This window comes from Lissotriton helveticus, chromosome 11, assembly GCF_964261635.1.
Source record: "Lissotriton helveticus chromosome 11, aLisHel1.1, whole genome shotgun sequence".
Classification (NCBI taxonomy): Eukaryota; Metazoa; Chordata; class Amphibia; order Caudata; family Salamandridae; genus Lissotriton; species Lissotriton helveticus.
The window spans coordinates 321,882,781-323,036,213 of record NC_136072.1 but is presented as its reverse complement, the minus strand read 5'-3'; the positions used below and the strand labels follow the sequence as shown (position 1 = coordinate 323,036,213).

The 1,153,433-nt window shown below is 46.5% G+C and overlaps 1 protein-coding gene across 1 annotated transcript; it reads left to right on the top strand.

The window, feature by feature from the left end:
- Positions 1–240,480: 240,480 nt before the first annotated feature.
- SLC25A36 (solute carrier family 25 member 36) lies at positions 240,481–1,107,473 on the top strand. The gene is made up of 7 exons (XM_078665634.1): positions 240,481–240,703; positions 381,624–381,794; positions 489,232–489,309; positions 662,816–662,916; positions 897,221–897,287; positions 1,001,746–1,002,035; positions 1,105,272–1,107,473. The coding sequence occupies exons 1-7, from the start codon at positions 240,663–240,665 to the stop codon at positions 1,105,463–1,105,465; spliced, it is 942 nt and encodes a 313-aa protein (XP_078521760.1). The 5' UTR covers positions 240,481–240,662; the 3' UTR covers positions 1,105,466–1,107,473.
- Positions 1,107,474–1,153,433: the final 45,960 nt, after the last annotated feature.

The following is a 1,153,433-nucleotide window of genomic DNA, read 5'->3' as shown; positions in this document are numbered from 1 at the left end:
GGCCAATTCGGGTATCATGCCACCTTCTATGAGAGAGGCAATCATAGTAGCGATCCTTAAACCGTGCAAGGACCCGAGGGACTGTGCCTCGTATCGTCCACTTTCTCTCATGAACGTGGACACAAAAATCTTCGCCAAGGTCCTCTGTAACTGCCTCCAGCCCTTGGTCACAACCCTGGTAGCCACTGAGCAATCTGGCTTTGTCCCAACGAGCAACCTCACATATAACATTAGACTGTCTTTGCTGCGTTTCAGCATACGCGTCCGGAGGTGTCAGGCATTTTATTCAGTGGAATGGGTGTTCCTCCATCAGGTGCTGAACAGAATGGGTGTGGGGCAGCTATTCTTGCAACTTCTGACGATTTTGTACTCTTCTCCGATGGCACGCATCCGCATTGGCCCGCTGGTCTCGGGACCCATTGCTATCGGAAGAGGCACGAGGTAGGGTTGCCCCCTCTCTCCGATACTTTATGCGTTGGCCGCTGAGCCACTGGCGTGTGCTCTTCGGGAGTATTCTAGTGATCGCGGTATCCGCTTCCCGTCATATAACCTTATTGTTTCCACCTATGCGGACGACACACTGCTTTACGTTAGGGACCCCTCTACACACCTCTCTATGGTTCTACGGGAGGTGGTCCTCGTTCACTCTCAGGCATACAGGTCAACTGGGCTAAGTCCATCATGTTCCCTTTGACGCCCTCCACAGCACAGTTTGAACTGGAGTATCCACTACTGTGGATTACTGATGCGGTCCGATATCTTGGAATACGCCTCCATACGGATTCCAAGATCGTTATTAGTGAAAACTATGGGCGCGCCATATTGAAAATGGAGGATGATGTAGAGAGAAATGGATTTCCCTCCCGCTATCACTTCTGGGGCGTATTTCCCTGAAGAAAATGGTGGTTCGCCCGCGATTTCTCTTCTTATTCTGTAATATCCTGATGACCGTATCTTCCCACTTCTTTCGCAGGCTACAGTCCCTATTAATACACCTTGCCTGGGTGGGTAGGCAACCTAGGGTGGCCTGGAGCATCCTAGTACGACCATATGCAGCGGGAGGCCTAAATGCTCCAGACATGGAACTCTACTATCGCGCTGCGCAATGTGCTCATGCATACTCCTGGATGCATGGCCCGAGTGACGCCCCCTACGTTCGTATTGAGAAGATAGTGGCGGACCCAACTCCTTTGCCGGCACTGCTGACGTTATTTCGAGATCGCCACTCGGGCATATTAGATTCCTTAAACTCTGTTATTCATGCTTGGCATCGCATGATGGAGATCCAGGCGTGCACTTTACTGTACTCCCCAAGGGTGGAGATTGAATGGTGCCATTGGCTAGCACCATGTCGGGAGAGAGGGGTTATTCTAGCCCTTCATCAACTTGGACTGCGCACCATGGGCGACTTATTTACGGGTGGCGCGGCGCGAACCTGGGAAGAGGTCAACGCTTCTGAGATGAACCCCACTCTGATATCACGTTTTCAGTTCCACAGGGTGCGTCATGCTTTGCGAGAGCTCCTTGGCGATGACATGGAGGAGCCGGTAACGGTTACTGCATTTGATTATATGGTGGCAGCAAAGTTCCCTATGAAATTAACGACTAACCTCTATAGGATAGCCCAAACTGAGAAATACACTGAATACACGAAGCCAAGATTAGCCTGGCAGCGTGATTTGGGTACCGAACTGAACGAGGAACTGTGGCAGTATTGCTGCACTAGCACTAGAAAGATCTCCCTACATGGGCGCCACAGACTCATACACTTTAAATACCTGAACAGGACTTATTACACTCCACAGAGACTCCACAGGTACCGCCTGCTTGATTCATCGGAGTATGAAAGATGCAGAGCCCCAATGGCGGATTTTCTGCATATTGCTTGGACTTGCCCTGCTGTCTCCCCTTTCTGGCAGGCGATATATGATGAAATTAACAGAGTGCTGCCTCTGACCCTGGTCCCAGACCCTCTGCTAGCCCTTCTGGGATATTCAAAACCCTTACGCCCAGCCCTGAGGAGATTAGTTGACATGGCGTTTCTAATAGCTAAATGGTGCATTGCTAGAGCCTGGATGAGGGGCCTTCCCCTTCCCTTAATTTATGGAAGAGAGAACTAATATTCTGCTGTACTCAAACTGAATTATATAGTGATCTGATGCCCCCGAAGAATAGACCTAAGAACTTCTGGTCCCTAATACTAGATGGTACGTTAATGTCAAGTGCACAGGACAGGGTTGGTGCAGATGATGGAGACATGCAAAATTGTGAGGAGGGGGTGACTGGGGTTGAATGGTACGACAGCACTGACATGCCTAACAGGATGGCTGCGGCGAATGCTGTGACACCTCCTTAGTTAGAGCTGCTTTCTCAGCGGGGTTGGGACATTGGGTACTAGTCATGGTGGTCGGCTTGATTTTGTCAATAGACCTGCCTACATTGCGTGGATCTTTGTCATTTCTTTTTGCTGATATCATTATATTACTGCCTTCTTGATATCCTGAAAGATGTAACTACTCTTACGAAACTGCTGACTTTGATAGATGTAACCACTCTCATGAATGTGCTGATTGATGCTTGTAATTTGCCACCTGATTCTGTTTTGTTGTATCTGGTTTCTTTTACCTTTGAAAACGCAATGAACAAATTAATTTAAAAAAAACTGTATACATTCTGGGGGGGTTTCCTGGGAGATTGCTCCCAGCCTTCCTTAACCAGACTCAGAGGTACTCTGACTGGGTGGCCATACAGACGCTCAAAGGGGCTGAACCCTAGAGACTTCTGTGGCACCTCACGGTTTGCAGAGAGAAGGCATGGCAAGAGGACGTCCCACTTGCGCCTCATGGATCCTTCCAGGCCCATAATCATGCCTTTTAGGGTTCGGTTGAATCTCTCAACCAACCCATTTCCTTGGGGGTGGTAAGGGGTGGTGAACTTGTAGGTTACACCACACTCTTGCCAAAGGGATTGCATATACTTGGATATGAAATTGGTGCCCCTGTCAGACACCACCTCTAGAGGGAATCCCACTCGGGAGAAAATTCCCATCAGTGCTCGTCCCACCACGGGGGCCGTCACTGTCCTCAGAGGGATGGCTTCAGGGTACCGGCTGGCATGGTCCACCAAGACGAACCTGTTGCCCATGGCTGTCTTGGGGTCCAGAGGCCCCACAATATCAATTCCCACTCGCTGGAATGGGGTACTGATGACGGGGAAGGGCTGGAGAGGAGCCTTCTGCTTCCCTCCACTCTTACCACTTGTCTGGCAAGTCTGACATGATCTACAGTGAGCATCTGAGTTTCTGTGCATTTGGGGCAAATAAAAGTGGGTGACAAGCCTGTCATAGGTCTTGTCCATCCCCAAATGTCCTGCTAAGGGCACATCGTGAGCCAGCCCCAGTAGGAAGGCTCTGAACTTCTCGGGTACCACCAGCGCACGGGCTGACCCAGGTTCAACAACCTTAGGCTCTGAATACAGGAGGTCATTCTCCCAGTAAATGAAATGTGTTCCAGACTGAACACCATTGGCCTGGTCTGCAGCCTGCTGCCGCATACCCACGAGAGAAAGGCATTCTTTCTGCTCCCTGCAGAATTCCTCCCTGGAAGGGCCTCCTACCTGCTGCCAATGGGTCAGCTCAGGCAGGTCCCCCAGTTCAGCTATTTGTTCCCCGGTAGGCTCCACGGCATCCCCCTCAAGGTCTGCTTCCTCCTGGGCCGTGGAAACTTCAGGGGCCGGTTCTCCGCACCGCCTGTGCCTTCTCTCTAAGACCTCTCCTTCAGGCTCCAGAATCTCTTGAGCACCCCTACTGGCTGCCATTGACCGGGTGGTCACGCACGCCCAGTCAGGTAAACCCACCATCCTCAGGTGAGTTGCTTTCTCCACCTTTTCCCAAGTGGAGCTCTCCATGTCATTCCCTAGCAAACAGTCTACAGGCATGGAAGTTCTCACAGCAACCTGAAGAGTACCAGAGACCCCCCCCCCCACTCAAAAAGATCCTGAGCCATTGGACAACGGCTCTCTGAGTTGTCAGCATTGACAACCCTGCAGTAGGCATGGGGTACAACCTGCTCTTGAGACACCAGGTGCTGCCGGACTGCAGTCACACTGGCTCCTGTGTCTCTAAGAGCCTCTATTTTCTTTCCATTGACGGTCACTACTTGCCCATATTTCTTAGTGTTGGAGGGTAAGTAGTTCTCTGGGACCATCTCACTGTCTCCTAAAGAGACTAGGGTCATCTGAACAGGATCCCCACCCCCTTGGACTGCTACTTCCTCCCCAAAATTAACACTAGCCATTTTCCGGGGCGGAGCACCAGTGGGTGTGGGTTTTCCAAACAGGCGACACTTGCAGTGGCAAAATGACCCTGGTCACCACACCTGTAACAGGTGATGGGCCCTCTCTGAACAGGCTTACCTGTTGGGGCCCTGGTTTGTTTCTGGGGTAGGGGAGGCTGAGCACCTTTCCCTTGGTTCCCTTGGGGATTACTTTGGGGGCCTTTTAGGAACCCTTTCTGTTTACCCCTGTCCCCCCACTCTTCTGCTGGGGATCCTGCCCACCCTTGGCTGGGTCTCCCACTGGACCCTTGTGGACCCTGGTGCTGAGCCAGCCGTCCGCCTCCTCAGCAAGCTTCCTAGGGTTAGTCAGCTTGCTTTCAAACAGGTGCTGACATAGCTCAGGAAAACAATTACTAGACAAGTGCTGCCACGCCATTAAATCAAGAAGCCCTTGAAAATCATTCACTTTGCTACCCTTCACCCAACCATCCAGTGCTCTGCAGAAAAAGGTCACATACTCCACATAGGTACCCCCAGTAATCTTAGTACAACCCCTAAACCTCTGTCTATACATTTCAGGAGTTAACCCAAACCTGGTCATTAAGGCATCTTTCATGTGGGAATACAAATTGTAAACTTCAGAGGGTAGATCTAGCAGAGTGTCCCGCCCCTCAGTAAGGTACCGCCCCCACAACCCCGCTCCCCAATCTCTCTCAGGGACCCAGTGGGAGGACATGGCTACCTCATAGGCCTTGAACCACTGCCCTATGTCATCCCCCTTAAAGTACTCCTTTACCACATCCTTAGGCATGTACACCCTTGACTCTACCTGCACCGGCGTTGTGCTGCCACCAGAGGGAGTTGTGTCCAAACTCTTAGCTTTCAGCTCCAACTCCTTAAATCTCATGTCATAATCCATTTGTAGCTTTTTCTCTTTCATTGCTAATCTTTGTTTCTCCATTTCCATCTGTCCATTTAATTTCGCCATCTCCATTTCATGTGCCCTGGTTGCTACCCTGTCTGCCAGCTCCTCTGGCGACAGGACTCTACTCAAATCAACCATGTTCTCTGGTGGTTCCAATACCACCGCATTCTGTGGATCCCTTGACTCCTTCCAGGCCCTCAGCGCCTTTATGAAGTGGGGTTTCCTGTTGCATCCAGAGTGGGCAACCCTGAATTTCTTGCAGTAGCCTTTCAATTGCTCTACTGTGTAACCCTCCAGTCCCTGGTCTTCCCAATCTACTTCAGAGATTATGGAGGGTGCCCTTTCAGCAGGGAGTGAGCCAGGCATGACTTCAATGATTGGAGATCTCTCAGCAAAATTTAAAAAAAACAATAAATCTGTGGCTGCGTTATAGGTCTGCACTCACTATGTGGTGATCAATAATTTACTGTACATAAATCATAAATGCAAATTCGAAAATCCTTACCGCTGTGTCCAATTTTAGAATTGGGGGTCTCTGGTTGGCACAGGTATGCACTTGTGACAAACAGGGACCCTCTCCTCTAGTCAGGGCAAGGGAACTACTCCTCAGAATAACCCCTGCTCACCTTCTAGGTTGCGTGGCGCGAGCAGACAAGGCTAATCCTCAGGGCGCTAAGTTAGTTAAGCATTTATGACCACATACAGTAAACAATAATGACCCACCACAAATGGACACCATGCGTAAGATTTGTAAAATAAATATGTGTACTTTATGTAAAAATAAGTAGTTATACAGATTTATCACAAGACCAATATAACGTTTAGGAAATTAGGCCACAATACTTTAGTTGGAAGAAGAGTTCTTTAAAGTTCTTGATCATTGAGTAATTCACAAGGCCCACGGATTTATAAACACTGTCCCACGCTATTTGAAGCCAATCCTGATCTCTGATTACCGTTCGTTGAAGAGGGTGCTCATCGAAGCGCGCTGGCGTACTCTGTGCGGGGAAAACCGGGAGACCCTACCGATGCGCACGCATCTCGCGATGCAGAGCGTACGGTGCGGACAGCTTTTACTGCTGGGTACGAGTCGAAGGGCGGTCGTGCGACTTGTTCGTGTTAAAATAAACAGTGCGGGGAAAACAAACGTTGCGGACCCCGAGTCCGGTGCGAACCCCTGTCGGAGTTTGCAGGGCACAGTACCTTGACTTGTAGACGTCCTAGGCGCGGCGTCTAGGTCCACCCGGCGTACTTCAGGATGACGAGTCGTACTCGGCTAGTATGCGCTGGCGGTGGAGGCGTACCTTCGGGTCTTTGGGGGCTTGGTACTTCCTGCGGGCAAGCGCGGCACGGGACGCTCAGTACGGACCGTTCTGGGGGTTCTGCAGGGTGCGACGCAGCCTTTTCAGATCCTGGAGGGCAAAAGCGGGGCGGCCGGGTACGTTTCAGCGCCCGGGCCGTCCGAGGCTGGGGATCGCGCTCCGATCCGATTCCGGCGGGAGGGGTGAGGGGGCACACCACGGGCTCCAGTAACAGACGAGGTGACAGGGGAGCAGGCAGCCCGGCCCAGCGGGGAGAGAGTGACTCGAACACGAGCGGGGCTCTCAGCAGGCAAGGGCGGTCAGGCTCCTGATTGTCACGGCCCTAGGAGGGGGCGAGGGCACCAAAGGTCACAGCTCCGGCGGGAAGGAAGCACACGGCTCGGCAAAGGACGAGCGAAGGCACAATGAACCCAATGGTCCTGGGGCTCAGGTCAGGGGGCTAGCTCAATTAAGCCCTTGGAGATAGTTTCAAGCACAAAGGAAGCAAAGTCCTTTCTGGTCTTTTCCTCTCCTTCCTCAGCGAGGCACCACTACAGGCCAGTCCCCCAGGTCAGGGACAGTCTTTCCTCCTTCAGCTTCTTCCTGGTCCTTCTAGTCGAGCAGAGGTTCTTCGTGGTAAAACAGGATCTAATTTCTTAGGAGCAGGGCTCCTACATTTATACTGAGTTTCTTTTGTCTTTGCAGGCCAGGGGGCCTGAGCCTGGTTCAGCCCAGTTTTGGAGTACTCTGTTTACAGGAAGCTGCCTTTTTCTTTCAGGGTGCAGGGCAGGGACACCAGACACTCCGCAGGAGGTGGAGCCAGCATTATGGTGGCAGAGCACAGCCCTATTCAGAGTCAAGGGGCACTCCTCCCACCTATCCTGGGGGTAATCCCTCTATTCACCACCTGACAGCCCAGACTGTCTCCTGGAATTCCCCAGCCCTGTCACTCACAGAAACCAGACAGCAGATACACATCCTAGCAGAGGCGGGCTGAAAGGGTCAAGCAAGCAAATGCTAACTTTCTAACAGTAGCATTTGCAAACACAGGATATTAAAATAAACTTTACTAAAAGAAGTAGTTTACTATTCTATAGTTCAGGCATACTAAACTTGACTTTCTACCATGTTCCCTGAGCCTACTGGGATTATAGAGTGTAATAATTACAGCAGCCCATTCTGGCCTATGAGAACAGGTAGCCTTACAATAGTGAAAAACGAAAATGGCTGTAATTCACTATTAGGACATGACACACACATCAGGGTTTGTCCTACCTTGTGCTTACAATGCACCCTGCCCTAGGTCCTACCATAGGGGTGACTCACATGAAGTAAAGGGAAGGTTTTGGGGCTGGCAAGTGTGTGCACTTGCCCAGCCAGCATGACAGTACCAGACTGCACGCAGGTTCTGCAATGGCAGACCTTAGACACATTTTAAAAGGCTGCTTCTGTGGGTGGCGCAACCAGTTCTGCAGGCCCACTAGCAGTATTTGTATTTACAAGCCCTGGCACTCCTGGTGCACTTTACTGGGGACTGACAGTAAATCAAATGAGCCAATCATGGACATCAATTACAGGTACACTTTACAGTGGGAGCACTTGCACTGCGGCACGGATTGGCCTTGGCGCAGTGCCCTGAGCAGCGAACACCAGCAAAACATCTGAGGCACATCAGCAAAAAGGGGAAGGGGGACTCAGGCCAAGGTGCCAGGTCTAACACTGGGGACTACATTTCCCTACTTACCAGCTAGTCATAACGACGTACGCGGATGACACGCTATTGTACATTAGAGAACCAGAAAATAATTTGGCGCCGCATCTGCGGGAAGTGGTGCGGTTTGGAGCTCTCTCTGGGTTAATGGTTAATTGGAATAAATCAATAGCGTTCCCCATCACAGCTGCTACAGAGCAGTTTGATATGGAATACCCACTGAGGTGGACCACTGAACCCGAACAGTATCTAGGGATCCAGTTGCACACAGACTCTGAGGTGGTATTTTGTGAGAACTACGGAACAGCCATAGCTCGTTTGGAAGATAATGTTGATATATGGAAAGGACTCCCTCTCTCCCTACTAGGCAGGATATCGATAATGAAAATGGTGGTCCTGCCCAGACTGCTGTATTTATTCACGAACATACCAATGGTCTTGCCAAAGTGCTTCTTCACCTGTCTTACGTCACTGATGATAAAACTGGTCTGGGTTGGAAAACAAGCCAGGGTACAGTGGAAGATCCTGGTTTTACCATATCAATTGGGAGGACTGGGGGCCCCAGATTTTGACCTTTACTATTGGGTAGCGCAGGGGGCACAAGTACACAACTGGATTCATGATAGAGAAAATGGCCCGTTTATAAAACTAGAGAGACTTTTTGCGGCACCACGGCCGCTTCCAGCCATTATATTTGAGCCAGCGGACCGACGTACGGGCCAGCTTGATTCGCTAAACTCACCAAGACATGCCTGGCATGCGCTTCTACAGTTTCAAGCTGAGGCGATATTGTATTCTCCGTTGATGCACATTGAATGGGCGGCCTGGATAGCCCCATGTAGGGATAGAGGTGTGGTTGCAGGATTGAAGGCTCTAGGTATAAACACGATGGGAAATATGTTTATAGGCGGGACTCTTAAAACAGTTGCTAACGTAACTAAGCAGGAAGTTTTGCCCACTGGATTGCAGTGCTTTCAATTTCCCCGTGTTACAGAGGCATGGCGTGAACAGTTATGTGATGACTTACAAGAACCCCCGGAACTCTTAGAACTCACACATGTGATAAAGACGGACACTCCGAGAAAAATGGTCTCTACTTTATATAAGATAACCATATCTGAATGGGAGACTGGGTACAGCAAAGTACGCCTTGACTGGCAACGCGACTTAGGCATAACTGTTGATGATGACATGTGGCGTTATTGCTGCATCAACACGAGGTGTATATCCCTGAATGGTAGGCACAGATTAGTGCACTTCAAGTTTGTTAATCAAGTATACCACACCCCGGAGAGACTACATCGGCTTGGGCTGCGGGACTGTGCGACATGTGACAGATGTGGGGCGCAAGGCGCAGGGTTTTTTAACCTGGCTTGGGAGTGCCGGGGGTGCAAGAATATTGGTGTGCAGTGTTTCACGAAATAAGCAGGATTCTGGAGGTGGAGGTCACACTGAACCCGGTGTTCGCATTGTTGGGTTATTCAAAATCTTTGCCGAAGGCAAAACTACGACTAGTTGACATGGGAATGTTGATGGCGAAAAGGAGGTTAGCTATGTGTTGGATGAGAGGCCCCCCTCCCAAGATTGAGCAGTGGACTAGAGATTTGACTTATTGTTGCACACAATCGGAGACTTATAGTGAAGTGCTGCCGCCCTAAAGCAGGCCCAAGAATTTTTGGGGATTATACCTGGAATACAGGAGATGACAGGACACGACTGCTACAGGAATATAGGCTGATGGAGCGGAGGGCTCCCCCCTTGGACTGGATGGAAACGAGGCAGCTGGTACTGAGGGTGTCTGACTTAGAGAAGGTGTCTTGGCTTGCGTTTCGCGTCTGAGATTACTTAATTGGTACATTGTCTGCTGAGAGTAACTGGATTTATGAGACGTTAAATCCCACAGTTTTACAGTAATGATGAAAGTAGATCTGGCATCTCTAGTTGTTAGTAGTTTATAAAGGAAAAGATGTGATTAAAATACGCGGATAGAAAACACAAGTCTTAACGTTGCAGGAGCCGTAGGTAACCCTTGGATCAACGCCGCCCAGCCTTCGGGATGTGGGCAGAAAGACTGTGTGAGGCTCCTTGAATGGTTTGATTCTTTATATGGCTGTGTACGACAAGATACACTTCTTTTGTATATTCTGTTAATATCACAATACATTTTTTTTTTTAAAACAAGTAGGAAAGAAGAAAAAGAAGAGGAGGAAGTTAACAACCAACTTTGGCCAACCGGGCCACAAGGTCCTGTTCCTGTCGTGGGCCAGCCTACACCCTCCGGTTTGGAAAGCCCAGAGACGTTACTCTCTCAGGATCAGATGGGGGTAGGTCTTTTGTGCTCTTGAGTTCAGTCAGGTGGGGGGCTCCGGCCCCCGCTACATTGCAGGGCAGGAGCTGGGATGGCGCCCAGAACGCAGCAATGAACAGTGAGATCTACCGAGTGGGAGCCACATCTCCAAACGGCCACTTTAGATTTCGGTACAGGACCTGCAGCTGCCTATCAAGGGGCAGGAGGGTCCGAGTGCACTTCTGATTGATCCCCTTCCAAGGATTTGATATGGTCAATAATGTCTTGCTTTGCCTGTGAAGCTGTTTGGGCATCTAGGGGCGGTGAGCGCCTGTGCCTATGCACAGTGGACCAGGACGGCTTGGCAGGTATTCTTGAGGGAGGTGGGGGATGGGTGGGGCTGGCAGAGCGTGATGTTGGAAATCGAAGTAGTTGAGCCGCTTCTTGGTAGGATCTTACCACTCTTCGTTTTGACTCCCAGGCGAAGATAAGGGTGAAGGGATGGCCCCATTGATAGGATATGTCCAGGCTCCGTAACTTGTCTGTCACAGGCTTGAAGGCATGACGGCGCCCTAAGCTGTTAGGCATGAGGTCTTGGAAGATCTGTATCTTTTTTTTTTTGTAAAAACAATTTTTATTGGCAGTCAAGTTCGAAACTGTAACAGTACAAGGGAGAAAATCAATATGGTATTAGCCAAGATGTCAGGATAACATTACAGTTCCGCCAAGCCACCTTTTATACACATAACATTCCCCCAGCCCAAGCCCTCCCCACGTCCCTCCCCCCTGGTCAGTGTGCTGTAGTCCTCTCTCTCAGTCCTCCCAGTGCCAGCAGGGTCACTCCCCGTCAAGCACCGTGGCAAAAGGTAAGAAGTGCATATCAAGGGGGAATCCGACCTCTCAGAGCCTCTAACATTATTCGTGGATAGTGTGTGCCTCTCTGGAAGTGAGGTGGTCTCTAAGACAGTGTCCCTACTGTGTCGCCCCTCCCTCATCTTCGCTCAGTTCGCTCCCAGACTGCTGTAGCGCAACAACCAGGGCCTCCCACGCTCTAGCCATCTCCAACGCCCTGTCATTATCTAGGCTCCTGGCCTGTCGCAGCCGCAAAACGCTCTCCGCTTTCGCCCACCGCCCCAGCGTGGTCTTCCAACGCAAGTAGCTGGGTCCCTGGCTAGACTTCCAGTGCATGGTGATCTCCCGTTTGGCTAGTATCAGGCCCAAATCGTAAAATTTACTGGTGACTCGAGTGCGGGGGGTGTGAGGGAACCATAACAATAGGCAGGCGCCCATTTCGGTTTCGATCCGCCGGTCCGTGACAGCATTCAGGCAAGACATCACCGCTTCCCAGTAGCCAATCAGCGCACTGCAGGTCCAAAGCATGTGTGCGAAGTCCGCCTCCGCCGTCTTACATCTAGGACAGAGCGATGATGCACCCTCGAAGTATTGCGAAATCTTAACCGGAGTTAAGTACGCTCGGTGTAGGGTGAAAAACTGGATCAGCTGGAACCTGGCGTTCCTAGTGCCCTTCCACGCCCGCCGCAATATCTGCGGCCATGTCGACTCAGGAATTGGACGCCCAATATCCCTTTCCCATTTGGCTCTCAGCCCATCCAGGGGCCGCAGGGCAATAGTCGACAACCTCCTATAAAGGCAGGTGATGGCCTTGTAAGTGCCAGCAGCCATGACCACATATTGGCAGCACTCCGAGGTCGGCGGTTCGGCGAGCCCCCTCTTCCAATGTTGGCGAATACCGGCCACCAACGAGGCGTGGAGCAGGTAGTCCCCTCTCGGGAGATCGTACGTGTCCCGCAGCTCCTGGAACGTCAGCAGTGATCCGTCTTTGTAAAGATCGCCAATCATCTGCAAGCCAAGCTCCTCCCATGTCGCCAGTGCGGACCAGTCGCCACCGTGCGGAAGGCCGTACACATCCCTAACGGGATCTCAGGGGCATAGGGTCGAGTGGCACCGGAGCGCCTGTGGCAACGAAGCCAGCAACTACGCATCGTACGCTCCTCCATTGTGAGCTGGGCGAGGTCCAGCTTCTGGCCCAGGATTATAAAAGAGAGGACGTGTCTCGGGAATAGTCTGCCCGCCACTCCCTCCGGACCTCGAAATTCCAGAGCCACTGCTTGGGTGAGCCACTGCAGTTGCGCTGCCAGGTAGTACCATTCGAAGTCCGGGGCCGCAAGTCCCCCGTCCGCCCTGGGGCGCATCAGCGTCGTCAGTGCAACCCGTGGTCTGCCCGTCCCCCAGACGAACCCGGAGGTTAGGGAACGGAGTCTGGTAAAAACCGACGCAGGGATCCAGATCGGCAATGTGCGAAACAAATATAGCAATCGGGGAAGGGCCACCATCTTCAATAACGCCACTCGTCCCGCGACCGAGAGTGGTAGCGTCCGCCAGAATCCCATGCAGCCCTGCAAGCTCCGAATTGCTCTGTCGATGTTACCCTCTAATAGTGCCAACGGCGAGTGGTAGATATGCGTACCCAGATAAGGGAGGCAATGGTGTTCCCATCGTAATTCACCCTCCGGTTGGGAGTCATCCGCCCCCGGCGCCAGCGGGAAGAGGCAGAACTTCCCCCAGTTGACTCTCAGTCCCGATAGGCGGCCAAAATCCGACAGCAATCGCTCGGCCCCTCGCAGGGAATCGCCTGTGTCCGCCAGGAACAGCAAACAGTCGTCCGCATAGAGAGAAATGTAGTGGGTGTCGGCTCTTAGAGGAAGGCCTGCATACGCTCGGCCCATGCGGGCGTGAGCTGCCAGTGGCTCGATAGCGAGCGCAAATAACAGGGGGGACAGGGAGCAGCCCTGTCGGGTCCCCCGACCTACCGCATAAGAGGCAGAGATGGTGGCCCCCGTCTTGACTCGGGCAGTATAGCAAGGCGGTCCATTTTACAAAGCGCTCGCCCAGGCCAAAGGCCTCCAGCACACGGAGCAGGTACGGCCATTCAACACTGTCAAATGCTTTCTCGATGTCAATTGAGAGGACAGCGGCACCTGGGCGAGCAGCGGCATCGCCCCCCATGATCCGTAGCAGCCGGCGCACACAGGTGGCGGTGGTGCGCTGGGGAATAAAGCCCGCTTGGTCGCAGTGAACCAAGGTGCGCATGTGGGCCAGAAGCCGCGTCGCAAGGATCTTGCTCAGGACCTTATAGTCCGTCGTGAGCATAGAGAGTGGCCGGTAGGCCGAACGGCAGCTCGCATCCCCGTCCCGCTTTAGTAAGGGTAGCACCAATGCCTCACGTGTGGACGCCGGTAAGATCCCGGTGTCCCAGGCCTCCCTATAAACCGCCTGCAATCGCGGGATCAGTACATCCGCATAGGCTGCATAGAATTCTATCGGCAGCCCATCCGTGCCAGGGGTCTTGCGGCGGGCCATGTGTCTGATGGCCACTCTGATCTCTCCGTCGGAGATATCTCCGCCCAGGTGGTTCGCGTGTTCCGGGTCAAGCCGGGGCAGCTGAGCCGCTAACAGGAACTCCTCCAGCTCCACCGGAGCAACCGGCAACCTGCTCTTATATAAATGCGCATAGTACAGGAGGAATTGATCGTTGATCTCCGACTGCGCATAGACCATGTGTCCCTCCGGGGTGGCCAGCGCCACAATCGGGGTGCCACGGGTCCCAGGACTGGCCAGCCACGCCAGCAGGGAGCCCACCTTGTCACGTTCAGCTTGCGCTCGAACGAGAAACTCCTTATAATCAAAGCATCGCAGTTTCTCCATTGCTGATGCCACTTCTTCCCGCGCGGTTGAAACTGCCCCGAGAGCCTCCGGAGTCGCGTGACTGCGCCGCTCCGCGTCGCGCAAGTGATCTTCGCTTCGCGCAATATCCTGTAGGAGGGTTTTACGGACTCCCGCAGTAGCCGAAATGCAGATGCCCCGAATTACCGCCTTAAAGGCGTCCCACTCCAGCGCCCTATTGGAAGCTGTGCCCGCATTAGCAGCAAAATAGCCTTCCACCCCAACGCGCACATCTGCCTTAAACGCCGGGTCCTCGAGCGCCAATGGGTTTAACCGCCATGTCGGGAAAGCTTGACGTCGCCTCATCCACTGGACCACCACTAAGCAAGGGTTATGGTCGGATATTGTCCTGGCCAGGTATTCGCTATGGCGAACCAGGCTTTGAGCGTCCGGGGAGCAGAGAATGCTGTCAAGGCGGACATGCAGATCGTGTGGGGGGGAGTAAAAGGAGAAATCCCTCTCTGTGGGGTGTTGGGTCCGCCATGCATCGACCAGGCCCCAGCTACTTTGCCACTCTCTCCTACTCTTCGCTAGTCTGTGAGCTGCCGCCTGCGCCAGCGGTGGGTGAGATCTATCCAATTCCACGTCCAGTACAGAGTTAAACCCCCCCCCTAGTAGGACCGTGCCGGCCAGGAGAGTCGCCAGTTTCCCAGGCAAGCGCGCAAAGAAGGCAGGTTGTTCCACATTTGGGGCGTAGACGCTGCAAAGCGTCACATCCCTCCCATCTAGGCGCCCCTGGACAGCCACAAACCTCCCCTCAGGGTCGACCACTGTTACCAAAGGTTGGAAGGGAACCCCTGCTCGCACCCAAACCAAAACCCCCCTCGCAAAGGCCGAGAAGGTTGTGTGAAACAGTTGTCCCCGCCACCTGCGCTGCTGAGCCCGCCCTTCAGTCTGGTCAATGTGGGTTTCCTGCAAGAAGGCAACCTGAATCCCCCTGCGAACTAGATAGGCATGGACTTTGTGACGTTTCAGCATGGAATTTAGTACCCTCACATTCCAGGTCACACACTTCAACTCAGGTATGGTCCCCATTCACAATAAAAAGTACAGTTCCGAATAAAGAAAGAATCGTAAGCACACTGATAACGCCCCAAAACCAGAACTCTGATACCACCCAACAGTCCCGCTTCCCACCCATCCCCAGAATAGGTCCCCAACAGTAGAAACCCATCCAAATGCCTAAAGCCCAAAAGAACAGTCCCTGGCAACTACCAGAGTCTCACAATTGGTATGAGATAGGGGGGGTGGCCTGTCACTATTTCCAACGGACCGCAAGCAACATATACCTCCCAATCAGCTCTCCCCAATGTGCCCTGGGCGCCCCACATCCCCATCCCATTTATGGCAGTAGCCACTGCGTAAGGTAGCCGCCCAACACCAGTTCCTCACCTACTCAGAGGACATGTCTCCGCCCCAAACCCAAATCAGGGATACAGCAGCTTATACAATACCACTTCAGGGGGCATTAGGATCATTCGTCCAGCAAACCATCAGCAGTTCCAGGAGTGACATGGGGCAGCTCGGGGCCACCCGTCCCCGATTCCTCCGATGCCGCCTCGTCAGTGCCCCCTCGGGAGCCCAAGTCCACTGCAGATGTCGAACCCACTGTCTTAGAAATGTTAGAGACCGCCCGGAGGGCATCCCTGCGCTCCAGCTCAGTCTGTGAGACAGAGGGTGTCCGAGCATTCGGCGGTCGTCTCTTGGGTCTCCTGTTCCGTCTAGGTCTCGGTGTTGTTCTCCGTTGTTCCCCAGACATCCGATGTGTATCTGCGCCGGTCCTGTACAACTCCAGCCAGTCCCACACTTCGTCGGGAGAATCGTAGAAAGAAGATCGACCATCCATTATGATCCGCATGCGGGCCGGGAATACCAGAGAGTAGCGGATACCTTCCTCCCGAAGAGCCTTCTTGACCGCGAGAAAGGTTGACCGCTGCCTCTGAACCTCCAAGGAATAGTCCGGATAAATGGAAACTTGAGCGTTGTTCACCTTATAGGGCCCCAGTGCCATAGCCTTTTGCAGGATGAGATCGCGATCCCTGTAGTGCAACAAACGAGCCACCACCGGTCGAGGAGGCCGACCCTCGGCTGGGGGCCGAGCCGGCACTCGGTGAGAACGTTCCAGTGTGTAGAACGGCGACAAACCCTCCGGTACCACCACGTCGCGCAGCCAGGCCTCCAGATAGCCCAGCATGTCTGTCCCTTCAATCTTTTCAGGCAGGCCCACCACACGTACATTATTGCGGGGGTTGCGTCCTTCGGCATCCTCCGCCCTCTGTTCCAGCAGTTGCACCCTTTGCTGCAGCTCCCCCAGCTTGACCTCCGTCGCTTTAGCCGTGGGTTCCAGGGCGTCCATCCGGGTCGCAGGTCTGCTTGACCCGGTCCGCCAATTTGCCGTGGTCCGCGCGTAGTAGGCCCAGATTCGTGGATACCTGGCCGATGGCATGATGCAAGGCCTCCCTGGTGTCGGTGATGGCCTTCAAGATCTGCTCCAGTTGGCCCTGCGCTAGGCCCGTCGCCGATTCAGAATCCGGAGCGGTTGCCTGGCTGTCCGCCACTCCCCCAGCCGCGCCCGGTGGGGGCTTCAGGCGCTTCCCCATGAAGGCGACCGGCCTCGCTTCTCCCCGATACCGGGAGTGGTGGTGTCCCCCAGGTAGGTCTGTCGAGGGTGCACGCTGCTCCAGCTGCCCAGCACACACTAGGCCGCAGGTCCAGGGGACACTCTTCACGCCACACACGTGCTGGCGCCGTGGGCCTCCAAGCCAGCAGCCCTCCACCAGTGCAAGGCTAACGGGCTCCTTAGCCCAGGTCCACAGTCACGAGGAGCCCTCTCAGGCGAGCCGCCCCTCCACAGACAGTCACGATGTGCCCGGCAGGCGGCAGGCGCCGCTGTCACCACAGCTCGGCGACGGTGGCAGGTAGTCGGTGTCCCAGCTACGAGGGGGCCAGGGAGCAGCACGGGAGGGCCGTTCCTGGGGTGCGAGCCCCGCCACCCCCGTAGGCACCCAGCCCAGGCCCCAGCTCCTCACGTCGGCTGCAGCCAGCAGGGCTCCAACAGTTCGGGCCGCCTCAGGGGCCTGCAGCGCCGGTCCGCCAAGCCTCCCGGCGGCGACAGGGCACCCCGGGCTCAGGCAGCAAATGTCCAGTACTGTCCGAGGACACCGCAGGAAGGCAGTGCAGGATCGGGCCCTCCCCGATCCCGCGACCCGCGCCTAGTGCCCGGCAGGCCCTCGGGGCCTTAAGGTGCTCTCAGCCCCCTCACCTCCGGGTCTTGCCGAATCGGCCCCTGCGGGGCACCACTGTCAGGTAGCCCCAGCTCCGCCACCGCAGAAATCCCGCAGCGTCGGGGCTCCGTCCTTCTTGTCGGCCGGTGGCCGGCAGGCCCTCACTGCAGGCCGGCCTCCTGTGAAATCGAGGCCGGGGATGCGGCCGATCACTTAGGCGGCCGGAAATGGCCGGCGCCGCCTGTGAGGTCCCAGGCGCGGCGCGGCCCCACACGGGTGCAGGGTCGACCCTTCTACCGCCGTTCAGGCCACACTGATTGCGGGAGGAGATGCGGGCAATCCCAGGGCCCCAGGGTCATCAGGATGAGCTACAGCAGGATAAGTAGGGGAGGCCGCCTCGGAGCTCAGCGCTCACCCGTCCATTTTCTTCGGCAGCCAAGCCACGCCTCCTAATTGGAAGATCTGTATCTTATGTCCATCATATGTAAGATCCTGTTTGGCTCTCGCTGCCCGGAGAATAGCTTCTTTTTCTGTGAAGAAGTGGACTCTGGTTAAGATGTCTGGAAGGGGGCCCCGGGAACACGGTGAGCTCAGTCCAAAGCCGGCAGGGAGGCGTCGTCATCCCCCCAGACCTCGAGAAGCAACCGTGCCACATACGTCATGATGTCCTTCCCTTCGGCCCCAAGAGGGACCCCCCGGATGCGGAGGTTGTTCCGGCGGCTGCGGTTTTCCAAATCTTCTTGCTTCATCTGCAACTCAATGTGTTGATCTTCCAGGGTGGCCAGGCGCTGCCACAGTTGCTCTTGGTCTTCTGTGCGGGCATCCACCGTCTTTTCCAGGCCATCCACTCTCTCGCCCAGGTCCGTGATCTCTTACCGAAGTTCTCGAACGCAAGAGTGTACTTCAGTGCGCAAAGAGACAATTTCGGTTTTCAATTTGGACATGAAGGATGCCATGAATGCCTGCGTCACCGGGGGTGAGTCTCTCCCAGCCTGCGGGGTCACCCCTGCGGAGGCAGAAGATCCCATCTTGCCCCACAGCTCCATCACCCTGGTAGCCTTGGAAGCCGGTACCGGGGCATCCTTGCCTCTGTTAGTGCGCGTCATTGTTGCGAGGCAGGCAGACTCCAAAACGCCATCGTTGATGGACAGTTAGGATCTGTGCGATAGCCTGTGAGTCTGTCCAACCTCCAAACAGCCTCCCCTCACTTCCTCCGTGCACCTCCCTGGGAGAAGAAGCAGCCCATGGAGCGAAGGAGGCCCAGCCTCCTGTAGTAGCTTGTGCAGCCCAGCCACAGTGTGGGTGTCGCCAACCTTCTGGAGCGTCGTGGTCAGCAATGGCCAGGAGAGCCTCAGGAGGTCATCCGACAAGAATCTAATCAAGCTGTCCCTTGAAGGCGACCCTGCAGCAGGGCTAGTCCTGTGGTAAAAAATCAGCTTCCTAGGACAGCACTCCTGACTCGCTGCATTGCATGTCTCCGTACAGTGTTCAGTGTGCTGTGGTGGTGACGGCTGGCCTGGGTGCCCCGAGACCACGTAAAAGGCGTGACGCAACAAAGGATTCCCCACCCAGGTTCCAAAGGTGCCTGCGGTCCGTGGCCCCACTCCAGGGCTAGGCGTCGCGTGCAGTGCAGTTGCCCCCCCCACTGCCCACGAACAGATAGTGACACAAAAGTCCCAGGGGCAATCACCAGATAGCAGTCCCAACAGGGCCCCCCAAGAGGAACACCAGCAACAGAGCCGTCCACCGCCAGGGGCCCCTCAATGTCCCAACACCTGCTTCTCTAACGCATTAGCCCAGGGCTGAAGTAGGGGCAAAGCCTATAGGCCCTAAAGTGTGGCAAAGATCAGAGTCGAACGATGGGAGCACAGATGGGCAGAGCAGCAGCCAGAGGACCTGCCCTTCAAATTTCTCCCCCTCTACAGCACCCGGGCTCACCGCTGCAGTTTAGGGGGACGAGTACCCCCACAAAGTCGTCCCACCGCGGGCAGCTCTACAGGCCCCAGCAGATCCCAAGCCAATGGTGCCAGTCAAGCGGGGGTGCAGCGCGGTTCAGGGTAGTGAGGGTGACCGCTCCCTTTAAACCCCACCAGGGCGGCAGCGTCTCTCAGGTGCCACTCGTCGCACCCCACGTCGTACACCACAAAGTTCACAGTGTCCCTCCAAGGCAGCGTGCTTCCCCCGCGTTGGTTACTCACGCTTCTGGGCAGAGGAAAATGGCGGTCCACCAGCGCGTTATCTCCTTGCACCGTGCCTCCTGCTCTCCCCCAGCCAGCCCAGGGCAGATCACAGGTTTTCCGGGTCCAAGGGCGGGCGTCCCCGTGCCTCTAGGCCGCCCCTCACCGGTGGCACAGGGTGGCAGGGTTTTCCCAGCTCACTAGACCTCCCCGCGTGCCCCCCGGCCTCCTGTTTGCTGTGGCGCAGTTGTGTCAGTTTCTCCCTGTGCGCTTCCAACCAGCGCGATGTAGTTCCCGGGTCTTTTTAGGGTCTCAAAATGGCAGGGCGTCTACCCAGGGCCAGACGCCCCCCCCCCCTCCGTCACCTTGCTGCCAGTATGCAGGAGTCTGAAAGTGGAAGCAGATCAGGGCCCCCTCCCACGGCAACTACCGGGGGGCAGGTGAGCCTCAAGATGTATGCTGCTGTCGCTCAGGATCCAATACTTCCCACAGGGGGACCAACGCTCAGCACCCGCCTCACCCCCTCAGTCCGTGCGTGTGTCAGGGCCTGGTTTCAAAATGGTGTTCAGACCCCCCCGGGAGCTGCAGTCTCTTTGCCCGCCCTGCAGCAGCCTCAGGGGGAGTTCAGGGCGGCAGTCCATCCACCGGATCGCAGCGTAAGGCGGGCCCTGGGGAACATCTTATGCAGGGGCCCACTGCGGTCCCGTAAGGGCCGCATAGGCCGCACGCCCAGCAATTGCAGCAGGTCAGCTTTCAGTCCTTCAGGTTACCCAGATCCAGCCCCCCGCACTCACCAGTAAGGCCTAAGGAGGCTGTGCAGGCCGCTTGCTCACCCTACATAAACAATCATCAGCACTTCAGACCACCCTGGGCCACGCGTTGCCACTTGTCTGCAGGGCCCCCTCTGCCGTCCTCTGCCGTGAGTGAAATACTGATCAGTCCTTACTTATGCAAGGGGGGCTAGCCCAGTCCTCCCATGAATGGCAGCAACACTTCCTCCTCAGCTAAGCGCTCGTCTGTTTGGCCCCATTCAGCCGTCTGCGCTATGTCCGTGGGGCTCCGCATCCCTGTTGCAGTGTTCACCGCTTGCATATATTGGGGTAGGCTTTCACAGCCCCCTGACTCCCCAGGCACAGAGACAAGCTGTGCTGTTCCTCCGGGGCTCCACCACACAGAGGGCTTAAGATGGCGGGTTCCCGCACATGGCCACGCAGCTTACCAGCGTCTCAGGCAGAGGGTCCACCCCGGGCGAGGAGACCCCCCCGCGGCCCCCGAGTTCTCGGGTCCAGCTTCACCAGGGCCCACGTCGCCAAGGCCTCCGGCGGGGCGCTACGAGCTGGGTCTACCAGGCTGGATGGGCGCCGTCTGCTCTGCTCACCTCTGAGGAATGCACCTGGCGTAGCCTGCACAGTGTCCTCTCCGAGCCCGCCTCCGATCCCCCTCCCGGCGCCCGGGGGTCAAGCTCTCATGTGTCCGTGGGCTCTCCGCCCCCACATCAGTCTTCTCTGCTTCAGAGATGCCCAGGAGCACCGCCGGGGAACAAAAAGGACTCTGCTTCCAGCTCCACAAAATGGCGGGCAACTCCGCGCACCGGGCGGCCTCCAGCAGCACTGGCGCTCTAGACGCCTCCAGGCAGTAGGCAGCCTGGCAGAACTCGCCCCTCTTTATCAGCAGTCTGGGCTCCCCCAGGGATGGCAATAAAGTTCCCCCAGCTCCGCTTAAATAGCTGAAGAAAGTAGCGGCCTGCCGGAGCTCTCCTGACGCGTGTCCTACCTCATTGCTGGCAAGACCACGCCCCCTCATCAACACCTTTGATTGTCTTCAAGACTGACAAAGCCTGCTTTAGATACTAGTGCTTGAGTAAGTCATCAGAGGAAATGCTACCTTTGTGGCTGTAATGAGCTGTCTTAAGTTAGAGCATTTGACGTACCCTCTCATGGAGTGAAGCTCATTTAACCGGTTTCTCTGCATTCCCTGTATGGGACGCTAATAATCAAGATGCATGGAGGTTTATGATACTCTGTTCTTTTAACTCCATCCCACTTTCAAAAGGAGCCCAGTGCTTTCAGTGGTTCAAAGTACTTTCCCATTTCACCGTCTATTTGCTGTGCAGTCATAACTACAAAGAGTTACCTAGTGCATAATTGCTGATGCCAAATCCTCCTTTTTGTGATCTTCATTCGGAGCAATTGGTCAAATGGTGCCATGAAATCAAAAACCTCAACTGCATTTAATCAGACATGAGAGCCAATCCATTGCCTAGCAAGCAATAGTATACCTTTATCATAGTATTAAAATGGATAGAAGAGTAGGCAGGACGCCCAGCTGAATACTAAGATGTTGGGGTGAATTATGTCGCAACTGAGGCCGGGATATTGGTGGTGTTTAAAGATTTCTATGAGGCACTGTATACTGGTGAAAAATACGACCAACAGAAGGGTGAGTCTCTGATACAGAGTTTCTGTGAGAATACTCTGGATGCTGCAGAGGCGGAAAAGTTGGAGGCCCTTATAACTATGGGTGAACTAGAAAGAGCTATAAATGAGCTAGCATCTGGAAAAGCGGCAGGATCAGACAAGCTTCCGCTTGAGATTTATAAAACTTTCTTTGGAGTCCTGTAGGGGGCTACGCTGGCTACATTTCAACAAGCTCAGGCTGGTGCTTCTCCCCTATCATGGGACAAGGCCAGCATTGTAGTATTTAGGAAAAAAGATAAGCCTGGTTAACTGCCAGCTTCATACCGCCCTATTTCTCTTTTAAATGGCGACGGCAAAATATACTCAAAAATCCTTGTGACTAGACTGGCGGAGGTCATAACACCGTTGGTATTTCTACGACAACACAGATTTAGTCCGAAGCGCGGGACAACCAACCATGTCAATCGTGTGATAACACTCTTGGATAATGCTAACAGCAGAGGTGAAGCGTTCAGCCTTATTTTATTGGATGCCGAGAAGGCTTTTGATCGTGTTATATGGGGATTTCTATGGGCTGTGATGCGCAACGTGGGTTTAAGCAGCAATTTATGTCTGCTTTACAAACACTATACCGCAAGCCAGTCGCAAGGATTTGCATAATGGGTCTCGAGTCTAAGACATTTCCAATCTTACGCGGGACAAGACAAGGTTGTCCCTGCTCCCCTTTATTGTTTTCTTTATATATAGACCCGTTTTTAAAGATGCTGGAAGACAACCCTAGGATTGAATCAGTCAAGCTTCAGCAAGACGACGTGGCTGTGGTCACAATTAATCCAGCAAAGGCCATGCCTTAAATAGAGCAATTGGCGGTACAATATGGAGCGGTATCGGGTTATAAATTAAACGCAACTAAGACCCAAATCTTATGTGTTAACACAGGTGCAATTGCGGATCAAAAGGTTGTGCAGGAGTTGGTGTATCTGGGGATAAGGATCCGCGTGTGTCTGAGCGCTTTGGTTGAGTGTAATTGGGGGAGGCTGGTGGTAGAGGTCCGTAAACAACTGGATCGCTGCGAGTGCTTACATTTGTCCTTGGTGGGAAGATGCAACGTTCTTAAGATGATGATTTTGCCAAAAATATTATATTTTTTCAGATCAGTACCTCTAGAGATCTTGCGAGCTAATCTTGCTCGGCTGCAATCAATACGTGCAACATTTTTATGGGCTCAGGGCAAACCACGAAGAGCGATGCGATACATGGTTTTACCAAGGGAGCACGGGGCTGGGGCGGTTCCAGATTTCACGTTGTATTATCTGGTGTGCATGTTACAACACATGAATATTTTGCTGACTGGAACAGAACCAACTGTAAAGGCTGAATCCCCCCCTATCTATCAAATGCTGTTGGGCAGCGACGCAAAACATTTTGTTTTTTAATCTGGATTGGAGCTACTATAAGCGTACTAGGTTCAAAGTTCTAATTGCTACCTATAAAGCATGGTCAGTCGTTAAAAAAAAGTATGGGGTGGAAAGGGTATCATGGTACACACCGTTAACAGCAACTACTCTCCTCCCAACAGTATTTTGGGATCAGTTGATAGACAAATGGCGGACAAAAGGGGGGGGTGTTGTCGGAGATTTATTTTCTGTCGATGGTTTGAAGTCTTTTGATCAGTTAAGGGACCAATTTCATCTGTCTCGGGCTGACTTCTTTAAATATTTACAACTGCGCGACTATTTGATGAAAGCCCGATGGAAAGTTCAAGGTAATCCTCTTGTCGAGGCAGTTAGGAAAGATGTATGGATTGGCACACTCTACACTTTAATGTTGGGTACATGTGATAATGATTTGGAATCTCAAAATCATAAGTGGGACAATCGACTGGGGTGCCAGGGTACACAGGTGGAGATTTCCATAGCTTTGGCAGGCCGATAATTCATGTCCGCAAATCTATATGCTCAACAGTATAAAACTATTTTCAATTTATATTACAGGTCAGGTCAGGTCATTACGTCTTTATTTCGAATAAAATTCATAAAAGACAGCATACAGTACATGAAATATTAATAAAACAGAATTCATAAGCTCATTTAAAAAGTTATTAAACAATTGAAAAGACTTTACAGTAAAAATCCTTCGTACGTTATCATTTATAAAATATTCAAATTTCTAATACGGATCAACCATGCCCCGCCTAGGAACTTGGCCACACTAACCACAACGAGCTCAGATCTGATAGTACGAAACTTCCACAGGGCTTCGAGGTGTCCCCTACTCCCCAGTCTACTACAGAAGGGTTTGAGCCATTTTAAGCGCGGGGCTCGATAGGCTGGGCAGACAAAGAACAAATGACCAATGCTTTCCACATGATCCGGGCACCAGGGACATTTGTTATTTACATTCCCTGCCCACTTGACAGTAAATGAATTGATGGGGAGTGTCCCGACACGGAATTGATGGTACAATTTCCGATCGAGGGTTTTACAAATCACGTCCCAATAAGGCTCAAGAAAAGGTGTCAATTTATGAGTCAAAAAGTGCCCTGTTAAGTTGGTATCTAATGATTGGGTGACTGCTGTTGATTTGACAGATGCCCAAAACAGGTCTTTAAAGTCTTGTTTGGAGGGGAAAATGGAACCCCCCGGATTAGTCCACAGCTGGTAAAGGCCCATTTCTAGCAAAACGTGTTTAACTTCCCTAAGCCAGGGGATTCTAGAGGCACCCCACAATGATTTTACCTCCGCCAATTCATTGGCAAAAAGGCTAAGCTCCGGAATAGTCCAGAGCCGACGCCAAAGTGCCACCAAGCGAAACCGGGCCATCTCATTTAAGGGTCTACAGCCTAGGTCTAGCAGCAGTGGTTTGGTAGGTGTGGACTGGGGGAGCCCTACCAGGTTTCGCAAGAACTTGTTCTGGGCTATGACCAAGGTAGACAAATCCTTATAACCCCAAATATCAGCACCATACAGGGTAGCTGCTTTGATCTTAGCTTCATAAATCTTTAATACTGGGGCAATGCGTTTGGTCAAAGATTTCTTCTGTTCCTCTAGTAAGCAACCCGTGAGACGAACAAATTTAAGATATAATGCCTCAGTCTGGGATTTCCAGCTTAGTTGGTAATCCAGGGTCACGCCCAGATAGGTCATTACCTTCACCTGTTCGATCAAAACACCATTCAGACTAACAGAGCTTGTGATCGGGTTTTTATTACTGAAAACCATAAATTTTGTTTTGTCTACATTAATCTGTAGATCATTTACCCTGCAAAACTCTGCAAACCTATTCAGGGCTGTCTGCAACCCACTGCGGGTTTTAGAGAGAAGCAGGGTGTCGTCAGCAAAAATTAACATCGGGTACTTCGACCCGCCCAGAGAAGGTGCATCTGTCTGAGAATTGGTGAAGAATTTGACAACCTGGTTGATGAAGAGGAGAAACAGGGTGGGAGCCAGCACACATCCCTGGCGCACCCCACGTTTTACCGGGAAACTGTCAGTCACCTCACCCTGTTTGCCCCACCTCACTCGGGCGAAGTTATCCTCGTGTAATCTCATAACTATTTCCAAGAGTTCAACAGGTAGGCCCATGAGTCTCAGTGAATCCCATAGTTTTGCTCTTGGGACCAAGTCGAAAGCCGACTTGAGATCCACAAATGCGGCATAAATAACCCCTCCACCCAAAAAAAACACCTTCCAATAAAGCATAGTGAGTCTGAACACCTGATCTATGGTACTAGTGCCCGGTCTGAACCCAGCTTGCATGGGGGATAGTATGTTTTCCTGCTCTATCCACCCCTGTATTCTTACAAGAACCATCCTAGCAACTATTTTTTGTAGTGAGTCTATCAGGCTTATGGGGCGATAATTTTTTGGCAGCGAGCGGTCCTCTTTTTTAAAAATTGGTAAGATCTCAGCCCCTTTCCAAGATTCAGGGATCCTGGCCCCTGCTGCGATGGCATTGGCCAGCATAGTTATGTACGGGACCCATACATCAAGATTTGATTTGAAAAGATCTGCAGGGATTGCATCCAATCCCGGTGCTTTCCCTGACTGAACGGTACCCAGGGCACGTTCTGTGTCAGTGGGTGAAAAGGTGAGTGCGGGCCCAGCACTAAAAAGCAACCCCGATACGGGCTCTTTCTGTGAAACAAGCGCTTTGCTTGTGTCTTCAAATTGAACGGAGTAAAAACCCACCCAATCCAAAGCAGAGACGTAGTTAACAGGTGTTTGGGAGTCCGGGTCCCTACCCCACTTAACAATCTCCCAAAACTTCGTTTGATTAGACGATTTACACGCCAAGAGGAGTTCTGACCAAAATTGGTCATCCCATTCCCTCTTAGCTGTCCATAAAACCTGTTTATAAGTTAACCTGGCATTCTTAATATCATTAGTGGCCCTAGATTTGACTGCTGCAATTAATTTGCTATGTGCTTCCCTACACCTCTTATTATACCACCTTTTGGGAGCATTAACTTTCTTAAACCTCGATGGCTTTGTAAGCAAGATTTTTAGTTCCATAAAGCACTTCTCGTGTAGGTTGATAATTGGGGAATCAAGCCCAAAGGGGGGTTGTAGATCCACCATGTTACCCATTGTTCTCATTACCACCTCCTCTATTTCTTCAATAAGCAGAGGCTCTGCTAAGACCCTAGGCCATTTTACCCGCTTTCTATCATTGCACAAAATGATCTCGGACGTCGGGCATGCTGTTACAGAGGGTCCCCCCCCAGACCGGGTACCCTAAGGCCCAATGAGAGAGGATTATGGTCACTCTCTGGCCGTACCTCTACCTCCATGTCTACCACAAGCGATCAAAAATCTACTTTAACTAGTATGTAGTCGATTTGACTCATACTGGTCCCGTTATTGAAGGTTGGTTGGCCGGACTTGTCAGAGATTGTGCGCCAATTCACTGCCCGCAACCCCCACTCCATGCAAAATCCCAACCAATGCAGAGCCGCCTCAGTTCCCCTAACACCCTTGCCTATGGTTAATGGCGGGATGTTCCAAACAGTGTCCTCATCGGCTCCCACATCCTCATCTACACTAAGTAATTTATATTACACACCAGCCAGAATAGCTAAGTGGGGTGGAGTCAACGAAGGAAAGTGCTTTCGGTGTGGTACTGATGCTGCTGACGTGGTTCATGTCTTTTATACGTGTGGGCAATTAAGTACGCTTTTTGAACATATGGAGAAATTTCTAGCTGAGATTTTGGGGGCACCGGTGCGATTGTCTGCTGCTCAGATTTTGTATGGGGTAGAGAAGGCACCGGAAGGGGATGAGGTACCTATCCAATCCATGTATTTGATTTTTCTTGCGGCCGCTGTAGCTAGGTTATGTATTGCATCAATGTGGCTACAAAAGGACCCCCCATCTTTTGAGGTATGGAGGGCTAGATTCTGATCAATCTTTAATATGGAATATAGCCTGTATGCTCTAAAAGACAGGCGGAAAATGAAATTGGGACGTCAGATTTGGGGGGCAGTCATGACCTATATGGGGGTATAAAGGTATTATCCTGGCTCAGTTATTCTTTCTTCTAAGTATTTGTTTTGGAAGACTATAATAGCTCCTCTGCAGATTGTACTAGTACTTTTGTCTTCAATCATGCCCTTAAAGTTTGATATATTTTTTTTTTTAAAGTGTTCTTTGTTTATAATTTGCGGTCAACCATTGCTGACCAACCGATGAAACACCTGGTCCACTGTGATACCACTTCTCTGTTATTATGATACCACATCTGTGTTCTCAGAGTTTTAGCAACAGAACTGTAGGCTTGCAGTCAAGCACCTACGTCAATGTGGGTCAAGCACCTACGTCAATGTGGTTTAACAGTTCCGTATTAATCAGGTATAAAAGAGCTGAACCCTAGTTTGAGCACAGAACTCTTCTGCAGTGCCATGCCCAGCCTGGGTTCCCAGACGGCCGTAAATCTGCATTGGGCCCACAAAGCCTACTCTCAGGTGGTAGAACCCAATCTAGATTTACATTTTTCCTTTTTTAGTTTCTTCTCTTATTCTCAGTTTTTCATCCCCACCCAATTCATTGCATTTAATGTACTTTAAGAATTGTAATTCTTGGATGATCAGTTTTCTCATTTCAGGCTTGCCATCAAGGCACTTGCACACTTATGAATACGTATTTTGGTGTTGCTATTTCTGACTGATTGAAATTGTGATTTCATTATTCTCTCTAAACTAATGGATTGATGAATATATTGTTTGCTGTGTTAATGACTTGGTGAATAAAAGAGCCACTTCAATGCAAGACCTTCGTTTCACACCCTAGTTAATTATTTTTAGACAAGCAGTGTTTAAGCCCCTATAGACCTCGACAGGATGGTTTCATTCGCCCCTCAACAGCTGGCTGACCACAAAGGTCTCGTGCAGACTGCTCTTGCCTACGGTGCGGACCTGGGACAGTCCGGCAGATTGCCCCTGGCCTCTCCTCACCACCAGCTGCTGGGTAAGTCAGGGACCTTTTTATTTTTTCCCTTGTATTTACTCCAGTCTCTGGTGTGTGGCCGGGAGGGGTGAGCCCTCCGGGTACCCCTTCCTGATCCTTGGTCCCCTGTAGCATTCTGTCCTGTCAGGACGACCGCCCTCTACGTCTGTGTGTGGTCACGGTCCTCGCCTTTTGCTTTAGATTTTAGTAATTTTTTGTTGAATACTTCTTGTGGTTACATTTTTTGTATTATGGGTTTCCCGGTTTGAGTCCGAAGACGTTCACGGTTTGAGTCCGGGGGCGTTCATGTTACATTTACTGGTGTCTCCAGATTCGAGTCCTGATTGCGGTTGTATTGGTTTCCTGATTAGTTGTGGTGCTTTTGGTTTCATCATTGATTAGTTGCACCTCTTCCCTTACTTCTCTTATGTTGCATTTCAAAGTTTGCCTTCTGCCACATTTACGTTCCTTTTATCTCATCTGTATATTTTACAATTTATGTTTATTTTTACTATATTGTGGTTTCCTGATCACGGTTGTGGTTTCCTGATCTGGGTCCCTTTTCAATGCTTGCATTCTTTTCCTGCCCTTTTTGTCCTCTCGGGCTCTCGTTATTTCACGATCTTTCATACTGCATCCCTCTCTTTTCTTCACAACTTTGTTCTGCATGGATTGGGTGTAATATTCTTTGAAACTCCTTTATCTGTAAACATCTTCTCTTTCACCGATAATCATCCTTTATTTATTTTATTTTTTAACTGCGCAGTTCACAAACAAAAAGGGGAAGTGTTTCACTTCACTGCCCCCTCGCTCTCTGCAGCTTCCACCCGCCTTTCTATAGGTACTCTTGTGGTTTCCAGTCTGGCTTCCACAGCTGCACTGCCCTCGTTTATCCTTTTTAGGTCTCGCCTGTCAATGCGCATGCGCATTGAGCTTGCGAGACTATAGGGGCTTAAACAGAGTTTAACTAGACTGGCGATTTGATGCAGTGCATGTGCGCTTTTAGCTCAATGCGCAAGCGCAATGAGTTAAAAAGCGCGTGCACAGCATCAAATCGCCAGCCATCTGTTGCCCAGCTTGGTGCCGCCAGCAGCTCTTCCCGCTCCACCCCTTGCTGCCTCAAAGGCTTTCACGGCCGGCCGGCCGTGCTTTCAGTTTCACGGCCACCAGGCCGTGTCTCCTTTTCTGTTGCCCAGCTTGTTTTCCCTGTTGTTCTCATCTTCATCTCCCCCCCCCTAATTATTCACCCCTACTGTTGTTCAGACCCACCACAGCAATGCTGCCCTCCATCGCCGCCGGCCATCAAGCATTTTCTGCCTGCAGTCAGAGCTTGTTTAATCCATCGGCCACGCACCTTTCTTTATGCCTTATTTGCCCTATTTTAAATTAATTAGTATTCGTTTATGTAAAGTAGCCCGATGCGCATCCTCTTTAACAATAGTGGCCCAGCTCAACTTCTTTTAGCATTTTCTGCTCGCCGTCGCCACTACTCATCAGTACTTGTTTAATGCTCCCACTTTTTGTGTTCTACGACAATTGTTGGCATGGAAGTTATTTAATGTCAACGCGAGTGTGCTTGAAAACAGCTGCTGCCTGTTCACTTCTGAACTGCTTGTCTTTCAGCTGGTTTACATTGAGCGGCACGCGTCATTGCTCCTGGTTAATCTCTCTACTGCCTCTGTAGCCGCCACAATCTGCCTCACTTCCACTTCTGTATCTCCTCTGTGCCCCTCAATGCCATGGCCCTCCCTCTGCCTCTCTCACTCCTCACCCCAGCCTCCACTCCTCTCTCCCCTTTCCATGTCCTCTTTCCTTCCCCTCCCGCTCCTTTTTTTCCCCTGTTGTTTTCATCTTCATCTCCCCCATGGTTACTCCTTTCCCAGGTCTATCTCCATTGCTCTGCCTTCCTTCTCTCATGCCTCTCTCCCCAACTCATCTTCTCCCTTTCTATACTCAACTCTCTCCCTTTCTATACTCTCAGACTCCCTCTCCTGCTTCTCTCTCTTGCTTCGCTCTTGGGCTCCCTGTCCCTACTTCTCGCCCCTGATACACTCTGTCTCCCTCTCCATGCTTCTGTCCCCTGCTGCACTCTCAGGCTCCATGTCCGTGCATCTCACCCTTGCTTCACTCTTGGGCTCCCTCTCCGTGCTTCTATTCCTTGCTGCACTCTCTGCTCCCTTTCTGTGCTTCTCTCCCCTGCCGCACTCTCGTGCTCCGTCTCCGTGCCTCTCTCCCCAACAGCACTCTTGGGCTCCCTCTCTCCCTAACAGCACTCTCGTGCTCCGTCTCCGTGCCTCTCTCCCCAACAGCACTCTTGGGCTCCCTCTCTCCCTAACAGCACTCTCGGGCTGCCACTCCGTACCTCTCTCCCTAACAGCACTCTCGGGCTTCCTCTCCGTGCCTCTCTCCCTAACAGCACTCTCGGGCTCCCTCTCCGCGCCTCTTTTCCTAACAGCACTTTCGGGCTCCCTCTCTGTGCTTCTCTCCCCTGCTGCACTCTTGGGCTCCCGCTCCGTGCTTCTCTCCGCTATTGCACTCTCAGGCTCCCTCTCCGTGCTTCCCTCCCCTGCTGCACTCTCAGGCTCCTTCTCCGTTCCCCTCTCCCTTGCTGTACTCTGTCTCCCTCTCTGTGCTATTCTCCCCTACTGCACTTTAGGGCTCCCTCCCCATGCTTCTCACCCTTGTTTCAGTGTTCAGCTCCCTCTCCGTGCTTCTCTCCGTTGCCATTCCCCTCAAATTGCCTTCCTCCTCTTCCTCCCTTTTTCGTCTCCCCCCTCTTGCCTCTTCTTTCCACACTCTTTCCCCCCTCTGTCCACACTCTTCTGTCTCTTCTTTTCACACTCTTCTCTGCCTCTCCTTTCCACACTCTCACACACTGACCCATTTACTCTTTCTGTTTTGCACTTACCTTGACCTTGGGCACTGAATTCTGCACAACAGTTCTCAGAAGAAACACAAATGTGTGCTCTGCTACTAGTTGATAAATTCAAGCACTACAAAAGCATTGATCGATGTCTTGAGGTATTTTATTTTTGCCATGTAAACTTAGGCATCGTGGACATGAACAAAGATGTATTAGACGTTATTGCAGGGTTTATCTTTTCTGATGTGGCGGGTGTAGCATATGGAAACGCATTGTCAGGCCACTTAAAATGAAGGCGCATCTTTTCGTATTACAAACAAGGGCGGCATCTGTACTGATAATACGGAAGCGGAAGCCGTGCTGAAGCATAAAGTTAATGAAACTTGATGCTGCAGCACAGCTCCCACTTTAAAATCCACCTGGTTCTATGGTACATCTCAACCCCTCCCGCGCCCATTTGGCCTCTAATCGTAAACTAAGAGGTGTTAATAGCCCCGGGCTCTCAGTCGCCACGGAGTGGGATTTTTTTTCTGTCAGAGTTGAGCTATCTCTCATTTCTCTCTCTCGCGAACAGTCTAATTGGCATTGTTCACAGCGGGGGTTCAAATTTGATGTCAGTTACACCGTCGCATTTATTGCCTACAGTGCTTAGTTCTCTTTTTCAATTTTTACAACTTGTCTGAGTTTTAGGTCGCTATATTATGTTCACATTACCCAAGCGCCTGTTACCTTTTGCCAATGGATGCCATTAGATATCAAGAGGTTTACTGTCGGGTGCTATTTCCATATGTTAAACCTGCACTGTGTCTATCACTGAGCCACCTGGCGCTCGCGCATGAAACAGAGCGCGCCATATTTTAAAGCTGCTCTGACAGGGCCTGTCCAGGAACATGAATACCGTCTGCTCAGTCTTAGTGTTGCCAAGAATACAGTATCTAACAGCTCTTGAAATACAGGCTTGCTTCCACTTGCTGTGACTTTTGACATTGCCCATGAATATCTTTCGGACTCTGCTGATTCTTTTTTAGAAACAAGCTGCAAGCAGACAGCCGACGCATGATGGGCGAGAAATGCTCTCCAGATCTGAAATGCTTTTTTTAACACTGCACATTTAAACAACTCTTTTCAAAGACGCTCTTCAGGCTGTATTTTTGGTAATGTTTGTTAATTGAAAATAGTTCCAGAAATTCAACAGCATGTAACACCACAGCATCACTCAGCGCCACAGAATCACTCAGCACCACTGAATGCTACAGCACCCCTCAACACCACAGCACCACTCAATGCCACAACACCACTCAACGCCACAGCCCCACTCAGCACCACAGCACCACTCAACGCCACAGCACCACTCAACGCCACAGCATCACTCAACGCCACAGCATCACTCAACGCCACAGCACCACTCAACGCCACATCACCACTCAACGCCACAGCACCACTTAACGCCACAGCACCACTCAACGCCACAGCACCACTGAAGGCCACAGCATCCCTCAGCACAACGGAAGGCCACAGCATCACTCAGCACCACTGAAGGCCACAGCACCACTGAAGGCCACAGCATCACTCAGCACCACTGAAGGCCACAGCACCACTCAGCACCACTGAACACCACAGCATCACTCTGTGCAACCATTCAACAACAACTGGTTCTAAAATGTTCTCTCAATGTTTCAAACTTTATTACAAATGTCACAAAAAGATGTTAATATTTCACTTCTGTTCTTGGATTTTCATCACAATAAAATACACAGAAATTTAATGCTGCGATGCAGCTGATCTGCGGTCAGAAAGGACCAGACTTCTCAATAATTGGCGGGCGGGTGGTCGCCAGCTTTATGTGCGGGTCTATTTTTAACTGTAAGCTTTTCCTAAGCGTTAGCATTCCGTTACAGCCCCCCCCCCGCCCCCCTCTAAGATTGGACCGGTTACCTCCGATAGCTTCGTGTTTTCATTTTAGGTCTGGCGTTAGGCAATTTAATATTAGTAAAATCAAAAGGTCCTGGCGTTATCCAGCACCTTTTGATTTTATTAAAGCTATTTATTGAGGAGACCAGCCTCTCCCGTCCCCCCTCACCCCCCCCACCGGTGTATTGTTGTATCATTCAAATTTTTCTTCTGCCCATTACTGCCTAAGATATGGGGTGTGGGTCTCCTCATGCACCCGCTGTCTAACTCCACTGTGTGTTGATGACATTCTACTTTATCAAGGAGCACATCTGCTCAGTTAACTCACTTCAGGGCTAGTGACTACTATTGCAGCATGTGCTTTTAAGACAAAGTGCGTTTTTCCATTGGTGAAGAACCATTCCGCTGCCACAACACTTTACAAAAAACATGGCAAAGCAGATAAGTATTGACAAAGCCAAAGGGCTGGCATTCAGCACTAGATCAGTGGGCTTTGCCAATGCTTGTTTAAAGATTACCAAGTGCTTGGAGCCTGGCGGTGCCTGTTGGGAATGAACATGGAGGTGTGAAATAGCTTAGTTCTCAGGCTAGAGGTTTGGAGGGAGGCGGGGGCATCAATGACGTTTCATTAGCAACTTGCTTACCAGGAGACCCGGACTCCTGAGTAAACAACTCAAGATATCTACACACACATTCTTCCCATTCCATACCCTTTGGGTGGCAAAAGCCTCGTCTCTGCATGGACTCTGTACCTCAGTGCTGCTCTTAAGCTATGGCAGCACATGCTCTCCTGGCAGACCTTTTACAAGGAAAGTCACGCTTTCAGTCCTTCAAGTACATCACTGGGTGGGACAAGCTGTGAAGGCCCTACAGAATAATTTCACCAGCATTGTCTACATTCCTTACACTGGTGACCTCACCTTCTTTCTTAATGTGTACATTTTTATTTTATTTTGTAGAATCATTTAAGAAATACATAGCTTTAGTTTCTCTTTAATGGAATAAGTTAGCTCTCATTACTATTGGATGTAGTAGGTTTTGGATGCAGTTGTGTAGCAGGCATACATACTAAAGTCTGCATGTTAATGGCCCATTTTGTTATAAGCTTACTGCAGCTTGCCACACAACGTACCTATAGAGAGCCAAAGCAAGTTTGATAGTTTCATTGTTTCCCACCTTGAATTCCCGTCGTACTTCACTTTCTATAAAATACAACTTGCATCACTCTGCGCAACCACAGCATCACTCAGCGCAACCACAGTATCACTCAGCACCACCACAGCATCACTCAGCACCACCACAGCATCACTGGTTCAAATATGTTCTTTCAATGTTTCAAGCTGTTTTCAAACTTTCGAGCTTTATTACAAAATTCACAAAAAAAGTTAATATTTCACTTCTGTTCTTGGATTTTCGTCACAATAAAAACACTGAACATAATCTTCACAAAAGTTATTTACAAAAGTTTAAGCTATTGCCATTACAAATTAAATACATTATTAAAAAATTAATTTTAAAAAAACTAAAAGCCATTGTTATTTGTAATATCAATACATCTAAGTCACGTAAATACAAAACATGTTGCATTACAAATGCTATAGGTGTCACATTTGCGAAAGTTATAACTATTGGCATTGTAAATGACAAAGCGATTAATTTAGCTATTTTAAAAAACAACACATAAATAAAAAAAAATCATTTATAAGACCAATAGCTCAAACTTTCCTAATGCGAGACCTATTGCATTTCCAATGCTTGTTTCTTGTTTTATTCATTCTTTACGACGCTCTTTCCCCTTCCCACAATATACACCACTCTCCCCTTCCTTGCAAAGTTTCTCCCTTTTACCATGACCCACTCTCTGCTCTTCTCTCTCTGATCTCGGGTTTTCTTGTAGGGAGATTGAATAACTAGGTCTGTCACTGTGCAATGTTTATGCATTTTTTGTTTCCATTTAGGTTGTTCACAATGCCTCATATTTAGTGTTTCATCATTTATTTTTCATTTCACTAATGTGTTCTATTTAATGTTCGTTGTCTTTGTTTTTCATGTTTCACTGTCTTTGCTTTGTTGCCTGCCTGCTGGTCTTTTAATAACACAGTGCCTTCCTGCTGGTCTTTTAATAGCTCAGCTCCCGCCTTGCCACTTTCACACTCACTAGTTGAGTGTCAAGGCTGCTCGTTAGAAGTTCTCTCTGTTGCTGCCTTGCCACTTTCACACCCACTAGTTGAGTGTCAAGGCTGCTAGTTAGAAGTTGTCTGGGTTGCACTACCACGCCTCTCCACACCTTAGCCTCCAACCCAGCTAGGCAGCACCCCTTCACTCCTGTTCCTTTACTCCTGACTCCTTTCCCACACCACCTTTCCCTGCTTCACCACTCCTATTGACGGTCTCTTCCTTTTTAAAAAAAAATGTGTCTACCATTTGCTTCTGCAACTGCTAGCCCAAGAGGGGGGGGGTGGAGGTATCCCTCTTTCGCTCTTGCCCGACTTCACCGCGCCCTCCTTGACCGTTACGTCAAATATCCCTTTGTGTATCATTAGTTTCGCTATCCATTTAGTGCACTGCACTCCCACAGCCATCTATAACTCTACTTTTGATTACATAATTCCCCTTAAACAACATCAGAGTGACATCCTCTCCACCACTTGGGATATCCTGGGGGTGGTCTTCACCTCCCACCACCCAAGTCTGCTTCTCTGTGCTATCCTTGACTGACCTACTTCCCGCCCACTCATGCACATCTCTCTCGCCAGCTAGGTTAGCACGCCATATGCCCCTATTGTTCAAATATGCAAATGCCCCGCCTGTCTATGTTCCCTGGAGTCAAATGGACAAAGAGAATTTGAAGAAACAGCTCCCCCCTCCCCCCCCCCCTTGACAGAGGGCGCTGGCAAATGGATAGCAGCCCTGGAAAAGAACACTGCAGGTAGCAATTTAGGAATGGGAGATATGAAGAATCTACTCATCTCCATCATGGGGGAGGAAGCAGTGGACATATTTAAAAGTGTCAGCAATAACAAAATAACTACAACAGAAACGCAATATGATGGAGACACATTTAACAAAATAAGAGCACACGTCTGGGCCCAATTACGTAGAAAGTTTCCAGAAATCCTGGACATTGGGTCACTTATGTCACAAACACTGCAACCCAACGAGGACTCTGCTAATTACATCTCAAAACTGAAGGAAAAATGGCATAAGGAGATAGGAGACAAATGGAACGCAGCAGGAGGTAACAGTAGGCTTTTCTATCACGTGGTAAAGAAAGGGCTCCCAACTGACACTCAGGACCAGTTGGATGGAATTGTAGCAATTGAAAGTAAGCCATGGCCTGAGATACAAGACCATATTATACATTTCTGTAAAAAGAGGCAAGAACAAGAAAAGAATAGGCAGTTGGCTATAGAGAATGCAGCTGCAAAATTGGTGGAACAGAAACTTAATAAGAATAAAGGAAACACCAGACAGTCATGTTAGCTGCACCTGTCAGTCAGATGACAACTGTCGCCACATTTCCCCAGGCTGCCATGAATGCACTCACAGGCAACATACAGCCTGCCCCGCAACATATGCAAACCCAGCCTGGCGTACAGGCCCAGCCACAGCCTGCCGTTCAGTACGTAGAGGCACAGCCCCTCGTACAATACATGCCAGCACAACCTGCTTACAGCAATGACCAACAACATTATTACAACAACCGAAAAATACCAATAGGAACACAGGCATGCAGGGAAGAGGTAGTGGTATGAGACAACAGTGGTTCCAACTACAGCCTGGACAACATACCTGTTTCTATTGCCGGAAAATAGGCCACATGCAAAGAGAGTGCCGTACTAGAATTCGGGATCAAAATCAACAGTCCATGAGTCTCGCCCAACAAGCACCACCACGATTCCAGCAACAGCAGATGCATCCACAGCCCCTCCAGCCCCAAATGCTGTACTCTTACGCCCAACCAGTCCATCAGCAAAACATGCAGCAAGCGCAGCTCCAAGCACCCATTATGGCCCAAAACCAGCCACCACTCCTGCAGATGCAAGTTCCAATGCAACAGCAGGTACCTACATACCAGGTGATACCCCAAACACAAAATGCTGTGCCCCAAGGAGGCATGGTGAGCTCCCCAAATAATACGTTCACACAAGGCACCATCCAGCAATACCAAGCAGGTAACACTGGTTAGGATAGCCCACAGACAACTCTTGTGTGCCCAGTTTTATCATGCACTGTGGTCGGTGAAGACGACCCCACCATCCTGGTCACGATAAACAATAAAACATACAGCTTTCTCATTGACACAGGCGAAACGTACTCCTGTATTACAGATGGACCACTGGCCATTTCAGATCAGATAGCGGACACACAGGGATTCTCTGGGGCAATAGCAAGGGTCCCTTTCACTAAGCCAGTACCCATAGAGATAGCAGGCCATTTAGTGGAACAACAGCTGCTCTACTCACCACGGTCTCCAGTGAATCTCTTAGGACGTGACCTCATGGCAAAATTAAACATGACCATCCACTTCAATGAGAACAGAACAATGATCTGTTCAATACCAGGTACACCACTGGCTAGAATGATGGCAGTCACTGTAGACTCCTCCTTGAGCAGTCAGGTTAGAGCACGTCAAGTGGATGAGCACGCCTTTTCTGTGGTAGTCCACACAATCATTGCCCCCAGTCCAGAACTAAAAGTTCGCACTGTTCAGCTACCGAAAGAGTTCCTTTTCAGGTCCCAAGCGTCAAGCTTGCAGATATCTGACAAGCACCTGATCCTAGACATATGCGCCCTTGAAATAACACATACAAGCGGAGCATTTCAAGCATTTGAAGATCATGCTCGTACTTGGGCTTGGGTCATCTTCATTGAGCCAGGAGGTTTAGTAAGGGATTTCTCAGATGACCAACTCTTTGGACCCGTCGAACATTATTCAAAATGTGAGATCATATATCTGAATGAAGTGCCCCTCTCAGTGGCAGTGGTAATGAGAACACCCACTTCCATAACAAAATATGACTCTGTACGTGAAGCAGATTTGGCTCAAGTCCCGGCACATCTGTGGACGACAGGCCCAAATGACGTAGGCCATATTCACTCCGCCGCTCCATTTAAAAAAACACTGAAACCAGGTGCCATCCTACCCAGAATAAGACTGTATCTGTTAACTAAGGAAGCAAAGGAGGGTATTGCCCCCACCATATAAGCCTTGCTGGATCAGGGAGTCATATATCCTTGCATTTCTACTTGTAACACCTGTCTTTTCCCGGTGCGCAAGAGCAAGACCAACCAATGGAGGCTAGTTCATGATCTGCACAACGTTAACAACATAGTCATACCAGTTTCCCATCATCCCAGACCCATCTGCCATCTTCACAAATGTCCCCCCGGATGCACAGTACTTTTCCGTCATTGACCTGAAAAATGCGTTTTTCAGCGTCCCCCTAAACCCAGACAGCCAGTACCTATTGGCTTTCACATTCAGAAATGTGCTAATGGCGTAAAGAAGGTTAGCACAAGGTTATTGTGAATCTCCCAGCGTCTTTAACAGAGTTGTCAAAACAGATTTATCCAATTTCCAATGTGACAGCACTTTGCCGCAATATGTCGATGATATCTTGCTCTGCAGTCCCACAGAACAATAATGTAGGAAGGACACCATTTCTCTACTCGCTACCTTAGCACAAAGAGGTTACAAAGTGGATAAAAATAAACTTCGGTACTGCCAAAAAGAGGTACACTACCTTGGCCAATTACTGTCAGCATGAGGAAGACGAGTCACGCCAGACAGAGTTGAGGCAATAAAATGGACCTCTGAGCCACAGACAGTCAAGGACATGCAGAAATACCTAAGACTAGTGAACTATGTCCGCCAATGGGCCTTTGATTTCTCAACGATAACAGCCCCTTTGTTGAAAGCAGTTAAAATGGCCAAAGACAGACACAACAAAATAGACTGGACACCTGAGATGAGATCATCCTTCAAGCAGTTAAAAGATAAAATAACAAACGCACCAGTTTGAGGTTCACCTGACTACGCAAAATAATTCTACCTGTTAACTCACTGCGACGCCAAGTCATGACTGCAGTGTCTACGCAAAAATATCCCATGGGCCATAAACCCATTGCCTACTTCAGTGGCATGTTGCATTCCGTCATGAGAGGCCATTATCCATGTGAGCAAGCTCTTGCCGCAGCAGCATTCGCTGTAGAGAAAAGCACCCCCATTGTCATGGGATCCCTCTTAACACTGTACACTGAACACTCCGTCTTTGCCAAAATTCAAAAAGCCAAGACAACATTGACAACACAAAGAGTGTCAGGTTACGAAGTCATACTATCATTGCCTTCCCTGAAAATTGTCAAATGTCACACAGTCAATCCTGCCACGTTTTTAGCCCATCCCATTGCAGCCTCAGATGATGACATTCATGATTGTGCCACAAATTCTCCAGATCAGTCAGGAGCAGCAAAAGTGTACCCCTTGCAGCACAGCACCATATATTTTGTCAACGGGTCCTCCACCATTGATCAAGAAACAGGGATCAGGTACACAGGAGCTGGAGTGGTAAAGGCCCAACAGCGTGAATCCTCTGATTCCCTAGACATTGTACAGCAGATTGCATTACCTCCACATTATTCAGCCCAAGCAGCCAAGTTAGTGGCACTCATTGCCGCTCTCAACCATGGGGCTGACGACCGCATCACCGTTTATTCAGACTCTGCATATGTCACAACAACAACACACTCCAGCATCTTGCGCTAGAAAAGGCGTGGATTTCTTAAATCAGATGGGACCTCTGTAATTCACAAGCAGTTATTAGAAGAACTAATGGAGGCCCTCACACTGCCATCTGAGGTAGCTGTAGTCAACTTGCCAGCGCACACTAATGGTCAGGACTTTGTCTCCAGAGGGAACTCTCTGGCAGACTGGGCAGCAAAAGCTGCAGCCAGAGGCCCCCCACCTGTAGCTGCACCAGACGCTCAGTGCTACCCTATCCTACTTGCCCAAACAGTACCTCCAACAGAGCAGATAGACATGGAGGAAGGAACACCCGACACAATCCCCCTTACCATATCGATAACACACAGCAATATGATCACATTGCGCAACTACATCTCCGAGAAATACAAGAAAGTGCACCAGATCAAGAGAAAGAGGTATGGAAGAAGAGGGGCGTACAGCAGGACCATGCAGATTTAATTTATAGGCAGACCATGACAGGATAACCTGTCATGCCAAAGGCCTTACTGCAAGTGGCACTGGATCCACTACACCTTCCCACACACTTCTCCACAAGATAATATGTCCACAACGTTACAAACAGACTGGTTCATTCCCAATGCCCACGAGCAAATATAACTCTTAGTTAGTAAATGCCTCATCTTTCAGCAATATTCACCAAACCCATCTCTCAAAACAGTCGCCTCCACCATCCCTAAACCCTCTGGCCCCTTCAAAGAACTACACATCGACTATGTCGACATGATTGATTGATGCCAAAATTATCGATATCTCATTGTAGTATTAAGCAGATTCTCATGCTGAAGCGAAGCTGGACCATGTGTCCACTGTGATGCCAAAGCAGCAGCCATATTCCTACTTCGTGAGGTCATTTCCTGGTTGGGGGTGCGCGACGCCATTCGCTCCGACAACGGAAGTCATTTTTCGAACACTATCTTTTCCTCCCTGACAGCAATGCTAGGCATCAAACACAAACTAACATCAGCTTATCACCCACAAAGCAATGGCATTTGTGAACGCCTCAATGGCTTGCTCAAAGGTAACATAAGCAAAATAAGCACCACAATTGGTAAGAAATGGCTCTACTGCCTCCCAATCGCCCTCTTTGCACTAAGAAATTCCCCATGTGGGGGAGGAGCTTAGCGCGCATCCAAGATGATCGCGTGAGCACAGGGCTCCCGAGACCCTCGCCGCCTCCAGCATATATCCTGTCACTAATCCTGTTACAGATGACGGGTTATTAAGAACACGACCCTGCTGCCATAAAAGCTCTTTTCGGAATTCGATTTGGATGCCAGGAACCGGACTCACTCCGCTCTGAAAGTTGACGGCCTACACCGAGGAGCAACCTGGGACTCAAGTCCCCGAGGTACCCGGGTGGTAATCGAATAACAACGGCCAGTGGAGGTTGTCCTGTGCCCTCGAAGTACTTTCGGTTTCGTTTTTGGGCCTCCTCTACTGAACCCAGTCTTCATCTGACTTCGGTGGCCCATGGTCTGCTCCTGGCTCATACGCTTGCCCGTGCGCCCCGTGTTTAGACTCTCTTGAGATTGACTTGTGCGAAGCCATTCGTACCAGGTCTCAGGGGGCCCTCAGGGGCGCGTCGCTCACTATGGTGGGCAAGCCTGAAAGCGAGAAACGGACGACCAAAGTTACGCACAGTGGGGGCGCCGTTCAATCAAATAGTATGGACCGTTACACTCGCCCTAAAGGTTCCCCCAGTGGTGCTGGCAAAACACCGGACGAGACCAGCGATGGCTCCGCGATGATGGAGGAGTTGACCTTACAAGACGTCATGAGCGCCATTGCGGGGGTGAGGACTTCCATGGGCCAGCAATATGAGATATTGGCTTTGAATCTGGACACGGTGGCTATCGATGTTAACTTGATCAGGACCGACCTGGCGAAGACCAATGAAAGGGTCAAGTCTTTGAACATCAAAACCGCCAGTCTTACGACTGATGTGTCCGATCTCCAAACCGAGGTTCGTAATCTACGCTCCTCTACCGACTTGTTCGCCCGCCGGCTGGAAGACTTTGAGAGTCGGGCAAGGCGCAACAACGTCCGTATCATCGGGGTTCCAGAGAAGACCTCCGTGATGACTACAGATCTCCTCGTGGAGGACCTGCTATTGAATCATCTGGCCCCCAAGGGCCTCGGTAACTTTTTTGCGGTCGAACGCGCCCACAGAGTTCCGGGTGGGGAACATAAGCCTGGCGCTCCGCCACAACCCATAATTGCCAGAATTTTCAATTTTAGGGATAGAGACGCTATCCTGCAGGCATCGCGGACTACTGGCCCCACGAAATTTGAGAACGCTACGATTGGCTTTTACCCAGACTTTACTCAAGCTGTGCAGAAGCAGAGGATGGGATTTATGGGGGTCAAGCGGAGAATGCGAGACATTGGAGTGAAATATTCTATGCTCTTTCCTGCCCGACTTCGGATCGAATACAACGAACGGACGCTTTTCTTTGACCGACCTGAGGTCGTCAGCGACTGGCTTGATACTTTGCCGACACAGCGAGGTCGCACGGAACATTCGGGGGGGCGCAGAAGGTGGCCCGCAGGAACAGGAGTGAGGAGTGACGACCGGCACACGCAATATATGGACTTCGCAGCAGTGGTTTGATGACTTTTTCTGTTTCTGCATATATTTGTTCTACCCAGAGGCGGCAGGAGAGACGGGACTCTCCCTCCTTCAGGGGTTTTCTTTCTTTTTGTAAACTAGTTTCATGATAGAGCGACAGGCACACTGCAAGTTGGGGTGGCTCTTTGGTCTAACGCAGGGGTGCAGGGTGGGGGGGATGTGTTCGAGGGGCTTTCCTGGGGGTGGAGAGGGGAACTTTGTTTGCTTTTGTTTGGTTTAGAGGCAATGTTTTACGACATATTCTGATTCTGATTCATATTCTGATCTTGGTGTCCGGTTCGCTGGGGGGGGGAGACCGCCTTCAACTTCGGGATGGGGGGTAGGGAGTTGAGGGTATTAAGTTGGAATGTCAATGGTCTGGGGGACAGGATAAAACGGGGTATAGTGTTGCAGTTTTTGAAACGTCTCTCCCCTGATGTAGTGTTGTTACAGGAAACGCATTTGATAGGGAACACATTCCACGCCATGAATCGACGAGGGTATCGTCTGGTTGCGCACTCTGGATTCACTACCGGGTCGAGAGGGGCGGGGATTCTAGTTAGGAACTCCCTCCCGTTGGAAATAGATGGAACGACTCTGGACGACAGGGGACGGTATGCGGCTATCACGGGCAGATGGGAGGGGAAGACGATTTCCATACTTTCTGTGTATGTCCCGCCTGGCTTGCAAACTACGACATTTGCTGACCTGGGGGAGGTAGTACTGGGACTCCCTGAGGGTATTTTAGTTATGGGTGGAGACTTCAACTCGGTGGTTTGTGGTAGAGAGGACCGTAACCCCCCTAGAGACCTTTCTAGATCGCAGTCTTGGCTGGGCAACTTCCTGGAGACACTGGGTCTTGTGGATTGTTGGAGGATGATGCACCCAGGACAGGCACAATACACCTTTCACTCGGGGGCACACGGGAGCCTCGCTAGACTTGATTATGTTCTTATGCCAGCGGCACAGGCCGTCTCGGTGAGGGAGGTTAAACACCTAGCCAGGGGTATTTCGGATCACTCCCAACTGTGGCTCTCCATCAATATTCAGCTGGGGGCGGAGGGTCGAGTGGCCCCGATTAATCCCTGGCACCTTCGCAATCCTAAAACCCGGGCGGGTGTGGTTAAGTCTATTAATCATTACTTCACGGAGAATGTGGGGTCAGTATCCTCCTCCATTTCGTTATGGGAGGCCTTCAAGGAGGACTCGCATCTGTTACTTAGAGATATCGCTCTGCCTTGTTTGTCCGATTCGGACAAAGAGCTTATGGAGTCGGAATTTTCCGACGATGAAGTAGCGCTCGCTATCCGCTCCATCCGCTTGGGAAAGGCTGGAGGCCCAAATGGTATCCCCATTGAGCTGTATAAGTTACGTCCGGACAAAATGGCGCCATATCTCCGTGCGATGTTCCTGGAGTCGCGTGATGTCGGATCACTTCCCCGAGATCAGCGGCTTCCGTCCATTGTTGTGATCCATAAGGAGGGGAAACCCCGGGATCTATGTACATCTTACAGACTGATATCACTTATAAACGCCAAGCCCAAAATCTTGGCAAAACTATTGGCGAACCGACTGATAAAGGTGATTGGCGACCTGATACACCCGGATCAGTCTGGGTTTATTCCTCACCGCAATACCGCGTTCAACCTGCGCCGTCTTCATGGCGTCTTGGCGAGGGCGGAGTCCTTACGTGAACCGGCCATCTTGGTGTCCTTGGATGCCACGATGGCTTTCGATACGGTGGAATGGCCATATTTGTGGGCTGCCCTCGCGAAGTTTGGCTTTGGCCCTGGATTCATCAGGTGGGTTAAACTCCTTTATGAGGAGCCGCTGGCCCAGGTGGTGGTTAATGGCAGGGTCTCGAAGTCCTTTGTTCTCGGGAGCGGTACGCGACAGGGATGCCCTTTATCTCCTCTGCTTTTTGTGCTTGCTTTAGAACCCCTTGCTGCTTGGCTGCGATGGGAACCATCGCTTGAGGGTATCAGGTGGACCCCCGACTTTGAAGGTAAAAACTCTGGTCTAGTAATTAATTGGGCTAAATCCAGTGTCTGTGCTCTTACTGGTGACGTATCCCCCTTACCGCGCATATGCCCGATACAGATATCGCAGATTGGATTTAAATATCTGGGGATTTTTATATCCTTAGACCCCGCGGTGCGATATGAACGCAACCTGCTCCCTCCGCTTCTTCGACTTAAATCTGACCTAGCGGCCTGGGGTAACCTGCCGTTGTCCCCGATCTGGAGGGCGGCTCTTTTCAAGATGATGTCCCTACCCCGATTCCTGTACGCCCTTCAGAATACGCTCGATCTCGTACCAGCCAGATACTTTCGTGAGATAGAGAGCCTGCAGAGACAGTTAGTATGGGGCGGGCGTCCTCGCATCGCCTTAGCGAAATTAACTCTGCCCTGGTACGACGGGGGCATCGCGCTGCCGGATATCAAGTGCTACTATTGGGCGTCCCAATTGAGTGCAATTAATCATGCCATGTACGGCCCAACTCCAAATCCCGCATTTGAAATGGACAAATGGCAGTTGCCGGGAGGGAACTATAACAGGGCGTTATGTTCCAAATCGACTAGCAGGGGTCTACCGGGGCCCACCGGGGTGGCGGTACGGGTATGGGGTAGCGCCAACGCCGCCATGGGGTGGTCAGACAGATTGACCAGAGCAACCCCGCTCTATGCAACCAAGAGATTGGGAAGCCTATGGACAACGAAAGGCTTCGAGAAATGGGACCTCATTGGCATCAGTAGGGTAGGGGATCTCTGGGTCAAAGATAGGATGAAGTCCTTTGCAGAGCTGCAGTTGGAATATGCGCTTAGTGATAGGGAGCATTTCCGTTATATGCAGATCCGTCACGCACTTCACTCGGTCTTCCCGGCCGGAACCGTTATCCCGGAATCCTCTCCCCTTGAAGATAGGGTGCTTGATGGCGATGTTCCGGATAGCACTATATCTTTAATATATAAAAAGCTGATTAACGATCGAACGGATTTACTATTGCAGCTCCGGGAGGACTGGATCGGTGATGGACTGGAGTTGGATGATGAAGACTGGCAGGCTGCGATATCCTCTCCCAAAGAGGTTGCGATTCCGGCCCATCTCCGGCTGGTGCAACTAAAGATTTTACATCGTATTTATATAACGGGTCCCCATCTGATGCGTATGGGTTATTCTGTAGATGGTTTATGTAAGCGTGGCTGTGGTTTGCTTGGTATCTTTCTTCATATTATATGGGAGTGTCCTGCGGTGGCTGTGTTCTGGAACCGTGTGCATGTGGTCATGGAAGAGGTCTCGTTGCTGCCTGAAGCTCGACGCTGTTTACTGAATGTGTGGGAGCCGAATGACTATTCGGTGGCACAGACGCAATGCGCTACCCTTGGGAACATGGTGGCTAAAAGGGACATAGCACAATTGTGGGGGTCCCACAGAGCGCCTACGATTTTAGCTTGGAAAGAAAACATGGACTGGTGCATGTTCAGGGAAAAAACTGTATATGTTGCACGTGGCAAGCCTAAGAAGTGGGGCAGAATCTGGAACCAATGGAATTCATACCGTGGGGAGATTTGTACCCCCCCCCCCCCCCGTTTGTGGATGTCCAGGAGATACCGCAGTCCCCATAGCCTGACGTTCCTTGTACGGTACAGATTTTTGCAGAAACATGATCATTTTTCCCTGCCCCCCCCCCCCCCCCCCCTCCCACCTTTCTTTCTATTATTGTCACAACACACAGTGGCTGACACGGCTCTCCCCATGGAACGGACACATACTACATTGCCTCTTTGTTTAGTTAGTTTTGGTTGTTTTATTGTTGGTTTGTATGTCTTTAAATAGTAAAACCTTGACCTTATCCTGCGCTACAACATATGAACCGTAAGAACAGTATGCTGAATCGCTGCCGGGCCCCCGGGCTGTCGGCTGAATAGCTGTGTCTATGTGAAATACTAACTTTCTGTTTAGTTTCAGCGACGGCCAGCCCCCGTGGTTGTAGGCCCGCAACTGTACTACTGCAACTGAAAATAAAGGTTTTATAAAAAAAAGAAAGAAATTCCCCATGTTCAGATCACCACCTCACGCCACATCAGCTTGTCACCGGACGATCCATAAATATAACTGTTCCTTCTACTAGGCCCAAAGCAGATAGTGAGTCATCCTCTGAGATTGTGAAAGCAGATCTCTACGATTACTTGTGTGTACTAACCTGCGCTGCGCAGTTCCTTTCTACCCAGGTATCCAAGAGGAAGGAGAAGGGCCCCATCGATCCTGAGCTCTCACCAATCCATCCTAGAACTTTGATATTTGTCCGGAAACATGTCCTGTAAAAGATGAAAAATAAGTTGGCCCTTTGTTGAATGAAAATATTAAATTGAACCGTAGTTTATATTAATTTCTGTCTTTAACCTGCTTGCTAATAAAATAAGCCCACTAGTCATAATGAAATGTTGCTCCATGATGCACAGCTGGTGCACAGAGAGTTAAATTAAGTTGTCTGAAATTCAGCTAAAGCCAGAAAAGAATAGCTGGTGAACCGTGTGCGTGCTCATTCTGCTGTAGCTCCAAGTTGTTTAATGAATCACTAGCTTTTCACCCATGTACAGAGTCAGTTCAGCGAGACCTTTCTAAGAATCGCTCGCTGACCCAGGACGTGCCAAGTTTGTTCTGCCCCTCGCCCGGTTAAGTGAAAGGGCAGTGTTTGCTCAGCATAGATAGCAGAGATAGCAAGTGCGTCATTTGTATGGAAAAGCAGAAAACACGGGCCTCTGCTGATAGTAGATCAACATTGCACATTGACATTTCAAGATAACCGGCCAAGGCAAGGCTGAAAGTCAGGAGGCGGTAGTTTAAAGATTAACCTATAGCTGCATGGTCAGATGTGTTGCAAATAATGTAAATTGTGAACGTAGACATATTTTTGAAATGCACCTTGATACTGTAATGTACACGTGGACCTAATTCTAGCATGGTCACACCATGATGTCATTGTTAATCATTAATGTATCCAGATTCTGAAAACTGTATATAAGAACTGGCTTGCTTACTGAAAAACCAGATCACTTTGCACTCCTGCAAATTGTCTCAAGCTGCAGCTTTATTGGCAATAAAGCCACTTTCTTTTGAAACCTTGTATGTGCCCTTCTTCTTATCCCTATTAATGAATTTGTTTGCTTTAACAGAATGGTGCCGTGATCCAAGGGGAACTGATGGTCTCTGCAGGGGATAAAGAACTGCTGTCTTTGGAATCTTCAGGGGCCTTTCCAGTCTCGGTGTAATCTGCGCAGCTACTGATGAGAGGACTTGTTTCCTGACACGCCCAGAAGGCAAGGCTCCCGCTGATCATCCTTTGACAAAAGACACCACCAGCTTCCTTTGAACCATCAGGTTTTTGCTGCCACAACAAAGAAGGACGCATACAACGGCATCATACTGTCTGGTCTGATGATCAGGTAGGCAGTGCTTAAATGCACTGAACTCAAGTTTATTAAATGAATAGTGTTTTTCTAAAAATACATTAGAAGGTATATACTGAGATTCATTAGGGGTCTCTAGGGGAGGTCTGAGGGTGCCTTTAAGAAAGATACCTGAGGAAGACTGTCCAACCTGTGAAAGATCTTGAGGATCTCAAGGACAGGAGAAGGACCGTGGGTGGTCGCTTTTAGAAGAGGGACCGTGGGTGGTCGCCTTTAGACAGAGCATGCTTCTGAAAGACGTCTAGAAAAATATGCATATTGCTGAAATAGGTTGTACAACAGTGTGTTCAAAAAGTGTTAAAATAAAGTGTAGAACAGTGTATATCTAGAAAATAAATTGATAAATACATACATAAATAACTAAAAAATGCTTAGTAAATTATTTCTGAGCACAGCTAAAGGCCGCAGGGCAGCATTAGATGTCACTCAACCGACAGCACCTCGCGGTACCCCAGCATGGTACGTGTCAAAGAAAAAGGGATACTCTGCAATTGTCCATCTAGATCAATGGACTCATTACACCAGGAAAAATACTGAATTGCAATGGCCAGAATATGGCACGTTTGATAAAGCTAAAATGCTTTATTTAGAAGATTGTTTAAGAGAACGTGAAAAGAAAGGGAAGAAGGTACGTTTGTTGCAGTGGGATGCTTTCCATGCATGGAGATCATATGTAGCTTCAAGATTCTCATGCGAACCTAAAAGTATGAAAGGAAAAGCTATGGTACATGATAGGCAGAAATGGGAAGAAAGACATGTAAGTAATTGTAGGGAAAAGGAAATGGAAGTAGACAAATGCTTCACAGTTCACGAGCCAATACCAGATATTTACCCAACTCTACCTAATGCTCCCTTAGAACAGGAACATACTGAAGATCCTGTAATAGAGGCATTATTAACAACTCCACCACCATACAGCCCACAAACAATGCAAACTCCATCAGCATCACAGACACACACACCACGAGATACATCACCACCTAGTAAGACAGTACCTATATCACTACATGACACGCCTCTCTCTCACTCTGGTAGACAAGGGTTACGACAAAAAATATCAGAAAAAGAACAGAAAATGATACACGAGTGGGTGATGGACGTTATGAAAAATGGTACCGCTACATGGCGTACTGCAAAATGTCGCTTCCCCCCAGATTTCACGCCTGCACTTCAACGCAGCGCTTTGCATAAATTGGACAAAAAAAGTTACAGCTGGTTTAAAGACTGGGCCAAATTTTGGCCTGAGGAAGACAGCTACCCCCAACCTGACAGATTGTCCCGTGCTCATAGCAACACGATATCAGCAGCAATAGATGATGTAGGGGCATTAAGCACAGAGATATTAGAGGCTGTCCAGATATTAGCCGAATGGATAGATACTCTTCTGATACTACAAGTACACAAAGGAAAAAAACTAAAGAAGAGGAAGATAGTACTCTTTCCACTTCTAGAGCCCTGCCATTAAGAGAAGTACCAGGAAGTCAGGAAGGGAAGCCCACTATTAAAGTTCACACACCATGGTCAAATGTTGAATTACATAGATTTGCGCTTCAGTTTCCAGACATTAGACAAAACAGAGAAGAATGGTACAGACAAACAGAAATAATACTAAGAGTTGGCACTCTGACACTGGATGACATTGAACAAATGTTTTCTATAATATTGCCACCAGACATTTGGGGAAAAATAAGGAGAGAAGATGATGAACTTTTCAAAATAAAATGGGAAGATATAACTTCAGTAACAAGGAAAGGAGGAGATGATATTTCAGATGAGATTAGAGACTTACCAGCAAAAATAATGGCTAAAGTAAATACACTGATCCCCAGAAAACAAATAGACTGGTCAAAATTAAATGCATGCATTCAAGACACTGAAGAAACAGTATCTGGGTTTTTCGCTAGAATACAGAAAATCTTCACAGCTTCCAATGGTTTAGATACTCAAAAGGAAGCATCACAAAGTGCACTTGTCTCTTGTTTTGTAAATAATTTAAAACCATCAATTAAAAAAGGGATTCTAGAGTACAACCCTACTTGGTCATGCAAACCGCTAACTGAAGTTTTACAATTGGCGCAGTATTACGAAATGCTAGGTAAAAAGGAGTTGGAAAGTAAAAATAACAAATTAAAAGAGTTAAAAACTAAAGTTTTGATTCAGCAGGCAAACCAGTATAGCGGCAGAGGAGAAAGAAGCAGGGGTAGAGGAAGAGGCCGTGGGGGTCCACAAAGGTCATTTTCTACTCCCCCTACACAGCATACCACCACAAATGAACAAGGATACACACAAGGATGCTTTAATTGTGGGGGCCAGGATCATTGGAGAGCTCAATGCCCACACCCCCTTAAACAGTCACAGAGAGGGGGTGGGATGGGGAGATCAAGAGGTCGGGGTAGGAGCATGGGAAGAGCTGGTTATCAACAGCAAGGACGTGACTCACAACCTGCCCCTGCAGACTATCCCCCCAACACAAATTTTTTTGATAATGAACAAATACCAAAAATGCAGGTGCATCACCCTTACGATGGAATATATCAGGAAGGGCCCCAAGGGGAATGGGACTATTATGCACGATAGGGAGGCCCGAGAGAGTTAATACAGAGGATGGTAATCCCTGTAGATCCCACTGGACCATATGTCAGGGGTAAAATTGAAGGTACACCTGTGGAATTACTAATAGATACAGGGGCCACCAATTCCTCCTTAACTAAGAAAAAGTTTCCAGATGTTCCTCTCTCGGGAAAAATAAATAAGTCAGTGGGATTCACCAACATACCTGTAACTAGCCCAATTTCGGCTCCCTTGAAATACAGTATAGGCCCACTACAGGACACCCATTCATTTCTAATATCAGAAAAATGTGCATTTAATTTGTTGGGATTAGACTTGCTTAAGAAAATGAATGCAACCATTACGTGTAGGGCAGATGGAGTATTCTTGGAAGTAGATGGGCCAATGACAGAGGAAATAGACAACTGTTTACTGTCGATAGGAATAAAAAATATACCAGCACACATAATGGATCAAATAGATTCAAGAATTTGGGCGAAACATAAAAATGACACAGGAAGAATGAACATGACACCTGTAACAATTACAATTAAACAGAATGTGAAATTACCAAGGATACCTCAGTAAAGAATAGCTCCAGAAGGCCTAAAGGGGTTGCAGGATATAGTAACTGACTTGCTCAAAGAAGGGATTGTGAAAGAAATAACAGGCAGTCCTTGCAACAGCCCTATTTTACCGGTCCTTAAAAAGGGAGATGGAAATACTACTGAAAAGAATTATAGATTCATTCTTGATCTCAGGGAAATTAATAAGATTGTGGTGCCTCAGTTCCCGGTCGTCCCCAATGTAGTCTCAATACTGTCATCATTGTCACCAGAAATGGCATATTTTTCAGTGGTCGATTTGAAGAATGCCTTCTTCTCAATTCCATTAGATGAGGGTAGCATGTATCTGTTTTCATTCTCAGTCTCCGGGAGGACCTTTTGTTTCAGAAAGGTTCCCCAGGGGTTCACAGAAAGCCCAAGCATTTACAATCAGGCCTTGAAAAGAGAACTAGATACTTTCAATTTATCACCAGATTCTGTGCTAATACAGTATATAGATGACCTGCTGATTGGCAGCAACTCTGAGCCACAATGTATAACTGACACCATCAATTTGTTAAATTTCCTAGCTGAACGTGGTCACAAAGTTTCCCCAGAGAAACTACAATTTGTTCAACAGGAAGTGTCCTATTTAGGACACATCCTGTCGAAAGGGCAGAGAAGATTGGATGACAAGCGCATTAAATTGATTCTACAGACACCAGTGCCACGCACCCAAAAACAGGTGCGAGCCTTTTTAGGTATGGCCAGCTATTGTCGACATTGGATTGCTAACTTCTCCTTGATTTCAAAACCCTTATTGGCCCTGACCCACAAAGACACTCCCGAACCCCTTCAGTGGTTGCCAGAACATGAACAAAGCTTCCTTGCCATTCGGCAAGCTCTCTGCTCTGCTCCTGCTTTAGGCCTACCAGACTATTCTAAGTCTTTCCTACTCTATGTCCATGAGTCTGACGGGAGTGCTCTTGGGGTTCTATGCCAGCAGTTTGGTGACCACAAAAGACCATGCGCATATTTCTCTGCCACCTTGGATACTGTAGCCAAGGCTTTACCTTCCTGTATACGTTCTGTTGCAGCAACTGCCTTAGCACTACAACGTGAAGAAAGCATAATAATGGGACATGAAGTTGATGTCTATGTTCCACATGCCGTAGAGCTGATACTGAATAAGACACGCACGCAGCACCTCACAAATGCCAGGCTCACGCAGTATGAGATCTGTTTATTCGCAGCACATGTGACACTTCACAAATGCAATGTGCTTAACCCTGCCACTCTGTTACCTGTCCCCACTGATGATTTAGTGGATTCAGACCATGATTGTATTCTGTTAACTGAAGAACAAACGAAGGGTAGAATTGACATGACTGATACACCCTATGCAGATGCTGAAGGAGAACTGTGGGTGGATGGGTCCTGCCTTAGAACAGAGGATGGAAATACATCAGCAGCCTATGCAGTTGTAACAAATAGAACTGTAGTTGAGTCCTGTAAGATACCTGAGTTGTCTGCACAAGCAGCAGAAATTGTGGCACTCACACGAGCTTGTGAATTATCTGAAGGAAGGTGTGTTAACATATATACAGACAGCCAATATGCCTTTAATGTGGCACATTCCTTTGGAAGACTCTGGAAGGAAAGAGGTTTTATTACCTCACAAGGCACAAAGATACAGCATGGAGTGCTGATCACTAAATTACTTAATTCCTTGACACTTCCAAAGAAATTGGCCATAGTTAAATGCAGTGCTCATAAGAAAGTTACAGACAAGGTAGGCCAGGGAAATGCATTTGCTGACATTACAGCAAAACAGACAGCAAGAAATAATTCAGCACTAGTACTAACGGTCCAAGAATTACCTGATGATGTGAAGTCATTAGATCTAACAAGTGAAGGTATAAGACTGATGCAACAAGGAGCAACAGCAGAAGAACAGATGGGTTGGTCAAAGAACGGGTCATTTGTTCAAGGATGTTGGATGAATGATGCCAAAGATAAATATATGTTACCAGACAGGATGGTCTACTCTATGTGTTTGGCCATGCACGGCCCGGCACATATATGCAGGGATGCGATTGTAAATTGCATGGATAAATTCTGGGTGAACAAGAACATAAGAAAGATAGCACAGGAGATATGTCAAACATGTATGGTATGTGCACAGTACAATGTGGGTAAGACTGCTCCAGTACCCAAGGGACACTTTCAGAAGCCAACAATGCCATTTGAAGCCCTGCAAATAGACTATGTGGAGATGCCCCCTACAAATAAGTATAGGTATATCCTGGTGGTGGTGTGCATGTACTCAAAATGGATAGAGGCATACCCGGTAAAATGCAATGATGCCATCTCAACAGCCAAGTGCCTGATAAAGGAGCTGATCCCACGTTTTGGGGTCCCAAAAACAATATTTTCAGACAATGGCAGTCACTTCTGTAATGAACTAATAAAACTGACATGCAAAGCCTTGGGAATACAGCAGAAGCTACACTGTGCCTACCATCCAGAGGCCGCTGGCGCAGTGGAAAGAAAAAATGGCGTGCTCAAGGCCAAAATAGCCAAGATATGTGCTGACACAAAATTGACCTGGATGGATGCCTTACCTATTGCCCTGATGATCATGAGGAGCACACCAGATGCCAAGACCAAACTCAGTGCACACGAGATTGTCACTGGGTTGCCGATGGTAGCTTGGGGAGTTCCAGACAAAAATGCTCTGCCTATGATGACGAATGAACTGTTGAATGATTACTGCATGTCACTTACACGTACTCTTGCTTCTATCAACCAGCACGTGAAGGGAGCACTTCCAGAGCCGCTGCAGGTCGAGGGGCACAAGTTCAAGCCTGGAGACTGGGTGCTCATCAAAGCATTCCAGAGGTCCAACTGCCTCCAAGCTCGCTGGAAGGGACCGCAGCAGGTGCTGCTCGCTACAAAGACAGCAGTGAAGTGCACCAACTACAAATCCTGGATTCACGCCAGTCATATAAAGAGGGCACCCACTGAGACGGCATCCAGTCAAGACACAGGTCAGCAACACACGCCAACACCAGAACCAGTCAAAGAGGAAAAAAGGTATAATTTGAGATCTACAAAGAAGAAGGAGATGAAATGTCAGTGATTCCAGTACCTGATCTTCTACAGGAAATAGATGAAATACTACTATTAGATATTATCCTAACAGATATTTTGACGACAATTTTTGACTTTGAGAATAGCAGTGAGGAAGACAACGAAAACGCACTCATTTACCTTGAGGAAGTATTTGATCAGCTAGAATACCAACTAATGCGAGATTTAAATAGCATAGCATTACAAGAAGCCTTGAGTAGAGTACTTTCAGACTAAGAAAATACAACTAGGGTATATTGCACACTACCACCAGGAGTAATAGCTCAGTTGCAGAACAAGAAAAGTTTAGCACACTTCATCAGGGAAGTTCTTAGTAAAAAAAAATTTGGGCCAGTACAACGTTGAGTAGATGAACTGACCCAGGAGGTATTTGCGAGTCCTCCTGTAACTGCATAGTGCCCGTGCCACTGCAGTAATTAGTAGATGAACTGATCCAGGAGGTATTTGCGAGTCCTCCTGTAACTGCATAGTGCCCGTGCCACTGCAGCCATTAGTAGATGAACTGATCCGGGAGGTATTTGCGAGTCCTCCTGTCACTGCGAGCACCCGTGCTGCTGCAGCAACCAGCAAAGAACTTTTTCCAGGTCGTCGAGACAGCTAGCTTTAGAAAACTACCTGTGGGGTGAGGTATAGTGGACACTCCTGTGAAAGTAAGTGTGGCTGCACCACCAACTGATATATATGATCAAAGGGTTGTGCATTACAAAAATTACATGCATATCTTTGGGAGACGAGAAGTACCAAGAAATTCTCAGAGACCATCTGAAATATTAACGAATAGTTGTTCGCAATATATTCTGTACTACAGCCTCACCTTATATGTGTTCATGCTTTTTGTGTGTTTAGCTTATATTATAGTAAAAATTCACAGTGATAATTCACAACATAGAGTCATCAATAGCTCTACATCCAATTAACAAGAGTATAAGAATAGATAGGTATGGGTAGGGAAAATACAGCTTTAAAAATGAAGAAAAAATGGTACAAGTCTAAAATGTGTATACCTGGGGTGATATTCTGTCTGTTATTGCTAGCATTAATTACTGTATATCTATTAGATGTGTTCTATCCTATGGAAAAATTGATCCCAGCACCAACAACACCTGCTACAATACCTGCATACACTTTGTCACCTGAAGAAATAGCCCACAGAGAAGATATGCACCACAATACCTTTGTGACTTTGTTGCATCATACCAATAAAATATTACCAAGGGGAGATTGCTGGATATGTTTGCAATTCCCAGCTTCGGTAGACCAAAGTTTGCCCCTGGTTCAAGTCCCACTGCCTTTCGCAGCATCCTGTTATGCTATTTACATAACAATAGTAAAGATAGAGATAATAGCTGTTTTACAGAATTTAAAGAAAAGCACCTCTGGTGGTGCAGGGGCAACTACGGCTCCGCCTGCAGGAACATTATATAACAAATATATGGCAGAGATTCTGACACTGGGAAATTGCACGGAGGTAGTAGAGCAGAATGCAACATTTCCCCTGTCTGACATCTTTACCCCGATCTTTCCAACTCAGAATACAAGCATTGGGATAGCAGGCCCATCAAAAGAGGCAAATAAGAATATACCATTTTTGAAGTTAAAATTAAGAAAGCACAACGCAATAGGGAGTATTTGTATTAAGAGTAACGGGACCTATCAGGTGGGCAATAGTACAAATTGCAATATGACATTTGAAATGACGGCCGGAAATATTAGCATTCCACTTTACGTAGGTGACTCAATTTATTTCATTTGTGGAGATAAGGCTTATACATGGCTTCCAACAAGTTGGAGTGGTTGTTGTCACCTAGGTTTTGTATTACCTGCTATAGCGATAAAAGACACAAAGGAAGTACGAAGGGACATGCAAAGACATGCACCACGGCGAGGCAGAAGGAGTGTGGATCAAAGAGATACAGCAGCAGAAATAGCAGGTGATATATTTAAGGGAATAATACCATGGATTGGTCCATCTATCAACTCAGGGGATATACGTAGATTAGCCAGACTACTCGAAGCAACAATAAACGAAACTACAAGTGCACTTGAAAATATTACAGTAGAGCTTCAAGCTGTGAGATTGGTTTCATTACAAAATAGAATGATTCTTGACATGATGCTAGCAGAAAGGGGAGGAGTCTGTGCAGTTATAGGGGCGTCCTGCTGTACCTATGTCCCTGACACCTCTGTTACTGTCAGGGAAGCAATAAAAAGATTACATCATATAGGTGTAGAAGCACATCAGGAGTCTGGTACATGGGATATAGGAGGTTCACTTTGGAGTTGGTTGAGCGCATGGGGTTGGAAGATAGGAATGGTGTTCATAACAATTTTCCAACTAATAATAGGCTGTTGTCTATTAATTAATTGCCTGCCAATGTGCTGTCAACTATTGGGACAGCTGACTAAATGCCAAGCGAGGAAATTAAAGGAAAAAGAAAGAATGCTGATGCAAACAGCCACTACTGAGGTAATGAACATAGACATTTCTGACATTGATAAGAATGAACAATATAATTATTAGACTGTGATATGCTGCGTGACGAAATTATTTTAAACTGAGGTTCAAAGGGTCGATTTGTAAAAGATGAAAAATAAGTTGGCCCTTTGTTGAATGAAAATATTAAATTGAACCGTAGTTTATATTCATTTCTGTCTTTAACCTGCTTGCTAATAAAATAAGCCCACTAGTCATAATGAAATGTTGCTCCATGATGCACAGCTGGTGCACAGAGAGTTAAATTAAGTTGTCTGAAATTCAGCTAAAGCCAGAAAAGAATAGCTGGTGAACCGTGTGCGTGCTCATTCTGCTGTAGCTCCAAGTTGTTTAATGAATCACTAGCTTTTCACCCATGTACAGAGTCAGTTCAGCGAGACCTTTCTAAGAATCGCTCGCTGACCCAGGACGTGCCAAGTTTGTTCTGCCCCTCGCCCGGTTAAGTGAAAGGGCAGTGTTTGCTCAGCATAGATAGCAGAGATAGCAAGTGCGTCATTTGTATGGAAAAGCAGAAAACACGGGCCTCTGCTGATAGTAGATCAACATTGCACATTGACATTTCAAGATAACCGGCCAAGGCAAGGCTGAAAGTCAGGAGGCGGTAGTTTAAAGATTAACCTATAGCTGCATGGTCAGATGTGTTGCAAATAATGTAAATTGTGAACGTAGACATATTTTTGAAATGCACCTTGATACTGTAATGTACACGTGGACCTAATTCTAGCATGGTCACACCATGATGTCATTGTTAATCATTAATGTATCCAGATTCTGAAAACTGTATATAAGAACTGGCTTGCTTACTGAAAAACCAGATCACTTTGCACTCCTGCAAATTGTCTCAAGCTGCAGCTTTATTGGCAATAAAGCCACTTTCTTTTGAAACCTTGTATGTGCCCTTCTTCTTGTCCCTATTAATGAATTTGTTTGCTTTAACAGTCCGACGCTGGAAGGACCCAAAGTTTGAAAGTCCTTATGCTGTGACAGTTTCCTCACCAACTGCTGTTCGGATGGCTGAGAAAAAGGCTTGGACCCATCGCCGCAATATCATTCTCGACCCTGCACCTCAGCAGCACCAGACAGTGCACTGAAAGAAGGAAATGACATGCCCTTGGTCCCACTGAATGAGGACAGCGGCTTCCCTTCCACTGTCGATGAAGACGAAGATGACACTCACTTACTGCTCCATGAGCACAGCAGCCGCGATGAAAAGATATGTATCTGTTCTGTATTAATATTCTGTATAATTTTTGAAGTGGCACTAGCAACATTTAATTGGTAAATTTTTTCATCTCTGTAACGGTTTATTTTCCTCAAAATGCAGCTAGCAACCATGCCATAGCCTTATCAACACCACCCACTGTACCAGCGGTCACCCATAGCCGACAAGATGCACAAAACAACACACTAGGTCCAACACACCCTGACAGGAACACTAGCAATGCACACACTAGTAGGCATCCCGGAACCCCAACTTCCATCCCCGGTTGGAGAGATACTACATGGGACGATACCCTGGATATAACAATAGGCCTCCCACTCTCAGGTCACCAACACAACTCCTGTAGACGTAGAATTCCCTTGCACAGAACACGTCAATTCGTTTTTACCGTCCCCCCGGGTCTATCAGCCAAAATGGCGCACCCCTACCAGATCTAAACAGACAGCAACAAGTTGGGCCACCGCTCTTCACGACATGGTTGTCTACATTGCCAACCAGCATTCCATGCCTGCCCTCTATTCCCCAAATTCTGACCACACAGCGAGCGGCCATGGGGCCCATAACACCGAGACATGACAGCAGTAGGGAAGAAGGTCACACAGGAGTCGTGTTACGTGTGTGCACACATCCCACATGCTGCAGGCACAGACAAATTGGTTTTCCCCCATGAAATCCCACCACCGACTGCCAAATGTCTCCTCCACTTATTTCTTTGCCGTATCCACGGTCATATTCAGCTCCTGTCAGCAAATCTTGATACTGTGTTTGTAAACACCACGGCATGGGATCATAATTATCTCACATTCAGAGTTGTGACTGACGAGTGACAATTTGAGAGGGACATAAAGATTATGTGTAGGATGAAAATACCTAACTCCATAATACAGCGTTGGGAGCGTAGCTTTGAGAAATTAGGATAATTCACGTTTCCATCACCCATAGCAACATGTGATCCAAGAGTAGACAGCAAAGGCTCACACACTGCCCAACACCCTTGTCAGTACAGGACTGTGCTACGTTTACAGGCCCATATTTATTTTAACAACAAATGGCAGGGTCTACACAACATGACATGTAAGGCAGCTTCCTTAGGAGCACCTTTTGTAGTGTCAGACTGGGATGGGGATACTGATTGGGATGTCGAGGCTGAGTGCCAAGAGGTTTGGGAAAGGGAAACTAGAACGTATACCTTTGGTATACCTTTGGTAAGGGCACAACATATAAATGGAAAAGAGCATACAAGGTAAAATCTCCTCTCATTTGCTTCCTAGGCAATGGTACAATTCATGTGGGCTGCAACGCTGGTTGCAATAACACCATCTTTAATTTGGACTTTCAAGACGGGGGCCTGTTGCCTATATGGCAAACATCAGCTATTGCCCGGTGGCTGCAGGTGACCCGATAAGAGCTTATGAAGCTCGTCAACAGTACCCAAGACGGATTCAACACCTTAAAAGAACTACGGCCATTGAGACTCATGATTCTAGAGCATCACTATGTTCTAGATCAGCTGACTGCTGTGGACGGTGGAGTCTGTGCTAAAATAGGAAAATCCTACTGCACTTTATTTCCATCTAACGATGCGGACAACGGAACGATTCCCAAGGCTATGGAGGACTCGGACAATTTAGGAAAAAAGATGCGTGAGGAGGTAGGTGCCGAAGCAGACGACTTTAATAACTGGTTTACCTTTAACTGGATGCCTTCACGGCTGTCTGCTATCTTCAAAATGTGTCTATCTATTTTCTGTGTGTTGATGCTGGTGTGTTGCGGTGTACAGGTCATAATTAAGTGTGTCGAAAAGTTCCGCACCAAGGTAGTCGATATGAATTACGCTAGCACAGGGATTTACCAGAAAACACAGTATGAGGACATGGACCGTGCTCCAGGGGACGGGAATGGGACGCAATTACAAATGAGTGAACTTACAGCACCTGACGCTCATTATGACATACCCACAACTCCCCCACTTCCCCCAGGTAGATACACCATGAGAGAGGGCCTTGCAGCTGCTCAATATGAAAGTCTGGTTAACAGGTCAGAGGAAGAATATGCCAAAATAAGAGAACAACAACAGGGCAATTACAAGTGCTGCACCTTGGATGCCACAGCTAGGGGAAGGGTCACCAAGATACTCTGTGAGGAATTTGTTAAAAAATGAACAAGAGGAGGGAAAGGAAGGAGGGTCATGTTTTACCATATAAATTCCCAACATAACATTCTGCTCTACCCATGCAGCATGAAACACCCTATATAGGTCCCACCAGTTAAAACCTGGGAGATGCGTTATCTTGACCATTTTATGTTTTTATATAAATATATATGTCGTATTGTACTTTTCCTTTACAGGTACTCCCCATACAGGATCTGTAAGTAACACGATCCCACCACACTCACAGCGCACTTTAGGGTGTGCGCTGATATATACACCATAGTGGCCTTCTGAACCTTTTTGGCCACACACACAGAATTGGTCCTGAAGAAAGCCTCATGAACACACCAGAAGGCTGGAACTAGTAGACCTGCACCTTTTAAGGGATATAGAGGCACATTTTAACCTCATGCATATCCGGACTATGTTTTTATCCATGTCCCAGGACTCTTCTATTAAAACTTTTACACGGGTATTTCCTAGAGACATTTTTATCACTTAATTCCCCTTCACATAGCACTTTCACTTTTCACAAAACAACCTGCTCCGCTGTAAATCAGGCATCGAAGCACAGCTGGATTGCGCTCTGCAATCCAGCTGGACCCCGATGATAAAGCATGCCACCTACTAGGTAGGTGGGTGAGGGGTTTCCTAAAACAACCATCTGTTGTTTGCGTTCCTCTACCAAAGTACAGGTCAATAACTATGACCCAAAACCTACTAAGGACTTGTCCACGTTGTTTGTTTGCATATTACTCAGGGAAAGGGACAAGTAGCAGTTCGATTTTTCCTTACTCTCTAGTTGTTCTTTTGCATTTTTACCTTACACAGTCACCAAGTGCCATAATAGCTCACACCCCCCATGACACATCTACATGTAGGCCCAAGGCCTCTGCCTCATTTTATCTTCTTCAATAATAAAATCTCCTAGGCCCCACTAATCTCAAACATGCATTTCTCTTGTGCCCAGCACTGCGTGGGCAGCCTGGCCATCCATAGAAACTGTCCACAGTTACATGAAAAGACTATGTAACACATACACAGGACCAATTGGTACATTCTCGTTATTTCATAAGTATTGTTTGCTTTATTTTTATATTATAAAACTATCCAAGCTTACTCAAACGAAACCAAGACAGCACCTTGCCTTGACAACACCTGGTTCAAAGTTCCGCTTTCATATATATATTCCGAGAAACTTACGTTAAAAGTGTTCTTTGTTTATAAGTTGTGGTCAACCATTGCCGACCACCCGATCAAACATCTGGTCCACTGTGATACCACTATTGTGTTCTTATGATACCACTTCTGTGTTCTCAGGGTTTTAGCAACAAAACTGTAGGCTTGCGGTCAAGCACCTACATCAATGTGTGTCAAGCACCTACGTCAATGTGGTTTAACAGTTCCGCATTAATCAGGTATAAAAGACCTGCACCCTAGTTTGAGCACAGAACTCTTCTGCAGTGCCATGCACAGCCTGGGTTCCCAGCCGGCCGTATATCTGCATTGGCCTTACAAGGCCTACTCTCAGGTGGTAGAACCCAATCTAGATTATCATTTTTTCCTTTTTTAGTCTCTTCTCTTATTCTCAGTTTCTCATCCCCACCCAATTCATTGCATTTAATGTACTTTATGAATTGAAATTCTTGGATGGTCAGTTTTCTCATTTTAGGTTTGCCTTCTAGGCACTTGCACGCTTATGAATACGTATTTTTGTGTTGCTGTTTCGTACTGATTGAAATTGTGATTTCATTATTCTCTCTAAACTAATGGATTGATGAATATATTGTGTGCTGTGTTAATGACTTCATGAAAAAAAGTGCCACTTCAATGCAAGACCTTCGTTTCACACCTGTGTTCATTATTTTCAGACAAGCAGTGTTTAAGCGCCTATAGACCACCACAGGAGGGTCTCATTCACTCCTCTCAAAAGTGCTATCCTGAGAGTAAAATAAATTGGATGGTGGTGATTTTTCATTTTGGTGTGATCCGGTATCTCAAATCAGGGGTTTAGTGTCTGTGAGGTTGGCTAGGAATAAAGGTCATTTACAAGCTCTGACCAATGAAATGCTGGGTAAAGTTTGAGGCAAGTTAAACTCCCTTTATTATGTGCAACAAGAAGCTAGAAAGGTTGTTTTCTTTGAGAGACAAACAAGGGCATAGTCAGGCCTTTGCTCAAGCAGGTCTGCATCATGCCTGCTACAGAAGGTGAGGTACTGGAGCATCACAGCGCTGGGCTGGGCTGGGCTTGGCTTGGCTGGGGCTTTAAACATCCCCTTCCTTCCTTTAAACGAAGCCATCGAACACCCGTGTTCTATATCCCATTCGATGCTCATGACGAGCTCAGCTCGTCATGAGGTATACCTCTCGTGTGCTCATGACGAGCTGAGCTCGTCATGACCACACCCATTTCCATTATGGCCCAGCACAGCAGGGGGATCTTCTGAGCACCCAAGGTGATATAGAGGACGACTGCAGGCAATTTTGGACCCTGCTAAATGAGGGTGATGTCCCCAAGTGTGGCCTTTGAGTGGCAAAATCCATAGGCTAAGATATGCTGCTTTTGAATTTGGCTGAAGATCTGATGTTGGCGGAAGTATCATGGCACAAGCTGACGACCGTCTCAGAAGAAAGTATGCATGGGAGGACATTATTTTCATAGGACAGCCCTCTTCTCAGTCACATTATTATGCTGCAGTTGCCGTTTAGCGTTACTAGAGGGAAGCAGTAGGAACATAAAAGCACACTAAGGCTTTTCTTCTGCTTGCTGACATACCTCTTGCTCATGTTTGTCTTGCAGGGCCGACAGAGTGGAGGTCTGTGATGACTGAGTGAATGAGTAATGAGGAATGGCCGGCCTTTGTTTATGGTGAAAGGGGAAGATTTGGAAGGTAAAGAGCAAGATGAAATTGTCTAAGCATACATGTTTGCTGAGTGATTGATCGAGTGTGTCACCTCTCTTTGAAGGGACACGTGAGAGAGGAACAGCAGCTCCATAGTCCTCAGTTAGGAGAGAAAGCAAAGATGAATATTTCTCTCAAATAAAAACATTTGTACCACCTCAAAGCTGGCAAGTGTGATATGGTGCTTTGCAGGTGTAAGTATTTGCCTTGTATGGTGCATAAATACGCATGGTTAGTCAGAATGTCAGTAGCACACTCTTTGGGAGTATCCTCTGACCAGAAAGGTCAGGCACTCCTTTCCAGGTATGAGGCCAAGAAAAAGTTTGGGAAGCTTGCTCCAGTCATCTGCAGGCTTTAAAGATACTGGGGCAAAGTTACAGCGGGAGCAAGGCTGTACAACATTCAGTCACGGTTGGACAGAAATCTTTAGCAGGAACATTTGATCACCCTTCACTGTGGGACCAGGATTCCCATATCTCTGTGCCTCTGACACCTTTTATGACCTCTGGATACCACCATCTCATTACCCCTCAAATGTTCCCTTCTGGTACCCCAGCTTTGGTAGTGTACCAGCCATGTTTCAATTCTTTGATTGACCACAAACACCTTTCCTTTCGGTCCTCCATTCACATTCCATCAGTAACCCAGCCTCTTCTGTCACTGTTCAGTCTCAACTGACGGTTTTGATGCACATTGATTGGGTATGTATATAGGCACTTACTGCTCTGTACAGCCCCTCACTGCACACGTAGACTACATTTCTTTAAATCATACATACATTGTCTGCATAACAGTAACGCCTGGACTTACCTCTGTGAATTATCCCCCCATAGGGAGGACAAATAAATTGAATAGCACGCCAAACTCTCTACAGATGCTGCCAATCAATGCGTTGCTGCCTATTTGCATGCCATGATTATTCTCTATGACCCATCCAACTAATTGCCACAGGTACCCTCGCCCTGCCCCATATGTCTGCTCCACTGCCCCCTATATTTAGCAAATGTTAGTGCTCTCAAATTTCATAGCGGCGATCTCTATACTGTCTGTTTGCAATAAAAAATTCCCAAGGGTCCCTATGACATGCCACACGGAGGGGAGAAGAGGCAGTAAAATCTCGGGGAGCTACACTGAGAGTAAAATACATTGGATGGTTGTGATTTTTAATTTTGGTGTGGTCTGATTTCTCAAATCAGGGATTTAGTGTCTGTGAGGTTTGGCTAGGAATAAAGGACATTTACAGACTCTGACTAATGAAATGCTGGGTAAAGTTTGAGGCAAGTTAAACTCCCTTTATTATGTGCAACAAGAAGCTAGATAGGTTGTTTTTTTCAAGAGGCAGAAAAGGGCATAGTCAGGCATTTTCTCTATCAGTTCTTCATCATGCCTGCAGCAGGTGAGGTACTGGAGCATCACAGCACTGCGCTGAGCTGGGGCTTTAAACATCCCCTTCCTTCCTTTGAATGAAGTCTTCGAACGCCCGTGTTCTATATAGAGGATGACTGCAGGCAATTTGGGACCCTGCTAAATGAGTGTAATGTCCCCAAGTGCGGCCTATGAGTGGCAAAATGTGGTACTGAAAATTCTGGACCCGTGTCACAAACATCGTCGTATCATGACAATTTTGATATCAGCAGACCGAGAATGACTAGTAGACTATGCAGAAGCATTTTTCGTCATGTTCGAGTGACGAAAGCACCCTGTAATCATAGTTTTCGTCCTGAACCCTCGGGGTCCATTTTGTGTACGGCAGCCATTTTGTATGTTGCCCTCACATAGGCCGATGACTGAGGCCAAAAACGAGCCTGAAGGACACGTACACCTTTGATGACTTCTGTGTGACCTGGGCAAGCTGAGTCCACTGCCTGAAGCCAAACCTGTTTGGTCAGTTCCTCTCCCAGTGGCCGAATAAGATTAGTATCAAGGCACAACATATCATAAAACCTTTCAGCGCACACAAACCATGCCTAATCTAACACACACCTGTCCCTGTTTCTTTCTTTATGACCAGCTTTACGAGGAGGAGGTGCCCGTTTTTATTGGGGGTCCGTCGATATCTGATGAAAATACTGGGCCTTGCCGGGTAATTGATTGTGGGCTGGACAAACTGAAATATGGGCTTGTCATCATGACTCTGCTTTTTCTTTGTAGTGAAAATATGTGAATGGTCAACTGTAAAATAAGGAATGTTTGCCTAAAGCATAATATTTTGTATAAAAGAGGAGACTGGCTTTGTAAGTTTGAGCAGTCTCCTGAGAATATACACTGTGTTGTACTTCTAGGATACCTGTTACTGGCTGCAGCCAATAAATTCGATCTTTGACTTCACCTAGAAGACTCTGTGTTTCTGTAGTCTGAAACAGGAAGGACTCGAAGTCTTAGGGTGTGTTCCCTGGCACCACTGGGTTCTGAAAAACCCAGTACTTCAGTTGGCGCCCAACGTGGGGCGATTTCAGCGGTACCGGTCCAAGCCAGAGGTTCGTGAGGAACTTCGTGTGAAAATTCTGGAGGAAGGCCGCCACTTCATCGATCCCTGCATGTCGACGTGGTCCGAAAGTCTTTGCTGCGAGGTTCCCCGCTTCCTGACGGCTACGAAGGACTGCTGCCCTGACTATCGCCCTGTTTTTGACCCTTGATGATTGGTAGAGCGAAACGATAGACGAGTCTTCTGGTGACGTCATCGATACCTCAGTTAAGTATAAGTGGAGCGTCTCCCAGTCCTTAGTTTGGTTCTTAGTTTGGGTATCCCCTTGGGATCTTTGATTTGGAACTTGCAAGTACCAAAGCCGAGGGATTCGTGTATTCACGAGAATATCGTATTCGATAATCCTTTGAAGTTTGAAGCTAGACTAAAGAGCGAAGATGCCTGGTCTTAGCAGACTTGGAAATTTGTTTTGTCTTGGTTGTAATAGGGATTCCCGATTGGAGAACTCGTGTCCGGTTCCTCCGATTGGAACTCCAACCTATGAATTGTATGTGAAACATGGTGTAGGCCCCATCACATACAATGAAGTATGGATCCGATACACCAGAAAAGATGGTGTTTTAAAATGGCCCCAATATGGTAGCTTTGACACGGAAATCTTAGATAATCTGGAGGTTAAACTTTTTAAGAAGAAAGCCCGGCCGGCGATGTTTGACTCTTTCTGCCTATGGCGAAAGGAAGCCAAACAGAAGGAAATTAAATTAGCAAAGAAAAATAAGAGAGAAAAGGGTATCTCGATAATGCAAGCTACTATACAGTTTAAAGATAACAAAGAAGAACAGATGAGTGAGCAGTTGCATAGGCAACGTAAAATGGTAATCGATAAATGCTACCCTGCTTTGCCGCTTCTCCAGGAAGATGCAGCGAAGGAACTTGAGACAGATTCTTTAATGTCTCATTTATTGAGTTCACCACCCCCTTATGCGCAGAGTGCTACAGCACCTCCGCAACCTCTAGTTGCGCAACCCCCGGTTGTTGTGCCTCCTGCTCCCCCACAACCGCCAGCACCTCTCCAGCTGGCTTCCACTCTTCTGGCCCAGCCTTCTCAAGGGCCACTGACTATGCTACCTGCTCCGCTACCTGTTCCGCCTTCAGCTTCTGTAACTTCTCCACCTGTGCTACTGTTCCTACGTTGACCTTTTCTCAGTCTGCTTTATCTCCCGTCCTATCGACTTCTCCTTCTGTTCGACAGAGAATGACTGACACTGTTGCTAGTCTTATATTTCCTCTCTTTGGGTCATCTGGTGTGACCCCCGATTCGGAGCGTAAACAATTGCGTAGTCAACTGCCTGACTCTCGAGAAAGGGAAATGTTTGACCGTATCGCGCGTAAATGGGTTACCGACCCCACAAGGTATGAGTTACAGTCTGTTATGGATGTCTTCCGACAATGGGAAGCACCGAAGCAGAGATATGTTTTTGAGAAAATGTGTGTTTTTCTTTGTGAAGAATTGGAGGATAATGATTTGGAATCCAATCCGCCTGAATTGTGCCGTGTACGGTTTGAGTTTGCAAAAGGCACGATTGTGGGTTCTGATGTTGAGAAAGCGGTTGCGACATTGTTATCGTTTAGGAGCGAAGCTATTTCCCAGCAGTTGTTCGAGCCTGATTTTTCTGTTAGAAAGAAGGTGAGACAATATCCCATGAGAGAAGTTCCCTCACAATGGAGAGAAGGGGACCCAACTGCTAATCCAGCCATTCCGCCACATTTTCAGCGTGTTTGGGTACATGTTCCATGGAAACGAGCTGAAGTTTTGGCTCTTAAACAGACATTGCCTGATCCCCGTAAAAATCCTGCAGGGTATTACAAGGAACTGTCACAGACCGCAGGCTCTTGCATTATGAATTTAGCTGATATAGACATGTTGTTTGGAAATGTTGTTCCACAGCCTTTATGGGGAAAGATTCGTCATGCGGATCATGATCAGGAGTTAGGTGACTCATGGGCTAATATTAGTGCTGCAGACGAAAGACAAGTTGGTGGTGCTAAACCCGAGCCTTTAGTAGCAGACCTTCCTGGTAGGATCAATAATTACATGAAGACTTTAATGCCTGCGATGCGTGTGAATTGGGACAAGCTGTCTGCGTGTAAGCAGAAGAAAGATGAAACAGTGTCTGATTTCTTCACCAGGTTTGAAGAGACGTTTGTCGACCACAGTGGTCAAGATATGAGTACAGAAGGTGGTCAACGGTTGTTCGTTGACAAATTTGTGCACAATTTGCTTCCCGAGTTGTGTAAGAAGTTAAAGGATTCAGAAAGTTCTTGGGTCGTTTCCTCTTCAGCACAGATATTGGCTACTGCACAGTATTATGAAAATCGAGATAAAGATGAAAAGGACAGGGCGGTCAAGAAAACTAAAGAGTTAAAAACGAAGGTTCTTTTACAGCAGGCGTATCCGCCTCGTGGTGGTCAGAGTAACTATCAGCAACCTCAACAGTATCAGAGAAACTCCCAAAGGGTCGAGTTTTCTCAACCACGTGTCCCTGTAGGTCCAAATCAGTGTTCATATTGTAAAGAAGAGGGTCATTTCAAGTATAGTTGTCCTATTTTGTTACAGCGTATCGATGGTGTTTCTAGTGCGAGAGGTCGAGGTGTCTCACAAGCTCCTAGAGGTAGAGGACGTGGAAATTTCCCCCAGAACACGCGTCCCTTTCCGCCTCAAAATTCAATGAATAGTTTTGACGGCAGAATAACGCGTCTGGTAGGACGGCTCAGTACTATGCTGATGACTACTACCCAGAAGATGAGAATATGGAAGGTAATGATTGCTAGGACAGCTATAGACAAAGAGAGGGAGTTGTTTCAGTTCCAGTAGATCAGAGTGGACCTTATGTTGAGGTGATTACATCAGGTGTGCCAGAGCCTTTTCTGTTGGATACTGGTGCTACAAAGAGTTCTATTATGCACTCCAAACTCCCTGGCGCACCTTTGTCTGGTGAAATGAATGTTTCAGTAGGTTTTTCTGGCTCCCCGGTTAGGAACCCGATTTCTAGTCCTATGTCCCTTTCTGTTGGACCTTGTGAATTCGAAGCGCCCCTTATTCTGACAACCGGTTGTGGTGAAAACCTGCTGGGATTGGATCTGTTGAAAAGATTGTATGCGACTTTGTACTGTTCTCCTTTGGGAGTACAACTTACACTGGGTAAGAAAGTGATCTCTCCAATGTATTTATCGAAGGATAAACTTCCGACAGAATTGTCGTTTCTTCACGATATTCTTTTGGCTACTGGTCCTAATGATGTGGGTCTCTTGGAGATACCGCCATATGTTGTGACTTTGAAAGCCAATGTTAAAATGCCGCACATTCCCCAATACAAGATTTCTAGCGAAGGTGAAAAAGCGTTGCTAGCGATCATTTACGATCTGATCGAAAAGGATGTGATTGAAGAGACAAGAGGCAATGTTTGCAATAGTCCTGTTCTGCCTGTTTTGAAGCGTACTGATCCTTCTCAGCCACCTGTTTACAGGTTTGTGATCGATCTTAGAGAGGTGAATAAAATCGTTGTGCCACAATTTCCAGTTGTCCCTGATATAACTGCCCTATTGACTATGGTTCCAGCTTCTGCGACCTGGTTTTCGGTGATTGACTTGAAGAATGCTTTCTTCAGCATCCCGATTGCCGAGGAGAGTAGGGATATTTTCGGCTTCAGTTTAGGAGGCCGAAGTTTCCGCTTCAAACGCGCTCCCCAGGGCTACTGTGAAAGCCCATCGATATATAGTCAAGCTTTAAAGACACAGCTTGATACGATTGTTTTACCTGATGGCGCTACACTTATTCAGTACGTTGACGATTTGCTAGTTGCTGCAGATACTGAGGAGATTTGTAAAGAAGCCACGTTGTCGTTGTTGCGTCATTTGTCTGATTTGCACCACAAAGTGTCTCTTTCGAAATTGCAATATTGTCGACAAGAAGTGACCTACTTAGGTCATCTCTTATCGAAGAAGGGAAGGAAACTGACCCCAGAAAGAATTCAGGCAATTGCGAAATTGAGTGTGCCAAGGACACAGAGAGAAGTACGTGCTTTCCTAGGTATTACATCATATTGCAGACAATGGATACCGAATTTTTCTTTGTTGGCCAAACCTTTGGTGGCATTAACTTGTAAAGATACACCGAATCCCATTCCATGGTCTGAAGAGTGTCAGAAAAATTTTCTGTATTGCGTGATGCATTGTGTTCGGCTCCTGTGTTGGGTACCCCCGACTACAGTAAGCCCTTTACATTGTATGTCCATGAGAAAGAAGGTTGTGCATTGTCAGTGTTGACACAGTTGTTCGGAGACAAGCAGCGTCCATGCGCGTATTTTTCGTCGACTTTGGATCCGGTAGCTAAAGCATTGCCGAGTTGCTTGATAGCCACAGCAGCAGCAGCTGTTTCCATTCGGCAGTCTGCTGGTTTAGTGATGAATAAAACATTGATTATGATGGTTCCACATGTAGTAGACACTTTGTTAAACAGGACCAAAACACAGATCTTAACTAGTGCTCGATTGTCGGGTTACGAGTTGACACTATTAGCGAGTCATGTACACATTAAGAGATGCAACACGTTGAATCCAGCTACGTTGTTGCCGATTGTAGCAGAGACGGATGCTTCTGAACAGCATGATTGTTTTCTAAGGACAGAGGAAGAAACGAAAGGGAGAGTAGACTTAAAAGACACCCCTCTTGTGAAGTGTGATGGTACCTTATGGGTGGATGGTTCATGCTTCAAGCTTCCGAATGGAGATACGACTGCAGCATATGCTGTTACAACTTTGCATACGATTGTTGAAGCTGCACGTATCCCACATAATTCAGCTCAAGCAGCAGAGTTGATTGCACTTACGAGAGCGTGTGTGTTGTCGAAAGGAATGAAAGTGACCATATATACCGACAGCCAGTATGCATTTGGTGTGGCTCACAGTTTTGGACGATTGTGGAAGGAGCGTGGGTTTCTGACTTCGCATGGAGCTAAGATACAGCATGGTCAGTTGGTGAATGAGCTTCTTGAGTCACTGACCCTGCCGTTGCAAGTTGCGATTGTGAAATGTAGTGCACACAAGAAGGTTATTGATGATGTTGGACGTGGCAATGCATTTGCTGATGAAGTCGCAAAAGAAACAGCAAGGGATGTGATGAGTCGAATGTATGTTGCAGGCCCTGCAAGATGGGTTGGTGACGTTGGAATGTGTGAAGACACGATAGAGAGTGTGAAGTCTATTCAAGCTGAAGCTACAGAGAAAGAGTTGAGTGTGTGGAGAGAGAGTAAGGGTAAATTGGATGCGAATGGTTGTTGGGTTGAATTGTCAGAGCATCAGAGATGGTTGTTACCCAATGCGTATGTGCTTGCAGTGGTTACAATGGCCCATGGAATGGCTCATATCAGTGTGAAAGGGATTTGTAAGTTGTTGGCTCCAGTATGGCAAAATGCTGGAATTCCTAAGTGTGCAGAGAATGTATTGTATTGTAAGGGGAATTTATAAAGCGCGCTGACACCATGGGTTTCCTGGCGCTGGCAGACAACTGGGGGACTGGGAGGGTTTAGCCAGATTGAGGGAAGAGCCAAGTTTTTAGGGATTTACGGAAGAGGGTAAGGGAATTGGAGGTTTTAAGAGAGAGGGGGATGGAATTCCAGAGTTTGGGGGCCAGAAATGCAAATCTCCGGCCTCCGGATCTGCAGAGTTTGACAGGGGGAGTGAGTAAGAGGTGCAGATGAGAGGATCTCAGGTTCCGAGAGGGGCTGTAGGTCCTGATGAGAGATTTAAAAAAAACAGGACAGGAACCAGATAAGGATTTAAAGGTGAGGTAGCCGATCTTAAAGGCTGCCCTCGAGATGACGGGGAGCCAGTGCAGTTTTAGAAGGAGGGGTTTGGCGGATTGCCATTTCGGAATCCCAAAGGCCAATCTCGCCGCTTGGTTCTGAACGAATTGTAGTCTGCAGAGAGATGTTTTGGGCAGACCATGATAGATAGCATTCGAAAAATCTAAGCGGGAGAGGACAAGGGCCATGATTACTTGCAGGAGAGCTTCAGGAGTGAGGAGATAAGCCACCTTCCTGATCCTGCGCAGCTGGAACATGCAGGAGGAGACAACTGTCCCCACCTGGGGCCCGAGGGAGAGACCGGAGTCAATAGTGATCCCTAGGCTTTTTACCGAGGCCACAGGGGTGGGGGGAAGGCCAAGTTCTGCCGGCCAAAAATGCGGACCCCAGTGGGTAGAGCTCTTGCCAGGGAGAAGAAGCTCCGTCTTTCCGGGATTCAGCTTAAGCTGATTTTGGCACATCCACGATAGGATGTGGGACATAACTGCCTGAAAGTTGGGAATAGCAGAGGGGGAATCAAGAGGGAAGATGAGTTGCAGGTCGTCCGCGTAATTGAAAACGGTGACGTCCCACTACCTCAAGGAAAAGAGAAGGGGTCGAAGATAAAGATTGAAAAGAAGGGGGGACAGAGAGGAGCCCTGAGGGACCCGGCAGGGCAAGTGCTCCCGAGGAGCTCTAAAAGTGCCCAGGCTAAGGGTCTGAGACCTCCCGGTCAGGAAGGATTTGACCCATGCCAACGCCAGGCCCTGGATGCCAGCTTGCTTGACACAGTGGAGAAGGATGTTGTGGTCCACCGTGTTGAAGGCAGCCGACAGATCTAATAAAACCAGGGCCTGGGGAGTACCCTTGTCAGCACCGTCTCTCAGGGCATCCAGCACAGCCAAGATGACAGTCTCCGTAGAGTGGCCGGGTCTGAAGCCGGCCTGGTTAGTCTCAAGAAAGGTGGAGTTCTCAATAAACTGTGAGAGGCAGGTGGTGACATGGGCTTCCAGAATTTTGGAGAAAAAAGGCAGGAGAGAGATGGGGCGGTAATTCGCCGGGACGGCGGGATCAGCCCCAGGTTTCTTCAGTAGAGGCACCAACACGGCCTCCTTGAAGGAGCGGGGTACCGTACAGAGAAGAATTCAGCAGGGGAAGGATACAATCAGGTAAAGAGTGGCAGATATTTCGTAATATGGTGGGGGGACAACAGTCGTCTGGGGATCCAGATTTAACGCGGGTGGCCAGTGTGGCCAAAGCGGTAGGGTCTAAGGGAGGGAAAAGTGTAAAAGAAAGAGCATTATGGGGGGGAGAAGCGGGGCCGGCGCCAGGGGGGATAGTCGGAATGCTATCTTTGATCGAGGCAATTTTTTGGACAAAGAAAGTGCTCAGCGCGTTACATGATTCTTGTGTGGGGGCCTGAGTCGGAAGTGTCCTAGGATCGGAGGTAAATTCGTTGAGGATTTTAAAAATCTCCTTAGACTTGCAGGGGGCAGATAAAATTTTGTCTGAGGCATAAGCTTTTTTGGCGGCGGAAATGGCTGTTTTATACTCGTTCCGCGCAGCCACATATGCACTTCTGCTAGGTAAGCAGTAGTCTCTCCTCCACCTGCGCTCGAGTCGGCGGAGTTCTAACTGCAAAGTCTTAAGGTGAGGGGTAAACCATTTATGGGAATGATAGTGTCGGGATCGGGGAAACTTGGTTAAAGGTGCGAAAGTATCGCTGGCTATAGTGAGCCAGTCAGAAACTTGCCCCTGAAGCTCGTCAGTGCTTGAGTCTGTGGGGAACAAGGGACGGGTAAGAGAGAGATGAGATAAGAGTTTGGAGGAGTCGGTGGTCAAGAACTGCATGGTGTGTCTGAAATACAATCCTGGTAGGGGAACCCCAACTCCAGCTGGTCATTTTGCGCCTCCTACGTATCCGTTCGAGGTTTTGCAGCTAGATTTCATCCACATGGAAAGGTGTAACAATTTGAAATACGTACTCGTTGTTGTTTGTGCCTTTTCAAGATGGGTAGAAGCATATCCCCTTAAAGATAACACTGCCCTGTCCACAGCTAAAGCCCTTGTCAAAGAATTCTGCCCTAGGTTCGGAATGCCGAGAATGGTCTGGAGTGACAATGGGAGTGAATTCGTGGGTCGAGTGATGAAGAAAGTATGTGAAGGGCTAGGCATCCAACAGAAATTCCACGCTGCAAATCACCCATAATCAGCTGGACTAGTAGAATGCTACAATGGCACATTGAAACTAAAATTGGCCAAGATTCAAGCGAGCTCTGGTCTTAAATGTCCTGATGCTCTGCCCTTAGCACTCCTATCAACAAGAATGACTGTGCATTCGCGAGTGGGACTTAGTCCTTATGAAATAGTGTTCGGCCGTCCGGCCAACATATGGGGATTGCCAAGGCCGACAAAATTTAGTGAGATCGAACACCCTGTACTGCTTGATTATTTGTACAAATTGACGGCTAAATTGCGTGTTTTACACCAACAGGTTCACGATACTCTGCCTCAGGTCTCTGATGCTCCAGGACATCCGATCGATCCTGGATCCTGGGTGCTGGTCAAGAATTTCCAGCGGACAAAGAATGACCAGCCCCGCTGGACCGGCCCCCCACCTAGTCCTTCTCTCAACGAGATCAGCCGTTCGAGTGGAAGGGAAAAAGAACTGGATCCACGGCGTACACTGCAAGAGGGTCCCTTTGCCTCTGCCGTACGACCGGTGGGTCCAGGAGGGTGTCGCTGACTCAGAGACTGGAACTGTGCCTCGTTTTCTGCCTTTCAGCGATGCACGTGTGAAAGGGACAATTTCTGAACGAGAAAGTGACAATCTTTTGCAGGAAGCTGTGCCACCGTCAATCCGATTGGACACTACAGAGCCTGAACTCCTGTTCCAAGACCAGACATTAAATGGAAAAAGACGCTATAACCTGAGGCCGAGAAATATGGACTAACAAAAAATATTTTTTTCCTTTTAATTGCTATATTCAAAAGTGCAGCTCTCTCATCTGAGAAACTTTTTTATTTTTGTTTTTCGAACCACCATCCGGGTTCAGCTGTAGGGTCGCGGTTGCCCAAGTCTTTGGGGTGCAGCCGAAGACGTTAGGTCGACGGTTCTGGTTGGTCTAAGGGAGTTGCCCTGGACTGACAGAAGCATTCCTAAGCATAGAACACCCTACCACCGTGAGCAGCAATTAGAGAGGATGTAGTTTTTCAAGATGGAGAGACCTGCCAAACAGATGAACTTTAAGGCTAAAATTTGCAGAATGATGACCAAGAAACGTTTTTTGATATTGTGCATTTTTATGTTGTTCAGTGTAATGATGTTTTTAATAGGATATGTTTTATATTCTTTTCGAGTGACATTTGCACCCACTACACAGCCCATACCTCCTCCTACTGTTTCCTCGCACTCTTTCCACCCTTTCTCTGAACATGAGTCTGTTAGGAGATTAGAGTTTATTAATAACTCCTTCGTTCAGCTTTTGCACCAACACCAATTAGTAATGAACACGACTAACTGTTGGGTGTGTGGCCTTATGCCTCATACAACGGACAAAGGTATCCCCTATCTGGTCCTGCCTTTTAGCCATAATGGTTCCGTGTGGGCATACAGGACAATGTTCATTTACGCACATGAAGTCTACCCCCTGCGTTCTGTGAAAGATAATCCTAAGAATAGTGCTCTAGTTAAGGGTATAGTAGATATGATTAGGGAAGATACTTCCTATGAGAATATCCCGAGAGATGAGACACGAGACACTAGCATACATTGGATGGAATGTGACCGGATATGGAGTTACTCTGAGTGAGAAACAGCAAGCTAAGAGATCTTCCCCGATTTGGATTGTACCCCATCAGGGTCACCTATGTCTGCAAGGTAATGGCAAGAATCCCAGAGCTCAGCTAGGGAAGAGTATCTGCAACGAGACGTATGTGTTTGCATCTCAGACTTCCCCGTCGTTCCTAGCGGCTAAGGGTACCTATTTCATCTGCCATGATAGAGCCTATACATGGTTGCCCCCTGACTTTTCGGGCACATGTTTTGTTTCGTTCCTGTTGCCTCCCACCTACACAGCTGCGGCAGATTACCATACGACAAGGATAGTTAGAGGTGTCCTCAGTAAAGAAGACACTGCAGGACAAGAATTTGGAGATTTTGTGAAGGGTTTTTTGCCGTTTTGGGGACCCATGGTTAACAGCAGGAACATAAGGAAATTGACAAGGGTGGTTGAGTCCACTGTAGTTGAAACTGCCGGTGCCCTTAGTAACTTGACTGCTGAGCTCCTGTCGGACCGTCTTATGACCCTTCAGAACAGGGTCGCGTTAGACGTCATACTTGCAGACCGAGGTGGGGTATGTGAAGTGATCCAATCGAGTTGCTGTGTTTTCATTCCAGATAACGCTCCAACAGTGTACCAGGCCATTTCCAAACTGCACAAGATCTCCGACTCTATCCACGTGGATAAAGGAGACTGGTCGTTGATGGGATGGTTCTAGAAACTGTTATCTGCCTGGGGATGGAGGATCCTAATGGTCATTGGGATGGTCTTAGCCATCCTTTTCCTGTTCTGTCTGTGCATACAGTGTGCCCCTGCTATATGTGGCCTCTGTGCTACATCGTGTGTAGGGAAACCTGTATCGAGGGACGAGCTAAGTAATAGGATGATGCTACAGCAACATCTCAATGACTTTACGAATATAGACCTGGACTCAGATTAGCATGAGTATAGGTTATTGCCTATGTAAGGGCAAAAGGAGGGTCTGTGGTACTGAAAATTCTGGACCCGTGTCACAAACATCGTCGTATCATGACAATTTTGATATCAGCAGACCGAGAATGACTAGTAGACTATGCACCAGCATTTTTCGTCATGTTCGAGTGACGAAAGCACCCTGTAATCATAGTTTTCGTCCTGAACCCTCGGGTTCCATTTTGTGTACGGCAGCCATTTTGTGTGTTGCCCTCACATAGGCCGATGACTGAGGCCAAAAACGAGCCTGAAGGACACGTACACCTTTGATGACTTCTGTGTGACCTGGGCAAGCTGAGTCCACTGCCTGAAGCCAAACCTGTTCGGTCAGTTCCTCTCCCAGTGGCCGAATGAGATTAGTATCAAGGCACAACATATCATAAAACCTTTCATCGCACACAAACCATGCCTAATCTAACACACACCTGTCCCTGTTTCTTTCTTTATGACCTGCTTTACGAGGAAGAGGTGCCCGTTTTTATTGGGGGTCCGTCTATATCTGATGAAAATACTGGGCCTTGCCGGGTAATTGATTGTGGGCTGGACAAACTGAAATATGGGCTTGTCATCATGACTCTGCTTTTTCTTTGTAGTGAAAATATGTGAATGGTCAACTGTAAAATAAGGAATGTTTGCCTAAAGCATAATATTTTGTATAAAAGAGGAGACTGGCTTTGTAAGTTTGAGCAGTCTCCTGAGAATATACACTGTGTTGTACTTCTAGGATACCTGTTACTGGCTGCAGCCAATAAATTCGATCTTTGACTTCACCTAGAAGACTCTGTGTTTCTGTAGTCTGAAACAGGAAGGACTCGAAGTCTTAGGGTGTGTTCCCTGGCACCACTGGGTTCTGAAAAACCCAGTACTTCAGTTGGCGCCCAACGTGGGGCGATTTCAGCGGTACCGGTCCAAGCCAGAGGTTCGTGAGGAGCTTCGTGTGAAAATTCTGGAGGAAGGCCGCCACTTCATCGATCCCTGCATGTCGACGTGGTCCGAAAGTCTTTGCTGCGAGGTTCCCCGCTTCCTGACGGCTACGAAGGACTGCTGCCCTGACTATCGCCCTGTTTTGGACCCTTGATGATTGGTAGAGCGAAACGATAGACGAGTCTTCTGGTGACGTCATCGATACCTCAGTTAAGTATAAGTGGAGCGTCTCCCAGTCATTCGAAGTCTTAGGGTGTGTTCCCTGGCACCACTGGGTTCTGAAAAACCCAGTACTTCAAAAATCCTTAGGCTAAGATATGCTGCTTTGGAATTTGGCTGAAGATCGGATGTTGGCGGCAGTATCACGGCACAAGCTGGCGACCGTCTCAGAAGAAAGTATGCATGGGAGGACATTATTTGCAAAGGACAGCCCTCTTCTCAGTCACATTATTATGCTGCAGTTTCCATGTAGCATTACTAGAGGGCAGCAGTAGGAACATAAAATCACACTGAGGCTTTTCTTCTGCTTGCTGACATACCTCTTGCTCATGTTTGTCTTGCAGGGCCTACGGAGTGGAGGTCTGTGATGACTGAGTGAATAAATAATGAGGAATTGCCGGCCTTTATTTATGGTGAAGGGGGAAGGTTTGGAAGGTAAAGAGCAAGATGAAAGTGTCTAAGCATACATGTTTGCTTAATGATTGAGCGAGTGCGTCGCCTCTCTTTGAAGAGACACATGAGAGAGAGGAACAGCTGCTCCATAGTCCTCAGTTAGGAGAGGAAGCGTAGATGAACATATCTGATAGAGACATCTAGCCGCAGATTACTTAACTTAGAATATCCCCAGGCGTCATACTGGATCCATAAATGTTTTGCAGTAGCCCCTCTGCGCGCCGGGGGATGGTGCCACACAACCCCACCCTGACGTTGTCCACGTATGTGACATCAGCAAGGTCATAATAGTCCCTCCCGGCACCCTGACATCAGTTTCCTTCTTTTCCACGTGCAATGTGGATCCGGAGTGAGCAGTTCTTTTGGCCTGTTTTCAGGCCCCCTTTTCGACACTTCGCATCAGGAACAGTGTGCGATGCTTTGGGGCTTTAAATCTTGTACTTCCTGTTCCTGGCAGATGTCCGCGATGGACCCGCATCTTATTTGTATGTGGTGCCTGGGCGAGCACCATGACTCTATGGACTTTGACGCCTGCCAACACCTGAAGCTGAAGTCTTGGAGGGAACGCCGTATGAAGCTTCTCTCTGCACTGCTGTCCCGGTCAGAATCGTCTCGCCCCCCCGGCATCTTCATCAACAGCAGGTCCCTCTGCTGTCTGGTTCCACCGTCGATCGCCCTCTGGGGCCTGGGGAAGTCGTTCGCCGCTTGGTAAGTCGAGGCGCTTGTTGCTGAGGTCTTCGACCTCCCCTTCTACTGTTGTCAGGGGTGTTGGTTCCCAGAACATTCCGGACATGCGCTCCCAACAGTCGCCCCCCTCTATCCGCCCTTTCTGGGTGTGGGGGTGACTCAGGCCCAGATGGAGGCCATGCTCTGGCTCTGCAGGCCTCCCTTGGGTCCTCTCCCGTTCCTGAGTCGTCATCGCGGCCTCCGCTTCATGTGGGATCTCCGACGGATTCGCCGGCCCGTTCGCCCCTACTGCCAATTGAGCCTTTGCCCCCCAGGAATGTCAAAGATGTGGTGTCATTAGGGTGCGGCCTGGTTGGGCCCCCCTCTACGGTCCACATGGAGTCGTTAGGGGGCGGCCCAGCTGGGTCCCCCTCTACAGCCTACGGCGCCTCTGCTGTGCTGCATAGCCCTGCTGGGCTCCCTGTGGCTCTGCAGGTGGTTGCCGGTGCTCATAGCCTTGAGCACACCTCGGGCTTCCGGGCAGGCAGCCACCTATCCGAAGCTCGGGTCGGTGCAGTCCCGGCACCAGAGGCTCACTGCTCCGGCTCTGCCTCCACTTCTTTCTCCGGAGTTGGAGCCTGTCATGGTTGAGGCGGAGTCGGTGCCGGGCGGTGCCGAAAGCTTACCTCGCCGGATCTGGTGTCTTCTCCTTCTTCGGAAGGGGAGCTTGTCATAGTTTTGGCGCTGGACGGCGCCGACTCGATGCCGGATGCAGCCCAGTCGGCGCCTGACGAGGCACAATCGGCGCCCACATGTGTCATTTTGGCGCCGTGTCGACGCTGAGTTGTGGGCTCTTCTCTAGGCCTCTCTCGCCCAGTGTCACCAAAGGTATTGTTGCCAGTGCCCCCCTTGGAATTTGTGGAGTCTCCTCAGGTGCTCCCAGATCCAGCAGGCTATTCGCCTCCACAGGAGACCCATCAGGATCCTCATTCCTCAATGGGGCTCCCTTATGTGGGGCATTGGTCACACCCTCAACATCTTGGAGGGTCAGCGTACAAACCGTCCCCACTGATGAGCTTTTGTCCCCTCCACAGAGGGCTACCGAGGCTGGTGCGACTTTTTTCAGAGTGGTATCATTTGCCACCTGCATTTTAAACATGCAACCCCCTTCTGCCCCTTTGTCTGTGGACCCCTTGTTTGAGGTCCTTCACTGTGGGTCCGGGAATGTAGAGCCGCTTCTGCCCTTTGAGGCTTCCCTTTATGATGCCCTTTTGGGTACCTGGGTTCGGCCTGCTTCAGGTGACACGGTGGCTCATTCAGTTTTGCACCGCCACCGTCCTGCTCCACATGATCCTGTTTGTCTTTTTGTGAATCCTGATGCGCAGGGGTTTATGTTACAAACTGCCTTTCCTTCCCTCACCCATCTAAAGCTTCCTCACTCTTGGGAGTCCAGATGGCTTGAGTCATGGGGAAGGAACATCTTTGAATACACTATTGAACCCCCAAGCTCCTTAAATACAGTGTGTGTTTTGGCTTGGGCTACTTCTGCCCTGTGGAACTCTGCAGAGTCTTTGCTTTCTGGCACCTCTGAAGGTGCTCGCGTTGATCTCCTTCACCTCCTCCGGGATGGCCGCGACCTTGCCGAATTCACACTCTGCTCAGCCTTAGATACTGCCGATTCTTTGGGCCGAGCTATGGCGGGCTCTGTTGCCTTACGGCGTCACGCTTTGTTGCGAGAGAGTATCTTCCGTGTAAATATCCAGGAGCGACTGGTTGACTTACCCTTTGATGGGGTTTTGCTGTTTGATGCTCACGCCAAGTCGGCGGTTCACCGGCTCCTTGCGGTCTTTTGTCTTCCCACTTAGGTCTTCTTAGGCCTGTCTGCCATGGTGGTATTTTTTCATTTGTAATCCTTTAGATGCGCTCTGTATTTGATATGGCAGTGAGCCTTGCATCTTTCTTTTTCTGTGATCAAGGGTGATTACCCTTTTATTGGCTTCCCTTGGATGCGTTTTGCTTTGAGCTGCCTGTTGGCTTGCTGTGGCCGTATTCCACAGGTTGCTGTGTCTGGTCCTCTGACTGTGGTATTGAGCTGGGGGTTTAGCTCGGTAATTTCATACGGCTCGGAACTCATGTGCACGGGTTCAGTTTGTTACTGCACTCCTTTGGCTTGCCTTATTACCCTAAGAGGTGTTCCCCATTGTTTGGGGTATGCATACTCCATGTGGGGTACTTGTATGCTATTATATAGCTTTGCTTATCTCACCTGGGCCTGGGCATCCTGTGGACTCCATGCGTCGCCTGGTGGTCCATTGTACGGTCCATTTCCTTCTGCCATGGTCACCCACCTCCTTGGGAGGTTTCATGGTCCTCTTCAAAACAGGCTCCTACTTGCCATTACTGTACTAGGTGTGATTCTGTATGGGCATGTTTTTGCTCCTAGCTAGTTCTGTCTCTACATATTTATATGTTTATACATTTCTGTATACATGCCAGTTGCCTTGGTATTACTCTTCCGATATCGCCACCTCCTTTCAAGACTGCGAGGTCTAGACCAATATCTCCATGTGTGGGGGAGCTTTTCTCAGTTGTTGCAGGTTGCCCATAGGCTCCTCCTTGCATCTGCTTAATGGGGTGATTTCCCAATTTGACATATGCTCCCTTTTTGGTGTCAACGCTGTACGTGTCTTTTCTGTGGTGCTGGTCTCAGACACTGAGGCTCTTCCCACCATTCGTTAAACTAGGCGTTTTTGGCCACTTCCTTCAGCTATGCCTTTTTTCCACATTTTCACATAATATGGTTAAGGCTACGCACGCGGGACAGCTCTTCTGATAGCATTGGTTCTTGACTACTGCCTGCAAGTCTATATTGTGGGTTGTTTTTTACTTTGGCTTCATACTGCCCATTCGGTCACTCTTATGCTTCTTGTGTAAGCCACTTTATGGGCTCTATGACCCTTACCTGCTGCAAGTTTCTTCCTGCTTCAGCGGGTATAGAATTGATGCTAATTGCCCCCTAATTTCCCTTTTTAGGGATAGTGGGTGCACTTGGCATGTTTCTTGTGCCGCCGGCTAATCCAGATGCTTTACTCAGGTTCTAGCTCTTGCCTATCGGCTCTTGACACCGGCTCCTTCGGCTCCCTTCTATAGGCTAGTATGTTAGGCTCTGGTTGCATCTCTTCAAGTTCATTTCGACCTTGGGTCGGTGTACTCTTCGTGCGCCATTAAGCGGAGAAGTGGGCCTTCTTCTTCTCTCTCTCTCTCTCTCTCTCTCTCTCTCTCTCTCTCTCTCTCTCTCTCTCTCTCTCTCTCTCTCTCTCTCTCTCTCTCTCTCTCTCTCTCTCTCTCTCTCTCTCTCTCTCTCTCTCCCCTCTGGTATAGGGCTCATGCCGTTCTACCTGTCGTTTTTATACGGGTAGGGTTCAGCGCCATTATGAGATTTTTAGGATATCTTCTATCCTGTTATTTCTGCTCTTTCGAGCTGCTTGGGTTGCTGTCTGACCACAGCTTTCCACCCTTTATCCGTCACTCTGTTGCCGGATCGGATGCTTGGCGCTTTCTGTTCTGTTCTGTCGCAGACCCACCTCCCTTTTGGGGTATGGCTGTGGTATCTATTCTAAGTTAAAGAATCTGCAGCTAGATGTCTCTATCTGATGTACGAGTTACTTACCTTCGGTAACAATGTATCTGGTAGAGACGTTGTCTAGCTGCAGATTCCTTAACGCCCACCCAGCTTCCCCGTTCTGCGAGAACCTTGCTGAGTGGTGTTCTCCATTGGCCTCTTCAGTTGCCACTGGGTTATCTCTCAAGGGAGTTCAGTTTGTTGTGCCTCTCCGAGTATTTCCCTATCCAGTTACCTTCTGCTTAGGGGCTTCTTTCCTGTAATACAGTGCTTTTTAATTCAGGAGGAGATTCGTTTTCCTCTCCAGTTACCTTCCCTTACTTCCACCTTCTCTATTAACTTGGGGTCCTGGTATCCTCTTGGTCATCCTCTTTGGGGGTCGGTTGTGCTCTGTTTCCGACCTCTGTTATTATAGGGAATGGGCCAGTCTTTTCTACCTTCCTACAGTGGACTGTTGTTCTTTATGTACTCCGCCCTTACTAAACGGCACAGTTCTACATGGCAGTATTAGTCTATTTCTGTCTGTTGAGATGTTCTTCCCTTGTTGCACTCGGGGAAGGGTCTTTGCTTAGCTTGCAGGGCTCTTTCTCACAGCTTTTCACTTGTATGTAAGCATTGTCTAATTCTGTCTTTTACAATGGTTTCTTCCACCACCCTCCTACTTCATTCACTGATTTTTCATCCCTCGCACACTGTTCCCATACTTTCACAGTTTTTTGTTGGTGGCTCCAGAAGAAAACGGATGTCAGCTCGCCAGGAGGGACATATATGACCTCGCTGATGTCACGTACGTGGCACCGTCCCCCCGAGGCGCCGAGGTGCTGCTGCAAAAAAATTCCAGATTCAGTCTGGTGCCTGGGGATGCTCTAGGTTAAGGAATCTGCGGCTAGACAACGACTCTACCAGATACATTGTTACTGAAGGTAAGTAACACGTACTTCTCTCAAATTAAAACACTTGTACCACCTCAAAGCTGGCTAGTGCGATATGATGCTTTGCAGGTGTAAGTATTTGCCATGTATGGTACATAAATACGCATGGTTAGTGAGCATTTTCCCAGAATGTCAGTAGCACACCCTTTGGAAGTATCCTTTGGCCAGAAAGGTCAGGCACTCCTTTCCGGGTATGAGGCCAAGAAAAACTTTGGAAAGCTTGCTCCAGTCATCTGCAGGCTTTAAAGATACTGGGGAAAAGTTTAAGAGTGAGCAAGGCTGTACAACATTCGGTCACGGTTGGACAGAAATCTTTAGCAGGAACTTTTGATCACCCTTCACTGTGGGACCAGGATTCCCATACCTCTGTGCCTCTGACACCTTTTTTTGACCTCTGGATACCATCATTTCATTACCTCTCAAATGTTCTCTTCTGGTACTCCAGCTTTGGTAGTGTACCAACCATGTTTCAATCCATTGATTGACCACAAACACCCTTCCTTTCTGTCCTCCATTCGCATTCCATCAGTAACCCAGCTGCTTCTGTCATTGTTCAGCCTCAAGTAACGGTTTTGATGCGCATTGATTGGGTATGTATACAGGGACTTACTGCTCTGTACAGTTCCTCACTGCACACATAGACTACATTTCTTTAAACCATAAATACATGTTCTTCATAACAGTTAGGCCTGGACTTACCTCTGTGGATTATCCCCCGTAAGGGGGAGAAATATTTGAAGAGCACGCCAAACTCTCTACAGACACTGCCATGCACTGCTGCCTATTTGCATGCCATGATTATTCTCTATGACCCATCCTACCAATTGCCACAGGTACCCTCGCCCTGCCCCATTCGTCTGCTCCACTGCCCCCTTTATTTAGCAAATGTTAGGGCTCTCAGATTTCATAGCGGTAATCTCTATACTATTTGTTTGCAATAAAACATTCCCATGGGTCCCTATGACATGCCACATGGAGGGGAGGAGAGACAGTATAATATTGAGGAGCCCCGCCTGCAAAAATACTACCACATGCTCCTTGTTCTACCTTTCAGTACCATACCCGCTGTAGGATTATATGGTGCCCCCTTGTGTTTGGTCATTTAAACTGTCCCAAACCTGTTCACCCCCCCTAAACCCACCTCTAGCCCTTATCCTTTGTTGGGTGCACCCCATAAGGGAGGAGGGGAGCAATAAAATCTAAGGATAGCCCCCAGAAGCCATGTCATTCTATGCCCCCATTACCCTTCATAGTGCACCCCAAAACCCTTTTAATACAGCCCCAGACAATGTCACCAGGGCCTGTATGTCGCTTATAGTTACTACTGCACTGGTACAGACCACCACTGAACATAGCTCAGTGGCAAGTCTTGTGACTTTGGTGGCAAAGGCTCTCAAAATCCTTAGGCTAAGATATGCTGCTTTTGAATTTGGCTGAAGATCTGATTTGGGCGGCAATATCACGACACAGGCTGCGACCGTCTCAGAAGAAAGTATGCATGGGAGGACATTATTTACATAGGACAGCCCTCTTCTCAGTCACATTATTATGCTGCATTGCTGTGTAGCGTTACTAGAGGGCAGCAGTAGTAACATAAAAGCACACTGAGGGTGGGGGGCGTGGCTACGCTGGCTATGGAGGAAGACGTGTTTGCTTAGGGCTCCGTTGGAGGCTCCCCGGGTTAGCTTCGATTCTCCATCAACAAGGGCCCTGCTGGAGGTGAAACTTCCCTTGCTGCTTGGGGAGCCTGTCATGCAGCCCCTGTGAAACTTCTGGGGTGATTGTGCGGCGTCCTCCACACCGGGACCTGCCACCTTTGCTGCAGCCCGGCGCGATGCAGCTCGGCCTGTGCAACCTACTATGCGAGCCGGGGGACTGGCTCCGCCCACCAGGCCCAATGGCGTGACGCATCTCCATATGGTGGCCACCGCCTGGTCCGCTACTTCTGCCCTCCAGTGGCGCGCTACTGCGACGGACGCCGACGGAGACCTACTGCCCTTCTTTGGAGGCCAGGGAGCTCCTGCTCCATTATCCTGCCGGTGAGCCTTGGTGGAGGAGGCGGCTCTGCGGAGCGCCCCGCCCCGCCGGGACCATGCTGGTGCTGCGCTGGTGAGGGCAGATGGTGCTACAGACTTTCAGCGGATCACTGACATAATATCGAGGGACATAATATCGACTATCAAAAATATCGTTGACAAAATATCGACAGACAGAATATCGACTTTGTATCTACAAACAGGTAAGTACAAAAATATCGAGTACAAAATATCGTTTACAAAAATATAGTTTATAAAAATATCGACTTTATTGAAAACAATGTTTAATTAAAATAATATAAAAAATGAATTACTAAAATATACTTAAAGATACTTAAATTACCTTATAATAATTAAATGATTAATGAAAGTTATATAAACAAAATTACAATCATATTTGTAAAAACATATATATATATAGTAACATAATATAATTAAATAATAATCAATATCATTACCGTAGGATAGCGGAAGTGTAAAAATTACTATTCCCACTCCAGAGAGTGCAACAGTAGGCGAAAGCGTTGGATAGCGTAGGGGTAAAAATTACTATTCCCACTCCAGTGAGTGCAACAGTAGGGAAAGCGTTGGATGGCGTAGGGGTAAAAATTACTATTCCCACTCCAGTGGGTGCAACAGTAGGGAAAGCGTTGGATAGCGTAGGGGTAAAAATTACTATTCCAACTCCAAAGAGTGCAACAGTAGGGAAAGCGTTGGATAGCGTAGGGGTAAAAATTACTATTCCCACTCCAGTGGGTGCAATAGTAGGGAAAGCGTTGGATAGCGTAGGGGTTAAAATTACTATTCCCACTCCAGTGGGTGCAACAGTAGGGAAAGCGTTTGATACCGTAGGGGTAAAAATTACTATTCCCACTCCAGTGGGTGCAACAGTAGGGAAAGCGTTGGATAGCGTAGGGGTAAAAATTACTATTCCAACTCCAAAGAGTGCAACAGTAGGGAAAGCGTTGGATAGCGTAGGGGTAAAAATTACTATTCCCACTCCAGTGGGTGCAATAATAGGGAAAGCGTTGGATAGCGTAGGGGTTAAAATTACTATTCCCACTCCAGTGGGTGCAACAGTAGGGAAAGCGTTTGATACCGTAGGGGTAAAAATTACTATTCCCACTCCAGTGAGTGCAACAGTAGGGAAAGCGTTGGATAGCGTAGGGGTAAAAATTACTATTCCGACTCCAAAGAGTGCAACAGTAGGGAAAGCGTTGGATAGCGTAGGGGTTTAAATTACTATTCCCACTCCAAAGAGTGCAACAGTAGGGAAAGCATTGGATAGCGTAGGGGTTAAAATTACTATTCCCATCTTTGAAGCACGAGGGTGCCCCCGCAAACACTTTAGGATATGGAAAAGATGGGCCGAGTATAGGGACTTGCCACTAGACCCCCCAGTTGAACCCGAGGAAGAACCCTAGGCCTCCCCCATGGCGTGGGCTTGTGTCTGGCGCCAGACCGACCACTCTATACTCACTTAATGCTGTTCCTTCTTCGCATGTGCACGGGGTTAGGGAGGGACTGCGGGGTGGGATTGGTTGAGGGTGGTTGGGCGTTGGGGATGGGAAAGGGTGGGGGGTAGTTTTGAATAAATGCAATTTGAAGTATGTTTAATTCAGATTCCGATCCTGCTCTATGTAATGTATTCAAATGCTTGGTGGTTTCTCCTGACTGTGGGGTACCACACTCATTGCCTTGCTTGATTATTCAATAAAATCTGTTGTGAAAAAAAAATATATATATACTATTCCCACTCCAGAGAGTGCAACAGTAGGGAAAGTAAATACTTCTCATATTATTTAAAAATATATAAATTAATATCTATAAAAATTAATTAAAAGTAATTACCAATTTAATATAATATAATAATTAATCAATTAAAATTACAAATTACAATTAATTTTTACTATTAGTTACCTATTCAAATTAATTACAAATTAACAATTAATTAATTAACAATTAAAAAGTAATTAAGAATTAATTCAAATTAAATACAATTAAATAAATTGAATTATTTAATTAATTATGAATAAATTACTTCCCACCCTATTCCCCTATAAACTCACAACCCACTACAGAAAAAAATTCGTAAAATTAACATAATTAGCAATTAATCAATTAAATAAAATTAATTGGCAATTAAAATGTAATTAATTACCCATAAAAATTAATTAACAATTAATTCTAAAAAAAAACAATAAATATTTTTACATATTTAATTAATTATAAATAAATTACTTCCCACCCAATTCCCCTATAAACCCACAACCCGCTACAGAAAATACATTTGTAAAATTAACATAATTAGCAATTAATCAATTAATTAAAATTAATTGCCAATTAAAATGTAATTAATTACCAAATATAAATTAATTAACAATTAATTAAAAATGAATACCAATATATACATTTACATATTTAATTAATTATAATTAAATTACTTCCCACCCTATTCCCCTATAAACCCACAACCCGCTACAGAATTAAATTACGCAAAAAATAAATAAACAAAATTCATTAATTAAAATTAATTATAACATAAATACAGACTTTCAACACATATAATAACATAACAAACACTATAAAAAATTCAATATTATTCAAAATTCGATAATTTTAATAACCTATATTATATACTTCGATATTTTAATTTTCTGTCTTTTTAACATTCGATATTACATTACTTACCTTCAAAACGATATATTTGATGACTATATTCTGTCCATTCGATATTTTGTCCAGGGTATATTTTGTACTCAATATTATGTCCATTCGATGTTTTGTAGTCGATATTATGTCTGTTTACCATTTCAGCACTCCCTCAAGGTGTGCGTCAGCGCTCTGGGCCTCATCATTGTGGATAACGGTGCCGGGAAGCAAGGCGGAGGACACCTGAGGTGCTGATAGGACCTCGGCTGGAGGGGTGGCGGATGTTGGTGTCCCAGATGGCCTGCTGTGCTCTGTGACTGTAGGGGAGCCCCAGAATCAGGCGGAGGGAGCCCAGCAGACGCATGGGAGCTGAGTGACACGCCTGTGCCTTGGCCCTCACTGTGTTGCACCGCGGCCGAGTCTGGTGCCTTGCCCCCGAGAGCTGAGCTGCTTGTGGCGACCTGCACGGCTGGCTAGGAGGAGCGCGGGAGTGTGGCCTTGGCGGCTGCTGGCTGGCTCATCGACATTGGAGATGGTCTCGGTGCACCAGGCTTGACCTGCGCTCACACCTAGTTAGATGTTGCGAGGCCGACGGGGCAGAGCGAACGTGCCAGATACTACCGCCCCCACCTCCACCAATGCATGCCCAGGTGAGGAAGATGGCGGAAGCGGAGTCTCCGGTTGCCTTGTCTGGCAAGTTGGATGCTGTCCTGGCCACGGTGGAAAAGCTGGGGGAGACCTTGAACAATACCCGTACTGCCCTTGAGGGCAAAATTGATCAAGCGATCATCGACCTTACACTTCTCCATGCTGACCACCGCAAATTGGCGGACCGAACGACAACACTGGAGACTACGATGACTGAGGTGTCCCCACGAGTGCTGGCAGCGGACAAGCACATACAACAACTCCTCAATCAAGTGGATTTTCTTGAGGATAGGGCGGAGGATGCAGAAGGCCGGGCACGACGCACTAACGTACGCGTGGTGGGGCTGCCAGAGGGAAAGAAGGGGAGAAATCCTGTCACTTATGTGGAATCATGCCTGTGTACCCTCCTGCCGGACGGGGCCTCGTCCCCACATTTTGTTGTGGAGAGAGCGCATCGAGTACTGACCAGACCCTACCATCGGGCACTAACCCTCAACCACTCCTGATCAGGCTGCTGAACTATAGGGACAGGGATACAATCTTGCAGGAAACCAGGAAGTTGCACGACGTCCAAGTGGATAATCAAAAAGTGATGTTCTTTCCGGACTATACGATTCACGTGCAAAGGCATAGACACTCTTACATGGTGGTGAAGAGACGCCTCAGACAATACGATTTAAAATATTCTCTGTTATTCCCAGCCCTTCTGCGAGTGGTAGCAAATGGTAAAACACACTTCTTCACTACATCTGAAGAGGCTGAAAGCTTGCTAGACACATACTCCCCTTTCAGAAGCTGCGCCAATGCCTGATTACATGAAAATCGACACGCCTGGTAGGACTTCCCGTCGTCGCCGTCTCCGGGGGAACAAGCTGAAACAACTTCCCGGATCTTGCCCAGGTGCTGCGCGGACAGGGAGGTGCCCTTCAAGCTGTGGCCAGTATCAGCGGGTCGCTCGTGAAGGAGAGTGAATCCGTCACCAGCCAACAGGCTCAAGACAGCGACGCTGCGGACCTCTCGGATAACCCCCTCACCACGCAGGACTCTTGCGGGCTGCCGGATGTTACTCCACAAACTGCCAATTGTATATTTTGATGCCCGAGGTTGTTTCTCTTTATTAGACCCTTTCTGCCTTCAGAGACATCTCACGCAAGTATATGATTGGATGTTATGTAAAGTTGTGAAATGATTGCCATGTACACCGCTGCAGTCCCTGGTGCCTCGCTGTGCCATGCTCACCCCACCTATCCTATTTGTTTTACTCTGCGCAGGGGTGGCACTTTAAATGTATCTGATGACACACCATGGTCCCACCCTCTTTTTTTTTTTCCTATGGTAGTGGTTACTGGGGTTTACTGATGTGCACCACACCGATGGGATCATATGTAGTTCACTGCGGGGAGTCCCGGGGAGTCTCTTCCCTCTCTGTGATATTCATAGGCTATACCACATAGTTCACCCCCCTAGAGGTAGATCGTAAGATGGTTACACATATAGTTTGGACGATTGCCTGTTGCACATTCGCCCATTTGGTATTCCTTTTAGGTTTGAGTGGATGTAAGCTGCGTTGCAGCCCGTTTGCCTTGTTGTTTTTTTGTTTATTATTACTGCTATCTGTTTTACTGCTCCGTATGCCACATGCAACGGACTGGGATGGGGTACTTCTGACATTGCACAACCCTGGGGTGGGGCCTCTGGGATTGTGCACACGTGTGACACGCTAATCTACCCCACTCTTGTGCCTGATTGGGTCGTGTACACTGCTTTCTCTACAATGATATGGCGCCTATCAAGATTGGGACCTGAATGTGGGAGGCATTCATAGTCCATCACTTAGATATCTTATTTACTCCTATCTCAAGCGTCACCACATTCAAGTGGCACTATTACAAGAAACACACTTGCAGAAGTCAGAAGTAGGGCGGCTGCACAGACGTTGGATGGGGCAATTTTATGCGACGGGCTACTCAGCATATGCGTGTGGGGTGTTAGTGTGGATTAGGCCAGGGACCCCCTTCCGGATGATTGACTCCAGCATAGACGCGGAGGGTAGATATGTTCTGGTTAGAGGTATCTTGGATGGTAGGCAGATTGTTCTTGCATCATTATATGTGTCCAACACGGAGCATGCAGCCTTTTTGGATGCGGTTTCCCTCAAACTGGCTGGTTGGCATGATGTTTGCCTGATTTTGGGTGGGGACTATAATAGTGTCCTAGACGTGTCGTTGGATCGTTCCTTGCCTCCCCTGCCTGGCACTGCCACACATACAGGGCGAAAGGTCTAAACTAATGGGCTGCGCATTGGCATCGTTCTGAGGCTTGGCACCATCACAACCCACAAGACCGGGTTTATTCTTATTATTCAAGAGCACATGGTCTCCATGTGCATTTGGATCGCATTATGGTGTCAAATGACTTGCTCTCGAGCATGTCTGGTTCCTACTTTATGGGGCAGACACACTCGGATCACAATCCCCACATGGTGGAATTGCAATGGAAGGCCACCGTGCCACCGATACCTACGTGGTGACTTCAGCCAGATGTCTTGCTTGATGCGCCTTTTCGGGATCTGTGGGCCACAAATGTGGCACAATATTGTGAGAAAAATGCAGGCACGGCTTCGTCGCCCCTGCTCGAGTGGGATGCCTTTAAAGTAGTAGTGCGGGGACACTGTCTAGGTATGCAGGTGGGCATTAGGGCACAGCTAGAGAAAGAACTCACCACCTTGGAGAGGACGCTGGCGACTGAGGAGCAAGATGCACTGGGGGGATCCCGGGACCGGCTTGATAGATGTAGGGAGGAACATGCCAAATTACTCGAACAGCTCCGCTGTCTCAACTATGCCACCCAATCGGCGCGCACACACCATATGGGAGACAAGGCTGGGAAACTGCTCATGTGGCTGGTGCGCCAAGATGAAACACAATTCCCGGTTACCTCTATACATACAGCGGTCGGGGACCCAGTCTACATGCAGTGGGACATACATGACACATTTGTGGCTCATTACCAGGGACTATACATATCTCGCACACGGGGCATGACCCTTGAGTTACAGTTTTATTTAGATGGGATGGAGCTTGCGAATACTACACGTACACAACGGGATGAATTAAATAGTCCTCTTCTAGCTGAGGAAATACGGGACAGCATATTCTCATTGGCAAATGGGAAGTTACCAGGACCAGATGGCCTGCCGACAGAATTATATAAAGCTTACACACATATACTGGTGCCGCAGCTGCTGCAGGTGTACAAGAGGGCAATGGAGGAATCCACACTCACTGACTCGCAAAAATGAGGCCCTGATAGTGTCCCTGATAGTGTCCCTCCTCAAGCCTGACAAGGAACCCGAATTGCTAGGCTCCTATCGTCCGCTCGCACTCCTTAATACTGACTACAAAATATTCGCATCCATACTTGCAACGCTTCTCTCACCCCTGGTGAAAACGCTGGTGCACCCGGACCAGAATGGTTTTGTACCCACTAGGAATACCTCTCTCAATCTACGCAGATTTTTTAGAGTACAGCAGTATGCGGTACCTAGTAGGCCCCGCTCCACCTGCCTGGTGCTGGACCTGGAGAAAGCCTTTGATTCTCTGGAGTGGCCCTATCTGGCAGCGGTGCTACGCAAGTATTACCTGGGCGATACCTTTTTCAACATGGTCCAATTGCTGTACCAGCGCCCCACAGTTCGCGTCCGCACCGGCAGGCTTGTGTCCGCCCCCATTAGAGTGCGGAGGGGAACTCGCCCGGGCTGTCCGTTGTCCCCGTTGCTTTTCTCTTTAGCCATGGAGCCAGTTGCGATGCTACTCCACAGAAGTGTTGAAGACTGGGGCATACAATTAGGCGATGGGACACATGCCGTATCTCTCTATGCCAACAATTTACTGCTATATGTGCGTGATGTCACTGCCATAACTGCGTCTATAGCGGAGGTGCTGAGGGTGTTCGAAGAAATGTCGGGTCTCCCGGTCAATTGGGCCAAGTCTGGAGTGTATCCCTTCAGCGCGGACACGGCAGAAACCGATCTATTCATTACTGGTACGAGGCTCCCGTGGTACCCCATCACCTTTCGTTAGCTGGGAATCCGTATCTATCGGACTCCAGATGATTTGTTGGAGGGCAATTTGATTGGGGTAATTTCGGCAATAAGGACCCAAGTGCATTTCTGGAAGTCACTGCTGTTAAATGTCATGAGTCGTGTCACACTGCTTAAAATGATTGTCCTACCAAAGTTATTGTACTGTTTCTCTAACCTCCTGTTTATGTCCTTACCAGGTTTTTCCGTGAACTGGAGCGTATGCCCTGAGACCTTATATGGAACAAAGGCAGACCCAGGGTTGCGCTGTGGAAATTATATGCTCCTACCTCCCAGGGCGGACTAGCTGTCTACAATTTGGAACTGTACTACATAGCAGCTCAGCTAGAGTGGGTGACAAAGTTGCTCAATGTCGCTCATCTGGATGATACGGCGACCTTGCAGCAACCGTAGACCCACGCTCAGATCACTCATTTATTCCATCCGGCTACCAGGCTCCCCCTTCCACTCCAGCTACATCTGGGTCTAGCTCATAGATGTTACAAAAGAAGCCTATATCTTACCCGTGAGACGCTCCCATATGCCCCGATATTGCTGCTCTTGGGGACGTCCAGAGGGAATACGGATACTCCCGAAATCGTTCTTAGGCACTGGCATGCAGTAGGTATAGAAACTTTGGGTGACCTTTACAGAGACGGCGCACTTCTAACATTCGAGGCACTAGCGGAGGACACTGACTTACCTGCTGGACAATTTCTCCTACATGTCTCTCTCATACGAGCCCTTTCGGCGTTTTTGGGAGATTTAGCTATTGCAGTATTTACATGTAATGGGGGCAGGATCACATATAGTGCACTGGCTGGTGATGGCCTTGCTCACTCACACACTGGAACCAATGCTGGCACGTCGTGCCCACTGGGAAGCTGACAGAGGCCGACCCTGGACGGACAAGGAATGGGCCACCATCTTAGCTGGTGCCACTTATATACCAAGAAGCTCTAAGTTCAGGTTGATACAAACCTATATAATACAACAGGCGTATCTTTCCCCTGACAAAATAAACAGATGTTTCAATATTGCTACATCTGAAGGCCCACGCTGCCGGCAGCTCGATGCAGACATGCTCTATTTGCTGTGGTCCTGCGCCTCCCTCCACGTTTACTGGCGAGCCGTTGCTGCAGCATTGGCGTCCTACACCGACACGTCCTTTCCGCCCTTGTGGGAGATCTGCATTTTAGGGGGTCTATGTTAGGTCCAAGAAGAATAGTTACCTCACGGTTCAGAGACTTAGAGCTAATAGTTGCCAAACGCTTGATAACGAAGCGGTGGAAACAGGCAGACCCCCCAGAGATAATCTCCTGAACAAGTTTACTTAAGATATGGGTACAGGCGGAGAGCACAGCACTGCACAGGGAGGAGGCGGCGGGTCTCCGCAAATACCCCATAGCGCAGCACTGGGACACCATACTCACAGCGTTCAGTAGTGGAACCACCGGGGAAGGAGCAGATGCCCATCTAGCAGTCACAAAGTATGCCTGCTGAAGGTCTTGGGAGGCGGGTAACTAGAAGATAGCGGCGAGCGTACACATCCCATTGAATGTCGCCTGGTAGAGTAGGGCGGCTGCAACAAATCCCTGCCCCCCCCTACTGTTCTGGCACCTCCCTCTCAACACTAGCCCCCAACACCTACATGAGTCCAAGTTTCACCCTAGTGTATTGGCATTTGGTGACTACCACAATACACAGACCCATGGCCAGTACTGTAATAGATATCCCGATTGATTTTTGATGGCAGCCCTTTTAACATGTTGTTTGAAATTGTTATTATATAATTGTATAGTTTGTTGGTGCAAGTAAGTTTCTCCGTATCCCTTTTCTTTGGGACGAATCCACTCGTCGGCCTAGTGCGTTGGCCATATGAACCTATCTCCACCACCTGTTCAGATTAAGGTGGTTCACACATACTGACTTCATTGATACCAACGATGCTGTCAAATGATATTGGCGACTTCTCTTCCCCTCTTCAGCCAAATCCTTTCTGCAATGCCGATTGGACACTGTGTAACGGTGCGGAGGACAGGCAATCACACAACTGCTCTGAGAAGCAATTTGTTGGTAACAAGTTGATGTGTCATCATACATTTAAGAACACTCTGTTATGTCATGAGCCATAGCTTTCTGATAGCGTTGTTGAGATGTTGTAATGTACTGATAGAACAACACTTCTGACATTTCTGTTTTGTAATGTGTTATATGAATACGGACAAATGTGGAACATAATAAACAGAAAAAAAGATAAAAAACCAATACAGATATTTAAAAAGAAAAGAGAAAGAAAAAAAACAAGCATTGGAAATGCAATAGGTCTCGCAATAGACCAGTTGGAGCTATTGGTTTTGTAATTGACAAATTTCTTTTAATGTGTGGGTCTTGAAACTTGCAAAAGTAATAGCTTTGTCATTTACAATGGCAATACTTTATACTTTTTCAAATGTGATACCTATAGCATTTGTAATGTCAACGATACATACAATCCAGACCCTACTGCCGTTGACAGCGCTCGTCATTTGCCGAGAGGTACAATGGCAGGCAGGGTGGGTGTCTGTAAAGGTGGAGCAGCCAAGGAACTGAGTTAAGGAGCCACCGTGCTAAGAGAGAAGAGCTGTGTGACAACAGTCAAAGCAGCAGGGGACGAGCTGCATTTTTGCCACCCACTAAAAACAAGTTTTCGGCATTGTGGGGGGCTAATTGGGGAGAGTGGGGAAAGGGCCTGAGGTTTCAGTGGGGCGGAGTTGGGCTCGATGTTTGGATGGGTGAGGGAGGTGGGGGGTTGCATGGCTCGGGAGGAGGCGAAAAGGGGATGGGTACAGGAGGGGAGAGACATTGCATTAAGGGGGTGGTCGCAGCAGGGGCCTTTCATCCTTCTGATGCCGTTTGGGTTGGGGTGCAGTTCGGCGGGCGAAAGAGCGCAACAAAAACTTGCCATTCAATTCTTTGTTTAAATTGCCGAAATTATAGATTGTGACGGGAAATTTTTATTTTTTATTATATGGATGGCTGCATAAAAGGGAGGCATGCTGCATTAGTATTTTTGCAGCTTAAGGGGAACGGAGTGTTATAACAAGCACAGACAGCACTAGGAGGAATAAATGGAGCAAAGAGGCGGGGGGATATTACCTGTAGAAACGGAGTAGCAAGCATTGGCAAAGTCAGTTGGTCAGGTGGGTGCCTGCTAAAATGTTAAGCGTGGCGACCGTCTTGTTGTTAATGCATAAAGATTAGTGCAGCGCCCAGGATGTGAGGGGGGGGGGGCTTGCAGGACAGTGATGAGGAGCAGTCAGCAGTGTGGAAAAGCGGGCGCCATGCTGCACCCTATAGCACGCCGCCTGTGTTGTTAATATATAAGCAGATAAGCGGCTACGTTTAAATAAGAGTTGGACGGCCGTGCAGCGGCATTGTTTACTTAGTCTCCTGGTCAGCTGTGATTACATGCGGCAGTACAAACGGTTAAAAAAAAGGGCTAACGAATAGTAATTGATAACAATAGAAGTATAAAAGCGGGTGCCTGCTAAAATATTAAGCGCGGCACCTGTGTTGTTGTTAATGATGAAAGTTTTGCGCGGCGCCAGAGGGCAGGATGGCAACGTGGAGCAAGTGTGTTACTCTTGGCATTGCTGTGGGGAGGGGGGAAGGGGGGAGGGGGGAGGATAAACACGAGACACAGCCTGGCGGCTGTGAAAGTGAAAGTACGGCCGGCCGGCCGTGAATAATTAGGGGAGGAGGGAGGAGCTGGGGAACAGATGGCTGGCTTTGATGTGCACGCGCTTTATGTCAATGCGCTTGCGCATTGAGCTTGCTTTTCACGGGCACTGGATGGAATCGCCCGATGGTTAAGCTCTGGATAAGCCCCTATATTCTCGCAAGCTCAATGCGCAAGCGCGTTGACAGGTGAGACCTAGAAAGGGAGAAAAAATAAAAGCACAATGAGGCTTTTCTTCTGCTTGCTGACATACCTCTTGCTCATTTTTGGCTTTCAGGGCCTACGGAGTGGAGGTCTATGATGACTGAGTGAATGAGTAATGAGGAATGGCCGGCCTATATTTATGGTGAAGGGGGAAGGTTTGGAAGGTAAAGAGCGAGATGAAAGTGTCTAAGCATTCATGTTTGCTGATTGATTGAGCAAATGTATCACCTCTCTTTCAAGGGACACGTGAGAGAGGAACAGCAGCTCCATAGACCTCAGTTAGACGAGGAAGCATATATGAATATTTCTCTCAAATAAAAACACTTGCACCACCTCAAAGCTGGCAAGTGCGATATGATGCTTTGCAGGTGTAAGTATTTGCCATGTATTGTGCATAAATACGCATGGTTAATGAGGATGTTCCCAGAATGTCAGTAGCGCACTCTTTGACAGTATACTCTGGCCAGAAAGGTCAGGCACTCCTTCCCGGGTATGAGGCCAAGAAAAACTTTGTGAAGCTTGCTCCAGTCATCTGTAGGCTTTAAAGATACTGGGGAAAAGTTAGAGGGAGCAAGGCTGTACAACATTCGGTCATGGTTGGACAGAAATCTTTAGCAGGAACATTTGATCACCCTTCACTGTGGGACCAGGATTCCCATACCTCTGTGCCTCTGACACCTTTTTTTGACCTCTGGATGCCACCATCTCATTACCCCTCAAATGTTCCCTTCTGGTATCCCAGCTTTGGCATTATAGCAACCATGTTTCAATCCTTTGATTGACCACAAACACCCTTCCTTTCTGTCCTCCATTCACATTCCATCAGTAACCCAGCTGCTTCGGTCACTGTTCAGTCTCAAGTGACGCTTTTGATGCACATTTATTGGGTATGTATACAGGCACTTACCGCTCTGTACAGTCCCTCACGGCACACGTAGACTTCATTTCTTTAAATCATAAATACATGTTCTGCATAACAGTAAGGTCTGGACTACCTCTGTGGATTATCCCCCATAAGGAGGACAAATATATTGAAGAGCACACCAAACTCTGAACAGATGCTGCCAATCAATGCACTGCTGCCTATTTGCATGCCATGATTATACTCTATGACCCATCTAAACAATTGCCTCAAGTACCCTCGCCCTGCCCCATTTGTCTTCTCCACTGCCCCCTATATTCAGCAAATGTTAGTGCTCTCAGATTTCATAGCGGGAATCTCTATACTGTCTGTTTGCAATAAAAAAAATCCCAAGTGTCCCTATGACATGCCACACGGAGGGGAGAAGAGGCAGTAAAATCTTGGGGAGCCCCGCCTGCAAAAATACCACCACATGCTCCTTATTGTACCTTTCAATACCATAACCGCAGTAGGATTGTATGGTGCCCCCTTGTGTTTGATCATTTAAACTATCACAAACCTGTTCACCCCCTAAACACCCCAGGGGTGACATCACTCTTACGATACACACACACACACACATGTTTTACTTACCAATTGGCCAGCAAGGCTGTACAACATTCGGTCATGGCTGGACATAAATCTTTAGCAGGAACTTTTGATCACCCTTCACTGTGGGACCAGGATTCCCATACCTCTGTGCCTCTGACACCTTTTTTTGACCTCTGGATACCACCATCTCATTACCCCTCAAATGTTCCCTTCTGGTACCCCAGCTTTGGCATTATAGCAACCATGTTTCAATCCTTTGATTGACCACAAACACCCTTCCTTTCTGTCCTCCATTCACATTCCATCAGTAACCCAGCTGCTTCGGTCACTGTTCAGTCTCAAGTGACGCTTTTTTTTTTCTTTGTAACTTTTTATTATTTGAAACACAAAAAAACCAAAACATCAAACAAACAGGCAAGGCAGTACAGTGATAATACAGTCATTAGGTCTGTGCTCAAGGAGGACGGGAGATACATGATAGCAGGAGAAAAAAGTCTTTGAATACAGATGAGGGGAGGGAGGCGGAGGCAGAATTGCATATGAACAGTACGATATACCACAGCCGGAAGGGATATAGGTCAGGGCGACGGGGAAGGACTCTGGATAGCGGTGAGCGGGGGTGTACAAATATCTCCACGGTATGAGTTCCACGGATTCCAAATCTTCCCCCATTTTTTGGTCCTGCCTCTAGCAATATATACTGTTTTCTCTTGAAACATGCACCAGTCCAGACTCTCTTTCCAAGCAGTCACTGTAGGCGGCCTTGGGGATCCCCACAACTGGGCAATATCTCTCTTCGCAACCATATTGGCCAAAGTCACCCACCGAAGCTGCGACACGTCATAGTCATTCGGACCCCATACATTCAATAAACATTGTCGGGCTTCCGGCATCATAACAACACCCGTGACATCATCCATAATCTCATGTATACGTTTCCAGAATCGCACCACCTCAGGGCATTCCCATATGATGTGGAGATAGGTGCCAAGGAGACCACACCCACGCCGACACATACCATCCGTAGAGAAGCCCATATGAATTAGACGGGGACCAGTGACATAGATTCTGTGGAGGATCTTGAGTTGGACCAGACGGAGGCGGGCCGGAATCGCCACCTCCTTGGGAGAGGAGATCGCGGACTGCCAATCCTCATCATCCAGTTCAATACCATCAGCAATCCAGGCCTCACGGAGGCGATCAAGCAGACCCGATCGGTCATTAATCATTTTCTTATAGAACAGTGAGATAGTACTATCCGGCACAAAGCCATCTAGTATACGATCTTCGAGGGGGGAGGAATCCGGAACAGCACTACCCACTGGCAACACAGAATTTAAAACATGACGTACCTGGATGTAACGAAATCTTTCCCTGTCACTCAGCTTATACTCTAGTTGCAGTTCAGAGAAGGCCATAACCTTTCCTTTAACCCAGAGATCACGCACTTTACCAATACCGATCATGTCCCACTTATCAAATCCCTTCGTACTCCATAGGCCACCCAACTTCGCAGAGGCATAGAGCGGTGTCGCACCCGTTAATTTATCACTCCAGCCCATAGCCGCCGTTGCGCTATGCCATACCCGCACAGCTATAGCGGTAGGTCCCGTGAGTTGTTAACGGGAGGGTCCCGAGTAAAGTGCCCTATAATAATCACCACCCGGGAGCAGCCACTTGTCCATTTCAAATGCTGGATTCAACGCCGGGCCATACATCCCGTGGTTGATAGCAGCAAGGTGGGAAGCCCAGTAATACCTACGAATATCCGGGAGCGCTATACCGCCATCATACCAGGGGAGCGTCAATTTCGGAAGAGCTATGCGCGAAAGTCCGTCCCATATTAGTTGCCTCTGCAACGATTCTACTTCCCGAAAATATGTCGACGGGATAACATCAAAACTGTTCTGGAGGGCATATAGGAACCGAGGTAAGGACATCATCTTAAAAAGGGCCGCACGCCCTAGGGGAGACAACGGTAATTTACGCCAACGCGCTACATCGGAGCGTAACCGTTGGAGTGGGGGGAGCAAATTACGTTCGCAGCGAACCGCCGGGTCCATGGAGATAAACACACCCAGGTACTTAAAGCCAGACTGCGACAACTGGATGGGACAGCCCCGTGGCAAACGAGGGACATTACCCGCCAGTACATAAATGTAGGATTTCGACCAATTAATGATGAGGCCCGAGTTCTTCCCGAAGGAGGTAAGTACGTCAAACAACACATTGAGCCATTTTTGGGGAGAGGTAAGGTACAATAAAATATCATCCGCGTATAAGGAAATGCGATCCTCAAATTCCGGCGTCCAGCGTATACCCTTCATCAAGGGTTCCCACCGTAGCCAGACGGCAAGAGGCTCCAACGGCAAGGCAAAAAGGAGTGGGGACAACGAACAACCCTGTTGTGTGCCCCTACCGAGAGTAAAAGGCACGGAGACGCGGCCATTAACCACCACCTGGGCTAGCGGTGTTTCATACAGGAGTTTGACCCAACCGATAAAACCCGCGCCGAATCCAAACTTGGCGAGTACCGCCCAGAGATAAGACCACTCGATTGTATCAAAGGCCATCGTGGCGTCCATGGACGCCAAGATGGCCGGTTCATGCTGCGTCGGGGCCCTCGCAAGAACACCATGCAGACGTCGCAAATTTAATGCCGTGTTACATTGCGGGATAAAACCCGATTGATCCGGATGAATCAGGTCGCCAATAACCGTAATCATACGATTAGCAAGCAATTTGGCGAGGATCTTGGGTTCCGAATTTAAAAGCGAAATGGGTCTATAATACGAGCAGAGATCTCGTGGTTTACTACCCTCCTTATGGATCACTACAATGGTCGCAAGACGCTGATCTCTGGGGAGGGAACCATTATCTCGCGCAGCCAGAAACATAGCACGTAGATGGGGAGCCAAAGTATCAGGGTGTAACTTATACAGTTCCACAGGAAGGCCATTGGGACCCAGAGCCTTGCCGGAGCGAAGGGAGCGCAGCACGAGAGCCACCTCATCCACCGAGGGCGTGGCATCCAAGCAATCACGCTCCGATTCCGACAAACAGGGTAGCGCTATGTCCCGAAGCAACAAGTGCGAATCCTCTTCAGGCCTGTCGGACACCGAGGTATAGACCTCTCGAAAATAATCAGCAAAGCATTCAACAATGCCAACAGGATCAGTTACACCCACACCATCACATGTCACAATCACCGGAACCACTCGATTCGCTCTCTCCCTTCTGTCCAGCCAGGCAATCAATGTTCCTGCTTTATCAACCACATCATAGAGCCGTCCTTGCTGTTCCCTACTCATCGTCTTTGCCGCATCAGTAACCAAAGTTTTATATTCTAATTGTTTAAGGTGGAGGACATGTAATGCTTCTCGAAACACCCCCCGCTCCAACGCAGTCTCCAGGTCTGTGATTTCAGTTTCGAGCTGAACAATTGCCTCGTTCTTACATTTCTTGGCACACCCCACCAAAGACAATGCCTGTCCCCTGATCACAGTCTTAAAAGCTTCCCACAATGAGACAGGTGAGGATACAGAACCAACATTTTCAGTAAAATACAGATCAAATGATTTAATCAATTCAGTGCGTGTCTTGGGGTTGAGGAGATACCATGGGTTAATCGGAGCCACCCTGCCTTCGGCCCCAATGCTAAGATTAAAATGAAACCAAATAGGGGAATGATCCGATATGCCCCGGGCCAGGTGTCTGATCTCTCCAATCGAGGGGGACAGTGCCACCGGTATCAGGATATAATCTAATCTAGAAAGACTGCCATGAGCTCCCGAGTGAAAGTAAACTGTGTTTGCTCTGGGTGCATTAGTCTCCAGCAGTCTATGAGGCCCAATGTTTCCAGGAAGTTGCCCAACCGGGACTGCGCAGCAGGAATATCTCGGGGGGAATAGCGGTCTCTCCTGCCAGAAAATACAGAGTTAAAATCACCACCCAGTATCAAAACACCCTCAGGGAGACCCAGCACCATCCGCCCCAGGTCCGTGAATGTCGTGGATTGCAAGCCCGGGGGGACATAAACTGACACCAACGAGATTGGCTTTCCCTCCCACCGCCCGATAGTGCAACATATCGACCCCTGGCATCAAGGATCACATCATCAACTTCGAGGGGGAGGGAAACCCTAAGCAGAATACCCACTTCTCTAGAACTAGAGGTAAAACCAGAATGGGCAGCAAGACGATAACCCCTTCTATTAAGAGCGTGACAAGTGTTTCCTATCAAGTGTGTCTCTTGTAACAGAACGACATCAGGCGAATGGCGCCGCAACAGCTGCATGACCACCCCTCTCTTTATGCGATCACCCAACCCATTCACATTCCAGCATAATACCTTCAACCCAACCCCCCATCCAAATCCAAAATGAACTCCCATCGCAAAACGGGCAACACACCAGTGTCAAAGATAATGAAAGTACCTTGCCTTGAAAAAGAAAAAACAAACAATCCCAGAACTCGTCCCCCCTCCCCCCAATGTTCCCAACACAACTCCCCCCACCCTGCACCCCTGCACAGACTCAAAAGCCACCCCAATTTGCAGTGTGCCTGTCGCCCTAGCAATTACAAACATGAACTAATCTACACAAAGAAAACCCCAGAGGAGGAAAGGGTCCCGCCATCCCCGCTACCTCCGAGGATACAAACGGAATGATCAAAAAAAGTCAGTTAACTCCGGCTGATCACGCTGAAAATTGTTCCGGACACAGGCACCGTAATCATTCTTGATCCATCAGTCCCCCTTCCGCACCACCAGCATGTTCCTGGCCAGCGCGGCGAGTCTGCAAAGTGTCCAACCAATCACTCACTTCCTCAGGCCTGACAAAGAAAAATGTTCGATTGTCATATTCAACACGCAGCCGGGCCGGGAATAACATAGCATATTTTAGTTCCATGTCTCTTAGTCGCCCTTTCACATCTTGAAATCCCATACGTTGTTTCTGGACCGATTGAGAAAAATCTGGATAAAAATTCACAGCGGCGTTCTCGAACTGCGTAGGGCCGCTTGACGTTCGTCTGGGTAGAACCTCCACGGTTGGCGGTCTTGACCTTCCGTTTCTCACCCTCAGGATTGCCCGTCATGGCGAGTCGGGTGCCCCAAGGGAGGCTTGGGATCTGGTCCAAATGGCTCCTTTAAATTCACACACGGGAACACAGGAGGCAAAGTTGAGCCAAGTGGAGACCACAGCCCAACAGTCGCCCGCTCGAAACTCAATGAGGTGGCATCAGGGCTCATCCGATTAACAGACACACCGCATATATGAGGCAGTGCGCCGGAGAAACAAAACCGAAAGTGAAGTGAGGCTGTGGTCCGATCCCCGCAAGCCGTTGTTGTTAAATTACGACCCGGGCACTGCCACCACTCAAGGTCCAGGCTGCTCCATGGAGAAGGCCGCAAAGTTCAAGACGGCAAAGCTCGGGGACCCTGGGTCCGATTTTGACCCAAAAACCTGCTAGTACATCAGCCGGGTTGTGTCTTCAATGATCTTCCATCAAATCAGGATAGTGTACAGGATAAATGCGGGAGGCAGCGAGGGTCCTCGGGAGCCCTGTGCTCACGCGGCCATCTCGGATGCGCGCAAAGCTCCTCCTCCTCAAGTGACGCTTTTGATGCACATTTATTGGGTATGTATACAGGCACTTACCGCTCTGTACAGTCCCTCACGGCACACGTAGACTTCATTTCTTTAAATCATAAATACATGTTCTGCATAACAGTAAGGCCTGGACTACATCTGTGGATTATCTCCCCATAAGGAGGACAAATATATTGAAGAGCACACCAAACTCTGTACAGATGCTGCCAATCAATGCACTGCTGCCTATTTGCATGCCATGATTATTCTCTATGACCCATCTAACCAATTGCCTCAAGTACCCTCGCCCTGCCCCATTTGTCTTCTCCACTGCCCCCTATATTCAGCAAATGTTAGTGCTCTCAGATTTCATAGCGGGAATCTCTATACTGTCTGTTTGCAATAAAAAAATCCCAAGTGCCCCTATGACATGCCACACGGAGAGGAGAAGAGGCAGTAAAATCTTGGGGAGCCCCGCCTGCAAAAATACCACCACATGCTCCTTATTGTACCTTTCAATACCATAACCGCAGTAGGATTGTATGGTGCCCCCTTGTGTTTGATCATTTAAACTATCACAAACCTGTTCACCCCCTAAACACACCAGGGGTGACATCACTCTTACGATACACACACACACACACATGTTTTACCTACCAATTGGCCAGGAAGGCCCATCTCCAACTTACCTCTGCTGCACCACCATCAGTCACCTGGTGCCTAACCTGGGATTTGAACCCTGGTTGTCTGGCTGGAAGTCAGTAACTTACCCACTAGACCACACTGGTATCCATGTCAGTAGCCTATCAAATTGTCCCTATATCATGGTCATCCTTTTCATGTGCAATGGAAGCCACAGGCAACGTCACCAGGGCCTGTATGTCGCTTATAGTTACTACTACAAAGGATTTGGCCACCACAGAGCTATAGCTCAGTGGCAAGTATTGTGTGTTTGGTGGCAAAGGCTCTCACAGGATAGGGGTTCAAATCCTGCTAAAGCTCTCAACATATCCTAAGGTGGTAACATTTGAAATTGTGCTTTTATTTTCATTTGCTAAGTTTATTTTCACTTTGAAGGGGGCGCTAGGGGGTGCACGACCAAGAGGGCTGCATGACTGTTAGGGTCTGGCAGCTTGGCTACCTGATCCTCCACTTAACCTTTGCCACCGCTGAATAATCTGACTATCTACACTGGGAACCTGTGACAGCAGCTGCCTGCTTTCTCCGGAGCTGTTTTTGGTTGTGTGCAGCGATCTGCGCGGACCTTGGAGCGGTGAGGAGATCACAGCGGAACACCCTATGTGGCCTGCCTGAAGCCCTGTGCGGCTGTGGTGTATACTCGAGCAACACGGCTCCCACGTGGTTGGTGGGCTCCAGCAGTGCTAGCACGAGCTGGAGCTGTCATCGCCGACTTCGTTCATACCATCGCAATCTCCTGGACACTGGTGACGCTGATTAAAGCAGTGAGTGCCATTTGGGAATAACTCCTTATTGCTCTGGAGCCGCATTTACTCACCGCTTACAATCCGGGACGTGTAATTAGCCCGGCACGCAAGCCTATCCCGTCAGATCGGCCTGAAGTGATCGCAGCACTGGGGAAATGATGTGATAGAGCGGATTGTCGACCAGGGAGTTCCCCCGGACTGCCTGTGCTGGCTGCATCTGTGCATCACTGGGAGTGAGCACGGCCGGTGTGTCACCTCGCTCGTATGCGCCCGCACAATAGAACTGACTGCAACGTTTAAGTCCACAGCAGTAACGGAAGGGTGCAATCAGTATTTAGCCAGAAGTTCCAATATCTGCGGTTCAGAGACCAGGCCTCCCCCCCCCCATCCATGGTCTGGCTATACACCTCAATTAGATGGAGGCCTGTGAAGTAGGGTGGCAGCTCTGCACCACGCTCCATCAATATTGAATCATTGATGCGCAAGATGCTGTGCGAATACCATTAACCCTTCGAAGGGTGTAAGTCTAACTGTCTTTGGATTCACTGACAGCGCTGTGTTCCATATATAGCTTGCTTGACCTCTGGATTTCCCCTGCTGACTGGCACTCTGGTAACTGACCTACCAACTTGGATATACACAGCACTGAGCTACGCAGCCAGGCGCCTCACCACCTTTTGTTCCATCACCCCTACCTGCACTACCCCCCTTCATTGCTCGGACAGCATCGGGTGTCTGAGGTGTGTGGGATCATTGTGGGTCTGTGGAGCAGAGGCCCTCCTGTGTTCAGGTGTTGCAGGTTGGGGCTCATTGTGCATCCTTCTGCATAGACAACGTGTTGAGACAGCTTCTCCTGCGAGTAAGACGCGGACCTCGCTGCTGCTATGGGGTAACCAGGCAGACGAAAACCTAAGCTGGTATTTGCGGCCAAGAAGGTCACCACCTCGAGCTCAGAGGAATCTGGTCAGGCAGCCGGCGAGATTTTGATAGCGCAGACTTCGACTCAGAGAGATGAAGTTAAGGCACTGCTTTTGGCCTTGCAACACAGCATGTCTGATCTATCAGGAAAAATGGACACCATGAATACTCGCCTGGACTTCTTAGTCCAGAAAGTGGACAAGCATGATGGGCAGATTAAAGAAGCCGAGAGACGCATCTCAGATAATGAAGACACTACCGTACAGTTGTAGCAACAGGTATCACACATGGACAAATTACTCAAAGTGATAGCTGCTAAGAATGAAGATCTTGAGGCCCGCAGCCGCTGGAACAATATAAGAATCTTTGGTATCCCGGAAAGCACCAACATGGGCCGGATGGAGGAGTATGTAGAGCGACTTCTACATGGGGCCTCTGACGAAGATCCGTTCTCCGCCCAGTTTATCTTGGAGAGAGCACACCGCTCACTAGGGCTGAGTCCTCCGACTGTTGGACCCCCTAGGCCAATTGTGGCTCATCTCCTCCATTACCGAGATCGAGACGCCGCCCTGAAGCTGGCAAGAGACCATAAAGAACTGAGTTATGATGGGGTGAACTTTGCATCTTTCCAGACTTCCCCGTGGCGGTGCAGTAGGCGCGCAGAAAATTCATCGGAGTTAAGCAAAAGCTTTGTAAAGCCCAGATTGGAAATGCGCTTCTTTACCGGCTCGTCTCGAGTTTCCTATCGGGGAAAAACACAGTTTTCACCAACCCCCATCAGGTGGAAGAATTCCTGAAATCGCTCTCCTGGAAGTACATCAGAGGATCGTGCGTCTAGATCACCTTTTCCACAAGAGGACTGAAGATCACCCCCCAGATGCGGACAGATGTGAGATCTTTCTGACCCTGGGACGGCATGGTATAGCTGTTCTCGTTTGACTGTTTCTCTGTCTGGGGACTATCTTTACTGCATGGTGGGAGAGAATTCCCATGCCTGGTGATGCTGTAAGGACAACAACCAGATCGACGCAGATAAGTCATTGATGCCGTTTCAGGCTTGATGTTATTTTCCTTTTCTCTATTTGTTAGCTGTCTTGTATTCTACTTCAGTGCAGTGGATGGTTGGACATTATTTTGAGCCAAGCGCCCCTTCCCCTCTCGCTTGTTTCTCCCCATTGGGACTCTGTTACATTAACTAGGTGGGATTGTGGGAAATGAGGTTTTCGGGGAGCCCTGGTGACCCCCGTATGGGCATTCCCCCTCAATCTTTGTTGATTTTCTTTATGTTGTCCTTTAATTCCACGTTTTCGTGGTATGCTATGTTGTGGCGCTATTGGGGTTTTAGTGGGCAGGACTATCACAGCACAATTGGGTTGCTGCTGTGGGTGGGGGTGGGGAGGGATTTGTTGCTGTTCTCTAGTGGTTTCAATTACATACACCAGCAGTGGTACCTTTCCACACATGGAAGTACATACACCTATATTCATTCATACAACATCGCTCCTATTTCCCATCATCTGTGATATGGCATTGCACACAGACTCTCTACATATCAATCTACTCACGTGGAATATCAGAGGCCTTGGTGACCCCCGGAAATGTCGACAGATGCTGGCGTATCTCGACAGACATCATGTACATATAGCGATACTCCAGGAAACACACACTGACCCCTGCAGATTGCCCTGCTTTGGAAGTAGATGGGCATCAGATTGGGTTTTCTCATTGAACTCGTTGTACTCCCGGGGCACACTAATTTTGGTTAAGAGGGCCACTCCTTTTCTTTTGGGTGGTTCTTTAGAGGTCCCTTCTGGTAGGCACCGCATACTTTGTGGTCTCCTGGGAGCACAACCCAGAACATTGGCCTGTTGCTATGGTCCTAACACCGATGATCCAGATTATTACACCTCTCTCTGGGGATAAATTCTAAAATTGGGCTCCACCCATATTCTTTGGGGTGGAGATTGGGGTGGAGATTTCAGTACCACACTATTACCTGCACTCGATCGCAGGGAAGCTTCTTGCAAACCTCTTGGCACACTGGCTCATACTCCTAATGGAGAAATTAGTGATGCTGAACCAGGCAGTTTTCAAACTCGGAAGGGCGACCTCCCACAACCTGTGTACACTGTTCTCTGTCATGCACAATGTTGACCCCCAGCTAGCACTTGTGGCAGTCTTTTTAGACGCCGTGAAAGCTTTTGATTCAGTAGAATGGGACTATCTGTTCACCATACTTAAATGCATGGGCCTCCCGAAAGGGTTTCTTTCATGGATACGTCTCCTCTACAACTCTCCCACGGCCCGGTGAGAGTTAATGGTCCTACTTCCCCCCCAATCATGCTTTCACAAGGAACCCGTCAAGGATGCCCCCCTCTCCCCCCTCCTTTTTGCCCTGGCAATAGAACCCCTTGCGGCGAGAGTTAGACATCATCAGGAAAGGGCCCTTCGTTGCATTCTACGTCCTATATTGATTTCTCTATATAAGGACGTCGTCACCCTTTATGTAAAAGATCTGATTTACAATCTTAATCCAGTTCTGTGGAAATTTGTGAGATTTGGTGGGCTCTCGGGAATAAACATTAATAGGGCTAAATCCCAAATTTTCCCAATTACTTCAGCCGCAGTGTCATTTGCTGTGGATTATCCCATTGAGTGGTGTTCGGAGGGAGTGAAATATCTAGGAGTACATATTGATAGAGCGCGCGAGGTCACCCAGCCAATGATTTCGCCGTTTCCGGCTTCAGGGCCCATATACTTTCAATTCACACTACTCATTGACAGGGCGACTTCACGGGCTGCTACCAATTGTGTGTGTTCCCTACTGTTATTACTCAGTGTACCCGACACGGGTACCTATGACTTCAATGGATCAGGGGCCTAGCTGTAAAAGGAAAGGCAGCAAATGCAATTTCAAATGACATTCAATACTGTTGTAAATGACCACGGACAACTGGAAGTTTTAAAATGTTTATCTAAAGTTCGTTATCATCAAGCATTAGACTTACAAGAATAAGGCAATCAATGACCAAAATAATGAAAAGTATATAACTATAGAGAAATAAAGTCAGGGTAATCATTTAAATGCAATAATGAGATGCAAAGGAAATATGCTATGCATTCAAGGCAAGAAATCTTTAGAAAATGTAAGTAAGGCCGTTCTAGACCATATCAGAAAATGACAAACTGCAATGCAAAATATGATTTCTAAAAGGTAGGGTAACATGGGAACATATTAAGAAAATTATGCAAATGGCTTTACGTTTCAATAGTTTGCGGCAAAAGCATGGAAAAATCAACATATGCAAAGGTGTCTCTTTATTGAAGCAAAAGTCAGAAATATAGAAAGGTGCAAGTTTAAAGAATTTAGAGCAGTATTTACCTAGACTGGTGTGGAAACCAAACCCTGGCCACGGGTCAGTTAAGGACAGGAAACCCTCAAGTAAGGATACCCCTCAAAGGACAGCAGGTGTAGAATGGACACCCCGGACAGGACAGGATACCCTCAGATTAGGAATCAGGACAGGACCTCAGGACAGGACAGCAAACCCTCAGGACAGGACCGCTCAGGACAGGACCGCACCCGCAGTTTGGAAGCAACGCCTGCGCTCCACCCTCTCTGCAGCTATCGATCAAGACCCCGATTGGGTCAGCGAACTCCCAGCAAAGTGCTTCGCCAGCACTTTAAGGTTCAGTAGAACCTTAGTCTATGGTCAATTACGGACAGAGTGCTCCGCAGCGCTCTGTATCTTCAGTCACCTATTGAGTACGATGGGTCAGTGACAGGTCAGCTAAACCAGACAAGTCAGACAATTCCCTAGGTGAACCCAGGGTAGATATACTCTTTTGGGTCAGTGTACCACCCCCCAATGTTGCAAAGTGTCAGAATCCCTCAATTTGGATTGGTCCTAAGGTAGGATTTGGGTAACACACCAATCATAATACACCATTTGGATGCTACATTTACATATTTGGGTACCGCCTAGCGAGATTGGGGTTCCCATGAGAAACTGCACAGCAAACAGTAGCGCGACATACATTGTAGCATATGAGGAGCAACATTCTCCGTTCTCGTAGCGCAGAGGTGGCTTTCCCAGGCGCATCTTGACTGTGGCTGCCAGCTGGCTGAGTTCCACTGTCCAAAGTTGCCACCTTTCAGTGCTCCCTGATCATGCGCAGAAGAGACCGTCAATATGGCTCCCAATCAGTTCGGACCCCCATTCCCCGCGGTACATGAAAAGTAAGCGAGAACAAATTAATACATCGAAATAACAGTATGAAAACACATCACAGGGTTTATACTTTCAACTTATCACTAAGAAATATACTTATGCGGTTTAAATGTTAGCTACATGGATACATACACAAGAGCAGTGGCACGAGCAGTACCACGTTGTAGGCAAAGCTATGAATTACGCATGCGCATAAATTTCCCTCCACTTCTGCAGACCCGTCAGGACACGTGAGTGTGGCTGACGCATGCGCAGTAACTAAATACAAGCGGCGGCCATATTTTACGGACATGGATTAAATCATTAGGAATACACATAGGCAAGCTTCTTAATCCTTATTCAAACTTAATATAAATGTTAGTAAGACGTACATTTATTACCTTGTTACACATAAACGAGGTTCGTGAATACAGCAAGGTCGCAAATATGCGAAGCTTTGCTTCATCAATCCCCTCTTTGATGATATTTACTATCATCACAAAATAAATGGAACCAGATACCAACTTTCTCTCACACTTTATACAGCTCTATCTCCTCCAGCAATCGCTCCAACTTTTTTCTTTCAGTTCTGGTAGGGTGAGAACTTTTCACCTTTTTATAAATCTGATTATTCATCTCTTCTAATTCCAGCTCATCCACACTTCGTTTCACCCCTCTTGCATTCACCTCGTGCTTTTTGGTGCGCTTGCGGCATTTACAACAAACAAATATGAAAAATAGGATGAGACCTATAATTCCAATTGGCATCAGTACCTTAAACAATAAGCTTTTACCTACGCTAGCAAGCCAATGACCTACATTTGAGAGACCATCCACCAGTCTCTTCCAGGCACTATCAACCTCGAGTGGTCTGAGTTCCTTTGTCAAATTAGTAATGTTTTTCACGTATCTTTTGAGCTGTACACTTTTATCCGGAATATAAGTGCAACAATGTTGCGCCTTCAACATCCGGCAGACTCCGCCCTCTTTCGCCAATAAGGTATCAAGAGCAAGTCGATTCTGCAAAACCATTGATCTGATCGCAACCATTTCGGTGTTGACCAGCAGAAATCCATGAGCTGTCTCAGTAGACAATACGTCCACTATAGTGGACAATTTACAAATTCTGTGAGTGTTCAGAACCACTCCCACTCCAGGTATCAGTGCACTGAAAATACTACCCATAATTTCACCTATACTTTCTCTTTTACTACGCATTAAGCCATTAGTATTTTCACTGCTTCCAGCAACTCCATTCACATGGTATATTTTCGGGAAGACAATGCCAAAATAGCAGCTTCCATACCAGTGATCCGGCAATTTGAAATAAGCCTTGTCCCCACAAATATAATAAATTCCAGGAAACACAGGCTCTGACCCATTTTTGAAACCCCAACCTCCAATTACCTTGTAATTATGTTCGCATTCACTGGAACCAATGAAAATGTTATTATAATAGCTAGTCTTCTCGCGGTGAAGACATAGCTTGCCTTTCTTTTCAAAATCCAGCAACAGAGCAGGACCCGCCCCACCAGTTGAGGTGCCTTCCATGTTCTCTGCCCATCTTGGCCTTTTCTGACTTTCGTCATTAGCCTTCTTTTGTATCTTAATTCTCCTTTTCTCTGCCATGTTCAGGAACATCTTTTCCTGCTCACGCAAAGAACAAGTCAAGTTATCTCTGTGTGCGTCCGCTATGTCAATGTTACCTATAGTCAGAAAGTAGTCTCCCATGTATCGTATAACATCACTTTTGGTATGTACAGGATTCAAGTTCCCACGTATAGGAAGTTCAGAAAAGATCACGTCATTGTTAGAGTAATAGTACTGTAACGGTCCTCTTTTGTAAAATAAACTAGCTAAAATGCTACAGGAGATTCCATATGTCAACGGCAAGTGATGGTATGTCACGCCTTCAGCCACAGAGGTAGGTAGCTTCATGCAGACATAGCAATCTTCAATTTCCATAGTCTCTACATAGTGTATTAACAAGTTTGCGAAAACATTTAAGTGTGTCCTGTTCTTAATTCCGTGATAATGTAGTCCTCCCTCATCTGATGCTTCTAAGTCTTGTTTTGTTTGTCTCAGTGCTCTCTCATGTCTTGCTACACTCTGTGTTGTCAGCTCCTCACTGTCAGTATTTACAATTTCAGTAGGGACAATATTAGTATCTTTACTTACAGCAAAGGGTATAAAGATTGTTAGTCCTATCCATACTAATATCAGGACAACTACACTACAGATACATACCTTACAGCATGTTTTGCAACAGCTGCGACTAGGTCTACCACTCATGTTTGAATCAGAAATTTTGGCTCAGAAGAAGTTTCTCAACCCCTCTTTGTGACTTTACACGAGTAGCTTACTTTGTGCAAATTCACGGTGGCTCGTCTTCTTCTTCGTCAGAGTACTCAGGGACGGGCTCTCCGTCGCTTACGTCAGTTATATCGAGATCTTCAAGTTCTTCCAACACAAGTGTCCATTCAGGTGACTTGTACTTTTTGTTTTGCCTTTTTATTCGATCACTCCTTCTGTTGGAAGTATCCTCTTGTTGTTTAGCTATGCGTGCACTTCTCCTTTCTTCTGCACGTTTTTCTTCTACCGTCTTTATCCTTAGTCTTAGCTTCTTTACGAATCTGGGCTCAAGATGCTTTCTTTTCTTAAGTCTTTTAGTTGGTACCTGGACTTCGTTTTCTTCTCTTGCCCTTTTGTTCTCATTTACCGTTGGGAATTCTGTTTCAGTTTCTTCTTCTTCTATCTGACTAAAACCAGGGCTCGCATCTATTTCTTCTGCCTGGTTACTAATCTGGCCTTGTTCAGGTAAATTATGTTTTTGCTCTTCAAGTGTCTCTGATTCTGTTTCCTGAACACGTTCTTCTAATCCTACCTGATCCTGTTCAAGCACTTCGATCTCTGGACTTTCTTCTGCTCGAACTATTACACTATGTCTAGTCTGTCCCTTCCCGATATCAGGAGTCAGTGGAGGAGTATCAAACACTTGCTTTGTATCCTGCACTTGTTCAGTATCGGGCACTTGTTCAGTCTTATTCACTCGTTCTGTATCAATCACGTGCTCTGTCCCTGTCTGACCTTCTCCTTCCTCAGTTTTGATGTGAATCTCAAGATTCTGAGGTTCTTCGCCTGTGCCTTGCTTTTCCTCACTAGTCCACTCTCTACCTTCCTGTAGACGCTCCCTTGTTCGAATGGGGTCTTCAGTGAGATCAATCAGTGGAATCCACTCTTCTGGCCATATACTTGGCAGCTCGTCTTCAGCTACTTCTGGCTCAGCTTCTTGGACCCCTTCAGCAGGCTGGACTCTTGGTAGTTCGTCATCAACTATTCTTGGGCCAACATCTGCTGATTCTGCAGCTCGACTGGTACTGGGCTGTACGTCGTCAGCTACTTCCAGTCTGGCTCCTGCAGAGTCCTCTGCTGGACGTACTTCTGCTTCAGGCTCCTCGTCTGGTGGTACCTTCTGGGTGTGGCTGGCGTGTACCCAGCGTGGAACTCCTGCACACTTTACTGCTGTGGTAGTTACCAGGATCACCTGACGTTTTTCTCCCCACCTTGGCTCCAGGCAGCTCTTCCGAGTATGCTTCTTTATCTTCACCCAGTCCCCTGGGACCAATTTGTGGAGAGGAGTCGTTGGATTGAGGATGGCGTCTTCTCCGATCTGGCGAGAGATAGAACGCACTTGGTCACCCAATCTCTTGCAGTATTCAAGTACCAAATCATCAGTAATACTCAACAGTTTGCTTCCTGGTACCCATGCTTGTCTCATCACTCTTCCCATAATGATTTCATGGGGACTTAGGCCTGTCTTGCGATCAGGAATACTTCTGAGTCCCATCAGGACCAGGGGCAGGGCCTTCACCCAGGTCAATTTAGTTGCATCACACAGTTTTGCTAGTCTGTTCTTGATAGTTCCATTTATTTGTTCCACTACTCCAGAAGCCTCTGGACGGTAGGAACAGTGAAGCTTTTGTGAAATTCCAAAGGCCTTACAGAGTTCGTCGATCACTTCATTATGAAAATGTGAGCCTTGATCTGATTCAATAGTGACTGGAACCCCGAATCTAGGTATCAGTTCTTTCAATAAACACTTAGCTACTGTTTTTGCGTCATTTTGGGGAGTAGGGAAAGCTTCCACCCACTTTGAAAATAAACAGACCATGACAAGGACATATCGTTTCCCTCTACAACGGGGCATGGTGATGAAATCAACCTGTATCCTTACAAAGGGACCCCCGGACCTCCCAATTTTTCCCAGTTCCACCACAGTCCTCTTCCCTGGGTTCATCTTCTGACATGACAGGCACCTCTGGCAGAGGGACTCTGCTACTTTCCTGAACTTTTTACTGTACCAAGTCTGTTGGAACACTAGAATCATGGCATCCCTACCCATGTGTGATCCTTCATGTATCAACCTCGCCATTGTGCTAAGTAGGTGTCTGGGTAACACAGGCATACCAGTTGGACCTATAATGACACCATCCACACGTCTTGGTCTACACCCATCGTCCTTCCACTTCTCTCTTTCTTGCCAAGGTGCCGCCTGCTGCCACTCTTTCACTTCATCCCATGTAGGCACTTCTTCAAACACCTGAAGTTGGCAGCTGGTTCCTGGCCCCCCTCGTTTTGGATTTACGATATACCGATCTCTTGCGCACCATTGGGCCACTCGATCAGCATAATCGTTTCCCAATGATACCTTGTCCATGCTCTTCTTATGAGCAGCACATTTTACCACTGCCAGTTCCTTCGGTAACTGGATTGCCTCTAAAAGGTCCTGAACAACTTTTCCATTTCGAATAGGGGTACCTGATGAAGTCAGGAACTCCCTCTGTAGCCACAATTGGCCAAAGTCATGCACGACCCCATAACAGTACTGACTGTCAGTATACACTGTTATGCGTAGGTTCTTCCCAATTTGGCAAGCTTTTATCATAGCAATCAATTCGGCTACTTGTGCAGACTTGATGTGATATAGATAACCTGCTTCCTCAATTTTCTCTAGGGACACTCCTGCATAGGCAGCACTCAGGCCTCCTTGTTCATGCCTTAGACATGAACCATCTACAAATAGTTCTTTATCATGCTCAGGCAATGGCGTTTCTTTTATGTCTGGGCGTGGCTTGGTATTGAATTCTGTTAGATCAATACAATCATGTTCATCATCCACCCCCCCTTCCATATCCTTTGGGTCGGGGAGTAAGGTGGCTGGGTTCAGAATACTGCACCTAACAATGTTTACATTTGCAGCACCCACAAGAATCCTCTCATATTTAGTCAGCCGACTAGGGGTGAGATACTGAGTTTTTGTTCTGGTCAACAAAATTACCACTCCATGCGGAACATACACAGTTACCGGATGTCCCATGACAATTGACTCACTCTGTTCTAAACTGGCACAGGTAGCAGCTACTGCTTTCAGACAACCTGGTAATCCAGCAGCCACTGGATCCAAGGTGGCAGAGAAATATGCCACAGGCCTTCTGGTTGTGCCATGTTCTTGAGTTAGGACAGACAATGCGCAATTATCGCGAGTGTCACAGAATAGGGCAAATTCTTTGGAATAGTCTGGCATTCCCAATGCAGGGGCTGTACACAGACAATCTCGCAGTTTGGTGAAGGCTGTTAAGCTTTCATCATCCCATTCTACAATCTCGGGTGTTCCTCTCTTGGTCATTTTTATCAAGGGCCTGGCTAGGACTGCAAATCCCAGAATCCACTGCCTGCAGTACCCTATCACACCCAGGAACATTCTGATCTCTTTCTGAGTACGGGGTAACTGCATCTTTTGAATTATCCTCACTCTTTCCGATGTCACTTTTCTGACACCTTTTTCTATCTGGTGCCCCAGATATTTCACCGATTTTGCACAAAACTGTAACTTGTCAGGGGACACTTTATGTCCCTTTTCACACAGGTGATTAAGTAGGGCAATGGTGTCAATCACACAATCCTTATGACTTTTAGACGCCACCAAGAGGTCGTCTATATATTGCACTAAGACAGAGTTCCCAGGTAGGACTAAAGTTTCCAAACATTTTTTCAAGATCTGATTAAAGATAGAGGGGCTCTCTGTATACCCTTGAGGGACCCGGTTCCAGCAATACACGTGACCCTCGAAGGCAAATGAGAAAAGAAATTTGCTATCTGGATGCAAAGGAATGGAAAAGAATGCATGACACAAATCTATCACAGTGAACCACTCAGCATCCCAGGGAATCTGATACAGAATAACTGCTGGGTTCGGGACAATAGGGCAACAGGGAACTACTATTTTGTTGACTTTTCGTAGATCCTGTACTACTCTGTACTTGCCACTAGGCTTCTTGATGCCCATAATCGGAGAGTTACATGGGCTACTCATTACCTCCTGTATGATGTTTCCTTCTAGCAATTTCTGTATTTCCACAGCAACACCAGCTTTCACTTCTGCATTCATCCTGTAGGGTTTAGTATTGGGGTATACTGCATTGTCCTTTATTGCTATCTGTATGGGGTCCACATTTTTCATCAACCCTACATCTTTCCCAGTAAAGTCCCATACCTCTGGCTTCACTGCTTCTTGGAGTTCTTGGGGTAAATCCTGCATGGTCATTCGTTTAATTTCCGAGTCAGGGCGGACTAACAATAATTTATAAATGCCGTCTTCATCTGGGGTCTGAATTTCAACACCCTTTGGTGTGCAAAAGATGGTACAGTCAATTTTGCACAGCAAATCACGTCCCAGTAAGTTCACTGGACTGGTGTCGCAAACGACAAATCTATGCATTTCCTTAAAGTTTCCAATTGATATTTCCATGGGCTTGGTAACAGGAGTACTAATCAATTGATTAGATACACCCACTACTTGGATGGCTTCTCCCGAGAGGGGTAGGTTTGGAACGTCCACTGTTCTCACAGTAGAACGGGTAGCGCCAGTGTCCAACAGAAAGGTGACATCATTCCCGTCAACCTTTCCTTCAATGTATGGTCCGGACTGGTCTACCGGCAAGGAGGCACCAAGTACGCACTCCTCGTCCTCCCCTCTCAGGCCCCGTCAGTACTGGTCATCACAAAGGAAGGTATCATTTAAAAGATACTGCGAAGTTGCTGCATTTCTGTTCTCATTGCTTTCCCAGACTTCTATCTCATCTCCCTCTGCCTGTTTTCCCCTGTATACTTGCTTTGGTGCTCGGGGCACCTGAACTGTTTTTACCTGTGGTTGAGTCTTTCTTGGTCTCTCTTTCTGCGTCTGTGGAGTTAAATCAGGAGTTTTGGGGTTATCTTCGGGCAAGTAAGGACACTCGTTACGCCAGTGTCCAATTTCGCCGCACTGATGGCAGGGAAATTTCTTCATAGCCTCTTCCCTGCTCATTTTGGGCCGGGGCTTTCCTCCTCCCCCTCCCCCAGGACCTTCGTTCTTAGCATTTTTGACCATGTTACTCAACTGCTTTTCCTGCTGTTCTGCGAGCTTCACCTGAGCCCACATCACTTTTTCCTTGAGAGCCTTTTTCTTTTCTGCCATCTCGTCCTCGCAGTACTTTGCGTACCGCAGGACCTCATCTACCTTTTTGGAGTGCCAACAGATTTTGTTATCTTTTATCCACTGACAAATTTCAGGTCTTAAACCGTTTACAAACCTGTAAATGAAGTGCGTCATATCCTTCATCTCGATGTTATCTATACCACTGTATGTTTTAAACACCTGCAACAGCCTTTCATAATAGGAGTGCACTGTCTCCTCTCTTTCCTGCGTTGTTCTATCTATCCTGGTCCAATCAGTTTCCTTAGCTGGCACCTTTAGTTTCAAGTGCTGAATTACCTGCTCATACTTTCTCATGACTTCCTTCGAAGGTTCCCCTGTTTCTTTATCTCTTGTGTACTCCTCACTGGGCCAGGCTATGGCTATTTTACACTCGGTCCATAGATCGACCGGGACCACAATGTCGAAAAACCCATCCAGGTCTTTCCACAGGCATTTCTGCACCTTTACAAACCTTTCCACTTGCCGGTACCATTCAACCGGCTTCTCGCGCAATTTCGGGAAATCGTTAGTAAAGGACACAATATCCTGTCTGGACCATGGAACGTGCACATACCTCCCACCTGGTACTTCCCGCATGGGGCATAACGTTTCGGGCTTGTCTACTTCTCTCAGAGGGAACTCAGGGGTAGCTTGTCTCGATCGGGCCTCATCTTTCTTTCGTGCCCACCTCGTTTTCCACCTTTCCACGTCTCCCCATTTTTGCAAAACTGCAAGCAACTCTTTAATCTGCAACTTCCTCCCTGACACATTCAGGTTCTCTAAATCCTTGTCTGAGAACTCAGCTCGGTATGGTTTCTGCAAGGGCTTCGATCTGGATTTATCTATCCCCATACTAGCTGCGGTGTCGGTCAGTTTTCCGTGGAGCACCCTAGTACTCCGGGTAAGGCTTTTACACATAAACAGCAACTCTTCCTCGGAATAAGTATTCAATCTGTCTAATCCCACATTTCCTGCCATTAATTCTTCTATTTCTACTCTCAGTTTGTAGAGGTCTAAAGGTTTCGTTTGCGGAGCCTGTTTTTCTAACTCACGACTCCAATTTTCAATTTCTTCCGGCGTTACCAAAGAGACATTCCTGGTACCCGTTGCTGACTCTAATTTAATTTCTTTCGTATCGAAAGGATTATGCCTCTTCTGCACTCCCTTCCCTGTTTGTTTGTTTGGCAGGTCCAAGAACACAACTTCGGACTCGCACTCACTGGACTGATCGTCTATCAGTAGGGGCTCTTGCCTCGGCGGGGCCATTATCGGGTTCATAACTGGAGGGTTCGGACCTCCTTGACTATTCCCGTACAACGGAACCACGGGTCCGATTGTTACCGGAATAGTCAAAGCTTCAGGACTGGTATTTAACTGGGAGATTTTCTGAATTATTTCTGACCTCTGTCTCGCTATGGCCTCTTGCTCCCTTTCATCTAATACTCTTCCTAAGGTTCGGTCAGGTATCATCTGTGGGGTCAGGTGAGGCGTAAAACTCGGGGCAGTAGGATGCGTTTCACTTGGTCCCCCACCATAATTTGGTTTCGGGAACAAAGTTCCTGTGCCAAATGACCTGCGCTCTTCCCCATATGGAGGCTGCAAAAAGGGCACTCCTGAACTTAATGGCTTCTCTTCATTTTCATAAAGAGGTCTGGGGTAAAAGAGCTTTTCACTGGAATATTTTTCCTCCGGGTTCACGGGCATACTGGGATATATATTTCGTACCTCCGGGGGCTCGGGCTTCTCAAAATAGGGCAATACCTGGCCCCCTCCCCCCCTACATAGGGATCTGTCCTCCTCCTTAATAGATGGACGCTGGAGATTCTCTCCAGCACTGGAAGGTCGGGCTCCTTCATTATAAGGGGGCGGACTTCTCGTAAAGATGTCATCTAACAATTCATCGTCTGACTCCCCAAGGGCCCCCCAATGCTTACTCTTTTCTGTCCTTTTCTCTCCCCCAGAAGGGTTTCCTGCTGGCATCATGGGAAACAGACCCTCGACAATCATGCTCTGCCTCCACTGTTTCATCCTCTTATCCCTGGTCTCCTGTTTCAGCCTGGGGTACCACTTAGTCAGACCTTTGTCCATTCGGGGTTTCTCTCTTTCAAAAGCCTCAATCTCCCATTCCTCTAATGCCTCATACTGCGTTAGTCTCGGTCTGGGATGCAATTCATTCATGCGAGTTCTCAAATTAAATAAAATTCTGCCATTGAAAGTACCGTCTAACGGAAAAGCCAATACTCCGTCATCTTTTGTGTACTTTACCCAATTCTCCAACCACACACAGGTGTTGTACCCTCGGTCAAACATCATGAATGAGGCGGGAGTATTCGGTGGCGGGATAGTAACGCCCTCTCTAGACTTAATCGGTTTGTCCGTTTTGAAATAATTCTTTACCCTACTTACAAGGGACATCTTTCTCTTAGCTCCGTACATGATATCGTATCTATTAGCTTTCCACTGATCCCTCTCGAACCCTTGGTTTCTTGGATCGGGTCTAGTCTCTGGACTATACGAGTGCCACATACGATTTCTACGCTTAACTCTGTTTACAAAATCACCTCCAATCAGAACGCGTCTTGCAATTCCGTGCAACCAATGAGGTGCGCGCGTTCAAATAATTTCGGCCAATGGGTGCGCGGCCCCTTCGTGAGACTGTCCTCACTCCTCGGCGCTTCACCCCTCCTTTACAATTCCAGCCCCGCTACCCGCCCGCTGCTTCTACCAATCCCAGCGCGGCACGGAGTGACGTCAGAGACGCTTCGCGGCTGACTCCCTCCCTTCACAAGGTAACGGAAACTTTCTTTCTTTCTAAAGTGCTCAGTGCTTGGTTATTTTACAACGAATACACATTCGCCACAGTGCTCAAGTGTCTAGACAGAAAAGATTTCTTTTACTGCAAGTAAACTACTTCCATTTACTTTTCACGCGCTGCGGGCAGATCTCTTCCGCCTACCCTTCACTCTAGCATCGGTGAACCTGTTATTCCCCTAAACTCATCCACTTCTCCGGGATATATCCGAGTCTAAGGTTTCCCAGCGGACCCCTCTGCTTTCACCCAAGCTCCGAGGAACCTGCTACTCTTCCGATGTGACCCTTACTAGGTTACGCCACTATGGGAATTTTGCCAATGAACCTCGTTACTGACATTTATTCACACATGTATTCAGAAAAACCTAGTTAGTGCTTCCCGGTTATCCTAACCTGCACCTAACTTTCCTTAAGCCTGTGACCTCAGGACAATGGATTCTATTCACCACTTGCCCTTTCAATTCCCCGGGGAGTTCGGACAACACAATACGAGACGGTTTACAAATGCATGGATTAATACATATAACAATATAAGAACAAGAATAATAACAATACAACAATTCATGAATTTCAGCAGCGTATTCACAAGAGAGTGATCGGTTCCCTCGCGACAGCCGCTCTTATAGCAGCATCAATATATTAGCAGCTACCGACTTAACTAGTCTAACTAATCCTACCTAACCTTTAGCTAGTCCCTAACCATCCTCTGATCTACCAGAAAACTGATAGAGCGTGCGAGGTCACCCAGCCAATGATTTCGCCGTTTCCGGCTTCAGGGCCCATATACTTTCAATTCACACTACTCATTGACAGGGCGACTTCACGGGCTGCTACCAATTGTGTGTGTTCCCTACTGTTATTACTCAGTGTACCCGACTTACCATCCACCGACACGGGTACCTATGACTTCAATGGATCAAGGGCCTAGCTGTAAAAGGAAAGGCAGCAAATGCAATTTCAAATGACATTCAATACTGTTGTAAATGACCACGGACAACTGGAAGTTTTAAAATGTTTATCTAAAGTTCGTTATCATCAAGCATTAGACTTACAAGAATAAGGCAATCAATGACCAAAATAATGAAAAGTATATAACTATAGAGAAATAAAGTCAGGGTAATCATTTAAATGCAATAATGAGATGCAAAGGAAATATGCTATGCATTCAAGGCAAGAAATCTTTAGAAAATTTAAGTAAGGCCGTTCTAGACCATATCAGAAAATGACAAACTGCAATGCAAAATATGATTTCTAAAAGGTAGGGTAACATGGGAACATATTAAGAAAATTATGCAAATGGCTTTACGTTTCAATAGTTTGCGGCAAAAGCATGGAAAAATCAACATATGCAAAGGTGTCTCTTTATTGAAGCAAAAGTCAGAAATATAGAAAGGTGCAAGTTTAAAGAATTTAGAGCAGTATTTACCTAGACTGGTGTGGAAACCAAACCCTGGCCACGGGTCAGTTAAGAACAGGAAACCCTCAAGTAAGGATACCCCTCAAAGGACAGCAGGTGTAGAATGGACACCCCGGACAGGACAGGATACCCTCAGATTAGGAATCAGGACAGGACCTCAGGACAGGACAGCAAACCCTCAGGACAGGACCGCTCAGGACAGGACCGCACCCGCAGTTTGGAAGCAACGCCTGCGCTCCACCCTCTCTGCAGCTATCGATCAAGACCCCGATTGGGTCAGCGAACTCCCAGCAAAGTGCTTCGCCAGCACTTTAAGGTTCAGTAGAACCTTAGTCTATGGTCAATTACGGACAGAGTGCTCCGCAGCGCTCTGTATCTTCAGTCACCTATTGAGTACGATGGGTCAGTGACAGGTCAGCTAAACCAGACAAGTCGGACAATTCCCTAGGTGAACCCAGGGTAGATATACTCTTTTGGGTCAGTGTACCACCCCCAATGTTGCAAAGTGTCAGAATCCCTCAATTTGGATTGGTCCTAAGGTAGGATTTGGGTAACACACCAATCATAATACACCATTTGGATGCTACATTTACATATTTGGGTACCGCCTAGCGAGATTGGGGTTCCCATGAGAAACTGCACAGCAAACAGTAGCGCGACATACATTGTAGCATATGAGGAGCAACATTCTCCGTTCTCGTAGCGCAGAGGTGGCTTTCCCAGGCGCATCTTGACTGTGGCTGCCAGCTGGCTGAGTTCCACTGTCCAAAGTTGCCACCTTTCAGTGCTCCCTGATCATGCGCAGAAGAGACCGTCAATATGGCTCCCAATCAGTTCGGACCCCCATTCCCCGCGGTACATGAAAAGTAAGCGAGAACAAATTAATACATCGAAATAACAGTATGAAAACACATCACAGGGTTTATACTTTCAACTTATCACTAAGAAATATACTTATGCGGTTTAAATGTTAGCTACATGGATACATACACAAGAGCAGTGGCACGAGCAGTACCACGTTGTAGGCAAAGCTATGAATTACGCATGCGCATAAATTTCCCTCCACTTCTGCAGACCCGTCAGGACACGTGAGTGTGGCTGACGCATGCGCAGTAACTAAATACAAGTGGCGGCCATATTTTACGGACATGGATTAAATCATTAGGAATACACATAGGCAAGCTTCTTAATCCTTATTCAAACTTAATATAAATGTTAGTAAGACGTACATTTATTACCTTGTTACACATAAACGAGGTTCGTGAATACAGCAAGGTCGCAAATATGCGAAGCTTTGCTTCATCAATATCACCAATGACTGTTAGGAATTGCTGCGCAGTAACTATGGTTGCGCTCTTGTCCATCTAACAAGCTGTATCAATAGATGGATTGCCCTCTCCCTCACCATTGCGGGCCGTCTATCGCTCATAAAAATGGCAATTCTTCCCAATTTTTTGTATTTTTTCTCAATATACCGCGATATCCCGGTAAGCCCTTTTTTAACATGCTTCGATCTGAACTTATACGATTGGTCTGGGGCATTAAGCAACCACAGTTGCAGTGGGACGTACTCACCGGCCCATATTCCCAAGGAGGGTTTGACGTGCCCAATTTTGAATTGTATTATTTATGCGCCCAGGTGCACTTTGCACACTATTGGTTTCACCCCCCTCGATATACACCACAAGTGGCTACGGAGCTTTGGCTTGCACATCCAAGTCTGGCACCGCCTCTCTCACGTACTTAAGGCACCGATGCTTTACTCTCTTTTGCTCCCACTCACTTATCATCCCAAAATGCCATTACTTCAGGAGGAAATATTTGCCAGGACCAAATCTAAGTTTAACATCAGCTGCTGGGGGGACCTTTATCTAAATTGGAAATTTAGGAGCTTATCGCAGCTATTTCAGGAGTCCCAGCCTTCCCCTACGGACTACTTTCTATAAGCGCGCTTAAGGCAGAGACTAAGGGAGCACATGCCATCGTATACTATGGAACCTCCCACGATTGGCCCGCTGCATCACGTATTGCGCACTGCAGATGCTTCTCACCTTGACTCTACTTGATACCATAGTGTATACACTGAAATGGAATGCACTCCTTGTCCGGCACGTGCCAGATGGTGTGCTGACCTGGGGTATGTCATTACAGACCAGCAATGGGACTATTGCTGTCAGCAGGCTTCGCATCACACATTATAAGTTTCTGCACTGTCTCTACTACACCCCTGCCAGGTTACACCGCTATGGGTGATAGATGCAGAACAGACAATGCTGATGTTTTTCACCTGGCATGGGACTGTGTTGTAGTGCACTCGTACTGGCAGCAGGTGTTTCCAGCACTGCAGCGTATGACCATTCTAGATATACCGATTACTGGCCTTACTGTATTACACGGAGGCGATACCCGCAGAACACCGTAGATTCATCACATTTAGTATACTACTAGCCAGACGAAGGGTGGCCTGCAGGTGGGGCAGAGAAAGGGCTCAGAACTTTAAGGAATGGTTGAGTGACATGATTTTGTGGCAGGAACAACTAAATACCTACTCTGAATTAATTCCCGCATCCTCCAGACCGCGGGACATATGGGCCCCCCTCACCAGGTACCTGATTGAGTGCCCATCTTCGCCTACTGAGGACTCCAGAATGCAGTCACAATGAGAGAACTGTGCTAGGCTCACGTTTAACAGAGATTGCATTTGATGGCTATCACTGTATCCTGTGACCAGCGTTTGTACCTCTGGATGAAAGCTTCGAGAATATGCTATGTATTCATGTAAATGTTAATTGTGATGCTTATGTACCTCTGATGCTATTATCATCTATGCATTCATCTTTATACTGTGTATGATCCTGCTTCCAGAAACACTGCTTTATTGGAACCGATTGCTGGAAATGTTGATTTGTAGAATAAACTAATAAATAATAAAAATACAAATAAAAAGTTTCTTTTCACTTTGAAAACTAGAGGAGAAAAGTGGCCACTCTTTTTGGCATGTGCGGCGCCCCAAAATTTTAAATCTTTTCCCTCGTGACCTACCACCAAACCCCTTTTTCTCAAGTAGGGGCAATAGAGGAAAAGCCTAATCTTTCTTTATCAATGTCTTCATTCTTGGTCCTTTAAATTTGGTCTATTTTAGGGCGCAAGTGTGGCCTCAGGGGGTAAAACTGAGCAGAAGAATGCGAGGAAGGTGCTACACTGAGAGTAAAATAAATTGGATGGTGGTGATTTTTCATTTTGGTGTGTTCCAATATCTCAAATCAGGGGTTTAGTGTCTGTGAAGTTGGCTAGGAATAAAGGTCATTTACAAGCTCTGACTAATGAAATGATGGGTAAAGTTTGAGGAAAGTTAAACTCCCTTTACGATGTGCAACTGGAAGCTAGATAGATTGTTTTCTTAAAGAGGCAGAAAAGGGCATAGCCAGGTCTTTGCTCTAGCAGGTCTGCATCATTCCTGCTGCAGCAGGTGAGGTACTGGACTGGGGCTTTAAACATCCCCTTCCTTCCTTTGAACGAAGCCCTCGAACACCTGTGTTCTATATAGAGGATGACTGCAGGCAATTTGGGACCCTGCTAAATGAGGGTGATGTCCCCAAGTGTGGCCTATGAGTGGCGAAATCCTTAGGCTAAGATAGGCTGCTTTTGAATTTGGCTGAAGATCTGATGTTGGCAGCAGTATCATGGCACAATCTGGTGACCGTCTCAGAAGAAAGTATGCATGGGAGGACATTATCTGCATAGGACAGCCCTCTTCTCAGTCACAATATTATGCTGCAGTTGCCGTGTAGCGTTACTAAAGGGCAGCAGTGGGAACATAAAAGCACACTGAGGCTTTTCTTCTGCTTGCTGACATACCTCTTGCGCATGTTTGTCTTGCAGGGCCTACGGAGTGGAGGTCTGTGATGACTGAGTGAATAAATAATGAGGAATGGCCGGCCTTTATTTATGGTGAAGGGGGAAGGTTTGGAAAGTAAAGAGCAAGATGAAAGTGTCTAAGCATACATGTTTGCTTAATGATTGAGCGAGTGCGTCACCTCTCTTTGAAGGGACACATGAGAGAGGAACAGCAGCTCCATAGTCCTCAGTTAGGAGAGGAAGCATAGTTGAATAGGTTTCTCAAATAAAAACACTTGTACCATCTCAAAATCTGGCAAGTGCGATATGATGCTTTGCAGGTGCAAATATTTGCCGTGTTTGGTGCACAAATATGCATGGTTAGTGAGGATTTTCCCAGAATGTCAGTAGCGCACCCTTTGGGAGTATCCTCTGGCCAGAAAGGTCAGGCACTCCTTTCCGGGTATGAGGTCAAGAAAACTTTGGGAAGCTTGCTCCAGTCATCTGCAGGCTTTAAAGATACCGAGGGAGCAAGGCTGTACAACATTCGGTCCCGGTTGGACAGAAATCTTTAGCAGAGACTTTTGATCACCCTTCACTGTGGGACCAGGATCCGCATACCTCTGTGCCTCTGACACCTTTTTTCTTTTTGTTCAGATCTTTTTTATTTGAGAATACAAAAAATACAAATGATATAAATGATACAATAATTACTAAAAATTCAAAATACAGAGGAGTGACACGAAACGCAGCGAAAATATAAAAGTAAATCACAGGCATACACATTAGGAAATGCAAAGTGTAAGAATGGCTCATTGAACAAAGGGAGACAGAAAATACAGCATTGGCGACTACAGTCGACACTTTCAATGGGGTGATAATATGTTCAGGTTACAATAGTGTTTCGAGGGAACATAAAATGGAACCTTATGGACACTTATCATTTGAGAACAATGTTCTTACCGGCCATCCATACTAAATTGAAGCCATGGAGCAGAGATAGGGGAGAGGTAAGGGGGGGGGGGGGTTAGGTAGCAGCAACATAATATCAAACAATATGTACAGGAGAAGACTGTTGGCTCATAGTACAGGCGTGAATAACCAGTGTGTTGTCATAGGCGTAGTGTGGGACAATTGATTTAAGGTGGGTCGTAGCAAAGCTCTAATGAGTCTAATAGACTCCATAATTTGGTATGAGGTTTTTGCCAAGTGGGTGAATGAAGGACGTCATTGTCAGCTCCCCTCAAGGACGTCAACCATTCCTGCCAGATTTTGAAGGAGACATCGGAAGCATTCTTCCAATTGCTGAGAACAACCTTGCAGGCAAGCGTCATCATGAGATCTAGAAGGTGTCTGTCGTTGTCTCTAGTTATGTTTGGATCAATCACCCCCAGCAGGACGTATGTGAAATACCTAGGTGGCCTATAATGGAAGGTACGTTGGATGTAGTTATAGATCTCATCCCAGAACTTTTGCATTAGCGGACAGTTAAAGAGCATATGTGCTAGGTCACCAGCTTCTGCCTTGCAGTTCCAACAGAGGGGATTATCTGTAAGATTGAGCTTGAAGAGTTTTTCTAGTGTCCAATATGACCTGTTTACTAGCATAAATTTGGTCTGCAATAGTATCGGGGATATTTTGTTATAGAAAGGCGTAAGGTGGATTTTATCCCAGTAAAGGGCCATGTTGGAATGGTTCGGTTCATTCTCCCAGTCCCGTTCACACTTCCTGTGTGCCTTCTGAGGCATAGGAGATAGGATCTTATAGATTTTTGATACCATATGGCCTTGTGACATGAGTTGGATCAATTTGTTGCAAAGTGTAGGGTTCTGTGATGGGATGTCTCTGGCAGAGATTAGTGCTTTAAGGCGTAGAAATTTGTAAAAATCAATTGGTTGGAGGTCAAATCGCGACTGTAAGGTGGCAAAAGGTAAAGGAGTGGTTCCTTCATAAATATCTTGCAGCAGATTCACACCCTTCTTGGACCAGTGATCCCAGTAAAGGAGTTGGCCCTCATCTTTTAAAGCTGGGTCGAACCAAAACGATGTTAAGTTAGATTTGGAAATTTTTATTTTTGCTTTACAATGTCTCTCCAGGTTGAGGAGTGCCCTTTTAGTGTTAAGGAATATATATTTAGAGTGAGGGAAGGCTGTGGCGTCCAAAGTCATTATGGCGGGGAGCGGTAGGTTGTTAATGATGGATTTTTCAACTTGCGTCCACACCGGTGTGTAGTCCTGGCAATTATGGAACCAATTTGTTCCCTGTTTGCATAAATAGGCTGTTTGGTAGCATCTAAAGTTTGGTAATCCTACGCCTCCTCTGTCTTTTGGCAGTTAAAGTTTACGTAAGGAGATTCTTGGTTTCTTATTTTGCCACAGGAAATCGTTAAAAATCTTATGTATCCTGGTAAGGAAATCTTGAGACAATTACATAGGCAACATGCTTATTAAATAATTGACAAGTGGTGTGATCATCATCTTTAGAGTTTCTACTCTACCCCACCAGGACAAGAATTTTGGGGACCAGCCGTCCAATAATGAGGAAATCTTTTTATATAAGACATGCTCGTTAGTTTTAAGAGTACTGATTAAATCTTTCTCGAATTCAATACCACGATATTTAAAGCTTTTTGTTTGCCAGCATAGTCCGGAATCACTCAGAATACCTTCATCGCCTATGTTGTTAAGCAATTTTACCTTAGTCTTGTCTTTATTAAGTTTGTATCCGGACACCTCAGCAAATTCCGCAATAGAGGACATCAGGGCCGGGATTGCTAATTCCGCGTTCTCAGAGACCACCAAGACGTCATCAGCGTACGCCGCAATTTTGACTGTGACATCTCCAAATCCTATGCCTTTAATTAGTTTGTTGTTTCGTAGAGAGTATAAGAAGGGCTCGATTGCTAACAGAAATAGTGAGGGAGAGAGGGGACAGCCTTGTCTTGTGCCTTGCTTCAGTTCGAATGAACTCGAAAGGCATCCACCTGCCCTGACTCTTGCAGAAGGGTTAGCATACAAGGCCATCACCATGCGGATGGAATTGGTTCCCAAATTAAATTTATGTAGTGTGGCCTCTAGGTAGGCCCAGTCGACCTTATCAAAGGCCTTCTCGGCATCAAGAGTTACAGCCACCGTAGGGGAGTTAGTCAATTTTGATTTTTCTAAGATGTGTGCAAGGGTTCGTGTATTGTCGCTGGACAATCTGTTTTTGAGGAACCCCACCTGCGATGGGTGTACCAGTTGGGGCAGCACCTTTTGAATCCTTTTGGCCAAAATCATGGCATAGATCTTACAGTCGAGATTGATCAGGCTTATCGGCCTGTAGTTTTTTGGGGACGTAGGGTCCTTCCCATCTTTGGGGAGGACAGCAATAATAGCCTCTGCAGGTGTGCCATGTACTTGCCCACTTGTGGCAAATTGCTCAAATAAATCTCTTAGTGGCTCCGTTAGGACAGGTGAAAAGCTTTTGTAGAATATCGCACTAAATCCATCAGGGCCCGGGGCTTTCCCAGTTTTAAGGGAGTTAATGGCTTGTATGATGTCTTCCAAGGAAATGGGGCGATTTAGTTTGTTTGGTGGAAGAGAAGGGAGTTTGCAATTATCTAGATAATGCCCCAACTTGGATTCGTTGATGTCTTTGTTTTTACTGTATAGATCGTTATAGAAATCTTTAAAGATTTCAGCAATTTTGTTTGGGTCTGAGTGTGGCGTCCCTAATTTATCAACGATACTCTTGATGGAAGTTTGTTGTAGTTTGAATTTTAGGTAGGATGCTAGGCTTTTATCCGCTTTATTGGTGTGACACAGCCTGAAGTTTTTGCGATGCTGAAGCCAAATACCTGCCCTATCACTGATTATTTTATTATATTCGTAGTTTTTATTCATTAGGTCATTGAAGACCAAGACGTCTCTAGAAACTATATGGCGTTGTTCTAGTGCTGTTATTTCCTCCTCTAGTCATGTTAGGGTGGAGTTAGCATCTCTATTCATGGCAGCTCTTATCTTAATTAACACCCCTCTAACAGTTGTTTTTAGGGCCTCCCCTCTCGTAAGATCCGTGGTGTCCGCTCTTTTGTTGTGGGTAAGATAGTCAGTGATGGCCTAAAAGGGCTCCAACTATGAGTCCCCTTTCTTTCCCCTCGGTGATTGTTCAAGGTAGAGGGAAAGACCGCCGGCGTTTCCCCAGCCGGCGGTCTTTCCCTCTACCGTGAACAATCACCGAGGGGAAAGAAATGGGACTCATAGTTGGAGCCCTTTTAGAATCACGAAAGGAATTCACCTCTCAGCTGCTATGCGACAAGATAGCTGATAGAGGCTGTGAAGACGATGTATGTCCAAGGCAGTGCTTAAAAAACGTAGTGCCTTGAAGAAGTTGCCAAAAAGTTAAGTGGCAATGAAACATGTCGGCAAGTGGAGTATGGTTGGATAAGTAGTAACCACACTCACTTTTTTAACATTCCACAACCAACATTAAGGAAAAAGAATAAAATTGGAGATCCGTGTTGCTTGTGGTATCTATGTTGTTTTGACTTTAATGTACGTCATTTGTGGTTTGTCTACACTGTATGTATTTACAGACACTATCTTTGTTTGTTAATTTGGACACATTTTCTTTGGCTTGATTGCACCAATGATGAGAACAGGGCAATCCTGGTGAGTACCTGCCAGGTTCCCGTTGGTGGTTCTCCCGTGAGGTGCCATCTCGCTCACATACACTTTTTCCTTTCTGTCTGAATGTGACACTTTGGTGTGTGTTTTTTGTCGTCTCACAGCTGTTATTTTAGGAAGAGGGCCTGGGCATTTTTAATCATGGCACAATATGGATGTATCTCCTACCCCATCAATTGAAAGAGGGGAGGTGTTTTGTAATGTTTTGCGATATATGATACACCATTAAGTTATAAATGTAATACAGTGCCTGGGGTATAGGTTCTTTTTTTGAAAAGTTGATGAGTGGAGGGCGGCCTATGACCCCTTTTCCCTCTGAGCTCCTTGTTGTTAGATATAACATAAAACTCCCTACCATCTTTTGACAATTTAGCAGAGACCCATCTGCCTTTAGTATCGGCATTGCTTTGCAGGACATCCATATTAGCTCTTTTGGCAATGAGTGTAAGGACCCCGTTTTTTTTACCCAAGGCATCAGACCCAATTGCCTCACTATACCATTTATTTTTCATTGAGTTAAATTGTGGCGAGTCGATTTTAGTCTCCTGAAGTAGTACGATGTCACCTTTCTGTTTGTGAAGATAGTCTAAGATTTTTCTCTTTTTGATTGGGTGGTTGATCCCTTTGACATTGAGCAAAACTATCTTGATAGCCTGTCTATTCGCTGCCATAGTAGGGGAGTGGATATGATGTGTCAAATCAAATCAAATCAATCAAAGTACTTTATTCGGTTAGAAATATAACCATAAAAGCAAAACACATAATATTACATTCACATGAAAAATGAAATGTCCAAAGATTTCAGTAAAAGACGTAATTCCCTAGTCACAAACCGTGCAAAACATTCAAGCTTATTGATTAACATAATATAAAAGCAAAAAGAGTGATAAAAAATTGTTACTACAGATAGAATTATGACAAACCTCTTTGGGTCTAAGAGGGCTGGATGGAAAAAAAAAAAATATATATATATATATATATATAATTCATTACAAGTTAGAATTTCCGTATAGATAATATCTATGTCTATACAATTTAATCCATCAAAGTTAAACCCGAGAGTAAGTCAAATTGATTAGAAGAGGGGATGATGTAACCACTCGATACGAAACCACTTCTGCCCAACAGGTGATTGCTCTGTACTTTTTGACTTGGCGAGGGGACGTATGATATTCTAGGGTAAAATTCACTTAGGCTCCAGATGGATATAGGGCCATCTCCTATTTGTGGCTGCCGTGATTGGAGATGTGGGACGACGTGTTTATTCCTGAATTTTACGAGTACCAAATCGCCCGCAATATCTTTTGGAAGAGGTCCTAGCCAGCCCACCATTCTGACACTTAGTATAGTACCATCGATGTTGGGTGGCAGAGGTCTATTTTTAGTTAGCCAGAACACAACCTTGTTTCTTAGGTCCTGTTGTCTTTCATTTTTCCCCTTTGTAAGTTCTGGTACTCCCGAGAGGACGCACACAAAAGGAGCGGCCTCCGGTGGCAAATGTAGGTGATTGGTTTTATATGACATATTGCCATGTTTAGCAGCTATCCACTTATGTAATATAGATTCTTTGTTCGGCCCTACTCTAGGGTAAGAACTCCGTACTGTTGTGGCTGCTTTCAAGATGTTTAAAGCTGTCCTATGTGAGGTTACTAATTGATTATGGGTGGTGTTACTTTGTGTGGTGGTTTTAGGCACTTCTGTGGGGGCTGGATGCTGTGGTTGAAAGGGTCCTGCCAAACATTTTATGAGTAATGAGTTGGCCTTAATCGCTTCCTCAACACCCGTGAGCCTATCCCCTAAGCTAATCATTTTTTTATCAGCGGGGATAATATTGATTTCATCATGTTTTCAATCCAGGCAAATAAAGTAGCCTGGATAGGTGCTTTAGAGGTGGCAGTGCTGGGAGTGTTGGGCAGTGGGGGACTTGCGTTTGGTTTTTGTTGCTTTGCCTGACTCCCCATTTGTTTAGCCCAATCTCGCTTCCTTTTAGCAGAAAAGACCTGAGGGGACACTGTAGATTGCGAGTTTACTTTTGCTTGTGCTAAAAGGGGAGTACCCTACAAGCTTTCAGTTAGTTGGGATGGTCTACTGGACTGAGGACTAGTGGTTGCTGTAGGGCAGGTAGGAGCACTAGTTTGCACACTTCCTGATTCCACAGAAGTGTACGTGGATTTGCATAGTTTGTTTAGCTCCTCCAGCAGTGATAATTCTGGAGCTGCATCGGCTGTCTGTGAGGGAGAACACCTACTGAAAGAACTATCCATGGCCAGGCCTCATTCTATTCTCTTTGGTTCACTGGCAATGGGGAAAGTTGCCCTCTTTATGTAGTAGTCCATCGTTCCCTTAAGCAAGTCACTCTGGGGGGAAATGTTTTTGGGGACCCCCTTGCAGGTCATGGCGTAACTAGCTTATATGGATTAACACGGGATCAGCATCCACCATCAGGAAATTGTTCGAGTGTCACTATATGGTGACACTTAGGAAGGCTCTGTAAGAAACTGGGGATTATCGATGGGTCTCTTTACCTTTTTTCTTTTTAGTTAAGTGCCAAAGAGGGTGTCCCGTCCCGGCCACCTCTGGCCTTTGATGGCCTTTGATGGCCCCGCCCTTGTCCCAGGCTTCTCCCAGCGCCGACCCGCGCGCGATCCCGCGACGCGGGGGCTGGGCTCCTTTTCAGGCGCCTGCTGGCGCAGGATTAGCGTGTGGTGGCGTGTTCTGCCGCTAGGACGTCTGGGCAATGGAGTCCTCAGGCTCCCCTCATGCTGCAGCCGCTGGGGTGGGCTAGCGGCGGCAGATGGGAGCACTGCTGCAATGACGGCAATGATGGACCCAGGAGTTCTGTGATCCCCCCGCTCCACCGGGGCTGGGCTCCTTTTCAGGCGACTCCTGGCGCAGGATTAGCGTGTGGCGGCGTGTTCCGCCGCTAGGACGTCAGGGCAATGGAGTCCTCAGGCTCCCCTCACGCTGCAGCCGCTGGGGTGGGCTAGCGGCGGCAGATGGGAGCACTGCTGCAATGACGGCAATGATGGACCCAGGAGTTCTGTGATCCCCCCGCTCCACCGGGGCTGGGCTCCTTTTCAGGCGACTCCTGGCGCAGGATTAGCGTGTGGCGGCGTGTTCCGCCGCTAGGACGTCAGGGCAATGGAGTCCTCAGGCTCCCCTCACGCTGCAGCCGCTGGGGTGGGCTAGCGGCGGCAGATGGAAGCACTGCTGCAATGACGGCAATGACGGACCCAGGAGTTCTGTGATCCCCCCGCTCCACCGGGGCTGGGCTCCTTTTCAGGCACCTCTGGTGCAGGATTAGCGTGTGGCGGCGTGTTCCGCCGCTTGGATGTCTGGACAATGGAGTCCTCAGGCTCCCCTCACGCTGCAGCCGCTGGGGTGGGCTAGCGCCGGCAGATGGGAGCACTGCTGCAATGACGGCAATGACGGACCCAGGAGTTCTGTGATCCCCCCGCTCCACCGGGGCTGGGCTCCTTTTCAGGGGCCTCCTGGCACAGGATTAGCGTGTGGCGGTGTGTTCCGCCGCTAGGACGTCTGGGCAATGGAGTCCTCAGGCTCCCCTCATGCTGCAGCCGCTGGGGTGGGCTAGCGGCGGCAGATGGGAGCACTGCTGCAATGACGGCAATGACGGACCCAGGAGTTATGTGATCCCCCCGCTCCACCGGGGCTGGGCTCCTTTTCAGGCGCCTCCTGGCGCAGGATTAGCATGTGGCGGCGTGTTCCGCCACTAGGACGTCTGGGCAATGGAGTCCTCAGGCTCCCCTCACACTGCAGCCGCTGGGGTGGGCTAGTGGCGGCAGATGGGAGCACTGCTGCAATGACGGCAATGACGGACCCAGGAGTTCTGTGATCCCCCCGCTCCACCGGGCTGGGCTCCTTTTCAGGTGCCTCCTGGCGCAAGATTAGCGTGTGGCGGCGTGTTCCGCCGCTAGGACATCTGGGCAATGGAGTCCTCAGGCTCCCCTCACACTGCAGCCGCTGGGGTGGGCTAGCGGCGGCAGATGGGAGCACTGCTGCAATGACGGCAATGACGGACCCAGGAGTTCTGTGATCCCCCCGCTCCACCGGGGCTGGGCTCCTTTTCAGGGGCCTCCTGGCACAGGATTAGCGTGTGGCGGTGTGTTCCGCCGCTAGGACGTCTGGGCAATGGAGTCCTCAGGCTCCCCTCATGCTGCAGCCGCTGGGGTGGGCTAGCGGCGGCAGATGGGAGCACTGCTGCAATGACGGCAATGACGGACCCAGGAGTTATGTGATCCCCCCGCTCCACCGGGGCTGGGCTCCTTTTCAGGCGCCTCCTGGCGCAGGATTAGCATGTGGCGGCGTGTTCCGCCACTAGGACGTCTGGGCAATGGAGTCCTCAGGCTCCCCTCACACTGCAGCCGCTGGGGTGGGCTAGTGGCGGCAGATGGGAGCACTGCTGCAATGACGGCAATGACGGACCCAGGAGTTCTGTGATCCCCCCGCTCCACCGGGCTGGGCTCCTTTTCAGGTGCCTCCTGGTGCAAGATTAGCGTGTGGCGGCGTGTTCCGCCGCTAGGACATCTGGGCAATGGAGTCCTCAGGCTCCCCTCACACTGCAGCCGCTGGGGTGGGCTAGCGGCGGCAGATGGGAGCACTGCTGCAATTACGTCAATGACGGACCAAGGAGTTCTGTGATCCCCCCGCTCCCCCGGGGCTGGGCTCCTTTTCAGGCGCCTCCTGGTGCAGGATTAGTGTGTGGCGGCATGTTCCGCCGCTAGGACGTCTGGGCAATGGAGTCCTCAGGCTCCCCTCACGCTGCAGCCGCTGGGGTGGGCTAGCGGCGGCAGATGGGAGCACTGCTGCAATGACGGCAATGACGGACCCAGGAGTTCTGTGATCCACCCGCTCCACCGGGGCTGGGCTCCTTTTCAGGCGCCTCCTGGTGCAGGATTAGCGTGTGGCGGCGTGTTTCGCCGCTAGGACGTCTGGGCAATGGAGTCCTCAGGCTCCCCTCACGCTGCAGCCGCTGGGGTGGGCTAGCGGCGGCAAATGGGAGCACTGCTGCAATGACAGCAATGACGGACCCAGGAGTTCTGTGATCCCCCCACTCCACCGGGGCTGGGCTCCTTTTCAGGCACCTCCTGGCGCAGGATTAGCGTGTGGCGGCGTGTTCCGCCGCTAGGACGTCTGGGCAATGGAGTCCTCAGGCTTCCCTCACGCTGCAGCCGCTGGGGTGGGCTAGCGGCGGCAGATGGGAGCACTTCTGCAATGACGGCAATGACGGACCCAGGAGTTCTGTGATCCCCCGCTCCACCGGGGCTGGGCTCCTTTTCAGGCGCCTCCTGGCACAGGATAAGCGTGTGGCGGCGTGTTCCACCGCTAGGACGTCTGGGCAATGGAGTCCTCAGGCTCCTCTCACACTGCAGCCGCTGGGGTGGGCTAGCGGCGGCAGATTGGAGCACTGCTGCAATGACGGCAATGACGGACCCAGGAGTTCTGTGTCAAATTTCATGTTACATGTAATGTGACATGCATGGGGTGTTATATTCCTAACAGCGGTAGGGACAAGGCACCACACTATGAGTATATGGCTATGTGTGTGCTCACTACAAGTACCGTCTTTGTTACAGAATTGTTGAGTCTTGCTGCCGGAGTACAGAGAGAGAGAGGGAAGTGTAAACAAAAGCGAAAATGAATACAAGGGAAAAGTCATAAATACTACTACTAATGAAACCAAGAACCCCACCCAACCCGCCCATAACCCAAACCCACCCTCCCCACTCCAAAAATGCAATAAGGACATGGCGACCAGGGAGAAGTAACCAAACCGGTCTCTCCCCCCCCCGTGGCGTTTACATATTTAACCTGCTTACCGAGTCAACAGTACATCTTAAGCGTAAGCAGTTAATCGGAACATAGGAACAATGGAGCATCAGGAACATGTCAGGAACATGTCATAGGAGCACCACTTCAAACTGACCTACATAGTTAGCAATTCTATTCTGAGAGCATCAATGTAGCACCAGACGCTCAGTACAAGGAACATTGGAACATTAGAACATTGGAACAATGGAACAACAGGAGCCTGTCAGAAACAACTATTCGGAGCACCACTTCAAATTAGCCTACATAGTTAACAAATCTATTTTGAGAACATCAATGTAAGCACCAGGCGCTCAGTACATAGGAACATTGGAACCTTAGAACACCAGGAACATGTCCCCAGAGCATCACTTTGAACTAGCCTACATAGTTAACAATTCTATTTTGAAAACATCATTATAAGCACCAGGTGCTCAGTACAACATCTCTAGGTTCTTTTAAGACCATTTAAGACCATTTAAAACAACACTAGGCCATTTAAGATGTAGTGTTGTTTCCGTTTAGGCTAAATCTGGAGACCCAAATGGCACGTAGAGCTAATGTATGTGCTAGCCGGTTTTTAATACTTCACCCAGAAGGCCAACTATATCCTCAACAGAGAGAGGATAACAAGTATATGAAACTAAGTGAGTGAAGCTTGATCTAGTGGTGTATCATGGACGCTTGTGACTTACCACGACCCAATCCCCTATATGCATATACATGTATACAGGATTAGCCACCATTATTCCTATTAGAAATTATTGCAACCATAGCCATTTCAACCACAGTGATCATTGTAGAGCGTTATCTTGTGCTCGCAGACATTTTAGTAGGTGAGAGAAATGTTTGTCCTACCAATCCCCTAGCCAAAGTTATGACATATGACATTGGTGTACATGAAGACAGGCACAGAACCTGGAACGTAGATTGTTCAACGTACTTCAAATTCTTCTCTCAACTACTTATCAACTCCCAACAGGTAAGGGTAGCGCCAGACTGGTTTGTAGTGGGCTCATCTATTTACTGCGCTGGGTGACACTGATCATGGGAGCTAGGTCCGTCTGGCCGGGTACTTGCCGCTGCAGCAGCATCCATCTTTGAGTCTTCCGGGCCATCGAGAAATTTCTTTAGGTGTAAAGGGTCTGTGAAGATTTGTGGCACTCCCTGAATCATTACACAAAAGCGTGCAGGGCCAACGAAACCATATTGATATTCAAGTGAACGAAGTCGTGGTCGAAGGGCAAGGAAGTATTTCCTCAGGTTGACCGTTTCCTTACAGTAATCCTGGGAAATGTATATGTTGCTGTTCTTCCAGAGAATGTGATTATGTTTGCGCATGAACATTAAGATTTGCTCCACGTGCTGATACCTCAACGGTTTGCAGACAATTGGTCTAGGACCTCTTTGCTGGTGTGTGATACGGCCAGGGACCCTGTGGGCTCGATCGAACTCCAGCGGAGCGTTGAAGGAGAGATTTGTGGCTTGAGGAAACCAAGACTCCAAGAAAGAAATGCATGATCCATCTTTATCTTCTGCTCCTTCCGGAATCCCAAATATCCGCAGGTTCCCCCTTCGGTTCCTGTCTTCCAACTCCGAGAGGCGCCGTGACATGGATGTTGTTGATAGGGAAAGATCTTTAAGAGATTTGTTCACTTTTACTTCTGAGTCCCCAAGTCGACTAATCCTGCACTCAGTTTCAGCAAGCCTTGTATTAGTGTCTTTAGTGTCTTGTCTTACTGCCGCAATTTCCTCCCTGGTAGATTTCGTGATTTCGTGGACTTCTGCGAGTTTGAGGAGTATTGTGTCCAGCGTCGCATTTATGTCACGCGCCCCTTTGGTTGGTGAAATTGGATTCGGTGGTTCGGCTTTCAACCTTTTGAGATTTTTAGCTTCCTTTTCCCCCATGATTTGTGATTATTCCACTTCAGGCACTCAGTGATTGCGTCAGATAGTGGTGGAACTGTTATTGGACGTTGCCTGCCGCACGTTTGTTGAGCGTAGATGCGTTCTCAGTAGGTATAGTAGTAGTATGTGTTAATAGCCTGGAAGTTGAGACAGAAGTTACACCTGTTTGACTATAGCCTTGCGGCTCGTGTGCATCATGTAAGTACAGTTGTATCACCTCAATTACCACAACCAGTGACACAAAAACAGCACTCAGATCATGATCTTATTCATAACAGAATGTCGGAGAGTGAGCATTGTCTTCAGATGGGCGACCAATGTCCTCACAGTGAAATGTAGGGTCAAAGGATATAATTTGAGACCTCAAGGAACATTAACAATTCAGAATGTCCCAAACGTCGGCCATCTTGGAGTCAGGCAAGGCAGAAGGTGGATTAATTCCCTATTCTCTGCAGTATATTAGCAGTTTACAGATATACAGATCATCTGGTATTCATATTATCTTGTATAAAGGCCACAAACGACAGGAAATAGACTTGATCTTAATCAGGCACACATGGGTGTTAAGAGAGACTAAGGAGCATGGCAGCGTCATGTAATCAAATTGCGGTGGTCCAGGTGCACTAAAAGAGCAGCCCACGCCCTGGCCATGTGTTTGTTTCATCTGCGCGCTCTATGGTCTTGTCATGCACTATGTATCTTCAGCGCTCGAGGGCCCATTATTTATCTGCTTTTCTGGGACAGGCCGATGTGGTTCTGGACGGCCGCCATTTTGTCCTTAGCCAGCGCGGTGCCTGCTTTATTCAGCAGCGATCCAAAACGACCATTTTTTCCCCTAGAACATGTCTCCGGTGTCAGGGCTGCGTTGAGGATCGCGGTCTCGCCAGTAGGTTCCGAGGCTTCTCCTGGCAGCTCAGCGGTGCGAGCAGAGTTCCGCGTCGGTGACCATGCGGCTTCAGAAGTCGAATGGCATGCAGGCGTCTAATGCAGCAACACTGATTTCCGTGGACCACCAGCAGGTTCCCGATATATTCCGCCACCTTACTGCACCGGTTATAGTCGGCGGTATCCGCAGGGAAGCATTAGAAACACTTTATAGGATCGGCGCCACGGGAGGAGAGAAAGGCTTAAGCGGCCATCTTCTCCGGCGTCCAAGCCACGCCCCCTTCTCTGACACCTTTTTTTGACCTCTGAATACCACCATCTCGTTACCCCTCAAATGTTCTCTTCTGGTACCCTAGCTTTGATAGTGTACCAACCATGTTTCAAGCATTTGATTGACCACAAACACCCTTCCTTTCTGTCCTCCATTCACATTTCATCAGTAACTCAGTTGCTTCTGTTGCTGTTTAGTCTCAAGTGACGGTTTTTATGCACATTGATTGAGTATGTATACAGGGACTTACCGCTCTGTACAGTCCCTCACTGCACACATAGACTACATTTCTTTAAATCATAAATACATGTTCTGCATAACAGTAAGGCCTGGACTTACCTCTGTGGATTATGCCCAGAAGGAGGACAAATAAATTGAAGAGCACGCCAAACTCTCTACAGACTCTGCCAATCAATGCACTGCTGCCTATTTGCATGCCATGATTATTCTCTATGACCCATCCAACCATTTGCTGCAGGTACCCTCGCCCTGCCCCATTCGTCTACTCTACTCCCCCTATATTTAGCAAATGTTAGTGCTCTCAGATTTCATAGCGGGAAGCTCTATACTATCTGTTTGCAATAAAAAATTCCCACGGGTCCCTATGACATTCCACACGGAGGGGAGGAGAGGCAGAAAATTCTTGGGGAGCCCCGCCTGCAAAAATACCACTGCCATCTCCTTGTTGTACCTTTCAATACCATAACCGCAGTAGGATTGTATGGTGCCCCCTTCTGTATGGTAATTTAAACTGTCACAAACCTGTTCCTCCCCCTAAACCCACCTCTAGCCCCTATCCTTTTTGGGGTGCACCCCATAAGGGAGGAGGGGAGCAATAAAATCTAAGTATAGCCCCCCAGAATTTCCCAGAAGCCATGTCATTCTGTGCCCCCATCGCCCTTCGGAGTGCACCCCAAAACCCTTTTAATACTGCCACAAGCAATGTCAGTATGGCCTGTATGTCCCTTATAGTTACTACTGCACAGGTACAGACCACCACGGAACTATAGCTCAGTGGCAAGTTGTTAGATCTGAGGGTCTCTAGTTGGCAATGATATTCACCTTTGTCCAAATAGGGACCCTTACTTCTAAGTCAGGATAAGGGGATTATACTCCTTAATAACCCCTGCTCACCCCCTTGGTAGCTTGGCACGAGCAGACAGGCTTATCTCAGAGGCAGTGTGTTAAGCATTTGTGAAAAGACACAGTAATACAGTGAAAACACTACAGATGGACTCAACACAGGTTTTATAAAAATAAGTATTCTTTATATAGACTTAACACAAGACCACAAACGACAAAAATCCACAATACTACACTTAAGATTACTTAAAAGATGATTAAAGTCTCTTAGGTCAAGTTGTTGGAAGGTGCGACAAAGTTCTCAACAAAGTACCTGGATGCGTAACGCAAAGTGAACAAAAGTCTCGCAAAAGGGGAGATGCGTCAGTTCCGTGACCAGGGGGAACGGTTGCGTCCTTCCTCAATGCTTGTGCAGAGTAGGGAACTCGTTGTGAGCCTTACCGGTGCGGAGGTGATACGTAGATTCTTGGCCTGCGGGTCCGTTGCGGTGCGCAAGATGGCACCTTGAGGCGCTGCGATGATCCGGTTGCGATGCGAGAAGATGGCGCCCTTGATGCGGCGATGCGATGACGATGCGATGACGCCCTGGCAGCCTTGCGACGACTTTGTACTTTGGTGCCGCGAAAAGCCCTGCGACACCCTTCTTCGGTGATGCGATGGCGACTCTCACAATGGCGTCACGCTTCTCCGGTGATGGGACAGCAGGCAGCTTCGATGAACACACGCTTCCAGGGAGATGCGGCGAAGGCTCGCTTCCCCAGCGTTGTGATGATTTCAGCTGCGACGGTGACACCCTTCTTCTCGATGCGTCACGCTTCCAGCTCCCAGCGGCATGCAAGTGACTGCAGTCAGAATTCCCAGCAAGGAAATTCAGGAGGGAGCTGGAGGTGAAGTCTTTTGTCCCTGAGACTTCAGGCAAGCACAGTTCAAGCCCTTGGAGAATATTCTGTAGATGAAAGTCCTTACAATGTTGCTTCTCCTTTCCCTTGGCAATGAAGCAACCACTGCAGGCCAACCCAGCAAACAGCAAACGGGCAGAGGGGCAGTCTATAATCCTGCAACTTCCTTGGTTCTTCTCCTTGGTAGAAAGGTTTCTTGTTCCAGAAGTGAATTAATTTCTTGAGATCAGGGTCCCAACATTTATACCCCAAAATCCTTTGTTCTCTGAAGGCAGAGAGGCCTCTGCCTAGTCCAAACCAGTTCCTGAGCACTTTGTTTACATGACTCTCTTCTTCCTTTCACTGTGCAGGGCAGAGATATCAGCCGCCCCACAGGAGGTAGAGCCAGCAGAGGGGAGGGAAGATACAGCTCTGGAGCACTCTGTTGACATGATTCCTCCTTTCACAGTGCAGGGCAGAGACATCAGACAAGCCACAGGAGGTGGAGCCAGCATTGTCGAGGGAAGGCCCAGATATCTCTATTCACCACTGGGCTGCCCCAGCCTGTCTCCTGGAATCCCCCAGCCATGTCACTCACAAACCCAGACAAGGAATACACCACCCAGCAGAGGCAGGCCTGGATAGTTAGGCAAGAAAATACCTACTTTCTAAAAGTGGTATTTTCAAACACAGAATATTAAAACCAACTTTACTAAAATATGTATTTTATTATTCTGAGTTCAGGCATACTAAATTCGAATTTCTAGCATGTTCCCTGAGTCAGTTAGGATTATAAGAATGTAATAATCTAACTGCCCATTCTGGCCTATGAGAACTGGTAGCCTTCAATAGTGAGAAACGAAAAGGGCTGTAATTCACTATTAGAACATGCTACACACATCAGAGCATGTCCTACCTTATACTTACAATGCACCCTGCCCTTGGGCCTACCATAGGGGTGTCTAATATGAGGCAAAGGGAAGGTTTAGGGACTGGCAAGTGGGTGCACTTGGCCAAGTTGACATGGCAGTGCTAGACTGCATATAGGCCTTGCAATGCAGGCCTGAGACACACTTTACAATCTGCTTCTGTGGGTGGCACAACCGGTACTGCAAGCCCACCAGCAGCATTTGATTTACAAGCCCTGGGCACACATGGTGCACTGTACTAGGGGCTGACAGATAAATCAAATAACCCAATCATGGAATCCAATTAGTATATCAATTTAACCTAGGGAGCACTTGCACTGTGGCACTGATTAGCAGTGGCACAGTGCCCAAAGCATAAAACCAGCAAAAACATATCAAAACAGAGGAGGCAATCCGTCAAAAATGGAAGGGAGACTCACGCCAATGATGCCGGGTCTAACACGTGTCCCCTCCAGCTGAAATGTGGGGAGAACTACCCTTTCCCTTGGGAGTTCTCTTCACTAAGGCGGAAAAATCGGGACAGACCATCAGCGTTGGCGTGTTCTGTAACAGGACGGTGTTCCACCGTAAAGTCCATACCCTGTAGGGAAATGGACCACCTCAACAACTTTGAATTCTCACCCCTCATCTGCATCAGCCATCTGAGGGGTCTGTGGTCGGTCTGAACCCGGAAGTGAGTCCCAAACAAGTATGGTCTCAACTTCTTCAGCGCCCAGACCACAGCAAATGCCTCACACTCAATTGCACTCCACCTCTGTTCCCGGGGAAGTAACCTCCTACTGATGAAGGCTACAGGTTGGTCTAGACCCTCTTCATTAATCTGTGATAAAACAGCCCCCACACCATGGTCTAAAGCGTCTGTCTGTACAATGAATTCTTTGGAGAAGTTGGGCGCCTGAAGCACGGGTGCTGTGCACATGGCAGTCTTCAGGGCGTCAAAAGCCTTCTGACAGGTGTCAGTCCAGTTCACTTTCTTGGGCTGCTTCCTGGCAGTCAGCTCAGTCAACGGTGCAACAATGTTGCCATACCCCTTAACAAACCTCCTGTAGTAACCCGTGAGTCCTAAAAAGGCTCTCACCTGTGTCTGAGTCTTTGGGGGTTCCCATGCCAGGTTGGTATCAATCTTGGGTTGTAGGGGCACCACCTGGCCACTTCCTACCTGGTGACCCAAGTACACAACGGAGCCCTGCCCGATCTGGCACTTACTTGTCTTGATCGTGAGGCCTGCCTTGCGCAGTACCATCAACACTTCCCAGAGGTGCTGCAGATGTTCTTCCCAACTGGCGCTGAACACTGCAATGTCATCCAGGTAGGCGGCACTGAAATCCTCCAGTCCAGCCAACACCTGATTGACCAACCTCTGAAAGGTTGCAGGGCCATTCTTCATCCCAAGGGGCATAACCCGGAATTGGTAGTGCCCATCTGGTGTGGAGAATGCTGACCTCTCCTTAGCCCCATCGGTCAAGGCTATCTGCCAGTACCCAGACATCAAATCAAATGTACTGAGGTACCGTGCAGCTCCTAACCGATCTATGAGCTCATCAGCTCTGGAGATGGGGTGTGCATCAGTCCTGGTGACGGAATTGAGCCCTCTGTAGTCCACACAGAACCGTAGTTTGGGTGTGGCACCCGGCGAGGCAGCCTTTGAGACCAAGACCGGTCTGTTTGAGGACTCAATGACCCTTAAAGCAAACATCTTGGAGATTTCCTCCTTAATGTAAGCCCTAACCTTGTCAGTCACTCTGAAAGCCTTGTGCTTCACAGGAGGCCTGTCGCCAGTGTCCACATCATGGACGCACGACTCTCTGACACCAGGAACCAAGGAAAATAGATCAGAGAATTGCCCCAACAGCTGGTGACAATCTTGCTGCTGATCAGGGGTCAGTGTGGCAGAGCGGCTGACACCATCCACTAACCCATCTTGCTTTGTTGCAGACAGGAGGTCAGGAAGAGGCTTGGTCTCCTCCTCCATTCCATCATCTGTTGCTCTGAGCATGCCCACTTCGGACCTTTTTAAGTGGGGCTTCAGGCGGTTCACATGCAGGAGCCGCAAGGGGTTCCTGGGAGTCCGCAAGTTCACCAGATAAGTGACATCACTCTTGCGCTCCACCACCTCATATGGACCGGTCCACCTGTCCTGGAGCACACAAGGCTCTACAGGGGCCATGACCCAAACTTTCTGTCCAGGCTGAAGCTCAATCAGAGTGGCATTCTGATCGTACCACCGCTTCAATTCCTCCTGGCTGGCTTCCAGATTCGCCTGAGCGAGATCTCTGAATTGCCTAGTTTGGTTCCTGAAGGCCAGCATGTAACTATACACATCCTGGGGAGGTTTCCTGGGAGATTGCTCCCAGTCTTCCTTGACCAAACTCAAAGGTTCTCTTACCGGGTGACCATACAAAAGCTCAAAGGGGCTGAACCCTAGAAACTTCTGTGGCAACTCTCGGTAGGCAAACAGAAGGCATGGCAAGAGGACGTCCCACTTATGCCTCATTGGTTCCTCAAGACCCATGATCATGCCTTTGAGGGTCCGGTTGAATCTGTCAACCAGCCCATTATCTTGTGGGTGGTAAGGAGTGGTGAACTTGTAGGTAACACCACACTCCTTCCACAGAGACTTCATATAATTGGAAACGAAGTTTGTACCTCGGTCAGACACAACCTTTCTGGGGAACCCCACACGGGAAAAGATCCCCATCAGTGCACGTCCCACCACAGGGGACGTCACTGTCCTGAGCTGAATGGCTTCCGGGCACCGGGTAGCATGGTCCACCAAGACCAGGATAAACGTGTTGCCCATGACTGTCTTGGGGTCCAGTGGCCCCACAATGTCAATGCCCACCTGTTCAAAGGGGGTACTGACTACAGAGAAACGTTGGAGAGGGGCCTTGTGCCTCCTTCCACTTTTCCCACTTGCATGACAAGTTTGACAGGTCCTACAATGAGTATCTGAACTCTTCTGCATCTGGGGTCAATAAAAGTGAGAGACAAGCCTTTTAGAGGTCTTGTTCTGCCCCAGATGACCATCTAAAGGAACACCATGAGCCAAACGCAGTAGGAAGACTCTGAAGCGCTGGGGTATCACCGGCAGACGGGCTGACCCAGGCTCAGCAACCTTAGGCTTGCTATACAGGAGACCATTCTCCCAGTAGATCCAATGTGATCCAGACTGATCACCTGCTGCCTGGTGTATTGCCTGGTGCCTCAAACCCACAAGAGAAGGGCACTTCTTCTGCTCTTCACAAAATTCCTCCCTGGAGGGACCCCCTTCTTGCTGCCAATGAGTCAGCTCAGGTAGGTTCCCCAGTTCAGAAACTTGCTCCCCTGTAGGTTCCAGGGCATCCCCCTCAAGGTCTGCCTCCTCCTGGACTGTGGGAACAATGGGGGATGGTTTCCCATGCCCCTACCTCTTCTGTTTAAGGTAGGTCCCTGGGCCATACTTTCAGGTTCCAGGGTCTCTTGAACACCCTTAGCTGCCATAGACTGAGTGGTCACACATGCCCACTCAGGCAGATCCAACATCTCTAAATGCGCCTTCCTCTCCACCTTAACGCAAGAGGAGCTTTCTAAATCATTGCCTAGCAGACAATCAACAGGCATGGATGGCCTCACAGCTACTTTAAGAGTACCAGAGACCCCCCCACTCAAAGGTAACTTGAGCCACCTTGCAATGGCTCTCTGTGTTGTCAGCGGCAACAACTGGGAAGAATGCATGAGGGACTACCTGCTCATCAGCTGTCACGCTTGCTCCTGTGTCTCTCAGAGCCTCCACTCTATGGCCATTGATGGTTACCCACTGTTTGTATTTCTTAGTGTTTCTTTGTGTTATCAGGCATCTGAGTTCTAGGGACCATCTCAAAGTCTCCTAATGAGACAAGGGACATTTCTGCGGGACCCCACCCACCTTGGGTACCCATCTCCTCCCCACCCAGGGCTACACTGGCCATCTGACGGGGTGGTGCACGGGGTAGCACATACTGTCCTTTCTAAGGACACTGGGGATCATACCAACGGTGTCCCACCTGCTTACACTGAAAGCAGGTAACAGGCCCCCTATGAACAGGTTTACCTGTCGGGGTCCTGACTTCTTTTTAGGGGGAGGCTGGGAACCCTTACCTTGGTTCCCTTGGGAATTACTTTGGGGACCTTTTTAGAACTCCCTCTGTTTACCCTTGTCCCCCCACTCTTCTGCTGGGGACCCTGCCCACCTTTGGCGGAGTCTCCCACAAGACCCTTGTGGACCCTGGTACTGATCAAACGGTCCGCTTCTTCAGCAAGCTTTCTAGGATTAGTCAACTTGCTATCAATAAGGTGCTGGCGTAGCTTTGGAAAACAATTAGCAGATAAGCACTCCCTAGCAATCAAATCATGGAGCGCTTGAAAATTATCAACATTGCTACCTGTCACCCAACCATCCATAGCACTGCAAAAGAAAGACACATATTCTACCCAAGTGGTTCCCTCCAGTTTCTTACAATTCCTGAACCTCTGTCTATAGAGTTCTGGAGTTAACCCATACATTGTCATCAGTGCTGCTTTCATGTGGGGATAAGACATCCTATGCTCACTGGGTAGGTCTAACAAAGTATCCCTCCCCTCAGTCAGAAAGCGGCACCACAACCCCGCTCCCCATTCCTTCTCAGGGACCCAGTGGGCCAACATTGCTATCTCATAGGCTGAAAACCACTGACCAATATCTCCACCTTTGTGAAAATCCTTGATGACATCCTTGGGAATATGTACCCTGCCTTCTGAAGGCACAGATGGTGCGCTGCCACCAGAGGGATTGATTTCTAAGCCCTTGGCCTTGATCTCTAACACCCTCAACATCCTCTCATGCTCCATTCTCATTCTCTCCCTTTCCAAAGACAACCTATTATTTTCTGTTTCCCTCTGACTCTCCGTCTTAAGCTTAGCCATCTCCAGCTTGTGTGCCCTACTTCTCTTCCTGTCTTCCAACTTTCTGGGGGACAGGTCTTTGGAAGAGATGCTGCTGCCAGGTGGGGACGGTACCCCTCCGCTGGCTGGTAACACTGGCCTATCAATTCGCCCATCTGCATCCCCAACAGGCTCTACCACAAGATCAGGGACATTTCTTGCTTCTACCCAGGCCCTCAGTGCCTTTTGGTAGTCTTCCTTTTTAGAAATGCCTGGTGTAGCAACTTTCAATTTACTTCAGAGATACTTGAGCTGTTTCACATTGTAAGTTTTCAACCTCTTTTCCTCAAAATCAAGATCCATAGATGCAACAGATGCTGGTTTACTCATGGTAGTAAAAATTGGGAGTTTTCAGGAAGAAACTAACAGTCCAAGGAAAAAGGATTCTAAAAAAAAGTATGTGGTCGCGTTTGGTCTGCACTCACTAGTAATGTACACCAATTACTGTATATAAAACATAATGCAAGGTCCAAATCCTCACCGCTGACCACCAATGTTAGATCTGGGGGTCTTTAGTTGGCAATGGTATTCACCTTTGTCCAAATAGGGACCCTTACTTCTAAGTCAGGATAAGGGGATTACACTCCTTAATAACCCCTGCTCACCCCCTGGTAGCTTGGCACGAGCAGACAGGCTTTTCTCAGAGGCAGTGTGTTAAGCATTTGTGAATATACACAGTAATAAAGTGAAAACACTACAGATGGACACAACATAGGTTTTTATAAAAAATAAGTATTCTTTATATAGACTTAACACAAGACAACAAACGACAAAAATCCACAATACTACACTTAAGATTACTTAAAAGATGATTAAAGTCTCTTAGTTCAAGTTGTTGATAGATGCGACAAAGTTCTCAACAAAGTACCTGGATGCGTAACGCAAAGTGAACAAAAGATCGCAAAATGGGAGATGTGTCGGTTCCGTGATCCAGGGGAACGGTTGCGTCCTTCCTCAGTGCTTGCGCAGAGAAGGGGGCTCGTCGTGAGCCTTACCGGTGCGGAGGTGATGCGTAGATTCTCGACCTGCGGGCCCGTTGCGGTGCGCAAGATGGCGCCTTGAGGCGATGCGATGGTCCGGTTGCGATGCGAGAAGATGGCGCCATTGATGCAGCGATGCGTTGACGTTGCGATGACGCCCTGGCAGCCTTGCGATGACTCTGTACTTTGAAGCCGCGACAGGCACTGCGACACGCTTCTCCGGTGATGCGATGGCGACTCTCACGATGATGTCACGCTTCTCCGGTGATGCGACAGCAGGCAGATTCGATTAACACACTCTTCCAGAGAGATGCGGCGAAGGCTCGCTGCTCCGGCGTTACGATGATTTCAGCTGCGGCGGCAACACGCTTCTTCTCGATGCGTCACGCTTCCAGCTCCCAGCGGCACGCAAGTGACTGCAGTCAGAATTCCCAGCAAGGAAATTCAGGAGGGAGCTGGAGGTGAAGTCTTTTGTCCCTGAGACTTCAGCAGGAGGCAAGCACAGTACAAGCCCTTCGAGAATATTCTGTAGATGAAACTCCTTACAAAGTTCCTTCTCCTTTCCCTTGGCAATGAAGCAACCACTGCAGGCCAACCCAGCAAACCGCACACTGGCAGAGGGGCAGTCCAAACTCCTGCAGCTTCCTTGGTTCTTCTCCTTGGTAGCAAGGTTTCTTGTTCCAGACGTGATCTAATTTCTTGGGATCAGGGTCCCAATATTTATACCCCAAAATCCTTTGTTCCCTGAAGGCAGAGAGGCCTCTGCCTAGTCCAAACCAGTTCCTGAGCACTTTGTTTACATGACTCTCTTCTTCCTTTCACTGTGCAGGGCAGAGACATCAGCCGCCCCACAGGAGGTGGAGCCAGCACATGGGAGGGAAGGTACAGCTCTGGAGCACTCTGTTGACATGATTCCTCCTCTCCTTTCACAGTGCAGGGCAGAGACATCAGACAAGCCACAGGAGGTGGAGCCAGCATTGTAGAGGGAAGGCCCAGCCCTATTCAGGTCCCAGGTGCAACTCCTCCCTCCCACCTAGATGCAGATATCTCTATTCACCACTGGGCTGCCCCAGCCTGTTTCCTGTAATCCCCCAGCCCTGTCACTCACAAACCCAGACAAGGAATACACAACCCAGCAAAGGCAGGCCTGGATAGTTAGGCAAGAAAATACCTACTTTCTAAAAGTGATATTTTCAAACACAGAATATTAAAACCAACTTTACTAAAAGATGTATTTTATTATCCTGAGTTCAGGCATACTAAATTCGAATTTCTACCATGTTCCCTGGGTCAGTTAGGATTATAAGAATGTAGTAATCTAACTGCCCATTCTGGCTTATGAGAACAGGTAGCCTTCAATAGTGAAAAGCGAAAAGGGCTGTAATTCACTATTAGAACATGCTACACACATCAGAGCATGCCCTACCTTATCCTTACAATGCACCCTGCCCTTGGGCCTACCATAGGGGTGTCTAATATGAAGCAAAGGGAAGGTTTAGGACTGGCAAGTGGGTGCACTTTGCCAAGTCGACATGGCAGTGCTAGACAGCATATAGGCCTTCCAATGGCAGGCCTGAGACACACTTTACAACCTGCTTCTGTGGGTAGCATAACCGGTACTGCAAGCCCACCAGCAGCATTTGATTTACAAGCCACACTGTACTAGGGGCTGACAGATAAATCAAATAACCCAATGATGGAATCCAATTAGTATATCAATGTATCCTAGGGAGCACTTGCACTGTGGCACTGATTAGCAGTGGCACAGTGCCCAAAGCATAAAACCAGCAAAAACATATAAAAACAGAGGAGGCAATCCATCAAAAATGGAAGGGAGACTCACGCCAATCATGCCAGGTCTAACACAAGTCTTGTGCCTTTGGTGGCAAAGGTTCTCACAAGATAGGGGTTCAAATCCTGCCAAAGCTCCCAACATATCCTAAGGTGCTAAAATTTCAAACTGTGCTTTTTATTTTCATTTGCTAAGTTTATTTTCACGTTGAAAAATAGAGGAGAAAAGTGGCCACTCTTTTTGGAATGTGCAGCACCCCAACATTTAAAACATTTTCCCTTGTGACCTCCCATCAACCCCCTTTTTCTCAAGTTGGGGAAATAGAGGAAAAGCCTTATCTTTCTTTATTAATGTGTTGATTATTTGTCCTTGAAATTTGATGTATTTTACAGTGCAAATGTGGCCTCGGGGGGTAACACTGAGCACAAGAATGCGAGGAAGGTGCTACACTGAGAGTAAAATACATTGGATGGTGGTGATTTTTCATTTTGGTGTGATCCAATATCTCAAATCAGGGGTTTAGTGACTGTGAGGTTGGTAAGGAATAAAGGTCATTTACAAGCTCCGACTAATAAAATCCTGGGTAAAGTTTGAGGCAAGTTAAACTCCCTTTATTATGTGCAACAAGAAGCTAGATAGGTTGATATCTTCAGGAGGCAGAAAAGGGCATAGTCAGCCCTTTGCTCTAGCAGGTCTGCATCAAGCCTGCTGCAGCAGGTGAGGTACTGGAGCATCACAGCACTGGGCTGGTCTGGGCTGGGCTTTTAAACATCCCCTTCCTTCTTTTGAACGAAGCCCTTGAACACCCTTGAACGCCTGTGTTCTATATAGAGGACAACTGCAGGCAATTTGGGATCCTGCTAAATAAGGCTGATGTTCCCAAGTGCGGCTTTTGAGTGGCAAAATCCTTAGGCTGAGATAGGCTGCTTTTGAATTTGGCGGAAGATCTGATGTTGGCAGCAGTATCACAGCACAAGCTGGCGATCGTCTCAGAAGAAAGTATGCATGAGAGGACATCATTTTCATAGGACAGCTCTCTTCTTATCACATTATTATGCTGCAGTTGCCGTGTAGTGTTACTAGAGGGCAGCAGTAGGAGCATAAAAGCACACTGATGCTTTTCTTGTTATTGCTGACATACCTCTTGCTCATGGTTGTCTTGCAGGGTCTACGAAGTGGAGGTCTGTGATGACTGAGTGAATTAGTAATGAGGAATGGCCGGCCTATATTTAGGGTGAAGGGGAAAGGTTTGGAAGGTAAAGAGCAAGATGAAAGTGTCTAAGAATACATGTTTGCTGAGTGATTGAGCGAGTGCGTCACCTCTCTTTGAAGGGACACATGAGAGAGGAACAGCAGCTCCATAGTCCTCAGTTAGGAGAGGAAGCATAGATGAATATTTCTCTCAAATAAAAACACTTGTACTACCTCAAAGCTGGCAAGTGCGATATGATGCTTTACAGGTGTAAGTATTTGCCATGTATGGTGCATAAATATGCATGGTTAGTGAGGATTTTCCCAGAATGTCAGTAGCGCACCCTTTGGGAGTATCCTCTCGCCAGAAAGGTCAGGCACTCCTTTCCGGGTGTGAGCCCAAGAAAAACTTTGGAAAGCTGGCTCGAGTTATCTGCAGGCTTTAAAGATACGTTCTGTCACGGTTGGACAGAAATCTTTTGCAGGGACTTTTGATCACCCTTCACTGTGGGACCAGGATTCCCATAACTCTGTGCCTCTGACACCTTTTTTTTACCTCTGGATACCACCATCTCATTACCCCTCAAATGTTCACTTCTGGTACCCCAGCTTTGGTACTGCACTGTTAGAACTTGCACCATTGGCGTGGGTTTCCCTTCCATTTTTTCACTGTGTCCTCTTATGTTTTGCTTTGGTCTAGATGCTTTGATCACTTTGCCACTTCTATTCAGTGGCAAAGTTTTCCCTATTGTAAATTGTTGTATTGGATTAGTGACTCCATGATTGGCTTATTTGATTTACTTGTTAGACCCTAGTACAGTGCACCATGTGTGCCCAGGGCCTGTAAATCAAATGCTGCTGGTTCGCTTGCAGCACTGGTTGTGCCACCCACAGGAGCAGCTGGTAAAGTGTGGCTCAGGCCTGCCATTGCAGAACTGTAGTGTAGTTCCTATATTCCCAATAGGCTCTGCGCATTGGAATAATATAAACAGCAGTGTAGACATAGGACTGAGGTCGACTAGGTCTCCACTGACTATATTAGACTTAAGGTTTGCCAGCTAGCTCAGAGGTCACTAGAAACTTTCTCGAATAAACGAGGAGGAGTTTAACCTCCCTGGATAGACAAGAAGGGATTAGCTTCTGACAACCATAAAACATGATAACTTTGCTCCCTCAGAATAAGAGTGTCTCTCTAGAGTCGTGTGAAAACAATAGACAGCTATTTCACTCAGTCAAGTGTGCATACTTAGTTTCACCAGAGTGCAGAGAAAAGAGAGACGGGCGTTTTCAATAAAAGGTTGTTATTTATTGAGCAGTCTTCTTTCTCATACAAGAGAAATGAATTGCCACAATTGTAATACTCATAGTAAAGTAAAGTGCGTACAGTAAAAGGAGGATTATAAAATAATACTGTAAAAGCATTGATATGGTTTCTTAGCCATATGATACTTTAAAATAGATCAAATATATACATACTTATATACATTGACTAACGTACTCAACTGGTGCTTCTAAATACGCCTACCCCGGTGTACCTGACCTAAGCCCAATACGTGGGAAGGAGTTAGTAAGTAGCAGTTTAAGTTAGTTGGGTTTGCCAAGAATCTGACTCAAGAATTCTCTTTAAGGGTTTAGTCAGCTCCGTACCTGGGTAATAGAAAGCAGGAGGTCTTGTATCTCTCTCTCAGGACTCGATATCCCAGTAACCCGCGAAGGTATCTCGAAACACCGGAGATGGATTTCTCGGCAGGAGAAAAGACAACGTCTCTCTCAGTGCGTCAAAAGGGAGGGGCAGCGTCCGTGGGCTCTCGCATCAGCTGGGCTCTCGGGCAAGTAGATAGCTGCTCTGCTCCAAAACCACCACTGTGTGTTTGCTTAAGACAACGTTGGTATATTTATACCTGAAAGGTGCCGGGTTTGACGTAAGGTTGGACATAAGACGTCAATAAAGATGTCACTAAGAACTGGCCGTTGTTGCAGTGCTTTACAGGAGTTCTAGGACGAAATCAAAACAAAAGCAAGGGGGATTTCCCAGGTTGCTGGAGGTTTGGTTTGTTTAGAGAACTCGTTGTGCTTTCTAGGAGTCGGGGAAGTAGCCTTGCTTAATGTGACAGCATGTGCTACGACTGAATATGGATATGATTACTATGCCGTTATAGGGATATTATTGATTATAACCGAACAAGGGCATAAAATAGAAATATTGATTTAGGCTCCTGGATAAAAACACAATACCCACTCCATGATCTAATGTCCATCATTACTAAACTAAGCAATAGTAAACATTTAAAGGTGCATGTGTATTCCAACCCACCCCAAAATAAATTTTTTGCATTTGAAATGGTGTATGCGAAATACATGAAAATGATATTGGTACTGTACGCTTTTCAAGCAGTGTAATCATTCAGTTAAAACTATGCATATATATGATTAGCTGAACGATTTGCGAAATTTACACATGAAATGGCTCTTAATACAGAAAAGAAGGTCGAGACCATTCCATCACATATAAATACAGTCGCTGTAAATGTGCTAGAGGCTGAGGTATTATATTGTCTCTAGATTTCCTAAAAATAGAAGCTCTGTTCTCTAAGAATAGTTCTACTTTAAGCAGAGTACAAGTGCCAGGAAAAAAGGTTAATATTTTGGAGTCGAAGAAAAAATAATTTTGCTTTCAGTGGGAGAAAATAGTTCCAAATATTTTCAGTAGCTTTTGTTTATCAAAGCTGAAGGCCGAATTCAGAATTCAGGGAACGCTGTGTGCTCGTTTGCTTAAAAGTTATTCTTTTTGTTCAGGGGAGAACATCATTTCAGACAGACACGCAAAAAAGTGGTCTACCGCTTCAGGTGAAAGTTCGACCAAGTCGGAAAATGCCGCAACTGTGCAGTCGTGAAAATGATTGCTATCATCGATGTCAGGATCATCAATGCTCACAGAAGGTCGTACCTGGGTGATGTTGCTCTCATCTCGTACTTCACCACCCCCTAATCATAGTGGTGGAGTCTCAACGAATGCCGTCATCAGAATCGGTAGCCGCTGGGGACAACACGATGCATGAGCCGTTACAGGACTTAGCAAAGTATCTGTATCCAATGGTACTGCTGATGGTAGTGTAAGACAGACGTCCAACACGCATTCTTCTCCGCATAGCATACATCGAAGCACAGGTAAGATGCAATTCTGCCAGATGGGTCTGAATGAAAGAAACCAGGTCATATTCAGATCTCTTAGCCGGGCTAATCCAAGGACTTTAGTTATGCAGTCCCGATAGAGTATGGCCAGGATAGTTTCTTCCATCGTTGCTGGAGTCTTGTCTGCAATTTGGCTTGCCATATCGAAGCAGAAGTATCAAAAATAAAATTCCTGCTACGAGACCCAATAGAAGTGGTAGGCCGCCAAAGACAGAATGGACAAAATTAGGAAAAATGCCCAGAACTGTTTCGAAGGGTGTTAACAGTCCCGAAAAAATTGTCTTAAATACATGTGGGATACCATTGGTATCTGACATATTTAGGATTTGTCTTAGCATTTCTGCGAAATGCACGGGGCAATTTGTTGATAAAAGGGTATGTATCTCTGCCGTTGTCCTTGCAACTTGCAGATCATACGTTTCTTTTGATGACGTCAAGGGCACCGTTGTCTGTAAAAGAACAGACTTCATTCTACTTAAAGTATCAATTCGAATAGAAGAGATATTCAAAAAAGGCCAAATTGTTGCCTCCGTGTCTGGAGTGCTGTTTGGATACAATACTTGCATACAGCAAGTGACCATGGAACTAACGCTCACAAGATAAGCTTTTCCTGGCACCATGCCACAACAGCTGTGGTCCATTATCAGAATATAGCTCCCGTTAGAAAGCCGTCTAAAGAATGGCTCTATTTGTGTTGCAGGTGTGCCATGCTGGTGACATGAAAGGTTATTTGAAGTCCCCTCACAGGCCCCATGCAAGTTAATACCTTGACACAGAAGTATACCGCTTAGTGATCGTTTACAATTATTACCACTAAGAAATACATTCTGTTTCTTTTCACTGTAACATGTGTGTGTGTAAGGCAATTTCCATGATGACTTAATGTACCCTTTACCCAACCTTTCATACTGGCCCGCTGGTATATACTCCTCACAGTATTTAAATTGGAAAGTCGTTATCGGATTTGTTATTATCCCGTGTATTATCCATTCAATGACAGGTCTTTCTGACATTGTCAATGCTAATCTCTCAAGTTTTTCAATGCTCAGAATCGTATAGTTTGCTCCTTTTTGTGCCAAACTGATTTGTGTATCAGTAAGGTTAAAGATAGAGAATAATGACGTTGTGTTGATTAAACGCCAGGGAACGTAGCCTGAACGCAGATTTTGCAACGTCCAGCCAAGCTGTACAATAGAACGTAATTGGGACTGACCGTGTTGTAACATTAGTAAGTCCTGTTCTATTATATCAATAGCAGAGGATACAATACTGTCCAGTGAATATATTCTGGAGGACAGAGTCATTAACCCATTGTCCACAACAGAAAGTGATTTTTCCAAATTAATACGATCAATTTCTCGTATTTTTTCTGCTATTTCAATTTGCGTTTCTTTCCAAGCTTCGTTGTATGCAGCGTATATACCGGCCGCTATGAAAGGTTTTTGACGCTGTTTGCGTGGTCCCATTAGGAAATCACGCAAGTCAGCACCGTCTTTAAGTAAAGTCAAGTGTTGCTTAATTTCTGCCAGTGTGGATTTCTGTAGCCATTCGAGGCAGAGTTTTCCTACACTGTATTGTTGTAACTATCCCTGGATGTTGTCTCTGGGAGTATCTAGGGTCTGGCCTGGTCAACTTGAACCCCTGTATTTTGTTCAGGAATCTATTTTGACAGTTATTTGTGTCTGTGGGCCAGATCAACCATTTTTTTCAATCAGGATGTGTTCTGTTTTGGTTAAAAATATGGGATACGTCTATCTCAACATCTGTAGTGCTATTACTGTCAGGTGTTGGCTTTGGAATAGACGGTTTGTTTAAGTCTTTAATTTTGTCTACCCCAGATTGTTTTTGTTTCAATGTTGTTTTTCCAAAAATCAAAACCAAATGTACACATTTTTTCATAAAATGTTTCTGAATAAATCAATTTAGTGTTTGTCAGCATTGTTTTCATCCCTGTCTTATTTAACAGTTTGAAATAAAACGTTTCTGCATCACTTGTGTTAAACCCTGAGACGTATGGGAATTTCTCATAAAATGTTTTCGAACTACCTTTTGGTGGAGTTGCACAATGTTCCCATTGATTATAATTAAAAACATTTCTAGGTTGAGCAGATTTATGCAAATAGTGATGTGCAAAGTGGTTATAGCAGTACATTTCTTCATAATTAGATGAACCCTGTAAGTAATCATGTTCTGTAACTAAATCTGACATCATATCATTAATACTTTCAAAGTCCCAATCATCCGAGAATGTGCTCGGTTTTACAAAGTCACTTAATGAAACCTTAAACTGGTGTGGATATTTCAAGAGCTCGACCGGGCCATAGATGTCGTAATCTGTTTTGTCCCAAGCTACCCCACCGGGTATTGGATTGGCTGTGACATTCACTGATGATAGTTCTCTTTTCTCGATGTGTGATGACTTGTGTGGCTTTAGGACCAAGTTGATGTTCTGACTTGCTGTGTCCATTGTACTATATTTTCCCTCAATGAATTTTCCCAAACAAAGAACCATGATGAGCCAAATCAGGAGGAAAAGTACACCTAACACAATCCAAAATTCAATCCATGGAGAAATCAGATAGGTTTCTTTGAGTTGATGAAAGAGTTCCGTTGCTTTGTCTTTAAAAGTTTTTGCTGTTGGCTGTTCTTCAGGCTCGCTTGGATCCTCAGAAAAGTCATCGAAATTGATGTAGTAGCCAGATGCAGTTCTGTCAATTGTTGGAATCGCTTCCGGATTTTCATTTGCTTTTGGAATTTTCTTTGTTTCATTAGCATAGTCTGAGGCTACATCGTTGTAGACTGGTGTTTCTTGACGAACTGTTGCAATTTGGGTTTCAAGAGGCACAAGTTCCATGGCATTGTTGCATAGTCCTTTTTTATTCACTGTAGGTTTATCGAATATGATTAGTCTCTCAGTTTGAACCTCTTGTATTGTAGCAAGTTTTGGTGTTCTGCTACATCTTGGGAGTCCACTGGGCCTACTACTTATTATTGGCCACATGATTGTGGTTTTACCAGGTCGATGGATACAACTCGGTTCTCCTTTTTACCAGCAAGGGGCGGTAGTACAACTGATCTTGTTCGGCTGACAGCTAAGACAGGTACTGCTTTTCTGTAAGAAGGCCTAAATTCCTTCTTCACCGCGATCTTCTCTCTGACCAGATCCCCAATCTTTGGAATCCAGACAGGCCTTGCTGGGACAGGTGGTTTATCTTCAGTGGCTGTTGGCTGCTGTTTTAACTTTATGTTGCTCAGGTTTTTTCTTGTTTCATTACAGTCCTGTAAAACAGCCAAACGGTCTTTGATATCAAAGCATTTTTCTTCTACCACTGAAGTCTGACTATCTAAGTCCTGAATATGCATTCTAGTACCGAACAATAGTTCGTACGGACTGAAACCTTTTAGAGAATTTCTTGGCAGATTAATAAGACTACGTTGGACACTTGTTAAATGTTGGACCCACCCATCACCCGAACCTAATACCCTCGCCGTTATAGATTGCTTTACGTCTCGGTTTTTTCTTTCCACAATCCCATTTCCCTCAGGATGGAAGGGACAAGAGTACCGCAATGCAATGCCCATGCTGGTCATGGCCTCCTTATAAGCTCGAGAGCTAAAAGCAGGTCCCTGGTCAGAATGTAGCATGCCAATTGCGTATGTGCCGATATAGACTCGCAAATCTTTTATAACAGTTCTGGCGTCAGCCGAGCGCTGGGGCCCACATTTTCAAGTGAATTTAGTCTTTAAATGTTAATGTGACGCTTTTTTCCTGCTGGGTTTTGTGTGTAGATAGCCTTTTGTGTTATCTATTAGAAGAGCCATGGCAATACTCCGGCTGGTTAGCCATTGCGATCTCTGTTGCAGTCTGGACAGCTTATTGCAAATTTGTGATGTTGCAGGCTCATTCCCGGCCACCAGTATTCTGATTGCAATTCTATTAGAGATTCCCTGATCTTCTGGTGTCTTAGACCCTCACCCATGTGTGCGTCTGCTATTAACAAGATTCTCCTGTTCGTGTTTGGAATTACCCCATCCCCCACTCCAGGGATTCGAGCAAAAGGAACGGAGTTTGCATCGATTATGTATGTATAATTGAGTGGATAGTTCACCGGTAGTGCTGCGCAGTCGCCTTTTGAAGACGTTTTTACCGCCAGCATGGTTTCCCCGTCTATGTATTTTTCTGAACGCTTTTTTGTGGCTACGGAAGCCTGTTTAGTTGCTTCTGCTGTGGCTCTGTTAGCCAATAAATTCCCTGCAGCGTGAACGCCATCACGCTGATGTCTCAGTGTATGTATCACGTGAGTCTTTTGTAGTTCTTTCTGCAAAAGAACTACCTGTTCCCAAAGCTTTTTATGCTTTATTGTGGCACCTGTGTCATCTTTGTAACCGTTTTGAACCCAGTTCTGCAATTCATTATTGTAGGATTTGACGCAGTAATGCGAATCGCACACTATTAGTGTCGGGAATTCGCGATCGGCAATATCGAGCGCCATTTTCAAAGCTAATAAATCAGTTTGTTGACCTGAATTGTCTTTTATAGATTGAGACATAGTTACCAGTGGTCTCAATTTACCTCCGTGCCACCGGCATTTAACAACCTCGCACGTAGCATTGTAAGCTTGCTTTCCCCAAACTGAGGGTTGAGCAGATCCGTCTGTATATATTACACAGGCGTAAAGTTGTATGGGCAGAATTTCGATTGGCAGAGGATATTCTTCTTCATATTTTAGATTTTTTAATTTTTTCATGTTCGGGTCAAAATAGTATTTCACTTTTTCTGTAGCAAGAGAATTTTCCCATTGTATCCATTTTGGATCTAATGCCACGGTAGTCAAATTTCGTGGGCTTGTTAGTGCCTCAAAGGCTGATTCTGCTGTTAAAACAGTTATCTGTCTGCCTTGGGCTTGGTCTCTTTCTTTTGCTACAGCTGTTTGAACCGCATTTACAATATTTTCCGCAAGACTGATTGTTTTTTCAGCTTGTGTGTACAAGTGTGATTTGTAAGCTATTGGTACCGTTTCTCCCTCATTAGAGGTCAGGTACGTGAATCTGCATCTTCCTGGGATGACTCGGATTACAAGGTTGCGTATGTTTTCGCGAGTTTGCAATTTTGTTTTAGCTAACATGTCTGTTTGTAATGATCTCAAAATTTCTGTGTGTTTTTGAGTCCAATTGATTGGTTTAAAATCAGGTTTTATTAATTCATAGAAAGGTTTAACCTTCTCTGCATAATTTAGAATGTAAGGTCTTCCGAAATTCAGGAAACCTAGTATTGATTGTAAGTTCTTCATCGTTTTAGGTGCTTGAAGTACAGCGCACTTCTCTAAGAAATTGTCTGCTAGGCTTTTGCCTTCACTTGATAATTCATATCCTAAAAACAGGACTGTTAGATGGGCAATTCGTGACTTTTTAAAGTTGAATTTGTAACCCTCTACTGCGAACCCAAATATTATGGTGTTCACTCTTTTCAAGTGAGTATCCAAGTCATCATCTGTCAGATAGATGTCATCGACATATGATAATGCTTCATCATCATATATTTGTAGTAACTCTGTTACCCTTGCTGAGAATAATCCTGGGCTATTCTTGAATCCCTGTGGGAGTCGACAGAAATTTCTGCGACCCCATTATTGAGAAAGCGGTCAAATACCTGCTTTCAGGTGCAATGTTTTGACAAAAGAATCCATTAGAGCTGTCTAATGTTGTTTTGTATTTTTTGCGCACGATGTTATTCATTAGTGCTGCACTGTGTGAGTTTTGTACTGCAAATGTCTTGCAACATGAGTTAAGGTGTCTGTAGTCCAAAACTAGGCGATATGAATCGTCTGGCTTGGAGACAGGAAACAAAAGATTGTTCATTTGCGAGGTGCATGTTTCAATCACCCCCTGGTATTCAAGTTGATCTAAGATCTCCCTGACTTGTTTTTTAGCTTCTTGCTTAATTGGGTACTGCCTTTGTGCAGTTGGTTGACATTTTAACTGGATTTTGTGAGGAGGAGAGTCCTCATCCCATCCAACATGATTTTTATATAATGCAGGAGCTTGGGCTACTGCCCATTTTCTTGCATATGTATATTTTTTATGAATTGAAATATGATTTGAGAAGGCAGGCATAATCATTTCTTCGCCATGAGGGCACTCCCTGACATAGACCCCTTACTTTCCTAGTCTTATCTCCCTATATACGCAGTGTTATTTCGTATATTTTATGAGGTTTGCTAACTCTGGTATCTGCAGTTTCCACTTGAATGTATTCATTCGTGTCCACTGTCTCCAGATGATTCATCAAGATCTTGCGAGCTATGGTCACTTCTGCTGCGCTGTCTAGCATTGTCTGGGCCCACTCTCCGTTTTTCAGTTGTGCCCTCAGTATCCTCGGCATGTTTGATTATTTTAATACTGGCTACCTTCTTTTTTGGAAATTGTAATTTTTTACTTTGATGAGCAGGTTCTTTGTCTTTGGACTTCACGTGCTCTTCCCGGTGCTCTGACCGTCCTCTTCTTTCCGATTTATGCGAGGAAGTCTGAAAAGATCGAGAGGGACGTGTATCAATATCTTGATATCTATCAGGTTTTTTCAGATTATCCCTATTTTTAAGGTTGTATCTTTTCTCAGAGGGCTCCCTATGGGGAGACTTGTGTCCTTGGTCCGGAGATCTTTCTCTCCGCCGAGGAGACCTTCCTCTGGACTGGAATCTTTTTTCTTTGGGAGTGGATTGTTTATTTCCATTGCAGCTCTTTTTTGGAGTGTTTGGATTATTTTTAATAAATATTTTTTCAGGATTTTCAGTTAGTTGGGGTTTTACTGGTTTCCCACTCAAACTATCTCTACCTAGTTCTTCATAGGATTTTTCTATGATTCTGGCAAGTTCAAATGGTTGTTCTGCTATATCTGTCTCTCTCAATTTCTGGAGGTAAGTTATATCGTCCATTGCCAATTGAACTAATTCTCTATATGCCTGTGTTAATTTTTTTATTTTAACTAAAAGTTCTTCACTTGACATTTTTGCGATGTCTGGATGTGGTGTGTAGCTGGCTAGAACCGGCCACGTTGCTCCTGGTCTACCTAGTGGACCGAGCCTGGTGATGTGATTGTTATGTTTTAGGGCGCCATTAAACCAGAGCAGGTGCTCTTGGTAATTTAGTGGGATTTCCACCTCCTCGAAAGGGGTGTATTCTTCCGGAGGTTCCTCTATTTTGTAATAGTGGAACTCGTGTGTGACAGCGTTTGCTGCTGGAAACTTTATCCATGAATAGAATACCTCTGTCTGCCGATATTCATGGGCCTCTATCACGAATATGACTATACCACCTCGTGATGTCAGTCCGTTTTCTATAAGTTTAAGAGTTATAGTTTTTCTTATGTTGACCGAAATGAGTATAACATTCGGGTCATTGTCTCGGAGACTCGTGTCATCCGCTAGGAGTTGAGCTGCTATTCTAGCTGCCTCCCTTTCGTCTTCACTTTCTGACATTTTTACTGACAGAAAGGTTTTTGTTGCAGATCAAGTTTCAAGGAAACAAAGATTAGGTGCACAATATTTTGGAACACTGTATCCTTCAACGTTGACTAAACCAAAAACTATACATAGGAATCTCTTCCTACTAAGCTCCGGCAGATTTGAACCTTTTACCCACTCCAGACGTCTTTTGGAGTATTTACGGGAAAAGGGGTCTGTGTGAAAAAGCACGACTGAGTTACTCTAACGTCTTGCGTTAGATTTATCGCCTTACCAAACGTTGGGCGCCATGTAGTGTAGTTCCTATATTCCCAATAGGCTCTGCGCATTGGAATAATATAAACAGCAGTCTAGACGTAGGACTGAGGTCGACTAGGTCTCTACTGACTATATTAGACTTAAGGTTTGCCAGCTAGCTCAGAGGTCACTAGAAACTTTCTCGAATAAACGAGGAGGAGTTTAACCTCCCTGGATAGACAAGAAGGGATTAGCTTCTGACAACCATAAAACATGACAACTTTGCTCCCTCAGAATAAGAGTGTATCTCTAGAGTCGTGTGAAAACAATAGACAGCTATTTCACTCAGTCAAGTGTGCATACTTAGTTTCACCAGAGTGCAGAGAAAAGAGAGACGGGCGTTTTCAATAAAAGGTTGTTATTTATTGAGCAGTCTTCTTTCTCATACAAGAGAAATGAATTGCCACAATTGCAATACTCATAGTACAGTAAAGTGCGTACAGTAAAAGGAGGAGTATAAAATAATATTGTAAAAGCATTGATATGGTTTCTTGGCTATATGATACTTTAAAATAGATAAAATATATACATACTTATATACATTGACTAACGTACTCAACTGGTGCTTCTAAATACGCCTACCCCGGTGTACCTGACCTAAGCCTAATACGTGGGCAGGAGTGAGTAAGTAGCAGTTTAAGTTAAGTTGGGTTTGCCAAGAATCGGACTAAAGAATTCTCTTTAAGGGTTTAGTCAGCTCCGTACCTGGGTAATAGAAAGCAGGAGGTCTTGTATCTCTCTCTCAGGACTCGATATTCCAGTAACCCGCAAAGGTATCTGGAAACACCGGAGCTGGATTTCTCGGCAGGAGAAAAGACAACGTCTCTCTCAGTGCGTCAAAAGGGAGGGGCAGCGTCCGTGGGCTCTCGCATCAGCTGGGCTCTCAGGCAAGTAGATAGCTGCTCTGCTCCAAAACCACCACCGTGTGTTTGCTTAAGGCAATGTTGGTATATTTATACCTGAAAGGTGCCGGGTTTGACGTAAGGTTGGACATAAGACGTCAATAAAGATGTCACTAAGAACTGGCCGTTCTTACAGTGCTTTACAGGAGTTCTAGGACGAAATCAAAACAAAAGCAAGGGGGATTTCCCAGGTTGCTGGAGGTTTGGTTTGTTTAGAGAACTCGTTGTGCTTTCTAGGATTCGGGGAAGTAGCCTTGCTTAATGTGACAGCATGTTCTACGACTGAATATGGATATGATTACTATGCCGTTATAGGGATATTATAACCGAACAAGGGCATAAAATAGAAATATCGATTTAGGCTCCTGGATAAAAACACAATAGAACCTGTGTGTAGTCTGGTACTGCCATGTCACCTTGTTTAGTGTAGTTCCTATATTCCCAATAGGCTCTGCGCATTGGAATAATATATACTGCAGCTTAGACGTAGGACTAAGGTCAACTAGGTCTCTGCCTAATATATTAGACTTAATTATGTGTGTGCCAGCTAGCTCAGAGGTCACTAGAAACTTTCTCGAAAGTACAAGAAAGGATTAGTTTCTGACAACCATATAAAATGACAACTTTGTTTCCCAAGAATAAGAAATCAAACTTCAGAGTCTTGGAAACAATAGATAACTATTTTACTCAGTCAATCGTGTATACTTAGTTCCACCAGAGTTGATGAGAAATTAGAGAGACGGGCGTTTTCAATAAAAGGTATTTATTGAACAGTCTTCTATCTCAAGCATAAGAAATGTACTGCTACAATAGTAATGCTGGTTATAAAGTACAAGGCATATAATACAAACAGTATTATAAAGTAGTACTGTAAAAGCATGATATGGTTTCTAAGCCATAAGTTGCTTTAAATAGATAAAATGCATAAAATACATATAATGATAAAAGAGATGGCTAAAAGTACTCAACTGGTGCTTCTAAAATACGCCTACCCCGATGTACCTGACCTAAGCCTAGCACAAGGGAAGAAATACGTTTAGGAGTAGTTTTTAGTTTAGTATTCTTTGCCTAGAATCTGCCAAGAGTCTAATCAAGAATTCTCTACGGGTCTAATCAGCTCCATACTGTGGTTTAGAATGAAGGAGGTCTTGTATCTCTCTCGCAGGACTCGATCTCCCAGATACCCGCAAGGGTAAGCTGGAAACACTGGAGCTGGATTTCTCGACAAGAGAAGAAACAGCGTCTCTCAGTGCGTCTGCTGGAGGGTCGGCTTCCTTCAGCACTTGCAAATGTAGGCATATTTATACCATGAAGGTGCCGAGTTTGACGCATGATTGGACTTAATAACGTCACTCAAAGGTTCAATTCCCAGAAAACTCCAGGATTTCTTGGATAACTTAATATTCAAGCAGGGGGAAGATCCTAGCTGCTGAAGGCGGGCTTTTCCAAGAAATCGTTGTGAATTCTCGGAACTTAGTGGAAGTAGCCTTGCCGTATTTGGGTTGTAAGGCTCAGGCCAAATATGGTAATGATTTCTATGCCTATATAAGGATAGGGTAAAGTATACCTATATCAGGGCATGAATCGGGTAAAGTTACACTAGGGTCCTAGATTCGTTTACAACACCCACTCCACGATCTTAAGTTCAATAAGACTAGACCTATAAGCACTGATCAAATCTAAAGTAAGTGTTCACAATCCCACCCAAAATACAAATTTGCATTTGAAAAGGCTTGTGTACATGCAAAAACAAAAGTGAAAGTACACTGTATGAGCTAATAAGAAAGCAAACTCTTGCCTGCCGTTTGCTGTTGCCCTTGCCACAGGAACCCTTGGTGACCCCAGTCTAGCTTCGCGGACCCGCCCGCTTGTCTCCCGCCGCCTCACGCTCCTTCACCATCTGGAAGCGGCGGCCGCCGAGCGGAGACGGGCGAGGGGCCGACTACAACCCCCATAAGCCCTAGCGGTGCGCCGCGTCACCTGCCAGCGCCCGGAGGCGCTTAAAAACGACACTACTGCCATCGAGTGGGGGAAACTCTTGCCTGCCGTTTGCTGTTGCCCTTTGCCACAGGAACCCTTGGTGATTCCAGTCTAGCTTCGCGGACCCGCCAGCTTGTCTCCCGCCACCTCACGCTCCTTCACCATCTGGAAGCGGGGGCCGCCGAGCGGAGACGGGCGAGGGGCCGACTACAACCCCCATAAGCCCTAGCGGTGTGCCGCGTCACCTGCCAGCACCCGGAGGCGCTTAAAAACGACACTACTGCCATCGAGTGGGGGAAACTCTTGCCTGCCGTTTGCTGTTGCCCTTTGCCACAGGAACCCTTGGTGATTCCAGTCTAGCTTCGCGGACCCGCCCGCTTGTCTCCCGCCGCCTCACGCTCCTTCACCATCTGGAAGCGGGGGCCGCCGAGCGGAGAAGGGCGAGGGGCCGACTACAACCCCCATAAGCCCTAGTGGTGTGCCGCGTCACCTGCCAGCGCCCGGAGGCGCTTAAAAACGACACTACTGCCGTCTCGCGGGACGCCGGGCGAAGCCCGGGCCAAGGGCGGGCCCGTTTAAGCCTGTTAAAGACCGGGTAAGACTGGACTGGGCCACGTCCTTTGCCTTTCTCATTTCCTGGATACCCTGTCAGTGTAACTGTATTGACTCTTACTACGTCACGTTATTCAACTGGTGCACTCTGTTATTTATGACATTATATCTGTAAACTATTGTAAATCTTGTCTAACCATGAATAGAGGCACTAGAAGCAAAACGGCATCAAGCGCTGTACAGGTAACAGGCCCTATAGATCTCTTCATCACCCGGACAAATGAGGTGATAGACCAGAGCATAATTTTGCTGGAGCGTCGAGTATCCCACAAACTAGAAATAGCTAGAAGATCTTCAATGGGGCCCCTTGCTTCTGCCCAAACCCCCATCCATCAGGGGGTGATTACCCCCTTACTACTTCCATCAGAAACCACTGCAGAGATACATACGGTCCCCAGTGTAGTGGACCTCTCGGCTACCCAGTTGTCTCTTGATTTGCAATCAAGTGTAGACTTGGAAAAAAACCCTGATCTACATCTGACACACTCCCATGCTGAAACCCCAATTAAAAATGCTAAGGGTAAAAGGGAGGGAGCGATTGCAAAAAGGGTTAGGAAAAAAAAGATCAATACTAATTTAAATAAACCTACATCCCCTATAAACATTCAAACATCTGTTCCAAATCATCCTCTTCCAAGTTCTACAAATGACAACAATACTCCCCCAATTAACACCACAGGAGGAGTCGAGAACTTAACTGGTTTGGGGGCAACGGGGGGCACATGTAATGCACGCAACATGTGCAATACATGCGCAGTAAATAACCAACTGCTTTTAAAGAGCGTGGGGGAACTCTTTAAACATTACCTACACCCAGTTGAAAAAAGTCTTATGAACATCGAGAAACAATTGGCAAAATTGAACACACCACCGTTTTCCCAGAAATATTTAGGCCCACCTACTACAGGGGGGGGGGACCCAAAGCCACTAGCATATTAGTTCAATCAGCGCAACCTGACACTCGAGCAAAATCCACACTAGCTCCAAAAACTGCAAGTACGCAGCAGATATCCGCACAAGACACATCGCAGATTACAATAGGAGATGGGAAGGCAAAACCAAACCATACTTTACAGACTCCCCAGGCATCCACAGGTTTATCTAAAGGCCCAACTCAGGCAGCCAAGTCGAAAGCGACACCACCCTTTCCTCCGAAAGGGCTGGCTCCACAACCATCGGGCGTAGGGAGAAAGGGAGGGAGGTTCAGGCGTCCGACACACTTGCCACCTGAGGCGGCCCCATACACTGTCATCCTCACTGGGGTCCCAGAGTTGTCGGAAAACACAGACGAACGATCCTGGTCCCTTCGTAATAAGGTTCTGCAGTGGCTGAGCCAAAATAGACCTCTTCAATCACCAATTTTTAGCAGAATCTCCTCGGTTCGAAGAGTGCCCTGGGTTGGAGAATCTAAAAAAAGCATACAGGGCGATTGCGTTATCGTCAATTGTGATGATCCTTCCACAGGTGACTATATTTGCTCCTGGCCTGCCCTGGCAAAGAAGGGAGGGATTGACGCACATCGCCTGTCCTTCTTTTATCCACCTTCGAATCTATATGAGTATGGAGAACCCCCGAGCTGGGATGAGGGTCCAGACTGGTCTTGGAACGAGGTGGGCCATTGGAATAGTCATAGAAATAGAAACTGGACCAGAGACTGGGAACCACGGTCATGGTTTCCCAGAAGAGAACATCTTAACTTGGAAGGCTGGGGGGGTTTTCCTACAAAAAATAGATTTGACTGTTTAGATATGGTTGATTGACCAACTGGGTATAGACAAGGGGTATATCAGGCACCTTGTACCTCGCCCGTTTTCTTAGCCCCAGATTTAGTACATAACCCGCATAATAATAAACAGACTCCCTTCCATACTAGTTCCACAGCGACAAACATTATTACCACCCCGAGTCGAGCATCAGCACCCCAGGCCCAGTTTCTTTCCCAATGTTCAGTTATAGAACCAACTCCGGAGGGTCCCCTCACTACAGACATAAATGTAAATGAGATCAATGACACATTGTCCCGTGACAACATAACCACTGATACTCTGAATAAGTCATGGCAAAATATAGTCTCCACCACGAGTTCACTTCAATCGAAAGATGGTCCATCACAGAGCGAGAGGAGAGCCAGCGTGACAATAACATCGTCGAACATCGCTGGTCTCTCCAAAAAATCTAAGGACCAAACCTTCTTAGCTTTCGTAGACAAACATGACATCATATGTCTACAGGAGTGTTGGGACCAAGAGGTGACCCATGTAGAGGGCTTTGGTTCCTTCTTTACCCCTGCCACTCAGGGAAATCGAGGTAGGGGATCTGGAGGTCTATGTACGTATATCTCCAACCTGGCTAACCTGACAGTGAAGACATGTGAAGTGGAGGGGTTTAAAAACAGGGAGTGTAAACCACTGCAGGGCTTTTTGGTAAAAGGGAAAGGGCGGCGCCTTCTTTTGATTAATCTATATAATAATATTAAGAAAGAAGACGCCAAAGCATTTATAAGTGAGCTGACTTCTATCCTAAATAAAGGAGTGGGGGAGGCTGATTGCATTCTCATAGTTGGAGACTTTAATTGCCACTTATGTCCCCACGGTGATTCAAAAATCTGCGGTTTAACAAATTTAAAAGGGGAACCTTGCACGCACTTTGAATACACTGTATTGGGCAATATGTTTAACCAACTTATGCATGACTGGGACCTAGGATATGCTAATGAACTGTGTGAGCCCATGGTTGCATTCCAACCTACCTTTCACAGCCGAGGGGCAGATACCGTGATAGACTTTGTGTTGATGTCCAACAATAACCAGGGTTCTGTAAAAGGGTTTGAAATTGAAGAACTAGCTACGAGTGACCATTTTCCAATAAGTGTCAGCCTCAATACAGGCAGTCACGACAGCCATGAAATAAGTACATCTGAAAGACTATACCGTCATACCATCTTCCTGTCTGGGAAAAAATGGGTATGCTATTAAATGGGCCAAGGTCGACCCCAAAAAATTCCTAGAAGAGGTAATTAACAAAGATCGTGAGCATTTTATTACGTGCTTAGAGCAAAATCCTAATCCCCATTTGGTTAGAGCGGCATATGATAAGATAGCCGCCACTATAACTGATAAATTAACGAGGAAACAAAAAGCTGGAGAGAAATCCAGATTAGCGGGCTGGTTCGATTCGGCTTGTACCAAAGCCCATAAAGCTCTTATACAGGCAATAAAGACCTTACCGAAGGACACCAGCCTTGTCAGAGCGGCTAGATCACTTTATAAACGGACATTACAGCATAGGAAGAATGAACTCAAAACTCTAGCTTGGGAGGCTCTAATTAAGGCTAGTGCCCTTAGAGATAATATCTCATTCTGGAGAGAAGTCAACGCCCCTTTCTTTGCTGAAAATAAGACCGATTCTTTTGAGATCGCCATACCCGAAGACGTATGGGTCAGTTACTTCACGGCCTTGTATAAAAAAAATGATGATCTAGCTACGTCAAACCTCTCTGTGATTCCGCATCATCCTGACTTTGCATCACAGTCTGAAGTACCAACCACTCTGAACTTCTTTTCTTTGAATATTGTTTTCTCCCCACTATAGGTTGAACAAGCCATTCAAGAGAGTGCCAATTCAAAAGCCCCAGGGCCAGACGGAATACCTATTGATTTATTTAAAGAAAATTTAGAACTCTGGGCCCCACTTTTGACAAACGTAGTAAATACTTATAGTCAAACAGGCTTTCCTGCCACATGGCATGAAGCCATTGTAATCCCTATCTATAAAAAAGGCGATAGGCAGGACCCAAAATGTTACAGACCCATTTCTTTGCTTGATTCCCTGATGAAGGTAGCAGGCAGGGTATTATTGACAAAATTGCAAACCTGGGCCAAACGTAAAGGGGTTCTTTTTAAACTCCAATACGGTTTTAAGAGCAGTCTGGGCACAGTCGAGCAGGGCCTCAATTTGACATTAATTATGAACAAATATATGACAGTCAAAAAAGGGAACCTGTTTTTGACGTTCGTCGACCTAAGCTCGGCTTTTGATTGTTTAGATCACAAAGTGTTATGGAACACCCTGACCAAGATGGGGATAAACTCACACGTTCTGAATTTTATCAAGGAACTCTACAGAGACGCAGGAGCAACGTTACGATATGGTAAAAATGGAGAACGATCTAAAAAGTTTCCCATTGAAAAGGGCGTACGGCAGGGCTGTATCCTTGCCCCTTTTCTTTTTAATTTATACATCAACGAAGTTGCAGATTTTTTAACAAACTTGGAAGTTGATTATCCCAAAATAAACGGCGAATCGGTACCACTACTTTTATATGCCGACGACGCCGTTATCATGTCACGAACCCAGATAGGCCTTCAGAAGGCTCTAACTGGGTTTTCAACTTTCATGAGTACTAGAGGGCTGAAGATTAACGTGGGTAAAACTTTTACCATGTGCTGCACCTCAACAAATAATTTTAAAACTGACTGCAAAACCTTCGTTAATCAAACAAAGATAGGCTTGACAAAAACCTTCTCATATCTAGGTATTACTTTTAACAATAGGGGAACATGGTCCACAGCCATCACCACTCGCAGTCTGGCCTTCACCCGCACCATAGGCGCTATAAAACAATTCGCCAAGAGATTGGGCGGGAAACCAATCGATACTCTGCTCAAGATCTATGCAGCGAAGTGCGTCTCTACTGCAACATATGGTGCAGGTATATGGGGGACGGCCGACTGCACTCAAATTCAAATAGCGGAAAACGCTTTCTTCAGGTTTCTGCTTGCAGTCCCAAGATCTGTCTCCACGACCATATGCCATAAAGAATTAGATCGAGCCCACATCACTGATATTATAAAGATAACTCCAGTTATGTTGTGGCACAAAATATGGTCTTCAAAGGACACAGCTTTTAGTAGGGATGTTATTCAAGACTGCATGAACCAAACAGCTGCTAGTAAGTTCATTTGGCTTTCCTATGTCAAAAAATGTCTATACTCCATTGGTCATCCAGAACTTTACACAACACCTAGTTCATGCACGCTAATGTCCAAAAAAGTATTAAAGGAAATTTGTCTTACGTTATTAGAAGACAGGCGGTGGTATCTGGATGGTAACAAATCTACGGTCATTTTCCACCGTCTCATCCTTCATGGGCCGGGCTTACATCCTTACCTGGATCCGGCATTCTCTAGCTACCACAGAATGCTATTGACACGGATGAGAACAGATTGTTTTTATAGCCTGATATCATTCCCCGCCCCAAATGACTGGTCTGCTACTCTAATTAAATGTCCTTGTGATGACATATCAACCCAGTCAAACATTCATTGCATTTTCTTTTGCAAATTTTACGAGTGGGGTAGAAAGCGCTATCTGTTACCCATTCTTAAGACGTGGGGACTGAGGCAATGTAAACCAGCCTTGCTTAGACTCTACTTGTTGCAAGATGAACTTACCATCCATGCAGCCATAACATTCTTGAAATATGTAGTAAGATGCAGAGGGACGTTGGTCTAATGTTAAATTTTTTTTGTATGTTTGTATTATATTGTACCTTATTACACTCAATAGTACATTACAACAACCAAGGTCCCTCTTTTTAACTACCTCATGAATTGTCCCTCTACATGTTTCACCTAATTTTTAAATATTTTTTAAAATTAAGAAATTTAGAGTATTAACGTGAACTAATGTATGATATGGATGTAATGTTTTTATATTCTAATGTGCTTTTGTGTTTTTTAATTACAAATACAGAATAAAGCTATCTTTGACTTTGACTTTGAATAAGAAAGCATACCTTCAAATATTTACAAAGCAAAATGAAAATATACATTCATGAAATGTCTCTTAAGTCTGTACAGGAAAGAAAAATGAAATCGAGACCATTCCATAGCATAATATTTGAAACCAATGTGTTATGATGGCTAGGCCTAAATATTGTCAGTAGGAAGTTCTACAAAGAAATCTTGTTCTCTATGAATAGTTCTACTTTAAGCAGAATACTCTGTGCCCCCAAAAAATTCTCTAATTTTGGAAAAAGTTCAAAAGTTGCATTTGTAGAAAAGTTTGTAAGCCGGAGGGTTTGTTTTGAAAAATGAAGGACGAATTGCAGAGTTCAGGGAACGCCGTGTCAATATTATCAAAAGTTATTTTCAGAGTCAGGAGAAAACATCAGATCATCGAGGGTGGCAAAGAATCCGTCTACCGTCGTAGGCGAAAGTGGAACTACTTGATCAAGCAGATCAAATGCGCATAGGTGTGGATCATTGCCGTCAGCATGGGAAGCATTAGCAACGTCAGCAGTCGATGTTACCTGTATGCCTGTAGTTTCTCGTATCTCACCCGTAGTCAAACTTGCCGGTGAGACCTCAATGAATGCCGGCATCAGAATTATTTACAACAAGGGGTGGTGAGGGACAGAGTCTCTGAATTAAGCAGAATACTCTCACCCAGTCAAGAGATCAGGGCTAGATCCAACACCGTTTTTTAGCTCATTGCACCATCCCAGTTTCAGAACCTGGCTGTATGCAAATTAGTCTGTTCCTGTCCCAGTGCATGATGGGAACAGGGCAAACCAAACTACAAAAGCCAATTCTTACACTGGGAAGGAAACAAGCTTCCGGGGACCGGTTTCTGGCATTACAGCCGTCTTCGGCCCGGCTTGCTTGAATCCTGATGGTGCAATGAGCAAGGGACTCATGTCTGAGTATACCCTTCCACGCTTAGGGTGGACAAAATTATTTACAACAAGGGGTGGTGAGGGACAGAGTCTCTGAATTAAGCAGAATACTCTCACCCAGTCAAGAGATCAGGGCTAGATCCAACACCGTTTTTTAGCTCATTGCACCATCCCAGTTTCAGAACCTGGCGTTATGCAAATTAGTCTGTTCCTGTCCCAGTGCATGATGGGAACAGGGCAAACCAAACTACAAAAGCCAATTCTTACACTGGGAAGGAAACAAGCTTCCGGGGACCGGTTTCTGGCATTACAGCCATCTTCGGCCCGGCTTGCTTGAATCCTGATGGTGCAATGAGCAAGGGACTCATGTCTGAGTATGGGATGGTGCAGTGAGCTAAAAAATGGTGATGGATCAAGCCCTGATCTGTTGACTGGGTAGGAGTGTTCTGCATTAATTCGGAATACTCTGTCCATCACCACCCCCTTTACGGCATCAGAATTGGCAGCCGTTGGTGACAACACGATGCTTGAGCCGTTACAGGACCTAGCAAAGCGTTAACATCTGATGGCAGTACTGATGGAAGTGTAAGACAGATGTCTAACACGCATTCTTCTCCGCAAAGCAGGCATCGCAGAACAGGTAAGATGCAATCTTGCCAGATTAGTCTGAACGAAAGAAACTATGTGGTGTTGAGGTCTCTTAAACGAGCCAAGCCGAGAATCTGTGTTATCCGCTCACAATACCTCATTGCACGGAGGGCTTCTTCCATGGATATCTGGGTATCGTTGTTTGCCGGACTTGCCATATCGAAGCAGGAGAAATAAAAATAGTATCCCAGCTACGAGTCCCAAGATGAGAAGTAGTCCACCGAACACAGAGTGTACGAAATTTGGAAAAATGCAGAGGACTGCTTCAAAAGGTGCTAACAGTCCAGAAAAAATTGTCTTAAATACATGTGTGATTCCGCTGGTATCAGACACGTTTAAGATTTGGCTCAACATTTCTACAAAATGCGTAGGACAATTTGTTGATAATAGGGCATGTATCTCTACCGAAGTCCTTGAGACTTGCAGATCATACATTTCTCTAGACGAGGTCAGTGGCACAGTTATTTGCAAAAGAATGGCTTTCATTATGCTTACGTATCAATCCGTATAGAAGAGATATTCAGTGAAGGCCATAACGCCGTCCCTCTGTCTGACTTGCTCCTTGGATACAATACTTGCATACAACAAGTAACCCTGGAGGACACACTAACGAGATAAAGTTTTCCTGGCAACTTGCCACAGCAGCTGTGATCATTCAGTAAAACGTAGCTGCCATTGGATAGCTGTCCGAAAATTGGTTCTATTACTGTGGAGGGAGTTCCGTGCAGGTGGCATGAGAGGTTATTTGCAGAACCATCGCAGGCTCCATGTAAATTAATACCTTGGCACAAAAGTGTACCACTTAGTGAATTTTTACAATTATTACCACTAAGGAATACCGCCGTTCCCTTATTCCAACATTTGTGTGTGTAAGGTAAAGTCCAGGTTGACTTAATGTATTCTTTACCCAACCTTTCATACAGGCCCGCTGGTATATGCTGTAGACAATACTGAAATTGGAAAATCATTACTGGTATTGTTATGGTGCCATGAATTATCCACTCAGTGACAGGTTTCTCAGAAACTGTCAATGGCAACCTTTCCAGTTTTTCAATGTTCAGCACCGTATAGTCTGCTCCTTTTTGTGCCAAAGAGATTTGTTTATCTGTAAGGTTAAACACAGAAAACAATGACGTTGTGTTGATTAGAACGCAGATTTTGCAACGTCCAGCCTAACTGCATGATAGAACGTAATTGGGACTGGCCATGTTGTAGCATTAGCAAGTCTTGCTCTATTATGTCAATGGCAGAAGATACAATGTTGTCCAAAGAATACATTCTGGAGGACAGAGTCGTTAACCCATTGTCCACTACAGAGAGACTTTTCTCTAAATTAATACGATCAATTTCTCGTATCTTTTCTGCAGTTTCCATTTGTGTTACTTTCCAAGCTTCGTTGTACCTAGCGTATATACCGGCGTAAATGAAACGTTTTCGACGTGGTTTGTGAGGTCCCAGTAAGAAATCTCGCAAATCATTGCCTTCTTTAAGTAAAGATAAGTGCTGTTTAATCTCTGAGAGTGTAGATGTCTGTAGCCATTCAAGGCATAGCTTTCCTACATTATAAGTAGTTACTATCCCTGGATGTTGTCTCTGGGAGTATCTGGCCTGTTCATTTTGAAACCTTGTGTTTTGTTCAGGAATCTATCTCGACAGTTATTAGTGTCTGTGGTCCAGATTAACCATTTTTTCCCAATCATGATCAGTTCTGTTCTGTTTTAAAATGTGGGATACGTCTAAGTCCTTATCAGTATTGTTATTACTGTCAGGCATGGGATTAGGTATAGACGGTTTGTTTAAATCTTTTATCTTAGCAATGCCAAGACAAGATGTTTGTTGTCATTCAAGAACATTATTTGTTCTGGTATTATGCAGGCTCTGAATAATGCTTCTAAACCTTGCACCTGCCAATCTTTTGTACCCCAGACGGTCTTCGTCTCAATGTTGTTGTTCCAAAAGTCAAAACCCAATGTAGACATTTGATCATAAAAGTTTGCATAATAAAGTTGTTTAGTGTTGGTCAACATTGTTTTCATTCCTGTCTTATTTTAATTTCTAAAATAAACCTTTCTGGATTGGTAACATTATACCCTGAGAAACAAAAAGGGCGGAACACCACAGCACAATGTCACAAACAGCATGCCAAAGCTGGTCCAGCGATGCAGCAGATACTGAAATGACAGAACCTGGAGCAGTGCGAGCTACACCCCGACAAGAACAAAGAACCGCATAAGCGGTATACGGCAACACCAGGAAAGGTTAGGAGCCCACAAGGGGAGTCCCTCCCCCTTCCCCCCAGCATCGGACAGAGCTGTACAATAGCTACAAATACCCCACTTAGTGTATGACATGTCCCAAAGAAAAAATGGGACCTACTCTTAGGGAAAAATCCCGTGGCAGAGGACAAAAACATAAGACCTGTGGTAGGAACCACAGGCGGCTTAGCAATCAGCCAAAAAATACACACTTCCAAAAGGGCTGAACCAGCAGCCAACAGAAGAGAGGGACCAACCAAGAGAACCCGAAGGCACGTCAAACCACACAAAACATATAAATGGGCCACTCAAAACACCAGAGCCCAGGAGCAGGTGGGATAACACCTCCCATCAAGCCCCGGAGGATCAACAAGACAGTCTACAGAGGGGGAGGAGGACGGAGCCCCGCAAGGAGACGCTGAATGGCGGAGTCTGCATGACTGTTAAACAAAAGGACCCCATCATAGGGCAGGTCAACCAGACGCTCCCTAATAGTCTCAGGAAAAACAGCATCCCGCAGCCAAGCATGGCGATGGAGAGCCACAGAAGTGGCCATAGCACGGCGGAGAGCATCAGCAACATCCAAGGCTGCACGGAGAATAAGCCTGGCCAACTCCCTACCATCCAACACATGGTGCCGTAGATCAGCACGGGCACCCTCATGGGGGACATGAGAAAGAAGGGACTCCACAGAATTCCACAGGCTGGAAGTAGCCCTAGCCAACACACACAGAGTGTTGAGCGCCCGCAAGGCAGCACTGGATGAAGCGAAGATGTTACTCCCCATGAATCCAACCACCGGGCTTCCAGAGACGGAGGAAACAACACCACAGGCAAGGACAGAAAGGCAGTCTGCAGAAGAGAGCCTTGAGTAGAAGGGTGGAAGGAAAGGCAGACAGGGTTTGGTGGAGCAGGACAGTGACGATGCAGGAGCGGCTGAGGCACCGGATCACCCGTGAGAGGATGCCCCCAAGCCCCCCGAAGAGAACTGTGGAGCAAAGCTCCAAAAGGCAGGAACAGCTCCCATCCACCAGAGCCCTGGTGGAAGACTTCCAAGAGGTTATCAGTAGGGAACGGGGTGACAGGTTCACCCATCCACAAAATGCCAGCGGCCATGGAAATAGCCCGAACAAAGGCAACACTGGCCTCTGTAGGGCGCCGCGGGGGAGAAAGCAATTCCTCCGTGGGCGACGGCTGCAAACTGAGCCATCCGTCCCCAAGTCCAGCTATAGGGGAAAGTAGCCAGCCCCGGAATGGTGGGGGATCCCCAGATGAGTGGGGGACCTAAGGGGCCCCTGGGGAAGGCGGAGAAGCCAGTGGAGGAACCAAACGCGAGCTGCGGAAAGGAGGGTCCGAGGATTTAGGCCACGGGGGCGGCGAGGAGCCCTCCCTGGAAGACGCAGGTCAAAAGGCAACAATACGGCGTCCCGGTCTTCGGAGAGGAAGAGACCAACAGATGACAAACCTCCGGAGAGGAAGGAGCCTCAGGAGACGAATCAAGGACCCGATGCCGGCACAGCGCCTGGGAGTCCGCCACAGGCACCGGCTCGACGCCAGCAAGCGCCGGAGAGGGCATCGGCGGCGCCGAGTTGACCTCCACCACCACGTGCTCCCTAGGAGAATGGGGCAGGGTCCCAGCCAGTCGGCTAAGGAATGGTGCCGAAAAGTCGTCGGCTCGACCTCACTCAGGGCAGCCACGTAGAGGACCAAGAGGGACTCGGGAAAGCACCCCAGGCCCCGGCCTCCACCCGCGGTACTGCCAGGGCCGGGGAAGAAAGCCTTTGGTGCTGTAAAGGCGCTGGCTCGGCCTCTGGTGAGGCAGCCACCTGCTCAGAGGGCTGAGGGGACTCAGGGACAAACCCTGAGTCCCGCCGACCTCCTCCGATGCCACAGGAGCCCTGTAGGGGTTTGCGGCAAGGCAGGGAGGCCAGGGGTCGAAGCGTGGAGCCCCGAAGGACTACCCCTCGACGACACCACCCTCCTTCAACCTGAAGCCGAAACCGCCGGCAACTCCGGGGAAGGCCCCGCGCGTGTCGAGGGATCCGCGGATGTCTCAGGACGTGGAGGAGGGGCCAAAGACGCCTGCAGAGCCGCAGTGTAGGCTGTCAAATCAAATCAAATCAAAATCAGCTTTATTCAGTGCAACAAATCTCGCAATAAAAGCATACTATAGAAGAAAGCATTCCAAAATTTACATTGTTATTCCAAATATTTTAAATAGTAGATACAGTAAAAGAATTATTTAAAATACATTTTTGAAATATTTTATCAAAAAGTCTGTATATTTGCCAGCTAATCAAGAGTTAATACATTCAGTCGCGGGAGATAAAGTGTTGGTGCAAGAGGTACATAATGAGACCTGGAATAAAAAATGAGCATTTTTTAGCAATCAATCAGTAGTAAAAGCAAATATTTAAGAAAAATCATCCAAGTTTTCATACAGCAATGCATCAAGATGTGAGTAATCTTTTCGTTTCCTGACTGCAAGCTGAATGAAACGGGTTACAGTACTTATAATTTTTACATTTTCTAAACTGCACATGAAATTGAATGCATATTTATAATTAAAAAGCATGTTTGATAAAAATAGGGGTTTAACCGCATGCGCGCTAGCGGTTTTCCCGCTGCGCGCTGCGATTTTGAAAAACCCGCGTTACATGACGAGCTCAGCTCGTCATCAGCGTAGCGCAGGTTACGCTCATGACGAGCTGAGCTCGTCATGAGCGTAGAAGGGGTTAAAAACTGATTTCCGAATAACCTTATAAAAACTACAAAAAAGAATAAAGTGCATCGTAGATTGCATGGATTTTCCGTCACAAGGACATTTCGGTAGTTTCTGACACCATTTTTCCACTCTAGGGAAAGCAACTAGGTAATGTAATGTACTGATCCTTAGCCTAGTGAGATAAAATCTCCGTTGGACGTTTTTCACCAGTATTAAGTACGGCTGTAGACCCCTCACAAAAAGTCGTTCACAATATGACATGACAGTGTGTTTTTGACTGACAGACCGGTCTCTTTCATTTTCCTTTAGTTTTAAATATTTGCACTTAAGTTCCTGTTTACTAAGATTGGAAGGCGGTCACTTCTGTCCATGTCAGGTTTACAGTGTTTTAAAATACTGTGAATGTGCTCCAGCCAAGAAATCTTCCTGCTATGATCAAGTACTAGACAATCCATAATAAGGTCTTTTGTGAGTTTTGTTTCGTCCTTAGACCTGATGCTGTGCCAAAAGGTGAGTCCTGCAACATTTATTGTGTCACTAATGTATGGAGTTGATAATTCTTTGTGGGTTATGTATTTTGCGGTCCCATAGGGGACGGCCAGTAATCTTTTTAAGAATGTATTTTCTCATGTCTGAAGGAAGGTGATGTTAGACCTGCCCCAAATAGCAGCTCGATAACAGACCCCTGAAATACATTTGCTCCAATAGAGTGTTAAGATTTCGCGGATAGGTTTATTTCCTATCTTCGACAAAAATCTAAAAATGCTCTCAATTATTCTTAAACATTTTATGTTACATCAATCAATATGAGAGTTCCATGTACCATTCTTATTAAAAAGCAACCCCAAATAAGAGAAAGAGTGTAGGCTGTCATTTGGGCGCTAGTCACCCCAACGGCGGGTAAGGTGGCGACTGGCCGGGGCGCACGTCCCAAGGGGAACCCGCGCCCTCCGATGAACGAGGACAAGACCTCGGAGACAAGCTACAGGACCTTTCATCTGGCGAGCGACACCCTTGGAGCCACGGCGTAGGGCGATGCCGCAGAAGCAATCGGCGGTTCCTGGCCTTCGAGGTAGGGGACGGATGCTGGGATGACACCAACCTGGAAAAGCGGGCCGACAGCAATTTCATCCGGCGCTCCCGCCGGGACTTCGGTTTGAGGTGCTGGCAAGCCCCGCAGTCTGTAGAGTCATGGTGCTTGCCCAAACACCACATACATATAGGGTGAGGGTCCGTCGCTGACATCTGATGTGCACAATCAGTACACGTCTTGAAGCCCAAAGGCATTCGAACACTGTCCCTCGAAGCAGAGCATGAAAAGGAGGCCTGAAAACAGGCCAGGACACGATCGGGATCCGTGTTGCACGCGGGGTGGGGCGTATGTGACCTTGCTGACGTCACGCCCGCGGACGACGTCAGGGAGTAGTCACGTGGTACCGCTCCCGGGCGTGCAGAGATGCTGTGGCAAAGAAAATTTTCCAGATCTATTCTTACACCAGGGGATAATTCTACGTTAAGGAATCTGCGGCTAGTAGTCTCTATCAGATAAGAATTTACTTAAATTACCCATATAAAAAAACGGCAACCACCATTTTGTCACCATTTCAGCTGAGACAACCAGAAAGAACAGTTGCATCGAGTAAAGACCAAAAACGCCACATTGATAAACTAACCAACAGTGTCATCTACTGGACTAAAAAGGTAAATTAAATCAAAGTCTACTAAATCGACAGCGAGAATCAGACAGGAAAATGAACATATTAATTTGAAAAATATTATTAAAAACATTTTTAAAACAATTGGAAACAGACTAATTAACCTACTGAGACAGGCATAACATGGAATAAAACGTATACCACTAAAATGGTTAGAACAAGAAATATATATATTTTTTTTATTGGTACTAGACAGGATTTTAATTTACATGTATGACGAACATTTGATCCGCTCTCCCCCACAACTTCCTTCCCATTACCCTCCTCCACACCCCAAAAAAATATAAAAGGAAGTCAAAATTAAATATATGTGTATAAATAATAAAGACGTTATCTTAATACATTTCAGCTAAACTTCTAACATCTGCAATTGATTGAAGTCGCCAAGAAGTATGGAAAGGTCCATAAACTACAAATGTCTAATCAAAGTAGGTACACATCTTATTTTTTTTTAAATATATAAATTAAGAAATTGGTAACAAAATATATCTTCATAGACATGTGTGAATAAATAAGGACTAGAAACAATTATTTGTGAATAAGCTATAAAAATAACAAAATAAAAGGAACTCAAAGTACCTATCAAATAAAGGAAGGAAAACAGTCAATTTTGTAATAATATATCAACTAGACTGATTGATTCAAATCAAAAAGATACTGAAAAGTGACAAGATTATAAATTAATATTTTAACTTCTGTACAAAAAAAATGGTGGGCATTTAAAATGTGTAAAAAAATATTGTAATTACAGAAATGTTCCACAATCAAACAATACTTGGAAAAAGCAAGCATCAAGAAGACTGCACAACTCCATAAAAAGAAATAAATATAATCATGGTAAATTCATGTCAAATTGAAGTCTATTTTTCTTTTAGCTAAAAGAAGTGGCTGCTTAACAAAAGTCAGGAACTGAACAGTGGGTGAAGTCCAATTTTATAATTAAGTACTATCCCCTGATCAAATCTAACCAGAAAACAATCACAAACCAATAACTAGATAGCAAGTCTATAATATATCTCATCTTACAATTTCCCTGAGAAAAGATGCTGGTCAGTGACTAAGGGGCTCCTTAGGATGGCGGACCGAGGCACAGCCGCGGTGCTGGCGGAAAATGTCATTTTCCGCACACCAGCGGGGGTCCTCGCGTCCGCCATATTACGATGGGCAAACATAGCCCATTTTCCATCCGCTGTGGAGTTACATTAACTGCCAGAAATTTCCACCCGCAACCGCGGTGGAGGGAGCCCATATAAACACACCGCTGTGCGGAATAATGTCCCGTCCGCCGTACAAATCTTGATGCCGCAAACAGCCCATCACACCGCAGCAGATATTTCAATCAGCCAGAGACGGCAGAAACACTACAGCGGAAAGCGAAACTCGACTCCCAGTCCCCTCCACGCGGTTCTGACCGCTATGGATCCAGCTCTTCAAGCCTTTCCATGCTGTACCTCATCCACTACCAGCAAATAAGACACCATCGCGGACAATGCCGCAGGTACGCAAAATACACAACTCTGCATACAACCACAACACACAACTCATGTGCTGACATACGGTTCCTGTCCATATCAGACACTCTGGTGGGGACAGGAACATATCACCCAGTGTTGTATCAATGTCAGGTTTTTATGTAGTGCAAGAAGATTGGCGCTCAAGCTAGGTTATGCATCTGTGTGATAAGTTGCGTGTATGTACGGTGCCAACCGGTCGGGGGAAAACACCTTAAAACCCCCGTTTAGATTTGAGTCCAGAAACCCACAATTTCAAAGTAAAACACAGCCCAGAGCGTACGTAATGAATGTCAAAGAATAGTTCTGTACTATATAATGTTCAAAACAGGATGTTAGATCCACACCAGATGAGTAGTTTCACGTGTGTTTAATCAATCAGAAATGTGCGAGCAACCAGCCGACACGTGTTTCGTTACATGTGGGCGTGATCACGTGACTTCTTCAGGGCTGAAATGGCGTGGTAAGGATGGTGGTCAAATAGCCAGTGATAGTTCCAACCCGCTGGGTCATGAGCTGCGGGTGAGGAGTAGGGAGGAAGGGTGGGCGTGTGTCGAGCCAACCCGGTGACTGGTGGAGAGTCAAAACCCGGCCGGATGAAGCGCTCCAAGGGAGCTAGGAGGATGAATGGGCGTTGACGCGCTGACCTAAAAGGTGCGTAGGTCAGTCAATATGCGGTCCTGTGGTGTTCCACTTGGTGAAAAGTAAAGGGGGCAGTCCAGTGTTCGGGTGTGGCCAGCGGGTACACCAAAGCCGATGTGGATCCTCTACAGAAGAAGATGATCTGCGGATCTTTTAGTTCGGCGCTTCAACGCCCACTCATCTTCCTAGCTCCCTTGGAGCGCTTCATCAGGCCGGGTTGTGACTCTCCACCGGCCACCGGGTTGGCTCGACACGCGCCCGCCCTTCCACTCAACTCCTCACCTGAAGCTCATGACCCAGCCGGGTTGGAACTATCACCGGCTATTTGACAACCATCCTAAACACACCTTTTCAGCCCTGAAAACACGTGTCGGCTGGTTGCTTGCACATTTCTGATTGATTAAACACACGTGAAACTACTCATCTGGTGTAGACCTAACAACCTGTTTTGAACATTATATCGTACTGAACTATTCTTTGACATTACTTGTGCCCTGGACTGTGTTTTACATATCACCCAGTGTACCCACACATGTCCTACCTGTTAGAAATCAACATCTCCGCATCCGGGTCACCCATCAACCGCAAAATCACTGCAATCTCCTGTTTATGTCACCCCAGCGGTGAAGACGCAGGAAAACATGCAAACAATGTAGAGGGCAAGGCCAGAGCCAGGCATGGGCAGCCCGCCCAGATTCACAGGGCTCCACTTTCACCCTTCTCACAGTACGCATCACACACCCATTTGGGCACATGCTGTGTGCCCCTCCTGTGCCCCCCTGCACAATTAATCAGCCAGGTGTAGCCGAACTTCACACCTGACACATCAAAGGGAGATTGACTGGGAAGGTGGGGGTGAAGAGGAACACCCTGCACAGAAGCTATGGGGCTGGACAACCCTCCTCTTCACACCTACCTTCCACTAATGTGAATCAAACTGAGTATAATTACAAAATGAAGACTCACACTGCATATGAGCATCCACTGAACTCTTCACACTGCCTGTCATGTCACTCAGAAACACCCCACACTGATACCCAGCCCCATACTCATACGATAGGTCAGCAGCAATGGAGGACAATAAATGGGCAAGCCCAAAGTGAAGTTGACAGTGCTGGAAAGCCATGGAGCAAGCCACATAGCATGTGTACATCACATGCAAGAGGAGGAATATATCACACCACCCTTAGGCTACCCCCTTTTGTACCGCTTTGTTCGCCATAAGTTGGCAGGGTATGCTCAGACATGAGTCCCTTGCTCACTTTGCCACTGGATTCAAGCAAGCCTGGCTGAAGACGGCTGTAATGCTAGAAACCAGTCCTAGGAAGCTTGTTTTCGGTCCAGGGAAGGCATGGCTTGGCAGTTCGGGCTGGACTGTTCCCATGAGGCATAGGTGGCCATGTCTGAACTGGGGTGGCAGAGTGGGCTAAAGAACGGTGATGGATTAAACCCAGATCTGTTGACTGGGTGTGAGTGTTTGATTGGTTCAGATGCTCCGTCCATCACCACCCCCTTTTGTCCTGCTTTGTTCGCCATAAGTTGGCAGGGTATGCTCAGACGTGAGACCCTCGCTCACTTTGCCACTGGATTCAAGCAAGCCTGGCTGAATACGGCTGTAATGCCAGAAACCGGTCCTAGGAAGCTTGTTTCCGGTCCAGGGAAGGTATGGCTTGGCAGTTCGGGCTGGACTGTTCCCATGAGGCACAGGGTCAGACTGATTTGCATATGGCCATGTCTGAACTGGGGTGGCAGAGTGGGCTAAAGAACAGTGATGGATTAAACCCAGATCTGTTGACTGGGTGTGAGTGTTTGATTGGTACAGATGCTCCGTCCATCACCACCCCCTTTTGTACCGCTTTGTTCGCTATAAGTTGGCAGGGTATGCTCAGACGTGAGTCCCTTGCTCACTTTGCCACTGGATTCAAGCAAGCCTGGCTGAAGACGGCTGTAATGCCAGAAACCGGTCCTAGGAAGCTTGTTTCCGGTCCAGGGAAGGTATGGCTTGGCAGTTCGGGCTGGACTGTTCCCATGAGGCACAGGGTCAGACTGATTTGCATATGGCCATGTCTGAACTGGGGTGGCAGAGTGGGCTAAAGAACGGTGATGGATTAAATCCAGATTTGTTGACTGGGTGTGAGTGTTGGATTGGTCCAGATGCTCCGTCCATCACCACCCCCTTTTGTACCGCTTTGTTCACCATAAGTTGGCAGGGTATGCTCAGACGCGAGTCCCTTGCTCACTATGCCACTGGATTCAAGCAAGCCTGGCTGAAGACGGCTGTAATGCTAGAAACCGGTCTTAGGAAGCTTGTTTGCGGTCCAGGGAAAGCATGGCTTGGCAGTTCGGGCTGGACTGTTCCCATGAGGTACAGGGTCAGACTGATTTGCATATGGCCATGTCTGAACTGGGGTGGCAGAGTGGGCTAAAGAACGGTGATGGATTAAACCCAGATCTGTTGACTGGTTGTGAGTGTTTGATTGGTTCCGATGCTCCGTCCATCACCACCCCCTTTTGTACCGCTTTGTTCGCCATAAGTTGGCAGGGTATGCTCAGACGTGAGTCCCTTGCTCACTTTGCCACTGGATTCAAGCAAGCCTGGCTGAAGACGGCTGTAATGCCAGAAACCGGTCCTAGGAAGCTTGTTTCCGGTCCAGGGAAGGCATGGCTTGGCAGTTCGGGCTGGACTGTTCCCATGAGGCACAGGGTCAGACTGATTTGCATATGGCCATGTCTGAACTGGGGTGGCAGAGTGGGATAAAGAACGGTGATGGATTAAACCCAGATCTATTGACTGGGTGTGAGTGTTTGATTGGTACAGATGCTCCGTCCATCACCACCCTCTTTTGTACCGCTTTGTTCGCCATAAGTTGGCAGGGTATGCTCAGACGTAAGTCCCTTGCTCACTTTGCCACTGGATTCAAGCAAGCCTGGCTAAAGACAGCTGTAATGCCAGAAACCGGTCCTAGGAAGCTTGTTTCCGGTCCAGGGAAGGCATGGCTTGGCAGTTCGGACTGGACTGTTCCCATGAGGCACAGGGTTAGACTAATTTGCATAAGGCCATGTCTGAACTGGGGTGGCAGAGTGGGCTAAAGAACGGTGATGGATTAAATCCAGATTTGTTGACTGGGTGTGAGTGTTTGATTGGTCCAGATGCCCCATCCATCACCACCCCCTTTTGTACCGCTTTGTTCGCCATAAGTTGGCAGTGTATGCTCAGATGTGAGTCCCTTGCTCACTATGTCACTGGATTCAAACAAGCCTGGCTGAAGACGGCTGTAATGCTAGAAACCGGTCCTAGGAAGCTTGTTTCCGGTCCAGGGATGGCATGGCTTGGCAGTTCAAGCTGGACTGTTCCCATGAGGCACAGGGTCAGACTGATTTGCATATGGCCATGTCTGAACTGGAGTGGCAGGGTGGGCTAAAGAACGGGAATGGATTAAACCCAGATCTGCTGACAGGGTGTGAGTGTTTGATTGGAACAGATGCTCCGTCCATCACCACCCCCTTTTGTACCACAAACTTAAACAACACATATGGCTCATCAACAAAACACAACACAGACTTGGGAGTTGCACACTCTACATACTCACAACTGGCAGCGACAACAAGTAGGTGTTACCCGGGAGTGCAAGGACACACCGACACACTGCACAGTGCCAACCCTACAACTCCTACATGAGCCCACAATCTGAAGCACATGGCTGACAATTGAAACAAACAGGCACTCATTACCTGGATCATACATGTGTGCAGTTGGCATAACAGGGGCACACACACATCAACACTACTGACAGTGACAGCCATTCACATTGTATGACTACTCAAGTTTGCATACTCAAATGTACCCATGTGACTAGGAAGACAGGCCTACACAAGATGACCACACACCAACACTGCTGTTCACCTATCAAGAAAGATCACACAGAAATGATGGACCCTGGCCACACCGCAAATAATTCTATGGATAGAATTTACCTCTGTTGTGGTCTTGCATCATAACATGACATGTGTTCAATTTAGCAAACCTGACCCTAGACCGATTAGGATAACAGTAGTCCATCACAAACAACCATCATTGCACCCTCAAGCCTCAGAGTCAACAAGAACAAAAGTGCCTGTCACCTCTGGAAAATTCTGAAAAAGTCAAACAAGCAATTGGCAATGTTAAAGGGGAATACAGAGAATGTGTCACATGCAACTATACCCATACATAAAAGTTTTTACTTAGCAAGGACATTCACAAAGCAGACAACAGGAGTAAATGTCTTTATGACATAAGACCTAGATAGCCATCAAGAAGTACAAAACAGCAAGGCCATGAGACAGAACAAATTCAAAGTATGTACATGTGTGCATGAGAAAAGGCACTGGGAATGGGCATCTCAAGTGACAAACAGCAAGGCCATTGGCCAGTCCATAGTTCCTCTTTCATTAAGACAGATGCATCTGAGATAGGGGTAGGGGCTGTGTTATCACAACTAAATACAGAGGGCCAGGATCAACCAGTCACTTTTATCAGCAGAAGGTTTCCCCCGAGGGAGAAATGTTGGTCAGCCATTGAGAGGGAGGCCTTTACTGTGGTCTGGGCCTTGAAGAAGCTGAGGCCATACCTGTTTGGCACTCACTTCATTGTTCAGATAGACCGAAGACTTAAACAGATGAAGGGTTAAACCCCAAACTTTTGAGGTGGTCCATTTCCCTACAGGGGTTGGACTTTACAGTGGAACATAGGCCTGGGAGTAACCATACCAATGCAGATGGACTTTCCAGATATTTCCACTTAGAAAATGAAGACTCATCTGGGCTAGGTTAGACTCATCTTCTTACGTTTGGGAGGGGTTGCGTAGGAAAGTATGGTCTGCTTTTATGGTTACCCCCCCTTTTTGTCTGGTGTTATGCTGTTTCTGACTAGTCTGACTGGGATCCTGCTAATCAGGACTCCAGTCTCTGTGCTGTCTCCCCTAAAATGGTTATGGGGAGTACTTAGGTACATCCTAGATTGGCCTCTGGGGTACCCTTACAAGTCCCTAGTTTATGGTACTGAGGTACCATGGGCATTGGTACACCAGGGTCCCCCTTGGGCTGAAGCATGTATTATGCCACCCATGGGACACCACTAAAACTGTGACTACAGGCCTGCCATTGCAGCATGTGTAAGCTTGCGTGAGCACCACTTCTGACAGATATAAGTTTCCATATATTTGAGGTCACTGCACTTGAAACCTATAAGTCACCCCTCGGGCAGGCCTTTCAATCTGGAATGCAGGGTGCTTGGTTCTAAGTGGAAGGGTGCCTCTGCATGTGGGTGGCACCCTTACAACCTTTAGAGTCCATTCTCCCGGGTTGTAAGTGCATCAGCCTTTCCGATATATAGAATGGCCATGCGTCATTACGCGATGACCATCTCTAAACTGGCTGGAACGAACCCTGTCTTGTGTGGTATCAAACATGTTGGAATCATACCCCCACACCGCACTGTAAAGCTCCTCCGGGAGGCCCTCTGTGCTCCCGGTACCAGTCTCATGGCTGCCGCCAACCAGAGACACGATTCTGCCCTCCTTCTGCTGAGCCAAGCTCGAGCAGAGGGAGGCAGGACAATAGGTATCCTGTCACAGGGAGGTGGGACCACCTCACAGACAGGACTTAGTGTATAAGGACAAGGTGGGGGCGTTTGGCAGCACCACTCAGTTTGCTTGAAGGAAACACTTGGTGCCATCCTTGCATACTCCAGTTCAAACCAGCCAAGGGAGCCGTTGGCTCCGGCTCTGGCGCGAAACTGGACAAAAGACATGGTTTCTGACCGACTGAAATTCTGCCTCTGGAACATTACGGATGTATAATCTATACAGACAGATCAGCACAGCCCGCTATCGGGGGTAAACAAGCCTATAGTGCTGCGTGCACGTTTGTTAAAGGTCGCTGGCGCGATAGGCAATTTCAGACCTATGGTCACTAAAACTCAATCACTCATGGACTGTACAGCTCAGCGAGCTGAACTACAGGCTTTCAAGATGGCGCTTGAAAACACCGATCGCGAATTCTCCACACTAATAGTGTGCGATTCGTATTACTGCGTACAATCTTACAATGAGTATCTGCAGAACTGGGTTCAGAACGATTTCAAAGACGCAAAAGGTGGCACAATAAAGCATAAAATGCTTTGGGAACAAGTAGTTCTTTTACAGAAAGAACTACAAAAGACTCACGTGATTCATACACTGAGTCATCAGCGTGATGGCGTTCATGTTGCAGGGAATTCATTGGCTGATGAAGTCGCGAAGGCAGCTGTGCAAACAGCTTCCGCAGCTACAATAAAACGCTTGACAAGAGCAATAGATGGTGAAAGACCCTGTAGGCCTGAGCCATTTTCTCATTTATCAATGGCGTCTGCCTATACTTGCCCAAAGTATTGGGACTCACAGTAGTGGACATATCCATGTCCACATCATAGAGCAGAACTGCCTGAGTAGGGACTCTGACTAGGCCAGACTCCATCTCAGTACCCAGGGTTAACCCCAATAAAGCATTGGGTTGTGCACTACCACTGCTGACTGTACTAGGGGGTGCAGGTGCCTATGGGGCTGCAGTGGTAGGGGCTGTACCTTTCTTAGTGCATTCACTACCCCAGTGTGAAACTGATTTACAGGTTTTGCACCAAGGTTTATTTGGTCCATCATTCTTCTTCTTTTTCTTTCCAGTTTGGTACCCCCCTCATTAGAAGTATTTTGGGGGCCTGAAGAATATTTCTGGTCTTTTTGTTTCTGTTCTCCACCCTTCTGGTCTGCCTTTTTCTGATCACCTCCATGGTCTTGGGGTTTCTGCTTAACCCTGGTTCTGACCCAATTTGTCTGCCTTCTTTCCCAATTCTTGGGGAGAGGTCAGATCCGAGTCAATCAGGTGTTGATGCAACAGCTGGTTCTGGCAATTATTAAGGATCTGTTTTCTCATTATTAGATTGTACATTCCTGTATAGTCTGTGACTAGCTAGAATAGATTGGGCAGCATGGCTGGCGCTTGGCGCGGCTGGTGCGTGGACGGGCGCAGACGGGCTTGCCTCTGGCGCGCCCGCTGCGCGCTTGCATTTGGCAGTTTTAAATAGGCCTACGAAAGCAAAAGCGTAGATCAGCACTAGCGCGCAACCCAAAATGGCACCGCAAAACGTGGGGAGAGCGTGGTCCCTCACTCAAGATGGCGACCGAGGATTGTGGAAGCCCTAGATTCTCGCTAAGCAGCGAGTGGTGTATTTCAATTTTAAATGCGGGTATGCGGAAAGAGGCAGCTAAAAGTGGTGAGCAGTGGTGTCACTAGGGTTGGTGTCACCCGGTGCGGGTAACTCATGGTGTCACCCCCTCACAACTTACCGGATGGACCAACTCACCCTCTGCCTGCACCATGTCCCCTCTGCCTGCACCATCTCTCCCTCTGTCCGCACCATCTCCCCTCCGCCTGCACCATTTCACCCCCTGCCTGCGCCATCTTTCCCTCAGCCTACACCATCTCACCCTCAGACTACACCATCTCACCCTCTGCCTGCACCATCTCCCCTCTGCCTGCACCATCTCCCCTCTGGTTGCACCATCGCTCCCTGTGCCCGCACCATCTCCCCTCCGCCTGCACCATCTCTCCCTCTGCCTGCACCATCTCTCCCTCTGCCTGCACCGTCTCCCCTCTGGCTGCACCATCTCCCCTCCGCATGCACCATCTCTCCCTCTGCCTGCACCATCTCGCCCTCTGCCTGCACCATCTCTCCCTCTGCCTGCACCATCTCCCATCTGCCTGCAACATCTCTCCCTCTGTCTGCACCATCTCTCCTCCGCCTGCACCATCTCACCCCCTGCCTGCACCATCTCTCCCTCTGCCTGCACCATCTCTCCCTCTGCCTGCACCATCTCACCCTCTGCCTGCACCATCTCCCCTCTGCCTGAACCATCTCCCCTCTGCCTGCACCATCTCTCACTTTGTCCACACTATCTCCCCTCTGCCTGCACCATCTCCCTCTCTGCCTGCACCATCTCCCCCTCCGCTGCACCATCTCACCCCCTGCACCATCTCTCTCTCTGCCTGCACCATCTCACGCTCTGCCTGCACCATTTCCCCTTTGTCCGTACCATCTCCCCTTTGTCAACACTATCTCCCCTCTGCCTGCACCATCTCTCCCTCTGCCTGCACCATCTCTCCCTCTGCCTGCACCATCTCACCCTCTGCCTGCACCATCTCACCCTCTGTCTGCACCATCTCCCTCTCTGCCTGCACCATCCCTCCATCATGTTTCGTCTCTGGGGCCAAAAGGAGTGACCACATCTCACCTGTGCTGGCCATTCTCCGCTAGCTGCCCGTTGAAGCCTGGATCATGTACAAGACAGCCTGTATCACCCATAAGGCCCTGCGCACATCCACTCCCGTTACCTGGCAGACAAATTAAAGGTATCTGGGAAGGTAGACCACAGCTGCTAGAACCTGCAACCTTCGAAAAGGAATGACTAATGGCACAATCCTTCTCAGGAAACGCGACCAGAACACGCAGCTCCTCCCTCCCAGCCTACCTCCACTACATCACCGGCAAGTTCAAAACGGAGCTGTAGGCGTTTCTCCTTGAAAGACACTTAGGGGCATATTAACAAGGGCTTTATCTCTGCTTTTTTGGCTTTAAAAGCCAAAAAAGCAGAGATAAAACTAGAGCCCTATCAGCAACAGGGTGCTAACACGCAAATTTGCATGTTAGCTCCCTTTTACTCTACGCCTTCCCTTACATCTCTAATGAGATGCAAATGGGCGTTCCAGAGTAAAATATAGGATAAATGTCGCTTATTATCAAGGATATCGCTAACTATGGTTAACGCTGATTTTTAACATCTGGCCTTTTTCTGACTTAGCCATGCTATCAGCAACGCTTATCTACAAAGCAATAAAATGCAGAGCGCAAGCTGCAAATTGTGAGATTATCGCTGGAAATACAGCAATAATCCCACAAGGTTTGGCGATAGCTTGCTGATAGGGATAGACATATATCCACCTTACATAGGATATTATGGCTAAGTCAGAAAAATGCCAGATGTTAAAAATCAGCGTTAACCATAGTTAGGGAGCTAACATGCAAATTTGCGTGTTAGCACCCTGTTGCTGATCGGGCTCTAGTTTTATCTCTGCTTTTTTGGCTTCTAAAGCCCAAAAAGCAGAGATAAAGCCCTTGTTAATTTACCCCCAAGTGTCTTTCAAGGAGAAAGGCCTACAGCTCCGTTTTGAACTTGCCGGTGATGTAGTGGAGGTAGGCTGGGAGGGAGGGAGGAGCTGCGTGTTCTGGTCGCGTTTCCTGAGAAGGATTGTGCCATTAGTCATTCCTTTTCGAAGGTTGCAGGTTCTAGCAGCTGTGGTCTACCTTCTCCAGATACCTTTAATTTGTCTGCCAGGTAACGGGAGTGGATGTGCGCAGGGCCTTATGGGTGATACAGGCTGTCTTGTACATGGTCCAGGCTTCAAAGGGCAGCTAGCGGAGAATGGCCAGCACAGGTGAGATGTGGTCACTCCTTTTGGCCCCAGAGACGAAACATGATGGAGGGATGGTGCAGGCAGAGAGGGAGATGGTGCAGGCAGAGGGTGAGATGGTGCAGGCAGAGGGTGAGATGGTACAGGCAGAGGGAGAGATGGTGCAGGCAGAGGGAGAGATGGTGCAGGCAGAGGGGAGATAGTGTTGACAAAGGGGAGATGGTACGGACAAAGGGGAGATGGTGCAGGCAGAGGGTGAGATGGTGCAGGCAGAGAGAGAGATGGTGCAGGGGGTGAGATGGTGCAGCGGAGGGGGAGATGGTGCAGGCAGAGAGGGAGATGGTGCAGGCAGAGAGGGAGATATTGTGGACAAAGGGAGAGATGGTGCAGGCAGAGGGTGAGATGGTGCAGGCAGAGGGAGAGATGGTGCAGGCAGAGGGAGAGATGGTGCAGGCAGAGGGGAGATAGTGTGGACAAAAGGAGAGATGGTGCAGGCAGAGGGGAGATGGTGCAGGCAGGGGGGAGATGGTGCAGGCAGAGGGTGAGATGGTGCAGGCAGAGGGCGAGATGGTGCAGGCAGAGGGAGAGATGGTGCAGGCAGGGGGTGAAATGGTGCAGGCGGAGGGGAGATGGTGCAGGCGGAGGGGAGATGGTGCAGACAGAGGGAGAGATGTTGCAGGCGGAGGGTAGATGGTGCAGGCAGAGGGAGAGATGGTGCAGGCAGAGGGCAAGATGGTGCAGGCAGAGGGAGAGATGGTGCAGGCGGAGGGGAGATGGTGCAGGCAGAGGGGAGATGGTGCAGGCAGAGGGAGAGATGGTGCAGGCAGAGGGAGAGATGGTGCAGGCAGAGGGAGAGATGGTGCAGGCGGAGGGGAGATGGTGTGGGCACAGGGAAAGATGGTGCAACCAGAGGGGAGATGGTGCAGGCAGAGGGGAGATGGTGCAGGCAGAGGGTGAGATGGTGTAGGCTGAGGGTGAGATGGTGTAGGCTGAGGGTGAGATGGTGTAGGCTGAGGGAAAGATGGTGCAGGCAGGGGGTGAAATGGTGCAGGCGGAGGGGAGATGGTGCTGACAGAGGGAGAGATGGTGCAGGCAGAGGGGACATGGTGCAGGCAGAGGGTGAGTTGGTCCATCCGGTAAGTTGTGAGGGGGTGACACCATGAGTTACCAGCACCGGGTGACACCAACCCTAGTGACGCCACTGTCGTGTGATATATGGGCGCTTCGGATATCTAGTTTCCACTCTAGTTGACCGTGGTGACGTGCGCTTGCTGCTTGCAATGCACGCATGTCACACACTCTCAGAACTGACTAAGCTCTCCTCGTTCATGTAACAGTCTCGGCAGAGGGCCCGGCCCCCAGATCGTATATGACCAATGTCAGCTCTGCCCCGGGCCCGCGGTTTTAGAATAGGTAGGTAGGCTCAGGCTGCACTGCAGAGCGAGCCACGGAGCCAGCCAGCGTAACTAACCAGATTGGTGTCACCCCAGATGGGGTGACACCCGGTGCGGTCCGCACCCCCCGCACCCCCTAGTGACGCCGCTGGTGGTGAGTAAATCACAGTATTAAAATAAGGCAGTAAGCAATTTCCAACACTTCGTTTTTAAAAACAGCAACAGAGCAAATGAAATGCCGCATTAAGAGACCTTCCTCTCGTGGTGTGGCAGTCAGCGCCCTACTATCTTCATTCTAACAAGCTGCGCGCTTGCATTTGGAAGCTTTGAATAGGCCTACAAACGCAAAAGCGTAGATCCGCACTAGCGCACGACCCAAAATGGTGCCGCAAAACGTGCGGAGAGCGCGGTCCCTCACTCAAGATGGCGACCGAGGATTGTGGAAGCCCTAGATTCTCGCTAAGCAGCGAGTGGTGTATTTCAATTTTAAATGCGGGTATGCGGAAAGAGGCAGCTAAAAGTTGTGAGTAAATCACAGTATTAAAATAAGGCAGTAAGCAATTTCCAACACTTCGTTTTTAAAAACAGCAATAGAGAAAATTACATGCCGCATTAGGAGACCTTCCTCTCGTAGTGTGGCAGTCAGCGCCCTACTATCTTCATTCTAACATGCAAAAGCTTGTTGGTTTTCTTCCTCAGAGACCTTCGGGTTCCGAATAGCTTCCACCGCAAGTATCTCCTGTGACCAAGATCTTCGTCCTCACCACATCTCTTGCACTGTGGGCCTGCATCTTTGGTGAGCTGCTCGAGGTACTCTTGCCACTTAAGTGCCTCTGGCATGTGGGTCCTCTTGAGGGTCTTCTTTGCTCCCACTGGGCTCCCCTGATTGCTCAGGGCCTATCTGACTCCCTTGCTTATGGTGAGTCCCTTGGACCTTGCTGTTCCCGATAATGCACCGTTTTTGCTTGCCACGTTGTTTGTAATTGCCAAGGCTTGTTGGTTCCCCCGACAGTCACCGTACCCTAAACTCGCGACATCCGAGTTTGGACAGCTCGTGAACGGCTCCTGGTCTTCCACAGCTTTGCCTGGTCCACACAGCTGCAGCTCCAAGGTCACCGTCAACTCTTCTTCCACACCTGACATCGGTGGGCATTCGTCTTCCATGCCTCCTGGTCACTCCTGAGTAGCATGTATTGGTAAAGTAAATATAATGTATAAAAATGAATGGCAAAAGATCATGTTCCTTAATAAAAGCACAGTAAGTAATGTAAAAATGCAAATAGATACTGCGAAGGTATACCGAATACGCTAATGTTTTTTTAATGCCACGGGGACATGGTAATGTAAAATATAACATGCTGCTAATAAGGCATCTGCCACACGCTGTAAATGTTGTTGTTTTTTTATAATGAGAACAGGTACCGACTTGCAGTTTGCTAAATAAGTTTATAAGAGGCTTAAAACAGCAGAGGAGGCACGTGATTGTAGCTTAATGGAAAGTACGATAAATAAATAGTACAGGGGCAGTAATTGCAGGCTTGGAAAACGGGGTTAGTAAAAAAAGCACACACGATGCTAGTAAAAAGACTGCTACATGGTGATTGTTTTACATTGAACAAGGCTACGGGCCCGCAGTTTTACGAGAAGCTATATAAGTGTGAAAAGAGAAGCATTGAACTGCAGTTCAAAAGTTAGTTGACGAGATGGTACTGCATATTATGGCTGAGTTGTAGTTTTATTGCGAATAGCAAAAGTATACATGAGAATACTTAGCTATAATGTGAAGGAAGCATGCTGGAAGTAAACCATAGGGACATGGAATTGTAGTGTTGTGGACGGTATGGCAGTGTAAAGTCGAATAGCATAAGTTGTAGTTGAACAAGAACTTATGGAAACGCCACAGATTTGTAAAAGTGTACGAATGATAGTTATTGTAGAACTGAAAAAATCGCTGGAAGTATATTTACGCCAGGCGCAGAAATAGCTGCAATTGAAAAGTATATTTACGGAAGGCGCATTAATTGCTGCAATTAAAAAGTATATGTACATGAGTTTAGGCAAGAGGTATATATGTAATATGTAATTAATAGAAGCTGTGTTAAACGTACAGTAGTTAGATACAAAGCTATAATTAAATGAGACACCTAATAAAGGTAGGAAAGAGGTACAAACATGTAGTGTGCTGGGGGACATAGCAAAGTGGCAGGTTTAATAAGGGTACATTATCTACAAACAAATTAGTAATATATGGAAGCTTTCACAAGCTAGATTAGAGCAGGGCAAAGTATTAGGTAAAGGAGAAATAGGAGAGACGTAGACATGTACGTTAATAGGAAAAGCATACATAGCGCTAATAAGGCCTGTGTTTACATTTTTGGTGTTAATGGTAAGAATAGGTACTGACGTGTAGCAAGAATTTTTAAGTAAAAGAGACGCTTGATAAAGATAGAAAAAAGGCACCAACTTGTATTTTGATGAGCGATATGGGCAAAGCTAACAACAATTCGAAAAGCTATGAGAATAGCACGTGCTTAAAAATACGAAGTACAGCAAAGTGTATATAATAAATAAATGGAAACAGTGAATACTATGGTGTTGTAGTATAAGAGGGACTTCGCGAGAAAGCACAAGTAAGTAATATAATATGAATTGTATGAACAGGAAAGTTAAAGTAATGATTGGAATTTGGAAGTAGATTTGATGCATGTAAAAGCAAGAGGCAGGAAATGATAGTATATTAGAAAAAGTGGCATGGGGAAAAATGTATGGTATAAATATAAGTTTTTGTTGGAGTTTTACTGGCGCTAAGTTAAATTAATTTGTTAAATTTTGTGAGTACATGTAATGTGTTTTAAAGGAAGATGCATAATATGGTAGCATAATAAAAGGCTATTAAGGAGAAAACTGTAAGGCTTTAAATAATATTTTAATGGAATGTTTAGTGTAGGTATATTATCTGCAAACAAATGTAAAGTGCAATGGTAGCTTTTATGAAAGCTAAAGTAAACGTGCACGAAGGTATAATTAAAAGCGAGGGTGCACAAAGGGACGTTTATGTGAAGCATAAAGAGCAGCAATTAACTTGTAACGCACGCTAGTTTTGTTAATAGTGAGATTACGTACGTAATGTACCCTAAAGTTGTAGTGAAATAAGACGTATAATTAAATTCGAAAAGCGAGACGGACTTGTAGTTTAATGTGAGATATGTTAAAAGTAAACCACAGTGTCAGATACTTTTTAATTTGAGACAGATTATAACAGTTGTAAGGTATTAAAGAATAAATTGTAGTTAAATGTGAGGTCTTGCAGGAATAAAGTAAAAGCTGAAACGACTTTTATAAAGTTTTTTTTTTCAGAGGATACAAATGTGTGTGTGTGTGTGTGTAGGGGGGGTGTGAGGGAGCTGTACATTTAGTATTGTTTGTGAGGAGACGGAGCAACTAAGGCGCCAGCGAGTCAGCCACTGAAGTTCTTTTACGAGAGCTGTAACACTTGTGTTGAACGACAGAGCAGGAAACAAATTAACGCAGGATGACGCTTGGCGCAAGTTTAACACATGCTGTTTTTGTGAATACTGGATGCTAACACGTCTTTATGAGGGTGTTTGCAAGTGAACTTATGTGATGGAAGAAGGCAGCACTTGAATAGTTGTATTTTAAAAACTCAAATGCTAACATTTAACGTAACTGTAACACTATTGTTAGATAGTACTCTAAGCAAAAGCAATATAAGAGCACAACATCGCAGTTTAATAAATAATTGGCGACGAAACACATAGAAGTAGTATAATGTGAATGATAGAAACAGAAAAAGTAAATAAAAGTATATTTGTACGTTAGCTTTAGTGTGGTATATTATCTGTAAGCAAATATAAAGTGTAAAGTTAGCTTTTGTAAGAATAGAAATCTCGTGCTACAAGCCATAATTAAAAGCAAGGGTGCACAAAGGAACCTTTATGCAAGACAAACAGGCTGGCAAGGCGCCATTAAAAGCGAGTGTGCACAAAGATACGTTAAGTGAAGCATACAGGCTGGCAAGGCGCAAGTTTAATACATGCTGTTTTGTTTAATAGTGTAAGCTAGCGTGTCTTCTGAGCATGTTTGCAAGTAAAGTTAGTTATAATAGAAGGCAGCACATTATGAAAGGTAAATAAATCTTTTACATTTCCTGAGTAGATGTGATGCGTTGTAAAGGAGATGCATGATAGAATAGCATAATGGAAATGCTGCTAAGGAAAAAACTTTAAAACTTAAAAGTATATTTGTACGTAAGGTTCAATAGGGGTCTATGATCTGTAAACAAATGTAAAGTGTAATGTTAGCTTTTGTGAAAGGTAGAGTAACCGTCCCAGAAGCGACAATTAAAAGCAAGGCTGCATAAAGGTACGTTCATGTGAAGCCTACAGAATGGCAATCAAACCTCCAACGCACGCTAATTTAGTTAATAGTGAGAATACGTACAAACATGTACCCTGAAGCTTGTGAAAGGTAGAGTAAACGTCCCTGAGGCGACAATTAAAAGCAAGGGTACATAAAGGTACATTTATGTGAAGCCTACAGAATGGCAATCAAACCTCCTACGCACGCTAGTTTAGTTAAAAGTCAGAATACGTACAAACATGTACCCTGAAGCTATAGTGAATTGCAAACGCATAGTATGCCGGAAGTAAACTGTAGGGGCACAAAATAGTAGTTATATGGAAGCTAAATGTAATTATAATGTAAGGGATTGCAAGAATAAAGCGGAGGAGCAGATACTACATATATAATGGGGACGTTTGTTAAGCGTACTGGTATTGGTGGGGAGGGGGGGAGGAGTTGTACATGTGGTAATGCTTGCGAATAGAAAAAGCAAACATGGTGCCAGTGAGACGGCCACCAAAGTTCCTTTGCGAGACTTCTAACACTTGTGTTGAATAACAAAGCAGGAAACAAATTAACGTGGCATGGCGCCAGTTTGAAGAAGAACACACTGTTTTTTACAACAGCGGATGCTACCGCGTGTTTACGACCGTGTTTGCAAGATAACGTAGGGAATGGAAGAAGGCAGCAGAAGAATGCTTGTAATTTTGGATAGTATATGTACTGAATTGTAGTTTAATAAGAAGCTTAACAGGATTAGAAGACACGGACATAAGAAATGTAATGTAACAGAGAATTAATAAGAGGGTAAACTACAGTGTGATAAAGTTGTAATGTAATGGAGAGCAGCAGAGGTAGACGATAGAGCTTTGAATTTGTAATGTAAAGGGAAACATAACATAGTAAAGTATAGGTATATAGGACTAAGACTTGTTAAGGGATTTGTAGAGAAGTGTAAATGTTAGAGACAATGCACACTAAGGGCCTATAATTGCAGCCTGATAAAAGTGTTGTGTATTAGTAGCAAATGAAACGGGACTGTAGCTACGTAAAAACAGTGCAGTGTTCAAATAGGCAGATATAATGCTGTACCTAAATTAGATTGTTAGCTGTGCTAATGTCAAAGAGTTAAGTGTGATATGAGTAATAACAGTGTTAGAGCGTTGGGGCTATGCGTATTGGTAAAAGAAATATAATTTATAAAAATGCACGGCCAAACATCGTGTTCCCTAAGGCACAGTAAGTAATGTAAAAATGTAACTAAATACTGCGAAGGCATACCGAATATGGTAAACTTTATATTTCCCTGAGGGCATGTTAATGTGAAATTAAACATGCTCCTATTAAGGCATATGCCACACGTTGTAAAAAAAAATGTGTTATGTATAGTGTGAACAGATACGGAGTTGTAGTTTGTTGAAATATTTTATAAGAGGCTTAGAACGGCAGAGGAGAGGCACGTAATTGTAGCTTAATGTACGGTACGGCAAATATATAGTACAGGGGCAGTGAATGCAGGCCTGGAAAACGAAAGTTAGTTAAAAAAAAGCACACACGTTGCTGTAAAAAAATTTAAATAGATACTGCGAAGGGATACCGAATACGCTAAAGTTTTTATTGACAAAAAGAGCATGTTAATGTGAAATTAAACATGCTGCTAATAAGGCATGTGGCACAAGCTGTAAAAAACAATTCTTATTTATAGTGAGAACAAGTACGGAGTTGTAGTTTAGTAAAAAAAAGTTTATAAGAGGCTAACGGCCACATGCATCAATGTTCCCGTTTGCAAATTCTTAATTGCGAAAATTAAGGATTCGCAATTAAGAATTCACAAACGGCTATGCATTAAAAAAGCGCAATTTTTTTTGCGATTTCCCTTAATTGCAATTTACAATTTGCGAAACGCAATTAAGGAATCCCTTTTCATTGATTCCAATGGGCCTAGAGGCCCATAGGAATGAATGTGAAGGCATTCTTATTTTGCGATTCGCAATTAAGGAATCGCAAAATGAGAATGCAATTTCAAGGGTGCAGGGGGGGTCCAAAAGACCCCCCCCTGCACCCCTGAAATGTACCTTTAAATATTTTTTACACACACACAAGTCCCAAGGGCATGTGTGTGTGTAAAATGAAACTTTCAAAAATGCACTTTTGTGCATTTTTGAAAGTTTTCGCAAATTACCATGAAGTTTAACTTCATGTTAAATTACCACTTCCTATTTGCGATTTAGCAATTTCAAAAAAATCATGCATTGCATTTAAGAAATTGCAAAATTGCAATTTCTTAAATGCAATCGCAATTTAAGAAATCGCAAATAAATTGCGATTTCTTAAATTGCGAAAAAAGCAAAAAAGCTTAATGCATCCCAAAGCAATGAATTGCATTTGCAAACGGCCGAACTTTGCCATTCGCACCGTTTGCGAATGCAATTCAGTTTGATGCATGTGGGCATTAGAACAGCAGAGAAGAGGCACGCAATTGTAGCTTAATCAACGGTACGGCAAATATAGTACAGGGGCAGCTATTGCAGGCTTAAAAAACGAACGTTAGTAATAAAAGCACACACGATGCTCGTAAAAGGATTGTGTGAAACGCACAGTAGTTGGATACGAAGCTATAATTAAATGAGACGCGTAATAAAGATAGGAAAGAGATACAAGCTTGTAGTGTGATGGGGACATAAAAGTGACATGCTTAATAAGAGTACAGCAGCTGCAAACAAATGACGCTAGTTTTGTCAATAGTGATACTACGTACGTAATGTACCCTAAAGTTGTAGTGAAATGAGACGTTTAAGAAAATTTTAAAAGCCAGACGAATTTGTAGTTTAATGAGAGATATTAAAGTAAACCATAGTGACATAGCAAAGTGGCAGGCTTAATAAGGGTACAGCAGCTGCAAACAAATTACGCTAGTTTTGTTAATAGAGATACTACGTACGTAATGTACCCTAAAGTTGTAGTGAAATAAGCCGTTTAAGAAATTTTGAAAAGCCAGACGAATTTGTAGTTTAATGAGAGACATGTTAAAAGTAAACCACAGTGGCATATAATTTGTAATTTGAGACGGATTATAATGTATGTAAAGTATAAAAAAGTAAATGTTAGTTAGTTTAGTTAAATGTGACGTATTGCAGGAATAAAGCAGAGAAGCTGAAACGACTTCTATAATGTGGCTTTTTGAAGCTGAACGACTTCTATAATGTGGCTTTTTTCTGAGGAGACAAATGTGTGTGTGTGTGTGGAGGGATGGGGGGTGAGGTGGCTGTACATTTAGTATTGTTTGTGAAAAGACCAAGCACCTAAGGCGCCAGCGAGTCGGCCACCCAAGTTCTTTTAAAGCTGTAACACTTGTGTTGAACAACAGAGCAGAGAACAAATTAACACGGCATGACGCTTGGCGCAAGTTTAACAAATGCTGTTTTTGTGAATACTGGATGCTAACACGTCTTTATGAGCGTGTTTGCAAGTGAACTATGTAATGGAAGAAGGCAGCACTTGAATAGTTGTATTTAAAAAAGTTAAATGCTAACATCTAACGTAAATGCTACTTTGTATAGCTAACTGACGCCAGTAAGACGGGCGCCGAAGACCAATTGCCGATTGCTGGAAACAAAGCAGGAAAGTGATTAACATGGAGTGTAAAGCTAGCACGTCTTCGGAAGCGCGTCCACAACAAAGTAGCTATTGCCAGCTATTGCCTCTAGCAGAGCGACGGCGCCGAGCAGCAGCTGTACATGTCATGCAAGCCTGTCTGCAGAAGCGCGTACACCTGCTGAAATCGCTGAAAGCTCTGCGCGTGCCCATCTCTTGTCCCACTTCCAAAGCAAGTCCCTAGCAATAGAGCTCGCTGGCGACAGCGCTTTCGCGCTGCTTACGCCAGGCTTGGCCTAAAAACAGAGTGCAAAACTTTAAAAGTTTTAAAAATATATATGTTTACATATGACAGAAAATATTTAAATAACATTATTAAAAAATAAAATGTTTAAACAATCCTTTGACTGATTTTATTCATTGTGATTTCTTTTTTAAATGTTAAAATATTTTCAACCAATATTAACTTTTTTCTACAAATAAAGATTTATTAAATTTTTTATGTTTTTTTATATTAATGTGTGTATATTAATCCTGTTTAAACTTAATAAAAATAAAAAAAAATCCACAAAAAAAGAAAATACCTGGGTATTAAATGACTTCCCCGCCCGTTAACCCCATGGTTTCATACAACCCCTCCCTAGAGGTAAGTATTTAGGTCAATAAAATACATCCCTTTAATAAATTAAAAATTGGTTCTCTAAAATAAATCAACACTATATAACTAAGTTTTGAATTGCTATTTTAATACACAGGCAATCAAATAATACCTAGGTATTAAATTACTTCCCCACTCATTACCTCTATCATCCCTACATCCCGTCCCTAGAGGTAAGGATTCTTTTTTTTAGAAAACACAATACTAAATCCAAATTAGAATATTAATAACTTAATTCCAATAAAAGAATTTTATGTCATTTTAATTTTTTATTTTTTTAAATACCTGACAATTAAATTACATTCCCACCCATTAACCCCTTGATACCCTACATCCCATCCCTAAATGTACGTTTTTAGGTAAATAAAATAGATCCCTTTCAATTTCTACAAATTGTAATTCCATAAATGAACAATAAATATATAATTAATCTAAAAATGTATAATTTGATATACAGGCAAAAAAAATGTTGCCTGGGTATTAAATTACTTTCCCGCCCATTAAGCTCTTGATTACCTACATCTCTTTCTTAGAGGTAAGTATTTAGGTCATTAAAATACATCCCTTTAAAAAAATTAAAATTGGTTCTCTAAAAAAAATCAACAATAAATAATACATTTTTGAATTATTGAATACAAATATTACATGTGTATTAAATTACTTCCCCACCCATTACCTGTACCATCCCTACATCCCGTCCCTAGAGGTAAGTATTTTTTTTTAGAAAACACAGTTCTAAAATACCTGAATATTAAATTACTCCCCAACCATTAACCCCTTGATTCCCTACAACCCGTCACTGAATGTAAGTTTTTAGGTTAATAAAATAGATCCCTTCCAATTTAAAAAAATCTTTATTCTCTAAATGAACAATAAATATATAATTAATTTTTGAACTGCTAATTTGATAGACAGGCAATACCAATGTTACCTGGGTATTAAATTACTTTGCCATCCATTAACCCTTACATTCCCTATATCCCATCTCTAGAGGTAAGTATTTAGGTAATTTAAATAAATCCCTTTAATAAATTAAATAATAATTCTCTAAGTAAACAATAAATATATAATTAATCTTACATTTAATAATTTAATAAACAGGCAATACAAATGTTACCTGGGTATTAAATTACTCCCCCACCTATTAACCCCTTGATTACCTACATCCAGCCCCTAAAGGTAAGTATTTAGGTCAATAAGAAACATCCCTTTAATAGATACAAAAAAATGTTACCTGGGTATTACATTACTTCCCCACCCATTAAGCCCTAGATTCGCTACATCCCATCCCCAGAGGTAACTTTTTAGGTTAATAAAAGAGATCCCTTTAATAAATTACATTTTAGTTCTCTAAAACAACAATAAATATATAATCATTCATTAAGTTACTAATTTAATACACAGGCAATAAAAAATTTACCTGGGCATTAAATTACTTCCCCACCCATTAACCCCTTGATTACCTACACCCGTCCCTAGATGTAAGTATTTTTTAAGGAAACAGATTTCTAAAACCACATTACAATATTAATAAATTAATTTCCCCAAAACAACTCAATTATATCAATACATTTAAATTGCCTACCGGAAAACCTTCAGCTTCTACCTCATTGTCCAGGAACGGCAGGGGATAAATGCCCTTTAATCTCATATTCAGGAAACATCCGTTCTTGCCACTTGGTTCCCTCTCCTTTTCATATACACAATCGTCTACATGTACTACCTCCCCTTCCTTGCTGATAAAGTGGGCCAGTCTCCGTCATCGAAACCTCCTGCGAGAAACAAGATACCGGAAGTAGAACTTTGAAGCTGTTCTCCTGTCCATGCTGCGAACCACTTCCACCTCGCTCCCAACCAGGAAATAGCAGATCTACGAACTTGTCAGCATGGTATATGCTTGGGGGGGAGAGGATGCGTCACTTTGAGTAATGTCGAATCACTACCGAATGAAGCAGATCGAACCTGGTAAGTTTATTTTGTTGTTCAAGTAGTCGTTGTTCATGTAAGCTGTGGTTTAATCGAGTCGTTGTTCAAGAAAGGTTGTTGTTAAAAATTGTTGTTTAGTACTGTCATTGTTAAAGATTCATGATTAAGGCTGTTTCCCTTTTTGAAGACCGACAGGATGGCAGTGGGTTGGATACCTCCCCTGACGTTGGACTCAGTTCTCCGAACTGAATGACATTGGACTCTATTCTCCAAACCTGGTGAATCTGCATCTTTTGCAACTAGTATTCATACGCCAGGAGAAGTGCTTAATGTGACACTACCCATGCAGAAAGCTAAAAACAAATGTCTTGACTGAAGTCCTCAAACCAGCAGCCAAAACCTTGGAACTTCTGCTGCTTTTCAATGAGACTCTTACAGACATAGTGGTGTGGACCTGGGCAAAGCCAGGATCTTGCACATCAGTTAATCGACAGGTTGAAAGGTGGGACAGGAATTCTCCTGTTGACCCGTACATCTTAGTTCAACATCTACCCTGTGGTTGAGGCATCATCCAGTTGCCTTAACCCCAACTCCTTTCCTACCTTCCTACAACCCCACCTGACAGGCAATCAAGCAGATGGAGAACTTAACAAAACCTGTTTCTGTGGTGCCAGCATTGCCTTACAGTATGTAAATACCTCCTGCCTCCTGGGACAGTATTTGCACACCTTGCGGGACAGAGGGGCAGACACCTTGCCAGCTGGGCTAGAGCATGTCAGGCACACACCCCAGTGCCTGACAGTGCCGCTTGCCTCCTTATGGATATGTTATGTTTAGATATTAGATATTTTTAGATATTACAATTGCCGTGGGGAAGTTCTTGAAAGCAACAAGAGCATTTGTAATGGAGAAAATAAAGGAGGGGTGTTGATTTAAAAAAATTTTGCTTTCCGCCAACAATGGGAATTGTATGGATTTATATTTGTGTAAATTGTGTTTAAACGAAATGTGGTCTAATTATGCTATCACAATGAGGATCCAAAGTTTTATGTATGGTTTATAGACTATGTCATCGTTTTATCTCTCTCTCTCTCTCGGAACTTTGATTGCTTAGATGCTGCAAAATATACCATCTGTTCATGCAAGGACACAACTGGCTGCTTGGTTAGGGCAGTCGGGATAAATGTGGCGCTCAGGCACCACACCTGAATTTGCTTGATGTGATTTTGTCGGACATCCAGCAATCTCTAATGGACATGCCATTTGATGGCACAAACCTTTTCGGGTGAAGGCTGACTTGGCCCTTGAAACTTTTTAGGACAGTGAGGCCACCATTTGTTTTCGGGGCCTAGCGCAGCCTGTTTGGCAGTTTCCCTAATGGCAACACCTTTTTTGAGGCTTTCAAAGGGGGTATCAGCAGAGGCAACTCCAATGCCCATCTCAGCAGCAGAAAGCTTCCCTGACATTTTGAGGGTGAGGCCGGGGATTTAACTAACTCCTTCACAGCCACTCCCCTTCATTAGAGCCATTATGGATACAGTGCTTTTTCTATCTACTTCTCCACCTCAACAGGTACAGAACATTGGGGCTTTGATTCTGAGGTTTTATTCTTTGACCTGGGTCTCAGTGAGAGAAGCTCTGAGACTTCTGGGTGTCCTGGTCTCCTATATCCTACGTGTGCACCATACCAGGTGGCACATGTAGACTCTGCAGTGGGATCTGAAGTTTCAGTGGGCTCAGCACCAAGGTAAACTGTCAGACTATATCCACGTGTCAAAGGAAACTGCATATGATCTGCAGTGGTGTCTGCTTGACTGCAACGATACCGGTGGCAGACCCACTTCCTTCTCCACCCATGGCTAACAGTTGTGACTTATGCATTGTTGCTGGGTTGAGGGCATTATCTGAGAGAGGTGGAGATCAGATAACTCAAGTCTCTGGCAGAATCTCATCTCCACTTCAACTTTTTGGAGGTACGAATGATTCACTTGGAATGGAATTCTCTTGATAAAATTCTCAACCATCAAGGGAGAATGGACGGGGGCGTGGCTTGAGCGCCGATGGGTGAGGCAGCGTGAGCTGGTAGCTCCGTGCCCGATCCCCTAAATATCCTGACAAAATCGCTGTAAGTGGGTGAAATCCCAGAAACGAGTGTCGGAACATCGGGGCACAAGACTCCGACCGACATTGAAGCAATCGGTGACCCCTGAGAGACCCAGGCGCGAGTTATGCTGCTGGAGAGGCTGGTGGAGATGAAGCAAGATGGCGGTTGGGGACGGCGAGTGAGGACGTGCTGAGCCAGCAGACCTGCTGAATGAGCCGGCAGATCCGAGTATAGGGGGCGTCAGGCCCTGTGGAGCACGCCCTGGAACGCCGGCGGCCGAAACAGAGAGATCGGTGAGCGAAGCACCTTGGCGATCGGTGTGTCTGGAGAACCGTGGGGCCGACCTGGACCTAAAATGGCGGCCGGAGGGCTGCCCGATCCTGGTGGGGCAGGCCCGTGAGGTTGCGCATCGGAGAGCCTGCAGCTCACTGCTGGAACGGCGGAGCCGGCACAGCGGTGTACAGCCCTTGGGCGCCGTCGAGAAGTCGGAGGTCTGGTGAGAGGAAGTCCGCCGAGGGGCTGGCCAGTGAGGCGCGGTGATCGTGGGCCTACCACCGAGACAACCCAGGGCCCCAGAGATCGGAAGTGCAGCCGCGTGCGGACCGAGTGTGCGAGGACTGCCTAGCTGAGGAGGGCGGCAAGTCTCCGGCTGCGGTGCCCCATAGCAGCGCCCGGTAAGTGTGGGGTCGTGGGCCTGGACCCGGTGCTGCAGAGGTGGGGGCGGAGGACGGGTCCGCGGTGCCGCACGAGCGCGGGCAGGGGTGCTCAGGCAGAGGCGGAGGACCCGGGCAGACTGAGACAGGGGCCCTGAGGAGCAAGAACTAACTCCGGGAGGAAACGTGAGCAAAGGGACAGAGAACGCCCCGGGCCCACGAGCGACGCGGGGGTCCCTGCTGGAAGACGGACTCTCTGGAAGCAGATGGGCAGGGGCTGGTGGTAAATTTGAGTGAGAGGAGGCGCTGATGAGGACCTAGCTGTGTGCGCTGCACTGGGGGCCACGTGACGGCCGAGGGGGCAGCTGGGCGAACTCTGGGGCCTGAGTGCTACAAGAGTGGAGCAGAATGGGTGAGAGGGCCCAGTTCAGCGGACGGCATCGTACTCTGGTGTTAACGGAGGAGCGGGGACCTGCCGGACTTCAGTGAGGGGCTTCCATGCTGTTGGGGGACGCTTCCGGGTGCCTGCTCCCACGTGGGTTGGACCTGAGGTGGTGCGGACTGTTGGAAGCTGAGGTCTACGATGTTCACGACCAGTCTACTTAATAATACCTGGGGTATCACCTCGAGGGGAGGTCCATAGGGACCCTTGAGCTGGGGGGGGGGTCGTCACACAGGACGGAGGATCGACCTACTGGGGGACATGAAGCCAAAAAACAAGAAAGAGGAGGCGATGGAGCGAAACGACGATCGTGGAGCGGGGGCGAGCCCGGGGAGGCGATGTCGGAAATAGGTCTGCGTCAACACCTTGATAAGATCTTGGAAGCCATAGCGGCGACAAAGGACGCCTTGCAGCAAGACATTGCGCAGGTCGCAACAGGGCTGGGCCTCCTGCGTGCTGATCACACGAAGTTGGTGGATAGGGTAAAAAAGAACAAAATAGCCATCCAAGAACTGAAACCGGCGCAAGTGGCTGTGGAGCGCAAGCTGGACGATGCGCAGGGACGTTTAGCGATGTTGGAAAAAAGGGCTGAGGATTCTAAAAGTAGAAACAGGCGTATAACATAAATGTGGTGGGCCTGTCGGAAAAAACAGAAGGGGCCGACATGATTGCTTACCTGCAGAACTGGCTCAAAACCGAGGTTGCGCCGGAGGGACTGTCTCCCTTCTTCACACTTGAGAGGGCGCATAGGGTGCCTGCTCGACAGCCGTTGACTGGCCGTACTCCTCGGCCGGTAGTGGCCTAATTACTCCACTATAAGGATAGAGACATGCTGATCCAGAGGGCACACATGGCGGGGCCCTTCAGAGTGGGAAATGGCACAGTCACAATCTTCCCGGATTACACGCAAGAAATACAGAGACGCAGGGCTTCTTATCTGGCAGTTAAGAAAGAGCTCAGGGAAGAGAGGATCCAATACTCATTAATATTCTCGGCAAAATTGAGAGTGATTGTGGATGGCACGACTCAGTTCTTTTTGGCGCCTGAAGAAGCGTGGACATGGCTTGAGACGTACAGAGCGGGCACAGATCGTAGGGGCCAAAAGCACTCCGACCAACCTAAACCATCCCAGATGCGCAAATCCCAACGCATCCGGAAAAGAAACAGGACTCAGCAGAAACAGCAGTCGACTCAAATTGGGGCGGACAAGCAGGGTGCTCTGGCTGCGACTGCGGAGATAACTGGCTCACAGAGGGCTGAGTCGGCGATGGGAATGGAATCGAACGAAGACAAGCTGAGATCGGACACTGAACTCTCAGAAACAGATAGTAATAGAGGTCCGGCGGTTACACCCGGAACCGCGGAAGGGATGCTGGATGAATAACCAGTCTGAGAGAACACTAGCAGCTGCGCAGCCAACAGGGTCTGCTCACATACGTTATGGCGCCTGGGAACTTCAGGGTGCAGGACAATTGCAGCTCGTCACCATATGGGATCTGGGGCGGTGGGGCTTGAGGCGAGGGCCGCTGCCTGTTGGGGCCGAGTTACCCTTCTACTGCCCTTAAGGCAACCTGTAGTGACTACTGCAGGATAGAATTGTGTGATTTGTTGTAAAAGTTTGGATGGGGGCTGATAACGTGTTATTGGGTCCTGTTCTGGGGGGGAGGGTGGAGGGTGTTGAATGGGGTGTTGTTACATGGGGCAGTAGCGATGGTGTGGGCGGACTTAACATGGGCGGTTTGCAGATGAGAGTAGAGCACAATGGCGACATTACCTGAATTGAGATGTATCACATGGAACGTACGGGGTCTGAATACAATGACTAGGCGCCATAAGGTACACGCATATCTAGTGAGGAGGGGAATCCACATAGCCCTACTGCAGGAGGCACATCTCACCAGAGCTGAAGGTCAGGCGCAGCAGCGTAGATGGAGGGGCCAGGTGTTCAGCACAGCATATTCGGCATTTGCTAGGGAGGTGCTTATCTGGGTAAGAGCGGGTGTCCCTTTCCAGGCCACGAGACACGTGTTGGATCCCGAGGGCAGATACGTGGCGGTGGAAGGAAGGCTGTACGGTAGGGACATTGTATTATGTAGTATATACGCCCCAAATGTAGACCAAGCTCGAGGAACATGGCGGCGGGCTGAGAGCCGGTCGCGGCAGCACCGTGGTGTCTGGATGGCCGAAATGAGTGCAGCACGATAGCGAGAGGTCGTTAGTCTCCCCACGTCACGGTGAGCAATTAATGCGTTTTCTCTCCACGCAACCACCGACGGCAACTCTAAGCCGCCTCCTCTGCTTCTTTTTTTCCGAGGAACCACGGCCGCCCAGGAAGTACTGCGGCAGGCGGCGTTAGGTCCCGCCGGGGTTCCAGGACCGGGACCGGGTCGGATCAGCGCGGCTTGCCATGTGAGGAGACGCTTATACCGGACATGCACAGACGGAGACGGAGGTGGATTACCAAGACGTATGCTGGGTCTATAGGTTTGCAGCTCATTTCTTAAAGCGTTTAAAACGCTTAAAAAGCTTAAACGCCTCTAATCAACATTTTGGCAAAAGTGGAAAGCAGTAATCAGCGGTAAGGAGATACTCAGGGTGGGGCTTTGATAAAAGTTGACAGTAGCAGCCTCTGCGCATTTTTACCATACTATTGCATGGAGAAGAAGAAGTGATTGAAAGAAAGAGGCCACCTTCTTGTTTTTTTTTTTTTGTTTTTTTTTTGGTCAGATCAGATCACGGACTAGTGCACACTTACACTTAGTGTACACATATATTAACATTTATGCTGGAAGAACGCCGACGATGCCTATGGAGCAGATTTCGCTCTGCTCTGTTTAAAATTAAACTCGGAAGCCTAGTAATACAATCACTTGAACAATATCCTATTAAAATAGACATCGAGAGAAAAAAACTTTACTCTCGTGCAGCAAAGTGCGGGGAGAGGGGAAGTAGAGTTGTAGAGACTCGAAGGCTTATTACTGGGAGGGGGGGTTGCATGGATCAAACGCAGCTGGGTCTTCCAGAATATTTTAAGACCACTGAAGTCACTGAAGCTACTGAAGTTATAGCACAAGAGCCTGGCCTGTTGAAAGTTCCTGAGTTAGGCGGGATAGAATCAACAGAAGCAGTAACATTTAATACTGTAGAGCGAGCCAAGGTTGAAATAGGCTCAATCTCAGTAAAACAGGGGCACACCCTCCCGGTAAGAAGAAATAGGTATCAGCTTAGATCCAGGGTAGGGCTAAAAGAGAAAGGGGCTTTACAAATTGAAGAGAGAGAGAGACCTATGCCATTAACCCCCTGCAAAAGTAAAAAGAAAAAGACTATCCCAGTCATAAAGCTCAAAGGTGTATCCCATGAGTGCCAAGTGGTAAAAAGTACTCCATCCTTAAAATCTTTTTTCAAGGTCCTGGATCAGGCTAAGCGTTCCGCAGTGCAGTTGGAGTTGGAGTGCAGTTGGAGGGCAATATCGGCTCTACTCCTTTAACAAACAGATACGGGGTCTTAGAAAACTTAGACAATATGGAAAATGCGGATGAGGCTGAAAACCTAACAGAAACCTCGGCTAATTCAATTAAAGCCCCCTCAACAGATATAATGCGAGGAAACCAAGACACCAGACCCAAGAGTCAGGCTGCAGCAGTTAAACTTACACAAAATAGCTCTAAGGAGGCAGTAGAGGAGACTGGGAGACTGCATGCAAGTAAAGATAACCAATCAGACATAAGCAAGCAAGAAAGTGACCGACTAGGGGACCTTTTTCGATCCTTGAGAGGTGACATGATGGCGAAATTCGAGATATCGGAAGCCAATCAAAAAACAATACAGGACAGATTCGATGTGCTAGAATCTAAGTTAGAGGAGGTCACTTTGCGTACAGGGAGACTTGAAATAGAAACGGCTGCTTTGGACAAAACAGTACACGAAAATAAAAAAGACATAGAACATCTTAAAGCCCAGAATAGATCATTGGTTATGGACATTGAACGGATGGAGACCCATGCCAGGAGGAATAACCTAAGGATCTTGAAAATACCTGAAGGGGAAGAATTGGAGGACTTAAAGGGATTTGTCTGTAAACTCTTGAGGGACGGTGTTTTAAATGATCGCCCGGATATTAATTTGGAGGAAGAAATCCAGAGGGCACATAGAGACCCCTACAAGAGGCGTACTGACAGGAAAACTCCTAGGAGAATACTTATAAACTTTCAGACATACAGCGTAAAAGAGCTCATCCTAGGGCGATCCCTTACGAAAACAGATCTACGTTATAAGTCCAGTCCTTACCTTATCAGGTCGGACATTGGTGCAAAAACCGCGCAAAGACAATGGGAGCTGGGCACCAGAATGCCGGACTTAAGGTCATTGGGAGCACATGTCCAGATGAGATTTCCAGCTATGCTTAGGATTATGTGGAAAAACAAGACATACAGTTTCACACAGCCAGAAGAGGTTGACAATCTTTTGGACCGAATAAGAAGAGAGCAGGAAGAATAGGACCCGATAGATAAACTGAGTACTTTAAGGAAGGAAATGAAAGAAGAAGGGAAAAAAAAAAAAATAATAATAATATAAATATAAAGAAAAAGGGAATGGTGGGGGGAGAATCTGAAAAAAAGAATACACAAATAAATAAATAAAAATAAAAATAAAAAACACAATGGATTGTTAAGTTGGCTGTATGATAAACAGGGGACACAAAGATTTATTTATAATTTAATTGGTCTCGCTCGAATACAGCAACCTGGGGAAGGGTGTGTGGGGAACTTGAAAAAGCAAAGGATTCTATAAGTAGGCTGTATGATAAGAATGGGGGACATGAAGTTTTATTTGTAATTTAATTGTCTCGCTAGAATACAGTAAACCGGTCATGGGCACCACCCGGTTGCTCCGAAAGGCGAAGTCATCGCCAGGTATGTTAAGGGGGTTCCTCAGGGGGGAGGTGCTCAATGGGTGGGGGGAGTCAGGGGGAGAATAAATAAAAAAAAATCCTCATATATAAATAACAGTTTGATGCATAAAGGAATGGATGGGTATGAGCGTATACTGGAATTATGACCAACCCATATAAGCTTAAGGTTCTGTCATGGAATATCAATGGTATAGGGGAAAAAATAAAACAGAATAGGATTTGTGAATTCTTAAGAAATTCGGAGGCCCAAATTATAATGCTACAAGAAACACATTTAGAGGCAGCAGTATGTGATTCTCTTTTTAAAAAGTGTAGGTGGGTTCAGGATATAATCAGTTCCAGGCAATTGGGTGTTACTAGGGGAGTTTCTATTATAATTCGAGCAAATAGCGGGATAAGCTTGAGAAGCTTTGAGACGGATCAATCGGGTAGGTGGTTAGTCGCACAACTATACATTCAAACTACCCCATATACATTCGCAGTGTACTATGGTCCTAACGAGGACAATCCGGTTCCGCTCTCCAAACTAGAACTAGCTTTATTCACGATAACTGGTCCTCTAATTCTTGGTGGGGATTTTAATCTGGTCTTCGACCAAAAATTAGATAGAACTTCTAAGGCCAAATACCATGCTCCCTTAAAATCGCTTGCTTTCCTGGACACTTTAATGAAAGATTTTACTCTAGTAGATGTCTGGAGAAAAAAGTATAGATCTCAGCCAGGTTTCACTTTTTACAGTAAAAAATATAAGAACTACTCCAGAATAGACCACTTCTTAGTTGACCAACGCCTTCTCCAAGACATCAGCTATCTCTCTTTTACGCCCTCAGGATTATCGGACCATGCTGTACTTGAACTGGAAATAAAACTGAATATAACTTTATTAAAAGCTAGGTGGACACTGGAAAGATCATTTCTATTAGATAATCAGATTAAAGTAGTAGTTAAAGATAAAACATCAGAATTCTTTCTAATAAATTCGGGATCTTCCTCTTCCCAGATTGTATGGGAAACTTACAAGGCTTACTTGAGGGGTGTTTTAAGTTCTTCAATGTACCATAAAAGAAAAACTATAAAAATAAAAAGAAAGGAAGACTTAGCAGCAATAATCAGAAAGGATCTCGAATTACAGAATGCAATTCTAACAAACTCCAGAGAAATGCATGTGCTAGAGAAGGAACTTGTTGATTTGCAGCTCCACTTAAAAATTTCTGATGAAAGAATTCTCAAAGAAAAATGGGAGTCCAGCAGATTAAAAAATTTTGAGTACGGAGAGAAGTGTGGAGCTCTCCTTGCCTGGAAAGCTAGAGAAGAGAGAACGAGAAATAACATTAAAGTCCAGGTACATAGACAGTCAGGAGATTTGATAGAAACAGACGTAGAGATAAGAGAAGAAGCCAGGTCTTTTATGAGGAGTCTCTACACGGAAGATAAAGATCCCACGGGGGCGGATTTAGAATCCTGGTTGAGCATAAAACATCTGCCACAAATGTCCGAATCAGAAAAAGCATACTTGGAAAGTGAGATAACAGATGGGGAAATTTTAGGTCAACTGAAGAAAATGAAAAGGGGGAAAGCTGCAGGTTCTGATGGGTTGCCAGTGGAGATTTATTTGGACAATAAAGATCAATTAATAACTCCATTAAGGGAACTCTTCAATCTTTTATTGACCCAAGGCTATTCTATACCTTCATCATGGGGAGAAGCCATCATTACACTTATACCCAAGCCAAATAAAGACTTGAAAAGAATAGAGTCCTATAGACCTATTTCATTACTGAACTCTTATATGAAGATCTACTCAGGTATTTTAGCTACTAGATTATCAAAGGTTATAAAATCCATAATTCACTCTGACCAGAGAGGCTTTATCCCAGGGAGACAGTTAAACGAACTAACGTTTCAAGCAATAGGGGCTGTAGATTATGCTATTGCTAAAAATCTCCCACTGGCGCTGGTAGCCATAGATGCGGCTAAGGCCTTCGATCAGGTCAATTGGAAGTATCTATGGGCCACAATGGCGGCTTTCGGGTTTCCCGAAATTTTTATAGAGGCGGTCAGATCCTTATACCATTGCCCAAAGGCCAAGGTTTTAGTTAATGGAATTTTATCTGAGTGGTTTGACATTTCGCGAGGCACTAGGCAGGGATGTCCTCTGTCCCCCCTTTTGTTTGATGTTTACATGGAGCCCTTTGTCTGTGGGATTAGAGAGGACATCATCATTCAACCATTTCAGCTTGGAAATTTGCTTTTGAAGGTGGCGTTGTATGCTGACGATCTTCTTTTATATACTTCTGATCACTCGACAGCAATTCCAAGGTTATTTTTTCTATCGGAGGAATTTGGGAAACTGTCCGGGTACCAGATTAATAAGGATAAAACAGAGATCATGGGGTGGAACAACAACACACACATAGTTGGAGCAAAACAGAACATGAGGTACCTGGGAATCCACTTAACTCAATCTTTAAAAGATACTACGTCACTTAGTTGGCAAAAGGTGGTTAAAGATATTAATAAAACTTTAACAAGATGGGGGAACCTGCCTTTAAACATTTACGGTCGGGTCAACTTTATTAAAATGACAATTCTTCCTAAATTGACCTTTTTATTTAACTGCATCCCCTTATCATTTTCACTGAAAGACATTAACATTTTACAGGGTAAAATTGGATCCTTTGTATGGGCCTGCAAGTCAACAAGAATTGCATGGAAGAAGCTGAGGAGGGGTTTAAAGACAGGAGGGCTTGCCCTCCCTGACCTCTTGTCATACTGTCATGCATTTCATTTTAAGAATTTTAGGCTTCTGGCAAACAAGCTGGATGCATCATCACAGGGCCGCCTGTTTCAAGCATTGTTAACGGATTTACCTTATGACCATGATTACTTTATTTTTAAATTTGGAGACCAGAAATTTTTAAAAAAAATTCGCCTTAAAATTTTGCAGACTGCATTAAAAAATTGGGGGTTCATGAGGAAGACATTCAACATTCCCTATTACCACACACACTCCCCGATATGGGACTCTCCTGGTACACCTCAATGCCTCCAAGATCAACTGTCACGACCCATGAAAACAGCTGGCTTTAAAAAATGGGGAGATCTCTGGGTAGATTCGGGCCTAATGAGTTGGAACACGTTGGTACAGCTTACAGAAGGACAGTTGACTAGGTTTAAGTACTACCAGTTGTCTGGTTGGTGGTCCAGTCAAAACATGCAAAGGGAGGAAAATACAGATATTCTTGATGTAATCGGCAGAAGGGGGAAATGGGTAAAAGAGTTATCATTTTGGTACAATTTAATGATCAAAGAAGAGGAGAGTAAACTGTACAAGGAGATAATAAAGTTATGGGGAAATGGTATAGCTGAGCCCCCTGAAGAAGTCTGCAAGGCATGGATAGACTTTTTTTCCCTTTCACAGAGGCTAATTAAACCTGCTAATTTAAGGCGCAACCACCTGTTTACGGCTCATAGAGTCTATTGGACTCCGGCTAAACTGCATAAGATAACACGAAACAACTATTATTGTCCCCATTGTAACTATAATGCCGCTGATGATATCCACATTTTTCTGGAATGTCCAGCCATTCAAAACTACTGGAAAGCGATAATGGATTTTTTGGGAGATGTACTTTCCATAAATATTACATGTTCTCGCAGATTAGTCTTCTTTGGTTTACCGAAAGAATACAATATCAAGAATTTGGATACTCAATTTATTTTTTACACAATAGTTATTGCAAGGAGACAAATCTGCATGGAGTGGAAGTCAGCGGCTCCCCCTAGATTTGCAGTATGTTTGAAGTACTTAATGGAGGTGTGTAAAATGGATCTGGCTGGCCGATACGAGAATTCGCAGAATGTCTGGTCTAAACTGATGGTCTGGATAAATAGGTGAGCAGTCCTGTGATTATGCCAGAGGTTGTGTCGGTCCTGTCCTCCACCAGGCCTGGGGTGCCTAAAACAGGCCTGGAGGAGTAGGATAAGGAAAGCAGCCTACCTCTGGGAACTCCTGTCTGCTATGATACTGTTTTCCATGGCGGACTCGAAAAACAACAGTATAAGAGGCAACAGCGAGACCCATCTAGAGCATATATATCTGGTGGCATATATGAGGACAAAAAAAAAAAAAAAAAAAAAATGTAGACCAAGCTCGCTTCTTTGAGAGTCTGTCAGGCAATCTAGCGCTCTATTTGGCTGGTCCTGCGGTGGTGGGTGGGGACTTTAATGCAATTACAGATATTGAGATGGATGGATCACATCCCCCTCTAACCAACTCCCCATTTCGGAGATTTGCAAAAAATAGATCTGATTGGCAAGATAGGTGGGGGCTGGTGGATGTATGGCGGATGCAGCATCCCTGGGACAGGGATTATTCCTTCTTTTCATCCATAGACGAGCTTCATGTCAGGATAGACGCAATCCTCTGCTCTCACTCGATTGCCCCCGTGGCAGCACACTCTGAATACCTCACGAGAACTATATCCGATCACAACCTGCTGTTGCTGTCGATTTGTTGGCTGCGAGCGAGATCTGCGATCCTGACGTGGCGATTACGCTCGGAAACCCTGGAGGATAAAGTCTTTAGGACGGAAATAGGAGAGGGCATTGAACGTTACTTTGAGGAGAATCAGGGACGGCCTCTACCAGAGCAGTGGAGTGGGACGCCTTTAAGGTGGTCATTAGGGGGCTATGTATCAGTAAATACTCGGGAGCTAGAAAAACAGTGCTTGCGGATGTGACAAAAGCAGAGGAGAAATTGAGGGATTTGGAACAGCGGAGGCCGGAGCAGCCGTCACTGCAGGCGCAGCTCCTGGAAGCGAAGGAAGTGGTTGCAACTGAAGTTGAACGGTTGTGAAGCTTTGACTATAAGGGTTATTTGGCAAAAGTCCATGTGGAAGGGGATAAAGTCAGGACACTGTTGGCAAGACTAGCGAATCCGGTGCCGAAAGGTTGCCCGATCATGAGAGGAGAATCGGACTCTGGTCTACTGGTCTACTCACAGGCAAAGGTGCTTTCCCGGTTCCTGACTTACTATGAATCTCTGTATGAGAGTAAGCTGGAGGCAGGGGAGAAGGACATAGAAGAGTATCTGGCAGAGATTCTGCTGCCCCAATTGGAGGAAGACCAGGCTAAACTACTGGGGCAGGGCATACCGCTAGCTGAGATCTGGAGTGCCATTAAACATATGGCCTGAAATAAAACTCCAGGACTGGATGGTCTGCCCATAGAATTTTATGCACAATACATAGACATTTTGGCACCCCGTTTGCTGGAGGTTTATACGGAGGCAGGGGAGCTAGGCCATCTGCCAATGTCGATGCGAGAAGCGTTGATTATCCCTCTACTAAAACCGGGGCGGACGGATGTAGATGTGGCTTCATACAGGCCATTATCCATGCTGACGGTGGACTATAAGATCCTGAGCCGAATATTGGCGTCCCGTCTTTTGCCGTACATGACCATGCTGGTACACGCAGACCAAGCGGGGTTCATCCCGACTAGGAATACTGCTTCAAACATACGGAGATTCCTGCGGGTTCATGCTGAGGACCACCATGACTCGCGATCACCGGCGGTCCTTTCTATAGACATAGAGAAGGCGTTTGACAGCCTGGAGTGGGCATTCCTGCACAAGGCGTTGGAACGGTTTGGACTGAGGGATCGGTTTGGAAACTGGACGAGAGTATTGTATTCCTTGGTCACAGCCAGGATACGACTGGGAGAGGTGATCTCTGCCCAGTACCCAGTTTTGAGAGGGACACGGCAGGGGTGCTCATTATCCCCACTGCTATTCGCACTGGCCATCGAGCCCCTTGCGATCCAGGCACGATCAGGACTGATTTACCGGGGGCTGCAGCTCCAGAGCGTTCCGCAATATATATCTCTATATGCGGATGATTTGCTCCTCTTCCTGGAAAATACGGAAGATGCATTACAAGGAGAAACTTCCTTGCTCGAGCGCTATGTGGAGGTGTCGGCCTTAGGGTGAACTGGGGTAAGACATATCTTTTTCCGATCCGTCCTTGTTTGACTCCGCCGATCTCGATTGGTGAGATCACGTGGGAGCCGACGTGCCTCACCTATTTGGGGGTGCGGATCTATCATGACAGCGTGGACTTGCTGGAGGGGAACGTAGGGCGATGTATAAGGGCCCTAAAGGGAAGTATGGCGTTCTGGTTGACGCTCCCTCTATCGGTGGTAGGAAGAATAGCCTTACTCAAAATGGTAGCGCTGCCCAGATTGCTTTACTACTTGCGCACCTTACCAATTTGGATTCCACCACGAATATTTAAGGAATTACGGTCAATGACCATAGGCTTCTTATGGGGAACGGGGAGACGATGAGTGACGCTAACAACCTTGATGAGGCCTAAACTAGAGGGGGGATTGGCTGTTCCTGATTTTGAGCTCTATTATTTGGCGGCGCAGCAGCAGGTGTTAATGCAAGGTATTGCGTTGGAATTCAGAGGACCTGACCATGGGCGCGGACAGGGGATACAAAGACATGTCCTATCCTACATAGTCCTGCAGCAGAGGCTTGACTTGCGGGACCTGACTTTGGAAGAAGGGATGCTGAGGCTCTGCTGGAATAAAAGCCAGCGCAGGGCCGGGGTGACCCACCTGTATGCGCCGGAGATCCCGCTGGGAATGCTGACGGCGCTTCCACATGGGGGGGACTGGACTCCCCTCTCAGAATGGGAACACCTGGGCGTCCAAATGATCGGAGATTTATACATGGATAAAGAACTACTGCCCTTTCAGGCACTAAGGGATATGTATGACCTCCCCGAGGGTGGCTTCCTACTAAATGCGGCGGTCACGGCAGCGATTCGGAAGGTGGACAAACGGAACCGGCGACCGCATTGGCTTGCCAATATGTCGTAATGGCTGCGGGGACCGTTAAGGCGGTCACATGCCTACAATCTAGGATGCTGCATGACGGACTGCGCCCATTAGTAGATTTAAAAGCAAAATGGGAAGCGGGTATAGGCCGTCTGATCCCAGACACAATATGGGAACACATTCTTAAGAGTGCATGGAAGGGGAGCAGAAATGCACGGTTCCAGCAGGTACAATATTTTATCCTACATCGTGCGTACCTGACTCCAGGTAGGATTAGGAAATATTTCCAGATCCAGGAGGCAGCATGTCCCAGATGTTTTGAGAAGGATGTATAACTGGAACACATGCTGTGGCATTGTCCAACCATAGGGAGTTATTGGGCAGCAGTAGGCGACCTCCTGAATGCAATCACAGATCGACAGCTGGACTACGATATAGCTACTTGCTTGTTGCATTGGTTCCCAAATACAGCTAAAACTAAAATGACCAGCAAATTTATTGATCTAGGTTTATTGTTAGCTAAATGAGAAATAACTTGGCACGCTAAACGGGTTGACGATGACAGGGCATTAGAGATGGCGAGAGCATGGGAGCCCTGGTCCAGGTTTTGCAGGAACCTCAATTGGCGGAGGCGGAGGAATAAGGGATACTAGTACATGTGGGAATCAAATAAGGTATTGTGAAATGACGCTATCTGTACTGCTGGTACTATGATGACTTATGAGACCCTGAACATGCCCACACCAACGAGAATACGGGGGAAGGTTAGGGGATAAGATGGGAGTTATCTTGGGGACATGTTTGATGGTTATGGATTATGGATAATGTGATGCTTGTTTTACAATGTATGATGGCAGATAACCAATAAAATATGTTTTCAACAAAAAAAAAATCAAGGGAGAACGGACGAGGTTCTTATCAACAACATAACTGCCATGTGGTACTACAATAAAAAGGGTGGATTGGGATCATGGGGGCCGTGCCAGGAGGCTCTACACCTCTAAAAGTGGCAGGAGGCTATGGACATTTCCCTGATCGTCAACTACCTGGAAGGATTGTTAAACGCGGGGACAGATGAGCTCAGTGCCGGTGTCTTGCGGATGACTAATGGCAGTTACACTAGAAAGCGGCACAAGGAGTTTTCCAGAAATTGGTGGAACCCTGGCTTCATCTATTCGCCACCGCAGAGAACACACAGTGACCTAAACCTTGAGCACTGGAGTTCCCAAGGCAGTCCTCCCTGAGAGATGCCTTCCATCTGCACTGGGGATCAGAACTTCTGTATGCCTTCCCACCCCTTCGACTCCAGCCTAGAGTGCTGAAAAATATCATAAAAGACCAGGCCCAAGTCATTTTAGTGGCTCCCAACTGGGCGAGGAGAGTGTGGTACCCAGAACTTTTGGCCATGAGCATTTGTCCCCCATTACAGCTGTGAGAATCTTTCATCGCAACTGCATGTCCAAGTCCTGCACCTGAACCTGCACACTCCACACCTCCATGTCTAGTAATTGAGCTGCAGCAGGTGATAAATTTCGATCTTATTTTCAAAGAGGTTAGTGTAATTTTAGCAACTACGCAACCCTCCAATAAGTTTGTAAATTCCGGGTTCTGGGAGAAGTTTTTTGCCTGGATAAAGTTCAACCTTTACCAACAAGCTTGTCAGAAATCCTTTTGTTTTGTCTTTCACTGGCCCAGCAAGGTCTTGCTGTGCCACAGTTAAAGCGTATTTGTCGTCCCTTTCTGCCTTCTTAAATTTACAGAATCAGCCAACCCAATTTACGTCACCTGTTGTGTTGCATTTTCTGAAGGACCTGAACCACATGTTCTCACCGACACCTTTTGTGATGACACAGTGGGACCTTAATTTGGTTCTCACCTATCTAATGTGTATGCCATTCAAAACTATGCATAGTTGCCCCTCACACCTCTTGATCATCAAGATGTTGGTCCTTGTCGGAATGACTTCTGCTAGGCAAGTGAGTGAAATCCAAGCATTGAGTGTCCAACAACCAGACACTTCGTTCATACTAATCCTCTGGAAAAAAAGCAACTTTTCTGCTGAAGGTGATTACGCCCTTCAACATAGGGCAATTGATTACTCTGCTCACCCTCTATGTTCCACCTAAGGACGACAAACTACTTCATCGACTTGACCCTAAGAAGGCTCCTAATTTCTACACAAATCAAATGAGAGAATACCAGCTACATAACTCCCTTTTCATTGGTTTCTGTAGAGCGTAAAAGGGAAAAGTGGTACAGAAGAGGACCATCTTCTGATGGATGTCTATGCATAAAGATCTGCTATAAGTTAGCTCAGAAATAGCCCCCAGAAGGGTTACATGCTCATCCTTCCAGTACAAAGGCTGCTACCATTGCCACTGTGCCAGTCAGGAACATTTACCAGGCCACTACGTAAGCATCCATCCACATGTACACAAAGCACTACTGCCTAGAAAACCAGGTCCAGCAGGATGGGCACTGAACTTGATCTGTTATGCAGGATTTCCTTGTTTGAGTCCTTCCACAGACCCACCACCTATGATTGTACTGCTTTGGTATCTATACACAATATGAGGAATCTGAAGTCTCCATCAGTTGCTTACCTTCAGTAAAACCTTTATTTATTGGTAGAGACTCTGTCTAACTGCAGATTTCTCACCAACCCATTTGTGTAATGGTCTCATACAGTCCATTATTAAGATCCCAAAGCTAAAACATATGTGCCCTGCACTTATGATTTAATTGGTTCTGTGTCTGATGACATGGACAGAGATCAGAAAAAAACTGAGGTCTGCATCTGGAGATGACAACTTATAGTTGTCCCAACAACATATCCAGAACCAATGGACCCGACGTGGAGCCGCACGATGCCACCTATCAACACATGAGAAACAGCTTTTAAAGTCAAAGGGAATTCACATGGTGAAAAATATGCAGTTAGAATATCTATAAGAAAAAGGCATTACCGAAGGTAAATAACTTTTTCAACTGGGACTTATGATGCCCTGGTAGCTATTGCTAGTTTCCTATGTAAATGAATCCAGGCCTCGAAAATCATAAAAATGTTACTGTGTATAGTATATGCTTGTTTTATTCGGTTGTTTTATCTTTCCTCGTTTGTAATGATTTTAATTAATCAACAAATAAATACTTTACTTACTTACATAAAAATTTTACCATACCTGAAGGTCTAGTGATTTGAACAATCTACCTGATCTAACTGTAATTAACTTGACCCATAAACTAGACTCAGACTGTGTGATTCTAAGCAAATATTTTTTTCACCAAGTGTTTTTTTAAATTCATTATCACATATGAGAGCACCTTCAAATATGCTACCTCGGCATGTCTTCTGTACGAGATACTCTTTTGTTTGTTTTAATAGACTTTTGCTCCATATACAGTAAGAATCTGGCCCACATATAGGGTATACACGACCCGTGACTTGCCTCTTAATTCACTAATAGCATTGTCATCATGGTGGTGTAGTGCTAGAGGCACTCCTTTGGTTTGAAAACGCGTAATGACCTTTGACTTCCATCATTTTAATTGACTTTTGGGGTTTTTTACTTTACCCTAGCCTCAATGTACATCCTGCATAGGCCTTTTTCCCTTCACGCTTTCTCTTGTATCTCTCGTAGTCTTAAAGTGGGAGCTGCCACGGAGTAGGACAGCTTGCCAAGAACAGATAGTATGGGATGTGCATTTGAAAGCATGAGAGAGAGAGGTGTGGAATGTACTTTTTGTTCTAGAAGTGCAGTGTTATGAGCAGTGGTGCTCAAATATGCATTATGTTGTACATTGGCAGATGAAGTATGTGATGCTATAGGCAGTGGTGCACAAATGTGCATTGTGTTGTGCATTGGGAAGTATTATTTATTCATTTTTATTTTTAAAGTTTTATATAGCGCGAACCAGACCCTTGCGGGTATCAGAGCACTTTACAGGGTAGGTGTCATAGTTATAAAGAAAAATAACATAGGGTTCAATGCTGGTTCGTGATTGTATAAAATCTAGTATCATAGATACATGGGTATACGGAGCATAATAAAACATTCAATGTATATCAAGCAAAATATAGATACAGTATCCAGGAGACCTGACTGGACAATGGACAATAAAAGGTTCTATGAAGAAGATACGTTGTGTAGCAATATAACAGTAGTCCATGCTCAAGTGAATTTAGCCATGCAAAGTGATTTCACTTTTTGTTTGAAAGATGCCGTAGAAGGATTAAGTCTGGTTTCTGGGGGTAGAGCATTCCATATTCTGGGTGCCATCCCTGAAAATGTTTGGGTATATGTTTTCTTCTTGTTGAATTTTTGCGGTTTCAGTAGAAGGGTTTTAGCACTTCTTGAAGCTCTAACCCCACATGAGGGTGCCAGTATCTGTACCAAATAGCTAGGTGCATTGTGGTGAATGGCTTTATGCATCATACATGCTATTTTCAAATGTATTCATTTAATCTTTATTTCGGTACATTAGAACCATAATAGATATATAAAAACATCAGTTAATATTGTTACAAAGTCTAAGTAAAAGTACAGGCAAGCAATTTATATAAACGAAGCACGGATGGGGGGTGTCTAATCTTTACATGTTAAAACATTTATTTAAGTAGATTAAAAAGGCATCAAGAATATAAAAGTACATATGGAATTCGAGGTTAAAATTCATAGCTAATCGAAAAAGAAAGAAGCCCCAATATTATTAGAACATTGACAATTGATATATATACTCTTAATAATTCATGAAACAATATAATTAATGACTGCATGTCATCGGGGCTACTGTATTGTTCTAAGCAATTGCATTACAATACAATATTTATCTAAAGTTTCAGGCCCACTTTTGCTCGTACAAAATTAGTTGCTAACAAAAACCTGCTGATACCAAAGACAATGACCTGTCTGGTGTCAGATTTTAAAATCCTTTCTGCCTCCTTGTATGATCTCACTCCTAGATGTAAACAGAGCCGTTTAATCCATCTTTTCCTAGCTACGGCATAGGTTGGACAAAAGAAAAGGATATGCGACTCGTCTTCTTTAGCTTTATCTAGGCATAAGGTGCATAAGTCGCCTGTATTTTCTATGTGATTATTTGATCACCTTGCTACAATAATCGTTATTTTCTATATACCATATCTGTATTTCATGTATAATGTTTTAGCAAGTGGGGGGTATACCTCGTCCAAAAACTGCTGAATGTAAGCACTATCTTTGAACAGAAGAAACCTGTTTGTTAAAGTTCTACCCACTCGTTCGTTTAGCAGACGATGTTCAATATATGCCCAAAATGAAGATTTCAATACTTTTTTTGAGTCTTGGGTTAATGTGGATGGATTTAAAGGCATCTTTATTGCTCATTCCCTTTGTGAGCAATAGAAATGCCTTTAAATCTTGTTATCTTATCACTTTGGCTCCGTTTTCAAAGACAGAGGACAAAAGTTAGTTTGTCTTCCTACTCGCCAGAAAGGGCGAGTAGGACCTAAAAATAGCTTGTCCTAATCAATTCTTCCTCGCAAATGCGAGTGGGCGAGTGGATTTGGTGAGCCCTGGATGTGGCTATTTCTCAGCAGGCTAGTCGCACAGAGCCCAGTCAGTATCGGTAAATGTTCCCACCTATTCCTCCCATCTTTGCTAAAGAGGTTGGAAACCTTCAGGGGCATTTATCATCAGCGTGCGGTCAATTATCAAGATTGGCTGTATCTCCCACAAAGCCTTACACACTTCCACCCCTCACTATTTGGCGAATAAACTTAAAATATCAGGTGGGTCCAGACCTTCACGCAATGCTGAAAACTTACTGCTAGAACCTCCTACTTTCAAAAAGGAAAGATTTATGGCTCAATCATTGTCAGGTAACTTGGCTAGAATTTGGAACTCGCTATTTCTAACCCTTCGAACCACTGCTTCTTTCCGGACTTTCAAAACAAATCTTAAAGCTATTCTTTTCCAAAATGCACTTCTAGGAGTAATTCTACCCAGTTCATGAACCTCATAACCGCTTGGCACTCACTCGAGCTCAACTTTGTAAATATGTATTCTGTACCTTTTATTACCCAAATTTGCAACATTTTTTATCATGATTCTATTTGTGTAAATTCCAACATGAGTGCCTTATGTAACTTACCTGGTTCTATTTTAAAGCGCTCTGACACCTTTGGGTAAAGTTTGTGCTATATAAAATCGCATTAAATAAACTTACTTCCTATGCACCACCCCTTTCTTCAGTCTCAATCCCTCCTTTATATGTTGCCACAATAAAATAGTAGGACTCGTCTGTACTTGCTGCTCCACTTGCTTGTGCCATTCCCCATCTACCCAACTAGCCAGGCAGGGCTCGACTCGACGGTACTCGTGGGTGGACGGCGTCCCCCCACTCTTTTCACAGGGTGGACACCGTCCCCCCTGCCAAGAAGCTAGGCACCACAGAAATAAGCTGAACGTGTCCCTGTGTAATTTTCAGACACCGAGACACGTTTAGCACGTTACGTCATGAGGTAATTTGCATATTGTCAGTCCCCCCACTTCTTTTTATAGGACTTGTGCCCTGTAGCCAGGATTCGTATCTGTCACGTTCTATCACACACGGTAGAGGTGAATTCCAGCCGTGCCAAGTTTCCCAGATCCATGAGTGATGTGGTGTACCAGGATAAGGTTTTTTTTTAATTTTGGGACTTTTAGCGTTGTTCATCCATTTTAAAACAGGACTAGCCCCAGAATTCAAAAGAAAAAAAATGACCCAGAGCACCATAGGCACCGGAGGCTCTAGACCATCACGTAATGTGGAAAATTCACTGCTTGAACCTCCTACTTTCAAGAAAGAAAGATCGATGGCCCAATCCTTTTCAGGCAACGCGGTGAGAATCTAGAACTCACTTCCGCCTCAGCTCCGGACCACCACCTCCTCCCAGGCCTTCAAAACTGACCTCAAAGTTCTCCTTCAAAGACACTTCCAAATGTAATTCACGTCCTCTCTATTATCTGAAGGAAGACCTTCGATTATAGAAATTCTATTCTCCATGACTGTGGAAGTGCCTTCCCAGTGTGTTCTTGTGGTTTGAGTGTCTGCCATTTATTGGAGTATGGGCTCCTGGGGGTGACACGCGCAGCGTATTCATCCCCGGGATATTTCGGGCAATGGTACGCCCCCTTTCCCTTGCCGGTGAAGCGCGCGGCTAATTGGAACAGCTGGCGCTCATTAGGGAAGCAGCGCGAGCGTTACTTCACGCAGGAGGAATTCCTCTGAGGCAGTGAAGGGCGTTTTTGTCGCGTTTTGCCGCGTATGAAAGAGTTTTTATTGCCAGTTAGGTTGTTTTTGCTCGCGTTTGTGAGCTTTATTTAGCGCTGGGTGACAAGGTGTGTGGCAGAACATGGAGGCTTCAGAGGCAGTGAGGGAAGCCCTCCGTGTTATCGCAGAAGGAGGCAGAGCGGACCTGATAGTTCCAGGCACCCTTTCACAGGCATGGATTGGCCTTGAAAAGACACAGCGTCAGGCGGCAGGAGGTGTTTCTGCGGCGGTAGTTGCATGTTATTCCAGTGACAGCTCGCCAGCTGCTTCTGAGAAAGGTGAGCTTCCCTGCGCAGTATTTTTTGATAGTGGTGATGTTGTTGGTCAGCAGAGTGGCGCTATAGGGGCAGTACCAGCTAATGTCAAGGCACCACAGAAGAGCAAAAAAGGGAGGCAGACTGTGGGTGCAATAAAAAATTTAGCCATTTCAAAAGCGAAGGCTGTGGTTAAAAAAGGCAAAGCTTTAAAGAGGGCGCCTTTTAAGAAAGCGTTTCTTACGCAAAGGGCTATACATAGTGGGCATGGTAAGAGTGGTTTTGTTTTAGCTCCCATGTCTAGTACTGTTCAAAAGAATATTGGTGTTTTTGACTCTATTAAAACCGTCGACTCTGTTTTCTCTCCTGTTTCAGCTCAGGACAGGGGTTTATCACCTATGATAGCGAATGCGCATGGGAATTTCTTTTTGGAGCAAGAGGCTTCGCATCCAATGCCTTCACAAGATGTTTCTGGACACACACTCAGAGCAGATTTGTCTGTTATGCCACATTGTCAGTCTTTTTCTGGTGCTAAATTTCCTTTCGCTAGCAATAAGCTTTCACCTATATTTGGCAAACAGGTTTCTTGCGGCGCTCCGCCAGGTCAGCTTGGTGAGTGGGTTTGGATCCCGCAGGACATTGTAGATAAAAATAGGCTCTCGTCTTTTCAAGGCATTTGTAGGGGTACGGCTGCAAAATCAAGCATTTTTCAGTCCACCGAGGGATCAACTCTGCCAAAACAACCAGAGGGCAGTGATGTTTCGGCGAATCGGCTTCAGGCGCCCGGCCACGTCCGAAATTCACAACAGAGGAAAGTTCGGGCGACTTTTCCCTCTCCTTTGGACTCCAACAGACCAGCTGTTTTTAAAGAGGCTATCAATTGGACAGACTATGATGGTGGGGTAGGGGACGGTCAGTTACCCGGTGTTAGTGGGTCTGTTCCTGCTTTTCGTGGGGAAGGTGATACTGTTTCTTTGGAGGAAGGGGAAATCTATGATTCTATTGAAAATTATGTTCTTATATCACGGGATGTTGGGAGGGGGGGGTTACTAAAGATGTTTCTAGTCTGTTTCACTCACAGAATGTCCAGTTGGGTAGAGCGCCACCACGTCCTTCAGCACCTACTCAGCGCTCAGGAATGGAACAAATTTTCTCGGCATCAGCTCTCAATACAAAAGATGAGCTTCCTTTTCCATTGCCTAAATGCGCCAAGTTGGTGGGTGTTGGGGGCGCAGTTGGGGATGGACATGTGAATTTGTCTCAGGTTAATGATCAGAGGGGTACTGTTGCTGACACAGTGTCAACTTTGCCGCTGAACGGAGCTGCCAATACACAGGTTTCGGATGCTAAACGGGTCGCTTTCAAGAGATTACCTTACATGGGGGTGGCTATGCCTTCAGGTGCACATTTGAGCAAGGCTACAAAAGAAAAGATATGGTCTGGGGATTTTATGGATGTCTTTAAATTATTACACAGGGACATTCAAGCTAAAGAAGGTTCCAAAGAAGAAGCGTGGGAGTTGTCAAGACGGCCCAGGGTTCCTACTAATATAGATTCATGGACTTCTGCCTTTTTAATATTCACTAGTGTATATTGTGAACAATTTCCTGACAGGGCGGTTTCCCTTTTTAAATACATGGATACGATTAGTAAGCTGCTAACGAGTTTGGGGGTTATGCATGGCTTCATTATGATGAAGAATTCAGGGCTCGTCTCACGCTGATGCCAGACAAACCTTGGGGGGAGGTGGACAATGAACTCTGGGTTCAATGGATGTACCCTCAAAGGCCGCCTCCGTCCTTACACACGGCCAGTGGCTTAGCAGTAGCTTATCGGCCCTTTCAGGCCTGACCCACCCTTGGGGGGGTGGGTTCATGGAACAGACAGTCCATCCCTCCTTCCGGTGCTTGCTGGAACTTTAGCAAAGGCTATTGCACAAGAAACCCCTGTAAATACAAGCATGAATGCTCCAAGTGTGGGGGGAAGCACGCAGTTTTGCAATGTTTTGGGGAGCAAGGACAATGGGGTCACTCTTTCCAAGGTAGAGGGAGAGGATTTCCACCACAGCTTGGTAACAAAGGCTTTTACTCCCATCAAGGTGAACATTCTATGTGATTTCTTTGAGTGGTATCCAGACTCCCAGAATGCTAATTTACTGTATTGGGGTTTTCGGGAGGCCTTCAGGCTGGGTTACCAGGGTCCGCGACATCCCAGATTTGCACAGAATTTGAAATCAGCACAGACTTTTCCCCATGTTGTCAAGGCAAAGTTGATAGCTGAGGTTCGTGAAGGCAGAATGGCTGGACCTTTTGACCATTGCCCTTTAGACAACTTAATTGTTTCTCCATTAGGGGTGGTCCCAAAGAAAGTGAAGGGGGAATACAGGATGGTTCAACACTTGTCCTGGCCGCCAGGTTTTTCAGTGAATGATTCCTTTGCCAAAGAGGATTCCTTGGTTCATTTTGAATCTGTAGATGCTGCCCTGCTCATGGTCAAAGATATGGGTTTGGGGTCCTAGTTGGCGAAGTGTGACATAAAATCTGCTTTCCGGTTACTACCAATACATCCTTCTGATTTTTCATTGCTTGGCATATTCTTTGAAGGGCAGTATTATGTTGATAAAACTCTTCCCATGGGTTGTGCCATATCCTGTAAACTTTTTGAAGCGTTTAGATCTTTTTTACAGTGGTGTTTTGCCTTTTATACAGGTTACACAGGTGTCACCCACTATTTGGATGATTTTCTGTTTTATGGGGCTGCCAATTCACACCAGTGCGCAGCCGCTTTGTCTGATTTCAAACTTTTTGCTCACACGCTGGGAGTCCCATTAGCCGAAGACAAAACTGAAGGCCCATCTTGTTGTCTTACTTATTTGGGCATAGAGATTGATACCATTACTATGCAAGCACGTTTGCCCAGTAAAAAGATTTTGGAAATCGCTAGCCTTTTGGTACACGCACGCTCAGTACAGAAGTTGACATTATCAGAGGCGCAATCTTTGTTAGGTCATCTCAATTTTGCTTGTAAGGTTGTCAGCGCTGGTAGGACTTTTTGCAGGAGGTTGGGTTTCTCGATGTCTGGTTTACAACTTCCGCACCACAGGCTTTGGGTGACGGCACACATGAGAGCTGATTTGGAGGTTTGGTCCACCTTTTTGGCAGATTTCAATGACATTTCTCTTTGGTCGCTGGGCGAAGAATTTTGTTGGCAGTTACAGCTCTTTTCCGACGCATCTGGTGCGCATGGTTTCGGTCTTTTTTGGGATGGGAAATGGTGTGCTGAAAGGTGGCCTGCAAGTTGGTTAATGCAGAAAAAGAGCATAGCCTTTTTGGAATTTTTTCCACTATTGTTGCACTCAAGGTATGGGGTTCTTATTTGGCTAACAAGACAGTTTTATTCAATGTGGATAACAAGACAGTGGTGGATCTAGTAAATGGACAGAAAGCTAAAGACAAACGTGTTAAAACTGCTGCAGATTTTCATGTTAGGATGCTTAACATTTAACATTGTCTTTAAGGCGAAACATATTGCAGGTTCCTCTAATGACATTGCGGATGCCCTATCTCGTTTTCAGTTGGAGAGATTCCTTGGTTTGGCGCCCGGAGTGGATTTGAACAAGACCCCTTTTCCCTGCGATCTTTGGAGTTTGGGTAGCTGACGGCTTCTCAGCTCATCGAAAATTCGTTAGCGCAGAGCACCAAATTGGCCTACAGAAGAGCATGGCTGGAATTTGTAGGGTCAGGTGCTGTTTTCAGAATTTGTACTGTGTTGGGTTGTGATGGAGCGAGATAGAAAACAAAATTTTGTTTAAACTCGCAAAGTCACATTTCCATAACATGAATAAAATTATTAATGATTTGTGATATGTCGTACTAATACAACTTAGATTAAACTTTACACGTGGGGGGACTAACATGTGTGCTCATAAACGTGCATAAATGTTGCATCTTTTTGTTCGTACAAAATAATAAAATAATTTATTGTTTTCGTTTTTGTCATTACTAATTGCTGCAAACTTAAAAGAAGCATGTGCTTGTTTTGCTTTTCCTTGTCTGTATGATGTCATTTCTACTATTCTAGGTGCATATGGGTCTCATGGAAAAACGGAGACTGGTAAATATAAACGCTGCTTTATTTGTTTGCAATGGCTAGGTAACATTTAGATTAATCGGGTGGGTTAATTAATTAGTAAAACATGGGGTGGATACAGAATCTACTTTATTTCTTACATTAATACTTTTCTTGTGTTTGTTTTATACTAGAAAACATAATTTGCCTGCTTTTGGGCCTAGTCATTTGAACCGCAGAAAAAGAGCTGACATATAATTCTGCAGAAAGTCACGAGACGCCCATTCTGAATTAAAACGTTTATTGAAGCTGCATTCACAAAGCAAAAACTGATAAGCTGACATCATTCTGTCGGACATGGCCAAGGTCGAAAGTGAACATTTTGTCAGTGCTTAACTTGGCATCCGCGGAAGTGTAATGAAAGTCTATGGAAGCTGCGAGGATGACTTAATACATAGTTGCAAACGCAGGAAGCTTCTGGCTTCACGTGGAAGAGACAATGGTCTTTATGAGACATGATGTGATGGAACTTTTTGAGAAACGGGTGACATGTCACTTGTCACTCTCAGCCAATGGGACGTCGAGGATTTCTGAAAACTTTCCTTTGCTAGTTTAGTTAGCGTAGAAAGGTATAAAAAGTCATGCCCTTAGGGTTGGGCTGGCTGCTGCTTTCTGACTTTCCGATGAGGGTGATGTGCTACTGGACTTTGCGTGGAGCACGTAAGAATCCTCAAAGAACTTTACTTTAATTTCTATCTATTTAGCTTAGTTAGGGAATTAGGTTTTAGAAATGCTAAACTTTATAATTTTATTTTAAATTTGATTTAATTGCTTAAATTGTGTTTTTCCATATTTCTTTACAATCATACTTGCATTATTGCTAATAAATTTCATTTATAAAACTTTCAACTTATATACCATAATTTAGAAAATAAAATCTTACTTTTGACAAACAAGCTGGTCTTGGTTATTCAGAAGTGTAGGTTACTATTAGCTAGATCACGTCGCCTATGGTGGTCATTTAAATGGTTGGGTTTTATTCTAATGACAATATTCTTTCTGCAAATGTATAAATATGTATATAGTTTGTAGATAATGTGTATATAGATTTATTCTGACCACCTGATTCAGTAGGCCCAAAATATATCAGGTTCATAAATGGGTCCATATTTAGTTTAGAATTTTGTTTATAGGTTATGAAGTTGGGTAGCGTTGTTTATGATATATTTTCTATAGCCCGCTGGATCAGTTGTCAGCAGCGTAGAGAGGATGTGGTACGTTTTATCATGATTAACATTCACAAAAATATTTCCCCTAACACCTTTGCTGGGAAATTGGCAGGAATCGCTTTTTATGGGAAGGCTTTTGGGGCTATGAGCCATCAGCAGGAGAAATGGGAAAACGCATTCTTCAGGGATGGGCGAAAACCAAGAAAAGGGTGCCCATTTGTCTGAAGCTACTAGCTAGACTTCTCTCAGTATTGCCCAATATTTGCTTTGCTGTTTTTGAGTTGCACTTGGTTAAATTGTGCTTGGTTTGGCTCTTTTTTGGAGCGTTTAGAGTGTCGGAGCTTTTGGGTTCTGCTACGCAAGGTGATTTGAAGGTTTCTAATGTTTCTAGATTTGCTTCCTATATTGACATTTTTCTAGAGCAATCCAAGACCGACCAAACTGGCAAGGGTGCTGTGGTCACTTTGCAGGCTATTGATGGTTTGTTATGCTCTTTACAGGCCTGGTCTGAATTTTTGAGAGTGGGTGGGGCAAGCTCTTCATTTGTTTTTCGTCATGTTAATGGGTCCCGCCTTACAGCACCACAGTTATTGGCTATTTGTAGGAAGGCATTGAGACACATTGGTTTGAACCCACAACATTTTGGAACACATTCCTTTCGCATTGGGGCTGCCTCTGAAGCTGCTAGGTGGGATTTTTCTGTTGGGGATATCAAACACTTGGGGAGATGCTCTTCAGATTGCTTTTTACGTTATGTTAGAAGTTTGGAACATTTAAGTTAATTTCGCAAGTTAATTGTTTTTTCTTTGCAGGTTTGCGGTTCAAGTGCAAGCAGGTATGGCTCATTGGTCATTCCTTTATTAAGTGGGCAGCCACACAAGCGGAAAAACGCCATTTCGGGAGGAATTTAGGGTTCTCTTCAAAGGCAGTGGCCCTTTCTTGGCGGGGACAAAGCGGTATGAGGTGGGGGCAATTTTTGCCATTGCAGGGGGAATTTGCTAGGGACAATATGCCTGATATTCTTTTATTGCACTTGGGTGAAAATGATCTAGTCCAACTTTCGGGTTTGGGTCTCATGATTGAAATGAAACATGATTTGGAGATTTTCATGAAAAGTTGGCCACACACTGAACTCATTTTAACGGCTCTCATGCCGCGTCGCATCTGGAGAGGTGCTGGGAGCCACACTGCAGTTGAAAGGGCCCGAAGAAAAGTCAACAGTGAGATGCAGCGTTTTTGCTCATTTCACAGAATTGCCTGGCTGGTGCATGAGGAGGTCACTTCCATAGACTTCTACTTTTTTCGGCATGATGGGGTGCATTTATCTTTTTTGGGAAATGAAATGTATTTACTAAATATCAAAGACATGCTTGCTGGATTGTTGGGTATTAACCTATGATGTTGATTATCTTTAGACTGTTGCAGCGACATTGTCTTCACTTTTGTTTTTTCCAGGTTTAAGGTGTAAAGATGTTTAGATACATCCTTCCTAGTTTTTTCTGGTTCGTTCGTACAATATTGCCCTTTTTCCACACTTCCATATGCGTTCCCTTTCTTTCCACCTCCGCCCCGGCTTCTCCCTTCTTTTCACTTTTCTTTATGTTTCAAATTTATCCCTGTTACAGCGACAGTGTTTTCAAGGTTTTTTCATGTTTTTTCATGCTATTTGGTAGTGTACATGTAATAAATTGTACCCTGTTTGGCGACAGCGTTTCTTTCATTTGCATTGCTCATAAGGCCGCAAGTTGATTACATCTTGGGTGGACAGGAAAAACGCCTGTGATGGGTTTTTTCCTGGTGGCAGATTTGGAGGAAAGTAAGACAGGCAGGAAGAGGTTGGGGGCATTAGGATCAGGTTGCGACAGAGGGATGCAGGGGGGAGGAGTTGGAGACAACAGGTATTGTACTAAAAAGGAGGATTACTTTGAGGAGTCCTCACTATTGCTGGGTAGACTGTTGGAATGTTGTTACCCGCCACGACTTCTGAAAAAGGCACGGAAGCGTGCCTGGCACAATCATCGGGAACACTTGCTAGACATACAGCCAAAAGAGAAAAGTGTTGAACGTTTAGTATGTGTGACGACATTTAACACGAAAAGTAGCGTGATAAAGAAATTGATAAATCACCACTGGCATTTAGTCAGTGAGGAATTAGGGGGAATGCCACCTCCGCTACACGCTTTTCGGAAGGGCAAAAACATTCGAGATTTTCTGGTACAATCGTTTTTGCAGTCACCCCAACCAGCAAGTCAAACAACACTGTGAGGACTTACACCTGTATCGGGACACAAAAAATGTGGTGGATGTAAGGCGTGCCCATTGACCCTAGAGTGTACTAGTTTCACGCATAATGAAGTAACTCACACTCTTAAGAACCACAGCAATTGTAACACTGTGGGGTTATTTATGCCATCAAGTGCCCCTGTGGCTTTTTATATGTTGGACAGACCATCCAAAGAATAAAATGCCCTATCCTACAGCATATTAGCAGAATACGCTGTAAAACACAGGGAGCACCCCTAGTGGATCACTTCACTAGGTTCAATCATGATCCGAACAGTCTCCAATGGTGGATTATTGAAAAGGTCAGAGCTAACCCTAGAGGGGGTGATTTGGGTGCAGTCCTAAATTAAAGAGAGTGCATGTGGATACACCTTCTGGACACAGTCAAGTCTGGACTGAACGAAATGGAGGAGATTAATAGACAGGTATCCCTCTTGATCGTTTAGTCTGGAAATCCTAGACACAACTTTGTTTAGGAAGGCATGAAATGGAATGTCTGTGATGTAGGTGATGAACATATTCTGATCAGTGGAGGTATCATTATCCATCACAGATTTTCATTCAGACATCATTAACTTATGTTGTTCTAAAATGATTTCTTGTTTCTGTTCATGTTTTATGTAATATTTCAGCTGATAACAATTGCTTGCAGTAAGAATTATAGAAATGTGCTTCATTAGATTCTACAATGTTTGAAGATATGCTCTTTTTGAAATGCATTGGTTCACAATTAATTGCTTGCGCCAAGAATTACATAATTTATGAGTATTCGAATTCACAAGGTTTGAATATTTGAAATGTATATGTTCCAACATTTGGAGTGAGAACTATAGAATTGTGGTGCATTGGATTCCACAATGTTTGAAGATATGAATTGCATAGGTTCCAACATTCGCCACGATGGCATAATTTCTTGAATCAGCATAAAAAGCCTCCATCATACAATTGTAAATATCGTTTTTAAGTAATATCACTGTTTCGCAAAATATTCACCACTCTAAGATGGCGTCGATGTTCTCCTCGTTTTGGGACATCGTCTATGTTCACTTATCATTTCAAGGCGGCGTCAGTTTCTGCTAATGGGTTCCAGTGAGCAGACGCGAATTGTGTGAACTGCGGGCTAAAAATCTGGAGCTTAGCAATTGAATTAACTAGGTAAGCTCACGGATTGAGTCAGAATCTATGTTTTGTAGTGTCCATCTTTCGAACGAAGTATTAGTTACTGAGCATACTCTTCCGTTTTTTCAGTTTGTATCAGCGGTGAAGAGCAAAAAATAACCCAATCTGCCCGAGGGGTTACAATACATCCAGGGTCCCTTGACTGTTTGTAGAACCTGGTAAGAGCTTTTTTGGAGTTTTTGACTTGACGTACTACCTTAAACCCGATATATAGACATTGAGTTTGGGTTTATTATTGTTTCTAGAGTGGTGCTAATGAATTACATGAATCATTTGGAAAACGGAACTAGGAGATACAATTAACCTGTTTTTCAAGAGTGATCCTTCGACAAGGGAACTTAACCACGCAGGTATTTCCTTAATTTTCTTAAATTCCTGCACGTAGGCATCAGCTGTAATATTTTAATTGTATTCAAGGTCCTTACTAGAATGTATATATTCTTCTAGGAGGACATTTCATTAATTGAAGAAAATTACGATAGAATCTTCTATCAACATCAGGGTAAGCATTGGATCCCTGCGATTTAGGTTTTTAATCAGGTTACACATCGGCAACAGCTGACTTAGACTTTCCTTCCTTTTTGTCTCATAGGGTCATCTAATAATAATTGGTTGCCCTTTCCAAGTCCTGATGAAGACTCGCACGGCCCAGGTTTAACTCACCGTGAGGCCTAAAGTCGAGTCGAAACGTCGACGCTCTTTGTAAATATTGACCTGGACCTATATAATTCCCAATTTTTGTGTGCATTGGACCTATCAATTAATTAGGCCTTTCTTTGCAATAACTTGAGAACACCTTAGAATTGATTTAAGGGTCAGGTATTTGTGTAAGGATGATTACTGATCCTGATTTGAATTGATAAAATTGTGTTTATGTCACATTCTGTGTAATTCCTTCTTTTTTCTCCATCACCAAATCCACCTTACTTTTCTATTTTTGCACGCTCCCTTTGGGGCAACCGATATGACCGATGTATTGTACTAAACATTTATATTGTTTAAGAAGTGGTAGAAAACAAATAAATCACCACTCAATTTGCTGGTTGTTGCTTTTGTGTTGTTTTCATGAGATTATTCCACCCTTTGAATTATAAAATTGTTGACTAATTGCGACACTGAAAATAGTAGTCCTTGGACCATTGTTTATTAATACTGGAGACAACAGGTAGGCAGGAGACTGAGTTAGGCGCTTGGGGAAGGAGGTAGGAGGTACAAGGGGGGAACTAGTGGTTAGGGGGTCAGGGCTTAGGAACCTGGGGTGTTAGTTCATGGAAAATGTATGTATAAATTGTATGCATTTATTATTCTGCCTACCTGTCCAATAAAGCGGCCTTTTACCCCAGCTTGGTGTGAGGTGTGTTTATTGCCTGATGGGCTGCTGTGGGTGACACGTGCAGCGTGTACATCCCCGGGATATTTCGGGCAATGGTACACCCCCTTTCCCTTGCCGGTGAAGCGCGCGGCTAATTGGAACAGCTGGCGCTCATTAGGGAGGCAGCGCGAGCGTCACTTCATGCAGGAGGAATTCCTCTGAGGCAGTGAAGGGCGTTTTTGGCGCGTTTTTGTCCACCCGCCCACCCAGCTAAGTTTTGCGATTGTACTTTATAAACGCTGTCCAATTTATACTGTTACTGTGAGAAGTTTTCTTTTTTTTTTTTTAAAGTTTCAAAAACCTTTATTGTAGAATTAAAGCATGGTACATCAATGCAATGCAGTCAGGCAATTGAGTATTACATATTTCACAAAGTGCGGGCATCTTCCCATGCTAAACGTAATATATGCAATATCATCATTTTGCAAAAAGAACTAGGCGTAAAACCCCAAACCCAACCCCGACAGTACCGTAATTAGATAGTAAAGTGAGCATATCTGACGCAACTAGCACACCTAAGTTCAAGACAAATTGCTTGATTATAAACGACCCCTGTTACTCTCAAACAGTCAATTCAAAGGCTTAAACAACTAAGCCCAACATGACCCCAGTCAATGGCGATGTAGAAGTGTGCAGCATTATACAGACATATGCGCTTCAAACAGTAAGGACGATCACTAAACCATCGTGTCGCCGGGAGGTCATGGGTACATCTTCCAATACTTGAGTTACCATGAGTCTGCAGACTACAATGCGTTCGTGTTCCTAGCGGGCGGGTCATACCGTCCATCCTCATCACCCCCCTGCTGCTGTAAGAGGTAAGCCATAAAAGGACCCCAGATATCTTTAGATCTAGAATTCAAGGGCAGTAGCTCTGCGTAGTCGTGTAGACGTTCCTGCCATGTGGACATGGAACCCATCCAACATTTAAACTTTGGGGCCCGTCCTCTTCCCCATCTGCACGCCACCAGGCGCTTGGCTAGTAAGAGGCTAAGCGCCAGGAATTTCTTATGTCGAGTGACCACAGCTTGTGTCAGGCCAAGCAGCGCCGTTAGCGGGCAAGGGGCCATTGTAACACCCAGTATGTTGGAGAGTCCTTCAAATATCTGTGTCCAGTAAGTTACTGTGAGAAGTTGACCTGATGTATGATGTCCACAATTGTGGGGGCACCTTGTATCAGTCCAAACAATCCCTTATGGTGGTGGTTGTAAGTCAACCTTGTAGGCAAGCTATCCTAATGGTAGCATGGACTAAGCAGTCTTAGGCTAAACTCAAGAGGGCATGTGAAGCCAGCTGTTTTACCATATGCAATCCTGTAGTATCAAATGAAAGGACACCACACAAGTTATATATTATAAAAATATATGTATTTATTACTAGAATAATCCTCTGTACTCTTTATGAGTGCAGAGGCACAATTGTTTAAACAAAAGCACAGTTAAACATACACAAGTTGCACAATTTTGGATGAGCGAGGTGGCCACTCTAACCATATACTAAAATAGTGGTATAAGTACCACCTCTCGAACAATGGTAGGGCCTAGGGCCTTGTGAATCGCTGGGACTACTCAGGACTAACAGTGATGAAGTCGGGAGAGGCCCGCGGGACACGGGTGCAGTGCCTAAAGCACACGCATGCACCAATGCAAAGTCAATGGCGCGTAAAAGTTAGAAAGTTACTGTTTTAGAAGTCTTCCGACTGGAATAGAATTACCCCACTTTAAACTAAGACACTAGAGGTGTAAACCACTACAGGAGCACCGGTGTTCAATTGTTACCTCACCCACAGGAAGCGGGTGCATAGGTGCCAAAGTGTGTCGGGTTTTGTCGTGGAGATCTATGGAGCCTGGAGATGAAGATGCTGCAGGCGGCCAGGAGAGAAGAGTCCGGTTGGATCCAAGGGTGGATCGAAGATGTAAAGTACCTGAAAGCAGAGGGGACAGAGTCTGGGTCACTAGCCAGTGACCAGGATGGAACCAGGAAGGAACCAAGCAATGTCGGGCGCAATCAGGTGGTTGTCGAGAAGCTTGTCTCCGCTGCCACGTGGACTCTGGGGCATCGAGGGCATCCAGGAGTGGATCACAAGCTGTCCCACAAAGACTCTCGCTGTCGGCGGTGTCGGCTTCCGGATCGGAGTCAACAGGCCTTGGTAAATGCAACCCACGCAGGATTTGAAGATCGCTTCTTACTCGGACCAGCAAGGTCAGATAGATTGCTCCTTTTCAGGGGAGCGAGGGCCAGTCTGAAGCAACCAGACTAGCAGAGTAGATTCAAAGATTCGTCAGTACTGGGGCCACTAGCCAACGGGCAAGTGACCCGACCAACGCTTCAAGCAGGAAAATGCAAAAGGGCCCCACACAGCACTCGGTGAGTGTGGAGGGGAGATCTTCAGTGCAAAAGCTGCTCGAGGCTGGGGCTTCTCAAACCCCAATGCACAGCTTCGAGGGTGCCTCGGGAGCTGCACGGTCAGCACTTTGTAGTTTTTCCAAGATGGCCAGCTCCACGCTTCACGTCGCCTCCACGGGTCTCAGATTTGCTGGGACTGTGGATCGGGCTGATAGAAGTAAGGGAAGCTGGGTCTCGTCGATCTCTGTCGCTCGAGTTCCGGCGGGAACTGCAACAAAGCAAACCGTTGGGCGCTGGATGGTGCCTGTTTACACAGGTTGGTCACTCCTTGACCACAAGGGAGATTCTTCAGTCTTCCACGTTGAGTGGGATGTCAAAGGGTCCAGAGTTCTGTATCAAAGTTTCAGTCAGGATAATCGAATGCTCCTGGGCACAGCTCCTACCTTTATTCCAAATCAAGGGGCTGGATTACCTGCTAGGTCCCTCCTATAGGTGGGACCCAGGAAGGGGGTGGTTACACCCCTTTCCCTTTGTCCAGTTTCACGCCAGAGCTGGGGCTGGAGTGCCCCAGAACTGGTTTGACTGGATTTTGCATGGGACACCTTGTGTGCCCGAGGCAGTGTCTAGTTTCATTCATCCCTCCCTGCCCCAATCCACTATCTCCTGTATGGGGTGGTGTAACACCTCCCTGTGACAGGAAACCTTTTGTCCAAGCCTCCCCTGCCAAGTTTCGGTCAGCAGCAGGAGGCCAGACTTGTGTCTGTGGCAGCAGCATCCATTTTGTGATGCTGAGGCTCTGGTTAGATTTAAACGCGTTTAAGTAAAGTAACATGTCTTTTCCCTCTAGAAGGGTGGAATGCTACCCCCGTCGCCAGAACTGGCGAGGGGGTAGTATTCCAAAGTGTATGACACCTTACACAACATGTTTTGATAAAGCCAAACCAAAGTTAGCAATAACCGCGAGGATTATAATGCACTTAAGAGTATATGGTATGGCAATATCCTGGAACAGCTATAGGAATTGGTTCCGAAAGCTGCAGACAGGCTCAGCTCATGCTAGAGCACATCTCAAATAAAACCAAGCACTCTGCCTCCAGGATTGTTAAGGCATGCCATAGGAGTGACTTATAGGTATATATGTGTCCAGATATAGGTTTAGATATAGGTATACTATATCTAAGCAAGGGGTGATTGCACAACCTTGCCCCAGCTGAGTGATCAGCCAGTTGTGTCAGTTTGGATGGCCAGCCAGGGGTGGCAAAAGATATGCTGCAGCCCCTGGTAGGCCTTGGATGCACCTATGCCCTGGGTACCTATAGTACACTGTACAGGGGCTCATAAGATGACCCAATCCAATTAGTTATGCACCTAGGGTACATGGAGTCCATTTTAAAGAGAGAGCGGATAGCCTGGGACCCTGAATAGCAGGATCCCAGGCCAACTAAGTTGAAAACCAGCTAAACACAAGGCAAAAAAATCTGGGGTAACCATAGTTAGGTATCCACCTTCCTACAGTTATATTTTTATGTATTATGGTAATTGTCGCTTGGACAGGTGGCAGAATTGGAGGAAAGTAATACAGGCAGGAAGGGGTTGGGGGCATTAGGATCAGGTTGCGACAGAGGGATGCAGGGGTGAGGAGTTGGAGACAACAGGTAGGCAGAAGACTGAGTTAGGCGCTTGGGGAAGGAGGTAGGAGATACAAGGGGGGGAACTAGTGGTTAGGGGGTCAGGGCTTAGGAACCTGGGGTGTTAGTTCATGGAAAATGTATGTATAAATTGTATGCATTTATTATTCTGACTACCTGTCCAATACAGCGGCCTTTTACCCCAGCTTGGTGTGAGGTGTTTATTGCCCGATTATCCTTCTACCTGTGTTTGGTACTCTTTTGTGACATGCACACGTCACTTTTCTCTTGTAACACACTGTTTGCTACCTCTTACATTTTGTGTGCTTTAGATACTTGCACAAGTGCCACCATTGTCTACATAACGTTTGTTCTTGTGTTTGAGTGTCTGCCATTTATTGCAGTATTATACCTCTACTGGTACTTTGTACGCTTTTGTAACTTGCACACATGTCACTTTTTTTTCCCTCCTGTAATGTACCGTTTGCTACCTCTTGTATTTTGTTTGCTCACAATTGTCACTTTTGCCTCATGTAATTTACCGTTTGCTTTTGTAATTTATTCATTTGTAATTTTCTCCTCATGAATCATTACTGTTCCTATTGTGAAGCGCTCTGACACCTCGCTATGTAAAAATGCATAAATAATTAAATATCACTCGTTTTGTTTCCAGTGCTGTACCACTTTGTGCACAACTGAATTACCACTGCTGGCCAGATATTAAACCCCAACCCCTTTAGCGTCGGAGTATTTTACCCACTATTTCTCTTAACAAACCGTGGCTGCGAGTGACATCACGTGAGGTGGGGCGGGGAGAGAATGGATGGCTGTCGGAGAGAGAGAGAGAGAGAGAGAGAGCTGGAGAGCTGTGACGTTATTTCCGGTGGTTTAGCCAATTAAGAAATTGGGTTTGTGTGTGTAGTTTCAATCTGAAAGGACCTTAGGGGCGGATGGATTGCGTTGCGCATGCGTGCTTCAGCGGCTAACGTTGAAACGAAAGTAGTTTTTAGCGTGAGGTTTTTTGTGGAATGTAATGCAGCTGTGTATGGATTGGAGGAGCGAGCTGTCGGGTCTGCTCGACACTTTAACGCTGGTCTTTCCGCAGGGTCCTGCAGGGAGCCGCTGTTGCACTTCTCCTCGGCATGAGCGAGGATGAACCAAAGGGACACGCTGGTTCATCTCTTTGCTGGAGGGTAAGAGGAAAGTCTTGTGTAGAGGGAGGGTTATGACCGTGCAGGTGTGATTCCGTAAGGAGCTCGCTTGATGTCGCGAGGATGCAGTACTCGCAGTCTTAAAGCAGTGAAGCTTCATACAGTAACATCATGCCTGCAAAGTCAGGTCTATTTGCCTTTGTCAATGGTTGGTAGTTGCATAAGATAAATAAGCAGCAACTATGGCATGTTTTATATAATATTGAAAACGCTGTAAAGAACACGTTGTATTAAGTTGAGTTCTTTAGTGATCCACCAACACAGGCTCCTGCGGAGTAGGAGCGTAGGTAAGCGGCTGCTCGCTCGGTCATCAGCAGTGTCAACTGTCATATATTGCCAGCTGCTGACAATACAGGCGGGACACAAAGGATGCAGCTCTAAAACGGTGTCCTCGCAGGGACACAAGTATGCAAAGTACAACACAAATCCACCCCTGGAGACGAGAGAAAAGGATAGAGGGAGAGACGGAAAATGAAAAGAAAAATGTTAAAAGAAGCAAACAATATGCATGCAATTTCAATTTGCTCACATATGTAATCAAAGTTTAACTGGTGGCAAAAGCCCCCTTCCTGCCCTGCTCCTGCTGATGGGTAGGTGAGCGTCACGTGGGGGTATAGAAGGCAGCAGTCTTCTAACTCTCTCTGGGGTACCAAGATCTAGTGGTGTGTGAACAGGTTCAGACATGGGCTGTCTTATGTTGCTGTGCGCAGTGGTGAGGGGTGTGGGAAACTCATAGTCGTAGTCTGAAGCATTGTTGTGTGTTTCGCTGCGTTTGATCTTTTCGAGGCATTAATTTGTGAAATCCGTGGGCATGGTACCCTCAGGATTTTCTGTGGTTTGTAGGGAGAGAGGAGAAGTGCCACACCCTACCATCGCTCAAGAGTGCAGTACACCTCATGCACAGATAAGGGAGTAGTACATCTGTCCTGACCCTTTCCAATGTGGCCACTTGTTTTGACCTTGACAATGTCTCCTATATTGAGCATCACTAGTTTACACCAGTGCTTGTTGTTGTATATTTCTTTACATTTGGACTGCGCATGCACAAGCCTTTCTTTGACAAGATTGGAGGACCAGTGTACTCTCTTGGCTGCCTTAACCCAACCCACATTGTCCTTGGTTAAGGGAGTCCTTCCCCCTCATGAGCTCAAAAGTGCTATGCCCCATGGTTTCACATGGTGTGATGCGGTAAGCCCACACTGTTTTGAAGGCCTCCTGTTTCAGCTTAGGTTATTGCTGTTATCTAACTGGACAATTCCTTTGATTATTCTGTTGAATCGTTCAACAGCCCCATTTCCCGCTGGGTGATAAACTGATGTGGTTTTGTGTGCAATTTGGTGTTTTTGTAAGTAATCCCTGAATGTCTCAGACATGAACTGTGCCCTGTTGTCACTGATGACCTGTTTGGGTAGGCCTTCACGCGTAAACCCGTCATCAAGGAACTTGACTACACTGTGTGCGTCAGCAGTTTTTTCAAACTTAATTTCAGCCATTTAGTGTAATGATCAATGATGACTAATATGTACCATTGATCAATGTTCTCAGATATGAAACCCATGATGTCAACTCAGATTCTCTCCCATGGCATGGACGGGCATGGAATGGGGTGCAATGGGGAGTCTGAATGTTACCTGTGTTTTATCAGAGTTGACGCAAAGTGTGCAATTCCTGACCATTCTCTCCACATCTAAACTAATGCCTGGCCACCAGTAATTGTTTTTAACTCTTAGATTTAACAATACCTAAATACCCTTTATGACACAAGGTTAATATTCTTGTTCAGAGGCTTTTAGGAGGTACAACCCTGCCACTCCTTAATAAAAATCCAATCTCCTGTGACAATTCGTCCTTTACCTTCCAAAAGTGTCGTAGTGGTTCAGGTAATTGACCTTTGCATGTCCATCCTTCAGTTAGCATTTTTATAACCTGACTTATGATGCTGTCATTGTTTTGCTCGGTGAGCCATTCTTCTTTAGATATGCTATTGAACTGTTCTAGAACATTGGCTATCTGTGTCTTCTCTGTTTCTGAGACGTGTTCTTCGTCTGTGGTTCCAACTGGCAATCTACTCAAATCTGCAACAACGTTCTTCATTCCAGGAACGTATTGAATGTCGTCCAAGAAATCAAACAACGGCACAGAAAATCGGGCCAACCTGGGTGATGCATTGTATAACCCTTTCGTTGTAAACACTTTTGTAAGGGCTTGTGATCTGTACATAGGGTGACTCTGCTCCCCCAAACAAACTGCCTGTAATGTTCTAAAGCCCATACGCATGCTAGTGCTTCACACTCAATGACTGAGAATTTTTCCTCAGCTGGAGATAGTGAACGTGAAGCAAAAGCTATAGTTTACTCCAAACCCTTGGTATCTTTTTGGGTGAGTACTGCACCCAATCCCTTAGAACTAGCATCTGTGGTAATAAAGTTGTTCAGTGCTGGGTCAAAACCTTGTAGAGGTAAAGCTGTGCACATTTCCTTCTTGAGGGCCAGAAATGTATTGTTACACTCCTCTGCCCATTCAAACTTGTTTCGCAGTTTGAGCAGTTGTCTTAATTCGTATGTTTTATGTGAATTTTTTTTGATGAACTTTGCGTGGAACCCTAACATTCCCAGGAAGGATCGTAGCTCATCCTTGTTCTTTGGAACTGGGGAATCCTTTATGGCTTGGAGGAGTTCTTTTTTCAGGCTGATGCCTTCGCCAGTTATTTTGTGTCCCAGAAAGTTGACTGAGTTACTTGCATTTAAGGTACTCAGCAGTTAAACCCCTCTCATCCAAGATGTCCAACACCCGTCAGACCTTGTCGTCGTGGTCTTCTCTTGTCTTACCCATTACAAGGATGTCGTCCTGGAAGAGTAGAATACCTGGCACACCATAAAAAATGTTGTGCATTAGTCTTTGGAACATCGCGTCTGCCGAAGCCAGACCGAATGGTACTCTAGAAAACCGGAAACACCCAAATGGTGTGTTGAAAGTGGTTAACTTCGTGCTGTCTCTATGCAAAGGTACCTGGTGATAGGCTGACTTTAAATCGATAGTAGAGAATCACTTAATGCCCTTGGTGGTTGCTTACATCTCACTTATTTTAGGTAGTGGAAACTGTTCCACTACAATGTTGTTGTTTAGGTCCCGTAGGTCCACACATAGCATCAATTAGCCATTTGGTCATTTTGCAACGACAAGAGGCACAACCCACTCCGAAGCCTCAACTCTTTCTATGATTCCATCTGCCAGTAGTTTTTCACGTTGAGTTTTTACTTCATCTCTTATTGCAAACGGGAGTTTCCTAGCCTTGTGTACCACTGGAATTGAAATTGGCTTGACTTTGATTTTGTGTTGGTACCCTTTTAGGACACCCACCTCCCCACTAAAAACTTTGGGGTATTTGTCCAGCAAAGACTTAGCATAGTCATCAGCACCTGCTATCCTTAACACTGGTTCTGCCTTGTTAGGGTCCAGGATTATACCAAGATTGCCCTGGTCCATCCACCCAAGGACTGATGGTCCTACTTTGGAGATGTAAAGTTTTCCTGCAGACTCCCGCCCGTTAAGCACAAAATCTAGTTTCCTGTAACCACACACATCAATGGGATCACCCGTGAATGATCTGATTATGATGACTGCCCTTTCAAGTTGTTCCCCTAAGATGGGTTTGTACTTTTCTTCCCATATATTTCTGTTAACAATGGTATATGGCGAGCCTGAATCTGTGACACTGCTGATATCTATACCTCCAATTTTCATGTTGCAGATGGGTTTTCTCGTTTTAGTGGTACTTGTTGCACTGACACTGTCGACTTGCTCTTCATCAATGTTTAGTACAAACATGTTGATGTCGTCATCCTCAGATTGGTCTTGGATATCTGCTTCATCATTGTCCACTACCTTTACAGAACGTGAGTTGCGTCTTCTGAACGCTTTGAAGAAATGACCAATAACGCCACAATGTGTACACTTCAAGTTTCTTGCAGGACATTTCAAGTCATTGGACATGTGGGAGTTACTCCCACACCTATAACAGCGCCCAATGTAGACTGTCTGGCTCTTGTAAGTAGTGGGTTTCGTATACCTTTATTCCAGGTCTGTTTTGAGTTGCACCCTTGTTCAGTAACTTTATTTACAGTGTCACCCTCTTTTTTTTGTCCTTATTCTACGTTAACACTGCCTTAGCGCAGCGGCCTGTGAGCTCTGACTTCCTTGCAATGTCAATGATATTTTGTAAGGGGTATTCACCCTTGGCCCACAAACTGTCCTGGATGGTAGAGTTGGAACCTTGCATGACTATTTGGTCCCTTATGAACTCGTCGTGCAGAGCACCGAAACGGCAGTTTATTGCGAGATTTTTAAGTGCTGAAACAAATTCCTCCTTACCTTGTTTTCTATGAAAGAATTTATATCTGTCCACACCAACACAGACTGTTGATTTGTAATATGTATTCAGGTCATCTATTGCATTAGTGAAAATATCACCCTCATTCTCTGCTCGCACCTTCTTATTTATGGCATTATACACTTTTAGTCCACCAGCACCCAAGCTATGCATGAGCATTTTGTATTTCTTTTCTGCCTTCACCTCCTCATCCTCCTCTAATGCAGAGATGTAATTCAGGAAATATTCTCTCCATTCCTCCCATTTAAGTGTAGGTTCGCTACCAGCCCTTTTGAATGTTTCTGGTAGCGATAGGTTCCATACATAACCTGTTGCCATGCTGGAGTATGGGTATGCCACAGAGTGTATATTTATTTTTCTCACAAATGAGGTTAAGTACTCTCCACGTTATAAGGCTAACTTCAACACTTCTTGTGAAACACAGGCTGCTGTGCTAATGATGTCTAATATATTTTGCAGGTGCTTCAATGTGTATTGATATTATTACAGTAATGTACACCTTGCCCTAGAATGCTCGTTATTATGTTTTTGTCGAATAATTTTATTTTTCCTTTCAAGGTAATGAGCATAAACTTAAATGTACCTTCTGTTTGCTTGTATTATTGTTTCCTGTAGTAAGTATGCTTTGATTTAGCTGCAGTACGGGGTTTTCTTTGATGTGGCGATGCTCCGGTATTTTCACTCAGCAAAGTCGAGTGTTTGTTTTTATTTTTAATATGGCGTTGCGTATTGTGCGTGATGTGTCATCAGGTACACTAGACTGTGTTTTAATTACTTCCAAGATGTCCGCCCGCACGTTGCGTGACTGCGTTGTCGCTGATGAACTGTTTGACGGATGATGGTGATGCAGGATACAGATGACAGTTGCACATGGGCTTTGGAATGTCAGCTGGAAGTTGAACTGTCACTAGGATGTCCGTTGGTACTGGCGGTTCTTTTTAACGCTCCCAAGGGTGATAAACTGAAGAGACTTTTCCAAGAGATAATTTTTAGGCTTGGCTTACTCTGATTTAGCGTTTTCTTCAGTTTTTTTTCTTTTATTATCGAAACAAGCGTTTACGTCCAATTGTTCCAGTTGTTCAATATTTCTCTTCAAATGTTCACACACCTTCCGTGAACGTATATATATATATATATATATATATATATATATATATATATATATATATATATATATATATATATATATATCCGCTGAAAAGTTATGTATATTCTTAAAGTTCTTTATGCACGTACAATCATTCCATTTTTCCATATAATATTTTTATGGACCTTTTTTCAAATTGTACCTGTAGCACTGCATTCTTGATTGACCGTGTCTTTTTATTTTACTAATCCTGCATCGTATATTTTGAAAGTTATTCTTGTATAGCGTTTTTCCGCTTCACTGGACTTTTTGAAAGTAACATGCAGCTCAAAAATGGTGTCCTCGCAGGGACACAAGTATGCACAACACAACAAAAGCTTCAACTTAAAGCACTGGTGACTCCACAACAATGTTGCTGCTCCTGAGTTTCAAAAAGAGCAGGGAAACCCAGTGAGAAAATGACTCTTTAAAGGATTTCCCTTCCCCTACAAAGCTCACCTGGCATTATGTCATGCCCTAACTTCTCCACTACTGACAAGTGAGCAGTGTGATCATGCTCACATCGATGTGTCTGCTATCACTGCAGTCCGAAAAAAATCAGACCGCCTGTGCCAGGGCACAAAACGTAGTCCGATAGGGACCCGTTTCGAGGCCTCATTTTAAAAACTGCAGGGGCACAGCACCGGCAAGACCCGGCCCACTTAAAGCCCTGATTACGGGCCCAAAGATTGATTTATATGAAGAAGGGCCGACCAGCCATTTTTCATTCATTTTTGGTAGAAATGCCATTTCCCTCCAAGAATCCTTTAAATTATAACCTCAGGTTGGTATTGTTTTTAGCGCTCACACCCCCTGACAAAGCCTCAAAGCGCTTTTCAGTGAGTAGCATGCTACTCCGGAACCCAAAAGGGTTAGTGGTAGATTAGTATTATGAAGTTTGAGTTAATTTAATAGGTGGGCATGCAAGTCTGTTGGTAGTATTGAATAAGAGTACGAAAGGATATACAGTATAAGTCTAGAAGGCTTTAGTTTTTTGTGCGTTTTTTTTGCAGACATTTATAGCTCATACTCCACCAGAAGGTTTTAAAGTGGTTTACATGAGCACCAGTTACATTACACAAGGATACATTCATTTTTTGGTAGGCACGGGGAGATTACGTGATTTGCCTAGAATCACATGATTAGGCTCGAACCTGGTTGCCCAGCTCTAAAGTGGGCTGCTCTGGCCATAAGGGCAAATCCTCTCCCCAATTGCGAGATCATAGTAGTAAGGTGAGGTTTGGGATAAGTAAAAAGAGATGAATGAGGAAAGAGTATACAGAAAGAGATTGGGGAGTTCATAGTAGTAAAATGAGGTTTGGAATGAGCCAAAGGGGAGATATATGAAGGAATAGTTTAGAAAGAGTTGTTTGGGAGACCGTAGTAGCAAACTGAGGTGTGGGGTAAGCCAAGCTGGGATAGTGGGGGAAGAGTCTAGAAAGGTTTATTTTGGAGAACATAGTAGTAGAATGAGGTTTTGAATGAGTCAGAGAGTGGAGGTAGAGAATATATGGAGAGAGGTATAGTCTATTGGAGAGAGTCTAAAGTTTTGTATTTTCTTTCGCTCTACCGTAGTAGTAAAATACGAAATATATAGATACATAACTACATAGAAAGGGTATACATGCATAAGGAAGCTAACATATTGACAGACCATCTTTATTTTAAGAAATGTAATTGGAAATAGTGATGTGATTTGCCACAATAGTGCGTTTCATTTGACACTTTAAGCATAACTAACAGTTCAGGGGTTAACTTTTAAAGATGCAGGGTCTTGAAGTATGTGAATTGAGGGAGAAAACTTTTGTTTTGATGCAACATGTGTGTCAATAGTGCCCACTGAAGGTTCTTCTTTGCACAAAATTACATTTTCTCCTGTTCTACCCCACGCTTGTGATTAGGTTCTCACGCCACTGCAACAGAAGTTGTACCAAATGAAAGTTGTTTAATGTGTCTATTATCGATAGGTGCGCTACTTTTAATTTAAGTTTAAACTACCTTCAGGTTTTCAGTGATAGGCCTTGGCTCATTGCTGCTTCCGCTATGGCCAATTTACACCCCCCATCTTCTTTTACTCGTCTTTGTACATTTCCTTTCTCTTGCAACTTGCAAGAGCTTATAAATCTTTATTAGGCTTATGGCAATGTTAAGCTGAATGATTAGGCGGTTGTGTATCTTGCAGTACTTGTTGGAAAGTGATAGTGCTCAAACTTGGTTCAAAGGAAGGTTGTACCTTGTTAATTCGTTAATGCACATTTTACTGAGAAATCATATTCGTTTTTCTTTTATTGCTTGATATGTATCACACCAAAATTGTACCGTGTTCCATTTAAATGAATTAGGCGCAGTGTTACTATGAAAAGCAGCACTTAGTTATTTTTTTTACTCATTGACTAACAACTGTAACAATCGCCAATAATCCCTACCCTTTATCCTAAACCCTTAAACCCTATACTCTTAACCCATAGACCTTAAATTATATCCTTCCATCACCTTTCAGCTTTTTAACCCTTTATCCCAAAATCCTTAACCCTTTTATCCTTAATCTTTAACACGTCACCCCTTTTACACTATCCCTACTTCAGTATATTTTGGTAATAGCCATTTTTAGAAGTGTTCCATTTTCAAAGTTTTTTTTCATTTTTTTATAACGAATAATTAGTAGGTGTTTAATTCTTTATTATGGGTATTTTTGAGGTTTTTAGGTAATAAGAAATGTGGTCCGTAGACCATAGTACCCACACTGGGTAGGACACAGTATCTTGAGGTGTGTGTGTGTGTGTGTGTGTGTGTGTGTGTTAGTGTTATTTTGTTTTTTGTTTTAGACCCAGGAGCGGTATGTAACCACGTTTAATTTTGTATTCTCTTGTAAACCTGTCATCTTGCAAGCACAGACACTTAAGAGGCTACTGAAATAGATTATGTGCCTGCGGAAGAAGACATTGGTGATGGCAACCTTATTGATGGAATCGGGGGCATGTAGGACAATCGATAAACAGATTGTTCTTTAGAAAAGTGTTCGTCTGTTTGCACCAGAACGTACTTGGTGTGCAAGTGGTGATTGCTTAGGGAACCTGGGTCCGAGAGTTAGGACTGGGGTAAGCATTGTGGACCCGAATATATTTTTTGTACTGTGACCATATGCTTTTGTTTTTAAAAGTGTTCATTTTCACACCTTTTTTCAACTCTTTACTTGAGGACCTTGAATCATCGGTTTAGCGATTGGGCTTTTACTTCATTTTTAATTTTATTTTTTTATAAATATAAACATCTGCTTTCGTAGTAGTAGAGTTGGAGATGGTTTCCTTAAAACAGAATAACAATTTGACAAGGTGGAATGAGGAGCATGTTCTTGCAAGAACTGGAACACTTCTGTAAGCTCAGAGGTGAAGTTCTGTTTACGGGGGTGTTTCTGGTGGAAGGAGAAAGTCTAAACTAGAGGTTCAGGAAAGAATTAAGCAGTTGTGATCCGTCTTTAAAGTGAGGGGGGTTATAATAGTGGTGCAAGAAGTGCAAATTAGGTCTAGTAGCATGTGACTATTTAAAATTGGTTTATGTCGTTCAAGATAGCTGTAGAAATCTGGTAGATAGGAAGCCGGATGTACTGAGTTGTATGTTGAAGTGTTTGAGGAATGTGCTTCGTGAAATATAAAAAAGTTGGCTAGTTAGTTTGTTCATGTGACTCTATCTTAACAAAGGTAGGTGTGGGGGGGGGGAGGGGATTGAGGAATTGCCGCAAGCCCACATTAAGCCTTTTTGCCGTTTTTTTTTTAACCTTTCAATCATTTCAGTTAGGTTAAGTGATCGAAACGTTATAGTAAAAACTTTAGACTGTTTTGTAACGCACAGCAGAATGCTGCCTCGTAGAACCCTTCCCTTTTGTAGCTGTCATTGGCTTAACTTTACTCTCTTAAAATTGCAGATTTTACTTTGACGATGTCGCAAAGGTGTTTTCGTACATTTACAAACAAAAATGCCTCCATTTTCGTATTCTCGGAATTAACTAAAAAGATTCAAGCCTGGCATAAATGGATTTACAAATTAACAAAAGAGGGAGGTAGAGTAACACAGAAGGATTCTTACTCCACAGACATATTCGTATAAACAAAAGGAATCCTACTGGGGTAAAGAAAGAGTGTTCGTCATGGTGGTGTGGGAGCACTCAGTGTTTGATAAAATACCCCTCACACACCAAAAGGCCCCTTGGTGTCATGCTTCATCATTGGGGTCTTCGCACCCTTCTAACGGGATGCGGCGTGCTGCGACCTACGACTACGCGGCTAGTAACACCACCGTGATAAATGGATTTACTACGACTTTCGAAACCACAAGTAGAGAAATTTAGTAATAAATCCCTCTAAACCAGTGGCAAGGGTTGTAAGTTTGGGATACGCTCACAAACAAGTACTTTCGCGTGCATCTGTTTTTTGAAAAACATTTTTTTATTATAGTAATTATAATCTAGGCACAGGTTAATCAGACGGTACATATAATTATTATATCTAGACGTCCACGTTGTTATGACAATTTGCATATTGATAGTCCACACATCAAAACCAACGACAATATTCCAGCCACTAAATTTGCGTCTCCCCGTCATTTTCACCATCCGATTCCCCCTCCGCCTGCACCCTAGGTGGCTCACAGATGTAACCCCTGAATTTATTCCATGCACTCCAAACTCTGCCCCACTTTTGAGGACAGCCTCGATTGACAAACGCTGCCTTCTCGGCCACCATAGCTGCGTCCATGTCTTTGCACCATGCTGCCTGTGTTGGTGACTCCTCCGCCCCCCATTTTTCTGCGATGTTACGCTTTGCAACTACTATCCCCAGTGTGGCCCAAACCTGTGCCGGGCGAATAAGATAATTTGGTTATCTTACTCGACTCGACTATATTGCAAACGCCTCCTCTGTTTGCAATATAGTCCTCATCACCTTTACCCAGTACTTCATGATCTTCTGGCACTGCCACACAGTATGGTAGAATGTACCCTCCTCCCCGCATCGCCTCAGGCAGTATGGGTGTGATGTTGTCCCTATTTTGTAAAGTGTGAGCCTCGTATAGTAGGTTCTATGTAGAATTTTGAGCTGCACTAATTTGAATCTTGAGGGTATACCCACTTCCCGCGGGGAAGCCAGCGACTCCTACCATTCGGAATCTTCAAATTAGCCTACTTCCTGGGACCACTTTTCCCTGAGTGCCACATGTGGGTCAGGTAAATTGTTGACAAATTTTCGGTAGGTAAGGGAAGTGGCACGCTTATGCATGCAGTCCGTTAGCAGTCTATCCTTCAGGGGGGTGGCCTCTGGAACCTCCGTACCGGATGGTATGGCCGCCCGCAGCGCATGTTTTATCTGCATATATCTAAATGTTTCCGAGGGTGCTAGTTCATACTGTGTTTGAAGACATTCTAATGTAATTACCCCCCCTTTGTGCCACATGTCACCCACCGTGGATATACCAATTGCGTCCCACTGAGCAAATCCCTTATAGTTCCTAAGACCACCCAATCGTTGTGTATCATAGGCTCCCATCTGATCCACGCTGCTAACGGCTCCAGCACTAGGGCAAAGAGCAGCGGCGACAGCCGGCAGCTTTGGTGCGTGCCCCGAGTAAATGGAAAGTCTTGGGATATATGTCCATTAGCCGTCACATGCGCCAGTGGTTTTCTATATAGGAGACGTATCCAGGCGCAGAACTCTGGGCCAAAACCCAAGTGAGTTAGCAGGCGAACAAGAAGGGCGACTCAACCATATCGAACGCCATTCGGGTGTCTAAGGAAAGGAGAACGGCTGGTTCCTGAAGATATGGTATACGGGCCATTACTCCATGCAGACGCCTCCAGTTCAGCGCCGTATTCCTGCTGGGCATGAAACCGTGAAGCCGGGCTGGTCCGGATATATCAGGGTTGTAAGGTGTGGGGTCAGTCTGATCGTAAGGAGTTTTGCAAGGATTTTAGAGGTACATTCCTCCAGGGCCTTTTCCTGGCTTTGGGATCGTCACCACATTGGCTAGGCGCTGAGCCGGTGGGAGCTCGCCTGTTTGAAGACTGTCACGGTACATAATTCACAGGTTTCGGGCTATTGTCCCTGCCATCTTTTTATAAAGTTCTATGGGTATACCGTTCGGCCCTACCGCCTTCCCAGATTGCAGTGAGCCAATCGCCACCTGTAGCTGATCCGCTGTAAGGTCGGCCTCCAGTGTAAGGGTCACCTCCGGCGCGAGCTTGGGCATGGCAATGTCTTTTATGTAAGTCAGCTCCTCTTCCATGGTCATGTCTGACAGTGACGTGTAGACTTGTTGAAAGTGTTGCGCTAACGTGTGCACTATTGCTTGCGGGTCAGTCACTACCTGATCGTCCCTCGTTCTGAGCTGTGCTATCCACTTTTTTGTCTTTCTCCCGTTTATCAATCCATGCCAGCAGTTTCCCGGCCTTATCGCCGGTTTCATATATCTTATGCCGTGTGGCTGATATTCGCAATTTAGCCGCCTCCCTCAGGTACTCCCGATGCTCTTGTTGCTTAAGGCGCAAGCATTGGGCCATGGCCGGAGTTGGGTTGCGGGTATGTTGGGCATCTGCACTTTGTAGTTCTAATTCAATGGTATTGAGCTCCTGCAGGTTTTCACGCTTATGACCTGCAATGGAAGCGATGGCCTGTCCCCTGAGAATGGTTTTGTAGGCCTCCCACAGGGTGGTCGTAGAGTGGACTGACAAAATGTTTTCCTGGAAATAGTGTTGTGTTGTAGTGACCATAGCTTTCATGATATTGGGAACCCGTAAGTATCCAGGAAATATGGGATGTGTGCATCGGTTTGTACTGATTTTTACATGTAAATACAGACCGAAAACAACGTGTTTTCTGTCTGCATTTATTTTTTAAAGCAGATAAATCAAAAAAATAGGGCTTCTTTCTCAGTGTGGTCTTGCTTGAACTGTAGGCCGGCAGCTGAGCAGATAGACCACATGGGGAATTAAAAACAGGATGAAATTTCCTTAAATAATGGCATATGTCAAGATACGTTTGTGGTATAGTGCTAATATTTACCAGTGGGTGAATTGTTATGTTATATTTGGCGGCTTAAATAGCTAAAACACGACAGACATATGAGTGCTCGTCTATCCGTTAAAATATGTAAATGTACATTTTACATCTTCCTTTATCCACAAACAACAAAATAAATATGGATAAATACCGATAGTATGGCTAAAAAATACAGATGGAAATGTAAAAAATAAATAAAAATACCATAAAACCGGGCGCTCTAAATATAACCCTTTTCCAGGCTGAGAAATGTTAAGTTCGTCCAGCCAATGGCTGGAGTTATTTTCCTTTCAAGATGGTAAGGGGTACGAAACACCACAAGATTTTTTGGGGGTGCAGTGCAAAGGCTTTCTCCACGGAGAATCACAATTTCCCTACGGAGAAAAAGGAAAACGAGCATTGGCAAAGTCAGTAGGTCTGGCAGTTTTGGCAATTCTTGTTTGCTCAGTCATGGTTTGTGCAAAATCTTATTGTTCGAGAGGCAGCTGAACCATCATCTATTGGGGTGGGGGATCAACTGCATTTACTAGAGCCAAAAATATTTTTGTTGATTTAAAAAAAAAAAAATAAATAAATAAATAAATCATACGTTGCAATAGTAGTCCCTTGCCTGACGGTGAAGTGGCCTACTTTGTTTGTGAATGTATCTTTTGTGAAAGGGAAGCATCCTGTAGCTCGAAGATAAATCACTCATCAGGGCATACCAAATAAATTGGTTTACATATATAGCAGCATACTAAAGCACTGAAAACAAACTAAAAAGTCATACTAACAAGACATGGATACTCCTTTGGTTTACAAATATAACTGTAGTCCTCAATTAAAATACATACTAACATGACATGGGAATGTAGTTATAATTGTGTAGTTCTTGCGAGGTTACTAAAACATTTACCACTTCATGAATAACAGTTTCAAATGGGCACATTATGGCAAACTGTGAACTAACAGCAATTAAATAAAACAAAGGCAACTCCAGAAGGAACCTACAACACCATTAGCAGATGACAGGAACCAATAAAGCTGGAATATGCCTTGTAGTCAACATAGAAGGCCTGGTAGCATCTGCTGTCACACAAGAATCTAAACAAAGGTAACATTAAAGCAATAAAGTAAAAACAAAAACACTGGAACTGAACAGAACTATATTGTGTGCAGATTTTCTCCTTGTGAAAGAGCAAAATGCAGATACTCCAAGTGAAGTTATCCAGTGACTGAGGTGGATGGACCCCCAGCACCATGCTGTGGTGGGTGGAAGCGAAATGCAAATGACACACCAATAGACCAATGGGTGAAGATAGCTGGCTGAAGGCCTCTTTACATGAGTAATATATATTGGTACCCAGTAGACCCAAGGACCTAAAGGTTACTAGCTGGAATATTGCTGGGGTGGGGTAAGCTAACTGATGCTGGCTGGATTACAATGTTGGCTATGTTTGAAGTCATATGACTACAGGAGACGTGGGATACCAGAGGCTGCCTGCATCTGGACGGCTTTGCTTCATTCACTGTACCAGTCACTGTGTCGCCCAGTGGACGCGCTAGTGGAGGTTTTGTCACACAGGAAATTTGTGCCTTAACTGTAATGTTGAACTTATTGGATTCAAGTCGAAGGACGGCGTGGGCACTCTCTTAACCTTCAGAAATAAATGTAGACTCCTGGTCATACATTTTTATAATGCAGCGCCACTCAGGAATGAAGTAGATGCCAAGAGTCCTATAACCTAGTTGACTCACTGCTCATTGGTCCATCATGGATAATTGGAGATTGGACTGTTTCAACTTTGTGAGCTCCCCCCTATTCTTTACTGTATGCCTAATTATAATGTGTTGCTTATATCCTCATTCACCCTTATGTCCTGCTATACAATGTATGCCTAAGAATAAGGTTTGGCTTCTTTCTTTATACATCCTTATGTTATTCTATGTAATGCACCTATGTATGTAAAGCGCTCTGATACCCCCAGGTTTAGCTAGCACTATATAAAACTTAAAAAAAAAAAAAAACAATCCACCCTAAATGTTTTATAGAAGTTTTTTTTTTTCACTCCGACTCTTCATTTGCTGAGATTGTTATTGGGGATTTTTATTTGCACCCTTGTTTTGTCTTCTCAAGCCAATGATGCATTTGAGAATGTAAACCCAGGCACTGATCAGGTGCATCTCTTACGCACACAGCTAGGCAATAACGTTAATAGTTTGATTTCTTGTACTAATATGGTCATTCTAATGGATCCATGACAAGGAGGGTCAGCTGAGAGGATCCCCGGGCTTAAGGGGAGAGGTTTTAGTACAACTATAGATTACATTTTTACATCTTTCTGTTTATCCTTAGCCCTCGTAGATTTGAAGGTTCCATCGGATGACCTTAGTGACTACAACCCTTTGTCGGACACCTTTTTGCTGGACAAAAAGCCCACTGATGTGGTTCATTCCCACAAGAAGCCAGTACTCCCTGGCGACCAGGACCGGTGGGGTGCGATGGGCTTCACTTGTCCCTTTGGGTTTCATCTGTAATCTGGTTACCTCCTGTAGTGCCAATTTCATTTCATGTCTTACTGAGGACACCACAGCTCATAGTATTATGCTGTCCATCTCAAATATTTGCAGGTTTATTAAATCGGCTCTTAGTAAACCAGGTGTCCTTTCCACGCCTCAACCGGTTAGATGGTTCGATAATAAGTGTTCGAAAGCACACATGGACCTGTTGACATCCCTGCATGAAACACCTCGATGTCAGGAAAAGGTGAAGAGAGCTAGAGCGGTTTATTGTATGATTTGCAAAGAGCGCAAGAACCAGCTGAAAGATGAGGCCTGGGATAATTTACTTGTCGCTTGTATGCTACGGGATAGTGCTGCCTTCTGGCGAGTGGTTAATCTCCCCTGTTTAACAGCGACCAACTTTCTATTGAGGTTTCAACTATGACTACAAAAAATTGGGTTAAGCACTTCAAGGCCATTTACTATAGAGGAAGAGGCCACCTCGTCCGATGGTAGCAAGGAGGATTATATTATCATATTTCAACTGGCCGATGTGACCTCAGCGATTTCCAATCTTCCCTCTACCAAGCCCCCTGGGAATGATGGAGTCCCTGAGGACCTTTTCACATTCTCTGTGGATCTCTGGGTGCCCCTAATAACCCAGCACCTGAATGCAGCTGTTAGAGGTCCCCTCCCACCGACTTGGTGTCAATCGGTTACAGTCCCAATTTTTTAAAAAGGAAATAGGTTAGACCAGGTCTGTTTCAGGCCCATATCAACTCGGAGGTGAAAATCATTGGGCGGATCCTGTTGGAGCAACTCAACTTGGGCAGAGGAGTTCAGTATTTCAGCTGACCTGCAATATGGGTTCATGTCGGGACTGGGTATAGTTGAGCAAACTCTGAACCTCTGTTTGCTGATCTGTAAGTATACTAAGGCCAAGGGGCGCTAGGTGGCGCACAAGCGGAATGGCCTCTAATCCATGAGGCTCCCGCTGTCCGGTTGCTAATTCCACATTTATCCTTAAACTACGTTCTTCTACAGAGTCACCGTACATAGTCCACGAAGGCTCGGACAATAGTGGTTCCCGCGGGGGCAGCAATTTGAGGATATTGCAGCTTTGGAGATATCCGTGAAGGTTGGAAGTGTGGCTGCGACGTGACATTGGAGCCTGTGTGGAGCTCGGAGCTGGGAGTAACAGGTACGCAAGAGCCGCGGTCCCCACGTGGTAGGAGGGCCGCGCGGAGGTGTGCGGAGATCCGCTTGCGGGGCAGTGGCAGTGATGCAGAGACGCCACAGCAGCGAAGATCCCCTTGGCTCCTACTAGCTGTGTTGTGCTTTTGTTGCCTCCAGCTCACCAGCGCTGTGGAAAGGATTGTGAACGCTGATGCGAACGTTCATAGCGGTGTGCTGACGGCGGCCATTTCAAAGCTGACTGTGACTGTGCTGAGGACTAGGTGCTGTGAGGGGAGATTACCCTTTCTTGCGGGCTAAGAGCTGAAGGCAGTACCGCGGAGACATCGTATCAAATCCCGCACTGCAAGAGGATCCATCGGCGAGCAGCAGCACACTGGCGAAGCGGCAGAGTGAAAACAGACGATATTGCGGCGGTAGGCGGCAGCTCTGCAAGCGACGCGGCTCCAAAGCGGCGGCCAGGCCGCATGAGTATGTGAGAAGGCTGGAAGGGGCAGGAGTAGGCGCTAATCGCCTTGAACTGCTGGGCGCTATATGTGCGAGGAGGGAACTAGGTGATGATCCCTGAGAGGCTAAGAAGGTACCTATAGCTGCGTCCTTGATTCGGTGGCATGGCATAATATAAACTGCGCAGATTACAAGATTGTTGGTGCCTGAGTTGCGGTGGATGTGCCCCGGTCTAGTGGTACGGAGCGCGTGGTAAAAGAGGACAGTGTGCATTATCATAGGGTGCGGATTGATTCCTGGCTATATCTTGGGGAGCGCTAGACCCGCTGGATTTCAACGCGGGTCCATATCAGCGTGGCCTACAAGCTTACTGACTGCTGGTGTGGGACGTCACGACACGGGATGTGGCCCACTACTGACGGAGTTCTTGGGATGACATAACTCCTGGACACGGCAAAGTGAGAACAAATGTGCAGATAAATGTGAGTGCTCCATCCAATGAAAAGGAAAGTCAAGGTGTAGAGCTACTGCATAATTGCTGTGGAGATTGGGCGACCTGCTATTGGCGACTGGAGTGCTATATACAAATAAGGTTGCGAGAGACTGTTATACTACATAGTTAAAATTCCATACTGTGATGCAACTTGATATTGGACTGGCCTGTGGTAAGAGGCGCATCATGGGTCGACTAGACTCTCGCCAGCCACGCCTCACCTTTGAAGCAAAAAGAAACCCTAAGAAAGCGCAGACGGATGATGCGACTGAAGTGTTGGAAGTGCCGACTGGTGGCAACCCCGGATCCGGCAACGACAAGCACACTATACTCACTGAAATGAGGCAAGGCTTTGCGACGATTGCGGAGAAGGTAGATACCCTTACGACCCGCATGGATAATATTGCGCGCAAGCTGGACAATCATGATACATGGCTCAAGGAAGCAGAGCAGCGTATATCAGACTCTGAGGATGTCACAGAGCAATTAAAAACGGCGATGACCCGAGGGGCGTGGCTAGCAGCCGGAGATGGCGGCAGCTTGAGAGGAGAGCTCCGTGATTGAAGCGGCCTCCTAGCATATCCGTTCATTTATCCGCCTGAAATAATTCCCTGGCGGGAAGGCGACGAAGCCCAGGACCGGGCGGCGGCATCCTAGCTTACCGGGACTACGATCAGTGGTCGGAATCTTCAGTTCTGGCCGACGCTTGTGTGGGCCCGTGCTCAGCATCCGGACCGGGGAGTGTCCTGCACTGCCGAGCGGGCAGGAAGTTTACTGCTCCGGGCGGAGAGGCACCGGAAGCGCTCGCCTGAGCCTGGCAGCGGAGAGGAGAGACCCGCACCACCCTTGCGGCACCGCCGGCATCTGCCGGCGCGTAGTGTGAGCCCGGGCGCCCAGCTGAGGAGAAGAGGTGAAGAGGGGGCTGCTCTGATCCTGTCGGACTGCCGGATCGGGAGGAGGCGCGAGGAGCGGTGAATCCGGGAAGAGGAGCCGCCATCTTGGGAGCGCTCTGACGGCCTTGAACCAACCGCAGCGGACCCCGCTTCTCGACCGGCGGAGCTGGGTCGGGAGGAACTGATCGCAGCTGGGCGGAGCACACTGGCCCGCCGGAGATCCTCCGCTAATTGGGGGCATAATACTGTGGCCATAAATCCGGGCAGGGACCGGGACCCCTTACACATCTTCCCAGACCTGTTCCGAGGGGCGGGAGGTCTTGCTCACGGACTTGGCTCCTCAGCTTTGGGCCGCCCTATGTGCCGGGAACCGATAGCCCTGAAAACCTCACCAGGAGAGTCTGCTGATTGCCCCGAGACGGCGGGGCTGTGGTGGCAAGTGGGACGCTGTGGTGGGGGAGTCTCCGCATTACCAGGGGTGGTAGTTCCCACACCCACCCCACGCACGAGTGGGGCAGCCTTGTTCCTTGCTCCTGCGGGATACCGAGGGGGGGCCCGGTGCTGCCCGAAGATCTGCAACTACACCCTGTGAACGCCCTGAGAGTGGCTTGGCCCGGACGGCGCCGGGTGTGGGTGCATCGCCGCAGACACACTGACTCAGTGGAGTGAGACACTGACTGCGCACACGTTGGACGACAATCACGGCTGAGATGGCCGGCAAGGGACCGAAGGCCGGAGGGTCACAATCCCGCCTTGACCGATTTGCGTATGAAAAACCCGCTTCATCCCCCCCGACGCCAGGTCACAGCAGGGCAAGTCAGCGGAGGCGGCGGAAACCAAGAAGACAACCCTGGACGATGTTATGAGGGCCCTCACGCAAGTACAAGCCACAGTTGGATCAATCTCCGCTGAAATTACGCTCATAAGAGCAGACTTCCATAAGATGTCGGAGAAAGTGAATAGTATGGAAGTGGTGACCAAGTCCTTGGTGGAAGATGTGTCGGAGCTACAGATTGGTATGGAACGCGTTTTAAAAGAAAATAAGGAACTGCGTGAAAAGCTCAATGACCAAGAAGGACGCTCGAGGCGGAACAACGTTCGTATAGTAGGTGTGCCGGAATCGGAAGACACGAGGGCAATGGACCTATATGTGGAGGACTTAATCAAGCAGAAACTTCAACCCAAAGGTCTCTCCGCCTTCTTCACAGTGGAGAGGGCACACAGGGTCCCTGGAGGACGCCGGCAGACGGGCGCCAACCCAAGGCCGATCATAGCACGACTTTTTAATTTCAGGGATCGTGATGCCATCCTGCAGGCGGCAAGAAATTCGCCCCCTCTTAAGATCCAGAACTCTACTGTAGCCTTTTTTCCAGACCACACGGCCGAGGTCACACGGAGGAGGAGAACCTTTTTCGAAGTGAAGAAGGAATTGAGGGCTAGGGAAATTTCGTACTCAATGCTTTTTCCGGCCAAACTTCGGATTGTGGCTGATAATAAGACATGGTTTTTTGATTCCCTGGAAATGGCGCAGGAATGGCTGGAGGGTTGGAGACAGGTGGACCCCCCGCGTCGCTCTAACAGGCACAATAAGCACCGTACTACAGGCTCCCGACAACGCTCACAATCCGCTGAGGAGGGGGCGGTGGCACTCTCCCCCTTGAATGATCTTCAGGAAGACGGTGCTGAGGAAGAACAATGATTCGTAATTGTTAAACGGCTGAACTGATTACTATGTTGACCGGCAATGCCGCCATGGACACTGGGCTGAGGGCCTCCGCGGCTGTAGTTGGGGGCCGCTGATACCGGAGGGTCCTTCACCCCAGCAAGCAAGTACTATGTTTTGGGTTGGGATCGGGCACTCTGCTGAGTTGGGGGGGCGGGCAGTTTTGAGTCCGTTGAGCAGGGGGGCAGGGAGGGGGGGAGTTGGGGGTAGGATGTGTTTTTGGTTTTCAAATACTACACAGGGTCAAAAAATATACCGTATGTTGAGAGTGTGTAGAGTAGGGGTAATGCAAGGGAGAATGCATGTTCACTTCATACGCTGTTTACTGCACCGCGGAAGTCGGCTGACTAACCGCTTCTTATGCCATGGGGGGGGAGGACGCTAGTGTGGGGCGGGCACCACCGTTGAGCCTAATGTCTTGGAATGTGAGGGGCCTGGGAGATAAGGTAAAGCGGGGTTTGGTCTTACAAAACATAAAGAGGATGAACCCAGCCCTGGTCCTGTTGCAGGAAACTCATCTGACTGGCACGGCGACCCGGGCCCTGGATAGGAAAGGGTACAGGATGCTTGTTCACTCTGAATTTACTAGAGGGTCCCGGGGTACTGGGATACTAATGCACCGCTCGTCCAGGTTTATTTCACAATCAGTTAGCGTTGACACACAGGGTCGCTTTGCGGCGGTACATGGACAGTGGGAGGGAAGGCCGCTCAACGTGGTCTCAGTGTATATCCCGCCGGCATTGCACGCCATAGCCCTCCCGGAACTAGGGACCTTTTTGTTAAACCTCCCGGAGGGAGATCTTATAATGGGGGGTGATTTTAATGCGGTAGCACACAACTCTCTAGACCGTTACCCCGTGCACACGCGCTCATCAGGGCCTTCCAAGTTATATGATTTTATGGAAGCGCAGGGATTAGTGGACATATGGAGGCAGTTTCACCCAGAGGACCACCAATACACATACTATTCGGCAGTTCACGATAGCTTGTCGAGGATTGACTACTTCCTCACACTGGGGGGGGGCCGTCTCAATATCACTGACACCCACATCAAGCCACGAGGGGTCTCGGACCACTCCCCGCTGCTGCTAACTCTGTCCAGCCAAATTTGCACTCACAGGCGCCTCTACCCTATATACCCGGGATTCCTCAAAGAGCCGGTCATAACTAAGGCTTTAAAGACGGGCACGAGATCTTACCTCGCTGACAATGCAGGATCGGTGACTTCCCATGTAACATTCTGGGAGGCCTATAAAACGGTTCTTCGAGGGCAGGCAATCTCGGTTATCGCACAACATAAACACGCACAGAGCCAAGAACTACTAGACCTAGAAGAGCAGCTCGGCAGAGCAACACAGGACCATGAGAGTAACCCAAGTGAGGATACACATCAAACGCTCCGGTTGTGTCAGCAGAGACACACGGACCATATGCGATGCAAAGTGGTGGGCAATATGGTGGCGACTACAAGTAGGATCTATGATATAGGCGATAAGGCGGGTAGATTGTTGGCTTGGCTGGAGAGGAAGCGTGGAGGGCAAAGAGCGATACTGCAGCTGAGGGATTCGGGAGGGGTGTTGCAGACCAATCCGGCCCGGATAGTGGAGCTCCTAGCGGACCACTTTCATTCTGTCTATTCCCCTGAAGCTGAAGTCACACGGGAGATGGTAGAGGGGTCGCTCATAGGGGTGCCGACCCGTACTCTCTCCCAGGAAGCTCGAGACGAACTTGATTCGGACCTGACGTCCGAAGAGATTCAGCTGGCCATAGCGGCGCTCCACCCCGGGAAAGCAATGGGCCCTAATGGAGTGCCGATTGAATGGTACAAGATCATGTCCGACACGCTTTCCACACCCATGCTTGCAATGTACATGGAAAGCCGGGAGCAAGGGTTGCTACCCCCTGACCAACGTATGGCTACAATAGTGGCAATACCGAAGCCCGGCAAACCCCCTGAGGAATGCGGATCGTACCGCCCTATCTCACTCCTTAATGCCGAGAATAACATTTTAGCGAAACTACTGGCCACCAGACTGTTGACCCATCTACCGCGCCTAATCCACCCAGACCAGTCGGGCTTTATGCCGCACCGGAGCACGGCGCTGAATCTGCGACGGCTGCACGGAGTGCTGGCACGCGCCCCAACATTGACTGAACCTGCGGCGGTGCTTTCATTGGACGCCAAAATGGCGTTTGACATGGTGGAGTGGCGATATCTTTTTGCGGTCCTGGAACACATGGGTATAGGACCCGGATTCATCTCATGGGTCAGGTTGTTGTACACCGAACCAGTGGCGAGGGTGACGGCCAATGGTTGTATCTCGAGAGAATTCCCGCTGGCGAGGGGCACGAGACAGGGATGCCCACTCTCGCCGTTGCTCTTTGCGTTAGTGTTAGAACCCCTGGCTGTAATTCTTAGATCCACCCAGCTGCTGAAGGGCATACAGTGGGGAGATGGATGGGAGGATAGGGTCTCCCTGTATGCGGATGATATGCTCATCTACCTGATGGACCTCGAGAGAGGTATTTCGGTACTGCTAGCCCTGTGTGAAAAACATGGTGCAGCATCAGGATATAAACTGAACTGGTCCAAGTCCATACTGTATATGTTACGGGGCGACCTCCCGGTTCTGCCTCCGGACTGCCAGTTGGTCGTGGAGCCCCGTACCTTCAGGTACCTGGGGATCCAAATCACGAGGGACTCTACGACCTTTTTGGAGCTGAACCTTGTACCCCTGCTGAACAGGTTGAAGGCGGACGTACGCCATTGGAAGGCCCTCCCAATGACATTGCTGGGTAGAGCGGCACTCTTTAAAATGCTAGCGCTGCCTCGCTTCCTATATGCACTAGAGAACGCACCGGAGGTGGTCCCACTGTTGTTCTTCCGCCAAGTGTCGGCGCAACTGTCCGCCCTGCTGTGGAGTGGCAAACCAGCTAGAGTGGCGCAACTAAAACTGATTAGAGATTGGTACAGTGGGGGGATAGCGCTCCCACACCTTGAATTGTACTACTGGGCTGCACACCTTAAGGTGATCAACCAATGGATACATGGCGCACACGACGATCCGGCATACATGGCGTATAGACGACAATTGGGCAAGACCACTCTCCTGGCCCCGCTATACAACAAAGGTCTGGTAGGAAGGCTAAAGGGCCCTACCAAACACACGGTATCTATATGGCATAGGGCTCAGAGGAGGCTGGGATGGGAGGGAGTGATTACTAAGCTCACGCCACTGTGGGACTCCAAGGCCCTCGGTACTCTGCGCAATTGCAAGGGGTTTGATCGATGGGATACCATAGGGATCTCCACGGTTGGAGATCTATGGTCCAGGGGCGCAGTGATAACCTTTGAAACCCTGAGGGAGCAGTACGACCTTGGAATGACTGAAACGTACAGATACATACAAGTTAGACACGCACTCATGTCTGTGTTGGAAATGGGAGCGACGGTCCCGGAGTCGGCTCCGTTGGAAGATCGGCTCCTTACAGACTATATTGAGGCTGGTGCAACCTCCCTCACCTACCGGAAACTGTTAAACAATCTACCGGATCCGCTGGTGCGTTTGAGAGAGAAATGGGCAGAGGAGATTGGGGACTTGGATGAAACGGAATGGAACGCAGCATTGGCGTCACCCAGGGAGGCGGGTATATCCACACGTTTCAGACTGGTCCAATTTAAAGTACTACACAGGGTTTACTATACTCGCACAACACTGCACAAAATACATAGGGCGGAACATCCATACTGTCTGAGGAATTGTGGGGAGGAGGGTACGCTGTTCCATACTTTGTGGGATTGTCCTACCTTACAAATTTACTGGAGGCGTGTAGCACGAACGATCAGCCAGACACTACAGACACCATTCTCACCTGACCCTCGGGTATGCTTACTGAATGTGTGGGGCCCAACTGACCTGTCACCGCATGGTAAACGCTGGGTGGTCATTGGTGTGATGCTGGCAAAGCGAGATATAGCACAGAACTGGGGGGCGCCAACTACTCCGACATTGTCGCAATGGTGCAGGAACATGGATATGCTTATGGTAACAGAGAGGGCGATTTACAAACAGAGGCTTAATCCACGCAAATGGAACAAAACATGGTCACCGTGGAACTCATATAGAGGGGATATCTGTGAGCCTTTGCCTGAGGATGAGGATGCAGATAGCTCTGGGGAGGATGAGGATGTGGAGTGATGTCAGGGATAAAGGGTTGGGCTTAGAGGGTTGGGAATGATCGAGCCCCAGGTACTGAACATGTTACAGAATTATTTCTGACAGAAAATGTGGATTCTGCTTGTTGAGCCTCTACTACCGCTAATGATATCATTGATATATAAAACGGACTGTTTCAATTGACCCTTTTAAGTAGTATGTTTAGAGTTGGGGAGAAAATGAAAAAAATTTGAAAAGTTGCTCTACTGATTGAATGCAGCTGAATGTTGACGCTGCGGTATACAATGAATATGTACCTATGGTTATTGTGTTGGCAACAATAAAAACAAATAAAAAAAAAACAAAAAACGAAGATGACCCAAATGGACAAGCTCATGAGAATCATAGACACCAAGAATGAGGACATTGAAGCTCGCAGCCGCCGAAATAACGTTCGCATTTTGGGAATACCAGAGAGTACCAATATGGGGCGGCTGGAGCAATACGTAGAAAAAATGCTGATGGCGGTCACTGAAGAGGGAGCACTCTCGGCCCAATTTATAGTGGAGAGGGCGCACAGGTCGCTTGGCCCACGACCACCTCCTGGTACACCTCCTCGTCCAATTATCGCACGTCTTCTAAATTATCGTGACCGCGACGTGGTCCTAAAGGTGGCGGGAGAAAAGAAACAACTTAACTATGACGGAGTGCCCTTCACCATATTCCCTGACTTCACGGTACGGGTGCAGGAGGAGAGGAGAAAGTTCAACGGAGTGAAACAGAAGCTGCGACAGGAACAGGTGGACTATGCCTTGCTTTACCCTGCGCGACTACGAATCACCCATCTGGGGAAGCAAACCATACACATGACGCCGCAATCGGTGGAGAAATTCTTGAAGACGATGAAACAACGAAAGAATGCCTCTGTAGACCAAGATGAGTTGGAAGAAGCGCCACTATCGGAAGTCGAATGAACATATGCTATAATGCTGTGGCGCAATCTACGGTGGTGTGGAATATTGGACAGATGATGAGAGATGTACGAGGGGGCTTCCGAACCACAACGTGCTGTAATGTATAATTATGATTGTTGCATTGGGTTGATATTACATGTTATTGATACAATGCCCACAAGTATTGGTGTGGAGAGAACGTAGTATATTTAGTGACTTTAACTGGACACCCTTGCTGGTCCTGGAGATTAATAAGAGCAGACGACTCCCGGACTAGAATCAAGGTTGAGGTGTGTCACAGGGTGAGATTACCCCAATGGGAGTACCCCTTTTGCCTCATGATTCGGGAACGTTTGGGGGGGGTGGGATTTGGCTGGCATGATTGGGATGCTTCAGTGGGGGTGGGGTGGGTGGGGAATTTCAATGCATGCTGAGGGATTCAAAAATGGTACACTGTGAGTTCCAGGTTTACACATTCATTCTGAATGGCAGGAATATATTTGATTATCTTGCAGGAATATGTTGTGATGCTTTTGACACAAAATGGGAGGAAATGGGAGTGACTCATCCTTAACGATATGTCTTGGAACATAAGAGGGCTGAATGATGCAAGGAAAGGCAGAAATATTTTGACATACCTAGATCGTCATCAGGTGCATATAGCACTGTTGCAGGAAACGCATCTACACCCACACTCGCATAACACATATGCGAGCAGATAGGCGAAGGTTCGGCTTTTCTCCTCTTACTCCTCATATGCTAGAGGTACGGCCATATTGATAAAGAAATCCATACCATTTACGGTGTTAGGAGAAGTGATAGATACATCGGGGAGGTATGTCATTGTGTGGGGCAGGTTGGGATCAGACACTATCACAATTGAGAACTACTACGCCCCTAATGTTGATGCACCAGAATTTTTCACGGCATTATGGGGGAGGGTGGTAGATGTAGGGTCAATGCACATTATATGGGGGTGGGGATTTTAATGTTGCCATGGTGCCTGGGCAGGATAGAGCAGATGGACACGCACAATACAACAGACGATCTAGAGAAGTCCTGCAGGGTATTATAGAAGAGGGTGGGTTGCTTGTTAGCTGGCGTTTCGTTCACCCTCTGAAAAGAGAAGGTACACACTTCATATCATACACTGGCACATGGGCCCGCCTTGATTATTGTTCAATATCTCGAGGGCTTAGTACAGATATTACAAAGGCTGTGCACCTGGCCAGCACGTATTCTGATTATTGTCCCGTTCTGCTACAGGTGCGGGTGCCCGGTTGCGATAGACCAAAGCCGACATTGTGACTGCAACCCACAGCCTTGTTAGACGAGGTGTTCAAGACGGAACTGGGAGAGGAGGTTACAGCTTTTTTTCCCCGTAACAAGGATTCAGTTAACAGCGTTGAGGTAGTGTAGGAGGCATTTAAAGTTACGGTCAGAGGGTACTATATTTCCAAAAGTTTCGGGGTCTTGCGCAACATGCAGAGAACGATCAGGACCCTAGACCGAGAACTGAAGGAGTTGGAGACACTTATGGTGCGGGGAGGGGATGTGCACAAAGATTTCAGGGTTAAGTTGTCGGAATATGAGGAGGAGGCTGCGAGGGAGACTAACTTCCGGGGGCGGCACTGGGTGGCACGAAGATATTGTGAGGGGGAAAGACCAGGAAAGGCATTGGCGGAAATTACTAGAAATCCAAAGCTTAGTACCAATATTTTGGAAATCAACAGACCGGAAGGTGGGTCATGTCAGGATAATGAGGGAATTTTGGACATGTTTATGATGCATTATGAGCAACTGTACACTACGCAGAGTATGGGAGAGGTAAAACATTTTTATTTTTTTATTTTTTAGGAAATAGCATTGTGTTGGTTGAGTGATGTGCACAGGTCATTCCTTAGTGCCCCACTAGAATTAGTTGAGATCAGGGAGGCGATAATGTCGCTTAAAAATGGTAAGGCGCCAGGCTTAGATGGACTGCCTGCAGAATTCTATAAATGCTACATAGACGTCATGGCCCCGGTACTGCGGGAGGTGTTTGAGGAATCATTGGAGGTGGGGGTGCTTCCCTGTTCGATGCGTGAAGAGGTGATTAACTCTCTCAAAGCCTGGGAAAGATCCCACGGCATGCGACTCTTACCGCCCATTGTCACTCATCAATTGCAACGCAAACATTTTAGCTAAAGTTTTGGCTACTCGCCTGTCCCTCCTGATGACGAGGAATATACTTCCAGATCCAGGCCTCATACACGGTCCGATTGGGGCCCTAGAGACAGTGACGTGCACGATCGATGCTTGGAGACGTGTTGCGAGACTACTACAATTTACATTATTATATTCGTCACGACTTCTGTTGATATTTCATCCCAAAATGGTGGTGTTACAAGAAAAGGGATTTCAATCATTGTGTCGGCGACTTAAGATGGCTACGTGGGGCGATTTATTCCTAGAGGGGCAATTTCGCTCCAAGGACCTTTTCTTTGGAGGTATACAACCCACGCCATCTGAGATTTTTTATTATGTGAGATTGAGACAGGGCATGCGGGAGGTGTTACCGGACTATCCCAAGGAACCGGAAAACCTGCTGCCATTGCATGGCATGTTGGGGTCAACAGACAGGCGGAATCTGGTTTCTAGTATTTATAGTAGTATCAGGACACAGCACCAGGGGAGAGAGGGTGCAGCTCGCACACATTGGAGTACGGATATAGGTAAGGTCACTGACGCACAATGAAGTTATTGTTGTGGAATTACCGCCAGCATATCAGCCAGTTGCAGGCTCAAGATTATTCACTATAGGTTCTTGCAGAGGCTCTATTACACGCCGGCTAAAAAATACAGATTTCACCTGTCTAGTTAGCTCTCCTGAGGCGGAAGCCGGGAGTTACAATTTGGATGTATTTTAAAAATTACCTATTTGCACTACCGTGATTTTAAAACTGTCTGTGCTTACTTGTTGTTGTTATTTCTGCTCCTGGGCTTGAGGTTTCCTTGCACAGCGGTCCCAGCGCTGTTGCAGGGAGGGTCACTACAGCGACGCCATCACCCTCGAGGCGATAGGCCACGCCCCCCACAACAAGCCACGCCCCTTTCCCCTGCCAATAAGAATGTTCATTACTCGGAAGCGCAGCGGACGAGCGCAGCGGGCGCGCCGGCAGCGCGCCAAAGGCAAGCCTGTCTGCGCCCGTCCACGACCAGGCCGCGGCGAGCGCGGTCTACTCTGCCCAACTTACCATAAGCCAAGGGGCTTCCCCTTCACTATACTCTCGGGAGACCCTGCTCAACCTGAGCGAGTATGCGTGTGAAGGACACTTTTCATTTGCCGATACTGCTTTCCCTCTGAATGACTTTGCGATCAGGGGTCTGCTATCATGCGGACTTCTTAATGTAAGATCACTGCCGAAGCATGCTGCTGAAATTCAACTCTTAGTAGAAACTTACCAGTTAGATGCTCTTTTTTGTACTGAGACGTGGACCCACTCTGACTGTGAAATCAAACTTGACTGGGCTTGTCCGCAGGATTATAAAATCCTGCATTTACCCAGACCCAAAGGTCGGGGGGGTGGGTTGGGAATTATCTACAGAGCCTCTTGGCAAGTTAACATCCTAGATATGGACCCGGTTGTTGGGACTGAGCTCATCGGCCTTTCAATTAACAGTCATACAGGAGCTACCTTCACGGCAATCATCTGTTATCGCCCTCCGGGGGCCTTCAGTGCCCAGCATCAACAATCGCTACTTACTTCTCTTTCCAACATGGCGACTTCCCACAACAAGCTAATCATTTTAGGGGATTTTAATTTATGGCCGAATGGTCTTTTAGATATTGGACTGCACAATCTTTTGCTCTCCTGTGAGAGCGTGGGGTTGCAACAACTAGTCAGGGAACCCACTCATAGAGCAGGGCACCGACTTGATCTTATCTTTTCCACCCCGCAGTTAGTACACTTAAATGATATCCTGCCCATGGGCTGGACTGACCACTCTCTCCTTAAATTCTATATCAACTGTAAGGGAGCTAAAATGCCGGCACGCAGTACCTCCTCTAAAGTCATGTACAGAGACTGGAAAGCTCTGGAAAGGCGGAGAACTACTGGTGCCGTGTTCCAAGTGGAGGACAGTTTCTCTCCAAATTGTCCAGCTGAGGATAACTAGGAGGCCTTCTGTCTTAGGATAGCGACAACTATTGACTCCTTAGCTCCATTAAAAAAATGTAAGCACAACGGTAGAGTATCAGCTCCTTGGTTCGACGACTCTCTAAAGGCCCTTAAACTGGCCTGTAAGCAGGCTGAAAGAAAATGGAGACAGGTTTACCTCGATGCTAACAAGCAACTCTGGAAAACCAAACTTTTGGAATATAAAACCACGATTATGAAATCCAAGTCCGCTTACTATTGTTCCACAATTTGTACAGCCGCCAACAGTTCCAAAAGTATCTTCCAGATTTTGAATAACCTTACCCACCCTGACTGCGCTAAAAAATCAATCCCTCCCACTCAATCCCTTTGCGACAATCTTGCGCTGTTTTTCAAAGAAAAAATTGAAATTATTATTCGAAACCTGAGCATCTCCCCCACTCTGGTCGGCTCCACTGGCCCTGAGGGCGTCTTCATTGATTATGGAGTGGCGAGCCCAGGGTGCCAGCTTATGGACCACTTGTGGGAGTTTCCCTCCATGACTGAGGTAGAATTTGACAGACTGGCTCAAGGGATCTCATCGGGCTCTCCTCTTGACCCCATTCCTCCTAAAAACTGGAAGGCTTCCGGAGAGGAACTCTTTCCCACTCTCCGCAGGATCTGCAATCAGTCCCTAAGCAATGGCCTAGTCCCTGCCCCTTGGAAGCAGGCTCTCATTAGGCCACTGTTAAAGAAACCCTCTCTGAACCCTGAGTGTCTACAGAACTATCGACCAATCTCCCTGTTACCATTCCCGGCAAAAATTGCCGAGCGCTGGGTGAGCTCTTGTCTCTCCGTACATCTGGAGCAGAATCATTTTCTGGACGAAATACAATTCGGCTTTCGTCCAGCCCATGGCACTGAAACAGCTTTACTTACTGCCATGGAGGACCTTCGTATGCGTGCAGACAGGGGCCAAGCAGTAGCCTTGATCCTGTTGGACCTGTCTGCCGCATTTGATACGGTCAATCACGTGATTCTATTGGAGAGACTAAGAGAGGCCGGGGTGGACGGCTCTGCCCTGCATTGGTTTCATTCCTTCCTGCGGGATAGGAAGCAGGCTGTGTCCCTCCCCCCGTTTCAATCTGCCTTCTCCCCGGTGATCCATGGGGTGCCTCAGGGCTCGTCCATCAGCCCGATTTTATTTACCGTCTATCTAAAACCACTGATTACGTTAATAAAATCCCACAGGCTAAAGGCAATTAACTATGCCGACGACACTCAGCTCATCCTCTCTTGGGAGGGCGAGGAAGCGATTCCTTTGGAGTTGTTTTATGACTGTCTGCGAGATTCGGCTGGCTGGCTACACAAAAATTCCCTACAGTTCAACGCCTCTTAAACCGAGGTTCTGTTCTGTGCCGGAAGTCGGATTCCACGCCCGTTCCCGGCGGAGTTTTTGCCCCCTGAAACCTTGGAAAAGCCACAGCAGGTCATCACTGTTCGCAATCTGGGGGTTATGATGGACAACAAACTCAGCATGGAAGCCCAGGTTGCGAAAACAGTGTCCACCTGCTCCGTCCTTATTCGATCACTTCGCAAGATCTTGCCACTCCTTCCCTCACAGGCCTGGGCCTTAATAGTCAGGTGTACCATTCTTAGTCGCCTTGACTATTGCAATGCGCTTTTGCTTGAGGCCCCGTCTGTGCTGCTAGACAGACTCCAAAGAGTTCAAACTGCCGCTGCCAAACTGGCCCTGGGCTGGCCTAGGAGATCCTCGGCCACCGCGGCTTTGGCCGAGCTTCATTGGCTCCCTATGAAACAGCGAGTTGCTTTTAAATCTCTCTGTCTTGTTTTTAAAGCTTTGCATGGAGTCGGGCCCGGCCCCCTGCAATCGATGTTTGACTGGTACATACCAACCAGAGCCCTCCGATCTACAACGGCCTGTCTTGTCAAAGTACCAAAATTTAAAAAAGTCAGGACAGGAGGAAGATCTTTCAGGGTTGCTGCAGCGAAACTCTGGAACAGCTTACCTTTGGATGTCCGTCAAACAAGTGAACTGCTCTCCTTAAGGAAACGGGTTAAAACTTGGCTGTTTCCAAAATGTTAGCCGCTGCTTATTCAACTGTTGTTCTCCCAGTGCATCTCTCTTAGGAGCTATCTCAGCGCCAGGATACCTGTAAGGTGATAGCTGCGCTATATAAATGTTTAAAAAATAAATAAATAAATAAATAACGATAGGTGTGACAGATGCCGGGTAGAAGGAGCTGGATTTATCCATTTGGCATGGGAATGTCCTGGAATATGGGATTATTGGACACAGGTACACACAGCCCTTCAGGCCATGATGGGGGTTACTCTGGACAGGGACCCGCTAATTATGCTTTTGGGTTATACCATGCAAATGCCCAAAAAGTGCAGGAAATTCCTCGACATTACTTTACTCCTGGCAAAACGTCGGTTGGCATGTCGCTGGGGAAGGGGAAGAGCCCCAAAATTTAAGGACTGGCTAACAGATGTCCTCATTGTCAAGAAAAAAATGCTCTCTATGCTGAAACGCAACCTTTGGCGTGTAGGCCTAGGGACATTTGGGGACCGCTACAAACATACCTCCTAACCACTGCGGAATCGTCTGAGGAGGATTTGGAGGACAGACCTGGGGATGGCATGCCCTCCACATCGTAGTCTGGTATTATACACATATATGGGGATGCTTGTGAGAATATTAAGAGTGGACATAAGGTGACTATGGTACTGATGTAGTAGAAGGGGGAGGGTTACTCACGTCTGTTGTAATGTTATATGGTGTAGTGCACGATCACCCCTCGACCAGTGTTGTGCCTGTATTAAGAAGATATTACATATCCTTGCCTAAATATTACCCTTGCTGGATGACACTCTCTAAGCTTACGAATTGTAAATGATGGCTGTAAGATGTATTTTGTTTTTTCGTTGATGTACCTGCTGTTCTTCCTGCCCCGGTTGTTTGCACATGATGGAACGTGTTAGAATGTACCTATGTATACTTTGCAAAATGGTATAAATAAAGTACATAAAAAAAAAGTATACTAAGGCCAAGAGGGGGGCAATCCATCTGGCCTTCATGGACCTCAGTTCATATTTCAATAAAGTTAACCTCTCTAAACTGTGACCCATGATGGCTCAGATGGGTTTAGAGCGTGCCTTACTTTATTTTTTGTGTGATTTGCACAGGGACCTATCTGGTTCTATTCGATATGGCCCCAATCGGGAATGCACACTGTGCTTAAAATTGAAACGTGGTGTTCGCCAGGATTGCATATTAGCGCAATTAAATTATTAATTTCTTTTTACTCAAATTCAGTTTATTGTGTATCCAATCAACAGTACATACATAGGATATTGCCAACTTTAGTGTAGACAAGCAATTGTCAGTACTGACCGGGTTTCAGGGGTCCGCACTAGCAATTGCCATGGTATTATGTACATCAGACATGCATGAAACATGGCCAGTTACACTGAGATAGTGTCTGAGAGATGTATAATAATTTGTGGACAGTATGGCACATGTGTGAATACAAATAGGAGACAAGAAATACAAGAGTAAGCATTCTCTTGCAACCATGAAAAAACCATAACAAACATTAAAGGAACAGGTCGAGGTTTGCAGTAGGAAGGGCCAGGGCGATGTGATGGTGTCACGCTCAAAGCATGGGACGGGGCTGCCCCCTTCTACCTGGTCACAGCCATCACATCAAAGTGGGACATGAGTGGTAATCCTAGTCAAAAAGCTGAAGCATTTGGAGTTTCACTGGGCTAAAGCAGGTAAACTCTAAGGGCATAAGATATTGAATTGAGGCCCTCCACAGGAATTGAAACTTCACAGTTTTGGCCAAATTGTGTGATAACTGTTCCATGGCTAAGATATGCCAAACACTGGTGAACCATTGGGATAGGGCAGGGGTGCTGTCTGTTTCCACATGAGTACTATAAACTGCCGCACTGCTGGGAGCAGGTAGTTTATAAGCTTCCAGTCCGCATGAGTCATAGCCTGCAGATCCTCGTTATAACTTTGCATGACCACCAGATATGTTGGAAGTCTCCTTTTCCTTCCCCACAGCGCCAGCAAAGAGAGTATGTTCCCAGGTAAATTACATAGAGTCTGGTCGGTGTGTGGTACGTTTGGAACATCAATTTATAAACTGTTTCCCTAAGAAAGAGACCTCCAGTAAGTTTTCGGTATATCTCGCAAGGCTCCCATTGCTTGGGTGATATAGCTGCCTGTGCTGTGGCCTGCCATGTTGACTGGTAGGTATGGGTGCGTATTATGGTAGTGTGTTAGAGCACCTGGTAGGTGTTTGATAGGAGGCCCTTTGAGCCAGTAAAACTGCACACGTGTTTCACAAAGAGGGTGTAGGGCCGAATGACTGCTGGGTATACCGATGGATGTAAAGCCCAGTGCCGTAGTTGGTAATACTGCAGCAGTGAGGCATTCGTGAGCTGATAGTCCACTTTGCACTGATCAAATGACTTCATAGCGGCCCCCTTAAATAAGTCTCAAAGCGTCCAACATTCCTCATCGCTCCAGTGACGCGGGGGAGTGAGTCGGAGTTTTGTGTGATCGGTGTGTTTGGAGAGGGTAAAGTAGTCAGACCCTTTTTAAGAGCCACTTTATCCCAGATATTCAGTACCGTCCGAGCCGGGCTGGGGATCTATGCACTTCGCGTGCGAGCCTGTTTGGGCAGCCATGCCAGGTCCCACAATGGTCGACATGCTACCACTCGGTCCATGTGGAACCAGTGCTTCTCACTCTCTCGGCCCACTCGCTCGGACTGTAATTGCATTGATATAGCGCTTACTACTACCCCTGCCGAGGCGTCAAAGCACTTTTTCGGCAAGTAGCATGCTACTCCAGAACCCATTAAGGATTAGTGTTGAGTTAGTATAGTGAAATATGAAAGTAATTTGAGTGGCGGATAGGTTATTCAGTTATTTGGATTCAGAAGGATAGCAGAGGGATAGAAGAGGGAAAAAGGTTTGCATTTACGTAGCGCTTATTAACTCTGATGGGGTGTTAAAGCGTTTTGTTTTTTTCGGCGAGTAGCATGCTACCTCGGAACCCATAAAGGATTCGTGGTGAATTAATATAGTGAAATATGAAAGTAGTTTGAGTAGTGGATATTAGTCACTAATTTGGATTGAGAAGGGTAGCGGAGTGATAGAAGAGGGAAAAAAGGTTAGCATTTATATAGCGCTTGTTACCCCTAATGGGGCACGCCAGACCTCCCCTATCCCATCAACAGTGTGTTTGCTATCTGGGGGTACTTGCCGTTCCAGGTAAAGGTCCAGATGTCACGCTGGAGGCGCAGGATGTCATCCTTTGGAAACATTGTGGGCAGAGTCTGAAAGATATAGAAGACCCGCAGCATCACATTCATTTTTGCTACATTCAGTCGCCCCAACCAAGAGATGTGTAAGGGTTTCCATCTCTGAAAGTCGGGCAAGATGGAGCGGCGTAGGTGGGGCCAGTTGGCTTGAGACCAGGAGGAGAATGTAGGGCTGATATTGAGACCCAGGTATTTAATGGCCGCTTGGAACCACTAAAAAGGTGCTAGGCATTGCAGGGCCTGGAGGTCCAGAGTGGGAATGTTCAATTTGAGCACTGAGGATTTGGTCATATTAATTCGAAAGCATAATACTATCTCATAGGCCTGGAGGCAGTTTCTAACACCTGGGAGGGAGAATTTAGGTTGAGAGAGTGTAAGAAGTAGATTGTCTGCAAAGAGACCAGTTTTGTATGGTTTGCTCCCAAAGGTGATACTTCCCACAAATAGTTATGGTGAGAGTTTCCACTGCCAGGGCAAACAACTAGGGTGATAGCGGGCACCCCTGTGCATGCCATACATAATTGTAACCGGTTTTGTGAGCTGTCAATTAACCGGCACTTTGGCTGCCGGTGTCACATACGAGTCCATTATCTTGGACAGCAGGCCCAGTCCCAGCCCAATCTTCACCAGCGTGGCATGGAGGAAGGACCAGTAGACCCTATCAAAGGCCTTCTCTGTCACCAGTGATCCTGCATCAATAGGGTTCCAGTCTCTGGGCCAAATGTTTTGTGAAAAGTTCTGCGTCCATGTTTAGCAGGGCTATAGGACAGTAAGAGGAGCATTAGGCCAGGTCTTTCCCCACCTTGTTTATGAGCGAGATTGATGCCCAAGCCATCGTGGGCATGAGTCCTGTCTCATGAGAGAAGGAGTTAAATAGCTGTAATAAGTGGTCTTACAGCTCCGGTAGAAAGAGCTGATCAAAGGATGCTGGGAGGCCATCAGGCCCAGGAGTTTTACCCCGGGGAAAGGTCCTTTCCGTCGCCTGGAGCTCAAGATTGATCGGCTCGCCCAGGAGTTCTGCTTGGCGTGGGTGCAAAGGCTCCCAGTCACAGGCGTCGAGGTAGGATTTGATAAGCTCTGGGAGCAGCTCTTCCAGAGAGTATAGCATTTGATATATAAGATCATCAAGATTCAAACTTAAGACTAGAGGAGGTAAAGCTCTGTCGGTCCTTCTCCCTCAGCTCTGGAATGAGCTTCCCGCCTTCCTGCAAGGAGACCCAGGGCTCTTGTCTTTCAGAAAACATTTGAAAACTCATCTGTTTAGAAAGACATTCCCCGCAATATAATGGTCAGGCTGTGAGGAGCTCTTAGTGGCAGGGTGTTCTGTTCCCTCTGGAAAGCGCTTAGAGACCAGTGGTGATTTGCGCTATACAAAAACAAGGTAACATAACATATAGTTTTTCATGGAAAAACTGGAGTGTGTCTTGCTCAGATGTCGCCCACTCCCCGTCAGTGAACCGCAGTTTAGCAATATGGGTCTCTCTTAATTCACGCTTGGTGGAGCCTATGAAGGGAGAGTCTGCCCACCTTGTCACCCCCTCACAATTTTATTTATTTTTGACATTAATCAACTAGAATACGTTCTTACAGGTTCTCACTTGGATGTTCCTTGGGCTGGAGGCTGTCTGATCCATGCTCTGCTTTATGCAGACGACCCAGTAGTAATTGCTCGGACTGCCAGGGTGCTACAGAAAGTTATAGCGCTATTTATTGATTTTATGATTAGCCTCGACTTGTCCACTAATTTCTCCACATCAGAGTTTGGCCCGTGCAAGACAAATACCATGAAATTTATAGTAGAATGACACCATATTAGCCATGTTGATAAGTTTCGTTATCTGGGTGTCCAACTAGACTCTTCTCTTAAAATGGCACTCTCTAATAAAGCATACCGTGGCAGCTTTCAACTGGGCGTAGCATGGGAGACTTCGCTTGGCGGCTAAAAACAGTTATGGACTTATTCAAGGCTAAGTGCATTCGAATAGCTAGCTATGGTTGCAGTATTTGGGGATGTGGCTTGATTACTCCAATTCAAATAGCGGATAACAAATTCCTTAGGGGTCTCTTAGGGGTCCCACAAAATACATCTTTTGAGGTTGTTCATGAAGAGCTGGGCATGGGTTATGTGATTAACTATATCCGGCTATGCCCTCTGTTGCTCTCACTCTATGTTTCGACAAAGTAGGAGCTGGTCCTCAATAGATTGATCATGCAAGATTGTACGAACCTGGACAACTCTTTTCTGATTCCTTGGCTGACCTATGTTTCCTCCACTATGCTAAGCTTAGGGAGACCTGAACTCTACTTCAATCCAAGTGGTATTGTTCAAACTGACGAAAAATGGGTCCAAGAAGCATTCAGAGATAAGATGACAGCAGACCGAGGGGCATTAGCACTAAATAAGCTTTTAGCACGTCATGCGGTTTTAGTGAAAACTGTTAGTGGCTGGGAGCCATACCTTACCCTGGACATGCCCCGTCACCATCCATGCATGGTGACAATTTTAAGGTTTATTTTATTCCAGCGGCTACTGTCCTCTAATCTTGGTTGTTTTAACCCCTTGGATGCGGATGGAATTCCCCCCTAGGTGCAGGTGAATTCCACGCATGCGCGGTCCGGACGGCCACTGGCCGTCGACGCCCACGGTGACGTCCATATGCAAGGGGTTAAGGACTCGAGGCTGCCCTTGTGTGATAATGTTTCAACTAATGATAACCTGCACATAGTCATGATCTAAAAAACAACAACAAGAGCAGACCAGGTCTTGGAATAGTGTGTCACTATGCCACTAACTCTGAAACAGTAAGATGCACATGTGTATAAATGTTGTTGGAAGTTGTTAGACACACAAGGCTAGAAAGAAGTCCCATCAGACCACCCTGCTGGTGGAGTTTACGTCATGTGGGACTTGCTGATCAGTCATTCCCACACTCAGCCATATAGTGCTGTAGTGGAAAAGATTGTCAGCGATCCAGCCATGATGGTTTGTCATGAAGTGGACTGAGTAAAGTGCAGTGCTCAAAGATATTGTGATAAATTTAAAAATGGCTACGCTGGCCCAGAGAGAAGGTGCATACTGGAGTCAGTGTGTCAATAGTTAAAAACACGCCAGGTAGGAAAATTGCACTACCCTATGGCGTTTGTGAAAATCGGTCGACATGTTTCTGCTTGAGGGGCAATTCCCCAGCTTTCTTCAGGACCTCAGGTTTATAATCGCTACTGCCACTGTAACCACAAGTGATGTTTAGTGATTAACACTTTAAATAAGTTTCCTAGTAGACAGGACAAATACATATCTACCAGGAACTAAAACGCTTAGACGTCCACTGGCGGAAGAAAAGTGTATCTTCTTTCTATCAAAACAGAAAAGAATTTTCGTTGTTGCACAACAACATTAAATAACAGACACACAACCGCCTGAATACAGAGTATGCGCATAGAACAACACAAGCATGAATTAATTTTACATTCTGCATATATAGACTAGAGCATACTAGCTCAATCACTCAGAGGCATTTCCTCACGGTGATACTCACCCAGCTTTGTGTGGGTGAAGGCCTCACCTCACCCGGCAACCGCTCGGGAGCATGAGGCCCCGCTCTGCAGTGTAGAAAAGGGATAAAGTGAGTGCATAACTCTACTGTATCTTAGCCAATTGCTACTACACTATTAACCCAACGAACGTGTGATAGGTGCCCACATGCCAAACACAAGCCCACAACACATCCACCCCGATGTACCCTCGTTCGTTCGTTGGGTTAATAGTGTAGTAGCAATTGGCTAAGATACAGTAGAGTTATGCACTCACTTTATCCCTTTTCTACACTGCAGAGCGGGGCCTCATGCTCCCGAGCGGTTGCCGGGTGAGGTGAGGCCTTCACCCACACAAAGCTGGGTGAGTATCACCGTGAGGAAATGCCTCTGAGTGATTGAGCTAGTATGCTCTAGTCTATATATGCAGAATGTAAAATTAATTCATGCTTGTGTTGTTCTATGCGCATACTCTGTATTCAGGCGGTTGTGTGTCTGTTATTTAATGTTGTTGTGCAACAACGAAAATTCTTTTCTGTTTTGATAGGAAGAAGATACACTTTTCTTCCGCCAGTGGACGTCTAAGCGTTTTAGTTCCTGGTAGATATGTATTTGTCCTGTCTACTAGGAAACTTATTTAAAGTGTTAATCACTAAACATCACTTGTGGTTACAGTGGCAGTAGCGATTATAAACCTGAGGTCCTGAAGAAAGCTGGGGAATTGCCCCTCAAGCAGAAACATGTCGACCGATTTTCACAAACGCCATAGGGTAGTGCAATTTTCCTACCTGGCGTGTTTTTAACTATTGACACACTGACTCCAGTATGCACCTTCTCTCTGGGCCAGCGTAGCCATTTTTAAATTTATCACAATATCTTTGAGCACTGCACTTTACTCAGTCCACTTCATGACAAACCATCATGGCTGGATCGCTGACCATCTTTTCCACTACAGCACTATATGGCTGAGTGTGGGAATGACTGATCAGCAAGTCCCACATGACGTAAACTCCACCAGCAGGGTGGTCTGATGGGACTTCTTTCTAGCCTTGTGTGTCTAACAACTTCCAACAACATTTATACACATGTGCATCTTACTGTTTCAGAGTTAGTGGCATAGTGACACACTATTCCAAGACCTGGTCTGCTCTTGTTGTTGTTTTGTACTTGACCAAGGGAATGAGCAGACAGGTCTATAAATATTCCCTTTGACCCTCCCTACAATTGTGTTTTTGATTATTATGAGCAACTTCTAAGTTGCGGGTCTATTAATTGATGGCAAACACTGTTTGTTTGTATCGTCCCTTAGCTCACCCAACCTAATTGAGTGTGGTGCTTTTCTGCCCTTCCAGCCGCATCTACATCCTCTCTCCATTGCAACCTGATTTGAACTATTTCACTTCCCATGGATATGTGCTATAACTTTATGACAACAGCTTACTAAACACAAATAGCTGATATAAGGCTCAGTCTTCTCTCATCACTGAGTGACTCTTAATCCGGTCTTGACTCTGGTAATTGAGCCACTGATATACTCAGGGCTCTCCCCCTATGAGCACCTGGATGCGTTGGGTCCCTGGATAAGATGCCCATTGTATACTAAATTAGAATACAGTCATTGATGATCCCCTCGATCTAGTGTGCACCTCTTCACGATTATAAGAAATCAAATTGGATGTAATAAACCATTCTGATTACTCGACTGAGGATGTGTCTCATGGCTGGTGATATACGCCAGATACATTTTTTGATTTTAATATTCAAATCAATTATAGAGCCCATTCTTATAGTTTGGTATTGGGCGCATGACACAGGGATTAGTGTTCCCCGCACTGGCTATGCGCGGTAGCTTCGGGTCAGACATTAGACTGTGCGCATCATTTTGTGAGGTTTTTGATGCCTACGCGATTCAACATATTCAATACATCCACATGTTTCCACTATATTGTATAGAGGAATATGTTTGATGTAATTAACATTACCTAACATTTTCCGGCAGTTCGGGACCTGTCTGCGCATGCGCAACGGTACAGTGTTTCTTTCCGCGCATGCCTTGTTTTTCTCTTCCGTGTTAATCACCACCCGTTGGTGGTTACTTAAGGGCTCAATACGCGCCTATCAGCACCTCAACATCCGCTTGGTGTTATGACAGGGGTACCGACGGACAGGTGAGCGTCCTTCCAGACCACCCGCATCATAGTTAGCTTTTTTAGAACAAATAAGAAGCTTGAGTCTAGACGTTCCATACATGTATTTCTCTGGTATATTTTTTGATACCTATGAGCAGTAAGTTAGGATACCAATTTCTGCCAGTATGGGTACCGGTATATTTGGGCTACCGAGCTGGTCCCCTGTGGGCCAATATCTGTTCCCCATGTCAAATCTATAAAAGAGGTTTTAAAGAAGCATTTAGTGAGGTCACAAACAAGCCGTTATAATAAGCCTTGTTTTACTATGGAACCTATAAACCAACTCTCAAATGTTTAGGGGTGCTTATAAGGGTCCACATTGGGTTATGTGATATTATGTATCTCGCAGCATGTGCGTTGTGCAAGGGTACATCGGGGTGGATGTGTTGTGGGCTTGTGTTTGGCATGTGGGCACCTATCACACGTTCGTTGGGTTAATAGTGTAGTAGCAATTGGCTAAGATACAGTAGAGTTATGCACTCACTTTATCCCTTTTCTACACTGCAGAGCGGGGCCTCATGCTCCCGAGCGGTTGCCGGGTGAGGTGAGGCCTTCACCCACACAAAGCTGGGTGAGTATCACCGTGAGGAAATGCCTCTGAGTGATTGAGCTAGTATGCTCTAGTCTATATATGCAGAATGTAAAATTAATTCATGCTTGTGTTGTTCTATGCGCATACTCTGTATTCAGGCGGTTGTGTGTCTGTTATTTAATGTTGTTGTGCAACAACGAAAATTCTTTTCTGTTTTGATAGGAAGAAGATACACTTTTCTTCCGCCAGTGGACGTCTAAGAGTTTTAGTTCCTGGTAGATATGTATTTGTCCTGTCTACTAGGAAACTTATTTAAAGTGTTAATCACTAAACATCACTTGTGGTTACAGTGGCAGTAGCGATTATAAACCTGAGGTCCTGAAGAAAGCTGGGGAATTGCCCCTCAAGCAGAAACATGTCGACCGATTTTCACAAACGCCATAGGGTAGTGCAATTTTCCTACCTGGCGTGTTTTTAACTATTGACACACTGACTCCAGTATGCACCTTCTCTCTGGGCCAGCGTAGCCATTTTTAAATTTATCACAATATCTTTGAGCACTGCACTTTACTCAGTCCACTTCATGACAAACCATCATGGCTGGATCGCTGACAATCTTTTCCACTACAGCACTATATGGCTGAGTGTGGGAATGACTGATCAGCAAGTCCCACATGACGTAAACTCCACCAGCAGGGTGGTCTGATGGGACTTCTTTCTAGCCTTGTGTGTCTAACAACTTCCAACAACATTTATACACATGTGCATCTTACTGTTTCAGAGTTAGTGGCATAGTGACACACTATTCCAAGACCTGGTCTGCTCTTGTTGTTGTTTTGTACTTGACCAAGGGAATGAGCAGACAGGTCTATAAATATTCCCTTTGACCCTCCCTACAATTGTGTTTTTGATCATAGTCATGATCTGCCTGAAATATAATTATGTGCTTTTTAAATATATACACCCACTCCTGAAGCCCATGAATTTTAACCAAGTGAGACCTGAATTACTGTTCCTTCAGTTTTTAATCACCCTCGCAGTGTTGTTTTGTTTATCTTATCTTTCTGGTGTTTTGAAGCTATCCTAATTGTACTTTTTCCAATTGTTATGTTAATGTTCTTGTTCTTTGTAAAGCGTGACTGTTACCCGAAGTTGTCCTGGCGCTGACTGAAGTCCTACTGAGACCCTGCCTGGTGTACAGAGACAGAAAGATATTAATTGGTAAAAAGACACGTTTTGAGGCCTTCCTAAAAGCAAGTAAATTAGTAATGAATCTAAGGTGCAGCGGAAGACCATTCCAAGCATTTGCAGCACCTACTTTAAATCTTCTACCGCCCCAATTGTCTTTCTTTACCATGGGTACCGATACCAATTTTGCTTTTGCCGACCGAAATGGTCTTGAAGGAGTTTACTATTGAAATACCATTTTTAAATGTTTAGGCCCGTACCTTGGAGGGCTTTATGTGCTGTAATTGTATTGTACTGTAATTGCATTTATATATCTCTTACTACCCCTGACGAGGTGTTGAAGCACTTTTTCGGCGAGTAGCACGCTACTCCGGGACCCATAGAGTATTAGTGTTGAATTAGTATAGGGAAACATGTAAGTACATTTTAAGTGGTGGATAGGTTAGTCAGTTATTTGGATTTGGAATGATAGCAAAAGGATAGAGGAGGACAAAGGTTTGTATTTATATAGCGCTTGTTGACGCACGCTATTCAGGAAGCCTAAAGGATTAGTGGTGAATTAATATGGTGAAATATGAAGTCATTTTAGTGGTGGATATTAGTCAGTTTCTTGGAGTGAGATAGATAGCAGAGGGATAAAAAGGGGAAGAAAGATTTCCATTCATATAGCACTTGTTACCCCTGATGGGTGTTGAAGCGCTTTCTGGCGAGTAGCACGCCACTCCGGAACCCATAAAGGATTAGTGTTGAAAATTAGTGTAGTATAAATATGAAGTAATTTGAGTAGTGGATATGTTATTCAGTTATTTGGGTAGTATATTAGTATAGTTGAATATGGAATTTGAGAAGTGAACATGTTAGTCTGTTAATTTTGATTGAACATGATAGTGGATGGATAAAAGAGTGAAGGATTTCTTTTTTTGTTTTTGTTTTAGGTCTTAGCACTAGGAGGAGGTATTTGGATGAGTAAAAAGGAGTTTTGGAGGGGAGGAGTCAGAGGGAAGAGTTTAGAAAGGTTTGTTTTACGAGATCGTATAGTAAAAAGAGGTGTCAGATGATGCAAGGAGGGGTAGAGTAGGAGAGAGGCTAGCAAGGGTTATTTTGGCGATCATAGTAGTGGTATGGGGTTTGGGTTAAATGAGAGTTGATGTAGAGGATGTATTGATAGATGTATAGGCTGAGAAATAGGGTAGGCATTGGAAATGCTATCCTATACCACTAACCAATACACTCATCATTAACACAACGCCAATCAACACCATACATAACTACATTCCATTCAGACAGACTCTCCCTGCTATAATTACACCTAACAGACCACCTTTTATCACTAACAAACATATATTCATCCTTCCATCAGTTTTCCAACAAACACCCTCCTCTCCTTTCTACTATAATACCACTAACGCACAACACACACACTGCACACCACCACACTTTGTAACTCTTGCAACAAACCAGTCTAAGATAAACACTCTCACCTCTACTTAATTCCCTCCTACACACAACATACACTCTACTCATAAGCACATCACCACCCCCTCTACGTCACAACCTCCTCTCGCAAACAATACAAAAATGGGCAGCGTTTCTGGCCCTAGTCTCAAACAGGCTCAAACAGGTAACTGCCCTTGTCCTTTCTGCCCTTAGCCTATCAGGAGTGCAGACTGAGCTTAATTAAAACATTTACTTAGAGTGATCACCCTAATAATAAAGGTTTTCCATTAATGAATCATAAATACAAGTTAGAACAGCATTAACACATGAACACAAATATTATTTTAACTGCAGCCAATGCCTTTCCCTGATCCATATTGTGATACTGCAAACTGGCAGCCAAAGGGTTTGTGCTGTAGGGGGTTGGGGCTACTTGTTCCAAGGACACAATACACATGAAACCTTGTTGCCCTTGACCCCAAACAATATGTTCCGGGCGCCGGGCTATAGGAATTTCACATCCCTGCATTGTGTAGACTTCCACACATGGTGCATAGGACAGTGCAGGAGGTATTACATGGCATACTTCTTAGAATGTTTGTGAGTAGAAAACAAAAACCTGTACAAGTACATTCAGGTGAAAATGTGACTTTCTGCCCCTACTTTCTGTTTTTTTTATCATTGGTCGCCTAAATGTGTAAATCCATCTGGAATACCTCTTAACGTTTTATATTTGATTTGGCTTGGCTATTTATTTGTGCTGCTTTTATTAATCCAGGGACATTGCAAACTCTGCCATGTGCAGCGAAAAGACGGCTCTTAGGTTGTGAAATCTATCTCTTGGAACCTGGACAAAAAAAGCAGGCCAATGAACTCATACTCCTTTATAAGGTGGGTGAACTTCCAGGTGGCCGTGGTCAGCCTAAAGATCTTTTTTTGCTGTCAATGGATGTTCTTTATTGAACTTAATACTAATACTTAGCTGTGATTTCCATCAAAAAGTAACCTTTTTGCTTTTAAATGATTTGAACACTTTCACAATCTTTGACTTGAACAGCACCATAATCATGCTTAGCTTCTGTTCTGTGACCAGTCCTACGACTATCCAGAATTAATAGGAGTTTGCAGAAGTAGTCTTGGAAACTGTGGCAAAGTTTAGTGAATTTCATTTTGGAATGAGCAAATATATTCATATCTGTTTGCTCATTCAGAAACAAAGAGCAAATTTGCCTGTTTAAAATGTAGCTCTTTTTTTATTATCCAGTGAAAAAATATTTTCGCCCGAGAGAAACACCTTTCCATATCCTACCATCGTATTTTTTTTCTCTCCATGGGGTTCTGCCTTCCAACCCAGAAAAATGTTTTACTCCTGCCCTTGTCCTGTGTAAATTTCCCACCTTCTCCAGGGTGGGAGTTTGGTAGAGAGTACTACATTAATGCCCTTAAACAAGCAAGTTTGTGAATGAATTCAATCTTAGTCTAAGCCTAGAACCACCAATTTCCTCCTGCTTTCAGCCCCTTTGAGTAAATTTGCTCAGATGAAAGTCTTAAAGCAGGTAAATCTTCCAAGTAATGCTAAACCAACACTAAATCCGTAAGGCAACTTGACATGCATAACTAGCTTCTTTTTTTTTTTTCAAAACCTTTATTGAGAAAGAAAATTACGGCATGTTACAGGTTGTCACTTTATCAGTAAGCATGATAATGGTTGCACTTACAGATAAAATGAACAGTACAGACCAGTTGATAGTTCAAAGTTAACATGTCACAGTACATCTACATAGGAGCAATGATTATTACACAGTGGCGGGGTGCGAGTAATCGGGCCTGGGGTAAGATTTGCGTCCGCTGAGTCATTGTAGGTAATCTGAGCGTCCGTGGTAGGAGAGTCCATTTCAGCTTCATCTAGGGTGGCCAGTTGTGAAGGTAGGCAATGAGAGGGTCCCATATGTCTGGGGGTCTACTAGCTGCTGGCATCAAACCCCAGAATTCGCCAAGGAGTGTCTGACAGTGGGATGCATCATCCAACCAGCGTTTGACCTGGGGACCGGTTTACGTCCCCAGTGAATGGCCACCAGACGTTTAGCAAGCACCAGGAGCATCGCAATCAGTTTGCGGTTAGCATCTTATACTTGCTTGATGTAGCCCAAGAGTCACAACAGGGGGTCAGTAGCAATGCGCTCGAGTGTAATTTCGCTAATAACGATGTACTCCTCCAGCCAGAACGAGAAAACCCTGGGGCACAACCAGGCCAGGTGCGCACAGTCTGCGCCAGGTGCCGAGCAGCGCGCACATCTGTCGCTGTCTATCAGGCCCATCTTTTGAGTGATATAGGGCTGCGGTAGAGTCTGTATAGATATTTTAAATGCATAAGCCACAGGCGACAGTTGGGGGAGAGGCGTTTTAATTTGGTTTCAGCAGTATTGCCAGTGTTCCGGGGAGAGGTCTATTTCTAAGTCTGCACCCCCATGAGAGTTTGGGGAATGAACAAACTCGAGCGCAGCGTTGGGCTGGGGAGCAAGTGGAAAAGTGGGGTTATCACTTCTGCATGTTGCTCTGTATTGATAATAGAGTAGCTTATCGAGCGAAGCAGCATTTCCGCGAAGAGTGAAGAAGTTGTTGTCGGGGTAAATGTCAGCAGTGGTGTGAATACCAAGGTCAGCTGCACGGTGGGCCATACCCGCAGTCTGCAGCAAGGGAAATGATGGATTGCTGGCAAGTTGCATGGATGACGCATAGAGGGTGCCGGTGTACTTGCGCAGCGCATCCCAAGCCCAGCGCAAACATTCAACCGTGTCAATCTTTCCACGGGGGACTTTGTGTGGCAAAAATAGTGCGGTCTGCAGTGGCCATGGAGGGGCAAGGTCCGCCTTGACCCCTACGTGAGGCTGGAAAGGTGTTGGATGAATCCAGAAGTGGAGAAAACTTTCTTGGGCGCATATTGCGTAGAGTTTGAAATCGGGGGCCCCCATACCGCCCGGACCAAGGGTAGGCGTTAAAATGCCGTAGGCGATTCTGGGTTGGTGTCCGGCCCAAAACAATGTGATAATGTTAGAACGTACTTTTTGGAAATGGGGATATTTAAAGAGGTAGAGGAATTTAGGGAGTACCACCGTTTTAGCAATGCCGATGTGCCCCCCCAGTGATAGGGGGAGTTTTTGCCACACGTGTGTCTTGGTTCCCAGCCAGTCCATTGCCCTGCCAAAATTGAACCTCCACAGTTCGTTTACATTCCTACTCAAACAGCTGCCCAGGTACCTGGTGGGGCCAGTCGCCCAAATGAATTTGTAATCCAGAGTGTAGGGCTTTGTCGCATCAGTGAGTGGAAGAAGGTCTGATTTTGCTCCAGTTGACCTGGTCTCCGGAGAGGCAGCCAAAGCGGACAACCTCCATGGTGATTGTAGGAGGATGGATATCTGACTATGGTTACCCCAGATTTTTTGCCTTGTGTTTAGCTGGTTTTTGACTTAGTTGGCCTGGGACCCTGCTAATCAGGGCCCCAGGCTATCTGCTCTCTCTGTAAAATGTACTTCATGTACCTTAGGTACATACTAATTGGATGTTGAGTCACCTTATCAGCCCCTGTACACGGTACTATAGGTACCCAGGGCATAGGTGCACCCAAGGCCTACCAGGGGCTGCAGCATATCTTTTGCCACCCCTGGCTGGCCATCCAAACTGACACAACTGGCTGATCACTCAGCTGGGGCAAGGTCGTGTAATCACCCTTTGCTTAGATATAGTATATCTATGTCTAAACCTATATCTGGACACATATACACCTATAAGTCACTCCTATGGCAGGCCTTAACAATCCTGGTGGCAGAGTGCTTGGTTTTATGTGAGATGGTGCTCTAGCATGAGCTGAGCCTGTCTGCAGCTTTCGGAACCAGCTGTTCCAGGGTATTGCCATACCATATACTCTTAAGTGCATTATAATCCTCGCGGTTATTGCTAACTTTGATTTGGCTTTATCAAAACATGTCGTGTAAGGTGTTATACACTTTGGAATACTACCCCCTCGCCAGTTCTGGCGACGGGGGTAGCATTCCACCCTTCTAGAGGAAGAAGACATGCTACTTAAACGCGGTTAAAACTAACCAGAGCCTCAGCATCACAAAATGGATGCTGCTGCCACAGACACGAGTCTGGCCTCCTGCTCTGACCGAAACTCCGGCAGGGGAGGCCTGGACAAAAGGTTTCCTGTCACAGGGAGGTGTTACACCACCCCAGACAGGAGATAGTGGATTGAGGCAGGTAGGGCGAGTGAAACTAGACGCTGCCTGGGGCGCACAAGGCTCCCCATGCATAGCCCAGTTCAAACCGGTGCTGGGGCACTCCAGCCCCAGCTCTGGCATGAAACTGGACAAAGGGAAAGGGGTGTAACTACCCCCTTCCTGGGTCCCACCCATAGGAGGGACCTAGCAGGCAATCCAGCCCCTTGATTTGGAATAAAGGTAGGAGCTGTGTCCATAGACTTTAGATAATCCTGACTGAAACTTTGATACAGAACTCTGGACCCTTCGACATCCCACTCGACGTGGAAGACTGAAGAATATCCCTTGTGGTCAAGGAGTGACCACCCTGTGCAAGCAGGCACCATCTAGCGCCCAACGGTTTGCTTTGTTTCAGCTCCCGCCGGAGCTTGAGCGACAGAGATTGACAAGAACCGGATTCCCAGACATCCAACAGCCCGATCCACAGCCACAGCAAAGCTGAGACCATGGAGGCGACGTGAGACGTGGGACCAGCCATCTTGAAAAGACTGTGAAGTGCTTCCCGTGCAGCTCCCGAGGCACCCTCGAAGCTGTGCATTGGGGATTGAGAAGCCCCAACCACGAGCAGCTTTTGCACCGAAGATCACCTCTCCACACTCACCAAGTGCTGCGTGGGGCCCTTTTGCATTTTCCTGCTCGACGCGTCTGTCCGGTCACTTGCCCGTTGGCCAGTGGCCACTACGACGACGAGCCTTTGAATTTACACCGCTGTTCTGGTTGCTCCAGACTGGCCCTCGCTCCCTTGAAAAGGAGCGGCTTCTCTGACCTTGCTGGTCCGAGTAAGAAGCGATCTTCAAATCCTGCGTGGGTTGCATTTGCCAAGGCCTGTTGATTCCGGTCCGGAAGCCGACAACGCCGACAGTGAGAGCCTTCGTGGGACAGTCCGTGATCCACTCCTGGTCATCGTCGATGCCCCCGAGTCCAGGTGGCAGCGGAGACCAGCTTCTGGACAACCACCTGATTGCGCCCGACATCGCCTGGTTCCTTCCTGGTTCCATCCTGGTCACTGGCTGGTGACCCAGACTCTGTCCCCTCTGCTTTCAGGTACTCTACATCTTCGATCCACCCTTGGATCCAACCGGACTCTTCTCTCCTGGCCGCCTGCAGCATCTTCATCTCCAGGCTCCATAGAACTCCACGACGTAACCCGACACACTTTGACACCTATGCACCCGCTTCCTGTGGGTGAGGTAACGAGAGTACTCCAGTGCCCCTGTAGTGTTTCACACCTCTAGTGTCCTAGTTTAAAGTGGTTAAGTTCTAGTCCAGTCGGAAGACTTCTAAAACTGCAACTTTGTAACTTTTACGCGCCATTGACTTTGCATTGGTGCACGCGTGCATTTTAGACACTGCACCCGTATCCTGTGGGCCGCTCCCATCCTAACTTCTGTTAGTCCAGTGTAGTCCCAGCGATTCTCAAGGCCCTAGGCCTTACCATTGTTCGTGACATGGTTCTTATACCACTATTTTAGTATATGGTTTAAGTGGCCACCGGCCCTATCCATAATTGGGCAACTTTTGTATCTTTAACTGTGCTTTTATTTAAACGCTTGTGCCTCTGTCCTCATAAAGAGTACAGGGGATTATTCTAGTAATAAATACATATATTTTTATAATATATAACTTGTGTGGTGTCCTTTTATTTGTTATTAAAAGGATTGCAAATGGTAAAACAGCTGGCTTCACATGCCCTCTTGAGTTAAGCCTAAGACTGCTTAGGTCCATGCTACCCCTAAGATAGCTTGTCTATAAGGTTGACTTTACAACCACCACCATAAGGGTTGTTTGGACTGATACAAGGTGCTCACTAGAATAGCGAACATCATACATCAGGCCAACTTCTCACAGTCATGGGCGCAAGATTCTTCTTAGGCTCATGGATATATATCCTGACATTGTCTGCATGCATTGAAGTGACAAGGGCACAGTCCCGGAAACCGATACCCTGTTGCGTGTGATGTTGACGCAGCCACGCCGTCAGGGGCTCCATAGAGATGGCGAAGAGCATGAGGGAGAGGGGGCCCATTCGACAATGAAGTGAGTGGACAGGACCGGGCCAAAGAGCTCACGGAGCAGGGACTCCATTTTCCCGGCGGTGGATTCCGGCAGGCCTACGGACCCGAATGTTGTTCCTTCGGGGACGCGCCTCTAAGTCCTCGTTCTTGACGCGTATCACTTTGAAGATTTTATCCATTTTGAGGAGTTTCTGCGCTCCAGATGCTCCTGCGTCCTTGGCATCTGAGACCCTCGCCTCGAGCTGAACAAATCATGTGTCGTGGGAGTCCACCTTCTGCTTCACCTGGTCTCAGCTGGGCCGAAACATCAGTTAGTGGTAGGTCAGTGGCCGGGCAGCGACCCAGCTCTGGCTCAGGGTAGGTTGAGGGGGAGTCGGGGCACAATCAGGAGAGGCGGGCCGCCAAGGCCTGAGATGCGAGCACCCAGTCCCTCACAGTTACAGTGCGAGAAAGGAGGCAGTCAAGCAGCCAGGCTGGTCTCTAATGTGGGCGGCAGTCTTAGTTGGGAGGGGGGAGGGGGCACGGAAAGTCCTGGTATGGCCGCAGCATATAGCAGTGCACCTGCACGTGGGCCGGGTCCCGGGCAGCGAGTCAGAACAGCAGATTCTGCGGATGGCAGCAGGCACCGGCCCAGCAGCGTCTCCCGACCGGCCCTCCAGCCCCGAACCAGAGTACAGCACTACCGCCCTGGACACTGATCGACCCCACCCCCTTTTGTATCGCTTTGTTCGCCATAAGTTGGCAGGGTATGCTCAGACGTGAGTCCCTTGCTCGCTTTGCCACTAGATTCCAGTAAGCCTGGCTGAAGACGGCTGAAATGCCAGAAACCGGTCCTAGGAAGCTTTTTTCCGATCCAGGGAAAGCATGGTTTAGCAGTTCGGACTGGACTGTTCCCATGAGGCACAGGGTCAGACTGATTTGCATATGGCCATGTCTGAACTGGGGTGGCACCGTGTGCTAAAGAACGGTGATGGATTAAACCCAGGTCTGTTGACTGGGTGTGAGTGTTTGATTGGTTCAGATGCTCCGCCCATCACAACCCCCTTTTGTACCGAACCAGAGCACGGCACTACCGCCCTGGACATGGATCGACCCCAAGGGGGTCCCAGCACGGCTCCGGGCAAGAATTCTCACTGGGCGGTCAACGCTCCGAACGCGGCAGGGGAACGCCCCAGCAGGCAATACGGGCCAGCGCAGGCCTTCAGGTGCCACAGGAGATGCAGACGGGCAGCAAGGCCCCAGCACAGCGTACACTCTGGGCGCCGATCTTCCACGGCTCCCCCACCATCTCAGCCAAATTGTACAGTGTAGGATAGCAGTTAGGCGAGTGGATGCCTCCTGCTGATGGCGGATACTTCAGGATTTCTCAACTCGGCTGGCAAAGCTCACTCAGTGCGCAGCCATCTTGCTGCTGGCAAGACCACGCCCCCAGCATAACTTGCTTTGAACGTTTGGTCTGTAACGTTTTTAACTCTGACAAGACCTTGCAGTTCACATCTATTTGGAAAATTGTAAACCAGTCACTGATCTAGTCCTTGGTCTATACTTACACCACACACAGTATCTCCTCCTCCTCATATGAATCCTCACTTGGCACACTAGAGACTGAACCACAAATATAATCTGGGCTTACTTAACGTAACATTCTGTGACATTAATTGAAAGCTTAAAAGTAAATTTGCCAAAGCAATTCACCATATACTTCCTCAGAAACAAATGTATGAAAGAGAGCAATTTTTAATTCAAAACAATGATCTACCCTGAACTCTTCTACTGCCAGAACTCTGACATAATGAAAGTGATTGACTCCCTAGGTCGACTTTGATGAGCAAGCTAGCTTGAACTGAGCCCATGCATTAATGGAGCTTGTCTATTAATATTCAAAAAGTAAAAATAAATAGAGCTGTTTATATTGAAGTCGGCTATAATTAGAAATGTGGAAGAATCTGAGCCTTGTTGTAATAGAACGCAAACGGTGACATAACGTGACCCTGACATAATCAACTTGGATATAATCACATTTGTGTAAGGAATATGGTACCATACTTCCTTATCTCTCTGTATGGAATCACATGGTACAAGTGGATTTTAAACATAAAGTGGATTTCTGAAGCATTCTGCCCCTTTGACAAGTAGGACTGCCCCATTTTGCCTTCAGTCCATTTTTAGAGGTTTATACATGCCACTTTTAGATGTCTCAGGACACCCCCGCGCCGCACGGTCACCAGCTGTGTGTGTGCTCCTCCCTCGCTACTGCCCTCGTTGTGCCTGCCTGCCTCGCTGTTCTCGCCGTTTTGTGTGTGGTTTAATATTTTGTTTTGTTCCTTTGTGTTAAATTTGCCTGCACATTCGTGACTGTTGTTCCCTTGCACGTTGGTGTTTTAAAGTGTTTATTGTCCTCCTGTCCCCCTGTGCCTGCCCGCCCCGCTCCCCGCTGCCGTCCTACCAGACACGCCCCCTTTTTGTTCTGTGCCCTCCCCGCTCCCACCTCCCAGCTGCTCCTCCCTCCCTCCCACTTCACCATAAATGGCGACCGCGGTCACGCGCAGCGGGCGTGCCGATTGTGCGCCGAAGGCGCGCCAAAGGTAAGCCCGTCTGCGCCTGGACCGCGCCCAGCACCAGGACCCCTGGCCCCCACCGACGCAAGACGAACTGAAGGACCTACGACACCGCCACACTCAACGCCGCCGGAACCCCGCATGCTTCCGAGCCGCCCCCAAGCGCTTCCACGGACCCTTCACCTGTACTACCTGCAAGTTCACCTGCCTCCGAACCTGCACCGCACCTGCCAAGCCAAGCCCCAGCAACAATCACCTCAAGTGCATCCTGCTCAACACCTGCTCCATCCACAGACACGCCGTCGAACTCTGGAACCTGCTCGACACAACATCTCCAGACGTCGCGTTCCTCACTGAAACCTGGATGAACGCCTCCGCAGCCCCCGACATCGCCATCGCCATCCCCGATGGATACAAGATCATCAGGAAGGACCGCGTCAACCAGACCGGAGGAGGCATCGCCATCGTTCACAAGAACACCATCCGCATCACGACCGACGACACCTTCACCGCCGCCGAACACCTCCACTTCCAGATCCACACCGACCCAAAGACGACCCTCAGAGGCTCCCTCATCTACAGACCCCCGGGACAACGCACACAATTCAGCGAAGACTTCACAGACTTCGTCAGCCCACACGCCCTCCCCTCCGCCGACTACATCATCCTAGGGGACCTCAACTTCCACCTGGAGAACAACAAGGACCGCAACACCGTCACCCTGCTGGACAACCTCGCCAACCTCGGACTCAAGCAACTGGTCAACACCCCCACCCACTACGCCGGCCACACGCTTGACCCAGTCTTCTCATCCAGCAAGCACATCACCTTCAGCCACTCCACCGGACTTCACTGGACTGACCACAGCTGCGTCCACTTCAGCTTCAGAAGGACCACGACGCACCACCACCCGCAACAGGTTCCCCACAGAAGCTGGAGCATGATCACCACCGACCAGCTCACCACCTCCCTCAGCCAGAGCCCACCTGCCAGCACACCGGACCCCAACGAAGCAGCCCGCAACTTCACGCAATGGCTGACGGCCTGCGCCGACGACCTCGCACCATTGAAAAACCCTCCCAGCAAACCCAGAGGCAAGAAGGCCCCCATGTTCACCGACGAACTCAAGGACTCCAAAAAGACCTGCCGCACCCTCGAGAAAGCCTGGCTCCTTGACCGGACCACTGACAACATGACCGTCCTCAAACACATGACCCGCAAGCACCACCAGCTCATCCGCACCACAAAGAAGAAATCACTGAAGGAGCGACTGGACAACAACGCCCACGACAGCAAGGAACTCTTCGGCATCGTCAAGGAGTTCTCCAACACCAGCACCGGCAACGACGATATCACCCACTCACAAGATCTCTGCGACTCCCTCGCCTCGTTCTTCCACTGCAAGATTGCCGATATCCACAACAGCTTCGGCACACCATCCCCGCACCCAACCGTCGAACCAACGCACCCCACCACGACCTTCCGCACCAGGACCGCAGTGACCACCGAAGACACAGCCCGCACGATGAACTCCATCCACTCCGGTTCTCCGACTGACCCCTGCCCCCACCACGTCTTCAACAAGGCCGACTCCACCATCGCACCCCAACTCTGAGACGTCATCAACACCTCCTTTGACACCGCCACCTTCCCGGAGAGCTGGAAGCACGCCGAGCTCAGCGCCCTACTGAAGAAACCAACAGCCGACCCCACCGACCTCAAAAACTTCCGCACCATCTCGCTCCTCCCTTTTCCTGCCAAAGTCATCGAGAAAATCGCCAACAGACAGCTTGCCGCCTTCCTCGAGAGGAATGGATCCCTCGACCCCTCGCAGTCCGGTTTCAGAGCCAACCACAGCACCGAGACCGCCCTCATCGCAGCCACCGACGACATCCAAGCCCTTCTCGACAACGGGGAAACAGCGGCACTCATCCTCCTGGACCTCTCCGCCGCGTTCGACACTGTCTGCCACCGCACCCTAGTCCAACGCCTCAGCAACACTGGCATCCAAGAGAAGGCGTTGAAGTGGATCATCTCGTTCCTCGCCAGAAGAACACAGAAAGTCCGCCTCCCCCAGTTCCGTTCCGAAGCCACCGAAGTCATCTGCGGCGTCCCGCAAGGATCATCACTCAGCCCCACCCTCTTCAACGTCTACATGAGACCTCTCGCAGCCATCGCACGCCAACACAACCTCAACATCATCTCCTACGCCGACGACACCCAGAGACCCCGACACCGCCAGAACCAGCCTCCACGAAGGGATGAAAGACGTCGCCGAGTGGATGAAGAACAGCCGCTTGAAACTGAACTCAGACAAGACGGAAGTCCTCATCCTTGGATCATCACCCTCCGCCTGGGACGACTCCTGGTGGCCCCCAGCCCTGGGTACCGCTCCCAAGCCGACAGTCCACGCACGCAACCTGGGCTTCATCCTGGACTCCTCCCTCTCGATGACCAGACAAGTCAACGCCGTCTCCTCTTCATGCTTTCACACCCTCCGCATGCTCCGCAAGATCTTCCGATGGATCCCGATCGAAACCAGGAAGACTGTCACCCAGGCCCTTGTCACCAGCCGGCTGGACTACGGAAACACCCTCTACGCCGGAACCACAGCCAAGCTACAGAAAAGACTACAACGAATCCAGAACGCCTCCGCCCGACTCATCCTGAACATCCCTCGACGCAGCCACATCTCCAGCCACCTGAGGAACCTGCACTGGCTCCCCGTCAACAAGAGGATCACATTCAGACTCCTCACCCACGCACACAAGTCTCTCCACAACCTGGGCCCCAAGTACCTCAACGACCGCCTGACATTCCACACGCCCACCCGCCAGCTACGTTCCGCTAGCCTCGCCCTCGCCGCCGTACCACGCATCCGAAGAGCCACCGCCGGAGGCAGATCCTTCTCCTACCTGGCGGCCAAAACATGGAACTCCCTCCCCATCCACCTTCGGCTGACCCAGGACCGCCTCGCCTTCAGGAGACCACTCAAGACCTGGCTGTTCGAGCAGTAGCGACCCCCCCCCCCCCCCAAGCGCCTTGAGACCCTTCCGGGTGAGTAGCACGCTATACAAGTGCTGTGATTGATTGATGTCTGCCAAACAACTATTCAAGACAATTCACTACTTGCAGTGGGCTTACAGGCAGCCCATTGCTTACCATTGGTCAGCTTACCTGTCACTCATGTTCTCTTGGTTCTTATTCAGTTACTTTTTTCCTCCTCCTGTATTTGTCCCCTCTCTGTAGCATAACGTCTTAACCATCCTTTTCACTGGAAGACTTGTATCCATCTACTGCTTGTGTTAAGGGAGCTACTTGTTTCCTCTTGTTATGCCCTAAGTGTTTTTCTCATCTCTCCTTGGTATATGGCTTCCCTCCTGAAATACCTTACCCCACTCTCTCACTGTTACTCTCGCCTCCCCACCACCAGCTTGTCCACTGCTTCTTGCACCTAGTTTTCTTTTGCTTTTTATTTCCCCATCCCCCGCCTCAAGCTCCTCCTTTGCTCACCTGCTAATCATTTGCTACTCTACTGTTCCTGTCATGAAGATTTTTTTTTAACAAATGGGATATTAAAATGTACTTATGAAGTATTTTTATCAACGATTTACATAATCTGTTTTGTAAAATAAAGGAAATCTAATTTTTACCAAAAACAAGGCTTATTGGTTGTGTTTTTTAAATGTATGAATTAGTATGAGTTATTATTTGTGTTGATTTATTGAGGAAGAACCGCATAGGGAACACTCTTTTGTTATTGATGCTATTTGACCCAGTTCCCTTTGTATTTGAAGGGCTCTTCTCTGTTATGGATTTGGTGTCTTTTGTTTGGAACCGGTTTTTGGTTTTTTTGTTAAACATTTTTAAACTCGACCTTAGTACTGTGTTTCATTCTTATTATTTTCCTTTTCAAAGAGTGATATGAATGTGTATCTTCTTTGTAATATGGCCCGAAAAATAACAGATTTGTTCTCTTCTCTTAAGAAATCCGCTCATGCACTGATTGCTGTAGGTCAAGAGTATGAAAGTAGACCCCTTCGTCTTAAAATTGTTGTACTTCTGGGGGCTCATTTTCTCCTGCTGGCCCTGCATCTCCTCCCTCGAGTTTATGTCAAGAAAATTTCCCTTTAGGTAAATCAATTTAACGAACATCAACTTCTCAGTAACGTAGAAGAATAACATATATTTTAGACAAAAAACACAATTACAACCATTGGAGACTTGGAAACTACGAGCAATGCAAAGGTTTAAAAACATGAGATAACAGTGATTTCAACATAAGCACAGTTTATTCATACATAAAAATATTGATAAAAATACATAAAAACACAATAAATTTGGGAACACAGAGAATATTGCACAGGGGTGAATCTAAACGCAAATACTCCTACTCAAATTCATACACCTAACACCAGGAAATATACAAAAAGTCTTAAATCAAAGGTTAATAGTATTATTCCCTCCAATTCAACGCGTTTCGACGGACATTTAGCCTATCGCCGTCTTCATCAGGAAATAAAGTCTGTATTCCCAAACAGCTAAGTGTGAGTACACAGAATTATTAAATTCTATTACGGCTACTTCCAGGAAGAATCGCCGATATTTAATATTAAGTATGCTACAGATTCCCTGTCTATTTATTATATAATATTAAATATCGGCGATTCTTCCTGGAAGTAGCCGTGTTTGGGCACTGTGAGTTGTGCTTTTCTCTTTTCTCTATGTCTATGCTGATTGTAGTTCAGCGAGGAACGTAGTACTCTCAGTGGCCCGTCCTCTAATCTCTAACAGAGTGCTTCCGGGGAGGGTATCAAAGTGAACACCACACCCTTTTGTAATTGGCGCGCTTTTAGGTATTTAACCAAATAGCTTTGGAGGCAATAGGTGTGCAGCCGGATTCGAGCGGAGGGACTCGCGGTTTGTCAGTGGCTCCAGTAAATAAGGTATGTTCATGCCAGGTTAGAGATAGGGATATTAGACGTGGGTGGCGCTAATTTGTTACTGAATGTAGCCCCTTATCTTCCCCCACAGAGGCTCGTAGAGGAATTTTCATTACCCTACAAGAGCAAGGAAACGTCGGTTCTCAGTGACGCGATCTTCGCGCTGTTAAGTAAGTGATCTCCGATATTAGGGCTAATGGAGGTAGCTTTAATAGAACATATTTCTAAAAGAGGTCGAACCTTCGTTTTTCGTTTTTCGTTTTCAGCAATAAAACCGGCCGGGAGCCCGGACCGCTTTGACATACTAGCTGATATTCAAAACAGTACCGCGAGTATTCTGGATTTTACTACATTAGATGTAAGTATATGGAAGTAAGAAGAGGGGTCATTATGACAATTTTGTAACAAAAAGGTTTATCAGGACTGACTTACAATGCGTTTTTCGTGTTATCCACAGAGATTTTTTCGCCGAATTAATATCTGCTTCAAACCTGAAAGGGTCTTTGAAACTCGGATTTTAAATGTAAGTTTGTTTGCGCGTGCGCTTCTTTATCTCAGAAGGGTAGGGTCACATTGCTCTTGCACGACTAGATGTCTGAGAGCTATGCAATCAGACGTAGTGATCTATATTTTGACATAATTTCTGTCTTCCCCTATTTAGTTGCGGAGTTATATCTCTCTGCAGCCCTACGGAGAGAGGGCATAACGTCCATGTAAACAGCAACTGTCCGCCTCACGAGGGTGACGTACCTAAGATATAAGGTGGGTGTACGGGTATTCTCGCTGGATATTTGGAGAGAAAGAGGGATAGCCGTTAGTCCATAACCAGTATAAGATGTGGTTATCATACCACTTGGCACTCTTCAGAATGAACCATGCTGAATAAGGATAAATAGAATATGAAATGCTACATCCAGACTGCATTTTATCCAGGTTCTTGTATTATTGAAGTGAATTCTATAACCATTATGTTGAAAATAGTATGTTACTAATATGTAGATGTATACATTCAAGTAAAAAGAAATGTGGTTGTAATAACTTTCTGTGTGTAAAAATCTGATTTGTCTGATAATTTGTGTTGGAATACTATGGAAAGGCTGCGTTATTTTGAGCAAGAGCTGGGTTTATTTTAAGTGATACTGTGTTTTGATTTAATGTACAGGTTTATTTTAACAATGCCATGGTGAAAGCACTAAGACATTTTTTATGTGATTACAGATTACTTGGGAATACAGACTTTATTTCCTGATGAAGACGGCGATAGGCTAAATGTCCGTCGAAACGCGTTGAATTGGAGGGAATAATACTATTAACCTTTGATTTAAGACTTTTTGTATATTTCCTGGTGTTAGGTGTATGAATTTGAGTAGGAGTATTTGCGTTTAGATTCACCCCTGTGCAATATTCTCTGTGTTCCCAAATTTATTGTGTTTTTATGTATTTTTATCAATATTTTTATGTATGAATAAACTGTGCTTATTTTGAAATCACTGTTATCTCATGTTTTTAAACCTTTGCATTGCTCGTAGTTTCCAAGTCTCCAATGGTTGTAATTGTGTTTTTTGTCTAAAATATATGTTATTCTTCTACGTTACTGAGAAGTTGATGTTCGTTAAATTGATTTACCTAAAGGGAAATTTTCTTGACATAAAGTCGTTTGTTGGTACCCTATCCCTTTAGGTTTGGGTCCCTCTCTCTTTTATTAGAAATCTCCTCCCTCGAGTACTCATTCGGGTGCACAGCATGGAGCTGAGTACCGGCACTCCGAATTTTCTGGCCATCAGTACCGGCACTTCTCTTTGGTCCGGGAGAGTACCGGTACCCTCATTTAGGGCACAGCAGGCTCAGGTTAGGTATCTCCTTCAGCTCTGGGCAGATGCCGCTCTGCTTCCAAAGATCTTGCAAGTCACTGAGCCCCTCAGTGGCCTTTTTGCAGAGTCGCTGCGGGAGATTCCAGCAGCGCCCACTTGAATGTCGACAGACTGCAGGGGTTTGAGAGGGCTTGCATCATGCTGTGATCAACAGGACAGGGTCTAGACAGACCCTGCACTGTCGGTCAGGTGCGCAACGGCTTTAGGCTAAAGTGCTCTTTCTCCATTGGGCATGTGAAAGACGCTGGGGCTGCCAGTCAGTAATCTTGTCCCATTTAGGTAAATGCACTGGCCGTACTAAAGTGAGCGGCAGCGCCTCACACTCTCCTATACCTTCCCCAAAGCTGGTTTTCTTTTCATTTTTTTTGTTCAGCACAGAGGCTGCTTTCCTTTGTGTGCCCCTCCAACACTAATTTCTGCCTGCCTTTACATAAGTGACTGACCTGGGTACTGGTTCCATGGGTGTAAAGTTAGCCCGTCCCATAGAGAAATAAACAGCAGGGAATGGGATGAATATAAAAGTGAGCTGACAGGTGAAGTTAAAATTGCCACTTTTTTCACATAAAAATACCCGATATTTGTAGTTCTGAAATCATGAATGGGCTTTGCAATTGTATTTTAACACAAATTTGTATACAGTCAAGATTCGGGTGCATTTCTTGCTAACTTCAATAATCTTTTATTATTGCCGACCTGTGTGTGTCTATTATTGTGTGATAGAAAAGTGAGAGGAAGAGAATCAGGACACTCTCCGGAGATATTTCAAAGGGAATGGGTGGAATGCTTTTGTGTTAATCTCCGCTTGTTTCGCACTGTGTGTGCACTCTTGAAAATATATAGTATTGTTTCAAACAACCACAAATAACATGCGGCATTAGGAAGCAGCAAATATTACAAAACAAGGAAATGTTAATTTATCCTGTTTGGCTTTTATTTTGTGTCATGAATTAACCTGTTTTGTTTACATAAACGCATTTTTCATGCGTTTTGAGTGCTCTAAGATGCTGTCCATGCAGGGCTTGGTCACACAATGAGCGGGTGATTTTACAGCATTACGTTTCTTTTGCCGTGCAGGGTGCATTTTAATAAATGAAACAAATTGTTCCACCACAGAACCTTTCTCTAGATGACGTGCAGCAACCATAGATTTTTGCAAAGATGGTCCTGCTTGAACACTGGGTGCTTTCTGGCTTGCTTCAGTGTCTGTAGAAGACTTGATGTTGCTGGATTCCAAATGAAAGTCTGCCCCATTGAAAAGGCAAACCAGTGTCCTTTGGAAGAGTGAACTGCTTGCCTCTAGAGCTATGTGCTTGTTTTGAAGTCCTTGGACTACTCCAGGATATTCGTTTGTTGTCGCAGTGGTTTTGCTTAACATTTGACACTACTGGAAGGAATTAAACGATTTGTTTTAAGTGTATTGTTCCACATTCAAATGATTCTTGCTCTTGTACGTATCACTCCACTCCTTGCTGACATTCACAGCAAAGGATGCTTGCCTGTTTTGTTTTTTTGCTGTTCTATTTTTACTTACCACCATTACCTATTGCTTTTGGACAGCGGCACCGGTTGGCAGTGAAGATCAGGCCACATACAGAAGGTCTTCACCCAAGTCTATTGTGAGCCAATTTGTTTTTTCTATCCTTGCTAGAGAGATGAGCGTCTAGCGAAATTAATTAGTCTTTAGCCCAATATGTGTAAAAAAACTCGGCTGCAGAAACTTTGGGGAAAATCATCTTTTGGAAATTCTTTGATGTACAAACATCTAGATGTTTGACATCCGAGGTAATTTAATGTAGCCAAATGGAAGAGGAAACCTGAAGAGGTGGCATTACTGTCTTCCGCCATATTACAGAATGCTATCGCTTCTGGTGTCAGTTTGCCACAGGACTTCTTGCAACAAAAGAGATGAGATTGGCATATGTTATAACTTATGGTTTTAAAAATGTTATTGTTTTAGTGTCAGGAAGTTTGAATTAGAGTTGGTTCAAATGATGTGCTTGATGAGAGATGCAAGTGAAATTGTCAGTGTCATTGCATGAAACTAAGCAAGTAAGGGATTGAGCTGCAAACGTTGCCCACAGAGAGCATTTGGTGCATCCAATGGACTCCAGGGAGTCATTGATCTGCAAGGGGTGTGGACGTTTGCAGTGGATGATGACCAGCCAAGCTCTCACCACCATCTCCCTATGCATTGCCTTCAGCTGCACGCTGTAGTGGTGGGGTTCATGGCACATCCTGCAACACACCCACCACATGGTCCCACCACACGCACACAGCACAGCCTTTAGCTGCTCTCAGTAGAATTTGGCCACAGGAGTTTGACGGTGTGCTGGTTCGGGTCTCCAAGTGTGGCTCTTAGTGTCTGGGTGAAAGCTAGTGTAGTAATACATGTCCCTTGAATATGACTGGCTGTATCATACTGCCTTTACTACTATTTGACTGTAACAATCTGATGGTGTGCTTAATCAAGTCCGAGTGTGCCTCTAAGTGCCGGGGTAGGTGGTACGGTACTGACACATGTCCCTGGGCGTGAGACGGACTACATCATAGTATCTTTGAATTCCAAAGACTTGCATGAGCTCAATATTTCATGATCTTCTTTAAAAAATGTACCGTTTATGAACTTGCATCTGTATTTCCCATTTCTAAACACGCTGGAAGGGCCAGTAACCTGTAAACACTGCCGTTTTCAAAGTGATCCGACAGTAGCTGACACACTAGATCCAAGGAAGGACTTGGTTCCGGATACTATGGGTCAAAATAACATCTTATGCAACGTAAGATCACTAGCTAAACATCCTTTTGAAATATGGGACATGATTACTTCTCTTTCCCCGACTCTGTTTCTTTACAGAAACATGGTTAAATCCCTCAAACCATCCTTTGCTAAACTTGGCTATTCCAGAGAACTATAAATTCCTTCATGTGGACAGAGAAGGCAAAATAGGAGGGGGCATAGCCATAGCTTTTAAAATCACCTCTCCGTGAACTGGGTCTCCAATTTAAGCAATGATTGGGAATTTTTAAGATCATTCTATCGCCTTCGGATAGTTGGTATGGAGCACTAATCTATCGCCCTCCAGGATCCAGAGCTAATTTTACAGATCTTCTGGTGGAACATATAGCTTTATATGTGCTTGCTGCAAATACATTTCTTCTCTTGGGGGATTTTAACTTTCATGGAGGAAATCTTACAAACCCTGAGGTAAATCGTCTTTTTTCCTCCTTGGAATTAATGGGACTCACTCAAAAGAGTTGAAGGCCCAACTCACCGGGCTGGTCATTCATTAGACTTAATTTTTTCTAACTCAGACCAGCTGAGCTGTAGCCTTCCTGACCCCCTGATATGGACAAATCATTCCATGATCAAGTTTTCCATTCATCAGCCGTGTCAGAGGAGCTCAGAAAGACCTGCAGGACAAAAACAAGAGCTGCGCAGGCCATGGCGTAACGAGGTTTTCTTCATGAAACCAGTAAAGAATGTGAGAGAAGTATCCAAAATGTTGGAGGTATTTAATGCTGCCTTAGGAACAGCCTTATATGCCGTAATCCCACAAAAAAGGACCTGAACTTCTCAACGGCGGCCGTCAACTCCCTGGTTTACTGTAGAGCTAAAGATGGAAAAATCTAAATGTAGGCGATTGGAAAGAATCTGGCGAGCCAGTAAGGACCTTCATAACTGACTACTTTACAGACAGTCCTTGTCTAGAATCTAAAAACAGCCAGACGCTTGTTCATTATTAACCAAATACAACATGCCAGCAATTCCCCAAAAGCCCTTTTTAGCATAGTAAGGGACTTTGTATCCCCAAAAGTTTGTAGTCAGTCGCCAATGGAATCCCAGGAGTTTTGCAACTCCCTTGCAATTTACTCCCAAGATAAGATAACTAAAGTCTATGCGAACTTTCCATCTACTGCTCCCCTTGCTTCTGAACCTCCTACCAAACTGGAGGCGTTAGGAAATGTAGCAAGTAGCACTCTCGATAGTTTCGAACTGACCTCGATTGAGGCGGTCACTAAAGGCCTCACTACCGTCAAATCTGGTTCACCGCTAAATATCTGCCTGCCAAAGAAAATGACCCTCCTAGCCTCGAGTTGTGCCCCTGCTATCCAAGACAGTTTCAACCACTCAATACAATCTGGCACCATTCCTAGGACATGGAAGGACGCATTGGTTCGCCCAATATTTCAAAAAAACAACGGCTGACCCTTTAATCCTTAACAACTACTGCCCCATTTCTTTACTACCGCTTCTGGAAAGCATTATAAACGGACCGCTTTGCTCATATTTGGAATCCAATCAAATCTTGGACTCATCACAGTCTGGCTTCCGGCCAGGCTTCAGTACTGAGACCGCCATCTAGCAGTTACTGATTCCCTTAGGCAGACGCAGGGGGATCAGTAGTACTGATACTCCTAGATCTCTCTGCAGCGTTTGACACCATCTCACACTCAAAGCTTGCGGAGAGACTCCTCTCCTGCGGTAATCGAGGCACAGCCTTGAAATGGCTGCAACATTTCATGTCAGAAAAAACACAAACTATCATGTTAGGACCCTATACTTCAGCAAAAATGTGTCTGGATAGGGGTGTCCCTCTGGCTCTAGTCTGAGCCTGATTTTATTTAATATATACATGGCTCCACTAGCAAAAATAGCTGAACAACGAAGGATTTGAGATCATGTCATACGCTGATGACATGCAGCTCATGTTTACCATCGGCTCAAACCCAGATACTGATAAAACTTGTTTTGCTACTGGCATGCTCGCAATCTCCTGTTGGATGACAGACAACTATCTTCAACTTAATCCCGGCAAAACTGAGGTCATGCTTATGGGGAAAGCCTCAGATATCTGGTCGGACGACTGGTGGCCCTCTCAACTGGGAACATATTGAGGGCGCAGGAAATGCCCTATTCCATGCGCTTCCCTGCAAAACTTAGAGTAGTTGCACGGACGGACATGGTTTTTCGAGACACCGGAAGCGGCGCATTACTGGATCGAGGGATGGCGACCTGTAGGAAACACTAATCGTGGAAGCAGACCTCACCGCCAGGGAGAGGAAGACCCGGGAACACAAAAAACAAGAAACCCAGAATCAGAACAGGTGCCAAGCCAAGAGGAGGAGTAGGCGGATGAAAGACGCCATCAACACTTGAAAGACTACCGGCAGACAGTACAGACATATAGAAGACCACGGCTGGCCCGGCTATGGTAGCGGACTGAGGCAGGCCTTGGAGGGCAAGAAGGGCTGGGGCCTCCACTGGACCTTTTACCCCTGACAAGCAAGTACTATGTTTTTGGGAGGGCAGGAGCACTCTGCTGAGTTGGGGTGGCGGGCAGTTATAGAACCGCTAAGCAGGGAGGGCGGTGAGGAATAGAGAAGGGAAAGTTATTAGTTTATTTAGTTTGTTGTTAATTTTTAGGGGCAACAATGACAGGGAAGAACAGCGATCAGATGATAGGCTTTCAGCTAAAACGACACGGCACACGTTAGGGACATTGATTTATCCTACATATGATGAGAGGTTTTCGTACGATTTCACATGCTTCTACCTCACCTGCTCGGCAGATCCATTATTCAATATCCAGGGACCAGGGTTCCTATTGTTAGCACACTTTACTTATGACGTCAGATTCAGTACCTAGAAGCTCTGGTGTAATAGCACAGGAGACCTCGGTAAACCCCCTAAAAATTATAACCTGGAACGTGAGGGGTTGGGTGACAAAATAAAGAGGGGATTGGTACTGCACGCCCTGAAGCGACACGGCCCAGCACTGGCGCTTCTGCAAGAGACACACCTCACAGGAACGGCATGTAAGGCAATGGATAGATGGGGATATAAAATGACAGCACACTCTGAATTCTCCTCAGGATCTAGAGGAACAGGCATCCTCGTTAAGAAAACATCACCATTCATAGTCTTGCAGACTAAGGTAGATGATATGGGGAGATTCGCAGCAGTGCAAGGCCAGTGGGAAGGCAGACTCCTAAATATAGTATCGGTATATATACCGCCGGCACTTCACTCAGTGGCTCTATCGGCGCTCGGCGAATTCCTACTCACATTGCCAGAGGGGGACCTTATCGTAGGTGGGGACTATTTTTGTTTTTTTTAAAAAAAAAATTCATTGATAATAAAAGTAAACAGTGGACAGTTACAAGGGTTGCATTATACTCAGCAGACGTTCATAGGCAAGTTGATAACCCATGGTGGACACATTATGAGCTCACAAAAGAAAACATTTATCACAATCAACACTTCTCTTCCGTATCGACCCCACAATCCCGCTACCTTCTCCTCTCTTGTCTAATCCTCTGAATCAGTATCACTTTCCAACTGAGATGGGTCACAAATATTCCCTCTATATTCATTCCAGTGTCCCCAAATTGCCCCCCACTTTCGCGGACATTTCCTATGTAAATATACCATCCTTTCCGCAATCATTGAGGAGTCCAAATCCTTGCTCCAATATCTAAGCTCTGGAGACACAGCGGATCCCCAGGTCATGGCCACATTCCGTTTAGCGTACATAATACCCAACGTTGCCCACGCTTGCAAGGGGCCACTGAGGTCATTCGGCTCCCAAATGTTCAAGAGACACCGTCTCGGCTCAGGAAGCAACGAGACATGAATCACCTGTGATATAGTACGCAGTACCTTGATCCAATAGCGAGCTATCACAGGGCATTCCCAGACAGTATGGTAGAACGTTCCCTCCTCTCCGCAGCCTCTAAGGCAATATTGGTGTGCAACTCTGCCTCTCTTATGTAGCGTGACCCTCGTGTACTAAATTCTGTGTAGGACTTTTAATTGTATCAGTCTGAGCCGTGATGACACAGCAACCTCTCGAGGGGAGGATAACGCGGTCTGCCAATCCGATTCATCAAGCTCCCCCAAGTCTGTCTCCCAGGCTACTTTAAGTCTATCCATAGGGTCAGGCATATTATTAATTAGCTTACAATAAACCAGTGAGGTCGCCCTATGAAGCATGTGTTCCGTAAGCAGTCTATCCTCCAGGGGAGTGGATTTGGGTAGTCCTCCCTCTGCCGGGAGTACGGATCGCAAGGCATGAGTGATTTGCAGATAGGGGAAACGTTCTGTCTCCACTAGGGCGAATTGTCCTGCTACTTGGTTAAAAGGAAGGACCTTGCCTCGTCTATATATGTCTCCAATCGTCGAGATACCTATACGGTCCCAGGCCTCAAATACCTTACTATTACAAAGACGGCCAAGGCAGCGGGACACCCAAAGTGGTGTCATTTGCGTGATCATGTTTTGACATTTGAGACGCTTTGACGCCATGTGCCAGAGCTGCACCGTATGGGCCGTAGGGCCCACCAGGGCTGCTACACTCCGGGGATTGTAGAGCGCTGTCATCACTCCTCCGCCCCCAAGGTCATACCTGTCCGCTTTGTACGCAGGCTCTGTCTGCGGGGCATGGAGCCAGTGATTCACTATCTTAAGTTGCGAAGCCCAGTAATATAATTGAACATCAGGAAGCGCAATGCCTCCATCGTACCAGCTCCGTACCAACTTTAGCCGGGAAATACGTGGAGGTTTGTCCCCCCAGAGTAAACCCGCGACCAATGTATTTATGGTCTGGAAGTATTTCGGTGACACCAGGAATGGGGTGTTCTCTAGGATATATAGAAACCGTGGCAGCATCATCATTTTAAATAAAGCTGCTTTTCCGAGCAGGGTCAGTGGTAGGGTATGCCAATGCCTCACATCCGTGCGAAGTCGCTCCAGTGGAGGCAGCAAATTATGACTATAGAAAAGCTCCCGATTCGGTGTCACCCACACACCCAAATATTTAAATGGTCCCTCAGTAACCCTTAACCCCTTCGCTGCTAGGCCTTTTCCCCTCCTGTGCTAAGGCTTTTTTTGGCGTTTTGGAGTGGTGCGCGCTTAGGCCCTTGTAACTTTTTGACCACATAAGGTATCCACGCCAAATTTGCGTCCTTTTCTTCCAACATCATGTGGATTCTAAAGGCGCCCAGGGTTTGTGGATTCCCTTGGAGGGGTCCCAGAAATTAACCAAAATATAGTGATTTTTTTTGGTTTTTTTCAGAAAATGGGAAAAACGGGCTGCAAATTAAAGCCTCTGGGTTTTTCCCTGAAAATGTTATCAAAAAAGGGTTTGTGGGGCTGAAATCTCCATTTTCTCAGCTTTTAGGGAATGACAGTCTTTTGTCAGAGAACCGAAATTTTTCACACAGTTTTGGCATTTTTCTAGGACATAGCCTATTTTTGCTATTTTTAGAGCTTTCCACCTCCTTCCAGTTAATGGTAGAAATGAGTTTGAAAGCAATAATGCATCCTGGAAAGCTGTACATTTTCGAAAAGTAGACAAAATTCTGAATTCAGAAAGGTGCCATTTGTCTAAATCCATGAAGGTTTCCTTATAGAAACTAACAGATAATATTGGAATAATTGAAAATTTGTTGAAAAAAACAGCCTTTTGTCTCAACGTTTTCACCTATAACTTTTTCTAATTTTGACAACTCTTGGAAAGCAATATACCGTTACATCCGTTAGACCTTCCTGGTTGTGGGGATATATAGGACTTGTAGTTTCACCAAGAACCCGACGAACCCAGATCCAAAAAGCAACTTGCAATGGTATTTTTTGATTTACTGGGTATAGAGCACTTTGTCCTGGAAAATGTATACATGGAAAAATCTGTATGAAAGACACCTATGTATTTCTGAATTGGGTACAAATTATAGAGTTCAGAAACAGTATATAATTGCACATTTTCAAAGTTGGGAATACTCCTACTAGCATGAGAATTATTGGTCATTTTTCAATTTTTTTTTTTTTTTACACAATGTCTTTCATTGAAAGGGAGAAACTCATGAAAGCTCAATTGGTAATAACAGTTGATTTACAAATCTGAATTACCCCAAGTCTCCCGATAAAAACGGTACCTCACTTGTGTGGGTCGGCCTTGTGCCTGCGACATGAAACAGCGCAAAACGCAACATGGTTGCACCTCAATTTCCCAGTGAAATCTAGCACGTTTTGGCCAAAAAGACTACCTTTTGTTTTTGCGCCGTAGCTCTGCCAGCACCTAGGGAAACCTAGCAAACCTATACATTTTTGAAAACTAGACACCCAGGGGAATTCAGGATGGGGTGACTCGTCTGCCTACCCCCAGGTTTTGTTACCCAGAATCCCTTGCAAACCTAAAAATTTGACAAAACAAACACATTTTCCTCACATTTCTGTGGTGGAAAGTTCTGGAATCTGCGTGGATCAACAAATTTCCACCCACCCAGCGTTCCCCCCAGGTCTCCCGAAAAAAATGGTACCTCACTTGCGTGGGTATGCATAGTGGCTTCGACATGAAACAGCGCAAAACGCAACATGGTCGCACCTCAATTTCCCAGTGAAATCTAGCACTTTTTGGACAAAAAGACTACCTTTGGTTTTTGCGCCGTAGCTCTGCCAGCACCTAGGGTAACCTAGCAAACCTATACATTTTTTTAAAACTAGACCCCATGGGGAATTCAGGATGGGGTGACTTGTCTGCCTACCCCCAGGTTTTGTTACCCAGAATCCCTTGCAAACCTAAACATTTGACAAAAAAACACATTTTCCTCACATTTCTGTGGTGGAAAGTTCTGGAATCTGCGTGGATCAACAAATTTCCACCCACCCAGCGTGCGCCCAGGTCTCCCGAAAAAAATGGTACCTCACTTGCGTGGGTAGGCATAGTGGCTGCGACATGAAACAGCGCAAAACGCAACATGGTCGCACCTCAATTTCCCAGTGAAATCATGCACTTTTCGGACAAAAAGACTACCTTTTGTTTTTGCGCCCTAGCTCTGCCAGCACCTAGGGAAACCTAGCAAACCTATAAATTTTTGAAAACTAGACACCCAGGGGAATTCAGGATGGGGTGTCTGCAACAGGAAACGGTTCAAATCGTACGGTGGTGAATTTACAATACCCTATTGCAAAACTACCTTGATTTTTGGGGGGGGGGGGCACCTGAGTTTTTGGCCCGGGGCTCGGTGGCCATCTTTGGAAACTACCAAACCCAAACAGTTCTGAAAACTAGACACCCGGGGGAGTCCAGGGAGGTATGGCATGCGTGGGTCCCCCAATGGTTTCCTACCCAGAACTCCTTGCAAACCTTAAAATTGGGTAAAAATTGCACTTTTCCAAACTTTTTTGCGTGGGATCGCCGTGCCTGCAAAAATGTCCTACCACCCAGCGTTCCCCTTGTTCTCCCGAGTAAAAGGATACCTCACTTGTGTGGGTGCCCCAAAGCAGAACAGGCTAAAAATGAATTCTGAAAAAAGTAGTATTTAAGGTTTACAAATTAAGCCCCCCTGCCTTAGTCACAGGCCTTTGGCCCACCCACACAAGTGAGGTATCATTTTACTCGGGAGAACAAGGGAAACGCTGGGTGGTATCGCATGAAAATTGTGACAGACAATTTCAAGTTTGCAAGAGATTGTGCACCAAAAACAACAATAGAATTCACCAACAAGACATGACCATATACTGCCATGAATTGCCAATAATATCTAAATTTGGAAAGTAATTTATAGCTATAATATACACCATAACTGAGTTACTCAAAAGACAAAGAATCAAGCACGGCTATCTATTCCTCAAAGACACACACATACAGGTTGGATTTGGCACGAGGGCGAGTGATGGTTCAGTACATAAAATTTTATTAACATGATATTTCAAAAAAATCAATTGCTCTGTTAATAAATAAATGCATAAAAACCGAACCAGTGACTCGCAACTCGTGAGCTGTAAAGCCACGACAAGGCACCAACCGTTTTACAGGCCATTCACGCACCTTTCATACCTGATACAAACAAGACCACTGACACCATCTGGAAGAAAAGCAACACATTACAACAATCACAATAAGGGACACGGTACACCCTACTGCAGAAAGAGAAAAAAAAAATTACTGCACAGCCATCTAATCCGCAAGCACACACACATACTGGTTGGATTTGGCACGAGGGTGAGTGATGATTCAGTACATACAATTGTAATCGCAAGTAATTTCACAAAAAATGAAATACACTGCGTATAATTGAAAGTATGATTAACTGAACCACTGACTCACAGCTCGTGAGCTGTAAAGCCACGTCAAGGCACCAACCTCTTTACAGGCCATTCATACACCTTTCGTACGTGTGACACATTCAAAACATTCACACCGCCAGCCGCGGACACATCACATTTCAACACTCACACCAGCAAACGGCGCCATTCAAGGGCCCATCACTTTCACACGCCCACATTTCTGACACTGCAACTACACAAATTGATGGACTGCGTGGAGTGTCACTCAACTAGCAGTGTGTGTAGTGACCAACAGAAAGTAACTACTCACACACCGCCAGCCGAGCGCCAGTCCACCCACACCACCATCCAAGCACCAGACCATGCACACCGCCAGCCAAACACCACTCAGCGCACACCGACAGCCAAGCACAACTCCGTGCACAGACAGCCAAGTACCACTCCACACACACCACCAGCCAAGCGCCACTCCACGCACCCTGCCAGCCAAGCACCACTCCACACACACTGCCAGCCAAGCACCACTTCACACACACCACCAGCCAAACACCACTCCATGCACAGACAGCCAAGTACCACTCCACGAACACCACCAGCCAAGCGCCACTCCACACACACCGCCAGCCAAGCATCACTCCGTGCACAGACAGCCAAGTACCACTCCACGCACACCACCAGCCAAGCGCAACTCCACACACACCGCCAGCCAAGCACCAGCCGGCACACACCACAAACCCATTTAGAATTCTTTTTTTGAAAATAACACTAAACAAATGGAAATACCTACAAATCAGCTAACACAAATTCTTAAAATAAAAACTTTGCACTAATGCTAATCCTTGAAACAAACTAAAAAATGTTTACAGAATGCAGACCAGGCAATTCACTTTACAGCTCATTAAAACTCCCAAAACTTCTTTTGCGTGTGGTACGATTTAAAACAAGGTGACAGACACAATGCAGGCTTAGAAGGACAGTCCGGACAGTATATAAGAGACTCCTTCCGCACGCCTCTTCGCCTACAGACTATGCATCTTGTAGTCGGAAAGTCTCTTGCAGTAGTGGAAGGAATAGATTCAGGAAAGTGGCGATCTTTCAATCTAGCCACTTCCTCCACCACTCCAAATCTAGGAACACTTGCCTGCTCCACAAGTACAAGGCTGCCTATTATAGACTCCTGAAACTTAACAAAAGGCATCTTCTTCTCAGGACAAGACTTCTGGTACACAACAAAAGCATTAAAGGATGCCAAGTGGAACAGATGGATAGCCAACTTCTTGTACCAAACGTAAGCCTTTCGGAGAGCAACATAAGGTTCCAACCTCTGATCAACTCTGTCAACACCACCCATGAACTTATTGTAAGCTAAAATGCACACAGGTTTACGCACTTCAGCACCCTGACCCCAAACAGGCACAGGTTCTGTACTTTCATCGTGGATAGTAGTCAGCATGTACACTTCTCTCTAGTCTGAAAACTTCACAGCTAGAAGCTCCCCACATCGCAATGCCGTAGCCTGTCCCCGCACAAGCCTTTTGCAAACAAGTTCCTTTGGGAAACCTTTACGGTTACTGCGCATTGTGCCACAAGCAACAGTGCCCACTTTGGCCAACTCCTGGAACAACCGCACACCAGTGTAGAAGTTATCTACATATAAATGATGGCCTATGTTAAATAATACTCTACCTAGTTCCCACACAATTTTCTCAGTCACTCCAAAAGTAGAAGGACAACCAGGAGGGTTAATGCTGGACTCCTTACCAGTGTACACCCTGAAATTGTAGACCTATCCAGTCTCACTGTCACACAGCATATACAGTTTGATTCCATAGCGTGCCCGCTTACTAGGAATGTATTGCCTAAAAACCAAGCGGCCCTTGAACAACACCAAAGACTCATCCACTGCAATTTCTTTACCAGGGACAAAGATCTCAGAAAAACGATCAACAAAGTGATCAAGGACAGGCCGAATTTTAAACAAACGGTCACAATCAGGGTGATCGCGTGACAACGCTAAACTATTATCAACAAAATGCATCATCCGAAGAAGAAGCATATACCGATCACGACTTATGACTGCTGGAAATATAGCTGTTGCCATCAACGGACTAGTGGACCAATATGAAGTCATTGATGGCTTCCTTAGCAAGCCCATCAAAAAAGTTAATCCCAAAAACTTCTTCATCTCTTCAACATTTGTGGGAGTCCACCGGATTGCTCTAGAATAGGGCTTAAGGCTGGCACTGTTGGCCCTCAAAAATTGTTCTGCATACAAATTGGTTTGCTCAACAATCTCTTGCAAAAACACATCGTCAAAAAACAACTGAAAAAAATTAATTGGCAGAAAATTCTCAGTATTCACTCTACACCCAGGAACACCAGTGAACTCTGGCAATGCCGGCTGCACCAAGCCAGGGGGAACCCAGAGGCCATCCCTATCAACGGGGGGAGCAGCCACCCCAGCCTGCAGCCCAGAAGCCTCTTGCTGTTGTTCACCAACGGGAAGCCTAACAGCCACAGATACTTCTGGCTGCACAACACCAACAGAAGACATAGCATCCCCAGAGGGCTCTTCCTGCACTACACCAACGGGAAGCCCAGCAGCCTGAGATGCTTCTTGCTGCACTACACCACCGGGAAACCAAGCAGGCCCAGATGCCTCTTGCCGCTCTACACCAATGGGAAGCCTAACAGCCCCAGATGCCTCTTGCTGCACTACACCAGCAGGAAGACGAAAAGCACCAGATGCCTCTTTGCGCACCACAGCAATGTGAAGCCTTTTGGGTGCAGGCTCCAGCCCAGATGCCTCTTGCTGTCGTATAAAGAAAGGAAACCTTGCGGCCCTAGGCAGCAGCACAGGTGCCTCTTGGCCCACTACCGACACCTCAATGTCCTCCTCTACCATAGGCCCTTCATCAGCATTAGAAGAAGATTCATCATCCGATGATGATGATTCCATGCGAAGAGAACTCACTGCCTGAATCTTCTGCCCCTACCTGGGAGTCCGAATCGGACTCAGACTCTGAACCATGGTCAGAGGAAGACTCAAAACGCAAACCAAGAACCTGCTGAGCAGTAATCCTGCGACCGGCCATTATCCTTACAAAGCAAGAAGACTGCACACACAAGTGAACAACAACCTACACTGTGCAAAGTAAGAAGTAAACAAGGTAAGGCTTTCACAAAAAGATAAATACAATCCAAAACAATTTCACTCTTACCAAATATAGCTACACTCACCAGCACCTACTCTGTTGAGACACAGCAAAAAGAAATGATATCCCACTAGAAAGAAAAAAAGAAATGACAGATTAGAAAACAAAGTGCACATCAAACACTAATGCCGGAAAAAAAAAACAGAGCCACACAAACTGCTAGAAGTACAACCTTTTTCAAAAAGACAAACATCAAGGGAAAGTAGTACAAAATACATTCACTTACCAAGCACAAGCAACTACACAAGCTGCAAACAGACACACAACCTACAACAATCCAATCTGCAAAAGCCTGAAACAAGACAAAAATAGAGAAGAAGAAAAAAATGTCTACCACATTTCACAAACAATATAACAATTAAAACAACAACACACAAATTTGCACCCCAAATTTAAATTCGGCCAGATGGGCCATCAAATAGGGCTTAGACCAATTGAGATTAGATGAGGTTTAACATTAAGACACTGGTTTACTTTTTGAATTTTTTTTACTGCCTGACCCCTTTGGTGCCAGTCAGTCTTTTGCTCCTACCAGTACCCCCATCACACAGGGGCAGTAAGGACATTCATACACCTTTTGTACATGTGACACATACAAAACATTCACACCGCCAGCCGCCAGCGCCATTCAAGGGCCCATCACTTTCACACGCCCACAAATCTGACACAGTAACTTCAGAAAATGTTGGACTGCGTAGAGTGTCACTCAACTAGCAGTGTGTGTAGTGACCAACAGAAAGTAACTACTCACACACCGCCAGCCGAGTGCCAGTCCACCCACACCACCATGGAAATGGAAATGGAGGTAAATTTATAGAGCGCGAATTGCTACCCAGAGGCGTCAAAGCGCTGTTAATAACAGAGGGGACCTCGTAAGTGGCTAGCAGAGGATCAATGAGGAAGGATGAATAAGAATACGATCATGCACACCGCCAGCCAAACACCACTCAGCGCACACCGACAGCCAAGTACCACTCCACGCACACCACCAGCCAAGCGCCACACCACACACACCGCCAGCCAAGCACCACTCCGTGCACAGACAGCAAAGTAGCACTCCACGCACACCACCAGCCAAGCGCCACTCCACACACACCGCCAGCCAAGCACCACTCCGTGCATAGATAGCCAAGTAACCCTCCACACACACCGCCAGCCAAACTCCACTCAGCGCACACCGACAGCCAAATACCACTCCACACGCACCGCCAGCCAAGCACCACTCCACGCACACCGCAAGCCAAGTGCCACTCACCGCCAGCCAAGCACCGCTCCACGCACACCATCCAGCCAAGTACCACTCCACACACACCGCCGGGCAAACACCACTCCACACACACCGCCAGCCAAACACCACTCCACACACACCACAGGCCAAACACCACTCCGTGCACAGACAACCAAGTAGCACTCCACGCACACCACCAGCCAAGCGCCACTCCACACACACCGCCAGCCAAGCAGCACTCTGTGCACAGACAGCAAAGTAGCACTTCACGCACACCACCAGCCAAGCGCCACTCCACACACACCGCCAGCCAAGCAGCACTCCGTGCACAGACAGCAAATGACCACTCCACGCACATCACCAGCCAAGCGCCACTCCACACACACCACCAGCCAAGCGCCACTCCACACACACCGCCAGCCAAGCACCACTCCGTGCATAGATAGCCAAGTACCCCTCCACGCACACCGCCAGCCAAACACCACTCAGCGCACACCGACAGCCAAGTACCACTCCACACACACCGCCAGCCAAGCACCATTCCACGCACACCGCAAGCCAAGCGCCACTCACCGCCAGCCAAGCACCGCTCCACGCACACCATCCAGCCAAGTACCACTCCCCACACACCGCCAGCCAAACACCACTCCACACACACCACCAGCCAAACACCACTCCGTGCACAGACAACCAAGTAGCACTCCACGCACACCACCAGCCAAGCGCCACTCCACACACATCGCCAGCCAAGCAGCACTCCATGCACAGACAGCAAAGTAGCACTCCACGCACACCACCAGCCAAGCGCCACTCCACACACACCGCCAGCCAAGCACCACTCCGTGCACAGACAGCAAAGTAGCACTCCACGCACACCACCAGCCAAGCGCCACTCCACACACACCGCCAGCCAAGCAGCACTCCGTGCACAGACAGCAAAGTAGCACTCCACGCACATCACCAGCCAAGCGCCACTCCACACACACCGCCAGCCAAGCACCACTCCGTGCACAGACAGCAAAGTAGCACTCCACGCACACCACCAGCCAAGCGCCACTCCGTGCACAGACAGCCAAGTACCACTCCACACACACCACCAGCCAAGCGCCACTCCACGCACACTGCCAGCCAAACACCCCTCAGCGCACACCGACAGCCAAGCACCACTCCACACACACCGCCAGCCAAGCACCACTCCACGCACACCGCAAGCCAAGCGCCACTCACTGCCAGCCAAGCACCGCTCCACGCACACCATCCAGCCAAGTACCACTCCCCACACACACCACCAGCAAACACCACTCCGTGCACAGACAACCAAGTACCACTCCACGCACACCACCAGCCAAGCGCCACTCCACACACACCGCCAGCCAAGCAGCACTTCGTGCACAGACAGCAAAGTAGCACTCCACGCACACCACCAGCCAAGCGCCACTCCACACACACCGCCAGCCAAGCACTACTCCATGCCCAAGGGGTCGCTTCCTAAAAATAAAATATTCCCTGGTGCTAGTGGGCATTTTCTGCCCCCCCTGGGGGCAAAACGGCAAAAAAAACGGGCCAATTTGCCCCCAGGGTGGACAGAAAAACAAAAACACAATCATGGCCACCTGGAAGCGACCCTTACCCAAGGGGTCGCTTCCCAAAACAAACACATTGCCCCAACAAAAATCCCTGGTGCTAGTGGGTAATTTCTGCCCCCCCTGGGGGCAAAACGGCCGAAAAACGGGCCGATTTCCCCCCCAGAGGGGGCAGAAAAACGAAAACATATTTGCTGCTCACCTGGAAGCGACCCTTGCTCAAGGGGTCGCTTCCTAAAAACTAAAATGAAAGCCCTGGTGTCTAGTGGGCTTTTTCTGTCCCCCCTGGGGGCAAAACGGACGCAAAAAACAAGGTAAGGCTTTCACAAAAAGATAAATACAATCCAAAACAATTTCACTCTTACCAAATATAGCTACACTCACCAGCACCTACTCTGTTGAGACACAGCAAAAAGAAATGATATCCCACTAGAAAGAAAAAAAGAAATGACAGATTAGAAAACAAAGTGCACATCAAACACTAATGCCGGAAAAAAAAAACAGAGCCACACAAACTGCTAGAAGTACAACCTTTTTCAAAAAGACAAACATCAAGGGAAAGTAGTACAAAATACATTCACTTACCAAGCACAAGCAACTACACAAGCTGCAAACAGACACACAACCTACAACAATCCAATCTGCAAAAGCCTGAAACAAGACAAAAATAGAGAAGAAGAAAAAAATGTCTACCACATTTCACAAACAATATAACAATTAAAACAACAACACACAAATTTGCACCCCAAATTTAAATTCGGCCAGATGGGCCATCAAATAGGGCTTAGACCAATTGAGATTAGATGAGGTTTAACATTAAGACACTGGTTTACTTTTTGAATTTTTTTTACTGCCTGACCCCTTTGGTGCCAGTCAGTCTTTTGCTCCTACCAGTACCCCCATCACACAGGGGCAGTAAGGACATTCATACACCTTTTGTACATGTGACACATACAAAACATTCACACCGCCAGCCGCCAGCGCCATTCAAGGGCCCATCACTTTCACACGCCCACAAATCTGACACAGTAACTTCAGAAAATGTTGGACTGCGTAGAGTGTCACTCAACTAGCAGTGTGTGTAGTGACCAACAGAAAGTAACTACTCACACACCGCCAGCCGAGTGCCAGTCCACCCACACCACCATGGAAATGGAAATGGAGGTAAATTTATAGAGCGCGAATTGCTACCCAGAGGCGTCAAAGCGCTGTTAATAACAGAGGGGACCTCGTAAGTGGCTAGCAGAGGATCAATGAGGAAGGATGAATAAGAATACGATCATGCACACCGCCAGCCAAACACCACTCAGCGCACACCGACAGCCAAGTACCACTCCACGCACACCACCAGCCAAGCGCCACACCACACACACCGCCAGCCAAGCACCACTCCGTGCACAGACAGCAAAGTAGCACTCCACGCACACCACCAGCCAAGCGCCACTCCACACACACCGCCAGCCAAGCACCACTCCGTGCATAGATAGCCAAGTAACCCTCCACACACACCGCCAGCCAAACTCCACTCAGCGCACACCGACAGCCAAATACCACTCCACACGCACCGCCAGCCAAGCACCACTCCACGCACACCGCAAGCCAAGTGCCACTCACCGCCAGCCAAGCACCGCTCCACGCACACCATCCAGCCAAGTACCACTCCACACACACCGCCGGCCAAACACCACTCCACACACACCGCCAGCCAAACACCACTCCACACACACCACAGGCCAAACACCACTCCGTGCACAGACAACCAAGTAGCACTCCACGCACACCACCAGCCAAGCGCCACTCCACACACACCGCCAGCCAAGCAGCACTCTGTGCACAGACAGCAAAGTAGCACTTCACGCACACCACCAGCCAAGCGCCACTCCACACACACCGCCAGCCAAGCAGCACTCCGTGCACAGACAGCAAATGACCACTCCACGCACATCACCAGCCAAGCGCCACTCCACACACACCACCAGCCAAGCGCCACTCCACACACACCGCCAGCCAAGCACCACTCCGTGCATAGATAGCCAAGTACCCCTCCACGCACACCGCCAGCCAAACACCACTCAGCGCACACCGACAGCCAAGTACCACTCCACACACACCGCCAGCCAAGCACCATTCCACGCACACCGCAAGCCAAGCGCCACTCACCGCCAGCCAAGCACCGCTCCACGCACACCATCCAGCCAAGTACCACTCCCCACACACCGCCAGCCAAACACCACTCCACACACACCACCAGCCAAACACCACTCCGTGCACAGACAACCAAGTAGCACTCCACGCACACCACCAGCCAAGCGCCACTCCACACACATCGCCAGCCAAGCAGCACTCCATGCACAGACAGCAAAGTAGCACTCCACGCACACCACCAGCCAAGCGCCACTCCACACACACCGCCAGCCAAGCACCACTCCGTGCACAGACAGCAAAGTAGCACTCCACGCACACCACCAGCCAAGCGCCACTCCACACACACCGCCAGCCAAGCAGCAGTCCGTGCACAGACAGCAAAGTAGCACTCCACGCACATCACCAGCCAAGCGCCACTCCACACACACCGCCAGCCAAGCACCACTCCGTGCACAGACAGCAAAGTAGCACTCCACGCACACCACCAGCCAAGCGCCACTCCGTGCACAGACAGCCAAGTACCACTCCACACACACCACCAGCCAAGCGCCACTCCACGCACACCGCCAGCCAAACACCCCTCAGCGCACACCGACAGCCAAGTACCACTCCACACACACCGCCAGCCAAGCACCACTCCACGCACACCGCAAGCCAAGCGCCACTCACTGCCAGCCAAGCACCGCTCCACGCACACCATCCAGCCAAGTACCACTCCCCACACACACCACCAGCAAACACCACTCCGTGCACAGACAACCAAGTACCACTCCACGCACACCACCAGCCAAGCGCCACTCCACACACACCGCCAGCCAAGCAGCACTTCGTGCACAGACAGCAAAGTAGCACTCCACGCACACCACCAGCCAAGCGCCACTCCACACACACCGCCAGCCAAGCACTACTCCATGCCCAAGGGGTCGCTTCCTAAAAATAAAATATTCCCTGGTGCTAGTGGGCATTTTCTGCCCCCCCGGGGGCAAAACGGCAAAAAAAACGGGCCAATTTGCCCCCAGGGTGGACAGAAAAACAAAAACACAATCATGGCCACCTGGAAGCGACCCTTACCCAAGGGGTCGCTTCCCAAAACAAACACATTGCCCCAACAAAAATCCCTGGTGCTAGTGGGTAATTTCTGCCCCCCCTGGGGGCAAAACGGCCGAAAAACGGGCCGATTTCCCCCCCAGAGGGGGCAGAAAAACGAAAACATATTTGCTGCTCACCTGGAAGCGACCCTTGCTCAAGGGGTCGCTTCCTAAAAACTAAAATGAAAGCCCTGGTGTCTAGTGGGCATTTTCTGTCCCCCCTGGGGGCAAAACGGACGCAAAAAACAAGGTAAGGCTTTCACAAAAAGATAAATACAATCCAAAACAATTTCACTCTTACCAAATATAGCTACACTCACCAGCACGTACTCTGTTGAGACACAGCAAAAAGAAATGATATCCCACTAGAAAGAAAAAAAGAAATGACAGATTAGAAAACAAAGTGCACATCAAACACTAATGCCGGGAAAAAAAAAACAGAGCCACACAAACTGCTAGAAGTACAACCTTTTTCAAAAAGACAAACATCAAGGGAAAGTAGTACAAAATACATTCACTTACCAAGCACAAGCAACTACACAAGCTGCAAACAGACACACAACCTACAACAATCCAATCTGCAAAAGCCTGAAACAAGACAAAAATAGAGAAGAAGAACCACATTAAATCTTTTCCCTTCCCATAGGCAGGAAATCGCTGCAAATTGCCCGCCTGCATCCTTCCATACCTGCTGCACCACCACGGGTGAACTCCTACACATCAGGATTCCCACCCCGAGAGAACCGGAGGAGAACTCAGAGTTTACCACCATCGTGTACCCCCATCGATCCAAGGCCTTACATGTCGATCCCACCAGATGCGTTTCTTGTAGTAGTACCAGTGTTGGGGCTGCCCTACGCACATACTGCAATACCAACCCCCTTTTGATTTTATCTCCTAGACCTCGTACATTCCATGTGAGTAGGGTCAGGGGGGGCATTGGAGTCCTATTCGGGGCACTATCGTTTGATTTTCTGTCAGCCAAGACCCCGTCCGCCATCATGAGTAAAACGCCCCCGAAAGCTCAACAGCAGTCCCTCCATGTAATCACTTGCATTCTTGAAGTACTGTTCCAAACCAAAACACAAAACAGAGTGCAACCAACCCTTCCCCCCCACAAACCATGCAATCCAAATTTGCACATATTCATTACAGTCATTTTCACCAATATCTCTGAAACACCCCACCCTGTAACCCCCCCCGACTCCCCTCCACCCCCCTCCCTGCTCCCCTGCCTGTGGACTGCAACTTTCCCCCCACCCAACTCGGCAAAGTGCCTAAGTGTTTCCCACCCGTACTATCTACATAGAGGCAAACCGGTCCCCCCCCCACCCTCGGCATAAGTATCTAATGAAGGTCAGGACGATGCAGCCCACAATCGAGACTTTTTGTCTATGAGAAGTCATCACAACATGTCTAAGTCAATACATTTCACCACATTATACACCCGGAATCACTACAGTCAATCCCCTTCTCCCAGTGGCATCCCCCACTGACAGCTCGACCCCCCCCCCCCAATACTTGCGAGTGGCCCTCAAGGCAATCCTCTCCGAAGTCTCTCGTGTCCCTCACTCCTGTTCCGAGAGGCCACGGGCCCCTAGGTCCTCCATCGCTGTTGGCTCCGGCTCAATTCTAGGGCCCCACTCCGGTGTGCCGCGGCGTCTATCTAGTTTACCTCCGACTTTAGTCCATCCGTCAAGCCAGTCCCAGACTGCCTCCGGCGATTCTAAAAAACAGGATTTACCATCCCTCTCGACTCTCAATTTCGCTGGAAATAGCATCGCGTACTTGAGATCTCTGCCCCGCAGTTCCTGTTTCACCGCCTGAAAGCTGCATCGCTGCGCCTGGACCCGAGCCGTGAAATCCGGGAAGAAAGAAACCTCATAGTTGTCTATCTTTAACGGGGGGCCCGCTCTAGCAGTTTGGAGAATATTGTCGCGGTCCCGAAAAAAAAGACTCTGGCAATAATAGGTCTGGGAGGGGCCCCTACTTTGGGCCGCCCACCCGGCACTCTATGGGCCCGTTCTATGGAGAAGTATGCAGATAGCGACTAGGGCTTCAAATGCTTTGTGATCAATTCCTCCACATAAAGGTCGGCCGCCGGCCCCTCCGTTTTTTCCGGGACCCCAAGAATTCGAATGTTGTTGCGACGGGCCCTCCCTTCGTAGTCATCGAGCTGCTGTGCCATACGAGTCTGGCGTTTATCCATGTCCGACATTTGGCGTTGAAGCTCGGAGGTATCTTCCTGGAGTGCCGCCGTTACCACCTTGAGTTCGCACACTTTTTCATTCGTCTGCTTGAAATCTGCACGCAGCAGCGATATCTCTGTTGTCACTGAGTCCATAGATGTGCGCATTTCCCCGATAGCTGCCAGAACATCATGGAGTGTGGGTTCTTTCGGCTGTGGAGATGACTCCTTCGCTCAGTCTTTGTCCGGTTTGGGCGATTCGACTTTCTCTCCACCCTGCTGCCATGCATACTTTGAGAGCTGTGCCTGGGCGTTAGTCTTGGAATTCCTGTTGCCTGTCCCCATTTTCACCCCTCCGCAACTGGCTAGCCAAGGAATTGCGACAAAGAAAACGCATCAATGCGCTGCCACCGGCTTCCAGTATTGTAGGAACAGTAAGTGTCTCTCTGCGAAACACACGCCGGTGGATACTCCTAACTCCCTCAGGTCTTTTAGCTGCTCGACACAGCCCCAGCACCGTACAGTTCACCAAGGAGGGGGGAGGGGAAGGGGCCAATCCAGTCTCCGCCTGACAGTCCAGCCCGGCTCGGTCTGAGCAAGGCGGAAGAGGAGAGGGCAAACTAGGTGCCCCGCTCGTCGCCCAGCGGGCCTCAGTAGTCCCCCGGTGTCACAATGCGTCTCAGACACTGCCAAGGGGCCGTTTTCCAGGAGGCCATCCAGATCCAGGTGGAGCACTTTTAGGGGATATCAGGAGGTCTTGGACCATGCGTGCCCCGGGGCGCGATATGTAGGCTGCGAGGGGCAGCGCGGGCCACGGCGCCTCTCACCTCCGCTGGTGCAGTGCCTCTTCCGTCATCGCTCCGCCCACTCGCAGGCAGGCCTCAAAGCCGGGACCTAAATTTGACTCCGTGCCCCGGTGCTGTCTCTCTCGCCTCTGCCAGTAGCGGCGAGCGGCCACTGCCCCTCCAATTTATGAGCGGAGCCCCCGCAGCGCCCAACGCAGCCAAGCCTCCCGCCACAACCAACCCGGCGGAGGGGGGAAGCCGTCAGGAGATGTCCAATGCCCCGGGGATCGCGCTCCTTCTAGCGTCTCGGGACCTCCATCTTGCCTCGCTCAGGCGCCTCCTCTGCCGAGCGCCTGAACGTCAGGGAAATGGCAAGCCGCCCGCCAGCCGATCGCTTCACAGCCTTCACGGGGGTGTCGGTTAGTCCAGCGGACCCACGGGAGGGCTAGTGTCCGGGAAAGTAGGCTGCAAAACAGGTTAGCGCCTCAGGTCGGGAAGAGCCCGGTTCAGCAGCGGCCATTCTTCACGGCCGCTTAGCCACGCCCCCTGGGAGGGGATTTTAACACCACAATAGACGCAGCTATAGACAGGTACCCCACTCAATCGCAGAAACCTGGACCTTCACGTTTCCAAGGGTTTATAGAAGCTATGGGTTTAGTAGATATATGGAGACACACACATCCTGATACTTGTCAATACACAATAGTCTATCCCGGATAGATTATTTTTTTATGTTGGGCACCAGGCTCCAAAACATTGAAGAGGTAGACATCAGACCCAGAGGCATATCAGATCCTTCCCCGGTGATACTTACACTCTCCTGTCTAGGACAAATTTGCCGGCGACTATACCCCATATATCCAGGATACCTTAAGGTCCTGAACATAAAGAAAGAACTCCGCAAAGCCACCAAACTCTATTTTGAGGAAAACACAACATCAGTAGACTCAGGAACAATAGTATGGGAAGCTTACAAAACGGTGTTTAGAGGTCAAGCGATTGCATCAATCACTGGGCACAAACGGTCACAACAAAAGGAACTGGCAGAGTTAGAATTAGCCCTCCTAGCGGCTGATAAAGCCAGTCAGTCAGTCAGTCAAAGCTTTTATTTTCGGTTAAAAACCATAAAAAGACAATTTACAAATTCATAATCTAGTTTAAAAAATACAAGTTAAAAACGGTTTAAAAACTTCACAATGAAAGCTATTGTGGTATTGGGTTCAGTCAGGTCTACATACTCTGCAAAAACTCTCGAACACCTTAGAAATAGAAGTTGGCACGGAAACTGGAAATGCAAAAGACAAGTTTATTAAGACCCCATGGGGTGGGGGTACAATCCTACAACACCCTTCGGTAATGCAAGAATTATCACACCGAACATCGGCGTGCGACCTCTTTTATACAGTTTCAACAGTAATGAAAGGGTAGGCGGTATACTTTTGAACAGTTTAGGTACATATAAGGGCATTTTTGGAGCACAGCCAACATGTGGGAGGAGTTTAGTACCACTGGTCAGTTTTGGAGAACATTCCTAAGAGGTGACCACTCGTTAGTCCAAACGTGCGAGTACGCATGTGCAAGATTGACCAGTGCTAAAAATAGCCTGTTGCTGGGCAGGGTGAATGGTCATTGGTGCAGAGAAAGGACAAAATGGCATGCTGACCACGAGGCAGCGTGCTCATACAAAATGGAAGCCAGGGAATACAAAATGGCTCCCGCACGTTTGGTCAAGTTAACGAAGAAAGCTCGTGTAGCAGAGCTAAATGCCAACTCAGGTGCTGCCAAATTACGACAGACGGCCCTTTTGGCATTTAGCTAAAGCTACCTCATAATGGAAGTAATCAGGATATTCATCATCAATATTTATCTGCATTAATTTTGCTATTTCTTTGTTAATTATTTTCTCATTTTTGACATTAGCTCGTTTGGATGGAATGCAGGCAGTAATACATATAGAACATAAGGTAGGGCCACATTGAATACATAAACAAAAGAAGAAAAGTATCCCAATAATCATACATAGGATCGTTAATAGCTTCCAACCCCAAGTACTGAGCAAAGTCCAAAACCAACTAGAGAATGTCCATGTTCCATTCTCGGGGTGTATTTCAGCAGCAATTTTGTGCAATTTAGAAATCGCATCATACACAGAAGGTGAATTATCGGGCACATATACACAACAACTACTACCGATAATGCGGCATGCACCCCCACGATCAGCTAATACTACATCTAGAACCATCCGGTTCTGAAGCGTAACAATTCTAGTAATTTGAAGTTCGTCAGTCAAGTTCCCTAAGGCGGAGGCAGTTTCATTTGCAACAGCTTCTACAACACGTGTTATTTGTCTTATTTTCCTGTTATTTAAAGCAGCACCAACAAAGGAAAACAGGCCTAAATTGAAATCTACATATTGCTGTAGAGAGGTGTCGGTTTGGTCAATATTGTCAAGTTCTAACGTTCTCCTAACCCTATTTAATATGAAGTCGTGATACAATACAAAATCATTATGATACATAGGTGGAGCAATAAATACAGGGAGTAACACAAAGGAAATATAACAAGTCCCTAACCACCCAATGGGAAGACGGTGGTATCCCTTATTTCCGCAAATGAAGTAAGTGTTACGTGATGCTACAAAAGCAATACCATTTGGGAGAAGTGTGGCTTACTGGTTAGAGGAGGCAGACCTGAAAGCAGAGGTCAGCCCGGGACCAGGGTTCAATTCCCGGCTCTGCGGGGTCTTGAGTCCTAAAATGTCCATGGACTTGACAATTCTCGCTCCGGTGCCGACTAGATTCATGGGTTCACATTCTGCGACTCTGGGCAATAGCTTGCTTAATCTCCACAATGGCCCCTCGCGGTGGGATGCCTGGCTTTCACCTTGCGGATACCCTGCCGGGGTTATCTCACAGGGGAATACCAGGACGGGTTCCCTAAGCAAGCGCTTAGAAACCGCTTGGTGATTTGCGCTATATAAATTCCTGTACATTTACACATTTACATTTGGTGTATCAAAAGTGGGAGTAATGTTACATTCACTTCTACCGACTGGAATAGTGCCTTTATTACGGATGCATAACTCAGCCTTAGTATCAATAACTGTAATTACATGTAAACTAGACATATTCGCAGTTCTTTGGTTGGTGAAAATGAGAGGTGTAGATACATTGTCCGGTCGATATTCTTCCCACTCAAATTTAGTTCCTTCTGCTTGTGGATGACCATCTCTATCATTATAGCAGATTTTATTCAATCGGAAAAGTAGTCCACCTTTTGTTGGCCATCTTAGGGTAAAAAGAAGAGTATACCAAGCATTACAGGAACCATTATGAGAAAATGGAAGAGGAATAAGTGGAGTTCCTCCTCTCTTTTGATGTCCAGGCAACATTCCACATACCCAACAGTTCGAAGTGTTCGTCATATTATGGGTGTGGTGTAGAATCTGAATGAAACTGTTATTCAAATAAGTCTGTCTATGTCTCTCTTCATGATAAGGCAGAGTAAAATGAAAATGTTCAGATGGGCTTGGCGTGGTAGGCAGTAAATATTCTCGTGCAGGAAGCAATCGTTCTGTAATCCAAGATATTACTGCTATTACCACTATAGTCACAACAAAAAGCACAGCACCAAGAATTTTCTTCTTTCTCGTTGTAGCAGGTGCCATAGTTCACAAAACAAAAATCTTCAGAACAAAACGAAAAAATAATAAAAATGAGTGCTGAGAACCGAGGCTGCCGCTGGTTTCTTCTCCGAGATTCAAGACGGGTGTCGCTACACTGGACAGAACTGATCCCCCCCCCCTTGATATTCTCGGCTTCCGTTTTCACAAACCTCAGAACGGTCACTCAACCAGTCTTGGACAAAACAACAGCTTTTCTTGATTGCAAATTATACTTCGTTGCACCAGTAACAGTGTGGTCCGGGAAGGCTCCCTCCGATTCGTTAGGCGTGGCAGCTGGGCTCTTCTCTGCATTCAAGATGTCTGGATAATCAGACCGCACCGCAGGATTCACCAGATCCGGAGAAACACGACGGCAGTGAGTAGAGTGTATCCACCGCTTCTTGTTCGTGACTCGCACCGCCGTCCGAGTTGTCAGCAATACCTGTTCAGGGCCGCGCCATCTCGGCTCCAAACTGTTGGCTCTCTCAAACGCGTGGACCAGAACATGGTCCCCAGGACGGAGATCAAGAGCCTCTCCACTGGATTTGTCGGGGAGCGCTTCTCGAACCTGTTGATGAATAGAAAGTAAATCATTTGTTAATCGTGCCAAATAATCGTTCATCATTATACAAGGCACATCATGTATCAAACGAGGCTTAGGAACTCCCCAGATGTTCATAGGCCTTCCAAACACCACTTCATAGGGTGTGAGGCCAGATCGGGAATGTGGCACTGATCTAATAGACAGTAATGCCAAAGGCAAAGCGTCTGGCCATTTCAAAGACGTGGATGCCACAATCTTTGCTAGCTTCAGCTTCAAAGTCGCATTATACCTTTCTACTAGACCTGCTGACTGCGGATGGAATACAGCATGAAATCTTTGCTTAATCCCCAATCCTTTCAGGACGTACTCCACTACTTTCCCAACGAAATGAGGCCCATTATCATTCCACAAAAATTTACAAACACCATAGCGCGGGAAGTACTCTTTGAGTAACACCTTAGCTGTTGTCAATGCTGTATTATCCTTCGTGGGGTAGGCCTCAATCCATTTACTGAAGGCACACACCACCACTAGGACATACTTGAGGTTATTACAGCGCTCCAGCTGAATGTAATCCATTTGCAGTACTTCGAATGGTGCAGTAGGTGGAACGAACCCTCCTTTAGGAGTATAAGTCCCTTTTGCAGGATTGTACTGTAAACATATCAGACAGATCTGCACTACTCTTTTAGCCGTGCTAGCAATCTCAGGATGCTCCCAAACTCGTGAAAGCAATTTGGTAATTGCAAGAGCTCCAACATGTGCCAGCCCATGTGTCATTTGAACCATTGCTTGCAAATAAGCAGCAGGCAATTTCCATCTCTCCATATCTTTCCTACGCCAACGACCCTCATCATCCAACACTCCCTCTGTTGCCCAGGTTGCAAGTTCTGCTTCAGGCGCTGATTTTTGTATGTCTAGTATTTCCTCTCTAGCATCATGCCATCGCTCAGCCTGTGATTTCACTACATACATGGGAGAGACATTTTGTAACATGGCAGTCTCTCTCGCTATGCGAGCTGCAAAAGCATTCCCTTGTCCTATTTTGTCTGTTACTTTCTTATGTGCACTACATTTGATTATCGCTACTTTCTTTGGACATATTAGTGCATTCAGAAGATCGCGTACTAATTCTCCATGCATAATATGCGCTCCATGCGAGGTCAAGAACCCTCGTTCCATCCAGAGTAGGCCAAAATCGTTCACTACTCCAAAAGCATAACTACTATCAGTGTAAATATTCACACATAATCCAGCACTTAACTCGCATGCTTTCGTTAAGGCTATCAATTCAGCTGCTTGGGCAGATTTCTGCGGTATTCGTGCTGTTTCTACCACTGTCTTAAGTGTCGTGATCGCATAGGCTGCGGAAGTCGTACCATCTGGCAACTTTAAACACGATCCATCAACCCACAGTTCCCCATCTACATCTGGAAGTGGCGTATCCTGTAAATCGATACGACCCTTTGTTTGTTCTTCGGTCAGAAAAACACAATCATGGTGTTCTTCCTTCTGGGTCTCAGTAACAGGATAAGGCAATGAAGTAGCGGGGTTCAAAGTGGCGCATCTCTTTAGTGTAATATGTGGCGCCAACAGTGTTAACTCGTATCCTGTTAAACGAGCACTAGTTAGATGCTGTGTTTTCGTTTGGTTCAACAAAGCATCTACCGCATGGGGAACTAACACCAATAATTTGTGTGACAACACTATTCCTTCACTCTGTCGTATGGCTACTGCTGTTGCTGCAACCGCTCAAACATCCAGGCAGTCCTCGAGCCACAGGGTCGAGTACTGCCGAGAAGTACGCACAAGGTCTCTGTCTCTGTGTGTCTGCACTAAGACTGACAATGCACACCCATCCTTCTCGTGTACATACAGTGTAAAGATCTTTGTATAATCGGGTGTACCTAGCACTGGTGCAGAACAAAGGGCTTGTCTCAATTGTTCAAAAGCATTCTGACATTCATCTGTCCATTCAATGGGTATCGGTGTAGTTTTGGACAACAATGCTAACAAAGGTTTTATAATGTGTGAGAATCCTAGTATCCATTGCCTACAAAAAGACGTCAAACCTATGAAAGCACGAACATCTTTCTGAGTGCAAGGGACTGGCGTATCTAAAATTGCTTGAATTCGATCTGATGTCAATGCACGCCCCTCCTTAGACAAAAGATGACCGAGGTAGGTCACCTTTGGTCTACAATATTGCAACTTCTTCCTTGAAACCTTGTGATTATTCCGGGCAAGCAAAAAGAAAGCAGAGAAAGTGTACTCTCCTCACATTGCTCCTGCGTGTCTGCTGCTAATAAAATATCGTCCACATATTGAATAAGAACCACCCCAGACTGTAAATCGAAAGAATCAAGTTGTCTTTTTAATGCCTGGCTATAAATACTAGAGCTTTCTGTGTAGCCTCGAGGAACCCTACAAAATCTATACGATTTATTATTTAATGTAAAGCCGAACAAATATCGGCTATCAGGATGAATAGGAATCGAAAAGAAAGCGTTTTTCAAATCGATTACCGTAAAGGTAGTGGCTGTGGCTGGAATCAAAGTGAGTAAAGTAGTAATATCAGACACAACTGGATACTGGGGCACTACTATCTTATTGACTTCCCTCAAATCAATGATAAAACGATACATTTTAGTGTCCGTGTCTTTCTTGAGGATCGGCAGAATTGGACTGTTACACACATTATAGGGAACCTCCTCCACCACCCCTGCGGCAATCAAGTCATCTACAATATGTGTCAAGGCAACTTCTCCTTCTCTAGAGATCTTATACTGCGCTATGCGAGGCAAAGATACTCCCTCCTTTACAGTAATGCGTACGGGAGGGATGATCATTTGACCCACATCGGTATCAGAAGTGGCCCATAAAGTGCTTGGGAGAGACGCCAACGCATCGGCTTCCTGCATGAGACACAATCTCTCAACCTCTGGGTAGTTCTCATTCAAAATAACCCGTACCCCTTCAGGGGCACAGCGTATAGTCGCTCGAAAATGTTTTAGCATATCCAATCCCACAATATTATCTGGCGTGTTTGGAGATAATAAAAATGGACATGGAGCAACAAATTTATCAATGTGGAATGTAAGGGGTTGGGACAGTGGGCTAAGGGAAGATGTTCCATCGAACGCTATTGATGTAATCGTTTCGCCAGACAGGGAAGCCCTTGGAACCAAGTGTTTGGACAGAGCGCTACGAGTAGCTCCTGTATCGACCAGAAACTGATCAGTAGAACCCAAAACATTCGCTGATATATAAGGACCCCTTTGATCTACTGGTACTTCCACCGATTCCATACCCCATCCTACGCAATCCTATGCATAATGATTATCCTGTGACTCAGAAGATTCGCCCTCAGCTATCTGATACTGATTCCGCCGATCAAAAGTATTATGGTCAGTCTGACCACGACCTCTCGCTTCAACCCTTCCACGATCACTCGCTCCTCCACCCCTCGATCCTGTATAACTATTCCGAGACCTTCCACTCTCTCGACCACGCTGATTTCGTTGTTCTCGAAGCACCGGACAATCCGAAGCCCAATGTCCAAACTGTTTACAGTATGCACACTGATCTTCAGAAATATCGGTACGGGGAGAAGACGCATCATACGATCCTCGTCTACCCCTATTGTTCCCTCTCGACTGCATAGCATAAACCTGAGCCAACATCACCTTCGTCTTCAAATCCTTCGCTTTCTTATCACTACTTTCCTTAGCCTCCAATTCCTGTCGTTCATAATACTGAGCCATAGTCAATAAAGATGCAGGGGTTGCGGTGGTCCATGAACTTTCACTAGTCTTTAACCGTTTTGCAATCTCCGGTAGGAGATTAGCCACATACTTATTAACGAACAAATGCCTGCCCGTGTCTTCTGTTAATAATTGACCACTGTAATCATGAAACGCTTCCTCGAAACGTGAAAAGAAGTCCGAGACCGTTTCGTCCGGCTTTTGTTTGCAAGACGCCAACATCTTAGGGGGAACAAGCGTTTTTAATTTATTCAAAATAGCCTCTGGGAGGTTTAAGATTAATTTGCATGGTTTACACGCGGGTTCCCTCTCTAAATCAGCTTGAGCTATGTCCTTCCAATCTGCACCCAAAATCGTTCGATCATCAAACTTACAAATCGCCCTCCACATATCAGGAGGCAATATCAACCCAAAGAACAGATCAATATCAACTAATGTCATAATACACGAAGAAATAGCACCTTCCACCTTCATAGAAAGCTGCTGGATTTTTACGGGGGTCAGGCAAAGCATTCTTAAGCGCCATAACATCTGTTCTATTCCAAGGCGTATAAACCCAATTATATATGAAATAACCCTTAGCATCTTTAGACATTTTATCATCATCTATGCCTAGCCCTTTAGGAGGGACATACAAAGGTGCGGCTTCTCGCATAGGCATAACATTAACCGCAGCGTTCTTATCTGTTCCAAAGATAGGGCACTCTTTGGATACTTCCGTAGTTCCAGACGTAGACGAACCCGATGTCTTTTTCAACGCCCGTAGCCGTGACGCTTCATCCCGTAGCTGAACCAAACGCTGGAAAAACGTATCCGCATCTGCAAGAACAAAGAGACCTTTACGAAAATTATCACGACCAACTGATATATCCTTAGGTTCTAATTCAGAGGAATGCCGTCTAAACCGTTCGACAACTTCATCTCCAAAATGATCCAGGAAATACAATCGTTCTTTATCAGACCATTTCCCCATATGATCATCAATCTCTGAAACAGTTATAGAATTCGTATTAAGTTTACGAGCAAACCCGCGCAATTCCGTAGCTCGATCAGCAGTTAACCTAGTACGCTGTTTATTCTGATCATCCTCATCCGAGTCCTCATCCGGGGCCGTAGGCGGAACATACGGAGGTGGGCAACGATCTAATAATGAAAAATCATCTAATTAATTAGTAAGGACAGGATAAAGAGGACGTCGGACAGGAAACTGACCATTAACCTGTAAATTACGTTCTCGAGTCTCCCTCTATTTCTGTTCCTGCAATTCTTTTTCCTGAAGCTGTAAAGCTTTATCACGAGCAGCCTTTCGCTGCTCCTTATCCGCCAAGGCTTGTTCACGCTTCATTCGTTCACGCACCGCTTTCTCCCACATACGCACACAATCAAACATATCATGTCTAGACCTGCGCTGAAACAAACACTGCTCCACATACTGAACCTTTCGCAGATCAAACGACCCATGTAGTGGCCATTGTAATTCACAATCAGTTTTTGTATATTTGTGCCATAACGCACTATACATAATTGGAGGGAGGCCAAATTTTATGTACATTTCGCGATTTGGTGTCCCCTCTGGGGGAGCCGGCTGAGATTCATTTAATCGATAACTGGTACCATTTCCAAGACAGCACATTCGTCGTAGTGTGCTTAAAACAGGCATGTCAAAATATCACGAAAACGCAATATTACAAACATGGCACTTAATATGTGTTACACATGGTGCGCCGTTCAAACAAATACAAAGTCCGAGAAATATCCCTACATGCCTGTCTATGTGAGGTGCACTCCACATATAAATCAAATCATAGGTCCAAATGTTAGCTAACTCAAACAAATTCAAAAAGCCACAGTAAGTGTCAATAGACTACCTTACCAATCAGAAGCTTACCAAAGATTCTCAAACGCCCAGGTTCCAACTGCCAAGTTCTTTAATCGAATCAGCCAAACGGGCAGTGTACGACAACCCAACCGATCAGGATCTCAGTCGAGGACCGGCGCCACCTGGAAGGTCAGATCAGAAGGAAAAGAAAAACACCGTGGGTGCCAAGACTCGGGTCACTCAGTGGCAGCGTACGCGTCCATGGCGAGTTTCCAATCCTTCGTCACGACCACTCCTTCGGGCATTCGAGTCGCCGATGAGTCCCTTCGTGGTCGCCAAATTGTGGTATCTGGTTCAGTCAGGTCTACATACTCTGCAAAAACTCTCGAACACCTTAGAAATAGAAGTTGGCACGGAAACTGGAAATGCAAAAGACAAGTTTATTAAGACCCCATGGGGTGGTGGTACAATCCTACAGCACCCTTCGGTAATGCAAGAAGTATCACACCGAACATCGGCGTGCGACCTCTTTTATACAGTTTCAACAGTAATAAAAGGGTAGGCGGTATACTTTTGAACAGTTTAGGTACGTATAAGGGCATTTTTTGAGCACAGCCAACATGTGGGAGGAGTTTAGTACCACTGGTCAGTTTTGGAGAACATGCCTAAGAGGTGACCACTCGTTAGTCAAATTGTGCGAGTACGCATGTGCAAGATTGACCAGTGCTAAAAATAGCCTGTTGCTGGGCAGGGTGAGTGGTCATTGGTACAGAGAAAGGACAAAAGGGCATGCTGACCACGAGGCAGCGTGCTCATACAAAATGGAAGCCATGGAATACAAAATGGCTCCCGCACGTTTGGTCAAGTTAACGAAGAAAGCTCGTGTAGCTGAGCTAAATGCCAACTCAGGTGCTGCCAAATTACGACACTATATCATAAGTCCTATATATAATCATGTCACATATCATATCACAAATGAAGGCAATATGGGGCCTCACACCAGTATCATAATAACAGACATAAAAGAATAGCTAGGGCCCCACGCGGTTTTCCCAAAGGAGAATACCTCTACCCTGATCAAGAGGAGAACCCTTAACTATTGGGTAGTGTTTATTTTGCTTCCTTTTAAAATTGCACACCTGATGTACCACATGGATAAACGGAACCTTGATGTTGCGAACACAGCCTGGGCTGTGGTGTCCATTCTTAAGATTCTCAGCACTTCCCTAAAGTCTCTGAGACCCCTGGACCTGCAGTACTGGACTATCCATTTGGCCCTCGCCGCGTGGTACGAGGGGCAGAAGAGCAGAACGTGCTGATCTGTCTCCTCTGCAACCCCGCACCCGGGGCAAGTGCTCACTAATTGTGAGCTTCCAGTCCACTTGTGTTTAAGGCCCCTAAGGGGCAGTGAGCCATGCCTAAATTGGATATATAATTTCTTAGCCAGTGGAGGCTGGATATCGTCCAAGAATTTCTCAAATCCGGAGAGTGCCTTGAAATCAAGAAAGCGCTCAGTCAGCCTACCCATGGAAGTATTTGTAAGTACGCTAGAGAGGCAGTGTTGGTTTAAAGCCAGATTCAAGGATTTTTTAGAAATCTGGGGGCAGGCCACCTCAGGGGACGACCACAGATCCCCCATTCCGAGTGCTAGAGTGATATGTTTGATGTGGCTCAACCATGGGATCTTTCCCGCACCACTTATAGACAGGAGATCGCGCAGGTCCTCTCTGAAGCTCTCTAGTTCCGGAGTGGACCAAAGCCGTCTCCAATATAGCAGTGGACGATTCGAAAAACAATTTCCTGTATAGGTACTAATCCAAGATCGAACCTTAGGGGAGTTAAAGGGTGCTCCTGGGGAGTCGCAAGATCCGTCTAATGAAGCTGTTCTCCGTAAGGGAAAGTGAGGGAGTGCTGGCATGTCCCAGAGGTCCGCTCCATAGATCGCACCCCCTCGCGCCTGCACTTTATATATATTTCAACCGGCGGACCCACTAGCTTCTGAGACGTTTTGTTGAAAACTTTTAAAATGCCACCCGAGGATTGAGACAATTTCAAGTTCGCCCTGGCTGCGTGTGAGGACCAGTCCATTTTATCATTAAGGGTGACCCCCCCCCAAATAATCAAATGTGGACACTCGATCCAAAGGCAGTCCATCCATGTGGGGGTGGGGACAATTTGTTTTTGTTTTTCTAAATTATGCACCATATACTTGGTTTTGGAGACGTTAATCTCCAAATCCCTCATCCTACAGAAGCCACAAAAAGCCTCCAATGTTCGCTGGATACCCCCAAATGATTTTGATAATAGGAGGGTATCATCAGCGAACATTAGGGCCGGTATTTTCCGCCCTGCCAGGCTGGGGGAGTCCAAGTCCCTAGCCCCCGCTAAATGTGCGATCAACCCATTAAGGTATAGGGAAAAGAGCGTAGAGGCTAGGACTCACCCCTGTCTCACGCCTTTATCAACAGGGAACGGGGCCGACAGCTCCCCACCTTTTCCAAACCTGACCCTGGCATAGTTGCCCTCGTGCATGCGCCTTAAAAGGTCACACAAATAAGTCGGGGCACCCAACTCCAGAAGCAGGGCCCAAAGCTTGACCCTATTGACTAGGTCGAATGCGGACCGAAGGTCCACAAAGATCAAGAACAAACTACCCGCCCCTAAGACAACAGTCCTCCAGTATATTAGCTGGAGCCTGTACAGTTGATCGATCGTAGATACTCCCGCCCGGAATCCTGCCTGCAGGGAGGTTAGGGTGTGGTGGTCATCCATCCAGTTCTGCAACCAAGACAGTAGGACTCGAGCGAAGAGCTTCTGTAATACGTCGATCAAACTGATGGGCCAGTAGTTTGCAGGATCGAGAGGGGAAGCCTTTTTATAGATGGGATAATTTCCGCACCCAACCATGTCATAGGGATATCCAGACCCTGCATAATGGCATTAAACAGAACACAGATGTAGGGCGCCCAGACCCTTTGTTCGGACCGATAAAGGTCGCCAGGGATTCTATCCAAGCCTAGAGCTTTCCCTGCAGCCAGACTTTTAAGCGCTGCATTAACTTCCAGCAATGTGCAAGGATTATAGACTTGAATCGTACCCCTCAAGGGCACAGTAGCCAATGGTCTTGTTAATTCCTTTGCAACAGCTGAGTGGTCTTAAGGACCAAGCGAGTCTAGGGGTTTAAAATGGGCAAGCCACGTATCCTCACTAAGGTTGGGAAGTATGGCTGACCTCTCTGCCACCGATTTCTCCCCCCCCCCCCCCCCCCCCCCCCCCCGGACCAAATTCCAGAAGGATCTGTTGTCCCGGGCAGCGAGAGCCCTGCTCACCTTGTCCCATCTGTCCGCCTCCCATCCAGATTTGGCCTCTGTAACTAGGATTTTATAATTTTGTCTTGCCTTCCTAATCCGTCTGGGTGACCCCGTTTTTACCTCTTTTACCAGGATAGTTTTCGCCGCCCCACAGTTTTTATCAAACCAGTGGTGTTCATTCTTCCGGACCCCAGACCTACCAGGCTTAGTGGTATAGAAGTAATCTACCAGTGCGGAGAGAAGCTCATTATGAGTGTGCTGGAGGGCCAGAAGACTTGATGGATCTAAACTAGACCCTGTCATGTCGCTGGCCACTAATAGGGCCCCAGCTACATGATTATAGATTTCCGCTAGCGTGTCCGGGGCTAATGCCACCTTCGCCCAGCGAATTCGTCTGCCTCCCGCCATTTGCAGGTAATACTCATTATGTGAGGATTCCGCTGCAGTCTGTGTATTAGGTGCCCCTAGATGGGTGACCAATTCCAGCGTTAAAAGATTGTGGTCACTCTCGACCCTGGGGATTACCCTAAACGTTTTTACTTTTGCTCAATATTCCACGTTAACCAGGATGTAATCTATTGTGGTGCTTCTATCTGGTCTATTAAAAGTGTGAGCACCCGGTATGTCTGGTAACAATCTACCATTGCATGCCCTAAGGGAATTAGATACAACCAAGTTATTGATTGCAAGGACCAGTGACGATAGTCGCTTTACTGGATACATCTGGCATTCAGAGATTGACCAAATCTCGTCCTCCTCGGTCGTTACCGGGGTTATCCCCCAGAGTTGCTCAAAGTGACAGTTAAAATCTGCACCTATCACCTTGTTGTAGGAGGAGGGAAAGGATGAGAGTAATACCTCCAGGGCCTCTAAAGTTGATAATCGTAGTTTGAGTGGGATCGGGCGTAAATAAATATTAATCACAGCCACCACCGAGGCATCCTTAAGTGTAAGAAGAATACAAAGGATGTCTGGACTATGTGTATCAACTATCTTAACTGAACATCTCAGATGCACTGCCACCCAAATGCACAATCCTCCTGATGGTCTTCCCCTGAGACCCTGCACTGCCGGTATATGATAGGACGCAAATCCTACCCTAAATGGGGCACGCAGGAGCCAGGTTTCCTGAAATAGGCATAGGTCGTAGCCATCCATCAGATCTCCCCTCTCCAGGATCGGCAATTTTGCCCCCAGCCCTGAAACGTTCCAGGACCCAATCAGAGAATGACTGTGGGATCCCTGACCGACGGGAGATTCCAGGTGAATGTCATAAGGTGGTAAAGAGCCACCCTGAGACACAACCGATCCCCCCCCCCCCCACCCCCCCTCCCCCACCCAGAAGCATTCGAGGTCGATTGTGACCATGGGGCAAGACATCGACCTCTATGGGGCACTGATTTAAATCCTCAGGCCCTATTTTCCTACTAGAGCCTCCCTCAATCAACCTCTCCGAAGAATAGCTGACCATAGTGTTATCATCCCCATGTGGTGTTAGTCAGTCAACATAGCTCAGGGCCCTATATCTATTGCCCACTGGGAGATTATACTCCAGGTCATACCCACCAAAAGGGGGAGGAGGCTGCGCCATGGTCTGTGGATCGAAATACCCCAAGTGGTGAGTGCCAATTTTACTCGTGTTTTCCAACCCGCCATTGCCTAAAATGTATTTAACCACCTCTGTGTCCCTAAAATTAATGATCACACAGTCGCCTCCTATATCCTTGTCTAGTACCCAGCCAGCTGACTCTGCGTGCAAATAGGATCTCCCTCTGCCCTGTTCCCACTATAGGTCTATGCCGATTTAGCCAGAATATGATTTTGTTTTTTAGCTCTCGATAGGATTCGGTGGAACTTGTTTCCAGGGGTGGGACTCCTGTAAGCACCACCACGTAAGGCATGGCCTCAGGCGGTAGCTGAGGGCGAGGAGCAAATTTAGTTGAGCTCTCTACCTGCCGTTTCTGGGAGACAGAGGGCATGGGTTTGCCATCGGCACGTGGCCGGGTCACAGGTACTACCAAAGGTAGGGGCGGGGCGCAGGTTAATGGAACAGTTGCTTTAGGTGCCTCAGGGGGACAAAGAGTGCCTTCAGATCTGTTTGATACAATAGTAGGTTTCTGCACAACTACATGGGCCATAACATGTGAGGGTTTGGTTGTTTGTATACTACCCACCAAACCCGTGGCCGCAGAAGTATTCAGAATAAAAACTGTACCCTCTCTCGTATTGTGGTTCCCCTGTGAGCTAGCTACTGGGGCTTCCCTGGGCATTTATTAGTAACAAGAGAAAGGATTCTATCTAATCTTGATGATAAGGGTTTTACATAGGAACTAATTACTTGTTCTATGTAAGCCTGCAAGTCAAGCATCAAATGTGTAACCGAAGGTGGTGGTGCAGAGGAGGGGCGGGAAGGAGCTGGCTCAGACTGCGCACCCGTAGGAGAATGTATTTTCTTCTTCTTAGCATATTTTCTCGTAGGTTTTAATTTTTTCCTTTTAGGACTAGGCTTGGGGTCATTTGATTCTGTTGGATGGAGAGCCAATGGAGAGGATGGATCAGGAACAATCACCTCCGGTACGATCTGGGCACACGGTAACTCAAAGAAGGAGGGCATTTGATATGCGGTCGACTCAAACGGATTAATAATGGACATAGAGGCGTCACCTTCTAACCGTGGGAGAGCTAGTGCAGGGGTTGAAGATGAACGCCTCTCCCTATCTTCAATGGCTGTTGCTACAGCTCCTATAGTTTTCTGGAGCATTAGATCAATTGCTGTAAGGGTCGGGAGTGGTTGGGTCGTAGTGGCTTGTTGCCTGGTTCTAGGGCGTGTAAGGGAAGGGTTGGTGATTTTCCCCATACTGGTCATACCCGAGAGTAAAATACCTCAATCGCCTCTACGCCCCAAATAGAAAAAGGAGTAGGAGGAGGTATAACCTAAGTAAGATCCCCTTCCTACACAAGAATTTCACATAAATTAAAACTTAAGCTTGACTGTTTGGGGCAAGGCCCAGTGTTACACAAGGTCAATAATATAACAAGTATTAGGAAAAGGCCGAACTTCCATTGGACCAACGTATAGCAACGATAGTGGCGATCCCAAACCCCGGAAAAACGCAGACTGAGTGTAGGTCATACCGCTCGATATCAATTTTAAACGCAGAAGCCACAATTCTAGCAAAACTATTAGCAAACAGAATGATGATCCATCTCCCGCAACTGATACACCCGGACCAATCGGGTTTCATGCCCCACAGGAACACAGCCCTCAATCTTAGACCCGTGCAGGGGGCATTAGCGCAGGCTCCATTACTACTAACAGAACCGGAAGTGATATTGTCATTGGATGCGAGAATGGCATTCGATATGGTGGAATGGCAATATCTATTTGGAGTTTTAACGCTTATGGGTTTTGGTCCTAAATTCTGTGCATGGATACGTCTCCTGTACACCAAACCCGTGGCCCGAGTGACGGCTAATGGCCACATATCAGACGAGATGGCACTGGCACGGGGAACACGCCAGGGATGCCCCCTGTCGCTGCTGTTATTTGCACTAGTGCTGGAACCTCTAGCGACACTGATTAGGGCGACCCCGTTGCTGAAGGGAATCAGTTGGAGGGAGGGATGGGAAGACCGTCTCTCACTTTACGCGGACGACATGTTAGTCTATCTTACAGACCCAGAGAGCGGTATAACAGAACTTCTTAATATATGTAACACCCACAGAAGAATATCGGGATACACAATAAACTGGTCTAAATCATTAATGGGCACTCTGTGGAAAGTGCTGGTGCCCAGAATGTAGATGACTGATTGCAGAGGATTAATTTAAGTATTTAGGAATACACATCACTTAAAAACACAACAGACTTCTTCACTAAGAATTTGGCACCTCCGCTGGAACGGCTGAGGCGTGATGTGACACACTGGGCATCACTACCCCTCACGCTGTCCGGGAGAGCTGCATTGTACAAAATAAAGGCCCTCCCTAGATTCCTCTACGTCTTTGAAAATACGCCCGATTCGATCCCACCCCGCTATTTCAAACAAGTAGCGGCACAGGTATCGGTCCTTCTCTGGGGAAAACCGCCCGGCACGCATCGCTCAGGCGAAACTATATAAAAGCTGGTACGACGGAGGGATCGCACTTCCGAATCTCCAACTGTACTACTGGGAGGCACAACTCAAAGTCATAAATCACTGGATCCATGTACCTCATGACGACCCAGCATATAGGGCAGATAGGGCACAACTGGGAACGAATAACATGCTAGCAGTGCTCTATAATAGAGGATCAGTCTCGAAATTAGTGGGATCTACTAAACATACAGCCCTGGTTTGGTATGGCTCGGCACAGGCACGGCTGGGATGGAGAGGGGTGATAACTAAACTAACCCCACTGTGGGCTGTCAAGGTGTTAGGACCACTGCGACGGAGTAAGGGCTTTACACAGTGGGACAACATAGGCATCTCCACAGTGGGAGATTTATGGGATAAAGGAACAGTGATACTGTTTACCCAGCTCCAACACCAATATAACCTGGCCCGAATGAGAAATTTAGATACATGCAAATACGACACGCATTAGTGACGGTACTCCCGCTAGACACACAGATCCCTGAAGCCTCCCCGCTGGAAGACCGGTTACTCACAGATCGCATGCATAAAAGTGCCACATCACTTACATACCGGAAACTACTTAATAATCTGCCAGACCCCACAGGTATGCTGAGAGAGAAATGGGTGACAGAGGTGGGAGAAATGGACAATCCAGAATGGCGAGAGGCTCTAGCTTCACCCAAGGAGGTGGGAATCTCTTCTAGGCTTAGATTGGTACAATTTAAAATCCTACACCGCATATAATATACTAGGACTACCTTACACAAATTGCAGAGAGCGCTGTAGGAGAGTAGGGTCTGCTAACCTATGGTCACCCCATTTTTTGCTTTTTGCTTCACTGGTTTACGTCTTAATGTGGCTGTGGGCCTGCTAATCAGACCCACAGCCCTGCTGTTCTCTTTCTAAATTCACACCATGTACTTTAGGTACATCACCAATTGGGATTTGGGTCACTCTTATGAGTCCCTGTACAGTGTACTATAGGTACCCAGGGCATATGTGCACCCAAGGCCTACCAGGGGCTGCAGCATATCTTTTGCCACCCCTGGCTGGCCATCCAAACTGACACAACTGGCTGATCACTCAGCTGGGGCAAGGTCGTGTAATCACCTCTTGCTTAGATATAGTATTCCTATGTCTAACCTTAAATCTGGACACATATGCACCTATAAGTCACTCCTAAGGCAGGCCTTAACAATCCTGAAGGCAGAGTGCTTGGTTTTATGTGAGATGGTGCTCTAGCATGAGCTGAGCCTGTCTGCAGCTTTCGTAACCATGTTCTTATAGCTGATCCAGGATATTGCCATACCATATACTCTTAAGTGCATTATAATCCTCGCGGTTATTGCTAACTTTGGTTTGGCTTTATCAAAACATGTTGTGTAAGGTGTCATATGCTTTGGAATACTACCCCCTCACCAGTTCTGGCGACGGGGGTAGCATTCCACCCCTCTAGAGGGAGAGGACATGTTACTTCCATTAATCCCGGTTAAAGTTAACCAGAGCCTCAGCATCACGAAATGGATGCTGCTGCCACAGACACAAGTCTGACCTCCTGCTGCTGGGAGCCCTTTCAGCGAGGGAGGCTTGGGCAATAGGTTTCCTGTCACATGGAGGTGCTAGCACCACCCCAGACAGGAGATAGTGGATTGGGGCAGGGAGGGCTGAAAGAAATGAGACACTGCCTGGGGCACACAAGGTGTCCCAATCATAGTCCAGTTCAAACCGGTGCTGGGGCACTCCAGCCCCAGCTCTGGCGTGAAACTGGACAAAGGGAAAGGGGTGTAACCACCCCCTTCCTGGGTCCCACCCATAGGAGGGACCTAGCAGGTGATCCAGCCCCTTAATTTGGAATAAAGGTAGGAGCTGTGTCCTTAGACTTTGGATCATCCTGACTGAAACTCTGATACGAAACTCTGGACCCTTCGACATCCTACTCGACGTAGAAGAATAAAGAATCTCCCTTGTGGTCAAGGAGTGACTACCCTGTGCAAGCTGGCACCATCAAGCGCTCAGCGGTTTGCTTTGTCGTTGCTCCCGCTGGAGCTTGAACCCAGAGCCTGACAAGACCCGGACTTCCAGACTTCCCTCGACCCGATCCACAGCCACAGCAAAGCTGAGACCCGAGGAGCCGACGCGAGACGTGGGTCCGGCCATCTTGGAAAGCCAGCGAATTGCTTTCCGTGCAACTTCCGAGGCACCCTCGAAGTTGTGCATTGGGGATTGAGAAGCCCCAGCCCCGAGCACCAACTGCACCGAAGTTCACCTCTCCACACTCACCAAGTGCTGCGTGGGGCCCTTTTGCATTTTCCTGCTCGACGCGTCTGTCCGGTCACTTGCCCGTTGGCTAGTGGCCTCTGTGACGACTAAATCTACAATCTACACCGCTGGTCTGGTTGCTCCAGACTGGCCCTTGCTTCCCTGCGAACAAGAAGCCCCTCAGTCCTTGCTGGCCTGAGTAAGAAGCCATTTTCGATTCCTGTGTGGGTTGCATTTGCCAAGGCCTGTTGACTCCGAATCGAGATCCGACAGTGAGAGCCTTCGTGGGACAGTACATATCCAGCTCCTGGTAGTCGTCGACACCTCCTGGTCCACGTGGCTGCAGAGACAAGTTTCACGACATCACCTGATCGCATCACGACATCGCCTGGTTCCTTCCTGGTTCATTCCTGGTCACTGGCTAGTGACCCAGACTCTGTCCCCTCTGCTTTCAGGTACTCTTCGTCTTCGATCCACCCTTGGATCCAACCGGACTCTTCTCTCCTGGTCGCCTGCAGTATCTTTCCTCCAAGGCTCCATAGAACTCCACGACGAAACCCGACACACTTGGACACCTATGCACCTGCTTCCTGTGGGTGAGATAACACGAGTACTGCGGTGCTCCTGTAAAGGTTAACTCTCCTAGTATCCTAGTTTCAAGTGGTTTAGTTCTAGTCCAGTCGGAAGACTCCTAACTCTAACTTTCTAACTTTACGCACCCCTTGACTTCTATAGGTGCACACGTGTGCATTTAGACACTGCAACCGCATCCTGTGGGCCTCCTGCTCCCTAACTACTGTTAGTCCAGTGTAGCCCCAGCGATTCCCAAGGCCCTAGGCCTTACCATTGTTCGTGACGTGGTACTTATACCACTATTTTAGTAAATGGTTTTGGAGGGAGAGGCGCGACCCTGTGGCACATGGCGGCGGCGTTTATGATTTAATTGGGGACACTGACACCTCCCCAACACATGCGGCTGTGCTGAGGTCGGAGCACTGTCTGCACAAGTGACGTGCAGTTAGGTTAGTGAAAGCGCACCGGCTGCAGTGCACGCACGCACCACGTAGCAAGTGGTGGTAGTGCGTTGCGCGGCGTACCGCGTATGTGGTTCCCCAGGACCGTCAATCTTCTAGCGCGCGAAAGCGCTACGAATGACTGCCCATGGCATAATTTTTATCCAGCCCCTGCGCAGTGCTGCTGAAATGCAGCAGTGACGTACACCACTACCACGCGCTCTTTTACAAAGTGGAGTCTCGGCAGGGGACTGCTGGGCGATTTGAATGCTCGAGACATATTCCTCTCTCTCGCCCGTCTATACCCCCCTCACTCTGTTCACCCCCTCATCTGTATTGGTTCTCTTGGATCTTTTATGATGAAGTCTTGGCAAAAATGGTGAGTGCATCCCTTTTCTTTTTTTTTTTTTTGAAAACACATTTTTATTGTCATATACGGAACACAGCACAGGGCCCTGACATCCAGGGGGCCTGTCACAGTAAGCAGTACATCATTATCAGTGAATGACATCCCTTTTCTTTTGTTTAACCCCTTCTACGCTCATGACGAGCTCATGGGCGTAACCTGCGCTACGCTGATGACGAGCTGAGCTCGTCACGTAACGCGTTTTTTTTTAAATCGCAGCGCGAAAACCGCTAGCGCGCATGCGGTTAAGTGACAGAATGTTTTTTTTTTAACCATTGGAACTACAAGTTGTGAGGCATGACTTTGACTATTGAAATGCGTAGATCTTTGCTCGTTAGGACCTCAGAGCTCACTGTGCATCAGAAACGTGCAAGGAATGTTCAGCTAGAGTTGGCCCAGTGGGGGTGAAAACAGAGAAAATAAGCTGGAAATGGGAGACCAGTGTATAACAAATGTAAACTTGCAATATATTGGATAATGAACTTATCTAGTCAATACCAGTAGTCCCCGATTTCAGTCTTGTGGTTTATTAAATGAATTCACTGCATTTGTTTTCACCACTTTTGATTTAAAGATGTTCCTTGTAATCTTTACGTTTTGTGTGTAAAATACATGTTGTAATGTTACTCCTCCACCTGAAAGCCTAGGACTTAGTTTCTTCAGAATTGCTTGACTTGTTATGTACATATATTTCTCTTTGATCAATAGATCTGGTGACATGCTCTCTTTAGTCTTTCCTCCATGAGGGTGTTTTTAGTAAGCGCATTCTGCAGTAGTCATGCGGTTTGTCTGGTGTAGACTCCTCATGACGCAGCAAATTGGTGTCTTCTTTTTGCTACGACACAAAGCCCCTACAGTTGAGAACTACTGGGTGATTCTTGCCATTTTGTTCTCACTTCTGCCCCACTGTGAAGCATCAGCATCTGTTGCAAGGAAGGACACCAAGGGGCCCATTACGATGTCGGGCGGATTGCCTCCGCCAGGCTGGCGGTAGCCACCGCCCGCCTGGCGAGGCAATCCGCCCGACATCCACTCCCGAATGCCCCCCGCCATATTAGTATGGCAGGGGGGACTGCGGCGGACGGAAAGACCGTCCGCCACTATAATTAATATTAATATGGTGGCGGTGTCTCATAGACCCCGCCAGCCATATTAGTATAGGCCAAATCTAATGCCTTTCCGTGGCGGCACATGCGGTCTTCACTGTGGGGGCCCCCTGCGGGCCCCTAAAGTGAAGGAGGGGTGGGGGGTGCACACGGGGGTGGTACCTGTGGTACCCCCCCTGCGTTTACATATACAATGCGGTAGGCACCGCACGGTGCCTGCCGCATTGTGTATGCAAATGCATACATGCATTTATGGAATTGTGGCGGGCGGTGCAGAGAGCACCGCCAGATACAATGTTATAAATGCAGGATGCGGCCGCCACTGTGGCGGCCGCATCCTAATACCACCCACGGGACCCCCGCCCTTATGGCGGGCGGTCCCGAGTCCCGATAGGATGGCGGGCGGACTAAGTCCGCCCGTCATCCTAATGACCCCCTAAGTCTGGAAGAGGTCTTTAAACGCACTTGAGTTGCTGGTGTTATTTTAACTGTCTTCCTGATTTACATCCTAGTTTGAGCCTTCAATGCCTCTTATCTTTTTTTTTTTTTTTTTTAGTTTTATATAGCGCAAACTATCAGTATGAGAGCGCTTTACATGAGCACGAGTTGCCTTACAGACTGATTTATCTTAACCTTTACTGGAAACAAGGGTATTTTCCCATTTTACTCATAATCAAACTGGGATCATAGCAATTATTATGATGGCTGGCGTTTTGCCTATGGTACTTTAGAATACTGTAGAAGTGGAGTTGAACCGGAAGTGAACAGATTCATCAACAGTGAAGCGACTTTAGTTCTTTAAATAATATAGGGCAAGAGGGAGAAACTGTGTTTGACATTTGAGACGTGAAATAGGTGAATAGCTGAGATGTCCTCCCAAGGAGGTATACGTTTAAGGTGTAATAACATCTATTCAGACCAACACATTGCCACCGCATATAGGACTCTGGTCATTTTTTGGTCATTTTTTGGTTAAATATGCTAGAGGTTGAGAACAAGTCAACCTTGATATCTCTGTACTTCTATATTATTATTGTAAAAAGAACAATTGATGGACAGAATACAGAACAATGTCATACATTCACCCCAGTACAGAGATCTGGGCCTAAATCCTTCGTTTTTATGCTCCTTATGCCATTCCAGTTTGAACCCAGCCATATGCAAATCAGTCTTGATTTGCATAGGACCACATCTAAACTGGGGTGGCATGGTGGGCAAAAGAATGATGGATTTAACCCGGATCCATGGACTGGGGGTGAATGTTTTGATTTGTTCTGCACTCTGTCCATCAATTGTATGTCTTTGTACTGCCGGTGTATTCAACTGTGTAGCCTTGGCCCTTGTCATGTATGTGCATGTAACTTGCATGATCAAGGCAACTATTAGCGGTTATACAACGTGTCCCTTGGACCTCGTTCAAGTGCTTGCTTTTCTTTTTACCCAGCACACTCCCACCGCTGCTACCTGCCATGGGCGGCAATCTGAGGGATAGCCCCGGGCGGCAGAAGCTCTAGCTACACCACTGCAGGTTCAAGTCTGGTGGGAGGCTCAAACATCCTGTGATTCTGTCCAAATTACTTTATCTCCCTCTGCCGAAAAAAAATAATACGTGTATGTGTCAGGCTTTCATACAACTAGTGCTCGTGTAAAGCACTTTAATACCTTCTGGTCGAGTTTGTGCTATATAAAACTGCAAAAAAAAGCTCATTGGCCATCTTTCCATCTTTCAAAATTGGGGAATGATCGAAATTAGCACACATCCTCCACCAAAATGTCCTGCTACTATGGATCCGTGTTCTTGTGACTAAGAGGCAGCACTCCTCTTAGAAAAGGGCACTAACGCAGAATGAAGATAGAAAAGGTTAAAACCTGCAGAAATTCACTGGGGAGAATTTTACAGTTTTGAGGTAGTATAAGCATTTTTGTCATGCACTCACTATCCACCAAGTAATGTGTTATTTTCCACATTTACATTTTACTTTACGAGACCTAGTATTTTAATAAACACTTCATTATCTTTCATTTATATCTTATTGCTAAACGATATCTTAGCTTTCACCAGAAGAGCACACTGACATGTGCAAAAAGCTACAACCCACTTTAGAGTGCCAAACCCTATGCAGTCAGGCTATGCTGCAATTCAAATATGATGTGCAACATTGCTCATTTATTTGTGATGCATATGCTTCTTACAGTTTCAGGTGCTAAAGCATATTTTAAAATTCTCTCAGTAGGGGTGTCTGATGTTGGCTAACGAGAGGCCCAGGGAGGCCAAATTTCTACGATTTCCACTATGTGAATCATTCCAGTTTTAGGAATTACTGTAAATGAATCTCATGTGAATAGCCTGAAACTCCAGCGTGGCTCCACCTTCTGCGGACCAACGGTGGACAGTCCCGGTGAGGGCGTGCACCTTCTCTTTATCATGTTTTTATAACTTCCAAGAGTTAGGCTTTTTCGACTATGAAAACCTTGGAAAAAAACCAGCAGATTTTTATAGAATCCATCCTAGACAGTCTAAATTACAACTGTTGAATCGGAAGCTTCTTAATGTTTGTGAAGCATGTCCTACATTTGATTATACCTCCCCTGACTGCACACTCTGAGATTGACCGCTCGCAGCACTCCGCACAGAGAGGTGCACTTGGGAACACTGAAATAACAATCTTGACATTATCCATTTTTCTTAATCTAGTTGAAATCCGGAATAGGAAAAATACATGAGACATCACAATAATCTAAATGCTTCAATCAGGAGAGCTGGCAGTCTCCTTCAGTATAAAGGTTAACAAGCATTGGCATAGCCAATAGGTCTCGCTTTTGGGACCTTATACGTATTTAGTTATGCAGCACAATATCCTTGGTGCAACAAGATCAACCGCTGCATGGCGAAACACGTATAAGGTCCCAAATGCGAGACCTATTGGCAATGCCAATGCTTGTTTTAGAAGATGTAGGAGTGTTTTTAGTAAAGACCTTTTCAGGAATTTCAGACAGTTGTGGTTTAACTGGTTTCCCACCCAATCTATCTCTACCTAATTCTTCATAGGATTTTTCAATTATTCTGGCTAGTTCTTGTGGTTGTTCTGTTACATCAAATTACCTTAATTTCTGGTGGATTGCCACTGATGCTGCTTCTCCTTTAATATTAGATAATATTATTGATGAGACCTGGGTAAAAATGTTCAGTAATTTCATACCTAAATTCAGATCAGGCTCTGCCCCGTATTCGTTTTGTATCTGTTTCAGGACGTCCGGTATTACCGCCATAGACGGAACACCATGTGTTTTAGTGTAGATAGCAACGAAGACTGTGCCCCAAGTGGTGCAGTCTTCCAGATGTGGTGTTATCCTCATTGGTAAACAGATAGGTAGAATTCTATGTTTGTCATAGGGACTGGTATTGGAAAATACTGCTTCGATTCGTGTAATTTTCTGAGCTATCCAGAACGGAATTTGTTCACGTTTGATGGTAATTTACCAAAGATTGCTTGTAAAGTCTGTGGTGTCATTTTTTGTGTATTCCCCTAGTGGGAGGTTTGTTGTGGAATAACTATTGGTGGTTGGACTGTGAGAGTCCGCATGACATATTGAACCAATTGTCTGTAGATTTTGATTAACTCCTTGAGTTGAGCAAGTAATTCTACATCTGTCATATCTTAGATTTCAGGATGAGGTGTATAACCTGCTAAAACCAGCCATGTTGCTCCTGGTCTACCTAGTGGACCGAACCTGGTGATATGATTTAAATGTTTTAGGGCGCCTTTAAACAAAAGCTCATGCTCCTGGTATGCGAGTGGAATTTCAATATCCTTGAAAGGAATGTATTCCTCTGGTGAGTAAGTTAGTTATTTTATTTGTACATGATTAAAATCTTTACAAAACAATAAAACATTGCTAAAAAGTGTTAAAAGTTCATTTGTGCGCGGTTTCCTCCGTTTGCAAGTTTGATTAATATCGGTTCATAATTGTCCATATAATGTTTCGCCGGTCATCAAGCGCGCTTGTGTCTTTTTACTGCTAAATCAAAAAACTTTACGACGACCCAACAGTTCAATTTTGTTTTGGTGGGGTTATTGTCAGGACGCCATGTAATTTGAAAGAGGGTCGTAATAAATTGACCTCAAGTCCTTTAGTTTAGGACAAATACACATCACATGGACAATGTCTTCCTTGTCAATTTTACACAGGCGGCACTGCTGCGAGAAGTCTTTTCTTACCCAGGGAGGTAAATGCAGGATTACCGGAATTACGCCGAGGCGTACTTTTAAAAACTTTTCTTTCGTTTTTAGATTAATTCCAATGTTGAGATATGCTTATGGGTGCATTCTTCCATAGTCACTGAGTGTGATCCAACCATGCGCTCTTTTTGTTAATGCCTCCTTGTCCTCGATAAAAGAGATGATTCGTGCTGATTTTTTCGCAACTTTTTTGAAAGACAAGAGGTCTGTTGGGGTGCCCCAGAGGTCGAACTTGAAGTGAATCAAATAGATAATCTCTAGCTGAGGATTTACGATGTCGGAGCAGCTCTTCCTATACATTGGAGTTTAGAGAGCCAACCTCAGCGCTGCGAATCTTGTGCCAGGTGGTAACAAACGAACTCAGCCGTTTTAGTGTTTGTTTCAGAATACCGAATTCTAACCGGATTTGTGCAGGCGAGACGTATCTTGGCAGGTTAAAGATAGCCCTGTATGAGTTAGCTATTACTATGTCCACTAATGCGGCGTCCTTCCCTTGAAGTGATTCACTCCCATATGTGAAAGTCGGCTGTAACTTTGCGCGCAGAACCTGAAGAAGAGGGTTGAGCGTTAGATCAGGGAGTTTGGCCTTTAAAGATTTTATAGCCAGGTAAGTCATGGTTCCCTTTCCTCATAAGGAGTCCAATTGAGGTTTAAATGAGCTCTTGGAGTCCAAAATCACTCTCAAATATCAAGAATCTGTTCTCTCATTATAAGGTTATACAATCCTGTATAGTCACTTACTTTGCTGCCCAGTAACCATCCTTCCAGAGCCTTAGTAGCACAATCTACAAAATCAGTCCAGTCCTGAGTCTGTCTCTTCTGGTTTCTCTGAACTGCAACTTATACTGTTCAGTGGTTAAGCCAAACCCATCTATTAGAGCACTCTTGAGGACTTTGTAATTGTCAGCATCCTCTTCTCTAACAGTGAGGAGCTTGTCTCTGCCTTTGTCTGCAAAGGAGAGCCACAAGATTGCTACCCACTGCCTTTGTGGTACCTGCTGTACTTTGCAGGCCCTTTCCATGGCAGTAATCCATTTGTGGATGTCATCCCCAATCTGATAGGGAGGGACAATCTTGCTTAGGTTTCTATGGTCAAAAGACCTATCCCTACCACTAGGGATATTGCTGCCACCAGGGGACTCTTTTTCTCTCTCTCTCAAGAGCTAGGGTCTCTTTTTCTAAGGCTACTTCTTGTCTCCTTATCCTAAGTTTGGCTTCTCTCATCCTAGCTTCATGCTCCCTCTTCTCAGGAGAAGTTATTCTCCTATGAGCAGAGGCAGAGGACCCTACAGATGTACCAGAATGGTCAGATTCCACTGACGGTAATCTTTCCCTTCTAGGCACACCACCAGATCTATGTGGGGGGATGGAAGGAGGCCCATTCTGGCCCACCTCATCTCCAGGTAGACTTGGATTCCCCAGGTTGAGTCTACTGACATCAGCCTGGTCTGCATCCTCCTCATCCACAAAGTTCTGGTGGGGCATCCCACTATGATCCTCTTCTGCTGATGGTTGCACCCCATCGACATTACCTAGTCTTTCAGGATCTGATGCTTTTTCTAAGGCAGCTAACACTAAGATATCTATCAGGTGTTGGGTGGTGGGCCTTTGTCCTTGCTTTAATTTTCTTATGGCACACAGAAACCTTTAACTCTTGAAAGGTGAAAGTGTCATATTTAGATGTCTGCCCCTGACTGACATCTGGCAGATATACATTAGCTCCTGTCCTTAAAGCCTTGACTAGTGAGGTGTGCTGTGTGCACCTACCTACACTACTTGGTTTCCTACTAAACCTCTCTAGTAGTTGTAGTCCGGGTGTGCGAAGCCCTTACTACCTACAACTTCTAAGTTCAGTAGAACTTATGTATTTTAAGCTTGATTTATATGTACCTACTGGTACCTTATATGATTTTTCAAATTATATTCTCAAGATTTACTGGTAAAACAATGCAAGCTGTAAACCCACACGCTGCACACCAATGTGAGACGTTGGCCTGGTATATGATGTCCACTATTCTAGTGGGCACCTTGCACCAGTCCAAATGACCCTTATTGATGGTAGGTTTAAAGCTAACCTTCTAGAAAGCTATCCTAGTGGTAGCTGTGGAGAGCAGCCTTCAGGCTAAGACTTTGAGGCGAGTTAAGCAAGTTGTTTTACCAGTTATAATCTCTTGAATGATCAAATGAAAGCACACCACACAAGGTATATATCTAATATATATGTATTTAATCTAAACACAACCCCTCTTTAGGAGGTCAGAGGTAAAAGTACAATACAATGAACTAGCATACGATAAGTTGCACAGTATACGTTTTGCCCTAGGGGCCCCACGAACCATATACTAAAATAGTGGTATAAGAACCACGTGAGGGATAGAAAGCAGGCCTAGGGCTTGTAGAACCGCTGGGGTAACCAGGACCACCCAAGGTAGGGACGCAGGAGGCCCACGGCGGATGCTTGCAGTGTCTAAAAACAGACGCGGATCACCATTGACTTTCTATGGAGAACAAACAAGTTGCAATATTAAAGAATAAGTGCACTTAGAGGCGAACTACGAAGGAACCCTTTTAGCCTAGGACGATTCCAATGGAGAGCTGCGGAGAAATTCTGCAGGCGAGCAGAGGAAAAGTGTCAAGGTGGATCCAAGTGTGGATTGGAAATGTGAAGAACCTGAAAGCAGAGGGGACAGAGTCTGGGTCACTAGCCAGTGACCAGGATGGCAGGAAGAAGATGCCAGCCGATGTCTGGTGATTTCAGGTGAGAGAGATGAAGCTTGACTCTTCAGCCACAAGGACCTGGAGGCGTTGACGATGACCAGGAGCTGGATTTGAGCTGTCCCATGAAGGATGTCTAGAGCTGCAGCATCGGATCCCGGATTGGACCCAACAAGCCTTGGCAACAGCAACCCACGCAAGATGACAAGATTGGCTTCGGTTCAGACCAGCAAGGTCTGGGGGACTCCTCCTTTGGAGGGTTGTCAGAGCACGTCTGGAGCAACCAGGAAAGCTCAAGAAATCAAAGATTGGCCTACGTAGGGGCTCACTAGCCAACGGACTAGGAACCGCGAAGGCGCGTCGAGCTGGAATGCACAAAGCGGGCCCACGGAACGCTCGTGGAGTGTAGGCCTCTGAGCTTTGGTGCAAAAGCTGCTCGGGGCAGGGGCTTTAAATACCCCAGTGCACAACTTCTGGATACCTCGGCAAATAGGTTCAGTAGCAAAAATGCAGGATTTCCAGTAGTTCCGGTCCCACGTCTCTCGTGTCAGCTACGGGTCTCAGCTTTGCTGGGATTTCGGGTCAGCCTCAGAGATGTCTGGTAGTCTGTGTCCTGTGTCGCAGATTTTTCAGGATCCGGCGGGAGCCTCGAAATGCAGACCGGCAAAGATACTGTTGGTGCCTGTTTGAACAGGGTGGTCACTCCTTGAACACAAGGGAGATTTTTTCCGTCTTCCAGTCGATATGGAATGTCGAAGGTCCAAGATATATGTTGCAGAGATTCGTCCAAGGTAATCTAAAGTCCTAGGGACTCGGCTCCTATTCTTATAGCAAGTTTAGGGGTTGGACTAACTCTAGGGTCCCACCTATGGGAGGACCTGGGGAGGGGGTGGTTACACCCCTTCCCCTTTGTCCAGTTTCGCGCCAGAGCTGGGGCAGAGCGCCTCAGCCACCGGTTTGAACTGGGAAATACATGGAGCACCTTGTGTGCCCCAGGCAGTGTCTGAAAAGCTTTCACTGAATGCAACCCACGCTGCCCCAATACACTAAAGCCTGTCTGGGGAGGTGCTGGCACCTCCCTGGACAGGAAACCTATTGTTCAGGCCTCCCCTGCCGGAGTTTCGTCCAGCAGCAGGAGGGCAGACTCGTGTCTGGGGCAGCAACATCCATTTTGAGATGCTGGGACTCTGTTTAACTTTAACCGGGTGTACCAGTGTGTACATGTCTTTTCCCTCTAGAAGGCTGGAATGCTACCGCCGCCGCCAGAACTGGCAGTGGGTAGTATTCCAAAGTGTTTGCACCAAACACTACATGTTTTGATAAAGCCAACCCAATGTTAGCATTAACTGCGAGAATTATAATGCACTTAAGACTATATGGTATGGCTATATCATAGAACAGCTATAAGGGGATCGTTCCGAAAGCTGCGGAGGGGCTCAGCTCATGCTAGGGCACCCTCTCACACAAAACCAAGCACTCTGCCTTCAGGACTGTCAAGGCCTGCCATATGAGTGACTTCTAGGTTAATATGTGTCTATATGTAAAGGTAGATATAGGTATACTATATCTAAGTAAGGGATGCTTACACCACCTTACTCAGGCTGCAAGTGCAGACCTGTGGTGCCATTTTGGAAGGCTAACCAGGGGTGGCATAATACATGCTTGAGCCCCTGGTAGGCCTCTGGGGTACCTATGCCCTGGGTACCTAAGGTACCATATACAGGGACTCACAATGGTAACCCAGTAACCAATCTGGTATGTAACTAAAGTACATGGACTCTATTTTATAGAGAAAGCAGATAGACTGGGGCCCTGAATATCAGGCTCCCAGTCCAACTAAGTCGAAAATCAGCAAAACATCAGGCAAAAAGTGGGGGTAACCATATAGCCAGATTCCACCTTCCTACAACCAAAAGGCACTTTTGCATGCTGCGGCTGCAGCAATTGCATAAACATCATAAAAGGACCATCTGTAACACATAATGGAGTTAGTCACAAGTTTAACAACTTTATCAATTGCTGCACAGAAAAACTAATATATTTTATTATGTGCCCCTGTCAACTTGGGTACATTGGGGAAACCTCAAGAGAAGTCAGGACTAGAATCATTGAATATAAATCAGCTATCAGGACTAATAAAAGAACTGCTCCCCTGGTAGAACATTGGACTAGTGAAAAATATGCAATAGAAGATTTGAAATGGTGCGGCATAGAGACTATCCACATGAACTATATAGAGGGGGAGATCTCACTGTGAAAAGGAAAAAAGTGGAACAATTTTATATGTCACGATTTAATACTTTCAGAAAAGTTCTTAACAGTAAAGAGAATATGGAAAAACTGACCGAAGTAGCGTTGCGCATGGGCCACGCAGTTTGACCATAGTAATCCTTTTCCAAAATGGCCACCATCCTAGTCAACTCGTGCGTTCCCCAAGCTGACCATTCCCATATCTACCTCATAAGCAAACTTAGCAGTTACATCAGGAGATTTTGGTTTTTAAGCATCATGGCTTATCTGCTTAGTACCGATAATTATTATAAGCTCGCATTTTCATGGAATGGAGACTGTTTTTTTAGCATCATTGCTTATCTACTTAATTCTGATAATTATTATAAGCTTGCATTTTTATGTAATGTTGGACAAACCTCATAACTCTATTTGAGTTTGCGGTAAAGCTTTGTACCTTTGAACCATAAGTGCCTATTTAGCCTCGTAGGGCGCATACAATATATTTTTCCTAAATTGCCACAATATTAACAATACTGTGCCCGTTCCAAAATGGTCACCCTTTATATCGTAGCTGCAGGTAAAATGTAGCATTTCATCTTGAGAAACAGTGGCTACAATACATATGGTTTTTTTTATATGACATCGATAACTCGGAAAAGCCTGTAGTATACCTTAACGTCGGGCATATTATAACCTAAATTGAGTATGTAGGGTACATAATGAACTATGACCCCCGTGCACAACGTATTTAAACAGCCCAGGTGTACGCGACTAATTGTATCGTAACCCGGAAGCTGTATCGTTGGACGCAGGGAGGCCGTATTTTAACTATTAGGTAAGTGTGATGCTGACGCGATGACTTATCACTCCATTTAGAGGAAAAGAGTCTATCCTTTCCTGACTTTTTTAATATACAGTAATATTTTTGTAGTTGCCCATGGGGCTAACAGTTACTATGTCGATATGTACGTTACAATATCTTTAGTTTATCATTGATTAAATTGATAGAAGTAATTGTCCGATACTGAAACCAATGTGATTCTCTAGATTGCCACACGGTTGATAAAGAAGATCGCTGGACCAAAAGCAGGGCCCTATAATATTTAAGTGTTTTGCGGAGGGTTAGAGTTCATGTAACAAATAAGTGTGTGACAAATTGAGTCACTATAATTATCCACAAACACTGTAGGTTAAGGTTAAAAAATGTCTGTGCTTTATTTTATTTTCACAGGCCTGTCATGTGATTTTATCTCTGGCTAAAAGACAATCGCAACATTATCAGGTAATATTGTAAGATAGCTCTATAAACACGCTAGACAATGAACCTGAAAGAATTTGGGAGTGACCCTCTGTCCGTTATTTTATCCCCCAAATAGTGCGTGAATCCTTACCTTGGCTACATTAAACTCTGATTCGTCTCCAGTCACGACTCATCCCTTGGCGTGATAGGTCTTCGAAAAGCCATTGTAATTATTAATGTGAAAAGCCATTTTAAGTATAAAAGTAAGAATATCCATTTAGCTACACTCTCTAAATACATGTTGCTGAGATTAGGAATTGAGAGTAAACTTTTTCTTCTTCCGCCCATATAGCTGTTGTTCGCTATAAATTAACTACTAGACGGTGGCTCCAACGAATGCAACTTACATCCTTTTTGGTATTTGCCTAAAGGTATGTAATAACAATGTAGCACTATCAATCAATCAATCAATCAAGGACATTTATAGAGCGCACTACTTACCCGTAGGGTCTCAAGGCGCTGGGGGGGGGGGGGGGGGGGTGCCGCTACTGCTCGAACAGCCATGTCTTCAGCTTCTTCCTGAAGGAGAGGTGGTCCTGGGTCAGGCGCAGGTCGGGAGGGAGGGAGTTCCAGGTCTTGGCGGCCAGGTAGGAGAAGGACCTTCCTCCTGTAGTCGCTCTTCGGACGCGGGGGACGGCGGCGAGGGCGTGGTTGGCTGATCGGAGGTGGCGTTTGGGTGCGTAGAAGTTGACTCGGTTGTTGAGGTAGCTCGGGCCCTGGTCGTGTAGGGCTTTGTGTGCGTGGGTGAGGAGGCGGAAGGTGATTCTTTTGTTGACGGGGAGCCAATGCAGGTCTCTCAGATGTCCGGAGATGTGGCTGGTTCGTGGGATGTCGAGGATGAGTCTGGCTGAGGCGTTCTGGATCCGCTGGAGTCTCTTCTGGAGCTTGGCGGTGGTACCGGCGTAGAGGGCGTTGCCGTAGTCCAGTCGACTGGTGACGAGGGCCTGGGTGAAATAGACAATATGCTCATGTCTCAACCAGGGAGCTTAAAGTATTTTTCTACCTCTGTATTTCTTTGTTTTTATTTGTAGAGGCTTTAAAGTGAGGGACATCATCAAGATCCCTTGTCTTTTATATACATGTATTGTCGATAAGGAACGAACAGACTTCCTTACATTATAGTTATGGCACTATGTATGCTATTTGTTCTTTTGGTGAGAAAATGCAGAGTGTATAGTTTGGAATAAGATGTAATGATAGATCGTTATGCTTGCAATTTTTGTTGTTTTGATAAAATTAAACAAATATAAAGAATGAGTTGTTAGAAGTAAACACAGCAACACGGATGTTGAAGAAGAGCTGGTTTATTCGCGTCTTGGTCGCTGCACCGCCAGCCTTTCACACAACGTTCTAACTCAAGCACCCCACGAACATTCCATGGGGCAGATAACAATGTAAAGGGGAAGGGGTGTAAGGAAGATACCATTTCTGTTATAACTTTACAAGGAGATTACAACACATCTCCCTCTGTAAGGGGAACAATAGATATGAACAGTCCTCTGGGGAAGGCAAGGATACTTAAGCAGCCCTAAGTTACATAGTCCTTTTGCCAACATGGTGGTTGGCGCACCCTGGTTTCTCTGGCCGCTTGAATGTCCGGAAGATTAACATCTTGGTTTTCCTCGCAGTCAGCCATTGGAACGCACACATCGGGGCAGGCACTTACATTGTCTATGCTCCATGTGCTTCCATCTCCAGCACCAGCGAGTTACTGTTCGCTCTCTGTACTCTTGCTGGTTTGGAGAAAGAGGACACTTTTGCACGTCCAATAACAGGTCTTTTAACTACAACCCATTGTCCTACATGGAACTTCCTGCTAGTGGTGCCCCACTTCTGGTCGTACCTGGTTTTGTAATCCCTTTGGTGTAAATCCACTTTTCCTTTCACAGACTCCCTGTCCACCCACACCCGACTACCACCATTCAACCAGTTGGGGCTGAGCCTTGACCCCGGATTCCTCCCTTTAAGGGATACAAACGGAGACACTCCTGTCACAGCATTGGGGGAAGAATGATAAGACCATAGTGTTTTTCTTATAGCTATCTCTACAAGTTCATGCATTGAAACAGCTATTTGAATAGAGTTCTTCAACATCCTATTTGCCCTTTCCACCATGCCATTAGCTTTAGGACAGTAAAAAGGTGTTCTTATATGTGTGATGGCTAACTCTGACAAGAATTTTTTTCATTACATCCGACGTAAATTGAACGCCATTATCTGTCACCAGGGTGCTCGCTATACCTTCTGTTGCGAACACTTCCTGCAAAAACTCCATCAAGTCTTGTGTAGTTATTGAAGGTACAAATTTGGTACTGAGAGTGGTAATCTATGATTATAAACATAAACCTCTGGTTGGTGTTAAGTAAGTTCATGGGACCTAATATATCAATCCCCAACTTGTCCCATGGTTTACTTGGTACCCCTACTGGAATGAGTGGCGCCTTGTGTATTACTTTAGTTTTGTCACATCTCCCACACGCTTCACAGTCTTTTACCGTGCTCTCCACCAGCCCATCCATCCTAGGGAACCAATAATGTTGTCTGACCTTACTCTTCAGCATGCTTCTTCCGGTATGACCTTCGTGCGCTAACGCTATTATCCTGTCTTTCATGCCACCCGGAGGAATGACTTTATTCCCTCTCCATACCTGACCATTCATGTAGGATAACTCATTTCTCACTGCCCAATAAGGTTTCAGGTTTTCAGCTAACTCAATGTTATGCTCAGGCCACCCTTCCTCAATCAACTTCCTCAATTCCTTCAACACCTGGTCACTTTGGGATTCATTCTCCCACTCCTCCTTACTGATTGCCGGGTGTCCTACTGCGAGAATAGCCTCCTCTGGTGGACCACCCACGTTGTCCTCCCCCTTTATTGGCAACCTTGACATGCAGTCTGCTATGGTGTTTTTCTCACCGCCCACATAACACATGGTGAAATTGTAACCTTGTAATGCCAAAATCCATTTTGCAATGCGTGGAGTGGCCCTCTCAATGTTCTTTGTTGTGAATAAGGGAATTAGCGGTTTATGGTCGGTCCTCAGGGTAAAGGGGATCCCCCATAGGAGGAATTTAAAGTGATTTATTGCCCAATAACACGCTAAGGCTTCCCTCTCGATGGTAGAGTAATTAGATTCTGGGTCCTTCAGTGCCCTGATAGCGAAAGCAATTACGCTCTCGCATCCTCCAACCCTTTGGGTGAGGGATGCCCCTAGGCCCTTGCTACTTGCATCTGTAGTAAGTGTGTTTTTTTCATTGGGATCAAACATGCCTAAGGTGGGTGCCTTGGCAATGGCTGATTTTACATACTTGAATTCCTCTTGGCACTCACAACTACACACAAAAGTACTACCTTTTTTCAAAAGTTCCCTCATTGTGCGTGTGTGACTTCGATGAACTTGGTCATGTACTCCACCAATCCCAGGAAGGATCTAAGCTCTTCCTTGTTAGTGGGAGCGGGCGCTAACATTACTGCATCCACCAGGCTGGTTTTAGGCTTAATTCCTTCTCCTGAAATAGTGTTCCCTAGGTAGGTTACAGACTTTACCCCTATCTTGCACTTGTCCTTTTGGGTAGTAAAACCTGCTTTACTCAATTTGCCCAAAACTTCTCTTAAGTTCAAGTTGTGCTCTCCCTCTGAGTCTCCATAAATTAGTATATCGTCCTGGAAGCACAGGACTTTACCAAGACCTTCTAGGATGTGCTGCATAATGCGTTGGAAAACCGCCGCCGCGGATGCCAACCCGAATGGCATACGGTTATATTGGTATGCCCCAAACGGCGTAATGAAGGAAGTCAGGCTTTTTGACTCTGGATGTAGGGCAACCTGGTGGTAAGCCACCGAGAGGTCCAAAACACTGAAAAATTTCGCACCTTTCAACACACTAAGCATTTAATTTATTCTAGGGAGAGGATGCCTCTCTACCCAGATGTTGGCATTGAGGTCCCTGAGATCCACGCACAGACGAATCCCTTTGCCACCTCCCTTTGAAGCTACCACAATGGGGGCGAGCCACTCCGAGCTTTCAATTTTTTCAATTACCCCAATGGATTCCAATTTCTCCAGTTCATTTTTTAATGGGTCTCTCAACATTAACGGCACCGATCTAGCTTTATGTACCGTAGGCTTGTAATGCTTCTTTAGTTTTATCTTATGGAGGAAACCCTTCAATAATCCTAACTCGCTTGAAAATACCTCAGGGTAATCCTCACACACCTCTGTACCTATGCTTGGTTGTTCTATCAAGTATACTGGCTCGAGGGCATTGGGATCTAATTTGATGCCTAAGTCTTTTTGATGTCTCCACCCCAGTAAGCATGATCCTTTCTTGGTTACATACACTTTCCCCACAGTGACTCTATCCTTGAATCTGATGTGCATAATGACCATTCCTATCAAGGGTATGGTGTCACGATTGTATCCTCCTGGGTTGATATCTGGGGGTAACAGTTCATATTCTTTGTCAACATACCTTGATTTAAATGCCGTTTCATTTAGAAGTGTGTAGGGTGAACAAGAATCTGCATATACATTGTAGGGCACATTGCGATTACCCTGAGTGTGAGATTATGCTTGACAATCAGAACTCTCAAGAAGTTCGTTAACCTGGAATACAATGTCCCCTCTAGGTTCCTCCTCATCCAAAATAACATGGGTCACCTCTTTTTTCATGTCATGACATACCTTGGTAAAATGTCCCCTTTTGTTGCACTTCCTACACATAGCTCCCCTTGCTGGACACTTCACACTATTCGCTAGGTGATTGGGATTGCCACAACGGAAACATTTCAACTTTTGGGTTTCATCTCTCAGAATGGAACTTCCTTTTTGTACATATTTGCTTTTGTCATGCTTATTAGACACTTTCAGAATTTCTTCCTCACAAACTTGTTTCACTTCAACAGCATCCTTCATTTCATTCATGCAGAATGCCATGTGCTCTATGCTTTTTGCTATATCCACAGCTTGTTTCAAATCTGGTGCATCTGCTAGTAACTTTTCTTGTATCTTTTTATCTGATGTGCACCTAACCAATTGGTCTCTGATCAGAGAGTCAGTGAGCTTTCCAAAATCACATGTGGAAGACAAACCTCTAAGGACTGCTATATAATTCACTACTCTCTCATACTTCCCTTGGGACCTTGAAAAGAATTTGTGTCGCTCCAAGACCACGTTAATTTTCTTCCCAAACTGTGCATCTAGTTTCCTCAAAGCAACTTGATATACATCTGGTGGAGCATCACCATCCACTCCTCCTCCACTGCTTTCGCTATCAATTTCGGGTAAATTATCATAAATCTCTCTAGCATGCTTCCCCAAATTATGTAGCAAAATGTGCAGCTTCCTGACGGAGAAGAACCTGTTGCCTCCAATAGCTATTAAATAGGACTCAAAAATCCTTACCCAATTTTTCCATGGAGTGAGGGGTTCACCGTCCTCATTTAGGAAAGGAGGTGGTTGTGACATTGACATTGCTGTAGCCATTTAATGACCTAAGAAGGGGATGAGTGCGAAAGGTAAGTATGCGAGCAGATAAAGAGGTTGTAAAATTTACCAACTACAACACTTAACACACATATAATACCCTAAATTGATTTGTCTAACAATTGGGTATACAGAAAATTACAACACAACTATGCCATTTCTCCACCTTCACAGGACAGGATTTTCAGGATTATAATTTAGCATAAAGATACATATAAATCCTTTTATACACCCAGTTTCCAGTGTAAATGGCCACACTATGTTCTTAAAAGTCTTACGATTGCTGAGCCGATCAGCGTGATTGCCAAGGAGGGAATCCTGACAGGCTTCCTGGATATAAGCTGTGCCTGTCAGCGTGATAAATAAAATATTTCCTTTCCTCTCATAAACACCAATAGGCTCCTTAAAAGCTGTGCCTATCAGCGTGTAGCCAACCTCAACGATATTCAGGCTCTCTTCAGGTAAATGCTTAATTGCCTCCCGAAGAGGTGCTATCTGTCACCTCAGCGCCGATTCACACACAGGGCGCCCTCTCCTGACTGAAGAGCGTTCACGCCCTCATCAGCTGACAGAACACCGGGGCGCCTCACACGGCTGAAAACAGCTGACAGACTTTGCCCGTATTTCGCTCAATTTAATCTCTCATCAAATCTCCTCACACGACTCGTTCACGATGGAGAAGAACGGCTGCACTGGTACTTTGGCACCGTATTACCACTGAATTAAACAGAAATCCGTGATAAACTTCGGCTCAACTCGCCGACCTTACTGTAACGTTTCTCGCCTTTGCGTACGCTACTAGTACATGTGTCACAGGCTGCCAGTTCACGGAGCGGGCGCTGTCCGGTCACATAAATTGAACTCAGACATCACTTATAATTACGCCTTCCGTCATTGTCTATAAGCCAGACACCACAGGGAACAAGGCGTCGCTCACAGTGCGGTACGATAATAAGCGCACACTGTCTACCGGCAGTCTCTCACTATACGCCTGTCGAGGAATCATACGCTTCCAATTTCTATGTGACTCACGGTTTCTTCACGGAACGGTGTCTTGGCTCACGGCAGTGCTGTATAAACGGGGGAAGACCAGGACCTGCCCCCCGCGCAGCCCCGTCGCCAATTTGTTAGAAGTAAACACAGCAACACGGATGTTGAAGAAGAGCTGGTTTATTCACTTCTTGGTCTCTGCATCGCCAGCCTTTCACACAACGTTCTAACTCAAGCGCCCCACGAACATTCCATGGGCCAGATAACAATGTAAAGAGGAAGGGGTGTAAGGAAGATACCATTTCTGTTATAACTTTACAAGGAGATTACAACATGAGTAATACCTATATACTGTTTTATTTAGAATGTATTATCCTTGAGCTTTTTTTAACTAATGTGAATACGTTGAAGAAAATGTTACTCATGTTGATTAGCTGTTATACTTGTATGTCAGTAACACATGAATCTGTAAATAATGAACTGTTTCTGTTGTTTAGAAAACTGTCCTGAAGAAGGTGAACATTTGTCTACTCACCAAAACGCTGTCGACTTTCGTTTTCTAAATGTCATTATGAAATGTTTTTAACATGTAAACAATTGTTTTTAACCTTTGACTGTGTAAATGAATAGAATAAATTATAATATTATTCAGTTTTATTTTGACTTATTCTCTGTGTTCTATTGACGTACTGTGTAAAAAAACAACAATTCTTGTATCATTTTTTGTGTTGCTTTGGTGCTGATTCCTTATGTTTGTTTTGACACAGTTTTGTAATAGCTGTGTTTCTCGATAGGGACATAACTGTGATTACCCTGTCTCTATCTTGTATTAGGGTACCTCCTCTCTTGTTATGAATTCATGGACAAGCATGTTATTCAAACAGGTACCTACCCGCCCTCTCTGATAAGAACTCAGGATTTGTACTGCTTCCAGCGCTCGGTTTGCTTTTCCAAGTGTGTTACATGTGTGCATTACACGGGCAGGTACGTTTGAATTGTTTACAACAGCACAGGTGGCAATAGTCTTATTAAGTTGCTATTGGTGTCAAAGAGATAAGTGGAGGGGGTTGATCTATTTCTCTTCTTCCCAAACGGGAGTCTATAAGCTGGATTTCTTGGGCAACTCTGCACTCATATGTACAAGAAAGGATTCATCTCAAGTGATGGCTAGTAATAATATTCTCCCATCTACAAGTAATGGCCATTATACAGCACAGTGAAGGCTGTAGGGAGATAATTTACATTTAATTGATGTTGCGCTCCATGAGAGTACATGTTCTAGCAAGTCGTCTCCCCTCCTCCCTAGTCCTTACTTGCACCTGGAATTTTGCAAGAGTTTAAGCTATTTGCATTGAAAATGGCAATGCCTTTTATTTATATTTTAAAAACCAAAATATAAATAAAAGGCATTGCCACTTACAATGCAAATAGCTCAAACTTGTATAAATGCTAGACCTATTGCATTGCAAATGCTTGTTACATGTCCTACTATTAAGAACCATGCACCCTCCCTTGTAGGCTGCAAGGCCTGCATAGGCGTGATTTATTCATATTTAATTGTAAGGTTTTGACTTGTCAAAAAAGTTTAATTTTGACAGGCCCAATTGCAGTGTTTACACTGCTACAGTCAGGCTACAGTTGTAGGTGTGCATCCATGGTTGCACTGCCACTGTAGTAGATGGTACAATAGGTGCTGCAGTTCACTAGTGACATTTAAGTTACATGCCCTGGCCTTTTACCATATACTAGGGACTTACAGATAATTTAAATAAGCCAATAGGTGTTATGCCAAGTAAACCATATTTAAAAGAGGGTGCACAAGCACTTTACTACTAATTATCAGGGGTAATGTGCACAGAGTTCTACATCCAGCAAAAACCGAGGGCACACATCTGGGAATACACCACACAAAAGATAGCCTTTTCCTACTCTTATTAGCTCATAAATAAAGGAAATTGAAATAACAAAAGCAGGACCCTTTATGGTTTTAACCTGTAATGCATAGTTGTTCAGATCCTTATGGGAGGGAATTTAGATTAAAACACAAATGAAAAGACACAGGCTGCTGCCATATATTGTACTTGGGCTGACAAGGACTTGTTTCTGTCAAACGTAAAGTCTAGATTTAAAAATGAATTGCTCAGAATTGGGCATGACCAGAGTTATGCTGACCAAAAGGTACGACCCTGATTGTTAACTCCACCTCTATAGACTTTTACCTTTCTGTTGCAAATGTTCAATGTGATCCATTGTCTCCTGACCCAGTCTGGAAAATGTAAAGTGCTATGCCAAAGCATCAAAAACCTCGTGAAGCTGGGTGATTATGTAGGTATTATCAACATACATGTATAACTGAAGGCCTGTGATCAGATGAGTTTGTTTAAAAAGCTATATCGCCCTCAATCGTTTCCCATGCTAAACCAGGGGCCATCCAGAATGAATACCACTGATGTTAGTGATCAGATTCTTACCACACACAGTCCGGTCATACATGTACTACGCACTCACTGCACATATATGCACTTGACATGCTTGTGGAATATCCACTCAGGGTTCTGGAGTTTACATAACTGTGGAACTTTAGATGAAAAGGGTCAGCAGACTCCCATATCACTGCGCCAGAGAAAAAGATCTGTTCATGCTGATTCTCAAAACTTGATACATTGCTACCATTGTCTTATGTGATTTAACCTGGGCATGGAAAGTAGTCCTCCCATAATAAGGACATGCTTTGTGCCACCTGTCAGTGTACAGAACAGGTTATGGATCTCACATGACCAGCGACAGGCCTTGACTTCTGCACAATCAAGATGAGTTTGATGCCAAGGTCAAAAGGAAAAGTCAGAAAACCAGTTTTTTACACAGTTATGCTCTCCGGGGGGAGGGGGGTACACACCTGTTTACCTTGCAGGGGACATTTCCATCCCAAGAGTTTGCAGGCATTCAATTAGTGTTTTAATGTTTAATTTATTCTGTCTGTTCTGTTCTTTGCAGAAGCCCTTAATGGTTCAACATTGCTTTTTGTATTTGCTATGATAATGTAAGAATGTTTTATGGAATGAACTAAAAAACAGTATCTTTTTATCTTTGACCATTAAGACCTTATACAGGGTTATGCGTGTAGAAAGTCTTACCCTCCTGAATACTAATCAGCTGCCATCAACTGCCACTCTTTATCGTCACCTCGTACGTGGGACTCTACTGCTTCCCCTTCTATGTGTGTGACTGGCTTTGGGTGCGCCCTCAGTCCAGCGGGAATCTGTACTCTGCTGTAGGTAATTTCCTGCTGACAGTTGTAAAAATACGTGCTCGGCAGAAAGCAATACCAATGGCATGTGCATGCTAATCAAAGACCGACAACATTAAGTTCAATTCATTTTTATAGTGGGTGTGTTATTTTAAAATTTCAATTAGGTTCTTGCCTACAGATAGCTTTGACAACTGTGGTGTTGCGCTCTAGTGGTTGCACGTCACGCCGTGACGTGATGTGCTGGCGGCCATGTTGGGCTGCGCGCGCATCGGCAAAGCAGAGGCGCGAAAGCCGGCACAGTGTGCGCTTCGGTTCGGCGCTCTTTAGGGAACAAATATAAATAAATAAGAGTGACACAGTACCCCAAGTGTCGCGTATTATTTGGGGCAACCCACGAACATTACAATGGCGATGAGGACGGGATGCTGAACACCTGCACATGAAGGAAACGGAAATTAACCACTTCATAGAGCCAGAAAGTGGAGCAGGACGGCTGAACAAAGCAACCAAGGAGACCAACCGGCGGGGAAGGACAAGTAAGCTACCACAAGTGGTCCCCCACCCTAAAGAGCGCGGCAGAGCCCAAAGTATACCCACGGGAGAGATAGACAAGCACGTGGATAAAGGGAGAGAGAACCCAGGAGGAGCGAGGCGGAGTGCACTAAAAGCACGGTGGACCTGCGACGAGGAAACCGCTCTGGCTACCCCAGGAAAGGGCGAGGGGGCAGACAAGGAGAGTCCCCAGTCACAGGCAGAGAAACAGGAATCGGACAGCACTCCAGGCAGTCCCAGAAGTCACGGAGGCACGCCACCCACGGTCAAACGCGAAAAGATGAGTGCACAAGCGGGATACGCAACAGCGCCGGTGCAGTTCCTGCCCAAACCAGGACAGCCACTCATGAAGTGGGAAGATTGGAGGGAATACATAGACAACTTCATTGAAGTTCTCGAAGACGAAAATGAGGAAAATTTCAACCCCAAAAGGTAGAAACTCATTCTACTGCTTAACCTAGGCCCCGAAGGACTGAGAATTTACAAGAGCCTAGTGCCCAAACAACGAGGAAGCACTGATGACGATGTGTATGCCCATGCCATTGACGACCTGAATGAGCACTACAGACCAGCGGTGTGTGTGTCGGTGGACAGATTCAACTTCCAGCAAAGGAAACAACGTCCAGGAGAGTCGGTAGAAGAGTATGTGGCAGCCCTGAAGAAACTGGCTGCTACATGCAAATACGACACATTTGAAGAAGAATTCATCAAAGACCAAATAGTGATGCACACCACCAGCACGGCTGTGCAAGACAAGCTATGGGCCAGCGGGGATACCACGCTGAAGGAGGTGATGGTGATAGTCAAGAGGGCGGAATTGGCGCGCAGGTGCGCTGAAGCGGCAAAGAAAGAGACGGCACCCAGCCCCATGGTAAACAAAATAGACGACGAGTAGCCCCGCAGAGACCACAAATACAGAAGTTGCTCAGCGAAGGGACCCAACAAATGGCAAGGCAATCCTGGACCACCAGGAAAGCAACCTGGGAACAACAAGAAAACGTGTTACAGATGCGGAAGCTGGTCCCACGAAGCGCATGACAGGAAGTGCCCAGCGTTCCGAGCCAAATGTATGTACTGCGGCATAGTTGGCCATTATGAGAAGGTGTGCCGGAGGAAATCCTCCAAAAGCATGGTAAAATATATAGACCAGGATCGAGAAGACCAAGAGGAAAGCACAGAGGAAGAAGTGGTCACTGTACTGTGTATATATGACCAAGTGTTGAGCGTGGACGGCAAAAGAACGACAAAACCTGTACTGGACATGACGATCGGGGGAGTGCCGATAAGAGTAGTGGCGGACACAAGATCGCCCTACACCATCATCCAGAGAGCGGTATGGAACGAAACGTTTAAGCAACACTTAGGCCCAGAACTGGAGAAATTAGACATCCGACCAGTCACATACAATGGGGACCGCATACCCATGGTTGGATTCAGACCCTTAAAATTCGAGTTCAGAGGCCGTTCCGCATTCTGCAAGCTATATATATCGGAGAAGGGACCATCGGTGTTGGGATGGCTGGATCAAGGGGATCTGGGTATCAAACTAGACCCGGGCGGAAAAGAGCAGATACTCCTCACAGAACCAGAGGCTTGGCCAGATCTGGACAGATGGAAGAAAGAGTACCCCAAGGTGTTTGGAGGCACGGTGGGAAGACTGGAGAAATTCCTACACAAAATAGTACTAAAGGACGAAGCTATACCAGTTGCCCACAAAGTGAGAAATGTACCACTAGCAGTGAGAGAAGCAGTAAAGGAGGAGTTACAGGACTTAGAAAAAAAGGGAATCATCGAACCAATCACGTGCGCGGAGTGGCTCGGACCGTTAGTGGTGGTCATGAAACCCAGTGGAAAGCTCAGGTTATGTGTAGACCTGCGCGAATTGAATAAGAATATCGTGGTGGTGAAGTTCCCATTACCAAGAATTGAAGAAATGTTGGCCAAGACCAGGGGAATCAAGTAGTACTCCACCATCGACTTGACCTCAGCCTACCATCAAATAGCATTGCACCCCGAAAGCAGGAAATTAACATCATTCATCACCCCGTTCGGGTGCTACCAATTCTGCCGCATGCCGTTCGGACTGGCCTCAGCGGCTGCGGTGTTTCAGAAACTGATGCATCAGTTATTCAAGAATATGGATGGCCTACAGTATTTCCAGGACGATATTCTGGTAATGGGGCGAGACAAAGTGGACCACGACGCAAAACTTAATCAAGTGCTGAAGATCCTGGACGTCAAAGGCCTCACTGCGGAATGGGACAAGTGCCGGTTGGGCATGGAGTCGGTGACCTACCTAGGCCATGAGATAGGGGTGCGAGGGATCACTCCTAAAACAGAGAATGTAAAAGCTATTTACGAAGCACCGCCACCCACCAACAAGGAGGAGGTCAGGTCATTTCTGGGTATGGCGGAGTACTACAGTAAATTTGTGCAGCACTTCGCCACAAAGACACATCACATGAGGATGCTGACAAGGGATAGCTCGGTGTTTCGCTGGACGGAGGAAGCTCAAGGCGAATTCGAAACCGTCAAGAAGGACGTGGCAGGAGCCGTACCACTCCAGGGATACGACCCCCAGGGCATGACAGTACTTTCGACCGACGCCAGTGACAAAGGGCTGGGCGCAGTACTAATGCAGGATCGAGGGCAAGGAAGAATGGAAACACTTAGCTTCGCGTCCCGCACATTGAGTGACACTGAAAAGAAATACAGCGTCAAAGAAAAGGAGATGTTAGCCGTCGTGTGGGCGATGACAAGGTTTCTTTTTCTTTCTTTTTCTTTTTTCTAGTTTATAGAGCGCACAGCTACCCCCTAAGGGGTGTCCCGGCGCTAGAACCAGAGCCTCAAGGGCAGGAAAAAGGAGAGGAGCAAAACGGGAATCAGAGTTCGGAGAACAGCCAGGTTTTTAACCTGGCACGGAAGAGGGGTTCAGAGGGACAGAACCTGAGATCGATGGGGAGACGGTTCCATAGTTTAGCAGCGATAACGCTGAACCCTCTGCCACCCATTCTGGCGCGTCGAAAGCGAGGAGAGACCAGAAGGCGTAGGTTGTTAGATCTCAGGGATCTGATGGAATGAGATAAGGACACTCGCTTTTTCAGGTAGTTGGGCCCAAGGTCGTTGATAGCTCGGAAGGCGAGGATGAGAATTTTAAACTGAATACGGCTCGCGATGGGGAGCCAGTGGAGCTCCTTGCGGTATGCGGTGACTGACTGGCGGTAGGGGATGTTTCCGATCAGTCTGGCCGCCGCGTTCTGAACGATTTGGAGTCGATCGATCAGATACTGAGGAGCGCTGGCGTATAAGCTGTTAGCGTAGTCCAGGTGGGACGTTATAAGGGCCTGGGTGACTGTTTGGCGAGCGTCCATAGGTAGGTAGGGGAGAATCTTCCTGATCATTCGCAGCTTCATGAAGCAGGCAGAGGTGACCTTGATGACTTGGGATTTGCATGAGAGAGAGTCATCAAACTGATAGCCAAGGTTGCGTGCTGTATGGACAGGGGAGGGAGCGGGATTAAGTGCAGTGGGCCACCACCGTGAGGAGGGGATAGGGTTTTTCTGGTTAAAAAACAGCACCTCAGTTTTATCCGTATTTAGTCTTAGATGATTGTTAGTCATCCAGATGCTAATGCCGTCGAGGCATTGGCGGAAGTTGGCAAATGTGGAGTCAGAGTGGTCACTGAAGGAGAATATCAGCGGAGTATCGTCAGCGTAAGAGACCACCCTGACTCCACTGGATTCCACTACGGCGGCCAGAGGGGCGAGGTAGACGTTGAAAAACAGAGGGCTGAGGGCAGAGCCCTGCGGCACGCCACACAGCAGTGGCTTATCCTCCGATTTGAAAGGCTTGAGCATCACCCTCTGGCTTCTTCCAGTGAGGAAGGATTCAATCCAGGTTAGAGCGGTGCCATCGATGCCGAACTGCTTAAGACGGTCTAGGAGGATAGAGTGGGAGACCGTATCAAAAGCGGCGGATAGGTCGAGGAGGACAAGCATGGCCTCCTCGCCCCTATCCACACATTCGCGGATGGACTCCGCAACTTCCAGAAGAGCCGTCTCCGTGCTGAAACCTGCCCTAAATCCGGATTGGGAGTCGTGCAACAGGGAGTTGTACTCCAAAAACTCCATAAGTTGTAGTTGCACGGCTTTTTCCAGGATTTTAGCAGGTTTGGGGAGAAGGGAGATGGGACGGTAATGAGCAAATATGGAAGGGTCGGCGTCGGGTTTTTTCAAGATAGGGACCACCATTGCTTCTTTCCATGAGGTAGGAAAAAAACCATGGTGAAGGGAGGCATTCCAAACGGAGAGAAAGGAGTGGGCCAATACGGGAGCTAACTCACCCATGAGTTTGGCAGGGATAGGGTCGGAGGGAGCACCGGATCTGCATTGGGTGAATAGCCTGAGTGCGGTCTCCAGAGTCAGTTTGTTAAATGACAGTAGAGAGGCAGGTCTAGGGAGTCCGGTGTTGGGGGCCTGGGTGGTGACCCTTCGGGGAATGAGGTGGAGAGTTTATTTATTTTTTCCAGGAAGTTGTCCGAGAGTCCATCACATAAAGCCTGGCTAGTAGAGTGCTGGGAGGCCCTGACGGGGGGATTGATAACATTTTTGACGATGGTGAAGAGGGTCTTAGATGAGTTCTTGGCGTTGGCGATTTGAAGTGAGAAGTGATCTTTCATAGTTGATTTTTTATTTTTAAGAAAATTTTTCAAGGCGGATTTATAAATGGCTTTGGCTTCAAGGTCGTAGTTCAGCCTCCACTTCCTCTCGAGAACTTTACATCTACTCTTTTCCTCCCGGAGAGGGGTAGAGAACCAAGGCGCAGAGGGTCGGGACCTGGTGGAAGAGATGGATTTAAGGGGGGCGATGGAGTCGATGGCTTGTATTAGAGAGGTATTGAGCCTGGAGACATTTCCGTCAATGTCAGTGGAGAGGGGATCCGGGACAAAGTGGAGTAGTGGGTCTAAGGTGGCACAGGTGACCTTATGCCATTTTCTCCCTGGTTGTTTCCGGGGTAGCGAAGGGGCAGGTGTCGAGCCTACTGTAAGCTCGAAAGGGATAAGAAAATGGTCAGACCAGGTGAGGGGGAGGGAGGATAGTACTGTAATGTTGGGGAAGTTGGCAAAAATTAGATCAAGGGTGTGTCCAGCTCTGTGAGTGGGGCCCTTGACTAGTTGCAGTAGATTCAGACTTTGCATAGTTTCTGTCAGGTTGCTCGCTTTTGGACATAGGGAGTTATCAACGTGAAGGTTGAAGTCACCCAGCACCAGAAAGTGTTGGTGTTTAAGGGAGAGATCGGCCACCTGGTGCGTCAGAGCAGTAAGAAACGGAGAGGAGGCGGTTGGGGGATTGTAAACTAATATACCCGCCAATATTACTGCCGTGGAGTCCGAAACAGAGAAGTACATAGCTTCTATGATCCCGATATTTGTCAGTTTGGTGGTGATCAGATGTAAGTGGGATCTGAATATGATGGCAAGTCCATATGCTAGGTATATAGGTGTACAGATAAGACAGGCCAGTTATCAAGAAGGAACAGTAGGGGAGGATGAACGAAGTTGTATCAAAAGTATATTTTTATTTTGTATACTTAAAAATCATATTAGAAATGACTGGGGGTCAAACCAATATGACGGGTATTAAAATAGCTTTGTCAAAATTCCATACAATAATCATAACGAGTTAACATAAAATTCATAGTACAAAAAATAGAGAAATATATTAACAAAAGCATACAGATAATCACATCAATAATAAAACAAGCATAGGAACTCGACGCGCGTTTCGGCAGGGGACCGCCTTCTTCAGGAGACACAATTTTAATTCCTGAAACACAGTTTAAAAGAAAATCTATGTTATCTAAACATCCATAGGATTTATAGTGACAACATATACAGGTATCATTACAAATAAATTTAAAAGCCTCCATTCCTGACTTGAGGACTGACCTTGACTATTGTTATGTACACTTAAAGCCTTTGATGGGCAATATATTTTGTCAATTGTACAGTATCTGACTCATTCAAAGCTCCCGTACCTTGGTTTATTACAATAACGATTACAATAACGAAAAATAACCTTAGGTCTCATTCTAAAACACTAAAGTAGAATCACTTCTAGGTTTTTGTATATCGGAATGAGTCTTTGTAGTTCATAGCATCTGGTAAATTTATAACATGGTGTTCCAAAATAACTGATTATTGCGAGAATAAAACAACATTACAGATCTAAAGCAATAATGCTCAATTCACAGGGTATACTCACAAAGGTAGATTTCTATCCGTACAGCAAGAACACCCAAGGGGAGTCTTCATACAAACGTGATGCGTATATGGAATAGGTATTGGTAGAGGGATTCCTAATGATGAAATTCGCATTTTTAAAGGGTGCTCGTATCGACTTATTACTCTTAGTAGCAAACACATATGGCATACCAAATTGCTCTTGACATGTGGAAGGCCCTACAGGACTAATTTTTCACATGATGATGGAACAGAGTATTGTGCCTATTCATACACATAGCACCCACTAGATAACTCGGTCTTATAGTACTAATCATATCACATGTACCAGATAGCATCTCAGGTGGTTACAGGAAACTTTCAGGTACGATCTATTTACTACCAGGAAAACAGGGGGGAGCGATGGTGAAGGAAGAAGGGACAGGTATTGACTACATAACACTGTTAAATAATATAGTGCACCATAAAGCGAAAGAAATGGTAGTGTCAACTATGTACCTTATGATTCCATGAACGATGGATGAAAATTGCTGACGAAGTTATTCATTAAATAAACACTTGATGGCCATATTCGAGGTGTCCTAGAACAATGGGTACCGGAAAAACACTATGGGTAAAAAGCGGAGACAAAATAGGATAGACTCATTCCTCATATATTATGACCATGGTCCCTGCAATGGTAACTGCAGTGGTCTAGAAATGAATGTATAAAAATAAAGGAAGATATAGTAGTTACCTATAGCTAGAGCCTACATTAGATGGTAGACTTGACGCTTGAAACAAGGTCGCTGTTGATGGCACCTTATCTCGTTGTTAGTTAAACAGGCTCTAAAGAAACGAATTTCAGATTTGTAAGTTATGTTTTAAAACGTCTTGGAATTAGTAGCATACTGAGGTACTACTCTACACATCTGTGTAGTATTGGCTATACTAACTAGTCACCAATTGATTTTTGGTTAAGATTACCTTGGTGTATCTTAAAACGAAGTAGTGCCTGTGTTCGACGCAATTCTGAGTGGTGGCTTTAAAATCGCGCCTTGTAATGTGGAAAAATAAAACACTCTGAAAGAAATAAAGTCAGAGTGCTCAATTAGTTGCTAGTAGCTCAAAATTGCGTTATTGTAACAAATTACTGCACAACAGAAAGCTGGTAGCGATCTGAACGTGCTTCCGATCTCTCCTATGGCCAGGGCTTACCGTAATGTGGCTCGATACTGGCGGACAGCAAGATGTAGCTGCTTCGTCTTCCGGCGTGTGGGGGTTCGTCCTCCCTAGCGATACAATGTATCTAGCGTTGGAAAACTTCCGTTTTTAAAGGAAGTATTTAGCGCGCGAAAAGATCGCGGAGGATGCTGGTAGTCAGATCGAAGAAGGACTATGTTCTCACAACTCGATCCTGATTCAAAATGGCGCTCAAGAAAACCGCGAACAGTATCTATGGTTCGAGGATTTTCTTATATTTAATAAAAGGTTGCAATTGCAATGCAACGTTAGAAATATATATGGAGGTGGGACGGCTACATCAAATCGTATAATGCGATAGAACAAAAATTATATGGCATGTACTAATTAACTCAAACTAAGTTATTAGTATTAATTAATTGTTACCACGATGGCACATAACTACATTGCCCAGGTAATGAGAAATACTACATATATTGTTTATATATATGGTAGATATATCAGATAAACATAACGAAATTCATTAACAATCAATATTTGGAACCGATATCACCTAACTCGAGGTATAGGATATATAATCCATAAGGAATATAATCCATTGTGTATACAATACAGAGATGGCTACAAATGTTACCTTTAGGACATCCAGAGCTAAAGATATCCTAATTTGTTCGTGAATAATATTGCTTTCATGATAAGGGTAATCTAAGATTATGAGAAAACTATAGAGAATTCAATCGGGAAGGCAGCAACGTAGGTTATTTCCGAAAGTAAAAACTGCAGTGTCTATAGGATGGCATTTTCCCAGGGAATTTCAGCATTGAGACCTCGCTTTAAAGTCCCAAGGGAAAAGATCCAAAATACTTCCCTCTTTTTCCTGACTTGATCACCTCCTTTGCTACTGGGGAGTCTGATTTTCTCCAAAATGCGCCACTTAAAATCGTCTGGGGCATGATTATTTTCAGAAAAATGCTTAACTAAGGGCGCTAGCTGTTTGTTGGTCCGAATGGCTGACCTGTGTTCTGTCAGCCTTGTTTGTACGGACCTAGAAGTCTCACCCACGTAACCCAGCTGGCATGGGCACAAGATAAAGTATATACAGTTAGTAGTCTTGCAATTCCACATGTCAGTAGCAGAGGTGTGACAGCCATTGTGTTCGAAAGACTCACCTTGGATGATGTTGCTGCAGGATTTACAGGCTGAACATTTAAAAGTACCTTTAACCGGAAGGTTGTTGTTAATTGACCTCTGTATAAATTCTGACTGCGGGTTGTTAGTTGTAAATCGCGAATGGACAACCAGGTCTTTGAGATTTTTATTCCTCCTATGTGCAAAGATAGGTTTCTCTATTTTGTCGCAGGAGGGATTCGAGTTCAGAATGTGCCAATTCTTGTTTACAATATGCCGTATCGTGTTGTTTAAAGTTGAATGTCGGGTTATGCATACTAGTTGGTCGTTAGTAGCTGGAGGTTTCGTTCTAAGCAGGTGGTCCCGGTCATAAAATCTCGCTCGTTTGTATGAATCCCGGATCAACCTGTGTGGGTAACCCCTATTGAGGAATTTCTGTCTCATAGCTTGGGCTTGGGCAACAAAATCCGCCAGATTTGAACAATTTCTTCGCACTCGAAGAAATTGTGAGAACGGGATGCTCTCCCTTTGGCACCGCGGGTGAAAACTCTTAAAATGAAGGAGAGTATTCCTCGCTGTAGGTTTAACAAATAAATCTACAATAAGTTTGTTGTCTTGGTTCTTGATAATTATGTCCAAGAACTCAACTTGAGTATCACTATATTGTGCTGTAAATTTCAGGTTTGAGTCAGTTAGGTTGATCCATTCTAGGAATTCTAAAAGAGAGTCTCTCCCACTGGTCCAGATAAAGAAGATGTCATCAATATACCTGGACCAATGGGAGATAGATTCGTAGAATGGCGCTATGTCATTATGTACAAATCTCCTTTCGAAGGCCGCCATGTAGATGTTAGCGATGGAGGGTGCCACAGACTCCCCCATACTGACGCCCTTTGTTTGGCGAAATAGCGAGTTGCCAAATTCAACAATATTTTCAGATAACACAATCTGAAGCAGTTTTAACAAGAAATCCTTAGGACACACAATATTGAAGGTGTCAATAAACCAACTAGTTGTTTCTAGGGCTTCCATCTGCGGTATGTTGCTATATAGAGCTTCAATATCCATTGTAACCAGGAGGTTTGTGGTGGGATCAAAGGGCAGGTTCTCTATTTTTGTTATCATAGCTCCCGTGTCTCTAATGTAGGAAGGGATATTGGGTATATGGGGTCGTAGATAAAAATCAATGAATTTAGAAAGTGGTTCTATATTGGTACCAATTGTCGAGACAATCGGTCTATAGGGGGGGTCAAACAGATCTTTATGTATCTTAGGCATGCCATATATACATGCGGTCTTATGTTGATGGCTATTAAGGTACTCAAATTCTTTCTGATTAATGTCTCCAGATGTAAGAGCTGTACGAGTAAGACTCAATATTTTCTTCGAAGTTGCGACTATAGGGTTAGTATTAATTTTCGAATAGGTGGTGGTGTCCGATAGCATAGTTAGCATTTTTTGTTCGTATTTGTCAGTGTCGATCAATACGATACCGCCACCTTTATCGCAGCTTTTGATTATTAACTCCCTATCCTTTCTAAGAATCTGAAGGGCTTCTGATTCTTCTTTGTTCAGATTATAAATAGGTTTGGGTATAAATCGAAGGGATCTTTCCAGTTGTTGCAGGACAACCAATTCAAAACTGGCCACCTCTGGCCCTAGTTGGTCTAACGAGGGGTTAAAGGTGGAAGGTAGGGATAGCTGACTGGTTCTTTGGGTCACGTCTATATTATCTGGTGCAGAGGAGGAGAAGAACTTTTTTAATCTAATCTTTCTGAAGAAACAGATGATGTCTTTCTGTAGTTCAAATACGTTGACATAGGCATGGGGGACGTAGGATAGACCTTTGGAAAGTAAAGACTCAGTATGAATATCTAACTGTCTGGAGGACAGATTAAAAATGGGGATTATATCCCCTGGCCCCAATATTGGCGATTCCGTGTTTCCCGTATACATTGGGGTTCCTGTGGTTGGTGGGGATGTTGATGATGTTGCTGTTGGTGATGGGCTTGTTGGAAGTTGCCCCTGGACTGGTTTTGGAAATGGACCCTGGGTCTGCCCCGTCTTGGGCCCCTGTTGGCTAAAAAAGGCTGCTTAGTACGTGGGCCGCTATATTGGTTATAATTTTCTGCCTCGTAGTAATTACTTTGTCCCTCATTTTCGGAGTCTGAGGAGTCGGTAAAATTGTTGACTCTTTGTGGGGTAGGTCTAATCTCGTCGACGTAATGGTTTTGTTTGTAAAAATCTTGCTTCAGATAAGGATAAGTACCTTCTAATGTATAATAGCGTTTGTCCTTACTTAATTTGTCATTTTTCCGTTTATTAAGGTAGGCGCTAAATGACTCTAGTTCTTTATTAGCTTCCTCTATTCTTTTGATTGCATCATCCACGTTACCAGAGTTCCGAAGTTTGGTCTCTAGTTCTTCGATCTCTTTTTTAATATCTATAGCTAGTTCTTTCGCTGTTTCGATTATCAGAATCATTAGATCTCTGGAACACCTATTCGCTATTAGGCTCCATTTTTCTAAGAATGGCCTGTGGTGGACAAAAAGGCCAGGAATGTTCCGTACTTTGAGGCCCATAGGGATAATACCATTCTTCAAATATGCTAGCATAAATTCCCCATGGGCTTCCATACGTGTTAATTTCTTTTTGAGTTCAACCAGTTTGCGACTGTCTTCGTTGTTGGTAACATTAGGTGTATTGCTACTGGTGGCTACGGAGCTAATTCCGACAAGGGTAGCGAACACCTCGTCTGAGAACCCAAAAGTTGGTAATTGGGCCATACTGAAAAAGTGGTAGAGGTGTGTATTAAGTATATATGAATATATATACGAGAGGGGAAGGGAATACGCTAGAGTCAGTACTGACAATCGTTTGATATAATATGTAGAGATACAGGCGAACAAAGCCCTACACAGATAAGCTGTGGGTAAACAACTGTAAATAGCAAGGACCCCCTGGGTAGTAACAATCTATAGACTCCTAGGGCAGGGTAACAACATATGCGAAAAAATCCTAGGACGTCTAGGTATATAGGTGTACAGATAAGACAGGCCAGTTATCAAGAAGGAACAGTAGGGGAGGATGAACGAAGTTGTATAAAAAGTATATTTTTATTTTGTATACTTAAAAATCATATTAGAAATGACTGGGGGTCAAACCAATATGACGGGTATTAAAATAGCTTTGTCAAAATTCCATACAATAATCATAACGAGTTAACATAAAATTCATAGTACAAAAAATAGAGTAATATATTAACAAAAGCATACAGATAATCACATCAATAATAAAACAAGCATAGGAACTCGACGCGCGTTTCGGCAGGGGACCGCCTTCTTCAGGAGACACAATTTTAATTCCTGAAACACAGTTTAAAAGAAAATCTATGTTATCTAAACATCCATAGGATTTATAGTGACAACATATACAGGTATCATTACAAATAAATTTAAAAGCCTCCATTCCTGACTTGAGGACTGACCTTGACTATTGTTATGTACACTTAAAGCCTTTGATGGGCAATATATTTTGTCAATTGTACAGTATCTGACTCATTCAAAGCTCCCGTACCTTGGTTTATTACAATAACGATTACAATAACGAAAAATAACCTTAGGTCTCATTCTAAAACACTAAAGTAGAATCACTTCTAGGTTTTTGTATATCGGAATGAGTCTTTGTAGTTCATAGCATCTGGTAAATTTATAACATGGTGTTCCAAAATAACTGATTATTGCGAGAATAAAACAACATTACAGATCTAAAGCAATAATGCTCAATTCACAGGGTATACTCACAAAGGTAGATTTCTATCCGTACAGCAAGAACACCCAAGGGGAGTCTTCATACAAACGTGATGCGTATATGGAATAGGTATTGGTAGAGGGATTCCTAATGATGAAATTCGCATTTTTATGATGGCAAGTCCACCTCCTAATTTGCCGCCCGCACGATTGATGCCCTTTAAGGTGTAGCCTGGCGGGGTTGCAAGGTGAATATCCGGGGTGGAGGAGTCAGTAATCCAGGACTCGGTGAGAAATAGGATATCCCAATCCTCCGAGATGATGGATGTCCATATCTCGTGGGCATGGCGGGGTAATGACCTGCAATTTACCAGGCCGGCTTTCAGCGACAGGGGGTGAGGTAGGCGGTTAGGCCTGTTAGATCGGGGAGGGGGACGGATGCTCCAGGGCGGGAGCGTAAAGTTGCAGTGGGGGCAGTGAAAATATGAGTCCTCTAAGTAATCAGGATTACAGCGTGTGGTCATAGAACAGGTAGTGGAATTTAGCAGGAGTAATTGAGATTTGGTCCAGCTAGTGCGGGTAGAAACAGCGGGACGGGCAGGGGGACTGGCCCTAGGCACGGACCAGGCGCGGACGGGCGCAGACGGGCTTGCCTTAGGCGCGCCTTCAGCGTGCAAACGGCGCGCCCGCTGCGCCCGTCCGCTGCGCGTACGGAAGTGACACATGCTTTAAGCGGGAGGGTAAGGGCGTGGCCTCCAAGGGGGCGTGGCTCAATCGCACGCCGGCAATGGCGCCGGATTTGTTTGTTAGTAGGCAAAACTCGCTGTCAGCGCAGGGCAGCTGAGCGGAGATAAGTGGCGGTGTCGCGTTTTTATCAGAGGTAAGAGTGCTTTTAAAATCAGCAAAGTAAATAGTGACACACAAAGAATAAAACAGTTTTGCGCTGGCTCCCGGCTTTTCGCCTCAGGAGAATCAAAGGTTCAGGCAATTCCTGTGGGGCACTCGGTTCCAGTTGAAGACAGATCACAAGCCCTTACTGAAGGTACTAACCTCCAGCGGACATGCCAGTGCTACGCCCAGAATTTGGAAGATGACCTTGAAATTGCTCGAATTTAGATACGATGTAGAATACATTCCAGGAAGTCGGAACAGAGTGGCTGACTACTTAAGCAGGGAGGCGGCCATGGAACCAGGAGAAGAGGACCAAGCAGGGAAGGAGGAGATGGTAGCACTCAAGGAGGACCAAGAGAGAGTCATCGGCAATCAGGAGTGGAAAGAAGCTTATGATGAAGACGGCACCATAGAAGAGATAAAATTGTACATTGTCAAGGGCTGGCCGGACAAAAGACAAACCAGCGTGAACCTAAAACCATACCATGAGATCAGGGAAGAGTTGTCGATGGACGATCAAGGAGTGTTCGTGTACAGGGGAGATAAGGTTATCCCCCCGGCAAACATCATTCCCAAGTTGCTGAACATACTCCATGAAGGCCATTTGGGTATTGGGAAAATGAAACTGAGGACCAAGCAAAATTATTGGTGGCCAGGTATGGATCTACGGGCTGAGAGACACGTCAAAGACTGCTTACAATGCCAAGGAGCAGATAAGTCACTCAAACCATTGAGACCAGCGTTAGGAAAATTTGACCCGCCACTGAATCCGTGGGAAGAGTTGTCCATAGATATTTTGGGCCCGATTCTTGATGGACAAGGTATTCAAAAATACGTATGTGTCCTCATAGACAGATACTCAAAATGGCCAGAGGTGAGAGTGGATGAGGCGATGGATACAGAGAACATACTGAAGTTTCTGTCTGACACTTTCGTGAGAGAAGGCATCCCCAAGTCCATCCTGAGTGATAATGGCCCCCAGTTCACTTCTGACAAGTGGAGCAACTTTATGCTGAGGAACGGCATCCTTGCCAAACATACTTCGATCTACCACCCGGCCGGAAACGGTCTGGTGGAACGATTCAATAGAGTAGTGATGGGGTCAGTGCAAGCAGCGATCTCCAGCAACAAAGACTGGGAAAAGGAGATATGGCACATGGTGTGGGCGTACAGAATTACCCCCACAGGGACAGGATATAGCCCCTTCCAAATACTGAGAGGGTGCGAACCCTTCACTCGGGATAACCGCGTATGGAAGGAGAAAACCATAATGAGCAAGTGGTCCCCAGCAGTGGTGCAAGCTAACTTGGAAAGAGCACAGGCCATCTACGCCAAGCACTACAACAACCAAAGGAATGTGAAGAAGACAGAACTGGAAGAAGGCGAGTGGGTGCGAGTAAAGTTGGCAACGCTGCAAAGAAAGGGGGACAGCAAGTACAGTAAACCCATGCAGGTCAAGGAGGTGTATGACCGAGCGGCTTTGTTGAGCGACGGGAACGTGTGGTCCCAAGATCGCATGGCAAGGTGTAACAAAGTCTTAAGATGGAATCAAGGTGGAGCAGAACTAGAAGATGCGGAGGAAACCAACACAGAGCAGGCGGACGTGGAGGTGGATGAGAGAAGAGGAGAACAGCATGAGGAGAGAATCGATGATGGTGGCCAGGGAGCTGCAAGGGAAATGGACGTGAGGAGACTGGATGAGAGCGCGGCTGCGCTGAGAGATGGAAGGGTTGACGCAGAGACTCAAGAGAAGGGGACACCATCCACCCCGGCAAGACGGACCCGGATGGGGAGAGCCGTGGTGAGACCGGCAAGGTTTCGAGACTTTGACATGAGCAGCGGACTGTAAGTTAAACGTTTCATTGTTTGGAAAAAGGGGAGATATGTGGTGTTGCACTCTAGTGGTTGCACGTCACGCCGTGACGTGACGTGCTGGCGGCCATGTTGGGCTGCGCGCGCATCGGCAAAGCAGAGGCGCAAAAGCCGGCACAGTGTGCGCTTCGGCTCGGTGCTCTTTAGGGAACAAATATAAATAAATAAGAGTGACACAGTACCCCAAGTGTCGCGTATTATTTGGGGCAACCCACGAACATTACAACAACAGACCCCTTGTATCCAATATACGTAGTGTGTGCTTTGGATGTGGCCCACTCATAATTGCATGACTTTCTTGTGGATCCCAATTCCCTCCCTCTAATTTGATGGCTTTCTTTCCTGTTTTTGTTCCGCTCGCAGAAACAAGTGTTTTGTTTGAATGAGCTGTATTCTTCGACTACTGATGTCAGAATCTTGCATCGCAGTGCATTAGGGACTGTTCTCTATCTCTCTCTCTCTCGATCTCTCTTCCCTTCTCTCGCTGTCCCTTGGGCGAGGCATCCATCTTTAAATAGATTTTAAACCTCTCCAAGATAGCCACTCATGCATCGCAGCTATCTAAGATGCTTTTTGTTGTGGTTTATGAAAAAATACTAATAGATGGCATATGTGCGTGTAGACTCAACTGGCCATCTTAATTTTTTTTTACATGAATTAAAGTAAAATCAAAACAAGCATAGGCAAAGCCCGTAGGTCCGTCCCACGATGCCAAATGTAAGACCTGTTGGCTTTTCCCAATGCTTGTTTTAATAAGGTGCTTTGTTATTGGTGCCACAACTTTCAAATAAAAAAACAGAAATAAAACACTTGACGGGTTCTAATTTTTTGTGTTATTTCTACAGATGTGGCGGCACAGTTGGTGCAATTCTCACTTGTCCCCTGGAAGTTGTGAAAACACGCCTGCAGTCCTCTGTCACAGCTGTCTACATCTCTAAAATTCAGCTGAACACTTTAAATGGATCTAGTGTCAACCGAGTCACAAGGATCTCCCCGGGACCTATCCATTGTTTAAAGTATGTACACGCATTTTCAGCTTTAAGTGGTGTTCATGAGCTTTGTGCCTTGCAGAACAGAGAAAGTCATGAAAACTTAAACGTAAGATGTTGTGTTCTCTGGAGATGATTTTGAGTTTATTATTGGACTGCATGGTTCTTATTACTAGCAACCGCAAGATTGAGATGGATGGCAATTGTACTTTTATCTGCTCTGTGTTAAAAAAAAAAAGACTTTCTCTGTTTTTGTACTGGAGTTTGCTAATCAGTGGATGTGCAGTTTGCTTGCAGGAATGGGAAATAATGTACACCTAGCGTTTGTTCGACCAATTTCTGCACCCACAAACCGTTTATTTGTGCGCTTTGCACCTGTGATTTTAATGCAGCTTTTCCTGCTGCAATTTGCTGATTCAAACACTCTCAAATTGCAGGAAAATGTAGTTAATTCTGTTTTGGGTGAACTTGCACCTAAAACTGGATGAGCTGACCTATTGTTATTGAGGTTTGATGGATACTTGTAACTGCTGATTCCTCACCTTGTAAATGTCCCCACAGTGTATCCAGATTATCTTGTCAGCTGTTCTCTTTTGCATCGATGGGTGGCACCAAGCAGCTCTGTCCTGCCGAGCATGTAATGTCAGGGTCCCTACATAGATACCACCTGTAGATGCTGATGTTCGTTACTATCTTTCCGCACTTTCAGATCTGGAGCTCTTTCTGTTCAATTCTGTCGAGGCTGGCAGACGTTTTTTCACATACACCTTTTTTTATACCGTGTGCAAAGGGTATGTTCCCGCTGTGTCAATCCTTGCACAGCTTAAAACCTGTCTTTTTCAAACAGATGTTTGTAAATGACCTCTAGGAGGTCGGTCTCTTGGGCCCAAACACAATGCGATGTCCTGCAACAAGTACATGAAGATCAACAGGAAGGTCATCCAAGATCCCCAAAGCTACACTCAACTTTGCAGAAACCAAAGAATTCATTGGAAGTGAAGGAAATGGACACACTCTGGCACCCGAGGCTGCTCTTGAAGTTAAGATATTCAGGTAAGTCTAAGAAGTCAAAGAAGCACAAGAAGTCAAAACACTGCTTCGCTTTATCTTGTCACACTTAATGCAAAGAGTCATACATTTCCAGGGGTATCTCCAAGCTGTGAATTCTATCTCTGTCCTCCGAACCGGCTTCGGCTCTCATCCTGATGCGCCCCAACTTCTCCAGGCCATGAGAGATGCCGCAACAGCTCCCCAAACTCAAGGCCATGGATAGAATATTTGATACCTGACTTGATCCCAGTGAAGCGCCTTCGGGCTGTAAGGATCGGGGTGGTCTCCAGTCCTTTAACAGCTGGCTCCTTTAACAGCTGGCAGATTGTGCCACTCGACCCCATCTCAGAGTCCCCTCTGCCTCCATGCACTGTCCATGCACTGTCCTAAGCAGTTTGTGGCACACCAACCGACACCCCAACCCTGTGTCTTACTGTCAGGACCAACACCAACACTGCTCAAGGGGATGCTGAGGTCTCAACTACCCTGACAACACCCCTGTTCTGATTCCAAGACATTATCGTACCAATACGAAATGCTTGACATGGATGATAATTACGAAAGCCAGATCTATGATGACGCAAACCTATTTTTTTAAATTTATTTTTAATTTTTTTAAAAACATTTTTATTAGCATTTTTAAAACAGTGCGATACATTGTCACTTGGAAATATCAAATATGTTATGCATTTGAGTTTGGGATCAGAAAACCTTGCAATTACATCATTAACACAGGTGCTCAACGTTATACAAGGCAAATCAAGGGTTGCGGAACACATCCTGGGTGGAACCGCTCTATTCGGTATCAGAGCCAGTGTCGTCTGTATCAGTAGGTGGGTCGCAAATGTCCCCTCTGTATTTATTCCACGCCCCCCATACCCTTTGCCATTTCCTAGGACATCGTCTGTTTCGATACACAGCCCGTTCTGCAATCATCGCAGCGTCCATGTCCTGTCTCCAGGTCCCTATGGATGGCGGTAACCCCCCACCCCACCTTTGCGCTATATTCCTCTTCGCCACCATCATACCTATTGTCATCCAGTTCTGCCCATATCGTGTAAGATCGTTGGGCTCCCACACGTTCAGGAGGCATCGTTTGGGATCTGGGAGTATGGATAGTTCCTCAGATTGTGACATGGTGCGCATCACTTGAGCCCAGTAGTGCGCAATTTGGGGGCATTCCCATATCGTGTGGTAGAAGCTACCTATTTCCCCGCATCCCCTCAAACAGTATGGGTGTGCAATCCTTTTCATCTTGTGTAGTGCATCCCTTGTGTAATATGACCTGTGCAATATACGGAGTTGTACCAGGCGTAAACGCGCAGGGATACCTATTTCTTTTGGGGATGAAGTCGCCTCCTGCCACTCCGTGTCATCCATGTCGCCACAGTCCTGTACCCATTTCTTCCGCAAGGCCTCTAGGGGGTCAGGCAGATTATTTATAAGTTTTCTGTAGGTTAGAGATGTTGCTTTTGAAGGCATAAAGTCCGTCAGTAGTCTGTCCTCTAGCGGCGACGCCTCTGGGATATCTGTACCAGGTTTGAACACTGTTGTTAAGGCATGACGTATTTGTGTATATCTGAAGCGCTCAGTCAGCGCCAGCTCATATTGTTGTTGCAGTGTTTCGAAAGGTAGTACTTGCCCTCTCTGCCACAGGTCTCCAATGGTGGAGATGCCAATTGCATCCCAGCGGTCGAAACCCTTGGAGTGCCTCAATTGTCCAAGTTGTTTTACGTCCCATAACGGGGTGAGCTGCGTCAGCACTCCTCGCCATTTCAGCCTGCGTAGTGCCGCGTGCCACACGGTGAGTGTGTGTCGTAGTGGGCCGATCTTCGACGTGATTAGCAATGTATCGTACAGGGGAGCCAGCATTCCAGAGAATCCCAACTGCGCCCTGTCCGCCTTTAGGGCCGGGTCAGACTGGGGAAGATGAAGCCACTGATTAACAATCTTCAGCTGTGACGCCCAGTAGTACAGGTGCACATCTGGGAGCGCTATGCCTCCGTCGTACCAGCCTCGCGTTAGTTTGGCTTGCGCTATTCGAGCAGGTTTAGAGCCCCACAATAACACCGAGACCTGTGCAGCGATGGTTTTAAAGTATGCGGGGGGGGACAGGATAGGGCGTGTTTTCTAGAGCATATAGGAAGCGGGGCAGGGCCATCATTTTGAATAGGGCAGCTTTCCCCAGCAGTGTCAGCGGTAGTGATTCCCAGTGTCGAATGTCACGTTTGAGGCGGTCAAGGGGGGGCTGTAGGTTTTGCCTGCGGAAGGAAGCAGGGTCAGCTGTAATGTATATCCCTAAATATTTAAACCCGTCAACCGAGATTCGTAGCGGGCAGGTGTCTGGCAAGCTCGGCGCAGGACCACGCAGTATGTGCATGGTGGATTTGGACCAGTTGATCGAATAGCCGGACGCTCGACCGTAGACCGTGAAGACATCCAGTAACGTGTTAATCGAGCGCAAACCTATTTTTTGATCTACAGGAAACCAGTAAAATTGATGCATTCCCTGGCACTGTAGCCATAGCCGGTGTAGGTCAATGGAGGCCAGAGAAATCTCCCTCCTTTGCCACAGTTATAAGGAGAGCAGCAGATATACTAGACCTTACCCTATGAACTACTGAGAGGAGGACCAATGAACTCGTAGAGCTCCATCACGCAGGACAGGCATCTGAGGAGCCTTTAGTTTTCTGCAGTTTGAAGAAGCTCTGACATATGCATTGCTGCATACCGGGGCAAAGCCAGGATCTTTCCCCCAGTTATAGGCAGGCTGCAACTATGCATATGCTTACTCCAGCGGATATTGTCTTCCTCCAACACCCTACTCTAGAGAACCTTGAGAGCATGCCTCCACAAGCAGGTTAAACCCAGATGCGTTTCTGATCATCCGACCAGAAAGAGTTAAAACGCATTGAGTCATTCGGAAAATAAATGTTCTCCCTGGCCGACCATTACCCTCAAATTGGTAAACACCAGTGATATCCTGTAGAGATATTTGCATTCGTTATGGAACATGGTGGTGGACATCTTGCCTACCGTCCTTGATGACATTAGGATGAATCTCCAATGTCTTATTTAGGATGGCCGGGACGCAGCAAAAGTGCTTCATCCAATTGGGCCTGGACATTTCTTACTTTTCAAGGAAGGCAGTCTGGTCTAGTGTTGTGCTTCAGTGCCACATTTGGATTCCCTCCACAGGTTCTTCGAGGGGCACCCAACAGACCCTTATGAACATTCCATTCAATGGCGCACGTCTCTTCAGGGAGAAGACAAGCTCATCCTGGGAGTGCTTTAACAAGAGCAAGCAACATCACACTCTTGTGTTGGAATGAACTGTACAGCAGTTTCCTCAACAGTTTCACCCCTTTCAAGACTTCGGAATGTGGTTCCACCAGAGGCAGCACCAGACCGAGCCCCAGATCAGCTTTTAAGGCATAAGCCGGTCACCTGGCTATCAGCGTCCAGGCACATCGAGGCAGCAAACTACACAAACCCCGACCCTACCGCCGCAGCTGGCTCAAAATAGCTTTGATTTCCCTTCACTGGTGCAGGATTGCCTGGTAGGAGGTTGCATCGCCTTTTACCTCCCCAGGTAGATGAGCACCTTATCTAATCTTATCTAATCGGGGGGTTCTCCTAATTGTCAAGGATTGTTACTCTTTTCCCTTTCTGATCAACCCCTCTGGCACGGCTCCTTCACTACCTGTTTTCCGAACTAGTTTTCGCTAGCTTTTAGGACTGTAGCCTAGTTAGCAATAGTAAAGCGAAGATAGTGCTTGTGCTGTCTCTGCTAAATATGGTAACATTTGCTTACACCCAATTGCACATTTCATTTACTTACAAGTCCTCAGTAAAGTGGTATGATTTTTACCCAGGGCCTGTAAACTAGATGCTACGAGTGGGCCTGCATCACTTAGTTTAGTTAAGCAGCCTTCTAAAACATGCCTCTGTGCAGTTTTATACTGCCAGTTTGACCTGACAAAATAAACCTTTTCATCAACAAGAGAGGGACCGGGATCAGTCGAAATCCAGCATATGTGCTCTCCTGTATATAGATAATAAACAATATGCATTTCCTAATATTACCTCTGGGTGAAACACCATTAGTGTATCCCCATGGAGATGCGGTAGGTGGAGTATTTACATTCAAGAGCAAGGGCTCTCATCCACCAAACTTGATAGCATGCATCAACATTGAACAGCTCCTTGTTGGGTCAATGCTGCAGTCCCGAAAGGCTTCTGAAGAGGGCTGTTTGCCAGAGTTCTTTTCATTGGTTTGCTGTGGCAAACCTGTAATGACAGTGCTGGGGTGGTGTAGACTGAAATGGAAATCAGTGAAATGCTAATTTTACACATCAGTAGTTTATTGTAGTGGTGGCCCTTGTTGAGGGATAAAAACAATAAGAAGCTAGAAGGAAAATAAGTGCCCTCCTTATGCTTGTAATACAGTTGGGTTCAATATCTGATCAACATGTTTCTTGCCGTAAAGGGAGTTGAGCTGTCGTCTATGTGCCTCTTCAGTGGGCTGGAGGGCGACATTTGAAAGTTGCGGGTTGGGTGAGTCGGCCGCCACAATGAAACCGAAAACACTCATTCGGAAACACCATTGCTGGGAGACGCCAGATTCACGGCCAGGCGGAACAGAAGGTCCTTGGACACTCGGACGACAATTGTGGGAATACGGAGAATAGTCTGAATCACGGCGATTATTACGAAACAGATTGGCAATCAAAACAGCATTAGTCACTTAAACAAAAGGAGGGTTCCTGTTCCGCCAAGCTAACTCATACGGCTCATGGAACATGCTTTAAATTTTTCATACAGACACAAGTGCAATTCTCAAGCTACACAGTACTCCAAGATACCCTTACCGGGTTGGAATTATCACCAGTCAAGCGGAATTACAACATACGCCTAGAATAGAAGGAAGCCCTGAAGAGTCAGAGCGACCTATACTCTGACGAAACACGTGTCGGCTGGCGCGTTGTAGCTCGAGCAATAAAGAAAGAATTGCTCATACAAGAAGTGGACAACAACTTGTTGTTGTATTGACCTGACCAACAACTGTATTACCCAGTGTTTGAATTTTATTGTGTGTGCATAGGAAATTGTTTTCAAACCGAAAAACACTTGCCGCACAAACTAACAAGCTGGACAAATACACAGTCCAGATGGGGACCCCTCAGACTGAGGGTGCATCGGGAGATCAGGCAGCAACTAAAGAACCGTCCCTGGCCGCGATCATGACGGCGATACAGACACTGGGCACTAACCTGGAGACAAAAATTGACAAAATCTCCATCAAAGTCAACCTTCTCCGTACAGACCTCAGTAAAACATCGGAGAAGGCCAAGGCAAAGGAATCTGACATAAGGGAGCTCCAGGTCTCCTCGAAGAAACTCGAGCAACGAGTAAACAAATTGGTGCACCAACACCGCCAGGTGGCCCTGAAGTTGAAAGTTCAAGAAGGGAGGGCCCGCAGGAACAACATTTGCGTGGTGGGCGTTCCAGAGGATTCGGAGGGGCCTAGTGTGGAACTCTTTCTGGAAGACCTGATCCTCACCCACCTGAATCCTAAGCGCCTCTCTAACATCTTCACTATAGATCTCGCTCCCCGCGCGCCAATCCCTAAGCCAAAGCCGGGAGCGCCGCCCAGGACAATCATAGCGAAAATCCTGAACTACAGGGATAGAGACGCTATCCTCCAAGACAGCCTGGCAGACTGGTGACCTGCAATACGAGAATGCCACAATCCGATTCTTCCTGGACTTCACGCTCCAGGTGCAACTCAAAAGGCGCTCATTTACTGGAGTGAAGGCGGCGCTGCGAGATAGAGGGATCAAATATATGATGATCCTTCCTGCCAAGCTCAAGGTTATTGCGGGGGGCAAATCTTTGTTCTTTACTGCACCTTCGGGCATTCAAGACTGGCTCGACAGAGAGTCGTCGCGATCTTCCGACCAGATGGAGGGAGGTGTCTGCAGAGACAACCAGGCTGCCTCGCAGAGATCTATGGACGATAGATCAGAGGTGGACAGAACGAGTCAGCGCTCCTGGCGGTCGAGGTCTGCTAGCCCCAAATGGGGGACTCTTCGAGATGCGGCTGGCCACTAGAGGAGGTGGAACTGTCGACATGGACCCCAAAGGAACTGTAACGTATTTTATGCTCTGATGCAACACTACTGGACCCAACTTCCCTTGTGGGTTCTTGGGTATGGGAGGGATGCTACTTAATCCTGCAAATACTTGTGGCCTGGGAGAGAGTTAGGCTGCAATTGTGGTTGACCTCCCCCTTTTACGACCATGTGGCCCATGGCGAACTTAGAGGGGTCGGAGAAAAGACTGGCCAGTGAGGGAACTAAACCGAATGTGACTGTGATCCAATCCTTAAGGAGTGTATGCATCTTTAGCAACTTGTTATGTTATGGGGGGTGGGCACGTGCAGCGGTTGGAGATGGAGCTGGCGTACTTTCCCCTTAAGCAGGTTCTTCGGGAGGGGGGAGGTTTCCTCACTCCTGGGTTGGGCGAAAGGCGCTCTGCTAATTGGGGATGTGGGTAGTTCAAAGCCTACGGAGCAGGGATGCAGGGAGGGGGGGTAGGGTGGGGGGCACCAGTTTCAGGGTGAAGGATGGGGTGGGGATGTAGTTGGGGGGTGGGGGTGGGGGGGAGTTTGGTAAGGTCACACCGAAGTCATGCAAATGTTCTAAAACATGGTTTTGGGAAGCGCAGGAATAGATTGGCAGTCGTTTGTGTGGATGGCTATGAAGTGGGATAAAAGTCTAAAGGTGATTAGCTGGAACGTCAATGGGCTAGGGGACAACCTCAATAGAAGTATTGTGCTACAGTTTGTTAAGCGACACCTCCCTGACGTAGTTTTACTCCAAGAGGCCCACCTGATGGGAAACACGTGCTATGCGCTAAACAGATGGGGGTACACTCTGACGGCGCACGCCGGTTTTACATTCTGGTCCCGGGAGGTTTGGGATTCTTTTGCGCCATAGTTTTCCAATTGTCATGGATTATACAGACGTGGACCTCCTGGGGCGCTTTGCTACGATCTCAGGGAAATGGGAGGGTCGCAGACTCAACCTGTTAACGATTTACATTCCACCGGGCCTCCAAACGCAACCATACCACGATCTGGGAAAGTTACTGCTTTCCCTCCCAGAGGGGCAGCTCCTAATGGGTGGGGACTTAAATACCGTAGTCTCAGGCGACTTGGACAGACACCCAGCCAGGGACATTGGGGCGGGCAGATGTGGCTTCCCATCCTCATGGAGGCGTTCGGCCTCCTTGACGTCTGGTGTCTCAGACATCGGACACAAAAACAATACACTTTCTTCTCTGGCCCACACCACACTTTTTCATGCCTAGACTATCTTCTGGCTCCAATGCACCAAGATGCTACTATCCGTGAAGTCGCCCATCTGGCCCGAGGCATCTCGGACCATTCCCCACTGTGGGCCCACGTGACAATTGGAGACCGGAGAGAGGGCTGTGTAGTGCCGATCAACGCCTGGTACATCCGGGGGGAGGACACTAAAAAGAAACTGTCTCATTCAATTGACCGATACTTCGGGGAGAATGTGGGGACTGTGGAATCCTCAGTAGTCTTGTGGGAGGCTTTTAAGACGGTGCTGAGGGGGGAAGCCCGTTCAGCGATCGCTGGTCGCCGTAAAGAATGAGATGCACAGATCGTTACCATGGAAAATGATCTTTAGGCGCTTGAGGGCTTGGCGCAGAGTGGTGGGGACCCAGACACGCTCCATCAGATTCAAATAAAAGCTGTGGAATACAAGGCCCTAGCCACTGACGCTGCTAAGACCTTGGCGAGAGACAGGGAGGGCAGACTGTATGACCAGGGAGACAAGGCGGGCAAATTAATAGCATGGTTAGACAGGAAGCAGCAGGCGCAGAAAGTGGTGGCCGAGCTTAAGGTTGACTCGGGGGCCTTCATTATGGAGCCCCGCGAGATTGTCAGGGAGTTCGCGAAACACTTTTGAAAGGTATACACTAGGAGATCGGAGCGATCGGAAGAGGATTCTTCGGCCCTCCTGATCGACATTATTCTGCCCACCCTCTCTGGCGAAGAACAGGAGGCTCCGGAGGCGCCCCTCACCCCTGACGAACTGGTCAAGGCCATCCATGACCTTCGACCTGGGAAGGTTCTCGGGCCAAATGGTCTTCCGATTGAGCTCTACAAGCTCAAGCCTGACAGCCTTGGCTTACATCTGAAACATATGTTTGAGGACAGTAGAGAACAGGGCATACTGCCGAAGGACCAGCGAATAGCCACGATTCTGGCTATCCCCAAGACCAATATCACTGTTAAATGCTGAGCCGAAAATCCTGGCTAAAGTGCTTGCCAACAGGCATAAACCGGTCCTTAATACCTTGGTACACCCGGATCAGTCGGGCTTTACGCCCCACCGTAACACGGCACTTAACCTGCGCCGTCTCCATGGAGTGTTGGGACGCTGGCACTTGCTGCACGAGGATGCCGTTGTTGTGTCATTGGACGCAGCGATGGCGTTTGATACGTTAGAATGGCCTTAACTTTATCGGCTGGGTGCGCCTCCTCTATACCAAACCTTTAGCCCAGGTGGTGGTAAATAAGAAAATCTCAGAGGTTTTCACACTAGAAAGAGGGACACGACAGGGGTGCCTACTTTCACCTCTACTTTTCGCCCTCTCCCTAGAACCACTTGCTGCCTGGATTAGACAGACTCCCTCCCTAAAGTGGCTTCGATGGGCGGACGAATGGGAGGACAGGATTTCGCTCTTACTCCTTTATGTCCTGTATGGCTCCCCCCCTCTAATCCCGCGCGGCTGCCCGATTCAGATAGCCACAGATAGCTTCACATACCTGGGAGTCTTTATCTCCAAGGAGCGGGCCACTCGATACGAGTAAAATCTCTTGCCGCCCTTACAAAGGCTCAAGCAAGACACTGCCACCTGTAAAAAGCTCCCGCTGTCCCTGCTGGGCCGGGCAGCGGGGGACTCTGTCGCAGAGGGTGTGGGGAGGTTGGTACCTTCTTACACATAATATGGGAGTGCCAGGTGTTACAGATCTACTGGACACGGGTACTCAATTGCATGCGTGAGGTGTGGGGGGATGGAACTGCGCCCAGAGGCTAAGAGGTGCCTTCTCAATATTTGGGAGCCCTCCGACCTCTCATCGAAAGGTAAAATATGGGCGACGTTAGGGCTCGTGATTGCAAAGAGACCCTTAGCAAGATTATGGGCGCAGTCACACCACCAACAATCAGTTCCTGGAAGAAGGATATGGATTGGTGCATGGTCCAAGAGAAGACAGTGTATGTGGCCCGGGGATGTCCCCGAAAGTGGGTTGCGGTGTGGTCTAACTGGAATGATTATCGTGGTAATATATGTGAACCCCCTCACATTACCCCCATTGACGAGCTAAGTGCATTATGATTTCCACTGTAATAGACGTAATCCCGAGATTAACTGTAATGTGAGAGATTTGTGAAACCTGTGATTTTCCTACAGATACCATGTAACAAATGTATTCCTTGTGTGTGATGACCACATTATTTTGTTCTTTTTGCAAATAAAAAGATTTTTTTTAAAAATCAAAACCAGTTTTGAATCCAAACCCTGCTTTAATGATTTCCTATCATAATCGGAGAGGCTGTTATCAGAGCTCTTAATACAGTGGCAATACAGACCTAATCTGTTTCTCAGTCCATGGCACCAAAATGGACAAGTGGATTTTGTAACAGAACTAGTAGATTTATGAAGCATCTTTTCAATTGGACAAATAGATATTTTGTAATATTCCACACATTTGCACTTACAAGATGATAGTCCACACTTCTTGAATGATTATGGCCCTAGCATCATGGTAATGAAGTAAACAAAAAAGTAATGGGTTAGAATGCTTGAATTAATCTCACCCCTGGTAATTACTCAGGCTGCATCAAATTTTTTTTGTCACATGTAACCTACATTCTTGAATCTTTTAAAAAAATCGTTTTATTAAACAAGGTCCTCATACATCACACATCTGAAGCTGTCTCCCATGCACAATATCATTTTGTCAGTTTGTATGCTGTATTACAGTGCGGTGGAATCAAGAATCCATAACTACATACAAATTATTTAAAGCTTATTCGTCCTGTACGGGACAAGAATCATTCACAACTTGCTCTTTAATGGGGTTTGATGGGTGGAGTAGTGTGTCAGTCATTTCAGTCTTCCTACATGGCTCTGTATTTCCACCAGGGAGACCATATCTGTTCCCACTTTTTTTTATACATCCCCTGCCTTTGTAAATTACTTCTTCTGCCCTTTGACACCAGTCGAGATCAGCCTCCCATTCCGTCACTGACGGGAGCGAGGCACTCCCCATCGGCGTGCTATGTTCTGTTTCGCTACAGTGTGCAGGGGGGTAGTATGTGCGTTGTAGGAGTTTAAGCTGCATCAACCTAATTCATTCCCGGAATGCTATGTCTCTGGAGCTTTGCAGTGCTTCAGTCCTCTCTTCGTCATCAATATTGCCTACTTTGCATCCAGGCACGTCTGAGGGGGCCTAGGAGGTCTGGAGTGTTTATTAGCTTTCCATAGACAGGCAATGTCCCTTTATCAGAGATAGGGTCTACTAATAGTCGGTCTTTTAGAGGGGAGGAGTCTGGAAGGACTGTGCCCTGTTGAATTTCTACTCTCAGAATATGTACAAGTCGTAGGTAGTTGAACCTCGGGAAGGCACTAGGTCCTTTTCTTGTCTCAGGTCATCAGAAGCGGGGAGCACCCATTACTCCACACTTCCCCCAGATGCTCAACGCCTATTGTCATCCATCGCGAGAAGCCCCTCAATATGGTCACCTCCCTCAGATGGTCCCCGAACCATAGGGAGACATGCTCGTCATCTTAACATGCCAGCCCAGGTACCTATTTGCCTCCCTCCAACACTGAACCACTGCTGCAGTGTGTGCTGGTCAATCTTTAGGTAGATTACGTTTATACAGGAGAGGCTCATTGTTTTTTCACCATTGCCTCTCTATTCAATTTCTAGGCCATTTGCTCTCTATCCGACATAGGCCCAGTCATTTATCACTATTAGTTGTGAAGCCCAGTTGTAAAGTTTGATATCTTGGACTGCCAAACTGCCTTCGTAGATCACCCGATGGTTCGGTTTGTTTCTGTATCGACTTCAGGGAAGTCGATAAAATATCAAAATTCGACTCCTGTCCATTACCTAGGGTGGACGAGATGATCGAACGAATGGGCAAGGCAAAATATATCAGCAGAATAGATTTTTGTAAGGGGTATTGGCAAATACCTCTTAGAAAACAAGATAAGGAGAAGACTGCCTTTTCTACCCTGGACGGGCTATACCAATTCACTGTATTGCCTTTTGGCTTACATGGAGCCCCAGCCACCTTTCAGGGGGCTATGAATGATTCTCCAGCCACATGAAAGGTAGTCTGCTGCCTATGTAGGTGACATCCTCATTTATAGTGACACGTTGGACCAACACTTAGACCACATATGTGCGGTGATAAAGGCCTAGGGGGCTCATGGGCTGAAGATCAACCCAGCTAAAAGTCACCTGACTGTCCAAACTGTCAGTTACCTGGGGTACTTGTTAGGGAAAGGGGATAACAAACCCCAAAGTAACAAGGTAGCGTCTATTTCCCAGGTTCCCTTTCCTCAAACAAAGCGAGATCTCCGAGCCCTCTGGAGTATTCTGGGTTATTACCGTAGGTTCATTCTGAATTTTCCCCAAACAGACGCCCCTCTGACGGATTTGTTACAGAAGACCATTAAAACACAAGCTGTATTACGGCACCCCTCTCTTGATCTACTTCAAGCCTTTGAGTCCCTAAAAACGTCCCTGACTTCCGAACCGTTCCTATCCAGTCCTGACTATTCACGACCATTCATACTACAAACAGACGCCTCAGCACGAAGAGGTCAAGCACCTTGCACTGTTTTGTCTGTCCTCACTAGACACATCCCGAGAAAACCCTCACATCACTGATCCAAGGCACATTGCAGGCAACCAAAGAAGGGGCATTGGAAGTGACCGCCGTTAAGCTGTTAAACGTATTTGGTGTTTACCACAAACTGAGAGGAGGACTTGCAAACTACATTGGATAAAACTGTGGAAGAAACATTCCACAATTATTTGTTTTTTATATTTATAGTTAAATTCCCCCACATTTCTTTCCCTGGTGTAACGAACGGGTTAGGTGAAGGGAGTGCATCTCTCCTTTTAGTTTAAATGGTTTTATTAGCATTTTCAAAAACAGAAAACATACTGTCAACCATAGCAGTAGTATCCAATAAACTGTCATACAACCGTTTCAGAAATGTAAAAGAAGTATAGTGCTTACAAAGAAACTCGTACAGCCATATCCCTGTTGGGGCAAGAAGAACCGTGCATTGTGTATGTAAAACAAAAACCTGAAACAACCCCCCCCCCCTCTCCCCCCAATCCGATATCCCTCAACCCCTTATCGACCCCTTCTTGCCTCCCCACTCTAATAATCCCCTTCATCCAGTGGAAGCAGGTGTCGCTTCCGTCCCTAGGTTAGAAAGTCGCAACACCCTCAGGTACTTCGGCTGCGTGATTTCATTGAATTCTGCTAAAAGCAATTTAAAAAATGGTCTCCACAGGTCCTGGAACGAGGCAGCCGAACCACTCAGTGTGGCAGATAAGCGTTCCATACCAATAATGTGCCATATGCGGTGAAGCCACCCCTCATAAGTGGGGGAAGTAGTCGTCCCCCAATGCACCAAAATATTCTGTAGCACTGTCCCCAGTGCTAACCCCATCTTTCATACTTTCCTGCTCTTCAGGGGAAATGTAACAGGATTAGGTAGGCCTAGGACCACATACACCGGGAGCCGCCGGATTTCAGTGTCAAACAAGTCTTCTATTTTGTCCAAAATTCTGGACCAGTAAGGGGACAGCATGGGGCAATCCCACAGTATGTGAAGTAGAGTACCCTCATTGTCACAGCCCCGCCAACAGGTGGGGCTCCGTTGGGGGTTGCCCCTGTGGAGGCGCACCGGCGTTGGATACCAATATGTCGCTATCTTCATTGCGGTTTCGATGCTAGCGACATTTCGGGCAGTATGCTTTGCTCTGTAATAAATGCCCTCCCAGTCCTTCGCAGAGAGATCACCACCCAACTCTGTCCCCCACCGCCGTTGGCTCAGGGTTGCCTGAGAGCGGCCACCCCGGAGCATATAGTACATTTCTGATGTTATCCCTTTGTCTGTAAATTTAGTGAGCAAACATTTCTCATATTTGGTCAATTTGCGACTACCCTGTTCTTGCATCCCAGGTTGGAGGACCCAGTGTTGCATCTGCATATACCCCCTTCTCTCGGTTTCGGGGATCCCATAGTCTAGCTTCAATTGGTTAAACAAAATCACCTCAGACAGATCAAATAAGTGGCCCACCGAGCGACATGGGGTGTCGTGCCAGTCTTGGAATGATTTGTCAGGCAGATCGGGAGTGAAGTCACTATTGCCATACATGGGGGTCAGTTGGGAAGGAAAAGTCGTGAGATTCTTGGAGGTCGCCACCCCGTTCCAGGCCACCAGTACGGACTTAGTGACCGGAGAGCCCATCAGGCCTCGCGGCCGCGTGTCCTCCGGAGGAAGGGGACCTTCCATAAGGGGGTGCCAGCTAATGCCCTATCTTGGAAAAGCCACTGCTTTTCGGACTCCGACCTTGCCCACTCTACTAAATATCGTAGTTGGGCCGATTTATAATAGGTGAGGAGATCCGGTATCCAGAGGCCCCCATGCTCAGGGCGCATGTAACTAAGGCCTTTGCTCATCTACGGCCTCTTTCCTGCCCAGACAAACTGATTGATATGGCGCTGCAGCGATGTGAGCACGCCAGCAGGAGGCTGAGCCGGTAGAGTTTGGAACAAGTAAAGTGGCCAAAGTAATAGGGACATTTTAACCGCAGCTACCCAGCCAAGGAGAGATAAGTGGTGCTTGCTCCAAGAGCCCAGATCCTTCACAGCTTGACGCAACAACCTAGCATATTTCAGCTGGGCTGTTTGTTGAACCGTCGCCGCCACTTCTAGGCCAAGATATGGAATTGTCTCTGCCACTTTAATGCCAGTTAGTCAATCGCCCGTGGGCGACTGCGAGGTCAACATGTAGGGCGCGGCCGAGCAAAGGAACAGTGCCAGAGATTTGCCTACGTTGACCAGGAAGCCGGAGACCTGACTAAAGGCGTCCAACTCCTCCATGAAGACGGGAAGGGAGAGTCTGGGTACCGCCAACGCCGCCAGTACATCATCAGCATAGAGGCTAATGGGAAGAGTTTCCCCTCCACAGGGGAGCCCCCTAATACTCTGGTTATCTCTAACCCGCTGCGCCAAGGGTTCAATGTATAAAGTGAATAATAACGGCGTCAGCGGGCAGCCTTGCCTGGTCCCCCTCTGAATAGCAAAGTGTGTAGAAGAGATGCCATTGACTCTGATTCATGCCGTAGGTTCGGCATAGCAACAGCCCACCCATTCACGGAACCGCTTCCCCAGGCCGAACTTCTCCATTGTGAGCCCAGGAACCCCCAGTCTACCTGGCCGAACGCTTTCTCGGCGTCTATCATTAACAGGAGGGTGTCCATTCGCGTTTGGTGGGCCTTATCCACGAGATGGAGCATTCTCTTCGTATTATCGCTGCATTGGCGGGACTGAATAAAGCCGATCTGGTCGGGTTCTATCAAATTTGGCATGCAGGGACTCAGGCGAGATGCGAGGATGCGTGTGAAAATTTTAAAATTTACATTTAGTAGAGAGATCAGGCGATATGCGCCGCATTGGAGAAGGGAGCCCATCTGGGCCTGGGTATTTAAGCAATTTCAAGCACAAAATCGCCGTAATGACCTCTTCTAAGTGGATGGGGGTGTCTAGAGAGGCCGCTTGAGTAGGAGACAGTGCTAACATAGAGATCGACTGCAAATAAGCCGTTGTATCGCAGTCAGATCGTGCTTCCGCAGTGTAAAGTTTCAGGTGATAATCCCAGAATTCTTGTTCTATCTCTGCATCCCCACTGATTTCTCCTTCCCCGCCCTCTCTCCAAAGTGAGGAAACATGGGCCTGCTGTCTCTGGGCTCGCAAGCGATTGGCCAGGACCCGACCTGTGCGGTCCCACCCCCCGACTTAGTAGGAGTGTTTCAAGCAGACCGCCGCATATTCCGCCCAATCCAAGTTGAGGGCAGCCAGTTGTGCCCTCGCCGCCTTCAGCTGTCTCCAAACCCGAGGGGCCCCAGTCCTGCTATGTACCCGTTCAAGCTCCCGTACCTGTGTTGTCAATGTGGCTCTCACCTCCTTACACCCTCTGTTGTGGGCCGCTGCAATCCCTATAACCTCCCCTCGTACCATTGCTTTCAATGCTTCCCACAGGGTCATAACTGCAATGTCTGATGTGTCATTTATGGTGAAATAGTCCCTAATGCATGTAAGAAGTTGCTGTTCTACCTCCTTGTAATGAAGCATGTGTTCCTTAAGCCGCCAATTGCCGGGCCGATGTGTGTTTGGGTTCAGCAAAACCTGAACCGACAGAGCATCATGATCCGATAGAGCCATAGGTTCAATGCATTTCTCCTGCACTGCAGCATTTACCTCCTCGGTCCCCAGAAAGTGGTCCAGATGGGCGTAAGACTTGTGGGCGTGGGAGTAGAATGTGTATTGTCGTGATGTGGAATGAGCTGCCCTCCAGATTTCAAACAATCCCATTTCCCCCAACCATTTCTTCCCATCCCGTGAGAGTTCCCCTCCCTGAGAAAAGGTTGCATATAACCTGTCCATACCAGAGTCCATAACTATGTTGAAGTCCCCCCCCCTCTCCCCGCCCCCCACTAATGTCATGCGCCCCTGTGGCGCCAGTACATCTGCCAGGGCTGCCTGGATAAAGGGTTCCTGTCCTGAATTAGGGGCGTAAATGGAGCCAATCACTAGGGGTTGATTACCAAATTGAAGCGTATAAGCCAATAACCTCCCCTTGAGCTCTGCCACTTATTTCAGACACTCTGTTCATCACCACCCCCTTTTCTGAATCGTTTTTGGACACTATAGGTGTGGCATGGAATACTCAGACATGAGTCCCTTGCTCACTGCTCCATCAGGATTCAAGCAAGCCGGGCCGACGACGCCTGAAATGGCAGAAACCGGTCCCCGGAAGCTTGTCTCCTTTCTGGTGAAGAATTGGCTTGGTAGTTTGGTCTGCCCTGTTCCCATGATGCACTGGGCCAGGGACAGACTAATTTGCATATAGCCAGGTTCTGAGCTGGGATGGGGCAGTGAGCTAAATAACGGTGATGGATCAAGCCCTGATCTTTGGACTGGGTAAGAGTGGTCTGCTTAATTCAGACACTCTGTTCATCACCACCCCCTTTTCTGAATCGTTTTTGGCCACTATAGGTGTGGCAGGGTATACTCAGACATGAGTCCCTTGCTCACTGCTCCATCAGGATTCAAGCAAGCCGGGCCGACGACGCCTGAAATGGCAGAAACCGGTCCCCGGAAGCTTGTCTCCTTTCTGGTGAAGAATTGGCTTGGTAGTTTGGTCTGCCCTGTTCCCATGATGCACTGGGCCAGGGACAGACTAATTTGCATATAGCCAGGTTCTGAGCTGGGATGGGGCAGTGAGCTAAATAACGGTGATGGATCAAGCCCTGATCTTTGGACTGGGTAAGAGTGGTCTGCTTAATTCAGACACTCTGTTCATCACCACCCCCTTTTCTGAATCATAACTTTTTCCTTCACGACTCCCCTACATCGTCTAGAGAGGAGAATGGCCACCCCAGCTTTCTTCTCCCAAGGAGGAGAATTACTGGATAGGGAAGGCCTTGGACCTCATGCGGTGGGTATCCCCGGGCAGGAGGTGCTTCTCCTGTAAGAGACACACGTCTGCCTCGCATTCTCCAAATAGGACAATACCCCACGCCTCTTCACCGGATTATTAAGCCCCTTTACATTAATTGTAAGAACTTTCACAGACACCATGTCAAGGGGGAAGAAAACTGCGCAATCTAGTCGGAGCCCCAAGTGAAAGCATATTCCCAGTCTAAGAGAGCTGCAGTATGTGTATGGGTGGTGCCAAGGATAGTATATTAGCAATATCGTGTTGCAACTGGTGGTCATAGATCTCGGACGTCCCTCCCCCCACCCTAACCCCCCAAAAAAACAACAAAAGAAAACGCACAAAATGTCCAGAAGTCGCAGTACGAGACAGGGTCCCCTCAGTGATACAGTCAGTGGGGTGCATCTGTGGCCGACGGGGTCCCTCCCGTCCCCACCCGCCGCCCCCCAGCTATGCTCAAGTACATTTATCTGACCCCAATGCTGTTCAGGCATCGTCCCCAAGTCCAGAGGCTGTTGTCAAAGAGGCCAGCACTGCTGGACGTTCTTGCGCTATCGTCTCTGGATTCGGCTTCGAGGGGGTCCCGGACCTTCGTCTGCCCCCAACTCTTTGCCACCGCTCCCTTTGATCCTTCTTGTCCTGTCTCAAGGCTTCTTCCGGTGGGTCTCGCTCAATGCCCAGGAGCTGGCATGCCTCTTGCCGGGAGCGTATTTGCCGTAACTTGCCGTCCCACTTGAAAATTATGCGGAATGGATGCCCCCACGAGTAGGAGACACCCTGGTTGCGAAGACTGGTCGAGACCAGTCGAAATGCCTACGTTTCTGAAGGGTGGTAGCCGCCAAGTCCTGAAATAAAGCAACGGTATGCCCTCTAAAAACCAAGGGCTGGGCATCATGTGCTTGGCGCAGGATAAGCTCTTTAAGCTGAAAATCCGGTAGAAAGGCCAGTATATAAGGGGGAGGTGCTGGGGCCCTCCACTGCAAGCCAACTCTGTGAGCCCTGTCTATTTTGATAGCAAAGTCTTGGGGTTCTTGTAGTACATGACGGGACAGCTACTGGAGGTACCCATTGATATCGTTATTCTCTTCATTGGAGGGAACGCCTCTCACCCGAATGTTGTTTCTACTGGAGCGGTTTTCCAAATCTTCCGCATGGTCCCGGAGGTCGATTTTGTTGTGCTTGCAAGCAGATCACTTCTACCTGCAGTTGTTCAACTTTCTCGTCCCAAGATTGTTCGTGGTCCTCCATAGACGACTCCTTTTCGCCACCGCGTTCAGGTCTCTGCGCACCTCCTTCAATTAATCGGCGAATTATTTTTTAAGAATATGGAGATCTTCTCTCAAGGCCGAGAATAACTGGGAGAGGAAGGCTCTCGTACCCGGTTCATCTGATTGCTCCATCTCCTGCCCCCCCAGACTGAGCCGGGGAGACATGGGCCCCCACCAGTCGCGCCCGACATCTTGGCAAACAGGTCCTTCACAGTCCGATCTTCCTTCCCCTTCTCTTTTTCTTTCTCCTTCTTTCCCTGCGTAGTGGACATGTCTGGGCCTCCAATTTGGGGTAAAGCAATAGCTGATGCGGGAGGATCGTCCCTTAGGCAGATGGGTGAGGTCCGGGGATGTGCTCTCTCCACGCAGCACAGGGGACAGGTGGCTTCTCGTCTCTCCTCTTGCTTCTGAGGGGTTTGCAGATCGGATGCGTAGGAAGGCTGGGCCAGGGCACAAATTTCGTAAGAGACACCTTCTAAAGCGAAGGTAGAGCATGGCAAAGTTTAACCCAGGTGCCGTCAGCAGAAAGACCACAATGGCTGTTCACCGGTCAGAAGGATGGGACCGCTGCTCTCCCCCCCTCTAGGGTCTAGCAGTTGCAATGGTGTCGCCTGTAATGCCGGCCCCACTACTCAGGGTGTGCCCTCTTCATCCGACACCCTGCGCCGAGCAGCCCAAGTCAATCTAGCACAGCAGCGTGGCCTTCAGATGCGGCGGTGTATTGCGTGCCGGGGCACTATCACCGCACCTCTCTTTGCTCCCCAAGGCTTCAGACACAAGGCAGGTAAGGCCTCAGTTTGGACCACTCCTGCTCCCGGGCCTCCTATAATCGGGAGTAACCAATGTCTGTGCCGGGGCCCCCCACTGCGTCCCACGGGGCCCCAGGTTCGTCCGTCTGGGCCAACACCCACTCTGTCCTGAACGGCGATCTGGGTGAGCGCCTGACCTTAGAACTGACCCTCGCTGGCAGGGAGATTCGGTGGGAAGCACTGGGCCCCTCACTTCTGATCTCCGTTGCCGATCGTCGCTGTAGTGACCCTGCCAACCAAGGCCTCACATACGCCAGGCAGGCTGCTCTCAGGATCACCGGCACCTCCGCTCAGGGCCCAACAGCTGTTACCTTCGCCGCACTCTCCAGGCTTCCGAGGTGTGCCCGCTATGCCGCCCCAGTCTGATCCAGGCGCCGGCAGATCCCTAGAGTCCCTGTGCGTCTCGTGGGAGCCCCCCCGTGCGTCAGCCGTCCCCTTGCGCCCTCAGTGAGAGCCACACCGCCATCTTGGAACCGGGAGCTCGGTGCCTGAGGACACCGTTTCTTAATTATTGGCGTTGAGGAATGGTCTAAAACTTGTCCCTGTGTGCCTGCTGCCCACCGCTACGACCCCAGGGGTCCGCCGCTCACGAACTGCGCCAAGAAGCGCCCAGGCTACCCGCTCGCCATCTTGACCACGCCCCCCATCTCTCTTTTTAAGCCCATTTACTGACTGCTCCTTTCTTTTCCTTATTTCCGAGCCACTGGGGAAAACACCCTACCAGGAGATGATGGGAAGAAGAAACAAGGCAACTGGAAGGAAGAGGAAGACCAGAGTTACACCGGGGAGTCCCTTATAACTGGGCTGTGAACTTGAGAGACCAAATAAAAGTACCACCATTAAGAAATATGTCCAGCCTCCGTGTCTGTTTATCCAGCCTTTCCTCCCACACCTGCCCATTAAGGACAGCGGCAGGGTGCGGCAATATTGTATGTCAATTTGTAGTCTGTTCACTTGAGGGAAGAGGTTCTGCTGCAAGAATACCTGACAGTCTTGTGTTCCAAAGATACTAAGGTATCGAAAGCCCTCTATGGGAGCTGCACATTTCGTCGGAGACCGCAGGAAAGGGCCAGACAAGGGGAATACGACCAATTTGGTCCAGTTTATGGTGTATCCAGAGTAGCTACCAAGGAGTTCAAAGATGTGGACAGCCCTTGCGATGGAAAAGTATGGCCTCGAGAGGTATAAAATTGTGTTGTCTGCATATGAGGAGATGCACTCCTCAAATCTGCTGGGTGCCGAGATGCCAGTGGCTCCTGTGCCAGGGCAAACAGCAGGAGTGACCGGGGGCAGTCCTGTCGGGTTCCCCTGCGTAATGAAAAGCATCTTGACAGCGCCCCATTGACCCTCGCCGATGGGGCTTGGTAGAGCAGTTTTACCCACTCGCAAAACTTTGGGCTGAATCCAGGCTAAATAATATGGCAAATAAGTAGGGTCATTCTATACTATTCCAAGCCATTGAGGCATCTAGTGCCATCAGGGCTGTCTGTTGAGGTGAGAGGGAGTATGTCATGTGTAGGACCCCTGTACAACCTTTGTAGGTTATGGCGGGTACTTCTGCGTGGCATGAAGCCAGATTGATCTACGTGGATGGCGGTGTCCAGGACAGCCATCAGCGTATTCTTAAGGCCTTGGCCAGCACCGTTGTCTCTACATTTAGGAGCGAAATCGGCCTGGAGGAGCTGCAGCTGTCTGGAGGCTTGCCTGTCTTATGTATCACCACAATCGTGACTGTGCGCTAGTCCTCAGGCAGGGCTCTGGTTTCCCTCACCTCTTCAAACATCTTAAGCATTGTCTGCACTATTTTGGTGGTTGAGCCTTTAAACAGTTCAACCGATAGCCTGTTTGAGCCCACCACCTTTCCTGATTTTAAGGACCAGAAGGTGCCGGATAGTTGCTCCTCCTTAAGTTCAGCCTCATGTCTGCAGTAAGTGTCCGGAGCGAGAAGTCTCTTAGCAGCTCCTCGCAGTCCTTTTCCAATCTAGAGCTGACTGGGGAATAGAGGTTTTCATAGTAGGAGGCAAAGGTCTCGGCTATCGCAGTATTTGTTGTCTGAGGAACATCATCAATGCCCCTGACCCCAGCCATCCGCGATATTTCTCTGTCCACTTTTGTCTAACCAGGCTAATAGCCTGGAGGCTTTATCTCCCACGTCATATAGCCGGTGTTGCATGGCTAGTGCGTGTTTCCGAGCTGTGTTGTCAGCCAGGGCCCGCAGATCTTGCTGGCGCAGTGCTAGTTTGTGCCTTAGCTCTATATTTCCTTCTTCCACTACCTCTCGCTCCAAAGCTAGTATTTCCTGCTCCAGGACCTGACTTTATAACGCTTCCTCCTTTTTCCTCCCCCCCCTATCAGCGCCTGGGTCTGTCCTCGCAGTACTGTCTTGATAGCCTCCCAGAGGATCTGGTGGGATGTCATAGACCCTTTTTTTTTTTTTCCTTTTCCCGATTCTACTCCTCATTGTCAGCACAGTTTTAGGGCACCCTAGGCCCCGGCGTCTTGGCTGCAGGGTAAGTATGTGGTGGTAGTCTACTCATCGAGTACGCTGGGTTTTTTGGGTGGATATTTAGCAGTATGTCCGGCACCCTAGCAAGGTAGCTGCTCTGCCCGCTGTTCCTCTCACCCGGCTCCACGGGGTTGGGGGGCAGGCTCTGATCTACTTTGCAGCGGCAGTGTTTGCTGCCATCACACCCTACTTCCAGTCTCGCCGCAAATATAGACTTTAGAACATAAACAGCTCCTGGGTTAGCCCTCTCCTTCCTACCTCAGCGCTGCATGGCCCGTAGCATGTGCCCCCACTAGATGTCCAGCCTCTCTTTAGGTGATGGCGCCCAACTCGGTTGGCACTGCCGCACGTTTAGGCCCCTGGGATATGTCTACCTGAGTCAGTCTTCACCACATGTAGCATTAGTTAACTGCCATGGGACTCTTGCTGGCGCTGGTTCGTGTCCAGTGTTCTCGGTGAGCCTTGGCTGCCGGTCTGTGATGTTGGTTGCCCAATTGGCCGCAGTCGTTTACCCGCTCTGAACTCGCCACATCAGTGTCTCTCTGAGGTCCGACGATCTCCGCGCCGGCTCTCTCCGCTCCGCGCCGCCCCCGCAAAGTAAGGTCGGCACTAGACACCCCCACTATGATCTCAAGGGGCAGAACTGGTTATGGCTTTTTTTTACTGCTGGTTGTCACCACAGTCTGCTGGTATGACGGGAAAGCGATACAAAAGGGGATGATGGACGGAGCGTTTGAGCAAATCAAACACTCACCCCCAGTCAACTGATCTGGGTTTAATCCATCACCATTCTTTAGCCCACTCAGCCACCCCATTTCAGACATGGCTATATGCAAATCAGTCTGACCCTGTGCCTCATGGGAACAGTCCAGCCCGAACTGCCAAGCCATGTCTTCCATGGACCGGAAACGAGCATCCTGGGACCGGTTTCGGATTCATAATCCTCATCAGCCAGGCTATCTTGAATCCAGTGATTCAAGGGTCAGACTGATTTGCATATAGCCATGTCAGAACTGGGGTGGCAGAGTGGGCTAAAGAACGGTGATGGATTCAAACCAGATCTTTTGACTGGGTGTGAGTGTTTGATTGATTAAGATGCTCCGTCCATCACCACCCCCTTTTGTACCGCTTTTGGCCACCATAAGTGTGGCAGGGTATGCTCAGACGTGAGTCCCTTGCTCACTTTGCCACTGGATTCAAGCAAGCCGGGCTGAAGACGGCTGGAATGCCAGAAACCGGTCCTCGGAAGCTTGTTTCCAGTCCAGGAAAGGCATGGCTTGGCAGTTCGGGCTGGACTGTTCCCATGAGGCACAGGGTCAGACTGATTTGCATATAGCCATGTCAGAACTGGGGTAGCAGAGTGGGCTAAAGAACGGTGATGGATTCAAACCAGATCTTTTGACTGGGTGTGAGTGTTTGATTGATTCAGATGCTCCGTCCATCACCACCCCCTTTTGTACCGTGGTATGACGGGAAAGCTTGGCGGGAGGACCTCAAACTTTTCTGTCCGCTGCTTCGGCAGCCCCAGACAGTCAAGGGCCACGGCTGGCGCTATCTTAGTCCTCTATCCGGCCGCTCCCGCTGGCTCCTTCTGCATGGTCATCTTCTTCAGACCACCACGGTCTGCTATCTTGCACTCCTTCACTTCTAGTGCAGTTTCTTAGTGTAAGTGACTCCAGTTGCACAGATGATGACAGGTGTTTTGGGGGTTATGTACTGGCGGCTAACGGAGCGCGCTCAGTGTGCAGCCATTTTCGTCGGCTGCAGGCCACGCCCCCATATTTTTGAATCTCTGATCTACATATTATATGCAGGAAATTCCTAGTAAACTTATGGCATCTGATTTTGGAAAAAGACTTTTTACTATCTTCCAAATAATTTATTAATTAACCAAATACATTGTTGAAGGATTTAAAAAGCTTTAGTAATAAGTCTGCACATACTGTCAATTGACCGGGGCATCATTCCATCTCTCCATAAGTCTTTATAAAAGGTTCCTAGATCTTGCTGCCAACGAGAATGGAGCTGTCTAAGGCAGTGCTCCCCAAACCTTTTTATTTTTTTATATGCTTTATATGTAATCTTGATTGCTTTTGCTAGTGTCACAATATTGGTGGCCGAATGTTCATCGTTTAAATGTTTTTGGGATTTGTAGTGATATGAAAGACTAAGCTAACAGAAAACTGAGCTGTCTTTCCCTCCCCCCCCTTGTTTAACCACCCATCCTGGGTTATCTCCATGTCTCTACAGTCATGCTTCTGGGCAGTGTTTTGCCTCTCGTGATAACTTGATGAGCCTCATGTCTTTGTGCTGTCATTCAGGCCAGCAGTGTCCACCATCCATGTTTCACCTCCTTGGTGGGTTGGACTAGTCATCGTTTACTTCCCAGCGCTCCCAGGTTTTACCAAACTTTTTGGAGCACCCTCTTCCCTTATATACCAGTTTTCTTTTTGCACTCTACCTATCAATTTCCATCACCCAGTCCTAAAATGTAGGTCGGTCTGCCCTTTCCCATATTCGTATAACTTCTTTTGGCTATGAGTAGTCCCAAGTTCACCCTTCTGGTATGATTTAATATATATATGATATGATTCCATCACACATAGTACAAATATCATTGACAATAAAGTTATCACTATTGTTTTTCCCTGTCCAACGTGCCACAGTTGAATTGGTCAAGAGATTGCCATATCTTAACTTCATAAATAAAGTTTTGGCAAGTGGTGGCTCTATCTCATCAAGAAAAACCTCGAATAAGGGCAGGTCCTTGAAGCTTAAGAAATTACGAACTAAGGACCCACCACTATTTCCGCTAGTCAATGAATCCCATATGAAGCCCCAAAATGCCTTTTTTACCAGGATTTTTGAATTTGGAGGCAACCTTTCTGGGTTCTCCCATAAATGGACCAAACCTATGTTAGTGAGCCACACTTGGATGTGTCTAAGCCATAAATTGGATTTTGACACGTCCAAGCACTGAATTTCTTTCAGTCCTTCCCTGTAGTCGCACAGTTCTGGTGTCTGCCAAAGTCTTACCCAGAACATTAAAGGCCGGACAATAGTGTAATGATCTGTCCTTTTGAAATGTATATCCAACTGAAGGGGCACCAGGGGGTAATTATTATCCAGAGTTGAAAAAACATCTTTTGACATGGGACCCCAGATCTCAGTGCCGTAAAGAGCTGCTGGTTGGACTTTGAATTTAAATAATTCAACCGCGGGTGTCACTGCTTTACTAGTACTTAGGCTATGTTTATTAAGAATTGGCGTGGAATTCTGTGCAAATATTATCTTACTTTTCTCAATTTGAGGCCTCCATGTGAAATTAGAGTCCAAGGAGACCACCAAATAAGAAAAGTGATCGACGAATTCCAGTTTTTGGCAATGGAGTGTAATAGTTCCTTTATCAGGTTTAATTGGATTTAGGACCATGCACTTTGTTTTTGTAGCGTTAACTTCCAATCCTTTATTGGTACAATACTCACTGAAGGAACATAAAAGTGCCTGTAAACCTTTTTTAGTCTGCGAAATCAGAATGGTATCATCCGCAAAAAGTAATGCGGGAACCCTTTTACCGTTTAATTTAGGTGAGTCATTCTGGCATCCCTCTAGGTGCGTGGGAATGTCGTTTACAAAGAGGGAAAACAAAGTAGGTGCCAAAACACAACCTTGGCGAACGCCACGCTCAATAGGTATATTTCCTGTTAGTTCGCCATTTGGTCCCCACCTGACTTTAGCGTAGTTCCCAGCGTGAAGCTCTATTATTTGAACCAACAAACAGCTGGGTAACCCTAACTGATAGAGTGATCTCCAAAGCAGCTCACGTGGCACTAGATCGAACGCCGCCCTTAGATCTACAAAGGCGACGTATAAGTGGCCCTTTTTAATATGGACATATTTCCAATGTAAGCAGCAGAATCTGAATACTTGGTCGATGGTGTTCACCTTACTTCTGAACCCCGCTTGAAGGTTCGTGAGGACCATCTTCTCTTCTAGCCACTCATTTACTCGAGATAAAATATGTCTTGAGTACATTTTTTGGAGAATGTCCATCAGGCTAATGGGCCGGTAATTGGATGGCACCGACCGATCGCCCTTTTTAAAAATTAAAACTATTTCAGCTCCTCGCCAACTATCAGGAAAGTCTAAGCTGCAGGAGAGCAAATTGCATAAATAATTTATGTACGGGACCCATACCAAAAGGTCATGCTTATACAAGTCCCCCGGTATTTTGTCTAAGCCTGGCGCTTTCCCCCGTTTCACAGCATTAATTGCCACCTCTGTTTCCTTGGTTGAAAACTCTAGCTTGGTCCTAGGATGCCTTTGCCATGGTACTTCATCAGTTGTATTAATAGCATTCCCTTCATACTTTTTGTATAGGGTCGTGAAGTGGTTCACCCAAGTGAGTTCGTCCAGATATACATCCTTAACGACCCTCCCTGCACGTGTTCCGTTGGCAACCAAACTCCAAAATCCTTCAATATCCCTAGTTTTTGCGGCTGCCAGCATATCTGCCCAACTAATCTCTTCCCACTCCTTCTTTGCGATTAACTGAGCCTGCTTATAAGCTACCCTTGCTGCTTTTACTTCAAATGGGTCTTTATTTTTTATTGCCAGCAAGAGATTCGATTTTGATTCCCTGCATGACTTCCCATACCAAGATTTACTGTGTGACTGGTTAAATGAATTTTGTGTCTTTTTTTTGGCATTTTAGTCACTAAGGTTTTTATTTTTTGAAAAAGCTCATTATGGAGGGCCAAGAAATCTGAGCAGTTATTAGTCTCAGACGGAAACTCTGTAAAAGCTCCAATGGAACTCCCGAATTGGGAATAGATTTCTGTAAGAGTTTCCTCATGCTCCAGGATACGGGACCACTTGCGTGCTCGTCTATTGTTGCTTACCAGCAGATAATCACCTGGGGACACCCCTAAATTAGATGTAGTTATGTTCACTTGCCCGACAAACAAGTGCTCTTCTATTACCAGATTCAGCGGATAATGATCACTCTGTCCTATTTCCCACATCCAAATCAACCATATACTGCCAAAGGGAGATTGAAACAATTACAAAATATAGGTTGATTTTACTATTATGTCTAAAAAAGGTAGGTTTTTTCTTAATATCCGAAGGGAAGCGCCCATTGCAGGCCCTAAGACCATGCTCGGCTGTTAACCTTAAAAATTGGACTGCCAAAACTGAACAATTGGCAGGTTTCACAGCGTCTAACAAGGGTATATTATTAGCTTGACCTTTTCCTCAAATACCTCACTTAGTCCTATTACAGGTTCGTAATTGCAATTTAGGTCACCTGCTATGATGACCACCTCTTTTCCATTTATCTTATTTAGAAGGGAATCTAATTTAACCATAGTAGGTGATTCCTTAGTCGAAGGTCCTGGTCTATTACATATATTAATAAGATATATCAACTTCTCATTGCTAGTTGTGATTTTCAGAGCTAGAATGTCTGGTGTTCCTGTATCTATTGTCAACCCGGATCCTTAAGGTTACCTTGACCCAAGTAATTAATCCACCTGACGGTCTCCCCCGTGGGGAAGGAACAGCTCCAATACCTAATGACTTATACCCTACCCTGTGTGGGGTATCAACTAGCCACGTTTCTTGAAGGAGACAAAAGTCGTTGGAATCTATATATTTTGCCCATTCTGTATCCCTCAAGTTCTTGGCCACACCAGCCATGTTCAATGAGACTAGGTTCAGAGTTTTACCATTACTACCATTTGCTGGTGATGACTCAAGGCATGGAGACCTCACCTTTGAAGCTACTAACCCTGTAAGTTGTTCGTTCGGAGAGATCACATTATCATTGGTGTTGTTAATATAAGTATTAATATTGGCCGTCCCCCCATCTATGGGAGCATTGCGTAAGATCTGTGACCTAACTGCTAATGGACCGTGCTCCTTTACAAGTTCTACTTGATCAGCTACTGGTAGTAATGCTTCTCCATTATTCTCCACACTTGATTCCCTTGTATCGGTGCTACCCGTATTGGTCAATAGTCAGTCTACTGACTCTAAACAACTGAATCTATTGTATGTCGGTACCCCCATCCATTGTCTTGGGGTAACTGGTCTTGAGTTGACTGGCCCCCAACCACTGAACTCACGCTGTGACATTTGACCAAACATTAGTCAATCTCCCCCCCCTCTGGTTGAATTCTGTGTGGGTAAAAAAAAGAAAGAGGTCTCGTTTCAATGGAGGATTTCCCCCCGTATGTATTCCATGAGCAGATATGGTGAACAGTACGTGGATCCTCAAACGTGACAACCACGCAGTCACCAGTTATAGATTTCGTTGTCGGACCTATCCAAGGGACTCTGCGAACCATTAAAATAGGACTCTTTATCCAGTTTGGTAGTGGCCTTTTTTCGTTTAACCATTGGGAAACCTTATTTTTGAGTGAAAAAAAGGTTTCCTCATGGGAGTTACTTAGCTCGGGGACCCCAGTCATTACTACTACATAAGGGCTAGCATCTGGTGGAAGGTCGATATAGCCTCCTATGGGTTTCCTCTCTAGTTGAAATCCAGCACGTTGCTGGTTTGTTTTAGTACCATTACTAACATGATTGGTGTTTCTTTTAATTGATTGAACAGTGTTCTGAACTGGAGTTTCTTTACTGTGGCATTAGCGACCACTGGAATTGGCTTTTTTGCTTTAGCGTTGGTGCTGGTGACATTTTTATTACTACCAGTGTTATTTTTCTGTGGTAGAGGAGCCAGGGGTTGGTTACTACCAGGTACTGTGATTGGCATTGGTACTTGGGGAGCTGCTACTGTGTGGTTACACAAGGAGCCCACTACACCAAGACGTGTCAGGGTTAAGAGGCTTTTCTCAACCTCAATTAATTGTTTTTCCATGGACATTATCCGAATTTCAAGGGGACGTAAACGGTTTTTTATGATTCCCCCAATGTTTTTTAACAAGATCTCGCTTCCTTCCAGCACACATTCTACCCCCAATTCACCCAAATTACATGTGGCAGATGTACAAGTGGCAGATACATCTCGCTCATTCTCTTGTACCTCTGCATCAGCATTGCTTGTAGTTTCTCCTTGTACACTCTGCAATTCTTGTAGAGCCACCTCATTCCCGTTACATACTAGGTTAGTATTATCACTTTCTCTCTCATTTCTTGCTAGATTAATATTTCCCCTACTACCCTTTGCTTTGCTAGCTATGAACTTTTTCCTTGCTTGTACAGTGGTATTGAGACGTTTCCTTTTTGAGACTGCGCCCTCCCGCCTGCCTCGAAGTTGTCTTTGGGTGATCTCGTCCCCATTAACCTCCTGATCGACAGTTACAGCAGTGCTTAAACCAGCTTCAACTAGCATACTAGTATTTGTGATGTCAATAACATGTTCAGGTGACGCTTGGGTACTAGACATTACATATGCATTTCGGTCTATAGTCTTGTGAACATCAGCCTGTACTATAATTGGAGTAGGACCATTTGTTCGTTCTGGAGTTTTGGCTGATGCAATATTACCCAAAGAAGATTTTTTACTCATTGCAAGGTCTTGGGACATTCTCCTTGCAGCTGCTAAATCCAAGGATACTCTCTGTTGCATTAAACTTGTTCCCATATCTATTACGGAATTAGACCTAATAATAAAGTTGTCCAGAGTACCTGTTAGCTGCTTGGCCCCTTTCGCAGTTTTACTTCTATTCTCCCTTTCAGCCATCTTCACGGTTACTCACACTATGTGCCCCACAGATCTGAAACGCAATATATTTATATAAGTTAACTGAAGCTAAAAATGAATGTAAACTAACTAACTTGAAACAGAGTGGGCCCAGCCCAGCCTAGTTCGGCCTTGGACGGCCGTAGACGGCCCGCCCTTTGCCCGGGCTTCGACCCGGACTCCGTCCCGCGTGCGCGTTCTAGGAGATGTTTAAATATTGAGGGGCGGCGTCGGGAAGAGGACCAGCTGCGGCTTGTCAGCGCCGTTGTGGGTGCTGGTCCTCGCAGTCCCGAGTTGGCTCAGGGGCTCTGTGTCCAGCAAGTGATGAGTCCTCCCTCATGAACCTCAAGACGAACGGCTCCCACGCAGCGGGGGCCGTGAGAGGTCGATGGTAATTGCAGCGGGGTGACGTCCTTCTCTGCAAGGTCCGTGACGGGCAGCAACACCAGGGAAATACAGCAGCTGAAACCGGAGGATGTAAGATCCCACTCCGATTAAACGAGGTGAGGGGCGGCGTCGGGAAGAGGACCAGCTGCGGCTTGTCAGCGCCGCTGTGGGTGCTGGTCCTCGCAGTCCCGAGTTGGCTCAGGGGCTCTGTGTCCAGCAAGTGATGAGTCCTCCCTCATGAACCTCAAGACGAACGGCTCCCGCGCAGCGGGGGCCGTGAGAGGTCGATGGTAATTGCAGCGGGGTGGCGTCCTTCTCTGCAAGGTCCGTGACGGGCAGCAACACCAGGGAAATACAGCAGCTGAAGCCCGCTGGTATTGCCACCTATGGATGGAATTTTAGGACGTCCCTCCAGTCATAGTTTATCTCTCCCAAATCATTCTGCTAGCGCCCTCTTAGTTTTCTCAGGTCTCCCTATGTGTTCACCATTAGTGTACCATAAGTTAGATAGACTTTTTTGTCTATATTTCTTTATTGACATTAGACCATACAAGCACATGGTGTACAGTGGGCAACAATAGTACAACTGTGCGCAAAAATCACAATTATATCAACGTCGTTGGTGACAAAGGGAAAGCATTTTGCAATGCAATAGGTCTTGCCTTTGCGAGAGTTTAAACTATTGGCATTGTAAAATACCCAATAGCATGACCTTCCACTCGCAGCTCTGCACAGGCATGCATGTGGTCTCTCCTGCCTCAGCGACTAGAAACAGCAGCCTTCTCGCACTGTCTAACCCAGCGGAATAAGGGGTTGGTGGGTGCAGTTTTTCAAACATTTTGAGTACATAGGTGTCCCAGAGTGTGACAGCTCCCTTGCCTCCTCGCAGCCACTGGTCGTAAGCTATAGCATCTGCCTCCGTTACTGCCCATTTATGGGTTACCTGAATCCAGCAATGAACCATGGGTGACTGTGTAGCTTTATTAGTTGAGATTGCCTTGGAAATTGTATGGGCATCCAGCATCCGTCTCTCCAAAGGAGACTTCTCCAGGGGAGATCTGAGAGTGTAGTGCATGATGGAGCTGTAGGTACTTAATCAGTTGGGTTGGAGACATGTAATATTCCTGTCTCAAGTGGTCAAAGGATGCCATGCCGTTAGCATCTCATCTGTCCTCTAAGGTGGATAGGCCTGTCAAGTCCCATTGCCTGAATCCCGGTAGGGCAGTAACTGTACCCATCTTGGTCCCCTGCCATAGAGGTGTCATTGATGTCAGTCGCTTTACCCACCACATCTTATCCAGGTGCCGCCTACTGTGGATGTAGCAACCAGTGCATCATTCACCAGTTTACTTCTGTAGGGTGCCTGGAGATAGCCCTTCTCACACATTATTGTGCGATGTAGTCAGTATGCTGTGGGGGGTGAGGGGGGCACGCAGCACCTCAGCTTCGACGCCCTCTCTCCTATGTACAGTTGTGGGGCATAGCGATTTCTATGCACGGCAGATCGTTATGCCTCAGTAGGGAACGCAATAATCTATCTGAAACAAACAGCTTAGTGTTAGATTCCTTACCTTAGAATATCCCCAGGCGTCGGACTGGATCAGGAAAGTTTTGCGTAGCAGTACCCCTGCGCGTCAGTAAGCGTCGTCTGCGGATCCACGTCCGTCGTCAGCGTTGTGATTGCCGGGATGACGTTGTCGGAGCACTTAGACGCCGCCCTCACGCGCTGACATCAGTTCTTCTGCTTTTTTCCACGCCAGCAAGCGCAGATCCAGGAAGAGCAGTACTCTTAGTCATTTTTTGACTAACTTTTTTTATCTTTTTTGGATCGATTCTCTGGTCGACCTTCGACTCGCGGTACAGGTAGGGATGCCTGGGTTTAAACCCTGTGAGGACTGTCACCGATTGATGTCGGTGACCGACCCCCACCGCCGGTGCCTTTATTGTCTCGGGCCGACCATGATGACAAGTTGTGCCCCGACTGCCGGGCTTTGACCTCGAAGGCTAGGCGGTAGCGGTCCCGTAAGCGGCTCGAGCTCCGGCAGTCGGCCCCACGCCGCTCGAGGTCCCGGTCTAGGAGGAGGTCGAGGGACCTGTTGCAGGGCCGTGGTCATCACCGCTCGACGAGTCACCACCTCGTCGGGCTCCAAGTCCTCAGGTAAGTCGAGGCACACAAAAGTCGAAGAGACATCATCGCTCTTCCGACTACCCCGGACTCTGCCGAGGATTCGGGCGACACCGCTCACGTGGCTCCGCGGGAGCCGCAAGCGCAGCGTCCAGCTCCATACCCGCTGGTCCCTGGGCTGCATGTGACGCCGGAGGAGATTAGTGCTTTCCTCACGGCCATAAGGTCGCACTTCCCTCCGTCGGTTCATGCCGAGACGCCTTCGGGCCCTGCGGGTCCGTCTGGGAGCCCTAGCGGGCCGGCGGCTCTCGCCCCAGCGCCGTCGGGTGCTTTGGCCCCGGTGCTGTCGACGACTCTGGTCCAGACGCCGCAGGGCTCCTCAGGATCTAGGCCTGGATCCGTGACGTCGCCAGTCGACCTTACGACCCCTTCGCTGGCGCAGTCACCAAGGGTGTCACCCCCGATACCGTTCCTCGGATCCGGCGCTGGACCGACGCCGATCGGTAAGCCCTTTACCGACGACCTGGTCCATAATTTTTCCCTGACTTCAGGAGATGGATGACGAGGAGAACTGGGAGGGGTCTGAGGACCCTCTGGCACTGCAGTGCCAGTTGAGCCAGGACTGGGCAGACGAGCTGGGGGAGGCCAGTGGTCTGGACACTTCGCCCGACACTTGATTTGTCTCCCCTCCTACCGTGGCTACGGAGGAGGGGGCTGCTTACAGCGTGGTGTTGACTAGGGCAGCCAAGGCTTTGGCTCTTGAGCTCCCTGTCGCAGCCGTGAGGACTAACCTCCTCACTGAGGTGCTCAAACCGCAGGCAAGCTCCTGGGAGCCTCTCCTGCAGTTTAACGAAGCCCTCACTGACGTTCTGGTGGGCACCTGGTCCAAGCCCTCTACGGGTCTTCCCGTAGATCGGAACATGGCCCGACGTCACCGCCCGGCTCTGGGCAACCCCAGCTTCTGTAGTCGGGGATCTCTGTGTATAGTCATAATCTAGTGAATAGTCCCGCCCATGTGCGTGGACCCTGGAGCAATCAAAAATAATCTCTTAAGTTGTCAATAAAAGCAGAACTGCACAGACCTTAAGAGAGAATTTAAAGCCAGATAATGCAGCCTATATCCACAGGCTACAATGTCCAGTACTTCAACTAGAAATTCCACCAAAAATTCACAAACCGCACAGCCTGTCCAGATTTCTCCACAGAGAAAAACTTGCCTTTACCAGCAAAACCCTCTGGAATGATAGAGAGGAAGGAGTGGACAGACAAGCCCCCATAGGCTGCCATTATGTGGCTCAGAACAGGATACACCCACTCTCTGTGGGATGCGGTTGCGGAAGTGCTGCCGCAGTGCCCGGTGGAGGTCCAGGGAAAGCTTACCCAAACCCTAGCGGAGGGACGGGATGCAGCACGCTATTCGATATGGTGTGGACTTGATACCACGGACACGCTGGGTAGGGTGATTGCTGCGACAGTGGCGGTTCGCCACAACACCTGGCTGAGGTCCGCCAACTTTTCGGGGGATGTCCAAGCCACCCTTATCGACATGCCTTTTGATGGCCGTCGCCTCTTTGGCGACAAGGCAGACACTGGCTGGAGCATTTCAAGGACTCCAGAGATACGGCCAAGTCCTTGCGCCTCGGCCAACGCCAGCAAACTTCCGCCCCTTTCGTGGCCAGGGAAGGGGCGCTCCCACACGTGCAGCTAGCCACAGGCCGCAGAACCAAACTCAACGCGGTCGTGGATGTGGTAACCGCCGTGGCGGTGCCAGGGGACAATGGCAAGGTCAGTCTACATCCGCCCCCGCAGCATCTGCCTCAAAATCCTCCTAGTCCGAGCTTTCAGGCCCATTCGACGCCAGTGGGGGGCAGGATTCACCATCACCTCCTCCACTGGCGTACCATCACATCGGACAGGTGAGTGCTGCAAATCGTCTGAAGGGGCTACTCCCTCCCCTTCTAGGCGACCCCTCCAGCCATGCCACCGCATGTCGGGGAATCACTTGCAACTTTTGCAGGAGGAAGTTACGGCCCTCTTGGCCAAGGGGGCTGTCGAGCACGTTCCTGGGCCAGAAGTAGGGCGTGGTTGCTACTCCCACTACTTTCTGGTACCCAAGAAGGGCAAAGGAGGCCTCCGCCCTATCTTGGACCTCCGGAGCGTCAACGGCTTCCTCCGGAAGGAGAAGTTCAAGATGCTGGTCCTAGCTGCACTGGACCCTGAAGACTGGATGGTAGCGTTGGACTTGCAGGACGCTTATTTCCATATCCCAGTCCTGCCGGCCCACCGTCATTAACTGCAGTTCCCGGTAGGCCATAAGCACTTTCAGTTTACCGTGCTCCCCTTTGGCCTTTCCAGCGCCCCTCGGGTGTTCACGAAAGTGATGGCGGTGGTCGCAGCTCATCTGCGCAGATCAGGGGTCTCAGTCTTCCCCCATCTCGACGACTGGTTGTTGAAGGCGGGCTTGTCCCAGACAGTCGTCAGCCACCTCCAGACTATGGCAGTCCTCCTGTACCTTCTGGGGTTCTCCATCAATGTGCCGAAGTCACACCAGTGCCCCTCTCAGAAGCTCCTTTTCATCGGAGCAGTTCTGGACTTTGCGCAGTTTCTGGTTTATCCTCCCGAACAGCGGGTTCAGGATATTCCGGCTCTGATTGCGATCTTTCATTCTTGATCCCGAGTCTGTCAGGATGATTTTGCGGCTTCTGGGGCTGATGGCCTCCTGCATCCTTCTGTTGCATCACGCCAAGTGGCAGGTGCGGGCTCTGCAGTGGGACCTGAAGTTTCAGTGGGCCCAGTATCAGGGCAACCTGTCTGACCACGTCCGGATCTCTTTTTTTATTTTTATTTATTGCACAAACTCAAATCACACAGCTTCAGGCCTACAACCTCACGGGCCGGCCGCGACATATGCATACCAGACAGGACCTACTCTCAGTGCTACACAGCCCTTTAGCCGACAACCCGGGGGTCCGGCGGCACTTTCCAAGCGGCAGTTATTCATTATCCAGAAGTGTTTCCCCTGTCGGGTCAGATGCTTTCCATATGTGCGTTTTCTAGCTTTTTCGCCCTCTGTGCTTCCCACTATTACCTTTCGCCATATCTAACCATCCTAGTCGGTAGCCCTGTATTTCATGTCCAAATGAGCATGTTACAATTCTACGTGCAAACAACATCCCAACTCCCCCCTCCCACCCCCTTCCCTCAGTCAGTCAACATGTGTTTTGCCTCCGAGTCTGATGCTGTGTCCACCTGGCCTGTCATCCTGCCCCCTCCTCTGCTCGTGTGTCCCTCAGTGGGGGACGTGTCACCTCTGCTGCCAGTCTGCCCACATGTCTGTGTCGTTGCAAGTTTCTCAACCTAGCCGTGCGTGAAGTGTGTTCCCGATGGTGTCATCCCTTTTCCCTGCACTGTACTCGGTCAGCTCCCCTTTTACCCCCCGCTCCAACCGCGATGTCCTGACTCCTGCGCTCACGCAGTCAGGTGTTCGCGTCGGCATATTATAGGGTCGCGGATCCAGCCGCCTCCTGCCCCAGAGACTCACTGTCCGATCCGCCATGGTGCTCGCTCTGTTGCTCCCGTAAATAAGATTGGTATAGGGCCCAGAAGTTCTTCGGGCGGCTTTTAGGGGGTAGCAATTCGCTGTACGTTTCCGCCTGTGTACTACAGTACAGCATATCTCGCGCCCATCTAGTCTTGGTTGGTAACGGACCTCTCATCCAGCATTTGGCTACTACTCTCCTGGCCATTAACAATCCCATGTCCGTGAGCCTACGGAGCGCGACTGGAAGCCTCCTGGAATTACCGATGAGAGCCATGCCTGGGTCCGGGGTCATGTCCACTTCCAAGAATTTGACCATTTCCGCAAAAACTTTGCACCAGAATGCCTGTATGCCTGGGCAGTTCCAAGCCAAGTGCATGAAGCCGGCGTCAGCCACATGGCAGCGTTCACAGGTCGCCGCTGGCCGCAAGCCATACCTGTGAAGCCTCTCCGGGGTGTAGTACACCCGTTGCAGGAACTTGTAATGAATTAGCCGATGTCTCCCGTTGAGGGAGATTCGCTTAGTGCTCTCACAGCAGTATCGCCATGTCGCATCATCTATCGTTACATTTAGGTCTCTTTGCCATGCTAGTCTGCTTTCATGAGTTAGTGCTCACCATGCGACTTGGCCACTGCGTATAAGTTTGTGAGGAGCTTCTGCGGCTCCCTACGTTTAATTACATACGACAATTCAGGGACGTCTGGGGGCTCCGCCATGTCCGGGCCCAGTATTTCCATAAGAGCGCTCCGGGTCCTATGAAAGTGAAAACATTGAAGAAGTGGGGGTTCACTCCCATCCCCTCATACCTGTTCCTGGGTTTTGACTGAGCCATCCCGAAATAGGTCGCCCGCTTTGCTGAGCCCGAGCTTCGCCAGTTCGCTAGTGACCGCCCTTTCAGCCATAGGTGGAAGCCAAAGCATCCATTCTAGCGGCATCTCTGGTAAATATAGTGTGGCCCCTCCCTGACGTTGCAGGAGAGAGTGCCAAGCGTGGTTGGTAGAGGTAATGGAGTCTAAAATCCCTGTCCGACCATCTTGAGGCTTGCAGATCGTTGCCGGGAGTGGCACCGGATGCGTAAATAGACGCTCCATGCGGACATGTGGGATCTGCCTGTCACCGTGTATCCAGGTGTGAAGGTGCGATGCCTGGGCTGCCCTGTAGTACAGTTCAAGATCCCGAGCCTCCAAGCCCCCCATGCTGTATGGTAGAGTAAGCGTCGCCCATTTGACTCTAGGCTGTTTCCCTGCCCACGCCAGGTTTATCATGAGGCTAGTCAGGCGGTGGAAGAAGGCCCTAGTGAGCTCGATTGGCAGAGCATTGAAAAGGAACAGGAACCGTGGCAGCACCACCATCTTCATGATGGCTATGCGGCCCATGAGTGTAAGCGGGAGTTTGCTCCAGACCTCTGTCGTCCTCCAGTTTGCTGACCGCTCTGCCGTAGTTTTGGGTTATAAGCAGGTCCGGGTTCGTATGTATTTCGATCCCCAAGTATCTGATCGGGTCTTCCGTCCACTGTAGAGGAAACTCCGTCTCTACCTGTGTGGTCACCGGAGTCAAGGGCAGAACTATCGATTTTGCCCAGTTAACTTTGAGTCCGGAAAGCGCACCAAATCGTACCACCTCCCTCAGAAGGGGGAGGGTGTAGTAGCTGGGTCGTGCGCATACAACAGCGTATCATCCGCGTACATTGACACTATGATTTTGTACGTCGGGAAACATATACCCTCGTGGCTGTGGTATTCTCTCAGCGCACAGGCCAGTGGCTCTGCAGCCAGTGCATATAGCAGGGGTGACAGGGGGCATCCCTGTCGTGTGCCCCTGCCTATGTAAAGAGGCGCCGAGACCGCGTTGCCCACTCGCACTCTAGCCGAGGGACCCTCATAGAGAGCTCCCACCATTTGCAGGAAGGGCTCACCTAGTCCCATACGTCGCAGCACCTGAAGGAGGAACGGCCATTCCACCAAGTCGAACGCCTTCTCCAGGTCTAGAAAGAGCGCCACAGCCGGTACGTCCTGTTTCACGTGTTGGATAGTTCCCAATACCGTTCTGATGTTGTATGTTAGGTTTCTAATTGCTATGAACCCAGCCTGTTCTGGGGCCACGAAGTCAGGAGCCAACAGTGCCAGTCTAGTAGCTAGGACTTTGGCGTAAAGCTTGGTGTCAACGTTTAACAGCGACAGTGGTCCGTATGACCCGCAGTCGTCGTGTGTTTTACCCGGCTTTAGGATGGTAACAATCATAGCTTCTCTCATAGAGCTAGGCATGCTGCCTTGATCGCAGATGTTCTCCAGAAGCGTATGTATATGCGGCAGTAACTGTTCCAGAAAAGTTTTATAGAAGTCAACTGTCAGTCCGTCCATACCCGGTGTACTGCCCGATCGCATAGTGGCCAGGGCATCTCTGAATCATCAAGCTGTATAGGGCACATGAGGAATTCCCTCTGAGAGTTTGGAAGGAACGGGAGCTTTATGTGTTCCAGGTAGTCCAGTATTTCATCCGTCATGTCCCCACTTTTGGATGAGTACAGCTCCGAGTAGTAGTCTCTAAAGACAGAGGCAATGTCTGCCTCGTCCGTGACTCTATCACCCTCCGACTTTCTCAGCTCAGAGATCAGCTGTTTCCCCTTCGGCCCTTGAGGACGTTAGCCAATGCCGATCCGGGCCTCTCCCCCTCACCGTATGTGCGAGCCGTAGCATATTTGCCCAGATGCTGAACCTCTCTGTCTGCTACTTCGTGGAATTCAGCCAGGAGACACTTTATCTCCTCCTCAGTGGCGTTGCCTCTGTTCCTCAAGAGCCTGTAGCTGATGTTCCAACTCTGCCAACCTGGTCCTTGTCGCCTTCAGGACACTGGAGTGTTTGGACATCGCAATACCCCGTATATAGACTTTAAAAGCCTCCCATACAGTCTGGAAGTCCTCTACCGAACCCACATTCTTTTCAAAGAAAACTTCTATCGACTCCGCCAGTTCCCCGCGGAAGATCGGGTCTAGGAGCGAATACGGTGGGAATCGCCATGTGAAAGGAGTGATCCTTCTCACTGGGGTCTCCATGACTATCAGTATGGGAGAGTGGTCCGACAGTGTGCGTGGGAGTACTTTGCATTTCTTAATGGTTCGATTGATCCCCGCAATGGCGAACCAGTAGTCGATTCTGGTATGTATCTTGTGATACGCAGAGTAGTGTGTGAGGCCGTCACGGCCAGCATTTCTACTCCTCCACACATCTTCCATATCTAACACCATTAGTTTCGCAGTGAGCGAGAGTGCGGCCGCCGAGGGCCTTCTGGGGGGGCCCGAGGATCTGTCCATGTCCGGGTTAAGCAATAAATTGAAGTCCCCACCCCATAGTATGTGCGGATGTTCGTGTCCACTAATCTCACTGGCAAGTGTGTCATAAAATTCAGGGGAGTCCTTGTTGGGGCCGTATGTGTTAACAACTAACAAATCTAATCCCAAACACCTACAGGACGCTATAACGTACCTACCCTCAGTCCGCCCTAAGTGTCTGTATTTGAATGTTTGTTTTCGGGTTTACCCATGTGATGACTCCCCTTGCCTGAGTGGTGAACCCAGCTACTGCTACATGTCCTTCTAGACTCCTATTGTGTAGCATCCTACTAGCGATTGGTAAGTGCGTCTCCTGCAGAAGCGCTATGTCGATGTTGTGGCGTTTGAGGTAGCTCACCACCTTTCTGTGGTCATTCAACCCTCTGACATTCCATGTGAGAGCGCTAAGCGAGGTGGACTGTGCAGGGGGCTGTACACCGGTTACTTCAGCCATAAATGCGTGTCGTGTTGTGTGGGAGCACGACTCGGTGTACTAGGGTTAGCAGTGACAACGTGGCACATCCGCGAGCCAGAAGTGGTCAGGACATATGAAATAACATTGTAAACACTTTTCGACCTCTGAGGAAAGTAATATTGTGACTCCGCAACCAAACAATAACATTCCCCGGTGCCCTTGAATCCCCATCCCTCCACCCACAGCAGACCAGCCCCAACAACACGGCCTAGCATGAGAAGAACATCCCCTCTCCTCCCCCCCCCCCCCAACTCAAGTAATCCCATCGGGACTCATTTTTGCGATCAGCGCGAGGGCGGAGGTCACCAATGTCAGTACAGGTAGCATTTGCATACTACTTCTCGTCATTGAGAGCCTCTTAGCTCCACCACTCCTTTAGTGACTTTGCGCTCAGGTCTCCGACCCCGCGCCACCGCCCGCCACCCAGGGAAACCCCAACAATACCAATGCAGTATCACCCCCCCCCCCCCCCTAGGGATCATGCTTTTTGGCCGCACTCGATCAAAGTCCGCAAATCAACCCATTGGCCAAACCTATCAGAGTACATGCACATTAGGACTATAAAGGATTAACATGGATCGATCCCACCAGTACTCGGCGGCAGCACAGCGCTCGTATTCCCGTAGGGAGCAGGCGCCATCCGGATCCCAGCCCACCGGGGGCCACATTTGACACTGTTCCATACTCCCTCGGGCGCCCGCCCCCAGTTGGAGTCAGGAGAACGCCAGGCTGTGGCTCATTTCAAAAGGCTCTACTCCTGGTCTTCAAGTGTGCTGGCTGGTTCTTGTTCGCCATCCTGGCTTCTAGGACCGTTCCTCCGTTCCTTGGACCATGTTTTCAGCGCCTTCTGCAGTTCCTTAGGATTGGTGAAAAAATGAGAATGCCCCTGCTGGTTGATGCGTAGCTTTGCCGGATACAGCATAGCATAGTCCAGTCCTAGGTCTCTGATTTGCTGTTTGTATGGGGCGAAGTGACGACGTTCCTCCTGTACCTTGGCCGTGAAGTCCGGTATAACGAAATTGAGGATCCCTCATATTGCAGTTTCCCCTTTTCTCTGGCTAGTCGAAGGGCAGTGTCCCTGTCCCTGTAATTCAGGAGCTGTGATCGGTCTCGGGGGGGCGCCCAGACGCGGCCGCGGGCCCAGCGTGCGATGCGCCTTTTCCACTATAAACATAGTCGAGAAGACATCGTCTCCTAGCAGCGTGGTGAGTAGTTTCTCAACGAACAGCTCCATTTTCCCCACTTGCTTCGTTTCCGATACGCCCGTAATGCGTATATTAGAGCGCCGAGAGCGGGCCTCCAAATCTTCCGATTTATCTTGAATGACCTGGAGGCGCTTCCCAATTTGTTTACGATCTTTGTCTAGTTCCATTTGTGCCTCTTCAACTTCAGTCAGGCGCCTCTCGGACATGTCCAGCCTCTCCGCATGCTTGTCCACCCGCTCCGACATCCGGTCCATATGATACGTGAGAGCGTCAATTTTTGTACCTATCGCCGCCATGCTGTCCTGAAGGCCCTTCTCCATGGTGACTAGGAGCCCCTTAATGTCCGCATAGAAAGAGTTCTCCAGGCTTTTGCTCTGCTGTGTAGGCGAGGGTTCCTGTGTTTCCGGGGGTCTCGTTTTCCGCTGCTCGAACGCAAGTTTGGACTGCGTCTTATCTCCTTTGCCCATGTTGGCGTTTTCGGCAGCCGCCCTGCGGGTTTTCGTCGTTGGCGTTTCAATCACCGCGTCCAGTCCTGGACCTGCACAGCCGCTCTTCCAGTCCACACTCCACCCACCGCCAAACTGGGCTCCCCCCAATCCTCCAAGTGTCTTGCGCTCCCCACGGGACCACCGTCGTCCGTCCGCTGCCGATCCAGGCTCACAATCCAGAGTGCTTCAGCAGTCCCTTCGAATCGCAGGTTTAGTCGGCAGGTGAGGCGCGGGGGGGGGGCAATTCAGATCCCCCGCGAAGTCCGTAGATTGTGCGCAGCTCCTTCGCAGGCCCCAAAGCTAGATCACGGGGAACAGATGTGATCTCTCGGACTGTTCAGCTGCACTGCCATCCAGTGGGGCCCAGCGCAGCTTCTCCCCCCAGGGCTCTTCAATGGGACCCAGGCCTGCAGTTAGCGTACACTGGCACTCTCCCTAGTGGTTCCCAGGCACATCCGTTCTCATCAAATCTGCGCCGCAAACCAGTTCGAGACAGTCCCGCAGTCGCAGTGCAGCCTCACCAACCGTCAGGATCTGTCCTCTAATGTGTATTACACGCAGCAGATCCCTTCTTCGTGTGCAGCTATGGCGCCAAAACGCCCCAGCCGCGTCCGGATCCGTCTACCAGTTCGGCGCTTCACAGCGCCCCCAGCGTCCCAGCCACCCAGTGTCGTTATATGGGCACAGGTGTCCGCGCCCGGCTAGCACACAGAGGTCGTCGCCCCGCCCCCACTACTGCCCGAATCCCAGGCGGAGCTCCTCAAGTGTGGGGCGAAATGGCGGCTCGGCACTCCCCGGCTCTTTTCACCGCAGGGTGCTGTGGCGCAGCGGGAGCGGGCAGGGATCAGCAGCCCCCAGCACACTTGCGCTCGGGGGGAGGGGGGGCGAGGTCAACGGCCCCCAGTGTGCGCCGCTACTCCCTTGCGGCTTCCACCCAATGTCTGGCTCACCGCGGTCAGGAGCGTCTCGCGGTCCGCACGTCGTATGACGTCCTCCGGGGTGAGGGCTAGGCGAGGGCCCGGCTCCGCGGCCCAGTCCGCCGCAGCCTCCGACCTCGGTCGTTCTCTGCCCAGGCGGCTTAGAATTGCTCCGCTCCGGCTTCTAGGCGTTCCCGGGGGCTAGGCGACAGCGTCGCAGCCCTTGGTGCTCAGCTTGTACAGGATATTTACAGGATCGTTAGGAGTGATGGCGCGGAGCCCTCACACTAGGCGTCTGCCATCGTTGCCGGCAAGCTCCGCCCCCCAACTGCGTGACAGTTGCAGTGGTGGCTCACGGACCGCGATTGGGTCAGCGGCAGATCACTCTCCCTACCCCAACCGGAGCACGTACTTGTGACGGATGCGTCCCTCCGGGGCTGGGGGGGGGCCACATGGGAGAGGCGGAGATCAGAGTCTTCTGGTCTCCGGCGGAGTCCCGGCTCCACATCAACCTTCTGTAGCTGCAGGCAATCCGGCCTCCCCTGAGGCATTCCTCCCCTCTGTCCGGGGGAGTGTAGTGCAGGTGTTCACAGACAACACCACCGCCATGTGGTACTCCAACAAACAGGGCGGGGTGGTGTCGTGGACCCTATGCCAGGAGGCTCTGCGCCTCCGGCAGTGGCTGGAACATGAGGGCGTGACCATGGCGGTTCAACACCTGGCAGGTTCCCTGAATGCTAGGGCGGACGAACTCGGGCGCCGGTGCATGATGGATCACGAATGGCGTATGAACTCGGACGTGGCGCAAGGCCTCTTTCAGCAGTGGGGAGAGCCTTGGATAGATCTATTTGCCACAGAAGAGAACGCGCAATGTCATCAGCTCTGCACGTTGGAATTTCCAAGGCAGCACTCGCTCGGCGACGCTTTTCGTCGCGAGTGGAGCTGCGGTCTGTTGTACACCTTTCCGCCTATACCACTTCTGCCCAAAGAATATCCGGCGTGACTGGGCCCAAGTCATCTTTGTGGCTCCGGACTGGGCACGAAGATACTGGTTTCCCGAGCTACTTAGCTTGTCAGTCGATCCCCCGATTCATCTGCCTCTTAAGGAGGACCTTCTGTCGCAGCAACAGGGGACGATCCTCCACCCGAACTGGTCCAGTCTCCACCCACATGCGTGGAGATTGAGCGGCGACAGTTGAGGCCATTTAACTTGCCTCCTGAAGTCTGTGATGTGATTCTGGCAGCCAGGCGTCCCTCCACAAAATCGGTATATGCCTGCAGGTGGATCAAATTTGTGGCATGGTGCACATCAAAGGCTGTGGATCCACTTTCTGCCCCTTTTCAGAGGTTCTCCTCTTTCTTTTTCTTTTGCCCAGCAGGGCTCTGCTCTGGGCAGTATCAAAGGCTACCTCTCTGCCATTTCAGCCTTCTTGAGGCTTCCTGATCAGGCTTCTCTTTTCAAGTCCCCTGTTGTAAATAGTTTCTTGAAAGGCATCACACACATGTTTCCTCCTGTTCCTTTCGTGATGCCTCAGTGGGACTTGAACCTTGTTCTAACCTATTTGATGTGCGCTCCTTTTGAGCCACTTCACAATTGCCCTCTTCGTCTTCTGACTCTTAAGACTGCATTCCTGGTTGCCATCACCTCTGGCAGTGGAGTGAGTGAGCACCAGGCTTTATCTTCTAAACCTCCTTTCCTCTCTGTCCATCCGGACAAAGTTGTCTTGAGAACTCGCCCTTCTTTCCTCCCCAAGGTGGTTACAGCCTTTCATATCGGGCAGTCCATCACCTTGCCCACCTTCTTTCCGCCTCCGCATCCCTCGAAAGAGGAAGAGTGGCTCCACCATCTGGACCCAAAACACGCGCTCTCTTTTTATCTAGACCGCACACGCCAGTTCCGGGTGGACAACCAGTTCATTGTTCGTTACGTGGGCGCTAAGAAAAGACGGGCGGTGCACAAGCGGACCATATCTCGGTGGGTCGTGTTGTGCATCAAGGTCTGTTACTCCTTGGCGAAAAAGGAGCCTCCTGTTAGGCTGAGGGCCCATTCCACTCGGGCCACAGCGGCTACTACTGCCCTGGGTCAGGGAGTCCCCTTGCAGGACATATGTCAGGCAGCTACGTGGGCTTCGCTGCACACAATTGCTAGACGCTACTGCCTGGACCGCCAAGTCCGGAGAGATGGCTTTTTCGGCCGTTCCGTTCTCCAGGACTTTCTGGTGTGATCTTGGTTCGCAGACTCACCGCCAGGGTTGGTATTGCTGGGGTATCTATTCTAAGATAAGGAATCTAACACTAACCTGTTTCTTTCAGATGCACAAGTTACTTACCTTCGGTAACGATATATCTGTAAGAAACAGTAGTTAGTGTTAGATTCGATACCGCCCCACCCATCCTCCCCGTTCTGCGAACCGATATCTACGGTTAAGGTATCTCCCTTTGAGGGCCCTAGTTTCATGGCACCAGTGTCGGTCTCTGGCATGGCTCTGCGTTGCTGGCGCGGAAAGCTATGTACAAGAACTGACGTCAGCGCGCGAGGGTGGCGTCTAAGTGCTCCGACGGCGTCATCCCTGCGATCACAACGCCGACGACGGACGCAGAGCCGCAGACGACACCTACCGACGCGCAGGGGTACTGCTACGCAAAACTTTCCGGATCCAGTCTGACGCCTGGGGATATTCTAAGGTAAAGAATCTAACACTAACTACTGTTTCTTACAGATATATCGTTACCGAAGGTAAGTAACTTGTGCGTTCAGTGTTTGAAAGAACATGTGCGGCATAGCATAGGACTGTTCTGTAGTATATACATAAATCTGGGCAGGGTGATCATTTTAAAAGGACTGCTTGACCCATTAGGGAATGTAGCAAGGTTTTTTTAGTGTTTCATGTCGGTGTCCAAATTGGTAAGTAGATTGGCTAGGTTATCTATATCATGTGTTTTGTTCCCATTGGAGTTCCATAGTCCCAGGTATTTAAAGTGGTCCGTCACTGTCTTCAGGGGGGATAGGCAGAGCACTTGGTGGGGTCGAGCCACCCATAGGGAAAAGTAGGTATTTGTCTCAGTTTGTTCAATCCGGAGTTTTCCCCTGTATATTCGGACGGACGCCTCGCTTACCTGAGTCAGGTACAGTTTTAGTTCTAAAAGTAGTGGAGCGTAGTTGCGCCACAGCCCAGTTGCACAGCACAAGTGTTCCATAATATTCCAATTCAAAACGATAATCCATTTTGCTCCATTTAATTCCGCTTCTATTCCATTTTATAAAGAACTATTTCAATTTGAGTCCACGTGTAAAGTTGCATGCTTTTTCAAAGCTTCAAATGCTTTTGATGAGCCCATCAACATTATCATTTTTAGGTCTCGTCCTACGCAATGCGCATGCGTTGCATAGGAGGGGACCTAATGCCATCGGCAGAGCTTTTTCAGCAAAGAAGTGCACGTGATGCAACGTTTGCACATCTTGGCTATTTCCTATCGATCGCGCACAGCGCCATATTGTAGCGCCATATGGTCGCACGCTCCCGAAAGGAAATCGCCCATGCCTCCTCCCCCTGCTGCCACTTTCACTGCCGCACGGCCAATGCTTGTTGATTCTACTATGGCGCCACTGGGGGAAGACGCATGTCCAGTCAGCAGGCGAACATTAACTGTTCTCATTGACCAGCATAAGACATATCAAGATAACAAAGGTGTGCATTCTATCACTTTCGTTGCTCATTGAACAGTTTAGGTTCTGCAAACTATAATAGGATGTCCTCCGCATATGAGATCAGTTCCTACCCTGCGTGTTCCCATCTCCATCCCTAGATCTGGGCGTCCACTCTTATCCATTCTGCTAGTCCCTCCACCGCGGGACATGTGGGGCATGAAGTCCATGTTGTCTGGATGTACCAGATCCAGTATCACCTTCCGTACCCTGGTGGCAGGACCTTTGCAAAAAATTCTGTATCTGCATTGAGGAGTAAAATCGGCCATTATGATTCCCAGGGTTCTCTCTGCCTACCCTGCCTTGGGTAGGCAGAGAGAACCCTGTGGAGTGGTGTGGCTCACTGGTTAGAGGCAGCAGACCCGTAAGCAGAGAACGGCCCGGGACCAGGGTTCAATTCCTGACGCGGCAGGGTCGTGGACCAGGGTCAAAACGGACTCGATAATTCTCGCCTCGGTGCCTACTCTAACCAGGGAACACACTCGGCAACTCTGGGCATTAAGCTTGCCTCATCTCTACAACGGCCCTCCACAGACGCCGGGGATGCCTGGTTTCACCTTGGAGACACCCAGAAAGGGACCATCTCACAGGGAAAAACCAAGACTGGTTCCCCAGCGGTCTTCAGCGCCAGGATACTCCATGGAGTCGCAGTGCGCTTTACAAGTACACCCACATTTACATTTACATTTACATTTAGATACTAACATTGCCATTTCCATATCGTCCGTGAACGTGCCCCTCCGATGGGCCTCTTTAACATTTGATGTGATGACACCACTCTCTCATGGACCATTTATTTGAGGAATTCAACTAGAGTCCATTTGGGCCCGGGTTTTTACATGATTGAATTGTGTGAGAGCTTGTTTAGATCTCTTACTGTGTCATGTCCTTCTCTAGTGTGCACATCTTGTTGCCTACTAGCTTCCTGCCCGGGCATTTTCGGAGGAATTCCCTTATGCCACCTTTGTCTGATTCGATTTTGTGGAATAAAAGTCCTGCAGATAATCTGTCGTAGCATCAGCTTCGGCCTTGCTGCCTCAGACCAGAGTTCCGTCTGGGGCTATTAATAGTGATATATGGTTCCGTTCTCACTCTGGCACTAAACCAGTTTAAGATCTCTGCTGCCTTGTCTGCTGCCTTGTTTGTGTTTTTATTGTGTTGTGTGTGCGTTTGACAGCCTCCGTGGTCCGTGTGCGTAGCTCTTCCTGTTTCAGTGCCAAGAGTGTTTTCTGTGCCGTTAGTGGCTGCCTGAAGTAGTCTTTCTCTAGCTCTAGGATCTACCCCCTCAAGTTTATCTCGTTGTGCTGCCATTTTCCGCCTCTCTTCCACCTTCCCTGATATTAGCACTCCACAGATCGTGGCTTTAGAGGCTTCTCAGAGTGTGGATGCTTCCTTCACTGTTTGTGTTGTCTTCGAAGTAGTATTTAGTGGCCTCTCTCAAGTGCTCCACCATTTTCGGTTGGCAAGTCGCCTTTCTCTGTCTTCTAGGCCTCTAGGTGTTCAGGTGAATGCTGAGGGGAGAGTGGTCTGATATCCCCAGTGCCATGTGAATTTGTGTATGGTTGTATGTGGTGTTAAGAAATAGTCTATGTGGAAGTGGGTATTGTGCGCACCATGGTAGTATGAATACCCCCAACGTTTACCATTTCCATGCAGTGTTCTCCAAATATCCCCCCAAGCTTACCACATGTTTTAGAACCACAACCCATTTTTTACCGCAAAAAAACGTTGTGGCCCACTTAGCTTTAATGGATATGAGGCGAAGGCAATTTTTAAAAAAATATTTATTTTTAAATATGTAATGATAGACATGCTTCTAAAAAGCTGTGAATTACCAAAATGACGTACTGTTAATTTGTGGGTTCTTCTTTAACAGCAATTACTTGTAAATATCACGACCTTGACCATGCCCTGTTCAAATCGGAATGTAGCCTATATATTGATCTCCCCTTGAAAGTTGTTACTGATTAACTAAACTGGACCTGGAATGCTTTTCATAGTGTAGTGCCGACCTGTGGCATCTGTTTACAAAAATCACAAGGCTTCTGAAAAATCTTCGTGTTGATACCAGATATTGTAGGAAATCTAACAAAACCCTCCTGCAGCAGGCTATTGGGGTTAGGCCTCCAGTGATGTATTTTGGTCTCCGTATAGATTGCAATTTGATTTGGCACGTAGGAGCGCTTTACATGACCTCCAGTTCACATTATATAAGATAAAAATCATTTTATTTTAGGCACCAGGGATTTTGCCTGAAGCCAGCACCGGAACTCTGACCTGGTTCCCCAGATCCAAAGCCGGTGTTCAGGCTGCTACGCCACATCCATATTTCTCAATTTATGTGTGAAAGTCATACACAAGTCAGATGATTGTGTATGATTATGTATCTCTGTTGAAATAGTTTTGTGAAGTGAAAAAAAAGCACCAGCAAAAACTCTTGTAGGTTCGACCGGAGTCTTGCTTAGGAACTAAGTTACATGGGATTGCAAGAAATTCTAGCTTCACACAGTGTAGCACATGTATTTAGCAGGAGAGTTTTAAGGGTGTAGCATGTAGCGGCTAGTGCATTTTGAAGCACACTGTTACAAACGTATTATCTAAATGATCATGCATTAGCACAAGGTCATTTACAGACAAGTTAATTTCCATTGAAATGGCCACTAAGTTTCCACAGACATGCAGTTTTACTGCGCAAACTATGTAGCACACAAATGATAAAGTGTGGAAATCGAGTTTCAGTGCATTTTTATAATTTGTTCATCACCAAATAAAGGGTCTTGAATTGTTTTGAGGAGATCTGAGTTATTTACCACCAGGAAGTGATATGTTTGGAGCAGTTGAGCAAGAAGGGAGACTTTCAGAGTTAATTTGGCTTTGGAGGGTTTAAACCTTTGGAGTGGTATCTCCACTTTGTATGACTTAAAGACATATCTCTGTTGTAAGTGGCTGCATAATTCAGTTATGGTGAACAAATTCCTTCAAAAGACTTCATGTGATGTCCTATCCAAATAGCCCCAAGTTTGTAATTCCCTGTTAAGTCCTTGAACCTTGGCAAGTGTATTTATCAATAGGATAGGCACATCCAGTTCCAGTCCATGGGCAAGGTTGTCTCTCTTGTTAAAGAGCCAGCTGTTCATGATAATTTGATGGGCTGCCCAGTAATATAATTGTAAGTGGACTACTCTGTCCTCCATCGGATATCAATTAAACTTGCCTATCAGAGTACATACTAGTTTGTTTTTCAGTCCAAAGGAAAGTATGGATTTGGGCCCGTACCATCTCCAAAGCTTATGATAGGGATAGTTCTATGACCAGAGCACACAGTTGGGCTCTACAGGGACAACCCCCTTTTTGATGCAAAAGACTTCAAACAATGTGCTTTTCTTGAGCGCTCAGGCCCAAGAGAGTTACAGAGGACTCCAAACATGTTAGAGGAATTGAAAAACAAAATTAATTATTGAGCAGACATGATATAGAAAGTTAGAAATGAGTAAGTCTTTCAATCAATCACGGAATTTGTAGAACGCACTACTGACCCTCAAGGGTCTCAAGGCTCTGGGGAAGAAAAAAGGGAAGAGAAGAGGGGGTGGTGCCGCTACTGGTCGAACAGCCATGTCTTGAGTAGCTCCCTGAAGGTCAGCAGGTCTTGGGTCTGTCGTAGGTTGAGTGGAAGGGTGTTCCAGGTCTTGGCGGCGAGGTGGGAGCAGGATCTGCTGCCTGCGGTGGTTCTTCGGATTCGGGAGACGGAGGCGAGGGAGAGGTGAGCGGAGCTGTCTGTTGGGGACGTAGAAGAAGAGCCGTCTGTTACGGTAGGCTGGGCCGGTCTTGTGGAGTGCCTTGTGTGCGTGGATGAGGAGTTTAAAGGAGATTCTCCTGTCGACAGGGAGCCAGTGCAGGTTTCTTAGGTGGGGGTGATCTGGCTGTGGCGTGGTACGTCGAGGATCAGGCGTGCCGAGGAGTTTTGAATGCGTTGCAGTCGTTTGATGAGCTTGGCCGGGGCTCCCGCGTAGAGGGCATTTCTGTAGTTGAGTCTGCTACTGACGAGGGCCTGGGTGACTGTTCTTCTTGTATCTGTTGGGACCCACCTGTAGATCTTGAGGAGCATGCAGAGGATGTTAAAGCAGGAGGAGGAGACTGCGTTGACTTGCTTGGCCATGGAGAGCATTGAGTCAAGGATGACTTCCAGGTTGCATGTGTGGTCGGTGGGTGTGTGGGCTTCCCCCAGTGTCATAGGCCACCAGGAGTCGTCCCAGGCTGAAGGGTTGGAGCAGAGAATGAGGACCTCAGTCTTGTCAGTGCTCATCTTTAGTCGGCTGCTCTTCCTCCAATCGGCGACGGCCTTCATTCCTTCATGGAGGTTGGATTTGGCGGTGAGGGTGTCCTTGGTGAGGTAGAGGATCAGTTTAGTGTCGTCGGCGTAGGAGATTATGTTCAGGTCGTGCTGTCGGGCGATGCGTGCGAGCGGGCCATGTAGATGTTGAACAGTGTCTGGCTTAGGGATGATCCCTGGGGTACGCCCAAAATCTACTAGAATTAATGCCCTGGGGCCAGGGAATTTGCGGGTTTAATCTTAAGCTAACTGCACATATCTTGGGCAGTGTCACATGCTCTGACAGGGCACTGACATTGTCACCTATTTTTACCATTGGTACATTGAATCATTAATAGGGGATTAATAGTATTTTATATTGTATTTTATCTATGATTCGGTTTTGGTATCTATGTATTGATTTGTATAATGGTTTTATTTGATTTTATTAATTACTATATATATACAACTTTTATGGTTTTTATATCTGAGAACCGAATAAAGTTTCTTTGATTGATTGATTGACAGGGCACTCAACCATTTTGATGTATGTAAAAGTATGATTTTGGGTTAATCTAATATTTTGGCAAAGACTGGGCTTTAAAATGAATAAAGGAGATCGGGCGACAAGGTGCACCGATCTGGTGTTCTTCCTGTCATTAACATAACTGAAACAGTTGCTTTCCTTAGGTGTGACTTCAGTAGACTGGCCTAGAAGGGAGGTAAATGTCTTAAAAAAAATCCAAGTGAGCTGCCATTGTGGTGGTGCATGTTCCCTGATTGGATTTCAGTTATTGCCTGAATGCTGTTTTTCTGGGGTAATGAAGAATCAAAATCCTCTTGATCCGATCCTGGCTAAGCATAGATCCAAAGTTCCCAAAGTATAAAATTACTAGTCTTAGCCACTTATAGGGAAAAGCGATCTATAAACTATTAAAATATTGAACATTTGGTGCTTTAATTGAAGGAGAACCCACCAATCATGGATCAATTAAATTGTATATTGTTGTGATGTTTCTGAAGGTAGCCTTTAAGTTAGGCAGACAATATAGAATCTTACCTGCCATGCTGCCAGATACTTCTATGTGGTGCTTCAAAGCCATTCAAATGGGTCTAAACTGCATCAAGCTCTAATTGTTTCCGCTGGGTTTTAGCTTATTAAAGTTGCCTACATTTTGTCTCTTCCAATGTGACAATGACATTTCTTGTCAGTTTGAACATCATAACCCTGGACACAGAAATCCTCAATCACTGTTCACAAACATGTGCTGTGGCCTTTCACGGATCCTTGTCTTAAAGGCCTCCCATAAAGTAGCGGACAGTGAAAGTGGTGTCGCTTTGAGTTGAAAGTAGGATTCTCCCTTGTCACGCATGAAGGTGATCCAGCGATCCGGGATCGATAATTTTTATAAACATAGGCCCATTTACACTACCCACCTAATCCCTACATGCTGGGGATCAGTGTGATGCAAGTTTAATACCTAACCTATCAAAGTACTACAGAACCTGCATTTCTCTTTATTATATTTGTGGCGACAGATCTATAGTTGAAAAGTTGATAGTATAAATGAGTACATAATTATTACTATTAAATAATAAGACTCCGTGTATATTTATAATGATGTATCCAAAATAATGTGAAATGAATGCTCATCAGTACAGTCACAAAATGCAAGTCATGAATTATCACAGAGAACATATAGTTGCAATGGAAAGGAACAAACTCATATCAAATAAATAATGCATTTGAAGGAGTGAATAGGCAAAGAGAGACAAGTTTCAGGGACAAAATACAATTTGCAAATGATTATGCAAATTTTAGAATATTATCTATACTAACCCAAGAAATCAAGGAAAACTACTCTTTGGCCAAAAGGGGCAGCAAGGCCACTCGAGAAGAGTCGAGTGACAAAGATTAAGCCATGAATCAGAAACAGTTAGGGCCTCTATCTGGAAACAGCAAACGATCTCCCGATAGCTTAACACCAGACGACCCAAAACACAACCCCTGGGGACTTTCGATTATACCTTAAAACCTAAACGTCCAACCCACATATGTTTCAATATGAGATCAAACTCTGTCCCTCATTGGCTAAGAACGGGGGTGTACTGTCACACCACTCTCATCATGACCAGTTCATTCAGTGTCCCTTTGTCTTAAACATTCAGCATTACGACAGATTCTTCCCAGGAAACAACTTTGAACACAATCCTAGTATATATTTCCTGCAGTTCTCTACATGTTGCAAATATCTGCGCTTCCATTGTTTACTTCTGCTTACTCGTGAAGGAAGTTGTTCGCGTCCACTGATATTGTAATTTCTTTTCTGAAGCTTAGCAGTCAGTCAGCACACCATGAAAGTCATTCTTCATGCCTCTGCGTTCTCTCTTTCCATTCAGACTCCACTTTTATTTATTTAATTTCTCTTGCAAATATTAACCCCAAACTGGCATGCAGAAGTGTAGGACCATGTTTACTTTTTCTACAGAAAACAAACACAAACGTTTATTATTTTCATGAAATGTAATTTTCAACTGCACGCCATCCCAGCATTGCATTAACCCATGCACAACCCGTGTTATTCCTAGTAATTATTAATGCACAAAAGCAGCATTAGTCATTTTATCAAAGCTCTCGCGGCCAGGATGTCATGCATTTGTACACGCATGGGCAAAAACAGTTGCCGTTATTTTTGCGTTTTTAATAATATATTTTCTCAAAACCTTGCTCCATCAAGCCCCCCTTTGATGGCGTTTTGGACCCATCATAAAATACCCAAGAAATTCAGTTTGCCACTTATCTAAAATACTGTACTTCTTTCTGTTTTATCATTCTTCTTTTCTAAATCTTTCATGATCTCATAGTAATTTCCTCTCATGTCCTCTAATTCTATCTCTTCTCTTTCTTTTTCTAGCTCTACTTTTAAGATCTGACACCTTTTTCTTTTCTAAATTTGCAACATTTATAATTCAAAATAATCATCAATATCTCTACAACCACTTTCAATTTTTACCAATTTCCCACTGAGGAAAAACTCATACAAAGTTTCTCCCATGCACCGTCAACCTTCAATTCAGTCAAATCTTCATGAAGTTCTGTAAAAAAATTAATATACCCCTCAAGATTTTTACTCTTATCAGGGATATAAGTATAGCATTGTTGTATTTTCAACATGCTACAGACTCCACCCTCTTTTGCAAATAATATTTCAAGGGCAAGTCGATTTTGCAAAACCATAGATCTAATTGCAACCATTTCAGTATCAATCATCAAGAACCCACCAACAGTATCCGTCGATAAACGATCAACCACTGTGGAGAGTTTTCAAATTTTATGTGAATTCAAAATAACTCCATCTGAAGGTATCCGTGCTCCAAAAATATCCCCCATTATTTCTGAATAACTTGTCCTCTCTTATTACGTGTTACTCCCTGTTTTATTTCATTAACTCCATTATTCTTATCTACATTGTACACTTTTGGAAACACTATGCCTAAATAACAACATCCATACCAACCTGTAGGTAACCTATAATAAGCATTCTTACCACACACATAATAAATTCCTGGGAAAACAGGACCAGTTCCTCCTTTCAATACCCGACTTCGTTTTATCAAGAAAGTATGCTCACACTCACTAGAACCAATGAAGTAACTATTAAGTTCAGTCTTTTCTCTAAACACACAAAGCTTTCCTCTATGTTGAAAATCTAGAGTCATGGCAGCGTAAGTCTCAACCCTCTTTGTAATCACCCGCTCTTAAAGCCCATGGAGGTACATTATACTTTTCCTCAGCAGCTTTATTTTTTAAATCTCGTCTTCTATCCTCTACCATATTCATAAATTCTATTTCTGTAGTAGGGGACCGCTGTGTATAGTCATAATCTAGTGAATAGTCCCGCCCATGTGCGTGGACCCCGGAGCAATCAAAAATAATCTCTTAAGCTGTCTTCTTTGCAGTCCTGCATAGACACTTAAGAGAAAATTAAGACAAATAATGCAGCCTAACATATTCAAGGCTACAAAGCCACCCCTTCATCTAAACAGTGAAAAGGATAGCCCACCATGTCCGGGTTTACACTATTTACCAAGTTTTCCTCACAGGGAAAACTCCCCTTCACAAAATCCTTGAAATGATCGAGAGGAAGGGTTGGACAGACAAGCCCCCATACGCTGCCATTATGTATCTGGATAAGGGATACCGTGCCTTTAAGGAACTCTCCAGAGACCCTCGGTATCCCAGGATGCACAGCCAAAATCCTTTTACTTTCAGTTCTTTTTTCCGGCTTCTACTAGCAGGACCCTGGAGCATTGAGCTCTCCATCTTTTGGGTATTTCTTCAATTTTTTGGCACTATTAAAGTGTTTTGAGTGTTGAGGGTCTTCCTCTTCCTTTTGCTGTGTTTTTTAGCCAGTTTTGCCCACTCTTTCTGTCGAATATGCCAGCTTTATTCGACAAGTGTCCTGAGTGTGCCAGGAAGAAGGCTAAGTCTGACCCCCACAGAGTATGCACACTCTGTCTCCCTTCCTCCCATGTCCCTGACACCTGTAAGATTTGCCAATCTTTCTCCAGGAGGACCCTGCGTGACAGGGAGAAGATTTGTCTCCAAGGCCTGGAGCAGAGGAGACATCAAGAGCCAGGTGTGTCTGGGCGTGGAGGGACTCATTCATCGCCCTCTGCCCGTGCTTCGGCATCTGGGGGCTCCCCAGTCAAGAAAAGGCCAGGAAAAGGCACAATTCCTGGTCGGCGTCGAGGGGCATGACCACCATCTGCTCTCCGTCGACCCAGGGCTCTGGGTCCAAGCGACGTCATCGTTCGACGTCGAGAGGCAGGAAGTCGAGACCTCAGACGAGGTCGACGTCGAGGACTTCACCGGCGTCGACACAACATCGACGTCGAGATGAATCCAGGAGGCACCGGCGCTCGCCGTCGAGGCGACACTGCCGCTCGCCGTCAAGGTCGACTCGACGTTAGACGTTAAGGAGAGACAAGTCGACGTCGAAGAGAAGATCAACGTCCAGGGGTTCATTGACGTCTAGACGGTTGACGTCGAGAAGCAGAAAGGCTAAGAGGTCGACGTCGAGGAAGGAAATGTCGACATCGAGGAGGCGCTCAAAGGCCAGGACGGTGTCCTCTTCCTCAGTAGTCAGCCTGTCTTCTGCATCTACGAGTCTCCGGTCGCGGCGGTGCCGGCGCTCGTCTGAACGGAGGTCTGTCTCCGGGGCACCCTCGTCAAGACCTGTGCAGAAGAAGAGGAGAGTGGTCAGGTCTTCGGAATCCGAATATTTTAGGACCTATTCGCCTTCCAGGCCCAGGTCGCCTATGCCACCACCATCATTGCCTCCACCATTGCCTCCAAGGAAGCCACCTCCACTACCTTCCTTGCCTCGTCCTCCAGTTTTTATTCCTCCTCTTCCTCCTCCTTCTCCGCCTCCACGGCCGTCTCCTCCAACTCTGCCGCACCTTCCGTCACCGCCTACGGGGCCTCCACAGCCTAGGACTCCGGGTCGGCCTCCGCAGCTCCCGCCTCCTGTAAGGCCAGTGGATCGCCCGAGGCCTAGGAGGTCTAGATCGCGGTCTAGAGGGAGACACCGATCACGGAGTGACCGTCGGCCTTCGACGCGGTCCCGTCGTAGGCACCGGAGGGATAGGTCACGGTCCCGTCATACGGACTCTTCAAGTGGGCGGGGATATTCTCCCACCTTATCGGATTCCCCACAGACAATGGTGTCGCCGGTGGATGACATCGTAACGTTCCAGGAGGTGTTATTGAGAGGGGCAATGAAGTTGGGGATCACGTTAACACCTACTTCGCTACAGTGAAGTCAGCTCCGTCCCGGCTGCAGAAAAAGTACAGGCCCCCGGATTCCGATCTTGCGTTCTTGAGATCGGATCCGGTACTGGATGCAGTGATCATGACTGCGGCCAAGAAGCAGCATGCTACTACCCCGTCATCTACAGTGCCTCCGGATAAGGAAAGCCGTCAGATGGACTCAGCGGGACGGAAAGTCTGCGGGATGGCGGCCATCTCCATGAAGTCGGCAAGTGCCTCGGCGCTCTTGGGGCGCTACGACCGCTCCTTGTGGGAGCCCCTGCAGCAATTCCTGTACCTACTCCCGAGGGATAGGAGAAAAGATTTCCAGGAGATTGTGAATGAGGGTATGATGGTCTCCAATCAGGTCATCAGCTCTGCGGCGGACACCTCTCTCCTGGCGGCTCACGCTTACTGCCATGGGATCAACTTACGATGCCATTCTTGGTTGCGCCTTACATCCCTCAAGCCGGAGGCACAACAGAGGGTTGCCAATTTATCATTCTCTGGCTCGACTCTATTTGGGTCACATTAGGACGAGGAGATGGCCCGCATGAATGCAGAGGTAGAGACCCTTAAAGCCGTTGGTTTAGAGAAACCAAAAGAGCAGAAGAAGTCCTTCCGCCCGTTCCAGAGGCGGTATGGTTCTCAAAGACGAGGGCAGGGGCGTCAAGCTAGTCAACAGCAACAACAACAGCAGTACCAGCGGCAGCCATTTCAGAAACGCCAGAGCGGCAGAGGCGGACAGCAGTCCTCCTCAGTGAACAAGGGCCCGGCCGAGTCTAAGCCCTGAGGCGTTACTTCCACCTCTTCCGTTACCCACTCCGGTGGGGGTAAGCATATGGAATCACTTGGCAGGGTGGAGAAAAATTACTCAGGACAAGTGGGTGCTGAATATTGTTTGCAATGGATACAGTCTTCGTTTAGTCAGCCCGCCTCCAGCGATTCCACCAGTTTGCTCGCAGTTCCAACTGCGCGAGCTCCAAGCGGAGGCCGATACCTTGTTAAGAAAGGACGATAGAACACGTCCCTTTGTCTCAAAGGGGAAAGGGTCTTTACTCTCGGTTCTTCCTCGTGCGAAAGAAGGACAAGAACGCGTTCAGGCCCATTCTGGATTTGCGACAAGCAAACAAATGGATTCGCAGGGAAAAGTTTTGCATGCTGTCTTTGCACCAGATATATCCTCAGCTGCAAAGAGGAGACTGGCTTTGCGCAATAGATCTGCAGGATGCGTACTTCCATGTGCCCATTGCACGGAAACACCGGAAGTTCCTGCGCTTTCTAGTCGGCACCAATCACTATCAGTACACCGTACTACCGTTTGGACTGAAGTCTGCACCCAGGACATTTTCAAAATGCATGGCAGTGGTGGCAGCGCACCTGCGAAAGAACAAGGTGTTTGTCTACCCGTACCTGGACGACTGGTTGAACAAAGCCTCCACCTTCCAGGAAGCGCAACTGCACTTCAACAGGACGGCCGTTCTGTTGAACCAGCTGGGGTTGCACATAAACATGTCCAAGTCCGTGCCGACGCCTGTCCAGTGCCTACAGTACTTGGGAGCCTCCATCGATACTCTTTCAGCAAGCGTGTCTCCTTCGGAGGAGAGACGCTTATTGATCCTTCGGAAGGCTCAGGCTCTCATAGCTGTTCCATCTACAACAGTGAGGACGGTGTCTTCTCTCCTGGGGTCGATGGCCTCTTGCATCTTCCACACGCACGCCTACACATGAGGCCATTGCAGGAATGTCTGGAGGATCAGTGGGATCAGAAGCTGGGGAACTGGGACGACAGGATCAAGCTGTTCCACAAAGATATTCCCATTCAGACGGTCATCACAGATGCTTCTCTCCACGGCTGGGGAGCGCATTCAGACCATCTACAGTTCCAGGGAACGTGGTCCCCGGCGGAATCCACGTATCACATCAATTTCCTGGAACTCAGAGCTGTTCATTTGGCACTGAATGCTTTTCATCCATCCTTCCAGACCAACTGCTTGCTTGTGCAGACGGACAATACGACCACAACGTATTGCCTCAACAAGCAGGGGGGTTCGATATCGCTCACACTGTCACAGGATTCGCAGGCGATCTGGCACTGGCTACTAGCCAGAGGACTGACGATAACGGCTACCCATCTGCCAGGTGTGCAGAATGCTCAGGCGGACGCACTCAGCAGGCTGGTGCAAGAAAACCACGAGTGGGTTCTAAACGACGAAGTGCTAGGAGACATCTTCGACAGGAGGGGCACTCCGGACGTAGATCTATTCGCCACCGCCGAAAACAGAAAATGCCGAGACTTCCCTCCAGGTATTACCAACCGGGGACTCTGGGGAACGCGCTATGGATCAGCTGGTCGAACTGCTTTCTGTACGCTTTTCCACCCATTCCCCTGATTCCGGCGGTACTCATCAAGCTGTCTCAGTCCAGAGCACGGATGATCCTTATTGCTCCGGAGTGGCTCCGACAGTGGTGGTTCACGGACCTGCTTCACCGGTCTCTCCTACCCCATATGCGGCTGCCGTGTCGGCCGGACCTTCTCACGAAGTTCGAGGGGCAGATGGTGCACCCCACCCTCATTGTTGAGTGTGGCGGCATGGCTCCTGAGATAGTGCAATATGGGCACCTGAATCTTCCTGACGATTGCATGAATATACTTAAGGAGGCTAAGAGACCTTCCACTAGGACTTCCTATTCCTACAAGTGAAAGAGGTTCTGCATCTGGTGCAATTCCAAGGACTATGATCCGACGACCTGCCAGGAAGATGTCATTCTTCCAAGCCTGTTGCATTTGGCTCAGTCTGGCCTTAATTTGAATTCTATTAAGGTTCACCTCGCAGCATTAACTGCGTATAGGAAATGCCCTCCACAGACATCCTTCTTCCAGATCCCTGTGATTAAAGATTTTTTGGAAGGATTGAAGAAAGTGTTTCCTCCTGTTTGGCATCCTTCGCCATCATGGGAGCTGAATGTGGTGCTGTCCAGGTTGATGAATGAGCCTTTAGAACCTATCCATAAGGCTTCTCTGCAGCACTTGTCATGGAAGGCGGCCTTCCTTGTGGCCATTACATCGGCCCGCAGGGTGAGTGAAATTCAGGCATTGTGTTTCCAAGAACCTTATACTGTATTTCATGCTGCTAAGGTTGTGATGCGTACTCACCCTAAGTTCCTTCCTAAGGTGATTTCTGATTTCTATGTCAATCAGACTATAACTTTATCTACATTTTTCCAGAATCCTTCCACTCCAGCGGAAAGGTCTCTCCATTCCCTGGATGTCAGAAGGGTGTTGAAATTCTACTTTGATAAGACCAAGGACATTCGTAGGTCAGACCAATTGTTTGTCAATTATGGGTCGGTCAGGACTGGTCTTGCCACCTCGAAACAGTCCATTTCTAGATGGATTGTGTCCTGTATCCAGTTATGTTATCAGAAGGCTAACAAAACCTTCGGGGGTAAGCCTAAGGCTCATTCTACCAGAGGCAAAGCAGCTAAAACAGCTTTGCTTCGTTATGTTCCCATTGCAGAGATCTGCAGGGCTGCCACTTGGAAGTCGGTCCATACCTTTGCTAACCATTACTGTCTGGACTCTGATGCCAGAGCAGATGCTCAGGTTGGGCAGGCTTCATTGAGAAATCTGTTTGCACAATAGAGGTGTTGTCTGTTTTTCTCCACCGCCGGGTTGGTTTTTAGGGCTCGCCTGCTGATGCGCATGCGCATAGCTGGCGAGCTCTATTGTGGCTTAAACAGAGCTTAACCATCTCGGCGATTTGTTGCAGTGCCCGAGAAAAAGCTCGTGCACATCAAAGCCAGCAGCACATCAAAGCCCCCCTCCCACAGGCATCTCTGCTTCCCCCAGCCGGCATTTCTCCTCCCCTAATTACTCACTGCACGGCCGGCTGCAACATCAAAGGCTGCTGCTGCCCTGACTCCCATTTCTCCTCCCTCCTCCCCTTTCACTGCCCAGGCCGGCCATACTTTCACTTTACACGGCACCCAGGCCCTGTCTGCTGTTTATTTTAACACGGCAGCTTTTATGTTTGTATAGTCAGAAATGTTTGTCATTTTTTTTCATCAAAACCTAAACAAGAATACTGAATTTAAAAGTTGCCTTTAATTGGTGCATTAGCTAGTATCTAGTCTCTCTGAAATCATAATTGCAGGAAAGACCTCTAGTAACGAACTCTGTAGTCAGATACCAGGACACCAAAGCACCCACCATACAGCTCCACCGATGCACCCACCACACAGCTCCACCGATGCACCCACCACACAGCTCCACCTATGCACCCACCACACAGCTCCACCTATGCACCCACCACACAGCTCCACCGAGGCACCCACCACACAGCTCAACAGATGCACCCACCACACAGCTCCACCTACACAGCTCCACCGATGCACTCACCACACAGCTCCACCGATGCACCCACCACCCAGCTCCACTGATGCACACAGCTCCACCGACACAGCTCCACAGATGCACCCACCACACAGCTCCACCGATGCACCCACCACACAGCTCCACCGAGGCACCCACCACACAGCTCCACCGAACGACCCACCACACAGCTCCACCGATGCACCCACCACACAGCTCCACCGAGGCACGCACCACACAGCTCCACCGAGGCACGCACCACACAGCTCCACCGAGGCACCCACCACACAGCTCTAGCGATGCAGCCACCACACAGCTCCACCGACACAGCTCCACCGATGCACCCACCACACAGCTCCACCTACACAGCTCCACCGATGCACTCACCACACAGCTCCACCAATGCACCCACCACACAGCTCCACCGATGCACACAGCTCCACCGACACAGCTCCACCGATGCACCCACCACACAGCTCCACCGATGCACCCACCACACAGCTCCACCGATGCACCCACCACACAGCTCCACCGATGCACCCACCACACAGCTCCACCGAGGCACCCACCACACAGCTCCACCGTACGAGCCACCACACAGCTCCACCGATGCACCCGCCACACAGCTCTACCGATGCAGCCACCACACAGCTCCACCGACACAGCTCCACCGATGCACCCACCACCCAGCTCCACCGATGCACCCACCACACAGCTCCACCGACACAGCTCCACCGATGCACCCACCACACAGCTCCACCGACACAGCTCCACAGATGCACCCACCACACAGCTCCACAGATGCACCCACCACCCAGCTCCACCGATGCACCCACCACACAGCTCCACCTATGCACCCACCACACAGCTCCACCTATGCACCCACCACACAGCTCCACCGAGGCACCCACCACACAGCTCAACAGATGCACCCACCACACAGCTCCACCTACACAGCTCCACCGATGCACTCACCACACAGCTCCACCGATGCACCCACCACCCAGCTCCACTGATGCACCCAGCTCCACCGACACAGCTCCACCGATGCACCCACCACACAGCTCCACCGATGCACCCACCACACAGCTCCACCGATGCACCCACCACACAGCTCCACCGATGCACCCACCACACAGCTCCACCGAGGCACCCACCACACAGCTCCACCGATGCACCCACCACACAGCTCCACCGATGCACCCACCACACAGCTCCACCGAGGCACCCACCACACAGCTCCACCGAGGCACCCACCACACAGCTCCACCGAACGACCCACCACACAGCTCCACCGATGCACCCACCACACAGCTCTAGCGATGCAGCCACCACACAGCTCCACCGACACAGCTCCACCTACACAGCTCCACCGATGCACTCACCACACAGCTCCACCGATGCACCCACCACCCAGCTCCACCGATGCACACAGCTCCACCGACACAGCTCCAGCAATGCACCCACCACACAGCTCCACCGATGCACCCACCACACAGCTCCACCGATGCACCCACCACACAGCTCCACCGAGGCACCCACCACACAGCTCCACCGTACGAGCCACCACACAGCTCCACCGATGCACCCGCCACACAGCTCTACCGATGCAGCCACCACACAGCTCCACCGACACAGCTCCACCGATGCACCCACCACCCAGCTCCACCGATGCACCCACCACACAGCTCCACCGACACAGCTCCACCGATGCACCCACCACACAGCTCCACCGACACAGCTCCACAGATGCACCCACCACCCAGCTCCACTGATGCACCCACCACACATCTCTACCGATGCTGCCACTACACAGCTCCACCGACACAGCTCCACCGATGCACCCACCACCCAGCTCCACCGAGGCACCCACCACCCAGCTCCACCGAGGCACCCACCACACAGCTCCACCGAGGCACCCACCACACAGCTCCACCGAGGCACCCACCACACAGCTCCACCGAGGCACCCACCACACAGCTCCACCGATGCACCCACCACACAGCTCCACCGAACGACCCACCACACAGCTCCACCGAACGACCCACCACACAGCTCCACCGATGCACCCACCACACAGCTCCACCGAGGCACCCACCACACAGCTCCACCGAACGACCCACCACACAGCTCCACCGATGCACCCACCACACAGCTCTAGCGATGCAGCCACCACACAGCTCCACCGATGCACCCACCACACAGCTCCACCTACACAGCTCCACCGATGCACTCACCACACAGCTCCACCGATGCACCCACCACCCAGCTCCACCGATGCACACAGCTCCACCGACACAGCTCCACCAATGCACCCACCACACAGCTCCACCGATGCACCCACCACACAGCTCCACCGATGCACCCACCACACAGCTCCACCGATGCACCCACCACACAGCTCCACCGAGGCACCCACCACACAGCTCCACCGTACGAGCCACCAACCAGCTCCACCGATGCACCCGCCACACAGCTCTACCGATGCAGCCACCACACAGCTCCACCGACACAGCTCCACCGATGCACCCACCACCCAGCTCCACCGATGCACCCACCACACAGCTCCACCGACACAGCTCCACAGATGCACCCACCACACAGCTCCACAGATGCACCCACCACCCAGCTCCACAGATGCACCCACCACCCAGCTCCACCGATGCACACACCACACAGCTCTACCGATGCTGCCACCACACAGCTCCACCGACACAGCTCCACCGATGCACCCACCACCCAGCTCCACCGATGCACCCACCACACAGCTCCACCGACACAACTCCACCGATGCACCCACCACCCAGCTCCACCGATGCACCCAGCACACAGCTCCACCGACACAGCTCCACCGATGCACCCACCACACAGCTCCACCGAGGCACCCACCACACAGCTCCACCGAACGACCCACCATACAGCTCTACCGATGCACCCACCACACAGCCCTAGCGATGCAGCCCCCACACAGCTCCACCGACACAGATCCACCGATGCACCCACCACCCAGCTCCACCGATGCACCAACCACCCAGCTCCACCGATGCACCCACCACACAGCTCCACCGATGCACCCACCACACAGCTCCACCGATGCACCCACCACACAGCTCCACCGATGCATCCACCACACAGCTCCACCGATGCACCCACCACACAGCTCCACCGATGCACCCACCACACAGCTCCATCAATGCACCCACCACACAGCTCCACCGATACACCCACCATACAGCTCCACCCAGGCACCCACCACACAGCTCCACCGATGCAGCCACCACACAGCTTCACTGGCACAGCTCCACCGATGCACCCACCATACAGCTCCACCGAAGCACCCACCACACAGCTCCAACGATGCACCCACCACACAGCTCCACCGAGGCACCCACCATACAGCTCCACCCAGGCACCCACCACACAGCTCCACCGATGCAGCCACCACACAGCTCCACTGGCACAGCTTCACCGATGCACCCACCACACAGCTCCGCGGATGCCCCACCACACAGCTCCACCGATGCACCCACCACACAGCTCCACCGATGCACCCACCACACAGCTCCACCGAGGCACCCACCACACAGCTCCACCGAATGACCCACCACACAGCTCCACCGATGCACCCACAACACAGCTCTACTGATGCAACCACCACACAGCTCCACCAACACAGCTCCACCGATGCACCCACCACACAGCTCCACCGATGCACCCACCACACAGCTCCACCAAGGCACCCACCACACAGCTCCACCGAACGACCCACCACACAACTCCACCGATGCACCCACCACACAGCTCTACTGATGCAACCACCACACAGCTCCACCGACACAGCTCCTCCGATGCACCCACCACAGAGCTCCACCGATGCATCCACCACACAGCTCCACTGATGCACCCACCACCCAGCTTCACCGAGGCACCTACCACACAGCTCCACCGATGCACCCACCACACAGCTCCACTGACACAACTCCACCGATGCACCCACCACACAGCTCCACCGATGCACCCACCACACAGCTCCACCGAGGCACCCACCACAGAGCTCCACCGAGGCACCCACCACACAGCTCCATCGATGCACCCACCACACAGCTCCACCGATACACCCACCATACAGCTCCACCCAGGCACCCACCACACAGCTCCATCGATGCACCCACCACACAGCTCCACCGATACACCCACCATACAGCTCCACCCAGGCACCCACCACACAGCTCCACCGATGCAGCCACCACACAGCTTCACTGGCACAGCTCCACCGATGCACCCACCATACAGCTCCACCGATGCACCCACCACACAGCTCCACCGATGCACCCACCACACAGCTCCACCGAGGCACCCACCATACAGCTCCACCCAGGCACCCACCACACAGCTCCACCGATGCAGCCACCACACAGCTCCACTGGCACAGCTCCACCGATGCACCCACCACACAGCTCCACCGATGCACCCACCACACAGCTCCACCGAGGCACCCACCATACAGCTCCACCGAGGCACCCACCATACAGCTCCACCGAGGCACCCACCACACAGCTCCACCGACACAGCTCCACCGATGCACCCACCACACAGCTCCACCGACACAGCTCCACAGATGCACCCACCACACAGCTCCACAGATGCACCCACCACCCAGCTCCACCGATGCACCCACCACACATCTCTACCGATGCTGCCACCACACAGCTCCACCGACACAGCTCCACCGATGCACCCACCACCCAGCTCCACCGAGGCACCCACCACACAGCTCCACCGAGGCACCCACCACACAGCTCCACCGAGGCACCCACCACACAGCTCCACCGAATGACCCACCACACAGCTCCACCGATGCACCCACCACCCAGCTCCACCGATGCACCCACCACACAGCTCCACCGACACAGCTCCACCGATGCACCCACCACACAGCTCCACCGACACAGCTCCACAGATGCACCCACCACACAGCTCCACAGATGCACCCACCACCCAGCTCCACCGATGCACCAACCACACAGCTTTACCGACACAGCTCCACCGATGCACCCACCACACAGCTCCACCGACACAGCTCCACCGATGCACCCACCACACAGCTCCACCGACACAGCTCCACCGATGCACCCACCACCCAGCTCCACCGATGCACCCAGCACACAGCTCCACCGACACAGCTCCACCGATGCACCCACCACACAGCTTCACCGAGGCACCCACCACACAGCTCCACCGAACGACCCACCACACAGCTCCAATGATGCACCCACCACACAGCTCCACCGAGGTACCCAACATACAGCTCCACCGATGCACCCACCACACAGCTCCACTGAGGCACCCACAACACAGCTCCACCAAGGCACCCACCACACAGCTCCACAAAGGCACCCACCACACAGCTCCACAAAGGCACCCACCACACAGCTCCACCGATGCACCCACCACACAGCTCCACCGAGGTACTCACCATACAGCTCCACCGATGCACCCACCACACAGCTCCACCGATGCACCCACCACACAGCTCCACCGATGCACCCACCACACAGCTCCACAGATGCACCCACCACACAGCTCCACAGATGCACCCACCACACAGCTCCACAGATGCACCCACCACACAGCTCCACAGATGCACCAATCACCCAGCTCCACCGATGCACCCACCACACAGCTCCACCGAGGCACCCACCACACAGCTCCACCGAACGACCCACCACACAGCTCCAATGATGCACCCACCACACAGCTCCACCGAGGTACCCAACATACAGCTCCACCGATGCACCCACCTCACAGCTCCACTGAGGCACCCACCACACAGCTCCACCAAGGCACCCACCACACAGCTCCACCAAGGCACCCACCACACAGCTCCACAGATGCACCCACCACACAGCTCCACCGATGCACCCACCACACAGCTCCACCGAGGTACTCAACATACAGCTCCACCGATGCACCCACCACACAGCTCCACCGATGCACCCACCACACAGCTCCACCGATGCACCCACCACACAGCTCCACCGATGCACCCACCACACAGCTCCACCGATGCACCCACCACACAGCTCCACAGATGCACCCACCACACAGCTCCACAGATGCACCCACCACACAGCTCCACAGATGCACCGATCACCCAGCTCCACCGATGCACCCACCACACAGCTCCACCGATGCATCCACCACCCAGCTCCACTGATGCACCCACCACCCAGCTCCACCGATGCACCCACCACACATCTCTACTGACACAGCTCCACCGATGCACCCACCACCCAGCTCCACTGATGCAACCACCACACAGCTCCACCGACACAGCTCCACCGATGCACCCACCACACAGCTCCGCGGATGCCCCCACCACACAGCTCCACCGGGGCACCCACCACACAGCTCCACCGAGGCACCCACCACACAGCTTCACCGATGCACACAGCTCCACCGACACAGCTCCACCGATGCACCCACCAAACAGCTCCACCGATGCACCCACCACACAGCTCCACCGATGCACCCACCACACAGCTCCACCGAGGCACCCACCATACAGCTCCACCGAGGCACCCACCATACAGCTCCACCGATGCACCCACCACGCAGCTCCACCGATGCACCCACCACACAGCTCTACCGATGCAGCCACCACACAGCTCCACCGACACAGCTCCACCGATGCACCCACCACCCAGCTCCACCGATGCAGCCACCACACAGCTCCACCGATGCACCCACCACCCAGCTCCACCGACACAGCTCCACAGATGCACCCACCACACAGCTCCACAGATGCACCCACCACCCAGCTCCACCGATGCACCCACCACACAGCTCTACCGATGCTGCCACCACACAGCTCCACCGACACAGCTCCACCGATGCACCCACCACCCAGCTCCACCGATGCACCCACCACACAGCTCCACCGAGGCACCCACCACACAGCTCCACCGAACGACCCACCAAACAGCTCCACCGATGCACCCACCACACAGCTCTAGCGATGCAGCCACCACACAGCTCCACCTACACAGCTCCACCGATGCACTCACCACACAGCTCCACCGATGCACCCACCACCCAGCTCCACCGATGCACACAGCTCCACTGACACAGCTCCACCGATGCACCCACCACACATCTCCACCGATGCACCCACCACACAGCTCTACCGATGCACCCACCACACAGCTCCACCGATGCACCCACCACACAGCTCCACCGATGCACCCACCACACAGCTCCACCGATGCACCCACCACACAGCTCCACCGATGCACCCACCACACAGCTCCACCGAGGCACCCACCACACAGCTCCACCGATGCACCCACCACACAGCTCCACCGATGCACCCACCACACAGCTCCACCGATGCACCCACCACACAGCTCCACCGATGCACCCACCACACAGCAACACCGAGGCACCCACCATACAGCTCCACCGAGGCACCCACCATACAGCTCCACCGATGCACCCACCACACAGCTCCACCGACACAGCTCCACCGATGCACCCACCACACAGCTCCACCGACACAGCTCCACAGATGCACCCACCACACAGCTCCACAGATGCACCCACCACCCAGCTCCACCGATGCACCCACCACACATCTCTACCGATGCTGCCACCACACAGCTCCACCGACACAGCTCCACCGACACAGCTCCACCGATGCACCCACCACCCAGCTCCACCGAGGCACCCACCACCCAGCTCCACCGAGGCACCCACCACACAGCTCCACCGAGGCACCCAGCACACAGCTCCACCGAATGACCCACCACACAGCTCCACCGAATGACCCACCACACAGCTCCACCGATGCACCCACCACCCAGCTCCACCGATGCACCCACCACACAGCTCCACCGACACAGCTCCACCGATGCACCCACCACACAGCTCCACCGACGCAGCTCCACAGATGCACCCACCACACAGCTCCACAGATGCACCCACCACCCAGCTCCACCGATGCACCAACCACACAGCTCTACCGATGCTGCCACCACACAGCTCCACCGACACAGCTCCACCGATGCACCCACCACCCAGCTCCACCGATACACCCACCACACAGCTCCACCGACACAGCTCCACCGATGCAACCACCACCCAGCTCCACCGATGCACCCAGCACACAGCTCCACCGACACAGCTCCACCGATGCACCCACCACATAGCTCCACCGATGCACCCACCACACAGCTCCACCGAGGCACCCACCACACAGCTCCACCGAACGACCCACACACAGCTCCACCGAGGTACCCAACATACAGCTCCACCGATGCACCCACCACACAGCTCCACTGAGGCACCCACCACACAGCTCCACCAAGGCACCCACCACACAGCTCCACCAAGGCACCCACCACACAGCTCCACAGATGCACCCACCACACAGCTCCACCGATGCACCCACCACACAGCTCCACCGAGGTACTCACCATACAGCTCCACCGAGGTACTCACCATACAGCTCCACCGATGCACCCACCACACAGCTCCACAGATGCACCCACCACACAGCTCCACAGATGCACCCACCACACAGCTCCACAGATGCACCCACCACACAGCTCCACAGATGCACCCACCACACAGCTCCACAGATGCACCCACCACACAGCTCCACAGATGCACCCACCACACAGCTCCACAGATGCACCCACCACACAGCTCCACAGATGCACCCACCACACAGCTCCACAGATGCACCCACCACACAGCTCCACAGATGCACCGATCACCCAGCTCCACCGATGCACCCACCACCCAGCTCCACCGATGCACCCACCACACAGCTCCACCGATGCACCCACCACACAGCTCCACCGATGCACCCACCACACAGCTCCACCGATGCACCCACCACCCAGCTCCACCGATGCATCCACCACCCAGCTCCACTGATGCACCCACCACCTAGCTCCACCGATGCACCCACCACACAGCTCTACTGACACAGCTCCACCGATGCACCCACCACACAGCTCCACCGAGGTACCCAACATACAGCTCCACCGATGCACCAACCACACAGCTCCACCGAGATACCCACAACACAGCTCCCCCGAGGCACCCACCACACAGCTCCACCACACAGCTCCACCGAGGCACCCACCACACAGCTCCACCGAGGCACCCACCACACAGCTCCACCGATGCACCCACCACACAGCTCCACCGATGCACCCACCACACAGCTCCACCGAGGTACTCACCATACAGCTCCACCGATGCACCCACCACACAGCTCCACCGATGCACCCACCACACAGCTCCACCGATGCACCCACCACACAGCTCCACAGATGCACCCACCATACAGCTCCACAGATGCACCCACCATACAGCTCCACCGATGCACCCACCACACAGCTCCACCGATGCACCCACCACACAGCTCCACCGATGCACCCACCACACAGCTCCACCGATGCACCCACCACACAGCTCCACCGATGCACCCACCACACAGCTCCACCGATGCACCCACCACACAGCTCCACCGATGCACCCACCACACAGCTCCACCGATGCACCCACCACCCAGCTCCACCGATGCATCCACCACCCAGCTCCACTGATGCACCCACCACCCAGCTCCACCGATGCACCCACCACACAGCTCTACTGACACAGCTCCACCGATGCACCCACCACCCAGCTCCACTGATGCAACCACCACACAGCTCCACCGACACAGCTCCACCGATGCACCCACCACACAGCTCCGCGGATGCCCCCACCACACAGCTCCACCGATGCACCCACCACACAGGTCCACCGAGGCACCCACCACACAGCTCCACCGAATGACCCACCACACAGCTCCACCGATGCACCCACAACACAGCTCTACTGATGCAACCACCACACAGCTCCACCGATGCACCCACCACACAGCTCCACCGATGCACCCACCACACAGCTCCACCGAACGACCCACCACACAACTCCACCGATGCACCCACCACACAGCTCTACTGATGCAACCACCACAGCTCCACCGACACAGCTCCACCGATGCACCCACCACACATCTCTACCGATGCTGCCACCACACAGCTCCACCGACACAGCTCCACCGATGCACCCACCACCCAGCTCCACCGAGGCACCCACCACACAGCTCCACCGAGGCACCCACCACACAGCTCCACCGAGGCACCCACCACACAGCTCCACCGAATGACCCACCACACAGCTCCACCGATGCACCCACCACCCAGCTCCACCGATGCACCCACCACACAGCTCCACCGACACAGCTCCACCGATGCACCCACCACACAGCTCCACCGACACAGCTCCACAGATGCACCCACCACACAGCTCCACAGATGCACCCACCACCCAGCTCCACCGATGCACCAACCACACAGCTTTACCGACACAGCTCCACCGATGCACCCACCACACAGCTCCACCGACACAGCTCCACCGATGCACCCACCACACAGCTCCACCGACACAGCTCCACCGATGCACCCACCACCCAGCTCCACCGATGCACCCAGCACACAGCTCCACCGACACAGCTCCACCGATGCACCCACCACACAGCTTCACCGAGGCACCCACCACACAGCTCCACCGAACGACCCACCACACAGCTCCAATGATGCACCCACCACACAGCTCCACCGAGGTACCCAACATACAGCTCCACCGATGCACCCACCACACAGCTCCACTGAGGCACCCACAACACAGCTCCACCAAGGCACCCACCACACAGCTCCACAAAGGCACCCACCACACAGCTCCACAAAGGCACCCACCACACAGCTCCACCGATGCACCCACCACACAGCTCCACCGAGGTACTCACCATACAGCTCCACCGATGCACCCACCACACAGCTCCACCGATGCACCCACCACACAGCTCCACCGATGCACCCACCACACAGCTCCACAGATGCACCCACCACACAGCTCCACAGATGCACCCACCACACAGCTCCACAGATGCACCCACCACACAGCTCCACAGATGCACCAATCACCCAGCTCCACCGATGCACCCACCACACAGCTCCACCGAGGCACCCACCACACAGCTCCACCGAACGACCCACCACACAGCTCCAATGATGCACCCACCACACAGCTCCACCGAGGTACCCAACATACAGCTCCACCGATGCACCCACCTCACAGCTCCACTGAGGCACCCACCACACAGCTCCACCAAGGCACCCACCACACAGCTCCACCAAGGCACCCACCACACAGCTCCACAGATGCACCCACCACACAGCTCCACCGATGCACCCACCACACAGCTCCACCGAGGTACTCAACATACAGCTCCACCGATGCACCCACCACACAGCTCCACCGATGCACCCACCACACAGCTCCACCGATGCACCCACCACACAGCTCCACCGATGCACCCACCACACAGCTCCACCGATGCACCCACCACACAGCTCCACAGATGCACCCACCACACAGCTCCACAGATGCACCCACCACACAGCTCCACAGATGCACCGATCACCCAGCTCCACCGATGCACCCACCACACAGCTCCACCGATGCATCCACCACCCAGCTCCACTGATGCACCCACCACCCAGCTCCACCGATGCACCCACCACACATCTCTACTGACACAGCTCCACCGATGCACCCACCACCCAGCTCCACTGATGCAACCACCACACAGCTCCACCGACACAGCTCCACCGATGCACCCACCACACAGCTCCGCGGATGCCCCCACCACACAGCTCCACCGGGGCACCCACCACACAGCTCCACCGAGGCACCCACCACACAGCTTCACCGATGCACACAGCTCCACCGACACAGCTCCACCGATGCACCCACCAAACAGCTCCACCGATGCACCCACCACACAGCTCCACCGATGCACCCACCACACAGCTCCACCGAGGCACCCACCATACAGCTCCACCGAGGCACCCACCATACAGCTCCACCGATGCACCCACCACGCAGCTCCACCGATGCACCCACCACACAGCTCTACCGATGCAGCCACCACACAGCTCCACCGACACAGCTCCACCGATGCACCCACCACCCAGCTCCACCGATGCAGCCACCACACAGCTCCACCGATGCACCCACCACCCAGCTCCACCGACACAGCTCCACAGATGCACCCACCACACAGCTCCACAGATGCACCCACCACCCAGCTCCACCGATGCACCCACCACACAGCTCTACCGATGCTGCCACCACACAGCTCCACCGACACAGCTCCACCGATGCACCCACCACCCAGCTCCACCGATGCACCCACCACACAGCTCCACCGAGGCACCCACCACACAGCTCCACCGAACGACCCACCAAACAGCTCCACCGATGCACCCACCACACAGCTCTAGCGATGCAGCCACCACACAGCTCCACCTACACAGCTCCACCGATGCACTCACCACACAGCTCCACCGATGCACCCACCACCCAGCTCCACCGATGCACACAGCTCCACTGACACAGCTCCACCGATGCACCCACCACACATCTCCACCGATGCACCCACCACACAGCTCTACCGATGCACCCACCACACAGCTCCACCGATGCACCCACCACACAGCTCCACCGATGCACCCACCACACAGCTCCACCGATGCACCCACCACACAGCTCCACCGATGCACCCACCACACAGCTCCACCGAGGCACCCACCACACAGCTCCACCGATGCACCCACCACACAGCTCCACCGATGCACCCACCACACAGCTCCACCGATGCACCCACCACACAGCTCCACCGATGCACCCACCACACAGCAACACCGAGGCACCCACCATACAGCTCCACCGAGGCACCCACCATACAGCTCCACCGATGCACCCACCACACAGCTCCACCGACACAGCTCCACCGATGCACCCACCACACAGCTCCACCGACACAGCTCCACAGATGCACCCACCACACAGCTCCACAGATGCACCCACCACCCAGCTCCACCGATGCACCCACCACACATCTCTACCGATGCTGCCACCACACAGCTCCACCGACACAGCTCCACCGACACAGCTCCACCGATGCACCCACCACCCAGCTCCACCGAGGCACCCACCACCCAGCTCCACCGAGGCACCCACCACACAGCTCCACCGAGGCACCCAGCACACAGCTCCACCGAATGACCCACCACACAGCTCCACCGAATGACCCACCACACAGCTCCACCGATGCACCCACCACCCAGCTCCACCGATGCACCCACCACACAGCTCCACCGACACAGCTCCACCGATGCACCCACCACACAGCTCCACCGACGCAGCTCCACAGATGCACCCACCACACAGCTCCACAGATGCACCCACCACCCAGCTCCACCGATGCACCAACCACACAGCTCTACCGATGCTGCCACCACACAGCTCCACCGACACAGCTCCACCGATGCACCCACCACCCAGCTCCACCGATACACCCACCACACAGCTCCACCGACACAGCTCCACCGATGCAACCACCACCCAGCTCCACCGATGCACCCAGCACACAGCTCCACCGACACAGCTCCACCGATGCACCCACCACATAGCTCCACCGATGCACCCACCACACAGCTCCACCGAGGCACCCACCACACAGCTCCACCGAACGACCCACACACAGCTCCACCGAGGTACCCAACATACAGCTCCACCGATGCACCCACCACACAGCTCCACTGAGGCACCCACCACACAGCTCCACCAAGGCACCCACCACACAGCTCCACCAAGGCACCCACCACACAGCTCCACAGATGCACCCACCACACAGCTCCACCGATGCACCCACCACACAGCTCCACCGAGGTACTCACCATACAGCTCCACCGAGGTACTCACCATACAGCTCCACCGATGCACCCACCACACAGCTCCACAGATGCACCCACCACACAGCTCCACAGATGCACCCACCACACAGCTCCACAGATGCACCCACCACACAGCTCCACAGATGCACCCACCACACAGCTCCACAGATGCACCCACCACACAGCTCCACAGATGCACCCACCACACAGCTCCACAGATGCACCCACCACACAGCTCCACAGATGCACCCACCACACAGCTCCACAGATGCACCCACCACACAGCTCCACAGATGCACCGATCACCCAGCTCCACCGATGCACCCACCACCCAGCTCCACCGATGCACCCACCACACAGCTCCACCGATGCACCCACCACACAGCTCCACCGATGCACCCACCACACAGCTCCACCGATGCACCCACCACCCAGCTCCACCGATGCATCCACCACCCAGCTCCACTGATGCACCCACCACCTAGCTCCACCGATGCACCCACCACACAGCTCTACTGACACAGCTCCACCGATGCACCCACCACACAGCTCCACCGAGGTACCCAACATACAGCTCCACCGATGCACCAACCACACAGCTCCACCGAGATACCCACAACACAGCTCCCCCGAGGCACCCACCACACAGCTCCACCACACAGCTCCACCGAGGCACCCACCACACAGCTCCACCGAGGCACCCACCACACAGCTCCACCGATGCACCCACCACACAGCTCCACCGATGCACCCACCACACAGCTCCACCGAGGTACTCACCATACAGCTCCACCGATGCACCCACCACACAGCTCCACCGATGCACCCACCACACAGCTCCACCGATGCACCCACCACACAGCTCCACAGATGCACCCACCATACAGCTCCACAGATGCACCCACCATACAGCTCCACCGATGCACCCACCACACAGCTCCACCGATGCACCCACCACACAGCTCCACCGATGCACCCACCACACAGCTCCACCGATGCACCCACCACACAGCTCCACCGATGCACCCACCACACAGCTCCACCGATGCACCCACCACACAGCTCCACCGATGCACCCACCACACAGCTCCACCGATGCACCCACCACCCAGCTCCACCGATGCATCCACCACCCAGCTCCACTGATGCACCCACCACCCAGCTCCACCGATGCACCCACCACACAGCTCTACTGACACAGCTCCACCGATGCACCCACCACCCAGCTCCACTGATGCAACCACCACACAGCTCCACCGACACAGCTCCACCGATGCACCCACCACACAGCTCCGCGGATGCCCCCACCACACAGCTCCACCGATGCACCCACCACACAGGTCCACCGAGGCACCCACCACACAGCTCCACCGAATGACCCACCACACAGCTCCACCGATGCACCCACAACACAGCTCTACTGATGCAACCACCACACAGCTCCACCGATGCACCCACCACACAGCTCCACCGATGCACCCACCACACAGCTCCACCGAACGACCCACCACACAACTCCACCGATGCACCCACCACACAGCTCTACTGATGCAACCACCACAGCTCCACCGACACAGCTCCACCGATGCACCCACCACAGAGCTCCACTGATGCACCCACCACACAGCTCCACTGATGCACCCACCACCCAGCTTCACCGAGGCACCTACCACACAGCTCCACCGATGCACCCACCACACAGCTCCACTGACACAGCTCCACCGATGCACCCACCACACAGCTCCACCGATGCACCCACCACACAGCTCCACCGATGCACCCACCACACAGCTCCACCGAGGCACCCACCACACAGCTCCACCGAACGACCCACACACAGCTCCACCGAGGTACCCAACATACAGCTCCACCGATGCACCCACCACACAGCTCCACTGAGGCACCCACCACACAGCTCCACCAAGGCACCCACCACACAGCTCCACCAAGGCACCCACCACACAGCTCCACAGATGCACCCACCACACAGCTCCACCGATGCACCCACCACACAGCTCCACCGAGGTACTCACCATACAGCTCCACCGAGGTACTCACCATACAGCTCCACCGATGCACCCACCACACAGCTCCACAGATGCACCCACCACACAGCTCCACAGATGCACCCACCACACAGCTCCACAGATGCACCCACCACACAGCTCCACAGATGCACCCACCACACAGCTCCACAGATGCACCCACCACACAGCTCCACAGATGCACCCACCACACAGCTCCACAGATGCACCCACCACACAGCTCCACAGATGCACCCACCACACAGCTCCACAGATGCACCCACCACACAGCTCCACAGATGCACCGATCACCCAGCTCCACCGATGCACCCACCACCCAGCTCCACCGATGCACCCACCACACAGCTCCACCGATGCACCCACCACACAGCTCCACCGATGCACCCACCACACAGCTCCACCGATGCACCCACCACACAGCTCCACCGATGCACCCACCACCCAGCTCCACCGATGCATCCACCACCCAGCTCCACTGATGCACCCACCACCTAGCTCCACCGATGCACCCACCACACAGCTCTACTGACACAGCTCCACCGATGCACCCACCACACAGCTCCACCGAGGTACCCAACATACAGCTCCACCGATGCACCAACCACACAGCTCCACCGAGATACCCACAACACAGCTCCCCCGAGGCACCCACCACACAGCTCCACCACACAGCTCCACCGAGGCACCCACCACACAGCTCCACCGAGGCACCCACCACACAGCTCCACCGATGCACCCACCACACAGCTCCACCGATGCACCCACCACACAGCTCCACCGAGGTACTCACCATACAGCTCCACCGATGCACCCACCACACAGCTCCACCGATGCACCCACCACACAGCTCCACCGATGCACCCACCACACAGCTCCACAGATGCACCCACCATACAGCTCCACAGATGCACCCACCATACAGCTCCACCGATGCACCCACCACACAGCTCCACCGATGCACCCACCACACAGCTCCACCGATGCACCCACCACACAGCTCCACCGATGCACCCACCACACAGCTCCACCGATGCACCCACCACACAGCTCCACCGATGCACCCACCACACAGCTCCACCGATGCACCCACCACACAGCTCCACCGATGCACCCACCACCCAGCTCCACCGATGCATCCACCACCCAGCTCCACTGATGCACCCACCACCCAGCTCCACCGATGCACCCACCACACAGCTCTACTGACACAGCTCCACCGATGCACCCACCACCCAGCTCCACTGATGCAACCACCACACAGCTCCACCGACACAGCTCCACCGATGCACCCACCACACAGCTCCGCGGATGCCCCCACCACACAGCTCCGCGGATGCCCCCACCACACAGCTCCACCGATGCACCCACCACACAGGTCCACCGAGGCACCCACCACACAGCTCCACCGAATGACCCACCACACAGCTCCACCGATGCACCCACAACACAGCTCTACTGATGCAACCACCACACAGCTCCACCGATGCACCCACCACACAGCTCCACCGATGCACCCACCACACAGCTCCACCGAACGACCCACCACACAACTCCACCGATGCACCCACCACACAGCTCTACTGATGCAACCACCACAGCTCCACCGACACAGCTCCACCGATGCACCCACCACAGAGCTCCACTGATGCACCCACCACACAGCTCCACTGATGCACCCACCACCCAGCTTCACCGAGGCACCTACCACACAGCTCCACCGATGCACCCACCACACAGCTCCACTGACACAGCTCCACCGATGCACCCACCACACAGCTCCACCGATGCACCCACCACACAGCTCCACCGATGCACCCACCACACAGCTCCACCGAGGCACCCACCACACAGCTTCACCGATGCACCCACCACACAGCTTCACCGATGCACCCACCACAGAGCTCCACCGAGGCACCCACCACACAGCTCCACAAATGCACACACCACACAGCTCCAGCTATACAGCTCCACCGATGCACCCACCACACAGCTCCACTGAGGCACCCACCACACAGCTCCACCGAGGCAGCCACCACTCAGCTCCACCGATGCACCCACCACACAGCTCCACCGATGCACCCACCACACAGCTCCACCGATGCACCCACCACACAGCTCCACTGATGCAGCCACCACACAGCTTCACCGACACAGCTCCACCGATGCACCCACCACCCAGCTCCACCGATGCACCCACCACCCAGCTCCACCGACACAGCTCCACCAATGCACCCACCACACAGCTCCACCGGTGCACCCACCACACAGCTCAACCGAGGCACCCACCATACAGCTCCACCAAGGCACCCACCACACAGCTCCACCGAGGCACCCACCACCCAGCTCCACCGTGGCACCCACCACCCAGCTCCACCGATGCACCCACCACCCAGCTCCACCGACACATCTTCACCGATGCACCCACCACACAGCTCCACCGATGCACCCACAACACAGCTCCACCGAGGCACCCACCACGCAGCTCCACCGATGCACCCACCACCCAGCTCCACCGACACATCTTCACCGATGCACCCACCACACATCTTCACCGATGCACCCACCACACAGCTCCACCGATGCACCCACCACGCAGCTCCACCGATGCACCCACCACGCAGCTCCACCGATGCACCCACCACACAGCTCCACCGATGCACCCACCACACAGCTCCATCTATGCAGCCACCACACAGCTCCACCGACACAGCTCCACCGATGCACCCACCATCCAGCTCAACCGATGCACCCACCACCCAGCTCCACCGACACAGTTCCACCGATGCACCCACCACACAGCTCCACCGATGCACCCACCACACAGCTCCACAGATGCACCCACCACATAGCTCCACAGATGCACCCACCACATAGCTCCACAGATGCACCCACCACATAGCTCCACAGATGCACCCACCACACAGCTCCACCGATGCACCCACCACACAGCTCCACCGATGCACCCACCACACAGATCCACAGCTCCACCCACCACACAGCTCCACCGATGCTCCAACTAAGCTCCACCAATGCACCCACCACACAGCTCCACCAATGCACCCACTAAGCTCCACCGATGCACACACCACTCAGCGCAACCACAGCATCACTCAGCGCAACCACAGCATCACTCAGCGCAACCACAGCATCACTCAGCGCAACCACAGCATCACTCAGCGCAACCACAGCATCACTCAGCGCAACCACAGCATCACTCAGCACCACCACAGCATCACTCAGCGCAACAGCATCACTCAGCGCAACCACAGCATCACTCAGTGCAACCACAGCATCACTGGTTCAAATATGTTCTTTCAATGTTTCAAGCTGTTTTCAAGCTTTCATGCTTTATTCAAATCACAAAAAAAATTAATATTTCACTTCTGTTCTTGGATTTTCGCCACTATAAAAAACACTGAACATAATCATCACAAAAGGTATTTACAAAAGTTTAAGCTATTGCCATTACAAATTAAATAAATTATTTAAGTATTAGTTATTTAAAAAAATTAAAAGCCATTGTTATTTGTAATATCAATACATCTAAGTCACATAAATACAAAACATGTTGCATTACAAATGCTATAGGTATTTGCAAAAGTTATAACTATTGGCATTGTAAATGACAAAGCTAATAATTTAGCTATTTTAAAAAATAACACATAAATAAAAAAAAATTCAATTTTAAGACCAAGAGCTCAAACTTTCCTAATGCGAGCCCTATTAAATTTCCAATGCTTGTTTGGTATGGGCTTGCCATTCTATTCACTAGATTATGACTATACGCTGAGATCTCCTACTACAGAAGGAGTAGTTTCTTACCTGTAACTCCAGTTCTGTAGTAGGGGTATCTCTGTTATAGTCCTAAGCGTCTGCCCTCCTCCCCGGTGGAGAAAATGGTACTGTAATGTATGCTAAAGGCCTTGCTTTATACACCTTCAAAAAGAACTGAAAGTAAAAGGACTTTGGCTGTGCATCCTGGGATACTGAGGGTCTCTGGCGAGTTCCTTAAAGTCACGGTATCCCTTTTCCAGACACTTAATGGCAGCCTATGGGGGCTTGTCTGTCCAACCCTTCCTCTCTATCATTTCAGGGATTTTGGTGAAGGGGAGTTTTCCCTGTGAGGAAAACTTGGTAAATAGTGTAAAACCGGACATGGTGGGCTATCCTTTTCACTATTTAGATGAAGGGGTGGCCTTTGTAGCCTTGAATATGTTAGGCTGCATTATTTGTCTTAATTTTCTCTTAAGTGTCTATGCAGGACTGCAAAGAAGACAGCTTAAGAGATTATTTTTGATTGCTCCGGGGTCCACACACATGGGCGGGACTATTCAGTAGATTATGACTATAACAGAGATACCCCTACTACAGAACTGGAGTTACAGGTAAGAAACTACTCCTTATTCATGTCGTAATTTACAGGTTACGTTTTTTCTATGTGCATCTATTGGTTTGTTACTAATGAAAAAATCTGCCATGTATGCCACATAAACAGGTCCATAAACAATCTTCAAATCTCACCTAACAGCAATTTATGAAAATATGCAATCAACATTAGAGTAATAATATTCTAGGCCTTCCCTCTGATAGAACAGACTTTTTAACCACTACATGACACGCCATAAGTTAAAGGTAGGTGATGATATATCACCCCCTCTGAGACAGACGATGGTAATTGCATACACACTTAACAATCTCTTGCATTCATTGTGGTAACATATTCATACAACAATTTAGTAAAGACATTTACCCAAAAAAATTCATTGATTTATCATGATACATACTATCATCTTCTATCTTTTCTATATTAGTGTTTAAATCTTCTTTAGTACTAGAATCTATTTTCTCACTTTCCACATCATTAGTATTATTTTTGTGATTAGTCCCCATCAGAACAGGCACAACAAGAATCAGTGTTAGCCATTCCAACATTAGTAATAAGACACTACATAAACAAGCATTAATACATCTGCATTTAAAACTATGGTTTTGATATCCAGTCTCTGTTACCTTTTCCATTCCAAATAAAAAATATAAGAAAAAACCCTACAAATTCAAAAATCTTAAACTATCTAGAGTAGTGTATCCTTACACGTTAGGCCTTTCTTCTTTACCCCCTCTTTTATTTAATTTTTTTATATCTTCTTCATCTTCAAAACTTCTGAAACTCTCAAAATAATTTTCATTGAATTTTATTGTACTTGTCACAGTTCCTTTTAAGGTGGTCTTAATTTGCTTTCATCACTTTGATCAGTCTTTTCAATTTCTTCCAACACCACATATGTCCATTCTGGAGCTGTGCATTTCTTACTCGGAAGTCTTATTTATTTATTTATTTATTTTCAAAGTTGTATATAGCACTGGCTAGACCCGGAGGTATCGGAGCGCTTTACATGAAGTTAACATTAAAAACAGAGTTACAAAGTTACATCAGTTACAGCACAACACAAAGTCAATGGAGCATAGAAAGGCAGTGGGTGAGAATCAGAGGGCTGGAAAGTACATCAGGTCTGGTAGACCAGCAATGGAAGATAGGATTACAGTAGACACCAAAAGACGAAATGGATTAAATTGTCAACAAACCGGATGGGGTCAAGTAAAAACAAGCATCCAGTGTCAGACCCATTCACTGCGTAACAAGGTGTATATAATGGAAATGCGGCGGGCAAGGAGTAAACCTAGGAGAAGAGTAACAGTAGAGAAGGGGGAAGGGAGAAGGGCAGTTAGGATTGATAGTTTCCGTTAAAATAAAGATTCCACATAACGTCACCAAGCAAGTTGAGGAAACCGGGGCCAGTCCAACCCACTTTGTCAGTAACCGAAGCATTCATTACTAAGACATATGGAAAAAGAATAACGGAGCAGGGGGGGAAGAGGACCAGACGGAAAAAGATCAACAGTCTCAACCAAGTTCAAGATTCTGTCGAACAGCACCCAACCAGTATAAGTCTCTGGGGCCGGTCGAACCCACTGGGCAGACCCGCTAATAGAGGTAGATCCCACCCAAGTCCAGGGAAAAGACCGCAGATGAGGTGGAGAAGCGGCCTGAAAGAACAGCGGGTCGGCATACGAACCTCCAGCTGAGACCAGCAGATCGCCGAGGAGATCAGCCGGTGGGGGGAAAATGGCTGTATCACACCACCCCTTCCATGGAGATAGTCAAGAAGCGGTGGGGAGGGGGCAAAATGGAAGTCGCAGCAATCTATCCCAGTGGAAAAAAAAAACAGGACGTCGAAGCCCAAAAGTAAAGCGGAAAAGACAAGGAAAGGTAATTCTCGTGGAGGCGGCACCGCCGCGTCACAACTTTCTCAACTTGAAAAGTAAAACAAGCTTGGGGCACAGGGCAGCTGTGTCACAACTTTCTCGCAGGTGAATTGTCAGGGTTAAAAAAAGATTCGTACGGCCCAGCCGCCAATTCCGGGGGGCAAGGAAGGAGATCAACCAACCGTCTTTTTCCCGGAGGGCAGGAGTCGGCCAGAGGGTGATCCCCAGCTCATCTTCTCTACAGCTGCCAAAGCCTCTCCGCCAGGTGTCAGCTGAGATGAATTTGCTCCTAAATTCGACGGATTGTCTGAGACACTTCGGAAAGCGAGGGAGGTCGGAGTTGGAGCGGAAAGACGAGACACAGAGCCCAAGTCCAAAGGTCATGTGACGGCCTCCACAGCCAATCTCCACTATAGATACCTGGGCAGCTCCTCCGGGCGTCGGCCATGTTGCTGGTGCTCCGCTGTCCGTGGATTGTAATGATCCTCGAATATTGTAGAAGTCGAAGATTAATATTCACGAAAGAGAGATTGTAGGATGCAGAGGGCAAAGTTCGTAGATCCCTAGGGGTGTGGAAGGTCCGAGGGGGGGATGATTCCTGGAGATAAAGCCAAAAAGACAATCCCTAGCCTGGGAGCTCCTGGCCGGAGCTCCTACATGTCGGCCATATTAGATCACCTGATCACCTTATTCTGTATGTTTTTCGTACTAATTCTTCTTCTGAATTACTTTGTTCAATTTGACTCTATTTCATTTATTTTTGTTTTCAAGAGGGTATTTATCTTTTCACTCCTTTTGTGCACACATCATTTTTTCCTGCTTTCCTAACTTGTACTGCTCGTGCATTTTCACCAGAACCCACTCGCGTGGACTTAAATCATGTGCTTAATCTGGGTGTTTTGTGGTTTGACTCATCAGTACCATGGGCAAAGCGTCGGGCCATTTCAGTGTTGTAGACGCACACACTTTTGACAGTCTGGACTTTATAGTGCCATTTATTTGCTTGACCACTCCAGCGGCCTCAGGTCGATAGGCACAATGCAGCTTTTGCTAAATTTGTAATGCTGCACAGATCATCCGAATTATTTCATTAATAAAACGTGTTCCTCTATCTGTTTTTAAAGAGACTGGAAATCCAAACCTAGGAATTAAGCAGTTTAGCAACAGTTAGACTGTCATTTCCTCTTGTTGGATAATCCTCTACCAAAAAGAAACCAAGCAATAACAACCAACACATATTTCAGTCCATTACAAGGGGGAAGTTCGAAAAAGTCTAACTGTAGCCTGGTAAATGGTCCTGCTGCTTTTCCAATTCAACCCCAACTAACAACAGTGTTTCTACCTTGATTTTGCTGCTGGCAGACTATGTACCTTTGGCATAGACTCTCTGCAATGACCCTAAACTTTGGATTATACCAACAAACTTGATCAATATACTCTACCTAGAGGATCCCCGGGAGACATTAAGAAAACGTCACCGGTGAGTTACGATGTATCATCAGCCCCCTCTGAACCCACATTAACGGATCTAATGGCGGCAATTAACGTAGTGCAGACGATGCAGGGTCAGAAGATGGAATCTCTGGATACCAAATTGGACACCGTTACAATTGAGATGGGGCTACTTCGAATGTACCTAGCAAAGACTAATGAAAAAGTCAAGTCGCTTGAGCTTCACTCTAAAAGCCTAGTCGATGTTGGCCAGTTGCAGCGCGAGGTGCAGGATCTCCGGACCTCGAGGACTCTCATGAGCCGTAAACTGGACGAGTATGAAGGGAGAGTTTGGCGTAACAACATCCGCATCCTGAGGGTTCTGGAAAAAGCAGAGGGACAAACACTGTATCTGTTTATTGAAAATCTTGTCCTCAAATATCTCAAGCCAAAGGGCCTTAGTAAGTTGTTCACAATTGAACGTGCGCACAGAGTCCCAGGAGGAAGGCCGAGGCCAGGAGCGCCTCCTCGTCCCATGATTGCAAGAGTCCTTAATTTCCGGGACCGAGACGTGATCCTACAAACTGCACGGAACGAACCCCCTTGAAATATGAAAATGCGTCACTTACCTTCTTTCCGGACTTCACCCAGATGGTTCAGAAGCAGCGTCAAAACTTCATAGCAGTTAAAAAGAAATTGAGAGACAAAGGACTTAAATACGCGATGTTTCCGGCCCGCCTCCGGGTTGAACTGAACGGGAAGACTTGGTTTTTTGACAATCCTGAGGTGGCGGCGGACTGGCTGGACAATGTTGCTGGGTCGGAGGGGGGGGAAGCGGTCGAGGCGGAAGAACAGTAATGCTGTTAGCTTGTATTAATGAGAATGAATAGTATCGGACAATGTCGGGGGTAGTGGTGGGTGCGTAATGTTCTCCATTGCTTCATAATGTTTACAAAGGAATGGTATTATGTAGAACTGTAATGTGATAGAAGCAGTGCAACAGGGAGCGGAGTGGGGTATCGGTAGATGCAGGCCCTCCCTCGATTTTCTACCTTTAGTAAGCTGTAGATTAGAACGGGGATACAAAGGGGCGACAGGCACACTGCTAGTTGGGGATGCACGTAAGCGGCATGCAGGGGTGCAGGGTGGAGGGTTGGGGGAGTAGAGTTGGGGAAGGTATTGTCGTAACAATAAACCGCATATTATTGGCAAAAAAAGAAGAAAAAAAACAACTTTGGATTATACCATGACTGATTGAAGAGTCTGATCATAGCATCTCTTCCAACACGTGCAATTCCATGGTACATTCTTGTCATCTGAAAAAGTAAACAATCTGACATTACTGGTCTTCCATCGACATATACCCACACTTCATCTTCTAATCTCTTTTTACAACCTGATATCCAAATTTCTTTTTCCTCGTCACTTGCTTCTTCCCGTAACTGTCTAATTTCGTCCCATGTTTCTAAACCGGAAAACATCAAGTGGCAATTTGTATCTTTTTTTCTCCAACCCTCTGTTGATTGAAATTGAATTTTGTGCACGGAAACGAGCCACTTGGTCTGCGTATCTATTTCCACTTTTTAACCAGAACAATCTTTTGGGGCATTTGTATTGTATTCAATAAACCCTTTACATTTTTACTATTCCAAATTGGGGATCCTGCAGAAGTCAAAAATCCTCGTTGCATCCACAACTGACCAAGGTCATGTACCACCCCAAAACTATATTGACTATCAGTGAATATGGTTACTCTCAGATTTTTGCCAGTTTTACATGCTCTTGTCAAAGCAATTCGGACATTTGAGCAGAATTTACCCCCTTCAAACAGGATGCTTCAAGAACCATTGCCACTGAACATCTTGCATAAGCAGCACCCTTTTCATCTCTCAGACAAGATCCATCTACAAACATCACTCTTCTAGTGGTGTGTCTTTTATGTCAGGCCTTGGTTTGGTGCATGATTCTGTCACATTCAAACAATCATGATCTGCTTCATCCCTCACTTCTTCACAACTTGAACTCGGCAACAAAGTTGCTGGATTCAATGTTGTGCATCTCGTCCCTGTCACATTTTCAACACCCAAAATCACTCTTTCATATCTAGTCAGGTGCCTTTACGTCATATGTTGAGTCCGAGTTCCTGTTAAAGGGATCTCAACAGAGTGTGGTCTCACTAGAGTGTGGTACATATACTTTTACTGGCTGCCCCATAGCAATTGTTTCACTCTGCTCAAGATTCATACAAGTAGCAGCCACTGCTTTTAAACTGCCGGGTAACGCTGCAGCCACTGAATCCAAAGTAGCAGAAGAATATGCCACTGGGCGACGCGCCATTCCATGCTTTTGTGTTAGGACTGAAAGTGCACATCCATCTCTCTCATCAGAATAAAGCAAAATCTTTTGTGTAATCTGGCATTCTCAATGCTGGTGCTCGGCAAAGACTATCTCGCAATTCAATAAAAGCTTTCATACACTCTTCATCCAACTCAATTGGATCAACCACATCTTTGTGTCAACCTTTGTAAAGGTTTCGCAATCAGCGAAAACCCACTGATCCACTGTCTGCAATATCCAACCATTCCTAAAAAGATTCAAACTTCCTTTTGAGTCTTTATGAGGACCCATTTGCAAAATCACAGTAGCCCTGTCTTGCGTTACTTTTCTAACTCCTTTCTCAATTTTGTGTCCAAATATTGAACCTCTTTTTGACAAAATTGTAATTTTGCTGGTGACACTTTATGCCCACCTTCTGCCAAATGATTCAGTAAGGCAATTGTAACTGTCACACAGGCCTCCCGTGTTTTTGATGACACTAGTAGGTCATCAATTTACTGCAATAACACGGAATTTTCTGGCATGATTAATGACTCCAAACACTTTTTCAAAATCTGATTAAAATTTCGAAGGGCTCTCTGTATACCCTTGAACTCAGCACCATGCCAAGTCACGGTCTCCGAACTGGAAAGCAAATAAATATTGGCTATCCGGATGTGAAGGTATCGAAAAAAATGCTCGACACAGATCAAATACCATTCTGCATCACGAGGAATTTGATAAAGAATGACTGCTGGGTTTGGCACTAATGGACAACAGGGCAACACAATCTTATTAATCTTTCTCAAATCCTGTACTATCCTGTATTTCCCGCTCAGTTTCTTAATCCCCATCATAGGTGAATTACAAGGACTATACCTAATATTTATTTTAGAATTCCTTGCTCAATCATTTGATCAATTACAGGAATCACCCCGGCTGTGATCTCAGGACTCAACCTGTACGGAGGTGTGTTTGGATATATTGCACCTGGTTTAACTGTAACTTTAACAGGATCCACACCCTCCATCAAACCAGTGTCCTTTCCTGTAAAATCCCATACATCAATCAGGTCTTACTGTATTTCTCTACTCTGCTGGTGAATCTTTTTCTGTAAGCAATTAATACAAATCATTCACTTTTGTCCCTTGCTTCGCTAACAACATTTTAAAAGCATCATCCTCATCTGCCGTACAATAGATGGTGCAGTTCATCTTACAAAGTAAGTCCCTTCCTAAAAGGTTCAGACTTGTATCACATTCCACAAACCGATGCATGTCTGAGTTTTCCAATATGAACTTCTATTGATCTTGTTATTGGAGTCTTAATATATTTATTTGAGACTCCCACAACTTGATAGTTTCTCCCAAGAGGGGTAGGTTTGGAATTTCTGCTGCTCTCAAATTAGAACGGGTAGCACCAGTGTCCACTTCTAACTTTTCCATCAACAAAAGGACCTGAATGATCTACCTCTAGAAATGCGCCAAGCACGCACCCTTCCTCCCCCCTCAGGCACAGTCATGGAGATGAGTCTGAATCACTCTCTGAACATTGCAACAAATATTGCGAAACCACTTGTACATTTTGATTCTTACCAACTTGTTCACCTGCGTGATATCCAGTATTCGCACTGTATCCCTGTACTTGTGCATTCACATTATTTGGCATAGGAGCTTGAGGCACCTGTACTTGTTGTGTCTGTGATGTAACTACCTGTTGCTGCTGTTGATTCACAACCACCTCATTCTGCATCTGCAGATTAAAATTTTGATTCATTCCATTAATTTTCAGTAAAGATAATGTCCAAACTTTCCGCACGCATGACAAGGATATTTCTTTTTTGTTTCTTCTCTATTCATTTTACCTTTACCCCAGTTTGATACCTGACCATTTTTAATTTGTCCTTTTTAAAAAAAAATCTGTTTGAGAACCATTATTTCCATCCTTCTGTTCTGCCACTTTCACTTGTGCCCACATCATTTTCTCTTTCAATGTTTTATGCATTGATTCAACATCATCACTACAGTATTTGGCATATCTTAAAATCTCATTGACTGTTTTACTCTGCCAGCCAATGTTGCTGAATCATGTTACTAATTTCAGGTTTTAATCTTAAAACAAACCTATATACAAATTGTGCCATATTTTTGTCACCTATACTCTCAAATACACTATACTGTTGAAACACCTGTAACAACCTTTCATAATAAGCATGTACTGGTTCTTTGGGTTCCTGTGTTGTCCTGTCAATTTGAACCCAATCTGTTTCTTTTGGAGAATCTTACATTTCAGAAAAATGATTACTAGATTATATTTTTTCATCACCTCTTCTGAAGGTACTCCTGTTTTCACATCTCTATGATATTCTTCCTTAGGCCAATTAACAGTAATTTTACACTCGGTCCATAAGTCAGCTGGAACAATAATCTCAAACAAACCATCTAAATCTTTCAACAAAACTTTTGAAACTTTTACATACCTCTCCACCTGTTTGTACCGTTCAACAAGTTTCTCCCTTAACCTGGGAAAGTCATTCCTAAAGGATAATATCTCCTGTCTGGACCAAGGAATGTGAATATATCCACCACCTGGAACTTCTCTCATTGGACATACCATTTCGGCCTGTCCTGTTTCCCTTAATGGAATTAAAGTTGCATTTTTACTTGCAAGCATTTCTTCCTTCTTTTTTCGTCCATCTACCTTTCCACCGTTCTAAATCACCCCATTTCTTTAAGGTATTCATTCATTCTTTTATTTGCAATTGTTTGCCAGACGTATTCAAACTCTCTAAATCTTTATCAGTAAAATCCAGTCAATATGTTTTTTGCAAAACCTTAGACTTATCTATGTCCACTCCATATTCTTGTGCAGCTTCTGCCAACTTCTCATGTAAAATCCTTGCTTTCCATGTAATATTCTTACATAAAAACAACAACTCTTCATCACAGTACTTACTCAATCTCTCTGGACTTATTGTGCCCAAAAACATTTCTTGCAGATCCACCCTCAATCTACCTACATCTATACTTGATTTTCGACTTATTATTTTCCATTCCTCTTTTCCAGTCATCTAACTCCTCTGGCGAAGGACCCACTGAGCTCTCTGACACTGGAGTCGTTCCGCTGACATCTTGCGCTATCTTTCTAGGATCCATCTGTACACTTCTCTTGGGTGTTTTGATCACATTTTCACTAACTGGAAGATAAATCAATGAAGTACTCATCTTAACTTGTTCCGATCCACTAACATTCCTGGCATTATTCACGGGAACTATCAATGCATGTACTATCGATATGGTCTGACTCTCTCCATACAATGGAACTATAGAACCAATCGTTACTGGTACTGATAATGCTTCTGCATTTAGAACTCATCTGACTAATTCTCTTCTCTCGCCTTATTTAACACATCAATCTCACTCTCCTGCAACACTCGAGTACATAATGAAACTTGTGAAGCTACTGGAACTTGTGTAACCTGTGGAGCTTGCGGAGTTTGTGGAACCTGAAGAAACTGTATTTCAATCAATGGTGCATTTGGAATTGTTTCCCCTGAACTTTCCTGATCTAGTGGAGGACTCTTTAATAGTATTTCATCCATTAGCTTATCATCTATTTCATTCGGATCTATATCCAGTTCCGAAATCTCTGGGTTATTCCTTTTCTCTTTATATTTGCCTCCAGTCTGAACTTCAGCAACTATTGCTGGATATAATCCATCTGCACTCTCATCTCTCCTCCATCTTTTCATTTGATTATCCCATCTAGCCTCAGAATACCTCAATATTATATTCCTGTATTTTATTCCATTCCTGTATCTCTCCGTTTTATAAGCCTCATATTCCCACTCCTCAAGTGCTTCTTACTGCATAGGTCTAGGATTTGGTTTCAATAATTTCATTTGTCCCTCAAGTTCTCCAAAATCCTTACGTTAAATGTACCATGCTCTGGAAAAGCTAAAATGCCATCATCCTCTGTATAACTCACCCTATTCTCTAACCATGTACACGTATGATACCCACATTCTAACATCATAAAAGAAGCGGCTGTTCTCAGAGGAGCAATAGGAAGTCCTTCTCAAGTAACTATTGGCTTGTCCTTTTTAAAGTAAGCTTTTATTCTTTTTACCATCTTAATTTCTCAACTTTTTTATGCTAAATATCTCAACAAGCAAAATAAAATCCTTCCGTAATTCCACTTATCCTATTTGCTAATGCTCGTCCAATACCAGTGCAACCCACACCAACCAATAGCAGCACAGCTCACAGCCAGCAACCAATCACATCTCACGAAGTGCATGCTGCCTGTCCAATGCCAGTGTGGCCTTTTGTGATATCAGGATTGCTGCTGTTATTGACCCTCCCTTTACAAAATAATACGGCAATGTATTTCAAGGTTTTCTCAACTATTTTTTTTGTTAGAAACAACACAAAATGATGCTACTTTGTCTGCTCCTCTAATAAAAGAGATAGCTTCACTTTTCAAAAGAGATTCTTTCACTTCTAGTAAAATAACAACCAGCACTACTCTACTCTCAATCAAGTTAAAGGAAGGCTTGGTACTCCTTTAGGGATACTAGCCAAAGTTTTGGAAGAGGAATTTCCTTTCAGAAAAGGACTTGGTACTCCATTGGGGATGTAAGTCCAGAGTTTCGGAAGTGGACCTTTCACTATTTCATGTAATCTTCTTTTCAATCGAAGAAGTCCCTAAAATAATATCAACAGCCTTTCACTGTTCGATATTACAACAGACCAAGTACTTCTGCAGTGTGATACCTTTTTCACACTATTCCTCTGCCACATAGGCTAAATTAACATCATCCCGGGATCTTAGGTAACTCCGTACCCGTATTTCCAGAAAACATAAAACAAAGACACTAATTTTTCATGTTAATAACCAATAAATCAATAATTATTACCAAACAAATCAATAATTAACCATCCTCTGCTACCAAAACTGATTCAGCAATCGGGGATTGATAATATTTTATAAACATAATCCCATTTACACTACCCAACTAATCTCTTCACGCTGGGGTTCAGTGTGATGCATTTCTCTAACTATATTTGTGGCGACAGACCTATAGTTGAAAAGTTGATAGTAATAATTATGTACTCATTTATACTATTTAATAATAACAGACCGTGTATATTTAGAATGCTTTATCAAAAATAATGTGAAACGAATGCTCATCAAGTACAGTCACACAATGCAAGTCATGAATTATCACGAGAACATATATTTGCAATGGAAAGGAACAAACTTATATCAAATAAACAATGCATTTGAAGGAGTGGATAGGCGAAGAGAGAAGTTTCAGAGACAAAATACATTTGCAAATGATTATGCAAATTTTAGAATATTATCTATACTTACCCAAGAAATCAAGGAAAACTACCCTCTGGCCAAAAAGGGCAGCAAGGCCACTCAAGAAGAGTCGAGTGACAAAGATTAAGTCAGGAGTCAGGAAACAGGTAGGCCTCTATCTGGAAACAGCAAAGTGACGATCTCCAGCTAGCTAAAAACCAGCCGACCCAAAACATGCCCCGGGACTTTCAATTATACCCTAAAACCTAAACGTCCAACCCACATATGTTTCAATATGTGAAGAAACTCCGTCTCTCATTGACTAAGAATGGGGTTGTACTATCACACCACTCTCATCATGACCAGTTCATTCAATGTTCACCACTCATCATGACCAGTTCATTCAATGTCCCTTTGTCTTAAACTTTCAGCATTACAACAGATTCTTCCCAGGAAACAACTTTGAACACAATCATAGGGAATATTTCCTGCAGTTCAGCACACCATGATGGTCATTTGTCATGCCTTTACGTTCTCTCTTTCCTTTCAAAGTCCACTTTTATTCATTTAATTTCTCTTGCAAATATTAACCCCTAACTGGCATGCAGAAGTGTAGGCCCATGTTTACTGTTTCTACAGAAAACAAACACGAACATTTATTATTTTCATGAAATGTAATTTTCAATTGCACACCATCCTAGTATTGCATTAACCCATGCACAACCCATGTTATTCCGAGTAATTATTATTAATGTGCATGTAATACTGCACTGGGGGGCGTGGCCTATGACGTCAAGATGGCGGCCGCACTTTGAGTGTGCTCCGGACCCCCATCCGTCATCCGTCCTTCATCCGCCGTCACCAGCCATCTTCTGTGCCCCTGATGATACTTCTGGACTTGCCTGCTTGTCCTGTATCCTCCGGTGCCGTCTGGGTCCCGGGCGGAAGCTGGAGACCACCATTGCTCTCCTTCGCCCTCCGGGCCGTGCGCCTGCCAAGATGGCGGCCCCCTGGTGAGGGCTGCGGCAGCCTCGCGCTGAGACCGGTGCCTCCTTCTTTCTGCTTCCTGGCTGCACCTATCCTCTGGTGGGCCGAGCGGAAGGCGGGGGCCGGCCGGTCCCGCCTGGCGGCTCGCGGACTGTCCCTGTGTCTCCGGGGCCTGGCAGACTGTGTGGAGGCCTCGGGGGTGACCCGCCCGGAATCCTGCTCTCAACGCCGCCTTGGGGGTGATCCGGCGACCGGGACTGATGCGGAGCTGCTGTGGGGAAGAGTGGAATCCCCCCTAGCCCCCCCCCGCCTGGCCCTGACGATCGCCTGGGGGGACTGACACCTGCAGACCCGGTGCTGTGCCTGTGCTCTGGTGCCGGCGCTGGGCCGACAAGCTGCTCCTACTGACCGGCGCTGCGGTGGCCTGCTGCCTGAAGTGGAATCCTGCAGTTTGGGGTCCTTCCTCGCGGCCCTCCCTGGATCTTCCGGGGTACCTCCGCCGGCCCTGCCTGGTCGTTTTTACGTCGGAGCGCATCTGGAGGGCCGGAGCTGTGGATCTGGCTGCGAGAAGATTGAGGTGAGGAGGGGGGCAGGGTAGGGGTTGGTGCCCCTGCAGGTCTCGCCCGTGAACTGGTTCCTGGGGCTGGGAGACGGGGTGTCCCTGCGTCACCCGCGCCGCAACCGTCACCAAGACTGCCTGCTGCCCTGTCCCCTCCGGGGAGGACTGGTCTGGGACCCTCTATTCTGCATCTCCCCGAGGCGCGGACTGCTCATCCCCGTAGTCTGCTGTCACCCTCTGCTTGTGGCTCGAGCGCCCTGGTGCCCCTCAGCCACCACTGGCACCCTCATCGGTTCCCTACTTGAGGCCCCTGCCTGCACCACTGTCCGCTGAACCTACCCTGGTACCCTCGCTGTTCCTCCTTAGTGGCGCGAGCAGACCTGCGGACGGGTGGGAGACTGGCCTGGACTGGACCCGGCGCCCCGGGGCGTGGTGATCGAGACGCCCGCAGAGGCGTTCCCTTCCTGGACTACCACTCTACAACTGGAACGCTGCGGATCTTCCTGATCTCTCCCCCTTCTGGTCCCTGTCCCTCTGCGTTTCTCCCTCCACGCGGGAGGCGGTCCCCGGGCCCGCTCTCTGGCCTCCATCTCCGCCTGTGCTGCACTGAGAACTTGACTCTGGGGCCCACTGTGGGGTGGTGTGGTGCCGCCCGCTGGACTGAACGCTTCCCACCACTTGCGACAGCGGCGCCTCCCCCCTGGCCCAATCACCTGACTGAGCCATGGTAAGGGGGGGGAGAAATACACAACCCCCGGTCCCCCCCCTCCCAGCTGCGTATGAACCAGTTTGCCAAGACGGACCCGGTGCCGGTCCCCCTCCTCCCCCTGGGGCAGAGGGAGGTGATTTATCGACCATCCTTCAGGCTATTAGTGCCTCCCAGGCGTCGGTGGAGACCAAGATTGGGGAGGTACGGGTTGATGTCGCCCTAATCCGGCAGGGCCTCAGAAATGCTACGGCGCGCATCACAGAAGCCGAGTCCCGCATATCCACGACGGAGGATGACCTGGCCGCCCTCAAGACCCAAGTGGCCCGCCTTCAAACTCTAATGTCTGATCTCCATCATAGGGCGGAGGTCACGGAAGACCGGGCCCGACGGAATAACCTCCGCCTTATAGGTTTTCCAGAGGGGGTGGAGAAGGGTCTAGTAGCCGATTTCCTGGAAACCTGGTTCCGTTCCTGAATGCCGGCAGAGAAACTTACCCCCTAGTTAGCCATAGAGCGGGCCCACCGTTCCTTGGCGCCCAAACCCCCCCACCCCGGGAGGCCATGCCCGGCCCTTCATCCTTCGTATCTTTAATTTCCGGGACCGGGATGCCATTCTGGGTGCGGCCAGAGACCTGGGTCCCCTGAAATTCCAGAATTCCACGATTATGGTCTTCCCGAACTATTCGAGGGAAGTTCAGTCCCAGAGGCAATCCTACGATGCAGTCAAACAGAAGCTCAGGGTGCTGGGTCTGACATATGGCCTCCTGTTCCCTGCACGGCTCAAGGTCCTTTTCCAGGGCAAATCCTTCTTCTTCAATACCCCGCAGGCCTCCTGGACTTGGCTCACGGAGGAGCATCCCCTTCGGCTGGGGCGGATGCCATCCCCTTCCCAAAGATCCGGTGCCCGCCCTGACCCTGAGGGGCCCAGGCCGAGACGTCGCCGGACCGGATCCCGCAGACGAGGTCTGAACCTGGCTTGTGCTGTTTTACTGCCCATGGTCGTCCCGGACAGCCTTGACGCCGGGCGGACGCTCTCCCAGTCCTTCCCTGACGCCCGAAGAGCGGGTGGCCTGGTGGGGGTCCCACCCGGGTTCTGTGCTGTGTATCACTCATGCTCTTCATCTGTCTCCCTTCCTTTCCTAAGCCTATATCCTTCTCTACCCTTGCTCCTATACTTTGAGACTTTTGGCGACCATGCCAATCATTGCTGGTGTATTCGGCTGGCTTACTGACTTTTAATATTCCTGGCTGTTATTAATCCGACAATACGGTGGGGGGGTCCTCCCTTGATTGTCACTTAACTAGTGCCACTGCTCCCAACTAATCGATTCAGCTTAGTTCCTGTCCTCTACTGAGGGGTTTGTTTTGTTTCTTCTTTTGGGGGTTGTATTTACGGGCGACAGATGCTTCCTGTTCTAAAGTGTAGGGTGGGGGGTGTTGGGAGGGTTGCGGAGGGGGGCCGCTGTCTCCCTTATGGTTCATGTTTTTCGCCGCCTACGGGCTGTTCTTTAGAATGGCATTGCACACCCGCTCCTTAGCTAACGTTATGGCCGCTCATGGACGGCCGGCAGCAGCTCTTCCTTCCAGTGTTCTCAGATGGACACGCTTTGTCCGACATGCACATGCGACGCACCGATGCTTTGCTCACCCTGGGTCCCCCTTGGGCCGTCATTGGAGAATTCACCGGACTGCTGCCTTCCCCTTCCTCCTGCCATACCGGGGCTGCAGACACTTGGGCTCTATGGACCCGCGCGGCACGCCTCGCTCTCTAGCCCTAGAGCGAAGGGATGAGGCCTACCCCTGCGGCACGCTCCCCCGCTGCCCCTACGCCATCCCGCTTCCCTACCTTCCCCAATGGCATACTCCCTGAACAGGCCCCTTCACGTTCTCTCCTGGAACGTTAACGGTCTCCTTGATCGCATCAAGCGTACGGCGGTCCTCCGAGCGGCGCATCGCCTCTCGGCTGACGTACTCCTTCTCCAGGAAACCCACCTCCTGGGCACCCAATGTCACTTCCTAGCCCGGTACGGATTTGCAATGGTCTGGCATTCTGGCTTCCAGCGCGGGTCCCGAGAAGCGGCAATTCTGTTGCGGAAGAGCTATCCCTTCACCCTGATTAAGGCTTATACCGATCCACAGGGGCGCTATGTAGAAATCTCGGGTGTGATGGAAGGCTGCCCCCTGATTGTCCTGAATGTGTATGTCCCACCCGCCCTTCTACCCCCGACGCTGCGTTCCCTCACGCATATCCTCTCCGATCTCCCTCCTGGCCTCACACTGATAGGCGGCGATTTCAACGCTGTGATGCACCCGGGACGGGACACGTCGGGTCCCCCCTCGGTGACCCGCTCCTCAGCTGCTGCGGCCCTCTCGAGTTGGGCGTCTTCCCTGGGGCTCAGCGATGCCTGACGGGTATGGAACCCCCGTCAGACACAATACACCCATATCTCGGCCTCCCATCATACCCACTCCCGCATAGACCTTCTCCTGCTTCCGGCCACGGACTGTCACCTGATCTCCAACGTGACTATCCTGCCTAGGGGACTGTCGGATCACTCTCCGGTCTCCCTTCGTGTGGGGTCTTTCCCGGAGGGACCGCGGACGATGTGGCGCCTCAATGCTTGGTTCTTACAAGATCAGACCCTAGTGGAGACATTGGAGCAAGAACTTGCCCAATACTTCACCACCAACGAGGGGTCTGTCCCGTCGCCGGGGACTCTATGGGAGGCCAGCAAGGCCGTAATCCGTGGAGTGGCGAGGGGACTGGTCCATGTCAAGCGTGCGGATCGGCTGACCTGGTTGGCAGACCTTGAGTCCTGAGCAGCCCGGCTTGAAGCTGAGCTGACTGCGAGCGGTCGAGAGGATCCCACCCGACAGTTGGCATTGCTCCGGGAAGAGATTCGTCAGGTCTCGCTCGACTCGGCCCAGCAGCTGTGGTGCTCGTCGGTAGCGCGGATATATGGTTGGGGTGATAAAAACGGTAAGCTTCTACACAACCTGGTGTCCTACCCTAAGATCCACCGTATCATACCGGAGGTCCGTGCACCGGACGGCTCCCTCCGGAGGACTTCTGAGGCCATTGTGGGAACCTTCGCTGATTTCTATACCCACCTCTACGCGGCGCCCCCCCCCCCCCAAGGAGTCATTAACCACCCTTCTGAGCAATGCTGGTGTACGCCTACCCTCCCTTACTCCGGAAGATGCAGCCTCCTTGGAGCGGCCCTTCGCGCATGAGGAGGTCTTGGAGGCTATCCCCCTTTTGAACCAGGGGAAAACACCGGGCCCGGACGGATTCCCTCAGGAGTTTTACGCGGCCTTTAGAGATACACTGGCCCCCCAGCTGCTCCGCCTCTTCCACCATGCAATAGAGAAGGGCATCTCCCCCCCCCCCCCGAGTCGGATTTGGCCACTATTGTGGTCATTCCTAAGTCCCACCCGCACTCAGTGGAATGTGCGGACTTTCGCCCGATCTCAATACCGAAATCAAACTCTTCGCCACAATAATGGCCCACAGACTCAAGCCCTTCTTGCAGGATCTGGTCCTCCCGGACCAATGTGGCTTCATGCCGGCCAGAGGAACCCGTCCCTGCATCCACCGTCTTCACCTGGCCTTAGCCCATCGATCCAGTCTCTCTCCCTATTTAGCCCTCCTCTTTCTCGATTTCGTGAAATGGGTTTCGGCCCACGGTTCCGCAGCTACATCGGGGTCCTCTATGCCAGGGCCCGGGTACCGGTCAACGGATCGTTGTCGCAGGCCTTCCCGATTCGTAGAGGGACGCGCCAGGGGTGCCCCCTATCTCCACTCCTATTCGCATTAGCGATGGAGCCCCTGGCGACGCTCGTCCGGCAGGATCGCCTCATCCAGGGATAGGCCTGGAACGAGAGTCATGTCGAACGAACATGTCGGCCGGTGAAGAACAAAAGGAAACGAAGGTCAGCGTACCAGTGTTTGCGGTACGCAAGCCGGAAAAAGAACCCAGCACGATGGCCCGGAGGAGGGACGAGAACTGGGAAATAAAGATGCGTAGGGCAGAATGCCGGAGGAAGGTGAGCCTGTTCCGGAGGGATCAGAACAACTCTAGAGAGTAGCCAAGAGCGATGAGAATCCAGCGGAGGAGCCCAGAAGCTCGTGTCTACGTCCCTGTGCCGAGGGGACACTGAAAGGCGCTCCTGTTACCGCGGAGGCTGCCGAGCAGGAACTCGCCGGTATGTCCTCTGCCACATCCCAGGAGGGACGTGGCTATAGTCAAGTCTCCCTTTTCACTTTTATAACGAAACACAGCTGGTGGTGGGGAGTGTAATCGAGCCCTAACATCACTAGAGTGAAGGGTGCGGTGGTGGTGGCACTATCATATGCACCGGAAAAGAATAGCCACTCAACCCCTGTTATCTTTTTTTGTTGTTTTTTGTTTTGGTTGAGCATACCTGCTGGGATCACCGTTCTGGAGGCCTCCTTTCCCACATAAGCAACAACTTGTACCATAGAAGGACCACGGACGACCCAGGGAATTAGGGTCAATGCAAGGGGCAATCCTTCAAGGGAGAACTGAAACCACCCCCATAAAACTGTATACCACAGTAGTGTTTCAACTCCTTGTTTAGAAGTCAGTCAGAGGTATTGCTTCGCTTTTCATATGGTTATTGACTATCATTAAAAGACTCTTGTTCACATCCATGCCTCCAATTTGAAACCCTTGTATTACAAGACTTCTGCACACAATGCAGGTTCCACCGCCCCTCTTTTCCCTCTACAACACTGGTGTCAGAAGTGGGATATCGTGTGTACAGCGCAATGACACAACCCATCACCATGCAGGACATTCTAGCGCAGCTCGCCGAGGGGCAACACCATTTACAACAGGCTAAAGCAGTTCAAGAAGAACGAGTAGCGTTTCAAGCTGCACTAAAGGAAGAGGCCTCATTAATCAGAGCGAATCAACAAGTGCAGGACACCGCAATACTTCGTCTCACAAATGCTGTAGCCAGTGCTAGGGTTCACCCAAATGTACCGGGGTCTGTCCTACAGAAGTTCCAAGAAGGGGACGACCCAGACTACTTTTTTGTAAATTTCGAAAGAGTAGCTTCTACTGCTGCCTGGCCACCTGAGAGATGGGGCCAGTATATAGCCCCCCTTTTGTCTGGCGGATTGCAGGCTGCCTACCAGGCAGCGAACCCAGCTGGTGCCACTCCCTATCCAGAAATCAAAAAGGCTATTCTGGAATGTCTTTGTTGTGATGACGAGTACTATAGCGCACGTTTCCGTAAAGAGAAATGGGTCCCAGGTGATAACCCTGGAGCCTTGTATTATCGGAGTCGAGATTTAGGAAAACGCTGGTTCCAGCCAGATACCTCCTCTGTGGAACAGTTGTCAGAAAAGATCTTCCTTGAACAATACTTGGAAGCCTTGCTCTCTAACACGCGTTCCTGGGTTAAGCAGCACCCCCATCTAACAACTCAGTCGGCAATTAATTTTGCTTGTGCTTACCACCGTTCCCCTGATTTCCGTTCCACAACCACCACCCAAAAAAACCCGAAGTCATTCCAGGCTATCCTCCCATCCAATTCCCCGAGCAGCGGAAGAAAATGGATCTGTTCACCCCGGAACGAAAGGGAGGCATGAATCAGACATCCCAGGTACCCATACCAGACCACAATGTTTTCGTTGCAGTGAATGGGGCCATGTGTCCAGAAATTGCTCCCATAAAACAGATACCACTGAACCCATGGAAGTGGGCTATGTAAAAGGAAGAGTCTTGGTGACTGGAAGAAATAGGAATCGCTACATGAAGTCCAGCAAACGAGTAGAAGCACTGTTAAACACGGGATGTAAACACTTGGTTGTTTCACAGGAGGTCATTGCCCGGGTCCCCTTAAGGAAGGAGAATATCTTTGTGTCTTGTGTACATGGTGACATGAAATCCTATCCCGTTGCCGAAGTCCTGCTAACAATCGACGGGGAGACACTCTTATGTAAAGTGGGTGTTGTCCCTGTTAAACAGAAAAGCTTATATTGCAGACCGAGCTGCCGTGTTTTGCGAAACTCCTCGCCGCTGTTCCACAGGATCCACACACCGTGGATCCTGGTTAGGAGAAGCCCCCTTCTATATTGTAGACATAGAAACCTCCACTCCCAAGACTCCAAAAACTAGGAGAGAGAAAAGAGAAGGACGAACTAACCACCAAAAAGGGTCCTCGGCTTCTATTACTCCTGTCCTCTTCGCTTTGGACATGGATACAGTTCCATCTCAAAGCTTTCAAGTGCTCAAAGAGACAATAGCACTTTGCAGTTCGCTTGGGAAAGAACAAAGGAAGAAGATGACTCCAAGCAGGTGGGCCCATATTTTTGTGTTAAACGTGGGCTATTATATAGAGTAAACAGAAACACTGACCAGACTGTCAAACAGCTCCTGGTACCCTTAGCCTTTCAGGAACAGGTTATGTACCTTGCTCATAGCACAGCGGGGGGACGCCACTACGGTCAGGAATATACGTATTAAAACTATTTTTTTGGCCTGGCATATATCGTGAGGTGGCTAGATTCTGTTCCTTGTGTCCAAGATGCCAGTTAATCAACCCTCCACATATAAACAAAGCGCCACTACAACCCCTCCCAATTATTGATATACCCTTTCAAAAAGTAGGGCTGGACATAGTGCGTCCCCTAATGCCCTCTGCTAGGAGCCACCAGTATATCTTGGTCATTGTTGACTAAGCAACCCGCTATCCTGAAGCCTTTCCTTTAACAGCAACAACCTCTTCATCCGTCACACAGGCTATGATAACTTTTTTTCTTGAGTTGGTTTTCCATGTGAAATACTTACCGATCAGGGAACCCCTTTTGTGTCCCAGCTAATGAAGCAAGTATGCAAGCTTCTGGGGATAGAGCAAATACGCACTACTGTTTATCACCCACAAACTGATGATCTTGTAGAACAGTACAACCGCACTATCAAGATGATCTTAAGGAAAGTAGTGCATGATACAGGGAGGGACTTGGATACAAAACTACCATTGGTCTTATTTGCCATTCAGTCCCATGAACAGAAATCCACGGGTTTCTCCCCATTTGAGTTAGTCTTCGGGCGTAAACCACGTTCACTTCTGGATATGGCTTTTGAGCAGTGGTGGAAGAAGACGACGATGGAAAATCGCTGTTAGCTTATACCACTTCCCTTAAAGAAACCCTCACCACTCTATGGGACACTGTATACCAGAATATGGACAGAGCCATAAAAAAGCAGAAAAAGGGGTATGGTTGAGGAACCAATTTAAGAGAATTTTCTATAGGCGAAAAGGTCCTCGTCCTTCTGCCTACCATTACCTCAAATTTCCTAGCCACTTGGCAAGGGCCTTATTGCATCCTGGCTAAAGTAACCCCCGTCACTTATAGGGTAGCAGTACCCACAAAACACGGTAGAGGATAAATCTACCACGAAAACCTTTTAAGGAAATGGGAAGAACCACAAACCAAAAAGAGAAACTGATGGTAGCCCACATCACTCTTGTCCAACAGCCCGAGAAACCCCCCAAGATATTCAACGAAGGCCTCCCTGAAGAAGTACAGATCGGTCACATGTTAAATCCCTCCCAAAAACTTCAACAAGAAAAGTTGCTAAAGAAATACTCTCAGGTAGTGTCAAAGTCCTGGACGCACTACCCTTATAGAACATGACATAGTTGCAGAAAAAGGGAAACTAATACACCTAAAACAGGATCGGGTTCCTGCAGCTAGAAGGCAGGCTATTGAGAAAGGAGGTAGAGGCCATGCCAAAGGCAGACATAATTGAGCCGTCACAAAGTGTCTGGTGTTCTATAGTCGGTCTCACACCTAAACCAGATGGAAGCCTCCGTCTTTGTGTTGACTTCCGTCAACTAAATGCCATATCCAACTTTGATTCTTATTCTATGCCCAGAGTTGATGAACTAATGCAAAAAGTAGGGAATGCCAAGTGTACGTCTACCATTGACCTTATTAAAGGATACTGGCAGATACCCCTGACACAGACAGCAAGGGAAAAAACTTTTCTCCACCTCATCAGGACTGTACCACTTCAAGGTCCTTCCCTTTGGGCTCCATGGCACCCCTGCTAGCTTCCAACGCTTGGACATCATACTAAAAACATATCAACAATACACTGCTGCTTATTTAGATGACATCGTTGTATTCAGTCCTGATTGGGAAGTACATCTGGTATACCTGGAAGGAATCCTAGCCACCCTCACACAAGCCGGCCTGACCCTCAATCTAAAATAAAAAACCTTCTCGCCAAAAACCATATCAATTATTTAGGATATTCAATCACACAATGGCACATCCATCCTCAAATAAATAAAGTAGAGGCCATACATAAAATTTCTCAGTCCTCTACAAAAAAAGAAATCAGATTTTTCCTCGGTTTGGTTGGTTATTACCGTCGATTCATTCCCCATTTCTCCGAACTTGCATGCCCCCTCACCGACTTGTTAAGAAACCATCACAAAAATAACCACATTCAGTGGTCTGAAGAACAGAATCATAGCTTCCATAGCTTAAAAGATGCCCTTTGTAGATACCCTGGGCTCCACTCAATCTGAGCAGGTTTTATTTTCTCAAAACCCTGCTCTATCAAAGGATAAGAATGTTTTCAGTCTTCCACCAGGCATTCAAGCGCCACATGCTGAATGGTGTCTACATTGAGTGCACAGCCGCAGCTATACCACAGAGTGATTTAAAAGACCTTGTAGGAAGATTTTGGGCCTTCCATGCCTGCCATGGCTGTAGCAGGAAGGAAGAGAATTCTGCGCTGGAAAAGGATTTATATTTGTTCTCCTTCTTTTGCCAGTAGATCAATGAGGACTCCTATGTACTGTCTGAATGTAGGTGGGGCATATACATTAAAATAAATACCCAAATGTTTTCTTCTACGTAGCCAGACACTCTAATGTATCTTCCAATTCATCTTCTTTGGACAGCGTGATTGGGAAGGAGTATGGGGCACATTTGCTGCCCCTCTGGAGCTCCTGGTGAAACATGTAGAGCTTGATACACCCATACCCTATTAAACTGCAGTTTTTACTTAGCAGGGGCATCTCTTGTGGTAACAACACTAGCAAGCTGTAAGAACCCTCACACCGCTTGTGATCCTGTAGTTGAGGCCTTTTACATTCCATGACTAGACCAAATATTCTGTCCGCCTTTTGAATTACTCTATAGTGACCATTGATTTGGGCCATAACGGAGTATCCAACTGTACCCTATTCCACTGCAGTGAAACCAAGAAAATAATTGTTCGCGAAAGAACCCCAATGCCCCAACTCCCTCCCTACCCAAGAAGAATCTGTAACGCAACATGACATCCATTCTATCAAAGAAAATGTTAATGTGTATTGTACTGAAACAACTTGACCCTCCAGACAGTTCTCTTTCATTAGAATACTACCAATGAAATGTCATGTAAAGCATGACATTTGTGTTTTATCATAGACCCCAGAACACCTCAGTTGAGAAAATCTTACATAATAGGGATGCTTCTTGAGCATTGAAATGTATTCTTTGAATGTCAAAACATCTTGAGTTTTACTGTTTACCTAACCGGAACTTAGCCTGGCCACAAAGCTGGAGAAGCCACTAATGCTATTTGTATGGTCTGTGTGTTTCGAAAAAAATATGAAATTGGAGTGACTCACTCGCCTCGATTTCATTGTCATTCCGCCAGAGAAAATCTTTTCCAGGTTTGGGACTAGAAATTTGGAAACGTCTGAGGATTGCCAGGAGACGTTGTCTGGAATCTGCTATGAGGGAGACAGCTGACCAGCTGTTCAGCCTGGGAATAAGTTGTGCCCTGGCATGAGGGAGATGCCGCTCAGAAGTAGAGGGTTGTAAAGTTGCCTACGTGGATCGAAACGGATATCTGCTGTGCGCTATAGAGAGATCTGCACTACTCCATGCGGATAAATGCTTAAAGTTCCCTCTCAGCATGACTAAATTGTGTGCCTCCATAGTCCGAGGATAGATGGGATCTCAAGGTTGTCGGAAGTTCCCTGGCATCAGCTGAGCACAAGAAAGCACTTAAAGAACACTGGTCTGTAACCTGCAGTCTACCCCAAAAGACAACTCGTTTAAACCAGAGGAGAGCTGCAGCTACAGAGGATCCGACATTTGGATCCAAGTTTTTACCTTAGCTGTATTGCTGATGGATTCTGTGTCTTGGCATGACTGTTTCCTGAGCTGCAGAATTCACTGAGTCCTCAACACTACAGCTCCCACTCTGACTTGTGCTTGCATGGCCTCTGCTACCCTAAGACCTGTGCCATGAAAAGCCCCTACACACAAGGAAATTGGGCGGGGCTATGTCCATACTCACTGATTGCCAGAGACAGACCTTCCCTGTCCATTCACTAACCCCTATAAGATGGCCGCCACAATAGGGAAGACATGTCCCTCTATGGTTGCCTGACGCGCGCTCAAGCCACTGCGCATGCGCAGCCGAGGATGTCTTGGCCACGCCCACCATCAGAGCGCGACGCGGCAAAGTCGCGGTTCAACAGCATATAGCCCTGCCGATCCCGCTGGGGCGGTACCAGCTGTTTCGCGCTACCGGTCGGAGCGCCGTGCGTGGGGGGTAGGTCTTTCCACCTCTGCTGTTTGATGCCAAGGTAAGAGCGTGTGTGTGTGTGTAACCATGTGGAGCGTCATGCATTGGACATGGTGCTTGTGTGATTGGCCTTACCTTTGAGAGCGTTGTCTCGGGTCTCTCTCCCCGCTCTGTGACCAATGGATATTTACTTGGCGGTCGGGTGCCCGGCAGGGACGGCAGACATTGGGACCAATGGGGGCATGGCCCTCCCGGGCCTCTGTGATGGGGTGCGGGCGGGGACAACCGGTCCGGTCCCATACCGGCCCCGGGCGCGGAGGCGGGGAGGGCCGTTCTTCATGGCCTGCGGCTGCATTTCATGTTTGGCCACCCACTGGCAGGGCAGGCCGACAAGTCGAGAGTGACGGATGGGGGTTTGAGATGGCTCTCCCGGGCCCTCCCCTTCACTCAATCACAGTCCTGGCAGTCAGGCCCAGTGTCCGGTTACCAACCTGGCCTGGCTGCACTCAACCACGTCATTTCCCACCTATAAATAAACCCCTTTGGGTTCCTGTATCTGTTCTTCTTGTCACAGGTATTAACCTCCTCGAACAGCCCCACGGGAACAGACTGCGGGGCCCTCCCGGGTTATATTGTAGGGTAAGCTAAAATCCAGTCAAACATTACTGAGTGTTGTGAATACCTCGTCTTCTGTTTTTTAATTTTCTTTCAATTATGATCGGTTTAATCCTTCATTACACTGCCACAAATTCATTGAATGGACATGCTAATTTAATCATGCCTATCACTGTGTTATTGTGATTTAGACCTCATAGATCATTGGTGTATGGGCTATGGAGCACTTTTTCGGATCCTAGGTCTAATTTGGATTGTATCCACCTAATGCTAAAGTGGTATCCCTGTATATATTTCTTCCAGGTTCCCCCTTAGAGTAGGACCTGTTGGCTTGCTCCCTGATTGACCCAGTGAGGTTGTATCTTTTTAATTTTTTATCTTATTACTTTTCACTGTGTAGTACATTTGTTTTGAGGTCCTGAAGAATTGCCATACAGGCATGAAACATGTCGACCTTTTAGAGGGTTGAGTCAGTCCGCTGTCATTCAAACAGTTCCTTTCTCCCCTCTCACCCTTTTAATAAGGGAGTCAGCCACCCGAATAAAATCCCTTGTGGACTGACTCACCTCCTTTTAAACCTCACTTTCCCTTCACGACTACACCACCACCAGACCCCTCACACGCATACAAACTATTGGCTGGAACAAAAGATCTCCAACAAAGCGCGCCTACGGCACCCGTCAGACATTGCCAATGATGAAGCATGACACCTAGATTTCTGGGTGTGTGAGGTCCCTTAGTTCCAACAAGGGAACTCCCAGTTCCCTGACTATAGTTTAGTTCTGTCTCCATTCTCCCATACCTCCCTTTGATCCCCGGGGAACTCAGTATCCTTCTTTGGTTACACATACTCACTGAATGCCGTGAGCCAAGTGGAGTAGATTAAATGGACTCTGACATAGCTGACCACCTTCCCAGGTCTTAACCCCTTCAGTGCTGATGACAAAGCCAGCTCGTCATGGGCGTTACCTGCGCTACGCGGATGACGAGCTGGCTTTGTCATAAATAAGCCATTTTTTTTTGTCAGCGCACAGCGGGAAAACGGGGTAACGCGGTAGGGGTTAAAGTCTGAAACAAACCACCATGAAGAGCTCTAGAGATTAAGTGGAAGTTTATGGCACAAAATTAAGACACAAGGTTGACCCACAGGAGTAGCCTATTCTACCCTCCGGTGTAATTTCTGAAAAGTAATATTAGAGCTCACCCTTTGATGTATTTCTTCTTAACTAGGTATGTACAGTATTACATTGTGTGTAATTTAGGTTAAGAGCTATTTGTTATCAAAAGGCTAAGCATTGGCTGATCATTATAGTACTGACTTGTGTTAGTTGGTTTGAGTTCTGAGTCTCTAACCCCACACCACTTCATTGCACAGGTTGGTACTGCTCGATTTCTACTACCTAGATTGTCAAGTGCTTAAGAGGCATAATTTGTCACAATGGGTTCAATAGTAAGGTTCAGCCGCAGGACACCAGTGTTAAGAGGCTGTGATTGACACAGTCTTAGCCCACTTAACCCTGGCTACCATGCTACTCCCGAAAAATCCCAACCAGAGTTGTATATCAGTGAGTACTGAAACAGCCATACCCTCATTGACACCCACTTGGGAGGATATACATCATAATTATTCTTACTGTTTCATGGCAGATTAAAGAGTATTTCACCTATTTGCTGATTGTCTGGTGTTACAAATCATGTGTTTTGGGGTTTATATCTCTCGACAACCCTTCATACATTGCGATTCAGTTTAATGATGTTCGTACTAGGGATTAGAATTACTCTAGGACATTTCCAGATAGAAAATGTTTCTTTTCGTTAAAGGCTTGCCTACCTTAGTTTTCCTATTACATACGGAAATGCCGAGATGTGCTAATAGTATTATTTGTCCCTTGGCTGTAACCAATAGCACAGTTTATTCTTTGTTACTCTTTTCAGAATGATCTTGCAAAATGAAGGTGCTCGTTCTCTTTTCAGAGGCCTTGGACCTAATATAGTTGGCGTTGCTCCATCCAGGTAAAAAACATCTTCTACCTTTATAAAACATTACTGTCCATTTTCTGTAACATGGAGCAGGTGTTGGTTGGACTATAAAACTTCCTAGTAATTCTGCATGATTGTCAATCATTATCACAGGGTTTCCTCTTGAAATAGTGGAATGGCTTCATGTTGTTTTGGGATTCCCTGAGCTTTAAATATGATGACATATGGTGATTTTGGTTGTGATAGAAATCTGTCACTAGAGTTTGATTTTCAGAATGGTGGGCAGCTTGCTCCATCTTGACTACAATATCACCTGCATTTTCAGTTAGAGTACTACTGGAGTCCCTCCTCTTTTAAGTCAATCAAATCTTTCACATTTTAGATGTTTCTACTATAGCCATTGAATTTTCATATTTACCTCCGTGGCCGATTTTGGCATTGTATTTTGATGAAAAATGATTTTATTGACATTAAAAATAACAAAATAAGACAATTATATAGGTTGAAAATAAAGCAATTAAAAATAAAGCAAGAATGACAATGGGGTTTGAGCTGGCTTTGTCCATTGTGTGAATGAGGTAACATGGCTGAGAGGGGTAAACTAGAGGGAGAAAGGTATCATAACAAAATATGATTCCAGATTCATGGGGGTTTGGATTTTTCATAATATCAATCAAGTTTGTTCCAGATTGGGCAAGAGCTTGATAAGGAAGGTTGGTTGTATATTGAGTTAGCAGCTGCACTCCTGATGAAACAGATTGCTTTAGTTTTATTTTAATAAAGTTTTATTGAAACAACAAATGATCTGTGTATAAAATGTTAGCATCATGTTGTCATGCACATAGTCATTCGGGATACATTTTCACAGGGACCACAGCACGTATATGACCGTTGTAATATTATATGTCCTCATCTGAGTCTTGATCCAACCCCGAAGGTGTACAGATGTTCCCTCTATATATGTTCCATTTGCCCCACACCCTTCCCCATTTCTTTGGCCATTTCCTGTGAATGAATGTGGCCTTCTCTGCTACCATGGCTATATCCATATCTCTACACCAGTCCAGTAAAGTTGGTATACTTCCTGCCCCCCATTTTTGTGCTATGTTTCATTTGGCTATTATCATGCCTGTCGTTGCCCACTGTTGTTCAGCGTGATTAAGGTCTGTTGGTCCCCAGACGTTGAGGAGGCAGCATTTAGGTTCAGGCGGGGCCTGCTTCTCAGTGACCTCCGTGATGATTCCCATCACTGCCGCCCAGTATGGTGTAAGCTTTGTGCATTTCCACAAGGTGTGATAAAAGGTACCTACGACGCCACAGAGGCGCAAACAGTATGGATGAGAAGTTCTTCCCATCTTGTGCAATATTACCCGTGTATAGTAGGTCCTGTGTAATATTTTAAAATGTACCAACCGCAGTCTAGAGGATATTGCCACCGTCGGGGTCGTCAATTTCTCCAACTGCTGTCTGCCAGGGCGCCCTAAGTCGGTCAAATGGGTCTGTCTGGTTATTGATGATTTTTTTATAGGTGAGTGAGGTCTCTTTTTTGTGTCGATATTCGGTAAGCAGTCTGTCCTCTAAAGGGGATGATTCAGGGACTACTTCTGCTGTTGGGAGGGCTGCGTCTATCGCATGTTTAATGTGCATATATTGGAATTGTTCGCCCCAAGCCATTGTGTAGTGTTCTTGTAGGCAGGCAAAACTGACGACCTCTTTATTGTGCCAGAGGTCCCCCAGCCGGGAGATTCCTAGCAGATCCCATTTTTGAAATGCTTTGCTTTTTCCCAATGTTCCTAATTTGCCTGTGTCACACAGAGGAGTATGTTGTGTCAGTCTGTCTGACCAGCCCAGATGTTTGATAACCGTGTGCCATATATGAATTGTGTGTGCCGTTGGGCCCATGAGGTCATGGGCTTTCCGTTTATTGTAAAGTTCCCCATTAATGCCTCCTTTCCCCAGGGTCATTTTGTCTAGGTGATAGGCAGGATCTGTGTCGGGTACATGAAGCCATTGATTGATGACTGTGAGTTGCAAAGCCCAATAGTACGTCTTGATATCAGGTAGGGCAATCCCACCATGATACCAACTTATGACTAGTTTATTAGCTGCCACTCTTGCTGATTTGTTATCCCACAGGAGAGCAGCGACCTCCGAATTTACTGTTCTAAAATATGAGTCGGGGACTGGATAGGGCATGTTGTGCAGAGCATATAAAGATCTGGGTAAGGCCATCGTTTTGAAAAGAGCCGCGCTACCCAGTAGGGGGGGTTGCAGTGCTCTCCAATGCTTGATGTCTCGCTTCAGCCTTTGCAGTGGGGCTTGCAAGTTAAGTGTTATGAATGTGTCCGGATCCAACATTACGTGTATGCCGAAGTATTTGAAACTATCCGTGACTATCTGGACCTTGCATCCCTTTGGGAGACGTGGAGGCTGTCCATGTATTATGTAGAGTACGGACTTATCCCAATTAATGGCATACCGTTCTGAACACTGCGCAGATGTTGAGTAGTTCGTGGAGGGATCGCGTGGGTGAGGCTATATGTAGTAGAACATCATCAGCATAGAGGGAGATACGATCTTCCCATCCCTCCCTCCATTTTAGAACTCTGACCATGGAATCCCACCTAATCCAAGCCGCCAGCACTTTCAGGACCAATGCGAATAATAAGGGCGACAGTGGGCAGCCCTGTTGCGTTCCCCTACCCAGGGTAATCTCCCGTGATATGTGTACATTGGCGACTACAGGCGCCACAGGGTTGGTGTAGAGTAGGTGTATCTAGGAGCAGAACTTCGGTCCAAACCCTAAATGTTGAAGGACCGCAAATAAGAAGGCCCATTCCACCGAGTCAAAGGCCATTTTTGCGCCCAGTAAGAGGACTGCAGAGTCTTCCTGAACTGTATGTTTCCGACCCAGTACGCTATGCAGGCACCTGAGATTCAAGGCTGTGTTTCTGCCTGGCATAAAGACGGTTTGATCCGGGTGTACCAGTTTGACGAGATGGGGTGTGAGCCTAAGCGCCAATGTTTTGGTTAGGATTTTTACTTCTGCATTGATTAATGAAATCGGTCGACATGATGTGCATTCTACCGCCGGCTTGTGGATGGTTACAATGGTTGACCGGAGCTGATCTTTGGGGAGTGTTCCTGTGGAACGACTCGTTTTGAAAATTTTCAGCATATATGGGGCTATCTTGTCCGCCATATGTTTATATAGTTCTATTGGGATGCCATTAGGACCAGTGGCTTTACCCGATTGTATCTTTGAGATGGCCGCCTTGAGTTCGTCCACCGTAATGTCTGCTTCTAGACCCACAGTTTCTTGAGGCGTGAGCCTCGGCATGCGGATGTCTTTAAGGCATGCAAGTGCTTCCTGGACAGTAGTGGTATTCGTGGATGTGTAGACTCGTTCATAGTGTTGCGCTAGTGCAGTCACTATTTCTTGTGGGTCTGATGTGACATCTCCAGCTTTCATTGTAATCTGCGCTATCCATCTATTCGCCTGTTCCCTCTTGTCTAACCAGGCAAGAAGTTTGCCCGCTTTGTCCCCAGATTCAAAGATCCGGTGTTGGACTGCTTGTAGATGGGTCTTGGCCTCCTCCCAAAGGTATTCTTTGTATTCCTGTCTTTTCATTCGCAGTGTATGCGCTGTGGCGTCAGTGGGACCCATGGCATGTTGGGATTCTGACTGCTGTACCTCCTGCTCCAAGGCTTCTATTGCGTTTTTCTTTTCTATGTTATGTCCCTCGATGAGGGAGATGGCCTGTCCACGTATCACTGGTTTGTATGCCTTCCACAGCGTTAACGGGGAGGAGACTGATGTCTCATTTTCTTGGAAGCATTGCGTGGTTGCAGTGACTAAACTTTTCTTGATTTTTGAGTTTAGTATAAATCCTGGATATATATATGGGGTACATACGACTTTAAATAGTGCAGTGCGCTCGAATCTCTGCCAGTACCGGGGAATGATCAGAGATCCCTCTGGGTAAATGTGTGGTCTTCCCCATCCTCCCCATGTTGTCTAGTGCTGCGAATATGTAGTCTATGCGGGAGAGGCTATTATGAGCTCCCGAGTGAAAGGTGTATTGTCTCTGAAGTGGGTTTTGGAACCTGCATATGTCCAATAGACCATGGGCTTCCAAAAAGTTGGCCAGCGGTGAGCTTAAACGATGTTGGGGGCGGGCAGGTGTACAGTCCAGTACATCATTTATGGTCATGTTGAAGTCTCCCCCTAGTATTAAGTCCCCTTCCGGCAACGTTAGGAAGAATTTACCCAGATCTTGGAAGGCAGGGGAATGTAGGGCGGTCGGGATATAGACAGTCACTAAATTAAGCAGACGACCCACACTTTGAATCGAGATTGCTGCAAATCAGCCCTGGTGATCTTTAAAAGTGACATGAACAATGTGGGGGAATCACATTCGAACTAAGAACCCACCCCGAGACCCTGTGGTGAACTCTGAATGTACTGCCAATTGAAACCCCTCACTGGTCAAGGGCTTTAGACATGGATCCCATCAGGTGCGTCTCCTGTATCAGCATGACTGCCGGGGTCATGCGTTTCAGATATTGTAGCACTAGTCCACGTTTTATCTTGTCCCTCAGCCCATTGACATTCCAGGAGAGGAACGATAACGTTGGCGTTGTGGTGCGATGTCATTGGATCAAGCGAAGCCATAGAAGGTGTGAGTGTGACATGTTGGATAGAAAAGGTCAATGTGAGCATAGTCCCGTAATGACTGTGTGTCAGTGTTTGCAGATCGGTGTCTTATCAAACCGTTAACATTCAAGAAAACCCTGTATTGCAGATATACATTATTTACATCTGAATTTGTCACTCTTCCACCCCTACTCAGGTGGAGTAATGGCCTAAGCATAGAAATACATTTCCCGTTCCTACGGGGGCTAATTGAGAGTTCCATCATCATGACCATACATAGTAAGAACATTACCCTCCCTACCCTACCCATGAAGAACAAATTCCCCCCTCCCTGCATCCCTGCCTAGTAGGTTCAGAACTACCCACCACCCCAATAGCAGAGTGCTTATGATCCCAAGAATAAAGAACATTAAACGTAGGATCGTGCGATGTTAACGCCCAATAGTCCCTCCCTCCCAGGCCCGCAACAATGCCCCAACAGTTTCGAGGGTCAGTAACACTTTCTAAAGTTCCAGTGCTCATTCGGCATTATGCCAGTCCAGTATTGAGTTGGCAGAGAGGAACATATCGTGTCCAAAGGACGGGAGACCCCTACCCCCACAATGCAAAGGGACAATAAGATAAATAGCTACAGACCAGTGGAGTTCATGCAGTCTTTCATTTTCCAGTGCGTGCTGTATCACTGCCAGGGCTGCCAGAGCAAGAACTTCTGGATCTTGATGGCAAGCGCAGTCTGTCTCCACGCCAGTGTAGAGAGTCTTTAGGGCGTTGGCCAGTGTTCCCACAGTCTTTCTCTTCTCTGCGGCGATGCGTCTGGAATGGTCTTTTGTCGAGACAGCATTGTGCTTTCTCCGGCGTTAGGAAGAGCCAAGATTCGTCCCTGTCAATTACTTTCAACTTAGCTGGAAAAAAATCTTGTATTTAAGCCCTTTGTCCCTTAGAGCCCGTTTGATCTCTTCAAAGGAGCTTCTTTCTCGCTGTACTTTAAGAGTGAAGCCCGGTAAGAAACAGATCATCGCATTATCGTAGGGGAGGTACCGTTGACTCTAGCTGCTTGCAGGATTGCATCCCGGTCGCGAAAATTTAGAATGCGCGCTATGATAGTTCGAGGCGGCGCACCGGTTTCTGCTTCGGGATTGGGGTTCTATGTGCCCTTTCTATAGAGAGCAGTGGGGACAGGCTTTTGGGCTTGAGGTGATACAGGAAGAGGTCTTCATGGAAGAGATCCCTACTGGGACCCTCCGCCCCTTCAGGTAGCCCTACCATCCGTGTGTTGTTGCGACGGGCACGCCCTTCCTGATCATCCAGGTGTAGCGCCATTTCTTTATGTTGGTGGACCAATTTTTGAACCTTTTCTTCCAGCTTACGTGTTGCAGCCTGTATCTCCCCTATATTTTCTTCTGTGGCAGTGTCCCTTTCAGACGTTTTCCTCATATCAGCTCGCATAAGGTTCATCTCGATTGTGACCTTGTCAATTTTCGTTTCCAGGTTAGTTTCAACTGTTTGTATCGCCGCCATTATTGAACTGAGGGATGGTTCTTCCGCAGTTATGGCTTCGTCGCGCGCCCCATCTTCTGCAGCGAGCTGCCGCGGTACCGCTTATTTGTCCATCTTGTTGACTTGGACGGAGGCCGTACCTCCCTTAGGCTTCGTCATAGTGCAGTGCGATACCTAGGCCAGGCATCGCGTAGTGGGCAAGGATCGTCGCGCCACCCCAAGCCAGTATCTGTTGCCGTCCAAGGAGTCTGCTTACGAGAAGGGTTCCGGCCTTCCTCAGGGCCGGAGAGCAACGGCCTTCAAGGAACGTTGATCTGATATTGTAATTGGCCACTCTCAGACAAGCAAGGGGGGGCCCCTCAGATCACATCTATACACTCTCTCCGCTTGGGTCCAGCGGTTTGCCACGTGCGTCACTCCTTCCCCCTCTGCATCGTCCCAAGCCACCGTCTTGTGTCTGTACTGCACAATCTGAATATCTTATAAAGTTCAATGGTCTATGGTTGCCGTTCATAGGCGGTGATGTCCGGCTGCAGGCCAGGTTCTTGACATTGTTCGTCCTCCTTTAGCACCCCCGATTCAAGCTAATTCGGTGTTCTTGCTTTGTAGCATCACGCGTTATGCGGGATCAGGCGTTTCTAACGTGTTGGGGGGAGGGTGAGCCGAAGGTTTCACTAGGACTCACCTCCCCATATGCGATGGCTGAGTCTTAACACTGTGTAGGCTGTCATTCACGGTAATAGGCGCTCCGGTGGTCTGAAGCTGCCGCTTATATGCCGGAGTATCTGGCTGCATGCCAGGTTCTCGCGTACGGTTACTGCACTTTAGGACGTTCCCATGGGTGACCGACCCCCCCCCCCCGCTCTATCTCTGGTGCCCCTGCACTGCATCGTTGCAGCGCAAGGCGGGAACAGGCGCTTCCTGGGGGTGGTGGGGGGGTTGTAGACAGTATCCCATGGTCACACCTCGTGAGGTATTATGGCCGAATAGAGCTTCTCGGGGGCCGCCGCCTGCAGTGATGAGCGCACCTGTTCCAGGCCGCAAGCTGCAGACCTCGCGCAGTTTAGAGCCCCAACCTCACGATCTCACTGTAGGCCGGTGTGTTACACGACCCCGCCTCCTTCTCTCTGACGGGATTTTTTGCCGCCTTACCAATGTTCCCTTACTGATTAAAAACGATATCGTTTCCTGAATGGTTCGGACATTGAATCCCACCTTCAGAGGTATGATACGGTTCCGTTTTTTGTTTATGTGGTAAATGAGAATGCAATTAGAGCACTAAATCTGCATCCCCTTTTCACTCGTTTTCACAGTTTTTACCCTGAGTGGCATCAACGAACCGATGGTCCTTCTGTGAGAACAGCAAGTCTGTTAAAGCACCCCGGTGTTTCTCCCCAATTGTGGAGGTATGCCTTATACATTTTACTTTAATTTGCTCACCACTATGTCACATATGCGGCATGTTTAGAGAAACGGCATGCGGATTTGCCAGTAGGGTCAATGTAATAAACGCGTGTATGGTAGTCGTAGGTGGGTTTCGACTCATCCATGCCCTGTTATCCATCTGTGTCATTGCGATTTAAGTGAATTGATGTTTTGAGTACAATGGTGATCAGTGACATGCACGCACCATTTATGAACTGTTGATTTTTTGTTCTTCTCTGTAGTTGTGAATATTTATCGGTGAGACTGATCACGATATTCTGCGTGGCATCATCTCCTGTCCTAAGTTTAGAGCCTTTTTGGCCTTTACTCCATGGTAATTTTTCCTTTCATGAGTATTTAGAGCTTTAGATGGTTGGATTCAGGCCACCCTTACTAGACTAAGTGCCATTGTTCTTGTTTTTAATTTTTCAGATACTACTGCCCCAACCTTCCCTCCCCAATTCCCGCCCGCATGTCCTGATGAAGACCCCGTAAAAGGACTCAAGATAGCCTATAGACAGGGGTCGAAACGTCGACTGTTTTTTCCTCGGACTTCCGGCACATGCCCCAGACTTTTTTCAAAAATCTGTGTGTAACCGTCGATTGTCATTGTTCAATTGAGTCCCATTGTCTGCCCGGATTCAGGGTTTTTGTATTTTGCATACCATGTATTGTGATTGATTTATAAGGTTACAATTGATTTTGTCTATTGACTGTGCTCACCCTCCTTTCATGTGCACTTATTCTCCTTTCCTTCCCTCCTTCCTGCCCTCCTACGGGGCCATTTATTTATTGTGAATTGTGATTGCCCCATGGCAACTATATGGTGTTGACCAATAAATGCCAATACTGGATATATAGTATTTATGTTGTAATGTTTTGAGTTTTTCTAGTGTGTGTAGGTTACAATACACTGTCCTTGCGGGGACCCCTTTGTTCATGTACCACATAGCGCCCAGGTCCCCGTGACTGCATGGGTTCAACCCCCCTTTTTGTAACGTCCTTCTCTCTGGGGACGCTGCGTCGCTGTCGGGTGGAGTGCCGGTTCAATGTTGCAGCTATTTTGCACCACTGAGGCTCCAAAGAGGTTCCCTCCACCGCACCTTGATCTCGGGGACTGTTTTCTGTGTTCCTCTCCCCCTCAGGCTGCCAGAGTCATGTCGGATTTTACGGGCTATGACGCAGGCCCTGACTGAGCTCAAGAGCTATGCCGCCATCGTAGTCGGCGCCAAGCCATGCCCCCTGCTTTAGGTATTTGAATCCCCAGACTGAGCATAGGATCTGAAAGATAATTATCTGCTGTATTGAGGTTGTGCAGTTTTGTCATTAAACGTGCATCTAATGATATTGTTAGGAAATTGATAGAACATTTTCCAGAATGGTGTCTGAAATATAGGTGTTGACCCCATGACTGAGCATAGGATCTGAAAGATAATTATCTGCTGTATTGAGGTTGTGAAGTTTTGTCATTAAACATGCATATAATGATATTGTTAGGAAATTGATAGAACATTTTCCAGAATGGTGTCTGAAATATAGTTGTTGACCCCTTACCAAAAGTCTTTCAATTGCAGGCAGCTGTAAAGTCTACAGCTCACTTTAATTTCAGCAATAATTAGACGAAAGATAAAACATATATGGATGATAAAAGAGTCCAATTAACTCTATACAATAGGAGTAGTTTTGTTTGGGCTAGTGTTAGGGTAATTGTAGCTGTAAAGCAAGACTTCTCAACAAAAGGTCATTTTTCCTGAGGGAATGGGTCAGGCTGAAGTCTCAACCATCGTGATTCTGATTTTGATTAGGCGTGATGGCATAGTAGTTTATAAAGCCAGGATACCAAGTGCCCATGTTTGATGATAACACAAAGTTTGGAGAAATATTGGTCTGTTTCTAGATTTAGGTTCGATGTTTCAAATTTTCATTTTAAAATGTTATAAAACTCTGACTGTTGCAGGTTGTTACAGGAGTGAAGTTGATCTTTAGTGCCCACGTCTTTTAACCAGAGCATCCTAGTGACATCCATAGGGCTAAGCGGTGAAGATCCTTTTGGAATTTTTTGTTCAGCCATAAGGATGCAAACTTACATTTTCTCAATCTGACTTAGAGTTGCTCTCTCAACAGTAAGGTCTTTCTACTGTAGATGCACTGCTTTAAAATTTTAAAAAAACTGAATAAAAATAAATAACAGTAAGGACTTGGGGCCTCATTTAGAGTTTGGGGGGTGGCCCCCAATCCTCCAGGGCGGCGGAAGTCCCTCCACCACACCACCTCCTCCTCTGCACATTCACTATATTTTTTCTTCTACACAAGAAAAGTGCTAATGACTCGGACATACAGGGAGTTTGCTCCCAGATAGGGTACGGTGAGGAGGGGGTTAATTGGAGGGGGGGTAGATTGTCTTCTTTCTGTGTGGGGTTCCCAGGCTTTCTTTGGCAGTCCTGAACAGGAAAAAAATACATCAGACCACTCTAAATAGAGCAGACTGTCTTATGCACTTACACCCACATCCCCACGATTTTCACGTCATTGCCGTAGGTTTTCTACTAGCAGAGCCAGTCGGGGGGCACCACTGGTGGAAACATGATAGTCCTCACATCTCTAAATAAAAGGTTATAAAGAAAGAGAGTGGCCCCCCTATCCAAGGTTACCGTTCACAGATAAAGTAAAAAAAAAAAAGGGGGTTCTCTTGGATCACAATATCAAGAGTATTACAAATAATCCACACTCAATCCTTCAAGGATCATTCAAATACCCTCAGTCAACTATCAAATCAGGACCCAAAAATCTATTATAAAGCTTTTTTCAGTATGTTACAAAAGCACATTTATTTAAAAACAATTATGATAATTTAAGACACAATTCATCAATACAAAGAATATTTCAAAAAGTAAAAAAATCTCACATACACGAAATTTACACTTAAATGAGCATACAAAGCGAGAGACAAACACAAGTGACAACTTTAAATCATCACAACCAAATCAATTTGAATGAATCAATGTTACTGAAGTCTGTAAAGTCTTTTTAAGTTAGACTTCAATGTTCCTCGAATTTTACCATAAAAACCAGAGCGTCGACGCTGGTCAGACACTCAGTTTGGCCAAAAGAGTCTTCCATTCTACATGTGGCAGAGTACCCTGGCCTACCCATTCTTTCAACGTGGACCATAAAGTTTGACTGAGTTGCATAGATTTGTTATGACTGATGTATTGAGGACATGAATAGTCTGATTAAATGTGACGCAGGTGTCCTACCCATTGGAGGTTACTAAATTCAAACCCATTGGAAATTGTAAAAATTGCGTATTTATTAATATACTCTGGAATACAATTGAATGTACTTTAATTGCTGTGTTTTATGCCTTAATTTGAGCAAGAATAGCTGATATTATGTTTCATTTTCAGGTTTTTCCCCTGACGAAGGGACTGCCTGTCCCGAAATGCATTGGGCGAGGGCGAAGATTAACCTAAGATATTATGTTTTCCCATAGATATTGGGTCAATTATTTGTTAAATACATTGACTGTTTTTTTAATTATAATTGTTTTGGGAACAATGTGCATCATATTATGATGATGTGAGGTTTATGATGATAAGAATAGATGAGAATACATTGTGTTAATGAAAGTACAAAGATATAAAACAAATTGTAAATAAATGGTGTATATCAACACAGCAGTGCATGTTTGCGTCCAGGTGATGAAAACCTGGCCACTTTGACACATAGTAATACATGCTAGGCAGGCAGATGGCAAGCTTAGCACGCAAATAAGGTTTAAGTTCTAGTGAATTTTTAATTCAATAGGCAATATCAGTGATAAATAGGAGTGCATAATTGTCCCCATTATTATAGAGTACCCTGGAAGCCATACTCTAAATGAGTTCCTTAGTTGTATCTTGGTGTTACTTGCCCGACTGCACATTTTCTTACATTGTCCTTTTTCTGCACAATAACATTTTACTGTAACCTTTTGCACATATCTTTGTGTGTGACAATGTTGGATTAGTTTCTCTGAAACTGCTTAGCTTATGAAACTGCTTAGCTTATACATTTCGCTTCGCGCAACAATATCAGGGTGCCTTGAACACGAAGTACAAGGCCTTTACACACACTGAACAATGCTGTTCTATCTTCTTACACGAGGCGATAGGGCTATCTGTGATTCTTGGCTAGACACACACACACACATACACACACATACACACACATACATACACACTCCACACACACTCACTCACTTCACACACTCACACTATCTCGCACACACGCACACTCTTTTATATGCCTGTGTAAATACACTGTTCTTAGCACCATGGTGGAACTGCACTTGCTATTTACTATTTTAGTGCTCACAATCACTTTCATATACTTATGTGTAATGATTATCGCAGCACCTGTACTCTATACAAGAATAATGTTGGTTCAATAAATATATCGAATGCCCCGACTGCAGCCAGACGATGCAACAAGAAGAAAACGCCTTTTTAAAACGTCTTAACTCTGCTGCCTTCAGCACCTACTGAGTTAATAGACCGGGGGGGGGGGGGGTGGATCTGACATGCTAGCTGATTTAACTGCTATGCAGCGGCTGCTGGCATGGAGATCTATCTGGGCTAAAGATGAGACTACTTTTACTTAATCTATTAAAGATTGTTTACTTATTGAAAAAAAAAAACACAAATCCCATGGTTAAAATACATTAGTGATATATATATTGTACATTATTCAACATATAGATTTATGTTAACCCGGGGCAGGTTGCTTTTTTTAAGCAAACAGGAGATTAAGGACTCATTTCTGGCTTACAAAATAGAAACCCATAGGATAGCCATAGAGAAACAATCAACTTTAATATTTTATCAAATCATTGAATCTATAAGGGGAATCCAAGATTATTTAATCACAGTGACTAAATCTTCTCACCGTTCCGTATTGAGTAGATTGAGATTAGGTATAGTGCTTCATCTAGTCGGTTTCCCTGTAATGAAAATGTGCCCCCTAGATTCTAGGCCCTGTGATGAGCTCTTTAAGCAAAGCACAGTGCACTTTATGCTCTTCTGTAACTTCTATCTGTAATAGGCGTTTTTATCTGAAACCACTTTTTATAAAACATAATGTGAGATCGTACCATGCTGCTATGAATTTGCTTGTTGTACTGAATGATCCTAGAATATGTTTTTATGTTGCATCATACATTTAAAAAGCAATTGATTTAAGGAAAGGTATTGTCCCTGTATATTGAACAAGAAATAGATGTTTTTATAAAATATAATGTGAGATCGTACCATGCTATTTTGAATTTACTTTTTGCTTTTAATGATTCTGGAATATGGCATTATGTTGTGTCATATATTTTAAATTAATGTTTTTAATTCTGTAATCGCTTTTATGGTTGTTTTGCACGCACCAAATAAAGTACATTGAATTGAATTGAGTTCCTGAGTTGTATCCTGGTGTTACGTGCCCGACTGCACAGTTTCTTACATTGTCCTTTGTCTGCACAATAACATTTTACTGTAACCTTTTCCACATATCTTTGTGTGTGACAGTGTTGGATTAGTTTTTTTAAATGGCTTGGCTATCAGGGTGCCTCGAAAATGGAGTACACAGTCTTTACACACACTGTACAATGTTATATCTTCTTACACAGGGCGACAGGGCTATCTGCGATTCTTGGCTAGACACACACACACACTACACACACACACACACACACACACACACACACACACACACACACACTCACTCACTCACTCACTCACTCACTCACTCACTCACTCACTCACTCACTCACTCACTCACTCACTCACTCACTCACTCACTCACTCACTCACTCACTCACTCTCTCACTCTCTCACTCTCTCACTCTCTCACACTCACTCACTCACTCACACACTCACACACTCACACACTCACACACTCACACACTCACACACACACACTCTCTCACACTATCTCGCACACTCTTTTGTGTGCCCGTGTATGTACACTGTTCTTAGCACCATGGTGGAACTGCACTTGCCATTTACTATTTTGGTGCTTGTAATCACTTTCATATGCTTCTGTCTCCTGATCATCGCAGCACATGTACTCTATATAAGAATGACGTTGGTTCAATAAATATATTGAATACCCTATTATTGTATTGTAATTGCATTTATATATCGCTTACTACCCCTGACGAGGCGTTGAAGCGCTTTTTCGGCGTGTAGCACGCTACTCCGGCACCCATAGAGGATTAGTGTTGAATTAGTATAGTGAAACATGCAAGTACATTTTAAGTGGTGGACAGGTCAGTCAATTCTTTGGATTCGGAAGGATAGCAGGATAGAAGACGGGGGAAACAAAGGTTTGTATTTATATTGCGCTTGTTACCCCTGATGGGGTGTTGAAGCACGCCACTCCGGAAACCCATTAAGGATTAGTGCTGAATTAGTAAGGTGAAATATGAAAGTAATTTGAGTGGTGGATATTAGTCCGTTATTTGGAGTGCGAAGGGTAGCGGAGGGATAAAAGGGAAGAAAGGTTTGCCTTCATGTAGTACCTGTTACCCTTGATGGGTGTTTAAGCGCTTTTCTGGTGGGTAGGACGCTATCCTGGAACCCATAAAGGATTAGTGTTGGAAATTAGTTTAGTGAAGTATGAAGAAATTTGAGTAATTATGTATTCTTTGTATACTTACCTGAGAAGAAAAGCGCACGAGTGACTGAACAAATGGGTTTCTAGTTCTGTTACCACGATCCCTGAGGGGTCAGGATTGCTATGTATAGGGGGTTGCCAAAAAGCATTTGCTCCCTGTTTAGCTTAAGGGGAGGCTTATGGTGGCACTGTGAGCTAGCGGGGTTGTAGGCAAACATATACTACGGGGTGTATGTAATTAGTCTAGGCACCTTACCCAAGGTTTACGCTGTCCACAAACGCGTAGAGCCAAATGATCTAGTGGAAAAAATACACAACACTGGAAGATACATTTTGATGGTTTGGTATTAGTTTTTTTATGGGTTACAGGAAGGAGAACAGCAGGATTCCTTTTATTGACGAACACTCCATTTACAGCCTGTTTAGGTTGGTAGCATTGTTCAGGAAGAAAGCAAAATGTGTCTTGTCTTATAGGGACAGCTGTTTGGTAAAAGTGAAAGTCTGCCAGGTGAACCCCACTCATGAGTTTGGGTAAGCCTAATCTCTTTAATGAAATGTGTGGCTTTTTCCATTCCCACACAAAGTCTGAGGGCCAGTGAAGCATTCCGGGCTGGGGAAGCTAAATCACAGAGGTGTGCAGCGACTGTCTCCTCACCTCCAATATGGCCGTCATACTATCACCATTACCGCACCGGCAGCTCGTGCTGTCCCGAAGACAGTTTGTCCCTGCTTGAGTTCATCTACTTCTTGTGGGACGGGGACATGCCGCGCTAGCAACAGGCTGATCACGTAGGCAGCCAGTTTCAGCGCGGTCAGAGTGGCAACATGCGTGACAATGCATTTCAGTGTGGTGATGCGGGAACATCACACTGAAATGCGTTAGTGTCACGCGTGACACTTGGCAGGCCCGGAGCTCCCGACTGGTGCTCCCTAGAAGTCGGCCATCTCCCTTTCACTGTGGAGTCTGGTGCCTTCAGTGATCCCAAGGTGACTGTATGCTGGTTGGGCACTGAGCGAGAGCTGGTCTGATTTGAAGTTGCTGGAATGCTGATAACCAACCAGCAGGGTTTGCAACACTCGGGTTCAGATAGACTAAAAGTTCGGTCTGTGAGTCTGACATAAAGGAAGAGGCTTTGGCTGCCCACTACAAACACACTCTCGCTGTCATCGAGGACAGTGTGAGTCCTGGATGCCCTATTTAAGGGGTGTAGCTTGGTCAGTAAGATTAGGGGGTGGGAGGCAGGCAGGCGAGCTTCATATTTCACAACAATCACGCTTGTACATAATGTTAAAATATATTATGTGACAATCGGGGAGTATGAGAGGGGCAGGGAAAGTATAAGGAATAAATGCAGTTTGTAAAAATTTTGGGCACTTTCAAAACCAAGATGAGTGTATTTTTTTCCCAGGATGCATTTAAAAATCCCAGGTGAAATTCGACACACACCATACCTGCCTGACAGCACATGTACCCGTCTATTCATCAGAAAATAATTGTATTAGGGAGGTGTAACACTGTGCACGATGATATCTATGTACTACAAGGATCTCGTAAAACCTGTATTTCCCAGCTCCCCTTTCCACGCTGCAGTCAGACACTAGAGTCTTGCAAATGACTTAATCATTAAATAACTTCAGCCTTGCTCTTTAGTATGTTTTGATGCTGGGCAGCAGAAAAATCAGTCAAATGGAGAAAGAGGTATGGTTCAGCGGCCAGGGCGACGGACTCCAGAACCCGGGAGCTCACGGTTCGATCGGCGGCGGCAGCTCGACCCAGCACCATGTGACTCGGGGCAATAGCTCCCTTAATCTTCTCGATGGCCCTCTGTGCCATCGAGAATATTAAGGGATACAAATACTGGACATATACATTTGCAAATAAAGAAAGTGAAACATTAGATGACCAAAGAAATTCAGTGACGAGAGAGATTTAGGACTGCAAAATATGAAATAATAATACAAGAGTGGAACAGACTAAAATATACACAAGATGTTGAGAATGAAAGAAGACTGTAAAGGCCAGGAGAGGGGAAGAAAGTTCTACTGATTTCCATTAAGAGACCGATATAGCAAACACTAAAACAGCTCAAACTTCACTTTAATATCGTGAATATGTTAATATGGATGACAAAAGCCATCCTTTCTCATATGGGTCCGGCATTTTGAACCTAGAGCAAGTTGCATTCCGGGGCTTAGAATTTGTAGTTTGTTATTAAAAGTAGAGCCTCACAAATTGCAACAACCTTAGTTCAGTTCAGAAAAACTTTATTTCGGTCGGTACGACCTAAAAAAGTACAGCTCCTAAAATCATATACAACATACATACATAAATGCTTACAAATATCAATTTAGAACATTAAAAAGGCACAGTTCACAAAACAAAATCATTCCAACTGTCTTCAAGCCTCGTGAGTAAAAGACTAATCAATAGGGATACTAGGGGTAGGCGAACTATACAATTACATATCGGAAAGTGCATGATACAATAAATAAATAAATAGTTAAAAAACAGGAGTGTTCTGTAAGGGGAACTAGAACCATAACACAGTAATAAACTTAATCGTAAGCTATATAGTATAACATTATTAAAAGAATTACATTAATATCCTTGCTGCATGACCTAAGCCTCGTTGGATAATTTCAGCAGAGCCCTTCTAGTGCACCACATGGAAAACAAATATCTGGAGACTGAAAACACAATCGGGATGCTGAGATCAGATTTCAGTATCCGAAATGCCTCAAGATAGTGCCTTCTGCCAATGTTCCTGCAGATCTGGACCAACCAGCGCTTCCGTGCCTTATGATAGCCGGAACAGCTTAAAAACACATGCCGCACTTATTAGTCAGAAAAATCACAGACAGGGCACTGTACCTTTTGGTCCTTGCTCCACTTAGCTGTATAACATCGGAGCGGAAGGACCCCACACCTAAATTGTAAAAAAAAGCTTTCTTGCCTCCGCCGGTGTAATCAGATCTAATATTGACTCGAAGCAGGCAACATCTTTAACTTCCAAGAAGGCTAAAGATAAAGTGCCCGTCTTGGGGCGAGAGTAGAGTTGAGCCCTTCTATACTCTTCATACTGGGCCTTCATTTGTTTCCTTGTGGTTTGGGGGCAGGCACGGTCTGGATCAGTCCAACAATCACCCAAGCCCATATTGGTCAGTAAAGATTTTATGTGTGCAAACCAAGGGAGTATAACTGCACCCGGACTGACATAACCTCCAATAACTCCTCCCTATATGTCAATAGTTCAGTGGTGGGCCATAGGCGACGCCAATACAATAGAGGTCTAAGACTCGAAGTGTCTGCAATCGCCATTAAACCTGAATCTAATCGCAACAGGATCAGCGGGGTACTCGTTGGTAATCTGTACAGCTGGCTAAGGTATTGATTTTCTACCTTTAAATGGGATTCTAGTTTGGAATGTCCCCATAGCTCGGCGCCATATAATGCGCCCCCTCGTGCTTGAGCCTTATAAATTTCTAGTGCTGGGCTGACTGCTCTCTTGCTTGATCTACTAAAGACATTCATTATGCCACCTGTCGATTGAGCTAATTTTAATGTAGACTTAGTAATATGAGCCCCCCAATCCAGATTTTCAGTAATGGTAAGACCCAGATAGATGAAGGATGAAACTCTTTCCAGGGGTTTCCCATTTAATTGAGGGTTTGGACGAGAACTTTTAGAACTGTTGAACGCCATATATTTAGTTTTCTGTAAGTTTATATCTAGACCTCTTTCCTTACAGAACAGCTCAAATTTATCTAGAACCCTCTGAATCCCCATGGGAGATTTTGATACCAAAAGAGTGTCATCAGCAAATATCATTGCTGAAATTCGGCGGGACGCTAGCTTAGGGGCATCAAGGTCTTTTTCAGCTGCCAGTTCATCGATCAGCCCGTTGATGTAGAGACTAAATAACGTCGGTGCTAAAACGCATCCCTGGCATACACCATGTTTAACAGGTATTGGAGCTGTGAGTTTTCCATCCCTTCCAAATCTTATTTGTGCATAATTATCTTCGTGCAATCTCTTGAGAAGTTGGATCAGATATACCGGGACCCCCATCTCGTTAAGAACTGACCATAGCTTTTCCCGTGGCACCAGGTCGAATGCCGACCTCAGGTCTACAAAAATTAGATATAAACTACCCCCCCTGGAGGCAGACAGTCTTCCAGTACAAGAGCTGTAGTCTTAGTACTTGATCCAGGGTTGATATCTTTTCCCTGAACCCTGCCTGGAGGGGGGACAGTACCCCTTTTTCTTCCATCCAGCGACCTTGGAGTTATTGACTAAAACGCCAGCTCTGGTTGGATGGTGTCACACATGCCTAGGGTTGCCACCTGGCTGTTTTTGTTACCGACATGATCACTGTTTTAATCTACAGACGGTACAAACATTCGTAAAATGACTAAAACCGGCATTTTGCCCTTACCAGTATGTACCAGTAAATCTAAGACGAAATTACTTTCAAATGTGATCCACAGCTGTTTTAATGATCCCTGACTAATAATTAAAGTAAATAAAGAAAAGCTGTATTAAAGATGAATACTGGCAATATTATATTAAGCCCTTTTTAAATATCGTATCATGCAGGAAGCCTTTGCAGATTCAGAAAACTGTACAAGTGCCGGAATTTTTCCTCTGGGAATAGTGGCAACCCTGCACATGCCATGGTGTCCTTGGAAGATGCTCTCTGCTCACACAAGCATGTATAAACTCTGAATGGTTCAGCATATGACGTAATATGACATGAAGACAAGTTCACAATAAGCTCCTTCCTTTGGAATATACCCATTGATTACCTTGTGATTAACCACACAGCGTTTTTTTTATCGCGTTTGGTGGATTCGAGATTCTAACTTCACACTGCGTAAGGTTCTTCTTGCAAGTCTTCAGCCCAGTACCTCATGGCCAGGAGGTGATCATCTCGAATTCCCATATTTTAATTTTCCAGTATTAACCAAAGATCATTGTAATCACCCAGGAGTGCAGCGGTTCTCTTGTTCATTCTCTGTTCACACAAGCAATATGTGTGTGCTCACACAAGCTGTGTGTGTGTGTATATATATCACACATTTCCTCAACAAGAGACCGGTTTGTATGTTGGAGCACAACAAAATGCTTATGGAGATGTTGGAAATGTGTTTAAAGAACAATTATTTTCTTTTCCAAAACCAAGTGTTCCAACAGTTGAGAGGAGTGGCAAGGGGGGCCTGCTTCTCCCCCAGTTACTCGTGCTTACACATGGGACTGTGGGAGGAGCAGGTCCTGGGTGTCGCCTTTGCAGAGGTCATGTCCAATAAAGTAGTGTCATGGTACAGATTCATAGATGACCTCTTTATAATTTGGAGGAGGTCATCTAGAGAAGCTGAACAATTCATCTTGGACATCAATAACAATGAACTAAATCTCAAATTTACAGGTACAATCAGTAACAACAAGGTTAATTTCTTGGACGTAGAAGTGCACGTTGAAGGAGGCAAATTACAGACCAAACTACACCGCAAGGAAACCGCGGGCAACATGGTTCTCCATGCGTCCAGCCAGCACCCTAGTCATCTGATCCGAAGCATCCCTTATGGGTAGATGCTGAGGATCAGAAGAATCTGCAGTACAGATGAAGCCTGTTTAACCGCACAAAATGACAGCAAATTAAGGTTTCTAGAGAGAGGCTATTCGGAGATCTTGGTGCAAAAAGCAATGCTAAGGGCAAATAAAGCTAATACTCTTCCCAGCGCAGAATGCAGTACTGAGGTAAAAAGTACAGTGACAATCAGTGAGGGTAGCCAACCAAGACTCATTACAGAGTATAGCCGCCAACATAGACAACTACAAAAGATTGTCAGAAAGAACTGGCCTATAATCACAGGGGATCCAGTGATAGGCAAGACAATGGCGAATTACCCAGCAATAACTTAGTCGTGCCAGATCGATGAATGACATGCTGGTGAAGAGTAGCCCGGAAGTAGTAAGCAGAGACAATTGGCTCAAAAAAAGTAAAGGTTTCATAAAGTGCGCTGTGTGCAAGGCAGGCACCATAGGGAAAAACAAAACATCTTACATGTCCCCATTCAGTGAGGCCCCGATCTCAATTACCAAAAAAATGACATGCAAATCAGACTATGTCATTGATGTGTTGGAATGTATTTGTGGGCTATGCTACGTGGGTAGCACAAAGCTACAAGTACATAAGCGTATACTCCAACACATGAGAGCGGTAAACAACAAGGATGAAGCATACCATGTGGCGAGACATGTCAATCTTTGCCACAGAGGGGATCTGAATTGCCTCAGATATTACGCTATAGATATGGTGCTGCCGCTCCGCAGAGGGGGCAACAGGGAAGCACATTTAAGACTACTAGAAACCAGATATATTCTGGAGCTCGACACCAAATGGCCTCAATGCGACGGAGGACTTGTACACATGTCTATAAATAGCAAAAGTAAATGACAATCTGTAAAGACTTGTCCAAGTCATCCCATACCAATCAGAAATGAGTGTAAGCTAGGTCATCAAACTAAAAAGAAAAGAACTGCTTTTTCAAAATGTTGTAATTTAATTTATCACCATGGGTAACCACACAATTTTTTCTTAATTATGAACGTACAGGGTGTAAATTGACCTTCTGGGCAGTGTAGTAGCAGTAATCCACAGACCAACCAAGCCCACTGGGGCGCTTTACCATCTATCCTCCCTTTCTGTACAATAAGATCCAGACTAAATAGATTTTAGATCAGCGTATATTTGCACATTAAAGGCAGAGTTTGCACAAGTTTTTATCAAAAGTGAAAGTAATGAATTCAACGTATTGTATATTGGTATTCAGGTGCTTGATAATTATGAAAGTGTATATATCGAATGAAATATTGGTATATAATCTTTTATCGCTAACGAGATGGAGGTTATTCAATGTTTTGCAATTTTGTAACCATGCACATATATATCTATTTTATCTATTTATTGTGAATTTTGCACACAGGTCTGGAGTCATATTAATATGGAGGTTGAAAACTATAATCATAATGTATTGAAAATACTTATGTAACATCATATAGTACACTGATTACGGCCAAATGCTGTGGAGTAGGCAGAAGTATGTTGTTTATGTCTATAGGCCCGGGGTCATGTGACCACCACTTGTACTTTAAAAATCATGAGGTGAAAAAGACCATGTCATGTGATCAAGGGCTTTAGGGCCCGAAACGCGTCATGGCGGACGAGAGATTGCACGAATAAAATACGCGCTAAAAATACCTGGTTGGGTCCGGTTAGTTTTTTACTTCCAGTTTCCTGGTTAATCAACGGAGTTCTTGACATATATATCCATATCCATATCCATATCCATACTAATATTATAAAGAGAGAGCCCAAACTTTTGAGGCGGGTAATCTCAGTAACCACAGCACCAATCACAACACCCAATACAGCGTTGGAAAGGGCAGTTGCAGCAGAAGGACATAGGCTATGCAGACGGGCACCATATTCTTTTTTCTTTGCAGAGTTTTATATAGCGCGAACTTGACCCGAACTGAATCAGTTATCAGAGCGCTTTACATAGCACCAGTTACGTTACCGGAGGACACGCATTCATTTTTGTTAGGCACGGGGAGATTAAGTGATTTGCCCAGAATCACAGGATGTTTGGCGTCGTTACCAAGACTCGAACCCAGGATGGAAAGGGGCGGGGGAAGATGGCGGCCGGATAGGACGTCCGGTCGGAGGCTCCTGACTGCACTCGGAAAGTCTTCTGCATGAAAAGCGCTTTTTTACACAAAATTCTCATAAAACTATGACGAGAATCGAGAAAAACTGATGATACGAGCGAAATGATTTCCTACCTCACAGGTGACATCGAGAAAAGCTGGTCGCTGCAAGAGCGGAAAAAGTCAGGGACGCAAGACGCTGCAGGCGGGCTGCTCCTCAGGTCCTGGGCAGCTGCTGCTCTAGCGAGGAATAATCTCCGGAGCATTGCAGGAAGACTCTGCTTCCACTTCCGGGGCGAAAGCGGCAGAGCTCGCTGGGGACAGGCAACGCAACCAGAGTGCTCGCAGGGGAGCCTGTTTACTCCGGAGATCCGCGTAATTGATCACAGAAGCCACAAGCGTCAAAACGAAAGCGGTGAGAGTCCCAAAGCGGCGGAGGTTGTGGCAGAGGAAGTAAGTGCTCTGGCGAACAAAGTAATATTTAATTGGCATTACCCCAAGGGAGCGGACCATTTTGATGTGCCAGTAAAAGTAAACCCCTTGGAAGTAAGGGAATTTAACACTGGCTATCAGCCCATGAGCAGGGCATTCGGCGAGGGGGGAGGAAAGGGGGAGTATAGGGGAATTGGCTTCTTTACTGCCCCTGATTCACACGCAGCTATTGAGGGAGTGGAAGCCCTCAGAGAAGCCCCCCGAGTAGAAACTGAGAGCAGAAAAGAGAAGGTCGCTGATACACCAGCTACTCCTACTCCTTTAACTACATACACGCAGGAGGGGCCGAAGAAAGGTATCAATCCCCAAATAGAACAAAACAGACCTGCAAGGTCTTGTTACAATCTCAGGAGCAAACAATACCTCAAGCAGGATTATAACCCCTCTACTATAAAGGGCACAACCCCGAAGAAGTCCGGTAAGAACCCCAAGAAGATACGTCCCATACCTAAGTTCCGAGCAGAAAAGATAAATCCAGAGGAGAAGAAGGCAAAAATTACTCCATCTTTGAAAACCTTCTTCAAAGTCCAACATCTCACAACAAGGCATTTTTCCATCCAGCAAGGCTCAGAGAGAACAACTTACCCAACAGGGATCAAGTATAACCCTCTTCACTGCATCAGGAGAGCAAGATTCAAACCTAAAAACTCAGAGCTTCGAAAATCTAGAGAGCATTGAAACAACAAATATGGAGGAAGCAAATCAAACAATTCAAGCAGGGATAGGAGAAGCGCCACAATTGAGCGGTGAAAAGGAAATAACAGAAGAGGAAGATGAAGCTGAAATAACCAGAAACGGCTCTGAGTCTCAGGCGAGCCATATGGAGAAATTCATGGAGAGAATGCTAAACGAAATGAGAGACAAATTCGCGATCTCAGAGGCCAATCAGGGTAAAATTCAAGATGCGTGCGAGGCATTGGACTGCAAGTTGAAGGAGCTTGGCAACAGAGTAACAGCAGTGGAAGAAGAGGTGGGAGGTCTTAGCAAGAAGGTAGACGGCCATCAAAAGGAGATCAGAACCTTAAGACAAGAAGGGAAAAACATGAGCGAGAAACTCGAATCTTTGGAAAATCAGGCCAGAAAAAACAATTTAAGGATTTTGAATATCCCGGAAAATCAGGAAGGAACAGATATTAAAACATTTGTAACCTCACTCCTTGCAGAACACTTCCCATGGGCTAGCGAAGAAATCCTAGAAGAGGACATACAAAGGGTTCACCGAGATCCATTTGGAAAAGCAAAAGAAAGGAAAACACCCAGGAAAATCCTCATCAACTTTAAAACATACACGTTGAAGGAGAAAATACTTGGAGAAGCTTTAAAAAAGGGAGTTTTCAGCAAGGATAACTGGTCCTTCAGGATAAGGTCAGATATGTCCAAAGCCTCGCAAGACCGGCAGTGGGAATTGGGACAATTCATGACAGAACTAAAGTCCCTGGGGGCTGTGGTGCAAATGAAGTTCCCCCCATCGCTTAGAATCATGTGGAGGAATAAAATGCGAAACATACGTGATCCTGAGGAGGTCAAAGAATTTCTCGAGATGGCCCGAGTCAACATAAGAACTGAAAATTCCACTAACCACTAGAAATATACAAAAAATATATCACGGAAAAAGCAGAAAGCGTAAATACAGGCGCAAACAGAAAATAGAAGAGTCAAGGAGCCTGAAAGGGGCAAGAGAATAGCCCTGATAAAAGAAGAAAAAGGAGGCTTCCCCAGGGAGGGTAAACAAGACACACCTGAAACAAAATCAAAATATACAAAACCGAACACGGGTGGGGAGCAAACTAGGGGGAAAAAAATCCTCAAACTTTCATGAAAATTGGGCGTGCAAGGTCTCAGCTAGTAAAAAACATTATGACTACCAGTACACAATATACAATTCGGATAATTGATGGGGTCAATTAGCAGAAAGTTTAATATACTCTCATGGAACGTAAACGGGCTCAGGGTGAAAAATAGAAGAAATAGAATTTTAGAGTATTTAAAGACATCAGATAGTGAGGTTATTATATTACAGGAAACACATCTTTTGAAAGAAGAATGGAGTCAGATAATGAAAAATCTTGGGTGGGTGGACATGTATGTATGCACGAATCAGGAATGCAATGTAAAAGGGATAGCAATTATTTTCAAGAAAACTCTCAAAATCAAGCTTGAATTTTCTGAAGTGGACAGCAAAGGTAGATGGGCAATAGTCAGTATAAGAACTGGAAATGATTTTTACACAATAGCAGGGTATTATGGCCCAAACATAGATGATTCAGGACCATTACAAAAGCTATATACCCACTTACTGTCAGCCACCTCTACAATAATATTAGGAGGTGACTTCAATATAATTATGGATCCTAAAGTAGATAGATCACCCCCGGGAAGACATAAAAACCTCCCAAATATGAGAGAGTGGCTTGGAATTTACAAGAGAGACCTAAACTTATTGGATATTTAGAAAATAAAAGGGGATAAAAGATAACCTTTTACCCTACACAATAAGAAACTTGGACATAGATCGAGAATTGACTATTTCTTAACGGATAGAAGCCTGACAGAAGATGTAATAAAACTAGAACACCTTCCTGCTCACCTATCAGATCACTCTGCAGTCCAGCTTGTGGTACAAAGGACGGAAATTAAAACACAAAACAGAATGACAATTGAACGAGCTATACTGCTCGACGAACAATGTATAGAAGAGCTTAGGGCAGAAACAGAACTCTTCTTTGAAAATAATAAAGTAGGCACATCAAAACAAACTACATAGGACACCTACAACGCAGTCATAAGAGGGAAATTATTAAATCAAGGCGCATTCAGATCAAAAACAACAAATCATAAGATAAGGGATCTGGAAAACTCCATAAAGCTGCTAGATGCACAAATACTGGTCGAACATAGAACAGACAAAAAAGAGGAGTTGGAGAAGGAAAGACAAAGACAAAAAGAATGCCTTGTTGACATTTTAGAAAATAGAATAAGAACAAAGTGGGAAGCGAGCAAACTAGCAAACCACTAGTACGGGGAAGGTTGCGGAAAACTTCTGGCCTGGAAACTAAAGTCAGATCTAGCCAGGAACAAGGTAGTAAGTATACTACAAGACAGCCAGTCATCCTCTTCATTTAAAGATACGGTAATCAGGCAGGAATTCACAAACGTTTTTGCCAAGTTATACTCGGAAGATGTAAACCCATCGGAAGAACAAATAGAAGGCTACTTGAATACTCTACCCACCCTTGCCCTAACAAGGGAGGAGAAAAATGCCCTAAATGAAGAATTCTCTAAAGAGGAAGTAGAAGAAACAATAAAGGATTTGAAAAAAGGAAAGGCTGCGGGACCAGATGCTCTCCCAAATGAACTATATATGGCGCTTAGAGAAACGCTGTCGCCTCAAATCACAGACCTACTCAATCTGGTGTATAAACATCACGAAAAGATCCCAGATTCTTGGAACAATGCCATCATAACTATAATCCTAAAACCTGGAAAAAAGCCAACACTATGTGAAGCATACCGGCCAATATCATTGCTTAATTGTGATTATAAGATCTGCACAAAAATCATAGCAAAAAGGCTAAGGAAAATGATGACCCAGTTGGTTCATATTGACCAGAAAGGCTTTATCAGAGGAAGACAACTTCAAGACCTGACTCATGAGTTGTTTGGGGCAATAGACGTTGCTACTTCCGAAAAAAAACCCTCTTACAATACTCACTTTCGATGCCGCAAAGGCATTTGACCGGGTGAACTGGGCTTTTCTGAATGAGGTAATGAGAAGAAATAATTTGGGAGACTCCTTTTTGCATATAGTAAAAGATCTATAGAACCCCGAGATCAAGAATTCTGGTGAATGGGTGCTTAACCAATAACATACGAATTGAAAGAGGTACTAGGCAAGGTTGCCCACTCTCGCCCCTACTTTTTAACTTGTACATTGAACCTTTGGCAAATTTGTTAAGGAGAAACGGTAAAATACTTCCATTTAAACATCAGGAATGGTCTAAAAAAGTGGCCCTGTATGCCGACGATTTAATGATCTTTACCAATGACTATCAGTCCTCCATACCCGAAATTAAAATCACTTTGGAGACCTTTGGGAAAGTCTCAGGTTACCTGGTTAACCACTCCAAAACTGAAATCATGACATGGAATTCAAATCTTTCCAGTCCAGGTATTAAGAAGGAAATTAAATATTTAGGAATCACAATAACCCACGATCTGGAAAAAATACCGCAAATAAATCTAAAAAGAGTGGCAGATGAAACAAGAAAACTTTTAAAGACCTGGACCAGCCTCCCGTTAAGCTTCATAGGTAGATCAAACATTATAAAAATGTCTATTTTACCCAAATATACCTACCTTTTCAACACAATTCCATAAGAATTTAAAAAGAACTCACTGAAAAAACTACAAGGAGAAATTGCAAGCTTTATTTGGGCATCTAAGGGAACCAGAATATTGTGGAAAAAAATCAGAAGAAGAAAAGAACACGGAGGGATAGCTAGTCCCGATCTGTGGGAATACTATAGAGCTTTTTCATTTAAAAACATGAGACCACTGTTTAGAGTTCATCAGTATTACCCTGAATATCTTCAAGCAATGACCATGAAAACCGACCACTTCTTATATAAATTCGGCCACCCAAAATTCTTCAAAAAAATCAAATTGAAGGTCCTGAAGGACGCAGCCAGAATATGGGCCCAGGTCAGAGGGACCCTAAATATTTCATACTATAGCCCCCTGGCTCCTATATGGGACTCCCCAGGTACCCCAGACTGTTTAAAAGATAGTTTGGCAAACCCGTTAAAAATATCCAACATCGAGCATTCGGGTCAGCTACTAAATGGATCATCACTGATCTCGTAGGAGGATCTTCAAACCACTACTAACTTTACCATCTCCAAATTTAAATACTATCAGCTTTCAATGGGGTAAATACTCTCATACATCAGGAAAAGGATACTGAAGAGCTGGAGAAAGAAATGCAGAAAGTTCTACCCATAAAGAAAGAGATAGCCAGATGGTATTGGGCCCTAATAACATCAGAAGAGGAAGATGCCCAGATCGCAGAACTAATGTGGGGGAAGAACCTACATATTCCAGATCTTGAAGGGGTGTGGCTTAAATCAATCGAGAAATGCTGGGCTACACTAAAATCAGCAGCTTTAAAAAGGAATCACATCTTCACGATCCATAGGGCCTACTGGACCCCTAAAAAATTGTCCAAATTCAAGGGCGCCCAAATCAGGAAATGCCCGAAATGTGGTGAGGAGAAGGCAGATGACATTCACATCTTTAAAGAGTGCCCATCTCTTGAAGAGTTCTGGTCTGAAGTGGGTAAGACCTTAACTTCAATCCTCCAACAGCAACTAACTGTAAGTACCACTCTTGTACTTTTTGGGATTGACAGTAATATAGGAGCGGGTCAGCTAACAAAAGAGCAAGAAAATTTGTTTTTTGTTCTGATCCTCCTCGCAAGAAGGGATATTTGTATTAAGTGGGTTGGCTCAGTACCTCCAACGGTCGGGGAATGGATGAATTCAGTCTAAAAAAACAAACAAACTAGATAGAAGGGGAAAGCATACTAAAAGAAATAACTTCTGGGGAATATGGGAAAATCATTTTAACCCTAACTAGTGGTCGAGACGGAATGACGATCCTATGATTAAGCGATGGTAACATCTGTTGATGGGTATAATACTCATCGAGTCAATGGTGGCTAGCTCTCCCCGATTAACGAAAAAACAGAAAAGTTATTTATGTGTTGGTTCCAAGGGGGATTCCTCTGCAATATCGATCGGAAGGGAAACTCCCCCTGCACACTCGTATTTTGGGGCAGTGCTGGTACACACATTGAGAGGCTGAACCCTGGTATTCCCAAAAAAAACACAAAAATCGCAATATGAGGATAAAAAAAAAAAAAAGACTCGAACCCAGATCCCCAGGTCCGAGGTCGAGCGCCTTATCCGTTAGGCCAACTCCTCTATACATTTAAAAGGTAAAAGAACCGTGCCAGCAAAGTAGTCCCTTGTGGGCGTGTCTGCGTTGTGCTGTGGGCGTGGGCTGGGGGCATGACTAACGCTGGGGGCGTGTGGTACAGCCATCACATTGTGGGCGTGACAAACGCTGGGGGCATGACAAACGCTGGGGGCGTGTGTCCGCCCTTCATGCCATGTGAGTCGTACATACAAGCGCCAATTACGTTGCTGCGCAGCATCAAGGGGCACGCTGGGGGCGTGACACGGTGGGGGCGTGAGAAACGCTGGGGGCGTGTGTCCGGCCTTCATGGCATGTGAACGCAATTACGCCGCATAAAGGGGCACGCTGGGGGCGTGTTCTACGTTCCGCCCTTCATGCCATGTGGGTCGTACATTAATCAGAAGATCGTCTGCTGTGGCCGTGTGCTGGGGGCGTGACAAATGCGTTCACCTGGAGGCCTGGTAAGTAACGTTACTGCAGCCTCTCCTGCGCGCTGTTACTGAACTCTCTCATTCAACGAAATTACACGCGCCTGCTACCATCAACCAGGGCTCTAGCCGGGCTCAGGCGGCGGATCAGTACACTAATTACACGCGCCTGATAACATCAACCAGGGCTGCAGCTGGGCCTCAAGCGGGGGAACACGCGCCTGCTAACATCAAACAGGCCTGCATCTGGGCCTCAAGCGGGGGAAACACGTAAATGAGCGTGTCTGCGGGGACAATTACTGCTGCCTCTCCTACTCGCTGTCACTCAACTCTCTCATTAAACGGATTTACCCGCGGCTGGTAACTCTCTCATTCAACGACCTTACACGTGCCTGCTAACATCAACCAGGGCTGTAGCCGGGCTCCGGCGGCGGATCACTACACCAATTACACGCGCCTGCTAACATCAACCAGGGCTGCAGCTGGGCCTTCTCCGTCCCTATTCTAATGAAACAAAAAATGTTGTCTACCGCGAGATTTTAAAATAAATTGCCCTTGCCAAATACACACATTCTATTTCATACCCGGACAACGTCGGGACAGGCTGCTAGTATATATATATATATATATTCACTGAAAAAACCATAGGTTATAGACCATATATAGTTAGGAATTAGCATTTAAAAAACCTTATTTTACTCACACAAAACCATTGAAATTCCATATATAGTTAGTTGCACTAACTATATATCGCGCACCCGCAATCCACTGCTGATCATGTCACATATTACATCATTCATGACATGGTCAGTGACATCACTGATGACATCTCAAATGACATCACTGATGACATCACTGATGACATCTCAAATGACATCACTGATGACATCACTGATGACATCTTATTTGACATTACTGATCACATCACTGATGACATCATTCATGTGATAATACGATGAACCTCTTCAGACTCTAATATAACCTTAGATACACTCAGTGTAAACAGACACTCAGACTGTCACTCATCCATGGAGTTACTCAGACACTTAGTCAGTCATGCAAAGAATCAATCACACCTCCATTTCCTCAACTATACAGTTATACACACCTTACTTATTCAAACATATACTAAAACATATTTACTCACTTATACAATCCTGGATACAAGTTCACAATGATCCATACAGCCACTCACACATTCACTGGCTCTTATGCACAGTTATTTATATATGTCAACTCTCACATGTACTGTATTTTACATATGTACTTACTTTAACATGTAGCACTGAGATATCCATTCACTCACCAATACACTCATGCACACAGTCAACCGCCCATACAGCTGTTTCCACATGCACTTTTGAACCCATACATCTAGTCAATCAACTGCTCACACATCTATGCACAGAGTCATACACCTCCCAGCCACCCACACACACACTCAGTCTCCCATACAAATGCTTGGGCAACCAATCAATAACCCATACAGTTAATCATATAGCTACTGATCAACACATGCAGCAGTTTACAGAACAACAGACATAATGATGCACAAATTAAGACAGTTTAGTCACTAACCCATGCACTCAGTGAGACACATTTAATCAGTCACTCATACAGTCAGTCATGCCCCTACTAAATCCTTCATCAAGACACTTATACATCAAATTAAGACAGTTTAGTCACTAACCCATGCACTCAGTGAGACACATTTAATCAGTCACTCATACAGTCAGTCATGCCCCTACTAAATCCTTCATCAAGACACTTATACATCCACTCATTCTTCAATATGTAAGACATATTTTAACTTTACACATTTATACAGTCACTGAATGTAGTCATCAGTGATGTCATCAGTGATGTCATTTGAGATGTCATCAGTGATGTCATTTGAGATGTCATCAGTGATGTCACTGACCATGTCATGAATGATGTAATATGTGACATGATCAGCAGTGGATTGCGGGTGCGCGATATATAGTTAGTGCAACTAACTATATATGGAATTTCAATGGTTTTGTGTGAGTAAAATAAGGTTTTTTAAATGCTAATTCCTAACTATATATGGTCTATAACCTATGGTTTTTTCAGTGAATATATATATATATATGTATATATATATATATATATAAACATTTCTATGGCAAAATGAAACCCCTTATTTTGTTCCTTTTCAAATTAAATGTATTAAGTGTTACCACTTTATTCCAATCAAGATGACTTCAGGTGTGCCATACTTTTGTCATAAGTAAGACTGTTAGCGTTCTAGTTGTTCTTTAAAACACTCTGGGACATTCTGTCACTGGGCTATAGTTGGGCTACATCTGGCTGATATTTGGGCTACATTTGTTTTTTTTTTGTCTCTGGCGGCCATCTTTGGGCTACATTGGGCTTCATTGGGCTTCATTGGGCTACATTGGGCTACATTTGGGCTCCAACATATATATAGCCCAATGTAGCCCAATATATATTTATCAAAGTTAATTTTCGTAAAAACCACTGGAGCATATATCTTGAGACATAGCAAAGGCACATCGGGCTACCAGTCCCTACAATTTTGCCAAGTTTCGTGGAAATCCATTCAGCCGTTCGAGCTAAAAGTGAGTCCAACCGCCCTATGGAAAACTCAATGTTAAAAACACGTTTTGGGACCCCCCTTTTTTCTCTGCCCCCGCTTGACGAAACCCCCCCAAATTTTCAGGGGCTGCTCAGAAACAAAATGTTCCATTTTCCAGAACATTTCAGCCAATTCCGTCCTCAAACGCCAAAGTTATTCAACATAGAATTTTCAAAAATCCCATAGGAAAAAAATCCTAACTATATATACCTACTGGCGACCGCCAGTATGTAATATATATATATATTATATATATATATATATATAACATTTCTATGGCAAAATGAAACCCCTTACTTTGTTCCTTTTCAAATTAAATGTATTCAGTGTTACCACTTTATTCCAATCAAGATGACTTCAGGTGTGCCATACTTTTGTCATAAGTAAGACTGTTAGCGTTCTAGTTGTTCTTTAAAACACTGTGGGACATTCTGTCACTGGGCTATAGTTGGGCTACATCTGGCTGATATTTGGGCTACATTTGTTTTTTTTGTCTCTGGCGGCCATCTTTGGGCTACATTGGGCTTCATTGGGCTTCATTGGGCTACATTGGGCTACATTTGGGCTCCAACATATATATAGCCCAATATAGCCCAATATATATTTTTCAAAGTTAATTTTCGTAAAAACCACTGGAGCATATATCTTGAGACATAGCAAAGGCACATCGGGCTACCAGTCCCTACAATGTTGCCAAGTTTCGTGGAAATCCATTCAGCCGATCGAGCTAAAAGTGAGTCCAACCGCCCTATGGAAAACTCAATGTTAAAAACACGTTTTGGGACCCCCCTTTTTTCTCGGCCCCCGCTTGACGAAACCCCCCCAAATTTTCAGGGGCTACTCAGAAACAAAATGTTCCATTTTCCAGAAAATTTCAGCCAATTCCGTCCTCAAACGCCAAAGTTATTCAACATAGAATTTTCAAAAATCCCATAGGAAAAAAATCCTAACTATATATACCTACTGGCGACCGCCAGTAGGTAATATATATATATATATATATATATATATATATATATATATATATATGTTTATATATGTTTATATGTTTATATATATATATATATATATATGTTTATATGTTTATATGTTTATATGTTTATATGTTTATATGTTTAAGCAAAGTGCCCTGGAGCTTGGAAGAGCACACAACCATTTCCAGCCTTCCAGCTCTATTGGTGCAGCCTCCGATTTTCATCCGTTTTAAAATTCGTATTGCCAACGCGTTTCAGGGCTTGACGCCCCTTCTTCCTGGGCAGAGAAAAACGAAATGAAGCCTGCATTGCTTATTTACCAACTTTTATTCAGAGCCTTCCCTTCCACTGGGCGTGTCTTCATGTCACATGCCAGTGGTGCATCATGGGGAATGGAGTTCGTCATGCAGGTATGTATTTTGTCTTTAAGTAAGTTCATTTTCAGTGTTCCCATTTCATTCTATATAGTCATTAATCCTCTGAGTGAGTTTACAGATGGAAACCGGTAGGCTAATCCGCACTTCGAAAACGGTGCTGCGCTGTCATGAAGGTTCCGACAGCAGCCCACTCGCTGTTGATTGCTGTATTCTTCAGCTTGCAGTGGTGCCTCTCCCCGCGGCCAGGCAGCCGCGTGTATGTGTTTAAGCAAAGTGCCCTGGAGCTTGGAAGAGCACACAACCATTTCCAGCCTTCCAGCTCTATTGGTGCAGCCTCCGATTTCCATCCGTTTTAAAATTCGTATTGCCAACGCGTTTCAGGGCTTGACGCCCCTTCTTCCTGGGCAGAGAAAAACGAAAAGAAGCCTGCATTGCTTATTTACCAACTTTTATTCAGAGCCTTCCCTTCCACTGGGCGTGTCTTCATGTCACATGCCAGTGGTGCATCATAGGGAATGGAGTTCGTCATGCAGGTATGTATTTTGTCTTTAAGTAAGTTCATTTTCAGTGTTCCCATTTCATTCTATACAGTCATTAATCCTCTGAGTGAGTTTACAGATGGAAACCGGTAGGCTTATCCGCACTTCGAAAACGGTGCTGCGCTGTCATGAAGGTTCCGACAGCAGCCCACTCGCTGTTGATTGCTGTATTCTTCAGCTTGCAGTGGTGCCTCTCCCCGCGGCCAGGCAGCCGCGTGTATGTGTTTAAGCAAAGTGCCCTGGAGCTTGGAAGAGCACACAACCATTTCCAGCCTTCCAGCTCTATTGGTGCAGCCTCCGATTTTCATCCGTTTTAAAATTCGTATTGCCAACGCGTTTCAGGGCTTGACGCCCCTTCTTCCTGGGCAGAGAAAAACGAAATGAAGCCTGCATTGCTTATTTACCAACTTTTATTCAGAGCCTACCCTTCCACTGGGCGTGTCTTCATGTCACATGCCAGTGGTGCATCATGGGGAATGGAGTTCGTCATGCAGGTATGTATTTTTTTTTTTTTAAAACAAATTTTTATTGTCAGGAAGGAATAGTGGTTAAGCAGTTTCATACATTCAATCGGTGAACAGTATACTTCGTACAAGTTATCATTGCAGTAACTTACGGGCTACATTCTCGTATCCAAGACAGAGTTCTGTTTCGGCACGCGTTCCTTTTGTGCCCCCGATGTAGAACATCACTCCCTCTTAAAGTGCATACCCCTGATAACCCCTCCTCCCAACCCCAGTGATGGCTACATCTCTTTCCATTTAAACCATTAACAATAAACTTCCCAACACACCCCCCTAACCCTGTGTCATCATCACCCGTCGATCTCTCTCACAACTCGGAATAGCCTGTGTCGCCATTCGCATTGCAGTAAAAGGCCAGTTCAGTGTCGCCCATGTAGCCTTGCCATGTCCCCGAGGCCATGCCCCGTAGCCGTTCAGTTACTCTTCCTCCCCCTCTGAGTCTGATTCCTCTCCCTCCGGTAAGAGCTCACAAAGTTCCCCTCTGTACATGTTCCATGCCGCCCACACTTTGTTCCATTTCCGGGGCGCTGCTCGAAGCACATAAACCGCTCTCTCTGTCACCATTAGGATGTCCATGTTTTTAGCCCATCTACTGGCGGTGGGCACTTCCGGCGCTCCCCATTTCTGTGCTATATCCCGTTTAGCTACTGTCATTGCCAGTGACGCCCAAATTAGCTTATATCTACCCAGATCGTTTGGGTCCCAGATGTTTAGAAGGCACTTACGCGGTTCGGGTAAAATGGAAAGGTTGAGGGCCTGGGAGATGGATCGGAGCACCTGTCTCCAGAATTCGCGTATTTGTGGGCATTCCCATAGTGTGTGGAACAGTGTCCCTTCCTCCCCGCAGCCTCTCAAACAGAAGGGGTGTGGTGCTCTTTGTATTTTGTGCAGTGTAAGATTTTAAGTTGTACCAGTCTGAGCGTACTAGAGATTCCCACCTCCTTCGGGGAGGCCAGGGCCTCGTTCCATTCAAATTCGTCTGTTTCACCTAGTTCCTCTTCCCATTTTCCCTTAAGCTTTAGCGTCGGGTCTGTGAGATTGTTGATCAGCTTTTTGTACGTAAGGGAGGTGGCGCTTTGGAGCATGTAATCTGTTAGCAGTCTATCTTCCAAAGGAGAGGATTCCGGCAGTGTGGTGCCGGCAGGGATTGCCTGTAGTAATGCATGCCTAATCTGGACACACCTAAACGTTTCTGTGGGTCCGAGGTTATATTGCTGTTGCAGTTGTGGAAATGATATTACTGTGTCAGTGTCCCAGAGGTCTCCTATAGTAGAGATACCTATTGAGTCCCACCGTTCAAACCCCTTACAGCCTCTCAGGGTCCCCAACGCCTTCGTGTCCCACAAGGGCGTCATTTTAGTGAGGCGGCCTGCCCATCCCAGACGGGCCTGTGCCACATGCCACAGTGCCGCCGTGTTTGGTCGGGCCGATCAGGACCTTCAGTTGCGATTTATTGTAGAGCACGGACAGCATACAGTCCGTCCCAAGTTGCGACCAGTCTGCCCGATAGGCCGGGTCGTCCTTCGGGGCGTGGATCCAGCAGTTTATAATCTTGAGTTGGGCCGCCCAGTAGTATAGCTGAATGCTGGGGAGCGCTATGCCTCCCTCGTACCAGCTGTTTACCAGCTTGTCATATGCTATGCGCGCCGGGCCTGTGTTCCAGAGCAGGACAGTGACCAGCGCCACAATCTGTTGGAAGTAACGTTGCGGTACCCGATATGGAGTATTTTCCAGGACGTAGAGGAGTCGTGGGAGGGCCATCATCTTGTATAATGCCGCCCTGCCCAGTAAGGTCAGTGGTAGGGCCGCCCAGTGTTTAACATCCGCACGCAGACGATCTATGGGTGGTTTTAGGTTGTTCACAAAAAAGTCTGCTTCCCCGCTCGCGATGACAATACCTAGGTACTTGAAAGAGGCCGACGTCGTAAGCATAGGACAGTTCCCCTGCAGCCGTGGCTCCGGGCCTTTTAACGTGTAAATGGTGGATTTCGACCAGTTGAGAGTGTATCCCGACGCTCGCCCATGCGTGTCACAGAGATCTAGCAGGGCTGGGATGCCGGTCTCGGGTGCGGTCATGTAAATGAGCATATCGTCTGCGTATAGTGAGACTTTGTCTTCCCATCCCTCCTCCCATCTGATGCCCGCGAAAAGTGGTGTTGATCTGATTTGGATGGCCAAGGGTTCAAGCACCAGTGCGAAGAGCAGGGGGGACAGAGGGCAACCTTGTCTGGTCCCCCTGCCCAGTGGGAATCTCTGCGATGTGTGGCCATTGGCCACCACTTGTGCAACGGGTTTCGTATAGAGCAGCCGTATCCATGATATGTATTTCGGCCCAAAACCCATGCGTTCCAGTACTACGAAGAGGTATTCCCACTCTACTAAGTCGAATGCCATTTTGGCGTCGAGAGAGAGGATCACCGCCTGTTCCGTAAGAAGGTGTGAACGGGCCAACACTCCGCGGACCCTTCTGAGATTCAACGCAGTGCTCCGGTGGGGCATGAAGCCCGACTGATCAGGGTGTATTAGGGTATTGAGATGGGGCAACAGGCGGGTAGCTAAAAGCTTAGCTAGTATTTTGGCCTCGATGTTCAGTAACGATATCGGGCGGTACGATGTGCATGCCGTCGGTGGTTTCCCGGGCTTGGGTATTGCTACAATCGTGGCCGTGCGTTGATCTAGTGGCAGCTCTAGTTTGTCCCTACTCTCTAAATACATGGCCAGTAATGGGGCACTGAGGTCTGCAGCCATGGTCTTGTACCACTCTACCGGTATCCCATTAGGGCCCAGTGCCTTACCCGACTGTAGCGCCTGGATTGCCAGCTGGATTTCTTCCCCCGTTGGGTCTAGTTCTAGGGTGTCACTATCCTCTTGCGCAATGCTGGGGATGGCAATGTCTGCGAGTGTTGCCGTCGCAATTCGTCGTGTGACCCTCCCTTCCGGTGTATAGATCGCCCTATAGTGTCGTGCTAATTCGCCAACTATTTCTTCAGGATGTACCAATGTCCGCCCACCCTCTGTGACGAGCCTATGAATACCTCGCACTCCACTCCCTCTCCTATCCAGCCATGCCAGCATACGACCCGCCTTATCGCCCACATCGTAGATTCTATGTCTAGTGTGTGCGATGTAACCCTTCTCTGTCGTTGTGAGGTGAGTTAGGTATTGTTGCTGCCGGAGCTTGAGTGTGTGTGTCGCTGACGGGGAGGGGTCTGTCATATGAGCGTTATTGGCTGTGTCAAGTGCAAGTTCCAGGTCTATGAGTTCCTTTCATGAGTCCCTTTTGTGTCCCGTAATCGCCGCAATGGCCGCCCCCCTGAGGACAGTTTTGTATGCCTCCCACAGGGTGGAGGGCGATTCTACTGTGCCTGTGTTTTCAGCAAAATAGAGTGACGTCACCAGTTTGAGTTTCTTCCGAATCTTGGGGATTTGCAAGAAATTGGGGTAGATTGGGTAGAGCCGAGCATTCCGCTTCCCTCCAGTGGTCAACGATAGGACAATTGGAGAGTGATCCGAGACCCCCCTGGGAAGTGTGTCCACTGATTCGACCATGTCAAGTCCCAAACCCAGCGTCATGAAGTAGTCTATGCGAGATAAGCTATTATGTACCGCTGAGTAGTAAGTGTAGTGGGTGTTCTCAGCATGTAGTTGCCGCCCGAGGTCTACCAGGCCTAGGGCTTCCGCAAAGTCTGACAGAGGTGCAGTACCTCGCGGTCGGGTTCTGGTGGGAAAAGTGTCCTTAAGGGGGTCCATGACTGCGTTAAAGTCCCCCCCAACAATCGTGCCACCATCGGGGAGATCAAGAAGGAATTTGCCCAGTGCTGGCAGGGCCACAGGGTGCAGGGCTGGAGGAATATACACTGAAATCACATTTAGGGCCCTGCCCTCCCATTGCCCATGGATCGCGGCAAAGCGGCCCTGGTCGTCTGCCATACGGCGGGACACCATAAGGGGGGAGGAACGTCTCACCAGTATGCCTGTCCCCCTGGATCCAGTAGTGAATTCGGCGTGGACCGCCATCGTGTACCCACGTCTGTCAAGTGCTTTGCACGTGGATCCCGTGAGGTGGGTTTCTTGTAGGAGGACCACATCCGGGTTTTGTCGCTTTATGGCCTGGAGGACCAAGCCTCTCTTAATTTTGTCACCCAGGCCCCGGACATTCCATGTCAGTATGCGTAGTGGGGGAATCCTCCCGGTCGTGGAGTGGCCCTCGGGGGGCGTGTGACTAAGTGACCTGGCCATTAGGCTGATGAGTGAGTCTAGCACACAGCGCGCGCTGTGTCCCAACCCATGCTTTGACTAGTGTCGTGCTGTGTAGGAGACATGCAGGCGTCAGGGTGATATCATAATGTAGGCAGTGAACGATGACTACAAACAAGAGTAAACATTCCAACATATAAACTTCAATCCCATCCCCCCTCCCTGCTACCCTGCTCCACGGACAAAATCCCGCCCGCTTCCCCAACTGTGCAGAGTGCTTCATCCCTCCCCCAGTCATCTTACTTGCTCGTAGGGTTGGTGAGTCCCCTCTGGGCACCGCCTGTGCCCACCCTACTCAGCCACGTCCGAGCCACGGTCCCGCGGCCCACACAGTCTCTAACAATGAGTACAGTTAAATGTTACACCGGAGCCAATTGCCCAGAGTCCAGCGGATCCCTCTCGAGGTCCGATTCTATTTCTGTCCCTTCTCCCTGGGGTGGCGGGTGGGAGGACTGATTGGGTGGTGTCCGTTCCGTCCGGTGTCTTGGTCGGTCTCGTTGTGAGCGGTGCCGTTGCCCTGCCGGTCTCCAGCCCTCCAGCCATTCTTGAGCCACCTCCGGCGTGTCAAAAAACCAGGTTTTCCCCTCGGCCACTATCCGCAGTTTAGCAGGGAACATCATGGAATACGGCAGTTCTCTGTCGCGCAGTGCCTTCTTAACCTCCGTGAAGGACTTACGTCGCCTGGCCACCTCTGCCGTGTAGTCTGGGAAGAACGCTAAGGTTGCGTTGTGGATGCGTACTGGTGGTGAATTCCTCGCAGCCTGTAATATTGCATCCCTGTCCCTGAAGTTGAAGATCCGGGCTAGCACCGGCCTTGGAGCCGCCCCCGTCTTGGGTGGGCCTCCCGGAACTCTGTGCGCTCTTTCCACCGAAAAAAAGTGCGACAGTCCCTTGGGCTGGAGTTTGCTCTTGATGAGGTCTTCCACATAGAGGTCCATGGCCCCCTTCCCCTCCGTCTCCGGAAGTCCAAGGATGCGCACGTTGTTACGGCGTGACCGCCCTTCTTGGTCGTCCAGTTTGTCGTGCAGGAGTTTGGTGACTTTTTGCATCCTTTCCATGGCCAATTGGAGCTCCGAGGTGTCTTCCACGAGTGATTTCGTGACCACTTCCACCTGTGTCACCCTCTCTGCCATTTTGTGAAAGTCCGCTCGCAGCAGAGATACATCTGAGGAGATGGCGCCCACTGTAGTTTTCACTTCAGAGAGAGTTTTCATGATGTCTTCTAGCGTTATTTTCGTCGACTTTTCTGCTTCCTGGGCCTGGCCTGAGGAGGGTCGCCCTGTAGCTTGCTGTTGACCCTGATGTCCGTAGGCGAATTTATCCAGCTTGGCTTGCGTGGATCCGCTCCTGAGGCCTTTTCCCGCCATGGTGTTGGGGTCCGCGAGTGCCAGAATTATTTCCCAGGCGACCGTGGCCTGCGAGTCTATGGTGGTCTCTGGTAGGCGGTATCAGTCAGATAGTGGTTGGTCTCACTGGTCGTTTGTGCGGGAGTCTAAGAGCCACTGATGCGTTCCGTGTCTTCGCCCCCGGTAGTCTTTCTTTGGGATGGGGCGGCCACTGTGTTCCTCCCCTCGCTCCTCCGCACTGCACCGACCCTCTCTAACGCAGCGGCTAGTGTAGATGTCGGGCTCGGGCTGCTGCCCTTTCTTGCGCACCGGACAGGCCGCTGCGTGTCGGGACACTGCCGTTGTGTCGACGCTGCCGGAGGCGTCTAGTAGGGCGTGGGCCTGGGGGGTCCCCAGCGCTCCCGCGGTTATGTCTGGCAGAGCGTCGTCCCCCTGGGGTACCGTCAAACTGGCATCAGTGCTGGTATGATATGCGGGTCCACTGCTCCCCGGCTCCCATGCGATGACTGATATTGCCCCCCGTAGTGGTGTGCCGCCAGGTAAGTTCTCGCGTAGGGGGGGGGAGGGGGTGATGCAGGACGCCGCCTCCTTCCCGCGCGGTCCAGGCTGGGGTTGCACTGACCTCTGCACTGTTCAGGTCCCGCTAGGTGATCGCAGCAGCACCGGAGGACGCCGCCAGGAGTTTCAGGCTTGTTCGGAATGTTCCGGCAGGCACCGGGGTGCGATCCCTTCCTTTGGCCGGCTCCGCTGCACTTCCGGTGGGGTCCGGGTGTCACGCAAGGTCGGTGCTTTTCCACCGGTTGTAGGCCCCAATTCGCCACACGATGCAGCTCAGGCTCCGGTGCATCGATTTCTTCGAAACTTGGACCGGTGACACCGCTTGGGTCCCGGACTCAAACGCCGCCGCTTCAGGCGTGCGTGTTGGCGGATAACTGTGACGGATATGTTGAAAGGCTGCAGTGCCCTCGGGAGCTCTCACACTATGCGGCCGCCATGTTTGGCTGCTAGCCACGCCCCCTGCAGGTATGTATTTTGTCTTTAAGTAAGTTCATTTTCAGTGTTCCCATTTCATTCTATACAGTCATTAATCCTCTGAGTGAGTTTACAGATGGAAACCGGTAGGCTAATCCGCACTTCGAAAACGGTGCTGCGCTGTCATGAAGGTTCCGACAACAGCCCACTCGCTGTTGATTGCTGTATTCTTCAGCTTGCAGTGGTGCCTCTCCCCGCGGCCAGGCAGCCGTGTGTATGTGTTTAAGCAAAGTGCCCTGGAGCTTGGAAGAGCACACAACCATTTCCAGCCTTCCAGCTCTATTGGTGCAGCCTCCGATTTTCATCCGTTTTAAAATTCGTATTGCCAACGCGTTTCAGGGCTTGACGCCCCTTCTTCCTGGGCAGAGAAAAACGAAATGAAGCCTGCATTGCTTATTTACCAACTTTTATTCAGAGCCTTCCCTTCCACTGGGCGTGTCTTCATGTCACATGCCAGTGGTGCATCATGGGGAATGGAGTTCGTCATGCAGGTATGTATTTTGTCTTTAAGTAAGTTCATTTTCAGTGTTCCCATTTCATTCTATACAGTCATTAATCCTCTGAGTGAGTTTACAGATGGAAACCGGTAGGCTAATCCGCACTTCGAAAACGGTGCTGCGCTGTCATGAAGGTTCCGACAGCAGCCCACTCGCTGTTGATTGCTGTATTCTTCAGCTTGCAGTGGTGCCTCTCCCCGCGGCCAGGCAGCCGCGTGTATGTGTTTAAGCAAAGTGCCCTGGAGCTTGGAAGAGCACACAACCATTTCCAGCCTTCCAGCTCTATTGGTGCAGCCTCCGATTTTCATCCGTTTTAAAATTCGTATTGCCAACGCGTTTCAGGGCTTGACGCCCCTTCTTCCTGGGCAGAGAAAAACGAAATGAAGCCTGCATTGCTTATTTACCAACTTTTATTCAGAGCCTTCCCTTCCACTGGGCGTATCTTCATGTCACATGCCAGTGGTGCATCATGGGGAATGGAGGGCACTTTGCTTAAACACATACACGCGGCTGCCTGGCCGCGGGGAGAGGCACCACTGCAAGCTGAAGAATACAGCAATCAACAGCGAGTGGGCTGCTGTCGGAACCTTCATGACAGCGCAGCACCGTTTTCGAAGTGGGGATTAGCCTACCGGTTTCCATCTGTAAACTCACTCAGAGGATTAATGACTGTATAGAATGAAATGGGAACACTGAAAATGAACTTACTTAAAGACAAAATACATACCTGCATGACGAACTCCATTCCCCATGATGCACCACTGGCATGTGACATGAAGACACGCCCAGTGGAAGGGAAGGCTCTGAATAAAAGTTGGTAAATAAGCAATGCAGGCTTCATTTCGTTTTTCTCTGCCCAGGAAGAAGGGGCGTCAAGCCCTGAAACGCGTTGGCAATACGAATTTTAAAACGGATGAAAATCGGAGGCTGCACCAATAGAGCTGGAAGGCTGGAAATGGTTGTGTGCTCTTCCAAGCTCCAGGGCACTTTGCTTAAACACATACACGCGGCTGCCTGGCCGCGGGGAGAGGCACCACTGCAAGCTGAAGAATACAGCAATCAACAGCGAGTGGGCTGCTGTCGGAACCTTCATGACAGCGCAGCACCGTTTTCGAAGTGCGGATTAGCCTACCGGTTTCCATCTGTAAACTCACTCAGAGGATTAATGACTGTATAGAATGAAATGGGAACACTGAAAATGAACTTACTTAAAGACAAAATACATACCTGCATGACGAACTCCATTCCCCATGATGCACCACTGGCATGTGACATGAAGACACGCCCAGTGGAAGGGAAGGCTCTGAATAAAAGTTGGTAAATAAGCAATGCAGGCTTCATTTTGTTTTTCTCTGCCCAGGAAGAAGGGGCGTCAAGCCCTGAAACGCGTTGGCAATACGAATTTTAAAACGGATGAAAATCGGAGGCTGCACCAATAGAGCTGGAAGGCTGGAAATGGTTGTGTGCTCTTCCAAGCTCCAGGGCACTTTGCTTAAACATATATATATATATATATATGTATGTATGTATGTATGTATGTATGTATGTATGTGTATATATATATATATAGTTAGGATTTTTTCTCTATGGGTTTTTTGAAAATTCTATGTCTAATAACTTTGGCGTTTGTGGACGGAATTGGCTGAAATTTTCAGGAAAATGGCACATTTTGTTTCTGAGCAGCCCTTGAAAATTTGGGGGGGGTTCGTCCAGTGGGGGCCGAGAAAAAAGGGGGGTCCCAAAACGTGTTTTTAACATTGAGTTTTCCATAGGGCGGTTGGCCTCACTTTTAGCCCGAACGGCTGAATGGATTTGCACGAAACTTGGCAAAATTGTAGGGACTGGTAGCCCGATGTGCCTTTTGTAGGTCTCAATATATGTGCTCCAGTGGATTTTGAGAAATTAACGTTTAAAAAAAGATATATATCTGTAACAGCGGACCGGTTAGCGCTCTGGTTCGCGGACTTTTCGCGCAACGGAGCTTTGTGAAGCGAAGCTGATTGGTTCTCCGGCGTCTGTCAACATTCCAAACAGTCCGTAGCGGCCGCCATCTTGTCTCTCGGTAGGATCGAGAGACAAGAGGAGGTCAAAACAAAGGGGGAAATAACTATAAGGGGGCATAGTAGATCCTCGCTGACCCCCTAGGTTTGATGTGGAGGTTTTAAAAGGGCCCCGCGGGGCAAAAAAAAATAATAAAAATAATAATTGAACGGCTGAATGGATTTGCACGAAACTTGGCAAAATATTAGGGACTGGTAGCCCGATGTGCCTTTGCTAGGTCTCAATATATGTGCTCCAGTGGATTTTGAGAAATTAACGTTCAAAAAAAGATATATATCTGTAACAGCGCTCCGCTTCGCGTAACGGAGGTTTGCGAAGCTGATTGGTCATTCTGTCACTGGGCTATAGTTGGGCTACATCTGGCTGATATTTGGGCTACATTTGTTTTTTTGTGTGTCTGGCGGCCATCTTTGGGCTACATTGGGCTACATTGGGCTTCATTGGGCTACATTCGGCTAATTAGCAAATAGCTCATCGCAAACTAGGAATGGTAAAGAATCGCTATTTATTCCTTAAAGTTCGCTATTTAGGAAATGCAAATAACTTTGATGATACATATGGCGGTTCATCTCTAACAAGATAAGAAGCATAGGGATAGATTTATGATGACTGGCGCATCACCAGGGATGTGTTAGTCATTCTGTGCCGCTGTTCCGTCACCTATGGTGTGCTGCATTTACAATGCGGCGCATCATGGGGCAAAAACAGCACAGATGCGTGATGTATCTGTGCCGTAAAGGTGGCGCATTGCTGGAGTTGTATCGCAAGTGTGATGAAGGTCCAGCAAGGGTCGGGGGTGCCCCTGTCGCAGGGTTTCTGTTCTCACACAGAACTGTGGACAGAGGATTGGAACCTCGGCGAATTAGGGTGTCCCAAAACTCACGTTAGTAATCAAAAACTATTTAGCAAGCTAGGTACAGTGTCACATTGGATATAACAAACTCTCAATGTTTAGACAATCCAGAATATGAACTTATAGTACCTCAGGATACGTGGAACTCATGAACAGTCGGTCGTTATATATTTCTTAGAAACCAGAACATGGAGTTAAGAAGAACACATGTGTATTTGAAATGTTTATTTACTAATGCCGTCTTCTCAGGCGTAGTACCTTAGATAATAAAAGTACACATATTATCAGTAGCAAAATTACCAGCATAGTTACTAGTACATAAAAAGTGAATGGTGATAGTATGTTAACATGCTGTAAATGAATAAGAGTTAGCAACACTTATAAGCAGCCGCGGGCCGTGGAGGGAGTTACGGTGAGGCAGGGAGGCGGGGAGGGGGAGAAGCAGGGTGGAGAATACAAGTACACATATTATCAGTAGCAAAATTACCAGCATAGTTACTAGTACATAAAAAGCGAATGGTGACAGTATGTTAACATGCTGTAAATGAATAAGAGTTAGCAACACTTATAAGCAGCCGCGGGCCGTGGAGGGAGTTACGGTGGGGCAGGGAGGCGGGGAGGGGGAGGGGCAAGGTAGAGAGGGCTCCACCCTGCTTCTCCCCCTCCCCGCCTCCCTGCCTCACCGTAACTCCCTCCACGGCCCGCGGCTGCTTATATCTCACCCTCCCTAATACACATATTATATTATTTGCTAAGAAGGTCTCTTTGTGTTGGTTTAGGGCGTGCCCATACTTTAGTGTCTTAGATTTGAAGGAATCACATCAGCATACACCAGCTCTCTCTTCATGTGAACCGCATCAAGTGTTGTGTATGTGTGTTCGGCAAAGCAATATAAAACCCGCCTCATGCCCAGAATTGGCAGAAGTTGCACTTATGTTATGAGTATGAAGTCGTGGAGATCAGACCTCATAACAATTCTGTATCGTGTTGTTCTTGAAACTTTAGCACTCGCTGTACAGATATAGTTTAACAAGTAAAGCAGATAGTAGACCAATAACATATTATTCTCATGTAAACCACGATGAACTACTAGGTGGAAAGCTAAAGCAACAACTAAGTGTCGTGTGCAGAAGTTGCAAAAAAGGAAAAATGGCGTTTAAACCGGTAATGAGCCCATGCTAACTTAACACGGTGTAAAGATATCCAGGACCTAGATGACACCTCCTCATGATCCGGAAACGAACTGAATAAGATAATAGAAGTGCCATCTCATGAGAGCAGATTGCAAGTTTATATGTGGACGGTCCGCAAGGTAAAGCATTAAAAACTAGGAAAATTCAATGCTAAAGAAAAACTAAAACAGCCAAGTACTTTATCGAGTCTTAAGCCAATAGGCAAGGTAAATAATAAAAACTTGACAAATAAGTCAATGAATTGTCAATGAAATGCTAGTACTCAGCATATGAAACATGAAAAAGGTCTATGACATAACTGTGTATGCAAAATAAGCTGCAACAGCCTCCAATAGGAAGTCACCGTCTTCATCCGAAAACAGTTCAGCCATCCAATTTAAAAGCGGAAAAGAACATACGTGCTCTCCCAGCACCGGATCCTCTATCACCATCAGAGGACAGCTCGGTGGGTTTTCAAGAAAGCTGTGTTCCAAGAAAGACTGTGCTGCCGCCAGTAAATTCCAGGGACCAAGTAGTCCATGCATCAATGCCACAGCCATAATCCTTTCGCCAGGACAAATCAACTCGTGAGTAATGATAGGAGTCATCAGCTGATTAAAGTCGACGTCAGGAGAAACCGGTCCGCAGAGACACAAATCAATGGCCCAATCGAAATCACAGGTCAGGCAGTGAAATACAGGCTGGACACAGGTGAAGTAGGAGAACCGAAAAGATAATCCATATGCCGTGCTTAATATCGCCAACGGCATTGTGCCATAATATTCTAGCATGCGATTGCGGAACAGTGTCAGCAGCTGCAGGGTCGGAGGTTGCATAGGAGGGACATCCATATTTAAAAATGTAAAAAAGCACAAGAGCGTCCGCTGGTAATGCAAGTAAAAATGCAATCCACGAACCAGAGTGGAGAAAATGGAATGAAAGGGAGCAGGGATGACTCCAAAGATTTTCTCAAATGAAGTCACGAGACCACTGGTAACAACTTTAAAAAAGTGTGCCAGGGATTTTGTGGAGGATGCGTTAAAGATAGTCGGAAACATGTTGCTGAAATTGAAAGGCAAACCTGTGTACGGGTGTTCGCTATGTGAAGTACGAAAGTTTCACGGGCCGAACTCAAGGCCACCTCTCTCTGAGACAAAAGAGCTCTTATTCTTGTCATGCCGTTGAAACGTGTCCCAAGGTTGGTATTTGTGGCCAGATTGAAAACTCCCTATGTTCATGTGTGGGAGGAAATAGAACATTTCTGCAGCAAATAACCCGTTCACTTACTGTTACGATAAAAGGAATACTTTTAATTAACTCAGAACAATCTTCATTATTGAGCATCAAATAACTACCATTTTCCAACAACTTGAACGTGGGGATGATAGCAGGAACTGGCGTGCCTTGCAACACGCAAGCCATATTTGGTCGGTGTTTGTTGCATGAATCGTGTAACTGTATGTGCCTACACATTAGTGAATGATCTGGCGTCTCAGTGCATTCCTCTCCATTCAGATAAACTTCTTGATCATCTTTGAAACATCTGTATGTGTATGGAAGCGACCAGACCTCATGAACAAAAGCACTACCTAAAGGTTCATAAAGACCTATTGGTATATATTTCATACAATTTGAAAACTTATATAAAGCAAAAGGCAGCGTTATTAAACCGTGGATAAGGCATGTTGCCAAAAAACCCGCAATCCTCTGCTGATGATGTCACTGAGCATGTCATGAATGATGTAATATGTGACATCATCAGTAGTGGATTATGGGTAATAGTATCTCTAGTTTACTCCCCTATAGCTGTCTTTCTTTTAACATAAGTGTGTGTTTCCTTCCCTTATACTTACTGTTTTTGGTTCGCTTCCAGTTCGCGTACCAGCGAGCGAACTAGGAAGCGAACTAAGAGAAATAGAGGTTGGCACAGTTCCAAATATTGTACCAATTTTGTAATAACGGGGAGGTAGTTCTGAAAAGAACTTTTTTTTTTATTTTTCTGAACATTTTTTTACTGTTTTTGAATTTTTCGGAACAGTTTTATATTTTTTTGGGTTTTTCTTGGAGGGGGCAATGAAAACGATTCATTGTAAAGGGCTCAACAGGAGCAACAAAACAAAAAAAAGAAGTATTTATTATTTTGGGCGTTTCGGACAAACTTGCATATGATAGTCAATAGCTCTGTTGATCAGAGTGATGCTTCTTTCTCCGTAGGAAATGAATCCATCGCAAAATACGCAGGTGTGTTTTACTTCACCAAATCTCATTTGTATTTTTGGCACCATCTCCCTGCCCTCTGGTCCCGTTACTTCCGGTACAACAGATCTTCTGGCCATAATAGGGAGATTATCTAGGTCGTTCCGAAACTGTGCAGCACTGTAGTTGTTAGGATGCCACCTAGTCATATGGCGATGCATTGTGTAGTTTCCGAAACTGTATTTTTTGTCGGTCCCTCTGGACAGTCTATCTTGACATATAAGGCAAGTTACGTATCTTGCATTTACTTTTTTCTGACCTTTGGGAATTTAAAAAAATTGCCAAATGAAGTTTTCTTTCCGGTGAGACGTCTTGGGCTGCTCAGGCAAAAACTGCCTCTCTTCGTGCTCGTCCTCCTGTTCCTCTTCTTCTTCTTCTTGTTGAATTACAACTTGAGCAGGTGGTCCACTCTTCCTTGGATGTGGTGGAGGTGGTGGGGAAGCACCAGCTGAAGCTACTAAAGAAGCCATTGCTCAGTGATCACAAAGGGTCTTTCTCTCACAATGATGAAAGTCAGAGTGAGGAAAGAAGGAGGGATTTTCATCATTTGGGAAAAACAAGAGTTCTCAACCAATCAAAAGTGTTCATTTTAGATTATATGACCTACCGCTATATGTATCAAGCTATTTAGCATTCGCAAAGGCCGAAATTCTGCGAATTTCGGCCTTTGCGAATGCTAAATAGACAAATGGAATGTATCAAACAAGTTTGATGCAAAATAAGGATTAGCAAAATTTGCTAATCCTTATTTTGCGATTGCACTTAAGGAATTGCAAATTTTGCGATTCCTTAAATGCAATGTATCAAACAAATAAAATGCAAAAAATGCCATTAAGGAGTAGCAAATTACCACCAACTTCTAGTTGGTGGTAATTTGCGAATTCTTATCAAAAATCTTTTTTGATAAAAACCAAAGGTGCCATATGACGCCCATACATGCCCTTAGGGCATGTATGTGCGCCATATGCCCCCAAATGTCTTTTTCAGGGGTGCAGCAGGGTGTTCTTGAGACACCCCTGCACCCTTGGAAACATCCCTAATTTGCGATCAGCAAAGTGCTAATTGCAAATTGCACTTTCATTCCTATGGGCCTCCTGGCCCATGGAAATGAAGGGGTAATTTGCGATTGACAATTTGCTAATCTCAAATTAAGGAATGCTAAGGAATCGCTATTGGAAAGCGATTTTGTACATACATACCGTTTTGCATTTCCTAAATAGCGATTCCTTAAAATTCGCTATTTAGGAAATGCAAAATGGTTTGTTGATACATATAGCGGAAAGTCTTACATCATTAGGAAACCAAAAGTGAAATGAACCAATGAAAAGTGTTATTACCAAGTCACATGACTTGCTGTGTTTACGTTAAGCGCTTTGCAGGGCCTCCCTGTTTGCTTCCAGAAACCTGCGCTTTGGCACTCGCTTCGCGTACCAGTTCGCTAACGTAGCACGTCATATGACGTATCAAGCGACAACGTGGAACGTCATGCGGACGGGAGGCGTCACGATGTTGTTTTCTAACGCGGCACTTGCGGTAAAGAAACGTTTACCGGCTCGCGGTCTATTTCGCGGCATCAAGGTCAGCTAACGGGAAGCTTCCTGATTCGCGAAGCGGGAACGAAGAAAAAAAAATATTTTAAAAAAAAAATATTCATAAACATATAAAATATATTTTTGGATTTAAAGAAGAATACATTTTACAGCTACAGATATTAGCTGTTAAAAAACCAATGAAATTCACAGAAAAAACCATAGGTTATAGACCATATATAGTTAGGAATTAGCATTTACAAAACCTTGAAAATTCACTGAAAAAACCATAGGTTATAGACCATATATAGTTAGGAAATAGCATTTAGAAAACCTTATTTTACTCACACAAAACCATTGAAATTCCATATATAGTTAGTTGCACTAACTATATATCGCGCACCTGCAATCCACTGCTGATGATGTCACATATTACATCATTCATGACATGGTCAGTGACATCACTGATGACATCTCAGATGACATCACTGATGACATCACTGATGACAACATCCAGTGACTGTATGCTTCTGTAAAGTTAAAATATGTCTTACATATTGAAGAATGAGTGGATGTATAAGTGTCTGGATGAAGGATTTAGTAGGTGCATGACTGACTGTATAAGTGAGTGATTAAATGTGTCTCACTGAGTGCATGGGTTAGTGACTAAACTGTTTTAAATTGTGCATCATTGTGTCTGTTGTTTTGTAATCTGATGCATGTGTTGATCATTAGCTATATGACTAACTATATGGGTTATTGATTAGTTGCCCAAGTATTTGTATGGGAGACTGAGTGTGTGTGTGGGTGTCTGGGAGGTGTATGACTCTGTGCATAGATGTGTGAGCAGTTGATTCACTAGATGTATGGGTTCAAAAGGGCATGTGGAAACATCTGTATGGGCGGTTGACTGTGTGCATGAGTGTATTGGTGAGTGAATGGATATCTCAGTGCTACATGTCAAAGTAAGTACATATGTAAAACACAGTACATGTGATAGTTGACATATATAAATAACTGTGCATAAGAGCCTGTGAATGTGTGAGTGGCTGTATGGATTATTGTGAACTTGTATCAGGGATTGTATAACAGAGTAAATATGTGTTATTATATGTTCCAATAAGTAAGGTGTGTATAACTATATAGTTGAGGAAATCGAGGTGTGATTGATTCTTTGCAAGACTGACTAGGTGTGTGAGTAACTCCATGGATGAGTGACAGTCTGTGAGTGTCTGTTTACACTGAGTGTATCTAAGGTTATATTAGAGTCTGAAGAGGTTCATTGTATCATCACATGAATGATGTCATCAGTGATGTGATCAGTAATGTCAAATGAGATGTCATCAGTGATGTCATCAGTGATGTCATTTGAGATGTCATCAGTGATGTCATCAGTGATGTCACTGACCATGTCATGAATGATGTAATATGTGACATCATCAGCAGTGGATTGCAGGTGCGCGATATATAGTTAGTGCAACTAACTATATATGGAATTTCAATGGTTTTGTGTGAGTAAAATAAGGTTTTCTAAATGCTATTTCCTAACTATATATGGTCTATAACCTATGGTTTTTTCAGTGAATTTTCAAGGTTTTGTAAATGCTAATTCCTAACTATATATGGTCTATAACCTATGGTTTTTTCTGTGAATATATATATATCTATATCTATATCTATATTTCAACTCCATCTCGCACTAGCTCATACGTGATGCACTCCTTGCAATAAATATCGCCAGTCAGAGATAAAGCTTGAAAGACTTTATTTCACATCAAGCCAAACTGCAAAAACCCAACGCGTTTCGGCGATACACTCGCCTTGGTCACGGGTAATCGTATGTTTGTCTAAACGACATTAAATAAAGATAAAGTGCTCAAAAAAAGTGTTTCCTGTGCATAAACATAAAAACAGGACTAGATATACGTCAGCCATCTTTGCATGGTGAATTACGAGACGCCTCATTGTTTACCAACAGTTTAAAGGTCTTTAAGTGAACCCATACCATATATATTTTTACAGTTTTTGTGTTTCATACTTTTTACAAATCAATAACGGTGAAATGTGTTATTAGACAATGATAATTATAATATACATAAACATTTAATGTGATGTCTAAAAACATAATAAGATTTCAATCATAATCAGATGTACTCCCGAAATTATTCACAAATCCCAAGTGGGCAATTATTTCATATTAATCCACAAAGTAAATTGGCAGATTATAACTCTAATATAGACAACCCTAGTGGGTATTTCTCGTGAATACTTCTTCTCTTAAATATCACTCGTAAATATTTGTAGCCTTTCCCAAGTGGGTAAGTCTATACACTTATATTGTCTCTGAGTGGCCATAGTGGACATGATTGTAATCTTTCAGGAGTATCACAGGACTCCATAGAATCCTGGCACGTTTTTTCTTCTTATATCGTCACCTAGAAAAAGATGAAACATGTATTGGTGGCTGATCCTGTGTTATTGACGTTTATGCAAGATTTAAAAACAATTAAAATTCAAATTATAGGAAGCAAAAGAAGGAATGAATGTTAATGTATATTATAATTATCATAGTCTAATAAAACATTTCACCGTTATTGATTTGTAAAAAGTATGAAACACATGAAAACTGTAAAAATATATATGGTATGGGTTCACTTAAAGACCTTTAAACTGTTGGTAAACAATGAGGCGTCCCGTAATTCACCATGCAAAGATGGCTGACGTATATCTAGTCCTGTTTTTATGTTTATGCACAGGAAACACGTTTTTTTGAGCACTTTGTTTATCTTTATTTAATGTCGTTTAGACAAACATACGATTACCCGTGACCAAGGCGAGTGTATCGCCGAAACGCGTTGGGTTTTTGCAGTTTGGCTTGATGTGGAATAAAGTTTTCCAAGCTTTATCTCTGACTGGCGATATTTATTGCAAGGAGTGCATCACGTATGAGCTAGTGCGAGGTGGAGTTGATTTGGCAGGACGCCGAAAGAGTCCCGGTCTTTACAAGGATTCTGGAAAGGTGATATATATATAATACATATTATATATATATATATATATATATATATATATATATATATATATTTCCAAAGCTCGCGCTGTCGTCGGGGGCCCCCGACCCTGCAGGGCGGGCTAGGCTCAGTGGGAGACAGCAATTCCCACCAATTAATTCCAGGAAACAAAGCGCCAAGCCCCGGTTCTGGAAAAACAGCATTTATTTCAATTGCGCAGGCACAGACAAGGCATGATGAACCTGACGCGTTTCAGCAAACTGCTTTTATCAAAGGTTTTCTCATCACGTGAGTGCAGTGTCCCAGGTGACGTTAATGATGATGTGTGCCTCACTGCCACCAAACTTCATTTCCCATAATCCTATGTTGAACCACAGTAAATGTCAGTATAGTACAAAGATGTAATTCATACCGCCAGCTCAGGAATGATATCAGCAGGTAAGTTTGGCCAGTGAGACTAAGCTGGTGCACGAAGTATTCTCTTGTAAGTAGCCCCACAGTGTCCATAGTGCGCCGCTGTCCAGAACCTGCCAACGGGGGGAGCAACCGCTTTCAGCTCCCCTCCAGCTCCCTTTCTCAATTCCAAAATGCAAAAATCGCCGGTAATTCCGAAGGCTTGCATGTGGCGAGCGGGTCATGCTCCCCTAATTAAAGTTTCCAAAGCTCGCGCTGTCGTCGGGGGCCCCCGACCCTGCAGGGCTGGCTAGGCTCAGTGGGAGACAGCAATTCCCACCAATTAATTCCAGGAAACAAAGCGCCAAGCCCCGGTTCTGGAAAAACAGCATTTATTTCAATTGCGCAGGCACAGACAAGGCGTGATGAACCTGACGCGTTTCAGCAAACTGCTTTTATCAAAGGTTTTCTCATCACGTGAGTGCAGTGTCCCAGGTGACGTTAATGATGATGTGTGCCTCACTGCCACCAAACTTCATTTCCCATAATCCAATGTTGAACCACAGTAAATGTCAGTATAGTACAAAGATGTAATTCATACCGCCAGCTCAGGAATGATATCAGCAGGTAAGTTTGGCCAGTGAGACTAAGCTGGTGCACGAAGTATTCTCTTGTAAGTAGCCCCACAGTGTCCATAGTGCGCCGCTGTCCAGAACCTGCCAACGGGGGGAGCAACCGCTTTCGGCTCCCCTCCAGCTCCCTTTCTCAATTCCAAAATGCAAAAATCGCCGGTAATTCCGGAGGCTTGCATGTGGCGAGCGGGTCATGCCCCCCTAATGAAAGTTTCCAAAGCTCGCGCTGTCGTCGGGGGCCCCCGACCCTGCAGGGCGGGCTAGGCTCAGTGGGAGACAGCAATTCCCACCAATTAATTCCAGGAAACAAAGCGCCAAGCCCCGGTTCTGGAAAAACAGCATTTATTTCAGTTGCGCAGGCACAGACAAGGCGTGATGAACCTGACGCGTTTCAGCAAACTGCTTTTATCAAAGGTTTTCTCATCACGTGAGTGCAGTGTCCCAGGTGACGTTAATGATGATGTGTGCCTCACTGCCACCAAACTTCATTTCCCATAATCCAATGTTGAACCACAGTAAATGTCAGTATAGTACAAAGATGTAATTCATACCGCCAGCTCAGGAATGATATCAGCAGGTAAGTTTGGCCAGTGAGACTAAGCTGGTGCACGAAGTATTCTCTTGTAAGTAGCCCCACAGTGTCCATAGTGCACCGCTGTCCAGAACCTGCCAACGGGGGGAGCAACCGCTTTCGGCTCCCCTCCAGCTCCCTTTCTCAATTCCAAAATGCAAAAATCGCCGGTAATTCCGAAGGCTTATATATATATATTCTGCTCAATTCTTCAGATACCAAAGAATACCCGCACTCACGGAATTTACGATTTTCCAGGGTTGCTTTATTTCTCAAACAGACAAAGACAGACGCCCTCGCGTTTCGGCACACAGCCTTTTTCGATGTCGGTAGCCACCGGACATCCACATGTTTTTAAACACATTCACCTCATTAAAGGAAGGACTACTGGTCAGCTGAATTTTTCAGCGCCATCTTGGAGTGGTGTCAAAACATTTTGAGTGTAATCACATTCTGTTAACCTGTTATGCTGTTAAATAACACTGTTAGACCACTCAATTAAACGAATATGCTGCGGTACGAGAATATATCATTCTCCTCTCACCAATACATTTTTTATACTATTTTTTGCATATTTGTTAATATAACGTAACAAAATTTAGCCGTGGATCGGCCATTATCCTTCCTAAAAAGCTTTTCAAGTCTGTTTGTCTAAGTAAGTCAACAGGTAAATATTAGCTTTCTATACAGTATATACATTCCTATAGTTTATCAAAATCCATGTGACGCTTTATGATGTAAATATTCTCCATATTACAATCTTAGTTTTCATCTTTCTTTTTTCATGTGCTTTACATTTCTATTTTTTACCAAAATTATACATGTTTAGTTGATTCATGGACACACCTAGATATATATTATGACCCCATTTTTTCACAAAAATCATATCACAGAGGTCATATATCATTCAATATCCAAACAAAATTCTTCGAAGCAATTAATCATCTTACACTCTGAAAGTTCTCAGAAAGCCATGCCTATGTACATATATACAATTATATACATATAAACATACAAATTGCATGGAAATCTTATTTTATCTTTGCAAAACACCTTGCTCTTGTCTACATAGTTCTAAGTGCCTATGTGTACCATCAGATCTTCACCACCGTTCATACCCCAAGGTGTTTTGGTATGCAGATCTATAATATACCTTGATTCAAGTCTACGAAGTTTCTTAAGTCTATCCCCACCTCTGATGTTATCAGGAATTGAATCTAAGCCATAGCACATTAACTTGTTACGATCGCTTTGATGTACTTCGGCGAAATGCCTGGCCACTGGATAGGCCTGGTCTACCTTGTCAATGGCCCTCATGTGCTCTAAGATTCGAATTTTGAATGGGTGCACCGTGCTGCCTATATACTTTAGCCCGCACGGACAAACCAGACAATACACCACATATGGTGTGCTGCAGGTGATGAACTTACTGATCTTCCTAACTATGCCTGTGTCTTGAATAGTGTAAGTTAGTGTTCTTTTACTATTACTACATGCCTTACACTTGTGGCAGGGAAAGAAACCTCTCATGTTTTTCAGGGTGTTCGTTTTGGGTGGTACTTTGTCTAAATGGCTCCGAACCAGGTGGTCACGAATAGATCTTGCCTTTTTAAATGTGACCAGTGGGTGGACAGGGACATCCTCACCTATGACATTATCTGCTCTTAAAATATGCCAATTTTTCTTAAGCATACGCTTAAGGTGACTTGCTTCTGCCGAATAGGGTGTAATTAATCTGAATTTCCCTCCAGCAGTTTTCTTGTTGTCTCTCTTGTCCTCAAGTAAACTTTCCCTGGTTATTGCACGTACCTTGCAAAGTGTTTTGTTCAGAGTGATTGGATTATAGCCCCTAACAATGAACCTGGCTACACTCTCAGTGGCTGCAACTTCAAAAGCATCATCACGTGTGCAATTTCTCCTAAGTCTAAGTAATTCCCCATAGGGGATACTTTGTACAAGTTTGGTGGGGTGACTGCTGGTTGCATGCAATATCGAATTGCCAGCAGTGGCCTTTCGATATAGCGATGTTTCAATCTTACCCTCAATAACCTCTATTCTCAGGTCCAAATAGTCCACAGAAGTCGGGCTGATTGTCCCCGTGAAATGCAAATTGCAGTCATTGTCATTTAGGTATGTAATATAATGACGTGCTGTTTCTTCAGTGCCATGCCAAATGATGAAAAGATCATCGATATATCGATGCCATTTCACCACCGAGCCACTGGACATAACGTCCCTGTAGGTTCTGGACACCCGCTCCTCCCACCAGCCTACGAACAAGTTCGCATAGCTGGGAGCGAAGCAGGTGCCCATCGCCGTGCCAGACACTTGTTTGAAATAGGTGTCCTCGAAGAGGAAAATGTTGTTGTTCAAGCAGAATCGCAGAAAATCAACTAACATACAATTATGTTGTGCATATCTCAACTGTCTCTTTTTGAGATATGAAGTTACTGCTTCAATTCCCCTCGAATGCTCAATACAAGTGTAAAGACTTGTGATGTCCAGAACAATGAGTAAGTAGTCAGGTTGCCATTGTACATTTTGGATTTTTGACAAAAAATCTTTCATGTCCTTGATATAGGAAGATAATTGGATTACCAGACTGGCCAGAAAAAAGTCAAGAAATCTAGAGACATGTTCGGTTAGTCCTTGGACCGACGAAACAATAGGTCTGCCGGGGGGATGCAAATTGTTCTTATGTAATTTAGGAATGTGGTAGAATGTTGGGCAAATGGGATTCGAGCTCCTTAGGTAAAGGTGTTCTTCATTACCAAGCATGCCTTTCTTATACCACTTATTTATTAGTTCGTCATATGCTTGGATGCTTTGTTGGTAAGCCTTAAAAGTGGTTTTTTGATAACACTTTACATCTGTTAATTGTCTCATTGCCTCAGTAAAATATTGTTCTCTAGTCTGTACTACCACATTGCCCCCCTTATCCGAAGGTTTTACAATTATGGACTTGTCGTTGGCCAAGGTGTGGAGTGCTTCCATTTCTTCCTTGGATAAATTGGAACCAGATTTTCCATTATGTTGTTTTTTCCGGAATTGCAGAAGATCTTTTATCATTACCTCCGAAAAAGTGTCCAGGGCATCAAATGGCATTTGCGGGTTAAAGGTTGAACATGGTTTGTATGGACTTTCTTCTTTATCTTGTTCAATCCCTGCATCTATTGCCCGTAACACCACATCTTGGCCATCAGCATTGGCCATAGTTGACTCGTTTCTTAGACTCTCAAGTGTCTCTATACCTGAAAGGTCGTTTACTGAAAGACTATCCGTGGCAGTTAGTCTCACATCTGGCCTTTTCATCGATTTGAGATGAGTTCTGGTCTTGAAGTATTTATGTAATTTTAGCTTTCTCACGAAGCCAAAGAGATCGATCCTTGTTTGTGTGTATTCTAAACGTGCATCAGAGCAGAAGGTAAGACCAAGGCTTAAGACCTTGTTTTCCGCATCACTCAGTGGTCTGGTAGTGAGATTTACCACTGTTAAATTGGTTGTTTCTCCTATCCCCTGTTGTTTCGCCTGCGATTGGTCCAGGCCGGATTCTTTGATTTTCCTCCCGCCGCCTGATCTTCTTGTCCTCCTGCGCTTGCATTTGCGCTTGTTTCTGGGGGCTTGTTCTCCCCCCCCCCCTCGTAGCCAACAGTGTTTGATGACCTGGAATTCTGTCTGAAAAGGGGTCTGCTTACTTGGCCGACTCTCAGGCTGCACTGTATGTTCGTCACATGACTCATTGCCTGTTAGATCAGATTCAGATGTTTCAACTGTTTGGACTGGTGTTGTTTTTTTCGAACTTAGTTCTTTTCGAGACAAGTCAAACTTTTTTGCGTAGGTTAACACTCTGCCCTGGCAGTAATCCCTTTCATCCCGTTGGAATTTTTCTTGTTTCCGGGTTTTGATTTTTTGTTCATACTTCAATAACCTTGGTTTCATTTTATCCATAGCTTCAGTTATTTTTTTGCCATCTTCCTCTTTGTGGAGTTCTTCTTCAAGCTGTTTTATCTCCGCTAATGTTTTCTCCCGGTCGCTCCAGGCGTATTTCACAAGCAATCCCAATGTCCCTTTGCAGTAGTGGGCCGTGTGTTCCGCCCAGTCCGTGAGTAATTGAGGATCAGGGTTCTCATACGAGGGGACAGTGTACACCCGTAATCCTCTCGGGACCCTGTCCACCTCGATGTAGCCCTGCAGACTGGTTGCCTCCCACCATTTTCTTACTTCGCGCTCATACAAGCGCTCCAGTTTCAACATCGTTTCATTAAACTTTGTTTTGGGTTGTTTGGGACCCGGTGCGGTTACTTGAGCTTCACCTCCGTTGGATTTTCTAAACATGCCTTTAGCATCCTCGTGCCTTGTTGACTCACAAAACATGTCTATGTCTGATGGTTGTTGTCTGGGACAATTTAATGAAGTTTGAAAGCTAAAACCCCTGGAAATGAAATTCCTTACGTCGCGCAATCACACATTGCTGCCGTTTATTTGCAGGACAGAAGGAGAAAAGACGCTGTTGCTCACCCAAATGCAGGTCTTACGACTCGCCGCACCTCCTTCGAAGTACCGCTACTCGCCCCCCCACAGCTGGTGTGGCTGTACACGGCTTTTTCAATTCTCTCCTCGTGATTCGCGCGGTGCACCAAAGGGTCCGTTACGGAGTTTCCGCTCAGTTTCTCCACAAATTCGGTGCACTCAACAACGGGTGCGGGTAGCGGCTGTGGACACCGCCAATATTCTGCTCAATTCTTCAGATACCAAAGAATACCTGCACTCACGGAATTTACGATTTTCCAGGGTTGCTTTATTTCTCAAACAGACAAAGACAGACGCCCTCGCGTTTCGGCACACAGCCTTTTTCGATAGCCACCGGACATCGACATGTTTTATATATATATGTATGTATATATATATGTATATATGTGTATATATATATATATATATATATTACCTACTGGCGGTCGCCAGTAGGTATATATAATTAGGATTTTTTTGAATAGGGATTTCTGAAAATTCTATGTTGAATAACTTTGGCGTTGATGGACGGAATTGGCTGAAATTTTCAGGAAAATGGCACATTTTGTTTCTGAGCGTCCCCTGAAAGTTTGGAGGGGTTTCGTCAAGCGGGGGCCGAGAAAAAAGGGGGGGTCCCAAAACGTGTTTTTAACATTGAGTTTTCCATAGGGCGGTTGGACTCACTTTTAGCTCGAATGGCTGAATGGATTTCCACAAAACTTGGCAAAATTGTAGGGACTGGTAGCCCGACGTGCCTTTGCTATGTCTCAAGATATATGCTCCAGTGGTTTTTACGAAAATTAACTTTGAAAAATATATATTGGGCTACATTGGGCTATATATATGTTGGAGCCCAAATGTAGCCCAATGTAGCCCAAAGATGGCCAACAGAGACAAAAGAGCCCAAATGTAGCCCAAATATCAGCCAGATGTAGCCCAACTATAGCCCAGTGACAGAATGTCCCAGAGTGTTCTAAAGAACAACTAGAGCGCTAACAGTCTTACTTATGACAAAAGTATGGCACACCTGAAGTCATCTTGATTGGAATAAAGTGTTAACACTTAAAACATTTAATTTGCAAAGGAACAAAATGAGGGGTTTCATTTTGCCATAGAAATGTTATATATTACCTACTGGCGGTCGCCAGTAGGTATATATAGTTAGGATTTTTTTGAGTAGGGATTTCTGAAAATTCTATGTTGAATAACTTTGGCGTTGATGGACGGAATTGGCTGAAATTTTCAGGAAAATGGCACATTTTGTTTCTGAGCGTCCCCTGAAAGTTTGGGGGGGTTTCGTCAAGCGGGGGCCGAGAAAAAAGGGGGGTCCCAAAACGTGTTTTTAACATTGAGTTTTCCATAGGGCGGTTGGACTCACTTTTAGCTCGAACGGCTGAATGGATTTCTATGAAACTTGGCAAAATTGTAGAGACTGTTTGCCCGATGTGCCTTTGCTAGGTCTCAAGATATGTGCTCCAGTGGATTTTGAGAAATTAACGTTAAAAAAAATATATATATATCTGTGACAGCGTCCCGGTTAGCGCCCCGGTTCGCGTACCAGACGCGTAACGGAACTTCGCGAGGAGAAGCGGATTGGCTCTCCGGTGACTCTCAACATTCTAAACAGTCCGGAGCGGCCGCCATCTTGTCTCTCGGTAGGATCGAGAGACAAGAGGTGGAAATAAACGAAGGGGGAAATGAATGAAAGGGGCAAGGTAGACCCCTCCTGACCCCCTAGGATTGATGTGGGGGCTATTAAAGGGCCCCGCGGGGCAAAAGAATAAAATTAATTTTTTTTCCGATTTTTCACGGTGGAAGCGCTACCCGGTACGCGAACCGGGTAGCTCACCGGTAGCGTAACGGGAGTCCGCCATCTTGTGTTTCGGACGAATTTAGTCACAAGATGGAGGATAAACAATGTTGGGAATGGGTATAAGGGGGCACGGGAGACATATCCTGACCCCCTAGGTTTTCTGAGGGTGGCTGAGGAGGCCCATATATGTAAAAAAACAAAACCTTTTTTTTTCAAATTTTCGCACTGTTAGCGCCCGGACCGCGCACCGGGTAGCGTTCTGGAAAGCGTAACAAGGGGAAAACCAAGGGAAATAGTAAAATAATATTTTAGAGTGCTTTGAGGTAGGGTAGCTCTGAATGGAGCTGTTGTGTTGTGTGGGTGATGTAAGTACCAACATGTAGGTACCAATGAAGAGTCTAAAATTCAATGTACACCGTCTCCTCTGTAGATATTTTGTATGTTATAATATGGGTTATTTAAATGTAAATGTGTGGAAAAGCGCTTCATGCTTTAAAGCAATTGTATTTTTGAACTGATTGTTCTTTCCTCTTAGTCCTCCTCTTTGGTTTTTTTCCCCCACACTCTTCTTCAGCATGATAGTTGATAAATTTGTTCCCTCAAAAAATTTATATACATAAAAAAATTATATTAAATACATATAAAATATATTTTTCCTTTAAAAGAAGAATACATTTTACAGCTTTTGATATTTGCTATTAAAAAACCATTGAAATTCACTGAAAAAACCATAGGTTATAGACCATATATAGTCAGGAATTAGCATTTACAAAACCTTGAAAATTCACTGAAAAAACCATAGGTTATAGACCATATATAGTTAGGAATTAGCATTTACAAAACCTTATTTTACTCACACAAAACCATTGAAATTCGCATATATAGTTAGTTGCACTAACTATATATCGCGCACCCGCAATCCACTGCTGATCATGTCACATATTACATCATTCATGACATGGTCAGTGACATCACTGATGACATCTCAAATGACATCACTGATGACATCACTGATGACAACATCCAGTGACTGTATGCTTCTGTAAAGTTAAAATATGTCTTACATATTGAAGAATGAGTGGATGTATAAGTGTCTGGATGAAGGATTTAGTAGGTGCATGACTGACTGTATAAGTGAGTGATTAAATGTGTCTCACTGAGTGCATGGGTTAGTGACTAAACTGTCTTAATTTGTGCATCATTATGTCTGTTGTTCTGTAAACTGCTGCATGTGTTGATCAGTAGCTATATGAGTAACTATATGGGTTATTGATTGGTTGCACAAGTATTTGTATGGGAGACTGAGTGTGTGTGTGGGTGGCTGGGAGGTGTATGACTCTGCATAGATGTGTGAGCAGTTGATTCACTAGATGTATGGCTTCAAAAGTGCATGTGGAAACAGCTGTATGGGCGGTTGACTGTGTGCATGAGTGTATTGGTGAGTGAATGGATATCTCAGTGCTACATGTCAAAGTAAGTACATATATAAAACACAGTACATGTGAGAGTTGACATATATAAATAACTGTGCATAAGAGCCAGTGAATGTGTGAGTGGCTGTATGGATCATCGTGAACTTGTATCAGGGATTGTATAAGGGAGTAAATATGTGTTAGTATATGTTTGAATAAGTAAGGTGTGTATAACTGTATAGTTGAGGAAATGGAGGTGTGATTGATTCTTTGCATGACTGACTAGGTGTGTCAGTGATGTCATCAGTGATGTCACTGACCATGTCATGAATGATGTAATATGTGACATCATCAGCAGTGGATTGCAGGTACGCGATATATAGTTAGTGCAACTAACTATATATGGAATTTCAATGGTTTTGTGTGAGTAAAATAAGGTTTTCTAAATGCTATTTCCTAACTATATATGGTCTATAACCTATGGTTTTTTCAGTGAATTTTCAAGGTTTTGTAAATGCTAATTCCTAACTATATATGGTCTATAACCTATGGTTTTTTCTGTGAATTTCATTGGTTTTTTAACAGCTAATATCTGTAGCTGTAAAATGTATTCTTCTTTAAATCCAAAAATATATTTTATATGTTTATGAATAATTTTTTTTTTAAATATTTTTTTTTCTTCGTTCCCGCTTCGGGAAGCTTCCCGTTAGCTGACCTTGATGCCGCGAAATAGACCGCGAGCCGGTAAACGTTTCTTTACCGCAAGTGCCGCGTTAGAAAACAACATCGTGACGCCTCCCGTCCGCATGACGTTCCACGTTGTCGCTTGATACGTCATATGACGTGCTACGTTAGCAAACTGGTACGCGAAGCGAGTGCCAAAGCGCAGGTTTCTGGAAGCAAACCGGGAGGCCCTGCAAAGCGCTTAACGTAAACACAGCAAGTCATGTGACTTGGTAATAACACTTTTCATTGGTTCATTTCACTTTTGGTTTCCTAATGATGTAAGACTAGGTCATATAATCTAAAATGAACACTTTTGATTGGTTGAGAACTCTTGTTTTTCCCAAATGATGAAAATCCCTCCTTCTTTCCTCACTCTGACTTTCATCATTGTGAGAGAAAGACCCTTTGTGATCACTGAGCAATGGCTTCTTTAGTAGCTTCAGCTGGTGCTTCCCCACCACCTCCACCACATCCAAGGAAGAGTGGACCACCTGCTCAAGTTGTAATTCAACAAGAAGAAGAAGAAGAGGAACAGGAGGACGAGCACGAAGAGAGGCAGTTTTTGCCTGAGCAGCCCAAGACGTCTCACCGGAAAGAAAACTTCATTTGGCAATTTTTTAAAATTCCCAAAGGTCAGAAAAAAGTAAATGCAAGATACGTAACTTGCCTTATATGTCAAGATAGACTGTCCAGAGGGACCGACAAAAAATACAGTTTCGGAAACTACACAATGCATCGCCATATGACTAGGTGGCATCCTAACAACTACAGTGCTGCACAGTTTCGGAACGACCTAGATAATCTCCCTATTATGGCCAGAAGATCTGTTGTACCGGAAGTAACGGGACCAGAGGGCAGGGAGATGGTGCCAAATATACAAATGAGATTTGGTGAAGTAAAACACACCTGCGTATTTTGCGATGGATTCATTTCCTACGGAGAAAGAAGCATCACTCTGATCAACAGAGCTATTGACTATCATATGCAAGTTTGTCCGAAACGCCCAAAATAATAAATACTTCTTTTTTTTGTTTTGTTGCTCCTGTTGAGCCCTTTACAATGAATCGTTTTCATTGCCCCCTCCAAGAAAAACCCAAAAAAATATAAAACTGTTCCGAAAAATTCAAAAACAGTAAAAAAATGTTCAGAAAAATAAAAAAAAAAGTTCTTTTCAGAACTACCTCCCCGTTATTAAAAAATTGGTACAATATTTGGAACTGTGCCAACCTCTATTTCTCTTAGTTCGCTTCCTAGTTCGCTCGCTGGTACGCGAACTGGAAGCGAACCAAAAACAGTAAGTATAAGGGAAGGAAACACACACTTATGTTAAAAGAAAGACAGCTATAGGGGAGTAAACTAGAGATACTATTACCCATAATCCACTACTGATGATGTCACATATTACATCATTCATGACATGCTCAGTGACATCATCAGCAGAGGATTGCGGGTTTTTTGGCAACATGCCTTATCCACGGTTTAATAACGCTGCCTTTTGCTTTATATAAGTTTTCAAATTGTATGAAATATATACCAATAGGTCTTTATGAACCTTTAGGTAGTGCTTTTGTTCATGAGGTCTGGTCGCTTCCATACACATACAGATGTTTCAAAGATGATCAAGAAGTTTATCTGAATGGAGAGGAATGCACTGAGACGCCAGATCATTCACTAATGTGTAGGCACATACAGTTACACGATTCATGCAACAAACACCGACCAAATATGGCTTGCGTGTTGCAAGGCACGCCAGTTCCTGCTATCATCCCCACGTTCAAGTTGTTGGAAAATGGTAGTTATTTGATGCTCAATAATGAAGATTGTTCTGAGTTAATTAAAAAGTATTCCTTTTATCGTAACAGTAAGTGAACGGGTTATTTGCTGCAGAAATGTTCTATTTCCTCCCACACATGAACATAGGGAGTTTTCAATCTGGCCACAAATACCAACCTTGGGACACGTTTCAACGGCATGACAAGAATAAGAGCTCTTTTGTCTCAGAGAGAGGTGGCCTTGAGTTCGGCCCGTGAAACTTTCGTACTTCACATAGCGAACACCCGTACACAGGTTTGCCTTTCAATTTCAGCAACATGTTTCCGACTATCTTTAACGCATCCTCCACAAAATCCCTGGCACACTTTTTTAAAGTTGTTACCAGTGGTCTCGTGACTTCATTTGAGAAAATCTTTGGAGTCATCCCTGCTCCCTTTCATTCCATTTTCTCCACTCTGGTTCGTGGATTGCATTTTTACTTGCATTACCAGCGGACGCTCTTGTGCTTTTTTACATTTTTAAATATGGATGTCCCTCCTATGCAACCTCCGACCCTGCAGCTGCTGACACTGTTCCGCAATCGCATGCTAGAATATTATGGCACAATGCCGTTGGCGATATTAAGCACGGCATATGGATTATCTTTTCGGTTCTCCTACTTCACCTGTGTCCAGCCTGTATTTCACTGCCTGACCTGTGATTTCGATTGGGCCATTGATTTGTGTCTCTGCGGACCGGTTTCTCCTGACGTCGACTTTAATCAGCTGATGACTCCTATCATTACTCACGAGTTGATTTGTCCTGGCGAAAGGATTATGGCTGTGGCATTGATGCATGGACTACTTGGTCCCTGGAATTTACTGGCGGCAGCACAGTCTTTCTTGGAACACAGCTTTCTTGAAAACCCACCGAGCTGTCCTCTGATGGTGATAGAGGATCCGGTGCTGGGAGAGCACGTATGTTCTTTTCCGCTTTTAAATTGGATGGCTGAACTGTTTTCGGATGAAGACGGTGACTTCCTATTGGAGGCTGTTGCAGCTTATTTTGCATACACAGTTATGTCATAGACCTTTTTCATGTTTGATATGCTGAGTACTAGCATTTCATTGACAATTCATTGACTTATTTGTCAAGTTTTTATTATTTACCTTGCCTATTGGCTTAAGACTCGATAAAGTACTTGGCTGTTTTATTTTTCTTTAGCATTGAATTTTCCTAGTTTTTAATGCTTTACCTTGCGGACCGTCCACATATAAACTTGCAATCTGCTCTCATGAGATGGCACTTCTATTATCTTATTCAGTTCGTTTCCGGATCATGAGGAGGTGTCATCTAGGTCCTGGATATCTTTACACCGTGTTAAGTTAGCATGGGCTCATTACCGGTTTAAACGCCATTTTTCCTTTTTTGCAACTTCTGCACACGACACTTAGTTGTTGCTTTAGCTTTCCACCTAGTAGTTCATCGTGGTTTACATGAGAATAATATGTTATTGGTCTACTATCTGCTTTACTTGTTAAACTATATCTGTACAGCGAGTGCTAAAGTTTCAAGAACAACACGATACAGAATTGTTATGAGGTCTGATCTCCACGACTTCATACTCATAACATAAGTGCAACTTCTGCCAATTCTGGGCATGAGGCGGGTTTTATATTGCTTTGCCGAACACACATACACAACAGTTGATGCGGTTCACATGAAGAGAGAGCTGGTGTATGCTGATGTGATTCCTTCAAATCTAAGACACTAAAGTATGGACACGCCCTAAACCAACACAAAGAGACCTTCTTAGCAAATAATATAATATGTGTATTAGGGAGGGTGAGATATAAGCAGCCGCGGGCCGTGGAGGGAGTTACGATGGGGCAGGGAGGCGGGGAGGGGGAGAAGCAGGGTGGAGCCCTCTCTACCTTGCCCCTCCCCCTCCCCGACTCCCTGCCCCACCGTTACTCCCTCCACGGCCCGCGGCTGCTTATAAGTGTTGCTAACTCTTATTCATTTACAGCATGTTAACATACTGTCACCATTCGCTTTTTATGTACTAGTAACTATGCTGGTAATTTTGCTACTGATAATATGTGTACTTGTATTCTCCACCCTGCTTCTCCCCCTCCCCGCCTCCCTGCCTCACCGTAACTCCCTCCACGGCCCGCGGCTGCTTATAAGTGTTGCTAACTCTTATTCATTTACAGCATGTTAACATACTATCACCATTCACTTTTTATGTACTAGTAACTATGCTGGTAATTTTGCTACTGATAATATGTGTACTTTTATTATCTAAGGTACTACGCCTGAGAAGACGGCATTAGTAAATAAACATTTCAAATACACATGTGTTCTTCTTAACTCCATGTTCTGGTTTCTAAGAAATATATAACGACCGACTGTTCATGAGTTCCACGTATCCTGAGGTACTATAAGTTCATATTCTGGATTGTCTAAACATTGAGAGTTTGTTATATCCAATGTGACACTGTACCTAGCTTGCTAAATAGTTTTTGATTACTAACGTGAGTTTTGGGACACCCTAATTCGCCGAGGTTCCAATCCTCTGTCCACAGTTCTGTGTGAGAACAGAAACCCTGCGACAGGGGCACCCCCGACCCTTGCTGGAGCTTCATCACACTTGCGATACAACTCCAGCAATGCGCCACCTTTACGGCACAGATACATCACGCATCTGTGCTGTTTTTGCCCCATGATGCGCCGCATTGTAAATGCAGCACACCATAGGTGACGGAACAGCGGCACAGAATGACTAACACATCCCTGGTGATGCGCCAGTCATCATAAATCTATCCCTATGCTTCTTATCTTGTTAGAGATGAACCGCCATATGTATCATAAAAGTTATTTGCATTTCCTAAATAGCGAACTTTAAGGAATAAATAGCGATTCTTTACCATTCCTAGTTTGCGATGAGCTATTTGCTAATTAGCCGAATGTAGCCCAATGAAGCCCAATGTAGCCCAATGTAGCCCAAAGATGGCCGCCAGACACACAAAAAAACAAATGTAGCCCAAATATCAGCCAGATGTAGCCCAACTATAGCCCAGTGACAGAATGACCAATCAGCTTCGCAAACCTCCGTTACGCGAAGCGGAGCGCTGTTACAGATATATATCTTTTTTTGAACGTTAATTTCTCAAAATCCACTGGAGCACATATATTGAGACCTAGCAAAGGCACATCGGGCTACCAGTCCCTAATATTTTGCCAAGTTTCGTGCAAATCCATTCAGCCGTTCAATTATTATTTTTATTATTTTTTTTTGCCCCGCGGGGCCCTTTTAAAACCTCCACATCAAACCTAGGGGGTCAGCGAGGATCTACTATGCCCCCTTATAGTTATTTCCCCCTTTGTTTTGACCTCCTCTTGTCTCTCGATCCTACCGAGAGACAAGATGGCGGCCGCTACGGACTGTTTGGAATGTTGACAGACGCCGGAGAACCAATCAGCTTCGCTTCACAAAGCTCCGTTGCGCGAAAAGTCCGCGAACCAGAGCGCTAACCGGTCCGCTGTTACAGATATATATCTTTTTTTAAACGTTAATTTCTCAAAATCCACTGGAGCACATATATTGAGACCTACAAAAGGCACATCGGGCTACCAGTCCCTACAATTTTGCCAAGTTTCGTGCAAATCCATTCAGCCGTTCGGGCTAAAAGTGAGGCCAACCGCCCTATGGAAAACTCAATGTTAAAAACACGTTTTGGGACCCCCCTTTTTTCTCGGCCCCCACTGGACGAACCCCCCCCAAATTTTCAAGGGCTGCTCAGAAACAAAATGTGCCATTTTCCTGAAAATTTCAGCCGATTCCGTCCACAAACGCCAAAGTTATTAGACATAGAATTTTCAAAAAACCCATAGAGAAAAAATCCTAACTATATATACCTACTGGCGACCGCCAGTAGGTAATATATATATATATATATATATATATATATATATATATATATATATATATATATATATATATATATATATATATATATATATATATATATATATATATATATATTTTTTTTTTTTTCAACAAGAAGGCACCGCACTCAGGAACTTGATTTTCTTTTTACAATTTATTCAACAGAGCCCAGTCTGCACACTGACGCGTTCCAGCTATATATATATATATATATATATATGAACCAAACGATCTTCAAATAACCACACTCCTGTCGTGGAAAAAACGAAGACACGGACCCAATGGCTGTAGTCACTGTCTCGGTCTTTCGGTCGGGCTGAGTATATATATATGAGTATATATATATATATATATATATATATATTTGTATATATATATATATTCACTGAAAAAACCATAGGTTATAGACCATATATAGTTAGGAATTAGCATTTACAAAACCTTGAAAATTCACTGAAAAAACCATAGGTTATAGACCATATATAGTTAGGAATTAGCATTTAAAAAACCTTATTTTACTCACACAAAACCATTGAAATTCCATATATAGTTAGTTGCAGTAACTATATATCGCGCACCCGCAATCCACTGCTGATCATGTCACATATTACATCATTCATGACATGGTCAGTGACATCACTGATGACATCATCTAGTGTCTGTGTGTTTTTGTAAAGTTTAAATATGTTTTACATATTGAAGAATGAGTGGATGTATGGAAGACTGAGTGTGTGTGTGGCTGGCTGGGAGGTGTGTGACTGTGCATATCAATGTGTACTTGTATCAGTGATTGTATAAGAGAGTAAGTATGTGTTAGTTTATGTGTGAAAAGTATGGTGTTCTGTGTTTAACTGTATAGATGAGGAAATCGAAGTGTGATTGATTCTTCACAGGACTGACTAGGTGTATGAGTGCATATGATAGTGTTGTAATAATGAGTGACTGTATTTATGAGTGATTGTATGGGTGAATGAGTGAATGTGTGTGTAGACGTAGGAATCAGTGAGTGCGTATGTAGTAACTGGTATTGGTGTGTCATGATGTCATCACTGATGTCATTTGAGATGTCATCAGTGATGTCATCAGTGATGTCACTGACCATGTCATGAATGATGTAATATGTGACATGATCAGCAGTGGATTGCGGGTGCGCGATATATAGTTACTGCAACTAACTATATATGGAATTTCAATGGTTTTGTGTGAGTAAAATAAGGTTTTTTAAATGCTAATTCCTAACTATATATGGTCTATAACCTATGGTTTTTTCAGTGAATTTTCAAGGTTTTGTAAATGCTAATTCCTAACTATATATGGTCTATAACCTATGGTTTTTTCAGTGAATTTCATAGGTTTTTTAATAGCAAATCTTTATAAAAATAATACATTTTAAATCTAATTTTATATTTTATAATTTTTTTATTTTTTTTTAATATTATTTTTAGTGCGCTCCCGGGGCGCGGACAGGTGAACGCACGGGTAAGCGCAATCTGGCGGCGCGCCCCGAGGCGCGTACTAATGCGCGTCCCGGAAGCGCTATTGTCGAGAACGAAAACAACATCGTGACGTATCGCGTAGCCGCCACGCCTTGCGTCATAAGACACGTATCGCGTAGCCGCGAGATGCGTCTTATGACGCACCGCGTAAGCGCACCCGGAAGCGCATACGATCGCGCAACGTAAGCGCCCCGATGCGCTTACGATACACGCCCGGGACGCGCCCCGGGCGCGTAGCGTAAGCGCGTCAAACCATGTGACTTTAAAATAACACTTTTCATTGGTTCAGAACTTTTTTTTTTCCAAATTGTGTGAAACCCACCCATTTCTCTCACTATTGCTTTGTACTTGGAGAGAGCAAGAGCTGTTGTGTCTACTCTATCTCCTACTTTTCTGATCTCCAGCAATGGCTGCAAGAGAGTCATCCAGCAGTGATTCAGAGGGATTTTTGGATGAGGACCCTCCTCAGCAAAAGAAAAAAACCCATTTCATTTGGAAATTTTACGACATCCCAGAAGGACAGAAAAAAGTGAACGCTCCCAAAGTAACATGCAAAATATGTGGGAGTAGTTTATCCAGAGGCAATCCTCTGAAAAAATATAGTTTTGGCAATGCCAATTTGATCCGGCATGTCAAAAGAAGACACCCTAACAACTTTGCCAGGGAGAGTGTCAGAGAGCTGGCACGGAATGTACCAACAGATGGCGGCAGCACCTCCACTGGTGGAGCAACACCTTCGGGACCACCCCGTGGAAGAATGATCCCTAACATTCAGCCGGTGTTTGCGGGCATCAAATTTTTGTGCGCAGAGTGTGACGAACTGCTCTGCTATGGGGAGCAGAGTGTTGAACTGATTGCCCTAAAGAAACAGCAACACCGCTGCTCTTCCAGTCCCTAAATTTTCAATTTTTTTTGCTCCTGTTGAGCAGTTTTGGAATCCTTGTTTTTGTTTTTCCCTTGAAAAAAATACAAAAAAAATATAAAATTGTTTTAAAAAGTCTAAAAAAATATAAAACAAAAAAAACAAAAAAAAAATATATATAAAACAACAAAATGAAAAAAAAAGTTCTTTTCAGAACTACCTCCAATTTTTAAAAAGAAGCTTTATTTTTTTTAAAGTCTGTCATTTTTAATCTCCATGGTACGCTCCCCCGTACGCTCCCCGGTGCGCGTACCGGGCGCTCACCCCCGCGAAAATCGAATTTTTTTTTATTTTTTTTTTCACCCGCGGGAGCCTTTTATGGCCCCCACATGTAACCTAGGGGGTCAGGGGGTGTGTACCCTGCCCCCTCTTGCTCATTTCCCCCTTTGATTTTTGCCACCTCTTGTGTCTCAATCCTACCGAGACACAAGATGGCGGCCGCTGCGGACTGTTTCGAATGTTTATAGACACCCGAGAACCAATCAGCTTGCCGTGCGCAGATCGCGTGGCGCGCCTGGAGCGCTCCCCTGTACGCGTACGTGGGAGCGCTCCAGGCGCGGCTCTAGATATATATCTTTTTTTGAACGTTAATTTCTCAAAATCCACTGGAGCACATATATTGAGACCTACAAAAGGCACATCGGGCTACCAGTCCCTACAAATTTGCCAAGTTTCGTGCAAATCCATTCAGCCGTTCGGGCTAAAAATGAGGCTAACCGCCCTATGGAAAACTCAATGTTAAAAACACGTTTTGGGACCCCCCTTTTTTCTCGGCCCCCCCTGGACCAACTCCCCCCAAATTTCCAGTGGCTGCTCAGAAACAAAATGTTCCATTTTGCTGAAAATTTCAGCCAATTCCGTCCACAAACGCCAAAGTTATTAGACATAGAATTTTCAAAAATCCCATAGGGAAAAAATCCTAACTATATATACCTACTGGCGACCGCCAGTAGGTAATATATATATTTATATATATATATATATACTCATATATATATATATATATATATATACTCATATATATATACTCAGCCCGACCGAAAGACCGAGACAGTGGAGCACTGTACAGGGCATATGCAGTTATACAGTCAGATCTGAATTCTGGGAGTAAAAGTGTACTTGTATGTTGTGATGTATACTGTTCTTTAAAAAGGTAAGTCTTGCCATTTGTATAAAGAAGATTGGGGTGTTGCTGATGGATACGGAAATTCCGTTCCAGATACTGGATACATAAATGTAGAAGGCCTGTTGCCATACTCTTTCTTTTTCTTCTCCAACATAATGGTGTCCTTGCTGCAGGAAATGGTGTTTTCAGCTTAATAGGGATGTGTATCATGATGGCTTTGGAGGTGATTCTATTTGTTTTGAAGACTGTGAGGGCTGGCCAGGGAAAGCAGTTGAGTTCTATGAGGGTAGGGTAGGGGTGATATGGTCATATTTCTGTAACCTCTTGTTAAATTGTCCTGTGGCGCCTAGAATGCTTTAAAAAGGCAGTCTGTGTGGTGTCTGGAAGGCCATGGAGCAATGTATGAAGTACCTTTCTGGAAACAGATTTGTCAGAACACAGTTCAGAGGGCTAGCAGGGGTTACTGGACCCAGCCATGAGGGTGAGGCTTTTTACTCCTGATGTCCCTGGGCCTTATCTACTATGGATCTTGAGCAACTTGGCCAAGAAACCCTTAACTCTGGTAGTGTGGGTCGAGCAGTCCAAAGCTTCTCTGGTGGGGGGGAGGGTGGTAGTTAGTTTCATGTAGGTGACACAGACTCACAACTCCAAATACATGACACAGCAGCAATAAATGATTGCGAAGACACACATGCTTTTATGAAAAAGGAGTATTTATATAAAACCGCAAATTTAACATTCACAAACTATACACACCATCCCTTGAGGTCAGGGCTCTAGTTTTTGACATGTGGTCCCTTAGTCCCACTTTTTTCAAGTGCCCGTCAAGCTAGCAATAGTTGTTATTCCTCATTCACAATATGCAACATTAATGTTAAGCTTCACTAGTAGTCTGAGTCTCCATAGTTCCACTCTGACTCATTATTAAAGTAATACGTTTTCAGGTGCTGAAGTGCTGTCTGGCAAGCCCTGGGGGACATCTGGGCAGAAATCCGTCTTACCTGCACCAGCAGGATCTGAGCGACTGGAGTCTGAGCCCCTGAAACAGCCCCCCCTTGCCGACACTGAGGCTGCAGTGCCTGTCTCCAGGAAGTCTTTCATATGTGGCCTGCAGTCGGCTCTCCTGGAGATCATCGCATGCTAACCTGCAGCCAGGAGGTTCTTGGTGCTTCTCTATTGCTGGGTAATTTCAATGGCGCCTTTTAAACGTGAAGGGGGAAGAGGGGGGGGGGGGTCGGCGACAATGCTTGTACTGGTCCTCAGTCACGGTTAAGGCCTGCTAGGGTCACCACGGCAGCCTCTTTTGACCGTTGATGGTCTTGACCAGACCACACTTCTTTCTTGGTCCCAGTGGCCACCTCTGGCATATTTGGGTCACCATTCCTCCTCTGCGCACGCGCTACGCCCGGAAGGCATGGCAGCAATATTCATGGTGGCCCCACCTAGCATATTTGGTCGCCGACTTGATACAGCACAAGGGCTGCAGCTCAATCGGCTCAGCAGCAGTCGGCACAGCAGCAATCTTCATGGCAGTCACACCTGGCATACGAAGTCACCAATTTGACACTCCAAACGGGCGATGACCTGTTCAGTGCAACAGTGTTCACAGCTCAATTCAGGATGGCCCTCCTCTGGTATACAGGGGTTGCTGACTTTTCCTTGCAGTTGGGCAACAACCTGATAGGTGGAGCAGCTGTCTCTTTGCACCTCGCTATGGTGATCCACTCACCGTGATCCCCATCACCGGACCTCGCTCCTACCAGTGTTCTCCTTTACCTCACGGGGCACACTGGTCTTGACGAGCAGGCAACTGCTGGTGCCCCAGGCTCTAGGGCAGGGGGACTTGGATTTCCTTGTTGATGTACCTTAACCCAGCTGGGAGATTAACAGGCCTTGGCCCTGAAGTCTTGTAGAGCTGGCCCACCTCACAGAGCCCAAATGGCTGCTTGATAGTTGACGGGTCTTTGTGTCTCAAAATCCCCTTTTTATAGACCGTTTCCAGACACCAAATGTGAGTTAGAGTAGGAGCCTTTTAAGCGTATATTTGCGGCTTGCTTCCTTTTAAAGTTCCTTATCCTTTTCCTGCTCTTCCTCCTGAAAGCAGTCTGTCACAGCAGAAGAGACTGGAAATTTAATAGCGCCACAACACAACCCATAGGAGTGACTAGAGGTTTACACTTAGATGTCAGCCACGGTGATGTGTACCAAAGTGTTAGCCCAGGACTTAAGCCCTATTCCTTGATTTTCCCCAGCATTGTATCTTTTATAGATTCACATGCCTAAATCTTCTCCTTCATCATGGTGGGAGTCCCACTGTAATAGTAGAAATAGTAGTATTGAATACATCACATAGTTCTCCATAGAAAGAAAATTCAATTGAGTACTCTGTCAACCTCATTTTATGACATCCAAAGTTCAGCTAATCACAGCAGAGACCTCAGAGTAACCCTCTCCACAGAGCCACCACACCTCAGATTTCTTACCGCACGTCGTGTGATTGAGAGTCTCTCTGAGCTTTGGTCAGTGACAGTTGGCTCTTCAACTTTTGACCTCCAGCTTCCAGCTCAAGGTATTCCTTTCTATGACTTTCACAATGCCAGATAAACAAGCATTTGCAATGCAATAGGTCTCGCATTAGGAAAGTTTGAGCTATTGGTATTGTAAATGACATTTTTTATTTATGTGTTGGTTTTGAAAATAACAAAATTAATAGCTTTTTCATTTACAATGCCAAAACTTTTAACTTTCGCAAATGTGACACTTATAGCATTTGTAATGCAATATGTGTTGTATTTACGTGACTTAGATGTATTGATCTTACAAATAACAATTGCTTAAACTTTTGTAAATAACTTTTGTGAAGATTATGTTCAGTGTATTTTATTGTGATGAAAATCCAAGAACAGAAGTGAAATATTAACATCTTTTTGTGACATTTGTTATAAAGCTTGAAACATTGAGAGAACATATTTGAACCAGTTGTTGTTGAATGGTTGCACAGATTGATTCTGTGGTGGCGACGAGTGATGCTGTGGCGTTCAGTGATGCTGTGGTAGCGCATAGTGATGCTGTGGTGCCCCTGAGTGATGCTGTGGTGGTGCTGAGTGATGCTGTGGTGATGCGATAGATAGTGTAATTATGTGGCACTGAGTGGTATTTGGAGTGTATGTTGCGTTGAGCGCAGTGTAATTTTGTAGCATATAATTATGTGGCACTGAGTAGTATTATGAGGAGTTTATGTTGTATTCAGTAGAGTGTAATTGTGTGGCGAGTAATTATGTGGCACGTAATTATGTGGCACTGAGTGGTATTGTTTGGAGTGTATGTTGCATTGAGTGCAGTGTAATTATGTAGCATATAAGTGTGTGAGGGTGCAGTGTGTGTGAGGGTGCAGTGTGTGTGAGGGTGCAGAGTGTGTGAGGGTGCAGAGTGTGTGAGGGTGCAGAGTGTGTGAGGGTGCAGAGTGTGTGAGGGTGCAGAGTGTGTGAGGGTGCAGAGTGTGTGAGGGTGCAGAGTGTGTGTGAGGGTGCAGAGTGTGTGTGAGGGTGCAGAGTGTGTGTGAGGGTGCAGAGTGTGTGTGAGGGTGCAGAGTGTGTGTGAGGGTGCAGAGTGTGTGTGAGGGTGCAGAGTGTGTGTGAGGGTGCAGAGTGTGTGAGGGTGCAGTGTGTGTGGCCTAAAGTAGTGTGAGGGCGCAGTGTGTGTGGCCTAAAGTAGTGTGAGGGCACAGTGTGTGTGGCCTAAAGTAGTGTGAGGGCACAGTGTGTGTGGCCTAAAGTAGTGCGAGGGCACAGTGTGTGTGGCCTAAAGTAGTATGAGGGCACAGTGTGTGTGGCCTAAAGCAGTGTGAGTGCGCAGTGTGTGAGTGCGCAGTGTGTGTGGCCTAAAGTTGTGTGAGTGCGCAGTGTGTGTGGCCTAAAGTTGTGTGAGTGCGCAGTGTGTGTGGCCTAAAGTTGTGTGAGTGCGCAGTGTGTGTGGCCTAAAGTTGTGTGAGTGCGCAGTGTGTGTGGCCTAAAGTTGTGTGAGTGCGCAGTGTGTGTGGCCTAAAGTTGTGTGAGTGCGCAGTGTGTGTGGCCTAAAGTTGTGTGAGTGCGCAGTGTGTGTGGCCTAAAGTTGTGTGAGTGTGCAGTGTGTGTGGCCTAAAGTTGTGTGAGGGCACAGTGTGTGAGTGTGCAGTGTGTGTTGCCTAAAGTTTTGTGAGTGTGCAGTGTGTGTGGCCTAAAGTAGTGTTAGGGCACAGTGTTTGAGGGCACAGTGTGTGATTGTGCAGTGTGTGTGGCCTAAAGTAGTGTAAGCAAACTGGAAAAATGGGAAAGGAGGAATAGATATCTGAATAATTAACTAAAATAGGGGACTGCTAATTCTCCTATACTGGTGGCACTAGTCCACTAACCTTTTATTTTATAAATCAACATACCATCACGACTAAAGGAAAATGTGATTACACATTTTAATTATCATAATCACACGAAATCAATTATCAAAAATTTCAGTAAATTTTGAATTTACATTATACACAAATATACATACATATGTACACAATTATATACAGCAACAAAGGACAAAATACACAAAATTAGTACAGGTAGTACATAATCACAAACAAATCCATCTTCACCCATAGAAAATTATTAAAGCAAAGGCTAGGTGTCCTCCTATTAATTCTAGGAAGTACACTCCGAGGTAGTCCGACACAATTGGTTCAAAACGGAAGATATAGAACCTAGAAATAAGAAATGTGTCAAATGGTATAATTCCACTTTAATTTCAAGGTGAAATCAGACTCCTCTTTAGGGAAAGTGTCGACGCGGTCGCGTTTCGGCCTACCAACAATTCTGGCCTCCTCAGGACAGGGTGATAAAAGAACCTAAAGAATACGTACAACAAAGTATATACCATCTTCTAGTAATCTGTCATGTTCTCTGTGCCCCTCATTCACCAGACACCAACTCCATCACCAGCAGAGAAACAAAAAATATGTGAAAAAAATAATAAAGAAAATATAGGAGTTCAGGTGGCCAAAAGGTGCCGAAAGAGAAGCAAACCAGATGAAGCAAAAGTCTCAGGCCCCCCACCTCTCCAAGATAACTAAACAAAGAAACAAGAATAAAGAAACTGCATTGAGCTATAATCTGGTAAGGGACACTCAGTCACACATTAGGTCCCTGGTATCCAGTATTCACCACAAAACAATGCAGTGGATTGAACTAAAAAGGAAAAAATAGGACAAGGTGCGAATAATACTACTAAACCGGCCTAAAAGAGCAGGTCACATGCAGTGTGGCAAAGGAAAGTGCACAACGGGTAACTTACAGGGCTAGATCCGATCTTGCGGCACCCTTCAAAGTATCTCACATAAAGGAGCAATTCTACAGGGGAAGCAACGGAAAGGTGCGTTCAAGACTCCTCTAATATATATAAACAAGCTAATCGTACACCAAGGGGAACCCCATGTACGGGGTATCATACCTTATAAATGGCGAGGTACGTCGGTGTGGACCATTCTCACACGTCGCTTATGGAAAAGGAAACCAATCCCAGGTTCAAACAACTGCAAGGGAAACAATGAAATAATTTGAGCGTCAACTCCAACCTGCGTACAATGGAGCATCTAATCATCTTCCCCTACCATGAACCAAATGGGGAGGACACTACTAAATCTCCTCACCTGTCGCTAAGTCAGCTTCGGTTTGCCCAGTCACTCCGAAGATTCTACGCTCTACACGGCGGATCGTTAGCGTGTAACCGCTGGGGATCTCCTCTCTAAGAGGGAGCGCGACGCGTCGCGTCCCACGTAACCAGGACGTGCACGCATAGGGGAATGGACCTAGAAAGCAGACTATAGCATGGGGCTGGCAGAACAGTGTCCTCCATAGAAAAAAACAGAAAAGGACATTGCAGGTTCACTATAGGCTCTTCTCAATCCAGGAAAGGAACGGAGTATAAAGTGCTCACTGTGGGGGCGCCTTCCTAATAGGCAGAAATCGGCCAAAACTACTATAAGGGAGGAAGCTCGGGCAAAATAAAAAATATTGAAACAAATCCACGGGACAACTTAAACAAAAGAGGAAAAAAGTCAGGGGTCCACAGAACCCATAAACTAGAAATGAAAATAGAGTGTGATCACTGTAAGGTCAATAATGACCTCATGAACAAAGTACTGGTGGCGAAATGGATCCGGGGGGCAACAAGAGCACAGAGGCAGACTAACAGTCCTAAGTACTAAGAATACATTGTACATAAGTCTCTGACCTCCAGGAGAACTAGAGAGGATCAAGAATAGTTAACACATATATACAAAAGCATACAGAAAAATATGTAGATACAAACAACATTACAGAGTCAAAAATACAGACAAATGTTCATAAAAGCATATAACACTATTGCACGGGAAAGACGAGCAAAATCCAGCTAAAAGACAAAATCAAACATATGTACAACATACATTCAGATAATCCAAGCACAGTATACGTTATTTATGATCTTATAAGTGCCCACATTTCATCACGATCATTCAAACATACTCTTGCAGTTTGATATTTTTCACTCATCCGTGCCTCTAGTTTGTTAAGGGTCACTTTACTCTGGGCTCTCACCACCAGTAGCACAGACCAACTGATGTCATTTTCATTGTGGTTAAGTTCTGAGTAATGTTGCACCAACGGAGCTCCCTGCGTTTGGCACCTAATTCTCGACTGACTATGTACGTCTTATCGCAAGGACACCTGATGCAATACACCACATTTTTGGCGTTACAGTTCGAGAAATTAGTTTGGGTATGTTTCTTACCACTGATCATCACAGATTTGGAGTTGGTTGTATGCGTACAAACCACACATCCATTACATTTAATGTGCCCTGCTACCGGAGGAAGCCTTAACATGCTTCTCAGGTTCCCTTTCTCAGGGCGAGTGGCTTTCACCAGGTGTTGTCGGATGTTTTTACCTTTGCGAAACGCAAAAAGGGGCTTGGGAATATCAAACTGTTGTATTAGTCTCCAATTCCTAAGGATAATCTGTTTGATTTTATTAGCCTTGGGGTTATACGTTAGAACACAAGTCAACCTATCTGTGTCTTGTTTTTCCTTTGGAACGAGTAGAGTTTCACGTGGTGTGAACCACGCTCTCTTGAGAGCTGTTCTCACCAATTTTCTTGGATATCCTCTATTACATAACTTGATTTGTAATTTCTCAGCATGTTAAAAAAAATCAGCTTTGTTGGTGCAATTCCGCCGGATCCTTAAGAACTGCCCATGTGGCAAGTTCTCTTTAAGGGTCCTGGGGTGTCCATTGGTAAAATGTAATAGGGTGTTGCGATCTGTGGGCTTAGTGTAAAGACACACCTCTAGTCTCCCTTCCCCATGTGAAACACACAGGTCCAAAAAATTAATTCTTGAGTTGCTATGGGAAATGGAAAACTTTAAGTCAACTGAGCGTGCATTGAGCCAATTGTGAAATGTCAGGAGTTGTTCTACGGTCCCATACCATATCATAAAGATATCGTTGATAAATCGACTCCATCGGACGATATGAGATTTAAAAGGTGTAGTCTCAGGAAAAATAAAGTTTCTCTCAAAAGTATCCATGACTAAATTAGCAATCTCCGGTGCAAAGCAACAGCCCATGGCTACACCTTTTACTTGTATAAAGAGCTTGTCTTTAAAAGAAAAAAAGTTATTCTTAAGACAAATTTTAGCCAAGGCTGAAATGAAATTTGTAGGTACTGGGTGTGGTCTAGTTCTCCCGTCAAGTACAGAGTCTAATACGAGTAAGGCCTCCTCTTGGGGTATATTAGTGTATACATTTTCAATTTCAAAAGTGACCAACAACTGCTGGTCACCTTTGAATATTGAGTCTTCAATTTTGGCAATAAAGTCCATTGAGTCCCTAATGTAAGCTTCTGTTAAAGGCACAAAAGGTTTTAGGAACACGTCTATATATTTAGCCAGTGGTTCCAATAGGGACCAACATGCTGCAATAATAGGACGGCCCGGAGGATGGCTTGTGTCCCTGTGGACTTTAGGAAGAATGTAAATATTAGGAATTTTTTGTGAAGTCAAATTAAGATAGTCGTATTCCTTCTTGCAAATATACCCTTCTTTCAGGGCTTCTGTAGTAAGGTGCGAGATTTGAGCCTTCAATCGTGGTGTGGGGTTTTCATTAATGGGGCGATAATGTTGTCTATTGTGGAGTTGATGCATTATCACATTATCATACTACTCTGTGTCCCATAAAAGGATTCCTCCCCCTTATCCGCTGGTTTAATTACAGTAAGGGGGCTGTTGGACAGGTCATTTAATGCTGCCATTTCTTGTTTAGAAAAGATAGGCTGAAAGAAAGTTTTCTTATGACTAAAATCGTCGATTTCCTTCAATATTTGCTCTTCAAAGAGGAGGACTTCATCAGGCATGGCTGCACTATCAGGGCAAAAAGTAGATTTATTGTGCAGTCCACTATTATTGACTTCACTCGTATCGTCGAACTCGGAGAAGAATATTTTAAGCCTGATTTTACACAGAAATTACAGGACTTCTGTTTTGGTATTTACTGGGTCCTGCAAAGTCAGCAGGACAAAGGATAAACCTTTATGTAGAACTCTCTGTTCAATATCAGTCAGAGGATGTTTTGAGAGGTTATAGATGGGAATTAATTCATTGCCATCCAAGTGGTCCTCAATATCATTTATCTGTTGTACGTTCTGCGTCGTGTCCTGAATATTCCCTGATCCGGGGCTGGTGGTGGGGGTGCCCTCCATTCTCCTCGGAATCCTCTCCGAATCCCCTACCCCTGTGTCCTCTGTCTAAAAAAGGAAGGGATCTGGGGTATTGGAATTAGGTGAGGTATGGTTGGAAGTGTTTGTAATATCCCGTAGATCCTTGATCTGAGTCAGAGGACGACCCCGAAAAAGTAATAACGTTTCTGCGTGATCTACCTCTGTATTGCAGGTTCAATTTGCTCGGATTATTGTTCTTAAAAAAGTCTTCCTTAAGGTATGGGTAGACAACCTCGATGTTAAAGTTTTTAATGTCCCTGGTGACTTTAGTTGTTTTCAAATTTACTGTATGTATTTTAAAATCTGAGATCGTTTTTTCAATAGAATCCAATAATGCTTTTGCATCAGTAATGCCAGTATCAGCCCCAATCTCTTCCTTCAACCCTTTTTTCTCTTTTAATTCTTCCTCGCTAATTCTTAAGGCCGTTTGAATGGACAGAACTATCCAATCACGGGAACATTTCGTACCAACCCCACTGAAGTCAAGCAAGTATGACTTATCATTCACGAAAATCACCTGTATATTTTTGACCTGTAGTCCTACAGGGATCGTATTGCTTTTAAGATGGTCCATCAGGACCTGAGCATGTAATTACGTTCTAGTATTCTTTTTGCCCAATTGTATAAGGCGTTCTCCTTTATCCGAACTGTATGTGCCTGTCGCCACCTGATCTCCACCTAACAAAGAGGGGATCTGTAATAGTGTAGTGATATCTTCATCAGAATACTGTACCATATGCTGTTCAGTCATGTCAAATAATCGTTCAGCTGAATTATCTACTTTCCCACACACATACACAAAGACAACACAAACTTTCACTATAACACACAATTAGGTCTCCAAAATACGTGATGGACACAGTCACTAATCTCTGCGAGATAGGTCGTCACATAAGCACTTCAATACCCTCACACTTCAAGAAGTGTAAAACAATTATGTAAGCCAAAAGATATGGGGGTTTACCCAAATATCCCTCCTTTACCTGGGAAAAAACAAATGCAAGCAAACTGGAAAGATGGGAAAGGAGGAATAGAGAGGGGTTTATGTTGCATGGAGTGCAGTGTAATTATGTGGTGTGTAATTATGTGGCACTGAGTGGTATTTGGAGTGTATGTTGCATTGAGTGCAGTGTAATTATGTGGAGTGTAATTATGTGGCAATGAGTGGTATTTGGAGTGTATGTTGCATTGAGTGCAGTGTAATTATGTGGCACTGAGTGGTATTTGGAGTGTATGTTGCATTGAGTGCAGTGTAATTATGTGGCGTGTATTTATGTGCCACTGTGTGGTATTTGGAGCGTATGTTGCGTTGAGCGTAGTGTAATTGTGTAGCATATAATTATGTGGCACTGAGTGGTATTGTTTGGAGTGTATGTTGCATTGTAATTATGTAGCATATAATTGTGGCACCAAGTGGTATTGTGTGGAGTGTGTGTTGCATTCAGTAGAGTGTAATTATGTGGTGTGTAATTATGTGGCACTGAGTGTTATTTGGAGTGTATGTTGCGGTGAGCGCAGTGTAATTATGTAGCATATAATTATGTAGCATATAATAATTTATGTGGCACTGAGTGTGTGAGGGTGCAGAGTGTGTGAGTGTGCAGAGTATGTGAGGGCGCAGTGTGTGTGGCCTAAAGTAGTGTGAGGGTGCAGTGTGTGTGGCCTAAAGTAGTGTGAGGGTGCAGTGTGTGTGGCCTAAAGTAGTGTGAGGGCGCAGTGTGTGTGGCCTAAAGTAGTGTGAGGGCGCAGTGTGTGTGGCCTAAAGTAGTGTGAGGGCGCAGTGTGTGTGTCCTAAAGTAGTGTGTGGGCTTAGTGTGTCTGGCCTAAAGTAGTGTGAGTGCGCAGTGTGTGTGGCCTAAAGTAGTGTGAGGGCACAGTTTGTGAGTGCGCAGTGTGTGTGGCCTAAAGTAGTGTGAGGGCACAGTGTGTGAGTGTGCAGTGTGTGTGGCCTAAAGTAGTGTGAGGGCACAGTTTGTGAGTGCGCAGTGTGTGTGGCCTAAAGTAGTGTGAATGCACAGTGTGTGAGTGTGCAGTGTGTGTGGTCTAAAGCAGTGTGAGGGCACAGTGTGTGAGTGTGCAGTGTGTGTGGCGGATGTATGACGTTACAACGCATACTTTTACAACGCCTACCTTTACATCGCAAGTTTTACAACGCATACCATTACAACGCATAATGCTTTTGGGCGCTGGATAGTGAATAGTTTAATTTACTATTTCAACTCCAGTCCCCGTGGATAGTAGGGAAGGTGTTGGATAGTACATTAAACCTATTCCCAATCCTAGAGCGCCCCCCAGCGCTATGCGTTGTAATAGTTTGCGTAGTAAAAGTTGCGTTGTAATGGTAGTTCGTTGTAAAAGTTTCGTTGTAAAGGCTGTATACCGTGTGTGGCCTAAAGTAGTGTGAGGGCACAGTGTGTGAGTGCGCAGTGTGTGTGGCCTAAAGTAGTGTGAGGGCACAGTGTGTGTGTGTGCAGTGTGTTTAGGCAAATTAGACTCTTGTGACACAGAGGTGATTCCTTTGGCAATATGGTTAAAATATATGACGTCGGGAGAAGGGCGTCAACTTCAGCAACAAGTTAGCTCCATGTGCTGTGGTATAAGCATGTAACAAGGCGTGTAACAATTAAGTGGATATGCTAGTAACATTAAAAGTGAAACCCAAACTACCATGACTGTATGCGGCAATTCTCTAAAATACAAAATTCCCAGTAAAACAAGCAAACCAAGAAACAGTGGAAATAGGGGCAGTTTCTCTACTCTAGAAAGACATGTAGACATTCTGGGATATTTATATTTTACAGTGTATCAGTCAACCGCAGACAGTACATCGTAGCAAATGAAGGGCAACATATCAAGAATACAACTGAGGAGGGAGCACTGGGCAATGACAAGTGGAGGGCTACTTAGTGTAGAGTAGAAATGGTGCGAGTAATGTAGCCTCCGAGCAGAAAAAAACTCAGGTGAAACACAATACTAACAAGCAAAGCAGTAAAGGGCTTCGGATGGCAAATGGTGATTGATCACTTTCGCGGCTGCTTTGATGTTCTCAGTGGCCGCGCGGCTCACTGAGAACATCAAAGCGGCCGCGAAAGTGATCTGCAGGCGGACAAATGGTGCGCGCTCCCGGCGCACATGCACTTTGCCCCATCTGCACTTTGGGAGCATTTTTTAAGCCCCACTAAATATCTCACCAAAGCGATGGCTTAGGCGAGACCTAAAAAGGGTTGTTTAGGCCCTGTAAAACTTGTTGGAAAGCTAGATTTTTCTCAGAAGATCCCATAAGCAATGTCTTTATTGCCTCTACCCTGACCATAAACCCAGGGAATGCAAATACTTCCGAACCTTCTCGGCCAAGAGCCTCAAGGATAGGGAAGGAAACTGCTCCTCTGGCTCCAGACAAAAAAGGCTATTTCTGACACTGAGGAAAAACCCCATTCTTCCTCCAGGAAAAGAAAGGAAGGCAGCTCTGCTTCTCATCAAGGGGACTCCAAGAGATCTAAATCACAGGAGCAGGAAAAATCTGAGGAGAAACACCACAGAAAACAGGTAGAAGGGACTTTAAAATCATCTTCTACTCCAGTCTCTGCTTCTCCTACTCCTGTGAGAGATCTTCCTTCTCGTACGTCTATGGCGTTGTCGATGAGAGCTATCACTGTCGGTAGACCTAAGGTGATTTCTACGCCGCCAACAGCTTCTACAGCGACGGCGACAACGTCGTTGGTCACAACGTTGATGGCTGCTGCGTTGACAGGCCCGCAGTTGCCTTTGACGGCGGCATCATCGTCGACGAGACATTCGTCAACGAGTCTTCCTCCAACAACGAGAATTTCTCTGTCTACTACCACTCCGTTGACGACGCTGTCCTCCTTTCCGCCGACTGTGGTGATATCAACGTTGACACTGTCGACCGGCCCTTCGACGGGAGAAAAAAATCCATTTGGGACCTTCAAAGATACAGGATTTTTCCGTAATAGTTCCGTTGCCTCGAGCACGTTTGCTTGACTTTCAGGAGTCTGAAAATGATAGCATGTTTGGTCCTGCCTATAGTCCTTCTTACCTAATAGTGTCAGGACTCTGATGATGATGAGGACTTAGAGACATTAACCCTTCCTCTTTCCATGCAGGGGAGTATTCATTCACTGATACAGCTACTGTACAACAGCCAGACTCTTTTCAAGAGCGTTATACCTATGACGAAGAAGATCCTCGCCATTTTAGGGAACCATGTATAAACGTTCCAATATAGTTGGTAACAGACTTGCCTCATATGTTAAGTAATTACTACAGACGCTTTCTCAAGGCGAATGCTCCGCAACAACCTCCGCCTCTTCAGCATGTTCCTGTAGAGCACGCAGGACAAGTAACACCTAGGCCCATAAGGACCTGTGGACCAACAACAGGTAGAGGACTGCACACTAATGTTGACACCCAGGATGAATGGGATGATAGTTCCCACACCATCATCTCCTATCCCTCCTCCAGCAGACACTTCCCTGCTGACATCGGGAGCTTTCATGACCTACTAGAATGTGCCTCAAAGCGCTTATCTACCGCTGCCAGTTAAACAAACTGAGTGTTTCTTGTATGACTTTAAGCTAGACACCTTACGATCCATTAGGGCATTCCCCATAGTGGATTAGTTATGGCAATAAGGTCTAAAACTGATGCGGACACCAGCTTCTAGCCCAGTGGTAATTCTGAATTGGACAAGAAGTACAAAGCCCCTGATAATTCACCCACATGCCTCATCGGTCATCCTAGACTGGATTTTGTTGTAGAAAATCTTTATTTCAGTTGTAAAACCATAAAAGACAGCATTTCATGTCAACAATTAAAAAAAGATTTTAGCAGAAATAATTAAAAGAATAAAATATGTTAATAAAAAAGATCTTTCGCAATTTGTCAGTGTCCACGGATAAAAAATACATTTCATTGAAGTTTTAAAAATTGTAGACGAGCCCACCGCATTGCAGCAAGAAATCGTGAGGTAGCAAATACTATGTGCATGCTGGTGTCATGTTTTAAAAGCCTATAGACATCTATGCAATGAATAGCACCAAGATTCTTACGTAATTACTGTAATTCTCTTCTTCTAGTCTTAGAGTAACTTTGGCAAACAAAAAAAGTGCAGTTCTGTATCCTCCGCTAGTCCACATGCGGGGCAAGTAATGGGAGCATCCTTAGACTATTTATTAGCAAATGAATGCAGGGGGAGACAACCATGACGAAACTGCAGATAAAGTTTCCTGGCAATGGTTCGACGTATGAAGTCCAAGCACGGCTCTAGTTGGTAAATGGCTTTTACATCCAAGAACTGGCGAGTCACAGAGCCAATCTTGGGATCCTCTAAGATGTCATCAAATTTTGCCTTCCAGTACATGGTAGATAAATATATTCGCGTGACCCCGGTGTGGGCAATTAGAGGACTTGTCCATAGCTCGGGACAGCCTATCTTATTTAAGCTTTTCTTAATATTTGAAAATAACAACCTAGGCAATTAACAATAAGCTTGTAAACTATTTTTTATTAGTTCCGTGGAATTAGCAAATAAAGTTCAGCGTTAAAAAATATACATTATTAAAACATTATATAGCTCGCGGGAGCGTGAAACAATAACGACAATAAAATTCATAAATTCATACAATTACAAAGAACAAGGATTTAATATATAGACACACAAGTGGCACAGTATTGTTATCTCGACGCGCGTTTCGGCGACCAGCGCCTTCTTCCAGAGTTGCCACGTTCAATAAGGTTGCATGATAAGGTACTTTAATAAACTTTTTTCCAACAGGAGATTAGGATTTCTTATTATTTCACTTGATTTCAGAAACACTGGTACCGACTGAAATGGTTCTTCGTGATTTGTACGGTTACTATTCAGGTCTTCATAGAGCTTGTTTTTCTGGTACGTATTAACATTCGGAGCCCAGTATTAACCTCTTTGTACGGAACTCTTTATGATTTAGCGGGTACCGATTGAATTAACTGGGCTAAGGTGTCTGAGATCTGAAGCTCCAAATAGAACGTTTTCAAATATATTCGAGCGATATAAAATCTGCGTACTGCGATATTTAGATTTGCCGCCTGGTCTGGATACAAAAATACTGAAGGTTTTCTTCTTAGATTTTCTGATAGTGTGTATCACGTGATGTCCTCCTGATATGGGGATCCACTTCACCCTTCGAGTCATCAAAATGTCAACTGCGTTGGTATAAGGAAACTGATATTGTCTGGCAAGCAAATGGAGGCATTTGTTTTTAAGTTCCAAATGAGTTTCAATTTCATCTTCACCCAGTGAGGGCACGCCAGCAAGGACTAGTACATATGGTACACTAGCGGGAGTGTGGCGGCGTGACAGGAAGGGACCGGAGACTGGATCTGGGGATATATGGTTTTATTTTTATGAAAGTCTTTTTATAACTGATAGTCTTTCTCTCGCAAAGCATGCAGGATCCGGTCTCTGTAAATGGGACGCCCTGGGCTCTCTGGAGATTCTTTGGTGAAGGAATGATACAGTGAGGGCTCTCTACATGCGCCTTGCTGTTGTGGTGCACTGCCCAGCACTATCTCACCGAGCGCCTTCCCTCACTAGTGTTTGTTTGAGGGGCACCATTGGCGATTGCTGGGGGACCTGCCGCAACTGTTGGAACTCTGAACGGCTCTATCCTTTGATACCCCTACAACCCCTGGCTATCCGTGTGGCCTGAGTTGGGGGTGTTGAGAGGGGCCCTGATCATTGTGGGGATAGACTGTTGCTCCGCTCCCCCCTCCTGCGGATTGCCCATGCTTATCCACTGCGAAGGCCCCTAGCATCCTACTGGGGGAGGTGCTCGACCTACAACCTATTTCACCTGCCCTGGCTCCCCCTTCAGCGTGTTGGGATTGGAAGGGTCATGCCACACTCTAAGGTTGGGAAGGACATTGTTGCACCTCCCAAAGATAACCCTGTGACGGCCCTGTGGAGTAAACCTGGTTCTGCATCTCCAGTAGCTATGGTGTCTGCGAAGGAGGGCTCCTCCGATCCCCTCACCCAATCATTCATGGCCAATTTTCTGCAGGAGATCATGTCCGAAATTGGGTCTCTTCGTACTGAGGTCCAAACCTGCACTAAGGAGCTCAGGAGAGACGTCATGGAAATCAGAGGACGAGTGGATGACCTCGAGAAGACGGTTGATGCCCGCACAGAGGATCAAGAGCAACTTTGGCAGCTGTAGGCTCTCCTGGAAGAACAACACATTGAACTTCAAATCAAGTAGGAGGACTTGAAAAAACGGAGTCACCGCAACAACATACGCCTGAGGGGTGTTCCGACAGGGGCCAAGGGCTCGGACATGGTAACTTTTCTTGCGGAATTGTTCCGCGAAATCAGAAGGGATGATGATGCCTCCCCACCTGCGCTGGATCGGTCTCACCGAGTGGCTGGTCCCCCTGGTCGTACTGGCCTGGTTCCCGACATCTTGGCCAGGGCTCATTTCTTTACAGAGAAGGAGGCCATCTTAAAGGCAGCACATTCTAAATAAGATTTAACATGCAAAGGTTCTCCCATCCAACTCTTCCAGGATCTTGCTCCAACCATGCTACGGCTTCGCAGGGACTTTAAACCTGTCACCGATAAGCTCCGAAAGTTGGGCATCCAGTATCAGTGGGACCATCCCTTTGCACTCATTTTTCAGTGGGAATCCAAATGCTGTGTGCTGTGATCTCTCCGGGAGGCCCCTCAGCTGCTTCGCCTTCAGGTCTCTTCTCCTCCATGTCTCTTCTACTTCATCTAGCCCTTCACGATTCCATCCTCTGGACCGAGAACCTGCGAAGCCACAGTGGACTAGAGCACTCAGATCGCGGCAGCTATCTCAGCATGGAGGGCAGTCCTCCTCTCAGGCCAAACAGGACATTATCCATCATCTGCGCTCTCTTGAAGGAGGGCGGTCGCCCACTCGTTCCCAGCCGAAGAAGACCTGATCGGCCTGCCCTTTTTTGGAAGACCATTGTTCTTCCGATCAGCGGTCCCCCGTAGAGACGGGGATGGACTCTCACACACTCCCTGTTCTCCTCCTTCGCCCTGAACATAGCGTGGCAGCGGTGCTGGTGTGCGCCTCCCTATAGTGATGCTGACTTTCTGCGACTCGCCCCTCTCTATTCCTAAGAGAGTGACATCTCTGGGATGGCTTGTGCCATTGAGCCTAGCCTACTCCTGGACTGGAATAGGTCTTGTTGGTCATTGTTCAATTTTGACAATTTGCTCTCCTTTCTTTTTCCTGCTTTCTCTTCGCTTTCCAGTCCGGACGGAGGAAGGGCTCTGATATTGGGAATGTACTGTTCCTCAACCGAATAATGTTCATTGGCGCGTTGATTTTTTTCTTATAACATACTGGGCATTGTGATGCATTATGGATGTGTTAGCTTTCCCGTGGAGGTCTATAGGGGGTGGTTGGGGAGCTCTGCATTGCATTTTGTTCTCTGTATATCTGATGGCGGTTGCTTGTAATCGATATTTAACATGACCTCTATATCCTGTTTGAAACTCCTTTCTCTTCCCCTAATAAGCTGCGCCAAGTATGGTGTTACCTATTACAACAGAACCCAGACATTATCTTCTTACAGGAGACTCACTTGGTAAAGGCAGACACTTCCCATATGGACCACCCCAAATAGCCCCTTCAATACTGGGCATCTGTGTAGGAGAGTAGGGTCTGCTTCCTATGGTTAGCCCCACTTTTTGCTGTGATTCTCTGGTTTTTCAGCTTTAGTCTGGCTGTGGCCCTGCTAGTCAGACCCACAGCCTAGCTGTTCTCTCTCTAAATTGATACCATGTACTTTAGGTGCATACCAGATTGGTTACCGGGTCACCCTTGTTGGCCCCTGTATAGTGTACCCTAGGTACCCAGGGCATAGGTGCACCCTAGGCCTACCAGGGGCTGCAGCATGTATTGTGCCACCCCTGGTTTGCCTTCCAAACTGACACCACAGGTCTGTTCACACACCCTGGGTAAGGTGGTGTAATCACCCCTTACTTAGATATAGTATACCTATATCTATATACCTATATAGACACATATGCACCTACAAGCCACTCCTAAGGCAGACCAAGACAATCCTGGCGGTAGAGTGCTTGGTTTCATTTGAGAGGGTGCCCTAGCATGAGTTGGACCCCTCTGCAGCTTTCAAAACCATCTCCTTATAGCTGTTCTATGATATAGCCATACCATATACTCTTAAGTGCATTATAATCCTTGTGGTTAATGCTAACTTTGGTTTGGCTTTATCAAAACATGTCATGTAAGGTGTCAAACACTTTGGAATACTTCCCCCCCCTCCGCCAGTCCTGGCGGCGGGGGTAGCATTCCACACTTCTAGAGGAATAAGACATGTAGTTACTTGTAAACACGGTTAAAGTTAAACAGAGCCTCAGCATCACAAAATGGATGCTGCTGCCACAGACACAAGTCTGCCCTCCTGCTCCTGGACGAAACTCCGGCAGGGGAGGCCTGGACAATAGGTTTCCTGTCCAGGGAGGTGCTGGCACCTCCCCAGACAGGGTTTTGTGTATTGGGGCAGGGAGGGCTGCATTCAGTGAATGCTTTCCAGACACTGCTTGGGGCACACTAGGTGCTCCATGCATTTCCCAGTTCAAACCGGTTGCTGGGGCACTCTGCCCCAGCTCTGGCGCGAAACTGGACAAAGGAAAAGGGGTGTAACCACCCCCTTCCCAGGTCCACCCATAGGAGGGACCGTAAAGGTAGTCCAGCCCCTAAACTTATTCTAAGTATAGGTACCCAGTCCCTAGGACTTTAGATTACCCTGGACAAAACTCTGAATCATAAATCCTGGACCTTCGACATTCCATTTCGACTGGAAGACGGAAGACATCTCCCTTGTGGTCAAGGAGTGACCACCCTGTTCAAACAGGCACCAACAGCAACTTTGCCAGTCTGCATTTTCGAGGCTCCCGCCGGATCCCGAAGAATCTGCGACACAGGGCAGGGACTTCCAGACATCCCTGGCCCGACCTTCGCTCACAGCAAAGCTGAGACCCGTGGCGGACACGAGAGACATGGGACCAGAACTCCTTGACATCCTGCATTTTGCAAGCTGCACTTACTTTACAAGGTATCTCGAAGTTGTGCATTGGGGTGCTTGAAGCCCCAGCCCCGAGCACTATTTGCACCGAAGCTCAGTGGCCCACACTCCATGAGTGTCACGTGGGCCCCCCTTTTGCATTTCAGCTCGACGCGTCTTCCCGGTTCGTGGGACAGCTCGAATACAGCTCCTGGTCGTCGTCGACGCCTCCTGGATCTCGTGGCTGAAGAGACCAACGTCACCTTTTCACCTGAAATCACCCGACAGCGGATGGCAGCTTTCCATCACCATTCCTCTTCACTGGCAAGTGACCCAGACTCTGTCCCTACTGCTTTCAGGTTCTTCAGATCTTTGATCCACCCTTGGATCCACCCGAACACTTTTCCTCTGGTCGCCTGCAGCACTTCTTTGCAGATCTCCATTGAAATCGACGACGAAACCTGACACCAAAAGACACCTATGCACCCGGCTTTCGTGGGTGAGGTAACCCGAGTACTCTGGTAGTCTCGAGGGTATTGGCCCTCCTAGTGTCTAAGTCTAAAAGGGTTCCATCGTAGTCCATTCGGAAGTATCCTTAAACTGTAAATTTGTAACTTGTTTGTTTCCCATAGAAAGTCAATGGTAACCCGCGGTTGTGTTTAGACACTGCACGCATCTCCTGCGGGGCTCCTACATCCTAACCTTTGGTTGTTCCTAGAAGCCCCAGCGATTCCCTAGGCCTACTTTCTAACTCAGACGTAGTTCTTATACCACTATTTTAGTATATGCTTTGTGAAGCCCCTAGGGCAAAACGTATACTGTGCAACTTATCGTATGCTAATTGAGAACCTTGTAATGTACTTTTACCTCTGACCTCATAAAGAGTGCAGAGGGGTTGTGTTTAGAATAAATACATGTATATTTGATATATACTTTGTGTTGTGTGCTTTCATTTGGTACTCAAGGGATTATAATTGGTAAAACAACTTGCTTAATACGCTCTCTGAAGTCTTAGCCTGACGACTGCTGGTCCATGCTACCAATAGGATAGCTTTCTTTAAGGTTGACTTTACAACCACCATCAATAAGGGTCGATTAGACTGGTGCAAGTTGCCCACTAGAACTAGTGGACATCATATGCCAGGCTAACTTCTCACATTGGTGTGCAGCCAATGGGATAAGAGCTTACATTGTTTTGCCAAATAATCTTGAGAATATCATTAGAAAAATCACATCTGTAGGTACATATAAATCAAGTCTTATAATACATAAGTTCTACTGAACTTAGCAGTTGTAGGTGGTAAGGGCTTAGCACACCCTGACTACAACTTCTAGAGAGGTACTAGTAGGAAACCAAATAGTGTAGGTAGGTGCACACACCACACCACACTAGTCATGTCTTTAATAGCAGGAGGTAGTGCCTCTCTGCCAGATGCCAGCCAAGTGCAGACATCCAAGTATGACACCTTCACTTTTCAAGATTTGAGAAGCTTGTGTGTTGTCAGAAAATTAAGACAAGGACAGAGTCCCACCACCCAGCACCCAGTAAATCTTTTAGTGGCAGATGACTTGGAAAAAGCATCAGACCAAGAGGCACATGGTAGTAGGGATGGGGGCCATCCATCATCAGAGGAGGATCCTAGTGGGGCTCCCCAGCAGGATTCTGAAGAAGAGGATGAAGACCAGAATGTGGTTCCTGAAACCCATCTGGAAGACACAGGGCTACCTGGAGATATGGATGGCCATGGTGGGCCTGCCTTTATCCCCCCAAGTAGACCTACTGGTGGACCCAGAAGACAGAAATCTCCCTCAGGAGAATCTCACCATTCTGGTTCATCAATGGGGTCCTCTGCCTCATCTCACAGGAGAAGAACATCCCCTGAGAGAAAAGCGCATGAAGCTAGAATGAGGGAAGTAAAGCTTAGGATCAAGAGGCATGAAATTGCCCTTGAGAAAGAGCTCCTGGCTCTTGAAAGAGAGAGAAAATTGTGTGGGCTAGAGCCCACTGGTGGCAGCAATATACCTAGTGGTAGGAATAGGTCTCATGACCATAGAAACCTGAACAAGAATGTCCCTCCCTATCAGATTGGGGATGACCTCCACAAGTGGATAACTGCTTTGGAAAGGGCCTGCAAAGTACAGCAGGTACCCCAGAGTCAATGGGCAGCAATCTTCTGGCTCTCCTTTGCAGACAAAGGAAGAGACAAGCTCCTCACTGTTAGAGAAGAGGATGCTGAAACTACACAGTCCTGAAGAGTGCTCTGATAGATGGGTTTGGCTAAACCACTGAGCAGTACAGGTTGCTGTTCAGAGACACCCAGAAGACACAGACTCAGGACTGGACAGACTTTGTAGATTGTGCTACTAAGGCTCTGGAAGGCTGGTTACTGGGCAGTAAAGTAAGTGACTATACAGGATTGTATCACCCTATAATGAGAGAACAGATTCTTAATATTTGTCAGAACCAGTTATTGCATCAACACCTGGTTGACTCTGATTTGACCTCTCCACAAGAATTGGGTAAGAGGGAAGACAAATGGGTCAGAACCAGGGTGAAGCAGAAGGAACAGAACCAAGGTGGTGACCAGAGGAAGCAAGACCAAAAGGGTGGGGAGAAAGCAAAAGACCAGAAGTCTTCTCAAGGTCCCCAAAAAGCTTCTAATGGTGGGGGTTCCCAACAATCCAAAAGGAAATAAGGTGCTAGAAAACCATGGTGCAAAGTTTGTAAAGTAAATTCTCACTGGACCAGTGATTGCACCAACAAGGAGACCGCTCCAGCCACCATTGCCCCTAAGGCAACTGTTCCCCCTAGTTCAGCTCCAAGTGGTGGTTCTCATCAGAAGGGTGTATTAGGGTTAACCCTGGGAACTGAGATGGATGCTGGCCTAGTCAGAATACTAAGCCAAGCTGTTTTAATCTGTGATGGGGACATAGCCATGTCCTCTACTGTGAGTCCCAATAACTTGGGCAAGTACAGACAAACTCCTTTAATCAATGATAAAGGGGCTCAGGCCTACAGGGACACATGTTCTAGTGTCACAATGGTGACACCCAGCTTTGTGAACCCTGGGCAGATGATACTAGGTGAGAATTACCTAGTGACCAATGCTAGCAATGTCACTACCACACACAGTATGGCAGTTGTTAATTTCTCCTGGGGAGGAGTAACTGGCCTTAAGAAGGTTGTTGTTGGCTCAGACCTCCCTGTAGAATGTTTGCTTGGCAATGACCTAGAGACTTCAGCCTGGTCTGAAGTGGAGTATAGGACACATGCAGAAATGTTAGGCATCTCAGCACATTTGCTTGCTTTGACTAGATCTCAGGTCAAAAATTGCAACACTGAACAGGCACTGGATTCTGTAATAATGGACCAGTTGCCTACCAGGAGGAGAAGCAGTAGGGTTAAGGCAGTGCCTTCCCCCTGCCTCAGGATGATGATCAGCCTTCTGAGGAAGCTGATTGTGAGCCTGAAGAAGGAACTGTCCTAGAAGAGCTTGAGCCTGATCAGGTTGAGTTTCTTGGGACAGGGGGACCTCCCAGGGCAGATCTGAGGCAGGCGCAGTTGGACTGCCCTTCTCTTGAACCCCTCAGACAGCAAGCTGCTGCTGAGGCTGCTGGGAATGCTAGTGGAACCAATAAAGTTTACTGGGATGAAAGACTCCTGTATTCAGAGGCTAGAGACCCCAAGCCTGGTGCTTCCAGGAGGTTGGTCATACATTTGGCATTCAGGGGCTTCCTTTTGACACTAGCCCATGATATTCCCTTAGCAGGACATCTTGGCCAGAACAAAACTTGGGACTGGCTTGTCCCTCACTTTCACTGGCCCCACATGTCAGAAGACACCAAGGAGTTTTGTCGCTCCTGTGTCACCTGCCAGGCCAGTGGCAAATCCGGTGGCACTACAAAGGCCCCCCCTTATACCACTACCTGTGGTGGGGGTTCCCTTTGAAAGAGTAGGAATTGACATTGTTGGACCAATGGATCCCCAAACAGCCTCTGGGCACAGGTTTATTCTAGTGGTAGTGGCTCATGCCACCATATACCCAGAAGCTATTCCCCTTAGGACCACTACAGCAGCACCTGTTGTGGCAAGAGCCCACTTGGGACTTTTCTCAAGAGTGGGTTTCCCTAAGGAAGTTGTATCAGATAGAGGTGCAAACTTCATGTCTAGTTACTTGACTGCAATGTGGAAGGAGTGTGGAGTGAACTACAAGTTCACCACACCCTATCACCCACAATGCAATGGTCTAGTTGAAAGGTTCAACAAGACCTTAAAGGGCATGATTAAGGGTCTCCCTGAAAAGCTCAGGCGGAGATGGGGCATCCTACTGCCCTGTCTTTTATTTGCCTACAGAGAGGTCCCACAGAAAGGGGTTGGCTACAGCCTTTTTGAACTTTTGTTTGGGCATCCTGTAAGAGGACCCCTTTGTCTGGTGAAGGAAGGATGGGAGTTACCTCTCAAACTTCCCAAGCAAGACATTGTGGACTATGTACTTGGTCTCCGCTCCCAGATGGCTGAGTATATGAAAAAGGCATCCAAAAACCTTGAGGCTAGTCAGGAATTGCAAAAGGCCTGGCATGACCAAAAGGCTGTATTGACTGTTTACCAGCCAGGACAGAAAGTGTGGTTGTTGGAACCTGTGGCCCCAGCAGCTCTCCAAAACCAGTGAAGTGGACCCCACACTATTGTTGAACAGAAGGGAGAAGTCACCTATTTGGTTGATCTTGGAACTCCCAGGAGCCCCCACAGGGTGCTTCATGTCCACAGACTGAAACCATATATTGACAGGGCAGACATGGGCTTGCTCATGGCTACTGATGAAGTACAGGAAGAAGAGAGTGAGTGATGAAAAGTCCAGATCTTGTAGTATTTCAAGCGCCAGCTTTAATGAATACAACCCCCAACAAGTACTGCTCCCAACTGAATAATTTCCAAATGGAATGATTCACCACAAACTGTGATGTCATGCACTCCATATTCTACAAGCAGACAGCTAATTATAACACATCCCCCTTACAAAGTAATTAATAGAATAAATAACAAGTCATCAAAAATATTAACTCAAAAAAACTAAAGAGAATGTTAAGTGAACTAAACAGAAAAACACATCAATACAGGACACAATCTTTGAGCTTCTCTGGTTAATGATTGTCCCGCCTGCTCACATGTCCAGTGTTCAGGTTCTTATTTGGAGGAACAAAATGCTGAGTAATCACAGAACCATTATTAGATTCCGTGAACTTTGTCAATCTGGACATGTTCCAGATACAACCATTGTCCAAGGTTACAACATTTTTTTTAATTGCAGTAAGGATGAAAGGACCACAGAAATTAGAGGCACCCTTGTCACCATGCTTAGGCTTCTTCACCAAAACACGATCACCCAAGTTTCATTTCTTCACTTTGACTGCCATCCTGACATCATAGCGTTGTTTATTCTTTCGTTGATATTTAGCAAGTTTGTCTCTCCCACTCAAGTCATCGGTCACACCATCATCACTATTCCTCACAGGAAGCCAAACTGGGTTGAGCTTAGAGTTCGCCACCCTACTCCACAAGGCTTCAAAAGGAGATTTCTGCATAATAGCATTGGGAACAGTGCGATGTGCCCACCAAGTTTCTCTCAACCCACCACTAAAAGAGGTCCTAGATTCCAATGCTCGTTGAGCGCAGCTCTTTACAACCCTGTTTATCCTCTCTGTAAGACCATTGACCTGAGGATAATACAGAGCCATCTTTTGATGAACAATACCAAGATACTTAAGGAAAACATCCATTTCATTAGAGGTAAATTGTACCCCATTGTCCGTGACTAAGTACTTAGGAGTCCCTTCTGAAACAAATACATCCTTTAAAAACTCAATCACAGACTTGGAATAGACAACACTCATGCACTTTGAGACCACCCATTTTGAAGTGTAATCAACCAAGAGGATCACAAATCTCTCATGAGAAGGCATCAATTAAAAGGGCCAGCTATATCCAAACCAACTTTAGTCCAAACTGCATCAGGAACTTCCACAGGTAAAAGAGGAGAATGGCTAGTGGTGCGAGATTTATCATTAAAAGCACATAAATGGAAATCCTTAACTATAGACTCCACCATCCGGTCCATCCCAGGCCACCAATACTTCTCTCTGACTCGTGCCTTGGTAAGACTTATTCCCAAATGTCCCTCATGAGCCAAGTTGACAAATCTATCTCTCAATTCACTGAGTGGAACTATCCTGACACCCCTCATTAGATTGTCATGACAAAAAGCAAGGTTGTTCTTTACTGTCCAGTACAATTTCAGATCACAATCAATATCTTCATAAGCAGGCCAACCTCTGGAGATAACTGTTTTAAGTGATGAAAACACCTTGTCATTCTTGACACACGATAACCATTCCTCCTTAGATACGGATGATTCCATCACCCAGTTCACACTTTCAACATCCTCTAGTTTTTGTTAGGTCTCTGTGGGTAGTCGTAACAAACAATCTGCAGGTTTGTTATTCTGACCTGGAATATATTGTACAGAAAAATTAAACTCTTGTAAACCTTCACTCCATCTCTTTAGTCTAGGAGTCATGTGATCATTGTGATGACATGAAAAAATTTGCACAAAGGGGCGATGGTCAGACTTCACAACAAACGGAATCCCCCACAAATAAAATTTAAAATGATGTACAGCCCAGAATACCCCCAATGCTTCTCTCTCAATACAAGAGTAATTTATTTCAGCTTCTCTAAGAGCCCTAGAAGCGAAAGCTACAACAATTTCTTCTCCATTCAATATTTGAGAAAGGACTGTTCCAAGTCCTCTAAGGCTAGCATAGGTTGTCAAAATAGTTTTCAACTTTGGGTCAAAGTGACCCATAGTTGGCATTTTTCCAATTTCCAACTTTACAGTATTAAAAGCCTTCTCACACTCAGTCGACCAAGCAAACCGCACACCTTTTTTTAAACTAACTCTAATAGGTTCAACAACACTCGCAAAACCTTTGACGAATTTAGAGTAGAACTCTGCCATACCCAAAAAAGATTTAATCTGCTCCTTGTCTTCTGGTGCAGGAGCTTTAACAATGCTCTCCGCAAGTTCCATCTTTGGTTGTATACCATTCCCCGAGATCAAATGACCATGATAAGTAACGGATTCTAGACCAATACAACATTTTTCTCTCTTAAGAGTAAGTCCGCTCTCCCCCAATTTACTCAAAACCGATCTCAACACATCATCATGCTCATGCTCATCCTTCCCATAAACCAAGATGTCATCTTGAAAAAACATCACATTCCGTATACTTCCAAGAACCATCTTCATCACTCTCTGAAAGCAGGCTGCCGCCGAGGCTAACCAGAAAGGCATCCTCAGGAACTGATATGCCCCCAGAGGAGTAACAAAGGGTGCCGCTCGGAGTTGAGAGGAGCGTGCTGGGAGTTGCTTGGACATACCCCGACCAGAGGGGCTGCCAGAATCCCCGGAATTGCCTCAAGTCACCGGCGCAGCGGCGGGACTGCGAGTCCCAGGGTCACAAGCGGTACTGAGACGAGCCGCACCTGGTGACTCTTCCCGTTGGCCGCGCCCCCTGCTCTGGCTGCATAACATCGCGACTCGCGGCCCCCGCTCCGCGGGAGCCGCTCGGAGTTGAGAGGAGCGTGCTGGGAGTTGCTTGGACATACCCCGACCAGAGGGGCTGACAGAATCCCCGTAATTGCCTCAAGTCACCGGCGCAGCGGCGGGACTGCGAGTCCCAGGGTCACAAGCGGTGCTGAGACGAGCCGCACCTGGTGACTCTTCCCGTTGGCCACGCCCCCACACGCCAACGGTTACAATACCACGCCCAAGGACGCGCATCGAGGGACGCGCGCGGGCAGATGCCGGGCTAAGCCCGGGCAAAGGGCAGGCCGTTTGAGGCCGTTAGAGAGCGGTAGAGACCGGGCCGGGCAACCCCCCTAACGCCCCGGCCCCTTGTCTCTGTGCATTGTCCAGCTGGTTGCCCCGAAGCAGGACGTTACACTATGGCCAGCAGGGAAACCAGAAGCAAGGCTGCTTCCGCGGTGTCAGGTACTTTGGACAAATTCCTCTTGAAAGCTAATCCTGTAACTAACAAGGGTATTATAGTGCTTGATAACCTAATTGAGGAGGGTGCAGAAAATTCCTGTCTATCCTCGCCAGGCCTACTAACAAACACTAGTACACCACTGTTGCTTGATGCCACCCACTTATCCCTAATGGACAGTATTGACCAAACAATCGAGTCAGTGTTACAACTGTTAAGGACACCGTCATCATCGCTTAGGGATAGAGACACATCGCGCATCTCTAGTGTTGTAGAGCCCTCCCCTGTTGCAAAGCCCGCACTGTCCGGGGATCAGGGTGTGGTTGAAAACTCGTTGCTGCTTACGGGTCACAGAGAGGATCCCGTAATGAAAAGGAAAAGATCCAGAACGGGCAAAGGTGCTAAAAGGGCAAAAACTGACCCCCTTAACACCCACTCTGGAGGTAAATCTGGGTGTACCCGAGACACTAAGTATGGAAAAGGACAGGGTAACGTTAAGCGTCCCATCTATTGTATCTGCACCTGTGCTTACTCAGCCATTTATCTTTGGTGGGGCTACCCCTAATACTACAGATCTCCTTATTGCTTCACTCACCGCTGCCCTCAAAAGCCTCTTGAATCCCCTTTTTCTTAAACTGGACTCTATAGAATCGAGACTGTTAGCGATTGAGAGACTAAGTGTGGGCAATGGAGGTCAGCCTGGGATAGGAGCAAGTTCAGATGGAACACACTGGGTGGTGTTGGAGCTCCCCCAGGCCCTCCGGTTACTGCGGTCCATCCCCCACTATTTTCTACAACCCCTATTGGGCAAAATGGTAATATCAGTACAGTTCCCGTGCCTCAAACCGCACCTGTACCACTTCCCAGGTTAGTGCCCCCGATTCCACCCCCTAGGAGGTCGAAGCAACCAGCTCCGGCCAGTCTACCCATTCAGGGAAGATTACCAAATGTGCTAGCCCATAGCTCCAACCAGCAGGATAGCCCCAAATCTAGGCGCAAGGCAGTTAACCTGCCCCCTGAGGCGGCGGGCTATACTGAGATACTGATGGGGGTTCCAAAGCTGGCCAGTGGCGTAATGGAATCTTATGATTCTTTACGCAACAAGGTAATCAGCTGGCTAAACATCCAAAGGCCTCTACCATCTAACCTAAAAGGAGATGTTCTTATGGTTAGAAGGGTCCCGTGGGTTGGGTACACTGCCAAGAAAAGTGTGGGGGACTGTATAATTGTTAGTTTTAAGAGCCCTCAGGTCGTCACCTACATTTGCAACTGGCTTGGTAATGCAGGTAACACATCCATTGAATTGGTCCCCCTCTCGTATTTCTATCCTAATTCATTTAAGCCACCTATGAGGAGGGACGATGGTTGGACACGGGTGGGTTTTGCTGTGGACGTGTCCAGATATAGGCCCAGGTATAACACTCATTCTGCCACTGTAAATTACGTACATCCCAATAGATTCAATTGCCTTGACGAAGTAGATTGACTTCGAAGGGGTTCTTCCTCACAATCCTGCCAAGTCATCGCAACTGAATCTGTAGAACAGGGGATGGGAATTGTAGCGATTGACATCGCCAATGGAGAACCGGATTCACTCCAAGGTGGTACTTTGAAGTCCCCTTGCCCTGGGGGCCTTGCGGATACCTCATTCTTGAGCCAAACGGGGAGCATTCTGATTCCACAAGCCCCCTGTGTCCCAAATATAACATCTACTGCCGAACCAATTAAGGAAACACAAGAACGGCTGCCCATATCTCCATCTATGAGCACTGATAGCGACCACAATGGAACAACTGAGGGGCCCTCTCCCAAATCTACTATTGAAACCCTGAAGGTCCTCTCCTGGAACGTGGCAGGCATCGCAAATAAAATACACACGGCGGAGTGGAATCTTCTAATAGGCACCAGTGATGTATGCCTCTTCCAGGAGACGTGGGCCAGGGACCCTTTGAGTAGAGTGGGTTTCGCAGTCTTTGAAATTCAGGCTAGCTGGAGTGGGAAGGGGAGACCTTCGGGGGGTTTGGCGATTTGGGTAGCCAGTCACATTGGATGTGTCGCGGAAAACGTTTCTACGTACTCGCAGGACATCCAATGTGTACTTCTTAGGTGGCCCAATGGAGTTAAACTGGCGATTGTAAATGTTTACTCTCGTCCAGTCAGTATAGCCAAGGAATCGCCCACTACGGAAGACCTTTCGTCTTTTCTGGGCTCACTGCCAAGTGACTACAAAATTGTGATGGGCGGCGACTTTAATTGCCATTTTGAGCCACTGGAAGGCCTAAAGGAGGGTGCCCTCACCGCCGAAGATGACTTCTGGGGTGTCCCACCTTGCTCATCCCCTCATCCCAAATCTTGGTCCCCACTTGCGGTGCAAATCATGTCCCTCACTTTGAACTACGCACTGAGGGCTTGTAATGGTCGCACTCCGTCAGATAGCCCCTCATTCTGTACTTTCAATAGGAAGGACCGCGAATCGAGGCTGGATTACATCTTTGTTGACATTGGCTTGTGGCCTAAGGGCCAGGACTTTAGAGTATCTCCTAGAACAGATAGCGACCACAATGCACTTCTGCTAGATCTGAATCACCCTGCACCCATTCCTGAGTCACCAGCTACCAATCCCAATGATGACCCAGGAAATCTGGTCCTCAGCTCTAACAGGAGAAGGGTAAAATGGGGGACAATAATTGGCTCAGAGGAAAATACAAGAAAAATCTTTGATATAGCACTCCCGATGTTTGTAGAAATAGATGAATTAATTAATCAGCCTAGATCCCCAGATTTTAGCGATAAACTGGGACACATCCATGCAAACCTAGTGGGATCTCTAGCTGAGGTTTTTTATCCTGTGGCAGCTCCACGGCGTAATCAGACCCGAACATCAACATGGTACAATTCTACCTGCAAAAAGGTGAAGACAGAGTTAATTGCCACAATTAAAGCAGGTACAGACAAGGGCTTAGTCGCCAAACTTAGGCGCGAGTACAAGGAAGCCATGGCTTTGGCAAAGTCAGAGTGGGACTGGAATCATTGGCAGGATCTCTCCTCTGCATTAGAAACCAGGGACTCGAAAAAATGTTGGTCCCTGGTAAATAATTAAGGAGACCATCAATATGGAGCAAGAAACGACTTCACTTAAGGCGTTTAGAAGAAAGCCCTCACTCACCACCTAGTGATGACATGCTTCATCATCGGGCCCCACAGAGGGGATCTAGCATCCCCTCTGTGTGCTGCAACGCCAGATCTACTGCGAAGCGGGTGGTGGGTAAGGACAGTGCTGTGCAAAGAATATTAAGTGAGTGATGTGAGGTTTAAAAAAGTCTGTAGTGTATCAAAATTAATTTTATTAGGATCACTAAGGACTTATCAATAAAATGATGTGTAGGAAATACGTCCACAATTATTCAAGTGGTAGTTTCCTTAAGTCAGTCGACATGTTTCAGCCACGAAACGGTGTGAATTTACCTGGCATTCTTCAGGACTTGGTGTGAGTAAACCCTGGCGGTATGGACTCTCTAAGGTCCACCCTTACCTAGGGACGTGAAAGTGAAAATAAGTAATGAAAAAGTGCAAAAAATTAGAAAGAAAAGCTGTCTTTCTAATAACTCCTGGTTTAGGAGGCTTCCGATATTACGGTTTCTGCACCTGTTAGGGAAAGAAAGGACAAGGACAAACAAAGAGACAAGACATAAAATCAGTTGTATTGATGATCGCCTATTTACAGTCCATTGTGCTCCAGTTGGTGGTATCAGAGACATCATGTGGTTGAATAACAGTATAGTTAACACCACCTTGGTCCCCAGAGTATAGAGCGTTATGTGTAGGTAGTGCTAAGTGCTATACGTGCTATGTACAACGCGTGATATTTACAGGGGTTGTGGGTTTAAAACGCTATCAACCTAAAAATATTGGCGCGATCAAAATCGTGCCGAAAAATTAAAATCAGGGTAATTTCTCACTTTGATAGTGTGATGATTTCACACCATGGGTCACAGGAGGGGGGTGTGCGACTCTGGCACTCAAAGAAAACTTCTTCTCATATCAAGGTAATCTGTATCTTCAATGTACCGGGACCTCGATGGGCAGTACCTTTGCCCCGAGCGTGGCAGGACTTTATGTAGCAGACTTCGAGGCTAAATACATCCTTCCCGTTACTAACCCCTTCTTCCAGTCAATACAAATATGGCGCCGTTACATCGACGACGTCTTGGTCCTGTGGACAGGCGACGAGGAAAACCTCCAGACATTTCTACTCTGGATCAATAACCTTGACCCCAATCTGAAATTTACTCATGCAACCAGTAAGACTGAGGCCACATTTCTGGATGTCACTATCCAGATCTCAGGAACCAAACTTACAACCAAAACTTACCACAAACCGACTGCAAGAAATAACCTCCCTGAATACACCAGCTTCCATCCTCGCCCGTTAAAAGAAAACCTACCTTACGGGCAATATTTACGTCTGAGACGCAATTGTTCCGAGCTACATTGTCATGTATTCCTATAGGTTCTGAATCGATCCCCCTATTCCTGACCCTATTCTGGTTAAACTAACTATCAAGTTAACTAACAGTCAGCCCATGAGGCAAGAAAAGCCCCCATGATGCAGATACCGTTATCTGACGCAGTCACACTACGGCACAGGAACGTGTTATCTGATTAGGTCATAAGGCTTGAGATCTAATTAGACAAGCGACATTCCTCCAGCCCCTGATAAGGCATACGACGTTCTCATAACAAATCAAACCTATGACAACCTGGAAAATCCGTGCGGCCATTGTTTTGATTTCACAGAGAACTTCAGTAAAAGAATGTGCTAACGAGCAAGTCGTATGACATCTTTATTGACGTATCTATGTCCATCCTTACGTCAATTTTGGCACCTTTAAGGTATAAATATTGCCGATCTTGCCCTATGCAAACACACGCGTGGTGACGAGACGGAGCAGCCATACTTGCCGAAGCCGAGAGAGGAAGCAGACCCCGCTGACAGCAGCCCCGCCTTCCTGACGCGCTGAGAGACGCGCTGCTATCTTAAGCCGAGAGACCCAGCACCGGCGCTTCTGGGCAGCCCTCGCAGGCAGCCTGGAATATCGAGAGCAGAGAAAGAGATACCATTCCTCATTCATCCTAAATTCCAGGTACAGAACTGAATAACCCCTCACAGAGAATTCTTTAGTTATTCACTTGGCAAAAACAAACTTAACTTAAACTGTAACTTTCTATTCCCGCCCACGCATTAGACTTAGGTCAGGTACACGGGGTAGGCGTATTTAGAAACACCAGTTGAGTACGTTTAGTCAAATGTATATGTGTATGTAAATATATTTTAATCATTTCAAACATCATATGGCTCAGAAACCATATCAATGTTTTTACAGTATTATTTTATACTATTGCTTTTAATGTATGCACTTTACTTAACTATAAGTATTGCAATAATATCGATCCATTTCTCTTGTACGAGAAAAGAGACTGATCAATAAATAACACCTTTTTATTGAACACGCCCGTCTCTTCCTTTCCTCTACAATCTGATGAGACTAAGAATGCACGTACTGACTGAGTAAAATAATTGCCTTGTGCTCACACGACTCTCGAGATTGACTCTTGATTAGGGGAGAGCAAAGTTGTCATGTTCTATGGTTGTCAGAAACTAAATCCCTTCTTGTCTAATCAGGGAAGTTAATTCCTCCTTGAACATTCGAGAAAGTTTCTAGCGAACTCTGAGCTACGCTGGCAAACCCAAAAATTAAGTCTAGTATCGACAGTAGTAGACCTAGTTAACGTCTGGTCTAGGCCTTTACTGCTGTAGGTATTATTCCAATGCGCAGAGCCTATTGGGAAAATAGGAGCTACACTACATGGCGCCCAACGCGTTTGGAAAGGGCGATAAAGCTAACGTAAGACATTTAGAGTAACTCAGTCGTGCTTTCTCACTCAGACCCCTTTTCCCATTATACTCCAAAGACGTCTGGAGTGGGTGAAAGGTTATATCCTCCAAAACCTCGCAGGAGGGAACTCCTATGTATGGTTCTTGGTATAGTCAACGTTGAAGGATACACTGTTCCAAAATATTGTGCATCTAATCTCTGTTTCCATAAGAAACCTGATCTGCAAACAGCTATAATACCATCCGGTCAGTAAAATGACTGAAAGTGATGACGAAAGAGAAGCAGTTAGATTAGCAACTGAACTCGCAGATGCTGATGCTACCATGCAAGCAGCAGACCCGAATATAACACTCATTCCGGTCATTAAAAGGAGATCTATAACCTTAAAACTTATAGAAAATGGACTGACACCTAGAGGTGGCACAGTCATATTCGTAATCGAGGCACACGAATATCGGCAGACAGAGGTATATTATTCATGGATACATTTTCCAGCAGCTAATGCTGTAACAAAGTACTTCCACTATTACAAAGTAGAGGAACCTCCTAATGAGTACACTCCTTTCGAGGAGGTGGAAGTACCACTCAAATTCCAAGAGCATTTGCTCTTATTTGATGGCGCCCTAATACATAACAATCACATTACAAGGCTCGGTCCTTTAGGAAGACCAGGAGCAACGTGGCCGGTCTTAGCCGGATACACACCACATCCAGACATCGAAAGAATGCCTGCAGCAGAGCTGTTAATACAGCTAAAACAACTACTAAAAATTCATAGACAATTAGTTCAGTATGTAATGCGGACTTCAACAATTCAGCCAGCGATTAAACTTCCACAGCTGACCCCTCACCAGGGGAACACAAATAAAATTACACCACAGAACATCCAATCCTGCCTAGGTAAAGTTCCAGCTAAACGGGAACAAATACCATTCTGGTTGGCACAGAAAATTACCCAAATAGAGGCGGTGTTTCCTGACACCACCCCATTAGAAAAACACAGGATTCTGACTATATGTCTCCCAATGGGAATCGCACCACACATTGAGGACTGTGACACTTGGGGTACAGTCTTTGCTTCCATCTACACAAAAACGCACGGTGTTCCATCCATTTCGGTAATACCAGATGTGCTAAAACAAATTCAAGATGAATACGGTCCAGAACCTGCTTTAACTCTTGGTATGAAATTACTAAAAGACTTCAAGCAGGTCTCGGCTATATTATTAGCCAACATAAAAGGTGAAGCAGCAAACGTGGCGATCCGCCAGAGGTTAAAAGAAACAGATAAAGCAGACCAACCAGCTGAAATTGCCAGAATCATAGAAAAATCCTATGAAGAACTATGCAGAGATAGTCTAGGTGGAATACCAGTAAAACCGCAACTGACTACAAGTCCAGAAAAAATATTTTTTAATAATAATTCACCAAAAAAGAACTGGGATGGAAACAAACAATCCAATCCTAAAGAAAAGAAATTCCAGTCCCGAGGGAGGTCTCCCAGGCGAAGAGAGAAATCTCCAAACCAAAGACAGAGGTCACCGCAGAGTGACCCCTCTGGGAATAGATATAACCTTAGAAATAGGGATAATATTAAAAAACCTGATAGATATCAAGACATTGATACACGTCCCTCTCAATCTTTTCAGACTTCCTCGCAGAAATCGCAAAGAAGAGGACGATCAGAAGAGCACGCCAAGTCCAAAGACAAGGAACCTGCTCAGCTAAAAAAGAAATTACAATTTCCAAAAAAGAAGGTAGCCAGTATCAAGGTAGTTAACAATGCCGAGAATACTGAGGACACAACTGAAAAACGGAGAGTGGGCGCAGACAATGCTAGACAGCGCAGCAGAGGTGAGCATAGCTCGCAAAGTCCTTATGAATCATCTGGAGACAGTGGACACAAATGAATATCTTCAAGTGGAAACTGCAGACACCAGAGTTAGCAAACCCCACAAGATATACGAGATAACATTACGTATAGAGGGAGATAAGACTAGGAAAATAAGGGGACTATTTTGGGATAATCTCTCCAAGGGCTATGATATCCTTCTAGCTGAAAAAGACTGGCCACCAGAGTTTGTCAGGGAGTGCCCTCATGGCGAAGAAGTAATTATGCCTGCCTTCTCGAATCAAATCCCGATTCATAAAAAATACACACTTGCTAGAAAGTGGGCAGTGGCCTTAGCACCTGCTTTATATAAAAATCATGTAGGATGGGATGAGGATTCTCCTCCTCACAAAATCCAGTTAAAATCACAACCTACTGCACAAAGACAGTACCCAAAAATTAGCAAGAAGCTAAAAAACAGGTAAATGAAATACTAGATCAGCTAGAATACCAGGGGGTGATTGAAACTTGCACCTCACAAATGAACAATCCTATGTTTCCGGTCTCCAAACCAGACAATTCATATCGTCTAGTTTTGGATTACCGACACCTTAACACATGTTGCAAAACCTTTGCAGTGCAAAACTCACACAGTGCTGCACTAATGAATAACATAGTGCGCAAAAAATACAAAACAACCTTGGACATCTCCAATGGATTCTTTTGTCAAAACATAGCACCAGATAGCAGATATTTAACTGCATTCTCAGTAAATGGCACTCAAAAGCAATTCTGCCGGTTAGCCCAGGGGTACAAGAACAGCCGGGGGGTATTCTCAGCGAGAGTAACAGAATTACTACAACTATGTGATGATGAAGCATTATCCTATGTCGATGACATTTACTTAACAGATGATGACTTGGAGACTCACTTGAAAAGGGTGAACACCATAATACTTGGGTTCGCTGCAGAGGGTTACAAATTCAACTTTAAAAAGTCCAGAATTGCCCATCTGACAGTCCTATTCTTAGGATATGAGTTATCAAGTGAAGGCAAAAGCCTGGCAGACAATTTCCTAGAGAAATGTGCCGTAATCCAGGCACCTAGAACACTAAAAAACTTAGTCGATTCTAGGTTTCCTAAATTTCGGAAGAACATACATTGCAAATTACGCAGAAAGGGTCAAACCCCTTTATGATCTAATTAAACCAGACTTTAAAAGATCCAGTTGGACTCAAACACACACAGAAATTTTGAGATCCTTACAAACAGACATGCTAATTAAAACAAAATTAGAAACACGTGATAACACACGCAATCTTGTGATTCGAGTCATCCCAGGGAGATGCGGATTCACATACCTAACCTCTAATGAGGGAGAAAAGGTACCAATTGCATTCAAATCACACTTGTACACTAAGGCTGAAATGAAATTTAGCCCAACGGAAAAAATTCTTACAGCAACACAGACAGCTATAGCAAAAGAACGAGCCCTGGCACAAGGTAAACGAATAGTAATCGTGACACCAATACCAGCCTTAGAGGCGGTAACAAAAGCAAGCATTCCAAATGCTAAAGCACTCCATCCGAGATGGATACAATGGGCGAACTCTCTTGCTGCAACAGACGTGGTGTACGAATTTGATCCTTACTTAAAAACACAAGAATTTCTCCAATATGAATTTGAATGTCCTCCGCCAACCGAAATTCTGCCTCTAGATCACTACGGCTGTATAATATATACAGACGGATCAGCACAACCCGCAGTAGGGGGTAAACAAGCTTACAGTGCTGCGTGTGCGATTGTTAAAGGTCGTTGGCACGAAGGGAAATTTAAACCAACCCTCACTAAAACACAATCCCTAGGAGATTGTACAGCTCAGCGAGCTGAACTACTAGCATTCAAGATGGCGCTTGAAAATACCGATCGAGAATTCCCCACACTCATAGTGTGCGATTCGTATTATTGCGTTCAGTCTTATAATGAATACTTGCTGATCTGGCTTCAGAACGGTTTCAAGGATGCGAAAGGTGGCACAATCAAGCATAAAATGCTCTGGGAACAAGTAGCTCTTTTACAAAAAGAACTACCAAAGACTCACGTGATACATACACTGAGTCATCAACGTGATGGCGTTCACGTTGCAGGGAATTCATTGGCTGACGAGGCCGCGAAGGCAGCTGTGCAAACGGCTTCCGTAGCTGCCGTAACCCGGTCAAAAACAAAAATAGACAGCGAAATATTACAAGCTGTCAGCGCTTCAGAAAAGGATTCGATAGAACCACTCCCTAAAGGCTTTCCAGTAAAATACTCATACATAACTGATGCATACAATGTTCCTTTTGCTCAAATCCCTGGAGTGGGGGAGAGGGCAATTCCAAACATGGAACATAGGTTAGGACTAATAATAGCGGCACACGAAGGGCTTGCTTCTATCCATGCTGGCGTCTCAGCCACAGTATCATTATTAAAACAGAGATACTGGTGGCCACAAATGAGAAGACAAACAAGGAACTATGTTCTAGAATGTGAAATATGTCAAAAAATGAAAGTATCAACGGTGAGACGTCCAGCTCAGACGCCCCTTCTAATCTCGGATAAACCATTAGCCTGTGTTTATCTAGACCACTGCGGTCCCTTACAAAGGGATGGTAACTATAAATATATCTTGGTTGCAGTGGACTCATGCACGAGATTCATATGGATGTGGCCCCAGCGAACGGCTGACGCCAGAACTGTTATAAAAGATTTGCGAGTCTTTATCGGCACATACGCAATTGGCATGCTGCATTCGGACAATGGTCCTGCTTTTAGCTCTCGGGCTTATAAGGAGGCCATGGTCAGCATGGGCGTGCAATTGCGGTACTCTTGTCCATTTCACCCTGAGGGGAACGGAATTGTTGAAAGAAAAAACCGTGACATAAAGCAATCTATAACGGCAAAGGTATTAGGTTCGGGAGCTGGGTGGGTCAAACATCTAATAAGTGTCCAACGTAGTCTAAATAACTTGCCAAGAAATTCTCTGAAGGGATTCAGTCCGTACGAATTATTATTTGGAACTAGGATGATGATCTCTGACCTTGATAGTCAGACTTCAGTGGTGAAAGAAAAAACCTTTGATGTCAAAGACCGTTTGGCTATTTTGCAGGACTTAAACAAAACAAGAAAAGACCTGAGCAACATACAGTTGAAACAACAGCCAACAACCACTGAAGAATCACCACCTGTCCCAGCAAGACCTGTCTGGATTCCAAAAGTCGGGGATCTAGTCAGGGAGAAGATCGCGGTAAAGAAGGAATTTGGGCCTTCCTACAGAAAAGCAGTTCCTGTCTTGTCTGTCAACGGGACAAGATCAGTTGTACTACCGCCACTTGCTGGAAAAAAGGAGAACCGAGTTGTATCCATCGACCTGGTAAAACCACAACATGTGGCCGATAACAAACAGTAGGCCAAGTGGACTCCCAATAAGTAGCAGAACACCAAGGTTTGCTACCAGTACAGAGGTCCTAACGAAGAGGCTCATCACATTCGAAACGCCTACAGAAGAACAACAAGGACTATGCAACAATGCAATAGAACTCAGACCTCTGACAACCCAAATAAAAACATTTAGCAGAGACACACCAATCTACAATGAAGTACCAAGTGGCAATGCAAGAAACAAAAATCCTGAAGCAATTGGAACAATTGACAGAACTGCATCCGGGTACTTCATCAACTTCGATGATTCCTCTGAAGGCTTCAGTGAATCAAAGACACAGCCATCATCAAAATCCTTTAAAGACAAAGCTAAGGAACTTTTGAACCAACTGAAAGAAACATATCTGATTTCTCCATGGATTGAATTTTGGGTGGGTTTTGGTGCATTTATCCTCATACTTTGGCTCATCATGGTATTTACTTTGGGACGCTTCATTGAGGGAAAATATGCTAAAATGGACACAGCAAGTCAGAACATCAACTTGGTCCTCAAACCACACACATCTTCACACGTCGAGAAAAGAGAACTTTCTTCAGCCAACTTCACAGCCAATCCGATACCTGGTGGGGTAGCCTGGGACAACACTGACTATGAAATTTATGGTCCGGTCGAGATCCTGAAATATCCACACCAAATCAAGATCTCCTTGAGTGACTTTGCAAAACCAAACTCATTTGCTGATGATTGGGACTTTCAAAGTATTAACAACATGATGTCTGACTTAGTAATGTCTGCTAAATTTACAAAACATGATTATTTGCAAGGTTCTACAAATTATGATAGTATGTATTGCTATAACCATTATGGTAACCATTTTTTACATAAATCTGCACAACCTAGAAATGTTTTAAATTATAATCAATGGGAACATTGTGCTACACCTCCAAAAGGGAGCTCTAGAACCGTGTATGACAAATATTCATATTTTTCAGGTTTTAACACAAGTAATGCTGAAACATTTTATTTTAAATTGTCAAACAAGACAGGGATGAAAACCATGATAACTAACACAAAATTGATTTATTCAGACTCATTCTTTGAACAAATGAATACTTTTGGATTTGATTATTGGGACAAAAATGTTGATTTGAAAAGTGTTTGGGGTACAAAAGAATGGCAAGTACAGGGTATAGAAGCTTTGTTTAGAGCCTGCATGATCCCAGAACAAATGATATTTTTAAATGACACTGTTCAACAAACCACCTGTCTTGGCTTAGCCAAAATCAAAGATTTAAATAAACCGTCTATTCCAAAGCCAACAATGTTTAGCAATAGCTCTGATACAGATGAAGAGATAGACGTAAACCAGATATTAAACCAAAACAGAACACATCCTGATTGGAAACAATGGTTGATCTGGCCCACAGATACAAATAACTGTCAAGATAGATTCCTGAACAAAACACAGGGTTTCAAAATGACCAGGCCAGACCCTAGATATCCCCAAAGACATCACCCAGGGATAATAACAACCTACAGTGTGGGCAAATTATGCCTTCAGTGGCTACAAACTTCCACACTGCCTGAAATTAAGCAACACCTAACTTTACTTACTGATGGTGCTGACTTGCGTGATTTCATAATGGGACCACGCAAACAGCGTCAAAAGCGTTTCATAGCAGCCTCTGTATATGCAGCATACAATGAGGCCTGGAAGGTTACTCAAATTGAGACAGCAGAGAGAATACGGGAAATTGACCGTATTAATTTGGAAAAATCACTTTCTGTAGTGGACAATGGGTTAATGACTCTGTCCTCCAGAATTTTTTCATTGGACAGCATTGTGTCTTCAGCAATCGATATATTATCGCAAGACTTACTGTTATTACAACATGGTCAGTCACAATTGCGTTCTATTGTACAGCTTGGCTGGACGTTACAAAATCTGCGTTCAGGCTATGTGCCTTGGCGTTTAATCAACACAACGTCACTATTCCAAATCTTTAACCTTATCGATAGACAAATCGGTATGGCACAAAAGGGTGCTGATTATACAATCTGGAGCATTGAAAAACTAGAAAGATTACCAATGACAATGTCAGAACGACCTGTCAGTGAATGGATAATCCACGGAATCATAAATATTCCAATCTCAACCTTCAGGTTTCAATACTGCCAAAAATATATACAGGCTGGCATGTACGAGAAATTGGGAAAGGGGTACCTTAAAACAACTTGGAACCTGCCCTATTCACATGCATGTGTCAGTAATAAAGGACAGAAAGTGTTTCTTAGTGGCAACAATTGTGCTATGTCACTAAGCGGCACGCTTCTGTGTAACGGAATTAGTTTGCATGGAGCCTGTGAAGGGAATTCATTCAACCTTTCATGTCACCAGCAAGGCGCACCTGCAACTGAAATAGAACCATTCTTTCAAAGACTCTATAATGGGAGTTACATTCTTATTGTAGACCGCAAATGTTGTAGTCTTATGCCCGGGACTCCTTATCTAGTCACTACGACAGCGAAGGTCAAGTGCTGTGGACGTTCTTTGCTCCCCAGCTCCTTTCCAGACAGGGAGGCAAGGGCATGGCCCAGTTTGAAAATTACTTCTATTCGAATAGATACTTTAAGCAGAATGAAAACAGTGCTTCTTCAGACGCCTACAAGGCTCACGTCATCAAAAGAAACGTATGATCTACAAGTCGCAAGGACGACTGCAGAGATACATACATTATTATCAACTAATTCCCCCGTACATTTCGCGGAAATCCTGAGCGAAATCTTAAATATTTCTGATACCAATGGGATCTCAGGGGTATTTAAGACAGTATTTTTGATGGCATTAACACCATTCAAAGCCATACTGGGTATTTTTCCAGATTTCGTCCATTCGATTTTTGGCGGACTTCCCCTGATCCTGGGACTAATTGCAGGAATCCTATTTTTAGTCCTTATTTTTCGTTATGGCAACCCATGTCACAGATCAAACTCTCGCGACAATGGAAGATACAATCCTAGCCATTGGATACCGGGACCGGATATCAAAAATCCTGGGACTCTCCCGGCTTAGAGACCTAAACATGACTTGGTTTCTATCATTTCGACCAATGTGGCAAAGATGTGTTTTACCTGTATTGAGATGTCTGCTATGCGGAGAAGAATGTGTGTTAGACACCTGTCTGACGCTACAATCGGATGCGCCAGTGGATGCAGATACATTGTTGGTTCCTACCAAGGTTCACGCTTTGTGCTGCCCTCAAAGGCTGCCAATCCTGATGACGGCATTCGTGGAATCTTCACCACTACGATTGAAGAGTAGTGAAGTTCAAGATGAAAGCAGCATTAATCAGGTACGACCTTCTGTCAGCAATGCGAATCAGAATGTCAATGGAGACAATCATGCGCACGAATGCATGGTTACACCTATTTCCGACTTAGTGGAACTTTCCCATGAAGCTGTTGACAGTTTTTTCGAAAGCCTTAATGATATGATGTTCTCTCCAGAACAGAAATAGAGACTTTTGAGCAAGCTCGCACACGGCGTTCCCTGAATTCGGCCTTCAACTTTAAAAATAAAGTCACATGAACAATTTTTCCCCCCAGTTCACGGACAACAATTTTTTAGCAGCCCCAAATTATTTTTTACAAAATTTTCGGGACACTTATCTTCTGCTTAAAGTAAGAAACTATTCCTAGAGAACTAAGATTTCTATTTTTAGATACTTTATAAAATTTAGTTGCCCGCTGGGATGTTCACGAATATTTTATTATGTGATGAAATGGTCTCGAACTTTCTTTCTGTATAGCCATATTAAGAGCCATTTCATGTGTATTTCTCATATACCAAATAAGCAATAATGCATACAAATGCGTGTTTACTTTAGCGTTTAATTCATAGCTTAAGTGCATACAATATATATGACTGCAATTTTTCAGTATATTTGAAAATTTCAGAATGCATTAATGTATTTTGGGGTGGTAAGATATACACTATACTCTATAGTATGTTGTACTATGTTATACTATGCATAGATTAGTAAATATGACCATAGTTAGCGTGGAGTGGGTGTCATGTATTCCTATAGGTTCTGAATCGATCCCCCTATTCCTGACCCTATTCTGGTTAAACTAACTATCAAGTTAACTAACAGTCAGCCCATGAGGCAAGAAAAGCCCCCATGATGCAGATACCGTTATCTGACGCACTCACACTACGGCACAGGAACGTGTTATCTGATTAGGTCATAACGCTTGAGATCTAATTAGACAAGCGACATTCCTCCAGCCCCTGATAAGGCATACGACGTTCTCATAACAAATCAAACCTATGACAACCTGGAAAATCCGTGCGGCCATTGTTTTGATTTCACAGAGAACTTCAGTAAAAAAATGTGCTAACGAGCAAGTCGTATGACATCTTTATTGACGTATCTATGTCCATCCTTACGTCAATCTCGGCACCTTTAAGGTATAAATATTGCCGATCTTGCCCTATGCAAACACACGCGTGGTGACGAGACGGAGCAGCCATACTTGCCGAAGCCGAGAGCGGAAGCAGACCCCGCTGACAGCAGCCCCGCCTTCCTGACGCGCTGAGAGACGCGCTGCTATCTCAAGCCGAGAGACCCAGCACCGGCGCTTCTGGGCAGCCCTCGCAGGCAGCCTGGAATATCGAGAGCAGAGAAAGAGATACCATTCCTCATTCATCCTAAATTCCAGGTACAGAACTGAATAACCCCTCACAGAGAATTCTTTAGTTATTCACTTGGCAAAAACAAACTTAACTTAAACTGTAACTTTCTATTCCCGCCCACGCATTAGACTTAGGTCAGGTACACGGGGTAGGCGTATTTAGAAACACCAGTTGAGTACGTTTAGTCAAATGTATATGTGTATGTAAATATATTTTAATCATTTCAAACATCATATGGCTCAGAAACCATATCAATGTTTTTACAGGATTATTTTATACTATTGCTTTTAATGTATGCACTTTACTTAACTATAAGTATTGCAATAATATCGATCCATTTCTCTTGTACGAGAAAAGAGACTCAATAAATAACACCTTTTTATTGAACACGCCCGTCTCTTCCTTTCCTCTACAATCTGATGAGACTAAGAATGCACGTACTGACTGAGTAAAATAATTGCCTTGTGCTCACACGACTCTCGAGATTGACTCTTGATTAGGGGAGAGCAAAGTTGTCATGTTCTATGGTTGTCAGAAACTAAATCCCTTCTTGTCTAATCAGGGAAGTTAATTCCTCCTTGAACATTCGAGAAAGTTTCTAGCGAACTCTGAGCTACGCTGGCAAACCCAAAAATTAAGTCTAGTATCGACAGTAGTAGACCTAGTTAACGTCTGGTCTAGGCCTTTACTGCTGTAGATATTATTCCAATGCGCAGAGCCTATTGGGAAAATAGGAGCTACACTACAACATGACTTCAAGGAACAATCTATTGAACTCTCAACCAAATTGAAGGCCAGAGGATATCCAACTGCAATCCTTAATAAGGGCTACAAAAGAGCTCGCAATCAGCCAAGGGAGGCCCTTCTGGAGGATAAGACACATGTGGATAGAGACATTCCTTTGACGTGTGTGACAACATACAGTACCTTATCTAACTTAATGAAAAAATCCATCAATAAGAACTGGCGAATTCTAACAAGTACCAAAAAAACCTGGGAAAAACCTTTGTTTTCTTTTAAGAAAGGTAGAAGCGTCAAAGACGCCTTGGTCCACACTAGACCGATATCAACGATCATTGATACTCCAAGGTCAATACCTGACGCCTGGGGTCTCCCTCAAGTGGTGGGTCATTACCCCTGCTCCAATTGTAGTGTCTGCCATCTTACCACACATACAAAAACCTTGGAACTGGAACCAGGCAGAACCTGGACCCAACGAGTTCACACGAATTGTAACACTAACAATGTGGTCTATCTCATCACTTGTCCTTGTGATTTGCGATACGTGGGCATGACTGGGAGGAAAGTAAAACAGAGAATTTGCGAGCATCGCTCAAATATCAGATGCAAAAAATCCACCACGAAAATGAGTAGACATTTCCTGGAACTCAACCATACTACCAACGATATGAAATGGACAATAATAGAACAGATTGGTACTGGTAACAACATTAATCGCCGCCTGTTCGAAAAAGAACAAAGATGGGTCTACAGACTTGGGACCCACCTCCAGGGGCTGAACGATGACATTCCTTGGAATTCTGTCCTTAATTAATCCTGAGGGTGTCTCCCCAATATGGACTATGCCTGAACTGTAACTGTTAAAATTTATTTCTACACACTATTCACAGACAACTTAGTAATGGACATGACGTCCCTGCATTTTGCCGTTGAAAAAATACAGAACCCAGTCAGGTTTCTGCTAACGTCTCTTGTATTCCTAATGAATGCTCTGGCATCGGATTTCCTTTGTCATAACATCTTGATCAGAAATTAACGCCACTGCCGTGTACAAAATAGCTGCGGACCCACGCTGCAGTAATTCGGCAAGGCACATACCACCGGTTGCCATTAACAACGACGCTACCGGCAACCATTGGCCGAATACATTTGACGCCAGAGCGCACTAATTGGTCCGCCATCACGTACTGACGCAGACTGACCGCGCCCACCCAGAAGCAGGATAACGTAGTGTTTACTTAAACGGCCTCGCTGCCTCGAGCGGACATCTTCGGGGTCCAGCAGAGGGTCGCTACAGGTATACCGCGGGTGCCGAACGTCGAGGGCGTGAGTACAAAAAAGCCACAAACCTTCTACCTTCTACTGAGCTAAGTACCGATCTGAGTCGCGCAATTGCCTTATTTTATTTTATTCTATCTCTGATGACCGCAGGGTGTGCCGATTACGCCTCCACCCCCCTCCTGTGACCCATGGTGTGAAATCATCACACTATCAAAGTGAGAAATTACCCTGATTTTAATTTTTCGGCACGATTTTGATCGCGCCAATATTTTTAGGTTGATAGCGTTTTAAACCCACAACCCCTGTAAATATCACGCGTTGTACATAGCAAGTATAGCACTTAGCACTACCTACACATAACGCTCTATACTCTGGGGACCAAGGTGGTGTTAACTATACTGTTATTCAACCACATGATGTCTCTGATACCACCAACTGGAGCACAATGGACTGTAAATAGGCGATCATCAATACAACTGATTGTATGTCTTGTCTCTTTGTTTGTCCTTGTCCTTTCTTTCCCTAACAGGTGCAGAAACCGTAATATCGGAAGCCTCCTAAACCAGGAGTTATTAGAAAGACAGCTTTTCTTTCTAATTTTTTGCACTTTTTCATTATTTATTTTCACTTTCACGTCCCTAGGTAAGGGTGGACCTTAGAGAGTCCATACCGCCAGGGTTTACTCACACCAAGTCCTGAAGAATGGCAGGTAAATTCACACCGTTTCGTGGCTGAAACATGTCGACTGACTTAAGGAAACTACCACTTGAATAATTGTGGACGTATTTCCTACACATCATTTTATTGATAAGTCCTTAGTGATCCTAATAAAATTAATTTTGATACACTACAGACTTTTTTAAACCTCACATCACTCACTTAATATTCTTTGCACAGCACTGTCCTTACCCACCACCCGCTCCGCAGTAGATCTGGCGTTGCAGCACACAGAGGGGATGCTAGATCCCCTCTGTGGGGCCCGATGATGAAGCATGTCATCACTAGGTGGTGAGTGAGGGCTTTCTTCTAAACGCCTTAAGTGAAGTCGTTTCTTGCTCCATATTGATGGTCTCCTTAATTGCTTTGGAATACTCTTGTTTTGTTTATTAGATTGATACTGGGGTGTTAGAGTATCCCACTACCCTACCTCTCCTTTTGTTTTGATATACCCTGGTAAATAATGGCACAGGAGAAGCTAAAGCTGCAGTGGAGCCTAATATTGCACCATCTGCCTGGGAAGCCCACTACGGCAAATTGTATCAGGATAGTGAACAGTCCGCCCATGAAGTGGCCCCTGATGATATATCCATCTCTGCAGTTGGTTTGGAATTTTCTCTCGGTGAAGTGGTTAGTGCAGTATAGAGACTGGCAATGGGGAAGGCCCCGGGATTGGATAGATTGCCCGGCGACCTCTTTAGACAACACCCTGAGATCTGGGGCCCGTACCTCCTTATTCTCTTTAATGCCATCTTGGGAGGTATGGAGATCCCCTGTACTTGGCTGGGAGCTGAGATAGTGCCAATTTACAAAAAGGGCTCTCCTCTTCTCCCAGCCAACTACAGGCCGATCAGCCTCATAGATGTTCCCCAAAAACATTTCTCTCGTCTCCTCCTGGACCACCTCCTTGACTGGATGGAGGAAAATGAAATCTTGAGTCCCCTCCAGGCTGGATTCAGAAAAAACACGTCCACCATGGACCAGATCTTCCGCCTCATCCTCCTGTACTGGAAAACGGTGAGGATTGAGGGGGGGAGGCTATACATGGTGTTCGTGGATCTGAGGTCAGCCTTTGACTTGGTCCCACGCAAAAAATTATGGGAGGTTTTAAAGGAGTTGGGTGTTCCAACCCAACTGTTGCACGCCATAGCTAGACTCCATGATGGCAACTATGCGCAGGTCAGGTGTGGGAGGGATGGAGCGCTATCATCAAGGTTTCATGTTCTTAGAGGGATAAGGCAGGGTTGCGTCTTGGCGCCAACCCTGTTTTGCCTCTTTGTCAACAGCGTTATATCTCACCTTGACAATGTTAAGGATAATGACGCCCCCAGCTTGGCAGGCAGGAGGGTGCCAGCTATCATGTTTGCTGATGACACCCTCCTGCTTTCCAAATCCCCAATGGGGATCCAAAGGATTCTAGATGGATTTGGTCTTTTTTGTAGACAACATGGTCTAGAAATCAATACAGAGAAGACCAAATTCATGATGTTCAATCCATCCCCAAAAACCAGACCTACCCCCACTCTGGGCTCAGCCAGCCTGGAAAGGGTCACAACCTTTCAATATTTGGGGGTAACACGACATGAAAATCTATCCTGGGAGCCCCAAATAGCAAGATCCCGGCTAAAGTTGTCCCAACTATCTGGTCCAATTTTGAAGGTTGTAAATACTTAAACCTTCAAACCCATAAGTCCGGCACTGGAATTGTACAAACTACAAGCCAAAGCGGCGGTATCGTACGGCAGTGAGCTATGGGGGCACAGAGCAGGTCCGGATCTCGCGAGAGTGGAAAACACCTTCCTCAGACGTCTCCTGGCCCTCCCTCGTGGCACACCTCTGTTTCCCCTAAGACTGGACGTGGGTTTACCCTCCATCGCTGCTGAGCTGGAGTCTAAGCCATTAAGATTCTGGCATAGGCTCTGGTCCACCAGTGAGCTTGCACAATATAGGAGTGATCTTGCCCATGTAATGGATTTGAACCAGCGCAATAGAATTCACTGGCTGGCTTTTGTCAAGAAAGAACTGTATCGTTTAAAATTGCCTGAGCTTTGGGAGGCTCCAGAACTAGGATGCCAAAGGCTTTCCCGAAAACGATTAGTCCAAATTCACAAGGAAAAAAGCCTAGATCTTCTCCTGACTGCAACTAATAACAGCACCCTAACCGAACGCTTCTTGCAATCCAAGAATTCATATGAATTTGAAAGTTGTATGGACTTTATCTTCCCCATTCTAGCCAGGAAACTGTTCATACAGTGGAGGTTCGGCACTCTGCCTGTTAAAACCTTCACCTGTAAATGGCTACAGCGGGACGATAAAACTTGCCCAGGTTGTAATTCCCATGATGAGGATGAAACCCATCTTTTCTTTTTCTGTCCTGCATACCACAGACCAAGGAAACGCTGGCTGGTCCCCTTATGTAGGAACTTGGGTTTCAGGAGCCATACGATTGCGTACAGACTATTGAGAACTAGTACTCTGCCCCACATAGTCTTTGCAGTGGCGAAATTTATTATGGCTATGTGGCAGATTAGGAAAAAAGTGTTAAAGGCACAAATGTTAAAAATATAAATTTGCTCCTACAACTAGGGATTGTGCTTTTAATTATGTCATGAAATGTTCTTCCTAACTATGAATTGTTTTTTTAATCTTCATCATGATTGGAATGACCGGGCAATTAATTTTATGTAATGTGTTTTTATAATCACATCTCTTTTAATATGTTTGTTTTAATGTATTATGCTATGCATCTTTTATGGTCTAAAAGACCGAAATAAAGAATTTTTGGATTGGATTGGATTGGTAACAAAGGATGTTAAATGCCGTGAGTCTTTGTGAAGTACAATTTGGTGATATGCTGACGAAAGATCTAGCACACACATTTTTTTAGCTCCCTTCAGCAGACTAATGGACTCGGAAATGTTTGGAAGAGGCTGGTTATCTACCCAGATCCATTCATTTAATCCGCGCAAGTCCAAACACATTCTCAAGGACTTACCACCATCCTTGGGCACCAAAACCACCGGAGCCAACCATTCGCAAGCCTCAATCTCTTCAATCACACCCAACTTTAACAATCTCTCAATCTCCAACTTCAATGGCTCAACCATCATATTTGGCACTCCGCACTTTGTGGACACAAGGTTTAGCTTATTTCTTAAGAATGATTTTGTGCTTGAACCCTTTCAAGTATCTGAAAACACATCAGGATAGTCTTTCAAATATTTGTTTGTATCACTCACAGTATCAACCGATACAGGTTGGGAGTTACCAACCAATTCTTCTAGCAGCATAATAACTTGATCTTGAGGATTCTTAGCACACAGATTAAGAATTATCCCTAAATCATGTTGGTGTCTCCAACCCAGGAGATTGTCTCCCCTCACAGCTACATATACCTTTCCAACTGTTTCCCTTCCTTTGAATGTGATTTTTGCAACTATATATCCCAGCACATCAATTCGAGACCCTCCATAACTTACAGGAGCAATGTCAGGAGGTAAAAGTGTTACATTTTCCAATCCTACAATCTCATCCTAATTTTTGTTACCAATCAAGGTGAATGGAGATCCTGAGTCTGCATAAGTTTAAATACATTACCATCCACACCAATGTTACAAAAGGGCATACTAATTTGTTCAGAGTCAATCATTCCATCACTCACAGCTATATTTGACACCACTACAGTGCGAATAACATCCGAAACATCTTCATTCACATCCTTTTTCCTGGATGACTTGCAAACATGAGCATAATGCCCTTTGATCCCACAATTATTGCATATACTGTCTCTTGCATAACAGTTGGGAAAACTTGAGTAATGCGAGAAACTTCCACATTTATAACAACGGAGTTCGAGGCATGTGGGCTGCTGAATTCATACCTGTGCATAGATCGCCGCCTAGTGTTGGGTCCGGATGATTGCACATTGTTGTCCTGGAAGAGTCTTCGAAGTATCACAAGATAGGTGGCTCCTCCCTTGAACTGCAGTGCGCATGGGCATCCTCTCCATCCTCAGATTGTTTTTTTCCGCCATTGGGTTCGGATGTACTTTCCAGCACTCCAAGTTCGGAATCAACAAAAACTTTTCTAAAGGCCAAAAGGCCTTCGTATCCGTCGGTATTGTTAAGCGCTCGGTACCGATACACCTTTTGAACATCTGTTGCACTCCGGTCCTCGAATCGGGCCGTGAGGCCTTCTCGACGCCACGTGGACCGACCGTCGATGGAACAAAGTCCATTCAAATACTGCCCGCAGTGCAACTCCAAGTTCCCGCACACAGATAAGCATCCAGTGTGCAACAAATGCCTATCTCCAGATCACAATGAAGATAGTTGCCTAGCCTGTGCCCAATTCCAGTCGAAGAAGACTATCCGGAATCGACGGGCGGCGAAGCAGGAAATGCAGAGGTCGGCACCAGAGCCCGATAATATCTTCGACGATGAGGAAGACCTAGATAGCGCCAAAGACTCGGATCAAGACGAAGAACAATACTCGGAGCACGACTCCGAATATTACCTCGAAGAGGAGGAACAAATAGTCGATCTCGAGGAATACGATCAAGACATCGTAGCTGTCGAAGACGACTCCGATGACGACGAGGGGCGAACCGTGAGTACACCGCCCCATATAGACATTACACCAATATCAGAGACTCCGGTCGAGGCATCGCCAACAGGCCTTAGCCAAGATCAACATTCTGGTTCTATAGCCCCGCCATACCGCCCGGCTAAGAACATACAAAAAGAGCCTTCTGAGACACGACATACGACACCGGTTCCATCGAAACCGAAACTCGTCGACAATACCGTCTTCGGACCGAACGTCGTCGAACCGAAGGTGATTAAGCCGAAGGGCGTTGACCTGAAGGCCACAGTGCCAATACACCCTTCGAAGCCAAAGACCGCCGAGTCGACATCGAAGACAAAAGCCGTCGAGTCGACCTTGAAGTCAAAAGCCATCGAATCAACATCGAGGCAAAAACACGTCGAATCGACACCCAAACAAAAACACGTTGACTCGACCCCCAACCCAAAAACAAAGCACGTCGAATCGAGCACATCAGGCTCAACTATCGACAAAGGGAAAAAAACGGTTGACGAAAGCAAAAGACCTACGCCCAAAACAAACGTCGAACCGAAAGTGAAACCTAAGGTGGACCAAAGCAAATCGGTCGAGCCGAAGCCCATCGGTCGGAAAAGGGTCATCGAGCCAGAACCGCAGGCTCCGAAGACACCCATACCGCCTAAAGACACTGCCGAACCGACCAAACCGCTCGGTCCGAAGAAGGTGGTGAAGCCTGCCAAAGACGTCCAACCGACAAAAGCTGTCAAAAAACCTCAAAAACGGATCCAACCACCAAAAACGGTTGAACCCATTAAAAGCATCGACCTGAAAAAGTCAAACCAAAGGCTACGGCACCAAGGCCAAAAACTGTGGAAGAAGAGATTATTCATCCAGACCCCTCCACAGAAGACCAGTCAAAACTATATATTGACCCAAAAACTGGTAAAGTGACTGTTTACACAAAAAAGAAAAGACCTCTGCCTACTGAAAACTTTTCTAGAATCCCACTAAAAAAAAAAAAGAGACTGTGCTACCTCTCCAATACTTTTTGAGCCTATCACTCCAGCTATGCCTACTACTCCATATGCCACAAACTCACCTGCACGCTCTGACTACAACCCAGATGAAGATCAGGATGCAGATGTGGGGTTTGGTTATCCACAAAACCCATATGGAGACCCCAACCCACAGCTATGGGGTGGGGGAGGTGAATCAGGCACTGAAGGGATTCTGCCCATTACAGACACTGCAGTATACCCAACTAAGCCATCACCCACAGAAGATACAGTGGCCTTTAACTCTCTACTAGATAGAGCAGCAAGCTACCATAATGTAGGAATGCATTCTGATGCTATTGAAGAAGACCTTCTCTTTGATACATTAACAACATCGGAAAGACATGTAAAAACACTCCCCATGTTGAAGGGTGTCTTAAAGCACGCAAATGACATTTTTAAGGACACTGCTAGGCCACATGTCATAAACCCTAGAATTTAAAAGAAATGTAGGGCTGCACCTATAGATCCTACATACATCAGGGGACAACTACCCCTAGACTCCCTAGTGGTATCCAACGCACGAAAGCGTGCAAATTCACAGACTACTGGAGAGGCTGCTCCTCCAGACAAGGAGTCAAAGATCTTTGAGGCATCAGGCAAGAGAGTAGCAGCTCAGGCAGCAAACTCATGGAGAATAGCCAATACACAGGCCTTGCTGGCCAGATATGACAGGGCGCACTATGACAGTTTAGAGGAAATTCTACAACACTTACCTGACCCTTACAAAAATCAGGCAGATGAACTTATACAGGAGGGAAAGCTCATCACAAATGCCTCAATTAAATGTGCTCTAGACGCGGCAGACACAGCTGCCAGATCCATCAACACAAGCGTGCTGCTGAGGCGACACGCATGGCTTCGCATATCAGGCTTTAGGAATGAAGTCCAGTCCACTATTCTTAATCAGCCCATAAACCCAGACTTTTTGTTTGGTCCAGCAGTTGACTCAATTCTGGACAAAATGCAAAAGGATGCTGAAACAACGAAGTCCATGGGAGCTCTCCAGTCCCAACAACACCGGAGCTCCTTTCGTCGCTCCAATTATAGAGGAGGAGCGCGAAGTAACACATCACAGCAATCCTCCACCTATAAAAGTAACACGCAATCCACATACAACAAGAACACAAACAGGGGTGGATACAGAGGAAATAATACCAAGGGAAGAGGTCGTGGAGGCAATGCAAATAGATCCTCCACTAACACCAAACAGTGACTTCTTGGCACTACCCAGAGACCATATAACACCGGTCGGGGGAAGACTACAACAATTTCTGCAAGTCTTGTTAAATATCACTACTGACAAGTGGGCCAGGCAAATTATCCAACATGGCTATTGCCTAGAACTCACCTCAACACCACCCAACATACCACCCGTGCACCGTCCAATGTCACAGGAACATATAACGCTACTACAGCAAGAGGTCATCAGTATGCTGCAAAAGGGGGCCATAGAACCAGTCCCACTACAACATCAAGGAACAGGAGTATACTCCCTATACTTCCTTATTCCAAAGAAAGACGGGTCTCTCAGACCAATATTGGACCTCAGGCCCCTCAACCTGTACATTTTGTCAGAGCATTTTCATATGCTCACTCTCCAGCAAGTCTTACCATTGCTTCGCCAGGGAGACTTCCTAGTAACTCTAGACCTCAAGGAGGCATATTTCATATACCAATACACCTTGCTCACAGAAAGTATCTAAGGTTCACCATTCAAGGACAGCACTACCAGTTCAAAGTCCTACCATTTCGTGTCACAGCAGCTCCACAAGTGTTCACCAAATGCCTAGCTACATTGGCGGCACATCTCAGGAGGCAACACATCCATGTGTACCCATATCTGGACGATTGGCTAATACACGCGCCATCAGCCCAGCAATGTGCCAACCACATGTCAAAGACCATCCATCTCCTGCACAGTTTAGGCTTCTCGCTAAACTACCCAAAATCACATCTGCAACCCTCCCACGTCCAACAGTACCTGGGAGCAACAATAGATACACTGGCAACAAAAGCATACCCCAACGCAGCACAGATCAACGGAATGCAAACGTTGATCCAAAGGTTCAGACCCCAACACTCATTACCAGCTCGAGTGTTTATGCAACTAATAGGCATGATGGCCTCGTGCATATTCATAGTCCCTCATGCCAGGCTACATATGCGTCCGCTCCAAGAGTGCTTAGAAAGGCAGTGGAACCAGGCTCAGGGGCGATTACAGGACCTAGTGTTGTGACCAGTCGGGCATACAACTCTCTGCATTGGTGGAATCCACAAAACCTTTGCAAAGGACGACTGTTCCAAGAGCCTGTCCCACAAATAGTGTTAACCGCGGACGCATCCCTACTAGGATGGGGTGCCCATGTCCTACATTACACAGTACAGGGACTCTGGACTGTACAACAAAAGAAAATGCACATCAACCTTCTAGAGTTGATGGCGATCTTTCTAGCCCTAAAAGCGTTCAAAACACACTTATGCAACAAAGCTGTGTTGATCCGGACGGACAACATGACAGCTATGTATTACATTCAAAAACAGGGAGGAACACACTCACCACAGCTGTCGCACCTAGCTCAAGCAATGTGGAAATGGGCCAATCAGAGGAACATGTTTCTCATGGCAGAGCACCTCCCAGGCAAGGACAATCAAGTAGCCGACCTGCTCAGCAGGCACAGCCAACAGATGCACGAATGGGAAATTCACCCCAAAGTGCTCCAACCATTCTTCCGGAAGTGGGGACACCCGGAGATAGATCTGTTTGCCACAAGCGAAAACGCAAAATGCCAGTACTTTGCCGCCAGGTTACCACATCCGCAGTCTCAGGGCAATGCGATATGGATGAACTGGTCAGGCAAATTTGCGTACGCTTTTCCCACAGCTCCATTAATACCGCTGGTGGCGCGCAAAATGCGCCAACATTCGCTGACACTGATCGTAATTGCTCCCACATGGGCGAGGCAACCATGGTACACAAAGTTCCTAGAACTGTCAGTGGTGCCTCATCAAAGACTGCGACTCACACCCAATCTTCTGACTCAGAGCCATGGAGAAATCCAACACCCAGACCCGCAGCAGCTGAACCTGGCGATCTGGCTCCTGAAATCCTAGAGTTTGGATACCTAAACTTGCCCCCAGATTGCATGAATATTATCAAAGAGGCAAGAAAACCCACTAACAGAGCATGTTATGCAGCTAAGTGGAAACGTTTCGTCATTTACTGTAGTAACAAAGATATTAACCCACTTGATGCTTCTACTCAAAACATCATTTGCTATCTCTTGCACCTACAACGTTGCAATTTAGCCTACGCATCCATCAGGATACATTTAACTGCGTTAGCAGCATATCTTCAAAACAGGCAACACCTTTCACTATTTAGGGTGCCAGCAATTAAAGCGTTTATGCAAGGATTTAAACGCGTAATTCCTCCAAGACACCCACCTTCACCAGTCTGGAATCTGAACATTGTTTTAACCAGACTTATGGGACCACCTTTTGAACCACTACACTCATGCGAACTACAATTTCTTACTTGGAAGGTGGCTTTCCTTATTGCCATTACTTCGCTTCGAAGAGTTAGCGAGTTGCAAGCCCTAACTATTCAAGAGCCATTCATTCAAGTAAATGCAAATAGAGTAGTTCTCAGAACAAACCCTAAATTCATGCCAAAGGTGGTATCCCATTTCCATATAAATCAAACCATTGAACTGCCAGTGTTCTTTCAAAACCCACAGACAGTAGCTGAAAGGGCCTTGCATACTCTAGATGTCAAGAGAGCTCTGCTATACTATATAGATAGAACTAAGGCATTTCGAAAGACAAAACCGTTGTTTGTTGCTTTCTCACCGCAACACAAAGGCAACCCTATTTCAAAATCAGGTATAGCCAGATGGATCGTTACGTGCATCCAAATAAGTTATTTAAAGGCAAAACGCACCTTAACAGTTCCCCCTAGGGCGCATTCCACACGAAAGCTAGGGGCATCCATGGCTTTCCTAGGTAATATTCCTGTACACGAAATTTGTAGAGCAGCCACATGGTCAACCACACATGCATTTACCAAACACTATTGTGTAGATGTACATTCACAACAGCAAACTGCTGTAGGACAGGCTGTTCTCAAAACTCTTTTCCAGACTGCTGCAGCTGACACAGGTAGCCACCGCTAGGGGAGATACTGCTATACATTCTATGCACAGATATGAATTTAACAGCCCACATGCCTCGAACGGAATATGCTACTTACCAGTATGCATCTGTTCTTGGCATGTAGGGCTGCTGACATTCATATCGCCCACCCGCCTCCCCGATGCCTGTCGCAACTGCAGCATTCACTCTTTGCATGGACATCTCTTACTGTACTGTACTCCATCTCTGCCACAATGGCGAAAAACAATCTGAGGATGGAGAGGATGCCCATGCGCACTGTAGTCCGAGGGAGGAGCCACCTATCTCGTGATACTTCGAAGACTCTTCCAGGACAACAATGAGCAATCATCCGGACCCAACACTAGGCGGCGATCTATGCACAGATATGAATGTCAGCAGCCCTACATGCCAAGAACAGATGCATACTGGTAAGTAGCATATTCCTTTTTTGATGAACGAAAGAGCGTTGCTGACGAGTGTCACGTTAATTAGATGTTGGAACATCTCTACCAGTTGAGAAACGAGCTTGACCGTCTGAAGAGTTTTTCTGAGGTTGGGAGTTCTTTGGTACAGTCTTATTTTTGATATTCACAGACACCTTAGCAACGCCATCAGGGAACTCCTCGTTAATGTTACCATCTCCCAACGTATGTACACTATCTATTTTTTTCTTCTTTGTCATCATTAGGAGTTTGATTACCACCCTCCCGATTCGTGCTGATTTCTTTAACCCAAGTGGAAGTATTTTCCATACCTTCCACAATGGTAATTGCTTCAAATAACGTGGGATTTTTAGAGTTTTTCTGAGGTTGGGAGTTCTTTGGTACAGTCTTATTTTTGGTATTCACAGACACCTTAGCAACGCCATCAGGGAACTCCTCGTTAATGTTACCATCTCCCAACGTATGTACACTATCTTTTTTTTTTCTTTGTCATCATTAGGAGTTTGATTACCACCCTCCCGATTCGTGCTGATTTCTTTAACCCAAGTGGAAGTATTTTCCATGCCTTCCACAATGGTAATTGCTTCAAATAACGTGGGATTTTTAGATCTCCAAACTTACAAGTACATGGCAGTGTTTTGAAAAAAGCAACGTAAGTTCCCACACGTTCAGCAGGACTTTGTACTCGTGTAAAAAACCTGTGTCGTTCTAAAACGACATTAATTCTGGGCCCAAAATAACGTTCCAACATAATCATGGACATCTCATGTACGTCTGCAGGCTCACCATCACCACCGCCTACTGGTATAAGGTCCATGCTGTCATAAGTGTTTCTACCCTCCACTCCCAAATGATGTAACAAAATTGCCTGTTTCCTAAAGGCTGAGAAATGTTCACCCCCAATGGCTACTATATAAGAATCGAACAAATTCCTCCACCTCTTCCAAGGAAGAATTGGCTCTCCTTCAGAGAGAAATGGTGGAGGTTGTGACATACTAGAAGCTGTGGCCATTGTTAATTGAATATCCAGCACCAACAACATCGAAAATGATGTTCTTATTCTCCTTTGTTAACAATTCAATAAAGTTCCTTCCAACAAAACGATGTAAAAATGAGAATGATGTACAAGAAAAATGATGTACAAGAAAAATGAAAGCTGAAAAGAAATCCTCACCATGTGGTTGGTAAATGCGTTTAATAGAGCTGATTTAAACAGTCAGATCCATTGTAGAAATCGTTTATTATGCTCGTACTGCAATTATGGAGCTTCCGACTGAAAAGAGCTTCTTGACTTGAGAAAAATGGCCGCTGTGTCGTCAAAACGTTGCACCCTGCGTGACCTGACGTGTATTCAAGCATCAGGGTCAGCGTGATGAAGTAGGAATACTCCGCTCGAGCCAGCCAGCCTTCACGAGCCAGCACGTGCAGTTGAAATGCTCCTCTCAAGCCAGCCAACCCTTCACGAGCCAGCACGCGCAGCAATTCAAATGAAAACTGATCACGTGAAAGTGCGAGCGATACCGGAGCAATTAAAAGTAAGTTTAAATGCAGAAAGTTAAAAAAAATAGATACGTTGTATCTGTCCTCCGTCAATATAGAAGTGTTGAGCTTCATTTATAAAACTGTTACTTGCCGAGAATTTCTGAAAGTATTGTTGTAGTCCAACTTAGTCCTAAATCCGAATATGGGTTCACAGGGGAATTGATGGTTGTGAGTGCTTGTCCCCAATCCCACCCTCGTCGCCAGTGATAAAAAGTCCAAATCTTGTAGTATTTCAAGTGCCACCTTTAATAATACAACCACCAACAAGTACTGCTCCCAACTGAATCATTTCCAATTGGAATGCTTCACCACAAACTTTGATGTCATGCACGCTATATTCTACAAGCAGACAGCTAATTATAACAGTGACCCTCTCCCAGACCTGCTCTCTCAGAACCCTGATGATGGGTCCGTTGATGGTGTAGCCTGGGCAGGCAGCCTCACTGACCAACAGCAGAAGGACTGCAGACAAGTTCTGCAGGCCTACAGACATATGTTTTCATTGACTCCAAGTCAGACTACCTGGTGCACTTATGAAGTGGACTCTGGGGACAGTCTGCCTGTTAAAAGTAAGATTTACAGGCAACCTGATCATGTCAGGGACTGTATCAGGACAGAAGTCCAATAGATGTTGGAATTGGGAATCATTGAACCCTCAGACAGCCCTTGGGCAAGTCCAGTGGTCCTGGTGCCAAGACCTCACACTCAAGAAGGATATGAGAGAGATGAGGTTGTGTGTGGACTACAGAGGTCTCGTTGCTGTCACTCATCTGCCCTGGGTATTGGATGGGCATCTGTCTAGATGCCCATCACAATACCCAGGGCAGAAGAGCTCATGGACAGGTTGGCATCTGCCAAATTTCTGAGCACATTAGACCTGAAAGCTGGCTACTGGCATATCAGACTAGCTGATGATGCAAAGCCAAAGACAGCATTTTCAACCCCTAGTGGACATTATCAATTTGTGGTAATGCCCTTTGGTCTGAAAAATGCACCTGCAGCATTTTAAAGGTTGCTGAACCAAGTCCTCTCAGGCCTGGATGACTACTGTGCAGCTTATCTAGATAATGTGTCTGTCTTTAGCTCCACCTGGGAAGATCACCTGATCCACCCGAAAAATGTTTTGGAGGCCCTGTAAAAAGCAGGCCTAACTATCAAGGCTACCAAGTGCCAGATAGGGCAGAGTCAGGTTGTATTCCTGGGCCACCTTGTAGGTGGAGGCCAGGTTCAACCATTGCAGAGCAACATCCAGACCATAATGGACTGGACTGCTCCAACAACCCAGACTCAGGTCAGAGCTTTCTTGAGCCTGACTGGGTACTACAGGACATTTGTCAAGGGGTATGGTTCCATTGTGACACCCCTTAATGACTTAACTTCCAAGAAAATGCCTAAGAACGTTCAGTGGACAGTCAGCTTTCAAAAGGCATTTGATGACCTGAAGCAGGCCATGTGCACTGCACCAATTCTGCAAAGTCCAGACTACTCCAAAGAATTCATTGTTCAAACAGATGCTTCTGAGCTGGGGGTAGGGGCTGTGCTATCACAATTGAATCAAGATGGTCAAGACCAGCCAGTAGCTTTTATTAGCAGAAGGCTGATCCCTAGAGAGAAACGTTGGTCAGCTATTGAGAGGGAGGCCTTTGCTCTGGTTTGGGCCCTGAAGAAGCCGAGGCCATACTTGTTTGGTACTAACTTCAAAGTTCAGACAGACCATAAGCCCCTCTTGTGGCTAAAATAGATGAAGGGTGAAACTCCCAAACTGCTCAGGTGGTCTATTTCCCTACAGGGGTTGGACTTTACAGTGGAACATACACCTGGGAGTAACCATGCCAATGCAGATGGACTCTCCAGATATTTCCACTTAGCACATGAAGACTCAACTGGTCAAGGTTAGTTTAATGTCCCTGCGTTCGGGGGGAGGGGTTGTGTAGGAGAGTAGGGTCTGCTTCATATGGTTACCCCCACTTTTTGCTGTGATTCTGTGGTTTTTCGACTTTAGTCTGGCTGTGGCCCTGCTAATCAGGCCCACACCCTAGCTGTTCTCTCACTAAATTGATACCATGTACTTTAGGTGCATACCAGATTGGTTACTGGGTCACCCTTGTGAGCCCCTGTATAGTGTACCCTAGGTACCCAGGGCATAGGTGCACCCTAGCTCTACCAGGGGCTGCATCATGTATTGTGCCACTCCTGGTTTGCCTTCCAAACTGACACCACAGGTCTGTTCACACAGCCTGGGTAAGGTGGTGTAATCACCCCTTACTTAGATATAGTATACCTATATCTATATAGACACATAAGCCACTCCTAAGGCAGACCTCGACAATCCTGGAGGTAGAGTGCTTGGTTGTATGTGAGAGGGTGCCCTAGCATGAGCTGAGCCCCTCTGCAGCTTTCGGAACCATCTCCTTATAGCTGTTCTATGATATAGCCATACCCTTAAGTGCATTATAATCCTCGCGGTTAATGCTAACTTTGGTTTGGCTTTATCAAAACATGTCGTGTAAGGTGTCAACCACTTTGGAATACTACCCCCCCCCCCCCAGTCCTGGCGGCGGGGGTAGCATTCCACACTTCTAGAGGGAGAAGACATGTAGTTACTGGTAAACCCGGTTAAAGTTAAACAGAGCCTCAGCATCACAAAATGGATGCTGCTGCCACAGACACGAGTCTGCCCTCCTGCTCCTGGACGAAACTCTGGCAGGGGAGGCCTGGACAATAGGTTTCCTGTCCAGGTAGGTGCTGGCTCCTCCCCAGACAGGCTTTTGTGTATTGGGGCAGGGACGGCTGCATTCCGTGAATGTTTTCCAGACACTGCCTGGGGCACACTAGGTGCTCCATGCATTTCCCAGTTCAAACCGGTTGCTGCGGCACTCTGCCCCAGGTCTGGCACGAAACTGGACAAAGGAAAAGGGGTGAAACCACCCCCTTCCCAGGTCCACCCATAGGAGGGACCTTAAAGGTAGTCCAGCCCCTAAACTTAGTATAAGTATAGGAACCGAGTCCCTAGGACTTTAGATTACCATGGACGAAACTCTGAAACATAAATCCTGGACCTTCGACATTCCATTTCGACTGGAAGACGGAAGACATCTCCCTTGTGGTCAAGGAGTGACTACCCTGTTCAAACAGGCACCAACAGCAACTTTGCCGGTCTGCATTTTCGAGGCTCCCGCCAGATCCCGAAGAATCTGCGACACAGGACACGGACTTCCAGACATCTCTGACCTTCGCTCACAGCAAAGCTGAGACCCGTGGCGGACACAAGAGACGTGGGACCGGAACTCCTGGACATCCTGCATTTTGCAAGTTGCACTCACTTCACGAGGTATCTCAAAGTTGTACATTGGGGTGCTTGAAGCCCCAGCCCCGAGCACCATTTGCACCGAAGCTCAGTGGCCCACAGTCCACGAGTGTCCCATGGGCCCCGCTTTTGCATTTCAGCTCGACACGTCTTCCCAGTTCCTAGTCCGTTGGCTATTGAGCCCTCCGAAGACCTCCTTTTGAATATAACTTGCTTTCCTGGCTGCTCCAGGCTAGCTCCAGCTTCCCTACAAAGGAGAAGCGCCACAGGCCTTGCTGGTCTGTAACAAAGGCAATCTCGACATCCTGCATGGGTTGCGTTTGCCAAGGCATGTTGGGTCCAATCCGGATACCGACACCGTAGTCAACTAGATCCTTCGAGGGACAGCTCGAATCCAGCTCCAGGTCGTCGACGCCTCCTGGACCTCGTGGCTGAAGAGACAAATCCTCACCGTTTCACCTGAAAACACCCGACAGCGGCTGGCAGCTTTCCATCGCCATCCTGGACCCAGACTCTGTCCCTCCTGCTTTAAGGTTCTTCAGATCTTCGATCCACCCTTGGATCCACCCAGACACTTTTCCTCTGGTCGCCTGCAGCACTTCTTTGCAGATCTCCATTGAAATCGACGACGAAACCCGACACCAAAAGACACCTATGCACCCGGCTTCCGTAGGTGAGGTAACACAAATACTCTGGTAGTATCAAGGGTATTAGCCCTCCTAGTGTCTAAGTCTAAAAAGGTTCCATCGTAGTTCATTCAGAAGTATCCTTAAACTGTAAATTTATAACTTGTTCGTTTCCCATAGCAAGTCAATGGTAACCCGCGGCTGTGTTTAGACACTGCACGCGCCTCCCTTGGGCCTCCTACATCCTAACCTTTGATTGTTCCTAGAAGCCCCAGCGATTCCCTAGGCGTACATTCTATCTCAGACGTGGTTCTTATACCACTATTTTAGTATATGATTTGTGAGGCCCCTAGGGCAAAACATATACTGTGCAACTTATCGTATGCTAATTGAGATCCTTGTAATGTACTTTTACCTCTGACCTCATAAAGAGTGCAGAGGGGTTGTGTTTAGAATAAATACATATATATTTGATATATACCTTGTGTGGTGTGCTTTCATTTGGTACTCAAGGGATTATAATTGGTAAAACAACTTGCTTAATACGCTTTCTGAAGTCTTAGCCTGACGACTGCTGGTCCATGCTACCACTAGGATAGCTTACTATAAGGTTGACTTTACAACCACCATCAATAAGGGTCGATTAGACTGGTGCAAGGTGCCCACTAGAACTAGTGGACATCATATGCCAGGCTAACTTCTCACAATCTTCATCTACTAAAACGGCTGGGGTAGCCATTCTCTGCAGGGCGGGTTCCCAGTAGGGGGCGGCTAAAGTGACTCGGCCAATGAAGGTAGATTTCTCAAGGTGGAGGTCCAAGTTGGGGCACAGACTCTCACTCTCTGCAATATTTACGCTCCCAATCAAGCACAGGATCTCTTCATTAGGGACCTCCTTTGGAAACAGATTACACATGATGACCATCAACTCATTCTAGGGGGTGACCTCAATTTGGTGTGGGATGCGGGACTGGATCGTAGTGCTGGTACGTTTTATGGGGCGGGCCATGTCTGCCTCCCTTAAAAAGCAGTTTACAGAGTTGGGACTGCTGGATGTATGGCGCTATCACTCTCAATACCGCCAAACACCTGCACTTCCGGATACACACCGACCCCAACACCACCCTCAGAGGAACACTCATCTACAGACCCCCTGGTCTCCGGGCTCAGTTCTGCGACTCCATCGCCGACCTCACCAGCACCCACGCACTCGCCTCCACGGACTACATCCTCCTCGGGGACCTGAACTTCCACCTCGAGAACAACAACGACGCCAACTCCGCCACCCTGATCGCCAACCTCGCCAACCTCGGCCTCAAACAACTCGTCACCGCAACCACCCAAGCCGCCGGCCACATGCTTGACGCCATCTTCTCCACAGGCTCCCACGTCGCCTTTGACCACACCACCGAACTCCACTGGACTGACCACCGCTGCATCCATTTCACCTTCAAGAAACCAACCACGAAACACCGCACCCAACAGCTGCCTCGACGCTGCTGGAGCAAAGTCACCGAAGACCAGCTGATCACCTCCCTCGCCAAGAACCCACCCACTGACTCCACCAACTCAGATGCCGCAGCCCGCAACCTCATACAATGGATCGACGACTGCGCCAACATCCTCGCCCCGCTCAAGAAACCCTCCAACAGCCACACAAACAAGAGAGCCACCTGGTTCACCAACAAGCTCCAGGACTCCAAACGCGCATGCCAGAAACTGGAGAAGACATGGCTCCACGAACGCACACCGGACAACTACGCAGCCCACAAGGACGCCACCCGCAGACACCACAACCTCATCAGACTAGCCAAGAGATCCTCCGTTAATGACCGCTTGGACAACAACGCACACAACAGCAAAGAGCTCTTCAGTATCGTAAAAGGAACTCTCCAACCCCAGCGCCAAGACCAACGACATCCCGCCCTCACAAGAACTGTGCGACTCACTAGCCATCTTCCTCAACCGCAAGATCGCTGACATCCACGACAGTCTCAACACCACGACCAGCCCGACCTCGCCAGACTCCACCCCCCTGTGAACACCACCAGTGCCAACCGCCTGACCTCCTGGTCCAACGTCAACGACAATGAGACACGCGAGGTCATGAACTCCATCTACTCAGGATCTCCGTCTGATCCGTGCCCTCACCACGTATTTAACAAAACAGACGCAGTCATTGCCCCCCAAATACGAAAGGTCATCAACATCTCTTTCGAGACAGCAACATTCCCGGAAATCTGGAAGCTCGCCGAAATCAACGCCCTTCTCAAGAAGCCCAAAGCGGACCCCAAGGACCTACAGAACTTCCGCCCATCTCCCTGCTCCCCTTCCCGGCAAAGGTCATCGAGAAAATCGTCAACATGCAACTGGCCCGCCACCTGGAAGAAAACAACATCTTGGACCCATTCCTGTCCGGATTCAGACAAAACCACAGCACCGAGACAGCCCTCATTGCCGCCACAGACGACATCAGGCGCCAACTAGACAATGGCGAAACATCAGTGTGAGAAGTTGGCCTGATGTATGATGTCCACAATTCTGTGGGCACCTTGTATCAGTCCATACAATCCCTTATGGTGGTGGTTGTAAGTCAACCTTGTAGACAAGCTATCCTAATGGTAGCATGGACTAAGCAGTCTTAGGCTAAACTCAAGAGGGCATGTGAAGCCAGCTGTTTTACCATATGCAATCCTGTAATACCAAATGAAAGGAAACCACACAAGTTATATATTATAAAAATATATGTATTTATTACTAGAAGAATCCTCTGTACTCCTTATGAGTGCAGAGGCACAAGCGTTTAAACAAAAGCACAGTTAAACATACACAAGTTGCACAATTTTGGATGAGCCCGGTGGCCACGCTAACCATATACTAAAATAGTGGTATAAGTACCATCTCTCGAACAATGGTAGGGCCTAGGGCCTTGTGAATCGCTGGGACTACTCGGGACTAAAAGTGATGAAGTCGGGAGAGGCCCGCGGGACACGGGTGCAGTGCCTAAAGCACACGCATGCACCAATGCAAAGTCAATGGTGCGTAAAAGTTAGAAAGTTACTGTTTTTGAAGTCTTCTGACTGGAATAGAGTTACCCCACTTTAAACTAGGACACTAGAGGTGTAAACCACTACAGGAGCACCGGTGTTTGATCGTTACCTCACCCACAGGAAGCGGGTGCATAGGTGCCAAAGTGTGTCGGGTTTCGTCGTGGAGATTTATGGAGCCTGGAGATGAAGATGCTGCAGGCGGCCAGGAGAGAAGAGTCCGGTTGGATCCAAGGGTGGATCGAAGATGTAAAGTACCTGAAAGCAGAGGGGACAGAGTCTGGGTCACTAGCCAGTGACCAGGATGGAACCAGGATGGAACCAAGCAATGTCGGGCGCAATCAGGTGATTGTGGAGAAGCTTGTCTCCGCTGCCACGTGGACTCTGGGGCATCGAGGGCGTCCAGGAGTGGATCACGAGCTGTCCCACGAAGGCTCTCGCTGTCGGCGGTGTCGGCTTCCGGATCGGAGTCAACAGGCCTTGGCAAATGCAACCCACGCAGGATTTGAAGATCGCTTCGAGGGTGCCTCGGGAGCTGCACGGTCAGCACTTCGTAGTTTTTCCAAGATGGCCTGCTCCACGCTTCACGTCGCCTCCACGGGTCTCAGATTTGCTGGGACTGTGGATTGGGCTGTTAGAAGTCAGGGAAGCTGGGTCTTGTCGATCTCTGTCGCTCGCGTTCCGGCGGGAACTGCAACAAAGCAAACCGTTGGGCGCTGGATGGTGCCTGTTTGCACAGGGTGGTCACTCCTTGACCACAAGGGAGATTCTTCAGTCTTCCACGTCGAGTGGGATGTCGAAGGGTCCAGAGTTCTGTATCAAAGTTTCAGTCAGGATAATCTAATGCTCCTGGGCACAGCTCCTACCTTCATTCCAAATCAAGGGGCTGGATTACCTGCTAGGTCCCTCCTATGGGTGGGACCAGGGAAGGGGGTGGTTACACCCCTTTCCCTTTGTCCATTTTCGCCCCAGAGCTGGGGCTGGAGTGCCCCAGAATCGGTTTGACTGGATTTTGCATGGGACACCTTGTGTGCCCCAGGCAGTGTCTAGTTTCATTCAGCCCTCCCTGCCCCAATCCACTATCTCCTGTCTGGGGAGGTGTAGCACCTCCCTGTGACAGGAAACTCTTTGTCCAAGCCTCCCCTGCCAGGTTTCGGTCAGCAGCAGGAGGCCAGACTTGTGTCTGTGGCAGCATTTTGTGATGCTGTGGCTGTGGGTAGAATTAACCGCGTTTAAGTAAAGTAACATGTGTTTTCCCTCTAGAAGGGTGGAATGCTACCCCCGTCGCCAGAACTGGTGAGGGGGTAGTATTCCAAAGTGTATGACACTTTACACGACATGTTTTGATAAAGCCAAACCAAAGTTAGCAATAACCGCGAGGATTATAATGCACTTAAGAGTATATGGTATGGCAATACCCTGGAACAGCTATAAGGAAATGGTTCCGAAAGCTGCAGACAGGCTTAGCTCATGCTAGAGCACCATCTCACATAAAACCAAGCACTCTGCCTCCAGGATTGTTAAGGCCTGCCATAGGAGTGACTTATAGGCATATATATGTCCAGATATAGGTTTAGATATAGGTATACTATATCTAAGCAAGGGGTGATTACAACACCTTGCCTCAGCTGAGTGATCAGCCAGTTGTGTCAGTTTGAATGGCCAGCCAGGGGTGGCAAAAGATATGCTGCAGCCCCTGGTAGGCCTTGGATGCACCTATGCCCTGGGTACCTATAGTACACTGTACAGGGGCTGATAAGGTGTCCAGTACCAAATTGGTGATGTACCTAAAGTACATGTCTGTGAATTTAGAGAGAGAACAGCAGGCTGTGGGTCTGATTAGCAGGCCCACAGCCACATTAAGTCGAAAACCAGTGAAGCAAAAAGCAAAAATTGGGGTGACCATAGGAAAGCAGGCCCTACTCTCCTGCAATCAGCCCTCATCCTCTTGGACCAGTCAGCCGCCTTCGACACGGTCTGCCATCGCACTCTAAAGACAGGCCTCCTAGGAGCCGAAGTCCAAGAAAAGGCTCTCGACTGGACCACGTCCTTCCTCACTGGCAGAACCCAGAGCGTCCGCCTCCCACCCTTCCGAACCGAAGCCACCGACATCATCTGTGGCGTCCCCCCAGGGCTCATCCCTCAACCTGATACTGTTCAACGTCTACATGACCCTTGCACAAGTTGCCCGCCATCAGGACCTCAACATCATCTCCTACGCCGACGACACCCAGCTCATCCTCTCCCTCACCAAGGACCCCCACACCGCCAAAACCAACCTCCACGAGGGAATGAAGGCTGTCACCTACTGGATGAGGAGCAGCCCCCTCAGCCTGGGACGACTCCTGGTGGCCGACCACGCTGGGAACAGCACCAACACCCACCGACCTAGGTTTCATCCTCGACCCCTCCCTCTCCATGTCTAAACAGGTCAATTCCGTCTCCTCCTCCTGCTACAACACCCTCTGCATGCTCCTCAGAATCTACAAGTGGATCCCGGCTGAAACAAGAAGAACGGTGACACAGGCCCTCGTCAACAGCAGACTGGACTACGGCAACGCACTCTACGCAGGAATCCCAGCCAAACACCTACGACGACTACAACGAATCCAAAACGCCTCCGCCCGACTGATCGTCAACATCCCCCGCCACAACCACATCACCCCCTGCCTGAGAGACCTACACTGGCTCACCGTCGACAAGAGGATCACCTTCAAGCTCCTCACCTACGCACATAAAGCACTCCACAACGCCGGACCAGCCTACCTGAACAGCAGACTCAGCTTCCACACCCTCACCCGCCATCTCCGCTCCGACAGCCTCGGCCTCGCCGATGTTCCCCGCATCCAACAGACGACCTCCGGCGGCAGATCCTTCTCCTACCTCGCCGCCAAGACTTGGAACACCCTCCCTACCTACATACAGCAGACCCGAGACCTACTCACCTTCAGAAGGCTCCACAAGAAGTGGCTCTTCGAGCAGTAGCAGCACTTGACTCCTGACCTTAGCACGTGGTCACAAGCTAATTGGCAAGAATGTAAACGGGCCGTGATGGATGATTTACAGATGGGGAGATCTTTGCCTCTTTCCAGGCTGGGCCGTCTCAATGCCGTGAAGATGTCGGTACTACCGAAAACATTATATTTATTCCAAACTCTTCCCACACCATTTCCGCCGCACCAGATTCAGAATCTTCAACGCAAGCTTACCAACTTTATCGGGGGGGAGGGGTCAGGGGGGCACAAGCCACGCTTTTCCAATAAAATACTTATGCTGCCTCTGGACAGGGGAGGGTTGGCTTGCCCTAATTTAATGGAGTATTATTGGGCTTCACATCTCCGTTTCATTTCCGAATGGGTCGCGAGAGAAAGCGAAAAAGTTTGGTTTCATATGGACCGGGCAGTGGCTTGTAGACCTATATGGGATCTCGCCTGGCTCTCACGGGAGGCGCAGCCACGCAGCGCCTACATGGCCATTCCTACAAAAACTGTCTTGGACATCTGGGACAAGTTGGCGTTGTCCAGAGGCACTCACCTCTTTCCCGTCCCCTCACACTCCCATTGCTCGCAACTCCCACCTTCCGCCTGCCATGCACCCGCGCACTGTCCAAGCATAGTCCGAGGGGGGGGGGTTGTCTGACTATCCGGGATCTCTTCGAGGCAGACTACTTCAAATCCTTTGATCAATGCAAACAGGATATACAGCTCTCTGAGGTGGCTAGTTTGCAGTATCTCCAAATTTGGCACTGGGTTCAGGCGTCGTCCTCCGCCCCGGGAGCCACTCATCCTTTCACCCCCTTTGAGCGGCTGGTGTGTTCCTTTGATGAGTCTAGGGGTCAGGTAGGGTTGCCATGAAAAGCTCCCAGATCTAATCTGGTGCATGGGGAAATTCACAGGGTGAGGAATCTGTAGCTACAGTCTCTACCAGAAAAGTTGTTACCAAAAGTAGGTAAGTGCCTTTTTCCTCTGGTGGTAATTGTGAAGGCCTCCAACAGAGCTAATAGCAGTAATACAGCTGCTTGGTCTAGTGAAAACAGATCAATCAGATTACTCCTTTATGGCAATGTCATTATCTAGTTCAATTAGGTATTGTGAGAAGTTAGCCTGGCATATGATGTCAACTAGTTCTAGTGGGCATCTTGCACCAGTCTAAACGACCCTTATTTATGGTGGCTGTAAAGTGAACCTTATCGAAAGCTATTCTAGTGGTAACATGGACCAGCAGTCATCAGGCTGAGACTTCAGAGAGGATGTGAAGCAAGTTGTTTTACCAATTATAATCCCTTGAGTACCAAATGAAAGGACACCACACAAGGTATATATCAAATATATATGTATTTATTCTCAACACAACCCCTCTGCACTCTTTATGAGGTCACAGGTAAAAATACAATACAAGTCACACAGTTAATATACGATAAGTTGCACAGTATACGTTATGCACAAGGGGCCTCACAAACCATATACTAAGAAAGTGGTATAAGAACCACAAGGGAATTAGAAAGCAGGCCTGGGGCCTGTGGAGTCGCTGGGGCTACTCTAAACAACCAAAGGTTAGGAAGTAGGAGGCCCACGGGAGACGCGTGCAGTGTCTAAACACAGCCGCGGTTTACCATTGACTCTCTATGGGAAACGTAGAAGTTACAAACATACAATTTAAGGAGACTTCCGGATGGACTACGATGAAACCTTTTTAGACTTGGACACTAGGAGGGCCAATACCTTCAAGACTACCAGAGTATTCGTGTTACCTCACCCACGGAAGCCGGGTGCATAGGTGTCTTTTGATGTCGGGTTTCGTCATCGATTTCAATGGAGAGCTGCAAAGAAGTGCTGCAGGCGACCAGAGGAAAAGTGTCGGGGTGGATCAAAGGGTGGATCGAAGATCTGAAGAACCTGAAAGCAGAAGGGACAGAGTCTGGGTCACTAGCCAGTGACCAGGAAGGTACCAGGAAGGAACCAGGCGATGTCGGGTGATTTCAGGTGAAGAAGTGAAGTTTGTCTCTTCAGCCACAAGGACCAGGAGGCGTTGACAACAACCAGGACGTGGATTCGAGCTGTCCCACGAAGGATCTAGTTGACTGTGGTGTCGGTATCCGGATTGGACCCAACAAGCCTTGGCTAAGGCAACCTAAGCTGGATGTCGAGAATGGCTTCGGTGCAGACCAGCAAGGTCTGTGGTGCTTCTCCTTTGCAGGGAAGCTGGAGCAAGCCTGGAGCAACCAGGAAAGCAAGTTAGAATCAAAATGGCATCTTCAGGGGGCTCACTAGCCAACGAGCAAGGAACCGGGAAGATGCGTCGAGCTGAAATGCAGGAGCTGGCCCCACGGGACACTCGTGGAGTGTGGAGGCCTGAGCTTCGGTGCAAATGGTGCTCAGGTCTGGGGCTTCAAGCACCCCAATGCAAAACTTTAAGATACCTCGAGAAAGGAGTGCAGCTTGCAAAATGCAGTATGTCCTGGAGTTCCAGTCCCACGTCTCTCGTGTCCACCACGGGTCTAAGCTTTGCTGTGGGTGTGGGTCGGAGTCAGAGATGTCTGGAAGTCCATGTCCTGTGTCGCAGATTCTTCGGGATCTAGCAGGAGCCTTGAAATCAATAGTAAGGGCTTCCATTTTAAAAGGCACTCATTGTTAAAGTCTGAGCTATTGCCTGCTCCTGGACTCCTTGAATAAAAGATCCTGCAGTGAGACTACATCATGCTTCGCACAGTGGTCAATTGAGTAGGGCAGTATTTCTGACTGTGTTCAAAACCTTGGTTTGTCCTCAGTTAGACCTTTTTGCAGCACAGGAATGCAAAATGTCCTGAATTTTCCTTTCTACTATGACGCGGAAAGAGTGGGAGTGATCCTCTCTGGTGAGAGAAATTCCTTTATGCCTTCTGCATTCTGTGTTCAGCAAACGCCGTAATTTCAAGAAAACGTGCTATTTGGAGTTAATAATGATCACCCCACTGTGACCTTTATAGATATGGTTTCAGACATTTCACTCTCGATTCACGAAAAGTTTCTGGATCTCACTCAAGATGCAGATCTTGAAGATCAGCAGTAGAGGTTGATTCATTCACTCCTGCCTTCCATTGCTGAACCTTAAGCCAAGTTTGCTGAAGGAACGTCAGTGCAATGCTAAGCCGCATGAATGACCTCATTTTTTGCTCATCCAGGAGGAGCTCCACAACAAACACAGTAGAACAGCAAGTAGCTCAGATTCTCTAATTTCGTTGTTGACAAACAGCAGAAGACATTTCATGCTTCCTAAATGTTCAGTACTTTAGCTGACAAAGGGATTTTGATTAAATTAATGGCAACATTACGTTTCAATCAGTTATTTCACAAAAACGAAATATTAAGGGATGAATTGATTTGAATCTTTATTTCATATCTCCAGTTCTGAAGTGAGCACTTCACATACGTGTGTGATCTCTACTTCACAAGTCTCCCGAACTAATGACGTTTTCGCGATTGACTTGCTGACTTGGGAGACTGCATTTTAGCTTGCAGATAGCTTTGCCGAAAGAATTCAGACGTTGTCTTCATAATAACTACAGTTTCAGTGTTGTTGTGGTGTTTACTTGACCGGCCCATTTTTTTTATTGGGAGTTGAACGCCATTCTACCTGAACTAGGAAATGAGTCTACCTGTTTTCCAAGCTAGACCCGGGCGTGCCTCTGGTTAGGAGTCAGTACACTGATAGGCCTTGAAATACTACTTGAACAGAACAGCACATTTCAGAATTATTGCACGTAGTGTTTTTATCCCAGGCAGTAAAGAACCGCAGGGTATTATTGCCATGTGGTGGTTCCTTTGTATGTCTTAATTCTAAAAAGGTGTTCAGTCTCCTCAAATACTTCATTACCAATCCACCAAAATAATTGCAACATCCTATACCTTTTCAACGGAGGTTTGTGGGGCAGTAACTAGGGTCATTCCTTTTACATTTATTATTCTTACTCTGCGAGCCTCTTCTCCCAAAGATGTAGCTTTCTGCCAGAAAGTACTCGTTATTAAATTTCCTACTTTATTCCAAAACATATGTTAGAAATAGTGAACTGTTAAATAAGAGATGACTGTTAGGAAGTATATAGCAGGGGTCTCGATCCTTTTCTGTCAAAAGAGCTTCTTTTTTTTTAGTTTCAAAAACCTTTATTGACTTTTTGCACAGTACATCAATGTAATAATGGAAAGGTCACAATCCAATTACAGGCGTCATTGATGCATGCGGTGCAGTTTCACATACAATTATATATATCAACTGAACATACCCCTTCCCCAACAAACTACAAAACATATCAAGTGATATTGCAAAGCTGTCCAGTCCGTTGTAGTGCAATCTATTAGCGTCAGTGAGTAAGTAACGATACATGATAGCCATCACGAGGTACCAACAGTTCCCAACATAGAGCATCACAAGTAAAAAATCATGCAGCAATCCTCCACTCTCAGTTCTAGCAGTGCTAAGCCCAGCATTCGGACCTTGTCGTTGCTAGTCACAAGTCAGAGTATGATATAAGCGGTGCAAAAATTTGAAATGGATGAGGCGTAATCTACTGTTGCCGGTCACTGCTTCTGTTTGCGCACAGCTAAGTTCCCACTGTTCATCTGTCAGAGTGACATTGAGGTCCGCATCCCATTACCGCCTGGCGCGCACCGGGCAGGAGGATGGCGAATTTTGAGTGTTGATAAAGGAGAGAGATGATGTGCCGAGGGTTGTCTGTTTGTAGTAAGGCGTGTAGTGGGACTAATGTATCAGGTTCTTCTGGGAAGGCAGGGGTTACAGCCTTCACACTCTGCCGGAGGCGGGTATACATAAACAAGTCCATGATCGTCGGTTCACAGGTCTCAAAAAATTGTTCCCTGGAGCGGAATCGCCCTCCCACATAGAGATCTACCGAGGTTCTGTATTTAAGTTTGCCCCAGTATTGGAACTTTCATAGATTCCCATGCTTTGTATCATTCCCCGTCGTCGGACTGGGAGTCTCGGTAATAAAAAATATCATAGTAGTAGGTACAAAAGAGAAAGAAAAGGCCTAGGCCTCATTCCCTTTTGTAACATATCAGCCTCTTTTTGTAAAAGAGACCAAACTCTAGGCGTCAGCCAATCAGAAGAGCCTCACCCTTAGAACCTTCCTGAAGGAACCTCAGAGCCTCAGATTTTCTACCGCACGTTGTGCTAGGGAGTCTCCATTGAGCTCTGCTCTATTTCTACTCTTTTAAACCCATTTCTACAGATATTTCTTCAGGATTTTCTTCAGTTTTCTTCAGAACACTCTTCTTCTTCAAAATGTCTGAGGTTGAGAAGAAAAAAGCCCTTTTCAAGCCCTGTTCCACCTGTGGGAAGAAAAGGCTGTTTGTGGAAGACAAACACAAGGATTGCATCTACTGCCTGTATCCAGATCACAGGGCAGAGGAATGTAAGATTTGTCGCACTCTCTCCACCAAGACCTTGAGAGATCGTGCTGGAAGGCTTCTTACATGGTTGCAGAGGCAGAAGGAAAGGAAACATGGAGTTTCCAGTGATGAGGAGGAATCTGCGTCTTGTGCTTCCTCTAAAAGGTCAGTGAAAAGGGGTAGAGGTTCCCCATCTTCCTCTATTGAGCGCCCCTCTAAGGCTTCAAAGAAGACCCCCAGGGAGTCTGATGGCCGGGGTTCAGGAGGTTCCCCCCACCGCAGTGGGTCGGGCAAGGCAGAACTGGTTTCGCCTCCTAAGGGTGAGAAGACAGACCCAGCCTTCAAAAGACCCTCTTCACACTCTTCAGAGAGGAGTTCCAAGTCCTCTACGACGAAGACTTCGTCGACGGTGGCTCCGTCGACGACGAAAAAGAAAACCAAGATCCAATTGGTCCCGTCGACGGGCTCGTCGACGGGAACGCCGACGACGAAGGCTTCGTCGTCGGTTAAGAAGACCTCGACGACGGCGGCGTCGACGGGAAGTATGCCGACGACATAGTCGACGACGGCGAAGACATCGTCGACGAGGAAACCATCGTCGTCGACGACAGTGTCGACGACGGCAGTACCGACGACGACGTCGTCGACGGTGTCGACGACGGTCATGTCGTCGACGAGTGCTTCGACGACGACAACAATTTCTACATCGACGGCGGGCTCGTCGTCGGTGGCGTCGACGACGACATCTACTGTTCCTATCTCGTCGACGAGGATTTCACCAGCGTCGACGGCCCAACCAACGATACTGGCTGCAGAGAGGAGGGTTACAATCTCTCTCACAAGGATCACGCCTGAAATGACATCCCCAAGGAGGGTGACCTCATTACCCCCAACGACGTTGCTAGACCAGGACTACTCTGAGGGAGATGGTCAGGATAGCTTTGAGTATGCAAATAGCCCATCTCAGCTTCTCATTAAAAGTCAAGAGACGGACTCAGAGGGGGCATATGAACAAGGTGGAGGTGACTACCCACAAACAGACCACTTAATGGACTGTGAATCACAAGGCATGGTTTCAGTACCGACGTCCTTCCTGCATGACCTGCACAAGATGTTGCAAGACTACAAGTCCAAGGCCGAGCGTCCAGCGCCGAGGAGGTCTACTCCGTCAACACCAGTGAAGGACCACTCTTCAAGTGTCCCTCAGGCACACCCAGTGCAGACTCCTCCTCAACCACAGCGGCCAGTGCCCCAGACTGCGTCTGGAACAGCGGATGAGCCGGATGAGGATCATGATAATGATACGGATGCGTCATCCGGTGATAATCAGGACTCGGATCAGGAAGGGGATGAATACAATGACTACATCATCCCGGATCCAGCGTCGCCCCACCAGGACCTAGGTGACTCTCCTCCTGTTGACATTGGCAGTTTTCACCAACTGATGGAACGTGCAGCCGGCCGATTTAAGTTGGTATTGCCTGCGGAAACCACAGACTGTTTCTTGTATGATTTTAAAGACACTCTCCGCAAGACTACGAGGTCCATTCCAATTGTGGAACATCTATGGAAGGAGGGTTTGAAAACGATGAAAAACCCAGCGACGGTGGTCCCTGTGCTACCGCGCCTTGATAAAAAGTATAAAGCGCCGGATGATGCACCGGCTGCCCTGACAGGTCATCCCAAACCGGACTCTGTAATCTCCCAAGCGGCGCAAAGGAAGTCACGGAACCCTTCTGCTCCCTTGACAGCACCTCCTGACAAGGATGGACGACGGATGGATAACACAGGCAAGAGATTTTCATCCGTTGCTAGCCTTCTGGTTCGCGCCGCCAATGCTTTGGCAATATTGGGGCGATATGATCGCCAGTTATGGTGCGATATAGCTCCCTACTTGGATCAGCTTCCACCGGAAAGCGGGCTGGAAGCCAAGAAAACCTTGCAAGAAGGTGAAGCGGTCTCCATGGAGATAATAGACTGTGCCATGGACATTGCCACAACGTCCTTTAGGGCTTTGGCAGGAGCAGCAGTACTAAGACGCCAGGGATGGCTAAAAGCGACTTGGTTTCGGCCAGAAATCCAAACCAAGGTCCTTGATCTACCTTTTGATGGCGAGGCACTCTTCGGCAAATTGATCGACGAAACGCTGCAAGACATCAAGAAGGACACGGAAACAGCTAGATCGCTGGGTACACTCCAGTACCGCAAAACTCCTTTTAGGGGCACAAGAGGCAGAGGTGGCACCTATAGAGGCGCATACCAACAACAGCGCTATTCTTCCAACAGCTCTGGGTACCAGCCGAATCGCCAGTCATACCAACAAAGACAGGGCCAGTCCTCTGGTTATTCACGGCCTTACAACAAAGGCAAGCAAACTGCCCGTGGACGAGACTCGTCCAAACGCCAATAGCGGCCTGCTGGCTCTGCCTACTGCTCCCTCCTCCGAGAGATCATCAGTTGGAGGCAGGGTGTCAAAATTCCTTCTGAACTGGTCCCAAATTACATCGGACCGTTGGGTGCTCAACATCATCAGACGGGGACATACTTTGGAGTTTACGGAAGTCCCTCCACCCAGACCCCCATCAGCCATCCCTTCCAGACGTCTGCATCTCCTGCGGCTAGAAGTGCAACAAATGCTCCGCAAAGGAGCGATAGAGCCGGTCCCCTCCAATCAACAGGGCAACGGTTTCTATTCCAGGTTCTTCCTGGTGAGGAAAACGCAGGAGAAGTGGCGTCCCATCCTGGACCTCAGGGAGCTAAATGCAGATCTCATCTCCTTATCCTTCAGGATGGTATCCCTACAGGATGTTTTGAAAATGGTCAACCCTGGGGATTATATGGCCACACTCGATCTGGAGGATGCGTACTTCCATATCCCGATTCACCCAGCGCACAGAAGGTTCCTACGCTTCACAGTAGCCAAGAGCCATTTTCAGTTCAGAGTCTTGCCGTTCGGCCTTCGCTCTGCTCCAAGGATTTTTACGAAGGTGCTGGCACCTGTAGCAGCATTTCTGCGCAAACACCACTTCCAGGTCTTCCCTTACCTGGACGATTGGTTACTAAAGGCTCCGACCAGAGCATTAGCGCAGGACGCGGTGCAGGCTTGCACCACTCTGTTCCAAAATCTGGGTCTCACCTTGAACATGGAGAAATCCACGCTGCTGCCGTCACGGACAGCGCGGTTCTTGGGAGCGCTGTTGGATTCGCGGCTCTCAAAGGCATTTCCGACTCGAGAGAGGGTACAGAAACTGCAAAGATTAGCAGGAAGCCTTCAAAGAAAAAAGTGTCTTTCTGTACGCAGCTACAAGTCGCTGTTGGGGGTGATGTCATCTTGTATACCCCTGATCCCGCACTGCAGGCTACGGATGCGCCCCCTGCAGAAGCAACTGGACCTCCAGTGGCAGCAAGTGCAGGGATCGTTCGACGACAAAGTAATGGTCACTCCAGAGATGAAGGAGGCAGTGCTTTGGTGGTCGAATCCACAGAACTTATGCCAAGGTCTATCCTTCGCAAGCGTTCCATCACCTCACATACTGACGACGGATGCGTCATTGGAGGGATGGGGAGCAGTGATGCAGGACCTGCAGGTCAGCGGCCATTGGTCTCCAAGCGACCAAAAGCTACACATCAACCTGTTGGAGCTGAGAGCGATCAGGTTAGCCCTTCAAGCCTTTCTTCCGCGTCTCCAGGGTTCACAGGTGCTAGTCAGGACGGACAACACCACGGCTATGCATTATGTGAACAAGGAAGGAGGGACGAGGTCACTCCCCTTGTCGCGAGAGGCTCAACAGATTCTGGAATGGACTATTCTTCACGGAATTTCTCTAAAGGCGGAGCACTTACCAGGAGTGCTCAACAAGGGCGCAGACAGGCTGAGCAGGCTCGCCTCAGTCAGTCACGAGTGGGAGCTGAAACAACAAGTGATAGACCTACTCTTTTAAAAATGGGGCACACCAGAGGTGGACCTTTTTGCCACGCCGGCCAACAAAAAGTGCCTAGCCTACGCCAGCAGGTTCCATCACCAAGGCTCGTTGGGCAATGCCCTGTCGATAGCCTGGACGGGGAGGTTTCTCTATGCATTTCCACCGATTCCCCTGCTTCCTCGTCTCCTCAGGAAGATGAGGACGGAACCATGCAAGCTCATCCTTATAGCCCCGGCATGGCCAAGACAATTCTGGTACACCGAGCTCCATCTGCTATCGCTAGTACCTCCGATAAAGCTGCAGGACGTTCCGGATCTCCTCGCAATGTCCGAAGGACAAGTTTGGCATCCAGACCCGAGATCGTTGCACCTGACTGCATGGCTCCTGACCAGCGAGAATACATGAATGTTCCTCTTTCCAATGAGGTCAAAGACATCCTCTCTCAGGCAAGGGCTCCGTCCACAAACAAAACATACAGACTGAAGTGGAAAAGGTTCTGTATCTGGTGCAAGAAAGGAAAGATTAATCCTTTCAGGTCAAAACCTCATCAGTTCCTACCTTACCTACTCGCGCTAGCTAAGTCTAATCTGTCCCATTCTACTATCAAGGTTCATTTAGCAGCGATTTCGAGATTCAGAAGATCTGATTCTGGTCCTTCGTTGTGGTCTGCAAGAATTGTCAAACAATTCCTCAAAGGCCTGTTCAGGGTCTATCCGCCAGTGCGATCTCCTCCTCCAGCATGGCATCTGAACTTAGTCCTGGCTCAACTAATGAAGGGACCTTTTGAGCCGATTCACCGCTCAGACCTAAAATTCTTATCATGGAAGTTAGCTTTACTCTTGGCCCTCACATCAGCGAGGCGAGTGGGGGAGATGCAAGCCTTAACTATCCAAGAACCGTTTTTGCAGTTCAAAAAGAACACTACCATCTTAAGGACGAACCCAAGGTTCATTCCCAAGGTCCCCACTGACTTTCACCTAAATGAGCCGGTCATTCTAAAGACATTTTTTCCGAACCCAGTCACTCCAGCAGAAAAGACATTACACACTCTGGATTTGCAACGCTGTCTGAAGTTCTACATGGACCGCACCAAAGACTTTAGAAAATCTTCACAATTGTTCATTGCTTTCGGCGGTCCAAGCAAAGGTCTCCCTCTGTCTAAACAGGGGATCTCGAGATGGATTTCAAGTGCCATTCTGCATTGCCACAAGTTGGCAGGAAAACCTCTAGTGGGCAAGATCCGCGCTCACTCGACGAGATCAGTGGCTTCTTCTACGGCCCTCTTTGCGGGGGTACATATCAAGGACATCTGCAGAGCTGCTACCTGGAGCAGCGTGCACACGTTCACTAAGCATTATTGCTTAGAGTCATTGCAGCAGGATGATGCGGCTGTGGGCCAGGCTGTCCTGAGAAACCTCTTCAAGTGATGGGTGAGCTTTCCTTTCTATCCCACCTTCCATGGGTGACACATTTTGTAATTTTCTGGCTAATGTTATGATATACTGCTTTACAAAATGTGTTTATGATGTTTACTGCTTGCTATTCTGATACAAAGCATGGGAATCTATGAAAGTTCCAATACTGGGGCAAGAAAACAAGTTACTTACCTGTAACTTTGGTTCCCCAGTATTGGTAACTTTCATAGATTCCCATGCGCCCACCCACCTCCCCGGGGAAAGCTCAGCCTTCAGCAACTATGGTGTCTAGCACACTAGGGCTACGAAAATCTGAGGCTCTGAGGTTCCTTCAGGAAGGTTCTAAGGGTGAGGCTCTTCTGATTGGCTGACGCCTAGAGTTTGGTCTCTTTTACAAAAAGAGGCTGATATGTTACAAAAGGGAATGAGGCCTAGGCCTTTTCTTTCTCTTTTGTACCTACTACTATGATATTTTTTATTACCGAGACTCCCAGTCCGACGACGGGGAATGATACAAAGCATGGGAATCTATGAAAGTTACCAATACTGGGGAACCAAAGTTACAGGTAAGTAACTTGTTTTCTTCTCTAGCATCTTCCTGCATATCCCCTCACAAGTAACCCGCAATAGCGGGTTCCCTGAAAGGGACACCTTATTAGAGTACAACATGGGTATCTCCAATTTGCGAGCTATGCGGTTCCATGCCAGTATTGTACAATCCACGGTGGACGGGTCGCTCTCATGCTTCTTCGCTGCAGTAAAGAGATAGCATGTCGTGGGCGTCGGGGTCATATATCCATCCTCCACCGCTAAGTCGGGCATGAAGGGCGGAGGGTGAAACCAATACGAAGCAAAATGGGCTTGTGCACAGTAGTAATACAACTTAAAGTTTGGGACATCATATCCTCCCTTCTGGTATGGCAGCAGCAAAGTGGTCAGGTTTAGTCGCGCCTGCTTCCCACCCCATATGAGCCTCGTTAGTTGAGAGTTGAGCGTCTTAAAGAAAAAATTCCCGGGGTGATAAGGTATGTTAATGAAGAGGTATAATAGTTTGGGCAGCAAGACCATCTTGATCAAAGAGATTCATCCCACCGTGGAAAGTGGGAGGCGTATCCACTTAGTGATGGTGTCTGATTTTGTCCACAGTTGTGCCATAATTCAGCCGCATGAGTGCAGCCCTGTCCACAGTGATGTGCATACCTAGGTATTTTATCTCATCCGCCTCCCAGACCAGGGATAGTCCAATTGGTGCGATGGAGTGTTGTCTGTAAGGGGAAATACCGCAGATTATTATTTTTTTTTTTTAAACATAAAGCGTGATATCATCCGCGTATAGGGAGATGAGTAGTTGCCTGGTCGGGTAAATTAGTGCTCTATTGTTATGATGTTGCTGAAGTTTGGCAGCTAAAGGCTCGATGGCCATGGCGAATAGGATGGGGGACAGTGGACAACCCTGCCTCGTGCCTCTGGATACAGTGAAAGGGGAGGACTTGGTCCCATTCAGGAGCACTGAGGCCACCTAGAGCCTTCAAGCGTCCCCAGTAGCTAATCCCACTCCAGGGAGTCAAACGCTTTGGTATCGTCAAGGAATACAGCCACCCGAGCAGTTAGGATCAATATCCTGTAATACCATGGCCAGGGTTCGGAGATTATGTGCAGTAGCACGACTCTGGATGAAGCCAGCATGGTCAGGCAGCTCCAGGCGTTGCATCAATAAGTTGAGCGGTGTCGCAATGACCTTAGCTAATATCTTAGTATCGCAGTTTAAAAGAGAAAGGGGCCGGTATGAGTCACAGTGATGTGAGGGCTTCCCTGGTTTCATTAAGGAGGTAATGAGTGCCTCCCGCGTCGTCATAGGCAGACTACCTTCCTCGAGCGCCGCATAGTACACTTCCTTCAGGATTGGGGCCAGAATTGAGACGTAGGTTTTATAAAACTCTATTGGCAGCATGTGGGACCCAAGGGCCCGGCCAGACTTCATCTGCATGACAGCTTCTGTATTTCATCTAAGTCTAGTTAAGAAATCTCCTTTGCGTGTCCCCTAACTAGGCAAGGGCAGTGTCTTCAAAGTAGCCAGGCAGGTCGAGGGGGTACCTCTTTGGGAGGCGTATAAGTTACTTTAATAGTTTCGAAGCGTGCGCAATTGATCAGGGAGGTTCCTATGCGTATTGCCTTGTGCATCCTGCAGTTCTGTCACATAATGGGAAAATCTAGGCGGCCTAATCGCAGCTGCCAGAGCTTTCCCTGGACGATCTCCTTTGCCATAGACCCGCCCTATATGATGTTTCCCTCTAAACTTGCACCCCCTATCAGTGAGATCTTCATATTCTGTAAGTTTGCAGCGTATGGCGGCTCTGATGTCCCTCCCAACGGGACCGTAGTCCAACCCACCTTCCAATTATTGAGTTCTGTTTCCAGTGTAACAAGCTATGGCGCAGTGATTTAAGTATGCTCCCACCCTTAGATATTGTAAAAAGTAATGAGTGCCTGGGGTCGAATTTGGAACATGGACTGTTTATTATTTCATAGCAGCCATTAAGTTTTGTTTCTTCAATTCACAAAACACATGTATTAATTCATACAATTCCTTATACTTTGTTTGCATTCATGAATCAATTGTGCGTCACAGGTTTCAACACACCTCTGTTAAGAAGACAACTGTCTCAACAAACATTGCGTCAATTTTAACGACAAATCAGAAAAACAAATTAATACGAAACAAATAAATAAAAAACACATTGTTTAAAAACCAATTTGAGAGATGGTACACCAGAATGTGATATCTATGTGGTCCTGGTTGTTAGTTTGTCACAATGGGCTCGTTTTGTTTGTCTCAATTTAAAGTCCTGACTTGTAACTGGTTGCTTAAAGGTTAAAGTCAGACTTGACAGGCCCTAGTGTGTGTGGTATAATTCATTTCCAAAGCCAGCCAAGGTATGTTTTCCTTGGATCAGCCGACGCGTTTCTGAACCCTTGACTGTGTTGTCCGGGTTCGTCTTCAGGGCTGGACTGGGTACCTGAGAGATGAAATTGGGAATATTTTAGGCTCTGCTCCTTTTGTCTTTAATAAAACCTTGGATGGTTCGAACTTAGGTGGTATGGCAAGAGGGGTTACCTTGATCTGTAGGCTTGACACCCTCTTAAGACTTTTCTTGCGCGTTGTGTCTTTGTCTTTCTTTCATTGGGAATGCCTGAATGAAATGTTAGAGAGGACAGCTATTCTTATTGTTTTTGTCATATTGACTGCGGTCTACTTAAGGGAATCATTAGTCTATTGCATACACTTACGTGTAATTTTTCTGTTGCTCCTTATCTGGATTCTGTGGCGCGCTTTATTCTTGATTAGGGAATGTCTGTTAATTTAAGAGGAAACGTGTCATTCTTTTAATCTGCGCGATAATCGTTACCTCATTCCTTTATCCCGGGGCATGCTTACTTGTAGTCTCGGCGGAGAGGTCTCACACGGTGTGAGTGCGTCTTTTATTTACTTCATGGCGGGACGCTGGTGCCTGTTAGGTTAAACAGAGTGGCATAAGGATTTTGGTCCTAGTATTGGACATGGGTGAAATGAGGGGCGGGGGGAAGGCTTGGGGGATAGTTCCTCACCTTCTTTTATTTGTAAATACTCTGTCGGTATCTCCCTCGCTGAGCCGGACTGGCGGCTTCCTAATGCTCGCGGTTTCTCTGTCGGGTCCCGCCGCGACCCGGAAGTGAGCTCTTGTTGGCCCGGGGTGAGGAGGGCTGATGGGATTTGTAGTGTGACTGGGTATGGGAGCTGATTTTACCCGTTTACATATATATCGTGAATCGATATGAAAGCTATATTTATGGGATCAGGCTTTGGAATAATATTTTATAAGACATTTGAATATGTTAAGTGGGCGCTCTTGATTGTTATGTTTTGTGGCGGTGCACACAGGGGACTCAACGACTTGCTCTCTGGAATTCTGATATTTCGTTTAACCCGTCTGTCACACAGTTGAACTTGAGAATTAAATACGCCTCTTTTTTTAACAGCATGGCATCAGTGTTTCCTCCACGGGGAGGGGGTATGACAACGGACAAAACTGTCCATTTGAAGTCTTTTTCCAGTGTATTTGTATTCTACAAAGTGCTGTACCATTGGAGCGGTAAGCACTTTGTGTCTTATCCGAGAGCGGTGTTGCGCTATCCTTTGGTTGATTTTTTGAGTGGTCTTCCCAATATACAGCTTGGGGCATGGGCATGTTACGGCATACACTACATTGCCAGTTTTGCAGTTGGTATGTTCTTTATGGGACCATTTCAGATTGTTAAATTCAAAGGTATCCCCTTCTATCGTACTATCGCAAGATACACAGGAGCCACATTTGTGGTGGCCTTCGATGGGTTTCAATTTCCACAGCGTGCGGAGGTCTGATCTGGCTTTGCTGATTCCCATGTCCGCACGGATTATGTGCTGGCCTATACTTTTGTTCTTTTTGAGTGCGAACAGAGGTTTAGGCATTGGCACTTCAAGTTTTGAAATCAAATGCCAATTTTTCAAAATGATACTTTTGAATTTGTTTGTGTATGGTCCAAATGTTGTGACACATATCCCACCCTTAGATATGCACTAGCCTCGGACCGTGACCTTGAATGCCTCCCAAACAGTCGTGATGCTGGGAACAGAGTCTAAGTTACGATCAAAAAAGTCCTGTATATCTTGCTCCATCTCTGTTTTGAATGCCGTGTCCTGGAGGTGCAATGGGTTAAGGTGCCAACTATTGTATGGAGAGTGCTTATGGGGTGCATGTAATTCAGCAACGACCGGGGAGTGATCAGAGTGAGTGCGAGCCACTTGGGTCACCCGCCCCAGCCAATGTGCCATACCCGTGGATATGAATAAGTAGTTTATTCTGGCCCAAGATGAGTGGAATGCCGAAAAGTGTGTACCTTCCCACTGCATGGGGTGCATGTGTCTACAGGCATCAAGCAAATAGTTGTCATCAATAATATCCCGAAGCACTTTCTGAGTGGCTGTATAATGCGTTGGGGAACCTCGGGATCTATCCATGTGGGGGTGCATCACTGTATTAAAATCTCCGCCCCAAATGATATAGGTGGTGCCTATCTCCTGAATTCTACTCCATAAGCGAAGGAGGGCCTGCGAGTCGTCTGTGTTAGGGCATAATAATTAGCAAAGGTCACATCATAAGAGTGAAATCTACCCCAAAGCAAGCAGTACCTGCCTTCCGCATCAGCTTCCGACCCACCGGGTACGAATATCACCCCCCTCTTGACTAATATAGCCAATCCCCGGGAATATGTGGAATATGATGCGAAACTGTGATGCAAGGCCCATCTTGAGGCGTATTGGGGAGTGGTGCTGGGGCTTAAGTGGGTCTCCTGTAACATAGCTACTGTGATGTGATGCCTATCAAGGTAACCCACAATCTCTTTTTTTCCTAGGGTTGTTGATACCACGTATTTTCCACGACGCCCCGTGTAATACTATTCATGTCTCATGTGTCTTTAGTCATCGTACCAGCGTAAAATTCAGTATATACCCATGTAATAATGCTGTCATTGGGCTGGACAAGCTGTAAGTCAGTCATTGACAAAAAACCATCCTCCACCCACACCGGCTCCCTCAACTTGCCGGGTACAAAACCCCCCACCTGAAAAAACAACATGATGTAACTTTGTGTACCTCTCATCTATGTAGCTGCTGGGTGTTCACCCTCACGGGAACACGCTAGGGGCACACAACCCGCCCTCTTCCCTCAATACTCTCACACCCCCACTGCACCACCAGTAGGTGGGCAGCTGCAGTGGGACGGAGGTAAGTAGCCAAGCCAGACTGTATATTAAACAGGAAATGTACTCCTACATCACCAGCGTGGTTCAGTTTGTCACAAACATAGCGTCAAATAAAGTTCCAGTGGATAGCAATGTCAGTAGTTCAGCTGGGGCCCGACCTGGGCAACGGGGACCTGGAGCAATCCCGAACTTCTGATTCTGCGGTAGCCGAGCGGCAGTGGCGTCAAAGGTAGTACTCAGCCTGCTGTGGATTTGAAAAGAAGTGCTGCGATCCATGATGGGTTATCTTTAGTTTCGCCGGGTACACCATGGCATAGGGTATTTGCTGCGCCTGCAATTTTTTCTTGACAGTGGCAAATTTCCGCCTGGCTTCCTGCACTAATTGCGTGAAGTCTGAGAAGAATGCTAAGGTAGTATTCTCATAATGCACCTGTTTCTTTTCTCGGGCAAGACGCAGCACTGTGTCCCTGTCTCGGTAGTTTAAGAAGCGAGCTATCACAGGCCGCGGCGGTGACCCCCGGGGCGGACGGGCCACCAGGGACCAATGCGCCCCACTGTGAGGTACACTGAAAAAGATTCTCTGCCAAATAAATCCACTCACAGTTTCTCCATTAAGTCCTCCATGCGTCCGGTGTTCATGGATTCCGCCAGGCCAAGGATTCTAACATTATTTCTACGAGAGCAGGCCTCCAAGTCTCATTTTTATCAGCAATTACTTTTAGTAATTTGTCCATTTGTGACATGTGGTTCTTGCCTGTTGTAGTTCCATCCTCAAGGTCAGATACTCTAGTCTCAACTTCTTTGAGGCGTTGCTCGTGTTAGTCCAGTTTGGTAACTACGGAGTCCATCCGGATGTTCATGGTATCTATTTTAGCATTTATGGATGTTAGACTCTGTTTCATGCCGAGCAGAATCGTCTTCCAATCCTCTTCAGGCACATCCATTGCATCTGAATCTTCTTGCTCCTCAGAGCGCGATTTGGGAGTTTTACGTGCCTTGAAGGGAAGTTTGGCCTGCTTGGCATCGGTGCGTCCCATGGTGCAAACTGGCTAGTAGATCAAGGGACCACAGAGCAATGTCCAGCAACTCCTATCATGCGCAAGCTTACTGTAGAGGAACAATACCCCTGATCTCCGGGGGTGGGGTAAAGCAAGTTCTGCCTGTGCTATATCTAGAGCGTCCGGCAATTGTAACACCATGCGTTGTGGCAGCAGTAATACGTCAGCTCCCAAACAGGTCTTGTCGCTGCACAATCTGAGACCACCAAAGGTGTACACACAGGAGGCGACCAAAAGCCAAATTGTTGTCACAGCAGTTATAATTGTATGCACCAAGGGCACACATATGGCTGGGGAGGGCACTAATCACATCACACAAGTTTAATAGCTCAGGCGTGTCGACACTCATGCATTCCCTTCCACAGTATCGAGCACCACTGCCTCGTACAGTTACGGAGCCTCGTTCATCACCCCCTTCGCCAGCGTCCATGAAATCTTGGATATGCCTTGGGCAGAGATTGAGTGAAAAAAAGTCTCTCCCGGTCAGTGTTATGGGGGCGCGTGGTATTGTGCCGTCGGTCCTCAGAGGCAGAGTGCGGAATATCCTGTGGCGCTGTACCTCGTACGGCAGTCTCGAGACCCAGAAAAATAGCGGTTACCTTGCGACAATGCTGTGCAGACGATATTCTCCGTCTCAGGCCACGGTGTGCACATCCAAGGGGGGGAGGGCAAGTCAGGCAGTGCTCTGGAGTAGAAGTGTGGATCGGTAATGCTGCGCGGCCCCCAAGTGCCTCACGAAGCCGGGTGGCTGCACCAAATGCTTCTGATGGGTCGCAACCTTCTCCCTTGCCTCCGCTATCTCCCGCTTCGCGGGTTAATGGGGCCCAGCGTAGAGTGTCACAGCGGCAGAAACTTACAGCAAGGGGCGGCGGCAGTCGCCTCCCGCCGTCTATGCACTGGGTAGGCAGTGTCCTTCTGCTATCAGCTCTCCACGCCTCCGGCTCTGAGGCCTCAAAGCCTCGGTGTTTCTTAGGCAGGCAGTCCCCAGCGCAGCACCACGAGCAGCTCAGCGCCCGCCGTTCTCGGCTTTAGTAGATTTTTTTGTCCGCCACCTTTCAGGCGTGCCCTGCAAGTGGTATCGCCAGAAACAGCAGGAGAACAGGCTTCACATGTCGTGACTTACTACTTATAAAGTCAATTCAGGATGGGCATTATGAATGTTTTCCGGCTCGGCTGGGCAGGAGCCTCACAGGCTTGTGGCCATCTGGTCGTGCGCCACCTAGTCATCAAAAGAGCTTCTTACGTGCAATAAAAATCATTATGAGCTACTAATATTATTAGAGGTGTTTTTTTGACTACATCAGACAAGATTATATTAGTGGCCACCAAATGCAAGATTACTAGCAGTAATCACCTCAGTGCATCAGGCACGGTTGTCAATAGTAGAGTAAAAGTGCTTCGTCAATGTGAAATACCTCTTCCCGAGTAATACATAATAGCCACAACTGAAATGCCCCTTTTATCAAGTTAATATTTTTTGCAAACAGTCTCCCCAACACCACGATTTATCACTCCAATATTAGCCTTTAATATATTTGGGAAATTCAGCCATTTTTCTCCAAACATCAGCTTACGAGTTCGGAAAATGCACACGTTTTCGTCTCAAATTCACACTTTTCAATTTAGTTGTATGCATTCTTTTTTTTTTAAATCTGTTTATTAGCAAAGTACATAGAGCATTAACATGCATACATGTCCACATATACAAGCTTGTTATCAATCCAGAAGATACATGCATGCGTTAGCTCAGATCATATAAAGAAACATAGCGAAATCGATTTTTAATTTTTGACCGAACCAACAAACCCAGTGCACACCCGGTCCCACCCTCCACCCTCAGGAATCCCACCCGACACTCTCTCAGTTAGCACATAAATGAAATATCGAAAAGATGGGTCGATCCCAGTATAGTAATACACAGTGTAATTTGAACGCACAGGTATGGTAGAGTAACATGAGTGATGGGCCGGGGTCCCCTGTACCCCATCGCAGAGTACCATAGATTGTGTCCGTGCATGGGAACGTGTAGCAGGGCCCAGCGATACCAGATGTGGCTATTCACTTGCTTCACCCTCATCCTCATCATTTCCAGCCTCAAATGCCCCCAGCATGGCAAACCAATCCATTGATATTGGAGTTTTCCGGAGACCCCTCCGTTCCTCCCTCTGTAGTGCTTCACCCTCCGCCTTGCCCCAGCGCACTACTTCCGCCCGCCACAGGTCAGGGTTAGGTGGTTTGGACGACTTCCATCTGATCGTGATAGCGCGCTTTGCCAGCAACAAGGCCAGATCTGAGAAGCGCGCTGCCACGGTCCTGGCGCGTGTTGATGGCCCCAGCCCAAGCAGTGTACGTTCCAGTGTAGGGGGTCCGTGCACAATACCAGCTTGTTCTAGGGAGTCATGGACAGCGGCCCAGAAATGCCCTAGTTTAGGGCACTGCCACAGCATATGTACCAGCGATGCATCGTCTGCATCACATCGGGGGCAGTCACTTTTGGCAGTAGGGAACATCACATGTAAGCGGTGTGGTGTCAGGTAGGCTCTATGTAGTAACATCAGTTGGATGAATTTGTATTTGGGGTTCCTAGCTACCTTTTTGGGGAACTGAAGTATGCGCTTCCACTCTGTGTCCCTCAGTGGCCTCCCTACGTAAGTCTCCCATGTCGCCCGGAGTGGTGACAGCGTAAGTGCCCTCCCAGTTCTTATGCCAGCCGTGAGCCATCTGGTCAGATGACCACCCGTTCCCATGAGATAAAGCATGGCGACGAGAGGGTTCGTGACCGGCTCCCGCCCTTCAGGCGACCATATGCGTGCAATATAATGGCGGAGACCGGCGTGCAGAAGAAAGGAGCCGTTGGGGACGCCCTGCTTGGTCCTGAAGTCCTCGAAGGATAACAAGTGCCCCTCTGCAAACAGGTCACCCACTTGTGTGACACCTGCGTCACACCAGGGCTCCAGTAAGGCCGCCGTGAGTGTGCCCGAGCCCAGAGGTATGCCCATCAGTGGGACTGTGGGGGCATAAGGTGTCCCGGGGGACGTGTACTTCAATGCCTTCCGCCAGTATGTTATCGCCAGTTTGAGAAGCGGTGGAGCGTTTCTAGGTAGGTCCAAGCCAGGCAGGAGCAAGATGTGTACTCTCCCCTTAGCATGGTCGTCCTTCGAAGCATTAATCTCATGAAGATTACGGCCCGCCACCCAGTAAGCTAGCCATTGCAACTGACACGCATAATTATACGCTCTGAAGTCCGGCAAGCCCATGCCTCCGGAGTCGGAGGGGAGCTGCAACTTGGCCAGGCCTATGCGTCTGCGGCCAGGACCCCAAACAAGTTCGGTAAGGAGGGAGTCGAGGGTCCTAAATGTCACCGCCGGGATCTGGAATGGCAAATTGGTGAAGTAGTAGATGAGACGGGGGAGCATCACCATCTTGGATATAGCCACCCTGCCAGGTATTGAGAGCGGTAATGTCAGCCAGAACTGAATTTGTGATTTCAGCGTTCTGATGGCCTTCCCCAGGTTGCCGTCCACCATCATGCCCGCTTCTCTGTACATCTGTATCCCAAGGTATCGGAAGGTGGTTTCCGCCATCTGGAATGTATGAGGGGCAAAAAACAGGGGGGTCGACCCATCCGTTGCTGCAAAGGTGAACCCATAGGACTTAGATTCACTGATAGTGAGGCCAGAGATCTCTCTGAAATCCTCAAAGATCCTGGAAACTGGACTCAAGTCGCCTCTTAAGTCGCGAAAAAATAATATAATATCATCCGCATACGCAGATACAATGTGTTTCGTACCGTGCCGTCGTATGCCATAGTGGGGGGCCATCAACCTAAGTCTACAGAGCAATGGTTCCAGGGCAAGGACGAAGAGGAGAGGGGAGAGCGGGCAGCCCTGCCTGGTGCCTCTTGCTATGGCTATGGGGCCTGAAATTTGATGGGAGGTGCGCACTCTGGCCGTGGGGAAGGTATATAGCAATCTGACCCAAGCGATAAATTCGGATGGTATCCCAAAGTTTGATAGGGTGGTGAACATATAGTCCCATCGTAGTGAATCGAATGCTTGTTTTAGGTCCAGCGATATACAACCTTCGGAGGCCATGTCTACATTATCTCCGAGCATGAGCTGGGTTAAGCGCCTGAGGTTCATGGCCGTATTACGGCCCGTCACAAAACCACATTGATTGGGGTGGACCAGCTGTGGCACATATTGAACAAGCCTCGACGCCAGCACCTTGCTCAATATTTTTGAATCAGTATTGAGAAGGGACAGCGGTCTGTAATCGGCCATCTGCAGACCATCTTTGGCCGGTTTCAGGAGGGACGTGATCAACGCCTGCATGGATGATCGCGGTAGAGAGGATGTACGTAGGGCCTCTAAATAGATAGTGTGTAACCGTGGTGCCAGGACGTCTATATATGTCGCATAGAATTCGGCTGGTAGGCCATCCGTGCCGGGGGTCTTTCCCTTCGGAAGGGCACGTATCGCCTGTCTAATTTCCGCTACTGAAATAGTACGCTTCAAGTCCTTGCTCTGGCTGGCAGTAAGTTGCGGGAGGTCCAGACCCCCCATGAAGGCCGTAAGTGCTGGTACCGATAAGGGCTGCGGGGGACCGTACAGCGAGGAGTAATAATCCTTGAATGCCGTATTAATCCCTATTTGGGTGATAACCGGGCAACCAGATTGGTCCAGGACCCTCAGAATGGGATGGCTTATCGGAGAGTCCCGTAGGAGGCGGGCTAGTAGCGTACCGGCTCGGTCTGCCTGTGTATGCTGCCTATTCGTGTATTCCCTATAGTCTATAAGCCGCAGATCTTCCAGGAGCTCCGCGTGTCTAATATGTGCCTCTTGCAGTGGTGTAAAGTGAGCATTGGTGCCTGCTGCCTCAGTCTCTAGGGGCGCCAGCGTGCCCTCCACCTCTGTCAGTTGACTGATCACCTCCCGTCTCCTCCCCACCCTATTGGTCATAGCAACCCCCCTAATACAGACTTTGAAAGTGTCCCACTCTATCTGCCTGGAGCTGGCCGTGTTCTCATTCGTGGTGAAGTAGGTGTCAATAGTGTCGGACAGGGAGGAGCGGAAGACCGAATCCTCGAGGAGATCAGGAGACAGTCTCCAGGTCGGGATGGGAGCCAGCCTCCTACCCCATTGCCATGTAATTTCCACAGGGTTGTGGTCCGACAGAGTTTTCCCCATGTGCTGCGTCTGGACAATCAGTGCCATAAGAGAACGGGAGCAGAAAACATGGTCAATTCTGGTATGTAGCAAATGGGGGGGGGAGAAAAAGGTGTATTCCCTTTCCAGAGGGTGTAAGCTACGCCACACGTCCGCCAACTCCCAGCCTTCAGCGCAGCTCGCAAGCGCATCTGCCTGTTTCCTGCTCTCAGTAGCCTGTAAGGGGGGATGTGATCTATCCATCCTAACATCAAGTACAGCATTGAAATCGCCCCCAATGATCCAGCGAAGATCAGCCCAACCCGCCAGTACCTCGTTGATAGTTAACAAAAATTCCGATTGGTTCACATTAGGTGAGTACACACATCCAATGACAACCGCCTCCCCATCCAACAGTCCCTGTACAAACACATAGCGACCCTCCTTATCAATCCGTTGTTCCAGCATGTGAAAGGGAAGAGAGCCACGGAGCCAAATCGCAGCCCCCCTTGAGAATGCAGAATAAGAGGTAGAAAAAAGCTGCCCTCTCCATTTCTTGCGCAGTTTCACCGCTTCAGCAGCGTTCAAATGTGTCTCTTGTAAGCAAGCAATGTGTGTTCCCCTGCGGTTGAGGTGCGCAAGGATTTGGTGTCGCTTGTGCACCGATCCCATGCCACGCACGTTCCAGGTACACAACTGGTAATTGTTAAGATGTCCCATTACCATCTGTGCGGAGCGGCAGAGTGAAACTACTGGGTGACCCCACCTGACTCGTCGTGCTAGTAAATGAGTGTCTCGCAAACATGTAACCCCAGAACAAACGGGTCCCTGAGCCAACATACCCAGGAGCCAAACCATGGTGCCCAACGTGGGCACAAGTCAGTCAAGTTCGTGTGCATTCCGGGGGTGGTAAGCCTCCGTCGGACGTCACTGAACGGACTGCGTGGGTTTGGTAGCCCACAATACAATGGGCCCCTGCACATACAACCCACCATATGTGAATGAGGGGATTAGTCATACGTTACCACCCGTAGAGGATCAACCGTGTCGTGGCTCAAAATTCCGCAGCCATCTGGGCCGTGATCTTCGGGAAGAGCTGCAAGCTGTCGACTGAGCCAGAAACCTCAGTGCGGGTGTCGGTGGTGTCGGTGAGTCTGTCTCCGGGTGCTCCTGCGTCGTGGGCGGCCAGCGCCTCCTCAGTCAGGCGCTGTTGCGGGGTTGCTGACGAGTGGTCCACTGCTTGGTGGCCAAGGGGATGCGCTGCAGACGATGTCCCGTGGGAGGAATGGTGTCCGGGGCTGCGAGCATCGTCTCGTCGGCCTGGTGAGCTCCTGCGGGTGTCACTGCGGTGGTCTGCGAGAGGGTCCTGTGATGCTGGCGGGGCCAGAGCGACCTCCATCCACTCCGCTGCCTCCTCAGGCGAGTCGAAAAAGTGGGACCTGTTGTTATGTAGTATTTTGAGCCGAGCAGGGAACAAAAGTGCATATTTCATGTTCCTGTCTCGCAAATTGCGCTTCACCCCCAGAAAGGTGGACCTGGCCCGCTGCACAGTGGGAGTGAAGTCAGGGTATACCGATATGGTCTTATCCTCGAAGCGTATTGGTGTTTCTTCCCTGGCCGCTCGTAGGACCGTGTCTCGGTCTCGGAAGTGGAGGAGACGAGCGATCAGGGGGCGAGGGGGTGCTCATGGTTGCGGGGGTTTCGCTGGCACCCTGTGGGCCCGTTCCACACTGTAGAGGGCGGTGAGTTCCCTCTGGCCCACCAGCTTTCGCAGCCAATCCTCCACGAACCGCGTGGGGTCTAGTTGTATGCATTCAACCAAGGAAATACTTTTAGTTCTGTAGGCTGTGATGTACTTGGGAGAGACACTTACATGTAGGTGGAGAGCTACCAGTAGTAGCTCACATGGTACTCTTTAGAGAGGCCTGGTATGTAGATTCTACCTAAGTTCTTCTAAGTTAGGCATAATTCATTTAATACATTGGGTATTAGTTGCAAAGATGCTTTCTTGTATGCCCTACTTGTGAATTATCCATTAGTGTGCGGCGCCTTGAAAAGGTTTCTAAGAATGACAGCGAGTATTGCTAAGCATACGTGTAGGACGTTAACCAACACTTGGAGCAGAAAATATGAAAAGCTATATTTGTATGGTTTTGAGTTCCCTTGGAACCCCATTCCCTAAAAACGATAAGTGTATGTATAAGATGTGTAATAAGGAGTACCTTATTTTAAACCACAGAATGTTTTGCATGCGAAGGAGAAACAAAGCAAGTGTCAGAGATAACTTGATTGTATTTAAGTTTAATTTTTGTGTGTTCATGTTTTAATTTGTGTAAACGTGTATTTGCTCCTTTAAAGTTGAATACAACTAAAAGAGTCGAAAGAAAACTTTTTAACTTGTAGGGGGGCATACGTTTGAACTCCTATCACTACAGTATCCAGTAGACGCTATAAATAAATTACTAGCTTTGTTCCCGGGTAAAAGCTGAGGTTTAAGGTGAATATCTTTACTAAATAAGGTACTTCGTTCCCAAAGTATTACTTAATCTGTATGCTTAAAGCTAAACAACCATGCATTTCTCACTCATGTTAGCTAGCCCGTCTAAGCCCTGGTCATTTAATCAATCAACCAATCAAGTCACTTATAGAGCGTACTACACACCCGTGAGGGTCTCAAGGCGCTGGGGGGGGGCGCTACTGATCGAAGAGCCAGGTCTTGAGGAGTCCTCTGAAGGCCAGTAGGTCTTGGGTCTTCCGTAGTTTGGTGGGGACGGTGTTCCAGGTCTTGGCGGCGAGGTGGGAGAAGGATCTGCCGCCGGAAGTCGTTCTTCGGATGTGGGTATTAGGTCGAGGTCGGCAGAGCGGAGCTGGCGGGTGGGGTGTAGAAGCTGAGCGGTCTGTTGAGGTATGCTGGTCCGGTGTTGTGGAGAGCTTTGTGTGCGTGGATGAGGAGCTTGAAGGTTATCCTCTTGTTGACGGGGAGCCAGTGCAGGTCTCTCAGGAGGGGTGTGATGTGGGTTTGGCGGGTGGTGTCTAGGATCAGACGTGCACAGGCGTTCTGGATGCGCTGCAGCCGTCTCAGGAGTTTGGCCGGAGCTCATGCTTAGAGGCCGTTTCTGTAGTCCAGCCTGCTGGTGACGAGGGCCTGAGTGACCGTTCTTCTTGTTTCGGTGGGGATCCACTTGAAGATCCTGCGGAGAATTCGGAGGGTGTTGAAGCAGGATTAGGAGACGGCGTGGACCTGCTTAGTCATGGAGAGGGTGGAGTCGAGGATAACCCCAAGTTGGGTGCGTGGTTGGTGGGTACCGGGCTGTTCCTAGCTCTGTTGGCCACCAGGAGTCGTCCCAGGCTGACGGGGTGGGGCCAAGGATGAGGATCTACGTCTTGTCCGAATTCAGTTTGTCGGTTGTTCTTCATCCATTCGGCGACAGCCTTCATTCCTTGGTGAAGGTCGGTTTTTGCGGTGTGAGGGTCGTTGGCGAGGGAGAGGATCAGCTGGGTGTCACCGGCGTAGGAGATAATGTTGAGGTCTTGCTGTCGGGCGACGTGGGCGAGGGGTGCCATGTAGATGTTGAACAGCGTCGGGCTGAGGGAAGAGCCCTGGGGTACTCTACAGATGATCTCAGTGGCATTGGAACGGAAGGGTTGGAGGCGGACACTCTGAGTTCTGCCGGAGAGGAAGGAGGTGGTCCAGTCCAGGGCCTTCTCTTGGATTCCGGCGTTGTGAAGGCGTGTTCGTACATTGTGGTGGCAGACCGTGTCGAAGGCGGCTGACAGGTCCAGGAGGATGAGGGCCGCTGTTTCTTCGTTGTCTAGCAGGGTCCTGATGTCGTCGGAGGCGGCAATGAGGGCGGTTTCAGTGCTGTGGTTGCTGCGAAACCCGGACTGGGACGGGTCCAGGATGTTGTTCTCCTCGAGGTGGCGGGTCAGTTGTTTGTTGACGATTTTCTCGGTGACCTTCATCGGGAACAGGAGCAGGGAGATGGGTCGGAAGTTCTTGAGGTTCTTGGGGTCCGCTTTGGGTTTCTTGAGTAGGGTGTTGATCTCTGCTTGCTTCCAGTTTTCCGGGAAGGTTGCCGTCTCGAAGGAGATGTTGATTACTTTCCGGAGATGGGGTGCGATGGTTGTGCTGGCTCTGTTGAAGATGTGGTGAGGGCATGGGTCTAACGGTGATCCGGAGTGGATGGTGTTCATGGTCTCGCAGGTGTCCTCGTTGTTGATGCTGGTCCAGGAGAACAGGAGGTTGGTGCAGGTGGTGGTCGTGGGGGCGGTGGTTGTCGGGACGGTCGTGGGATTGAAGCTATTTTGGATGTCGGTGATCTTGCGGTGGAAGAAGGTGGCCAGTGAGTCGCACAGGTCTTGCGAAGGCGGGATGTCGTTGGTGTTGGCTCTGGGGTTGGAGAGTTCCTTCACGATGTTGAAGAGCTCTTTGCTGTTGTGTGCGTTGTTATCTAGGCGATCCTTGAATGAGGCAAGTAATCAACCAACAATGGGTATGGGATGTCAGAATATTTTTTAGGTCGAGGGACTCCCCAAACATTGGCTGGGCATCCGAAAACGACCTCATAAGGACGAAGTCCCAAACGAGAATATACAGTTGCTCTTGTAGAGAGAAGTGCCAAAGGTAAGGCGTCAGGCCAAGCAAGGCCCGTGCTGGCCTGAATCTTTGCTAATTTGAGCTTGAGAGTGCCATTATAGCACTCTACCAAACCCGCTGACTGAGGGTGGTTTGCCGCTTGGAATTTCTGCCTAATACCAAGACCCGCACACACCTTCTGCATAATTTGACCTACAAATTCACTTCCATTGTCACTCCAGACAACGCGCGGCAAACCAAACCTCGGGAAGAATTCCTTCAAGAGGACTTTGGCAGTAGACAAAGCAGTATTATCCTTTAGGGGGTAGGCCTTCATCCATCTGGAAAAGGCACAGACCACCACCAGAACATACTTGAGGTTATTGGAACGTTCCATATGAATATAGTCTATTTGTAATACCTCAAAAGGATACGTAGGAGGAGCAAAATGACCTGCCGGAGTTGGGGTTCCCTTTCCTGGATTATGCATCAAACAAACAATACAATGCTTTACCACATTTTCCGCACATTTGGGGATACCTTCATTCTGCCATACTGGAGCCAGAAGCTTGCATATTCCTTTTGCACTGATATGAGCTGGACCACGCGCCATAGTAACTACAGGCAGTACATATGCATCTGGTAACAACCAACGTTGGTGTTCTGACAACTCCGTCAAACATCCCGTCGCGTCCAACATTCCCGTACTCTCTCTCCACATACTCAATTCCTTCTCTGTTGCTTCTTCTTGGATCGTTTTCACACTTTCTACTGTGTCCTCACACATACCTATTTCACTGACCCATCTTGCAGGACCTGCAACATACATACGACTCTTGACATCTTTCGCTGTTTCTTTCGCTACCTCATCTGCAAAAGCATTCCCACAACCCACATCATCAGTGATCTTTTTATGTGCACTGCACTTCACAATCGCTATCTGAATAGGCAAAGCAAGTGATTCAAGAAGGTCAGTTACCAACTGACCGTGCTGTATTTTAGTCCCATGGGAAGTAAAGCATCCTCTTTTCTTCCACAAACGACCGAAACTATGAGCCACGCCACAGGCGTATTGGCTATTGGTGTAAACAGTCACTCTCTTTCCCTTAGCCAACACACACGCTCTCGTCAGTGCAATCAACTCAGCTGCTTGTGCTGAATTCTGTGTAATACGTGCAGTTTCTACTACTGTATGCAAAGTAGTAACAGCATAAGCTGCAGTCGTTTCGCCATTAGGAAGCTTGAAACAAGACCCATCCACCCATAGGATCCCATCTGGGTCCACGAGTGGTGTATCTTTTAAATCTATTCTGCCCTTAGTTTCCTGCTCTGGTCGAAGAAAACAATCATGCTGTTCTTGTGTATCTTTCTCTTCTGTAATAGGTAACAATGTTGCTGGATTTAAAACATTACATCGCTTGATATGTATGTGAATAGCCAAAAGCGTCAACTCCTACCCAGACAAGCGAGCACTCGTGAGATGTTGCGTTTTCGTTCTGTTCAAGAGAGTATCCACTGCATGTGGTACCATAACAACAAGAGTGTGATCCAATACCAATCCAGCAGATTGGCGAATAGAGATCGCTGCTGCTGCTGTTGCTCTGAGACAACTAGGCAATGCCTTGGCTACAGGATCCAATGTAGCCGAAAAATAGGCACATGGCCTTTGTTTGTCTCCAAATTGTTGCGTCAAGACTGACAATGCACAACCTTCTCGTTCATGCACATAGAGTGTAAAAGGCTTACTGTAATCAGGAGTACCCAAACAAAGGAGCATAACACAAAGCAGTACGTAAATCAGAAAAACTCTGCTGACATTCATCAGTCCAAGGAAGAGGTTGGGGTGTATCTTTCAAAGTAAGTGCCAACAAGGGTTTAGCCAACAAGGAAACATTCGGAATCCACTGTCTACAATAAGAGGTAATGCCCAAAAAGGCACGCACCTCCCTTTGTGTGGATGGTACAGACATTCGTGCAATTGCATGAATACGTTCTGGGGTCAATCGCCTTCCCTCCTTCGACCTAAATAGGTAACCTCTTGGCGACAATATTGTAATTTAGAAGGTAACACCTTATGATGTAAATCAGACAAATGACGCAAAAGCGAAACAGTCGCATTTTTACAAACGTCTTCTGAATCGGCAGCCACTAACAGATCGTCCACATACTGAATAAGAGTAGCACCTGGAGGCAAAGAAATAGCGTCAAGCTGGGATTTCAAAGCCTGACTATAAATGGAGGGGCTTTCACAATAGCCTTGAGGTGCACGCTTAAATCGAAAACTTCGGCCTCCGAGAGAGAAACCAAAGAGATCTCTACTCTCCTCAGCAATAGGAATGATAAAGAAAGCATTTTTAAGATCAATAACTGAAAACCAGACAGCCGAAGCAGGGATCATTGTGAGCAATTCTGGACTAAATCATGAACAATAGCCAACAAAGCTCTTTCGCCATCGTTAGAAATCTTATACTGAGGAATACAAGGCAATTTAACACCAGGCTTGATAGTGATCACGTAAGGTGGAATTTCAAGCAAACCAACATCATTCGGACCTGTGGCCCAAAGCGTAGCAGGAAGCGAACACAATTCAGGCGGCAGCTGATCCTTAGACAAATACATGGGAGAAACCAATTTATCACCCAAAGTAAGATGTACGCCAGAGGGGGAACAATTCAATGTTGCATGTAGATGTTTCAATAAATCCAAACCCAACAAATTCTTACCACAACAAGTCGTTAAAATGAGCGGGGCTTCCAAATCATAAGGACCAACGGAGATAGGCAAAGGACAAGAAACCGGGTTGCGAACTGGGGCGCCAGAGAATCCTACAGAGACATTCGTTAAGCCTGACAAAGGTGCCCCAGGGAGTTTGGAGTGAATGATAGAACTCCGCATTGCACCAGTATCCAAAAGAAATGGCTCTGAAACACCCAATGCAACAACGTTAACATAAGGCCCATTCTGATCATCTGGAACTGATACCACTCCCTTGCTTTGTCCATGGCTGTCCTAGCTAGTATGAAAGACCGGATTGTCGTTCTCAGTACAATAATCGTCATTGTAATATTGTGCGGACCGGGAATTCTGCTGATCAAAATAATTCATAGTATTTTGAGGGGGAAAAGAACGCTGTTCCTGAGACAACGCATCTCGCCCTCTACCCCTAGGCACCGACTGAAAACCACCACGGCCTCGTGGCCATGGCAGTCCACCATTACGCTGCAATAAGACCGGACAATTATTCTTAAAATGACCCTCCTCTTTACAGTAGGCACATTGATTAGGACCCAACAAAGGTCGCGGAACAAAAGGTACATGTTTCTGTAACAATCTTTGGAACTGTGGAGGCTGTTGCAATTGACGCTGAGCAGAACGAGGGGGTAAGCTTGTTGCAAAAGAACCTTCGTTTTCAACTCTTTAGTCTTTTTCTCCACTCTATCCTTTTCTTCCTTTTCCCTATACTCGTAGTACTGAGCAGTGGCTAATATCTGGGCAGACGAAGAAACGGCCCATGAACTCTCGGAATCTTTCAATTTATGCGATAATTCTGGAAGTAAATTAAATACAAATTTATCCACAAATAATCGCTGTCCACCTTCAGTACTCATATCTTGACCACTATGGTCGATGAACGTCTCCTCGAAATGGGTAAAGAAATCGGAGACACTCTCATCTTTCTTCTGTTTACACGCAGCTAACTACTCCCAATTAACACGTAAGGCAGGCATCATCGTTTTCATTAAGGTGATGATTCTACCAGGCAATTCTGTAATCAAAGCATCAGGTTTAGCACCACCTACTTGTGCTGCATCTGCGGCAGTAATAGCGGCCCAATTACCACCCAAAGCTTGATCCGAGCCCATAGTGCTTGAGGGACTACATTTCCCATCAGCAAGTCAATATCTGCTAAATTCATAATGCACGCATCAATAGTCTGGGACAACTCTTTATAATACCCAGCAGGATTCTTACGAGGTCCGGTAAAGGCTGTTTAAGAGCCAAAACTTCCAATCTTTTCCAAGGGACATGTACCCATATACGCTGAAAATGAGCAGGGACACCCTGAACAGCGCCTGCTTGTGGAACTGCATCTCTCCATATCGGAGGAACTTCTCGCATAGGATAGTGTTTTACTTTTTGCCTTACTGCAGGATCAGGTTCAAGAGAAGCCTGAAAAGAAAATAAAGACCTAAAAGCGACAAGAGTCCGTATGGTGTTCTCGACCTCAGAACCCACAATAAGTCCCTTATCAAATGTAGCCTGTACGTCTAACACACCCTGGGGAGCGAAACCCAATTCCATATCCTCCCAACCTTTAACAAGAGGGTCACACATAATATTGAAAACATATCTCTGTCTGGGCTCATCCCACTGGGAAAAGGTGCTCATGATATCGGGCACACTATACTGTGGACCACTCGAGATCCATTTACGAGCAAGTTTATCCAACACAATTCGCTCGTCAGTATCTGGAAGTTGACTACGAGATTGCCTTCGAGAAAGAGCAGGAGTCAAGTTAAAAGATCCAAAGAGGGGGGAGAAAAGGCCAGAGACAGTATCGACCAATCGTCTCCGAGCTGTAGAAGAATCTGACAGTAAAAACGGGAGACAATGTATTAAGCACAGCGGGAGAAGAAGTAACAGTTGTAAGAGGAACTGGCGGTAAAGGAGATTGAGGTACAGAATCCAGTGGCAAAGGAGGTGGAGGTGGAAATACTGGAAGAGGCAATTGTGGAAGATTTGGAGCAACTGGTTGAGCAACAGGTGGCTGAACAATAGGTTGTAATGGGGGTGCATTAGCACCCAATACATAAGGTGGAGGTAATCTCAACAAATGAGACATTAAGGGATCTTCATCAAGATCTTTAGTCTGTGGGGAAGTAGGCAACACAGGATCTCACCTATCTATTGCCATACGGTGTTGTCTTTCTGAGATTTCAATCATTTTATCAGTCTCATCATTCTTAAGCTGTTGGGCAGCCTGTAAAATCGTCATATCCTGCACTTTCTTATCTCTTTTTGCCTTTTTAATTTCTTTCTGTTTGGCTTCCTTACGCCATAGGCGGAAAGAGTCAAACATTGCCGGCCGGGCTTGTCTCTTAAACAAAACTGTTTCTAAGTTATCTAATATATCAGGCTCAAAGCTACCATTTTGTGGCCACTGCAGAACACCATCTTTCTTTGTATATCGGATCCATGTTTCATTAAAAATAATAGGGCCAGGACCATGTTTCTAATAAAGCTCATAAGTGGGAGTTCCAACCGGAGGAATCGGACAAGAATCCTCTAGCTGGGAATCCCTATTACAGTCAAAACAGCAGAATTTCCTAAACTTACTAAGCCCAGGCATTTCGTAACGAACTGGACTATTCACGAACTTCAAGGGGATTAAAGCAATAATCACAGCACAAACGTACTTACCCCTTGGCTTCAACTAATGCCTGAGTCAAATAACAAAAACAAGACAAAAGAGTGGGCGCTACCCACAAATACTTAACTAAATGTTTTCGTACGCCAACAGGTGTCCGTCTAACGCCTCGCGATACCAATCATTACCAGAGGGCCAAGGCAGGGCGGCAGTCAGGGCAGCAGTCGTCAGCAGCCATTGGAAAGGAGTAGCCGCGCTACAAAAGACTTTCGGTCCACTTCGACATACAGGGGTCGCTTGGCGTGGTTCGCGATTCCTCCAGAATTTTCTTGCGAAGCTCCTCACGATCCTCAGGCTGAACCGCTACTACTGAAGCCGCCCCACGTTTGGGACGCCAATTGGAGAACTGGGCCTTATGGGCCGAGCGGCGCAGGGCACGCCTAAAATCTCCGGTTCACCTGCCTTGTCAAACAGAGACACAAGACACTCTGTTAGGTGTAGAAAATCAGGTTTTATTAGCTGCAGCTAAGCACAGTTGTCCAAGAAGTACACCAGCGGTAGGTTCTCAGGAGACTGCCACTTAATTCTGTGGCGCACAATCTTTTATAGTATACATATTTACAATGTCTACTCCCAAAACATACAAAGCCAACAAATAGAAAAAGTTTGAAAACAAGCTATCAAGTATCCTGGATACGCCCTCCTTTCAGACCCTGTGATCTCCCCTCCCTTCAAGTTAATCAATACTAGTGCATGTAATTCAATTTGCAAGTGGCAGGACGTATTTGCGTGTTTCAAAGGATAGTTGTGTAATAGGAGAATACAAGAGAAGAATAGCGAAGGCCAGTCAAATAAGATAAAGTAGAGGAAGAATGGTGGGACCTGAACAGTCAACTAAGACAAGGATCAATCAGTCTAGACATGGATTAACAAACTCGGCCAGACCATGACATCGGTTTTATAAACAAGGACAATGGGTTACTCTTAAATAGGAGAGACGCATAGCAGCTGGAAAGGCAAAAACACTATGTTCGCCGTGCTATCTGAGTGAAGGCAACACAGAATGGCGGCTGTCACAAAATGGCGGCTGACTACGAAGCGAAGTCGAAAATCACGGAACCTCAGTGGGCTTCCTGAAGGTAAAATGGATGCAGCAGTGGTCGGACCAATGGGGTTCGGTGGTGTGGTTGAAGGAGACATGGGGACTTGTGGAGAAGATGGGGTCAAGCGTGTGACTGGCGGAGGGGTGGGTGCTGTCTGAGACCGAGGTTGGCGAGGTTGGCGATCAGGGTGGTGGAGTTGGTGTCGTCGTTGTTCTCGAGGTGGAAGTTCAGGTCCCCAAGGGGGATGTAGTCTGTGGAGGCGAGGGCGTGTGTGCTGATGAAGTCTGCAATGGCGTCGCTGAACAGTGGTCTGGTTCCGGGGGTCTATAGATGAGGGTGGTGTTGGGGTTGGTGTGGATCTGGAAGTGCAGGTGTTTGGTTGTGCTGGGGTGTCATCGAAGTTTGTCGAGACTCTGAGGGTGTTTTTGTGGACGATGGCGACTCCACCTCCTACTCCGTTGGTGCGGTCTCTGCGGGTGATCTTATAGCCTTCCGGGATGGCTATGGCAATGTCGGGGGCTGAGGTGGGGTTCAGCCAGGTCTCCGTCAAGAAGGCGACATCTGGGGAGGTTGAGTCGAGGAGGTCCCAGAGTTCGACAGCGTGTTTGCAGGGTGAGCGGGTGTTGAGGAGGATACATCTGAGGTGGTTGGGTTCTTTGGTTGGCGGTTTGGCGGGCCGGAGGCTGGTGAAGCTGCAGTTCTGGCAAGCCAAGGGCCTCTGGGTGCGCTTCGGGGTGGCCTGGTAGCAGGTGTGTTCTTGTCCGGGGTTGATGGCGTGGAGGGTGCTGGCGTCGTAGCTGACTCAGGCGACGTGGGGGCCAGGAGTTCTGGCGCTGGGCGTGGTCCAGGCGCGGACGGGCGCAGACGGGCTTGCCTTAGGTGCGCCAGCAGCGCGCCCGCTGCGCCTCCATATGAGGGGATGTGGGAGGGAGGAGCAGCTGGGAGGCGGGAGCAGGGTGGCGAATGGTTTAGCAGGGGAGCGGGGCCGTAGGGGACGCAGCGGCGGGGAAATCGGCGGTGGGGGTCACAGCAGGCAAAAGGACAAGGGACACAAAGGAGGGGGCACGAGGGGTTAAAAACGGACACAGAAGCAAATGGAGGGGGCAGGCAGTACAATACAGAAGCGCAGATACCGCAGATCCGGGCGAAAGGCAGGCGGGATTACCTATCAATGTGCGGCAGTATCGGCGAAGCACTGGTCACACAGGGGGCTGCATGGCGGTGAGGGGAGCGACCTGCCTGGAGACCGGGTCGAAGGTAGCTTCTCAAATATATACTCAAATATATGCTATTCAGGTAGCGGAGGTGTAGATGCTTTCCCAGCAAACGTAGTATTTCATAAATGGATTTTTGTTCTAAAATAGTTTAATCACATTGTGTGTGTGTGTCTTTTTTTTTTTTTATCAGAGCCATATATTTTGCGGCGTATTCAGGCTGCAAGGAGAAGCTGAACCATGTATTTTCGTCGGACTCTACCCAAGTACACATGGTGTCTGCTGGAGTAGCAGGTAAGAATTTGTGATTTTTGTCATAGCTTTCCCTCTCAGGATTAAAGAGTGTTGTGTAAAGTGGATGCTTATTAACTCTTAGCATGTCTTTTACTGCAGCTGGTTTCTTCTGCTGCCTGGGCAGAATTTTACTTTTCGGCGGATGTAAAAGCAAAACTAAATATGTAAACACTATTCAAGCAAGGTCACACTGATTTCATATGCAGATCGAAAGCTGTTTTATAAAATGTCAGCAAGTCAATATGTTTAATGGCGTGTAAAGGAGAAATACTTTTATGTATATATATAATTGAAAAAACTGACGCGCGGTCAACGCTGAAGCATCCTAGTGAATTTTTTTTAACCCCTCCCCCTCGAGCCATGCCATGTGTCCTTTACTACCCCCCCCCCACCCCCCCGAAACCCTCCCCACCCCACCCAACTCGATTGCCAAAGCCAGTAGCTCGCTGTTAGGCAAGACCTATTGGGGTTGCCTATGCTTGTTGCAATAGTTTGGTAATTTCTGTGAGCTTCTAAAAGTTTGATAATTGTTTTTTTTTAATTTTGATATTTAAAGGAAACCCAACTAAAAAAATGAAAATAATTGAAGGGGCATCATGCCACTTTCTTGTTAGTTGTTGCACTACGATTTAATAATGAGATTGTGTTTACAAGAGATGAGCACACAAAGTAAAGGGGCAGAAAGAAGTCTTCAAACCAGGTGACACTGGGACAGTTTGTACAGAGTCCTATTTCTGGTTCCTATGGAATGCTGACAGTGTAGCCGGCTTCGTGAGATGAGAATAGCAGGCCTTAGTAATCCCTTGAACATAGAACTTCATTGTTCCAACAGATATGATGTTGTTTACCATCTTTGAAAGTCTTAATAGGTTTTATTTTATGCTTGGCTAGAATTAGATTGGCCCTTAGAAGTAGCAGAGTGAGGGTGGGAATGCTATGTATTGATTAGCACAATCATTTTGGAGTGGTATCTATTTTTCACACCGTTTGGTAACATGGCTGCTACCTTGTGTCTTCATTTTGGTTACAATTCATATTGTGTTCACTAGACGAGGGTTTCAGTTTTAAAATAAATATTAAAAACATAACTATATATCTATATTCAATCTTAAATCTCCTTAATGAAAGGAGATTTAAGGTTCCTCTGATTGCCCCTGTAACATCTCATGTGATTGATCAGTACCTAGAACACATCCTGCCCGTAAATTGCTCAGTAGGTTGCCTGATAATTGCAGTACAACTGTTTTTGTAATTTGGGTTGCAATATTGACTAGGTCCGTAGTGCCAGTGGGTCTCTAAAACAAAACTGCATTTCTAGAAAAAACTAGAAAACGTATCTTTTGGAAGATTGTTTGGGTTTAATATCTCGAGTGATTGATCGTTACCTAGAATACTTATTGCTCAGTGGGTCATCTAACGGTTGCAGTTCAACTAGTTTTCTGATATGGATTGGCACATTGACTAAGTCCTCAGTGCCAGGCAAGTCTAAAAAATTGAAATCAGTGTTTGTAGAAAATGTATCACTGCCAGACACAATCCTTGCTTTTCTGGCATCTGTCGCTGACCACGGTGACTTTCATCTAGGCTTTGCTTGCCATGCTTCGGCCTCTTGCAGCTCACTCTGGTTTCATCTTTGGGGACTAAGCAGTTCTACTGGTAGTCATAACCCCAACACCAGTCTGTTTTGTATGGATGGCTGGCTCCATCCTGAGCTAGACATGTTCCAACTTACCACCAGAGGCCATGCTGAACATATCTGCTCAGGGCCCTCATTCAGTTCTCCAAATGACTGATGTTCCATGACTGAGATCTGGGGGCTGGGCCCATGAATTTCAGATGCTTTTCTCACTGTTCTGGTACCCCTGCGGCCTCCATTAAGTCTTTGGTGATGGTGTATTAGGAGGTGGATGATGTTAAGGTAGTGTTCCACATAACCTGTTCCCCAGAGTTCCATGATGCCTGAACATGGGATCTGAATCTGATTTTTAAAGGGCCAGAAACCTACCTTAAGCAAGACTGTGTAACGCTGCAAAGGTTTTAGATTTCCACTGCCTGTGTCTTGAGGTTAAAACTATTTTTTGCAGACATTTTCCAGTCTGGCAATTCCTCCTTAGAGCGCTTGTTGCTCGAAGTATGAGAATCTTGTGGAATCCATTAGGTGTGTTTGGAAAAAACCTGCTGCCAGTATGGTGATTTGTTCTAAAGAATGATGTCCTCTCTTGTCTCTGGATGTGATACTGTCTGAGATTGCAAAGTTGACATCAACCTACCTTCCTTGTCTTCATCTGCTCTAGTGGATGTTGACCAGAAGTGGTTTAAGCTTCCTTGGCCGGAGGTATGGCCCTCCGTGGCAAGGTGCATAAGTTATTCTACATCTCTTTATTGTAGTGCTAGATTTGATGCCTCTGTGTTATGAGGGCTGCTTATGCTGACCTTCACAGATTTACCTTTCAAGGGCTCCCAGCCATTCAGAGCAGAAACTGATTGAATGCTTGGGTTGCCCAGATGGGGCACATTTTTTCTGGGTCTAAATGTCTGGGTTCTCCTGAGTGGAAGATACACAGGCACTGCTGTTTGTGGGCTAATCAGTATAATGATTGCAAAAAAGCTATCATGCAATTCCTGGTGGTGGGGAGGAGTGGTATATCGCTGGTGTCCTTAAATAAACTTTGTAGGTCCTTCTTGCTGGATCCTACCCTCTCATATGTACTGCTTTTGGGCACATCCACCAATGTGTACTGTGGTGTTGATGGCATCCCTTCTGGTGCTCACAGCTATTTTCATCAACCTTCTTTCCTTCTATTCTGAAGGGTTTTATACTGATTTTGGACGGAGATCCTGCTGTACACGTAACTTTTTGGGTTGCGGCTGAATGGTTTCCGTTTCGTTTGGTGGTGTTTTTGTTATCTTTCCCCAGGTGCTAATGTGGAAATCGCAGATAATTGCCATTGGCATTAGCTGAAGCCATTTTGGTTGTGGAATCCATTTTTGTTCAAAACTACGTGGGTCAGGCGAACCAGTCCCTTAGATGTGTGCACCTTTTTGTGAAACAGAACATTTCTTATCTCGATTCCATCATTCTCAAACAAAGATTCCGATACTTGTTCGTTTTTAATTACTCCGTGAATTTATTCATTCATCTGTTGCATTATAATTCATTGGTTCATGATTCCATCATTTTGAGAAAAACAAAATGCTTTTTACAAAACCCAATGAATTGCGGGTCGCACATCAACCCTTCTTCAGGGGTCTACAAAAAAAATACAGGAAAACCAGATCAGACTCTGATGTGTAATAACCTTCATCAAGAGTGTTATTGTTGTTCATAGTCATTACTACAATTGCACCATAAGGTTCATCCCCATGATTAGGAAAACAGACTCACATGAAAAACATGAATATTACATACCTTTGGTGTATCAAATATACTCTCATGAGCGACTTTAACAGCAATGTCTTTGCAGTTCAATACTACATATTGTCATCAGAAAAAAAATTTGTAGCTATATGCTGTATCTCGCTACCGTGCATACTGAAACGTGATGGCAACCAACCCCACTGCTCTTGAAACCCTCCCGGTGTTTCCCCTAACTATTCGTGCCTCACTTACTTTCAAAGCGTGACTGTCAGCGCTGGTCAAGCCTGGCAAAATGTTGTTGCGGCGTTTCTTCCCTGTTCACCATTTCAAAAGCTCAGCATCCACCAATCATTATTCTTCCTCACTCTTTCACTCCTCGCTAGATGACGGCATTCACCTCCCTCATGTGATGTTACTATCCAATCATCCCTCAAAAACAAACACGCATTCCCTCTGCACGTGATACAGTGCAGTCACAGACTCTATCTTATCAACATCATTATGTTCTTTATTTTTTCTCTTGTCTTAGCGTGTTGCCCCGCGCTCGTGACTTCGTACCTGTTTCATGCTCTGAATGTTCTAGAGCAGTCAGTATACACGTTAACCCATTCTTATCCCGAACATTTGCAAGATAATCTGCATTTAATATTACCACAATCAGTTCATATGTTCCCATAATTAGGTGATGTTTACACCATAAATGATTGTGCTATGTCACACATCCAAATGAATATGCCATGCAGGCTACAATAAAGCAAGAGAAAACATTATCACAGATCAATCCATCGTGATCTCAGTCTATAAAAATCATGTTAATTCGACACGGTCATTCATTCCATGCAGCGGCATGGAATTGAATTTCCTGATCCAAAAAAATTCAGCTCTCAGTAGTTGTTTATGTGGGTCCATATGACAATGTTGTTGAATGGCTTCTAAGATCGTAAATCTAACTTGCGCTATTTTTATGACCAGCTTCATGCCAATGTGTGGCTACTGTTCACATCATGTTTTTCATTCTAATATAACTTTTATGTTCCGTCATTCTGATCGTCACCTTTCTTTCCATCTGCCCTACATATATTTTGCCACATGGGCATTTGATGGCGTATACCACATTCTTAGGGTCACATGTATTAGAATGTAACAATGATATCCTAGTGCCTTTTGTGGGGTGTGTGATTTTATTCCCTGGAGTTACGTATTGCAATTCTCACATCTCCGCATGCCTCTAAACTCCTGTTGCTCTTTCTTTTTTCTATTTTTGTTATTAGATAAATATTCTTTGACCTTTGAAAAGCGAATGTTATTTTCTAATCCAACAACGGTTTCAAATCGGGTTCCTGTTGAATTAGTGCCCACTGTTTCTTAATTATGCTTTAAATTTTATTGACTTGCATGGAATATTTCAACACACAGACAGTTGGTGTCCTTTCATTGGGTGGTTTCGTGCAGGTACCATCCTACGTGAATATATATATATTTTTTTATAAATATTTTTATTGATTTATGTGCACAGTGTAAAACAAACCATAAACGATCATGGTATGCAATAAAGTCAATCAATTGCGCTGGATACATTACATCGCCATCAGACCCTTCTCGTACATCCGGAATTACATGCAGTGTCTGCCCATCGAGACCCCTTCCCGCCTCACTCTTTGTATCAGACAAGTCTCGATCCCTCAGGCCCTCTCGATGTTTGGTGAGAACCGCCTCTTCGCTGTGTCTCAGCTTCACGGTGCCTGTCCCTCTACCTGGGGTCTTTGATCAATCTCCCCATCCATGCCATAGTATGTTCTCCATTTTCCCCATACTTTCTTGAATTTTTTGGGGCAACCCCTAGCTTTATAAGTGACCCTCTCCGCTGCCATGTATAGCTCCATCCCCGTCTTCCACTCCTCTATTTGTGGTCCCTGTGCAGATCCCCACTTCCTAGCGATGTCTCGTTTAGCTACAACCAGGGCCAGGGATGCGAATATGAAGTGAGGACGGCTGAGATCTACATCTCCTGGTATGCCCAGGAGGATACATTTTGGGTCTAGTGGCAGGGTCTCGTTCAGTATCTTTCCCAATTCCAGCGTCACTTTTTCCCAATACACCTGAATGGGGGTCAGTCCCATATAGTGTGATAAAAGTCCCCTTGGTCGTGACCACTTCGCAGGCAACACGGGTCACTCGCTCTACCCATCCTGTGCAATCTGGCCCTATCGTAGTAGATCCTATGTAAGATTTTATATTGTATACGTCTCAATCTGGACTTGATTGCCACTTCCCGGGTATGCATAAGGGCCGATTCCCAGTCTGTAGTATCAAAGGGCCCCAAATTATTTTCCCATGTCTCCCTCAGTTTTGTCAGATGGTCTGGGGCATTATTAATCAAAGTTCTATAGGTGTAGGACACTGCTTTTTCTTGCAGGTGCTTCTGTAGCAGTCGCCCCTCTAGTGGTGTGTATTCAGTGGGGAGGGGAAGGGGCACTCCGCCTCCCAAGCATGTTTCAGTTGTAGATATCTATAGTTTTGTGTGGCGCTGAGTCCGAAATCTGCCCGTAGTGCTTGATAAGTTTTGAGGGAGGTGGCCGTCATTACATCTCCTAGGGTGGATATGCCCAGGTTGTCCCACGCTTGAAAGCCACGTAATTTATGTATTTCGCTTAGCCATGTGCAATGCCAAAGTGTGGTCTGTCTCGTGGGTGTGTGGTGCCAACCCATGGTCTTGTTTGCCTTTTGCCACAGTGTAATAGTCGTCTGAGTGGCCAGAGGTAGTACTGTATGCTTCTTTCCTCCGTATAGATAAGAAAGAGGAGCGCGATTTCCCATTTTATAGCGTTCCAACCTATAAGTGGGATGGGTTGCTTCCGCGTGAAGCCAGTCTGAGATCGGGGTAAGGTGCGTCGCCCTGTAATATGCCTCAATGTCTGGGAGCGATATTCCCCCATTATACTGATTGCGGCACAGCGTGGCGAGGGCAATTCTGGGCTGTTTTCCCAACCATAGCAAAGATCTCAGTTCCGCGTTAATCGTTTGGAATACTTGTTGCGCGAGGGGGAAATACTCATTTTGGAGAGCATACAGAAATTTTGGGAGTGTAATCATTTTGAACATGGCCACTCGGCCTAGTATGGTAAGGGGAAGTGTCCGCCAGCGTTGAGCATCTTCTTTAAAGGCGAGGAGGACGCGGTGTATATTTTCTTTATAGGACCGTTGCTTGTCCGGTGTTAAATAGATCCCTAAGTATTTGAAACTATGGTCCGCTACCTGCAGACTATGGGGTAGGGATGGCCAGTCATATCCCGCCTTGGGACTGAAGATTACCGATTTGTGCCAATTGATGGTGTATCCTGAATACGTGGCGTATGTGTTCAATGCCTCAAAAAGGATGGGGAGGGTAGCTTCAGGGTCGGTAACATAGAGGAGTATGTCGTCAGCGTATAGGGAAATTTGTTCCTCTGCAGCGTCCGCTGCCGACAGTCTAAATCCTCTTATATCTGGATGTTGCCGCACCACACATGCTATTATTTCTATTGTGAGAGCGAATAGGAGCGGGGAGAGTGGGCATCCCTGCCGGGTGCCTCTCTGTATTGGGAATTCTCGGGACAGCCGACCGTTCACTCTCACTTGTGCTGTCGAGGCAGTGTACAGCAGGCGCACCCAGCTCCGATACAATGGACCAAATCCGAATCGAAGTAGGGTAGCCTCAAGAAAAGGCCAGTGGAACGCATCAAACGCCTTTTCAGCGTCCAGGGAGAGTAGGAGATGGGGTTGCGCTCGGGATAGTGCCTCCATCTTCCAATTGTGGGTTTGGCGCAGGTTCATCCTGGTCGCCCTTCCAGGCATAAAACCCGTTTGGTCTTTGTCTATCAGGGCAGTAATGACCTGTCTCATGCGTAGGGACAGTATCATTGCTAGGATCTTTGCCTCCATATTTAGGAGAGAAATGGGACGGTATGAGGCACAGTCCACAGGCGTCTTCCCAGCTTTGTGTATTGGAACAATGATTGCTCTGCGCAAGTCAGGCGGGAGGGTTCCCTCTTCCATCGCGCTTTTAAATAAGGATAGGAGATGTGGGGCCAGCAAGTCTGAACCCTGTTTAAAAAATTCTGCCGGTAAACCATTCGGTCCCGGTGTCTTACCAGGTCTGAGCCTAGAAATAGCTTGACGGATTTCTTCAAGAGAAAGGTCCGTTTCCAAACTGTCCCTGTCTTCCTCTGATAGGTGAGGCACATCAACCGCCTCCAGATATTCCGTGATGGCCGGGGTCTCCCGCAGGTCTTGGGCCTCATAAAAAGCGCCATACTAGGTAGTAAACGCCTCTGCTGTTCCCTCGTCTAGATGTATCTGTGCGCCCGCCTCATCTGTTATTGCTTCGAACCAGCGGGCTTCCATATCCCTACGGCTTAGCCACGCCAACAACTTTCCCGACTTATCACTGACATCATATAACCTGTGGAGTGTAGCTAAGCTGTGTGTCTTTGCTTCTTGGGTCGCTAAGGCCCTATAGTTAAGTTGTGCGTCCCGCAGGCGGCGTCTATAGTGTTCATTATTATGGGTCACGCTCAGCCTTTCCAGGACCAGAATCTGGACTTCGCATTCGGTCATCTCTTCCCTCTCCTTTTCCTTTGCCCATGATAGCCTGTTCTGCGCCCGGTCCCTGAGGACCGTCTTGTACGCTTCCCATACCACCACCCCTGATTGGACCGAACCCACGTTTTCCGCAAAATATACTTTCGTATCCGCCCGAAGGCCATGCCGTAGTTCCTTATTTTGCAGCTCCCATGCCAGAAGGCGCCATTCCCCTCTGGGTCTAGCTACATCTTTACCTATACTGATTTCCAGTGGTGAGTGATCTGATAGACCACGGGCTTGGTAGTCAGCACCCCTAATCTGTCCCCTCAGTCCTAGTGTCACAAAAATGTAGTCTAATCTAGAATATACCTGATGTGCTCCTGAGTAGTATGAGAAGCAAGTGTCTCACGGGTGCATTGCTCTCCAGACATCCACGAGGCCTAAGGAGTTAGCGAATCTCGCTAAGTGCGTTTCCGTCCCTGTCCTTGTGGGGTTCCCGGTTGTGTCAACGTCTGGGTGCATTACATCATTAAAGTCACCACCTATTACTAGTAGGGCATTCGGGGTTTCAAGCAGTATGTCGGTGACTCCCTTTAGGGTCCTGTAGCTGGTGGGGGCGTACACAGATATGATCGTGAATTCGGTCCTACCCCATTGCCCATTGACACCCACATATGTGCCCTGTTCGTCTATCCATGTACGTCGAACCTTGAAGGGGGGGGGATCGTCGTATTAGCATAGCTACCCCTCTGGACCCTGACATGTATCCCGCATGTGCTAGGACAGTGTAGGGCTTTCTGCCCAAGAAACCACATCTAGACCCGCGCAGGTGGGTCTCCTGAAGGAGCACTATATCAGGGTGAACCCGTTTGATATGAGCCTGCACCAAACCTCTCTTAATTCGGTCACCTAGACCATTCACATTCCACGTGTAGGGGGCTACCAAATGTTGCCTATCAAGTGATACCGGTGGGGTCATTCATACTCTGGTGTATTATCATTGACAGTCTTCTGGCAGCCCATGCATCATCAGCTATTAGTATGACATTACCTTGTGAAAACCCATAAAACATTTCAACATGTCCGAACAAACGAACCAGAACCCTCCCCTAGCCCCTCCCTGCCCCACCCCCCCTCCACTTGGACTCTGGTGCCAGCCGTTGTCGGTCCCTTGCAGTGGCAGGTGCAGCCTGTCGCCCACCCATGTCCGTAACCCTTCGGACTACAGTGTCAACAGGACCTCTGCTATGCGTCCCAAAACGTACAAAACTAAGCCCCGCCGAGTGGGAAACAGTTCAATAGTAGTCGGAGAGCCGACAAGAGTGTAGAGATGAAAGATGGGTTTGGAGAAAAAGAGGGGGTGAAGGAAAGTGCGAGTAATAGAAAGGAAAGGAAAAGGGGGGTGTGTAGCCAATCTGGATCAGCTCCGTCGAGCCAGGCGATATCAGTGCCATCCGGGCTGTGTTCCGGAGTCACGAATGCGAGTCAGGCAGTTCAGCTTGCGAGTGTTCCATGTTGATGTCCTGTTCCATTGCAGCAATTTCCGCCACCAGAGGATGAGTTGAGGTCGTGCTGTGGTCATCATCCTCTACAATCCTTTCACCCTCCGACATGCTCCTCTGCATCTCTAAGTCCGTAGTGCTTTCGAGGTCTGTGGGAAGCGGCAGCGTATGAGAGCGCGATCAGGGCTGCGGATCCAGAGGTTGGTCGTCGGCCGGTATCGGGCGGTTAGTGAGCTGTGACTGGCCGAGGGTGGGCGGATTCCTCCAATGTCCCATGGAGTCCCACGGCCGCAGCATCTTGCCCTGTTCCGCTCCCGGCTGTCTCGGTGGGGTCCTCCGTCGTCGTCGTTCCTCCGCCCGCTTGAGGATCGGACGTTCCTCGAGCCATTCCCATGCTGCCTCTGGGGACTGAAAGAAGTAAGTTTTTTCTCTAAAGATTACCTTGAGCTTAGCTGGGAAAAGTAGCATGTATTGTATACCTTTTTCACGCAGCTTTGCTTTGACAGATAGGAAGGATCTCCTATTGGCTTGCACTTCTCTACTATAATCCGGGAAGATCATAATACGTGAATTGTCAATTTTTATGTCCCCCAGTTTCCTAGCTTCTTGGAGGATCATTTCTCTGTCGAGGAAATTTAGAAAGCGAGCTATGGTCGTGCGGGGCGCTGCGCCCGGGGGGAGGGTTTGCCTGCAGTGCCCTGTGTGCTCGCTCGATCACGAAACAGGTGGAGAACTTCCCGGAGCCATTTGTGCAGGAAAGCCGCTGTGTTTGACCCCTCAATTCCTTCTCTAAATCCCACGAAGCGGAGGTTGTTCCATATTACCCTATTTTCTGCGTCATCCACCCTCCATTGTAGGTCTTTAGTGGTGGTCTGGAGTGTTGTGAGGTTGTCCCTTAGGTCCCGCAGCCCATCCTCAGCCTCGCTTATTCTCGTCTCTGTTTCGGTCTCCCTAGCGGCCATGTTCCTCATGTCCTGGCGCAGGAGCGAGACCTCCGTGCTGACTTCCCCTATTTTCCCTTCTAAGGCCTGTCGCGAGTCCCTTATAGCGTGCAGGAGGGTTTCCACGTCTCCGCTTCGCAGCTGGGTGTCTAGGTTCGGTGGTTGGTGCGGCGTAGTGAATTTGTCCATTTTGGCCTGTCTGGGTGTTCTAGTTGTTTTATCTCTTGTCATTTTCAATTAGCCCAGGTACTGGATGCAGTCTCGGGCACCAGCGGTAAGGATGGGCCGCCACTGAGGTTCAGGGCCCCGGTGTTAGGTCGAGTGGTCCCTCAGATTCACCCTCCGGCGATCCGACCACACCTCTGCGTTAGGGTGTACTTCACACCAAAGATGGCGGCGTTGTAAAAGCCCTCCCAGGGGGCAGGCCACGGGCGTCCGGTGGATTCCTCCTCTTCACGGTCCGTCTCCTCGGTTGGGCCGGAGGGATTGCGAGGGGGGAGCAGACGCCTCCAAGGCCTAAGGGAGCGCGGGCACCCCGAGAGGGGGAGGGGGCAGGTGTGATCGAGCGCGGACCCGTCACGGCCCTCAGTCAGTGTCAGGCCTCACCCCCAGGCCGCAGCCCCGCCCGCTCTGTCCCCGGAGGGGGGCGTCTGACTCTTGAACGTAGGCCGCGATTCGGGCCTCTCCCACTATCCTCGGAGACCAAGTGGTGTGTCCCGGCGGTTGCTGGGTATTCCGCCTCACCTCTCCCCATGGCGCAGGCTTCCCAGGGTGTATAGGCCCGCTCAGGGCATCAGCGTCTCGCAGGGTCCCCAGCCGCTACCCCGGGCGCTCTCACTGACTGCCGGTATCTGGACCCTCAGGATCGTTAGCCAGACGCAGTTCAGGCCCCTTTCCTGTCAGCTGGTCCAGCGGGCCTCCGCAGGGCTCCGGTCCCAGTCCGCCTAGTCCGCCGTCGCGCCGGATTCTCCCGGGCCGCTCTCCCCCCGGAGCAGTCGGGTCAGCCCACCGTGGCAACCGGAGGGTCTTTGTTCTTCCTGCCGGGTCCAGCCCTTCACAGCGTTCCGCCGTCACAGGTGGTGTTGTAGTCCCGCCACCGCTGTTCCCCTATCTGTCCTTCAGAGACCAAGCGAGGCACATCACACCGGGACTCGGGCGAAGATGGCGGTCGCCATTTTGGGACTTCTGTGATCTTCCGTCTCGGAGCCGCTTCAGTATTAAAGACTGATCGCGGCACTTTCCCCAGAGGTATTTCACTGCCAGGGGGTTCGGGACGCTAAATCCGCCGTGTGGTGATCAATTTATTGCCCTTATGGCCCAGGATTAGAGAAGGATCGATAGTACTCGCCGGAGCCGATGTCGGGCACGTCTTACCCGGTCATACTCTTGGCCACGCCCCCCTATGCGAATATTTTCATGTATAAGTTTGAATTTGAACATATTTAGCAGAATCCGGATTGGACAGAAGGATTGGTATTATTCAAAAGATACATCGACAATATATTTATTATTTGGAAAGGGGAGAGGAATGTACTACAGAACAACATTACACGCCTGAACATGTGCCATGAACGTATCAAATTCCCCTATCAAATAGAGAAATCACAAATAGCACTCTTGGATCTTTTAATAACGGTTGACAACAATACTATCAAAACCAATGTGTATGTTAAAGTGACAGATTGTAACAACTGTTTGCACTTTAAAAGCTTCCACCAAGAATCTTTAAAAAAAGTTTACCTTTGTCACAGTTCATTAGGTTAAAAGGCATCACTTCTCACCCTGAATATGTATCAGCAACAATCAATAATCAGGCCATGAGATACATGAGGAGATGATATCCGAGGAACATTATTGAGGAATCCATTGCGAAAGTGGGAAATTTGAACAGAAAAACTTTACTCACAGCTAAACCACCCAATGAAAGGACACCAACTGTCTGTGTGTTGAAATATTCCATGCAAGCCAATAAAATTAAAAGCATAATTAAGAAACAGTGGGCACTAATTCAACAGGAACCAGATTTGAAACCGTTGTTTGATGTGAAAATAACATTTGCTTTTCAAAGGTCAAAGAATCTTAAAGAATATTTATCCAATAACAGAAATTTAAAAAAAAGAAAGAGCAACCGGAGTTTAGAGGCATGCGGAGCTGTGAAAATTGCATTCATTGCAATACCTTAATTCCGGAGGATGAAATCACACACCCCACAAAAGGCACTAGGATATCATTGTTACATTCTAGTACATGTGACACTAAGAACGTGGTATACGCCATCAAATGCCCATGTGGCAAAATATATGTAGGGCAGACGGAAAGAAAGGTGAGGATCAGAATGACGGAACATAAAAGTAATATTAGAATGAAAAACATGATGTGAACAGTGGCCACACATTGGCATGAAGCTGGTCATCAAATAGCGCAAGTCAGATTTACGATCTTGGAAGCCATTCAACAACGTTGTGATATGGACCCACATAAACAACTACTGAGAGCTGAATTTTTTTGGATCAGGAAATAAAATTCCATGCAGCCACATGGAATGAATGACCGTGTTGAATTAGCATGCCTTTTATAAACTGAGATCACGATGGATTGATCTGTGATAATGTTTTCTCTTGCTTTATTGTAGTCTGCATGGCATATTCATCTGGATGTGTGACATAGCACAATCATTTATGGTGTAAACATTACCTAATTATGGGAACATATGAACTGATTGTGGTAAAATCAAATGCAGATTCTATTGCAAATGTTCGGGATAAGAATGGGTAAATGTGTATATGGACTGCTTTAGAACATTCAGAGCATGAAACAGGTACGAAGTCACGTGCGCGGGGCAACGCGCTGAGACTAGAGAAACAATGAAGAACATAATGATGTTGATAAGATAGAGTCCATGACTGCACTGTATCACGTGCAGAGGGAGTGCGTGTTTTTGAGAGATGATTGGATAGTAAAATCATGTGAGGGAGTCGGATGCGTCATCTCACGAGGAGTGAAAGAGAGAGGAAGAATAATAATTGGTCGATGCTGGGCTTTTGAAATGGTGAACACGGAAGAAATGCTGTAACAACATTTTGCCAGGCTTGACCAGCGCTGACAGTCGGGCATTGAAAGTAAGTGAGGCAAGGATAGTTTGGGGAAATCCTGGGAGTGTTTCAAGAGCAGTGGGGTCGGTTGCCGTCACATTTCAGTATGCATATAGCCATGTCTGAACTGGGGTGGCAGAGTGGGCTAAAGAACGGTGATGGATTAAACCCAGATCTTTTGACTGGGTGTGAGTGTTTGATTGATTCAGATGCTCCGTCCATCACCACCCCCTTTTGTACCGCTTTTGGCCACCATAAGTGTGGCAGGGTATGCTCAGACGTGAGTCCCTTGCTCACTTTGCCACTGGATTCAAGCAAGCCGGGCTGAAGATGGCTGGAATGCCAGAAACCGGTCCTCGGAAGCTTGTTTCCGGTCCAGGGAAGACATGGTTTGGCAGTTCGGGCTGGACTGTTCCATGAGGCACAGGGTCAGACTGATTTGCATATAGCCATGTCTGAACTGGGGTGGCAGAGTGGGCTAAAGAACGGTGATGGATTAAACCCAGATCTTTTGACTGGATGTGAGTGTTTGATTGATTCAGATGCTCCGTCCATCACCACCCCCTTTTGTACCGCTTTTGGCCGCCATAAGTGTGGCAGGGTATGCTCAGACGTGAGTCCCTTGCTCACTTTGCCACTGGATTCAAGCAAGCCGGGCTGAAGACGGCTGGAATGCCAGAAACCGGTCCTCGGAAGCTTGTTTCCGGTCCAGGGAAGACATGGCTTGGCAGTTCGGGCTGGACTGTTCCTATGAGGCACAGGGTCAGACTGATTTGCATATATATAATATCAAAAGTCGACTAGGACACTTGTAACTACGTTACACAAGAAAATATAGATAAACCTCATAAACGCTATGTTTTTTAAAAGTGCAGTGTATCTTGGTTCTCCGCCCCACATAGACGTTCGTGGCATTTGTCATCGGGTGATCTATTGTGCTACATGCCAGCCTCAAGCCTGAGGTCCACTCTGGAGTAGCGTAGCAGTGTCCAGAGATGTCTATAGGTATCACCACACAGAAGGTTTAGTTATTTATTAAAAGACAAACCGTCACCCAAATTACTATGTTATTCCAAAGGGTGTGATTTGTTATTTAAAAGATAATAATTGGGTATACTGTTAGATCAAGCAACTGGATCTTCGTATATCACTTAAAACATACAGTCAACATGTTTCAGCTCCTTGTTGCCAAGCCGGGTCTATGGAGCATTCGTCAGGACAAAACAGATTAAAATATACTCACACCTCTTGTGCAGTATTGGCAGTGGTTGTAATTATACCCACCGTTTTGTTAATTCAAGGTTTAATTTACCTGTAATGTAAATCACAAAATCAACTTTTGATACTATTGTGTATGATTACCTAGGCATGTATATATTCTTCATTAATATTTGCAAACACTTTTTTATTTTAATTGTTATGTAAAGGGCAATAGTTGCCCGTGGCATATTCTTTACAGTGATAGCATTGATTAGGAAAACAAAATGGCGAATCACACTTGGAATCTTAACAGTGCATGAAAGGCGGGACGCATTGTTATGGTAGGCAGTGAACATGGATATTCTTCATTCTCATGATAATAAGTCTGTTATTACTCAGGAAGGAAAGATATTCGTGATATTTCTGATATTAGACAATTTTATCAAAGCACAACTAACATTCTCGCAATAGGGTGGTTGGCATTGGTACTCTCACTGCGGGACAAATGGAAGCATTACCTTGGTATTAGCGATACTGTGTATCATCAGGGGATTTAGAACTTTTGGGTCTCAGGCTAAAGTGGAAAGGAAAAGAGTTTTTACCATCTTCAGCAATCTTAGGCAGCAATACGACGACTAATTGGAATTTCGTATCCGCCTCGCGATTCATCTTACCCGCAATGTGAAGCGTATTCCGCGTCTGGTGCTGGCGCTGCCCCCGGACACGGAAACGCATCAGTTTCTCGTTTTTCTATCCTTCAAGGTTCACAACAATAGAAAACGGACCACACACGGTATTACTTTAGTTGGAAGACATAGAAAACATACTCTGTTACTTATGCTTTGCTTTTGAATTACTAGTTGTCACAGTCTCCAAATGCACGATTATCGCTTCAAAACCTTATGTTATTTACAAGCTGGAAGACTCGAGTAATATACACAATTTTTAGTTTGTATTTGGGTAACATGCCCATCAGTTTTTTTTTTAAAGCGGAAATGGTGCCAGTTTTTCGTTTTTCTTCTATTCTTCATGTGTCATAGTAATAGAAAAAGAAAAAGGACCACATGTGGTATTATTTTGTGTGGGTAGACATGGGAAACAAACCTTTGATTTTTACTTACATAATCATGATTGCACAATTAAAAATAAAAACTCTCGGTTATTTCCATTGGAAATTCTCAAGGGGTCTAAATTAATGTAAGTAAGTGTTAATGTAACGTATACATATATTCAAGCAAATTGGTGCCAAGGGACATTGTCATTGAGTCCAGTTAGGTGAGTTTTGAGACGATTTACCCACCTCTGTTCTCTTTCATATAGATGGCCTGATTCAACAAAGTGAGTGCAGAGTTTTGTGTTGTTTTTCTTCAGTCTAATGTTGCTTTTATGCTCTCCAATTCTTAACTTTACCTTCCTGCAAGTCATTCCTATGTACTGTTTTCCACAGGGACATGTAATCATATAGATCACTTGAGATGAATTACAGTTTGTATGTTGTCTCTGGGTCCAAAGTAATGTCTCTGTTAGTTGTAATGTTTTGGTTGTGGTTGTTAAGTTACAGGCGAGGCATGTTCCTCAAGGATAGTGTCCTGTTATGATTGTCATATCAATGTTCCTTATCTGTCCACTCGGTAACTGTTTTTTAGGACGCGTGTGGACGAGTAAATCCTTTAGGTTACGCGTCCGACGATTAGCGAATCTAGGTTTAGGCCATCTCTAGGTATCTCATGCAAAGCAAGCTACAAAAACTGGGCAAGGACCTGAAAAAATTCAGCCAAGAAAAGATGCATCCATATATAAAAGAGGAATATACACCACCCGATCACAACTCTGATAATGATTCAGAAGGAAGAAACTCCACAGATGGGTCCGAAGAGGGATCTGAAGATTCAACCTCAAGAAGAGGGAGAAACAACTTTCGGCAGTTTAACAATAAGAGAGGAAACAGGTGGCCAACACGGAATTTCACAGGTAGAGGTTTTGTAGGAAACCAAATTCCTTTTTTCCAACCGTACATGCCACCTTATGGAGCCTGGATGAACCCTTTCAATCAAGACATGTCCCAAATACCCCACATGATGACCCTACAAATGTCGGGAGCTGAGAATTCAAACCAACAGCCTTTTTTAGGAAGGGGCCAACAACAAAGAGGGTGCCACAAAACCTTAACCTGGCAAGACCAACAGAGGAATATGATGACTCGCAGCATGACAACAGAAAAACCAGGGACAAGCAAGAACAGTCATTAATTATAAATTTGACAGACTTAGTCCTCTCTGAAGATCAAACTACAGTCTTGAATAAAGGACTCAGATTTGTGCCCACCCCAAGCCTAGACACTTTCAAACTTAAATGTGAGCTGGCTGAATTCTGTCGGACTTTGAAACTGAAAGCATATTTTTCGGGAACTGAACAGAGGATAGAGGAGGGAGATACTAACCTGAGAAGGAAATCCACCTTCAATCCTCCCAACGCTCTGATACCTGTGGAGATCCAAACCTTCGAACAAGCCATCATGAAGGGTATAGATGAAATAAACATCGATAAGAATCAGACTTTCCAAAACCTGACAAAGAAGGAACGTCAAGCTCTGGAAGCACTACGTGGTAATGACAAAATTGTCATTAAGCCCGCAGATAAGGGTGGAGGAATCGTCATTTTGGAAAAAGAAGGCTATAAACAACAATGTCTAACTCAACTGGCAGATGAAAGATTCTACACAAAAATAATCTCAGATCCAACACCGAGACTGCAGAATTCAATTGCGATGAAGGTTTATGAGGCAGAGACAAATGCTTGGATATCAAAAAAAGAGGCAGATTATCTGATCATAAAGGAACCTAAGATCCCTTTTTTCTACTCTTTGCCTAAAACGCATAAGAACAAATTCCCTCCACCAGGACGCCCGATCGTATCGGGGATAGGCTCGGTATTAGAGCCTTTATCTCAATTTGCGGACCAATTCTTGAAACCTCTAGTCCAAAGCACTCCAACGTATTTAAAAGACACGAGGGATCTTCTTAACCAAATACTGGATATGCCATTTGACCAAACTACCATGCTATTGGTAGGACTAGACGTTGAATCGTTGTACACAAGTTTACCTCAAAAAGAGACACTACAAATGCTTGAAGACACACTATTTATGGAAGAGTGGGACCATCACACACCTCGCCACTTTGTCCTAGAATGTTGCCGGCTGGCATTAACTGAAAATTATTTCGAATTCGATGGAAACCTGTACTTACAGAGACATGGAACTTCCATGGGAAGTGCGTTTGCTCCTTCGGTGGCAGGCCTGTATGTCAGTCATTTTGAAACGAACAATGTATTTGCTGACACAAATCCCTTTGCTACCAGTATCCATTACTGGAAAAGATATATAGATGATGTCCTGATGATTTGGAAGAGGGAAAAAGATCTGAACCTGTTCATAGACTGGTTGAACACAAGAGATGAGTGTTTAAAGTTCACGTTTACATCAGATGATACCAGCATAGATTTTTTAGACCTGACAATCTTTGTTAAAGATGGACAGATTGAAACAAAAACCTTAACGAAACCTACGGCAAAAAATAGCTTGCTGTCATATAAAAGCTTCCACCCAAAACCTCTCAGAGACAATCTGCCTTATAGTCAATTTCTAAGACTTAAAAGAAACTGTAGCCAAAATATTGACTATAAGAAACAAGCCCAAGAACTAAGCTTTAAACTTCAAAGTCGGGACTACAAACAAGCTACGATTTCAAAATGCCGCAAAAGAGCTAATAATCAACCAAGGCTATCCTTACTCGAAACTAACAGAAAAGAACCAGTTCCAAACTTGGTAACGTGTGTTACAACATACTGCCCAGCTACCTACATGGTTCAGAAAATAATAAACAAGAACTGGCGAATACTGACTTCAGGGAACCTGGATTGGCCTAAACCTAGATTCGCTAATCGTCGGACGCGTAATGTGAGAAGTTGGCCTGGTATATGCTGCTCACTAGTTCTAGTGATCACCTTGTACCATGCCAAGCAACCCTTATGATGATGGTTGTAAGTCAACCTTATAGACAAGCTATCCTAGGGGTAGCATGGACTAAGCAGTCTTAGGCTAAACTCTGTAAAGGCATGTGAAGCAAGCTGTTTTACCATACACAATCCCCTTGAATACCAAATGAAAGGACACCACACAGATATATATTGAAAATATATATATATTTATTTCTACAAATATCCCCTATACTCTTTATGAGCACAAAAGCAAATGCGTTAAAACAAAACACAGTTTAAATATACAAAAGTTGCACAATTTGGATGAGCCCTAGGGGCCACCTAAACCATATACTAAAATAGTGGTATAAGAACCACTATTGGGAAAGGAAAGAGGCCAAGGGCCTGGGGAATCGCTGGAGCTGTTCAGGACTAGCAGTGATGAAGTCGGGAAAGGCACGCGGGACTCGGGTGCAGCGCTTAAAGCGCACGCATGCACCAATGCAATGTCAATGGTGCGTAAAAGTTACAAAGTTAGTGTTTAAGGAACCTTCCGATGGACCTACAAGGATAAAACTTTAGACACAGGCACTAGAGGTGTATACCAGTGTGGGAACACCGGCGTTGCTGAGTTACCTCACCCACAGGAAGCGTGTGCACAGGTGGGAAGTAGTGTCGGGTTTCGTCACGCAGGTCGATGGTGCTTGGAGCTGAAGATGCTGCAGGCGGGTCGTCGAGGAGAGTTCCGGTGGATCCAAGGGTGGATCTGAAGAGGTGACGACCTGAAAGCAGAGGGGACAATGTTCAAAGTCACTAGCCAGTGACTACCGTGGAACCAGGCAATGTCGGGTGCAAACAGGTGAAGAAATGAAGATTGTCTCTGCAGCCACGTGGACACGAAGAGGTCAAGGACGTCCAGGCGTTGGTCACGAGCTGTCCCACGAAGGCTCTAGCTGATGGCGGAGTCGACTTCTTGATCGGAGCAAACAGGCCTTGGCTAATGCAAGCCACGCAGGAATCGATGCAAGCTTCTCACTCGGACCAGTAAGGTCAGAGCGGGTGCTCCTTTTCAGGAGAGCAAGGGCCAGTCTGGAGCAACCAGACCAGCGGTGTAGTTCGTAGTTTTCGTCCCCAAGATGGCCGCTAGCCGCGTGGCAAGTGGCCAGATTGGCGCGTCGAGTGGCAAAGTGCAAAAGGGCCCCACGAAGATCGTGGAGATGCTGGGGGGCTGATCTTCGGTGCAAATGCTGCACGGTGTCAGGGCTTCTCAAACCCCAAAGCACAGCATCGAGGTTGCCTCCGGTGCTGCGCAGTCAGCTTCTCGGGGGTCTTTCAAGGTGTCCGGTCCCACGTCTCTCAGTGCCTCCGCGGGTCTCTTCTTTTCAGGGACTGTCGATCGGGCTCTGAGATGTCTGGGAATCCAGGTCTTGTCGGGCTCTGGGCTCAGGCTCCGGCGGGAGGCGGCGGCAAAGCAGACGTCGAGTTGCTGGTTGGTGCCTGTATTCACAGGGTGGTCACTCCTTGGCCACAAGGGAGATTCTCTTCAGTCTTCTGTGCAGCAGAATGTCGAAGTCCAGTTTTCTTATTAGTTTCAAGTCGAGTTCAGGATGATCTGAAATCTTAGGACACAGCTCCTACTCTTATTCTAAATCTAGGGGCCGGATTACCTGCTAGGTCCCTCCTCTGGGTGGGACCAGGAAGGGGGGTGGTTACACCCCCTTTCCTTTGTCCAGCTTCGCGCCAAGACTGGGGCTGGAGAGCCCCAGCACCGGTTTGAACTGGCATATGCACAGGGACACCTTGTGTGCCCCAGGCATGTCTGATTCTATTCAGCCCTGTCCTACCCAATACACAAAATCCTGTCTGGGGTGGTGCTAGCACCTCCCAAGGCAGGAAACCCTTTGTCCAAGCCTCCCTCGCTGGAAGGACTCCCAGCAGCAGGAGGTCGGACTTGTGTTTGTGGTGGCAGCATCCATTTTGTGATGCTAAGGCTCACGTTTAACTTTAAACGGGGTTCAGGTTAGGTACATGTCGTGTCCCTCTAAAAGGGTGGAATGCTACCCCCGTTGCCAGAACTGGCGAGGGGGTAGTATTCCAATTCGTATGACACCTTACTCGACATGTTTTGATAAAGCCAAACCAAAGATAGCATTTAACCGCGAGGTTCATAATGCACTTAAGAGTATATGGTATGGCAGTATCATGGAACAGCTAAAGGACCTGGTTCCGAAAGCTGCAGACAGGCTCAGCTCATGCCAGAGCACCATCTCACATATTTCCAAGCACTCTGCCTCCAGTATTGATGAGGCCTTCCATAGGAGTGGCTGATAGGAACATATGTGTCCATTTTAGGTTAGGTATAGGCATACTATACCTAAGTAAGGAGTGATTACACTGACTTACCCCAGCTGAGTGATCAGCCAGTTGTCAAATATGGAGGCCAGGCCAGGGGTGGCACAATACGTGCTGCAGCCCCTGGTAGGCCTTGGAAGCACCTATGCCCTGGGTACCTGGGGTACACTGTTACAGGGGCCAATAAGGTGAACCAGTTCCAATTTCGTAATGCACCTAATGTGCATTGGCATTAATTTAGAGAGAGAACAGCGGGCTGTGGGTCTGATTAGCAGGCCCACAGCCACATTAAGTCATAAGCCAGTGAAGCAAAAAGCAAACATTTTGGGTGACCATAGGATAGCAGACCCTACTCTCCTACACAACCCACCCCAAACGCAGGGACATTAGACTAACCTTGACCAGTTTTGTCTTCATGTTCTAAGTGGAAGTACCTGGAGAGACCATCTGCATTACCATGGTCAGTCCCTGGGCGGTGCTACACTGTAAAGTCCATCCCCTGTAGGGAAATGGACCACCTGAGCAGTTTAAGGTTTTCACCCTTCATCTGATTAAGCCATAAGAGGGGCTTATGGTCGGTCTGAATCTTGAATTGAGTGCCAAACAAGTATGGTCTCAACTTCTTCAGGGCCCACACCACAGCAAAGGCCTCCCTCTCAATGGCTGACCAACGTTTCTCTCTGGTGGTCAGCCTTCTGCTAATAAAAGCAATGGGCTGGTCTTGACCATCTACATTAAGTTGTGAAAGCACAGCTCCCACTCCCAACTCAGAAGCATCTGTTTGGACAATGAACTCTCTTGAGTAGTCAGGACTCTTCAGGATAGGTGCAGAGCACATGGCCTTCTTCAGGTCATCAAATGCCTTTTGACAGTTTACTGTCCACTGAACCTTTTTGGGCATCTTCTTGGATGTCAGATCATTAAGAGGAGTCACAATGGACCCATAGTTCTTAACAAACTTCCTGTAGTACCCAGTCAGGCCCAAGAAAGCTCTGACCTGAGTCTGGGTAGTTGGAGGGGACCAGTCCTTTATGGTCTGGATCTTACTCTCCAGTGGTAGAATTTGGCCTCCTCCCACAAGGTGGCCCAAGTATACAACTTTACTCTGCCCTATCTGGCACTTGGTTGCCTTGATAGTGAGACCTGCCTTTTGCAGAGCCTCTAGCACTTCCTTCAGGTGGACCAGGTGATTCTCCCAGGTGGAGCTAAAGACAGCAATATCATCTAGATATGCTGCGCAAAAGTCATCCAACCCAGTAAGGACTTGATTCACCAACCTTTGGAAGGTGGCAGGTGCATTTTTCAAACCAAAGGGCATCACCACAAATTGATAATGCCCACCTGGGGTAGAAAATGCAGTCTTGGCTTTAGACTCCTCAGCTAACCTGATTTGCCAGTAGCCAGCTGTCAAGTCAAATGTGCTCAAATACTTGGCAGAAGCCAATTTGTCTATGAGCTCATCTGCCCTTGGAATAGGGTGTGCATCTGTCCTGGTGACACCATTGAGTCCTCTGTAATCCACACAGAACCCCATCTCTCTCTTTCCATCATTGGTGTGAGGTTTGGGGACCAGAACCACTGGGCTAGCCCAGGGGCTCTCTGAAGGCTCAATGACCCCTAATTCCAGCATCTTTTGCACCTCAGTCTTGATACAATCTCTGACATGGTCAGGTTGCCTGTAAATCTTGTTTTTCACAGGAAGACTGTCACCAGTGTCCACCACATGGGTACACCAGTTAGTCTGACTGGGTATCAGGGAGAACATATGTCGATATGACTGCAGAACTTGTCTACAGTCATTTTGCTGATGTTCAGTGAGGCTGCCATCTAAGGCCACACCATCAACTGAGCCATCCTCAGGGTTCTGAGTCAGCAGGTCTGGGAGAGGGTCACTCTCTTCCTCCTGCCCCTCATCTCTAGCCATGAGCAAGCCCATGTCTGCCCTGTCAACATATGCTTTCAGCCTGTTAACATGGAGCACCCTGTGGGGGCTCCTGGGAGTTCCTAGGTCCACCAAGTAGGTAACCTCTCCCTTCTTTTCAATGATAGTATGGGGTCCAGACCATTTGTCTTGGAGTGCTGCTGGGGCCACTGGCTCCAACACCCATACTTTCTGTCCAGGCTGGTACTCAGTCAAGACAGCCTTTTGGTCATGCCAAGTTTTCTGTAATTCTTGGCTAGCCTCAAGGTTTTTGGATGCCTTCTCCATGTACTCAGCCATCCTGGAGCGGAGACCAAGTACATAGTCCACTATGTCTTGCTTGGGCTTTTTGAGAGGTAACTCCCATCCTTCCCTCACCAAACACAGGGGTCCTCTTACAGGGTGCCCAAACAACAATTCAAAGGGGCTGCAGCCAACCCCCTTTTGTGGGACCTCTCTGTAAGCAAACAGAAGGCAGGGTAGAAGGATGTCCCATCTTCGCCTGAGCTTTTCTGGTAATCCTTTGATCATATCCTTCAGGGTCTTGTTGAACCTTTCAACAAGCCCATTGCATTGTGGATGATAGGGAGTGGTGAACTTGTAGTTGACACCACATTCCTTCCACATAGCTGTTAAGTATCCTGACATGAAGTTGGCACCTCTATCAGATACTACCTCTTTAGGAAAACCCACTCTGGAGAAAACTCCCAGTAAGGCCCTGGCCACAACAGGAGCTGTTGTGGTCCTAAGTGGAATTGCCTCTGGGTACCTGGTGGCATGATCCACCACCACCAGTATGAATCTGTGCCCAGATGCTGTAGGGGGATCCATTGGACCTACAATGTCAATCCCCACTTTTTCAAAGGGCACCCCCACCACAGGTAGTGGTATCAGGGGGGCCTTTGTAGTACCACCTGCTTTGCCACTTGCTTGGCAGGTCACACAGGAGCGACAAAACTCCTTTGTATCTTCAGACATGTGAGGCCAGTGAAAGTGAGGGACAAGCCTGTCCCAAGTCTAATTCTGGCCTAGGTGTCCTGCTAAGGGAATATCATGGGCCAAGGTAAGAAGGAAGCCCCTAAATTGCAGAGGTATGACCAACCTCCTGGTTGTACCAGGCTTGGGGTTTCTACCCTCTGAATAAAGGAGCCCATCATCCCAATATACTTTATGGGTACCTTGAGCATTCCCAGCAGCCTCAGCAGCAGCCTGCTGTCTGAGGGGTTCAAGAGAAGGACAAGTTAACTGAGCCTGCCCCAAGTCTGCCCTAGAAGGTCCCCCTGTCCCCAGAAACTCAACCTGATCAGGTTCAAGTTCTTCAGGGACAGTTCCTTCAGGGGTCTCAAGATCATCTTCCTGTGAAGGCTGATCCTCACTTGTAGGCAGTTGGGAAGGCACAGCCTTTACCCTCCTGTTCCTTGTCTTGTAAGGTGCTTGGTCCATTGTTCCAGGATCCAAGACCTGAGGTTCAGAGAGGCACTTTTTGGCCTGTGACCTGGTCACAGCAAGGACATGTGATGATATCCCTAACATCTCTGCATGAGTCCTGTACTCAACTTCTGACCATAGAGAGCTCTCCAGGTCATTGCCCAACAAAAATTCAACTGGGAGATCAGCACTAACCACAACTCTTTTTAGGCCAGTTACCCCTCCCCAGGAAAAGTTAACAATTGCCACACTATGTGTAGTAGTGACATTGCTGGCATTGGTCACCAGGTAATTATCAATTTTTTTTTTCAATTTCAAAGCTTTATTCGACATTTGTCATAAAAGCGTCAATCCCTACCCTATACAATAAATACTATAGCTAAAAACTTTCTTTAAAAAAACATATTAAACAATGACAGTCGAATACTTTGTACACATAAAAATGATTCTCAATTCATAAAAAGCAGTTAAAATAATATGTACATGTTTCAGATATGAGAGCAATTGGAACAAGGCGGCCTTATTTCATTATGTTACATTTAACAGTAGTGAGCGGGAACGGATTACCCAGGCCCAAGCAAGGAATTTTGCTACCGCAATCGCTAATAGTGCAGAGCAGTCAGATTTTAATATTCTAAGTGCGGTTGATTGGCAACGAGTACCCATATTTAAACAGACTGGCTTTAGCCATTTGCGCCTTGGACTAGCATATAAGGGACAATAAAACAATAGATGGGAGGTATGCTCTATTTGGTCCTTGCAATGATGACAGTGTTCATCCCGTGAAGGGTTCCAGTGTTTCTTAAAAGTATTCACTGGAAGTGTTCCAATCCGAAATTGAAAGTATAGTTTCCTGTCATGAGGACGTTCGATTATGTCCCAGTAATCTTCACACGATGGGAACATCTTAATGTCCAAAAAACAAGTTGACAAATTGGATAAAGGACCTTTTTGATACATTGTTGAGTACACCATCTCCCAGTACATTTCTTTCAGTATAGTTTTCGATGGAAAACAAGCCACATCCCTGTTACCCCACAGATGTTCCAATTTTAGCTTTACAAGAGTGTCTCGCAATTCCTTTATCCATACAATACAGTGGAATCGGTCACACTTAACTACGTCTAGTAATGCTGTTACATAGTGGGATAGCTCTGGGGTCACCATCAGGCGCCTCCAATATAACAGAGGCCGTAGCCGAGCTATGTCCTCTACGTTTTTCCTGCCAAGGTCCAATTTTAAGGGGATTGTGGGCGTGCTCTGTGGGGCCATTACAAGCCCTCGAAGAAATCTATTTTCTGCTCTCCCCAAGTCACCTAAGTTTGAGAAACCCCAATGCTCGGAGCCATATAAACAGGCGCTCAATACTTTCATATTATAGATTTCAAGAGCACAGTTAATCGGTTTTGTCAGTGAGGCCCTATGTTTAAGGGCTACCACCCCTGCTAGTTGGTTAAACTTTAGTACTACCGTATTAATGTGCGATTTACATTTCATGTCTCCCTGTAGGATTTTTTCCTAGATAGGAAAAAGCATCTACTTTCTCAAGTGGGGTGCCCTTGTATGTTATCACGCCCCTGAACGTAGAGTGATAATTAAGGCACATGAATTTGGTCTGAGATGTATTCAATTCAAGGCCCCTGCTATCACAAAATTCACCAAAGGCATCAACCACTTTTTGGAGACCACTCGGTGTACGCGAAAGTAGAAGCGTATCATCCGCAAACATTAATACGGGTACATGTGAACCTGCTATAATTGGCGCATCACTTGGGAATTTCTTCAGGTGATCAACAATACCATTAATATAGATTGAAAACAATGTTGGGGCCAGGACACACCCTTGCCTCACCCCTCGCTCCACCGGAAAGGGCTCGGTCACTTCTCCCTGCTTGCCCCATCTGATTTTAGCGAAGTTGTTTTCATGAAGGCGTACTAGAAGAGTAAGCAGTTCTTGACTTATACCTGCAGCAGCCAGGGTCTGCCACAGTTTTCCTCTTGGGACCAGGTCAAAGGCTGCTTTTAAATCTACAAAGACAGCATATAATGTACCCTTTTTTAGAATAACATTTCTCCAAAAAACTGTTATAAAGTAAAAAACTTGGTCGACGCTACTGGTCAAGGGGCGAAACCCTGCTTGGTATGGTGACAATATGTTTTTTTCATCAATCCATTGTTGCAGCTTGTTCTGGACTAATCGCCCCATTAGTTTTTGCGCTGTATCAATAAGACTGATGGGTCTATAATTTTTCGCCTGTATTTTGTCACCTTTTTTAAATATGGGATTGATTTCTGCTCCCTTCCAAGAAGCGGGCACTTTCCCTCCCATCGCCACTGCATTTGCCAACCATGTAAAATAGGTGCACCATGAATTCCTATCAGATAGAAACACATCTGCCGGGATTCCATCCATGCCCGGTGCTTTTCACCCTGATACGCAATCCAAGGCCAAGCTGACATCTTTTTCCGTGAATATTTGGTGTTTAAAAAAGATACTAGGAGGGGGGGAATTTACAGCGTGCATCGGGTCACATGCATACTGTGGTTTGAAAAACTCAATCCAATCATTTTTTGCTACATGGTTATGAGGTTGTGCGGCTATCCCACCCCTATCCCATTTTACTGTGGCCCAGAATAGCTTGGAATCCTTGGCTGCGCAAGCCTGTTTCAGCTCGCACCAGCGTTCTTCGTCCCAGCGTTTCTTCGCTTGTTTTTGAGTCACTCTATATGCGTCTCTCGCCTTCCTAACTGTCATGGGAATACCCGTTCTCAATGCAATACTTAAGTTTTGACGTGCCTGTCTACAGCTCGTGTCGTACCAGCCCTGCCTAGGATGTTCCTTTTTAGCTCTTCTTGGATCTACAGATTTGGTAAAAAAGCTTTGAAGTTTAGAGAAAAATATTTTATATGCCTCCATCATATAGACCTGGAAATTGGGATTCTCACAGTGGGGCTTAATATTATTTACTTCCTCTATCACTACTTTTTTAAGGTCCTCTAATCTCGTTATATCTTCAATCAACATTCTCCATTTCAAATGGCGCTGGTTGTTTGAACACACAACATCTTGAGTGACCCGCTCAATTTTGTTGACACAATCTGTAGTCTTATGATAGGTGTGGAGGGTCAAACACAAAGGATTGTGATCACTTTCCATTCTTACCTCCACAGACATATCTACCAGTTTACTCCATGCCCTTACATCTATCAAAAAATAATCGATTCTGCTTGTGGCGCGGCCATTATCAAATGTGTTGTTCCCTTTTATGTCAGAGGGCGTACGCCCATTTGCCGCTCTCAATCCTCTTGCTAGGCAAAAACTCTTTAGCTGGATTGCCACGGCACTCCATCTTTTGATGGCTGGGACCTCCAACTGAGGTATTCCCCACTTATTGTCCTCCTCCTCAGACAAAGACCTATCCTCTTCACCCATGGGTTCAAAAGTAGAATTAAAATCCCCACCCATGATTACATGGAATTGTGGTTCCAGCAATTCTAGATCATGTTCTAATGTAGTTACTACTTCCGAGGTTTTACCTCCGCCAACACCCCTGGCATAGACATTGAACAATGCCAGTTCTTGGCCGCTGTCCCATCTAATGATTACTAATAAAATATCGTTTGATGGGGATGATCTTTGAGTTATTGAACAGTTCAACGTCTGGTCAATCCAAATTAATAGACCTCCAGAAGGACGTCCTATATGGTTTCTAGTTGCTGGTATATGGTAGTTTAGATACCCATGGCGAAAAACTGGTTTTAGTGCCCAGGTTTCTTGTAACAAGATGATGTCATGTTGGTCAATAAAATCAGCCCATTCAGGAGAAGATATCTTATTATTTATACCTGCTATATTCCACGAGATAAGGGTCAAGGAAGATATTCCTGGGTTACGTCCTGGATAACCCATGTCCTCAACATTTTCCACATGGTCAATACTCATTGTTCTACCACCCTCCATAGCTGCCTCACTTTCTGCTCTTGCCCTATTTTTTCCCTGCTGATCTTTATCTACCTCCCCAGATTTTAGATCTTGAATTTCCTTGGGGTCTATTGGCTGTTTGCACAGTTGTGTGCATGAACAGACGACTACCTTTTCCTTAGATCGCCTTCTTTGAGATATAACTGGCGGATATTTGTGCCTTGTAAGTCAATCGCACTCATTTAAATTGGATATAGCTGAAAATCTATTTTCCAAGTGCAACCCCCAATCATGTATTGGGGTATCCCTAACACTTCTGCTACCCACGACAGACCACTTGGTCCTTAAAACACTCGGCTTTATCCCTAGTCCTCTACTACTATAGAAGAAGTCTAGCGTAAGTGGTATTAGTTCTGCAGTTCTTCGTTGTGGTGGGAATAAATTAAGCAGGATTTCCGATAGCACTTCTGGGCCCTTCAGGTTCAGTACCACACAGTCCCCCGCAAATTTCTTAGGTTTATTCCCTATCCACTTCACTCGTCTTGCTGTAATCAGATCATCTGTCAGTTTTTCTTTTCCCCAAGGAGAAATGTGCATGTTGTTACTCAACCAGTTTAATGCTTCATTTAACAGTGATTCTGGTGACTCAATCTGTCCTACGTTCAGAGGTGGGACATTAGCGAGAACGAGGATCAAAGGTGACGCTTCTATAACTAGCTCTACAGGTCCTGTCTCTCGATTTGGGCCTGGATCAAAGGTTTTCCCTGAAATAGATGGTAAATCAGCAGTAGTAGGGTTAAGTGGTTGTGTATCAGGGTTTAGTCTTGTTATCTGGGTGGGGGCTACAACATCTACTACTCCCCCAGATATAATTTCTGTAGATTGTTTTTCATTGATTTTATCCAATACCAGATTCGGTATCTCCCCCACATTATCATTGGTAGTTTTTAAAAGGATCTCCAATTTGTTAACTTTGTCGGTGAGGTGATCGATTTTAGATAACAACGGTTTGATTAACCTGTTTAATTTGTTATCCATCATATCCATAAGTTTCTTTATAACTGCGTCATCCCAGCCTATGCCCCCTTTTTCTTCTCCCGCTTTACCTTTTGTGGGGTTCTTACTAGGGGGAGTTGCTGGTCTTTTCCTATTTGATCTCAACCCTTCTCTTCTGGGGAGGGTCTTAGAGCCCCCTCTGGCTACTCTTGGAGCGGGGACAGGAGGCAATGGAGAGGCATGACACTCGACAGGCTCTAGATCATCTTGGAGGGTATCTATATCACCTTCCTCTATTATGTCAGAGTTGGTTTTTGAATTTGAAACCGCAGAAACATTCAGCTCTAAATCATCAGCAAAATGCTGAGTGAATGGATCTGTGACATTTCCTACATCCATATCTACCAGATTTATACATATATTTCCCCCTTGCGACGATGTTGGTGAGGCGCTAAGACCCAAGGAAGACCTACGCTCGTTATTTATTTTTGCCACCACCTGCACCAGATAGTTGTCCATGGTGTTGGTTGGAACAATGGGGGTCTTCTGTTTCGACATATATGGGACTGATAAAAAACAAATACAAAGATTGGCTTACACACCCCTAAACACCCTTACCAATATTGATATACAACACTTCAGCCCGTTTCCCCCCAAATGCAGTCACTAGAATAAAAGGAGGCAGTATTATCTAAGTACCTCACCACGTAGATAGATTTTCACTCAGGGGGTATGGCCCAGCCCAGTCATTGCCAGTCTTGGACTGTCTTAGACTGTCCGCCCTTAGTCCGGGCTTCGTCCCGCGCGCGTCCTCGCGGGACGAGGGACCTGCAGGCTTCTTATGATGCGCCGCCTGGCGCGCTGTTTGCTGACGTCGCAGCCCCCCAAGGGATGCTGGGGGCTGTAGTCCGGCCGGCGGAGCCAAGCCCGGCCGGTCGGTTTCACCCGCGAGTTCTGGCGGAGCCAAGCCCGGCCGCTGTACTTCAGAATAGGAAGCTTTCAGGTGGGGCAGCAAGAGTGAGGAGAAGAAAGACGGGGAACTCGGCCCCTGCAGGCTTCTTATGATGCGCCGCCTGGCGCGCTGTTTGCTGACGTCGCAGCCCCCCGAGGGATGCTGGGGGCTGTAGTCCGGCCGGCGGAGCCAAGCCCGGCCGGTCGGTTTCACCCGCGAGTTCTGGCGGAGCCAAGCCCGGCCGCTGTACTTCAGAATAGGAAGCTTTCAGGTGGGGCAGCAAGAGTGAGGAGAAGAAAGACGGGGAACTCGGCCCCTGCAGGCTTCTTATGATGCGCCGCCTGGCGCGCTGTTTGCTGACGTCGCAGCCCCCCGAGGGATGCTGGGGGCTGTAGTCCGGCCGGCGGAGCCAAGCCCGGCCGGTCGGTTTCACCCGCGAGTTCTGGCGGAGCCAAGCCCGGTCGCTGTACTTCAGAATAGGAAGCTTTCAGGTGGGGCAGCAAGAGTGAGGAGAAGAAAGACGGGGAACTCGGCCCCTGCAGGCTTCTTATGATGCGCCGCCTGGCGCGCTGTTTGCTGACGTCGCAGCCCCCCAAGGGATGCTGGGGGCTGTAGTCCGGCCGGCGGAGCCAAGCCCGGCCGGTCGGTTTCACCCGCGAGTTCTGGCGGAGCCAAGCCCGGCCGCTGTACTTCAGAATAGGAAGCTTTCAGGTGGGGCAGCAAGAGTGGGATGTACTGTCCAGGGTCCACAAAGCTGGGTGTCACCATAGTGACACTGGCACATGTGTCCCTGAATGCTTGAGCCACTTTTTCATTAATCAAAGGCGTCTGCCTGTACTTGCCCAGATTACTGGGACTGACAGTAGTGGATAAATCAATTGCCACATCACAAATCAGAACAGCCTGTGTAGGGGTTCTGACTAGGCCAGAATCTCACTCAGTTCCCAAGGTGATACCCACTACCCCCTTAGTTTGTGGACCAACACTGCTAACTGTACTAGTGGGTGCAGGTGCCTTAGGGGCTGCAGTGTTGGGGGCTCCACCCTTTTAACAATCACTTGTCCAGTGAGAGGTGTTTTTACAAATACTACACCAGGGTTTTCTTTGACCTTCTTTCTTCTTCTTCTTGGAAGTTTGGGACCCACCCTCAGTATTAGTTTGGGGCCCTATTGAAGACTTCTGGTCTTTAGCTTTCTGCTCCCCACCCTTCTGGTCTGTTTTCTTTTGGTCACCACCCTGGTTCTGGTTCTGGTTCTTTTGCTTAACTCTGGTTCTAACCCATTTGTCTGCCCTCTTTCCCAATTCTTGGGGAGAGGTTAGATCTGAGTCAACCAAATATTGATGCAACTGCTGGTTCTGACTGTTATTTAAAATCTGTTCTCTCATAAGCAAATTGTACAATCCTTCATAGTCTGTAACCTTACTTCCCAGCAACCAGCCCTCCAGAGCCTTAGTGGCACATTCAACAAATTCAGACCAGTCATGAGTCTGTGTCTTCTGTGTATCTCTGAACATTAACCTGTACTGTTCAGTGGTTAAGCCTAACCCATGAATCAGAGCACTCTTCAGGACCAGGTAGTTTCTAGAATCCCCATCACTAACTGTGAGGAGTCTGTCTCGGCCTCTACCTTCAAAGGAGAGCCACAAGATTGCTGCCCACTGCTCCTGAGGGATCTGCTGTACTCTGCAGGCTCTCTCAAGTGCAGTCATCCATTTGTGGATATCATCCCCAGCTTTGTAGGGGGGCACAATCTTACTCAGGTTTCTATTGTCATAGGACCTGTCTTTATCCTTAGGGATAGTGCTGCCACCAGTGGATCCTAATCCACTCTCTCTAGGCTGTCTTGCTCTAGCAAGCTTCTCTTTGGCCAGGGCAACTTCTAATTCTTGCTTCTGGATCCTAAGTTCAGACTCTCTCATTTTGGCCTCATGTTCCCTTCTCTGAGGGCTAGACACCACTCTTCTGGAGTGACCATGAGAACCTCTAGAAGCTTGGGAGGTATTGGATTCACCTGAGGGATTCCTCCTCCTCCTGGGCTCCTGGTTAAGTCCACTTGGGGGTCTGAGTGGGTTGGACCCACTTTCAGTCCCAAATAGGCTTAAGTTAGCCTGGTTAAGCCTGCTGACTAACACCTGACTATTTCTCTCATCATCAGACCCACTTTCTTCCTCCTCTTCCTCTTCTTCCTCATCCTCAGGCTGAGTATCTCCAGTGTTCTGGTTTTCCTCATCTATCTGGATGATAGGGACAGGGGCATCAGTGTTATCATCTTCAGAAGGAGAGCCTCCATCTCCAGTCCCTGAGGGGCCTGGTTTGGAGGTCTTTAGAGCTTCAGACTTTTCTAAAAGCTCTCTGAGGTGGTCTGCTGTAGGGGTAGGACCCGTTTTGATTCCTCTTAGGGAACACAGCTGCCTCAGTTCTTTAAAGTTAAAGATAGCAAATTTGGATGGTGCCCTTGGGGGGTCACTCTCAACAGAGATGGGTCCAGTGGATCCCTCTGCTCCAGACATTGCTCTAGTGTGGGTGGATGTGTTGCAATCTACCTACACTTGTGTTTACCTACTAAACCTATCTAGTAGTTGTAGTCAGGGTGTGCTACTCCCTATCCTCTACAACAACTAAGTTCAGTAGAACTTAAGTATACTAGTCTTGTTTTAATGTACCTAACAGGTACCTGTATGATCTTTCAAATTATACTCTCAAAGATTGTAATGGTAAAACAACAGCAAGCTCAAATCCCAATCCGCTGCTCACCAATGTGAGAAGTTGGCCTGGTATATGCTGCTCACTAGTTCTAGTGATCACCTTGTACCATGCCAAGCAACCCTTATGATGATGGTTGTAAGTCAACCTTATAGACAAGCTATCCTAGGGGTAGCATGGACTAAGCAGTCTTAGGCTAAACTCTGTAAAGGCATGTGAAGCAAGCTGTTTTACCATACACAATCCCCTTGAATACCAAATGAAAGGACACCACACAGGTATATATTGAAAAAATATATATATTTATTTCTACAAATATCCCCTATACTCTTTATGAGCACAGAAGCAAATGCGTTAAAACAAAACACAGTTTAAATATACAAAAGTTGCACAATTTGGATGAGCCCTAGGGGCCACCTAAACCATATACTAAAATAGTGGTATAAGAACCACTATTGGGAAAGGAAAGAGGCCTAGGGCCTGGGGAATCGCTGGAGCTGTTCGGGACTAGCAGTGATGAAGTCGGGAAAGGCCCGCGGGACTCGGGTGCAGCGCTTAAAGCGCACGCATGCACCAATGCAATGTCAATGGTGCGTAAAAGTTACAAAGTTAGTGTTTAAGGAACCTTCCAATGGACCTACAAGGATAAAACTTTAGACACAGGCACTAGAGGTGTATACCAGTGTGGGAACACCGGCGTTGCTGAGTTACCTCACCCACAGGAAGCGGGTGCACAGGTGGGAAGTAGTGTCGGGTTTCGTCACGCAGGTCGATGGTGCTTGGAGCTGAAGATGCTGCAGGCGGGTCGTCGAGGAGAGTTCCGGTGGATCCAAGGGTGGATCTGAAGAGGTGAAGACCTGAAAGCAGAGGGGACAATGTTCAAAGTCACTAGCCAGTGACTACCGTGGAACCAGGATGGAACCAGGTAATGTCGGGTGCAAACAGGTGAAGAAGTGAAGATTGTCTCTGCAGCCACGTGGACACAAAGAGGTCAAGGACGTCCAGGCGTTGGTCACGAGCTGTCCCACGAAGGCTCTAGCTGATGGCGGAGTCGGCTTCTTGATCGGAGCAAACAGGCCTTGGCTAATGCAAGCCACGCAGGAATCGATGCAAGCTTCTCACTTTGACCAGCAAGGTCAGAGCGGGTGCTCCTTTTCAGGGGAGCAAGGGCCAGTCTGGAGCAACCAGACCAGTGGTGTAGTTTGTAGTTTTCTTTGCCAAGATGGCCGCTAGCCGCGTGGAAAGTGGCCGGGATGGCGCGTTGAGTGGCAAAGTGCAAAAGGGCCCCACGCAGATCGTGGAGATGCTGGGGGGCTGATCTTCAGTGCAAATGCTGCACGGTGTCGGGGCTTCTCAAACCCCAAAGCACAGCGTCGAGGGTGCCTCGGGTGCTGCGCAGTCAGCTTCTCGGGGGTCTTTCAAGGTGTCCGGTCCCACGTCTCTCTGTGCCTCCACGGGTCTCTTCTTTTCAGGGACTGTGGATCGGGCTCTGAGATGTCTGGGAATCCAGGTCTTGTCAGGCTCTGGGCTCGGGCTCCGGCGGGAGGCGGCGGCAAAGCAGACGTCGAGTTGCTGGTTGGTGCCTGTATTCACAGGTTGGTCACTCCTTGGCCACAAGGGAGATTCTCTTCAGTCTTCTGTGCAGCAGAATGTCGAAGTCCAGTTTTCTTCTTAGTTTCAAGTCGAGTTCAGGATGATCTGAAGTCTTAGGACACAGCTCCTACTCTTATTCTAAAGCTAGGGGCCGGATTACCTGCTAGGTCCCTCCTCTGGGTGGGACCAGGAAGGGGGGTGGTTACACCCCCTTTCCTTTGTCCAGCTTCGCGCCAAGACTGGGGCTGGAGAGCCCCAGCACCGGTTTGAACTGGCATATGCACGGGGACACCTTGTGTGCCCCAGGCATGTCTGATTCTATTCAGCCCTGTCCTACCCAATACACAAAATCCTGTCTGGGGTGGTGCTAGCACCTCCCAAGGTAGGAAACCCTTTGTTCAAGCCTCCCTCGCTGGAAGGACTCCTAGCAGCAGGAGGTCAGACTTGTGTCTGTGGTGGCAGCATCCATTTTGTGATGCTAAGGCTCACGTTTAACTTTAACCGGGTTCAGGTTAGGTACATGTCGTGTTCCTCTAAAAGGGTGGAATGCTACCCCCGTCGCCAGAACTGGCGAGGGGGTAGTATTCCAATTCGTATGACACCTTACTCGACATGTTTTGATAAAGCCAAACCAAAGATAGCATTTAACCGCGAGGTTCATAATGCACTTAAGAGTATATGGTATGGCAGTATCATGGAACAGCTAAAGGACTTGGTTCCGAAAGCTGCAGACAGGCTCAGCTCATGCCAGGGCACCATCTCACATATTTCCAAGCACTCTGCCTCCAGAATTCATGAGGCCTTCCATAGGAGTGGCTGATAGGAACATATGTGTCCATTTTAGGTTAGGTATAGGCATACTATACCTAAGTAAGGGGTGATTACACCGACTTACCCCAGCTGAGTGATCAGCCAGTTGTGTCAAATATGGAGGCCAGGCCAGGGGTGGCACAATACGTGCTGCAGCCCCTGGTAGGCCTTGGAAGCACCTATGCCCTGGGTACCTGGGGTACACTGTTACAGGGGCCAATAAGGTGAACCAGTTCCAATTTTGTAATGCACCTAATGTGCATTGGCATTAATTTAGAGAGAGAACAGCAGGCTGTGGGTCTGATTAGCAGGCCCACAGCCACATTAACGATACAGAAAAGGGGGTGGTGATGAACAGAGTGTCTGAATTAAGCAGACCACTCTTACCCAGTGCAAAGATCAGGGCTTGATCCATCACCGTTATTTATCTCACTGCCCCATCCCAGCTCAGAACCTGGCTATATGCAAATTAGTCTGTCCCTGGCCCAGTGCATCATGGGAACAGGGCAGACCAAACTACCAAGCCAATTCTTCACCAGAAAGGAGACAAGCTACCGGGGACCGGTTTCTGGCATTTCAGCCTCTTCGGCCCGGCTTGCTTGAATCCTGATGGAGCAGTGAGAAAGGGACTCATGTCTGAGTATACCCTGCCACACCTATAGTGGCCAAAAACGATACAGAAAAGGGGGTGGTGATGAACAGAGTGTCTGAATTAAGCAGACCACTCTTACCCAGTGCAAAGATCAGGGCTTGATCCATCACCGTTATTTATCTCACTGCCCCATCCCAGCTCAGAACCTGGCTATATGCAAATTAGTCTGTCCCTGGCCCAGTGCATCATGGGAACAGGGCAGACCAAACTACCAAGCCAATTCTTCACCAGAAAGGAGACAAGCTACCGGGGACCGGTTTCTGGCATTTCAGCCTCTTCGGCCCGGCTTGCTTGAATCCTGATGGAGCAGTGAGAAAGGGACTCATGTCTGAGTATACCCTGCCACACCTATAGTGGCCAAAAACGATACAGAAAAGGGGGTGGTGATGAACAGAGTGTCTGAATTAAGCAGACCACTCTTACCCAGTGCAAAGATCAGGGCTTGATCCATCACCGTTATTTATCTCACTGCCCCATCCCAGCTCAGAACCTGGCTATATGCAAATTAGTCTGTCCCTGGCCCAGTGCATCATGGGAACAGGGCAGACCAAACTACCAAGCCAATTCTTCACCAGAAAGGAGACAAGCTACCGGGGACCGGTTTCTGGCATTTCAGCCTCTTCGGCCCGGCTTGCTTGAATCCTGATGGAGCAGTGAGAAAGGGACTCATGTCTGAGTATACCCTGCCTCACCTATAGTGGCCAAAAACGATACAGAAAAGGGGGTGGTGATGAACAGAGTGTCTGAATTAAGCAGACCACTCTTACCCAGTGCAAAGATCAGGGCTTGATCCATCACCGTTATTTATCTCACTGCCCCATCCCAGCTCAGAACCTGGCTATATGCAAATTAGTCTGTCCCTGGCCCAGTGCATCATGGGAACAGGGCAGACCAAACTACCAAGCCAATTCTTCACCAGAAAGGAGACAAGCTACCGGGGACCGGTTTCTGGCATTTCAGCCTCTTCGGCCCGGCTTGCTTGAATCCTGATGGAGCAGTGAGAAAGGGACTCATGTCTGAGTATACCCTGCCACACCTATAGTGGCCAAAAACGATACAGAAAAGGGGGTGGTGATGAACAGAGTCTCTGAATTAATCAGACCACTCTTACCCAGTGCAAAGATCAGGGCTTGATCCATCACCGTTATTTATCTCACTGCCCCATCCCAGCTCAGAACCTGGCTATATGCAAATTAGTCTGTCCCTGGCCCAGTGCATCATGGGAACAGGGCAGACCAAACTACCAAGCCAATTCTTCACCAGAAAGGAGACAAGCTACCGGGGACCGGTTTCTGGCATTTCAGCCTCTTCGGCCCGGCTTGCTTGAATCCTGATGGAGCAGTGAGAAAGGGACTCATGTCTGAGTATACCCTGCCACACCTATAGTGGCCAAAAACGATACAGAAAAGGGGGTGGTGATGAACAGAGTGTCTGAATTAAGCAGACCACTCTTACCCAGTGCAAAGATCAGGGCTTGATCCATCACCGTTATTTATCTCACTGCCCCATCCCAGCTCAGAACCTGGCTATATGCAAATTAGTCTGTCCCTGGCCCAGTGCATCATGGGAACAGGGCAGACCAAACTACCAAGCCAATTCTTCACCAGAAAGGAGACAAGCTACCGGGGACCGGTTTCTGGCATTTCAGCCTCTTCGGCCCGGCTTGCTTGAATCCTGATGGAGCAGTGAGAAAGGGACTCATGTCTGAGTATACCCTGCCACACCTATAGTGGCCAAAAACGATACAGAAAAGGGGGTGGTGATGAACAGAGTGTCTGAATTAAGCAGACCACTCTTACCCAGTGCAAAGATCAGGGCTTGATCCATCACCGTTATTTATCTCACTGCCCCATCCCAGCTCAGAACCTGGCTATATGCAAATTAGTCTGTCCCTGGCCCAGTGCATCATGGGAACAGGGCAGACCAAACTACCAAGCCAATTCTTCACCAGAAAGGAGACAAGCTACCGGGGACCGGTTTCTGGCATTTCAGCCTCTTCGGCCCGGCTTGCTTGAATCCTGATGGAGCAGTGAGAAAGGGACTCATGTCTGAGTATACCCTGCCACACCTATAGTGGCCAAAAACGATACAGAAAAGGGGGTGGTGATGAACAGAGTGTCTGAATTAAGCAGACCACTCTTACCCAGTGCAAAGATCAGGGCTTGATCCATCACCGTTATTTATCTCACTGCCCCATCCCAGCTCAGAACCTGGCTATATGCAAATTAGTCTGTCCCTGGCCCAGTGCATCATGGGAACAGGGCAGACCAAACTACCAAGCCAATTCTTCACCAGAAAGGAGACAAGCTACCGGGGACCGGTTTCTGGCATTTCAGCCTCTTCGGCCCGGCTTGCTTGAATCCTGATGGAGCAGTGAGAAAGGGACTCATGTCTGAGTATACCCTGCCACACCTATAGTGGCCAATAACGATACAGAAAAGGGGGTGGTGATGAACAGAGTGTCTGAATTAAGCAGACCACTCTTACCCAGTGCAAAGATCAGGGCTTGATCCATCACCGTTATTTATCTCACTGCCCCATCCCAGCTCAGAACCTGGCTATATGCAAATTAGTCTGTCCCTGGCCCAGTGCATCATGGGAACAGGGCAGACCAAACTACCAAGCCAATTCTTCACCAGAAAGGAGACAAGCTACCGGGGACCGGTTTCTGGCATTTCAGCCTCTTCGGCCCGGCTTGCTTGAATCCTGATGGAGCAGTGAGAAAGGGACTCATGTCTGAGTATACCCTGCCACACCTATAGTGGCCAAAAATGATACAGAAAAGGGGGTGGTGATGAACAGAGTGTCTGAATTAAGCAGACCACTCTTACCCAGTGCAAAGATCAGGGCTTGATCCATCACCGTTATTTATCTCACTGCCCCATCCCAGCTCAGAACCTGGCTATATGCAAATTAGTCTGTCCCTGGCCCAGTGCATCATGGGAACAGGGCAGACCAAACTACCAAGCCAATTCTTCACCAGAAAGGAGACAAGCTACCGGGGACCGGTTTCTGGCATTTCAGCCTCTTCGGCCCGGCTTGCTTGAATCCTGATGGAGCAGTGAGAAAGGGACTCATGTCTGAGTATACCCTGCCACACCTATAGTGGCCAAAAACGATACAGAAAAGGGGGTGGTGATGAACAGAGTGTCTGAATTAAGCAGACCACTCTTACCCAGTGCAAAGATCAGGGCTTGATCCATCACCGTTATTTATCTCACTGCCCCATCCCAGCTCAGAACCTGGCTATATGCAAATTAGTCTGTCCCTGGCCCAGTGCATCATGGGAACAGGGCAGACCAAACTACCAAGCCAATTCTTCACCAGAAAGGAGACAAGCTACCGGGGACCGGTTTCTGGCATTTCAGCCTCTTCGGCCCGGCTTGCTTGAATCCTGATGGAGCAGTGAGAAAGGGACTCATGTCTGAGTATACCCTGCCACACCTATAGTGGCCAAAAACGATACAGAAAAGGAGGTGGTGATGAACAGAGTGTCTGAATTAAGCAGACCACTCTTACCCAGTGCAAAGATCAGGGCTTGATCCATCACCGTTATTTATCTCACTGCCCCATCCCAGCTCAGAACCTGGCTATATGCAAATTAGTCTGTCCCTGGCCCAGTGCATCATGGGAACAGGGCAGACCAAACTACCAAGCCAATTCTTCACCAGAAAGGAGACAAGCTACCGGGGACCGGTTTCTGGCATTTCCCCGGAAGCTTGCTTCCTTCCCAGTGTAAGAATTGGCTTTTGTAGTCTGGTCTGCCCTGTTCCCATGATGCACTGGGCCAGGGACAGACTAATTTGCATACAGCCAGGTTCTGAAACTGGGATGGTGCAATGAGCTAAAAAACGGTGTTGGATCTAGCCCTGATCTCTTGACTGGGTGAGAGTACTCTGCTTAATTCAGAGACTCTGTCCATCACCACCCCTTGTTGTAAATTATTTTGTCCACCCTAAGCGTGGAAGGGTATACTCAGATGTGAGTCCCTTGCTCATTGCACCATCAGGATTCAAGCAAGCCGGGCCGAAGACGCCTGAAATGGCAGAAACCGGTCCCCGGAAGCTTGTTTCCTTCCCAGTGTAAGAATTGGCTTTTGTAGTCTGGTCTGCCCTGTTCCCATGATGCACTGGGCCAGGGACAGACTAATTTGCATACAGCCAGGTTCTGAAACTGGGATGGTGCAATGAGCTAAAAAACGGTGTTGGATCTAGCCCTGATCTCTTGACTGGGTGAGAGTACTCTGCTTAATTCAGAGACTCTGTCCATCACCACCCCTTGTTGTAAATTATTGTGTCCACCCTAAGCGTGGAAGGGTATACTCAGATGTGAGTCCCTTGCTCATTGCACCATCAGGATTCAAGCAAGCCGGGCCGAAGACGCCTGAAATGGCAGAAACCGGTCCCCGGAAGCTTGTTTCCTTCCCAGTGTAAGAATTGGCTTTTGTAGTCTGGTCTGCCCTGTTCCCATGATGCACTGGGCCAGGGACAGACTAATTTGCATACAGCCAGGTTCTGAAACTGGGATGGTGCAATGAGCTAAAAAACTGTGTTGGATCTAGCCCTGATCTCTTGACTGGGTGAGAGTACTCTGCTTAATTCAGAGACTCTGTCCATCACCACCCCTTGTTGTAAATTATTTTGTCCACCCTAAGCGTGGAAGGGTATACTCAGATGTGAGTCCCTTGCTCATTGCACCATCAGGATTCAAGCAAGCCGGGCCGAAGACGCCTGAAATGGCAGAAACCGGTCCCCGGAAGCTTGTTTCCTTCCCAGTGTAAGAATTGGCTTTTGTAGTCTGGTCTGCCCTGTTCCCATGATGCACTGGGCCAGGGACAGACTATTTTGCATACAGCCAGGTTCTGAAACTGGGATGGTGCAATGAGCTAAAAAACGGTGTTGGATCCAGCCCTGATCTCTTGACTGGGTGAGAGTACTCTGCTTAATTCAGAGACTCTGTCCATCACCACCCCTTGTTGTAAATTATTTTGTCCACCCTAAGCGTGGAAGGGTATACTCAGATGTGAGTCCCTTGCTCATTGCACCATCAGGATTCAAGCAAGCCGGGCCGAAGACGCCTGAAATGGCAGAAACCGGTCCCCGGAAGCTTGTTTCCTTCCCAGTGTAAGAATTGGCTTTTGTAGTCTGGTCTGCCCTGTTCCCATGATGCACTGGGCCAGGGACAGACTAATTTGCATACAGCCAGGTTCTGAAACTGGGATGGTGCAATGAGCTAAAAAACGGTGTTGGATCTAGCCCTGATCTCTTGACTGGGTGAGAGTACTCTGCTTAATTCAGAGACTCTGTCCATCACCACCCCTTGTTGTAAATTATTTTGTCCACCCTAAGCGTGGAAGGGTATACTCAGATGTGAGTCCCTTGCTCATTGCACCATCAGGATTCAAGCAAGCCGGGCCGAAGACGCCTGAAATGGCAGAAACCGGTCCCCGGAAGCTTGTTTCCTTCCCAGTGTAAGAATTGGCTTTTGTAGTCTGGTCTGCCCTGTTCCCATGATGCACTGGGCCAGGGACAGACTAATTTGCATACAGCCAGGTTCTGAAACTGGGATGGTGCAATGAGCTAAAAAACGGTGTTGGATCTAGCCCTGATCTCTTGACTGGGTGAGAGTACTCTGCTTAATTCAGAGACTCTGTCCATCACCACCCCTTGTTGTAAATTATTTTGTCCACCCTAAGCGTGGAAGGGTATACTCAGATGTGAGTCCCTTGCTCATTGCACCATCAGGATTCAAGCAAGCCGGGACGAAGACGCCTGAAATGGCAGAAACCGGTCCCCGGAAGCTTGTTTCCTTCCCAGTGTAAGAATTGGCTTTTGTAGTCTGGTCTGCCCTGTTCCCATGATGCACTGGGCCAGGGACAGACTAATTTGCATAAAGCCAGGTTCTGAAACTGGGATGGTGCAATGAGCTAAAAAACGGTGTTGGATCTAGCCCTGATCTCTTGACTGGGTGAGAGTACTCTGCTTAATTCAGAGACTCTGTCCATCACCACCCCTTGTTGTAAATCACAGCCACATTAAGTCATAAACCAGTGAAGCAAAAAGCAAAAATTTGGGGTGACCATAGGATAGCAGACGCTACTCTCCTACACGTAACCTAAAGGATTTACTCGTCCACACGCGTCCTAAAAAACAGTTACCGAGTGGACAGATAAGGAACATTGATGTGACAATCATAACAGGACACTATCCTTGCGGAACATGTCTCGTCTGTAACTTAACAACCACAACCAAAACATTACAACTAACAGAGACATTACTTTGGACCCAGAGACTACATACAAACTGTAATTCGTCTCATGTGATCTATATGATTACATGTCCCTGTGGAAAACAGTACATAGAAATGACTTGCAGGAAGGTAAAGTTAAGAATTGGATAGCATAAAAGCAACATTAGACTGAAGAAAAACACAAAACTCTGTACTCACTTTGTTGAATCAGGCCATGTAGTAGAAGATATGAAATGGACTGTCATTGAAATGTTGAAGGATAAGACTGGAAATGCCGAGAAAATTCTATATGAAAGAGAACAGAGGTGGGTAAATAGTCTCAAAACTCACCTAACTGGACTCAATGACAATGTCCCTTGGCACCAATTTGCTTGAATATATGTATACGTTACATTAACACTTACTTACATTAATTTAGACCCCTTGAGAATTTCCAATGGAAATAACCGAGAGTTTTTATTTTTAATTGTGCAATCATGATTAAGTAAGTAAAAATCAAAGGTTTGTTTCCCATGTCTACCCACACAAAATTATACCACATGTGGTCCTTTTTCTTTTTCTATTACTATGACACATGAAGAATAGAAGAAAAACAAAAAACTGGCACCATTTCCGCTTTAAAAAAAAACTGATGGGCATGTTACCCAAATACAAACTAAAAATTGTGTATATTACTCGAGTCTTCCAGCTTGTAAATAACATAAGGTTTTGAAGCGATAATCGTGCATTTGGAGACTGTGACAACTAGTAATTCAAAAGCAAAGCATAAGTAACAGAGTATGTTTTCCATGTCTTCCAACTAAAGTAATACCGTGTGTGGTCCGTTTTCTATTGTTGTGAACCTGGAAGGATAGAAAAAACTGATGCGTTTCCGTGTTCGGGGGCAGCGCCAGCACCAGACGTGGAATACGCTTCACATTGCGGGTAAGATGAATCGCGAGGCGGATACGAAATTCCAATTAGTCGTCGTATTGCTGCCTAAGATTGCTGAAGATGGTAAAAACTCTTTTCCTTTCCACTTTAGCCTGAGACCCAAAAGGTCTAAATCCCCTGATGATACACAGTATCGCTAATACCAAGGTAATGCTTCCATTTGTCCCGCAGTGAGAGTACCAATGCCAACCACCCTATTGCGAGAATATTAGTTGTGCTTTGATAAAATTGGCTAATATCAGAAATATCACGGTGTTGCTGGCTAGGTTAGAGGACTGGGCAGAGAGTAACGGAATCTTTAGCCTGCTCCCAGTTCGGGTTTAGAAAAGGTTTAGGGACGATCGAACAGTGCATTAACTTAGACCTCGTAATAGGGAAATTTACGCGCGCCAAGCAGGGCTCGCTTTTTCTCTGTTTCGCTGATCTAAGCAGCGCGTTCGATTTAGTCGATCATGCCCTATTATGGCCAACCCTACTTGAATTGGGTGCACCCTCGGAGATTATTTATTTCCTAGCCAGATTATATTCCAATTTATCGGCACGTAGTAGGTTTGGCCGCGGTGGGAACTGTACCGACAGTTTTGGGGTTAACTTAGGTATAAGGCAAGGGTGCGTTTTGGCACCCCTCCTTTTTTCTCTTTTTATTAATGCTGTAGAGGCTGAGCTTAGGCTAGTTAACTCCGACGCACCACAAGTAGATGGGCAGGCCATCCCCATTCTGCTTTACGCCGATGACTCAGTACTCTTATCTAGAACCCCCCGAGGCTTGCAGAGACTGATGGATATGTTTGCGGGGTTCATAAAAGAACGCAAACTTAAGATTATTTATATGAAAACTTTTACTATGATTTGTGGAAATAAACCGAGGAAGCTTAGCTCCTTTTTTATTGATGGGCAAAGGATTGAGGCTGTCAATAAATTTTGTTACTTAGGTATAACCTTTAGTATTAATGGCCTGTGGACACAAGAATTATCAAACGTCAAAGCTAAGATGTCCAATAGCGCACACGGAGTCTTTAAGTTTGCAACCAAGCTTGGACAACGCCGTACTTACGACATGTTGCAAATATATCGACTGAGGTGCGCCCCCTTAGCCTTGTATGGGTCAGGGGTATGGGGGCATAGCCGTCATGAGGTCTTGCAAACGGAAGAGAACTGGTTCTTGAAAAGATTACTGTGTTTGCCCCAATCAGCCTCTACACCCATAATACATAACGAGCTAGGGATAGAATATTTGTCAGACCTAATCAGTTTAAGACCTTTGATGGTTTGGAGAGCAATTTGGTCTAAAGAAGAAACTAGCTTTACGAGAGACATTATTACTGACTGCCTCCGTTTAGACAAGAGGCTCTCGATTCCTTGGATTAACTATGTCGTGTCCACAGTAGGACTATTATTGAACATGGACATTTTGGCCGATCCAGCCAGTCTCTCCGATATCCCGAAAAAGGAGTTAAAATCTTTGTTTTTGGGGAAAAAGGTGGCAGCACGTACGGAGGCAAATATGTTGCTTACAATTCCCGAGTACTACTATACTAATATCGAGACTACTGGTTTTCGGACCTACCTAACCGCGGTCACTCGGCCGTCTCATCGGTATGTCCTTACCAGGCTGAGACTGGGTATAGTCCATAATTTGGTGGCCTTTCCACACATAAAAATCCATCCTTCTGTACCATGCCCTTGTGATGGGATTACAAAACAAAGTACTGTCCACTTTTTATTTATCTGCGATTTCTACTTGCATCGACGTGTATTTTATCTAAAACCATTGTTTAAACAAGCATTTACAATGCAATGGTTTCGCCTTTGGAAAAGTTAGAGCTATTGGCATTGTAAATGACAACATTTGTATTTATGTGTTGGTTTTGAAAACAGATAAATAAATGGCATTGTCATTTACATTGCCATTAGCTTAATCTCTTGCAAATGTGAGACCTATTGTACCCTATGGACGCGCTCAGCAGACAGCAATTACTACCACACACACACACTCAGAGCCACAGACACACACCCAGAGCCAGCCACACACACACACCCAGAGCCAGCCACACACACTCATGAAAGAAATCACAGTTACCTGTTGGAGCTCCTTGGCATATAGGGAATCCTTCGCTTGAACTCCCACTACTGGAGCGGAATCATTCTCCCAAGGCAGTTTGTTTTTCCCTTTACCTGCGCTTAACACCCTCCTGGCACCAACGGTGGGATCAGCCAGAAGCAGTAGGTCATTGTAGGATCCATGACGCCTGAGGGCACAGTCACCGATCATCAGCACGCAGAGAGACGCAAGCTAACGCTAATGTAAACAGAAGTAGCAGATAACCAACCAACAGAGTTGAAATGGGAACCAAAAGCAGCCCTAGCAAAAATGTACAAACCAGTACTGCTCCTTTTTCCTCTCAGTCTCTCGCTTTTCCCATTAATATATTCTCTGCCTGGTCTGACAAGGGCAGAAAATAGACCTGGGCACCAAAATGAATGTGGTTCTTAATAGCGAATCAGGCAGCGAAAAACATGGCCCACATGTGCAAATCGGGTCAGTTTTAACTTGTAAAGTCACCCTGTATATCGGTTTTGCAAGTCATGGGAGACCGCATCCATTTGTGCTTGCTGCAAGCTGTGGTATATAATAGGACCGCAATATCAGAGCTAGCAATTGTAAAATCCGGCTCACTAGACCATAAAAGAGGACCACAGACAGCCAAAATACAGCCCACACACTGACCTGTCAGACCAGGTCTTCTGGCACAGCTAGTTTTCCCTACAGACAGGGCTACTGGAGTTGTGTGTCAGGGAAAGGCCGAATTATGTGGCAAGGTGACTAAACTATGTGGCAAAAAGAAGTAAATTATGCAGAATAATGTAGCCCATTAAGTATTAGCTCAACATTTTTGAATTTTTACTCGTTAACACTATCTGGGCAAAGGTTCCACCTCATTTGTACCACTTAGACAACCAAATACAGAAATAAGCAACAGAAAGAGAAGTAACTTTTGATCCGTTTGAGCTAGAAATATACTTTGTTGAACTCTGCAAATTTTGCAGCCCACAATGCATAATCTGCAAAGTGTGGCTAATCCATAATTATGCGGAAAATGATGCAACCACAAAACCACATAATTCCAAGGGCCATGCCTATAGGCCAGGCCAACATTGACTCCAGCCAATAAGGAGATGCCAGAGGAGGATAAATGCCCAATCCTGCCCCATGAGTCAATGTGAATTTTTGTAACTGCAAAACAGAAACGTAAATCAGCCCAGACTTTACCTTAAAGCGGCATTTCACTATCCGGGTAAGTCCATATGTGTGCATTTGCAGTGCAAAACGGAGACACCGAATTACAGAACTGTTTGCATAAACTGCTCGCACAGTGAGGATTGCTGGATGGAAATAATGGACATTCGAATTCTATGTTTGCACGACCCGGGTTAAAAGCTACTTCCAGAACACTGATTCTATGTTCATATTCAGGTAACCAGACCCAAACAGGACAGTGCAACTACGGGCGAAGTTTACATCTACTTGTCAAGTAACACCGAGCTGTTGTATACTGAACCTCAACGAAGCGATGTCCACAGAGCGAACACTTGGGCAGTGCAAATAAAAGTCACCTGCCTTTCGTCCGGGGTGTGTGTTTTTTAAAGTAAGGGACGAACTTCCCACGGTACAATGCTGCGCAGTGCCTAACACGCCTCCGTTGTCACACCAGCAGTACAGTTGGTTGTTTTTGTTCAATACTCTGCCAAGTGGGATGAGTACACAATGAGCGGGCTAAATGTCTGCGGGTTGCAAGCGAGTACACTGGAATCAGCACGGAAACAGTTGGGAGTCCTGTTTAGCAGTTGCCCGATAAAATGTTATTTTTGCATCCAATTACACCTTTCTGCTTTAGCTTTTTTTTATCGGTTCTTCTAAATTAACAACTTTGAGTGCGCGCCGAAGAAGGAAAGACAGCGGATCAAGTCACGTTAAACTTAGTTGGCACAGCTGTCAACTTCGTGACGGAGACCAAGGACGAACGGTTTCCGGTTTCCTGTAACCACAAACCTGCACACGGATGAGAGAAGGTGCCACCCGCGATCAGCCAATATTTTATGTACACTTTATTTGGTCTGCTTGATTTGCTAGCATATTAAACCTACACCCACAATTACAGGGATTAATGATTATGTGAGGAAATGTAAAACAAGCATGGCAATCTTCAGGTGTAACATTTCCACTTGTTAGTGCACACGGTGCCACCTTTTACTTGGAAAGAGTAAATACTAAATGGAATACAAATTGCAGAAAAGGGTAAAGTAACACTCCACTGCACCAGAATATCGCAGCGCCAAAGTATTCATGCCCGCTGGACATCTTTGGTGAGGGTAAACAGCAAGACAGAAGTGGACGTCATCGCAAAGCTACGCAAAGCATAAACGAGTCAGGTCCCGGGCCGGCAGCCAATCACAGCGCGGCCCGGGGAATGACGTCACGGGGGTGTCCCGGCCGGCAGATTCGGGGGCGTGTTTTTCGTGCTCTCCCCTTCCCATTGGCTGGAAGGTAAAATTCCAGCCAATGGGAAGAGGAGAGGGCGGGACTTAAAAAAACACACGGAAACGCCCCCGAATCGCGTTTTCACGGGGAAAGCGTGATTGACAGCCAATCTCTTCCAATTGCTAGCCTCCATTTATGGAGCTAGCCAATGGAAGACAGAGGCGGAACCAAAGCCCCATATGTAGGATCATAAGATTTCGCCCTGGGCGGAGCAACTGCTACGCAGTTGCAACGGCCATGGCGAAACCTAAAAAAGGGCAATAACTACTGTTAAATCAGCTATGCGATTGCTTTTCTCCCTAAATGACCACGAAATTTGTTTTCGCACTGCGATTTTTATTCTGAAAGCAATTTCTGTAAGGAAAACTATGCTTTTTTAAAATCTGCTCTCGATATACGCAATTTTTAACCTGTCGTCCAGAATCCGTATTTTGCGATAAATGAATGTCTTTTGTCTGCTATATTATGTGCTTTTATGATTGTTGTTTTCAATTAATCGAATAAAGCTTTGAAATTTGAAAATTTGACTGTGGTTAAAATTTTAGAGAAGGATTTCATTACATTATTCGGAGTCTCTTCTAGGGTTAAGCAGGTCAGTATATCTTCGTAGTTAGAAGCTACGAGTTGTGCCAGAAAACCGGGCGGGTCTATTTTTTCCCATTTGATAATGTATCCATTTTTAGAGGCTAAACTTATTTCTGGGGTATATACGGTGTTGGCCGCTGTCCTATGAGTTGAGTTTTTAACTCTAATACTAAACACTATGGGGTAATGGTTGTAGTGAGGAGCCTTACCAGTTTCCCAAGTGGCCACTGTCCCGACGTGGGATGCAGAAATTAAAGTGAAATCAATTGTCGTGTTACGGCCCCTTCCATTGAAGGTTGGCTGAAATGGTATACTTCGGGTACAGAACTCAATGATAAATATTAAGTTAAAATAAAAAAGTATTTTGTTAAATGAGGTACCAACTGACGAAAGAGTAAAGTGAGTAGGGCAATCTTCCCCAATGTCCGATAGGCCGCACAAACCCAATGGGCCGTGGGGACAGATTGTACAATTAAAATCTCCAACCCAGAGCATGATGTGATCACCTACCAGCTGGTCGTATAGGGAGATCAGAGTTGAAAAAAGTTTGCTCAGGGTGGCCTCACTCCTTTCAGAAGGAATTTTATTATAGAAATTTAATATAATAACGTTTTGTGGAGTGCCCCGTTGTAGGCACAATATCTGATAGAATTTGGTTTCCATTAACCTTTTGATTACAATACCCCCGGTGACAGATATAAGAGTACAGAGGCCCACCTTGTTACGGCCGTGGGAACTTTGAATGGCTGGGGGGTGAAAGGTTTGATAACCATTAATGTGGTGGGTGTCCCGGGACCAGGTTTCCTGGAGACAAATTACATTGTGCCCTGTGACAACCTCCAGCCAGTGTTTTTGATCGATTTTTTCCGCTAAACCCGCCACGTTCCAGGAAAGGAAACTATATATGAACTCAGATTTCAGAGTGTTTATTAAAGGGGAACCAAGGGTATTACCCTGGGGCGGAGGTGAATCAACTGCAGCAATATTTTTGCAGAATTGATCGTTCTCTGTTGGTAAAGGCCCTTGGAGAATAATTGACGCGTGAGTTCCCCCACCCCAGGGTAAATATTTAAGTGCCCTGTTTGTTGGAGATCAGTTGGCGGCATATCGGCCATTGTTGCTGGAGATTGTATCACACTATTGCCCTGGTGTCAATCCTGGTCGTTTAGATCCATAAGGGCGTGATATCGTTTTGACAGGGGGACTAACCAAGATACAGAGTTATCCTCACGATGGATTGGAAAGTGCTGGCGCATGGGATTCCCGTGTAGGTTCTCAAAAACCGGGCAATTGGTAGACCGTGAGGTCGTCTTTGGTGGAACTAAGGGATAGTTATTATCTTTATGAAAAGTGGGCACACCACGATGGCCACAGGGGACAATTAATGCCTCTGGATAGAAATATGTTAGGGTTCTGGGAATTATGGGGCTGGATCCCGGTTGATAATACCATTCAGCGATGTAGGGGACCACCCTGCGATCTCTAAAATTTATGATGATTACGTCTCCTGCAGTGTCCTTAGGTCTAGAGCCTACCCACGCTAATCTTCTAACAAACAATGTGTCTCCATCTATATGGGGGGCAGGGGCCTATTTTGTTTAAGCCAATAGATGACTTTATTCTTTAGTTCAGTATAACCTTCTTTCTTTCCTGCTGTAAGCTCTGGAACACCTGTCAGGATTATAGCATATGGGACTGCCTCTGGGGGAAGATCTATGTGACATCCTTGCGTTATTGTGGGTTGACCCCTCAATTGATGGGTTGCTGTGTCTATAACCTTGGGGTCTAAATGTATAGTGGTTGTTATAGGTGTGTTACATGAAGAGAGAACTGTGTCTCTGGGTCCTTTAGCAGTGGGGTGTATGGGTGTTTTTTTAATCTTATCAGTTTTCCCTGGGTTCACACAGGGAATATTTACAGTGTGTCGCGTATCTTTAAGGGGCCTGACGTTCCCAGTGGACGTGTCAGGACCAGATGTAATGAGTTTAATGGCATCTTTATTGACAAGAGATTGTTCAGTTGGTTTAGTGATCGTGTTGATGGTTACCAAGCCCTTTAAAATTTGAGAGTTTAAAATAGTTTCTACCGTTAATTCGCTCAGCTGGTCACCTATTCTTTTTACCCTTTCTGATATAGGAAGAAGTAGGGATCTGACTAGATGTTCTATGTCACTCAAAGCTAGGTTGGAATCAGGAGTTTGTTTCTTTAACTTAGATTTAAATTGAGGATTTGGGAAGTTTGATTTTAACTTCAGTAGTAGCCGACGAGATTGGGATGTTCTATTACAGTTAGTGGTTTGTGGGCTGGAGCCCAAACGGGCTACTTTATGTTGCCCACCCCGTCGATCACTTCCCCGTCTCTTCCTTTTCATAAAGGTAGGTTGACTACAAGGTGTTGGGTTTAGAAAAGGTCTATAGCCAAGTGACAGAATTATCAAACATTTTGATATTTAGATATAATCAATTAATGACCATCCTAAACATGTAAAGTCCAACTGTATCGAAAAACCTCAAACAATAAATATTTAAAGAATTGATTTTATTAATATTTGATATATGTATTCAGTGTTTACTTATATATTTTTTTCTCCTTTTTTTGATTATCTTTTCTAGTGATTGTTATTGTACATGAAAACCGTATTTACTTTTTTATAACATTAAATTTAAAAACATATTAGAAAAAGTGCATCATCAATAGACTTAAAACTGTACAAATTTGTTGAAGGCAAAGCGATAGATAACACTACGTTCGTTTCGGCTCTTGAGCCTTCTTCGGGTGACCGTCTATTGCTAATAATAAAGTTGATCCCAAACCTAATAGATGGCATAGATAAAAAAAACGGGGGGAAGAGAGGGGGAGCAGTCGCAAATGAAGGTTTCTTGATATCTGTTGAAATGCAGAAAGACAAAGATGATGTTGTGAACGTTCGCTTCGGTCGTGATACGGTGTGGTAGATATCTAAATCTTCATAGATGTGGGTTAGTCGAAATGTTCTCTTTGGGGTTGATGCTGAGAATTGTATAACGATTGCCGATATGACAAGTATATGCAAAGATATCTTAGAAGTTGAACAGTCTTTTAAGGCAAAGGAGATGAGAGAAAACGCAGCGTTGATATGGCAAAATCTTTAGTTGTCCTTAAATGAGATTGTCAATAACTTCCCAGGAGCTAGGATCAATTAGATACATGATTTTCAGTGATCCGTATCTGCCGAAAATAACCGAGCGTTATGGGCTCCCGGTATGTGCGATAACAGAGATATGCCGGCTGTTTACGGGCGGGAAAACTGGATACAAACCTCTGGGGGAAGATCTATGTGACATCCTTGCGTTATTGTGGGTTGACCCCTCAATTGATGGGTTGCTGTGTCTATAACCTTGGGGTCTAAATGTATAGTGGTTGTTATAGGTGTGTTACATGAAGAGAGAACTGTGTCTCTGGGTCCTTTAGCAGTGGGGTGTATGGGTGTTTTTTTAATCTTATCAGTTTTCCCTGGGTTCAGACAGGGAATATTTACAGTGTGTCGCGTATCTTTAAGGGGCCTGACGTTCCCAGTGGACGTGTCAGGACCAGATGTAATGAGTTTAATGGCATCTTTATTGACGAGATTGTTCAGTTGGTTTAGTGATCGTGTTCATGGCTACCAAGCCCTTTAAAATTTGAGAGTTTAAAATAGTTTCTACCGTTAATTCGCTCAGCTGGTCACCTATTCTTTTTACCCTTTCTGATATAGGAAGAAGTAGGGATCTGACTAGATGTTCTATGTCACTCAAAGCTAGGTTGGAATCAGGAGTTTGTTTCTTTAACTTAGATTTAAATTGAGGATGTGGGAAGTTTGATTTTAACTTCAGTAGTGGCCGACGAGATTGGGATGTTCTATTACAGTTAGTGGTTTGTGGGCTGGAGCCCAAACGGGCTACTTTATGTTGCCCACCCCGTCGATCACTTTCCCCGTCTCTTCCTTTTCATAAAGGTAGGTTGACTACAAGGTGTTTGCATGGTGGTGTTATTAACCGAGACAGGGGTAGCATTTGGAAGCTGCAACAGAGAAGTCTCCGATCGGGAAAAGTCTAAGGAGGAATCCGAGAAATTTGAGTCAATGTTGGGACTTCTCAATGGAACAGAGGTAAGAATTGGGGGATTTTCCTGAAAGAGAAGGGGAATGCTGGTATCCACGGAAGGGAGTATCCCTGTGCTCGCTGGGCTGAGTATTGGGGGGGGGGTGAGGTCAAACGATTTATTCCTATTAATGTAGACCGCTTGTTTTTTTGCAGTTCAAGGGACAAGCGCGATTCCGCTACAGATATTTCATTGTCCAAATTTGAAACCGCTTTGATAAGGAAGTCATCCAGGGTGCCTCTTACCTTCCCCCCTTTTGTTGTTTCCCACCATTTCCGGGCTTCGGTGGCATTGTCCAAAGTCAGTGGCCTTGAAAGGGGATAGTATGAGGGATATGCAATAAAAGGACGGGGCCCGGCTCGGCCACTGTCGTCCACGGACGGCCACAGACGGCCCGCCCGCGCTTGTCCCGCGCGCGTACCGTGAGGCGCGTACGTTGGGCGTGTTTTTATGAGCCGGGGAGGAGGGGGGCGGGTAGAGTCCCAGGTGCGCTCGGTCTCCGGTGCGCACTGCCACCTGGGACTCGCAGTCCCGCACCCACCTCGGATCGAAGTTCTCTCGGCCAAAGGAAACAAGGGTCAGCAATCCCAAAGTCACTGGAAGCTCTCAGCAGTATTATTCAACACCGTCGCAGAAGTAGAAGTACAATCCCCAGTGACGGCTTGAGAGCTTTTCTTGTATTTTTCTTGTAGACCCCTGAAGAAAGGTCGATGTGCAACCCGAAATGCATTGGGTTTTGTAAAAAGCATCTGGTTTTGATAAAAATGATGGAATCATGAACCAATGAATTATAATGCAACAGATGAATGAATAAATTGAGGGAGTAATTCAAAACGAACAAGTATCGGAATTTTTGTTTGAGAATGATAGAATCGAGATAAAAAACTTTCTGTTTTGCAAAAAGGTGCATACATTTAAGGGACTGGTTCGCCTGACCCATGTAGTTTTGTATGATTTATGGCACAGCCAGACACAGTGCAACGGATGTAGTAGCACACAACGAATTAAGTGAAGATTGGTATTATCAGCGAAATTCGAATGCACTAAGTAATGAAACTGTGATCCATTTTTGTTAGCCATATGATTCTGCCGTGTTCACTGTTGGGTGCCTTTCTATTCGGCTTGAGTCATCAACTGTAGTTAACTCCTTCAGTACTGAGCCAGAGCACTGCGTAAGCTCAGAAAGGCCTGTAGCTGCAAGAATGCACCTGTTTTAGAATGTAACTGTCAGGCTATTTCAACTGATGTAAGCAGTTCTGTCTCCCCTCCCACTTTGCTGACTAAGTGATAGTTGTCTGACCATGTTAGTCGATAGCTATTCCTGTGTATGCCTGTACCTTCTATTTGAGTTCTCCATGCTTACTCAGCAACAAACCTAGTATATAAGACCCATGGTTTCTGTATTCCTTATACTACCTCCTACAGTGCCCGAGGGTGTTGTAATGATGTAGCCCCCCTCATGAGTGAATATTAAACTTGTTATTTGATATTCCAGCTTCAGTGACAATCTCTATTTTGTTGGTTGACCAGTGGACAGGTAAGGGTGAACCCCTGCACCGGTGGGCCCCTAAAAAGGCTCATTTCCACATGAGCTATCTTATCTTTCTGTAAGTTTGATTTGGGTTGGGAAACAGGGAAATGGTGCACTGCACCAGGATAGGTTTGCTCCTTGGTGTGCTGCTTTCCTTTGTCTGCTTCCTCCTTTGTAACCTCTTTCAGCTATCTGCCCTCACAAGTTGTTCTTTGGCTTTTCCTTTGCTGTGGCCTGACAGAGTTGTTGTGCTGAATGGATGTTAGTCTGTTTTGGTGCCACTGGACAGAGCAGTGTGGAGTTTTTCTTCCAGACCTGCAGGTACTTTTCTGTTCTTTAATGCTGCCTCCTGACTTGGGAGACTGGATTCTTCAACATTATTTTGGACTGCTATGTAAGATGCACTTATTTTGCAGGGGTGTGATGTATTGGTCCCTCTGAGTTTATCATGTTTTGACCTAGACAAACGTGTTGCTGGCATATATGATAGGATGATAGTGTTGATTCTTCGTCTCTTATTTCTATACACAATTAGCCATTGCCCCCAGGATGGAGGAGGGCTGAATTTTAGACAGCACTTTGCCATGTGGGCAAGTGGTTTGTGGCCAGCTGCATGCCCTTGTCTTTTGTGTTCGCCCCTCTGGATGGCTACTGGACAGTTTTCTCGTTGATCTTGCCTTGGATATGCTTACTTGACTGTTGCCGTTTCTGTGGTTGGTTGTTTTGTGCAGCTTGCTGATTTGGTTATGATGCATAATTCTTTACTAGTTTACATGGTTTTATGGATGACCTTTTGAGTGAACCACTCAGGGTTCAGTTGTCGTGGTTCTGCTTCCAGTTCTTTGTTGGGCTCTGTAGATTTAACAGATATTACCTATTCGTTGCAATCACTTGGAGCTGCCATCCTGTACTGGTTGGTTGGGTTTCTGGCACCGTGTAATAATTTTGTTGTTGCAAAATGGTTTGCATTTTTTTGACCCTTCCTTACTTTTTACGGGTATGCCTTTGTTGATTATTTCTAATTGCTTGTTGTCTTAGGTCAACACAGCAGGGCACACTCTTAGTGGTACCTCATGCCCTAAGGGGAATGGGTGTTTATAGACTGATTTATTGACGGATGCTTCTGATTGCACAAATTCCTCACCTGTAGAATAATCCCAGGTGCCAGACTGGATCTGGATTTTTGACTGCAGTTGCTTCCACGTGCCAGTAGGTGGCACCGTCAGACTCTGGAGCAGCCTTATGCATCCATAGAAGTGACGTTGCGGAGCTGCCTTTAAGGGGCTACCCCTGCATGCTGATGTTAGTACCTTTCTTTCATGTTGATCCTAAGCTCCACTCCCAGCTTTGTCAGTTTTCCTGATGCCAAAATACAGATGAAGGTAGTGTACCAGGGAGAATGTCTCCCCATCCCATTGCAGCTTCAGAAAGCAGATATTCCTCATGGATCAGCACAAAATTTGTTGTGGTGTTTTGATTTCAGTAGTGATTCAAAGTCATTCAACATGTGATTCTTGATGCCTCCAAAGGTGACCAGGGGCAGGAAGTGAAACAGAAGTAGAGGACACTCTCAAAGTATTGTTTCTGCTCTAAGTCACAGGGCCGTTTCTGCTCCAAATTACAGGCGACTCCCCAGCCAAGTTCAAGTTCTGTTCAAGTCCTTTTGTAAGAACAAGTGGTGACACAAGCACAGGGTAGTTAAATTAAGATTCATTCCCCTCTGACCACTTCAAATCAAGCAAGAAGTCACACAGTGTCTTCTGACTCCAAGTCCGTTTGAGGCTGGTCCTGATGGTGCCTCAAGTTTCTTAGGCCGTCGTCATCTCTTCGGCAGATAAAGGTCTTTTAGAAAGCCATGCTGCAAATCTTCAAAGTGATGCTGGCTCCTTGTGTGAGGGGATTGGGCCTCATTAAGCTGCAGGGGCCACTAGTCACACTTCCGACGGTGGGTCCTTCTCTGGCAACAAATAACCCCCAGTGGGCCTTCTTCCTGTTCCTTACCAGTGCCAGGCCATAGCTCCACTCTGGCCTTTTGGGTCACGCTGGTCCTGGTTGCACTGGTGCTGATCCAGTCTTCAGCAACATCCATGCCAGATCTGGTCCTTACACAGATTTCCAACCAGTAGCAGACAGGCCAGAGCTCACGCCAGATCGAGGTCACACTCCAAAATCACCAAATAGCAGCCCCCAACATGGAAATGTGACCCTCCGCCTGTTTCTCAACACCATTACTGTAGGAGGCTTGAAGCCCTCTTTTGCTCCAATTCACACAGTTTAAGGGTTTCTAAACATACTACCTGATGAAGATGAGAAGGTAGACTACTTCCTCACCTCTCATTATGCCGGTGCTGGATTGTGCCTGGGCCCTGGATACCTCTCCTGAGACAGTTGGCATCTACACTAAGCCAGACCACAGAAGAAAGTGCCTCCTTTGCAGTAGTTGTCTGCAGGACAGCGGAAGTACTTGATTTATAGCTGCGTATAATGGAAACAAAAGATTATTTGTTGACAGGCATTTTGTAGCCCGGGCCTGCCACTTCAGAACCCTTATTATCTTTAGATTCAGTTCTTGATGGGTTTGTGTGGATTTAACTTCACACTGTGGGCAAGTTGTACCTCCCACCTCTACTGGTTGGTTGAGGTTATGGCACCTTGTGCCCATTTTGCTGAGCAACATGGTTTCAATGAGGCTCTAACAACCTCCTTAATAGATACCTGGATGAAGCAATTTTTGAATCCTCCAGTCAGTCAAGCAGTGGGTGGACAACATGGTTCTGCTTGGGTGGACAGGCCGTTATCACGCAACAATCGACCCTGGAAAAAGTCTACAGATGACTATGAACATAGTCAATTAAATGCCTTTGCCTTTAGCACCTCCACAAAGGGAATCGAAGTACACTGATGCATTTGGCCAAGAATATTTTCACCTGCTAATTTAGCCCTATAGCCCCAAACTATGGTGTGCCTGAGGCTGCTTTACACAAGCCTTACTGGACATGGCAAACAGGATATTTCCATCAGTCCTTGAGAAATTAAGAACAACCTTTGCCCAAATTATTTGAGGCAGACAAAACAATGTCAAGTTCGTACTATGGACTGCCTTTAGCACAATGGGCTTTGTGGGCCATGTCATGAGCACCAGTGTCTTGCTCAGCCGTTAAGCCTATATATGCTGTCTTATTTTCTGGTGATATCCTGGCTTCTCTAATGGACATGCTCTTGGATGGATCCAGGCTCTTTGGGGGAAAAAGACAGCTTTGTGCTAGACCGCTTCAAAAACAGCTGCGTTACGGCCCTCTGCCAATGCTTGCGCTCATTGCCCTGACATTTTCACCAGCAGTACCGAAAGTTTAGAGCTACTCATGAGCTTTGGTCCATTGAAGGGTCCACTTTTGCAACCAGTTTAGTAGCCAGCCCAGATTTTTTTAGGCTCCAGAGGAAGTGGTGGTTGAGGCCACGGACACCACCAAGTACAGCAGTCTTCTACATCTTTCTCACCCTCCGTGTCGGAGGTGGTCCCTGATGTTCAGGTCACCACTACGGTGGCCACAACAAAAATAGTTTGCTAACAATAAGATTACTCCAGTATTGGAAGTTTCATAGATTCATTCACATGCTTGAATCATTCCCCGTTGTCAAGATGGGTGTCTCCGGTATTAATAAAAATAATGTCCTATTATACATAGAACCTAAGGCCCTAGGCCTTAAAATGTTTATAACATTTCCCTGTCCTTTAGTAAAAAAAGGACCAAACTTAGAACATGTCAATCAGTAGACACCACCCTGTAGAACCTTCCTGAGAGAGGCTCTAGTCCTTCAGATTTTCTACCGCAAGATGTGCTAAGGGAGTCTCTGCTCAGTTTTTCTCCTGAGGTGAAATTAACTGACACCCACCATGTCAGAAACAGCAACAAAAAAAAACTTCAGAGCCAGTGGCACTTGCAGGAAGATAAGACTGAATATTTTTTTTTTTAAGTTTTCAAAAACCTTTATTGAGGAAAATCAGGGCAGACACAATACACCGTGCAATACTGCAGTTCAAATATACAAAACACAAAGCAGGTCAAGCGTTCAGTAACAGGTAGGTAACATCTTGCAGCAAATTAAAAGATCGTGAAGGTTGATATCACAGCTCCACAACACAGAGGTCCCTCCCTCACGGGGAATAACACACAAAGCAGCGACAGAAGTGGGGAACTAAATCAGGGCAGGGGCGCCAATGGCAAGGGAGAGAGCAGTCACTGACCAGCGTCGGCGGCCGCCGCGGACTCAGGGCTGGCGGGGAGCGCTGGAGGGGCAGCACCACTGGGGTGGGAACGGGATAGGAGATAAGTAACCAGAGGGCCCCAAATGTCAACAGGTCGGGACCTGGCAGGCATAAATACCAGAGCTACAATAGGAGAGTCTGGCACTGAGAGGCATCCTCAGACCCCAACACATGGCCACCCTGCGCCTAGCAAGGACCAGCAGCATCGAGATCAGACGACGAGAAGCATCAGGACAGAATTTGACAAAAACGAGAAGGCACAGAGGTGGATCGGGGTGCACTGCAGCGCCGGTGATGTCAGAAATGGCGGAACACACCGCCTGCCAGAACTCCGAGACCTTAGGGCATAGCCAAGCTAGATGAGCAAAGTCCACAGCAGGAGCAGCGCAAGGCACACAATTGTCCCCAGGAATTAGCCCGAGCCTGTGGAGCTGCACCAGGGTGCGATAAAGCCTGTGCAAACACTTGAAATGGATCAGACGAAGTCAGTAGTTCGATGACAGCTTCTTCGTCTGATTTCAGCAATACAGCCAGTCAGCCTGCGAGATGTCGATACCAAGATCAGCACCCCATGCTTCCCACGCATGATCAGAGGAAATGGGGGCAGACACTAGGGTGAGAGCGTATAATTTGGTGACTAAACTGTACGGCGACGAGAAAGTAAGATAAGACTGCATATTGATGATAAACACAATGACTGTCTTTATTGCCTGTATCCTGAACACCAGCTCGTCGACGACACCATCGACTAGAAACGAAAAATTCAGCTTACACCAGCTTTAACTTCACCTAGCCAGGTGCAGGGCTAAATGCCATCCCAATTTCTGGAAGAGAATGATGAGGAAGAGGGATCTGAGGAAGATAGTCTTTTTGGGGCAGCTTTAAGCTCATCGGACCTTAGTGATAAATATCAGGAAGATTCTGATGTTGGCGAGGATTATGGTCATCAGTATTACCATTCACAACAACAATATCAGCATCCGGAGGTAGCGTACCATCCTTCAAATATGATGACAGATTTACAATTTATGCTGGCAGACTATAAAAGGTTTCCTTCAGAGGAGAGTATCGAACAGGCACCTTCTCCTCCCCTGCCTTCCCTTCCTCAGGCAAGGGCTCGTTCTCTTCCTCCACAACTGGGGTCACCAGTTGTTCAGCATTCTGCTTAAGTGACTACTGTGCAACAGTTATCATCTTCAGATGAGGAAATGGAAAGAGAAGGAGAGCTCCATCAGGATGAATGGGATTCCTTCATTATTTCCACCCTGGCATCTCCTTCTCTCCCTCAACCAGATTCACCTCTGGAAGATATTGGAGGGTTCTATAATCTTCTAGAATGAGAGGCAAAAGGCTTTGATATTCCAATGCCTGTACATCACCAGGACTGTTTTCTATATGATTTTAAAGAACTTTTTTATTGACTACATTTGGAAGTAAGGATTGAGAATATTGAAAAATCCAGCTACTGTCCCACCTGTGTTGCCAAGGCTGGACAAAAAATATATAGCTCCGGATGACGCTCCGACCTGCTTAACCGGTCATCCAAAACCTGATTCAGATATCTCGCAAGCAGCGCAGAGGCGTACTCAAAATGCTTCAGCTCCTCTGACAGCTCCTCCCGATAAAGAAGGCAGAAGACTGGACAACATCGGGAAGCATTTTTCATCTATGTCAGCCTTGACAGTGCATGCTGCGAATTCTCTGGCTTTACTGGGCTGTTTTAATAGGCAAATGTGGTCGGACATGAATCCATTCCTGGACAAACTTCCACAAGAGGACAGGGAGGATGCTACGAAGATTTTCTTGAAGGCGAGCAGTCCGCCTCTGAAGTAATAGACTGCTCTATGGATGTAGGGTCCACTGGTTTCCGGCAGCTAGTGGGAGCGGCTGCCTTGAGGCGTCAAGGTTGGCTGAAAGCCACTTCTTTCAGACCTGAAGTGCAAACGAAGACTCTCGATCTGCCTTACAACAAAGAGGAATTATGTGGCAGCCACGTCGATGAAGCTCTACAAGCTATTAAAAAGGACACCGATACGGCGAGGTCTCTAGGTTTACAGTCTCTAGGTTTACAGTACAGAAAAACGCCTATTCGTGGCTCCAGAGTAAAGGTTACCAATCATACAGAGGAGGCTACCAACACTCTCATTACCTGGCCTATCCTTCCTCCGCCCAACAATATAGGCCCCAGTTTACTCACCGCCAACCACCTGCGGCGGCTTACAACAAAGCTTCCTTTAGAGGAAATTCAGGACGCCAGGGCAAGGAGACCGGTCACCACCAATTACCTCCCACAGTTGTCAGCCTCTATCCCACCTATCCCATCTTCGGTGGGCGGCAAAATATACCAGTATTTTCATCAGTGGCAAACCATAACATCGGACCAATGGGTCCTAAATCTAATCCAATTCGGACACTCTTTGGAATTTATAAAGGTACCTCCACCAACTCCTCCTCTGCCCCGCTTTCAGCAGCATCTGCATCTCTTACAGATGGAAGTAACGAACATGTTGCAAAAAGGCGCAATAGAATGATTCCTCTCAGACAAAAAGGCGAAACCTTTCTAGTCTCGTAGACATGAGGAACTTAAACATATTCCTCAAAAAACAATTGTTCCACATGATCTCTATTCAAGATATGCGACACCTCCTCAATGGAAACGATTATATGGGGTCCCCGGACCTCCAGGACGCATACTTCCATATGCCAAAAACACAAACCAATTCAAACATTCGCAGTGGCCGACAATCACTATCAATTCCGCGTTCTACCATTCGGAGAAAAGTCTGCTCCCTGCATTTTCTCGAAGTGTCTAGTGCCAGTTGCAGCTTATCTAAGGCAACAACATCATCAAATATTTCCTTATCTAGACGACTGGCTTCTAAAAGCCCCCACTTACGAAGCAGCAAGGACATCCACCAAAGGCTGTCTGCAACTATTCAGGAAATTAGGCCTCACTTTAAATGTGGAGGAATCAATTCTGCAACCATCCCGTCGGCTGGTCTTTCTAGAAGCTATCCTGGACTCCATGACCAACAAGGCATATCCTACCTTGGAGAGACAACAAAAGCTGATATCCTTGGCAAAACGGGTCCAAAAAAAGGTGTCTTTCCGTTTGCTTCTTCAAATCTCTCCTAGGAATGATATCCTCTTGTATTCCTCTCATACCTCACTGCCGGCTCCACATGCTTCCTCTTCAAGAATCTTTAAACAAACAATGGGTGTAGACAGAGGGCACATTCGACGATCTGATCCGAATCACTCCTTCCATGATAGTAGGTTTGGACTGGTGGAAACTAACTCGCCAGTTATCTCAGTGATTACTGTTCCTATCCCAAGCTGCTTCTCTAGTAATCACAACGGATGCAGCCCTAGAGGGATGGGGAGCATTCCTCCAAGATCTCCAGGTCAGCGACCCCATCTTCGCAGGAGGAGACAGGTTCCATTTCAGCCACACCATGCAACCTCCATGGACAGACCACCACTGCGTACACTTCCTTGTCGACAAACCCAGGACACCCTAACCTGACCTGCGCCCCCACGAAAGAACTGGAGCAGAGTCACCGACGAGCAACTCACCTCCACCCTCAACTGCAACATCCCCACTGCAGCAACCAACGCCAATCTCGCAACCAAGGAATTCCACACCTAGAGCTCCAACTGCGCAGACTAGCTTGCCCCGCTACGCAACCCGGACAAACAGCGCCCCCGGAAGCCGCCTGGTTAACAACTGATCTTCAAGAAGCCAGACGCATCTGCAGAAGCCTGGAAAAAATTGGAGAAACAGCAAGACACCTGGAAAAGATGCTACCTACAAGGACTCCATGATGGACTACCACCAACGCATCAGAACCACCAAAAGAACCTTCATCCACAACAAAATCCTCGCCAACTCCAAGGAACTCTTCAGCGTCATCCAGGAATTCCCTAGGCCACGCAGCGAAGCCACAGACATCACCCCCTCCCAAGACCTCTGCAACAAGCTCGGAACCTACTTCCACCTGAAGATCAAAAACTTCTACGACAACTTCAACGACCATACGCTCAATTCTGCAGCTAGCCCGCCCTCCAGCTGCACCAGCGAACCCACCATCTCCTCCTGGACAGGTACCACGGCCAAAAGAGACCGCCTCAACCACGAAAGGCATCGACTCGGGGGCCCCCATCGACCCCTGTCCACTACACATGTACCACAGAGCCTCCACTGCCGTCACACCCGAATTACAAAGCACCGTCAACACCACCTTCGAGACTGGCACCTCCCCAACAACTGGAAACGCGCAGAAGTCAGGCCCCTGCTCAAGAAGCCCTCAGCTGATCCCACAGACCTCAAGAACTACTGGCCCATCTCGCTCCTCACCTTTGCGGCAAAGGTCGTCGAGAACACATCAACTCAGAACTGACATGGTTCATCGAAGACAACGCCATCCTCGACCCGTCTCAATCCGGATTCCGAAGCAACCACAGCACAGAGACCTCCCTACTCGTTGCCACAGACCTCCGCACCCTCCTCAACCAAGGCCACACCGCATTCCTGATTCTACTTGACCTATCGGCAGCATTCCACATCGGCTCCCATCGCACACTCATAGCTAGACTACACAATGCCGGCTTACAAGAAACCGCCCTTGACAGGATCCGGTCATTCCTCACCGGCAGAAGCCAAAGGTTCAGACTGCCACACTTCCTCTCTGACCCCACAGAAATCAACTGCCGAGTTCCACAGGGGTCATCACTCGGCCCAAACCTCTTCAACATCTACATGGCCCCCCTCACCGCCATCATACGTCAACACGGCCTCAGCATCGTATCCTACGTCGACGACACCCAGCTCATCCTCTCCCTCACCAAGTACCACGCCACCACCGGACTCAACTTCAAATAAGGAATGCAGGACGTCGAAGCTTGGATGACAAACAGCTGCCTAAAGCTCAACACTGATAAAACAGATGGCCTAGTCCTCGGTACCACCCCGTCAGCGTGGGACAACACCTGGTGGCCCACCGCCCTCAGCAGCCCACCGACCCGCACAAACCACACCAGAAACCTCAACATCGTACTCGACTCCTCCCTATCCATGAACCGACAGTTCAACGCCATCGCCTCCAGCTGCTTCAACACCTTCCGCATCCTCCGTAAGTCTTTCAAATGGATCCCCCGTGAGCCAAGGAAGGCAGTACCCACGTGCTCGTCACCAGCAGGCTGCACTACGGAAACGCCCTCTACGCCGGCATAAACAAGTCTCTGCTCCGCAAACTCCAGATGACACAGAACACCGCCGCCAGACTCATCCTCGGCATCCCTCGACACAAGCACATCAGCCAACACCTAAGGAAGCTCTACTGGCTTCCCGTCGAGAAGAGTCTCATTCAACCTCGTCCTCGCCGAAACTCCACGCATCCGCATAGCCAAAGCTGGTGGAAGATCCTTCTCCTATATCACAGCCAAGACCTGGAACGACCTCCTGATCCACATGAGATTCGCCCCCTCCCTGAACACCTTCAGGAAGACCCTTGAGACCTTCATGGGTGAGTAGCGCGCTTACAATTCCCTGATTGATTGATTAATCTTGCCACGAGATCTTCATATCAATCTTTTCGAGTTGAGACTAGTCTACTTGGCGCTTCAAGCGTTCCCGCTAAGAATCCAAAACACAGAGGAACTTGTCCTATAAGATGCTGCAGTTGCTCCTGGTGTTTGCGAGGCGACGGGTGGCTATCACCTGGATGGGTCAAAGGGCCCCTGTGATGTCAATGTGGCTGGCGGATGTCAGGGAGTGGACCTTAGCTGAAGAAACCCACATGCAGCGCGTGCGCAGGGATGAGAAGCTACAGGAGGACCTGCTTGCATGGAGGATGATGTGTGCTGTGGGGTCGTCCTGCGGTGACTCAGATGCTACCAGTGCTGAATTGTTCACCCCTGGGGAGTCGGGCTCTGAGGGAGGTGATGCTGAGAGCGGGGAGGAGGGGATGGTGTCGGAGTAGTGCCCTGACAGCAACGCACATGTGTTCCATATTGTATTTGTGATTTGCTTTGCTTTGCATTCCAGAGACTTGCTTACCATTGTGATTTCTGTATCTGCATGGGCCATAATTGGGGTGAACGAACTGTGTACATGTGTTTTCCTAGTGATGCCAATTGAGGGGGGGGGGGAACTGTTTTGTTGATCTATGTCAAAAATAAAGTTTTAAAAAAAAAGAATCAAAAACACATTGGTGCTTGTCAGAACAGTCAATACCACAACAATGCACTACCTCAATAAACAAAGAGGAACAAGGTCTTTCCTGCTCTCGCAGGAAGCCCAGCTTATTTGGCTCTGGGCAATTCATCACAAAGTGCACCTATCAGCAGAGTATGTTCCTGGAAAACAAAACGTCATAGCAGACACGTAAAGCAGCCTGAAAACGACCTGCCACGAGTGGGATTTGGATCAAAACACTCTCGACAACGTCTTCTCCCAATGGGGCAAGCCGAACATAGATCTGTTCACAACACCTGACAACGCAAAATGCCGGTACTTCGCAAGTTGGCGTCATGAGTTCATGGGGGAATGTCTTTTCAAGCGCCTGGTCCAGCATATTTGCTTACACCTTTCCCCCATTCCTCTCCTTCCACGAGTCCTGAAGAAGTTGAAAACAGAACCCTGCAAGATCATTCTAATTGCACCAGCCTGGCCACGCCAGCACTGGTACAAAGAACTTCACCTACTTTCACTCAAACCTCCGATCCATCTCAGACCTTTTCCGTCTCTTTTGACAATGAACTAGCGCATGTATGACATCCGAACCCCAGTTCTCTCAAATTGAATGCCTGGATCCTGATTCCAGGAATTCCAAAACGTAAAGATCTTACAGGAGTGTAGACAAGTACTGGATAGAGCAGACAGCACTAACAGGACTTACTGTTTTAAATGGAAAAGGTTCTGCATGTGTTGTGCATCTTCAAAAGTTGATCCTCTCCACTCACCTCCAGAGGAAGTCTTGCCTTATCTGCTCCCCCTGGCACGCTCTGGTTTAGCTTACGCTTCAATTAAAGTGCATCTAGCTGCCATCTCTAGTTTTCGCAGATCAGCTAATTTTCCATCTCTGTGGTCCTGTAGACAGGTCAAGCAATTTCTTAAAGGTCTGTTCAGAATGTTCCCCCCAGTAAGGGCACCTCCACCCACATGGCAGCTGAACACGGTGCTAAGTCAACTAATGAAACATCTTTTTGAGCCTTTCCACAGGACGGATATGAAGTCCTATCCTGGAAGGTGGCTCACCTCCTAGCTCTCACTTCCGTGAGGAGGGTTGGTGAACTGCTGGCCTTTACTACTCAAGAGCCTTTCTTACAATTCAAACTTGACAAAGTTATTCTTCGAACAAACCCCAAGTTCATTCTCAAAGTTCCTTCGGACTTTCACCTCAATTCAATTCAAATTTTATTGTTTGATTACTAGTCAGTCAGTCAGTCAAAGATACTTTATTCGATTAGTTAAAATCATAAAAGTATACTACAAACACATATAAAAACATATAAAAGCATATAAAGGCATATAAAGAAATATAAAGATGAAAATTACATTTCATTCATATTTCAGCAAATACAGTACAGGGATGTAGTATACATATAAAACGATGTTTAAAAAAGGACATTTATGCAGGAAAAGTCAGGGTCAGATGTTACATTTTACTTTTTACTTTTTAGATTCTACTTTTACTTTTTAGAGTAGATCGGACCCCTTAAAAAACATCCCGTTTAAAAACTATGTGGTGCAAAAAATTTTATACAAATCTACAGGAGTAGGTTGTAAGATATACTACACTTATATTTACATGATTCAATCAGGTGTTGGGGGGTTCAATGATCTGGTACGTTTAGCTCTCATTGCTGCTACCAAAAAACTTGCAACCCCGTACATCACAATAGGGGTCTCCATAATTTGTAAAAACAACAATGCGGGTTTCACTTGCATAAAGCCCCTGTTTCTCATTAATGGTAGTATATATTTTTTTCTCCCCTCCGCAAAAAAGGGACAGAAAAATACAAAATGGGTCTGGTCGGAAAAGGAATCACATTTACATGGGACATGATCCCTTGGTTTGTTCCATTTCGGGTATTCTCCCAGAAGGAGGTGCATCTGGTTGAATCGAAATTTGGTGAGAAGCCACCGATGATAAGGTCTATTCACTACCCTTAAGTAAGGCTGGATGGTCATGGTAGATACAACAATATAGTGAGCCCTAACAGTGGTTTTCTCTATTTCTTGTGCTTCACGCAGCATGTTTCTAGACTCTAAAAATTGTGTTTTAATCCATGTAACATCTTCTTTACACAGCCTCTCTGGGCTACTATACAAGTCAACACGGCCTAAAAGGGTAGCAGCAGACTTAATATAGCTCAGCCATTTAATATCGTTAGCTCTGTCTCTCCCCATGCAGTCAATGATAATTTGACGATTTAACGTCAAGTTCGGGTTCAGCCACATTTTCACCCAAAGAAGTAGAGGGGCCAGGTTAAGAGTATCTTCAATGAATCCTTGCCCTAGTTCTATCAAGACAGAAAAGATGGGTGTGGACTGTGGTAAGCCTAATAGTGAACGCATGGACCTGTTCTCCTCCTTCTGTATCAGGGCCAAATCCCTGAATCCCCAAATTCCAGCCCCATATCTAGCCAAAGCCAAGGTTTTGGCTCTATACAGCTTGAGAATGGCTTCCGTTGGTTTTCCCCCCAGTCTTTTAGCAAAGCTCTGTATTGCACCGAATGACCGCCGAATAGCCATTACTTTATTAACAACCTGTGGAGTCCAGGTGCCCATATCGTCAAAAATTACTCCAAGGTATGTAAATGTTTTAACTTTGGTTAAAATCACTCCATTGCATCGCAGGGTTTTTGTGGTGTTCTTTCCTTTCCCTAGGGACATAACGTGCGATTTACCCATATTTACAACCAGGTCTAATTTATTCATAAAAGCTCCAAACGAATCAAGTAGCAGTTGTAGACCATTAGGGGTTCTGGCAATGAGAACCGTGTCATCGGCGTACATCAGTACGGGCAACGGTGACCCACCCATATATGGTATATCTGGGGTAGCAGTTTTTAAAACGGATACAGGGAATTAATATACAAGGAGAATAACATGGGGGCCAAAATGCACCCCTGTCTCACCCCTCTAGCTGACCTAAACCCAGTAGTGCACTTGCCTCCTGTGGTCATACGGACCGAAGCCGTCAGGTCGGTGTGCAGGAAAGCTAAGAAATTAATCAGAGCAGGGTCTAGACCCAACTCAGAAAGAATTGTCCACAACCTCGACCTATTTACTAGATCGAACGCTGTGGACAGGTCCATAAAAGCTAGGTGGATTGACCCACTGGAGGCAGCAGTATATTTAGAAACAGTCATGTATAAGTTAAGACACTGCTCCTCAGTACCCCTCCCTGTTCTAAATCCATATTGCGTATCACATAAAATTGCATTTTCCTTTTCCCACAAGTTAATTTTATTTAAAATGACTTTGCCAAGAATCTTGAATGAGGAATCAAGTAGCGATATAGGTCTATAACACCTGGGATCACCCCTTTGCCCCTTCTTAAAAATTGGTATAATAACCGAATGTGACCAAGTGGTAGGAGCGTCAGACAAATTCATGCATGCTAAATTAAAAACATTCGCAAGTACTATAGACCATATATGAGGATGTGCTTTATACATATCGGCGGGAACCCCATCCGGGCCTGGGGCTTTCCCGCCGGCAGTGTTTTCAATTGCATTTAATACTTCTTTTACCGTAACCCTTAATGGAGTGTCTGTAGGAGAAGAATCTATAGGAGTAAAAGGGATAGTAAGAGTCTTACTTCCATAGATGTTTTCGAAGTGATCTAACCATTGATTCTCAGTGATATTAGCCTCTAATATCTAATTCTCGTTACCACTAAACAAAGGAGAGTTCACTATTTTCCAGAAATTTGCACTGTCCCTTAAAGTAAGGTTATCATAAAGTGCTTCCCAGGCCTTGTGTTTTAATTCTCTTTTACGAGCCTCGGTCGTACTCCTATAATCTTTCCTCAGTTGGGGCACTTCAGTTATATTGCGAGGCTTACGTTTTAGGGCTTCTAGAAGTTTTTTATGCGCCTTTGAGCAATCGGCATTGAACCATCCCTGTGCCATACGTGGCTTATCAGATGATTTGATTGTAAGAGTCTCTGCGACATTTTTACAAATGGTTCCAAAAGCTTTTGTAACATTTCCTCCTGTGGACAGAGGATCCCTGCATATGTTAAGTTCAACACTTAATTCATCACACAGATTAATAAAAAATTCCTCAACATTAATCTTAGACCATTTAACCCGTCTACCTTGGTCGTGGGCCCGGACTACAGTAGTGTAGGTTGACCGTTGGTCATAATTAATTATGGTGGGGTTTATGTTAGTCAGTTCCATAACGACCGGGTTATGGTCACTAAAAGCTGTTATAATGGCATTATATGAGATGACATTTATGAGGATACTAGGTGACACAAAGATATAATCGATAATAGTGTTACTACCTCTCGCACTATAGGTCACCACTCTGTCTTTTGGATTCACGAAAGCGGGTTCAGACATATCCATATCTATCAACAGCTCTTCTAGAGCACCCCCCTTTGCAGAGTGTTCAAAGTGCGGATGGGTCAAATAGTCATCATCGTAGAAACTACCATTATAACAGTTAAGTTGACAAGGATGTGTGTTAAAATCACCAAACACAATATATTAAACCAAAGTAGTTTGACTCTTCTTGTAATTGTTTAAAAAATCAGTCAACATTAGAATATTTTCGCCTCCTTGTAACCCTTCTGTTGAGTTGTAAAAATTTACGTATAGGAGTTTTTCCCCCGTATTCATCGAGGCCTCTAAGATGAGACAGTTAGGGGAGTTAATATCTATGATTTTCATCGCCCCCATGTGACTTACTGAGATTAATAATGCAAGACCACCCTTGCTTCTGCCTCTATTTGACCTTTGTGCAGCTTTAAAATGGGATACATAGCCTTCTACCCAAAAGTTACATTCTGTGTCCCAAGTTTCTTGGAGTGCGATCACTTCATGTTGCTTAATGATTTCAAGCCATTCTTTATCGTCTCTTTTGGTTTGTAGGCCAGAAATATTCCATGTCATTAGCTTCATAGTTCTACAAGCCCCTTTAGACCCGGAAGGTTCCTGCAACCCCCTCTTGGTGCCCAGTCAGGTGTTAGTATCCAGGTTTATAAGAGCATCAAAACGATTTCTTAGCTCCAGGCCAGGGGTCAGAGCCACTTGGTGATTACAGTCTAGGGACAATTGTGAGCTAAGGGGTAGAGTGGCCCAGTTGGCTAGTGGCACTTGTTGTCTTGGGATATTTTTCCTGTGAACAAAGTCCCGGGTGGTATGTTGTGTTGGGCGAGGATAAAAAAAGCCCAGTGGAACCGCACGTATTTGCCCTTGAATAATATCCGTTGCATCCCAAAAAAGTCTTGAGCAGACGTGTGGCTTCCTAAAGTTAATAATAACACAATCCTCAGGGAGGCATTTGGCCGTCGGGCCCAGCCAAGTAACTCTTCTTGCCAAGCTAACATGATCAGAAACATCGCTAGAACCTGTGCAGTTCTTATCACACCAGCTCTTTACATTTTCCATAAGAGTTATTTGAGTTTCTGGTTCTCCCGGAGTGAGTCTTGGGACATTAACCAGAACTGCCACGAAAGGAGTCGCCTCAGGGGGTAAATTCACCATAGGCTTGGGATACAAACCATGCCCCGTTCTCTTATGAGATGTGTTCTCTGCAGCCCCGTCATTTGCCTCACTAAAATTTGTGTTGGAATCCGAGTTGTTCTGTCTGCTGGAGTTCAGAATATTTCCGGCAGATTTAAAGTTATTTGTAGGCATCACTGTCGGGGTTGGTGGCAGATGTGTTGTATTGGACTTAGTTTCTCCAGTGTTAGTCACCTCCATGGGTTGGCCGGTTTGCCCTATGGCATGTAGTGGGTCTTTTGCTAGATGCTCTGCCACTTTATGGAGCAACAGGGAGTTCATCCTCTCGCAACGGGTCATAATACCTGCTACACAGTCTTTAAGGGTTTCGACTATATCACTTGAGATCTTGATGAGTGTAGATTCAATGGTTTCTGTTAATACCCTTTCAATCATATCTTTAATCGAGCCTTCAAGTTTAGCTAAAGATTGTCGTATTTTGGTGTTGGCTCTGTATTGAGGGGGTAAGGTTTTATAAAATCTTGCTCTTTTCCTAGTTGTACGTATCTTGGCACCCCCCCCTAGGACTTGGGTACGCACAGGGGGGTCAGGAACCCCTGTAGAGAACTCCGAGTGTGCCGACTGTTGGGCAATAGGTAAAATGTCACAGGCACCATTGATAACAATATTGGGTTCTAAAGGTACCCTTGACTCATTATGTTCAATCGAAGCTCCCTCTAAACCAAGTTCCCGTTCTTTCTCGGCGATTTCCTTATTGAGCTTCCCTACGGCAGATGTAAGGTAAGTCAAGATGCTTCCTGGAGCACTGGTTTTGCGTGCAATTTTTACTTTGCTGGTCCCCCCTGTAAGCGAAGTCTGGAGTTTCCTCTTACCCATTTCTGGACTGTAGATGTTAGAGGACCGGCCTGTCCTGTCCTCTGTCGTCCCCTGACGGCCGCAGACGGCCCCGCCCTTGTCCCGGGCTTCTCCCGCGCGCGACTCGCCTCCCGTTTGATTACTAAAAACCATAACAAAATGTTAAAACCGTGTGACTCATGAATACATATACAAAAATGTTAAAAGAAACAAAAGGACCCTGGTTAGTGCAAAAACAGTGCAGTAATCTTGCGATAAAAATGGGTTAAAATTAAAAATTGTTAAATATTCATTTGTCTTTTACGGTTCAAGCTCATTGGATAACATAGCAGTCTCGGAGTGGTTTTAAGAAAATCTAAAAGAAGTGACAAATAAATGACAGCTAGTATAAAAGTACTGAAGACAGTGTCCAGGTAGGCCTAGCTGAAGGGGCTGGCGGCTGCTAGAGTTTTTATTACAAAGAAATGGCAAGACCAACCAGCGGAAGATTTGCTGCCTTCTCTTTCCCCAGCATTTTAGCAGCTCTGATGGAAAATTTGGTGAACCGAATATTTAGCTTTGTATTTTCTGGGTTCATAGCCGCTATTATGGCCTGACAACACGTGCAAGCACCTAGTTTGTTCCACTCCTCTCGCAATAAAGTCCTCTGTCGTTAGGCAGAGCTGGGCATGTGCACGCTATATGCCCCATGCTTTCAGAGTGGTAGCCACATTCCCTGCATTCGATATTGAGACTGGGGCGCCGCCATTGTGGCAAATGTTTTAAAAAAGGCCACTCGCCTAGTCTTAGGGCCATGAACTTAACCTTCCAAAAGAGTGAGTATGTGCTTGATAGGTAGGATAACTCAACCCCCGGTTTATAATCGGAGACAACAGCCCAGGCATGTTTCCTTCTGGATAATTTTGCCCTGTCGGAGTAAAATGACCAGAGCCGAACACTTCGCTTAATTATGGTCTTCAATGCCTGTTGTGATGGATTTGTTCACCTCAATGAGCCAATGTTTTGAAATCATTCTTCCCAAACACACAGAGTGCAGCGGAGTGTGCTCTACACTCTGTTGATGTTAAAAGGTGCCTGAAATTTTACCTGACAGGACAAAGTCATTTCGCAATTTGAACCAACTTTTTGTAGCATACAGTGCACCTAGGAAAGGTTTCCCTGTTACTAAACAGAGCATTTCCAGATGGATATCGAGTGCCATTGTTTTTGGTCATCAGCAAGCGGGCCACCCTCTGATGTCAAGAGTTTGTGCCCACTCTACTAGAGCAATATCCACGTCTACAGCGATGTTTGCAAGGGCTGTCCCTGCCGTACATTTGAAGAGCAGCGACTTGGAGAACGCCGCACACATTCACCAAGCACTACGGCCGTGACGCTGAGAATAGGCGAGATGCGGCAGTAGGACAAGCGGTTCTCAAACATCTTTTTCAATAAGGTGAGCCTTTTTTTTACTCTTTTTACTTCCGCCAGCCTCAACTGTCTCACATTTTCAGTGGTGTACATGTTTACTTTCTATGATTTTAATGATGTTTCTTTGTGAGTTTATTAAAGTATACAGGCAGTACTAATTTGAGTACCTTCTGCTGTTACTATATGACACGAAAATGTGTTTTCTCACTGCTAGCTACTCTGATTCAAGCATGTGAATCTATGAAAGTTCCAATACGTAAGTAAGAAACAAGTTACTTACCTGTAGCTGTCGTTCTCCAGTATTGAAATCTTTCATAGATTCACATGCGGCCCTCCCACCTCCCCTGGAGAAGGCTCAATTTGGTATCTCAATTTTTTTCTATCTTTACGCACTTGTGCTTGAGAAAATCTGAGGGACAAGAGCTTCTCTCAGGAAGGTTCTACAGGCTGGTGTCTCCTGATTGGCTGGTTCTACGTTTGGTCCTTTTTTACTAAAGGACAGGGATATGTTATAAAAAATGTAAGGCCTAGGGCTTTAGGTTCTATGTACAATAAGACATTATTTTTATTAATATCGGGGACTCCCATCTCGACTATGGGGAATGTATCAAGCATGTGAATCTCTGAAAGATTCCAATAGAGGAGAGCTACAGGTAAGTAACTTGTTTCATCTCCGTTCTTTCTCCATTAATTTTTAAACAATTTGGGCTCATACGCGTGACACCGCTGAGATTCTTTGTTGGAATTGAGCTTAGTGATGTCATATCGAACCCAAAGGATCTAACCAGGGAGTCTAATGAAGAAATGTAAATGTTAACTACTATAAAATTCATGGAAGTACCCTGAGGTCAACCACTACATATTATGAATAGTGACAAAAATGAGGAAGAGCGGCCATCTGTGTACAGTTCGAAGAAAAAAAAAACTTGGCCAGCCTATTGCCTGTTTGCAAATTTCAGAATTGATTATCCCAAAGAGTAGTACTGAATGGGAGACTGTACCAAACGCTGCCGAAATTTCCAAGAAGGGCGGCAGTGTTCCCTTGTACAAAATTATTCTAAAGTAGTCAGCCGTAGCTAAAAGAGCGGATTAATTGCTTTATTGTAGGACATGGGGTTCTTGTTGAAGTACACCCCCCACACACTTTCTGCCTATGAATGGGATTATACCTGAGAAAATTGGCAGCAAGTCCAGCAACCCGTAAATATTCTCTATTGATGAGGGAGGAATCCCGAAACACTGGTGTCTAGAGATACAATATCGAAAGACGGCATTAGCTGAAAAATATTATGAACTTAGTGTGAAAAACTGAACTACAAGTACCAAGACGCTGTGGGGTAATGGCACTGTTACATGCAAGCAGTGCGCTCCTACCCACTTTCACTGATAAAAGGCTCTTTTGAGCCGCCTCCAAGCTGACAAGCTTTGGAAAGCCAGCATGCTATGAGTGGGATCATACCTGAGAAAATTGGCAGTATGTCCAGCAACCCGTAAATATTCTCTACTGATGAGGGAGGCATCCTGAAACACTGGTGTCTAGAGATAAGATTTCGAAAGACTGCATTAGCTAAAAAATGTTATGAACTTTGTGTGAAAAACTGAACTACAACCACAAAGACGCTATAGGGTAATGGCGCTGTTACATGCAAGCAGTGCGCTCCTACCCACTTTCACTTAAATCATTTCATGCTAATATGGTCACTTCTCAGCATTTGATCCCACTGCTCTAACAAGGTGACTTTGTCAGCACCAGACTTAATGGACGTTTACTTCCACATCCCGATTCATCCAGCTCATCTCAAGTACCTCAGGTTCGTTATAGCTGGAAGGCGTGATTATTTCAGAGTGCTCCCATTTTGGGTCATTATTGGGCCCTTTGTGTACACCAAATGTCTAGCAGTGGTAGCAGCACATCGGCGCTGAAAGAACATTCATGTCTTCCCAAACCTGGATGACTGTCTTATGAAAGCCAGTACACTTCTCATGTGTCAACAACACACTCAGATTACACTCCATCTTCTACATCACCTGGGGGTTTACTATCAACATACAAAAATCACACCTTCAAGCTTTACAGATTCAGCCGTATCTAGGGGCCATGCTCGACACACAGCTGGGTTTAACACACCCAAATGTAACCATGATTCAAAACATCCAACATGTCTACAGCGGTTTCAAACCAATCAACACAACAGTCAAGACAGCTATGCGACTCTTAGGCATGATGGCATCTTGCATCGCAATTGTGCCACATGCTGAACTACATATGCAAATGCTCCAGGAATATCTGCTGCACCAACGGTCGCAATCACAGGGTAACCTACAAGATCTAGTGTTGGTGGACAGTTGCACTCATCACTCTCTGCAGTGGTGGAACACACAAAGCCTGTCAAAGGGGCAGCCGTTTCTCAACCCTGTTCCACAGATCATTCTCACAGCCGATGCATCCCTTACAGGGTAGGTTGCTCACCTACAGGACCTCACAGTTCAGGCCTTTGGAATACCAAACATTGGGGTCTCCACATCAACTATCTAGAGCTTCAAGCTGTTCACCTAGCATGGAAAGCATTTCTCACTCACCTGGCAAGCAAGGTTGTATTGGTCCAGACAGACAACATGACCGCCATGTACTATTTACAAAAACAGGGGGGGGGGCATTCTCTCTATAGTTATCATGCCTATCTCAGACGTTGGCTGTGTGCAACATCACAACATAAACTCTTCTATATTTGTATCTCAATGTACGTGGATGCTATTATCTGACATGTAAATGTCTCTTGTGGTTTAATATAGCTGTTTTCTTCTTAAATGAATGTATGGGCTTATAACAGGATGCATAGTTCAATGTGCAATGACACCTCTATAAAAACAACGTTGCCTCTATTCTGTGAGAGGCATTGATGGCCATGCACAAGCAAACTGTAGTAGTGCACTGTTGTGTTGTGAGTATAGTTGTAATGTAGGGAAAACCAGATCTGAAGTAATCTTCTGAAGCTAAGATGGTTGTCAGTGGTGTGGGTAGAGAATTCCATAGTTTGGCTGCTTTAACAGAGAACGATGTTCCATCCATTGTTTTTTTCTTGTATGTTGGTAAGATGGAGGCTGATGGCCATTCTTGAGCATAGGTATCTTTATTGTAGGTATTTGTTCATTTGTGAGTGGGCCAGAGTGCAGGCGGAGAAAAAAGGAAGACAGAGGCTGCAAAGAGGTAAATGTGAGCAAACAAAGGGAAGCAGAACCCCCAAAATGGAGGGATGGGTTCAGGTGAATTGGGATGTGGAGCGGAGGATAAAGAAATGAAGATAGATGCAATGAAGGAAAAGAAGAGGATTTTCGTTATACAGCAGGCCAATGCAAAGCTAACTGGTTCAGAGTCCAAATGGACCAGTGAGTATAGTAGAAATCTCAGATTAACCAGCGTTGCACTGTTATATTTGCAAACAGTCAGATCTGGATTAAGGTCACATTAAGAGCAGGAGTAAGGTTGCTTCTCTTTACCTGCAGTTGTCGGTCTCTCAAGAGCTCACAAGCTCAGACAGAGGGAGGTGGTCTTGAACCACAAAGGGTAGTTCCAGTAGAGGGAGAGTGGGTGGGGGGGTCACATGTGAGGAGCCCAAGCAACTGACGCCCTTGTCTTCTCTGCCCTTCACCTCGACGCCTGGCTGATATGCCTTGGAAGGAGGGCTTGTAAAGGTTGTGGTGGTGAGGTCAGATGAAACTCAGCCTCTTAGTCTCATCTGCAGGCCTAGCCAAGTGGTTGCCTAGCTACAAGCTTGTGCACTTGGAGGAGGGGTTTGTGCCGCTCTTCAATCCACAAACTGTGCCTGGAGAGCAGGTAAGAAGAGGAACTGAAGATGGAGAGGTGTAAAACTGCGTTTTTAAGCAGTAAAGGTTTGTTAATGGAGGGCAGACTTGCACAAAAACCACAAAACTTTACAATGTCACTTTTATAGTTACATTCTCTTTATTAGGTTATACACACAAAAAATAGTATCTTTAGCAGTATTGTCATTTTTAGAGCTGCAATGCATCCAAGCCAAGAAGGACTATACGGCCTCCAGCAATGTAAATCCGACGAACTTGATGAAGTCAGTTTTTATAATTAAGAGAAACAGTATTCTGGGTCTTCGCAGTGAGCTGAAGCCCCAAATAGGTGATTGATGTTGATGCCAATTGTATAGGATAATTATGCTACAAAGTATCTTGTGTAGGGGCCTAAAGCAATAAGTTAAGAGCTTGATATTTTGTATGTTCACTATAAAGCCCAAGAGGTTCTCCAAAGTTGATATAACGTCATCCGCATGTAAGCTGATGACATATCTCTCTCCCCCAAAGAGAATTCCTGTTATGAGGCGGTTAGCCCAAATTCTATGGGCCAGAGGCTCCATATATAGAGTGAACAGTATGGGAGAGAGCTTGGCACCCTTGTATCGTGTCTATGCGATGCACAATTCCATTTATCTTTACCAGGCTTTGGGAGAACAATGATGGAAGCTGTTGACATCGTAGAGGGAATTGCGAAAAGGTCTCCGGATACATAAACTGTTCTAGTGAATATGGGGGCTAGGATTAGGCAGAATGTTTTATGAAAAAAATGCAAGGAAACCGTTGGGCCTGGAGATTTAAGTGTTTTTTTGACAGGCAATAATGGAGATGACCTTCTCAAATTCGAATAGGACGATCAAGCTCGGCCATTTGATCTGATGTTAATTTTGAAGTGTGAGCACCTTGGCGGTACTGGGATGGTATGTCTTAGGACAGCTGGTGTTCGCGTAGAGGTTTCGGGAAGCCTTGATGACATGGCGGTCATCTTTACTCCCCAGACCAGCCGATTCAAACACTGTCTAGACTCCTGTGCTGTACTCGCAGTCTGTTGGCTAAGAGGGGTCCACATCTGTCGCCCCCCACATAGTATGTATGACAAAGGCAGAGTGCAACATATTCCACTCTGTCCAGCTCAATTTGTCTTCATATCTGTGGTGCCCCTGTCCGCTTGTGAATACCTTCCAATTCTAAGACCTGATGAGAGAGATGGTCCCGCTTGTCTTTATGAATCTTATTGTCCGCCATGGAAAGCGCAATGAATTCACCCCTAGTAACAGCTTTTAGAGTATCCCATAGGGTGGTGATAGTGATATCGGTACTGTCATTAAAAGCTAGGAAGTCTTCTAGTGCTTTATTAATTTGATTTACAACTTCGGGTGATGCAATAAAGTTTCCCATAGTCACAAAGTATTGTGGGGTGGACTAGTCAGGGAGATGGTCAAAGTAATGGTCACTGTGGCGTAGTCTGATAACAAGCGAGGTTCTATCTCGGAAGCCTCAGACATGAAAATGAACCCAGACGAGCCCAAAAAGTACTCTAGCGCAAATTTTGTGTGTGTGGGAATAGAAATTATAGTCCCTTGTGTAAGGATGAAGGGTCTGCTATATGTCCGCCAGTCCTATGTTACATAGCCATAGTGCCCCTTCACGGGTAAGTGCCCCAGTTTGTCCATCAACGTATCTGGAGTTTTTGTCAGTTCTGTCTCTGCATGGCAGAGGAAAAGTTTTTGCCCTTCATTAGGGGCATACACCATACCCAGGTTTAGATTATGAGAACCCATTGTTACAGTATAGGCCAGCAATCTGCCTTTTATTTCGGCCTGTTTGGGACCTATCTTTCAGTGGAAAGAGGTAGGAATTAGAATAGCTACCCCTGCAGTTTTAGTAGAATAGGATGAAAAGTATTCTTGAGGAAACGCCTTGGACCGGAACCTGTGAATATCACCTCGAGCCCCTGAGGGTTCCAGGTATGAGAGAATGGTGCTTCTCTTGACTGGATTATTCAGGCCCATAACATTAAGGGTGATAATCTGAATATCAATTGTCCTCGGCATGGAGGTAAGAGAAAGCTTCCAAAGAGTCTTTATGAAATGTCTTGGGCTATGTACATGTAGAATACCAATAGTTTTGGGGGGGAGGAGTTCACATCTAAGGTGAATGGCCTGATGATCAGAAATGGAAGGATCCCAGGAATAAACAAGAAATGAACAACCCACTGGCAAACAAACAGAAACATTACGAACAATGTCAATGTCTAGGGCACAGTGTCCTATGGAAAGATAAAGAAGAGTAGTAGTGGCCAGTGACCCCCGGGCTCACCACCCAGCATTCAAGAAAAGGGGAAGAGAAGAAAAGCAGAGGCAAGAGAACGTAGTCTACTTCATGTCTTTGCTGAGTCTGCGGGGGCTTCAGTAAGCATCACCAGGACTGCCTGTATTTCCTTAGCCATAGTCTCTGGACAGAGCCCTGTGGGTGATAGCTTAGTCGTTTTCCATCTGTGGGCTCTTCGATTTTTATAATGTTTCAGAGTTGCTTGCGACTGCGCTGGGGAGGCATCTTTGATGTCCAGAAGCTGGCATGCGTCCTCTAGAGATCGAAGTTGATGAGGTTTGCCATTGAAACGGAAGACCAGTCAAAAAGGTTGTCCCCAGGAGTATTACACGCCGGTCACACGGAGATGAGCTTTGACCAGACAAAAAGCTCTACGTTTTTTAAGAGCAGATGCCGCAAGGTCCTGGTATAGAGTTGGCTTGTGTCCCTGGAACTGTATTGGATGTTTATCTCGAGCCATTTGAAAAATGCGTTCTTTTAACGGAAACGCATGGACACATGGCAAATTATCGGCAGGAGGTGCAGGAGTAGACCTCTTAGGGCCCACTTAGTAAGTGCGATCCAATGTCATTTCAAGGTCTGGAGGTGCTTAAAGAATTGAGCAAAAGTTTAGTCACGTAAGTAGTGATATTTGACACTTCAGCACCTGATGGGATATCCCTAAAGCGTAAATTGTTAAGTCGTGTTCGATTTTCCAAATCCTCTGCATGAACCAGTAGATCCAGATGTTAGTCGAGAAGGACCTTCTGTTGGAGTTGCTCGATTTCTTCGTCTCTGGTCGTTTCGTGATCTTCTAGCGTTGACACACTGTCAGTTACGGGGTCTGTCTCAATGGACCTCTTTGAGATCTCTAGTTCTTTTTTAATAGTTTGAAGATCTTCTCGCAAAGATTTAAATAGAGCTTCAATGAAGCTGCGAGTGAATGGAGCTTCAGATCATCCGGATTCTGATGGCCCTCCTGTTCTGCGAAGGGTCCTCCATCTGAGAACCAGGCATATTGAGTAGCATGTCCTTTACAGGATGGTATTTTATCACTTGACTTGTGGTCATGGTTGGTGTAGGCTCTGGTGATCATATAGCTATTGCGATGATAGGTTCGCAGTGCGTCTGTTAGATTTACTCCAGGGTGCGTTTAGGAGACTTAAAAAAGCGACCCCAGGAAAATCCGGCTATTGAGATGTGAAACCTTTGTTGCGAAGAAGGAATTCTCTGGACTCCTTGAGTGATTGATAGGATCCTTATCAACCTATACAGCGGGGCTATTATCCAACTCGTCATTTGCAGCCCTCTGAATAGGGGAGTCACCTGATTCAGCATCAGCCAGCAATGTCTCATTGCTCAATGCCACTTGTGAGAAATTGTGCAGCTTAAGAGTCCAAATAAGGGCCATATTGAGATCTGAGACTCTTGTTGCTCTAGCAATGGGTAGATTAGGCAGCTCGCATTAATGGGGTCTCTCCCAGAGTGCCAACGTTGCGTGAAGAAAGCCACAAGTAGTGCAAGGTGATATTGCAGGGAAACACTTATGAGTCCTGAGGGCTTTATCTAGCAACAGGATGTAGCTGTGTCTTGTAGACACCAGTCCTCAGAGAAAAGCATCCCTCACCGCTTCGCGATGGCACCACCCGTCACGATCTCCGTGATGCAGGCCTCACCCTTGCCTGTCTCAGCCAGCAGGCAGTAGGTCTTCCCAACGCTCTCCGTGGGGGGGGGCATAATCCAGCGATGCCCTATTATCACCACCTGCTCATGGGCCCTCTAAGAGGACTTATATACCAACCCAAAAGTAGCACGGGGTCAGAGAAGAATAGAGTGTATGTGCCTTGTCCGCTAGGGGAAGGTGTTATGATCTAGTCAACTCACAAAATCTGTCAATGGGTCTCTTCAAATGCTTAAAGAGTTCCCATCAGACTTCCACCCTGTACCGCCCTACATCATTTGGGAACCCTCAAATTGCATCTGGGAGATTGAGCACCCAGTGCAAGATCTGGCAAGCTCCAACCAAATCGCTCACATCGGTCCCAAACAAGTTGTGTTCACTAGTAGGTACCGCAGACTTTCACTGGGCCCATGGGTCACCACGCTGCTTCATCAGGACCTAATTAAGCTACTGCTACGAGTGACGTCCTTCTGGGCTGTCTGTGGCCTCCCACAGACAGCCCAGAAGGACGTCTGGAGTACCGACGGACAGAGCGGTGCTCCGAGTTACCTGAGCTGTGGCCAGGTGAGGGGGGGCGACATTCTCCTACAGATTGGGAGAATTCTCAGGTGATATTTACTCTGATTATCACTTTTTTGTATGATTTCATTCACATTATCACTCGTAGCAGTAGCTTAATTAGGTCCTGATGAAGCAGCGTGGTGACCCATGGGCCCAGTGAAAGTCTGCAGAAACATGTCGACCAATTATTCATCTGTGTAGTTATTGGTTGAAACTACCGTATGCACTGTTTTTAACATTGAGAAAAGGGAGGTACTCATTAAACATATTTTCCTCCTCTTACTCAATTTTAGCCACCACACCTTACACATTTTTTGGTTTACTTTTATTAGCACTGCTTTTCAACTACCCCCTGGTACCTACTAGTGAACACAACTTGTTTGGGACCGATGTGAGCGATTTGGTTGGAGCTTGCCAGATCTTGCACTGGGTGCTCAATCTCCCAGATGCAATTTGAGGGTTCCCAAATGATGTAGGGCGGTACAGGATGGAAGTCTGATGCGAACTCTTTAAGCATTTGAAGAGACCCATTGACAGATTTTGTGAGTTGACTAGATCATAACACCTTCCCCTAGCGGACAAGGCACATACACTCTATTCTTCTGTGACCCCGTGCTACTTTTGGGTTGGTATATAAGTTGTTGTCAGGGATGTAGCACTGGTAGGTCGTTAAATATTCCCTGGGACCCACTGTGTGTGTTAAAACCCTCTAAGAGGACTCCACTCTTGCTGGGCCCCCTCCTTTTTTCAGCGCGGCCCCCTCCGGGTGGTTTCACACCCCAGCAGACAGGTCACTGCAATGGGCTAAGACGCCCTGGCCCCACGGCAAGCCTTGAAGGAAGCTGCCGGATCAAAGCAGTCAGTGCTGCACCCCTATTCCGGGCAAGCGCTGGCGAGGGCTTAATACTGTCTCGACATACTCTGAGAGAACACGGAGTCTGTGCGTCCGGGTTCGCAGATCGGCCACTTTGCCATCTTGCGAGGCCGCAGCCCCAGTGCAGCTCAGCTAGCAACACGCCTCAGAGCTAAAATTACCCCAAAATATCCTTCAGAGCTTTCTGGCCGGATGTCTGGTCTGCTACTGCTCGAATCTGATCTTAAATTCCGGCTATGAAACCCTTAAGCTTGTTTCCCCGGCGACGTGGGACAGGGACATAAGGAGTCACGTCTCAACCGTCCGCCATCTTGGCCACGCCCCCCACAATGTCACTTTCAGAAATAAACAGAAACACAGTTAAAAACTAAAATGCTAAACTATAGCTCTAAACAAGCACAAGAAATACACAGCTATTGGTCTGATGGACTCAGGGAACCTGCCCCGCACTGTGAGTGGACAGTAAAGGGCCAGATAGAGAAGGTGGGAAAAGAGAGGAAGACCAAGACTGCAAAGAGGGAAAGCAGAGAAAACAAGAGAGCATACTCCCTAAAAAATAGAGGAGGGGTCAGGAGGCAGAAAAGGGGTGCAGAGCTGAGGATAAAGAGAGGAAGGCAGACTGCAATCTAGTGAAAGCAAGGCAAACCAAGGAGAACAGAACCTCTCAAATGGAGAGAGGGTTAGGGGAGCAGAGCAGGATCAGAGTGGTAAAAAGGGGGCATAGTGGAGGATAAAGAGAGGAAGACGGTGCAAAGAGGGAAAGTAGAGCAAACAGATGTAATAAGCTTGGCAACTTCTTAATTACGAAAAAATAAAGCCTACTAACTTAATATTGTGAGGTCCAATTGCAGCAACTTTGGAGATAATGGAAAATATTATAAGCCTACCACTATTGAAAAGTTAGTTTCCCAACCAAGTTGCCCAAATGCTTGATATCCAAATATTAAGTTAAATGCTCTGATGTTAACGGATAAGTTGTTAATTGCATAGCTGCTCGTATATCCTCTTTCAAAAAAAAAAAAGTATTGTCACCTGCATTAACATTCAGATTCTTATTCTTGCACCCCCTCAATGTAACTGCAGTGACTGAAAAAACTGCCGACTTCAGTTAGCGCTTTGGGTTCTGAGATTGTATAATATCCACATTCAACCGATATTTCCCCAACTGCAGGAGGAGAGCCCATGGTCTAAACTATGGTACACAGTGTTGACTGCATATAAACTTTCATCTTACAAGCGTCCCCATTTGATTTTCCCTCTTTCACAGATCTAGATAAAGGACATGAGGAACGAACTGCAAGGGGCCTCTTACCTTTTTCCTATTTTCAGCATATAAGCCTGCGACAGTCATACTTGGACAGCAGACCCCTCCCGCACTTTTGTCCTCATTACAACAAGCATTCAACTGTCAGATTTATTTACCTGAGCAGGGACTCATGGTGGAGTAGATAAAGCACCCCGAAGAACCGGATCAACCCACTTACTGGATCTCGGCGGCAGGGGAACCGCCCAAATCTTCCATACCCTTCATACGTAGTAAAAGGAGACACAGGAGCCTTCGTCTGCAGGAGGAACCCAGATTTATTCAATAGCCCGGGCTATGGAACAGAGTCCCAAGCTAGTCAGAGACAAGACAGAGGAGGCTGCTACTTCACTCTGAGGTTTCAGATAACCCCTTGTGACGGTAGTGACCACAATATTTTGCAATTTGCATTAGCATGGGGACCCCTAAGCTCTAGAAAACTGGTGCTCCCTCAACAAGTAGAGTACCCTAAACGGCTGACAACAAGTTTAACCGAGCCGTATATGGAAAAGTTGGCAGGATTCCAACATAAAGTGGGTTTGGAAGATGCTAGGACTAAGAAAGTGCCGTGGTTCGAGAAAAAGATAAAAGAAATGGCGCAGTGCCTCAAGGTAGACCTAAAAAGCAGGAACTCATATACCACTACAAAACAATCAAAGCAAGGTAAACAGCCAAGTTGGTACAATGAGGAGTGTCTAAATAAGAAAAGAGAAATAAGAAGAGAAGAAAGAACCCTGAGGAAAAAATATGATCCAATAAGGCATAAAAATCTAAGTGACATGAGGAAGGATTATAAAACGTTAGTTAGAAACCTGAAGAGGGTATTCAAAGAGAAATGCTGGACTAACTTGCTGGAAACTATTGAATCTAAAAACTTGCGTAAGTTTTGGAATTTGATAAAGGAAGCATCAGGACAGGCTAACGGGGCTATGCCCTGTGTAGTAGAGGAAGCCGCTTGGGAAGAATATCTAGGTGAGTTATATGGAACATACGCTGAAGAAGGTGGGGATATTGGTCCCTGGTTGGAGGCGGTAGTAGATTTAAAACCTTTGTTTACAACAGAAAAGGTATACTCAACCATAAGAAACTTAAACCTAACCCGTGCTGCAGGTCCTGATAACCTGCCAGCAATTATTATAAAATCCCAGCAAGATTGGTGGGCGCAACTTTTCTCCTACATGTTTCTGGCTATATTGGAGTCAGGCACGATCCCTGAAAAGTGGAGGGGAGCAGTATTTAGACCGATCCACAAGAAGGGTGATAGAAAAGCGCCCAAAATTATAGACTCATTAATTTGCTGGATATCGGGGAAAAGGTATTCTCCAAAATAATTTTGGGCAGTTTGAACGACTGGGCGGAGCGGTGGTCGATCGTGCCAGTGGAGCAAGGAGGCTTCAAGAAGGGGCATTCCACGATCGATCACTGCTTCGCACTGTGGGCTGTGGCAAGGAAGTCTATGGAAAGGCAGGGGAAGTTATGCTGCTGTTTCGTGGACTTCCGCGCGGCATTCGATTTAGTTGACAGGAATTGCCTGTGGGAGTCACTAAGAAAACTTAATACCCCCGATGGGCTCTTGAAAATTATCCAGGAGTTACATAAACATAACTGGGCGCAAGTCATTAAAGACGTAAACGGAGCCTTGACTCCTAAAATATTGATTAAGAATGGCCTAAGACAGGGCTGTGTGTTAGCCCCCTTATTATTTGCAATATACCTGGGTGATCTCCCATCTATTCTAGAAGTGAGTAGAAGTGCTAGCCCCAAAATGCATGGGAAACATCTGTCCTGTCTGCTGTACGCCAATGATTTGGTAATTTTTGACCAAACGGAAATCGGATTGCAAAGGAAGTTAGCTGCCTTCAATAAATATTGCTTGGCTAAACGCCTGACGGTAAATATGGATAAAACTAAAATCCTATGTTTTGGGAAGAAAACCTTGAATTTTAATTGGTACCTGGGAACTACTAAACTAGAAATTGTGAACGAATACAGATACCTCGGTATTTGGTTTGAAAAGTCTTTAAAATGGGATATCCATTTAGTAGCCCAGACTGCCAAAGCCCATACATCAGGATGCGGGCTAAGGAAATTCAGCCAAGTTTACGGGGATATGTCACATAGACCATTACTGAAAGCCTATAAGGCAATGATACCTCCACAAGTGCAGTATGGAGCCGAAGTTTTATATTTGAGCGGGAAGAATAATTGGGACATTGAGGAGGGGGAATGTGTAAAATCGTTGATGTCACTGCCCGGCTCCTCCATGATTCAGGCAATCCGCTTGGAATTAGGCGTGACCTCATGGAACATACAGGTACAAGTGGCCCTTTTAAGATTTTGGAAAAGATTGGGATCCGAGGAAGTCACAAAAGTGTCACAATGGTGTAAAGAGGAGATCTTGCACAGCGACCTAAATTGGGCCAGCAGGATCAGAATGAAATTGTGCGCACTGTGTAAAAATTTAAATGTAAAATTTGATCCGCCGACTCTGTCGGTTGAAGCCTCAAATGCGGAGCTTAGAACAACAGGAAGAGAAATATCCAGGCAAAATTATATGATATATTTGAAAAAGAAAGTGTCAGTCCATCATATGATAAATAGTTGGGAGAATGACACATGGTATCCCTATTTGGATACACTACCTAATGCTGGATTAAGAGCCGAGGTGCTCCGATGGAGAATAGGGATTAACTGTTGGGTATCTCAGAGAAACAGAAAAGCAGAATTGGTACAACCGGATGGTAAATGTCGCTGTGGATTAGGTACCAAGTGTGACAACCTACATATCTTATTAGACTGTCAAAAATGGGTGTCACAGCGGAAACTGTTTTTGCGACCCTTGTTTTTAAAATATGGTATAACTGAGCGCCTCTTAGCAATTAACCTACTTACCGACATGCCAAATCTTGATATAGCAATCGCCATGGCAAAATATATGAAGGCGGTAAAAAGGACTCTGTGGGAACCAGTACTTTATACTTTTTCATCCCAGTCTGTTGGCTGTTAGTTCATTGTTTAATCAGGGCAGTGTTTGTAGTTGATAACCAGATCCAGATGACGTTTGTAGATGGTGACCTGGTCAAGGCTTGGTACACAAATCATTGTTCACTCGGCTTTAATCAAGGCTTAGTCTTTTCAGGTAATTGTTCAATTGCCTTGATCAAAGCCCGGTCTTTCAAGTCATTGTTTAATCACCCTGATGAAGTTTCAGCAGTCAGACCATTGTCCAGATAACCTGATCACGGTGTCAAGGATGTTTACCAGGCTGGGAGCAGAAGATGGAAAATAAATTATTTACTCAGGGTGTGAGTGTCTTGTGGCTTTTAGTTGAACTGCAAAGAACAGGGGGGGTTGGGTGTGTGACAGTTCCTGGGCAGAAATGCAGGCTGCAAGATGGTTTTTGTCGTGTCAGTTAGAATTTTCCTTAGGCATCAGCAGAAATGACCAGGTGGGTTGTGTGGAAGTGTTTGACACGAGATGGCAATGAAAAAGCAATGGAGTCCCGGTATTAATGATGCCGATCAGAAGAACACTCTTCCTCAGACCCTCCTTTTGCCATTGAGTGGCAAATACTTTAAGAAATTTCAATGTTCATAAGGCCATCGGTTTCTTGTTGGAGCATCATCATCATATTGGTGTTGTGAATGTTAGAGGATGGAGGCTTGATGGTCTGGACACACATTGTACAGAGCACTGGCAGACACTGAAAGCACAAACAGCAGGAGACCAGGACAGTTACTCCCAAGGCAAGGAAGATGAGGATCTTTCACCCCCACTGGGAAAGGAGGCCCCAGATCCAGCCTGTGAGGGACCAGTTGCCTTCCTCCAGATGAATTTCGGAAGAAAGGTGATGTACACAATGGATGGCATTGTACCCTGTTGGTGCTTTGTCTGGGATGTACACGCAGCAGCTGGAGCCAATCAATTTACACCCCCCCCCCCCCCCCCCACGATCAGCAAGGATGACGTCTAGGACCATTCTTTTCTGAAGCATTATGGGGCGGTCCGCCTGTAGCTCTGCTATGATGTAGAGGGCACCAGCTGTTACTGTGATGGTAGCTTCAAGGACCCTGGTCAGTCCTCGTACAGCCCGACTGTTGGCCATGGGGCCCCAGAAAGGAAGAAAACCTTTAAAGAAGGCCCCGGTTTCCTGGCCTGTGGTATTCTCGGCTGATATGTCGCCCCTACGTGAGCGGCGCAGAGTGCCCTTCATTGACAGGTGGTAAACTCCATGGGTGGAATAAGTTGGTGGGAGGAGGAAGGCCAGATAGCAGGTACCAGACCAGTTACGGGGGAGCCAAGTGTAGGCGGCAGTGCCACAGATGAAATAGGTGTTGGGGGATGCCACCAGCTTCGGAGGAGATGTAGAGTTTAAAGTTTTTGTGATATCACACGTACTGGTACCAACTTTCTTAGTCCCTAGGCCATGAATGCAGACATGGCCTTGCACATTTATGACATTCACAGTGTCTCGTTCATCAGACAGTATCCTTCGTGTGCGGAATCTGGAAAATGTTCGTCGATTAGTTGAGTTGAATACTACCATCTCACCGAGTTCATCTGGTGGTAGTAGCGTTGTGGATGAGCTGGTCGGGCAAAAAGGGGCATTGGCATCGCCAGATCTGTTCCGCCAGAAGTCATCCCGGAATGTTCCAAGGGCAGGATTGGCAGTACCTTTGACAGTGTAGGCCTCCTGTATGAACATCCACCACGCAAGACAAGACCCAGAGATGGAAAAGGGATAGGGAAAGAATGGGACAGGGTGTATCATGGAACGCAGCATCAGTCCACACGTCCAGCAGTTGGAAGTGTTCATGATCAGCTGGTGAAGATGCAACATTTGGATGAAGGTGTTGTTGAAGAATTCTGCCCGGCGGGGTAACTCGTGGGCTGGTAACGTGTAATACTGGTGTTCTGCAGGAGTCGGGGTAGGAGTTGGTGAGGTAACAGGATGGTAGATTAGTAACAGTCAACCAAGGATAGACAGGATGAGGGAGACAAACAGCGTCACCACGGTGACCATGAAGCATTTACTATGTCGGAGGCTGACATCTTGTTTCTGGATTCGGGTATTTTGGACGGCGGCCATTGTGCTAAGCCAGGGCTGTCTGTGATTGGTGGTTGCTTCACTGGGCGCAGGTGCCAAGGGCCCTTATGGCTTACCTTAGTCTGACACACCAGCACTACTCTCAGCCGGGAAAGATCGCAGCCTTACAGCCTAAAGGTACTTGGCGAAGTCAAGGGCAAGCCTTCCCTCGGGGGCGCAAGTTGTATCGGTCGGAAGTAGGGACTGTATGGTCGGGAAACAATTGTTCTTGGTGCTGAGCAGAGTTAAGGGAGGGTTCCACCCTTCCTTTCAGTATGCTGTCACTCTCTGCTTCTGTAGATGTAGAATGCAATCTGGCATTGCTGAATGGGACAAACGTCGGGACCGTTTCTGTTTCTGAGTCTCCTTGTCCTTCTCTCACCCACTGATCATAGGGGAGGGGCAGAGGCACACGCCAGCAGTATGATGAATGCACCCAATTCTTCCGACCTTCTACTTTCACGGCGGTGCGGGTGGCTAGTAACACCTGACGGGGTTGTGTCCAGCGGGGCTCGAGGCTCTTAGTCCGTTGAAAATTCCGGATCAGGACCCAGTCACCAGGTTGGATAACGCGTCCTGGGCCCTCACTTTTGTCAGGTATGGCCTCATGCACCTGGTGATAAAGAGTACGAAAGGTATTAGTCAGACTGTACAGATAATCAGTTAATACAGGGTATTCAACGTCAGATAGTTTCTTAGGCCGCGGGACACCCCATACATTGACAGGCCTCCCGAACACAATCTCATGGGGAGACAGCCCTATCCTGGTGTGGGCCGTTGTTCTTGTGGACAGTAGGGCTAAGGGCAGAGCATCAACCCAAGTGACACCTGTCTCTGCTACTTTTTTGGCCATTTTAGTTTTTAGGATGCCATTGTATACCTCCACTAGACCTGCTGACTGGGGGTGGTTAGCTGCATGAAATTCTTGTTTTATGCCCAATGCTGTACAGACATAATCTATAACTTGAGCGGTAAAGTGAGTCCCATTGTCACTCCAGACCAAACGGGGCAAACCGAAGCGTGGGAGGTACTCTTTTACTCTTTTAATAGTACTTTGGCGGTAGTGATAGCGGTGCAGTCTTTGATGGGGTAGGCCTCCACCCATCGGCTGAAGGTACAGACCACCACTAAGACATTCTTTAAATTGTTACATCGGTCCATCTGGATGTAATCCATTCGGAGGACTTCAAAGGGCAAGGTAGGAGGAGAGAATCCTCCCTTAGGACTAACTGTGCCTTTTCCTGGGTTATACATTAGGCAAATCATGCATGTTTTAACCAGTTTGTCAGCATATTATGGTATCTTAGAGTTGTACCAGGTAGGTTCCAACAGTTTACATATCCCTTTTGCACTGATGTGAGCAGGGCCATGGGCCATCGTAACTACTGGTAGCACGTGACTGTCAGGTAACATCCATTGTCATTCCATAGTCGTACAGACCCAACAACCGTCAATTCCCTCCTTTGCTAATTGCTCCTTCCACACCCTTAGTTCCTCAGGAGTAGTATGGGACTGAATATCAATCACACTCTGTACTGTGTTTTCAACCATGCCCTCGTCTGCCACCCACCTAGCGGGACCTCCTAAATACATTCCTTCTATTTTCTAAGAGCTGTTTGTCTGGCCGTCTGGTCAGCCAGGGCATTGCCTTTCCCAACATCATCTGTCACTTTCTTATGGGCCTTACATTTTATAATGGCCACCTTTCTGGGGTGTGTCAGGGAGTCTAACAGTCGGTGAATTAGGGGGCCAGGTTGAATTTTGGTCCCATGGGAAGTAAGGGAATTCCTTTCTTTCCACAACCTCCCGAAGTTGTGGGCCACCCCGAAGGAGTATTGGCTGTCAGTATAAATATTTACCGTCATCTCTTTGCTTAACTCACAAGCTCTAGTGAGGACCACTAATTCTGCTGCTTGAGCAGAGCACTGCGGAATCTGAGCTGTTTCTACTACTCGCCCTGATGTCGTGGGAGTGTAGGCAGCTGAGGTGTTACCATCTAGCCCTCTGAGACATGATCCGTCTACATACAGTGTACCTTCTGGTTCTGCTATCGGGGTATCCTATAAGTCAACCCGTCCCTTCGTCTCTTCCTCTGTCCTTAATATGCAGTCATGTGGTTCTAAGTGTGCATCCTGAGTATCCAGTGGGTGTAATGTGGCGGGGATTAGTACAGTGAATCTTTTGATGTTGATGTGGCTGGCAAAGAGTGTCAGTTCATATCCTGTGAGTCGTGCGCTAGTGAGGTACTATGTCTTGGTGTTATTAAGGAGGGTATCTACAGAATGGGGGACCATCAGAGTCAGGGGGAAGTTCATGACGATCCCCGCACTCTGACGGACCATGAGGGCGGCCGCAGCGGTCGCCCGTAGGCATCCTGGGAGAGCCCTTGCAACAGGATCTAAGGTGGCTGAAAAATAGGCACATGGTCGATGGTGACCTCTGAACATCTGGGTTAAGACAGCGCATGCACAGCCATCTGTCTCATGTACAAAAAGAAAAAATTGTTTGTTATAATCAGGAGTACCGAGGACTGGATCAGTACACAGAGCCTTTTTTAAATCATGGAAGGCCTGTGCATGCTCTCTAGTCCATGGAAACTGTCTGATATGTCTTTGGTGGTGAGGGCAAGGAGAGGTTTGACCATGGCTAAAAAATTGGAAATCCACTGTCTACAGTATGATGTTAGGCCTATGAAGGCTCGCACCTGCTTCTGTGTTCATGGGGCCGTCATAGCATTGATAATGGCTACACGATTAGCGGTAAGCTGCCTTCCCTCCTTCGAGAGGAGATGACCTAAATAGGTCACCTTCTCTTGACAAAACTGAAGCTTTTTCAAAGAGACTTTGTGATTATGGAGGGCAAGGTGGCGTAACAAACAAAGAATAGCTTCTTTACATGCTGGGGCAGAACTTGCAGCAATGAGGAGGTCATCTACACATTGTAATAGTGTGTAATTATCAGGGAGTTCCAAGAAATCTAGTTGACTTTTTAGGGATTGACTATAAATACTGGGGCTCTCGGTGAAACCTTGAGGGGCACGGCAGAATCTAAAGCTCCATCCACCAAGGGAGAAACCAAAAAATTGTCTGCTGTCAGGATGTATAGGAATGCTGAAAAAAGCATTCTTCAGGTCTATGACAGAGAAGTGCGTTACATCAGAAGGAACCATCGTTAAGTGGGCTGTAATGTCGGGGACAACAGGATATTGGGATATTGTTATTTTGTTACGGGCTCTAAGGTCAATTACAAATCTGTATATTTTAGGGGAGAGAGCATCTCCATTGGTCTTTTTAAGAACGGGAATAATGGGACTGTTACAGATATTGCCACATGTCTCCTCCACTACGCCCTTGTCCATTAATTCAGATATTATTGTTAAAAGGTCCATTTCTCCTTCCGTGGGCAGTCGATACTGTCGGAGGCGGGGGAGAAGTGCACCTGGCTGGATGCGTACCACATGAGGGGATATGTTGAGACACCCTACATCAGTGTCTGATGATGCCCAGAGGGAGGAAGGTAAAGACTGCAATTCTGGTGGGAGGGGACGAGACAGATACATATAGGAAGCTGGGGTGGGGGAAATAGTTAGGGATACACCTTGGGGACTACATGATATGGTCGCATACAGAGATTTCAGTAAATCCATGCCTAACCGGTTTTCAATGCAACCTGTAGTAAGGACCAATGGAGCGTAAACATGTACAGGGCAATATCGAGAGGAAGGGGTTCAGAGACAGGGCTCGTCACAGGTGTTCCTGCAAAACCCACAGGGACATTCATATTGCCAGAAAGGGGTGCCTCCGGGACTGACAGATGTGCAATAGAAGACCTGGTGGCCCCAGTATCCAAAAGAAAATTCTGATTGTTCCCCACAACTGACATTTGAACATACGGACCCCTTTGATCCACTGGAATTTGCACTCTGGTAATACCCCTTTCCTGGCTGTCCTATGCTTGGTAGGACCCTGTCTCATCAACTTCATCATAATCATCATTGTAGTAAGTGCGTGTTGCTTTGTACCCATCAAACCTATTGGCCGGGCGCTGCTGGATGGGGGCGTCATCCCTGGGCCTACGTTCTTTATCGGCTTCCCCTCCCTGGGAGCACGAGGCCGAGTCTTCCCTGTTCGGATGTTTTCAGCTAACACAGGACACTCATCTATCCAATGGTTGTACCCCTTACAATAAGCACACTGATCTGTTTGGAGGGCTCCCGTACTTTGAGGGCTGGAAGGGGTAGACTGGCGAGCCCTCGGAGGGGGTTGGGGTTGAGGTCTGAAATTCCTGTGGGCATCGGGACCTCTGGGAGGGTAAGCCTGCTGCAGAAGTGCCTTAGTCTTAAGATCCCTAACCTTCGTACTTTCCTTGTATCTATCCTCATTCTCTCTATCCTCGTGATATTATGTCATAGCCAAGATACCAGTCATAGTTTGGGCAGACCACGTACTTTCAACTTTCTTGAGCCTGGCGGAGATCTCAGGAAGCAAGTTGCTGACAAACTTATCAACAAACACTGGGCCAGAACCTGGGGTCCGGGGATCCAAACCACTATGTCCCTTGTATTCTGTCTCAAAACGGGTAAAGAAGTCAGCCACATTCTCATCTTTTCACTGCCTACAGGCGTTTATTTTATCCCAGTTAATGACAGTTTCCGGCAAAAGTGTTTTCATAAACGTCATTATTTTACCGGGCAAAGTCAGGATGGCAGCTTCTGGGTTAGTCCCTCCTACCCTTGCTTCTTCCATAGCCTCTAGGTCAGCCCATTTACCTCCCAATGCCACTTCATGGTCAGTATGTCGAATTTTGTCCCAAATTTCAGTGGGGACAACTGTACCAAAAAGTGAATCTATATACTCAAGAACAAGAGTACCTGCAGATATAATCTGACCTAATTCTCTGTAAAAGGCAGCCGGATTCTTCCGGGGATCTGGTAATTGTCCTTTTAACTGCATTACTTCTGACCTTTTCCAAGGAACATGAACCCAAAGCCTGCGCCAATGTGCCTCAATAGCCCTCCGGACACTATTTTGGGCATCGGTAAGTGCGTTAACAAAGACAGGGGCCGCCTCTCTCATTGGCATAGCTGTTTCTAGAGGGGTGTTGGGAAAAGCGGTCATATCACGATAAGCCATTAAAGCAGACATAGTGCCAAACATCCCCTCTCCCTGAACATCGCCTCTTTTTATTTGGGACCTAAGGTCCATTAATCCGGTGGATATCTGCATAAGCGCATTCTCAAATCTTTGCATGACCAGGGTACACATGTATTCAGCCCAGGTGGTCTGCTCCATAATCGTCCACTGGGAAAAGGTGGACCATATTTCTTTAAAGGCATAAATATTCCCGTTATTTATCCAACATTCACACTGTTGCCTCTGTAGGTCATTTTCTCGAAGGGACGAAAAGCTGACTGCAGAGCGCTTAACTGTAGACCACGGGGAAGCAGGAAAAGGGCGTGTAGGGGTAAAGCCGCAGGGGTTGAGCGGCTTTAGACTTGTTGTCATTCCCGCAGCGAGGACAGGGTTAGCGGGCGTGGTCTGTGTCATAGGACAAATCGGGAGGTATGGTGTGACAGGGAAAGCAGTAAGATGGGCAATGGGGGAAAGAATGGGCATGCGGGGTGTGAGGCGTCAGGGCAGGGTACATTGGGGCATATGCAGAAGGGTTTTCTAACATGGAATCCAGCAAAGAATCACCTTCTTCTCCCCCTTCCATATGGCCCTTTCCTTTCTCCTCACGAGCTGGATAACATTTTTGTACCCGGGCCCCATGCTCCCTATCGGCTATTTCTACTGACTTTGTCATTTGATTTCGTACATTTTCTCTGGCATGGTCGGCCATTGACATACGTTCCTGTTTTATTTCTTGAGACTTCTGCTTTCTAGCTCTCTGCTCTATCGCTTTCCTCCAAAATCGGACAGATTCAAACATAGACGGCGCGTTTTTCTTTTCATTAATTGTTCATCTAAGTTTGCGAGAACTTGGGAATTAAAGGAGCCATAAAGTGGCCACTGTAATTCTGCATTACTTTGTTCTGTATATTTCACCCAGAATGAGGAAAACATTATGGCAGAAGGGCCATGTTTAACATACATCGTATGGCATGGGGTTCCTCTGTTTGATCAAGGCTTAGTCTTTTCAGGTAATTGTTCAATTGCCTTCAAAGCCCGGTCTTTCAAGTCATTGTTTAATAACCCTGATGAAGGTCCAGCAGTCAGACCATTGTCCAAATAACCTGATCACGGTGTCAAGGATGTTTACCAGGCTGGGAGCAGGAGATGGAAAATAAATTATTTACTCAGGGTGTGAGTGTCTTGTGGCTTATAGTTGAACTGCAAAGAACAGGGGGGGTTGGGTGTGTGACAGTTACTGGGCAGAAATGCAGGCTGCAAGATGGTTTTTGTTGTGTCAGTTAGAATTTTCCTCAGGCATCAGCAGAACTGACCAGGTGGGTCGTGTGGAAGTGTTTGACACGAGATCGCAATGAAAAAGCAATGGAGTCCCGGGTACAAATGATGCCTATCAGAAGAACACTTTTCCTCAACCCCTTCTGAGAGTATGTGGAGTACTGACATTAACTTTCCACTGAGCATCTGTACAATTTAGACCTATTACTTCAAATCATAATTTATTGATTTCAGAGTTGTAGCCTAAGAGATTTGATTTTCTGGTTTATACTGAAGTATAGCCTAAAACGTATTTTGCATAAGCAAAAAAAACACTGCCATGGTCCGAATGGAAATCAGTCACATCCTAAACATTGAGAAAGAGGCAGGAAGAAAATGGCAAATCAGAGATCATAGCCCCTCAAGGTATTGCGAAAAAGACTTGCACAGTCACTTTGCCTAATTGCCTTACTAGGGTATGGGAAGACTTATGGTTCAAAGAAGGAGAGGCTGTTTGAAGATGTTCATCAACAGTAGCCTTGATTGATTCAGCCTACTGAATATACAAGCCAGCTACTGCCAGTTGACCCAAGTGAGAGAGTGAGTAAAGCAGTTGTTAATATAATTTCTCCCAGATGGCTTTTTGGATGCTTAATAGATCTAACAGACCTCATTGTAGAAGTTGCAGTACCCTACTTCGATATTTTCCCCCTTGAGCCACCAAGGGAAAATGGGCAGCCTTTCTACCTGATCTTATTTCTGTTCGGCCTGTTGATGACGCTCTTTTTGCGGTGAAGCATAGCAAGCACACTGCTTTCACTCTGGGTGATTTGTAGGGAAGTGGGCAGGAGACAGATGGGTGTAAGATTTGTTAGCTCACTCCTTGCACCAAAACTCCCACTCTTTCTCAACCCATCTGCCTCCAACATGCTCACTAAAGTGATGTTCAGATCTACATCCACTTCCGGTGATTTGGAGAGAAGCTAAGCCAAGACAAGGTAACTTACTTCTTGCTCTTTCAGAAGCTCACAGACACCTTAATATCCTTTATTCTCCAGCATTGTATCTTTTATAGATTCACATGCTTAAATCTTCCCAGTCGTCATGGTGGGAGTCCCACGGTAACAGTAGAAATAGTAGTATTGAATTATTCACATAGTTCTCCATAGAAAGACAATTCAATTTAGTACTCTGTCAACCTCATTTTGTCAAAGGTATGTTTATTAACATTTTAAAACAAAAAATATGCAACAATCCCGCACATCGTCCCACGCAGGGGGTAGCATTGAAATCAAATCCCGAATGCAACATGTTAAATCAAGACAAAGCTCCCTTTAGCCAGACCCCTAGCATACAAGTAGCTCTCTGGAGGGTGCAGTATTTGACATATATGGTAATACCAAACGGCTTGTACTTTAAGTGGGAGAGCAGTGAAAATTCAGGGCGGACGCCCTCTCGGCGGCTCGGCTGATAACCTACGGTCCCCAGGCGAAAACTAACAGCCGCCACAGTACGGTGAGCCAAGCGGATAGCTTCCACGTGTAAGTTCCCTGGCAGGAATTGTCATAGAGGAAACAATATGAAGGAATATCACGCTAACAGCAACAAAATACAAAAATAAATAAAAACCTCCCTCCCCCCTCCCCAGTGTTGGTATCAACTTACAGAGGACAGAGGTCAAGACGCGTAGTGTCAGGAATCACAGTTGAAATAGGTGGAGGGCTCTAATGCTAGCAGGACACACTGCGGACGGAAGACCCTTGGAGAGAAAAGTGACCAGTGGGCCCCAGCGGAATTCAAAGTTCTTAAAATCATCCAGGAAGATGTCAGCCACCCTTCCAAACTCAATAGCTTCCATAGGCGCGAATGCCAAAGGGAGGTAGCTGGTGCCTCCTTCCTTTTCCACGCCGCAGCGAGGGTGAGCTTGGCCGCCCCGATGCTGAGCCACATAATCTTCTTGTCTGCCTTAGTCTGATGCTCGAGACTGGGATCACGGAGACCCAGTAGGGTAGTGGCCATCGAAGTAGGGATGGGGTAACCCAACATCTCCTTAATTTGAGCAAGAATTTCCTCCCAGAATGGAGGGATAATGGGACAGTCCCACCAGATATGCTGAAAGTCCCCTAGTAGCCCACAACCCCTCCAACATCTATCTGAAGTGCTAGGGAATATCTGTCTCAACTTGGCTGGGTGTAAGTACCAATCCATCCTGGTATTCATGTGCGCCTCCCTAAGTTAAACGGAGTGGTTAAACTTGGCTATATCTGACCATAAATGTGTCCACTCCGCGTCGGAGATGTCCTGATGAAGGACCCCCTCCCACATGGACATATATCGAGGTCTAGGGGAAATTGCAGTGGAAAGTAGGAACCCATATATAAAAGTGATGGCACCCTTCATGGAGGAAGTCTTGGTCAGAAAGGCCTCGAACTTCGTGAGGGGCTGTGAAGCTGCATCTTTCACTTGGGGGGACAGCGCCCAGTGAAGTAATTGAGCGTGGTGATATTGTTCATTCTCCTGAACCCCGTAGTCCCTCTTACAGCTATCAAAGGTGAGCGGGTCAAAGTTATGGAATAGGTTTGTTAATGCCAGACAGCCTCCCTCCCTCCAAACCTCAAAGGGGCCCTCGGTCAACGCTGGGGGAAAGGCAGGATTAAAATGTATGGGCGTAAAGGGGGAGGGGAATGTAGTCCACCTATCATCCTTGGAGACTGAGTCCCAAACCTTCAAAGTAGTGCTAGTGGGGGTACTGATATAAGCATTTTTGGGCCTGTCGCTCTTGGGCTTCCATACCAAATCCCAGATCGTCCTCCCTGCAACGCTCCAATCCATGTGTTACCAGTGTTTTTCTGACTCTTGTTGTGTCCATTCTACCAGTACTCGGAGTTGTGCTGCTTTATAATACAAATGAATGTCCGGTAGCCCCACGCCTCCCTCCTTCTTCGGTCTGCGCAGGATGGCGAAGGAGAAGCGTGCTCGACCCCCTTGCCAAATAAAGCGTAACATCATAGATTTCACTCGCCGGAAAAATTCCCCGTCGAGTTCAATGGAAAGGGCCTGGAACAAGTACAATAGTTTGGGAAGAAGGGACATTTTAACTGCATGAATCCTCCCCAGCCATGATATAAACATTGGCTTCCATCGGGCCAGGTCGGCCTGAATCTTAGCTAAGAGCGGGGTATATTGGCCGAGTAGAGTTTCCCCAGCGTGGAGGTCAAGTGGATCCCCAGATACTGAATAGAGGAACTGGCCCACGGAAGAGGTGTAAGCGCCTTGAGATGGAGGACTTCAGATTGGGGGAGAGTGAGGTTAAGGACGTAGGATTTGTCATAGTTGACTTTGAACCCCGCTACAGCTTCAAAGCGCTCCAGGTCCGCCTGCATGTGAGGAAGAGAGTGGGCTGGATCAGAGAGGGAGAGATGGACATCGTCCGCGAAGAGAGTGATCTTATGTGTCTCTCCAGTGAAGGGTAGGCCTTGGATGTCGAAGTTGGCTCTCACCGCCAGTGCCAAAGGTTCTATGCTTAAGGCAAAGAGCAGAGGCGATAGGGGACACCCCTGCCTAGTGCCCCATGAGTGTTCAAAGAAGGAAGACAGGTGCCCATTCACCGCTACTCTGGACCTGGGGGAGAGGTAGTTCACCCGAATCATTGTCAAAAATTTAGAGGAGAAGCCAAAGGCGGTCAACGTCTGGAATAAAAAAAAACAGTGCACCCTATCAAACGCCTTCTCGGCATCAAGCCCCACCAGAACTGCCGGGATTTTGAACTTATTGGCCTTTTCAATCAGGTGTATCACCCGCCTAGTGTTGCGTGGGTCTGGCGCCCTTTAATGAACCCTGATTGGTCCGGATGGATGAGTGCCGGCATCAGGTCGTTGAGCCGTTGTGCAATTATGGAGGAGTATAATTTCGCATCCAGATTCAGGAGGGCAATCGGCCTATAGGAGGCACACTTAGTAGGGTCTTTTCCGGGTTTGGGTATGATAGATATCAGGGCTTCAGCCATCGTTCCAGAGATCTCGCCCTCGTCCGCCATGCTGTTGAACAGCCGGACTAAGTACGGGCTGAGTTCAGAGGCAAAGGTCTTATAGAAAATGGCCGTGTACCCATCCGCCGCCGGGGCCTTATGGGGTTTCAAGGCCTTAATGGCAGCCAGCACCTCTTCTCTGGTGAAGGGAGCAGAGAGCGTTTGATTCCACTCCGCTGATACGTGGGGCAGCGATAATGTCCGCAGATATTCCTTTTGCGCGGAGGCATCAAGAGAGTCTCCCGAATATAGATTCTTGTAGAAGGTACCGAAGAGCTCAGCCTAAGTCTCATCTTGGTGTGTCAGTACCCCCTTGGTGTCCTGGATACCCCCAATGTACTCCCGCTCCATCTTGTCCCGGAGCTGCCTGGTGAGATGCTTCCCTACCTTGTCACCCTGGGAATAGGAAAGACGTCTTAATTTTAGCAGAGTGTATTCTGCCCTGTTGTTGTAATGTGCCCAAAGTTTGCCTCTAACTGCCGTTAGCCGTCGCAATGCTTGTCTGGAGGGGTTCGCCTTGTGTGCTTTCTCTGGAGTGGAAAACTCCTCCTCTAATTGCTCCCTTTCCCGACCACGCTGTCTATTAAGAGCAGCATTCAGGGCTAGGCAATGCCCACGAACACACGCTTTAAAGGCGTGCCACGTGGTGAAGACTGAAGTGTCCCCCGGGTCATTAAGTGCAAAAAACTCAGTTATAGCCCCCCCTTAGAGTGTCACAAGAGGTTTTGTCCCGAACCAGGGACGCCGGAAAATACCATTTAGGGCTGGTCTTACCCTTCACGCTCCAATGAAGGCACACTGCAAGCAAAATATGGTCGGAAACGGACAGTGGGAAAATCGTGGCCTCGCGGAGGTCGCCTCGGAGGGACTGGCTCAGGAAGAAGTGGTCAAGCCAGGAATAAGAGCGATGAACGTGGGAGAAAAAAGTGTAGTCTCTAGAGTGGGGGTACAGGGATCGCCACGCATCAAAAAGACCCATGTCTAAAATCTTCTGTTGCGTATCCGAGGAAAATGAGCCAGTGTCGGATCTCTGTGAATGAGTGCTATCTAGGTCTTTCTGCCACACCAAATTTAAGTCCCCCATAATAATCAATGGCCCCTCAGCAAAATCTAAGACTTTCCCCATGAGGATGTGGAGGAACCCATTCTGGCCAGTGTTAGGTGCATACAGTACGACAAAGGTGCATAGTCTGCCCCGCAGGAGGCCCTTCACCATGACCCAACGCCCCTCTTTATCACTCTGAACTCCCATAGGTTGAAAGTGCAAGACTGAGCGGAACATAAGGGCCACTCCCCTCTGCTTTGTGGGGGCAGAGGACCTATAAATAGGTGTGAATTGTTTGTGCTTAAGGCGTGAGTCTTCTGATTTAGTCAGATGGGTCTCTTGAAGGCCAACTACATCTAACTGGTGGTCAATGATATTTTTCCAAATCTTCTGGCGCTTTTGGGGAGAGTTCAGCCCCTTAACATTCTACGTCCCTAGAGTAAGTGGCATCCTTGATAGGACAAACGACTCTGCTCCTCAGGGGATGCCCACTCCAACCAACTACACTGAGCTATCGAGTGATTCAATCTCCCATCCTCTATCCCACCCCAACTACTAATTGTGTCTTGGAGCTCCCCAAACATGCCAAATCCACCCCCCTCTGTGTGGCCCGCCCCCCCTCCAAACCCCCCTCCACAGGCCCTCCATGTATGCGAGGACCCCTCAACCAGCTCCTTGCTGTAAATGATCAATCCCCTGCTACCACCACTACCACCCCATCCCACCCCCCCAAAAGAAGAAACCAATACAAAAAACTGAGTAAAACAGGCCCCAAAGACAGGGGGACATGGCACCAGTCACTATTCCTCCAGTTTCTCATACAGGACTCCCTCACGAGCAAGGACATAAAGCACAAGTGTTACCTCGTAGGGGCAGCCCCCTCCGGCACCTGCAATCAACCCTCTCAGGGCCTCACGCAGCCGCCTCCCGGTCCTTCGCCGCTGCCTCAGTCACCAGGGCCACAGAAGCAACCGCAGCACCCCTCTCCTGTAGGCTTGCTGACACGTCGGGTCTCCTTGCGGGCACAGGCCTACCCACGCTCTGCGGATCCACTCTCTGCCAATCCGCAGAGCGCCGCCGTCGTCTGTTAGATGAACTGCTACCGTCGGACGAGGAGTCAGGCCGCTCCAAACCCAAAAGGTCCATGGGCACTTCCAAGGACCGTACTTGGACCAGCTTATTCTGCCACCTGAAGATGAGCCGGAAAGGATGCCCCCAGGAGTAGGGCACATTTTGCTCTCGTAGGTGAGTGGTGACAGGCTTAAATTCCCGCCGTTTCAGCAGTGTGGAAGCCGCCAGGTCCTGAAATAACAAGGGGCGATGATACCGGAATTGAAGGGGATTGAAGTCGCGTGCCTTTTAGAGGATCCGCTCCTTCAGCTGAAAGTAATGTACGTAAACCAATATATCATGGGAGGGCTTTTGGGACCCCGCGGTAATCCAACTCGATGCACTGGGTCCATCCGTATGTTCTGCAGGTCTTCCTCATTCAGGATACCCTTAAAAAGTGCTTCCACATACTCCTGCAAGTCCGACCCCTCTCCTTTCCAAGGCACCACACGGATCCTAATGTTATTGCGGCGGGACCTATTCTCCAAGTCCTCGGCATGAGCTTGTAGATCTAGGTTCTGCTCGGACAGACGAATCACGTCTTGCTGGAGCCGATGGATGTCCTCTGCCGTCCCCAAGTCATGCTCCTCCAGCGTTGTGACACGCTCCCCCACCCACGTCCCTCCGCACCTCGCGCAGGTCAGATGCCAGTTGGGAGCGCAGGTCCGATATATCTTCTTTAATGGCCGCAAAAAGTTCAATCATAAAGGCCTTGGTTGCGGGTTCCTCGTTCTCACCCCGTCGCGGGGGCTTGTCGGTAACCGGCGATGCAGGCTGCGCCACCCCTCTTGGCATCCCGTCTTTCCCAGGTTTGTCTTTCTTCAGTCTAGTTGTCGCCATAACGACTTCCACCTAGTCCCGAATCCAGATTACGAGGGAGACAAGGGGGGTCACCACGCCAGTCCAGTGCCGCCCTGCGCTCCACACAGCAACGAAGGTCTCTGAACACTGAAACCGGCTAGGCCCCAAGCACCCATTGCCAGGCCACACCTAGCAGACCATTTGCTCTTCAACTCCTGTACTCCACGCAGCTCTTCCTCCTGTACACGCGTTCCAGGTATCAATCACGCGCAAGGAGCAATGAGCAACACCAGACCAGTGTCGCCCTGCGGTCCCCACCTCCACGAGGGTCAACAGCAACCGCCACCGACCAGGATCCGGGACCTTTCAGGCCTCCCCCAGTAGCTCCGCTGTGTCTCACCACTGCCGCCCTACGCAGGTTACTGTCTAGTAGGTGCGCGACCAGTATAATTCCACTTCACGGGTCAAGATGGGTGGTTATCCACATACACCAGGGTGCCTCTGTCACACAAGCCTAGATCGCCGCGGGGGGTGCGCCTCTGTCTCACCCAGGTCTCCCGAACTGTCTGTGGCCACTGGAGCTCTAGCCGGGCGGGGGGGCAGCCACAGACACAGGACACTCGCCTCACTCCACTCTCCAAAGCTGGGCAGGCACTGTCCGCCGATGATGCGGACCGCGAGTGACACGCCCCCACTCTACTCCTCACCTCCTCTTGTGCACCGATGTTTGCCCGGTGAAGCTCTCCTCCCGATGGGCGCCAAACCTCTCTAGGCCGCCAGCTACGCTGCCGTGGAGCCCGCCTCAGGGCCACGGCTCCCGCTCCTCTAGCCGCACTGCACCCCCCTGCTGGGAAGGTTCGGGCCCCGCTCACAGAGCTCCGTCGCTTTACCCGCTGCTTGCCTCCTCACAGCCGATCACCACGACCGCTAAAGGTCATCCAGGTTCCGTGTCCACGAGGCACGTTTGCCGGCAGGCCTCCCAGTACCGATGACTACGGGGGGGGACAGGACTCCGGTAAGCGGCGCCGCTGCTAACCCCCTCTCCGCTCAGGCCTCAGTGCGCTCCAGAGTCTCGATGCACACCCTCGGCGGAGTCGCAAGGCAACACCAGCAATTCGGGGGAGTCCACACGCTAGACCACCCAGGGCCCTGGAGCGCACCCGCTCCAGCCGTCGGGTAATCGCACCACACCGCGGCCTCAGCCCGATCTCTCCTGCAGCTGGGCCCAGATCACCACATAGGCCACGCGTGGGTGCAGGCCGCACGTTCGACTACCACGCTGCCACGGTCCGTCGTAGCAAAATGGGGCCCCGGATCTCATCAGGCAGCAACGGGGCAACGGGCAACCCACAGTCGTGTCCGGATGGGCACCTAAGAGGGTGCTAGACAATGCGATGATTCTCGTGGCGCCGGAGGGACTATGAAGCACGTCCTACTCCGCCGCCATCTTGGCCACGCCCCTTGTCAACCTCATTTTATAACATCCAAAGTTCAGCCAATCACAGCAGAGACCTCAGAGTAACCCTCTCCTCAGAGCCACCACACCTCAGATTTCTTACAGCACGCCATTTGATTGGGATCTCTCTGAGGTCTGCTCTGTGACAGTTGGCTTTTCAACTTTTAACCTCCAGCTTCCAGCTCAAGGTATTCCTTTCTGTGACTTTCACAATGCCAGATAAAAAAGGGTTGTTTGGGCCCTGTAAAACTTGTGGGAAATCTAGACTTTTATCAGAAGATCCCCACAAGTAATGTCTCTATTGCCTCTACCCTGACCATAAACCCAGGGAATGCAGATTCTGCCGAACATTCTCGACCATGACCCTCAAGGATAGGAGAGGAAGACTACTCCTCTGGCTCCAGAAGAAAAAAGCTTTCTCTGAATCTGGCTCTGACACAGATGAAAAACTCCATTCTTCCTCCAGGAACAGAAAAGAAGGCAGCCCCTCTTCTCACCAAGGGAACTCCAAGAGATCTAAATCACAGGAGCAGGAAAACTCTGAGGAGAAACGCCACAGAAAACAGGTAGAAGGGACTTTAAAATCATCTTCTGACCCAGTCTCTGCTTCTCTGACTCCTGTGAGAGATCTTGCTTCTCGTCCATCGACGGTGAAAAGAGCTATCACTGTCGGTACACCTGAGGTGATTTCTTTGCCGTCGACGGCTTCTACAGAGACAGTCACAACATCGACGGCTGCTGCGTCGACGGGCCCGCAGTTGACTTTGACGACGGTTTAATCATCGATGAGACTATCCCCGTCGACGAAGGTCCTCTGCTGATGAGAATTTATCCGTCTACTACCACGCTGACCTTTACACCAACGGTGGTGGTATCAGCGTCGACACCGTGGACGGGCCCGTCGACTGAAGAAATAATCCATTTGGGATCTTCAAAGATACAGGATTTTTCCAAAATATCATGCCTCCAGCACGTTTGCTTGACTTTCAGGAGTCTGAAGAGGATAGCACGTTTGGCACTGCGTATAGTCTTTCTCAACTAAAAGTTAACTGTCAGGACGATGATGATGATGAGGACTTAGAGGACATTAACCCTTGCAGGAGAATATTTATTCACTGATACGGCTACTGTTCAACAGCCAGAATCTTTTCAAGAGCGTTATCCCTATGACGAAGAAGATCCTCACCATTTTAGGGAACCATCTGTTAATGCTCCAATATCGTCGGTAACAGGCTTGCGTCACATGTTAAGTGATTACTTCAGATGCTTTCCTGAAGCGAATGCTCTGCAACATCCTCCACCTCCTCAACATGCTCCTGTAGAGCATGCAGGACAAGTAACACCTAGGCCCATAAGGGAAAAGGTTTTGCCTCTTCCTATTCTTATTCTGGGCGATACCCAACATGTAGACCAACAACGGGTAGAGGAAGGAGAGATAAACACTGATGTTAACACCTAGGGCAAATGGGATGATTACATAGTTTCCACGTCGTCATCTCCTATCCCTCTTCCAGCAGGCTCCCCCTGCTGACATCGGGAGCTTTCATGACCTACTAGAACGTGCCTTGAAGCGCTTTGATCTACCTATGCAGTTAAACAAACTGAGTGTTTCTTGTATGACTTTAATCTAGGCGCTCAACGATCCATTAGGGCAATTCCCATAGTCGAGTAGTTAATGCAAGAAGGTCTAAAACTGATGCAGACACCAGCTTCTATCCCAGTGGTAATTCTGAAATTAGACAAGAAGTACAAAGCCCCTGATAATTCACCCACATGCCTCATCGGTCTTTCTAGACCAGATTCTGTAAACATGCAGGCTGCACAAAGAAGAGCTAAAATCCCGGCATCTTGGTGTTCTGCAACTCCATATAAAGGTCGCCTGCTGGACAACATCGGGAAAAGGTTTTCCGCTCTGGCAGCTACCTCTAGAAGAGCCTCCATCGCTACGGCCATCCTGGGAAGATACGACTGACAAATATGGTTGTACACCTCTTTTTGAACATCTTCTTGAAGTTATAAAAAAGGCAGTAAAGGAAATCTTATCAGAAGGAGAAAGGGCTTCCACTGAAATGATAGAGATTGCTATGAATATCTCTTCCACTTCATTTCGTCTACTGGCAGGAGCAGCGGTTCTGATGCGTCAGGGGTGGCTGAAGGCGACTAGCTTCTTTCTTGAGGTTCAGGCTAAGGTGCTAGATACTCCTTTTGATGGCGAATGTTTTTTGGCATACATATAGATGAAGCCCTTCAGTCTATAAAGAAGGACCCAGACACTGCTAAATCCTTTGCAACACTACAACAACGTCTTTTCCAGTCATTTCGGGGCAGAGTTTGAGGGCAGTATGCACCCATACCGCAGTTCCAACAGCGGCTTCAACATTACCCTCAAAGCACCTACCAGGCATACCATCAACCTTTCAGGTCCAGCACTGCATTGTCCTATTCACAGCCCACTGGTCGTAAAAGGCAGCAATCTCCCGGAAGATCGCAGGACTCAAACAAAAGGCAATGAGTTTCTCAATGCCCCTGCTACTACAGTCCCACAACAATTTGAACCAGCCTGCTCAAACTACTTACAAAAATGGATGTCCATCTCATTGGACAAATGGGTTTTGGATGTCTTCCGTCATGGTCACACCCTAGATTTTGTACAGTATCCTCCAACTACCCCTCCTCCGAAGGTACCACATAGTCATTTACCAGATCTCAAGAAGGAAATAACTATTTTTTCCAAACGCGCCATAGAAAAGATACCCTTACATCAGCACAATTGGAGGTTTTATTCCCATTTTTTCTTAATCAAAAAGAAGGCAGGGAAATGAAGGCAAGTCTCGGACCTCTGGTTACTGAACAAATTCATCAAAAAACTATCTTTGAAAATGTTGTCTCTGCAGGAAATCCTTCTTCTTATGGAAAAAGGGGATTATCTGTCATCTCTTGATCTTCTCTATGCTTAATTTCACATCCCCATCAATCCCAAGCATTGAAGATATCTCAGGTTCTAAGTGTCGGGGTGCTATTATCAGTTCACAGTGCTTCCCTTCGGTTTGAAGTCAGCCCCCAGGGTCTTCACTAAATGCATGGCTCTGATAGCTGCCTTTCTGGGACGTTCAGGTCACCAAGTATACCCCTACCTGGACGATTGGTTAATAAAAGCTCCTTCGTTTCAGGCAGCCAGGAACTCTACTCAAGCTTACAGCAATCTTTTCCAGTCTCTGGGTCTTCACAGGGGCGGCTCCTCCATTAGCACAGAGTGTCACCCCACTGCTTTCTCGCAGTGCAAGAAGCAGAAACATAAAATGGTATTTTAAATACCATTTTAGGTTCCTGCTTCTCGCGCTGCAAGAAAGCAGAAGGCAGGGTATGCCTGGTTGGGGGCCGGCGGGAGGGTATGCCCGGGAGTTCTCTTCTGCAGATGTAGGGCTGTGTCCTGCTCCAGAAATTATTTGCTAGGGGACTCCAGCGAGAACGCGGTCAAGTGGCCGAGACGGGGCGGGGAGGAACAGTGGGCGAGTCGTTCGGCTTACCGGATTGCAAGAATCCCTCGGGTAGGGTACCTCCGTCGGAGTCTCTCCGTGCACCCCCTCACATCCACCGGGCCGGACCTTCGTGCTCGTGGAGTCCAGGTGGAGTGGCTTTCTCACTGTTGTTGGTCTTGACTGTTTGGTCGGCCACCTGGGACCGACCAAACCAGTCACGCGCACTCTACATTTTCTCTATGTAAGCCTACATAGAGAAAATGGCCTCCCTAAAGGTTCCCGGCTGGGTGCTGTCCGTATCAATCACAACGCTGTCATTGCAGCGTTGTGATTGGCTGAGGGGAGGGAATATGCATGCTTCCTGTTACTGCTGCTAAACTCTGGACCCGGCCAGGACGAATGCGGCGCGGTAACCGGTAAAGTACGTTTTCTTGTATTTTTTTTTAAATCACCCCCCCTTGCGTGACTGCCCGCCCCCCTCTCCCCACCTGCGAGTCATGCGAGCCGCGACTGGGTCTTCACCTCAATCTAGAAAAGTCTTCTCTCATTCCTTCCAACTCTCTGACTTTCCCAGGAGCTTGCATCAATACAAACCTCAGCAAGCCCTTTCCAACTCCCAAAAGGGTCTCGCATCTCCAGGAGATGACAAGCCTCCTATCATCAAAAATGTCAATTTCTGTCAGAAAGTACAAAACTATGCTGGGGATGATGTCTGCATGCATTCAACTAATTCCCAATTGCTGTCTTCGTATGCGCCCAATGCAGGAGCAACTGGACAGTCAATGGGTTCAATCCAAGGGGTCATTCAACAACATGATCAAAATCTCGACGACTATGAAAGCTGTAATGTCTTTGTGGAGGACGAAGGAAAAGCTTACTCAGAGTCAGTCTTTCATTCACTCAACTCATCAGTTTGTGATGATGTCAGATGCGTTCTTTGAGGGTTGGGGAGCTCACCTTCAGGATCTACAGGTGCACGGTAAATGGTCCAAATGGGAAGCAAAATTTCACATAAACCTTCTAGAGCTAAGAGCAATGTTCTTCGGCCTGAACGCTTTCTTGCCCTGGATTTGGGAATCTCCAGTTCTAGAGTGGACGGACAACACCACCACCATGTTCTATCTCCAGAAACAGGGTGGCACGAGTTCTCAGGCTCTCTCCCTTCAAGCGCAGAAGATTTGGACATGGCTTCTGCTCAATCAAATTTCACATCGGTTGGAGCATGTGCCAGGGGTCCACAATCGGTGGGCCGACTCTCTCAGCAGGGTGTCCAAACAGTGCCACGAAAGACCAGGTGTTGCAGAGGGTCTTTCGGTTTTGGGGCTCCCCAACATTAGATGCGTTCACTACATACCTCAACATAAAGTGCGCATTTTACGCAAGCAGGACTTCTCAGCCGGCATCGTGGGGAGATGCTTTTCTGCTCTCCTGGACAGGAAAATTTGCCTACGCCTTGGCCCCCGTTTCCTCTCATTCTCAAAAAAATGAAACTGCAGCCGTGCCACATCATTCTAAGGCAATTTAGGTTAGCAGAGCTACTTTGCCTATCAGAGTGCACTCCGATTCCCTTTCCTCCAAAGGAGGATTTTCTTTACATGGAAAAGGGGCCAGTGATTCATCCTCAAATTCCCTCTCTTCACTTGTCGGCTTGGCTCCTCACTTCATTGAATTTGAACATACCCAATGACTGCAAAGCAATTTTACAAAATTCTCGAGCTCCTTCCGCTCTCAAATGTTACTCTGCAGAATGGAAAAGTTTCTGTGTGCGGTGCAGCACTCATTGTTTACATCCACTTTCATCCACACCAGAACAAGTATTGCCCTATCTCTTGCTCCTAGCCAAGGCTGGACTATCGCTTTCTTCCATTAAGATCCACCTTGTTGCGATTTCTAGATACAGACAACGTCTAGATCAATCTTTGTTGTGGTCTCCTAGACTTATTAAGGAATTTCTGAAAGGCCTCTTCAGGTCTTACCCACCGCCGAAATCCCCTGCAGGACTGAGGCAATTAAATACGGTCCTGTCGCAACGAATGCGTTCCGCATTTAATCCTATACACAAATGTGACTTGAAGTTTCTCTCTTGGAAGGTGGTCTTTCTCTTGGCCATTACATTAGCCGGACGTATCAGCGAAATCCAGGCATTCACTAAAAATGAACAATTTCTTCAATTTCTAGCAGACAGGGTTAATCTACGTACAAATCCTTCTTTCATACCAAAAGTACCATCATCTTATCACCTCAACCAGCCTATAATTCTTCCTCCATTTTTTCCAAATCCGTAATCGGTGGCAAAGAAATCTCTCCCTTCTCTGGACATCAAACGCTGTTTGAAATTTTATCTACAAAGAACGCAATCCTTTTGCTAGTCTTTTCAACTGCTGGTTTCTTACTCTGCACCCAGGAAAGGAGTCACTCTAACTAGGGCCAGTATTGCGCGCTGGGTCACTTCAACTATTGTCTTCTGCCATGAGAAGGCGGGACATCCTTTGCCTGCGAGGGCGCAGACTCATTCGACGAGAAAAGTCACAACTTCTTCAGCCCTGCTTGCGGGGGCTTCTCTCCCTGACATATGCAGGGCAGCAACGTGGGCAAAAACGCACACGCACACAAAGCATTACTGCCTGGATGGTTAGAGAAAGGCAGATATAGCCGTGGGACAAGCGGCTCTTCGTCATCTCTTTGCCTAAGGTAGGCAGCTTGTAGCCATCCTGATTTCTTTATTTCGTATTTGTTTATTCCTATATATCTATTTGATTGTTATTATGAGTTGCATTAAGAGAATTCTAATTTATATATGTTTTTCTCTGGTGAAGTCATGGTGGGATTGTTCGCCTTCCCGTCTTCAATATTGCTTTTTTTAATCAATTTACTGCTCTTTAATCTGATTCAAGCATGTAAATCTATAGAAGATACAATGCTGGAGAAAAAAATCAAGTTACTTACCTGTACACTGTGGTTCTCCAGTATTGATATATTTTATAGATTCACATGCAACCCGCCCTCCTCCCCCCCGGTTCACCTCAGATATATATTTGCACACTTGTGCTCGAAATCTGAGGTGTGGTGGCTCTGTGTAGAGGGTTGCTCTGAGGTCTCTACTGTGATTGGCTAAACTTTAGATGTTATAAAATGAGGTTGACAGAGTACTCAATTGAATTTTCTTTCTATTGAGGTCTATGTAATGTATTCAGTATTACTATTTCTACTGTTACCGTGGGACTCCCACCATGCCGACGGGGAAGATTCAAGCATGTCACTCTATAAAAGATATCAATACTGGAGAACCCCAGTGTACAGGTAAGTAACTTATTTTTGTTTACTAAATAAAACTCACCATGTGTTCATGACAAAATGCTGCAAACCTACAAGTGATGGAGGACTAGCAATGGCAGACCTCTTTTCCTATTATGAAGTGGCACATCTTGTGATTAACAAGTGGCTCTGTGATCCAGGGAGAGACCCTGCCTATACAACAGAGGTGTGGGCCCTAGGTGATGTAGACCTACGCTATATAAGGTTAACCCCACAACCCACCCACACACGCGTATACGGAGCCTCGCCCCAACCTTCATGGGATATAATCCCAGTGCCCAAGACAGTCCTCAAATTATGGACAGTCACATTAAAATGGATTCAGTGGCAAGGGCGGTTGATTAAAGAAACCCAACTGTGGATAGCACTCTACTTATTTAAATGTCCGCATTAGAAGATTTTGAATATTAGGGCAGGTAAGCCATTCCTAATATGGGAGCTGTAACCACACACTTAAATCCTTCACAAAGCTATAGTTGGGAGTGTGGCCTGCTCATAACAGTTCCATAAATTTTTTGAACTGAAACATGCTATACACCTATACGTGAAAACTAGGCACAATACCAGATTTAAGCCTTTTCGAGACAAAGATCAACATGGAGGCAATGGGGGAAAGGATAGAATTCTTTACAATACATCTTTAAGTGATTAATACCTAAAACATACTTGATAAGCTTAGGGAGGCCTGGGTGGCCAAAGTAGGTGCAATGGAGGATACGGAACGGCAAGAAACACAACACTCCTAAGAAGAGATGGTAATAGGAGCAAATTACCCCAATATATAATTTTATTTACTCCAGGTATACTGTACTTGTTCAAAGCTCTGGCACATTGAGGGACTTCGCACCTCTATGTCTAAGATATCAGACAAAGTTGATGACTTGTTGCATTTGGTGTGGAGCATAAGGATACTAAAGGATTTCTGAGAGACTGTTAGAATTTTGATTCAAGTTTTTTGTTTCACCCCACAAACATCCCTGCTCAGTATACTGGAGGATTTTAGCCTAACAATGTACCAAAACCTCTTTCTTGGCTTAGGTTTGATTATTCCCAAACATGATATTACCCAAAACTGGCATAACCCGGCATCTAACCCTGTCAAAATGGAAATAGAGTGAATGTGTGGGGACTACTGGGAAAGCCAATCTATGAACTGAGAGGGGGCCCTCAAGCACCAGAAGATATGGGATGGGTAAGCTTGATACTGGGGTCTTTCGAAATGAACAATCCCGTCCAAATCGTTGGACAGGATTGGAAAAGAGCATTGTTGAGATGTTTAGTACAAAAAGTAATTGCAAATGCGTAGGTGTTAATAGTAAATAATAACATCAAGGCCTACTCTGAACGTTGCTTTATATTATATTTATATATATATATTTATATATATATTTATATATATTTATATATGTTGGTTTATATTATATATACACACTGAAAACAATAAAAAAAAATGTGAGCATGAAGGGCATATCAGAAATACTGTAAAGATTTCAAGCTTTATATTCTAAAAACGTCTTTGTATTATGGACATACCTTTTATATCCACGGAAATTATCTCATTTTAGATAAGTAAGATCATAAAAACGAATGTGCATTTAATAAATACAAACACTTACATGTTCAATTTGCTCATTAAACATATGTAAGTTTGACATTTTCTTTCAAGCCAATACCCTAGAGAAACTAAATTTGAAAGGGAGTTAAGGTTCGTTAATATGTTGGTAGTGGGTTTTAAATAAAAACATTAAAGAAAATCCCAAGTTAAGGAGCTATAGCCCCTTGTTTCTCAATCCAACTATTCTAAGTTGACCTGTAACTCCACCCCCTGTGTATGTTTTTTTTTTAAGATCACACGCCAAATTTAAGGTAAGTTATACACTAGAGAGCCACCACTATTATTCAATCAACAACGAACCATACAAGTAAAAAACAAGGTCTCTTGTATGAGAGAGTAGAGAGATGTTTCCTTTAAAATGGTCTGGAATGAAGATTTGGAAATAGTCTAAGCTCGTGGGCACTCCATGTTAAAGCTGCAAAAAAACAAAATTGCAGGATTTGTCCACCATGGAGTTTTCTCTCGGATTTAAACTGATGATCTCCTGGCATAGGATTCCTTTCGGAGCGTTGGGGCTTTCCTTCTTCGCATCAACCTAATATCTTGCCAAAATGTTAGATGCTCTTAACTCTTTTCTTTTTTTAAACATCAATCAATTATTGATTCATGCCAGATAGGTGTTTCCCAGCAGTTCAAGAGTAGTGTTGTTATGGTATAGTAACATTCAGAATGCACACATCTCCTCCTGCCCCCCCCCCCATGGTGGCTCTCCCAACATTCTCCCGTTAACCTTACCCTCAAAGGCATCCCATGCCCTTGCGATATTTCGCTTAGCAACGCCTGCTGCCATCTGCAGGCAGATCTGCATATAGTTAAGCCACAACGCTTTGCTGGAATCCCCATGAGTAGCCACTTACCGCCCAGGGCCGACCTCCAGCGATACAATCTGAGACATTATCTCTGTCATTCTCGCCCAGTAGCTCTAGATTGAGCAGGCACTTCCAGAGGTCACGGAAAAATATGCCCTCGTGCTTACATCCTCTCCTGCTCAGCAAAACTCCGCTCTGCCTATTTTATACAGTAATGTCTGAGTAATAGGACCTGTTTAGTATTTTAAATTACACCTATCTAATTCAAGCACGAATAACTGTCTCGTGGCCTTGGAGGGCATTTTCCCAATTCTCGTCCCTAAGGTCTCCCTCCCACGCCACCTTCAACGGACTCAGCAGGTTGGTAGAGTTATTAACCAGTTTTCTATAGATCACCGACACCCCTTTGTCAGGTATGGCTTAAGTAAGTAGCCGGTCCTCCAGAGGGGAGGACTCGGGTAGCTATTCCCCTTCTCTTATGTGGCATCTAAGGGCATGCCTCAGCTGCAAATAAAGAAAATGTTCTGATTTTTGTGGAGCGTACTCCTGGCTAAGGTCTTCAAAGCGGATTATAGTTTAGCCTTTCTAGATGCCACCCAAGTGCTCTATGCCTATTAATTCCCGCTTCGAGAATCCTCTTAGTTCCCTCACATCAGGCAACAATTGACTGTGCCAAAGCGGTATCAAACAGGTAAGTCTTCCAGTTCAGCCTAAGAATTCAGTAGTTCCCTTCAGACTCTATATGCTGGGTCCTGACGGTACGTAAATACCCAATCATTAACCACAAGGAGCTGTGACGCCCAGTAGTGTTTTATGATGCCCAGAACTGCCAGCCCCCCCATCGTATACCCCTCTCTGTAATTTGATCAACGCTATTCCTGGGGCACCCCCCTGCCACGGCAACCAGCGGACCTCTCGATCTATTTACTTGAAAACATCTGGTGGGATTCTATTTGGCATGTTTTGCCTGGCATACAGAAATACTGGTAGGCTCATCATTTTTAGGTCTCGCCTATTAATCCCGCAAGGGATAATAGACAACAGTATAGAGGGCAAACCAAGGTCTGAAACCATCTCGGATTTCGGACAGTTCGTGTGGTGCACTTGTGCGGAAAGCGCGTCCACATCAAAGCCATCAGCCTCCCTCCCACAGGCATCTGTCACTTCCCCAGCGTGTGCAGTGCACGCTCGGCCTCACTTCTCCTCCCCCCTAATTACATCCCGCTTTCACTTTCACGGCCGCGAGGCCGTGAGCTTCACTTCAAAGGGGCTGCCAATGCTTGTTTCAATAGCGGCGGCCTCACAGCACTCGCGGGACTCTGCCAATTGTCTGCTGTGGGTTTGTTCCTTTCAGTTCATCGGCGTCAGTTTGTAACATCACGAGTCTAGAATTACAACAATACCGCTCCTTTTTTCGGAGTCTGGATGAGCCTGACAGCGCATAGTGAGTGCAGGGGACCGGATAGCCACCGGAAGTGGTGACCTGTAGCCAGCGAGTTTAAATCCGGACAGAGCAAGGTTATGAAGCCAGCGTAAGTGTAAACATTGCTGTTCTGTGATCGCTCTCAGATTACATTGTGTTTTCCAGTCTCTGAATTCCCACTTTCTTTCTGATTTCAACTTCCTTTGCTTAACCCCACGTTTAGATTTCTCTCCCACTGATTGCTGTCCTCTCTTGCTGCAACCTTTTCACTCCCGCGGTGCATCCCCCTTATCCTTCTGTGAGCGCGTCTCGTTCTTCATTTGTAGTTATTATCTTATTTGCCCCTTTATTCATTTATGTATTTGAATGTAGTGCAGACCTCATCCAAACATGTTAGTGTGCTTTACAATAAAAATGCATCATTACATAATGTACAAATAAACGGAGTCCTTATGTAATGTATCTGGTACGATTGTAAAGCGCTCTGACAACTTCAGGTAAAGTCCGCGCTTTATAAAAACGCATAAAATAAATATTGTTGCAAGTGCACAAAATTCGTTACACCCTGCTTGTTTTTTTTGGTTGTTGTAAAACTTCCCCAAACACAATATTTTCCTTTCCACTTCAGGACGCAGCGTTTAACCTAGATGTGTGGTTTTTGACATCTTCACCTTCAGGTTTTTCGGTTCTTTTCGCCAACCTACTAAAACGCCGCTTTGTTAATGTCCTAAATTAAAACATATGTTATTTCTTGAATGACGCTCCTCAGAGAGGATTTTTCTCCCTTCCCCACCACTTGAAAAATTATGCTTGATTGTTTCTCTCTCGTTCCACTCGGGCTATTTGTTTACAACGCACACATTAAATGTCTGTACGGACATCTTTAGCCTCCACTGATGGGGTTTTCCAATAGCCACTTTTTTAATGAAACACAACTTGTCTTTCTGAAAGGAGCGTTTGTGTTTTTATATGGTAACTAATAAAATCCTACTTATGCTACATTTTATTTTATGTCCTCGCCAATAAGTCTGTCTGATATAACTTTTCACGAAGTTACTTTCAGATGAAACTGGAATTTTTATTAGCAAAACGTCGAGTTTCTCAAACTCAGACTCGCCGCCTTCGGTTGAGAAAGAGCAATATGTTCCGTTATCTTTTACCATGCACTCTAGAACACGTGTAGTGACAGCTGTCTACTTAGCGCTGTTTAGAGGAGTTATACCAGGCTTTAGCGGTGTCATGTTCTTGAATGGAGGAACAGTGTGAGTGTTTGGTAGACTTCACCTATTTGCAATTCGTTTTAAGCACTTAGTTGGATTGCTTGTTTTTCTGCTGTGCAGACAGATACTTGCGTGATTCGTACGTCAAAGGTTTGAAACCGCACAGTACCATATGGTCGTTAATTGTGTCACCGAATAGAATGTGATTATGGTGAGGTTGGGTAACAGGAATATTATTTACCGAGCTTTGAAACTACAAAACCTCGATGTTAAAAACCATAAAGACAACATTATTTATGTCGTCCTCAAGTCTTTGAACCTTTTCCTTACTAAATGTATTATCCTTATTTAATACATTTCACCCTTCCTAATTTTGGCGGAAGGTGGAGGTAATATGGACGCAGCCATACAGTTTTAATTTGAATCATCTAAGTTCCATATCTTTGAAGCTGAAAATTTAGATTTTCAATGGCATGGTTTTTAAGAAGCGTTTCAGAGGTTACGCAAGATTTATTTTTACTGTGACTTTAAGGAATGCAGGAGTACACCTTTCTGAAATGTATTGGTGACAGACATCCATGTGTCATTTCGAATCGGATGGTTTTGCTGACCAATCTCTAACTCTCAAAGAAGTTTTAGACCCGAAAGACAGCCTTTGGAGAAAAGTGTTAAGCCCGTGACTCTCACACCACCACAGCATCACTCCGCACCACCACAGCATCACTCAGCACCACCACAGCACCACTCAGCACCACCACAGCACCACCACAGCATCACTCAGCACCACCACAGCATCACTCAGCACCACCACAGCATCACTCAGCACCACTACAGCATCACTCAGCACCACCACAGCATCACTCAGCACCACCACAGCATCACTCAGCACCACCACAGCACCACTCAAGCACCACCCCAGCACCACTCAAGCACCACCACAGCATCACTCAGCACCACCTCAGCACCACCACAGCACCACCACATTATCACTCAGCACCACCACAGCACCTCAGCACCACCCCAGCATCACTCAGCACCACCCCAGCATCACTCAGCACCACCACAGCACCACTCAGCATCACCACATCATCACTCAGCGCAACCCCAGCATCACTCCTACCACCACAGCACCACTCAGCACCACCACAGCATCACTCAGCACCACCACATTATCACTCAGCACCACCACAGCACCACTCAGTATCACCACAGCATCACCAGCACCACCACAGCACCACTCAGCACCACCACAGCATCACTCAGCGCCACCCAGCATCACTCAGCACCACCACAGCACCACCACCACAGCACCACTCAGCACCACCACAGAACCACTCAGCGCCACCACAGAATCACTCAGCGCCACCCCAGCATCACTCAGCACCACCACAGCACCACTCAGCATCACCACATCATCACTCAGCGCTACCCCAGCATCACTCAGCACCACCGCATTATCACTCAGCACCACCACATTATCACTCAGCACCACCACAGCACCACTCAGCACCACCACAGCACCACTCAGCACCACCACAGCACCACTCAGCACCACCACAGCACCACTCAGCACTACCACATTATCACTCAGCACTACCACATTATCACTCAGCACCACCACATTATCACTCAGCACCACCACAGCATCACTCACCACCACCACAGCACCACTCAGCACCACCACAGCATAACTCAGCACCACCACAGCACCACTCAGCACCCACCACCACAGCATCACTCAGCGCCCCCCCAGCATCACTCAGCGCCACCCCAGCACCACTCAGCATCACCACATCATCACTCAGCGCTACCCCAGCATCACATCTACTACCACATTATCATTCAGCACCACCACATTATCACTCAGCACCACCACAGCACCACTCAGCACCACCACAGCACCACTCAGGATCACGACAGCATCACTCAGCACCACCACATCACCACTCAGCACCACCACATCACCACTCAGCACCACCACAGCATCACTCAGCACTACCACAGCACCACTCAGCACCACCACAGCATCACTCAGCACCACCACAGCATCACTCAGCACCACTCAGCACCACCACAGCATCACTCAGCACCACCACAGCATCACTCAGCACCACCGCAGCACCACCGCAGCATAACTCAGCACCACCGCAGCATAACTCAGCACCACCGCAGCACCACTCAGCGCCACCCAAGCATCACTCAGCGCCACCCTAGCATCACTCAGCACCACCACAGCACCACTCAACATCACCACATCATCACTCAGCGCTACCCCAGCATCACTCAGCGCTACCCCAGCATCACTCAGCACCACCACAGCATCACTCAGCACCACCACATTATCACTCAGCACCACCACAGCACCACTCAGCACCACCACAGCACCACTCAGCACCACCACAGCACCACTCAGCACCACCACAGCATCATTCAGCACCACTCAGCGCCACCACAGCACCACCACAGCACCACTCAGCACCACCACAGCATCACTCAGCACCACCACAGCATCACTCAGGACCACCACAGCATCACCACAGCATCACTCTGGAACACCACAGCATCACTATGCGCTACCACTGCATTATTATGCGCCACCACAGCATCACTCAGGGCCTCCACAGCATCACTCAGGGCCTCCACAGCATCACTCAGGGCCTCCACAGCATCACTCAGAGCCTCCACAGCATCACTCAAGGCCTCCACAGCATCACTCAGGGCCTCCACAGCATCACTCAGGGCCTCCACAGCATCACTCAGGGCCTCCACAGCATCACTCAGGGCCTCCACAGCATCAAACATCTTTGTTAAAATACCCCTCACACACCAAAAGGGCCCTTGGTGTCATGCTTCATCATCGGGGTCTTCCCGTCCCGCTGCGGGGCGGGGCAGTGCTGCGACAAGCGGATACGCCGGAGCACCTTTTAGATGGAGGTGCTATGTGTTGGGAGTGAGTGTCAGTGGGGTCAGGGGTGATATCTGGTGTAAGTTAAAAAATACCTGGCCTAGTGGAAAAAAAGAATTTTATTAAACACTGGCTGGTATTATTTGAAGCGGAGAGATAGAGCAGGTTAATGGGCTCTCTCTCCTAAGTGGGTCACTTAGCCATCAGGGCCTCCACAGCTTCACTCAGGGCCTCCACAGCTTCACTCACGGCCTCCACAGCATCACTCAGGGCCACCACAGCATCACTCAGGGGCACCACAACATCACTATGCGCTACCACAGCATCACTGAACGCCACTGCATCACTTGTCGCCACCACAACATCACTCCGCGCCATTACAGCATCAATCTGTGCAACCATTCAACAACAACTGGTTCAAATATGTTCTCTCAATGTTTCAAGCTTTATTACAAATTTCACCATTTTTTTTAAATATTTCACTTATGTTCTTGCATTTTCGTCACAATAAAATACACAGAACATAATCTTCACAAAAGTTATTTACAAAAGTTTAAGCTATTGCCATTATAAATTACAATCACTTTTATTTAAGAATTAATTATTTAAAAAAATTAAAAGCCATTGTTGTTTGTAATATCAAAACATCTAATTCACGTAAATATAAAACATGTTGCATTACAAATGCTATAGGTGTCACGTCTCCCTGGAGCTACGCTAGCTGGGGAAATGTCTCTATGTAGGACTTCTTGGGGATCTCAAGGTACCCAAATACCAAAACCACTCTGAGACAACCGGGCGAGTACTTCCACCCGAGAGTGAATAGATCACCACTTGGACCAATTAATCCGGTAGCTTGAATGGTCCCCAAAAATACAAAACACCTGCAAAATCCGGACTATTGAGGGGAAGGGGTTGCATAACTTAGAGGACGTCATCAGCATAGAGGGAACTTCAATCCTCCCAACGCCCGGGCACCGAATACCTCAGACCAAGGGGTCTTGGTGGATCCATGCCGCCAATGACTCAAGCGCCAAAGTGAATATCATGGGGCAGAGGGCATCCCTGGCGAGTGCCTCTCAGCAAGGCAAAGCCACTAGAAAATTACACCATTCACCCCCACCCTGGCAATGGGGGATCTGTACAGTAGCTTGATCCAGGTGCAAAACCATGGCCTAAAGCCCAACCTTCCTAACACAGCAAATATGCAATACCATTGAACGAATCAAATGCCATCTTTCCATCCAAGGCCGTTAACACCACCTCGTCTGTTGACTGCGGCTCTGTCACAAGGAGTACACCATAGAGGTGTTGAAGATTAAGTTGGATGCTCCTAATGGGCATGAGGCCTGACTGGTCCGGATGCACAATTGGGGAAATTACCTTTGCAGTCTGGTTGCCAGGACCTTTGCCAGAACCTTGGCCTCTACGTTTAACAGGGATTTTGGTCTACAGGACATGCAGTCAGTAGGTGGCTTTCCCTCTTTGTGTATAACTACAATAGTTGCAATTCTTTGGTCCTCGGATAGGCAGCCGCTTTGCATGCCTCCTGGATCAATGCTAGCATAGTTTTGGCCGCAATGTCTGCCAGCCCTTTATACAGCTCAACCGGCAACCTGGTAGGTCCCGGTGATTTTCCCGACTCAAGCTTCTGCTACGCTCGCACCAGCTTCTAATTTGTCCGATCCGCCTCTAGAGTTTCTCGCGCCTCTCCATTAAGCTCCTGAAGAGAAATTCTTGAGGTGTTCAGCACAGTCCACCACCATATTGGAAGTATGCAGAGCTTCATAGTAAGAGGCAAAGGCTTCTGCTGTAGCCGCATTGGCTGTTTACATGGTGCCCAACCTGTTGGTGACTTTAAGTACCTAGCAGCGTTCCTTATCTCTCCTATCAAGCCTAGCTAAATGTTTACTTGTTATATCCCCCACTTCGTATAGGCAACGCTGTGTCGCCAACGCATGTTTACACACCAGATTCTCTGCCAAGGCCCGCAGGTTCTGCGGGTGGAGCTGCAGTTGGCATGCAATTGTTCAGGAGCCCCAGTAACTTGGGCATCCTCCTCCAGTTCGGCTATTTTCATTTCAATAGCAGTGCACTCAAAACATGTCTTTCTTTCCCCCATCAGAGCCTGAGCCCACCCTCTGATCACTGTATTGAAGGCTTCTCAAAGGATAAGTGTTGATGGGACCGACCCCATGTCCTCTTTGAAGTAGCGGACCGGACTTAAACTTAGTTTGTCCCCCATTGTCCGTTCACTTATGTACCGGTATCCAGTCTAGGAGGAATCTGAAGATCTCGGGTCGGGCCCTGTAGTTGGACCCCTCCTGGGGAATGGTCAGATATACCTCTGCATGATGCACTGCAGACCAGAATACGGGCACCTGTGCCTGTAGCGTACAGATATGATCTATTTGAGAGAAGCTTCTGTGCGAGGGAGAGAAGTATGTGCAATTTCAATGTTTGGGTTGTGTTCTCTCGACAAGTCTGACAGGCCCAGTACCACCACAAATTGAGGCAATGGCCCACCCCCTACCCCCATCAGTGTTGCTTGTCCTGTGAAACCCAGCATCCATAACTCCGTTCATTTCTCTTCCTCTATGGCAACGTCAACAGCAGCTCCCCCAGATCAGGGAAGGCCGTCCCATGGAGCTGGGGTGGGACGTATACTCAGCGCAAATTTAATGAGTGAAAAGTACTGATATTTTAATAAGGACCTCCAGTCCCCTGGAGTCTGCTTTGTACCCTTTGTGGGCCCTCAGTGTATATCCAAACCTACCTAGGGCTCTGTAATGATTACCTCGGGGTACGTCTCCTGCAAAATCACTGGCAGGTCCATGGCGTCACAGATGCTGCAGTACCAGCATGTGCTTTATTTTACTACCTAGACTATTCACATTCTAGGACCATAGTAACCATGAGGAGATCCCACCCTTCGCCACCAGTATTGGTACCCCCGTTCCTCATCATGTCCCAGCCTGGCCGCGGAAACCATAGACTCCCCCCTCTGGAGTGAGTATTGTATGAAGCTGAAGCTGCTGTAAATAGAAACAAGTGAATAAACCCCCAAAGTACTCCCCCACACTGCATTATGTGTCCTGAACAACCACTCGCCCAACTTGCAGAACGCCTTTCGCCCCAGAATGAAAAATCTAATAATCCACCTAAGTGATTACCTTTCAGATGAATATAATGGCAGAGGTTTGACCTCCGCCTTGCAGTCGAAAAGTACAAATGCATTGCCAGTTCTGTGCCAGCCGATCTACCAATTGTGGAGCTTTGGTCGGTCCCACCTCCAGCACTCCATCACCTCTCCAGTTGTGCACATTAAGTCCGTTATGTCACACTTCAACTACAAATAGGGGCTATAGAATGTAATTCATCAGGTTGCCCTCTACTCATAAGTCACAATAACCACAAAGACCTGACAAAAAAGGGGCACACAATCTAAACAGCTTCCTTTATAACACTGGAAAGGGAGGACACGCAATTTGTACATCCTCCAACCCTCTGCTGGTTACCAATTTTTTTTCCAGACTTTAACCAGTCTCAACTGCCCCAAAAACATTCATAAAAACAATTGTTTATCAGCCCCCTCACTTTATACATACCCCTTAATAGTCAAAGTCAAAAACCACTTTATTCGATTTAGTTTAAAAATCATAAAAGCATTCTACAATCACAAAAAAGGGGCAATACAAATTTATGAGAAGTTGACAAGATCAATGGATCAATAGTATTTACATATTCACAATAATAAAAACAATTAAAAAAACATCAAAAAGTAATTAATATATTCACAATATAAAAATACAGATAAAAAAAAAAAAAATTCAAATACAAAAGACTTTTTCCATTTTAACCTTCCATGCAAAACCCTTATGTTACATACCCCTTAATAGAAAAGTGTATGTATTCAAACAAAAAATTGTGTGACGGTAAGAGTCCCTCACGTGCGCTTCACCAGAGGGGGCTGCTGGTTGGTCCTCAAAGACTTGCCCACGTTTCTCATCATCGGAATCTCTCTCACCAGCGAAAAAAGAAACAGAAAAAACGTGTCCAGTGTAAAGAAAAGAGGTGCAGAAGTAATATGTATGTCTAGAACAGACCCCAATGTGCAAAAGGAAAAATTCCTCCAATATAAAATTGAGTTAGGGCTGACATATACCAAACTTCAATTTTATTCCAAACCGTGAGCCTTACTCAAGATTAAAACCAAATTGCACAATATAGACCATTTAAAGATGGCCCAATATGTTTCATTGCCTCGTGTTTTTTGTGACAATTTCATAAGGGTTTTAGGTCGTCATTCACCTCCCTGGACTCCAACCTTCGTGTAAAAAATGACTGATAAATAGAAAGAACAATAATTAGAACTCCCAACCGGGTGTGGTGCCTCCAAAGCTACTACTCATGCACAAGTCGGAACTGGCTCATGCCACATTACTACTCAATAGATATTTACCATGTTGTAGCCAAAGTCATTCGTACCGGCTTCCCACCATGTCGAGATGCGTTATCTTCAACTACGAAAGGCCCCCTATCCGGCACACTCAGTTATCGAGATTATACCCGTGAAAATATGTATCACATGATTAGTACTCATCACAGGGAAACCCCCAGCCAACCTGCACACCGTGTTTCACCGCGACTTCCTCCAGTCGACATAGCTATTTCACTACGAACTACCAAGTCGCTTTATCCATTAAAAATGAAAAACTTTGGCATCATACATACTCTCAATCCGATTGTGAAGGTAACTCCACAATGTGTTAACCTCTCACTTACTCAATCGTGAGCTTCATATAATGCACAAAACGATTTCTTGAGTCCCATACTCCTCACCCTGCCACATCCCCTGCTGGGTGAGCCTTTACTCTCTTAGGCCCGCTTCTCTCATCGAGAAGCACTCATTTTATAAAAACGCGTCCTGACGGAGCTGCATCCAACCGGCCCTCAGTTTTGACAACTGGACACATGCACACCCTTACAGCGTCTCTCTGGACTATTAGCCCTAACTTGTTTGGACGCACTACTTCTACCGAAATGTAGCATATTTTAATGTGAGCGCATCAGTGAGGCTCTTGCAGTCAGCTGACTCCCCTGCGTCATGTCGCTGCCCTGACGTGAGCGTCATCTTTGAATGGTGCATCTATCCATTGCCAAGTGCGTCCTACACGTTATTCCATAGCTGTATTCCTAGCTATTCCACAATTTAGAGGTGCCATCCATTATGAATTACATTCAATAATTTCCACTAACAGATGATAAATCTTGGAAACTATTATAGTTCCTTATGCCTTAACTGTGGATATCACCACCATTCTATTTTTACCATAGCCCATATATCCCAACAACCTCTCTTCTTTGATTTTATATGAAAGGGGAAGGATTTTATTGAGGTGAAACTGGCAACCTAAATGTTACAGGATACCACACCAATCGCAACCTCATACAGCAATTTATCACAATCTGTTCAACAACTTTCGAAGTATAGGTTGCTTATCTATCTATTGTCTCCTGGTGGTGGCCAGCAGCCGATGGAGACGGACGCGAGCTGAGGAGCTCCGTGCGCCATCTCCCCAACCGAGACCATCCTGATCCCCTGAGTCAGCGTAGGGGGCTGAGACCAGAGCTACGAGCCTCCGGGACACAGGGGCCGACCTCGGTAGTCCTGACCAACAGACCTAGCAATACCACCCGGACCACACGGCCGGCAGATCCCTCGGCGGGCCTGACTTTAAGATGGCGCCGAACTTCTGACAGCGGCCGCGGGACTGCCGCAACGGAGCGTCTGTGCAACCAAATCGGGGGTAATTATTTTGCACTGCCCGCCGCGAAGAGACTCGCTGTTGGGGGCCTGGCAGAATCGGAATACTGCCATTGAGGGGCTCGACTGGTTCGCTGAGCGAGCGGCCCACTGCAAGCATTGTGCTGAAGCACAAAATGGCGGCCGAGCAGTGAATGGCGACAATTAAGTGGTGCCTTAGCTGCTGGGAAACAGGCCAAGACTGCCTGCTGTTAGCGGAGGAGCAGTGGGGCTCGGTTGCCCTCAGGCGCCGCATGCACGTTCTTCCCCACGCTACCTGGAGCAAGGAGGAGACTGGGCAGTGTGAGCGCGGAAAGGGCGGGCGGCCGCCCATGATCTCTCTGGGACCTCTACTGATCCGCGGCTGGGTTCTGCCCCAGAGTCTGCTGGAGAACGGCTGGGAGTGATGGACCTCGTGAGCTGGCAGCAGGGGGTCATTGAATCTCCCTTACGGGGCCTGTGTTCCCCACTGTGTGACGTTGGCTGAAGAGACAGCGGCGGTCCGGAGCGGAAGAGGGCTGGACTTCTTTGTGCCCCATTGAAACCTGCGAGGTTGAGGCTGGTGGAGACCTGAGTGTGTGGACCCAGTGGCTATGTAACTGGCATCCATCTTGCCCATGGTGAGGAGCTGTGAGAGCCAGTGTGAACTGGGAAGCCGGTGCGCTTCCAGTGTTGGCCTCCCCCACGAGGACCAGCAGCTCCTGGCGCTTGTGGAGACCTCAGAGGGGGACACAACTAGAAGATTCTGCGGCGCGATTGGGGCCACGACGAGCCCCATCGAATTCGACATTTACCAGGGGGAGAAGGTACCTGCTGGGGGGTCATTGATCTTGGTGCTGTGGGAGCGCGGCCAGGCGAAGTGAGCTGCTTCTGCCGTGGGAGGGACCCAAGATGGGGAGGACATGGAAGAAGCGGGGATTCGCGGCTCTTGGTGTGGATGTTCTGGATCCGCATTCAGATGACGGGGAAGACGCTCCTGATCCGCAGGGAGAGCCGACCACCAGGAAGCCTACACTATCTGACATAATGCAAGCCATAACGGCCTCCAGAGAGGCGCTGGAGGGGAAGATGGACGCCATGAGCACTGACCTGAGCTTACTAAAGGACGATCGTAGAAAGCTCAAAGACTTTCGCAGAAGGAGGTATGGGACTGGCTGGAAACCCGTGGCGCGCTGGGTCAGTCGGCTCCAACGTCAGGAACCCTGCAACACAGCCCGAGGAGGCAGGGAAGAAGTGCCAATTGTCCTTCGCCCAGGGAACTCAGGCTCGAACGGCGCAGAGCATTGCAGACGGTGATGTCGCATAGCTGGGAGCACACATCCGGGCAGCGGGTCAGAGACCTCCCTGGACCACAGCGATGTTGAGAGCTTGGGGGCAGACATGCCGAAGATCACGCCCCCATCGGTTGATGATCTGGGCTGAGATGGGCGCCCGGTCGAGGGCTGCATGGACCAGTTCGGACCCTGACGTCCATACCCCAAGGGTCTGACCTAACTGACCTGGCGGAAGCCCCGCATGGACCTTTAGGTAACAGGCAACCGAAACGGGAGGGGGATTTTACTCTGGAACACTGGTTGGGGGGGCGGCACTCTGGGAGGTCACTACAAAGTAGTTAGTGGGAGTCACCCCCCTACTTGGTCACTAGACCCTTGTTGGAGCTACCATGGTTTGGATGGGGTTACATCGTTGGGTGCCTGTCCTGGGGAGGGGGAGTCGGGGTCTATTTACTTGTTTTTTTTTTGTTTGTTTTTAAGGGGATCCAGGTATGTCACGAAGATGGGTATTTTTAAACGTGTTTCATGTCACTACCTGCAATGGGACCCCCACTAGGTTTAGCCTGTCTTTCGTGGAATGTGCGGGGCATGCACTCTATGATTAGACGCCATAAGATACATTCCTATCTGATCCGTAGGGGCATCCAAATTGCACTCCTTCAGGAAACCCACCTCCTGGCAAAAGAGGGGAAGGCATTACAGCGCCGCTGGAGGGGTCAGGTTTTTTACACCGCATTCTCTGCATACGCGAGAGGGGTCCTGATATGGTTAAGAGCTGGGGTCCCGTTCCAATGCACAACACAAATGATTGACCCTGAGGGTAGATATGTGGTGGTACAGGGGAAGTTAGACGGGAGGAAACTCACACTGGGTTGTATATATGAACCTAACGTTGATCAACCGGCCTTCTTCTCTTTACTGTCACGCAAGCTGGCGCATGCCCTCACAGGACCACTACTACTGGGGGGAGATTTTAATTGTATTGTAGATATCACCTTGGATCACTCCCACCCTCCCCCTTCCTAACGCGCTGGCACACAAGCTAGCAGAAGCGCGTCGTAATTGGCATTAGAAATGGGGATTAATTGACACCTGGCGGGCCCAGCACCCTTTGACCCGAGATTACTCCTTTTTTTTCTGCCCTCCATGAGCTACATATCCGCCTCGATGCCTTTTTATGTACACTTGACGTCCATGGGGAGGTCAGCAGCAGTGAATACCTCACCAGGACGATCTCTGACCACAATCCAGTACTAGCTCAGCTGCAGTGGTCGCAAGTACGCCCCAGGATCCCCACCTGGAGATTGCGGCCGGAGGCTCTAGATGATCAAGTTTCCGTGCAACTATTGCAACGGCTATTACCGAATATTTCCAGGTTAACGAGGGAATGGCCACGTCAGTGAACGTGGAGTGGGATGCCTGTAAAACAGTGCTTAGAGGGAGGTGCATATCGGCTATGGTACCATAAAGGCGGTGACATGTTTCTATAGGCGCATGACACTAGAATCCTTATCCCCCATGACAGCCCTGAAACTCAAATGGGAAACAGATATAGAGAAGGACATCCTGGATAGAGCATGGGGTGAGATTGTAGAAAGGGCCTGGAAAAGCACGAGAAACGCGAGATTTCAATTAGTGCACTTTTACATCCTCCACAGAGAATATCTTACACCAGCTCGGCTGCATAAATACTTCCCGACACAGCCAGCGTCCTGCCCAAGGTGCACCTCAGATGAAGCGGATTTTAAGCATATGTTGTGGAGCTGCCCGTTCCTTGAACTCTTTTGGGGGCAGGTGACAACTGAACTGATGGATATTACTGATAGGGACCTACAACCCTCCATGGCACACTGTATCCTGCATTGGTTTCCCTACACTTCAAAGAACAAAATTACTAGTAAATTTATTGACCTGGGGTTCCTATTGGCCAAAGAACCATTACCACCCATTGGAAAGCGACACAGGGCCCTAGTATAGATAAGTGGAAGACAGAATTCCAAAAGTGGGCTGAGTGTGAGGGAATTATTCGATTGCAAATTGCTCGTAGAACGGGCAGCTAGAAGGCATTGGAGAGGGCGAGAGCATGGGAGCGGCTAGTGTTGGAACTTAAGGCCCATGAGGATGACGATGTCATAGCAGATGTCCCCGAGGCGACCATTGCCTAACTAGTAATCAGGTTGCCCTCGCTTTCTCTCGGCTGCCCAGAGAAGTACTTCGCCTCTACAGAGGATGCTTGACCCCATGACGCTATCACTGGTCCCGTAGCACTGAACACTTATGGCATTAGCTTCTGAGAGTTGTAGTATATGTCCCGAACGTGGCACGCCTGGGAAGGTGGTGAGGGAGGGGGTGGTTGGGGGTGGTTGAGTTAGCTCTTCGTCCTATAGCAAAGTAACCAATGATTAGGCAACCCAAAACATGCAACTTTGGTTAATCTCAAGAATGGTGGGAATCAAGAACACTCTTTCGTTTGGTATTCTCATACCAGTCCACAACATGGGTAAAAAAGAGACACGGTGAAGTTTAAAATGTTTTTTTAACGACGTGCTCTAAGATGCAGTATTTTTGCGAGCATAAGCAGGCATATGATTAAAAATAATACAAACAGTACATTGCAACCACCTCCAATAGGAAGTCATCGTTATTGTCAATGAACATTTCAGCCATCCAATTCAGTAATAGAAAAGAACATACATGTTTTTCAACAGCCGGAGCATCTAGCACCATCAGAGGACAACTCGGGTGTTCTTTGAGGTAACTGCGTGCCAGAAAGTCATGGGCAGCAGTCCATATATTCCAATTACCTTGGTCTCCATGAGCCGCTGCGCAGGCCATAATCCCAACACCAGAACAGTCTAGTTCATGAGCAACTAAAGGACTCATTAGTAGATCATAAACTGGGTTAGGAGACACCGTATTGCAGAGACACAAATCCAGAGCCCATTCAAAACTGCAATCCAGGCAATGGAAGACAGGCTGCACGCATGTAAAGTACGCAAACAGGAAAGATAATCCATACGCCACACTCAATGTAGCCAGAGGTAGCGATCCATAGTATTCAAGCATACGGTTACGAAGTTGGAGCAGCCTGGGCAGGATGTTGTGTGGCACAAAATGTGCAACCATTTTTGAGCAAGCAAGGTAACAGCAGTACACCGGCAGCCAAGGAGAGAATTAATGGTAAACCGCCGAAGAGGATGGAAAAAATAGAATGAAAAAATGCTGGTATCACACCAAAAATAGTTTGGAATTAGGTCACAAGGCCAGAACTTACTACTTTAAAAAAGTGTGCCAAGCCCGTGGTCGACGAGGCATTGAATATAGTGTGAATCAAAGTACCAAAATGCAGTGGGAGATCAGTATTCAAAAGGGCATGCACCTCCGTGCGAGTGTTTGCTACGTGAAGGACAAATGTTTCACGCGCGGATGTAAGGCTGACTTCTTTTTGAGACAAAAGAGCCCTTATTCGAGTCATCTTGTTCAACTCTGCTTTCAAGGTCGGAATGGAAGGCCAGATGGATACATCGAGCTTTCCATGCGGAGGAGGAAACAGCACGTTTTTACAACAGACTACAGGTTGGGAGACAGTCACTATGTATGGAATCCCTGCAACCACAGCAATCTTCCCTCAGGCACCTATAGGTAAATGGTAGGGACCAAACTTCATGGAGATAAGCGCTACCTAAGGGTACACATCTGCCTATGTTTCATACAGGCTTCGAATTTAAACAATGGAAAAGGGAGAGTTATTAACCCATGAATAAGCCAAACAGCTGAATTAGTTTCGGCCACAGAAAATGGTAACGGTTCTAATTTTTTCAATATGCAAAAGCGAATATGTAGCATCTTTTATGGACATAAATTGGTGTTTTCAGATTAAATGGTAAAAATAGAGGTAAAGTGTTCATTTAGTCCCAAGGCACCTTACTAGCCTTCAACGTTTGTAATGTCCATGCAAACTGCATAATAGAACGTACTTGATTTTGACCATGGTACAAGACAGAGACAATTATCTTGCACAATATCAACGACTGAAGAAACAATATTGCCTAAAGTGTAAATTCGGGAAGAGAGTGTGTTAATGCCATTATCTAAAACTGCAAGCACTTTTTCTAAATTAGCTTGATCAATAGCCCTTCACCTAGAAGCAGCTTCAATTTGGGACAGTTTCCAAACCTTGTTGTAAATAGCATAAATCCATTTTTTGGATCTGCCTGTGGCAGGACCTTTCACAAAGTCATTCAAATCAACATCGTCAATCAATTTAGATAAATGAAGGTTAACCAACGCTAAAGTGGAATGTTTAAGCCAGTTCTGACAGAGCTTGCCTACTGAATAGGTAATGACGGAATGGCCACTTTCAAAACGAGGATCCACCCTAACCTGTGTGTAGCCCAGGGCCAAACCCAGAAAACAATGTTGGCATGAATCTGAACTTTTTTGCCATAATAATCAGCTTTGGGGATCCAAACTGGAAATATTAAAAGATGAATTTAATAACAGAGTCTGTAAATCACTAAGGGACTTACTGGTGTGATTGTACCAGGTGGCGTATTCTCCCAAATGAGGAAGAGAAGGAGCATTTCATTTTTTAGACGTAGCCAATCCAAAGCAGGTGGTTTGTGAAATAGTCGAATTCAAAAACAACATATCATTCAGGATGAGACATGCACGATGCAACGCCTCAGTGCCTTGCACTTGCCAACTTTTAGAACCACAAACAGATTTAAGATCTGTAGTATTTTTCCACAGCTCATAGCCCCCTATTGCCAATTGGTCTATAAAGTACTTTTAATACAATAATTTTGTGTGGGCGGGTCTAACTTTGGAAGAGGACTTAGCAGTCATCTTAAAATAAAATGCATCAGGATTGGACTGATTAAAGTCAGTAAAATAAGTAAACTTTTTCAAAAGAGTTTTGGAGCGGACTTCAACAGGAGCGGGTCAATGTTCCCATTGTGTATAATTAACTACATTTCTAAATGTGTTTGCTTTGTGCAGAAAATGATTGCCATAGTGGTGGTAGCAAAATAAGTCAGCGTAATTTGCGGAATCTAAGTACAAATCTTCAGCATCAAAGACAGCACAATATTTCAAATCAGAAAATAGAGCCTCTACGGCTTGTACATCCCAATCATCAGAGCGAATGTTTTGTTTCACCACATCCCCCATAGAAATACGAAATACATTAGGGACATTAATGACCTCTGTGGGTCCGTGGATTTGAAATTTCACAGCATCCCATACAATCCCATCTAAGACAGGCCAAGCAGTGATATTCACAAAAGTCTGGTCCCTCTTTATTCTGTGTGATGAGGAGTGGGGTGCCAAAGTTCCATCAATAAGTCTAATTGTAGATCTTCCTTTAACATAATGACCGTTCACAAAGCGGGAAAAATATACCACAGAACCAATGGACATGAACAAAAAAATGGAGAATAGCACCAGCCAAATATAAGTCCAAGGGGGTATCAAAAAGTCTTTTTTAAACCCAACAGCAAAAATAGAAACCTTTGACCTGGACTTCGATGAGACAGAGTCTGTGTCAAATGGAAAACACAACTGATTAGCCACACATGTATGCAAATCGGGCCTGGACAAATCTGTGGGGTAAGTATACTCCGTACCATCAAGGGGATCACCAGCCAATGGATTCAGTAAAGGATTTGTAACTGTAGGCCTCTCGATGGCAACGTCAGGTCCGGTGTTACTCGCCGGAGCCAAAACAGAATTTCTCGTGAACAACAGGGGTTAGGTCCATAGACACGTGGTGGGGGCTAGACCCTATATAAATCGAAATCAACACACAGTGCCCACACCACAGTTACTCAATAAGTGTTTTCAAAGGGTAAGAAACCAATTTATTGTCGCTTCCCTAGACAACAATACTTTGTGTCCATTATTTTATATCTTTTTCATATTTGCAAAAACTCATAACAGAAAAGAAAACAATAAATTGAGATATTTACAAGGCTGAATAGACTCTATACAAACATTAAAGACAACAATTATTTACACATTAGAAAACATTTCAACATCAAGCGTTACAAAAAATGATGATAATTATATCACAAACAACAGTTATTATAATCAATTAATGAGAAAAGGTAAGTTTGGGGGAGAAAGTAAGTGACTCAATGGCTTATAGACACTTGAATACTGGACCAGCCGGTCCAAGTATCCTAAGAATGGGAAATTATTTTTCCCAAACAACACTGCCAACGCGTTTCCAGACCAGGCGCAAAGTCACTGGTCTTTCATCAGGGCTGTGGATTCTTTGTATCTGCAAGATGCAAAGACATTGTTTTACTTGACCTAGCATGTAGATTCCTTATTTCCATACAATGGCTACAAACAGGTCTAGGCTACATACCAATTCTGTTTGAAGGAGGACTTCGTGAAGGCTCTAGTGGTGGTCCTTTCGCTAATTAATGTAGCCGAACAGAGATGCCTAAAAAGATTATTTGAGAATGTGTATAAGTAGTAATTTTTATCCGTTCATTTCTATACTAACGATAACAGGTCGAACATAGAGGGGGAGGAGTACCTTAGTCATTAGGGACTGCCGAATTGCGGCGGGTTTAATAGTGCGGCGTAACCATCAAGGTTGAATCTACAACATGAGGGAAATGTGCGTTACTAGCGAGGCAGCATGCACCAAATAAGTCACGTTAGAAAAAATCTACCACTCGAGGAAGTTAGCCTACCTTCATTCGTTTTCTTATTTTCAAATGGAAGAGGTGCCACTAACACCGTCCTGTAGGAACAAAACGCGACCGTAGCGATATGTTTAATCGAGAAGCGGCACAAGTTTAAGCGCTTGGTAAAGCAGTCTAAGAAGTTACCTGCTACTCTGCCACTGCTCGAAAATGCTGGGATCTGGTTTCTCTCAGTAAAGATGGCTGCCGCTATTTCCTATTTGTTTTATGCTCAAAATTAAGCAGAGCATTCTGGGACTTGTAGTCCCTGTTTTTAAAAACAGCTGACAAATGTACCCGGAAGGCGTGCTGAAGAGCGTCCTGTTTATGGCACATAAGCCCAATCAAACTTGTGTTTAATAAAAGGCAAAATAGTGCTTAACCCCACATTTGCTGGAACTGATGTACATATTAATGCAAGGTGTAACTCTAGCAGCCTGTGATTATATGATTATGTGGTTATTACAACATTCAAAAGGCATATCAAGGCCAAGGACCACATGTAGTCTCGGTTTCATGAAATGGATCACAAAGACCAAAGGACAGACCAGGGATGTCGAACCGATGCAAGTCGGGACAGGTGGATTCCTTAAATTTGGTTATATGTGCGCTATCTCAGACAGGTTGTTGAGGCCAGTCTGTGCGCTATTGAACTTTAAAATCAGGTAGGCCTCTTTCTGCAACAGAACGCGCTCGACGTCATGGCATTTGGATTTAGAGTTTATGGTGTAGAGTACAGACCATTTGAATTCCTGTTCGTTGTGTCCCTGTTCGCAAAAATGCTCAACCATTGGAGCAGACATGACTTGTTTCTTCATACGTGAGCGGTGCTGGCTAATTCTTTGGCTCACTTGTTGGCTAGTTTTTCCAATATAAATTAGCTGGCAAGGACATAATACCATATACACAACATTCTTGGTTCTACAATTAAGAACTCTTTGTGTCTCCACTTGGTGCCTTGATGGACGAACTCCTCACCTTCAATTGTACTAGGACAAGCGACACAGTTGCCACACTTGTGGTGGCCCTCAATCGGCTTAAGATTCCATTGCGCCAAAAGATCACTTTTGGGCTTAGGGATGGCTATGTCTGCCCGAATAAGTTCGTGGCCAATACTGCGATTCTTTCTGTAGGCAAAAATGGGTTTGGGGAACGGGCAGTTCAACCCCTCCAACAGATTCCAGTTCTTTAACAAAGCTTGTCGTAGTTTGTGTGTTTCCGGACAGAAGGTTGTAACGCACACAAGTTTATTTAAGGGTGTGCGTTGTTTAGTTTGCAACAGGCATTCTCTAGGCGTGTATTTCGCGCGCTTAAGAGAATGTTTGAGAAGCTTCCTAGGGTAACCCCGCTCTTGCATATCACAGCAGAACGCTCGTGCGTGGCGCTCGTAGTCTTGTACATCAGAGCAATTGCGCCTAATTCTTAATAATTGCCCGTAAGGCAAATTTGCTTTTAAACTGCGCGGGTGTGAGCTCCTGTGGTGCAAGATGGTGTTCCTGTCAGTGTCTTTCTTAAACAATGATGTTACCAACCGTCCGTCTTCGCATCTTAGCTCAATGTCCAAAAAGGTCATGCGGCTAGAACTATTCTCTATTGAAAATTTTATGTCTCTGTGCCTTGTATAAAGCTATCCGTGAGAGGCCAATAAGTCGGTCTGGCTCCCCTGCCACAGGAGCCAGACGTCGTCTATGTACCGGTACCACTGTATAATTTGTTGCCTGAAAGGGTTATTGGTGTCAACGAACTTTTCTTCATACTGCGCCATGAAGAGCACCGCCATTTCTGGGGCATAAGGACATCCCATGGCGGTGCCCTTCACTTGCATGTAAAACCGGCCATTGAAGGTAAAATAATTTTTCTTCAGTGCTATTGCTGCTAGTTCTAAAATAAAAGCAGTAGGAACCCGATGTGGTCTTTCTCTTAGGTCCAGTTATAGCTGCATGACCTCTAAGGCTTCTTCCTGGGGGATTTGGGTATACAAGGACGTGACGTCCATCGTAACCATAATTTGTGATTGGGGATCAAAGTTGGTACCTTCGACTTTGAGCAAAAAGTCGGTTGTGTCTCGCAAATAAGATTTGACCTGACACTAGAACGGCTTTAAAGACATTCAATCTTTCAGGGATAACACCATTACTGACAAGAATAACAGATACGAGCGCGACGTCAAGGCTTTTAAAATAGAGCTAGTATACCCATTTTTATGAGAGGACTATTATTCACAAGTAGACTCTCGGCAGGCATTGTCAACCTACCAAGGTAGATCCAGAAATAGATTCAGTACTTTCTCGAGTACGTCTTCTTCTGATTCTACGGGGTCTGAGAATAGAAATCAAAAGAAGGGAGTGTCTTTTTTAGAAAAAGGCAAACAAACAAAACCCAGGCACAAGATACCGTGGGAAATGCGAACCGGGAGCAGCAACTACAAGTCATAGGCAATTCAACAACTGTAGTCAATCTGTCACCTAGAATTTTGTCCATAGAGGAGGAAACAGTACTCAATCTGGGCCTAAAATTCGTACCTAGTAGAAACACCGACTTTACCAAATTGAAAATGGAGGCAATAGAGTTTTGCCGCAAGGTTAAACTGAAGGTGTTTTTTGCCAATACCCCATTGAATGTAAGTGCAGAAACTACTGGCCTGAGGAACAAATCCAACTTTGTTCCTTATACTAATATTCCAAAACAGGTCCAAGCCTGTGAACAGGTATTACTGTCTTCCATCACCAAGATGGAGAAAGCTAAGACCTTCACTCAACAAAATATGAGTAAATATCATAGAGACATAATCGGTTCGCTTAAGAATGACCCTTCAATAGTGATTAAGCCAGCTGACAAGGGCGGGGCGATAGTCATCTGGCCCCGCTCGATGTACCTGACAGAGGGTGAGAAGCAAGTAACTAATACTACCTGGTATCGCGCACTAACAGAGGATCCTACTAAAGAGATCCAGGGCCAAATTGCGAAAGTTTTGGACTACGGCAAAGAAAGTGGTTTCCTGGGCAATAAAGAATATGACTATCTCTCTAAGAAATGCCCTAGGACCCCTGTTCTTTATCTTCTTCCGAAGATACATAAGAGCCTGCTAAAGCCCCCCGGACGTCCTATCGTTTCGGGTTGTGATTCCTGCTTAGAGCCGATAGCGCAATATGTAGATTTTTTCTTAAAGCCGTTCTTGTGTCAGGTCAAATCTTATTTGCGAGACACAACCGACTTTTTGCTCAAAGTCGAAGGTACCAACTTTGATCCCCAATCAAAAATTATGGTTACGATGGACGTCATGTCCTTGTATACCCAAATCCCCCAGGAAGAAGCCTTAGAGGTCATGCAGCTATACCTGGACCTAAGAGAAAGACCACATCGGGTTCCTACTGCTTTTATTTTAGAACTAGCAGCAATAGCACTGAAGAAAAATTATTTTACCTTCAATGGCCGGTTTTACATGCAAGTGAGGGCACCGCCATGGGATGTCCTTATGCCCCAGAAATGGCGGTGCTCTTCATGGCGCAGTATGAAGAAAAGTTTGTTGACACCAATGACCCTTTCAGGCAACAAATTATACAGTGGTACCGGTACATAGACGACGTCTGGCTCCTGTGGCAGGGGAGCCAGTCCGACTTATTGGCCTTTCACGGATGGCTTAATACAAGGCACAGAGACATAAAATTTTCAATAGAGAATATTTCTAGCCGCATGACCTTTTTGGACATTGAGCTAAGATGCGAAGACGGACGGTTGGTAACATCAATGTTTAAGAAAGACACCGACTTGGGGCGTGGCTTGGCGCCGACAGTGATGGCCGCTTGATCCCGCGGCTCCGCCGACCCTATCCCCTTGCCTGCCTACAGCCGTCCATTATCCGTTAGTCCCACGGATCTCCTGGTGTTTGCGGGCTCCCCTGCCTGCGCGGCGCACAGCGGTCCGGCTCCGGCCCCTCTGCGACCTCCGGTTGCCGAGATACGCTGCCTCCCGGAGCGGGCCGGGAGAGGGCCCTGCAGGTGCGAGTCTCGCGGCCGGCGTGCCGCAAAACTTTAGTCCCCGGCTTGGGGCCTGGACTTGCGCCGATCGCGGCAGTTGTAACCCGGCCTCCGCCCCACGGAGTGTGCTGGGAAAGGGCCGTGCGGGACGGAGACCCTGGCCTGGAGCTGGTGTGAGCGCGCTGTGGACGGAGGCTGCTTCCTGACAGGTTGAGGTGCGCCCATCGCTGAAGACACGGGATCTGGCCTGTGGAGGGTGACATTGGAAGTGGGCTCGCATTGGGGCACCGGCGGGCGTTTGGACACAGTGGCGCAGGGGCCTGGTTGGGGGCGGTGACCCACTGGAGTGCCTGGAAAGGTGTGGCGTAACATCCGGACCTGGGGCGGTGCTCAGGCCTCGTGGTGCCTAGGTGATTGCCCGGCTACTTCTGCTGCTTGCTCACCTGAGCCTGCGACCTCGCTCGGCGGGGGGGTGTGGCCCTGGGATCTGGGCTGGGCCGGTCGCCTCACACTGCCCGACCCTGGGGGCACTCTCTCGGGCGCTGCGCCACGCCCTGCATCCTGACGCCTCTTCTGCCTGCGCCAGCCTGGGTGCACACTGACTTGCCCCACAGCTTGCCCCCTCGAATCGAACTTCACCATGAGGCCTAAGCAGGGCCAGGCCTCGCAAGCGAACAGTCTTGACAAGTATACGGTGCAGAGGGGTGCGCCGCGCACGGAGCCGCCCGCGAGCGGCCAGCAGGCTCCGCAAGAACCTTCTCTGGCTAGCATCATGACGGCGATTCAGGGACTGGGCACCACCCTTGAAACCAAAATCGACAAGATGGCCATAGAGGTTAATCTCCTCCGGGCGGATCTCAACAAAACGTCGGAAAAGGCCAGGGCCAACGAAACCGACATAGTGGACATGCGGGCATCCACCAAACGTCTTGAGCAAAGAGTGGACGACCTGGTCCATCAACATCGCCAGATGGCGCTACGGCTGGACGACCAGGAAGGGAGAGCCAGACGGAGTAACATACGCCTCGTTGGCGTTCCGGAGGATCTTGAGGGGCCTAGCGTGGAGCTGTTCGTGGAGGAACTCATTCTTCACCACCTCAAACCAAAGCGTCTGTCCACCATCTTTACAGTCGAACGCGCGCACCGGGCGCCCATCCCGAAACCTAAACCGGGGGCGCCACCACGGACAATTATAGCTAAAATATTGAATTACAGAGACAGGGACGACGTCCTTCAGGCCGCCAGACAATCCGGGGATCTGCTATATGAGAACGCTGTGATACGTTTCTTTCCAGATTTCACCCTCCCGGTTCAGCTTGAAAGGAGGTCATTTTCGGGAGTGAAAGCGGCACTCCGAGAGAGGGGTCTCAGGTACATGATGTTCTTCCCTGCGAAGCTCAAGGTCCTCCGAGGGGGAAAATCCTTCTTTTTCACGTCGCCGGCGGAGGTGCAGGACTGGCTTCACAGGGAGGTGGCCTCGACGGGAGAGGGAGCGGAGGCCCAGAACCGGAGAGACACGCAAAATGCATCTCCGGGCTCTACGACCGGGAGATCTGATCGAGAGGACCAAAGTCAGCGCGCCTGGAGGTCCCGCTCCGCGAGTCCAAGCTGAGGGTCGAGAGAAAGGACATGTGAGGACGGCTTCCGAGAACTCGAGGAACTGATAAGTGTCACTGTATTATATGATTATGTTGCCCTACCTATTAGACTTTGTTCACTTAGAGGGGTTCGTTCCTAATGGGACTTCACTCATGACTGTGGACGCCACACTTCTGGGACACAGGACTTCGGTACTGTTGGCAGGAGGCGGGGGGGAGGGGGCGGGGGGGGGGGGTGACGGGGCCTGCACACGCTTCCCGTGACAGGTCCTCCTCGAAAGGGGGTGGGTTGTTCACTGTTGTAGTTCCTCTTCGGAGGCGTTTTGGGGCGAAAGGCACTCTGCTAATTGGGGATGTGGGTAGTTTTGAACCCGCGGAGCAGGGCGGCAGGGTGGGGGGGGTGTCCGGGGGGAGTTGGGGGGATGAGTGGTGAGGGGCAGGGGTGGGCTTGGGACAGTTGGGTGCCAGTGGGATGTACTCATGCCGTACTGATCAGAAATCGTATTGACACTGAATGTTGGGAGGGCGGCGGGGGGGATGGGGATGTTGGGGATGTTTTACAGTCATGTGTAGTCAGCAATGTCAGGTTTGTTCTCAGCGCCAGTATGCAGAATAGCATCTTGTCACACAGCAATGGTTATGGCTAGCAAATGGGAGAAGAGCCTCAGGGTTTTGAGCTGGAACGTGAACGGGTTGGGGGACAAATTGAAGCGCACCATAGTCCTACGATTTATAAAGCGACACCAGCCGGACGCAGTCCTGCTGCAGGAAACACACCTCATGGGGAACACTTGCTAGGCCCTCAATAGGTGGGGATACACCCTTGCAGTCCACTCCGGCTTCACTTCCGGGTCCAGGGGCGTTGGGGTCCTGCTGCGCCGCGCACTACCCTTCCGCATAGATCACACAGAATCGGACCCGCAGGGTCGTTTTGCAGTTGTGTCCGGTAGGTGGGAAGGCTACCGCCTCAACCTACTCTCGATATACATCCCCCCTGGTTTGCAGACTCAAGCGTACGCTGATTTGGGCACACTACTTCTCTCCCTTCCTGAGGGTCAACTGGTACTGGGAGGGGACTACAACGCGGTGGTGTCAGGGACCCTAGACAGACAACCCCCACGGGTCACACCACAGGGGCAAAAGTGGTTGACTGACTTCCTGGACGCCTTTGGGCTCACGGATGTATGGCGACTAATGCACCCCGCTGACGCTCACTTCACCTTCTTTTCTGGCCCGCACAAATCATTCTCCCGCCTTGATTATATCCTCACAGTGCTGCACCATGATATGGTGATACGAGAAGCTGCACACCTTCCTCGCGGCATATCGGACCACTCGCCGGTTAGTACCCACATAACATTCGGGACTAGACGTGAGGGATGCATTGCACCAATCAGCGCCTGGCATCTGAAAAATGAGGAGCTCAGTGCGAAGTTGTCAAAGTCAATAACCAACTACTTTGAGGATAACGTGGGATCGGTCGACTCCCCCGTAACCCTGTGGGAGGCCTTCAAAACCGTGATCAGGGGGGAGGCGTTGTCAGCCATAGCCGGTGGAAGAAGGGATAGAGAACGGCAGGTTGCGACAGTGGAGGCGGATCTGGCGGAGTTGGAGAGGGAGGCGCGAGAGGAGGGGGCGATTAATGTACAGCACCGCTTGCAGGTGAAGACTCAGGAATACAGGGATTTAGTTTAGGACGGCGGCCATGCACAAGATGGGGAGGGTATATGACCAGGGAGACAAAGCTGGGAAACTTATAGCTTGGCTCGACAAGAAACAACAGGCCAGTAGAGTGGTGCCGGAAATACGAACGGCTGCGGGGATAGTAGTGACTGAGCCCCGGGAGATAGTGGCAGAATTCGCCAGGCACTATAAACAAGTATACAGCCGTGAGTCTGACCGGCCGGAGGAGGACTCGGTGGCCCTCCTGGCGGATATCAGACTGCCTTGTCTGTCGGAGGAAGACCGGGCTGCCCTTGAGGGCCCGCTCGAAGCCTCTGAGCTTCAACGCGCTATAGCTGACCTCCGCCCGGGGAAGGCCATGGGACCTAACGGCCTCCCAATAGAGCTCTACAAGCTTAAACCTGATGCCCTTGGCGCGCACCTTAAACGCATGTTCGATGTTAGTAGGGAGGCAGGGGAGCTGCCCAGAGACCAACGCATAGCAACTATAGTGGCAATACCGAAGGAGAGTAGACCTCAAGACGTCTGTACCTCATACAGGCCAATTTCGTTGCTCAACGCTGAGCCGAAGATTCTGGCTAAAACACTGGCAAATCGACTCCAGCCGGTCCTCTCTGCACTGGTCCACCCAGACCAGTCTGGTTTCATGCCCCGCGGCAACACCGCACTGAACATCAGGCGCCTCAACGGCGTACTCGGGCAGCGACATAGGCTACGGGAGGATGCAGTGGTGCTCTCCCTTGATGCCACTATGGCGTTTGACACCCTTGAGTGGCCATATATGATCGCGGTACTTCGCAAATTGGGCTTTGGGCCTAATTTTATCTCCTGGATTCGTCTCCTCTATGCCGAACCGCTGGCCCAAGTGGTAGTCAACGGTAAGGCATCTGAGGTCTTTACTCTGGGGAGGGGAACACGACAGGGCTGCCCTCTCTCGCCCCTCCTATTCGCGCTTTCCCTGGAGCCGCTAGCGGCCTGGATACGGCACGACGTCTACCTTAAAGGGATAGCGTGGACGGAGGGTTGGGAGGACAAGATCTCCCTATACGCCGACGATATCCTCCTCTACCTCACTCGACCAAGTAGATCTATAGTAGCGGCACTTGACATCTTTGAGAGCTTCGGGCGGAACTCTGGGTTCCGGATAAATTGGAGCAAATCCCACCTCTACGTGCTCCGAGGGGACCCTCCGAGACTCCCCGCCACCTGTCCTATTACAGTGACGGCGGACGGATTTAGATACCTGGGAGTCTTCGTCTCCGCGGACAAGTCTCTGCTATACGAAAAGAACCTTCTCCCGCCTCTGCAGAGATTTCAGCGAGATGTCGGGTCCTGGCGACAACTCCCGCTCTCATTGCTGGGCAGAGCAGCCCTCTTTAAAATGATGGCTCTGCCCAGATTTCTCTATGCAGTACAAAACTACCCGGATCTAATACCGAACTCGTACTTTGCTGCGATCGAAGCGGCGCAACGTGACCTCCTCTGGGCGGGGGTGCCTAGGATAGCACTGCACAAACTCACGTTGGGATGGTACGACGGTGGAATAGCCCTCCCTGACGTCCGCAAATACTACTGGGCTGCCCACCTCTCAGCCATAAACCATGGTACATACGGTGATGGGAATGACCCCGGGTACGGGATGGACAGATGGCTACTTCCTGGGGGAAACTACGAAATCGCTCTCTATTCTAGGCCAGGTAAACATCACCTCACGGGTCCGACCAAACACTCGGTACAAGTATGGCATGCTGCGCAGCGAAAAATGGGGTGGTCCGGTGTCCTGACTATGTTCACCCCACTCTGGGCGTCGGAGAAACTGGGTAACTTGGGACGCACTAAGGGGTTCCGTAACTGGGACCTGATAGGGATCTCGCGGGTTGGGGACATGTGGGGCCCCAAAGGAATCCACACATTCACACACTTGCAAGATACGTATGCCTTGGCCCCCACAGAACACTTTAGATACTTACAAGTGAGACATTCCCTGCAAACCAACATCCAGCCGGACACCACACCGCCTCAGGCCTCACCACTTGAGGACAGATTACTTGATGGGTATATCCCTGATCACGCCATCTCTCTTACCTACAAAAAACTGATCAACAACCCCCCCGACATGCTCCTCTCCCTCAAAGAGAAATGGGTTGCAGACGGGCTTGAGATGGACGAGGAGGAGTGGACCTGGGCTCTTGCCTCCCCTAGGGAAGTGGCGATATCTGCCAGATTGCGTTTGATACAATTAAAAATTGTGCATAGAGTATACATCTCCTGCACTAGGCTGCAAGCTATGGGGAGGGGAGGAGAGGGCCTTTGCAGAAGAGGATGTGGCGGGCAAGGCACCTTCTTCCACATACTGTGGGATTGTCCGAAGGTACAAAGATACTGGAGAAGGGTGGTGCAATGTATGGGGGAGGTATGGGAGACGGAGATCCGTTTGGAGGCCAAGAGATGTCTCCTGAACATTTGGGAACCCACTGACCTGCCTTCTAAAGGGAGGATATGGGTGACCCTTGGGCAGATGGTGGCCAAGAGGAACATCGCCAGGCTTTGGGGGGCCCCTACTCCACCGAAATTTGTGGACTGGCAAAGCGACATGGACTGGTGCATGCTGCAGGAAAAGACTGTGTATATAGCGAGAGGTTGCCCCCGCAAATGGGGTGAGGTCTGGTCCGGCTGGAACGTTTTTAGAGGCAACCTCTGTGAACCACCCCTTGTATCGCGGCCTGGCTCAGAAGACCTGGACTAAACTGTTGGTCTATTGCTGTGAATACGGAACTGTCTTGATTTGTTTCAAATTGTATTTCTGCTGGGGTAACGGACATGAGCTGACTGTAATTGATTGCTATGTTTGATTTCTTTTCCTGACTAATAAAAAGAATAAAAAAAAAAAAAAGAAAGACACCGACAGGAACACCATCTTGCACCACAGGAGCTCACACCCGTGCAGTTTAAAAGCAAATTTGCCTTACGGGCAATTATTAAGAATTAGGCGCAATTGCTCTGATGTACAAGACTACGAGCGCCACGCACGAGCGTTCTGCTGTGATATGCAAGAGCGGGGTTACCCTAGGAAGCTTCTCAAACATTCTCTTAAGCATGCGAAATACACGCCTAGAGAATGCCTGTTGCAAACTAAACAACGCACACCCTTAAATAAACTTGTGTGCGTTACAACCTTCTGTCCGGAAACACACAAACTACGACAAGCTGTGTTAAAGAACTGGCATCTGTTGGAGGGGTTGAACTGCCCGTTCCCCAAACCCATTTTTGCCTACAGAAAGAATCGCAGTATTGGCCAAGAACTTATTCGGGCAGACATAGCCATCCCTAAGCCCAAAAGTGACCTTTTGGCGCAATGGAATCTTAAGCCGATTGAGGGCCACCACAAGTGTGGCAACTGTGTCGCTTGTCCTAGTACAATTGAAGGTGATGAGTTCGTCCATCAAGGCACCAAGTGGAGACACAAAGAGTTCTCTAATTGTAGAACCAAGAATGTTGTGTATATGGTATTATGTCCTTGCCAGCTAATTTATATTGGAAAAACTAGCCAACAAGTGAACCAAAGAATTAGCCAGCACCGCTCACGTATCAAGAAACAAGTCATGTCTGCTCCAATGGTTGAGCATTTTTGCGAAAAGGGACACAACGAACAGGAATTCAAATGTTCTGTACTCTACACCATAAACTCTAAATCCAAATGCCATGACGTCGAGCGCGTTCTGTTACAGAAAGAGGCCTACCTGATTTTAAAGTTCAATAGCGCACAGACTTGCCTCAACAACCTGTCTGAGATAGCGCACATATAACCAAATTTAAGGAATCCACCTGTCCTGACTTGCATCGGTTCGACATCCCTGGTCTGTCCTTTGGTCTTTGTGATCCATTTCATGAAACCGAGACTACATGTGGTCCTTGCCCTTGTTATGCCTTTTGAATGTTGTAATAATCACATAATCATATAATCACAGGCTGCTAGAGTTACACCTTGCATTAATATGTACATCAGTTCCAGCAAATATGGGGTTAAGCACTATTTTGCCTTTTATTAAACACAAGTTTGATTGGGCTTATGTGCCATAAACAGGACGCTCTTCAGCACGCCTTCCGGGTACATTTGTCAGCTGTTTTTAAAAACAGGGACTACAAGTCCCAGAATGCGCTGCTTAATTTTGAGCATAAAACAAACAGGAAATAGCGGCGGCCATCTTTACTGAGAGAAACCAGATCCCAGCATTTTCGAGAAGTGGCAGAGTAGCAGGTAACTTCTTAGACTGCTTTACCAAGTGCTTAAACTTGTGCCGCTTCTCGATTAAACATATCGCTAAGGTCGCGTTTTGTTCCTACAGGACGGTGTTAGTGGCACCTTTTCCATTTGAAAATAAGAAAACGAATGAAGGTAGGCTAACTTCCTCGAGTGGTAGATTTTTTCTAACGTGACATATTTGGTGCATGCTGCCTCGCTAGTAACTCACATTTCCCTCATGTTGTAGATTCAACCTTGATGGTTACGCCGCACTATTGAACCCGCCGCAATTCGGCAGTCCCTAATGACTAAGGTACTCTTCCCCCTCTATGTTCGACCTGTTATCGTTAGTATAGAAATGAACGGATAAAAATTACTACTTATACACATTCTCAAATAATCTTTTTAGGCATCTCTGTTCGGCTACATTAATTAGCGAAAGGACCACCACTAGACCCTTCACGAAGTCCTCCTTCAAACAGAATTGGTATGTAGCCTAGACCTGTTTGTAGCCATTGTATGGAAATAAGGAATTTACATGCTAGGTCAAGTAAAAAAATGTCTTTGCATCTTGCAGATACAAAGAATCCACAGCCCTGATGAAAGACCAGTGACTTTACGCCTGGTCCTGAAACGCGTCGGCAGTGTTGTTTGGGAAACATAATTTGCCATCCTTAGGATACTAGGACCGGCTGGTCCAGTATTCAAGTGTCTATAAGCCATTGAGTCACTTACTTTCTCCCCCAAACTTACCTTTTCTCATTAATTGATTATAATAACTGTTGTTTGTGATATAATTATCATTTTTTGTAACGCTTGATGTTGAAATGTTTTCTAATGTGTAAATAATTTTCGTCTTTAATGTTTGTATAGTCTATTCCACCTTGTAAATATCATATCTCAATTTATTGTTTTCTTTTCTGTTATGAGTTTTTGCAAATATGAAAAAGATATAAAATAATGGACACAAAGTATTGTCTAGGGAAGCGACAGTAAATTGGTTTCTTACCCTTTGAAAACACTTATTGAGTAACTGTGGTGTGGGCACTGTGTGTTGATTTCGAAAAACAGAAATTCTCAGCATCGCTGGACAAGAGACTGCAGGTGTCCTACTTAGAAGAATAGGCCACTCTCTGTAATTTGACATTGTCAATGGAGATGTACCTTGAAGGAATACAAAATATTACATTACCATGAAGCTATGAAGCTATTCTTACCAATAGCCCCTCCCCAATTACCAGTTATCAATAATCAGTCAGTTGGCAGTGAAGAAGGGTCAATCATTTATTATACAAAGGACTCTGCACAGAGGAGCCTCTCACATCCTCACCCCTCTAGGTGCGCGGAGAAGACTGCTGGCTTACAGTCAAAACCAGACAGATATACTTTCAGTGAACACATGAAATCACCACACATGGCAAGTTTCTATTTCTTGTGAAGCCTAGAGGAAAACCCATATATGGCATAATAGATTAGAACGAAACTCAGCTCAAGCTATTCATTACTGGGGAGGTCAGGAAGGGTGACTCCCTTTCTATCTCGGGCATGGGAGTACAGGAACAGTGTCTGCAGGAATGTGCTTATCGTAGTCCTAAGCAAGATGTGGCCTTGGGTCTCGGATGGTATACTTTCAGCTGCTCAGGCTCCATGAAGGAGGGGGGGCAAACTGTGTGGAGCTGCAAAGCAAGTGTCTGCATCAGAAGTCTCTCTGTCATTAACAAGCCTCTCTTTCTTATAGCAAAGTATACAGGAATATCCATATTGTAAACCTAACCAAAGGAAAGCAATGTACCACAACAGGTCTTTTACTGAGAAGGCAAGAATAAGATAAAAGCTTTCACATTACAGGAACAATTCTATACACCTGAAGCTTGCACCTTACACAGATAGCTTAGTGGGTTGCAGCACATGAATAATAAGCTGCAACTGCATATTGGTTTAGACACATTAGGCCAATACTAAATATATATATATATATCTGGTGAAAGAATGGAAGAAAGACTTCTCTGCTTTCTTCAAGCAAAAGAACAACACTATAAGAAGCGATCTCATCAAGGATGTAAGTCGATTCGCCGGCTCCATATGCATAACTAACACTCATGCTAAAAACAACGCTTCATGGACGTCCTTCGACACCTATTCCGAAGAATCAATTCACAAGCTGCTGGTCACCTTGAAACCCGCCAATCATCACACAGACCCCCTACCTGCCAATGCTGTTAAAGTCCTCACCCCCCTGTTCCTCCCACTCTGGACTAAAATCATCAACTGTTCCCTGCAACAAGGGCTCATCCCAGATTCCCTCAAGATTGGGCAAGTCACGCCTATACTCAAGAAACCCACAGCTGACCCGGCCAACCTAAACAACTATCGTCCTATCACCAATATCACCACTCTAGCAAAACTGTTAGAAAAATGCGTACAACTCCAACTGACAAAACACATTGAGCAGTTTGACCTCCTCAACTCCCACCAATCCGGATTCAGAGCAAAGCATAGCACGGAAACGGCCATGACACACATAATAGATGATGCCCTCCAAATCCTTGATCACAATGAGTCTTGCCTCCTCATCCTTCTTGACCTCTCTTCAGCATTTGATACGGTCAAACACGAGAATCTACTGGAGCTCCTAAATACCAGAATGGGCATATCCGGGACGGTTCTCAAATGGTTCACGTCCTTTCTGCACAACCGTTCGCAGAGGTTCAAGATCAACAACGCACTGTCCTCGCCTGTGCCAGTAACACTGGGCGTCCCGCAAGGTTCCTCCCTATCCCCCACATTGTTCAACCTCGTCATGGAACCACTCACCACCTTGCTTCAATCTTCTAAGGTACATTTCCATATGTACGCCGATGACACTCAGCTCTACCTCAAGCTTCAATCCCCTGAAGACATCAAACTGTTGAATGCCACACTAAGAAACACCCAAGCTTGGCTGGCCGACAATCACCTCAAACTAAATGCTCTGAAAACTGAGTTCCTTCTGATCTCTCCTCCTGCGAAAAAGGCCATCACCCAAACCTGGCTCAATCATCTAACCGCACTCAATGTCCAACCCACCATCGTGGACTCAGCGAAATCCCTTGGCATCACACTGGACTGCAATCTCGACATGCAGCAGCATATTACCATAGCAACTAAAGGAGCCAACTTCCAAATCAACACGCTGAGAAAACTCAAACCCTTCCTACCACCCAAGGACTTCCAAACTGTGGTACAAGCCTTAGTCATTCCTCGCATAGACTACGGAATTGTGGCTCTCAGCGGGCTCCCCCTGACAACAACGGCTCCCCTAAGAGCCTCCCTTAACGCGGCCGCGAGACTCATCACTGGCTCAAGAAAACACTCGCATATATCCCCTGACTTAAAAACCCTGAACTGGCTGCCTATTGAAGCCAGAATTCAGTTGAAAATTGCCTGTATGACACACTCGGCCGTACACCACAAGGCACCCAACTACCTCTCTCATAAGCTGACCATATCAGGAGGCTCAAGATCCAACAGAAGCACAAACACTCTCCTCCTGAAACCACGGAGATTCCGGAAGGAAAAAACATACAAACGCTCCTTCTCTGGAATGGCACCTAGGATCTGGAATGCACTCCCACCAGAAACCAGGCTTATCCCGTCCACTATACTCTTCAAGAAAGAGGTGAAGGCCATCCTTATGGCTAAATACACCTGAACACTATTGATACTGGAACAATGACAGTATTTGGCCCCCACATTATCGGCTGGATGAATATTTATCTATGTCAGTCCATTTTTTGTCTGCTTCTGGATCTAATTCATTGCACGGATGCTATACTATTGATTTCCAACTTGTCTATTGGGTTGTACACAAGGACTTGAGTGCCTCAATAACCTGCAACGCACCCACTACTGACTACTTCTTTGCTCTCAACATTGTGTTTACTCACCCTCTGGGGTGCTATAATCTTATCCGTTTAGACATTGTACTGCTTCCATTTTATTGTTTCTTGATTGTTATTACTCTGTATACTCTTGTATGACTGATACCCTATTTTTTGCATCTCACTGTCTACGGAATCTCATATTGATTTAAGAGTCTTGTTTATCCTACCTACTGTTACTGTAAAGCGCTCTGATATCTGCAAAGATCTTGTTCGCGCTATATAAAACTTTAAAAATAAATAAAAAATAAATAAGTACATCATGCTAACACATATATTGGATACATTACGCCAATGCCACCTATATCGAATTTTATATCCCATCAGACGGCCCTTTTGGCGTGATGTAGCCAATATTCAAACAAAAATTAATCAGAGAACACTCCCTCATCTATAAGTGCCACTGAAACTAAGAACCTGACATTCCATTGGCTGCAGAGGGTGAGATCACCACCTTGCACTATACCAACATTCATTTAATTAATCATGTCTCTTGTAGCCAAAGAGATGGCATGAGGAAAATTCAAATTGAGGCCTAAAGCCTAAGTCACTTATACTATTGGAAGACATATATGAAATAATATGTTCTGCATGATTATATACAGATATTCAGATACAGTTTCTAATAATGACATTTTCACATTATATATGTCTGATTGATTCAACTGAATACACATGTTTTTACACAAAATCACTGACGTGCTCAAGGGAAACATTTCTGCTCAAGGGAAAGAACTAGCGTACTCAGTGAGGTTGAACCATTGGAACTCTACACGTCATTTTCTTATCTGGCAAGAAAAGTTCATGCTTCCCTCATTACATTTGGGCAGGCATTTAGATGCATGATACCTTTTTGCTGTCCTCTCAGGATCTTATCTCTAATGCAATACACTGTACTACACCTATAACAAGAATAGGGACAAAAACAAATCATCTGTTACTAGTCAGAGTGGGAAGCAATCCATGGACCCTACCGCTAATAGATACTATCATTACTCCATCTGTGCCAGTCTTTGTGTGGGGTCAAACAGGTCATAGACATACTCAAATGAGACAGTGGCATTCCTTATTACTGCCTTCAGGTGAAAAGGGGATGCTTTTCATCATAGGATGGACTTGATGCTGCTTCCACTAAACAAAATACTGCTCTAAACAGTGCCAGCAAAACAGTAAGAATCAGTATCCCATTCTATGTAATCACGCTGAAATCGCTTGTGCAAATACAACTATGCCCAGAGTCAGTTTGAAGCTTCTCTGGTAGACTTCTATTGTTCATCAAATCTGCTTCCGTCGTCACATGGGGCCTCTTGATTCAGGCCTTTCATGAAAGTGGTTTTTCTTAGTATCCATTGGAGTGCCCTCCTGGCAAACACTCACAGCTCATTCGAAAGTCTCAATGTCTCAAGGCAGTGCACCAATATCTTTCCTCTGCTGCAGGCACAACAAATACCATGCTCTTCGGTGGTCATGGGCGCAGATCACATCGTGCAGACCCAGGTACTGTTAATCGGGGAAGAGCAACAGACTTTCATGCTCAGCAACACTTTCAGGCTCCAACACTCATTATTTAGTGTCAGAGGACGCTCTGGCTGCTGTTTCATGGATACCACCAATGTAGTGCCTTTTTCCAATCCTAGATCCTCCGGTGCACTGCCATTCCGTTGGAGCAAAGGGGAGTGGCCAAAACTCAGGCCAAGGGGGTCAGGGGACCGCGCGCTGTCAGAGGTTACTAGCACATGACAGATAGAAAACTGAATTTCCAACCAACCCTGCCATCAACAGCAGGGATGCTTCTCTTTCGCTCTTTTGCACTGAAATTCATGTTCTGCGTTGAACAGGCCTCCTTCTTTTCTGTTGTCCAACGCCGTCTGATGGAGCAAGCACAATACTTTGGAGATGCCATTGATGAAGCGCTGGTTATCTTTGTCCAGCTTTGTTACTTTCTGGGTGCTGAGACTGTTGGGCCAAGACATCCGCTATCATTGATGGGAGTTAGGATTTGTCTTGATCACCGTTCTGCAGCGTATCATTCTTCCTTTGACTCTGGAAGATCTCGCAGAACTTAGTGATGTAGGAAATGTGACACAGTTGTTAGTTTTTTTCCAAGTAAAGAAAAACAATTCCTAGTATTGGCAGGTGGCCTGCAATCTTTGAGGGAGTGGCCATATGCCATGGGACTACTCTAGAATGTACTGTCACCCTCATAGGATGCAAAGACAAAGACAGTAGGCAAAAACAGTGCCTCTAGTCTCTTCATTATTCTCTGCCATCTAAGGGTAGATAGCTACAGGGGAAGTCTATCTGAATGTATGTCTTCACACACAATGACATTGTATAATGGGGTAAACATCTCTTGAAATACTACATCTATGTGCTCCTACAGTTCATATCTAGAATATAAACAACTTATCAGAGGCATGCAGATACCTCCCTTTAATAATGATGTATTAGATGCCTGATGCAATACAGGCTAATGATCAAAATGTGGAAACAAAAAACAAAGACTAGAGAGTCCTGGTATTTCCACTATTAAAACCCATCTGATCCCAACAACATTCAAAACAGCAGGAACAAAAAGGTAAAAACCAACTAAAATAGGCATTGTAAATATGCCATATTCCGGAAATAGGCGTAAAGTATTCTCTGTTGAGGTGGAAACCGTGTCTACTATAGTCCAAGTGGACATGAAGAAAGGTCTTGGAAACCCATCTGGTCATACAAAAGGGAACTATACATAATATGGGCATAGTACATCACTACAGCCTGGGAATGCATGCTTGAACAATACACCAAGGGCTGCAAGAAGATATAAAACTGCTTTTCTCTAATCCAAATTATGCAACATCAGCTTCTAATAAGGACTGTGAGTTTATTTACACAGACTAGCTAATAAAGAACTAGCCGTGTCACCTAAGATTAGTAGAACAAAACTACCCACCACTAATTCCCCTTAAAGATCAAAATAAAACATGAGAAAAGGAGAGAGCAACGTACATATTACCCAGCCTTAATTTGTAAGGGAGCTAGTGGGGAGCTAGCCTCCTCCCTCCAGTTTGACAGGAGTAAATCTGAAACAGGTTTCACATCTGTCAACACTATCAATCCCGGTGTGTAGCAACTGGGCATAAACAAAGTTACAGAGCAATTTTGAAAGGGCTGGAAATCCCTGTAGCAAATCACATTGCCTCAATCCATAAGCATGAGGGCTGTATAAATATGGCAAAGCTGGTCTGCCAATCAAAGTTCACATATACAATTATAAGCAACGGGCAATATACTTGGGTCATAATATAGAAGTCAGCCTTTTACATTATACCCAAATGTATGCATTTTACTGAAACCTAAGGCAGATTAAAACTGCTCTGAATGCACAAATTGTTGTGTATTTTGGTGCCTAATTTCGACTTTGCTATTTGGGGTACTTAAAAATTAATATCCTAAATACTTTTTACATATTAAACATCCTCAGAATGTTTTCTACTAACTGCAGAGATTGGACATGAGATATATCCCATGTAAATCCTTAGAAAAATGACTTTTATACGCCTTCGCCGAGTAAAATTCTCATATGCAAATTTCCTCATTATGTGACATCATAACCCAAACAAAATTGTAATGCTAGGAAGTCAAATATGAGCATTAAGCTTCCTAAATATTAGAAAACGAATTTTAAAAGCACTTATTAATTTTCATAATTATTAGCTTGTCCTTTAATAAAACCATTTTTTTACGATAATTCCACCTATAAAACCAAGCTGCATCCCTTGCCTATCATATTTAGACGCCTCCATTAATAATCCTAAGCACAGAAGCCTAACTTAAAACATGAAAAAAAAATGTTGCGCCACTTTGTTTTTTAAGGACAATTATTATTTAGAAACAGAACCAAGAATATGTTTTACAAAAATGCTTAAAGAGAGGAAAACCCTTAATTGGAAGGTTTTTCTGTAATCTGTAATACAAAATAATGAACCTCATTTCTGTAACCCTTTTTAAAAGAGCATTGTCAAATGCAAAGCTACTCCAGTGTTTTAACTGAGAGAGTCCTGACTGAGTAAACATTCCTGGCTATTCGTGGGCTATAAAAACAACAGCTGTTTTGCTCATCGGCAGTAAAAGCTCTTCTCAGTATTGCAACATGGGCATGGTGGCTTGTTAATGTCTAATACAATATATCTAGGGAAAATTCTGCAGCATCAGAAAAGTTCAGGTCACCTTTTGCAAGAGCCACAAATCATAATTGTTTCATAATGTCCAATCAAGAAACATATGTTCAAGGGCTGCCTGTCCGTAAGGGAAAAGGCAGTCATGGCTAACTACAGGCGACACATTTTTTTAGTCTTGCATAATTCTTTTTATTTTTCTTCAATACCAATCAGACATACACTTCTGAAGTGTTGTCTGTCATGTTCACAGTATGTAATATCATATATGTGAAATTTAGTAACTTTGATCAAGTTCCAGCCAACTGTTGCGCAGAGAAAGACATTGTCATGGCCGTCTCCTTACATCACAGGGGAACTTGTACTAGTATTAAAAAAATAGAATTGTCAATACGACACAGACAAAATCATATATAAAATAAGAAATACATAGGCCAAGCCATCAGGTATACTTTGCTGTATACCAAGCACAGAAAGCATAGACGAATTACAATAGCATATATAAATGAGTAGTGCCGCACAACACTGAATCTGCAGCTCAAAATCCAATATTCTGGCCTGCTTAATTTGTCAGGCTTAAAATCAATAACTGATTTCTTTGCCTTTCTTACCCCCATCTGACATCTGTTCATCTTTATGATAAACAGCTGTCAGCTAAACTTACTGTGTTACTTCTGACACACAGGACCAGCAGGAACAAATTATAAAAAGGACAAAATGTACAAAAATGACATTTTATTTTTGTTCGCCAATCCAACTCACGTGTCTTGTCAGTAACAATCCATGAATGATCTGTGGGCAGAAGCAAAAATACACAACACACAAACAAAGACACTTCTCATAACACATAAATGATCAACTGTAACTGTTAATCAAGTGGCATAACATAATACACATTAACCAACCACAAAATTTAAAAAATGTACTTAACTGCAATCCTCTTATCAGTCAGCTTGCAAGATTAAGCCACCTTAATTTTAATTTGCTAAAAGTAAAATTGTTTCACTGACACTCCATTTTATCTTTGTGCCACAATTTCTACTTTGAAAAATAATTCTTAATTGGCAAATCGTTTTCACCTAGGCATGCAGCCCATAAGATTTCAAGGAAGAGCATCATTTTACTTTTTGTCTAGGACTTAATGCAACATTTCCTTTTCTGTTAGGAAAAAAAAGCAACTAGCGACATTCTTTTTCCAGAGCAGAGATACAAATGTATCATTTCTGCAGAACATTTAGCATGATGTTGGGACTTTCAAAGAAACCCTTTGTTATATATTTCCTTTAGAATAAAGTTCTTTCATTTATTAATGTTCTTATGGAGAAACCAGAAACCCCCATTTCAGAGGCCTGGTTTTAGCAAAGCCATTCAGAAATGCACTTCTCAGAGACAAGGCCCTAATTTACGAGGTCACAGATGTCGACATCTTGCTTACAGAGAGACTAAAGATAGCACCTCAGCGCACTGCGGGCCAGCTTCTGCAGCTCTCCTAGCCCCCAGCTTCTGTTCACTCTAAGGCTGTCAAAAAGGCCTTCCTAATTCCTTCTAACCTGCAATAATTTAGCCTATTTTAAAAAATAATTTTTCCTTTTAGGGGCTAAAAAGTTCTCTTATTCTCACATATACTGTGAATATTTTCACAGAACCTAAGAACAGACATACCAGCTTTTTTTAGAACAAATGCTTGTTGCAATGGTATACATTTCATCAACCTTAAATGAATGAACATCTCAGTAAGCCCTGCTAAAGTTAGAACCTTCATCCCTGATATTAAACACAAACCTCTGTGCTAATCACATTGGCTCACTGAGCTATCAAGAACACAAACCCATATGGGAACAACTTAAAAATTCGAAATACACACAATTTTTCTCAGACTAAACTTTTAATCTGTCCCTTTTTACTTTTCATTAGTACTTTTTGTACATTAAGGGTGTCATCAAATCACAGGGGTTGCTCTTTTTCTAGCTACACCCCTTTTCAATTTCCTTTTGCGACGCATTTGATGGCGACAAAACCAAATTAAATTTACTCCTTAACATTTTCACTTCTCAGAATTCTCTTACATATTCACAGTCATCCAATCACACGCTTTTTCCCGCGCCAGCAACATCCAAAACACAATTTACCACAACATTCTTATTCACTAATAGCTTACTTCCATTCAAAAGAGCAATCTTAATACGCCCTGGAACGCTTTCTTATGGGGGCTGCCACGCTCCACACGCTGTTATACTCGGCCAGCCGGCGGCGGAAGCTGCCGCAGGCTACTCAGGTGGTTTTCATGCTTTGGAGACAGGTGCTACGTCGTATGGGCTGGTGGGGTCGCCTAACAGCGGAAACGCCACTCTGGAACAATGGCCGGCTCCCTGCACTTGCCTCACTGTCGGGGTTTAGTGGATGGGACTCTATTGGGATCTCGACGCTAGGCCATGTCCTTACTGGGACTACTCTTAAAACCTTTCAAGCCCTTAGCGCCGAATTCGCCATGCCCAAGACCCAATTTTTTAAATACTTACAACTGCGTCACGCTCTTGCGCCGAGTCTAGTGGGGTTAGACCAACTCCCAGAATTTAGCCCTGTTGAAGCCAAGCTCTTCATGGGGGATCTGGGGGATAAAAAAGTCTCCAAAATTTATCAAACCTTAATTACTCACTGCTCCTCTTCCCTCTTGTCGTTGAAGGCCTCCTGGGAAGTAGATGTTGGCCCCTTGGATGAGGATGATTGGAGGGAGGCACTGGAGTCCCCCCGTGGGGCAGCCATCGCTGTGAGACTCCGATTTATACAGTTCAAGTATCTGCATCGGGCCTATTACACCAGAGAGAGACTGTGGAAGGCTGGCCTCATTGCCACCCCTGTATGCCTGCGTTGTGGGACGGAGAGCGGTACGCTGCTGCATACTGTGTGGTCGTGTGTGGGTCTGACTCGATTCTGGAGTGGGGTTTGGTCTTGTTTGTCAGAGGTGCTGCAATGGGACCTTCCTCGCACGCCCAGACTAGGTCTTTTACATATCATGGATCAAGTAGGGGGTAACATCTATAAGCGTCACCTCCTTCTGTTGGGCCTGACGGTCGCCAAACGGGATTTGGCAAAGGCGTGGAAGAGTGACCGCGCCCCCCCACTCAGCGCATGGAGGGCGGGACTAGATTTTCTTATGGGACTGGAATTGCCTGTGTTTGAGGCCAGGGGCTGCCCCCGCAAACATTACAAGATCTGGAAGCAGTGGGCAGAATACAGAGACTTGCCATTGGATCCTCCCGTTGACCTGGATGATGGACTGCCTACCGGCAGTGACCTCGGGGCCTAGGTGGCTCCAGGACGCCTATTGTGCTTTACACTATATGCTGCAGCTGATGGTGATCACGTGCACTGGGTTAGGGTGGGATAAGGGGTGGGTAGTCTGGTTTTTTTTTGGGGTTGTTGGCTGGGGGCGGGACGGTGGGTGGGGGGTTAGTTGAATGTCTAGGCTGTTCATGCATTCTATTATGTGTTTTCCACTGGCAGTGTCCTCCTGGCTGTGGAGTACTGTATGTATGATTTGCCTGAAACCCTTAATAAACACAGTTGTGAAAAAAAAAAAGAGCAATCTTAAAAACATACAATCTCATATTTACATGGCCATGTTTACATATACTCCCATATTTTATACTGCAGTCATATATTCACCACTCACACATATTTTTCAAAAAGTGATTGAAAGCAAGAAAACAGTCGGCGCTTTTAACCAAAACAAAATGCAAAATAGGCGACAATTCCAAATACCAAAGTGACATGTCTTCAAAACGAACAGAGCCCGTCGACTCCTGTTCGGGGAATCGATTCAAAAGAATTCCAGACCAACAAAATTCAACAACAAAAAGAGACAGTCGTTAGACTGTCTTGAGATCATCAGACAGGCGAACCACAAACCCTCTTACAGACCATCCCATAGTCCTATGCTGTTTAGGCCGGGCGTCTGGGCGCGTATCTCCAGAACTCTAGCTTACCCAGTTGCTCCTAGGGCTTTTCCGAAGAGAATTCGGCCGAGTGAGCAAAAACCCCTTTTGCAACACTAGGGCATCCAATGTTTTCTCAAATATCACCAAACAAGCCTGTGGGGCATCTGCACGTGCAGCCACGTCAGACCCCCAGATTCCCTTGTGGTTCACTAACCACCAAATTCCAAATACAGTTAACTGTTACCAAAAGCACCGCTCAACAGTGCTATTCCAAAAGACACCAACAATACAATTCACTCACCTGGTGCACTCAGGTCTGATTGCATATTCTTCACTGCCAGCTCCTGAAGACCAACATGGTCAATTCCCAGGTTACACCTCATAGGATTCCGGCGAGGGGTCATTTAGCAGCTGGGGAGACCTCTGGGCGCAAGAGTGGAATCTCACCAAAAACTGGCTCTGCAATTAGGATCCTTATTTTCTTATCCACCCCTTTGACCAGAACTCCCCCCTATCCCTCTTCTCCCGCTTATGGGAGGGGGTGACCCTAAACGCAGAATCCCGGACGAGCCCCCAACTGAAGGAATACAAAATATTACATTACAATGAAGCTATGAAGCTATTCTTACCAATAGCCCCTCCCCAATTACCAGTTATCAATAATCAGTCAGTTGGCAGTGAAGAAGGGTCAATCATTTATTATACAAAGGACTCTGCACAGAGGAGCCTCTCACATCCTCACCCCTCTAGGTGCGCGGAGAAGACTGCTGGCTTACAGTCAAAACCAGACAGATATACTTTTAGTGAACACATGAAATCACCACACATGGCAAGTTTCTATTTCTCGTGAAGCCTAGAGGAAAACCCATATATGGCACAATAGATTAGAACAAAACTCAGCTCAAGCTATTCATTACTGGGGAGGTCAGGAAGGGTGACTCCCTTTCTATCTCGGGCATGGGAGTACAGGAACAGTGTCTGCAGGAATGTGCTCCCCGGAAGCTTGTTTCCTTTCCAGTGAAGAATTGGCTTGGTAGTTTGGTCTGCCCTGTTCCCATGATGCACTGGGCCAGGGACAGACTAATTTGCATATTGCCAGGTTCTAAACTGGGATGGTGCAGTGAGCTAAAAAACGGTGATGGATCAAGCCCTGATCTGTTGACTGGGTAGGAGTGTTCTGATTAACTCAGATAATCTGTCCATCACCACCCCCTTTTTGTAATCCCTTTCTATCTCGGGCATGGGAGTACAGGAACAGTGTCTGCAGGAATGTGCTTATCGTAGTCCTAAGCAAGATGTGGCCTTGGGTCTCGGACGGTATACTTTCAGCTGCTCAGGCTCCATTAAGGAGGGGGGCAAACTGTGTGGAGCTGCAAAGCAAGTGTCTGCATCAGAAGTCTCTCTGTCATTAACAAGCCTCTCTTTCTTATAGCAAAGTATACAGGAATATCCATATTGTAAACCTAACCAAAGGAAAGCAATGTACCACAACAGGTCTTTTACTGAGCAGGCAAGAATAAGATAAAAGCTTTCACATTACAGGAACAATTCTATACACCTGAAGCTTGCATCTTACACAGATAGCTTAGTGGGTTGCAGCACATGAATAATAAGCTGCAACTGCATATTGGTTTAGACACATTAGGCCAATACTAAATATATATATATCTGGTGAAATAATGGATAAGTAAATCATGCTAACACATATATTGGATAAATTACGCCAATGCCACCTATATCGAATTTTATATCCCATCAACCTGTTTTCCTTGCGACCAGGTAGTGGAGGTAAAATGACTGTTCTGGTGCCCTCACAACAAGTACAGGAACTGGTGCTCGATATGAGGGGCCAAACTCCTTCTTGTTCTCCACCTTCTCATGGACCAGATCACAACTGGGGGTAGCCAGCCAACTACCGGAATCGGAAGAATAGCATCAGATGTGGAGGGCAAATATTCCTTCGCAAGACTGTCTCTGTCTTTTGTAGATACTGCAAAACATCACAATGTTTATCTACGTCAAAGGATGCAGCATATGCCGCCATGTCTAGACCCTCAAGGTCCGGAACAAACATTCTGATGCCAAAGAGCATTTCGTATGGGGTCCTTCCACCCAGAGACCTTCTAGGGAGATTATTTAGTGCACGCTGTACGCTATAGAGATGGGCTAGCCAGTTCCGGCCTGTACCTATAACCTTAGCTGTCAAGGATTGCTTTAAGTCATGGTTCATCCGCTCCACAACACTATTGCCCTCAGGCCTGTATAAAGACAAAAATTTGACTTGGACCCCCAATGAAGCCATGGCATCCTTGTACTTAGAGGCGTACGCTGGACCCTGGTCCGAGTGAAAGGTACCACATGCAGAAATTCCCACAAAGACGCTCAAATCCCAGATGACAGTGTGGGCATCAGTACTCCTTTGTGGCCACACCTAAACAAAGCGTGTGCTCGATTCTACTGCAACTAAGATGTACTTATACGCAGTATCTGAGGAGAAGGGACCGCAGTGATCTAAATAAACACACCTAAGTGGTTTATTAGATATGTACAACTGCGTCTGGGGCGGGCGCGCAGCAGTTGAAGGTTTAATCTGCTGGCATATGTCACAGTGAAGGACATAATCATGCGTCTGTACAATCTGCGGCACCAGTAACGCTGTTGTATGAGAGATACAGTAGCTGACACACCTGCATGAGCTGAGGCCATACCCTCGTGAGCCGCTGTTATCAAAGCCTGCCTGCGGTCCGCGTTGGGAATCAACATGTCACCAACGTCGTTAATTCTCACATAGGGAACTTTATCAGAACTTAAATGATAAGAGTATTTATAAGGGAAACCTTTCGGGTAATTACCTCCCTTCTCTGTTGCGGCAATAGCTGCCAAGATGTCATTATCAACCTTACTGTTGGAACGTGTAACTGCCGCTACCAAGTATGTCGCAACTGCTGTCTTTGCTGCTTCATCAGCAAGACTGTTACCAACAGCGTGTACACCCACGCGTTTGTGACTAAGAGTATGAATTACAAACACGAGTGGGAGCCGTTCTTTGAGCTCAGCCACTCGAACCCAATGCATTTTGTGTTTAATCGTGCTACCTTTGGAATCACGATAGTCATTCTGAGTCCAAAAGAATAAGTTGTCGTTGTAAGACTGTACACAGTAGTAAGAGTCGCTCACAACAAGAGTAGTCACACTAGGATCTGCGTACTCCAGTGCAAGTACCAGAGCACGGAGCTCTGCCAATTGGGCGGTAAAGTCCCCTAACGTCTGTGTATGCACGACATCGGACTTGAACTCACCATTCACCATGGTACCAACCACTATTGCGCAGGCAGCAGAATAAGAATCCTTAGACTCCGTCGCCGGTTGCGCCGAACCGTCTGTGTAAATGATACAATGGAAATCCTCCAGCGGGCACATGGTCAGAGGAGCAGGATGAACAAATTCATACTGCAAGAACTCGAGTTTGCAAAGAGGAATCAAAAATGAAAGTGACATCCGGAGATATCAAAGATGTGGCCCATTGTATCCACCGGGGATGCAAAGCTTTTGAATTTGGTACACTGGCTTTCGTCACTGCCTCCAAGGCAGGATATGGAGTAACAACCAACATGCATTTCCCCTGCGACAGTGCACGTTCTTTGAGAATCGCCATCTGCACTGCAGTCAAAACTTTTTCCACAGAGGAAAATTGCATTTCAGCCGAAGTGTACAAGTGTGACTTGTAAGCGATATGGACCGTGTCACCCTCATTAAAAGTCAGGTATGTGAAACCCACCGCGCCAGGCACAATTCTTATTACCAGGTTGGTGTGGTTGTCACGAGTCAGTAAACATTTAGATTCAGATGATCAGACTGCAAAGTTCGCAAAATTGCAGAATGTTCAGGCAGCCAGGAAGATTTGGAAAAAGTAGGTTGTACCAAAGCATAAAGTGGCTTGATATGCTGGGCATAATCGGAAATGTATGTACGCCCGAAGTTCAAAAAACCCTCCAAAGATTGTGTTTTTTTCAAAGTTGTCAGAGCGCGCAGCTGTGCGTATTTCTCCAGGAAGTGAGATGCCAAACCTCAACCTTTATTGTTGAGCTCATAGCCCAAGAACAACACTGTAGACTCTGCAATGTGTGATTTTGCAAAGTTAAATTTGTAACCGTAGTCCGCAAACATACAAATGATGCGGTCAACGCGACACAGATGAGGCCATAATTCGTCTGTGAGATAAATATCATCCACATTCGAACATGCATCTGGTTTGAGTCTCTCCAAAAGAGAGTATGGGGGCGTCAAAGACGCCAGGACTGTTCTTGTAGCCCATAGCCAATCTTCTGAACTGTTTTTGTTTACCGCCACAAGTGAATGCTGTCCATTGACTACTAATCGAGGACAGTTTATGGCTAAAAAAGCCATTGGATATGTCAAGCGTGGTCTTAAACCTTTTACGCACGAGACTATCCACAAGGGCTGAAATGTGAGTATTTTGTACTGTGCATGTCCAACAATGAGAGTATAAGGTGCTGGTAATCCAATACCAAATGGTACGAGCCATCAGGCTAGGTCACAGTAAAAAGAGGGTTATTCATCGGAGACACACACGTTTCAATCAAGTTCAAGTTCAAGTTAGGAATTTGTATAGCGCACTACTCACCCAGAGGGTCTCAAGGCGCTTGAGGGAGGGTGTGTGCATTACTTATCGAATAGCCAGGTTTTTAGCTGCTTCCTGAAGGAGAGGTGGTTCTGTGAAAGGCGGAGGTGAGTGGGGAGAGAATTCCAGGTTTTGGCCGCTAAGTAGGAGAAGGATCTTCCTCCCATGGTAGATCTGTGGATGCGCGGAATTACGGCGAAGGCTTGATTGGATGATCGTAGTTGGCGGGTGGGTGTGTAGAATGTCAGTCGTGTGTTGAGGCATTCGGGTCCTATGTCGTAGAGGGCCTTGTGTGCGTGGGTGAGGAGACGGAACGTTATTCTCTTGTTGACGGGGAGCCAGTGGAGGTCTTTCAGGTGACTGGAAATGTGAGCTTGACGGGGGATCTCCAATATGAGTCTGGCTGAGGCGTTTTGGATACGTTGGAGTTTTTTCTGTAGTTTGGCTGAGGTTCCGGCGTAGAGGGTGTTTCCATAATCCAGTCGGCTAGTTACCAGTGCATGGGTGACTGTCTTTCTTGTTTCGGTGGGGATCCAACGGAAGATTTTTTTGAGCATGCGAAGGATGTTGAAGCATGATGATGAGACGGCGTTGACTTGTCTGATCATCGAGAGGGAGGAGTCTAGGATGAAGCCAAGGTTACGTGCATGATCTGTAGGTATGTGTGCTGCACCCAGGGCTGGTGGCCACCATGAGTCGTCCCAGGCAGAGGGGGATGATCCTAAGATGAGGACTTCCGTTTTGTCTGAGTTTAGTTTTAAACGGCTGTTCTTCATCCATTCGGCTACTTCTTTCATTCCTTCGTGTAGACTGCTTTTGGCGGTGTTTGGGTCTTTGGTGAGGGAGAGGATCAGCTGGGTGTCGTCTGCATAGGAGATGATGTTGAGGTTGTGTTGTCACGCGATGGATGCGAGCGGACTCATGTAAACGTTGAAGAGGGTGAGACTGAGTGATGATCCTTGTGGTACTCCGCAGATGACTTCGGTGGCTTCTGATTTGAATGGGGGGAGGCGGACTCTCTGCGTTCTCCCGTCGAGGAACGAGATGATCCATTCCAGAGCTTTTCCTTGTATTCCAACGTTGCTGAGGCGTTGTATAAGGGTGTTATGACAGACTGTGTCGAAGGCGGCGGAGAGGTCCAGTAGGATGAGGGCAACTGTTTCTCCGTTGTCCAGTAGTGTTCGGATGTCGTCTGTGGCTGCGATGAGGGCGGTTTCGGTGCTGTGTTTGGCACGGAAGCCGGACTGTGAGGGGTCGAGGGAATTGTTGGATTCATGGAAGGCGGCGAGCTGACTATTGATGGCCTTCTCGATGACTTTCGCAGGGAATGGGAGGAGTGAGTTGGGGCGGTAGTTCTTAAGTTCAGAAGGGTCTGCTGTGGGTTTCTTCAGGAGGGCGCTGAGTTCGGCATGTTTCCAGCTTTCTGGGAAGGTAGCGGTGTTGAAGGAGCAGTTGATAACATCGCGGAGATGGGGTGCAATGATGGAGTCTGCTTTGTTGAAAATGTGGTGGGGACATAGGTCGGTTGGTGATCCCGAGTGGATGGAGTTCATCAGGCGGATGGTGTCTTCAGTAGTGATTGGGTTCCAGGTGCAAAGGTTGTGAGGGTGCTGTTTTGTTTCGGTGGTGGGTGAAGTGGTCTGTTCTTCGGGCTGGTTTTTAAAGCTGTTATGTATGTCGGCGATTTTGTTGTGGAAGAAAGAGGATAGGGAGTCGCAGAGGTCTTGGGAGGGAGTGATGTCGTTGGTGCCGGCGCTGGGGTTGGTAAATTCTTTGACGATGTTATCACACCATGATATTCCAATTGTTCAAGGATTTCTGCCACGGGAGCTTTCGCTTCACGTCGCATGAGGTATTGGGGTTGAGGCTGTGGCATAGACCGCGATGGAATCTCATGGCTGGGAGAAAATGTGTCCCACCCACATTGAGTACAGTAGACCGCTGGGGCAAGCACCTTAGCTCACTCTTCTGCAAAATGCAGGGCCTGCTCCTTTGGCACTGTGTGTGTGAAATCAGGGAGGATCACTTCCTCCCCTTGCGGAGTGGCTAGAACGAAAGGCGGGGGCCAATCTACTTCCGCTAACAAAATGTCATAGGTAGTCATAAGATTTTCCCAAAATACCCCTTTTATAGCACGTTGTATGTCACCTTCAACTAAAAGGACAATTTCATAGAGTTGCTCGGGGGAGCCACACTAGTATCAGCTGTCTCAACAACAACGAACGTGTCAGTTGCTGTCACCTTCAGATGTGGACGCAATGCTTCCTGCACTATGGTAATTTCCGCCGCGCTGTCTAACAGCGTCAGCGCCCACGTCAGGTTCCTGAGCTGTGTTCTCACTATCCGTGGCATATCCCACTGTTAAAGCAGCAACTTTCTTCTTCTGAAACTGGGGTCAAGGACGTTGAGAATCGTGTTTCTTGCCTTTACCGTCAGTCTGGAGGGCTGCTCACGGCTTTGCTGGGCACCCCAACCTTTGCCACCGTCTCCTCCACCAGTTGGTGAGACTGATGTTTCCTGCAAAGAGCGAGGAGAACGTTGATCAGGACCCTGAAAACAGTCAGGTGCATTAATAGTAGTGCAGTCACGCAAATCATAAGTGCTCTCAGTAGACACAGGTATTGGCGAAGCAGGACTGGACCCCTGTTTCTTTTGCTTTTTCCCCTGGTTTTTATTCTTATTCCAATTCTGCTTTGGAAAATCAGAGCAGTCGTCTTTAGCAGACTTCTTCTCCTGAGTCTGCTTTTGTGCTGTTTTAGCAAAAGGCTTAACACCCAAACTAATGCGGCCAATGGTCTTGTAAGCCGCCGTAATAATTTTCGGTAACTGCTGGGGCTTATCGGCATCGGGGACATCGCGCAAAGCATTAGACACCTGAAAGCTTACTGCATCACCCTTGACATTAGCAAGGACTAGATCGGAACCTACGTCAAACACTCCAACGAGTTTCATTCCCAATTCAACAGCCGCCTCCACCCATGTTCATCCTGGACACGCTTAATGACAGAAGGTAGGACAGGCATCGACGGAGTGCCAAAGCACTTAGATTAGACTGTCTCAAATATCTTACCCCAGGTATCACAATCAGTCACCTCTGGCACTAAGTCTTTCTGCAAACTAATAGTAAGAATCCTGTGTTTCTCAACAGAAGTCGTATTGGGAAATACTGCTTCCAGTTGGTCAAATTTCTCGGCAAGCTAAAAAGGCATATCATCCTTATCCTGGGGGCGCTTGCTCATAACCGCATTAACCATGGCGGGACTAAGCTTCATCCCGCCCGGCCCAACTGGATGTGCCGCAGCTCCAGGTGTCCCGCCCTGGACGTTGCGGGCTACGTATTGTACCAAGGCCCTAATAACCCCTATAGCAGAGGTATAAAGGGTCCTCAACTCACCAACGGGAACTAGCATGTAACGCAGGTGTGAAGTAAACCCAGCCAAAACAGGCCAAGAGGCTCCTGGGATGGACAAAGGACCTAACCAAACCGCTGTTACAGAGCGGGGAAGGGCGCCATTAAACCAAACTCTGTGCTGCCAAGCTGAAATCGGAATGTCCTGTGTCCTATAAGGAGTATACTCCATTGGCACGGCAGTGGGAGTGTAAATATGAAACGTATTGCTATTTGCATTCACCGCAGGGAACGTAACCCATGAGTAGAAAAGCTCAAACTGGTAAGCCGCTTCAGCACTCACCACAAAAACTATCGCCATGCCCTCTAAGGGGATGGCATAAGCCTGCAAATGATTGCAGACCGCCATCCGACTGTGTTGGGGAATCTCAACGTCAGCCATAAGGACACAGTAGAGAAGAAGTACAAAGAAAACTGCACTAAATGGGTAGTAACTCAAAGTACGTGTCAGACTTCTCGATTCCGTATCCTCGGGGTTGTGTTGATGCTCAAAGGGGGCCCACCTCTGAATCGACCCAGGTCTGGAATATGTATGTACACACAGACTGTTGGCACAATTGAGCGGGGGAAGGAAAGGGTAGAAACTGCCTGGAGGGAGATCTGTGAGGAATACAAGAAAACACCATAAGAGTTCTGCTATAAATTCTCTTTGCTGACAATGACATTCAAGTACAACTATAACCTCTACATGAAACAATAAAATGTGAAGCAATAAACAGCAGAAGAGAGTAGAGGGTACTGGCACAGTCAGAGCAGAAGCTCTATTGAGGAACACTAAATAAGAAAGAACATATAAGAGAGTTATCCTTGTTGCCCCACTCCTTATTTCTTCACTAAACCCCTTGTGGTATTTATAAACTCCTACCAGGGATACATGTCCTGTAATCTGTGCTCTGCCTGGTTATGTCTTCAGTATTCCCCTCTAAGCATTCTCTCTCCTGTGATGCACATAAACAGAAGTACAAAAAAAAGAACTGTGCAAGAAGTCTGTCTTTACACTTTGAAATAAGCAATGAGTAATCTTAAATCCATGAAAAGCGAGGAAATGTTAATTCACATAGCCCATAGGCCGGGATGCAGTTTTTATGTGGGCGGCATTAATATCCACACAGCCCGGTTTCAATCAGAGTGCTGTGTTGTGTTGCCCCCATAAGTCTCAAATGACACGAGATATCGTCACTGTGGATCCGACTGAAATATCCCCTACAGCTGGTATAATTGCGGGGGCTTTAATTCTCCCTGCATGAAACCGGGTTCGTCCGAACAGTTTCTCCAACAGGGAGAGAGCAACCCAAGCGCCTCAATAGGCACCTAAACTCCTTTGCAAGAGACCGTTACAACACGTGTCTCGACCAACAAAGGAGTTTCCAGGAAAACATAGAACAAATCACAGGAAACGGCGGTTCGGAAGGTATGTGCTTAATGCACTCTTACCGCCCCACGAAGCCAGTTAACGAGACGTCCACTCCCGTGATCCAGGTTGAATTATCGGCAGCGCAATCTGGAGTCTGGCGTCTTTATCCTGGCTTCCTGTGTTGCTTCAGAGCAACGCAAAAACGTGACCCTCATAGTATGCCGGTAACTGTAGTTCTGACGCGGTCCCACTTTTGCCGGTTTTGCCTTAAGAGGGCAGATAGTGTTTTTTACCTGCACCAATGAACCTGACAGAACATTCCCCCTCCCGGGTAACACTAGTTGCCAGATAGCTTCTCAGGGTGTAAACGATGGAACTTGGCCACCAACCGAGGCGCGTGCACTGCCACACCAGGTTCCTAGGAGTTTTCTTCCGGACCATAACCTTTCCAGGCCACCAAGTACCACAATTTCCTTTGTACTTTCTTAGCATTCAAAATACCCCTGACCACATTCTCTGGTTCTCCCTGAGCTAGAACAGGAGCGGGTTTTTTCTGCGTCCTACCATGTGAGGGTTTCAAGAGGGATACATGAAACACCGGATGAATACGAAGATGAGTAGGTAGTTTCAGTTGGACGGCCACTGGATTTATGTGTTTAATCACCGGGTATGGGCCAATGTATTTGGGATTAAACACTCTGTATTTCTTGAATCTGATATGTTTTGTGGATAACCAAACTCAATCCCCACGCCCGTATGTAGGACCGGGTCTTCAATGCTTATCAGCCTGTGTTTTGTACCTTTCTTTAGCCTTAAGCAGGTTATCACGAGTTGACAACAGTGTTTTGCGCGTAAGCGTTAGTCTTTTGCGTAAATCAGGAAGTCGGGTGTCAGTACTAGGAATGATTAAGGAAGTAAACCGAGGGTAAAACCCATATGTGCTAAAAAACGGGGTATGTAGCGTGGATGAATGCTTGGCGCTATTATATGCGATCTCTGTTACCCACAACCATTCCACCCACGCGTCAGTATTAGTATAAACGTAGCACCTGCGGAACTGTTTTAGGGTTTGATTAAGCCTCTTGGTTTGGCCATCAGTTTGCGGGTGGAAGCTTGTGGAAAGAAAAGAATCGATCTGCAGTTCAGAGCACCAAGTTCTCCAGAAGCCAGCAGTGAATTGGGCTCCTCTGTTTGAAATGATTACTTTAGGAAGGCCATGAAGTCTGACAATGTTTACCAACAACAGTCTGGCCAACTGGCTGATGGTGCTTGTTTGCAGGCAATAAAATGACCCGTCTTGGTTAAATAGTCTATGACCACTTTGATGGCTGTATTCCCCTGATCCTTGGGCAAACCCACGATAAAATCCACCGAGAAACGTTCCCACGGAATCTCGGGTGTAGGCATAGGCTGCAGGAGCTATTGTGTTTGTTGATGGTCGGTTTTCATCTGGGCGCATTTGGTACACTCCCGTCCCCAAGATAACACGTCTGGGCGAACTGATGGCCACCAGAACTGCTGTAGCACTTTCTCCAATGTCTTAGTACTTCCTAGGTGTCCAGCACACAGGAGGTCGTGACACCATGTAAACACTACTGCGTAGCTTGAGAGTAGGAATTAGCAATTGTTGACCTTTTATGGGGAGACCTTATCGCATCTGCCACTTCGGATGTGCCTTAAGCCAGCTTCTCCAGGTGAATGACTTCATCCCTTGTCGGATTTCTTGTAGAAAATTGTTGGTTTGCATGGTGCACAGTACTTTACTAGGTTCGATGATGGACTCTTCCGTAGAAACAACGCCAAGCGGTGCAGTGTCCTGTCTTGTCAGGGCATCACCCTTCTTGTTATCCACAATGGGTCGGAAGGTTACACACGAAATGATATTCGGCGAAGAATAACATCCATCGGAGCTGATGTGGCGTGAGGTGACGAGTGGCCCTCATGAACTGGAGGTTCCTATGATCCGAGTAGACTGTAACCTGGTGTGCCGCCCCATCAGCCAATGTCTCCACTCTAGAAAGGCGTCCCTGATTGCCAAGAGCTCCTTTTCTGCGATTGTATAGTTCTGTTCCGTAGTATTAAGCTTCCGGGACATGAATGCTATGGGGTGAAGGTAGCCTGTGGTTTCATGTCGTTGAGAGAGTACCGCTCCTACCGCTACTTCCGATGCGTCGGTCTCCACAATGAAAGGTAAAGCTGGATTGGCATGTGTGAGAACCGGGGCTGTCGTGAAGGTTTGCTTTAGAAGGTCGAACGCCTTCTGGGTTACTTCCGTCCACAGGAACGGGGTATTTTTCCTCGTCAATCTTGTTAAGGAAGCCACCATATCCGAGAATTGCCTGATAAACCTTCAATAGAAGTTTGCAAATCCCAATAGGCTCTGGATCTCCTTAACGTTGCGAGGACAGGGCCAATCAACAATGGCCTTCACTTTCCTCTTAGCCATGATTTGACCAGACGGGATGAGCATATCTCCGAGGAACTCCACAGTGGTCATGTGGAACTCGCATTTCGTGATTTTACAAAATAACAGGTGTTTCCATAGTGCTTGTAATACCAGACGTACATGACTGATCTGTTCTTGCTCTGTTGTGGAATATATGAGGATGTCGTCTATATAGACAACAACAAAGAGGCCCAAGTATTCCCTTAAGACCTCATTGAGAGAGAATTGAAACACCGCCAGGGCATTACATAGCCCAAAGTGCATCACAAGGTATTCAAAGAGTCCATACTGCGTCTTAAACGCGGTCTTCCATTCGTCGCCTATGTGTATAGGGACCAAATGATACTCACCCCTTAATCCAGCTTCGTATAGATAACAGAAGCCTGCACCTGTTCCAGTAGTACAGGGATGAAGGGAGGCGGATACTGCTTCTTTACGGTTATGGCGTTCAATGCCCTGTAGTCGGTGCTGCATCTCAAGTCCCCATTGGCTTTTGGGATAAAGAAGAGGGGAGAGGCCGCAAGGGATCTGGATGGACAAATGAATCCCAACTCCACATGTTTATCCAGATATTTTCGAAGATACGTGTTCTCAGGCATCGTTAGTGCATATATCCTCCCACAAGGGACGACTGACCCCGGAACCATGTCTATGCGACAATCGTAGTCTCTGTGGGGTGGCAATACCTCCGCTTTTGTATTGCTGAACACATCAGTGTAGTCCGCATAACACTCAGGCAAGGCCACTTCCTTTTCTGCAGCAGTTACAATGTGGTGTCTGGTTGCTAAGATTCTCGATGGTCGGGCTACCCCTTGATTGCAGTGGTTCTGGCAGTAGACGGAATCCATTTGTAGGGTCTTGATGGCCCATTGAATGGTTGGCTCGTGCTTCTGTAACCAGGGAAGGCCTAGTATAACTCCATACTGAGGGGCGGGTATAATATTAAAAGACAATCGCTCCCTATGGTATTCCTCATAGAGGAGCTCATACTCTGGGGTGTCATGCCTGATGGGTCCTGATCCCAGTACCTTGCCGTCAACGGCGTATACCAGTTCTGGATTGGCTTGTGGATTAGTTGCACTCCTAAACCTAGCTCCGCTTCCTTGTCCGTAAGGCAGCCTGTGGCTCCTGAGTCTATCATAGCTCGGATTTGTTTGGTCTCCTGATTGATTACTATGGCTAGTGAAATGAAAAAATGATCCGCTTTTGTGAAGACAAACGTATCCACCGAAGTGATAGTACGATTGCCTGAGGACATCCCTTCTTGTATTCAGTTTTCCTCCCCTTTTACGGCTGTTACTGTGGCCACTTGCCCTATGCGGGTCTGGCCGTACTTAGGACATTCTCTGAGGAAATGCCCTTTCTTCCCACAGTACAGACATTTCCCTTGTTTGCGGCGATGATCTCTTTCACTGAGTGTCAATGAAGCTCTCACTGTGCCTATCTCCATTGGTTCAGGGGTCTTAACAGTTTTCTTGGGAAAGGAGTCTCGATCACTATACGGGATGTATTTCTCTTTCCGCTTGTGTTCTCCTCTGCGCTCCCGCATTCTATGATCTAGTCTGAGAGTGAGTTCGATGAGAGCTGCACAAGTGCGTGGTTGAGGATCAGTTTGCGCTAGAACGTCCTTTAATTCATCTGTGACCCCCTGGTAAAATATAGCTGATTGTTTGATTTCCGGCCAATCCGTTTCTGCTACCAGCCTCCGGAAATTGTTCAGATAACTAACCAGGTCAGAGGATCCCTGTCGTAGCTCCAGCAGGTCTCTGTCCGCAGAAAACGTCTCAGCCCGCGGATCAAACATCTTCTCAAAACTCTCCCAGTATTCGTCCCAGTCGCAGAGTAGCTGGTCGTCTATCCGAACTATGGGGACTGCCCACTGTGCTGCCTCGCCACTCAGATAAGAAATCAGAAAAGCCACTTTGGCTTGATTAGTGGTAAACATCTTTGGTTTGCATGTGAAGTGGAGTAATACCTGTGTAATAAAAACCTGTACTTTCTTAATGTCTCCATAAAACCTCTCAGGAGGGGCTAACGGAATTTGCTCAGGCATCTCCACTACTACTGACGTTGAGTGAGGACTTCCCCTATTTCAAACGGGTTACTTTGCAACCTATCTACTCGGGATTGCAAGGTGGCTTTCTCCTGGCGTGAGGCGGCCAATTCCGCCTTAACAAGCGCCAGAGCCGCCATTACATCATCCAGGGAGGCCATACCTAAGCCCAACACAACCAGGAGGAGACCAATTCTTGGGCCGATAATTCTGTCAGACGCCTCGATTCGGTATCCTCGGGGTTGTGTTGATGCTGAAAGGGGGCCCACCTCTGAATCGACCCAAGTCTGGAATATGTATGTACACACAGACTGTTGGGGCAATTGAGCGGGGGAAGGAAAGGGTAGGAACGGCGGGGAGGGAGATCTGTGAGGAATGCAAGAAAACACTATACGAGTTCTGCTATCAATTCTCTTTGCTGACAATGACATTCAAGTACACCTATTACTCCTACCTCAAACAATAAAAGGTGAAGTAAAAAACAGCAGAAGAGAGTAGAGGGTATTGGCACAGTCAGAACAGAAGCTCTATTGAGAAACACAAAATAAGAAAGAACATATAAGAGAGTTATCCTTGTTGCCCCTCATTTCTTCACTAAACCCCTTGTGGTATTTACAAACTCCTACCAGGGATACATGTCCGGTAATCTGTGCTCTGTCTGGTTATGCCTTCAGTATTCCCCTCTAAGCATTCTCTCTCCTGTGATGCACATAAAAAGAAGAACAAAAAAAGTACTGTGCAAGCGGTCTGTCTTTACACTTTGAATTAAGCAATGAGTAATCTTAAATCCATGAAAAGCGAGGATATGTTAATTCACATAGCCCATAGACCAGGATGCAGTTTTTATGTGGGCTGCATTAATATCCACACAGCCGGGTTTCAATCAGAGTGCTGTGTTGTGTTGCCCCCATAAGTCTCAAATGACACGAGATATCGTCACTGGGGATCCGAATGAAATATCCCCTACAGCCGGTATAATCCCCTGGGGCTTTAATTCTCCCTGCATGAAACCGGGTTCGTCCGAATGGTTTCTCCAACTGGGAGAGAGCAACCCAAGCACCTCAACAGGCACTTAAACTCCTCTGCAAGAGACCGTTACAACACGCGTCTCGACCAACAGAGGAGTTTCCAGGAAAACATAGAACAAATCACCGTAGTCTAAGGAAACGGCTGTTCGGAAAGTATGTGCCTAATGCACTCTTACCGCCCAACGAAGCCAGTTAACGAGACGTCAACTCCCGTGATCCAGGACAAATTATCGACAGCGCAATCTGGAGTCTGGCGTCTTTATCCTGGCTTCTGGTGTTGCTTCCGAGCCACGCAAAAACGTGACTCGCGTAGCATGCCAGTAACTGTAGTTCTGACGCGGTCCCACTATTGCCGGTTTTGCATTAGGAGGGCAGATAGTGTTTTTCACCGGCACCATGAACCTGACAGTACGAACCTTTTTAAATTATCAAAAGTGAACTAAACCTATATAACTACAGGTAGGTTATACCGTCACGACTGTCAACCGGAAACAATAGTGAGGGTGTCGTGGACTGATATAAGCACTACTCGAGAGTCTCAAGATAAGACTACTACGTTAGATGCGCCATGTTGCAGGTATTCTGCTCAGACACAGAACTGTGCACAGAGACCCAGGACATCGGTGAATTGTGGTGGACCAACAAACTCACCTTAGTACCTAGAACCCCTAACCGACTAGCATCAGTGTCACATTAGCTCTTCGTCCTATAGCAAAGTAACCAATGATTAGACAACCCAGAACATGCGACTAAGGTTACTCTCAGGAATGGTGGGAATCAAGAACACTCTTTCATTTGTTATTCTCATACCAGTCCACAACGTGGGTAAAAAAAGAGACACAGTAAAGTTTAAAATGTTTATTTTAATGACGTGCTCTAAGATGCAGTATTTTTGCGAGCATAGGCAGGCATATGATTAAAAATAATACAAGCAGCATTGTTACAATTCCATAAAACACAAAAGGGGAAATCATATTATAATGATGGTGGGAACAGGTCCTAGAGTACCTTGTATGCCACCCCCCTAGCTAGGAACTATGTTTTATAAAAATATAGTAGGTCTTTTAGGCTTGTGTGATCAGCAGGATTGAATCACATCAGGATCTGCAAAAGTTCTCGGTCTCTCTGGAAACGGAATTCTTCCAAGTGCTCTAAATCATGTATGCAGTGCCATATTAAAGGCGCCAGAATTTCAGTTAACTGCAGCTGCGTGTATGTTGTGTCTTAAGCGTGAGTCGATCAGCTAGAACAACAGCTAACATTTGTTATGATAACCTTGGAGGCTTTAGCACTCCCTGTGCAGACTAAGGTCGCTGTGTAAGTCTAGAGATGTCGAAAACAAGCCATTCTCATGTGAAGATATTCACGCAGTTAAACTTACAACAACAGCTACCTGCAGTTTTGTGTGCAAAAGCGACAAAAGGGCAAAATGGCGTTTAAACTTATAATAAGCTTATGCTAACATAGCAATGTGCGCAAGCAGAGATCTACCCTCACTACAGTACTCAGATGTTGTTGAATTCGTACTTTGATCTTACGGTTGGTTAAGCCTTTGTAGTGTAACCTGCACTCACATATTAGTCTGTATACAACATTTGTATTATTGCAGTTACTGAATTTATTCTGGTGCCACACTTTCCCACTCAGTAACTGCACACTGCTGGTCTTCTCTGTCAGGTTACAAACCGAGCAACTCCCACAAGGATAGTGTCTGCGGGGAGTGGTCATTTGTTTTATGCACTGCATCGGACGGGTATGTACCAACTTATCTTTCAAATTACAGGCTAGCTTGAAAGCGAACCTGGGAGGGGGCCTCTTAAATTCCCCTATAGAAAGTAATGACCAATGCTTCCTAATAGGCTGTCTTATTTGAGTTTACAAAGGGTCATAGGTTATGACCACCGCAGGTAATCACTCCTTTGCCTAGTGTTCCTTTCAAGAAGTGCATCCCGGGGTGTAGTTAAGGCTCTTTTATTCGCTCTTTTGACCACCTTGTCGGATAAGCTCTTTGTACCAATTTATTCACCAAATCTTCTGATTGCTCCATATATGCCTCTGTCGAGGAACAATTCCTTCGATACTTTAAGAATTGGCCCACAGGGAGATTGTCCCTTAAGGACCTGGGATGGAAAGATTGATAGTGGAGCAGGGAATTCATATCTGTAGGTTTTTGGTGCACAGTGGTACACGTGTGCCACCGATCAACCAGGCCGTGGTTCTAGCACAGGTGTTTTAATGCCTTAAAAACCTTAGGTTTACGCCCTGCATAGTGCCACTCCTCATTTAAAAACCAATCGTGGGGCAGATTAATGTTAAGATCCCCACAAATGGCAATGGCCAGTGCATTAGTTCATTTGAGATTTTCTTGATAATTGAGGCCTCATCTAAGTTGCTTCCATAAATGGCACATAGAGTCAGTTTCTGACTCCTCCCAAATTGGCATTCTGTTATTGCCCAGCGGCCGAATTTATCAGTTTTTGAGCGATTAAAGATCAGCCCCTTTCCTCTTGCTAAGATAGCAACCCCCCTCACCCGCGCTCCCTGTGAAGTGGCACAAATCAACCGATATCATAAAGTGTCAAGAATATTCTTTTGAGACCCTTCAACATGAGTTTCTTGCAAACAAACAATGTTTGTCCCCCAGGCTTGTAGCGCTACCGTCGCCGTTTGTCTTTTTTTAACATCATTGAGGCCACAAATATTCATAGACAAATTTCTTAATAAACCCATCACATTATGTTAAGATATCCCAAGTGCCCAATCACGGCTTAGCGTCCCTTCGTTTTCTTTCCTTCTCCACCCCCACCTTCCCTCTAGATCTATACATTGAATATGCATATAAGTATTTTTTTTTTACCTGTCTTGCTCAGGCTGCGCTGAGTCTGCCCTCCCCCCCCGCCCCCACCCCCCACCACTTTTGGGCTTTTTACTTGAATCCATTGCTAAAAACACTTCCGTCATATTTGAGGGACTCAAGTGATTATTTTGAAAGAAAATGTATAATGTTAAGTGGGAAAAAGACATGATACTGGTAACGCTGGATATATCCACGATGTATACAAGCATCCGGCACAGGGATGGAATGAGCGCCACAAAAGATGTCTTTAGGCTGAGACCCATGAGATTTGCTAATCATAATTGTATGATCCTTGAGATGATAGAGTGGTATTTTACTAAAAATATATTTCTCTTTGGTAAAGATTTATTCCAACAGGAACAGGGTACGGCAATGGGCACCTGCTTTGCCCCAGTTATGCTAATTTACATCTAGACTGGTGGGAGGAGCAGGTGCTCGGAGGCAGTACACTAGAGCAATGGTCAGACAAGATTCTAATATGGTCTTGATTCATTGATTATGTCTTTGTGCTGTGGCAGGGCACAGAGACCGAAGTAGTTCAGTTCATCAATGAATTGAGTGATAATGACCTGAATCTTAATTTTTTGGACACAGTAGTAAAACATCAATTGAATTTTTAGATATTAAGGTATGTGTGGAGGGGGAGAAATTGGAGGCTACATTTTTTAGAAAACCTACTGCTGGGAATACAATTTTACATGCAGGCAGTTCCCCCCCCCCCCCCCCCCCCAATAAAAAGTATCCCATTTGGCAAATTCTCTAGAGCCAGAAAAGCATGCAGCATCCCCCTTGAATATGACAAAATAGAGAATGAAATGAAACATCGTTTTATGGAAAGGGGTTACCCCATTAGTGTTTTAGAAGCAGCATCCAGGAAGGCTAAACATTTAAATAGAGAGGAGGTGTTGTTCCAACCATCTAAAACAACACTAAGAAAGAAGAATAGGAATCAGAGCAGTTCACACAGATTTATAACAACATATAATGCTAACCATAAGAAAATAAGACAGGTTTTAAACATGCATTGGCACTTTATCGTTGATGATCAGATATTGGGACTGGAAGTAAGAAAGAGACTAGACATTATGTATAGAAAATCAAAGTAACTAATCTGGTCAAGAGTGAATATATGGGGACTGTCCCACAACAAACCTGGCTGCGCAAGAAAGAGGGCTTCCAAAGATGTTCCAAATGTAAGGCTTGCCAACATGGGGAAAAAAAGCCATCATTTAAAACAACCTTCAACAAGACAGTTAAAGTTAAAGGAAACCTATAATGCAAGTCAAATTTTGTGGTGTACATCTTAAGATTCCCATGTAGGAAAATGTATGTGGACAGTACCACACTTCAGTTAACAAAAAGATACTGCAGCAAAGGAGAGTGTAATGTAGTTCCTATATCCCTGATAGGCTCTGCGCATTGGAATAATATACACTATAGATTTGACATAGGACTGAGGTCAGTATGTCTCTATCGAGTACATTAAAATGAATTACTTGTCTGTGCCAGCTAACTCAGAGGTCACTAGAAACTTCTCGAATGAACAAGAAGGGATTCGTTTTTGACAACCGCATAAACATCACAACTTTGTTTCCCTTAGAGTCGGAATAATGTCTTCAGAGTTGTGGAAAAAATAGATTACAGTTTCACTCAGTCAATCTTGCATGCTTCTTTTCTACAGAGTTGCACAGAAATAGAGAGACAGGCGTTTCAATAAAAGGGTTTATTGAACAGTCTTATTTCTCATGCAAGAGATATGAGCTGCTACAATCGTAAGACAGAATGCCAAGTATAATGCGTACAGCGTTAGCAGTAATATAAAATAATACTGCAATAGCATGGTTTGTAGCTATGGCATATAGAAAAATACATACATAAATAACACAGGTTAAAATACTCAACTGGTGCTTCTAAAATAATCCTACCCAGTGTACCTAACCTAAGTGGAGTACGAGGGAAGAAGGAGGTGCTGTTTTAGCTATAGCCTAGTTGTAGCTAAAGTTTAGTTTTAGCTTCGCCAAGAGTTGCCAAAAGTTTCTCTTGGTTCTAATCAGCTCCATACCTTAGAATTCAAGAGGTTGGTATCTCTTTCCCGGGACTCGATCTCTAACACCCCGCAAGGGGAGTCGAAACACTGGAGCTGGATTCTCGGCAAGGAGGATGACCGCGACTGGTCAGTGCGTCAGTTGGGGACCTGACTTCCTTCGGGACTTGCTGTGGCGAGCCACGTCGTGCAAGTAGGTAGTCGAACCGCACTGTGCCTTGCCATAGCAAGTGAGGGTATATGTATACCTTGAAGGTGTTTAGGAATGCCAGTATTGACGTACAAGTCCGGCATAGGAACGTCCTGAATGAACCCCTAAGGAATAGATGTTCATGCATAATAAATGACTTATTGGAGAAATCAATATCCAGGCAAGGGGAAGTCCTAAAGGCTTAAGAGTCTGGTTTTCCAAGAACTCGTTGTGACGAAGAGGATCGGATGTAGTTGATCATGCCTGTATTTGGTTAGCATGAGCAATGCCTAAATAAGGGCTGGATTTCTATGCCTAAATAAGGGCAATGTGAATTTTACCTATATAAGGGTATAAATCGGGAAAATCTATATACGGTATATAAATCGACACACAACAGCAGGGAGCATCAGATCAAGGGTATGGCCCCCATCATGCGTAGGGACTTACACTAGTTGTTCCAATCCCAGGGCGTCACAGGGCGTCCAATTTCAGGATTGGTTCAGATGCTCCGTCCATCACCACCCCCTTTTGTACCGCTTTTGGCCGCCATAAGTGTGGCAGGGTATGCTCAGACGTGAGTCCCTTGCTCACTTTGCCACTGGATTCAAGCAAGCCGGGCTGAAGAAGGCTGCAATGCCAGAAACCGGTCCTCGGAAGCTTGATTCCGGTCCAGGGAAGCCATGGCTTGGCAGTTCGGGCTGTACTGTTCCCATGAGGCACAGGGTCAGACTGATTTGCATATAGCCATGTCTGAACTGGGGTGGCAGAGTGGGCTAAAGAACGGTGATGGATTAAACCCAGATCTTTTGACTGGGTGTGAGTGTTTGATTGGTTCAGATGCTCCGTCCATCACCACCCCCTTTGTACCGCAATCTCAGGGCCCAGCAGATCCCTCAATGCAGGTGAAGAGTCGTTGTCTACCCAAAAATGAGAGTCCCAGAATAGATGAAGTTGGAGTGAGGGAGTACCATATTGTCTAGCAGCTCCAACAGCACCGGTAAATACAGGCTCGATGACCCTGGTGGATGGTAACTTTAGATACCAAAACAAAGACATCCTTCCCTGTCTTTTAGAGAAACCCCAGGAGATCAGGTCCTTTCAGTTCCTCCAGACTGAGTGGGCAGAAATCCCACTTATCTGTAAGGATGATACCCACACCACCCCCTTTTCTATCACCCAGCGGGTTGTTAAATAACTTTTAGCGAAGGGGGCAAGCAGAACCTAATTCTATGTCAGGATCGGAGGCGAGGATTATGCTCATTCTCTCTTCGCTTTTATTTAACCAAATTCCACAGCAGCTGATCATGAACTTAGTAAAAAACTACATTTCCCAAAACAGGAAAAACACAATTGTCTCTTTATAGTCCTTCCACGCTGTCCATGGATCCTGGTCAATAACTGATGCTGACACCCCCTGCCCTTCTTCTTTCTTCGCTGCTTGGCAGCTCGAGATAAGTGCATTCATTTTTTCTCCTTCTGTGGGCTTGTATATTGGCCTACGGGCGTTCGTTTTGAGGGAATTTGTGTGTTATGTTTTCTTGCCTTCACAGATTCCCGGTACTGTCGCGGGAACGCTAGTGCACTCCTTACGCGGCTCCACCACTTTCCAGACCACGGTGCGGTCCTCCGCCCTCCAGAGGGCGCTGTGGGTGGCGTTGCGACTCGGTGCCCAGAGCGCGTTCCAGTCAGTGAACGCTCAAACGCGCTCCGGTCACCGTGAAAGTCCGCGCCTTGCCTTGCCTGCGAATCGCCCACTTCTGGCCTGGGTCTGTACATTTTGCCCCGATTTTCAAGCGCCTGCGTCGCAGGTAGGTATTAGTGCGCTGCACACGTAGGGTTTGCCCTGAATCGCCCGGTGGCACGGGTCAGTATCGAGTGTGAGGGGGCTTTGGGCCACTGCTCACAAGGACACCTGGGCAGGCAGGATTGGTTCCCTTTGGATATTTGGGAGAGTGAGGTGTCCTGGGGGGTTGACAGCCCTATTAAATCTGGTGCCTCTGGCCATTCCATCACGCCTGAGAGACCCTCAGCTATATATATATATATATATATAGATATATATATATTTCCAACACGAGCAGGCAGCCCCAAAGGAGTTCCATCACAAGGAAATGCGTAGTTCACAAAATTTTATTTGTTTCGAAGACTTGCAAGCAGGCAACACAGCGAACACTGGCAACAGTCGAGTCTATGCGCCAAACGCGTTTCAGGATTCCCATTGTCCCTTCTTCAGTGGCGATTCATGAAAGAAATTAGCAAAGTTTCTCGCACACCTAAATAATGCACATCGCCTGCCCCAGTGGGCGTGGCCCTCTTCAGAGCCTTCTGGTTAATGTAGTGCGCCGAGGTATTCCATGGTGGGTGCGCTCATTTATATATATGACACAAATCTCCTCCAAAAGAAAGAGTAGTGACCCCAGGGGAGATTAGAAAGGAGCACTTTATTTTGGTGAGAACTCGGGCGGATGCATTTCGGCTTGTGGGCCTTCTTCGGCGCCCCTCTCCAATCGTAAGTGCTCTGCCGAATACAGTCCTGTCTCCATGATGCTTTATGTGCCTTGCTCCGCCCCCTGATGTAGATAGGCGCTCCCATGTAGTCCTGTGTAGGAGGACCACAATACCCACAATGCTTCAATGTGGTGCACCGCGGGATCGGGGATGCACGTTTGGGGTAACAACGCTGGATTTGGCACTGGGTGACAGGCGCAGACCACGAACCTGCTGGGAGGTGAGGCAACACCAATGTCCAGCTCTCCCTCGGGTCTCCCCTTCATCGCTACAACCGCTCCGTACAGAGTCCTTTAGCGGGGGCAGGCAAGGAAATCCTCAGTCGCCCAAACAGGAGAAGCAATATCTCCAGACCGCCGTTTTCCTCCAGACGTCGAGGTGGGTGCCAAACGTTACTGCTAACACAGTCCAACAAGGATGCTCAGACGAGCTTGCCAGGACGTTCAGACCTCTTGTGTGGCGAGGGTACACTACAATTGCGCTCTGGCATGTCGCAAAATTGTATGACACAAATCTCCTCCAAAAGAAAGAGTAGTGACCCCAGGGGAGATTAGAAAGGAGCACTTTATTTTGGTGAGAACTCGGGCGGATGCATTTCGGCTTGTGGGCCTTCTTCGGCGCCCCTCTCCAATCGTAAGTGCTCTGCCGAATACAGTCCTGTCTCCATGATGCTTTATGTGCCTTGCTCCGCCCCCTGATGTAGATAGGCGCTCCCATGTAGTCCTGTGTAGGAGGACCACAATACCCACAATGCTTCAATGTGGTGCACCGCGGGATCGGGGATGCACGTTTGGGGTAACAACGCTGGATTTGGCACTGGGTGACAGGCGCAGACCACGAACCTGCTGGGAGGTGAGGCAACACCAATGTCCAGCTCTCCCTCGGGTCTCCCCTTCATCGCTACAACCGCTCCGTACAGAGTCCTTTAGCGGGGGCAGGCAAGGAAATCCTCAGTCGCCCAAACAGGAGAAGCAATATCTCCAGACCGCCGTTTTCCTCCAGACGTCGAGGTGGGTGCCAAACGTTACTGCTAACACAGTCCAACAAGGATGCTCAGACGAGCTTGCCAGGACGTTCAGACCTCTTGTGTGGCGAGGGTACACTACAATTGCGCTCTGGCATGTCGCAAAATTGTATGACACAAATCTCCTCCAAAAGAAAGAGTAGTGACCCCAGGGGAGATTAGAAAGGAGCACTTTATTTTGGTGAGAACTCGGGCGGATGCATTTCGGCTTGTGGGCCTTCTTCGGCGCCCCTCTCCAATCGTAAGTGCTCTGCCGAATACAGTCCTGTCTCCATGATGCTTTATGTGCCTTGCTCCGCCCCCTGATGTAGATAGGCGCTCCCATGTAGTCCTGTGTAGGAGGACCACAATACCCACAATGCTTCAATGTGGTGCACCGCGGGATCGGGGATGCACGTTTGGGGTAACAACGCTGGATTTGGCACTGGGTGACAGGCGCAGACCATGAACCTGCTGGGAGGTGAGGCAACACCAATGTCCAGCTCTCCCTCGGGTCTCCCCTTCATCGCTACAACCGCTCCGTACAGAGTCCTTTAGCGGGGGCAGGCAAGGAAATCCTCAGTCGCCCAAACAGGAGAAGCAATATCTCCAGACCGCCGTTTTCCTCCAGACGTCGAGGTGGGTGCCAAACGTTACTGCTAACACAGTCCAACAAGGATGCTCAGACGAGCTTGCCAGGACGTTCAGACCTCTTGTGTGGCGAGGGTACACTACAATTGCGCTCTGGCATGTCGCAAAATTGTATGACACAAATCTCCTCCAAAAGAAAGAGTAGTGACCCCAGGGGGGATTAGAAAGGAGCACTTTATTTTGGTGAGAACTCGGGCGGATGCATTTCGGCTTGTGGGCCTTCTTCGGCGCCCCTCTCCAATCGTAAGTGCTCTGCCGAATACAGTCCTGTCTCCATGATGCTTTATGTGCCTTGCTCCGCCCCCTGATGTAGATAGGCGCTCCCATGTAGTCCTGTGTAGGAGGACCACAATACCCACAATGCTTCAATGTGGTGCACCGCGGGATCGGGGATGCACGTTTGGGGTAACAACGCTGGATTTGGCACTGGGTGACAGGCGCAGACCACGAACCTGCTGGGAGGTGAGGCAACACCAATGTCCAGCTCTCCCTCGGGTCTCCCCTTCATCGCTACAACCGCTCCGTACAGAGTCCTTTAGCGGGGGCAGGCAAGGAAATCCTCAGTCGCCCAAACAGGAGAAGCAATATCTCCAGACCGCCGTTTTCCTCCAGACGTCGAGGTGGGTGCCAAACGTTACTGCTAACACAGTCCAACAAGGATGCTCAGACGAGCTTGCCAGGACGTTCAGACCTCTTGTGTGGCGAGGGTACACTACAATTGCGCTCTGGCATGTCGCAAAATTGTATGACACAAATCTCCTCCAAAAGAAAGAGTAGTGACCCCAGGGGAATATATATTCACTGAAAAAACCATAGGTTATAGACCATATATAGTTAGGAATTAGCATTTAAAAAACCTTATTTTACTCACACAAAACCATTGAAATTCCATATATAGTTAGTTGCACTAACTATATATCGCGCACCCGCAATCCACTGCTGATCATGTCACATATTACATCATTCATGACATGGTCAGTGACATCACTGATGACATCACTGATGACATCTCAAATGACATCACTGATGACATCACTGATGACGTCATCCAGTGACTGTATAATTCTGTAAAGTGTCTTGATGAAGGATTTAGTAGGGGCATGGATGACTGTATGAGTGACTGATTAAATGTGTCTCACTGAGTGCATGGGTTAGTGACTAAACTGTCTTAATTTGTGCATCATTATGTCTGTTGTTCTGTAAACTGCTGCATGTGTTGATCAGTAGCTATATGATTAACTGTATGGGTTATTGATTGGTTGCCCAAGCATTTGTATGGGAGACTGAGTGTGTGTGTGGGTGGCTGGGAGGTGTATGACTCTCTGCATAGATGTGTGAGCAGTTGATTGACTAGATGTATGGGTTCAAAAGTGCATGTGGAAACAGCTGTATGGGCGGTTGACTGTGTGCATGAGTGTATTGGTGAGTGAATGGATATCTCAGTGCTACATGTCAAAGTAAGTACATATGTAAAACACAGTACATGTGAGAGTTGACATATATAAATAACTGTGCATAAGAGCCAGTGAATGTGTGAGTGGCTGTATGGATCATTGTGAACTTGTATCCAGGATTGTATAAGTGAGTAAATATGTTTTAGTATATGTTTGAATAAGTAAGGTGTGTATAACTGTATAGTTGAGGAAATGGAGGTGTGATTGATTCTTTGCATGACTGACTAAGTGTCTGAGTAACTCCATGGATGAGTGACAGTCTATGAGTGTCTGTTTACACTGAGTGTATCTAAGGTTATATTAGAGTCTGAAGAGGTTCATCGTATTATCACATGAATGATGTCATCAGTGATGTGATCAGTAATGTCAAATGAGATGTCATCAGTGATGTCATCAGTGATGTCATTTGAGATGTCATCAGTGATGTCATCAGTGATGTCATTTGAGATGTCATCAGTGATGTCATCAGTGATGTCATTTGAGATGTCATCAGTGATGTCATCAGTGATGTCACTGACCATGTCATGAATGATGTAATATGTGACATGATCAGCAGTGGATTGCGGGTGCGCGATATATAGTTAGTGCAACTAACTATATATGGAATTTCAATGGTTTTGTGTGAGTAAAATAAGGTTTTTTAAATGCTAATTCCTAACTATATATGGTCTATAACCTATGGTTTTTTCAGTGAATTTTCAAGGTTTTGTAAATGCTAATTCCTAACTATATATGGTCTATAGCCTATGGTTTTTTCAATGAATTTCATTGGTTTTTTAAAAGCTAATATCTATAGCTGTAAAATGTATTCTTCTTTAAATCCAAAAATATATTTTATATGTTTATTAATAATTTTTTTTAATATTTTTTTTGTTTCGCTCCCGGTCCGCGAACCGGGAAGCTTCCCGTTAGCTCAATTTGATTCCGCGATCCGGTCCGCGAACCGGTAAGAAATCAACATAGTGACGGTATCGCGTTGCCGCGTAATGCGTCTTATGACGTACTGCGTTAGCGCACCCGGAAGTGCCCCGGGGCGCGGACCGAGGCGCGAAACGCAACTCCCCGGAAGCGATCCGCGGCGCGAAAGCGCGACGTATCGCGTTGCCGCGAAATGCATCTTGTGACGTATCGCGTTAGCGCACCCGGAAGTGTCCCGGGGCGCGGACCGAGGCGCGAAGCGCAGCGAACCGGAAGCTAACCGGGGAGCGTTCCGCAGCGCGTAACATGAGCGTTAGAGGTCATGTGACTTGTTAATAAAACTTTTCATTGGTTCATTTCACTTTTAGTTTCATAATTATGGAAGGCTAGGTCAGGTGACCTAAAAATAACACTTTTCATTGGTTAAGAAGTATTGTTTTTTCCAAATGATGAAAACCCCTCCTTCTTTCCTCACTCTGACTTTCATTATTGTGAGAGGAAGACCTATTTTGCTTCTTGGAAGACCTATTTTGGTTGTGTGAAAATGGCTTCATTGATTGCTGCAGCTGGTGCACCCCCACCACCACCTCCACCTCCTCATGGGAAGAGAGGACCACCTCCCCAGGTGGTTACCAACACTGAGGAGGAAGATGAAGAAATGGATGAGGAGGGAGAACAACCACAATTCCTGGAAGAGTTGCCCCGGGTTTCAAGAAAGAAAGCCAGTTTCATCTGGCAGTTTTTTTCCATCCCTCCTGGCCAAAAAAAGGTCAATGCCAGGTACGCAACATGCCTCATATGCAAGGAACAATTGTCCAGAGGGACGGACAAAAAATACAGTTATGGTAATCACACCATGCATAGGCACATGACGAGGAAACATCCCCTAAATTACAGCCGGGCGGAATTAAGGGATATGATGGACAATCCTAGAGCAACTCCTGTGGCGAGATCAACAACATCGGTTTCTTTAACACCAGAGGAGGCACGGGAAACTGTGCCAAATATCCAACCAAATTTTGGGAATATGATACATTTATGTATGCGCTGTCGTGCATTATTAGCTTGTGGCAACATGAGCATCAATGCACTCAACCTTGCATATGAACACCATGATTGCCCTAACCGCCCCCAGTAATTTTTTTTTGCTCCTGTTGAGCCCTTTTCAACGCCTGTTTTTTGTTGTTTCCCCCCCCCCAAAAAACCAAAAAAAAAATAAAATCGTTCAAAAAATACAAAAAAAACAAAAAATGTTCAAAAAATACAAAAAAATATAAAACAACAAAAATATTTAAAAAAAAGTTCTTTTCAGAACTACCTTCCCTTTCAAAAAAAATTGCTACAATGTTTAGCACTCTGACAAGCTCTATTTCTTTTGGTTCGCTCCCGGGTTAGCTTCCCGGTACGCGGACCGGGAGCTAACCCAAAAAATTTTTTTTTTTTTTTTTAAAAAGTGTAAGTATAAGGAAAGTAAACAGAGAGTGATGTTAAAAGAAAGACAGCTATAGGGAGTAAAGAAGAGATACTGTTTAATAGATCTATTTACCGAAGAAAAGACAGAAGAGGGTATAATTGTGAAAAACAAAATAGATACCGAAGTGAAAGAAAAACAAGCATTGGCATAGCCAATAGATCTCGCCTTTGGGACCTTCTAAGTATTTAGTTATGCAGCATAATATCCTTGGTGCAGCAACATCAACTGTTGCATGTCTAAACACGTATAAGGTCCCAAAAGCGAGACCTATTGTCTATGCCAATGCTTGTTTCTTAAGTAGAATTGCAATATGTCTGACTCTTCCATGTGAAAAGATCTTATCTTGTGCTCTAAAGATTGCTAAAGTCTCGACAGAGAACAGGCTAGGCTGTAAGTAGGGTAAATTGCGCTTGGTGATCTGTTTGAGGGAGCGTCTGCTTTGCCTGCTGTCTTTGGAGAGCAATTTTGATTGTTATACTGGACAATATAGCCCTAATGTAAATAACATAGGGGCATATTATCAACATAGGCAATAAAAGTTTTGCAGCTTTTATCGGCAGAAATGTGTCGCTAAAGCTGCTTTTGCGGCAGAAAACTGCCGCTAAAGCCGCTTTTGCACCAGTTTTCTGCCAATAAAAAGAGCAATAATTTTATTGGCTGTATTCATAATATGCCACTTAGTGTGCTTCAACTACACAGAGAAAGCATTATGAACAAATAGTGATACAGTGATCAGTCAAAGACACTAAGAGTAATAGAGATGGAGTGAGTGAACAAGAGTGAGGAACTATGAGAAGAGAGGGACTGAGAAAAAGAGTGGAAGGAGTTGAGTAAGTATGTAATAGAGAAAGGAATGAGGGAAGTAGCAAAGGCAGGAAACTGAGGATTAAAGAAATGAAGCAGTGGAACTAATAGTAGTTCAATGTGATAGAAATGTAACGAAAAGAGTACAAAATATTTACCTTATAATTGTCGTTAAATTACTCACTTTTTGTTTTTATACTTTCAATCTGTGAAAGAGAGAACAAACATTAGAAAAATATAAAAACATGTATTAAAAAATTACAAAAGACAAGGGCAAAGATTGAAGGACAAACAGTTTTTCAACAACTTTGACACTTACAGAAGCTACACAGTCCTAAAGATATACATTTTAAACTAACACTATCTTGATGCAGATGAAGTGAGGCCTATATTAAAACATGGTGCATATTTTGCATTGCTGTTGTTTCAGAAAAGTGTTGCAAGACACTAAAATTTTAAATAATTGCTTCAGGATGCCAATAAGATGTCTACTATCCAGAGTTTTGTTTCAGGTGAGGCCTACTCAGGGTTGCAGATGAAATTTCGAGTTGTTGAAGAGAAGAGAGGACATAATACATGTGAAGGTCTACCAATGAAGTGAGTCATGTCCACTGCAATCTTCAACAAAGTCCAAACCTCCTATGTTTCCCTGGACAGACCTAAACTTGATCTGCACAATGTGATTCGTAATGATAGGAAACACAGGTGATGTAATTGAAATACATGCAATTTATTTTGCTCATTTCACAATCACATCACTTGTGTTTCCTTTGCTTAGGTATCTCATTGTGCAGATGTAGTCTAGCATATGAAAGAATACGCAGAAGTGCAGCACTGCATGCAACAACTTTGACACTTACAGAAGCCTCACCTTCTCCATGCCTCCTACACAGTTCTACATATACATCATAAATGCAAACAGTACAGAATTAATTATACATGTTAAATGGTTTATTTTTGCTGTTCTCAGAATGTATCAAAATTCACTAAAAACAGTGACTTGAAGGTATTCATCATGTAACAGCGGGGAAAAAAAAAACACAATCAAAATGATTGTGTTTAAAAAACCCATACAACATCAGAAATCAAAAATCAAAACTCCTTAAAGTTAACTTACTTTCCATGACGTCCAAGGATGTCCTATGAACAGCTTACACTCTTTTGTGCTGTTATTACTTTCAGCCCGCCACTTTCTGAAAGAAAATCTCCATCGTTTTTAAAAACATGTTACATACAATAAATGACTTCTTGCTCTCTACCACAAGATTCCACAAGGCCAAATCTTGTCAGAGCCATGTATAACTCTTGGATTTCTTGTTAGCCAATCCCGTCTTTTCACATTTCCGCAACTTTCAGAATTAAAATGTTGAAGATCATTTTCACAATCCTGGAATAGTAATATCTTCCCCTTCTTGCTCAGTCATGTTCTACTTTTCCTATGACACTGCTACAAGCAGACTTACACTACCTCTATGACTACTACAATTATTTAATTCTCTACATCACTTTTAATCACAAAGCAATGTAAAACAGTAGACAGCATTGCAGACTTACATTCCCTCTACTCCATGTTTTGATTGGCTGCTTCAATTAGCTTATAAAAAGAAACAGTTTTTCTGAACTCATTCAAAGTGCACTTATTTCTCCATGATGTCCAGTCTTGTGGTTAGAATTTATGTCTCTGAACTACACTTATCCTCAAGGCCAAATAGTGTAGAAGCCATTAGAACTTCTTGAAATTCCACAGAACACATCCCGAAATTATCTCCCTAAAATTTTGGTTTTAAAAACACCAGGTAAGAGTTTTTAAGGTCATACGGCAATTTTTTTTGGAAAATTAAAACAGAATCATTGCAGAATGACCAGCCATTTCTAGACTTTAAATAAGCTGTGTAATTTCCTGATGTTATTGAAGGGCCGTCATGATATATAATTGCTGTAGTTACAAAAGTCCTTCCTGATATTGACAACTGCGAAGCTACAAAATTTTTTATTAAAGTTGTCAATTTTGTTCCATCAGGCCTACACCGTTGGAACATTAAAATGACGTACTGGCCATATGTTCGTATAAATAATGTGGACGTCATTTCAGATTTACATTGGCTACACTCCATGTTGTGATTAGCAGCTTTTACTAGCTTATTAAAGGAGACTGATTTACTGTCTGGCAAAGTTAAATATATAAATCTTTCTGAGTCTACACTAGTAGTACTTGATACCATACAGTTCTCGCAGTCATGCTGCCATTGATAAGAAAGCCCAAACAGCTGATCTACATCTACACCTTCAGCATGTAATACATCAAGCATATACATTAAAAACTCCTGACAATCTTGCTGAATATTTTGAGAGAATTGTGTTTGGCCTGAACATCTGTCTAACAGATTTCGAATTTCAGACACACTTTCTATGTTTCTTCTATCAGTGGTACATTTCTCTAACACAGAATTTAACAAACTGCAAAATCTTTGATCAGAATTGACCACAATCTCTTCTTTTACATTTTTTAGAGAAAACAAAACATTAATTACTACATTAGCATAGCAGTTGACACCAGACTGTTTTCAAACTGAAAACCAACAACATCTTCAACAGAATCCTTTTTGTTTCTGCTTGTAATTTTAGGTTCATTGACTTTTTGTCTTTTTGCTACAACCTCCCCAGTATTGTTCTCATTTCTTCGTTTCCGGCCTACCACACGTTTCTCAAACAAAGGAAACTGAGGCAAATGTGGCGCATACTCTCTTCTTAACCTATTGTATTCCTTAACACAATCTAGATCTGCACAAATGTTTGTGACATCACACTCAATCAAGTACAATCCCGATAAAGTTCTAACTCGTGACAATGCCACATATGCCATACCCTCCTTGAACACAGAACTGCCAATATTCACCAATGCACTGTCTACACTTAAACCTTGCGATTTATGGATTGTCACCGCATATGCCAAGCAAACAGGAAACTGCTTACGGCGAACATATAAGTCTTTTACAAGCAAAAATCTAGCCGAACAACGAGCAATTAGCTGTACTTCCTCAATGCCATCAAATTTAATTTTTACAAATTCAATTCCATCTCTATTTCTGTATTTCACAAAATCAACAACATTACCCATTGATCCATTTACCAGACCTCTTTCAACATGTAAATTCCTTCTTAAAATTATACGGCAGTTCAAGCACACATTCAGAGTCTTTTCAAAACCTGCAGTTTTAGATATACTCTTCTCTAATGAATCCAATTTTGTTTTCAGATTCTCAGACAAAATAATTGTTGATCCCATATGCTCTACTCTATCAATAGCTTCCAGTTTCACAATCTCTTGCTTTTCTAAATGCAACATTTTGTTGTTAAATTTGGCACATTCTGCAAGAGTTGGCATCAAACATATTCCAGATTTCTTTTCAGTAATTTTCTGAAAAATATTCTCAGGCACAACATCTTGTTCTGGATATAAATTTGACAGTAATCGTGCATGTAAAACTTCTTTGCCATGCTCGGTCACTTTTCCAATTCTAACATCTTGTAGAATAGTCTTGTAAACTTCATCCTTCGCCTGACGCATATTTTCATGCAGTTCAGCATAATTGAAGTTTAACCATATATTGACGTTGCCAATGCTGCCTAGGCACTTCCTGGTATCTTCATGCGTGAGCATTTTGAACACAGGTTGCCCTTTCACTGGTGTCAGCTGCAGAAGATCTCCGAAAACAATGATGTGTTTGCCACCAAATAACACATCATACTCTGTTTTGAGAACTTCTTGCATCCTCAAATGCACAAAGGCAAGCATGACATTGGAAACCATGCTTACTTCGTCAATGATAAGAAGTTTCATTTTCCTCAAGATTCTTGAAACTTCAAAACAAGCATCTCCAGATAGCTTGTGATATTCTAATTTGTTGTCATGCTCCACTGGCAGCATCAGTAAACGATGTAAAGTAATCCCTTTAATATTATGTGCTGCCAGTCCAGTTGGAGCAGTGACAACACAAGACAGCGATGACTCTGTCCTTTCCTGCAAATAGCATGAAATTGCTTTAATGAGGAAACTTTTTCCAGTTCCCGCTTCTCCACTCACGTACAGTCGGACAGGCTTCAACGACGTACATGAGCACTCTTTCTTATCATGACTTAATCCATGATCAATTTGCATGGTAACTTCGTCATATATTTTCCTCTGCTCAATGTTGAGTTGCCTTTCCAACTCTTCTAAGTTAACCGCATCCTCTTGAGCATGTGCCATGGCTCTTTCCACTTCATTCATAGCAGTGGCAGCTTCATTTTCGATAACAGGTCCTCCTAGTGGATCCTGACTCAATGAAGCAGAACTCTGACTGTCCTGAGAACTGTCTCTGGCAATCTCGGCTGCAATCGTTGCTTCCTGCTCAATTTCCGCATTCAACATTTCTACATATTTGGGAAAAGCAGGACATTCTATGGTCTCCTTGGCGGCATTGAAAGAGTCTTCGTAACAGAGGAAATCTCCAAGCAGTTCCTCTTCTGCACGCCAAGGCTTGAAAAGTTGCAAAAGTGCTAAATAGAAAAACTCCTTTTTTTCAGGAGATTCGCCACTCAATTTTCGATGGTTTACCAAGTGGCATTTTCTTTGCTTGACCAGACATCCCTCACTTCCTATTACAGCATACACTCCTTTCTCAGTATCTTCTTTGATGTTCCTCTTGAATATGTAATTTTGCAGAACCTCATACAGACAAACATTCTCGAGGTGACTGCTTCGATTTGGATAATATGTATCCAACATGTTTGTCTTCAAAATGTCGGTACTGTTTGGCTCCTTTTCCGCCAAATACTCAATTTCCCGCACAGGTTTGAGAACTCGATTACGCGTTGCAGCAAGACCAAGACTCGCCCAAACGATACTCCTGGACTTGGCATAGAGACTTGCTGAAGACAACCGGTCAGAACATTCGTACGCTCCGATTTCTCGATGCGACAACATCTTCAGACTGAAACTGTACAACTTCTTGCTGAGGCTCTTTTCATGGGAAATGTCCTCCCACATATCCTTCAATTCTGTCTTCTCTTTTTTGGTGATGTAAGACGTCACATACCGAGCCACAGCCATACAGTTATCAGCCACAAACTGTATATCCATGTTAGCATTCCACATGGACAAAATCACCGGGTTGTAGTCGTTGATGTACTTGGACTCTTCGTTCCTCTTCAAATTGTAAGTGTTTTTAGGTGATTTCTTCATGACATTGTGTCGCAACGAAGACATCAAACTGTTTACTCTTCCTTTAGAAATCACCGGTCGTGGAAAGCCGAAACGACATTTAGTGTAGAACTTGTCTTTGTTTCGGAATTTACGACGGCAGTACTTTCCACATCGATGGCTTTGGAAACGCAGAACTTTTTCTCTTAGGCTTTTCTTCTCCTTTGCGTTTGGAACAGCACACGTAGAATACTGTTGGATGAAACTCATCACTGAGTCTTCTGGATCCGTTCCAAATTTAGGTGCATCCTTGATCCACAGCAACATATGTATATGAGGAGCACCTCTTGCTTGGTACTCCTTTCTCCAGAAGAAATCCAACACCTCTCCAAGAGGTGGATTCTTCTTATTCATGATGAAAGACATCATAGCTTCAAATCTATGATTGAAGTACCTACATACATTGACTGGATCCAAAGAGCACAGTTCTCCGGGTGTCTTGAATTCGATGTTATCTACGTTAGCATTTGCCTCTCGTAGAAATTGAAGTAAGTCTTCCCAGCCATACTCGGCACAGCTCAGAGTGAGGAACCATGTGGGAGTACCTAAGTTCCTCAGCATACATTTTAAATCACCATGACGACGGTACCAGTACTCATTAGTACCACGCTGACACGCCATGAGATTAATCAGGTGAGAATCCAAAATACTATCTTGGACATTGACTTTATCCATAAAATCACTTGCCGAGATGTTTTGCATGTGTATACCACTTTTCAAGATGTGGTTCACTGCATATGACAGTCCAGACAGATCGCTTTCAAACAGGAGATGAAACAAATAAGGAATGCATTGTCGAAACCTAGCATCTCCTGCATACAATCGCAAAGTCCGGTATTCAGAAGCAGGAATTTGATGAGGTCGCTCATCATATCTTCCTCCCTGACCTGTTGGAAAAAGCTGTGGGAAACACCGAGCTTCCAAACTTTCCTCCCAAACACTAATGGGACTCCCTTTGGCTTGTTTCATTTGAAACAACTCAATAGCATTCCCCATGACTTCCTTGGAATGCAAAGGATGAACACTATAATGTTCATATATTTCTTCACTAGTAGAGGGTTCTACTTTCTCAATTTGACCAGCACACAAATCGCTATCCTCTTCCTCACTTACTTCCTCTTCTGCAACATATACATTCTTATAGTATTTATTATTTTTTTTCAAATACAATGTTGCCTTTTTAACTTTCCTAACATCTACTAAATCTTGCCATATTTTCTTATTCTTTGTCGGAACCCCATTAACTAAGATAACCAGAGGTTCCTCTTCCACTTTTTCTACTCCAATTGTGTTAATGTTTTTCTTGAAATCTAGAGGCAAATAAACAACTCTTCCCTTTAATCCTCTCTGTAAATCTGATGGAGGCAATTTCCCTGTCTTTGGCTCCATTCTTACAATAGCCTGAAAGGGATGGATACTTTGAATCAAAATAGATTCATAAGTATTTAAGTCCTTCAATTCAGAAGGAATCTCAACCAATTCCAGATTATTATGAACTGCTCTAGCAGGCATCTGGTTTTGTTTTAATTTGTTACAACAATAAGTACACACACGTTGATCCAATCCCAAATCAAAACAATTTTCTACCATCAAGTATGTTGCAAAATCCTTCCATTCACTATTATTTTCCCTTTCACTTTTTGCATATAAATCCACTAACTTAGTTTGATTCTTATAATAAGTGCGTCGACAACACACACAAGTGAAATTAGGCCTCTCACTTGATTTCACGTCAAACGTCGCAATTTCCCTCTGGAAATTATCTGTACTGGAAACCTGTACACTATCTTCCACATGACCCTCTACTTCTTGCTCAATTTCAACATTCTCCTCTTTACTTCCAAAGTAACAAAACTCAATTTCTTCACATATATTCTTCACATCTATTTCAGAACCATGCAAAAGAGCAGCGCATAATTGTTTCAGCATAATTGCTGGACTCTTAGCATAATACAACATTCTAACTAATTTCCTCACTTTGTTATGATGCACTGCTAGCATCCTGAAATGATGAAAAACACTCTGGCATACTCTCCTGGAAAGACAAGCCAGTGAATGACCATGCAAACCTGTCACTTCTCTTACTCTGCAAGGATCTAATTCTTGCAACAACATCATTTTCTGCTTCAAACTTTTTTTGTTAAATGACCGTACAAAATCACAAAGCAAATTGATGGAATCCTGTCGCACACTGCAAATACTACTACACTTCCAGGTGTACACAGGACCCTTAGCACGTCTTCCTAAAACCTCATTACCTAACACCTCTTCTGCCTCTGTTGTCACAAGTTTTTCTTTTTCAACTGGACAACCATCTTTCACTTCATAAGCACGACCACTGGTGTCAACTGCATGCACCAAATCATTATCCTGGAAATAACTCTCCTCATTAAAAAATGCCTCACAGCTTGAACTATGCATCCATTCTCCAGAAAAAACTTCACAAAAATTACTACGATTAACTATTCTCTTCCATCTACTATTTCTTTTGAAATCAAAAATTGCCTTGTTTAGCTTCCTAATTCTATTGATTATCAAAATAAATAACTTACGTTTAATTTCAAATGCCTGATCAATAACTTTCTCAACTTTTTTTTTTCTCTTATAAAAAACTAGTTTCTGTTGACCTTTCTTAATATTTTTTAACAAATTGCCAATTATCCTGTTGCGGAACATTCGTTTACGAATCTCCCTAAACTGTTGTTTCCTTCTACTATCATGCACAGATTTATCTCTTGCTCTAGCAGTAACATTTTTCATTGTCCTTTTCTTTCCATTTGATTTCCTTCTCGTTTTATGGACTGAAACATTTTCTGTAGTAATATTTTTTTTAATACAAATATTTCTTATGAAATATTTAGAGCTCTTACCCGGTGCTTTCTTCGTGGCTTGAGAAATCTTTTTGTTAGAGGACTGCTGCGTTTTTTTTTTCACCTGCTGTCTTTGACGTTTTGCAGCCTTTATCTGTCTTTGTATTGTAGGCATGGTGAAATCTTGAAATGATCTGCAGTTGAATCTGTGGAAAAATATAATAAAAAATGTTATTAAACATTATTACCAAACAGTAAATCAGTAACAGTGATCAAAAACTTAACACACTACTTGACATTTTAATTTGAAGATTTTTTAGTCATTGGCAATTTTACAATACAGAAATACCAGAAAAGAAATGACATTTATATTTATGTTACCTATGCTATTTTATATGTGAATCTGATCTAATTTTATGAGCATATTTTAATATTTTATTGAAGACACTACACATAACCTGTTTTTGAAGGTGTCTTTATTTTTAAATTAAACGGTTTACCTTTTTACTTTTTATTGATTATAAATTTTAAAAATAAATGTTTATATTTCCAAAGGCTCAAGCAGGTCAGCTTCCCATCCTATATCATATAATTCGGACAAATCTGCATCCTCATCACGCTCTTCTTCATCCTCAGGATTTAAATCATCCAAAGGATCAACATCCACTGATGTTTCAATTACAAGTTCAATGATGAGGTCAAAATCAACTGATTGCAGATTGTCGCTCATGTTGAGGTTGTCTTTATCTTTAAAGAAAGATAACAACAATGAGATGTTGCAGAGTAAGAGACAAATCTCACAGATTATAATAGTAAAATTGTTTAACAAGATTAACATTTTGCAGCTATTATTTAGCCATGTCCAGCAATGCTGAGCAGGTGAAGCCTATGTCTAATTTTCCACTGAACAGGACTCATCTCTTCTTAACCTTGGATAAGCCTCACCGACTCTGTGTCCCCTGCACATACTTAAATGTTAAAGGGCAGATTTATATTAAATGGTACATCCCCAGGCATGCACCAGTTAACGTGCACCACTGCTCTGCCACCCATGGTGTGCCGCATTTACAATCAGATAGGAGAAAGCTGCGTCAAAACCCTGCGCCTGCTTGAAGCTGGCATAGGTCTTGACGCAGCATTGTGGAGATGGGGCACCCCTGAGCCTTGCTGGAGCTGCATCGCACTTGCGATACAACTCCAGCAATGCGCCACCTTTACGGCACAGATGCGTCACGCATCTGTGCCGTTTTTGCCCCATGCTGCGCCGCATTGTAAATGCAGCACACCATGGGTGGCGGAACAGCGGCGCAGGATGACTGTCACATCCCTGGTGATGCGCCAGTCATCATAAATCTATCCCTAAGCTTCTTATCTTGTTACAGATGAACTGCCATATGTATCATCAAAATATTTTACATTTTCTAAATAGCGAATTTTAAGGAATAAATAGCGATTCTTTACCATTCCTAATTTGCGATGAGCAAATTGCTAATTGCAAGTTACCCATTCATTTCCATGGGCTAGGAGGCTCATAGGAATGAAGGTTTAATTTGCGATTAGCAATTTGCTCATCACAAATTAGGAATTTTTCCAAGGGTGCAGGGGTGTCTCAAGAACACCCTGCTGCACCCCTGAAAAACAAATTTGGGGGCATATGGCACACATACATGCCCTAAGGGCATGTGTTGGCGTCATATGGCACCTTTTGTTTTTTTGAAAGAAAGCTTTTTGAAAAGAATTCACAAATTACCACCAATTTACCACAATAGTTTCCAAATCCTTAATGTCATTTTTTACATAGTTTTTGTTTGATACATTGCATTTAAGTAGTCACAAAATTTGCAAATCCTTCAGTGCAATTGCAAAATAAGGAATAGCAAATTTTGCTACTCCTTATTTTGCATCAAACTTGTTTGATACATACCATTTGTCTAATTAACATTCGCAAAGGCCGAAATTCGTAGAATTTTGATCTTTGCAAATGCTAATTAGCTTGATACATATGGCCCCACGTGAGGCCTGTCTTGCGACATGGTGCATCTTTTGCATCACTGCTGCTTGGGTTTTATGTGGTACGTTTTTTTTACACCATGACATATCTGCCTAAATGCATCAATTTGTAATGTTGTCGCCTCATAGCAAATCTTTTGCACCACCGCTGCATCATAAAAGTAACGCACAGTGGCACAAAAGAGGCATACACCTATCATAAATCTGTCCCTAGCATTTTAAATGATTAATCCAGGATGACAATAAAGTGTGTCCTATCCAGAGGTTTGTTTAAGGTGAGGCCTACTCAGGATTGCAGATTAAAGTTACGCTTGATGAAGAATACAGAGGAGATAATACATGTAAAGCTCTACCAATGAAGTAAGTGATGTCTACTTCATTGCGCCAGTCACCATAAATGAATCCATAAGCTTCTTATCTTGTTAGACATCAACCGCCATATGTATCATATAACTATTTTGCATTTCCAAAAAAGCGAATTTTAAGGAATAAATAGCGATTCTTTACCATTCCAAATTTGCGATGAGAAAATTGCTAATTGCAAATTACCCATTCATTTCCATGGGCTAGGAGGCTCATATAAATGAAGGTGCAATTTGCGATTAACAATTTGCTCATCACAAATTAGGAATTTATTCCAAAGGTGCAGGGGTGTCTCAAGAACACCCTGCTGCACCCCTAAAAAAGAAATTTGGGGGCATATGGCGCACATAAATTTTAACAACATTCCTTTACCTCAACAACGATTTTCAAATCATAACTTCAAAACACTACACATGGGAAAATTACTTAAATTGTCCTTAAGACACATAAAAGCGTTTTTTGATTGGCTTTCCTGCATGGTAGGGTCACTCTTAACATGGCTATGTAACACAAACATTCAAAATCTAAATTTTCCATGCACATGTGGGAGCATATTTACAAGCAATTTGCGCCACAGAGAAATGTCTTACACTAAAATGAGAAAAATAACATCAGGGACAGTCAATTGCCTTATAAAGAACCGTACACCATTATGTCCTTGTCATGAATTTAAAAACAATTCCTTTTCCCCAAAAACGATTTTCAAATCATAATTTCAAAACACTGCACATGAGAAAATGACTTAAAATGTCATTAAAACACATGAAAGCGTTTTTTGATTGCCTTTCGAGCATGGTTGGGTCACTTTTAACATGGCTATGTAACACAAACATTCAAAATCAAAATTTTCCATGCACATGTGGAAGCATATTTACAAGCAATTTGCGCCACAGAGAAAGGTCTTACACTAAAATGAGAAAAATAACATCAGGGACAGTCAATTGCCTTATAAAGAAGCATACACCATTATGTCCTTGTCATGAATTTAAAAACAATTCCTTTTCCCCAAAAACGATTTTCAAATCATAATTTCTAAACACTGCACATGGGAAAATGACTTAAAATGTCATTAAAACACATGAAAGCGTTTTTTGATTGGCTTTCCTGCATGGTAGGGTCACTCTTAACATGGCTATGTAACACAAACATTCAAAATCAAAATTTTCCATACACATGTGAGAGCATATTTACAAGCAATTTGCGCCACATAAATCATAATTTTCTCCTTAAAGCACACTATTCTCTATCTAAATTAAAGAAATATTTTCTCACCTTAGCAAATACTTTGAGTTTGAAAACAGTCTAAGAAACACACCAATTTGTCTTCAGCAGAGCAAAAGGTATGCACTCCAGAGTCTGCAGCTATCAAAAGCACAGAAATGCTGTAATTCTTCACACATATTTCTCATGTCACCCAATCAAAACTCTTCCCTCACTTTTTTTCAAATGAAAACCCTTCCCCCTCTGCCCTTTCTGCCTATTTTCCATAGCAACCACCTCCTGGAATACCTCTGGTGTTTGCAAGTTCACACAACAATGTTGCAATTGAACTCTGAACTCTCAGTGCACCTGCATATCCAGTGCATTCTTTCATTTAATGATTTTTTTATTGACCACTCAAAATACATCTTTCAAAGAACACATCTGTGCACCCTAACTTTCTGTTTTCATCAATCAAAATCCACCAATCACTGTTACTGCTTCATGAACACAGAAACTCCACAGTTTTTTTTTCATTTTACACTCTCATTTTTTCAACTGCCATTTCATTGCCACACTTCATCTGACTGCAGGAGAACCTTCTCTCACCATGTTTTCTGTCTGGATTGTTGGTCATAGTTATATTCACTGGGCTCAAAGGTACGTTGAAAGCAGGAATTTACCTAACCTCAATTTACAAGATGTGGAAATTAAGTGGTTTGGCCACAGAGGATTAAAATGTCACCAATTGATACCATTGGTGAAAACCTTTATGCATTTGCCAAAACCTGACCTGTTAATTGTGCACTGTGGAGGTAATGATTTGGGCACTTTGACTGGGGTAGGTCTGGAAATGCTTTTAAAGGACACCTTTGAGCAATTAATGGCACTTTTTCCTCAGACTGCCTTGGTATATTCAAATATATGCCAAAGACAGAAATGGAGGTGGTCAAACCAATTTTGTCCACAAATTGAGAAGTCGAGGAAGCATGTAAACAAATCTGTTTCAGCTTACATGAGAGACCATGGAATGGGCTCCCTGTACAACAATAACTTGCGTTACTACATGCAAGATATCTACAGAGGAGATGGAGTTCACTTCTCAGATGAGGGCAACAGAGTTTTCACTCTGAATTTAAGAATGTGCATTGGTACCTACTTATAAGTACCTAAATGTACCATAAACCCAAAAGCTCTTCTCAGAGCTACCCTACATCTAATCACTCACAATTATTATTTAACTCTAACATTTTCACTAATTTTCAACAAAATACGCTCCCTGGGGCGCTACCCGGTACGCGTACCGGGAGCTAACCTCGCGAATTTTTTTTAAAAAAATGTTTTTTTTTCGCACATATAAGCCTTCTCAGCCACCCTCAGAAAACCTAGGGGGTCAAGATAACTCTACCGTGCCCCCTTCTACCCATTCTGAACATTATTTGCCCTCCATCTTGTATCTTAATTCGACTGAAACACAAAATGGTGGACTCCCGGAACGCTTAAGGTCCGCGAACCGAGGCGCTCAACTGTTGTAAGCTAGCGCTGAAGGAGAATTTTTTTGCCTATGGGGAAGACTTATATCTTCAAATCCATGGAACTTCCATGGGGAGCGCCTTCGCTCCCTCTGTGGCCGGGCTCTATGTCAGTCATTTTGAAGAACTCCACATAACCACTGGTGTCAACATCTTCTCTTCCAGTATTTTATACTGGAAGAGATATATTGATGATATCATTATGATCTGGGACAACAAAATGGATCTACAGTGTTTCATGAACTGGCTCAACAACCTTGACCCATGGCTAAAGTTCACTCATACAGCCACCAGTTGTAACCTGGATTTCCTGGATATCACCATATTCGTAAAGGACAATGAGTTACACACAAAAACGTTCAGGAAACCAACGGCCAAAAACAGCATCTTGTCCTATAAAAGTTTTCACCCTAAACCATTGAGGGACAATCTTCCCTACAGTCAATTTTTGCGTTTAAAGAGGAACTGTAGTAACAACTCTGATTATAGATTGCAAGCCAATGAATTGAGCGACAGACTGAGACAGAGAGACTACACAGAGAAAACCATCAGACTCTGTAAAAAAAGAGCCAACAACCAACCGAGAGAATGCCTCCTCCAAACATTTCGAAAAGAAAAGACACCTGATCTAACTACCTGTGTCACAACGTTCAGTCAGGTTTCTTATGAAGTAAAGAAATTAGTAAATAAAAACTGGCATATTCTCCATACAGGCCATTTTGATTGGCCGAGACCAAGGTTCGCCAATAGAAGATCAAAAAACATCAAGGACGCCGTGGTACATACCCGACCACCAAAAAAACTGAAAGCAGTCCTCCCCAGAGATATAACCATGACACCTGTAACTGGACATTACCCTTGTGGGTCTTGCGTAGCATGCAAAACGACAACTGCAACCAAAACACTACAACTTTCCGATACCCTCCTCTGGCAGCAGCGCCAACATACGAATTGTAATTCGACCCATGTCATCTACACAGTGAGCTGCCCCTGTGGCAAACGTTATATCGGAATGACATGTCGAAAAATAAAAACAAGAATTGGCGAACATCGGAGCAATATTAGATTAAAGAAGAATACCACCAAGCTTTGTTCCCATTTCGTGCAGGCAGGTCACTCTTGCGATGAAATCCACTGGACAGTAATCGAAATGCTAACCGACAAGTCCCAAAGATGTGAAAGAACATTATTTGAGAAAGAACAGAGGTGGGTGGAACGACTCAAAACTTATGAAGATGGCCTGAATGATTCTATTCCGTGGCACCAATTTGCTTAATGACCCAACATATAAAGAACATAAGAAACTGTCTATCTCATGAATATAATCAGCCATGGACTAATAAAGTTTTTCTGCATAAAAAAACAAGGAACTTTGCTACACGCACAATACGTAAGCTCAAGTGTCTGTCCCCTTTAAAAACGCCAGCCCAGCCGGAGTTACGAACTTCCGGGGGCAGAGTCAGCACTAGACGAGTTTGCAAGCACACGCGGGTAATGGCGGAGTTTCGTTACATTAACAACTGAATCCCGGTAAGGCGATCATGCGTATTATTTACTAACACGATACGTTCTAAATATAGCTCTGTGTCCTGAGGGCCCCCCGATGCAAGCGAGTACTTCCCGGTCACAAGGTATGATAACGCGCTGCGTTTTTAAATAACCCGCCTACCTTTCTTCGGAGGTTTGTTTACGCGTGCACCCAGAAAAGCCAGCGCGTAACAGTAAATACTTACCCCCGCTTAGTGTGCGTTTTACAGTCCCCTTCAATGATAGTCTCCATAACTATGTCTATAGCGTTAAACTCTACCCTGGTACGTAGTACCCCCCTTCCCAGTATTGATATTCTGGAATGAATGAATAATAATTATTATTCTACCCAATGCATTAGCCTAAAATAGGATGTTTGCAACGAGTGTGTTTTTCTCTTGTCCTCTCGCTATTTCTTTTCAGAAACCGGAGGAGTCAATATCCTTGAAAATTTCACAGGTTATTAACATAATACAGCACAAAAGGTGTGAGTAATACGTACAATTTTCGTTCAATTTTTGTTTTGTTGTGAGTCCTGACGAATGCTCTATAGACCCCTGTGGGCCGACAGAGCAGAAACATGTCGACGTTTGTGTAATAAGTGTTTCTAACTACTTTGATCTAGTAACTCGATCAATTGAGTAGTATCAGATTATTTTTAACAATCTGAAAATCACATTAATAAATAAAATCAATCAAGGTGATTTTTCAGTTTTTAAACCTTCTTTCCTTTTTTTGAGATTCTAATTTGACACACTCCTTTTTTCTTTCTCTGGTCACTGCACAAACAGGCCAGAGGTGCCTCGGGTTGAGGCTGGCAACATCACTAACTTGGAGTAACCAATGATAACGGCCAACTACCCATATGCGGGGCGGACGAATCAAATATACCGCACCTACCACATTTGCATTGGGTTCTTGAGGTTACTCTAAACTTATATAACCCATGGCCTGAGTGTTACAAGTGTCTGTTTCCTCTTTGATAAATAATCTACAGAGGAGATGGAGTTCACTTCTCAGATGAGGGCAACAGAGTTTTCACTCTGAATTTAAGAATGTGCATTGGTACCTACTTATAAGTACCTAAATGTACCATAAACCCAAAAGCTCTTCTCAGAGCTACCCTACATCTAATCACTCACAATTATTATTTAACTCTAACATTTTCACTAATTTTCAACAAAATACGCTCCCTGGGGCGCTACCCGGTACGCGTACCGGGAGCTAACCTCGCGAAATTTAAAAAAAAAAATGTTTTTTTTTCGCACATATAAGCCTCCTCAGCCACCCTCAGAAAACCTAGGGGGTCAAGATAACTCTACCGTGCCCCCTTCTACCCATTCTGAACATTATTTGCCCTCCATCTTGTATCTTAATTCGACTGAAACACAAAATGGTGGACTCCCGGAACGCTTAAGGTCCGCGAACCGAGGCGCTCAACGGTTCGCGTACCGGGTCGCTCCCTGGGAAGATAAAGAAAATAAAAAATAATCAACAAATCCAACAATCAATTAACATACAGCATTTGAAAAGTCTATCATTCATTTTTCATTGTAGTACGCTCCCCAGAACGCTTCCCGGTTCGCGTACCGGGCGCTACCCACGCAAAAAAACAAAAAAAAAATTTTTTTTTTTGCCCCGCGGGGCCCTTTTAAAACCTCCACATTAAACCTAGGGGGTCAGCGAGGATCTACTATGCCCCCTTATGGTTATTTCCCCCTTTGTTTTGGCCTCCTCTTGTCTCTCGATCCTACCGAGAGACAAGATGGCAGCCGCTCCGGACTGTTTAGAATGTTGACAGACACCGGAGAGCCAATCAGCTTCGCTACGCGAAGTTTTGGTACGCTTAAGGTCCGCGAACCGGGGCGCTGCCCGGTCCGCGCTTACAGATATATATCTTTTTTTGAACGTTAATTTCTCAAAATCCACTGCAGCACATATATTGAGACCTACAAAAGGCACATCGGGCTACCAGTCCCTACAATTTAGCCAAGTTTCGTGCAAATCCATTCAGCCATTCAGGCTAAAAGTGAGGCTAACCGCCCTATGGAAAACTCAATGTTAAAAACACGTTTTGGGACCCCCCTTTTTTCTCGGCCTCCCCTGGACGAACCCCCCCCAAATTTTCAGGGGCTGCTCAGAAACAAAATGTTCCATTTTCCAGAAAATTTCAGCCAATTCCGTCCACAAACGCCAAAGTTATTAGACATAGAATTTTCAAAAATCCCATAGGGAAAAAATCCTAACTATATATACCTACTGGCGACCGCCAGTAGGTAATATATATATATATATATACCCTACCTTGCACTGTTTGTGAGGGGTTACCCAGTCACCTTTGTATCTGTAAATGCAGTGGCTGTTGGTTATTATTCCTAATGGACAACACAGTAGAGCAAGAATACTATGAGGAGGAGGATTCTTTGGCCTACTTACAGTGGGATGATGAGTTTTATAATAAGGTGGATAACTCCATTTATAGGGCGGTCACAGAGCTTATGACCCCCATGGAACAACGCTTAGCGGATAGGATCAGGCAGCTGTGCGCAAAGGTTTCCCCTGGCACGGCAGCCCCTGCGGGGGCGGTTGCGGCAACTCAGTTGGATAGTGAGGGACCTCCTCCCCCCAAGAAGAAGTGTGAAGGGGATCAGGACGCGTTCGAACGCCTTAAGCAGGCGTTCCTGGAGCATACTGCCCCCATTTTACTGCCCCAACAACTTGCTCCCCAAGTTGAAGACCCTCACCCAGCTTCTCCGCAGACTCAGCAGGGGGACACCCCAGAGGCTTCAGATGACGAAGCTGGCTCCTCGAGATCATGGAGACCTTTGGGGTCTACTGACCCTCCGAAGGCTGGCATAGCGGATATGCTTGACCCCGACGAAATAGTACACCCTAGGTTGGCGGAATGGGTCCCGGCTGAGAAGGCAGCCTTGTATGTGGCGTCCCACCTGAGGAAGCCCTTGGAAAACGAAGCTAGAAGCAGACTGAGGGCTGAATGTCCCCGCCCCACTCTGGAGGGTAAAGTGGCGATCACCCCGGAGATTGAGGGAAAGATGGCGACCTTCCTGGCCAAATTTATAAAAGACCCGAAGAAAGGGATAGATAGGTCCTGGCTTGCATGCCAGGACAAGTTGCTGGATGCCGTCGGTCCAATCACAAAGATCTTGGACATGGTAGAGGAAGCTCGTAGTTCAGGTGCCCTTATTGACCCGGAAGTTCTGTCAGCGTGGGCGCAGCATGCGATCTGCTTTATGGGGAACGCGAACTGCGCCCTCTCCACAGAACGGCGTAGGTTCCTCTTAATAAAGGTAGACCCCAAGCTGGGGGATTTGGCCTGTTCAGATGCAGGGGCCTCGGCGCAGGGTGGCTTGTTCGGCGAGCTATTTATTAAGGAGCTCGGAAAGTTTATCGCCACATTCACATCTCTAGACAAGGCGCAGGCGAACATAAAGAGGGTTTTTAGCCCTTGGGTTTTCCGCGGGGCTGGTCGGGGCAGGAGCCGCCCGCCCGGCCGGGGACAGAACCAGCAGCCCCAAGGAAGGGGGCAAGGCTTAGGACGTGGCCAGTACCAGGCGGACCAGCGCTTTAATACCTTCTACCCCACAAGAGGGCAGCGATTCCGCGGACGAGGGAGCTACAGAGGGAAGGATGGCAATGTCAACGGTGAGTGTTTTTCCCTCGGCGCAGCTGCGAGTGGGTGGCAGTCTGGCGCAGTTCTTACCCGCTTGAGAAGCTCTGACGGGGGACGCATGGGTGCTTCAGACTGTACGGGGATTCCAGATAGAGTTCTTTGGGACCCCCAGACAGGGAGTGCGGCCCCGGCCAATAGTTTTTTCGGCAGCGGATGCAGCGCTAATGAGCGAGGAGGTAGCCGAGTTGCTGCGGAAAGGGGCGATATGCTGTACAGAGGTTCATCCTACGGGGTTCCTCAGCAATATCTTTTTAGTGGACAAAGCAGATGGGGGTCAGCGACCAGTGATCATCCTGCGGGAGTTCAACGAGTGCCTAGTGTACAGGCACTTCAAAATGGAAGGTATGCACCTGCTCAGGGATGTACTCCAGCCACTCGATTGGATGGTGAGACTGGACTTGAAAGACGCGTACCTAGTGGTACCAATCTTCCCTCCGCACAGACGTTTCCTTCAGTTCCTTTGGCAGGGTCAAGCCTACGAGTTTGATTGTCTACCGTTCGGCCTCTCCTTGGCCTCATGTTGCTCCACCAAGGTCCTCAAACCGGCTGTGGAGTACCTGCGGGCTCGGGGTGTCCGGTTAATCATCTATTTGGACGACATTCTTATCATGGCCCAGTGTCCGGTGACGTTAAACGCTCACCTGCAGATGGCGGTGTCCCTGCTCCAACAATTAGGGTTCGTGATCAACAAGAAAAAATCCTTCTCTCCCCAACTCAGCAGGCCTCCTTCCTGGGGTTTGTGATAGACTCTGTGTCAGCCACACTCAGCCTCCTTTCTCGGAAGATAGCGAAGATCTGTCACGAGATTCGCCAAACCTTGGCCAAACAGGGGACATCTTTACAGCAGATAGCTCGGCTGGTGGGCCTTTTCTCAGCCTCCATCCAGGCAATCTTTCCGGGTCCGCTGCATTACAGGGCCCTGCAGCGCTTAAAGGCGCATCACCTCCGGAAAAGCCTCACGTGTTCTCAGGTGGGTTCCACTGACGGACGAAGTTCGCAAAGAATTGGAGTGGTGGCTGTCGCACATGGAGGCATGGAACGGGAGAGCAATCTTCGGCTCGGCCCCCGACTTGGTCATAGAGTCAGACGCCAGTCGGTCCGGCTGGGGAGAAAGGTGTGGGGAATTCTCCACAGGCGGAAGCTGGTCTCCTCAAGAACAACAGCTTCATATCAATTGCCTCGCATTACTAGCGGGCTCCTTCGGGGTCCGCTGTTGGACCAAGGACAGAGTTCAAGCATCCGTCCTTCTGAAGAAGGACAATGTGTCCGCGGTCAGGTTTATCAATCACCTGGGCGGCACGCGATCCAAGGCTCTAGCCACCTTGGTGAAACAGTTATGGGAGTTTTGCCTCTCCAATCAGGTATCGGTCACGGCGGAGTACCTTCCCGGGAGGAAGAACTCGGTGGCCGATTGGCACTCCTGTCACCTCCGAGATGCTAGTGTCTGGAAGTTGGATCCGGAGGTCTTCCGCCGGCTGCAGGACCTTTGGGGTCCTTTCTCCATAGACCTTTTTGCGTGTCGTCTGGACCACCAACTTCCCCAGTTCTTCAGTTGGAGGCCGGATCCATTGGCGGTGGCGTCAAACGCATTTACTCAGGAATGGAGTCGGGAGAAGGGTTATGCGTTCCTGCCCTTCTCCATGATAACCCGGGTGGCATCCCAGGTGCGCAGACAGAGGGCCTCGGTGGTCCTGATAACACCATGTTGGAGGTCGCAAGTTTGGTTTCCAGTTCTACTGGAACTTTCTTGGGATTCTTCAATCCGACTCCTCCCAACTCCCCGTCTCCTGTTGAGTCCAGAGGGGACTCCTCACCGGCTGGTGGAGGAGGGCTCGCTCCAGTTGATGGCATGGCGGATTACAGGCAACGTTGGTGCCTGCCAGGCCTTTCGAGCCACGCTGAAATCCTACTGTCCAGGGCTTGGGCAGACAGCACGTCTAAACGGTACCGGTCAGCATGGACACGATGGGTATGTTGGTGTATGCGACGGGAAGTGGATCCCGTGGTCGCAGGTTCGACTCATGTTTTGAACAACTTTGGCGGAATTGGCCAAGAAAGGCTTAGCATACAGATCAGTCAATACTGTCCGTTCGGCCATCTCGGCAGGACATGTTCCGCTGGACGGAGAACCCTTGGGGGAACACCCTTTTGTGTGCAAACTACTTCGCGGCATTAGGTTATCGCTCCCTCCAGAGCCCCGCTATTCGGTCCTTTGGGGCGTAAATCAGGTGCTGAACTTGCTGTTATCTTGACACCCGAATCGTTTCCTGTCACGGAAGGAATTGTCGGCCAAGTTGGTGATGTTGCTCTGCCTGGTGTCATGTAGGAGAGTCTCAGATGTTAGAGCTCTAGATATTACTGCAAGAGTGTTCTCCCCGGAAGGGGTGACCTTTACAGTGAGTAGAAGGACCAAATCTAATACTCGCACAATTTCTTATCCTGCTTTTGTGGAAACGCCGAAACTCTGTGTGGTGCAATGCTTGAAAGCATATAAAGAGGCCACAGAGGAAGTTCGGCCCCCGGGCGAACGACAACTCCTGATAGCCCTCATAAAGCCTTTCAGGGCAGTGTCTTCTCCCACGATAGCCCGTTGGGTACGTTGGATTATGCAGGAAGCGGGCATTAATACGAGAGCTTTTGGCGCACACTCTGCTAGAGGAGTGTTAGACCTGGCATCTTTGGCGTGGTTTTCCCCTATCTTTTTGTCTCTGCCTCCTGTATTTTTGATGCTGTGCTGGATTTCGTTTTTGCTGATTTGGATGCGTTGGACACTCTGCCACTGCTGATCAGTGCCATGGTGTAAGTTCTCGCTATGTAAATTGTTATTCTGATTGGATATACATGATTGGCATATTTGTATCACCATGAAGTCCCTAGTAAAGTGCACTGGGTGTGCCAGGGCTGGTGATGATAAATGCTACTAGTGGGCCTGCAGCACTGATTGTGCCACCCACATGAGTAGCCCTAAAATGGTGTCTCAGGCCTGCCACCGCAGTGCCTGCATGCAGTCTGTGAACTGCCATGTCCTCTTGGTCAGTGTCCCCACTGACCAGGCCTAACCCTTCCCTTTTCGTGCACATTAGTCACCCCTATGGAAGGCCCAAGATACCCCCCTGGGCAGTGTGCAGTGTATGTGAAAGGTAGAGCATGTACTGGTGCAGGTGACATGCTCTGGTAGTGAATGGCAGCCATTTTCGTTTTTCACTATTGTAAGGCTATCTTGCTCCATAGATTAACATGGGGGATGCTGGCTACAGTAGCTACCAGCATTTCTTCTCATAGGAACAAGGTAGGACATAAGAGTCTAGTATCCCTGAACTCAGAATTTAATAACACATCTTTTAGGAAAGGTTGTTTTTAAATCCTGTGTTTGAGAACAGCACTTTTAGAAAATTGTTGTTCTCTTGTCTGATCCATCTGTGTGCCTTGGCCTGTTTGTGTATTGACTGTCTGGTTTGAGAGTGACAGGGGCTGGGGATTCCCCAGGAGACTGGCTGAGTCAGCCCTAAGCTGAATGACTGCATTTGCAACTTGAGTGGTGGGAGGAGTTAGCACCTGGGCCTGAATAGGGCTGTGCCTGCCTTCTACAATGCTGGCTCCACCTCCTGCTGGGCGTCTGACGACCCTGCCCCTCACTCGGAAAGGAAAGGAGAAGCCAGGAAAACAAGGTGCTCAAGAAACACCCAGAACTGATTCAGACCGCGCTCAGGGCCCACTTGCACAAAGAGAACAAAGACTTTTAGGGGTATAAGTACAGGACCCCTGACAACTGAAAATTAGATAATCCTGGAATCAAGAAGGAACCTCTGCCAAGGAGAAAGCTGAAACTGAAGAAGGAAGATTGTCCAGCTGTTGCTCTGCTGGATTGCTCTGCTGTTGCTTTGTTGCCAAGGAGAGGGGAAGGACTTTGCTTTGTGCTGTGTCCCCTTGCTTGAAGGAATCTCCAAGAGCCTGAGAAGAGCTGGCTCCCTGTTCTGAAGTCCCAGGAACAAAAGGACTTCACCCCCAGCTTCTCCTGAGCTCTACTGAGGGAGTTATGTCCTTCCTGGAGTGCTTGGCCCATGGGCGGTGCCTCTGGAAGTTGTACCTGTGTTGGGAAGCTGGAAACTAAGCTTGAGAGACTTTGCTAAAGAAAAGTTATAGCATCGCTCGCTGCGGAGCGCATCCCCGACAGTGCAAGAAGATTCCTGCCGCTACGAAGGTCGAGATCGTCGCAGCGCCTGTTGCCTCTGTCAGAGCCATCGCAGCCTTCGTTTGCGGGACGCACCCGATCGGTGCGGGAAGTCTAACATCGCTGCGAGTGTCGTCGCACAGCCTGTCGTCGCTGGGTGAGATCGCCGAACCGCCTGCTTGCGGACTGCATCACGTCGCTGTGAGAGTCATCGGCGAAGCCAACGCATCGTTGCCCCGGAGATCGTCGCACCTCCAAAGATCGTCGCATCGTGCCTTTGCGAGAACAAACTTCCTATGGAACCTACGCTCCCGGAATCCATACAAGTGGCCTTCCTCCCCATACAGACTGGATTCGTCGCAACACGCCCGCTGCTGCAGCGGGGCTGTCGCAAACGCCTCCCCAGGGTCTCAGGAGCAACGCATCGCTTGTTTTCCACCGCACCAGCTTCTGCTTTTGGAATTTTGTCGCAACTAAAGGTACTGTGCGCTAAACGTGACGCAACTGTGAACTTTTCACGTAACTGTGGATTATTTTTATCGCAACCTAAAGAATTTTATCGCAACCTGAAGAATTTTTATCGCAACCTTAAGAACTCTTTTGAAACCATATTCTTGAACTGTGTATGTTGGATTTTTATCGTTTTGGTCTTGTGTAGTTTAGATGAAATACCTTTATTTTTCTAAACTGTTGTGGAGTCATTTTGTGGTGTTTTCACTGTGTTACTGTGAGTGTTGGTACAAATACTTTACACATTGCCTCTGGTTAGCCTAGACTGCTCGTGCCAAGCTACCTAGAGGGTGAGCAGGGGTTATCTCAGAGGGTTTCCTCCTTACCCTGACTAGAAGCAAGGGTCCCTATTTGTACAGTGGTACCTACCCATGCCAACTAGAGACCCCCAATTCTAACATTGTTGGTCATCGGTGGGAAATTGAACTTGTATTTGTACTAGACCCACAGTGATTGGTGTACATCACTAGTGAGTGCAGACCACTACGCCATCGCATACTACTGTTTTTTTTTTTTTAAACTGTTTTTATTGATATAAACATTAGGGCATGACAGTTACACACAATGCATATTCGTAAATGGACGCAATCATAACAGGACTTCAAGGCAATGCCGTACAGTTCACAGTCAATAGAGACGGATTATTACAGACATCTCTCCTCCCAGACACCCCATCTCGTGCTTCCAGCTATGGCGATGTGACCTACTCCTCTAATGTCGGTGGTTCACAAATATAGCCTCTGTATTTGTTCCATGCACCCCATACTTTTTCCCACTTGTGAGGGCGTCCACGATGTATAAAACCCGACTTTTCGGCCATCATTGCATCATCCATGTCTCTGCACCAGTGTCGGAGCATGGACGCCGCATCAGATCCCCACAATCTAGCAATATTACGTTTGGCAAACATCATTCCCAACATAACCCAGTCCTGGCTCTGGTGAGTGAGGTAATTTGCCTCCCATGCATTCAAAAGGCAACGCCTCGGCTCCGGCACCAGCGAAATACCCACTTCCTGTGAAATTGTGCGCATTACCTTGACCCAGTATTCTGCAATGTTGGGGCAGTCCCAGATTGTGTGAAAGAAGGTACCCCTCTCCCCACACTTCCTGAGACAGTATGGGTGTTGAGCTTTCTTAATGGCATAAAGCGTCGTTCTGGTGTAGTATGTGCGATGGAGTATTTTTAATTGGATCAGTCTGAGTCTCGACGGTATTGCCGTTTCACGCGGGGATGACAGGGCCTCTTGCCATTCCGATTCTTCAAAGTCTCCCACCTCGCTGAACCATGTGTGCTGCAATCTAGACGTTGGGTCTGGCAAGTTGTTAACTAATTTGCGGTAGGTGAAGGATGTTGTCCTGGTGGTCATATGCTCTGTCAGGAGTCTATCCTCAAGTGGGGTTGCCTCAGGTAACAATGTGCCAGGCGCTACAACTGCCTGTAGTGCATGCCGGATTTGGAGATACCTGAATTTTTCTGTGTGCTGCATTCTGTACTGAGTTTCTAATTGTGTGAATTCGACCATCGCTCCCTTTTTCCACAGGTCACCTACCATGGAGATCCCAATATTGTCCCAGGCTTGAAACCCTTTACTGTTCCTGAGTCGTCCCAGCTTTTGCGAGTCCCAGAGGGGCGTCATTTGTGTGATTGTTCGCGCACATTTTAAGCGGGCCTTAGCTTGATACCATATGTGAATTGTATATGCCGTTGGGCCGGATAACCCTGACTGTCTACGCGCTCTGTACAGGGCCGACAGCAGTCCGTCCCCCTCCAGTTCCTGCCTGTCAGATCGATACGCCGGCTCGTCCTGTGGGGCATGAAGCCAGAAGTTGATTATTTTAAGGTGCGCCGCCCAGTAATACAGTTGCACGTTTGGAAGCGCTATTCCTCCATCGTACCAACTTCGTATCAGTTTGTCCTGTGTGATCCTCGCCGGCCCATTTCCCCAGAGTAAACCCGACACTTCAGCCGCAATGGTGTTGAAGTAGGCCTGAGACACTGGAAACGGCGTATTTTCTAGGATATATAAAAAACGTGGAAGAGACATCATTATATAGAGCGCCGCTTTACCCAACATTGTGACAGGAAGATCGTTCCAAACTGTGACATCCCGTCTGTACCTTTCCAGTGGGGGCTTCAGGTTTTTTACATAGAACTCGTTAGGATCTGAAGTTACAAATATGCCCAGGTACTTAAAGGCTTCGGCAGTGACCTGAAGCGGGCAGTCTGCCGGTAATAGCGGTGGTGGGCCGGCCAGCACAAACATTACGGACTTGGACCAATTTATGGTGTAGCCAGACACCCTGCCGAACTTTTCACAAATATTCAGAGGCACAAGGATGGATTTTCTCGGGGAGGTGAAGTACAGAAGTACGTCATCGGCATATAATGATATACGGTCGTCCCAATTGTCAGTCCAGTGGAGTCCGCGGATTGAGGGCTCTCATCTAATCCACTCCACTAAGGGTTCCAAAGCTAACGCAAACAATAAGGGTGACAGAGGGCATCCTTGCCTCGTTCCCCGGGCCAGAGGGAAGTCTCGTGATATATGGCCATTGGCCACCACATGTGCTATCGGTTTAGTATAGAGTAGGCGGACCCAGGCGTAGAAGTTTGGGCCGAAGCCCAAGTGTTGTAACACTGAAAATAAATATGGCCATTCAAGCATATCGAACGTTATACGTGCGTCGAGCGAGAGAATGGCTGCGGGTTCCCGTATTAGCGTGCAGTCGCCTCAGGTTAAGTGCCATGCTCCGCTGGGGCATAAACCCAGACTGATCTGGATGCACTAATGACTGCAAGCGAGGGGGTCAGCCTCATCACCAGCAGTTTTGCCAGTATTTTGGCCTCTGCGTTGATTAGAGATATTGGGCGGTATGAGCCGCAGTCCTCCGGGGGTTTGCCCGGTTTGTGAATCGCTATGAGTGTAGCCAATCTTTGGTCGCGCGGAAGTTCTCCATTCTGCAAACTATCACGCAGCATATTCAAGAGGAAGGGGTCGTGAGGCTCGCTGTATGTTTATAGAATTCAATAGGAAAACCGTTTGGCCCCACCACTTTCCGGACGCTAGAGAGCTGATTGCCGTCTGTACTTCAACGGTGATATCAGCCTCCAACAGCTCCGCCTCCTCTGTGGTAAGTGTCGGCATTGCAATATCCTTAATATAGCCGAGGGCCTCCTCTATTGTGAACGCGGAACGTGAGGCATAGACTTGTTCAAAATGGTCCGCCAGCACTTCTACAATATCACTCGGGCCGATACCAGGGAGTCTGTGGACGTGCGCAGTTGCACGATCACCCGGCCCGCCTTCTCCTTTTTTTCCAGCCATGCCAAGAGCTTGCCCGTTTTATCTCCTAATTCATACACCCTGTGACGCGTGGCCTGAAGCCGGGCTGTGACCATCTCCCTCTGATATGCTACAAACTCCCTTTGTTTGAGTCGCACCGTTTGTGCAGATTGGGGGGTCGGGCTATCTGCGTGTTGGCTCGTCGCAGCAAGCAGTTGTGCCTCTCTATCATCTAGTTTGGCCCTTTTCTCCCTTTTGTACCCTGTGATAGCGGCTTTAGCCTGTCCGCGTGCCACCGTCTTGTAGGCTTCCCAAAGGATGCTGGGCGACTGCACCGAACCCGCATTCTCCTGAAAGAAGTTATTAGTAGTTTCTGTGAGCCCTTTTAGTATTACAGGTACGCGTAAATAGTTGGGATAAATGGGGAAAATACGACGTCTGATCGGTTGATGGGTGGTGTATGATAACAGTATTGGAGAATGATCTGATATACCCCTAGGGCGAATATCTACCTCAGTCACCCCTCCCAGGCCGTCCGCAGAGACCAAAAAGTAATCAATACGCGATAGGCTACCATGGACCCCTGAATGGAAGGTGTATTGTTTTGCGTTAGGGTGCCTGTATCGCCACGTGTCCGTAAGTCCCAGTGCCTCTATTAGAGCGTTACGTCGGTGTTTACTTGGTGCGTTTGGTTTGGCAGGGTATCTATCATTATTCCCGTCCACTACTTCGTTAAAGTCGCCCCCAATCACCATATCCCCCTCCGGAAGTGCAAGCAAGAAAGCCGTGAGTGCAGGGTGTGCTATCGCATGAAGCGCAGGTGGGACATAAATGGAGACTAGATTAAACAACTTCCCTTCCCACTGACAGGTAATGGCTGCAAAACGTCCCTGATCGTCAACTTTCGTCTGTTGTATTATTAGTGGGAATTGTTTCTTAATGAATATGCCCACCCCCCTTGATCCCGAGGAGAACTCAGAGTGTGCCACCTTTTTGTAGCCCCACCTATCCATGGCCCTGCATGTTGATCCCATCAAGTGACTCTCTTGTAAGAGAGCCACCGCGGGTGCGCAGCGTTTCAGGTATTGCAGGACTAGGCCTCTCTTTACCTTATCTCCCAGTCCTCGCACATTCCAGGTGAGTATCGATAGAGGGGTACCCGGGGTTAGCCGAGACATCTGTTGAGTAGTGTCAATATGAGTCTCTGTAGGCATGTTAAGCATAAGTAAATTGAAACTTTACCATCATATCGCAACAATATAATCCCCTCACGAAAGCAGCCAATCAACACAGCAAGTGTGCATACCACTTGCGTTTCAAACCCGCAAGTCTTGCCAACAGAAACAAAAAGCAAACCAAACAGAATACAAACACCCGTACTTCTCAACCCTCCCCCTCCCTGCCTCCCTGCTCAGCGGACTTACAACCGCCCGCCCCCCCAACTTAGCAGAGTGCTTCTTCCCATCCCAAACCATTGTACTTGCTTGTCGGGGTTATAGGTCCGATGGGAGCGGCAGCCCCTCCTGCTCTCCAGGGCCCGTCCCAGGTCACTGTCCATAGTCGGTTCGGCCATTTTCATGTACGGTAACTGTTAGTGTTTCGGGAACCGTCTGTTCAGGAGTGTGGGGTCTTGCTCGACCTCTTCTACTGCTGTCCCTGACGATTGATCCGAGTCCGGCCGTTTAGACGCTTGTGTTGCGGAGTGGTCCCCGTCCTTCCTGCGGTGTTGGTTCCTGCTTCCACGACGGGGTCCTCCTGCTTGCCTCCAGCCTTCGAGCCAGTCGAACGCCGCTTCCGGCATCTCATAGAACCATGTTTTCCCTTCCGCCACCACTCGGAGCCGTGCCGGGAACGGCATAGAGCATGGCAGTTCCTGTGCCCTTAGTGCCTGTTTGATTTCCATGAAACTTCTCCTGCGACGAGAGACCTCGGCCGTGTAGTCCGGGAAGAAGGCAATCATCGCGTTCTGTACTTTAATTGGTGGCGAGATTCTAGACGTTTGTAGGATTGCATCCCTGTCCCGAAAGTTAAATAGTCTGGCTAGCACCGGTCTCGGGGCTGCTCCAGGTTTCGGCGTGCCACCAGGGACCCTATGCGCCCTCTCCACTGAGAAGAAACTGGACAAGCCCTTGGGTTGCAGTCTCGTCTTCACTAGTTCTTCTACATAAAGGTCCATTGCTTGTTTGCCTTCACTCTCTGGAATTCCAAGTATGCGCACATTGTTTCGTCTGGAGCGCCCTTCCTGATCATCCAACTCCTCTCTCAGCAGCTTGTTCTCCATTTCAATTCGTGACAGGGCCGTTTGCAGCTCTGATGTGTCTTCCACCAGTGACCTGGTGACCACTTCAACCTGCTTGACCCGGTCGGTCATATTCTGGAAATCTGCCCGCAGCAGCGATACATCAGTCGAGATCGTTCCTACTGTGGCCTGAACGTTCGTTAACGCCTTCATTATGTCCTCCAGCGTGACCTTCTTCGCCCCATCGTTGTCCGCCGCTTTGCCCGCCAACAGGCGCCCCTCCGTCAGAGCCAGGAAGCTCTTGTCGTATGCATATTTGTCGAGCTTAGCTTGCGTGGTCAGATTCCGCGGTCCCCTTCCTGACATGACTTGTTCAGCGTTGGGCAGACAATCTGTCGCGCAGTAGTAGACAGTCACTCGTGCGCCAAAATCTCGAGTTATTACTTGTTTCACTACTGGGATTGAGGTAGTGGTTTGCGGCCGTCGTAGTTTGCCAAGGACTCTCAGCGGGTGGCTACAGTGGGGATGGATCCCAGGATACCTTTGAACCTTCCGCCTTGTTGCTGCTCCGTATCACCAATGGCTTGAAGTAGACTGTGCCCCGGGCACGGGACGTCAGGGCTCTCAGCAGCAACTCGTGCTGGACTGGTCGTTTTCACTGACCTGCTCGTGACCGGGTGTCCGCCTTGTGTGTGGGGGGGGGAGGGGTGGGAGATGCACCCGCGTGGGGGCAGCTGCGCTGGATTGACTGGAGTTGTGTGGTGCTTGGTCGCCTCTGTGCCACCTCTAGATACCCGCTCCTGGTTCGCTGGTGTTTACCGCCACTGTTCTGATGCGGTCTTAAGGGGTCGTGCAGCACTCTACCTCAGCGCCTGCAAGGAGCACCACCCTCTTCTATAATGGCCGTGTGCCCTTCACCACTGGTGCTCTGTTCACGGATAGATTTCAGGCTCCTTCCCCTTTTCTGGGTCTTACTTTAATTTAGGCCCCGGCTTCAGGGCAGCAGGTAGGCGGGCGCTAGACGTTTCTCGACTCCCGTCCCAGCACTTCACCTCTCGCGGGGGGTCCACAAGCTGCAGTCCCTGCAGCTTTATTATTGTCCCTCTCACCGCCGCATGGAGCGGTTACGCTCCTCTCCTCCCGGGACCGGTGATCGGTGGTCCCGGCTGTTTCACCTCCCGCGGGTCCCCAAGGCGCTTTGACCGCAACACGCACCGCTGCGCTCGTGTCCGCTGCTGCCGAGGGGCTCCTCTAAAGTCGCGGCTGCACTGGGCGGAGTTGAAGCCTGTGTCGTGCTGCTTGCGGCGCCCCTTCTCCCCTCCGTTAGGGCCCTGGGTCTGGGATCACTTTAGGCCGAGGTCTTCACCCGACACACAGGCCGCCACAGATCGTCGCGGGTTACCGATAGTTTTGTCGGTTCCCGACACTGCAGTCACTCCGGAGTTTCACCGGCCGGCCCCGCTTGGTCCTACACCTCAGGGCAGGCCCCAGGAACACTGTAAATTTGCGGATGAGTAGACGGATTTATAGGAAGGGCTGAGTTTTCCCCAGAGCTCCTACGCTACACAGCCATCTTGATTGGCTGCTAGCCAAGCCCCCTCTGTTTTTGATTTTTGATTCTATTTTTGAGTCAATCAATCAATCAATCAAGGCATTTATAGAGCGCACTACTCACCCGGAGGGTCTCAAGGCGCTTGGGGGGGGGGGGGGGGGGGGTGCCGCTACTGCTCGAACAGCCAGGTCTTGAGCTTCTTCCTGAAGGAGAGGTGGTCTTGGGTCAGGCGAAGGTCGGGAGGGTGTTCCAGGTCTTGGCGGCCAGGTAGGAGAAGGACCTTCCTCCTGTTGTCGCTCTTCGGGTGCGGGGGACAGCGGCGAGGGCGTGGTTGGTCGATCGGAGGTGGCGTTTGGGAGCGTAGAAGTTGAGGCGGTTGTTGAGGTAGCTCGGGCCATGGTCGTGTAGGGCTTTGTGTGCGTGGGTGAGGAGACGGAAGGTGATTCTCTTGTTGACGGGGAGCCAGTACAGGTCTCTCAGATGTCCGGAGATGTGGCTGCGTCGGGGGATGTCTAGGATGAGTCTGGCTGAGGCGTTCTGGATCCGCTGGAGTCTCTTCTGGAGCTTGGCGGTGGTTCCGGCGTAGAGGGCGTTGCCGTAGTCCAGTCGGCTGGTGACGAGGGCCTGGGTGACCGTCTTCCTGGTCTCGGTGGGGATCCACCGGAAGTTCTTCCGTAGCATGCACAGGATGTTGAAACAGGACGCGGAGACGGCGTTGACTTGTCTGGTCATGGAGAGGGAGGAGTCCAGGATGAAGCCCAGGTTGCGTGCGTGGTCTGTCGGTTTGGGTGCGGTGCCCAGGGCGGGGGGCCACCAGGAGTCGTCCCAGGCGGAGGGCGAGGAGCCTAGGATGAGGTCTTCCGTCTTGTCTGAGTTCAGTTTCAGGCGGCTGGTCGTCATCCACTCGGCTACGTCTTTCATCCCTTCGTGGAGGTTGGTTCTGGCGGCGGCGGGGTCGTTGGTCAGGGAGAGGATCAGCTGGGTGTCGTCGGCGTAGGAGATGATGTTGAGGTTGTGTTGGCGTGCGATGGCCGCAATGGGGCTCATGTAGACGTTGAGTAACTCTTCCAAGCATCATGTCTACAAAAGGAAAGGCACTCAGTGAAGGGGCAGAAGTAGAGTTGGAGTTTGTCTTTGGAGATTTGTATTCCTACAGAGCAAAGGATCTTAGGAAATTCTGCCAAGAGTTTGGGTGCCCCATATAGAGTACCTACAGGAAAGATGAGCTGCGAGACATCTTGAAGGCCCATTGGGAGGCCCAAGAGGGAAATAATGATGCAAATGCAGAGAACGGTTTTCAAGTCACAGATATGCCAGTGGGCAGAGTAGGTTCAGGAGCTGGCAGCAACCATTCCAGCAGGGGCCTCACCCCAGAAGAGTTACAAGAAAATCAGAGAGTAAGAGAATATGACTTGGAAGTCATGAGAATAAAAATGAAGCAATTAGAAATGGATAAAGAGAGAGAAAAGGCGGCGGAGGAGAGCAAAAGTGCCCGCACTTTGGAGGAAAATAAATTGCTTTTGGCTCATGGGTTGAGCATGAGAGAACTGGATCTTAAAGCCAAGGAGGTGGGTGCCAGTTCAAATGGTGACAGCGCGCAGCCAGTGCATGGGGGTAAAGTATATATTCCCAAGGATCTGGTACAGAATTACAATAGGAGTGAGGATATTTATGCCTGGTTTACTTCCTATGAGATTGCATTGAGAAAGAATGGTGTGCCTGGACTGCATTGGGGGGCGGGCCTGTGGAAACATTTTGAGGCTTCTGGGAGGAGTGCTCTAGAGCCCTTAGAATTAGCAGGTGCCATGACCTACCCCAATGTGAAGGAGGCCTTATGTCTCAGGTATGGACTTACTCCAGAGCAGTACAAACTGCAGTTTAGAAATTCTAAGAAGAAAGAATCTGCGATTTGGATGTAGTGTGTGAATTTGTACTCTCGTGCACTGGAGGGTTGAATGAAGGGCAGCAAAGTAACTGATTTTAAGGGGTTGTTGCATTTGATCAGTTGGGAGCACTTGAGTAGTCTTTCTGTTCCAGAGCTGCGCCAGCATCTTTTAGACAGCAAGCTGACTGACCCCATTGTGCTTGCTAGGGAGGCGGACCGCTGGACCAGTACCAGGGTCCACAGAGGAATTGTGGGTACCACAGCCAAAGGTGGGCAGGGTCCCCAGCAGAAGAGTGGGGGGGACAAGGGCAATCAAAAGGAGTCCACACCAGGGCCCCAAAATAATTCCCAGGAGAAGGAATCCCAACCCCCCAAAGCTAGGCAGCCATGGCCCCCTAGGGGCAGGCGGGACTACAGAGATCCCAGGGACAACAGGGGACAACCTACCTGCTTTCACTGCAATGAGGTGGGATATGTTATCAGCCGGTGCCCCCAGCACCGACTGGTGCTCCAGCCCCAGGGTTAGCAAGTGTAGCTTTGGGAAGGGATTTGGTTTCTAGTGGGGAGGTGGGGCTAGCAGTTATGTCCCTTGTCTCTTTAGGAGACCAAGAGACGGTCCAGGAAACCTTACTACCCATGAACACTAAGAAATATGGGCAGAAGGTGACTGTCAATGGGAGGGAGATAGAGGCTCTGAGAGACACAGGGGCCAGCGTGACATCTGTGAGGTGTCAGTGGGTGTCTGAAGAGCAGTGTCTCCCCAATGTACTCCGCCCTGTAGTAGCAGCTGACAGTTCAGTGCGCCTCTGCAAAGTGGCACATGTTCCCTTTGAGTGGGAGGGAGTCTCTGGTCTTTTGGAAGTTGTTGTCAGTGATGCCTTGCCTATAGACTCATTTGGAGATGTTGGGATTTCCGGCGTGTATCTGTGTGACCACGCGTGCTATGGCAGCCAGTAGGGATGATTCAGCAGAACTGGAGCCTGAAACAGTGGCCCAGAGACCTGCCAGGAGAGGACAGGGCAGAGGGCGTGGGAAACCAGCCCCAGCTGTTCCCACTGTCCAGGAGGGAGCAGACCCTGAGGGGGATGCCCTGGAACCTACAGGGGAGCAGGTAGCCGAACTGGGCGACCTACCTGAGCTGACCCATTGGCAGGAAGAAGGTGGGCCCTCCAGGGAGGAATTCTGCCAGGAGCAGAAAGAGTGCCCGTCCCTCGTGGGTCTGCGGCAACAGGCTGCAGACCAGGCAGCAGGTGGAGCAGCCAGAGATCACTTCATCTACTGGGAAGATGACTTATTATATAGCGAGCCTAAGTTTGCTGAGCCCAGTGCAGCCCGTGTGGTGGTGGTACCCGAGCTCTTCAGGAACTTCCTACTGGGTCTGGCTCACGACGTGCCTCTCGCAGGACATCTGGGGCAAGACAAGACCCTACACCGGCTTGTCACCCACTTCCACTGGCCCCAGATGAGGAAGCACGTTGGTTCTTTCTGTAGCTCTTGCCAAACATGTCAGGCCAGTGGCAAGACTGGAGTGAAGTGCAAGGCACCCCTCCAACCCTTCCCTGTGGTGAGCACCCCTTTCGAGCGGGTGGGCATCGACATCGTGGGCCCCTGGACCCCAAGACAGCCTTAGGCTACAGGTTTATCCTGGTCTTGGTGGACCATGCCACCCGGTACCCGGAAGCAGTCCCTCTCAGGACAATCACAGCCCCCGTGGTGGGCCGTACATAGATGGGGATCTTTTCCCGTGTGGGGTTCCCCAGAGATGTGGTCTCCGACCGGGGTACCAACTTCATCTCTAGGTACATGAAGTCTCTGTGGGAGGAGTGTGGGGTAACTTATAAGGTCACCACTCCTTACCACCCTCAAGGAAATTGGTTGGTTGAAAGGTTCAACCGCACCCTGAAGGGTATGATTATGGGCCTTGAAGAGCCCATGAGACGGAAGTGGGACGTCTTGTTACCATGCCTGTTGTTTGCCTACAGGGAGGTGCCTCAGAAGTCCTTAGGGTTCAGTCCCTTTGAACTCCTGTATGGCCACCCTGTTAGAGGACCTCTTGCACTGGTGAAGGAAGGGTGGGAGAAATCCCATGGGAAAACCCCCCAGGATGTGTTCAGCTATGTGTTGGCCATCCGCAACCAGACACAACGCTTCAGGAAGCTCTCTCCGGAGAACCTGGAAGCTAGCCAGGAAGAAATGAAAAGATGGTACGACCAGAATACCACTCTGGTCGAATTTCAACCTGGGCAGAAAGTGTGGGGGATGACCCCAGTGGAGCCATGTGCGCTCCAGGACAAGTGGACTGGGCCATATGACGTGGTGGAAAGTAAAAGTGAAGTAACCTACCTGATTAATCTGAGGACCCCCAGGCAGCCCCTGAGGGTCCTGCACGTGAACCGCCTCAAGCCACACTTTGAGAGGTCTGAAGTGACAATGCTCATGGCTACAGATGCTGGAGGCGAAGAGGATAGTGATCCTCTCCCTGACCTCCTGGCAGTTAAGGAGCAAGACTGGTCAGTGGATGGAGTGGTCCTCTCGCCCACCCTGACCCCAGAACAGCAGAGGGACTGTCGCCAGGTGCTGGGTCAGTTCGCCCCCCTGTTCTTCCTGACACCCGGTATCACCCATTGGTGCGTCCATGATGTGGACACTGGAGATAGTTTCCCTGTGAAACAAAGATTTTACTGGGTAGCTGACAAGGTCAGGGCCAGCATCAAGGAAGAGGTTTCCAAGATGTTGGCGCTATGGGTGATTGAGCCCTCCAGCAGCCCCTGGGCTAGCCCAGTGGTCTTAGTGCCAAAAGCTGCTGCGCCCGGTGCCACTCCAGAACTTAGGTTTTGCGTGGACTACCGTGGGCTCAATGCAGTAACGAAGACTGACGAACACCCTATCCCCAGAGCTGATGAGCTCGTGGATCGGTTGGGAGCTGCCCAGTACCTCAGTACATTTGACTTGACTTCTGGGTACTGGCAGATTACCTTAACTGAGGGGGCCAAAGAGAGGTCTGCATTTTCAACGCCAGAGGGGCACTTCCAGTTCCGAGTCATGCCCTTTGGGTTGAAGAATGCCCCTGCCACATTCCAGAGACTGGTTAACCAGATACTGGCCGGGCTGGAGGAATTCAGCGCCGCCTACCTGGATGACATTGCGGTGTTCAGCTCCACGTGGGAGGAACACCTGCAACAACTCTGTGAAGTGTTGAAGGCTCTGCAAAGGGCAGGCCTCACTATCAAGGCCAGCAAGTGCCAGATAGGACAGGGATCTGTGGTGTATTTGGGACACCAGGTGGGGAGCGGCCAGGTTGAGCCCCTACAGGCAAAGATTGATACCATTCTGACTTGGAAGCCCCCCAAGACACAGACAGAGGTGAGAGCCTTTTTGGGTCTCACCGGTTATTACAGACGGTTTGTCAAGGGGTATGGCACCATCGTTGCCCCCTTGACAGAACTCACTTCTAAGAAGTTGCCCAAAAGAGATGACTGGACCGAAGCCTGCCAAACTGCTTTTGAGACCCTGTAGACTGCGATGTGCACAGCACTGGTGCTCAAGGCACCTGACTTTTCCAGTGAGTTCATAGTGCAGACAGACGTTTCAGAGCATGGTGTGGGAGCAGTACTCCCACAGGTCACCGAGGATCGTGGAGACCAGCCAGTAGCTTTCATTAGTAGGAGGCTACTCCACAGGGAACAGAGGTGGAGCGCGATTGAAAGGGAGGCTTGTGGTCTGGGCTCTGAAGAAGCTGAGGCCCTACCTGTTTGGGACCCACTTCCGTGTTCAGACAGACCACAGGCCCCTCAGGTGGTTAATGCAGATGAGGGATGAGAACCCAAAACTGTTGAGGTGGTCCATCTCCCTACAGGGAATGGACTTTACGGTGGAACACCGCCGTGGTACAGAACACGCCAATGCTGATGGTCTGTCCAGATTTTTCCGCCTTAGTGAAGAGGACTCCCAAGTGGGTGGGTAGTTCTCCCCACTTTCAGCTGGAGGGGACACGTGTTAGACCTGCCATCTTTGGCGTGGTTTTCCCCTATCTTTTTGCCTCTGCCTCCAGTATTTTTGATGCTGTGCTGGATTTCGTTTTTGCTGGTTTAGATGCTTTGGACACTCTGCCACTGCTGATCAGTGCCAGGGTGTAAGTTCTCGCTATGTAAATTGTTATTCTGATTGGATATACATGATTGGCATATTTGTATCACCATGAAGTCCCTAGTAAAGTGCACTGGGTGTGCCAGGGCTGGTGATGAGAAATGCTACTAGTGGGACTGCATTGAAAAACAATGGGGTAAACCCAATACGTCAACAGGACCTGGGTGATAATATGTATATGGAAACAAGTGGTCCTCGACACAGTTTATGAAGACAGAGACAATTAATGTAAGTGTTAGTTATTCACACTAGGCAGTCAGATTTAATCTGAACAAACAAAAGGAGATGTATTATTAATTAGTACTGCTATTAAATGCAAAAAACCCAACACAACAGTACCATAACAAAGTATAATTTGTTATGGTACTGTTGTGTTGGGTTTTTTGCATTTAATAGCAGTACTAATTAATAATACATCTCCTTTTGTTTGTTCAGATTAAATCTGACTGCCTAGTGTGAATAACTAACACTTACATTAATTGTCTCTGTCTTCATAAACTGTGTCGAGGACCACTTGTTTCCATATACTAGTGGGACTGCAGCACTGATTGTGCCACCCACATGAGTCGCCCTAAAATGGTGTCTCATGCCTGCCACCGCAGTGCCTGCATGTAGTCTGTGAACTGCCATGTCCTCTTGGTCAGTGTCCCCACTGACCAGGCCTAACCCTTCCCTTTTCGTGCACATTAGTCACCCCTTTGGAAGGCCCAAGGTACCCCCCTGGGCAGGGTACAGTGTATGTGAAAGGTAGAGCATGTACTGGTGCAGGTGACATGCTCTGGTAGTGAATGGCAGCCATTTTCGTTTTTCACTATTGTAAGGCTATCTTGCTCCATAGATTAACATGGGGGATGCTGGCTACAGTGGCTACCAGCATTTCTTCTCATAGGAACAAGATAGGACATAAGAGTCTAGTATCCCTGAACTCAGAATTTAATAACACATCTTTTAGGAAAGGTTGTTTTTAAATCCTGTGTTTGAGAACAGCACTTTTAGAAAGTTGCTGTTCTCTTGTCGGACCCTTCTGTGAGCCTTAGCCTGTTTGTGTATTGACTGTCTGGTTTGAGAGTGACAGGGGCTGGGGATTCCCCAGGAGGCTGGCTGAGTCAGCCCTAAGCTGAATGACTGCATTTGCAACTTGAGTGGTGGGAGGAGTTAGCACCTGGGCCTGAATAGGGCTGTGCCTGCTTTCCACAATGCTGGCTCCACCTCCTGCTGGGCGGCTGACGACCCTGCGCCTCACTCTGAAAGGAAAGGAGAAGCCAGGAAAACAAGGTGCTCAAAAAACACCCAGAACTGGTTCAGACCGGGCTCAGGGCCCACTTGCACAAAGAGAACAAAGACTTTTAGGGGTATAAGTACAGGACCCCTGACAACTGAAAATTAGGTCATCCTGGAATCAAGAAGGAACCTCTGTCAAGGTTAAAGCTGAAACTGAAGACGGAAGATTGTCCAGCTGTTGCTCTGCTGGATTGCCCTGCTGTTGCTTTGCTGCCAAGGAGAGGGGAAGGAATTTGCTTTGTGCTGTGTCCCCTTGCTTGAAGGAATCTCCAAGAGCCTGAGAAGAGCTGGCTCCCTGTTCTGAAGTCCCAGGAACAAAAGGACTTCACCCCCAGCTTCCCAGGAGCTCTACTGAGGGAGTTCTGTCCTTCCTGGAGTGCTTGGTCATGTGTGGTGCCGCTGGAAGTTGTACCTGTGTTGGGAAGCTGGAAACTAAGCTTGAGAGACTTTGCTAAAGAAGAGTTATCGCATTGCTCGCTGCGGAGTGCATCCCCGACAGTGCGAGAAGATTCCCGCCGCTACGAAGGTCGAGATCGTCGCAGCGCCTGTTGCCGCTGTCAGAGCCATCGCATCCTTCGTTTGCGGGACGCACCCGATCGGTGCGGGAAGTCTAACATCGCTGCGAGTGTCGTCGCAGAGGCTGTCGTCACTGGGTGAGATCGCCACACCGCCTGCTTGCGGACTGCATCACGTCGCTGCGAGAGTCATCTCCGAAGTCAACGCATCGAGGTGCTGCGAGAGAGAAGATCACCGCTGGTCCGCGCATCGTCGCCCCGGAGATCGTCGCACCTCCAAAGATCGTCGCATCGTGCCTTTGTGAGAACAAAATTCCTACGGAACCTACGCACCGGAATCCATACAAGTGGCCTTCCTCCCCATACAGACCGGATTCGTCGCAGCACGCCCGCTGCTGCAGCGGGGCTGTCGCAAACGCCTCCCCAGGGTCTCAGGAGCAACGCATCGCTTGTTTTCCACCGCACCAGCTTCTGCTTTTGGAACTTTGTCGCAACTAAAGGTACTGTGAGCTAAACGTGACGCAACTGTGAACTTTTCACGTAACTGTGGATTATTTTTATAATTTTATTGCAACCTGAAGAATTTTTATCGCAACTTTAAGAACTCTTTTGAAACCATATTCTTGAACTGTGTATGTTGGATTTTTGTCGTTTTGGTCTTGTGTAGTTTAGATTAAATACCTTTATTTTTCTAAACTGTTGTGGAGTTAGTTTGTGGTGTTTTCACTGTGTTACTGTGAGTGTTGGTACAAATACTTTACACATTGCCTCTGGTTAGCCTAGACTGCTCGTGCCAAGCTACCTAGAGGGTGAGCAGGGGTTATCTCAGAGGGTTTCCTCCTTACCCTGACTAGAAGCAAGGGTCCCTATTTGTACAGTGGTACCTACCCCTGCCATCTAGAGACCCCCAATTCTAACAAGGAGCAATGGCTTCAAAGGCATTCAGCCTGGGGGTGCGCCTGGAAGATCTTATGAGAGCAGCGGATTGGTCCTCGGATTCTACCTTCAAGAGGTTTTACTTTAAGCCGCTGCTGAACGTAGCTCAGGTGGTTATCAACAAGCTTTGAAGGAGCATAATCCTCGCCTCCGGTCCTGACATAGAATAGAAATTTGCCTAGCCTACGAGAAGGTAAGTTTCAATTCTATTAAGGACACGGAGGCGACAATTATCCCTCCCCGCAAGCGCGTGGGTTGCTGTCCCGCCCCGTATGGTGGTAAGTAATTACCTTTTGAGTTCTTCTGATTCCTGATACTTCCTCGAATGGTTTAATGCATTGATGATTGACATATCGATGTTATAATACTGGTATGACGAGGTTTGAGTTAGTATTTTACTTGTTTTCCTTCATGGTCGAGGAATGGTGTTTGATTACTGTGGTTTCTTTCAGGAAACGACAATGCGAAGCAGAATGGTTGATCATGGAAGGGATCCTCCAGCGAAGAAAGAGGAAGTGCAGGGGGTGTCAGCATCAGTTATTGACCAGGATCCATGGACAGCGTGGAAGGACTATAAAGAGACTGTTGTGTTTTTCCTGTTTTGGGAAATGTCGTTTTTTACTAAGTTCATGATGAGTTGCTGTGGAATTATGTTAAATAAAAGCGAAGAGAGAATGAGCATAATCCTCGCCTCCGCGTCCTTAATAGAATTGAAACTTACCTTCTCGTAGGCTAGGCAAATTTCTAGTCAACCGAAGAGTCAGGAGAGGTCCAAGTTTCCGTTACAAAGAGGGCGTCTAAGTTGTGTGTGCTTAATAGCAAATTAATTTTCATTGCATGCTTTATTAAGGATGGGCATTTAACCCCTAAGCTGCTAGGCCTTCCCCCGTGCTAAGCCTGTTTTTTTTTAGCTATTTGGGGTAGTTTGGGCTTAGGCCCCTGTAACGTTTTGACCACATAAGGTATTCACGCCAAATTTGCATCCTTTCCTCTAACATCATTGGGATTTTAAAGATACCCAGGGTTCATTGATTCTCCTGGAGGGGACCCAGAAATTAGCCAAAATACAGCTATTTTTTTGTTATTGAAAAATGGGAATAAAGTGCTGCAGAAGAAAGGGTCCGTTTTTTTCCTGCAAATGGTATCAACAAAGGGTTTGTGTTGCTGAAATCGCCATTTTCCCAGCTTTTGGGACTGACAGACTTTTGCCAGAAAACCTACATTTTTAGACATTTGGCATTTTCCTGGGACATAGCCTATTTTTGCTATTTTTGGTGCTTTCAGCCTCCTTCCAGTTAGTGGTAGTAATGTGTATGAACGCAATATTGGATCCTGCAAAGCAACACATCTCAGAAAAGTAGACACAATTCTGAATTCAGCAAGGGGTCATTTATGTAGATCCTTGAAGGTTTTTTCATAGAAACTAACAGTTGAAAAAAAGGATAATTGAACATGAGTTGAAAAAAACAACCATTTGTGCCAAAGTTTTCACCTGTAACTTTTTCTAAGTATGACAGATTTTTAAAAGTAATATACCATTAAATCCGCTGGACCCTTCTGGTTGTGGGGATATATAGGACTTGCAGGTTCACCTAGAACCAGAGGAACCCAGAGCCAATTACTGAGCAGCGTCTAGCAATGTGTTTTCATTTTGTGCAGGATATATAGCAATTCATTTGATAAAATATAAAGAGTGCATAATAGGTATGAAAGACATCTATATATTTCCGGAATGGAAACAAAATATAGAGTTTAGAAACACTAGCTGTTTGCACGTTTTCGAAATTGTGGGTACCCATACTAGCATGTGAATTATAGGAAATTTTTCAAAGTGACTCATTTTTTACACATTGTCTTACATTTAGAAGGCAGAAATGCATTGAAAGTCAATAGGTAATAACAGTTGCTCTGCAATTCTATGTTCCACTCAGTCTTCCGATAAAAATTGTACCTCACTTGTGTGATTAGGCCTTTTGCCCATGACAAGAAACGAAACGGCCCAAAACGCAACTTGGATACCCCACATTTTTACAATCATTCATTCATTCATTTAGCTTTATTCGATTTTGTAATACAAATCATAAAAGCGTACAATATTAAAAACATACGATTAAGGCAAACTTAACAAAGGCTACAAAATATTGACAAAATTAAAAGTGAGGATTTGAAAAAAATTGTTCAGAGAGAAAGAATCCCGGTCCTAAAGTGTGCATACCTAATTCATTCTAAAGACAACTTTACACAATATTTCGGGATTTAAATATTCTAACAGTCCTGCTTTTACATAGATGTCGCCCTCCCCATGGGCTACTAATAAAAGCCACTGTAGTATTCCATATCGCGACGGTTCGGTGCAGGGAAGTTGCTATTGATCGATCTCCACACAGGTTTACCGATAGCATGGGTGTAGCCTGCCCCTGGTCTAAGTGCGGGGAAATGAGGGTAAAAGTCATAGAGGTCCCCAGTATGTATCGGTCCATCTTCTCCTTGGCAGTACCAAGTTTGGAGGAATGAAACAATGTTTCTGTTGCAAAATTTTACTAAGACCAGATCCCCAGCGATATCCTTTCGTAGGGGACCTAACCAGCCCACCCTTCTGACGGCTAGTATTTTGCCATTAAGTTCAGCAGGCAGGGGTCTATTCCTAGATAACCAGTGGGTAACCTTATTTTGTAGTTCGTGTTCGGTTTCCGTTTTTCCCCGTGTGATTGGTGGTACTCCTGATAGAACATAAACAAAGGGAGCAGCCTCTGGTGGTAAGTGAATATGAGGTGCTATGTTTGACCCCGAACTGGCGATGTTACGCTGTGGAGATACACGATTTGGCAGAGGATAGGGAACCTTTGGATCTAGTATTTTAGGCGCTAAGGCCTGTGGCTGGGCATTGGTACTTAGTGCAGTTGGTTTCAAAGTTCCAGAAACAGCTGATAAAGGGGATTGTCTGATGTATACCTGATTTTTTAAGGAGGCCAGATTTGTGTTGACCATCGTCTCTAATTCTGTGAGTCTATCTCCCAGAAGGTCTATTTTTGCCAGCAATGGCGAAATGGCGGAGTTAATTAGCCGTTCAATGAGAGTCAGTAAGGACGACTGTGAGGGTGATGCTGAGAGATCTATTCCGCCCACTGTTTCACCCGGCTCTGAAGTTGGAGGGGAAGTGGTCGCAGACAACAAGGAGTTTGAAGATAATTTGGGATGTTTAGGTTGATTCCCATTTTGTATGCCTGTTTCGCACTTCCTTTTGCCAGGTGGAGGCCATACAGTTGCTGTACTGTGGACATCTGGTGGATTGATTTGGGGTTGTTCGTACGGACTGTAATTCAAGTTTTGTGGATCAGTTGGGGTGCTAATGTAATCAGGACTGCTTACAACTTTAGTGTACTTAGTTCCACACAGTCGGTTTAGTTCATCTAGCCCTGTTAAGCTATTTCCATGGCCAAAGACAGATACGCGAGGATGGTTAGTAATTAAACACTCAGGTGACAGTATAGCGTCGTTTATCCCTGGGTTTAAGGGATGTTGCTGAGTGGGCTTATTTTCTTGTGCGTCTTGTGTCCCTTTTGGCAAGACCCTATGTGAGATGGCTGTATTAATTGCCCTCTTTCGTGTCATCGTGATAACAGGGGTATGATGAATTCAGTTAATATGAATACTCAATCGAATGAAGAAAAATACCTTGTTGGTAGACGAGTATACCCTCTTTCTGTTGGAGGCAAGGGGGGTGGCCCGTCCCGTCCTTCTCGGTCCTCTGAGGGCCACAGAGGGCCCTCCCTTTGCCCGGGCTTAGCCCGGCGTCCCGCGAGGGAGGGCTATCACAGTTTTAATGCGCCTCCTGGCGCTTGTGACAGGTCACGTGGTTTTCCCTGGGCTGCTGGGGATTGCAGTCCCTTCACCTGCCCTCCTCGCGATGGCCGGCGCTTCCCCAGATGGAAGTGGGAGCGGGCAGCAGGAGGCAGGCAGCAACCCCAGCAGTTCTAAGGGTCAGTGAAGTCAGCAGCCCTCCGCCCGGGCTCCCCAACGGCGATTCGTGGCAGTTCCCGGTTGCGCTGGCAGGTTCGATTATGCTCCCCCCCGCTCAGCAGGGCTATCGCAGTTTTAATGCGCCTCCTGGCGCTTGTGACAGGTCACGTGGTTTTCCCTGGGCTGCTGGGGATTGCAGTCCCTTCACCTGCCCTCCTCGCGATGGCCGGCGCTTCCCCAGATGGAAGTGGGAGCGGGCAGCGGGAGGCAGGCAGCAACCCCAGCAGTTCTAAGGGTCAGTGAAGTCAGCAGCCCTCCGCCCGGGCACCCCAACGGCGATTCGTGGCAGTTCCCGGTTGCGCTGGCAGGTTCGATTATGCTCCCCCAAAACAGTCAAAACAGACCCTTTTTTGCAAAGTGCCTGGCTGTGGATTTTGAACCCTAGCTCAGCCGGCACCTAGAGGAAACTAGCAAAACTATACATTCTTAAAAACGAGACACCTGGAGGAATCCAGGATGGGGTGTCATGAGCGGCTCTCACAAGGTTCTGTTACCCAGAATCCCTCACAAACTTCAAACTTTGCACAAAAAAAAACAACACATTTTTCTCACATTTCTGTGATGGAAAGTTTTGGAATCTGCGTGGATCAACAAAAGCCTACCCACCCTGCATTTCCCAAAGTCTTCCGATAAAAATGGTACCTCACTTGTGGGGGTAGGCCTAGTGCCAGCGACAGGAAACGGCCCAAAATGCAACCTGGACACACCACATTTTTACAGTGAAAACTGACTTTTTTTTTTGCAAAGTCCCTAGCTGTGGATTTTGAGCCCTAGCTCTACCGGCATCTATGAAAACCTAACAAACCTATACATTTCTGAAAACTAGACATCCAGGGTAATCCGGAATGGGGTGACTTGTGTGGCTCTCACCAGGTTCTGTTACCTAAAATCCCCTCCAAACCTCAAACTTTGTAAAAAAAACAACACAAAAATTTGTCCTCACATTTCGGTGATGGAAAGTTCTAGAATCTGCGTGGATCCACAAAATTCTACCCACCCCGCATTCTCTAAAGTCTCCCTGCAAACCTCAAATTTAGCTGAAAAAATCTAATTTTTCTCAAGTTTCTGTGTGGAAAAGTTGTAGGATCACTGGGCTGACAAAATTGCCTATCACCCAGCGTTCCACCAGGTCTCATGATAGAAATGGTATCTCACTTGCGTGGGTGGGCCAAGTACCCACGACTGGGCCCAAAACGTATTGAGGAGACATCAAAATTACCATCACAAAATGACCTGGTTTTGCAAGGGGCCCATGGGTTTTTGGCTTCATCTAGAGAATCGTACCAAACCAACACATTTCTGAAAACTAGATATCCTGGGGAGTCCAGGGCGGTATGGCTTGCATGGATTCCCCAACGTTTCCCTACCCAGAATCCCCTGCAAACCTCAAATTTGCTGTACAAATCAAATTTGTGTCAACGTTTTGAGTGGGAAAGTTGTAGGATCACCAGGCTGACACAAATTTCCTACCACCCTGTGTTCCTCCAGGTCTCCCGAAAGAATGGTTCCTCACTTGTATGTGTAGACATAGTGGCCGCAACAAGAAATAGCCCAAATCGTACTGTGAGACTTCAAAATTACCTATCATAAAATGACCTGGTTTTGCGGGGGGCACCATGTTTTTTAGCCCCAGGCTTGTGGCTATCTAGCGAAACCTACCAAACACACATTTCTGAAGACTAGAGACCCGGGGGAATCCAGGGAGGTATGGCTTGTGTGAATTGCCAAACGTTTCCCTACCCAGAATCCCCCTCAAACTGCAAATTTTAGATGAAAAAAATAAATTGTTCTAAACTTTTCTGCATGGGATCACTGTGCCGGCACAAATGCCCTACCACCTGCGTTCCCCTTGGTCTTTCGACTAAAATGATACCACACTTGTGTGGCTGTCCAATCCAGAATCGGCTAAAAAAAAATTTTTTTTTTTAAATGTAGTACTTAGAATTTGCTGTGCTACACCCTTAATCCCTATGTTTATGGCCCTTCCCAGTCACAGGCCCTTGCCCCCCACACACACACAAGTGAGGTATCATTTTACTCGGGAAAACAAGGGGAATGCTGGGTGGTAGGACATTTGTGCCGGGACGGTGATCCCACACACAAATGTGTGACAGTTATTTGTTCAGCTAAATTTGAGGTTTACAGGGGATTCTGGGTAGGGAAACGATGGGGATCCACGCAAGCCATGCCACCCTGGACTCCCCCGGGTCTCTTGTTTTCAGAAATGTGTGGATTTGGAAAGTTTCCCTAGATGGCGGCTGAGCCCGGGACCAAACACGCAGGTGCCCCCATTGCAAAACCAGTTAGTTGTGTGACCGATTCTTTTTGATGTCTCCAAAATAAGTTTTGGGTCCTTCCCAGCCACGGGTATTTGGCCCACCCACAATGTGATTTTGTTTCAGTTAAATTTAAGGTTTGCAGGGTATTCTGGGTAGGAAAGTGTTGGAGGATCTACACAAGCCATACCACCCTGGATTTAGTTTTCCCTAGATGTCTGCCAAGCCCGGGGCCAAAAACGCAGGTTCCCCCCTTGCAAAATCAGGTAATTTTGTGATAGATAATTTTGATGTCTCCACAATACATTTTGGGCCCTTGCCTGCTGCGGGTACTAGGTCTACTCACACAAGTGAGGTACCATTTTTATCGGGAGACTTTGGGGAATGCTGGGTGTGTGGAAGATTGTGGATCCAAGCAGATTCCAGAACTTTCCATCACAGAAATGAGAGGAAAACGTGTTTTGTTTTTACAATGTTAGAGGTTTGCAAGGGTTTCTGAGTAACAGAACCTGGTGTGAGCTACTTCAGTCACCACATCCTGGATTCCCCTGGGTGTCTAGTTTTTAAAAATGTATAGGTTTGTTAGGTTTCCTTAGGTGCCTGCAGAGGTAGGGTCCAAAATCTACGACTAGGCACAATGCAAGAAAGGGTCAGTTTTCACTGGGAAAATGTGATGTGTCCACGTTGCGTTTTGGGCCATTTCCTGTTGCGGGTACTAGGCCTACCCACACAAGTGAGGTACCATTTTAATCAGGAGACTTTGGGGAATGCTATGTGGGTGGAAGTTTGTGGATCAAGGCAGATTCCGGAGCTGTCTATCACAGAAGCGTGAGGAAAACATGTTTATTTTCTTTACTAAGTTTGAAGTTTGCAAGGGATTCTGGGTAACAGAACCTGGTGAGAGGCACCAAGACACCCCATCCTGGATGCCCCTTAGTGTCAAGTTTAAAAAAATTTACAGGGTTGCTAGGTTTTCCTAGGTGCCAGCTGCTCCAGGGGCCCCAATATCCACAGCTAGGCACATTGCGAAAAAAAGGCACGTGCCTAGTGGGCTTTATGCCTCCCTGGGGTGGCAGATCAAGGGCTATTTCCCAGATATGCCCCCAAGGGGGGCAGAAAGACGGTGCCAGTTTATTTTTGGGGGGGATTGGGGAAATTGGCATGCTCATTCTGGGTAGCCCCCACCCCTGAACTTTGATTTGTTTCTCTATCCCTGGTACCTAGTGGGCTTTCTGCCCCACCTAGAGGGGGCAGATAAGCGTCTTATTGCCCTCATCTGCCTCCTGGGGGGGGCGGAAGTCTTTTGCCTTTTTGGGGGGCAACCCCAAAAAGGAAATCCCTCTGCTGTCTGCAGCATAGGGATTTTACTTATGATGTAATGGTTCTGTCATGAGCACAGGAGCACTGGTGCTAATGACGGAACCATTCTGTCATGAGCACCCGAAGAGTTAACAGCCCACAATGTAAGACCGATGCTTGGGTGGTTGTGCTGATGACCGGCATAGTGGGTTACGCAGCTTCTCTCACAGAGGTCATGTATAAGGGAGCTACCAGTGTGCAATCAGCGCCTTGGCAGTACCTATCTGGTGGTTTAAGAAAGTCCTACATGTACAGTGCACCTGTTAATTGCCATCTTGAGCTACACCCAACAGTAATAGACATGGCTCTTCCTGGACTTGGAAGCCAGGATCTCCTTAAAATAGCTCAAAACTTCCTTACAATCGTTCCACCATTGTACCATTCCACCAATATGTGACCTGCATCTCGAGATAGTGGGCCTGGCCTCAGGATATATCTGATGGAGCCTCTCTGGGTCATGTACCACTAGTAGAGTTCCTTGTAAACAATTTTCTGGCAGAACGGTCTCCAAAATGTTTAGGGATATTGTTCAAAATTCTTTCCTATTTTTTTACTCTGTCAAGTGCTTTCTGACCTAACTTGATACCGCCGAGCTGAATCATGTTGCTTTTCTCTTGGGATCTTATACAGACTTTTATCAACCCTCAGGACCCAAATTGTGTTCTTACAATTTTTTCTAACGCAGTTAGGTCCCTTGTGGTGCCTGCATGTTGGTAGGATGCAAAATCCAGTAAGTTTTGTAATCAGTCTAGCTCATTCAAGCTAAAATCCTTTTTGCATTGAGAAAATAACTTGATCTGCCCATGTTGAAAGTGATCAGAGACGGTCCTACATTTTCCGCCTTGCCACCTTTTAAAATAATTCTTCAGGAGCCATGGTGTGATTTTGGAGTCCTCATGTATTGGCATGTTCTGGTAGAGAACAGATGTGCATACCCGCCTCCTAATCGATCCTTGTCAGACCTTAACTGCTTTGATTTGCAGAGCCATGTAATAATTTGGCAGTCTTTGCGGTTTACCCATCTAAGCTAAATCCTATATGGACCTGTCCACCACTGCCCTTTCCATATGTATCCATTTCTTATACGATTATCTTGCTGATTATTCAACTATAAAATCGAAATATGCAGCATGGTAATATTTAATTATATCTAGGCAGGTTAAACCCCCATTTTAATGTGGTTCCATTAGGATGTGCTAATTGACCCTGGCTGCGCCCCAGGGATAGGCAATCATTTTCACTTGAAATTTCAATTGTAACAGTGACCTTGGGGTCCCGTTCACTTGAAAGAGATAGAGGTGTCTTACAAAACATTAATTGTCAAGACATTTATCCTGCCAAACTAGTATACACCTATACAATTGTTTTGGCCTCAAGGATACTTATTTTTAATGGGTGCCAAATAGCAATGTATCAATCACCTAGTTAGTCTGTTAGTTGTGCACCTAGGTATTTTGTCGTCTCCGAGGACCAGCGAAAGGGTGGGCCTCCCCTATCTGTCGACTAACATAGTTGGAGATCGCTCTCTCCAAAATTTCAAATTTATGTTTGTTAATTTTTATAACCTGAAACCTTCTCAAAATATTCTAGTTCAGGCAAAAGGTCTTCATTTGAAGCTACCCCATCAAATAAGGCCAGCGTGACATCATTGGCATATAAAAATAATTGGTGTTCATCCATCCCTGTCAAAAATCAGCCATTTCGTTCCACTGCACTCTAACTGAATCCGGGAGAGGTTGCCCTACAAGTGCAAAATGTAGTGGTGACAGGGGGCATCCCTCTCTGATCCCTCGCTTCACGTAGATTGGGTTGGATTTCATACTGTTAAGTTTAGTTATGACTATGTGGATTGTGATTGTTATCCAGCGTTCCATCAGATTTTATTGGGCCTGTGCTTTCTAGGACCACTTCCAAGAAGTCCCAAATGACACACTCGAATGCTTTTTCAGTGTTGAGGCTTTCCAAGGACAGAGTGATCTTTTTCTTTGAGGCCTTTTCCACTTAATGGGTGATTTGCTGCTTGTTATTGGACCCTAGACGTCTTGGGATACAACTTACTTGATCCACATCTATCAGATGTGTTAATCACTTGCCTGTCGTATTAGCCAGGATATTGGTATAAATCTTAAAATCTACTTTAGGATTGGCTGCTGGCCTGTAGGAGGAGCAATATAAAAAGTATTTCCTGGTGTAGGGAAGTGTGAGACATTTGCCTCTCTTCTTGACGGAGTAATGCTGTCTCCATTCTGAAAATCATTAAAGAGCTGTGATCAGATTTATTGTTTCTAAAGAAGTTAAGCTTCCCTTTCACATCCAGAATCTTGCCTTTCTTCTTCCTGCATTCCTGTTTTTCCAATTTGTGGACCTTGTTTATTAATTTGTTTTCCTGTAGTTTGGCAATCGTTCTAGAAGTAATGGGTATGGGCATCCCTCTTACTACCATCTTAGAGGCGTCCAAGTTTGCCACGTGGATTTCTCTTCCTGTTTGTTCAGTGTTAAGAAATCTTCATTAGACATTTGCATCTCCCTTTTGTCGGCAGGGTCTCTGAAGAGGCACAGAGCGATTTTACATGTCACTTTATCTGGAATCCCCACACGAAGAGAACGCAGGCATGATGTAAGATTGGGAGATTTCAGTCTCAGCAGACAAATAATACCCTCGATATTTTGACATTGAACCCATTTTGTAACCATGTTTTATTGTATTGCAGCTATATATGGTCAATAAAGGCAGAGATGGATATTATTAACCTCTGTTCCTTGCTATAAGATAAAACCTAATGTTTCACAAGCACATATGTGAAAACTAGGCATGATTGCTGTTCTGCTATGCAGAACTCCACGCAGTGACAAAAACAAAAAAATCTCAGCGGAGTTCCCCAAGTGACGGGAGTGCAGTACGAACTGCTGTTCGCACTGATCATCCTGCCGCTCGAGTAGAAATTCTACCCGAGCGTCAGCTTGAGCACACCAACTTACCATTGGTGAGCGAGGAAAAAACTCTGCTGCACTATGCGGAGCTGACTTTTCTGCACTCCACGAGCTGTGCGGAGTGCCACAAACTCTGCGAGCAGAGTTCACCCCTCAGGTCTAGTAAAAAGCATACAGGCCGTACTGCAGTTTAGACTTGCATTTTTCCAGCTAAGATTCTTTGAAATTTCCGTTTTGTGTACTGCGGCTTTAAGCACACCTGATTTGGTTTCGATATGGCTGAGCAGCGTGATTATGAATGGGGCATTTTTTATATGCACCGCACATGATAAATACGCCTTCACCAAAATTTTGGAACAAACTGGTCTAAAAACTTCCATCAGCTTTTTAAATAGTGCCTGACTAAAAGGAAGACGCAAGTGTAAGTGTAAAATTTGTTTCCAGTATAGGTATTTCGGCAAGACATATCAGTGTTTTGTTTGTTTTTAAGTACTTAGCCGCGTGGGACGATATTGATGCTGACATTTTCCTCCCCTTGACCTCAGACTTGCCATCTATTAGATGGTGCATGCACTGTTTAATTATCCACCCACCCGTTGTCTGGAACAGAATGCATGTTCTTCTTCTCTACTCCTCTGTTTTGGGTGGTTGCTCAGGTTTGAGAGACACTCTCCTATTTTTTTTTTCCATTACCTTTCTTACTTTAATTGACATTTCCATAAATACTGTTTGTTTGATTGGTTCAGTCCTCAAAGTTTATTTTATTTTTAGTCAGCGTGGCAGAGTATCCCCATAAATCAATTTATAATTTGTAATTCTTTGCTGCACAACTTTGTTTTGCAAAACGATTACAATATGAAAATATCTGTAAATAGGTATCTTAATATAAATGAATCACTGTTTTTGTATTTGCCAAAAGTTATTTACTGTGTGGAGCAATCACATTGCAATGTATTAAGTGTGTGTGTGTGTGTGTGTGTGTATATATATATATATATATCTAAGAATATAAAATGTATAATCCCAGCTTGATAATTTTTTGTGGTTTCATGCTTGTAAAGAGCAGAGTTAATATTACAGAATAGGTTTACAAGAGCATGTATTTAAAAGAGGATTACTATTCAGGAGGCTACACTTTGTCAGTCTGGACCTCAGCAAGTTCTGTAGCATTTGTACGTGAATCAGCCTCATGCATTTTAAATGAAGTTCTTCACTTATGTTACACTTGCCTTAAACCTTTAATGTGTGCTTATCTCCTCTGAATTAAACCTCTAATTTTGAAATGTTCATTCAGGTTTTACTGCAATAACGGCAACCAATCCCATATGGCTCATAAAGACCCGGTTACAACTTGATGCAAGGTAAAGAACTACAGTTGATTATATTAAACTACTTAATACAACCAGCAAAGCTATAAAAGCCACAGCTCAAACCTCTATACCACAAGTGTGCAGTAAGATACTGCACATTTACACAACCAATTGCACTCTGTAGAATATGTATGAATTGGCTTTGAAGGTAAGTACAGGTCGGTAACTTGATTCCCTAGATCATGTGATGTTGTTGGAAGTGACAGATAACCAATAACACAAGCAAGGAATTAGATTTTGCTCTTTAAAGTTTTATACTTCGGTGAGTAGTCCTCACTTCCTTCCATGCGTAGCCTATATGGTGTTTTGATTTTTAGGCTGTCACTCCTAACTTATGCACTCTTAACTTGTGAATATCATCTCTCAGCATGTCTTAATGGCATTGGGGATATTTTCCCAGTTGTTCCGTTCAAAAACAGACAGATAGCCAACAGAACATGCTTGTCATTTCTGTGTGACCTGCTCCTCCTTATCAAGCATGAGCAGCGTGCCTCCCTTTCTACATGTTTATTTCGACAGAGTAGTGTGGACTTCCACTTAATTTTGCAGTATTCTTAGGCTTGTGACTCAGTTCTTTGGAGTTTTCATTGCATACAATTACTGCTTCATTACTGCTTTCCACATACTTTCTTTCAATGTGAGCCAAAATCGTCAAATCTTATGACGTGATCTTTTGGATTACACCACGGCATCCTAAAATGCATCTATGCTTGGTCTGCACCAAACTAGTCAATTTGTCTTGAATAATACGTATGTCCAGAGTCAAGTGAATTGAGATTAGTACTTCATCTATGCTTGCAGCAAATTAAACCTTGATTTAGGGCAGCCTATCACTATGAGCTGATTGGGGACTTTTAGTATGTAGAAGAAACAGCTCCCAGTCCACTCTACTTTCTAGACATTCAGGGCTATATGTCTGGCTTATGTACTTCATCTTCCTTATAATTCTACAACCATCATCAGATGACATCTTTCTCCACACTGTTGTAACATATGTCTTTCCGAGGACTTAAATCTTCCTCCCCAAACATTTTGTCTTTCTTCTCCATATTATAGATAACATTGGTCTGAGTAGAAGTGGAGCAGTACATTCTTTGTGACTGTTTCTTAGACCCATCTCGTGAATGGCCCACCATTCACCATTATTAGTGCAACTTCATCCTTAGATTGTTTGAATTGTTTGCTGATCAGTGAGCTGATACCAGTGTCTGTTAATGTGGTCTTATTGCAAATGTTGTGATTATGGCTCAGGAGCATTGTGGCATAGGCCAGGTCTGTTCTTGTCATTTCTATCTTTTTCCATGGTTACTATAAATGCCCACTTCCAAAGTACACTATCCTGCACCACTCTCGTACTTTTATTCACATTTCCCATAGTTTGAGTAGGCCACATTGATGTGCCATGTACCTTTTGAGGCGTGGCCAGCAGCCGAGCATGAAAGACGTGAGCTGAGCTAGCTCCGTCTAAAAACCCCTAAATATTAGCGAATTATCCTGCATATCTGGTGTGCAACCTCTTCCCTCCCACGATATTGTAGAGGAACGGCTCTGACTGCGCCAGGAGGTATTTCCAAGTGCCGAGCTTCCACCACCGAGAATATTGCCGCGGAACGGCGGCGGGCCTAGCGGAGAAGGGACAGCCGCGGCCCACAGTACTGCTGCGTGCGGACCGGAAGTGACACTGGCCTGGGTGCGACGGAGGCCCACAGTCCGAGGCTGCGATTACTTCCGAGACCTGCAACCGGAACGCTGAGGAGCCTCCCGCGGTTGTCTTCTGCGGTGTGCGGCTCGGCTGGAGTGACGGGGATGACCGCGGCCTGCGCTTGAGGCTCTGCCGACTGCCATTGCTGCTACGAGAGGCACCCCGGGGGTGCCCGAGCCACATCGGGACCGGAGGGCAGGAGGCGCTTGAAGAGAGCGGCGACTACACCTACGCTGCCGAGTGCAGCGACCCTGAAGGTGAGAGGGGACCAGACCGCCAGACTGCCACAACCATATGGGAAGACTCAGGCGACCCCGTGCGAACACAGGGGCGAGATTGGAGGGCGGGTGTGATCCCCGGCCCGCAGTGCAGGCGCGGCCAGCATGGAGGGAGGAACAACGCCAGCTACAACAAAGGTGCGCAAGCCAGAGATCCGGACTCCGGGTTTGCCCACGGTCACTGCATTGGGATGCCCGCGGCCGCACTGAGGGGTATGGACTTATCTGAATACTCCGCAGATAGACCTCACACGCACTGGGTGACCCGTATTGCAGGAAACAACACAGCGGGACACTGAGCACGGGCCCTACCCTCATCGGGCGTACAGCAGCAACGTGGGGAGGTCTCCATAGTAAGACACTCAAGCAGCGGCCCTGCTATCCGGACGGGCACAAACCCACCAGCTTTACAAGGACGCTTGGTGCAACGAGGATACCCTGCACGGCGAACTGTGGGAGGCGCCCTCTACACACACGTCGCGGTTACCCTCCTGGAACATACCTAAGCGATATAGGCCAGCGCGATTGGTGTGGATCACCTACCGTAGGAGTGTGATCGTGCTGGACTGACGTAGTGCACTTCACAATACCAACCTGTAGAGTGAGTTACCACGAAGGAAGATGGGGCGGAACAGACTTCGACAGCCAGAACCAGTGACACGCAATGGGGCGCAATCCTCTGGATCGGAAGACCCTCTGGCCTCCTCCAATGATGACATAATCCCCCCAACCGGCGTAAACACACAGGAGGCCAAGCTAGACCTTATCCTGACAGAAATTCGGGCCTCAAGGGAAGCCCTTGAAACACGAATGGACACGATGTCAACAGGGCTATCGCTTCTGAAGGATGATCACAAGAAACTGGCTGAGAAAGTGTCCGAACACAAAATCGCCCTTGATGACTTGATACCACAACAGACAGCTCATTCCACGCGCCTTGAGGACCTAGAGAAGCAGATTCGGGGACTACGAGACAGAGTGGACGATGCTGAAGGGCGCTCACGCCGAAACAACGTTCGCGTTTTAGGAATTCCTGAACGGAGTGAAGGGAAGAACCCGACCCGCTTTGTGGAGGACTGGCTGAAAACAGTCGTGGACCAAGCGGACCTCACACAGATGTTTAGTGTGGAAAGGGCACACAGGGTGCCCCCCAAACCACCAAAGCCAGGAGCCCCACCTCGCCCACTGATAGCACGCCTCCTACATTTCAAAGACAGGGACGCAGTACTGAAGGCGGCGAGGGAGAACGGCCCACTGAAATATGAGAACCAAACGATATCCATATACCCAGACTTCACCCAGGCCGTACAAAAAGCTAGGGCATCTTTCTGGGGAGTAAAACGCGCTTTGAGCGACCGTAATATGAAATATGCACTTTTCTTCCCGGCACGCCTGAAGATTATCCATAATAGTAAGACTTATTTCTTCGATACCCCTGAGGAGGCCTCAGAGTGGATGGACGTAACACTCACACCGCCCCAGTCCCAAAGGACTCGCCCGGAATCGTTACAGGACCGCATGACCGGTGATCAGGACATGACCCAGGACCGCCCGCGGACCCCAGAGAAGGAGGTCCTACAGTCTGATGGTCTGGAAGTGTCGGAAGGAGGGAATCCTATAGAATTAGCGCTGTTGACAACTAATGCTCTGGCAGAACATGATGCAAACATCGACACAGTGTCAAATAGCCCCACCAGCTCTCGAACGGCGGCATCAGATACGGACGTCAGCCTGCATTGTTCCCACGCATTACAGCGCAGATGGCGGCAGACATGTGAGCGCTGGTGCGGCAGATACAATTTGGTAACGTATTGCATATACTTACTGGCAGAGCGGAGGGAGGGACAAGGACCCAGAGACCCTGCTGTTAATAGGGTGTTAAACAACCGAGACTATTGATACATATCTGCTGAGAATGTTCGACTGAGCTCACCCCCCCAGGCTCAGACACGATTGCTTTCTGTTCATACCCCTGTTGGGTACTATGGTTTGGTCCTCCACGGTTCTGGGAGGGGGACCTTAAGGTTGGGGAAATGCAAGCACACAATGCACTAATAATGTACATCATATTGACAGTTTCAATACCGAAAGGAGCAATGTCTCATGATGAGACTGTTCGATACCATGCTGTCTTCTAACAATTACAGGGTCTGCACTTGGAATGTGAGGGGCATGGGTTCGGTGCATAAAAGGCACAGAGTATTGGCCCAACTTAATAGGCGACAAATACATATAGCGTACCTCCAGGAGACGCACCTGAATGAGGCAGAAGGCGCTAAGTTGTCACGGAAATGGAAAGGCCAACTTTATGCCACAACCTACTCGGTGTTCTCCAGGGGGGCGGCAATATGGATTAGAAACACGGTCCCATTCAAACCGATAGATACAAGAACAGACAAGGAGGGTCGATATGTGTTCACACGGGGGATACTAAATGGCACATGCGTAGTGTTGGGTAGTATATATGCTCCCAACTCGGACCAATCACGGTTTTTCGAGGAAATTAGCAGGGTATTATCGGACTGGACAGCACAGGAATGGCTTCTGGGAGGAGATTGCAATGCAGTGTTAGACCTTACACTTGACAGATCACATCCACCACTACACTTGACAGAAAGTAGGAAGCAGGCAGTAGCGTTAGCACAATGGGCGAATAGCTGGGACCTAGATGATGCTTGGAGGGCACTGAATGCGACTAATAGGGAATATACGTTTTACTCCCCGCCCCATAAGCTGCATACCAGAATTGACCGCATATTCTGTTCCAGGTCCCTAACGGCATCAGTGATCTCTGTACTACACATGGGGAAGACACTGTCGGACCACAACCCAGTAGAACTGTTGTTGCAATGGGGGAGATTGCCCACTCCAATACCTACGTGGCGGCTGTCCCCGGGTTTATTAGAAGATCCAGTTTTCAGGGCTACACTATTGAACGCAAGCACAAAATTCTTTGATGAAAACGAACACACGGCCAGTTCCAGGCAAATTGAATGGGATGCCTTTAAAGCGACTATACGTGGGGTGGCAATGGGTACTAAGGTGGGAGTTCGGCACCTGGTTCTGGACAGGCTACGGGTAGTGGAGGGCAGTCTGGGGATGTTAGAGAATGAGGCAGCAGGTACTGATGGCACGCTCACACAGCTACAGGAGGCCCACATACAACATGCGGAACTATTGGAAGAATTAAGGATAGTGGACTTTAGGGAATACACCAACAGGCAACACACGCAGGCTGACAGAGCAGGCGCGCTTTTAGCACGCTTAACGCGCAACACCCCGGACAGCGCTCCCATAATGGAACTGACGGCTGGATCCGGAGAGATAGTGCGGACCCAGCTAGAGATCAATGCCGCGTTCCAGCATTATTATTCTGCTTTATATGGCCCGCACGCACCGCTCTCGGATCGAGACTTCGAGTCATTCCTTTCTGACGCACGCGCCCCACATCTGACCACTGCTCAAAGAGCGGATCTCTCGAAACCCATCACTATAGCGGAAATTAGACAGGCCATTAAGGCGTTGCCAAGGAACAAGGCACCTGGGACAGACGGCCTCCCGGCAGACTTCTATTTGGCATATATCGATCTACTGGCCCCCCGTCTGTACACACTATACGGGGAAGCACTGGCAAACGGTGCTCTACACTACAGGCGCTGATAGTGTCATTACTGAAACCGGGAAGGGACGCTTTGCAATTGGAGAACTACAGGCCCTTGTCTCTGTTAAATACGGATTCAAAAATACTTAGCAAGATCTTAGCGACCCGACTCTCACATTATATTCCAGATTTGATTCACTCTAACCAGTGCGGTTTTGTGCCGGGCAGAAGCACTGCCTTAAATCTAAGAAGGCTATGTCAACTGATGGCTCACGATGCTGTGGGGTCGGAGTCTGAGGGGTGTATATCCCTGGACCTTAGACAGGCCTTTGACTCCCTTAGATGGGACTATATGTTCGCGGTGATGAGAAAATTTGGGATTCCCCCGGAATTCATAAAGTGGGTGACTCTGCTTTATCACAGGCCCACGGCGCGAGTACGGACCAACAAGTGTATCTCTGCCCAGTTTGAGATAGCGAAGGGTACACGACAGGGCTGCCCGTTATCACCCCTGCTTTTTATAATTGCCCTAGAACCCTTGCTGATAAAGGTGCGAACACTGGCGGCCGCGAAAGGGATCGCCAGACTTAACACCCACCATATCATTTCAGCGTATGCAGATGATATTTTGTTGTTCCTAAAAGATGTCTCAGGTTCGCTGCAACCACTAGCGGAGATCTTTAACGACTTTCATGGGCTGTCGGGCCTCATGATCAACAAGGCAGAATCCTATGGGTTTCATTTTCGCAGGACAACGGAGGAATCGCATATACACTTCCCGCCTTACCGATTCCAAATGGCGTCCACGACTTTCAAATACCTAGGCATTCACATATACAGACAAGCGCAAGACCTCTTGGACGGCAGCCTCGGTAGGGCCCTAAGTGCATTAAAGTCACAGGTACAATTCTGGACTACCTTACCCCTGTCGGTGGCAGGCAGAGTGGCGATCTCTAAGATGGTGGTACTGCCAAGGCTGATATATTTCTTCACAAACTTGCCGATTCTAGTACACATGTCCTTTTACAAAACCCTAAACACGCTATTGACAGAATTGATATGGGGCACGGGCAGAAGACGCGTAAGCTTAGCCAAATTACAGCTTCCTGCGGACAGGGGTGGGATGGGAGTTCCGGACCTGATTGCGTATGGATAGGCTTGCCAGCTTCAGTGGTTGGCGTACTGGCTGGCGGGACGTAATCTACAAGAATTGAACATGACGGAAGCGGACAGAAATAGGGGATATATTCACCGATTGCTGCTCCCGAAAGCCAAGGTGCCGGACTCGGCCTCGCCTCTGCTTCAATTAGCGATAAAACAATGGAGGAAGGCGGTCAAATACACGAACAAACTATCAACGTACGCACCCACGATACCACTGCTGGGGATTCCCTTAGGGAATGGGACATTAACAGAACGCAAACTGCGACCCTGGCATGATGCAGGTGTCCACGATATAGGAGATTTTTTCTCGGAGGGCCGTCTTTTGACAAATGCAGAATTCACCCGTTTACACCAGACACCGCGGGAGTTGTACATACAACACGCGCAGGTCGCTCATTACATAACCACTCACTGGGCTAGGACCGGGGCGGAACCGGACACGAATACACTAATCACTATGCAGTATCTTATGGGGTCGGGTGGCCACCTAACGAAATGGCTGACCAATGGTATCAGAACCAACAAAGCTGTTTCATTACGACCCCTCCGACTACGCTGGGAGGGTGATGCAGGGAGGAGTTTTAGCGACAAGGAGTGGGAACACATTCTGAAACTGCCGAAAAAAGTATCACGCAATCCTAAGTTCAAATTTATTCAACTAATGCTTGTCCACAGAGCTTACTTAACCCCTCACAGAATACACACAATGTTCCCTGACGCATCGGGTTCCTGCCCCAGATGTAATCAGGATAATGCCGACCTGATACATATGTTTTGGGACTGTCCCAAATTGGGGTACTACTGGGTAACGATTCACCGACTCCTTACGGAACTAGCCCCTGGTAGGCCTTACACGTCCTCTCTGTATGGAATGCTGGGGTTAGGTCACAAGGAGAAGAAGAGGAGTGTGGCTACTAGATTGGTGGACTTAGCGCTATTACTGGCAAAAAGATTAATAGCAATGAAATGGAAATCGGCCATACCACCGGCTGTAGAGACATGGAGTGGGGAGGTGCTGAAATGGGGTAAGGCGGAAGGACTGGAGCTACATAGGGAGGAACACAGGGGACTACGAAAGAATCCCATTTCACTAGAATGGAACACGCTATTACTGGAATTCGAAGAGGGACTTAAGGCGCGAGATGAAGAGGTATCTGCCTGGTAAACCATACCTGAAGGAATCGCATTACAGCATAACACGTAATGACTGACACGCATGACAGCACTCACATCGGTGTGCGGAACAAATACACAATGGTAGAGGTGCAGACCTTGTTAGCAAAACACAGCGAATGCATATTGAAGTAGGAGACAGAGCGGAACAATGGGAAATTACACTGAACGGGAGTAATGAGACATTGCCATTTGACGGTCTTTTGCATGAAGTGTGGTGCTGCAGAGGGTGGGAGGGGGGAGTTGCATTCACAGGAAAATGGAAAATAGAAATGTTATTTCTATGTTGTAATTGACATCATACTCGTGACAAGTTACTATTGTCTTGAAATTTGATATGTGCGTTGATGTAACTGCTGAACCAATAAAAATATTTTCAAAAAAATGTACCTTTTGAAATGCAAAGAGCTAAACAGCTTTTATCATTTGATGTAGCCATACCTTTTTGTTTCGGTTTCGTGGTTCCAAGACGGATTATTAGCAGAATGTAACCTCTCGTATTTGTTTTGCAGCATCATTTAGAAATAATTCATTGTTCGCCTATGCCTTACTAATGGATGTCTGTTAACAAAAAGCATGTTACAATCTGTTATTTTTTAAATCATTTAAATTGGCAAACATATGTAATGAATTGAGTTTTAGTTGGTGACCTATCAGGGTTAAGTCTAGCAGTAAGAGATAATTGGCATACGTGAGGATCCTCATAATTTGGACCATAAATATTAGCTTGTGTAGTGTCTTGCGATATTTTTCAACTGAACTCTTTTAGCTCCTAACGGACTCGATAGAGCTGTGACTTGGGTGTCAGAACACAATGCCATAAAAGTTTTTTTTAGAATGATGAGTTTGCAGTTAAACACAGCTGGATAAAGATTTGTGAAGCTAAGCTCCTTGTATGGCAGTCATTGCTGTGTACCCAGGCTGGAGAAGACGCTGCAAATGGCGACGTGATAGAGGATAAGTAAACCGAAGAACAACCGTGCTCTCCCAGAGTTTTTACCATGGTCCAAGCAAACTGCCTGTGCATGCCACGTGTGTCGCTGTAGAACAGAATCAGTGCTTCATGATTCGGTGTCACCAGCCACTGTAAGGCAAGTGAAGACAATGGAAACGTCTGCACATCTATGGTCGAGAACCTGTTGCAGGCCACAGATAAAGACGCTGCCACACACGATAAAGTTGTACATTATACGGCGTGTTAATGCTGAAAGCAGACTCAACCTGGTTTCTGAAGCGCAGCTGCTGACAATCATAACTTTCAAAATAATGCTGCAAACAGAATAGCTGCAGGCAGAGATCAACCAACTGCTGGAAAATGCAAATGTTACATTCAGAACAAAAGAAATGGCTTACTAAATACACTAAAGAGTCTTAGTACTACAGCACTCTGTGAAGTTGGCTCAAGGAGAAGTGTTCGGGATTGTGCTTATGGAGCCATTCCTACCCGAAGTGGTTAATTCACAAAGTTGTAGAGTTAGATTCAGAACAACCTTCACAGGACTTTGGAAGGTAAGGAACCCAGAGCAACTATCGGAATAGTGAATTTTTCAGATGGCAGCAAAGAAAGTCACATTTCCAGTTATAATTAAAGAAGAGTCAGAGGCCAGCATGTTGCAAGGTTTCACAGATGAATTGCCTAAACCAAGTCACAGGGATCCACCCCCGGCGTCAGTAAGGTTCACACTGGTCTACAATGCTGCTGCATTCCGAAATCCAGCACCACCTTTTGATACCACCAAAAAGCAAAATATTGGCGATCGATGGACTTCTTGGATGGAGACCTTTGATGAATTAATTGATGCACTTGAAGAAATTGATAGCAAAGATTACCAAGTATCTTACAAATCTTGCTGATGGTGGCGTAAAGGAAGTCATAAAGAAACTGCAGCGCACTGACAAAGACATTTCATATTGTCAGATTAAGGAAAAGCTGAATCTCCATTTAAATCCAATACCAAACGTTGGTTATGAAAGAAATGTTCAGACAAGAACACCAGAAAGTTGATGAAACTACTGATACATTTGTGGAGAGACTAGATACTCATTAAAAACTCTAAGTTCAATTCATTTAACGATGAGGAAGCTATGCTACTCAGTCATTAATGGATGCTTGACCGATTGCTGAGAGAAACTCTTAGTCTGAAGCGAGTGTTAATGGCTGCCAGAGCTGAGCAGCCTGCTGAAATCCAAACTGCTGACATGAAGGCTGGAGATGCCCAGAGTGAATCAATCATGAGTGTAAAAAGTAAGCCAAAGCAAAAGACTGAAGGACACAAAGTGATGTCTACACATAAAAAGAAATTGTTTTAGATTTGGAATTTTGTTTTCACACAAAGGTAAATGTCCCAGCATTGGATAGATATGTAAAGGCCATGAGAAAGAGAACCATTTTTGACAGTTTGTAAAGCAAAGGAAAAAGTAAGTGCTTCATGGCACGAAGAAAAAGTGGCCACCAGAACATTCCAGAAGCATCATTGTACCCAGAAGGTCAAGCAGTGACATCAGTTGAGGCAAATCGACGCTGAACAAAGTCGCTCGTCCTCTAAATCATCGTCAAACAGTTCGTCTGTCTCAATATTAAGTGAAAATGAGTAGGATAGTTTCGCCCTGTCAATGTTTATCTCAGAGAAATGTACGCATGTTGGACTGGCTGCACGCGAGGAAAAATGTCAGTCAGAGAAAAGTCGACACACCAAAGTAGCAAAATCATACAAACATTGTCCAAAAGTTGCATTGAAAATATATTATGGTTGCTCGATACCTTTCATCATCGACAGTGGTACATTGATAAACCTAATGTCTAAAGAGAAATACAAATAATTATCTCCATTGCCACTACTTACGCCATTGAAAACCAAAGTGTACACATGGGCTGCATCCACGCCCATAAAAGGTCATGGTTCGTTTGTTGCCATCATGAAACACAAGAAAATGAAGGTGCAAGCACACATCCACGTACTTCAAGGTCTAGTGTCTGCTCAGTTTCAGTACCACTGCTGACCTGGGACTGATTACCATGAATTAAAACATGAATGCTCACCATGAAATAGTAAGTCAATTTTCTTTGTTGTTTCATGGTTTGGTAAAACTTAGGACTTTGAAAGTAAAGTTTCACATTAATGAAGAGATCTGTCCTGTTCCTCAGAGACATAGACTAATTGCTTTTCATTTATAAGAAGCTGTTGGAAAAAAACTTGAATCGCTATTTAAGCATGAAATTATTGGGTGTTCAACTTGTCGAATACCATATGTTTCTCCCATACTGCTAATGCTCCACAAGGACAGTGAAAGTGCTGTACACTAATATGTTGATATGCGTCAAGCAAACAAGACCATTGAATGAGAATGAGATCCAAATCCACACATTGCTGACATAATGCAATGAAATGGTGCAAAGGTCTTCTATCGCCTTGATTTAAATAAAGGTCCTCATCAGTTGGAACTCAAAGTAGGTTGCAGGTATATTACAACTTTTTCTGCACATGTTGTTCTGTTTTGATATAAGAGACTCACTTTTGGTGTCTCATCAACACCTTATTCAAGCATGTCATACCGTCTGTTGTGAATGCATTCAATTATAGTGATGACATATTGAATTTCGGAGCTACACAAAAAGAGTATGACAAAGCTCTCACCCATGATGCAGGCCTGACTTTGGATGCAGACAAGCGTGAGTTGAACAAAATAAAGTGAAAGTTCTTTAGCCATATCTTTTCAGATGGGGATATGACACCTGATCCTGCCAAAGTACAAGCCCTGTCAAATGCTGATCCCCCACAACATGTTTCTATGAAATGTTCATTTCTTGGCATGGGCAGTTACTGTTCACGATACATACAAAACCGTGCTACTATAAGTGCTCCCTTACAAGGGTTAACAAAGAAAAATGTTTCAAGTGGTCACAAGAATGTGAGAAGCTTCAAGAAAATCAAACAAATTATTGAAACTGCTGCTGAAATGGCCTACCTCAATCCAAAGCTTCATACTGAGGTTGGTGTTGACGCTAGCCCAGTCAAGTTTGGCGCTACCCTTTCACAACACAGTGGGACCCCAGATGCTCAAAGGCATATTGTGGCATAAGCCAGTAGAAGTTTGTCCCAGACAGAATGTGCTTACTCCTGAGAAAGTTTGTCCGTGGTATGGGCTTTTGAACATTTCCATGTATTTTTGTAAGGAAATCCTTTTACTCTGGTAACCGAACATCAAGCTTTACTGACTATCTTTGGCATTCCAAAAGCCAAGGTGCCGTCTCGCATTGAACGATAGGGCTATGATTACAAGAGTATGAATATACCATTGTGCATCATCCAGGGAAGGATCAAAGCCCTGCTGACTTTTCCAGAGTGCCTATATAAAGTCAGGGTACTCTATTTAAGACTGCTGAAACCTACATTAATTTCATTGTAAAATCAAATACGCCAGCTGCCGAATCATTACCCCAGATCATCACCACCATGAGCCATAATATTGATGTGCTGAAGTTGAAGGAGATAATGACACATCAGTCATGGAAATGACACACTCAACCTTTCACCGGTAAATACCAAAAGTACAAAAACGTTAAAGATAAACTATCTATAAGTCAGGAAGGAGTTATACTGCGAGGGTCAAGAATCCTAATTCCGGAGAGTTTGAGACAGAAAATAATTGAAGTGGCACACAAAGGATATTGTGGTAATGTTGCCCCCAAAAGAGCTCCCAGGACAAAGTTTGGTTTCCATATTTAGATGAGAGGGTTGAAAAGGAACTTAAGGTCTGTGATCGATGCAGCTGCCTTTCTACAAACATTACTCCCCTTTCAAGTATGTTTATTTATGATCCGGAACTCCAGTGAGTTGACACATAAAAATATACAAAAAAGAAAGAAATGTACAATGTATCATATCATAGTATTCTTAATAACAGAATAAAATACAATTGGGTCATAATTATAATTTTACTAAACAATTGGGGGTCAAAAGCAAACAAGACTCCATATAATCACACACCCTAATGTATAGAGTGCATGTGTGCATATATAAAAATCTTTACACAGCCAATTTTAAAATTGTGCAAAAACTATAATTCTTTGTCCCTTTGAATATTCAGTAAAGTTCGGTAGTTTCCCTTGGTCAGGTTACTGAGAGAATACGCCCAAATATTGGTCTTGGACAGAAAGCTCAATTTAGCATAAGCATAAACATAAACAATTTTGTGTATAAAATGTACAAATTTTATTAAAACAAACCATTAAAACAAATTAAAAGACAATCTTATTGCATAAAACATTTTTTCAATTGAGAAAAACTCATTCACAGTACACATAGGCGACAACAAATACTCCTACTGTAATCAACCAAATTGCAAGAAATCTCCTAAAGTAAAACAGGTTATACGGTTTAAAATAAAATAGGGGAGAGAGAGACAAACAGAGACATCAACAATTTGTCATACAAATATGCACATCAAAAACCCTCATTACGACTCAATCCTAGACTCGTCTTATTATGTTGTTCTTAGGGTGAGTTGGGTTGTTCGATTATGCAATGAGGGGCGTCAAATGTTTGAATATTCAAACATCCTCCTTTATACAGTTCAAGTATCCTTAGAATCAATTTACAGTAGGAATAAAATATGCTACGCAGCAGGGACCTTTTTTTGCTTATCAGATCTTGAACATAATGTGGAGGGTGGCTAAATAACACTTGATTTTACATCCTGCCATAGGTTCCAGTTTATAGTGTGCAAAATAAGCTACCAATCAGGGATCGTATTTTGTATACCGAAACTAAGCACAGCATTATACACCTATCTAAAAAAATTGTAAACATTGTTTATAAAAGCTAAACGTTTTAACACATACTAAGTCAGAGGGGGTGGCTAATAGACAATTCGGGGCCTCCTCTGCGGTAGTGATATTATATTTTAAAAATACAGGTCTTAATAGTTGATGTTGTAGAGGTTGTAATGTGTGACAAAGAAAGAATACATGGTTTGAATCTTGCACCCAGTTTCCACATAAATGACAAAGTCTGTTTTCCCTAGGTAATCCCTCCCAGGCCCCTGTTCTAATTCTCATGCATGCTTATCAGCAAAATGGTTCTATGCACTGTGCGGGGGAGGTTCCATACAACAAACGGTTGGGGTTTTTTGTACATACAACTCCCAACTATTATATCGTTTCTAGAGTGCCCTGAACACAGCTAGATCTATCACGACAGACTTCGTAAATAGTTTTTTTGATTTGGATTTTAAATACAGATTTTGGTTGAGAGCATGTACTACTCCACCCGATTTCAAATAAGTCAAAAGCTTTGTCAAAATTTCTAAAAACAACGCTTTTCCCTTTCACACAGACAGAAATGTCATGTCTTAGCACAGCCCTGATAGAAGTTGTATTGTTTTCCAATAAAACATTTCCCCACCTTAAACATGCTGCCATGGCAAACACATAAGTCAAGAAAAGCCCAAATTCAAGCCGAAGTGCCGCTATACTCGCTGCACAATTCAAATTGCAGATTTGGCGCCAAATGCGCCCTTCTACCTTTAAAAAAAAATCCCAATGCTGAGCATCCACCGATTCACATGCATAACTTAATGATGGCAGAATTTTGATTTTATAGACAGATAAAACATGTGCAAAATGGCCTGCCACCTTCAGCTCAAAATGCTCAGATCTGAGTCAACCTGGACCCTAAGTGGTGCTTGCTGATCATCGATCCTGGTTGCAAGGGGAGGGAGTACGAGCCAATGGGGAATGATGAATGAAATCAGTGACAGTGGAGGTCAGTCCTGGGTGTCAAGATCAGATAGGGCCTGGAACCTGTTGTGTAAGATTGGGAATGCATGCTCGTTTACTGGAGGCCCCGAAGTTGGTTTATAAAAGTAGCACAATGGTAGGGAACAAATGTTGGTGCTGTGGTTAAGTGTGGAATCACAGACTCTCAGTAGAGATCGCACCGTGGATGGTCTACGGAAGTTAATCACAATGCAATCTCCATCTATATTCTTTATAGACGTGCCAACCCACCCGACTCTACGATCCGTGATAATCTCATTCAGGTCTGACGGGTGAAACCTCCTGTTCTTTGTTAGCCAGTCCAAACATTTGTTACGCAAATCGGCCCAGGGCTCCCTCTGATCCCTCTTAAGGCTTGGAACACCGACCAACACCAGCACATATGGGCAGGCAGCCGTGGGCAGGCTTAAGACATCTGCGTTATGCCTTAGATGGTTACTGCTCAGAGTGTCTGCTATACTACTGCTTGGGTTACCTGGCTCTATTCTGACTTGTGTGTGGTCAGAGTTATTACTACAGCCTCAGGTAGAGTCAGGGGGCAGGGTTATAACTGTATCATCTACAGGTGGCAAGCCACTCTTTGGATTAGGATTCAGTGCTGCGTTGGCGCTAAATGAAAGACATTCCCTAAATGTTGAACATGCACTACTGCTAAGAGAACTGACAGGTGGGGGAGTGCCGGGGGCGGGCGCAGTGGCAATGGTGATTGGGAGTAGACTGTCGCTAGTGGTAGATCCAGTCCCCGAAGGTTCCGTGGGTTGTGCTATTATCAGCGGCAAGCTAAGTTTCCCCACAGCTGTGCCCAGATAGTCTAGGCATTCCAAAAGGGAACCTCTGCACCATAGGTGGCTGTCGGTATGCACTGGGATAGGGAATTTGAAATCTAACAGATCGATAAATCGCTTGTACACAGTATCAACAATAATATTAACAGGGGTATCTCCAATCACCCCATTGTCCAATGGCACCTCAGTCTGTGTACGGATGGAACGGTGTGAGATCCCATTTGATCCCTCCCCGGGAGAGTCAATGCTTGCAGATGACTACATCCAGCCACACAAAACATTTGGAGATGTGCTAATTCTTGGTAGTGGTTTCCTTTTTGCGCAGACAAGTTTCCTGCACTTCCTCTTACGTTTGGCAACCAGGTTTCCCGCATTTGTGGGTATGTCAGTGGTGCTTTGGGTCTCTGGTATACTGCAGCCAATTGGACTTGCGCTGACGTGCGGGGTGATACTAGTGCCAGGGTTGGGGGGCTGTGAGGGATGCTGTCAAGTTGTGGGTCCCAGTTCAGATGCAAAGTCAAAATCGGGTACAGCCCCTCTTAGATGGGAACTAACCGATGGGCCCTCACTGCCCAGAGACAAGCGGCACTCAGTGAGTTCAATCTCCCCTGATACAATATTGACCACCCTCTCAAGCATGCTGTTAATACTGCTAGTAATGGGGCGTGCAGTCAATATCCCAGTGCGCTTCCCCTTAGTTATATTCCAGGTCAGGGTAACAGTCAAAATGTGCCAAGTAAATAGGGCTTGGAGAGTCTCACCTCGTTGCTACTGAAGACTTGAATGCCCTGCCTCCTCCTGTCTCTGACGGACGCATACGGGCCCACCCTTGACTCGGGCATGCCTGCGCGCGTCCTGCGCAGCGGGAGCCCTGGCCGGTATTTGTGCGCCTCCTGGCGTATGCAGGCTACGTAGGCTGCGTCCACGCCGCAAAGAAGCTGGGTGTTGTGGTTTTCTGGTCCCATCTGGCCCCTGCAGTCACGGTCACAACATCAGCAGCGGCCGGTAAAACAATTCAAATCGGCTGGTATTTGTTCGCCTCCTGGCGCGTGCAGGCTAAGTAGGCTGCGTTCACGCCGCAAAGAAGCTGGGAGTTGTGGTTTTCTGGTCCCCTCCGGCCCCCACAGTCATGGTCACAACAGCAGCAGCGGCTGGTAAAACAATTCAAATTGGGCTCCCACTTTGCTTGACAGGCCCTCATTACCTCCCATCAACACCTTTGATCATCACATTGCATTCCTCCACATGGACAATCTGAACAGATGCCCTGGCATCCCCATTGCGATTAGTTTCCTCCCCAGCGTCCCCCTGTCCACCCCGTTGAAGGCCAGGGCTCCTGCAGTGCAGGAGAAATCTATAAGGGCAACACATAAGGCCAATCCCCTACCTACTGGATATTTTTTAATCAAGGTTTGTAAGAAAGAGATGATATCCATAGTGCCACTATGGGCACGAAATCCCGCTTGTTCTACAGGGACTAGATCATTACCGGAGGTAAAGGAGTATACTTTTGCCGAACAGTTTTCCGGTTGCATCTAGTAATGAAATCTGCCTAAAGCTGGCAGGATAAGTCTTAGGGCCCTTTTTATATAGCAAAACCACTATGCGTCCTCTCCGAGAGGACGGAATGATTCCGTAAGCATAGCAGTAAGAAAACACCGTGTAAAGGAAATAAACCCATGCCAGGCCTTCTTGGTTAATAATAGCTATTGGATAGACCGTCTGGACACATCACACCAGAGTATCTTGCCCATTTAATAAAACTCTCTATTTCTTTACAGGAAGGAGCACCATAGATATTCACCAGGGAGGGCTCGGAAATTGACTCCACATTAAAAATGTTCCTAGTATTTAGTGCATATAGCTGTGAGATATATTGGGTCCATTCTGCATCAGATGATAAAATGGCTTCTGCTTTAGTTCTACTATCACAGAATTAGGCAATCAGGGCCCAGAATTTACGTGAGTCGCCAGACTATGCGACCTCTCTCAATTTGATCCATTTGGAATCCTCCACCCTTCTACGTTCGGAGGCCTTAAGTCTAGTTCTTACCAGCTTTAACCTATCAATTTCTCTTTGCCTGGACAATGATGCCTGCTTAAATTGGTGCCTTACTAAAGCATTCAAATCCCGGTCTAAGTATCAATGTGCAATCTTCCAAAATACTGATTCAATGCACAAAAGAAAAGATAGAGGCAACAAGAGAATCGGACGCCCTACCAGGATGAATGTATACGTTTACCAATAAGAGGGTAGAGTACAGACCTTGTGTCACATTACTCAAGCTCAGTTTTAAACACAAAGATTATATGGATGAATAAAGACCAATTGGTTCCAATTTATGCTGTTACTAAGCAGGATAGCTAAGCCCCCACTTGCATGACCTTTGACTGAGGGTTTTGCTGCACAACAGAAGACACAAAAATTCCCAAAATTAAAATCTGTGCAGCTCCATGTTTCCCGAAAGCAAATTATCCATGGATTATATGTCTTTAGCGAACTCAGTTTAAAACTCAGATTTCCTACACCTGCCACATTCCAGGACAGGATCTTTCCCCGGGAGCTACCACTTCAGCATGGGGAGTTTATTTCCTTTAGGATCATTCAATGATCCAGCATCCAGACTCCACTGTACCAACTCAGCTTCCCCGCTAGATTTGGTAGCCCTTTGATCCTCATCTCCCACAATATTGATCACTCTTTTGCCTGTGTTATTACCAACGGTGATTAATTAATTAATTAATTAATTGTGGGTTTATATAGCGCTAGGAATCGACTCCCGGAGGAGTATCTCCACGCTTCGACTGCTGGGGAACCCGTCCTGGCTCACCCTGAGAGATGGTCCCTGATGGGTATCTCTAAGGTGCGACCAAGCATCCCCGGCGGTCTGGGGGGGCCGTTGTGAAGATGAGGCAAGCTGATGCCCAGAGTTGCCGAGTGTGGTTTCTGACTAGAGTAGGCACCGAGGCGAGAATTATCGAGTCCGCTGACCCTGGTCCACAGGGTCGGGAATCGAACCCTGGTCCCGGACCGTTCTCTGCTTACAGATCTGCCGCCTCTAACCAGTGAGCCACACTTCTCCATCATGCTGATTGTGAAAGTCTCTCAGATTTACAGGCCCCCTGCTGATTGTTGACACTCTGCTTAAGGCCTGGTGATCTCTTCTAGGAGATTGTCTGAACAGCTACTGTTCCCTCATGCAAGAATACATCAATCTAATTTTTATTAAAGTGATTCGACAAAACATTGAAATTATTTCAGAGGTAAATGTGAGAAGTTGGCCTGATATGTGATGTCCACTATTCTAGTGGGCACCCTGTATCAGTCCAAACAACCCTTATGGTGATGGTTGTAAAGTCAACCGTATAGACCAGCTACCCTAGTGGTAGCATGGACAAAGCAGTCTTAGGCTAAACTCAAGAAAGCATGTGAAGCCAGCTGTTTTACCATATGTAACCCCTTTAATACCAAATGAAAGGACACCACACAGGTTATATATATAAAATATATATGTATGTATTACTAAATTAATCCTCTGAACTCTTTATGAGGTCAGAGGCACAAGCACATAACAAGAGACTTAATCAACATACAATAAGTTGCACAAAATACAGTCATGCCCTAGGGGCACTTCGGAACATATACTAAAATAGTGGTATAAGAACCACGTCATGAACAAAGGATAGGCCTAGGGCCTGGAGAATTGCTGGGGCTACGCTGTACTACCAAAAGGATAGGGAGCAGGAGGCCCACGGGATGGGCCTGCAGTGTCATTACACACACGCGAGTTACCATAGAGTTAGAATGGGAACGAAAGAATTGGAAACTAGTTATTTTAGGACACTTCCAGATGGACTAGGGAAAAGCTACTCAAAACTTAGACACTAGGATAGTCAATACCCACAGGAGCACCGAAGTACATAGGAAGCGGGTGCATAGGTGTCAAAGTGTGTCGGGTTTCGTCGCTGATTCCTATGGAGCCTTGGAGAAAGATGCTGCAGGCGACCAGGAGAGAAGTGTCCGGGTGGATCCAAGGGCGGATCGAGGATGAAGAGTACCTGAAAGCAGAGGGGACAGAGTCTGGTTCACTAGCCAGTGACCAGGATGGAACCAGGAAGGAACCAGGCGATGTTGCGAAGCAATCAGGTATGTATAGATGTATGTATAGATATTCTTATATAGCGCATTTGCTATCACCCTACGGGCATCCTGGCGCTTAGACAGTCATGACATACAAGATGTTACCAGCATCCGAAACCCTATTACAGCATCCTGGGGAACAAGTGGGTCTTCAAGGCTTTCTTAAAAGAAGGAAAATCTTCCATACCCCTCAGGTCCAGAGGAAGAGAATTCTACAGTCGCGCTGCGGTGAACCTGAAGGCTCGACCTCCCATCCGGGAGCGTCGGATCTTGGGCACTACTGCCAAGTAGGCTGAAGCTGACCGAAGTGGCCTGCCCGGGGTATACCAAGAGAAGAGGTTCTGCAGAGGGAGGGGACCTTGACCATGAAGAGCCCTGAATACCAAGCACAGGGCTTTAAAATCAATTTGCTGCAAAATTGGCAGCCAATGGAGGTCCCTAAGTGCCTTAGCAGAGGAGTCCAGGCGACGGCGCGACAGTGCCAATTTGGCGGCGAAATTCTGCACTCGCTGCAGTTTCCCCAACAAGATGGCAGGTGCCCCCAGAAGCAGTGCGTTGCAATAGTCGAGTCGACTTAAAATAATGCTCTGCACTACCTCTGGTCTGGCCTGTGCAGGGAGCAAGGGTAAGATCTTACGCAGCGAGCAAAGCAGTGCCATACAAGTGGCTACCGTTTTGTTCACCGCCACATCTAGTTGCAGACTGGAACTGAACATCACACCCAGATTCCGCACCGATTCAACAGAAGAGCCAGTCCCGTGGAAATCAGGGGGCCAGAAATCCGATGGGAGAGGCCTAGGGGTGCGGTCCATCGAGCAGTGTAGCACCTCGGTTTTCGTGCTGTTAAATTGCAGGGAGTTGTTGCCAAGCCATTCTGCCGTAGTGCTCATGCATCGATGGAAGACCTCCTGGAATACCGCCTCCTTACCTTCAAACGAGAAGATAAGCTGGGTGTCGTCTGCGTAGTTGGTGACTGTTATGCCGAACGATGTTATCAACGAGATCAGGGGACGGAGGTAGAGATTAAATAGGATGGGACTAATGGCCGACCCCTGTGGTACGCCCTGCCCAACCCTCCTGATGTCATATTTAAAGGGTGGCAGGGCCACCACCTGGTGCCTATGGTCGAGATACGACACCAGCCACTGCAGGGCCAGACCAGACACTCCAACCTCCGTCAATCTCCTGATCAAGATTGCATGGCTGACCTTATCGAACGCGGCCGACATGTCAAGCAGCACTAAAAAGGCTGCTCGACCCTGGTCGGCACGCGTCCGAAGGTCATCAAGAACAGTCACCAACGCCGACTCCGTCCCATGTGCTGGCCTGAAACCGAACTGGGCCACATCCAAAAACTCGGTGGACTCAAGAAAGTTGGAGAGATGCTTTGTGACCAGTTTCTCCAGAATTTTAATTGGGAAAGGCAGCAGGGAGATCGGCCTATAGTTGGCTGGACACATAGGGTCCAGATTTTCTTTTTTTAGCAGTGGGGAAACCACTGCCAATTTCCAGCAGTCTGGCACTCGAGCGGAAACCAAGGACTGGCAGCAGATCGAGAAGAGTGGAGGAAAAAGCTCATCACGAAACAATTTCCAGAACTTCGGTGGGAGTGGATCAGATGGAGATCCGGAGGACACCCCATCCGCTAAGGCACAGAAATCCTCGAAAGATGGTAATGGAAAATTGTCCAATCCCGTTGAAATACCACCCTCCTTGTTGATCTCATTCAAGGAGGAATTATCCGCCATCTTGTCGGTAGACGGGGCAAGATTATGTAGGATGGTAGCAATTTTGTCCTCAAAGGCTTGTGCTAACGAGTCACAAAGAGCCTGAGAGGCCGGGATGACATTTTTTGTGCAAGCTGGGTGGACTAAATCCTTCACAATTCTGAAAAGAGCCTGCGACTTATTCGCAGCCGCCTTCAATGAATCCTCTAGAAATCTACACTTGGCCAGCTTGATCTGAACTTTATAGTTCGCCAATGCCTGTTTAAAGAGGATTCGTTGTGGTTCTAGGTACTGTTTCCTCCAGGCCCTCTCAGCCTGTTTGCACTGCAGCTTAAGCTGCCGAAGTTCTTCTGAAAACCAAGGCATCGCAAGGTGAGTCCTAGCTCTAATAGTACGCATTGGGGACAAGGAATCAAGAGAAGTTCAAATTTGCTGACGAAAGGTCTCATAGCTCATGTCTACACTGGTTCCCAGAGTGAAGCCGTCCGGAAGCATAGTAGGCAGGGTAGATCGTGTAAGGATTCTAGACCATTGTCTACCCATCCTAGTACCTCCCATCCTGCCCTTCTTAGTAGCAGCGGCTGCACACGAGAGAGAGAAGAGGACAAGAGCGTGGTCCGTCCAGTACTGAGGTAAAACGTTTCTCAGAGACGTTAGACGTGCGTCGGCGAAAAGCAAATCCAAAATATGACCTTTGGAATGAGTCTGGGTGAGTACGAGCTGTTGCAACTCAATATTACAGCAGGCCTGGACCAACTCCACAAAGGCAGAGTTCGTTGGTCCCTCAGGCCAGAGATTGAAATCCCCTAGCACCATCAGCTTTGTATGGGAATGAGAGAGGTCATAGATTAAGTCTATGAGCTCTGAAACAGCCGAAAGCGAGCTGGCCGGGGGTCTGTAACAGGTGATGTCGTGAAGCTTGTCTCTGCAGCCACGTGGACCAGGAGGTGTCGACGACGACCAGGAGCTGAATACAGACTGTCCCACGAAGGCTCTCGCTGTCGGCAGGGTCGGCTTCCGGATTGGAGTCAACAAGCCTTGGCAAAGGCAACCCACGAAGGAATCGAAGATGGCTTACGGATCAGACCAGCAAGGTCTGATGGGCTTCTCCTTTTCAGGGAAGCAGGGGCCAGTCTGCAGCAACCAGACCAGAGGTGCAAATCAAAGGGTTCGTCATCACAGAGGCCACTAGCCAACGGGCAAGTGACCGGACAGACGCGTCGAGCAGGAAAATGCAGAAGGGCCCCACGCAGAACTCGTGGAGTGTGGAGGGCTGATCTTCGATGCAGTTGGTGCTCGGGGCTGGGGCTTCTCAATCCCCAATGCACAACTTCGAGGGTGCCTCAGAAGTTGCACCGAAAGCAATTTGCTGGCTTTCCAAGATGGCCGGTCCCACGTCTCTCGTCTCCTCCACCGGTCTCAGCTCTGCTGTGACTGTGGATCGGGCTGTTGGAAGTCTGGAAGTCCGGGTCTTGTCAGGCTCTGTGCTCGGGCTCTGGCGGGAGCGTCGACAAAGCAAACCGTTGATCGCTTGATGGTGCCTGCTTGCACAGGGTGGTCACTCCTTGACCACAAGGGAGATTCTTCAGTCTTCTATCTTCAAGTAGAACGTCGAAGGTCCAGAGTTTTGTTTCAAGTTTCAGTCAGGATAAATCTAAAGTCTTGGGACTCAGCTCCTACCTATATACCAATTTTAGGGTCTGGATTACCTGCTAGGTCCCTTCTATGGGTGGGACCTGGGAAGGGGGTGGCTACACTCCTTTCCCTTTGTCCAGTTTCGCGCCAGAGCTGGGGCTGGAGTGCCCCAGCACCGGTTTGAACTGGACTATGCATGGGACACCTTGTGTGCCCCAGGCAGTGTCTCATTTCATTCAGCCCTCCTTGCCCCAATACACTATGGCCTGTCTGGGGTGGTGCTTGCACCTACCAAGACAGGAAACCTATTGTCCAAGCCTCCCTCGCTGGAAGGACTCCCAGCAGCAGGAGGTCAGACTTGTGTCTGTGGCAGCAGCATCCATTTTGTGATGCTGAGGCTCTGGTTATCTTTAACCGGGATTAGTAGGAACAACATGTCTTCTCCCTCTAGAAGGGTGGAATGCTACCCCCGTCGCCAGAACTGGCGAGGGGGTAGTATTCCAAAGCGTATGACACCTTACACGACATGTTTTGATAAAGCCAAAACAAAGTTAGCATTTAACCGCGAGGTTCATAATGCACTTAAGAGTATATGGTATGCCTATATCCTAGAACAGCTATAAGGACATGGTTCCGAAAGCTGCAGACAGGCTCAGCTCATGCTAGAGCCTCATCTCACATAAAACCAAGCACTCTGCCTCCAGGATTGTTAAGGCCTGCCATAGGAGTGACTTATAGGTGTATATGTGTCTAGACATAAGGTTAGATATAGGAATACTATATCTAAGCAAGGGGTGATTACACGACCTTGCCCCAGCTGAGTGATCAGCCAGTTGTGTCAGTTTGGATGGCCAGCCAGAGGTGGCAAAAGATATGCTGCAGCCCCTGGTAGGCCTTGGGCGCACCAATGCCCTGGGTACCTATGGTACACTGTACAAGGACTCACAAGAGTGACCCAATTCCCAATTAGTGATGTACCTAAAGTACATGGTGTGAATTTAGAGAGAGAACAGCAGGGCTGTGGGTCTGATTAGCAGGCCCACAGCCACATCTAAGTCGAAAACCAGTGAAGCAAAAAGCAAAAAGTGGGGTGACCATAGGAAAGCAGACCCTAATCTCCTACAGTTGTAGTGTTTTATCTAGGAAATCTGAATCGATATTCCTATTTTATGCCCTTGTCCGGCTATAATCAATAAATATCCATACAACAGCATAATAATCATATCCATACTTCAGTCGTAGCACATGCTGTCACATTAAGCAAGACTACTTCTCCGGCCCCCTAGTAAAGCACACTGAGTTCTCTAAACAAAACCAAGCCTCCAGCAACCTGGGAAATCCCCCTTGCTTTTGTTTTGATTTCGTCCTAGAACTCCTGTAAAGCACTGCAAGAACAGCCAGTTCTTAGTGACATCTTTATTGACGTCTTATGTCCAACCTTACGTCAAACCCAGGCACCTTTCAGGTATAAATATACCAACGTTGCCTTAAGCAAACACAAGGTGGTGAATCTGGAGCAGAGCAGCTATCTACTTCCGATAGCCCAGCTGATGCGAGAGCCCAAGGACGCTGCCCCTCCCTTTTGACGCGCTGAGAAAGACGCTGTCTTTTCTCTTGCCGAGAAATCCAGCTCCGGCGTTTCCAGCTTACCTTTGCGGGTTGCTGGGATATCGAGTCCTGAGAGAGAGATACCAGACCTCCTGCTTTCTATTACCCAGGTACGGAACTGACTAAACCCTTACAGAGAATTCTTGAGTCAGATTCTTGGCAAAACAAACTTAACTTAAACTGCTACTTACTCCCTCCCACGTATTAGGCTTAGGTCAGGTACACCGGGGTAGGCGTATTTAGAAGCACCAGTTGAGTACGATTAGTCAATGTATATATGTATGTATCTATTTTATCTATTTTAAAGTATCATATGGCTAAGAAACCATATCAATGCTTTTACAGTATTATTTCATAATCCTGCTTTTACTGTACGCACTTTACTTTACTATAAGTATTGCAATTGTAGCAATTCATTTCTCTTGTATGAGGAAGAAGACTGCTCAATAAATAACACATTTTATTGAAAACGCCCGTCTCTCTTTTCTCTGCATTCTGGTGAAACTAAGTACGCACCTCTGACTGAGTGAAATAGCTGTCTTTTGTTTTCACACGACTCTAGAGATATACTCTTAATCAGGGAGAGCAAAGTTGTCATGTTTTATGGTTGTCAGAAACTAAATCCCTTCTTGTCTATCCAGGGAGGTAAAACTCCTCCTCGCTTATTCGAGAAAGTTTCTAGTGACCTCTGAGCTAGCTGGCAAAAACTTAAGTCTAATATAGTCAGTAGAGACCTAGTTAACCTCAGTCCTACGTCTACACTGCTGAATATATTATTCCAATGCGCAGAGCCTATTGGGACTATAGGAACTACACTACACAGTAAACGTAACTTTGAAAGTTGGGAGCCCATTTTCGATGTTCCAATAAAACCCGCTCAATATCTCCCTTTGTTATTAATCTCTGGTCCTCAATTGCAGATAGTAGCTGCAGTAGACAACTTCTATTAAGTGGGCCCAGTTCTCTGTCAAACAGGGAAGCACTAATCAGGGTATTAGATACTTGCCCTGACTTACACCTTTCTAGTGCCTTTGTCACTAAAATTGTGTTCTACCCCCAGCTTCACTGTCTTTGCGGAGGGTGAAGAAGAAAAGGGAAAAGGGAAAAAAGATGCAGGTGCCGCCCCCTACCCACACACCCCCTTTGTGCAACCTTCCATGATTATGCACAATCTGTCCACTGAGAAACTCCATATGGGAAAGATTAGAGGGGCAGCTATCCATCATCCTCCCTGCCACTAATGAGGTATTTGTTTTTACTCCCAAACATTTCTCAACATACTCTTACCATGTCAGAATTCCCCAAGCATGCTTGGGAGAGAATAGTCCTCGATTTTGTTGGTCCACTCGATAATGGACGTCATCTGTTGATAATTGTGGATGAGCACTCATGTTTCCCTTCATAGAGGATATCTCTTCCACAACACACGAGAGAGTCATTGGGAGACTAGACGGAATGTTTGCAACATAGGGTTTCAGCCATTTTGAAGTCTAATAATGGCCCGCCGTTTAACAGTGGAGACTTGAAGGATTTCCTGGAGTACCTGAACATAAAGCATCAGAAGAGTACATCTTTGTGGCCGCAGGCAAACTGACTCATTGAGTGTTTTTTGAGTACGCTAAAGAAAGCAGTTCAGCATGCATCTCTTGAGAGGCTCAGTTTAAAACATGTATTGAATTCCACTCTAGGAGACTCTTGTTCCGCACCTCACTCCACCAGATGTGAAAGTCCTGCGACTTTGATGTTCGGGAGAGCGATGACAGCTAATTTACCTAAATGGACCAACAAAAGAGAAGGAAATGAGACTATAACTCGTACGAAGTACTTTGTTAACAAGTAAAAAATGGGGGCCTATGCAGACAAGTGCTGACATGCAAAGAACATTGAGCTTAAGACAGGCCTTCTAGCGATTTCCTGACAGATGCAAAGGAGGAAATCTGATGCTCCATATTATGCTGAACCTTTCTACGTTGTGTCCTCCAAGGTACATATGCTGATTGTCCAGCATTTTAGAAAGTCTGTTACCAGAGACTCTTCTCACTTTCGGCATTTGTTTCATAGGTCTAATGATCGAGATGGTGAAGGAAAGACTGAACCTGAAAACTCAGTGACTGCAGTTATATTTTCACAGTTTTGAAAATCTCTGAAAGTCAAGTTGACCGCTTCCAGTAACCAGATCAGGTCGAATAATGAAAGCGAAAAGAATATTGAGTGAAGAGCAATAATATATATATATGTGTGTGTGTGTGTGTGAAAATGTTTTAATTTATTTAACAGAGTAGGAGATGCAGTGTCTTGCGATATTTTTACGACAAAACCCTTTTGGCTCCTAACGGTCTCCGTAGAGCTGTGACTTAAATGGCAGAGCACAATGCCATGAAAGTTTGTTTTAGGATGTTGAATTTGCAGTTACACATAGCTTTTAAAGGTGTGTAATACTAAGCTCTGTGTGTGGCATAGTCATTGGCGGGTTCCCAGGCTAGGGAAGATGCTACAGCTTCTGCTGCAATTTTTGGGAGGCTTGAATGTAGGGATAATTGAAAACGAGGCCAACATTGGTAAGTCCATCACCATTTGCTAGTCTTCTCTTTTCTGAATATTTGTTGTGATTTCCCATTTGCATTTGAACCCAATTGCTTTTGTGTTACTCTGATAGTAACATTAACAAACAACAAGGAATACCCGTACAATTATATCGAAAGTGTATTGCCAGATACCTGGTCACAGGTGTTACAAAGGACTGTGCTTCCTTCAAATACTGTTTGAGTCTAATGATTTTTTTTGGGGGGGAGCCTAATCGGAAAGCGTTTATCAATCCTGAAGCACCAAGCATGAAACCCAGTTGGCTCCCCTCATATTACATTTTCTTGCTTTCTGTCCACTATTTTAGCTGACTGTGAATGAAATATTTATTATATTTCCCTCTTGTCTTTCAAATCAACTTTGATCTTGTTCCATACCCATGTGCAGGACGCTCAGGCCAAACCACATGACAATTTTATTCTTTTGCAAGTATTATATACAAAACACTAAACTGTTTTTACTTCCTTTAAAAAAACACTCATATGTCAATTACAGAGATGCATATAGGACGCTTCTTAATTTAGGAGATGATGAGTTAATATTTTGTGTGGGAGCCTTTTTGAAAACTGCAGCAGTTCGTGCGCGTAGCGATGAACACTGAATACACTGTATTTTAATTGTTCTGCACTGTATTGGAATTTATAAATTGCACCTTTTTATGAATATTATGAGTCTATGTTTTGAAGTACCATTGTATGAGTTTGTCCTTTTATGGATACGTTTTTATCAGAATAAAGTAATTGAAATCAATAAATTGGACTCCTATTAACAACAAAAAATCTGTCTCCTCTGACAAGACTTGGTGACTTGTTTTAATTGTGTACAGATTGTCACTGGGCTACTAAATGTTTTTGCACTCTTCTTAAGATGCGTTTTATGGACGGTTACTAGGATCCTGTCAGGGTCCTGTACCCTTAACGAGTTGGTGTTTCTTATGGGTCTTTCTACCTATGGAGGGGTGCACCAACAACAAAAAAACATTTTTCAATTCATCTGATATGACATCCTAATTGCCTCCTTGCCCCCATATTTATTATACAGGGAGTCGAAGTAGTGTTTCTAAATCTCCAGAAGCAACTTAAAGGTGCCCTCTTAAATCGTTGTCTTGACATCAGGCTCCAAAAACACGCATAACAGTCAATCAATCAGTTCAGTTTTTATTCGGGTACAAAAGTATCCATGAAAGTGCATACATAAATAAATATATTAAAAAATATTTGTACAAGTTTGTCTTCATTCCATAATGATAAAATCAATGAAATTGCAGCAGCGACCGATCATTAAAACTAAATTCATTCATTTCAATCTTTATTTCGATCACTTGGATCATAAAAGATGTACATCATAGATTTAAAACATTCATAATATGATACATATACATAAAAAAGGCGTTAAAACCAATAATTACAATTATCATCTTGTTGTGCCAATTTTAAAAGTGCTGGTGCAGGGTGCAAGTCTGACAGCTACATACTATGGAAAATCACATTTCTAGGGAATGATAGAAGCCATTACGGATCATACAATTTTGGCCTGGTCTGTACAAAAAGTGATTAAGAGGCCAGTAGTGAGTCTATATCAGAATTCTGTATGTAGCGGGTACACGTATGCCACATGGCAGTTAAGAATTTGGCTATCGCAAACACAATTGGTGGTGATAAATCCGTTTTTAGTATTCTATAGGCAGGGATGCATTGCCTGAAACCTAGGTTTTTAAGAAGAGGGAGAAGCCAGTACTTTCTAGGTTTTTGATAAGCTTTACAAAAAAATGCAACATGTATTTCATTTTCTACTTGGGATGGGCATGCAGGACCTTGCTCAGCGGAGGGAGAGGGAAACCAAAACGAAATGGTAGTCACTGTAAGGCGGGCCCACAAAACAGTTTTCAGAAACAAGCATGCATGAGAGATACATTCATCATTGTTCAACTGAAGCAGTTTAGTCTACGCATCTCTAAAATCAATAATGCGATGCCTCTTGATTGAAGGTAATAAAATGCTTTTTGTGTTCAAAGAATAAAAACCACAGAATAACAAAAATTATAACATAGATTGGCCTGATCTCACGTTACACAGGCAGCAGCAAGAATCTAAGTTTGCTTGAAAACCTAGTGGAACGCTTAGCAAATGTTTGACAGTGCCTGCCCTGAGGCGAAATAAAACACTATGCTCCTATTGCCCAAGGGACTTTTCAGATAACTTGGAATTTAACTTTTTCCTCCCATATTTATGTTCAAATAAGCTGTCACTCTCGGTTTAACAGACTCAATCGCCAGTCTCTGAGCCTGTAACAGCTTAAACCAAATAGTCTGCAACTGTTTTTCTGCTAATAGTGTGTGGTCCACCAGGGTTCTCAAACATCTGCTGGCAGCCTGACTTACCCAGGCGGGTTTCTACGTATGCCAGCCAGGGAACGCTCTTGTCTTTATCGCAAGAGACGCATTATTAGATGTGTCTGGTGAGCCCTGCCTCCGTATTTCTCCATATGGCTAGCCATAACAACAAAGGGTGAGCACTAATATAATCTTCAAATGGGATGTTCAGTTTACTGTGACAAATGAAGTTTGAGGTAGAGATCAGGGACTTCAGCCACCACAAGTAGCGATTGGGAGACACTGCATTTAAAAAATCTTCAGTAGAGGAACAAATGATCTCCCTTTCCTGGGTGGAGGTAAACTAAACAATGAACTGATCACTCTGGAGAATATATTCCCACTATATGCTATGTGTGCTCTCCATGACCCATTATCAGAAAAAACATTCCCAGATAAGAAAAAGTTCTTGTGCATTTCGTAATAAAAGATTTATTAAAATGAGTGCGTACATCCAGCGATGCCATGAAATTTACAAAACCATGTACTAGCTGACAGAGAGCCTTCGGAGTACGGGCCATCAACATGGCATCGTCAGCATATAGTAGCGATGGTAAAAAAAAAAGAGCCTTCAACTTTAGGGACATCAGGAATATTGGTAAGTAAAAAAAGGATTATGGTTGTTTATATATAGAATAACTAAAAGTGGGGCTAAAAACACAACCTTGTCTCACACCTCTAAAGATATCCACATCGCAAGACACCTCCTCCTGAGCATAAATTCTTATTTTTGCCTTCATGTCCCTGTGCAAGTATGCCAAAAAATGCACTGTGGCCTTTACTTGCATCTCCATTGGAGTCCGTCCGACGTGCAGATGCTTAGACGCAGAACTCTGAAGGCAAGGCAGCGAGTGAAGAAGGCTGCTGCTGCTCCACGCCCAGATCCTCCTCCTCCACGCCCAGATCCTGCTCCTCCACTGAGCCACCTGCATCTCCTGCCCCCCCCCCCAAGCCGCCTGCAGCAGTGACAGCCGCTTACGGTGCGGTAAGCGAGGCGAGTGCGGCCCCTGCTAGTTAGCGGCTGCGGATTGTGTGCCGTAGGCCGAACCGCAGAGCAGCTCACCTAGGCTCGGGTGCAGCCTGCGGGCTCTGCCTGGTTGACCCTGTTTGCCTCTGGCTCAGCATTGGGAGGCCCAAGGCTCAGTGCTAGGTAGTCAGATGCAACAGAGGTAGTAGAGGCTCCTATCCTCAACCCCTCACAAGAAGTGGGGGGACGCTCATCATCAGCCTCAACTATATTTATAAAACGTCATCTGTAAAAAGAACTTCAGGAGCCTGGAGGCAAGAGGATTCCTTCTGATCCACCAAGCATTAAGCAGTCAGAAGCCGAACTTGACAGCACTTCGATCCTCTTGATCACACCTCCTCATTACATCTTACAACTTCCTCTTGTAAGATGTTTTTTCTTGCTGAGTAAACAACGTATCTGCCTGAGGACTTGCGCCCTTTTAAAAAAAAAAGAGAATCTATGGGGGTGGCAGCAACTAAGACACTGCGCGCAGCAGCAAAAGAACACCCACAAACCTCAAAGTCTATCTAAGAGTGCCTCTAGGACTCCAGATCCTGGACTCTAGACCTAGACACAAACGAGGAAGAGCCCTCATATTTTAACCTCACTGTTTTAATCTCAGTCATCCAATCGTGCCTCTAGTCGTGCCTTCAGCTATTCTTCGCCCAGTGGATCTTCCGCCTCGACGTGTTAGCGTATGCTTATTAGAAGTTTAAGCGCCATTTTGCCACTTTGCAGCTTTTGCACACAACACTTCATATAACTGTTGTTGTAAGTTAAACTACTTGATTTTCCTTGCATGCGAACGGTCTGTGTTTCACAGCCCTAGACTTACACCGCGACCTTAGTCTGTACACTATGCGCAGAAGCCTTCAAGGTCATAATAATAATGTATGCTGTTATTCTGGTTGATTGGCCCACGCTCTAAACACAACACGCACACAGCTGCAGCCAACTGAAATAGTGCCTTCAATATTGCACTGCATGCATGTTCTGATGGATACATCTGCCAGTGGATTCCTCACCTTGTGAATATCCCCCTGCGTCAGCAACGTTTGGAAAATTCTTCTGTAGCACGCCGGCGTGGACGACGTAACAGGAGCACGGCATCGCGCGCGACTCCGCTGACATCACCGACCCCATAATAGGCCTACGTTGACGTGATGACATCAGTTCCCTTTTTTCCGCGTCGTCGCGCTAACGGTTTTGAGGGATCTTCTGTTTCGTTTATAGTAACTTTGTTGCTTTTGAAGGATTTCTGTATCTTTCCAGTGTCGCTGTCTTCTGTCGTAATGTCGTCTAAGAAGACTGGTTTTAAGCCGTGTGAAGAATGCTGAAAAATGATGTCCATCACAGATCCGCATGATGAATGTTTATGGTGCCTGAGTTCAGATCACGGCGTCCAAGGTTGTCGATCCTGTTTGAAAATGAATCAGATGGCTCTTCGTGAACGTGAGGCTAAACTCCTGGTTGCCAAGTTAAAAGGTAAAGAGACCAAGAGTTGGAGATCGAGGCGCTCGAAGTCGAGATCGAGTTCGAGGTCGAGGTCCCGGTCGAGGTCGGCTTGCGAAGTCGACTTCGGGTCATTCTTCCAGATCATCGAAGAAAAAACATAAGAAGAGGAAGCATGGATCAAGGCACCATTCGGGAAAGGAGTCGGATTCGAAAGCGAAGTCATCGGATTCGAAAGCGAAGTCGTCTAGTAGACGTCATTGTAAGGACATGGTTTCTCCCTCTCCGGTTCGAAATCCTGAAGGTGAGACAGTACCATTGGAGTCGCCGGAAAAATCACCGACTCCGGTGTCTAATCCTTCTCCGGCTCCATCTCAGTCTCCGGGACATGAAGAGGAAGAGGTTCCTGTTCCTCAGGACTCGGCGACTCCGGTTCACCAGCCCGAGGAACAAGAGGAATCGATTCCGGTGCAGCCTCCCCAGGAGCAGCCGGTGGGTTCGTATCCTCCTTTTCCGGACCCTTCACATTTTTTAAACGCCATGTATGGTGTTTATGCGAGAGCCATGTACCCCTCTGGAGCACCGGCTGGTCCCATGGGTCCGTTCGCATACAATTTGGGTGTTCCCCAATCTTATGCTCCGGCGCAGTTCATGCCGTTTATGCCGGCGCTGACTCCACCTTGGCATCTCTCTGCACCGGCTCCGGACCGACCTAGAGATCTTCCTACTCGAAGTTCGACGCCGGCTCCTGCTCCACGTTCGACGCCGGTTCCAGCGCCTTCGGAGTCGATTCAGGATCCGTCGACGTCATTTCGGGAGGAGAGGTCGAGGCGTGAAGCCCAGCGCCTTTTGGAGGAGCAGAGTCATAGGGAAGCTGAGTATGAAGAGGGTGAGCTTCAGGATCTGGAGGATTATTTTGATGATTTAAGAGAGGCAAGTGGACTATAACTGTCTCCTGATTGGGAATTAGCCTCAGTGTCGGATGCTCCTTCTAAGGATGTGGCTCCATAACATGTGGTTATTAAAAAGGCTGCGTATCTACTGAATTTGACTTTGCCCACTGCTGAGTATAAATCGAACATTCTGACTGAAGTCCTCCATTCTCCATCATCTGTTGTTGAGCCTATACTTCCTTTAACTGATGCTCTGACGGATCCTATCTTGGAGGTGTGGAGTAGGCCTCTTACGGCTCCTGCAGTTTCTTAGGCCGTTGCAAGACGTTATAGATGGCTCCTGCTGACCCTGAATTTTTGTCCACTCATCCCTTGACGGAGAGTTTAGTGGTGCAAGCTGCCTGCTATAAAAAATCTGCAGGTGCTTTTCCCCAGGTACCTGGTGATAAGGGCTCCAAGAAGCAGGACCAGTGTGCCAAAAAAGTGTTTTCATCAGGTAGCATGGCCCTTAAATCTACAAATGCCACTTGCCTACTGGGCTGTTATATCCATGCCTTGATGGATACTGTAAAGCAATTGTCTCCTAAACTTCCTGAAGAGGACAGAATTTTTTTTAATGAGGTGGTTAGTGACACCCAGGCTGCTGCTCGGCAGGTCTTACAGAGCGTAATGGACACAGCTGACTCAGTTGCTAGAGTCATGGACTCTTCGATTGCCACCAGAAGAGCTGCCTGGTTAAAGACTTCTGAGTTCTCTGCAGATGTTCAGGCTGCTTTAATGGATTTGCCCTTTGATGGTTCAGGCCTTTTTGGTAAAAAGGCTGATGCATTGGAGAGGTTCAAGGACAGCAGGGCAACAGTCAGATCTTTAGGTTTGCAAACTAAAGGATCTGTGGGCAAAAGATATAGGGGCTTTGGAAGATCTTCTTTTCGTCCCTACAAGCAATCACAGCAGCAGCAACAAAATCCATTGTATAAATCATACAGGGGCAGACAAAGAGCTTGTCTTCGAGGACGTCAGGTCTCCTCCTCCTCGTCCTCCTCTTCCTCTTCCTCTACCCACCCCCCTCCTACCACAGAAAAGCAGCCCTAGATCCGCAATTCCGGATCATGCGGGTCCTCTAGAGGGTCAGCTTACCTATTTTCTACGGGTTTGGGAATCGGTCACCTCGGACCTTTGGGTTCTCAATCTCGTGGAGAATGGGTATGCACTTCCTTTTCGGGAATTCCCTCCGAATTACCCTCCTTGCCAAGGGTTTTGCTCTGAGGACCACCTGCTACTTCTGCAGGAGGAAGTCCTAGCATTGTTGAGAAAGGGTGCGATAGACGTGGTTCCGGAGCAAGAAAGGGGTCAGGGATGCTACTTCCGGTATTTCCTGATCCCCAAGAAGGATGGCAGACTTCGTCCAATCCTGGATCTCAGGATCTTGAACCTTTACCTGAAGCAGGTGAAGTTCAAGATACTCACCCTTGCGCGGGTTCTTCAAACGCTGCTGGAAGAAGACTGGATGATGTCGATCGACTTGCAGGATGCATATTTCCACATCCCAATCCTGAAGTCGCACAGGAAGAATTTCCGTTTTACGGTGGGATCGCAGCATTATCAGTTTGTGGCCCTTCCGTTCGGTCTTACTACTGCGCCTCGAGTCTTCACCAAGGTGATGGCTGTGGTGGTGGCACATCTCAGAAGATTAGGGATACAAGTTTTCCCTTATCTGGACGATTGGCTGATCAAGGCAGAATCTCCAGAGAAGGTGCTCCATCATCTGCAAGAGACAACTCAGTTGTTGTTCAGATTGGGTTTTTCGATAAATGTGCCCAAATCTCACCTGGTGCCCTCCCAGCGCAACCTGTTCATAGGTGCTGTACTGGATACAACTGTGTGTCGGGCATCCCCTCCTCCTCAAAGGATTCGCGACATACAGGAAATTATTCCTTTATTTACAATGGAGCGGTCGTTCCAGTCTTGAAGGGCCTCCGTCTGCTCAGTCTGATGGCTTCTTGCATTCTGCTGGTCAACCATGCACGCTGGCACATGAGGGCACTCCAGTGGTGCCTCCGCAGGCAATGGTATCAACACAACGGAGATCTCAGGGAGTCGATCAGGATCTCCAGAGAAACTGCAGCGGATCTGTCTTGGTGGAGTGTGGAGGGCAATCTGTCTCCAGGAAAGCCCTTCCATCTGCCTCCATCGGTTGCCACAGTGATAACGGATGCATCCACTTTAGGGTGGGGTGCTCATCTGGGGGATCTGGAGATCAAGGGTCTTTGGTCTCCAGAGGAAAGGTTGCTTCATATCAACCTTCTAGAGTTGCGGGCGATACGTCAGGTGCTCAAGGCCTTCCTCCCTTCCCTTTGCGGTCGGTCGGTTCAGGTCTTGACGGACAACACCACCGCGATGTGGTATGTCAACAAGCAGGGAGGAGTAGGGTCGCAGTGTCTCTGCAGAAAGGCTCTGCGTCTCTGGTCCTGGGTTCAGGATCATCAGATTTGTCTGATGGCAAATCATCTGGCCGGAGTTCTGAACGTGCTTGCAGACAGTCTCAGTCAGCAGTTCTCAGCCGACCACGAGTGGAGTCTTCATCCAGAGGTAGTTCGTCATGTCTTTCGGATGTGGAGAACTCCTCGGGTGGACCTGTTCGCCACTCACGAGAATGCTCACTGCCCGTCATTCTGCAGTCTCCAGTTTCCGATGCAGGGAGCCTTGAGGGACGCGTTTCAGTTGAGTTGGGACTCGCAACTCCTTTACGCGTTTCCTCCCATACCCTTGATTCCTCGGGTTCTGAGGAAGATTCGCCAAGACCGGGCTCAAGTTATTTTGATCGCCCCGGATTGGCCAAGAAGGGTGTGGTACACAGATCTTCTCCACCTCTACTCCTGCCCGCCGCTCTGGCTCCCTCTCAGGGCAGATCTCCTCTCTCAGATGGAGGGGCAGGTCCTACACCCCCACCTCCAGACCTTACACCTTCATGCCTGGAGATTGAACGGGGCAACCTGAATTCCTTTTCTCTCCCACATGATGTGGTGGATGTCATTCTATCGGCCAGGCGTGATTTCACTAAGTCTATCTATTCTTATAGATGGTCTAAATTTCTTACTTGGTGTGGGGAGAAGTCCATTGATCCTTTGAGGGCTCGGTTGTCCGATATTCTTCAGTTTGCACTTACTTTGGCTCAGCAAGGGTTTGCTGTGGCTACGGTCAAAGGTTATCTTCCGGCCTGGTCGGCTTTTCTCTGCCTGCCAGATCAGCCATCCTTATTTAAATCTCCTGTGGTTCTAAGGTTTCTAAAGGGTCTTACAAATACATTTCCTCCTACTCCCTTTATTGTGCCTCAATGGGACTTGAATCTTGTGCTTACTTTTCTGATGGGTTCTCCTTTCGAACCTTTGCACAAGTGTCCCATGAGACTTTTATCTTTTAAGACGGTCTTCCTGGTTGCAATTACCTCAGCAAGGAGGGTAAGTGAGCTTCAAGCTCTTAGTTCAAAGCCCCCATTCTTGACCATTCATGCTGAACGAAGTTCTTAGGACCAGGGCTGCTTTTCTGCCTAAGGTGGTAACTCCCTTCAATCTAGGACAGTCCATTACCCTACCTACGTTCTATCCTCCCCTTCACCCTTCCAAGGAGGAGGAGAGACTTCACCGCCTGGACCCTAAGAGGGCGGTGAGCTTTTATCTTGATAGGACAAGAGACTATCGAGTGGATGACCAGCTCTTTGTTGGATATGCTGGCTGCAGAAAAGGAAGAGCTGTGCACAAGCGCACACTTTCAAGATGGATTATACTATGCATCAAGATCTGCTACTCCCTGGCGGGTAAGGAGCCTCCAGAGGGTATAAGAGCTCACTCCCCTAAAGCAAAGTCTTCTACATCTGCTTTGTCTAGGGGTGTACCTCCACACTTCCACGAAGCATTACTGCTTAGTTTCCGAAATGAGGAGGGACGGCCACTTTGCGCGTTCTGTCCTCCAGGATTTTCTGGTATAGGAGAGTGGACACCCTCCTCCGGGAGTGGGGTCTGCTATGGGACTCTATTCACAAGGTGAGGAATCCACTGGCAGATGTATCCATGAGTAGTTAGTTACTTTCGGTAACGCTTTTTCTGGTGGATACAGTATCTGTCTGTGAATTCCTCACATGCCCACCCGCCTCCCCGTTGTCCACTCTTCTATACCTGGGTTATGGCATTGCTTCAAGGTATACATGTTATCTTAAAAAGAAATGTGTTTTTGTACTTGACTTGCAATGTCGTATTCACACTATGTGTGTTATTTTAATTATTTTGGACTGTGTACACTGTATATATATATCTATTGTTGTCGGTCCGTCCGTGTGCCACGAAGGCACGGAAAAAAGGGCGGAACTGATGTCATTACGCCGACGTAGGCCTATTATGGGGTCGGTGACGTCAGCGGAGTCGGCGCGATGCCATGCTCCTGTGACGTCGTCCACGGCGGCGTGCTACAGAAGAATTTTCCGATCGTTGCTGACGCAGGAGGATATTCACAAGGTGAGGAATCCACAGGCAGATATTGTATCCACCAGAAAAAGCGTTACCGAATGTAAGTAACTTGTTCATTTGGGCACTTTGGTGAAAAACCCTTTCCAGTGACAGAGAGCTTTGCTGATCCTGAGATGTGAATCACCTTTCCTGATCTTGGAGGTGGAGGTATGGGGTTCCCCATTCAAGCCTAAGAGACCTTCTATTATTATAAAACCTAGGGCCAGATGTAGGTAATCCAAATTTACCGATTCTAAAAGACCGATTTTTACCGATTCGGTATTTTAGAATCGGTAAATGCTATGTTGAAAAAAATTTGGTAAGTATTACCGAATCGGTACGATTCGGTATTTACCGAATCTGTATTTACCGATTCGGTAATTCCCATTCATTCCTATAGGCCTGAAGGCCCATAGTAATGAATGTGAATTACCGAATCGGTAAATACCGATTCGGTAAACTAGGGAAACATTCAAGGGTGGCAGAGTGTCACATTGACACCCTGTTGCACCCCTGAATAGTGCTTGTGTGCACAAGTGGCACACATACATGCCCTAAGGGCATGTATGTCTGCCACATGGCACTGTTAAAAATGCACAGATTTGCATTTTCATAGGTATTCGGTATTTACCACCAACTAATAGTTGGTGGTAAATAACGAATCCTTAAAGCACATAAGCACTCTTAAAAGTGCTTCCTACATGCCATTTACCGATTCGGTAAATACTGAGTCACTAAATAATGTTTCTCTAAATACAGAATCGGTAAATACTGATTCGGTATTTACCGAATCATCCCCTACATCTGAAATGGCTCAATCCCGGTCGGTAAGCCTGAAATTTACCGAATTTCGGGTTTACCGACCGGTAATGGGCCACCTACATCGGGCCCCTAGTTCCTAGCAGGGGAGGGTGATTCACAAGGTGCTTTATGACCTGTTTCCACTATCATTATAACATGATTTCTCCCTTTGTGTTTTATGGAATTGTAACAATGCTGATTGTTTTATTTCTAATGTTAGCCAAAATACTGCATCTTAGAGCACGTCGTTAAAATAAACAATTTAAACTTTTCAGTGTCTCTGATTACTCACGTTGTGGACTGATATGAGAATAAAAACGAAAGAGTGTTCTTGATTCTCACCATTCCTGAGAGTACCCTAAGTCGCATTTTCTGGGTTGTCTAATCATTGGTAGCTTCGCTGTAGGACTAAGAGCTAATGAGATACTGTTGCTAGTCGGATAGGGGTTCTGGGTACTGAGGTGAGTTTCTTGGTACACCACAATTCACTGAAGTCCTGGTTTCCTGTGCATAGTTCTGTGCATGAGCAGAATCCCCGCAACATGGCACACCTAACGTTTGATCGTATATTTGAGACACTTGAGTAGTGCTTATAGTAGTCCACAACACCTTCACTCCTGTTTCCGGTTGACAGCAGTGATGGATTAACCTACCTATATGGATAAATTATAGGTTCATTCAAGCTTGAGATTTTAAAAAGGTTCGTACTTTGAATTACTACCCGTGTGTGCTACAATTAATTTAGATTGTTTTTTCTGTACTGTGTTCTTATGGGTGATATTGATATAGTTCAGCATAGTAGTGTTCCACTCTGGCATCATTTGACACAGTTCGGGGTGCCCGCTGATGGTATGGCGGTGCTCTTTGTGGTGAGTGCTGATGCAGCGTTCCCATTTGAACTTTTTTACTCTTGGGTTATGTTTCCTGCAGTGAATGCGGATGATGATACATTCCATACTTACACTGCCATGGCGGTGCCTGAGATATATGCTCCATATAGGACACAGGAGATTCCGATTTCTGCTGGCAGCATCATATTTGGTTTAATGGCGCCCTTCCCCACTCCATAACTCCAGTTCGGTTAGGCCCTTTGTCTATACCTGGGGCCACTTGGCCAGTCTTGGCCGGGTTCACACCACATCCACGTTATCTAACTGTCCCAATAGCTGAGTTGCGACAACTCTATACGTCCATTGTTGGGGTACATAGGGCTTTAGTGCAATACGTCTCCCGCAACATCCAGGTTGGGGCACCTGGTGCTGCCGCGCAACCAGTTGGACCGGCTGGGATAAAAATCAGTCCTGTCATGTTTAATTCGGTAATGGGCAAGCGCCCCCAGGATAAGGACGAAATGCCTTTTTGGCTTGCCGAGAAATGTGACCAACTGGAAGCAGTATTTCCTAATACGACTCCTGTGGAGAAACACAGGATTCTAACCATTAATTTGCAGAAAGACTTGGTGCCTGAGGCAACCAATTGTGAGACCTGGGGTAAAGTATTTGCGGCAGTCTATGCTAAGTGCTTCGGTACACCGTCTATGACTGTCCTGCCCTCCGTGATCAAGCGTGTTCAGGATCAACATCGTCCGGAGGCGGCTGTCGAGTTGGGAATGCGGCTAGTTGGAGTGTTTGACGTAGTTTCTGATCTCATCCTTGCTAACGTCAAGGGAGATGCGGGTGGCTTCCAGGTGTCCAATGCTTTGCGCGTTGTCCCCGAAGCCGATAAACCCCGGCAGTTTCCGAAAATTATTGCGGAGGCTTATAAGACCATTGGCCGCAATAGTTTGGGTGTTAAGCCTTTTGCTAAAACAGCAGCTCAACCGCAAACTCAGACGGCTAAGTCTAACAAAAACGACTGTCCAATTTTTCCTAAACAGAATTGGAAAAATAAAAAACTGGAGAAGCAGCAAAAGAAACAAGGGTCGCGTCCTGCGTCACCAATACCTGTGACTACTGAGCGCACATATGATTGCGACCGACCGAGAATTAAGTCTCCTGATAGATTTCAAGTCCCTGATCAACGTTCTCCTCGTTCTTTACAGGAAACATCGGTCTCACAAACCGGTGGAGGAGAACGCAGCAGAGACCGTTGTTCCCCACAAGGACGTGAGCAGCCCCGCCAGACAGAAGGTAAAGGCAAGCAGAACGACTTTCAACGTCCACACCCTCAGTTTCAGAAAAAGAAAGTTGCTGCTTTAACTACAAGGTATGCCACGAATAGTGAGAACACAGCTTCGGAACCTTACATGGGTGCTAACGCTGCTCGACAGCGCAGCGGAGGTTACAGTTGTGTGGCAAGCACTTCGTCCATATCTGAAGGCGACAGCAACTAACTCGTTCATCACAGTAGAGACTGCTGACACTAGAGTGGCTCCCTCTGACAGACTATATGAAATAATCCTATTAATTGTGGGTGACATACAGCGTAAAATAAAAGGGATTTTTGGGGAAAATCTGACTTCTACATATGACATTTTGTTAGCGGAAGTGGACTGGCCCCCACCTTTCGTTTTGGCCGCTCCGAGAGGGGAGGAGGAGATCCTCCCTAGTTTCGCACACACTGTGCCGAAGTGCAGGCACAGAATTTTGCAGAAGAGTGGGCTAAGGTGCTTGCACCAGCTTTGTACTGTACTCAAGTCGGATAGGACAAACTTTCACCCAGACATGAGATTCCATTGCGGTTGATGCCACAGCCTCAACCCCAATATCCCATGCAGCGAGAAGCAAAAGCTCCTGTTGCAGAAATCCTTGATCAATTGGAATATAAAGGTGTGGTTGAAGCATGTGTGTCACCCATGAATAATCCTCTTTTCACTGTAACCAAACCTGATGGGCCGTACCGCCTAGTATTGGATTACCGGCATTTGAACGCTCATTGTCGGACCTGCGTGGTACAGAATACTCACAGTTTTGCCCTGGTTGATAGTCTCATGAGAAAAAGGTTTAAGACCACACTTGACATATCCAATGGCTTTTTTAGCCACAACCTGTCCTCTCTTAGTAGTCAATGGACAGATTTCACTTCTAGCGGCAAACAAAGACGGTTCAAAAGATTAGCCATAGGCTATAAAAACAGCCCGGGCATCTTTGCCACACGTATTGTCTCTCAGTTGGAGAGAATCGACCCTGATGCGTATTCGTATGTTGATGATATTTATCTCACAGTCGATGAATTATGGCCGCATCTATGTTGCGTTGACCGCATCATTGTTATGTTTGCGGACTTCGGTTACAAATTTAACTTTGCAAAATCACATATTGCAGAGGTCACAGTGTTGTTCCTGCGCTATGAGCTCAACAACGAAGGTCGAGGTTTAGCATCTCACTTCCTGGAGAAATGCGCACAGTTGTGCGCACCAATAACTCTGAAAAAACTACAATCTTTACTGGGTTTTTTGAATTTCTGGCGTATTTACATTACCGATTATGCCCGGCGTATCAAGCCGCTATAGACTGATCTTCATGAATCTAAATACTTACTAACACATGACATCCACACAAGCCTAGTAATAAGAATTGTGCCGGGCGCAGTGGGTTTCACGTACTTGACGTTTAATGAAGGAGACAAAGTCCCTATTGCTTACAAGTCACACTTGTACACTTCGGCTGAAATGCGCTTTTCTTCTGTCGAAAAAGTTTTGACAGCAGTGCAGATGGCAATTCTAAAAGAGAGAGCGCTGTCGCAGGGGAAACGCATGTTGGTTGTTACACCGTATCCTGCCCTAGAGGCAGTGACGAAAGCCAGTGTACCTAACTCTAAAGCTTTGCATCCACTTTGGATACAATGGGCCACTTCACTGACGTCTCCGGATATCACGTTTATTTTCGATTCCTCATTGCAAACTGTATTTACAGTATGAATTTGTTCATCCTGCTCCTTTGTCCTTGCGCCCGCTTGAGGATTACTATTCTATCATTTACACTGATGGTTCGGTGCAACCGGTGACGGAATCTAAGCATGCTTATTCAGCAGCCTGCGCAATAGTACTAGGTACCACAGTGAATGGCGAATTCAAGTCCGATGTCGTGCACATGCAGACATTAGGGGACTGTACCACCCAGTTGGCAGAGCTACGTGCTCTGGTGCTTGCACTAGAGTTTGCTGATCCCCCTGTGACTATTATTGTAAGTGACTCTTACTACTGTGTTCAGTCGTTCGATGACAATTTATTCTTTTGGACTCAGAATGAATATCGTGATTCCAAAGGTAGCACAATCAAACACAAAATGCTTTGCGTTCGAGTAGCAGAACTTAAAGAACGTCTGCCTCTCGTGAATGTAATTCATACTCTTGGTCACCAGCGCGTAGGAGTACATGCTCTTGGTAACAGCCTTGCTGACGAAGCAGCAAAGACAGCAGTGGCAACTTATGTAGTAGCAGCAGTTTCACATTCCAAATATAAGATTGATGATGTCATCTTGGCAGCGATTGCTGCAACAGAGAAGGGAGGTAATTACCCTAGAGGTTTCCCTTCTAAATACTCTTTTCATTTAAGTCCTGATAAAAGGTCCCTATGTGAGAATTAACGGCGTTGGTGACAGATTGAGTCCCAACACAAACCGCAGGCTCTCCTTGATAACAGCCGCTCACGAGGGCATGGCCTTGACTCATGCAGGCGTCTCAGCAACTGTATCTATCTTACAGCAATGTTACTGGTGGCTCGGATTGTACAAACAGACTCATGAATATGTCCTTACTTGTGACATTTGCCAGCAGATCAAAACTTCATCTGTTCCGCGTCCACCACAAACACAGCTGTACATATCTAATAAACGACTTGGGTGTGTTTATTTAGATCACTGCGGTCCTTTCTCTTCTGATACTGCATAAAAGTTCATCTTAGTTGCAGTGGATTTGTGCACACGCTTTTTATGGGTCTGGCCACAACGCAGCGCCGATGCTTGAACTGTCATCAGGGATTTGCGTGCCTTTGTGGGAATTTTTGCAAGTGGCACCCTCCATTCGGACCAGGTTCTGGCGTTCGCCTCTAAGGCGTACAAAGAATCCATGAGGTCTTTGGGGGTGCAGGTCAAATTTTCATCTCCAAACCGGCCTGAGGGCAATTCTGTGGTGGAGTGGATGAACCGTGACTTAAAGCAATCCTTGACAACTAGAGTTTAGGTACTGGCAGAAACTGGTTGGCCCATCTGTATATCTTTCAACGTGCACCTAATCATCTCCCTAGAAGGTCTCTGGGTGGGCGGACCCCATACAAGATGGCATAAAAATGTTTGTCCTGGACCTTGAGAGTCTAGACATGGCGGCGTCTGCTGCACCCTTTGACGTAGATGATCATTCTCCTGTATCACAGAACCTACAAGAGACTCAAGACAGTCTTGCAAAGGAACACTTGTCCTCCACAACTGATGCTGCACTTCAGATTCTGGTTGTTGGCTGGCTACCTGGAGTCGGTGACCTGGTCCTTGAGAAGGTGGAGAACAAGAAGGAGTTTGGCCCCTCTTATCGTGCACCCGCTCCAGTGCTTGGCGTGCAGGGTACAAGAACAGTCATTTTACCTCCACTTCCTGGTCGCAAGGATAACGGGTGCATCTCCATTGACAATGTCAAATTACAACGAGTGGTCGATTCTTCTTACTATGACTCCAGCAGTCTCTTGTCCAGCAATGCTGAGAAATTCTGTTTTGGCCTCGGCAAATACCAACAGGCCTGACATTGCAATTGAGATGCATACAGTTACTAATCCATTATTGAATCCACCGACTGGTGACCCCAATGAAGATACTGAGTATACCTATCCTACAGATGTGTTGTTGCCTGGTTTGCAAACAAGTGCAGTTGACCAGTCACATTTTATTTCCCCCTTTGACTTACATCTGATTGGTGCTCATCTCCATTTTATTGTTCAGGTTGATTGGATTTGTAGTTGTATTTTTGTATCTAGTGAATGGACAATATGTTAAAGAAAGATCTACAATTGGGTTAATTGATGGAACTTTGGCACCTCAACTCCTTGTTCCACATCATGAAGAGGGACTAGACTTTTGTCAACATAACTGCCTGGCCTGTGTTAGACGGGCTTGTATGGGATGCTGTGAAATTTCAAATTCATGGCCCTACAGAGGTTATAAGTGTCCCCAATGTACTTCGTGTTTCAATGGGGGATGTTGTGAAACAAAACATACGCTCTGATGATTGGGATGTCCAAGCCATATAGGCTCTTTTTTCTGATTTGAAATATTATGCTGTGTTTGATTCTGAAGTTTTGTACTTAGACTCTGCTAATTATGCAGACCTATTTTGTTACCAGCACTATGGCAATCATTACCTGCATAAAGCAAATACATTTAGAAATATGGTTAATTATCCACAATGGGAACAGTGCCCTGCTCCCATTGAAGGCAGCTCGAAAACTCTCTTGAAATATTTTGCCTATTTTATTAATTTTAATCAATCCAACCCAGAAGCCTTTTATTTTAAAATGACTGCTAAGTCTACTTCCAAAGTTAGACTCACCCACACTAAATTACTGTATTCAAAGTCCTTTATCGATCAATTAGCTATAGGGGGCTATATGCGGTGGAAAGATACAATTGATCTTAAATCTGTTTGGGGTTCTAAAAGCTGGCAAGTGCAAGGCACTGAAGCTTTGCATCGTACATGTCTCATCCCTAACCACATGTTGTTTCTGAACTATACGATTTCACAAACTACTTGCTTTGGATTGGCTACATCAAAAAAATTAAATGCCACTTCCATTCCTGATCTGGGGGAATATCCTATATGGTATAATCACACAGATAGGTCTCTTATTGAATTGCAGTCCCTGATAAAAACATTCCTCCTTTAATGTTTCCAGCTTGGATATCCAAGGTTGGTTATTATGGCAAAAAAGTTCAGATCCATGCCAACATCGTCTTCTGGGTCTGGCCCCAGGCTATACTCAGGTTAGGGTGGACCCGCGTTTTGAAAGCTCTCATTCTGCTCCTACCTATTCAGTAGGCAAATTATGTCCGAACTGGCTTAAACGTTCCATTTTAGCATCAGTTAAACTTAATTTGTCCCGATTGACTGACGATGTTGATTTAAATGACTAAGTTAAAAACTTTGTATGAGGCAGGTCCAAAAGATGGGTATATGCTATTTACAATGAAGTCTGGAAATTGTCCCAAATTGAAGCTGCTTCTAGATTAAGAGCAATTGATCAAGCTAATTTAGAAAAAGCGCTTGCTGTGGTTGACAGTAGCATTAATACTCTTTCTTCCAGAATTTATACTTTAGATAGCATTGTTTCATCTGTTATGGATATTGTACAGGATGAAGTGTCTGTTTTGTACCATGGTCAAAATCAATTACGAACTATAATGCAATTTGTGTGGACATTACAAATGTTAAAGTCTGGGAAGGTGCCTTGGGACTACATGAATACCTCATCTCTGTTTTTACCATTTAATTTGACTGAAAAACTACAGTTTATGTTCATGAAGGATGCAACATATTCTCTTTTACATATTGAAAAATTAGACCCTTTACCATTTTCTGTTGCTGAATTGAATTCTGCTGTATGGCTCATTCATGGGTTAAGCACGCTGCCCTTCCCCTTGTTTAAATTCAGTTTGTGTCTGAAACACTATACGATAGGTAGATATGAACCGTTGGGAAGTGCCTATCTCCATAAAGTTTGGTCTCTGCCATTCACGTGTAGGTGCCTAAGAGAGGGTAAAGAAGTTTATTTAAAGGGCGAGAAGTGCACTTCTACACTTGACCACTCACTGGTTTGCAAGAACATACAATTGCACGAATCATGTAACACACAAGCGCTGAATATAGCTTGCATTTTAAAGGGAAATCAGGTGCCAGCTATGACACCAACTTTCACCCTGCTAGCTTACGGTAGCTATTTACGTGTAGTTTGCTGTAAAAATGTGCATGGGAGACTCGATGTGTCCATCTGGCCTTCCATTCCGACCTTGAAAGCAGAGTTCAACAAGATGTGTAGAATAAGTGCTCTATTGTCCCAGAAAGAAGTCGCCCTTACTTCTTCCCTTGAAACATTTGTCCTTCACGTGTCTAACACCCGCACCAAGGTGCATGCGCTTTTAAAAACTGATCTCCCACTTCATTTCGACGCTTTGATTCACACTATTTTCAATGCCTCCTCAACAACTGGTTTGGCACATTTTTTCAAAGTAGTAAGCTCTGGCCTTGTGACTTCATTCCAAACAATATTTGTTGTGATACCTGCATTTTTTTCATTCTATTTTTTTCAGCATCTTCAGCAGGTTACCATTGATTCTCGCTTTGGCTGCCAGTGTGCTGCTTTTGATTTGTTTGCTCCGAAATGGCTGCACAATCTGTGTCACAAGACAGCCTGCCCCGGCTACTCTGGCTGCGCAGCCGAATGCTTGAATATTATGGAACGCTTCCTCTGGCCACTTTGAGTGTAGCATATGGATTATCCTTCCGATTCTCATGCTTTACTTGTGTGCAACCTGTTTTCCATTGCCTGGATTGCTGTTTTGAATGGGATCTGGATTTGTGTCTCTGCAATACGGTGTCTCCTGCTCCAGATTATGATCGACTGATGACTCCCATAGTGGCTCATGAGCTGGACTGTTCTGGTATCGGGATTATAGCCTGTGCAGCGGTGCATGGTGTTCTAGGGAATTGGAATATATGTGTGGCTGCACATGACTTCCTGGCACGAAGTTACATCGAAGAACACGCGAGTTGTCTTCTGCTGGTGCTAGAGGATCCAATTATCAAAGAACATGTATGTTCCTTCAATTTACTAAATTGGATGGCTGAATTGTTTTCTGATTATAACAATGACTTCCTCTTGGAGGCTGTTGCAACATACTGTGCCTACACGCTGCTGGATTAAATTGGCACTCGTCCATTTTCACCGCGTACAGTACTCAATTAATTTTTTGTAATTTTTCCTTGATTGGCAGTATTCCGCCTTTTCCGTTTAAAAAAAAAAAATACTTTTTTCCTTACCACTTCGAACTTCTCACTTCCCATTATCCAGTTTGGTATATTATGAACTTGGTTCTGTCTCATTCGAACTTGAACTCTGCATTCCTAAATTGCTTCCCTTCTTGTATGTGGTCCGATCAGGGGAGGGCGTAGTGAAGACAGGGCCCTGCTTGCACACATTGCTATGTTAGCATAAGCTTATTAGAAGTTTAAGCTCCATTTTGCCACTTTGCAACTTTTGCACACGACACTACATATAACTGTTGTTGTAAGTTAAACTGCTTGATTTTCCTCGCATGAGAACGGTCTGTTTTTCACATCCCTAGACTTACAACGCGACCTTAGTATGTACACTGCGTGCAGAAGCCTTCAAGGTCATAATAACAATGTATGCTGTTATTCAGGTTGATCGGCCCATGCTCTAAACACAACACGCACACAGCTGCAGACAACTGAAATTCTAGTGCATTTAATAGTGCACTGCATGCATGATTTGGACACTTGGAGAAAAACCCTTTCCAGTGACAGACAGGTTTGCTGATCCTGAGATGTAATTCACCTCTGCTGATCTTGGAGGTATGGGGTTCCTCATTCAAGCCTAAGAGACCTTATATTATTATAAAACCTAGTTCCTAGCAGGGGAGGGTGGTTCAAAGGCACTATATGACCTGTTTCCACTATCATTATAACATGATTTCTCCCTTTGTGTTTTATGGAATTGTAACAATGCTGATTGTTTTATTTCTAATCATATGCATGCTTATGTTAGCCAAAATACTGCATCTTAGAGCACGTCGTTAAAATAAACATTTTAAACTTTTTGGTGTCTCTGATTACTCACGTTGTGGACTGGTATGAGAATAAAAATGAAGAGTGTTCTTGATTCCCACCATTCCTGAGAGTACCCTAAGTTGCATGTTCTGGGTTGTCTAATCATTGGTAGCTTCGCCGTAGGACGGAGAGCTAATGAGACACTGATGAAAGTCAGATAGGGGTTCTGGGTACTTAGGTGAGTTTTTTGGTACACCACAATTCACTGAGGTCCTGGTTTCCTGTGCATAGTTCTGTGCATGAGCAGAATCCCCGCAACAGGAGTGAACTAGAAATCAAACAAAAAATTAAACAAGGCTCAAAATGAGATTGGGCAATACCAGATGCATTGTAAAAACTCAAGGAAAGTCCAAGAAGGAGAAGGGCAATCAAAGAGATTCAGCAACAATAACTAATGGTGCACAGGACCCTGCCTCAGAGTCAGACACAGACATCAAGAAAAGAGTCCAGCACGACAGACATCTCTTGCACTAGCATCAAAGCTAGCAAGAGGGCGCTCATTACAGACTTTTTAAAAGTGCACTATAGGGGGTCAACCCCAGAGCTTAATGAGGATGTCAAGATAGGCACCAATTACAACAAACCCACAAGTAGAATTTAACCTGCAACAAGAGCAAAAACAATCAGAGCAGAGATCAACCAGAGCTCAAGGTTCTCATAATATTTAGCTCAAGGGAGGCTACAAGCCACCCAGAACTTCAATCACCACGTGACCCAAATCTGACTGGTAAAACACAAAGGTATCAACAGCAGCTCGTAGAGGTCCTAGTTCATACACAAGCAAAGCTGAGCTGGGATCCATTAATGAAACAAACCACACCATAAACAACACGGACCAGTCAGCAACTGGGTACCATCAATCAGCAACAGAGTAAACTCATGACGACCCAGCAGTCTCGCAGGACAACCTCTTAAGTATGTCTAAACAATTAGTCACCACCTCAGCGATCACTACCCGACCTACCCAAATTATTGCCAGTTTGTGTACATGAGATTAACAGCCTACTCTCCCCAATAAAACTCTTCAAGAAAAAACAACTTACTGAGGAGGAAGTGTCTCAATCATATATAAACACATTGTATTGTAGATAAAGGGGACAACGGTTTCTCATGCGATTCAAGGATGTAGGAGGAACCATCAAAAAGTCAAATGACCAACCTGAACAGCCCCCGGTTGAGGTAACAACCCATTCCCCAGATCCTTCCGTTCTTGCATCATCTGTTAAACACCATGGAAGTAATCGGAACCGCAATGGCATACCACGCAGATAAGCTTGACACACAAGTCGAGTTCACTAAATCATAAATACTTTATTTAGGCCAAAGGCCATAAAACGTTTCACAGTAAAACAAAATACTCAATCAATTGTCAATATTCATCTGTACTGTAAACATGTATTGAACAAGCACTAGATGTAGTCTAAAAATTCATCAAACTGTGTATATGATATTCTTATTAAAATATTCATTGGTCTCAGTGCATTACTTAAGGTAGAAAGGGATATAAGCTGGTCACTGTGTTCTCCAATACATCCCTCTGTTGTATGTATATATAAAATCAGCGAAAACTGTGTATAGTACAATTAAAAGTTACAAGTAAGAATAATACATTTCAAGGTGCATATTTCAGGCAGAGGTGCACATTATTCATTGTAGCATACCAGCCCCATTTTGACTCTTATAATCTCTACTGCAAACAAATATCTAGATATGGCAAATATTACATGCGGTACAGTACTAACTGTCAGCACCCTTAAAGCATCTTGGTGCTTCCTAAATCCCAGTATATTGTACAACGAGCGAATCCATTTCCTCCTTGCCCAAGCATATGCTAGACAAAAGAAGATGTGCACAGTGTTTTCATTAAACCTTAAAGTGCATAAAGTGCAGGTGCAATCTCCCTGCGTTCCCCAGTTTACAGTATAGCTCTTAATCTGAAAGGTGTCATACTTTAGTTTTAAGTACAAGATTCTTGCCAAATGAGGTTGTACATTGTCAAGAAATTCTTCGAAGAATGGATTAGGTTTTACATTGAGGAATTGAGTTGTTAACCTTTCCAAATTTGGGTCACAATGGAGTGCTTTCAAGACATGGATCCAATATGTTGTTTTCAATACATTTTTGCAACTTGATGTTAAATTATGTGGCTCAACCCAGTATGACCTAAGGCCTAGTTCTATGAGCCATTTCTTGATAAATCTAAGACAAGGAAAAGTTAAACATCTGTCAATGGCTGGAGTTCTTTTCACCTTCTCTATATACCGCTAATTCTGGTGTTATCAATATTTGTGTCCAGTAAAGCAGTGGTCGCAGTGTTGCAGTTTGTCCTTTGTGCTTCATGTTTAGGTCGTAAAACATTGGGATGAGTGATGTTGATTGGGGTAGCCCCATTAGTTTCCTCGTAAACCTATTGTCCCCAGTTGTTAATTGCCTAGTGTCGCTGATACACCAGAGTTCTTATCCGTACAAAGCTGCTGCTTGCATCTTACATTTATATAACTCTAGAGCTGGTTTGCTTGCGGATGAACTATAGTTTATGAGGATAGCCCCTGCCCCCTGGGAAAGCACTAGTGCTGAATGGTTTACCTGCGGTTTCCATGTTAGCTTTGTCGAGGTATTAAATGTATTATCAATCTACGTTCAGGGGATACAAGAAAAGCTGCAGACATTAAATACAATGATAACAAAAGTACAAGAGGAGAGAGACATAACTTATTATACTTGTACCTGCCCCCCGATAATAGATACTTGAACGGTCCAGACCATAATGACAGAATTATTGAGGGAAGTCAAGGAAACCTTACAAATTCCTCAACAGCCAGGAAGTGGCCTCCAAAAGCCGAAAGCAGTAGTAATCAAACAACAGCACAAAAATAACATATCAAATAATATCAGCAACATAATACAAATGGAGTCTATTTCTACAGTCGCCCCACAGGCAGAGCTCAAACAACTGATTAGAGCCTTAAATATTCTCCCAAAACAACAAACTCCAATCTGAAAGCGGCAGAACCAGTTCACATCACTCTCTCACGAAGAGGCAACGCAAATGCTTGAGGAAAGCGAGGAAAAGCAAAGTAAAAAAACAGAGTTCTCATATACCATTTATACGAAAGGGAACCTCCGTTCACAATATCGATGGAAAAAAAAGCAAAAGAATCAGGTGCAGATAACATCAACACAGTCCCTGAAGTAGTCAGCAGAATGAACTACTTGCAGACCGTTAGCGATGTGGCCACAGAATCAATAAGACAAACATCCCCCATCATTAGAACGTATAATATATTTAAATGCCCAGACACTCATGAGGCAAATAAGACAACAGCACACGTTGAATCAATGAGCAGTTCAAGTCAAATCCATGTACAACCTCAGCAGTCCCCCCACAGAATCAAAGACATTAGTAAAAAAACACAAGTGGGGAGGTTTCCCTAGCAAGAGGCCTCCACAAGATAGAAACGAGCCACCAAGATGCAGCTACTGGTAGGATTCCAGTTATGGCCCAGAGGTTCAACCAAGAAGATGGTCAGACAACTTTGATAGTCTCAAGAAGTGTTGTGAATCTATCTAGGACCCTAATTAAATATCCCCGATTCATGCCCTTATGTGGTTATAACAAAACATATCCTTCTAAAGGCATAAGAATCATGTCCATATTTAGTCATAGCCCATGCAGTCCAATTACGGCAAGGCTACTCCCATAGACCCCTAGAAAGTACAACGCGTTCTTTAAACAAACCAAGCCTCCAGCAGCCCGGGAATTCCCCCTGCTTTTGTTTTGATTTGCACAAGAACTCCTGGAGTCCATAAAGAACTGTTAGTTCTTAGTGACGTCTTATGTCCAACCTTACGTCAAACCCAGCACCTTCCAGGTATAAATATGCCAACGTTGCCTTAAGCAAACACACGGTGGTTTGGAGCAGAGCGGCTATCTACTTGCCCGACGCCCAGCTGATGCGAGTGCTGAAGGAAGCCGACCCTCCCATTTGACGCACTGAGAGATACGCTGTCTTTTCTCCTGCCGAGAAATCCAGCTCCGGTGTTTCCAGTCACCCTTGCGGGTTGCTGGGAGATCGAGTCCTGAGAGAGAGATACAAGACCTCCTTCATTCTATAACCAAGGTACGGGGCTGATTAAATCCTTAAGAGAATTCTTGATTCAGATTCTTGGCAAAAAACCAACTTAACTGTAGTTCCACAGGGTAAAGTTCACATGCATCATCTCATCAAGGGCCAACTGAAGCATCAGTAGAGACCCTGACCTACTGCCCCAAGATGCGGTCCAATACTAAAGCTATTGGAAGCCTTACCATACCTGACGCATATCAAATCAAGCAACCTGGAAAGAATTGAGTTTAAACCTAACCCCAATCAGCCGAGATATTACGGTCACAAGCTGGTCAGATAAGACTATATCCAAATGCAAAGGGCAGCACAGAGAATCCTTTGCAACATGGGGCATTTAGCAAAAAAAGTTTGCGCAAACACGCTACCCAAGCGCACTACAACAGTCCAAACCAACAACAAGCATATTCAAGGGAGCCACAGGACCTAATAATCCAAGCATAGTCAATGTCGGAACACAAATCATTAGGCAAATCCTCATCAAAAGCCCAAAGCCCCAAACAGCTAACTTCAAGTATAACCTACAAGCCGGGCCTCACAAAAACAAACACAGTAAAGCATGAGTTACATCTCAACACACCATTGCAACAGTTCAAGGTTGTGACGTCTGTTCTCGCATGTGAACGACTTAAACAGCAAGGCTAAAGAGGAAGACTTTCCAAAAGTCCTCCAAGAACAAGAGATCCTGTTACTTCAGGAAACTTGGCAGCTAACAAACATACCAATAGTGGGCTATAAAGAATATCATAACAAAGCCACAAAAGAAGCAAGCTCTGGGAAGGCAAAAGGTGGTCTATTGAGGTAGATTTAGACTCATCTTGGATGCAGTGCATTCAACTAGCAGCTACACCTTCCTTCACTTTACTAATTTTGAACATTTACATTCATCCTGCACATAAGCACAAGGGGAAAATAATCCAGTTATTGGTAGGGTCGCTCAAAGCATTAAAAACTACATATCCACAGACAAGCATAATTTTGTCAGGGGACTTTAACATGAATCTATTACAGGGTTGAGACTGCAAATTACCTGGTCGAATACAGGAGAAGCAGTGTGACACAACCAGATGTGATGTGTTAGGCAACAAATCATCTTATAGTTAGAAGATCTGGCCTTGTTCACTTTAAATGGACGAGGACCTTCGGATTGCCTAGCAGCCTTTATGAGAGTAACCAACAGAATTTGTTCCACCATAGATTTCAAACAGGCAGATCCAGACTTGTTTACATTCAATATTGACCACTTTCCTCAAATATTCACTCTTGAAAGGACGCGGCAAGCCAATGTCCTTACCTCGGGGAGCCCAGCCCTATAACTTAAAACACCTTAAACAGAACAACGACAATATAGACCCCATCATGGAGGCCTGAGCAACACTTCTAACACCCGCCAATGAGAAGTCAACTTTGACAGATGTCTGGGAGGATTTCATCACAATCTTAAACTCAAAATTCCCAACCAAGCCCTCAAGCTATAAAGCAGTAGGGAACACCGGTGCAGCATGGTTCTCTCAAAACTTATAGATCATAAAAAAACAACTGAAATTGCTCAGAACGCGCTCTTGGGGTCTCCAACTCAGGACTCAATCGCGACAATTGTAAAAATGAAAAGTCAGTATAAAAAAGCAATCAGGGCGGCCAAGTACACATCAAACGAGGCCATCTGTATGAAAATGCTCCATGCCAGTCGGCAAAAGAATTATAAACTTTTATGGGCTGATATAAACAGCCTATTAAATGAACATAACCGTCACCACAATTCAGACATCACAGAATCCATCTGGGGAGTTCATATAGCCACTACATATAGTGATGCGGCTCAGCACTACTCACCAACTAGCCAGGAAGTATCGGGAGGGACCCAGCCAGACTTAAGTTTAAAAGAGGCCACCAATGCCCGTCCTTCCCAATCAAATCGAAGGCTGTTTCTTTTTCAGCAGAAATTGATCACGCTTGCAAGTATCAAGCCAGTTTTATTGAAAGACAGGCACATTCAAGCAGGCACCCAACAATGTTGGCTAATCAAAAGGATTCCAGCCCATAGTTCATGCAAAAGCTGGTCACGCACACCATAAAAAAGATTAGATTGAAAGGGGCGCCAAGGCCAAATGGCCTGCCCAATGCCTTATTTAAAAGAAATTCAACCTTTTGGTCTATTTATTTAACCCCCTTGTTTACTCGTGCACTGGAGACAGGCATTATACCAGTCATGGCGCGATAGCATACTTCAAGCGATATATAAAACAGGGGTGGGTTTAAACCCCAACAATTATAAACTAATCGCACTAATAGACGTGGAGGCCAAGATTTACTCCTCAAATCTGCTGTCTGATTTAGAGTAACCAGTATAAAATTAGTTTCTAAAACACAAACTGAATTCCGTGCGGGAATGAGCACCTTAACAATCTTATCAGCAGTCACTCTCCTTGCTGAGCAAGCCATCACCAAATCAAGCACACTTCATGCATGCTTTATAGACCTTAAAGACGCTTTCTACAAAGTTCCCAGAGCAACGTTATGGAAAAACATTGAATATTGGGGTGTTCCCACAACTGCTTGAGGCAATTATTAACCTCTAATCAAAAACATGTGTTCAAATTAAACTAGGAGATGGCCGAAGTGTCACCAATAAAATATCAACTATCAACGGCCTAAAACAGGTGTGCGTCCTGGCTCCCTGCCTGTTCAACATCTACACAGGGGATCTAGAGAACCATTTAAGCCAAGTACAGGTAGACACCCCCCCCCCCCGAAAATGGAAAACGTACAAATAGGAAGCCTTCAATACGCTGTTGATATAGTGTTGCTTAGCAAAGCTCCTCAAGGCCTACAGCTGCTTATTACTCTATTAGTATATTACACAACAACCGCATAACTGGACCTCAACTGTCAAAAAATGAAAATCCTGTGCTTCTCGAGTTCTCATAAAAGACAACCCAGATTCACCTGGAAGGCAAACAACAACATCTTGGAACAGGTTGTATCTTACAAATATCTAGGGGTAATCTCAATCGCCACCTTATCTAAAAGCAACACGTGGCATCCAGGGAAGCAAAAGCAAACCAGCTGCTATTTGTGTTCAAAATATTGCAAAAAAGAACTTTGAGACTACTTAACAACCCATCTTCTGAAGGTCGTAGCAGCAAAATCCTTCAATGTCATATGGATCAGAATTGCTCAAAACCAAAGATGCATCAGGTTTGAACATCTTACAGTCTAGCTTTTTTAAGAAACTTTTTTTGATTCCATAACCTATATCACAAGCGTATATCAGGCTGGAGTTTAGATTAAAAAAACAGACCCCAGCCAGACAAGGCACCCTAATAAACTTTTATTTTCTAGAATGAGGGCAGCAGAAACAAACTACCTCCCTCACCAATGCTGGCTAGAAATAGAAAAACAATCTAGAATAAAGAACTCGGTTTACTCCTGGCTACTCCAGTCACTTGTATCCCTAAAACTAGAAGAAGCCTGGCACACAATAGCTGCTTACCCGTAGATCAAACGAGTAACCAATAAATCAATCAGTCTGCAATCATTTTTTACAGACAAAGCAGCTTTGGTGAACAAAAGACATGCTTGGGTGGTGATGTCAACATATAAAGTTTTACATCCTCAACCATATCTGCTGGAACACTTTTTAGAATAACAAATGATAACCTGATGCTACTGAGGTTAGGAGTTTGTCCATCTAAAGATTTAACACCAAAATGGGAACAGACTTGGCCGCCCCTGTTGGGAGCCGGCGTATTTCTAGTGGTTACTTCACCAACACTCTTGGAGCAAAGGTCCAGACGTGGGGCCGGCTCCTGAGTACCTCCAGGCCCAATTTAGTGTAATCTGGGCACAAGCACTGCCTGAAACAGTGAGTGTCCGGCGGACACGAAACCTAACATGCGGTGAGGCTCATATTCCAACAGAGAAGGGCAGGTGTCGGAGAAGGGGTTTGAATACCCGGGGAAGGACTGCAGAGGAGGAGACGATTAGGCTTGCTCTGTTTGCATGAAGACCGGGGTATGGAGTGCCGACTGGACTCAGCAGGCCGGAGCTGAAGAGTAATGCTTAATTAAGAACCTACTATAACTCTTCCTCACCCAAAATATAAATTACCAGCGAACTTGCAGTGGTAAAACTTCCATTACTTTTCCAAGCCATGGGAGAATTGTGACCATTAAAAGGGGCAGCGTCTAGTATTGAGGTGAGGGACCACGTTGAGCTTCCGACAGGCCATGGAGGTGAGTTGGTAATCCTCCGGTGGTGTAAACGAATCTAGGACCCTAGTGTAACTTTTCCCGATTCATGCCCTTATATAGGTATACTTTACCCTATCCTTATATAGGCATAGAAATCATTACCATATTTGGCCGGAGCCTTACAGCCCAAATACGGCAAGGCTACTTCCACTAAGTTCAGAGAATTCACAACGATTTATTGGAAAAACCCGCCTTCAGCAGCTAGGATCTTCCCCCTGCTTGAATATTAAGTTATCCAAGAAATCCTGGAGTTTTCTGGGAATTGAACCTTTGAGTGACGTTATTAAGTCCAATCATGCGTCAAACTCGGCACCTTCATGGTATAAATATGCCTACATTTGCCCAAACTAACACACTGTGGTTCTTGGAGCAGATCGACTAACTACTTGCCCGACGCCCTGCAGCAGCTAGTGCCGAAGGAAGCCGACCCTCCAGCAGACGCACTGAGAGACGCTGTTTCTTCTCTTGCCGAGAAATCCAGCTCCAGTGTTTCCAGCTTACCCTTGTGGGTATCTGGGAGATCGAGTCCTGAGAGAGAGATACAAGACCCCCTTCATTCTAAACCAAGGTACGGAGCTGATTAGACCCTTAGAGAATTCTTGATTAGACTCTTGTCAGATTCTGGGCAAAGAATACTAAACTTAAAACTACTCCTAAACGTATTTCTTCCCTTGTGCTAGGCTTAGGTCAGGTACATCGGGGTAGGCGTATTTTAGAAGCACCAGTTGAGTACTTTTAGCCATCTCTGTTATCATAGTATGTATTTTATGCATTTTATCTATTTAAAGCAACTTATTGCTTAGAAACCATATCATGCTTTTCCAGTACTACTTTATAATACTGTTTGTATTATATGCCTTGTACTTTATAACCAGCATTACTATTGTAGCAGTACATTTCTCATGCTTGAGATAGAAGACTGTTCAATAAATACCTTTTATTGAAAACGGCCGTCTCTCTAATTTCTCAGCAACTCTGGTGAAACTAAGTATACACGATTGACTGAGTAAAATAGTTATCTATTGTTGCCACGACTCTGAAGATTGATTTCTTATTCTTGGGAAACAAAGTTGTCTTGTTATATGGTTGTCAGAAACTAATCCCTTCTTGTACTTTCGAGAACGTTTCTAGTGACCTCTGAGCTAGATGGCACACACATAATTAAGTCTAATATATTCAGCAGAGACCTAGTTGACCTTAGTCCTACGTCTAAGCTGCAGTATATAATATTCCAATGCGCAGAGCCTATTGGGAATATAGGAACTACACTACACCGATAGGTGGCGGATGCTCTGTGAGGGCACCCTCCCTCCCCAAGCCAAATTGGGCGCTTCACCACTGTTTCTTCTCCCCCCCAAACAGAAGATCAAGGTACACTCCCATTTGTTGAGACTGCGAGGGCGCAGTGCAAACCTGCGATGTCCAGCAATAAGGGAACCCATGGGACATATCAGACTAAGACGAACAAGTATGCCCAGGCTAAATCTGAAGTGTTTGTTCCGGGGAGTGAGTAACTGCAGCAGCTGACACCAGTGGTGGAATGAGAACCAACATTATAAGATGTCATGGCAGCAATCCAAGGGATGCGTGAGACCTTGGAGATTAAGATCGATGCAATCACTGAAGAAGTCAGTCAGATCCTTGCAGACTTGTGCAATCTGGGGGCTTGAGTGAAGCTGTCCGAAGATTTGATTGCGACACAACAAATCGAAACTAAGGCACTGAAAGCCCAAGGGCAAGGACTGCGACAAACCTCCAGCATGCTAAAAGCCAAGATGGAGGATTTTGAAGGTCGCAGTCTTGGAGTACCGGAACTAGCAGTGGGCTCATCAACTGACTTCTTCATTGAAGACATGGTGTTAAAACAACTACAGCCTCATGGTATTTCCAACTACTTCGCGGTAGAGAGCACACAGAGCACCAGGAGGCCTGCCAAAACCAGGTCCCCCGCTGTGGAATTCCTATAGCTCGACACTCGGGACGTATTGTTTGGGGTCAAGGGCAACACGTTTTCTTGTGTATTTTGTCCTTGAGCTAAGTAGGCCCAACCCGCTACAGCATAAACCCTTTGGTGTCCAGATTACAGTAACACATTATGAATCAGGGAAAGGCATTGCCTGCAGTTAAGGTAATATTTATATTCATCTGTTAATGCTGCTCAAACCTTTGTTCATGGTTCATTAATGCAAAGCCTTTATTATTAGGACGAGCGCTCTAAGTAAATGTTGTAAGCTCAGACTGCACTACTGACAGTGGTTAGAGTATAAAAAAATGTGTACAGACATTTTCAATTTTTAGCGATATGAGGCTATGTATACTGCTCCCAGAAGGCTCTGATTACATGCTAATATTTGCAGAAGCTTGAAGCACGATTGATGATCCTTTGCTTTCAATATACAAAGTTCACAAAAATAAATGCAAAAACATTTTGCTAAACTACTGAGAATATTTAGGTACCGATTCTTTGCAGCATGTGGCGGGGAGGACCCGGACCCGGGCCCTCCCGGCTTACCTTTACCTGTGTCCTCTTTTGTCACCCAGCACGCAGACGCCTGGAAGCCCGTAACAGACTGGCCCAACACGCCCCAAGATGCAGAGGAGCCGTGTTTCTTTAATTGGGCGGAGCTGGAGCCGGAGGCCACCCCCACACGGGAGGTAAAGGTGCGCCCGAACAGATCCCAGGTGTGTTTATCACCCGGAGGTAGCGGAGAGTGGTGGCGTGAGCGAGGAGCGGAGTGGAGGAGAACCGAAGACGAGGAGGAGGCGTGTGAGCAGTGGAGGACGGGAGAGGACGGAAGCAAGGAACATCAGCTGGAGGAGGCGTGTGAGCAGTGGAGGACGGGAGAGGACGGAAGCAAGGAACATCAGCTGGAGGAGGCGTGTGAGCAGTGGAGGACGGGAGAGGACGGAAGCAAGGAACAACAGCCGGAGGAAGCGTGTGAGCAGAGACGGAGACCGGGAGCGGATTGGAGAGCGGACCAGCGGAGGGAAGAGGCGTTAGAGGAACTTCGGAGGACGGAGCCCAGTGACCCCGGAGACAGCGGACAACGGACCTGGGGAGACGAGGAGAGAAAGGCCAGCGACGACCACGACAAGCCGGGAGGCCAACGAGGAGGCGCATCGCCCAGCCACACTTCGCATGAAGTGTGGCTCGAGCAGGTACGGTCAAGGTTCACAGGGTGGGCGGGACGTAAGTGGGGTAAACCCCCGTAAGACAAAGCCACCGACCCATCGTGTACGGTACCTACCCTTCACCTCACCGGCCCTTTGAGAGTTACGAGCACGTGTGATTCCTCACTTCCCTTCCCTGACAACCACCCCGAAACCGCAAGCTAATAGTGGTTTTCTTTGTTTCTGTTTCTTTGTGGCACTGAACCGAGAGCAAGAGACACGACGGCGGAGGCAAAGCCTACAACGCCCAGAAGGCATTGGGACAGTCGGAGAAGCGGAGCAGCTAAAGAAGAGAAAGAGGACATTGACAACCCCTTGCCTTTCTATCGAGTACCAGTGCAAAAGCGGAGGCTGTATAAAATAATAAAACCCTCTTTTCCTCGCAACCCAGTATCCGTGAGTTTATTGGATAACCCGCCAGAAAGCCCACACAGCATCATTTAGTAAAATTTGTTGATGTACACTAGTATTTCCCAAAAATATTCATAATGGAAAATCAGTGTAACTAGTTTTAATAAGATTATGGGAAACATAAAAATAAAAAAGCATTGGTAAAGCCAGTAAGTCTAAAATTGTTGGGCAGCCTTTTAGTTGTCACTGCCATGGTTTTGTATAACCTTATAGAGGTGGGAGCTGCCGGGCCCTCACAATTATAACAAACACTGGCAACAGAAAACATTGTTTTGGTCTCCAAAAGCACACATTGCACAGTAGTTCCTGGCACTGATCAAAACAACTGTGTTGATATGCTACTTGTGAAAGAACAGAATGCTGTAACTCACAGTGAAGTTAGCTGATCGACAGAGAGAGACAACATTTTAATAAACACAAAATGTCGTGGTTAACACCAGATATAATTAGGGGCCCAATTATTAAATAAAGTGCACACATGTCCTTGGATTAAGTGCAGATATGACTTTCATGAATTCCCAAGACTTTACAGAAGTAAGCCAAGAAAAAGTACTCCTAGAAAATATTTGTGAACTGCATTTTAGCATGAGCAAATATGCAGGTGTAGATTTGCTCATGCGAACTTCTGAGTGTTTGCAAGTTTACTTCCCCTCCAACCACTTTTTTCCCAACCCAGGAAGAAGTTTTTTTTATTTTTTTTGTATTTATTTATACAGAAACACATGAGTCGGTTGGGACAACAACAGAAAAAAAAGAAAAGAGAAGACATTTTGTCGAGCACATACAAATTCAAATCATATCATTTTGACCCGTACAAAAAAAAAAAATATGAATAAAACAACTGTTAGGTATACATTTCGTCAGGGCAGCAACAGTAAAGACCAAGATAAATTATATACATTTCCCGCACGTCCCCCCTTACGTCTCCAAATAACTTGTAACTAACCCCCATATCTGACCCCAATCTTCCTTCTGCGGGAGCCCTTTAAAACATACAAGCTGTGCTCCATATTATGAACCGAAAAGAACCGGGACCGCCAAGCTTCAAAGGCAGGCGGTTCCTGTTGCAGCCATGCAGATGCAATACACAGCCTATAAACTGCAGTCACTAAGAAGATTCGTTTAACATGCTTCTTCAGAATGTTGGTGCTCGGTATGCCCATTTCAACCCCAAATAATATCTGTGTTGCTGATAACTGTATCTGCCCACCCACAATTGCCGAAATAAATTTTTCTATCTGGGACAACAAGGGAGCTAATTTAATGCATGTACAAAAAATGTGGACATCATCCGCTGAGACAAGCCCACAGCGAAAACATTTCCCTATTGCATCGCCCGGCCATTTGGACACTTTGTCTTGGGTGTAATATAAATTGTAAATTGATTAAAAATGTTGCGCCGCCAACTTTGCAGACAGGAATAGGTCTTTAGCCATGCCTAATGAAGTTTCTATTTGAATTTCCTGTCTGCCAAGTTTAGCGCCCCATTTCCTATTCTGTTGCTCTATATCATCTTCTTTAGTGTTTAACATATGATTGTATAGAACACCAATCCTTGCCCCTTTCATAATGTCCTCAATCAAGGGATTTGATGTAAAGTTACTCCCCGTACCCATTAAAATGTTTCGAATCTGTAGATATTTCACAAAATGCTGTCTAGGGAGGAGATATTGTTCTCGTAGTTGTTCAAAAGATTTAAAGTAACTAACATCATACAAATCACCCACCACTCTAATACCTTTCTCCCTCCAATTATATACTACTCTATCCCACACATCTACAGGTAAGAAGAGTGACAATCAGAGTGGAGTGTACCACGTTATTTTCTCTAGGCCCAATAGCCCCCTAACTATACGCCAAACCTTATATGCAGCCACCATTGTCTTAAAACGCGTGCGTTTGTAATAGCTTTGTTCTAGGTACATAAATAGGCAGTTTTTAACTTTTACCCCCAGTATCATTTGATAGATCGAAGGACAGTCCGCAGGTCTTGCCGGACATTTGCTGGTTAATAAAATCCCCATACCTTGCAACATACAGGCGTAGTAGTATAGTGTAAAGTCTGGTACCGACCAGCCCCCCAAATTTCTTGGCAAAATCATAAAGCGCCTAGCCCTTCGTGCTTTGCCCCCGGACCACATAAAACGCATACATATTGTCTGCAATTGTTCTAAACTTGTCTTGGGAACTTCTAGGGGTACACATCGAAAAAATATTAAATTTGAGGAAGAATCAACATTTTTAATAGGTTACATCGTCCAACTATTGAAAGATATAAACATTCTGCCTGGTCTAATTTTTTCCGTACACTGACCAGGAGTTGATCCCAATTAACTTTGACTAGAGAAGTTGTACATGCTCGTAACGTAACTCCCAAATATACCACCTCTTGGCATAGTCTTGAATCAGTATAACTTGGTATATTTATAGTTAGTAGCTGGGTTTTAGCCGAATTTAACTTGTATCCTGACGATTTACCAAATTCTACCGCCAGCTGCTCGATAGCCTGCATTGCCATTCTGGGTTTGGACGTGACCACTGACACGTCATCGGCATATGCCAACACCGTGACCTGATATATATGGACCTTTAGCAGAATTATATGCATATTAGTATCCAGCATTCTTAAAAAAGGCTCGATATATAAAGAAAATAATAGGGGGGAGCAGGGGCAGCCCTGCCTGGTCCCCTACAGATTTGTACTACCGCCGATTCCAAACCCATAGTACTAATCCGGGCCACCGGATGGTGATACAAGGCCTGCAGTGATTTAATAAACGCTGAACCAAATCCTCGACCCTTCAAGATATCCCACAGAAAAGACCATGCAACGCGGTCAAAGGCCTTCTCCGCAGCTAATAAAATTAAACAAAATGGTTCCCTAGTTGCCGCAGCGTAGTCAAGTAAAGTTATCACTCGGTTAACATGATTAGTAGTGCTGCGTTGAGGGATGAACCCATGCTGTGTTTTTGATACAAGACCCGAGATGACCTTGGACAGTCTATTCGCTAAAATCTTCGAATATATTTTTCCGGCCACATTTAGAAGCGATATAGGGCGATATGATCCCGGTAAATTCGCTGGTTTGCCTTTTTTGTGAAATACCACTATACTTGCTTCTTGCCATGATTTGGGAAATAAGCCTTTCTGTGCTGCTAGCATTGTTGCCAGGAGGTCCTTTTTTAAGAGCGTAAAAAACGTTTTGTATATTTCCAATGGTAATTTATCTGGGCCTGCAGCCTTTCCCAGAGCTAATCCATTTACTGCCAATTCTAGTTCTTCCAAAGTAATGGACGCCTCCAGCATTGCCCTATCATCTACCGAAAGATCCTTCAGACCGTATTGATTAATCAATAATGCAGCATTATCACTATTATACTTGTCACCCTGATATAGCGTCTCGTAGAACTGCCTGAATACCTCCAGGATACCCTGCTCGTCCTTGACAGAATCACCATTCTGATCTAATAGCTCATCAATACACTGGGCTGCAATTTTTGCTCTTATTTTTTGGGCGAGACATCTGCCACTTGCCTCGCCGTATTCATAGTGGATTTATTTTTTAGCAAAAAATTTCTTGGCTGCTTCCTGGGACCACCTGAGATTTACCCTTGCCTTCAGACGCGCTACTTCATTGATCTCATCATCTATATTAATCTCTGTCTGTACCGCCACCATGAGCGCCTCTTCGGCCCTAATCAGCTCCTGATAAAGTACCTTTATTTCAGCTGCTTGCTTTTTTTGATTATACAGGCCCAAACTCAATGTCTCCCCACGAAAAGCAGCCTTGAAACAGTCCCACACACAGCCCTCATTACTACTCCCACGATTGATGTTTAAAAAGGATACGATCCACTCATTCATATGCTCAATGAAAAATTGTTCAGTCAATAATTTACGGTCAAAGGAGAACTGTTGTGGACGCTGACTAGAGGTGATGCTAGATAATGTCAGTACAACTGGCCCATGGTCTGATGTCACTCTAGGATATACTTGGATTGCAGCCTGATTTAGCAACAATACGGAAGTAAAAAAATAATCTAATCGAACCAATGTCCGATGTGGAAAAGAAAAAAAGTGTACCCAGGTGACCCACCCCTTGAAAACGACCACACATCCACCAATCCATGAGCTCCCATGAATGCCTGTAAGGCTTTAAATACTCTCGGCTGCCTGCCAGTGTATCTCACCTTCTCATTATTTAACGTGTTGGGTGCTAGGTTTATATTGAAATCACCGCACATGATCAATGGTGTTGGCCAAGCTGCTAATTCTACGTTTAGAAAATTAAAGTTTCTGCTTCATCTAAATTTGCCCCATATACCACACACACAGTAACCTTAGTGTGGCCCACAACACATTCTGCAATTGCCCAGCGTCCTAGCCCATCAGATTGTATCCTCCCTGTAGTACCTATATAATTCTTACCAAGAATTGCCACTCCTCTAGCCACCCCTGAATATTTAGTGCATACAATTAAATTGAACCCTATTTCTGCTAAAAGTTGCCTCTTAGACCAAACCACATGAGTCTCTTGTATGCATATGATATCACATTGCAAAGCCCGAATCTCCTGTGCTACTCTTCGTCTTTTATCCACTGAGTTCAGCCCCCTGACATTCAGCGTACCCACCCTTAGACCCCTTAGACCCCTACCTGCCATGTAACCACTTCAAAATTTGTGCCTTTAATCCAACTAATTTTCGCAAAGTGCTCACCGACAACAACAAAATACAAATTTTTCCCAACCTTGTCTCATGTGTTATTTTTTTCTTTTCCCCCCCCCCCACTTCCCCACGCCCCATCTTATTCCCACCCTCCCAGACCCCACCTGCCCACCCTCGCCACCACCCTTCACGAGGCTTAAGGACCATGTCCTCTGCGATGTAGAAGTGCCTCACTGCATATCGTGACTCCCCTTCTCCCCCCCCCACAGACTCAATCGCTCCACACCCTGAATCACCCGCCTTGCTTCAGGCTTATTATAACCTCTTCAGGATGTCCCCCATAAGCTCTAATTTAAGAGCCAGCATATCGAGCATAACATCATGCATATAATATTTCTCCCATCCACAGATAATCTTTGGGAACAAGTGTTTTTTCTGCGACCAATAATAATATTAATAATAATAAGGGAAGCTTGTAAAGCGCTTGGTTACGCTCGTGAAGCGTGTCCCCGCGCTACAACTGAAAATCACTCCGAGCCAAAGTGAGGAGAGAGCTCTGTTATCTTGTAAACAGGTAAGTTTTTAAGTTCTTCCGAAAGCTGGATTCAGATGAGTCCAGGCGGAGATTAGGAGGCAGGGCGTTCCAGCTCTTCGCTGCCAGATGTCGAAACGAGCGCCCTCCCATGCGGGCCCTTTTAACCCTGGGGACCTTAAGTAGGCCTCCATTTGAAGAGCGCAAAGTAAGTAATGGTACATACTTGGAAACTAGGTTCTGAAGTGGTATTGGCGCTTTTTTAGCAAGAATACGGTGACAGGTACAGAGGGCTTTAAATTCCACTCTGCTTCTCACTGGCAACCAGTGGAGGGTCTGACAAACATTACATCATGTTTATAGTATTTCAGGTCCTTGTCCCCAGGACACCAATTACCTAAGCAATATTCCTACACTAAGTTTTCAAATGCTAACTCCAGAGAAAGAAAAAAAAATCTTTTTTTTTTCTTTACCTGAAAAAGAAAGTTAACTGGGGGAGACCAGACCTTCAAATGTGCAGGGCCTATATTCTAAAAACAAACCAAAATTACCTCCTCTACACCCCTGATCACCCTTAGTCACCCGCTTAGCTTATAGCTCATCTCAAATGCCCTCCCACAGATACAGCATATCCTTAATGGGTTACTCTCTTAGGGCAAGTATTTAGAATTAAATTTTCGTCTGTTTATCCATCTGATTCATATATAGCTGAGCCTCAGACCCAGAAGTGAAATATCGAGTTTGTCCTTTAAATATAGTCTTCAATTTAGCTGGGTTTAGTAGAAAGCATTGAGCGCCTTTTTCCTGGAACGGCGCGATTAATTTCCGCATTTGCCAACTCTCGTTCACTGTTTTTGGACAAAAGTCAGGGCGGACAAAAAACTCGCATCCACCCCCGTTCCTCCTTTTCTCTGGGCATGCGAGATCATACAGTGCCTCCCTTAAAAGAAAGTTGTTTAAACAGATCAAAATGGCCCTTGGATATGTTTTCTGACCGTTGTCGCGCCACCGATTCGCAAATGGAAAGCTATGTGAGCGGATAATTTCAATGTCCCAATTCCAAGATTTTAATTCCGGAAAGGCCTCCCTGAACGCCTGAATGATGAAGCTACGAGGGTCCGACCCCTCTTTACCTTCCGGGATGCCCAAAACACGAAGAATATTGCGCCTGGCGCGATTCTCGAGATCTGTGAGCTTCCAGTCTGTATCCGACTTTGACTTTTGCAGTGTCTCAATAGCCGATTGTTGTTTTCCCAGGCTGTCTTCAGTTGAGGAAACTCGCTGTTCCACCTCGGTCACTCGGGTGGTTACGTCGGTGCAGGTTTTCACTAGGCGCCTTACTGTATTCTGAAGTTTTTTCACCGCTCCTTGTATCCGCAGTCCTTCAGCTCTAGTCTCATTTCGATGAGCCATTACACTTTTATATATCAGCCCTAAAGTAACTGCATCTTCGGTAATCTCCTCCTCATCCAGATTAAGCTGGGCATATGGGGCACCTTGGTTCTGGTCTAGATTTCCTGCAGCTACTGCCACTTTCCTGACTGTCTCTCAGATTACACCGTGTTCATAACAACCATGTTCTTCCTCACCCGGAATTGTCCCCCAGTCGCCAAGGTTACTTAGGCTGTCTTCATCATTTTCTTCATTTTCCTTATCTGATGGAGTGGTCAGATCTGACATTGAGTAAAATTTTCCATCTGAGCCTGTGTATTCTGACCCGTTACCTCTCTCATCCCCCGGGAGGGTGTCTGTAGGTATAATATTGTCCGCCCCTATGCTAGTGGTATTTACCACACCATGTGCCTCCCTCAGTATATGCTCTTCATCGCTACTAAGTAAATCAATTTCCCCCCTGGTTCAGGCTGAGACATTGCAAGCGGATTGTTATCAGGTAACAGAGTTCTCTGCGGGTCATGTTGAGATCCAGCCTTCACTTGATCACTATGAATCTCCGAATTTGGGACGCCGACCTTGAACTTACTACCCTTTTTGTTAAAGATTGCTGGGACGACTCGCTGTCGCACTGCCCCCTCTTGTAAACCTTGGCTTGACTGAATCGTAGCATTTTTTTGAGGCTGCTGGGAGCTAGGAGTAGAGAGAGTTGCTAATGTATCTTGTTGTGCACTACTCGCGCCCATGGAATGCTCAGCATTACATACTGTCTCTAAAGTTCCATCCATAATACCGGGTTGCACTACATTACCGACCGTATTCACCTCTGCACCCCCTTCTGTAGACACACCCGCCGGGGCTGACGCAGTGCCACCTCTCCCTTTCGGTGCCATTTATAATTCCGAATATAAATAACAGGCTCTCTTTTCAAAAAAACTTCCAGAAGTTAAGCGTTTTACTTTGTAATGCGCAATAGAGCAACGTGCATGTAGCAAGCAGTATACACCTGTAGAGAGAGTGCAGCACCAATTGGTTTTTTTCCCTTAGCGCGGCTCACCGTTTCAGTGTCGGTTTCGCTATCCAAATTTTCTTTTACACCGATGGTGTCCGCCGCGTTTGAGCTCTCACCAGCGGCGTTCTGCGCACTCCGTCCGAAAACTGACCGTCGGTACACAGCTGCAGTGCGTTTGCCGACTACCGGCCGAACACTCCCACTCACTCCAGGGGCCGCCTCTTCCTCACGCTCCTCAGCGGCTCCACCAAACCGTTGACCCGAGCCAACACAGGAGCCGATACTTCAGACAAAAGACGGCATCGATATCTGCAGTAAGCCACCGTTTCATGAGTGCCGAGGTGTAGGGAGAATCTGGCAGGGGGGATTAACGAGGAGTCACGCAGAACGCAGCTCACAGCACTTCACCGGCCACAGCAGCGGCCGCCATCTTGCCAGGAAGAAGTTTTATGTCTGTCATTGTCAGGAGTAATTATCCAACCTTTCTCAGTATGGAAAAAGATTAGAAAAAAGTTGGTGAAAACCCTTCAAACATGCAAGTTAGTAGGTTTGCACAGACTCAACAGGGCATTCCAACCCTGGAACTGTTGCTTATCATTACCTTCAGCCCCAGTATGTAGATCTGAGGAAACATGGCAACATAAGGGAATTGCTAGTATTCAAACCCTACTATGGAAGGAGCCCTGGCATAACCAGAGAGGCTATTTCAGAGCACTAATATAATGAGATTGCTGACATTATTTGTCACTGCATTACATGGCACAAAAGAGACAAGTGGATTTTGTTACAGGACAAGTAGCTTTATGAAGCAACCTGCCACATGGACAATTAGATATTTTATTAAATTCCACCCCTCTGATTGTAGCACAGATCTTTAATTACAGAGACAGAGATGTGATCCTCCAGTTGGCCCGATCTGCACCTCCACTTAAGATTGACAATGTCATGTTCTTTCCAGACTTTACCATCCGGGTTCAGAAACAAGGGCGCTCTTTCATAGTAGTTAAGAAAACCATGCGGGACCGAGGCCTGAAATATGCTATGAATTTTCCTGTGAACCTCCCGGTGGAGACAGAAGACAAAACCTGTTTTTTTTAAAACACCAGAGGAAGCCTGAAATTGGTTGGATGGCCGGAGGCCAGTTAAAGATAAGCATTCACGAGCTCGGAAAACCCTAAAAAGAAGAATCTTGCCACACAGTTTCTTGGAGTTTTTTTATAGCCCAAACTAGACCTGAGACTTCGGGTATCAGAGCGCTTTACATGAGCACAACTTTCATTACAGATGGACACATTCATTTTTGTGAGGCACAGGGAGATTTAAGTGATTTGCCCAGAGTCACAGGATGTTAAGCATCGTTGCCGAGATTCAAACCTGGTTCCTCAGCTTCGAGGTCGACCGCTCTAGCTGTAAGGCTACAGCCTCTCCCCAAGTTCAGATCAACATGAAGAACAAATATCGGCAGAGTGAAACACCGGAGTATCATAGATCTGAGGATTTGACTGTTTTTATCCCTATGCCTCTGCTGAGACCAGGAGACTTTGGGTGCCTCCCTCTCCCCACCCCCTCCGAGGGAGTGAGACATTGTACTGAACTATCCAGAACACGCCCATATCATTGTCATTTGTATCACAGGGGACGATATTGGATTTACTAAAGGGGGTGAGTCGGGTTAACTCCCTTGCGAATCTACGCTCCTCTACAAATAGATAACAAGGGCGGGTTTGACAGGTAAACTGCACAGTTAGGGGAGTCGGCAGTTCTACGTCTGCTATGCAGACAGGGAGGGAAACCTTTCTTGTTGTTTTTTATATTATTTCCTGATGTTAACAGTTCTTTGCAGGGATTATGGCCCTCTCTATACTAAATACTCTGACATCACTGGGATTGTCCTGGTGTTCCCTGACACAATAATAGGACCACATACAACTTTCATGGCTGGGACGATAGGTAGGCTCCAAATGACCTATGAGCTCCTGTTCAGAGTCCCTGAGTGTAGATGTCTACTATGTGTTCCTGTTGCAGCCATGCAGATGCAATACACAGCCTATAAACTGCAGTCACTAAGAAGATTCGTTTTACATGCTTCTTCAGAATGTTGGTGCTCCGTATGCCCATTTCAACCCCAAATAATATCTGTGTTGCTGATAACTGTATCTGCCCACCCACAATTGCCGAAATACATTTTTCTATCTGGGACAACAAGGGAGCTAATTTAATGCATGTACAAAAAATGTGGACATCATCCGCTGAGACAAGCCCACAGCGAAAACATTTCCCTATTGCATCGCCCGGCCATTTGGACACTTTGTCTTGGGTGTAATATAAATTGTAAATTGATTAAAAAATTTGCGCCGCCAACTTTGCAGACAGGAATAGGTCTTTAGCCATGCCTAATGAAGTTTCTATTTGAATATCCTGTCTGCCAAGTTTAGCGCCCCATTTACTATTCTGTTGCTCTATATCATCTTCTTTAGTGTTTAACATATGATTGTATAGAACACCAATCCTTGCCCCTTTCATAATGTCCTCAATCAAGGGATTTGATGTAAAGTTACTCCCCGTACCCATTAAAAAGTTTCGAATCTGTAGATATTTCACAAAATGCTGTCTAGGGAGGAGATATTGTTCTCGTAGTTGTTCAAAAGATTTAAAGTAACTAACATCATACAAATCACCCACCACTCTAATACCTTTCTCCCTCCAATTATATACTACTCTATCCCACACATCTACAGGTAAGAAGAGTGACAATCAGAGTGGAGTGTACCACGTTATTTTCTCCAGGCCCAATAGCCCCCTAACTATACACCAAACCTTATATGCAGCCACCATTGTCTTAAAACGCGTGCGTTTGTAATAGCTTTGTTCTAGGTACATAAATAGGCAGTTTTTAACTTTTACCCCCAGTATCATTTGATAGATCGAAGGACAGTCCGCAGGTCTTGCCGGACATTTGCGGGTTAATAAAATCCCCATACCTTGCAACATACAGGCGTAGTAGTATAGTGTAAAGTCTGGTACCGACCAGCCCCCCAAATTTCTTGGCAAAATCATAAAGCGCCTAGCCCTTCGTGCTTTGCCCCCGGACCACATTAAACGCATACATATTGTCTGCAATTGTTCTAAACTTGTCTTGGGAACTTCTAGGGGTACACATCGAAAAAGTATTAAATTTGAGGAAGAATCAACATTTTTAATAGGTTACATCGTCCAACTATTGAAAGATATAAACATTCTGCCTGGTCTAATTTTTTCCGTACACTGACCAGGAGTTGATCCCAATTAACTTTGACTAGAGAAGTTGTACATGCCCGTAACGTAACTCCCAAATATACCACCTTTTGGCATAGTCTTGAATCAGTATAACTTGGTATATTTATAGTTAGTAGCTGGGTTTTAGCCGAAATTAACTTGTATCCTGACGATTTACCAAATTCTACCGCCAGCTGCTCGATAGCCTGCATTGCCATTCTGGGTTTGGACGTGACCACTGACACGTCATCGGCATATGCCAACACCGTGACCTGATATATATGGACCTTTAGCAGAATTATATGCATATTAGTATCCAGCATTCTTAAAAAAGGCTCGATATATAAAGAAAATAATAGGGGGGAGCAGGGGCAGCCCTGCCTGGTCCCCTACAGATTTGTACTACCGCCGATTCCAAACCCATAGTACTAATCCAGGCCACCGGATGGTGATACAAGGCCTGCAGTGATTTAATAAACGCTGAACCAAATCCTCGACCCTTCAAGATATCCCACAGAAAAGACCATGCAACGCGGTCAAAGGCCATCTCCGCAGCTAATAAAATTAAACAAAATGGTTCCCTAGTTGCCGCAGCGTAGTCAAGTAAAGTTATCACTCGGTTAACATGATTAGTAGTGCTGCGTTGAGGGATGAACCCATGCTGTGTTTTTGATACAAGACCCGAGATGACCTTGGACAGTCTATTCGCTAAAATCTTCGAATATATTTTTCCGGCTACATTTAGAAGCGATATAGGGCGATATGATCCCGGTAAATTCGCTGGTTTGCCTTTTTTGTGAAATACCACTATACTTGCTTCTTGCCATGATTTGGGAAATAAGCCTTTCTGTGCTGCTAGCATTGTGGCCAGGAGGTCCTTTTTTAAGAGCGTAAAAAACGTTTTGTATATTTCCAATGGTAATTTATCTGGGCCTGCAGCCTTTCCCAGAGCTAATCCATTTACTGCCAATTCTAGTTCTTCCAAAGTAATGGACGCCTCCAGCATTGCCCTATCATCTACAGAAAGATCCTTCAGACCGTATTGATTAATCAATAATGCAGCATTATCACTATTATACTCGTCACCCTGATATAGCGTCTCGTAGAACTGCCTGAATACCTCCAGGATACCCTGCTCGTCCTTGACAGAATCACCATTCTGATCTAATAGCTCATCAATACACTGGGCTGCAATTTTTGCTCTTATTTTTTGGGCGAGACATCTGCCACTTGCCTCGCCGTATTCATAGTGGATTTGTTTTTTAGCAAAACATTTCTTGGCTGCTTCCTGGGACCACCTGAGATTTACCCTTGCCTTCAGACGCGCTACTTCATTGATCTCATCATCTATATTAATCTCTGTCTGTACCGCCACCATGAGCGCCTCTTCGGCCCTAATCAGCTCCTGATAAAGTACCTTTATTTCAGCTGCTTGCTTTTTTTGATTATACAGGCCCAAACTCAATGTCTCCCCACGAAAAGCAGCCTTGAAACAGTCCCACACACAGCCCTCATTACTACTCCCACGATTGATGTTTAAAAAGGATACGATCCACTCATTCATATGCTCAATGAAAAATTGTTCAGTCAATAATTTACGGTCAAAGGAGAACTGTTGTGGACGCTGACTAGAGGTGATGCTAGATAATGTCAGTACAACTGGCCCATGGTCTGATGTCACTCTAGGATATACTTGGATTGCAGCCTGATTTAGCAACAATACGGAAGTAAAAAAATAATCTAATCGAACCAATGTCCGATGTGGAAAAGAAAAAAAAGTGTACCCAGGTGACCCACCCCTTGAAAACGACCACACATCCACCAATCCATGAGCTCCCATGAATGCCTGTAAGGCTTTAAATACTCTCGGCTGCCTGCCAGTGTATCTCACCTTCTCATTATTTAACGTGTTGGGTGCTAGGTTTATATTGAAATCACCGCACATGATCAATGGTGTTGGCCAAGCTGCTAATTCTACGTTTAGAAAATTAAAGTTTCTGCTTCATCTAAATTTGCCCCATATACCACACACACAGTAACCTTAGTGTGGCCCACAACACATTCTGCAATTGCCCAGCGTCCTAGCCCATCAGATTGTATCCTCCCTGTAGTACCTATATAATTCTTACCAAGAATTGCCACTCCTCTAGCCACCCCTGAATATTTAGTGCATACAATTAAATTGAACCCTAGTTCTGCTAAAAGGTGCCTCTTAGACCAAACCACATGAGTCTCTTGTATGCATATGATATCACATTGCAAAGCCCGAATCTCCTGTGCTACTCTTCGTCTTTTATCCACTGAGTTCAGCCCCCTGACATTCAGCGTACCCACCCTTAGACCCCTTAGACCCCTACCTGCCATGTAACCACTTCAAAATTTGTGCCTTTAATCCAACTAATTTTCGCAAAGTGCTCACCGACAACAACAAAATACAAATTTTTCCCAACCTTGTCTCATGTGTTATTTTTTTCTTTTTTCCCCCCCACTTCCCCACGCCCCATCTTATTCCCACCCTCCCAGACCCCACCTGCCCACCCTCGCCACCACCCTTCACGAGGCTTAAGGACCATGTCCTCTGCGATGTAGAAGTGCCTCACTGCATATCGTGACTCCCCTTCTCCCCCCCCACAGACTCAATCGCTCCACACCCTGAATCACCCGCCTTGCTTCAGGCTTATTATAACCTCTTCAGGATGTCCCCCATAAGCTCTAATTTAAGAGCCAGCATATCGAGCATAACATCATGCATATAATATTTCTCCCATCCACAGATAATCTTTGGGAACAAGTGTTTTTTCTGCGACCAATAATAATATTAATAATAATAAGGGAAGCTTGTAAAGCGCTTGGTTACGCTCGTGAAGCGTGTCCCCGCGCTACAACTGAAAATCACTCCGAGCCAAAGTGAGGAGAGAGCTCTGTTATCTTGTAAACAGGTACGTTTTTAAGTTCTTCCGAAAGCTGGATTCAGATGAGTCCAGGCGGAGATTAGGAGGCAGGGCGTTCCAGCTCTTCGCTGCCAGATGTCGAAACGAGCGCCCTCCCATGCGGGCCCTTTTAACCCTGGGGACCTTAAGTAGGCCTCCATTTGAAGAGCGCAAAGTACGTAATGGTACATACTTGGAAACTAGGTTCTGAAGTGGTATTGGCGCTTTTTTAGCAAGAATACGGTGACAGGTACAGAGGGCTTTAAATTCCACTCTGCTTCTCACTGGCAACCAGTGGAGGGTCTGACAAACATTACATCATGTTTATAGTATTTCAGGTCCTTGTCCCCAGGACACCAATTACCTAAGCAATATTCCTACACTAAGTTTTCAAATGCTAACTCCAGAGAAAGAAAAAAAAATCTTTTTTTTTTCTTTACCTGAAAAAGAAAGTTAACTGGGGGAGACCAGACCTTCAAATGTGCAGGGCCTATATTCTAAAAACAAACCAAAATTACCTCCTCTACACCCCTGATCACCCTTAGTCACCCGCTTAGCTTATAGCTCATCTCAAATGCCCTCCCACAGATACAGCATATCCTTAATGGGTTACTCTCTTAGGGCAAGTATTTAGAATTAAATTTTCGTCTGTTTATCCATCTGATTCATATATAGCTGAGCCTCAGACCCAGAAGTGAAATATCGAGTTTGTCCTTTAAATATAGTCTTCAATTTAGCTGGGTTTAGTAGAAAGCATTGAGCGCCTTTTTCCTGGAACGGCGCGATTAATTTCCGCATTTGCCAACTCTCGTTCACTGTTTTTGGACAAAAGTCAGGGCGGACAAAAAACTCGCATCCACCCCCGTTCCTCCTTTTCTCTGGGCGTGCGAGATCATACAGTGCCTCCCTTAAAAGAAAGTTGTTTAAACAGATCAAAATGGCCCTTGGATATGTTTTCTGACCGTTGTCGCGCCACCGATTCGCAAATGGAAAGCTATGTGCGCGGATAATTTCAATGTCCCAATTCCAAGATTTTAATTCCGGAAAGGCCTCCCTGAACGCCTGAATGATGAAGCTACGAGGGTCCGACCCCTCTTTACCTTCCGGGATGCCCAAAACACGAAGAATATTGCGCCTGGCGCGATTCTCGAGATCTGTGAGCTTCCAGTCTGTATCCGACTTTGACTTTTGCAGTGTCTCAATAGCCGATTGTTGTTTTCCCAGGCTGTCTTCAGTTGAGGAAACTCGCTGTTCCACCTCGGTCACTCGGGTGGTTACGTCGGTGCAGGTTTTCACTAGGCGCCTTACTGTATTCTGAAGTTTTTTCACCGCTCCTTGTATCCGCAGTCCTTCAGCTCTAGTCTCATTTCGATGAGCCATTACACTTTTATATATCAGCCCTAAAGTAACTGCATCTTCGGTAATCTCCTCCTCATCCAGATTAAGCTGGGCATATGGGGCACCTTGGTTCTGGTCTAGATTTCCTGCAGCTACTGCCACTTTCCTGACTGTCTCTCAGATTACACCGTGTTCATAACAACCATGTTCTTCCTCACCCGGAATTGTCCCCCAGTCGCCAAGGTTACTTAGGCTGTCTTCATCATTTTCTTCATTTTCCTTATCTGATGGAGTGGTCAGATCTGACATTGAGTAAAATTTTCCATCTGAGCCTGCGTATTCTGACCCGTTACCTCTCTCATCCCCCGGGAGGGTGTCTGTAGGTATAATATTGTCCGCCCCTATGCTAGTGGTATTTACCACACCATGTGCCTCCCTCAGTATATGCTCTTCATCGCTACTAAGTAAATCAATTTCCTCCCCTGGTTCAGGCTGAGACATTGCAAGCGGATTGTTATCAGGTAACAGAGTTCTCTGCGGGTCATGTTGAGATCCAGCCTTCACTTGATCACTATGAATCTCCGAATTTGGGACGCCGACCTTAAACTTACTACCCTTTTTGTTAAAGATTGCTGGGACGACTCGCTGTCGCACTGCCCCCTCTTGTAAACCTTGGCTTGACTGAATCTTAGCATTTTTTTGAGGCTGCTGGGAGCTAGGAGTAGAGAGAGTTGCTAATGTATCTTGTTGTGCACTACTCGCGTCCATGGAATGCTCAGCATTACATACTGTCTCTAAAGTTCCATCCATAATACCGGGTTGCACTACATTACCGACCGTATTCACCTCTGCACCCCCTTCTGTAGACACACCCGCCGGGGCTGATGCAGTGCCACCTCTCCCTTTCGGTGCCATTTATAATTCCGAATATAAATAACAGGCTCTCTTTTCAAAAAAACTTCCAGAAGTTTAGCGTTTTACTTTGTAATGCGCAATAGAGCAACGTGCATGTAGCAAGCAGTATACACCTGTAGAGAGAGTGCAGCACCAATTGGTTTTTTTCCCTTAGCGCGGCTCACCGTTTCAGTGTCGGTTTCGCTATCCAAATTTTCTTTTACACCGATGGTGTCCGCCGCGTTTGAGCTCTCACCAGCGGCGTTCTGCCGCACTCCGTCCGAAAACTGACCGTCGGTACACAGCTGCAGTGCGTTTGCCGACTACCGGCCGGACACTCCCACTCACTCCAGGGGCCGCCTCTTCCTCACGCTCCTCAGCGGCTCCACCAAACCGTTGACCCGAGCCAACACAGGAGCCGATACTTCAGACAAAAGACGGCATCGATATCTGCAGTAAGCCACCGTTTCATGAGTGCCGAGGTGTAGGGAGAATCTGGCAGGGGGGATTAACGAGGAGTCACGCAGAACGCAGCTCACAGCACTTCACCGGCCACAGCAGCGGCCGCCATCTTGCCAGGAAGAAGTTTTATGTCTGTCATTGTCAGGAGTAATTATCCAACCTTTCTCAGTATGGAAAAAGATTAGAAAAAAGTTGGTGAAAACCCTTAAAACATGCAAGTTAGTAGGTTTGCACAGACTCAACAGGGCATTCCAACCCTGGAACTGTTGCTTATCATTACCTTCAGCCCCAGTATGTAGATCTGAGGAAACATGGCAACATAAGGGAATTGCTAGTATTCAAACCCTACTATGGAAGGAGCCCTGGCATAACCAGAGAGGCTATTTCAGAGCACTAATATAATGAGATTGCTGACATTATTTGTCACTGCATTACATGGCACAAAAGAGACAAGTGGATTTTGTTACAGGACAAGTAGCTTTATGAAGCAACCTGCCACATGGACAATTAGATATTTTATTAAATTCCACCCCTCTGATTGTAGCACAGATCTTTAATTACAGAGACAGAGATGTGATCCTCCAGTTGGCCCGATCTGCACCTCCACTTAAGATTGACAATGTCATGTTCTTTCCAGACTTTACCCTCCGGGTTCAGAAACAAGGGCGCTCTTTCATAGTAGTTAAGAAAACCATGCGGGACCGAGGCCTGAAATATGCTATGAATTTTCCTGTGAACCTCCCGGTGGAGACAGAAGACAAAACCTGTTTTTTTTAAAACACCAGAGGAAGCCTGAAATTGGTTGGATGGCCGGAGGCCAGTTAAAGATAAGCATTCACGAGCTCGGAAAACCCTAAAAAGAAGAATCTTGCCACACAGTTTCTTGGAGTTTTATATAGCCCAAACTAGACCTGAGACTTCGGGTATCAGAGCGCTTTACATGAGCACAAGTTTCATTACAGATGGACACATTCATTTTTGTGAGGCACAGGGAGATTTAAGTGATTTGCCCAGAGTCACAGGATGTTAAGCGTTGTTGCCGAGATTCAAACCTGGTTCCTCAGCTTCGAGGTCGACCGCTCTAGCTGTAAGGCTACAGCCTCTCCCCAAGTTCAGATCAACATGAAGAACAAATATCGGCAGAGTGAAACACCGGAGTATCATAGATCTGAGGATTTGACTGTTTTTATCCCTATGCCTCTGCTGAGACCAGGAGACTTTGGGTGCCTCCCTCTCCCCACCCCCTCCGAGGGAGTGAGACATTGTACTGAACTATCCAGAACACGCCCATATCATTGTCATTTGTATCACAGGGGACGATATTGGATTTACTAAAGGGGGTGAGTCGGGTTAACTCCCTTGCGAATCTACGCTCCTCTACAAATAGATAACAAGGGCGGGTTTGACAGGTAAACTGCACAGTTAGGGGAGTCGGCAGTTCTACGTCTGCTATGCAGACAGGGAGGGAAACCTTTCTTGTTGTTTTTTATATTATTTCCTGATGTTAACAGTTCTTTGCAGGGATTATGGCCCTCTCTATACTAAATACTCTGACATCACTGGGATTGTCCTGGTGTTCCCTGACACAATAATAGGACCACATACAACTTTCATGGCTGGGACGATAGGTAGACTCCAAATGACCTATGAGCTCCTGTTCAGAGTCCCTGAGTGTAGATGTCTACTATGTGTTCCTGTTGCAGCCATGCAGATGCAATACACAGCCTATAAACTGCAGTCACTAAGAAGATTCGTTTAACATGCTTCTTCAGAATGTTGGTGCTCCGTATGCCCATTTCAACCCCAAATAATATCTGTGTTGCTGATAACTGTATCTGCCTACCCACAATTGCCGAAATACATTTTTCTATCTGGGACAACAAGGGAGCTAATTTAATGCATGTACAAAAAATGTGGACATCATCCGCTGAGACAAGCCCACAGCGAAAACATTTCCCTATTGCATCGCCCGGCCATTTGGACACTTTGTCTTGGGTGTAATATAAATTGTAAATTGATTAAAAATTTTGCGCCGCCAACTTTGCAGACAGGAATAGGTCTTTAGCCATGCCTAATGAAGTTTCTATTTGAATATCCTGTCTGCCAAGTTTAGCGCCCCATTTACTATTCTGTTGCTCTATATCATCTTCTTTAGTGTTTAACATATGATTGTATAGAACACCAATCCTTGCCCCTTTCATAATGTCCTCAATCAAGGGATTTGATGTAAAGTTACTCCCCGTACCCATTAAAAAGTTTCGAATCTGTAGATATTTCACAAAATGCTGTCTAGGGAGGAGATATTGTTCTCGTAGTTGTTCAAAAGATTTAAAGTAACTAACATCATACAAATCACCCACCACTCTAATACCTTTCTCCCTCCAATTATATACTACTCTATCCCACACATCTACAGGTAAGAAGAGTGACAATCAGAGTGGAGTGTACCACGTTATTTTCTCCAGGCCCAATAGCCCCCTAACTATACGCCAAACCTTATATGCAGCCACCATTGTCTTAAAACGCGTGCGTTTGTAATAGCTTTGTTCTAGGTACATAAATAGGCAGTTTTTAACTTTTACCCCCAGTATCATTTGATAGATCGAAGGACAGTCCGCAGGTCTTGCCGGACATTTGCCGGTTAATAAAATCCCCATACCTTGCAACATACAGGCGTAGTAGTATAGTGTAAAGTCTGGTACCGACCAGCCCCCCAAATTTCTTGGCAAAATCATAAAGCGCCTAGCCCTTCGTGCTTTGCCCCCGGACCACATTAAACGCATACATATTGTCTGCAATTGTTCTAAACTTGTCTTGGGAACTTCTAGGGGTACACATCGAAAAAATATTAAATTTGAGGAAGAATCAACATTTTTAATAGGTTACATCGTCCAACTATTGAAAGATATAAACATTCTGCCTGGTCTAATTTTTTCCGTACACTGACCAGGAGTTGATCCCAATTAACTTTGACTAGAGAAGTTGTACATGCTCGTAACGTAACTCCCAAATATACCACCTCTTGGCATAGTCTTGAATCAGTATAACTTGGTATATTTATAGTTAGTAGCTGGGTTTTAGCCGAAATTAACTTGTATCCTGACGATTTACCAAATTCTACCGCCAGCTGCTCGATAGCCTGCATTGCCATTCTGGGTTTGGACGTGACCACTGACACGTCATCGGCATATGCCAACACCGTGACCTGATATATATGGACCTTTAGCAGAATTATATGCATATTAGTATCCAGCATTCTTAAAAAAGGCTCGATATATAAAGAAAATAATAGGGGGGAGCAGGGGCAGCCCTGCCTGGTCCCCTACAGATTTGTACTACCGCCGATTCCAAACCCATAGTACTAATCCGGGCCACCGGATGGTGATACAAGGCCTGCAGTGATTTAATAAACGCTGAACCAAATCCTCGACCCTTCAAGATATCCCACAGAAAAGACCATGCAACGCGGTCAAAGGCCATCTCCGCAGCTAATAAAATTAAACAAAATGGTTCCCTAGTTGCCGCAGCGTAGTCAAGTAAAGTTATCACTCGGTTAACATGATTAGTAGTGCTGCGTTGAGGGATGAACCCATGCTGTGTTTTTGATACAAGACCCGAGATGACCTTGGACAGTCTATTCGCTAAAATCTTCGAATATATTTTTCCGGCTACATTTAGAAGCGATATAGGGCGATATGATCCCGGTAAATTCGCTGGTTTGCCTTTTTTGTGAAATACCACTATACTTGCTTCTTGCCATGATTTGGGAAATAAGCCTTTCTGTGCTGCTAGCATTGTTGCCAGGAGGTCCTTTTTTAAGAGCGTAAAAAACGTTTTGTATATTTCCAATGGTAATTTATCTGGGCCTGCAGCCTTTCCCAGAGCTAATCCATTTACTGCCAATTCTAGTTCTTCCAAAGTAATGGACGCCTCCAGCATTGCCCTATCATCTACAGAAAGATCCTTCAGACCGTATTGATTAATCAATAATGCAGCATTATCACTATTATACTCGTCACCCTGATATAGCGTCTCGTAGAACTGCCTGAATACCTCCAGGATACCCTGCTCGTCCTTGACAGAATCACCATTCTGATCTAATAGCTCATCAATACACTGGGCTGCAATTTTTGCTCTTATTTTTTGGGCGAGACATCTGCCACTTGCCTCGCCGTATTCATAGTGGATTTATTTTTTAGCAAAAAATTTCTTGGCTGCTTCCTGGGACCACCTGAGATTTACCCTTGCCTTCAGACGCGCTACTTCATTGATCTCATCATCTATATTAATCTCTGTCTGTACCGCCACCATGAGCGCCTCTTCGGCCCTAATCAGCTCCTGATAAAGTACCTTTATTTCAGCTGCTTGCTTTTTTTGATTATACAGGCCCAAACTCAATGTCTCCCCACGAAAAGCAGCCTTGAAACAGTCCCACACACAGCCCTCATTACTACTCCCACGATTGATGTTTAAAAAGGATACGATCCACTCATTCATATGCTCAATGAAAAATTGTTCAGTCAATAATTTACGGTCAAAGGAGAACTGTTGTGGACGCTGACTAGAGGTGATGCTAGATAATGTCAGTACAACTGGCCCATGGTCTGATGTCACTCTAGGATATACTTGGATTGCAGCCTGATTTAGCAACAATACGGAAGTAAAAAAATAATCTAATCGAACCAATGTCCGATGTGGAAAAGAAAAAAAGTGTACCCAGGTGACCCACCCCTTGAAAACGACCACACATCCACCAATCCATGAGCTCCCATGAATGCCTGTAAGGCTTTAAATACTCTCGGCTGCCTGCCAGTGTATCTCACCTTCTCATTATTTAACGTGTTGGGTGCTAGGTTTATATTGAAATCACCGCACATGATCAATGGTGTTGGCCAAGCTGCTAATTCTACGTTTAGAAAATTAAAGTTTCTGCTTCATCTAAATTTGCCCCATATACCACACACACAGTAACCTTAGTGTGGCCCACAACACATTCTGCAATTGCCCAGCGTCCTAGCCCATCAGATTGTATCCTCCCTGTAGTACCTATATAATTCTTACCAAGAATTGCCACTCCTCTAGCCACCCCTGAATATTTAGTGCATACAATTAAATTGAACCCTAGTTCTGCTAAAAGTTGCCTCTCAGACCAAACCACATGAGTCTCTTGTATGCATATGATATCACATTGCAAAGCCCGAATCTCCTGTGCTACTCTTCGTCTTTTATCCACTGAGTTCAGCCCCCTGACATTCAGCGTACCCACCCTTAGACCCCTTAGACCCCTACCTGCCATGTAACCACTTCAAAATTTGTGCCTTTAATCCAACTAATTTTCGCAAAGTGCTCACCGACAACAACAAAATACAAATTTTTCCCAACCTTGTCTCATGTGTTATTTTTTTCTTTTTTCCCCCCCACTTCCCCACGCCCCATCTTATTCCCTCCCTCCCAGACCCCACCTGCCCACCCTCGCCACCACCTTTCACGAGGCTTAAGGACCATGTCCTCTGCGATGTAGAAGTGCCTCACTGCATATCGTGACTCCCCTTCTCCCCCCCCACAGACTCAATCGCTCCACACCCTGAATCACCCGCCTTGCTTCAGGCTTATTATAACCTCTTCAGGATGTCCCCCATAAGCTCTAATTTAAGAGCCAGCATATCGAGCATAACATCATGCATATAATATTTCTCCCATCCACAGATAATCTTTGGGAACAAGTGTTTTTTCTGCGACCAATAATAATATTAATAATAATAAGGGAAGCTTGTAAAGCGCTTGGTTACGCTCGTGAAGCGTGTCCCCGCGCTACAACTGAAAATCACTCCGAGCCAAAGTGAGGAGAGAGCTCTGTTATCTTGTAAACAGGTAAGTTTTTAAGTTCTTCCGAAAGCTGGATTCAGATGAGTCCAGGCGGAGATTAGGAGGCAGGGCGTTCCAGCTCTTCGCTGCCAGATGTCGAAACGAGCGCCCTCCCATGCGGGCCCTTTTAACCCTGGGGACCTTAAGTAGGCCTCCATTTGAAGAGCGCAAAGTACGTAATGGTACATACTTGGAAACTAGGTTCTGAAGTGGTATTGGCGCTTTTTTAGCAAGAATACGGTGACAGGTACAGAGGGCTTTAAATTCCACTCTGCTTCTCACTGGCAACCAGTGGAGGGTCTGACAAACATTACATCATGTTTATAGTATTTCAGGTCCTTGTCCCCAGGACACCAATTACCTAAGCAATATTCCTACACTAAGTTTTCAAATGCTAACTCCAGAGAAAGAAAAAAAAATCTTTTTTTTTTCTTTACCTGAAAAAGAAAGTTAACTGGGGGAGACCAGACCTTCAAATGTGCAGGGCCTATATTCTAAAAACAAACCAAAATTACCTCCTCTACACCCCTGATCACCCTTAGTCACCCGCTTAGCTTATAGCTCATCTCAAATGCCCTCCCACAGATACAGCATATCCTTAATGGGTTACTCTCTTAGGGCAAGTATTTAGAATTAAATTTTCGTCTGTTTATCCATCTGATTCATATATAGCTGAGCCTCAGACCCAGAAGTGAAATATCGAGTTTGTCCTTTAAATATAGTCTTCAATTTAGCTGGGTTTAGTAGAAAGCATTGAGCGCCTTTTTCCTGGAACGGCGCGATTAATTTCCGCATTTGCCAACTCTCGTTCACTGTTTTTGGACAAAAGTCAGGGCGGACAAAAAACTCGCATCCACCCCCGTTCCTCCTTTTCTCTGGGCGTGCGAGATCATACAGTGCCTCCCTTAAAAGAAAGTTGTTTAAACAGATCAAAATGGCCCTTGGATATGTTTTCTGCCCGTTGTCGCGCCACCGATTCGCAAATGGAAAGCTATGTGCGCGGATAATTTCAATGTCCCAATTCCAAGATTTTAATTCCGGAAAGGCCTCCCTGAACGCCTGAATGATGAAGCTACGAGGGTCCGACCCCTCTTTACCTTCCGGGATGCCCAAAACACGAAGAATATTGCGCCTGGCGCGATTCTCGAGATCTGTGAGCTTCCAGTCTGTATCCGACTTTGACTTTTGCAGTGTCTCAATAGCCGATTGTTGTTTTCCCAGGCTGTCTTCAGTTGAGGAAACTCGCTGTTCCACCTCGGTCACTCGGGTGGTTACGTCGGTGCAGGTTTTCACTAGGCGCCTTACTGTATTCTGAAGTTTTTTCACCGCTCCTTGTATCCGCAGTCCTTCAGCTCTAGTCTCATTTCGATGAGCCATTACACTTTTATATATCAGCCCTAAAGTAACTGCATCTTCGGTAATCTCCTCCTCATCCAGATTAAGCTGGGCATATGGGGCACCTTGGTTCTGGTCTAGATTTCCTGCAGCTACTGCCACTTTCCTGACTGTCTCTCAGATTACACCGTGTTCATAACAACCATGTTCTTCCTCACCCGGAATTGTCCCCCAGTTGCCAAGGTTACTTAGGCTGTCTTCATCATTTTCTTCATTTTCCTTATCTGATGGAGTGGTCAGATCTGACATTGAGTAAAATTTTCCATCTGAGCCTGCGTATTCTGACCCGTTACCTCTCTCATCCCCCGGGAGGGTGTCTGTAGGTATAATATTGTCTCCCTCAGTATATGCTCTTCATCGCTACTAAGTAAATCAATTTCCTCCCCTGGTTCAGGCTGAGACATTGCAAGCGGATTGTTATCAGGTAACAGAGTTCTCTGCGGGTCATGTTGAGATCCAGCCTTCACTTGATCACTATGAATCTCCGAATTTGGGACGCCGACCTTGAACTTACTACCCTTTTTGTTAAAGATTGCTGGGACGACTCGCTGTCGCACTGCCCCCTCTTGTAAACCTTGGCTTGACTGAATCATAGCATTTTTTTGAGGCTGCTGGAAGCTAGGAGTAGAGAGAGTTGCTAATGTATCTTGTTGTGCACTACTCGCGCCCATGGAATGCTCAGCATTACATACTGTCTCTAAAGTTCCATCCATAATACCGGGTTGCACTACATTACCGACCGTATTCACCTCTGCACCCCCTTCTGTAGACACACCCGCCGGGGCTGATGCAGTGCCACCTCTCCCTTTCGGTGCCATTTATAATTCCGAATATAAATAACAGGCTCTCTTTTCAAAAAAACTTCCAGAAGTTTAGCGTTTTACTTTGTAATGCGCAATAGAGCAACGTGCATGTAGCAAGCAGTATACACCTGTAGAGAGAGTGCAGCACCAATTGGTTTTTTTCCCTTAGCGCGGCCCACCGTTTCAGTGTCGGTTTCGCTATCCAAATTTTCTTTTACACCGATGGTGTCCGCCGCGTTTGAGCTCTCACCAGCGGCGTTCTGCCGCACTCCGTCCGAAAACTGACCGTCGGTACACAGCTGCAGTGCGTTTGCGACTACCGGACGGACACTCCCACTCACTCCAGGGGCCGCCTCTTCCTCACGCTCCTCAGCGGCTCCACCAAACCGTTGACCCGAGCCAACACAGGAGCCGATACTTCAGACAAAAGACGGCATCGATATCTGCAGTAAGCCACCGTTTCATGAGTGCCGAGGTGTAGGGAGAATCTGGCAGGGGGGATTAACGAGGAGTCACGCAGAACGCAGCTCACAGCACTTCACCGGCCACAGCAGCGGCCGCCATCTTGCCAGGAAGAAGTTTTATGTCTGTCATTGTCAGGAGTAATTATCCAACCTTTCTCAGTATGGAAAAAGATTAGAAAAAAGTTGGTGAAAACCCTTAAAACATGCAAGTTAGTAGGTTTGCACAGACTCAACAGGGCATTCCAACCCTGGAACTGTTGCTTATCATTACCTTCAGCCCCAGTATGTAGATCTGAGGAAACATGGCAACATAAGGGAATTGCTAGTATTCAAACCCTACTATGGAAGGAGCCCTGGCATAACCAGAGAGGCTATTTCAGAGCACTAATATAATGAGATTGCTGACATTATTTGTCACTGCATTACATGGCACAAAAGAGACAAGTGGATTTTGTTACAGGACAAGTAGCTTTATGAAGCAACCTGCCACATGGACAATTAGATATTTTATTAAATTCCACCCCTCTGATTGTAGCACAGATCTTTAATTACAGAGACAGAGATGTGATCCTCCAGTTGGCCCGATCTGCACCTCCACTTAAGATTGACAATGTCATGTTCTTTCCAGACTTTACCCTCCGGGTTCAGAAACAAGGGCGCTCTTTCATAGTAGTTAAGAAAACCATGCGGGACCGAGGCCTGAAATATGCTATGAATTTTCCTGTGAACCTCCCGGTGGAGACAGAAGACAAAACCTGTTTTTTTTAAAACACCAGAGGAAGCCTGAAATTGGTTGGCTGGCCGGAGGCCAGTTAAAGATAAGCATTCACGAGCTCGGAAAACCCTAAAAAGAAGAATCTTGCCACACAGTTTCTTGGAGTTTTATATAGCCCAAACTAGACCTGAGACTTCGGGTATCAGAGCGCTTTACATGAGCACAAGTTTCATTACAGATGGACACATTCATTTTTGTGAGGCACAGGGAGATTTAAGTGATTTGCCCAGAGTCACAGGATGTTAAGCGTCGTTGCCGAGATTCAAACCTGGTTCCTCAGCTTCGAGGTCGACCGCTCTAGCTGTAAGGCTACAGCCTCTCCCCAAGTTCAGATCAACATGAAGAACAAATATCGGCAGAGTGAAACACCGGAGTATCATAGATCTGAGGATTTGACTGTTTTTATCCCTATGCCTCTGCTGAGACCAGGAGACTTTGGGTGCCTCCCTCTCCCCACCCCCTCCGAGGGAGTGAGACATTGTACTGAACTATCCAGAACACGCCCATATCATTGTCATTTGTATCACAGGGGACGATATTGGATTTACTAAAGGGGGTGAGTCGGGTTAATTCCCTTGCGAATCTACGCTCCTCTACAAATAGATAACAAGGGCGGGTTTGACAGGTAAACTGCACAGTTAGGGGAGTCGGCAGTTCTACGTCTGCTATGCAGACAGGGAGGGAAACCTTTCTTGTTGTTTTTTATATTATTTCCTGATGTTAACAGTTCTTTGCAGGGATTATGGCCCTCTCTATACTAAATACTCTGACATCACTGGGATTGTCCTGGTGTTCCCTGACACAATAATAGGACCACATACAACTTTCATGGCTGGGACGATAGGTAGGCTCCAAATGACCTATGAGCTCCTGTTCAGAGTCCCTGAGTGTAGATGTCTACTATGTGTTCCTGTTGCAGCCATGCAGATGCAATACACAGCCTATAAACTGCAGTCACTAAGAAGATTCGTTTAACATGCTTCTTCAGAATGTTGGTGCTCCGTATGCCCATTTCAACCCCAAATAATATCTGTGTTGCTGATAACTGTATCTGCCCACCCACAATTGCCGAAATACATTTTTCTATCTGGGACAACAAGGGAGCTAATTTAATGCATGTACAAAAAATGTGGACATCATCCGCTGAGACAAGCCCACAGCGAAAACATTTCCCTATTGCATCGCCCTGCCATTTGGACACTTTGTCTTGGGTGTAATATAAATTGTAAATTGATTAAAAATGTTGCGCCGCCAACTTTGCAGACAGGAATAGGTCTTTAGCCATGCCTAATGAAGTTTCTATTTGAATATCCTGTCTGCCAAGTTTAGCGCCCCATTTACTATTCTGTTGCTCTATATCATCTTCTTTAGTGTTTAACATATGATTGTATAGAACACCAATCCTTGCCCCTTTCATAATGTCCTCAATCAAGGGATTTGATGTAAAGTTACTCCCCGTACCCATTAAAAAGTTTCGAATCTGTAGATATTTCACAAAATGCTGTCTAGGGAGGAGATATTGTTCTCGTAGTTGTTCAAAAGATTTAAAGTAACTAACATCATACAAATCACCCACCACTCTAATACCTTTCTCCCTCCAATTATATACTACTCTATCCCACACATCTACAGGTAAGAAGAGTGACAATCAGAGTGGAGTGTACCACGTTATTTTCTCCAGGCCCAATAGCCCCCTAACTATACGCCAAACCTTATATGCAGCCACCATTGTCTTAAAACGCGTGCGTTTGTAATAGCTTTGTTCTAGGTACATAAATAGGCAGTTTTTAACTTTTACCCCCAGTATTATTTGATAGATCGAAGGACAGTCCGCAGGTCTTGCCGGACATTTGCCGGTTAATAAAATCCCCATACCTTGCAACATACAGGCGTAGTAGTATAGTGTAAAGTCTGGTACCGACCAGCCCCCCAAATTTCTTGGCAAAATCATAAAGCGCCTAGCCCTTCGTGCTTTGCCCCCGGACCACATTAAACGCATACATATTGTCTGCAATTGTTCTAAACTTGTCTTGGGAACTTCTAGGGGTACACATCGAAAAAATATTAAATTTGAGGAAGAATCAACATTTTTAATAGGTTACATCGTCCAACTATTGAAAGATATAAACATTCTGCCTGGTCTAATTTTTTCCGTACACTGACCAGGAGTTGATCCCAATTAACTTTGACTAGAGAAGTTGTACATGCTCGTAACGTAACTCCCAAATATACCACCTCTTGGCATAGTCTTGAATCAGTATAACTTGGTATATTTATAGTTAGTAGCTGGGTTTTAGCAGAAATTAACTTGTATCCTGACGATTTACCAAATTCTACCGCCAGCTGCTCGATAGCCTGCATTGCCATTCTGGGTTTGGACGTGACCACTGACACGTCATCGGCATATGCCAACACCGTGACCTGATATATATGGACCTTTAGCAGAATTATATGCATATTAGTATCCAGCATTCTTAAAAAAGGCTCGATACATAAAGAAAATAATAGGGGGGAGCAGGGGCAGCCCTGCCTGGTCCCCTACAGATTTGTACTACCGCCGATTCCAAACCCATAGTACTAATCCGGGCCACCGGATGGTGATACAAGGCCTGCAGTGATTTAATAAACGCTGAACCAAATCCTCGACCCTTCAAGATATCCCACAGAAAAGACCATGCAACGCGGTCAAAGGCCATCTCCGCAGCTAATAAAATTAAACAAAATGGTTCCCTAGTTGCCGCAGCGTAGTCAAGTAAAGTTATCACTCGGTTAACATGATTAGTAGTGCTGCGTTGAGGGATGAACCCATGCTGTGTTTTTGATACAAGACCCGAGATGACCTTGGACAGTCTATTCGCTAAAATCTTCGAATATATTTTTCCGGCTACATTTAGAAGCGATATAGGGCGATATGATCCCGGTAAATTCGCTGGTTTGCCTTTTTTGTGAAATACCACTATACTTGCTTCTTGCCATGATTTGGGAAATAAGCCTTTCTGTGCTGCTAGCATTGTTGCCAGGAGGTCCTTTTTTAAGAGCGTAAAAAACGTTTTGTATATTTCCAATGGTAATTTATCTGGGCCTGCAGCCTTTCCCAGAGCTAATCCATTTACTGCCAATTCTAGTTCTTCCAAAGTAATGGACGCCTCCAGCATTGCCCTATCATCTACAGAAAGATCCTTCAGACCGTATTGATTAATCAATAATGCAGCATTATCACTATTATACTCGTCACCCTGATATAGCGTCTCGTAGAACTGCCTGAATACCTCCAGGATACCCTGCTCGTCCTTGACAGAATCACCATTCTGATCTAATAGCTCATCAATACACTGGGCTGCAATTTTTGCTCTTATTTTTTGGGCGAGACATCTGCCACTTGCCTCGCCGTATTCATAGTGGATTTGTTTTTTAGCAAAACATTTCTTGGCTGCTTCCTGGGACCACCTGAGATTTACCCTTGCCTTCAGACGCGCTACTTCATTGATCTCATCATCTATATTAATCTCTGTCTGTACCGCCACCATGAGCGCCTCTTCGGCCCTAATCAGCTCCTGATAAAGTACCTTTATTTCAGCTGCTTGCTTTTTTTGATTATACAGGCCCAAACTCAATGTCTCCCCACGAAAAGCAGCCTTGAAACAGTCCCACACACAGCCCTCATTACTACTCCCACGATTGATGTTTAAAAAGGATACGATCCACTCATTCATATGCTCAATGAAAAATTGTTCAGTCAATAATTTACGGTCAAAGGAGAACTGTTGTGGACGCTGACTAGAGGTGATGCTAGATAATGTCAGTACAACTGGCCCATGGTCTGATGTCACTCTAGGATATACTTGGATTGCAGCCTGATTTAGCAACAATACGGAAGTAAAAAAATAATCTAATCGAACCAATGTCCGATGTGGAAAAGAAAAAAAAGTGTACCCAGGTGACCCACCCCTTGAAAACGACCACACATCCACCAATCCATGAGCTCCCATGAATGCCTGTAAGGCTTTAAATACTCTCGGCTGCCTGCCAGTGTATCGCACCTTCTCATTATTTAACGTGTTGGGTGCTAGGTTTATATTGAAATCACCGCACATGATCAATGGTGTTGGCCAAGCTGCTAATTCTACGTTTAGAAAATTAAAGTTTCTGCTTCATCTAAATTTGCCCCATATACCACACACACAGTAACTTTAGTGTGGCCCACAACACATTCTGCAATTGCCCAGCGTCCTAGCCCATCAGATTGTATCCTCCCTGTAGTACCTATATAATTCTTACCAAGAATTGCCACTCCTCTAGCCACCCCTGAATATTTAGTGCATACAATTAAATTGAACCCTAGTTCTGCTAAAAGTTGCCTCTTAGACCAAACCACATGAGTCTCTTGTATGCATATGATATCACATTGCAAAGCCCGAATCTCCTGTGCTACTCTTCGTCTTTTATCCACTGAGTTCAGCCCCCTGACATTCAGCGTACCCATCCTTAGACCCCTTAGACCCCTACCTGCCATGTAACCACTTCAAAATTTGTGCCTTTAATCCAACTAATTTTCGCAGAGTGCTCACCGACAACAACAAAATACAAATTTTTCCCAACCTTGTCTCATGTGTTATTTTTTTTTTTCCCCCCCCACTTCCCCACGCCCCATCTTATTCCCACCCTCCCAGACCCCACCTGCCCACCCTCGCCACCACCCTTCACGAGGCTTAAGGACCATGTCCTCTGCGATGTAGAAGTGCCTCACTGCATATCGTGACTCCCCTTCTCCCCCCCCACAGACTCAATCGCTCCACACCCTGAATCACCCGCCTTGCTTCAGGCTTATTATAACCTCTTCAGGATGTCCCCCATAAGCTCTAATTTAAGAGCCAGCATATCGAGCATAACATCATGCATATAATATTTCTCCCATCCACAGATAATCTTTGGAACAAGTGTTTTTTCTGCGACCAATAATAATATTAATAATAATAAGGGAAGCTTGTAAAGCGCTTGGTTACGCTCGTGAAGCGTGTCCCCGCGCTACAACTGAAAATCACTCCGAGCCAAAGTGAGGAGAGAGCTCTGTTATCTTGTAAACAGGTAAGTTTTTAAGTTCTTCCGAAAGCTGGATTCAGATGAGTCCAGGCGGAGATTAGGAGGCAGGGCGTTCCAGCTCTTCGCTACCAGATGTCGAAACGAGCGCCCTCGCATGCGGGCCCTTTTAACCCTGGGGACCTTAAGTAGGCCTCCATTTGAAGAGCGCAAAGTACGTAATGGTACATACTTGGAAACTAGGTTCTGAAGTGGTATTGGCGCTTTTTTAGCAAGAATACGGTGACAGGTACAGAGGACTTTAAATTCTCACTGGCAACCAGTGGAGGGTCTGACAAACATTACATCATGTTTATAGTATTTCAGGTCCTTGTCCCCAGGACACCAATTACCTAAGCAATATTCCTACACTAAGTTTTCAAATGCTAACTCCAGAGAAAGAAAAAAAAAATCTTTTTTTTTTCTTTACCTGAAAAAGAAAGTTAACTGGGGGAGACCAGACCTTCAAATGTGCAGGGCCTATATTCTAAAAACAAACCAAAATTACCTCCTCTACACCCCTGATCACCCTTAGTCACCCGCTTAGCTTATAGCTCATCTCAAATGCCCTCCCACAGATACAGCATATCCTTAATGGGTTACTCTCTTAGGGCAAGTATTTAGAATTAAATTTTCGTCTGTTTATCCATCTGATTCATATATAGCTGAGCCTCAGACCCAGAAGTGAAATATCGAGTTTGTCCTTTAAATATAGTCTTCAATTTAGCTGGGTTTAGTAGAAAGCATTGAGCGCCTTTTTCCTGGAACGGCGCGATTAATTTCCGCATTTGCCAACTCTCGTTCACTGTTTTTGGACAAAAGTCAGGGCGGACAAAAAACTCGCATCCACCCCCGTTCCTCCTTTTCTCTGGGCGTGCGAGATCATACAGTGCCTCCCTTAAAAGAAAGTTGTTTAAACAGATCAAAATGGCCCTTGGATATGTTTTCTGACCGTTGTCGCGCCACCGATTCGCAAATGGAAAGCTATGTGCGCGGATAATTTCAATGTCCCAATTCCAAGATTTTAATTCCGGAAAGGCCTCCCTGAACGCCTGAATGATGAAGCTACGAGGGTCCGACCCCTCTTTACCTTCCGGGATGCCCAAAACACGAAGAATATTGCGCCTGGCGCGATTCTCGAGATCTGTGAGCTTCCAGTCTGTATCCAACTTTGACTTTTGCAGTGTCTCAATAGCCGATTGTTGTTTTCCCAGGCTGTCTTCAGTTGAGGAAACTCGCTGTTCCACCTCGGTCACTCGGGTGGTTACGTCGGTGCAGGTTTTCACTAGGCGCCTTACTGTATTCTGAAGTTTTTTCACCGCTCCTTGTATCCGCAGTCCTTCAGCTCTAGTCTCATTTCGATGAGCCATTACACTTTTATATATCAGCCCTAAAGTAACTGCATCTTCGGTAATCTCCTCCTCATCCAGATTAAGCTGGGCATATGGGGCACCTTGGTTCTGGTCTAGATTTCCTGCAGCTACTGCCACTTTCCTGACTGTCTCTCAGATTACACCGTGTTCATAACAACCATGTTCTTCCTCACCCGGAATTGTCCCCCAGTCGCCAAGGTTACTTAGGCTGTCTTCATCATTTTCTTCATTTTCCTTTTCTGATGGAGTGGTCAGATCTGACATTGAGTAAAATTTTCCATCTGAGCCTGCGTATTCTGACCCGTTACCTCTCTCATCCCCCGGGAGGGTGTCTGTAGGTATAATATTGTCCGCCCCTATGCTAGTGGTATTTACCACACCATGTGCCTCCCTCAGTATATGCTCTTCATCGCTACTAAGTAAATCAATTTCCTCCCCTGGTTCAGGCTGAGACATTGCAAGCGGATTGTTATCAGGTAACAGAGTTCTCTGCGGGTCATGTTGAGATCCAGCCTTCACTTGATCACTATGAATCTCCGAATTTGGGACGCCGACCTTGAACTTACTACCCTTTTTGTTAAAGATTGCTGGGACGACTCGCTGTCGCACTGCCCCCTCTTGTAAACCTTGGCTTGACTGAATCGTAGCATTTTTTTGAGGCTGCTGGGAGCTAGGAGTAGAGAGAGTTGCTAATGTATCTTGTTGTGCACTACTCGCGCCCATGGAATGCTCAGCATTACATACTGTCTCTAAAGTTCCATCCATAATACCGGGTTGCACTACATTACCGACCGTATTCACCTCTGCACCCCCTTCTGTAGACACACCCGCCGGGGCTGATGCAGTGCCACCTCTCCCTTTCGGTGCCATTTATAATTCCAAATATAAATAACAGGCTCTCTTTTCAAAAAAACTTCCAGAAGTTTAGCGTTTTACTTTGTAATGCGCAATAGAGCAATGTGCATGTAGCAAGCAGTATACACCTGTAGAGAGAGTGCAGCACCAATTGTTTTTTTTCCCTTAGCGCGGCTCACCGTTTCAGTGTCGGTTTCGCTATCCAAATTTTCTTTTACACCGATGGTGTCCGCCGCGTTTGAGCTCTCACCAGCGGCGTTCTGCCGCACTCCGTCCGAAAACTGACCGTCGGTACACAGCTGCAGTGCGTTTGCCGACTACCGGCCGGACACTCCCACTCACTCCAGGGGCTGCCTCTTCCTCACGCTCCTCAGCGGCGCCACCAAACCGTTGACCCGAGCCAACACAGGAGCCGATACTTCAGACAAAAGACGGCATCGATATCTGCAGTAAGCCACCGTTTCATGAGTGCCGAGGTGTAGGGAGAATCTGGCAGGGGGGATTAACGAGGAGTCACGCAGAACGCAGCTCACAGCACTTCACCGGCCACAGCAGCGGCCGCCATCTTGCCAGGAAGAAGTTTTATGTCTGTCATTGTCAGGAGTAATTATCCAACCTTTCTCAGTATGGAAAAAGATTAGAAAAAAGTTGGTGAAAACCCTTAAAGCATGCAAGTTAGTAGGTTTGCACAGACTCAACAGGGCATTCCAACCCTGGAACTGTTGCTTATCATTACCTTCAGCCCCAGTATGTAGATCTGAGGAAACATGGCAACATAAGGGAATTGCTAGTATTCAAACCCTACTATGGAAGGAGCCCTGGCATAACCAGAGAGGCTATTTCAGAGCACTAATATAATGAGATTGCTGACATTATTTGTCACTGCATTACATGGCACAAAAGAGACAAGTGGATTTTGTTACAGGACAAGTAGCTTTATGAAGCAACCTGCCACATGGACAATTAGATATTTTATTAAATTCCACCCCTCTGATTGTAGCACAGATCTTTAATTACAGAGACAGAGATGTGATCCTCCAGTTGGCCCGATCTGCACCTCCACTTAAGATTGACAATGTCATGTTCTTTCCAGACTTTACCCTCCGGGTTCAGAAACAAGGGCGCTCTTTCATAGTAGTTAAGAAAACCATGCGGGACCGAGGCCTGAAATATGCTATGAATTTTCCTGTGAACCTCCCGGTGGAGACAGAAGACAACACCTGTTTTTTTTAAAACACCAGAGGAAGCCTGAAATTGGTTGGATGGCCGGAGGCCAGTTAAAGATAAGCATTCACGAGCTCGGAAAACCCTAAAAAGAAGAATCTTGCCACACAGTTTCTTGGAGTTTTATATAGCCCAAACTAGACCTGAGACTTCTGGTATCAGAGCGCTTTACATGAGCACAAGTTTCATTACAGATGGACACATTCATTTTTGTGAGGCACAGGGAGATTTAAGTGATTTGCCCAGAGTCACAGGATGTTAAGCGTTGTTGCCGAGATTCAAACCTGGTTCCTCAGCTTCGAGGTCGACCGCTCTAGCTGTAAGGCTACAGCCTCGCCCCAAGTTCAGATCAACATGAAGAACAAATATCGGCAGAGTGAAACACCGGAGTATCATAGATCTGAGGATTTGACTGTTTTTATCCCTATGCCTCTGCTGAGACCAGGAGACTTTGGGTGCCTCCCTCTCCCCACCCCCTCCGAGGGAGTGAGACATTGTACTGAACTATCCAGAACACGCCCATATCATTGTCATTTGTATCACAGGGGCCGATATTGGATTTACTAAAGGGGGTGAGTCGGGTTAACTCCCTTGCGAATCTACGCTCCTCTACAAATAGATAACAAGGGCGGGTTTGACAGGTAAACTGCACAGTTAGGGGAGTCGGCAGTTCTACGTCTGCTATGCAGACAGGGAGGGAAACCTTTCTTGTTGTTTTTTATATTATTTCCTGATGTTAACAGTTCTTTGCAGGGATTATGGCCCTCTCTATACTAAATACTCTGACATCACTGGGATTGTCCTGGTGTTCCCTGACACAATAATAGGACCACATACAACTTTCATGGCTGGGACGATAGGTAGGCTCCAAATGACCTATGAGCTCCTGTTCAGAGTCCCTGAGTGTAGATGTCTACTATGTGTCCAAATGTCAAACCTTGTACCGATGTGTAGTTTCAAGATTTTTTCATGAAATTTAATGGCTTGGGGATGAGATAAAACGAAGTATAGTCCTGCAATATGTGAAGAGACATGCCCCAGATGTGGTTTTCCAGCAGGAGACCCATCTCCAGGGAACCACCTACTGCGCCTTGAATTGATGGGGTTATAAATTGGTGGACGATGAAGGATATACAAGGGGCCCCATGGGGGGCGGGTATCTTACTCTGTATTTCCTTCCCTTTTACCATAAGACATGCCACACATGACCCTCAGGGTAGGTTTGTTGCCCTCACTGGATACTGGGTGGGGCGCCTTCTCATTTTTGTCTCACTACATGTGCTGTCCAGACTGCATACCAGGGCCTTTGCGGACCTGATTACTTTTATCCTAAATCTCCCAGAGGGTGAATTGTTAATGGGTGGAAACTGTATTGCGGCCGTCAATGGTGAGATTGACCGCTAGCCTGAGCAAGGAACTGAGACAGCGGGTAAATTACTTGCCAATTTTCTGTCTGGAATGGGTCTGGTCCATGTATGGCGGACTCTACACCCCACAACCCGTCCATACACGTTTCATTCCGGAGCACATGGGTCTACCTTTTGGCTAGATTATATACTTGCCCAGGCGAAATTACTTCCGATCTTCCATTATATCCATCACTTAGCGAGAGGTATTTCTGACCACTCCCTCATTTTAGCGATGTTTGGTCAACAGCAAAAGCAGGGTGGGCACATACCCCCCTAAACTCCTGGTACTTCAAAAATCCACATATCAGAGCCCCCATTCAAGAGTCAACTGATACCTATTTTAGAGACAATGAGGGATCTATGGAACTATTAGGGTCCTTTGGGAGGTGTTTAAGATGGTGATACTGGGTCAAGGTATCTCCCTCATTGCGGGAAAGAAAAAGCAGGAAAGTTGCTCTTGTTTGAACAAGAAATTCAGAATTTAGAGACTGAACCATCCTTTGAGACTGAGGCAGATACTCAATATCGCTTGTCGCTCAAATGGAAAGAATACAAAATAGTAGTGGAGGAAACAGCCAGTGCGGGTTATAGAGCAGCTCAGTATCGTCAAACGAAGTGGAAGACAAAGCGAGTAAACACCTGGCATGGTTAGACAGGAGAGAAATAGCTTCCCGATGGGTGTTCAAAATAGTGACTGAGGCGGGAGAACGGGTGAGAGACAGATAACATATTGCAGATGAATTTGCTAAATACTACACCGCGCTAAACACCTCATCCTCGGAGGGCTCCTTGGAGGTGACGCAGGATTTCCTTCATGGCTTTAATATGCCCAGACTGACTGCTGCCAATAAAGACCTTTTAGAGAAAGACCTCACGGAAGGGGAAATCTCTCAGGCCATCCCAACACTAAACCCTGGGAAGGCGATGGGTCCCAATGGCCTTCCCATTAAATTATCTAAGCTCACTACAACTAAGATCACCCCTTACCTTATAAATAAATGTTTCAGGAAAGTTGTTGGGGTGGGACATTGCCACTCAGTCAGCTATTATCTAAAATTGTAGTCATTCTTAAACCAGGTAAACCGCCAGAACTCTGCTCTTCTTACAGGCCAATTTAGCTACTTAATGCGGAAGTAAACATTTTGGCCAAACTCTTAGCCACCATAGTGTCCCGGATTATTAATAAGCTGACACACCCAGATCAATCGGGATTAATTCCAAGTAGAAACACAGCACTAAACCTGAGGCATCCTTATGGCGCAAACACTATTCAGAAAGACACAGTGGTAGTTTCATTAGATGCCGGAATGGCATTTGATACTATTGAATAGCCTTTCCTGTTCGTAGTTTTGGAGAAATACGGTTTTGGGATGACATTTCTGTCCTGGGTCAGTTGTTATATAAAGATCCCTTGGCTAAAGTAGCAGTAAATTGTAGGCTGTCAGCCTCTTTCTAATTGTGGAGGGGCACAAGACAGGGCTGCCCCCTCTCTCCGTTAATATTCACCCTTGTGTTGGAGCCCCTGGCGTTCTGGATACGGGGGGATCCCATAATTAGAGTTCTTAAATGGATGGAAGATTGGAAGGACAGGATCTTCCTCTACACAGACAACAGTTTGCTCTATGTATCAAGTCTGTATACCACACTTCAGAGAATACTACACATCTTTGAACTCTATCGCAAATATTCCGGCTATAAGATAAATTGGGACTAGGCTTTATATACTCACTGGGACAGGACTTTGGCTGCCCTGACATTGTAAGGCCAACTTAGTCGATGAGGGATTTCACTACCTAGGACTGTTTATAACTAGGGATCCACAGACCTTTCATTAGCGCAATTTGGAACTTCCGCTACAGAGACTGAGACATGATGTCTGACCGTGGAGGGCCCTTCCCCTGTCCATGCTAGGGAAGGCAGCACTGTTGAAAATGATGGTGCCGCCGTGCTTCCTTTCCATATTGCAAAATGCTCCATTTCTAGTGCCCCCTACTTATATTAAGGAGATAGAGGCACTCACCCGGACGCTCATATGGATGGCGGGACCCCTAGGCTATCATTAATGAAACTGTCTTTTAGCTGGTATGATGGGGGTATTTCACTCCCAGCTAAACAACAATAATATTGGTCGGCCACTGGCCACAGTGATAAGCCACTGGGTTCATTTTCCCCACGATGATCCAGCCTGTAGAATGGATCGTCGAAAAATGCAACCGTGGGGGTTATCTTAGAGCGCTCTACGGAGAGAGTTGTGGCCTTTCACGCCCCAACCCGACAGCAATGACGGTCCATCTTTGGCATGCCACATTGGCAGCGCTGGGTTGGAGGGGTAAAATTACCCAGGCGACCCCACTGTGGTAAGCCGCGTAACTGGATATGCTGGCTAAACGCCACAGCTTTAAGAAATTGGACTTGATAGGTATCTCGCTAGTCAAAGACCTGGGGAAGGCAGAACAGTGAAATCCTTTGAGGACCTCAGGAGGGAATATCAATTGGCCCCTTCAAAACTATACCGGTATCACCAAATCAAACATGCCCTGGGGAGAGTAATAACAAAGGGGATGGAGCTGCCAAAGGCAGCTCCTTTTGAGGACAGATTGTTCGATAACTTTAGGCATAAGCATGCCATCTCCTTAACTTATTGTAAAATATTGAATAACTCCCAAGACCCTCTGCTTCGACTCCGAGAGAGGTGGGGGAAGGACTTGGGACAACTTGATAAGGATGAGTGGCAGGAGGCGATGTCTTTTTAATATCTACGTGGCCCCACTTGCTAGGGTAGTGAGATCTTATGGTTTTGAGGTTTTGTCGTATGCCGGCGACACACAAATCATGGTCTCTCTCACACAGTCTGTTAATGACTCTGCCCTCAAATTTAGAACTTGTATGGAGGCAGTTTCCCGTTAGATGATCCAGAACTTCTTAAAACTCAACGGAGAGAAGACGGAGGTCCTGATCTTTGGGGGTGGTCATGACATTTGGTCAAAAGATTGGGGGCCAGACTCCCTTGGTTACTGCCCTCTTCCTTCCCTTTCTGCCAGGAACTTGGGGATACTGATTGATACCTCTCTCTCCTTTGACCGGCAGGTCAGTAGGACTGTGTCCACCTGTTGTGGTATCATCAGAGTCCTCATAAAGATTGCATCTGATCTTTCTCCTGATGCTAGGAAGCAGGCCATAATGGCTCTTGTTTCCTCAAGACTGGACTATTGTAACGCACTGTATGTGGGTATGAACAAGAGTCTTGTTTATTGCCTACAGATGGTTCAGAACGTTGCAGCCAGGATAGTCCTCAATCTCACTAGACTTTCCTCTGCTTCCTTGGCAAGGAAAAACCTTCACTGGCTGCCTGTCCAGTCCAGGATCTCCTTTAAGCTTCTTTGCCTTGCCCACAGGGTTATTTATGGCTCTGGATCAGAGGGCATTAGGTCTCTCCTATTTCCCTACCTCCCCATGAGAGCCCTTTGGTCTTCTAGCCAAAAATCTCCTCTTAGTCCCTAGATTTGCAAAAGCCAGATGGGGAGGTAAAGCCTTTTCGACCTTGGTACCTAAGTTCTGGAATTCCCTCCCCCCCCCCCCCGAACTGGTGGGACAACCCTCTTTGGAGCGTTTCCGCAAAGAATTGAAAACCTGGCTTTTTCAAGATGCCTACTCGTAGTCCTGGATCCGGTTATTTTGACATTTACTCTTTGTCTGGCGCCTTAATGCCCTTGGGCTAAGTTGCGCGGTACAAGTCTCCACTCACTCACTCACTCACTCTTCCCCCAGGGAGGTGGCAATACGTGCTTGGTTACGTTTGGTGCAATTGAAAGTCCTACACCGAATTTACTATTCCTTTTTTACAACTCTAGTTAAGATGGGAAGGGCTGAGTCACCGGGGTGCCTGAGAGTGTGCGGGTTAGATGGTACCTTTTTTCACCAAATGTGGGAGTGCCCTGTTCTCCAACCCTATTAGAAGGAGGTGGCAACAAGTATGATGCATATATGTGGTAGTGACATGGAAATTTCGTCTAAGCGGTGTCTGTTAAATATATGGGAAGCTACTGTTCTTTCAGCAGCTGATAAATTGTGGGTTACCCTTAGTTTCACAATAGCCAAACGTAATATATCGAGGATGTGGAGAGCTACCACTGCAATGATATTGAGAGACTGGGAATACGACATGGGCTGGTGCATGCAGGCGGGAGAGTGGATTATGAGGGGAGGGGGTGTCCGCATAAAAGGACAAAGGTATGGAGCAGGTGGAATGAAAATAGGGTAATGCTATGTACATCTGTTGGGAGTTCAGATTTCAATGATATGGAACAACAGGAGTGATGCCAATAGTCCTGCCTGTAAAGATGCAGATCAAAGAGTAACACCAGGGATGCTCTATGTAGAAAGTAGGATCTGCTTTTATGCCATTGTAAGTAATTTATTGTCTGGTTAATTAAAACCTGCACAAATCCATAAAGGAATTATAGCAGCAAGGTTCACAATTTAAACAGATTAAAAATAACATTTCATAAACTCCCATTCCTAGAATTAGCTGTGATTAAGCGTGTCAAAAATTATTATTCAAACCTTTGGTAAAATACATAAAAACGACTTCTTATAAAACATCCATACATTATACTGGCTATTGTCCATAGTTGGCATGTAATGCAGTACAGTGGTAAAGGGTTACAAGCTTTCAGTGCAAAAACGGGTTACCAGATGATCCCCTTGTGAGGGTCCGCCCTTAGAAGAGGGCTTTTTGCTGCTGTGATGAAGCATGCCGGTCAAGGGCGACAGTGGTACAAAAGGGGGTGGTGATGCAAGGGCGACAGAGTTTCTTCACTGCTGCTTCCATGAATTGCACGAAACGGCATGCTAACTAAACATCTCCGAGGCATGCCAACAATGCTTGTCTGCAGGTTCCTATTCTCTTACTTAAAAAGGAAGGCTTCAGTAGCTAACGTCTTTCGACTTGTAGTTCTCTGCAAATATACAGAAGGTGCAATACACTTTTGTTGGCTTCGTCGCATAAAGGACAAGTTGTCTGGTCCGGCAGTCATTTCCAGGGGGAAAGATGCGGCAGTACTGGTAGAATGCCCATTCGAAAGTGAAGGTATTTTTCTTTCTTCCTCCTGTTGAAACCAACCCCTAGGTAAGGCTGCGGAGAGGGCTTAACGTAGCTTTGCACAACCATGACTGGACCGCTCGATTCAACGAGCTAACCCTAGGCCTATCCCAGCTCAAGGATGAGATGAAAAATCTATCTTCAATCACTAATGAACTCCTAAACTTTAATAAAGCCACTAGCGACACAGCGAACCAAACTAGACAGCACACCAGCAGTTACCTATCCATGGCTCCACATCCAGTCACTATAACACAGAGTAAAATACCTTCCCATTATGACCCATCGTCCAATGAGATCTATGGATGGTCTATCTGACAATGACTTACACGACCTTCTCGCCTCATACACAAGTCATACTGGCAATAGCAAGTCCATAGACTGCACCATCCAAGCCATCCGACCCAACCCACACAGAGAACCCACTCACAACCACAGATCCATAATTAGGGAAAACCTCACAAAGGTCAATTTAACTCAATCAACCGTCACTCACCCGATTAGCAAATTAAAGTGTGCTCTAATCAACTGCAGATCGGCTAACAAACATGCTACGGTCATTTATGACCTAATTCTTGCAAATGACCTGGACATCATCATCCTCACAGAGACATGGCTAAAGAGTTCCTCTGCTCCCATCCTGGACCTACTGGTACCCCCTAGTCATGATATATTTCGCAGGGATAGAACAGAGAAACCCAGAGGGGGGATTGCCTGCATCCATCGAAACACCATCACAGTTAAACAATCAGACACCATCTCCTTATCCTCTTGTGAATATCTTTGCACCAACATCTCGGATGACAAGGGCATCCTCTGCCAACTTCACATAATATACCACCCCTCAGGTGACAATCCGAGGTTCATCGATGAGCTAATGGAAGTCATTACAGTCAATGCCAACTCACAAGTGCCGCAGATCTTTCTGGGAGATTTCAATCTCCATTGGAGCAATACCAGCGATCACGATGTAAGCGGCCTCAAATCCTTTCTGGCAGACCAGGAATTATCGCAATTCTGTGACAGCCCAACCCATAACAAGGGGGAGACTCTAGACCTGATCATAGCTAAAAGAAACATCATATTGCTAGAATCTATCTCCCCATGTGACTGGACTGATCATTACAGTATCCTCTTCTCCATCAACAGCGAGATAACTCCAAAAACGAAACCAACCTACAAAAACTAAACAATGGAAAAGGAATATAAGGAATATCGATGCTACTGCCCTGATGTCCCAATGCAATTCCGCCCTGACACCATCAGCAGATATGGCCGACATCCAAGATCTCACGAATTTCTACAACGCCACTATGCTTGAAATCCTGGATACCACAGCGCCCTTCAAGAAATAAATGTCTCCACCAAAATCTCCAAACCATGGTTCAATGAGAATCCTAACTCAGACCGACGCAAATTAAGGCTAGCTGAGCGAGCATGGAAAGCAACACCTTCCGCTGATCATCTACACCAACTTAGGGCACTGAGAAACACGTACAACAGAAAAATCACAAAAGCTAAAGCAGACTTCTTCAAAACTCAGCTGAACCAAGCCATAAACGGTCCTAAAAAGTTGTTTGAAATCGTAAAACAACAATCGTACAACTCTGCAAATGTAGTGGAGCTCAGCAACCCGGCTACCCCCAACTGCGACGAACTGGCCAAATTCTTCCTAGAAAAGACTAGAACCATAGAAAACGACATTCAATCCAAGAAAGAACCACAACTATGTACTGACCAAGAAACAATTCTCCACTCACAGATCCAGGACCTTTTCTACCTGCCGACCGGAGTACCAAAGAACAATGCCAACTGGCACTCATTCTCGCCCATCACTGAATTCCATTCAGCCGTTCGGGCTGTAGCCGTGTCTAAAGGTCCTATGGAAAATTGCATTGGGCTACATTTCACATTCAATTTTTGCAAAAACTACTGGAGGGATTTTCACCAAACATAGCAAAGGCACATCTCCATACCAGTTCCTACCATTTTGCCAAGTTTGGTGTAATTCAATTCAGCCGTTCGGGCTGTAGCCGTGTCTAAAGTTTCCTATGGAATTAAACATGGGAAAAACACGTCGACACAACTCTGCAAATGTAGTGGAGCTCAGCAACCCGGCTACCCCCAACTGCGACGAACTGGCCAAATTCTTCCTAGAAAAGACTAGAACCATAGAAAACGACATTCAATCCAAGAAAGAACCACAACTATGTACTGACCAAGAAACAATTCTCCACTCACAGATCCAGGACCTTTTCTACCTGCCGACCGGAGTACCAAAGAACAATGCCAACTGGCACTCATTCTCGCCCATCACTGAATTCCATTCAGCCGTTCGGGCTGTAGCCGTGTCTAAAGGTCCTATGGAAAATTGCATTGGGCTACATTTCACATTCAATTTTTGCAAAAACTACTGGAGGGATTTTCACCAAACATAGCAAAGGCACATCTCCATACCAGTTCCTACCATTTTGCCAAGTTTGGTGTAATTCAATTCAGCCGTTCGGGCTGTAGCCGTGTCTAAAGTTTCCTATGGAATTAAACATGGGAAAAACACGTTTTGGGACCCACCTTTTTTCTCGGCCCCGGCTTGACGAATCCCCACGAAACTTTCAGGGAAGGAGCGGAGCGGAGCGAGGCAATTTTAAGGAAAATTACACACAGATTCCTCAATCAGCGCCAAAGTTATCCCCAATAGAATGTTGGGGATTTCCTATGGTAACTAGGTCCTAACTATATATACCTACTGGTGACCGCCAGTAGGTAATATACACATACATATATAAACAGATTTAAACATATAGAAACACCTGCATATCTATATAAATACCAATATTAATGCATGCATGCATATACATACATTTGCATGGTAAGTACATAATCGTTTAAAAAAACACTAATAAAAGCAAAGCTAAAAGCGACTTTATTACAAACAGAATTGCTTACGCTTAACTAAAGGCGGGGCCTTCATTGCAAATGCTTGTTTCAGATTGACAGTCATTTCAGTCAGAGTGGATTTGCTTGGATTGGTTGTGGCTTTCACTGTTGTACTACAGCATTATTTACCAACACTGAGCCATCCAGCAACAATGTTATATTTCACCTGTGGTGCTTGCATAGCCCAGAGCAAGACAGCAATAGAGTAGTGTACTGTACGAAGCAAAGCCAGGTGTATAGCATAAAGGCAATAGGGATTAAGGGAGGACGATTAGATCATTGTTTCTGTGAAGTTATGGGTGGTGGTGTATGTTGTAAGCAAGGGAGATTTACGATCTTGGGGTTGAGATTCATTTAACCCCTTAGCTGCGGCGGCTATTCCGCCGCAGTGCGAAGGGGGAGGGGGCCGCGCGGCGCTCCCGTACTCGTGACGGAACCGCTCTGTCACGGCCCTCGGGTGAGCTGTGCTTGTGACGGAACGGTTCCGTCACGGCCCCGCCCGCCTAATAGAACGCTCAGCGCAGGCGTGAAATTCGCGCCGCACAGGCGCGGCGAGCGGGTCGTGACGGAACCGTTCCGTCACCAGCACAGCCTACCCGAGGCTCGTGACAGAACGGTTCAGTCACGAGCACACAAGGGGTTAAAGAATCCAGTGCTTGATACAGAAACTGTTTAAGCCAATGCTTCTGCAGTGGCAGTCATTGCATAAATTCTTCCAAATGTATGACTGTTTAAAATGTCCTGTTTCCTTCTCTCTTCGCAGGAATCGCGGACAAAAGCGCATGAGCGCTTTTGAATGTGTCCATAAAGTGTATAGGGCTGATGGACTGAAAGGCTTTTACAGAGGCATGTCTGCATCTTACGCAGGAATCTCGGAGACAGTTATCCATTTTGTCATTTATGAAAGTATTAAGAGGAGGCTATTGCAACAGAAAGCTGCCTCTGCTATGGATAGTGATGAAGAGTCTGTGAAGGAAGCATCAGACTTTGTTGGAATGATGCTGGCTGCTGCCACCTCCAAAACCTGTGCCACATCCATTGCATATCCACATGGTGAGTTCACTCTTTTTTAAATAGGGTAAGTTTTCTAAATATGTTTCCAGTTTTATCTGTAGAAGTTAGTTGAAGTTCTGATGAGCCAAGTAGGCATTCTCTATGCTGGGATTACACCTATATTTCAGTTGCATTTTGAATGCCGTTCTTAAAATAGTCTTAAAGTGTTATACTTGGGAAACCTATAACTGTGGAAAGTGTATGTTTTGAGTTGTACCGAAAATTACACACACCACTTTTCAAGACAATCAAGCTCTGCATCAACCCCCTACTAAATCTTTCTATTCCTCCCTCCACCCAAACGTGCAATGCCATCAACCTCTTCAGTAAAAAATAAATAAATACAGAATATCTGACAGTATATTGACAACACTACACTAGCTTCGTCTCTTGAACCTATCGTTACTTTTAGAGTCCTGCAGTGGTCATAATTCTTAATCTCTCCCTCACTCAAGGAATCTTGCCAGAAGCTCGACGGGCCAGATCCTCCCACTTCTGTAGAAACCTGAACTAGACCCTGATGGCCTCACCAACTACCAACCTATCACTCACCTCAGCAAGATCAATAAAAAAGCAGACTGTTCAACTCAAAGATCCATATTGATGCTAACAATCTCATGCATGACTACCAGTCCAGCTTCTGGTCATGCTACATCACAAATACTGCTACTGTACACATTGTAGATATAGCCCTCCTACCAACAGATAAAGATGATCCTTTCATCTGAGTATTGCTACTCTCTCTGCTGCCTTCAACACAGTCGACCTTCCCACCTTATATGTACCCTGGAGTCTTGACTTGATTCCCCAGCAGTATATTTCAATGATTCTCCTCCTACTATTCTAACGACATCAGTTTGTTTACAAGGGCACTACCTGATCCAAAAGGAACACTGCCTCTAATGGAGTCCTTTAGGGTTCCATATTGTTGCCTGTCATCTTTAACGTCTGAATGGAGCTGCTTGGTGCCCTTCTCACAGAATACGATTCGCCAATATGCTGATGATACACAACTCTGTTTGAAATTGTACCTAAGTCTGGACATCCAACACCTTAAACAATAGCTGGACACCCCCCAGACCCGGATGTTCAGCGCCTACCTGAAGCTTACTTCAACCCAGACAGAATTCCTGTTATTAGACAAGAACACCAAACAAGAAATTGTACAAGCCTGGCTCAATTATATGGACCATTACGGTTTTGAACCTCAACTTTTACTGAGTGCCAAATCACTTGGATTCACCCTGGACACCAGCCTCACCCTCAAGGCATATGGATGACGCTAATGCCCTACTCTTTGGCCTCCCAGACTCCACACTTAACTGCATCCTACACGCTACATCACATTTTATCTAGGACCTCGAGAAATATAATCACTTCACCTCCATTCTCATGGAACTCCATTGGCTCCCCTTGCCAGCTGACACTATATTCAAAACAAGCTGCCTTATTTAGAAAGTCATCACCACTAGCAACCTACTTATGTAGATGAACTCACCATCTCTTGAGGTTCTCGGCTCACCCACAGCTAGGACACCATCAGACTGCAGACTAAGTGTAAAAAATGAAAAACAAGGCAACATGCCTTTTCTATCTATGTACCCAGGATCTGGAATAACATTCACACACCTCTTTAAAGCACTACATCAAAATGAACTAGCTGTCCACAAACCAGCAACCTCTCCTGTTGCTTGTAGACCTTATGCTGGTCTTTGATGCTGTTCTGCACTCCGATGCTGTTTGGCTAGGTTCACTCCATAAAAATACCACATACATAGACTTTTCCACATTGCCATGATCTATAACTCCACTTTTCCCCCTTCACTGACTGAGCATTAAAATGTGATTCACGATCAGCATTGCCTCTACAGTTGATCTGTTTATACACAACTCCCACCCAGGAGCAATCAGCTTAAAGTTTGATTTAATTGACCTCATCATCCAATGACCCTACCTTATTATACTGAGCATTCTGTACTTGAAACTAAATAAAAAATCTAAAGAACGCACATACATGCTCGTTTTGCACAACTGAGACCAGCCAAGCCCTACTATACACTTATATTGCTTCCAACCTCATGTAGAGCTATTTCATTGACTTGTATTCCCCAGAAATATATTAAAATATTCCCTTCCCACCATCTAACACTCTCCTTCTGAGCACGTCAGCCTTGAATGCATTTGCCAGTGCCACACTACCAAGTATCTGCACTCTAGACCTTATTCACCGATGAGACGTTCTCCTGATTATATCAGTATTTATAGTCCAAGATCAAAATGACCTGCCCCATGCCTCAACCTGTAGTACTCTAAATTTAGCATTAGATTCCCACTGCCATGTATGCACCATGTGCCAAACCCTAAATTACATTCTTCTGATGGATACATATTTTTGTGGATTCTTCACCTTTTGAATTTACCCCATGAGCAGCGTTCCACGGAAACTCTTCTCCATAGCTCTCCAGCGTCGATGAGGACATCATATCATGGCTCTGTAAGCAACCCAGCTTGACGTCGGAGCCATAAGAAGACCTCATTGGTGTGCTGACCTCAGTTCCCTTTTTTCCACACTGTCGACGCATAACGGTTTTCAAGGCTTTCTATTTTCTGGGAGATTTCTTCTATTTTGTAGGTGCAACTTTGTTGTCTGGTGAAGATGTCTCCGCCGAAGAAGTCAGGCTTTAAACCATGTAGGGAAAGCGGCGGTCAGATGTCCATCACTGACCCGAATGAAGACTATCTCTGGTGTTTGTCGTCGGACCATGATTTTGAAGCTTGCTCATCATGTTGCCAGATGAATCCGAAGGCCTTTAAGGAAAGGAAAGTGAAATTCATGGCGAAGGCTAAGAGGTAGTCAGAGATTTCTACCTCATTCGGAGTCGCCATCAACAGCACTTCGAGGACATCAAAAAGAAAACATAAGAAGTGGTGCCATGGGTCTCAACGTCATTCTTCTAAAGGTGGTTTGCCGAGGTCTGCGTCCCCGGATCCGAAGCCTCTGAAAGATAGAGAGAAGTTGTTACTGACTACATCTCTGAGGATGTTGCTGACTCCGAGGCGATGACTCAGATAAAGTGGCCTCTACCAGAGCTGGATTTGGCGGTCTTGCAACATCCGATGCTAGTGCCCTTGAACTAGAGTATCCGGCGTTCCCGGCTCCTGGGTTTAATTCATCCTCATTTTTAATGCTATGTTCAGCATTTTTACGAGGGCTGCAACTCCAACTGGTGCGCTGCGGGCCCCATGGGTCCACAGTTGTATTCTCTTGAAGAATTTCCAGCCAATTTTCAACTAGCACCCTTTAATCCTTTTATGCCCATGACTCCAGTTTAGTTTATTTTAGTTTAGTTTATGGGTTTATATAGCGCTTGAATCACCCCATGAGGGGTATCTGAGCGCTCGTGGATGTGCGGAGAAGGTTGTCGCTGTGGGCTGGACTAGAACAGGGCAGTTTTCAATGCCTTCCTAAATTTCAGATGATCTGGGCATTGCCTTAAAGCTATGGGAAGTTGGTTCCATAAGGAGGGCGCCTGATATGAAAAGGCCTTTCCTCCTGCCTGTGCCTTCTTGAACCTGGGAATCTTGAGCAAAGATTGCAAACCAGATTGAAGGTCCCTTTGGGGGATATACTGATGAAGCTTCTCTAACAGGTAGGTGGGTCCATTACCCCAAATTGCCTTATGTGTCAGACTGCAGATCTTGAACTTCACTCGTTTCTGCACCGGTAGCCAGTGGAGTTGGTGCAGGAGAGGGAGGGAGGCAGATCTGTAAGGGGCGTTTAAGACTAAGCGTGCTGCAGTGTTTTGAACCGGTACAAAAGGGGGTGGTGATGGATGGAGCATCTGAACCAATCAAACACTCACACCCAGTCAAAAGATCTGGGTTTAATCCATCACCGTTCTTTAGCCCACTCTGCCACCCCAGTTCAGATATGCAAATCAGTCTGACCCAGTGCCTCATGGGAACAGTTCAGCCCGAACTGCCAAGCCATGCCTTCCCTGGACCGGAAACAAGCTTCCTAGGACCGGTTTCTGGCATTTCAGCCGTCTTCAGCCAGGCTTGCTTGAATCCAGTGGCAAAGTGAGCAAGGGACTCACTTCTGAGCATACCCTGCCAACTTATGGCGAACAAAGCGGTACAAAAGGGGGTGGTGATGGACGGAGCATCTGAACCAATCAAACACTCACACCCAGTCAAAAGATCTGGGTTTAATCCATCACCTTTCTTTAGCCCACTCTGCCACCCCAGTTCAGACATGGCCATATGCAAATCAGTCTGACCCTGTGCCTCATGGGAACAGTCCAGCTGTGTTTTGAACCACCTGGAGGTGGTTTAGAGAGGACTCACTAGCCACGATCAATAAGGCGTTACAATAGTCTAATTTACTCGGCACCAGTGTTTGGATGATGGTCTTTCGCAGGGAATCAGGGAGATAAGGGAAAACTCTTCTCAATAGGCCCAACACATGGAAGCATGAGCCGACTGTATGAGTTACATGCTCCTTCATGGTTAAAGACTGTTCAAGACGTACCCCAAGGTTCTTAGCCATTGATTTTGGGGCTGGGGGACTCAAGCTCTGTTGGCCACCGGTCTGGCTTCCACAGTAGCGGAGCCTCCCCAAAGAGTAGGGTCTCAGTATTGCCGGCATTCAGCTGTAAGAAATTGTTTCTCATCTACTGTGAGATTGCCATCATGCCGGAGGGGAAGGAGGCTTGAGCCGTCTGAGAGGTCTTATTGAAGGAGAAGGTGAGTTGGGTATCATCTGCATAGGATATCGGGATGAACCCGTAGTTCCTTAGTAGTGGGGGCAATGTAGATGTTAAACATAGTTGGGCTTAAACAAGAGCCGTGAGGCACTGCCTTGGTTAGTTCTTTCGTACCAGAACGGTATGGACCCAGGGTAAGTGTCTGGGTGCGATTAGAGAGGAAACTAGCCATCCATTGCAGTGCCACTCCCCCAATCCCAGCTTCCCTCAATCTCCTGAGCAAAGTCTGGTGGTCGACCGTATCGAATGCGGGAGAAAGATCTTGCAGCACTAGGCGAGTTGGTTGGACGCTGTCAAGTGTGAGCCTGATGTTATCTGTAACGGCCACCAGGGTTGTTTCCAGGCTATGTTTTGGCCAGAGCCCGATTGAGATGGGTCCAGGTAGCCAGCCGATTCAATATGGTCCGATAGATGTTTGTTAACAAATTTTTTCCAGAACTTTGCTCAGAAAAGGTAAGAGGGAGATGGGGTGGAGGTATGAGAGATCTTCCATGGCGGCTTTGGTGTTTTTACGGATGGGAATGATCTGTGCCGCCTTCCACGTAGGAGGCAAGTGGCCCTCCTTCAGAGATAAGTTCAGTAAAGAACAAATGGGATCTGATAGCGGTTTGGCCAGAGAAGCTGAGATTCTAGCGGGTAGTACATCAAGGGGTGAGCTGGATATTACCTTCCACATTAGTGTTTCTGTCTCTTTCGGAATAAAAGGGGGAAATTCAGCTGTGATTTTGCCCTTGCAATAAGTGTGGGATCGGTTGAGGCGTCTGCCGGTGGTGGGCTGCTTACCGCGGTGATCCCTTTGTAAATGGTGTCTATTTTCTGTAGAAAGTGGTCACTTATTTTGTTGCAAAGAGACTGAGAGAGGTTTTCCTCCAGGTCACAGGCTTTGGGGCTGATAAAAGTTTTCAGGATCTGGTACAGGGCTTTAGGGGGTGTTCTCTGCCTGGCTAAGTTGTAGAGCTATATGAGCTTTACGGGTCTGCTTAATGTTTTTGTGATAAAGTGTAAGGGCTGTCCTGAATTTCTCTTTATCTTCTATGAGGTGAGAATGACGCCATTGTCTTTCCAGGTTTTTGCATACACTTTTTTCCTTATGATGTTCAGGGGTAAACCAGATTGCTTGGGTATATTAGAGCGTGTTTTCAGTGGGGTGATCAGTTCAATAGTGGCTAAGGCTGCTTTATTGAAGTGTGCTAAGCTCTCTTCAATATTACTGAGTGCAATGTCCCTTGGTGGTGTAAAGGCCGCAGAGAGGCTTTCAGAGTTACTTTTATGCCATTGTCTATACGAAGATTGATTCAGTGGGGCAGGCAGCTCTTTTTCTCAGGGGTCCTGCACTTAAAAGTCGATGAGCGTGTGATCAGACCAGCTAAGGGGCTTTGGGGCTTCACAGGTGAGGAGAGGTGAGTTGGAGAAGATAGCGCCAAGAAACCGCATGGTGAACGTAGCGCTTTATAAGTACCGTATTTTCCGGCGTATAAGACGACTTTTGAACCCCTGAAAATGTTTTGGAAAGTCGGGGGTCGTCTTATACGCCGGATGCCAAATTAGACCGTCTGTTTTCATGTTTTTTTTTTTTTTTTTTTTTTTTCCCGGATTTATTTTCTCCACCATCCAGAGGCCTCTTGACCTGCTCAAACTGAGCATCTAAAGCTATCTGACATGAAAGTTGCATGTAGAATAGTCACACAGTGCTAAAGTTATACGCAAGGAATAAATCATATTTTCAATGGCTTGTTAGTATAACCATAAGTTTACAGTTTCTGTGAACAGGATAAAATAAGTGTTGCGCGTGCGTGAGCATATATTTTTTTCTCTGAAAAATTAAAAGTGAGGTTTTGGTTAGCTTTGTTTATAACATCTTTAAGTATGTTAAAAAACGGCTAAAGTGCAATTCTAGCTATGAAATAAGAACAAAAATCCCTGATACTCTATAGTTAAAATTAGCTCCACAAACCAGCTTACACCTCCCTTTCGGATAATTGACAAAGAAATCAAATACCGGTAGTTCTGGAGCCCCCATAGAGTTTGCTCCTCGGGCAGCAGGTTTCAGTGACAACAGCTCCTCGCACCCCAAGGCGCATGTCACGAGGCACGCAGTGAAGCACACAAGTGAATACCGGTACTTCTCATCGGGCGGCGAGCTCGGGCACCAGTGCATACTAAGCACTAAGCACTTGGCACTCGGAGGCGCGCATCTTCCTCCCTGCTGAGTTGATCACTGTACGGCGCCTACCTGGTCCCACAAAACACTCACCTACAGTTATGAGACCCTCACTTAGCACCAGATTATGAAGTGCGCATTTATCAAAGTAAACTGTACATTTAGCACCATGAGGCAGGCATAGTAGCGCTACAAAAAACAAGCAAAATTCAAAAACCAGACACGGCTACGGAAACAAGGATGGGGTCGGAACGGCAGAAGGAGAGAGAGGGCAGAAAGGGAAGATAGACAAAATGCACGCGTGCTTCAATGTCAATGTATGTCTGTCAGCTTTGGGGTGTCGGCCAGATAACATTCTGCAGGGACACCCCAACAGTTTGTGTTTCCCCACCAAGCGCAAAGAGAAAGTGAAAGGAAAGAGAGGAGGAGGACTAGAATCACTAGTAAGCCCAAAATAAATGCTCAAAATGGCTATGCAGGACTGCGTTGGACTGTGCTGGAAGTGGGGGTAGTCTTATACGGCGAGTATAGCACAAAACCTAAATTTTATCAAGCAAAGTAGGGGGTCGTCTTATACGCCGGGTCGTCTTATACGCCGGAAAATACGGTATTTTAAATTCAAATTCAAATATCTAAGGTGTGTCCAGCTGAGTGGGTTGGACTGTGGTTGATTTTTGCAAGATTCAGTGTAGCTAGGTCGGCCATAAAAGATGAAGTTTCTGCCTTCTCCAGGCATTCACTGTGTATATTGAAGTCTCTCAGCAATCTAAAATTGCTGGAGGAGATCACGTACGGGACTATCAGCTCCATGAGTTAGAGGGAGAATTCGGCAATGGGGCCTGGTGGACGGGATACCAGTGCCCCTTTCCAACTATTTTGTGACGAAAGATCCATCCTAAAACTCAGGATTTCAATCTTCTGGTTGCTAAGCTGCTCAAGAGTAGTAATTTTCACTCTGTTACTTTGGACGATAGCTATCCCTCCTCCAGTTTTATTCTGCCTGTCAAGTCCTGTAACCCTCTGGTAAGGCGATGATGATTGTGGGGGTGCTAATGGGTTTGCCGCCTAGCCGTTGGCACCGAGACAGCTAACACTGTTGCCGCTGCAGGAAGGACGTGACTCTTTGACACCACATGAACCCTCTCCAGCCCAGTCTGGATCCGAACTGGCGCTGCGTAGCCCGGAGCAGACTTCTCCGACTCTACCACTTTCTGATCAGACTCCAGCGCTAGTACTGAAGTAGCCGGCTCTGCCAAGGATCAGATCCTGTAAGGAAGCTCAGATATTGCTGTAGGAAAAAAGATATTGCGAGTACCGTAAGGGTATGGAAGGAAAACTTATAGTATTGGGTGTGGACTTTGAGGGTTTAGAGGAGGCCAGTGGTCTGGATACATCACCTGAGTGGTAGTATTATCTCATAATGGTTTGACACCTCCTAAGGTCACTTCCTATCATGGGGTAGTAAGAAAAGCTGCAGATATATTGGACTTGCTCTCCCTTCTGCAGAATTAAAATCCAATATACTGAAAAAAGTGCTTCATTACAAAGCACCGTCTTCAGAGCGAGTGGCGGCTCCTCCTCTAAGACGGAAGAGCGTCACCCACTGCTATTTGACCACTGCTAAAAATAAAATTATAATAACAAGCCGTTATTATCATTTTATTTTTATGCAAGGGATTGGAGCTGGGGCAGGGCTGAGCACAGTGAGGAGTGGTTTTTGCACTCTCAAAGTGTGTATGATTGTTTGACCGGCCCTCCTGGGGCGGCAAACAATCATACACACTTAGCATGTTCTCCACCTGACTGGTTTTTTTCAGCCCGGTGGAGAACATGCCCAAGCTCCCAGGCACTGCTTTGGCGGCCAAACAGGCTGCTCATACCAGTCAAAACACTACTCAATATCTCCGCATTTTACGGCTCACGGAATGCCCGTGTGATCCACCATGAACCTGCACATAGTATCGCACACACACCTGGCTGTGCTATGATGGACGCTTTGGACGACAGGCATACTGGTCGGGATGGGGGGAGGGGGGTGCAGTTGGGTTCCGGGGAGGGGGTTGGGTTCTTCTTACTGTTCTGTTCAACGACCACTCTTCTGTGGCTCCTTTCCCGAAAAATGGGCAACGCATTTCTACGTGGGCATGGTTCATTTGCTTTCCTTTTGATTAATAGGGAAGACTTGTATGTCTGTCTCGATCGCCATACCTGCCTACTGCATATGTACAACATCGCATTGCCTGCCTTTTTCTGCTTCTTTCTGCTTTCAAAAATCAATAAAAACACATTTGAAATTAAAACACTACTCATGCAGCGTCGTGATTGGTTGGGAGCCTGGGTGCTTCCGGTGCTGCAGAGTGAGGACGGAGGAGAGGCGTGCGGCGAAAAAGGTACGTTGTTTTTAAAAGTAAATTTCTCCCTGCCCACCACCCGGTTGTGAAGCAGCCGCCACTTTTCAGAGCCGTTATTACCCTTTAATGAAGCTTTGACAGAGCCCATACTTGATAGCTGGCACTAACCGATGTCCTCTGCTGCGGTGTTGAGATCAGTGGCCAGAAGATATATACCAGCTCCAGGGGATCCTGTGTTTTTAACTTCACACCCCACACCTTAGTGTTTGGTGGCTCAGGTCTCCTGTTTGTCTACATTTACATCTGTTTCATTCCCTACTACTCCAGTGGACAGGAAATCTAAGAGGATGGAGCAGTAGGCGAAGAAAATCTTTTCCTCTGGAAGTATGGCCCTTCAAATCCAAGAACGCTATTTGTTTGTTGGGGCGATATGTGCATGCCTTAATGGACTTTGCATGGGAGGTCTTCCAAAGTTACCTGGAGATCTCCAAGGTAATTTCTCTGAGATTTTAAACGACGCTCAGGCAGAAGCCCACAAGGTTATTCAATCAGGTCTGGACATTGCGGATTATGTCCCGAGAGCCAGGGGTTTTTCTGTTGCATGAAAGAAGGCATGCTTGATTGTCGGGATCAGGCTTCTCACCAGATGATCAAGCTACACTTTTGGATTTGCCCTTTGATGGGTCTGGTTTGTTTGCGGACAAGGCTGATTCTGCGTTGCAGAGATTTAAAGACCACAATGGGACTGCAAGATCGTTTGGTTGCAGTCAAAGCATAAGGACTATAAATAATTTCTCAGATTTTGCGGCTTGATGCTGTAACCTGTCCTTTCAATGAAGAAATTTGCAGCAGCAGCAACAACAGCAGCAAGGCTCAAATCGAATTTATAAGTGGTACAGGGGAAGGGGCAGAGGTAGTTTGCATGGTTCTGCCCTTCAGCAGCCCCCTTCTCTTCTTCCTCCCCAGCCATTGTTGCAGGAAGGCAGCTCTAGCTTCACCATCTTGGAGCACGCTTGCCCATTTGGAGGATGGGTTACATATTGTCTGCCTCACTGGAAGTCTGTCAGTACAGACCTCTGGGCCTTAGACATTGTAGAAATTGGGTATGCCCTACCCTTCCAGGAGTATTCCCCTCCTTTTCCCCCCAGACATGGGGTTTGTTTGGAAGAACATCTACTGCTCCTTCATCAGGAGATGCAAATGCTGCATCAGAAGGGTGCAATAGAGTTGAATCCAGAGCAAGAAGGGATCAGGGATGCTATTCCTTGTATTTCTTGATTCCCAAAGAGGATGATCGTTTGTGGCTGATACTCGACCTCAGGATTTTGAACGTGTTCCTCAAACAGAAAAAGTTCAAAATGTTAACCCTAGCACAGGTTCTTCTTGCACTGGAAAAGGAAGACTGGATGTTTTCAATTGATTTACAGGATGCATATTTTCACATCCCCATTCTGAAATCGCATCGGAAGTTTCTCTGTTTTACGATGGGGTCTCAGCATTATCAGTTTGCGGTCCTTCCGGGCGGCTTCCTTACCTCGGGTCTTCGAAAAGGTGATGGCAGGGGTGGCAGCACATCTCAGGTCGGAGATTCCAGTATGCCCTTAGCTAGATGATTAGCTGCTGCAAGCGAAGTCGCCAGAGATTGTGTTGGGCCATTTACAGTTGATAATGCAACTGTTAAGCATGGGATTTCAATAAATGTACCCCGATCTTACCTGGAGCCCTCTCAGCACAACCTGTTCATAAGGGCAGTACTGAACACTATACTGAGTTGTGCCTTCCCGCCTCCTCAGAGGATTCAGGACATTCAGGCTATGATTCCGCTGTTTCAGAATGGAGCTTTTGTTTCAGTCTTGGAGGTCTTGCGCCTGCTCAGTATGTTAGCTTCCTGCATTCTGTTGGCCAACATGCACACTGGCATTTGAGGGTCCCTTAGTGATGCTTCCGCAGGCAGTGGTTTAAACACAATGGAGATCTTGAGGAGTTAGTCAGGATTTCCGGAGACACTGCAGCGGATCTGCAATGGTGGGGTGTGTCAGACAGCCTGACTCAAGGAAAGCGGTTTCACCCTCCGCCTCCGGTGTCCGCAGTGATAACGGATGCCTCTACTATAGGTTGGGGAGCTCATCTTGGAGATCTGGAGGTCAAAGGTCTTTGGTCTCAAGAGGAAAGATTGTTGCACATCAATGTTCTGGAATTGCGGGCAATAAGTTTGGCTCTCAAAGCCTTAGTCTCTTCCTTTTGCGGTCAGTCAGTTCAGGTCTTAACAGACAATACTACTGCGATGTGGTATATCAACAAATAGAGAGGAGTAGGGTTGTATCTTCTCTGCAGCTTTGTTCTGGGCTCAGGACTATCAGATTTGTGTAATTGCAAATCACTTGATCGGAGTTGTGAATGTATGTGTGGACAGTCTCAGACTGCAGTATTCAGCTGATCACGAGTGGCGTCTCCATCCAGAAAGGTTACATCATATTTTTAGGATGTGGGGATTCCATAGTTAGATCTGTTTGCCACTCACGATAACTCGAGCTGGCTGTCGTTCTGCAGCCTCCAGTATCTGATGCAGAGTGTATTGGGGGCAGGGTTTCAGTTAGTTTGGGGTTTCCAGCTTCTTTATGGGTTTTCCTCATACCCTTGATTCTTCTAGTTCTGCATTAGATCTGCCCAGACTGGGCCCAAGTCATAGTGATAGCCCTGGATTGGCCTCAAAGGGTGTGGTACACAGACCTTTTCTTTCCTCTCATTGTGTGCCTTCCGCTCCGTCTCCCTTTCAGGGTAGACCTTCTCTCACAAATACAGGGGCAGGTTCTAAACCCCCACCTCCAGAGCCTGCACCTTCCTGCCTGGAACTTGAATGGGCAGAAGACACTCCCCCAAGATGATCTATGCTGGCAGATGGGCGAAATTCATTAAATGGTGTGGAGAGAAGTCAATTAAACCTTTGAAAGCCCATTTATCAGATGTAAGTTTCTTCCCACTCAATTTATGCCTCAGTGGGATCTTAGTCTTGTACTTGCATTACTTAGGGGTTCTCCTTTTGAACGCTTGAATAGTTTTCCTTTGAGGCCTCCTATCTTCAAAACTATATTTTTAGTTTCTATTTCGTCTGCTAGAAGGGTGCCTGAGTTGCAGGCCCTTAGTTTCAAGTCTCCCTTTACATCTTCCATGTAGAAAAGATTGTGCTTAGGACCAGAGCTGCTTTCCTGCCTAAGGGGATTACTCTGTTCCACTTGGGGCAAACTATTACCTTTCCTACTTTATACCCTCCCCCACATCCATCAAAGGAAGAGCAGAGACTTCATCATTTGGACTGCAAGAGGGCTTTGAGTTTCTAAATGGACAGAACCTGTGAACTCAGATTGTACGAACAACTGTTCATTGGATATATGGGCAAGATGAAAGAGAAAGCAGTGCATCAAGATCTGCTACGCCATGGCTGAAAAGGTGTAGTGTAGTTCCTATTATCCCAATAGGCTCTGCGCATTGGAATAATATCTTCAATAGTATAGACGTAGGACAGAGGTTAACTAGGTCTTCTACTGACGATATTAGACTTAAAGTTTAGTGTTTGCCAGCTAGCTCAGAGTTCACTAGAAACTTTCTCGAATAGACAAGGAGGAGTTTAACATCCCTGGATAGACAAGAAGGGATTTAGTTTCTGACAACCATAGAACATGACAACTTTGCTCTCCCCTAATCAAGAGTGTATCTCTAGAGTCGTGTGAAAACAAACGACAACTTATTTTACTCAGTCAGTTCAGTGCATTCTTAGTTTCACCAGATTGTAAAGAAAAGGAAGAGACGGGCGTGTTCAATAAAAAGATGTTATTTATTGATCAGTCTCTTTTCTCATACAAGAGAAATGAATCGCTATTATTGCAATACTTATTGTTAAGTAAAGTGCATACAGTAATAACAGAATTATAAAATAATACTGTAAAAGCATTGATATGGTTTCTTAGCCATATGATACTTAAAATGGATAAAATAGATACATACATATATACATTGACTAATCGTACTCAACTGGTGCTTCTAACTACGCCTACCCCAATGTACCTGACCTAAGCCTAATACGTGGGCGGGAGTAGATAAGTAGCAGTTTAAGTTAAGTTTGCTTTGCCAAGGGTCTGCGTCAAGAATTCTCTGCAAGGGGTTATTCAGTTCAGTACCTGGGATTTAGAAGGCTGGAGGGCTGGTATCTCTATCTCAGGGCTTGATATCCCAGCTGCCTGCGAGGGCGGCTTGGAAGCGCCGGAGCTGGATTTCTCGGCAGGAGAAAAGGCAGCGTCTCTCTCTCAGCGTGTCAGAAAGGAGGGGCAGCGTCTGTGGGCTTTGCTGTCAGCTGGGCTCCTCGGCAAGTCTCGCTGCTCCAATCTTGTCACCACCTCGTGTGTTTGCTTAAGGCAATGTCGGTATTATTTATACCTGAAAGGTGCCGAGATTGACGTAAGGATGGACATAAATACGTCAATAAGGATGTCATACGAACTGGTCGTTCGCACATTCTTTACTGAAGTTCTCGGCCAAATCAAAACAATGGCTGTGGGGATTTCCCAGTTCGTGGTAGGTTTGATTTGTTTTGAGAACACCGTATGCGTATTAGGGGGCTGGAGAAATAGTGCTTGCCTAATGAGATGGCATGCGCTATGACCTAATCAGATAACGGGCTTCTGTGCCGTTGTATGGCTAATCAGATAACGGGTTTCTGTGCGGTTGAATGGCTGCTAGTTAATTATTAACCAGACAAGGGTCAGAAATAGGGGGATCGATACAGTACCCATAGTAAATACATCACAAAGGAGCCACCTGAAGGTATTAGAGCTCATTCTATCAGAGCCAAATCTTCAACCTATGCTTTGGCTAGAGGTGTACCTGTGGTTGACATCTGCAAAGCGGCAACTTGGGCCTCCCCTGCACACTTTTGCAAAGTGAGTAGAGACAGCCATTTTTCCCAGTCTGTGTTACATAATCTTTTGGTATAGGCAGGCAGGCACCCTCCTCTGAGTGTGGGACTGCTTGGGGATTCTATTCAAAAGGTGTGGAATTTACAGGCAGATTTATCCATCAGAAGAACGAGTAACTTACCTTAGGCAACATTTTTTTTGGGTGGATACAGTATATGTCTGTGGATTCCTCACTGACCAGCCTGCCTCCCCGTTGCCTGTCTGCTTATACCGAAAATGTTTGTGTGCTTGTGTGTATATATTACCAACTGGCGGTCACCAGTAAGTAGTTATAGTTAGGACCTAGATTTCCTAGGAAAAGCATTTTTTGAACTGGCTATAACTATAGCGTTGTTTGACCAATCTGCATGAAATGTTGCTAAAAAAGTGCCATGGTGTGTACTATTAATTGCGAAGGTTTGGGGGTGTTCCCTACAGTGGGGATCGAGAATTTTGGGCACAAAATAAGGTTGCATTTGTAATGTTCATTCCCATAGGAACCTTTAGCCACCTCTACAGCCCAAACTGCTGAACGGACTTACACCAAATTTGGCAGGGAGGTAGATGTTGGTTTAAGGAAGTGCCTTTTGCTTATTTGGTGTGAATGTGTTTAGTACTTTTTGTGAAATTGAAGTTTAAAATTATAGTGATATCTCTGGCTGCATATATTTCGCAAATGCACGCACCAACAGGAATGCTCTAATTGGCTGGACGGAACTTGAACAGAAAGTTGCGGCTGACATTTTATTGCTCGGTAACGATCAGGGTGGAGATACTTTGACCCCATGGTTGAGAAATGGAGGTCTTAGTGACAGAAGTTATATGTCCAACATTGATTTTTTGCATTGTGCGCAATATTCGGGATGATGCCACGACAGCCAGCGCATGTGGTGGTAGCTATTTGCTTCTGCATTCCACTTTCGCGACATCCCCTCAGGGATTGCGATGATCATCATCACAATATTCAGCCTCGCCGCAAAAACGGAAAATAGATTTTAGAGATGGTTGCTCTAGAAAAAAATTTGTTTGAAGTGAATAGTAATAAACCTCTAGTGTGTAGAATATTGTAATGTGTGTGCATATATGTGTTTTCACTTTATGGGAAAGACCTGATCGTAGCGGTTAACGACGCCATCGCAAAATCCAGAATAACGGGGAAATAGGTCTGAAAGAAAATGAGTACAAAAATATGAGTTTAAACATGCTTTGAAAGAAGTGGTACACAGTCAAAATATTGAGTAAAAAATATAGAATTGCATTAATAGCGAGTTAAAAATATAGAATGGACTATAAATATCGAATGGACAGAATATAGACAACAAAAATATCGAATGTAATGGACAAAATGTCGAATGGACAGAATATAGACAACAAAAATATCGAATTTGAGGTAAGTTAATATCGATTTACATAAATATAGAAAGTCAAAATGTCGAAGTATATAATATAGATGTTAAATATATCGATTTTGTAATAATATTGAATTAAAAAAAAAATTATGTTAGTATATGTGTGAAAAGTGTATATTTATTTTAAAATTTATTTTAAGTAATGAATTTTATGGTATCTAATTTTTGCGTAATTTAATTCTGTAGCGGGTTGTGGGTTTATAGGGGAATAGGGTGGGAAGTAATTTAATTATAATTGATGAAATGTTTAAATCTATTTATTGGTATTTATCTTGAATTAATTGTTTATTATTTTTTATTTGGTAATTTAAATTATGACTGGTAATTAATTTTTATTAATTGATTAATTGATAATTATGTTAATTTTATTAATTTATTTTTATGTAGCGGGTTGTGGGTTTATAGGGGAATAGGGTGGTAAGTAACTTAATTATAATTGATTAAATGTTTTAATTTATTTATTGGTATTTTTCTTGGTATTTATTTTTAATTAATTGTTTATTATTTTCAATTGCTAATTAATTAATTGTGAATTGGTAATTAATTTGTATTAATAGGTAATGATTTCTAATAAATATTTTTTATTTGTATTTTTAATTGAATAATTATTATATTATATTAAATTGGTAATCATTTTTAAATATTTTGTAATTGGTATTATTTAATTTTTCAAAATTATTATATGAAGTATTTCCTTACTGTTGCACTCACTGGAGTGGGAATAGTCATTTTTACCCTTACGCTATCCAACGCTTTCCCTACTGTTGCACTCTCTGGAGTGGGAATAGTAATTTTTACCCTTACGCTATCCACCGCTTTCCCTACTGTTGCACTCTCTGGAGTGGGAATAGTAATTTTTTGTCCTACGCTATCCAACGCTTTCCCTACTGTTGCACTCACTGGAGTGGGAACAGTAATTTTTACCCTCCCACTATCCATCGCTTTCCCTACTGTTGCACTCTCTGGAGTGGGAATAGTAATTTTTACCCCTACGCTATCCAACGCGTTCCCTACTGTTGTACTCTCTGGAGTGGGAATAGTAATTTTTACCCCTACGCTATCCAATGCTTTCCCTACTGTTGCACTCTCTGGAGTGGGAATAGTAATTTTTACCCTCCCGCTATCCAACGCTTTCTCTACTGTTGCACTCTCTGGAGTGGGAATAGTAATTTTTAACACTACGCTATCCAACGCTTGACCTACTGTTGCATTCTCTGGAGTGGGAATAGTAATTTTTACCCCTACGCTATTCAACGCTTTCCCTACTGTTGCACTCTCTGGAGTGGGAATAGTAATTTTTACCCCCCCGCTATCCAACGCTTGCCCTACTGTTGCACTCACTGGAGTAGGAATAGTAATTTTTACCCTTCCGCTATTCAACGCTTTCCCTACTGTTGCACTCTCTGGATTGGGAATAGTAATTTTTATCCCTACACTATCCAACGCTTTCCCTACTGTTGCACTCTCTGGAGTGGGAATAGTAATTTTTACCCCTATGCTTTCCAACACTTTCCCTACTGTTGCACTCTCTGGAGTGGGAATAGTAATTTTTACCCTCCCGCTATCCAACGCTTTCCCTACTGTTGCACTCTCTGGAGTGGGAATAGTAATTTTTACCCCTACGCTATCCAACGCTTGACCTACAGTTGCACTCTCTGGAGTGGGAATAGTAATTTTTACCCTCCCGCTATCCAACGCTTTCCCTACTGTTGCACTCACTGGAGTGGTAATAGTAAGTTTGACCCTTTCCGCTATCCAACGCTTTCCCTACTGTTGCACTCTCTGGAGTGGGAATAGTAATTTTTACCCTCCCGCTATCCAACGCTTTCCCTACTGTTGTACTCATTGGAGTGGTAATAGTATATTTTACCCTTTCCGCTATCCTACGGTAAAAATATTGTAATTTTTTTATTAATATTACGTATATATATATATATATATTTTTTTTTATTAATATTACGTATATATATATATATATATATATATATATATATATATATATATATATATACGTAATATTAATACAAAAAATACAATATTTTTACCGTAGGTTAGCGGAAAGGGTAAAATATACTATTACCACTCCAATGAGTGCAACAGTAGGGAAAGCGTTGGATAGCGGGAGGGTAAAATATATATATATATATAAACAAATCAATTTGTATGTTTTTTTACTTACATTAATTATTTATTAATTTTTAGGTTATTTAAGTATTTTAAGTATGTTTAAGTTAGTTATATTTATTATTTAATTAATTTTTAATTACTTTAAAGCATTTTAAAAGATTCGATATTTTGACTTACTATATTTTTTACAACGATATTTTTGATTCGATATTTTTGTACTTACCTGTTTGGAGATAGGAGTTCGATATTTTCGCATTCTATATTTTTTACTCGATATTCTTGTAGTTCTATATTTTTGACATCGATATTGTTTCAGTGATCCGAAAGAAGTATGTGTATAGTAATATCTGTAGGGTAATGTTCCGAATTGATTTTTTTACATATTATTTTTGGATGTGGTGGTGGCCATTGAATGTCTGCTTTTGTTTTCCATTTTCGCGACGTGTCCGCGGGTACCGTGACATTGTCGTGAAGATCCCCAAAAACAAAAGGAGAAAAAAAAGCAACTTCTCAATATTTGGGGTACTGGGGTGGCTCTGAAGAGTCGTTGTGTTGGTTGTGTGCATTTGGCTGCTATCCATAAGACTGTATGCAGAGTTTCGGGTTACTTCAAAACACCCTGTTGCTTTCATTTGTAAACTACACTTAATTTCTATAAATTCCATGCATGTCAAAATGCAGATTGTTATAGATGCAGCCCATGCTATGGTCCCTGAGGAATACAGAAATAGTTGTATTAAGATGTTTCTTGAATTATCAATCTGTGAACAAAATTGATTGGACCGCTTCCATTTCTGTCTTTGGCATATATTAGAGTACACCAAGACAGTGTGAGGGAAAAGCAACATCAGTTCTACAAAGGTTTCTTTCATTAGGATGTTCAGCCCTACCCCAGTCAATGTGCCTAGGTCATTGCCACCACAGTGCAAAATGATGAGGTGAGGAGCTTGGGAATCCACATTTGATTTAACCAAAGCCAGCAACTGATGAACTTAAACCCTCTCGGGCCAAACCAAGTAATCTGGACATTTGGCAAAGCCACGTTACTGTCAATACCTCTTTTTTGTAGCTTCTTTAGCCCAATAGATATAGCTGTGGCCCACAATCCATACTCTAAGCATTTTGAAGTGAAGGAGCACTACTCAGGAGAAGGCTGGAGCTGAATGAGGTAGTTTTCCCAAAGGAATAGAAGTTAATTCATTGGATGCTGTCAGCATGAAAGTGAATACAATTAGGTAGTGTGTTGGATGGCTCAGGAAGAAGTCTTATTATTGGCTGTTTAAAAAAATATATATAATACAGACATTTATATACTTTTGAATCTGTAGAGTAAACTACACCTGCTGCATCTTATTTGGAAGTAGCTTGTTCCTTCTAGATTGTGCTGTGAACTTGTGACCTACTGGGTCCACTGGGTTGCTAGGTACACTGAGCTAAGACTATATGGGGGGGGGATGTGTTAGAGACAGAGCATTTTTTTTTAAGTTGAGGAGTGATGACACATTGTAAGTAATGGGAAGTTATTATTTCCAACTCAGGACTATGTGATAAACCGTTGAGTAGTATTTAAATTTCAGAAAAATGAAGCTAGATATAGGTTTTAACTGACTTTTTTTGCGATTATTCCGCAATGGTCACGATAACGCGCCGATATGAACCTCGTTTTGTTAGAGAGGGGAAGGGTTAACTCACCATTCACAACTGGATATGCAGTATTCTAAAATGAAAGACAAGATTTTGTTTGCTGCTTTTCTCATGATGATAGAGTGGAAAGGTGAAGATTTTGCCATTTTAGAGTTGCTTTGTATGAGTGGTGTACTATTCTTGTGCTTACTTTTTACAAATCTTAATAGTGTCAAAACTGTGGAGAAAGAGCTAAAACCACATTATAATCTACAAACTTAATGTAGTGGTACGTAAATAACTTTGTAATTATGTAAAAAATGTACATCAGAAATGAAGATGTTGTTATATTCTGATCATCTCTTTCCCTGCTGCTCAGCCTGTATGTGTGTGATGTCACTAGAATGTTCGTGTATGCATGGTTTGAATGTGTGATCAGTTTGAATGAGTGGGGCTGAGCAGCTGGATGCTGCTCCCGGTGGGGCCTTCCTATTTACCAACTTTTAACTAATAAACATCTACTTAAGAACATTTACGGCTATTGGATCTACATACATAATTAAGTACTTTTAGCATTGCAACAATGGCGACGATGGAGAAAGAACTACGCGTGCAAGAACTATATTTGATACATGGAACTACAAGATGTGAAGAAAAGCTTTTTAAAGAAGACAAGCAACGCCTTTTGATGCCCCACCGGTGTCATGATACATCTGACAGCCTACTGAATACATCTTTTCTAAAGGTATGTTTTGGGCGTTGGACAATGTTTGACTCATATTGCTTTAAATCAACCTGTCTACAAATGGTTATTTTAAATATTTTGTGAGCTGGAGTTTGAGACCTGAAACCTGCTATTACGACCAATTTTGGGATGTTTTTAACTTTGCTTCTGTCATCTGTTAAATATGCTTTCATTGTGGATGAGCAACTTTCTTTCGACGTTTTTACCTTCATAAATATGCTGTGTCAAATTCAAAAACAAGGATTGATGAGGTTACGTTGATGTTTCACGTAGTTTGAACCTCTTCACTGTGGGAGCAATTGTTAAGCCTTTTCTCTGACCATCTGTGCATATTTCCGTTTCTGGATTTTTAAAACGGTAAAGTTCGTGACTAAAAAGACATGTGTGTGGAGCGAATGGCTTGAAACCTGCCTGCCTACACACTATTTATTCTGAATACTTTGCTACTTAAACCTGCCTGCTTGCACTGCATCGTTGGTTTCAAACAAGAAGAGACCTGGATATTTTAATCGGAATGTGTTTGTCTCTCTGGGATCGCATTTTCATTTCACTTTTACTGTGCCTCAAGAGTCTCTTTTTCAAACGGTTTCATGTGGTGTTTTATTTTACACTGGAAAGGATTTAATACTGTGTGTGGAGCCCATGTGTGATCGTCAGCAAAGGCAACGGCACATTTTCATTTTGTTTGGATTTGAAAATGATTACCTGTGACGTTAATCTTCTGTGTGCCAGCCGACATCCATCCTGAAGGAATCTTTCAGCTATGTTGTCCCCGCATTCCAGAACGTAGTTTGAGCAGGCTGTGAATGATGAGTCATCACGCTGTGATGACAGGAAAGTCGCAAACCAGCAGAGACACTGCGTGATTACGTTTGCCTGACACCTACCCGGAACTATGAAGTGTCCTGAGAAAGCGTCATAATTCACTTTCTGTATCAGCATGGCAGCAATGTTTTGTGGAGAAATAATTACACGGACTTTAAGAAGTGGAGCTGCGCATTGAGTCAACAGTGACTACATTTATTTTGTCAATTTTTTTTTTTGCAAAGCTAAGGTCTTACAGCATTATCGTGACAACGGTGACTACTTTTATTGTTTTAGTTTCTTATTTTGAATTATTTGCTAAACATGTGTATTGATTTACATGTTTGTGTTCAGAGTGACTGATTTATTCACTTTTACTGCGTGGAACTGTTATGTGCTGAAATATTTTATTCAAGTGCTTCTTTACTGTTATTTTGATGGATTAATTTACGTTTACTGAATTGAGCTACTTATGTACTGAAACCTTTGTTCAGGTGCTCATTTAATTATTTTTTAAGTGTTGATTTTTAGTTGTCAGGTTTTACTATGCTGAGTCGTGGAAATGTTAGATTTTTCTTTATGGTAATGAACCACATATGTGCTCAATTTATTGGAGGTGTTTGCTTTAATTTGTTGAGCCATATAAGTGCGCAATTTGAGATGCGATGCTCAATTTAATGTATTTCTAGTGATTATTAAGTTGGAGCGTGTGATACTGATATATGTTTTGGAACTACTTTCGGTAAGTGTTGAGATTTATTTATGCTGTATGTTTTGATGAACCACTTATTTCATAGTGCTCTATTCTAATAGAGGGTGTTCACATTTTTACTGCGAAGAGTCGTGCAGGGACTACATTTTCCTTTTTATTGCATTGAACCACTTTAAGTGCTCAAATATTTTGAGGTGTTCAATTCTAGTGTGTATTTTTCTGAAGATTTGTTCTCCAGTTTGGATTTTTAGTATGCATATTTTGCGGAGCCACATAGGTGCTCATTGTTTGAGGCGCTCCATCTGTTTCAGTGTATTTTCTGAAGATTAATTCTCCAGTTTGGATTTTTAGTATGCATATTTTGCGGAGCCACATAGGTGCTCATTGATTGAGGCGCTCCATCTGTTTCAGGTTGAATTATATGAGGTTGCAGAGTCCTCAGTTCTGTTAATGCTCAGTTGTATACATGATTTATTTTGTTGAACCACGTAAGTGCTCTATTCATTTAGAGGTGTTCATTTATACAGAGTGCCGTTGGGAAGTCATATACTCCGTGCATTTTATTTAGTTGGGTTCCCTGTTTATTGCTTTTCGTGACAGTCTGGCCAACTGGCATGATCGGTGATATTTTGGGTTTGGTTTGTGATGGGGGGTGTTGGTTATGTGATTTGGCATTGGTTTTGTGCAAGAGGATATTATTCCTCTTTTTCGTGTTTTATGCAACAATTCTTATATTATGCTATATTGCTATTTTAAAATTTTATTTGCAGTCATTCATTTATTTGTGTTGACTGCTTATTTGAAATCCTGACCTTGTCATCGTCAGGGCATACTGTATTTATTTTCTCTTGCTTTCTTTTGTGTTCATTGTTTTAAAAGAGGGAGATGTGTTATATTCTGATCATCTCTTTCCCTGCTGCTCAGCCTGTATGTGTGTGATGTCACTAGAATGTTCGTGTATGCATGGTTTGAATGTGTGATCAGTTTGAATGAGTGGGGCTGAGCAGCTGGATGCTGCTCCCGGTGGGGCCTTCCTATTTACCAACTTTTAACTAATAAACATCTACTTAAGAACATTTACGGCTATTGGATCTACATACATAATTAAGTACTTTTAGCATTGCAACAGATGTATATGGGAGTTTGATTAAAAGGAGTATCACAGTGATGAGAAACAATATATAAGATGAATGATATGTATTAGAGGGTATGTGTTTAAGAGGTTAGTGGTGACTGTTTTGGGAAGTAACAGAAAAATGAATTGGTGCCTCTTCATTACATAGTGTATTTTATTGAAAAATAACAGTACAGTCTTGTACATCTATTAAGAAATCACATATATGTTTACATGGTGATCTATGTTCAGTAAGGCTGATGAAAATGTCATGTATATGGTGAGGATAGAGTTTTTCTTTAAACATGCTTTGTTTAAAATTGAGAAGGATTAACAGTGGAGAATGCCTCAAATTCTTGTGCTAGCTTCATTTCGAGTGTAACTTTGATTTGAGATATGTTGAATATGTTTTAGAAGCATAAGAAGTAGTTAAGAAATTATGTAGGTATGCCATTCACAAAAGGTTTTGTGCTTTGAAAATTTTCAAAATGTTATCTGTTTTAGGAACTTACTGATGCATGTGCATGCTTAGTAACAAATCAATGTCTGTTTTTAGAGGGCCATGTATGCAATTATATATCAAGCGTGATACCTAGATTTCACTCACACATAGCTCAGAAGAAAAGCATGTATACAGTAAAACAGGTAATTTGATACTGACAGAAGGCGATGACCAATGAGTCAGAGATATAGTGACAACTGTTATGTATCTAACACCAATTAACAGGGGTGGGGGAATCATATCGCCCGACGCCCGAACCATGTTGTTTTTTTATATATATATTTTTATTAATTATAACACAAGAGTAGAAATATAGACATCGGGCATCATTTGGCGGAACATATCGTAAAGGTGGACGGGCAAATCAATTAAGCAAATACACAACAATTATAGGCATCTGAAATACATCAATACCAGCTTAGAGCTGAGGTAAAACAATGCTGTACAGATAACCGTAAGCAAACATCATCGGATCCCGCCCATCCAGAATACAGGATATGAAATCGGACATTCAACACCCAGATATGAAAAATAAAAGATCAGGAGAATATGCCACATCTCTTGCGAAGAAGGGAAAAGGGAAAAAGAAAGGTCATAGAACAAAATAAAGGAAAAATAACCCGCCCCCTCAACCCCCCACCATGCACCCCTGCGGATGGCTACGACCTAACCCCACTAGCAGCGTGCCTGTCGCCCACTAAACTAACCCCAGGGAAGGGAAAAAGATGGAGGAGGGAATGGTGTAAAAGCAAATATACCCCCGGTCTCCCGTACCCCCCGCCAGCAGCGACCACCCCGAGACATAATCAAACCAACATATAGCGAAATATACAAACCAATCGGGGGAGTGTAGCAAAGCACCACCCAACTCCCATCACGTTACATGCGACAATCCCGGCATTGAATCAAGCTATTTTATCAACCCCAAACCCTCAAGTTCAACCCTGGCCGGTACGGTATTTCGTGAGAGTCTTTTGCACTCGAAACACCATCTCAAGGAAAAAGGCAGAACGTTCGTTAAAGTCCATGTCAGTGTTGCAGGATTGACAACCGGAAAGAAGTTCATGATATCCACGAAACGATCGAGGGAAAGTGTCCAGATATAACGAATCTCTCCAACAGTCACTGAGGAACTTGTTACAGCACAGAAGACTGTCCATATCTGTACGAGGCGAATTGGGGGCCGACAAAGCACATTAAATCCGGGTTCTGCTCGGGGGCCTCGGTCTCAGGCGTACATCGCACCGCTGGCACCACAGATAGATGAGGACTTAACGGAGAGTCGTGCACCGGTCCCAAGATACCTTCCACTTGCACGATCAGTGTCCGGAATACAGCGGAGGATTGTGAATGGAGCGCCTCAATGGCGGCCATGACGGCCTGTAGCGACGGCGTGCCTTCCGTCCGCTGCATCTCCTCTCACGAAGTGGCAGAGCAGGATACGAACCCCGGAGGCCGGCTTCTCCGGGGTAACAGGCCACGCGAATCCGATGACAACAATGAGCGCTCTCCGTCGTGCAAGATCGACACCTTCGCCGGCAGCGAGGGCCCCGGCCCGTCGACCCCGGGAGGGTAGCAGGGTCTCCGGGCGTCGGACCCCCGAACACAGCAACCGGTGCGGTACGCTGTTGTCGCCACGGTGTAGACCGTTCACAGTGTCAGCATCCAAAACAAACAATTTACGGTGCACTTCGGGGGACCGGGCTCAGTCCAGGTCCAGCGGCCGATGTTGACCAACTCCAACCCGGATAAGCTAGAAATCGAGGCCCCGGCTTCCACATGACGTTAGGCCGAGAATGGGAACACGGTGTATCTTCGGCATCCGACAAGATAAAAAGCTCGGGATCACACCTTTAGAAGCAGAAATACTTCATGAACCCGGGAGTCTGGTGCGAATTCAGGATTGATAGCAGGATATACGAGCTGCTGGCAGAGGTCGGCGGAGCCGGGAGCTTACGCAGCCATCTTGGTTGCTAGTGTAGCCCCTCCCACCATGTTGTTTTTTGATGGGCAAGAAGATTTAGGGGTCCATTATGATGATAGGCGGATTGCCTCCGCCAGGGTGGCGGTGGCCACCGCCACCCTGGCGGAGGCATTCCGCCCGACAAGCACTCTCGTTTTCCCCTCTGCCAGATTAGGATGGCAGAGGGGACAGCGGCGGACGGAAAGACCGTCCGCCGCTTTACCGCCGCGGTCGCCTTGCGATCGCGGCGGTGATGGATTAATATGGTGGCGGTGTCCAATGGACACCGCCAGCCATATTACAATGGCACCAAGTAGAGGCCTTTCCGCGGCAGCAATGCCGCCACGGAAAGGCAGGCGGGGATTTCTGCGGGGGCCACCTGCAGGGCCCCCAGGTTGCCACCACTGTCGGGGGGCACATGGGGGGTACCTATGGTACCCCACACATTTGCATATGCAAAGCAGCAGGCACCGCGCGGTGCCTGCCGCTTTGCATATGCAAATGCAACAAAGCATTTTTAGCATTGTGGCGGGCGGTGCAGAGTGCACCGTACGCCACAATGCTAAAACTACAGGATGTGCCCGCCACTGTGGCGGGCACATCCTAATTCCCCCCACGGGACCCCCGCCCTTATGGCGGGCGGTCCCGTTCCCCACTATGGTGACGGGCGGACAAAGTCCGCCCGTCATCATAATGGACCCCTAAATGTCTATTTTGTCCGACGGACAAGTAGACATTAAATCGCTTAAATAATATAAAAGCTGTCGGCACTCTGAGGCTCACAACCAATCAAATGCTGGCAAGGAACCTGTGGAGGCCTCTCATTGGCTAGAAGGCAAAAACTACCCCCTAGCCAGTGTTTGGCTGGGAGAGTGAAACGTCATGTTTCTACTTGAGGCAGTGTGTGGCTGCCGTGAGGCTTAGGTAAAAAAGAAGCACTGCCTCAGTATCAAAAGGTTGGCACCATTCTAGGGATTTGCAACCGTCCAGTGAACTTGGGGAGTTTAGCAACCATCACTCTGCCATCGAGGAGCAAGCATATTTATAACTCCGGTTTCTGGGGGGCACGTAAGGGCACGTAGTGAGTATGTTTACCCCTATTGCCCTATTTATAGTGCTAAAATTCAGCCAGTGTGTTGCACATATTATGTATGAAAAAATACTTAAGATGGGACCGGGAGGTCGAGTAATCAGTTTGGAGCTCCTCGCAGGTAGTCCAATGTGATGGTATCTCCACAACAGATGATAGCCTGCCAGATTTCTCCAGAATGCAGCAGCCTTAACTTTTGGTAGGACGAGAGAAGTCTTTCTTCATGTCCCTGCAATATTTATGTATGCAAATTATATTTGAAGAATGCAGATGTCCTTTGAAGGATTATAATTTCCCTTCATTTGTAGTGACCCTCAGAAACAAATCAAGGCTGTTTTTGGTGCAGGTGTGCACATTAAGGTAGTGCAGCGATTATTTCTTTCAGTTATGTTCAGTTCGGCACATGCACATTAGGTGTAATGCCATTCTTTTCCCTTGATTACGTAATCCTGTTCTGAGAGGCCGTAAGGAATATTACATTCAGAGCCTCCAGTTGCCAGATGATAATCACACTTATCTCTTTTTTCTAATAGACGTAAGCCTCATTAGGTGTTCTCTATGTTCAATTGTACTAGTCACAATATGTATGTTACCAGTCAAGCATGTCTAAATTTTCTGGCATATTCCTATACACTGGCCTTGGGAGAGTCTGAATTCGAGCACAGGTGTCTCAAGTTCTCTACTTTGGTGATGAATATTTTGTGGCACCTCTGATGACTCGGTCTGAGGATTGTAAATCCAATGGAACTAAGTAGCCCTTTATATTTAGTGCTCATATTTGAATGTGTGGCTTAGTGATATTTTGTCAAACCAGGCTTCCGGTGGTCTTTGGGGTCGAACAGATGTGGCACCCCAGAGGAAGGTGGTTGTGAGCTCTTAGAGGAAGTTGGTTAAGCCACATTAGGATCGAATAACATTAACATAAGAAGAGGGGGCGTGGCTTGAGGCGTCAAGATGGCGATCGCACTCTAAGAGTGCTCTGGACGCCCTCCGTCATCCGCCTCCCACCAGCCCAATTACAGCTGTCACCAGACCCCGTACGAACCTGCTGTGACTCCCTGGCTCTCCTGCCCTGCTCCGGTTCTTCCTGGGGGACTGCCGGTCTCTCTGTGCCCCGGCAGTCGGCCCTCTTCCCTGCAGCCGGAGTGCCTAAAATGGCGGCCCCTGTTCTGGCCCCTGTAGATTCCGCCCCGGGGCCTTGAGGCCTGGTCTGACCCAGCTTCGTGAGTCCGCCTCATGACGGCGGGATCGGGGACGTCTGTGGCCTGGAGCAGATGGTGACGGTCTCGCTCCTGGAGGCCGCCCTAAGAGCTACTACGGGTACAGGCACGGCCTGGATGCCCTGAGGGAGCTGCCTGAGGCCGGGGGCAATCTCTAAAGCCCGCAACGACCAAGACTCCCTGAAGCGGCCCGGTGAGTGGGCCCCCGATTGCTGTGTTGCTCAACCCCTCCGGCCTCCATCGGATCTCTCCCTCGGCCCCGGGAGGCGGGGGACCCGCGCCGGCCTAGGACGTTGCCGCGGCGGGCCCCCCTTCAGGGTGAGGCCCCAGCCCCCAGCGTGGGAGGCCTCTGGAGACGGCTGTGACCGGTGTCCGTCTGAGGCCCGCCGCTTGAGGCGCTCTGCGGAGCGAGTGGCGGCCTGGGCCCCTGACGGCGACCCGGTGAGGGGGGCCCTTAACTACTGAGGCGGTGAGCTGGTTGCAGTATGAGGGGGGGGTCGGCCACTTCGTAGGGTAGCAGGCGTTGCCGCGTTGGACCCCCCTCCCTGGGTTTGCCGGCGTGGGACAGCTGATATGGATGAGAAGACGCTTGTGGGGACAAAGAGCTGAACTCTCTTATGGTGCTGCGACGCCTGCCCCTCTGCTTGGGGGATAATGGATGGCCTGGCTCCTTGATCTGACCTGCGGCCTGGTGGATCCCACGCCTTCCCCGGGCGGCTGTTCTTGTCCTGCTCCCTGAGATTGGAGGCCCTGCTTGGACTGCGGTGCAGCCTGCGCGCCCCGCCCCCGCACTTGTGTAGACCCCCTGCTGTGTGCCCTCTCGCCTGCTGTTGTATGCTTTGGGGCACGGGGGGCTGGAGGTGTGCGGCGCAGCTACCATCACTGGGCTAGGTGGGGCAGCTGGTCCGTGGGTGTATTGCTGTTCCTGGTGTGAGTTGCTGGACCCCGGCGCAGTGTGGCCCCCTCATCACTTGCGTGGCTACCTGAGCCGCGGGGCACGCTGGCTCATCGCCCTGCCCCGAGTTTGCTGCGGTGAGGGCCTGCACCTCCCTGCTGTCTGCGAACCGGGGGCAGCGCTGTGGTTGGTGTGGGGGCGTATCGGCCATCGTGTCGGGTGGTGTACGCGTGCTGATCCCCCCCCTCTCTTCTTCTTCGGAGCCATGGGTAGGAACCGCAACACGCAGACCCCCGTTCCCCTGACCCAAACAAAGATGGACCAGTTCACCATGTCTGGCCGGAATCCTGGGGCTGGGCTTCCGCCTGTCCCTGGGGCCACCGAGGGAGACCTCTCCACTATCCTGCAGGCGATAAGCGCCTCCCAGGCCTCGGTTGGAAGTAAGATCGGGGAAGTGAGGGTGGAAGTGGCCCTGATTCGGCAAGACCTCCGGAACGCCACGGCATGCATTGCGGAAACGGAATCCCGTATCTCCGCGGTGGAAGATGACGTGGGCACCCTCATGTCCCAGGTGGCCCACCTACAGACCCAGACATTGGAGTTGCACTGCAGGGCCGAGGACACCGAAAACAGGGCCCGGAGAAACAACCTGTGCCTCCTGGGATTTCCGGAGGGGGTGGAGAAGGGCCACACCGACACCTTCATTGAGGCCTGGGTCCGCTCCTAGATGCCCAAAGAGAAACTCTCCCCCTGGTTCGCGGTGGAACGGGCTCACCGCTCTCTCGCTCCTACACCCCCTCCTGGAGCCCCGGCTCCCCCCATCCTCCTTCGAATCTTCAATTTCCGGGACAGAGCCGCAATTCTGGGGATGGCCAGGGAGCTGGGTCCATTGCTCTTCCAGAACTCTAAAATCATGGTCTTCCCGGATTACTCCAGAGAGGTGCAGACTCAGCGCCAGTCCTACGGCGAGCTCAAGCAGAAACTCAGGGCTATGGGACTGCGCTACGGCCTCCTCTTCCCAGCATGTCTCAAGGTGTTCTTCCAGGATAGGACATTCTTCTTTGACACCCCACAAGCGGCATGGAGCTGGCTCACGGAGGAACGTCCACTCCTGCCTGGTGCGGCCCCCTCCCCTGCCCGCAGCTAGTCAGTGCAGCCAGCACACGAGGCGCCCAAGGCTCTGAGGCATCGAACCAGATCTCGCAGACGGGGCAACCATCGGGGAGGGGGTTCCCACTCGCCAGGGGTGCAGTCCAGACGGGCCCAGACTCAGCCCACTAATCAGGGAGCCTCTTCTTCCACCTTAGCCCCCTCTCTGATTGAGATGGGAAGTATCCCCAGGTCGAATGTGAATCTGCAAAAGGCCTTATTGGACTCAGATTTGTCTGGGAGCCCCATTATCTGTGGCTCTGGTGGCGAAGAGGAAGTGTGACTGCCGCTGCAGACTGGTCAATTTGCATTTCATTTGTCTCGTCTGTCCACAACGGGTCTGCTCTTGACCTTATGAGCGAGGTCCTGCCTGGCTCCATTGGATGGCCCGATCGGATGTCCACCTTTCCCATGCAGTGCTGGGCTGCTTCATCATGTTTATCTTATGTTAACGCTTTGTGCCTTTTGTCTTTTCAGCTGTGGGCATTCATCCGTAGACATGGAGGGGGGGTCCTCTTTAGCCACGCTCCTGTTGGTTTGGTTCTTATTGCTAACCATTTTAGATTAGTGAATAGCCTCTTAGAGGGGTAGTTAGGGGTTGGGGTTTTACGGGGCAACAGATGCTTCCGTTTTAGAAGTGTAGGGTGGGGGGAGTTGGGGGGGGCAGGGTTGGGGAGGGGACCATTGTCTCCCAACAGTTTGTTATTTTTAGCCGCCTACGGTCCGTGGTTTGCGCCGACTATGGGCAGCTGGTTGCAGTTCTCCTTAATAGCCTTCTCTCACGGGAGGTTCCACAGCTGACACGCAGCTCATTTCCCCCACCAGTTTGTTATTTTTGGCCGCCTACGTGCCACCCTCGGGAACGGCTGCAGGCAGTCGTTCCCCCTCCTCTCCCTGGGCCTTCACCATTGCCGAACAGATCACCATTTCCACCGCCCCCTCTCTGAGCCTCCATTTGGGTGGGTACCCTCCTCCGGCTGGGTGTGGTCCCCTGTGGTTACCCGTCCATCCCCATCCCATCCATTCTGATGACATACACTCTCACTAGGCCAATCCACATCCTTTCCTGGAATGTCAATGGCCTCTTGAACCGCATCAAATGCACGGCTGTCCTCCGCGCTGCCCACCGCCTCACGCCAGCCATCCTCTTCCTTCAAGAGACACACCTCCTGGGTATACAGTGTAACTTCCTTGCCCGTTAAGACTTTGACAGGGTCTGGCATTCTAGCTTCACACGGGGCTCCCGGGGAGTGACTATCTTACTTAGGAGAGGCCTTCCCTTTACCCTGGCTGCCGCCGAGACAGATATACAGGGCCGTTATGTGGTGGTCTCTGGTTCTATGGAGGGGCGCCCCTAAACCTCTTGAGCCTTTACATTCCCCCTGCCCTCAACACTCCGCCATCTCACACAGTTGATTTCCTCCCTCCCGCAGGGTCTCACTGTGGTTGGGGGAAATTTTAATGCCGTTATGCAGCCCCTGCGTGATACAACGGGGACCCCGTCCAAGGCCCGTGTTATCTCCGCCAAATCCCTGTCCAGCTGGACCTCACCCTTGGGACTCTGTGACGTGTGGCGGGTTTGGAACCCCCACACGGATCAGTACACCCACACGTCGGCGTCCCACCATACTCCCTCCCGCATTGACCTCCTCCTGATGCCGGCCACTGACTGCCGGCTGGTCTCCAGCGCCGCGATCCTGCCCAGAGGGATATCCGATCATTTTCCCGTCTCCCTCTGGCTGGGGTTTTCTCCGGCGGGTCCGCAAGCGGTTTGGCGGTTGAACGCCTGGTTCTTGCAGGACTCAGAGCTAGTGGAGTCGCTTGGCCAAGACCTCAATCACTACTTCTTCACCAATGCGGGCTCGGTTCCCTCTCCAGGGACGCTGTGGGAGACGGGCATGGCTGTCGTCTGAGGAGTGGCCAGAGGACTGGTCCACGCGAAACGATCGGAACAGACAGCCCAACTCGCACAGTTGGAATCCCGGGCGAAACGGACGGAATCTGCCCAACTCTCTGGCGAGCTGGAGGATTCTTCCCGGCAGTTGGCAGCGGTTCGCGAAGAGATTCGCCGAATCTCGATGGAATCGGCTAAAATGCTCTGGCGCTCGTCGGTGGTTCCGTTTATGGGTGGGGGATAAGAACGGCAAGCTCCTCCACAACCTTGTGTCTTCTCCCAAGGTCAATCGTATTATTCCTGAGGTACGCTCAGACGATGTGACCCCCCCAAGTCACCTCCGCGGCTACAGCACAAACTTTTGCTACCTTCTATGCGCACCTCTACGCTGATCGACCCTCGGGAGCCCCTCTGGCCGCTCAGATGGATGAAACTGGTACCCGACTGCCTTCTCTCTCGCAAGAGACTGCAGACACTCTGGATTGCCCCTTCACTTTCGAGGAGGTCCAGGACGCCATCTCCCTCCTGCACCCTGAAAAAACGCCTGGTCCTGACGGGTACCCTCAGGAGTACTACACGGCCTTTTGAGATATTTTGGCCCCCCGCCTGCTGGATCTCTTCCGCCATGTGGCAGAGACCGGCGCATTCCCACCTGAGTCGGACTTGGCCACGATAGTGGTTATTCCGAAGACGTAGCCGCCGTCCCTGAGTTGCGCGGACTACCGCCCGATCTCGTTGATCAATACGGACCGTAAGCTCTTCGCCACCGTCTTGGCTCAGAGACTCTGGCCCCTCCTGCAGGACCTGGTCCACCCTGACCAATGCGAGTTCATGCTGGCGAGAGGCACCCGCCACTGCATTCGTCGTCTCCACCTGTCCCTGGCCCACCGTGATCGGCTAACCCCATATCTACCCTCCTTTTCATAGACTTTGAAAAGGCCTTCGACACAGTGAATTGGGACTACCTACAAGATGTGCTGGACAGGATGGGTTTCGGTCCCTCATTCCGCCATCTCATCAAAGTTCTCTACACCAACCACCGAGCCTGTGTACTTATTAACGGAGAGCTCTCCGAGGCCTACCCGATCGAAAGGGGCACACGTCAGGGGTGCCCTCTCTCGCCACTCCTATTCACGTTGGCAAAAGAGCCCCTGGCGGCACTCATCCGACAGAACCCACTTATTCGGGGCTGGGCCTGGGACTCGAGCCAAGTGGACAAAATAGCCCTCTATGCGGGCGACGTGCTGCTCTATCTGGCAAACCCCGAAAGTTCTGGCCCCAGGTGCCTGAAGGTCCTCTCGAATTTCGAGAGGGTCTCTGTACTTCGTCTAAATGCGACAAAGTCCACTCTGGTCCCACTACATCCCTCCAGAGACTGCTACGATTGGCAGTCGGTTATCCCCCTTAGGAGGCACTCGGCCTAATACCTCGGCGTCTGGGTAGCTCTTCTACCGGAGCTTGAGTGGGCTCTGAACACCACGCCCTTGGTTGTCAGGATGAAGGCGGACCTCAAGAGGTGGCAGGCCCTTCCCCTAACCCCCTGGGCAGGAGTGCGCGCTTCAAAATGATGATCCTCCCCCGTTTCCTTTACATATTGCAGAACATCACAGTCCACATTCTGGGTAGTTGGTTTCGCGAACTTGACGGCGTCCTGACCCGGTTTCTTTGTGGGGGCGGGAGACCACGCGTATCCCATACACATTGCCGTATTCCCCCCTTTGATGGGGGTATGGGGTGACCCATCTTCACCTCTACTACCTGGCCACGAAACTTATTGTCATCCATGACTGGTATGCGGGCGGCTGGTCCGACCCTGCCTATCGAGTGGAACTCACTGCGTTGGACTTCACACAGGTCCAGGCGCTTCTGTATGGTAGTCCAGTGCCACAGGCGATGGCCCCGGTCACCAGGACGGTGTTTCAGGCCTGGCACACGGCCCTACGGCACGTGGGGTGGGACCGGAAACTCACTCGACAGACGCCACTCTGGCATGGGTTCTGGATGCTGGAGGTCTTGTCCCTGCAGGGGTTCCGCAGGTGGGATCTCATTGGAGTTTCAGTGCTCAGATATGTTTGGGTGGGGGACCACATCCGTTCAGCAGCGCCACGCTCTTCCTCACTCCCAACTCTATCGATACTTGCAACTCAGACAAGCCCTTTACACGCATGTCTCGCCTCCTGTCTCCCTTCCAGAGTTCAGCCCATTGGAGGCGCAGGTGATGATGGGGAACCTGGGCAGAGGGGGAGTATCCCGCATATATCGCTCCCTGGTGAATAATGGCTCGGGGATGTCCGGACTTATTTAACAAAGTGTGGGGTAAATGGTTTGACATCATTATGATCTGTCTTCCTTTTCATCTATGTCACACTGTAACTATCGTACGGGCTGCTGTGTTGGACTCTGATGGACTTGCCCTATCTTTGTCATCAATCAACTCTGTCATATTTCCTTTTAAGCCTATTGAACTGCAACCAATTAATTTTCTTTGTTCTTATAAAACTAATAAAGTTGATTATAAAAAAAACATAAGAAGAACTAAGAACGCTGGAAAGCAATAGAGTATATAATTGTCTTGACCTGAGGGTGTTGTTGATTCATGATTTTTTCTACTCTAAGAACATGGAAGCAAAGTTACACAGTGAACACCTTTTCTTAGTTGGATGCAGAAACGTTAACTTTGAACCAGACTCATTAAATGATGATTTAACCAATGACTTGTGATGTATGACACCTTTTTGTGTGAGGAATGCAGTTGATTGAGACGTATGTGGATGTGAATGAGTGTAAGAGTGTTTTAAAATGTCTTCTTAAAAACCTGTTTTTGCATTAGACAGAGTTTTATAGGAAAAAAGAAAAAATACATATGATGAAAAGAAAATTATTAAGCTAAGTGAAGAAGTAAATATTTACTGATGTGAACACAAATAATATTTCACTGAGCCATTATTACATTCATTATAAATTGGTGATGGTTGTGCATCGATAAAGTAAGGTTGGACTTTTTTTGTGTTCATTTTTTGAGTCTGTGTTTCCCTGCCCCATCGACTACTTCCAAACAAGGGGGGTCATTAGCGTTTTTCGAAAGGTTGGCATCATTTCCATTGGCTGAGTGGACTGAAACCCCCTTTCGTGCCAGGCGTACAATAACCTCATTGGATTGCTGACGCAGCCTTTGTGGTCAGTCATGGTGTGTTTGCATCTGAGTTTCAATCATGAGGCAGAGTGACAGCAGCACGGACACTCAAACAGTAGCCTGGGGCCACATTTCCTTCCTTGCAATAGAGCCCATGTCAGAGTGGCTACTCTACTGCTTGTGAGTAGGTATACAGAGATTTAAATATGCAAAAATAATAAATATGTCTGGAGCGATTGATGCACTAATGTAACCTTTGATTGCCTCGTCCCTGTCTGCACAGCTCTTAATGTAAAAGAAAAGAGCCTATACACTTGGATCATGACCCTCTGCAGCTATAGGTGTTCAGCTTGCCATGCAATCATGGCTAACTTGTACCTGCACAGCATCCTGGACACATGAATTGCTTTCAAAATAGGGCATCCTGAATAATCTACTCTAATTAAAGCTGCAAAAAGTGGCAAAAGTGTGCATTATATTATAGTTGTGTACTAGGATCTTCAATGTACAGTGAATTTACACAAAATATGCAGGGGGATATTTAATATTTTCAATTTCAGGTTGCTTGTTACCCCGTGACTATTGGCTGTGTCTTGATTTCGAGATGATTTGCCTTAAATCTGTGCAGGTTATTGGGTTTTATGTTTCTGAGTCTCCCTTTTGTTGTGTTCCCTGTTTATTCTACTTTCCTCAGTGTGAGAAGTTGGCCTGATGTATGATGTCTCCATTTCTGGGGGCACCTTGTATCAGTCCAAACAATCCCTTATGGTGGTGGTTGTAAGTCAATCTTAAAAGACAAGCTATCCTAATGGTAGCATGGACTAAGCAGCCTAAAGGCTTAACTCAAGAGGGCATGTGAAGCCAGCTGTTTTACCATATGCAATCCTGTAATATCTAATGAAAGGACACCACACAAGTTATATATTATAAAAATATATGTATTTATTACTAGAATAATCCCATGTACTCTTTATGAGTATAGAAGCACAAGCGTTTAAACAAAAGTACAGTATAACATATGAAAGTTGCACAATTATGGATGAGGCCGGTGGCCACTCAAACTATATATCAAAAAAGTGGTATAAGTATCACCTTTCGAACTGTGGTAAGGCCTGGGGCCTTGGGAATCGCTGGGACTACACTGGACTAACAGAAGTTAGGACGGGAGTAGCCCGCGGGAATCGGGTGCAGCGCTAAAAGCACACGCCTGCACCAATGCAAAGTCAATGGTGCGTAAAAGTTATCGAGTTACAGTTTTAGGAGTCTTCCGACTGGACTAGAAGGACCACACTTTAAACTTAGATACTAGAGGTGTAAACCACTACAGAAGCACCGGCGTTCATGAGTTACCTCACCCACAGGAAGCGGGTGCATAGGTGCCAAAGCGTGTCGGGTTTCGTCGTGCAGTTCTATGGAGCCTGGAGATGAAGATGCTGCAGGCTGCCAGGAGAGAAGAGTCTGGTTGGATCCACGGGTGGATCGAAGATGTAGAGTACCTGAAAGCAGAGGGGACAGAGTCTGGGTCACTAGCCAGTGACCAGGAAGGAACCAGGAAGGAACCAGGCAATGTCAGGCGCAATCAGGTGGTTGTCGTGAAGCTTGTCTCCGCTGCCACGTGGACTCTGGGGCACCGAGGATGTCCTGGAGTGAATCACGAGTTGTCCCACGAACGCTCTCGCTGTCGGCGGTGTCGGCTTCCGGATCGGAGTTAACAGGCCTTGGCAAATGCAACCCACGCAGGATTCGAAGATCGCTTCTTACTCGGACCAGCAAGGTCAGAGCGGGTGCTCCCTTTCAGGGGAGCGAGGGCCAGTCTGGAGCAACCAGACTAGCAGAGCAAATTCAAAGGTTCGTCGGTACTGGGGCACTAGCCAACGGGCAAGCGACCGGACCGACGCGTCGAGCAGGAAAATGCAAAAGGGCCCCACGCAGCACTTGATGAGTGTGGAGGGGTGCGCTTCAGTGCAAAAGCTGCTCGGGGCTGGGGCTTCTCAAACCCCAATGCACAGCTTCGTAGTTTTTCCAAGATGGCCGGCCCCATGCTTCAGGTCGCCTCCACGGGTCTCAGATTCGCTGGGACTGTGGATCGGGCTGTTGGAAGGCAGGAACGCTGGGTCTTGTCGATCTCTGTCGCTCGAGTTCCGGCGGGAACTGCAACAAAGCAAACGGTGATGCGCTAGATGGTGCCTGTTTGCACAGGGTGGTCACTCCTTGATCACAAGGGAGATTCTTCAGTCTTCCACGTCGAGTGGGATGTCGAAGGGTCCAGAGTTATGTATCAAAGTTTCAGTCAGGATAATCTGATGTGCACTAGCACAGCTCCTACCTTTATTCCAAATCAAGGGGCTGGATTACCTGCTAGGTCCCTCCTACGGGTGGGACCCAGGAAGGGGGTGGTTACACCCCTTTCCCTTTGTCCAGTTTCGCGCCAGAGCTGGGGCTGGAGTGCCCCAGAACCGGTTTGACTGGATTTTGCATGGGACAGTTTGTGGTGCCCCAGGCAGTGTCTAGTTTCTTTCAACTCTCCCTGCTCCAATCCAATATCTCCTGTCTGGGGTGGTGTAACACCTCCCTGTGACAGGAAACCCTTTGTCCAGGCCTCCCTGCCAAGTTTCGGTCAGCAGCAGGAGGTCAGACTTGTGTCGGGGCAGCAGCATCCATTTTCTGATGCTGAGGCTCTGGTTAAGATTAACCGCGTTTTAAGTAAAGTAACATGTCTTCTCCCTCTAGAAGGGTGGAATGCTACCCCCGTCGCCAGGACTGGCGAGGGGGTAGTATTCCAAAGTGTATGACACCAAACACGACATGTTTTGATAAAGCCAAACCAAAGTTAGCATTAACCGCGAGGATTATAATGCACTTAAGAGTATATGGTATGGCAATATCCTGGAACAGCAGTAAGGAAATGGTTCCGAACACTGCAGACAGGCTCAGCTCATGCTAGAGCACCATCTCACATAAAACCAAGCACTCTGCCTCCAGGATTGTAAAGGCCTGCTATAGGAGTGACTTATAGGTGCATATGTGTCCAGATATATGTTTAGACATAGGTATACTATATCTAAGCAAGGGGTGAGTACACCACCTTGCCCCAGCTGAGGGATCAGCCAGTTGTGTCGATTAAATTGACCAGCCAGGGGTGGCAAAAGATATGCTGCAGCCCCTGGTAGGTCTTGGATGCATCTCTGCCCTGGGCACCTATAGTGCACTGTACAGGGGCTGATAAGGTGTCCAGTACCAAATTGGTGATGTACCTAAAGTACATGGATATTAATTTAGAGAGAGAACAGCAGGCTGTGGGTCTGAGTAGCAGGCGAACAGCAGGCTGTGGGTCTGACTAGCAGGCCCACAGCCACATTAAGTCGAAAACCAGTGAAGCAAAAAGCAAAAATTGGGGTGACCATAGGAAAGCAGACCCTACTCTCCTACACAAGCCCCCCCCCCCCAAACGCAGGGACATTAAACTTAACCTTGACCAGATGAGTCTTCATGTTCTACGTGGAAGTACCTGGAGAGACCAGCTGCATTACCATGGTCAGTCCCTGGTCTGTGCACCACTGTAAAGTCCATCCCCTGTAGGGAAATGGACCACCTGAGCAGTTTGGGATTTTCCCCCTTCATCTGATTGAGCCACAAGAGGGGCTTATGGTCTGTCTGAATTAGGAAGTGGGTACCAAACAAGTATGGCCTCAACTTCTTCAGGGCCCAAACCACAGCAAAGGCCTCCCTCTCAATGGCTGACCAACGTTTCTCTCTAGGGGTCAGCCTTCTGCTAATGAAAGCAACGGGCTGGTCTTGACCATCTACATTAAGTTGTGAAAGCACAGCTCCCACCCCCAACTCAGAAGCATCTGTCTGAACAATGAACTGTTTGGAGTAGTCAGGACTCTTAAGGATTGGTGCAGAGCACATGGTCTTCTTCAGGTCATCAAATGCCCTTTGACAGCTAACTGTCCACTGAACCTTTTTGGGCATCTTCTTGGATGTCAGATCATTCAATGGTGTCACAATGGACCCATAGTTCTTTACAAATTTCCTGTAATACCCAGTCAGGCCCAAGAAGGCTCTGACTTGTGTCTGGGTAGTTGAAGGAGCCCAGTCCTGTATGGCCTGGATCTTGCTCTCCAATGGTTGAACTTGACCCCCACCTACTAGGTGGCCCAAGTACACAACCTTGCTCTGCCCTATCTGGCACTTGGTAGCCTTGATAGTAAGGCCTGCCTTTTGCAGGGCCTCCAGAACCTTCTTCAGGTGGATCAGGTGATCCTCCCAGGTAGAGCTAAAGACAGCAATATCATCTAGATATGCTGCACAGAAGTCATCCAACCCAGCAAGGACTTGATTCACCAACCTTTGGAAGGTGGCAGGTGAGACCTCTATAGTCCACACAAAATCTAATTTCTCTCTTTCCATCTTTGGTATGAGGTTTTGGCACAAGGACTACTGGGCTGGCCCAGGGGCTCTCTGATGGCTCAATCACTCCAAGTTCAAGCATTTTCTGCACCTTAGCCTTTATACAATCCCTGACATGGTCAGGTTGCCTGTAGATTTTATTCTTGACAGGCAGACTGTCACCAGTGTCCACCTCATGGGTGCACCAGTTAGTTTGACTGGGTGTAAGAGAAAACATTTTCACTGAAGATATACTGGGATGTGATCACCAATACCCTAGACAAAAAACTGTATCGCCAGTTTCGAGTAGGGTCTTTACCAGTAAGGTCATTTTCTAAGAATTGGTCTGTTCACCATCATTTAAATGACTTTTGTCCCTGGTGTTGTGACCAAAAGGAAAGTATAGGCCACTTTTTCTTTGCATGCCCCGCCTTTCAAGCCCCAAGAAATAAATGGATCAGGCCTATTTGTCATAGATTGGAAGTTAGAGGAAGTATGGAGGCCTTGAGGGTGCTACGTACCAACACTTCTGAGATGGTGGTTGTGGGTGTTGCTAAGTATCTGGGGTGGGCACGGGTTATCAGAACCAGACATTCAAATGCAACTTAAAATTTTAATACTATTGGGTGTTTATACATTAGGTCTTAAAAATGTTATTTAATCTTTTTTTAACTGTTGGAAGATGCTTTTATATGACGACTTAAATGTTTTTTTCATGTATGTTTTATTCTGTCATGGTAACTGTCTTTTATGATGTAAAAATCGAAATAAAGACCTATGAAACTGAAAACTGAGAAAACATATGTCTATGGGCCTGCAACACCTGTCTGCAGTCCAGTTGTTGCTGGTCAGAGAGGCTGCCTGCCAAGGCTACTCCATCCACTGAACCATCATCAGGGTTTTGGGATAACAAGTCTGGGAGAGGGTCACTCTCTTCCTCCTGTTCCCCATCTGTAGCCATGAGTAAACCCATGTCTGCCCTGTCCACATATGGTTTCAATCTGTTTACATGGAGCACCCTGTGGGGGCTCCTAGAGGTGCCAAGGTCCACCAAGTAGGTGACCTCTCCCTTTTTCTCAAGTATGATGTGGGGTCCAGACCATTTGTCTTGGAGAGCTGCTGGGGCCACTGGCTCCAACACCCACACCTTCTGTCCTGGCTGGTACTCAGTCAGAACAGCCTTTTGGTCATGCCAAGCTTTCTGTAATTCTTGGCTGGCCTCCAGGTTTTTGGTTGCTTTCTCCATGTATTCAGCCATCCTGGAGCGGAGACCAAGTACATAGTCCACAATATCAAGTTTAGGCTTTTTGAGAGGTAACTCCCATCCTTCCTTCACAAGACACAATGGACCCCTCACAGGGTGGCCAAACAAAAGTTCAAAAGGGCTGTAGCCAACCCCCTTCTGTGGGACCTCTCTGTAAGCAAAGAGTAAGCAGGGTAAAAGGATGTCCCATCTACGCCTGAGCTTTTCAGATAACCCTTTTATCATTCCCTTTGGGGTCTTGTTGAATCTCTCCACAAGCCCATTGCACTGTGGGTGATAGGGTGTGGTGAACTTATAGTTCACTCCACACTCCTTCCACATTGCTTTTAAGTATCCAGACATGAAGTTGGTACCTCTGTCTGAAAGTAACTCCTTTGGAAAGCCCACTCTAAAGAAAACTCCAAGTAGGGCCCCTGCCACAACAGGAGCTGTTGTGGTCCTCAGGGGAATTGCCTCTGGGTACCTGGTGGCATGATCCACTACCACCAGGATAAATCTGTGCCCAGATGCTGTTTGGGGATCCATTGGTCCAACAATGTCTATCCCAACTCTCTCAAAGGGCACCCCTACCACAGGTAGAGGTATAAGGGGGGCCTTTGTGGTGCCACCTGATTTGCCACTGGCTTGGCAGGTGTCACAGGTTCGACAAAACTCCTTGGTATTCTCTGACATGTGAGGCCAGTGAAAGTGAGGGACTAATCTTTCCCAAGTCTTGTTCTGGCCTAAGTGTCCTGCAAGGGGAATATCATGGGCCAAGGTGAGATGGAAGCCCCTATACTGCAGAGGTATAACCAACCTCCTGGTAGCACCAGGCTTGGGGTCTCTAGCCTCTGAATACAGTAGCCCATCATCCCAATACACTCTATGGATACCTTGAGCATTCCCAGCAGCCTCAGCAGCAGCCTGCTGTCTGAGGGATTCAAGAGAAGGGCAAGTTAATTGAGCCTGCCCCAGATCTGCCCTTGAGGGTCTCCCTGTCCCCAGAAACTCAACCTGATCAGGTTCAAGCTCTTCTGGGACAGTCTCCTCTAGGATCTCAGAATCATCCACCTGTGAGGTCTGATCCTCAACCTGGGGCAAGTGGGAAGGCACTGCCTTAACCCTCTCGCTCTTTCTCTTGGGTTGTGGTTGGTCTATTGTTTCAAGATCCACCACAGGTTCAGGTAGGCACTTCTTGGCCTGTGATCTGGTTACAGCAAGAACATGTGCTGAAATCCCTAGCATTTCTGCATGAGGCCTGTACTCCACTTCTGACCATAAGGAATCCTCTAGGTCATTGCCCAACAGACAGTCAACTGGGAGGTCTGCACTCACAACAACTTTCTTGAGGCCAGTTACCCCTCCCCAGGAGAATTTAACAACAGCCACACTATGTGTAGTAGTGGCATTGCTAGCATTGGCCACTAGGTAGTTCTCACCTAGTACAATCTCTCCAGGGTCCACAAAGTTAGGTGTCACCATAGTGACACTGGCACATGTGTCCCTGTAGGCCTGAGCCAGTCTCTCATTGATTAAAGGCGTCTGCCTGTACTTGCCCAAAGTATTAGGACTTATAGTAGTGGACATAGCTATGTCCCCATCACAGATCAGAACTGCTTGAGTAGGGATTCTGACTAGGCCAGACTCCATCTCAGTACCCAGGGTTAACCCCACTATAGCCTTGGGTTGTGCACTACCACTGCTAACTGTACTAGGGGGTGCAGGTGCCTTAGGGGCTGCAGTGGTAGGTACTGGATTTTTCTTAGTGCACTCACTTCCCCAAAGAGAAGTGGACTTACAGTTATTGCACCAAGGTTTCTTTGGGCCATCATTCTTCTTTTTCTTATTTCCATTTTGGGAACCACCCTCTTTATTAGAATTATTTTGGGGGCCTGTAGAAGACTTCTGGTATTTTTCTTTCTTATCTCCTCCCTTCTGGTCTGCCTTCTTTTGATCACCTCCTTGATTCTGGGGTTTCCGCTTAACCCTTCTTCTGACCCATTTGTCTGCCTTCTTACCCAATTCTTGGGGAGAGGTCAGATCTGAGTCAATAAGGTGTTGATGCAATTGCTGGTTCTGACAGTTATTAAGGATCTGTTCTCTCATTATAAGATTGTACAATCCTGTATAGTCTGAGACTTTACTACCCTGCAACCAACCCTCCAGAGCCTTAGTGTCACAATTAACAAAATCAGTCCAGTCATGAGTCTGAGCCTTTGGGGTATCGCTGAACAACAACCTGTATTGCTCAGTGGTTAGGCCAAACCCCTCAATAAGAGCACTCTTCAGGACAGAGTAGTTTTTAGCATCCTCGGGTCTAACAGTGAGGAGCTTATCTCTCCCTTTCGCAGAAAAGGAGAGCCACAAGATTGCTGCCCACTGATCTTGGGGGACCTGCTGTACCATGCAGGCCCTCTCCAGAGCAGTTATCCATTTGTGGATATCATCCCCATCTCTGTAGGGGGGCACAATCTTACTCAGGTTTCTATGTTCATAGGACCTGTCTGTATCCTTAGGGATAATGCTGCCACCAGTGGGTGTCTCCCCACACAATTTTGTTCCCTTGCTAAAGCAAGTTTAGCTTGGGCCAGGGCTACTTCCTCCCTCTCTATCTGGAGTCTAACATCTCTCATCCTGGCCTTATGCTCTCTCCTCTGGGGGGGAGATCATTCCCCTTTGAGATTCTCTTGAGGCACTAGAAATGTGAGAATCCCTGGAAGGAGATCTCTCTCTTCTATTGCCTGGGAGAATTCTGTTATTGGGTCTGGGGAAGTGATTCCCTTCTCCATTCCCATGTAGGACCAAGTTGATCTGGCTAAGCCTCCCAACTGGTACCGGGCTATCCCCTTGATCATGATCTGACTCTTCACGTTTCTGATTCAGGGTTGACCTCCTCATCACCTACCTCTGGGGTGGTGTTCTCATTATCTGGGGGGATCACTCCTTCTCCTGAACTGCCTGAGGGAACTGTACTAGCTTTCTCAAGGTCATCCTTTTCTAGAATGGCTATCAGGATAGGAATGGTAGGGTTGTGACCCTTTTCAGCCTCCTTGCAGTGCACAAGGCACTCAAGTCCCTGTGGCTGAGTTTGTCATAGCTGGAAGGTGCCTGGGCAAGGTCACCCACCACAGGTATAGCAATGGTTTGCTCACCTGTGCCAGACATGACTCTAGTGAGGTGTAAGTGATGCACTTACCTACACTAAGTGTTTTTCTACTGTACCTTGCTAGTGAGTTGTAGGCAGGGTGTGCTAAGCCCTTTAATCTACAACTACTAAGTTCAGTAGAACTTAAATATGTAAGCTTTGTTTATATGTACCTATGGTACTTAATGTGATCTTTCAATTTGATAAAAAGATTGCAATGGTAAAACAACAGCAAGCTCAAATCCCAACCGCTGCACACCAATGTGAGAAGTTGGCCTGATGTATGATGTCTCCAATTCTGTGGGCACCTTGTATCAGTCCAAACGATCCCTTATGGTGGTGGTTGTAAGTCAACCTTAAAAGACAAGCTATCCTAATGATAGCATGGACTAAGCAGCCTACTGGCTTAACTCAAGAGGGCATGTGAAGCCAGCTGTTTTACCATATGCAATCCTGTAATATCAAATGAAAGGACACCACACAAGTTATATATTATAAAAATATAGGTATTTATTACTAGAATAATCCCCTGTACTCTTTATGAGTATAGAAGCACAAGCATTTAAACAAAAGCACAGTATAACATATGAAAGTTGCACAATTATGGATGAGGCCGGTGGCCACTCAAACCATATATCAAAAAAGTGGTATAAGTATCACCTTTCGAACTGTGGTAAGGCCTGGGGCCTTGTGAATCGCTGGGACTACACTGGACTAACAGCAGTTAGGACGGGAGTAGCCCGCGGGAATCGGGTGCAGCGCTAAAAGCACACGCCTGCACCAATGCAAAGTCAATGGTGCGTAAAAGTTATCGAGTTACAGTTTTAGGAGTCTTCCGACTGGACTAGAAGGACCACACTTTAAACTTAGACACTAGAGGTGTAAACCACTACAGGAGCACCGGCGTTCATGAGTTACCTCACCCACAGGAAGCGGGTGCATAGGTGCCAAAGCGTGTTGGGTTTCGTTGTGCAGTTCTATGGAGCCTGGAGATGAAGATGCTGCAGGCGGCCAGGAGAGAAGAGTCCGGTTGGATCCAAGGGTGGATCGAAGATGTAGAGTACCTGAAAGCAGAGGGGACAGAGTCTGGGTCACTAGCCAGTGACCAGGAAGGAACCAGGAAGGAACCAGGCAAAGTCAGGCGCAATCAGGTGGTTGGCGTGAAGCTTGTCTCCGCTGCCACGTGGACTCTGGGGCATCGAGGATGTCCTGGAGTGAATCACGAGCTGTCCCACGAAGGCTCTCGCTGTCGGCGGTGTTGGCTTTCGGATCGGAGTTAACAGGCCTTGGCAAATGCAACCCACGCCGGATTCGAAGATCGCTTCTTACTCGGACCAGCAAGGTCAGAGCGGGTGCTCCTTTTCAGGGGAGCGAGGGCCAGTCTGGAGCAACCAGACTAGCAGAGCAAATTCAAAGGTTCGTCGGTACTGGGGCCACTAGCCAACGGGCAAGCGACCGGACCAACGCATCGAGCAGGAAAATGCAAAAGGGCCCCACGCAGCACTCGGTGAGTGTGGAAGGGTGAGCTTCGGTGCAAAAGCTGCTCAGGGCTGGGGCTTCTCAAACCCCAATGCACAGCTTCGAGGGAGCCTCGGGAGCTGCACGGTCAGCACTTCGTAGTTTTTCCAAGATGGCCGGCCCCACGCTTCAGGTCGCCTCCACGGGTCTCAGATTTGCTGGGACTGTGGATCGGGCTGTTGGACGGCAGGAACGCTGGTTCTTGTCGATCTCTGGCGCTCGAGTTCCGACGGGAACTGCAACAAAGCAAATGGTGATGCGCTGGATGGTGCCTGTTTGCACAGGGTGGTCACTCCTTGACCACAAGGGAAATTCTTCAGTCTTCCACGTCGAGTGGGATGTCGAAGGGTCCAGAGTTATGTATCAAAGTTTCAGTCAGGATAATCTGATGTGCGCTAGCACAGCTCCTACCTTTATTCCAAATCAAGGGGCTGGATTACCTGCTAGGTCCCTCCTATGGGTGGGACCCAGGAAGGGGGTGGTTACACCCCTTTCCCTTTGTCCAGTTTCACGCCAGAGCTGGGGCTGGAGTGCCCCAGAACCGGTTTGACTGGATTTTGCATGGGACACCTTGTGTGACCCTGGCAGTGTCTAGTTTCTTTCAACCCTCCCTGCTCCAATCCACTATCTCCTCTCTGGGGTGGTGTAACACCTCCCTGTGACAGGAAACCCTTTGTCCAGGCCTCCCCAGCCAAGTTTCGGTCAGCAGCAGGAGGTCAGACTTGTGTCGGGGCAGCAGCATCCATTTTCTGATGCTGAGGCTCTGGTTAGGATTAACCGCGTTTTAAGTAAAGTAACATGTCTTCTCCCTCTAGAAGGGTGGAATGCTACCCCCGTCGCCAGAACTGGTGAGGTGGTAGTATTCCAAAGTGTATGACACCAAACACAATATGTTTTGATAAAGCCAAACCAAAGTTAGCATTAACCGCGAGGATTATAATGAATGTAAGAGTATATGGTATGGCAATATCCTGGAATAGCAGTAAGGAAATGGTTCCGAACACTGCATACAGGCTCAGCTCATGCTAGAGCACCATCTCACATAAAACCAAGCACTCTGCCTCCAGGATTGTAAAGGCCTGCTATAGGAGTGACTTATAGGTGCATATGTGTCCAGATATATGTTTAGACATAGGTATACTATATCTAAGCAAGGGGTGAGTACACCTCCTTGCCCCAGCTGAGTGATCAGCCAGTTGTGTCGATTTAAGTGACCAGCCAGGGGTGGCAAAAGATATGCTGCAGCCCCTGGTAGGTCTTGGATGCATCTATGCCCTGGGCACCTATAGTGCACTGTACAGGGGCTGATAAGGTGTCCAGTACCAAATTGGTGATGTACCTAAAGTACATGGATAATAATTTAGAGAGAGAACAGCAGGCTGTGGGTCTGATTAGCAGGCCCACAGCCACATTAAGTCGAAAACCAGTGAAGCAAAAAGCAAAAATTGGGGTGACCATAGGAAAGCAGACCCTACTCTCCTACACTCAGCCTCCCAAGGTGTTGACCTTCTGCCATCAGGGGTGAAAGATGCCTCTATAAACCAGAATATTGGGCGTTAAACCAGATTGTTCTTTCTGCCCAGAATAAACCGTCCCCTGACCACTTGCCAAGAAAAGTGAACTCATATTCTTTCAGATGCCTGCCTCCTCATCCTGATGCCTCCCGTTTGTCTTGGATCTTTCAATTGCTTGTGGCTATAGTACCTTCTCGCCACCACCATCTTCCTTCTGTCACTTACTTCCTCCTTAGTGCTTCAACTCCTGCTCTACAAACCTATCCACCTCTCTTCCCAGCATCCTTTAGCCCCCCGCCTCCAACTAAGGTCCCACATGTTTCCACACTGAACTGACTGCAACAACCATCAGTCTCTGTTCTCCCGGCTATGAAGTCAGCCACCAGTGTCTTTTTTGCTACATGCTCACGAGCCACAACACTACTCTCTCCCATAGTACTGCATCATCCTTGCCTTCTTCGAAGTCTTCACAATTACTAATAACTCTCTTTCACCACAGCGCTTTGTACACTCCAGTTTTTAATGGCACTTTATTTATCGACCTCAAGATATGGCAGGCAGTCTGCCATACTTCAACTCATGGCACGCAGATCACACCAGTTGTCAGTTCGGAGCCAAAATCCACTGACTCGCCTAGCCGGTTCACATATTCTGCTTTTATCTGTTATTCTGCTTTTATCTGTTCATACTGCCTTTGTGAGGTAAAGGCAAGGACTCATGTCTATCCCTTTGTGCCCTAGTCTAGTCACTTGCTCTCTCTGTCCTGGTATTATCTGACTTTCTTCACTTCATGTCTTTCTATTTCGCAAGGCAGTCTGGTTTTGCCCACATTCTCCAGTTTTTCTTTCCAGCCCCCTAACACTTCACATCCCTTTTCATTGAGATCCCCCATGTCATTCCTTTTCTGTGGCCTTTCCCTCTTCCTCAATCCATTCCTCTCAATGTTTTAAATATAGCCATTCATACCACACTTCTGTCCGTTTTTAAGAGCTATAATTAACAGATGTTACTGGGGCTCAATTTTATGGTACTCCATTTACTGAACTTGAACGATGAAAGGTGGATTCTTGCCAGGATTTCAATTGCCACCTGCACATCACACCAGTTGTCACGTGAGCCCTGACCCAGTGAGCCATCTTGCCGGTTTGCAAATTTTTCCTAGCAATGGTGCTTGTCTCTCCTACTGTGGCATGATTCAATCTCCTCGACTTCCATTGTCCCAGGATTCTCCGACTTCCTACCCTTTTACACCCTGTACCTGAGTTGTGTACCTTTTTTCTCTTATTTCCCATTCTATTTATGCCCTTGCTCTCAACACTGCATTTTCCCATTCATCAAGTCACCCCTATCTTCGTGTCCTTGACCTATGGCAGCCATCACATTCCTCAAGCCAACCATAGGATCTCCTCGTAAGTCTCTCAAACTGACCCTAACCTGTCTGCCCTCACACTCCTTCATCTTGCTTGCTGGTCCTCACTTCCACCGGTGAATAGCTTGAGCTTCCTTTCTCCCTTTAACTTGCTCAACACTTTCAGGTATGCTTATTTGTCAGATATTTGTCCCATGGCCGTGCCCTCACTGATGCAGCTAGTAGGTTGCTGGAATAGCCACTCTTATCACTAGCCTGCCCAGTGTCGTTCAATATTTACTTCGTCTTCCTTGACCATTCCATATTCTGCTTTTTTCAATTGACCTGTCCCTTATGCTGCTTCCTTCCACCCAGAAGACCGTTATGCTGCTTTTTCCACCTTCCTTTTACCTGGTTGTTTTGTCACAGAAGTATGTCTCCAGCCATGAAGCTTTGCTTGTTCCTGCTGATGGCTAACATCCTGTATCAGCAGGAAATTACTTGCACTCTGTTTCAGAGTGCAAGTAATTTCAAGTAATTTGAAGAATGCACACTTCTACATAAGATTTTAACAAAACTACAATGGAGCACTTTGGGGTTGAGATAAGATATTTGAGTGGAACCTGTAGAGAGTGGAGAAGGGTGCATAGAACATGTAGTAAGCTGGAGGCAAAGAAGCCAAGCATGAAACCTATATTGTGTGTAGTGGATGAAGGGGCATGGAACATGTGGCCTGTAATGAGAGAGTGGAGGAAAACACTATTCAGTCTGTATTGAGAGTAATGGGTTAAGAGATAAAGCTTACATGTGAAAGCTCAGAAGCAATGGGTGATGGATCCCATGATGAGTCTGTGGAAGGGTTATTGATTGTAATTAAGAGGGAATGGGACCAGTTTAGCATCTTTGGTGAGAGGAATGTGGAATCTTTTTAGGTTGCTGTAAGGAAATGTGTGTGGTTCCCAACTGATGGGCAGAAACAGAGGGCAAGTTTACTTAGGAGGCTGATCCTGATTAATAAAGCAAGTGTGCTGCCTCATCTAAATGATTTAGGTAGTACAGGGGACAAGTGGATTTCATTACAGGACACGAAGATTTCTGTAGCACTTTGTCCCTTGGACAACTACATTTTTTCAAAAATTCCACACCCCTGAATTAAGGTACTTTCTCAGTCAGTCAGGCAGTATTCAGGTACTCATGGCATCCCCCAGCCACTATCCAGGAAGTCATCAAATCTATGACTCACTATCCATGGAGTTATTAAATTATCCAGAAACTACATATGTACTCTTGCAATCAGGCAGGGAGAACTTATATAGTAATTGAAGGTTGCAGGCACTACGTATACATTCATGTAATCACCTAGTTTACTAACTATTGACTTATGCACTTAACAAGGCTGTAACTATGCAATCATTATAACATTTGCGCAGAACCTATGCAGCCATCTAAACACCCACTTACAACCCATGCAGTCATTCAAATACTGAGGCACACGCGTGCACTGATGAAAAACTCAGGCTCTACTCTTCCACACATGTAATTACATAGAGAGTACAATTGTATTAAACCTATCACTTATCCGGTACCTATGCAGTCATTTAATTACTACGCCTTTAGTCTTGCACTAATACAATCACCCCAGCAGTATGCTTACTTTCATCCAATCTCTCAAGCAACAATGGAATCATGCAGTCACTCAGACACTAGTTATGCACTCATCTAATTAGGTAGGCACTACCCATGTAGTTATGTAAGCATCCAGTCACTACCTGTTCAGTCAGCAAAAAGAAAGGGGCAGTATCCAATTGATGAAACACTATTTATGCACTTATCCAATAGGCTAAGTGCTATGCATGGGCTTAAACAATCATGTATGCACTATCCATACTCTTATATACTATGTATGCACTCTTGAAATTATCCAGGTACTAGAGTTGCACTCATTTAATCATCCTACCAGTGTCTATGCATTTATTGAATTATTTAAGCATTAGTTGCACACTTGTCGAATCATTCAGACTTTACTCATGCACTCATCCAAACACCCAGATACTAAAGGTATACTCATTCAAACACACAGGGAATAAGTATGCAGATATGGAATGACTCATGGAGTTATGAACTAGTCAGGGACTCCTCTATGCACTACTTGTATCCTCGGTCAATCACCTAGGCATTACTTTTGCACTCATTCAATCATCAGGGAGTATTGATGTATTGAACCACAAATCCATGTATATACAAGTTTTACTGAGGAATATGTAGTCGTTAGACAGGATGAGTGATCAGTTTACTACAATGGTATTCTCTACGTAATTACATAAGTAGAGTCTGAGTGTTTCATCAGTGCATGTGTGCCTCAGTATTTCAATGACTGCATGGGTTGTAAGTTGGTGTTTAGATGGCTGCATAGGTTTAACGCAAATGTTATAATTGTATAGTGACAGCCTTGTACATTTATTGAGAAGTGTAGAAGGAGAGATGCAGTGAAACTGAAAGAACAAGTTCACAGAGTAGTTGATAAGGCCTTTGCTTTGAAGGGGAAGCTTTTCGTTTGATTTTAAGTAGAATGAAGACTCTTGACAAAATAGTGTTCTGCATGAGACAAAACCAGAAGAAAATATGAGTGAATAGAAGTAACTGTTGTACAGTTTTTAGTGGAGAATGGCTACATACTTCTAGTACAGAGCCTTTCTTTAATAAAGAAAGCTATCTCCAAGGATAACAGAATAGTTCATGGTATTGATTAAAGAGGACGATGGTATGAAATGAAGAACGGTAGTCCTATAGCAAAAGAGGTGATCGGACGTAGAAATGTAGAAGTTATTGCAGAAGAGGTACAAGGAAGGTGTAGTCAGGGTACTGTATACAAATGGAATTGTAGTAGTGTTTCTATCATTAGACAGAAATCCATTGGTATATTAAGAAATGTCCTTGTATCATTCCAAAACGAAGTTTAAAACTCAAAATAAGTTATACCACTCAACAATGTGAACTTTATATACGAGGCTGTATTATGTAAAAACTCCTGCTTTATGTTTAGGGGAAATGAATAGAGCACTTTTGCATGGTTGTGTGGCAGACGTAGAAAAGGTTTGTGGTGATGTGCAGTTTCGTTTCTTTGGGCCTGAGCAGGATTGTTGGGAAAATTAAGAGTTGTTAAGATCAGGAGTTGCAGAACGAGACACATATTACAGTTGATAGGTTTAAAGAAGAGATTACAAAATTTAACAGTGTTGTCTAAAAAAACAGAGTAGGTTTGTAAATGTTGCCGATGCACTTACTTGAAGATTTAAACACAGACTATGGACTTATATTTATGAAGTGAAAAAGTAAATATTAACTGGCAAAAGTTACTTGTGTATTTATTTGTAGAGGATCGGTATGACTTGTCTATACAGCAAGTTATATGTAAGTAGTGTTACAATAAATTAGAAGATATTAAAATTAACCACACATAGATATTAGATACCCATTTTGTAAGATAATAAACTGCCTGCTAATGTAGAAAAACTAAGAAGGTCTAAAAATTAAAAAAAATCAACATCTATTATTCTTTGCAGCATTGCGAAGGGCCTTTATGGACTTCTCTCCAACACTCACCACAACTCCAAAATCCATGCAGTATGATGCCATCAGGGAAATCTGCCAGTCACTACTGGGGATGTTGAAATTATTTCCTACAAGGGTGCCTTGGGGAACTCGAGTCCCACAACCCCACAGATCGAAACCTCCCCGGGAAGGATGCCCTCTTGGGGCACTTGGGGTGGGGTAGAAATAGGTCAAATGGAGAGATTGAATTTGCGTACCAGGGGTGGCCGAAGGCCAGTTGAATATGTGGTCCACTGCCCGTCCGCTCCTGAAATTAATAACTACACAGTCACCTAATACACTTTTCACCCTTGTCCCTACCCAGTCCACGCGACGCACAAAAGTAATTTCGCTAGTTGTGTGCGGGGGTAGTAGTCTGTTGGAATTCAACCAGTGGATGCACTTGTTCTTAAGATCTCCATAGTCTTCTCTTTTCTCCCGATCCAACAGTGGAACCCCGGCAAGGACTATTACATACGGGGCGGACTCGGGGGGGAAGATCTAGACATTTGGGTGCTACAGCTAAGAGGTCACAGCCATTTCCCCTGGTTGATAGGGGTTGAAAATTAAGCAGCCCTCTGGCCCCCTCATTCACATTGGAGTTAGCCCCACCCCGATTACTGCCTACGATGTTTTCCCTCGACTGCATCACATGGCCCCCTCCCACCACACTTTGGGTAGTCAAACCTGCTGAATTGTTTTTTGGGGGTAACACAGGGGGATGGGAAAATGCAGTGTCACTCACGTGTGGCCCAGCAATGTTGACATTTGCATCAATAGCCTGTGGAGCAGCCCCCTCCCCAGAGATGACCACATATTGCTGTTCTAAACATAAAAGTCTACTTTTGATGGCAGTAAGTCTATCGTGCAGAGGGAGGCAGGATTTGGTGAGGATGTTTTCCAGTTTGGCCCAGAACTCATCCCCCAAATCCATAGAACGTCCAGCTTCAGGGACCAGTTGGATCAGTGGCACTTGTTCGGTTCTTTGGTCAGTAACCGGGCTGCCATTAGTTGCTAGCATTTGTCCGTCCCGTACGTTGGTGCATTTCTGAACTTTGGCTTTCCTACTATTTATGGAGGCACCGGGGCGCTTCCTTTTGGTAGTAGTCCCAGAAGATTAAGGGCCAGCTTTTTGCTCGTAGCAGAGCGGGTCTGCAATTTCTGGGGAAGCGAGTCCGATGTGTCAGAATTTTGAGCGGGGGCGCAATGTAGACTAAGTGCGCCATCCTCGCTATCTGATAAAACCGCAGGTCTGTTTTCAATTTGGGCCTGATGGAAGCCCTGGTTCCCAGCACTTAAAGGGATAATAACAGGAGGTCCCTGTAGGGTGGGCGATGGTGCCTGCGCCAAAAGTCCCAAAGAGGAACGTTTATCAAAAGTCGGGTCCAGGGAAAGCCTCTTTTCGGTTATGTCAATTTGGCGGGCCAACATGGAGGATGCCCTAATGAGGAATTGATCCATGGTACCCGCAAACGACCCCCCTAGATGCAATTTTTCCCCTTTTCCTGCTTTAGAACACGCCATTGCAAGGTTTTAAAACAATAGTAGCTCCCAAGAACAACAAAAGGAGTACCTGGTAGGATGAAGGGTAGACAAAGAGGCAGGGTTGAGTTATCCTTGTGGTGGCTCCAACTTGTAAAAGATTTGCGGATGAAGGAGGGTAGGCCCGTCCCGTCCTCGTTCGGCCTCGAACGGGCGCAAACGGGCCCGCCCTTGGACCGGGCTTCGACCGGCGCGCGTCCGCGCAGCGGGATCAGATGCTTCCCTAAGTACTTCCGGTGCAGGGAGGAGGGGCAGGGCGGTCTCTTGGCGGCCCCCGCGGCTCTCGGGGCATTGAAGTCCTCAGCTCCCGGTCCCGGTCAGCGGTCAGTGGCAGGTACAGGCGCAGCGTCTCCCAAAGCGATTTCCACAATGGTGGCTGTCCATCTTGGGGGATGTCCAAGCTAACCTCATGGACATGCCCTTCGATGGTTCCCGTCTCTTCGGAGACAAGGCAGATGCTACCCTTAAGTGCATCAAGGACTCGCAGGAGACAGCCAATTCGTTGGGCCTCCCCACAGCCTCCTCTCTGCATCTGCTTTTCGCTCCTTTTGTGGCTACGGAAGGGGCAACCAACCACGCCAACCCTTTTTCCAGCTAGAAGGCCCCGCAACTCAGCAGCCTCTGTGGGGCCATGGATGCAGATCACCCCGGCCCCTTGGGTCAGGATGCCCGAGGTCAAGCCAGGCCACAACCCCCTCCTCCACCACAAAACCTTCCTAATTTGATCCTCCAGGATCATTTACATCCAGTTGGTGGCAGGATATCACGTCGAACAGGTGGGTGTTGCCAATAGTTCGAAAGGGTTACACCCCCTTGAGACAACCCGGATCTCCTGGGAATTAAATTATGTAAGGAAAACTGTCAGGATGTTGTAGTTATTAACATCTACGCCCGAGGCCGCCCCGGAGGGCGTTGTCCTGTTATATTAAATGTATTAGATTCTTACCTCGAAGGGATCGGGAGAGACAAGTTACTTATTTTAGCAGGGGACCTCAACTGCACCTTTGAACCTTTGCTTAGTGCGGGGAAGGACCTGGGGTTGGAGGATGACACCGTGTGGAATATCCCGATGCTGTCCTTGAATAATATTAAAAGGGGCACTGAGGCGGCCTTACATTGGGCGGGATTGTGTCTGGATTGGGGTTTGAGAGCCGCCAATGGTCGTACGGCCTCTGATAAGGCCGGTAAACCCACTTTCGACAATGGGGTTAGCAAAAGCAGAATAGATTATATTCTGTTAAAAATTGAATATTGGTAATTTCTGGACGACATGGAAGTCATGGTTCGCCCCGAAAGTGATCATAACCCATTGTCACTTAGTCTAAGACTTCCGGGTGTCCTCAGTAGGCTTACATCTGTTGCATATATAACGGGTGATGCCATCCTGACTAATGATAGAAGAAGGCTTAAATGGTCAAGGGTTGTGGAGAATCCCTCCCTTTTAGACGGTATAACGGAGGTAGCATCATCGACTCTGAGTGATATTTTGAAATTATCGCCCACCGTGGCTGCCATTGACCAGATCAGTGATCTTCACGAACAGTGTTTTGATAAACTTAAGGCCCTTCTAACCCTCCCATTAACATGAGGAAAGGCGAAGGCACAGGGTTGTCAGGAAAAATGGTATAACAAAAATTGTAGGGTCGCGCATAGCGGCTTAATTAAAGCAGTTAAATCTAGGATCACAAGCGACATAAAAGAGGCTTGTTTAAGGTACAAAAAAGTACAGTGGGAGGCGAACAAAGAGTGGGATGAACGCCATTGGTCAGAACTCTTAGAGGCTTGTAGTTCCTCTAACCAGGTCAAATTCTGGGAAACAGTGAGGTGGGGTAGAAACCCCGATTCACAAATCCCTGCTAATCATGTGTCTGTGGAAGCATGGGTTGAATTTTATTCCAGTCAGTTTATGGATCCTGATTTGGAATCTTGTACTGGACAAGTTATGTGGGAAACGTCCCTTTGTGGAAAAGTAAATTTTGCCATGTTCTGTGTCCCTACGTGTCATCCATCATATGTTATGTGTGCATGATTAATATGCATATGTATTCCCCATGTTTGATTAAAGACGCAATTACAGTTGTGTCCACCTCTAGTATGCCAGTTTCCAGTTCTCGTGAATACCACGAATATCAGGCCTATGTAAAGCTACGTTGCCACGTTTCTCAGTGTGCACGTTATTCCATTGTAAAGTCCCCGTTTCTAGGCCTCAAAAGGGCCCGGACACCAGATTCAGCTCCTGTCTCCTGAAGCCCTCGCTGAGGAGCGATACAGCCCCCACCTGTATCCTCGACCCTTCACTTACTTCCTGCCTCGCAGTGCCCGGCTCACCCTGGCCCTGCCTCTGAGTCTGCCAAGAGTATGTTATGATTCCAGTTATCAGTTCAGCCCTCCTTCCCTGCATTCCTAAAGTTACTGAATCGCATCGATAGTTTCCGTCATTGTCTAGCCTTCACGTCTCCACGTTAGAGAAATACTGTATTAATGGTCATTTAATATTCTTCATCACGCACTACATGTAGAATAATGCATGGTCCAGTCTTAGTGTCTGTTAGCCTTTCCCCTCCTGACTTCTAGTTTATATCAACATGTTCTCTAAACATCAGATACTAGATACTGTTTAGGTACATGTCGCCCTGACTCTCCAGACTTCAGTCTCTGCTCCTAGCACAGAGTTCATAGCCCCCAGCTTCTCCTAGTAACACGTCATTGCCAGTTTGCGCGCACCATCAGGTTAGAGGTCCCGGCTCCTTAGGTAGCCCCCTCCATGGTTTCCGCCCCATTCATGACATATTCTGTTACGTTTGCATCACATGTCTATGTATACGCCCTGTTACACCTCTTTTCACCCTTATCTTTCGCGACTGCTACGCGTCACGCCTATTGCTCCACCCACCGCTACGCCTATTGCAATGTAATGCTATGTGTTTGCGTTATGTATATATGCTCATGTACTGTTATTAAAGAGTTATCCCGACGCCGTCATTTCCCGATCCTGTCCCCGGCAGCTGCCATCCTATTCCTGTGCAGGTCGTCCTGTTCCTGTCCTTATGCTGTATTAAACCTGCAAAACTCCTACTACCTCGAATCTTGACTCTTATTTATTGAGCTATCTGTTATTCATTTATTCATTCAAAAATAGGGTATTATTTATTTATTTACCACACCTTCACACTCACAACCAAGTGTTAACTTTTACGTCTCTAGAAACTGAGTCTGCAATCCGCTTGGTTCAGCGTGGGAAAGCGCCAGGGATGGATTCCATCCCGGCTGACTTATTTAAAACTAATCTCCAACTCTGGGTTCCCTACATAACTTCAGTAGCGAATGCCATTGCAAAGGGGGCACGGATCCCAGATTCCTGGAAGGGGGCGGAAATTCTTCCCATCTTTAAAAAAGGGGACCGCTCGGTCCCGGGCAATTATCGCCCTATAAACTTAATCGACTCCCTTCAAAAAATTATTGCTAGGATGGTCCTAGCTAGAGTCCAGGGTTGGATGGAGATGGAAAGTATTCTTTCTCCCATGGAGGCCGGCTTTAGATCAGGCACCAGCACCATCGACCAGGTCTTCAGATTCACTCTGATATACTGGAAGGTGGTGCTGCTGGGCGGCGGATCCATCTATGCCGCCTTTGTAGATCTAAAGTCGGCCTTTGATCTTGTGCCAAAGGTTAAATTGTGGGCTGTCCTGAAAAACTTGGGACTGCCGCCGGAATTGCTTGACCTGGTAGTAAGATTACATGAGGGCAACTTTGCTAGGGTGAGGTGGGGAGGCCAAGGGCAGGTGACGGATTGCTTCCCTGTAACTCGAGGCATCCGTCAGGGGTGTGTATTGGCACCCACGCTCTTTTTGTTGTTTATCGATCAAGTGGTGAAGTTTTTTACTGATACCCCCACTGATGCTCCCTCACTGGGTTGGGACTAAGTTTCCCATGCTCAACTTTGCCGATGACACTCTGCTCCTCTCAAAGGCCCGTAGTGGCTTGCAAATTGCACTAAATAGATTTGAGGAGTTTTGTTTGATCAACGATTTGAAAATTAATGTGAGCAAGACCAAATTTATAGTCTTAACTAAAAGCCGCCCCATTAAAAGTTCTGTGAGCATGAATGGAGTAAGTCTCGAACAAGTAGAGGTTATGACCTATCTAGGAGTAACCTTAGACCATCGCCTTAGCTGGAAACCACAGGTTGACACACTTTACCTAAGATTTGCACGCCTTACTGGTTGTCTTCTGCAGGAGCAAAAAATGTCTCTAACCAAACGGGTTTAACCCGCCCTTAGGATCTATGAAACTAAGATCAGCTCCACAATTATGTATGGGGCAGATCTTTGGGGGTATTTGGACCTATCAACTTTGGTAAAGGTTCAAAACAAATTTTTGCGAAAGTTGGTAGGACTTCCCCAATCCACTCCGACAAAACCACTTTGTTTGGACATGGGCCAAGGTAGCTCTCGCTTGGCAGTGCTTTTTGCCACGAGTGGAGCTTCGGCCTCCTATATGCCCTCCTATATACCTTTAGGCCTATATCATACCTGTCCATAGTGCTCAAAAAGATCAGGAGAGACCAGGCACAAGTTATTCTTGTGGCTCCGGACTGGGCTCAGACATTTTGGTATCCCGAGCTTCTACATTTGAGCATCGATCCTCTGATCAGGTTGCCCCTTCGGGAAGATCTTCTGTCGCAGCAGCAGGGGAGGGTTCTCCACTCAAACCTGTCCACTTTCCGCCTCCTTGCATGGATATTGAGCGGCGGCAGTTGACCGCTTTTGACCTCCTTCCTGAAGTCTGTGATGGTATTTTGGCAGCCACACATCCCTCTACAAAATCGGTAAACGCCTGTTGATGGAAAAAAATGTGTAAATATTGTACAGACCGGTCTATTAACCCCCCATCTGCTCCTTTATCCGAAGTACTTCTATTTACACTTTTCTTGGCCCAGCAGGGCTCTGCTCTGGGTACATTGAAGGACTATCTTTCGGCCCTTTCCTGTTTGCTCTGCTCTGGGCACATTGAAGGGCTATCTTTCAGCCCTTTCCTCTTTTCTTCAACTGCCTGATCAGCCTTCTCTTTTAAAATCTCCTCTGGTGCAGAGATTCTTGAAGGAGTTTACCCACTTGTTTCCTCCTTCCCCTTTTATTATGCCACAATGGGACTTTAATTTGGTTCTCCCCTTTCTGATGTGTGCATCGTTTTAGCTGCTGCACAACTGCCCTCTGCGGTTGCTCACCGTCAAAACAGCTTTTTTTGGTGGCAATAACCTCTGCCAGGAGGGAAAGCGAAAAGCAGGCACTTTCTTCACAGCCTCCTTACTTGAAGGTCTAAAGTGGTGCTCTGTACTAGGGCATCTTTTCTATCTTTCATTATGGACAGTCAGTTACTCTGCCCACCTTCTATGCACCTCTGCACCCTTCCAAGTAAGAGTAGCTTCTCCATCGTCTGGGCCCAAAAAGTGCATTATCGCTCTATCTCGATTGACCAACACTTTGTAGGGTACGTGGGTGCAAAGTAAGGGCATGCTGCCCAAAAGAGGGCTATATCCCGCTAGGTTATCTTCTACCAGAGCAAAGGCAGCCACCACGGCTCCCCAGGATGGTGTTCTCATTTCTGATATCTGCCAAGCAGCCACATGGGCATCACTGCACACGTTCGCTAGACACTACTGCCTGGATTCCTAGGTTTGCAGAGGAGGCCTGTTCGGTCGCTCTGTTTTGCAGGATTTTCTGGTCCAAATCTTTCCGCAGTCCCTCCTCCGGGGATGGTATTGCTTGGGTATCTGTTCAAAGGTAAGGAATTTGCGGCTAGATGTTTCTATCAGATGGACAAGTTGCTTACCTTCGGTAACGCCTTATCTGGCTGCAGATTCCTTCCCGACCCACCCATCCTCCCCTCACTGGCACATGTTTTTTAAGTGTTGGGGATGCTCCCCTTCAGGGCCCTAGCTATTAATTTTTTAACACACCATGATCAGTCACTTCATGGCTTTGCGCTTCTGGTGTAGAAAGTCATAAAATGTACTGATGTCAGCGCGCCGGAGTGGCAGTTATATTGACGCCGCGGATGTCGTGACGACGAATAACATGACGATGACGTCATGCGGAGTTGACCGACGCCACTTAGCGGCGCACAGGGCTACTCCTAGAAAAATCTTCTGGATCCAGCCTGACACCTGGAAGTTCAAAGGTAATGAATCTGCATCTAGAGCATGTCCCTACTAAATAAGGCGTTACTGAAGGTGAGTAACTTGTCCATCAGGTCTGTATCCCCAGATACTTAATGGTTTTACTAGTACGTCAGAAGCGGAAGGCCTCCTGTAGCCATTATCTGTCACCCATTGTTAGATTAATGTAACTTGAATCTGACTTGGACATATTTATTTTGAATCTCAAGACTATGCTGAAAGCAAATAGCTTAGCTACTAAGAGGCTAAGTGGTCCTTGTGGATTTTTAAGAGAGTTCAAAAAGCCATCTACTAGGAGGGGATAGTTAATATTTGTCCCAGCTCAACGTAATCCCTCGTATTAACGGATTGCTTAATATTTTGTGGGATAGTGTTGCTAAGTATAGGGCAATGGGTAGGAGCGACAGTGGGAAGCCAAGTATCGTCCCAGGCTCGACCCTTACTATGTCAAACCCCTATCCATTGATGTTTATTTGGACCATCAGGTTTGCCTTTTCTGCCAGAGCCTTATTTATGAACCTCGCACCCGCTCCTCTGCCCACCAATGCCTTTCACAGAAATATCCAATCTTGCCTGTTGAAAGCTATTTATTGGTGTCAAGGAACAACAAGAGAACCTTCTCTTGTGTTTCTGTGTTATATCTTTAAGGTCCAAAGCATTGTCTCTCCCATCCTTCTTTTAGGAATAAACCCTGCTTTATCCGGGTGTATAAAATCGAACAGTTAACGTTGTAGCCTATTTGCTATAATTTTCGTGTAGACTTTAAGGTCCACATTTAATAATAAAATCTGACTGTATGAACTGCAGTTTTCTGTGTCTTTTCCTGTTTAAAGACGACTGAAATTCTCACTTCAATTAATGTTGGTAGAACCACTCCTCTTTGTGCTGTATCATTAAAGACCCTGGTCATAAGCGGTAGTGTGTCAAGCTATAATGCTCTTTTGAAGGATATTTTGTACTGTCTGTACCAGGTGCTTCTGAAAGCTTAAGTCTTTCAATTGGCAATATTCTTTCTTCTGCTGTTATGTCAGCTTCCAAGGAAGCTATCTGATCGGGGATTGATTTGCTGAGCTGTGCATTGCATATATAATGTGTGGTGCATGGTCATCGGATGGCTAAGCTTCATATAAAGAATAAGAATATTGCCGAAACACCTACCTTTTTGTCTCCTTCGTTTGTCTGAAAGGTCCGTTCTCTTTTTTAATTTTTTTTTATTTTATTTTTTAGCTACAATATGTGGTTGTGCTGGTCTTCTCCATCTGGCCACCAGAAATATTCCTGCCTTTTCACTAAAGAATATTCTGCTTTATTTCCCATAGTCACAGTTGGCATCTTCTATTGATCATTTGGCTAAATATCAAATGGAAAGTGAGTGGAAAATTAGGAATCATTGCACAGCCTGCCTTCTAGTACACAATATCACTGTGTATGTGACAATTTAAGTGGTAACTACACATTGAGTTACCAAAAGAGACCGCCATTATTTCTGTATAAGGAAACTTCACCCATTTTTTGTGGCATGCTTCTTCATTGGTAACCTTAACCCGTCCTGATAAGATGGTACTGACAGGGCATACCCTCTTTTTGAAGGAGTTCTTTATAGAAACTACTGGATACGGAAAGGGATCCTGTTCACAATAATTACCTAAGTGGTTCTAACAAGCATCAGCCTATAGTCATGCCCAAAGGGTTAAAGAATTTCATGAGGGCAAATAAAGATCCCTAACTTAATGCTAAATATACTCATTCAAACACAACAACTAGATGAATAACATGTTAAAACATCCTCTAGACAGATGCATCACTTTTGTTACAATGAAAACAGAAAAGTGAAATTTCCAAAAGTGCAAAACGTGGTAGTACTGCAAAACATAGGACACGTGCCTTGAGTGAGTACACTTATACTCACACTTATTACGTATCCTAACTAGGGGATAACAAGTCCCCATGGTCTTGGCGGGAGAGACATCCTCTGTAGTCACACACATATAGGATAAGAGTATCAATCATCAATTCTATTTCAACCACTAATGCCACACACAGATGTTTGTTAATATGTTCCCGTTGTCATCTGTAGCCTTTTAGCGCACATTTATCATTGGAGGCTGCGGGATAGGTATTTTCATGCACTCCCGTTGTAATCATCCATACACAAATTGTGATGTCTGACTCAAAATACACATATGATTTGTAGGTCTCATTTGTTTTACTTCAAATTTCGCGTAGAATTATCATTCAGATCCTATCTAAATTCCTGTACATCATGACAAAAAAAGAGGAAAGCAACAAAGATTAGAGCGTTTGTTACCCAGTTTGAAATAACAAAGTTCATAAAGATTTGAAAACAGTTTCACATGAATAAACGTACTGAGAGATCACTCATTTTTTTCAAGGGGTAGTAGGTCCCCTGACGCTGAAACAAGCACGAAGGAACAATACAGACCAATGGGCAGGAATTTTCCCAAACATGGATATTACCCATGGCCAATATATCATCCTTAATTTCAGTGGCCCCTGACGTGTGTTTTTGCTCCAATTTTAGCTTGCAATCACCAGGCCCTACCTTTTTTAGATAGAAACAAAGGTAGAGGAAGAGGTAGGAAAAAAGATCAGAGGGTCGCATGGGAAGCCACCTACCAAAGAACAGGGAACTCATTTTTGAAAGGCCACTTACCAGGGTCAAGCAGAATGTAAATGTTGTCATGAGCCTTAGAGCAACAGTACTTTTTTAAAAACTTTTTATATTTTTTATTTGGTTTTTCTTTATGAACAAAAAGAAGAAAACCACAGAGGCTTAATCAAGCCTTACAACGTATCACATTATTTCACAAAAATATCAAATAGCCATGGTCGATGCTAGTTAACATATTTAAAGAAACAAAACTGTGGCTTTGCCGTCCCCTAGTTCCTGTTACATTTGTATTATATCCTAAGTATTACATTTATATGTTATCAGTCTAGGTCCTCCTAGCTGCTCAGTCAGAGTGAGAGATGGTAATTGAATGTTGTTGTGACTGTGATGAATGGAATGCCCGGGTGCCTGTGTGTATGAGTGCATGGGCATAACACAGGCCCCCGCAGCCCCCGCGGTGCGGGGGGGTCCCCACACTCCAGGGGCCCCGTGGGATACCCCTCACTCTCAGCCGAAGGAGACGACTGCAAGCAAGCCTCAGTCTTCGCAAATAAAATGGTGCTCAAGAGTTAACTAGCAAAACAACAACGGCTCCAGTGGATAAATATGGAACATATATGATAAGTATTTGTGCACAATGGCAATATGGGTGTTTGAGGTGGACATCAAATGAAGGAGCTGCATATACACTTAGTCAGTTGTTAAGATATTTCCATATTTTATACACACTCAAACAGTGGGGATTAACAATACATAGTATACAAAACACATACATACACAAAATATCAAGTGAAAATGTGTCCCAAGTGAATATTTTTAGAGAACCTATACTTCTATAGTGAAAGATAAATAACATAAAAAGCGGTTTCTGTTTGTATAAGATTTTCTTCAGAAAGAGACGGCCGAAATGCAATGTTTATGATAAATGTACAATAGTTGGAAGCATGGACAACTATTGTGCGTGGTCTGTCTCCTTTTATTTGTCGACTGGAGCCGTTGTTGTTTTGCTAGAACCTTATACCCAGGCTCCAAGTGAGTAGGGTCCCCTTGTTCTCCCTCCTAAAAGCTCAAGAGTTAGCAGCGCACACGGCCTGGCTGAGGCCTCGCCAGGTCAGTCCCCCTAAATTAAACGGTGGCGCATGCCACGGTGACAGACTCTTCTAAGCCTCACCCTATCTTTTCATTAATTATGGTGCAGTGCGCACGCCTGACTCTGAGCCTCTTAATAAATTAAATAGTTGGTGCGCAGTACGCCCGCCTGACTCTGAGCCTCTTAATAAATTAAATAGTTGGTGCGCAGTACGCCCGGGCCGGCTCTTCGTAATTTAATGTTACGTAGGAGTGGCGGCGGCAAGTTGTCTATGCGTCTGCGCGGTGCCGCGGTCTTCAGTGCGGGGGCGGGCTGGTAACTAATGCCTCTATTGTTATGCACATTGTAATTAATAGTGCGCGTGACTTATACTAGTACTGACTCCTGAGAAGGGTGCGGCCACCGTGCCAGGGTAATTATACTAAGGTACTAGCCCCTGAATGGTGGCTAGCCTCATCCTGTCTTCTGCTGCCCCCTCGCCTCCGAAGCTACAGGTGAGTGAGTATGTCCGACGCTGAGGCAGGGCAGGTCAGAAGTAGTGGTCCAAAACGGCGAGCCACTGCCCTGGTGGTCCCGCTCCCCGACCTGCGGTCGGAGTGGAGAGTCTCAGAGAGGTGGGTGGTGGGCAATGGAATCCTGGTATGGGGCCCGGCCACTCCACTGCAGATCTCTTCTGTTCGTTATACTTTCTGCAGCGCTCCCCCCTACTATGAAACTACATTGCAGGGGGAGTATTGGACGGGTTAAGTAGAATAACAACAATACATATGCCAAACCTGGTCCAGGACTGGCATCTGAGGAGGCGGGCGACCAGGCCTGGTCAGCCCGCCTCTGTGGTAATTACACACTGCTGCAGCTCACTGCCCGCCTGGAAAGCTGAGTCAGAGAGGCAGCACTCAGAGAGTGCAAGCCGAACTTGCTTGGCTCAGACGCATGCAGGCCGGGGCACCACTTTCCGGGCAGCGGCCGCCCAGCTCAGCTCACCCCTAGTCAGCCCGGCCAAGGCTGTACATGGCCTCACCAATGTTGTCAAGTGGTGCAACACACTGCTGGTTCCTGAAGTTTCCGCTTAAGTTCCCACCCGCCACCAGCACCAGCCCAAAGTGAATCAGGAGGCAATGCTTCAGGCCACCAGGCATCAGTCTGCCAAACCTGTACATCACGATTCATCACACTCTTGTTCCAGGGCAATCACAGTAAGCTGGTAGCTCGTAGCTGCTATGTGGCCAGTGCCGACTCCGACATGTCTTTAGGAGGATGAAACGTGAAACCTTTAAATATTTTACCTACACATATCGATTCAATCAACGTAATAAGCTAAGAGGCACGTGTGCGAACACTGCAGTCACAGAGACACGTAAAGACACACACACATGAGAACAGAGCCCAGTAAGCGTACCTATAGGTACCACAGTAGTAGAAAATCACACACAATTACACAGGCAGTTACACGTGGGAATATGAATAATAAACTATCAATCCACAAACGCCGCGTGCACAGGGTATACTACACCTGAGAGATGCAAACATATGCACGCGCGCAAGTAAACTTTCCCACATGAAAAACCCATATGTGGTATATAGATAAAAATGCGAAAATGCACAGGTAAACTGGGATGTACACAATCACACAAATTCTCAGAGTAGCAGAGACATAAAAATATAAACAAACATAAAATTGCAGGCACATACAAACGGGCACATGCAGAAATGTCATAATGCCCACAAATGCATACACTGGTAACTTACACAAACATTTTTTATATAGGCACACACTGGCACAAGGATGGAAACATAAATGCACAGATTACAAACACACACTTATAAATAGATGCGTATTTAAACACAGACATTTACTTGTACACGCATTTGGCCTCAAAAAGCCAGACAAGTTGCTTTCCCTGAAAGGTGCACATACATCAGTCGTCCTACTCCCACCACAACTCCTGAGGAATGCTGTTCAGCCACATTGCCAGAGTCCTAGTCCCTGCCCCGGATTAGCTGACCAGCGGAAGTACCTACCACAGCAGGCACGTGTTAATAATGATCGTTTTACTGTAAGCTGATGCGCGATGAGCTGCCTGCAGCTGCTGCGCTGCCAGTTAGTAGACAGATGCATTGCTTGGAGTTGTTTGGGATTTGAAAATAGAAAAAGAAGGCAGCGTGAACGGAGAACCAGGGTTCAAATCCCAACGCTCACAGTTGACCACATTGTGTTATCCTGGGCAATTAACCTACCTTTTCCACCTTTCATCATCTGCCGAAAATTACTGGGAAAGTCTAGGGATAATTCAGTCTACAGTGTGCCACCCACAGAAAATCTTGTTCATTCTTTGTAGATGAGGAATAAGAAAGCCCAACACATAATTTAAATTAAAACCTGAGGTGGGTAAAGACTGATTATCAGACACGGAGTCCTTAGAAACCGCATATTCATTAATCAACAGTCCAGCGAAGTGCATACTGTTTGGGTATTTTCTAGATACAAACTGACGCCAATAAACTAAGGGATGGATAATCAGTCAATTGTCAGATATTGCCATTTATTTGACACAGGATGTAACTACCAAAGCCATTTGCAAAACTAAGATTAATTTAGCCACTCCACAGGTTGCATGTAGTGTTTACAAAAGTCGTGAATTTTCACTTGCTACTTGATTTAATCATGATGTAATTTTATGGTAGAGCAAACATCTCACTGGAGTGGTGTGGAGTGGGCATTCGAGTGGGGGGGTGCCTTGAAAAATAGTGAAAACATGCAGTGTGCAGTTATTTGCAAAGTTTGGAAGGCATTCCCAACCTTGATCTAGTAGAGGGTTTACTCATGTTAAGGGTGGGAATAAATAGCTATCCAGTGTGGGGATGGGCAGGGAGCAAGCCTTGATCTATTTGGAGAACATGAATTTGACATGGGCTTAAATTATCGATATCCAAATTGGTAATGTGGAGGGAACACCCTCTAAATTTATGGTGCTGGGGGGGGGGGACTTTCTATTTGGTCCAAGAAAAGTTACACACTTTGTTCACTTGCCTTTAGTGTTCTAGTTATGTACTGGTTTTATAATTTATTTGTAATTCCCTAACCTATTGCTAAGTAAACTTTGCACTTCGAGTAGGAGAGAGATGGAATTCTCAGTATAGACATTCGGCTTAAAGACCGTCGTGGGCAACTGTTAGGGGTGCATATTTGAAATGGATATTGGTGGGAGCTACACTGTGAGCCAACGGACCGTGAGGAGCGCTATGACAAAAAAGGTGATGGGTGGTCCTGAATAGTGGACTAGCTTAGTTTAAGGGGAGGGGGGAAAAAAAATTTAAGTGACTCTGGTACGTCAGACAATAGAAGGAAAAAAAGCAATGTTTTCCTTATAAAGCCCTCACCCACCGACCTAGTCGGTGGCATGCTTCATCATCGGGCCCACCACAGTGGCACCGAATGTGCCCCGGGTGTGCTACAACGCCAGGTGACTGCGGAGCTGGTATATTGCTGCGTGTGCAGTGAGGGAGTGAGAAGTGAAAGTTTAAAAAGCTATACAGAAGGTCCCAGCACCCGAGGGTTAACAAGTATTTAATAAACTGGGCCTCTGTCAGCTGTTTAAAAAGGCAAAAGGACAAAATGGAGTATATAATGACCTCCCCGTGTCCAGTGTGGTCTACATGTTTCTGCCAGTGCCTTTATATATTATAAGCTGGCTTTCCTCAGGACCAAAGTGTTACCTGATAAAGTATACCGGGCGCCGCAGAAGGACGAATAGGTCCAAGGAGGAACCAGACCGAACTACTCGGTCTCTTTCTCTGCCAGGCGACCCATGAGGCTTTTTACCAAGAAATAACAGAAAAAGCTTGAGGGAATCCCCCTCTAACAGCTACAGCGCCTTAGCGAGCGCGACACATAGTCAAGAATTGACACAAACACTTAATTTAGTTTATTATTATTATTTAACCTGCACTTTATCACGTAACACTTTGGTCCTGAGGAAAGCCAGCTTATAATATATGAAGGCACTGGCAGAAACATGTAGACCACACTGGACACGGGAGGTCATTATATACTCCATTTTGTCCTTTTGCCTTTTTAAACAGCTGACAGAGGCCCAGTTTATTAAATACCTGTTAACCCTCGGGTGCTGGGACCTTCTGTATAGCTTTTTAAACTTTCACTTCTCACTCCCTCACTGCACACGCAGCAATATACCAGCTCCGCAGTCACCTGGCATTGTAGCACACCCGGGGCACATTCGGTGCCACTGTGGTGGGCCCGATGATGAAGCATGCCACCGACTAGGTCGGTGGGTGAGGGCTTTATAAGGAAAACATTGCTTTTTTTTTTCCTTCTATTGTCTGACGTACCAGAGTCACTTAAATTTTTTTCCCCCCCTCCCCTTAAACTAAGCTAGTCCACATTGATATCTACATATAACCCAGGGGATACGGGCTAGCGTACCTAGTCCTCTCTCTCTCTTTGATCTGTATAATGGTCCTGAATAGTGTCTGCTCATGGTCATAAGTTTCTTTGAATAACTTTTTCTTCAGAACTTTGTTGAGGATGAAAGTTTGACGGTGACTTGAAGGATGTGGTGCAAGGAATTCCAAAAAGCATCCCCTGAGCTCTCACTGTTTTCCGCATGCTGCTTTCATCTGCATGTGGGACTATTGGAGGACTTGTGCTGCTTGACCTCAGGTTGTTTCCTGGTTTACATTTGGGGTCAAGTTACCAAGATAGAAAGGACCATATACTTGAAAGGATTTGTATACATCACGTTTGAATGTAATTCTTAGTTTAATGGAAAGCCAGTGCAGTTCTTTCAAGACAGGAGGTATTAGACTATAATGATTAAATGATTCTCCTTGGAGACTTGTGTGGATGTCATTGTAGCTCATTGACATCATGCATTCATTAAGTAGCTCTGCCTTTTTGCCTGGCTGTGCATCAAGCAGTTCAGAGTCATATTTATTTAAATTGCAGTTGATTTGTGTCAGGGATGTGTCTTACACCTGTCTTTACTTACTGTCTTAAATTCTCTTTGTTTAAAATGACATGAGCCCCATTGCCAGTTTGACAAGTGGCATCAATAAATGAGTTAACAGAGATGTTAGGGTTTATAAAGCAAGTTAATATTAAAATATTAATTGAGCTGTTAATTACATATGAGACCAGAACAAAACCTTGCTAAATGATTTCTGAGAAACCCTTAGTGGGTGTCTGCTGCACTTCAGATGAAGCTGGGCCAGACTTACAGCTACGTAACAAGAGTGGGAGCGAAAAAAGGGGGTGGGGGGCGCTTAAAGACGAAAGAGGGGAAAAGAGAGAGCGGAATGGAAGGAAGGAGAGGTGGGGAGACGACAGTTAAGAGAGTTGAAGGGAGGGAGAAAGAAAGGAAAAGGGAGTGGTGGAGAGAAGAAAGGAGGGTGGAAGGTAAGTATGGAAGAAAAGCTAGAAGAAAGATAGAGATGTGGTAAAACAGAAATGAAGAAAGGAGAGAAGGAAGGAAGCTTGCAAGGAGATGGGGAGAGAGTGACGGGGTAAAGGAAGAAGACTGCAAGGGAGGAAGAGAAGGAACAAAGAAGGAAAAGAAGAATGGAGCTACAGAAAAGGTTCAGGGAGAAGGAGGAGAGGGAAGAAATGGGAAGAGTGGAGAGTGAGAAGGGAAGGAAGGGAAGTAGGAAAGAAGAGAATAATGGTATTGTCAATTCTATTTCAGACCCCTAATAGTTGTTCTTTGTTCTTCAGCCATAGGCAGCTCCTGAGACAATAGGATCACTCCTTGGCATTGTTCTGATTGCTGCCTCAGTTAAATAATCTGCTTCTGACAGTATTGTTACAAATGGCATAGCTTGTATGTTAAGAGTGTTTCCCACTTTCTCATTAGAACTTAGAGGAAGACAATATAGAAGCATTTCATTTAAATGTTGGAGGTTTCAAATCAAAATATGCTAGATTTCTGGGTGTGTGGTAAATAAATAATTAATTACCGGTACTATTTTTCAGGATACTCATACAAATAGATAGCTCAATAAATAGGAGTCAAGATACGAGGTAGCTAGAGTTGACAGGCTTTAATTAAGCATAAAGGACTGGAACAGGACAGCCTGTACGGGGATGGGATGGCAGCTGCCTGGGGCAGGGACAAAGGAATGGCTAGCAAACTTTAATAACAGTGCACAATATTTATAGTTAAACAAAATACATTATATTCAATACAGGGGGCGTAGCAGTAGGCGGAGTTTGTAGCAGTCGCGAAAGATAAGGCATAAAGTGGGTGTAACAAGAGGTGTGTACAGGGCGGATACATAGACATGTGATGCAAACGTAACAGAATATGTCATAAAAGGGGTGGAAACATGGAGGGGGCTACCTAAGGAGCCGGGACCTCTGACCTAGTGGTGCGCGCAAGCTGGCAATGACGTGTTACCAGGAGGAGCTGGGGCTATGACTTCTGCACTAGAAGAGGAGACGAAAGTCTGGAGTGTCAGAGCAACATGTACCTAAACACTATCTAGTATCTGATGTTTAGAGAACATGTTGATAGAATCCAAAAGTTATCAGGGTAAAGGCTAACAGATTTTAAGACTGGTGCATGCATTATTCTACATGTAGTGTGTGTTGAGGAATATTAAATGACCATTAATACAGTATTTCTCTTACATGGAGACATAAAGGCTAGACCATGACTAAACTTTTGACGTGATTCAGTAGCTTAGGTATGCAGAGAAGGAGGGCTGGACTGATAACTAGAATCATAACATACTCTTGGCAGACTGGCAGGCAGAGCCAGGCCGAGCCGGGCACTGCGAGGCATGAAGTAAGCTAAGGGTCAGGGATACAGGTAGGGGCTGTATTGCTCCTCGGAGAGGGTTCAGGAAACAGGAGCTGAATCTGAGTCCGGGCCCTTTTGAGGCCTAGAAACGGGGACTTTTCAGTGAATTAACGTGCACACTGTGAAACGTGGCAATCATAGCTTTACATAGGCCTAATACTCGTAGCTTTCACGAGAACTGGGAACTGGCATACTAGAGTTGGACACAACCGTAATTGCGTCTTTAATCGGTCATGGGGAAATATATGCATATCGATCATGCACATATGACATAACATGGGGAACACGTAGGCACATATAACATGGCAAAATTTACTTTTCCACATTCCCTCCTTGTGCCCTACGTTTCCATCAGGAAACATCAATATTCATTATACCATCTATCATTTCATATAGCATCATTTGCTCGTCTCGAATTGTCTTGGAACGGGACTTAGGACTAGGAATACAAGAGGTAGCACAAATGCCGCAAATCGCAGGGCCACATTGTATACAGAGGCAGCAACTGAATATGATCGCTACTGCAATACCTAGAAATGACAATACTTTCCATCCCCAGGCAGATAGGATACTCCAGAGCCAACCGGACCATGTCCAGGTGCCTGGATTCTGGTGTAACTGATGGGCAATTTTATGAAGTCTGGTTATAGCTGAATAAACAGACGGCGCGTTATTAGGAATGAAAATGCAGCAACTAGATCCGATGACTCTACATGCTCCTCCTCTATCGGCCAGTATGACGTCAAGAACGAGACGATTTTGGAGCACGACAAATCTCATAGCAGATTGCTCTTCAGTTAAGTTACCTAGAGCAGAAGTAGTCTCATTCACTACTGCTTCAAGGGTTCTGGTTAACCTACGTATTAACTTACTATTCTGGATAGGGCCTATAAAGAAGAAAAAACCTTTATTGAAATCTGTATACTGTTCTAGAGCAGTTTCAGTTTGATCGACAATTGGGGACTCAATCTCCCTTCTATGTCTGACGTGTACTAGATGTGTGTTTCTATGATAATCAGATGGGGCTAGGAAAACTGGTGGCAGTAGGAAGGCAATGTAACATGTTCCATCCCAATCGAGGGGCAGACGAACATATGCGGTCTGACCACAAACAAAATAAGAATGACGTGAAGCTTTGAAAATAGATTTCCCACTGTCACTATACTCGACAGTAGTAGTACAATCACTATGTCCTACATGTGCGGAACCATTATTTCGGACACATAATTCGCCTTTGACTGGTAGTACTGAAATAGCAGGTAAGTCTGGAGTAGTATCAGACTGAACGTTCAGGACCATAAAATTCGAAGAATAATTACCTAAATTATAAACTTCATTTTCTAGATCTAACCCTGTTCTATGGCGGAGACCTTGCTTGTCTGGAAAACATGTTCTATTCAGAAGGGACATATCATTTGAGGATGACGTTAACATGGACCATGCTCCACACGAACCATTATGTGAAAACGGATAAGGAAAGAGTGGCAGAACTCCCTTCGGTGTCTGGAAAGGGGGGAGTCGACCACACACCCAACAATTAGTGGCATTGCTGGTCTGGTGTGAATAGTGTAACATTCTGATGAATGTGTTATTTCTCATAGCAAGACGATAGGATAACTCGTGAGGAGGCAGATCACTAAATGTGTGCTCTACTGTAGCATTAGAAAACTTATTTACATGAGAAATTGGAAAACATAAATGCAATGCATAACTTGTGCAGGTAACCATCAAACTTAGAAACAATAGAAAACTTAGAAAAACGATACATCGGATAGAGTTTTGACTAACTCTCTCACTATGGGGGGTCTATCTCATACATGTCAGATACCTGTCTAACCGTTTCACCCGAGGGGGACTTAGACAATTAAACTGGCTGACTTATTTTACTAGACCGGAGTTTGGATTTATACTCCTGCTGCGGAGTTTTCTCTAACAGAGGAACATTCAGTTCTGGATTTGACTTAATGTCAGGATTAGAGTCTGGTTTCAGGCAGTCTCTGGAAATGGAAATGTCTGTAGAAATGTCATTAAAAGTCTTGTTTCGGAGTCCATGAAATTTCTTGACATGCGACAGATGGACCCAACCCTTGCGGCCTTCCAACTTCACGGCCGTACGGGTGGTCAGAAGGACTAGTTTCGGCTCCTTCCAGCGGGGCTCCAGCGGACTTGAACGATCAAAGTTCCTGACCAACACGAGGTCGCCTGGAATTACCTCATGTGATTTCACTTCAGTATTGTCTGGAAATGCGGCGGCAACCTGTGAACGACAAGAGTGTAGGGCAGACATCAAGGAAGCTAGGTAATCTGTCAACATATTACTGGAAACATCTGTAATACTGCGGGGTCTAGGTGTTCCCCACATGTTTGGGGGGCGGCCGAATACGACCTCATAAGGAGACAGACCTGATCTGGAGTGTGCAACCATTCGCATGAAGAATAGAGCAACTGGCAGGGCAACTAACCAGTCTACACCTTTCTCTTTACATGTCTTAGCAATACGTATTTTCAGGGTTTGATTATGTCTCTCTACGAGACCGGCTGCTTCAGGATGGCGCACACAATGGAACTTCCACTGGTACCCTAACAAAAGGGAAACATGCTTCATGAGCTCAGATGAGAATGGCTGGCCGTTATCAGAATACACGACCCTAGGGAGTCCATAACGGGGGAAGAATTCACGAACCAGCTGCTTGGCAGTGGTCGCGGCTGTGTAATCTGGAACTGGATATGCTTCTGTCCACCTGGACAAAGCGCATACAACTACAAGGACATACTTGAAACCTCGACATCGCTCCATCTGAATATAATCCATCTGGAGGACTTCAAAAGGGTGGTCAGGGGGCTGGAATCCACCTTGTTCCACCGGGACACTTTTACCTGGATTGAACTGGCAACATATCATACAAGTGCGGACTTTCTGCTTGGCTGCAGCTCGTAAATGCTTGTTGAACCAAAGGTTCTGGATACTGTCTAACATAGTTTTTTCTCCTAAATGTGCTGGACTATGTGCGGTATTGATAATGACTTGAACCATAGAGTCGGGGAGAAACCATGTGGCTTTTCCCTTCGTCACCCATCCCTGATCTGTCTGGACCCCTCCTTGTTCGGACCATTTCTTGATTTCTTCAGGAGTAGCATGTAACTGTATGTCTATGACATCTTGTGTAGGGTCCTTAACTGTCATGCAAGTAGTCTGCTCTGGAGTGAATGTCGGTGTCTTGTTAACTGGAATGTCTGGTGTCTGAGCTGTAAGCTTGGCTGTTCGATCTGCTAGATCATTACCTTGGGAAATAATATCAGTAACTTTCGTGTGTGCCTTGCACTTCATGATAGCGATAGCTGTCGGTAAATGTATTGCATCTAACAGGGCTTGAATGAGGAGACCATGCTGAATCTTGGTTCCATGAGAAGTCATGAAACCTCTTTCCTGCCAGAGCACTCCGAAGTCGTGTACAACTCCGAATGCGTAACGTGAATCTGTATATATATTTACTTTCAGGTTCTTGGCACGTATGCAGGCTTGGGTCAGAGCAACTAGCTCTGCTGCTTGAGCAGACAGGGTGTCAATACGGTGTGTTTCAATAACTTCAGTGTCAGTAGTCACTGCATACGCGGCTACTAGTTCTCCTGTACTAGTTCTCATACATGAACCATCCACATAAAGTGTCAGGTCGGGATTAGGTAATGGAATGTCTGTCAGGTCTTGTCTTGGCTTAGTCATAGTGTTAATGACTTCCACACAGTCATGTGTGGTGGGATTTGAAGTAACTGACGGTAACAGTGTAGCAGGATTTAAAACGTTGCAGCGTCTGATTTCTATGTGTGGCTGGAACAGTGTCAGTTCATAACCTGTTAAACGTGCAATGGTCAAGTGCTGAGTCTGTGTTCGGTTTAAAAGAACTTCCACGGAATGTGGGACTTGTACTGTCAGGGAGTGTCCTAATACTATGGAATCACTCTGTCTGATAGCTAGAGCTGTGGCTGCAACTGACTTGAGGCACGCAGGCAAAGCCTGGGCTACTGGATCTAATGTGCTCGAAAAATAAGCACAAGGCTTGTATTGTCCTGCTTGATCTTGTGTGAGAACAGATAATGCAGTACCATCACGTTCTGTGACAAAAAGTGTAAAAGGCTTACTGTAGTTCGGTGTTGCTAGAACAGGTGCTTGGCATAAGGCTTTCTTTAATTCATTAAAACTAAGTGTATGTTCAGATGTCCAAGGGAGAACAGTCGATACGGCTGCCTCCTGTGTCGTTAACTGTATCAGTGGCTTTGCTAGAAATGCATACTGAGGAATCCATTGTCTGCAATAGGAAGTGAGGCCGATAAAAGCACGTACCTCCTTCTGTGTCTTGGGCTGTGGAAGACTCGCTATTAGCTGGATACGGTCTGGTGTCAACTGCCTACCCCACTTGGACAGTAAGTGGCCTAAGTAGATCACTTGCTGGACACAGAACTGGAGCTTCGAAGGGGACACCTTGTGCCCCATCTCGGCTAGGAAATACAGGACTGTAAGTGACGCACGCTCGCAATCACGTTCAGAACGGGCTGTGATCAGTAGATCATCGACATACTGGAGCAAGGCAGTGTCAGCTGGCATGTGAATGTTGTCTAGTTGTCGTTTAAGTGCTTGACTATAAATGCTAGGACTTTCTGTGAAACCTTGAGGAGCTCGTGTGAATTTATAGCTCCTTCCATTTAAACAAAAACCAAAAAGGTACTGGCTGTCTGGATGAATCGGAACACTGAAAAATGCATTCTTGAGGTCGATTACAGTAAAAAATACAGCTTCAGAATCAATAGCTGTCAATAGGGATGAAATATCTGGGACTACTGGATACTGGGGTATGATACATTTATTAAGTTCTCGAAGGTCAATCACTAATCGATATACTGGAGGTGCATTTGGATCAGTACGTTTCATGACTGGAATGATAGGAGAATTGCATACATTGGAGTCAGTTTCTACAACTACTCCTTGAGCTATGAGCTCGTTAATAATTTTGGATAAGGCTGCTACAGCCTCAGGTGGCAATCTGTACTGTCTGATTCGTGGCAGGACTATACCTTGCTTGAGAGTCACACGATGGGGTGTGATTTGCATAAACCCTACATCAGTTGGACCTTGCACCCATAAATGCTGCGGTACATTGGACAATCTTGGATCAAAATCTCGTAATACATAGTGACCTTTAAAGTCCCTTAAAAACAAGCGTATTCCTTCTGGGGAACAGCAAATAACTGCACCTAATTCTTTCAATGTCCTAATACCTAACAAATTTTCTGGACATGACTTCGTAAGTAACAAATCAGTAGTTCGGGACAATGGACCAACTTCTAGAGTAACTGGCTTTGATATCTCGTTTACAATAGGCTTTCCTGAAAATCCAAGGGAAACATTTCTAGAGCCTGAGAGCGGAGCCCCTGGAACCTCGTCATGACTGATAGTAGTCCTACTTGCCCCTGTATCAATCAAAAACTTTCTGTCTTTCCCTAATACTTGACTGTGTACATAGGGACCCTCTTGATCTACAGGTATCTCGATGAGAGGCAAGCCTACCTCCCTCTCTAGGCTGTTTCATGAATACGGTTGATAATCTGGATACTCTGACTGGGCATACTGGTACATTTGCTGTGTAACATGCTGTGTTGCAGCGATAGGCTGCGGTGCTGGAACTGTCTGTTGTGCATTCTGTGGTGACTGAGAAGTCTGCGAAACTTGTTCTTGTCTAGGCGAACGTGGTCTTTCTTTAGTTTTACCAGTGGCTATGTTGTGTTTCAGAACTGCACACTCGTTTATAAAATGACCTGGTTGTTTACAATAATTGCATGTCCCTTTAACGGGAGCTGCAGGATGACTGGCTTGATTCGGACCCCTCTTCTGACTGTCTTGAGGAACAGATTGTGCAACTAATACTTTCATTTTCGTGTCTTTCATACGTCTCCTTTCGTGTTCTTGCTCTTCCCTGATTCTGTTCTGGTGATACTGGAGCATCTGTAACATCTGGGACGGGGTACTAGCTTGCCAAGTACTTTCGACTTTCAAAACTCGATTTTTAACTTGTGGACTTGAATTCTCGACTAGTTTAGTAACAAAAAGATGAGGGTATGACTCGCTACTCGTCTTCAAACCACTGTTGATGATAAAGCATTTCTCGAATCTAGAATAAAAATCACTAGTATCTTCATCCTGTTTCTGTTTGCATGCTGAGATTGCATCCCAGTCTTCCTTTTTCGTGGCTAATAACCTTGGCAAAACCTGAATCAATAACTCTGGTAATTCTTTACATTTATCTCCAAGACCGGTACCTGGTACTCGTATCTTATCTTCAGCTTCTAGAACTGCCCAATCGATCTTTTTCTCTCCCACCTCCCATTCTTTTTCCTTGAGTTTCTCGTATACCCCTGCGGGCAACAGGACCTTTAGCATTTTAATTATATCTGGATAAGTGTATTCTCCCATACGGAGCATGTCTTTTAATTCTCGATGGAACCCTGCTGGATCTTTGTCGTGACAGGGAATTAATTTCTTCATCTCTAAGAGCTCCATCTTTGTAATAGGGGTGTAAACAAATACTCGTTGCATTTCACCATCCGTTGTCCTAACTGGATGTACTTCTCGTAACGGATGCTGTCTATCTATGTAAAATGGTTTACTTTCTGGAGGTGAGACGTGAACAAAATGCGGGTTCAGAAACGTTCTATATTTGTGGCGCTGTTCTAGAATGACACTAATTAAATCTGTACCTAAACCTTTCCATTTATACTGGAGTAACTCGTTCAGGACATCATGTAACGGACCGGGATCAGAATGTTGACCCTCATACAGTGTAATGAGGTGCTGGATCATATACATACCCACCAGTCGCTGCTCGGCTGGGGGCAGTTTCAGAAACATTTGTGCCACTATTTCGTCTGGAAAAGTGGTAGAATCAGTAATCCATCGGACTGCTGATCGGGCTAGTTCTTGTTCATGCATGGTACTGAGTTCACTATAACCGATTCGTGATTTCAGAATATGATCGGTAGCTTGAAATACTTGTTCTAGAGAACCTTGTTCTGGTGCTGGAAGACAAAAGACTTTCTTGTGTTCTAGGCGTAAATGTCGGTCTGGAAATCTAGATTTACCTACATACGCTATTCTGGTAGGATTCTCGTCGTCTACCTCTTCAGTAGAAGAGTCGTTTTCCTTCTCGCTTACTTGTGCTTCTTTACGATTTTCGTGTAACCTTATTATTTCCTTACGAATTTTCTTGTACATACTCTCTATACTACTGAGGGTCTTGTGTCTACCCTCGGCTATATTATCACTCCACCTTGTCAGGACTTTCATTTCGGTCGGATCTTTAGTCGGACAATCTTGTTCCCTTACTAAACAATTAATTAGAAACTTTAATAGCATGAGCTGGGTCTCAGCTTTCCTTAGAGACATGATTTCGCCAATACTTTCTGGATCATCCCCTGTACGGATGAAACGATATATTCTGTCTAGATCTTCTTTCATATTCGGTAGGGTGTCCAAATACTCGGTCACCCGTCTTACGCGCAATGAATATATAACCATATTATCATCGCCTGGGACTGGATCATAACGGCATTCGGTAAGAGCTCGTCTGATATCTGCAACGGACTGATATTTGGGCGTACGCTGTAACGCACGTTCATGTAACTCGACTAACCCTATACGTTTATTTGGCGGCGGGGTGCCAGGAGGACCTCCCCCCGCGGCCCCTAAACTGGAATCGTCGACTGATACTCTTCGTGCTGGCAGAGTGATCGATGTAGCGGGTACTTGTACTGTAGGCTGGACCGGGGGTAACGTAACAGGTGCTGTAACAGGTGCCCCGGTGGCTGGAAGAACAGGAATTACATTATTTACAGGAGCTGGCGGAGCGGGATTTGCATATTCTGGGACTGTGTCGTCCAAATAGGACGAGAGAAAAATATCAGCTGCGGTCGGTTTGTGACGTAGCTTAATCGGAACTAATGGCGGCGGAAAATTACATGGTGCTTCCGGGGTTGCTTTTGGCAAGCCCTCGGCAAGAAGAGGATACATACCCTTAATGAGGGCATTTCTCTGTCTGTCTGACTGTTCGGCTTTAACTCGTTCACCTATTTCGATTAATTCCCTTTCCTGGGCTCTTTCTAAGGATTCCCTACTTAATTCTGACTTTCTGATTTCTTATTCTGTTCTTTTATGAGATTCTTTGCGCCATAACTCGATGGCATCTTTCTGGGACTGTCTGGCTTTCTTTTTCCATAATGCTTCTTCTACTCGCATGATGCACTCGGCATCCCATGTACCCGATACGGGCCATCTATACTTTTCCTCTAATTCCTTGGTGTACTCCACCCATAAGTCTAGATATAATATGGCACTTATGCCATGCTTATGATACATAAAATGACCTGGACTGTCCCTAGGCGGGACAGGAACTGCTTCTTCGAGCAGACCTTTTCTAGTTTTTAACTGACGTAATCTTGAGAACAGAGGCATGACTGGACTGGAGTCTAGACACAATACTATACACAATGAACACAATAATTACTTAAAAAACAACTCATTCATACCACGACATTGAAAACATATGGAATAACATTTAGAATAACAGTTCGGACAAGATACTACCTGAAATACTGAGAACAGAACACATGAATTTCTTGAGAACAGAACTTACTAGAACAGACTAGATGCACTGCTGAAACAGTGCGAAACTTACCGGTCCCATAAAGAGACACGTCAGGACCCGCATCCACCTAAGTGGACACTTCGTGTTGGATCTGCGTACCCAAACCCACGGACCAGAGACAATTTAATTGACCCTGTCTAGATACTACCCCAGCAACGGTACTCACCGGGCAGCAAGAACGGAAGGCCTCGGACTGGACTGGACTGCTACGACGACGGACGGACGAACTTCGGACTTCAGTTACAGGTGGGCCTCCGGATACCTCGGACCTTGGACTCTCGGCTTGGGCTCTGGTCGGGACTCGCCGCGTTCCTCCACCGCCTCGTCTGGATGCTGGACCGCAACCTCCGTCTCCTCCGTGGACCTGAGGGATACTTAAAGCAGAAATATCTGCCGGTGCGCAGGATGGTTCCGTCACGGCTGCAGAGGGTCAGGGGGCTTGCGTGGCTTCTCCGGCGCGTGGGGAAAGGGCAAGTCCCTGTTCGGGCGCCATTATGTGGTAAATAAATAATTAATTACCGGTACTATTTTTCAGGATACTCATACAAATAGATAGCTCAATAAATAAGAGTCAAGATACGAGGTAGCTAGAGTTGACAGGCTTTAATTAAGCATAAAGGACTGGAACAGGACAGCCTGTACGGGGATGGGATGGCAGCTGCCTGGGGCAGGGACAAAGGAATGGCTAGCAAACTTTAATAACAGTGCACAATATTTATAGTTAAACAAAATACATTATATTCAATACAGGGGGCGTAGCAGTAGGCGGAGTTTGTAGCAGTCGCGAAAGATAAGGCATAAAGTGGGTGTAACAAGAGGTGTGTACAGGGCGGATACATAGACATGTGATGCAAACGTAACAGAATATGTCATAAAAGGGGTGGAAACATGGAGGGGGCTACCTAAGGAGCCGGGACCTCTGACCTAGTGGTGCGCACAAGCTGGCAATGACGTGTTACCAGGAGGAGCTGGGGCTATGACTTCTGCACTAGAAGAGGAGACGAAAGTCTGGAGTGTCAGAGCGACATGTACCTAAACACTATCTAGTATCTGATGTTTAGAGAACATGTTGATAGAATCCAAAAGTTATCAGGGTAAAGGCTAACAGATTTTAAGACTGGTGCATGCATTATTCTACATGTAGTGTGTGTTGAGGAATATTAAATGACCATTAATACAGTATTTCTCTTACATGGAGACATAAAGGCTAGACCATGACTAAACTATTGACGTGATTCAGTAGCTTAGGTATGCAGAGAAGGAGGGCTGGACTGATAACTAGAATCATAACATACTCTTGGCAGACTGGCAGGCAGAGCCAGGCCGAGCCGGGCACTGCGAGGCATGAAGTAAGCTAAGGGTCAGGGATACAGGTAGGGGCTGTATTGCTCCTCGGAGAGGGTTCAGGAAACAGGAGCTGAATCTGAGTCCGGGCCCTTTTGAGGCCTAGAAACGGGGACTTTTCAGTGAATTAACGTGCACACTGTGAAACGTGGCAATCATAGCTTTACATAGGCCTAATACTCGTAGCTTTCACGAGAACTGGGAACTGGCATACTAGAGTTGGACACAACCGTAATTGCGTCTTTAATCGGTCATGGGGAAATATATGCATATCGATCATGCACATATGACATAACATGGGGAACACGTAGGCACATATAACATGGCAAAATTTACTTTTCCACAGGTGGTAGGGCAAAGTTGTAGATAGTGTGCGGCGCCCCCATGGGAGGGGGGGGCCCCTCCATGTGCTTTGCAGGGGGGCCCCCTCAAGTTTCGTTACGCCATTGTATGAGTGGTGACAGTTGGAGATGGACTGAGCAGCTAGGCAGGCTGCTCCTGGTGGGGCTGGTGTAGGAGATGTAGGAGCTTGTACATGGCTGAACTGAGATTGATATTACCCTGAACTGGAACCAATAAAGAAGATTTGAAATAATACTACAAGGCTACCAGTGTCTCTGTGTGCAGGGTACAACATTTATTTTGGCGACGAGCCTCCAGCACCGCCTGCCAATACCTCTGAATGGGAGTGTATTCCCACGCCAGATGCAGAAATCCTGCCTCGCTCCTCCGCATCTATCACATTTATCATCTTGCTGTAGGTGAAAGCGATGGAATTTCGCTGGGGTGTAATATAAGCGGTGCAGGTATTTGAAGTGGATAATGCGAAGTCTACTGCTTGCCGAGACCTGTCCCGTCTGCTAACAACAAAACGCCCATTTGTGATCATTAAGAGTCCGCGACTGTGGCTCCACTACATGCCTTGCTCAAAAAAGACGTGCCTGCGCACCTAGTCTCTATGCTTTATCGGGCCACTCAGACTGCCTAGTTGTAACTCATACATTGGGCTTAGGATTTGTCCCAGCACCAAGAGGAGACTTTTTTGAAATTATGCTCTGAGCTTTCAAAAGTCTTTCATATGATACACTTATAATTGTTCTATGAGGATAAGGAATTAAGCTCCAAGGAACCCACTAAAACAAGATTACAAATACAATCGAGCATTACACCATGACTTGGCAGATGCCACCAGAGGTTTTAGCATTGAAACAAGCAGTGACTAAAGACATTGGTGTGTTAAAAGACAAGGTCTTGCCAGATTCTAACAGAGACTTGCACTCCTGGAATTGTCAAAGAATATATCAATCACAATAAAACACGCCGACAAGCGGGAGGGGGGGGCAATGACATTTAAGCCTAGAGACTTGTACTTGAGTGAATGTAATAAACTCCTGGATGACAGAAGAAATAATTTGAACAATAGCAAAAGATCCAACTCCAGAGATAACGGAAATAGCATATATGGTGGGAGAAGCTAAACATAATGGTTGGATTACGAAGCACAATCCTGAATTTCTGTTAAAGAAACCAAGAATTCCTTATGTTTACATCCTACCTAAGGTTCACAAACGAAAGTACCCACTTTCTGATAGACCAATTGTCTCAGCTAGTGGCTTGGTACAGGAACCACTATTTACTTCTGCAATAATTGGTGTCTGACAGAGCTGGTTGATCTTGCGCCATTTTATCTTAAGGGCACAACAAAAACATGATCAGCCTGGAAGGGATAAAGTTTGACCCAAAGAAAGAAAGTATGGATATCAAGGAGCTCAATACAAGTATCCCACAGGAAAAAAAGGAATGGGGGATGGATGGACTCTTCTTTATTACCATCCCAGGGATTTTATTTTGACTTTACATCATTTTGTTCTAGATTGTGCCCAATTGGCTTTGACAAGAAACTACTTTTTTTCAGTTTGAAGGAGAATTTATCCCTCAAACACACAATACTTCTATGGGTAGCATATTAGTACCAAGTGTAGGCATGACTTCAAAACAAGGAATATCAATAAGAACACTAAACCCTTTTGTGGGGGGTACGAGCCCCTTTTGCAGGGTTACAAGCCTCTTTTGCAGGTAACACAGGTTTTTAAAGAAGTGGCATCTACCTCTGGACACCCCTCCCTACGGGATCCAGATTGTAGTGGAAACAAATGTAGGTATGGAGCTAGCATACTGTAGACCCTCTGGAAAACCTGAGCCTATGCTGGACCAGGGACTGGGGGAAGAAAGATTTGTATGTGAGCATGTACAGATTGACCATAGGGCTGCAGATTCCACAATCTGCTTGGCAAATCACTTATGTGTTCCCTCCCTTTTTGATGGGTCTGCAACTATTTGCCCATATACCTATGATGATTCCATATTTAAGTCCTCTGTAGACCAGGTCAAACTGATATCATGGACTATTGTCAGGTTAGCCTCAAAAGTTGACTCCTCAGAATGGGGCGAATGTATGGACACACATTCAATGTGTCTTTTTTCAAGAAACATGGGCCACCAAGCCAGTTTATCATTCTGGTTAGGTTATTTGAATAAAGATGCTGTCCAAACAAGCAGAGGTAGACCTTCAGGGGGCCTCGTCATTTGGGTGAGTACTTCACTCAATTGTAAGCCCCAGGAAATAACGATACCCTCACAGGACATCCTGTGCATCTGATTAGTGTTCCCAACATGAAGGGCCTATATTTATAATATTTACTTAAGGCCAAGGGGGACCAGTAGTGACTGACAGAGCTGAGCAGCTGAACACACACACAGCTAATGCCCCAGTAGGAATGTTGAAGCTAGTTGGAGGCGACTTTAACTGTTAATTTGAGCCTCTGGATGCCTGTACTACGGTGTTCACACAGGACGAGGATCGTGTATAGCCAATACTCCATTTAGGAATCCTGCCTATTAAGATATGGTCTTCCTTGGCACTACAAATCGATGCTTTAAGAATGAATCCGGGGTTGCAAGCAGGGAATGGTAAGACTTCATCAGGTAGAGAGGGGAAACATACATTCAACTGTATCCCCGGCAGCAGTCTCATTGACTACATTTTGGTGAATATCAGGGCATGGCCATTTATAAAAGTTGTTAAAAGAAGTAATAAAAGTGTAGAGGGAGGCATACAAGAGGTCCATTAAAATTGCAAAAAGAGAATGGGAAATTGAGAAATCTGAAGGCTTCCTTTTTGCAGTAGGAGAGAGCGACTAGTGTGCCTTCTGGAATCCTATTTCAACTGAACCAAGGAAGGCCATTGCCCAATTGAGGTCAATGTCCCTGCTGCAGGCTGGGTTGCCCATTTTTACAACCTATATTCTGTGAATAGAGCTGATAGCACCCCCTCAATACTGTGGGAAACTGAAGATCAAGTCAAGTGGAGTAGCAAATAGGCCACAAAGGAGACTGTGCAGATCTCGCTGGCTGAACTAAGATCAGCAATCTCCGAGATCGTCCCGAATAAAACACCAGGGCTTGACAAAATCCCGGGGGACCTGTTTAGGGGGGGAGGCTGAGATTTAGAGTTCTTATTTTTTTTTACTATTTAAACTCCATCCTGCAAGGGGCCCGACACCGTCAACTTGGGCAGGAGCAGAAATAATCCCATTAACAAGAAGGGCTCCTTAAAAGCCCCAGGTAATTATCAGCCCATAAGTTTGATTGAATGCTCATAAAAGGTCTATAGCAGAATTCTCCTTGAATGGCTACACGCCTGAATTGGTGATGGTGAAGTACTCTCTTGTTTGCAGGTGTGTTTCCAGGAATGTACTCGCACAGTGGATCAAGTCTTCCGACTAAAGCTTATTTTCTAGAAAATAGTAGCATCGGGCGGAGGTATCGTATTTGTCGATTTGCCCTTGACATTTGACTTGGTCCCACGGTTAATACTCTGGCGTGTTCTGGCAGACTTAGGGGTCCTAAAGCCCTGCTGACTGCCATTGAAAATATACCCAGCAATAATTATGTTGATGTGTGCTGTGGTAGGTTGGGCGAGACATAGAAACCATTCCCTGTCAGCCGAGGTGTTAAGGGAGGACTGCGTACTTGCCCCGACCCTCATCACTCTTTTTTAGTGGCCTAATGTCATTCCTGACCCAGTGTGATGGAGATACCCCTGTCTTGCTAACATTAAGGCCCGGCCTGGATGTTCACAGATAACACCTTGCTATTATCAAAGTCACCAATGGGGTTGCAGAAAACATTGGAAGAACGATGATGGATTCAACCCAGATCTGTGGCTGGGGGTAAGCGTCTGAAAAGTTTCAGCTCTCCGTCCATCAGCTCCTTGTGTTTGCCTTAGTTCCAATCCTTGGCATCTAAGAAAGGGAACAACTTCCCTCCCCTCTTCATTACACTTAATTCAGACTGCCAACGCTGATTACAAGGATCTGGCCGGGCAGTAGGAAGAAAATCTATCTGCAAGATAGCCAGGGCTGGTTTGGAACAATGTCCGATGAACCAAGGATACTGATTTAAAAAACACCATCTTCCTGATGGGCTGCCAATGGAAAGATCTTAAAGATGAGATAGAAGTCTGTCTAGGAAATCAAGACCCTGAGGGCAGCAGCATTTAGCCCAACCTAGAACCGGTGTAGCAGAAGTTCTGGCGGCCCTAGATAGAGAGTGTTGGCATAATCCAGCCGAGAGGTCACCAGCGCATGGACCACCATCTTCTTACACTGTGTAAATAGCAATTTGAGAAATGTATTGAGGGACTGAAGCAACCCAAAACAGGTGCCAACCCCAGCCTAAATTTGCAGTTGCCAAGAGAGATGTTTTTTCAAATTAAAGCCCATATTTTTTTACCACAAAAGATATGGGAGCTGCAAAGTAGAAGCCCAGGCTACTTCCTACGAGTTGGTGGTATGAAAGCCTAAAAAAAGTACTTCTGTTTTATCGGAATTGCATTTTAGCTAAATACTATGCATCCAGACAAAAATCACCTGTGTGCAGTCTTAGCAAGACTTCTCAATGGAGAAGGTGTCCCCTACAAAAGCAAGGAGCAGCTTGGGGCAATCAGCATAAGAAATAATTTTGCATCCAAAAGATTCCATGAAAGACACTAGCAGGGCCATAAAGACATTAGAGTGGGGTACAGAGAAGAATCCTGTGGTACCTGTTACTAAAAAATTGACCGACTGCCTTCGGGACTCAAGGAACGATTTTACATATTCCCACACTATACCCTCAAACTCTATGTTGGCAAGTCACTGTAAGAGAATCACACGAGAGACAGTATCAAATGCTGCTGACAGATTGAGTAAAGTCATCGCTACAGTTTTACCTTGATCTAGAGACATCTTAACATGACAGATATTTTTGATATCCCTGTCTCCGTACCTTGGTTGGGTCAAAACCTGTAAAAACAGTTTCTGTCGGGTCGGGGACAACCGATATTTGCCCGGCGGTATTGCCTCTGTGACCCTCTAGTCAGTTAAATCAATGAAGAGGCAGGCGCTGGAGACTGGAAGGCAGGAAACAAGGGTTTTTATTCTCTCCGGAGGAGAACACAACGAAACGGACAGAAGGTATCGTTCTGAGGTGCTCTAACTTACGTTTGAGGCCTGGCCCCTTATATACAGTGTTTTATGGTTTTTATTGCAGTTTACATATATGTGACAAAGCTTTGATATACGGAAAGACATACCCGGAATCCCCCTTTGGGGCCCGTTCCCACACACATTTACAGTTGAAATCCCCACCCTAATCACAACAGGTGATGAGCATCGCGCAGCTGGATAATCCGCCGAGTCACGGGATGTGGGGAGTGTGATTGGGTCTCATGGGGTGGGGGCTTTGATCAACCCGGGGATTTCTTTGATGGGGGAAGCTTTCTATTGTACGGGGAGGGGCAAGGGTGGTATCGGCAGAGCTGGGTGTCGGCTTGGGAACGGGGAGGACAAAACGGGCACACGGGGAAAAAGGGGGTTTGCATCTAAGGGCCGGAGATCATGAAAGGAAAGCAGGGAGGTGTCGCGCTGGGAACAGGATGAGGGCCGGGGGCAGAACAGCGCCGAAGAGGGGTTTATGACTCAAGGCAGGTGCAAGCAGGGGGTGGTCAGCGTGCAGGCTTAGCGAAGGCAAAGGGCTATGTCAGGGGCTAGCGGCATGCAAAAGGGTTTGTTCTGATCGGGGCATCTTAAAATGGCGGGCGCGCACGACAAAAGTGTGGCATCAGGGGAAGAGGCAAGATGGCGCAGATAATGTTCACCAAAACGCACTAATTTTCCACAGTCCCTCCTTTAACATATTCAAGACATCTTGTTGGTTCATTTTCTACTCGGGTCTATTGTGGTGAGCATGAAAGAGAGAGCGGTAGGAAACCCAAGATAAAGAGTTGTAAACAATACACTTTGAGGTTACTAGTTTTTAGGAGGTGCACCTATTTGATGAACTTTGATAAATTGGTTCAGCAGGAAAGTCATAGGAATGAAATACAAAAACAGCGAGCAGCAAGTACATATCATAACGTAAACTGGCAGGTTAATACATATTTCGGATTCGGATTGGAGCAGGATCAATACAATGGTGGCTGGGAGAGAAATGAGGCGTAGAAAAAACGGTGGTTGAGGAGGTCAAACGTTCGAAGTTTACGAGTTCTCATTGTTCTTTGTGGTCTTTCGTTGGCGCTGTTGAGCACCGGCGGTGGAGCTACGAGTCCAGCTCTGGTCTAAGTTCTGCGTTGCAGGGCACGACCCTTTCCTCGCGTTTCTGGTCGGAAAAGGTCCTTTTCGCCCCGTGTCCTTTGAGGTGATTGTCAGAAAGTTCCGATGGAAGAAGAGCGCTCAAAACGGTCTATAGGGTAGGTCAGAGGAAAAAGAGGGGGATGGAGCAAGGCCAAATTAGGAACAAACTAGGGGAACGAGAGACTTCAAATAGGCGGGCGTGTGACGGAATTCAGAGAGCGGGGACTTGTCGACAGGCACTGGACGTCGAGCAGGGGCATCAGGTCGACCCTTTCTTTTCATGCTGTCGAAAACAGTGCCTCGTCCTGCAGCTCCTTTCAGTCGTGGTCTCGCCTTGGCCAATGTCGTAGGTGTCCCTTAGTCTGCAGTCAGGCCTCGTGCTCCCACATCCGGTCGTTTTCTCCTCCAACAGCAGTACCCTTAAACAAGTTTGAAAAGACAGTCTTTTAGAAAATTTTCGGATGAAGATAATCAAAAAGTCTATTTCTCTCCCAGCTCCAGGCAAAGAATGAAAATGTCCGTCATTTTTAACGTTCACAACTGGCATATGAATGACCGGTGGCGGACCTGCTGGATTTACTATGACTTTCCTTCATAATCATTTATTACAGGCATGACAGTTCATCTGATGGTAACCCACCTTCGGGAGATAAATCTGGCAAAGGTATGCCGTTCTCTAGAGTTTCACATTTACAAAAGGGTACAGTGAGTCGTCAACATGGTACTACACAGGTATTTCGCTGAGAGACGAACATGGCTAAACATTTCCTTTCTATCAGTGCATCCTGTTTTTCAGCTACTGCGAGGTTCATTTTGACGATTTCTTTACCTTGGTCTAGTCTGTTAACCTTGTAAAACATCATTCTGGGTCCTACGTAACCTTTTACAGCCCGGTTACTTAACTAGGAAGGACAGGGGATTTATGGGAAACAACCAGGGACATAGACAGGGGAGGCAACGGGGGTGATCGTTTTTCTGGTTTGGGTATTACGACGATTCGGGGAGGGGAGGGTCGCGTATTCTGAGGTCCTTGTTTTATACTATAGGAGCCGTTGACATGTAGTTCCCTTATTTCGGGCCAGATTAGGGAACCTCTGTCGTCTTACCTGTCCTTTCCCTTACGGCCCAACCTGGGTTCATTGACTTCTAGCGGAAAAGGAGAGGTAATGACGCGGCCTCAGGGTGATTGCATTAAAGACAAATGTTTGTGCAAATACTGACGGTATTTGAAGCCAATTAGGTGGTGTGCTAGGGGTGGCAATCTGCCAATTTCGGGGCTAACCACTCGGAAGAGTGGTAGTGAGAAAATAGAGAGAGAGTGAGAGAGAGAGAGAGAGAGAGAGAGAGAGAGAGAGAGAGAGAGAGAGAGAGAGGGAAAGAGAGAGAGAGAGAGAGAGAGAGAGTGCAACGGCAGGCTAAATAGTACACGTGCAACGGAGAGGGCGGCAGTGCGTTCGAGAAAGGCTATTTAGTGCATTACACAGTAAAGGGTATTCACGAGTCCACGTTAGCTTGTAATCATGCAGTTTGAGCATTAGACAGGGTAGAGGGGACGTGCTTTGGGAAAAGGAAAGAAGAAAAAGGAGGTACCATTTTGTCGCACTTTCTCGCATTCTCGGTCCTTTGACCAGTTGGGTCAACGCCTCAGCCACACACACACACACATTCCCTCACAGTTTCGCATCATACGTAACGCGGGTTCATTCGTCCGGTCTGGTTTAAGGGTGATCACTTTTTATCAGGTTGTGCTAATTTTTCGGGTTTGTTCGATACGTGAGTAGTTTTGCAGGCGTGCTTAGACACCACCCTGCGGCGCTAGTCCGTTTCGTGCACTTAGACATGGCAAGGTCTCAGATCTTCGCCACACCTTGGCTGTAATCTCTGATGTAACCTGCAGAGGGAGGAAAAAAGGGGGAGGGGGTGGGGGAGACAGCATTCGCGCGCATACAAATACATGGATTCATAAGTCCTTTACTTACCTCTAACTCGTCTTTCCTCCTTGGGGCAGGGTCCCCGGGGATATGGTTTTCGGAGTCGAGGGGGGGTAGTGTGTTCATGTAGGGCGTGTGCGGGGAAACATAAAAAGGAAACCAGAGGTGCCTAGTGCGAGGTATCTAGTCAAAGGATATATCTCACTATCGGGATCCTTAAACCTCTTTCAACGCCGTGGCGTTCTAAAGTTCTTCGGTTCTTGGGTCCCTGCTACTTTGGAACGTTGTACTTTACAGTATTTACATTATTTCATTTCACCCTCCTTTTACATTCCCTCATTTACACCATTCGTTTTACCCATCCTTGGAAGTCACGGTCTTCCTCTACGCGAGAGTTCATGAGTCAGTCGCGTACTTTTAAGACGGAGTGTCGTGTTGTCGATCCGATCCGTCCTCCAGGGCTGGGCAACCATCTTCCTTTAACCTTAAAGAGAGAGCAGAGTAGGGTGCACAGAAAAATAACTTTCCTACCCATCCCATATTTGTTTTAAAATAAAGCATGCAATACCCGTCCATAGTTTCAAAGACTTTATTTTGCAAATTCATTTCAGCATATGGATTAGGAGGGTGTGGTCGTATTTGGTCGGTCGTGGCAATGGCTAAAGTGCGTGCAGCGGGGGTGTCGTTTGCAACAGTAAAAACATCGGAAAGTTTCATTCATTCATTTGTGAGAGACTAAAACGTCTATTAATTGGCTGGGGGTTCGGGGGCATATATTTTCATAATTTAGAAACATAAGCATAACAGGTGTAATCAGATTTCCTATATACATACCGTACGCATGTATCGTAAATGAGGTTTACATCAGTTATAAAAATATAATACATTGTATATTCGTAATCAACGTTTGTAACGGGGATCTTTTCATACTGTTCGTCGAGTGAGCTCTCCTTGTCTTTTCTAGCCAAGTGTACAAAGGATCACAAAAATCTCAGAACATCAAGTTTATATTAGTGCGAAGGAACACCACGAGGTGTTCGTAAGTTCCGATTGATACCAGCGCCATTTTGGGCGGGGCCGGCACAGTCCGGAAGCAGCATCAGGGGGAAATGTTTCCATTACTGGCAGTTTGGACCAGAGTCCTTTTCGGCAGTTCTAGAATTCACGCTAACAGAAGGTGTGGCAATGTCATGTTTGTTTCGTTGGCGATCGAAGCAGCCGTCCCTTACCGGAAACCTGCAAAGGCCGAAGGCTCCGCCGGGGACCTTTGTATGATCTTCAAGGCTGCGGAGATGCTGCCGGAGATGGGGGCTCGTGCTCCATGGGACAAATGTTTGAGTTGTATGGCTGGCCGAAGTTACTCTAGTGGCCGGGGCCCGCCTTCCAGCGGATCCAGACGCCATTTTGAGGCCCTACAGGGGCCACCCTCGTCGAGTTTGCAAGAATGGAAGAGACCCTTCGGAGTGAAAGGAAGAGGTCCCTGTTTTGTGAGAGCGGGACGTTCAGCTGGGGTGCAGCTGTGATGCCCCCACCTGGGGGGGGGGGCGAGGGAGACTCGTTCACATCGTCTCCTTCTCCCGGTGCACTCCATGCCGCTCCTTTTCATCGCCCTGCATGAAGGCCTCTCCACATCCGGTGTTCCCTAAGTGTCACCATCGTACGTTCGGTGCTGCGCAAATACTGGGGTGCCACCATGGTGTGTCCGGTGCTGTGGAAGTATGGGCACCATCGCCTGACTGGGGGTGTTCGGCGTCGGACTGGGGGCTGGGAAACCTCCTACCGGTGGAGGTGGGAGAGGCTCGTCCGCGTCGCCTCTCCCTCCCAGCCCAACTTGGACAAATTGTTGTGGAGGTACGTGCAGGACATCCCGCCGTCCAGGACTGCTGCGGCTGTGACAGAAGAGAAAAGGAAGAGATGCCTCGCTCTCCTCTTGACATGTGGCGGGACTACCTTAGTCTTTCCAGGCCCGTTGCGGCCGGCCAAGGAGACATGTGGCGGGACTACCTGCAAATGCCCAGGCTGCGGGCTCCTGCCTCTCCTCCGGCTCCCCCATACGTTAAGATTTCCTGACCAAGAGTTGGCGGCGGGGCTCGCCTTATATGGGTTGCCGTTGGTTGGGCGTAGCCGTAACCCTGCCCTATTTTGGAAGGTTCCAGAATGGGGGGGGGGGGGCGAATGTTCTGTTTGACTTTCATTTTCTACAGTTTATCGTTATTGTTCCTTGTTTGTTGTGCTAAATTAAAAGTTCAAGTTTATTAATGTTCTACGGATTTTGTTTTATCATTTCTTTCTTTCCAGGTTGCTTTTATGCTAAGTTTCTGTTAACAGGGGTCGAGTAACACGGAAACACGTGTAGAGGGGTGACGCAGATTTGTACATTTACATACACACGAACTCAGACGGGGGGGGGCAGTACAAGTGCGACATACAAAGACCCAAGACAAATATAAAAACAGTTATCGGTCATAATTATCTCTTTCCGTCTGTAAGTTTTTAAACGAGGCTGGGTTCCCGTCTTGACATTGCCCGACCTAGGAGAACTTGATCATGCCGCTGAGATTTTCCTGGCGAAATCTGTGCCATCGGGCATAATCAAACGTGGTGGTTCTGTCTGGCCTGTCTATGTAAGTCGGGTTCTTCTCTGTCTCGCGCCTTTTCTCGTACTGTCGGTCTGTCGTTCCTGTCGGTCCTCTGCTCCTACTCACGCTCAGTAGAGTCGGGCATTGGGCTTTCCAGTGTCCGACATACCTACAAAAAGCGCATTGGTCTGACCCTAAGTCTGGTCGTCCTTGGTATAGTGTCGGGGGGTAAGTTGTGGGTAGCGGTGTCCTGGGGTTGTCCTGTCGGTATATTTCCCTACTTGGTTTATCCTCGTCTTTTCTCTGTCGTTTCGTAGCCTCTCTGCGCCACATACCGAGACTGTCGAGCATAATTGGCGTCGTCTTATTATTTCGAAGGGCTATTTCTAACGTTTCTATTTTATCAAGGTCAAAGGATCCTGCCAGTGGCCACTGTTTATCTTGGCTATCTTCGGTATACCTATGCCATAATTTATTATAAGCTATGGTGACTAACCCATAGTTTATGAACATGTCCTTATTAGGGGTGCCTTCTAGTGGAGCCATATGGTCCACCTCTAACACCCGGTCCGGGCTAAACAGGCTATTTATCAATGGGGAGAAGACAGACATGACGGCTCGTAACGAGGGACTAAAAAGTCAGCACTGCCTATCTTATCACTAGGTGCAAAGACTAGACAGAATATTTCTATTCTACGTTGTTTGCAGGCAGTGAATACCTCATGGATCCCAAAAAAACCAATAGACCAACAAAATAACAATGGGGAGAATGAGTAGGATCGCAAAGATCTGCGTTACCTACCCTTTTCACTATCTGCAAAAAGGATGGTCTCTTCCCTGCTTGCAGACAGAGAATCTCCAGGAAACAATAGTTTGTGAACAACAGTTCAGTTTCAAGCAATTATTGAGTGGGGGAGAAAAAGAATAAGCACGGCTGCTACCCTACTTATCCTCCACTGCTTGCAAAGGGAGAGAGAGCCTGTTGCTTCTCCGTTTGCAGACAGTGAATCTCTAAATAAAAATAAACAAGGCAATACTAGTATTTTGAACAATCAAACGATCAAAACAAATTTCGCAATTAGTCGTGGCAACACGACCTTACCCGGACCATGTGGACAGTTTCTTGTCTTCCGAATCCAGCGCCCGATCGTCCTCTTTTTCTCGTATTTCTCACGGCACTCCTGATGGTTCCCAGTCAGGACCGTAGATCACTCGAGAGAGGTCTGTTCGGAACTAGTGAAGTTCGGATGATCGGCTGCCAGACGAGGGTCTATTGGGCAAGAGCTCTCCCGATCGTTGCAGTCGTTCACTCTGTCGTCGGGACCTCTCCCACTGGATCCACGAGTCGCTGATGGGCCCCACGCTTGGGACGCCAATTGTAAAAACAGTTTCTGTCGGGTCGGGGACAACCGATATTTGCCCGGCGGTATTGCCTCTGTGACCCTCTAGTCAGTTAAATCAATGAAGAGGCAGGCGCTGGAGACTGGAAGGCAGGAAACAAGGGTTTTTATTCTCTCCGGAGGAGAACACAACGAAACGGACAGAAGGTATCGTTCTGAGGTGCTCTAACTTACGTTTGAGGCCTGGCCCCTTATATACAGTGTTTTATGGTTTTTATTGCAGTTTACATATATGTGACAAAGCTTTGATATACGGAAAGACATACCCGGAATCCCCCTTTGGGGCCCGTTCCCACACACATTTACAGTTGAAATCCCCACCCTAATCACAACAGGTGATGAGCATCGCGCAGCTGGATAATCCGCCGAGTCACGGGATGTGGGGAGTGTGATTGGGTCTCATGGGGTGGGGGCTTTGATCAACCCGGGGATTTCTTTGATGGGGGAAGCTTTCTATTGTACGGGGAGGGGCAAGGGTGGTATCGGCAGAGCTGGGTGTCGGCTTGGGAACGGGGAGGACAAAACGGGCACACGGGGAAAAAGGGGGTTTGCATCTAAGGGCCGGAGATCATGAAAGGAAAGCAGGGAGGTGTCGCGCTGGGAACAGGATGAGGGCCGGGGGCAGAACAGCGCCGAAGAGGGGTTTATGACTCAAGGCAGGTGCAAGCAGGGGGTGGTCAGCGTGCAGGCTTAGCGAAGGCAAAGGGCTATGTCAGGGGCTAGCGGCATGCAAAAGGGTTTGTTCTGATCGGGGCATCTTAAAATGGCGGGCGCGCACGACAAAAGTGTGGCATCAGGGGAAGAGGCAAGATGGCGCAGATAATGTTCACCAAAACGCACTAATTTTCCACAAACCCTGATTGACTGGAATGCAATAGGCTGCACTGCTTTAGGTTTTCATATAGTTGCATATTGACCAATTTCTTCAGCATTTAGGCAAAGGCCCCACTGCCAGGCAGGCTGTCCTCCGTCAAAGACCAGCAGAGATGCGCCACAAGCCAATAAATAACACTTGAAAATAAGTTACCTCACCCATTTCAAGCAGAGTCCCTTCTCTCCAGGAGTCACACAAAGGAACTTGTAATATTCCTTAGAATGTCCATTTCCAAAAACATCCATAATTATCTATAAATAAATATGTCATTTCAAATACTGATTAAGTATTGTTCGGAGTCTGAGAAGGAGCATTCAAGAGGAATGTTCGAGAACACTGAGAATGGGCATTATGTTTGTTAGATGCTCTTTAATTGTATTTTACTCTATGGTTTCCAGGTACTGCTGAGGTAGTAGCATGAGAGAGAATATTCCCCAAAGCTAGCTGCTTCCAATCTTGACATAAAACCTCATGGTCTCTTGGCGAAAAATGCAGAGCTTGCAAAGATAGCGATGCAGTTGTCAGTAGGAAGTCTGTAGGTCAGTCTCTGCCTGGCTCCTAGAAAAATGCTTTTTTTCTCCCTATTGTCAGGGAGGAAAATGTATCTTCAGTAAACACATTTTCCAGTACGATGGAAAGAGCGACAGGGTTCGAGAATAGACTTGATTTCTTTGCCTCCCTCCCTCCAAATTTACACAAGTTGGACTATAAATGTATGCTTGGTCTTGGCATGGAGGCTCCTGAGCGTAACCTGATGATGACTAGAAGTAATGCTGCCACAACGTGACCATTAATTTGTCTTTGCATAAAAAGGCATCTAGAAGTCTTCAGATTTTCAAGAATGAGGTCCATTGGGAAGTTATTTACTTACTGTTTGATGGAAAGAACTTCTTTGATCTCGCAATTAACGATTGTCTTCAGTCATTGCCAAATCTGAGTTCCATCAAAGTTGAAGTCTCTAGATATTAGTCTTTCAAGCCATCCAATGCGTTCAAGGCACCTTTCACCACAAACCTCTGGCCTCATTTTCCTGGTTCCATTGCCCACACTTCAGAAGGTGATTCCTCAGGGGAAGCTAAAAGCATAGGTCTCAAAATAAAGGAACTGATGTTTCATCTGGCATATGTCAAACATGTTGGGGTGCATTACCTGTGAGGATTGTATGGTATGCACCCCCTTGGTTTGAGGCTGCATAGGGTCCTGATGCTGGAAAATGTTCTTTACAAAATTAAAAATGTTTTATTCAACTGACACTTCTGTGTAGGTCTGATTTACCAAACGGAACAGTCCTTAATCCACACAATATGTCATGTTTTTTGACTTGTTCTCCTTTCACTGAGAAAGCTTTTAATCCTGAACTTGGAGACGTTGTTAGACCGGACAGCCTTAGAGTGGTCTTGCCCCCAACTTTTCGCCTGCCTCCCTCCAATTTTCTGACCTCGCTTTTGCTGGTATTAGGGCTCTGTGCTCTTTACCACTGCAAACCAGTGCTAAGGTGTGTGTACTCTCTCCCCTTAACATGGTAATATTGGTTTGTCCCCAGTTGGCATGTTTTATTTACGTATAAGTCCCTAGTTTAGTGGTGCCTCCTGTACCCAGGGCCTGTAAATTAAATGCTACCAGTGGGCATGCAGCACTAATTGTGCCACCTACCTAAGTAGCCCTTTAACGATGTCCAGGCCTGTCATTGAAAAGCCTTTATGTGGGAAAGTAGGATCTGCTTTTATGGTTACCCAGCTTTTTGTTTGATGTAATATTGTTTCTGTCTAGTCTTACTGGGATCCTGCTAATCAGGACCCCAGTCGCTGTGCTTTCTCCCCTAAATTTGTTTGGTAAGTACTTGGGTACATCCCAGATTGGACACTGGTGTACACTTACCAGTCCCTTGTATATGATACTAAGATACCCAGGACATAGGTACACCAGGGGTCCCCCATGGGCTGAAGCATGTATTATGCCACCCATGAGAAACCATTCAATTTGTAACTACAGGCCTGCCATTGCAGTCTGTGTAAGCTGGTGCTAGCACCACTTACAAAAGATATAGGTTTCCCTATATCTAAGGTCAGTGCACTTAAAACCTATGTACCCCTAATGTAGGCCTTTTCAATCCTGAAGGTAGGGGCTTGGTTCTAAGTGTGAGGGTGCCTCTGCATGAGCAAGATACCCCTAGAGCCTACGGAGTCCTTTCTTCCGGGTTGTAAATGAGACAGCCATATAGTATATAGAGGGGCACCGCGTCATTACACAATTAGTCTCTCGAAACTGGTTGCTACGTACCCTATCGTGTTTGGTATCAAACATGTTGGAATCATACCCCCACATCGTAAACGGTGTGGGAGGTATGATTCCCTGCACTGTAAAGCTCCTCTGGGAGGCCCTTTGTGCTCCCAGTACCAGTCTTCTAGACCCGGACAGCTCAACATGGCTGCTGTTGACCAGAGATACAATTCTGCCCTACTGCTGCTGAGCCAAAAGAAGGCAGAAAGATAGATATCCTGTCATAGGGAAGTGTGGTGACCACCCCGCAGACAGGGTGTAGTGTATTGGAGCAGGGAGGGTAGGCGTGCTAGAACAACTCAGTCTGCTTGAAGGGCACCCTTGGTGTCTAAGCTTGCATAGTCAAGTTAAAACCTGCTCAGCGAGCCATTGGCTCCCACTCTGGCGCGAAACTGGACAAAGGACATGGGATTATCCTTTCCACTGTCTGACCCCTCCCCTGGGAGGGAAAGCTGAATCGTCCCAACCCTTTCCTTAGGGTACTTAAGTACTTACCTGAGGCTGGGTCCCTAGATTCGTCGTGGGACAATATTAATTTCAGACACCAAGTCAACCATCTGGGCACTCTGGACTTCACTCTGGGCATCAAGGCTGCAACTGGGAAGACTCCTGCTGCTCCTGATCTTGTCGCCCTGCTCGTCTGCTTTAACATCCAAGTCTGTGCACCATACGGGAACCTTCCAAGGCCTGTGGGCGTCCAAGACACCTGAAGGAATCTCACTTAAAGTAAAGGAGTCACTTTTCTGCATCTGCAGGCACCGCAACTAATCTGACCGGTCTGCTGATCCTGGGCTACCACGGACTACGAAAGGCTCAGCAAGGCAGGTGGTGGTTCTTCAGATCTCTCGAGGCCTGCCCGCTCCTCTCACCAACCACTATCTTAGTATATGGTTTGGTCTCCCTCTGGTGACCACTGTGTATTACGTGCTACTTACCTGTTTCTATTGAAACGTATTGTGTGCATTGGGTATATCTCCAGGTAGGAAATATCTGTATATTCTAGTGAGTATCTTATAATAAATACATATTTTTTATAAATACACTGTGTGGTTCTTTTATACTGGACAGGTCTGTACAGAGGCACGGCCAGACGGGTGCCCTGTCCAAAGGGGGAGTGGACTAGTTAACATACATAGGCTTAGCTGATCTCTGGAGGAACACCCATGCACACACCCGAGACTACACGTATTATTCATTTGCACATAAAACATACGCCAGGCTAGACTACTTCCTGGGCTCACGTGAATTCGCCTCAGGGGACAAGAAGTTACTATTGAACCTCAATCCCTTTCAGATCATGCGGCTGTAGTAGCTACACTAGACATACCTAAGCACAGCCCCAACTACAGGACATGGCGACTGCGAGACAGTTCCCTGCACAGACTTGAGAAAGTAGCCCAAATCACTAGAGCCATTGATAATTACCTCGTCATCCACGACATTCCAGAGATGGCCTTCTCCACCATATGGGACGCCTTGAAGCCAGTAGTCAGGGGAGAATTTATCAATTTGTCGTTGGCCGAAAACAAAGCGCAGGGACAAGAGAGAGCCTCTCCCTCCAAGTGGCGGAACTCAAGCGCATTCATAAATGGACTGGGGCCCTTAGAGTATGGAGGCAGTTAGAAGCCGCCAGAACACAAGTAGCTAGAATCAACACAGGGCTGAATATGCTGCACAACGCCTAAAACGACGTTACTATGTCAGAGGAGATGGAGGTGTATGCCTCCTGGCCAATAGGCTGAGGATTCAATGGCAGGAGCACCAGGTCCTGGAAGTGCTCGACTCCGGGGGCCAGGTAAAGACTGAAGATACTCACCTAGAAACATTCCGGAATTACTACCAAAAGCTATATGTGGCACAAAACCTCCCTTCGGAGATTATAGCTGCACACACATCCACCCTAACTTCAGACCAGAGGGACAGTCTGGACACCCCTATTAGAATTGTGGAGGTTGTCTCTTGCATTGCCCACCTAAAGCTCTTCAAATCCCCGGGCCCGGATGGTTACCCAGCCATCTTTTACAAAACCTTCTGCCAAACCTTGGCACCCCTCCTTACTCAACTCTTTAAAGCACTAGGGAATTCAACAACCCTCCCCCTTCCATGAAGATGACTTCCATTGCAGTGATTCCCAAACTGGGGAAGGATAAAACTCTGTTCTTCGTATAGACCTATCTCCCTTTTAAACATCGACTTTAAAATCTTTACAGGAATCCTAGCAGCTCGTCTCAATCCCCTAATGCCGGACCTCATTGACCTGGACCAAGCAGGTTTCATCCCACATCACCTATGTAGTGATGACACATGCAGGGTCTTCAACGTCCTAGACAAAGCGAAGACACAACCAAGAACGGATGCTCCTTTCGGACGACGCTGAAAAATCATTTGACAGAGTACACTGAGAAAGCACTTGACCATGAAACTTGAAATGCTCAAAGGTGACTTTGAGGTTTGGCTTGGCAGTTCAGGCTGGACTGTTCCCACAATAACAGGGTCAAGACTGATTTGCATATGGCGGGGTCCAAAAGTGGGTGGTGCGGTGAGCAAAAGAATGATGGATTAAACCTAGATCCTTGTGACTAGGGGTGAATGTTTGCATTGTCCAGCATTCTGTCCATCAATTGTTTCTTTTGCATATGTCGCTCTAAGTAGGAAGGGTATGCCCAGACATGGGCCCCGTGCTCACTACACCACTAGATTCAAGCTAGCCTGGCTGATGAAGGATGATGCCCTGAAACCGGTCCCAGTATACTTGTTCCCGGTTCAAGGAGGACCTGGCTTGGCATTTCGGGCTGGACTGTTCCCGAAAGGAACAGGGTCAAGACTGATTTGCATATGGCTGGGACAAAACTGGGATGGTGAGCAAAAGAATGATGGATTTAACCTAGATCCTTGTGACTGGGAGTAAATGTTTGCATTGTCCAGCATTCCGTCCATCAATTGTTTCTTTTGCAAAAGTAGTAGTGGAGGCACAGGGTCCTTTAACCCCTTCCACCCTGATGACGAGCTCATCTCGTCATGAGGTACAACTCTCGTACGCTCATGACGAGCTGAGCTCGTCATGAACCGCGGGATTCCGCGATTCTCAGCGCACAGCGGGAAAACGCGCCACGCGCATGCGGTTAAGATGATCAACTCCGCTTCTGAAATGTGTTACAAGAGATATTTTCCTTCAGTATTCGGAAGTAATTCCTTGTGTCAGCAGCAATCCTTCAAGTCGTGCGATATGTGTCAGGCCAGCTTGACTTTGACGTGGGTTCTGTGTTGGTGCTCGTCGCCAAATTGTACAGAAAGATTAGATGTACAATAATGCGTGAAGAACTTCTTTATTAGAATAACCAACACAGACTCCGCTGAGGCTCGGAGCACAGGAGAACACAACAGCTCCGTCGGTCACCAGCTGTCAACTGTCAATATTCTAGAACTGACAGCTGGCGACAGGGGAGATGATAGCCAGGGTGTCCGTGGGTGGACATAAGTATACAGATCGCAACAGTGGCTGTGTTTTAGATACTTCAGGAAGCTGCAGCAGTTCTACGGTCTCCACTCAAAGCAGCTCAGTAGCAGCTGCAGGAGTCTGCCAAAGTGCATGAGCTGTGCCGACATCCAAAGGGCAGTTTGTCAGATCTGCAGTCTCACGGCAGGCCCAGTGTACTTGTCAACATTTGTAATGAGAGGTGACCACTGTTCAGTGCTGTGGACTGGCCGATCGCAGGCTGATTCTCGCCCTTCACATATCTTCCCTGTTCATCGCCAGTCAATAGAGTAGCTAGGGATGGTCACCATACCTTGTTCGGGTCTAGAGGTTTCTTCGGTTCTATGAAGTGTTTTTTCTAGAAGATAAAGGCCTGCTATAGAGCAGAGTGATTCTGTCTTTTGGCTGACTCCATTCATGTCACCGTGCAGAGACTTCTAAACAGTCAGAGAGCAATAGCAACATGCACCGATAAACTATTAGCCTAATTAGGCATGCTTTGAGAACCATACACCTGCCCAAAAGGCATAAGGTGGTGGGATTTTAGTATTCAGTGGTATTAATTCTAACCGATTGGCGGTGGATCTGCGTCCCAAAGAAAAAGTATTCCAAGAGACAGCCAAGAAAACGCACAACCTCCTGTACATGACTTATAAATAGTTGGAATTGTAACGAGCTAGGGAATCATATCTGAGAATCCTGACTGGAGTCTAGAAATAATTCCCTCTGTAATTTGAAAGGCTTGAAGCCATAGATGGATTCATGGACAGGGCAGAGAGATCTAAACAAGAGCTATTGCTACACCGAAAGCTAGCGAAGAGATGGGAAACATGTCTATGCTCTGTTTAAGTCAAAAAAGGAGTCTGGCAGCAATATTTCTGTACAATTTGCAACCAGTGAAGAAAAAGCTACGTAAAAAGGCCCAATAAAGGGCATTGCAGTGCAGTAACTCTAGTCAAGACAATATGGGATTTTGAACAACCAAACAATGGCATTCAGGCAGAAGAAAAGGAAGAATTTTGTGAAGGGTCTTGAGATTACGAAAATGGCCACTTTGTTGACATGAGGAACAAAGATAAAATAGGTATCAAGGGTACGGCTAAATGAGCTGGGTAGAGCGGAGAGGGAAGGGGCTCCAGGTCGAGAGGGTGACATCCATATGGAGGGGGGACCTCCAGAAATGGGAACCTCCATTTTATCAGAGTTGAGTATGAGAGAATGGGTGATCATCATCTCTGCTATTTTCCATCAGGTAGGTAAGGAACTGCGCAGGCTCATTAGGACGGGACCTGTCGATATATAGAAGCATCTTGGTGTCATCTGCATAGGCTTAGAAATTGAGGCCTGAAAAGTACTTGGTATACTGTGGGAACAGATTATCTAACGAGAATTTAACACAGTAAATACTCAAATTAGTCACCAGTATATTTGTCTATTTATCACCAGTCATGATTTATTCATTAACTTGGGGACAACCTCACCCCTTACTCTCGGTAGACATACCTGGGAAGAACATAGAAATTGACACATTACCATACATAACAACACAATAGTAACAAAAATCATAAACAAAAGCACTTAATCGCCTTCTTAGACAATACAAACAAATACATAAAATTAAACAAGGAAACATTGACAACTTCAAAACTTCTCTTCAGTCTTCCAGTTGCTTTAAACTTGTGTGGCGGTCTCCAAAATTGGTCCATGGAAGACATGGCTTGGCAGTTCGGGCTGGACTGTTCCCATGAGGCACAGGGTCAGGCTGATTTGCATATAGCCATGTCTGAAATGGGGTGGCTGAGTGGGCTAAAGAATGGTGATGGATTAAACCCAGATCAGTTGACTGGGGGTGAGTGTTTGATTTGCTCAAACGCTCCCTCCATCATCCCCTTTTGTATCGCTTTGTTCGCCCTAAGTGTGGCAGGGTATGCTCAGACGTGAGTCCCTTGCTCACTTGGCCACTGGATTCAAGATAGCCTGGCTGATGAGGATTATGAATCCGAAACCGGTCCCAGGATGCTTGTTTCCGGTCCATGGAAGACATGGCTTGGCAGTTCGGGCTGGACTGTTCCCATGAGGCACAGGGTCAGACTGATTTGCATATAGCCATGTCTGAAATGGGGTGGCTGAGTGGGCTAAAGAATGGTGATGGATTAAACCCAGATCAGTTGACTGGGGGTGAGTGTTTGATTTGCTCAAACGCTCCGTCCATCATCCCCTTTTGTATCGCTTTGTTCGCCCTAAGTGTGGCAGGGTATGCTCAGACGTGAGTCCCTTGCTCACTTGGCCACTGGATTCGAGATAGCCTGGCTGATGAGGATTATGAATCCGAAACCGGTCCTAGGATGCTTGTTTCCGGTCCATGGAAGACATGGCTTGGCAGTTCGGGCTGGACTGTTCCCATGAGGCTCAGGGTCAGACTGATTTGCATATAGCCATGTCTGAAATGGGGTGGCTGAGTGGGCTAAAGAATGGTGATGGATTAAACCCAGATCAGTTGACTGGGGGTGAGTGTTTGATTTGCTCAAACGCTCCGTCCATCATCCCCTTTTGTATCGCTTTGTTCGCCCTAAGTGTGGCAGGGTATGCTCAGACGTGAGTCCCTTGCTCACTTGGCCACTGGATTCGAGATAGCCTGGCTGATGAGGATTATGAATCCGAAACCGGTCCCAGGATGCTTGTTTCCGGTCCATGGAAGACATGGCTTGGCAGTTCGGGCTGGACTGTTCCCATGAGGCACAGGGTCAGACTGATTTGCATATAGCCATGTCTGAAATGGGGTGGCTGAGTGGGCTAAAGAATGGTGATGGATTAAACCCAGATCAGTTGACTGGGGGTGAGTGTTTGATTTGCTCAAACGCTCCGTCCATCATCCCCTTTTGTATCGCTTTGGTCTCCAAAATTGAGCACCCAATCCACAGTAGGAGGTAGGTTTTACGGGAGATAACACATTGAGGACAGACGTGGTGTGTGTCCCAAATCATACTTTAGGGTATTTCACTCTGGAGGGCTCCTCCAAAGGAGATTATCAACGCACTTTCAACTGTGGGCCTCTTCAGGGAAATGGAAGAGAAGAAATACCTATTGAAATGATATTTACAAGCTATGGTCATATTTAGGGAGCAAACATACCTATGGGGCACCCAGACAATCACAACCAAGTATAAGTACCAGTAAACTATGATGTGCAAAACCAAATGTGCCATTTAACAGGAGATTTTTCCATCCAAAAAACAAACGCAGGGTGAGGACATTCAAAATCCTAGGCGCGCAGCATCTGTTGTCTTCTGTGCCAGCAGCCTACATAATAGGGGCCAGGATGAAAAGGCGGGCAACGTTGCCCTGATGGTGTGTGTCCACCACGGTGAATGTTAAGCAGGGTCAGGGCTCAACCGGGTCGAGAACTAAGACGGGCCAAATCCTATAGGTCAATGGCGTCAATATTCCTCGCTTACAGTGGGTGCGAGGTGGGGCTTCACTGGTTTCAAGCAGGTAATCAAACTTAGGAAGTACGACGGGGAGTATAACGATTAGGGCTCTGTACATGACCCACCTAAAGTCAGGAAATAGAACCCATGTTGTCAAGCTCAAACGGGGGTGGGGGTTGGGGTGGAAGTCCAACAAACGATGCGTACGCACACAAAGTTGCATATCACTTACTAGTGGGATAAAGTGTGGAGTGCTTCTGGCCAGTCGGCATCCACTGAGTCGGCTGTAACGACTGAGTTCATGGTAGGAGCCAGTGGTCAGGCCTATTTACAAGAGGGTGTGTGAAGTGTATCCCTAGATTCGGGTGAACATCGGTTGGCAATTTTAGAGTGTACAAGCATGCAAGGCAGCATCAATTGAGTAGAAGTAGAATGAGCAAGCTTGGTGGCTACTGTCTAAAGATGCTATTTGGAAGAAGGATCTAAAAGAGTTCCAGATTTAATGGTCATAAGGCAATGTTCACTTAGCAAAACGGTCATTTAAAATACTTTACAGAGGAATTTGCTTTGGCGTAAGTGACATGTCATGCCAGATGTGAATGAGTTTCACGCAACACCAAAATCAAATGCAATCTGTCTTCTTCTGAAAATTTGTAGTTTCTGGATCATGTTATGCAGTTTTGCTTTTAATTCTTGTAATAAATCACAGTACATTTGACGTATTGATTCACAGAAACAAATAATATTTTGATCAGAAATGCTGCACAGAATGACAGGTCACCAACCAAATGGGACAAAGGACAGCAAAACAGAATTGGCGGGTTACATAAACTAAAATGGTTGAATATTATTTGAGTTTGGAATGTAGTAGTGTGACGAAAATGGCAAGGACAAACATTAAGGAATCATAACTTTCAATGTCTTTCTGTTTTTTGTTATACAGAGGTCGTACGGACGCGGCTACGGGAGGAAGGAACAAAATACAGAGCTTTCTTCCAGACCTTGTCATTGGTTGTCAAGGAAGAAGGATATGCATCCCTGTACCGCGGCCTAACCACTCACCTTTTCAGGCAGATTCCAAACACTGCGATAATGATGTCAACCTATGAACTGGTAGTGTACTTGCTTAATGGATAGCCAACTACTACTTCTGGTTGCTGCGCACACGAGGCCAAAGGTTTGCAGAAGATGCCAACGCATATTGGGTGACTGAAACTTAATCGGAAATCTAAAATCGAGAAGTAGTACAGTAATCTGTCGTGCAGTATTGAGGTCTCTTCTTTTCACCTCAGATTTGTCTGAGAAATGAACTCCATACCTTTACCTACCTGTTATTTCAGAACTGCTGTTTCATCTCGCCTGACATGGAGGGAGGGCTTCCATTATTACAGTCTTGAAAGAGCCCAGAATTTCGAGTTTGTAGAAGCAACAGTTGAACTTTACATTACACTTACTTTTCTAAGGAAATATTTATCATGAATGGACTTATTGGTAAGATAAATCTCGATGTATAGTAAATATTTCGTAATGTACATTGCGTTGAGAGATTTTGCTGGAGGGGGGAAGTTGCATGCTGGCCTGTCCAGGCTTTTGGAAGGAATTATCATAAGAGAGGTGTAGAAGAAGGTTTAAATTAAGTGAGAATTGTAGTGATGGAGCTGTCTGTAAAGACTGAACAAAAGATTGTTTTTCCTCACATCGGAAAACATAAATGTTGGTTAATATTGAGTTTCCTAGTGATCTAAACCTATAAAATATCTTAAGGATAATGGCATGAAGCTGCTTCAAAGAGTAACTTATAACTTCATATTTTCTTGTGCGCAGAATGCGAGAGGCCCTTCATTGGCCTCTAGCATAAGGCTCAGGTAGCACTATGTATCTTTAGCACTTCGAAGTTTGCCAGTTACATTTTTTTTCTTCGCAACAGTCGTTAATAAAACGAAGTTGAGCATTAGGATTTCATAATATTTTGCCCTCAGATCCTGAATTTCGACTAAATAAATGCAGCCATTGAATCAAAAATAAGAGCTGTAAGGTAAACTCGTTAAACAGCTAGGGTACAGTAAAGACCAGGTCTACATTGAAATGACAGTATGCACAAAATACCGATATATTGTGCAGCCAAGTAAAAAAGGAGATTGTCCAGGAAGACAGTCACAGCACTGCCCATAGTATTTGGTTTTTCCTTCAACAATGTTAATAGTAATTGACTCGAACAGGCTCCTATTTGTCCTCCATATTACTTCATGTGATAGAACCCTTTTTGTGATTATTGAAAAATATAAAAATGGTGCGCACAAATTGGGTCACCGCTAAAATAGAGTTAAGTAAACAGAAAACAATAGAGCAAGGACAGAATAAAAACTCACTGTTAAAGCAACATCGGTGTCATTAGTTTGTTTGTGTTTAGTTCGTGGCTGAAAATGTTGCGAACTGAGTTTACTTAATTGCTTCTGCACGAGTGCTCGAAAATGATTTCAATTGTAACATATCATCACCATTCCTTTTACTATGTTAAATATCTTGAATTTGCAGTTGGTTGTCTTGCTACATCTTTCCTGTCGCCTCATCAGTGAGTGTTCTCCGATACCAAAAATACTCCAGTTCCGGGAATATATAGCTGAATCTTTGTTAGACAAATGCAATACATGAATAGTACACTATTTTGCGTTGTAGCGAGTTGTCTTAGCAAATGTGCAAACAACTGGGAAACTCTCCTGCGTGTTTAAATTAAGATTTAGTGCACTCAAAAATCTATTTGATCAAACTCCTTTGAAATGGAAAGTGTCTGAACCACAGTCATTGAGTCAAGGGCACTGCTTTGTGATCAGAACTACTTAGGCACAAATACTACTACCATTAGAAATTCTTGAGTTGACTTGTATTCACCTGTTTATGTAACTATTAACAGCCAACAATCATGTTGCTGTGGCGTTTGTGATCATCAAACTAACATTAACAAGAAGTCTTTATTCTTCATGTATTAACAGTATTGATGTATTTTAAGATGTACAAAACTGTTGCCTGCCTCTTTCCCTACCTACTTTAATGTTTATACATTGTATATATTTTTCCGGACATATGAAATACCTGTATATAATCAGTGAGAGTGTGCGTTCTAAGCCTATAAACATTGTTAATGTCATTACTAGCTTGTCTTGTTTATTTCACACTAGTAGTAAGACTATGGCAGGCAATTCCATTTCTGGCCTGCAAGTGGCGGCTAATCACATTACATTACATTACATTACGCCATACCGTACATTTCAGTAACATCCGGTTTGATCTAATAAATATTTGACTACTGTTTATACATTAGATATACATTAGACAAGTTACCCCCAATTGACTCAAGTTACCCCCAATTGACTACATCACGGGGTTATTGCGTGTCGCCTCAGAGTTCCATGCCCTTATAAAAGCTGTCAGCCTTCAGCCCTTGCCTGCTTTATGGTAATGGAACGCCTTGTGGAAATATCCATACAATGTACAGTTGAGGGTACGTTATCCTAAATATCATGCGCCGTACCACTAGAACCATGCAGCAGTGCAATGCCTCATTAAGCAGGATTACATTCAATTTGTGGCAACAAAATGCAATTTTTTGTGAATATTTTGTTATTCAAGGCAAGTTATGTTGCACACTCTATGAAATTATCTATTACACCATTTTACCAAACATCACAAGGTTTACCAGAATCCAACACAAAGACCAATACAACATGGTTACGTCTTTTTTAGTCATTCTGCACTAATACAACCCCCAATGCTAAAGTAAAGAAATCTAGGAATCCTGTTTAATAGTAGATGTCCTTTAGTGTTGGGGTAAACTGTGTGGTTAAAACTACAAACCACCTTGTCTACAATATGGCAGATCCTCTGACCCGCTTACGAGCTAAATTTGGATCACGATGTCGCAGGTCTAGATGATGAAGAGTGGCTGGCGGCGGTGGCTTCCCCTCGTGAGGTGGCCATCTCCTCCCAGCTCCGACTGGTCCAACTAAAACTTCTTCATAGATCCTACTTGTCAGGGCCTTTACTGGTCAACATGGGTTACACCCTGGATGGTGGCTGTGTAAGACAATTTGGGCAGGAGGGCACATTTATTCATACTCTGGGAGTGCGCAGGGACCCAGAGATACTGGGAACGGGTGGTACACCCAATGGAGGAAGCACTGGGGCAACAGATCCACTGTAATATTCAGTTAGCATTGTTGAATATCTGGGATCCTAGAGATCTGAACTCCAGAGAGCGAATACGGGTCACACTTGGGCTTTTGGTCGCTAAAAGGAATATTGTGCGGCTTTGGAGGGCTCCGAACCCATCAAAAATATTAGATTGGGCCAATGATATGGACTGGTGCATGGTGACAGAAAGATCCATCTATGAAGCCAGGGGGTGCCTGAGTAAATGGACGCAAGCATTGGGGCAGTGGAACGTTTACAGGGGGGAGATTTGTGAGCCTCCGAGAGTCAGAGAAGACGTCACAGGGGGGACTTGACACTGCACAATGAATATTGTCATCCATATGTTGGGATATGTACACTAAGAGGAGCCATTTAATATGTAACATATAATGATACGTTGTTTACCATTGCTATCCATTTTATGGTAAGTTTGTCTGCTCCCACAGACCAGCCATTTCATTGAGCTTAGAAGAGCCTTGGTCCTAACTAGACTACTGCAACATCATGCATGCAGGAAAACACAAATCTCAAATATAAAAACTGCAAAGAATACAGAATCAGGCAACCTGAAATGCAACCTTAATCTACAAAATATGATCATGTGATGTCTGCTTTGGTATCCCTTCAATTGCTAAACAGATCGCAAATAAGCCTGTATAAAGTACAATGCACGAGGCCTTCTGTGATCAGATCTACTCTGCTTGCAAAATGTAGCCTCGTGTTCCTCCTACCAGGAATCTGATACCCAAGAACTCTGGCAAATGCAGATAAATGAAACAGAGTAAAATCTTTCAAAGCGCAGGGCCCCGTCTTCTGGAACGAATTAGACATAGCTTTAAGAGATGAACGTAACTATCTTAAGTTCCTCTCAAACATAAAGACATGTCTCTTTAACAATAGCATCTACCAGTGATTGATTGAGGAAACACCCCCCTCCCCTTCCTGGGGTGGTGTGCCTGACTAATAAAACGATCAAAGAGAATATATCCTTCTAACAACTTCTAAGAAGGTTGCTTAAGCATTACTCTTCACCTTGAACACGCGAGGTCCTAGAACGAATAGGCCAGAGCTGAACATATTACCAAATCTATTAGGACTGTGCTCTCTTTTTGTGTGTGGAGTTCTCCGCCCTGACTACGGATTCTCCGCAGTCATAAACTTGTTATTAAAACAAAGTTTCTGAATAGCAAAAAAAAAGTAAACTTACACCAAAGTGTGTTTACCTTTGTGAACCAGGCCCTTAGCATCTCCAAAGCGGCATGCTTTAGCGTCACACAAAACACATTAAATAAAAAAAGGGACACAAGCGGTTTGTGACTTCTAAAGTCTTGGTGCTCTTGACATAACTGCAGCTTTGGGAACATTGCATTGTGAATATGAATTGGCTTCATCTATGAGACCAAACGTTTTCATGACGAAGGACAAATCATTCTTACCACTGTATTTGAACTATATTTACATCTGGTAGTTTATTCCTTTCCACTGACAAAAAGCATTTGTACAGATATAAACATCAGGATAAAAACAATTCTCTAATATAGAATATAAAAATGTATAATAAAATGTTTCTTTAAAATCAAGAAGAAACCCTAATATACACAGGCATTATGTAAAAAGTACAATCCTAAAAAAAGCGTGCAAATTGTTAAAATGTATCACCTGAAAAACATCCCCCCCTATTTTTAAAACATACAATTAATTTAATTAACACAGTCTCTAAATTGATTTGCAACCAACTGAAATGTAAAAAGCCCCCTGATTGCAGATTAGAACATTATTGGATCACAAGACTGGACCGGATGTTCCAGCACCATTCAGATATTTGGCCACTGTGATCACTACAGTTTCGCTGGTTTCTACACACCGTGGCCTAAGTGCAATACAGTACTGCCAGCATCCCATCATCCTCTATATATGCAAAATCCATTTTCTTCCTTGGCCAAGTGTATCCTGTGCAAAAAAAAGAAAAGATAAGCTAAGGTCTCCTGTGTACTAGAAGACACTGTGCAAATAACCCTGCCGTCAGTCATAGGTGACATTTTGCAGTGAAGGACAAAATGGTTAGTGTTCCATACCGTAACTTCAGGAACAGTACTCTGTCCCCAGGTGACAAAAAAAATCTAGAAAGGGCGAAAGGCGCTCTGCGGCTTAATACCCAGGAAGGCGTCAGTCAAGGGGCCAAGGTCCCCTCTTCAGAGTTCCGTGTCAGTGACCCAATTCCAGTAAGTCACTTTGAGCAATTCTCACAACAATGATGGGGAATAAAAAAAAATCCTAGCTATCATAATGGAGTTTCAATTCTGTTAAGGACGCGGAGGAGAGGGTTAGGCTTATCTTTCTCCACTTTATTTATCCAACAGCCATCAGTAGTTCAAAACCATAACAAAAACTACATTTCCCATGATACTTTGGGAAATGGAAAGAGTAAACGTCAACAATAATGTTCAATCATAAAGCAGGTCTTCCAACAACTTGCTTCAAGGACGCTCTGGCCACCTCTTTCTTCCTGCTATCACATCCAGCAAACCTCCATATTATTCCTGTTTATCAGCGTCTGTACCCAAGAGATAGAAGGGACGTTGTAACTCTAGATAGAGAAGTCCTAGATATTCAGTTTTATTCAACTTGAGCAACAATACCATTAATAGTACTTCAAACACAGTCATTGAAACAGTCCGTTATTGAACAGATTACTTGGATCGCAAATGTGGATATTTCGGGTGGGACTTGAAGATCTGGGTAGGCTAATCCTCACCTCTGCGTCCTTAATAGAAACTTTCCTTTACAATAGCTAGGACATTTTCCATTCTATGTCAGGACCGGAGGATTTGGATTAGGATTAGGCTAGTTTAAAGCTTGTCCACCACCAAAGATGCCAGACTTAACACCGGCTTGAAGTAGAATCTTTTGAAGGTGGAGTCTGAGGACCAATCTGCGGCATTCAGGATATCTTCCACTCCTCTCCCAGGGCAAATTACTTTGAGGCCATTGCCCCCCCCGAACAGAGTAGACACCAATGCGTGAGATGTCTATCCCTGCCTCTTGCATAATGCAGCGGACCCATTTCGCAATCGTTGGGGAGGAGACCGCCCCATGTGGCTTAGTGAGTGCTATAAACTATTGTCTGACGCACTGCTTACGTATGTCGTCGATCGCCACCTCAAATGCATCGAGAGCTCTGACCACACATAGCTATGGAACATCCGGAAAATCTGGGTAAGACACAGATTTTTAATTACACTTCGTTCTCCTGGATATATGAAATGAGTACAAACTTTCCCTGTGAGATCCAAAGCTCTTACATACGAAACCCTGCGACAAGAAATCAAGCATAAGAGGGTTGCCAGCTTCGCCGACATCTTTTTCTGAGATAGATATTTATTAGAAGGACATGATCGAAACAGATTCAAGACTTAAACATCCCATAGGGAAGAATATCGAGACTCCGAGGGCAGTCTGATACATCTTAAGAGTTTGTATACCAAATGAGACAGTCTGATACATCTTAAGAGTTTGCATACCAAACTATGCGTCCCCTATTGGATGGCCATCCACTGGGATATGCCTGGCCGAGATGGCCGATCTGAACGTATTAATCGACCTATATGCCAATCCCTCCACCGCTAAAGAGGCCAAAAAAATTTGGATATGGACGACATCGGCCCCCACCGGATCGACCTGTTGTCTATGACACCAACTCCCCCATTGAGACCAGGCAGAGTGGTATCTCTTGTTGGTGCTTTCCGCCCAAGACTTTGCAAGCAAGGAGGCAGCGTAGGCTGAAGGCCTGGTACTTTCAAGTGGTCCCTGTACTCCACCAAGCCATTAGATGAAGTGTGCCCGAAGGAGATCCTGAAACTGGGGTAGACAGATTGGAAAAACCCAAGAAAGTTACATCAGAGCTGAAAACCAAACTTGAGATCTCCTGATTGAGGTTATCACCATTAGATCTGCCTGTTGCCTCCGCACCTGAATCGACAATCTCATCTTCACAAAAGGAGGGAATGCTTAACCTTTCTATGTGTTTCAGTCCTTGAAAAATGCATCTACCACCACCACTCCGGGATGTGGGTGCCAGATGCAATACCTCTCCAACTGGGCATCCAGCCAGGAGGCAAGGAGGTCGATGTAGAAGGGGCCCCAATGTGATTGTAGGTCTTGGAATACCCTCCGGTGTAGCCTCATGTCCTTCCAATGACAGGAGTGCCAGTCTGCCAGCTGTATGGAGACATCCAGAAGGTGCTCTGCCGACAGCGATATCTGGTTGGCCAGACCGTATTCTCAGAGGTTGCAGGCCAGATCCGATAAAGCTTTAGACCTCGTCCCACCACTATGTTGTCCATCTTGAGAAGGACGCAGCATTGGGCCTTGTCCCTGGACCAGCTTTTCACCGCAAAGGACCCCGCCATTAAATCCAGGCAGTTTATGTGAAGATTTCGTTCTACTGAGGACCATTTTCCTCCGGTAGAGACAGTCCCACATCGAGCCCCCCCAGCCTAAGCAGCTGGTGTCTGACTCGATCACCATACCAAGTTGTGAACTGAATATGGCCTGACTGTTCCATGCCTCCATATGAGAAATCTACCACTGCACTTCGGTTTTGGCTTCTACCAAGAGGAGAACAAACTGGGAGTAGGTGAGGCCTTTGCGTAAGTGTGAGAACTTGAGGTGCTGAAGCGCTCGGTAATGGAGGGGACCCAGAAATATGGCTTGTATTGATGATGACAGGAGGCCCACCACCTTGGCTAGTTGGCGTAGGGATTTTGCGGGTTGGTCCAATGTACGTCTGAGTTCGTGTCTGATTTTGGATAAGTTTGCGAGAGGAAAGGCTCAGGTTTGCTCTGACTGAATCCACTATGAATCAAAAATTGGATCTTCTGGGAAGGAATGAGGCTTGATTTAGACTTGTTGATCACAAAACCCAGGGATTCCAACAGCTTTACTATCTGTTGCAGCTGAGAGTAGACGCTGAGGGTATTGGTTCATTATGAGGATGTCATCTAAGTAAACTATCAACCTGACTCCACCTGATCTCAGGTGCTTCACCACAGGTTTCATCACTTTGGTACAGTACCACGGAGCAGAGGATAGACCGAAAGGGAGAGAGGTGAACTTGTATATCTGGGATCTCCACTGGCACTGACTGTCTATCAGTTCCATCTGTTTCGCAGGGAAGGAGAGGGGTCTGGGGCGAGCTACCTGGGTGGGACATTCCAAGAACTCCATTTGGAAACCCTATACTGTCTGTAAAACCCAAGCATCAGAGGTTAATAATGCCCAATTGTGGGGAAATAGCTGTGGCCTTCCCCTTATTCTTATACCCACTGAGCTCTGAACACTTATCGTCTTGGGAGTTGTTGGACCCATTGCCGCTTCCTCTACCGCCTCTGTGGCGCAGAGACAATCTTGTAGGATAGAAATTCCCAAACTTAGCGGGGTCTTGCCACTGTCCTCTGTGGGATTCTGTGGTCTTATAGGGGGCTTGGTTGTAAGATAGGCTGGTCAAGCGCCCCCTGCAATGACCGACTGCGCCAACAACATGAGGGGTAAAAATACGCTTTATTGATGTTTGGCCTTGTCGAGGGAGGTAAATGTATTTCCGAATTTCCCTAATTCCTTTGACAGAGGGGTCTCCGAAAAGGTTGCCCTCCGCTACGGGACTGGCCTTCACATTGGCCCCTTGCCCCGCTTAGGGTCTATCTTCATTAAGAGAGACCTGCGCCGCTTAGTGGAGATAGAGGCATTCGCGTTTCCTAAATAAATGACTGCCCTCTGCGCCCGCTAGAAAGCGCCTCTGGAGAGATGAGGGTGCCAGAGGTTTTGCCGTCCTCCGTTATATCCAAAATCTTTGCTAAAGGTCCGGCGGTGTCCAGCAGCTTGTCCTAGCTCACCCGCCAGGAAGATCTATACCCTTCTTCGGGTCCCGAATAAACGTAGCCAAAAAGGGTCCATCTTAGCATCCACCTCTAGTGTGAGGGAGACTTTCCTCCCCCAATGCCGGTCTCGGGCAGTCTGAACAGAGGTAGCTCCTTACTTATTTATTTATGCAGCGGTTTGCGGAACGTGGCAGCCATATGGGTCACTACGTTAGGGCCAGGAGTCCATTCCTCTGACCTTGGGTGCAAAAGATCATCAGGGTTCAGCATGTCATTCCCTGGATCATGGGGTTCTCTGACAGGGCCTGCCATTGCCGAACGCCAGGGTCTGCCCGAATCCCCGTCTCCATCCGAGGTCTGGGGGACTCATCCGTATCCCCTTAGGCGAGGTATCTGAATCCCAAGAGGGTCCCCCATGTCTCCTAAGGGAGGTACGGGACTAGGAGGAGTCTGGGAGCCCTTAAAGGCTTTTATCTGGAAGAGACTATTAGTTCAGATAGGGCAGAGGTGTGCCGCCGCGGCTAGGGCGACTGACGCTGGACCCTGGGGATCATGGTTCGATCCCCGGCTCCGGCTGCAGGGGTCTACCCAGCACCATGCGACTCTAGGCAGTAGCTCGCTTAATCTTCCCAACGGCCCCCATCACCAAGATACCCCTTCAGGGGTGATTTGTGCGCTATACAAGTACTGGATTTACATTTATTTACATGTAAGGATTCCTTACCTTAGAATTACCCCCCGGCGTCAGACTGGATCAGGGGAATTTTTTCTCAGCATTACCCCTGCGCGACGGTAGGTGGCGTTGGTCCGCTCCGCGTTCGTCATCGGCGTGGTGACGTAGTGGTATCTACTTAGACGCCACCCCTACGTGCTGACGTCAGTTATTTCTTTTTCAGCGCCAGCCAGCGCAGATCCGGAGACAGCGGTACCCTTAGTCACTTTTTGAATAAATCTTTTTCAACTTTTGTCAGCATCTTTTTTCGAGTCTTTAGACTCGTGATGCACAAAGGGGGTTCCCGTCCTTGACCCGGCTTCAAACCTTGTGAGTTCTGTCACAAGTTGAAGTCGGTCACAGACCTGCACCTCGTGTGCCTTTGGTGCCTGGAGAGCGACCATGACCCAAGGTCATGCTCTGACTGTCGGGCCTTGAACCCGAAGTCTTTGCGGGAGCTGTCCTGAAAGCCGCTGGAGACCCGGCAGTCGGATCTGCGCTGCTCGAGGTTATCCCCGAGGGGGAGGTCGCGGAACTGGTTGCGGAGTCTTCATCTTCGGATAAGTCAAAGCGCAAGATGAAGGTGAAAAAGTACCGCCGCTCTTCGCCTTCTCCCCGTCCATCGGACAACATGACGTGGGATGCGGAAGGTCATCGTCCTGCGGCTCGGGCCGCGGAGCCAGCTGGCATGGCTCCGAGCTTCCCACCCTTCCCAGGAGCCGGAGCCTCCCCTGCCCAGCTTTGTGTTTTTTTATGAAGCTCTCCACGTCTTCTTTGGGCAGCCCAACTCTGCCGGCTCGCCTTCAGGCCCCGCGGACTCAGCTGGGGGCTCTAGACCTTCGATGCCGGCGGCTCTGGCCCTGGCGCCACAGGTCGCCCAGGGATCCAGGCCTGCATCCGGATCAGCGCCGGTCGACCTTACGATACCTATCCCAGTGCAGATTCCTTTGACGACACCTCTGCTGCTGGTTTTGTGTCCCCGGTCGGTGTTGACCCCGGCCTCCTCCTCGACATGGACACAGAGCCCGGCCGTCACCGGTACCAGTGCCAGGGGGTACATTTGTACTGCTGTTCATCCCTGGTGTTCCTTTCCGCCCTGTTTGGCAATCAAGAGAGAATAAGGAGGACTGGGGGGGGTCTGTTGACCCTTTGGCAGACCACCTAGAGGAGCAGGATTGGAGAGAGGAGTTTAGTGATGCCAGTGGTCTTGATCCATCCCCAGACCCTGGTATGATGTTGCGTAGGGCGGCTGAGGCCTTGGGCCTTAAGCTTCCTATGGTGGCAGTCAGGACTGACCTCCTGACTGAGTTGCTTCAGCCAGCAGCAGCCTCTTCTGAGCCCATGCTGCCTTTCAATGAAGCCCTTGCGGACATCCTACTGGGCTTTTGGAGACTACCCCTCCATCCATGCCACCTATATTCCATCGCATGTGGAAGGATCACTTGGCCCTTCTCCGGCAGGAAGTTTCGGCTCTCTTGGCCAAGGGAGCTGTTGAGCGCGTCTCTGGCCCAGAAGTAGGTTGTGATTGCTATGCACACTACTTTCTGGTACCCAAGAAGGACAAAGGCCTGCGTCCTATCTTAGACCTCAGGGACGTCAACCACTTCCTCAGGAAGGAGAAGTTTAAAATGTTGACATTGGCTCTAGTCCTGTCTGTCCTTGACTCTGGAGACTGGATGGTAGCGTTGTACTTCCAGGACACGTATTTTCAAATCCACGTCTTGCCTGGCCACTGGCTTTACCTACGGTTCACGGTAGGCCACGAGCATTTTCAGTTTACCGTTTTCCTCTTTGGCTTTACCAATGCCCTTCAGTTGTTCACAAAAGTGATGGCGGTGGTCGCAGCTTATCTGCGCAGATCAGTGGTTCCAGTCTTCCACTATCTCGTCGACTGGTTGTTGGAGGAGAGCTCGCCCCTGGCTGTCATCGCCCACCTCCAGACTACAGCATTCCCTTGGGCTCACAGTCAACATTGCCGTAGTGACACCTGCACCCTTCCCAGAATTTCCTTTTCACTGGAGCGGTTCTGGACACAGCCCAGTTTCGGGCGTTTCCTCCCGAACAAGTCCGGGATGTTCGGGCTATGATACGGATGTTCCAGCCTCTATCCCGGATTTTGGTGAGAATGACCCCGAGGCTGCTGGGCCTCATGGCCTCCTGCATCCTGCTGGTGGATCATGCCAGGTGGCAAATGCGGGCTCCCCAGTGGGACATGAAGTTCTAGTGGGCGCAGCATCAGTGGAATCTGTCTGATGTAGTCCGGATCTCGGCAGGGACTGCACTTCTGTTGCAGTGGTGGCTCACGAACCAGGAATGGGTCAACGGCAGATCCCTCTCCCTTCCCCAACCAGAGTTCACAGTGGTGACTGATGCGTCACTCATGGGACAGGGCGGTCACATGGGAGAGGCAGAGATCAGAGGCCTCTGTTCTCCGGGCTCCACATCAACCTTCTGGAGCTACGGTTGATTCTTTTCGCACTGAAGGCATTCCTTCCTTCTGTCAAAGGAAGAGTAGTCCAGGTGTTCACGGACAACACTTCCGCAATGTGGTAATGCAACAAACAGGGCGGAGTGGGGTCCTGGACCCTCTGTCAGGAGGCCCTTTGTCTCTCTCAAAGTGGCTGGAACATCAGGGCATGTCCCTGGTGGTCCAACACATGGCAGGTTCCCTGAACGCCAGGGCGGACAAACTCAGCCACCAGTGCTTGATGGATCACAAATGGCGTCTTCACTCGGAGGTGGTGCAAGTTCTCTTTCAGCTGTGGGGAGAGCCTTGGTTAGATTTATTGGCCACCAAAGAGAATGCGCAACTTCAGCAGTACGGCGCGTTGGAATTTCCAAGGCGGCACTCACTAGGCGACGCTTTTCGTCGTGAGTGGAGTTGCGGTCTACTATACGCTTTTCCGCCTATACCAGTTCTGCCCAGAGTTCTTAAGAAGATCAAGCGCGACCAGGCCCAGGTCATTCCTGTGGGTCCGTACTGGGCACGAAGAGTCTGGTATCCCGAGCTCTTGAACATTGACATCGAAACTCCTATCAGATTGCCCCTTCGGGAGGATCTTCTGTTCTCCTCTCTCTGCTTTTTTGGCCCAGCAGGGCTCTGTTCTGGGCACCCTTAAGGGCTATATTGTGACCTTTCTTCGCCTTCCTGATCAGCCTTCTCCTTTCAAGTCCCCTATTGTAAATAGTTTTCTTAAGGGCATTACTCACCTGTTTCCTCCTATTCCTTTTGTAATGCCCCAGTGGGACTTGAACATTGTTCTGACTTCCCTTATGTGCGCTCCCTTCGAGCTGCTACATAATTGCCCTCTCTGGCTTCTGACGCTAAAAACTGCCATTCTGGTTGCCATTACCTTTGCTCGCAGGGTAAGTGAGCTCCAGGCTCTGTCTCTTCTAAACCTCCTTTCCTTGCTGTCTATCTGGACATGGTTGTCCTCCGCACTAGGCCTTCTTTCTTGCCCAAAGTGGTTACCTCTTTCCACATAGGACAGACCATCACTTTGCCTACCTTCTTCCTGCTCCCACATCCTTCCAAGGAGGAGGAGAGACTCCACAGTCTGGAACCAAAACATGCATTATCTTTCTACCTGGATCGCACAAAACAATTCCCCGTGGACGATCAACTCTTTGTTGGCTATGTGGGCGCGAAGAAAGGTCGGTCTGTGCAAAAGCAGACCATCTCTCGATGGGTTGTTCTTTGCATCAAAATCAGTTCTTCCTTGGTGAAAAAGGAACCTCCGGTTGGGCTGGGCGCCTATTCCACCAGGGCGACCGCAGCCACTATTGCTTTGGGACGTGGAGTTCCCCTCAATGACATCTGCCAGACAGCTATGTGGGCATCACTGCACTAAACATTATTGCCCTACAGTTGGGTTCGGAGAGACTGCTTCTTTTGCCATTCAGTTCTCAAGGACTTTCTGGTGTGAACTTAGTTAGCAGACCCACCTCCGGGGTTCATATTGCTGGGGTATCTATTCTAAGGTAAGGAACCTATAACTAATAGTCTCTTTCATATAAACAAGTTACTTCCCTTCAGTAACAATATATCTGTAAGAGACATATATTAGTTATGGATTCCTTTCCTTGCAAACAGCCAAGAAAGCCTATCAGAACTTCCCCCGCGTTAGGGCAGTGGCCGTGCGTGTCTCTCCACGCTGTAGGAAACAGAAGGAAGACACACCAGCTGTGCGGGGAGGCAGAGATGTGCTGTAGCCTGTAAATGCAGTCACGCGGTTCCCCTAGCGGCCGGAGGGCCACACCGTGTAGAGATCCCGCAGTGAGAGGAAGCAGCCACGATGGAAGCAGCCGCGATGGAAGCAAGAAGCGTTCCCATGCCCGTCGGGTGATGATCCACCCGAAAATCACCTCCAACGCGTGAAAGAAGTAAATCAAAGTGAGATTTGTGCACTGCGTACGCATACACGCTGGATACTGAAATTATACAGGCAAAATATCTGTTTTACTCACTATAAAGCCTTAAAACATGAGAGAAAACAAAATACTTAGCTTGATGCTGCTGGAGCAGCGAAGAAAGAGTGGGATCGACCATCGTCAGGGGAAGTTGTTGGAAGACCTGTTACATGATTGGACATTATTGTTGAAGTTTTCTGTTTTGATTTCTTTAAGTATCATGGGAAATGTAGTTTTTGTTATGGTTATGAACTACTGACGGCTACTGGATAAATAAAGTGGTGAAAGATAAACCTAATCCGATGCCTCCGGTCCTGACATAGAATCCTGTGGCCAATATTTCGGCTAGCCCAAGCGTCGTCAACAGATCCTTTATAAATGTCACCCACTTGATGACATGGAGCTTATCAAGATTGACAATTTCCCTAAGGGCTAAATAATATTCAGAAAGAGCAGGAATATGATTTAGTCTCCACCAAAAAAGGAGGGGCCGTAGTCTGACCTTTCTCTCCATCGGCTGTATTCCTAGATCATGAAGTAGAGGAACTGGAGGGCAGCTTTTAGGCAGGGCCGGACTGGGAACCACAACCGGCCCTGGCAAAGTGCAAAGTGCTCAGTCGGCCCCCCTCCCCACTCGGGGGGGGGGGGGGTGTTGTAGGTGCCGCCGAGCTCTTTCCTGGGGCCGGTTTTCGGCCGATTTTGGTACAGGGCTGATTCCGTGCGGCGCACCGGGGGATTGCCCGGTGCCCGCTATGGCCAGGTTCATAACACTGGCATAGCCCCACATCTCCGCTCCATGTAGAGCACTAGCCTCTGTCTTTGCCATGCATACTCTTAAAACTGAATAGATGTGTTTTGCTTTTACTAATTTAATGGGTCAATAAGTAGCTGCAGCATGTTGCGTTAAGCTCAACATGCTTTCTTTATCTGATGCTTCCAGGACATTTTATTTGTTATTGTTATGCCAAGATAAATGAGCTCACTTACTCTTTCCAAAGGAGCACCATCTAGAGAAATAGATATAGGGAATGACCTATGAGTATTTATGATCATAAACTTTGTATTATGATCATCACCAACCCTCTTTTCTTACAAAAATCCCCAAATCTATCAACCAAAGTCTGAAGCCTACAGCAGGTCTTAGAAATGAAAATTCTATTGTCGGCAAACAGAAGATGCAGAATGTTTCCGCCCGCCAACTTATGTGCGTCATTTATACAGTTTCCTAGGTAAGGCACCACCCCATTCAGATACAGTGAGAACAGGGTGTGTGCCAACAAGCATTTTTGCGAACGCCCTTTTGAGTCGCTATTTTTTCAGTCAGATCACCCCTTGGCTCCCACCGCACCAGCGCTTAGGTTTCATAACGCTGGTGCCTAATTTCCAAAAGATCATATGGTATCCCCATAGCTCTTGTGACTGCCCATGTTTTTTAGATGTTAAACCAGCTCAAAAGCAGTTTTTATATCAATTAAGAGTAGGTATAAATGGGCCTTTTCCAGTATAATGGTTTTCCAATGTAATGCTAGGAGCCCAAATTCCTGGTCTAAAGTACTTGTTTATCTTCAGACCCCAGCCTGGAGGTGTGACAATATTTCTTTTTCCTCTATCCGCTCCTCGATTTTATAAAGGATCTGCTTACTAAACAAGGTTTGGAGTACATCTATGAAACTTAAAGGCCTATAGTGAGATGGGGAGTCCCTCAGGCCTTCCTCAGTTACTGGAACAATTTCTGCTCCATCCCAGATACTGTTGCATTAGAAAAGATGCTCAGATATTTGGAACAAGATTTAATATCTGAAATAAATAGGTCTCCTGGAACTACCATCTGGTACTGCAGCTTTTCCCGGAGTAATGCATTTGATTACCCTCTGAGCCTCTCTCACATATTTTTGAAGTGTCAGAGATGCAGCACTCGATCTAAGGTCTGAGCCATCAGATAGGTCTCTCACTACCTCATTTTGAATCTCTTTGAATCCCTTTTTCCTTAGAAACTAATAGAAATACCCCCTGCGCCTATAAAAGTGATCAAAAATATATTACAAGCATTCAATGGATACTAAATTGTCAGGTTTTACTTTTTTGGTTGGTTTCCTGCTCACCTTTTCTAAGATAAGAACATCGAAATCCTTCTGAAATTTAGGAATACTAGTGTTTGCCCTTTAAACACCACATTAAGGTTCCTTTCCCCAGAAGTTGTACCTTCTGATTTTTCTCTCCTTTGAAAGCAATTTTAAAAGCCTGATTGCTAACAGAACCTCTCCATGTGTTTTCTGGCTTTAGTGCTTCGCTTCTCGAAAGTACAGAACAGCGACCAGAAATTCATTTGTGTCAAATCTTGCTTATACAGTTTAGAGAGAAGTGGGCAGGCCTCATGAAAACGTAATTTTTGAACTTATAACGGTTCTACTAAATGATTTCTTTATGCATACTGAATACAAATTACCCAAGATGTACATTGATTGTTTAGTTGTGTTTAAGTGCTTGTAAGGATGGAAGTACGTTTCCAATATTATGTGACAGTTTAACTGAATACTGGTACTGAGCCTGGCCAGTAAAATGCTAGGCATTTAGTCACAGTGTGCCAATAGAGCAGCTTTGTGTTCGGATGAGTCTTCTGAACAGTGGCCAAGGAAAGGGGTGTTAAGTGGAAGGGGTGTTGCAATATGCTAAAATAGCAGCAACGGCGCGGCACTTGTGACCCTCGTTTCCAGACACTCCAGGGCACACCCACACCCTGGTTACTATGATCACCATGGCGGGGGCGGACGTTTGTTACTCACCTCTGCAGGGCGTTGAGAGAGGATAAACATAATGTCTCCTTAAAAATAGAAGACAATTGGCAGAAGGTGTGTCCACAGGAGATCACACCACGAGACAGGTAAAAGATACACGAAAGTGTGCGGAAGGTGTCGGTATGCAATCGCATCAAACAAATCCAGTATAATATAATACATAAGAACTACCTCTCACCCAGACGGCTACAGGCCATCGATGGTTCCAGGATCCACACTGCCCTAGATGTCGTAGCGCGCAGGCGGATTTTCAGCACATGGTGTGGACATGCCCAACGATCCAGACAATTGCACTGGATTAACAGGGGGTTTCGGGGGGGGGGGGGAGAAGGGTGGGGGTGAGTTTAACTATAGTTAAGTTATAATGATGTTCATAAAAATGAAGGGAACAGTGAGGACGGAGAATAATCTCTAGAGACACGATTTTAGGCCTACCTGATGACATGTATCATTGTTAAAGTGCTCACCACCTCGGCTGAGGTGGATGGGATGTATGGCTGTTTTTGTACACTGTCTGCTGATTCGGAGGAAAACCTAATAAAGTGCTGCTGCATATAGCATTATAATGAATAGAATTATAACTGAACTTTGGAACAGACTTATGGGGGGACGGGGGGGGGCGGCTCAGGATGATAGTTTAGGAAGCCAGTGAGATTAAGTGCAGTGGCACAATTGGTTTTATGAGGGGGCAGAGAGACAGCCTACTGGGGGCATAACGCAATGTGGAGGTACGGGGATGCAGAGTTCTTTTTTAAGAATTGGCTTAGAGGATATATATCGTGCTGGGGTTCTAAATTGCAAAGACATAGGGGAGGGGTGGGAGGTTCATCAGCTTTTTACATTTCTGGTATTTGTAGTGCAAGCTGCAAGTACCGCTATATAGAACCAAAAAATAAAGGTGCTGTAGGACATCAGCAGGGAACTTAAGAGCGATTGGCTCAGATGACGGGTTAATCCAGGGGCACAATTGTTTTTTATGAAGGGGCACCATACTATTTTTAGATGTCATTTTTTTATTTCATCAATAGAAAATAAAGCACCATTAAATATTTTTTTGTCAACTTTTCTTTCCTCTTGATACATTTTAGGATTAGAAAATCCACATCTAGTGCAAATAAAGGTAACCATGAAATGATTTAAAAATCCCTATCTTGCAATTCACCCCTTCTCCCCCATTTCTTCACCATATCTTGTTTGGGAGGGACCTGACATGAAAACCTTGAAGGGGGGGGGGGGTTGTTCTGTATTTTGCTGTTGCAAGACCATAAGTCATATAAAATGTTGGTAAACATTACGAAACTGAATCAAAGATGTTGTGAAATGTAACTCACCTTCTATATTATCTCTTTCCCAATAGCTGCTAAAAAATAGTAGTAACAGTAATATCGCCTAAAGAACACGGGCCAGATGTAGGTGGCCAATTACCGGTCGGTAACGGCCGAATTCGGCCGTTACCGACCGGTAATTGGATTTAGAGATGTAGGGCCAGTCATTTTACAGAATCAGTAAATTTACCGATCGGTAAATTTACCGATTCTGTAAAATACTGAATCGGTATTTTTACCGATTCGGTAAATTTGCTATGTAGGTGGGACTCTTCTGAGTCCCACAAGCCTTACTGAATCGGTATTTTACCATCAAATTCAATTTGATGGTAAAATACCGATTCCGGTGTGCATGCACATGTGTGCATGCACACCTGTGCCATATGACAGGCAGACCTGCCCTTAGGGCATGTATGCCTGCCACATGACTCGGTACCGCCCTTTTACATCATATGGGTTCTCCTTACCCAGGAGAAAATGTCCACAGCCATAACGGATATTATGTTAAATCTGTTGGTATGTCACACACTTTTTAAAAATTTGGCCGAACTGAGAGAAATTATTAAAATCCATCCTCTACTCAGTCACATCCAATTTTAATACTTTTCACGTACACTTTGCACTGCTATTCAGTTACCTACTCACAACACAACTTTCTTGTATCATCCATTTTTACACATACTCATCAATGGTTAAGTTCCAGCCACAACAACATCTTTAGGCTGTGGACATTTTCTCCTGGGTAAGGAGAACCCATATGATGTAAAAGGGCGGTACCGAGTGGCAACTGATGGGAATATTTTTCCCATACCCTTGAGACTTGTCTATTGATTTGTCACACATACATACACCTATTGGTTTTTTCCACTTTGTTAGTAACTAGGTGTGTCTCGGATGGTTCACACAGTTGAGTTCCTTTCCTTTTGACCCCTAGACATTTGTTTGTTGTTAGTGATACATTTGTCACCACTGGTAGATCTGGTTGGGAAAGGGAGAGGGCCTCTGACCCAAGCTTGGTTTGTTAACCACCACTGCAGTTGTTGGGCAGTTCCCTCCGAGATCTGGACTTAGCCGGAAAGATTCCCCTGATGCTGCGCCCACTGGAACTTCAGGTCCCACTGCAGAGCCCGCATATGCCATCTGGCTTGATCTACCAGCAGGATGCAGGAGACCATGAGCCCCAACAGCCTCAGGGTCTTTCTCACCGAAACCCGGGATAAAGGCTGAGCAATCGGTATCATAGACCGAAAATCCCGGACTCGCTGCTCGGGAGGGTAAGCCCAAAACTGCACTGTATTCTGAATAGCTCTGATAAAAGGGAGCGTCTGAATGGGAGTCAGGTGTGCCTTCAGCACGTTGATAGTGAACCCCAGCGAATGCAGGAGTTCTGGCGTAGTCTGGAGGTGGGAGATAATAGCCTGGGGTGAGCTTGCCTTCAACAGCCAGTCATTGAGATTGGGGAAGACTGGGACCTCTGATCTGCGCAGATGAGCTGCGACCACCGCCATCACCTTTGTGAACACCCGAGAGGCACTGGTAAAGCCAAAGGGGAGCACATTGAACTGAAAATGTTTGTATCCTATGACGAACTGTAGGTAGTGTCTGTGGGCTGGCAAGACAGGGATGTGGAAATAGGCGTCCTGCAAGTCCTTTGCCATCATCCAGTCTCCAGGGTCGAGGGCAGACAGGACCTAAGCCAACGTGAGCATTTTGAACTTCTCCTTTCAGAGGAAGCGGTTGATGGCCCTGCGGTCAAGGATAGGACATAGGCTTTTGTCCTTCTTGGGGCACCAGAAAGTAGTGGGAATAGCAACCATGACCTACTTCTGGCGCAGGGACCCTGTCGATAGCCCCTTGGCCAAGAGAGCTGAAACTTCCTGGCAGTGAAGTGCCAAATGATCCTCCAACATGCAATCGACAGAAGGTGGCATGGAGTGAGGAGTAGTCTTGAAGGGGAGGGAGTAGCCCCTTCGGGCTATTTGCAGAACCCCCCTGTCCGATGTGATGGATTGCCAGTGGGGGAGGTGATGGTGAATCCTGCCACCCACCAGCTTGATGGCCCTGAAGGGTCGGACTAGGAAAGCTTGGAGGCTGCTGCGGGGGGGGGGGGGAAAGGGTGGATTGGCCCGCCCGCTGGCTCCTAAGTTTGCGAGGTTTCTGGGTCCAGCGGTCACGTAGAGGCTGGGCAGCTTGAGTGGACAGGTGGCTAAACTGGGCCGGACGTGGCTGGGCGCCCCTTCCGTATCCATGAAAGGGACGAAAAACAGACTGGAGTGGTCGAAATGGCGCTGCGAGGCCCAAAGATCTGTCCATAGCCCGAGAATCTTTAAAGCGATCCAGCGCTGAGTCTGCTTTGTCGCCAAAGAAGCAACGACTATCAAAGGGCATGTCCATTAAGGTAGACTGGACATCCCCCCAAAAAGCCAGACGTCCTCACCCAGGCGTAGCGCCAAAGGGCTACTGAAGTGGCAATCATTCTACCTAGTGAGTCGGTGGTATCTAGCCCCCATATTGTGAATTTCGCCGCGTCGCTCCCATCCGCCACTGCCTGGCAGAGTATGGCCGAGCCCTCCTCCAGGCACTGAGGCCGAACTTGCACAACCGAGTCCCAGATGGTATGGGAGTGTCGGCTCAAGAGACACTGGGTATTCACAGACCGCAGTGCTAACCTGGAGGAAGAGAACATGTGCTTCTCAAGGTGATCCAGCTTTTTGGATTCCCTATCTAGGGGAGCAGAAGGGAATTCACCCTTGGACAAAGAGGCCTGGACCACCTAGCTCTCGGGGAAGGGTGTTGGCTGAGGAAAACTGGGTTGCGGGGGCGAGGCGATGGCAGCGGGAGATCGTCCTTTCCACAGGAGCACCTGTGCTGGGCTTGGACCAGGTGCCAAGAAGGACATCAGTGAGGGCTTTCTTGAAGGGCAATAGGGATCTAGAAGTGGATGCCACAAGTTGAAGCACCTCTGTCAGGAGATTACTCCTGACTGCCACAGAGGGAAGCTCAAGGAACAAGACATCATTTGCCCTGCTCACCACCACAGCATAGGATGCTCCCTCTTCCGTAGCCACGGTAGGAGGAGAAAGCATGACAAAGTTTTGGTTTAGATAAAGATTACTTATTTTTCTAAACTACTGTGGTGTCCATTTGTAGTGTTTTCACTGTATTACTGTATGTGTTCAGAAATGCTTAACACAATGCCTGTCTGCTTTTGCCAAGCTTACAAGGGGGTGAGCAGGGGTTATTTTAGAAGTGTATCCCCTGTACCCTGACTAGAAGCAATGGTCCCTATTTGGACAAAGTTACCTACCTCTGCCAACTAGAGGCTCCCATTTCTAACATTTGGGGAGAGGATGTAGCATTACGGCTAGAACAGTCGTCCTCGAAGCTGGGGAACCGGCTTTCTGTCTCGGCAACAATGCCCAACATCCTGTGATTCTGGGCAGATCACTTAATCTCCCTGTGCCTAACAAAAATGAATGTGTCCATCTGTAACGGAACTGGTGCTCCTGTAAAGCGCTCTGATACCCGATGTCTCTGGTCTAGTTTGCGCTATATAAAACTCTAAAATAAAAAAAGTTTGTGGAGGTGTCCAGACTTCTGGCGTCACCCAGGTCCTCTCTCCAGTCCGGCTTTTCCAGCAGGTCTGCAAAAGGGTCCAGTGACCCCTCCCAATCCTCATCACCACCTTCTGGGCGATAGGGAACACCAGGGATGAAAAGGGGAATAAAAGTATCCTCCAGTGACGTCCGGGTCCATCTCGGGGTTGAGGATGGGGACGGCGTCGGCCGAGGACACGGCCAGCTCCGGGGGCATTGTCACTGGAATTGGCTCCGGGGAAGGTCGGGTAAGATTGACCGGCGCCAATCCGAAGGCGCACCGGCGAAGTCGGGCTGACCAGAGATACAGTGGAGGGCTTCGTAAAATGTACGAAGTTGTGCAGGGATGCCCCAGCTCCCGGAAATGGGGGTCGGGCGCGGAGTCATTCCTGAAGGAGGCACGAGCGACGGCGCCCAGGAGCGACGATGGTCTGGGTCCTGTGTTGCGTCAGCCGACCGACTGGGAGAAGGCAAAGAGCTCCAGTGCTTCTTCCCCTTCTTTTTGTGCTTCGATTTACCTGAGGACTTTGAAGACTTTGAATGGGATGAGATGTGGGGGCTCCGCAAGCAGCCTCGATACCTTTCTCTCGAACGAGACCTGTAGCGACGCGGAGCCGACCGCCGGGCCTCCAAGAGCTTTCAGGACTGCTCCCGCAAAGACTTGGAATTAATGGCAGTCAGAGCACGGCTTTGGGTCGTGTTCCAGATACCAAAGGCACACAAGGTGCGGGTCCATCCCAGACATCAGCTTGTGACAGGCCTCGCAAGGCTTGAAGCCGGTCCGACAATGGGAAATTTCTCGCGCACCAGGAGTCAAAGATTCGAAAAGAAGTTGAAAACATCAAAAAAGTTACTAAAGGTGTAGGTCTCTCTGGATCTGTGCTAGGCTGGGGCGTAAAAAGAAAGAACTGACGTCAGCGCGCAGGTGCGGCATCTAAGTAGGCACCGCAATGTCATCCTGCCGAGTCGTCGTCGACTGACGCCACCCACTGAGGCGCAGGGGTACTGCTAAGAAAAAAATTCTCCGGATCCAGTCTGATGCCTGGTGGTAATTCTAAGGTAAGGAATCTACAACTAATAGTATCTTTCAGATAAGAAATTAACAGATTCAATGTCATGTTACATGCAACCTCTTGAATTCTTTGCACACTAGGTTTTCTTTATGATGTACAATGTTTCAATTTGTATTTTACACATTTCTCTGGGGATTTTGTTTTTTAAAATTATGGGGCCGATTAGGATGGCGGACGGACTTGCGTCCGTCCGCCACCCTTGAGGAGGAGGGAACGTCCGCAGGGGCTGCGGCGTTCCCTCCGTGCTGATTAGGATGTGACCGCCAGGGTGGCGGTCACATCCTCTATATTTAACATTGCGGCGGGTGCAGCTTCAAGCTGCACCCGCCGCAATGTTAAAAAAGCATGTTTTACATTTACATGCACAAAGCGGCCGGCACCGCACGGTGCCTGCTGCTTTGTGCACGCAAATGCAGGGGGGTACCATAGGTACCCCCCATGTGCACCCCCCACCCCCCATTCACCCAGGGGGCCCGCAACGGGCCCCCAAAGTGAATGTCCGTATGCTTTTCCATGGCGGAAAAGCCGCCGTGGAAAAGCATGTATTTACGAACATCCTAATATGGCGGACGGTGTCTCATAGACACCGCCTGCCATGTTATAGCTTTTCCGCCACGGTCGGAAGCCGACCGCGGCGGAAAAGCGGCGGACGGAATTCCAGACCCACCAGCCATCCTAATTTGGCGGTGGGTCTTTGGAGGCTCCGCAGCGGTTTTTCCGCATCCTCCAGGCCGGCGGACACTTCCGCCGGCCCGGAGGATGCGGAAAAACCGCCATCCTAATCGGCCCCTATATATGTATATTTTCGATAAACTAATTCTTAGTAAGATAAAATATGAATCACTTGTACCTAAACAAAGAAACATAAGAACTGCTTGTGATCAGTAAATAAAAAGAAATGTGAAAAGGTGGTATCAAAATACGCATGTTCATTTGCTTTAATACTTGTTACCAGGTTAATTCCACATTATGGTTAAGTTTCCTTTAGCAAAGTAGATGAGCATTATCATCAAGTAGTGTGGGTTGTACCTTGGCAAGTTTATCATCTGTGAGAAAATGCAGGGAGTAGTAAGTGAATTAAAAAATAATTAACACAAAGGCTGCAGTTTAAAATAACTTGTAGTGCAAAGTGTCATGAATGTGCAGTAATTTTCTGTATCCGGGCATAGAATATGGGGGTTTGCGTGACTGGAGTATTTCAGAACATAAGGAAAACATATAATTTCTAACAGTTTTATACATTCTTGTTTAATATTTTAGGTACCATGTTATTTAATTACATAAACTGGCTATTACTGTAACTCACATTTCCTTTTTGTTCCTTAGCCTTTTTGAATCAATGGACATTTACCTAACTCTGCCTTATATATGACTGATCTTTGCAGGACATTTGCATTTTATTGGTCACTAACAACCTTCAGTCTATATTGTTTAGTAAAGCCATTTATTCATTTCATGCGCAGATCAGATTGTCTTTGGTGTCGGACATGCATGCATCATAAAAGCAAAACAATGGTGAACAGATGTACTATTTTGAATGTATTGAATGTAAACTTACATGTAGATATTAAGTTGCAGTGACGAAGAAATGAGTAGTTGTAATAAAAAATGAACTCGTTTACAACGCCTAGTTTATTTGATGCCTGTGTGATGTATAATTGGAAATGTCTACGTAAAATGGTGAGACGTCCAAAACAATACATTTCTTGTTTTAAATAATTGATTACAAGTTTAGTTCGATCACTGTTTTTAAGAACAATTGTCAAGGTGTCATGTTAGACATTTTCCTCACCTGTCTGTTTAGGTTTCTAGGTTTATTGCTTAGGTGAGTATGCTTTGTTCTGATATCGGATTCAATCGACCTGCAACCATCTGCCTTCATTTTCATTCCCTAATTATTTTTATATTGCAAAGTTTGCGGTCCATTATTGAACTGTACAGATTGTAGGCTCGATCTTTGTAGCCAACAAACTATGCACTTTTAATGACAAAATTGAATTGTGTTAAACTTGTTTCTCTGCCTAACCCTTTATATGTGGATAGAGGTTATACAGCATATGCTTGAGATCTAGTTGCTCTTGTAAGCTTGTGAAGTGTTTTGTTACCGGGATCTAAATGTAGATGGCTGTAAAATGTGTTTTTTTCTGGTTTATGTATGGAAATTAGCTCCCAAATGTTATTGTTTTGTTTAAAAACTGTAGTAATTAAAGTAAGTATGTAAAACATATTATATATTTGTGTTTCATTGCTAGCTACACTCCATTGAGAATTTGAAAGCATCACTAGTGTTTTCAAACTAAGTAAAGTTGTAGTCCACATCGGATTTACTGCAAACCTATTATTTAGTGACCCTGCCAATTTTAAGTTCAGGCAGCGGCAGATTCTTCATTGGAACGCGAGGACGTCGCCCCCCCCTGTTTATTTTGTTGCTCCTACTATAAATTAGGTTTTATTCCTTTTGTATTTTTTAGCCACAGTGCGCGGCATGGCTGGCCAAAGTTTGCCTAAGATGAGAGTGACTGAGGGCGATCAGATGGACGCGGGGAGTTGGAGCTTGGAGCTGCCAGGCCTCCTTGGGGTGAAGTGTGCATGTCAGGTTGGACGGGTGCCTTGCTCTGCCCAGCCCGACATGCTCACTTGAACTCTTGCATGCCTGCAGAAATATTAGGAGCCTGGGGATTGCTGCCAGAGCCCTCAAGTTTTCTCCAGAGCATTTGCAGCGACTGACCAATCCAATCCTCACGCTGCTCTCTTTCTGTTTTCTAACATAAACAGCTAGCGAACAGCATTTAGATTGACTCATTCCCAGGTACTGATGTTTGAACATCTGATATAGAGATAATCTGATCAACATAAGCTACTGGTAGAAGTCTATGTTGGACAAATAGAAATGAGAAGAACCCCCAGTTTTTCAAAGGAATATTAATATCTACTGGCCCTGATGAAGGTGGTATTCCCTTTGGTTGCACCGAAACGTACATAGGCCATATACAGACATCTGAGAAACTCCACTGAGAAGGACCCCTAGTAGAAGGACATGGAATAAGAATATTGGGACTCCTGAGTCAATTTTTAACTATAACGTGTGTGAAACCTATGTTTTTTTTAGTGAATTTCTAAGGTTTTTTAAATGCTAATTTTGAACTATAACACCCCTGAAACCTATGGTTTTTTCAGTGAATTTGTAAGGTTTTTTAAATGCTAATTTTTAACTATAACGTGTGTGAAACCTATGGTTTTTCAGTGAATTTCTAACGTTTTTTAATTGCTAATTTTTAATTGTAACGTAGGAGAAACCTATGGTTTTTTTCAGTGAATTTGAAAGGTTTTGTAAATGATAATTCTTAAATGTATTAATTATTTAAAAAAATTCAGTTTTTATTAAATTTCCTCATTTTTATTATAAATATTTACATATTATTTTGTTTTATTTATATTTCATATTATAATGTAAAATAATAACAAAACTAAACTCAAAAATTTTTTTTATTAATTATTTTTTTTTACAAATATAAAAATTACATTTTATATTATTCCTTTTTTTTTAGATAGTCGCACGGTGAACGCACCGCCATTTGTACTGTAAATTGTACTCAGCGCGCACGCACACGTCACGAGTAAGTTTTGAGGTTACGCGGGGCATCCGCGCTTCCATGTGATGTCATCTACGTTTGTACGACTCCCCGTACGCGCACCTCCGAAAGTTTTATAATGTTAAAAACGATATATTTATGTATTTTTTGTAATTTTTTAGGTAAACATTATCTGGGATAATCTAGAAAATGTTTTTTTTTTAACTTTTAAGAACGTATATTACTTTTTAATTTACGAATATCGCGATCGTACGTCCAGCGTACACGCACCGTAAGAGCATCGTAAGCGGAACGTAAGAGCTCCATAAGCGTACCGTAAGAGTACGTACAGTCATGTGACATTAAAAGAAGCGATTTCATTGGTTGATAATACTTCCAACTCCAATTGTTGAAAGACCCCTCCCATTTTGTTCATTCTACTTGGACTTTCAGACAAGCAGGATCTTTTCCATCAAGGTGAAGTTTTGTGCAACTATACTTTATTAATATGGCTGCTCGGTCTCCATCACCATTGGACCACTCTTCTGATGAAAATACTTATCTTCCTGAGCCTCCTCCTCCTCAGAAGAAGGAGGCTTTCTTTTGGAATTTTTTTACTTTTCCAGAAGGGGAGAAGAAAGTGAATGCTGCAACGGTCACTTGCAACATCTGCCTAGTGACACTGTCTCGCGGTGATCCAACCAAAAAATATTCATTTGGGGCTGCAAGCATGGACCGGCATGTAAAAAACTTGCATCCCAACAACTACCCAAGGGGGGCCACACGCAGCCGACAGGATGTTGTACCACCTGCAGTAGCGAGCACCTTCACTGCATCACCTTCTGGAAGCACTCCTACGCATGTGATTGTTCCCCAGTTTGCAAATATAAAGTTCCTATGCAAACACTGCAATGAACTGCTATGCTATGGGGAACAGTCAGTGGACCTGATTGTAGGGAGGCAGGAGCACCACCAATGCCCCAAAAACTGTTTTTTTTCTTTTTTTATACAGGTCCTCAGTTTTTTGTTTGGAAAAGTTCCATTTTTCTAGTTTTTGTTTAAAAAAAAAAATGTGTGAAAAAAACTACAAAAAAATACAAAATAACAAGGAAAAAAACAGTTCTTTTTAGAACTACCTCTACTGGTCAAAAAAATAACTATATTTCTATGTTTGTCTGTAAACGTTTGTCAGAAAGAATGTGTAGTTCATAAATGAATGAATGAATATGAAAGTGAAAAACTATAAGGATGTGCTACAGCATAAATCTATACGGTGTTTACCTATAGTATACTGTAATACCTCCGAAGCACTTGAATGTAACATATGTATATAAATATGTTACAAGTCTATGCTTCAATTTGCACTATTGGTGAAACTGCGTGGATGAATTTGTATGTATTAAGGGTGATTTTACAACCCCCTTGTGCCTCTTATACACAACCGTTGCATCACATTTGTGATGCAGCGGTGGTGCAAAAGATGTACCATGATGTATGCTATTTATAATCTGACGTAATTGGAAGGTGCGTCACATTGTAAAGCCATGCGCCAAAAGGAGGCTTTCCTGCATAGATGGGGGATGTTCTGGTGCAGGAACGCCTCCTAAAAGTGACTAAGTGAAATTTATAAGATTTCATTCAGTCACTTTTGGGTTTATACTGTGTCAAAATTCTGCACCTGTTTGAAGCAGGTGTAAGGATTGATACAGCATTATGAGCATAGGGCCCAAACAGCATTGCTGAAGCTGCATTTTGCTTGCTTGCAATGCAAATGAAGCAATGCGCCATCTTCACAGCACAGATGCATCACATATCTGCGCCACATTTCCCTCATAGTGCACCACATTGTAAATATGGTGCATCCATGGTGGTGATGTCACAGTGTACAATAACTGTCATATCTCTGGGGATCTACCAGTTATTCTACATCTACTAATTACTTTTTTAATGTAGTGAATGCCTTATTACACACTCTTCAATGAGTCACTACAAAAGTATACCAAGAGTAATAGAGTGTTTACTGGAAGTGAAAAGATAGAAATTGCAAAATTCAACATAAAAAAGGCAAATTTGCAGGTGCATACAACAATGTATGCACAGTCTGTAGGGGTTTGAAGCACTCGATGCCTTTAGGCCTACTTTGCACCATGAGTAATTGACTACTCACATAGGCCTCATTTATGAGATTTTGCCGTAGAAAAGTGCAGCAGGCCTTCCTGCTACGCTTCCCTATGGCAAAAGAAAAAGACAGGAATGTGCCATATCTATAACATTTAGCATATTTCTATCCTTTTCCCATGCGCTAGTTTACAATGATCTGCCTGCACCAATGAACAAACCTTTGCACAATGGAGCAAAGGTGTCTGAGTTGCAAGGATGAATATTTTTGTAGAGATAGGCAAACCTTTTTGTACAAAATAATCTCAAGATACTTTTCCTTTTTCTACGTATGTTGCAGACAGCACACATAGAGAAAAGAAAAAAACGGGGAGAATTAAAACTATTTTTCCCCATTGCACCTTCTTTATGCCTCTCCTGGGAAGGCATACGTTTTTCGCAGTGCCTCAGATTTACAATTTTTCGTAAATGTAGAGCAGTGTCAAAAGGCCATGGATGTTGCTGGAAACACCCCCAGCAACACCCATTGCACATCCCTTTAACACAGAATACTACATTAAAAGGTCTGATATTTATCAAGCAACAGTACACCAAAGAAAGTGCATTAGTGCTGCCTGATAAATATTACGCTAACAGTTATGCCACAGAACATCACAAAAAGTGACTAGAAACCTTCCTCAGAAAATCATAAGTAAAATCATAACTATATCTATAGAAGCTTACCGTACTCAGTATGCGTACACTATGCATACCTTCCCGAGCACAAGCTGCATGCTGATTGAATGTCAACTGTCTGGTTGAATATATAGCATCTTCACTGTTACAATATAGCCTTATAGCTCACCATAAAGGGCAATGCCGGCTTTTAAAGACTCTCTCCAGCATTAAAGGCTCGAGTCGAAGGTAAGGGCCTTTAACAAGGGAGAGGAACTTCAATAGCCAGTATAGCCCAGCTACAAAGGGCTATAAGACTATTAGAACATTCTACCATTAGAAGACAGAATGTTCTAACAAAAAAGAACAAAGCCTTCAGGGAATGCGAGAGGATTGGAATCCCCTCAGGCTTCCTGAAGCCTTTATTCACAGCCAGAGCAGTGAACAAAGTAACATTGGAATGTTGGTGCTCCAGGCTTATACCAGTCATTATAAGCCAAGAGCACTCCATTGTTATCAGGGGAGCTCCCAACATTCCAATGTTCTAATAGTTTATAGATAAGCACATAGTGCTGTATGGCTCAATACAATACTGAAACAGTAGAGTGAGAGTGATTGATGAAAGTGTAATAATACAGACTGGAGAATTCAATATAGAAAACACTAGTTTGTAGGTACATAGAAGACTGTAAGGATAGTCTATGGAGGTTTAAAGCAGTCCACAGCCTAAGACATACTGTCCTCCATGAATATTTGGATACTGACTAGATGATTACAGTTCTGCAAGCAGACTGCCTACTGAATTTTAAATAACTTCATTTTTAACACAGTGCATACGGAAGGATATTCTGTTGAATAGCTCTGTACAATACGGAATCACCTATCACAGAGACTTTGCTGTGAGTCAAAGGATATACACCTGGAAATAAAAATTATAAAACACAAGTTTGCTGGTGCATAGAACAGAATACATAATCTATAAAGGTTTGAAGCAGTCCATGCCCTAACACCCAGTTTGTACCATGAGAACTTAAATACTAGCTGAATGATTACAATTCTGCAAGAAAAGTCTCTCAAACCATTTTTATTTTTTAATCATAAATTTATTTTTGTAACATTTCATAATTTAATAGAACTTCCATCATGATTTCATCAGAAATTTCGTTTTCTTCATCATGAATTTCAAAAGTCATATCATGAAACTCAATGTCGTTTAACGCTTCAAGAAAGTTCTCGTCTAAAGTTTCATCTAAAAAATCGCAGGTAATATCTCCCGCACCAATACTTTCTTCTTCATTCTCAGTCTCCATGAAAGGTATATTTAACTCTTCCATCAGAGAGTTAGTAATTTCAAAACTCTGTTCCATATTCTTCTGCTCCTCTTCCATAGTGAATTTTATTATGTTGTTGTTCCTTGCAGAAAAACATAAACACTTCATTTTCTCATTTTCCCTAATACATAATACAAAATTAGCTTTATGAACTATGTTGCTCTTTAAAAAATATTATGCGAAAACCATTCTCAACTACTTTATATGATTATATCTATAAAATCTGCTTATATGAATATTTAGTTATAAAATTCCCTTACATTTTCAAACCAGTCACTCTTTATCAGTATAAAAAAAACTAAGGCTATTATAATAAAATGCAGTACTAAAAAAAGTAAAAAATATCTATTCAGCTTACCAGTTCCAAAGCAGTTGATGTGTTGTAGTAAAATACAAAGTACACAGGTACACTCAGTATATATTTTTTTAATTTCTTCAAATGTGTTTCAAAGATACAAACCGTCTTTACAAACTTTTGTACACCATGGACGTTCTGTTACTTCACCTCTGTAGAAGTACATTCCATCGATTATTTTTGACACTTAGATATACTTACCTTCAAAATAACAAATAAAAAATTATTACAAATTTAGCATCTGTAGAAGACAAAAAATAGAGTTACAATTTATCTTTTACAACACAACATCATTTCTTTTTTTTTTCACAACAAATTTTATTGGCAGGATCAAGCAAGAAATACGCGTGGCTCCCCACAATCAGGAGAACACCACCAAGCATCATGTCACTATTTCAGTACAGGACCAAGTGTCCAACCAAGCAGTCCAGAAAAGACAGATATATAGGAACATCGCTATGCTTTCTCCCACCCTTATAAACCCCAACTACCCACTCCTCCCAACTCCATCCCAATGTCCCACCCCACCCCTTTGCACGTGTGTATAAATCGCCGCTGTGTCTCATGATATAAGATTCGTAGCATAATGCAAGAACTAGCCAATAACATAAGTCTAGAGATCTTCCTCCAGTTCTGCTGGAGGGTCAAGAGTCAGCCCCCTATACTCAGCCCACCTCTTCCATACCTTGAAATGCTTGCGGGGGCAACCGCGTGCTTCAAAGATCGGCCGCTCCAGGCCCATGCAAAAGTCTAGTTCGGCCTTCCAAGCACACAGGGGGGGGGCCCTCACATCTTTCCAAGCCCGGGCCAGGTCTCTTTTGGCCACCACCAGACCCAGGAGCAGCAGGTGTCGTTTATATACGTTTCCACCAACCCCCTCTAAGATGTGGAGCAGGCCTAGGCGATGTGTGCGAGGAAGAGTCCAACTCAGTACTTCCGACAGGCAGTCCCACACACCCCTCCAGAAGCCTACCAGCCTCGGGCACGACCATAACGTATGAAGCAAACCGCCCACTGCATTCCCGCAGCGCAGACATTCCGGGGACTCAATCAAGCCAGCCTTCCACAATCGTTCACGGGTGAAGTAGGCCCTATGGAGAATTTTGAACTGAATGAGCCTAAGCCGCATAGCAATAGCTGTTCCCTTAGGGGACTCCAGAGCCTCCCTCCAGTCATCTTCGTCGAGGGGGCCAACATCAGCTTCCCAAGTCGCCTTTAACGGAAGAAGGGTGGAGGAGCAATGAGTGACCAAAGTCTGATAAACGCGAGAGACTTTCTTATTTCCCAGATCCCCCATAAAGACTTTCGCCTCGATGGGACTAAAATCGGGTAGGGAATCTAAGTTGGCAATGCTGGGCATCAGTGCGTGGCGAAGCTGTAAATACCGAAAAAATTGGGACTGGGGCATATCGAACTCAATTCTAAGTGCCTGAAAGGACTTGAGCGTCGTTCCGGACATCACATTGCCCAGTCGCGAAATCCCAATCGCATCTCAGCCGTCGAATCCTGTTAAGGCCGACAACTCAGGTAAGAGACCATTATGCCATAGCGGCGTCTCCGCGGTCAGACGACCCCACCAGCCCATGCGGCGCAAGGCCTGTCTCCATATGGCAAAAACGAGGCATGTCACCCTCGGCAGACCCCGCCGCAAGCGGGCCGAGTAAAGGACTGTGTGGAGCGTGTTGTCGCCCATCAATGAGCGTTCCAGGGCATAGGCCGGATCCCCTCCGTCGCTATACCACCAGTCGTTTAGGATAAGCAGATGAGCGGCCTGGTAATAGGATAACAGGTCTGAGGTGGCCAGGCCTCCGCAATAAGTGGACAAAAAGCACGTACGAAGTGCCACTCTGGCCGTCCCCCCAGCCCATAGAAAACGGCCTAAGATCGAATTAACCTGCCGGAACCACTGGGGTGCAATCGGATAGGGATGATTCTGCAACTGGTAGAGGAGACGTGGGAGTGCCACCATCTTAAAAATGGCGGACCTGCCAAATATAGAGAGGGGCATGCGAGACCAAGTCTTGACATCTGACTGTACTCTATCCCAAACTGGCACGACATTGCGCTCCCAAGCAACGTCCGCCGATCTCGACAGGAACACCCCCAAATATTTCAGGCCGTGCGTAACCACCTGTAACCCCAGCGTCCAGGGATCTGTCACATCGCCTCCATCTAGCACCCAGAGGGTGGATTTACGCAGATTCAAATAGAGACCTGAGACTTCCCCAAATATTTGCATAATTTCCAGTACGCGCGGTCCCGAGCGCTGCAGATCAGTAAGAAAGAAAAGGACATCGTCCGCGTAAAGCGCAATTCTATCAGTTAAGCTGTCATTCCATACAAACCCCCGCATTTGCGCATCTATACGTACCCAGGCAGCCAGCGGCTCCATAAGTAGAGCAAAGAGATAGGGGGAGAGCGGGCATCCCTGTCGAGTCCCTCGACCAATTGGAAACGTCTCCGATACCGCCCCTGCAACCCGCACCGATGCCGTATTGTCAGTGTATAGTAGCCTGATATAGGACAGGAAAACCGGGCCTAGATTAAGTCGGGGCAATAGTGCAAATAGGTATGTCCAGCTGACAGAGTCAAAGGCTTTATTAATGTCCGCTAGTAACAAAGCCGCCCGCTCCCCCGTGGCTCCCATTGCGTCAATCGCCGCCTGTGCGCGTCTGATGTTGTGTCGCGTCGCTCTATAAGGCATGAACCCGGTCTGATCCGGATGCACTAGGTCTGTTATATGCGGGGATAAACGATTCGCTAGAGCTTTAGCCAGAACTTTAGCCTCAAGATTGAGTAAGGAAATGGGGCGATACGAGTCATGCCTCTCCGGGGGTCTACCCGGCTTCTGAAAGACTACAATTTCGGCATGTCTCCAGTCCCGGGGCAGTGTGCCCTGTTCACGCGCAGTCTCAAGCGCGCGGTGATAGTGGGGCCCCAGCTGTACATGAAACTTTTTAAAGAACTCACTCGGGTAGCCACTTGGGCCAGGGGCCTTCCCAGTATTTAGCTGTCCCAGGGCATCGCCTAGTTCCTCAGCCGTAAGGGGCGCATCTAAGGCCATCCTGGTTTCCTCAGACACTGCCTTGGGGGGCAGGTCCTCAATAAATTTAGTCACCTGATCAGCGGACAGGCAGTCGCATGGGGCGTATTGGGTAGCAAAGTAAGCGGCAAAACTCGCTGCCAGTTCGACTGGATCAGTAATGACCTCACCGTCGGCGGACATGAGTCCCGGCAGCCTAAGCGGCTGGAGATGGCGTTGGCAGAGTCTATGAAGCATCGTACACGACCTGTCCCCCCACTGGTATATTCTACTACGCGTGGCCAGCCACGCCTGTCTAGCCTCATCCAGCAGGACAGATGCATAGGCCTGTTGAGCCTGAAGAAGTAGTCGCAACCCGGCTTCACCTCCTCCCGCGCGGTTCTGCTCTTCTAAAGTTGCTACCTGCGTGGCCGCGTCTGTAATCATTTCCCGCCGCTTCCGACGCGCCGCGGCACACCACGCAATGTCCACTCTACGGATAGTGGGCTTCATGGCTTCCCATACCACCCCGGCATCTATGTCCCCTACAAGATTCTCTCGCCAATAGAGGTCCAGCGCTTCCCGTAAGTGCGTCACGTAGGCCGGCTGCTGTAGATGCCACGAGGACATCCTCCACCGAAACGGTTGGCGTTGTCGGCGGAGTTCCACCCTAATCGATACCGGGGAGTGGTCGGACAGACCCCTAGGCAAGATGTCAGCACTCTTCACTCTACTCAGGCAGCCACTAGGCACAAACACACAGTCCAATCTTGAATAGGAGCCATGCACAGCAGAGACATACGTATATTCACGTGCGGTAGGATGCATATGTCTCCAGGCATCCGACCAACCCAGTCCCTCAGTCATTGCATGCAGTCTGGTGTGGGCAGGAGGGGGGGCAGTGTCATTCACTTCCCAGCGCCGCTGGCGGTCCACACTCGCATCCATCACGTCATTCCAATCACCACCAACTATCGCCAAGGAATCAGGGATGTCCTCCCACACCATGAAAAGTTTCTCAGCCAGGGCCCATTGCAGGGTAGGGGGGGCATAGACACTCCCAAAGACCACAGATTCAGTGCCCACCATGCCTTTGACAAAGATAAATCGACCCTGCGGGTCAACCCACTGTTTCTCATGGACGTATGCCACCCGGCGATGAATCAGAATGGCTACACCCCTAGATCCCCGGGAAAATCCGGCATGAAACACCTGGTGGTAGCCAAACCTCTGTAGGCCCAGCACTTTCGAGCCCATCATGTGGGTTTCTCCCGTCCTCGCCATTGCCACTTACTACGCACAGTAAAGAACACTACAGCAAAACACACGTGCAGTCCCACCCTCCCGCCCCAGAACCCCAAAAAAACACGACGAGCAACTCTCGTCCCACCCTGAACCCCAGAACCAACCATCAACTGAGTGTCATCATAGTCTCGATCAAAGTGCAGTCCCAACTCAGTGGCCCTGTCTCCAGCCACCCGCACCCTTCCACCCCCCACCCTATACCTCAAAAAACCCTGAAGTACCTGTCGCGGCATGGGTGACTCCGAGTCCAGAACAGAGAGCCCTGAGCCAGCCATGCCAATGGATCCCAACTCCCCCAGAAACAGTAATCTCAACCCTCCCCCCCTAAGCCTCCCACATTCGCAGGAGAGCAGTAGCCCCTTATGTGTAACCCCCGAACCCCCACTCACTATTCCCCTTCACGGTCAGTGATCAGCCGCAAAGCAATCTTGAGGCAGTTCCGATGCCACCAGTCTATCGAACCCCAAGTGCCCGTACTCCTGTGGCCAAAACCTGCAGTTACAAGTGTTCAGAGGAGCGCAGAATCATCAGATCTTGCCATTATCCACCTCAGACTGGTCCGAATCTTCGGTCCTACCATTGGCCTGGACACCGCTGAGGGAGGCCGACCGCTTACGTGACCTGGATCGTCGGTGTCTCTTGGGCTTGGTCCGCTCCTGTGAAATCTCCCTCGAGGGCCCCGAATTCAGCCCCGGCTGGGGATTCGGCCGGACCCTAACTGTCTCGTCGGTCCATTTGAAGAGGTCCTCCGGAGTATCGAAGAATAGAGTACGTGATTGAAAAATCACCCTCAGGCGCGCTGGGTACAACAGAGAGTACTGAAGTTTAAGGCCGCGCAGCTTCGCCTTGGCGTTCGTGAAGGATTGGCGCTGCTGCTGTACTAGCTTCGTGTAGTCAGGGAAGATCATTATCTTACGATTTTCATAAAGAAGGGAGTCCCTAGTTCTCGCTTCGCTTAGAATGACATCCCGGTCATGATAGTTCAGCAGTCTAGCAATCACTGCCCTAGGCCGTTCACCCTCCGGCGGCATCTGCGATAGGGCGCGGTGCGCGCGTTCAATAACAAAGCAGTTAGATAAAGCCTCCGGGGGTAGCCAGGTCTCCAGCCACTGCGTGAGAAATTGTTCCATGTTGCCCTTCTCACATCGTTCTGGAAAGCCAATGAAGCGGAGGTTGTTGCGGCGTGCGCGCCCTTCAGCGTCCTCCACTCGAAGCGCCAGGCCACGTTGCGCCGTTTCCATTGCCGCCATTTTCTTCTTAAGTGTGCCGACATCGTCCTCCACAACTGACACCCTGGATTCAGTCTCTGTGATCCGTGCCACAGCATTCCGCAAGTCCTGACGCAAGAGGGTGACATCTGCGCCCACCGCTCCTATCTTGGCATCGAGCGTATCTCTTGATTGGGTAATGGCCGCCAGAAGTGCCGCGTTGTCCGGCCCACCTCCCTGTTGCTGGCCACCTCCTGACCCCCACCTGGCCCGGTGAACTTGTCGATCGTCACCTGCCTGGCGGGGCCGCCACCTCCCCTGGTCATGGCTGCAAGTCTCTTGTGTATTGTCCGCCACGTACGAGGGAACGGCCGTCAGGGACCCCAAGCCCCTTCCACCAAGTATAACAGGGGAGGGCCGTATGATTGCGGCTGGACACTCAGCAGGGCCCTGATAACTGTATCTGTGGTGAAGCCCTGTGGCCAAGCAAAGTCTAGACAGGCCCGAGACCAGCACTCCACCCGCTGACAATCAGAGACCCCCAATCCCCGTGGGCTGCGTGGCGTCCCCTCCACACCGCCCCCGGGCTCCACAGCGTCAGCCCAAATCTCAGCAGGGCCCGGGGACCCAGGGGGGAGGGGTACTCACAGTTTGTCCCCGGGCTCCTGGCACACCAAGACGCTTCGAGCTGCTCGCCGCCGTCCAGCCACCGCCAGAGCTTCCAGGGCAGGTGAGCTCCGAGCACCGCAGGGCACCAGCAGGCGGAGGCGCAGGCTCAATCAATGGGGGTGCGCAGAACTCGAGGCCGCGGCTGCAGCCCGATCACAAGGCCGCCGCAGCGGAGCAGGCAGTGCTATGGTACCAGGAACGCACACCCCTCTCGCCGGGCCCCAGGAGGAGAATTATCGACTGTCCCTCAGCCCCAGGGCAGCAGAAGTTCAGCGGCGATTGGCGGGCCAGCCGACCCACCTACAGGCCGTTCAGCCGGGGACCTCCAAAATCGAGGTCCCGGCGCCTCTCCGGAATGCCAGGCCTCACTCTTCCGTCTCCCGCCTCCGCACGTCCAAGCACAGACCCGGGTACTCACAAATCGCCGTCAGCCACAGGGCCCCCAGGCCGTCGACCCACGGTGCTCCAGGTCGTCCGTTGTGTAGGGGCAGCAGGGAGGTTCTCCGCCAAGCACAGCGTCGAGGCCCCGTCCGACTCCGGAGGCGGCAGCAGTCCACAGCAAGCCCCAGGCGGGAGTCACGAAACCCGAGGCCCCAACCCGGCCGGCTCCACCAGGCCACAGCGTACGGCAGGGCGAGCCCACGCCCCTCCGGATCTCCAAGCGTCTCGCCGGGCTCTCGGGGGGAATGCTCCTGTTATTCTGTGTCCCGTTGGGCAAATACGGTGCCAGGCAAGCGGCTGGGCGGCCACGCCGCACCGGTATCCCCGGCCTCGGGTGCGCCAAAATCGAGTCCCCTGGTTCCCAGCGGAGCGCCGGGCCGCACACTCCTCGCTGTCTCTCGGCCGCGCTCCAGGCGCCCGGGGCTCCGTCGACCCCACCGGAAGAATTCAGGCACTCGCAGCAGTGATCGCCTCACTTTGGGCGAGATGGAGAGGTTCGGGGATTAGGATAATTGAGCGGATAAGTCGCGGGCAAGCGGGAGCTCTAGGAAGCTGCGACCGCCATTGCCGCTCGCCAAGCCACGCCCCCACACAACATCATTTCTAAAGCATTTAATTTGCCTTATTTGCTGTTCTCAGAATATATTGAATTTCAGTACAAACAGTGAGTTCAATAGTACTCATCACATAACAGCGGGCAAAAAAAAAAGACAATCAAGAAGATTATCTTAAAAAAAAAAAAAACAATCTCAATAACAGTCTTAAATGTTTTTTTTCTAAGACCAATTTCTTACGTAACTATGAGGTATGTCAAACAATCCTTAAATAACAAAACACTATCATTAATTTTATTCCATTATAAATAATGTTACTTACAAATATATGCTAACAAAATTTGGAACAAAAAGTTATTAAAGGTTACAGATACTTTTCCGCATGGCCAAATAGTATGTGTGAAATTCTTAGTTTGAAAGTTGTTCAATACTAATTCTGAACAGCTGCCTTCCAGCCTTCTGATCCAAATCCACTGATATTATTTGCACCGTCCCCCGGTGTTAATCTCTCAGCCCAACACTATTCAACATCTTCATGACCACCCTCACTCAAATAGCCCGCCATCTCGACAACAACATCATCTCTTACGTTGACGACACCCAGCGCATCCTCTTGCTCCCCAAGGAATATCACACCATAAACAACAACCTCCACAACGTAATTAAGGACATCACCAAGTGGATAAAGAGCAGCTCTCTAAATCTGAACTCGCACAACATGAAGATACTCATCCTCAGACCCACCCCCTCAGTTTCAGATGACTCCTGCTGGCCAACTACATTGTAAACAGTACCAACACCTACTGTCCATATACACAACCTACAATTCATCCTCAACTCCTCCCTGTACATGTGTAAACAAGTCTACAGCATTTCGTCATACTGCTATAACACCCTCCACATTCTGCACATCATTTACAAGTACATCTTAAAGAAAACAAGAAGAAATCGACTACTCTGTGGCAACACACTCTACACAAGAATTCCAGCCAAACAACTATAACGACTACAACCAATCCAAACTACCTCCACCTGACTGATCTTCAAAGTCCCCTGCTACAGCCACATCACCCACAACATGATACAGCTACACTGCCTCAACATCAACACGAGAAGTTCCTTCAAGCTCTTCACCATCAGTTACAAAATACTCTACAACACCAGACTAATCTACCTTTACAGCAGTAATCCTGAAAGGCCAAATGTTGATCTTAAAATTTTGGCTTTAAAAATATTAGGTAAGAATTTGGTAACTCTTTAGGCAGACGTTGCTTAAAAACGAATTGACTATCATTACAATGTATCCAACCTGTCAGAAATTTCAAATAAACAGTGTAATGTCCAGATGTTGTAGAAGGTCCATCATGAAAAATAGTTGCAACAGCTACAAAAGTTCTTCCTGATATTTAAACTTGACCAGCTACAAAAATTTTTATTAAAGTTTCCAATTTTCTTCCATCAGCTCTACAACGTTGCAGCATTAAAATAACATACTATCCATATCTTTGTATAAATAATGTTGATGATATTTCTGATTTACATTGGCTATATTCCATGACACTGATTCACGGTCTGGTATAGTCAAATATATGAATCTTTCACTTTCTATATTAGTGCTACATGTAAACAAACAATTTTGACAGTCATGTTGCCATTTATAAGAAAGGCCAAAAATATGTTCAATATCTATACCCTCATCTTCCAGTACATTAAGCATAAACATTAAAAATTCCTGACAATCTTGCTGAATATTCTGTGTAAATTGAGTAGAACCAGAACATATGTCCAAAACATTTCGAATATCAGAAACACTTTGTATTTTACTTTTATCACTACTACATTTATCATAAACAGAATACAACAACGAACAGAATCTTTCGTCCCGATTTTCAACAATTTGCTGTTGTAAACTTTCAAGAAATAAAACAACATTGACAACTACATTAGCATAGCAGTTGATACCACAACTATTTTCAAACTGATAACCAACATTCTCTTCAACACTCCTTTTTCTTTTTGCTTGCAGACACAGCTTCATCTTGTTTTTTTTCTTTCTCTACAGTTTCACTACAGATATTCTCAAATCTTCTTTTTCTACCTACCACACGCTTTTCAAATACTGGATATTGACCCAAATTGGGAGCATATTCTCTTCTTAATCTATTATACTCTTTGACACAATTTGCATCTGCACTAACCTTTGTCTCATCAAAATCAATCAAGTACAATCCAGATAAGGTTCTGACTCGGGACAAAGCAACATATGCCATACCCTCTTTAAACACAGTACTTCCAATATTTACTAAAGCACTATCTACACTTAAACCTTGAGATTTATGAATAGTCACCGCATATGCCAAACAAATAGGAAACTGTTTTCTGCGTACATACAAATCTTTTACAAGCAAAAACCGAGATGAACAACGACTAAATTGTTGTATTTCTGCAATTTCATCAAATTTGATCTTCAAGAATTCAATCCCATCTCTATTTACATAATTAACAAAATCAACAATTTTACCCATTGCTCCATTTACTAAACCTTTTTCCACATTCAAATTACGGCGTAAAATTTCCCTACAGTTTACACATGCATCCAAATTATTTTCTAAACCAGCAGTTTTACTTATCGACTTCTCTAAAGAATCCAATTTCTTCTTCAACTTTTCAGTCAAAATAATAGTGATTCCTTCATGTTCAATTTTGTAAATAGCTTCCAATTTTATAATTTCTTCATTTTCTAACTTTAACATTTCTTCATTAAATACAGAACATTCACGCAGTGTTGGCATTAAACAAATTACAGACTTGTTTTCTGCAATTTTCATATATATTTTCTCCGGAACAATATTTTAATTTGGAAACAAATTGGGAAGTAATCGTCTCTGTAAAGCTTGTTTGTCATGTTCTGTCACTTTTCCTATTCTTATATCTTGAAGAATAGTTCCATAATCAGCATCATTTGCCTGTCGCATATTTGTAATAAGTTCCTTATATTGAAAAAATGACCAAATGTTAACATTTCCAATACTTCCCAAAGACTTTATGGTATCTTCATGTGCCATTGTTCTAAACACTGGTTGTCCTTTTACAGGAGTAAGTTGTAGTAGATCTCCAAAAACTATGACGTGTTTTCCTCCAAATAATACGTCATACTCTGTTTTAAGAATTTGCTGCATTCTCAAATGCACAAAGGCAAGCATTAAGTTTGATACCATGCTTACCTCATCAATAATGAGAAGTTTCATTTTCTTCAAGACTCTTGCAACTTCAAAACAAGCTTCTCCAGATAGCTTGTGGTATTCCAATTCATTTCCATGCTCTACTGGTAGCATTAATAAACGATGTAAAGTAATTCCTTTAATATTGTGTGCTGCCAACCCAGTTGGAGCAGTGACAACACAAGACAAATACGACTCAGTTGTTTTCTGTGGATAAGTTGAAATTACTTTAATTAAAAAACTTTTTCCTGTCCCAGCTTCTCCACTCACGTACAATCGGATAGGTTGAAACGATGAGCAAGAGCACTCTCTCTTTTCATGAAGTAATCCATGGTTAACCTGCTCTTTCATTTGCTCATATATTTGTTTCTGCTCAACATTTAATTGTTCTTCTAAGTTTCCTAAGTTTCTTACATCTTCTTGAGCTTGATACATTGCTGATTCCACCTCTTCCGTAGCAGTTGCTGCTTCATTTTGAACAATTGGTTATTCTAGTGGGTCCTGACTCAACGAAGCAGAAGTTTGACTGTCTTGAGAACTATCTCTAGCATTCGGGAAAGCATTTGGCCAAGAGGTTAAGACATAAGGCTGTCTTTTCTAGTATAGATAAAATAATGGATAATTCAGGGAAAATCTTTAGTAATACTACAGAGATACTGGGGGTGTTTCGTGACTTTTATTCCAGTCTATATACAGAGGATATTGGGGGGGATGTATTAACTAGAGTAAGTGAATTTGTTGATCCGGTTGTCAATGGTACATTGGCAGCAGAGGAAAGGGAGCAATTGGATTTACCCATCACTTGGGAGGAAATAGAATTATCCCTTATGTCATTAGCTCTGGGTAAAGCGGTAGGGCCTGACGCTATCCCTCTTGAGTTTTTTAGGACTTTTCGGTTCATCTTAAAGTCTGAATCAGTTGCCTTATTTATAGGTCAGAACCGAACTACCTCCATTTCAGAAAAACCCTAAAAACTCTCCTTTTCCCGCAAACATAATTTCATCAGATGGCTGAACCCCCTCGGAGAACAGGTCAGCGCTGGGATGCTCCTTGAGTTACTACGCGCTTTACAAAACCATTAAATAAATAAATAAATAAATAAATAATTTACAGTAGCTCAACAGGGTATTGCCCCCCCCCCCCCACCTGGCAAGAATCTATTATCACTGTTTTTTTAAAGAAGGATAAACCTCCTCTTTTTCCTTCCTCGTTTCGTCCTGTCTCATTGATAAATGCAGATAGCAAAATGTTTGCCAAGATCCTGGCTTCGCGACTTTCTAGTGTAATTATTCCATTAGTGTCCAAGTATCAACATGGATTCATTCCGGCTCATGATACGGCTGATCACATTCGTCGCCTTATCACTTTTCTGGATTGGGCCCAGGCAACTCGATCAAATATTGGTGTAATTCTTTTGGATGCTGAAAAAGCTTTTGATCGGGTTGCCTGGGCTTATTTATGGGAAGTTTTAGGAAGAAAAGGATTTGGTCTGGTTTTCGTAACTGCTTTAAAGACTTTGTATGCTGTCCCCAAAGCGTGTATTCGTATTAATGCTCAAGTTTCCCCTTTTTTTTCAATCACTCGGGGAACCCGACAAGGGTGCCCCTGTTCCCCTTTACTTTTTGCACTTTATATCGATCCTTTAATTAATTGCCTTAACCTGGAGGAAAAAATAGAACCGATATGTTTAGCTAATATAAGTTATCGAGCACTTGCATATGCTGACGACATTGTTCCAGCAATTAATGATTTAGCTTCAAATTTTGGGTATTTTTCTGGGTACAAACTTAATTTGTCAAAAACTCAGATTTTATACGCTGGGGATGATCCCCCGACCAATTTTCCTCTGGCCACGGAAGTTACATATCTTGGAATTAGAATTGCTCTTCCGATATCTGGTATTCCGGAATTAAACATTAACCCAGTACTGGCTAAGATCAACTCTATGCTAGAGCGTCTAGATCATCTGCATTTGTCTCTGCATGGAAGGGTTAATGTTCTGAAAATGCTAATCCTACCTAAGGTTTTATATATGTACCGCACAATACCTGTGGAATTTCCTCCCTCCTGCTTTAAAAAATTAGAAAGGGTGACATTGAGATTTCTGTGGGGATATAAAAGACAGCGCAAAGCCTATAAAAAAAGATCCTCCCCAAGGAATGTGGTGGGTGGAATGTCCGGTATTTTCTTTTTTATTATATTGCGGCGACTCTCCAAGCTATTAGCCCATTGATCATTGGGGACAGAGCCCGAATTTCTGTGTGCAACACTCCGTCTATTTATGAGATGCTTATGGGAGAAGGAATGAAAGCTTGTTTTCTTAGAGTGATAGAACCTAGCTACTATAAAAAAACGAGATTTAAGACATTGAAGGCAGCATTTGGTGTATGGCAAATGGTTCGGAAGCATCTGGGTTTAACTAAATTGAATGCATATACACCCTTTGCTGCCTCTGGTCTTTTACCTTCTGCTATTTTTTGTGATTTATCTGCCATTAGATGGAAGTTGAAAGGAGTATGTTATTTAGGGGATTTGTTTTTTGATGGCCAGTTGGCGTCTTTTCAGGAGTTACAGAGTAAGTACTCCCTGAATAAAAATGATTTTTTTAAGTTCCTCCAAGTCCGTAGCTTTTTTCAAAATTTACCATACTTTGCAGTTATTAGTATGAATAAAGTCCCCCTTTTGGAGCACTTACATAAAAAAACATCAATTGGTATTTTGTATTCATGTTTGCTGCAGGAATTTGTGGATGATTTAGATAACTGTCAGGCGAAGTGGGTAAGCAAATTGGGGATATCAGAAATAGATGTCCATGAATCAATTAAGCTTGCCTCGGAGTTCTTAATAACAGGGATGATTAAATCTCAGCATTTTATGTGTATTCATGACCTTTATTATACTCCTAGTAAAGTTGTAAAATGGAGTACGACAGTAGGGACGAAGTGTAATCGGTGTGGTTTGCACGCAGCTGACACAGTACACATGTTCTTTCAATGTCCCAAGCTTGGGGAGTTTTTCCACCAAATTGAAAAAATGTTGACGATTATTGTCAAGAGCAATATTGATGTAACTGCAGGGATGGTCTTAATTGGTCTAAGCTCTGGCACTCCAAGATCTAAACCATTAACCTGTTTTCTTTTTGTGTGTATGGCGGTTGCCGAGCATGTATTACAAGGGAATGGATCAACCCTGACCCCCGTCTTTTTTTAATTGGCAGGAAAGATTATTATTTATGTATAACATTGAATCTGCTATGTATAAATTTAAAGGGGCTAAAAGGAGGGCTATGGGAGTGAGAATTTGGGCGCCAATTGCCGAGTGGATTTAGGTTGTGTACGAATCTGAGAATGTATTCAATTTATGTATTTTACAAACAGTGACTGTCCATTTCTGTTTTTCCTTGCATGAAACAATAAAATAAAAAAAATAAAAAAGAGAACTATCTCTAGCAATCTCAGCTGCAATTGTTGCTTTTTGCTCAATTTCTTTGTTCAACATTTTCACATAATTAGCAAAAACAGGACATTCTATAGTATCTTTAGTTGCATTGAAGGAATCTTCATAGCTCTCGAAATCTCCAAGTAATTCTAATTCTGAACACCATGGCTTGAAAAGTTGCAAAAGAGCTAAATAGTAGAATTCTCTTTTGTCAGGTGTTGCGCAACTCAGTTTACGGTGATTAATCAAATGTCCTCTTCTTTGTTTCACCAGACATCCTTCAGTACCAAACACGGCATACATACCATTATTGATGTTTTCTGTAATATTTAGTTTAAAAATATACTTTTGCAGCACTTCATAGAGACAAATGTTCTCAAGATGATGACTTCTGTTTGGATAATATGTATCCAACATATTTGTTTTCACAATATCTGTAGTTTCTGGCTCCTTTTCAGCTAAATATACAATTTCTTGTACAGGTTTAAGTACTCAGTTTCATGTTGCAGCAATACCTAGACTCACCCAAATGATTTGGAGTATAGACTTACAGATGATAATCGATCCGAGCATTCATATGCTCCAATTTCTCGATGAGATAACATCTTTAAACTGTAAGTATATAATTTCTTACTAAGACTCTTCTCGTGGGAAATCTCTTCCCACATTTCCTTCAATTCTGTCTTTTCTGATTTCGTTATGTACGATGTTACATATCGAGCAACAGCAATGGAATTGTCTGCAACATATTGAATATCCATGTTAGCATTCCACATGGACAAAATGACTGGGTTATAGTCATTTATGTATTTTGAATCTTCATTTCTTCTTAAATTGTAGGTATTTTTAGGAGACTTTCTTGTGATAGTATGTCGCTAAGATGACATAAAACTGTTCACTCTTCCTTTCGATATTACTGGACGTGGAAATCTAAAACGACATTTGGTGTAGAATTTGTCCTTAGATTTGTACTTTCAACGACAGTATTTCCCATAACGATGGCTTTGGAATCGTAAGACTTGTTGTCTTAAGTCCTTATTCTGTGTACTTTTCGGTATATCACATGTAGCGTATTCTTCAATAAAAGACAACACAGTATCATCTGAATCTGTTCCAAATTTGGGAGCGCCTTTGATCCATATTAGCATGTGTATGTGAGGAGCACCTCTTGCTTGATACTCCTTTCTCTAAAAGAAGTCCACAACCTCTCCAAGAGGAGGATTTCTTTTATTGGTGATAAAAGACATCATAGCTTCAAATCTATGATTGAAATATCTGCATACATTAACTGGATCCAAAAAGCACAATTCTCCAGGTGTCTTGTATTCAATATTTAGTATATTTGGATTTGCCTCTCGAAGAAATTGAAGTAAATAATCCCAAGAATATTCAGCACAGCGAAGAGTAAGGCACCATGTAGGAGTTCCTAAATTCCTTAGCATACATTTAAGTTCTCCATGACGACGATACCAGTACTCATTAGTACCACCCTGACATGTCATGAGATTAATTAGCTGAGATTCCAAAACATTATCTTTCTGGTGTACTTTATCCATAAATTCCTTTGCGGAAACATTTTGCAGATGTACACCTGTTTTCAAAATATGGTTTACTGCATAAGAAAGTCCAGACAAATCACTCTCAAACAAAAGATGAAACAAATACGGAATACATTGTCGAAATCTTGGATCTTCTGCATACAATCTTAATGTCTAGTATTCAGATGCAGGAATCTGCACAGATCGGTCATCATATCGTCCTCCTTTTCCTCTGGGAAACAAAAATGAGGTAAACAACGAGCTTCCAAGCTTTTTTCCCATACACTAATGGGACTTCCCTTTGCTTATTTCATTTGGAATAACTCTATAGTATTCCCCATCACTTCTTTGGAATGCAGTGGATGAACACTGTAATGTTCGTAGATTTCTTCAGTTCTGGACACATCCACTTTGTGAATTTGTCCAGATGGTAAGTCATTATCTTCTTCAACAGTTATTTCTTCTTCACTCATAAACACATCTTTATAATATTGATTATTTTTTATCAGATACAACGTTGCCTTTTTCACTTTCCTAACATCCACTAATTCCTGCCAGATTTTCTTGCTCTTAGTAGGAACACCATTAACAAGAATAACTAAAGGTTCATCTTCTACATTTCTACACCAACTGTTTCAAAAATTTTGTTTAAATCTAATGGCAAATACAGAACTCTTCCCTTTAATCCTCTCTGTAAATCTGAAGGAGGCAATTTCCCTGTCTTAGGCTCCATACGAACTATAGCCTGAAAAGGATGCACACAATGAATAAGAATAGACTCATAATTATTTAAATCCACCAGTTCAGAAGGAATATTTACCAACTCAAAATTATTATGCACAGCTCTAGCAGGCATTTTATCCTCGTCTAATTTGTTATAACAATATTTACAAATACGCTGATCACAACCCAAATCAAAAGTATTCTCTACCAACAAATAAGTTAGAAATTCCATCCACTCCTTATTTTTTTCCTTTTCACATTTTAAATACAGATCAACAGTCCTAGTCTGATTTTTATAATGAGTACGTCGACAACAAATACAAGAATAATTTGGTGTTTCACCTGAAACCACCTTGAACTTTGTAATTTCTTGCTCACATTTTTCTGTACTGCAATGTTGTACATTTTCTTCTACGTTTCCTTCTACTAACGTATGAATTTCTGCACTATCTTCTTCTGCACCAAAATAACTAACCTGAATTTAATCACAAACGTTCTTTACTTCTGACACAGATCCATGCAAAAGAGCACCTTCAACTTCTTTAACATTAGAGCTGGACTTTTGGCATAATACAACGTTCTGACTAATTTCCTCATTTCAGTATGATGTACTGCCAACATCCTGAAATGGTGAAAAACACGTCTACAAACTTTTTTAGAAAGACAAGCCAAAGAATGTCCTTGCAAACCAGTATTTTCTCTCACTCTGCAAGGGTCTAATCGTTGCAACATCTTAATCTTTTGTTTAACACTTTTCTTGGTATAGTTACGTAAGAAATTGTGTAAAAAATCAATAGATTCCTGCCGTACACTAAAAATACTACTGCAATTCCAAGTGTAAACTGGAGCTTTAGGCCTTCGCCCTAATACCTCATCAGCTAACACCTCTTCTGCATTTCTTTGAACAATTTTCTCTTTCTCAACAAGACAACCATTCTCTTTCTCATAAGACAACCTCATAAGCACGACCTGTAGTGTCAA

Excerpts from the sequence above, each read along its gene's own strand:
- SLC25A36 (XM_078665634.1), top strand. The coding sequence starts at position 240,663 with ATGAACCAAAGGGACACGCTGGTTCATCTCTTTGCTGGAGG. Across the intron at positions 381,795-489,231 it reads GGACCTATCCATTGTTTAAA|AATGATCTTGCAAAATGAAG; the intron begins GTATGTACACGC and ends TACTCTTTTCAG. Across the intron at positions 897,288-1,001,745 it reads CGGTTACAACTTGATGCAAG|GAATCGCGGACAAAAGCGCA; the intron begins GTAAAGAACTAC and ends CTCTCTTCGCAG.